The sequence below is a fragment of the Bubalus kerabau genome, chromosome 1 (genome assembly GCF_029407905.1).
Source record: "Bubalus kerabau isolate K-KA32 ecotype Philippines breed swamp buffalo chromosome 1, PCC_UOA_SB_1v2, whole genome shotgun sequence".
Lineage (NCBI taxonomy): Eukaryota > Metazoa > Chordata > Mammalia > Artiodactyla > Bovidae > Bubalus > Bubalus kerabau.
In genome coordinates this window covers 38,055,343-39,208,775 of record NC_073624.1, presented here as the reverse complement: position 1 = coordinate 39,208,775, position 1,153,433 = coordinate 38,055,343, and the positions used below count along the sequence as shown (strand labels likewise).

General features: G+C 40.0%; 9 protein-coding genes and 2 non-coding genes across 24 annotated transcripts; 6 read left to right on the top strand and 5 right to left on the bottom strand.

Moving 5' to 3' along the window:
• Window positions 1-82,694: 82,694 nt before the first annotated feature.
• MED21 (mediator complex subunit 21) lies at window positions 82,695-197,927 on the bottom strand. 2 transcript variants are annotated; one of them, XM_055572534.1, is made up of 5 exons: window positions 197,923-197,927; window positions 92,337-92,378; window positions 84,372-84,486; window positions 83,727-83,827; window positions 82,695-83,179 (listed from the first exon to the last, which is right to left on the bottom strand). In XM_055572534.1, the coding sequence occupies exons 2-5, from the start codon at window positions 92,376-92,378 to the stop codon at window positions 83,003-83,005; spliced, it is 435 nt and encodes a 144-aa protein (XP_055428509.1). In that variant the 5' UTR covers window positions 197,923-197,927; the 3' UTR covers window positions 82,695-83,002. The 2 variants fall into 2 exon arrangements, with proteins under 2 accessions (XP_055428509.1, XP_055428501.1); XM_055572526.1 differs by lacking the exon at window positions 197,923-197,927 and having other exon boundaries at window positions 92,337-92,489.
• TM7SF3 (transmembrane 7 superfamily member 3) lies at window positions 101,911-143,508 on the top strand. Of its 3 annotated transcripts, XM_055572483.1 has the most exons (13): window positions 101,911-102,214; window positions 113,279-113,433; window positions 117,642-117,792; window positions 120,783-120,903; window positions 121,838-122,009; window positions 128,234-128,411; window positions 133,095-133,181; window positions 134,913-134,993; window positions 135,616-135,768; window positions 138,896-138,993; window positions 139,681-139,786; window positions 139,945-140,107; window positions 141,380-141,519. In XM_055572483.1, coding segments are annotated over exons 1-13 (1,557 nt in total). In that variant the 5' UTR covers window positions 101,911-102,123; the 3' UTR covers window positions 141,381-141,519. The 3 variants fall into 3 exon arrangements, with proteins under 3 accessions (XP_055428458.1, XP_055428447.1, XP_055428437.1); XM_055572462.1 differs by lacking the exon at window positions 139,681-139,786 and having other exon boundaries at window positions 101,912-102,214; window positions 141,380-143,508; XM_055572472.1 differs by lacking the exons at window positions 135,616-135,768; window positions 139,681-139,786 and having other exon boundaries at window positions 141,380-143,508.
• FGFR1OP2 (FGFR1 oncogene partner 2) lies at window positions 155,045-176,208 on the bottom strand. 3 transcript variants are annotated; one of them, XM_055572493.1, is made up of 7 exons: window positions 176,070-176,208; window positions 168,305-168,441; window positions 165,642-165,759; window positions 164,449-164,591; window positions 162,035-162,148; window positions 159,348-159,461; window positions 155,045-157,192 (listed from the first exon to the last, which is right to left on the bottom strand). In XM_055572493.1, exons 2-7 carry the CDS (start codon window positions 168,437-168,439, stop codon window positions 157,055-157,057), a joined length of 762 nt encoding a protein of 253 aa, XP_055428468.1. In that variant the 5' UTR covers window positions 168,440-168,441; window positions 176,070-176,208; the 3' UTR covers window positions 155,045-157,054. The 3 variants fall into 3 exon arrangements, with proteins under 3 accessions (XP_055428468.1, XP_055428479.1, XP_055428489.1); XM_055572504.1 differs by lacking the exon at window positions 176,070-176,208 and adding an exon at window positions 171,222-171,324; XM_055572514.1 differs by lacking the exon at window positions 162,035-162,148.
• INTS13 (integrator complex subunit 13) lies at window positions 176,485-207,112 on the top strand. Of its 4 annotated transcripts, none has more exons than XM_055572421.1 (17): window positions 176,486-177,019; window positions 178,002-178,237; window positions 180,381-180,455; window positions 187,124-187,326; window positions 187,701-187,781; window positions 189,300-189,402; window positions 190,965-191,093; window positions 192,817-192,901; window positions 197,377-197,466; window positions 197,677-197,766; window positions 199,076-199,254; window positions 200,200-200,370; window positions 200,615-200,769; window positions 201,094-201,324; window positions 203,180-203,319; window positions 205,845-205,980; window positions 206,761-207,112. In XM_055572421.1, exons 2-17 carry the CDS (start codon window positions 178,013-178,015, stop codon window positions 206,798-206,800), a joined length of 2,133 nt encoding a protein of 710 aa, XP_055428396.1. In that variant the 5' UTR covers window positions 176,486-177,019; window positions 178,002-178,012; the 3' UTR covers window positions 206,801-207,112. The 4 variants fall into 4 exon arrangements, with proteins under 4 accessions (XP_055428425.1, XP_055428417.1, XP_055428396.1 ...); XM_055572432.1 differs by having other exon boundaries at window positions 176,487-177,019; window positions 189,312-189,402; XM_055572450.1 differs by lacking the exon at window positions 201,094-201,324 and having other exon boundaries at window positions 176,485-177,019.
• Window positions 207,113-250,641: 43,529 nt separating this feature from the next.
• On the top strand, window positions 250,642-251,133 carry LOC129641440 (60S ribosomal protein L23a-like). The gene has a single exon (XM_055566167.1). It carries the CDS (start codon window positions 250,642-250,644, stop codon window positions 251,122-251,124), a length of 483 nt encoding a protein of 160 aa, XP_055422142.1. The 3' UTR covers window positions 251,125-251,133.
• Window positions 251,134-293,853: 42,720 nt separating this feature from the next.
• ITPR2 (inositol 1,4,5-trisphosphate receptor type 2) lies at window positions 293,854-879,951 on the top strand. 5 transcript variants are annotated; one of them, XM_055572399.1, is made up of 57 exons: window positions 293,854-294,319; window positions 354,407-354,477; window positions 417,632-417,747; window positions 418,532-418,618; window positions 420,696-420,854; window positions 427,107-427,205; window positions 427,474-427,557; window positions 428,042-428,188; window positions 433,436-433,531; window positions 450,128-450,172; window positions 466,775-466,926; window positions 471,648-471,747; window positions 472,256-472,416; window positions 480,280-480,421; window positions 483,056-483,217; window positions 487,288-487,460; window positions 488,350-488,469; window positions 488,587-488,772; window positions 489,880-490,131; window positions 491,919-492,063; window positions 493,832-493,982; window positions 528,085-528,278; window positions 532,321-532,450; window positions 534,460-534,517; window positions 536,461-536,626; window positions 537,874-538,047; window positions 563,357-563,446; window positions 563,560-563,685; window positions 569,087-569,209; window positions 570,089-570,289; window positions 572,852-573,103; window positions 575,708-575,833; window positions 589,266-589,394; window positions 591,009-591,129; window positions 610,446-610,636; window positions 617,491-617,633; window positions 623,908-624,016; window positions 692,689-692,797; window positions 693,486-693,673; window positions 699,390-699,573; window positions 700,271-700,527; window positions 703,549-703,749; window positions 708,093-708,203; window positions 711,755-711,850; window positions 713,496-713,618; window positions 756,016-756,123; window positions 761,079-761,271; window positions 763,830-763,955; window positions 773,879-774,054; window positions 782,803-782,967; window positions 786,169-786,364; window positions 790,827-790,919; window positions 802,611-802,741; window positions 803,840-804,005; window positions 817,588-817,748; window positions 878,095-878,256; window positions 878,950-879,951. In XM_055572399.1, the coding sequence occupies exons 1-57, from the start codon at window positions 294,228-294,230 to the stop codon at window positions 879,034-879,036; spliced, it is 8,106 nt and encodes a 2,701-aa protein (XP_055428374.1). In that variant the 5' UTR covers window positions 293,854-294,227; the 3' UTR covers window positions 879,037-879,951. The 5 variants fall into 5 exon arrangements, with proteins under 5 accessions (XP_055428374.1, XP_055428381.1, XP_055428383.1 ...); XM_055572407.1 differs by lacking the exon at window positions 293,854-294,319 and adding an exon at window positions 296,486-296,579; XM_055572406.1 differs by lacking the exon at window positions 575,708-575,833.
• On the bottom strand, window positions 751,588-751,661 carry TRNAW-CCA (transfer RNA tryptophan (anticodon CCA)). Its single transcript has one exon. It is a non-coding gene; the product is annotated as a tRNA-Trp (tRNA).
• TRNAG-UCC (transfer RNA glycine (anticodon UCC)) lies at window positions 828,046-828,118 on the bottom strand. The gene has a single exon. It is a non-coding gene; the product is annotated as a tRNA-Gly (tRNA).
• Window positions 879,952-989,744: 109,793 nt separating the features above from the next.
• SSPN (sarcospan) lies at window positions 989,745-1,032,557 on the bottom strand. Of its 2 annotated transcripts, none has more exons than XM_055572384.1 (3): window positions 1,032,181-1,032,557; window positions 997,117-997,203; window positions 989,745-990,167 (listed from the first exon to the last, which is right to left on the bottom strand). In XM_055572384.1, the coding sequence occupies exons 1-3, from the start codon at window positions 1,032,454-1,032,456 to the stop codon at window positions 989,802-989,804; spliced, it is 729 nt and encodes a 242-aa protein (XP_055428359.1). In that variant the 5' UTR covers window positions 1,032,457-1,032,557; the 3' UTR covers window positions 989,745-989,801. The 2 variants fall into 2 exon arrangements, with proteins under 2 accessions (XP_055428359.1, XP_055428367.1); XM_055572392.1 differs by lacking the exon at window positions 1,032,181-1,032,557 and adding an exon at window positions 1,027,718-1,028,016.
• A 40,717-nt stretch (window positions 1,032,558-1,073,274) lies between these two features.
• On the top strand, window positions 1,073,275-1,131,600 carry LOC129646354 (uncharacterized). Its single transcript, XM_055572378.1, has 2 exons — window positions 1,073,275-1,073,380; window positions 1,130,542-1,131,600. The coding sequence occupies exon 2, from the start codon at window positions 1,130,688-1,130,690 to the stop codon at window positions 1,131,309-1,131,311; it is 624 nt and encodes a 207-aa protein (XP_055428353.1). The 5' UTR covers window positions 1,073,275-1,073,380; window positions 1,130,542-1,130,687; the 3' UTR covers window positions 1,131,312-1,131,600.
• A 97-nt stretch (window positions 1,131,601-1,131,697) lies between these two features.
• BHLHE41 (basic helix-loop-helix family member e41) lies at window positions 1,131,698-1,138,918 on the top strand. Its single transcript, XM_055572367.1, has 5 exons — window positions 1,131,698-1,132,134; window positions 1,132,273-1,132,336; window positions 1,132,660-1,132,767; window positions 1,133,094-1,133,205; window positions 1,133,679-1,138,918. The coding sequence occupies exons 1-5, from the start codon at window positions 1,131,746-1,131,748 to the stop codon at window positions 1,134,797-1,134,799; spliced, it is 1,794 nt and encodes a 597-aa protein (XP_055428342.1). The 5' UTR covers window positions 1,131,698-1,131,745; the 3' UTR covers window positions 1,134,800-1,138,918.
• Window positions 1,138,919-1,153,433: the final 14,515 nt, after the last annotated feature.

The window sequence follows — 1,153,433 nt, the reverse complement described above, 5'->3', positions numbered from 1 at the left end:
ATTTTATTTTTAAACTTTACATATACTTTTTGAGGGCTGTCATTCCTGGCAGGTGTGAGATGATATCTCATCATGGTTTTGATTTGCATTTCTCTGATTAGCAGTGTTGAGCCTCTTTTCATGTGTCTGTTGACCATCTGTATGTCTTCTTTGGGAAAATATCTATTCAGGATTCTGCTCATTTTTAAATTGGTGTGTTTTTGTTTTTGTATGAGTTGTTTATATATTTTGGATATTAATCCATTATTGATCGTATCATTTGCAAATGTTTTCTCCCATTCGATAGGCTGTCTTTCATTTCGTCAATGGTTTCCTTTGCTGTGCAAAAGCTTTTACGTTTGGTCAGGTCCTACTTCTCACTCTGTTCATCCATTCATCTCACAAGTTGTTTGACCATCTTTAGGATCATGACCCTGGATTCATTCTCCTGTAGATTGCCAGTCTCCACTTCAATTAGTTCTTCCAGGATTTTATCTTGTTCTTTCATTCAGAACATGTTCTTCCTATTGCTTCATTTTGCCTAATTTGCTGGTTTTATTTCTCTGTATGTGGTATATTGGTTATGTTTCCTGACCTTTAAAAGAGGCCTTTTGTGGGAGATATCATATTCATCCCAACAGCCCACTCCCCTCTGGTCACCAGGACTATACATTCTAGGGGTGCCTCTTATGTGGGTTGCAGGGGTCCTTCTCTTGGAGGCAAATTGGCTATATGGGTGGTCTGGTAGGCGTGGCTGGCCCTCTGTCTGATTGGTTGCCAGGCCCTGCCTTGTGCTGAGGCTGCTGGCTATTGGTTGGCAAGGCCAGGTCACAAGGTGGTTGGCTCCAGGAACCCTGGGAGCTCCCAGGGCTAGTGCTGCTCATTTGTGGGCAGAATCAGGTTCTGGGCTGGGTGATTGTAGGGTCAGGTTCCTAAATGTAGTGTCAGTCAGCCAGCCTGCTGGTGAGTGGAGCTGGATCCCGGGGACCAAGGTCTCTCAGAGGTGGTATTGGCCTGCAGGTGGATGTGACTAGACTGGGGGTAGTGGTAGGGGAGGGGGTGGGTTGAGAAGACAGCGGCAGGGGGTGTTGCAGCACTGGTGCAGGCTGACCGGTGGGCAGAGATAGGGCCCAGGGGCTCTGGCGGCAGGCTCCTGGATGTCCTGAAGCTGATGTTGGCCATTGATGGGTGGGATTGGATCCCCAGGCTGCTGGCAGAACGTCCCAGAGTATCTCAGAGCTGGCACTGACTTGCTGATGGGCAGGCTGCAGGGCCAAGGTGGTCCTGAAGCTGGTGTTTGCCCATTGATAGGTGGAGTCATGGCCCAGGGCATCCCAAATCTGGTGCCTGCCAATCGGTGGGTGCAATCAGGTCCTGGGTTAGAGACCCACTGGCAGAGAGAGCTGGGTCTTGGAGGGGTAGTGTCAAGCTGCTGGTGGGTGAGGCCAAAGCCCTGGGTGTTCTGGGACCAGTGCTGGGTCCCTGGTGGGTGCAGCTGGGTCCTGGGATCTCTGGATGCAAGGCCCTGGGGGTCTTGGAACTGGTGTTGGCCTACTAGTGGGTGGGGTCAGTTCCTGACACAGCTGGCTGCAGGACTATGGTGGCCCTGAGCTGGAGCCTGGCCATTCATGGGTAGAGCTGGTCCCAGGGTCTGTGGCTGTAGGGTACAGGGCTCCCAGATCTGGTGTTGACTCAGATCATTTAAAAATGTTTTAATCTTTGCTGGTCTCAGTAGTTAAATTATTTCACTTTTGTTTTAATTTATATGTGTTCAATTATTTTACATTATAAGATACAGCTGACCTTAGTTTGGGTGTGTACTGTCTTTGGAGATTACTGGAGTTAAAAACTTCAGCACCACAGTAAATCCTCTCTAGAGAATTCAGAGCTCTCCTGCCTCCTGGGCCATCCTATGGCCTATGGCCTTGCATAGCAATGATTGGATTTTTCATATCGCATCCTTTTGCTTTAGCATTTTTGGGATTTCAGGAATATTATTTTTTAATGCCTTTTGAATATCATGCATCTTCTAAAAAGAGCCAAGCCTGATTATAAAACACTCAATGTATTATATTAATTATAAGAATATATTTATACTTTTAAAAAATATTTTAATTTGGCCTTAAAATTTTGCGTTTTCATATCTCTAGAAAATTAACCTCTTGCCAGTTTGAATGTTCGTGCCACTTGAGAGGTTTTTTCAAATTTTTCCTCTTTAACATTCCTATTGGGCCCATTTATTCTTGTTATCACTCTATCTAAAGCTTATATTGGATTTGAATATGTCATTAATTTGGAAATTGGTCTTTTTCGGTCTGCAGGGAGTTGTTTTTTGTTTTGGTCTATAAGCATTGAAAAATCCTAGAAAATGTTACTGTTTCAGATTTATAATATATGTAAGATCATAACTGTTATCTGTATGATTTACAGTTTAAAATGCCTTCATGTATATAAAATCTCATTGTAATGTTGAGATACTAACAACTCTGGGAGTGGGAATTATCATCCATGTTGTTCAGAAAGGAATGGACATCTGTGAGGGGCAATGATTTATTTGTCCAATAAACTACAGAACTGCAAAAAAAAAAAAAAAAAAAGAATCCATCTGCCAATTCAACAGACATGGGTTCGATCCCTGGTCTGGGAAGATCCCACATACCATGGGGCCACTAACCCATGCACCATAACTTCCGGGCCTACACACCCTCGAGTCCGTGCTCCGCAGCTAAAGAAGCCATTGCAATGAGAAGCCCACACACAGCAACCAGAGAAAACCCTCGCAGAGCAATGAAGACACAGAGCAGCCAAAAATAAATAAATACATAAACAAAAATTAAAAAAAATAAAACGACGGTATTAGGTAGTTGTGACAGAAATCTTACAGCCTACAAAGCTGAAAATACTTATTATCTGGCCCTTTACTAAAAAAAGCTTGTTAATCCTTGTCTATTTTTAGTAAGAAAAGAGATGTGCCCTTTGGACTTAATCCATTAAACCTCTCACCTCATAAAATCTGCAAGCATTAGAATTGTGAAAAGGAATATTGGTCATAAAATAGAATCTCAGTTCAGGAAGTGTCGGGTGTCAGCTAAGGGCCTTGTAGGAAATTTAAGTACAACTTAAATGTCTAGGAAGTGTCTAGTTATCATTGAAAAATAATGACCTGACATTTGAGATTTGTAGATAATTTTCTCTGAACTTGAATAATAGGAGTCTGCCATTTGTGTCCAGCTCAGCTGGAATTAGTCTTTCCTCCCTCAGTGCTCCAGTATATTTCATTCTCTCTGTTACAACATCTATTTCAATTGGCCTTGCATTAATTTATTTTCATGAGTATACTTCCAGACTAGGGTTATATACACCATGTGTTAAGGAACTCTTTTGTCCAACCCTGAAGTCTCCATGAAGTTTTCCCAAAGCAAATATTGATAAATGGTGGTTGAATGAATGTCACTAATGCAAATGTGAAAAATAGGTTTATGATACACTGATCTTTTGAAACCATGGGCAAACCCTCAGCAGAGATTCTTGATACTATGCTTCACGCATACACATTTTCAATCCAGTTTATTCTGCTTATATCTGTTTCACTTGTTCATATATGTGTACAGAAAGGAAGTCATCTCAAGAATGCCTCCTAACAATAGCACTCTGTTGTTAAAAAAATATAAAAAAGACCAAGACAAAACAATTTTCTTGAAAAAGTAAATGCCTTGTCTGGGGTCAAGCAATTTTCTCAGGAAACTGACATTATTGTCAACTGGAACACCCTTCTGGACTTCATTTCTTTAACTCTTCACTGTTAAACTTCACCAGATAATGAATCTTATTTAGCAGTCCAAGTGACAGTTGATCCAGTAGGCCTCCAGTTTTCATCTACGTGAAGTCATAGTTGTAGTCCAGACCCAGTGGAGTCTAAATGAAGCAACCTTAGGTACTTTATTTGCCTTTGGATAAGTAAAGCTCTTGGTTGCAAGATAATAGAAACACAGCTTGAATTTGCCTGAGAGAGGGAGTGGTGTGCTGCGTGCTAAGTCAGTTCAGTTGTGTCTGACTCTTTGTGACCCCATGGACTGTAGCCTACCAGGCTCCTCTGTCCATGAGATTCTTTAGGCAAGAATACTGGAGTGGGTTGCCATTTCCTTCTCCAAAGAGAGGGGGTGGGGAGGCAAGGACATTTGTCTCACAAAATCCAAGAAGGAGGTGAATAACCTAATGAGGGGGAAATTGGGATACAGCAGAGCCTCTGGAACCATGGGAACCAGGGACTGGAAAGCTGCCAGAATTCTCTCCTTCTCCATTTGGAATCTCTGCTTCCCTCCACATCACCCTCAGTCTCAGTGTAGATCAATCTTCTCTATCAAGAGGAAACCTAACCTTACACAGCTCCTTTCTCTCTCTTTCAAGTCTTACAGCTTTATTCCTAAAGAGGAACAGTGTCTCAATTTTAATTAGAAAAATCCCAGGGAAAACCTCTGGGCCCAGGGTGGATCAAAGCTAACAGGAGATGTGTCGTATAAAAATGACACTCTTATCCTAGATGAGGGGGCGAAGAGGGAGACAGGATGGAGAAGAGACTGTGCCTTTCCTAGGAGAAGGGGGCTAGAAAAGTATTGGGTTAACAACTCTGTCCATGTTCTTTGCTATGTTTGAGGGCATGGATTGTCCTATTTACAAACAAATCTCTAAGATTCTAGAAAGACAAAAAAATGGCTAGGAAAGAGCTGCCCACAGGATACTCAGAGAAGAGACTTCCAGCATAGTGGCTTTGGTGAAAGGTAGGGAGAGATGACATGTTTATTTGAAGCACAATTCCTTGATAACTCAGTTGGTAAAGAATCCGCCTGCAGTGCAGGAGACCCCGGTACGAGCCCTGGGTCGGGAAGATCCCCTGGAGAAGGGATAGGCTACCCACTATAGTATTCTTGGGCTTCTCTTGTGGCTCAGCTGGTAAAGAATCCGCCTGCAATTGGGGAGACCTGGGTTCGATCCCTGGGTTGGGAAGATCCCCTGGAGAAGGGAAAGGCTACCCACTCCAGTATTCTGGCCTGAAGAATTCCATGGACTGTATAATCTACAGCGTCGCAAAGAGTCGGACACGATTGAGCGACACTCACTTTCAGTGACAGTAGGCTTCCCATCAAAGGACATCAGGAAAAATGGACAAGAAAGGACTTCCCTGGTGGCCTAGTGTTAAGACTCCACTATAGGGGATGCAGATTCGATCCCTGGTTGGGGAACTAAGATCCCACAAGCCTTGTGACATGGCCAAAAAAAAGAGAGAGAGAGAGAAACTGACAAGAAGCACCTAACATATGTAGCACCTGAAACAGAGCCTACTGGGAAGGTCTGGTCTGTTTTCCTCATATGAAAGACTATAACTCCACAGTGCCTTATGGCTTCTGCAAGCACTGCCCAGGACTGCCACCAAACCCTGAGGGCCTTTGTGCAAATTAGAAAGGCATGCCTTCCTTGAGCTGACCCAACACCTGGTCACCTCCCTAGCACCCTGCCAGGATTCTTGTGTTGAGTGTTGGATTTCAGCCAACTTATACCCCTAAGCCTGGATCCTTCTAGCCCAGAGTCCCACCTGCACAAGCATCTCTGGCAGTCCAGGCCACCCAGAAGGAAGTGAGGCAGGCAGGCTATCCCTTGTTCAAAAGCAAGACTTCTAGCATCAGTAGAAGTAAGGCTCAGTGGTAGCTTTGGCTTGGTGATGGAAGACAGTAGAAGGAATGGCAACAATGACTAAATTGGAAGGCCTCTAGGAACAGACAGCCCACTCCCGGGTACCAGAGCCATAGGGACATTTCCGGTAGTGGAGAGGCAGCCACAAACTCCACGGACTGAGTGACAGCAGAAGCAACATTAGCTTCTGAGGCTATTGGGCTGATTCAAGGAGGAGCAGTGATGAGGTTCTGTGCACACTTGTCTCTCCCACTTAAAAACAGGGTTTTTTGTTTTAAACAGGAATTAATCAATTAACTAATGAAGAGTTTATGTAGCAAAATGCCTTGATAGAGATGAAACATTTTTATCTCCTTCAAAAACCATATGATATCACTTCTATGTGGAGCCTAAAATATGACACAAGTGAACTTATCTATAAAACAGAAACAGACTCATGGCCATGGAGAACAGACTGGTGGTTGCTAAGAGGAAGGGGGTAGGGGAGGGATGGATTGAGAGTTTGGGGTTAGCAGATGCAATCTAGTATACATAAGATGGATGAACAACAAAGTCTTACTGCCCAGAACAGGGAACTATATTCAATATCCTGTGATAAACCTAATGGAAGAACATGAAAAAGAATATATATATGTGTGTGTGTGTGTGTGTGTGTATTTGAACATATAAATCACTTTGATGTACACCCAAAACTAACACAACATTGTAAATCAACTATACTTTGATAAAATGAATTTTAAAACTTTTTTGTCTCCTTTGATTTTACCTTTGAAACATCAAAAATAACTCCCCTTTGAAGGGCATGGTTATGTAAGGATTTAGGGAAGCTGTACTTAAAAAAGGTAATGCAGGATTTAGGAATGCCATTTTTATAAGGTTGGATTCAAAGTTGTAGGGTAGTTTGTCTTCAGAGAGAAGCCACACTCTCATCCTTCTCAAAGAGTGAGGAGTCAGTCATTTTAAGGTGCAAAAGAAAAGCACTGGCCCCTTGAAGCAGAAACAGGAGAAGGGAAAATGATCAAGGTTAGGGTCTGGGGGTGGGGGACACCAGAATTTGGGTGTGCCGCCTTCTGATAGCAGCTGGAGATCAGCTTCCACCCTGGAGGGCCTGAGCACCACAAGCCTGGGTGATCAGGGTACAGTTCTGCCAAAAATGGGCATCAGGCCAGTGCCTGGAGCAATGGCCATAATAACAGAGCCATCATCCCGGCATGCAGTCCAGGGAATGAGGCAGCCTGCCACTATGCTGTTAGAGTCCCGTTTATTTTTGTCCTTCGAAGGAGCCGCCCATGAATGTTCCAGTCAGAGCATGAGTCAGAGTCTTGTTCCCCAAGAGCTGCTGCAACGATGCCTCCATTCCACCCTCTCCCCCACTTCCTGGGCTCCATCTGAGAGCCGCTCACCAGGGCTGTGTATGAATTAGGTGCGAGCTGGCTCTCCAACTCTGACGCTTGCACAGAGCCACAAGGGGCGGGGAAGTGGGAAAGAACGACACACTCTTTACGTGTGTCTGTGACAAAAGGTAGCATTCAAACCACTGAAGGAAAGAACGGATCATTTAAAGGTTTTGGGTAAACTGACTAGCAATTAGGGGAAAAATATTAGCTCATTACTTCACTCTATCTAACTAAATACAGGCTTTTATTTTATACTCAAGGATAGTTGATTAACAATGTTGTGTTGGTTTCAGGTGTACAACATGGTTCAGTTACACATTTACATGTATCTGTTCTTTTTCCTGGAGAAGGAAATGGCAACCCACTCCAGTACTCTTGCCTGGAAAATCCTATGGGCAGAGGAGCCTGACAGGTACAGTCCATGGGGTAGCAAAGAGTCGGACACAACTGAGCGACTTCACTTTCCAATTAGGTTGTTACAGAATATTGAACAGAGTCACCTGTGTTATATCCTTGTTGGTTATCCATTTTAAATATAGCAGTGTGTACATGTCAATCCCAAACTCCCTAACTAACCCTTAATATAAACATTTTAGACATAAAAATTATTTAAAAATAGGAAGAATGATGACAAGTAAACAATGTTAAGTACAAACAGTTGGAAACTTCTGTGTGACAAAATTTTAAAATTACATATAAATTTCAAACATAAGTGACAAACTGAGGAAAATAATAATGCGAGGCAAAGGGTTACTACTCATAATATTAACAGAGCTCATACAATGCATGAAAAATTAAAACTTCAATAGAAAAAATGGGCAAAAGTCACAAACAGGTAAGTAAAACACATTGGTCAAAAATATATGAAAAAATGTTCAACTTTGCTAATATTCAGAGGCAAATTGAAACAATAACAAGATAATTTTCACCTGTCAGATTAGCAAAGATTTTTAATTGCCTAAACTCACACACTGACAAGGTTGGAAGACATGTATACTTCATGCTTTTTCCATTGAAGTATAAAATGGCACAACTTTACCTGAGGAAAATCTGAAAAGAAGTATCAAAACATTAGATATACATTCTCTTTGGTGAAGCAATTCTGCATGTAGGACTTTAATCCAAAGAGATTATTACATTTCTGTCCTCAATAAAAGACAGAAATGGTATGGACCTAACAGAAGCAGAAGATATTAAGAAGAGGTGGCAAGAATACACAGAAGAACTATACAAAAAAGATCTTCACAACCAGGATAATCACGATGGTGTGATCACTCACCTAGAGCCAGACATCCTGGAATGTGACGTCAAGTGGACCTTAGAAAGCATCACTACAAACAAAGCTAGTGGAGATGATGGAATTCCAGTTGAGCTATTCTAAATCCTGAAAGATGATGCTGTGCAAGTGCTGCACTCAATGTGCCAGCAAATTTGGAAAACTCAGCAGTGGCCACAGGACTGGAAAAGGTCAGTTTTCATTCCAATCCCAAAGAAAGGCAATGCCAAAGAATGCTCAAACTACCACACAATTGCACTCATCTCACATGCTAGTAAAGTAATGCTTAAAATTCTCCAAGCCAGGCTTCAGCAATACCTCAACCGTGAACTTCCAGATGTCCAAACTGATTTTAGAGAAAGCAAAGGAACCAGAGATCAAATTGCCAACATCCACTGGATCATTGAAAAGCAAGAGAGTTCCAGAAAAACATCTATTTCTGCTTTATTGACTATGCCAAAGCCTTTGACTGTGTGCATCACAATAAACTGTGGACAGTTCTGAAAGAGATGGGAATACCAGACCACCTGACATGCCTCTTGAGAAATCTATATGCAGGTCAGGAAGCAACAGTTAGAACTGGACATGGAACAACAGACTGGTTCCAAATAGGAAAAGGAGTACATCAAGGCTGTATATTGTCACCCTGCTTATTTAACTTCTATGCAGAATATATCATGAGAAACGCTGGGCTGGAAGAAGCACAAACTGGAATCAAGACTGCCGGGAGAAATATCAATAACCTCAGATATGCAGATGACACCACCCTTATGGCAGAAAGTGAAGAGGAACTAAAAAGCCTCTTGATTAAAGTGAAAGAGGAGAGTGAAAAAGTTGGCTTAAAGCTCAACATTCAGAAAACTAAGATCATGGCATCTGGTCCCATCACTTCATGGCAAATAGATGGGGAAACAGTGGAAGACTATTTTTCTGGGCTCCAAAATCACTGCAGATGGTGATTGCAGCCATGAAATTAAAAGACACTTACTCCTAGGAAGGAAAGTTATGACCAACCTAGATAGCATTTTCAAAAGCAGAGACATTTCTTTGTCAACAAAGGTCCATCTAGTCAAGGCTATAGTTTTTCCAGTAGTCATGTATGGATGTGAGAGTTGGACTCTGAAGAAAGCTGAGCACTGAAGAATTGATGCTTTTAAACTGTGGTGTTGGAGAAGACTCTTGAGAGTCCCTTGGACTGCAAGGAGATCCAACCAGTCCATTCTGAAGGAGATCAGTCCTGGGTGTCCTTTGGAAGGACTGATGATGAAGCTGAAACTCCAGTACTTTGGCCACCTCATGCTAAGAGTTGACTCATTGGAAAAGACTCTGATGCTAGGAGGGATTGGGGGCAGGAGGAGAAGGGGACGACAGAGGATGAGATGGCTGGATGGCATCACTGACTCGATGGACGTGAGTCTGAATGAACTCTGGGAGTTGGTGATGGACAGGGAGGCCTGGCATGCTGCGATTCATGGGGTCACAAAGAGTCGGACACAACTGAGCGACTGAGCTGAACTGAACTGGTGAAGCAATTGTGCATGTAGGACTTTAATCCAAAGAGATTATTACACATCTTTGAAAAGATGTATTCAGACTTTATCAGTTTGAAAAATAAGAAATAACTTTAATGTTTCTTATTAGGGGCTTCCCTGGTGGCTCAGACAGTAAAGAATCCGCCTGCAGAGCAAGAGAACTTCCTTGGGTTGGGAAGATGATCCCCTGGAGGAGGGCATGGCAACCCACTCCCGTATTCTTTCCTGGAGAATCCCATGGACAGAGGAGCCTGACAGGCTACAGTCCATGGGGTTGCTAAGAGTGGGACACAACTGAGCAACTAAGCACAGCACAGTACAGTAGGGGCTAGTTAAGTAATTGTGGTACATGCATTTATGGACTGCTTTACAGCCCTTGAAAAGAATGATGTAGACGTCCCCTGGTGGACCAATGGTTTAGAATCCACCTGCCAATGCAGGGGACATGGGGTCGATCCTTGGTCCCGGAAGATCCCGCATGCCGCAGGGCAACTAAGCCTGGGCATCACAACGAGAGAGTAGCCTCCGTTTGCTGCAACTAGAGACAGCTCAAGCACACTAATGAAGACCCAGGGCAGCCAAAAATAAATAAATAAGAATGATGTGAATCTATATCAACACAGAAAGATGACTTCAATGATTGAATCTTTAGGGACCATGCCATTCAGACATATCAACTATTATCCTTCCTTATCAGCTGAGTTTTTGATAAGTTACTCCTTATTAAATTGGCACTTGGTTCATAGCTTTGCAAATGACTATCATCCAAGGAGACTTAAATATCTGCATGAATAACCCATACCCTTTCCAGTCTCAGGAATTCTTGAATTTCTTATTTATAATAAAATACAATAGATGTTACCGTGTCATCAACTGGTTTCTTGACCACAGATGAGGCACAAATTGCCTCATCTCTAAAATTACTAAATCAGGCGTACTTCTCTCTGACCACATCCTCTTATCCTCTCAACTAGCCTGCTCAATTTTCATGATACATTTGTTTTTATTTTGCTTCAGATCTTCTAGTCCACCCCTCTATTCATTGAAGACTTAATGATCAACAATTTCAAGCATTCTCTTGCCAATATTTTAAATTCCTTCACCTCATTATTCACTCTGCACCTGCTGCAAAATCGCCTACCCTCTGTGATTAAATTATCTTGTCTTGTTGTTTTTTTCATACCCTGGCTACCAAGCAATACTAGAGTGTCACCTCCTGAAAGACAGGTACCACTATTCACTATTGTTCACTAATTTCAACTGGGCCCTTGCTTGAGTTCTGTTCCCACAAAGGTAGAGCCTGAATCACAGATCTGGATGCAAACGGTTTATTTTGAGATATTCCCAAGTAGAGGAATGAAGAGAGGAGAGAGAAGAGGAGAGAAAGAGGGAGAGAGGGGAATGTTAAGAGCAGATTACTACTGTGGCAACTGAAGCTCAAGTCCACCTGCACCTCAGAGAGACCATATAGAGCTATCCTTTCTTCTCTGCCATTGGTGGAGGTCTGCTCTCAGGGGCATTAACTCCCTCTCATTCCAGGCTACCTGTGCACAGGTCACACAAGCTCCTAGCCAGAGGATGCCCCCAGGCAGTTGTGTTTGCAGTAGAAACCCATCATCATGTTTGCAGAACTGTGAGTGCCAGGGGATGTCAGCGGGCCACCCCTACAGCCTCAATGTGGCCTAGCATCTTACCCTGTTACCCTGCTGCTGCTGCTGCTAAGTCGCTTCAGTTGTGTCCGACTCTGTGCGACCCCATAGACGGCAGCCCACCAGGCTTCCCCGTCCCTGGGATTCTCCGGGCAAGAACACTGGAGTGGGTTGCCATTTCCCTCTCCAATGCGTGAAAGTGAAAAGTGAAAGTGAAGTCACTCAGTCGTGTCTGACTCTAGCGACCCCATGGACTGCAGCCTACCAGGCTCCTCCATCCATGGGATTTTCCAGGCAAAAGTACTGGAGTGGGATGCCATTGCCTTCTCTGCCCTGTTACCCTAGCCACCTTCAAATCCCTCCCTACAACCATTTCAAAATTCCTTATCACTTCAAACCTCTGCAATTGATTTTGCCTCCTAATTCACAGAGAAACATGGACATCCTCAAACAGGAATTCATCGAATTTCTGCCAACAGTTCTACCACTCTGTCTACATCCACACCCATCACTTCTCTTTCTGCCTCTTCAGTAAAAGAGGAATCCCTCACCCATCAAAGGCCAACACCGGCCTCTCTTTGACTCTCCCTTCCACCTTCTATGGTGACTCTCCTCAACTGATCGCCTTTTCTCTCTCTTGAATCTTCGACCTCTCCCTTGCCTCCTCTCTTTAACTTTAATCAAACAACCCTCCCTAGAATTCACTTCCCCATTCCACCTATGGTCCTGTCTCTCCTCCTCTTCACATGAGATTTATTGAAAGAGCATCTTATATACCTGGCCTCCAGTTTCTCTCCTCCTGTTCCTTTCTTCCTGTTCCATAGTAAGGGCTCTACCAGGGTCACAAATAGCCTCCTTGTGGCAAAAGTCAGAGGATTCCAGTCCTTGTCTCTCTTGCCATTTCAGCACCATTTGACTCTGCAGATTAGTTTCTCCCTGGGCTTCTAAGACATCTAATTCATTGGGTTTTGCTCCTTTCTCCCTGGTCACATTTCTTCAGTGTCTTTACCCATCTTCTAAAGGATGCTGTCCTCAGCTCTCCAGCACTCCACCAGTGCTCTCATTCACTTCCACACCTGTAATCACCACGCTAAGGGGGATGACTTGTAGATCTACAGTAGATCTACAAAAAAACCCAGACTTCTCTGCTGAATTCCAGACCTAAATTTGCATTTACTTAACACACACACTTGGAGAAGGCAATGGCACCCCACTCCAGTACTCTTGCCTGGAAAATCCCATGGATGGAGGAGCCTGGTAGGCTGCGGTCCATGCTGTTGCTAAGAGTCGGACATGACTGAGTGACTTCACTTTCACTTTCAGGCATTGGAGAAGGAAATGGCAACCCACTCCAGTGTTCTTTCCTGGAGAATCCCAGGGACGGGGGAGCCTGGTGGGCTGCCATCTATGGGGTCGCACAGAGTCGGACACGACTGAAACAACTTAGCAGCAGCAGCAGCAGCAGCAATGCACACACTCAAATCCGTCACTTTGGCCAACTTATTAAACTTCCCTTAACCTACATTCTTGGGTGTAAAATGAAAACGAGATACCTATCTCTTGTGACCTTCAAACATTTTTTTAATTTTGAAGTAACTATAGATTCATAGAAAGTTGCAAAGACAGTATGGAGATGTCCCCGGTGCCCTTCCCCCAGTTTCCCTCAATGGTTACATTTTGCATAATAATTCAGTTCAGTTCAGTTCAGTTGCTCAGTCGTGTCCAACTCTTTGCGACCTCATGAATCGCAGCATGCCAGGCCTCCCTGTCCATCACCAACTCCCGGAGTTCACTCAAACTCATGTTCATCGAGTCGGTGATGCTATCCAGCCATCTCATCCTCTGTTGTCCCCTTTTCCTCCTGCCCCCAATCCCTCCTAGCATCAGAGTCTTTTCCAATGAGTCAACTCTTCGCATGAGGTGGCCAAAGTATTGGAGCTTCAGCTTCAGCATCATTCCTTCCAAAGAACACCCGGGACTGATCTCCTTCAGAATGGACTGGTTGGATCTCCTTGTGGTCCAAGGGACTCTCAAGAGTCTTCTCCAACACCACAGTTCAAAAGCATCAATTCTTCGGTGCTCAGCTTTCTTCACAGTCCAACTCTCACATTCATACATGACCACTGGAAAAGCCATAGCCTTGACTAGACGGACCTTTGTTGACAAAGAAATGTCTCTGCTTTTGAATATGCTATCTAGGTTGGTCATAACTTTCCTTCCCAGGAGTAAGTGTCTTTTAATTTCATGGCTGCAGTCACCATCTGCAGTGATTTTGGAGCCCAAAAAAATAAAGTCTGACGCTGTTTTCACTCTTTCCCCATCTAGTGCAACATTAAAACCAGGAGACTGACATGGGAAAATGTGTGCAGTTCTATAGCATTTTATCACCAGTGTGGGCATGTGGAACCACCACTGCAATCATGATACAAACTATTCCATCACCACAAAGAGCTCCCTCATTTGCATCTCAGTGTTCCTTTTTTAAAGTCTCATCAGATCCTTGTGAGAATGGACATATATGTTATTTGGGTTTGTGTTCTCAGAGTCTCATACATGGTGCCCTGCTCTCAGAAAGTACAGCTAAATGTTTGTGAAAGCAAGGATGGAAGAATGGAAAGGGCGTCTGATCCATGGAGGCCAGGGAGAGTTGCCTGGGACCCAGGGCAGACTATGACAATGCTTAGCTCCAAGCCAGTGACCAGGGACCTGAGGACAGAGACCTCTTCCTTGTGAATAAGGAATCTCTTTTATCTCCTGGTGAATAACATGTTAGCAGATGTAGCAAGAGTCAGAATGGTGAGGCTCGTGCGTGCATGCATGCTAAGTCGCTTTAGTTGTGTTGGACTCTTTGCAACCCTATTGGACCATAGCCCACGAGACTCCTCTGTCCATGGGATTCTCCAGGCAAGAATACTGGAGTGGGTTGCCATGCCCTCATCCAGGGGATCTTCTTGGCCCAGAGACTGAACCCACATCTCTTATGTCTCCTCCATTGGCAGCTGGGTTTTATACCACTAATGCCACCTGGGAAACCCTGATGAGGCTCACCTCACTTCAATTCTGACAGTTAATCATACTTCTGTCTGTCTGTAGCAGGGGCTTTCCTGGTGGCTCAGACAGTAAAGAATCTGCCTCCTATGCTGGAGACCTGGGTTCAATCCCTGGGTCACGAAGATCCCCTAGAGAAGGAGATGGCAACCTACTCCAATATTCTTGCCTGGGAAATCCCATGGACAGAGGAGTCTGATGGGCTACCGCCCATGGGGTCGCAAAGAGTTGGACATGACTGTAACTAACACTACACTGTCTGTAGCAGAGAGGAAGGACTTTCTCTATTCAGTCCCTTTTGTGGGAATCTCTGATATCACACCACATGGCCAGTTACTGTCTTCATTCTACCTAATGTCTGCCCTGCTCTCACATCACCAGCACTTCCTGTGCATACTAGAAGAATCAGGGAGACCATCTTGACTTCAGCTTGTCTACTACTAGGCTAGCAAGTGAGGCAACATTTGTCTCAAGGCTCAGCACTTTTGTTCAGTCCTAGGACATGATCTTAAAATTTTGCTTACTAGTAATTGCTCTTGATATATAAGTAATATTTTTGTTATCCAGTAATTATGATAGTCTGTAGGAGAACTCTAAAACTGGAAAGAGAGGAAAAGCCAGACAAAAATAGCTAGACAAACTACATAGACAATTACACATACATTCATGGCTAAACTCGCCCCACATTAAACGTGCATGTATTTGTTTATCATCATATCATTATTCCTATTAGAAGGAAAAATAAGGAAATATTTATCCAACATGTTCCATGTTATTATAAGATTTTAATCAGAGCAAAAGTCAATTTGGGTTCCCTTAAATAGTGTGGTTAAATCTTCCAAAATGAGAAACACTGACTTGGAATCTCTTTGTCAGCAATGAGCAATTTGTGTTGTCTAGTCTGCAAGTCTCAAAGGGCAGTTATTTGATTTCCAAGCCTTAAACTCATTTATCAGTGGTAATTTATAAACTTGGCGCAACAATTTGTGAGCTTCCATCAGGGTGGTTTGGAAACAATCCATATGGGAATTCATTTTCTTTTTTTTTTTTTTTCAGCCTGGCTGCGGGGCATAGGGGATCTTAGTTCCCTGACCAGGGATCAAACCGGTGCTCTATGAAATGGAAGCCTGGAGTTTTAACCACTGGACCATCAGGGAAGTCCTAGAAATTTATTTATAATGGAGGAAATGAGAGGCAGTACATGGGTCTCTTCATCTAGGAAACGGTTGGGGGCAGTGTTAGGAAATACAGTGTGTCTTGTACATTAAGTGAAAGACCTATTGGTATCTGTCAGGGTGTGTTTGATGTTAAAGACTGTTGTTTGCAGAAAGCACACACACAGGATGGACGTGGTTAGAAATCAGGGATCTTGTTTTACTTACTGGCATTTCCTCAGTGCTCAGGATAGTGCTTGGTGGTTGGTGGGCTCTTGGAAGATTCTGACTGAATGAATAGTCAACACTTATACCACGTGCAAGGGAGAAAGAACAAATCAATAGGTGTTCAATTATCAACCAACCCAAGGCATCCTGGGTAATAATGTCACAACACAAGACTTAGCCACACAGCCTGTTGGGTCACAGCAAAATGAGAGAGGATTGAGAGAAAAACAAGGAGTCAGAAGAATAAGGTCATGCATCGAACCTGGACTGGCGATTAATAATCTTTATTTTTTTATTTTTTTTTTTATTTATATTTTACTTTCTTCTTTTTTTTTTTTTCTTTAAAAAATTTAAAAAAAAAAAAAAAAAAAAAAGAAGAATAAGGTCAGAGGAGACAATCAAAACAGCTCTGGAAAACTTCCATGGTTCAGGGCCAGCTTCGGTTGGGTTTAGGCAAGTGAGTCCAGTCTGGAGGGTAGGGCATGACAGCATGAGTCCCACTAATAGGCTAGAATCAAAGTCAGGTAGATGGAGAACAGTCCAGTCCTAGCAGAACCTGAGTCACTTTGCTGTAGGACAAAAATTGGCACAGCATTGTTAATCAAATAAATAAACATATAAAGCAAAAAACAAAAACAAAAAACCCACAAATTTAAAATAAACTAGCAAGGCAGCCAGGCTACATTTCCCCTTTTTTACTAAGCAGCCCCAGATTTTCTGTTGCAATTACATACTTTGCTCTCTGAAGAATGTATTTTCACCCCAGTGTTTTCTGCTACTTTACAGATGAGAGCTGTAAAGTAAGTATGAGCTTCAGGGAGAGGAAGGATGAGGAGTAGAAAGAGTAAACAGAGAAAGGAATGGGAGAAATTAAGACATCCCTGTACCACTTGTGCCAGGGCTGGATCAGGATTGCTGATGCCCACCTCCCAGTTACTGCCCAGGATCCTGCCCACTCCTGGCTTCCTGTCTGCCACAATGCTACAACTGCAACAAACCACAACCGCTGGAGAGCCAACCTAGGACAGAGGAAGCCTTGCCCACTGCATCCCAACACAGCAGCCACCTTTGTTCTGAGTGCCTGGCTTCCCGCTCCATACACACTGAAGTTCCGCTCTCCTGTGGTTACTTGACCTTTTAGGGCTTTTTCCTTTGTAGCTTGAGCATCTCAATCAGTGAGACAGAGCTGGAGGGTCATCCAGTCTAGAATGCCTCTGAAGCCAAAGCTAATAAATAGCTGAAAAATGGGTCAATGGTGGGAAAGAAAGACTCGGTGTGTGTCTATGTGTGATTTTAAACTAACAGGAAAATCATTTCAAATAAAATTCCAGCAGGACAAATTCATACCCAACAGGAAATTGTAAATGGTTCTAAGAAATAGCTAAGAACATAAACTGTTTGCAGAAAAAAAAAAAAAAAAACTGAGGCATGACATCATTGCCTCTCAAAGGAATCAGTGTCTTAAAAAATAAATAAATAGACTGACCCATGAGGCGAAGGGATAACCAGAGCATATCTAGATTCTTTGCCCTGTATTTTTACAGCAAGATTTAAAAAAAAAAAGATTTCAAGCATGATTCTTACAGAGTGAATCAGGGAGACCATCTTGATAAAACTGGGAAGAGAGGAAAAACATAGAAGAAAATAGCTAGACAAACTGTATAGACAATTACACATACATTCATGGCTAAACACGCCCCACATAGAACATGCATGTGTGTGTTTATCATCAAATTACTATTCCTATTAAAAGGAGAAAGAAGAAAATATTTATCCAACATGATCCATGTTATTATAAGATTTTAATCAGAGCAAAAGTCAATTTCTGTCTACATCCACATCCATCACTTCTCTTTTCTCCTCTTCAGTAGAAGAGGAATCTCTCATCCATCAAAGGCCAAAACCTCTGCCTCTCTTTGACCCTCCCTTCCATCTTCTTGGTAACTCTCCTCAATTAATTGCTTTTTATCTCTCTTGCAACTTGTCTCTTTCATCTGCCTGCAGCACAAGAGACCTGGGTTTGATCCTTGGGTTGGGAAGATCCCCACAAACAAATCAAGTGACTTGGAACTAGTAGATGTAATTTCCAAAGTGAGAGACTATTCCATATATGGGAGGCAAGAATATCAGTATCTCACTCAGATGTGTTGATCTCCCAGAAAGAAAAGGCTTTTGACTTCTCCTCATAATACTTTCTTTGGCCAAGTTAGTGTTAACCAGGGTCCAGATGGGAGGCAAAGCAGCTGGAGCTTCCTGAAAAGTTCACTCAGTGATAAAGGTGGTCTTGGAGTCGAGCCCAGGGATCTGTTAGCAGAAAATAGGATGCTAGTGAAAAGCTTGGGCAGAGAGCAGGAGAGACAGGTGTCAATGAGTTGAAATTGGTTTTAAGAAGTTCATAGGGCTTCCTGGTGGCTCAGTGGTAAGGAATCCATCTGCCAATGCAGGAGACTTGGGTTTGACCCCTGATCTGGGAGGATCCCACATGCTGCGGAGCAATCTAGCCTGTTTGTCACCACCACTGAGCTTGTGCTCTAGAGTGCCAGAGCTGCAGCTACTATAGCCCTTGAGCCCTAGAGCCTGTGCTGCACAAGAGAAGCCACCACAATGGGAAGCCAATGCACTGTAATGAAGAGTAGCCCCCACTCATCACAACTAGAGAAAGTTTGACCAAAGCAATGAAGACCAGGCATGGCCAAAAATAAATAAGTAAATAAATAAGGAGTGATAATAATAATACCTAATTTATAAAGTTATTAGGAAGATTGAAATAATTAACACTGTTAAAGCATGTATCTAGCACATGGGAAGCTTTTTTTTTAATTAAGAACTTGTATCAAGTGCCAACCACTAATCAAATGCTGTTTTAGGTGCTGAAAATGCAATGGTGAACATGCAGCTTCTATTCTAGTGTATCAGCACTTAATAAACCAATAAACAACACAGTTAATAATACAGTGGCATGTAATAAGAAGCACTCTAAAAAAAAATAACATGATGAGAATGCTTTTTTGCATAGGGAGAGAAAGAAAGCCCTCTATGAGGAGATGGTATTTGACATAGATCTGAACATGGTGAGGGCACACATCATGAGGATATCTAGGTGGAAAAGTATTCTAGGCAAAGGAAACAGCATGTGCAAAAGTCCTGAGGCAGGTATGTGCTTGGGAATTTCCCAAGAGAGCTGGAAGACCAGTGTGCCTTGAGAAGTGTGAATAAGGAAAAAGGTAGGAAATGAGATCAGAGAAGCAGGCAGTGGCTGATCATAGAGTCTTGTAGGCTGTAATTAGGACTGGATTTTGTTTAAGATTAGTCATAAGCCGCTGGAGAGGATTGAACAGTGAAGTTATCAGGCATATCTGTAGAAGGATTGTGAGGATGGGAATGAAAGCAAGGAGAGTTGTTAGGTAGGAATACTCCAGATATGAGATGATGGTGCCTCAGACTGGGTGGTGTCTGTAGAGGTGTAGTAGTTGTATTGGAACTAATAATACTCTGATTGTCAGGTTGGTCACAAGGTGTGACAGAAAAAGGAAGCACAGAAGTATTTGTTCTGAGGAACTTACGAGAATGGTGTCACCATTCGCTGAGATGAATATCATTCAGGAAGTAGCTTTTTGGGGAAGGGGAGGTGTTGAGAAGTTTGGTCTTGATTGGTTTAAGAAGATGTGAGAGAGATGTGTGTGTGTGTGTGTGTGTACATACATGTAATGGATTATTACTCAGCCATAAAAAAATGAAATGATGCTATTTGCTGCAACGTGGTTGGACCTAGAGATTATTATACTAAGTGAAATAAGTCAGAGAAATACAAATATGATAAAATATCACTTATATGTGGAATCTAAAAAAGAATACAAATGAATCTACAGAAAAAAACAGAAACAAACTCACAGACATAGACAATAAATTAATGATTTCCAAAGAGGAAAGGCAGGGAGAGGAATAAAAAGTATGAGATAAACAGATATAAATTACAATACATAAAATAGATAAGCAACAAGGATTCACTGTATAGCACAGTGAATAGTTAAAATAATTATTCAGTATCTTACAATAAACTATAATGGAAAAAATCTGATACATATATATGAATACATATACAAGTATACATCTGTAAACATGATTACATATATGTATACATATATATGATTTAGTATGATAGGCTATCTAAGTCCAATCATGTTGCTGCAAATACATATATATATAAAACTGAATCACTTTGCTGATTACCTGAAACTAATGCAATATTGTAAATCAACTACACTTCAAAAAAAAGGTTTGGTTTTGGACATGTTCATTTTGAAATACAAATTAGACATCCAAATCCAGTATATGCTCAGTTGCTCAGTTGTTTCCGACTCTTTGTGACCCCAAGGACCATAATCCACCAGGTTCCTCTGTCCATGGGATTCTCCAGGCAAGAACACTGGATTGGTAGTCATGCCCTCCTCCAGGGGATCTTCCTGACCTAGGGATTGAACCCAGGGCTTCTACATTACAGGCAGAATTCTTTACCACTGAGCCTCCAGGGAAGCCTCATGGCTGCTACATTGTATGGCAAAGGGAATTTTGCAGATGTGAATTAGATTGGGGATCTTGAGATGGGGAGATTGTCCAGGATTATCCAAGTGGCCCCAGTGTACTCCCCAGGATTCTTCTAAAAGGGAAGGGAATGTGAAGATGGAAATGGGGAAAACTGAGATTTAAAGATCCTGTGATCCTGGCTTTGAAGTTGGAGGAAAGGTCCATTAGCCAAGAAATGCAAGAAATACAGTTCTAGGAACTGGGGAAGACAAGAAACATTCTCCCTAAGAGCTTCCAGAAGCAAACAGTCCTGCTGATACCTTGATGGTATCACTGAAACCAATTTTAGACTTCTGGCCTCCAGAACTATAAGAGAATAATCTGTGTTGTTTTAAGCTGTCAAGATTCTGGTAATTTGTTACAGCAGCAATAGGTAACTGGGCTTCCCAGGTGGTGCTAGTGCTAAAGAATCCACCTGCCAATGCAGGTAGATATACGAGACATGGGTTCGACCCTGGGTCAGGAAGATCACTTGGAGAAGGGCATGGCAACTCACTCCAGTATTCCTGCATGGAGAATCCTATAGACAGTGGAGCCTGGTGGGCTGTGGTCCATGGGATTGCAAAGAGTCAGACACGACTGAAGCAACTTCACACATGCACCCAATAGGTAACTAATATGACAGGGTGGTGTGGGAGGCATGGCCACTACTGGTGAGGATGTGAGAGAGATGTAGAACTGGTGAGATGGTGAAAGTCCTGGATGTCTTCAAGGGTAGGACAGTCTGTGAGAAAAGGCTATGAAGTAGCCTCAAGCTTGGGATGGGTGTCATTTCTAATCAGCTCATAGAAGTCCATGCTTCCAGAAAGGCCAAGAACTGACTTCCCTTGATGAAAACTTGTATTGAATCAAAGCAACTTGTGCTGAGTTGCCCAGGCTTTCTTCAAGACTGAGGACTGACACACCTGTACCAGGTGAGATTGGGTCCCAGGCTTTGGGGATAAGGAATGGCATCTTGGCTGGGTACCTAGTGCAGTGCGTTATACGTAAAGATTGATTTGATTGTGTGCATGCTCAGTTGTGTCTGATTCTTTGTGACCCCACGGACTGTAGCCCATCAGGCTCCTTTATCCATGGGATTCTCCAAGCAAGAATACTGGAGTGGGTTGCCATTTCCTTCTCCAAGGGATCTTCCTGACTCAGGGATAGAGCTCAAATCTTTTGCACCTCCTGCATTGGCAGGCAGATTCTTTATCAGCTGAGCCACTTTGGACTGTAACCCTAAGGGCTCCAGTAAAATTGTCCCATGTTACATAGGAGTACCTCAATACGTAAGGCAAATGCTAACAAGTATGAAAGGGGAGATTAACAGTAACACAATAATAGTGGGAGAATTTAATACACCACTCACACCTATGGATAGGTCACCAAACAGAAAATTAGCAAAGAAACACAAGCTTTAAGTGATACAATGGACCAATTAGATCTAATTGATATCAATAGGACATTTCACCCCAAAACAATTAATTTCACCTTTTTCTCAAGTGCACACAGAACATTCTCCAGGATAGATCACATCTTGGGCCATAAATCTAGCCTCGGTAAATTCAAAAAAATTGAAATCATTTCAAGCATCTTTTCTGATCACAATGCAGTAAGATTAGATGTCAACTATAGGGGAAAAAATATTAAAAATACAAACTATGGAGGCTAAACAGCACTCTTCTGAATAACCAAAAAATCACAGAAGAAATCACAAATGAAATCAAAATATGCATACAAACAAATGAAAATGAAAACATGACAACCCAAAACCTATGGGATTCAGTAAAAGCGGTGCTAAGAGGAAGGTTTATAGCAATACAAGCTTACCTCAAGAAACAAGAGAAACAAATAAATAACCTAACTTTACATCTAAAGCAACTAAAAAAATAAATGAAGAAATCTAAAGTTAGTAGAAGAAATAAATCATAAAAATCAGAGCATAAATGAATGAAAAAGAAACAAAGGAGACTATAGCAAAAATCAACAAAACTAAAAGCTGGTTCTTTGAGAAGATAAATAAAACACACAAATCACTAACCAGACTCATCCAGAAAAAAGGGAGAAGAATCAAATCAATAAAATTAGAAATTAAAATGGAGAAATCACAACAGACAACACAGAAATACAAAGGATCATAAGAAACTACTATCGGCAACTATATGCCAATAAAACAGACAACTTGGAAGAAATGGACAAATTCTTATAAAAGTATAACCTTTCAAAACTGAACCAGGAAGAAATCGAAAATCTTAACAGACCCATCACAAGCATGGAAATAGAAACTGTGATTTAAAAAACCCCAATAAAAAGAAATGCAAAAAAAAGCAAAATGGCTCTCTGAGGAGGCCTTACAAATAGCTGTGAAACGAAGAGAAAGGAAAAGCAAAGGAGAAAAGGAAAGATATACCCATTTGAATGCAGAGTTCCAAAGAATAGCAAGGAGAGATAAGAAAGCCTTCCTTAGCAATCAATGCAAAGAAATAGAGGAAAACAATAGAATGGGAAAGACTAGAGATCTCTTTAAGAAAATTAGAGATACCAAAGGAACATTTTATGCAAAGATGGGCTCAATAAAGGACAGAAATGGTATGGACCTAGCAGAAGCAGAAGATATTAAGAAGAGGTGGCAAGAATACACGGAAGAACTGTACAAAAAAGATCTTCATGACCCAGATAATCACAATGGTGTGATCACTCACACTCACCTAGAGTCAGATATTCTGGAATGTGAAGTCAAGTGGGCCTTAGGAAGCATCACTACGAACAAAGCTAGTGGAGGTGATGGAATTCCATTTGAGCTATTTCAAATCTTAAAAGATGATGCTGTGAAAGTGCTGCACTCAATATGCCAGCAAATCTGGAAAACTCAGCAGTGGCCACAGGACTGGAAAAGATCAGTTTTCATTCCAATCCTAAAGAAAGGCAATGCCAAAGAATGCTCAAACTAACACACAACTGCACTCATCTCACACGCTAGTAAAGTCACGCTCAAAATTCTCCAAGCCAGGCTTCAGCAATATGTGAACCGTGAACTTCCTGATGTTCAAGCTGGTTTTAGAAATGGCAGAGGAACCAGAGATCAAATTGCCAGCATCTGCTGGATCATTGAAAAAGCAAGAGAGTTCCAGAAAATTGTCTATTTCTGATTTATTGACTATGCCAAAGCCTTTGACTGTGTGGATCACAGTAAACTGTGGAAAATTCTGAAGGAGATAGGAATACCAGACCACCTGACCTGCCTCTTGAGAAACCTGTATGCAGGTCAGGAAGCAACAGTTAGAACTGGACATGGAACAACAGACTGGTTCCAAATAGGAAAAGGAGTATGTCAAGGCTGTGTATTGTCACCCTGCTTATTTAACTTATATGCAGAGTACATTATGAGAAATGCTGGGCTGGAGGAAGCATAAGCTGGAATCAAGATTGCCAGGAGAAATATCAATAACCTCAGATATGCATATGACACCACCCTTGTGGCAGAAAGTGAAGAAGAACTAAAGAACTTCTTGATGAAAGTGAAAGAGGAGAGTGAAAAAGTTGGCTTAAAGCTCAACATTCAGAAAGCTAAGATCATGGCATCCGGTCCCATCACTTCATGGCAAATAGATGGGGAAACAGTTGAAACAGTGACTGAGTTTATTTTGGAGGGCTCTAAACTCACTGTAGATTGTGATTGCAGCCATGAAATTAAAAGACGCTTACTCCTTGGAAGGAAAGTTATGACAAACCTAGACAGCATATTAAAAAGCAGAGACATTACTTTGCCAACAAAGGTCCATCTAGTCAAGGCTATGATTTTTCCAGTGGTCATGTATGGATGTGAGAGTTGGATTATAAAGAAAGCTGAGCACCAAAGAATTGATGCTTTTGAACTGTGGTGTTGGAGAAGACTCTTGAGAGTCCCTTGGTCTGCAAGGAGATCCAACCAGTCCATCCTAAAGGAGATCAGTCCTGGGTTTTCATTGGAAGGAATGATGCTGAAGCTGAAACTCCCATACTTTGGCCACCTGATGCGAAGAGCTGACTCATTTGAAAAGACCCTGATGCTGGGAAAGATTGAGGGCAGGAGGAGAAGGGGACAACAGAGGATGAGATGGTTGGATGGCATCACTGACTCAATGGACATGAGTTTGGGTAGACTCTGGTAGTTGGTGATGGACAGGGAGCCCTGGCATGCTTCAGTTCATGGGGTCGCAAAGAGTCAGGCACAACTGAGTGATTGAACTGAACTGAACTGAATAAAAAATCTTTCAACAAACAAAAGCCCAGGACCAGATGGCTTCACAGGTGAATTCTACCAAAAATTTAGAAAAGGGCTTCTCTCATAGCTCAGTTGGTAAAGAATCTGCCTGCAAATCAGGAGACCCAAGTTCTATTCCTGGGTCAGGAAGATCCTCTAGAGAAGGAAATGGTAACCCACTCCAGTATTCTTGCCTGAAGAATCCCATAGACAGAGGAGCCTGGTGGGCTACAGTCCATGGGGTCCCAAGAGTTGGACACTACTTAGTGACTAAACCACCACCAACACCTATCCTACTCAAACTCTTCCAGAAAATTTCAGAGGAAGGTAAACTCCCAAGCCCATTCTATGAGGCCACCATCACCCTAATACTAAGACCAGACAAAGATGCCACACACACACAAAAATACTACAGGCCAATATCACTGATGAACATAGATGCAGAAATCCTCAACAAAATTCTAGCAAACAGACTCCAACAATATACTAAAAAGATCATGTGTCATGACCAAGTGGACTTTATCCCAGGGATGCAAGGATTCTTCAGTATTTGCAAACCAATCAATGTGATACACCACATCAACAAATTGAAAGATAAAAACCATATGATTATCTCAAGAGATCAGAGAAAGTCTTTGACAAAATTCAACACCCATTATGATAAAAACTCTCCAGAATGCAGGTATAGAAGGAACATACCTCAACACAATAAAAACCATATATGATAAACCTACAGCAAACATTATCCTCAATGGCAAAAAATTGAAAGCATCTCCTCTAAAGTCAGGAACAAGACAAGGGTGCCCACTTTCACCACTACTATTCACATAGTTTTGGAAGTTTTAGCCACAGCAATCAGAGAAGAAACCGAAATAAAAGGAATCCAGATTGGAAAAGAAGAAGTAAAACTCTCACTGTCTGCAGATGACATTATTCTCTACATAGAAAACCCTTAAGACACCACCAGAAAACTACTAGAGCTAATCAATGAATATAATAAAGTTGCAGGATATAAAATTAATATACAGAAATCCCTTGCATTCCTGTACACTAATAATGAGAAAACAGAGAAATTAAGGAAACAATCCCATTCACCACTGCAATGAAAAGAATAAAATACTTAGGAAAAAATCTACCTAAAGAAACAAAAGACCTATATATAGAAAACCATAAAACACTGATGAAACAAATCAAAGATGAGAAATATACCATGTTCATGGATCAAAAGAATCAATATAGTGAAAATGAGTATACTACCCAAAGCAATCTACAGATTCAACACAATTCCTGTCAAGCTACCAATGGTATTTTTCACAGAACTAGAACAAATAATTTTACAATTTGTATGGAAATACAAAAAACCTCGAATAACCAAAGCAATCTTGAGAAGGAAGAATGGAACTGGAGAAATCAACCTGCCTGCCTTCAGGCTATACTACAAAGCTACAGTAATCAAGACAGTATGGTACTGGCACAAAGACAGAAATATAAATCAATAGAACAAAATAGAAAGCCCAGAGATGAATCCACACACCTATGGGCACCTTATCTTTGACAACAGAGGCAAAAATATACAATAGAGAAAATATAATCTCTTTAACAAGTGGTGCTGGGAAAACTGGTCAACCACTTGTAAAAGAATGAAACTAGACACTTTCTAACAGCACACACAAAAATAAACTCAAAATGGATTAAAGATCTAAATGTAAGACCAGAAACTATAAAACTCCTAGAGGAAAACATAGGCAGAACACTCTCTGACATAAATCACAGCAGGATCCTCTATGACCCACCTCCCAGAGTAATGGAAATAAAAGCAAAAATAAACAAACAGGTCCTAATTAAACTTAAAACCTTTTGCATAACAAAGAAAACTATAAGCAAGGTAAAAAGACAGCCTTCAGAATGGGAGAAGATAATAGCAAATGAAGCAACTGACAATTATCCTCAAAAATACACAAGCAGCTCATGCAGCTCAATACCAGAAAAATAAATGACCCAAACAAAAAACGGGCCAAAAAACTAAACAGGCACTTCTCCAAAGAAGACATACAGATGGCTAACAAACACAGGAAAAGATGCTCAACATGACTTATCAGAGAAATGCAAATCAAAACCACAATGAGGTAAAACCTCATGCCAGTCAGAATGGCTGCTATCAAAAAGTCTACAAACAATAACTGCTAGAGAGGGCGTGGAGAAAAGGGAACCCTCTTACCTTGTTGGTGGGAATGTAAACTAGTACAGTCACTATGGAGAACACTGGAGATTCCTTTAAAAACTGCAAATAGAACTGCCATGCTGCTGCTGCTAAGTCACTTCAGTCGTGTCCGACTCTGTGCGACCCCATAGACGGCAGCCCACCAGGCTCCCCTGTCCCTGGGATTCTCCAGGCAAGAACAATGGAGTGGGTTGCCATTTCCTTCTCCAATGCATGAAAGTGAAAAGTGAAAGTGAAGCTGCTCAGTCGTGCCGACTCTTAGCAACCCCATGGACTGCAGCCTACCAGGCTCCTCCGTCCATGGGATTTTCCAGGCAAGAGTATTGGAGTGGGTTGCCATTGCCTCCTCCGAGAACTGTCATACAACCCAGCAATCTCACTACAGGGCATACACACCAAGGAAACCAGAATTGAAAGAAACACGTGTATCCCAATGTTCATTGCAGCACCATTTATAATGGCTAGGACATGGAAGCAACCTAGATGTCCATCGGCAGAGAATGGATAAGAAAGTTGTGATAAATATACACAATGGAATATTACTCAGCTATTAAAAAGAACACATTTGAGTCAGTTCTAATGAGGTGAATGAAGCTGGAGCCTATTATACAGAGTGAAGCAAATTAGAAAGAAAAACACCAATACAGTATATTAATGCATATATATGGAATTTATAAAGATGGTAATGATGACCCTATATGCAAGACAGCAAAAGGGACATAGATATAAAGAACAGACTTTTGGACTCTGGGAAAAGGTGAGGGCGGGATGATTTGAGAGAAAAGGAATTGTGAAATATGTGAAATAGATGACCAGTCCAAGTTTGATGCATGAAACAGGGAACTCAAAGCTGCTGCACTGGGAAAACCCAGAGAGATGGGATGGGGAGGGAGGTGATAGGGGAATTTGGGATGGGGGGACACATGTACACCCATGGCTGATTCATGTTAATGTATGGCAAAAACCACTACAATACTGTAAAGTAATTAGCATCCAATTAAAATAAATAAATTAAAAAAAAATAAAGAATAGATACATGTACAGAAAAAAAAATTGTCCCTGATTTTCCTTCTGGACAATGTTACTCAGGAAACAAGAAACACATAGACATACTCACCCACACGTATATCTTTCTCAGAACTGGGACAGATACTTTCTCATTCTAGATTTCTAAATAAAGCCCTGGAGGGAAAATTTCTACCCAAACTTAAAGGATTAAAGAAAGTAATGACACATATGATTCTAAGGAAATTCATGCCATTTTTTCCCACATATATCCAGACTCACGAGCATTCCACCCAGAGAAGGAAAAAATGTCAGCATTAGTTAGAACAAGTTACCACTGTACCTGATTTATTGCTCATTCCAGGGTAACCGCAAACAGATGCCATAATAATTTCACTTTAATCAACCATTGTGTGACTAACCAAAATACCAAAACACTACCATTTTTAACAGGACTGTCTAAATTTCCTAAAGTTGTCCCCTGCAAAGGCTGCTTGCCAGAACACTGGAATACTGCTGACGTGCTCCCAAGGAAAGCATCATGCACAGAATGACGTTATATCATTTCAGAACTCTGAGGTTTTTAGAAAATTTCAAGTACTCTTGGTTTGAGTGACATTGAGTCAGAACCTAATGGGTTTTGGTACACAGTCATAAGAATTCACAAATTGAACACCAGATATGTCATTTTTATTATTAATTTTTTCCTGATTATTAAAAACAGTGCATGTAATTACAGAAAATTTAGGAATGCAGAAAAGTGCATTATAGGAAAATATAAATGAAGTTGCTCAGTTATGTCCGACTCTGCGACCCCATAGACTGTAGACCACCAGGCTCCTCTATCCATGGAATTTTCTAGGCAAGAGTACTGGAGTGGGTTACCATCACCCATAAAGAACCACCTGGACATAGAACTATTAGTATCTTGTATTTTTTAGTTGAAGTATAGCTGATAACATCTTACTGTATTTTTTATTGTATTTTATTTCCAGACAATTTTTAAATGTTTATATATTGATGCCTGTGTGTTTCCTTTTTAAAACATTCAGAACATACTGAAAAGCTATAACCTGAGATTTTATTGTATCATAAACATTCTCCCAAGTCAATCAACATTCTTGAAAAATCTGAGTTTACTGGTTGTGTCATATGGATTTACCATACTTATTAAGGATTTCACATTATTGGGCTTTATTTTTTCGAGATTAAAAAAAAACCCTTGTATTTAAATGCTTATGAAAACTTTTAAAATTATTGTACTAGTAAATTCTTAGAATTCATGGGACAGAGGATAGTAATTTTTTTAACTTGTTATTTTATATTGGAGCATAGCCAATCAGCAATGTTGTGATAGCTTTAGATCGCAACAAAAGGACTCAGCCATACACATGCATGTATCCATTCTCCCCCAAACTCCCCTCCACTGAGGCTCCCGCATAACCATGAGTAGACTTCCCTGTGCTATACAGTAGGTCCATCTAGAGAGAGGATAGTAATTTTAAAGGTCCTGATAGAGAAAGGTAGTAACAGTCTACATTTCCACCAAACTTATACCTATTCTGAGTATTGTCTTGTTTATATTAAAAACGAAGACTCAGGAACAAACAGAAAGCCTCCAACAGTCATAATCAAGCACATGTCAGATTGTAGGTAAACCCACCTTTCCTGAATAGACAACTGAAATTTCTGCCATGGAATTTCTAGTTGAGTTTCACATTTACAGGCATACTTTAAAAAGCAATGCTTTCCTTCTTCCTTTCTGGTGTGTGTGTGTTTCCAATGAACATCTATAACTTTTATAATTAGGAAAACAAGACCTAAGTTAAAAACACAAGGATATGCCTTGAACTCAATAGTTCTACAGACAAAATCTTGCTGAATTAGTACACCTATTATACACATCATTCAGAATAAAACATAATAGAACACAACCAGAATACTTGCTTTTCTTACATGTCAAATGGGATTCAAGGAAAGAAAGATTATTTGTTATTTTTGTTTGTTTAGTTTACAAAAAAAAATTATAGAAAACAACAGAACCAGCATATTTAAAAGAAGCACTGCTTCAGTTTTTTGCAATGGAAATGATCCTTTTCTTCTAAAAATTTGTTAGAAATCCCAAAACCTTCCTTTGACACTCCATCCACACCTATCTCTTCCACCATCTCTCTCCTCTACCCATAAGACTTTTTTTAAATTAATTTATTTTAATTGGATAAGACTTTTGAAAGTCATCTACACTTGCTTGAAGCTGTCACCTCTTCAGTCTCCTTTCAGTTCATAGTTGCATCATATCTCTGTTCCAACTATTCCCCTAAAACATGGTGTGTAAATGCAATCAGTGACCTTCCACTGAGAAATCCATTGACTACATGTTGTCCTAATTTTAGTGGATCTTTCTGCTGAATGTAATGCTGGAGACTACTTCTTCCTTCTTGAAATTCTCAACCCTTGGCTTTAGTGACTCTGTATACTCTTGAGGATCCTTAAGGCCTTCTAACCCTTTCTTCTTGCACTTTCCTAAGCTCCTCTTCCACCACTCACTCCACAGGTCTTGATATTCTCCCAGTTTCTCGCTGGCTCTTTTCTTTTTGCTCTATGTGTCCTTCCTGGCAGACCTCACACTCTCATAGTTGTAACAGTTCCCTGAATGTCAAGTCTCCTAAACCCATTCTCTGTCTAAGGTCTCAGACACACAAATCTGTCTGTTCAATATATGCTTTGAAATTTACCACCACAGACAACGCGAGTGAATGTGTCCCAAATTCTCCTCCTCTTTACAGGTTTCCCCACCGTTCTTTGTTGGTGACACTGCTTAAGGAGTAAGGTCCAACTCTTTTTGACTCCATGGACTACAGCACTCCAGGCTCCCCCGTCTTTCACTGTCTCTTGGAATTTGCTGATTCGTGTCCACTGAGTCAGTGATGCTGTCTAACCATCTCATCCTCTGCTGTCCCCTTCTCCTCTTACCCTCAGTCTTTCCCAGCATCAGGGTCTTTTCCAGTAAGTCTGCTCTTTGCATAAGGTAGTCAAAGTATTGGAGCTTAAGCTTTACCATCAGTCCTTCCAATGAATATTCAGGGTTGATTTCCTTTAAGATTGACCGGTTTGAATTCCTTGCAGTCCAAGGGACTCTCAAGAGTCTTCTCCAGCACTACAATTCAAAAGCATCAATTCTTCAGTGCTCAGCCTTCTTTATGGTCCAACTCTCACAATTTCATGTCTTAAATATCTCTTGAATCAGTCCTTTTCTCTTCAAACAGTGTCCCTTAATCTAGATTCAGTTCTTTATCATCTCTCATATGAACCATTCCACCAGCCACAAAATTTGCCCTCTCCTTCCAGAATGGCTCTCTTCAAATCCATCCTCCAATAGCTTACCAGGGCTCAAATAGCAAAATCTAACTCTGTGACCCTCCACATAAACCTCGATGGTTTCTACAGCTGTTATAGCAAAGAATCCTCCCACCCCACAGACCAACTCCAATCATTCAATGGTAATTTCTAGACTTTTGTGTTGAGAAGGACTATGAAGCCATGTCAGAGGTTCATAATGAACAGTGGCTTTGGTAAGGGAAGAAAGAGTAGTGGCCCTTATTCTGTGTATTTGCTTTTTTCTGATGAATAGAACAAGAGTTGGTTCTGATCAACCCAACTCTTCCATCTTTACCATTTGGTACTTTCTCCTCTCTCTTTACACTGTACAGCTTCAAGTCCCATCCCTTATCACTCTGTTTCTGGAATCTGTGCTTTTGTGAAAGAGCTATCCCTACGTAGAACACCTCTCTCTACCTCCCATACTCCCCGCTCCTGACTAACTTTATCCCATTGTTTGAGACTCAGGCCCGAATGCATATATCTAGTATACTTTTGAACACACCATGTGGCTAAGTGGTAAAGAATCTGCCTGCCAATGCAGGAGATGCAGGAGACGTGGGTTCAATCCCTGGGTCAAGAAGATCCCCTAGAGGAGGAAATGGCAACCTACTCCAGTATTCTTGCCTGGAAGAACCCCATGGGCAGAGGAGCCCAACAGGCTACACTCCATAGGGTCACAAAGAGTCAGACATGATTGAGTGACTGAGCATGAGCACACGTATATCTTCACTGACTCCGCATGCTTCCAGCCAAGTTTGGTTGAAGTGTTCTTTCTCTATGTTTCCTCCAAATCCCAAGTTTCCCTCTAGCACTACATATTGTCTAGTTATGCATCTATCCCCATCCCCAATATGCTGTCAACTACTTGAAATGTATGCAAATTCTTTGCAAATCAATGCAAAGTCTTTGTCATGTTCCATCCCCCAAAGGTGACATCTATTTCTTCACCTCCTTGAAGCTGGACAGGCCTGGGCCTAATCTTTAAGAAGACTGGCAACTTCTAATTTTTCCCTCTTGTGACTCAGCTTCCAAACTGTGAGGAAGCCCAAGCAGCCATAGAAGGACAAAAGGTGGAAGATAACCATCACCCTTGGCTGGCAGCCTTAGCTAGTAGCTTTATTCAGCACCAACTTGCCTGTCACAGGAACAAACTGTCTTGAAAGTGGTCCTCCATCCTTCCGGAGCAGTTGAGCAACCCAGGTCACTCTGGTCAAAAGAAACAGAGATGACTTGTCTTTACAAGTCCTGACCAAATTACAAAATCATAGACAAAGGGGTGAATGCTATTGCTTTAAACCACAAGATTTAGGGGTGGTCTATTTTACAGTATTAGATAAAACAAATCATGTGGTTCTATTGACTGAAATTGGTCTTTGATGTGACTTTTCCTCCCTTGCTAATCATATTGCTTTCTTTCACTTAACTTCATACTTTGATTTTCCCTTGTTTAATTCTGGAAAATATTCTCAGGTGATTAGTTAGGATGATTTCTCAACATTATAAAATGCTATGGAAAAATGCACATATTTGATGTATGTGGTTTCCCAGTTTTCAGCAGTATGATAATAATTTTTCACTAGGAAGATACACTTTTTCAAAGACTTGTCCAAAAACATATCAGGTTGCCTTTTGGTGAAATAACCAAAAATTTATTAAACAGAAATATAAAGGCATGTAGTACTCCTGTGCCTCTGACCAATATATCTTACTCAGGTTGGGTGGAGTTTGGCTGTGTTGTCTAACTCAATGAATGGACTTCTTTGTGAAAGGTCATCTGCCTAATGCATGCAGCCATGTTAACTAAAAGCACTAACCATCTTACTTCTGTCCATTTGAAGCACTCTAGCATACATAGCTTTAAGAGTAGATAAGATATTCCATGCTGTAAGACTCTAGCAGGATAGAAACTTCCTTCTATTCCTAACTGCTTTAAAAATTCTGACCTTCAAAAAAAATTCTGACCTTCAAAAAAAAATTCTGACCTTCAAAAAAATTCTGACCTTCAAAAAAAGAAGAAATCCTGGACAATAGTAAATTCAACATCACATCAGGCTTGAATGTTAATTCAGTTCAGTTCAGTTCAGTTGCTCAGTCATGTCCGACTCTTTGTGACCCCATGAATTGCAGCACGCCAGGCCTCCCTGTCCATCACCAACTCCTGGAGTTCACTCAGACTCACATCCATCGAGTCAGTGATGCCACCCAGCCATCTCATCCTCTGTCGTCCCCTTCTCCTCCTGCCCCCAATCCCTCCCAGCATCAGGGTCTTTTCCAATGAGTCAACTCTTCGCATGAGGTGGCCAAAGTACTGGAGTTTCAGCTTTAGCATCATTCCTTCCAATGAACACCCAGGACTGATCTCCTTTAGAATGGACTGGTTGGATCTCCTTGCAGTCCAAGGGACTCTCAAGAGTCTTCTCCAACACAACAATTCAAAAGCATCAATTCTTTGGTGCTCAGCTTTCTTCACAGTCCAACTCTTACATCCATACGTGACTACTGGAAAAACCATAGCCTTGACTAGACGGACCTTTGTTGACAAAGTAATGTCTCTGCTTTTGAATATGCTATCTAGGTTGGTCACAACTTTCTTTCCAAGGAGTAAGTGTCTTTTAATTTGATGGCTGCAGTCACCATCTGCAGTGATTTTGGAGCCCAAAAAAATAAAGTCTGAAACTGTTTCCACTGTTTCCCCATCTATTTCCCATGAAGTGGTGGGACCGGATGCCACGATCTTTGTTTTCTGAATGTTGAGCTTTAAGCCAACTTTTTCACTCTCCAACTTTCACTTTCATCAAGAGGGTTTTTAGTTCCTCTTCACTTTCTGCCATTAGAGTTCACTTTAATTATCTGAATATATTTAACACATCGTTTGACAACTTTCATGTGGCAGCTACAAAACTCAGCATCCTTTTGCCTTAAAGCCAAGATATGTTTGGATGTTTATAGGTCTACTTTTCACTTTTAGGAGGAAGGAGATCTGTTCTGTTCATGTGTTTGTAGTAAACCATCTATCTCTCCTAGTCTTCCCTATATAGCCTATTAGCATAAGTGAACCCTACCCCTTAATATGGTCCCCCTTCTAGGAACAATGTAGACATTTCTCTCTTAAGTGACCATCTCCACTCTCAGTTGGGAATTGACATTACTATACATTTGGCAATGTTACTCATTCATTCAATCAATAAAATTTTTTGCTATGTTTTAGGCATTGTTCTGAGAACTTTATATTTGGCTATGAAACAAAGAGACAAGGTCTAGTCTCATGAACCTTAAATTTCAGGGTCAGGGTGTGATTTTAGTCAATTAAAAAAATTGAACAACTTCCCTGGTGGCCCAGTGGTTAAGACTCCATGCTTCTAATGCAGGGGGTTCCAGTTCCATACCTAGTCAGGGAACTGAGATCCCACAGTGCTGTGCAATGTGGCCAAAATTTTTTTTAAATAACTTTTTTAAGAACCTTGGTTTTAAAAATAAAATAAAAAATTAAGTGAACAAGATAATTTCAGGTAGTGTTATGAAGAATATATAGTTCTGTAATGTGCTAGAAGGGCTTCCCTGGTGGCTCAGCAGTAAAAGAATTCACCTGCAATGCAGGAGACACAGATTTGATCCCTGGGAGAGGAAGATCCCCTGGAGGAGGGCATGGCAACCCACTCCAACATTCTTGCTTGGAGAATCCCATAGACAGAGGCACCTGGTGGGCTACAGTCCATGCAGTCACAATGACTTGGATATGACTGAAGCAACTTAGCATGCATGCAGTATGCTGGAGAGTGTCAGGGGGTGGGGAGCTACTTCAAATTTGATGCCAAGAGAAATCTCTCTGAGCAGGGGACCTACGCCACCCTTCCTATTCCCAGCCTGGTCTGACAATGAGGGATTGAGACAAGGAGAAAATCTAGCTTAAACTTCATTATGAAATACCTAAAAGCCTTCTTCAGTGGTAGTGGGGAATGGAAATAATCTTCAGGAGATACTTTTGATGTGAGCTGATTTTCTTTTCTTCTCCTCCCACTTCTTCTGGTTGGAGCTAAGAGAGACGACGTCAAAGTCCTGGATTTCAGGAAGCAGGCACAGTCTGTTTGTTTCCTAAGGCAGCCATCATAAATTACCACAAACTTAAACAACTGGAAATTTATTCTCTCGTGGTTCTGGAGGCTAGACATACAAGTTCAACTTGTGAGCAGGGCCCTCCAAAAGACTCTAGGGAAGGATTCTTCTTTGTTTATCCATAACTTCTGGTGGTTGCCATCAATCCTTGGTGTTCCTTGGTTTGCGGCATCATAACTTTAATCTCTGCCTCAGTTTTCACACTGCCTGACTCCCTGTATCTCCTCTGTGTCTCTTTTTATTAAAAAAAAATAAGTATTTTTAATTAAAAAAATTCCCTCTTTTTATAGACACATGTCATTGGATTTAGGAGGGCTTCCTTGGTGGCTTAGCTGGTAAAGAATCAGCCTGCAATGTGGGAGACCTGGGTTCGATCCCTGAGTTGGGAAGGTCCCCTGGAGAACGGAAAGGCTATCCATTCCAGTATTCTGGCCTGGAGAATTCCATGAACTGTATAGTCTACGAGGTCACATAAAGTCAGACACAACTGAGTGACTTTCACACACCCTAACCCAATATGACCTCATTTTAGCTTGATTATATCTGCAAAACTGTATTTCAAATAATACCATACTCATAGTTTCTGGGTAGACATGAATTGGGAGGAATTATTCAACCAATAGCAGAAAGTCAGCTGGAACTCTCATCAGTGGGAGGAAATAGACCAAAACAACTTGACGTCATCCAGAGACTAAAGAGGAAGGAAAAGTGTGAGGACCTACTGAGAGGCATGGTCTGTGGAGTCTTGCTGTCTCATTTTAACTTTGCTTCTAGTGTCATCAATCTCTTCTGTTATTCTCAAGAATTGAGTTGTTTGTCAAACTGCTAAAGCCTCTTAGGAAGTAGAGGCCCAGAGTAGTTGAGCCCATGATTAAGCAAAGTGGGTGAAGAGATCACAGCAACCCAGAGAGGCAACTGCCACACAGCCAGGTGGATCAGCAGTCTTGTTCTGAGAAGACAACAAAAATCAGGACTACTTGGGTGTCCTCAGAACTGCTTGGTGACAAAATCTTTAATGTTGCAGGATTCATTCACAAACAGCATTCCTCAAATACCTGCTATCTGCCAAGTACCTTGTTGATGCTGGGGAAAAAATGCTGAAGCACCAGAAGCTGGTCCCTGCTCTGGAGAATTTTATTGCCATCAAGGATGGTGAGAATTTGAAGGGTGATGTTCTTCAGATGTAAAGGAAAATGTGACCGCAGGAGCTGAGTTGAGGACATGACTTACACAGATTATAAAGTGATAGGACTTCCTTCATGGAGTGGTAGATTAGAATCTGCCTTGCAATGCAGAGAACATCACAGGTTTGATCCCTGGGCTGGGAAGAGTCCACATGCTGCAGAGCAACTAAGCCATGTGCCACAACTACTGAGCCCATGTGCTGCAACAACTGAAGCCCGCACGCCTAGAGCCTGTGCTCCACAGCAAGAGAAACCATCACAATGAGAATCCTGTGCACTGCAACAAAGATTAGCCTCTGCTCTCTGCAACTAGGGAAAATCCATGCAAAGCAACGAAGACTCAGAACAGCCAAAAATAAATAAAATTATTTTAAAAAACTAAAGTGATGGCCAGCACAACCAGTGTTTGTTGATTGCCTCCCACATGCCAGGCACTACGTTGGATACCAGCATTCAAAAGCAGCATCCACCCTATTCCCCGTCCTTCAGCTTCTCCTTCACTGTTTCATGGACTCTTTAGATACAACAAATTCTAAGACATTGATGTCCCTACAGCCTCCCTCAAAATAATCACTTTAATTGGTGTGCTTTGTTTAGAAATAGCCCCATAATAGTATCAAATATCAAACATTTGATCACTCAGCATTCCAGCCTGAAAAACACAAATCAATGCCTCAATGTCCCTCTTCTTAACTTCTATTTAAATCCCTTAGTACTGGCACAGAGACACACAGCACAGTTTCTGGGACAAGGCATACATTCATTCACATTCAAAATCACTCTGCACTGGGTACTAACCAAATGTTAGTTTCTGTTTCCTTCCTAAATAAATATCACAGGTCTGCTTGCTGGTCATAGCAACGAGTACAGAATAAAAGAAATAAAATTCTGATGAGTGATCTCACTATGATTTAGCCAAAGAAAGAATCACTGTAGTTCAAAATTTCAGAAAAGTTATGCCTTCTCAGGATCTTACAAGAATTCATCTCCAGGTTTTCTTTAATGTTGAATTTCCCTTTGGATCATAGTTTCTGTTGTGTAATCCTGTGGTCTTCTCTTCTTTCTTGGCTTCTCCTTGGATCCCCCATCTAAGATAGAGAGTCCTCACTATTAAGCTGGTTAACTACATTCAACTTGTATTACTTCTGTCTAAATAAAATTTAGATGGGCAACTTACATCTATTGTATAAGAGCTTGTAGAAATCAATGTCTAAGCTGTCACTTGTGAACATACCTCATCTGATGTGGCTCACTTTTCTTTCACAATAATACACACCATGATATTAGGGAGAAATATCAACAACCTCAGGTATGCAGATAATACCACTTTAATGCCAGAAAGTGAAGAGGAACTAAAGAGCCTCTTGATGAAGGTGAAAGAGGAGAGTGAAAAAGCTGACTTAAAACTCAACATTCAAAAAACTAAGATCATGGCATCTGGTCCTATCACTTTATGGCAAATAGATGGGAAAACGTGGAAACAGTGTCAGATTTCATTTTCTTGGCCTCCAAAATCAACGCAGATGGTGACTGCAGCCATGAAATCATGACATTTACTCCTTCGAAGAATAGCTATGTCAAACCTAGACAGTGTTTTAAAAAGCAGAGACATCACTTTGCCAACAAAGGTCTGTATAGTCAAAGTTATGGTTTTTCCAGTAGCCATGTATGGATGTGAGAGTTGGACCGTAAAGAAGACTGAGCACAAGACATTGACACTTTCCAACTGCAGTGCTGGAAAAGACTCTTGAGAGTCCCTTGGACAGCAAGGATATCAAACCAGTCAATCCTAAAGGAAATCAACTCTGAATATTCGTTGGAAGGTCTGACGCTGAAGCTGAAGCTCCAGTACTCTGGCCATCTGATGTGAAGAACTGACACATTGGAAAAGACCCTGATGCTGGGAAAGATTGAGGGCAGGAGGAGAAGCAGGCAGCAGAGGGTGAGACGGTTGGATGGCATCACTGACTTAATGGACATGGGTTTGAGAAAACTCAAGGAGATAGTGATGGACAAAGAAGCCTGGCGTGCTGTAGTTCATGGGCTCGCAAAGAGTCAGACACAACTTAGCAACTGAACAACAGCAACAACAATGACATCAGAAGAGAAGGCAGTATAATGAAAGACCAGGGCTTTGGGATCAGGTCTAGTTTTGAGTCCCTATTCTTCCATGTGCTGCCTGAGTGGACATAGACAAGTTCCTTAATTTTTTTCAGCTGGAAATCATAGTATATTTTTGAGCTATAGTGAGAACTGGAAACAAACTATGAAAACTGTCTGGCAAGTGATAGGCACTTAATTCCTGGAAGCTATTCCTATTATTCTAGTCATGCCCAGTAATCTACATAATCTCTTGGATCTATTTATGGTTGCTTCTGACATTTCTACTTTTGCCTTTTTTATATCGGTTATGAATATACTTGTAAAAATAAACCTGGTGTCTTCCAAATGCAAGGGGGGAAAAACCCAATTAAGATTACATTACATAAAATTGAGTACTGGAATTCATGCTGTGAGATAAAGTTTAAACAGATTAACTACCACGAGCTGGTGGTGAGGTCATAGCTTAAAATAATTTGGCAGAGTTAAACCAGACTAGCACAAACAGACTTCTGAATTGGCACATATCACAAAAGGTGGTTCTCTTATGACCAAATATAGAGGTTGACTCATGCAGTCTGGGTGAAACATCTGAGGAACCAAGTGATATCATTCAAGGAGGCAGGATGACATCATTCTGCAAATGTTTCTCGTCTGTCTGGTTTTGGCCTTGAGACTTCTGGGACTTTTGTGTCTCATGATTTCCAGCAGTTGCTCTTAAACTCTCCCCTCCTCGAGGGAGGCAACATTAGTCCTCGCCTATCTTTATATTTCCTGCATGTTATAAATATTTTTCCACGTCTGGCACAGTATCTGGTTTCTACTCTGCTCTTTCTATTCAAACTGGTCTCAAAATGGTTGCTAAAAATAGTCTAGTTGCCCAATCCAGTGGATCCTTTTAAGTTTCCTTCCCTCTGGAACTGTGGGCTGTGGTTGACATGTGGATCAACTCTTCTTCCTCACCCCTGTCTTTGCTTCCTTATTCCTGTTTCATGATTCTCTGGATTCTGAAGATAACTTCTTACGAGCCTTCTTCACTTGTTTCTCTTCTGTAACTCGCCCTTAGACGTTCTCCAGGGCCATCATTCCAGCTTCTTCTCTGGCCCCTGGGCCCCTTGGCAAGCTTATCTCCTGGCTCCCCTAGTCTCAATCACTGTTTCTGCAATGACCTTCTCCAAACCAAACCCGGACAGTTCACTGTCCCAGCTAAGAACCTTCCATTTTCACTGTTGCTTTCAAGTTGGATCCACACTGTAGGAAGAGTGTCGACTCCTTCATAACCTGGTCTCAGCAAATCCTCTGACCTTCCTCTCCCACCATGGAGCTTCTCCGCCTACGGTCATGCTACTTCTCTGTTTCTCCACCCTCTGCATCCAAAAATCTCACAGATCCTCTAAGATCCCATTCAAAGGCCATCTGTACAAAGTCTTTCTTAGCAGCTTCCTCCCTCCACCCTGGTGGAATTAGTGGCTGCCTCACCACATACCGTGTTTGCCTACTTCTAACAGAGCTCTTACCATATTTTGTTACTGTCTGTCCTTCTCTTTTTTGTCTGTACCTGTAGACGATGATTTCTTGAAAGCAGAGATTTTACCTTCTTTGTCTTATTATTATTCATACCCCCCCCCCCCCAGCACAGGCCTTGCAGATAATTACATTCAAGAAATACTTCTCCATTTGAACCGAATCAGTTTTTTTCAAAATCAGTCTTCTAATCAGATTCAGTTGCTTTGCTACCTGCAACAGAGGAAAGAGAGAAACACAAAGTATCTGCACTCAATGTATGTTAGGCCATTGGACTTTCTTGGCAAAATTCTTTTCCACACTCTCTGTATAATTAAACTGTGGGCAAAGAAAGGCGTGTTGCATGCTTTTTTATGCACAACCAACTCCAAGGTCAGCTAAATTCCAGTGCAGAATCATCAGACAGATCCAGCATATCTAATCAACTCTATGTGAATCAAGGGCCTCTTCCACAAAGTTGAATAAGCCCTTCTAGGACATCAGGGTATCATTTAGTAAATTTCTTCTCCTAGCAGATTTAAATAGGGCCTGGATATATGTTATAATAGATGCACATAAGCTCTAATTTTGTTCAGCAAAATTAATGGTTACTTAAAATTAAGTCTGGATCAACTAAAATGTATCATGTATCACTCAGACAGAAATAAAGCTCATGATAATGGTTGTGGAGAGCACTGTTTTTCTACTTGCACCTGCTCCATTCAGTCAAGATCTGCTTCACCACTTATCTCTGTATAGGAATATCTAATGGAGTTCTTTGGCTCCGGATTTCATAAAGGCATCAGAAAAAGCCTACTGTGAATGACTGAATTTCTACTGCTTAATAAGGGTGCACACAACGTATTATATATGTTTCTATAAAACAATGGATAACATATATTAAGCAATACCATATATATGTCAAGCCCTGGCTGTATTTCTTACAAGGATTATATCATTTCCTCACAATAACCATATGGGGGAAATTGGTATTATCTCCATTTTATAAATGAGGAAACTGAAGGTCAGAAGGTCAGTAACTTCCACATGTTACAAAACCATAGTGAAGTGAACTAGGAGTCAAAGACTGCCTCTTGCTCCAGTGAATTTAGAAGATAGAGAGATGTCAGTGACAAGCACCCGTTTATGAAGGGAAGGATGATGACTCATAGCCATGTTAATATGGAAACGTGGTGGGTCAGGTCTCAATCTTTATGCACTTTCTTCTGGCCCAATATCTTTCAACTACAGGTACAGAAGACTTTATTTCTTTTTGAAGTGGAAAAGAGAGTAGGAAAGAGAGAGATGTCAAGGAAGTTCAAGTATATGGATGCACGTTTTCTTGCTCAAACCTCAGCTTATGACTATGTTTGGATAAATGGAGGCTCTGCTCAGTATCCCTTAGGATCTTGATGGTGGGTCTGACTGCACCTTAGCAGAAACCACTCTGCCTTTGCCTGGATTTCTCTTCCCCCGCTCTAGGGGAGCTCTGTAGCATGGGCCCAGTGGGCTCTAGTACAGGATATCAAGCACTGTCATTCAATCGCTTCATTAAATTGGACATTTCGTTTGTAAACTGACATTTGTCTTTCATATTTCTAGTGTCTACTGGAAAAATACTCCCATATCATTTTTGAAGTGTAAGAGCTATAATACTGAACTGTATCTCTAAGAATAATTGTTACTATCTCTCAAATAAATCACTTCAAGTCTATCATTTAAAATAGAATTGAAATTATTATGAAATGCAATGATTAATGCATTGCATTAGCTAAAATTGCATTTTTAAAAATCTTAGGTGGCTTACCAACAATCATTAATAATAAAACTACAGAAAAATACAAAGCATTTGATAGCACACTGTATTACTGAGGGTGTGAGAAAACAGACATTCTTGTATATTGCCAGTAGGCGTAGCAATTGAATTTTTTCATAGACAGCAATTTGGAAATAACTATTGAAGTTAAAAATGCATTTACAGATGATTCACAGGTAATTCACTGTAGCTTTGTTTGTTTGTAGCAGCAAGAGACTACAGCCTAACTATCCATCAATAAGGTATATACAACGCAAACCTAAAAAGACTGATGCAGCTCTGTTGGTGATAAGGAATGAGAGCTAAATTACACATGTGTGTGTATTTGTACCATTGGTGTGCTGGCTAATGTTCAATCACCCACCTCCCCAAGTGTAGTTCCACGAATGTTGGTTGACAAGTAAGATGAAAGTGAACCAATGAAGATGTATGGAGCTTCATTGGTTCCTCAATGATGCAAGTGACTTCTTTGTTGGAATGGATAATAATTTCAAATAATGGAAGAACATTTCCTCAATTTTTTATTATATTCACAATGACAAACACTTAGGTTTAATTTGTATTCTTAACATATTTACCATCTCCAGACAATCAATCAAACAAAAAATTAAGCCCTGGTTTTTATGATTTGCTGATTCCTGGTGGAAATACTCCCACAATGGCCAATTTCAGTTGCCAATGTGACATCACTGAATACAGAGTTGGGAAAAAATACACATACCTACACAGAGGTCATTATATAGCATTTACCCCTTTCAAATACAGTAGATGCAAATAATCTCACAACAAACATATAATAGTAAAATATAGTAGAATAATTAGGATGTGATGAATTTTTAGTATTTCTTATCTATTATAACTAATTGTAAGTTTATTTTGAAATAGTGGCTGTGTTCAGTAACCAACACACAAAATTCCTGAAAGTTTAACAATCAGCTCTCATGAGTTGATATGAGCTGGCACCAACATACCACCACATATACAATGAGATAGTGTCCCACCAGGAAACAGAAAGCACACTTAGAGGAAAATCTGAAGAGAATTTGTTGAAGGGTATGGTCGAGGTTAAGGAAACACAGAGAGAGGCTGACAGATGTGTGAATACACACACAAAAAAATAATTGTACACTTAAAGTGAGTGATGTGTATGGTATGTGCATTATACTTCAACAAAGCTGTTTTGAAAACATGAGAGAGCTGCTGGGGCCTCCGGGGACTAACATTGACAGGAAGTCGTTACCATCCCTAAATCTTATGGGGCAAGAGGAGGGAGCAGTGTTAACAGAGCCTGTGTGAGATAAAGACCACGAGGAGGGGCTCCCCGCAAGAGCTGCAGTTGTGGGTGGATTGATCCGCTGCCCCAACAGCAGCTCTGAAGCAAACAATGTTGTGGAGGAGGATAGTGCAGACTTTCTCCTCTCCTGCCCTTCAACCCACCATGCCTCACGTTGGCCAAACTCAGCTCCAAGTCAGAGGGCAAGGCAACCTCAGTGATGTTTGCATACAAGTCAACACCTTAGACTCCTTGGAAGGAAAGCTAGGACAAACCTAGACAGTGTATTAAAAAGCAGAGATATCACTTTGCTGACAAGAGTCTGTACAGTCAAAGCTATGGTTTTTCTAGTAGTCATATATGGACGTGAGAGTTGGACCATAAAGAAGGCTGAGCACCGAAGAATTGATGCTTTTGAACTGTGGTGTTGGAGAAGACTCTTGAGTGTTCATTAGACAGCAAGGAGATCAAATCAGTCAATCTTAAAGGAAATTGATCCTGAATGTTCATTGGAAGGACTGATGCTGAAGCTGAAGCTCCAATACTTTAGCCACCTGATGCAAAGAGCCAACTCATGGGAAAGACCCTGATGCTGGGAAAGATTGAAGGCAAAAGGAGAAGGGAGCGGCAGAGGATGAGATGGTTAATCTCATGGACTCAATGGACATGAATCTGAGCAAACCCCAGGAGATAGTGAAGGACAGGGAAGCCTAGCATGTTGCCATCCATGGGGTTGCAAAGAGTCAGACATGATTTAACTGCTGAACAACAATAACTCCTTAGCGCACAGAGCAGATCCATAAAAGGTAGATAATGAATCTGAGAACCAACAGAAAATGATCACATACACGTGTGTGCACACACACATACAAGTATTTGCTAACAAAGTATATGTATAGAATATTCCTGGAAAAAACACAAGAAAATTGTTAGTACTACTTGGCTCCAGGAAAGGAGAAAGATGAAAGACATAGACTTTTTCAGTCTATAATATTTTGTAGCTTTTGCATATTGAACCTTGTGAATATACTACCTATTTCAAAAAATAAGTAACATTAACATTTAAAAAATAAATATAGAAACAATGAAGTTTGTGGTAGTCGTTAAGGCTGGTCATGAATAGCCTGCTACTTTTCCCCCGAGTGCAGAGTAGGACTGTAATTCCCAGTGTCTGTTGAAGTTAGGTGTCACTACATGTCTTATTTGAAGGATAAAATATGAGAACTAATGTGCATCACGTCAGGCAGACGCTTTAAGAGCCAGTACATGTCTTGCCATTTCCTCTTTTTGCCACCTCATGAGTCGTGGAAGCATCGTGGAAACTTTGTCAGCCAGAGTCCAAGATATACAAGGGATAGACACCCCACCTCCTACCCCACCACACTAACACTGGACTTTTAGTACGACTGAGAAATAACCTGTGTTGTTTGAAATTATTTAAATTATAGGGTTGTTTGCTACTAGAGCATAAAATGGCCATAAATTTACATTTATTTTTGGCTGCTCTAGGTCTTCTTTGCTGCACACGGGCTTTCTCTAGTTGTGGTGAGTGGGGACTATTCACTATGGTGCTCGGGTTTCTCATTGCAGTGGCTTCTCTCGTTGCAGAGCTCAGGCTCTAGGTACACAGGCTTCAGTAGTTGCAGCATGTGGGCTCAGTAAGTATGGCACATCGGCTTAGTTGCTCTGTAGCATGCGGTATCTTCCCAGACCAGGGATCGAACCTATGTCCCCTACATTGGCAGGCAGACTCATCCACTGCACCACCAGGCAAGAGCTAAACTGGCCTACTTTTGCTGATAAAAAATGGAGCCAGATGACTCCTGGCATTATTTTCAAATAAAAAATATTTTATTTGAATGTACATAAAATAAAGAATATGTACATTTAGCCTCTTGTCTTAAAAACAATACATATATTTGGACCCATGGAAATACCATGGATTTTGACAATATGAATTTTATGAATGTCAATTCTAACTTTACATTCAGAAATTTATATCAATTGCCTCAAAAAAAATGCATTTTGACCAAATAATTCTGTGCTAAGTCAATTCAGTCATGTGTGACTCTGAATGGCCCAATGGACTGTAGCCCACCAGGCTCCTCTGTCCGTGGGATTCTCCAGGCAAGGATGCTGGAGTGGGTTGCATTTCCTCCTCCAGGGAATCTTCCCAACCCAGGGATCGAACCAGCATCTCTCACGTCTCCTGCATTGGCAGGCAGGTTCTTTACCACTAGCACCACCTGGGAAGCCCTGAACAATTCTACTCCTAGGAATTAATCCTAATGAAACAACCAATAATAAGAGCTAAATTTTATTGAACAATTATTATGCAACAGACACTCTTCTAAGAGCTTCACACAAATTAATTTAGTATGCTTATAACAATCCTATGATGTATGACATTATTACCTAACACTGTTACAGTTTTATACAAAGAGACTGAAGCTTAGAAAAGTTGAGCAACTTGTCAAAAATTATACAACTAATAGGCAGAGTAGCCAGGATTTAAATCAATCAGCTCGATTCCCGAGCTTATGTAAAATTTCAGCCACTATGATATATTGCTACTTTTTTCCCTATCTATTTCTTCTTTGACCTACAGACTTCTTAATTTTCAAAGGTATGATCTTTTCCTAGTGATCTTGTTCTTCTCAAGTTTACTGAGGAATATCTGATAGATATAGTCATATATATTTAAAGTACATGACATGATGATTGTATACATTATTATTTCATTATATATATAATGAAATTAAATAATTGCCAAGATCAAGATAATTAATATATACATCACTTAGTGGTGAGGATGCTTAAGATTATTCTCAGCAGTTTTCAAGTGTACAGCACCTTATTATCAGCTGTAGTTACCATGCTGTACAGTAAACACTCAGAGCTTGTTCTGTAATTGAAAGTTTGTGCCCTTTGACCTACATATCTCCATTTCCCCTCCCACCCACCCCTGGTAACCACCATTCTATTTTCTGTTTCTATTAAATTGGCTTTTTTTTTTTTTTTTTTTGGTTTAAGATTCCATATGTAAGTGGTACCTTAACTACTGCTACTTCTTAAATAGCTTTAAGGATATAAATCATAGGACTGCTTTAGAACCTTGAAGCTGGGAAGCAAATCAAGTGTCCAAACGTGAAACAGTGTTGAATCAATTGCAGTCACACTGAGTGCTAGAATACATACCATGGAGAGGCAGTTGTTTTCTACAGATCACAAAGAGGCACAGGGAAGATGATTGCAATATATAGAACAAGAATAAGTTTTAAAATTCTTGTCCTAATTTTCAAAAAGTATAAACATATACTTTGTTGGTTTTGAGCTTTGGAGTAGAGCCCAGAGCAAGACAAGGATCTGAGCAAGTCCAGTTTTCAGTCTGGAAAGCTTATTCTTGGATAGTGGATATTGCATGAGTTTTTCTTCTAAGTATCTCCATGCATGTGGTATTACAGAAAACCAAAAATGCATGGAGATACTTAGAAGAAAAACTCATGCAAGATCCACTATCCAAGAATAAGCTTTCCAGACTGAAAACTGGACTTGCTCAGATCCTTGTCTTGCTCTGGGCTCTACTCCAAAGCTCAAAACCAACAAAGTATATGTTTATACTTTTTGAAAATTAGGACAAGAATTTTAAAACTTATTCTTGTTCTATATATTGCAATCATCTTCCCTGTGCCTCTTTGTGATCTGTAGAAAGCAACTGCCTCTCCATAGGCTGCAGTCTGTGGGGTCGCTAAGAGTCTGACATGACTGAGCGACTTCACTTTCACTTTTCACTTTCATGCATTGGAGAAGGAAATGGCAACCCGCTCCAGTGTTCTTGCCTGGAGAATCCGAGGGATGAGGGAGCCTGGTGGGCTGCCATCTGTGGGGTCGCACAGAGTCGGACACGACTGAAGTGACTTAGCAGCAGCAGAGCTCACATAGAAGATCCTGAAACAAGAGCTTGCCCACAGTGACTGGTTTGGTCAGTGATACCAGGGAACAGGAGTAAGAATGTGAAAGTGAAACTATTGCTGGTAAATTTAAGGTTCTTTCTTCATTGTGAAAGAACACAAAGATGAAATAACAGGTAACAAGTGGATTTATTTAGAGAGAAGCACATTCCACAGACAGAGTGTGGGCCATTACAGAAGGTGAGAGAGCTTTGAAATATGACATGGTTAGCTTTTATGGGCTGGGTAATTTCATAGGTTAATTAGTGGCAGGATTATTCCAATTATTTGGGGAAGGGGTGCCACCCACTTTTTAGCCTTTTATGGTCAGCCTCAGAACTGTCATGGCACTGGTGGGTGTGTCATTTAGCATATTCTAATGTATTCCAGTGGTCATGTATGGATGTGAGAGTTGGACTGTGAAGAAGGCTGAGTGCCGAAGAATTGGTGCTTTTGAACTGTGGTGTTGGAGAAGACTCTTGAGAGTCCCTTGGACTGCAAGGAGATCCAACCAGTCCATTCTGAAGATCAGCCCTGGGATTTCTTTGGAGGGAATGATGCTGAAGCTGAAACTCCAGTACTTTGGCCACCTCATGTGAAGAGTTGACTCATTGGAAAAGACTCTGATGCTGGGAGGGATTGGGGGCAGGAGGAGAAGGGGACGACAGAGGATGAGATGGCTGGATGGCATCACTGACTCAATGGACGTGAGTCTGAGTGAACTCCGGGAGTTGGTGATGGACAGGGAGGCCTGGCGTGCTGCGATTCATGGAGTCGCAAAGAGTTGGACACGACTGAGCGACTGAACTGAACTGAACTGAATGTATTACAATAAGCATACAATGAGGCTCAAGGTTTACTGGAAGATGAATCTTCTCCATCTTGAACCTAGTTATTTCTAACTAGTTTTTGTCATGGCCAATAAGCCATGTTTTTCTTTTAAAGGCTGTGCCCTGCCCCCTTCCCTCTTGTTTCAAAACCAAGGGTGTGATGGGTTATAAAGCTGCTCACCACTATGGGAAACTGAGGTGTTCCTTCTAGAACCCTCTCTAAAGAGCCAAGTAGAATGGACCTCCCCACCATCTGTCTGAAGGACATAAGACAGGTTCTCAGCTTCTTTTCCACAGGTCAAGGGTTTTAAGTCCTTCCTATTTCAAAGTTTGCACATTTGTCAGAAAAACTAAGAAGTTTGCTGAAGATGACCCAGTGCAGAGCAGAGAAGCCTCTGAGCAGCAAACTAGAGCTATGAAGGGCAGCTGACATGAGGTGTTGGAATGGAACTGAGGTGAACAAGTGAAATGAGAGGTGAGCCTTGAGACACAAGACGTGCACCATATATAGCTTTGTGAAGTTTAGGGATTGAAATTCCTGACTCTTCCAGTCATGACTCTCTTCTTAGTTAGACTGTGATAAGACCCATGTCTTATCTTGTTTTTCTTTTACAGTAGAGCTTCATTGTAGAAGAAAATGTCAAGTGGGATTTCCTGAAACTATCAACTTCTGCATCCAGCCAAGATAGTAAATAAGAAACTAAGTCACATCTCAGAGGAGCATGGCAGAGCTCAGAGCCACCCTCAAAGATTTAAAGGCTACCTTGCTGGCTCAGTGGTAAAGAATCCATCTGCCAATGCAGGAGACACAGGTTCTATCCCTGGGTCAGGAAGATCCCCTGAAGGAGGGCATGGCAACCCACTCCAGTATTCTTGCTTGGAGAATCCCATGGACAGAGGAACCTGGTGAGCTACAGTCCATAGGGTTGCAAAGAGTCAGACACAACTTAGCGAATAAACAACAACAACAACAACAAAGATTTAGGTGCGGAGGTGGTGGTGCCCATTTAATTATTTTTCTGGAATCTATGAAAACCAGATGGTGGATGATCATGTATTATGTAAATGTAACAAAGGAGTAGCCCAGTTGCAGCTGTTGGGCTGGATATGGGACGTCTACTGAAGCACATTAATAGAGCCTCAAGTATGAAGTGTGTGGTTGATCTGGTGAGCATATTATTTTTCATATTAATCAAAAGAGGAACCGAAAGCAGTTTTCAATTGGCACAAAATGACAATAATATATATTCACATACTGTTCATGGGGTTCTCAAGGCAAGAATGCTGATGTGGTGTGTCTAGTCAAAGCTATGGTTTTTCTAGTAGTCATATATGGACGTGAGAGTTGGACCATAAAGAAGGCTGAGCACCGAAGAATTGATGCTTTTGAACTGTGGTGTTGGAGAAGACTCTTGAGTGTTCATTAGACAGCAAGGAGATCAAATCAGTCAATCTTAAAGGAAATTGATCCTGAATGTTCATTGGAAGGACTGATGCTGAAGCTGAAGCTCCAATACTTTAGCCACCTGATGCAAAGAGCCGACTCATTGGAAAAGACCCTGACTCTGGGAAAAATTGAGGACAGGAGGAGAAGCAGGCAACAGAGGGTGAGATGGTTGGATAGCATCATTGGCTCAATGAATGTAAGTTCGAGCAAACTCTGGGAGATAGTGAAGGACAGGGAAGCCTGGCATGCTGCAGTCCAAAGAGTCAGATATGACTGAGCAACTGAACAACAGTATATTCTCAGGATTGCCCCAGGACTATGTTAATTCTCCCATTTTCTCTCATAGGGATCCATGCTATATGGACATTTCACAAATTTACATTGGTCTACTATTTTAGGAAATGTTAATGAACAACATGTGCCATGTACCCCTGGATTTGATATGTCTTGATGAGACCTATCGAATCCAGAGGGTGAAAAGTCAGCCCTAGAAAGATCCAGAGGCCTGCCAGATTAGCAGACTACTTGTTTGCAGACTAATCCACACTGAGGTGCACTCCTTCAGTCCATTTACAGGGTGACTTGGAAGGCTGCCAGCTTTGGAGTGGAGCCCAGAGCAAGACAGGGGTTTGTAGCATGTCCAGTTTTCAGTAAAAGCAGCCTTGCAGCTTGGGTCATATGCCTCAGCAGATCCCATGGTAGCAGGAGTACCAGTTGAAGAAAAGATGCCATCTGAGTTCTTGGGCAAGTCCCAGTAGGAGAATCACAATGCAGACCTCTAGGGTTCTCAAAGAGATGCCATGCCACTTGCTGCAGAGAATAGGAAGAGAAAAACAAATACCATATATTAATGCCTATATGTGAGATCTAGAAAAATGGTACAGATGAACTTATTTGCAGGGCAGAAATAGAAATACAAGCATAGGCAATGCATGTGTGGACACGGTGAGGACGGGTGGTGGGATGAATTGGGAAATTAGGGCTGACTTTGTGCACTGTACATTGTGATGTGTAAAAGAGATGGGTAGTGGGAAGAAGCACAGGGAGCTCAGTTGGTGCTCTGCGATGACCTAGAGGGGTGGAATGGGGCGGAGATAGGAAGGAGCTCCAAGAGAAGGAGATACATGTAAACATAGAGTTGATTCATGTCTTTGTAGAGCAGAAACTAACACAACATTGTAAAGGAACTATACCTAAAATTTTTTAGAAATGCAGCTCCTGGTAGGCTACTGGGCCCTGATGTAGTCTAGCTTCTACCATGGGACATCAAGTGACTCTGTGTCCGGAATTGCTCATCATGAGCTGGATGCTCTCGGATCCCCAGGCCACAAGTTAGGCGGGCCTAGCAGCAACGCACTATTGTAAGTGAGAAGCAGTACCCTGGAGACTGTGCTTGAGCAGGTGCAGAAGCCAAAGAAACTTTGTGAAAGATGACCCCAACCCCCAGAAAAGCTATTTAATTTCTCCTGACCTCAGGGTCCTTCTGAGGATGGATGTGCCAAGGTGGATGATACTTTAACTAGGCTCTTGAGAGGCCTGTTAAGTACCATTGTGCAGCCTGTGAACTGTGCAAATGCACTGAGTAGAGGAGGTGAGAAGAGGCTGACATTCCAGTTGGGCTCAAGTCCCTGGGCCACATCTACCAAGCAGAGGTACTCATTTCTAATTTGCACAAGGCCCTCTGTGGGCTACTTCAGGCATGTCTGTTGTCAGGATTTAAATGAGATCACAGATGTAAGGCACCTATTAATAGTAAGTGGTCATAAATGGTAGTTGCTGCTGTATTCTGGTGTCTCCAAGCCCATCAGTTACTGAAAGCTTAAGTTAAAAGGGTGGTGCTAGTGGTAAAGATGGAGAAGGCAGTGGCACCCCACTCCACTACTCTTGCCTGGAAAATCCCATGGACATAGGAGCCTGGTAGGCTGCAGTCCATGAGGTTGCAAAGAGTCGGACACAACTGAGTGACTTCACTTTCACTTTTAACTTTCATGCGTTGGAGAAGGAAATGGCAACCCACTCCAGTGTTCTTGCCTGGAGAATCCCAGGGATGGGGAAGCCTGATGGGCTGCCATCTATGGGGTCGCACAGAGTCGAACACGACTGAAGTGACTTAGCAGCACCAGTGGTAAAGAATCTGCCTGCTGAAGCAGGAGACCCAGGAGATGCAGGTTTGATCCTTGGGTTGGGAAGATCCCCTGGAGGAGGAAATGGCAACCTACTCCAGTATTCTTGCCTGGAGAATCCCATGGACAGAAGAGCCTGGGGGGCTACAGTCCATAGGGTCACAAAGAGTCAGACATGACTGAAGCAACTTGGCATGCATGCATGCATGCATGCTAGTTAAAAGTAGAAGTCAGCACTGAAGCCCTACATGACAAAAATGGTCACAGAGGAATGGCATGTCTCTGACAGAATCAGCTTCCCCACTGGACTCTAAAGACCATGAGGTGGGGATCTGCCTCACTCACTCCTGGATGCTCCTGGGACTTAGTAACACAATAAATACTAGTTGAATGATTGGGTAATTGAGAGAAAGGATAATTTTACTTTTTGAAAAAAAAAAAAGTAACAGCATCTTTGAAAATATTTTCTTGGACCTCTTCTTGAGTATCTTTCCATATCTTGATTTCAGCTTGCCAGTTCTCAGAGTTTTCTGTAGTTTTGAGGCCACTTCTAGAATAAATCTAGGTCAATGTTCAGACTAACTTGCTTTAACTGTCTAGAATTTAGAGAGAGAATCCTCAATAAGGCAACCAAGCAAAAACAGTCCCACAGAATCTCCAAGTTCAGCTCTTTGTCTAGTTTACTATGTAATCAAACTATATCTCTTGGCCCATTTATGTTACACTGATCAAGTTTTAAAAGACACCATGAAATTAAAAGATGCTTGCTCCTTGGAAGAAAAGCTATGACAAACCTAGACAGCATATTAAAAAGCAGAGACATTACTTTGCTGACAAAGATCCATCTAGTCAAAGCCGTGGTTTTTCCAGTAGTCATGTATGGATGTGAGAGTTGGACCGTAAAGAAAGCTGAGCGCCAAAGAATCGATGCTTTTGAACTGTGGTGTTGGAGAAGACTGAAGAACTGACTCATTGGAAAAGACCCTGATGCTGGGAAAGATTGAAGGCAGGAGGAGAAGGGGATGACAGAGGATGAGATGGTGGGATGGTATCACCGACTTGACGGACATGAGTTTGAGCAAGCTCTTGGAGTTGGTGATGGACAGAGAAGCCTGGCATGCAGAAGTCCATGGGGTCACAAAGAATCAGACACGACTGAGTGAATGAACTGAACTGAACTGATCAAGTTTAAGTCTGATTCAGAGTTATCCAGCTGACCTTTGTTGTCACTTTTAGAGTACGTAGAAAGAGTCTGATTACTTCCATTAAGCTTTAATTACTGAACTATGTGATTGGTTGATAAGTTGAGAGATAAATTTCCGATGGTCCTTCTCTGGTCCTATCTAGACTCTTCTCCTTTGCAATTGTGCAGTGGAGAATCAAACTTCCCTGGTGGCTTAGATGGTAAAGAATCTGCCTGCAATGCAGGAGACCCAGGTTCAAAGCCTGGGTCAGGAAGATCCCCTGGAGAAGGGAATAGCTATCCATTCCAGTATTCTTGCCTGGAGAATCCCATGGGCAGAGGAGTCCGGTGGGCTATAGTCCATGGAGTTGCAAAGAGTCAGACATGACTGAGCAACTAACACACTTTGGAGTTCAGCAAAAGAATGTTTTCAGTTCAGCAAATTTAATTTTCCTCTAGTTACCTCTGATTTAGTGTAAGTGGTCTGAACTAGCTCTAAAATACGATATGATGTGATGAGATGCAATGTGATAAATTGTGATAAGCCTTACTCTTACTAGTCATTTATTCTGTGTGTGCTCCCTCTCTTCTGTTCCATTGCCTGGTTGAATTCCTCTGTTCCTCCTACCTCACCACTGACTGGGCTGATACACTTGTCAGAATTAAATTTTACATGTTGCACCAACAGTTTTAAACATCTCTGAGGCCTCCAGGCCCTGTGACAGTAAAAGCAAGAAGGAGCTTCACAAACTTCCCCATAGAAGGGCAACCTCATTGAGGATCAGAAGGGCCTTTGTTCTTCCTCAGAACAGTTAATCTCTCTTGCTAAATTTGCCTTCCACACTGTCCCAGAGACTTCTGAAGACTTCTGTTCTCGGAGCATTTCTTTAGTCGCTCCCAAGATGTTTTACTGTCGCAGTAAGCCCTGTTTTTTGCTTGCTTTAGTTGCCTGTTTAAAAGTTGCTTTTAGAATAGTCTTCTTTCAAATTAATCTTTATATTCACTAACTTGGATGGTGAACAAGCAGTATTATGTTGTCATTTCTCTATGAGAACAGAATTTTCTAGAATTAATTATATTAAACACAAAATAGCAAGATATTGGGAAATTTTAAGAGAGCCCATATCTGCAAATGCAGTTTAAAAATCTTTTCTCCTTAAGTGAATTTTATTAACTCTACTTACTTGGCAGAAAAAATGGTAAAATGAAGGAGGAAAAAAATTATTCTGCATAATAATTGTGTTTTAGAAAGCCACATTTTAAAAATCACAAAAATGTGAAGAGAGGACGATACAGATTTCTTCAGGTAAGGTTTGCCATTTTGGGTCTTAGCAGAATAATTGATGCCTGGCATTCTATTCCTGATCTAAGAAGTTCTAGATTCCTTTCTTTTCAAAAAGATTGGCTAAGACTCACTCCATTCCCAGAATCTTCTCAATGCTCACCAAATTCTCTTTCTTGGATACCCCTAAGCTGTTCAATTAACACCTCAAATCCCATTTCTCAGATAGCCCAGGAAAATGACAGCTGGGCTAATCCTTGTAAGGGAATGGCTAAGAGCATGAATCCTAACGCTAGACTAGCTCTGCCACTTACTACCTGTGTAATATTGGGCAAGTTGACTAAGTTCTCTGTGCCTCGTTTTCCCATTTATAAAATGGGGATAGCTATATTATGTACCTCAAAGCATTATTAGGAGGAGTCAATGATTTTATCTACTTAAAATCCAGAATAGTAGGGAGTAAGAACTGTATGAATGTTGTTAAAAAGAATTTTATCTAACAATGTCTAATCCTGACTTTTTATCTCTAAAATCTTTTGATTATACAAGATAAACCAACATTAAACATTAATTATCCACAACATAAAAATAGTATTTTTACCCCATAAATCCACTGGAAGAAATTGTTAGTAATTTTTAATGTCTGCTAAGTCGCTTCAGTCGTATCCGACTCTGTGCAATCCCATGGACTGCAGCCTACCAGGCTTCTCCGTCCATGGGATTCTCCAGGCAAGAACACTGGAGCAGGTTGCCATTTCCTTCTCCAATGCATGAAAGTGGAAAGTGAAAGTGAAGTCGCTCAGTCGTGTCTGACTCTTAGCGACCCCATGGACTGCAGCCTACCAGGCTCCTCCATCCATGCGATTTTCTGGGCAACAGTACTGGAGTGGGGTGCCATTGCCTTCTCCCTTTAATGTCTATTATATTATAAACATATCGAATAAGTATCTTTATCACTTGTTATAAACAAACTAGATGTTTAACAATAAATGAAGATATCAAGATAATATATAATTTGTATATATATAATATATAATTTGTAAAATGAATTACAAATTTATTTTCAATATATTTAAGTGAAAAAAAGCAGGTTACATGAAAATAGTATGTATATGATTCTATTTTTTTCATTATTTATTTATTTATTATCTTTTTACTTTTGGTTGCACTGGGTCTTCGTTGCTGTGAGCAGGGTGTACTTGTCATTGTCCATGTGGGTTTCTACTCTCAGTGGCTTTTCTTATTGCAGAGCACAGGCTCTAGGGTGGGTGGGCTTCAGTAGTTGTGGCACACAGGCTTAATTGTCCCATGGCATGTGGAATTTTCCCAGACCAGAGACTGAACTTCTGTCCCCTGCATTGGCAGGCTGATTCTTATTCACTGTACCACCAGGAAGTCCTGATTCTAGTTTTTTATTGAAACAATACGTACCAAATAACAAGGTTAGAAAAAGCCTGAACAGATAGACACCAAAATGTTCATAGTGGTTATTTTTAGGTGATGAAATGATGAATGGCTTCTATTTTCTTTTTTTTCAAAGTCTGGATCTTCTAAATTGTCTTCAAGGCTATTAATTACTTTTGAATAAAATGTGTGTGTGTGAGTCGCTCAGCCATGTCCGACTCTTTGCGACCCCATAAATTGTAGCCCGCCAGGCTCCTCTGCCCATGGAATTCTCCAGACAAGAATACTGCAGTGGGTTGCCATTCCCTTCTCCAAAAAAACTAAAGATTAATCATAAGAATATAGCTTAATTGTGGAAGTTTATTTTCTCTCCATGGGAATCTCTAAAGAAAATGGTGAAATGCATTGAATTCCTCTAACTAGATATAATCACAACTTCCATAAACCTCAAATTTAGTACGATTTCTTAAATCCCATTGCCTTTAAATGACTTAAGACACTAAAAGGTATTTTAAACAATCTTGCACTTATTAACTTGGATATTTTAGTCATTTGTTCTCACTTTCTTCTTACATTGTACATGTGCTTAGTCACTCAGTTGTGTCCGATTCTGTGCCACCCCATGGACTGTAGCCCACCAGGCTCCTCTGTCCATGGGGATTCTCCAGGCAAGAGTACTGGAGTGGGTTGCCATGCCCTCCTCCAGGGGATCTTCCCAACCCATGGATCAAACCCAGGTTTCCCACATTGCAGGCAATTCTCCACCATCTGAACCACCAAGCAAGCCCATGAATACCTATATTAGTTGTGGATAATTAATGTTTAATGTTGGTTTATTTTGTATAATCAAACCTTTAAAACAACTTACTACACTGAATTTGAGAACTGAAACAGATTTTCTGTGAATAAAATAATTTTAATTACTTCAATTTATAAAATAGCAGAAATAAAAAGTTTTAAGTTACTAATTATGAGACAAGATAGATGACTACTTAATTTAATACATTTTCCAAAAATCAGAGAGAAAAATTAATATAGCATCTTATGGAACAGAATAGAGAGCCCAGAAATAAGCCCGCACACCTACAGCCAATTAATCTTCGACAAAGGAGGCAAAAATACACAATGGAGAAAAGACAGTCTCCTCAGCAAGTGGTTTTGGGAAAGTTGGACAGCAGCAGGTAAACCAATGAAGTTAGAACACACCCTTACATCATACACAAAAATTAAAATGGCTTAAAGACCTAAACATAACACATGACATCATAAAACTCCTGGAAGAAATCATAGGCAAAACATTCTCTGATATAAATTGTACTAGTGTTTTCTTAGGGTTAGTCTCCCAAGGCAATAGAAATAAAACAATAATAAACAAATGAGATATAATCACACTTACAAGTTTTTGCACCACAAAGGAAACTATAAACAAAACAAAAAGATTACCTACAGAATGGGAGAAAATATTTGCAAGTGATGCAAACAACAAGGGCTTAATTTCCAGAATATACAAACAGCTCATGCAACTCAAAAACAACAAAAAAACCCAGTCACAAAGTGAGCAGAGGGCCTAAATAGACACTTCTCCAAAGAAGAAATACAGATGGCCAATAGACACATGAAAAGTTGCTTCAGATCAGATCAGATCAGTCGCTCAGTCGTGTCCAACTCTTTGCGACCCCATGAATCGCAGCCCGCCAGGCCTCCCTGTCCATCACCAACTCCCGGAGTTCACTCAGACTCACGTCCATAGAGTCAGTGATGCCGTCCAGCTATCTCATCCTCTGTCGTTCCCTTCTCCTCCTGCCCCCAATCCCTCCCAGCATCAGTCTTCCAATGAGTCAACTCTTCACATGAGGTGGCCAAAGTACTGGAGTTTCAGCTTTAGCATCATTCCTTCCAAAGAAACCCCAGGGCTGATCTCCTTCAGAATGAGTCAGTGATGCCGTCCAGCTATCTCATCCTCTGTCATCCCCTTCTCCTCCTGCCCCCAATCCATCCCAGCATCAGAGTCTTCCAATGAGTCAACTCTTCACATGAGGTGGCCAAAGTACTGGAGTTTCAGCTTTAGCATCATTCCTTCCAAAGAAACCCCAGGGCTGATCTCCTTCAGAATGGACTGGTTGGATCTCCTTGCAGGCCAAGGGGCTCTCAAGAGTCATCTCCAACACCACAGTTCAAAGGCATCAGTTCTTCGGTGCTCAGCCTTCTTCACAGTCCAACTCTCACATCCATACATGACCACAGGAAAAACCATAGCCTTGACTAGACGAACCTTTGTTGGCAAAGTAATGTCTCTGCTTTTGAATATGCTATCTAGGTTGGTCATAACTTTCTTTCCAAGGAGTAAGCGTCTTTTAATTTCATGGCTGCAGTCACCATCTGCAGTGATTTTGGAGCCCAGAAAAATAAAGTCTGACACTGTTTCCACTGTTTCCCCATCTATTTCCCATAAAGTTGCTTAACATTGCTAATTATTAGAGAAATGCATATCAAAACTTCACTGAGGTATCACCTCACACTGGTCAGAATGGCCATGATTAAAAAGTCTACAAAAACAAATGCTGGAGAGGGTGTGGAAAAAAGGGAAACTTCCTACCCTATTGGTGGGAACATAAGTTGGTTCAGCTACAATGGAAAATAGTATGGAGGTACCTCAGAAAACTGAAAATAAAATTACCATATGATCCAGCAATCCCACTCCTGGGCATATAACCTGACAAAACTATACCTCAAATAGATACACACACCCCTATGTTCATTGCTAGTCTCCTCAGCAAGTGGTTTTGGGAAAGTTGGACAGCGGCAGTCCAATTGTCCTAGCACTATTCACAATAGCCAAGATACAGAAACAAGCTAAATGTCTGTCAGCAGATGAATGGAAAGATGTAGCACATATATACAGTGGAACACTGCATGCGTGTGTGCTAGGTCACTTCAGTTGTGTCCAACTCTGTGCGACTCTGTAGACTGCAGCCTGCCAGGCTCCTCTGTCCGTGGCATTCTCTAGGCAAGAATACTGGAGTGGGTTGCTGTGCCCTCCTCCAGGAAATCTTCCTGATCCAGGGATTGAACCTGTGTCTATTATGTCTAAGTACATTGGCAGGTGGGTTCTTTACCACTAGTTCTTTACCACCTGGGAAGCCCCATAGTGGAATACAACTTAGCCGTAAAAAAATAGTGAAATAATACAACTAGAGATTATCATACTAAGTGAAGTCAGAAAGAGAAAGCCAAGTACAGTATGATATCATGTATATGTGGAATCTAAAATATGACACAAATGAACCTATCTGAGAAACAGAATCACAGACATAAAGATCAGATGGGTGGTTGCCAAGGGGGAGGGGTTTGGGGGAGGAATGGAGTGGGAGGTTGAGATTAACAAATGTAAGCTATTATTAATATATAGAGAATGGATAAACAACAAGGTCCTGCTGTATAACACAGGGAATTATCTTCAACATCCCATAATAAACCATAATGGAAAAGAATATTAAAAAAAAAAAAGAATGTGCACATACATATGTATAACTAAATCACTTTGTTGTAAAAAAAAAAATCAAAAAGTAACACGGCATTGTAAATCAACTGTATATGTGTGTGTGCATGTATCCATGAACAGTCATGTCTGACCCTTTGCATCCCCATGGACTGTAGGCCGCAAGGTTCCTATGTCCATGGGATTTCCTGGGCAAGAATACTGGAGTGGGTTGCCATTTCCTCCTGCAGGGACTCTGACCGACCCAGGGATCTAACTCTCATCTTCTGCATCTTTGGCAGTGGCAGGCAGTTTCTTTACCACTGAGTGACCAAGGAAGCCCAAATCAACTATACTTCAATTTTTAAAATGTGTAAAGGTTGCCATCTTAGCATTTAGGAGATTACATGTGTCACTTTTGGTTTTGCCTTTCTTCAAGTGTGACTTTGTTTCTCCTCAAGCTCAGTTGTAATATTTTTTCAGGCTCATCTGTAACCCTTGTGGTTCTCCCTTTAATCACCCTTTAAAGTGTTCAACAGATTAAGTAAAATCCTTGCAAAACTGCCAACTGCTCTTTTTCCTTTTTTTCTTTTTAAATTACATTGGGGATTATCTTTCTATCTCATACTAAAAACCATAAACCTAAGAGCCACAATGAATCAATACATTGGGGAACTAATAAATCAATACATTTAAATTTGACGGAAGTCAGTTGATTTTTGTTCTCCTACAAAACTGAGAAACCAATTTCTGTCACTTATTAAATCAACAATTAACCCACTAATTTACATACTTTTCCCCCCAATATTCATTTCAACCTTGCTAACTCCATGCAACCCCCTCTATAGCTAGTTTACTCATTTTTGTCTCTGAGAGGAATTCCCCACTGGATTGTTGAAAACCTGCTACCTTTGTTTCCCTTGAATTTGTTCTCTGACTTTTCTCTGAAAGAAAAAGTTCTGAAAAGATGACCCAGTTTTTCAGAGTGAATAAAAACTTTCTTCACCCACAGTAGAAATCTTATAGTATTTTTTCCCCCAGGGCTATAAGACAGTGGGGAAGTAATATTTTTTTCTTATTTAGAAGTACTGAATAAAAAGTTTAAAAAAGTTTAAAAGATTTTCTTACTTAGAAAATCTGCTAACCAAGAATCAGTAGAAAACACCCAGAAACCTACAAAGAGTTAAAAAAAAAATTAAGTCAAAGACTCTTCTCTTATAATTTCTCTAACTACTGAAAGGTTCAATGAGTATTTCTATTCCAGATCTTATAGTATAAAGAAAGACATGGGTTCTTATTTGCAAAACTATTCCACAGATATTGCTTTTATATATTCAAAATATAATCCCTTTTGCTCCCTTTGGAAATCTGTAACTCTAGATAAAATTACTCTTCATTTAGGTTTTATTGAATGGAGCCACATTAGATAACTTTTATTTCCAATTGTTGCTTTATTATTTATTTTGAATCATTGTAAAGAAAACATCGCTGGGACTTCCCTGACTGTCCAGTGGTTAAAACTCCAAGCTTCCACTCCATGGGTCACAGGTTCGATCTCTGATCAGGGAACTAAGATCCTGCATGCTGCGTGGCCACAGAGGGGGGTAAAAAAATTTCTTCTACCAAAATTTTCCTAAAACTCCAAATATATTTGGTCACTTTTCATTGTGCTGTTCTTATCTGTTTTTTTAAAGTTTATTCTTATTTCAAAATAAATACATGTATATATAATAAGGAAAATATTACTATTTTAGTAGTAAAATAAAATGAAAGTTTACCAGCCCTGAGTCAGAGATAATCACCATTAATATTTTGTTGTATACCTACATACATATAATTCATTATATCTCTTCAGAATTTTCATAAGGTAATTAAGTAAGAAACAAACAAACAAACAAATGTTTCCCCTCAGCTATAATCAATGATCCATTTCCATGATCTTCTGTCAAATAGTAAATTATATAAACATGTATTGAGTCACTGCTGTCTGCTTCTTGCAAAATGGCACAATTCCTTTATGTTTCCACATAAGCAATATTGCCACCAGGTTCCATTATTTTACTTTAATTATCTCTTATCCTTATTTTAAATTCTGTTGGATTTTTCCTTTATCTCATAGATTGTATCTGTCTGCTATTAACTCAGCATTTCCATCTATAGAAATCACTAGCAATCCTGATTTTATAATCTGTCATTTGAGCTAGACCTCCTACTTTTGTGTCTTCAACATACTTGAAAATAATTTCTTCTAAGCTTCATTTAAATCGTTTGTTAAAAATGTCAAACCATTTGTAGAACAAGATAAAGCTGGCTAAAAAACAAAACAAGGAACTTCCCTGGCAATCCAGTGGTTAAGACACCATACTTCTAAAGCAAGGGGTGCAGGTTCAGCCCCTGACTGGAGAACTAAGATCCCACATGCCACACAGCGCAGTTTAAAAAATAAATTTAAAAAGACAGACAGAGAGAGAGAGGACAAGAACAAAGTGGCTCACGGCACAATTCCAGTATAAAGACAACTGGAGAACAGTAAGAAAGTCCACGTGGATGCACAGCCGGAAGTCCAGTTTAAAAGAAGGCAAGGAACTGAATCTACACTGTGTACCAGAAACAGTACCCACCCTGAGAAAAAGTGTTAAAATGAGGAACTGAATTCAAACAAAGGGAGGGTTATATACCTATATGATTGCAAAAAATTGCATGCTTATGCCATGTAAGTTTGCCTGGAATGTTACGATAAAAATACATGCTTTTTACAACCAATTGGAGGATGGAAGGAAGATTTGATTGCTGAGGTTTCCATCAGCAGTGTGTGGACTAGTCTACATGGCACCTGTGTGCAAATTAGAAAAAAAAAAGGCCTCTTCCCCAGGCTGCCAGAGCTCCGCACAGGGCTTGGCAAGAACAGCAGAGGTTGGACTTCTGCCCTCACTTGCCCCCTTGCCAGGAGTCCACGTGCATGGACACAGAGGAGTTTGCTGCGACTCTACAAACCACATCTCTGCTTTGCCAGCAGCTCCTTGTTAGGCTCTGACAATACGGGGCGCTAGCGGGAGCCAGAAGGGCTGGAGGAGGAAGAAGGGCCTGTGGCCCTCCAGCTGGCTATGGTTATTGCCAGCAGCACCCCATTAACTCTTATTCCCCGTAACAGCAGGTAGATCCAGTATGCAGTTTTCTCAACACTTGCAGGACAAGTTGCCTCGCGTCCCCTCAAGGACACTGGGCAGCCCACTCTTCCTCAGAGTTGGGTCCCAGCTCAGCGGGGCTCCTCCTTTGACCCAGAGACGCCAGTGCAGCCTGAGAAGCACCCTCTTCCTCAGATGGCTGAATTTCAGCTCCTCAGGGCCCCTTCTCTAAGTTTCTCCATTTTCATAATCATTCCAATCTCTTGCCAACCGTTTCCTCTATCCTGAAGGTAATTAACAGTTTCCTGTAGTTGCTACATGGGCAGTACATTCGATTTCTCTTTATACCTTTATGGTTACCAACTTGACAATCTTATACCTAATTGACAGTTCATTATATTAAATTCTTTTTGCCAAATAACTGTGCAGTTCCTGTCTCTTGACTAGACTCTGACTGGTGCAAAGAGGAAGGTGCAGTGGAACAATAAAGGGTACAATCTACATATGTGGTCTTTTTCAGACATTACTTGAACTGCCCTAACAGCCAGATTACTCAAAAAGGGGAAACTTTCCATCAGCCTCTTGAGCTGGGGATTATTGCCAGAATCAAAAAGCTAGCTGGCTTAGTTGGCAAACTCTCCTTAGAGAATCCTGGTTGGGGAGTGATAAACCCAGCTTACATCTTTCCAAAGAGGTTGTATTAATCACAAACAAGTTATGCTACAATAACAAACAACTCTCCAATTAGCAATGGCTTAGAACAGCAGTCCCCAACCTTTTTGGCACCAGGAATGGTTTCATGGAAGATAATTATCCACCAACCTGGGAGAAGGTCGGGGCGGGATGGTTTCCGTATGATTCAAGTGTATTACATTCATTGTGCACTTTATTTCTGTTATTATTACATCAGCTCCACCTCAGACCATCAGGCATTAGATCCCAGTCATTGGGAACCCCTGGCTTAGAACATTTACCTATCTTGAAGGTTTCCTGGTGGCCAAGGATCTGCTGCAGCTCTGCCCCATGGTTCTGCTCCAACTATCTCCTTCATTTCAGGGCTTGAGCCAAAGATGATGCCCCTCCTTGTCTCTTAGCAGAGGGAAGAGGGTAGGAATGGAACCAGGAAATGGCTGCTGTGTCTATTAGTCAAAGCTAATCAGGTAGTCAAAGCCATTATCAATAGGGCAGGTTGGATAAATGATTAACAGAATCTTCCCTTGCTGTGTAAGAATTTGACCTTCAGTTAACGCACTAACTCGGTTCCCCTGGACCCAGAGGAGAGTAATGTGTTAACAGTGTTCTTCAACAACAATGCTCATAGTAAATATGATCTCAGATTGGAAACTGCATCTGTCCTGAGAGGAACTGGACTTCCATGGTGGCTCAGTTGGTAAAGAATCCTCCTGCAATGCAAAAGATCCAAGTTCAGTTCCTGGGTCAGGAAGATCCCCTGGAGAAGGAAATGGCAACCCACTCCAGTATGCTTACCTGGGAAATTCCATGGCTGCCAGTTCATGGAGTTGCAAGAGTCAGACACGACTGAGCGACCAAACCAACCAATCAACAACTGGGAGGAAATATAAATGCATAATAGATCTCTGATGGAGGCTGTGTAGGTTTAGCTCCCCTGAGTGCAGTGACAGTTTTCACTGAGCAGGTCCTTGTGGGGATGCTAGAAGCGATGCTTCTGAAGTTTTAAAGGAGATATTGGCTCCTGTGGGGTGTGCGTGGGTCCTGCACCAGTCCCAGGTGTGTCACATCTTGCACTCGAGCTGTCCCCAGGAAGCTGTGTGATTTGATGTCCCGTAGAAAAGCATCACTTGACGCTTCCCTGCTGGCAAATTGTGGCTCCTGTCCTATGTTCTTCTGCTGAATCTGATGCCAAAGTAATCGATGGTAGTTTTGTGCATCTGAATATTGAGTTGAATCTAAGAATATGCCATGGTGGAAAATGTAGGTGGAAAATGTATCAATATAGTCTCCCACGGGGAAGCACTACAAGGCTGTAGGCTCTTCTTACAGGGAGAGGAGCAAATAATTAGGTGTGGTAATAAATTCTCCTGGTGGCTCAGACGGTAAAGAATCCACCTCCAATAAGTTGGACATGACTGAACGACTAAGTACACATAATAAACTCTCCAAGGGAGATTCTCCTACAGGACCCTGGTACCTTTCAGCAAACAATAAATTGAGAACTACTGATCAATAGAGGCAAAATAGAAAGAGTAATGGGTTTGTGATCTCGAAGATCTCTGAAGCCTGCATCTCTTGCTTGCTGCTTATAACTTGAGTGATTGAGCATCGGAATCCTCACCTATGAATATATTATCATTCTGGCCTTGTTACTAAAGATAAAAAAGTTGAAACAAGCAAAAAAAAAAAAAGTGGAATTATTTGTCCATGTGACTGGAAGGGGCTGGGATGCAGTCATAATCTAATGAGCTTGAGTTTGCAGGACTCACTTTGTCTCCCCATCTCCAATTTTTTTTCTCTTCTTGCTAACCTACTTCAGGGAGGATTTTTTTTCACATGACAGAGCTATTGGCAGTTCTTGATCACAGTCTTAAAATGAGCATATAAAAGTCTTTTTAAATTTATGATTTCATTTTACTATGTGGCTGGGTTCTCTCATTACCGCACCGGTCTTAACTAGGCTGTCTATATTTAGGCAGATTGTTCTGCTGTTTGCATACTAAAGGCAATTCTTCTTGCTAGAGAACCTGGAGCAAATGTAGAAAATGAGTAAGCTGATTATCATAAAGTACTATGAATGGTCAGGACCATGGAGATCATCTAGTCCATGCGTTCTGTGTTCATTTAACCTTTGTCTAACCTGTCCTCATATAACTTTGATCTAACTTTCCCTGGTGGCTCAGATGGAAAGGAATCTGGCTGTAATGCAGGAGATCCAGGTTTGAGCCCTGGGTCTGAAAGATCCCCTGGAGAAGGGAATGGCAACCCACTCCAGTATTCCTGCCTGGAAAATCCCATGGACAGAGGAGCCTGGAGGGCTACAGTCCATGGGATAGCAAAGAGTTGCACACAATTAAGCAACTAACATTAACCGTCTAGCATCCTTCCCAAGATGCTGGCTCATCCGTCTCTTGTTCTTGTTCAGATAATGCCTTAAAAATCTTTCCATTTTTATTAAGAATTTTCACAAACTTACTCTTATTCTGGACTTTAATCTTTGCAGCCATCCTACTGTCTTTTTATATTTCTCCTACTTTTTCTCCTTTGGAATTTTTCACATTTATGCAATGAGATAATGTTTTAGAATGTTCTCCTTTTTTCCCTATTACATATGGTATTTCTTTGAATGTTTGTAAATCTGCTTTGTTAAACCTATCCATTCTGTTGGAATGTAATTGTTGTTGTTTAGTCACTAAGTCATGTCTGACTCTTTTTCAACCCCATGGACTATAGCCCGCCAGGCTCCTCTGACCATGGAATTTCCAAGGCAATCATACTGGAGTGGGCTGCCATTTCCTTCTTCAGGGGATCTTCCTGACCCAAGGATCAAAGCTGCATCTCCTGTATTGGAAGGCAGATTTTATTTCATAGTAATTTCCCTGATATAATCAGTTTTTTCTTTCTTATTGGTAGGAAAAAAATTAGAATGTTGAGTTTCCCTTTGATATTCTCTACTTTCTAAGAATGTTTCAGTTAGAGTTCTTGCAACAAAGAAAATAAATCTAATTTGCTTAAGGAGAAAAATAATTTGGGGAGGGGTTGAAAGTTACACAATAGGCAAGAAGACCAAATAAACAGACTCAGGCAGGAACATACATGGACAAAGTGTAGCTAAGACCCTGCCAATAGAGCCATCTGCGTGGGGTGCCCTATTGGCACTGGCCCTGCTGGAGAGTCACAGCTGTGCTGCTGGCATCTGCTCCCTCTGGACACTTAGGCTAATGCCTCTGAACTCACTGTGTCTCTGTAGATACAATAAAATTTGTTCAGTCATGTCCGACTATTTACAACCCCATGGACTGTAGCCCACCAGGCTTCTCTGTCCTGAACTATCAGAATTAGCTATTAACTTGGACAGCCAGGAGATCAAACCAGTCAATTCTAAACGAAATCAGTCCTGAATATTCACGGGAAGAACTGATGCTGAAGTTGAAGCTCCAGTACTTTGGCCACCTGATGCAAAGAGCTGACTCACTGGAAAAAACCCTGATGCTGGGAACTATTGAGGCCAGGAGGAGAAGGGGCCCATAGAGGATGAGATGGTTGGATGGGATCATCGACACAATGGGCATTTCTCTGAGCAAACTCCAGGAGATAATGAAGGACAGGGAAGCCTGGTGTGCTTCAGTCCATGGGTTTGCAAAGAGTCAGACACGACTGAGCAACTTCAACTATTAACTAACCAGAAAGACTGTCCTTCCCTCCAGTTTCCATATCAATCAGAGCTCTTCATTTTTTATTTCTCCCCTTGTGATTCTCTCAAAGAAGATGTTCATGTATTGGGCTACCAAAACGATAAGCGACCATTACAAAAATATCCAAGAAATGCAAGGATTTGTCAGTGTCATTCCTTTAACATAATTAGTTTTCAGGGTGTTGGTATATTTGAATTCCTACATTACCACTCTAATCTGTCCTCTGTAGTTTTCATAATTCATGAGGAAAACATCTTTTATGTAATTTATTATTCTATGGCCTCATTATAATCTAACAAAAACAGCATTTTTGTTTGGCCCTGTTTTTATCTTAGTCTGAGGTCTTATGAAAGGTTAAAACTGTGTTTGGTGGGGAGAAACTTACCAAATAAAATTGAGAAGTGCTACAAACTCAAAGTGTAGAAGCACTACAAACTCCCTTTTGAAAAATTTCAAACACAATAGCATATTAAAGGTTTGGAGAAATAGTGAAGTAAAAAAAAAATTTTAAGGTTAATTAAAATTAATGGATTTTAATTTAAAATTAATTAAAATTAAGTGAATTTAATTTTAACTCAATTTTTATCATTCTTACTAGAGTATTGTTCTAGTTACTTGACTGTTGGTCTTCAACTTCATACTATTCTCCTTCCTGCCTCTCAGGGGCTAGAAGCCTTAAAACCACATCTCCCAGACTCTCCCTTCTGCTGGGTCTGATTAGGTTCTGGCACAGAAAGTCCTGGCAAGAGGTTAGAAAGCAGGAGGAGCCAAGGAGCCCTGATTTCCTCCTTCTGCTCTGGCTCCGGCAGCCAGCCAGCTGGCCGTGGCAGGTCATCACGGGCCACACAGGCTGCTGTAATGGTGGCATGGTCATAGCAACAGCGCCAGAGGACAAGTAGCAGCTCCAGCAGCAGCAGCAAGCCTATCAGCAAAAGCCAGAAAGCTGGTTCCCAGAATCCTGAACCATCACTTGGACTGCTGGCTTCACGTGAAGCAGCAGCTGTGGTGGTTCCAGCAGCAGTGCGGCAGTGATGCTCTCAGTCTCAATAGCACAGCACTCACAGGATTCAGGCAGCATCCTTTGCCCTTTCGCTCCTCCTGCCATGCAGATTGACAGCTTCCTGGACTTACTGATATCTGGGGAGCATCCTTTCACCTCTTTGCACCTTCAGCCCTTCTAACACTTTTGCAATCTCTATATTAAAGGCTAAAGGCTGAGTTGTTTCCACTGTTCTGGTTAGACACAGAAAGATACAAACAGTATTTCCCTCCCAGCAAACATAAGATCTTTCATAACTACAGTATTCTGCCTGACGTTTCAATACTTTGGCCATCTGATGCCAAGAGCCAACTCATTGGAAAAGACCTTGATGCTGGGAAAGATTGAAGGCAGGAGGAGAAAGGGACGACAAAGAATGAGATGGTTGGATGGTATCACCAATTCAATGGACATGAATTTGAGCAAGCTCCAGGAGATGGTAAAGAACAGGGAAGCCTGGCGTGCTGCAGTCCATGGTGTTGTAAAGAATTGGACGCCACTGAGTGACTGAACAACGAACAACATTCTGCTTGACATGGTTTAGGAAAGGCAAACATCCCAAATCATCTCTACCTTTCTTCTGTTTTCTAGTTGTTGATTTTTCTATACATAGGTACTTTGACTATTTACAATGAGTGAAAAAAAAATGGGAAGAAATTAAAAGTGGAGTTACAGTAAGATCTTCTATTTTCTTTAGTATGAATCATCATGTGTGCTTAAAGATCAGATTTATAAATAGGGATACCAAATTCCAAATCCTTGGTGAAGTTTACTAAGAGAAACTAACACTTCACAGATGAGCCAAATGCTCCTAAGTGTAAAAGTTTTGGTTCTCAAATATCTGAAGGAAAACCATACACATTTCATCACTGTAATAAGAGTCAACAAGTTGGAACCAGTTTTGCCCTTTAAAGCACTTCAAAGGAAAAGTGTACCTCAGCCACTCCTATTCTTTTTTTCTAGAAGGTAAATAAAAGTGACTAAAGCAATTGGTAATCCCAAGCCTGTATTTTTCCTATGTGGACAAAAAAGACCTCATAAGGATTTTGAGTTTCGTTATTCATAATGAGCCCCTCCTTTTATTCTTATAACATGCCAAGCTTGTTCCCAGTGCCTGAGCCCTGGTTCAGTTGGTTTTTTTTAATGATCAAAGTCTCAGCTCAAATTTCCACCCCCACAGATAGGTCTTCCCAGACAACTACACCTGACTTCCCCATCACACCCCAGCATCTCTCCCATCAGCCTGTATCCATCACCCTGTTTTATTGTCCTCTTAGCTCCTACTTACACTATCTGAAATGACCATTCTGTTGTATTTGCTTATTTGTTAATTGCTCATCTCCTCACTCCAGTATGTGATCTCTTTAAAAGTAAAGACCTGGTCTGGCTCACTCATTGCCGTATCCCAGAGCAGTCCCTGCACACATTGGGGATGCTACCAATATTTGCATCATGAATGAAAAAGTAGCTGACCTCTCCTATTATACTCAGCTGTTTAGGCCACTCTGCTGAACTCTCTACCATGCTAAGACAGTCCCTGCTGTTCAGAATTTTGAGAAACTACCACATCTGGTGTGACCCAATTATCCTAAATATAAAGTTTGGGTCCATAAACAGCTACTGATAGAGATGGATCTTAGTACCATGTGAAAGTAATAAAACAATATATTTTTTGTTGTTCATTTGCTAAGTCGTATCTGACTCGTGGATGCGATGGTCCCTTGGGTCACAAAAGAGTCAGATATGACTTAGTGACTAAACCACCACCACCATAGACTGTAGCCCCCCAGCCTCCTCTATCCATGGGATTTCCCAGGCAAGAATACTGGAGTGGGTTTTCATTTCCTACTTCCAGGGATCTTCCCAACCCAGGGATCAAACTCACAGATCCTACATTGACAGGTGGATTCTTTACCTCTGAGATACCAGGGAAGCCCGAAAACAATAGTAAACAGAAAATTAAATAAATCCAATAATTAATGTATGTTTGTTCACAAAGCTTCAAAGTTCAAATTTATATGCTTATCTAGATTCCATAAATTCTCTGCATTTATTAAATAAGGTATAAGATTATGTAAGAGTTCAAGCTTTTATGAGTCTTTTTCCTATACTTACAAGATTCAGGATGGAGTATTAGGAAGTGCCCTGAGTTTGGAATCAGAGGGCCATGGGCTCTGGGTCAATGGACAGTTAACTGCTGACCCTCAGTATTTCCTTAGAAGTCGTGATTTCTACCTCACAGTAATCACAGAGCTGTGGGAGGTTCAAGAAATAAAAGAAAACCAATTATAAATAATGTTTATTGGTTACTTCATATCAGATCAAATACTTGACATTTATTATTCATATCAACAACATAATCCTATGAGGTTGGTCATTATATTTCTTATTTTAGGGATTTGATATCTGAGTGGTGATATTACTTAACCAAGGTCACGTGACTTGTAAGTGGTACGGCCAGGGCTCAAACCTGGAGCCTATATACTAAACTGTTACATCTTATGGCTTCTACAAAGAAAAGAGTTGTTCCACAGCTGATGTATCAATAATCTTTCAAGAAATTCTTGCAACAGTAATCGGGAGACTGCAAAGTAAGATCCTATTTTCCTAAGCTCAGCTTACATCTATTGACCCTGAAGCCGACGCTTCTGGTATTCTCAGTAGCTGCATCTAATTTCTAGCAAAATCAAGGGAGTAAACTTTGATTTGGAGTCACCATATAAGTCCTGGATTCTGCATAGCATGCTTTATTGGCAACTATTCCTTTGTTTTGATTTAGCAAAACCAAAAAAAAAGAAAGAAAAAAAGGCTGACATTGAACTTGCAATCTGAAAAAGCCTCTCTGAATTCCTATGTATCAACCATTGTTAGAAAGAACAAGTATAAATCAAGGGAATTAAGTTTAATCCCTCTAATAAATAAAGAGAGCCCCAGCCAGGGTTAGGGGGAAATCTATTCCAGCAGCACTCTCAGGAAAGATAGAGATTTACTGTACTGTTTGGTGTTATTTGCTGAAGCATTTAGAATAAGCCACCGTCTGAGAGAGTATACTACGTCAGGAAGGAGCTTAACTCTTCCAAAATTAAACTGCATATTCAATTGCTTATTGGATTTTTTTTTTCCTCCAAAAGCACCTGTGTTTAATAAGTAATTTCTTCACTGTGGGTTGAGAAAAATAATTTTAAGATCATAAGTATGACCCTGGTGTCTAAGGATTTTCTTAAATTTTAGCTCTCACAGAAGAAGAGTGTACTTTAAGTAGAGTTTTCCAATTTCCCCAATCTTGGGTCTGAGAAATAAACAAGATTAATATAAACAGTCTAGAATCAACTGACAAGAAAATGCTTCATTGTCATGCTCATCAGGGTCATGTGACTTATGATGTACCTCCAGAGTGTCAGAATTCTTCTTGCCATAATAAAACAACTAAAATAAAACACCAAGTTATACCAGACCTCAAACAAAGGGGAAAGAGTAAGAAGAAAAAAATGTAACCACTGATGGTTACATCTGCCACCTCATTTCTCTCTCCTAGACCCTTAAGCAATCTTAGCAATGTAAAAGTACATTGTCTTATTTTTCTTTTGAGGCAGCAGTTCTCAAACTTTAGTTTCAAGAACACTTTATACTCTTAAAAATTATCAAGAACTCTGAAGAATTTGGGGTTGGATGATATCTAATAAATGGGAAATTGTTAACATTCAGGCATACCTCAGGGATATTGTACCTCAGAGATATTGTGGATTCTGTTCCATCACAATAAAACTAATCTCACAATAAATCAAGTCACATGAATATTTTGGCTTCCCACTGCACATAAAAAGTTACGCTTACACTATATTGTAGTCGCATTTTGTCTAAAATATGTACGCACCTTCATTTAAAACTATGCTGTTGCTAAAAAATGCTAACTATCATGTGAGCCTTCAGTGAGTCGTAATCTTTTTGTTAGCGGAGGTTTTTGCATCGATGTTGATGGCTGCTGACTGATGGGGCAGCGTTTGCTGAAGGTTGGGGTGGCTGTGGCAATTTCTTAAAATAAGGCAATGAAGTTTTCTTTCACAAATATTTCTCTGTAGCATGCAGTGCTACTGAGATGACCTAATAATTAAGTATAATTTAGTATAAGGGTTGCTTTATTATCACATAGGCGTTATGATCCCAAATTTTTTATTGGACACCCCATCCAAACAAATGTTGAGCTGATATTCCTGATATATTCATATTTATTTTTTATAAACTATATACATAATACTGTGCTAATATATTTCAGTTGTCATACTTCTAAAGACAGAAATTTTGAAAGGATTTAAAACTATTCTTACGACTTCCCTGGTGGTTCATTGGTTAAGAATCCGCCTTGAAATGCAGGGCACACAGGTTCAATCCCTGGTCAGGGAATTAAGATCCCACATGCTGTGGAAGAACTAAGAGCAATGAAGATCTGTCATGCCAAAACTCAGACTGACACAGCCAAATAAATATTTTTTAAACGAATTTAAAATTACTCTTTAATATTTTTATTTTATGTTTTATAAAACTTTTCTTGGACTTCACCAAAGAAATTTTCGTGAGAGAAACATAATTGAATAGCTTTGTTTCTATAATATTTGGTTTGGGACTACGGGATAAAGTGATATGAAATTCTGGTTTCAAGTTTAGTTTATTCTAATGTTTGGTAGTAATGGCTCTGACAGCTAAAAAAGATCTTGCAAAAAATTATGGATTCAAACTTAAAGGTTAGCTGCATTTACTAAATCAGTTCATCCACCTATTATAAAAGGTTTTTTTTTTTTTAGCATTTAAGTAGTAAATTTCCACCTTCCCAGATGTCAATACATTGTTCTTGCAAAGACTAAAACTTTTTCTATTTTCATATTTTAAATAAATTCTTTCAAAACTAATGTTTGGAAAATTTTTAAAATAGATCAGATAGTTTTATTTTAGAGCTACTGTAAGTGTTTAGATAGGAGAGTTTTTATAGATGATGAAAATAATTTTTGGCCAAAAACACTGCATAATAACAAGGTCTACTGTCCAGATAACTATATTTAATATCCTGTGATAAACTGTAAGGAAAAGAATTTAAAAAGAAAAAAAGAATGTATATATGTGTATGACTGAATCACTTTGCTACACAGCAGTAATTAACACAACATTGTAAATCAGCTATGTGTGTCTGCCAAGTCACTTCAGTCATGTCCAACTCTTTGCAACCCTATGGACTATAACCTGCCAGCTCCTCGCTCCATGAGATTCATCAGGCAAGAATACTGGAGTGGGTTGCCATGCCCTCCTCCAGGGAATCTTCCCAACCCAGGGATCAAACCTGGGTCAATCTTCAACAAAAAATAAAAACAAAACAGGAAAATGTATCCAGGAGAATGATGCTAGACTACTGTGCCTGTATAGTCATTTACATAATGACTATATGTAATAACCTCCATAATAACCCCATGAGGTAATTAGTAATATTATTGCTATTTTTCAGCTCTGCATGGACATAGGTAACCTGCCCAAGGTCATACAACTAATAAGTGGCAGTGCAAGCAGGGTGGTGCATGCACCTATACTACACTTTTTATTTTGTCTCTCCTGCCTTCAGCCAGGAAGTAGCAGGTCTCTGCTGTGTGACCTGTCCAATGAACGTGGACATAAAAGATAATTCACCATGCAGAAGAAGTGCTCAAGGAACTTCCTCTGTGGTCATCACTAGGACTTAACAACTTCTCTATGAAGAGCCATGTTATGTCCCTCTCCTTTTCAGACAAGAGTAGACATTTGGTCACTGTTGTCAATTTTCAGTCCCTAAGTCGTGTCTGACCCTGCAACTCCATGAACCACAGCACAGGCTTCCCTGTCCTTCACAATCTCTCGGAGCTTGCTAAAACTCATGTCCATTGAGTCAGTGATACCATCCAACCATCTCATCCTCTGCCGTACTCGTCTCCTTCTGCCCTCAATCTTTCCCAGCATCAGGGTCTTTTCCAATGAGTCAACTCTTCGCATCAGATGGCCAAAGTATTAGAGCTTCGGCTTCAGCATCAATCCTTCTGATGAATATTCAGGGTTGATTTCCTTTATGATTGATTGGATGGATCCCCTTGCTGTCCAAGGGACTCTCAAGATCTCCTCCAGCACCACAATTCAAAAGTATCAATTCTTCTTTATGGTCCAATTCTCACATCTGTACATGATTACTGGAAAAACCATAGATTTGACCATAAAACCTTTGTTGGCAAAGTGATGTTGTCTCTGCTTTTTAATATGCTGTCCTGGTCATAGATTCAAGTTGCTGGCTCCAGCAGGACACTAGTTCAAATCAGAATCACAACACCAGCTTTGAGTGGATTCCAGGGGACTTGTGATGTCTGCTACCAAGCCAGCTAGTCCTCAGAGAGGGCAGTGGCACCCCACTCCAGTACTCTTGCCTGGAAAGTCCCATGGACGGAGGAGCCTGGTAGGCTGCAGTCCATGGGGTCGCTAAGAGTCAGGCACGACTAAGCGACTTCACTTTCACTTTTCACTTTCATGAATTGGAGAAGGAAATGGCAACCCACTCCAGTATTCTTGCCTGGAGAATCCCAGGGACAGAGGGGCCTAGTGGGCTGCCGTCTATGGGGTCGCACAGAGTCGGACACGACTGAAGCGACTTAGCAGCAGCAGCAGCAGCAGCAGTCCTCAGGTTCCCTTCTAGGACACATAAGCTTCCCGAATAGAACCAAAGTTCAGGGTCAAACTGCCCTCTTGTGGTAAAAGATTGTTGCCTGTTTGGTCTCAGAAGACCCAATCTGCATCATTAAGGCATCAGTGCCTTGAGGGAGTTTCTTTCCCTCCATCTAAGGCCTTTCTCAGGCAATCAGAAGAAAAAAAAAAAAAATGCAACCCTCCATAGGCAGGGGCAAGGATGAAGAGACAGTACACAGTGGTAAGCAGTTCACCTTTCTAAATTCCACTTAGTGTTGAACTTTTGAGGAGTTCAGGAGACAGTGAGAGTCAGTCTTGTGGAAACACATCAAAATGCCTTTTCCAACAATATCTGCAGTGGCTAATAGCAAGCCAGTTCTGCTGAATGGTTCTATGAAGACCTACAAAACCTTCTAGAACTTACACCCAAAAAAGACGTCCTCTTCATTATAGCGGACTGGAATGCAAAAGTAGGACGTCAAGAGACACGTGGAATAACAGGCAAATTTGGCCTTGAGTACAAAACAAAGCGGGTCAAAGGCTAACAAGAGTTTTGCTAAGAGAATGCACTGGTCATAGGGAACACCTTCTTCCAACAACACAAGAGAAGACTCTACACATGGACATCACCAGATGGTCAGTATCGAAATCAGATTGATTATATTCTTTGAAGCCAAAGACGGAGAAGCTCTATACAGTCAGCAAAAACAAGACCGGGAGCTGACTGTGGCTCAGATCATGAACTCCTTATTGCCAAATTCAGACTTAAATTGAAGAAAGTAGGGAAAACCACTAGACCATTCAGGTATGACCTACACCAAATCCCTTATACAGTGGAAATGACAAATAGGTTTAAGGGACTAGATCTGAGAGAGTACCTGAAGACTATGGACAGAGGTTCATGACATTGTACAGGATGCAGTGATCAAGACCAGCCCCAAGAAAAACTAATGCAAAAAGGCAAAATGGTTGTCTGAGGAGGCCTTACAAATAGCTGAGAAAAGAAGAGAAGCTAAAGGCAAAGGAGAAAAGGAAAGATAATACCTATTTGAACGCAGAGTTCCAAAGAATAGCAAGGAGAGATAAGAAAGCCTTCCTCCGCGATCAATGCAAAGAAGCAGAGGAAAACAATAGAATGGGAAAGACTAGAGATCTCTTCAAAAATTAGAGATACCAAGGGAACATTTTGTGCAAAGATAGGCACAATAATAGACAGAAATGGTATCGACCTATAGAAGCAGAAGATATTAAGAAGAGGTGGCAAGAATACACAGAAGAACTATACAAAAAAGATCTTCATGACCCAGATAACCATGATGGTATGATCACTCACCTAGAACCAGACACCCTGGAATGCAAAGTCAAGTGGGCAGTGGGCCTTAGGAAGCATCACTACAAAGTGTGTGCAAGTGATGGAATTCCAGTTGAGCTACTTCAAATCCTAAAAGATGATGCTGTGAAAGTGCTGCACTCAATATGCCAGCAAATCTGGAAAAGTCAGCAGTGGCCACAGGACTGGAAAAGATCAGTTTTCATTCCAATCCTAAAGAAAGGCAATGCCAAAGAATGCTCAAACTACCGCACAATTGCACTCATCTCACATGCTAGCAAAGTAATGCACAAAATTCTCCAAGAGAGGCTTCAATAGTACATGAACCGTGAACTTCCAGATGTTTAAGCTGGATTTAGAAAAGGCAGAGGACACAGAGATCAAATTGTCAACATCTGCTAGATCATAGAAAAAGTAAGAGAGTTCCAGAAAAAAATCTACTTCTGCTTTACTGACTATGCCAAAGCCTTTGAATGTGTGGATCACAACAAACTGTGGAAAATTCTTAGAGATGGGAATACCAGACCACCTGACCTGCCTTCTGTGAAATCTGTATGCAGATCAAGAAGCAACAGTCAGAACCGGACATGGAGCAACAGAGTGGTTCCAAATCAGGAAAGGAGTACATCAAGGCTGTATATTGTCACCCTGCTTAATAACATATGCAGAGTACATCATGTGAAATACCGGGCTGGATGAAGCACAAGCTGGAATCAAGACTGCCGGGAGAAATATCAAAAACCTCAGATATAAAGATGATACCACCCTTATGGCAGAAAGCGAAGAAGAACTAAAAAGCCTCTTGATGAAAATGAAAGAGGAGAGTGAAAAAGTTGGCTTAAAGCTCAACATTCAGAAAACTAAGATCAGGGCATCTGCTCACATCATTTCATGGCAAATAGATGGAAAACAATGGAAATAGTGACAGATTTCATTTTGGGGGACTCCAAAATCACTGCAGATGGTGACTGCAGCCATGAAATTAAAAGATGCTTGTTCCTTGGAAGAGAAGCTATGACCAACCTAGACAGCATATTAAAAAGCAGAGACATTACTTCATCAACAAAGGTCCAAAAAAAAACACAAAAAACCACAAAGGTCCATCTAGTCAAAGCTATGGTTTTTTCAGTAGTCATGTATGGATATGAGAGTTGGACTGTGAAGAAAGCTGAGCACCAAAGAATTGATGCTTTTGAACTGTGGTGCTGGAGAAGACTCTTGAGAGTCCCTTGGACTGCAAGGAGATCCAACCAGTCCATCCTAAAGGAAATCAGTCCTGAATATTCACTGGAAGGACTGATGTTGAAGCTGAAACTCCAGTTCTTTGGCTACCTGATGTGAAGAACTGTCTCACTGGAAAAGACCCTGATGTCGGGAAAGATTGAAGGTGGGAGGAGAAGGTGATGACAAAGGATGAGATGGTTGGATGGCATCACCGACGCAATGAACATGAGTTTGAGTAGGCTCTGGGAGTTGGTGATGGGCAGAGAATCCTTGCATGCTGCAGTCCATGGGGTTGCAAAGAGTCGGACACAACTGAGAGACTGAACCGAACTCTGCTGAACTCAGTCACAAGTAAAACAATGTGTTATGCTGCTTAAAAAGGTGCCACCTTAAACCTTTTCATTGAAAACACAACCCTTAAATGTAGTTTACATAAAATGTTGAGTTGTATTAAATACATGCCTCTCTACTCAAGGAAAGAATATTATTACACTACATTAAAAGACCCTCTTTTAGCTTCTTTGATAGCACCAATTTCTTTCCATCAGAAAGGTAATCACTGCCTTGCATTTTCTTTGGAATCTCCTTGCTTTTCTTTAAGTTATATAAACATACATTTAGAAGCCTGCCTGAACATATGCACCTCTGGCCAAGAATACATGCAAGCCTAGGGATCATATACACAAATGTATGAAATTTATAAGTCAAGCTAGTAAAGTGTCAATGTAAAAAATAAGTTTTGTCCCCCTGCCCAGAAAAGTGAACCTTCCTGAAAACCTAGCCAGCTAGATTCAAATTTCTGATTATCAGTAAGGTTGAGCATTTTTGCACCTTTATTGGCCATTCTTCTGCTGTGAAAAGATTAAGTGTCTTGCAATTTTTTTAATGGGTTATTTTTTTTTTTGACTGATTCATAGATGGGTTTTATATATTTTAGATACTAACCCTTTGTCCAGTTACAAGTGTTGCAAATATCTGCTCTGCCCCAAGTTGAGCTTGTACTTTCATTCTTCTCAGAGTATTTTTATAAACACAAAGTCTAAATTTTTATGCATAAAATTAATGCTGCACTGTGCTCAGTTGTGTCCAACTCTTTCCTGTCCCATGGACTATAGCCTGCCAGGCTCCTCTGCCCATGGAATTTTCCAGGCAAGAATAGTGGAGTGGGCCTTTTCTAAATTAGTTAATATATATAAAGGTTTGAAGCAGTATGATACACATTGCTTACTGTAATTTTTATATTTTTATAATGTGAACTTTTTAGTTAAAAAAATCCTTTCCTGGCCTGAAGTTACACAGATATTTCCTTACAAATGTCTTTTTAAAGTTTTAGATATTTGCCCTTCACCTGCCAAGAATTTTTTCTTTTTCATAACAGCTTTATTGAGAAAAATTAGCATAAGTCACCCTTTTACAATATATCATTGTTTTTTATTAAATTCACATTTGTGCAAGAGTCACCACTATCTAACTCCAGAAAATTTTCATCACCCCAAAAAGAAACCCCAGAGGTACTTTATATTATGACTTTAATATATAGCATGTATATAATCAATATTCTAGCACAATTTCTATTCTTTCCCCAGTGATTTGCAACCTCATCTCTGTCACAAGTCAAGTTTTCATATCTGTGAGGATCTGTTAGAGCTCTTCCATTGGTCTATTTATCTATCCTTGCACTAACAAATACTGCCTTAATCAGTAAATACTATTAAAGCAAGCTGTCATTGTTATTTTTTCATGAGAATATTAAATTCTACTGACATTTTCTACTTCCATGTAAATTTTAGAAATAACTTGTCAACTTCCACAAGAATTTCAGTTGGAAGCTTAAAATTCTGTTAATTTATGAGGAAGATTGATATAATATTGACTCCTATTTCATAGATATTATTCTCCATTTATTCCAGCTCTAAAAATGCTTGAAAATAGTTTTACAATTTTTCAATTTTTGTTCTATTTCTCCTTAATGTTTTACATTTTTACTGTAAACCTGAAAGGTTTTTTTGCTATTGAAAATGTTTTTTTCAAAAGCTTTTTTTCCTACAATTTGTTGCCAATGCAGTGTACATTGTTTTTATGTCTAACATGCAAAACCTCCTGAAGTCTACCTATGGAATCTTTTCTCACTAAGCAATTATTTCATCTTTAAATAATAAGAAATTTTGTTCCTATTTTATAATTTTTCTTTTTAAAGCTTAAAATGTGTTGGTTATTACTGTCAGCATAAAATGAATAGATGTGGTTAACAGCAGGCATCCTTGTCTTGTTCCCAAACTTAAAGGGAATGCATTTGATATTTCAATGTTTGCTGTATTTTGTAAATCACTTGCCACATTAAAAATTTTTTTGTCTCTCCTGCTATTTTTTTCATAAATGATGTTGAATTTTATCAAATGTTTTTCCTGCCCCAAGTTAAATGATCATGATTTTGATTTTAATCTGTCAATGTGACAAATTACATTACTATTTTAAATCAAAGATCCCATGAATTCTGACACATACCATGACTTTATGCTCCATTAAAGAATGAAACAACAGCTCCCCACTGAATATTCCAATTTAAGATACAGTTAAGAAAATATAGGCATTTTAGAATTGACAAGATACAAAGTAAATCATGAAGAAAAACTCCCCTGCACTGAGATTAGACACAGATTGTGATGCACACAATTTTTTCTTCTTTAGCACTTGACATTATTTAAGTCATCTCTCTTTTTTCCTTAATCAAACTCACCTAGGTTGTTCATTACCTTAGTCTTTTTGAATCCCAACTTTGGGCTTTTCTTCTTCTCTCAAGGTATAGTTGCCTTCTTAGTTTTCTGTTATGATTTAGTATTTCCTTCTTTCAGTTCAAAGTTTAGCTGATTAATTTTCAGCTCCCTTTTTTCTAATATAAGCAAGGAATACAATACTGTACCTCCTAAATGCTGTCTTAGCGAATGCAACAAGTTTCTATATGTAGTTTGGTTGTATTTAGTTCTGAATTATGTTCTAACCTCCACTTTCATTTCCTCTGATCTCCAAGTTGTCTCTTAGTGTTAGTTTTTTAGCATTCATCTTAATTTTATCCTGAACATGCACACAAGATGTTCTGAATCAGACCGATTTATTACTTGAAGTAAATGTCTCCACACCCTTTACCCCAGACTTAAACCTGGGGCTATGTGTTAAAGAGTCATGGGATTTTTTTTCCTACACAGTGAGTGGTGTTAAAACAAATTCAGACTTAAGTATAAGACTTTGGGACACCAGAGGAACTACTGCAAACAGGGGCAAGGAGGCTACAGCAACAGGATTCGAAGATCGGTTGGAGAACCCTGTTGCTATAGCCTCCTCGCCCATTTGCAATAGTTCCTCTGGTGTCCCAAAGTCTTGTACTTAAGTCTGCAAGCTGCTGAAAACAGATCGTGTATGCATGCTCAGTCATGTCTGACTCTTTGCAATCTCAAGGACTGTAGGCCACCAGGCTCCTCTGTCCATGGGATTTCCCAGGCAAGAACACTAGAGTGGGTTTGCCATTTCCTCCTCCAGAGGATCTTCCCAACCCCGAGATTGAACCTATGCCTCCTGCATTCTTGAGCAGGTGGATTTTTTCCCACTGTGCCACCTGGAAAGCTCAAAGACAGATCAGATCCTTTTAATAGGAACAAGCAAGGCTAGAAAGATCTGGGTGTGAGGGAGGGAAAGGGAGCAGATGACAATGGGACAGTTGATCAGGGAATGTCTTTTCTGTGGTCCATTTTCAGGAGGCGTGGCTGAGGACAGTCTCTTCCACATTCCAGGGCTGGCTCAGGCCGAGGGTGGATTCCAGTTCAGGGGACTGTGGGGGACAGCCTAAAGTGTGATCAAGTCAAGTTAGAGGGCATTTTGTACAGAGTGGTCTTTGGGAACAACCAGTTCACCAATTCATGAGATAAAAAACAGGAATCTGGAGGGTCTAGGTCTGGCTGTGTCACAGGTAGTCAAAGGAGTCATCCACTCATCGTACCTTAGTCATATTGGAAAGGTGGTTCTCTGCAGGAAGCCATTTCCTGGAATACAGTAGGGGGATTTCTTCACTGTTCTGCCCATATATTTATTTCAGCTCTGAGGACCTCCTAATCCAATAGCCACAAAATGGTGCCTAAGAGAAGCTGCCGCAAACAATCTTTATGAATTATTTTATACAATCTCTATGCATATTTCAGAATATGTATTGTCCTCTTTCTTTAACACTTTAAACTGGGGGTGGAGGTGGGGGTTGGGAATGTCAATTTCAAATATAAGAAGTTTCTTTCAGGGAAGAGTAATATTTTAACAGTAGTCAGTCTACCATTTAAGGCTGTAACTTATTTCTCTCTTGGGGTTAACTGCATTGAGTATGCTCAGTCATTCAGCTGTGTCTGCTTCTCTGCAACCCCATGGACTATAGCCCACTAGGCTTCATTCCAGACAAGAATACTGGAGCAGATTGCCATTTCCAACTCCAGGGGATCTTTCTGACCCAAGGATCAAAACCAAGTATCTTGTGTTTCCTGTGTTGGCAGGCAGATTTTTTACCACTGCGCCCTGGGAAGCCCAAATTGTTTTGAATAGGGTTCATTATTTTGAAGGCGACTTTCTTTTGTGAGCTCCTTTACATGCTTTATTCTCGTGTTTAAAAATAAAATGAACTTTAAGTGATGTCAGAAAGAATAAGCTTAACATTTAAAATTATTTGTTAGTATGGATAACATTTAACAATTTAAAAAGTTAATGATTCTCTAAGTTCTCTTACTGGAGCTAAAATGTACTCTCTAAGCAGTATTTTTCAAAAACTGTAGAAGTGCTTGATTATGATGGAATTCAAGGAGACCCGAGAGTTGGATGCATAAGCATACTTGAAAAAGCAGATACAATGTCAGCAATAACAAAGGGCTGGACTTCGCTGGTGGCTCAGTGGTAAACAATCTGCCTGCCAACGCAGGAGACATGGCTGCCACCCCTGGTCCAGGAGGATCCCATATGCCTTGGAGCAACTACGCCGTGGGTAACAACTACTGAGCCTGTGCTCTAGAGCCCAGGAGCTGCAATTACTGAAGCCCAAGTGCCCTAGATCACATGCTCTTCAACAAGAGAAGCCACTGCGTTAAGAAGCCCGTGCACCACAACTAAAGAGTAGCCTCCACCCAACACAACTAGAGAAAAGCCCATGCAACAACAAAGACCCAGCACAGGCAAACATAAATAAATAAAAATTCTTAAAAAGGGCCAATGGAGACAATGATATTGAAGGAGTAATAACTGAGGTAGTGGAAGCATGCTCTGGTCAAATAGAATGCAGCAATAAAGGCTGAGAGGTTTACAAGATCAGAAAACAAACTTTGGATAAATAAAAAGAATGAGAAGGAATCTATGACTCAGGAAACATACTTCACTATAGTTCACTATGCAAATTAAGGAGAAAAACGGGGCGGGGCGGGGGGGGGAACAGGCAAAGAGATAAGAGGGAAAAAGTTGAGAATGAAGAAAATTCTTCTCATAATAGCATAAGAATTACACAGAGACAATTTCTTATTAGAAACAAATGTGGAGATGAACTAGAATGGGTTTGAGGTTCTAGGAAAAGAGGAAAAAGCCTCCAAAAGTGACCTAATATCTCATCCAACCATATTAACTCTTTGTTTCTTAAAAAGCAACATGGTTTCAGAGTCATTTCTTGCTCAAATTCCAAATTTATACCATGTCGCCATTAAAGAGGTAGAGGGATGTCAACCTAAATTCAAAAGTCCATGCTCTCTGAGTTTACCACCTCTTGAGGGATGTTTTGATTTGTAAAGACTGCAGAAACATGACAAAAATAAAGAGAGATTATGTCACAACAGAATTTTATAGTACAGCTGTTTATTAATTATATTATGAACATTAATGCAACACTGGCCTCAATAATTTCACTCAGATAATAAAAAATAGTGGTATAGTGACAGTTTTTTAAAGCTGGTTCATTCATGATTTTACAAGCTTATTTATTAAGAGTGAAAACAGAAGACTATTTAAAATAGCTGAAAAGATAACATGTGTCATAGTGCTCAATGTTTCTGGAACTGCTGGTAAGACTTACACCTAAATCTGAGGCAGAATTCTTACTGGCATTGCAACAGTCCTTTCCTCACCCGCAGTACGTGTTCACTGGTGCTATGAGTCTGGAAGAGACTGGCTATGGGTGCCGCTTCTCGTCTTCAGCTGGGACTGTGCAATATCAGCAAGTGCGCTCTGTATCTTTTCCAGAAGCATGTCCCCTCGGTAGACAACATCCTCCAGACTGGTAGCAGCCTCGTGGTTTTCCTCTTCCAGCTTATATAAGCTAGCAGCCTTTGTGAGAAAACACAAATTTAAGAATAGTTTGAGAAATGAAAAACTTGGGAGACTGATACAAGTTGAGGAGGAAAGAAATTGCAATGAAAGCATTTCCTTTTAAATCTGATAACTATGCGACCACTGTGGTAAGATTTTTTTGCGAGTGGCAGAAATCCTAAGATCAGATATTACTTGAGAGTCTTCCCTGTATGAATTATTTAAAAGATGACTTTTCAATTAGAGATCTCGGGATGGCTACATGAGACTCCTTTCCACATTGCTTTCCGACACTGCTATTCTACTCCATATCCAGAATGGTCCCTCTCTTGTCACTACTGGCAAGGAAAAGAATCCAACTGAGGAAAATGGCAAGTTTCTTGTAAGTCAAAACTGGACAACTATATATTTTCAGCACAGTCTTAAATAGGCTGCAGTAATTTACAATAAAACTCCCATTTTAAAATTTAGAGTAACTTTTAATATTGTAATAAAAGGTACTAAATCTATTTCCTTGAATTCAGAATTCTATTCGTAAAATTCTCAAAGGAAAAGAGATTTTTACCTGTAAAGCAGCTGTAGATTCTTCACTGGGTAAGGAATCTATCAGAACATCAATGTCTTTTGCTGTTCGTGCAATCAGCGCTGCAAACAGCTGGGCATATTCTAGAAAAAGATAGCACGCATTGAGGATATTAGAGAATCTCAAGTTTTCAGAAAAAGAAATTAAAGTTTAATGAAACCTTGGAAACTTCATTACTTTTTCTGTATTAGGCTTCTAATGATAAAAGTATAATTTTAACACATCAATTCTATGTCTGAGAATTAGCTTTAATGTTAACTCAAATTAGAACTTAAGCATAATGTATTATCATTTCATTATTAGGGCAATATGGTGGTCCCTTGAATAAAGGAATTTGTAAATTGGATGCCATTTTTATTAAGGTCCCACAAGTAAAAATTCAACTAAATTCACACAATTCTCCTTTAGAGGAGTAAAAAAATCTGTTATTTCACATGAAAAGAATTACAAGTTGTTATGTAAATTTACTGTAATGAATTCATTACTTTTATGACAAATTTTTAATATTCTCAAACAATAAAATTTTTAGAAAGCCATAAGTAAATTGAATCTTTCAATAAATCTGATTCTAAGGTATTACAGGTAATGTGAGAGTCAAACTAAGAGAAGCCAAGAAAATCTATTTACCTTCCGTAGGGTTAGCCGGCTGATCTTTGTTAATGGCTGTCTGAATATTACTAAAGGAGGCAGGAGGGCCACACTGCTGCAGCACTCCAATGGCATTACAAAACTGATCTGCAAGCTGGAGGCAAAGGAAACGTGGCCAAGTTAGAATGGATTTATCCTCCTTAAGGATTTTATTGGTAACAGCGGCAGCAATGTTTCTATAGTGTTCTCTGAGCAAAAATAAATAAATAAAACAGAAAGGAGTCATTCTGGATAACAGAAACCAGTTACTAACAATGATTAAACGTTTTTTTTTTTTTTAATTAAAAAAAATTTTTTATTTTGTACTGGGGTATAGCTGATTCATAAACATTTTAATCATGCAAAGAAACTAAATTCTCAGTGGCTCAGTCATGTCCAACTCTTTGCAAACCCATGGCTCCTTTGTCCATGGGCTTTTCTCAGGCAGTAATACTGGAGTTGGTTGCCATTTCCTCCTCCCGGGGATCTTCCCTATCCTGGGATGGAACCCCAGTCTTCTGTGTCTCTTGCACTGGCAAGCAGATTCTTTACCGCTGTGCAACCTGGGAAGCCCTAAAGAAACTATGTTTGGTATCAATTTAGTTTAGACAATTAAAAAGAAAAAATAATCTTTCTTTTCTTCCCAAGGTAACAGAATGATAAAAGAAATATATGCCAGTACTTTCTGCAAGCACAAGTAAATACTTTGGGGGAGCCGTGGTGGCAAAGAGCACATCTGACACCGACTCGATGGACATGGGTTTGGGTGACTCCAGGAGGTGGTGATGGACGGGGAGGCCTGGAGTGCTGCGGTTCATGGGGTCGCCAAGAGTCAGACACAACTGAGCGACTGAACTGAACTGACAGGCAAACATCTCAGAATGGCCCCAGGCTAAATTTTTAAATGTGACTCATATACAAAGTATATGACCCCTTTTCTGAAACCAGAGTAATTACAAGTAGAAAGAAACAGTGGTGGGAAAAGACTGCACCTTAAGTATGTCTGAAATGTTTTTCTCCAGGAATCAAAACTCCTAGTGCTCTAAAAGTATTTCTCAAGCAGTTCGAAGACTGAGAATACCAAGTCCTTACTTACTGAAACTGTGTCCCATAGGGTTAAACGGAAGCTGGCACCTTAAATGAAAGACTGGAGTATGTCTTACAGAATAGCAGGTAAGGAAACGGCTTGTGACAAAACCCTTTGTTTGTCTCTAATGATTATGTTTGCTTTAGCTTTCTTTCCCTAATTGCATACCTTCCAAGCTTCACATAGCCCACGTAATACAGCGCCAGACTTCTTACTACCCCCAACAGATAATGCTCCTGATGTGTGGGTCACTATAGTAAAAGGGACTTAAGCTGTTTTCCAAAAATTTGAAAAATTTGGTGTAAGGTCCTGCCCAGTTCTGACCAGTTAAGAACAGTTGGGAACAATGACCCCACCTGGGTGTCCTGCATTGCAGGCAAATTCTTTACCATCTGAGCTACTAGGGGAAGCCCCAAGAACTGCTCCTGTGCAGAATACTGATTACCTTCTCCCTACCTCCAATCCCCTTACCCCATGCCTGAGACCACCCTACTTCTTTATCCCATAAAATCTCAAGCGTCTTTATTTTCTGTTTGTTTCCCACCTCCACCCCTCACCCCCGGCCAAGAGGCATGTGGGATCTTAGTTCCCTGACCAGGGATCAAACCCATACGCCCTGCATTGGAAGTGCAGAATTTTAACCACGGGACCACCAGGCAAGTCCTCCAAATCTCAAGTCTCTCGCCTTCTGGGAAGCAATCTGAGATCTGCCCTCCTATCTTGTCACTCGGCTGCTTCCCGAATAAATAAACCCCTTCTCTGGCTGCAAAACGATAGTCTCAGCCTTTGGCCAGATGTGGATCCAGCAAACAAACTTAGCTTTGTTAACATTACCATCTCCAAACCTAAGACTCCTATCCTCCCCACCAACTTCTCTCCATAGTCCTGACCACTCAAACTGCAATTCCTTGTCTCCAATCAGTGAATCAGCGTTTCCACTAAGTTTCACTGCCATTATTTGAATGACAGAACTCAAAAGTCAACTATTTCCTTTAGTATCTAATTTGTATTGAGAATCTTCCAGTCAACCAGTCTACCTTCAGACTCTTAACTTTCATCTTCAAATCCTGCTAATGTTACTACAAATCCTTCCCTTTTCCTTCTACTATCACTGATGCTGTTAGTGCAACTAATTACTTTGCACAAGAACTGTTTACAGTAGCTCCTTATTATTTTCTAGGTTATTTTACTCTGCTCCAAAATTCTGAGCTCACCAAAGCATGGTTTTCAAGATAAATCTCCAAATCTTCAGGCTATTTCAAAGCTTTCAATAATTGAACTCAACCCTACTTGTTCATTATCTACTGCTGCTACTAAGTCGCTTCAGTCGCGTGTGACTGTGCGACCCCATAAACGGCAGCCCACCAGGCTCCGCTGTCCCTGGGATTCTCCAGGCAAGAACACTGGAGTGGGATGCCATTTCCTTCTCCAATGCATGAAAGTGAAAAGTGAGAATGAAGTCACTCAGTTGTGTCTGACACTTCACGACCCCATGGACTGTAGCCTACCAGGCTTCTCCGTCCATGGGATATTCCAGACAAGAGTACTGGAGTGGTCATTATCTATTACTCCTTTATATATGCCTGACTAGTGAAAATTCATTCCTGACTACACTGCTTTTGTTCACATTTTTGCAAAGGTATTGGGTGGCAGTAAGTGCTCTGAGCCCGTACAAATATAGATTCTGATTCTGGTAACTGGAGTTTGTTAACTGAGAACATTCTCACATTAGGTTAAATACAATGGCATATGAAGCTCTCAAAATCCATTTACTCAACAAATATTTATCATATAATTCTAGGGACTTCCCTGGTGGCTCAGTAGTAATGAATCCATCTGTCAATGCAGGGGACACAAGTTCAATCCCTGGTCTGAGAAGATTCCACATGCCACAGGGCAACTAAACTCCTGCACCAAAACTACTGAGCCAGCACTCTAGAGTCCCTGACCCGCAACTACTGGGAAGCCCACTTACCTGAACAGCAAGAGAAACCACTGCAATGAGAAGCCCGGGCACCATCCCACCCCCTCCCCACCCTCAGCCTCCACTCAGTGCATCAAGAGAAAGCCTGTGCACAGCGGTAACGACCTAGTGCAGCCATATGTAAATAAATAATAAATAAATCTTAAAGGAAAAAAAAAACTTTAAAAAAAATCAGCTCTATAAGAAGCACTGTGTATATAACTGTATAAACATTATAGTGATAAAGCAAACAAGACAGTTTGCTCTCATGCAGTTCTCAGAGGGTAAAATAACTTTATTTTAAAAATTTTACAAATAATTATGCTTCAGATAAATCCTAGTAAATTCCCTCTACTTTAGTTAATATCACTCAACAGTCCGCTTCAGCACTTACAGCCGAAAGTTCAGTTCAGTTGCTCAGTGGTATGCGATTCTTTTCAACCCCATGCACTGCAGCACACCAGGCCTCCCTGTTCATAACCAACTCCCGGAGTTTACTCAAACTCATGTTGGTGATGCCATCCAACAATCTCATCCTCTGTCATCCCCTTCTCCTCCCGCCTTCAATCTTGCTCAGCATCAGGGTCTTTTCTAGTGACTCAGTTCTTCACACCAGGTGGCCAAAGGATTGGAGCTTCAGCATCAGTCCTTCCAATGAATATTCAGGACTGATTTCCTTTAGGATGGACTGGTTGCATCTCCTTGCAGTTCAAGGGACTCTCAAGAGTCTTCTCCAACACCACAGTTCAAAAGCATCAATTCTTCAGCACTCAGCTTTATTTACAGTCCAACTGTCACATCCATACATGACTACTGGAAAAAAAAATGGTCCTTCACTAGACGGACCTTTATTGGCAAAGTAATGTCTCTGCTTTTTAATATGCTGTCTAGGTTGGTCATAGCTTTTCTTGAAAGGAGCAACCATCTTTTAATTTCATGGTTGCAATCACCATATGCAGTGCTTTTGGAGCTCAAGAAAATATTCTCTCACTGTTTCCCCTAAATGCCATTGTCTTAGTTTGTTGAATGTTAAGTTTTAAGCCAGCTTTTTCCTCTCCTCTTTCATTTTATCAAGAAGCTCTTTATTTTCTCTTCCTTTCTGCCATAAGGGTGGTGTCATCTGCATATCTGAGGTTATTGATAACCCAGCAATCTTGATTCCAGCTTGTGCTTCTTCCAGCCCAGTGTTTCTCATGATGTTCTCTGTATATGAGTTAAATAAACAGGGTGACAATATACAGCCTTGACGTACTCCTTTCCCGATTTGGAACCAGTCTGTTGTTCCATGTCCAGTTCTAACTGCTGCTTCTTGATAAGCACACAGATTTCTCAGGAGGTAGGTCAGGTTGTCTGGTATTCCCATCTCTTGAAGAATTTTCCAGTTTGCTGTGATCCACACAGTCAAAGGCTTTGGTGTAGTCAATAAAGTAGAAGTAGATGTTTTCCTGGAACTCTCTTGCTTTTTCAGTGATTCAGCGGATGTTGGCAATTTGATCTCGGGTTCCTCTGCCTTTTCTAAATCCAGCTTGAACATCTGGAAGTTCACTGCTCACGTACTACTGAAGCCTGACTTGGAGAATTCTGAACATTACTTTGCTAGCATGTGAGATGAGTGCTACTGTGCAGTAGTTTGAACATTCTTTGGCATTGCCTTTCTTTGGGTTTGGAATGAAAACTGACCTTTCCTAGTCCTGTGGCCACTGCTGAGTTTTCTAAATTTGCTGGCATATTGAGTGCAGCACTTGCACAGCATCATCTTTTAGGATTTCAAATAGCTCAACTGGAATTCTATCACCTCCACTAGCTTTTTTTGTAGTGATGCTTCCCAAGGCCCACTTGACTTTGCATTCCAGGATGTCTGGCTCTAGGTGAGTGATCACACCATCATGATTATCTGGGTCATAAAGATCTTTTTTGTATAGTTCTTCTGTGTATTCTTGCCACCTCTTCTTAATATCGCTTGCTTCTGTTAGGTCCATACCATTTCTGTCCTTTATTGTGCCCATCTTTGCATGAAATGTTCCCTTGGTGTCTCTAATTTTCTTGAAGAGATCTCTAGTCTTTCCCATTCTATTGTTTTCCTCTATTTCTTTGCATTGATCGCTGAGGAAGGCTTTCTTATCTCTCTGTGCTACTCTTTGGGATGCTGCATTCAGATGGGTATATCTTTCCTTTCTCCTTTGCCTTTAGTTTCTCTTCTTTTCTCAGCTATTTGTAAGGCCTCCTCAGACAACCATTTTGCCTTTTTGCATTAGTTTTTCTTGGGTCTGGTCTTGATCACTGCATCCTGTACAATGTCATGAACCTCCATCCATAGTTCTTCAGGTACTCTATCAGATCTAATCCCCTGAATCTATGTCACTTCCACTGCATAATCATAAGGGGTTTAATTTAGGTCATACCTGAATGGTCTAGTGGTTTTCCCTACTTTCTTCAATTTAAGTCTGAATTTTACATAAGTTCATGACCTGAGCCACAGTCAGCTCCTTGTCTTATTTTTGCTGACTGTATAGAGCTTCTCCCTCCTTGGCTGCAAAGAATATAATCAAACTGATTTAAGTATTGACCATCTGGTGATGTCCATGTGTAGAGTCATCTCTTATGTTGTAGGAAGAGGGGGCTTGCTATGACCAGTGTGTTCTCTTGGCAAAACTCTGTTTGCCTTTGCCCTACTTCATTTTGTACTCCTAAGGCCAAACTTGCCTGTCACTCCAGGTGTCTCTTGACTTCCTACTTTTGCATTCCAGTCCCCTATGATGAAAGGGACATCGTTTTTTGGTGTTAGTTCTACAAGGTCTTGTATGTCATCACAGAACCGTTCAGCTTCTTCAGCATTAATGGTTGCGGCACAGATTTGGATTACTCTGTTATTGAATGGTTTGCCTTGGAAACGGACAGAGCTCATTCTGTTGTTTTTGAGACTGCACCCAAGTACTGCATTTTGGACTCTATTTAACCTAATTGTTCTTTACAGCATCAGACTACACTTCCATCACCAGTCACATCCACAACTGGGCATTGTTTTTGCTTTGGCTCCCTCTCTTTGTTCCTTCTGGAGTTATTTCTCCACTCTTCTTCAGCAGCATATTGGGCATCTACCAACCTGGGGAGTTCTTCTTTCAGTGTTCTATTTTTTGCCTTTTCATACTGTTCATGGGGTTCTCAAGGCAAGAATACTGAAGTAGTTTGCCATTCCCTTTTCCAGTGGGAACTCTCCACCATGACCTGTCCATCTTAGGTGGCCCTACATGGCATGGCTCATAGCTTCATTGAGTTAGACAAGGCTGTGATCCATGTGATCAGTTTGGTTAGTTTTGTGTGATTGTGGTTTTTAATCTGTTCAGATTAGGTAACCATGGGTTTTAAAAAAGAGGTGTCCTTATATGATGTTGTAAACTTACTGCTCTGATGTGGCTGGTGGGATGCTCAGACCCTGTAGAGAATGCAGTGGTATTTCTAGAGCCAGAAAATTCTGCCTACAGCTGAAAACACTAGATTAATTACAACTCCTAACCGCATACTGCTTTTGCACTATTTAAATGTTTCGAGTATATGAAGTCTTTCTAACCAGACTGTACACTCCTCAAGGAGTTAACTCTCTGTAACCATGACAGTGTTTATATATACCAGGCAACCATACCAGATAACCTAGAGGCTTTCCTCCAAAATCCAATGATCAACCATGGAGTTAAAGCCGGAGTTAATTCACTTTGTCCTTACTATCCTTCTGGCTATGAAACATTTATGAACATGCAACATTTCCCCTAAAATAATGTTTGTATCCAGCAGTCATTACAATTTAATTATGTAAAGCCTCAAAGAAGTATCTCCCCAAGGGAGACTGGCTGGAAGCCCAGGCAAGTCACCAAAGGTAGAATTCATCTTGGTGAATTTATCAACATTTAGAGGCTGGCCCTCATACAAAATAGATCCATTTCTCACAGGCAGATTCACACTCTTCAAGTGTACAAACACTGAGTGATAACAAGAATACCAACTTATTAGCTTCCAGTGAGAAAAAACTGGGAAGAGCCTAGGGACAAGAGACTAGTTTGATTTTCCAGCCAACATCTACAGGTATCTTACCTGGGACATCAAATTATAAACAGACTGACAGAAGTGTAAATACCAATAAAAAACAATTTAGCTCTTAATGGTAATAAGTATATGAATGCTTTGGTTTGCATATACTTTCCATGTAGACATAAACAACAGGAAAAATAACCAGAAAGATTAACGTAAGGGGGGCTACTTACAATACCTGCCCTTTTACAGGGAGGAGACTCGTTGGCAGATGTTTTAAAAATCTTAAAGATATACAAAGACCGTAAGATTCACTATTATTAAGATGTCAGTTTCCCTTAAACTGACTAGCTGGGGGAGCGGCCGAGAGATGGAACCAACTAGGATGAAACAAAACTTTTCACATTAGTATCACTACAGCCCCAATCTGAAAATTGTAGCCAAAGAATACTCTCGGCTAACATGTAACGACAAAGATCCAATCATTAAGAACACGGATTTATCTCGGTGGGTTAAAATTCATAAGGGAAAAAAAGCTTCCGCTTCCTCTCTCCTCCCGGCAAAAAAAAAAAAAAAAGGAAAGATCCATAAGCACCACTGACAAGAAAATAAAGCCGGTCCCAGAGAACAAGGCAAGCCGGTGAACCCTGACTGTCCACGCAGTGAGATCCTCCACTTGGCAGGCGAAGAGGCCGCCGGCTCCCGCCTGGCCCCGCAGCCGGCCTCAGACCTTCCAGACGGCGGCGCCGCCTCCAGCCAACCCCAGCGCTTGTTGCTGAAGCCCAGCCTCAGTCCACTCCCCACTTCCGAGTTTCGTCCCTCACACCTCTTTCTCTGCCATGCTTTCTCTCGGGAAGGAAGACGACGGAATTAATCGAGTGCAATTGCTCACCGAGTTCACAGCGTCCTGCAGCTGCGTGAGCCGATCCGCCATGTTCCTCCCGCAAACAAAGAGACGTGAAAGCCGGTTCTCCTACGCAATTGGACACTCATGGCCAATCACACGGCTGCGTTCTTGGAGGGGGTGGAGTCAAGCCGAAACCCAAACCCCGTAGCGAAGGGGCGGGGCTTTCCCGAGCCTTAATTTTGTCCAGACTAACTCCTCTTGAAATTAAGCGACGCAGCCTAGAAATTAAAAGACGCTTACTCCTGGGAAGAAAGTTATGACCAACCTATACAGCATATAAAAAAGCAGAAACATTACTTTGCCAACGAAGGTGCGTCTAGTTAAGGCTATGGGTTTTCCAGTGTTTGGATGTGAGAGTTGGACTATAAAGAAAGCTGAGCGCCGATGAATTGATGCTTTTGAACTGTGGTGTTGGAGAAGACTATTGAGAGTCCCTTGGACTGCAAGGAGATCCAACCAGTCCGTCCTAAAGGAAATCAGTCCTGAATATTCATTGGAAAGACTGATGCTGAAGCTGAAGCTCCAATACTTTGGCCACCTGATGTGAAGAGCTGAGTCACTAGAAAAGACCCTGATGCTGGGCAAGATTGAAGGCGGGAGGAGAAGGGGACGACAGAGGATGAGATGGTTGGATGGCATCACCGACTCAATGGACGTGAGTTGGGTGAACTCCGGGAGTTGGTGATGAAAAGGGGGACCTGGTGTGCTGCAGTCCATGGGGTCGCAAAGAGTCGGACATGACTAAGCTACTGAACTGAACTGAACTGAACTCGACTTAGGATAACCCTGCTGTGCCATTGTCTGTAGTCAGTGGGTTGTCGCGCGTCTCGGTTTTGGAGGCCACATACTTTCTCATGACTTAAGTGTTAAACACTATACAGAGATTGTTCGATTGTGGGGTTTTTAAATGTAATTTTCCTTACCCTCCTTTGTATCCATTCTTAAACATTGCCTTAAATACTTTACCTATTTTACGTTGCTTTAGCTTTCTAGGTGACCACAAAACATACACAGATCAGATCAGTCAGATCAGATCAGTCGCTCAGTCGTGTCCGACTCTTTGTGACCCCATGAATCGCAGCAAGCCAGGCCTCCCTGTCCAACACCAACTCCCGGAGTTCACCCAGACTCACGTCCATCGAGTCAGTGATGCCATCCAGCCATCTCATCCTCTGTCATCCTCTGTCGTCCCCTTCTCCTTCTGCCCCCAATCCCTCCCAGCATCAGAGCCTTTTCCAATCAGTCAACTCTTCGCATGAGGTGGCCAAAGTACTGAAGTTTCGGCTTTAGCATCATTCCTTCCAAAGAAATCCCAGGGCTGATCTCCTTCAGAATGGACTGGCTGGATCTTCTTGCAGTCCAAGGGACTCTCAAGAGTCTTCTCCAACAACACAGTTCAAAAGCATCAATTCTTCGGCGCTCAGCCTTCTTCACAGTCCAACTCTCACATCCATACATGACCACTGGAAAAACCATAGCCTTGACTAGACGAACCTTTGTTGGCAAAGTAATGTCTCTGCTTTTGAATATGCTATCTAGGTTGGTCATAACTTTCCTTCCAAGGAGTTAAGTGTCTTTTAATTTCATGGCTGCAGTCACCATCTGCAGTGATTTTGGAGCCCAGAAAAATAAAGTCTGACACTGTTTCCCCATCTATTTCCCATACACAGCAAGCAGCTAAAGAATACTTGCGAGTCATGATACCGATTTTCATTTTAAGAAATATGAATTAAAATTCAGCAAGCGATCAGGACGGACTTGGTTCAGGTGCCCCTCTTGGGTGCAGAGTGCCTTAGCCAAGTGGAGGCTGGAGGCGTATTTAACTATGGGTGTGCTGGGGAAGTTAACATACATGAGATGGAAAGTGTCCAAAAACAAGTACTAAAGGGAGCTGTGATGTCCGTGTTGAGAGTACGAACAAGAGAGGTCTTATGGGTGAAAGCGAGAGGAGGAAGATGAGCTAGGTAATGGATAAGCAGTTTGTATGTTAGCGACCTCGGTAAGGAACAGATCAGGCTTAGTGGAGAGGAGAGTGGAAGTCTCACTGTGTAGTTGGAAGAGAAGAGGTTCCTAGAAAATAAGCCAGGTGCAGAGGTGGGGCAAGTTCAATTTTAAAAATGATAAACTGTGCAATTTAAGCTTACACTTGGGCATCCTAAGGGTATCAGTCTGAAGAGTGATACTAGAAACTTGGTATTTAAGGGAAGTTAGCCTGGGGACAGTCTGGAAAGAAATGGGGCTGGCATCAGCTAATGACAAACTCCCAGATCCTGCTCCTCAGGCAGATTATCCCTGGGGATGATCTCCCAGGGCTGGGGGTGGGTTGAGAAAACTATCCACTGGGAGCTTGGCTTGTTGGATCTATTCCAACCTTCTGTTTCACCCCCACACCCACCCCCATCTCCAAACAATGGACAAACCTGCTGGGACCTAATTAGGAACCTCTCCTGGTTTCCCCAATTCATGGGATAAATGAGAGAGAATTCCAGTTTGTCTTAACTGCAATGTGGGTTAAGCTTGTGACCCTCTCCACTCGGCCACAGCTGAGAGTGTACATTACTGAATGCCTGCCATGTGCCAGGAAGTATGTCAGGGGTGCTGAGTTTGCAAAGATGAATAAGTCAGGGGCTCACAAGGAGAAGGGGTTTGCAGTTAAACCTAAGCAGAAAGGGCTGAGTATCAACCTAAGATTTCTCTGGAGTTACTGGAAACTGTAAGAAAGAGATCTTAGGTTGCTGTCAAGCCCTTTCTGCTTGGGTTTCAAGGTCGACCATAACCTGGCTCTAGTAAACCTATCTCCTCATCTTGCAGTCATTTTCTGAATGAAATAATCACTTCAGATTTTTCAGCCACAGCTTCTGAAAACCCTTGTTTTTCCCAGGCTTCTTCAGCCTCTTCTGGCCACAGAACCCTTAAGAATTAGATGAAAACTGTGGCCTTTTCCCCAGATCAGGCTCTCAAAATTTTGCATACATTTAAGGGATTTATGATGGAGAAGGCAATGGCAACTCACTCCAGTCCTCTTGCCTGGAAAATCCCATGGACGGAGGAGTCTGGTGGGCTGCAGTCCATGGGGTCACTAAGAGTCGGACACGACTGAGTGACTTCACTTTCACTTTTCACTTTCATGCATTGGAGAAGGAAATGGCAACCCACTCCAGTGTTCTTGCCTGGAGAATCCCAGGGATGGGGGAGCCTGGTGGGCTGCCGTCTATGGGGTCGCACAGAGTTGGACATGACTGAAGCAACTTAGCAGCAGCAGCAGCAAGGGATTTATGAATCTCTTGAAGCTGTGAACTTCAGGTAATAACTCCTCAGCCTAATACAGTCTTAGATATGTAGCTCAGGATGTCTCAACAACACCTCTATTGACATTTGGGGTTGATTATTCTTTGTCCTAGGGGTGCTGTCCTGGGCATTGTAGGATGTTTGCTAGCATCCCTGTCCTCTATGCTTGAGATGATGGTAGCAACGCCCTCCCCATTCCCCAGTCGTAACAACCCAGAATATCTCCAGATAGTCCCAAATATCTCCTGGGAAGTGTGGGGCAAAATTGCCTCCAGTTGACAGCCATTCCCGGTGGCTCAGATGGTAAAGAATCTGCATGCAATGTGGGTGACTCAGATTCGACCCCTGGGTCAGAAAGTTTCCCCAGAGTAGGGTACGGCAACCCACTCTAGTACTCTTGCCTGGAGAATTCTGTGGTCAGAGGAACCTGGCAGACTACAGTCCATGGGGTCCAAAGTGTTAGAAATTACTGAGCGACAAAGGTTTTATCAAAACAATTTCTTTGCTGTTATTTAATTCATACTCCATCTTTTAAAGTTTTGTTCAGTTCAGTTCAGTAGCTCAGTTGTGCCCGACTCTTTGCGACCCCATGGACTGCAGCACTCCAGGTTTCCCTGTCCATCACCAACTCCCAGGGCTTGCTCAAACTCATGTCCATTTAGTCAGTGATGCCATCAAACCATCTCAGCCTCTGTCATCCCTTCTCCTCCCACCTTCAATCTTTCCCAGCATCAGGGTCTTTTTAATGAGTCAGTTCTTCGCATCAGCTGGCCAAAGTATTAGCGTTTCAGCTTCAGCATCAGTCCTTTTAACTCATAGTCAGGTTTCCTTTAGGAAACCTGATTTCCTTTAGGATTTTTTAGTAAAATGTTTTACTATTTTCATGCAAATTTTTTAAATGACTAGAGTCCACATGGACTCCCTTCTCTCTCTTTTCGTGATTTTGACATTTTTTTCACATGCTTTTTCATTTGATTTTCTTGAATACCCAACTGGATTATATGGTTTTAAAAGGAGGAACCCGGTATTATGTTTCTCTTATTCCCAGGAGGCTCAAACAGTAAAGAGACTGCCTGCAATGCAGGAGACCTGGGTTTGATCCTTGGGTTGGGAAGATCCCCTGGAGAAAGAAGTGGCAACCCACTCCAGTATTCTTGCCTGAAGAATCCCATGGACAGAGGAGCCTGATGGGCTACAGTCCATGGGATCACAAAGAGTCGGACACAACTGAGCGACTAACATTGTATTTTAAACACAATTTTGTAATTATGTTCTATTAAGCTTTATATTATTAAAAGTTTCAAATATACACAAAAGTAAAGAGAATAGTGTAGGGAACACTCAGGTACCCATCATCCAGCTTCACTTTTTTTTAATCAACTTATAGCCTATCTTGTAGTATTTTAATTTGTTTAATCTGTAATGACATTTTTTCAGAAAAAGAAAACTTTAACAGTTCTTTAACTTGACATTCTAGACCCTTAACTACCTTTATTAACTATTCAGTCACAATTTATTTAACTTCTAAACTGTTCCAAGGACTGTGCTGAAATACTGTAAGCATTTGCTATAGTAGATTACTTGCAATTCCCTATAGATGCTCTGCTGTTTCACATGCCTGTGAACATCATATAAGACACATTAATTCTCTTTTCCTGTATGAAAAGCCCACACTTCATTCCTACCTTGATTTTGTTCCCTTGTTGATCACCCATTTAGCTTTAAACCTCACTTTAAACAGTTTATTTTTTGATAATACATTTCCTGAAACCCTAGAGTAAGTTAATTGCTCCCAATCTTTATCACAATTGTTCCCTGTACTTCTGTTATTACACTTAACAAATTGAGGTTTAATTATCCATACATGACTCTCATTCACTCACCACCATTAGCTACTTGTGAGCAGGAAACATATTTTAATTGTTTCCATATTTCTAATACCTAGCACCTAGCATTTAGCCTGACACATAGAAGCCACTGAATGCATATTTATAGACTAAGTGAATGAATTTCCTAGCATAATGATTTCTATATAAATTAGTAAATAACATTTATTGAATTTAATTTAATAAACACAGTCCAAAGAATGTAACCAGCAGGAAAAACAAAAATATTAAAAAATACAGAGCTAAGGTAAGTTTAGAATGAGGTAGGATAGGAACTTTCCTGGTGGTCGAGCGGCCAAGACTCCATGCTTCCAATGCAGGGAGCCTGGGTTTGATCCCTGGTCAGTAAACTAGGTCCCACAGCCACAGTGAAGATCCTGCGTGCGGCAGCTAAGACCTGGAGCAGTGAAAAAAATGTTTTTTTAAAAAAGAATGAGATAGGATAAATGGGAGAGCTTCATATAGAACCTTTCCTGCCTTTCCCCTGAAACCCTATTCCCATCTCCATCCAAATGTCTTCAGTTCAGTTCAGTTCAGTTCAGTCACTCAGTCGTGTCCAACTCTGTTTGACCCCATGGACTGCAGCAAGCCAGGCTTCCCTGTCCATCACCAACTCCCAGAGCTTGCTCAAACTCATGTGCATCGAGTCAGTGATGCCATCCAACCATCGCATCCTCTGTTGTCCCCTTCTCCTGCCTTCAATCTTCCCCAGCATCTTGCATTTTGTCAAAAATATAGAGTAAATTGACCACTTTCCTTTCTTTTCTAAACTTTAAGCAGTCCTTAAGGCTCTAGTTATCTATTTCTTGGATCTGTCTTTGGTTTCAATTCTTAGGAATAAAATCTCATCTGCAAAGCTGCTGGGCTCATATGCTTCACAGGTTGCCAGTGGAACTCTGACATGAGCAAGGAACCCCAGCCAATACTCTTCCCAAGCTGTTACAGTATTCCAGAGCCAAGGTAATGAGATCCTCTTCTGCTTACTGACGTATTTGTCATCATCTGTCTTCTGCAGGTATGGGGAACTGCAATGTAAAAATGTGGAGAAGGGAGAATAGGGTTAGTTCAGGGAAGTGAAACTAATTCAGCATGGCCAGCACACAGGAGTTGAGTTGCACCAAGAACCTGGAAAGCTGGATGGGCACCACATCATGAAAAACATGTCATTCTCAGGAAGATGGACTGGTACCCTGAACGATTTTACCAGAAAACCTTCAGAACAGTATATTTTAAAAAAAATTATTTTCTTAATCAAAAGCTATATACATTCATAGAACATTTTACAAAAGACAGAAAATCATTCTTTTTTAAAAAATTAATTAATTTTGGTTGTGCTGGGTCTTTGTTGCTGTGCACAGGCCTTTTCTAGTTGTGGCTAGTGGAGGCAACTCTCTAGTTGCGGTGCGTGGGCTTCTCATTGCAGTGGCTTCTCTTGGTAGCAGAGTCTAGGCTCTAGGGCTTGTGGATTTCAGTAGTTGTGGCACATGAGGTTAGTAGTTGTGGCCCACAGGCATAGTTGCCCTGAGGCATGCGGAATTTTCCCAGACCAGAGATCGAACCAGTGTCCCCTGCATTGGCAAGTAGATTCTTTACCACTGGACCACCAGGGAAGTCTGAGAAAATTATTTTTAATTCAATCACCTGGAGATAATCTATTTCAAACATTGTGATAATGTTCTTTCAAACTTTCTGACATATAAACATGAATGCATATCAAAAAGAAAACAAATAAAGCTTATACTATATATATATATATTTTTTTTTATTGCTTTTTAACTTGTCTTTTCATAAACATTTCCTGATCAATCAGTTGCCTTTTAAAGCATGATTTTTGATGGGCTACACAGTATTCTATCACATGGATGCATTACAAGTTATTTAATTACTTCCGTATTATTGGGGATTTAGGCTGTTTTAGTTCTTTTTGCTCGGAGAAGGCAATGGCACTCCACTCCAGCACTCTTGCCTGGAAAATCCCATGGACGGAGGAACCTGGTGGGCTACAGTCCATGGGGTCGCTAAGAGTATGGACACGACTGAGCGACTTCACTTTCACTTTTCACTTTCATGCATTGGAGAGGGAAATGGCAACCCACTCCAGTGTTCTTGCCTGGAGAATCCCAGGGACGGGGGAGCCTGGTGGGCTGCCGTCTATGGGGTCGCACAGAGCTGGACACGACTGAAGTGACTTAGCAGTTCCATCATAGAATGTCTTCTCAAATCTTTCATCCTTATTCAAAGTTCTTGTTCTTTTAAAATATTTGCAGCTTAGTTTCTTGACTTGATTTTGTATGTATGTTTGTTACTAGTAAATTTGAACTTATTTTTCATGTGTTTATTGGGCATTTGTGTTTCTTTTTATTTTTTTAAGATTCCCTATTCATATTGTTTGCTAACTTTTATTTTTGGCTATCAACTTGATCATATTGCTTATGGTGTTATTGACTTTTATGTAATTAACAATGTTAAGAAGCCAAATCTACCCATCTTTTTCTTTATGGCTTCCTCCTTTGCTTTTTAGCTTAGTAAGTTCCTCCACTTTCATGCTGCCAGATTCCAAGAGATTTTTGCTCAAATAAATTCTTAAAAGAGTGGGAGAGCTGAGATATATAATTTATTTTTTGGTTATGCTGGGTCATTACTTCTAGCCATCTTTTCCTAGAGTTGAAGAGTGGGAGCTGCTCTTAGTTGTGGTGTGCAGGCTTCTCATTGGGGTGGCCTCACCCCTTGTCAAGCACAGGTTTCAGTACTTGCAGCACCGTGAGCTCAGAAGTTCTGGCTCTCCGGCTCTAGAACATGGACTCAGCAGTTGTGGTACATGGGTTTAGTCACAGCTTTAGAATCCTCCTGGCCCAGGGATTGAACCCATGTCTCCTGCATTGGCAGGCAGACTCTCATCCACTGTGACATCAGAGAAGTCCCAATTTTTTTTTAACATGTATTTCCTCTAGCTCTTTTAAGATCTTGTGACAATGTGAGAGTTGTAATCCTCCCTCCCTGATACAGTTAATCAGTTATCAGACACAGTTTATTGCATGCTCCATCCGTGGATCCAAATGCTACCCTTATAATTGCTCCTATCATCCTCTTGGTATTTCATCTATTGAGAGTTACTGGAATGAGGACAGTAATAAAAACCATAGGAATAAACAGTAGTACTGCAGCTGTGAACATTTAGACCAGGCAGAGGAAGGACAGGAAAAGACTTGTGCCTGTTAATATTATGGTGATTGCTATAGGTTTTTAGTTTGCTGCTGTGCTGCTAAGTCACTTCAGTCGTGTCTGACTCTGTGCGACCCCATAGACACCAGGCTCCCCCGTCCCTGGGATTCTCCAGGCAAGAACACTGCAGTGGGTTGCCATTTCCTTCTCCAATGCATGAAAGTGAAAAGTGAAAGTGAAGTCGCTCAGTTGGGTCCAACTCTTTGTGACCCCACGGACTGCAGCCTACCAGGCTCCTCCATCCATGGGATTTTCCAGGCAAGAGTACTGGAGTGGGGTGCCATTGCCTTCTCCGGGTTTTTAGTTTAGTAGTGGATTAACCAAATATGTAACTTTCAACATGATTGTTCATTGAAATACATAACTGAAAAAGTAAGAGAAGTCGCTCAGGAGTGGGTTGCCATTTCCTTCTCCAAGGGATCCTCCTGACCCCAGAATCGAAACCGGGTTTCCCGCATTCTAGGCAGATGCTTTACCGTCTGAGCCACCAGGGAAATCCTCAAAAAAGTGAAAGAGCAGGAAAAATAAAGCAGGGCACTCTTCCCCAAATAACTTAAAATCTATAAACCTAATTCCACCATCGTTTCGCGAGCCATCTAATCACATGGACCACTGTTCTTTAAACAGCCCTCGGGTATAAAATTTGAGAGAGGAAGTTCAGATGAAGGTCTTGAGTCTTCGCTTGGAGAAAACTAAACTTCAATTTTAAACGTGGCGCTCATCACTATCGCAATAAGTACTACAGACACAGCATCGCCCCCACATTTTCATATTAACCTCTCCTGGCGGCTAAGGTAATTGCGACAGGGAGAAACGATCATCTCTAGCGTTTTGATCACCAGATTCCTCTTTTTTTCCCTTTTGCAAAGGACCGTTAAACGTGGTACCGGGAGACGTTAGGCCGCAAAAGAAAGGGTTATTTTTTTTCCTCGAACGGTGGCTTTCGTAAGTGCAAAGATACCAAAGTTGAGAGACACAGGTTACACCAGAGAACTTCCTGAAGTCGCCGATGCCCCCTGGGTGGGAGTCTGAGATGCTTGGCCAGCCGAAACGAGGCTCGCGCTGCCCTGACAAGCCCCTGGATCCCGCGCGGCTCCCGGCCCCGCCCCGGCCCGCCCTCGGCCCCGGTCGCCCCCGCCCAGGCCCGGCCCAGGCCCCGCCCCCGAGGCCCAGCCGCCGTGACGTGAAGGTCTGGAGGGGGTGCGAGGCCGCGCAGCCGGGCTAATTGCCGGAACTGGAACGGTCTGCTGGGCCCCGGGCGCGCGCGCTCTTCGGGGCTAGCAGGTGTGCAGCGAGTGCATCTGAGAAGTGATGGCCCCAGGCGCGGGCGACCCAGGGTAGCGCTGGCGAGACGGCGGGGCCCGGCCCGGGCAGCGATGGGGCTCCTTCGGCTGCTTCTCATCGTGGTGCTGGCTTCGGTAACCCGGGCGGCCGGCGGAGCTGAGATCGTCGGAAACTCCAGCGAGGGTAAGGTCGGGGACTCCTGACTTCTGCAACCCAAACTTGGTCTTGCATTTATTGCAGGGTCAAAATCGGCCCTTGGGGTCAGTCCACTACGCCGGGGAGGCGGTGCGTTCAGAACTGGCAGGAATGGATCGAGATCCTTTCCTGCAGGAGGCAAGTCCTATTGGCTAAGAAGGCCCTACTGCCAACCTCCTAATCTATACTGGGGAAATGAGAAGAGATAGGAAACCCGCTTGTTCAGACACATTATTCTCTCCCTTAGGGCGTAGCCATGTTTGCAGGTTTAATTTAACACCGTAAAACACCCTCTTGCTCGCAAGTGGCTCATCTGAACCTCTGGACTGCGAAGCTTGATAAGGCCAAGCTACCGCGGTTCTTGTACTCCCCCAATCTAGATGCTTTTCAAATTCGTTATCCTCGGCGGAGTTTCAGAGGAAAAGTGAACCCAGAATGGGACTTCAGTTCATAGGTCATGTGTTTGGTGACTGGATCTTAGCACTAGTTGGTGTTTTGTTAATGTAAACTGTAAAAAGCAGTAATTGTACCACGCTGATAATCATGTGCTTTTCCGTGTCGTGAGGTCAAGAGTATTTTGGTTATGTATTGAGCTTAAGAGACTAGTTATAATTCTGAAACATGACATTTTCTGAATAAATGTGATTGTGCTTCTAAATGCTTATCTGTGAAACGTTCTGTGCAAACTGAATCCTAGAATTTTTGCCTAGGACTTAAGACCAAAGCTGAAAAGGGCAGTTATACTTTTGAAGAAGAAGGAAAAAAAAAGCCTTGTTTCTAACAAGGCACTCACATTCACTGCGTGCAGTATGTGCCAGGTGCTTTTCATGGCAGTGTTGTTTACGCCTCACAACCCTATGAGATAATTACTGTCCCTTGCTGGTGGAGGATGAAGCTGAGACCCAGGATGATGCTCACTGCAGGAGTAAACAGCTCAGTGGGGCACAGGTAGCTATGAACCCGTGTGTCATGTAAATTTCATGGTCCTCCCCTTCTACAAAGCTGCCCTCCAATGAGAATGCTTTATTTAGTATGGTGCTTTACCCTTAATTCTTCTCTGAATTCTTATTCCTTGAAATAGAATCTCTTCTCCCTTCCTCATCAGGCCAGCTCCATTCTTCCAAGGAGAAGAGTCTGAGAGATTAGAGTGTGCAGATGATCAGACTCGTGAAGTAATTTATGAGAAATTAATGTTTTTCAGATGCTGTTTCTCACCTCCTTTCTGTGATTACAGCCACTAGCATTTCCTCAGCCACGTTATTCTTCTGCCTTTGCATCAGTATTGTTGTTCTGGGTAGAAGAAGGGCAGCATGTGGGAACTTGACTGCTGAGCAGTAATGAAACCTGATATTCTCCACATCTGTCAGGTAGAGATCAGAGTGGGAATTAACAGAGACACTTCAGCACTTGCATGATCCTCCTGGAAAACGGCTGGATTTTTATTGGAAGATTCTGGTAACTTGAGTGAAGTGAGTGAGTGGAAGTCGCTCAGTCGTGTCCAACTCTTTGCGACCCCATGGACTATACAGTCCATGGAATTCTCCAGGCCAGAATACTGGAGTGAGTAGCCTTTCCCTTCTCCAGGGGATCTTCCCAACCCAGGGATTGAGCCCAGGTCTCCCGCGTTGCAGGTGGATTCTTTACAACTGAGCCACCAGGGAGCAAGTGCCATAGGTTAGAAGGATTTACCCATTTTATAGCAGGATAAGCTAATTTGATACCTTGTGTGGTGGTTTAGAAGCTAAGGGAAACTTTAAAGGTGGCAGATTGAGTTTCTAGGATGTCTGAGGATGGTGACCAGTGGGGCACAGGAGATGAATCATACATCTAAACAGTTTTCCCTTCTCTTGGAGTCCCGGTTCCCTGCTACCCTTAACACCTTTAATTCAGTATTATTTCAGGTTCATAACTAGTAACTCACATGGAACTTACCCAGTAATTGGAGTTTAGCATCATGCCCTTTGAACCTTCTCAAGTGCCTTGCAGGCCACTTGTGTAGTTAGTTGCAAGTGTTCACTTTCTCTCAAAAGTGTGTATATGTTTGTGTTTCTTTTCATCTTTTAGGGCTAATGAAAATCCATAAGAAGGTATCAGTGAGAAATTGGGAGGACAGTTGAATGCCAGCCAGCTCAAGTGGCTGAACTATTTTTAATACTCCATCTGAAGAGAATTATGAAGTGTTGACAGATCTCTCCTACAATTTGTTGTGCTAAAGCACAAACGTAAAGAGATATGTTTTAGTAAAATAGTAAAAAGGAAGAGTTGGAAAATGTTAAGGTTGCACATTTAGGTTCGGATTGAGAAAGAAAAGGAAAATATTGGAATTAGGCAGCTCCTTTTAGAAAGGTATTATTGGAAAGAAGGCATTCCCAGGTGGCTCAGTGGTAAAGAATCCACATGCAATGCAGGGGACATGAGTTTGATCAATCCCTGGGTTGGGAAGATCCCCTGGAAGAGGAAATGGCAAGCCAGTCCAGTGTTCTTGTCTGGGAAATCCCATGGACAGAGGAGCTTGGTGGGTTGCAGTCCATAGGGTTGCAAAGTCAGACATGATTGAGCCACTGAGCACGCACGCACACACGCGCACATTTTTTTTTCCACACACACATATTGAAAATAAAAAATGACTCTGGGGTAGGAAAGGAAGAAGACTATGAAAATAGAAAAGGATCCCCTGCTGTGGGTTAGATGGCAAGAAATATTTTTGGCAGACAAGGCAGAGGTACTGCTTTTTACAGAAGAGCTACAACCTGAGTGCTCCGTCTCCTGATAGCCATTTGCCCTGTAATATCCTTTGATGTGCTGTCTTTCCCACCCACCCCCAAGTCATAAGACCTAAATATCCCTCATAAAATGTTTCTGATGCATCCTTTTCCAGATGACTTTGAGGTGCAGTTAAGTTCCTGTTAACCTCTTCAGGATGTGTTTTGTATGCGTGTCTTCTTTTGCCATATATGTTTTTATGAGTAGTGATTGAATGCAGTTTCTGCCAGGCGGGATTGTTAGTTGTCTTGACTTTCAGTGTTTTTCCCTGTCACTCTATGGAAGTCACTTTCTCAAGGCTGTTTATAATGGATGTGCTGGGCATTTATCCATGTTAGACCTCTTCTTTTCACTAGTGTATTTGTAACAGAACCATACTGACTGCCTTCATATTTTTTTATTGGTAACTACATGAACCTCTGAAACATTGGAAAGCTAATGGAAGTTAATAATGATGTTTTGTTGTGCAGTACTGGATAGTTTACAAATATTTTTCCCATTTGATACTTTTAGCAGCCATTTGATGTATGTAGTACAGTTGCCTGCATTTTACCACGAGGGAACTGAGGTCCAGAGGAAATAATTCCTTGCCCAAGGTCACAAAATTCAGCCATCATTTACCAAACACTTATCACATGCCAGTCAGTTGCCTGGGACTGTTTGAGGCCCTGGAATATCAAATATGACAAAGCCCTGCAAGTCAGGACTCAAACCATAACTGGTTTAACATGCAACCTTCTATAAAAATTGTGAAATGGCTCTTGGATTGCCTGTGTAATGCTGCCAAAGAATTTTCACACAGAAATTAGATAAAGGTAACTAAGGGTAGGAAAAAATATAATTATCCTTCCCTGGTTCATCAAGCATTGTGTTAGGAGTTCTCACACCTGGCAGAACATTAGAATCACCTGGAGTGCCTTGAAAAAAGGCATGTTGATAAAGAGACAACTAGAAATTGAAATATAAAAAGCAAATTTATAATACCATCAAGAAACATTAAATATTTAGAGATGATTATAATGGAATATGAAACATCTCTACACAGAAAACTATACAATGTTCTTGAGATAAATTAAGAAACTTAATAGAGGGATATCTCAAAATCACAGAAGAATCCCATGTTATAAAGATATTATAAAGATATCATTTCTTCCTAAATTAATACTTTCAGTGCCATCCCAATCAAATTTCTACAGGTTTTTGTTTTGTTTTGTGAAAATTGACAAGTTGGTTTCTAACATTTATGTGGAAATGAAAAAGGGCAAAAAATAGTCAAGACAGTCTTGAAGAACAAATTTAGGGCAGAAATTAAGACTGTGATATTGATGTTAGGATAGGCAAATAGAGCAATGGTACAAAGTTAAGAGTTCAGAAACCCACACCTGGTCACTTGACCTATGTCAGAGGTGGAATTTCTGAGCAGTAGGAAAACTACTTTCAACAAAGTTGCTATGGCAGCAGGATATTCCTATGGGAAATGAACCTTGACTCTAGCCTCACACCCTGTGTAAAAGTCAGTTTCAGGTTGATTTTAGACTTCAGTGTGAAAGGTAGAACAAAGTTCTAGAGGTTAACATGGGGAATGTATCTTTATAATCTTGAATTATTTTGGCAGATAATTCTTTAAAATAATAAAGGAAAAACTTGAGAAACGGGACTACATTAAAACGAAAACTTCTCTTCATCTCAAGGAAACAGGAGAGTGAAAAGACAAGCTATAAGAGTGGAGAAGATATTTGCAACATATCTGACAGAATACTCATATCAGTGATGCCTACAGAGTTCCTAAAATTCAGTAAGGACAGATAATCCAGTTTTTCACATGGGAAAAAGGCTTGAATAGACTCTTTCACTGGAGAAGGAAATGGCAACCTACTCCAGTATTCTTGTCTGAGAAATCCCATGGACAGAGGAGCCTGGTGGGCTACAGTCGATGAAGTCACAAAGAGTTGGACACAACTGAGACGCTAGACAACAAGACCCTTTCATAGAGAGGATATTTAAATAGCCAATAAGTAAAACAAACTATTCTTACCAAGTGTTGGTGAGCATCTTGGATTACTGAAATGCTCTCTCATAGATTGATGAGGGTCAAAATTGGCAAAACAATGTTGGATAACTCGGAGAGTACCTACTAAAATTGAACATAAGTAAACCCTGTATCCTGATAATTCTACTCATAGGTTCTCCCAGTAGAAATGTGTACATGTACACCAAAAGATACATACAAGAATGCCTAAATGGAGTGATTTATAATTACTCCAAACTAGAAATAATCTAAGTGTTCATTAACAGAATAGATAAATACATTGTGGTACATTTATTTCGTGATGTATACAACAATGGAAGTGAGTGAATAGTGGTTACTACAGCAACTGGGATGAATCTCACAAATAAAATGTTGATTTTTTAAAAACTAGCCATAAAAGAATTCATGATGTATGAGTCTGTTTCATTAAATTTCCAAAAGAGCCCATCTGTGGTTTTAGAAGTGAGGATCACGGTTACCTCTGGGAAGGAGGGAAGAGACAGTGACTGGAAGGAGAGGTTAGAATGCTGTTTCTTGACCTGGATGTGTAAACTTTGTGCCCTTATCTGCATGCATTTATTACAATAAATATTTGCTTTGTAATTGATACTTGGGCCCTAACCCCAAGGATTTTGACTTATCTGGAGAGGAACCCAGGCAACAATATCTTTAAAAAAGCGCCTTCAGATAATTGTAATGTACAACTGAAAATTGCTTTCTAATAAGGACACCTGATGAGTACTATAGAAAATATGAAAAACAGGAAATGTGTAAAGAAAATATCATTTAAAGTATACCCCAGAGATACAAAGTGACTGGTTTGTTAAATATTTAGCCAGTTTGTTAAATGCAATGTCTCTCCCCTTTGTTCTCGGGCTTCTGCTTGGTTCTTGCCAGAGGCATTTGGGGAAAGAGGGTTGGTGAGGCATCATCTTCCTTTTGGAAGCTTTTGAAAATCTGTAAAATAATAGATGAAAGTTGTAATTGTTTCTGAAATGCTACATGTTTTTCTTGAAGAAGTCAGAAGCAAAGGCTGTAACTTACTGTTTTGGTCCTGGTCATTATATTTTCTTACAGAAGCTGTTTGTTTTCATTTCTCATTCTCTTAAGGAGAACAAGACTTCTTAGGTATTTTAACCATTTAGGATCAAAGGTGATCTGCTACACTGTCACAGCAAAAACCTTCTCAAGTAGGTTTATTGCTGATATACACACATATATGTATATATATATATATTTTTTTTTTTTTGGTAAGATATATATAGAGTGATTTTATTTCTTGTGCTTCCCAGGTGGCTCAGCGGTAAAGTATCCATTTGCAACGCAGGAGATGCAGAAAACCTGGGTTCGATACCTGAGTCTGATTCCTGGGTTGGCAAGATTCCCTGGAGCGGGAAATGGCAACTCACTCCAGTTTTCTTGGCTGGAAAATCCCATGGACAGAGGAGCTTTGTGGGTCCATGCTGTTACAAAAGAGTCAGACACAACTTAGTGACTATACAACAGAAAAATTTTATTTCTTATTTTTTATTCATGCTGGAATGGTAACAGCATATATATTTATTAATAAGGGATTGGTTGGGGACTTCCTTGGCATTCCAGTGGCTAAGACTTTGCCTTCCAATGCAGCAGTATGGGTTTGATCCTTGGTTGGGCAACTAAGATCTCACATGCCTCTCGACCATAAAAACCAAAACATAAAACAGAAGCAGTATTGTTACAAATTCAATAAAGACTTTAAAAATGGTTTACATCAAAAAATAATAATAGATTGGTTGAATAATCATGGTGACATAGAATGTAATGTTATATAACCTTTAAGCTGGTAAAACTAGGATTGTGTGTTGATGTGGAAAGATATCTAAGATCTAGAAGATGGGCTATACCAAGACATATTTGTGTTTTTCTTTTTCCCATTTACATGGAGATGCTTATGCTGATATCTCCTAAATCCTGAAAGATTATACCAATCTGTTAATAGTAAGTTTTTTCTGCACAGTGTACTTGCTGGAGGAATTAACTTTCTGTACATTTCTTGCATTTTTGTTGTTGTTTTTCAGTCGTGTCCGACTCTGCGACTCCATGGACTGCAGCACACCAGGCTTCCCTGTCCATCACCAACTCCCGGAGCTTGCTCAAACTCATGCCCACTGAGTCGGTGATGCCATCCAATTGTCTCATCCTCTGTCATCCCCTTCTCCTTTTGCCTTCAGTCTTTCTCAGCATCAGGGTCTTTTCTAGTGAGTCAGTTCTTCTCATCAGGTGGCCAAAGTATTGGAGCTTCAGCTTCAGCAGCCATCCTTCCAATGAATATTCCGGGTTGATTTCCTTTAGAATTGACTGGTTTGATGTCCTTACCTTCCAAGGGACTTTCAAGAGTCTTCTCCAGCACCACAGTTCGAAGGCATCAATTCTTTGGCACTCAGCCATTTTTATTATCCAACTCACATCCATACATTACTACTGAAAAAAATCATAGTTTTGACTATACACACCTTTGTTGGCAAAGTAATGTCTGTGCTTTTTAATACGCTGTCTAGGTTTGTCATAGCTTTTCTTCCAAAGAGCAAGCATCTTTTAATTTCATGGCTGCAGTCACCATCTGCAGTGATTTTGGAACCCAAGAAAATAAAGTCTCTCACTATTTCCATTCTTCCCCCATCTATTTGCCATGAAGTGATGGCATGATCTTATTTTTAAATATGATCAGCCTTTTTAAATATGGTTATATATGATCTGAAAAAAATTACCATTTTGAGGGAAGAACATAAGTGACAGAAGTGTTGAGAGTGTCACCATTTTATCTAGGTTGGATGTGTCCCTATTTTATAAGTTTCAGATGAAGAGTTAAGGTAGAACTTGTGTTTTGAGTGCCATCAAAGAAGGAGATTTTCTCCAGATTGTGCATTTTCTTTCTGGTAAGAACACCTCATGATCACTATAGACATTTTATAAACAATGAAATATGTAAAGAAAAATTGGGGGAATTCTCTGATGGTCTAGTTAGAACTCTGCACTTTCAATGGGGAGGGCCCATGTTCAGTCCCTGTTGTGGAACTAAGATCACATAGTCAAAAAAAAAAAAAAAAAGAAAAGAAAAATCACTTAGCATACATTCCCAGAAATACCTACTTTTATTACCTCTAGTTATTTTGTTAAGTTACCAGTTGTTTAGTAATATATTTTTATTTCTATGGTTGTGTCTTTCCCTGCTGTCTTTTAAATCACTGGAAGTTTTTGCTTCTCCAAGTATTTCTGAGTTGTGATAGATTAAGGAAAGGTTAAGAAAACCAAGATTTCACTAGTTGATAGCATCAATCTCTTTTAGGGCTTGTAAAGGTTAGAAATGGTTTTTCTAATAGTCATGTATGGATGTGAGAGTTGGACTGTAAAGAAAGCTGAACACTGAAGAATTGATGCTTTTGAACTGTGGTGTTGGAGAAGACTCTTGAGAGTCCCTTGGACTGCAAGGAGATCAAATCAGTCTATCCTAAAGGAAATCAGTCCTGAATACTCATTGGAAGGACAGATGCTGAAGCTGAAACTCCAATCCTTTGGCCACTTGATGCGAAGAATTGCCTCACTGGAAAAGACCCTGATGCTGGGAAAGATTAAAGGCAGGAGGAGAAGGGGACAACAGAGGATGGGATAGTTGGATGGCATCACCAACTCAATGGACATGAGTTTGCGCAAGCTCTGAGAGTTGGTGATGGACAGGGAAGCCTGGCGTGCTGCAGTCCATGGGGTCACAAGGAGCTGGACATGACTGAGTGACTGAACTGACTGAAAGGTTCTACAGAGCATTTTGATTCAAGGCCCATGTAATGGGAGACAGACATAAAGATTATCAAAAGAGTTTCCAAGACAGGCTTAGGGGCAAATTTAAGTGTTAAGTGATAATAGCCTTTATGAATTTGCTTACATCAGTTTTGGTCACAATACCCAAGAGGCAGAGTGACTAGTTCAGCAGAATACTTAAATAAATATTTGTCAAATAGAGAAAATGGGGTGGGGAGGCTCTGAAAACACAAAAACTGAAAATGTAACTAGAAAATGCAGGCCAGTAAATGAACTGAGTGCTGTGGACAGTTCAAGGATGGAAATCTAATTAATTCCTAGGAAAACAAATTGATCCTGCTCTGAGTTTTGTAGACTAGAATTTATGGATAATTTTAAGACTTGGAAGATGGCGGATGGATGATACTAAAATTAAAGTGCAAAACATGAAAGGTTTTTAGGGCCATTTACTGAGATCCACTTAATTTTATATATAATTTTGGTTTCCTCGTAAAGTAATCTGGAGACGGAAATGGCAACCCACTCCAGTGTTCTTGCCTGAGAAATCCCATGGACAGTGGGCTAACATCCATGGGGTCGCAAAGAGTTGGACATGACTTAGAGACTGAGCACAATAGAGTAATCATGGTGATGGGAAGGTCTAGGATATATTAAAGTGCTTTCCTTACTCCCTTTAAAAAAACAAAACAGGAAACTCGCCATTTTTTCCAGACTTTCTGTTGATTCTATTAGTCACTTCCTAATATTTTTACCTCTATTTGGGCTGGAGTTTTGTTCCACATAAAAGATGAAATGTCTTTCTTGTTACATAAATAAGAAAATACACCACATTCATTAAAATTTTCTCTGGATTTTTAGAAATTAAATTATAACCACAAATAACCTTTTGTCATCAGTTTAAAAAATTAAGTTACAAAGGTACTATAGAGAATAACTTTTATTCTGGGCTTCCCGGGTGGCTCAGTGTCTGCCAAGCAGGAGACAGGGGTTCGACTCCCAGGCCAGGAAGATCCTCTGAGGAAGGAAATGGCAGCCCATTCCCTTATTTTTGCCCTGGAAATCCCATGGACAGAGGAATCTGATGGGCTACAGTCCAGGGGTTTGCAAAGAGTTGGATTCAACTTAGGGACTAAACAACAACAACAAAAACCTTTATTCTCATCCACTATTTATATGTTCTGTTTGGCTTTCTTCGTTAGCCTTTCTTAATATTCTCTTTTTTTTATCATCCAGATGGAGTACTTGTGTTAACAACAAAAACAGCAGAAAGTATTGAAAAAGTTAGTTTTCTTTGGAAATGGTACATAAGAATGAGTTAGGAAGTTATTTAGTGTCTGGAGTGTTTCATTCAGCTCCAACTGACTCAAATTTCTTTCTTTAAAAAAAAAAAAATGATTGTTCCACTCTAAGACTCTGGTGAATATAATCTTTACCTCATTGACTCCTTTTCATCTATATTAAATTGAAATATTTTGGTTTATTTTTAGACTCTGACACCCAAGCCTGCTTATGTAATGCTTGTGAACTCTGCTGGTTATGCAGAGATACACTGACTCTAGGGCAGAGGGTGAGATTGGAACCCAGAACCACACAGAAGTCAAAGCTGCCTATTTAGTGGATTCCTTGAGAATTAGGTTGGAAAAGGAAAGAAGTGGTGAGCAGCTACAATAAAGACACACAGAGTGAATGAAATACAGCCAGACAGTGGAGGCAGGTCAGCAGGTGGGAAAGCCTAGATGAGGTGTTGGAAAACTTGTTATACTTATGTGGACTCTGAACTTGATCCTTCAACAAACAAACAAAAAACTCCTTGAAGACCTGTTTTTCATGAAGTACCTGGTGTGGACACTCAATACACATTTTTGCCCACGTTGATGACACTTTCCTTTACAAGCTGGGTAATATAGTCCTGTTAGACAGATGAAGAAATTGAGGTTTAAGGGAATTAAGTAACTTTTCTGAGATCACATAGCTAGTAACGGGTGGGATAAAACTGAAGCCAGATGTGTGTCTCTAGCTGGACTGATTTCAGAATATATTGTTTAGTACCAGTGCATTTACAATTGGTGGTAACTCATGAGGGTTGTTAATCCTTAAATTCAGGGATTCTGTTCTGAATAGAGCTGTTATTGCTGCTACCAAAAGAGGGATTTTCCTGGGCCCTGGAAGCCGAGCACCTTGAACATCCTGGTGCCTGCATCTTTGGAAATACAGTTCTTCCCCTTCAGTTCTCAGTTCCACCCTTCCCAGATGAGTCACCTTGGGCGGGGGTGGGGGGAGGTTTATGAGGGCGTGGGGATTGCTGTGCTGCCTTTTAAGCTTCATTGTCCTCATTAGTGAATAGGGCTCAACAGTTTTTTTCTGAGGATTAAATTAACCTTGCATGTGTGTTTAAGTATACAATTCCTACAAATTGGTTACAGAGGTATGAATGTTATAATGAAACATTTCTCCCCTTGTAGGTCTTCTGGAATTTTCTGTGGGGAAATTTAGATACCTGGAGCTCAAGAAGCCCTTTCCAGAGGAAGCTATTTTGCGTCATATTTCCAGCAATGTCACTTTTATTATTTTCCAAATACACTCACAGTATCAGAATACAACAATTTCTTTTTCTGAGGTAAGTACAAAGAGTTACTTCCATAAAAGCCATTTCCACAGTTTGGTATCTTGTATTTAGTGTGAGCATTAGAAATTAACGCCTCTTTATGTGTTAAATTTTTAAAAGATCAAGATTGAGTCCTGTCAAGTTAGTAATTTAGGCTGGCTAGGAGGTGAATATTTCACGCCTTTCTTGAATAGTGACCTCTGACCTAAAGGAGGGGTGATGCTGCTGAGTTTGGAGGGAGGGCGGCTTGTACCAAATGTCTCCTGCCTGCAGTTAAGCTTTCCCCATATTTCCCACCTTTTCTTTTTCTTAATCCTACTGGGTCCTCAGTGATTTTTACCTCAGAATACATTTTAATGGATTTCTGTGGTCTTTTAGCCATTTAGCCTTGAAGTTTACTAAGACACCTAATAGGATCAGCTTTATTCTTTAGAGTTTCATTGAAACAAAAGAATCCTAACTCTTAGTTTAACCAGAGCAGTGCTGTGCTCCCAGCAGCATTTGGGACCCTCTTACAGAGGTCCTCACTAAACCCCTGAGCCTCAACCTCGTCTCTGGGAAGTTTTCAAATATCCTGAATCAGCTGAAGCCATTAAGGCTTTGCCATTTCTGTTACCCTTTACAGATCTTCTTATTTTTAATCCATATGACCCCTTAGACTAATACATGAATTTCACTCTGTATGAAGTTGTGCTGCATTTTTATCTGTCCTCAGCCTACCTTCTGGCATCCCTTGTAGCTCAGCTGGTAAAGAATCTGCCTGCAGTGCAGGACACCCTGGTTCGATTCCTGGGTTGGGAAGATCCCCCTGAAGGAGGGTATGGCAATGGACTCCAATATTCTTGCCTGGAGAATCCCCATGGACAGAGGAGCCTGGCGGGCTACAGTCTATGGGGGTCGCAAAGGGTCAGACATGACTGAGAAACTCAGCACAGCACAAGCGTACCTTCTAATATTCTGGAATTTGCTAAACGAAGCTGTCTTCATCCAGTCTCTATATATTTTATGGACATTTGTCATTGCGTCTTTCACACTAAGTGTTTTATAATTTTTGTTCCTGCCTTCCTGCCCCTACCACAAAGGTTTTGAAGGGGTGTGTGTGTGTGTGTGATGGTTTGATAGACTAGATATGGGGGCTTTCCTGCTGGCTGTGTGGTAAAGAGTCCTCCTGCCAATGCAAGAGACATGGGTTCAATCCCTGATTCAGGAAGATCCCACATGCTATGGAGCACAACTAAGCCCATGCGCCAGAACTGTTGAGCTGTGCTCTAGAGCCCGGGAGCCACAACTAGTGAGCCCATGTGCTGCACCTGCTGCAGCCTGAGCACCCTAGAGCTGGTGCTCTGCCGCAAGGGAAGCCACCATCATGAGAAGCCTATGCCCTGCACCTAGAGAGTAGTCCCTGCTCACACAAGTAGAGAAAAGCCCATGCAGCAATTAAGACCCAGCACAGCCAAAAAGTAATAGACTAGAAGTGCAAGGGTTTGATCGAGGAAACGAGGAAAAAATAAATTATACTAGTTGAAGATATAATAGTGTATATGACCCATTCATTGCTTTTGTGGGAGTTCTTTGCAGCCAGAGCAGAAATCAAAGCATGTTGAATTTCATAACTTTCTTAGAAGGAAAAAACATTCTCATTCTTCAGGGGGAAGCCAAGTTTTTTTATGGCACTAAATTCAAAGGGAAACTTTCTATTCAGGCACTTACCTAGGAGACACAGTAAAATGGCACATAGATGATTTCCTTCTTAATAACATCACAGCAAAGACGATTTCCTTCTTAATAACATCACAGCAAAGACAACGTTTGAAGGAAGAGACGGGATGGAGAAAAAAATGCAGTTATATTTATTGCATGCCCAGTGTGTGCTAGGCCAGTGATCCTTGAGCTCCTGGGCCCAAAGACTTGGTGTCTGCTGAAATCGTGCACTCTCTACCTGGCAGAATGTATGACTACATCTGTATAATTACATGGGGGTCTCTGGAAATGCATTGAGCCTCCTAGTTAGGACCCCTTGCATTTGATTTTCCGTGTAGTTAATTTAATTCTTGTAACAGTTTGTCCAAGCAGTCCTAATGTTTATCTTTACTTTGGAAGAAACGGTGAAGAAACCCCTTCACCTAAAGAAACCCTTTAGGTGAAGGGGTACCTGCATGACTGATGTGACAAAAGTGGCCTGGATGAGCAGCATCTTGGGTCTCAGTTTTCATGCAGAAAGGATCTTGCTGCTGCTAAGTCACTTCAGTCATGTCCGACTCTGTGCGACCCCATAGACTGCAGCCCACCAGGCTCCACCGTCCCTGGGATTCTCCAGGCAAGAACACTGGAGTGGGTTGCCATTTCCTTCTCCAGTGCATGAAAGTGAAAAGTGAAAGTGAAGTCGCTCAGTCCTGTCCGACTCTTTGCGACCCCATGCAGCCTACCGGGCTCCTCCATCCATGGGATTTTCCAGGAAGAGTACTGGAGTGGGCTGCCACTTAGTTATCCTTAATGATAACCATGTTCCTTTCTTGGGCTGCCTTTAGTTCTCACTAAATTTATACTGCTGAGAAGATGATAACCAGAACTGTGCATAATTCTAGAAGGGAGTAGTCTGCATGAAGAGAGCTGTTTCTGTTGTAACTTCCTGATGACTTGTGGCATCTTGGAGTTTTGGGGTCATCTTGGCAGTGAGTTCTTTGAAACTTTTGACCCTTAAGTTCCTTGGTCATTCTCTCTTATGCTTGTCAAATTGAAACTCATGTGGCTCTTTTTTCTTCCCATTTCCTTCTTGTTCAGTTGCTTAGTCGTGTTTGACTCTTTGTGACCCCATGGACTGCAGCCCACCACCAGGCTTCCCTGTCCTTCACTATCTGCCAAAGTTTGCTCAAACTCATGTCCATCGAGTCAGTGATGTCATCTAACCATCTCATCCTCTGTCACCCTCTTCTCCTCTTGCCCGCAATCTTTCCCAGCATCAGGGTCTTTTCCTTAACTTTAAGAAAACACTCTGAATCTACTACCTCTCAACTTTAGTACTTTGTTATTCAAGAAGCTTTCCCAGTAGATGGGGGAAGGGGATGAGAGAGTATGGGGGTGTAAGGAAGAGTAAGAACAGGGCATAAAGAAGATGATCTCTGTGTTCACTGTCTTGGTCTTGGTGATGGTTTCCCAGGTGCCTGCATTTATCAAAACGTATATTGGTATACTCTATGTGTAATTTATAATATGTAAATTATAACTCTGTTTTTTAAAAAACTTTTCAAGGACCGAACTCTTTTGGGGCAGAGCTTCTATTTTTTGTCTTGGTAGTGGTCAAGTTAATTTGTATATCGGGACCACAAATGGAGGCCACCCTAGTGACTTGGCCCACATCACAAATCTAAACCTAAGACTGCACTTACAGGGAATGCCTGTCAAGGAAACCTAACTTACACTGAGCACAATCCTCCAGCTCAGCTTAGCCAGCTCGCTTTACCCTAGAAAATAGGACTTGCTCGTCTTCTGACTAAATTCCAACCTCCTAACCGAGCATGCTCTTCTAATGCTCTAAAAAGCTAGTTCATGCCCCACATCCCTTGGGAAGCATGCTCCACATCTAATGAGGCCCTGTCCTCCCCCAATCCATCAGTGGTGTTCCACTGAATAAAGGACATCAGACTTGTTACTAAATTGTTTTAGTTTTGTCATGTCCATGGAAGTCCTTAACCCAGTAGTCTTAGTACTTGAAATGCGTGCTAAGTCAATTCAGTCTTGTCTGACTCTTTGTGACCCAATGGACTGTAGCCTGCTAAGCTGTCCTGTCTGTGGAATTCTCCAGACAAGAATACTGGAGTGGGTTGCCATCCCTTCCTCCAGGGTATCCTCCCGAACCAGGGATCGTACCCTCATCTCATGTCTCCTGCATTGGCAGGCAAGTTTTTACCACTAGCAACACCCATGAAGCCAAGTACTTGACGTAGTAAATCCTAACTGAAGGGACTGAAAAGCTTGGGAATGTTATTGTGTATCTGCTATTCCTGATCAAAGAGTGTATATTTTAAATAATTCCTCCAGTGTATTTGTGGGTACACGCACATAGAAGTGAAAATAATTCTTAAATCATCTGAGGAAGGTCTTTTTTACTCCTTTTTGGTTTTGAGAAGCTTTGGAATAGGGCATGCACACTAGATTCACTCTGGCATCGAAGCACTTTGTTCAACTGCTGATTCGCAATGACTCTTCTTTCCTTGTTGCAGACTCTCCTTCCTAATGCCTCGGGGACAGGCACTGACAAAGGATTGGTTTCCATTCTTAGACCAGAGCAGAGTATGTGCACTTGGCACTTGGAGACATTAGACCCTGAGCCTGTCCAAAATGTGGCCATTCCACTGTCCTACTCGGAAAGCGGTAACCTTTCTATCATCAACTCCTTATTACTGTCCAGAATGCAGGACTTGTGGGTGAGAATTTAGAGATAACTATAATCCTATTAAAAGTGTTTATTATAAGTATAGTACTTTGAATTAGAAAGGTTTTAACAGCAGGGGAGTCAGAGAATTAGCATGATGAGTGAAAGCCCAGGAAGGGACTAGGACTAGAAGAACACATGTATTCATTTAGAAAACACTGAAGGAGCCCTTGGAGAAACTGTGACAGACATGTTAAGAGGAGGGGTTGATTCATGTTGATGTATGGACGAGACCAATACAATATTGTAAAGCAATTATCCTTCAATTGAAAATAAATTAAAAAAAAAAAAGGCAAGACATGGTTCTCACACATTAGTTGATGGTTCTAGGCCAAGGAAGGTGTGGGAGAAGAATGGGGTATTTGGAGAATGGTGGACAGTGGGTGTGGCTGGAGCCAGAGTGGGAAGGTCCTGGTTTATAATGTGAGGTCTTCACTCTTTGCTGAGGCAGCAGAGAGACTTTTGAAGCAGAGGAAATGACCTGATGCCTTTCCTCTCTTAAAAGGTTAACTCTAGAAGCAATGTGGGGAGTGGATTGGAGGGGGCATAACAAAGTCAAGCCAATACAACTTTCAGGACTCAAAATGAGAAATGAAGATCTGAACAGAGGCCCTGAGAAGGGGATGGAGAGACAGACTGGATTTGAGAAATTTGGAATATGGAATTACAAGATACAATGACCAGTGGTTATGGATTGTTAAAAGTAGGGAGCACAGACTTCCCATTTGGGCAGCTCGGAGATGATCAGTATAGTGATCAGATGGGGTATTTGTGGTGCTGGATGTTTTAGGTGGTTGGGATGGGGTTAGATGGTGACTTCAGTTTGGCACATTGGCTCTGAGACACTTGTAGGACATCTGGATGGACTTGCATAATAGGCAGCTGAAAATAAGGGCCTAAAGGTGGAGGAGTGGGGTTAGATATCCAACTGAACAGCTTAATAGCTGTTAGTAAAGTCATGGAAGTGAGTGAGGTCATCCAGGCATGAACTTAGAGATTTAGGGAGGAAAATTATAGCAAATAATTTCCTAGTGCCTGCCACAGTTTCTGGGGGATGCTAACTGCTGAATAATAATTAGAAGACTAAGGAGTAGACAGGACAGTGAGAAGAGAGACTGGATGCCCAGCATTATAAGTGGTAAATAGGATTTTGCAGAGAGGTCAAGAGAGTGACTGAAAATGTCCCTATGGTGGCACAATCCAGAGTCAGTGGTGGCCTTTAATGAGAGTCATTTTAGTGACACCATGAGGATGAAAACCAGATCGTAGTGATTGAGGAGTGAAGGTGAGGGGAGGAGGTTTACATTCTCTTGAAGTTTGGTGGTAAAGGGAAGGCGAGGTTGCAATAACTAGAAAAGGAGGTAGAATTCCAAAAAGTGATGGGAGTTGAAGAAAAACAGATATATGTAGCCAAAGGGTAATCACTTGATTTAAAAAATGATAGATGTCAAGCTTTCATCAAGGTCAGTATACAAAGAAAATTAATGAGCAGTGGAGTGTCAGTTACAGTACACATGCTTTTCTCGGTTGTGGTAAATGTTTGTAAATACAGGAAAAGAAGAGTGTGAAAGAAGAGCATAGAATTCTGAGGCAGAGTCCACTGGGAAGCAGTGCACACTGGGTGTCTCCATTCAGGAGCTGCAGAATTCCAGCAGTTGATGGAAATTAAGAACCAGCTGTGGGAGCGATTGAATGAGTTTATGAAGCTGAGATCTTAAAGTACTTTAAACTGGTTTACCTTCTGGTGTCTTAACTTCTCCTCTTGAGCCCACCACACACAGTTCTTTGCATGGAATTGAACTAATATCAAGTAACTTCTTAAAGTTTTGTTTTGGTTAAAGGTTGTGAATAAGATTCCTAATAAGAGCTGTTTTAACCATATTATGAATGTAAATTAAATACCCTAAGGGGATTCCCAGGTGGTGTTAGTGGTAAAGAACCTGCCTACCAATGCAGGAGATGCAGGTTTGATCCCTGGGCTGGGAAGATCCCTTGAAGGAGGGCATAGCAACCCACTCCAATATTCTTGCCTAGAGAAGTCCATGGACAGAGGAGCCAGGTGGGCTATGGTCCATAGGGTCACAAAGAGTCAGACACAACTGAAGCGGCTTAGCATGCAGGCATGCAAATACCCCAGATTTATTTTGTGTTTAATTGTGCACATGCTGTGTCTAATACATGAACCTGGGGTTCTTGAGATCTTTTATTTTTTCCTCTTTTATGTATACACAAAGACTCTTCCAGCGAGGAGGAGAGGTTGACACCATCTTTCTTCCTGTTGAAAGAGTTAAGTGAAAAGTGGACACCCTTTTTCTATTTACCAGGATCTAATGAAACCTTCTCAGAATCTAAAAAAAATGTGTTTAGGAAATGCACATATTAAAAAAAAAAAAAAAGGAAATGCACATATTTAACAGTTGGCATACAATTTCCAGGTGTTCACGGGGCTCCTGAAACCCATTCTTGGACCCCAGCTTCAGAATCGCTGTCTCTTCTGATGTTTTCAACTCTAGAGCAGAGGTTGGCAAACTGCAGAGCACAAGGCAAAGCCAGCTCACGGCCTGTTTTGTGCATAAAGTCTTATTGGGACACAGCCGTTCACTTACATATCATCTGTTGTGATATGTAACATATCAGGTTGCAACATATCAGGTTGCTTTCCTGCCACGGGGCAGGGTTGAGTAGCTGCCACAGAGACCAGAGAGTCTGAACAAGCTTCTAAAACATTTACTATCTGGCTCCGTACAGAAAAGGTCTTCCACAGCCCATTACCTCATATAACTTTACCCTCAGTCCATGAGGTAGTACAAAGCTAGAAGCTCTCCACTGAACTTCTGTGTTGGGTGTTCTTGTAAGAGTGGGGTTCTGTTTTTCTGAGTGTGCTTTGAATATATAAGAATTCTAAGTAACTTCCTGGTTTCCCATCCAGATCCTATCCCTGGTGGCTGTAATTTGGAGTTTGATGTAGATATCGATCCAAACATTTACTTGGAGTATAATTTCTTTGAAACAACTATCAAATTTGCTCCAGCAAACCTAGGCTATGCAAGGTATGTCTGTCTCCCAACTCCCAGAACTCTTTTTAGGATAAGCATGACTCACTGTTGTGCAGACTGAGTAAATTCTCTCAAAATCCATAGTTCTCCTTAGCAGAGTTGAACTGCTTATTTTTTTTTTCCAAACAGAAGTAATTTAAGCTTTGTTGTTAATACATAAAGTGTCATTTATAGTTAGTATTGTTTCCCTCCTTTCTTATGAGGAGCCAAATGTCTTTATTAGGAGCTTAGAAGTACATCTTAGTTTTTGTAAAGAATTTTAAATATAGAAAGCATTTTGGGGACTCCCCTGGTGGTCCAGTGGCTAAGATTCCGTGCTCCCAGTGCAGGAGGCCGGGGTTCGATCCCTGTTCAGGGAACTAGACCCACATGCCTCAACTAAGAGTTCACATGTTACAACCAAATATCCCATGTGCGGCAACAAAAACTGGATGTGGCCAAATAAATAAACATTAAAAAAGAAAGCATTCTGTAGCTGTGAAACATGCCTATGTTTGTAAGGATTTATTGTTTTAATTAAAACTCTGCCCTAATTTCTACTTTAAGAGTAATGATAGGTAACATTTGAACACTCTCTGTGTATCATTCACAGTGCTACTGAATACTCTATGTTCTTTGTCATTTAATCCTTAGAATTTTATGAAGAAGGGGCTGTTGTTCTTATTTTACAGAGTGGTACCCTAAGGGTTGTTGAGATTCAGTGACTTGCCCACCTACACACAGCCAACGTGTAGCTAAACTGGCAGCTGATGCAGCCTGAGTGATACTCACATCTGGTTAATTAACCATACATACCGCTTCTCTTTCCTTAGTGATGCCAAACTGGGAATCGCTGTTGCAGAAGTTTGAAGTTTTGATTCCTTTTTACATTAGTAGATGAGATTTGTAGCATGAGAGATTAATGTTCAGCTTTGTTGGTTGATTTTAGAGGCGCAGATCCTCCGTCATGTGACGTCAAGACGGGCCTGGACTCCAGGTGGAGGTTGCAGTATGATGTCTATCAGTATTTTCTGCCCGAGAACGACCTCACTGAAGAGGTGTTGCTGAGACATCTGCAGAGGATGGCCGAGGTGCCTCAGGTGCAGGCCAATGCTGTCAAGGTAAGTCTGATGCGTGTACTTCCTGTAGCCAGACTGTGACACCTTTGTAAGAGCTGAGAAGGGGAGAAGCTACCAGGAGCTTATTATTATTACTATTTTTACTGTTTTCTTGGTCTTTCTAGGATTCTCATTTTATCCTCTTTGATTTCATTGTCATCTTGGGAGTCAATTCCAGTGACATCCCAGACTAACATTGGCTTTTGAGGAGGTGCATGTAAATTTTGTTATGTTTTGTTGCAGCCATGACTGTGGCTGGTTATCTTGAACTATGGGTGGAAGTGGGTGGTCATTTTCTATGTACTCCCATAACTATTAGATTTAAAAAGTTGGGAAATATAAAGTGTATAGTGTTTTGAGAAGAAATAATGTGAAACTATTTAAGGATGTATGCATTATCCTTACTATTTAAATGCAAGTACAAAGTTTGTAACTTGCAGCAAAAATTTTCTCTGAGCTTTTGAACCCCTGAAAACTCTTGCTACTCCTCAAGTGTGGGGGTACAGGCTGGCAGCACTGGCATCACGTGGGAATTTGTTAGAGTCATAGATTCTTAGGCTCCACCCCAGACCTACAGAATCAGCGTCTGTATTTTATGATCCTCAGGTGATTCCTCTGCACATTAAAGTTTGAGACATACTCTCGATCATTTTTGTGGAGGCAGGACCACCCCAGACCTACAGAATCAGCGTCTGTATTATATGATCCCCAGGTGATTCCTCTGCACATTAAAGTTTGAGACTTATAGTCTCGATCATTTTTGTGGAGGGCAGGATTTTGTCTTTATGTCTTAAAAGGTACCTGATATCAGTCTGATAAACAAGGACATCTGTCAGTCTGATAGTTGGTGAGGAGCATTTTTCTAGACTGTTATGATCTTCCCAGAAAGTTGCAGACTACCAGATTATATAGAAGGAAGCAATTGAAATAGGGCAGCTGTGGGCCTTCCCTGGTGATCCAGTGGCTAAGACTCGGTGCTTCTGATGCAGGGGATCTGGGTTTGATCCCTGGTCAGGGAAACTAGATCCCATGTGCTGCAACTAAAGATTCCACATGCCACAACAAAGAATGAAGGTCCTGGATGTCACAACTAACACCTGGCACAGCCAACATAATTAATTAAATTTAAAAATATTGTGATTATTCACAAATTAGGAGCTCAATTTGAAAAGTTTGCCTTTGTACATAGGAAATTTCAAAGACCACTTTTATTCTCATGAAGCATATAAAACATCATATAACAGTCTTTTTAGGTTGCTTTTTTTTATTTTAGGCTGTACTGCACGGCTTAGCGCAGGACTAAGTTCCTAGTTCCCCAACTGGGATCAAACCCAGACCCTTGGCAGTGAGAACCCAGAGTCCTAACCACTGGACTGCCAGGGAATTCCCTAGGTTACTTTTTAACTTTTGGTTAAGAGTTAGAACATTGTGTGCCAGAATTCAAAGAAACACAAATTGAGGACATGACAAAAAGACTGTGGAGCCTATTTGAAGAGGTTCATACTGACCAACTCTGGGGCAATTCAGTCATCAGAAAGAACATGATCGATTAAGTCTTCAATAAAGAAGAACATCTTTAGTCCATCCTGATACTAAAAAAAAAGAAAAAGGAAAATTTCTCAGTTGCTACCTACCATTGGAGCAACTTACATGAAATTACTCTGAAAATTGATAAAAGGGAAGGAATTTACCTTTAACAAAAGAAGGATGTGAATTCACCCCCAGTTGATAAGAGAAAGCTCCCCTTCATTTTTTTAGTATTTATTTATTTATTTTGGTTGTGCTGGGTCTCTGTTGCTGCACACAGGCGTTCTCTAGTTGTGGTGAGCGGAGGCTACTCTCTAGTTGTGGTGTGTGGGCTTCTCATTGCGGTGGTTTCTCTTGTAGTGGAGCATGGGCTCTAAGATGCATGGGCTCAGAAGTTGCAATTTACAAGCGCAGTTGCCCTGTGACATGTGGGATCTTCATGGACCAGGTATCAAAATCATTGTCCTTTGCATTGCAAGGTGAATTCTTAACCACCAGACCACCTGGGAAGCCTCAGAAAGCCCTTCTTTAAGAAGAATGCCAGCTATTGGCTGCAGAAGAATAATAGAATTAGAAAATCACCGTTTTATGACCCTCAATGAAATAATTCAGGCAAGGATCTCCAGGTAAAAGAGTGTTAGGGGGCAAGATAATCCCAAGATGCCTAAATAGCACCCTGAGGTTAATTCTAATTGCAGAGGGAAAACTACTTTCAGAATGGAGTGATTCAATGGTCTCTACCTTATCTGTGTGGTCAAAGTTAATTTTGCTGATGAACCTGCATTATGTGCTTAAAGCAATGTATGCTGACTTTATCACCATCACTTATGGAATATTCTGGCGAAACACGTTCACCTTGATTTCCTGTTTATAGGAGTTTCTGTTTACAAGAAATCCATGGGATGAAAGTACAAATTAGACACCCTGAGTATAATCTGATAAATTCAGATTGGAGAATAATCTGTAAAATAACTTCCTTCATCTTTCAAAGGTGGGAGAAAGGTGGTTCCAGATTACAGAGATTGGAGATCTTGCTTAAGGGGGAGAAAAGCTATAAAAGACATTTGGGGAAATTCGAATATGGACTGCGTATTAGATAAGAAAAAATTAATTTTCTTAGGTGAGCTAAGGTATTGTGGGCACGTTGGAGAATATCCTTATACTTGTACTTGCTATTCAAAGTGTGGTGGGTGAATGCACAGCATTGCAACACCTGAGAGTTTCTTAGAAAAGCAGAACCTTGGGTACTTTCTCTGACCAGCAGAGTCAGAATCTGCCGTGATTCATAGGCCATTAAGTTTGAGAAGCACTGTGTTAGGACATGCATGCTGAAGTATTTAGAAGTGAAATGTCATGATACCTGTCACTTACTGAAAAAAAAATTATGCGGGAGACCCGGGATCAGTCCCTGGGTCAGGAAGATCTCCTGGAGAAGGAAGTGGCAACCCACTCCAATATTCTTGCCTGGAGAATCCCATGGATGGAGGAGCCTGGCAGGCTACAGTCCATGGGGTTGCAAACAGTTGGACACGACTGAGTGACTTCACTCACTCATATATATATATATATATATATATATATAGGAGAGGAGGGAGAAAGAGGGAAGGACAGAAAAGCAAATGTGCTAAAATAACAACTGTTGAATCTAGGTGGTGGTATATAACTTATTCATTGTGTTATTCTTTCAACAGTTCTCTCAGGTTGGATGTCTCATAATAACAGCTTGGAAGAGTAGAAGCTAATGTTAACAGCATTCTGTTGGACTTGACTAGTCCTTTCCCCAGAAAACATATTTTTGAAGCCTGAGCACTTTTAAACAGTAGAAGTTTTCTAAGAAGCTTCTAATTATTCACTCCTGAAACTCTTAATATTTAGTTTTCTCTCTTCTGTTAGTAGGTTACTATCTGTGTGTGAGGGCTAAGTGGAGCTTTTGTTTTTATTACATGTATCCCCTATCTACGGAGAAGGCGATGGCACCCCACTCCAGTACTCTTGCCTGGAAAATCCCATGGATGGAGGAGCCTGGTAGGATGCAGTCCATGGGGTTGCTAAGAGTCAGGCACGACCGAGCAACTTCACTTTGACTTTTCACTTTCATGCATTGGAGAAGGAAATGGCAACCCACTCCAGTGTTCTTGCCTGGAGAATCCCAGGGACGAGGGAGCCTGGTGGGCTGCCGTCTATGGAGTCGCACAGAGTCGGACACGACTGAAGTGACTTAGCAGCAGCAGCAGCATCCCCTATCTAAAAGAATGAAACTAGAACAGCTCCTAACACCGTACACGAAAATAAACTCAAAATAGATTAAAGACTTAAATGTAAGGCCAGAAACTATAAAGCTCTTAGAGGAAAACATAGGCAGTACACTCCTTGACATAAATCAAAGCAAGATCCTCTATGACCCACCTCCTAAAGTAATGGAAATTAAAAAAATAAGTGGGACCTCATTAAACTTAAAAGCTTTTGCAGAGCAAAGGAAACTATAAACAAGGTGAAAAGACAACCCTCAGAATGGGAGAAAGTAATAGCAGATGAAATAACTGACAAAGAATTAATCTCCAAAATATATAAGCAGCTCATGCAGCTCAATACCAGAAAAACAGACAACCCAATCAAAAAGAGAGCAGAAGAGCTAAACAGACTTTTCTCCAGAGGACTTGTGGATGGCTAATAAACGCAGGAAAACATGCTCAACATCTTTCATTATTAGAGAAATACAAATCAAAACTTCAATGAGATCTCATGAGATATCACCTTACACTGGCCTGAATGACCATCACCCAAAAATTTACAAACAATAAATGCTGGAGAGCGTGTGGAGAAAAGGGAACCCTTTTTCATTGTTGGTGGGAATGTAAATTGATATAGCTCACCATATAACCCAACTATCCCACTACTGAGCATATATTCTGAGAAAACCAGAATTTAAAAAAAGACACATGTACCCCGGGGTTCATTGCAGTCCTATTTACAATAGCTAGGCCATGAGTCAGTGCTAATGAGGTGGATGAACACCTATTACACAGAGTGTAAGTCAGTCAAAAAAACAAATATTATATATTAATGCATAGATATGGAATCTAGAGAGATGGTACTGATGGACCGATCTGCAGGGCAGCAGTGGAGATGCAGATATAGAAAACAGACTTGTGGACACAGCGGAGAAAGGAGAAGGTGGGACGACGAATTGAGAGAGTAGCATTCAAACATATACATTACCATGTGTAAAATAGACAGCTAGTGAGACTTGGCTGTGTGATGCAGGGAGCTCAACCCTGTACTCTGTGACAACCTAAAGGGCTGGGAGGTGGGAAGGAGTTTCAGGAGTGGGGTCACGTGTATAACTATGGCTGATTCATGTTAATGTCTGGTAGGAACCATCACAGTATTGTAAAACAATTATCCTCCAATTAAAAATAATCAACCTTTAAAAGGGAATTGTTGAAGTGAAGGACTAGAAGATAAGATGGCTGTATGTAATTTTTCTTATGCCTGTTAGACAAAATCAGTGGGTGCTCTCTGTGAGCTGTTAACCCCCACGACCTTTGTTGGCGCTGGCTCTCAGTGATCACTAGTGTTTGTTGGGCCCTCACTCTGTGTGGAGTATTGACAGGAGACTAGAGTGCAGGATGTATAAGGTTTCTGCCCTTATATTTTTTATAGTCTAGCAGTGGAGAAGGCAATGGCACCCCACTCCAGTACTCTTGCCTGGAAAATCCCATGGACAGAAGAGCCTGGTGGGCTGCAGTCCATGGGGTTGCGAAGAGTTGGACATGACTGAGCAACTTCCCTTTCACTTTTCACTTCATGCATTGGAGAAGGAAATGGCAACCCACTCCAGTGTTTTTGCCTGGAGAATCCCAGGGACAGGGGAGCCTGGTGGGCTGCCGTCTATGGGGTTGCACAGAGTCGGACACCACTGAAGCGACTTAGCAGCAGCAGCAGCAGCAGATGGGAAAAATTCTTTTACTTCGTCCTAACTAGTACGTTTTACTTAATCATTATATCACATTTTACTTCGATTATTAACATATGCAAAGTCTTTAGATGTTTTTGTGTAAGAGCTTGATCATGTCAGCACAAACAGACTGTGTAGGGTAATCTTTCAACCAAATGAGTTGGCAAACTATTATATATAGGATGGATAGATAGCAAATTGCTGTGTATAGCAAGTGCATGCCTGCTAAGTCACTGCAGTCTAGTCCGGCTCTGCGACCCTATGGACTGTAGCTCGCCAGGCTCCTCTGTCTATGGGGATTCTCCAGGCAAGAATACTGGAGTGGGTTGCCATGCCCTCCTCCAGGGGATCTTCCTGACGCAGGGATCAAACCAGTATCTCTTAAGTCTCCTGCATTGGCAGGCGAGTTCTTTACCAGTAGCACTACCTGGGAAGCCCAAGGTGTAGCACAGGGAACTATATTCAGTATCCTGTGATAAACCAGAATAGAAAAGAAGATGAAAAAAATATATGTGTGTATAACTGAGTGACTTTGCTTTATAGCAGAAATTAACACAACATTGTAAATCATCTGTACTTCAATACATTAAAAAAAGTCAAATGGCCTGGTGTAGGTTTTAAACAAGAATGATGCTTTCATACTAGAATTTAATGGCACATGTAGGTGGGGTTATAATAGAAAAGCTTGTGGGGTATGATTTTTTTAACTTAAACACTAATCATGCATTATTTTTGGCTTCAGGTGGTCACCCTAACAGCTGACGATAAGACAAGTGTTTCCTTCTCCTCTCTCCGGGGACAGGGTGTCATTTACAATGTCATCGTTCGGGATCCATTTCTAAACACATCCACAGCTTACGTGCCTACTCACACATATGCTTGCAGCTTTGCGGCAGAGGAGGGTAATTGTTCTTCCCTTGGTGAGTATGTAGATTTCAATTGTGAACTTTCTTCTTTGACCTTGAAGAGCTTTATCAACTAGTAAAGAACTTCAGGATATTTACAAGTGCTTTTGTCTCCTTTATTCATTCATGCATTAAGCACACGCCTCCCGAGCACCTGTGTTACTCTGCTCTGTGTTCTAGGCACTGGGATAGAGGAGTGAACAAAATGGACAAAATACCTGCCCTCCTGGAGCCTGCATTTTAGTGGTGGGGAAACGAGGAAGGCAAAAGATACACAGTACCTAAGATAAGTGATGAGGGCTAAGGAGCAAGAATTAAGTAGGAAAGGGAGATAACCAGTGAGGGTGAGAGAATTTGAGAAGCTAGCTAGGCAAGTCCTTGCTGAACTGGTAGCTTTAGGGTGGAGACCCATGGCAAGGCAAGGAGCCATACCCATGTCTGGGGTGGGGAGTGGTTGCCAGGCTGAGGAGACAGCCAGCGCAGAGCCCTCAACTGGGAGCCTGGCAGTGTGGCTGCAGGAGGGGGCAGCCTCACAGGTCCTCCTTTGAGCTACAGCTTTTATTCCGAGTGCGATGAAAAAGCATTGAAGGGCCTGAGCAAATATGATCAGTCTCATATTTTAATGGGATCACTCTGGTGCTTTTCTTGAGAAAAATCAGGGGCAAGAGCAGAAATAGGGAGATTGATGAGGAGGCCGTCATAGTGTCCAGGAGAGAGAGGACAATGGCACTCGGGGTGTTGTAACATCATCCTATGTGTGTGTATTTAGCATTTTATTCTGAAACAGTTTCACAGAAAAGATGTAAAAATAATTCAAAGAATTCTGTATAATCTTCACCAACATTCCTCAAATGTTAGTTAACATGTTTGCTGTTTGCTTTTCATTCTTTATCTAGACATTCACACATATCTACATGTTTTCCCCCTGAAGCATTTGAGAGTAAGTTGCAGACATAAAGACCCTTTCGCCCTAAAATATTTCTGTTCCTTATACAGCCATAGTGACATTATCGAAATAAAATGAACATTAATATACTACTGTTACTTAATCTATAGATGTTGTCAAATTTCATTGTTTGTTCCACTAATGTCTTTTATAACCAAAGGAAAAAATTTTTTTCTGGTCTGGGGTCCACTTCAGTATTATATGGTGCTTTATCTTCTTTAATCTGAAATAATTTCTTAGTCTGTTTTTGTCTTTCAAAACACTTTACCTTTTTGAGGCATACAGGTTAGTATTTATTTTTGTAGAAAGTCTTCAAATTGGGTTTATCTGATGTTTCCTCCTAACTAAGTTCAGATGATGCATTTTTGGCAGGAATACAAAAGAAGTGATGGAGTGTCATTCTCTGCAGACACCTGATGTCTGTCTGTTCCATTCCTGGTGGTCATGATCCTGAGTGCTTGGTTAGGGGTGTCTGTCAGGTTTCTCCACTGAGAAGTAACTATTTTTCCCTTTAAATATCTTTTGGAGAGATACTTTGAGTGCAGGCAAATATCCGCTTCTCAAACTCTTCACTTGTTGGCTGGAGGATCCAGTGAACTTGCCTGAAATATTACCAGTGGGTTTGCCAAATGGCATTTTGCTCTATTTATCATTTCTTTCATGTTTATAGCTGTAGGAAAAAGGAGGGGGTCTCGGGACTGAGCTGATGGGCCAGCTAAGAAAGAGACTGGAAAAAAACCTTTGGATTTAGCAACAACTGGAGGCTACTGGTGCCCTTGGGAGTGTTTCAGAGGAGCCTGATTGGAGTATGTTCAAGAGCAAATAGGAGGAAAGAAATTGGAGAAAGAGTTCAAAGAGCTCTTTCAATGAGTTTTCTATAAAGAATAAAGTCTGTCAGTTATGTGAATTCCCTGGTGGCCCAGTGGCTAGGACTTGGCGCTTTCACTACTGAGGCCCGAGTTCAATCCCTGGTTGGGGAACTAAGATCCTACGAGGTGTCCAGTGTGGCCAAAAAATAAAAGAAGTACGTAAATAAAGTCTTTTGGTTGTGTTCAAGCAGGGATTAATTTTTGCTCTTCTCTGCTAGAGCTGTATCCCGCCCAATCTTCCAGTGCCACGTGCAAGAGCCTTGAGAGATACAGTGCAAGAAACCAGGCAGATATAAGTTCTGTGGTTTGACGGCTAGGCTAGATCTTGTCTGGGTTTTTCTGTTTCTTTTCCCCTGAACTCTTTGCACCAGGGCCCCTCCTGATCAGAGCATTCTGGGCCCTGTCTTTCCACTTTAGAAGGAGGAGAGGGAAAGGTCCCATCTGATTGTTCCTTCAACTCAGGGTAGAACCGTCCCGGTCATGTGGGTTCTATCACTTTCCTTTTCAACCTCGATGCACACTAGGATGACCTTCCTGAGCTTGGAGTAGGGAGGATGTATCCACGTTACCTCATTAAAAAAAAAAAATTTATTGGCGTATAGTTGCTTTACAGTGTTGTGTTATTTTCTGCTGCAGAGCAAAGTAAATCAACCATACATATATACATGGATCCCCTCTTTTTTGCCATTTAATTAAAACCGTTGCCTATGCCGTTACCTATAGCGATGCTGTGATGACTAAAAACACTGGAAACGTTGGCTCTCCTCCATCCTCCCCTCACACTCGCTATTTTACCTCTCAGTTCTACTTATGAAACCTTGTCTCCTCTCTGGTTTGCTTATATATTTGACTTTCTCTCTCTTTCCTTCCTGGTATTGTGATCAGAGATTCTTAGTTCCCCTCTGCTGTCTAATGTCCTGGAGGAACGTATCTAAACTGGGTCAGTTTTTATTGGGCCACTTGCTGTCTCTGGCGATTGTACTTGTTGGAAACTTCCACTAGATTGTCACTTGAAAAAAATTATCCCACTAAACTGCATGTTTTTGTTATAATGATTGAATTGTAGAGCAGCAGTCAATCACAGGGCAGGAGGAGAAAGGGGCGACAGAGGATTAGATGGTTGGATGGCATCACCAAATCAATGGACATAAGTTTGAGCAAGCTTCGGGAGATGGTGAAGGACAGGGAAGCTTGGTGTGCTGTAGTCCATGGGGTTGCCAGCAGTCGGATGTGAATTAGCAACTGCTGCTGCTGCTGCTGCTAAGTAGCGTCAGTCGTGTCCGACTCTGTGGGACCCCATAGACGGCAGCCCACCAGGCTCCCCTGTCCCTGGGATTCTCCAGGGAAGAACACTGGAGTGGGTTGCCATTTCCTTCTCCAATGTATGAAAGTGAAAAGTGAAAGTGAAGTCGCTCAGTCGTGTCCGACTCTTCACGACCCCATGGACTGCAGCCCACCAGGCTCCTCCGTCCATGAGATTTCCCAGGCAAGAGTACTGGAGTGGGGTGCCATTGCCTTCTCCGAACAACAACAAATAGGTCTGAAATAAGCAGAATGTGGCAGTAACTCTCATTTCATCTTTCCTTTCAGCTCTTCATTCACAGAGAAACTGATATGTAGCTATATTCTATGCCCTGCACGTTCTGCCCTTCTATCTTGTGTTCTTTCTCTAAATGTAGGTCTTCATGGTATCCACTGGAGTGCTTGAGTATTTTGTGTGTTTTGACTTGTAGTTGGTTTGTAAATACCTCACATAAGTTTGTGTAGGTGCTGTGTTTTTATTTTTAGTTCAGGAATTATTTTCTTGTGTTTATCTCAGAGGAGTCATGATGGTGGTGAATTTAGTGGGCCTATTTTTCCCTTCAGTAGGGTTTATCTTTTGAATTCTAGTTTTTGTATTTAAGTTTGCACTGCTTGAGGATCACAGGATTAGATTCTTCTGCTTCAGGGAGCACATTGTGCTTTATCATTAGTTATTAAGCTATATTTTTTTATGCAGAGCAACATGCATAATTGATAAGATTGGTAGTGACTTGTTCACGTGTGACTTGTAGAATAATACATGTTCTTTTATTTTAATGTGAGTTTCGGTTAACTTTGTTTGTTAGGGAAAACTTCAGTGAACTTCCATATACCATTATCCGGCCTTAACAATTTTGATTCATGGCTGTTAGCTTGTTTCAGTTATACACCCACCCGTGTCTCTGCCCCTCCACCCTCCTTTATCCCTGGATTTTTTTAGAGCAGGTACCTAATGGTCATTTTGTTTATGGAATTTTGGTATGTATGTCTTAAAGAAAAGGGCTATTTTAAAAAAAAATGGCCACAGTAGGATTAATATGAGTTACAATGAAAAATATTGAAGGTAATTCCTTAATGGCATCAAATTAACAGCCAGTGTTTACCTCTTCCCGGTCTTGTTTTTCACAGTTCATTGGTTTGAGTCAGGTTTCACATGAGGTCTGTATGTTGCATGCAATTGGTGTGTCTTATTCCCTTGATGCCATAGTTCTCCCTCCCCACTCTCTCCTTTTTTTTCCTTCTAGTTTCTTTGTGAAGAAACAGAATTATTTGTTCTAGGCACACTCTCTTTCCTTCTCTTTTCCTCCATTCCCTTACCCAAATGTGTTGCAGGTAGAATTGCAGACCCTTATCAGGAAGCAGTGTTGTCTGATTTCTTTTTCTGTGGGACCTGCAGCCATTGGTATTCATCACCCACATAAAGTCGCTAGGGGTGGCAAGAATGTTTCTAAAATAACTATATACCTATGGAATAAATTATCACTTCACTCTACATTTTTTTCATGAAGCTTTTGTTCTGTACTAAATAGATACAAAGTGTCAAATTGGATGTGTTATCCACTTAATTTTTACTCTTTTTAGGAAGAGTATCTACCAAAGTCTTCTTCACTCTTTTTGCCCTGCTTGGCCTCTTCATCTGTTTCTTTGGACACAGATTCTGGAAAACAGGTATTTTGTCTAATCTAGTTACTACTTACATGCCTTGTGGTTTGTTTTTTTTTTTTTCCCTGAAATGCTGCTGGGGAGTTTATGACCTGTAAGGAGAGTAAGCAACTGGTTATCTCCACTATTTTCATTGATTTGTAGCTGGGGTCTTTAGTAAACATTTTACTGAATTACAGTGCATTTTAATTTTTTCTCTTTTCTCCACTAGGGAGTGCAAACTCCTCTTATTAAGCAGGGTATAAAGTTTGGTTTGTGCATCCACCTTTATCAATTGCTAGAATGACTAGTTGACCAAAGATTACTAATTAGAAATCAGAATGTCTGTATACAAAATATATGTGGATTTTGGTGATGGTGATGGACGTGGTTTTGCACAAATCAGGCTGCAAATCAGTGAGGTTGAAATGTCTGCACAACCCTGGGAGGTTCAAACAGCAAATGGGAACTCCACGATCTGCTCAGTGAAACCCAGTGAAGGGAGGAGAATATGAGATGTGCTTATTAAATTGACTTGAATTCTTTGGATTACCTTTTATATAACTAACATTTGCATGAGTGCTTAGTCACTCAGTCATGTCCGACTCTTTGCAACCCCATGGACTGTAGCCCACCAAGCTTCTCTGTCCATGGGATTTCCAGGCAAGAACACTGGAGCGCGTTGCCATTTCCTCCTCCAGGGGGTCTTAACTCTCCTCTGTTTCCTGCATTGCAGACGGATTCTTTACCCATTGAGCCTAATGTTTGTAGTTACTAAAAAATAAAAAATGAACCTTTCATGTAATTCATTAACAGGGGATATAATGGTATAACAAGGGGAGAATGAATGTCATCCTCATCTTAGAAAACCGTTTGAACTGATAAGTTGTTTGAAACAGCAACTCCTTTCCTTCCATTGCTACCTTTTTTAATCTTAATTGAGAAGAGAATGTTGTGAAGAATATTTAATTGCTCAAAATGTAGAATGATCCTATAGTACAGAATTTAATTGTTAAGCTGTGTATGTAGAGTTTAAAAGATACTACTAGGTTTTTATGGTTAAAGACAATAGTCGATATTCATATTAAACAAGAAAGGATGAATTAAAAGAAGACATAAAAGTTACATTTTGCTTTGGAATATATATTTTTAACCTTTCAAATTCTATTTTTGCTCATGTAATGAAGGGCTCCCAGGTGGCGCTTCCACCTGCCAATGCAGAAGACACAAGAGATGTGGGTTAGATGCCTGGGTTGGGAAGATCCCCTGTGGTAGGAAATGGCACCCCACTCCAGTATTCTTGCCTGGAAAATTTCATGGGCAGAGGAGTCTGGCAGGCTGCAGTCCATGGAGCCACAGAGTAGGACATGGTTGAGTGACTGAGCACAATGAACTGAAATCTAGTGTATAATTTCAGATCAGACACAATAACAAATGTACTACTTTTGTTTTAAATCGAGACTATAAATATATTAAACCAAGCTATGAAATTAACAATTAACTGATCAATCAAAACTGACCTATATACAAAAAATGTATCCAATAGTTAATACTTTAATTTGTACCCATTTAATAAAAATATTTACTCCCAATGACTTCTGAACTTTTCCTGCCTTTTGGATAATTATTTCTTTTCTTTGAATGCCCTCATGTATACATTCTGGGGACTGAAGAATGTATTTGTAGATTAGACATTTAAATTGCATTTACTAACTGTAGCTTTTTTTTTTTTTTGCTTTCTTGGTGGTCTGCTACTAGAACTATTCTTTATAGGCTTTATCTTCATGGGATTCTTCTTTTATATACTGATTACAAGACTGACACCTATTAAGTATGATGGTAAGTGAACATAATATAGTTTGATGGAGGTTCAGAAAGCAAGGTGCTGTTTGCACCCAGCACCCCTTGTATAGGTTGACCAGTACTGAGTGTGCTGTTCTCCTATGTGTGTAAAATAACTGGCCACCTATGCTCTACACATCTTCTAAACTACTCCCTCAGACCTTCTCTCCAAGGTTTTTAATCTGCATGGAGAATTCCATGGTACTTAGGGAAATGAAGGGCCATGTGGATTATAAGCCTGTGTTCCAGCTATGTGGTATATTGACAATATGACATTTACAACAGAATGTTAGGATTTTCTTTACCTCAAAACAAACACAACCCTCCTTCCTTGTCATGCTGAACAGAATGCTTGTCACCCCTTCTTCCACAGTCCCAGATAGAGGTTGTACCAGACCATGCCTGTCACTCATCCTCAGAGGCTTAGCTCCCGGCTGGTTTCCAGTCTCAGACGCTCCCTAGAGAGGGCCTCTCCATGCTGCTTTCATGGCACTGCTGATGCACCCTTGGTGCCTGACCCAGAGAAAGGCTAGTCTAGGCTGGCTTTGGTAATGTTAGCACGTCTGAGCATGCATCTGAGAAGCTCTGATTTAACTGTCCATCCGTTCCCCCTGTGCAGTCCGCCTGATTGTGACAGCCGTCGCCGGAAGCATCGGTGGAATTTTCTTGGTAGCTGCTTGGTGGCGATTTGGAGTCCTCACGCTCTGCATGCTGTGTGTCGGACTGGTGCTGGGCTTCCTCGTCGCGTCAGTGGCTTTCTTCACTCCCCTTGGTAGGAGATGTATAACTCATTTTATGTGTGTGCAGTTCATTGTCAGGGACTTTATTTCACCTTTCCAGTACACGTCCCTCCCCACTCCTTGTCAGGGATTTGGGGCCTCTCCTGAGAGTTCTGGAAACTTGCACTGCCAGTGTGCCACTTTAGGGAAAGCCAGTACCACTAAGAATCCCCCTTTCCTCAAAGGCACCCCATGTAGATGAATTCTAGAACATCTTCAGAGGTTGCCTTGGACCTACGTGTCATAAGGGGTCTGTGTGTATTTCTGTTGGTTGAAATTAACTGAGGTAAAGGGAATTCTTTATATATGGCAGAACAGTGGTTTTCAGTTTCTAAAACCCTGCAACTCTTTCTTTGAGTGAGTCTTAAGCAGAAGCCTGACACAACCCACAGATAAATTTGGCACTACTCTGATGGCAGCTGAGCCAGGGAGCCTGATGCTCTGTTGCCAGTCTTATCTTGTACCCCTAACCCCTGCTCCCACCCTTTGCAAGCCCTGAGTGTTCCTGAGGTACCTACTTGTAGTCATCCTAGCACAGTAGCACAGGGGTGGTTTGGGGGATTTTAAATTATTCAGTTTCTATCCATTTAAAAAATCTAGGTAATGTGTAAGTTAATTCCCTTTTGTAGGGGAGGAAAGATTTTCCTTTTAACCTTCTAGGTTCTTTGGCTGCTCTAATAATTCAGTTGACATAAGACAGATTAATAGGAGAAAAACAAATTTAATTCTGTACCACTGGAGTCCCATAAAAATAGAAGACTCAAAGGCAGTCAGGCAGTTGAGGCTTCTCTGCCATCCTGAGCTAAGAATTCAGATGGAGTCTGAGGCTTCTGAGAGGTGGAGAGCACGTCACAGGAATGTAAGAAGGGCAGGTTTTGGTAATCAGATGTCTGCCATTGCAGATGTAAAGCTGTCTCTGGTAATTGCTTTCATTCTGGGCCAGGCTTGTGATCTAAATTCTTTTAGGCAGTAAAGGGAGAGAAAAGTTTCCCCTGAATCTGCTGGGTCTTGATTGCCTTCAGCTCAAAATAATCCACATGCCAAAGGGACCCATTTTGGGGTGTCTGTTCTGCTCCCCTTCACTTTGTAGTTGTATGATAACTTACATTTCTTCAGTGGTAAAAAATCCTCCTGCCAGTGCAGGAGAGACAAAAGACGTCGGTTCAATGCCTGGGTCAGGAAGATCCCCTGGAGAAGGAAATGGCAACCCACTCTAATATTCCTGCCTGGAGAATCCCACGGACAGAGGAGCCTGGCGGGCTACAGTTGATGGGGTCACAAAAGTCAGGCACAACTGAGCACACGCACACTATGCATAAAATAGATAAATAACAAGGCCTTACTGTATAGCACAGGGAACTATATTCAGTATTTCATAATAACCTATAATGGAAGATACTTCAAAAAAGAAACGTGTGTGTGAGTGTGAGTGAGGTGGGTGGGTGGTATAGCCAAATCAATTTGCTGTACCCCAGAAGCTAACATGACATTATTAATTAATTATATTTCAAGAAAAAAAAATTTTATAAAAGGGTATCTATGGCCAGAAGTACTCTATTAGGCTATTTTCTACTTTGGATAATGTTTAGTTCTTATATTAAACATTTTTTAAATCAGAAAGAATTGGTGACCTGTGTGTTTACTGACAATTCCAAGGCCCTTTGCTCTGATTTTAGCAAACCTATAGCCAAGTTCATTCCAGGCCCCCTTACAGGTAGCTCTTTATCTACCTGCGAAGTAGCATTGTTTAGATTTTGCTAAATCACAGACTCTCAGGGATGTTTATTGAAAATGCAGATTCAGAGCTCTACTCTAGAAGTGCTAACCCAAATACTATTTAATAAGTTTCCTTTTTGTTAATGTTTAGAAGATGGAGGGATGGTGGATTAGAATCTTTTGTAGTTAATGTGTTGAACCATCTTATTTTTAGTAGTTAATGTATGAACTATCTCATCCCTCAAAGACATTTAGGGTAAGTGTGACCTAAATTAGAGTGGGTGCAAGCTCATATTTCTAAGCACTAAAATTTGGAAAAGATTTGGTTGACTTCTAGATTTAATGAAATTACTGTTTTCACTTTATTATGTGTCTTCTGAATGGGTCAGTCTTCTCATGCCTGGCATCATAACTAGTATTGTTAATCTCTTGTATTCCTTTTTTTAAGTCACATGTGCATGTTGTGAAGGATAGCATAGGTGAACTGCAGATATGATCCATCCATTCACCTCAATGAAGCATGTTGCAGTTTGCTTTCTGAGAACATGGGGTCTCCAGGTCAGAGCCCTTCACTATGAACCTCCAACTCTTTCAGGATACATGGGTCTCAAGATACAGGGACATCTCCAGTTGGACTGAGGGATGGTGCCAGTGTCAGTATTAAATAATTGTAAGATTTATATTTTTGTTATTTAAACATAATTTATAATAGGAGTTCTAATAGATCCGTCCTGGGTCACCCCAAAGTGCACCGCACTTTAGAGAAGGGTTTAGTAGGATGGATTAGCTCACATCTTAGCTAAATGATTAGCTCACATCTTTCCTGATGCCTGAGGAAAAGTCACATCTTCCAGTGTACAGTGGATAAACAGGAAGTGCATTGATGGTCAAAATCTACTAAACAGAGTCTGCTCCTTATATGGGATTTCATATATCAAGACACGACTGAGCGACTGAACTGAACTGACTGATGATCACTCTGGATGCCACTTATATTTTTTACTTCACAGTACAAAATCAGGGAATTATAGAAATTTATAGCTAGAAGGGATGATTTGAAGCTTGGAGATAAAGTGATTCAACCTTTTCATTTTAAGGATCAGGAAACAGGCCCAGCATCACAGCCGTGAGTGATCGAGCTTGGGCTAGTCCAGCCTCTTCTAAGTTATCCTGTAATAAATGCAGAGCATTACCTGCTTGATTTTTCCTCCTACTCCTCTACTTTCTTAGGACACATCCTTCAAAGAGATTGTATTGATAGTTAAGTGAAAAGAAATCAATTCATTTCATAGTGCCTGTTTGTTACTTTAAACCTTCAGGGTATGTCTGTGTTCACATGTTGAGAAAATGAAATTTCACTTGGCGAACCTGTTGTTTACTCCTGATTTCTTTCTGCTTTTCCAGGAAACCTAAAAATTTTCCGTGTCGACGCAGTATTCTGGGTGACCTTCTCTTGTATAGCCATTTTCATTCCAGTGGTTTTCATGGGCTGCTTAAGAATAGTAAGTGTTTCATCAGGTCAGGATATTCACCCTATTTTCCTGAGCCTTCCTTTGTTCACTTATTGCATCATTTTGCATTTCTGTTCACTAGAGAGAGCTGTCTGTCTGTATCAGGGGATTGATTTTGAATAGCCTTGTTACTGTGAAAGCAAGAGAAGTTCTTGTTACAATGATCACATTATTTTTTTCCAATAAATGGTGCAGGTCATCACACTTCTAACAGCAGGAGCAGAGAAGGTACGGTGATGCAGCCACCTGATGGACTGTACATTTCTGCTGTCTCTCCAGGAGATTCTTCATCTACTTAGAATTTATCATTGAAGCTCTTTTAGCGGGAAGACCTTTTCTATGATGAGGGAAACTGTGTTTTATGAACCATAGGTGTTGAAAGTTTTTTCCAGTTTATCTTGTTTTTATCATAATTTTATTTATTTATTTTCCAGCCAAAATAAATTTTAAAAAGCACTGGGTCTTCATTGCTGCAAGTGGGCTTTCTCTAGTTGCGGTGAGCAGGAACTTCTTGTTGCAGTGTGTAGGCTTCTCACCGCGGTGGCTACTCTTGTTGCTGAGCACAGGCTCTCAGACACTTGGGCTTCAGTAGATGTGGCATGTGGCTCTGTAGTTGAGGTTCCCAGACTCTAGAGCACAGGCTCCATAGTTATGGTGCATGGGCCTGGTTGCTCCAAGGTATATGGAATCGTCTTGAATCTGGGATTGAACCTGTGTCTCCTGCATTGGCAAGAGGATTCTTTACCACTGAGCCACCAAGAAAGCCCCCAGTTTATCTTTTCAGGTAACCTTTATTCAGTTCTAAGATTTGGTCCCTTTTCATATGCCCTGAAGGAGCAGGAGTGATTCCCTGCTCCTCAGGGTTGAGGCCAGTGATGAAAGCTATAAAAACTATTATTGTCCTACCAGAGGTGATGCCTGAACACTTCTGCTTTTCCACAGCTGAACATACTGAGCTGTGGATTCATTGGCTCCTATTCGGTGGTCTTGGCCGTGGACAGTTACCTGTATACGAGCCTTTCTTACATCACTTTGAACATACTCAGGAGAGCACTCCATGTGGATTTCCGCAGAGCTTTTGTGAATGTGCCTTTTCAAACGAATGGTAAGACTCTAAATCCAAGAACCAAGTGATGGTCAGGTAGGGAATATTAGTTTACCTGTGCTAATAAGAGCTCTTATAACCAGATTGAAAGAAGGTTAACAGGACATAAGGAGGAAATTCACACTATCCAGATGGTATTAGAGCCCTGTGTTAATGATTACTTATGATCATAGGAGCGAAGAATTTGAATTTGTAAGGTGGCTAAAATTCATACTTCTGAAAATCTAATAAATGAACTTATTAAGAAATTTCTAAACCAGGATTACAAAGGTTTATCTAGTCATTCCCGTTTGTCAGAAAAATGCTGAGAATAAAGCTGTTTGGCACCTTATGAATTGAGGGTAGGGTGAGGGGTGAGAAGGACAACCTGATTTTTTAAATTATTCCCTTGTTTCCTTCCTACGAAGAAGCACATAATTTGCTAATAAAAAGAGAAAGTGGTTTTCAGTCAGTAGTTGTGTTTTTCCTCAATTGTAAGAGTTGACCCATTAAAGATTTTCCATTAAGTTTTTGAAGGAAAAAAATGGCTACTAAATCAAATGTTCACAAAGATTGCAAGATATGTTGGTTTCAGAATGTTAAAATAGGGAGGATGGTAAAGCAAGACTTAGAATTGAAGATATAGAAGCATGATTGCAATTGTTTTGAATATTTAAGGTCAGCTTTTTCCCTCTGCTATCCTGAACCTGCCCTCATTGTTTAAGAGGTTGATGGTAGAGACCTTGAAATCCACGTGTTGTGGAAGTTTCAGTATTTGGCCAAACCTTTTACTGGAAGCTCAGTACAATTTGTTGAATCTCTTCATGCATTTCTGTATCTACTCTATATGAGTGGGGTGGGGTCCCATACAGGATGGAATGGGAAAAGAAGAGCATGGTGGTCTCTGATGTTCCATGTTGTATGTCTGTGAGATCACTGCCTTTCCTCTCCACTCTGGAAAAACACAACAAACAACTCTGCCTTTGAACACTATGCCTGTAGTCATAAAATACTGGAATGCCAAGGCTCCAAACAACTGATTCCTTTATAACTCTGTCTGGACTTTCAAACGCCTATAATAGGAAATTCCTATCTTGACATGTAAGACTATAGTTTCCTTGCTTATTCCCTGGCTTATAAGTGAGGAAATACACATATATTTGGACATACTCACCATAAAGTGTAGTATTAACTGTGAAAAGACGATACAGATTGAAGCTATAAAATGTCTTAACATCTGTGCTTGGTTTTAAAATACAAGAGTTCAAACTGTGCTTTTCTACTGTTATGTAGACTTTATTGTCCTGGCAGTATGGGGGATGCTGGCTGTAAGTGGAATTACGCTACAGATTCGAAGAGAAAGAGGGCAGCCGTTTTTCCCTCCCCACCCATACAAGTTATGGAAGCGAGAGCGTGAGCGCAGAGTGACGAACATTCTGGACCCGAGCTACCACATCCCTCCACTGAGAGAGCGACTCTTCAGCCGATTAGCCCAGATTGAAGGGCTCTTCCAGAAGGAGCAGCCAGCAGGAGAGAGAACGCCCCTGCTTCTGTAGATGCCAGAACGCTTGGTCAGGGCAATCTAGAAGTACAACCCAGGTACCTTCTCAGGTTTGGTGTTGCTGCCTGGCTGCTTCAGCAGTCTCTGGGGCAAGTCTGCTAAGAAACCGGCTCTGCATCTGTGCTTTGTACAGTACTGTGGTCTCTTTATTGAAAGAGGGTAAGAGCATGCCTGGGAGATGACAGTAATTCTAAGTGAGAGTGAGAAAGGTGGTCATAATGTTGGTGGTAAGGAGGTTTTTCTTTATTACCAAATGCTTAAGAAATTACATTTTTGGTTTATAAGTTATGTGTCAACTTACTCCATTAAGTATACACTTAAAAAAAATTAAAAATTGTTGTTCTGTAAAGCCATGGTGGGTTTTTTTGCCTTCTTTTTTTTTTTTTTTGTAACTCCTTGAACAATTCTCTCACCTAAGTCTGTCTAAACTTGGGGACCAGGGCATGGAGGGTGGTTTTATTTAAATAAATTTTTATTTGCCACTGTGTTTGTAGTTTTGGAGATTTGGTATTGCACCTTTGAACTTCAGAGTACAAAGTGGGGAAAACTAACTTATTTTCTGACTACAAGCAATCTGATCACTTAGTTGCACATAAATATCATATATTATCAAAAATTACCCTTTTGGTTATCTTTGTGATAAAATACATATTTACCCTATCGATCATTTTTAAGTGTATATATAGTTCAGTTGGTACCCCTCATCTTTGCCTTTTAGTGCTTAAAATAGTAATTTAAATAGCTGAAATATTTCAATTATTTGAAAAGAGGTCAATTTATATAGATAATAAAGTTCTTATATGGATGACTTATTTATACTCCAGATAAAAAAATGACTTTTTTCCTTTCAAAACCTTTTAAAATAGTTTTGACAGCTGATTTCTAATTTAAACTGCATTCAGTGACATATAAATTGTTTTATTTGGGGGAGATAAATTGGCCCCAGCTTCATCTATAGTCCCATTTATAAGGAAACCTTTAAAATATTTGCATTTTGTAGTTCTTTCTGCTAAATTAGTTGTTAGAGCATTGGTACAACTTCAAAAATATCAGTATGAAGTCTTTGTCCTATCTGTGTTGTAAATTGATGAGGAGAGAGAAGGGATTTAGGTGTTGAATAAAGCTGCTTTCAGTGAGGCCCCTGGATTCTGTGAGACGAGTCTCTTCAGTTCCGACTTTGTTGCACCGCAAGAAAGCACCCAGACGCCCTGGGCTGCATCTTTGCTCCTCATGGCCTTCTAACAACTGTCAGAGTCTCCGCCAGGGTTCTACCTTGTATCTGAAGCTGGTGACTGAGATGCCTGAGTAGCCGTGAGGTTGGTTATGGTTGCCCTACTTTGTGAGTTAACCACTATTTAAATGATGCTGCTTTTACAGGTTTTTCAATATACAATAGGTTTTTGAGGCTTCCGGTAACTGGAAACTTTTCAGCTTTGCTCCTAAAAGTGTTATGGAAAGCCTGAGACAAAATGAAAAAAAAAATGTATAATAATTTCTTGCATTGAAAAATTGAAATTACACAGGTGTTTGTTTACTATTTATTTTGTAATCTTCACTGTTTATATAACTTCAAAAAACACTTGAACGTGAAGGAAAAAAATGTGGGCTTTTTTTTAATGATTCACCATAGAGATTCTGTATTCTGCTATATCATAAATTCTAACAAAGTGACATGGAATATTTGTGTTTTTTTTCCTATACCGTCAAAATGTCTGCCAGTAAAGATTATAAAGACAAAACACACATGCTTTCTTGGAGAGGGGAGACAAATTGTTTAAAATTTTTTATGATAATTTGTGAGTAATAAGCCAGTTTGTTTAATTTTTTAATAATAAATACCTATTTTGAAACAAATGCAAAAAAGTCTCATTATTATAAAATTCTTATAAAATTGTTTATCATCTGTATTTGTACAAAAGTAATAAGACATGAGGACAGTTTCATAGCTATAAACACAGAAGTATTTAACTTGGACAAATAATTTTTTATTTCAAAAAATCAGTTTAACAGAAACAGACTCACAGACTTAGAAAACAAATTTATGGTTGTAGGACGGTGTGGGGGTAGGGGGTGGGAAGGTTGAAGGGAGGGGATAGTTAGGGAGTTTGAGATATACATGTACACAGTGCTATATTTAAAATGGATAACCGGCAAGGACCTATTTTATAGCACAGGGAACTCTGCTCAATGTTACATAACAACCTAATTGGGATAAGAATTTAAAAAAGGATACATGTATATGTTAAAAAAAAATCAGTTTAAGCATAAATGGAATGATAGGAAATGAAGGAAATCTGGGATAATGCGTTAAAGGTTATATCCTTTAGTAGAAGGAAAGCTGTTGTCTTTAATGCGTTAGTTTGTGTTGATGTCATTAGTACTTTAGTTGAGTCAAACAGAAAAATAGTGTTGTCAGAAACTTGTTTCTACCATTTAAATGTTTTAGTTCTGATTAATCTATTATGGATTAGCTATTAGGTTGCCAAACCACAGCAGCTAACCAGTGCTATAAACCTGTTGAGTTCTGTATAAAGTGGGATAGAAAACTGATTCTAACAAAGAAGTTGCTACAATGTTAGAGCAGGAATGGACTTTAGATACAATGTTATCTGATCTTAACATGTAATCATGTTATTTTGTACTTGAGGAAATTCTTAAGGAGTAAATTATATAAAGTCACAGTTATCAAATAATAGTGCCCAGACCAAAATTTGAGAACTCCCTATCCAAATGTGCTTTACACTCTTATTGTGATGAAAATGTGAATCATTGATTTTTTTTTTCAGTTTTCTTCTGTTAGTGAATTCTTAGGAAGCTCCTATGCTCCTAATATTGCCATGATCTCTTCTTCTAGGAAGGTGTTAATTTTGCACAGTGAAAACATGTTTTTCCAAGTTACAGTCATGGACCATTTCACATTCATTATAAAGTATATAATAGATGTTTAGTTTCCAATTCCGTAAGTATTCCACCACAGCAGCATTTGTAGTGAATTTTTTGGTATCAAGTTCACTCCTTGATGATGTACTTGGTACCTGTTGTTAACCTTCATTAAAACCCTAGAATTCTTGGCTCTTGCCAGGGGCCAGCACGGGAGTCCCCACCCCATGACAAGGTCATGTAGGAGAGATCTGGTGGGCAAGGCGAGCCAGAACTCGAGGGGTGCCCCTCTGGGCCTGCCTGAGCGTCTACCCCAAAACCTGAGCCTGTCGGTTTTACTGCTTCATGACTTTCACCAGCTCCTTTGACAGTCACAAGGGGCTATCCCCAACCACTCTTATCTGTAAGAAAAGCAACTTAGAGCTCTAGTTACTAAGTCTCCAGGGTATAATAAGGTGTGCTCCAATTGTGTTTCCCTCAGAAAGCCTTCTAACCTGCCTAACAGGTTTCCAGACTCCTACAGCCATGCATGTGATTGTTTATAGTCTCCCAACCGTATGAGGCACAAGGAGACTCAGTTACTTTAACAATGCAGAGCCTCTCGGGGAGTTAGAAATTGTTAAAACAGAACTGATAGAAGATTTCTAAAAAAAAAAAAAGAAGAAGATTTCTTTGTTGGATTAATGCCTGCTGCCAAGTTTCCATATTTCCCACCCTCTGTGTCCCTGAGAGTGTATTGATTAATATAGTTGATATATAAGAAATATAAGTAGAAGCTTTAATGTTAATAATAACCTTGGACCCCTAAGCTAATAAATTCTTCCCTTATTACCCCCACTGCACCCTTGCCCTATAGGAATGCAACTCTGCCTAGTGCTTTTGGGGAGTGGTACTAAACTCTAAAGTCACCTTTGGAGAAAATAAGTTTTTCTGGTTGACTAACTCTTATCAGAAGAAAAATGTTAGCAGGTCTCCTGACCGGAAGATGATGTAAATCGTAAAACCTTTGTATCTGAAGAAAAGCCTGGTTTCAAGGTCTGCTGACCTTGCATGACTTTACATCCCCTATTATCTTCTATGTACAACTTTGGGTATAAAAGCCCCTGCTGGAAATAAAGCTACGGACCCTGCTCACTAAGCTCAGTCTCCCTGTGTCATTCTTTCTCGTCTCCTTTTCTTTCCTTTTGTCTCTACTCTTTCTTCTGGCCAACGTAATTGGAGCGTGGGGGTATATTAATTTCCCATGTAAATCAATTATAATTAGGCCTCTGATTCTCTCCACTGATGCTATCCCTTTTCGCCAACGCCATTATCTGGAGGGAATCCCTGGATCCAACCGGGGCTGGACCCCAGTAGGATCTCATTTCCTGAAAACTGTAGGCTTTCCCACTGTGATCCAGTCCTTAGGAGCAAGGCTGCCTGTGTTTTCCTTTTTGACATGCATTGAATTGTGCCATCCACCCAAAAATTATATGTTGAAGCCCTCACCTGCCAGTATTTCAGAGTGTGACTGTATTTGGAGAGAAGTGAAAAGTGAAAGTGTTCATTGCTTTGTCGTGTCTGACTCTTTGTAACTCCACGGACTGTAACCCATGAGGCTCCTCTATCCATGGGATTCTCCAGGCAAGAATCCTGGAGTGGGTTTCTATGCCCTCCTCCAGGGGATCTTCCTGACCCAGGGATCGAACCCAGGTCTCCTGTATTGCAGGATTCTCCCACATTGCAAGCAGATCTTTACCATGTGAGCCATGGGGGAAGCCCATTTGGAGAAAGGGCTTTATTAAAGAGTTAATTAATTAGGTAACCGAGCTTCAGAAGAGCCTCAGAAGATAAAGGATCTGCCCACAATGCAGGAGGCCCTGGTTTGATCCCTGGGTCAGGAAGATCCCCTGGAGTAGGAAATGGCAACCCACTCCAGTATGCTTGTCTGGAGAATTCCGTGGACATAGGAGCCTGATGGGCTACCGTCCATGGGACTGCAAAAAGTCAGAAATGACTGAGTGACTAACATTTTCACTTAGGTGAAAATGAGGCCATCAGGGCGAGCCCTTAATCCAATCTGAAAAAGAACATACAAGGACTCTGGGACAAAGTAGGTGTGAGCACACAGTGAGATGGTGGCCACCAGCCAGCAGAGGAGAGCAGCCTCAGACAAAACATACCTTGATCTTGAACTTGCAGCCTCAGAACTGAGAAAGTTTCTGATGTGATGTCACCCGGCCTGTGGTATTTTTGTTATGGCAACCCTGGCAAATGACTACACTTTACAAGTCCATTTAATCCTGCTTGTTGATTGGAAGACACCTGTGTAGTCTGGCTACTGCTTTTGCAAGGACCACTCTTTATGAAACTGAGGTAGAGAGGGGCTCAAGTTAGTGGATACTTGGACTCACTAGGGATCCTATAATCATGGCTCTGGGGAGGCTGGCAGTTCTGGATCAAGCTACATCAGCACCAGGGACAAAATTTAAAAAATTGTAATACCATAATACTCTGATTTGGACCCCACCTTCATTCATCCATGCAATATTTTGTTAAGTTCCTAAGTGCCAGGCATTGGCAAAAATTAGGCCCAGTCCCTGCTTCAGGGCTTAGCGTGTGATGAGGCAGACACTAAAATAGTTACACAAAAGAAATACAATACACAATGGAAATTTACCATGGAATTGGAGGTAAAATCTGGGATGCCAGGGAAGAATTCCTTGAGGAAATGACATTTAAGTACAAACCTGGAGGAGGATCTTCGTTTTTTAAATGTTGAATTTTAAGCTAGCTCTTTCACTCTCCTCTTTCACCCTCATCAAGAGGCTCTTTAGTTCGTCTATACTCTCTGCCTCATAAGGGTGGTGTCATCTGCGTATCTGAGGTTATTGACATTTCTCCCATTAATCTTGATTCAAGCTTGTGCTTCATCCAGCTGGTATTTCACATGATGTAACCTGCGTATAAGTTAAATAAGCAGGGTGACAACATACAGCCTTGATGTACTCCTTTTCCAATTTTGAACCAGTCCATGGAATAATGGATAGTTAGAACAATGCTTCTTGACCTGCATACAGGTTTCTCAGGAGGTAGGTAAGGTAAGGTACTCCCATCACTTTATGGCAAATAGAAGGGTAAAAAATGGAAACGGTGACAGACTTTATTTAACTGGGCTCTAAAATCACTGCAGATGGTGACTGCAGCCATGAAATTAAAAGACGCTTGTTCCTTAGAAGGAAAGCTATGCCGAACATAAACAGTGTATTAAAACACAGAGACATCACTTTGCCGACAAAGGTCCATATAGTCAAAGCTATAGTTTTTCCAGTAGTCATGTATGGTTGAGAAAGCTGCACCACTATAAAGAAGGCTGAGCACCGAAGTGATGCTTTCAAACTGGTGTTGGAGAAGACTCTTGAGAGTCCCTTGGACAGCAAGGAGATCAAACCAGTCAATCCTAAAGGAAATCAGTCCTGAATACTCATTGGAAGGACTGATGCTGAAGCTGAAGCTCCAATACTTTGGCCACCTGATGTGAAGAGCTGACTTATTAGAAAAGACCGTGATGCTGGGAAAGATTGAAGGCAGGAGGAGAAGGGGATGACAGAGGATGAGATAGCTGGATGGCATCACTGACTCGATGGACATGAGTTTGAGCAAACTCTGGGAAGATAGTAAAGGACAGAGAAGCCTGGCTTCTCTGTCTGCAGTCCATGGGATCGTAAAGAGTCGGACACGACTTAGTGACTGAACAACAACAGCTGGAGGATGAGGGCTTCCCTGGTGGCTCAGATGGTAAAGAATCTGCCTGCAATGTGGGAGACTCGGGTTTGATCCCTGGGTTGGGAAGATCCCCTGGAGAAGGGAATGGGAACCCACTCCAGTATTCTTGTCTGGAGAATCCCATGGACAGGGAAGCCTGGGGGGCTACAGTCACGAAGAGTCACGAAGAGTTGGACATGGCTGAGCAACCAACAGTTTCACTTTCACTGGAAGATGAGTTAGGACCACAGGGAGGCACAGTGCATTCCATGTAGTAGAGGAAAAGCATGAACAAAGCCTGGGGGCCTTCCCTTCTCATTTTGGAGATGCCCCAGTGGAATCTCACTTGTATGCCCACCAGTCATTATAGCCCTTCATTTTGGTGCTTGGCAGAATCAGCTCTCCCAGTCTCAGCTCTTGTCATTTTGAGCAGCTGATCCAGACAGGATGTCATTTTTTTTTTTTTAATCGAGTTACAATTGATACATAACATTGTGTAAGTTGAAGGTGTACCATATGCTGATTTAATACATTTATATATTACTATATAATTATCATTAGAGCATTAACTAAATCTCTATCGTGTCACATAATTCTTTTTTGTGGTGAGAACAGTTAAGATTTCATTTATCAGCAACTTAGAGTATTACTGACTATAATCATTATGCTGTGAATTAGATGTCCAGAATGTATCTATTTACCTTCTCATTTTAAGTTTATATCTTTAAACATTCTCCCCAGCTCCCCTTGCCCCTACCCCTGGTAACCACCATTCTACTTCTGTTACTAGAAGTTTGGCTTCATTAGATTCCACAGATTAGCATCACAGTTGTTTGTCTTTCTCTGCTAACTTGTTTCACTGAGCATAATGCTGTCAGGGGTCATCTGTGTTGTCATTAATGGCAGACTTTCCTTCTTTCCTATGGTTAAATAATATTTGATTACATACATATGCAACATCTTTGTCCATTCATCCACTGAGGGACACTTAGGTAGTTTCCCTACCTTGGCTATTGTGAATGATGCAATAAACACAGGCATAAAGATAATTTTTCAATATCCTGTTTTCCTTGTGTGTGTGTGTGTGTGTGTGTGTGTGTATATCTAGAAGTGGGATTGCTGGATTATATACTAGTTCTGTCTTGATTGTCAGTCTTCTCTTCCTCATTACATTTTAACTGTTTTACAAAACTGCACAGAGCACACCTTGCCTTTTTTATTTACCTTTTTCCATTCCTCCCAAGACTCTAAAAATTTAGTGATCCTGGCAGGTAGGTCAGAATCCCAGTGACTCACAAGCCGTGACCCTTGGAATCATTCCTTCTATTCTAGAGTCCTGTATATTACACAAGTATAATAATATATGACACGACTTCCCCTGGAAGGAGGATAATAAATGGCCAAATTTTTTTTTTTTTTGAAGTCTTTTCCCTTTGAAGTCGTTAAGGAGGAAAAAGCCTATTTCACATGAGGTTTCATGGCTCCTCCTCTAATGGATTACCTTTTGCCCAGATTAGCTTCAATGTGCTCAGCCTGCCTGTAGTCATGGTGCAGGATCTGGGAGCTTTGAGGAGAGGGGCAGAGGATCAGAAGCAGCTGCAAACAGCAAGGAAGAAAATGTATTAAGCTCGCTGCTTCTCCATGGGTGGTGTATATCACGTAAAACACACCAGTGATTTTCTTTCTACTGAATAGAGACGTTTTTCACCTCTTGCATAATATGTATGTCTAGAGTCCACATGAGCTGGGAACAAAAACCTTACAATTATTGAGATAGGTCTTAAAATGAACATATTCTAGGGGAAGTTAATATTTGAGAAGTTCATTCATGTTCTCTCACATCAGCTTTTGGTTTGACAGGACTGAGCACTTCATCCCTGTTGCTGCTGCTGCTGCTGCTGCTAAGTCGCTTCAGTCGTGTCCGACTCTGTGCAACCCCATAGACGGCAGCCTATCAGGCTCCATCATCCCTGGGATTTTCCAGGCAAGAGTACTGGAGTGGGGTGCCATTGCCTTCTCCGACTTCATCCCTGAGTGGTACCAAAATCTGAGATAAAAATCCTCTGGTATTGAAAGCAACCAAGGATGACTAGCCCTGTTCATCAGCTATTTATACAAATCAAAGCAATGTGCTGAGGTTCAGGGTTACATACAAACATGATAAGGACAAGCTCTTAGGGAATGCTGATTCTAATGAGCTTTCTTCTTTGTTTCAGTTCAGTTCAGTTAAGTCATTTAGTCGTGTCCAATGCTTTGCAATCCCATGGAATGCAGCACACCATGTTACCTTGTCCATCACCAACTCCTGGAGCTCACTCAACCTCACGTCCATTGAGTTGGTGATGCCATCCAACCATCTCATTCTCTGTTGTCCCCTTCTCCTCCCGCCTTGGATCTTTCCCAGCATCAGGGTCTTTTCCAAAGAGTCAGCTCTCCGCATCAGGTGGCCAAAGTATTGGAGCTTCAGCTTCAACATCAGTCCTTCCAATGAATACTCAGGATTGATTTCCTTTAGGATGGACTAGTTGGGTCTCCTTGCTGTCCAAAGGACTCTCAAGAGTCTTCTCCAACACCACAGTTCAAAAGCATTAATTCTTCGGCACTTAGCTTTCTTTATAGTCCAACTCTCACATCCATACATGACCACTGGGAAAACCATAGCTTTGACTAGACGGACATTTGTTGACAAAGTAATGTCTCTGCTTTTTAATATGCTGTCGGGTTGGTCATAACTTTTCTTCCAAGGAGCAAGCACCTTCTAATTTCATGGCCGCAGCCACCATCTGCAGTGATTTTGGAGCTCAAGAAAATAAAGTCAGCCACTGTTTCCATTGTTTCCCCATCTATTTGCCATGAAGTGATGGGATCAGATGTCATGATCTTAGTTTTCTGAACGTTGAGTTTTAGGCCTATTTTTTCACTCTCCTCTTTCACTTTTATCAAGAGGCTCTTTAGTTCTTCTTCGCTTTCTGCCATAAGGGTGGTGTCATCTGCACATCTGAGGTTATTGATATTTCTCTCGGCAATCTTGATTCCAGCTTGTATTTCATCCAGCTCGGCATTTTGCATGATGTACTCTGCATATAAGTTAAATAAGCAGGGTGACAATATACAGCCTTGACGTACTCCTTTCCCGATTTGGAACCAGTCTGTTGTTCCATGTCTAGTTCTAACTGTTGCTTCTTGACCTGCATACAGATTTCTCAGGAGGCAGGTAAGGCGGTCTGGTATTACCATCTCTTTCAGAATTTTCCACAGTTTGTTGTGATCCACACAGTCAAAGGCTCTGGCATTGTCAATAAAGCAGTAGATGTTTTTCTGGAACTCGCTTGCTTTTTCGATGATCCAGCAGATGTTGGCAATTTGATCTCTGGTTGCTCTGCCTTTTCTAAATCCATGGTTCACATACTGTTGAAGCCTCTTGGAGAATTTTGAGCATTATCTTGCTAGCGTGTGCTCCTGCTGCTGCTAAGTTGCTTTGGTCATGTCCAGCCCTGTGCGACCCCATAGACAGTAGCCCACTAGGCTTTTCTGTCCCTGGGATTCTCCAGGCAAGAATATCGGAGGGGGTTGCCATTTCCTTCTCCAATGCATGAGTGAAAAGTTAAAAGTGAAGTTGCTCAGTTGTGTCCCACTCTTCGCAACCCCATGGACTGCAGCCTACCAGGCTCCTCCATCCATGGGATTTTCCAGGCAAGAGCACTGGAGTGGGGTGCCATTGCCTTCTCCTGCTAGCAAGTGAGATGAATGCAATTGTGCAGTAGTTTGAACATTCTTTGGCATTGCCCTTCTTTGGGATTGGAAAGAAAGTTGACTTTTTCCAGTCCTATGGCCACTGCTGAGTTTTCCAAATTTGCTGACGTATTGAGTGAAGCACTTTCACGGCATCATCTTTCAGGATTTGAAATAGCTCAACTGGAATTCCATCACCTCCACTAGCTTTGTTTGTAGTGATGCTTCCTAAGGCCCATTTGACTTTACATTCTAGGATGTCTGGTCTAGGTGAGTGATCACACCATTGTGGTTATCTGGGTCATGAAGATATTTTTTTGTATAGTTCTTCTGTGTATTCTTGCAACCTCTTATCTTCTACCTCTGTTAGTTCCATACCATTTTTGTCCTTTTTTGTGCTCATCCTTGCATGAAATGTTCCCTTGGTATCTCTAACTTTCTTGAAGAGATCTCTAGTTTTTCCCATTCTATTGTTTTCCTTTCTTTGCATTGATCACTAAGGATTTCTGTTAGAAAACTCAAATGTAGCCTATTGATACTCAAGAAGTAGGCCCTGTGTTTCAAGATCAGTGCATTTTTATTTAAGGCACAATCCTATCCATTGATATTGATTTCAATATAGCGAATTTTCTGAAGGCTTTTGGTTACTTTAAAACAGTGGCCTTACTCTTTCCCTTTTACTCATGTGGAAAAAGACTTACAAGGGATATCATTAACTGAAAAGAAAAACCATGGTGAAAAAGCAAGGCAACTTACTATACATGGGTTTTAGGATGAGGTTGACTACTCTGAATTTTATATTTTCCACATGTTGGATTTTTTTTACCATGTACAGTTCTTTTTCCTTTATGTGAAAAATAAATAACAAAAGTGAACATAATCTAACAAACCTCTGGGAATTTATACACCAGACAGTGCAAAAGCCTGTATATATATGAATGTTTATTCTTTTATATAAATGTTTAATGCAGCATTTAACAAAAACTGCAATCTGAATAAACACCAATAAGGGAAATAGTTGAAAAAATTATAATGCATTTATCCAATGATGGTTACAAAATACTGGTTTGTAGGTTAAAGAATTTAGTTGGCTAGAGTATGTTAACAATAGAATAATTTGTTAGAATACTGATGTTGTTTGCTTCTGGACATTTCTCCCATGCATTTGATTTTTCAGTCAGTTCAGTTCAGTTGCTCAGTTGCCTCTTGCAACCCCATGGACTTAGTTGATTTATGTGCAACTTAGTATTACGGTTCTTATGCAAATTTAGGCACATATTTTTTCCTTCCTGTTGTTAGAATCAAGCCACAGTATATAATAAACCTCACTGAATGGGTATCAATAATTTAGATTATTAAAAAAACTAAATTTAACTCTTTTCCTGTTGTATTTAGGTTGAATCCAGTTTAACTAAATCATTATCATAATGTGGCTTTAGCCAATGGAAGCAGTGGTGATGCTGAGAAATGCTAAGATTCTGATACACAGTTGACCCTTGAATAACAGGTTTGAATGGATTTTTTTTTCAGTAGTAAATACTACAGCAATACATCATCCATGGTTGGTTGATCCACAGATTCAGACCCTCACAATACAGAGGAACACCAGATGTTATACTCAGATGTTCAGCTGTGTAGAATCAGCACTACTAAACCCCGTTATGGTTCAAGGGTCAATGGTATTTAGAAGGGAGATTCGACAGGATTTGCTGATGAACTTGGTGCAAGATTTAAGACGTGGAGTCAAAGATGCCATCAAGGATTTTGGCTCTAGGAGTTGGAAAGATGGAGCAGTCATCAACTGAGATGGGGAAAAATACAGAGAGATTTGAGAGTCAGAAGGGGAATTCAGCTTTGGACATCTTAAGTTTGATATTTCTCTTAGTCACAGTTGGAGGAGTCTAGAGTTAATGAGGTCTAATGAGAGCTGTAAATTTGGGAGTCATCTATCATATAGGTGGTATTTAAAGTCACAAGACTGGATGAGATCAGCAAGGAAGTGAGTTAGATTCAGAACAGGAATAAGAACCGAGCCCTGTGGTTCTCTAATGTTAAGAAACCACAAAGAACAAAGGAGAATGAGCTGCAGCCAGTGAGTTAAAAAGTAAACATCCCCTCAAATACCAATTAGAAATTCTTCTTCCTCAACAGTTCACTAAAAATTGTACTCTTGTTTTACTCTGAAAGTCAAAAAAGGAGTAGTCACCACAAATTGAGGATCTGTGATCTTCCATTCATTAGAGTCAGTTTAGGAACACAACACTTTGGAAGACATCTTGATGTTAAAGAATACCAATTTGAGCAGAAAACATTTTATCTGTGAGCCTGTACATGAGTGGTTTTTCAGAATTGTATTCCTTTTATAAAATAAATAATATGGTGGATAGATGATAAATAATAGATGATATATTCATTTCCTAAGTCTGCAGTAACAAATTATTACAGGCTGGTACAGGCTGGGTGGGAAGCTTAACAGAAATGTATTCTCTCAGAGTTCTGAAAATCAAAAAGGCCATAAGCCTGGGATCAAGCAGGGCTGATCCCTTCTGGAGGGCCTGAAGGAGATGAGGTTATTCCATGCCTCTTTCCAAGCTTCTGGAGGCACCTCATAAACCTTAGGGTTCCTTGATGTGCATAACCCTCTGCCTCTGTCTTCACGTGACTTTCTCCTTGTGAGTTTCAAATCTCTTCTTTTCCTATAAGGACACTAGTCATTGGATCTAGGATTCATACAATACCCAGGAGGATCTTATCCTGAGATCCTTAAACCTGTAAAGACTGTATCTGCAAATATGCTCACATCCATAGGTAGAGCAGTTAGTACCCGGACATATCACAAAAGACACTTTTAAACCCACTACAGATGATCCAAAGGTCTGCAGAATCAGCAATAAGTTGCTGGCCAATTCCTAAGGAATACAGGTAGAAGCTGTTGCCAAGTACTAATTTTGTGGTAAGGATAAACAAACAGCCCTAAAAAAATACCTACAAGTAAGAATAAATGTTAAGTATTGTTTACAAATTAACTTGGATACCATACCAATTTTAATTACTCATCTTTATTGACAAAATAGGTTCCTAGCAGTACATAGTCTCAGACACAAATTTAAGGGTTCTGCTTAAAAAAAAAAGTATGGGATAGAACACTGTTGCTATATAATAAAGTACATGTTTTTAAACACCAAGTTCTTAAAATAATATCCAAGTAAGAAGACCAAGAATAAATTAATTCAACCTATTTGTTTATAAAAATAATTATTTGTCAAGTAATGTTTTATAATAGAGCTGCCCCAACAAATTGCCTCAGACTTAATTTCAATTGTGTAGCTTATTTTAATTCTGACTTGGGATAAAAACTCTATGAATGTGCCATCAAATTAAAAGATACTTTCCCAAAAACCAATAGAGAAGTTTAAAAATAAAATTTATTACTTGCTTATAAAATACCAATCAAGGCCTCTGAATGAGAAAATAAATCTGTTTAATGTTTGGGCCCATTTTCTATTCAGTCAGTCTCCTCAACTATTTCAAACTTAAGATAAAAAAATTCTGAAGTGAAAAGCAGTTTTTAATTTGACCATATATGAAATTATACATAAAAGTTACCATGTGATTATTAACAAATTATACACTCCAAAGTAGAATGTTCTATCATGCATATTTTAATATATATTCAATATAAATGAGTACAGTATATTTAATAGTATTTGACATTCTTACCTTTTTTTCTATAATCATCACAAAATATGAAAATTTTAGATTTTGATTGATGTCACCACATTTCTATTTCTAGTGGCTTTTAAAAACTTATATATTGGACATACATTTTGTAAAAAATAAAACAAATACTTATAAATCCAGATTTCCCCCTCCTCCCCTGGCACTCCCCAACCCTTTGACTGAAAGGTTACAAGAAATATCTTTTGCTTACATTTATGAAAACCAGATGGAGCTTTAGACCTAGCAAAAAATTTTTTTTTTTTAATTTACTGTTTCTGTATCTCTTAAGAGTAATTACTTTAAAAAAAAAAAGGGTTCTGAGGCAGAGCAATTCCCAATTTACTGTGAAATTACCATACCTAGCTTGCTGTATCAAACATTTCAACTGTTAGCTAAATGAGCTACATAATATCCTTAAAGATCAACCAGAGAAGAGAAAAATCTCATCTTCATTACTGATTTAGAGCCAAAATTATTCAAAGAAGTAGTTTAACCTACTAAATATGTCTCTTATAAGCTCTTCTTTCTTAGAAAGTAGTATTCCTTCTCTTTCATTCCTGAAATGATATCTCATGTACTTAAGCAAGTCATGGACAAATGTCAGCTCATTATGACGATAAATGAGCTCAAATTAAATCACCTCTTTTATTTATGGTGCATATAAAACATTCCTAACAGCCTTTTAAACTGAACTTTGTTTGACAAAAATTTAAATTAATGAGAAGGTAGGCAATCATTAAAGCTGAAGTCTCATGGTACATAAGCTATTTGTTAACTTTCACCAAATAGGAAGAAAATAATTTAGTATGATGATTTTTCCATTCACAATACTGTGGCAACATCTGTATATTAAAATTGGGATATTTTTTATGAATTCCAAGACATTTATTGGGAATATTCATGTTTATCTAAATGTCAACCGAAAGCCACAGCACTGCTGAAAGCTCTTGTTAGGTTCAGTAGTTGCTGTGAAAATCTTTAATTCTGCCAATTACATTTAATTGGGAGAATTACAAAATTCTTGTAATTCAAATTTTGTAATTATAAAAATTACAAAAAATTACAAAAACCTTGTTCACCAATTAACAAAGGCTTAATTTCTACTTTTCAATTATATTTTGGAATAAAGTCTATGACCACTAACTATGTATTTTCTCATTGCTATCTTTTAAATGTCCTTGCCAGTGCACTGTACATATTATAGAAAAAAAACAAAACAAAACAAAGGGTAACTTGAGATGGATTTTGCTGTTAATTCATTCACTTAACAAGCCAGTCCCAGTGATAATGTGCTGGAACCTTGTAAGAAGTTCACAGACTTAAAAAGCTCTTCAGCTCTTCCTCAGACTGAGGTCACTACTGGTTACTAATGCTGACAAAGAGGTACTTTCTGACACATCCTCTTTCCTAAGGTTCAAAAATGATTCTCGAGTTATTTGAAGAATCTCTCTCAAGCCTTTATTTTCTTGCTATAAGAAAGCAAACAAAAAGAAGCAGTCAGCACGGTGGCTATAATAGTAAAAACATATCTTAAGAAACACCAAACATATGAAGGTATGATAAATAAAAGCAAGTACTGTAACTGGCAGAAATGTATTAAATCAGTGGGTCCCCAACCTTCTTGCCAACAGGGACCAGTCTCATGGAAGACAATTTTTCCATAGGCTGGAGGCGGTGGGTGGGAGGAGGGAAGGAGTTGGTTTCAGGATGATTCAAGTGCATTACATTTATTGGGCCTTTTATTTCTATTATTATTATTATTATTACATCAGCTCCACCTCAGTTCATCAGGCAGTGGATCTTGGAGGTCAGGAAACCCTATATTAAATGATATATGCCTTTACCGACTTGAATCCAGAAAACAGTTTTTTAAAGAGGTAGGAATTACATGTTCAGTGTCTTCCACCACTGTGAAGGCTTTTTATTTATGCAGCTTCAATTACAGAACTTCAGAAACTGCCTTATTTTATAACACAGTATATGTAGATGAAGAGGAGCTTTCCTGGTGGCTCAGTGGTAAAGAATCTGCCTGCAATGCAGGAAACATGGGTTTTGACCCCTGGGTCGGGAAGATCCTCTGGAGTGGTAAATGGCAACCCACTCCAGTATTCTTGCCTGAAGAATTCCAAGGATAACTGAGCCTTGTGGGCTACAGTCCATGGGGTCTCAAAAGCATCAGACACGACCGAGCAACTAAACGACGACACAGATGAAGAATATAATACCTAGATTTTTATTTGTGTAAACTCAGAAAGTCTGTGAATAATACCCTGGGGCTAACACCTCTTAGTACTTTAATACTTTTATTATTTTCCATGATAGCATGGAATTCAGGGCAAGCCTGGTTTGCTTTCCTTGTGGGGATTTAATAGCAGCAGGCTGGCTGAATATATTGTGCGGTTTTTTAAGAAGGAAAGTAAGCGACCAAATTGAGCACTAGTAAATGACTTTGCCCTTATCTTCTAGATTAGTTACTGTAAGTCCATGGGGTTGCAAAGAGTTGGACATGACTAAGCGACTGAACTACTGTAAGAAATTTTTAGACATTTAAAAATAACTATCATAATTTATTCTCTACAGCCTTATCTTTGGTCTTACTTTCTAAGTTTCAAAGGTATAAAGAAGGCATTAGCAAACTATGGCCGGAATTGAGGCCTGTTATTGTAAATTAAACTGTACTGGAACACAGTTGACTCCAATCTTATTTTGTGTGTGTATGGCTGGTTTTTCATTTCAGTGTCAGAGTTGAGTACCTACAACAGAGACTGCCTGGTTTTCAAAGCTGAAAAGATTTATTATCTGGCCTTTTACTGAGAAAGTTTGTTTGCCTTAGTTACAAAGAATGAGAGAATTTTGTACAGTTAGAAAAATCATTTTTATTCCCCTATAACCAATTTCTCCACCATGATTTCAAAATGAAGGTTTTAAAATTATAAAGGTCACCTCTTCTACCAATCTGAGCTAGTCAACAATGGTGCTTCTGCTACCACAGAATAAAGGACAGATGCGATAAAAGCTTTTATGTGAAGTGTTAGTTGCTCAGTCATGTCTGATTCTTTGTGACCCCATGGACTGTAGCCCTCCAGGCTCTCTGTCCATGGGATTTTCCAGGCAAGAATACTGGAGTGGGTTGTCATTCCCTTTTCCAGTGGATCTTCCGACCCAGGGATTAAATTGAGGTCTCCTGCATTGCAGGGGGATTCTTTACCATCTGAGCCATCAGGTGGTAAGAAAGTTTTTATATCCCTAGAAAAATACAAGTGGCCAAAGAATATTATTTGTGGATTAAAAAAAATTTCCCCCTGCATCATTGTGATCTCTGATAAAATAGAGATAGTTTAACAATTTACTAAGCTGAAGAATTATATTCACCTAATAACAGAAGCAACACAGGATCAAAAAAAGTCAATTTTCTCAGTGACTGGTATAAATTTATTACTGATCTTTGACTCCTACATTACTATATAAATGGTCTTGCATTATACACCCAAATAACCAGTACCCAGATTAGGAAAAAGAACATTACTAGCATCCCAGAAAGTAAATATTTAAAAATGAGATATATTTTCTGGCATAAATCTTTGTACAAATAGTTTTCACCTACATGTGCAATTTAAAACTTACTTCAAGTTGAAATATTCGTTCCTGTTCCTTGCAACCCTGTTGCTCATCAATTTCAATGGCTTTCCTCATTACTGCTGCCATTTCAGTTATCTGGTCAACATGTGCTTGTAATTCCTAAAAAAAAGGAGATGGAAGCTGTCAATCAATGAAACACTTAAAAAAAAACAAAACTCCTCTTTTTATAAAATCTACATTACTACTGGATATGAATGTTAATACCTTTACACTGCCATTTAACATAAATTTAATATATCAAACAGGTATTTACAAGACTGTTGACTGAAGATAAATGTCCTTGTGAAGTCAGATTTCTGTTAGGACTAGGATTAAGGATAAGCAGCACAAGATATCTAAACCCACGAACAGGAAGAATACTCATTTCACATTCCTCTCACCACAAATGATCAGCAACATTTTCTTTTTCGTACCTACATGCCCCATGACCAAACTAATGGGAAAGATACATATTCAATATCTATTCCTTCCTGAAGTCTTCATGATTTATAAATATATCCTATGTTATCCATCCCTAAAAACTGATCTCAATTCAATCTAGAATCTTTTCCAGATTATAATCTTCACAGGACCTATACATTGCTTGTATTTCTCTATTATTTAATGTTAGGTATATAATAGATGATATCTTCTTCCCTTCACTCAGTCATGTCCAACTCTTTGTGACCCCATGGACAGTAACCTACCAGGCTCTGCAGTCCATGGGATTTTCTAGGCAAGAATACTGGAGTGGGCTGCCATTTCCTTCTCCAGGGGATCTTCCCAATCCAGGGATCGAACCCAGGTCTCCTGCATTGCAGACAGATGCTTTACCGTTTGAGCCACCAGGGAAGCCCAATAGATGATAAGTATTGAGTAAATAATAAGTACTGAATAAAATGAACAGAGTTCTGCTTTTTTTATTCTTTTTTGCACACCTATGGTGTGCAGGCACTATGCTAGGTGAGAGGAATGGGAACATTTCTGTTAAGAGAAATGTTAACAGAAATGTTCCCTAATTCCAAAGAGCTTACAGTCAATGAAATGAGATGGACAAAAGGTTTTATAATTTCTCTGTTGTTTATAATCAGCAGGGACACAAGACTAATACTTTTTTAAATGAATAACTTCTATAGACCATTGCTCACTGGCAACTGAGGGTTACTCTGTTATACTAAGGCCAAAACTTAAATATAGAAGTTGATAGTTTCCCACATAAACATTCAGTCTCTTAAATAGTTGTATATATTCTATTTGGAAAAAGGATTTGAACAAGACTCCTCAAAACCTACAACACTAGTAAACTGTGGAAGGAATATAAATATTCAAACAGACAACAAATAGGAATATCTTTAGCAAACCACATGTTTAATATCTTAAGCAACAAAAATACAGATCCTTATATATTATTTTAATATAATCTATACAAAGCTAGTACACAGGAAGAAGGCAAAATAAACTACACTGTATAGTGCGGTGCTATTTAAATTGAAATTACTTGAAGTCAAATACATTTTAAGAAATTAACAGTTCATCCCCTCAGTTGCACTGCTGACATTTAATAGCCACATGTGGCTGGTGGCTTCCAATTTGAACAGCACAGATAAAGAACATTTCCATCACTGCAGAAAGTTCTATTAGACAGCTCTGGCTTAGACTATGATGGTAAGAATGATATCAAGACAAGCAACTGTCATGTCCTATAACAATTAAAAAAATAATTACAATCCCTCCTACCATAAAGGGAGCCTAACGTTTAAAAGCAAGTCAAGTACAGGTAATTGCAGCAGCAAGTTGGATAATGATAATACGTAAAAAATTTTAATACCAACAGCTTTCTCAGTTTATGATTTGATGTCTTATGGCAACTACAAGGAAACAAATAATCATTTGCTTCTAAAATGGAAGAAAACAAGAAACTACTTTTTTCAGGACAGTCTGTTCTAATAAAACCATCATAAGAAAAAAAACCTCAATACAAACAGGAGGGTATTTTTACAGGCTGGTTCCTGGATGATCCACTTATTACAATAAGATCTTTAGGGGAGTATCATAGATCTCTTAAAAGGCACAATAGGGCAAGACCTGTGCTTGCAAAAATGTTTTAAAAGCAAGAAGTGCTAGCAACAAGATCTTTGCACTCTCTTGAAATAGCATTCGAGGAAAAAAGAGACAAAACACAACAGACACAATGGAGAGGTTGCTACTATACTTAATTGTAACACCTAAACAAAGGTAATTTTATTTTATTGTGAATGCAAATTAAAGGACTATAAACTATGGAAAATCTGAATTAAAAGTTCATTTAATTGACTAAACAAAATTTTTACAAAGTCAGATTAAAATTACTGTCAAGAAAATGTCTTTGATGTCCAGAAAGAGGACAACCATTTGAAGTTTCCTAAAATTTTGCAGCTACAGTTAACTAGAACAACAAAATGAAAGGCTGGCCTAAAGAACCTCTAAAGCCTGCAATTACCTAACAGGCTATGTATAATGCAATATACAGCGAATTCATGACAGATTTAAAGTTTCTTCACTGAGTATTTTTGCAAGGCTATCAAAAGCATAGTGTTCTTTAAAAGCAATTTCATTTATTTGCTGATTTAATTTGGGAGAATTCAATGTAAAAGAACTTTTTAAATGCCCCCTCCCATCCACACCCCCAAAGTTGACTGTTTTATTTAGTGTACATTCTGATTTGCTTCCAAGTGCCTCCTCTCCAGTCCATGTTGAGGTGCTTCAAGGATGTGTCGAGATGCACCAAGGAAGAATCCTTCGGAGCTGTTACGATGCACCATGTCAATCTGTAGTACAGAGTCATTATAATGTTAATACGGACAATATCCGTAATTTAAAAACTGAATGAGTGTTAGTTCATGCGAGTTAGCCAACTGTTGGAAATGTTTGTTTTTTTAAGATTTCCAAAAAGGTAGTAGTTCAAAGATAATGTAAAAATGAGTGTTTGAATGAAAATGAGTTCTCCTCAAACTTTTTATTGGCTTTTAAATGTGTGCTCAAAAACTTCTAGGTGAGGGCAGAATTCTGTTACATAGTCTCAACAGAGCCTCTTACTCCAAAATGCTGTTAAGTGTAACTCTGTGTTTTACCCAAAAATGTGTTATAAAATTATTTTAGTGTTTAGGTGTATCAGAGCACTAGTACCTAAACATATCCTGGAAGCTCATATTGATCGTGCAAGTTTCTCTGCTCACCCATTTCTGCTTGTTAAGCCCCCAAATTAATTCGAGGCCTTTCCTTGCCACTTTCCCAGATTCTCCTCATGAGAACTAATCTTGCTTCCTCTACTACTCCAGTAATAATCCAGATCTCTATTTAGGATTCATCACATCCTACCTTATGTTAGATAATCATGTTTCTATCTGTATCTCCCAATGCACTGAAAGGTCCTATGGTAGAATAATAAAACTTATTCATTCATCTCATTATGATAACTAAGCCAGTGCAAGCGTTAATAAATATTTGTTTGAATCAAAGCATCTCCTTTTTGGGAAAAATCAAAATCACAAACATTAATATGTATTAGTTAGAATTAATAACAAGTAACTGAACTGTTATTTCATGGAAGGCAAGAATCAGCACTTAGAAGAAGAATTTCATCTGCATAATGAAAAAGGATGGCTTACAGCTATCTTAAGACATGTTTAACTTGCTAATTAATAAAACAGCTGTAATGAATGGTAAAATCTAATGTGTTTTAGAAAACATTTGCTTCTGACATAGCTGCTACCACAAGGGACTAGCTACCTTCAGTATCTTATTCTTAAGCACTTGCTTGCCAGAGTATTCTCTGTAGATCTTAAAAAATTTGTTAGGTTGTTAAACACAAGGGCTTTTTGGAATGTCTCAAGAACATACTTATTTTACCAATAATTTTAAGTCAGTTCATATTTGTACCTTAAAAAAACCTCTTAAATTACATATTCAAAATAAAATGTTTTTATAATGATATTAACAATAGATACATTTTATACTCAAAAGATTGCCACTTAACTATCCAAGGTTCCTTTTGGTTAGGAGATAAATAGCATAATTACATAATATTAAAACCACATTTGTTAATTTCTTATTATACTATTTGACACAAGAGCTATTACTAACTTCCTTAATATGGAAAGTTGAATTTACATGTTAAAGCAATTTACTAAATATTTATTTTTAGTAGAAGTAATAATAAAAAATACCTAAAAGCACCAAGATGGAATAAATATTTTAAAGAATCTAAAAAGTGTTTTAATAATTAACAAAGATAAAAATACGTTATAACAGTCAATGCTTCTTAGATAACACTCGTTATAACTAATAAAAAATAGTTAGCTCATCATTATCCAATAGAGATAATGGCCTTGTAATCACAATCTATGCTAATATTTTTCACACCAGCAGTTAAAAATCAGTTTAAAATAAAATGTAAATGGTAGAGGACTATTCTATCTTTTCACAGCAGCTGCTAGCAAACACAGGGATCACAACTAGTAAGATGAACAGCAGAAACAATGTTGATTTCTAGCCAGTTCAGCTCTGTCTCTAAAAATGTTGTTGAGTGGTATGTGATGGAGGATGGGATGGGTGGGAAGGCAATATATATAGTATATTGTTTCTTTTCCTCCCCCCACCCCTTGGTGCTTCATTAATAATCAAGAGTATCTATAGTCTGGATGAATTAGCCTCATTCAGAAGATGGTCTTAAAAACAAATCTAACTTTAGCTGTTTTTGGATTTTTAAAAAGGTTTCTGGCATTTAATTTTCATTTTTGCAACATATATCAATACACAAGTTAGAAGAAATATTTCTTTGAAGCAGGTAACATTATAATTTTGAATAATTTGAATTGAACAGACTTACCTTTATTTCCCAAATAATGTTTACTTTATAATACATATTATAAGCTACTAGGGAAGAATGGGAGTTTGAAGACTAAATCAAACAGAAAATGACACATAACATGAAAAAAATAAGGAAAAGAAGAAAATGTCAAAAATGGAAGTATTCAATATCATGTAAGACACCTGTGATTTTTTAAAAATCTGAACACAAGTTAATTGATTGTCCTTTTTTCAAATTATATTTACAGAATGGGATTACCTTAGTGTGTTGCTCTTTTAACTTCATTATTATTCCTGGATCATCTTTTTTGCTAGCCATTAGCAATCTAAACATTTGCTCTCGATACTTGCTCATTATAAGTTCCAAGGCAGATTGATGTTCTTCCAGGGATGTACGTAATTCTATCAAGAGTAACAGCATATTTTATTTAAACTTGAGTTTAAAATGCACACTGTATTCTCTTCCACATCACATTTTTAAAAACTTATAAAGGGGGTATTTCATAAAGAAAACATGAGGTACAAAAATCTAGCCATATGGAAATAAAGGACACCAAAAGGAGTCCTTTATTAGTTTTCAAAATAACCATTTTAAGCTCATTTTTTTGAGAATCATTTTAACAACTATTTACTGAACAACAACTGAGTGTCAGATCATGCTCTATATTAGGAATACCAAAAGGCCATAAAGTTCAGAGTCTAGTGGAGAAAACAAAACATAAATAATTATAACGCAATGTGATAAGTGCAGAGTGGAGCTCTACCCTAATACATATAAAAAGTCTGTGAGGAAAAATTGATGGAGGCTTCACAGAAGTATAGTAGTGAGATGAATGTACACTCCTTCAGTTGAAAATAAAGGACAGGGCCTTCTAAGCAGGGAGGCATGAAAGCGGATGGTATGTTCAGGACCTTGTTCAGGGTGGCAAGAGCAAAGGTCTCATGGAGAAGGGAGGTATGGGAAGAATACAAAAAAGAAGGCTTAGAGTCAACTCTGAAGGCCTCTGGATAAGGAAATAGTACACAGTGAGGGTTCTTAAGCAAAGGAACAACATGACCAGATATGTTTTTGTAAAATCAGTCTGATGACTGTGCTGAAGATGGACTGGAGCGGAAAGAGACTGAAATCAAGGAGACCAATGAGAATACTTCAGGCCGGAGACTATAAACATCTAAGCTAGGGGCCAAAGCGATGGGACTGCAGAGAATGAAACTGAGTTATTTCACAGGTAATAATTTCAGTGGTACAAATGGATATTGAAGGTGAGAGCCTAAGATGAATCCAAGTAAGGTAGACAGACAGAAATATATGTAATTGAAGCATAATGGACTAGAAAAAGTAACTTTAACTGGCTATTTTCCCATTTAAAAAATATTAACTGATCCGAATTCATGCAATTGGAGATTAAAGCTCACTTTTGATATGCTATAAACAGTGATAATATAGCTTGCCTTTGTTCTCTTGTTGCAATTCTCTGATTTGTCTGTTTTCTTGCTGGATTCCCATAACTAATGTGGACCGTGGCCGATGTCTTGCAACTTCATTAAGTTCTTGAATTTCTTCTTGATACTAATGAAAAGATTTTTTTTTTAAGATGTAAGAGAATATATTTGAAAATATGTATCTTACATATGTGTATATATGTGTGTACATTTCATAAAGAATTCTTACAGCTCAACAATAAAAAGAACCCAAATAAAAAAATGGGCAAACGACTAATTTCTGAGGACGCAATGGACATCATGGTGTCTAAAGTTAACAATACTATATTATATATTTGGAATTTTCTCACCACATACAGTAATTACATACAGTAATTATGTGAGGTGAAAGAAGTATTACCTAACCTCATGGTTAGCAGGTAATGGTTCCACAATATATACATGTGTATTGTATACCTTAAACTTACACAATGTTGTACATCAAGTATATCTCAATAAAGCTGAAAAAATGGGCAAAGGATTTGAAGAGACATTTCTCTAAATATGATACACAAATGGTCAATAAACACATGAAAGATACTTAACATCGTTAGTCTTTAAGGAGACACAGCTCAATATAACAAGGAGATAGCACATGACAGCCACCAGGATGACCTTAGTCAAAAAACAAGTAATAACGAGTTTAACAGAGGATGTGCAGAAATTGCGAACGCCTATATATTGTTGATGGGAATGTAAAATGACGTAGCTGTTTTGGAAAACAGACAGGCAGATCCTCAAAAAGTTAAACACAGAGGTATAAGACCCTTCTATTCTACAGCTAGGTATATACCCAAGAAAACTGAAAACAGATGTCCACATAGAAATGTATACACAAGTATTCACAGCAGTATTATACATAATTGCCCCAGAAGAAAAACAATCCAAATGTTTACCAACCAATGAATAGAAAAAGACAAGGTGCTATATCCTTACAATGTATTAATATTTAGCAATAAAAAGGAATGAAGTACTGATACATACTAGAACACAGATGAAACTTGAAAACTTTAAAAAACAAGTCACAATAAGTCACATATGGTACTATTCCATTCATACGATATGTTTAAAACAGGCAAACCTATAGACTGACAGATTCATGGTTGCCAGGAACCAGGGAAAGGGAGACTTAGGGATCAGCTCTAGGGATAATGAAGTGTTCTAAAATTAACAGTGATTATGGCTGCAGAGCATGTGAATATACTAAAATTCAATCAACTGCACCCTTCAAAAGGGTAAACTGTAGGGGACCTCCTTGGTGGCCCAGTGGGTAAAACTCCATGCTTCCAGCAGATGTGGGTTTGTCTTGTGGCTGGGGAACTAAGATCCAGCATGCCATGTGGTGCAGCCAAAAAAATTTAAAAATAGGGTAAATTTTATGGTATGATTCTTAACTCTGGATGTCAACCTCCCCCCCCCCCCCCCCCCCCCCCACTTTTTACAACTCAATACAAGATATGTATGTTCACTGGAATGCATGAGTCAAGCTATACAGGGAGGTATGTAAAGTGTTTAGGGCAGCAGAGTTGCAAAACAAAATATGGGGCTGGCCAAAAAGTTCAGGCTTTCCCATAAGATGTCATGGAAAAGCCCACATGAACTTTTTGGCTAATCTGATAGGTAAACTTGCTTCACTTTTTCAGTAGCTTTGTTAAAATCAGTACCCCCAGGTTGCTGCTTCCTTTTACAAAAGAGATGTGCTTCACGAGAGTAAGCTATAAATATATATTTTCCTACAATGATTTCCATCATAGTTTCAGAGATTCTATAATTCTGTTCAAGTTAAGTTAAAATCAAAAGAGGGCTTAAAATAGTAGTTCAACTTCACAGCCCACTGGAAAGTTCTTATACACAATGGTAAGGATAACAAGAAGTGAAGCCCTTTTCATTTCTTCCTTAATTGGCAGCAGTAAATGAAAAATAAGGTAGCAAGTATAAATGAATAGGGCTTCTCAGGTGGCTCAGTGGTAAAGAATCCACCTGCCAATGCAGGAAATGCAAGTTCAATTCCTGGGTTGGGAAGATCCCCTGGAGGAGGAAATGGCAACCCACTCCAGTATTCTTGCCTAGAAAATCCCATGAACAGAAGAGCCTGGTGGGTTATATAGTCCATGGTGTCACAAAGAGCTGGATATGACTGAGCATGCACACACACACAAATGCAGTAACTGCAAAAGGTGAAAACAAGATACTGCTTTGCATCATCTTCAAAAACTATTTTATTATTAAACAGCACCAAAATATTCTTATAAAAATATTTCTACATTATAAAAATAGGAAACAGAACAAAATATGTGTCACTATTAGTAAAATATATTATCTTGTCTTTGTCAAATGTATTTAGACCTAAAAAAATTCATGTATTTTCCAAACTCAAATCTGCATCACTGTAGGAAATTAAGTGATCAAATCTACAAGTTTTAGAAGATATATATATACACACATACATGTCAGTTGACCTTGACAAAATTATATTTCAATCTAAAGTAAACTAAAACATACAAGTCAAGCTACTTTTAAACTTCAAAAAACATTAAAAATAAAATACTAGTTAAGCAGAAGTTTGTAATAAAAGCAACACATAAATGTCAATGACTGTCTTTTAAAAATAGAACGGGAAAAAAAAATCAAACCTGCTTCATAGCTTCTACTCGCTTGTTGAGAGCTGTGGTTTGCTCAATCAAAGATTCCGCTGCATCGTCGTGGTCTCTCAATCTTTCAACAAGGGCTTTAGCATCAGCAAGTGCCTTCTCAATGGTGCAACTCATTTCTAAAGGAATACATAGGATTAAAAATGAAAAACCTTCAGAAGAAAGCTGGCATATCAATCTTATTTTAGTTCCACTTTAACACACATTATGCTTAAGCTACATTTGTTAGCGAATCGTTCACTGTCTCAGGATGAAAAACATCTAAGAACACCTGTGGTTTTGATTCTGTTAAGATGGAACAAACTTGAAAGTAAATTTATAATATTCAAAAAATTATACACAACATATATAAATATATATAATTATATATTACATATATACACATATGTGTTTATATATATATAAAGTTTGAGAACAAAATCAGAATGTATTTAAAACACCTTGAATATACAGTGGGGACAAAAGTGTACATTCACTAAATACATTTTATGTTATACAGACTCCTCTATCCATAGGATTCTTCAGGCAAGAATAGTGGAGTGGGTTGCCATTTCCTTCTGCAGGGGATTTTCTCAACCCAGGGATCAAACCCATGTCTCCTGCGACTCCCACATTGTAGGTGGATTCTTTACTGCACTGAAGAACTGATGCTTTTGAACTGTGGTGTGGGAGAAGACTCTTGACTTGCACTGCAAGGTGATCAAATCAGTCAATCCTGAATATTCACTAGAAAGACTGATGTTGAAGTTGAAACTCCAATACTCTGGCCACCTGATGGGAAAAACTGACTCACTGGAAAAGACCCTGATGCTGGGAAACATTGAAGGCAGGAGGAGAAGGGGACAACAGAGAATGAGATGGCTGGATGGCATCACCGACTCGATGGACATGAGTTTGAGCAAGCTCCGGGAGTTGGTGATGAACAGGGAAGCCTGGCATGCTGCAGTCCACGGGGTTGCAAAGAGTCGGACAAGACTGAGCAACTGAACTGAATGTTATATAGAAATCGTACTCTTCATGAGGGCAATCCCTATCTTGCCATTTGTGAAAAAAGGTCATTTTATTATTTTGTATTCTACAGTCAGTGACTGTCAGGTCTCTGACCATATGACTCTTCCTAGCCTCTGCTTGGTTAGGTGACCTCAGACACCACCCACAAATGTACACTACTAACCAGCCAAAGCAGCCTCTACGTGTCATGCTACGCTAAAGGATCAACCTCCTTCTGGAGGAACTTCAGCTTCTCATATAAAAATTCTTAATAATTCTAACTCTTGCACTTTCCTTTGTAAATGGCAAAGGAAGTGTTAACTTAGAACAACACTGGCCATTATGGGAAATTTCTGATATGTTAAAATCAATAACTAAAATGTATAAAAGGAGCTGAAGAACTAGGAGACAAAACATAACACAGCCAATAATTAGCTTCTTCAACTGATATGCTGAGACCTCAAAACAAAACTTTTATTTTAAAATCTCTCAAAAACTTTTAACATTCTGACACTTTTCACTCTTGAATTTTTCTATTGTTTTGCTTTATTTTCTGTTAATATATGAACCACCCTTTAAGATTTTCTCAAAAAATAAAATTACCTTGTAATGTTTCTATGTCACAAGCCAAATCTATAGCAATTAAATTAAAACTCAGGTGTAGAACAAAGTTAAGGGCTATAATTAAGGACTTTCACCAAGTTTAGGAAGACAGAATTTGCTACAGAATATAGGTCTTCTTAAGATACTACTACATGGGACTCGTTAGGTTAATTGTTAGCCCCTCAGATACAGAAAAATGCAGCAAGAGATTTAAATAACCCAACTGTGTAACATTTTAAAAGAAATAAAATACAACACATCCCACCATTTTAGCAGGCTTTCATTAAGATTATATCTAGCAAAGATTCAAAATTGCTAACTAAATAAAGATGAAAAAAGATTCAAACAGCATTCTTGGTTGTACCCAACAGCTGAAGCAGAGAGTATGTTGTCCTGTTTTTATAACCAGGTTCAAAGCTGAATAAAAAGATTTAATCAAAATAAAATAAAACTGCCAATTTGTAAAATGTTCACTATATGACCAGACATTTCCAGAGAGCTTTAAGAATTAAGTTGGAAATTAATACAACTTCTGTCTCTCTAGATAAAACCACCAAAGGATTTGTCTTCAAAGATTTAGGAGATTTAGATAAGGGCACTTCAAAATACAACAGCAAAAGGGCCACTAAAGGAACCAATTCTTCCTATAGGTTAAAACACAAAAGGACAGTCATTAAAATCTATCTAAGATGTCTTCCAACAAGGCCTTGCCCTTCTGGAATTACCTAAAATTAGAGCTAGGCAATAGTACAGCTTTCTTATTTATATGGGGGTCACTAAATCTCTATGAGTGACTGAGTGTTAGTTGCTCAGTTGTGTCCGACTCTTTGTGACCCCACAGACTGTAGTCCTCCAGGCTCCTCTGTCCGTGGGTTTCTCCAGGCAAGAATACTGGAGTGGTTAGCTATTTCCTGACTCAGGGACTGAACCTGGGTCTCCTGCATTGCAGATTCTTTACCATCTGAGCCACTAGGGAAGCCCCTATATCTCCATATCTCCCATCAATTCCACTAACTATAGAACATCAGATTTTCTAGAGTAAAATTACATTTAAAAACAGAAAAAAATGTCTTACAGTAAAAATTACTGGTTGCAACAGATGTTGAAAGAAAATAAAAAAGCAAAGTCTAGAGAAAGCTGTCACCCCACTCCAGTACTCTTGCCTGGAAAATCCCATGGACAGAGGAGCCTGGTAGGCTGCAGTCCATGGGGTCGCTAAGAGTTGGACACGACTGAGCGACTTCACTTTCACTTTTCACTTTCATGCATTGGAGAAGGAAATGGCAACCCACTCCAGGGTTCTTGCCTGGAGAATCCCAGGGACAGGGAGCCTGGTGGGCTGCCGTCTATGGGGTCGCACAGAGTCGGACACGACTGAGGCGACTTAGCAGCAGCAGCAGCAGCAGCAGAGAAACCTGTAAAAGATTTGAGAGAAGTTTATCTTGATTTAACAGAATAACTCAGGTATGAGGATCTTGACAGTCCGAGGTCCCAACATGTAAATGACATTATTGGAACTAATATCAGAAGAAACCTCTTTATGCTTTGTAATAACATGACATCTACAAACAATAGCTAGGATGTGTTTCCAAATAAAATGCACTAAAGTTCCCACACAGCATGAGGTGACAGGTGACCGAATACCTATACTGTAATTCAGTAAGCTGCCCTCTCCCCATAAGCTATGCTCTCAGAATTCTGTGGGCAAAGGAATCTGTAGATTAACTGAAACAGAGCCCTGATCTAGATGCAATCTTTTCAGATAATGATAAATCTTTCTTTCTGAAATATGAAAAAGTTAAGCTGTGTCTGGGGTTACCAACTTGACAACAGGTTAGGCAGGGAAATATACGGGCTTCCCTGATGGATCAGACGGTAAAGAATCTTACCTATCCTCAACGTTTTGCCTTTTAGTTCATTTGCTGTTTATTTGCATGTGTGGAAGATATCTAATTATATTTTCCTTTTCTCATAGAGACAACCAATTGTCTCATTTCCCATTTTTTGGACAGTACGTTTCACCCCCACTGAATTTTACTGCCACATCTGTTGTATGTTTTCTCAATAAATGTATTGGTATGTTTCTGAGCTCTCTATTTCTGGATCTATTTATCTATCAGTACGCTGCCTCAGCTGTTAGATTCCAACTGTTGGTAGCTTTCTGAACCTAAGGGATACAACCTTATACCGAATCTTGCTCACTGGGATAACTGTTATCCCCATTTTATCAATGAGGAAACAGACTCAGGACTTGAACAGAAAGGAGCTGACTGACAGCACCATGCAGCAAGGAAGGAGCCAAGAGAGTACCAGAAATAGAACTTCTGATCCCAGTCTAGGGGATGTTCATCAGCCAAGATGGCTCTCCAGGGCTCTGCCTGCTTCTACCTATATAAAAACTACCGTGGTGTCCTGGGTGGAAAAACAAAGCAAATTTCTTGATGCTACTCCACCAATGAGACTTCCAAAATATTATATAAACTGCATTTCAAACCAGCAGTAGAAAATAAATGGAAGTGTAAACGAAGATGAAAAAATAACAAATTTCTAATATCCTCCCTCATAATCAATAAGAAGCCTAGCACTTATTTTAACCAGTCATCACAGTTAATCTGTAAGACTGTTAAAAAAAAGAAAACAAGCCCCAAATGGAGTCACTTATGCTAAGCCCCATATCATCAAACCAAGACTTCCCCTAAAGGAAAGTGACCTTGTCACATCCAACCTGCTTTTTGCTAGTATAACTTCCTTGTTCCTTTTCCTATAACAGTGTCTCATTTTGTACAGCTCCTTGGAACTCCCTTCTGCTAGGTAGGGTGCTGCCTGATTCATGAACTGTTGAACAAAGCCAAAAAGATTTTTAAAGTTTACTCAGTTGAATTTTGTTTTTTAACAAGACCAACTAGGCTTTTTAAAACTATAATTAACATCCACTTAAAAAAAAAAATTCTCTAGATTGCATAATGAAATACTCCTATCAAAATGAACTACATTTAAAATCTGTTTTGTAACTATAAAAACTTATTTATTCAGGGAAAGTGTTAGCTACTCAGTCATGTCCAACTCTTTGTGACCCCATGGACTGTAGCCCACCAGGCTCCTCTGTCCATGGGATTCTCCAGGCAAGAATACTGGAGTTGGTGGCCATTCCCTTCTCCAGGGGATCTTCCCAACCTAGGGATGGAACCTGGGTCTCCTGCATTGCCAGCAGATTTTTTACCATCTGGGTCACCAGGTAAGCCCAATTCTATTCAGGGTAAGGAATTATAAAAAGCAGGTAATTAAAAGCATACTTTTATTAGCATTTTAGATAAGCAGTGACATAAAATTTCTAAGAATCTGCATGTTTATTTCCTGTATGTGAAACCACAGAAAAGTTTAAAATATTTTATAATATGCATTTACTTTGCCACATTTTTGGAAACCACTGTGCTTCTCTTCCTCCCCGAGTCCTCCCTTTTCGTTGGTAACTGCAGTGGGAGGAAGACTTGTTTTCCCATTCTCCAACAAGTTTTAAATTAAAAAAAAAAAACTCCAATTAAAAAAAAAAATTCTCAATTTATCTATTTTTAAGTGTGCATCTTAACTAGTCATACTTAACTAGTGTACTTACTTGTATTATCTTCTACAGGTAGGTTCAGATTGCAGGTAAAATTTTTTTAAAGCAGTTCCTGGTCCTTCTCTCCTCCACCCCCCGCCCCCGCCATGTTAAGCACATTCTCGCCCACTCTACCAACCAAAGATATTTGCAGTCAGACTCCTGGCAGAGCGTTCAGAACATTCTGCTGCTGATAAAAACCACCACCCACCCAAGAAAGAAACTGCCAGCTGTTTACTTTTAGACTTTGGTTAAGAAAAATTTAAAGAAATTAAAATCATTCTTCCTTCTCCTTTATCCACAAATCCATTATCCTTTAGCTGGAACCACAGAGAAATACTGTGACCACTGACATACCACAGATGTGTCTATAAATGTCAACAATCTAGTTTAAAAATTTTTATTGTTTGGGCAGGTGCCTCTAAAGTTACTTTGTAGAAAATATTAACTGACATCCATGGAGGTACAAAAATGAAAGGCATAGTTATGGTTTTCTTAGAAATTTACAGAGATCAAGAAAGAAAACATGTAAATTATAAATTCTGTACTTCTAAAAAGCACCTTACACACACATATCACTGTATTTGAAAGTACAAAAATTTTTCACTGTCCTTGAAAATAATGGAATGAACACATTTAGAGTTTTATGAAGCAGCTTTTTGAAGAAAATGAATTTTTAAAGTTAGAAGAAACAGAATTTGAAAGCAAGGACACAGGTGAAGTTTTATTTTTTTTAATTACATGTTTCCTTGGAATTGTGACTATATATATATACACATATATACATATATGTTCAAACAAGTATGACAATTTAAGAAGAAACTAATCTAACCTAAACCAGTTATTTCTAACCTATGGCCAAGGAATCACTGGAAGGGTGGCACAGATGTACACGTACTAAGCATGGTCTGTAGTCTAAATATCCCTCTCATACCTATATATCCCACCATTTTTAATAGAGACTGCTAATAATAAAATACAAAATCATGTAAAAGCATAATAGTTTCGTGCCACGATGCACAATCTCAACTAACAAATACTAAAAATACAATTACTTGTGTGTTAGTGGTACAGAATTCCTCATACTCAAAACTGGTCAGCGTTTTTTAAACTAATATATAAGGTTCCTCTGGCTCTAAAATTCTACATTTTTTGAGGATGCCAAGGACTCCTACTTGATGAATCTTCAGTACTATTATATTATAAATGGGGCTTTCCAGGTGGCTCCGTGGTAAAGAATACACTTGCCAATGCAGGGGACTTGGGTTAAATCCCTGGGTCGGGAAGATTCCTCTGGAGTAGGAAATGGCAATCTGCTCCAGTATTCTTGCCTGGAAAATTTCAGAAACAGAGGAGACTGGGGGACTATAAACCACAAGGCTACTAAGAGTTGGCCACTGAACAACTAAGCACGCACACTCACATTATAAATAAGTACACACATGTATATATTAATACAAATAATGCCTGCTATGTGCCAAGCAATGAGTTAACTTTTGCTACAAAGATGAGTAGGATGTGATTCCAGACTCAAGCTCAAATTGGCACGAGACAAGATACTTGAATAAATAATGCTATACAGTCTAAAAGTTCTGTAGAAATACTGTTTCAAGTGCTTTGGGAGAGCCAGTGGTACTATCAGTATCATCTGGGGGAGCCGGAGAAGACAACGGTCTATGAATTAGATTTTGACAGGTGGTTTTATAAAAAGGAAGAGGAAGCATTCAAGACAGATGGTACAGCACATACAAAGGCAGAGAGCTGTAAAAGTGCTTGGCGTGTTTGGACAACAGCAGTCTGGCGTGAACGAATATTGAGGTACTGGCAATATAAAACAGAAAAAGTAAAAATGGATTGGGACAGACAGTAAAAGGCGCTATGTGATACGCTTAACAAATAGGACTTAATTCTGTCACCGGTAAGGATATTGAAAAAGTTTCAAGAAAGGATTGGCATAAACAGATTTGTATTTCAGAATGGTAACCAGGGGAGGAGGATAGTGGGGAAATCATCTGGTTTTGAAAGAAGAAATAGCACAGTGCAAGCGGAAATACAGTCAAGGATGAGCCTTGGGTTTCTAGTGCAGACAACTGGATGGATATCAGTACTATTATCTGAGATAGGATACAGAAGAAAGGTAAGATGAAAACCAAGAAAAAGGTAGGATTTTTCAGAGGGCAGTTTAAAGACAGTTGGTTATCCGCGAAGAGAGAAAGGGAATGGTTCTTACGCAAAGAGGTAAACTGAAACCTGAAACCTGAAAAGGAACCCTCTTCCACCCCGGCAGACAACTCCCACCCCGCCCCGCCAACGGTGAGCTGCCAGATGGGTTAGGCAGGAAGGAAACAGAGAACAGAGGTGTGTCCACACGGGTTAGGGCCAAGGCTTTTCATCGAACTTTCCGCACCTGAGTTCCGGAAAGAGGTGCTTAGAGCTGAGAACAGGAAGTACCGCGCCCAGGAACGGGCAGCCGGTGGTTCAAGAGGTGGTGCAAAAGGGGAAGGAAAGCCTACGACTCGCTACGCCCGCTCGTCTCCCTGGATTGATTCCACTTACTCTGGTCTCAATCCCTCGCAGCCGTCAGCTGTGGCGGTTAGGACTCAAAGCCTCTGCCAACAGGGACCTATGCAATCAAGGGAAGAGACTCCTCCCGCCTGTTCAGCTTCCTCAGCGAGCAGACGCAGAACCCAGAACAGGCAATGCAGGGCTGGCTGCGGGGATCCAGGGGTTCATCCCCATCACTGGCAAGGAGAAAACCTCCGGCGACCGCCTCCGACCAGCGCTCTCAAAGCGCTTTAACCTCGCGAGACTTCCTTCCTCGCGTAACGGTGGGGGGTTGGGGGGGGGGGCAGACCTCAGCGATTTATTTGAGGCCTCAAGCTGGGCATGCGCAAGTCGTAGGGGCGGGCCACTTTACGTCCCTCCCCGCTAGTCCACACTCGGGCTTTTGCTCGGCCTCTCGCAAAGTCTCGCGAGTTTTGCTAGGGGAAACGGGCTGGGTGGAGAGACGGAGCAGGGAGATCTAGTGGGAGCCCTTTACGCTTAGGGGGCCGTGACTGGTTTAGCCGGTGCTGTGGTTGGTATTACGCTCTTGGGGAGGCTCTCAGGTCGCCGGGATCAGTCTTCCCAATGGGTGATTGGGAAAATTAGCGGGTAGAAAATCTTGCGGGTCGGAGGCAATTTTTTTTCTTGGCTCCGCCCTCTTCCTGTTAGAGACCTGGGCGTCTGGCCCGCCGAGGGGGAAGGGCAGCTTGGCGCTTTGCGCACGCGCCAGTCCGAGTGTGTGAGTGTTTGTGTTCACGCGCAGGCGCGCGCGCGCTCCTGCAGTTAGGAAGCCTGGGAAGGACCGGTGTGCTAAGAGATGAACGGGGAAAGCATAGTCCCCTGTCTTTGGTACCAGTCACTCCTGGCTGTGCGCTGACCCTCCCCACCCAGCCAGCAGCCTTTTCCAGAGAGGCTGTGGTCCATAGCCTCTGTTCGTTTTCACTGCAGGACCAGGCACGAAAGTAAGCGAACCTCGATCCTGAGGTCTTCCCTATCCACTCACCTTGTACTTTCTACCCCCCACCTTCCAGCAGAGTGTGTCTAGGTTTCTCAAAGAAGAGTTTTGCATGAAGGGGAAATGCGTTTGAAAGCAGTAGAAGAAAATAGGTAGATTGTAAAAAGTCAGTTCGTTTTGATGAGCACTTTTGCTCTGTTTACCATGTGCTTTTCGAATGTGGATTGTCTATTCAGTGTAAGATTTTCTTAGCGAAGCAAGAGAGTTCCTATAAGAAAAGTTCTTGAAGTTCCTCCTCCCCACCAGCGTGATGGTAGCACCTAAGTTATTCTGTTCTACATGATAAATTTACCGTGGTGTTTCATAAGCTAAGGGGGAGAACGTGAATTTGAGGTCCTTATCCTAATGCGAAGACCTGATATACAGTTATCTTAGGAGATGTTTGTTATGTTTGGGACTTCCCTTTGTTGTCACTCCTCTTTCCAGTTCATTCTCTCTCCCCCTCTACCCTTCTTCAGAAGTCTTGGGATTTTTTTTGGAGGGAAGCCCCAAAATACTGAATTAAGTTTAGGGATTTATATGTAATTGATGTCAATTAACAAGGATCATCAAAAGTGTATTTGAAGAGTACTTGTCGTTTATTATGTTTGATATTGTGTAAGAGAAACAATTCGATTATTTGTAAAAATATTTTCTGTTGACAAGTTTAAGTGCATTCCAAAAGCGAAAAATGTATGCATGCATTGCACTGTTGCTTGCCTCCGGTAGAATAACAGGTTAATATGGAGCAGCTCATCCCTTGAATTGATAGTTACTGTATTGTCATGACCTCATTAAATCTTGTCCTTTGTTGGATAAATTTCATTGAATACTGATTATTTATGTTCCCTACCAAATCTACTTGAGGAAAAGAGACAGTCGTTAGAAATAATTTAAGAGATTAAATGTTATATATAAGATGTTTGGCTAATATATTTTATCCTTTACAGGTTGAAACAAGATGAAGATTTTTTCTGAATCTCATAAAACAGTGTTTGTCGTGGATCACTGCCCTTACATGGCAGAGTCATGCAGACAGCATGTCGAGTTTGATATGCTGGTGAAGAATAGGACCCAAGGAATCATCCCATTGGCCCCCATATCTAAATCGTTGTGGACTTGCTCAGTAGAATCTTCCATGGAATATTGTAGAATAATGTATGACATATTTCCTTTCAAAAAGCTGGTGAGTGTGAAGTACAAGGAAAATCATGATTTCGGGGGTGTACTTAACTGCTTGTTACATTTTTTATATATGAATTTGCTATCAATTTGAGTTACTGTTTATTTGCTACTTTAAAAATGTGGTATATGGAACTCCCCTTTGGGATTAATATGTTACATATATTTAATCGGTACCAACAATAATAATAACAGCTTACAGTTACAGAGCTCTTCTTACATGTGCTTCATATTTATTAACTCCTATGACTCTCACAACAGTCCTATGCAGTAATTACTGTAATTAATGGGACAATATTCAAAGTATGTAATAACCAGAATGGAACAGACACTGACCACTGAGAACTGTTGCCAGCATAAGCAGAAGGGATGTTGGCTGAAAGCACTTTGTCAGAGTGTGTTGGTGTGTTCCATGTGAATATCAGTCTTGTTTATTACTGCCTTATTGGAGATGCAGAAACTGAGGTCAAAAGAAGCAACTGCTCTGAGTCATATAGCTAGTTAGAGGCAGAACCAGAATTCTCAGAACCAGGCTGCTTACAGTTTTAGTGAAAGTGTCCTAAACCGCCGCAGGGTTTGGCCATGTTGTAAAGAAATACTCTTAATAATGCTAAGTGGAAATTGTTTTTATCAGTAAGAAGGGAAATGTAAGATTGATAAAAATTTCTAGTATGAAAATGATCTTCAGGTTTCAGAATCTCAACTGTTGTATTTAAGGGAAGTCATTTGGTTAGCCACAGTGGATGATGTGCTTTCTGTCTCATTTGGAGCAGCGTAGGCTGGGACCTGTTGTTTAGTCACTTCAGTCATGTCCAGTTCTTTGCGACCCCATGGACTGTAGCCTGCCAGGCTCCTCTGTCCATGGGATTTCCCAGGCAAGAATACTGGAGTGAGTAGGCTGGGACCTAGCCAGTTCATAGACTGGCATAGGCAGAGGAGTAACAGTCAGGCTGAACGTGGAAAGTCTAATATATATTACACATTCAGATGTATTCTAAATTAAATATAAATTGCTTTTAGTCCCTCTGTAAATAGTGTATCATGTAGGATAAAAAGTATGAGAGGAAGCATAATGTAGTGGTTGAGGGCATAGGTTTTGGTTCAAATTCTGACATCATTAAGCAACGAGCAGTGTGACCTTGATCTTTTTGCTTCATCTCTTCAAGCCTCAGTTTCTTTCCTAGTCAGCACAACACCTCCTTCCTATGATTGTTGTAAGATTTCATTGCAGTAATGTGAGTAAAAGGGCCAGTAAGACATGTTCCTGTCAGATAAACCTCAGGAGAAAAGGGGAAAGCAAAACTAGTATTTCACAGATAATAAGAAAAAAGGTCATGAATTAGACCGTATAGTTCAGTGAAGAATAAATAATCTCACCCTCCTCCCAAAAGAGAACACAGCCATATTCTGATGTATTTTCTAATATGTCCTTACTGTCATCATCTTACCTGATAGTATTTTTTGGTTTGAATTTTACTTTAAAATTTAGAATGAAGTCCAAATCCGTTCTTCCAGCCTCCACTGCCTTATGTGATACAACTCCAGCATATTTTTCTGACCTTGTGACAATACACAGAGGCTTTTGCATTTGCAGTTTGCTGTACCTAGTATTCTCTACCTCCATCTCTTTCCCTGGCTGGTTTCTTTTGGTCATTTTGGATTCCCCTCTTGCCTGGAGAATCCCAAGGACAGGGGAGCCTGGTGGGCTGCCGTTTATGGGGTCACACAGAGTCGGACACGACTGAAGCGACTTAGCAGCAGCAGCAGCAATTGCCACTTTTATAGAGAGTCCTTTTCTGATCAACTGATCTAAAAAAGCTAAACAATTTCTTTTTCATATCATTTATCACTCTCTGAAATCATCTTGTTATTTTATTCTGTTTGTATTCTTCCTGCCCTGCCCTCTGTCTTTCTACATCCGAGAACCCGGACGTTCCCCACGTTGTGAGGGGCAAAACTGTTTTCCTGGTACTGGGTGTTCTGTGTATGTATGAATGAATCAGTCAGCAAACTAGTGCTAGAGACTGCACTTCAAGTTGTGTTTGTATTAGATATATTAAAAGATATTTATAATAAAATAAATATTTTAAATATGTAATTGAGTGGAATTGGAGTTGAATACTAATTATTTCTTTGAACTCTATTAGGTGAATTTCATTGTAAGTGACTCTGGAGCACATGTTTTAAATTCTTGGACTCAAGAAGACCAAAATTTGCAGGAGGTATGCTTAGGTTTCTTTTGTTTTTTGCTTAGGTTTTGAGTTGTGGCCATTTTTGAAAATATGTGAATACAGTAATACTTCCTTAAAAATAATTTTTTTTACTGGTGTAGTATTTGCATGTAATTTTAAAACACCAACTAACACTAAAAGAAAAACAGCTATCTACCTTCCAGTCTTTCCCCACTTCCTAGAAGCAAGCTTTCAACTCTCTAGCTCATCTAGTATTTACTTCCATATTTCTAAATAACATTTTTACTTCTATTTATGGAGTTCCTAATTTAAATCTTATTTATCATTATTGTCAATGAAGATTTACCTTTTATACTTTCTCTTGCATATGCCACTATGACTGCCCACTTCCATTCCCCGGTTTTCTCAGTACTGTTATATCAGAAGTTTTGGTTAATTCAAAATTCCATGTTTACATTATGTCTACGTAAAGGGTTATCGACTCCTAAGCCAAGTAGTGTATGTGATTGTTTCATTTGTTTTGTGTTTTGTTTAAGGTTTTATTAAAATATAGTTGATTTACAGCTCTGTATAAGTTTAGGATGTACAGCACAATGATTTGACTTCTGTGTTATTTCCTTTCTTGTACAATTTTTTTATATATTTCTGGAATTTATATTTACTTTTTTCGCTTTTAATATAGTTAGTTTTCTGAGAATATATTGCTGTTTTCCTCATGTCTCTACAAAAAAATTTTGATGTTTTTATTATTGGCGAATTAGAAATTAGGCGGTTTGATTTTTTTTTTTTTTTCCTTGAAAAACTTCCTGGAGCTCAGTCTTGGGCTGCAGTTGGAACTGGTTGCGTTTCTAGGCCAGTTGCCCTGCTGTCGTCCTCCTTGCTCCCTGCCTTTCAGTTCCCAGTTTTTTTCTTTTTTTTTTGGTGTGTGTGTAATCTCTTGTTTTGGGAGGATATACCCTCCAGAATTTCTGCAATTTACCTTACAGTTTATTCTTACTAGAGGTATAAAAATTTAAGTTTGGAAATAATTTTTTCTTCAAAATCCTGAGGGCCTTACTCTACTGTTATATAGCTTCCAGTCTTGTCAAGAAGTCAAATATTTTTTCCTTTGTAAAGCGGAAATATTTCTTTGCAACGTTTTAGAATATTTTCTTTCTCCCTTTTGTTCTGAAATTTCTCAAGTGTTTGCCCCAGTGTTGGTCTTTTGTCATTCACTGAGCTAGGGTTTATATTCTTCCAGAGAAGTGTCCTAGCTCTCCCAGTGAGCTAGGGTTTATATTCTTCCAGTGAGCTAGGGTTTATATTCTTCCAGTGAGCTAGGGTTTATATTCTTCCAGTGAGCTAGGGTTTATATTCTTCCAGAGAAATTTCCCTGTACTGTTTCTTTGATAATGTTCTTGTCTTTGTGTTCTGCATCTTTCTGGAATCCCTATGAGTGGGAAATTGGACTTCCTGAATTAATTCCCTTATTCTTTTTCTCCTTGGTCCTTATTGTTCTTTCTAAGCCTTTTACCTATCTCCTTTTAATCCTTATATGGAACTTTTTATTTGATCATATCTTTAATTTCCAAGAACTTTTACTTATGCTTTAATTATGTACATGTTTGTCATTTTCTTTTCTTGCTTTATGGGTGTAATTTTTTAATATGAAGGTACTAGTAATTTATTTGATGTTTTCTCTTGATCTCTTTGTGTTTTCCATGTTCTTTTCATGTTGAGGCTTTTCTTAATGCCTGCTAATACTTGGGTAATGCAATCTTGTTTAAAAGAAAGGCACTCAACAGCAGGTGAGAAGATCTGCATGTTATGAAGTAGGTATTGCTGACTGGTCTTTGTCATAGTTATCTAATTGTTCTCCCTGGGAGACCTCTGGGTGTCAGAATGGACAGATCACCTCTCTGGGACCACCCAGGGTCTCCAGGGAAGACCTTACACTCTTCTATCTCTATGCTGTAAACCTGATTATCAGCCTTCTGGGAACCAGGGGAGAGGGTAGGTAAAATATCAAACTTCCACTCAGTCTTTCTGGTTTTGGTCTAGTATTGTGCTGTCCAATGTACCAGCCATATGTAGCTACTGTTAGCTATTAAATAGCTACTATTTAAAATTAAATTTACTGGAAAAGACCTTGATCCTGGGAAAAACTGAGGGCAAAAGGAGAAGAGGATGACAGAGGATGAGATGGTTGGATGACATCACTGACTGATTGGACATGGATTTGAGCAAACTCAAGGAGATAGTGAAGGACAGAAGAGCCTGGTGGGCTGCAGGTCATGGAGTCACAAAGAGTTGGACATGACTTAGTGACTGAACAAAATTAAATGCAGTTAAAAGTTCAGTTTCTCTGTAGTACTGGCCATGTTTCAGATGCTCAAATAAAATACATGTGGATAGTGGCTACTGTACAGCACAGATATAGAATATTTCCATCATCACAGAAAATTCTTTTGGGCAGCACTGGTCTAGTGTCTTACCCTTACATTCTGCTGCACTTGGTGAAATCCTTGTTTGGTAACTTCCTGGTTCAGTTCCTCCAAGGGATGTGATTCTGTGTCTGGGGAGAGGTGGTCATTTGCATGGGTAGGGTGTAAGTTTGGGAGTCAAGTTGTACTTTATACTGATGTCAACTCATTCAGTTTTCAGTATCTTGCTCACTCTTGCTTTGTGTGGTACTTGATACCTCAGTTTCTGAACTTCTCCTAGATTCTGAAAAGCGTATCATCTTGCTTTTCCCATGTAGGGACTTAGATTCAGCTAATTCAGTGTTGCTAAGTCGATTACCTGTCCTCCATACATTCTTGCTGACATCTCTTGTTTATTCTCTTGTCTGCTCCTCCATTCTCTTCATATTTGTGAGTTTATTGGGGTTCCCCCCTCTGCCCCCCTGCCTTTGGTGTTTGCTTTTTAAAATTAAATTCCTTTACTACAGTTTTAGTGGGGTTTTAGGAGGAAGCAGAAATAAACCCATGCTCAATACATCAAGTTTATGCTTTTTAAACGTGTCTAAGGATACTGAGTTTGTGGTAGATTGCATTCTTTGCTGTTTTTTAGTTGGATAGCAGACTTCAGTCTACAAAGTTCTTCACTGATGAATATGAGCAAGAGAGACAAGCATTAGTGAAATATTTTAATACATTATTTTGAACTATTTCATGTTAAAAATTCTCTGTTAATGGATATCCTTTAATGAAAATAGCTCAGTTGTGTCTGACTCTTTGCGACCCCATCAACTATACAGTCCATGGAATTCTCTAGGCCAGAATACTGGAGTGGGTGGCTATTCCCTTCTCCAGGGGATCTTCCCAACACAAGGATCAAACCCAGGTCTCCCACATTGCAGGCAGATTCTTTATCAGCTGAGCCACCAGGTAAGCCTTTAATGGAATTAATCCCATCCAAATGGGGGTTTTAAACTGAATACTTATGAGAAAATGTGTTTACAACAGTGTTTGGTCTTAAAATGTTGTGATTAATATAATATATAAACATTTCTAATCTTTTCTTTTGAGGTAACTCACTGAAGGTGACAGGTGGGTAGGAGGGCTATTTTTTGGCTTGTCTTTGCATTTATATCACTCCAGAATGATCTTTATTCTTTAATTGCTTGAAAAAAGTATTAAAGATTGCATTCATTCCCCTGTACAATCTCTTAGAAATAGCATGTATTCTGTTTTGTTCTTTCAAGAGGTACTGTGAAAGAAGGCTGAGGCTTCTCTAGTTGTATATGAATAAAAATAAGTACAAATATGTATAGATTTTCCTTACTGCACCTCTGCAGTGCAGTAAAAGGTATGCATTTGATAATGGTAGATATACTGATGATACGAGAATTACTGTAGTACTTCCTTCTGCTTTCTGAAGGTAAAGAAATATTATATCATACTATATCACAAGAGTTGCTTTTAGATTATGAACTGAAGGGAAACTAGTTTTGAATGCAACCATATAGCAAAGCATCCGTGTTTAGGATGATACAAAGTAATTGACATTTTGTGTAAATTATGTATCATCATCTCCATGTTGACACATTTTATGTTTAGCTTTAGTTATCCATGTCACACCTTTCTCTAGTTATTTTGAATAATCATGAGAAAAAATTGAAGTAGATTGATTGAAGAATGTTTAGGCTGGAAGGATTGTAGACATTTTTTGCTTTGGCTCTTTCTTCGTGCTGGTGAAGGTACTGAAGCCCAGGGGGCCAGAGGTAGTTTGACTTACATGCTTAGATTCAGGGCTTCTTCTCTTACATCTTATAATGCTATCCTCTCTGTTCATGGTAGATGTTACTAAAAAAATGTGTCAAATTTCAAGAGTCTTGTTTTTGTTAGCTAAATTTAAGTGAAGTCTACAAGTATCATACTAGTGTGGGGCAGGTTCTATTGGTTTCACTTTCAGATTAGGTTAAAGGACTAGGAGAGATTGACCAGGATCAGTTCAGTTCAGTTGCTCAGTCATGTCCGACTCTTTTCGACCCCATGAATCACAGCACGCCAGGCCTCCCTGTCCATCACCAACTCCTGGAGTTCACTCAGACTCAGGTCCATCGAGTCAGTGATGCCATCCAGCCATCTCATCCTCTGTCGTCCCCTTCTCCTGCCCCCAATCCCTCCCAGCATCAGAGTCTTTTCCAATGATTCAGCTCTTCACATGAGGTGGCCAAAGTACTGGAGTTTCAGCTTTAGCATCATTCCTTCCAAAGAAATCCCAGGGCTGATCTCCTTCAGAATGGACTGGTTGGATCTCCTTGCAGTCCAAGGGACTCTCAAGAGTCTTCTGCAACACCACACTTCAAAAGTATCAATTCTCCGGTGCTCAGCCTTCTTCACAGTCCAACTCTCACATCCATACATGACCACAGGAAAAACCATAGCCTTGACTAGAGGGACCTTTGTTGGCAAAGTAATGTCTCTGCTTTTGAATATGCTATCTAGGTTGGTCATAACTTTCCTTCCAAGGAGTAAGCGTCTTTTAATTTCATGGCTGCAGTCACCATCTGCAGTGATTTTGGAGCCCAGAAAAATAAAGTCTGACACTGTTTCCACTGTAAGGCAGAGCAAGGATTTGAGCCCATATTTATCTGACACCAAAAGTTATAAACTTTTCTTTCTGCTGCTTTCCTGTGACCACAGCACCCCTCTCCTAAAAAGCAGTTTCTCCTGTGAACCAGGAACTTTTATAGTGATGTGTACACAGTATTTTTTCTTTTTTGATTATTATTTATGAATAGGTAATACCTATGTAGTTTAAAAATAAAATTTGCATATATATTGGCCTGTGTACATATGTACATACATGTGTGTGTAAATAAAAGCTAGGCTTTGAAGAATTTCCCACTTGTCCCCTGCTCCAGTTAGTGGTATACTAGAGCCTGCTTATGTAGCTTGAGAGAGTTGAGTGTGTGAATCCCATCTCACCTTTGCAGTCAGTGAAAGATTGAAATAAGCTATCATGGGAGTTTTTAACCATAGATACTGGCAAACACTACAAATTAGGAATTTTTTTTTTTAAGAGAACTGGTTTACCAGCACATCGTTTATCCCCATCACTATTAGTTTTTAACTGGACCTTCGAATGTATCTTTATGCATACATAGAACAAAGTCCTCGCTCTTTCTTTTAAAGATTGTTTTAGTTATTTTGGATCCTTGCAGTTCCATATGAACTTTCAAATCTGCTTATCAGAAAAGTCACCTGGAATTCTGACAGGGCTTATATTTAATCCTAGTTCAGTTTGGATAGTACTGTCATCTTAACAATAATAAATCTTCCAATCCAGAAACGTAGGGTGTTTTATATTCATTTAGATCTTTAATTTATTTCAACAATATTTCTTAGTCTCAGAGTATAAAATTTGCATTTCCTTTGTTAAATTTATTTCTAAGCATTTTATTCTTTTTGATGCTATTGTAAATGGAATTATTTTCTTAATTTTACTTTTGAATTTTTCTTTGCAAATGCATAGCAGTGTAGTTGGTTTTGTCTTTTGATCATATACTTGCAACCTTGCTGAGTTTTATTATTTTTAGAAAATTTCTAATGGATTCCTTAGCATTTTCTCCATGCATGATTATTTCATCTGCAACATAGTGATAGTTTTACTTCTTCCTTTCCAATCTGAATTCCTTTTACATCTTTTTCTTTCCTAATTGCCCAGGAGAGAACCTCTAGTACGGTGTTGAATAGACATGGTGAGAGTGGATATCCTTCTGTTTCTAATCTTAGAGGGAATGCATCTGTTAAGCATGATATTATGTGTAGGTTTTTCATAGATGCCTTTTACCTGCTTGAGAAAGTTCCCTTCTGTTTCTAGTTTGTTAACTGTTTATATCATGAAAAGATTTTATTTTATTTTTTTACCTTGGCTCATTTAATCCTCTCTCAACCCATGAAAGGATTTTAGATTTTTGTCAAATGCTTTTTCTGGAGCTGATCATGTGGTTTTTAAAAAATTCTATTGATAGCATTTGTATTAATTAATTTTTGGATGTTAAATCAACTTCGCATTCCTGGAGTAAGTCCCACTTGGTCATGGTATATAATTCCTTTGAAATGTTTCTGGATGCAGTTTGATAGTATGTTGTTGAAGACACTTGTCTCCATGTTTATAACATACATTGGTCTATAGTTTCCATTTCTTGTGATGCCTTTGTCTGACTTGTGCTTATTCTTGTCAACGTAATTGTTTCTCCTTTTACTTAGCTGATGGCAGCATTAGCTGCTGTTGGGCCTCCTAATCCACGGGCAGATCCAGAATGCTGCAGTATTCTGCATGGTCTCGTTGCAGCAGTGGAAACCCTCTGTAAAATTACTGAATACCAACATGAGGCTCGTACTCTGCTGATGGAGAACGCAGAACGTGTTGGAAATAGAGGACGCATAATTTGCATTACTAATGCAAAAAGGTGAGATATTAATCACAGTAATTCTTACTGAGGAATTTTTCATGTCCTACTATGGTTTTTACTTTAAAAAAGTAGAGGCAACATGTTAGCATTTAAGCATATCACATGTGGCCTTTCTAATATCAAAGCTGTGTTCCCAGTTCTAAAATATCCAGTTCACCTCAGTGAAACTGTTTGAATTGGTCAATTTGACTTTTTTCCCCTCTCTAGGTTTTCATTCAGTTGGTTGTTTGATATTGTGAATGAGCATGCTACAGACAATCCTTATTGCAGTAATTAAAGTGCCTGTAACATGATACCACAGCTGAATAGTGTGTTTAATGTTTTTCTCTTATTGTTTATTTAACTTGTTTATATCTTTTTATATCCCATAGTGATAGTCATGTGCGAATGCTTGAGGACTGTGTCCAAGAAACAATTCATGAGCATAACAAACTTGCTGCAAATTCAGATCAGTGAGTAAAATCCATAAATTGAATAAATATTCCATTTTTATAGTCCTGTTTATTTCATTATAATTATTCCAGTAATTTAATTAGTAATTGGTAGCATTCCCTTGAATTCTCTACTGGCTCTACAAATTAGTCAAAATGTATGTTTGATCAGCAACTTTTTGTCCCATTTTCCCTTTCACTATAAGATTTTACTTTTTGCTCACAGGAAAGGTGAGCAGAAGGATAACATAATAAATAAATTTATAATGCATATTTTTAATGGCTAGATCTCATACTCAGTTACAAATCTATAAAATGCCAAATCAAAACATTACAGCTAATTACATTGTATGAATTTTTTAAAAAGAAAAAAGCTACTAAAGACATGTTTGGGACATTGTAGTGTGGAGTATATGTTAGATTGAGCTACTATTAAATTTCTAGGTGGAGTACTGGTATTATTGTTAACAAGTAGGATTATTCTCACTAGGAGAAGGAAGCATGCTGAGGTATGTTGGAGTGAAGTATCATTGCCTCTGCAACTTACTCTTAAATGACTTAGTAAAAAAAAGAAACTGTACATCTTTTTAGTCATTTATAGTGAAAATGAATGTAACTAACAGTGAATATAGGTTAAGGATATATGGGTGTTCATTGAATAGTTCCTTTCTTTTAATTTTTCTGTAGGTTTGGAAATTTTAAAATAAAAAGTTGGCTCACAGATACAGAGAACAAACTAGTAGTTAGTGGAAAGAGGGAAGGGTGGAGGGGCAAGTTGGGGTAAGGATTAAGAGGTACAAACTACTGTATATAAATAACTAAGCTACAAGGATATAGTGTACAACACGGGGAATATAGCCAATATTTTGTAGTAACTATAAATGGAGTATAATTTTTTAAAATTGTGAATCACACTGTGTTGTAAACCTGCAACTTTTATTATTGTACATCAGCTGCACCTCAGTTTAAAAAATTAAATAAAATAAAATGGAGGGGCAAAAACATAAAAAGTTGGGGTAACTTTTTAGTATTACAGATCCTGTATTCTTGGAAATAACCAATTATAGGTAATATAGTTGGCTGATTTTGTCCTTAAAAACGCTAGTATGTATATGTATGCTGTCAGTTGCAGCCTACTCTATGTACTGTATGTAGCCTGTCAAGCTCCTCGGAACGTGGAATTTTCAAGGCAAGAATAGTGGAGAGGGTTGCCATTTAAATACTAGTGAAAGGAAAAATAATACACAATATATTCATTTTTCTCTGTGGCAGTTATCTTTTGAAAATTATACCAGAATGTAAGAATTTTTATCCTTCAAACACACAGAAAATGATCATTTTTGCATTTGAATTAAATTCATAAAAATTACTCGTTAAATGTTCGTAGAAGGATAGCAATTATATAGTATTTCCGAATATTTAGCTTTTATGTTAACTGTACTAATCTGATTTATACACTGTTTTAGTATATTAAATGTTTTATGGTTTACCTGCCTGAATTCTTTCCATAGTATGTGTTCTTATCTTTTAAGTGAAAAGTTTTTCTTTAAGTCTCATGCAGATTCAGAAATGTGAGCTAGTCTTGATCCACACCTACCCTGTTGGTGAAGACAGCCTTGTATCTGATCGTACTAAGAAAGAGGTAAGTAGAGGTCATAGAAGAGGTCATTGTTAGTTATTAATGATAAACACAAGGCTTAGCATAAGAATGATCAGGTTGCCAACATTTCCTGCTAAGAAAATTTAGTTTTGAAATCTACCTGTATGGCAAAATACCTGGATTGGTGCTTTATGTTATAATTGTAGATTTTGAAAGTATTTTCTGTTTTGCTTGCCTCTTAATGTTTATTTCAAATAACTTTATTGTCAAACCACACACAATCTGTATTGTTTCTCAAATTTCAATTACTGTTTGTGTGTGTGAGTCGCTCAGTTGTGTCTGACTCTTTGTAACCCCATGGACTGTAGCCTGCCAGGCTCCTCCATCCATGGGAGTTTTCTAGGCAAGAATACTGGAGTAGGTTGCCCTTTCCTTCTCCAGGGGCTCTTCCTGACCCAGGGATTGAACTCAGGTCTCCCACATTGCAGTCAGACTCTTATCATCTGAGCCAAATTGCTTTAATGACTTCTTTTTCTGGAAAACTTTCTTTTTTTTCCTCATTAGAAGAAAAATACACTCTTTAGTCAAAATATACTCCTATAGCAAAGAAACTAATTTTACCTGTCCAGAAGGGAAAAGACTAATTTCCAACCTTAGTTTTACTTTTCAAATAAATTGGCACAATTTTAAAGGAAAAGATGAGTCTGTTGATTATTAAATGGATTCACATAGCATAGACCATATCAGTGGTCTGTGTTTAGCAATACAGATATATGTGTTTATATAATGATATTAAATGTATATGTTCTTATTTCTGTTTTTTTATTTAGCATTATTTATTATAAACATCTAAAGTATTAATGAATTTTTTTTATAACTGATTGGTTTTTTTTTAAATTTTTTTATTATTATTATTTTTTAATTTTTTTTTAGGTTATCTCTGTCATTGTATTTTAGGTGATTTCCAGTGTAAACCCATTTTTTTTGTTAGCTTTTTTGTAACTCTTGATAACATGACAGTACTTTGACTTTATGATAAGTAAACAATTTACTTACGATAAATATTACCCTGGAATGAATAAAATGTTACCTTGTTATAAGTGACTTGGCTGCCTTATTACGTTTATTGGTGACAAAATATGACATTTGTAGTGATTTTCATTCTTTGTAATGAGCAGTGTTATCTGCAGAGGTTTGTCTTCACAAAATTAATTATTCTACAGTATTTCTGTGGGTCACCTCAAATCAATTTTGCATATAGATAAATAGAAGTAAAACTTATAAATTAAAATATATATTTAAATCAAAGATTATTCTACTCTGAGTTTCAAGAGGACAGAGATTTTACCTGTTCACTGCTGTATCCTCCAATAACTCACAGTTTCTAGTAATCAGTATAGTAAGTTCTCCTTACCTATCTGTTGACTGAATGAATGAATAAAAATGTATTACTAAGATAATGATAATGATTAACTTATGGATTTTTTGTTTCCTATCTCAAAAGTTTAAAAGTACTTAATTTTTATGGGTTGAAGTAAAATATTTTGCCCTAAGTTACAATGTATTAATGTTTTGTGTGTTATTTTTTTCATACTTCTCTATAGTTGTCCCCCGTTTTAACCAGCGAAGTTCATAGTGTTCGTGCAGGACGGCATCTTGCTACCAAATTAAATATTTTAGTACAGCAGCATTTCGACTTGGCTTCAACTACTATTACTAATATTCCAATGAAGGTGGGCAGTTCTTTTTCTTGCTACTTTGAAAACTGCTTTGCTTTTTAAATGTTTGCTTGATATGTATTATTTGTTTTAATGAACCTTAATTCTTTCTTCCCATATCATATTTTCTGTTTTGCTAGCCCACATTCAGTGTTTTTGACCAGGTTAGTAAATAATGAAAAGCAACATGAAAGGATCACAGAACAAAATGCACTATTTTTTTCCTAATTTGAACCTTCTGTATCAGCTTTTTTGTTTTTAATTTTGCTCTCATTATTTTTGTCAAAATATAATTTTCATCTGAAATGATTACTTTTTTCTGTGATTCTTTTCCTGACAGTTGCTATTAGATTTAACTTACTTCGTGTGTTCTAGTAGATCTTCTGTTTCCTTTATTTTTGTTCTTCCCTACACACTATAAAGGTGTTTATAGCTGATAGGTCTAACTAGGGGAAAAAAGTTTATGATTTTAAACAAGTTTATTATTCTAGTTGAAAAACTACCATATGAGTCTTATGATTTTACTAAAGGATTTTCTTAGGAATCTGTTACTAACTTGTCATTTTCATTATGGGCTTCCCTGATGACTCTGGTCAAGAGTCTGCCTGCCAATGCAGGAGATGTGGGTTCAATCCCTGGGTCGGGAGGATCCCCTGGAGAAGGAAATGACAACCCACTCCAGTAGTCTTGCCTGGGAAATCCCACAGACAGAGGAGCCTGGAGCACTACAGTCCATGGGGTCACAAAAGAGTCAGACACAACTTAGTGACTAAACAGCAACAGCATTTTCATTGTATTACTTAGTTGTCTTAAGACCAGTATGATGCCTGGCCTATAGAAAGCTTCACGTGAATTTTTACTGAGTGGAGTTAAGTTTAATTGTATTGTTTATGTCTACAAACATAAAGTAGCCACTATATCTAAACATTTAAATTCATTTCTTATAAGTCCAGTTGTATTTTTTTGCATATTATAAAAACAAATTTGCATGAGAAATGTAATCTTTTCATTATTAATTCCTTCCTTATACCAGTGGGAGGCTCTTCAGTGGAAATCATAGCCTTAATAGATCAGTTTCGGTGAGGAAGCAATTAAGAAGTAAAATAGCATAATAGATACACTATATAATTTCATGAGTTGTAAGCAAAATCCTCTGAGGATGATAGATACATTACTTTTTAAATCTGACCATGTTTGTGTGTTACTGGTGTGACTCCTCAATCTCTGTCTCTTTCTTGTAAATAGATAATACTAAAATTTCTATTTACTGTTTAGTGAAAACAAGTTGCTGAACTTGTTTATTAGTCTATATTTGCTATTTTATATAATTGGTGCTTGTTTAATTTACTATAGGAATTTAAAGATGCTATTTCCTCCTTTAAACAACTATTGTACAATTAGCAAACTATTTGAGTTAAGTCATATTTGCATATAAAAAAGTATTGGCAGGACAATGCATTCAGAGTAAAAAAAATTCTGAATTTCTAGATTAGTCATCTACGTTAATTCTGACATAAAACCATTACTTTATTGCTGAAATGCAGCCAGTAGTTTTTTTTCATATAGTTTGTATTGAATTGGAAAAGTATTGCATCTTTAAATAGATTAAATACTGAGCACATTGTCCTATTATTATAGCTAATTACTGTTGAGTATATTTGATCTCACTTTAAGAAAAATGAATAATTAATTCATTTTTTAAAAATCAAAGCCAAGTTATTTTTAATTTTGCTTTAAGGAAGAACAACATGCTAACACATCTGCCAATTATGATGTGGAGCTGCTTCATCACAAAGATGCACATGTAGATTTCCTAAAAAGTGGTAAGTAAGAGACATTGGAAAGTATTATTTTATAAGATCTAACATAGGAAAACATACTAACAGCTTTGAGAAGTTCTTGAGTAACTAACCTGATGACTTTAGTTCATCCCTTTGCAAACTTATCTGACAGTGTCACCCATTAATCGCCATGGAACCTAGTGTTCTATTGAGTATACTTTGGGAAAGATGAGGCTAATGGAACAAATACAGGTATACCTTGTTTTATCATGCTTTGCTTTAGCAGATGTAGCTTTTTTTTTTTTTTTTTTTAACAAATTGAATGTTTGTGGTAACAGGGGTTGAACAAATCTGTTGGTGTCATTTTTTAATAGCACTTGCTCACTTCATGTCTCTGTGTCACATTTTGGTGATTCTCACAATATTTCAAACTTTTTCATCATCATTATATTTGTTACGGTCACCTGTGATCGATGGTCTTTGATGTTGCTATTGTAATTGTCTTGGGGTACCACAAACTGTACCCATATAAGACAGAGAACTTATCCATAAATGTGTGTTTCTGACTGCTCCACAAACTGGCTTTTCTCTGTCTCTTTGTCTCTTCTTGGGCCACCCTATTCCCTGAGACACAAAAATACTGATGTTATTAGATTAGATAATCTCCAAGTCCATCCATGTTGCTGCAAATGGTGTTATTTCATGCTTTTTAATGGCTGAGTAATACTCCTTGGTATGTATGTATCATACCTGCTTTATCCATTCATCTTAACTGGACATTTAGGTTCTTCTGTCTTGACTGTTGTAAACAGTGCTGCAGTGAAAATTGGGCTGCATGTATCTTTCCGAATTAGTTTTCTCTAGGTACATGCCCAAGAGTGGGCTTGCTGGATCATACAGTAGCTCTATTTTTAGTTTTTTAAAGAACCTCAGTACTGTTCTCCATAATGGCTGTGTTAATTTATATTCTCATCAACAGTGTAAGAGGGTTCCTTTTTCTTGTCAACCTCACCAACATTTATTGTTTGCAGATTTTTTTGATTATGGCCATTCTGATACCTCATTGTAGTTTTGATTTGCATTTCTCTAATAATTAACAATATTGAGCATCTTTTCATGTGCCTCTTGGCCATGTGTATATCGTCTTTGGAGAAATGTCTCTTTAGGTCTTTTGCCCATTTTTTGATTGGATTGTTTTTTGATATTGAGCTGCATGAGCTGTTTGTAAATTTTGGAGACTAATCCCTTGTCCACATCATTTGCAAATATTTTCTCCCATTCTATGAGTCATCATTTCATTTTGTTTATGATTTCCTTTGCTGTGAAAAAGCTTTTGAGTTTAATTATGTCCCATTTGTTTATTTTTGTTTTAATGTTCATTATCTGGACATCTCTCAGTTTAAATCAAAAGCTCAAAATGATTAAGCTTAGTGAGGAAGGCATGTGGAAAGCCAAAATAGGCTGAAAGTGAGGCCTCTTGTGCCAAACAGTTAGCCAAGTTGTGAATGCAAGGGAAAAGTTCTTGAAGGAAATTAAAAGTGCTACTTCAGTGAACAGAGAAATAATAAGAAAGTGAAACAGCCTTATTGGTGACATGGAGAAGGTTACAGTGGTTTAGATAGAAGATTAGACTAGCCACAATATTGCCAAAGCCAAAACCTGATCCAGAGCAAGGCCTTCACTCTTCAATTCTGTGAAGGCTGAAAGAGATGAGGAAGATACAGAAGAAAAGTTTGAAGCTAGCAGAGGCTGGTTCATGAGATTTAAGCAAAGAAACTCTAAAACATACAAATGCACAGTAAAGCAGCAACTGCTGATGTGAAGCTGCAGCAAGTTATTCAGAAGATCAAGCTCAGTGATCACTGAAGTTGGTTGGCTACACTAAACAACAGATTTTCAGTGTAGATTAGACAGCCTTCTATTGAAAGAAGATGCCATCTAGGACTCTCATGGCTAGAGAGAAGTCAGTGTCTGACTTCAAAGCCTCAGAGGAAAGGCAGACATTTTTATTAGGGTCTAATGCAGCTGGTGACTTTAAGTTTAAGGCAATGCTTATTTACCATTCTGAAAATCCTAGGGCCCTTAGGAATTATGTTAAATCTATTCCACCTGTGCTCTATCAGCGTAACAACAAAGCCCGGATAATAGCACATTAGTTGACATCATGGTTTACTGATTCCAAGTAACAACAGGATCTTCTGATTTTAAGCCCACTGTTGAAACCTACTGCTCAGAGAAAAGGGTTTTATTCAAAATGTTACTGCTTGTTGCACAGTACATCTGATATCTCAAGAGCTCTGATGGAGACATCAGTGAGATTAATGTTTTCATGCCTACTAACACAACATCCATTCTGCAGCACATGGATGAAGGAGTAATTTTGACTTTCAAGAAAGCCTTGTGTTTAGCCACTCAGTCATGTCTGACTCTTTTCAATCCTATGGACTGTAGCCCACGAGGCTTGTCTGTCCATGGGATTTTTCCAGGCAAGAATACTGGAGTGGGTTGCCATTTCCTCCTCCAGGGGATCTTTCCGACACAGGGATCAAACCCACATCTCCTTCCTGCCTCTCCTACACTTGCAGGTGAATTCTTTACCACTTGAGCCATATGGGAAGTCCTTCAGAAGCCTTACTATTTAAGAAATATATTTTGTAGAACTATAATTGCCTTTGATAGTGATTCCTCTGATTGAGCTCAGCTAAAAATGCTGGATCATTGAAAAAGCAAGAGAGTTCCAGAAAAATGTCTATTTCTGCTTTATTGACTATGCTAAAGCCTTTGACTGTGTGAATCACATTAAACTGTGGACAATTCTTCAAGAGATGGGAATACCAGACCACCTGACCTGCCTCTTGAGAAACCTATATGCAGGTCAGGAAGCAAGAGTTAGAACTGGACATGGAACAACAGACTGGTTCCAAATAGGAAAAGGAGTACGTCAAGGCTGTATATCGTCACCCTGCTTATTTACCTTCTATGCAGAGTATATTTGCATAGATGTTTCTCATGTTTCTTCATGAGAAACGCTGGGCTGGAAGAAGCACAAACTGGAATCAAGATTGCCGGGAGAAATATCAATAACCTCAGATATGTAGATGACCCCACCCTTATGGCAGAAAGTGAAGAGGAACTAAAAAGCCTCTTGATGAAAGTGAAAGAGAAGAGTGACAAAGTTGGATTAAAGCTCAACATTCAGAAAACTAAGATCATGGGATCTGGTCCCATCACTTCATGGGAAATAGATGGGGAAACAGTGGAAACAATGTCAGACTTTATTTTTTTGAGCTCCAAAATCACTGCAGATGGTGATTGCAGCCAGGAAATTAAAAGACACTTACTCCTTGGAAGGAAAGTCATGACCAACCTAGTTAGCATATTGAAAAGCAGAGACATTACTTTGCCAACAAAGGTCCATCTAGTCAAGGCTATGGTTTTTCCAGTGGTCATGTATGGATGTGAGAGCTGGACTGTGAAGAAAGCTGAGCACCGAAGAATTGATGCTTTTGAACTGTGGTGTTGGAGAAGACTCTTGAGAGTCCCTTGGACTGCAAGGAGATCAACCAGTCCATCCTAAAGATGATCAGTCCTGGGTGTTCATTGGAAGGACTGATGCTAAAGCTGAAACTCCAGTACTTTGGCCACCTCATGTGAAGAGCTGACTCATTGGAAAAGACCCTGATCTTGGGAGGGATTGAGGGCAGGAGGAGAAGGGGATGACAGAGGATGAGATGCCTAGATGGCATCACCGACTCGATGCACATGAGTTCGGGTAAACTCCAGGAGTTGGTGATGGACAGGGAGGCCTGGCATGCTGCGATTCATGGGGTCGCAAAGAGTCGGACATGACTGAGCGACTGAACTGAACTGAACTGAAAAATGTTGAAAACCTTCTGGAAAAGATTTACCATTCTAGATGTTGTTAACATTTATTGTTTGTGGGAAGAGGTCAAAACATCACCTTAACAGGAGTTTGGGAAAAGTTGATTTCAACCCTCTCGGATGACTTTGAGGAGTTTAAGACTTCAGTGTTGTCATTATTTTGACATCTGTTTACTCAACTCCATTAAGGCAAAAAGTGTTCACTTATATCTCATATATTTAACTTATACACTCCTCATTTTATGTTTTTTCTTAAAAATTTATTGGGATTCAGAACAATGAGTTATGTATTTTAGATTCCTGAAGGTTTAGTTACATAACCACATTATTTTATCATTTAATAGTGTCAGAGGGAAACCGTTGTAGATTCTTGAAATGTAAAAAATTTTGCTGTTGGTTTTTAGTGTAGTGAATAAAATGATTTATTAATAACAAATTTGGAGGAAAATAAAGTACCTATTTTAATAATAACTAATATCCAAACTCTGGTGTTTTTCTAATAGGCTTAGTACAAAAGATGTTCTCCCAGACTTATTTTCTCTTATAAAGCTTAAACTCTTTCAGAAATCTTGGCACATATTTGAAGTTTGTGATCTATTTAATAATCTTAATATTTCTCTAAATTATTTTTAAAGGTGATAACCATTTAAGTGGCAGCAGTAGAGAAGGCTCATTTAAAGAAACAATAACATTGAAGTGGTGCACACCAAGGACAAATAACATTGGTAGGTACTTAAAAATAATTGAAAGTGAAAAGAATAAATCAAAAGGTTCTTTTCAAGTATTAGGTAGGGTTCATTTGTTTCTTTTTGAATTTTTGTTTTTCATTATTTTAGGGGCTCAAAGAACAAGTTTTTGTTTTTGCTTATTTTTCTCTTTTAATTGTAGAAATATTTCTTTATATTCTTTCAAATCAGTATTTTCTTCTATTTCAGAATTACACTATTGCACTGGCGCTTACCGAATTTCACCTGTAGATGTAAATAGTAGACCTTCCTCCTGCCTTACTAATTTTCTTCTAAATGGTAACTTTCTTTATTTGTTTTTACTGAGATCATTACAAGTGAATCATTAGAATATGTGAAAATGTGAATTCTGGAAAAGCTTAAATGTAGTCTATAACCATTTTATTTTCCAAAGCTGTTTGGCTTCGGTAGCTAAGTCACGTCCGACTCTTACAACCCCATGTACTGTAGCCTGCCAGGCTCCTCTGTCCATAGGATTCTCCAGGCAAGAATACTGGAGTGGGTCTCCATTTCCTTCTCCAGGGGATCTTCCCGACCCGGTAATCGAACCCAGGTCTCCTGCATTGCAGGCAGATTCTTTACCAACTAAGCTATGAGGGAAGCCCAAAGCTGTTTTAAAATTGTATAAATACCCTTTAACAGTTTTACTAATGTTTAAAAATAAGTTGACTTTATGTCTTTCAGACTGTTGTATCTAAGTAAATTTATTTAGTATATTTTTTGGTATTTTTATTTAAAAAAATTGACATTTAGAGTCGAGTTGATTTTTTTGGAAGATAGAATGATATAGATTATCATGGCCTATTGAATTTTAAATTATAAAATATAAATGAACTTATTTCTCTTTACTATTCCTTTATCATAAATAAATATTCTATTTTCAGTAATATATGATGTGATTCTTGAGAGATATAACTTTAAAGCTGTGGTTTCTTTGAGTAAAAAAAAAAAAACTTTAGGCCAAATTATTGAATTCCATTTGCTAAATCTAAATTCCAGTGACTCCTTTGGTGATTCTTATAATAACTAGGTTTTGGAACCACCATAGTAAAGAGTTACTCTGCTTTATCATAAAGTTAATTCAGTTGTTCTATTAAACACAGTTTGATTATCAGATTAGGTAAAGTCCAGATTAAATAACATTTGGTCATGTAAAATAGAAAGTAGTAACAGTAACTGTGCTGATAGGGAGGTATTGTAGAAGTGAATTAAGACTTGCTTTCTCCCTAAAATGGTTTGTAGCTTTGATGATCTGAGGGTTATATAAGAGTTGTCCCACTTTTGTCTTGACGTTTGGGAAGAAAATTTTTATATGAACTTGTAACTGAATGAAACCAAACATACCAGAGACCACTAAACTTATTCTGGAAACTCTCGTACATACCTGTGTAAGCTTGGAGTAACCAAGAGAAGGCTAAGGCTAGCATTCAAATTTTTAGAACTTGACATGCAGAGAGACTGAATTAGCAATGCTAGTTAAAATATGAGGGGCAATAAGTAAAATGAAAAACCTAGATGTCAATCTTATGGGAAAAATTAAGAGCCACTTGAATTCCATCACTGATAAGAGCAATCTTGTTTTTAACAGGCCGTTCTGTTTTATTGGAACAACCACGAAAGTCAGGTTCCAAAGTCATCAGTCATATGCTTAGTAGCCATGGAGGAGAGATTTTTTTGCACGTCCTTAGTAGTTCTCGATCCATTCTAGAAGATCCACCTTCAATTAGTGAAGGATGTGGAGGAAGAGTTACCGACTACCGGATTACAGTAAGACACTAATATCTATAAATTTTGAGTCGATCATTCAGCGAACATGTAGAGGGCCTATTGCATGCTAAGACCTGTAGCAGAAAGAAGTTTAGAGAAGTTGATTTTTTATTATTATTTTAATTAGATGAATTTCCTGCAGTACTTGCTCAAAAGAGCTATTTATTTATCACTATGTCATCTTCCCTATGTACTCAGTGTATGCTGAGATGTATGTGGATAGCATTGACATGATGGAATTAATAGGAAAGAATGGAAATTGATTTGCACAATACCTTAGGCTGAATTTTAATTTCTAGTAACTTAAGTGCCAAGCATAAACCTTTGATTTGGATTCTGCTACTTTGAAATAACACTGTCAGTTTTTGTGTTATTGATAGGTACATACAGGGCAATTGGGTCTATTTTTGATAGAAACTGTATTGTTCTGATTTGAATTGTTCACTCCCTACCCATCTATTATATTGGATATTTCATGACTGTCTACTTTTTAAGGTGGTTATAACAATTAAATGTGAATGTGAACAATTAAATGTAAATTACCTATAATTCCATCATTAAAGATAAACACTGTTAACATTTTGATATTGTGTTAAGAAAATTTTTAAGTAGAATGGTATTTTAATGTGCCGAACTTAGTCTTTTATCTGCATATAATAGAAAAGAGATGAATTATAGATGTGAAGAAAAATCAGTGGTTTTAAAAAGTGGAAGGAACCATGAATGTATTTATGTTTGAGACTTTCTTAATCTCCATTAAGTAAAGGCTGGGTTTCATGTTCAAAAAGAAAAGAAAAAATTAGTGTGTGGAGGGTGGGCTGCTAGAGAAAATGCTTTGTTGTATATCACAGGACAGAAGACATCAGGGGAACAGACTGTTACATGTAATCCACACTGAAACACTAGAAAATAGTTTCTAATTTTATCTTATTTGGTTATCATTAGGATTTTGGTGAATTTATGAGGGAAAACAGATTAACTCCTTTTCTAGACCCCAGATATAAAATCGATGGAAGTCTTGAGATTCCTTTGGAACGAGCAAAAGATCAGTTAGAAAAGCACACCCGTTACTGGCCTATGATTATTTCACAAACCACCATTTTTAATATGCAAGCGGTAAGTGTGAAATAGTTTGTTTTTCTTTTGGATTAATGATATATCATTTATAGATAACATTTATCAAGCAAAGAATAAAATTATATGAGTTTGTTACAGTTAAACAATAGAAAATGGAAATGATAGTAATAGATTAGCTCTCCATGGTGATGTTTAAAATCAATTCAAGTTCTGTCTAGATGCTTTGATACTCATTTTTCATGACAGATTTTCTTTTTCTCTCCTTTTTTTTTGAATCTGACAGGTAGTTCCATTAGCCAGTGTTATTGTGAAAGAGTCTTTGACAGAAGAAGATGTATTAAACTGTCAAAAAACAATATACAACTTAGTCGATATGGAAAGAAAAAACGATCCTCTGCCTATTTCCACAGTTGGTACAAGAGGAAAAGGCCCTAAAAGGTGGGTTTTTTTCCTGTCTTTCTCATATATCACACTTACTTGATGCTTATTGGTTTTTTTTTTTTTCTTTTTTTTTAGCTGACTTATTCCACATGTAAGTTATGTGTTTGGGAGTGTGTTTCTACACATACATAAGATTAAGGTGAAATGATAAAAAACACAATAATAGATGAATTAGACATATTATCAGTTAGAATTGCACCACTGGAAGAGAAAGGAAGCCCATGTTTAATTCTCTCTTTTAACTTCATCATTAACAACTGACACTTGGATATTATTTAAAGAGTATTTTGTAAGGACATTATTTTTAAATCTTTACTTTAGAGATGAGCAGTACAGAATCATGTGGAATGAATTAGAAACCCTTGTCAGAGCCCATATCAACAATTCGGAGAAACATCAGAGAGTCTTGGAATGTCTAATGGCATGTAGAAGCAAACCCCCAGAAGAAGAAGAACGAAAGAAACGAGGAAGAAAGAGGGAGGACAAAGAGGACAAGTCAGAGAAAGCAGTGAAAGATTATGAACAGGAGAAATCCTGGCAAGATTCCGAGAGGTGATTTGTTGATATTAACATAGTCCGTGGTGCCTTCTGTCATATGACACTCTACATGTAACACATTTGAACATTCAGACCTTATTTATTAGTAATGCATTTAATGTGTTTATTGTACTTTATAGCTGTTATTTTATTATTCTTCAAATCTGGAAGGTCTTTCTTGGGCTTAAAGAGGTTTTGCTGTTTTGTTTTGTTTTGTTTGCTATTTAACAGCAAAGGTAGTGTTTAATTTTTCCTAATTAACTTCTGAAAATCATAATACATGATTTTTGTTATCAGTAATTGCTTTTATGTGTTATGCACATCAAAGGCATAGTTTTATTTATTTAGTGAATATTTTTTAAATGCCTATCATATGCCAGACATTTGGCATAAGATCCCTACCCTGGAAGGATGAACAGTATTTTGTAGAGGTTGACCAAGTAAGTGAGCAATTTATAGCAAAGTGTGAAAGACGCTGCTATAAAAATAGGCATAGGAAAAACACTTGAAAGCACAGAAGATCATAGTCCCATCCTGGAAACCTTCTTCATTAGTACATTCTTTTTTCTCAGAAAGGTGTCAGGGTAAATTTGAAAAAAACAAAAAATAATAAACGTCTATAAATAAAAAAAATCATGATGTAGTAGTTGGATTCATCTTTTGTCTCCTTGCCAGAAATCAGGCAAAGAGCCAGGTAACTATCGTCATGGCAATAGTTAAAAGCAGAACTTACATGGAAAGTTTCAGATATGTGCAGCAGTAGAGCAGGCAGTCATCGATTATCTGCTTTCAATAGTTAATGAATTTGTAGCAGACCTCATTTCATATATATCCACATCCATTCCCCTCACCACCCTCCACTTTCCCCACGTGAATATTTTGAAGCTAATACTGAAAAGTGTTTTATTTCATTCATAAGTAGGCAGAACACTTTTATTCTCTTTGGCCTTAGAAATTCTTCCTTAGGGCTGCTGAGTTTCTGACACAAAATTGTCTTGCTTTCAGAAGAGGAGGGAAGAGTATTCTCATTCCGATCCCATTGATCTTCAAGTACATGAAATCCAAGATATGCTTAGAGTTAAGTTCCTAACTTATGGAACATAAATACATTTTCACAGTACATAAACTAGAGGGAACAAATTCTAGTAGATTTCTTAATCTTAGTTCAATTTGAAATAGTGTTTTGTCCGTATCTTTAGAAAAATTAAAATTGTAGATTATTTTCCAAAGATCACATTATTTCTGATCTTTTACATTTTACCTTCCTAAATTCCCTCCTGCCTTCTTCTTTTTACAATTTTAGCACCATTTTCAGAGAAGGCGATGGCACCCCACTCCAGTACTCTTGCCTGGAAAATCCCATGGGCGGAGGAGCCTGGTGGGCTGCAGTCCATGGGGTCGCAAAGAGTCAGACATGACTGAGCAACTTCACTTTCACTGTTCACTTTCATGCATTGGAGAAGGAAATGGCAACCCACTCCAGTGTTCTTGCCTGGAGAATCCCAGGGACGGGGGAGCCTGGTGGGCTGCTGTCTGTGGAGTTGCACAGAGTCGGACATGAATGAAGCGACTTAGCAGTAGCAGCAGCAGCACCATTTTACAGCTAACAACATTACTGAATAATGACACTGATGAAGAAAAAGGAAAAGTTGTATTTATATTCATTAAGTTCTCTTACCGGATTGCAAATTGAGGGTTAGCTTCTGATTTGTTCCTGATTTGTTCCTAGGCTTATGTTGTGAGAGCACATATCTTAATAAGGCTGATTTGCAAAGTCTAGTTTAATTACTGAGCCATTTAGATTTCTAAGAATGTAAACTTAAGTTTTTTTTTTTAATGTGTAAGTTTTTATTATTTGTCCCTCTAAAAGATTAAAAGGAATCTTAGAACGTGGGAAAGAAGAGCTGGCTGAAGCTGAGATTATAAAAGATTCACCTGATTCTCCAGAACCTCCAAATAAAAAGCCTCTTGTTGAGATGGATGAAACTCCACCGGTAGAAAAATCAAAAGGTAAGGCAGAACTGTGGTCACTATGTAAAAAGTTTTCCAATTTAGTTCTGTTGTACAGAGTCCTCTATGTGAGGAACAGCTGCTCACGGCTCCTCATGTCACTTCAGTTCAGTTCAGTTCAGTTCAGTTGCTCAGTGGTGTCTGACTCTTTGCGACCCCATGGACTGCAGCACGCCAGGCTTCCCTGTCCATCACCAACTCCCAGAGCTTGCTTAAACTCATGTCCATCAAGTTGGTGATGCCATCCAACCATCTCGTTCTGTGTTGTCCCTTTCTCCTCCTGCCTTCAGTCTTTCCCAGCATCAGGGTCTTTTCTAAGGGGTCAGTTCTTCATATCAGATGGCCCGAGGATTGGAGCTTCAACTTCAGCATCAGTCCTTCCAATGAATATTCAGGACTGATTTCCTTTAGGACTGACTGGTTGGATCTCCTTGTAGTCAAGGGACTCTCAAGAGTCTTCTCCAACACCACAGTTCAAAAGCATCAATTCTTTGGCGCTCAGCTTTCTTTATGGTCCAACTCTCACATCCTTACATGACTACTGGCAAAACAGTGGCTTTGACTAGACGGACCTTTATCAGCAAAGTAATGTCTCTGCTTTTAAATACGCTGTCTTGGTTGGTCATAGCTTTTTATTGTAGGCCTTAGTTATCTTGAAGGTAAACTAAATTCAGTTCTTTCAGGGTGAATGGGAAATGGTATGACAAAGGACTGGATTTTTAACCACTGCACCCTTACTAATACAGAAAGAACTCAAGGCTGGCCAGGTTACAGTTATTGGTAGCTCATCCTAGGGAGGTTTGTTTTTTTATGTACTACTATTGTAGTATATATTGTAATACATCTTAATATTCTCCAGTTCACTAGTTTCTTTGAAATTAGAGATAGAAGCAATCTTATCAAATTTGTCTTTCAGGCATTTGCCAGGGTACCTGCAAAATAATAGGCTTTAAATAAATATCTCCTGGTAAATTATCCTGTTACTCATATGCCACTGCTGATTAGGATGCAGTTAATTTTGGTTTATTCTAAACAATGCTTCAACATTGTTTGGAAAATACAACTCTAAAAAGTATTAGTAGTAACAAAATGTTGCAGGCAACTGAAACATGTATTAGTAAGAGAATAACTTAAATGATGGTGTGTCCATAGGGTGGGATTTATAAAGCCCCAGAATTACTATTGTCACAAATGTCTACTCTTCCCTCTCGCTAAGGAATATCATTTCAGATTTTAACTTGGATAACTACTTTTTCAGGAAAGACTTCCCTCACCTCCTTTCACACTTATCTGTGCTCTTTTTGATGATAGCCATTCTGACAGCTGTGAGGAGATATCTTATTGTGGTTTTGATTTACCTTTCCCTGGTGACTAAGAATATTGAACATCTTTTCATGTGCCTGTTGGCCATCTGCATTTCCTCTTTGGAAAAATGCATATTCAGGTCCTCTGCCCATTTTTTAATTGGGTTGTTTGTTTCTTTGATATTGAGTTGTAAGAGCTGTTTATATATTTTGGATATTAACCCATTATTGGTCATATCAATTGCAAGTATTATATAGCATTCAGTAGGTTTGGTTTTATTTTGTTGATGGTTTCCTTTGCTGTGCAATCTTTTAAGTTTAATTAGGTTCCATTTGTTTATTTTTCCTTTTGCTTAGGGGACAGATCAGAAAAAAATCATTGCTATGATTTATTTCAAAGAGTTTTCTGTCTGTGTTTTCCTCTAGGAGTTTTATGATTAATGGTCTTACATTTAGGTCTTTAATCCATTTTGATTTTATTTTTGTATATGGTGTTAGGGAATGTTTTTTGCCTCTTCATATTGTGTAGAAAAGAGTTAACTATAGCAGGCCTGAAGCTATATCATCATTAGAAAAGCCTGCTTGCATGTTTGGCCCTTGGCTGACATCTGGGAATATGGCTTTCAAAACATTCCCCAAATGATGAAGTTATGTCTGAATTAAACACCTGCTTTCCTTCTGGGAGTCTGGAATTTTGGTAGTTGTAGTTAGGAAGACAATGCATATGTGCCCAGCCTCTATAAAAACTTTGAACTCTTGAATCTTACTTTTCTGTGATTTTCTGACAGAAATATTGTACACACATGGCTGCATTTTTGCCTCTGGAGGAAGTATGTGGCTGCATTTTTGCCTCTGGAGGAAGTATGCACTCTGTATGAACCCTCATGGGAAGGAGAGAACATGGAAAGCCTGTAGATGGATTTCTCTAGTCTTTGCCTATTGTGTCTTTCTGCCACACTGGGCTGGCTATGTGTTCTTACTCTGCCGCTGTAATGATTCTTAGCTATGACTGTAACTTGATTTTAGTTATTTGAGTCCTAGCAAATCACTGAACTCTAGCAGGTGGTCTTGGAGATCCCTAAACACATAGAAATTTTAGAATAAAGAGAAGATGATATTGCTTAAATTCATATAAAGTGAACAAGAATTAGGGGTAAACTTGTAATCTTTGAAGTCATGAATTGTTCTACTTTTTTTCTCTTCTTTCAAATATTACACCAGGGCCAGTGTCCTTATTATCTTTATGGAGTAATAGAATCAACACTGCCAATTCCAGAAAGCATCAGGAGTTTGCTGGACGTTTGAACTCTGTTAATAACAGAGCTGAGTTATATCAACATCTTAAAGAGGAAAATGGGTTTGTATTATTTATTGTAGAAATTAGTTTTATTAATTGCCTTATTATAATAAGTTTAAAAAATAAACACTGCCTGTTTTTTGTGTTCAGCAGTTTTGATAATGTTACTTAAAAAGAAAAAAAAATCACTTTCTTAAATTTTTGGTGTTTGTAAAAGACCCGGTATTATTCATTGTAACCATGAATGTTCAGTAAACATCATAGAGGGAAAAATCATAAAGAAAACTTAGTATATAGCACTGACCTTATATAAAATGACAGGGAGAAAATATTTTCATAGTAAGTAGTACAGTATTAGGAATATTGAGTTTAATTGAATAAATCCAAAATCTACAAATAATTGAAGATTTATTAGGATAAATATAAAATAATTTAAATGGTTATTTTAATTGCTTTTTTAGAAGAAATTCTCTTAAAAATGTATTGATAAAGAAATTTCTTTAGTAGAAAAGGAAATAAATTCTTGTCTAAATGGTAAAGATTTTTTCCTTTAGTTTTACTTTGAGCAGTATAGTGAAAAAACCAGTGGCCTTTGAAATGAAAGCTTGGGAAAGTCACATGATCTCTCTGGGCCTCCCTCAATTTTCACTCATATGCAAAACATGGAAGTTAAACTAACCATCAGGAACCCTCAAGTTAGTTGTTTTCGAAAGTGCTTACATTCTTCTGTTCTGTGACTATATTAGATTTTAATTTCATTTAAAATTTAGATAAGGAGAAAAAATACGGGTAGTTAATATTTTATCTTACCAGCACTTTTTTTTCCCTCCTATTTTTCAGAATGGAGACAACAGAAAATGGAAAAGCCAGCCGGCAGTAAAGAGTGACTTGAGCAACTGAATTTAGTATACTGCATAGATATTTTGGATGGAATTTGATATAAGAACTTTTACAGCAAGATTGTATAGTTATGTTGCCTGGACTGGTTTTTACATTTTTAAAATATTTCAACTAACTTTATCTTTTTTGTATTAATTGTAAAATTGGCACATATGTCAAAAATATACATTTGTCCTCCCAAATTAAACAAATTTATTTTATGGTAGAGGGTGTTCCCTCGGGAAATGTTTTTTAAAAAATTCTTAGGCTTCTCTTTGCCAAATAAAACTATTAAAATATCTAAAATGCAAAATATCAGAGTGTTCTTTTAAATAAAAGATTATATTCATATAATGGCTGAGAATTTTGAGAAGTTTTTAAGAAATTTTAACAATTTGGGTGATATTTACAGTATTTAATATGAATCTGCAACATATGTGGTGCTTTTCCAAAAACGAATGTTTTTGTTTGCTTATTTTGTATTTTATTTTAGATTATTTTGTGTGTGTGTGTTGCCCTTTTAAAAGCAGAGTTTGCAGGTAGTTTTCAGTTTTGGGATGTTAACATTAATATGTTGGATGATGCTATTTATTCTTTTTCTGCCAAAAACTTACTGTCCATTAACTTTTCATATTGAAAAAGAAGCATGAAGGAGATTGCTTTGCAGACTTATTTACCTATATTGGATGATATTATAATTCTTTTTCTGCTAAAAACTTACTCATTAACTTTTCATATTGAAGGAGAAGGATGAAGGAGATTGCTTCTGTGGATTTAAAGAAAAGTTACTCTGTTGCTTATTTTAATCCCTGAATAGAATCTTGGTCTCCTCATCTCTCAGAAACGTCTAGGTTATATGGTATATGTTTGGTGAGTCTTCTTCCTGTGCTGCTTTTGGAAGCTCATAACATGTTGCAAGAAACATGTTATTTCATTGTTAAATGCTAATTCTAGGCTTTTCATTTTTCTTTGAGTTTCTATTAGAGAATAGGAAAAGCTCTTGGTTTAAATATAGAAATTCAATATTTTCTATTTAAAAAAAAATCACTTGTGCTTAAACAAGAGTTCACCAGGTTCTCTTGTCAATCCAGTGAAATTTGCAATGTTCTTCTTTATCCATTCCTGAATTCTGAGCCCTTGCATCTGCCCTCTCCCCTAAGCTCGTGCCATCTGAATTCCTACCACTGTGTTTAGACACGCACCACTCAAAAGCATGACCAGGCCTAGCTAGCACCTAGACTTGCAAGATTCAGGAGTTGTAACCCAGTGCTAAATTATTGGATCATATTTACTTGTTTCTGCCTTATCCTTGATACCCATTTAACTTGTACCAAGTTGAAGTCCCTAGTTTAGTTCTTTTTTTTTTTTTTCCTAGTTTAGTTCTTAATTAAAAAATACTTTCTTTATAACCCATTTGAAAAAGACTCTTTTTTACTCTCAATTTGTGCTTCTTCCTTTCCCATGTGCTAAAGCAATGCTCCTTTGTTGACAGACTTATCTACATTTCAGTCTTCATTTTTAAGTATTATTTTTGCATATATACTGCTGTTACTGTGTTCTACCCACTGGGAGGATGTTTCTGTGGCTGCATTTTGAACTGCTGTAGGTAGTTTTCTATATTATTCTATATATTTTTGGTGGTTAATATTCTCCAGTAGACACATTCTTCTCTGTCTAACTATATGCCTTTTGAGCACCTAAAATTGAGCTCCTCCTTCATCTCCCACAGAACATCAGGCTATGTATTATTGGTCTTATCCTGCAATACCTATTACAGCCTTTTGGTGGAAGTGACTGTTTTAGGACAAAAATAGAAGAATGGTGAGTTTTTGGTTCTTCTAAAACAGGATCCATATTGAGGATTTACTAGTCAAGAGAAGTGGACAAAATATAAATTTAAAAATTATTACCCTTGCAATACTGGAATCTAAGCTTAAGTCCAGACTTAATGATCGTGGGAACCAAAAACCTACAGAGAACAAGTACACTTTCAATTCTAAAAGATTTTGATGCCAGTATCATGGGAGCAAAAGATGTCCCTTATTTTTGTCCCCTGACTCCCCAACACCACCAATGAAAGTTTGACATCCATCCATGGACAAAAGTCCCTTTGAGCGAGCCATGGAATTCTGCATCCTATGACAGCCTGAGAAGAGTCTCAGCCACCTGTGTGTGGAGGTAGACTCAGCTGTGGACCATGCAGTGGCTCATGAAGGGGCTCCAAACGCTCAGCTACACTGTGGGAGCCCCTGGAAAACACTATCTTAGGTAGTCATCCATGGACATGAGAGCCTTTGTGGAATTCTAAGTTTCTAGGTGAGAAGTTTCAGCACACCATTGAGTAAAAAAGAAAGTACATCTGGAGGTATTGGAGTAGATAAGAGAAACAGCTTGACCTTACCTGCATCACCCTTCCTCCAACATGACACAGCTTAGGGCCAAAAGAGATCTTAGTATGGAGAAAGAGTGTATGATCGCCCAACTTCCCCAGTAGTGTTAACTCTTAACAAAAGTTAAAGGACGAAAGTATTAACCATAGCTACAATCCTAAAGAAAGGTAATGCCAAAGAATGCTCAAACTACTGCACAATTGCACTGATCTCACACAATAGTAAAGTAATGCTCAACATTCTCCAAGCTAGGCTTCACCAGTACGTGAACCATGAACTTCCAGATGTTCAAGCTGGTTTTAGAAAAGGCAGAGGAACCAGAGATCAAATTGCCAACATCCACTGGATCATGGAAAAAGCAAGAGAGTTCCAGAAAAACATCTATTTCTGCTTTATTGACTATGCCAAAGCCTTTATGTGGATCACAATAAACTGTGGACAGTTCTTCAAGAGATGGGAATACCAGACCACCTTACCTGCCTCATGAGAAACCTATATGCAGGCCAGGAAGCAACAGTTAGAACTGGACATGGAACAACAGACTGGTTCCAAATAGGAAAAGGAGTATGTCAAGGCTGTATATTGTCACCCTACTTATTTAACTTCTATGCAGAGTACATCATGAGAAACGCTGGGCTGGAAGAAGCCCAAGCTGAAATCAAGATTGTGGGGGGAAATATCAATCACCTCAGATATGCAGATGACACCACCCTTATGGCAGAAAGTGAAGAGGAACTCAAAAGCCTCTTGATGAAAGAGGAGAGTGACAAAGTTGGCTTAAAGCTCAACATTCAGAAAACTAAGGTCATGGCACCTGGTCCCATCACTTCATGGGAAATAGATGGGGAAACAGTGGAAACAGTGTCAGACTTTATTTTTGGGGGCTCCAAAATCACTGCAGATGGTGACTGCAGCCATGAAATTAAAAAACGCTTGCTCCTTGGAAGAAAAGTTACGATCAACCTAGATAGCATATTCAAAAGCAGAGACATTACTTTGCCAACAAAGGTCCGTCTAGTCAAGGCTATGGTTTTTCTAGCGGTCATGTGTGGATGTAAGAGTTGGACTGTGAAGAAAGCTGAGCGCCGGAGAATTGATGCTTTTGAACTGTGGTGTTGGAGAAGACTCTTGAGAGTCCCTTGGACTGCAAGGAGATCCAACCAGTCCATTCTAAAGGAGATCAGTCCTGGGTGTTCTTTGGAAGGAATGATGCTAAAGCTGAAACTCCAGTACTTTGGCCACCTCATGCAAAGAGTTGACTCATTGGAAAATTGGGGACAGGAAGAAAAGGGGATGACAGAGGATGAGATGGCTGGATGGCATCACTGACTTGATGGACGTGAGTTTGAGTGAACTCTGGGAGTTGGTGATGGACAGGTAGGTCCGGCGTGCTGTGACTCATGGGGTCACAAAGAGTCGGACACAACTGAGCGACGGAACTGAACTGAACTGATAGCTACAATAATTTGTTAATAAATATACAATATAAAAGATGATTGTGACATCAAAAGCATGAAGAGGGGAATAAGTATAGAGTACCTACAAACCAATATCTACAGTAGACTCACAAGACATAAGGAGCAGGGAATCAAAGCATACCACTCCAGAAAATCATCAATTCACAAAATAAGGTAGCAAAGAGAGGAAGAAAGGAACAGAAATACAAAACAGCCAGGAATAAAGATGACATTACCAGGTCTCTACCTATCAATAAGTACTCAAAAAGTAAATAGATTGAATTCTCTAATTAATTAAAGACATACAATGACTGGATGGATTTTGAAAAAATATAAGACACAACTGTATACTGCCTGCAAGAGACTCCTTCAGCCTTAAGGACACATAGGCTCAAAATGAAGAGAGGAAAGTAACATTCCATGCAAGTGAAAACCAAAAGAGAGCAGGGTAGATATACTTTATATCAGACGAAATAGACAAAGCCAAAAATGATGATGAGACAGCCATTATATAATGATAAAGGGGTCAATTCACCAAGAAAATATCAGAATCATATATTAACCCATAATTGAGCACCTTAAGCAAATGTTAACTGCTCTGAAAGGATAAATATTATTGTATTATAACAATACAGTAATAGCAGGGGACTTCAGTACCCTAATTTCAACAACAAATGAGTAATTCAGATAGAAAACTAATCGTTAACTGAACCAAGCAGTCACACAAAACATTTCATCCAACTGCAACAGAACACACATTGTCCTCAAGAACACACACAATATTCTCCAGGATAGTTCACATGATAGGTCACAAAGCAAATCTTTGCAAATTTAGGAAGAGTGAAGTGATACTAAGTATCTATTATGCCCACAGTGGTATGAAACTGAAAGTTAATAACAGGAGGAAAGCTTAAAAATTTACAAAAATGTGAAAATTAAATAACAGTCTCTTGAACAATCAATAGGTCAAGGAAGAAATCAAAAGAGAAATTTTTAAATATCTTAAAAATGGAAATTCAGCATATCAAAACATATAGTATGATGCAAAAGAGAGGACTTAGTAGCAATAAACACCTCTATTGGAGAATAACGATCTGAAATAAACAACCTAACTTTACACCTCATGAAACCAGAAAAAGAAGAAGTCCAAAGTAAGAAGAAGGAAGGAAATAACAAAGATCAGAGCATAAATAAATGAAATAGAGGTCAGAAGAACAGCAGAAGAAATAAAACCAAGAGGTGGATTTATTGAAAAGATAAAATTGACAAATATCTAACTAGACTAAAGAAAAAAGACTCAAAATGATAAATGAAAGTGGAGACATTATAACTGATAATACAGAAATACAAAAGATGTTGAGACTGCTCAGTTCAGTTCAGTTGCTCAGTCGTGTCCAACTCTTTGCGACCACATGAATCGCAGCACGCCAGGTCTCCCTGTCCATCACCAACTCCTGGAGTTCACCCAGACTCACGTCCATCGAGTCAGTGATGCCATCCAGCCATCTCATCCTCTGTTGTCCCCTTCTCCTCCTGCCCCCAGTCCCTCCCAACATCAGAGTCTTTTCCAATGAGTCAACTCTTCACATGAGGTGGCCAAAGTACTGGAGTTTCAGCTTCAGCATCATTCCTTCCAAAGAAATCCCAGGGCTGATCTCCTTCAGAATGGACTGGTTGGATCTCCTTGCAGTCCAAGGGACTCTCAAGAGTCTTCTCCAACACCACAGTTCAAAAGCATCAATTCTTCGGCGCTCAGCCTTCTTCACAGCCCAACTCTCACATCCATACATGACCACAGGAAAAACCATAGCCTTGACTAGATGGACCTTTGTTGGCAAAGTAATGTCTCTGCTTTTGAATATGCTATCTAAGTTGGTCATAACTTTCCTTCCAAGGAGTAAGCGTCTTTTAATTCCTAGCAGTTGAGACTGCTAGGAATAACTATATGCCAACAAACTGTATAACACAGAAAAAAAAAAATGAATTCCTAGAAATACACAACCAGACTGAATCATGAAGAAATAGAATATCTGGGCAAACCAATCATAAGCAAGGAGATTGAATCAGTAATAAAAAACATTCGCCAAAGGATAAGCCCAGGACCAAATGATTTCACTGGTAAATTCTACAAAATTGTTAAAGAAGTAATGCCAACACTTCTCAAACTCTTTCACAAAATGGAAGAAGAGGAAACATTCTGAAATGCATTCTATGAGGCCAGCATTATCCTGATAGCAAATCCAGACAAGAACACTACAAGAAGAGAAACTAGATTTTATGGATATAGATGCAAAAATTTTCAACAAAATGTTAGCCAAACCAAATTCAATGACAAATTAAAAAGTGTACATACACCATGATTAAGGGGGATTTAGCAAAGATGGCTCAACATATAAAAATCAGTAAATGTGATGCATCACATTAATCAAATTAAAAAAATAATAAAATCACCTCAATGGATGCAAAATAGCATTTGATAAAATACAACATTCTTTTATGATAAAAGTACTGAACTAATTGGATATAGAAGTAACATATCTCAACACAATAAAGGCCTTATATAACAAGTTCACTGTTCACAACATACTCATTGATGAATGGTTGAAAACTTTTTCTCTAACATAAGGAACAAGACTACTCTTATTCAGCATAATACTGGAAGTCAGAGTAATGAGGCAAGAAAAATAAATAAAAAGCATTCAAATTGGAAAATGAGGTAAAACTGACTTTGTTTGCAGATGATATAATCTTAAATAGAAAATCCAAAGACTCTACCAAAAAAAAAAAAAAGAAAAACTGACAGAACTAATCAAAAAGCTCAGTAAAGTTGCAGCATAAAACATCAACATACAGAATTAAATTGCATTTATGTACACTAACAATGAAGTATCTGAAAAAGAAATAAAATTTCATTTACCATAGTATCAAAAAGAGTAAAATACTAAAGAATAAATTTGACCGAGAAGTGCAAGGTCTATGTCCATTGAAAACTCTGACTCTGGTGAAAGAAACTGAAGAAGACACAAGCAAATGGAAAGATACTCCATGTTTATGGATCAGAAAAATTAATATGGCTAAAATATCCATACTACCAAAAGCTATCTATAGATTCAGTGCAATCCCTATCAAAATTCTAGTGGCATTTTCACTTTTTTTTTTTTTTTTTATCTTATTTTTTTCTTTTTTCTTTTTTTTTTTTTTCTTTTTTTTTTTTTTAATTTTATTTTATTTTTAAACTTTACATAACTGTATTAGATTTGCCAAATATCAAAATGAATCCGCCACAGGTACACATTTTTAAAAAGAGCATTTTTTTTTAGAACAAGGGTTCTAAAATTTGTATGGAGTCATAAAAGAATCCTGAGAAGGAAGAACAAAGGTGGAGGCATCACAGTTGCTGATTTTAAACTATACTACAAATCTATAGTAATCAAAGCAGTATGGTACTGGCATAAAAATCTGTACATTGACAAATGGAACAGAGTTGAGAGCCCATAAATAAATTCTCATATGTATGGTCAACTGATATTTGAAAAAGGAGCCAAGAATACTCAATAAATGGTGTTGGGAAAACTGGATAACAACATGTGAAACTATATCCCTATCTCACAAAAATTAATTTGAAATGGATTTAAAACTTAAAAACAAGACTTGAAGCCACAAAACTCCTATAAAAAGATATAGAAGGGAAACTTACTGACAATGATTTTTTGGATATGAAACCAAAAGCACAAACAACAAAAGCAAAAATTATTAAGTGGGACTACCTCAAGCCCATGGTCGGGAAGATCCTTTGGAGAAGGAAATGGCAACCCACTCCAGGATCCTTGCCTGGAAAATCCCATGGACAGGGGAGCCTGGTGGCTACAGTCCAGGGATCTAAAAGAGTTGGACACAACTGAGCGACTGAGCATAGGACCTCAAGCTAAAGAGCACAGCAAAAGAAACAATCAATAGAATTCAAAAGCAACCTTTGATATGGGAGAAAATTTTGCTAATTATGTATTTGATAAGGGGTTAATGTATAAAGAACTCATACAGCTCAATGGCAGAAGAGGGATTGAGTCAACATTTTTCCAAAGAGGATATACAAATCATCAGTTCAGTTGCTCAGTTGTGTCCAACACTGTGACCCCATGCACTGCAGCATGCCAGGCTTCCCTGTCCATCACCAACTCCCAGAGTTTGCTCAACCTCATGTCCATCTAGTCAGTGATGCCGTCCAACCACCTCATCCTCTGTCGTCTACTTCTCCTCCTGCCTTCAATCTTTCCCAGCATCAGGGTCTTTTCTAAGGAGTCAGTTCTTCCCATCAGGTGGTCAAAGGATTGGAGTTCAGCTTCAGCATCAGTCCTTCCAATGAATACTCAGGGCTGATGTCCTTTAGGATAGACTGGTTGGATCTCTTTGCAGACCAAAGGACTCTCAAGAGTCTTCTCCAACACCACAGTTCAAAAGCATCAGTTCTTCAGTGCTCAGCTTTCTTTATGGTCCAACTCTCACATCCATACATGACTACTGGAAAAACCATAGCTTTGACTAGATAGACCTTTGTTAGTAATGTCTCTGCTTTTTAATATGCTGCCTGGATTTGTCATTGCTTTTCTTGCAAGGAGCAAGTGTCTTTTAATTTCATGGCTGCAGTCACCATCTGCAGTGATTTTGGAGCCCAAGAAAATAAAGACTGTCACTGTTTCCTTGTTTCCCCATCTATTTGCCATTAAGAGATGGGACTGGATGCCATGATCTTAGTTTTTAAATGTTGAGTTGTAAGCCAGCTTTTTCATTCTCCTCTTTCACTTTGATCAAGAGGCTTTTTAGTTCCTCTTTACTTTCTGAAACACGGGTGGTTTCACCTGCATATCTGAGGTTATTGATATTTCTCCTGGCAGTCTTGATTCCAGCTTGTGCTTCATCCGGTCTGGCATTTCGCATCATGTACTCTGCATAGAAGTTAAATAAACAGGGTGCTCATATACAGACTTGATGTACTCCTTTTCCAATTTAGAACCAGTCCATTGTTCCATGTCTGGTTCTAACTGATGCTTTTTGACCTGAATACAGATTTCTCAGAAGGCAGGTCAGGTGGTCTGGTATTCCCATCTCTTGAAGAATTTTCCACAGTTTGTTGTGATCCACACAGTCAAAGGCTTTGGCATAGTCAATAAAGCAGAAGTAGATGTTTTCCTGGAACTCTCTTGATTTTTTGATGATTCAACAGAGGTTGGCAATTTGATTTCTGGTTTCTCTGCTTTTTCTAAATCCAGCTTGAATATCTGGAAGTTAATGGTTCACATACTGTTGAAGCCTCTCTTGGAGAATTTTGAGCATTACTTTGCTAGCGTGTGAGATGAGTGCAATTGTGCAGTAGTTTGAGCATTCTTTGGCATTGCCTTTCTTTGGGATTGGAATGAATACTGACCTTTTCCAGTCCTGTGGCCACTGCTGAGTTTTCCAAATTTGCTGGCATACTGAGTGCAGCACTTTCATAGCATCATCTTTTAGGATTTGAAATAGCTCAACTGGAATTCCATAATCTCCACTAGCTTTGTTCGTAATGATGCTTCCTAAGGCCCACTTGACTTTGCATTCCAGAAGGTCTGGCTCTAAGTGAGTGATCACACCATGGTGGTTATCTGGGTCATGAAGATATTTTTTTGTATAGTTCTTCTGTGTATTCTTGCCACCTTTTCTTAATATGTTCTGCTTCTGTTAGGTCCATACTGTTTCTGTCCTTTATTGTGCCCATCTTTGCATTGATCACTGAGGAAGGCTTTCTTATCTCTCTGTGCTATTCTTCGGAACTCTGCATTCAGATTGGTATATCTTTCGTTTTCTCCCTTACCTTTAGCTTCTCTTCTGTTCTCAGCTATTTGTAAGGCCTCCTCAGACAACCATTTTTCCTTTTTGCATTTGTTTTTCTTGGGGATGTCCTTGATCACTGCATCCTGTACAATGTCATGAACCTCTATCCATAGTTCTTCAGGCACTCTATCAGATCTAATCTCTTGAATCTATTTGTCACTTCTACTGTATAATCATAAGGGGTTTTATTTAGGTCATACCTGAATGGTCTAGTGGTTTTCCCTACTTCCTTCAATTTAAGTCTGAATTTGGCAATAAGGAGTTCATGATCTGAGCCATAGCAAGGTCCTGGTCTTGTTTTTGCTGACTGTATAGAGCTTCTCCATCTTCGGCTGCAAATAATATAGTCAATCTGATTTCGGTGTTGACCATCTGTTGATGTTCATGTGTACAGTCGTCTCTTGTGTTGTTGGAAGAGGGTGTTTGCTATGACAAGTGCATTCTCTTGGCAAAACTCTGTTAGCCTTTGCTCTGCTTCATTTTGTACTCCAAGGCCAATCTTGCCTTTTACTCCAGGTATCTCTTGACTTCCTACTTTTGTATTTAAACCCCCTATGATGAAAAGAACATCCTGTTTTGATGTTCTAGAAAGTCTTACAGGTCTTCATAAAACTGTTTGACTTCAGCTTCTTCAGCATTAGAGATTGGGGCATAGACTTGGATTACTATGATATTGAACAGTTTGCCCTGGAAACAAATGGAGATCATTCTGTCATTTTTGAGATTGCACCCAAGTACTGCATTTTGGACTTTTGTTGACTATAAGGGCTATTCCATTTCTTCTAAGGGACTCTTGCCCATTGTAATAGATATAATGGTCATCTGAATTAAATTCATCCATTCCAGTCCATTTTCAGAGAAGGCAATGGCACCCCACTCCAGTACTCTTGCCTGGAAAATCCCATGGATGGGGGAGCCTGGAGGGCTGCCGTCTATGGGGTCGCACAGAGTCAGACATGACTGAAGTGATTTAGCAGCAGCAGCAGTCCATTTTAGTTCATTGATTCCTAAAATGTCAATTCTTGCTATCTTTGTTTGACCACTATCAATTTACCTTGATTCATGGACCTAACATTCCAGGTTGCTATGCAATATTTTTCCTTATAACATTGGACTTTACTTTCATCACCGGTCACATCCACAACTGGGCACTGTTTTTGCTTTGGCCTCTTCATTCTTTCTGGAGTTATTACTCCACTCTTTTCCAGTAGCATATTGGGCACCACTGACCTGGGGAGTTTATCTTTCAGTGTCCTATTTTTTTTTGCCTTTTCATACTGTTCATGAGGTTCTCAAGGGAAGAATACTGAAGTGGTTTGTTACTCCCTTCTCCAGTGAACAATGTTTTGTCAGAACTCTCCCCCATGACCCATCTGTCTTGGGTGGCTCAAAATGGCATGGCTCATGGTTTTGTTGAGTTAGACAAGGCTATGGTCAATGTGATCAGTTTGGTTAGTTTTCTCTGGTTGTTCAACAAGATGGTGGAGTAAAAGGACATGCACTCACCTTCTCCTGCAAGAACTGCAAAACTGCAAGTCACTGTGAGTGTCCATGAGTGTACAGTGGAGGCGTGGGTCGACAGGATACAAATCATAGTGTATGGTAAAATTTTCACAATCCTGTGATAATTGCATGGTTTGTTTGATGAACTATTACAGTCATAAATAGTGTGATATTTTACTCCAAAAATTTCATGTTTATATGAATATTGTTCAAAATCACTGCGTGGACATGTGCAAACCTCATTAATGCATATATCTGTTAACATGTAGATTGACACTTGTGTATCATGCAATAAGACTGAAAAACACACAGCATAGTTTTAGAGGAAAGTTGCCAGTGTTTGAATTCTTGAATACTGCTCCTGTATTCCTGACTTTACAGTACTAAGTGCCGTTAGTTGAGGGCAAAACAATCTACAGTAGTTTGTTCTCATTGTTTTATGAGGCACTGTGTTATTTGCTTTGTTATTTCTGTAACACTTCAATTAAAATCACCAGCACAATTGCACATGTGTGGAGAACAAAAGTGTCCAGATGTTAACTTTATTATGGAGGTGTTGCTAAGGTGAGCAAATCTAGAAATGTCCATATTATTATAAAGATTTGAAGTACTAGACTTAATCCTGAGAACTCTGAATTTATTCTTATTAGGTTTCATTTCATTGAGATATAGTTCTGTTATTAAAGTGAGCATATTAGATTGAACCATATAAAATTGTCATTTTAAAAGTAAAAACAAAATTGAATATTGGCCATTTCATGTGGTTTGATTTATAGATTTGTTTTTATATTCTGACCAAATATTTGGTAGAACTAAATTTAGTAGCTTGTGCATATTGAAACAAGTTCCTCCTCTTGAAAGGTACAAACTTAATTTAGGGCCTTATTTGTAACATTTTAAATTAATTCCACCACTGTCCTGAATCAATTTAAAATTAAAAGCTTCAAAGGACCTATGGCTTATTCATGATGATGTTTGGTAGAAACCAATGTAATACTGTAAAGTAATTATCCTTCAATTAAAAATAAATAAAATTTTTAAAAAGCTTCAAAAGAGAAGCATATTTTGAATTTAAATGCCTCTGTAATTTCTTTCTTAGTAAGGAATGGGGTAATACTCAACTATTTAGATTTGAATATTAAAAGAAGAGAGAAATATTATCCTATTTAAAAGCAGACATCACATTAAATTTATGTACTTACCAGATTCAAGAACAGTCCTTCAGAATATGTTTTAAGTTGTAGAAGAGGAGGGAAAAATAAAGGTCAAAGAGGTTAGAATAAAAAAGTGCCACAAGAGTTGCAGAGATGTTCAGAAGACTGAAGATTTAGACAAGGCCAACCAAAAGATATGCCAACCAAGATGTTGGCAGTTAACTTCCAAAAAGCCATTTCCATGGAGTGGTGGGAGTAGAAACTACACTTTAGTGATTAAAATGTTACTTGAATGAAGTTAGAAAGGGAGGATATGAATCAGCTCTTTCAGAAGTGTGGAGGCCAAAGTGCTCTTGCCAGGTATGGTAGCTCAATAAGAGAATAGAACTGAGGGAAGGTTTGTTGTTATTTTTTGGTAGTCTTTAAAAAAAAAAATCAATATCATGTGCTTGTTTGTGAACTAAGGGTAAGAATACGAAGGAGTCATTTTAACAATATTCTTCCCATCCCTGAGCATGGTATGTCTATCTGTGTCACCTTCAGTTTCATCTGTGTCATAATTTTCTGAGTACAGGTGTTTTACCTCCTTAGTTAGATTTATTGGCAGGTTTTGGATTTGGGGTTTTTTGCTTTTTTTGTTTTTTTTTTTGTCTCTTCCATATAGCTTGCAGGATCTCAGTTTCCTGACCAGGGATTGAAGCCAGGCCACAGCACTGAAAGTGATGTATTCTAATCACTAGATCACCGGAACTCCCAATTCTCAGGTATTTAATTCTTTTGGTTGTTATTGTAAATGGGATTGTTTTCTTAGTTTCTCTTTCTAATAGCTTGTTGTTAGAATACAAAAATGCATCATATTTCTGTGTATCAATTTTGTATCCTGCATTCATTGATGAGTTCTAGTAGCTATTATGTTGAAATCTTTAAAATCTTCTATGTAAAGTATCGTGTCAATGGCACTCAGTGACAGTTTTATGGCTTCCTTTCTAATTTGGATCCTGTATTTCTTTCAGTTGTCTGATTGCTATGGCTAGAACTTTCAATACTATATTGAACTAAAATGGTGAGAGTGGGCATCCTTATTTTGTTCCTGATTTTAGAAGAAATGCTTTAAGCTATTCATCACTGAGTATGATGTTAAGTGTGGGTTTGTCATCGATGGTTCTTATTATGTTGGGGGAGGCTCCCTCTATTGGGCCCTGATGGCTCAGATGGTAAGGAATCTGCCTGCAATGCAAGAGACCCAATCCCTGGGTTGGGAAGATCCCCTGGAGAAGACAATGGCTACCAACTCCAGTATTCTCCATGCCTGGAGAATCCCATGGACAGAGAAGCCTGGTAGGCTACAGTCCATGGGATCTCAAAGACTCAGACACGACTGAGTGATTTCCACTTTCACTTTCAGGTTCCCTCTGTGTCCACATCCTGGAGAGTTTTTAATCATAATGGATATTTAATGTTGTCAAAAAGCTTTTTATTCATCTATTAAGATGATCATATGATTTTTAATTCTTCAGTTTATTAATGTGGCATATCACATTGATTGATTTGCAGATATTGAACAATCCCTGCATCTCTGGGATAAATCCCAATTGATCAAGATGTATGATCCTTTTTTAGTGTATTTTTGAATTCAGTTTGCTAATATCTTGTTGAGGATTTTTGCATCTATGTTCATCAGTGATAATGACTTATAACTTTCTTTTAGTGTGTGTGATATCTTTGTCTGGTTTGGGTATCAGGGTGATGGTGGCCTGGTAGAATGAGCCTGGAAGCATTCCTTTCTCTGAAATTTTTTGAATAGTTTGGGGGCTTCCCTTGTAACTCAGTTGGTAAAGAATCTGCCTGCAGTGCAGGAGACCCAGGTTTGACCCCTGGGTCAGAAAGATCCCCTGGAGAAGGAAATGGCAACCCACTCCAGTATCCTTGCCTGGAAAATCCCATGGACAGAGGAGCCTGGTGGGCTGCAGTCCATGAGGTGCAAAGAGTTGGGCACAACTGAGTAACTAACACTCACACTTACACTTTGAGAAGGACAGGTGTTAACTCTTCTCTAAATGCATGGTAGAATTTACCTGTGAAGCCATCTGGCCTAGGACTTCTGTTTGTTAGGATTTTTTAAATTACTGACTCAACTTCATTACTGATAAGTGTTTCATTCATATTTTCTATTTCCTCATGATTAGTATTGTTAAAAATAACCATACTACTCAGGTCTACAGATTCAATGCAATCCCTATCAAAATACCAATAGCATTTCTCACAGAACTAGAACAAAGAATTCTAAAATTTGTATGGAAGCACAACAGATCTTGAATAGCCAGAACAATCTTAAGAATAAGAATGAAACAGATGTATCACCTCCCTGATTTAAAACTATACTACAAAGCTACAATCATCAAACAGCATGGTACTGACACAAAAACAGACACTCAGATCAATGGAACAGAATAGAGAGCCCAGAAATGAAATCACACTTATATGGGGAATTGATCTACAACAAAGGAGGTAGGAATATACAATAGGGAAAATATAGCCTCTTCAATAAATAGTTTTGGGAAAACCGAACAGCTACATGCAAAAGAATCAAACTAGACTACTTTCTCACACCATATACAAAAATCAACCTAAAATGAATTAAAGACTCTAAGACTTGAAGCCATAAAACTTCTAGAAGGAGATGCTGGCAGTATGTTCTTTGACATCAGTCTTAGCAATTTTTTTTTTTTGGATATGTTTCCTTACACAGAGCAACAAAAGTAAAAATAGACAAATTAAACTATATCAAACTAAAAGGCTTTAGCACAGCAAAAGAAACCAACAACAAAGTGAAACGGCCACCTACTGAATGAGTGAAGATATTTCCAAATTATAAATCTGGAAAAGAATTAATATTTAAAACATACAAACAACTTATACAACTCAACATTCAAAAACCAAACAACCCAATTTTAAAAATGAGCAGAGGTGCACGATACTGGATGCTTGGGGCTGGTGCACTGGGACGACCCAGAGGGATGGTATGGAGAGGGAGGAGGGAGGAGGGTTCAGGATGGGGAACACATGTATACCTGTGGCGGATTCATTTTGATGTTTGGCAAAACTAATACAATTATGTAAAGTTTAAAAATAAAATAAAATTTAAAAAAATAAAAATAAAAATGAGCAGAGGGCCTGAATAGGCAATTTTCCAAAGCAGACCTATAGATGGTTAACAGACACATGAAAAGATATTCAACACCACTATCATCAGGTAAATGCAAATCAAAACCACAAGATATCATCTCAGACCTGTCAGAAGAGTATTATCAAAACATCAACAAATAACCAGTGTTGGCAAGGATGTGGAGAAAAGCAACCATTGTGCACTGTGATGAGACTGTAGATTGGTGCAAACACTGTGGAGAACAGCATGGAGATTCCTCAAAACACTAGAAATATGATCCAGCACTTTTACTTCTTTGCATTTACCCAAAGAAATTGAAAACACTAATTAGAAAAGATACATGCACCCCATATTCATTGCAGAATTATTTTCAATAGCCAAGATATGGAAGCTGCCTAAGTAACCATAGTTGATGAATGGATAAAGAATATGTGGTTGTTGTTGTTCAGTTGCTAAGCCATGGTCCAACTCTTTGGACCACCCCATGGATTTCACCATGCCAGGCTTAGAAAATTGGGCTTCCCTGGTGGCTCAGATGGTAAAGAATTACTCAGCTGTAATAACGAAATTTTGCCATTTGTGACAACATGGATGGAGCTTGAGGGTATTACGCTAAGTGAAATTAAGTCTGACAGAGGCAAATACTGCACAGTCTCACTTATATGTAGAATCTAAAAACAAAACAGATGAACAACCATAATCAAACAGAGTTATAGATTCAGAGAACAAGCAGGTGGCTGCTGGAAGGAGGTGGGTCCAGGGAGGACAGAGATAGGTAACATAGATTAAGAGGTGCAGACTTTCAGTTCCAATATAATGAGTGAAGGGTATGAAATGCACAGTGTCAGGAATGTAGTCAGTAACTATGTGATATCTTTGTATGGTGACAGATGACAAGTACACTTATTATGGTGACCTTTTGAAAAGTACAGAGATACTGAATCACCATGTTGTGCACAAAGACCTAATATAGAATTGTAGGTCAATTATACCTCAAAAACAAACTTATAAACAAATACGAATAGAGGCTAGATTTGTAGCTACCAGAGGGGGAAATAAATGAAGGCGGTCAAAAGGTACCAACTTCCAGTTGTAAGAGAAGTAACAAGTACCAGGGATTTAAGATACAACATGATAAAGATAATTAACACTGCCATACATAATAAGTGAAAGTTATTAAGAGAATTAATCTTGAGCTCTCACAACAACAAATATTTTTTCTCTTTATTGTGTTGTATCTATAGGAGATGATGAATGTTCTCTAAATCTATCGTGGTAAATCATTTAATGATACATGTAAATGAAAGCATTGCTTAAACAGTGCTATATGTCAACTCCAGCACTTTTATTTCTATCTCAATAAAACTTGAAAAAAATTAAAAAATACATGGAGAGGTAAGCCTTTACTAATTTTTTCCTATTCATAGTCAAATCTTAACCTATTGCAGACTTTATTATTTATAGTTAAATTATGCCATCATGCTGAGGTTTTAAATAATGTCTTGTGTTGGCAGTTTATAGCATTTTGTACACTGGGAAATGCTGTTCCAGTGATCCAATTACTTTCCATAATGGATGAGTCTAGATGATTTGTTTAAGACAGTGGTGGCCTGGATGACATAAATTTATAATTGATCATCAGACTTCTAAGGAGAGGCAAGTAATTAGAATTAATTGGTAGTATGTTAATCCAATTAATGCAGAGGATGAAGTATTTATTGCTTTTTATTGTTCATTTTACCTGCTTTCTAGATCAGTCATCCCTCTTTGTCACACAGTTGTTGGCACATCTGGCCTTCTCCCTTCTCCTCTGGTTAATGAGATCCACTTCATTATGAAAGCTGGTGTTTTGGAGGCTGGAAGACTGCCTACTCTTGTGTCTGTGGCAGAGATTGCATTTTCTCTGTAAGGTTGATGTTGAGAGGCAACGGTGCCCATCTCTATAATCCAGGTGAGGGCGGAACTTCACACTCCAGGATAGGGGGCTTTCTCAGCCTTAGAACATACATTTCTTGGTCTGAATTATTTATTAAGTTTCTCCTTTGAAACATCAGGGACTGAGGAAAAAGAAAAGTCTTATAGTTTCTACAGAAATGATGAGCAACACCTGCCGCTTCTGCCACAGTCAGTATACACATACTTACTAACAAAGCCAAAGGCAGATTTTTAATCTAGGGGCTATTTTCTGTGTTAAATGAGGTACGATGACTGTTCTCAATTAACACACCATTGTCTGGCTCCAGAATAAGGCAAATTCCACTATATGTGATATTTTCAATTGTGCCCATTTTATATTCTGGTGACATAGCAGATGCAAAGTTTGGGTGGACGTTTCCATCAGACCTCCTTAGTTTAAACATCATTTCCTGAAATTTTCTGTTAGGACACCTTTTCAGAGAACTGCCGTTGACTACACATAAGGTTGTGTTATACCAGCATATAATAGTAGATCCTGGTCTCAGAATGGTTAATGCAATTTGTTCAGTGCTACTGGAGTTTAGGTAGTCAGTGAGTTTAGCAAAAAACAAACCAATTAAATTGCAGCCAGCTTTCGGGACCCAAAGGATAATCATTTACTGATCTCATGGCAAGTGTCAAGTGAGTTGAGCTTACGTCTTCCTGATCATGAAAAGTGTAAGGAGGAATTGGGAAATAGGATCTGTGCCCAACAGTTGCTGTTATCAATTGAACTGGATTAAAAACTGTTGGAAACATGTTCGGTTGACCCAGAAGGAACAAACAAGAAACACATGTCAACAAATCCCATTTTTATTTAAATATTTAACATTGTCGATGGTTGACTTATTTCTCCCTATATTCCCTTTTGGGGCTGATGCATGTGTGTGTGTGTGTGTGTGTGTGTGTGCGTGTATGTGTCTGAGTGTACGCATGCTCAGTTGTGTTCTACTCTCTTTGACCCCATGGACTGTAGCCTGCCAGGCCATCTGTCTATGGAATTTTTCAGGTAAGAATACTGGAGTGGGTTACCATTTCCTCCTCCAGGGGATCGTCCCAACCCAGGGATTGAACCTGAATCTCTTGTGTCTCCTGCATTGGCAGGTGGATTCTTTACCACTAGCACTACCTGGTGGGAAAGCACATGTATCCTGTATTTGGGTACCACTTAGGCATCTGGTCCGAAGAAGGCAATGGCACCCCACTCCACTACTCTTACTTGGAAAATCCCATGGACGGAGGAGCCTGTTAGGCTGCAATCCATGAGGTTGCTAAGAGTCAGACACGACTGAGCTACTTCACTTTGACTTTTGACTTTCATGCATTGGAGAAGGAAATGGCAACCCACTCCAGTGTTCTTGCCTGGAGAATCCCAGGGATGGGGGAGCTTGGTGGGCTGCCATCTATGGGGTCGCACAGAGTCGGACACGACTGAAGTGACTTAGCATAGCATAGCATAGGCATCTGGTCCCATCACTTCATGGGAAATAGATGGGGAAACAGTGGAAACAGTGTCAGACTTTATTTTGGGGGGCTCCAAAATCACTGCAGATGGTGATTGCAGCCATGAAATTAAAAGACGCTTACTCCTTGGAAGGAAAGTTATGACCAACCTAGATAGCATATTCAAAAGCAGAGACATTACTTTGCCAACAAAGGTCCATCTCGTCAAGGCTATGGTTTTTCCAGTGGTCATGTATGGATGTAATAGTTGGACTGAGCACCAAAGAATTGATGCTTTTGAAGTGTGGTGTTGGAGAAGACTCTTGAGAGTCCCTTGGACTGCAAGGAGATCCAACCAGTCCATCCTAAAGGAGATCAGTCCTGGATGTTCATTGGAAGGACTGATGCTAAAGCTGAAACTCCAGTACTTTGGCCACCTATGCGAAGAGTTGACTCATTGGAAAAAACCCTGATGCTGGGAGGGATTAGGGGCAGGAGGAGAAGGGGACAACAGAGGATGAGATGGCTGGATCGCATCACTGACTTGAGGGACATGAGTTTGAGTAAACTCCGGGAGTTGGTGATGGACAGGGAGGCCTGGCATGCTGCGATTCATAGGGTCGCAAAGAGTCGGACACGACTGAGCAACTGAACTGAACTGAACTGAACTAGTAGCTCCAGGAAGGAATGAAAGGGTCTGACTTCTTTCTTTGTTTTCAGCCTTCCTCCTTCTACTCAAGGGTCAGGTTCATCCATCATAAGCTATTTACTCTTTCTCTTCTGTTTTCTTTCTCCCATTTCTGTCTCCCTCTCCTCTACTTTTCTTCATTTTCTCCCTTATAAACAATTGGTTTATTACAATTACAGCCTTGATGCTGCTTATTATATTTATAGAGTTTGTTAGTTTCTAAATTTCCTAATATTCTCAGTCTTTTTATAGTATGGAAGAACATCTTGAGATTAGCTCATTAATAGTATCGAATAACAAAGTCTGTGTTGGAGGGCTTCAGAAACACAGTAATTTGGCAGTCAGTTCAAATTTCTAAACTGACTGTGTGTGTGTGTGTGATTTAAAAGCTCAACAGGGACATTTCTTAAAGTTTAGGATATAAGGGACTTCCCTGGTGGTCCAGTGGCTAAGACTCCACGTTCCGAATGCAGGGGGCCAGGGTTTGATCCCTGGTTAGGAAACCAGATCCCACATGCGGCTAACTAAGAGCGCTTAGGCCTCAACTAAAGATCTCACATGCTGCATTGAAGATCAAAGATCCTGTGTGCTATGACTAAAATTGGAGCAGCCGAAAAATAAATTATTAAAAAATAAAGTTCAGGACATGAAAGTTGTATAATTGAACAGGAACACAGTAATAACTAGTATTCTAATTTCAATGAATACATTTAAATGTCAAAGAAGCTAGAAAACAATTTAAGTTTTGCACAGCAAAGGTTTGGTGTTGTTGGAGAAAGCAGATGAGGTGCCTGATTATTGCAAAAATGGAAATATGCTGCAATATAACAAAGGCAGGTGGCTTTAGATACTGCAAGTTGCATTAAGTTGGAAAGAAGAGCATCATACTAGGGAAAAATGAATGAATCTAGAAGACAGAATGGGGCAACTACTTAATGAAGAGAAACACTATGTTGAAGTGAGATCTGAGCACTGTTGCATATTTCATGGGACAGCCTAGCTACCAAGGAGATAAGTTCCAAACAGGCTCAAGTTCCATCAGCTTTCCCTCCTTGGTGATAGAATTGCTTACCTCAGGGTGACATGTCCTAAGGTTTCTGAGATTCAGAATGGAGAGCACATGTTTTCAGCATCTATGTTGCAAGAAGCAATTGATATTGAGTGAGAGACAAACTGGTTATATTTTGTCTAAATAATGTCTCTGAAAAGATGATGCTGTGAAAGTGCTACAATCAATATGCCAGCAAATTTGGAAAACTCAGCAGTGGCCACGGGACTGGAAAAGGTCAGTTTTCATTCCAATCCCCAAAAAAGGCAGTGCCAAAGAATGTTCAAACTACTGCACAATTGCACTCATCTCACACTCTAGTAAAGTAATGCTCAAAATTCTCCAAGCCAGGCTTCAGCAATACGTGAACCGTGATCTTCCAGATGTTCAAGCTGGTTTTAGAAAAGGCAGAGGAACCAGAGATCAAATTGCCAACATCTGCTGGATCATCAAAAAAGCATGAGAGAAACATCTTCGTGAGCACAGTTATGTGTCTGAGACTTCTGAAGTTTCTCAGAACAATCATTCATTCTCTACTCCTGCAGAGACACTTTCACCTCTTAGCATGAATGTAAATACAAAATTTGTATGGGATAGCACATTTGACTCAACTCTTTGGCTGTGGCAAACTGCTTGTTTCACCAAGCTTGGAAAGAAAGTTATGACCAACCTAGACAGCATATTAAAAAGCAGAGACATTCCTTTGTCAACAAAGGTCTGTCTAGTCAAGGCTATGGTTTTTCCAGTAGTCACGTATGGATGTGAGAGTTGGACTATAAAGAAAGCTGAGCACTGAAGAATTGATGCTTTTGAACTGTGGTGTTGGAGAAGACTCTTGAGAGTCCCCTGGACTGCAAGGAGATCCAACCAGTCCATCCTAAAGGAGATCAGTCCTGGGTGTTCATTGGAAGGACTCATGTTGAAGCTGAAACTCCAATACTTTGGCCACCTGATGCGAAGAGCTGACTCATTTGAAAAGACCCTGATGCTGGGAAAGATTGAGGGCAGGAGGAAAAGGGGATGACAGAGGATGAGATGACTGGATGGCATCACCAATTCGAGGGACATCAGTTTGAGTAAACTCCTGGAGTTGGTGATGGACAGGGAGGCCTGGTGTGCTGCGGTTCATGGGGTCACAAACAGTTGGACACAACTCAGTGACTGAACTGAACTGAACTGAAAACTCTGGAGTGAATCCAAATAAAATGGTAAGCATCAATTTAAATTGAGTTTTTAATTCAAACATAGGAATTTTCCCAGAATTAAAAATCATACATGAAAATTTCCATGAAGTTATCATACAAATATGCTTCAATACGAAACAGGTTCTAAGAAAATCACTCTGATATGAGTTACCTAGTTCAGAAAAGAGTAGATGGGCAGAGATGATAACAGATTACATTTAAAGAATATTCATCCAATGCCAGGCACTGTGCTAAGTGTATATTTCATTTTATCTTCACAACAAATATATGGGGATAATAATTATCCTCAATTTATAAATTACGAAAATCAAATAATTAAATTAAGTAGTTCCTTAAGGTCACACAATAGTATATTATAGAACTAGATTTCAAACCCTTGTCTGACTGTAGATACTGGATTTTTAATCAATATTGCCTGTGTTTAGAGTATATGATGAGAGAGAAGATGGTCTTAACTTTACCAGTAGAGATTAAATTTGTTAGCAAGACTTTTTCTAATGATGAGGAACCACAAGGTTGCAACAGATGATTAGTGTCTTCCTGAGATAATTTAAGAATAATAATAACTAGACAGCATGGCCTAAGTGATGGTTTAAAGTTCCTTCCGGTTTTGTTAATCTTTGGTAAATCTGAATTGTATTTAATGTGTAGAGGGTAGAAAATGGATATCATGTTTTTTTTAATTTTTAAAAAAATTTATTTATTTTTTAATTGAAGGAAAATTGCTTTACAGAATGTTGTTGGTTTCTGTCAAACCTCAACATGAATCAGCCATAATGGATACTGTATTTTGTTGAATTTTCTTACATAATATTTTATTACAAGTTTTTCCTCCTGAAAATCACTACGCTCCTTGTAGAAATATTGGAAAATACAGAAACTATAAAGAGAGGGAAAACAAAAAACTTATAATGTCCCCACAGTTGACATCAGGCACTATATTTGAATCTTAACACTCTATTTTAATCTGAATATTTTAACCAACATTAGCTGGTTACTACCTGTTAGTATAAAGATTCACCGAAAAATATAACAAATAGAAAACTAAGCAACTACCACAATCTTACCTTGCATATTGTTAACATCAGAAACAGTCCCATATCTTGCCAATAAGTTTTGGGAGGCATGTGAGTGACTTATCACCATTTCAGTAGAATCCAGGTTAAACATTATGTTACCTGTTGAAGTCTGGCTAGTTCTGGAGAATTTGCCAAAAACTAAATATTCTATGCCTGAATATCAGTCACTAGGAAAATGCAGTACAGTCTTTGAGCCCATACTTTCAGGTAACTCAAATGTATTTACAAATTTGGGCATCTCAGAAAGGGATAAATCTGATAAATGCATCAATGATGAGATCTCCTTAGATTAAGATCAAGTTCTCATAATCACATCAGATGATGAGTCTTCTTCTAATTGGTTGTTGGTGAAATGAGCAGTTTGCCACAGCCAAAGAGCTGAGTCAAATGTACTGTCCCATATAAATTTTGTATTTACGTTCATGCTAAGAGGTGAAAATGTCTCTGCAGGAGTGGAGAATGAATGATTCTTTTGAGAAACTTCAGGAGTCTCAGACACATGACTATGGTCATGAAGATGCTTCTATCCCAGCTGGCTTGACCAGAGCAACTACCTAAACTCAAGGGAAAGATGGGAGGCTGCCCTTGTTGATTCTGAAGATATCAGGAGGATATTCATTTCAGTTTAGTTCAGTCGCTCAGTAGTGTCTGACTCTTTGTGACCCCATGAATCACAGCACACCAGGCCTCCCTGTCCATCATCAACTCCCGGAGTTCACTCAGACTCACGTCCATCGAGTCAGTGATGCTATCCAGCCATCTCATCCTCTGTTGTCCCCTTCTCCTCCTGCTCCCAATCCCTCCCAGCATCAGAGTCTTTTCCAATGAGTCAACTCTTCGCATAGGTGGCCAAAGTATTGGAGTTTCAGCTTTAGCATCATTCTTTCCAAAGAACACCCAGGACCAATCTCCTTTAGAATGGACCGGTTGGATCTCCTTGCAGTCCAAGGGACTCTCAAGAGTCTTTTTCAACACCACAGTTCAAAAGCATCAATTCTTCAGCACTCAGCTTTCTTCACAGTCCAACTCTCACATCCATACATGACTACTGGAAAAACCATAGCCTTGACTAGACAGACCTTTGTTGGCAAAGTAATGTCTCTGCTTTCAAATATGCTATCTAGGTTGGTCATAACTTTTCTTCCAAGGAGTAAGCGTCTTTTAATTTCATGGCTGCAATCGCCATCTGCAGTGATTTTGGAGCCCCCCAAAATAAAGCCTGACACTGTTTCCACTGTTTCCCCATCTATTCCCCATGAAGTGATGGGACCAAATGCCATGATTTTAGTTTTCTGAATGTTGAGCTTTAAGCCAACTTTTTCACTCTCCTCTTTCACTTTCATCAGGAGGCTTTTTAGTTCCTCTTCACCTTCTGCCATAAGGGTGGTTTCATATGCATATCTGAGGTTATTGATATTTGTCCCAGCAATCTTGATTCCAGCTTGTGCTTCTTCCAACCCAGGGTTTCTCATGCTATACTCTGCATACAAGTTAAATAAGCAGGGTGACAATATACAGCCTTGATGTACTCCTTTTCCCCTTTGGAACCAGTCTGTTGTTCTATGTCCAGTTCTAACTGTTGCTTCCTGACCTGCATATAGGTTTCTCAAGAGGCAGGTCAGGTGGTCTGGTATTCCCATCTCTTTCAGAATTTTCCACAGTTTATTGTGATCCACCCAGTCAAAGGCTTTGGCATAGTCAATAAAGCAGAAATAGATGTTTTCCTGGAACTCTCTTGCTTTTTTGATGATCCAACGGATGTTGGCAATTTGATCTCTGGTTCCTCTGCCTTTTCTAAAACCAGCTTGAACATCTGGAAGTTCACAGTTCACATATTGCTAAAGGCTGGCTTGGAGAATTTTGAGCTTTACTTTACTAACGTGTGAGATGAGTGCAATTGTGCGGTAGTTTGAGCATTCTTTGGCATTGCCTTTCTTTGGGATTGGAATGAAACTGACCTTTTCCAGTCCTGTGGCCACTGCTGAGTTTTCCAAATTTGCTGGCATATTGAGTGTAGCACTTTCACAGCATCATCTTTTAGGATTTGAAATAGCTCAACTGGAATTCCATCACCTCCACTAGCTTTGTCTGTAGTGATGCTTTCTAAGGCCCACTTGACTTCACATTCCAGGATGTCTGGCTCTAGGTCAGTGATCACACTATCATGATTATCTTGGTCGTGAAGATATTTTTTGTACAGTTCTTCTGCGTATTCTTGCAGCCTCTTCTTAATATCTTCTGCTTCTGTAAGGTCCATACCATTTCTGTCCTTTATTGAGCCCATCTTTGCATGAAATGTTCCCTTGGTATCTCTAATTTTCTTGAAGAGATCTCTAGTCTTTACCATTCTATTGTTTTCCTCTATTTTTTTGCATTGATCGCTGAGGAATGCTTTCTCATCTCTTCTTGCTATTCTTTGGAACTCTGCATTCAGATGCTTATATCTTTCCTTTTCTCCTTTGCTTTTCACTTCTCTTCTTTTCACAGCTATTTCAAGGCCTCCCCAGACAGCCATTTTGCTTTCTTGCATTTCTTTTCCATGGGGATGGTCTTGATCCCTGTCTCCTGTACAATGTCATGAACCTCTGTCCATAGTTCATCAGGGACTCTATCTATCAGTTCTAGTCTCTTAAATATATTTCTCACTTTCACTGTATAATCATAAGGGATTTGATTTAGGTCATACCTAAATGGTCTAATGGTTTTCCCTACTTTCTTCAATTTAAGTCTGATTTTGCCAATAAGGAATTCATGATCTGAGCCACAGTCAGCTCCCAGTCTTGTTTTTGCTGACTGTATAGAGATTCTCCATCTTTGGCTCCAAAGAATATAATCAATCTGATTTCAGTGTTGGCCATCTGGTGATGTCTATGTGTAGAGTCTTCTCTTGCGTTGCTGGAAGAGGGTGTTTGCTATGACCAGTGTGTTCTCTTGGCAAAAGTCTATTAGCCTTTGCCCTGCTTCATTCCGTATTCCAAGGCCAAATTTGCCTGTTACTCCAGGTGTTTCTTGACTTCCTACTTTTGCATTCCAGTCCCCTATAATGAAAAGGACATCTTTTTTGGGTGTTAGTTCTAAAAGATCTTGTAGGTCTTTATAGAACCGTTCAACTTCAGCTTCTTCAGTGTTACTGGTTGGGACACAGACTTGGATTACTGTGATATTGAATGGTTTGCCTTGGAAACGAACAGAGATCATTCTGTCATTTTTGAGATTGCATCCAAGTACTGCATTTTGGACTCTCTTGTTGACCATGATGGCTACTCCATTTCTTCTAAGGGATTCCTGCCTGCAATAGTAGATATAATGGTCATCTGAGTTAAATTCACCCATTCCAGTCCATTTTAGTTTGCTGATTCCTAGAATGTCGACGTTCACTCTTGCCATCTCCTGTTTGACCACTTCCAATTTGCCTTGATTCATGGACCTAACATTCCAGGTTCCTATGCAATATTGCTCTTTATGGCATCGGACCTTGCTTCTATCACCAGTCACATCCACAACTGGGTATTGCTTTTGCTTTGGTTCTATCCCTTCATTCTTTCTGGAGTTATTTCTCCACTGATCTCCAGGAGCATATTGGGCACCTACCAACCTGGGGAGTTCCTCTTTCAGTATCCTATCATTTCGCCTTTTCATACTGTTCATGGGGTTCTCAAGGCAAGAATACTGAAGTGGTTTGCCATTCCCTTCTCCAGTGGACCACATTCTGTCAGACCTCTCCCCCGTGACCCATCCATCTTCGGTGGCCCTGCACAGCATGGCTTAGTTTCACTGAGTTAGCCAAGGCTGTGGTCCTAGTGTGATTAGATTGACTAGTTTTCTGTGATTATAGTTTCAGTGTGTCTGCCCTCTGATGCCCTCTCACAACACCTACCATCTCACTTGGGTTTCTCTTACCTTGGGCGTGGGGTATCTCTTCACGGCTGCTCCAGCAAAGTGCAGCCACTGCTCCTTACCTTGGATGAGGGGTATCTCCTCACGGCCGCCCCACCTGACCTTGAATGTGGAGTAGCTCCTCTTGGCCCTCCTGCACCCAGGCAGCCACCGCTCCTTGGATGTCCAGGAGGATATTAGGTGACTGTACAAAGCTTTCCAGGTAGACTGGGTCAAAGCCACTCCATTTGCAGAGCAACATTGTCATTGAAGATAGTTCCTCAGAAGGTGAGGCTTTATCTGACATTACTTCCTCTGAGACGGAGGACCCAGGAGAATGAGAGTACTGGGATGAAGCAAGCAGGGCTCTTGAATACCAAGCTTGCCTAACTGACTCTGAGACAATGTCAAATAAAACAGGATGCCTTTGTCTTTTTGTCCTGTGGATCAAGCTGTGCCCCTTTATTCCCTACTCTGTTGAGTCTAGTTTTCCTAATAACATTGATATGGTAGTTCTACTCTGAAGGAAGTAAAAATCTGTGAATGAAGTAGCTGTTGATACTATAGAAGGAATGACCTCAGGCAAAGCAAAAGAATATTCAAGGTTTGTTATCACGGAGAATTCTCTTTAATGAATTCTGTGTTGCACTGTATGCAGCAACTGTGTTGCCCTTGCATACCTTGGAGTACCTGGAATAAAGTCAGGGTCAAGGATAGGAGTGATCTGTCTTAAGCGATCAAATAAGCCAGAAATTGACGAGGCCTCATCTTTAGGGGCCTTCCCAGGTGGCGAAGTGGTAAAGAATCTGCCTGTCAGTGCAGGAGATGCAAGAGATGTGGGTTGGATCCCTGGGTCATGAAGATCCCCCTGGAGGAGGAAATAGCAACCTGCTCCAGTATTCTTGCCTGGAAAATCCCATGAAGAGAGGAGTCCATGGAATCGCAAAGAGTCAGGCACGAATATGCGACTGAGCAGGCACAGACACATCTTTAGGGATCCAAGATGTCACTAAAGTAGATAATGAAACAGAGAAGGGTTTGTTTGGTTTTCTTCTTTTCTCATTTGGCCCCATCGTTGTCACTGGGACAGCCCTTAACTGTCTGGGTCATCTTCTCTGAGGTTTTTGAGGTAATCTCCAACCTGTAATCTTATATCCTAAAATTTGGGCAGGACACTTAAAGGAAGCATGCTGTTGAAAAACTTGCATTAGTTCTGGCAGTGTTGTAGAAACCTCATGGTCCATAGGCCAGTGGAATTGTACAAAGGGACCTTGTAAAGGAATGACATACCTGGAATCTGCAGTCAACACTGGAAAGTTCCAAAGGTGCTTGTTTAACTTGCTTCTGAAGGAGTTCATAGTCACTCAAGATGGATCCAAGTGGAAATAGTCTGCCAGTGTGTGCACCAAAAGAGACGGTTTCCAACACCAAGAATTTTGGCAGCTGCTTTAACAGTGATTTCAGCTACGTTGGTAGAAAACTTTGAGCCTCCTTGGACCCTAACACTGAAAATTTAAAAGAACACAGAGTGGATTATTGCCTAATTAACAACCTGTTACTTTTATGTGGGCCTTCAGAGTGTATTTAGAATGATATGGGCATATGGGCTTCCCATGTGGCGCTAATGGTAAAGAACCTGCCTGCAAAGGCAGGAGACCTGGGTTTGATCCCTGGGTCTAGAAGATTCCCTGAAGGAGTGTATATAATATTCTCACATGGTTTATTGCTACATCCAATAACTAGGAGAGGATGGAGGACAAATATTATAATCCCTAATAGATAGTTCAGGCTTCCGGCATAGCTCAGTTGGTAAAGAATCTGCCTGCAGTGCAGAAGACTTGTGTTCGATTCCTGGGTTGGGAAAATCCCCTGGAGAAGGATATGGCAACTCACTCCAGTGTTCTTGTCTGGAAAATCCCATGGATAGAGGAGCCTGGCACGCTACATGGGGTCATAAGAGTTGGACATGACTTAGTGACTAAACCACCAATATATAGTTGAAGAAACTGAGACTCAAAGAACTAAGTAAAATGTCCAAAGAAACAGAATAAGTACCTGATCCAAACCCAGGTGTTTGATGACTTGAAGTCAGAAGATAAGAATTTCAGTGGGAAAGTCATTTTGGAGTTTGAAAGTTTTGAGTTATTTAACTGATCTGAGTTTCAGTTTCTTCAAATAGAAAATGGGTATAGTAATTTCTCTTTCAGAGTTTTTTTTTTAATGTGGACCATTTTTAAAGCCTTCACTGGATTTGTTACAATACCGTCTCTGTTTTATGTTTTGCGTTTTCATCCTCAAGGCATGTGGGATCTTAGTCCCTGACCAAGGATCGAACCGGTACCCCCTGCAGTGGAAGGCAAAGTCTTTACCACTCACCACCAGGAAAGTCCCAGATATTTCGAATATGAACTGGCATAGGACACTTGGCGAGTCGCCTGGCACAAAAAAAGCCTTTCACCCCACTGCACCTGTCCTGTTCCTTTCTGTCCCTTCTCTTCTTTTCCTGTGACCTTTCCTCTCCTTCCCACCCGTGTTCTGCCCTGTATCCTTCCTTTCATCCTACAGCATGTCCTTTCCTTCCTTGCATCCTTCTTTCCTTTCACCCTCCTGTACCCCTCTTTTCCTTGCACCTTCCTTTTGCTTTGCTCTCTTATACTTCTTTATCTCACCTCTTTTTCATCTAAATGAACCGTAGATCTCCTCTTAAATGGAAGTACTGACTTGTAGTTCCCGAAATTACTAAATACACTCTTTTAAGTAACAGACCCTCATTTGACCTCAGTCCAGAGTTGGGGTCGTGAGGCTAGTGTCTCTAGGAGGTCCTAGCTTTACTGAATGAAATGTCAAGTAAACAATCCTCACAGATCCAGAGAGGATCTGAGCATCATACAGCCCTCATTTACTGTTGAAATGAATAGGCATGCTAAACCCAAAATTATAAAAAAAGATTTTTTAGGTCTTTTAAGACAAGGAAAATATATTTTATTTCCAGGGTGAAGTGATTAGATTCTGTTCTGAAGGCTTCTGTTTCTTCCCTTCATATCCAAGACCTTAAAATGTGCCAGGGAGCCCACAAGACTTTACAAGATCCAGGGTTTGCTAACTTCTCCAGCCTCATTTCCCACCACTGGCCAACTCACCCTGTGTTCCAGCGATGCCAAATTTTGTGTGGTTTCCCACACATATCATTCTGTGTAATGCTTTTGTAACCATCAAAGAGGTCCTTCTTTGAGACTATAGTGCCTCCTTTTCTGACTAGCTAATTTCAACTTTAAAAATCCATCATAGACATGATCTCATCCAAAAAGTTTTGCCAACATCCTACCCTCAGCTGGGTTAAGCTACTAATTTAGCCTCCATAACTTTTTTCTTTTTTACTGAAGCACAGTTGATTTACAATGTTGTGTTAGTTTCAGATGTACAGTAATGTGAGTGTTTATATACTATATATACAAATACATACATCTTCTTTTTCATAGTCCTGTCCATTATAGGTTATTGAAAGATATTGAATATAATTCCCTGTGCTCTACAGTAGAACCTTGTTTATTATCTATTTTATATATATGTTGTGTATTTGCTAATCCCAAACTCCTAATTTATCCCTCCCTTTCCCCATCATTAACCGTAACTTTGTCTTCTATGTTTTTGTTGTGTAAATAAGTTCATTTGTATTATTTTTTTGATTCTACATACAAATGGTATCATATGATATTTGTCTTTCTTTGTCTGACATTTCACTTAGTATGATATTCTCTAGGTCCATCAATGTTGCTGCAAATTAGCCTCTACATATTTCATATGGTTCTGTTATTGTATTCGTTATACTGTATTACAGTTTCTTTATTACATTCCTACATACCCTACTGCACTATTAGATTGAGTTCTTTGGCAACCATTTATTCCTATTATCTCCTGCTCCCAGCTTCGGGATGTGGCAAATAGTAAGCACTCACTAAATTCTTAATGAATGAATGAGTAGATAAATGAGCAAAAAAAATATGCCATGATACATGCAAAGGCACCTTATAAACTGTGAGTAATACACGAACACAATAAAAGTCACAAGGCACAAAAATGAAAATCATATAAAATATACAATGTTCCTTTTTACCCCTTCATTCTTGTTGCCCAGTCTCCCAGTTTTCCTCCCTTACTGTTACTATAATATTCTGATGTATTCTATGCTTACAAGGCACACGTGTATTCAGGTTGCTGCCTTTTGAAAGAGAAAAGGAGGACTGTTCTCAGCTAGTGTGTGGTCCATGAGTGTAAAATAAAATGGTGTGAGAAATAAAAACTTAGTTCCCAAGAGTTCATTTATTTGGAGAGTTTGTCTTCCAATGCAAGGAATTATCATAAGCTTTGCTCTAAGAGCCTGTTTATTAGCAACATTGTGAAATGTGTCTCCTTCCTTTTGTGGTGGTCTTCTGTTCTTTACTCTTTCTCTAGGGCAAGGTTTTACTTCTTCATATCCTGTCCTTGCTCTTGACTAAACTCATAGGCTGAGCAACTCACAGGACACTTAGCCACTTGGAGAAGGAATCAAGCTTGTTTCCTTTACGTCATCCCTGTCCAGCACATGAAGGGTAGAGGTGATGGTGACTGTTCGCGTTTGCTGGAAACAGAAATCCCCAGACACCAGCACCATGATTTGGAAATCTCTTCCTTCATCTTCTAAAGGCAGTCCTTGCAAGGTCTTGATAGAAGGGTTATATTCTAGCCATCTTGGCAGTCTAACATTATGAACCAGTGTAACCTGTTAAGTTACATGTGAAATGAAGAACTTGCCTTTAGGAAGATGTTTTACGTTTGTTTGCTTGCTCTGTTCCTGTGACCGAGTACTGATAACAAGAGTTAAAGATCTCTGTTGAGATAGAAACGTCAGTTTAATCATAAACCAGTATTTTTAAACCCTGCAAATAGACATTCTTTCATCTCAGGCTCGTAAAGTCCTTATGAAAAACAAACTTTGAGTAGAAATCATAGAACAAACACTAAACTTTATTAAACTACTTGGACAAGTATTATACTAAAAAAAAAAAGTTTACCAAAACCTAGCAGCTATTTAATGATTGACAATTAAGACTTGTGTCTAAAAATGTTATATTCTATTAAATTCAAATACTGAATTGTTTTTCTTCTTGAACTAAGTTCCTTATAGAAAAATTTATTTATGAGCCTTTTAAAATAACTTCATTTCTTGGTTAGTGCTCTGAGACACCTACATATAAATTATTACATGGGCAACTTGGAAAGCTTGAACCATTTTTTAATTAAAAAAATTTTTTTCCCTTGTGTTATACAGTAGGTCCTTGTTGGTTATCCATTTTAAATATAGCAGTGTGCACGTCTATACATCCCAAATTCCCTAGCTTTCCCTTCCCCGCTATGTTCCTCCCTGGGAACCATAAGTTCATTCTCTGTGAGTCTATTTCTGTTTTGTACCATTTCTTTTTAGATTCTGCATATAAGGGATATCATACAATGTTTCTGCTTCTCTGTCTGACTTACTTCACTCAGTATGACAATCTCTAGGTCCCTCCACATTGCTGTAAATGGCATGGTTTCATTCTTTTTAATGATCGCTGTTTATTTTTAATAACTGCAAGAACACAGTGCTGAACAGATGGTTAAAGATACTTAAATGCTTACCTGAAACTGGTTTATTTTCCCTCGGAAAGCATATGGAGGAATTGGATAATAGGATAATTTGCCAGTGATAGCACCTGTGTCTGGCTTGCTATGAAGAGTCTGGATTTCTTTGCATAAACAGTGAGTTTCCACAGCCAGCACATTCACAGAGACAGATGTTAGCACCAGCCCCAGACGTGGTATTGTTGAAACTCTTCTGCTCCAATTCAGGGACAAAGGGGTGTGGTGAGGTAGGCGCCTCTGTTTCTTACTGGTACCCATGGCTCACTTGGGTAACTGGATATCACATTACTGAACCTCAAACTGCCTAAAGGTAAAAGTAACAACATTTAAACTCAGCCCATTAGCATTTCTAACTTTTCTTCAGAGCAATAGTTAAGGGTTAGAAGCCTTTTGCTTTCACATATCATTTGCATCAACTAACAGAGAATGGACGATTCCCACTATTTCAAAACATCGCTGCTCTATGGTGACAGTACAGTGAGCGAGAGAGGAAGACCACTTATGCAGTTTGACAGTCAGGCTTGTGTGGCTTCCTTCAGTGATTTCCATCCAGCTCCACCTAGAGTTAATATGGGGCTCACAAAAGGATGTTTATGTAATAATACAGTAAAAACAAATACAAAACAGCAACAAAAAGCCTTTTGCAAAGAAACAGACTTGTCCCATTTTCATCTGTGCCCCCATAATAGAGGTCAGAGGCTTTTAGGCACCCCTGTCCCTCATTTTCATCATAACGACCTCCCTTTGGGAAAATTTCCTCCACCGATTTCGTGACCAAATGTAGTGACCCATAACAGTCACCCACCTGTCTGGCCAGGCAGGTGAGCAAATAATTATGGGTTGGTCAGTCAAAATCCTCAGTGCCTCTTGCTGTTGGGAAAGACCAGGTTTAGGGAGGAGACCCAGGCTCGACTTTTACTGTGTTCTGGGGTTTTACATGGACGTGCTGGGACATAAAATCTCTCCCTTTCCTCTCAGGTTGGTTGAATGTTAACCTGCGGTTTCTTATCACTGCTCCTTCCTCTCCCCACTCCACTTCTCTCAACGCCTCTGGTTTCTGGAACTTATAGAATGGCTCAGTCATGCACAAGCACTCTGAAAAAAGTCGAATAACCTACGCTTTGTTCTTTTTCAACTCCCAATGGACTGGTGGTGTCTCCAGCATTTCTTCAGGTTGAGCGCAATGTTAAGCTTAACCGGTAGAGAGCGCTGAAGAGACGCTGCAGGAAGAAGGAGGCGTCTGGTCTCCGGGCGCAGTTAACGCTTTTGCCGGTTCCTGCTGAAGGACTCAGCAAGATTGTGTATGAAAGAGGACATCCAGTGCGCTCTGTACTCGCCACACAGTGTCCCCTGGTGACCTGGCAGCCCGGCCCAGGCCCAGCTAGCCACTAACCGTGACTCTCCCGCCTGGACGCTGGCACGTTCCAGACGTTCGTCAGCAGTGGCACCCAGACCCTCTCTATGCATCATCGGAGCATCTGTACCCCGGAAGATTGTTTCCGGTTGCCTGGTGACTATGGACCAGCTCTGCCTCAGACAACCCAGTAAACATCCCTGTCGTCTCGGGGGTGGCAAGCATCCTTTTCTCTAAAGAGATCTAAACCCTGCTCTTGGAGAGTGGACCCTCTCCAGGTTTTCTCTCTCTTACGCACTGTCCAGCAGCCCTAGGTATACTTTAGAATCTTTCTTACATCTTTTTAAAGCTATTCTCCTAAGTTAATAATTCTTTACATAAAACCTTCCCTTTTCAAATTCCTTTGTGTCCTGTTTCCTGATTGTCCAGACTGATTCACCCCTTATTCTTAATATTACTTTTAATTTCTTTAATTGGCTTGGTTCTTTTCTTATCTTCAGGTTGGTAATGTTTTATTATTACTATTCCACCACTGAAGTCTATGTAAAATGGGAGAAGTAATGCCTTTTTTACGTGTTATTATGTATATGGAACAGTTTGTAAATTATAGAGTGATATCTTATGTTTGTTGTTTTTATTATCTAACAGCCCTTCTATCTTATTTTATTTACCCTCACCCCTTCTCTGCTTCCAGGATATTGGATCCTGACTTTTGCCTTCTCTCTATACCTTAGCTTTTCATACTTATGGGTTCACCTTGATCTCTTGCTGGAACTCTAGGCTTAATGTCTCCATGACTGTCTGCAGTTATTCTACACTGTCTAGATTATGGAAAATAATGTCCTTAATTTTTAATTTGACAATCAAGACTTCATTTATTCAACATTCATGAGGGCCTGTGATGTGCAAGACACTGTTGTGGGTGCTGGGCATCTAGAAGTGAACAAGTTAAGCAAAGCCCCTATGTTTATGGAGTTTATAATCCACAATTTAACCCTAATCTATCCTTCCAGACTCATCTCCCTGCTTTAATGTGTGCTCCAAGGAAAGTAAACATCTCCTGGTAATTTTCCTGCCTGTCTCCTCATTATTACAAAAAAAAAAAAAAAACCTGAAATGATCTCCATCCTCTCTGTCTATCTGCACCCTATGTTTTAAAACCCAATTAAAAACCATCATGAATCTTCGGTAGACAACTCCCAAAGCACTTAGAGCAGTGATTCACAACTTTTCCCAAAGCTTGTCTGAGAGTTAAAATATGCCCTTTTTGTAACAGTGGCCAATATTACCCTCAATTGGAAACGGGAGGGTTTTTGCCAGAATTTCAGCATGTAGGGGTGTGTGTGTGTGTGTGTGTGTGTGTAGGTATATTTGCAGGGGCCAGGGGTGGGAAGTATATATAATTTGAAAGTCTTCCTGGTCATCATTTCAATATATCTCCATAGAAGGACCTGGCTCCTTCCTTGTTGAGAATCACTGGTTCTGTACATTATGTTTCTCAGTGAAATATGTGTAGCTTTTAAAACAGTTTCTATTATTCAAATTCTCATGTTTCATCTTCTTAATTAAATGGAAACACATTAGGAAAAATTTCAGTGGGTCTGCTACTTCTTGAGATTCTTCAATGCCCATAATTCCTACTTGTGTGTATTACACACAGAATGTCGAGGCTACTTCTTGAGATTCTTCAATGCCCACAATTCCTACTTGTGTGTATTACACACAGAATGTTGAGAAATATTGAAATTATTATTGGTTTTACTTGTAAATTGTAAAACCAAAGCAAAACAAAATAAAATACTATTTGCCTTAACAAATATTGACCAAGCTTACCCCCTCCCACCTTTTTTTTTTTTTTTTTTTTTTTGCCAAGGGATTCTAAGTCCATTCCTTGGCTTGTGCCTCACACTTAATTTTAGATTAAAAAATCAAGGTAACATCTAAATATAAGAGTTAAAACTATAAAACTCCCTGAAGAGAACTTGGGGAAAAACTTTATGACCTTGGATTACACAAAAAATTCTTAGGCAATAAGAACCACATAATTACCAAAATTGTTAATTTCTTTTAAAGGTCACAATATCAAATGCTGGCAATAATGTGGGGAAACGTTAATAGTTTCAAAATGGCACAACTACTCTGAAAAACACACCCACCATTTCTTACAGAGCTAATTACATAAATACAGAACTTATCGAATATACAGTTTATTATTATTTCTGGTGACAATATAACATTTCAGAGACCCAAATTTGAAATTAAAGATTAGCATTTTGCTTTTTAATGAGGCAATTCCTCCTTAATGTATTTTTTCCTGCACTTAGCTGTCTCTTCTTTAGATAAACAGTCCCACCTCACTTAACTGCCACAGAGAAACCACTTCCCATCCTTTGGGCTTTTCAGTTGCTTATCTTCGACCCTGTTTAAGTTCTCCAACAGTCTTTCACATGAGCAGAATGAAAGGAAACATCAAGGAAGAGTTTCATCTTGTCTAAATATAAAAGACCACTTGACTTAAATGATGGCTGGGAGAAAATGTGGCCAAGAACCAGCAGCATTTGATGCTGCCTTTGGGAAATGAGTTGACAGCGTGAGCACGACCGCCAGCCCTGCAGGTTTCCGTGCCTGCTGGGATCTGCCTTCAAACTCCCCGTGGAGAGGATGGGGCTGTCAGGAGGGCGTGCTCCTGTGTCTCAGAAAGGGAATGTGGACCCGGACAAACTGCCATCTGTTTCACTGAGCTTAATGACCCAAAAAAGTTAGAATCCATCATTCTGATGAGTCCTGAAAATAGAAAGCTCCCTCCAGTCAACAGTTTGTGGCCTTCTTATTAAGCATTTAAGGCTTTATCAACAGAATGATAAACGGAAAATGGGGGAGGAGTGGAAAGCTCTGAATTGGAGGGAGTTAAGAAACATGGGTTTTTGTTTCTTTCCCAATTAACTAGCTAGTACTCTTCCTTTCTTGGCGTCTCAGATTTTGCAGTTGTTGAGTTAGAGACGATTGGACCAAAAGTTCCCTGTGGTCTCTTTCCATTCTTACATTTTATGATTTCGTAGTGATAGGCGACAAGAACCCTTCTCCCTGTGGCAATTGTAAGAGAGTTAGCAGAAGTAACTGCCCTTGCTTACTTGGCTGTCTTACTTGGAAGCATTTCAGTGACTCCTGAGGGTTGAAGAGACTGAGCACTTCAAATTCCATTTCATCATGTACACTGTTAAAGAAAACCGAAAACAGATTTATGAATAGCTTGAGAATATGTGTTTGAATGTTTTAGAGAGTCACTGTTCATTTAAATAGGTAGGAACTTAATGGGCTCTTTCTATTCTCTGTGACATGTGATAACAGTTAGAAAATAAATAATGGAGTAACTCTGCCAGAGTGTTAGATTCTGAGTTCCTTTGGTTGATGAACAGGATAATCCAAGAAGTAAACAATAGAGAATGATCTCATTCTTAAAATCTTGATTTTTAGGTACTTTTCCAAAAGAAAAGTATATTTCATGTGTGAATCTAAAAACCATAACAATTAAAAAATCTTTGGCTAGAAAATTCATAAAGTTTTGAACTTAAAAAGATTTGAGGTGGCTTTTTTTTTTCCTCTCTCAGAACTTCAGCAACACATAGATAGACACACTGTTTGCAAGTGGTTGCCTAGTAACTGCTTATTTACAGTGACTATGGGGGCCACTTCCCTGTAGCCTGACTCTAAAACTAGAAAGTTCAGGCAAAACACAAACACTAAATGATTTATTTCGTTGATCGTCAGTTTGATTTGCAGACATTCTGTAATTCTTATGTTTTAAAAGTACCAGCTTTAAACGGTGGATTAAAAAAAATACAATGTGATATTTGCTTTGTTTTAGTGGGAAAATAATGCATTTTCATTTACTGTGGTTATTGAAATATTAGGATTGTAGTAATAAATCTTATTATGTCCTTTCTCTTTGTGCTGCCTTTTCTGCCTCCCTTCTTTAATATTGCTGTCTTTCAAATTCATTAAGTTTTCCCTTATTTGAGTCTTTCACATGTACTAATTAGTATATTGAAAAGCAGAGATATTACTTTGCCAACAAAGGTCCGTCTAGTCAAGGCTATGGTTTTTCCAGTGGTCATGTATGGATGTGAGAGTTGGACTATAAAGAAAGCTGAGCACTGAAGAATTGATGCTTTTGAACTGTGGTGTTGGAGAAGACTCTTGAGAGTCCCTTGGACTGCAAGGAGATCCCACCAGTCCATCTTAAAGGAGACCAGCCCTGGGTGTTCTTTGGAAGGACTGATGCTAAAGTTGAAACTCCAATACTTTGGCTACCTCATGCGAAGAGTTGACTCATTTGAAAAGACCCTGATGCTGGGAGGGATTGGGGGCAGGAGAAAGGGATGACAGAGGATGAGATGGCTGGATGGCATCACCGACTCGATGGACATGAGTTTGAGGGAACTCTAGGAGTTGATGATGGACAGGGAGGCCTGGTGTGCTGCAATTCATGGGGTCGCAAAGAGTCGGACACAACTGAGCGACTGAACTGAACTGAACTGAACTTAGAAATAATAAGCTCTGTGTCTTTTATTTTGGTGGTTCTTCTGATTATTTTAATGTGAACACTTGTCAGAGTTTATAGTTGTTCAATAATTTTACCTTCCAAAAATCGCAAAGACTGTAGAGTTTTGTTATTGTTGTTTTTAGCCACGTAGCATGCAGAATCTTAAGTTCCCTGAGGAGGGATTAAACCCACCCCGCCAGGTGGAAGCATGGAGTCTTAACCACTGGACTGTCAGGGAAGTGTCAACCTTAGAATGTTTTAATTCTGACCACCCTCCACCCTCTCACTATTTGTAAGGTACTAAAATGGTGTTTTAGACTAATTATTCCCACTGATTTTTATAACATTACAAGCAATGTAATCAGTTATTATAATCAGTGTTGTTTATTTTATCCTTCTATTACCAATGTCTTTGTTACCATTTCTTTTGAAGTAGAGTCCTTCCTTTAATCCTTTGGTGAACTCTTTGGTGGTAAATTCTCAGTTTTTATTTGTCTGAAAATTATTTTCTTAAAGGTATTAGTAATAGGTTGTCAATTGTTTTATCTTGTTGAAGATACTCTACTGTCTCTGGCCTCTCTCATTGCTGTTGAGAAGTCAGTTGTCAGCCTAATTGCTATTTCATTATGGTGCATCTTCTGTCTGTGCGCTATTGAAGGCACTTTGTCTTTTGGTGTGTTGTGGCTATGATTAGGTATAGATTACCTTTTTTTCATCGTGCTTTTTGTTTTGTTTTCATTTGGTTTTTCTGGATTTGTGCCTTTAAAGCATTCTGGGAAATTCCCAGCCATTATCCTTACAAATAGTTTTTCTTAGGTATTCTAGTACCTCATTCTGGAATGATAGTTAGACCTCACTCTATACTTTTAACTTCTATTTCATATTTTTCATCTCTGTCTGGGATATTTCCTGAATTTTTTGTATGTTTCTTCCCATTCTCAAATTCTCTCCTCAGGTATAGCTAACCGATTATTCCTGTCCATTGATATTTTACCATTCAATGGTTGATCCCTAAAAATTCTGTTTGGTTCTCTTTATTTTATTTATTATTTATTTTCACTTCTGCATTTTATTTTATTTAAAATTTTTAAATTTTATATTGGAGTATAGTTGATTAGCGAGGTTGTGTTAATTTCAGGGGTACAGCAAAGTGATTCAGTTATAATGTACATGAATCTCTTCTTTCTCAATTATTTTCCCAGTTAGGTTATTACAGAGTATTGAACAGGGTTTCCTGTGCTACACAGTAGGTCCTTGTTGGTAATCTATTTTAAATACAGTAGGCTGCAGTCCATGGGGTCGCTAAGGGTTGGACACGACTGAGCGACTTCACTTTCACTTTTCACTTTCATGCATTGGAGAAGGAAATGGCAACCCACTCCAATGTTCTTGCCTGGAGAATCCCAGGGATGGGGGAGCCTGGTAGGCTGCCGTCTATGGGGTCGCACAGAGTTGGACACGACTGAAGTGACTTAGCAGCAGCAGCAGCAGTGTGTACATGTCAATTGTTTGGTTCTCTTTAAAATCTGTTTGTTCATCTGTGGAGTTTGTTGTTCTTTACTCACATTTTGAGCTTTCACATTTATTTATTTAAACATATTAAATATAATTATTTTATATCTGTGTCTAATAATTCCAACATCAGAAGTCTTTGGGGATCTTTTCCCCCTGTTGTTTCTGTTATCTCCTATTCATGATGCCTTGCTTCCTTGTGCAAGGAATTGTGCAAATTCATTTGTGAATTACTCCTTTTCCCTGGGTCTTTTTTTTTTATTTAATTGAAGTATAGTTGCTTTACAATGTTATGTCGATCTCTGCTGTACAACCAAGTGACTCAGTTATACACATATCAGTTCAGTTCAGTTCAGTCGCTCAGTCATGTCTGCATATATACATTCTTTTTTTGTACTCTTTTCCACTATGGCTTATCACATGATATTGAATATAGTTTCCTGTGCTATACACCTTGCTCTTTATCCATTCTAAATGTAAAGTTTCTTGGATCTTTATCTATGGGAATTTTTGTGTCCTAGATTTTACTCTCTTCTGCCAACCATTTAGAAGACAATATCACCATTTTAAATAAAATTGTTATCTTAAGAAAGTTTATTTATTTATTTGTTTGATACAGTGGCAAACTGTAAATCACAATTCAGGCTGTAAATCTTTGTGAGAGTCAGTCTGTTATTTTCTTTCAGAGAGGGTTTTTACTAAGTTAGGAGACCTGAATGTTTCTTTATTTCCTGTTATTTTATCCATCATTTTATTTATTTCTAGTAAGAGAGTCATTTAGGGCATCTAGTCTGCCATCCTGCTGGAAATGGAATAATCTTATGAAATTCCAAGTTGAATGCAACTTATTTTTGTTACTAGAATTTCTTTCTTGACACAAAGCACCAGTGACTAAAAAGTCACACAATTTGGATCAAGTTTAGCAGAAGGAGTAAATGAGAATTGTTACAACATAAATGGGAGTGTAATTCTATTTTTTGTAACATCCATGGACATAGAACCTGACACTTGACAAATTTCACAATTTACTGTACTCAAGATCTGTGACATTGACTTTAAAAAGTGAAATGTGAGGGTTTAAAAAAATATTTATGTATTTGACTGTATCAGTTTTTCATTGGGTCATGCAGGGTCTTTTGTTGAGATGCTTGGACTCTCTAGTTACGCCACGTGGGCTTAAGTAGTTGTGGCATGCTGGCTTTGTTGCTCTGCTGCACGTGGGATCTTAGTTTCTGAACTGGTGATTGGACCCACGTCCCCTGCATTGCAAAGCAGATTCTTAACCACTGGACCACCAGGGATGTTCCTGATGTGTGAGTTTTGAAAGAAACTTGGATACCTCCTGGTAACTTAATGTTAATAAACAAATTATACTGATTTAAGTGCAAGATCCACTCTGGGAGTGGTTTATACTTGATACTGGATCTGAAGGTGTAAATTCCCACGATGGATACAGCCAGGTGTGTTGTGCTGACACCCAGGAAAACATTCCTCCTTGCCTTCCTTTTTTTCTTTTGATGCTCATTTGCCCATGGTCAGAAACAGGTGTTACTTTCTGAGAACAATTCTGAAAAATAGTTCACCTCAGAAATTTATGTGAACAAGCTATTCAATGCCAATAGCAAGTTGGTAAATACCATGTTCCCAGAAATAATGCAAATGGCTGTATACCTGTTTCAACCTCTATGGGGCTTGATGAAACCTGCTGTCGTCTCAAAAGTTCCTCAACAAAATAACAAAATGAAGGAGACTGCATATTCAGCTACTGCTTGCTGTAGCCTGCATAAACCCAAGATTTCCTCAAGCTTAAAAATGCTATCATTTCTTTGAGTCACTGCAGACTATTAATAGAAGCTTCCGCTATCTCTGGGAATCATTTAGCTGAATGCAGCTCTCGCTGTAGGGAGAGTGAGTGGTCAGTGATGAAACCACCCTTGCTCCCCAAGTCCTGTTCAAATAAGCCATCTAGAATGTTGGTCAAAAGAAGAGAGATAAGCAGTTCAGAATCACAGAGGAAATGATCTCACGAATAATGGTTTATTCAACAATTAAAAAAATATTTACTGTGTATCTCCTGCGGTCTCTGGCATTGTTCTAAGTGCTAGAGATACAATAGTGAGCAAAACAACCCCATTCTTACAGCTCACTAATCCTGGAGTGGAGGACAGATGAAAAAAAACAGATGAGTCCATTACTAGAGGGCTTATTTTTGCCTACACTCACCAGGATCCTAGTTCCCCAAGCGGGGATCAAATCCATACCCTCTACATTGGAAGCACAGAGTCTCAACCACTGGACCACAAGGAAAGTGCCCATTACTGGAGCTTAATGAAGGCTTTAATAGGGGAGGTAGAAGCTGCTACCCAACCATCTTGGTGTGCACTCTGCTGGTCCCACACGGAGTTTTTCAGCCAAAACTGTACTGCATCACAACACAGCATAGAAAACAGTCTGCCAGGAACTATCTCCCTAAAATGAAGCAATGCAGAGGGTGGGGTGGGAAAAAGAGCAAGAAACGATGAAAATATTGTAATTATTTGATCTTTCAGGAGAAGTTTCAAACATATTAAGAAAGCTTGTTTAATAAGCAAAACATTGGTACATTGTTCTGGCACATGGCATTTGTAGACAAAACTGAGAAAAAGGAAGTAAAAAAATTTTTTAGTTTGAAATTGAAAAGCCAAATTTTAGTATTTTTCTATGTTCACAAAAAATAGCTTTATTTAAAAAATTAAATCCTTATGTAAAGAATTTTTTAGGGCCATGAAAATACCATCATAATGATGGACACATGTCATTTACATTTGTCCAAACCCATATGGACTTCCGAGGTGGCACTAGTGGTAAAGAACCCATCTGCCAGTGCAGGGAGGTATAAGAGACCTGGGTTCGATCCCTGGGTCGGGAAGATCCCCTGGAGGAGGGCATGGCAACCCACTCCAATATTCTTGCCTGGAGAATTCCCATGGGCAGAGATTGGTGGGCTACAGTCCATAGGGTCATGAAGAATTGAACACGACTGAAGTGACTCAGAGAGGGTAGCTGTTCCCTTCTCCAGGGGATCTTCCCAACACAGGGATTGAACCCAGGTCTCCTGCATTGCAGGCAGATTCTTTACCAGCTGAGCCACAAGGGAAGCCCAGGAATAATGGTTAGATAAAACTTAACACTCCCATTGGAACATTAAGAACATTTCCTCTCGTTTTTCAGTTGTCAAACCCAAGAGCTGGCTTAATCACCAGCACCCTCTTCCAAATGCTCCTTATCATTTGGTTGTTGCTGCTTGTCAGCACCTGGCAACTCTTTGTTCTCTCTGCTTGGGCTCTGGGCACAAAAGTGAAGTTGTTAGTTTTTTGCCAACTGTCTCCATGATGACTGGTAGGAAATAATTGATCCTTCCTTCATTGTTTGTAGTGAAAGCCTGTCTCCAGTTCTATAAGCTTTCCTCTGCATCTTTCCTAGAGAAGACAAGACAGATATACTTTCCCTGGGCCCTGGCCATTTGACCACTCCCCAAGCATTGTTTTCTCTAGATTAGGAGATTGGGGCAATCACCATTCACCCTGAGGGGTAGCAGATGAAGGGGCTGTGTGTGGGAGTGAAAAAGCCTAATTTTAAAGAGAGAATATTGTGGGCACCATGCCTACCAGGATAGCCTAGTCTAATGAGAAATCTTTATTTTTTTCATATTTTCAACAATTCTGATCAGCATGCCTTTCTCATCACTAGTCCTATCTGAGATTTTAACACTATTCTCTGTTTATGAGGGGAAAAAAAAATCTATATTTAGTTTAAAAACATTACATCATCAAGAGGGCAAAGTTTAAAGTACTTGACCTGTTTCTGAACATTGTTACAGAGCTGCCTTAACAAATGAGACATACAAGAATGTTTTCAAGAGTCCTAGGAAAATGTTACTTCTTAAGACATAAACTATACCTTTTCATGAAGATGGCACCGAAGGCGAAGAAGGAAGCCCCTGCCCCTCCTAAAGCTGAAGCCAAAGCCAAAGCAAAGGCTTTGAAGGCCAAGAAAGGAGTGTTGAAAAGTGTCCACAGCCACAAGAAAAAGAAGATCCAGACATCACCCACCTTCTGGCTGCCCAAAACACTGCGGCTCAGGAGGCAGCCCAAATATCCCCCGAAGAGTGCCCCTAGAAGAAACAAACTTGACCACTATGCCATCATCAAATTCCCCCTCACCACCGAGTCAGCCATGAAGAAAACAGAAGACAACAACACACTGGTATTCATTGTGGATGTCAAGGCCAACAAGCACCAAATTAAACAGGCTGTGAAGAAGCTCTATGACATTGACATGGCTAAGGTCAATACTCTGATCAGGCTTGATGGAAAGAAGAAGGCATATGTTCAACTGGCTCCTGACTATGATGCTTTGGACGTTGCCAACAAAATTGGGATCATCTAAACTGAGTCCAGCTGGTTAATTCCAAATATAAAAGTTTTCACTATGTGAAAAAAAAAAAGATATAGACTATACATGGGGTGATGTGGGGAGTCATGGATGCTGGTCATAGTCTTGATAGTCACATTTTATTCATTGGTATGAAATTCCAGGTAAGTGTGGGCTGCACAGCCTCTGTTCAGTGGTGCCAAATAGAAATGTGGAGTTTTGGGTGACGTAGAAAGAAGAGTCGGAGCAGGCAATGGCACCCCACTCCAGTACTCTTGCCTAGAAAATCCCATGGATGGAGGAAACTGGTAGGCTGCAATCCATGGGGTTGCTAAGAGTTGGACACGACTGAGCGACTTCACTTTCACTCTTCACTTTCATGCATTGGAGAAAGAAATGGCAACCCACTCCAGCGTTCTTGCCTGGAGAATCCCAGGGACGGGGCAGCCTGATGGGCTGCCCCGTCTATGGGGTCGCACAGAATCGGATACGACTGAGGCAACTTAGCAGCAGCAGCAGTAGCAGCAGAAAGAAGAGTAGCTTCTATTGCTTTGCTAGACAAAGGGGCCCACAGTGGGTGAATTCCCTGAAGACAGTGCCCTGGAAGGAGTAGTGAGAAGTTTTATAGTGTTCAAGGAGCGGAGCATGATCAGCTCTTGGACTGACTGACATCAAGGTGAAGTTTCAAGCATCATCCATCTTCTGGTTTCAACCAGTGTAGGGTCTGTATTCTTGTGGTCAGCAGTTTCCATCTGAGTGGAGGGTAGAGAGGGCGGTCTGCCTCCCTTAGGAATGTGTGTCAGGCCTTTATCTATGTCATTCAGGGAACTGGGAATATGATGATTCTGTTATGTGGCAGAATTATTGTCTAAATTGTTACCAGTTCCCTAGCCCAACAGCTCTTCTTTGTTTCTACATCTTGACATTTCCCAGTCATTAACTCTTGAGTCAGCATTTTACTTCAAAAGTCAAGGACAGAGGGGCTTGTACCCAGTTCCACAGGGATCAGACCTGACCTTTTTCTTTACCTCATACTCTACACCCAAATCCTGTTGATTCTGCTTTCAGAATATAGTGTGTTCCTAAATCAATCATGTCTCAACATTACATCTTAGTCCAAAACATCATTATCTATTTTCCAGGCCATTGAAATAGATTTTACTTCCATTACCTTTGACCACTTTCCCATCCACCCAGCTGTTGGGTTGGGCCACCGAGTCTCCAAAGGTTCAAATGACAAATTTTTTTCAAGGAAATTGGCTTGGTGGCTCCTCCCTCCCCTGGGTTGTTTTTGCCTTATCTGCATGGTTATCCCTGAGTCATCCTTGATGTATGGGATCCAGGTGATGTATGGGATACTAGAGATGACTACATAAGTAAGAATATGGAGCTGCTGGGACTTTCCTTGTGGTCCAGTGGTTAAGACTCTGTGCTCCCAATGCAGGGGCCACAGGGGGTTCCATTCCTGGTTGGTGAATTAAGATCCCACATGCCCTGTGATGGGGCTTCCCAGGTGGCTTAGTGGTAAAGAATCTGCCTGCAATGCTGGAGACACAGGATATGCGGGTTCAATCCCTGGGTCAGGAAGATCCCCTGCAGGAAGGCGTGGCAACCCACTCTAGTATTCTTGACTGGAGAATACCATGGACAGAGGAGCCTGGCGGGCTATAGTCCATAGGGTCGCAAAGAGTTGGACATGACTGAAGCAACTGAGCACCCATGCATGCACATGCTCTGTGGTGAGGCCAAAAGATTTTTAAAAAAATGAGTAGGGATCTGCTATGGAGTGTGAAGCACACAGAGAAGAATCATGAAAAGTTCATGTTGGACAGGAGGATTTTTTGCACCAATAAAAGACTCATCTTAGCAGTTTCTGCTTCAAAATAAACAAGTTCCAGGACAAAAGTTTAATGTTCTCTAAGAGGTGTAAGCTGAAGGTCACATAACTCATGAAGAATAAAGTTCAGGAATTTTCAAGCAAAGATAAACATGAGGCTATATACATAAAGTTGGGCTTCTACAGGTGGCTCAGTGGTAAAGATTCTGCCTGCCAAAGCAGGAGACGTGGATTCAGTCCCTGGGTCAGGAAGATCCCCTGGAGAAGAAAATGGCAACCCACTCCAGTATTCTTGCCTGGGAAATCCCATGGATAGACGAGCCTGGCAGGCTACAGTTCATGGGGTCTCGAAGAGTCGGACACGACTTAGTGACTAAACAGCAGCAGCAGCATACATACAAAATAGGATCACCAAAGGTCCATCTAGTCAAGGCTGTGGTTTTTCCAGTGGTCATGTATGGATGTGAGAGTTGGACTATAAAGAAAACTGAGCACAGAAGAATTGATGCTTTTGAACTGTGGTGTTGGAGAAGACTCTTGAGAGTCCCTTGGACTGCAAGGAGATCCAACCAGTCCATCTTAAAGGAGACCAGCCCTGGGTGTTCATTGGAAGGACTGATGTTGAAGCTGAAACTCCAATACTTTGGCCATCTGATGTGAAGAGCTGACTCATTTGAAAAGACCCTGATGCTGGGAAAGATTGAGGGCAGGAGAAGAAGGGGACAACAGAGGATGAGATGGTTGGATGGCATCACTGACTCAGTGGACATGGGTTTGGGTGAACTCCGGGAGTTGGTGATGGACAGGGAGGCCTGGCGTGCTGCCAGGGGGTCGCAAAGAGTCAGACACTACTGAGCTACTGAACTGAACTGAGATGATCTTACCCTGTTCATTCAAGGGTAGAAGTATCTCTGAAACACTTCAGCAAGCTCACTTACTAGAAGTATCTAATTTCAGGGAGTATAGCAGTCTGTTCTTCTATAACCTAATTTCTGTTTGGAGCCCTCATTCTTCCAATGCAGCAGGAATTAATCTCTGTCAGTTCGGGGATTTCCTCCCACATTCCCAGAGTTGCATCAAATATCTGAAGAATGTTCAGTAGATGAGAGGTTGGGAGTGGAAGTACAGTTTGAATCTGACCTCTCGTCACCATCTGTCCATGCTGGCAGGCATCACTGGGATGGCCGACACTGGGAATGGGAAAGACCTGCCACTCCAGCTCCCACAAGGACCACACCTTCAGTATCTATCTGTTGGACACACCTCGCGGTCATTTTTCTAGGCTGTTCCCAGGAACCCAAAAACCTATCTGGAGCTTTGGTAATGCCTCCTTCCCACCTGACTCTTGAATGAGTGAGGGAGAAGGGGAGGGGGTGGGCCCATCTCGAGGCCACGTTAGCATCTATGTTCCAACTTCTTCCTACACCAGGAAATCTTTGTCGGGGATCCCATCCTCTACATTACTGAGTAGATTTCTACATCTTCTTTATGCCCTGCACGCTTGCCATTCTCTTTGGGGTGTCAAAAGCCAAAAGATGCTCATTATTTTATGCTTTCTGTTAATTTATTCTGCCCGAGGGTGTGCATGCTCAGTCATTCAGTCATGTCCATCTCTTTGCGACCCTATGGACTGTAGCCCTTCAGGATCCTCTGTCCATGGGATTCTCTAGGTAAGAATACTGGGGTGATTTGCCATACCCTCCTCCAGGAAGATCTTCCTGACTCAGGGATCAAACCCAAGTGTTTTACATCTTCTGCATTGGCAGGCAGGTTCTTTACCACTAGCGCCAACTGGGAAACACCTGGCCTGAGGATAATAGAATTCAAATAACCTATCCGCTGTTTGTAAGACATTAAGAATGAAGAAGTAGAGAAAATAATAGAGGAAAGCATTGGCTAGTACTTAAAAAATGTATCATACCTCCTAACTTTCTGTTGATTAATTCCCTAACAGAGGTATGAAGCATAGACTGGAGTGGCATCTGAAACAGACTAAACCTCTTGACGCATACTAAATGATGATTACATGCTCTAATATGATACATGGGAGCTCTTAAAAATATTATTTGCAACAACTTAGAATGTAATTAGATTATAGGGGGTCCATTTCTGCTATAATCAGGCCATAGAATGCTAGGCTAATCAATCACTTAACTTTCTAAGCATAGATTTTCCTATTTGTAAAGTGGAGATAATAACCTCTACTTCACACGATTTTGTGGAAATTAAATCATGTTAAATAATCAAGGTGATGCATCACAACCATTAAGCAAGCTCTTATTTGTTCATTCATCCATTTATCAACTCATGGTTTCACCCTTTCTGTCATCAGGTATGCATGCCTTACTCCTGTACAGCAAGACTACAGCCACTGTTTTTTCTTTTTTGTTTTTTCAATTAAGGTGGATGGCTCTTTCTTTCTTTCTGGCTGCATCAGATCTTAGTCGCAGTTAAAGCATGTGGGATCTTTGTTGCAGCATTTAGATCCTTCGTTGTGGTACATGGGCTTCTCTCTAGTTGGGGCACATCAGTAGTCGGAGTGTATGGGCTTAGTTGCCCTGGCACACATGGGTTCTTAATTCCCCTACCAGGGATGTCCCCCGCATTGGAAGGCAGATTTGTAACCACTGGACCACCAGGAAAGTCCCCAGCTGCTGTTAATGAAGCCTTTGCCATATATATACAAACAGGTCTTTGGGTGGGTGTAACTGCCCTAGCCATTTATCAAGTCAGTTATAGATAGAAGCCCTAAGTAAGATCAGTGAAGATAAGCCCTGGATTCACCATTCCCAAGGATCCTATGGACAACACTCATGACTAGGGCCTCCCCATTGCCCTTACTGGTTTTCAGCAGATGAGTAGTTTAGAGCAAAAATAGTAACTTATGGACAACAGTATCTCCCTCACCTTTTCTCTAAATAAATATTATCAATGATACTTTATAGGTTTCGCATAGAGACTTGGATGAGATAAACTCTTAAATCTAGAGCAGAGTTCATAACTATTCTTTCTCTTTTCATTGCAGTATAATTTTTATACAATTACATGAACTGATCTTACATGTTCAAGTCAATGAATTTTTGACAACTCTATACACCAACCTGAAAAAGAATTAAACATTTTAATCACCATCCCCATAATTTACCCTCATGGGCTTCCCTGGTGGCTCAGACAGTAAGGAATCTGCCTGCAATGCAGGAGACACTGGTTTGATCCCTGGGTCAGGAATATTCCCTGGAGAAGGAAACGGCAACCTGCTTCAGTATTCTTGCCTGAAGAATTCCATGGACAGAGGAGCCTGGTGGGCTACAGTCCATGGGGTTGCAAAGAGCCAGACAAGAATGAGCATAAAGCTAGGAATTTACTTTCATGCTCCTTTCTAGTCAATTCTCCTACCAATATATGGCTGAACTTTTTAAATTGTCAGAGTCCCCAAATGTTCTTAGGGATGCCTTCTATTTTAGTTATCATTTGATTTCTCACAACTTTCATCTGTTGGAAGTAAACTAATGAGAGACAATGCTTGCTGCATAATCCCAAAATCCATAACTATTCTGGGAAGTTGGAACTATTCCTCTTTTAATTTTACAGATGAGAAAACTGAAGCTTAATGAGATCAAGTCAGTTATCCAAAGGTCAAAATGCTCTGAAGTGGCAGAGCTGGAATTTGAACTCAGATGAGTCTGATTATAGAACTTTTATTTTTTTTAAAAGGCACATTTATTCAGCATCATGATCAGACTATTACATTTAGCATCAGTAGCACTGGTACAAAAAAACCCAACTAAAACACTTCGTTGGAATGCTTTGCACTTTCCACAGGAGAGAAACTTTTACAATAACCTGTTATACAATTAGTCGCAAACACAGTCCTGGAGGTTTCTCATCCATACATGTGAGTATTGTCTAAAACATGTCTTCTTGGTTGCAGCTAGGCCCCACTGCCGCTGTGCCTGGCTGAGTTCTCAAGTCTGTTGTAAACTGTGGCTTCTCTGTCACTTGTCTGACTATCCTTTCTTCCTAAGCTTTGTTTCCTGGCAGTAATGAAAACCTTCTGTCGCTGCCGTAGCTACTGCTGGAACTGCCATAGCCACCTTGGTTTCATGGTTTGGCAAATTATTGGCCTCCACCACCACTGAACTTCTGCCTCCAAAGTTTCCTCCTGTCATGGGTCCAAAATGTGAAGCTTGACTATTGTAACTGCCAAAACCATTGCAGCTTTTGCCACCTCCAAAATTGTTTTCGTCATCACCAAATCCATTATGGGGCTTCCCTGGTAGCTCAGCTGGTAAAGAATCTGCCTGCGATGTGAGAGACCTGAGTTTGATCCCTGGGTTGGAAAGATCCCCTGGAGGAGGGCACAGCAACCCACTCCAGTATTCTTGCCTGGAGAATCCCCATGGACAGAAGAGCCTGGGGGCTTGAAGAGTCGGACACAACTGAGCAACTAAGCATAGCACAAATCCATTACAGCTGTCTCCACTGCCTCCGTATCCACCACAACCACAGCTGCCACCAAAGCCATCTTGACCACTGAAGTCTCCTCCTCAACCAAAGTTGTCATTCCCACCGAAATCACTAGCCATCATTCATTCACCAGCCAGTGAAGCCCTAACCATCTCTTGCTCAGCTTAGGCTTTCCTTACTTCACAGTTGTGTTCATTCACAGGGTAGTTGATAGTCTTGGCTACAGAGTCATGGTATCAAAGGTTACGAAAGCAAAGTCTCTCTTTGCCACTGCCTCGGTCAGTCATTATTTCAAACACTTCAATTTCCCTATACTGTTCAAAATAATCTCTCAGGTGATATTCTTCAGTGTCTTCTTTAGTGCCACCCATAAAAATCTTTTTTTCACAGTTAAGTGGGCACCAGATCTTTGAGGATCTTCTCCTGAGAGGGACCTCTTGGGCTCCACAATTCTTCCATCACCTTACGTGGCCTTGCCTTCCTGGCCGCATCCACCTCCTCCACAAGGCACATGTGACAAACCCGAAGCCTCTGGAGTGCTTGGTGTTTGGAGCCCTCATTACCATACAGTCTGTGAGTGTTCCCCATTGCTCAGAATGGCTCCTTGGACTCTCCTCAGTTGTTTCAAAGCTCAAAAGTCTGACAAAGAGCTTCTGCAGCTGTTTGATTTCTTTGGGAGACTCTGAGTTAGACAATCATGCAACAGCGAGGGTGGGTGGACACTTTAATGATGCTTACTGGGCAGCGTCCATGGGCAGAAAGGCTGGAACTTGACTTTTAAATCACTGTACTAAAGAGCAGGTATATCTTGAGGTTTGGCTCATGACTGCAATTGTCCTGGGTCTGAATTTTGGGCATCTGCTATAGATAGCATTAGTCACTCAGTTGTGTCTGACTCTGTGACCCCATGGACTATAGACTGCCAGGCTCCTCCATCCATTAAATTCTTCAGGCAATAATATTGGAATGGGTTGCCATTCCCTTCTCAAGGGGATCTTCTCGACCCAGGGATCGAACCTGGGTCTCCTGCATTGCAGGCAGATGATTTACCATCTGAGCGTTGCAGGCAGATGATTTACCATCTGAGTTACATCTGAGCTACACATCCTTATGATGACAAAAGGAGAAAGAATAAGTTGGTTGACTTAATACCATCATACAGTATAACTTCCATGTCCTTTATAGTATCTTCACAAGCCTTGTTACCCTTTCGTTAGCTTATGCCTGCAAGATTTCTATCAGTTGGTGGTTAAAAACCATGATGGTGATCATGATAATGATGAGAATTATGAAAACAAACATTTCTGAGCACTTACTATATTTAAGGTGCCATATGAGGCCCTGTACCTTAATTTCCTCATTTAGTTCTCATAACCACTTTCAGGGTAGAATCTGTCATTAACATTTTTACATACTAAAATATTGAGACTTTAGAGAGCCTGAGTGACTTGCCCAGTGCTGTCCAGTTAAGAAGGTGGTAGAACTGATTTTGAATCTTGTCAGGCTGTTCCAAGAGCCTGTGTTTCAACCACCACCCTATACAACCTCTTTATCCTCTATGCCCTCAGTCCTGTTAATAAAGAATGGTCTTGGTTCCTGCCTGAACTAGATTCCACCAGTATAAATATGTGAACATGAACTCTGCCAGCTGGCACTCTTTAAGATAAGATCCTTTTAGTTCCAAACACTCAAGTCCACCTGGTCTTCAGAAACTTGGACAACAGCCAGCCTAGCCTTTGGCCAAGTTATGAAGTAGAGGAAGTTGGTCTTTGGCATTTTATACTTCCCTGCACTCTGCCATACCCTCTAAATATCCAGTCAATCAAAGACTCCTCTAATTTTCAGTTCCTGGAGACCAAATCTTGCCAAAAGGACTGAATTCTTCAGTCTCTGCCTGTTTACTTCTTGAGACTCTGAGCTCCTCAAGCCCCAGCTTGTTGATTTTCCATCTGTATCTGAGTCAGTTTCACTCTAGTTTCCCATCCAAACCTGTGCTAATGTCCTTATGGAGGGAGGTTGGGGAGGCCCTCCAGACACTCAAGGCTTTCTAGAGATAGGACCACTATCTATTGGGTTGGCCAAAAAGTTCATTTGGGTTTTTCCATAACATCTTATAGGAAAACTCAAACAAATTTTTTGGCCAACTCAGTATTTTGGCAACTGGAGTGCTCTGTGTTCCAGGACTGATAGGAAAGGAAGAGATGGCAGCCTTAGTGGTAACAACAGCTAATCACAGAGTATTTAATCTGTGCCCTAAACTGTTCTAAGTACTTTATATGTGTACGCATGCTAAATTGCTTCAGTCATGTCCAACTCTTTGTGACCCCATGGACTGTAGCCCACCAGGCTCCTCTGTCCATGGGGATTCTCCAGGCAAGAATACTGGAGTGGGTTGCCATGCCCTCCTCCAGGGGATCTTTCTGACCCAGGAATCAAACCCATGTCTCTTACGTCTACCTGCATTGGCGGATAGGTTCTTTACCACTGGCACCACCTGGGAAGCCACCTGGGAACCATTTTATACATATTAATTTATTTAATCCTTCCAACAGTCCTGTGAAGAATTTTAATCAAGGCTCCAGCAAGAAATAGAAGATACACAGAGATGAAATTCTGAAGCAAATTCAAAGAAGGGACTATCTGCAGATGTGTAGGCAGATCTGAGGGAATCAATCGGGAATGCTGAGGCATCCAGGAAACTAGCCATAGTAGGAAGCCATTCCTACCCCTAGACTGAAAGGGCAGTCAAGAAAGCGGTGTTAGAGCTGATGAAGAGCTTCTCCAGGAAGAGCTGCTCTCGGTCATGGGATAAGTCAGAACTCCAGTGATCTGGGGACTGGGGGAGCAGGAGATGTGACCAATGCAGGGGTTAGTGAGGTGTTGGGGAAACAAGTGCTCTTCCCCCTTCCAATTTCGTATCATCAGTAGTCATGTATGGATGTGAGAGTTGGACTATAAAGAAAGCTGAGTGCAGAATTGATGCTTTTGAACTATGGTGTTGGAGAAGACTTTTGAGAGTCCCTTGGACTGCAAGGAGATCCAACCAGTCCATCCTAAAGGAGATCAGTCCTGGGTGTTCATTGGAAGGACTGATGCTGAAGATGAAACTCCAGTACTTTGGCCACCTGACGGGAAGAGCTGACTCATTTGAAAAAACCCTGATGCTGGGAAAGATTGAAGGCAGGAGGAGAAGGGGACAACAGAGGATGAGATGGTTGGATGGCATCACCAACTCAATGGACATGAGTTTGAGTAAACTCCAGGAGTTGGTGATGGACAGGGAGGCCTGGCATGCTGCAGTCCATGGGGTCGCAAAGAGTCAGACACCACTGAGCAACTGAATTGAACTGAACTGAAACAACTAAAAGCCTGAGGTCAGTCTGGGTGGTATAGGCTGGAGGTACCCATCACCATGGGGCTCACTCAGTACATGGCTTAAGGACAGAGAAAAACCACAAAGCACAGAGAGGTTGAACAATGGACCCAAAGTCCCAGAATTAGGAGGTGGAAGCGCTGGGATTGGAATGAAGGCTGATACACTCTTGCTAGCATTTCGGAGTCCTCCCATATTTCCATCGAGTCTGACAGCTTCCAAAAATGCCCTTGGGCTCCAGTCATCTGTTTAAAATGTCCTTGTCCACAGTAGACCCTGAACAGAAATTACTTCATGACAGGTTTGGGTAACACTGGTATGTCTTGGCCAATGGGGTGGGTTAATGACAACTAATATGGTTAAGCTTATGAAATGGAAAGATCATGAACTAGTAAGTTTGCCGGAAATCTGCTGAGAAGTTGGGGAGCACCATTTTGCCTCAGCAGAGGAGAAACTGAGACCTGTGGTTTCTGGGTGAGAGAAGTCAGTATGTCTTCAGTGTGAACAATTTCTGAAAAAAAAAAAAGAAAGAAAAGAAAAATCTACCCACCTGGGTTGAACCTGGTCATGGCAGAACAACTGCATTGCATGGAGACATTTCCTGTGAAAAGTGGTACATAAAAGCACTCTTATGAAAGAGAAAATTCACGAGAAATGAAATGATTAGAATAAGCCCTTTTTACATTAAAGAAGTGATGCTCTAATGATAGCCTTTTAGTATTTATTTATTTCTAATTAACTTTCTGTTTTCTTCTTGGAAAAATTGGGCAGCAAGCTAAAGTACACTACCCCCCTCCTTTTTTTTTTTTTTTTTTTTTGCTTGTGCTGGGTCTTCATTGCTGCAGGCTTTTCTCTAGTTGCAGGGAGCAGGGTCTACTCTCTAGTGCTCAGGCTTCACATTGAGGTGGCTTCTCATTGCAGAGCATGGGCTCTAGCGAAGTGGACTTCAGTAGTTACGGCGCATGGGCTTAGTATTTGTGACTACTGGGCTCTAGTGCCATGTGGAATCTTCCCAGATCAGGGATCGAGTCCATGTCTCCCGCATTGGCAGGTAGATTCTTTACCACTGAGCCCCTTGGGGAGCCTCTAAAGTACACTTTTAATGTAAGCCAGACAATGTTTTCTATGATGAAAAAGAATGAAGCTGGGAAAGAGGGAAGAGGCCCAGGGTGATGCATTAAAAGGCACAGAGTGTAAGAAAAATATCAGCTTTCCTTATGTAATTTAGCAACAGAATTGTATAGCCTATAATGGGTCACTATGGTTTGGCGTTACCTCTGTAATTTAAGAAAGAAAAGCAGTCTTAAGCAGACGGAGCAGTTTTCTGATAGAACTCTGTGAAAAGTAAATCATATGTACCCAGCTTATAATCAAACCAAATGTTACAGACCCAGAGAACACTCTTTCCCACTAGACATTTTTCTCTCCTACTATTTGTTCACAAGTTGTTCTGGTAAAATTCTATTCTATTAAACTATTTGGAATGTGAAATTGGCTTTAGGTAAGCAATCTTTATTTATCATAAAGATGAAATATAATTGCCTTAATTTTTATTCTTTCCAGAATTTGGCTATTTCTGGCACCTGATCCCATCACTTCATGGCGAGTAGAAGGGGAAAAAGTGGAAACAGTGACAGATTTTATTTTCTTGGGCTCCAAAATCACTGTGGCCTGTGACTACAGCCATGAAATTCAAAGACACTTGCTTCTTGGAAGGAAAGCTATGAGAAACATAGACAGTGTATCAAAGGAGCAGAGATATCACTTTGCTGACAAAGGTCTATATAGTCAAAGCTATAGTTTTTCCAGTAGTCATGTATGGATGTACGAGTTGGACCATAAAGAATGCTGAGTACTGGAGAATTGATGTTTTTGAACTGTGTTGCTGGAGAAGACTCTTGAGAGTCCCTTGGACTGCAAGGAGATCAAACCAGTCAATCCTTAAGGAAATCAATTCTGAGTATTCATTGGAAGGACTGATGGTGAAGCTGAAGCTCTAACCCTTTGGCCACCTAATGTGAAGAGCCGACTCATTGGAAAAGATTCTGATACTGGGAAAGATTGAGGGCAGGAGAAGAGGGTGACAGAGGATGAGATGGTTGGGTGACATCACCAACTCAATGGACTTGAGTTTGAGCAAATTCTGAGCAATGGTGATGGACAGGGAAGCCTGGCGTACTGCAGTTCATGGGGTCACAAAGAGTCTTCGCAACTGAGCAACTGAACAACAAATGGAGAAAGAAGGTTGGGGGAGTATGCCATAGCTGTCTTCCCTCTTGGTGACCATAGCATATGGAATAAACATTAGAGTTGTTGTGAAAATTTTTAATAGACAAACTCAGGAAAGAGCTGGACACATCAGGGAAACGTTTTAGTTCAATGGAAGGAAGATCCGTTCAACCTGAAACGGGTTCCCTTGAGAGTCATTGAGTTTTATTTAGCTGGAGACTCTCATGAATGGACTCTATGATTTATGTAAAGTCAAGGCAAGCATTTGCAGAGTACAGAGCCAGATAAATTTCAGTGTCCCTCCCGATGCGCCAGTATCCCGATGACTAAATGTCTGTCCCTTCTTGAGGAAAGGAAAGAGAAATATAGCCAGAGCATAAAAGTCCATGAGCAAATAAAGCCTTTTGTAATGGTCTGAATGGGCTGTGTTGATGACTGACCGATTAATGGTGGAATAATTTCCGCTGTTTGTCCTGTAATGAGTGTTTGTACCTTGGGTTTACAACAAAATTCTCGCCCTGTGAACTTTTCCAGCTGGATTTCAAAGAAAGGAAATGGTTTGGCTTAAGTGACAATTAACAGAATTCCTTCTCATTAATTTTTTTCTGTATTATTTTTATCACAGGCAAATAGGTAGCTATTTGTTTCAGTTATAAACCTAAAATCTTATAAGTTCAAGATAAGAGTTTACATCCAATTTATTTATACAGCATATGATTTCCTGAATGCTTAAACTTTTTGTATGGATCCTTTTCTTCTGAACACAGAAATATGAAATTTATTTCTACCTAGCAGCATCCTTACATCCCCTCACAGAAAAGTATTTTTGTATTAATTTATTCATTTTCCATCTTATAAATGGAAATTTTTTAAAGCAGTTCCCCCTCTCTTTCTTTGATTAGTTAACATGTTTTCCTCTCTATTTTAACCTTTCACTCTCTCCCACTTCTTACCTCTTCTCCATTCCAGTTCATTGAGAAAAAAAAAATTGGGTGGTGCTCTCTGCTCATCCCCTGGAAAATCCTATGAACACATCTATTTCTGCACCCATCTTCTTCCTCTTTCCTTCCCTTTCAGTGAAAAAAATGTTCCTCCTTTTTAAAAAAATTAAAGGCAATGTTCAATGAAGCTAAAAGAAGGGCTAGATTCTATGTTTGTGAAGAATCACATGTCATGGTGAAGAAAACCTGATCATTTACAGGCAGTTAATGAGAATGAGGTTTATTTTTTTTTTTCTATAAAAAGAGGAAAATTAAATGATTTCAGAATTCCTAGTGAGCTATCTAAAATTTGGTTGCATTTAGCTTACGACATTGAGACAATCAGTCCACATCTATTGCCCTTTTCCTCATTGTACACAGTAAACAATTTTATGTTTGGAGGCAGATGTACTCAAGAATGCGCAGAAGACCTGAATAAACATTTTTCCATAGAAGACATGCAGATGGCCAACGGGCACATGAAAGGATGTTCTACATCATTAATCATCAAGGAAATGCAAATCAAAACCACAATGAGATATCACTTCGCACCTGTCAGGATGGCTATTATCAAAAAGAATGCAAATAACAAGTGATAGCAAGGATGTGGAAAAAAGGAAATCTTTAACGCTGTTGGGGGGAATGTAAATTGGTACAGCCGCTATAGAAAAAACAACATGGAGATTACTCAAAAAACTCAGAATAGAACTACCATATCATCCAGCAATTCCACTTCTGGGTATATATCAGAAGAAAACAAGACACTAGTCAGAAAAGATGTATGGACCTTTATGTTCATTGCAGCATTGTTTACAATAGCCACGATATGGAACCAACCTAAGGGACCATTAAGAGATGAATGATTATAAAGTATGAATATAAACTATGTTGTAAAAAAAAGAAAACGGGAAATTAGCAAGTTATACAATATTATTAACTAAAGTACAGATTTTGTTCAAATTTCACAAAATTTTATGCCAGTATCCACTATATGTTTTCATACCTTAGTCAAGACTCCACATTGTATTTAATTACATTGAGCAGCTTCAGCTGTGTGCAAAAACCTCTGGTAAATTCTCTTTTCATTTTTATTCTATTACAAATATTTGCTTAATTTCCTTGTTATGGCTTCTTAGATACATCCATCATTTAAAAGTGGACATTTAATTTCCAAATACATGGGATTTTGTTTAAAGTATCTTTGATATTAATTTCTCACTTTTCATTTCATTTAAATGTTTTCTTCTCTGCAATCACCCTCTGTGCTTTTTTCAGTCTTCTAACTTTACTGAGGTTTTTATTGGCTAAGTCAAAGATCTCTCTTGGTAAATGTTATGTTGCATTTGATAATATATAGGCCTATTTTTAAATATCTTTTGATACAGTTTTCTAACATAATTCCACAGTGATAAGGGAACAGATTCTGTATGATTTCAATAACTTTAGCCCATGATACTTTTGCACCTTGTTTTATGTCCTTGGATCTGTTCCAGCATCTCCTACTTTACAGTCTATAGGAACTTGAATAGGATTTGTATCCTACTATTGTGTGAAAATTAGACAGATTTTAATTATGTTGAATTGGTTCACAGTGTTTGTCAGGTCTACTATATCCTTCTACTTCTCTGTATATTCATTCTATTAATTTTTGAGAGCTTGATATTGAAACTCCAATTAAAAATCTAAATTTATCTACTTAAAAAATAATTGTGATATATAGTGGAACTATACGTAAACTTGTTCTGTATTTTCCAGTTATAGTGTTCTGTAAATGTGTTATTATATTTTCCTAATTTTTAAACAAATATTAAAAAAGGAAAAAAGAGATGAATGAATAAAGAAGTGGTATATATAGATAATGGAATATTAGTCAGCCATAAAAAACAATGAAATATTTCCATTTGTGACAACATGGATGGAGCTGCTGCTGCTGCTAAGTCACTTCAGTCATGTCCGACTCTGTGCGACCCCATAGACGGCAGCCCACCAGGCTCCCCCATCCCTGGGATTCTTCAGGCAAGAACAATGGAGTGGGTCGCCATTTCCTTCTCCAAAGCATGAAAGTGAAAAGTAAAAGTGAAGTCGCTCAGTCGTGTCTGACTCTTAGCGACCCCATGGACTGCAGCCTACCAGGCTCCTCCGTCCATGGGATTTTCCAGGCAAGAGTACTGGAGTGGGTTGCCATTGCTTTCTCCAAATTAATACTCAGTGAAATAAGTTAGAGAAAGATACATATTACATGATTTCACTTGTATGTAAAATCTAAAAACAAATCAAATAACCAAACCAAGCAAAAACAGAGCCTATAGACATAGCCTATAGCCATAGCCTATAGCCTCTAGTAGTGAGAACAAACAGGGTGGTTGGCAGAGAGGAAAGGCAATTGGGAGAGGAAAGAAATAGGTGAGTGAGACCAAGAGGTACAAACTTGCAGCTGGAAAAATAATTGAGTCACAGGTATGAAATATACAGTGTGGGAATACAGTCAAGGACTATGTAATATCTCTTTATGGTGACATATTGCAACTAGACTTCATACGATCATTTTGAAATGTATAGAAATATATTGTGTGCCAGGAACTAACATAGTATTATTGGTCAATTACACTTCAAAAGAAGAGAAGCAGACAAACTCATAGAAAAAGAGATCAGGTCTGTGGTTACCAGAAGCAGATGTTGGGGGAGAGGGCAAATTGGATGAAGGCAGTCAAAAAGGACAGACTTCTAGTTACAGGATAAATAAGTACTAGCAATGTGATGTACAACATGACCAAGATAATCAACACTTCTCTACATTATAAATTAAAGTTGTTAAAGAGAATAAATCTTAAGATTTCTCATCACAAGCAAAAATATTTTTCTTTTCTCTAATTTTGTATTTATATGAAATAATAGATGTTCACTAAACTTATTGTAATCATTTCATGATATATGTAAGTCAAATCATTATGCTATACACTTCAAACTTTTACAGTGCTGCATGCCAATTATACCTCAATAAAACTGGCAAAAAAAAAAAAAAAAAAAGAAAAGAAACTGTTAAGAAATGATTGGTCTTAGGAAGTCAGTATCATTCTACTTCCCTTATATCTGCTACCCAAAGGACATTTGATTCATTTTTGCGACAGTTTGTGATGACTCTGAACATGAAGAGATAAGGTCTTTTATAAAAAATCTTTTAATTTCTCCACACCTCCATCCAATCCATTAGCATGTCCTTTGATTCAAACTTTCAGACAAGTTTAGATGAGCCCATTTCTCTTCATCTCTACCACCCCCACTAGAGTTCACATTAATATTATTTCTTGCCTGGGCTACTACATGAAGCTTTCTCACTAGCACCCCTACTTTATTTCTTGCTCCCCTTGAGTCTTTTCTTCATGCAGCAGCCAGAGCTGTCTTATTTCAGATGCTGCTGATCAGTAGGACTCAAACCTGTGTATTAGACAAAGAAGTATAAATGTCTAGGCAGGTAGATACAGAATTTGCAATTAAACTTGGAGTGGAAAACCTGTAAGTGAAGGTAGACTCAAAAGAGAAGAGACCCCTGGGACACAATATTGTTTAGACGCGTCAGATATACTGAGGCACCAGCAGTCAGTGACGTGTCAATACAAGGAAAACCAAGAGAAGGTGGTATCCCTGAAGCCAATGGAAGCAAATAGATCAAAGAGGAGGGAGTCAACCACTGTGCAAAATGTTGATGATAGGAGAAGTAAGATGAGGAGGAGAACCACTGATTTAGCATCATGGAGGTCATAGGCGATGTTGATGAGAATACTTTCAGTGGATTCATGGGGGCAAAGCCAAAGCACTCGAAAGAGAATGGGAGGAGGACTTCCCTGGTGGTCCAGGGGTTAAGAATCCACCTGCCAATGCAGAGGACATGGGTTCCCTCCCTGGTCTGGGAAGATCCCACATACCTCGGAGCAACCAAGCCTGTGCCCCACAACGACTGAACCTACGCTCTAGAGGCCACATGCTGCAACTACTGCACCTAGAGACCATGAACATGTGCAACAGGAGAAGCCAGTGCAGCGAGAAGTCTGAGCTCCACAACAAACAGTAGCCCCCACTCACAGCAAGTAGAGAAAGACTGCTCAGCAACGAAGACCCAGTGCAGCCATAAATAAATAAAATTTAAAAAGAGAGAGAGAGACTGGGAGGAGACAAATTGGAGAATGAGACTATGCACAACTCTGTTCAGGAGGTTTTCTGTAAGGGGACTAGCTGCCATCAGGGTGAGCTCATAACAGGGCAGGGGACACAGGAAATGGCAGAGGTGTGCCCGTAGGTGCTTGTGGAACTTCTATCTCAATTGCTTCAATTTCCTCATGAGCTGGGAGACAAGGCTACCGTCAGGAAGAGAGTCAGAGCTGGGGAGCAGCTGTGGCATTTGAGGAGGGATGAGAAGGTGTGAGCAGTCATACATAGGAGTGGAAGAGGGATGCAATTAAGAGAATGTGTTCTGACTGCCTCACTCCCTGGAAGTCCAGTAGTTATGATTTTAACACCAAAAATATTTTGTATCTGGGGTATAGCCGATTAACAATGTTGTGATAGTTTCAGGTGAACAGTGAAGGGACTCAGCCATTCATATCCAGTAGTTGTGATTCTAGAATGGGACTGGTCGGTGTGGGTTTGCATTTTTCTCTAGTGATATTAGTTAGTAGTGCAGGTTGCAGCAAGCTGGGATATTGGATTTAGCCAGAGTCGCAGTTGTCTAGGTGAATAATACAGAGAGAGAAGACAAAGAAAATTGAAGTAGTCATGTGTGATGATGACAACAGACCCTAAGCCAGCTGAGTAATGAAGGAAAGTAGGGCCTGTGAGAGGCGGGTTCCCATGTAAAAGTGGTGGATCAGTGGGATCTTAGCAGGCTGGAAGATGGTGGAATTAGGGTAGTTACAAAAACAGGAAGCAGATGGTAGAGAGAGAGTAGCTGCTTGAGATTAAAGTTTATGTTTGTAATCACTATTGGTAATGATAAGGATACACAACATGCTCATAGAGTGAGCAGATGAAGCAGAGAGGAAAAACTGGGGTTGATTAAGTTAGAGACCAGGATGTGAAAAAGATCTTTATGTAGATACTGAAAGTATTATGAGTTATGCCTGAAGTGTTGGCAAGAGTAATAGTGAGCCAGAAGGTAAATCTGCAGAAAATTGAAAAGGATGACTAAGTAGTCTATAGATGACTGTGATAAAGATTCCGTTCAGTTCAGTTCAGTTCAGTCGCTCATTCGTGTCCGACTCTTTGCGATCCCATGGACTGCAGCATGCCAGGCCTCCCGGTCCATCATCAACTCCCGGAGTTTACTCAAACTCATGTCCGTTGATGTTGATGCCATCCAACCATCCCATCCTCTGTCATCTCCTTCTCCTCCCACCTTCACTCTTTCCCAGCATCAGAGCCTTTTCAAATGAGTCAGCTCTTCACATCAGGTGGCCAAAGTATTGGAGTTTCACCTTCAACATCAGTCCTTCCAATGGACACTCAGGACTGACTTCCTTTATGATGGACTGGTTGGATCTCCTTGCAGTCCAAGGGACTCTCAAGAGTCTTCTCCAACACCATAGTTCAAAAGCATCAATTCACACATGTATACCTGTGGCGGATTCATTTTGATATTTGGCAAAATTAATACAATTATGTAAAGTTTTAAAAAAAAAAAAGCATCAATTCTTCGGTGCTCGGCTTTCTTCACAGACCAACTCTCACATCTATACATGACTACAGGAAAAACCATAGGTCAGGAAGCAAGAGTTAGAACTGGACATGGAACAACAGACTGGTTCCAAATTGGAAAAGGATTACGTCAAGGCTGTATATTGTCACCCTGCTTGTTTAACTTATATGGAGAGTACATCATGAGAAACGCTGGGCTGGAAGAAGCACAAGCTGGAATCAAGATTTCGGGGAGAAATGTCAATAACCTCAGATATGCAGATGACACCACCCTTATGGCAGAAAGTGAAGAGGAACTAAAAAGCCTCTTGATGAAGGTGAAAGAGGAGAGTGAAAAAGTTGGCTTAAAACTCAACATTCAGAAAATGAAGATCATGGCATCTGGTCCCATCACTTCATGGGGAATAGATGGGGATACAGTGGAAACAGTGTCAGACTTTACTTTTTTGGGCTCCAAAATCACTGCAGATGGTGACTGCAGCCATGAAATTAAAAGATGCTTACTCCTTGGAAGGAAAGTTATGACCAACCTAGATAGCATATTGAAAAGCAGAGACATTACTTTGCCAACAAAGGTCCGTCTAGTCAAGGCTATGGTTTTTCCTGTGGTCATGTATGGATGTGAGAGTTGGACTGTGAAGAAGGCTGAGCGTCGAAGAATTGATGCTTTTGAACTGTGGTGTTGCAGAAGACTCTTGAGAGTCCCTTGGACTGCAAGGAGATCCAACCAGTCCATTCTGAAGGAGATCAGCCCTGGGATTTCTTTGAAAGGAATGATGCTAAAGCTGAAACTCCAGTACTTTGGCCACCTCATGCGAAGAGTTGACTCATTGGAAAAGACTCTGATGCTGGGAGGGATTGGGGGCAGGAGGAGAAGGGGACGACAGAGGATAAGATGGCTGGATGGCATCACTGACTCGATGGATGTGAGTCTGAGTGAACTCTGGGAGTTGGTGATGGACAGGGAGGCCTGGTGTGCTGCGATTCATGGGGTCACAAAGAGTCGGACACGACTGAGTGACTGAACTGAACTGACCTTTGTTGGCAAAGTAATGTCTCTGCTTTTGAATATGCTGTCTAGGTTGGTCATAACTTTCCTTCCAAGGAGTAAGCATCTTTTAATTTCATGACTGCAGTTACCATCTGCAGTGATTTTGGAGCCCAGAAAAATAAAGTCTGCCACATAGAATATTCAAACCTGGGTACCAAAGAACAGTAAAACCAAAACTATAATGCTGGAATGTAATAGAGCTCATAAAAGAAGCACAAAATGTTATGACCATAGTTGTCATATTTTAGCAAGCATCAGAATACTTACATGATTTGTTAAAATACAGATTGCTGGGCCCCATCCCTCAGAGTTTCTCATATAATCTGGGGTGGGGTCCAGTGAGTTGCATTTCTAACAAGTTCCCAGCACATTTCAAAAATGAACTTACTTGGTATGGAAATTTAGAATAAGGAGGATTTCTTCTGGATGGAAAGATCAAGGATGATTCGTGAAGAATATACTGTATTTCTTTGCATAATTTTAGAAACAACAGAGTTTGACATCATCAAATACCATATGTTTGGTATAAAGAAGAGAAGTCATAATTTTCAGTTACATATTTACCTACTCTGCATGTCAGAGGAGCTAGGAAACATGGTTCCTTCATTTGTCTACACTTTATCAACATTTTGCACACCACATGCTAAGTCTCTTCAGTCGTGTCTGACTCTTTGCCACCCTATGAACTGTAGCCCACCAGGCTCCTCTGTCCAAGGGATTCTCCAGGCAAGAATACTGGAGTAGGTTGCTGTGCTCTCCTCCAGGGAATCTTTCCAATCCAGGGATCAAACCCGTGTCTCTTTATGTCTCCTATATTGGCAGGCAGGTTCTTTATCACTAGTGCCACTAGGGAAGCCCCCCAAATGTATGCAATGTTGTATGCCAATTATATCTCAAAAAACTAGAGAGAAAAATAAAGCTGCGTTGTCCAAAGTGGATTTGATCCTCATCAAGACCCCATCTGATGGAAAACCAGAAAAAAAACTGACTTCAGTCCAATCTGTTTAAACTTTGATATGTTGTTGATTAGTTGCTAAGTCGTGTCTGACTCTTTTGTGACCCCACGGACTGTAGCCCGCCAGGCTCCTCTGTCCATGGGATTTCCCAGGCAAGAATACTGGAGTGGGTTGCTATTCCCTTCTCCAGGGAATCTTCCTGATCCATGTCTCCTGAATTGGCAGGCAGATTCTTCTTCTTCTTTCTTTCTTTCTTTCTTTATTTTAACTGGAGGCTAATTACTTTACAATATTGTGGTGGTTTTTGCCATACACCAACATGAATCAGCCATGGGGATATGTGTGTCCCCCATTCCAAACAACTCTCTCACCTCCCTCCCCATCCCATCCCTCTGGGTTGTGGCAGGCAGATTCTTTATCACTGAACCACCAGGGAAGCCCCAACTTTGAGTTAGTTACATAAATTCAAGCAATCCTTTTAAGACAGTATTTAATATCTTTGGGGTGAAATGTTTGGCCTTTTGGATTTCACCTGGTGGAATGTGGTTTTGTGACCTCGTGGCTGTGGGGGGATGGGGTCCTGCTCTGTGCTCTGGCTTCTCTCCTCTCTGTGGTGAAACCTCTTGTCTGCCAGGCTGCTGCTCGCTCTGCTGACATTCTTGGCTGAGATCTGTGCTGGTGTAACCCATGGTCTGCTCACTGAGCTTGATCTGAGCCCAGTAATTCTCTTTCACCAAGTTGGCATTTGCTTGCTTGCCATGGTCCCCTCTGAGTTTCTGCCCTGTCTCCTATCTGGCCACTGGCCTGATGGATTATGGGTCATCTCACCTTTCACCAAAGTGGGGTGGGATGTGTGACAGTGGCCCTGTGGCAACCTCACTGGGTCTCTATTCATGTGACTTCACATTCTAACCCTTGGGATCCTCACTTTGGGTCCCATCTCTACATTGGGCTTCCCTGGTGGCTCAGGAGGTAAAGAATCTGCCTGCAGTGCAGGAGACCTGAGTTAGATCCCTGGGTCAGGAAGATCCACTAGAGAAGGGAATGGCAACCCACTTCAATATTCTTGCCTAGAGAATCCCATGGACAGAGGAGCCTGGTAGGCTACAGTCCGTGGGGTCACAAAAAGTTGGACACGACTGAGTGACTAACACTTTCACACTTTCTACCACATGGGAGTAAAAGCAAATTTTGGGGATCTGCTGTCTGTCTCCCCTATCTGCCCAATGACACTGACTCACCACTTTTACTCTAATACGGCACTCTGCCTCCCTCGTTTAGCATGGGAATTGCCTGAGAGGCAGCCTCCTCCTGGAACTCTAACTGGAAGCAGAGCCTGACCCCAACTCTGCCCTCAGCATTGCCCTTCAACTAGCCTACGTGCCTCCCTCCATCCTCCCGTCTCTAACGCCCCAGACTGTAGAGATCAGAGCATCTCACCCACCTCCCTCGCCCCCTTTCTTGTCTATTCCTTTGCTGTACTTAGGCATCAGAGAAGTGCTCTCTACCCCCTTCATATTTGAAATTGGGTCTTGGAATTCATATCATGTCCTTAGTTTAATTAGCAGAATTTTTTCTTTCTTGGTGGTGTAATGGTTCTCCTTACAATCAACGTTGTCTTAGATTCTAAAATACTGCCTCTCTTTATTTCTCCTGTATCACATTCTCCTATTTCCACTTTATTGTCACAACTGAGCACACTGGTGTCACTAAAGATATTGTCCCTACTCTGTGGCAGGTATTATTTGTTGAAAGGGAAATAACGAATTTAATAAATTCCTCTCCACCATTCTGGATTTTTACCTCTTGTCTTGATCAAGAAACCCAAAACATGCTCTTCTACCTCTGCTGCTGCTGCTGCTGCTAAGTTGCTTCAGTCGTGTCCGACTCTGTGCGACCCCATAGACGGCAGCCCACCAGGCTCCGCCGTCCCTGGGATTTTCCAGGCAAGAACATTGGAGTGGGTTGCCATTTCCTTCTCCAAGGCATGAAAGTGAAAAGTGAAAGTGAAGTCACCCAGTCATGTCTGACTCTTAGCGACCCCATGGACTGCAGCCCACCAAGCTCCTCCATCCATGGGATTTTCCAGGCAAGAGTACTGGAGTAGGGTGCCATTGCCTTCTCCCTAGTATGATTAAAATCCAGGGCTTGGTCTCTGAGATGAAGACAGCATTGAAATCTGATTATGGAGTGGGGAATAAAATGTATCTGTTTAACAGTTGCAAAATAAATGTGATACCTGTTATACACATGAATATCAAAGCAAAAGTTACTTTTATAAAGGTATTGTTGATAATGATGGTAACAACTTGATGCTTATAGTAGTTTTTCAAGAGTTTAATTGCTAATAGTGATAACTAATTTTCTATTATTGGAAAGTATTTGTTTAGGTTGGGCCCTCTTTAAATTGAATTTTTTATTAGAGTATAATTGATTTAAAATATTGTGTTAGTTTCTGCTGTATAGCAAAGTGATTCAATTATACATATATATATTCTTTTAATTTTCTTTATCATTATGGTTTATTACAGGATATTGAATGTAATATCCCTGTGCTATACAGTAGGGCCTTGCTGCTTATCTATTTTATATATAGTGGTTTGTATATGCTAATCCCAAACTCCTAATTTATTCCTCCCCCACCCCCTCTCCCTTTTGATAGCCATAAGTTTGTTTTGTATGTCTGTTAGTATTTCTGTTTTGTGGATAAGTTCATTTGTGTCATATTTTAGATTCCACGTACAAGTGATATATGGTATTTGTTTTTCTGTTTCTGACTTACTTTGCTTAGTATGATAATCTCTAGATAAAGCATTTGAGAAACAAGGCAAGTAAAAATTTACTTATGATGGAAATATGATAGTGATCTACTGTTTTGAAAGAAAATGTAGTTTCCAAATGGTTTGAATAGCATGATCTTTTCTCTTGTTAATCTTATATTCTGTGTTATACTATAAGCACGATTTATTTGTATATTCTTCTAAAAATCAAGCATAGCTTCTGTTACTACAAAAAAGATTCTAATATAATATGATAATGAGATGAGAGTGAGAAGGTTATGATTTAATTCCTGATTTATGAACAAATCACCTGATTCATCTGGCCCTTAGCTTTTGTCACTTGCAAAATGAGAAAAAGATGATATTCATGTAGGTGTGGAGGGTTATCAAGTCTGGGAGTGTTCTGTTTGCAAAATCAATAGGAAAACTGAGCTCAAAAGAGAAAGCAAAAACAGACACCTAAGCTTAAACTCAAGTATTTGACTATTTTATTATAGTGTGAATTATCCAGAGACTTGGATTAGTTCTCTGCCTCATTCTGCATTGTAGTAAACATCATCAGAAACACCTACAAATGTTTTAACTTCTTCACCTATAAAAGCTTAAGAAATTAAAAAATATTAACTGAAAAATATACATATGTGAATAGTCACCTTCTTATCGTTATCTTAGGTTTATTAAAATTTATTAACACTGATGATTCAGTCATTTCTCATAATGAGATAGAATGATATAAAGTTCGCAGTCATGGATCATGGATTCTTTTCTCTCAGGCACACCTTTTGCTTCTATGATACATTTTGGAGTATGAATTATGTTGAACAAATTGACAAATATGGAATTTCCTGTTCTTTGAAATATGCAAGTATTACAGCAAAATAAAATAATTTTCATTTTAAGGTTAGTGGTGACATGTTACATATCTGCCGGGAATATAGATTTAATCCTTACACAATTGTCACAAATTAATACAGCATTTTTCTTCAGATTATATAAAGTTTAATACTACAGTCTTTGGGATTGTACTAAATTGAGAATAGATAGATGCTCTTTCGCTTATAAATCCAATTTGAGAATTTCTCTAACTCAGAATGAAGATGAAAAATCTAAAAGTGTGCTATTTGATACTTGTCATTACAAATTGAGGGACTGATAAAAAAATGAAAAAAATTCAACTTATTTTCCTGAAAATGTTACCAAAGAAATAAGTTCTGGTAGTCTATTAATATACACCACAGTTTTTTCATATTTACTAATACCCTCCCTATTTTCAGACATAATTTTTACATTGTTTCCTTTTATTCACTGTATCTAGCTCAACTAGATAGAGAAATGATTTTGAAAACTGTAAAAAGTGTTAAAATACATGTTAAGTGATAAAGTTATTCTAAGTAGTCATACAAATGGTTAGGCCAGGAGAATTTTGTTATGAGAATTCATATTAAACATTAATGTTTAGATGGTTAAATCTTTATTTTATAAGCAGATCATGTTATTGAGGGGAGAAGGAAATGGCAACCCACCCCCAGGAAAGTATTCTGTCCTGGGAAATCCCATGGACAGAGGAACATGGAGGGTGGTAGTCTCTGCGGTTGCAAGTGACTTAGTGACTAAAGCACCATCCCCTTGTTATCAAAGAGGAGCTGTGATATGGAGAGTTTTCTTTCCTGGCCTTCAGAAAGGTGCTGGTCCTGACTCAATGAAAATTGCTAGTAAATAATGGGTAGCTTAGGCAAAGAGTTGGTCACGACTGAGTGACTGATCTGATCTGATAGCTATTTAATTATTACACATGAGAGGCAATTATTTTCAATCAAAATGTATCTTTTTATGCTTTGAGAACATTCATTCAAAGAAAGCATCTGTGGCACTGACATTCTAAAATCCAAACAAAGAATAAATGCATCCTAACAAGTAAGCTGATCCTAGAAAGGCTGGGTCTTGCTACCCCAGCCTGGCTACCTTGTTCTGTATCACATTGAGTGGAGGGTTGGGGGATAGTTTTCTTTTTCTTAATTTTAAAAATTTATTCATTTATTTTTGGCTATGCTGGGTCTTTGTTGCTCTACTTGGGCTTTCCTAGTTGCGGTGCACCAGAGAAGGCAATGGCACCCCACTCCAGTACTCTTGCCTGGAAAATCCCATGGGCGGAGGAGCCTGGTGGGCTGCAGTCCATGGGGTCGCTAAGAGTCGGACACCACCGAGCGACTTGACTTTCACTTTTTACTTTCACGCATTGGAGAAGGAAATGGCAACCCACTCCAGTGTTCTTGCCTGGAGAATCCGAGGGACGGAGGAGCCTGGTGGGCTGCCGTCTATGGGGTTGCACAGAGTCGCACGCGACTGAAGCGACTTAGCAGCAGCAGCAGCAGCAGTTGCGGTGCACAAGCTTCTCGTTGCAGTGGCTTCTTTTTTGCAGACCACAGGCTCTAGGGTGGGTGAGTTTCAATAGTTGTGGTGCCTGGGCTTAGTTGCCCCATAGCAGGTGAAATCTTCCTGGACCAGGGATTGAACCTGTGTCCCCTGCATTGGCAGCTGGATTCTTTACCACTGAGCCACCTGGGAATTCCAACAGGTCTCTTTATTGATCCTTACTTACTATCTGCCTCCTCTCCCCTTCTACCCTCTCCATTCTTTTTGCTTTCCTTTACTTTTTCTTTCTATATGTTTTGTATAACTTGAAAAAATTCCTATTTTTGTCTTCTTTCCAAATGATAAAATACATTTGTGTCATTATACTATTAAAGATACATTGCCAAAATACTATTTGATTAGTATAGTAAATTCACACATACAGACAGACATTAAGAGTCTATTTCAATTTGGGATAAATTATGGAAACAAACAATAAAATGTGTTTGACTTATATAAGTAGAAAATGCTATGCACACAGGTGCCGAACTTTATTGATCAGCTATTTCATTGAGCTAGTATTTTGATATATTTTGAATGTGAAAATATTTGACATTCTTTGTAATACAAACCACTCAAGTCTGTTTTTTTTTTTTTTTTTACCCTTGAGAGTCTCTATATAATAACCATCTTAGAAATGTTTGGAATTCTTTTTGCATGTATGCTTTGAAAGACATGTATCACTGGACTTACTGTTCATGGGTGACAGTGTATGGTTTTATTTCTTTTTCTTCAGAGCATCAGTTTTCTAAATTCTCTTCCCTCACCAAATTCTTTCTTATTAATATACACGAAAAGACTTTCTTGGGGATCCAATGTAAAGTAATTAGCCTCCAATTAAAATTTAAAAAAATAAATTAAAAAAATAAATAAATAAAATAAAAAACTTTCAAGCATTAAAAAAAAAAAGAACCTGCTTGTCAATGCAGGGGACACGGGTTTGACCACTGCTGGGAAGATTCCACACGCCTTGGGGCAACTGAACCTGTGCACCACAATTACTGAAGATGATACATCCTAGAGCCTGTGCTCTGCAACAAGAGAAGCCACCACACTAAGTCCCCACACCGCAACTAGAGAGTAGTCTCCACTCGCCGCAACTAGAGAAAGCCCGCTCGTAGCAATGAAGACCCAGCACAGTCACAAAAAAGGCTGTAAAAAATATTACACACAATAATACATCCCTATCAGAGGAAAGTGTCAGTCCAAAAATAAAAGGAGCTTAATTTTTTTTCTTCCAGTTTTATTGAGATATAACTGACATGCAGCACTGTATGCGTTTAAGATGTATAGCATAATGATTTGATTTACCTTCATCCTGAAGGGATTATCACAGTAAGTTTAGTGAACATTTATCATCTCATATAAGTACAAAATTGAAGAACTAGAAAAAGATTGGTGTTTGTTGTATTGCGAACTCAGAATTTACTCTTAACAACTTTTATATATAGCATTACAACAGTGTTAATTATATTTATCATGTCATATTATACATTACATTCCTAGTACTTATTTAGCCTATAACTGAAGGTTTATACCTTTTGGCTGCTTTTATCCAGTTCCCCTACATACCACCCCGGTTCTGGTAGCCACAAATCTGATTTATTTTTCTATGAATGTGTTTGCTTTTGAAATATAATTGAACCATAGCACTATATTAGTTTCTGTTACACAACATAGTGATTTGATATTCCTATACACTTCAAATTGATCACCATAATGAGTCTAATTACAATGTTGCCATACAAAGATATTACAGTTATTAACCATATTCTCCACACTGTACATTTCACATTCAGGAGCTTAATTTTTATTGTGATATTGAAATATACCCAAATTTAATTTAGATTTTAATGTCTTGTTAAAAAAAGAGGAAAACAACAATTTTAGTAGAGGCGGGAATTTTGCTGCCTCGTACTGAATGTTGCTCCTGGGGGTAGCAGGAGAAGGGAATTGCTTGTCTCTGTTTCAGTAGTATGAGACCCTTGGAAGCATGAGCATGTGACAGTGCTTTGTGGTTGTTCAGTCGCTAAGTCGTGTCTGACTATTTGCAATCCCATAGACTGCAGCACACCAGGCTTCTCTGTCCTCCACTATCTCCCGAAGTTTGTTCAAATTCATGTCCATTGAGTTGGTGATGCCATCCAACCATCTTGTCCTTTGCCACCCCATTCTCCTCCTGTCCTCAATCTTTTGCAGCATCAGGGTCTTTTCCAATGACTCAGCTCTTCGCATCAGGTGACCAAAGTATTGGAGCTTCTGCATCAGTCCTTCCAATGAATATTCAGGGTTGATTTTCTTTAGGATTGACTGGTTTGATCTCCTTGCTGTCCAATGGACTCTCAAGAGTCTTCTCCAGCACCACAGTTCGAAAGCATCAATTCTTTGGCGTGCAGCCTTCTTTATGGTTCAACTCTCACATCGGTACATGACTATTAGAAAAACCATAGCTTTGACTACATGGATCTTTGTCATCAAAGTGATGTCTCTGCTTTTTAATACGTTGTCTAGGTTTGTTCATAGCTTTCCTTCCAAGGAGCAAGCATCTTTGAATTTTATGGCTGCTGTCACCATCCACAATGATTTTGAAGCCCAAGAAAGTAAAATCTGCCACTGTTTCCATTGTTTCCCTATCTGTTTGCGATGAAGTGATGGGATTGGATGCCATGATCTTGGTTTTTAAATGCTGAGTTTTAAGCCAACTTTCTCACTTTCCTCTTTCACCTTCATCAAGAGGTTCTTTAGTTCCTCTTAGCTTTCTGCCATTAGGGTGTCGTCATCTTTTCAGCTTGTGCTTCATCCAGTCTGGCATTTCGCATGATATACTCTGCATATAAATTAAATAAGTAGGGTGACAATATACAGCCTTGACATACTCTTTTCCAATTTTGAACCCGTTCATTGTTCCATGTCTCGTGCTAACTGTTGCTTCTTGACCCAAGTACAGATTTCTCAGGAGGCAGGTAAGGTGGTCTGGTATTCCCACCTCTTTAAGAGAGTTCAATGCTCAAAGGGTAACATTTTTCATTTTACTCAACTTTTCACCTTAATTCTGATTTTAGAACTCAGTCTTCAAGCAAGATGGAACTGCATAGTTTGTAAAATATTACTCTCAATTTTTTCTTTTTGTTTAATGCCTATCCAGTTTTACATAACTTACAAAAATAGGTTGGCATTTTCTAAATGATGTTTGGATCAAACTCCTTGAGGGCAGAAACAATTTTTTGTCACTGTTGTATAACTACCATGTAACATGATAGCGTAGGTGCTCCATGAATATTTGCTGATGAGTAAAATGACTCCCAGGATGTCCCATTAACTTTGAATAAACTGCTATATTTAAAGTGTTTAAATGTTCATGTCTACTTGCTTTATAAGAACACTGTCAGGTGAATGACACACAATTAGTTTTCTGTTTCCAATGCCTGTGTACAAACTGACCTGGCCATGGAGGAAAAGAACACAGGGAGACTCAGCGTGGGGAAAAGGGAAAGCTGAGACTTTCAACAATTTAGTGGAAGAAGTGGATGGATATACAGAAGTGTAGAAACATGAACACCTCTAAACCAACATAAAGTTTATCAGAGCACTTGGCAAAGGTCAAAAGCTGTATCGGAAATAAACATGAATGGTGCAGGTTAGACTATGTCACGTGGATTGGTGGGCTGTGTTGCAGGGATGGTGAAAGCGGAGACAATAAGCGCTCTCCTCTCTCTCTACCTCCTTGCCTTTTGGTCTAAGACTATGTCAACAATAAGAAAATCCGTGGGAAAAAGATGAATATTAAATTGGAAGAAAATACTCATGACAAAAAGCAAATGATTATTTTTTCTTTTAAAAATTTTGTTTTATTATAGTTGATTTACAATGTTGTGTTAATTTCTGCTGTACAGCAAAGAGCTTTAGTTATATATACATATATTCTTTTTCATACTCTGTTTAAAAATGTTTATTTGTTTATACGGCTGCACTGGGTCTTAGGTGTTGCACTCAGGACATTCGATCTTCATTGTATCATGCAGAATCTTTAGTTGCGGCATGAGAACTCTTAGTTATGGCACGTGGGATCTGTCTAGTTCCCTGAGCAGGGATCGAACCTGGGCCTCTTGCATTAGGAGCATGGAGTCTTAGCCACTGGACCACCAGGGAAGTCCCATCTTTTTCATATTCTTTTCTATTATGTTTTTAAAAAATTTTTAGGGTATAGTTGATTTACAAAGTTGTGTTAATTTCTGCTGTACAGCAAAGTGATTCAGTTATACCTACATCCACTTTTTTTAGATTCTATTCCCATATAGGTCATTGCAGAGTATTGAATAGTTTCCTGTGCTATACAGTAGGTCCTTATTTGTTATTTATTTTTTATATAATAGTGTGTATACATCAATTCCAATCTCCCAGTTTATCCCTCCCTACCCCTTCCCCCACCCTGTAACAATAAGTTTGTTTTCTACATATGTGAATCTATTTCTGTTTTAAAGACAAATGATTTTTCAACTCTAAGAATACAAAGTATAGTTAATGTAGACTTGTAACATAGCTGCTAAGAAAACCAGTATGGTACAACTTTATATGGTGTTGTGTATGGCTGCGTTGGGGGAGACGGCATACATTAAGAAATATTAACATTAGAGACATGAACCATTATGCAATGACTCTAGGGGAGAGTATTTCAAATGCTGTGAGAATGAAGGAATTGCATGTTTGTTAGAAGCAAATAGAACAGATGTTGCTAACAAGTTGTCTTAAAAGTTCTAGCATGTTCCCTTCTCATCCTCTAGTTCTACCCACTGCTGCTTACACCTTCTCTCGGAAATTGACAGACTAGAAGGAAGTGAGCATGTATTCAAAACCTGGTGTTATGTTATCTTCATCCACACACAAACATGGACAGGAAATGACATTTGAGCCAGGTGTTCATCTCTTCAGGGAAATGAAAGTCTGTGTGAAGTGGCCGTGATGGTTGCAATATTTGAAGGAATGTTTTTGTCTAGTGTAAACCTACTTCCATATGAAAAATACTAGATTCGTTTTATACAATAGCCCTCAGGCATTCTTAAGAGAAGATGCAATATAATTTGGGAGAGTTTGGGGGAGCTGAGTTTAGGCCTGTTTATTTGAGAATCTCTCAAAATCTCTTATTCAGTTTAGAGTTTTATATAATGACAAAAAAATGAATATTTTTATGTCATTTATGGCAAGTTTTATTCAATATCAAGTCTGCTCCGGTTTGATAAGCAGAGATTGATTGTAACGGTGAGCCTAGCCAAATCCTGACTTAGCCCAAGGCCCAGAACTAAGGCAAAAATGGTCACAGGTTTAGTTGCAACACTTTCCTGTTACCTGGTACCCAGAAATAACCAGACTCCAAACACTGATAAGGTTGTCATAGAGAACTACATTCCAATCTTAAATCTGTTTTTGCCAAGAAGGGTGGATTTGAATTCTACAGGCTTCTTGAATTTCCACTTGGCATCTTTGTCTACTGAGATGTTCTGAAAGATGCCAGGAGACACGTGTATGTGCCTAGTTGCTCAGTCGTGTCCAATAAACTGTAGCCCACCAGGCTCCTCTGTCCATGGGATTCTCTAGGCAAGAATACTGGAGTGGGTTGCCATGCCCTCCTCCAGGGGATCTTCCTGACCCAGGAATTGAACCCACGCCTCTTTTGTTTCCTGCATTGGCAGGCAGGTTCTTTACTACTCGTGCCCCTCCTAGGAGGCCCTCTAGGAGACACTGGGCCAGCCAAAACCGAATTACTGAAATGCCAGGCAGCTATATATCCTCTGCTTGTAATTTCACTACAAAGACTCTGATAAACACTTTCTTAAAAATATGCCTTAACGAGAAAAGGTTAAGTAAGAAACCAAAATCAAAAGCTGACGTCCTAGGCATGTCTTCTGCATGACTGAATCTGGTATTTCCATTTTCTCCTGTTCTGCCTTCACTCTATTGTGTCAACTGAAACTTTGAAAAAATCTTTCTCAGAGTTTCTTTAGAAATTTTTCCATTTAAAAAGAAGTGTCATTTATTGCTGTGATTTTTATTTTTCATTTTAAAAAATACAAACTTTCTAAAACATTAGGAAAGTAGAGAAAATTAGTCCTAGTTTTACCATACAAGTCTTTTTTTCTAGTATGTTGTTTTCCCCTGACATTTTAGTGACCAAACTCAATATAGAACTTTGATCCTACTTGTAAATCTTGACATGAATCTTTTTATATATTTTACATATTCTTAATAAGAATCATTGGCATACACCGTGTTAGCTACTACTTCTACATCACTGATTTGCTATTGCTCAATATTTGCTTTGCTTCCAATATTTATTATTATTAATACTATGACAAAAAATTGTGAGTAAAGTATTTTTCATATATAGAATTATTTCCTCAGGATATACTCCTTGGATCTATATTGTCATTGAAAATGGCTGTAAAGATATGAGATTGGCTCTTTCACTATCAGCATTGGTTATTATAATTAAGAAATATTTTTTGCTATTATGAGAAATGACATCTCACTATTATATTACTTTCATTTCTTGCCTACATCCAACATTTTGCCTATAACATTTGTTGCATATAGTTCGCCCATCTTGTTTTCTTTTAAATTTTATTAGAATTTTGACATAATATTTTACAGTTGTATGAATTAAATCTACTTGACATTTTACTTTATGTTTTATATTAATGCACATGTAAATTCAGAAATCCCTTATACATACTTATAAACATTAAATTTCATTTTTGAGTTTTTTATTGAATAACTACATTCTCCTGAATTTATTTTTATCATAAGATGTCATGTGATTTTCTAAAAGCACTAAACTAAAATTTTCAGCCAACCACAGTTTGCGTATATGGTACAACTTTAAACGCGTGTGTGTATATGCCTGGGTGTTGGTTAAAACTGCAGATGCAAAACCCACTAATAGGGAGGACCAGCTGTACCAACCCTCTCATGGGAACTTGAGCATCTGGGGATTTTGGTATCCATGGGTCCTCTTGGAACCAATCCCCCAGATACTGAGAAATGACGATATGACAGTTTATAGTACGTACACACATGAGAGGAAGCCAAGGCAAATTTGGGAAAGGTCAGGTCAAAAAAGAGACTTCAGGAAGTTCTCCTTGAGTTTATTCTCCCTGTTTTTGCCCTTTTCTGAGTTATGGTGCTGTTTTCTCTTTTCTGCCACTAGTTGGGTGTCCTTGGGTTGGTTCCTTAACTTCTCTTAGATTCAGTTTCTTCAGCTGTAAAATGGGGCCGATAGTAAGTAGTAATTATCTCCTGGAAGTTCTCAGATAATATACAAGAAGTGCTCTGTTCGGAGACTCAAATACAGAAGTCATTAATATAATTACTTTTCCCCATCTCTTTGCTTTCTACTCACATTTGCTCTTACGTCTTTCATTTTCACTGACAGTTACCAGTTTGACGAGTTTGGGCTTCGTAGTCTGTTTCCACTCATTAAGACAAGGTTAAAGTTCCTGAAGTAAACCTTTAAGAGCAAGTCAGAAATCTTGAGGGATCTGAAAATGGGATTACAGGTTGAGAAATTGCTCCTAGTTTGCATTTTAGGACCTTAATTGCCCCAACTGCACTTCTGTACGGGGAGTCTGTAAGAGGTGAGGGATAGTCAGAGGTCTGCTTTATGTCTTCCTGTTATCAGGCTAGGGACCATAAGCACAACAGCTTTTTCTTGTGTTAGATGGCAATTTTCTCTCAGGGCTTTATCTGGTCCGCTTCTGTGAAGAGATAAAAACTTGTCGAAGGCAGAGTTCCCATGGGACATTGTGGGTGGTTTTGTAGCACCAGGGTGGGAATTTAGCCACTTTGGTTTCAAAATTTATTTTCTCTATTATGTTTGAAATTTTCCCGTTAAAAATCAGATTTCTTTCTTTTAAAGAAATTTTAAAGAATCAGATATCCCTGAGAGAGATTATCAGGCATTCCCTACTGTTTAGTGAAGGGACTGATGTGTAAATAAAGCAGCTATTGACTCAGACTCTCTGGAGACAGGTCTGGTGTTGACTTTGTCATTGATCTGTCTTTTTGCACAGGTCACAGTATCTCTGAGGCTTGATTTTATTATGACTTTTAATATTGCTTTTCTCTCAGACAATGGTAATCACAAAAATTATAATACCATGTCAAACTTGTTAAGTGTATTTTCTAATTTAAATCTCACAAGGACTTTAGGAGGCAGGTACTATTGTTCTCATTTTACAGATAAAGAAAATGAGGCATCAGAGGCTGAATATTTGCATAAACTCAGCAGAGAGTCAAACAGTGACTTAAACCAGGTTTCCCTGGTGGCTCAGACCATAAAGAATCCATCTGTAATGCAAGAGACTGGGTTCGATCACTAGGTTGGGATGATCCTCTGGGGAAGGAAATGGCAACCCAATCCAGTATTCTTGCCTGAAGAAGTCCATGGACAGAGGAGCCTGGTGGCTACAGTCCATGGGCTTGCAAAGAGTAGGACACGACTGAGTGGCTAACACACACACAAACCAGGTCTATGTGATGCTTTATTTTTAATTATTCTGGTATACAGTTATGATTGATGACTGTTGTCCTGATATCTAGCTGAGAACATGAAATTATATTAGAGGAAGAATAGTTGCAAATTGAAGTAAGCAAGAACTGAAATATTTGAGCAGTTTAACAGCTGGTAGTGTAAATATCTCTAAGAGGTTGGAAGAATATTTTAATAGGATGTTAAATAGGACTTTCAGTGGAGACATTGAAATATAATAATTAAGACCAAGATGCAAATTGTGAAGGGAAACATGAGCTAGGCTGTTGGAGATGATAAATGATTCTGAAGTGCTTTGGAGTACGCTGCTGCTGTGTTATGAGTCCTGCCCCACCCCCAGTGCATGGGCAAGATCCAAGTGTGTGTGTGTGTTTGTGTGTGTATTGGGAGGAGGGTGTGGAAGGGATAACTGGCTCTCACATCTAGTTTACTGGGAAGAACTTCAAAGGCACCACTGGGGGAGATTGGAATTTGTCCCCTGCAGGTAGGGAAACACAGTAGACCATGTCGAACTCTAGCTTTGGAAATAAGTTAAACGTCAGGAGATGAGCTGGACACCATTCTTGGCAGGAAAATCAAACTTGCTGCTGCTTTGGGATTGGCCTACATTTGTGGAATTTTCCCAAGCTAAAAGGGTGTTTCTTGTGGATCAATCTTTAAAATGAGACCTGGTTTGGGATTATTGCTAAACTCTTCTCCTCTAGACAACACTTGACAGTGATCAAAAGTAAAGTCACAAACAAGGGGACAGATGGACACCACTTTCCTGAGGTCAAGTCACCTGAGGAAGTACACGTCATCACTTAACATATTAATACTATTCTAGCTGGAAGCACTTAACCTAATCTAATTAGGAAGAAATGCAAGACAAAACCAAACAGAGGACTATCTTATAAATAAATGGCCTGATTCTTCAAAACTGTCAATGTTGTTAAAGACAAAGGATGTCTGAAGAATTGGTACAGATCAAGACACTGAAGAGATATGACAGCTAAATGCTGTATGTGATCCTGCATGGGATTCTGTCCTGGAGGGAAAACAATGCCATCAAGCAGTGGTCCTCAACCTTTCTGGCATCAAGGACTGGTTCTGTAGAAGACAATTTTTCCCTGGACTGGGGGTGGTGGGGATGGTTTTGAGATGATTCAAGCACACTACATTTACTGTGTGCTTTATTTCTATTATTTTTACATCACCTCCACCTCAGATGATCAGGCATTAGATCCTGAAGGCTAGGGCCCCTGCTATGAAGGACAGTTGACAACACTGGATTGTGGACAGTAGATTATTTTAGATCAATGTTAACTTTTCTGAGCTGGATAGCTGTATTATAGATACAGAAGAGAATATCTTTGCTCTTAGGAACACATGAAGTCCTAGGTAAAGGGGCATGATATATGCAAGCTATAGACAGATGGTTCTAAAAACGAATTGTATGTGTGTATGTGTGTGTTTGTACAGAAAGATGAAACAAAGGTGGCAAATTATAAAAATCTGTGAATTTGGGTCAAAGTGATGTGCTCTTCATAAAAAGTTACTCTTTTGTAACTTTTCTGTAAGTTTGAGATTAGTTCAGAATAAAAATGAAAAACATTTTTTCAGCAATGCCTTCCCACACACCAAGATCTGTTTTACCCCACCTCCCTCTACCCGTTCCACACATGACCACATCCTCCAGAAATGCTAGTAAACCCCACTATAGACCTGCTAAGTCAAAAATTTCATGGGATGGGGCCTAGGGAGCTGTGTTTTAAGATGGTTCTTACACTAAAGTTTGAGAAGCACTGGTTTAAACTAGTTAGAACCCATGCCTGGAGTTGTCGGGGGCAGGGTGGTGTTGACCCCACTCAAGCTGGAAGACATGGAGGAAAAGTAGACAGTTCTCTGGGATCTACCACTCAACAGTGGTAGATTCTCCTACAAATCCTATGAGAATCCTATCAGCTTCTCCTTCTATAATCTTCCCTATATCATCCTCTATTCTCATTCCAGCTTGCTCCTGGAAGCAAGTCACAGCATTTTTTTAGCCCAAAATTTCACAGCAGGCTGTATACATGACTAAAGCATATTTGTTAGAGGACAAATCCACAGAACTCTCCCTAGTGAATATAGAGATGGGGATTCAGAGGGGAGAGGCACTTTGCCCTGGCTGTACCTGGGACACTTCCCTGGGGAAATGGAGCTTGGGCATGTAGAGGTGGGAGGAGGGAAGGAGGAAGGGGATTTTCTGGCAGAGGGACCATTGCAATCAAAAGCGTGAAGACTGGGACTTCCCTGTGGCCTGGTGCCCAAGACCCTGAGCTCCCAATGCAGGGGGCTTATGTTTGATCCTTGGTGAGGGAACTAGATCCCACATGCTGCAACTAAGAATTTGCATGCAACAACTAAAAGGCCTCACATGGCGCAATGAAGATTGAAGATTTCGCATGGCTCAACTAAGACCCTGTGCAGCCAACAAAAAGAAAAATCATGAGGCTAAAAGTACTAGATTATATGAGGGAAGTCTGGCTTCCCACGAGGCTATCAGGAGTGGAAGAGTAGAAACTAAAGTTATCAAAGGAGGAGACCAGATAATGACCACTGTGGAATGTTATGACATGGTGGTGTCATATTCTCAGCAGAGGAAATCCATTTAGATGGACTGATGCCCACAGTACCTAATATTCATACCAGCAGGTTAAAGACTTTAAACTTTCTTCTGTAGACAGGGGAGTGTCACTGTAAGTTTGAGCAGTTTTGATCAGATCAGCCTTGTAAGGAGAGTGCTCTGGCTTGCTGTGAGGACTGTGAGTGGGGGAGACTGGAAGAGCAGAGACTTGGGAGCAGGCAACAGGTATAGGATGGAGCAAGTGGGGAAGGTAAAGAGGAGACATTTTTTGAGATAAAGGAAAGAAAGTAGGTAAAGAAAAGAAAAAAGAGTGACTCCAAGACCTTGTGCCTGATTACTTAAGAGGTTGCTGATGCCATTGATGATAAAAGTGATTTGATTGGAAGATGGAACATTTTGAGTTTGTGCATTCAGACAATTAATGGGGAATGAAGTAATGTGTTTTCAGAGAAGGCAATGGCACCCCACTCCAGTACTCTTGCCTGGAAAATCCCATGGACGGAGGAGCCTGGTAGGCTGCAGTCCATGGGGTTGCTGGGAGCCGGACACAACTGAGCGACTTCACTTTCACTTTTCACTCTCATGCACTGCAGAAGGAAATGGCAACCCACTCCAGTGTTCTTGCCTGGAGAATCCCAGGGACAGAGGAGCCTAGTGGGCTGCCGTCTATGGGGTCGCACAGAGTTGGACGCGACTGAAGCGACTTAGCAGCAGCAGCAGCAGCAGCAAGTAATGTGTTTTACCCCATCTACAGCTTCATTGAATTCTTTTTAGTTGTAACCGACCACCTTTTCCCCAGTCTTGGCAGCTAAGTATGAGGCTACTGTTGCTCAAAGTAGGTGTCAGGTGAAACCAAGAACACAGAGGTCAAGGGAAAAATACAGTGAGCAAACTTGTAAGTTTGAAAGCTTTCTCGTCACTCCCAAAAGGAACCCTGTGTCCTTTCTTATCCATTCCAGGCCATCAGTTCAGTTCAGTTCAGTTGCCCAGTTGTGTCCGACTCTTTGCGACCGCATGAATCAATCGCAGCACGCTAGGCCTTCCTGTCCATCACCAACTCCCGGAGTTCACGCAGACTCACGTCCATAGAGTCAGTGATGCCATCCAGCCATCTCATCCTCTGTCTTCCAGGCCATAGGTAACCACTAATTGGCTTAAAAAATATTTTTCATTCATTTATTTGCCTGTACTGGGTCTTAGTTGCTGCATGTGGATCTTTAGTTGCAGTATGTGGGATCTAGTTCCCTGACCAGGAATTGAACCCAGGGCCCCTGCATTGGGAGTGCAGTCTTAGCTACTGAATCACCAGGGACGTTGCCACGAATTGACTTTTCATCTACACAAATTTGCCCATTTTGCACATTTCATATAATCAGAATCATATAACATGTGATCTTTAGTGCTTGGTTTCTTTCACTTAGCATAATGTTTTCAAGGTTCATCTATGTTGTAATATGAACCAGTAGTTTTTATGGCCATGTACCATTCCAGTGTGTATTTATCCTTTCATCTTGGATGATGGACATTGGCTATTATGAATAAAGCTACTATGAATATTTTTGTACAAATTTTTTTTGTGCACATATATGCTTTCATTTCTCTTAAATACATTTGTAGAGATGGAATTGCTGAAAGTGAAAGATGTGTCCAACTCTTTGCAACCCTATGGACTGTAGCCCACCAGGCTCCTCTGTCCGTGGGGACTCTCCAGGCAAGAATACTGGAGTGGGTTGCAATTTCCTTCTCCAGGGGATCTTCCTCACCCAGGGATCGAACCTGGGTCTCCCACATTGCAGGCAGACTCTACCCTCTGAGCCACCAGGGAATTGCTGGGTCAAATGTTAAGTTTGTTTAACTTTTTTAAAGGACTATCAAACTCTTTTTCCAAAATTTCTAATAGCAATAGAGCATTCCAATTTTTCCATCTTTGTCAACACTCGTTATTATCTTATCAGTCCCTTATCAGATATATGATTTGCAAATACTTTCTCCCATATGATTATTTTAACTCTCTTGATAGCACCCTTTGAGACACAAAATTTTTAACTTTGGTAAAGTCAAATTTATCTATCTTTTCTTTTGTTGCTTATGGCTTTGGTGCCATCTTTACGAAACCATTGATAAATTCAATATTATGAACATTTACCCCGAAATTTTTTCTTATTTATTTTTAATTGAAGGATAATTACAATATTGTATTGGTTTCTGAATAGATCAACACCTCTATGTTTTCTTATAGGAGTTTTATAGCATTAGCTTATATGTTTAGGTCTGTTTTGATTTCATTTTTGTGTATGATGTGAGGCCAAGCTGTTCTTTAATAATTTGTTTCAATTGCCCATTTCTACTGGTGGTAAAAATCTAGTCAACTCTGGATACATTAAATTTAGGTTTTCTCAATGACCACAGTTTTAGTCTCAGTAAATCTAGGACTCGGCATTTTCCTTCATCCTCTTCTTATGTGGGATTTAGCCAAGTCATTAATGGTTAATGGTACCTGTTGAGAAGTAGTACGTATAGAGTGGGTTAGAATTAGGATTAGGTTTAAATGCGGTTCTCTGTCCTACAATTAGCTTCAAAGAGAAGACAATGATAGATCCTGAAGAAAGTTTGGGAATCTGGGATTAGGGTGAACATTCATCCCAACTGAAGTACCGTTACTCCTGGAGGTAGCAAGTTTCACAGAGGTCCCTGAGACTCTATAACAATAGCTGTACTAGGGGATTTTTCTCCCACACATTTAACATGTATTTATTAATTGCCTATCTTGTGTCAAGAACTCTTATAATAGTGGAATAAAGCAGGAATGAAAACAGACAAATTCTCTGCCATCCTGGAACTCATATTCTAGTGGGAGGAGACAGGACAATAAATAAGCAAATAACATGTTGTGCTAAAAAAAAAATCTAAGAAAAAATAGAATGGGGAGACAGAACAAATGAAGCTGAGGACAGTATTTTTTACAGGGTGGTCAGGGAAAGTCTCCTGTGATACGGTGACATCAGAGCAGAGACCTGAAGCAGAAGAAGCAACGAACCCTGCAGATACACATGGGATAAACACACAAGGCGGAGGGAACAGCAAGCGCAGTGCCCTCCTATGGCATATGTGAAGGTGAGTGAGGAGGCCAAGAGGCTGGAATGGAAGGGTTCAAGTCAGTGGTGGGAGATGAAGTCAGAGATGTGGTGGTGGGCTCTCAGAATGGTTGTGCAGATGCGGACTGCTCACCACTCACTCATACGTAAGGTGCTGCTCACATATGTGTACCTGCACAGCTGTACCACATCAGCCCAGGGGGAAGATCAATATAGGGCCTTAAAGGCCATGGAAGTGACTTTAGAATTCACTCTGAGATGGGAAGCCATTGCAATGTTTTGAGCAGAGGCTTGATCTAATTTGTATTTTAACAGCAAATGTCTGGCTTCTTGGTAGAGAATAGATCATAAAGGTGCAATGGTGGAAGAGGGGAAGTCAGTGAGCAGTCTGCTGTGATCCAGGAGAGAGATGATGGAGGCATGGACCAAGGTTGTAGGATTTTGTTTATAGTTTGAAAGCTGAGTTGACAGGATTTGCTGGTAAATTGAATGTGGGACATGAGAGAGAGGAGTCAAAAATGATTCCGAGGTTTCCAAGCTGAGCAAATGAAGGATAGGTTTGCCAGAATAGCTAAGGCACAGAAGACCCTTCGGTGGTTGACTGACCATCTATTTCATGTTAATGCAGAAGTGTGACTGGATTCAGGTCTCAGACTATACAGGACACCTCAGTGGATGGTGGGTGGTGGGGATGGGTGAGGAGGAAATAAGACATTGATCTTGGTTATATGACCTCAAGTTTGTACCTGTTCATTAGTATGAACGCACTTGTTTTATAATGTCTGGTTCACTGATAAGTTTGTACCTAGGGGAAACAAAGAAAAACATTCATGACTTCGGCCAATAATAGTGGAGCATCCATTTGGATATTTGGTACAGGATTGTGCAACATGGGAAACCATAGAATGTAATCCATGGGCTTCTTGGATAAATAGAAACCTCCATTTTCAGGGTCTTCATCAAGTTCCACCGCAAGCTTTTAAATAGTTCAATGCCTGGGAGGCTCCCAACATTAATATACTGTATCATGTAGACAGAAGAGAGTTTCTGTCACATAATAGGCATTTCTAAGTTGCTAAGTAACGATTTCCAAAGGAGAACCCAGAAGTAAAGGGAGATCTGTCAGTTACATGGTAGGACAATGAGTGGGTCCAGTTTATCTCAACACATACAGGCTTTGTGCTGACATTTCCTGGATTCTGTGTCTAACATTTTTTTCTCCTCTATTTTGCATGCTTTCTAAACGTCTGAATATTAAGCTTATTCCTTCAGAATAGAAATCACCTGCCAAGCAGGAGACATAAAAGAGACACAGGTTCCATTCGTGGGTTGGGAAGATCCCCTGGAGAAGGAAATGGCAGCCCACTCGAGCATTCTTGCCTGTAGAATCCCATGGACACAGGAGCCTGGTGGGCTACAGACTATGGGGTCGTAAAGAAACCGACATGACTAAAGCAACTTTGCAGAACCAGCTTTACATTCCATTATATGATTATAAGTGTCAACCATCTTCAAAATGTAAGACAGCCTTGAACTGTAAATTTAAATTTCCATCAGTTGCACAATTTGGCACACACCTCTTTGTCCGCCCTGAGTCCCTTCACCTTTCAGCAAACCTTGCTCTGGGGGGATTACTTAGGTCGAAATTCTTTGATTGGGTGTCTAGAGTCCTAACTGCTGCCCAAGTTTGCCTTTTCCAGGTCTTCCGGAAGGACAGGACCAAAGTCTTTTAAAATGATAAGACGAGAGTTACAAAAACAACAAAGAAGGTGTGGAAACGTGTCCCGCTGTCAGTTTCATTCATTACCGTTGGTACTTTAAGAGTCAGAAGCTTTAAAAAGGAAACAAACCGAGGCTGTCAGTGAGAGAGTGACAGCGGGCTCCGGAGGTGTAAGATTAAACCTGGGTTTGGGATTAAGAGCAGGAGGCGCGGCCTCCGAGGTTTAACAGAAGGTTCGCGGCCTATGGTTGGCTAAAAAATTGCTGGCTCGGCCAAGTGACTTTTCTCTCGCATCTACCTGGACATCTGCTGACGGGTCAAGTTTCACTAACGCCTTACACTAATACTAGAGACAAAAACCTTAACTACTAACTCCACATGGAGACAAACCCTTCCCTCTCCCTCCCCACTGTCTCCCTCCTTTCCCCTCATATTTTCTTTCCTTACTGTGTATTTTGAAGAAGTTCTATTTTTCCCTTTACTTCAACACCCTCCTTTCTCTCCCTCTGTCAGCAAATAACCCATTCCACGCACCCACCCCACCCTGACTCCTCCTTTTCATCTGCAGGAGTGAGGCTGGCTCAGTCTGCTCGGGTCCAGCGCGCCCGCCCCATCGCCAATTCTCATGCTCCCCGCCCCCTTTAAGACGCGGGAACCGGTCTGGACCCCAGTGTCCTTCGCCTTCCCAGGCGGGAACTGTCGCATCCTAAGTCTAGCCACTCCAGGGCGGCTCTCGAGCGACAGCTTCCCGGCTCGGGGGCCACTCTGTCGCCCCTCCAGCGCCTCCCCGCGTTCGGTGCGCGCGCGTCGCGGCTTCCCGGGTGGCCGGGTCCCCCGCCCCCTAAAGTCGTCCCTCCCTGGCCGGGCTCCGCCCCCTGCCGCCGCTGCCTGATTGGCCTCCGCCTCCTTGTCCCCACGCTCCTCGGCTCCCCTTCGCCCAATGGGCACCACCACCTGGTCCAAAAATTTCCCCGAGGGGACCCAAAGGCTCTGCAAGCAGCAGCTCGGGCCAGGCGGTGGGGACCGCCGCGAAGGCGCGCGGAGGGTTCGCGGAGGCGGGAGCGGAGGAGCAAGGAGGAGGAGCAAAGGTGTCGGAGAGAAAAGTTCTGAAAGGAACAGGAAACCTGCCGGGGAGGCGGCGGCTGCGGCTCTCCCGGCGTCCGGGCGGCGCGCGTCCTGGGGTCTCCGGAGCTGCGGCTCCGGTCCTGGCAGCTCTCCCGGCGCAGGTCTGTCCCTTTGGCCGTGCCTAACCGCCGCCGCCGCCGCTGTTCTGGGCTGCAGGCGGGCGCTCCGTTCCGCCTCTGCCGCTGCGGCTCCCCGGAGAGGGCGGCGCGGGTGCTGAGAAGAGAAGGGGACGTCTTCTTCGGAGCATGAAGCAGCATGTCCGATAAAATGTCCAGCTTCCTCTATATAGGGGATATCGTGTCCCTGTACGCGGAGGGTTCGGTCAACGGTTTCATCAACACGCTGGGGTAAGCCAGGACTCCGGGCGGGGAGCGCGGGGCTGGGGAGCCCTGGCGCTCGGTCACCTCGGAGCTCATCCCCTTCGCCTGGGGTGGCTGGGCAGGCTCTGTGCCCGCGGACAGCGCGGTGCGCTCGGCTCGCGCGCTCGCAGGAAGCTGCCGGTGGAGGCAGGACTTTCTCAGCAACTTCGTAATCTCGAGCTCAGACGCATCTGAAAAGGAGGAAGTGATTCAGAAGCCCGAACACAGGCCCGGCGAAGTCCTCGTTGGCCTCTCCGTGGGTTGTTTTGATTAAAAAAAAAAAAAAAAAATTTTTTTTTTTTTTCCCCCTTACAGGTGGGGAAAAAAAAAAAGAGAAAACAAACAACACGGCTCCTCTCCCCACCTTTGTTCGCTACGACTCTCAAGCCCCTGCCCCTCACGGCCGGGTTTGTAAGAGCAGTCGATAAAAGTCTGTGGCCTTGGACGTGAGACTCGGGCGATGAGGCGAGCGGGAGGAGTGTGGCTTTGCCCTGCGGGAGGAGCTCACTGTCCCCGCTACTCTGAAGTAATTTCCTTTTGGCCGTGCCAGACGGGAACTCGCCTCCCTCGGGGGCGTCCTGGGGGCTTCTGGGTTCTAGAACTCACACCTGCTTTCTCCCCGCTCCGGGCCTGGGCCCACTGAAATGCTCAGCCTCTCCTGGGACGCAGCCAAGTGCATGGCTCTTGAGATTGAAGTTGGTTTTTGAATGGGGGAAGTAGGTATATAAACATAACCTGTGCTAGGTGGGTAAAGAGGACTTCCTTGATAACTAGTATTTTCTCTGTCCTGATGGTGAATACCAGCCTGTAGTTTTAATGCGCACTGCATTGTCTTTTGATAGGCACGTTTTTGTTGCTGTTGCCGCCTAGTCTCAGTAGCTGGACTCCCCAGTCTTAGAGATTTTAGGCTGAGGAACTGGTGTTTCCACTTATGACTGGTCACTTTTTTTTTTTCCTGCTGTTAGATTTTAGGGCACAACAACTTAACATGCAGCGTCCTTGGACGGTGACTTTGAGCCATGCCATTAACAGGGTGGTGTCTACCCGACAGGGGACATGGGAGTCCCAACTTCCACAGTTTCTGTTATTTGTGCATCTCCTCTAATGAGTGAAAGAAGGGAGGTAGATTTAATGTGATTCTTTTAAGATCAGTGTTAATTTATTGTGAAACTAAAGCATGGAAGAAAAAAAAAACAGCTGTAACAAGTGCTTGGTGCTGAGTTTGTAAATCATAAGCTGCCGTTTGTTTCTGGGAGAGTTCACAGTGCAAGGTCAGTGTTTGGGCCCCCAACAACATTTTGCAGATGGACTCTGCTGCACCTCACGCTTCTCCACTGTGGACTCTGTGGAGGTAACATGGTGGTTAAGCTGGAGGGGCCTGGGGTCAAATCTCTGCTTTTCCTGTTATGAACCTGATGACCCTGGGCAAGTTGTGCAATTGCATCTCAGTTTCCTCACCTCTGAAAATAGGAAAATTGTGGTTACTACCTCATAGGATTGTGCTAAGAAGTGAGTTAACGTAAAGTGTTTAGTATAGCACCAGGCACGGGAGCAGTTGTATAAAATGTTCGCTATTGTAATTATCACTCCCTTGGTAACTGTGAGCAATAGTGACACTCTTGGACAAAATAATAAAAAGCATTAGGAATAAACTATAAAAAAATTAAATTATAAACTAGTCAAATTAAAATTAAATTAAATTATATAATAATAATAATATAAATTATACAGTAATTTATATTATTATTATAATATAATAAATTATAAATAATAAATTATAATAAAATAAATAATAATAATAATAAATTAAATTATAAACTAGTCAAATTAAAAAGCCATGTTTTTGTTGTGTCTTATTCAGCAAAAGAGGGCTTCCCTGGTGGCTCAGATGGTAATCTACCTGCCATGCGGGAGACTCGGGTTCAATCCCTGGCTTGGGAAGATCCTCTGGAGAAGGGAATGGCAACCCACTCCAGTATTCTTGTCTGGAGAATTCCATGGACAGAGGAGTCTGGCCAGCTACAGTCCATGGGGTTTCAAAGAGTCGGACACGGCTGAGCGACTAATACACACTTTCAGCAGAGGAATGTGTTTGGCAACTACCTACTTAAGCACTTGTACTGTCTCTCCCGCTCAATTTGGAGGTGGAGACACGGAGGGGAAGACAAATGAAGTGACTTACCTACGAAGCAGAGGACATTAATGTCAAAAGCTGGAACTGTAGCCCTGTCCCCAGATTCTCAGCCAAGTGTGTATTTCTTTGGTTACATATTGTTGTCTTTAAGCCTTGAGAGAAAGAAGCTTGACCTTTAATGTAGCATGTATATTTGTATTCAACATTTCTTGCTGGTGTTGTGGAAGTTGAGTTGCTTTAGAGTGTGTTTGTGCAGTATTATTTTTCTGTTGACAAACGGGTTCTTTTTGAGGTTACTATGACAAGACCTCTGTGTAGCTCAGTTCTAAGGTGAGGATGGATCTTGGGGTATGCTGCTGCCAGTGAATCTTGGTGCTTTGATTGAGTGTTCTTTTTCTTTATGGAGTCCATGGAGTAATTGGAATACAACGTGGTTCATGGAACTACATTGGCCTGAGAGTTTTAGAAGTTACAAAACTAGCAGGAGCCTATGTGCATGCGACATGAAATGTTCTCTAGGCAAAGTAGCATCATCTACTTTGTTAGTGTAGAAGACAACTGGTAGATATGTTACCTTGCATCTTTTTTTAGGGCTGTAAATATCAAAGCAGCATTATAGTTTTTCATTATATTGTTGTAGGATCATAGTAATACACTTTTTCTATCAAAGACAGAGAGCATACTTTAGATTGAATCTCTCTGCTCTTCTATAGCTGGAGGGAGATCTGTTGTCTGAGGGCTATTGCTAACCTTGTTCATATCATTTATTCCCTTTTCATGTCATCATGTCTTTGTGGAGAGTAAAAGTATATGCTTCTCCCACCCCTAGCGTATTATAAAAGTTAATGGAAGAGACAGAAAGGAAAGAGCCCCCCCCCCCTTATTTTTATACAGTTTGCAGGAAAATCCACATTACGCTTATATTCTTGTGGCCCTTGCTGCTGCTGTTGCTGCTAAGTTGCTTCAGTCGTGTCCGACTCTGTGTGACCCCGTAGACGGCAGCCCACCAGGCTCCTCTGTCCCTGGGATTCTCCAGGCAAGAACACTGGAATGGGTTGCCATTTCCTTCTCCAATGCATGAAAGTGAAAAGTGAAAGTGAAGTCGCTCAGTCATGTCCGACTCTTCACAACCCCGTGGACTGTAGCCTACTAGGTTCCTCTGTCCATGGGATTTCCCAGGCAAGAGTACTGGAGTGGGGTGCCATTGCCTTCTCCCTTGTGGCCCTTAAGTTTCTTCAAAGGTGTGTGAATTGTTAAAGTGAATCAGAGAGCTTGATTGGAGACGTTGGCCTTGTATTTAGTTAGCCAGCATAGTCTGTTCCACTGTAATATTAAAAACTCAGCGTAAGAGCTAAAAATGAGGCTGAAAGTTTCTGACTTCTGTTTTCACTCTTTATCTATTGGACACTTTTGGTTGTGTGATGGTTTTTCAAGTTCAGCTTAATTATCACAAGATAATTCATAGATATTTATTTGTCTGCAGATACATCGTATCTGATTTTAGTATCTAGTGTGGAAATTTGAGAGGATACACTTGTTATTATTTGGTTTTTGGAAAATTTTTGCAATAAAGTCATGAATTTTTCAGCTGGAAAAAAAAATTACAGGTTTTCATTCTGTTAGAGTTCAGTAGGCCCTTTTAGAGGCCTTTCCAACTGGAAATGTGGTAGGATTTTTATAGGCTCTGTGACCTAGCTTTTAAGCTCAGATTCTCAGTCTGAGAAATTAGACTGCTCCTGTTGCCAAGGTTTGCATTTCCCTCTCGCCCACCCACCTCCCCACAATTATCCTTTAACCAGGATTTACCTGATGTTTATGATCCTGAGTTGTTGCAAAATAAGGTAGAGTATTGTTCTTCCAGCTTGTATTGGTAACACAGGGGCCTGGTTTATATTTTCTAACTTAATTTTTCATCTACATATCTATTTAGGAAACACTTATATTAAGGAAAACTGTTAAATCCTGTTGGATGAAGATGGTGAATATATTTTAAATAAACAATTTGTTTTGCTACTGTACACTTGAAGGTTATGGTTTTTATTTTTCTTTTAAAAGTGAAGGAGTTTGGGGACATGCTGTAAAGTTTCAAATGTGGTGTTGCTTTTGTTTTTATTTTAAATTTTTAAATTTGAGGTATAGTTGATTTACAATGTGTTAATTTCTGCTTTACAGCTAAGTGATTCAGTTATGCATATATATATATATATATAGTTTTTAATATCCTTTTCCATTATGGTTTATCATAGGATAGTTCTCTGTGCTATATAGTAGAACCTTGTTGTTTATTCATTCTCTATATAATAGCTTACATCTGCTAACCCCAGCCTCCCGCTTTATCCCTCCCCCAACCCTTTTCTCCCTTGGCAACCACAAGTCAGTTCTCTATGTCCAGAAGACTGTTTCTGTTCATTTCTGTCACATTTTAGATTTTGGTTTCCACATATAAGTGATATCATATATGATATTTACCTTTCTCTTTTTTTAAAATATTTTTTGATGTGGACCATTTTTAAAGTCTTTGTTGAATTTGTTACAGTGTTGCTTTTGTTTTATGTTTTGGTTTTTTGGCTCTGAGGCATGTTAGATCTTAACTCCCTGACCAGGGATTGAACTGAATCACCAGGGAAGTCTGTATCTTTCTCTTTCTGATTTCTCTTAGTATGATAATCTCTAGGTCCATCTGTATTGCTGCAAATGGCATTATATAATTCTTTTTTATGGCTGAGTAATATTCCATTGAAGAGGAACTAAAAAGCCTCTTGATGAAAGTGAAAGAGGAGAGTGAAAAAGTTGGCTTAAAGCTCAACATTCAGAAAACAGATCATGGCATCTGGTCCCATCACTTCATGGGAAATAGATGGGGAAACAGTGTCAGACTTTATTTTTTTGGGCTCCAAAATCACTGCAGATGGTGATTGCAGCCATGAAATTAAAAGATGCTTACTCCTTGGAAGAAAAGTTATGACCAACCTAGATAGCATATTGAAAAGCAGACATTACTTTGCCAACAAAGGTCCGTCTAGTCAAGGCTATGTTTTTTCCAGTGGTCATGTATGGATGTGAAAGTTGGACTGTGAAGAAGGCTGAGTGCCGAAGAATTGATGCTTTTGAACTGTGGTGTTGGAGAAGACTCTTGAGAGTCCCTTGGATTGCAAGGAGATCCAACCAGTCCATTGTAAAGGAGATCAGTCCTGGGTGTTCTTTGGAAGGACTGATGCTAAAGCTGAAACTCCAATACTTTGGCGACCTCATGCGAAGGGTTGATTCATTGGAAAAGACTCTGATGCTGGGAGGGATTGGGGGCAGGAGGAGAAGGGGACGACAGAGAATGAGATGGCTGATGGCATCACTGACTCGATGGACATGAGTCTGAGTGAACTCCGGGAGTTGGTGATGGACAGGGAGGCCTGGCGTGCTGCGATTCATGGGGTCGCAAAGAATCGGACACGACTGAGCGACTGAACTGAACTGAATATTCCATTGTATCTATGTACCGCGTCTTCTTTATCAGTCCATCTGTTGATGGACATTTAGGTTGTTTCCATGTCTTGGCTATTGTGAATAGTGCTGCTATGAACATAGCTCATATATCTTTTTGAAATATAGTTCGGTCTGGATATATGCCCAGGGCTGGGATTGCTGGATCACATGGTAATTTTTAGTTTTCTGAGGAACCTCCATACTGTTTTCCATAGTGGCTGTACTAACTTACATTCCCAATAGTGTAGGAGCGTTCCCTTTCCTCCACATCTTCTCCAGCATTTGTGATTTGTAGAGTTTTTGAGGATGGTGATTTTATTTGCACCAAATGCAGTGTTAATTGTCTCTTTCTTCTTCCTCTATTTTTTTATATTGAGATTTACTTTGCTAGTCATTGATACTTTTTTTTAAAATTTTTGTTTTATATTGGAGCCTAGTTGATTAATAATGTTGTGTTTCAGATGTACAGCAAAGTGATTTAGTTATACATGTACATTTATCATTTTTTTTCAAATTCTTTTCCCATTTAGGTTATTACAGAATATTGAGCTGTGTTCCCTGTGCTGTACAGGGAACTATATATCCTTGTTGGTTATCCATTTTATATATAGTAGTGTGTGTATGTCAATCCCAAACTCCCAATCTGTCCTTCCCTCCCTTTCCTCCTGGTAACCATAAATTCATTCTCTAAGTAGGTGAGTCTGTTTCTGTTTTATAAATAAGTATATTGGTATCATTTTTTTTAGACTTCACATGTAAATGATATTGTGATACTTGGTTTTCTATTTCTGAATTACTTAGTATGATAATCTCCAGGTCCATCCATGTTGCTGCAAATGGCATTATTTCATTCTTTTTAATGGCTGAGTAATATACCATCGTTTATATGTACCATGTTTTATTTATCCTTTCTTCTTTCACTGGACATTTAGGTTGCTTCCATGTCTTGGCTATTGTAAATAATGCTGCATTGAACATTGGTGTGAATGTACCATTTCAAACCATGTTTTTCTCCAGGTATATGTTCAAGAGTAGGATTGCTGGATCATATGGTAGCTCTATTTTTGTTTTTTTAAGGAAACTCCATATGGTTCTCCATAGTGGATACACCAATTTATGTTCCCACCTACAGTGTAGGAGAGTTCCCATCTCTGCACATCCTCCCCAGCATTTATTATTCATAGGCTTTTTTGATGTTTGCCAATCTGAGTGGTGTGAAGTGATATCTCATTGTAGTTTTGATTTGCATTTCTCTAATAATTAGTGATTTGAGTATCTTTTCATGTGCCTCTTGGCCATCTGTAGGTCTTCTTTGGGGAAATATCTACTTCGGTCTTCTGCCCATTTTTTGATTGGGCTGTTTTTTGGATATTGAACTGCTTGAACTCTGTAAATTTTGATACCTGATTCTTGTCGGTCACATCATTTGCAAATATTTTCTCCCATTCTGTGGGTTGTCATTTTGTTTTGCCTGTGGTTTTGTTTGCTGTGCAAAAGCTTTTGAGTTAATAAGGTTCCATTTGTTTATTTTTGCTTTTATTTCCATTACTCTAGGAAATGGCTCAAAAAAGATATTGCTGCGATTTATGTCAAAGAGTTTTCTCTGTTTTCCACTAAAGTTTTATGGTATCTGGTCTTACACTTGGGTCTTTAATCAGTTTTGAGTTATTTTTGTGTTAATTCAGCCTAGTTGGAAGTCCTAGCCTTGACACTTCTGACATTAGGTATTTTGGGTACATCACCTTGATCAATGGTCTGATACCACATTGTGGGAGTGAGCATGCCAGAATTCCCAGGATGGGTGGGGCAGTAGAATCAGTGAAAAGTACCCCGTTGTTTCATTGTTCTGCTCGTAGTTCAGAGTTCAGTGAATGACGAGTATGTGTGATCATGTACGTCTGTATACATATATTTAAGTGATTACTGCCTTTGGTTTGAGGGTTCTTCTCAGGACCTACCAACAATTAACACCAGCTTGTTAAGGTTTGAGAAAACGCTCAGGTGACCATCCATTGAAGCAGTGACTGCCAAGTATCATAATAGTTGCTTAGCCAGAGTGGCTAAAGATCAGGACTCTTATTTTTAGTTCATGTTTGATTTTGCTCAGTTCAGTGAGTTTTGTTTCCATGTTCTTTTTTTTTTTTTTTTTATTGGTTTACTTTTTATTACCACTTTCTCCAGCAAGTTTAAACAATGTCATTGATAAAATACCTCTCCCAGTCTCCCCAGAATCTTTACCTGGTCTAAGCTGTAAGCAATCGTTGCAGTTTATTGTTGAGTACTGGTAAAAGTGTTCTTGCCTGGAGAATCCCAGGGATGGGGGAGCCTGGTGGGCTGTAGTGTCTGGGGTGGCACAGAGTCGGACACGACTGAAGTGACTTAGCAGCAGCAGCAGCAGCAGCATTGGTAACAAGAAAAGAGAAATTCTACCAGATTTCTTTTCTGGGTGCTATTCTTTTAATTTTACAATTATTACTGAAAATAGTTTTGTTGTATAGAAGAGGTGGTTGTTAAAATAGGATCCACTTCAGATGTCAAGCCAATAATGCTATTGGGAAAATCCAGGCCACTAAAATCATATTATGGAAGTGATGCACCCACTGCAGACCAGCTGTGTCCCTACCATTCACTCGCTAGTCCTTCTCTGCTCATTTGTCTTGTTTTCCTTTCTTCATAGCATTTTGCACTATCTGAAATCCTCCCTTCCCCCCTTCCTCCCCACCCCCTTCTCTTTCTCTCTCAGGCCTCCAACTAGAATATGTCCTCAGGAGAACCGACGCTGTATTTGTCTTTGTACTGTATATGCTGCTGCTGCTAAGTCGTTTCAGTCGTGTCCGACTCTGTGCGACCCCGTAGACAGCAGCCCACCAGGCTCCGCCGTCCCAGGGACTCTCCAGGCAACAACACTGGAGGGGGTTGCCATTTCCTTCTCCAATGCATAAAAGTGAAAAGTATATAGAAGGTGCTTAAAGAACATTCACTGGATTAATCAATTAATTAGATAACCTACACTTAAGGCCAATTTCTTTTTTTTTTTTTTTAAATTTTATTTTATTTTTAAACTTTACATAACTGTATTAGATTCCATGTTCAATGATGGATATCAGGTAGGGGAATGGTGGGTCACAGAATTTATAATTCTGACTTAATCCCTCAGATAAATGAACAAGACTGTGTAAAGTCCTATGTTTATTTTTCTCAATTATAGTCCCTTGAATTTCCCTTTGTGATCTTTTTTTCTGCTTAAAGTTTTTAATATTTAAATGTTTTGCAAATTTGACTGTTAATTTTTTATTCTTTTACTTATTTAATTTTTCTGTTCTTATCATAGTTTAGAAAATCTTCCCCTTAATAGGACTGTTTAATCAGTAGAGACTCAAATGAAACAAGGAATGGTTACAGCTGACTTATATTTGCATTAATTTGTAATTTATCTTTAGTCTCTTCTAGATAAAACTCTTCCAAGTAACAGCCATTATTTTCTGCTATAACTAGGTGTATAAATTTAGCTCTGTTTTGGCTACAGCATTTGTTACTATGATAAAAGTATCTAAAAATCCATTGGATATTTGCATGTGTTTTTAAAGAGGAGGAAGAAGACAGTATAATCTTGAATACTGAGTTGTTTTGGAAAGTGTGAGGGTTGGTAGTGTCATGTTATGGAACTTGAAATCAGCCGGAGCACAAAGACAGCTTCTGAAGTGGTGAACATAAAGTCTATTTTAAGCTGAAAGGTCGACCATTTCTTAAACTTTGAAGTCATTCCATAAACAACAGGGTAGCTTTTAGACCCTCTCTGGTGGAGAGCTCAGTCAGGTAAACAACCATGCTTCCTTAAGTGCCTTGACTTTGGGAGAAGAGAATTCAAAGGCAAATGATTGCCCTCATTCTTTATTTAACAGAGCTTTTTTGCTTAAAACATTTATTATTATTATTATTTTTTGCATAGGTAGTGCTTTTCACAATCATGTTTTCCCTTTGGAACTCAGCATATAGACAGAATACTTTAAAAGTTAAATTCAAATTTTTAAAACAAATTCCGGACACAAGTTGTATCTTCATATATAAATATAAAGGAAGTAACAGTGGACTTCTATGACAAATTTCTAGCATAACAAGTGATTGGATTTTACTCCTTTTGTTTACGTCAGAACTTGGTAATAAATCACCAGATAGTAATCAGAGAAGTGAAATTTTAATGGTCATTCATCCATTCATTTATTTAATGAGTAAAATTGATTGTGCTTTTCAAATGCACAGTGGTTTTCTACTTTCATGCAGATTTGGGTGGGAATGTTTTTAATATATGCTTTAGGAAACCATAATTCTGATGTAAAAATATAGAAAAAAATATCCACGAAAATAGTGAAAGTGAAGACCTTTCAGCATGTTTTTTTCACAGTGGTGACACCGTATCATGGATGGGTGCATGATTTTCATTTTTATTTTCATTCTTAGGTCTCTTATGTTTCCCAGATTGTACATATGTTTCTTTAATTAGACATTTATTACTGTTACAGTCAGCACAGTTAACTAAAATGAAAATAATGTTTTTGAGGATCTTCAGTTTCTTAGTACTGTTCATTAACAATGTTTATTTTAAAAAGCAGAAAGAAAGCATTTTCCTGGTCTTTGTCAGTAGACAAAAACCACAAACCGGGAACTACATGTTGCTAAAATATATAGGTCATATGTTTACTATAAAATTTTTTGTTCCTAGTTATTTATTTTTGGTATTTTAAAATGTATTATGGAAAAATGTTTGGCCAGTAATGCTGATCCTTTATAAATGGTTGATTTAACTTTTGCTTCCCTTGTGGCTCAGATGGTAAAGAATCTGCCTGCAATGTAGGAGACCTGGGTTCGATCCCTGGGTTGGGAAGATCCCCTGGAGAAGGGAATGGCTACCCACTCCTGTATTCTTGCCTGGAGAATTCCATGAACACAGGAGCCTGGCAGGCAACAGTCCATGGGATCACAAAGAGTTGGACAGGACTGAGTGACTAATACTAACTTGTGCAGTAAATATATAGTCTGTTTTATTTTCGAAGTCTGTTTACACATGTAAGAAGTATGCCCTTCAGCATGACTGACTATCATTTTAATAATCTTAGTACCCACTATGGAACTTTTATTGTCTATCAGTTTCTATTGGTATTATTTAGTGAGGGCTCTGTGTGTGTATGTGATTGAAATCATTTGATTAATTGTTTTTATTGAATATCTTTGAAATGGATGGATTAGCCCTTTCAAAATTCAAATCAATGATTGGTTAATAATAGCAATTTTATAGTTTATTCTGATACAAACCTACAGAACTCCAGCCCTGAATTAAGAATAAATTATCCATTTATTCAGAAAAATTTAATCATAAAATTGAAAATGTGTCCCCAGCATGATCAAGTTTATGGACTGTTCTTGGTGATGTGGTTTATGGTGGAGGATGCTGCAGATGAATCACTGGTTCATTTGACACATAGTTAACAAACCCCGACCATGTGTTAGGGATCCAGCATGAAGAGATGCCAGATATTGTGCTATTTTAATTATTATCTCAGAAATTCAAACTTCCTCTGATAATTTGTAGTATGACATTTGACTAGGATCTATGGGAGTCTAAGGGCATTTGACACCTTTGCCCTCAGAGTTGTAAATGCCACAAGATCAGGAACTGACTCTGACTTTTAATCCTTGTATGCTCAGCAGCTCACATAATTCCTGCTACATAGTAGGCATTTAATAAATATTTGTGAAATCAATGTAGTCATTATTTAGTCATGGAGATAAGATTGGTGTTGAATAACTACAACATAAAGCAGTTCTTTTCAAATGAAGATGATTAAAAACAGAGATCACAGGGAAACCAAAGTGGATTCTTTGAGTAGTATGACCCGAAGAGGGCTTCAAAGAGGAGGTGATATTTAGCTGAACTTTGTGGGATCATTAAGATGAATATTTGTCTCAAACCTGTGTCCATAATTTGATCATGTATGTGGAGCCCTATACCAAGGTCACAGTGTGGGTCCCTGTACCAAGGTCACAGAATAAAAATCTCTTTAACTGACCAAGGCCCGTAGCAACTGTTGCATGAGCCTCTGGATCTAAATTGGCCAGTTCCTTGCCTGGTGATCGAACCCGGGCTGCAGTGGTGGGAGTGCTGAATCCTAACCACTAGACCTGACAATATATTCTTGGTACTTTTCTCTTTTATTCAAAAAATTAGTGAAATTTTACTGTTCATATTAATAGCTCCAAAAAAGGAAGCAAAAATTAAATATTATTGAGATGTGCAAAGATTGAAGAAATATCCTCAGAACATATTTTATGCTTATTAATCGAATGTAAGAGCTTTAGGTTTGATTCAGGCCCTCTGAATTGGTCATGTGCTGAGACATGTTTGCTGAGTTTACTCAGTTTGCTGAGACAAGAGATAAAGAGGGCAGGATATAAAGCCCAGAAACTTGGCAATTATTTGGGGGAATTTTTATAGTATTTCCAGCTTCTTTGAATATTCTGTTTTCATTCCTTTCCCCCTTATTTCTCCTCATCCCAGTGTTTCATCATTTTTCTTCCTTAATCATAGACTTCAGTTGACTTCTAGATTCCTGGAAGCTTTGCTAATAAAGAAAACTTTCCATCTAAAATAGTTATAATTTTTTTTGTTTGTTTCATAGTGCCTGAGACTGTTCAACACATGCACAAATGAACAGGTGCATGCGTGCGTACGTGCGTGCATACACACGCACATGTGCACACACACACACACACACACACACACACACTCCACTTCGCATAGAGTACTGGTATCTGTGGGGCCCACTCTGCCCTCATTTCCTTTTGGTGTTTAACAAGCAATAGAGGCCATAGATAGATTCCCATGATGTCCAGGAAAGGCTTAGGAAGTGAACAAAGCATAATCTAAATTCATATCTAAATTCTTAGAATTCAAGCATGTGTTATTAAGATGCTATCTAAAGTGTTTGAGTCGTTGTTAAAATATCATCAGAAAAATCTCTTTGTGAAAATTGCAAATTGCTGGACTCTATTATGTATTTGTTATACAAAAAAACTCCTCAGTGGAATCTTAGAACAAACTTTTATGTTTTTAATTAAATAATTCCTAGATGTCTAGCTCTCTAAGATCTGTGGTAATGACTGATTATGAAATAGCCACTAGGAGCAGTGGCTCTCCACATATTATCTCCTATTGAAAAGAGGATTCTTCAAATTGTGTAAAGAACTTATGGATTATCAGAGCTAAATATAACATATCAAACAAACAAAAACCCAACCAAAAACGAAACTGGATTTAAAAAATTGTTGATTAACTTTTCCAGTGGCAAATCAAAGTGTATTATTTATAAAAATTAGAGAATGTTCAGTGCCCTCCAACTTACGTTTAGTTAAATTATTTGCAAGCCTTATATTGCATTGTTTTGGAACTCCTGAAAAGCTGCCTGTAGGTATCTCTTGTTATTCTTTTTTTTAAATAAAATATTTATTTATTGCTGCATTGGGTCTTCATTGCTGTGTGTGGGCTTTCTCTAGTTGCAGCAAGTGGGGGGCTACTTATTCTCTAGTTGTGGTGCACGGGCTTCTGGTGCAGGCTTCAGTAGTTATGGCTCTTGGATTCTAGAGCACAGGCTTAATAGTTGCAGTGCATGGGCTTTGTTGCGCTGCAGCTTGTGGGATCTTCTCAGACCAGGGATTGAACCCTAGTCTCCTGCACTGGCAGGTGGATTCTTTATCACTGAGCTGTCAAGGAAGCCCCTCTCTTGTGTTCTATCTGATCACAAAAGCTCAAAAGATTTGGAAAGCAAAAGGTACTTGCATATCTATGCCCATATGGGTAAAGCTTATTAAGAACTGAATATTAGAAGTAAAGTTCCATTGTTAGTAAGGAACAGAAACTATCTTTGGCTAGCTTAAGCAAAGAAGGGAATTTATGAGTACAAGGATCGTGGAGGAGCTCCAGGAAATTGAATGATGAGCTCAACAAGTGAACATCAAGAAAGGCAGAAACTCAGAGCTGCTGTGGTTATATCGGTAGCAGAACCTTCTATCTGGTCCTGCCATTTACAGCAATTCCTATACCCTTTATCTTCTTACCATTCAAAATGCAGAGTGATAGAATTTGGCTCCACTTGGATTAATCACTTATGTCTATGAAGAAAAGTCACAAGGCTGGATCTGATTATCAGGGAAATCAATGTTAGTGGGGCTCTGATTTCTGCCTGCTTCCAGGGCGGTGTGATATGGCAGGAAGAGAGCGCGGAGGACCTGAGTGAACTGAGATCTCATCATTTAGTAGGTAATTGAATAGTAACTTCTCAGCACCTTTTAAAATTATGGTCCTATTCATAACATAAAATGTACTGTCTTATTTATTTTTTAAAAAAATTTATTTCTTTGTGCTGTGTCTTAGTTGTGGCACTCGAAATCTTCTCTCTGTGTTGTGGCATGCGGTATTGAATCTGGGACATCTGCATTGGGAGTGCAGACCTTAGCTACTGGACCACCAGGGAAGTCCCCCATCTTACTCATCTTTAGGTGTAAAGTTCAGTGGCGTTAAATGCATTCACAATATTGGGCAACCATAGCCATTATCCATTTTCAGTACTTTTTCATCATCTCAAAGAGAAACTCGTCACCCTTTTGAAAATAACCTCCCATCTCCCTCACCAGGCAACCCCCACCCCCACCCCACACACACTTTGGTGCGGTCCTTTTGCCTTTGACTTATTTTACTTAGCATAACGCTTTCAAGGATCATCCATATTGTAGCACGTGTCAGGACTCTATGCCTTTTTATTGCTGAATAGTATATTATGATAAGGATATAGCCCATTGTGCTTACTCATTCATCAGTTGATGATCATTTGTGTGGCTCCTCCCTTTTGACTATTATGAGGAATGCTGCAGTGAATATTTGTGTGTAAGGTTCTCTGTGGACATATTCTTAATTCCTTTGGGTATACGCCTAAGGAGGGGAATTGCCTGGTCACACGGTACCGTATTTAACATTTTGCCTCAGCCTTTCCTGTTCTCTTTATCTTGCTTTACCTTTTTCTTTCATACCTTCTTATTAGACACAATATAATTTACTATTTCTTGTGTTCATTGTTTATCACCTGTCTGCCCCTGGTAGAATGTAAGCTCTCTGAAGGCCGAGATCTTTGGTTTTGTCACTGAGTATCTTAAGTGCTTGACTCCATAAATATGTGTTGAATAAATACATGTTGAATTAGCATATGAACATTGCCAAATCTCCAAGTAGATGTTTACATCAGCTCTGCTCTGGGAAAAAAGTCAATTTAATTGTAAAGTCAGGGTAATTGTTCTTATTAAATACTTTGAGAATCCATAAGGGTAATTCTTTTAAAATGGATGAAAGTTGTCACTAGATTTATAGTGCCATTAACTCTTGATGTACTAGGAACTTTAATAAATCTCTTGGGTCATATCTCTGCACCTCCCTAGCCTAACATGTGATAAAACTTACAGGAAAAAGTAGTGTATATAGCCTTACTTAATGGTTTGAGTGTTATAGATACATTAAAGTTGTTATTTCTGAAAGTTCAGTTTTATTTTTGCACATGCAAAAAGTGAATTTGTAAGCATTTTTGTGAGACTGTTTCTTAATTTCAATTAGCCCTTTTCCTTAGTGGATAATATATAATACATCCCGGGAATATTTTGTACTTTAACAGCTTTAAGCAAAAAAGTTTAGTTGAAAATAATTTGCTAATATGAAACCAGAAAGTATTTGGGGAATTTATAATTTTATTTTACTAAATAGAAGAAGGCATATAACAAGTTGTAATTTTTATTTCTGAAATTTAGGAATAAGTGTCTGGAAAAGGATGGGTACTTAAATGTAGGTTGAGGAGAACAAGTGAATGGTATTTTTGTTCTTCATTACTTAATAATATTCTTTCTGTTGACTCAGTCTGTTATAATGTGCTCTGCCTCAGTCTTATTCCAAAAGACATGTTTGATCATTCTCTTTAAGAATTCAAAATTCTCCAGTGTTGTTATTCACTCTTATTCTTGGAATCCTTACTGGTAGCAATGTACAAATGAGAACTTCTTTGAGACCATATTTGCATATAGGACAGAGAAATAAAGGGAAAAATGTAGATGTGAATAAATGATAGAATAATGTAGAAATGTAGAACAAGGTCATTCTGTTCCCTCTAGTCCTAACATGCTGTGATCCCCTGTGATAGATGTTTGAAAATATGATATCTTTAGAAAAGTAATATTGAGATAAAAGGTGAATTAGGAATCCAAAGTAAGTTAATGATTCAAGGACTAGTTATTTGTGTTTGGCTAAAGTGTTCAAGGTCATTGCTAGTATCAGGGATATAACTACTTAGACATTTGCATTTCAAGTAGACTTTTGGTTTCAGCCATGTTTGCAAAGAGGGTAATTTTAGTTTGGGTTTGTTAAAATTCACAGGGAAGAATTCACAACACACCTTGTTGTGTTGAGGACTCGACTTGTGGCTAGGAATGGTTAATACTATGACATTTTAAGTCAAATCAAGATTACTTGTCAATGAAAGTGTTAATTATTTAAAACTTTACTGAATGAATCCATCGCCAGGATTATAACAGATGATAAAAGGCCTTTATTTATCTTTCTTCCCTATTTACCTGGCAGGACATGATTTAGTAATTGAGTTCCAATTCTAAATCCATGTCCAGAATGAGCCTCCTTTCCTGGTCAGCACAAATGAAGTCATTGTTATCTGTCATAGTGAAACAAAGTACTTATTTCTGAAGTCTTAGCTGCTATAGAATCTCTCAGAACTGGCTTTTAAAAACTATCAAACTGCAAGTAGAAAAACATTTTGTTAATTATTGGAGAATCTGAAAAAAATAATTGTTAAAGTAAATTGACAGGTACAGGCTCTGGAGAGTCGATAATTACTTTGGCAACAAGATAGCCATAATTTTATACTATAAACATTTTTGAAAGAATAGATCAACATTCATATTGTACTTTTTTCAAAATTGAAGTTGTAATACATGCTCAAAGAATTAATATCAACTGCATTATTTAGTTTGAACCATATTTAATTTAGCAAAATGCACAATGATTTTAATTTTTATATCAGAGTGTGCTAGTTAGTCCCCCAAATTAGTTTTTCACTCTTTCATGCTAATAGAAATATTTGAGTGTGTGGATGCTGAGAATAAAGACCACATTTCCTAGCCTCTTCTGTAGCCAGGTATGGCTTCAGACTAGAATTTGTGGTCAGACCCTTACAGGAGATGTTTACTCCCCTCTTCTGACCCCCCCAGCCCACTCCCATTCAGCTGTTTGTAATATGCGAGGGAAGAAGCCATCTTGACCCATGTGGATGAGGCCAGTACTTTAGGAGTAACAGAATATCAAGAAATGAACCTGTTCTCTGGACATCTGCAAATCCTGGCTGTACTGTATTTGAACAGAAGATGAAACAAGATGGGCTGACAGGGGTCAGATCATGTATTCCCCATTAGGCAATGTGAAGCCCTCGATGAACTGTTAAGTGGAAGAATGAAATGATCAGGTTTTGCTCTAGGAAGATCAGATGGCAAGAAGACGGTAAAGAGAAGTAGAAGAAAGCTGCAAATGGCAGGCATGGGAGGAACCAGGTGACTCATGAAAGCAGCCTGAACCCAGCAGCTGGAGTGGGGATGTAGAGTAGCTTCTTATCAGAATCCTTGAAGGGACAGTATCTTTGTTTAGTGTCTGACTTTAGATGCAAATGATTTATGAATTAAAATATTCATTGTTGCATTTGAGGCTTTATTACTTTAAATAATTGAGTATATAGACTTGAAAGGTTTCCCTTCATTGCTTCCAGTTGGGTAGAGTGTCATTAAGTAGGACCTTTCCGTGGTTCTGGGAGGAGGTACAAGCCTTGTCTGGTACCGTATTTCCATCCTGTAGCTCTGTTTTAGGCATAGGTGTTTTTTTAGTTCCAAGGACATCCTGAGTTTCCTCTTAACATAGGGCCTTTTCACATGTTTGTTTCCTCTGTTGGGTTGATTTCCCCTCTTAAGCCCTTTGTGAGTGCTAAGTCGCTTCTGTCGTGTCCTACTCTTTGCGACCCTATGGACTGTAGCCCGCCAGGCTTCCCTGTCTGTGGGATTCTCCAGGCAAGAATGCTAGAGTCAGTTGCTATGCCCTCCTCCAGAGGATCTTGCCCACCCAGGGATTGAACCTACCTCTCTTGCATCTCCTGCATTGGCAGGCAGGTTCTTTACTGTTAGTGCTACCCGGAAAGCCCTTGCTGCTGCTAAGTCGCTTCAGTAATGTCCGACTCTGTGTGACCCCATAGGCGGCAGCCCATCAGGCTCCTCCGTCCCTGGGATTCTCCAGGCGAGAGCACTGGAGTGGGTTGCCATTTCCTTCCTTTCCCTTAATTAAAGCCTGTTTATCGTTCAAATTTCAGCTCTGTGATGCTTCTGTAGCGAGCTTTTCTGACCTTCCAGACTGTGAGCTTTCTTAGCTATGCATATGCTCAAACAGTACCACATTCTTTTCCTTCAGAAAGTTTATCCCCATTGTAGTTTTCATTGTACTACTTTTATAGTATTATTGGATTATCTGTGTTTCTCCCAGGCTTCCCAGGTGGCTCAGTGGTAAAGAGTCTGCCTGCCAATGCAGGAGATGTGGGTTTGATCCCTGGGATGGGAAGATCCCCTGGAGAAGGAAATGGCAACCCACTCCAGTATTCAATCCAGTGTCCTCCTGCATTGGCAGGCGGATTCTTTATCACTAAACCACCTGGGAAGCTTGGGAGAAACACAGATAATCCAATTGTTGTAAAAGAAGTACAATTAAAACTACAACTGGGTAAACTTTCTGAAGGAAAAAAATCCCATGGACAGAATAGCCTAGTGGGCTGCAGTCCATGGTGTTGTAAGAGTCGGACATGACTGAGTGACTAAATAACAAATGTTTCTCCCACTAGGCTTTAAACTGTGTAAGGGCAGCAACTGTGTTGTTCACAGTTACATCCCCAATGCCTTGCACAGTATCTGTCACATAATAGGTTTTCAAGAAATATATATTGAACAAATGAATAACGTTTTAGCATAATGGCTAAGAGGATGAGTTTTTGATCAGATAAACTTGGTTTCAAATTATGTCTTTACTCCTTCTCATGGTATGATGTTTGGAAGTTACTTAATACCGAATACCTCAACTTTCTTATCTGTAAAGAGGGATTGTTACCTATAGTATTGCCATGATGACTAATGGAAATTAATGTATGTAAAACCCTTAGCTTCAGCCTCTTAGAATTAGGCACCTAAGTGTTAAATAGGTGGAAACCATTATTATTACTATTATTCTATCTGAAAAAATCAGCAGGAGTCTCTCTGGAAGCTTGGCTAAGTTCGTACTGCATTGATTTGAAAGTTCTGCCATACTGTGTTTATAAAACTTTGCAGTAAACCAGTTTTTCAGTGGGTATTTGTTTAGTAGGCTGTTCAAAGGCACTCCGCCTTATCTCTTGTTTGCTTTGGTTTTGGCCCTTTTTTTCCTCCCTTCCTTACTTTGATAATGTGTATTACTAAACTGCAGGCACTTCTCTTTGTCTTGTATTAGTGGTTTGATGCATGCTATCTTTTTGATGTAATGCAAACACCTAAAGTGTATCAACATTAGTCACAACCTTTGAATTGCTTGGCATACATTTTCCATATCTTCTTGACTAGAATTTTCAAGTCTTGTTAAATTTTAAAGCCATCACGCTACTTCAGTGGCTAACATTTGTTCCCTACTGGAACACTGTGGTGAAAGGAAACAGTTTTATTTATTGAGACAAAACAAATGTTTGCTTTGAAGCCATTAGAATGGAGGTTTTGCATAAGTTTCCACCGAGCAGCTGGTGTTACCGTCCCTTCTCTGAAATTTCCTATTGCCAAGAATTCCTTCTGAGCTTCTGTGACTGTTAGAGGGATTAGCAAAAACATTTATCTAATTTGGATAATTAATCAGTTTAGAAATAAACAAATTTGCCTTGGACAATCATGTCAGATTTTAAACAGTGACTAATCAAATTATAATGGTTACTTCTCTTTAGAATAATAATGGGATCTGAAAGGCATAGAGAGGGTATCTTACTCCTGCCACTTAGATGTACCTAGTGAACAAAAATGATCCAGGCTGTAGCCTTCTTTTGATTAAGACATGGAAGGAGATTTTGCTATTTGCCAGAATCTTACTGTGTATGTACACTCTGACTATTGAAGCACTCTTAAAAATTAAAGCATTAAAACACTTAAACCTGCTTTGCAAACTCTTGTTAGAAAATTTCTCTGTGAGAAGGTATTTCCTTTTAGTTAAGAGCAATTCCTGATGGTGCAGTTTATGCCAGTTTGTTATCTCTAGTCTTACTGGACTAACTGCTAATGGATAAAAGTGCTCCATTCCTTGTTCTGACAGTGAATTAGTCAATCTGAAGACTGTTTGTTAGCCAGGATGTTTTTTAGTTGCAAGAAACAGAAAACTGAATTGGAACAATTGTTAGCAAAGAAGAGAACTTTTAAAAAACCTTTTATTTTATATTGGAGTATAGCCATTAATAACGTTGTGGTAGTTTTAGGTAGACAGCAGAGGGACTTGGCCACACATGTACATGTATTGATTCTCCCCTAAACCCCTCCCATGCAGGCTGGCACATAACGTGGAGCAGAGTTCTCTGTGCTATAAAGCAGGTCCTTGTTGGTTACCCATTTAAAATATAGCAGTGTGTACCTGTCCATCCCAAACTCCCTAACTATCCCTTCCCCCCATCCCCCCACTCTGGCAACCAGCAACAATGTATTGTTTATGATCAGGGTAGCTAAAAAGTCTATGCATAACTTTGTTATAGGCTCTCTGGCTTTATCCTTGGTTCTGTTTTGTCATCAGTATTAGTCCATCCTCAGACAGGCCTTCTGCCTCTAGTAGCAGTGTGTCTGCTGGCAGCTTCATCGTTTCCGTATCCTACCATCTTACATCCAGAGCTGAAAAGAGAGCGTCTCAGTTCCTTAAACTCCAGAAGTGCTGCCGTCTTCACTGTTGCAATGACTGGGATAACAGTCCCGTCTTCAGCTGAACACTGTGGCCAGGGCATGAGAGGCTCTGATGACAGAGGATATGCCATCACGCACTACATGGAAGAAGAGCCCTTCTCCATTTTCCTTTCAGGGCTCAGTGGCCAGAAGGAAGACAGTGGATGCTGGAAAGGGCAAAGACAACACGTGTCTACTGCAGCCAGATGGGATTGCCCTGTGGGCATAGCAAAGCCATGTTTTCTGTGTCCTTACCATCAGGTTTTAAAATGTGAAGCCATTAGTTTTTTTTTTTTTTTTTTTAACTTACTTTTTTATTGAAAGATAATTGCTTTACAGAATTTTGTTGTTTTCTGTCAAACCTCAGCATGAATCAGCCATAGGTGTACATATATCCCCTCCCTTTTGAACCTCCCTCCCATCTCCTGCCCCATCCCACCCCTCTAGATTGATACAGAGCCCCTGTTTGAGTTTGCAGAGCCATACAGCAAATTCCCGTTGGCTATATAGTTTACATATGGTAATGTAAGTTTCCATGTTACTCTTTCCATACATCTCACTCTCTCCTCCTGTCTCCCCATGTCCATAAATCTATTCTTTATGTCTGTTTCTCCATTGCTGCCCTGAAAATAAATTCTTCAATACCATTTTCAAGATTCCATATATATGCATTAGAATACGATATTTATCATTCTTTTTCTGACTCACTTTACCCTGTATAATAGGTTCTAGGTTTGTCCACCTCATCAGAACTGATTCAAAGGTGTTCCTTTTTATGGCTGAGTAATATTCCTTCGTGTATATGTACCACAACTTTATCCATTCATCTGTTGATGGACATCTAGGTTGCTTCCATGTTCTAGCTACTGTAAATAGTGCTGCAGTGAATACATGTGTCTTTTTCAACCCTGGTTTCCTCAGGGTATATGCCTAGGAGTGGGATTGCTGGGTCATATGGTGGTTTTATTCCTAGTTTTTTAAGGAATCTCCATACCGTCTTCCATAGTGGCTGTATCAATTTACATTCCCACCAACAGTACAAGAGCATTCCCTTTTCTCCACACCTTCTCCCGCACTTATTGTTTGTAGACTTTTTGATGAGGGCCATTCTGACCAGTGTGAGGTGATATCTCATTGATTTGCATTTCTTTAAATATGAGCGATGTTGAGGATCTTTTCATGTTTGTTAGCTGTCTGTATGTCTTTTTCTGAGAAATGCCTGTTTAAGTCTTTTTACCACTTTTTTATTGGGTTGTTTGTTTTTCTGGCATTGAGTTGTATGAGCTGCTTTATATATTTTGGAAATTAATCCTTTGTCAGTTGTTTCATTTACTATTATTCTCTCCCATTCTGAGGGTTGTCTTTTCACCTTGCTTACTGTTTCCTTTGCTGTGCAAAAGCTTTTGAGTTTAACCAGGTTCCACTTGTTTACTTTTGTTTTTATTTCTGTTACTCTAGGAGGTGGGTCATAGAGGATCTTGCTTTGATTTATGTCATGAGTGTTCTGCCTATGTCTTCTTCTGAGAGTTTTATAGTGTCTGGTCTTACATTTAGGTCTTTAATCCATTTTGAGTTTATCTTTCTGTATGGTGTTAGGAAGTGTTCTAATTTTGTTCTTTTAACATGTAGCTGTCCAGTTTTCCCAGCACCATTTATTAAAGAGGCTGTCTTTGCCCCATTGTATATTTTTGCCTTCTTTGTAAAAAATAAGGTACCCATAGGTGCATGGGTTTATTTCTGGGCTTTCTATCTTGTTCCATTGGTCTATAGTCCTGTTTGTTTTTTTTTTTTTTGCCAGTACCATGCTGACTTAATGACTATAGCTTTGTTGTATAATCTGAAATCAGGCAGGTTGATTCCTCCAGCTCCATTCTTCTTTCTCAAGACTGCTTTGGCTATCGGGGTCTTTTGTGTTTCCATATGAATTGTGAAATTTTTTGTTCTAGTTCTGTTAAAAATGCCATTGGTAATTTGATAGGGATTGCATTGAATCTGTAGATTGCATTTAGTAGTATAGTCATTTTCACAATATTGATTCTTCCTACCCAGGAACATGGAATATCTCTCCATCTGTTTATGTCATCCTTGATTTCTTTCATCAGTTTCTTATAATTTAATGTGTACAGTTCTTTTGTCTCCTTAGGTAAGTTTATTCCTAGATATTTAATTCTTTTTGTTGCAAAGGTGAATGGGATTGATTCCTTAATTTCTTTTTCTGATTTTTCATTGTTAGTATATAGAAATGCAAATGATTTCTGTGTATTGACTTTGTATCCTGCAACTTTGCTAAATTCACTACTTAGCATCTTTAGGGTTTTCTATGTACAGTATCATGTCATCTGCAAACAGTGAGAGCTTTACTTCTTCTTTTCTGATCTGGATTCCTCTTATTTCTTTTTCTTCTCTGATTGCTGTAGCTAGGACTTCCAGAACTATGTTGAATAAGAGTGGTGAAAGTGGACACTTTCGTCTTGTTCCTGATCTTAGGGGGAATGCTTTCAGTTTTTCACCATTGAGAATAATGTTTGCTGTAGGCTTATCATATATGGGCTTTACTACGTTGAGGTAGGTTCCTTCTATGCCCATTTTTTGAAGAGTTTTAATCATAAATGGGTGCTGAATTTTGTCAAAGGCTTTTTCTGCATCTATTGAGATGATCATATGGTTTTTATCTTTCAATTTGTTAATATAGTATATCACATTGGTTGGTTTGTGTATATTGAAGAATTCTTGCCTTCCTGGAATAAACCCAACTTGATCATGGTGTATGACCTTTTTGATGTGTTGTTGAATTCTGTTTGCTAAAATTTTGTTGAGGATTTTTGCATCTATGTTTATCAGTGATATTGGCCTGTAGGTTTTTTTTTTTTTTGCATTGTCTTTGTCTGGTTTTGTTATCAGGGTGGTGGTGGCCTTGTAGATTGAGTTTGGAAGTGTTCCTTCCTCTGCAGTTTTTTGAGAGAATTTTATAAGGATAGGCATTAGCTCTTCTCTAAATGTTTGATAGAATTCTCCTGTTAAGCCATCTGGTCTTGGGCTTTTGTTTTTTGGGAGATTTTTTTTTATCACAGCTTCAATTTCAGTGCTTGTGATTGGCTTGTTCATAATTTCTATTTCTTCCTGGTTCAGTCTTAGAAGATTGAACTTTTCTAAGAATCTGTCCATTTCTTCCAGGTTATCCATTTTATTGCCATATAGTTGTTCATAATAGTCTCTTGTAATCCTTTTATTTCTGCATTGTCTGTTAACCTCTCCTTTTTCATTTATAATTTTGTTGATTCTTCTCTCTTTTTTTCTTGATGAGTCTGGCTAAAGGTTTGTCAATTTTGTCTGTCTTCCCAAAGAACCAGCTTTTAGTTTTATTAATCTTTACTATTGTTTCTTTCATTTCTTTTTCATTTATTTTTGCTCAGATCTTTATGATTTCTTTCCTTCTACTAATTTTTTTTGTTGTTGTTCTTTTTTTTTTTTTTCCCCAGTTGTTTTAGGTGTTAAGTAAGGCTGTCTATTCGATATTTTTCTTATATCTTGAGATAGGGTTGTATTGCTATAAACTTCCCTCTTAGAACTGCTTTCTCTGCATCCTATAGGTTTTGAGTTGTCGTGTTTTCATTGTCATTTGTTTCTAGAATTTTTTTGATTTCCCTTTTGATTTCTTCTGTAACCTATTGGTTATTTAGAAACATGTTGCTTAATCTCTGTATGTTTGTGTTTCTTACAGTTTTTTTTTCTTGTAATTGATATCTGGTCTCATAATGTGGTCAGAGAAGATGCTTGATACGATCTCAATTTTGTTAAATTTACTGACGTTTGATTTGTGACCCAAGATGTGGTCTATCCTCGAGAATGTTCCATGTGCCCTTGAGAAGAAGGTGTATTCTTCTGCATTTGGATGGAATGTCCTGAAGATATCAATGAGATCCATCTCATCTAATGTATTATTTAAGACTTGTGTTTCCTTTTAAATTTTCTATTTGATGATCTGTCCGTTGGTGTAAGTGGAGTGTTAGTCTCCTACTATTATTGTGTTACTGTCTATTTCTCCTTTTATGTCTGTTAGTGTTTATCTTATGTATTGAGGTGCTCCTATGTTGGGTGCATAGATATTTATAATTGTTATGTCTTCCTCTTGGATTGATCCCTGGATCATTATGTAGTGTCCTTCCTTATCTCTTGTAATCTTATTTTCAGGTCTATTTTGTCTGATATGAGGATTGGTATTCCAGCTTTCTTTTGCTTCCCATTTGCATGGAATATATTTTTCAATCCTCTCATTTTCAGTTTATATGTGTCTTTAGGTCTGAAGTGGGTTTCTTCTAGACAGCATATATATATGGGTCTTGTTTTTGTATCCATTCAGCCAGTCTGTGTCTTTTGGTTGGAGCATTTAATCCATTTACATTTAAAGTAATTATTGATATATATGTTCCTATGCCATTTTTCTTAATTGTTGTGGTTGATTTTGGAGATCTTTTTTCTTCTCTTCCAGCTTCTTTTCACTAGCTTCCCTGGTGGCTCAGAGGTTAAAGCATCTGCCTGGAATGTGGGACACCCAGGTTTGATCCCTGGGTCGGGAAGATCCCCTGGAGAAGGAAATGGCAACCCACTCCAGTACTCTTGCCTGGAGAATCCCATGGAGGGAGGAGCCTGGTAGGCTACAGTCCATGGGGTCGTAAAGAGTTGGACACAACTGAGCGACTTCACTTCACTTTCACTTTGTTCTCTTATATTTCTTTTTTTTTTTTTTTAATTTTATTTTATTTTTAAACTTTACATAATTGTATTAGTTTTGCCAAATATCAAAATGAATCCGCCACAGGTATATATTTCTTGACTATATAAGTCCATTTAACATTTGTGGTAAAGCTGGTTTGGTGGTACTGAATTCTCTTAACTTTTGTTTGTCTGAAAAGCTTTTTATTTCTTCATCGATTTTGAATGAGATCCTTGCTGGGTACCGTAATCTTAGTTGTAGATTTTTCCCTTTCAGTACTTTAAATATATCCTGCCATTCCCTTCTGGCCTGCAGAGTTTCTGCTGAAAGATCAGCTGTTAAGCGTATGGAGTTTCCCTTGCAGGTTACTTGTTGCCTTTCCCTTGCTGCTTTTCATATTCTTACTTTGTGTTTATAGTCTTTGTTAGTTTGATTAGTATGTGTCTTGGCATGTTTTTCCTTGGGTCTATCCTGTATGGGACTCTTTGTGCCTCTTGGACTTGACTGACTATTTCCTTTTCCATGTTGGGGAAATTTTCAACTATAATCTCGTCAAAAATGTTCTCATACCCTTTCTTTTGCTCTTCTTCTGGGACCCCTATAATTTGAATGTTGGTGTGTTTGATATTGTCCCAAGAGGTCGCTGAGACTGTCCTCAGTTCTTTTCATTCTTTTTACTTTATTCTGCTCTTCAGAAGTTATTTCCACCATTTTATCTTCTAGCTCACTAATTCACTCTTATGCTTTAGATATTCTGCTATTGATTCCTTCTAGAGTATTTTTAATTTCAGTAATCGTGTTGTTTGTCTCTGTATGTTTATTCTTTAATTCTTCTAGATCTTTGTTAATTGATTCTTGCATTTTCTCCATTTTGTTTTCAAGGTTTTTGATCATTTTTACTATCATTATTCTGAATTCTTCTTCAGGTAGTTTGCTTATTTCCTCTTCATTTATTTGGACTTCTGTGTTTCTCGTTTGTTCCTTCATTTGTGTAGTATTTTTCTGCCTTTTCATTATTTTTTTTTAACTTATTGTGTTTGAGGACTCCTTTTCCCAGGCTTTAATGTTGAATTCTTTCTTCCTTTTGGTTTCTACCCTCTTAAGGTTGGTGCAGTGGTTTGTGTATGCTTCAAAAAGGGTGAGATTTGTGCTCAGTTTTTGTTTGTTGTTTGTTTGTTTTTCCTCTGATGGGCAAGGCTGAGTCAGGTGGTAATCCTGTCTGCTGATGATTGGGTTTGTATTTTTGTTTTGTTTGTTGTTTAGCACAGGGTGCTACTGTTGGTTGGGTGATGCCGGGTCTTGTATTCAAGTGGTTTCTTCTGTGTGAGTTCTCACTATTTGATATTGCCTAGGGTTAGTTCTCTGGTACTCTAGGGTCTTGGAGTCAGTGCTGCTACTCCAAAGGCTCAGGGCTTGATCTCTGGTCAAGAACAAAGATTCCACAAGTGGATTCTCATGGCATTAAGTGAGACTAAAGCAAATATCCAAAAATGAGAAATCAAAGATGAACCCCAGACAAAGGGCAGTTACAAAATCAGGCAAATAATAATTCAAATAATGGAATATACAAATATACATATACACCCATGAGCAAAGTAAGAACAGTCCAACAAAAATAAAGTATAGTAGATTGACCTGGAGAAGAAAGGAAATCAAAAATTATATTTACCAGTTAAGAACAAAACTAACTAAAGCATAAACTGAAGAACAAAACTAAAGCAAGGTGCCGAGTGAGGAATAAAGCAATGAAAATAAAACTAAAAAGTATGTTGAGAGGAAAGGAAAGAAAGAATAGATATTCAAAGTTAAATAGAGGCAGATGCAGAAGATTTATATACATTATAGATTAATTGCAAGGGGAAAAGAACAGTATGAAAGGTGACCAAAGGAATAAATGTAGAAAAATATAATATTTAAAAGCAATTAAAAATTAAAATTATAAAAAAGAGAAAACAGAAGAAGAAAGAGAAAGGAAGAAGAAAAAGGGAAACTCCATAGAACTGCAAAAGCTCAATGTAGAGGCAGAGGTTTATAACAACAATAAAAAATGTGACTGAATATACACATATACATATACACCCATAAGCAAAATCAAAATAGTCCAACAAAAATAAAGTACAATAGATTGACCTGGCAAACAAAGGAAACCAGAAATTATATCTACCAGAACAAAGCTAACCAAAGCTCAAAGTGGAAAACACAGCTGAAGCAAGGTGCCAATTGGGAAATAAAGGAATGAAAAGAAAACTAACATATACGTTGAGAGGAAAGGAAAGAAGGAAAAGAAAGGGAGACTAGATATGCAAAGTTAAATAGAGGTAGATAAAGAAGATTTATATATATTAAAGATTAACTGCAAGGGAAAGAGAACAGTAGGAAAAGCAAACAAAGGCATAAATGTAGAAAAATTAATAACGGGTTTAAAAAATTTAAGATTAAAATTAAAAAAAAAAGAAAACCCTGTAGAACTGCAAAAGCCCAATGTAGAGGCAGAGGTTTTTAACAATAGTGAAAATGTGACTGAGGGAAACAAAAAAAAGCTCAAAAGCTTAATAAGATTTCATAGTGCCAATAAAATTGACAACTACAACAGAGAGGGAAGAAAAAGGGGAAAAAAGAAAAAAAATCCAAAAGAATCTACAGAACAAGTCAAAACATAAGAATAATAAATGTTTTTCTTGAGTCACTGCTGTCAGAGTCCTTTTCCTCACTGGGAGTCACAGTCTACCTCACCTCCCTAAGATAATCTCCAGCACTGTGCTCATCTCTGGACCTGCTTGTGAGGGCAGCTCAGATTCTAACCTGGTCCTATTCCTATGTGTTCTTGCCTCCAGTGTCCACAGTGTTCTTTTGTGGGAGGTCTCAGTGACCTTTTATATATTCCATAGACACAGAGTCTGCCTAGTTGATCGTGTGGATTTAATCTGCAGCTTGTACAGCTGTTGGGAGGGTTTTGGGTCTTCTTCCGTAACTACACTGTCCCTAGGTTTCAATTGTGGTTTTATTTCCATCTCTGCATGTGGGTCATCCACTGGGGCTTGCTCCTGAGGCTGCCCTGGAAGACTTGGGTTTGCCCCTGTGAGGGCCTGGTGTGGGGGTGGTGCAGCTGCTTGGGTTGCAGGGGTTCTGGCAGCACCAGGTACTCAGAGGGGTTGGTGGATAGGACAGCAGGAACTATAATGCTCTAGAAGGGCATGGCAACCAGTATTGGCCAAGATGCTCCAGTATTCTTGCCTGGAGAACCCCCCTCCTTGACAGAGAAGGAGGCCACAGTCTACAGGGTCACAAAGAATGGGACTACTGAAGCGACCATGCGTGCATAGACGCAAGAGCTTTTTTGCCTGTGGCAGCTCTGCCCCAGTGAGAGTTGCGTGTGAAGGTGGCGCAGCTGCTTGGCTTGCGAGGACCCTGGAGGTGCCAAGTGTGCAGGGACATGGACTGCCTCCGCTGCAGGAGTTATGGCCCTATCAGAGTCTTTTTTCGAGCCTCTTGTAGCTGACAATCATAAGGTTTCTTTGACCAGTCTTTCTCCATAGCTCCACCGGTTCAGGCACGTAGAGGGGTCCCCCAGCTCGGTTCCTACTCTGTAGGTCGGTGCGTCAGGCACCTAAAGGGGCACCCTGGGTGGGGTCCTACTCTGTAGTTCGGGGCATCAGTCACTTAAAGGAGCACCCTGGGTGCGGTCCTGCTCTGTAGTTCAGTGTGTTAGGCGTTTGATGGGCCAGCCTTTCTATTGTTCAGCTGCTGATGCTGGCATGTGGGGAGAGAGAGGCTCTGGTGATGGCTCCACCCCTTACGCGTGACTCAGCAGTATCACCTTGCTTCCATGGCTGCCCAGCTTTCCTCCACAGGCATTTCCCACCACAATTTACTCCTTTACCTCCCCTCCATCTGTCTCTCTGCAGTCAACAGCAGCCCTCCCCCTGCTATTGCTCCACAATCCCCAAACTCCAGCTCCTAGCCTCTGTGCTTTCCAGAGGACCCATGTCCCTGTCCAGGGTATGTATGGCTGCGGCAAGGACTGTTTGATTCTCATTCCATTTAGGCTGCCACAGATCAGCTCTTTCACTCTCATTCTTAAATGTTTCTCCTCTAACTCAGACAGTTGTCCTGATGTGGGGATCGGACCCCTGCTTCAGTTCCCCCACCCAGTGAGGGCAGGTCCAGTCCTGCTGCTGCTGCTGCTACTAAGACTCCTGTTTTTCCCCCTAGTTCCTTCCTCCTCCTGAGTTTGCGTGGTTCTATGTATTCTTTTTCTCTGGTCAGGTACTCCTGTCTGCTCTCAGCTGGTATTCTGCATGCACTTCTGTGTCTGAAGGTGTATTCCTAATGTACCTGTGGAGAGAGATGTGCTCCATATCCACCTACTCCTCGGCCATTGTGTTCTCTCTAGCCACCATTAGTTATTTTTGATACTATAGAAGACTATTGTCTTTCCAGTTTACTAGTTTTGGGTATTAAAGTAACACAGTTTCAGGTGGAGTCTACTTCATGATGAAAAGGAAAATTATCTGAGTACTATGCATGGTGTGGTAAAGCCTGATTAGTCTGGTCTGTTCTAAACTTTTTGTTGGCATCATCTCCTGAAGGAAAGAATCCGAGACTATCAAGGGTGCGGCTTGTAGTGAGGGTCAAAAAAGGAAGGCAGCATTTTATTGTAATGTTGATGCAAAGTGAAAAAGGAAACAGGAGTTGAGGGGACAAGCTATTTCAAAATGTGTACATTTTTCAAAAGTATACGAATAAACCTGCTTTGATAAATGAATCTCATCCTGAAGATATATGCATTGGAACCTCTTGCTCACAGTAAATTTGATTATGAATGTATTTGCTTTTAGTATTCATAGCTTTTGTTTAGACATAAGTAGCTTATCAACTTTATAGAATAATTGCAGCACCTTATATGTATACAGTGTACAAGAATTGGTTATTATGATGGAGATGTGTATTAAGCAAGGTGTAACATAAGCAGGATTAAAAATATGAATTTTAAAACTGAAAATTGTTAATTTAGATATCAAAATTAGCAAATGTTGCTAAAATACTTTTCATTAAAAATTCCCTCTGTAAGACAAATATTTTTTATGTCAGAGCTAGAAATTAATTATAATACCTAATTAATATGTAATATTTGAAATGTGATCTTTATGTAACATTTAGAGAACACATAGTAAATTTTTCTCTTAAGAGTCAGTGTCTTCAATTTTTTTTTTTAGTCCTACCTTAAATATTTAAAACTGAGGTCCATCTTGAACTATTGAACAGATTGGTTGGTTATGAAATGACTATCTAGAAATCATATTTAATTTCAAGGTTGAAGTCAAACCATTGAATAAATAGATACTTGATTATGAATTTTTTAAAATATGAATCTTGTAAAGAGCTGTCTAAGTGCTTAATTTGGAATTCTAGTCTATCCTGAAGTGGTTGAGAACTTGGACACATCATTTAATCTCTGAAGTCAGTTCCCCATCTTTAATTTGGGAGTACTACTAACACTTCTATTCTGTTCCTCAGTGGTCCTTTGAGGGTATGAAATGATGTTATACTTGTGTGAGTGTTTGGAAAACTATATTGGTATATGCTGGATATTTAAAAAGTTACTATATGAGCTTAAATTTTTTTTAAAAAATTCAGTTTATTTAAACAGAAAAAAAAAGTTAACACATTTCTCCTACCCACTACCCCCTATCTCTTGTAACCACCAATCTGTCCCATCTGGGAGCTTGTATTTTTTTTTTAAGAGACCACATAGAAGAGACATTGTATGTACCTGTGACTGATTTGTGTTGATACGTGGTGGAAACCAACACAATATTGTAAAGCAATTATCCTCCAATTAAAAATAAATAAATTTTAAAAAGAGACATTGTATGGCATTTATCTTTTTTTGTCTGACTTATTTCACTTAGCATATTTCACTTCAAGGTCCATTCATGTTGTTACAGTAGAAAGATTTCCTTTCTATTATATGGCTGAATAATATCCTATTATATACATTCATTAATATTTTGTTTAAATAATATAAAGTTGTATGTGGTATATACCATATTTTCTCAGTTTATCTATCAGTTCAGTTCAGTTCAGTTGCTCAGTTGTGTTCAACTCTTTGCAACCCCGTTGACTGAAGCATGCCGGGCTTCTCTGTCTATCACCAACTCTGGAGCTTGCTCAGACTCATGTCCATTGAGTTGGTGATGCCATCCAGCCAATCTCATCCTCTGTTGTCCCCTTCTCCTCCTGTGTTCAGTCTTTTCCAGCATCAGGGTCTTTTTCAGTGAGTCAGTTCTTCGCATCAGGTGGCCAAAGTATTGGATTTTCAGCTTCAGCATCAGTCTTTCCAATGAATATTTAGGACTGATTTCCTTTAGGATTGACTGGCTTGAACTCCTTGAAGTCCAAGGGACTGTCAAGAGTCTTCTCCAACACCACAGTTTGAAAGCATCAATTCTTCGGCACTCAGCCTTCTTTATGGTCTAACTCTCACATCCATACATGACTACTGGAAAAACCATAGCTTTGACTAGATGGACATTTGCTGACAAAGTAATGTCTCTGCTTTTTAATATACTGCCTAGGTTGGTTATAGCTTTTCTTCCAAGCAGCAAGCGTCTTTTAATTTCATGGCTGCAGTCACCTTCTTCAGTGATTTTGGAGCCCAAGAAAATAAAGCCTGTCACTGTTTCCATTGTTTCCCTGTCTATTTCCCATGAAGTGGTGGGACTGGATACCATGAGCTTAATTTTTTGAATGTTGAATTTTAAGCCAGCTTTTTCACTCTTCTCTTTTACTTTCATCAAGAGGCCCTTTAGTTCCTCTTCACTTTCTGCCATAAGAATGGTGTCATCTGCATATCTGAGGTTATTGATATTTCTCCTGACAATCTTGATTCGAGCCTGTGTTTCATCTAGCCCGGCATTTTCCATGATGTATTCTGCATATAAGTTAAGTAAGCATGGTGACAATATACACCCTTGATGTACCCCTTTCCCAATTTGGAAGCAGTCCATTGTTCCATGTCCGGTTCTAACTGTTGCTTTTTGACCTGCATACAGATTTCTCAGGAGGCAGGTAAGGTGGTCTGGTATTCCCATCTCTTGAAGAATTTTCCACAGTTTGTTGTGATCCACACAGTCAAAAGCTTTAGCGTAGTCAATGAAGTATAAGTAGATGTTTTTCTGGAACTCTCTTGCTTTTTCTGTGATCCAGTGGGTATTGGCAATTTGATCTCTGGTTCCTCTGTCTTTAAATCCAGCTTGAACATTTGGAGGTTGATGGTTCACGTACTGTTGAAGCCTGGCTTGGAGAATTTTGATCATTACTTTGCTAGTGTGTGAGATGAGCACTTGTGCAGTAGTTTGAACATTCTTTGGCATTGCCTTTCTTTAGGATTGGAATGAAAACTGACCTTTTCCAGTCCCATGACCACTGCTGAGTTTTCCAAATTTGCTGGCATATTGAGTGCAACACCTTTAGCAGCATCATCTTTTACGATTTGAAATAGCTCAACTAGAATTCCATCACCTCCACTTGTTTTGTTCCTAATGATGCTTCCTAAGGTTTATCCATCAGTGAACACTTAAGCTGATTCCATATCTTTTCTATTGTAAATATGCTGCAGTGAAATGGGATGTATATAGCTTTTCAAGGTAGTGTTTTCATTTTCTTCAGATACATACCCAGAAGTGGGATTTCTGGATCATATATGGTAGTTATATTTTTTAACTTTTGAGGAACCTCTGTATTGTTTTCCATAGTGGCACCAATGGTTAAGAGTCTCCCTGCCAGTATAGGAGACACAAGAGGTGCAAGTCAATCCCTGGATTGGGAAGATCCCTTGGAGTAGGAAATGGCAACCCATTCTAGTATTCTTGCCTGGAAAATTCATGGACAGAGGAGCCTGCTGTGCTACAATCCATGGGATCACAAATAGTCAGACACAACTGAGCGTGCATAGGCATGCACGCACACATGCACCGATTTACATTCCAACCAGCAGTGCACAAGGATTCTCTTTTCTCTACATCCTTGCTAGCACTTGTTAATTCTTTGTTTTTTGTTAATAGCCATTCTAACAGGTGAGAGGTGATATCTTATTTTGGTTTTAATCTGTATTTCCCAGATAATTAGTGATGTTGAGCACCTTTGCATGTACCTGTTGTCCATCTGAATGTCTTATTTGGAAAAACCATCTATTCAGGTCTGTTACCCACTTAAAAATTGGATTTTTCTTTTGCTGTTGAGTTGTATAAGTTCTTTATATATTTTGGATATTAACTCCTAAATATCTGATATGCAAATATTTTTTCCTGTTCAGTGGATTGCCTTTCATTTTTGATACCTTCCTTTGCTATGCAGAAGCTTTTTAGTTTGACATAGTTCCACTGTTTATTTTTGCTTTTGTTGCTTTTGTTTTAGGTGTCAGATTCAAAAAATCATCATCAAGAGTGATCTCAAATAGCAGCTTACTGTCTTTGTTTTCTTCTAGGAGTTTTAAGGTTTCAGGTGTTACAGTCAGGTCTTTAATCCATCCTGAGTTAATGTCTGTATATTGTGTAAGATAGTGGTCAAGTTTTATTTGTTTGCATGTGGCTGTCCAATTTTCCCAACACCATTTACTGCAGATACTGTCCTTTCTTCATTGTATATTCTTGGCTCCTTTGCCAGAGTTAATTGAACATATATATGTGGGTTTATTTTTGGGTTCTCTATTCTGTTCTGTTTATCTGTGTGTCTGTCTCTACCCGCCCCTGCCATACCATACTGTTTTAGTTACTATAGCTTTGTGAAAGTGAAGTTGCTCAGTCATGTCCGACTCTTTGTGACCTCATGGACTGTAGCCTACCAGGCTCCTCTGTCCATGGGGTTTTCCAGGCAAGCGTTCTGGAACAGTTTGCCATTTCCTTCTCCAGGGGATCTTCCCATCCCAAGGATCGAACCCAGGTCTCCTGCATTGTAGGCAGACGCTTTACTGTCTGAGCCACCAGGGGAGATTTTTTGTAATAGCATTTGAAATGAAGGGGCATAATGCCTCCAGCCTTGTTCTTTCTTAAAGTTGTTTTCGATATTCAGGTTTTTTTTTGTGTGTGTGATTCCATATAAATTTTAGGAATGTTTGTTCTAATTCTGTGAAAAATACCATTGAAATTTTGATAAGGATTGCATTGAATCTGTATATTGCTTTGAGTAGTATGAACATTTTAACAATATTATTTTTTTCTATCAATGAATATAGAATATCTTACCATTTATTCGTGTCTTCAGTTTCTTTCATTAATGTGTTGTAATGTTCACTATACAACTCTTTCACTGCCTTGCTTAAATTTATTCCTAGGGTTTAAAAACTGATTAACTCATAGAGAAGTCACTGAAACCTATTTGTTTTCAACAATTGAATCATATTACACATTTAATATCAGTGACTTACTTTTCCAGATTTTCTATAATTTTAAAGCCAGGAAAATGTTTCCCCTTTAGCAGGGATGCAAATAATTGTTGAATTGGTTACATAACTCAGTATTTTCTTGATTACACTTTGTGTTTATTGATAAATAAACATATTTGGAAAATAGAAATAATTTATGTTGGTTGTGTACATCATTAAATGCCTTGTTTTAGGCAGTGGTTTTAAAACTATACTCCAAATATCATCTGATTACAATTCAACAGATCAGTCATGACATTTGGTGTGTCGTTAAGGTAACCTACCAGATTACTTTTTTTTAAACCTTGAAACATCAAAGAAGAGATGAGACATAAGTTTAAGATTTGTTGATTGTTAGAGAGAAATCTAGCGAAGCTGTTTCTTAAAATTGCAGTGCTTAGGGAAGCTTAAAGGACGAAATAGTAAACACAGTTACAAATCAAGTTACGTGTTTAATCAAGATATTCATAAATTAAAGGAAATATAACATTAAATGAAGGAAAATAAAGCATTTCCTATCACATCCTTTCTTTTCCTGTTTTTAAATTCCAGGCTCTTTAGAGAAAACTTTAGCTACTTAACAATTCTTTAGCCATGGATGGAATACTTATGAGTCTGGCCCAGTAACAGCCCCTGTACTGCCAAGTTCTTGGAATTTAGATTTTCGACAGTCTGGGAAGAGGCTTTTGATTAGTTTGTGAACAGAAGGGAGGACTGAGCATCCCTGTGGCGCTGCGCTGAGGATAGGGAAGAATTAGAAAGGGTGGACAGTGGGGAAGCAGCGAGTTCCTACTGTATAACTTTTTTACATTCAGAGAGAATTCAGTAGTTTAGAATGTTGAATTCAGCAGGTAGCTGAAGATATGTCATTTCACTAATTTAACACTGAAAAATAGGACTCTCCAGGGGAAAAGCTATAAGGATTTTGGGCAATCCTTTACTATGGGGACTATGCATAGAATTACTTTGAGAGAGGAAACCAGAAAAGGCATGTGGTGATTCTACTGGCAATAGTAAATCTTGTCCACAGTGAATTATGTGCCTTTTCCATAGATTTTCTTCGGACAGGACAAAAGCAAGGGCCAAATGCCATGGTGAAGGATTTTTATTCTTTATGTGTATGTGTGTGTGTGTGCATGTATGTATGTGTGTGCTCAGTCATGTCCAACTGTTTGTGACTCCATGGACTGTAGCCGGCCAGACTCCTCTGTCTGTGAATTTTCCACAAGGATACTGGAGTGGGTTGCCATTTCCTCCTCCAGGGGATCTTCCCAACCCAGGGACTGGACCTCCATCTTCTGGGTCTCCTGCATCGGCAGGCATATTCTTTACCACTGCACCATCTGGTAGCCATTTCTTCTCCTGGCAGCAGTTGCCAGCATCCGCATGGATGAGACCCTCCAGTGACGAAGCCCTTAGTGTCTATTCCAGAACCAACGCATAGTTGCAGAATTTTGTCTCTTGACGGATGTATTTTTTCCATGTAATTTGTTGTTCTGAATGGTATTGTGACTTAATGTGCGAAGTGAAAAACTTTAATAAAAAGCTGAAAGTTGTATTGGTTTGTGGGAGAAATTGAGTTTGTTATGAAGTCTATATTTGTTTCTTAGAGGATGTCCAATAAGATGGAGTAATCGTGGATGTTTATCTTTTTCTTCTTGATTAGAAGTTTGGTTTGAAATCATCAGTTTGGCAAGATGACTGGGCCCTCAAAACAGTTGCTCTAAAAGGCAATTTAAAAAGTATTTTGAATAAACGTTACTTAATATCTTTTTAAAGCTTGTTGTTTATCCATCTTATATAAAATAGTTATCCTACTATATAGCACAGGGAAGGGGCTTCCATGATAGCTCAGTTGGTAAAGAATCTGCCTGCGGTGCTGGAGACCCCATTTCGATTCCTGAGTCGGGAAGATCCACTGGAGAAGGGATAGGCTACCCACTCCAGTATTCTTGGGCTTCCTTTGTGGCTCAGCTGGTAAAGAATCCACTTACAATGTGGGAGGCCTGGGTTTGGTCCTTGGATTTGATCCCTGGGTTGGGAAGATCCCCTGGAGAAGGGAACAGCTACCCACTCCAGTATTCTGTCCTGGGAATCCCATGGACTGTATAGTCTGTGGGGTCGCAAAGAGTTGGACATGACTGAGCGACTTTCACTTTACTTCATTGCACAGGGAACTATATTCAGTATCTTGTGACAAACCATAATGGAAAAGAATATGATAAAGAATATTTTGGTGCATATATATATATATCAGTTCAGTTCAGTTCAGTTGCTCAGTCGTGTCCGACTCTTTGCGACCCCATGAATCGCAGCTCACCAGGCCTCCCTGTCTATCACCAACTCCCGGAGTTCACTCAGACTCACGTCCATTGAGTCAGTGATGCCATCCAGCCATCTCATCCTCTGTCATCCCCTTCTCCTCCTGCCCCCAGTCCCTCCCAGCATCAGAGTCTTTTCCAATGAGTCAGCTCTTCGCATGAGGTGGCCAAAGTACTGGAGTTTCAGCTATACACATAAAAGTGTCACCTTGCTATACAGAAGAAACTAACACAACATTGTGAATCAACTATAATTCAACAAAATTAAAAAAAAATCTGTTTAAAGCTTGACATTATAAAAGAGAAAGAATGAGAAAGACAGATATAGAAGACTAAGGAGAGCATGAGTTACCTAAAGACTGTAGCTGGTTTTTTTCATGGGGCAAAATGACTGCTGGTGACATTGTTTTTTGCTTGCCTTTCCACGGGGACAAGAGAGTCATAGCATGTTGAGGAAACTGAGAAAATCTTAACCAAAATGTCAAATGTTGCTGTCTCTAGGGAGACATCTTTTATACCAACCATAAGTAAACTTTTGGCTGGTCTTATTAAGTCTACTCCCTAAATGGTGTTAAAAATTATATCTTAGCGAAATTATATCTTTTCATAGATGGTTGGTATTTATATGTCTACTGTGCTGAATGAGGAAATGTAATTTTTATTTAGAGACTGCAAATCTAGAATTAGGAGGCATAATTACTCCTTTAAGTTTTTCAGAATATCAGTTTGTGAGATTCCAAAGTCGTAACAATTATGTGGAAAACCTAGGATGAGAAAGAGAGTATGAGTGTTGGTAGACCAGTTGCTGCTTCCTGTGAATTCAGTGAAAAAGGCTGGTGAAACTTAACTTCTGTCCAGACATTTTTAGAGAAGAGTGAAAGTAGTGGATCCCTCATGAACATGAATCAGTGAATTACTTGGGCAGGATAAAAAAAATTCATTGTTTACCTTTGATTACTTGGTCTTCAGTTTCCCTCCATAGGATGGCAGAAAGTTGAGAAATGAGTTATTTTGTCTGGAAAAAGAATCTGCTTTTGGTAACTTAGAAGTAGGGATAGCCAAAGCAAAAGCCACCAGAACACATTCTTAGAGACAGTTTTGATGAGAAAATAATTATGATGCATCAGCTGGTATAAGGGTAAGCAGTGACCCTGGTTCCTGGTTTTTTTTTTTTTTTTTTTTTTTTGCCAGATAGTAGTCGCAAAGAGTCGGACACGACTGAGCGACTGAATTGAACTGAACTGAACTGAATCTGATCAGTATCAATTTAGAAGGAAACCGTTTTGCAGGTGAAAGGAAGTTGCTTTTCTTTTGGGTCCAGGAAATGCAAGTGTGAAGCATAAACAACCTGTATATAAAAGTGAGTTAGAAAGTAGGGCAGAAAGTATCTGCATCCATTCTTATGAAGGGGAGAATGCAGAAGATGGTACATTTCTTGAGTTTGTCTTTGTACAATTAATTTTCCTCTCACTTAAAATTCTAAAGATGAGGCATAACTTCAAGAGAAACTTCTATAATGGTAATTTCCCCTTTGACTTTTGCTTGTTGCAACTTGATTGCTCTTTAGTTGTCTTGAATTACAGCATGGAAACTTCCAAATACAAATTAAGTTGCTAAGGGAGAAGAAAAAAATTGCTTGTTAATAATAGCAGTATTTGTAAACTGGGCCCTTCAAAACTTAATGTGGGTGGGTGTGGGGGTAGGGATGGAATTTTCCTTTTAAAAAGAGATGTGTAATTCCTTTGCATCCCATCAGTTTTAAAAAAGTTATTGAGCTATTTGTTGGCGAAGAACAGCTTCCTAGGAAGAGGAGACTACGTGACTTGAGGAGAGGATCTAAATAGTTTATTCTCTGTTCCTTACAGCCCTTAATTGAGGTGCTATTATTTGAGGTACTTTCTAGGTTTTTAGGGTTTAAGGCAACCACTTTTTGGGCTTCCCTGGTGGCTCAGCAGTAAAGAATTCGCCTGTCAATGCAGGAGACGCGGGTTTGATCCCGGAGTCTAGAAGATCTGCTGGAGAAGGAAATGGTAACCCATTCCAGTATTGTTGCCTGGGAAATCCTGTGAACAGAGGAGCCTGGTGGGCTACAGTTCATGTGTTATCAGAAGACTTGGACACAACTTGTGACTAAACAACAACCACTTATTAGCTGTTAGTTTTATTTCCATAGAAAAATAAAGTATGAAAGATGTTAGCTTCCTAATAGATGTTCAAGGAGAACAATATTTATGTAAAATCCCTGTTGAATAGAGTGTGTCTTCTTTGAACAAAACTATGCTAACATTATGATAGGAGAATTTCCATAAGAACTTAAGACTTCTTGATCTTAAGGTATGCTAATGTTCCAAGAGTTTTTCTAAATCTTTTGGCTGGGGCCTGGGGGAGGCCATGTTCCCTTTTGAGACTAAGAGAAAATTTATGGTTCAACTTGCCATGAATATACACAAACATAGAATTTTACATATATTGAGGGTGTTCAATGCTCTCTAAAGGTCCACCTTAGGTCCACCCACTCTGTGGACCTAAGCTTGGGAGCACTTGTATTAGTATGTAATTATGGTGCTTATATTAAGATGTAAGCTCTGGGTTTGGTCTGTCTTGTACTCTGCTTTTTATCTGGTGCCTAGGACCATGCCTTCACAGTCAGCCCTCAATGAATGTTTGTTGAATGAATGAGTCAGGGACAAAATGAATGTATGTTGTTTGTGATTACATGGCTACTCTGGATTTTCTGGTTGCTTATATTCAATACTTCACCAGTTCTTTACTAGCTCTGTGCCCTTCATGGGTACATTAACTTCTTTTGCAAGGAGTAGAGACCCAATCTGGTTAAATAAAACAAAGACTTTTGGGTTTGCGTTGCTGAGAAGTGCATGAGGAGGTCTCGCTTCAGGTACAGCTGGAACCAGGGGTTCAGTTGATGAGACCAGGATTTTGTCTTTTGCTTCATTTTTCCCCCTCCTTTTGGGCTTTCTGCTCTGGCACTTTTTCCACCCATGGTGGGGAAAAATGATTCCTGACAGTGTTAGACCTACACTTTCCATCACAATTCTTGATCCTAGAAGGAGATTAGGACAGCTTCCTTTCCCATTGTTCATATCTGCTTCTGTAAAGGTGCTTTGGCCCTGCTGGGGTTGCATACTGTCCTCTGGATGAAGCTCTGTGTCTGGGAGGATGTGACAAGAAGGGTCAGCCTAGGCCTCTTATCCTCCCTTGGGTGGCCGAGAGGTCTTCTTGGTTCTTAACTAAGCTCTGTTGAGTTTTAAGTGGAAAATGGAAGCTTTGAAAGGTTAAGGAGCAGAATAAAATGTAACATATGTCTGAGGCACCTTTCCTATACAATTCATTTCAGGTTGATATGGTCTTGAGATGTCAATGGGTCCCTTACTGAGCAACTGGTTTTCTGGATGATATCACCAAATACACTTACATCCTCAATGGAATGACTCTATCTTTCTTGCAGAATTTTTGAGAATTAAGAGAATAAATGCCAACGTTAACTAAGTGAGCATGGTAATCTTGTGAAACCTGTTATAAATCAGAGAGAGTGTCTGTCTTCAGATTGAAGGCACAGTGATGTGGATTTTCTGTACATGTTCAAGCTTTGACTTATCAGCCTTGCAATGACTCCTGTAGGGCATCAGCATGTGCTGAACACGCTGTGCTTGGCAGGGCTCGTACACGGAACCAGTGCAGGATGGCTCTGGGTGGGGAAGGAAATACTTTAGAATATGTGGGTGTTGTTTGAAACACTCTGCTACGTATTTCAATTATAATTTCACTGTTCTTTCTTCTTTTTTTTTTTAATTTTATTTAATTTTATATATATTTTTAATTTTATTTTTAAACTTTACATAATTGTATTAGTTTTGCCAAACATCAAAATGAATCCGCCACAGGTATACATGTGTTCCCCATCCTGAACCCTCCTCCCTCCTCCCTCCCCATTCCATCCCTCTGGGTCGTCCCAGTGCACCAGACCCAAGCATCCAGTATCGTGCATCGAACCTGGACTGGCAACTCGTTTCATACATGATATTCTTTCTTTGACGTATATTTCATTCAACAATGATTTTCTAATGATGCATATATGTTTTTTTAAAGACAAGAGGAGTGTTTTCTTTCTATACTTATTATGCAAGTTTGAGAATAACCCACTTAGGAAGGTTCAAATGCATTGAAAATCTTGAGATATATTTTGATAAGACAGTTTAATTTTGAAATGCATAATGTTCTTAATTTTCTCTTTGGTTCATTGTGGACCCGTGTTGAGCAGGAGACTATTAAGTCCTTGATGCAGTGCTGACTTTTGAAACTTAGATTAAAAAATTTTTTTAAATGTATTTAATTGAAGGATAGTTACTTTACAATATTGTGGTGCTTTTTGCCATACATCAACATGAATCAACTTCCCTGGTAGCTCAGTTGATAAAGAATCTGCTTGCAGTGCAGGAGACCAGGGTTCAATCTCTGGGTTGGGAAGATCCCCCAGAGAAGGAAATGGCAACCCACTCCAGTATTGCCTGGAAAATCTCATGGATAGAGGAGCCTGGTGGGCTGCAGTCCATGAGGTTGTAAGAGTTGGACATGACTTAGCGACTAAACCATCATATACATGTGTCCCCCCTATCCTGAACCCCCCTCCCACCTCCCTCCCCACCCTATCCCTCTGGGTTGTCCCAGAGCGCCTGCTCTGGGTGCCCTGCTTCATGTATCAAACTTGCACTGGTCATCTATTTTATATGGTGATATACCTGTTTCAGGAGAAGGCAATGGCAACCCACTCCAGTACTCTTGCCTGGAAAATCCCATGGACGGAGGAGCCTGGTAGGCTGCAGTCAATGGGGTCGCTAAGTCGGACACGGCTGAGCGACTTCACTTTCACTTTTTGCTTGCATGCATTGGAGAAGGAAATGGCAACCCACTCCAGTGTTCTTGCCTGGAGGATCCCAGGGACGGGGGAGCCTGGTGGGCTGCCGTCTGTGGGGTCACACAGAGTCGGACATGACTGCAGTGACTTAGCAATACCTGTTTCATTGCTATTCTCTCAAATCATCCCACCCTTGCCTTCTCCCACTGTGTGTAAAAAGTCTGTTCCTTATGTCTGTGTCTCTTTTGCTACCCTGCATGTAGGATTGTCAGTACTATCTTTCTAAATTCCATATATATGTGTTAATATACAGTTATTTGTCTTTTTCTTTCTGACTTACTTCACTCTTGTCAGTCCTCAAACACAGCAAACATGCTCTCACTGTGCAGTTTCCTCTGCCTGGAATGCAGTTCTCTTAGATAACTCCCTTACCTGCGTTATATCTTCTATCATGTTTTATGTTTCCTTTTTAAAGTAGTATTTATCCCTTAGCACATCCCATGGATGGAGGAGCCTGGTGGGCTACAGTCCATGGGGTGGCAAAGAGTCAGACACGAGAGAGCGACTAACACACTATGTAATTAATGGATTTATTGTGTTTATTGTTTCTTATTTGTCTCTTTCCTACTACTCCCTACTAGAGTGTTGGTTTTGTTTGCTTGTAGAACAATGCCTGGCACATCGTACTGCTCAGTCAATATTTGTGGAATGAATGAATTTCCTGATGAAGAGATTGCAATTCATTTTTTCTATAGTGATTGCTTTATTGCTGAACTTTTTTTCAAAAACTATGTGTTAATAAATAACAGGAATGAAAATGATGAATCCTAATAATTATTGAGAATGTACTTTGTGCTGGGTATTTATAATAAATAACATTGATGATGATGGTGGCTATCCTTTATTGAATGTTAACTTTGTACTGGGTGTTTTGCATTGTCAAATCAGTTGTTTTTTCAGATTAACTCTATGAAGGTAGTACTAAGTTATCTCAGTTTCATAGGTAGGCCAGAGAAATAACTTCCCAACATCACACATTTATATGGAATTAGTACAATTGTGATATTAGAATCTTAAAAGAAATATGTATTGTTAAGGGCTTTTAAAAAAAATAAATAAATAACCTTTTTTTTTTTTTTTTTTGGGCTGTGCTGGGTCTTTGTTGCTGCATGTGGTCTTTCTCTAGTTGCGCCAAGCAGGGCTACTCTTTGTTGCGGTTCTTGAGCTACTCGTTGCAGTGGCTTCTCATGTTGCGGAGCATAGGCTCTAGGAGTTAGGGCTTCAGTACTTGCGGCTCCTGGGCTCTAAAACATAGGCTCAGTATCTGTGGCTCGTGGGCTTAATTGCTCCTTGGCAGGTGGGATCTTCCTGGACCAGGGATCGAACCCATATCCCCCGCATTGGCAGGTGGATTCTTATCCACTGTGCCGCCAGAGAAGTTCCAGAAACATGTGTTGTTAAATTTATATTATCCTATTTTTGTCCTAATCTAGTAGAGCCAATATCTCTGTTTGGGAACATTTATTTGTGTTTTTTTAAGTTAAAAATTTTAAACGAGTATTTATTTATTTTTGGCAGTGCTGAGTGTTTGTTGCTGCACAATGGACTTCCTCTAGTTGCAGCGAGTGGGGCCTACTCTTTATTTGTGGTGCTTGGGCTTCTCACTGTGGTGGCTTTTCTTGTTGTGGAGCACAGGCTCTAGAGTGCAGGCTCAACAGTTGTGGTGCACATGTTTAGTTGCCCTGCAGCATGTGGGATCTTCCCAGACCGGGGATCGAACCCTTGTCTCCCGCATGGGCAGGCAGATTCTTAACCCGTAGACCACCAGAAGTGTCCCTTATTTTTGATGATCACTGTCTGAAGGATTAGGGTTTAGAACTAGGAGTATCCTTCCGTTTGGTCTTCCCTGGTGGCTCAGTGGTAAAGAAGCTGCCTGCAATGCAGGAGACCCAGGTTTGATCCTGGGTGGAGAAGATCCCCTGGAAGAGGGCATGGCAGTTCACTCCAGTATTCTTGCCTGGATAATCCCATGGATAGAGGAGCCTGGTGAGCTATAGTCCATGGGATCTCTAAGAGTTGGATATGACTGAAGTGACTGAGCATGCACATCCTTCCATTTATAGGTAAATTCATTACCTAGGGTTAATTATAAATTCTACTTTAAGAGTACTAGTATTTCTGCTTCTCAGTTCACTTCAGTCGCTCAGTCGTGTCCGACTTTTTGCGACCCCATGGACTGCAGCATGCCAGGCCTCCCTGTCCATCACCAACTCCTGGAGTTTACTCAAACTCATGTCCATTGAGTTGGTGATGCCATCCAACTGTCTCATCCTCTGCATCCCCTTCTCCTCCCACCTTCCATCTTTCCCAGCATCAGGGTCTTTTCCAGTGAGTCAGTTCTTCACATCAGGTGGCCAAAGTATTGGAGTTTCAGCTTTAGCATCAGTCCTTCCAGTGAATATTCAGGACCGATTTCCTTTAGGATGGACCGGTTGGATCTCCCTGCAGTCCAAGGGACACTCAAGAGTATTCTCCAACACCACATCTTCTAGGCATTGGGAAAAAAATTTTTTGTCCAACTTGGAAGCAAGAGAAATGATTTAGTACATACATATGTGGCTCTTTTCATCCATCAGATTTCTCTGCTTTTTTGTTTACCTTTGATTTTACTGTCAATTGGCTCTCTGTTTAGAGATTGTGTGGTTTGTTTCACTATTTTCAGGTAAGAATACTTTCACTCTATCCCAGAAAGACAGGTCTCTGCCCTTTAATTAAAACACTGCAGAAGAGGATATATTTGTTATTTCAGCTACAACTAGACCATTGACAGTAACACAAATAAGTTTGGAATTATTTTCTTTGTGCACAGAATGACTTAAAAGAGGGTATGTCCACTGATTCCATCCATAAATATTATACGTGTGACTTAATGACATCTGTTTTTTAAACCTATATTTACTCACATTTAGCCACTGTTAATTAAATGTGGGAAGCTGTGTCTCTGAAGGATCTATGTGACAGTGTGAATTTTTTTTTTCCATAAGAAGGATTTTTAAAGCTCCCCCCCTTTTCTGGCAATTCTTAGAAATGTCCCAGTTCTTGTTGACTCGGAAAGAGTCATCTGCTTGTAGCTTTAACACGGTAACTTTTATACCCTCCAACTTACTGGAAAAAAGAAGTCTAGTTTCTTATGCTAATCATTGTGAGAATTGGTTTATGGTTCCCAGAGGTTTTTCTGGTGAGGGAACTTCTCTTGCCAACTATTTCCTCCTAGGTATGTTTCTCTTTTATGTCTGATTAGCATGAGATTTGGTTCTCATATTCATCTCTTTTTGAAGAAGGTAGCATAGTTAAAAGACCAGGGAAGACACAGGTCCTAACAGCTTTAAAACTAATTGCTAGTTGCATTGTACTCTGGAGATTTCAAAGGAGAGAAATGTTTTTGGCTAAATTATGTTTGTTCTGCCTAGGAGCTCCTACTGACTGGGTTATTTTTTGAGGTCTTTTTTAGCCACTCATTTCTGTAATATATGATTGTTACTTTATGTTTTGCTGAGGGCATGAGCCCGGGAGGAGCAATTCGATCACTTATATATTTAATTCATCTTTTCTTCCTGTGTTCTTCCTGCTACCTCTTTATCAACCTTGTTTTGTCTTTTGAGATTTGTTTTCTTTATCCTTGTGGTCCACTGAAGTATGTGAGTTCATTCATTCAGCAGTTATTTCTATGTACTGACTATATGCCAGTCACTATGCTAGGTATTGAGAATATGAAGATTAAATATATAGTGCTGCAGTCTGGAGAAGGAAATGGCAACCCACTCCAGTATTCTTGCCTGGAGAATCCCAGGGACAGGGGAGCCTGGTGGGCTGCTGTCTATGGGGTCGCACAGAGTCGGACACGACTGAAGCGACTTAGCAGTAGCAGTAGCTGCAGTCCCCAAGGATCTCAGTGTTTATTAGAGGCATAGAACTAAAAGTATTATACAATATATAGCAGCTTGAAAGGGTGCATATCAAATATGGTGGGATCATAGAAGGAGACCCTAAGCTTCTAGAGGATTGATGAGTATGGAGTTTTAAGCGAAATATGTGTACTATGAGCCAAGAGAATTTGTCAAAACCTTGTAAATTTAGGCTATATTGTCGCAATATAGTAGGGATACGAAAACCATATAATCTGAGAAGAGTTGAGGGCCCTGGTATATACTTTTTCCCTGGTATATACTTAGGTGAAACTATTTGCAAAGCAGATATAGAGAACAAACATCTGGACACTAGGAGGGTAAAAGGAGAGTGCGATATATTGGGAGATTGGGACTGACATAAATGTATATTTACATTTATACACTGTTATGCATAAAATAGATGACTAACGAGAACCTATCATTTAGCACAGTGCTCTTTGGGTTCAGAGAGAGGGTATATGTATGTGTATAGCTGATTTACTTTGTGGTATAGCAGAAACCAACAAAAACATTGTAAAGCAAGCAAACTCCATGAAAAAAAAAACTTAAGAAAACAATGCCAATAGATTGCTGGATGCACCGCTGCCACACACTTTCAATTTATAAAAAGAATGCAGTATCTGTAAAGCACAATAAAGCAAAGCACAATGACACAGGTATGCCTGTATTTCTGCTGCCTTTTATATCTCTTACCTGTTTTTTCCATTCTCTGCAAGATACAGATTTCTGAAATTTCAGAGACAAAATGAGGCCTTTATGAGTTGCAGCCCAACACTGTAAAGCCATCGGTTCTGCTTTATTCATGGATGGTCTTGCTTTGTTGAAACATTTTTTCAGCAAGGCCTAATCTAAAAAGACTCAAGGAACAATCAGAATATTAGTGGGTATTGGATCTTGTTTGTTTTCTTATCAAATCAAGGTTGTGCCCCCACAGTAATTACCTGAGTGTGCATTCTTAACTAGATCTTTCATTTCCTAGAGGTGCAAACTTCAGAAAAAGATAAACATAATTTCTGAGATAATGTTTTGCAAACACTACATGGCAAATAGCTTTCATAAGTGTCATAATACACTTACGTGGTAGGTTCTTTCAGTCAGTTCAGTTCAGTTGCTCTGTCATGTCCAACTCTGCGACCCCATGGACTGCAGCATGCCAGGCTTTGCTGTCTATCACCAACTCCTGGAGCTAACTCAAACTCATGTCCATCGAGTTGGTGATGCCGTCCAACCATTTCATCCTCTTTTGTCCCCTTCTCCTCTTGCCTTCAATCTTTCCCAGCATCAGGGTCTTTTCCAATGAGTCAGCTCTTCGCATGACCAAAGTATTGGAGTTTCAGCTTCAGCATCAGTCCTTGCAATGAATATTCAGGACCGATTTCCTTTAGGATTGACTGGTTGGATCTCCCTGCAGTCCAAGGGACTCTCAAGAGTCTTCTCCAACACCACAGTTCAAAAGCATCGGTTTTTCGACACTCAACCTTCTTATGGTTCAACTCTTACATCCATACATGACTACTGGAAAAATCATAGCTTTGACTGGACAGACGGACCTTTGTCGACAGAGTGATGTCTCTGCTTTTTAATATGCTGTCTAAGTTGGTCATAGCTTTTCTTCCAAGGAGCAAGTGTCTTTTAATTTCATGGCTGCAGCCATCATCTGCAGTGATTTTGGAGCCCAAGAAAATAAAGTCTGTCACTGTTTCCACTGTGTCCCCATCTGTTTGCCATGAAGTGATAGGACCAGGTGCCATAATGTTTGTTTTTTTGAATGTTGAGCTTTAAGCCAACTCTTTCACTCTCCCCTTTCACTTTCATCAGGAGGCTCTTCAGTTCCTCTTTGCTTTCTGCCATAAGGGTGGTGTCATCTGCATATCTGAGGTTATTGATGTCTCCTGACAATCTTGATTCCATACTGTGTTTCATCTAGCCCAGCATTTTGCATGATGTACTCTGCATATAAGTTAAATAAACAGGGTGACAATACACAGCCTTACAATATACAGGTTCTTTAGGTTCTTGTTATTAATCCTTCGTTTTACAGATGAGGAAACTGAAACTCAAAGTAGTTAAATAACTTTCCTAGTGTCACACAGCCAGTAAGTGGCAAGTTCAGAATTTGAATCCAAGCAATCTGATGACACCAGAGTTGCAAATCTTGATCATTACACTATGTGTAACATTATTAATGCTAATTGGTTAACAATCATTTTTGCCCTGTGCTCATAATTTCTGTTATATTTCTTATTCCCAGCTGTCCCCTGTGTGGATTTTATTTATTGGTGGGAATACTAGGAGGATGGAAGGGAAGAGACAGCATATGAAGTAAATCAGTAAATTTGAGAGACCCGGAATATTAATGTTCTATATACTCTCAAAAAGAAAATATTTTCTTCACTTGTTGTTTTATATATTTCTACGAGAAGTTGCATGTTTTACGTATGGCTGTTAGATCAGGCTTGCTAATTATGGGTTTTAAAGCATATAACCTTGCTACATTTTGTCTGCTTGCCCTATCAGTAATTGAGAAATATGTTGAAATCTCCCACTGTGATAATATCTTTGTTAATTTCTCCTTGTAGTTCTAACATTTTTTTTGCATAATTTGAGGCTGTTACATTAAAATTTAGAATTGTTATGTATTCTTAGAGAACTGAAACACTTCTTGTTATTTAATCACCTTATTTGTTTTGAATAATGCTTTTTTAAAAAAATTCTGAAGTCTATTTTTCTACCATAGCTTTCTTTTGATCAGTATTTCTTTAATGTGCTTTTCTCTGTCCTTATGTTCTAGGTATAATTCTAGTAAATAACATATGGTTGAATTTTTTCATTCAGTCTGGACATCTTTTTTTTTTAGTCTGTCTTTGAAGTGGTATGTTAAAAATTAAATTTATTATGATTAATATTGACTCATTTCTACCTTCTTTGTGCCTTATGTTAATTATTATTTTCCCAAATATTTTTTCTCTCTTAATTCTTTTTTGGATCAATTGAATTTTTGCTTATTTTTCTTTTTGTTCTGTTCATCCTTCTCTGTTGGCTCTGTATTTACATATTAATACTAGTTCTGTTTCAGTATTTTAAAAATTATGCTACGCAACTCAGTAAAGTAAAAAGTTAATTGATATTTAGCTAATTCCTGTACAATTCAGAACCATGGAACTATTTAACTCTGATCACTCTCTTTTTACTTATATGCAGATATCTGATATGTAATATTGTACTTTTAAAAAAGTCATATGTTAGTCATTATTATTCTTTTATACTAAAAATTTTATTTACATTTATTCACATGTGAGTTTTTTCCTTCCAATGTCTTCTTAGAACTGATATTTTTGTACTAAGATTTTCCTTATACCTGAAGTATATCCTGGAAAGTTTTTTAGTGAAAATCTGTTAGTGGTAAATTTTAGTTTTTATCTATCTAAAAATACTTTGATATTACCCTGTTCTTAAAAGTTAATTTTGCTGGGCACACAGTTTCAACTAGATGATTACATTCAAAGAAGTGATTCCAAAATCTTCTGACTTGTCTTGAATCTGAGACGCTAGCAGCCCAATGGGTTGTGTTTTCTGTATCTGTGGATTCATACCTTTCATTAGTTTAGGAAATTCTCAACCATTATCTCTTCAAATATTGCCTCTCTTCCATTTGTCTATTATTCCAAGGATGCTAAATATAATACATCGATACTTTCTCATTCCATCCCTTGTGTTTCTTGGGTGTTAGTCATTCAGTTGTGTCTGACTCTTTGTGACCCCATGGACTGTAGCCCCCAGGCTCCTCTGTCAATGGGGTTTTCCAGGCAAGAATACTGGAGTGAGTTGCCAATCCCTTCTTCAGGGGATCCTTCTGAGCCAGGGACTGGACCCAGGTCTCTTGCATTTCAGGAGGATTCTTTAACGTGTAAGCCACCAGGGAAGCCCTGGTGTTTCTTAACCCCTAATTCATATTTTTTCTCTTTCCTGTCCTCTGTTTCATTTTGAGCAATTTCTTAAGATCTGTCTTCTAGGTTCTTAATTAGTTGTGTTTGATTTTCTATATTAAACCTACCTACTTAGTTTAACAATTATTTTTTGTTTCTGGAAATTTTTGTCAAGTCTGTCTGGCCATTTTTGGTGGGCTCTTTCTCTTTTTTCATTTAAGAAAAGTATCTTTAATGTCTATAAATATTTATAATAGCTATAGTTGAAGTTGGTAATTAAATTGCCAACATCCGCTTGATCATTAAAAAGGCAAGAGTTCCAGAAAAACATCTATTTCTGCTTTATTGACTATGCCAAAGCCTTTGACTGGGTGGATCACAATAAACTGTGGAAAATTCTGAAAGAGATGGGAATACCAGACCACCAGACCTGCCTCTTGAGAAACCTGTATGCAGGTCAGGAAGCAACAGTTAGAACTGGACATGGAACAACAGACTGGTTCCAAATAGGAAAAGGAGTACGTCAAGGCCGTATATTATCACCCTGCTTATTTAACTTATATGCAGAATACATCATGAGAAACGCTGGGCTGGAGGAAGCACAAGCTGGAATCAAGATTGCTGGGAGAAATATCAATAACCTCAGATATGCAGATGACACCACCCTTATGGCAGAAAGTGAAGAAGAACTAAAGAGCCTCTTGATGAAAGTGAAAGAGGAGAGTGAAAAAGTTCGCTTAAAGCTCATCATTCAGAAAACTAAAATCATGGCATCCGATCCCATCACTTCATGGCAAATAGATGCGGAAACAGTGGCTGACTTTATTTTTCTGGACTCCCAAATCACTGCAGATGGTGATTGCAGCCATGAAATTAAAAGACGCTTACTCCTTGGAAGGAAAGTTATAACCAATCTAAACAGCATATTAAAAAGCAGAGACATTACTTTGTCAACAAAGGTCCGTTTAGTCAAGGCTATGGTTTTTCCAGTGGTCATGTATGGATGTGAGAGTTTGACTATAAAGAAGGCTGAGTGCTGAGGAGTTGACGCTTTTGAACTGTGGTGTTGGAGAAGACTCTTGAGAGTCCCTTGGACTGCAAGGAGATCCAACCAGTCCATCCTAAAGGACATCAGTCCTGGGTATTCATTGGAAGGACTGATGTTGAAGCTGAAACTCCAATACTTTGGCCACCTGATGTGAAGAGCTCACTCCTTGGAAAAGACCCTGATGCTGGGAAAGATTGAGGGCAGGAGAAGAAGGGGACAACAGAGGATGAGATGGTTGGATGGCATCACTGACTCAATGGACATGGGTTTGGGTGGACTCTAGGAGTTGGTGATGGACAGGGAGGCTGGGTGTGCTGCAGTTCATCGGGTCACAAAGAGTTGGACACGACTGAGCAACTGAACTGAACTGAAAGTAAATGTTAGTTATAGTTTAAGTTGGTAATTAAAGTGTATGTTTGTTGTTGTTTTTGCTGATGCAATAGCAGCTTGCTGCAGTAGAAACTTTGGAAATATTCAAACTCATATTTCTTGAGTATCATCTATAGTATAATTGCTATAACTCTGGACAGAAAATAGTAAACAACTATGTGAAGGTGTGAGTGAGTGACCTAAACCAGGCAGAAACCTGGGGCAGGGGAGGTGTCTATTCTTGGAATAAGAGAGTGTTATTAGATGAGTTTCCCATTTTATAGCCTTTTTACTGGTAGCACCTTTAAGTTGGTACCAAACAGGTGGCAAAAACTCAGATAGGCACGACAATCTGGTATTAGTATTAACAAAGTTCTGGACCTGAACTTTGCCCAGTCTGTCACTTTTACCTCTGCCAAAGATTTTCTAGCTCTCTGCAGATGATTGAGAACTGGTAGTAGTTAAGGTAACCTTAGCCATCATTACATAATTGATCTCAACTGATATCGATGACCATTTATATCCTGAGAAAGACACTTTGTAAATGCTTTGACTTTCGTGAGAACAGTAATGGGCAAGCTAGAATAAAATGCTGCCTGCACTGGCTTGCAATAGTATTGGGTTCAAAGAGGTTGAGCAGACAGCGTAGGGAGGATCAAGGAAAGAAAGTTATTAGATGGAGAAGGAAAATCTGAGAAGAAAATGATTGCTTTCTTTGGCTAGATTAAGACTTTAAGCTTTCAGAATATACAGGCAAATCCTTTCTGAAGTCATGGTTAGGTAATACATGTTTCTCTTTGAGAGGCAATGTGTAATTCTTTTAGTGTTTTCCCACCAGTTCTTCCAGCATCCATACTCTGAATATAACTGTTTCACTAAATGATGGCTTCTTGCAGTGATTTCTAAAAATGTTAATGTGTGAGCAACAGCATTGCCTTTGTAGTCCTCAGGATATGCATTTTGTTAAAGGTCTTTAAGTCATTTGGCATAGATGATAGTGCTGACCAAAAAATTTAAGCATAAAGATTCACTCAGTATTTTTTGGGATTTCTATGTAGTATTGTTTGATAATTTAGTGTTTATGCTATAATTTATATGTGGTTTAGATTAATTTTATCTTTTATGGAAGAACAACTGGAAACATTTGAAATACGTAAGAGCAAGCACAATTTCAACTTTGGAAGGAACCAATTTTAGAAATATTAGCAGCAACAAACCTGTGCATGGTTGAAAAACTTACACGTGGAATTAAATATACTTTTAATGTTTAAACTTAAAGTATTTGTGTTAGTAAAAATATGTTATTGAAATAGGAAACCTAATAAGAGAAAATAATGTTCAACTTTATTGATTTAACTTTTAAAAATCTCACATTTCCAATGGCAAAAGGGAATTTAAGTTTACTTGTCAACATAGTCAAAATATGAGTCCAGGCCACATTTCTATGTTGCATCTGTTTTACATTTACAAGTTAGAACACTCTTTGGCAGAAAGTTTAGTAATGAAATTACTTCCCTTTTTGTGTGATTAGAATTGTTTATGGCATTATGCAGGGGAGTATCCACAGGACTTATCAGATCTAAGGTATGGAACTGGACATTTGTAGAACCTAGTATTTCATGTTAAGTTACTCTGAATTATGAGACAGATTAGTTGGCTTACAAACAAGAATCTGCAGGCCTTACTGTTGTTCAGTTGCTAAGTCACGTCCGTTTCTTTGTGACGCCACAGACTGCAGCAGGCCAAGCTTTCCTGTCCTTCTCCATATCCCAGAGTTTGTTCAAACTCATGTCCATTGAGTCGGTGATGCCATCCAACCATCTCCTCCTTTGTTGCCCTCTTCTCCTCCTGTCTCAATCTTTCCCAGCATTAGGATCTTTTTCAGTGAATTGAGTTGGCTCTACAGGCCTGGAGGTTGGATTTTTACTTAGGCAACTTGAGTATTGGTCAGTAAAAAAAAAGTCCCTGTTACTAAATGGCAAGACCTTAAGATGCTAAAACACTGCATTCTAAGACTGTGGTGAATGAATGGAACAAAGATCACACACTAGTACTTTGCTTGGTATGATAAAATAATAAATAAACTTCAAGCAATTTATTCTGAACAGTTAAACTTTCAAACTACAATATATACAATATTTTAACCAATACAATATTGTAATTAGCCTCCAATTAAAATAAATAAATCTATATTAAAAAAAAGAAAACCAGAATTTGCTACTGAAAGGTGATACCAAAGCCAACTTTGATTACAAAATAGAATCAGAGAAATGAGAAACCACAGAAATAGAAGGAATTTGTGAGATCACAGCTGCCCCATTTAGAAAATGAGGCAGAGAGAGGTTAAGTGGCTAGCATAAACACAGCTGGCTGTAAAGTGGCAGACCAAGGATTTGAGCTCAACATGTGTTTTTTCTTCTCTACTACTACTTCTAAGTGACAGTAAGGGAGGGTGATGTGCCAGGGGTGACTGATGGCGGGTGGTGGGGTTGCGTGGGGTGGAGGGGCAGTTTTGCTAAAAGTCAGAAAATTGCAGCTAGAGGAGAAATTCATATGGCCATCAGGGTAAAACTCTTAACTCCCAGTTAAGGGTGAAATGGTTTGTGACAGAGTCCTGAGGGTTCTGTAAAGGTAATTCCGTCATACTTGTGAACCTGGTCACAATATTAGCTCTCTTTCTTACTAATAGTTTTTAATGACACCTACTGTGGACTCCCCTTTTTCTCTCTCCCCTCAAATTCACTTTATTTAAATGTGCTTCCAAACCATTGTATTAGAAATAAACTATATCACTTAATTGCACAAGGATTGCATATGTGTGGTAGGCAAATACCAGGAAGATAACACACTTATTTTAAAAAGTATGATATTTCAAAGGTAGAAATATCAGTTATGGCTTCATGAGGAAAAACATATGACTAACATATTGTATTTTACCTATTTTGTGGCAGTTTCTTTACAATTGGTAGAATAATAAGGGACTGGAGACCAACAGAGTAATTTGCTTTTTTTTTGGAAGTCTACTTAAAAATTGGAGAGCCATGTATTTTTATACAATAATTTATTTACACTCCATGTGTATTCCTAAAATATATGCTATTTAATTTTGCCTACCTATGCCTTCTCTATAAATGGAATTATGTAACTTTTGAGACTTGTTTTAGCTCAATTTCATGTATTTGAGTGTTGTTGCATGCAGCTGCAGTTTATTCACCTTTTAAAATAGTTCTCTTTTGCTTGAAATTACACACTTGTTATGGTATATTTATTCACATTACTATTACTGATGGACATTTGAGTTTTTCCAGTGTTTGCTATCATGAAGTATTGCCTCAAAAACTCTTGTGTCAACACATGTCTTCAGATGCACAAAATTTGCAAGATTTCTCTAGGGGGCATATCTGGCCAGTTAAAATTTGATTCATGTATATTTTTGATTCATATTTATGTATAAAATCATTCCAAGTAGCTAATGAAATCTCCTTATAGATACCTTGGAAGGTCTAATTTTTGAATGAAATTTTTCTTATTAATTACAGTAAACAAATAATTTACAGTTATGACCTTATGAAGAGAAGATAGATATGAAGGATAACAGGTTTTATGTTAGCTGAGTTTCAGGGAGAGATTGAGAATTTTTGGCTGTGGCTATAATTGCCCATTTGGCCTACTTGCTGGTTCAAACAGGGGGAGATTAATACATCCCTTTAAAAAGTGTACTGACAGATTGAAGTTGAAAGGTTCTATAGAAGGTATTTTTATTTAGAGCAGGCTGTCTTGGTCCTTATCAGGATTTGACATTTTTGATAACTTTCTGAGATATGTCATCCTTTCTTCCACCTACTATTAGTTAGCCATTTGTTAGTTCCAGTTATTTTTATTGATTTTGTGATCTATTAATACCAAAAATAACATTATTGATTTTCTCAGTTGTTCAAAAAGTGACTCAGTCATTCACTCAGTTAATACTTAACATCTTGCGTGCTTGAGGCCTAATGTTTAGATTTGGGCATATTATGGTGAGAGCTTCCCCGGTGACGCTAGTGGTGAAGAACCCACCCGCCAGTGAGACACATAGGAGACGTGGGTGCCATCCTTGGGTCAGGAAGATCCCCTGGAGGAGGGCATGGCAACCACACCAGTATTCTTGCCCGGAGAATCCCATGGACAGAGGAGCCTGGCAGACTACAGTCTATAGGGTTGCAAAGAGTTGGACATGACTGAAGTGACTTAGCATGCATGCATGTATGCAGAGCAGAAATGTGCTGACTCTCCTGGAACTTATAATTTGTAGTGCTAGTAAAATATGCACGTAAAAGAAAGCTTGATGGAGTGTGAGAAGCTCTCTTATAGAGGACAGCCTCAGGTACTGTGGGAGTATAGATGCTACTAATCCATTCAAGAAAGATTGGAGACTGTTTAAAAAATACAGATTCTTAGACTGTATCCTCAGAAATTTTTGTTTGCTAGATAGGGACCAAAGAAAGGTATTATTATCATTACCTCATGTATATATGATTCAGCCAATGAGCCAGATTTGGAAAACACTGTTTATGAGTGAGAAAAAGGGGAAGTAATCATGAGAAGGTATTTAAATGACTTCAGGAGGGTATAGATGGCTTTCAGATGATTTTCTGCTCATTGGCCAAAGGTTGATCTTTATATTTGTACCTATTCAATTGTAAATCCTTGTTTGTAAGTTATAAAAGTTAACTGCTCCAGTGGTAGATGGGAAAGCCTGGTTTATCAGTAGTACACGTGAAAAAACCTGAAATTGTTCAGCTATAATGAATAGTGTCAGAAGTGGGCTTGACTTCCATGGAAGCTGATGTAATCTTAGGTAGCATAAATGTAAGCTTATGTCATAAGGAAGGAGGTGAGAGACCCCTGACCCCTGAACTTGTTGGAGATGTACCTGGATTCATGTGAATAGTCTCTGGGATCACATTTATAGGGGTGTTAACACTTGGATGCATGAAAGGATGTTGAGCTCCTTGGTAAATATCCATATGAGGGAGAACTAGAGAGAAACAGACTCCTAGAAAAAGAAAACTTAGTCCCAAAGAAAGAACTGAGACCAAAAAGGGGAAGTTATTTTGGAAAGCCAGTCTTACTGTTTTTCATTGATTCATTTATTTATTTAACAAATATTTACTTAGTGGCCACTATAACTCAAGGATATAATGGTAAACTAGATGAATTCACTTTCTGACTTCATGGAGTTACAATTTATTGAAAGACCAGACTAATAAGCAAGTAGTTAGAAAATGTAAGTACTATGATGGGAAAAAGACCTATAAAACAGAGCAGGAAGATGGTAAGTGGTGAATACTCTGGCCCTGAAGGTATTCAAGAAGAGGCTCTTGGAGATATTGTAGAAGTTATTCAGTAAAGTCATCTTTAACATTTAACATCTGTGATCATATATGTTTTTATAACATTCACACTGTTGTAAAATTCACACTTGTTTCACACTATTATAAAATTCACACTTGCTTCGTTATCCACCCATTTCATTGTAACCTTCCCTTTCTTCCATTCTCTCCAAACTCAGTTCCAGTTCATTCAGTCTGTATGATGAGATGACTGTCTTTGTAATTTTCACAGACTTTGGTTTGTAAGGAATAGGACCAATTCCTAGAACTGAAGTCACTCTTAACTACTAATGTTTTATCTGGGCTATCAGATGGTTGAGGATAGGCATAAATATTTACGTAAATACACTGTGACCTGACTGGTGGCTTCGGTTTTTTCCCATTCCTCTTGGTGGCAAGCCACCACGCAGGTGGAGACTCCTTGGGCGATTCTAGGGGAGCCTGTATTTCTGTGGGAATGGCAGACACAAAGAATAAGTAAAATATCAATGCCACTTTTAATACATATTTTTTGTGCTCCAGATGAGTTGTTGTTCAGTTGCTAAGTCATGTCTGAGTCTTTGAGAACCCAGGCTTCTCCTGTCCTCCACCATCTCCTGGACTTGTTCACATTCATGTCCATTGAGTCAGTGATGTCATCCAACTGTCTCCTCTCCAGTGCCATCATCCTCTGTTGTCCCCTTCTCCTTTTGCCTTCAGTCTTTCTCAGCATCAGGGTCTTTTCCAGTGAGTTGGATGTTCTCATCAGGTGGCCAGAGTAGAGCTTCAGCTTCAGTCCTTCCAATGAATATTCAGGGTTGATTTCCTTTAGGATTGACTGGTTTGATTTCCCTGCAGTCCAAGGGACTCTCAAGAGTCTTCTCCAAATTTGAAAGCATCAATTCTTTGGCCCTCAGTCTTCTTGATGGTCTAACTCTCACATCTGTACATAACTACTGGAAACACCATAGCTTTGACTATACGGACCTTTGTCAGCAAAGTGATGTCTCTGTTTTTTAATGTGCTATCTTGATTGTCATAGTTTCCTTCCAAGGAGCAAGCATATTTTAATTTCATGACTGCAGTCACCATCTGCAGTGATTTTGGAGCCCAAGAAAATAAAATGTGTCCGCTTTTTCCCTTCTGTTTGCCATGAAGTCTCTAAATTAGATTATGTGCTTTTTTTTTTATTATTATGCCTTGAATTCTTAACTCATCTTTTTTTTTTAATTGGAAGATAATTGTTATGTTGTTATGTTGATTTCTACTGTATATCAACATGAATCAGGTATAAGTATACAGATAACCCTTCTCTCTTCAGCTTCCCTCCCACGCCTCCCCCCATCTCACATCCAGCCCCCCTCCCCGCCCCAGTCATCACAGAGCCCTGAGCTGAGCTCCCTGTGCTCTAAAGCTGCTTCCCGCTGGCTCTCTATTTTACACATGGTGGTGTATACATGTCAGTGCTCCTCTCCCAATTCATCCTACCCTCTCCTTCCCCCACAACTTAACTAGTTAGAAAAGATGAAGTTTCCCTCACAGCACTTTTTTAGATTTAAATATTATATTGTGACACCCTTAGGACTCTGAGCCTTTCACATTCAGTGTTACAGCCTGAAGTTGGATTTTGTGGAGGTTTGGGTTTGCTTTCTCTTGACCCATTGTGACTTCCTGTTTCTAAGAAAACAATTTTGAAGACTCTTAAAAGGAATTTCTTGCATGCTTGGCAGCTCTTGTAAAACCACATTTTAGCAAACCAGTATGAATGAAGTGTACTAAAAAAAAATCAAACAAAGAACTATATGCTTGATCAAATTATTATTTTGTTTGGTGGAAATAGGATCTTATAGAGAAATCCAGTGATTTAGGAAGTGTCTGCTTTTGTAAACAGATAAACCAGGAACCAAAAGTTTCATCTTGATTTGGTTAGTTATTCTAGTTCAAGGGGACTGTTGATCACGAATTGGGGTTACTTTATGCTGGGGTTAATGCATTCTAGTGAGTGGGGTTTACTTTTGTGCTGGGGTTAATGTGTGCTTTTTAACAAAGTTGCGACTGGGGCATTGTTCTTCAAATGAGCTCATAAATTTGTACTAATTCATGTGCATTCTCACAATATTCTGGAGAAAACCCTAATGGCTCTCATTACTTAGTCAATGGAGAAAATGACTATCAGTGAGACTTTTGGTAGTTAGATATTACCCTAACACAAGAGATTCATGTCTCCTGGCTCTCACATCAGATTCAGCTTTTCTGGGAATTGTCCTTGAAATTGGCTTTTCATGGATATTTTAATAGGGGCAAGTTTTTGTAACTAGAAAGGTACTCTATTCATTTGAGTAAATTTGTTGAGTACTCATCCCTAAGTGTCAGGCATCCTTTTCGAGGAAGATAGGAAAAAGGTAAAGTCCCTAATGTTATTATCTTAAACACTTAATATTTAAGGGCCTACTCTATGCTAGAAACTGTGCGAGGTACGTTACAGCTATGAAGTTAGTCAGTCCTCCTGACAATACCATGAGGTGGGTACTCTTATCTGTGTTTGCAGATGTAGCGAAGGAGGTCCAAACCCCGACCTGGCTGAGAAGTGGCTGAGCCATAGATGAACACAGGATGAGCGCTTTTTATCCTGTTGTGTCGTCACTCTGTGAGCCTGATCTCATAAGCTTACACATTCCTTATAAAAAGAAAACAAAACACGCTCGCATTCACACTGGATCATAAAAACGTGGGCAGTCTAATCCCTGTTAATGTTTTGGTGTCTGTGTTCCAGGCCTCATATGTGTCTCTGCAGAGGAGGGTGTGTGTGTGTTTAAATATATACAATATCTTATTGATTTGTTCCCACTTATTTTCATCATGTATTATAAATGTTTCCCACACCACTGCCTTAAAAAACTAGAATTGTAAATGGCTCTGCAGTGTTTCATGGTTTGTCAGTATCGTGATTTCTCTAATGTTTCCTGCTGCTGCTGCTGCTTGGTGCTTAGCCATGTCCGACTCTCTGCAGCCCCATGGACTGTAACCCACCAGGCTCCTCTGTCCATGGAGTTTTTCCAGACAAGAATACTGGAGTGGGTTGCTATTTCCTACTCCAGGGGATCTTCTCTACCTAGCAATTGAACCCTCGTCTCTTACATCTCCTGCATTGGCAGACGGATTCTTTACCCCTAGTGCCACCTGGGAAGCCCACCACTTCACAGTTTTTCAGTTTTGAGTTTTGTAAACCCTGCTTTAATTCATGCCTGTATAACCAGATCTTTTTACAAATCCATGACTATTCAAACATCTCTGAATGAAGAGTGGTATTAAAACTTTTTGTAAATATTGATGCAGTCTCCATGTGCATTTTGTGCTCTATGAACACGACGATGTCAACAGTGTGAATGTTCTTTTCCTTCCAGACTGGTGGATGACCGATGTGTGGTGCACCCAGAAGCAGGGGATCTTGCCAACCCTCCCAAGAAGTTCCGAGGTAGGAAAGAAATACTTTATATTATATGACCTAAGTGGGGGTATTTTTGTGTCTTAAAAGAAGTAATGTTAGAACTTTATTCAATATAAAACTTTCAAATAGAAATATATCTGCTGAAAATTCTTTCAAAAGTTCCCCATTGTTTTTCTTCCTTGACACATTGAAGGACTGATACTGAAAGAATAGCTTCAAGTTTTGTTTTGCTGGAGAGTAGTCTGTATGTTGAAAGGAAATCTTGGTAATAATTAAATAACCGTGAGAGGCCACTTTTCAAACCAGTAAATATAGCTGAATGATATGTATTTATATATTTCCGTGACAGTTACACCATAAATATTAGCGTTTCTTTATCAGCTCTTTAATTTGTCTTTTTAAAATCTCCAGCATGGTGACACTGATGTGTTAGTTTCACTTTTAAAAGGTCACTTTGGATGGTACATAATAATGAACAACTGTCTCAGAATTCCCTTCTGGGGATAATTTTAGAGGTAGTGTCATATTATCAACTGAGAAGTTGTTCATAGTAGCAAACTGATGATGACTGTTACAAGAGAATGGGACTTGTAGAGAGTCATAGACTACTAAGACCAGTCATTAAGAGCTTGTGCAAATCAAATTAATACTTTATAGTGTATACTTGGGAGAAGGCAATGGCATCCCACTCCGGTACTGAGAATCCCATGGATGGAGGAGCCTGGTGGGCTGCAGTCCATGGGGTTGCGAAGAGTCGGACATGACTGAGGGACTTCACTTTCACTTTTCACTTTCATGCATTGGAGAAGGAAATGGCAACCCACTCCAGTATTCTTGCCTGGAGTATCCCAGGGATGGGGGAGCCTGGTGGGCTGCCGTCTATGGGGTCGTACAGAGTCGGACACGACTGAAGTGACTTAGCAGCAGCAGCAGTGTATACTTATAATAAAAATATAATGATAACAACTTAAAAGCAGCATTCATTTTGAACACACTGTGTCAGCATTCCTCCTCACATTGGTGAAACAAAGCTTTAATAAGGGAGCCTGATCTGGACAGAGAGTCAGAGGGGTTCGCTGGAGCCCCAGACCCAAGTCAGGATGCTGTCCGTGTGCATGGGGGAGGAGGGAGCTTTCACATCTGGTGAGTGTTTCCCATGCTTCATGTTCTGTAACTTTTTTACACCATTTTTATTATAAGGATTTGCAGGAATATTGCATTTTCGTCTCAGAGAGTGATGAGCACAGTAAATGTGGTTTGAGTGACATCAGTTACTTTGAATACGTGATCCACATGTCTCCCCATGTGGGGAAATTATCGTGAAAGCAGACTGTGGGAGTGATACCACCCATCAGTGCACCCGGAGCCGTGCTCAGTGGGGACACTCCCCCAGCCCTGGGCACGTGAGGTCTTCTCACGACACACAGTCCCCATGGAGGAGGGACTCACTGTTGAACTGCTTGAAGGAGAGTCAGCGGTTGTGACAAACCAGACACAGAGCGCTCCAGGACAGCTTGCCAGAGACTGTGCAGTAAGTGTGTGGAAATGATTTCAGAGGCAGAAGAGGCTAGAGCAGCCTGATGGAAGAACGGATACTGTGAAAAAGAACATACAGGTTCTAGAAAGCGTGAGCTAGCATATTATATGAGGAGATGAGGAGACCGTGGTATGGAAGAGAGAGCTGAGGAGATTACCCAGAATGCAGGGTAGAGGAAAGTGTGAACAATTCATAAAAAGCCAGTGTTGAGGAGGAACCGAGAGGGTCTAGCAGCATCTAATCAGATTCTAGAAGGAGAGGCCAGAGCGCATGAGAATGAGGCAACATGTAAAGAGATACGGGTGAGAACTTTCCTAAGTTGTAGAAAGCCACTGTTTCTCAGGTGGAAGAGATAAGTTGAATTCAGAGAAGGGATGATAAACAAATTCAGATCCACAGACTCTCTTTTGTGAATTGTAAGATGTGGAAGATAAGTTTTAAAAGCAAACTGGGACAACAGATCTGTATTTGTAGCAGAAAAAAGCGTGGAGTCTGGGTTTGACCGCATTTCTCGCCGAATGTCATCTTAAGTAGGTCACCCAACCACTTAGTGTCTCCGAGGACATCTGTCATTGCCTGGTGGGACCAGGGGTGGATAAAAACAAGAATAATCTTGCCACACAAGGCTCTGTGTGGCTTGGATTCTTTCCAGAGAATAAATGTAAAAGTGTTATAAGTCATTATACAAATGGTAGCTAACTTATGATAGAAAGACATAATGTATTTCCTTTAAACATAATTGGCTCTTCTCTTACATTATAACCTCTTCAAGGGCAGGCTTTTCTTTTTTTCTTTTTGTGTTTCCCAGGCATAGAACTTTATTCATAGTAGATATCAGAAAAAAATAGCCATTAGATGTTTATGGGTGAGAGACCCACACTTTCCCTGGGATTGTGTGATACAACTTGGTTCCCAGGCGTGCTTCATGCTTCATGATCATGAGTTTGTGTAGGCTTATTCCTCTGTCAGTCAGGGGAAGTTAATCTGTCAAAGATAAATCTTCAGGGTTTGTGGCTGTCTTTTTCCTTTAAATATTTCAGTGTGTCTGAGGGAACTGTGCAGTAACAGCTCTGTGCCCAGGAGGTAATTATACACAGATACTTGGTGTTATATGATTCAGCGGGCATTGGTTCAAAGTTTGAAATCATGCAGGTGCTTCGTCCGCCCCTGGAAGGCTGGCTTTTCCTGTAATCTAATATGTTAGGTCATTGTCGTTGCTGGTTTGCTCTCATTTTCTACCTCTTGTGTAAGACTTAAGTCATTTGTCTCCACTCATCATTGGAGAAGGAGGGTATCTTGCTATTGAAGAGTCAAGATTCCTTTTTGCCTTAAAGCTCTGAGTCTTCTCCTTGCATTCTTGGAGGCCCGTCCTGACGAGGCCTCAGAGAATTCCATGAGATGGACTTGCGTTGCTTTCCCTGGCCTTCACATTGCTTGGCAGACCTTGTTTTCCCAATTCTGTATCCTTTCTCATACCTTATTCTTTTGCAGCTTCATCTTTCTCTTCCTGAATGTGTTCCTCCTGTTCCCTTTGGCTGTAAAAGCCGTCACTTTTGCATAGATTGACCTTCCAAGATCACCACCCCTGCCTTTGCAGACCCCTCTGCCAAGTTTCCAGAGCACCCTCCCTTATTGTTACTTTTTAGATAATATGAAGAAACAACAGTGTATCCCCAGTTCAGCTGCACCTCACTTCCTCTTGCCTCAGCCAGGCAAATGGTGTCCGCAAATTAATTTGAAACAGTTTTAATTTTTCATACTTACTGTATGGTTTGTTCAAGTGAATCATAAAATTTTAGAGCTTCTAGGCAATTAGCAGTCAGTTGAGGACTTCCCTGGTGGTATAGTAGATAAGCATCTGCCTGGAATGCAGGGGACACGGGTTCAATTCCTGGCCCGGGAAGACTCCACATGGCCCAGGAAGACCTAAGCTCTTGTGGCAAAACTACTGAGCCCATGCTCTAGAGCCCATGAGCAGCAACTACTGAGCCCACGTGCCGTACCCACTGAAGTTTGTGCTTGGAGCCTGTGCTCCACAGCAAGAGAAGCCTGGACGCCTGTGCACTGCAACAAAGACTAGCCCCCGCTCGTCGAAACTGGAGAATGCTCGTGCCCAGTGATGAACACCCAACACAACCAAAATAAATAAATAAAAAGAAAATCGAATATGGGTCTCCCAAATTTTTTAGTGAGGAGGCAAAATTTTCAAGAGGTTAATACAATTATCCCCAATACACACAATCATACAAGCAATATTCCTTTGACGGGTTCCCTCTGCTTTTCACATGAACAGAGGAAGTGAAGCTTTAACAAACAGCTTCCCAAGAGTTATTTAAAACCTGGCGGATGGACAGTTATTTTCAGTAACCACACCATCAGAATAGCACTAACAGAAGCACATTGGCTTTCTCTTAAGTAAGTGCAGAAGTCTTTTCATGATCGAATATTCTTTCATTTTTAAAGATCAGCTATAAACTTTGGAATACATTTAAGTTATGAGGAGTCGTAAAGGGAGTATAGAGAGTTCCCTTCCACCCACTTGCCCCTGTGTTAGCATCTTATATAACTGTGGTACATTTGTCACAGTTAAGAAATTACCATTTGTACATTACTGTTGACTAAAATTCAGGCTTCCTGTGAATGTCACCAGTTTTCCATTATCCTTTCCACAATCCTGATCCCGTTCAGGATCCCACGTGCCATTAGTCATCATGGCTGTTTAGTCTCCTCTGGTTTCTTCCACTTTCTCAGTCTTTCCTTGTTTTTTTTTTTTTTAATGACCTTGATACTTTTGAAGAGTACTGGCCAGATATTTTGTAGAATGTCTCTTGATTTTGGCCTGGCTGATGTTTTCATCATACTTAGACAGGGGCTAAGGTTTTGGGAAGGGATATTAACTGCCTTTCTCTCTACATCATATCAGGGGCACATATTGTCAACGTGATTTATCACTAATACTATTGTTTGATACATAGTTTTAAAGAAGTATTCGCTTATTTGTTTGGCTGTGCCCGGTGTTAGTTGCAGCATGTGGGATCTTTTAGCTATGGCATGCGAACTCTTAGATGTGGCACCTGGGATCTAGTTCCCTTACCAGGGATTGAACCCAGGCCTCCTGCATTGGGAATGCAGAGTCTTAGTGTGAAGATCCTGATACACAGTTTAGCCATCCTCCTGCACACTAAATGATAGCAGTTATTTCTATTGACTTTACATTCTTTCCCTTTTCCTTTTCCCTGTCCTCGTTCCTTTATGTGTGTCTCCCTCTATTCTCAAGAGAAGTTGGGTATAGATTTTTCCGAATGTTTAGACCTATTAATATGTGTGGATTTTCTATTAGGAGGAGAAACAGACCTAAATCAAAACAAGAGAGGTGTGTGTGCCCTTTTCTTAACCATAAAGGTGATAAAACACAGAAGTAACCCAGAACCCAGGGGGCCACTCCCCAGGAGGGCTGAGGGAAGAGAAGACAGGCCTGTCTCTTAGACCACAGGCTTTTTGGCTGTTTGCTCTAGAAATTTCTATCTCTGTGACTCTGTGGTCATTTGACTTGTGACTATTTCATAATCCACCAGCCCTATCAAAAGGCTGCTTCCGGCAAGCAAAAAAGTCATTCTGAGGCAATAATTTTGAATGCTTCAGGAACTAAAACAGGGACTTTCTCTGCTGTGCGATGCCACTTGAAAGCAGGTAGTGAGTATCAGGGACTTGAGAGAACACTGACAAGACATTTCTTTAACTCAGTTTCTTCTGGGCATGTAACTCAGAGTGCCATTTTCAGGCTGGCACTTTGACCTTTGGGCTTCCCTGGTGGCTCAGTCATAAAGAACCTGCTTGCCAAGCAGAAGACATGGGTTTAATTCCCTGGGTTCGGAAGATTCCCTGGAGGAGGGCATGGTAACCCACTCCAGTATTCTTGCCTGGAGAATCCCATGGACAGAAGAGCCTGGTGGGCTGCAGTCCATGGGGTCACAAAAGGGTTGGACGTGACTTAGTGACCAAACAAAAACAGAAGCAACAACAATACTCTCACCTTTTGGCTCTACTCATGGAGGTTGTGGGCTTCCCTGGTGGCCCAGATAGTTAAGAGTCTGCCTGCAATGCAGGAGACCCAGGTTTAATCCCTGGGTTGGGAAGATCCCTTGGAGAAGGGAATGGCTACCCACTCCAGTGAATTAAGACTGCCGGAAGACATATCAATAACCTCAGATGTGCAGATGACACTAACCTTATGGCAGAAACTGAAGAACTAAACAGCCTCTTGATGAAAGTGAAAGAGGAGAGTGAAAAAGTTGGCTTAAAGGTCAACATTCAGAAAACTAAGATCATGGCATCTGGTCCCATCACTTCATGGGAAATAGATGGGGAAACAGTGGAAACAGTGACAGACTTTATTTTTTTGGGCTCCAAAGTCACTGCAGATGGTGACTGCAGCCATGAAATTAAAAGATGTTTACTTCTTGGAAGAAAAGTTATGCCCAACCTGGACAGCATATTAAAAAGCAGAGACATTACTTTGCCAACAAAGGTCCATCTAGTCAAAGCTATGGTTTTTCCAGTGGTCATGTATGGATGTGAGAGTTGGACTGTAAAGAAAGCTGAGCTCAGAAGAATTGATGCTTTTGAACTGTGGTGTTGGAGAAGACTCTTGAGAGTCCTTTGGACTGCAAGGAGATCCAACCAGTCCATCCTAAAGGAGATCAGTCCTGAATGTTCATTGGAAGGACTGATGCTGAAGCTGAAACTCCAATACTTTGGCCACCTGATGCGAAGACCTGACTCATTGGAAAAGACCCTGATGCTGGGAAAGATTGAAGGCAGGAGGAGAAGGGGGATGACAGAGGATGAGATGGTTGGATGGCATCACTGACTCAATGAACATGAGTTTGAGTAAAGTCCGGGAGTTGGTGATGGACAGGGAGGCCTGGTGTGCTGCAGTCCATGGAATCACAAAGAGTCAGACGCAACTGAACTGAACTGAACCCACTCCAGTCTTCTTGCCTGGGAATTCCATGGACAGAGGATCCTGGTGGGCAACCGTCCATGGGGTCACAAAGACATGACTGAGAGACCAACACTTTCATGGAGGTTATACACTTAAGAGCACTGGTGGAAAAGCTATCTGGCTAAGTAGTCGCTTTGATGTTTTATATAGTTGAATGTGTCAATCTTGTCTAACATAGTAATTCTCTGGTATGAGCCAATTTATAAATATCTACTTCTTCTACCAGTTTCACAATTCCTTTATTGAGTTCCTTCAGAGTTGATGATCATGTAATTTTGGGGATGAAGACTGAAACTATTTCAGATTTGAAATCACTAACATTTATCGACCGAGTGCTTAATACATGCAACGCTGGGCTCAGGACTTCCTGTGCATTAATATTTATAGTCATCTCAATAACCCTAAAGTAGAAATTGTTGCTGTCTCAATTTTGCAGTTGAGAGAGTTAAGTATAAAGAAATTATACAACCATTTTAAGGTCCTCAAGCTTATTAGTGGTGGAGTTGGGACTCAAAATGAATTTATCTGACTCTAGAGCTGCTTGTTTTTAACGACTGTACCCTACTGTCTGTTGTATAATACCCTCCTGTAAATTCTATCTGTTGGCCCTGAAAAGCCACATAGATTCTATCTAATCCCTCTTCCACACAATGAAACTTTAAAGTATTTGTTTGTTATTGTTCGGTTGCTCAGTCGTGTCTCTTTGTGACCTCAGGGACTGTGGTACGCCAGACTTCCCTGTCCTTCACCATCTCCTTGCTCAAACTCATGTCCATTGAGTCGATGATGCCATCCAACCACATCATCCTCTGTCGCCCCCTACTTCTCTTGCCGTTTTGTTTTTGTTTAGAATGATTTTATTCTTTTTTTTTTTTTACACCTGGCCACAGTGATTGATTGATTTTTTTTACACAAAATTTTATTTTTTTTAAATTTTATTTTATTTTTAAACTTTACAATATTGTATTGGTTCTGATTGTATTCTTGTACATCTTTTCTTCTACAGTCTTAATTTAAAAAATTCTTTCACCTGTTGCCAGCTACATTATCTTCAGTGATTTCTCTAGTCTTCATCTCGCTGCTATGTTTGGATTCTGGTTAGGCTCCTATATGTCAATGTCATTCTTAGCAGCCTAGGAAGATCTGAATATAGTACATTTGGGTGTGTTGTGATGAGACCCTACCTTGTTTTTGGATGCCACACTTGCAGCCCAGGTGTCCTGAGCAGGACTCCCCAACTCCCCTATAGCTGTTAGTCAAGCCAGACTCCTGAAACTTTTTCATTTGCATCTCTGGACCCTTGCTTTCCTCCTCCTGTGCTCCATACCTGGTATTTTGGAGCCAGATGGGGGATCTGTTATGTTTCATCTTTTGAGCATTGATCATTGTTGTAGCCTGCCAAACTTCCTCTTGCTCTCTCATTCTCTCTTTTTCGATCTTAACGCTCATCCACGTTATTTATTCAAAATCTCAGCCTCCTGACATCTTGAAGCTGAAGTGGATCACAGGGGTATATGTGATAGTCTCCTTTCATGTGTTGCTCCAGTGTGACTGAGCACACCCGAAGAGCTAGATTAGGACTATGCTGGTTGGAGCTGTTGTCACATCAGACCCTGGAAGACGTGGGTAGAGAGAATCAGTTTGGGAAGTGGTCCTGGCAAGTGTGAGGGAGTGAGGGAGAGTGAGCCTAATGCAATGAAAGGTGGTAGTGTGCGTAGGGCTTCCTGGTGGGTCTAATGGGAAAGAACTTGCCTGCCAATGCAGAAGATGTCAGAGATGCAAGTTTGATCGCTGGGTCCGGAAGATCCCCTGGAGGAGGGCATGGTATCCCACTCCAGTATTCCTGCCTGGAGAATCCCATGGACAGAGGAGCCTGGCAGGCTGCACCCCATAGAGTTGCACACAGTTGGACAGGACTGAAGCTACTTAGCAAGCATGCAGGCAAAGTGTGCATAAGACTCACCAGTGTGGCAACTGGAGCTCAGTCCTTTGGGGCCCTTTGAGAAACCACAAGGAACATGCCTAGAATCTCCTATCCAATGCTGCAGCCAAGTTTTATCCTCGGTGGGTTTGTGGATTGTGCTGTCATTCCTTCCACACAAACTTCTGGATTGCTCCTGCTTGTTAGCTGAGCAAGTTCTCCAAGTGTCGGGGAAGCGATCATGAGGACAAGAGGAGCGATGCGGGCGCTTGAGCTTGGAACCTGCCCACATGCTGGGAACTCTCCACTGTGGTTGTCAGTGAACATGGGCCTGAGGACACATAGTTGCGGTACTTGTGTGTGCTTAGAATTTGCACTCGTTTCTTTATTTGAAAGATCTGTGATTAGACTACAAACTGTTTGAGGGTAAAAACTGTGCTCTGTCGAGTTACCTAGGTCAAGAACAGTGTTTTGTGTATCATTGGGGCTGAATTAATTTTTGTTGAACTGATGAATAAAGTCCTAGAAAATTGTAATTCTGAAAGGCAATATAATTTCAGTTCTGTCATCATATGCTTTTTTTGAGGTCTTACTATTACCCACCATGTAACACAGATGTTAGATCATTATTTCACTCATGAGAAAGCAAAGTATAGACCTATTTTATTATTACAGCCTTATATTCTCTACCTCTGAATTTCAGTTCATTGGTGTTAAAAATATGTGTTCTAATATATAAATCTGTAGTGTGAATAGCAGAAGATGAAAACTTCTACATGAATTAAGTGAAGCTCTTTTAGGTTGTAGCATTTTGTAGTTTGCTGCTACTCAGTTTAGAAAACTGCAGTGAATTTCCAAGCCAGAAACTCCATGGTTTATTGAAAAACATCTTTAACATTCTCCAGTTGAATGTTTCTGCTGTGTTGATTCTGTGTATTTGTGGTAAGTCATCATATTAAGAACCTTCTATAGCTAATCCCCTATTATTAAACGCTTAAGTGGCAGTAGAAATTGGATAGTAAGTTTATTCTTTTCAGTGAGATTTCAGAGGAGGGCCGAAAAATGGAATGAAAACACATTGCTTTGTCTCTTTGCTTCTCTTGTTGAATCTAGTCATGATTGTAAAAGGGCTTGTACTTTTAAAATATTTTGGTCTCTGTTGGAAGGAAGTTGCTGTCCTTCTGCGTGGTTTTCGGTTTTGGGCTGCAACAACAAGAACAACACAATTAATTGTGTATCCGTCTCTCTGTGTATGCTGCATGAACTTTGATTCATACATACAAATGAACTTTGATTGATTTGTGGCTTTGACTTGTGAAATTTAATTTGCTCCATGAAGAGTAAAAGTAATGGGCAGAAAATGAACACTTGTGAGGTCCACGGTTTAGCACTGTTAGAACAACTCCCTTGTTTACTGTTCTGTATCCATGGGCCAATTTTCCGAGTTGGGAGCTTGTTGTAAAAATCTCCCTTCGAGTGTTATGCATGATGTTAAATGTGTGTCTAAATTTTTGGTAAGTAGAGAATAAATGCCTTTTGTCTGTGAATATTTTAACTTAATAACCAAGACTGCTCTTTCTAACAATAGAAAGTCCTACGTATTGAAATTCTTAACTTTGAGTGCTTTGGATGGCCTTTGTCCATGTTCCCTTACTTAATTCATGGTAGCCTCATTTTACAGATATAGAAATCACACTGTGAGGAAGTCAAATAATATGCTCAAGGTCACACGGCTGTTAGGTGATGAGACTGCTTTATCTGAAGTTGATGTTTTGAACTCTGTAAGATCTCGATATATTTAGTAGAGATTTATTGATTATTCACTGTGTGCAGTGCAGTGTGTGAGCTAGTTACTAGGGTTCAAATGAGTCAGAAATTAATGCTGCTTTCAAGGAATTTATAATCTAATGAGGGAGATAAGATGTGTGTATAAATAATTGCAACCCAACATAGAAAGTACAGGTTCAGTTCAGTTCAGTCGCTCAGTCATGTCTGACTCTTTGCAACCCCATAGAATGCAGCACGCCAGGCTTCCCTGCCCATCATCAACTCCCAGAGCATGCTCACACTTATGTCCATCAATTCAGTGATGCCATCCAACCATCTCATTCTCTGTTGTCCCCTTCTCCTCTTGCCTTCAATCTTTCCCAGCAACAGGGTCTTTTCCAAGGAGTCAGTTCTTCGCATCACATGGCCAAAGTATTGGAGTTTCAGCTTCAACATCAGTTCTTCCACTGAATATTCAGGACTGATTTCCTTTAGAACTGGCTGGTTTGATCCCCTTCCAGTCCAAGGGACTCTCAAGAGTCTTCTCCAACACCACAGTTCAAAAGCATCAATGCTTTAGTGCTCAGCTTTCTTTATAGTCCAACTCTCACATCCATTGGAGAAGGCAATGGCAACCCACTCCAGTACTCTTGCCTGGAAAATCCCATGGACAGAGGAGCCTGGTAGGCTGCAGTCCATGGGGTTGCAAAGAGTTGGACACAACTGAGCAACTTCACTTTCACTTTCACTTTCATGCATTGGAGAAGGAAATGGCAACCCACTCCAGTGTCCTTGCATGGAGAATCCCAGGGACGGCGGAGCCTGGTGGGCTCCCGTCTATGGGGTTGCACAGAGTCAGATACAACTGAAGCAACTTAGCAGCAGCAGCAGCTCATACATGACTACTGGAAAAACCATAGCTTTGACTAGACAGATCTTTGTTGGAAATGTAATAATTCTGCTTTTTAATATGCTGTCTAGGTTGGCCATAACTTTTCCTCTAAGCAGCAAGCATCTTTTAATTTCATGGCTGCAGTCACCATCTGCAGTGACTTAGGAGCCCAAGAGAATAAAGTCTGTCACTGTTTCCACTCTTTCCCTGTCTATTTCCCATGAAGTGATGGGACCAGATGCCATGATCTTAGTTTTCTGAATGTTGAGTTTTAAGCCAGTTTTTTCACTCTCCTCTTTCACTTTCATCAAGAGGCTCTTCAGTTCCTCTTCACTTTCTGCCATAAGGGTGGTGTATCGGCGTATCTGAGGTTATTGATATTTCTCCCAGCAGTCTTGATTCCAGCTTGTGCTTCATCCAACACAGCATTTTGCATGATGTACTCTGCGTATAAGTTAAATAAGCAGTGTGACAATATACAGCCTTGAGGTACTCCTTTCCCAGTTTGTAACCAATCTGTTGTTCCATGTCCAGTTCTAACTGTTGCTTCTTGACCTGCATACAGATTTCTCAGGAGGCAGGTAAGGTCGTCGGATATTCCCATCTCTTGAAGAATTTTCCAGTTTGTTGTGATCTACACAGTCAAAGGCTTTGGCATAATCAATGAAGCAGAAGTAGATGTTTTTTTGGAATTCTCTTGCTTTTTCTATGATCCAAGGGATGTTGGCAATTTGATCTTTGGTTCCTCTGCCTTTTCTAAATCCAGCTTAAACATCTGAAGTTCATGGTTCACGTACTGTTGAAGCCTGGTTTGAATTTTGAGCATTACTTTGCTAGTGTGTGTTGCTGCTGCTGCTAAGTCACTTCAGTCGTGTCCGACTCTGTGCAACCCCATAGACGGGAGCCCACCAGGCTCTGCCGTCCCTGGGATTCTCCAGGCAAGAACACTGGAGTTGGTTGCCATGTCCTTCTCCAATGCATGAAAGCGAAAAGTGAAAGTGAAGTTGCTCAGTCATGTCCGACTCTTTGCAACCCCATGGACCACAGCCTCCCAGGCTCCTCTGTCCATGGGATTTTCTAGGCAAGAGTACTGGAGTGGGGTGCTAGCGTGTGAAATGAGTGCAATTGTGCAGTAGTGTGAACATTCTTTGACATTGTCCTTCTTTGGGACTGGAATGAAAATCGATCTTTTCCAGTCCTGTGGCCACTGCTGAGTTTTCCAAATTTGCTGGTGTATTGGGTACAGCACTTTCATGACATCATCTTTTAGAATTTGAAATAGCTCAGCTGGAATTCCATCACCTCCACTAGCTTTGTTCGTAGTGATGCTTCCTAAGGCCCACTTGACTTTGCACTCTAGGATGTCTGGCTCTAGGTGAGTGATCGAACCATCTTGGTTATCTGGGTCATGAAAATCTTTTTTTGTATAGTTCTTCTGTATATTCTTGCCACCTCTTCTTAATATCTTCTGCTTCTGTTAGGCCCATACCATTTCTTTCCTTTATTGTGCCCATCTTTGCATGAAATGTTCCCTTGGTATGTCTAACTTTCTTGGAGAGATCTCTAGTCTTTCCTATACTATTGTTTTCCTCTGTTTCTTGCACTGATCACCGAGGAAGTCTTTCTTATCTCTCCTTGCTATTCTTTGGAATACTGCATTCAAATGGGTATATCTTTCCTTTTCTCCTTTGCTTTTTACTTCTTTTCTTTTTTCTGCTATTTGTAAGGCCTCCTCAGACAACCAATTTGCCTTTTTGCATTTCTTTTTCTTGGGCATGGTCTTGATCCCTGCCTCCTGTACAGTATCACAAACCTCTGTCCTTAGTTCTTCGGGCACTCTGTCTATCAGATCTAATCCCTTGAATCTATTTGTCACTTACACTGTATAATCATAAGAGATTGGATTCAGGTCATACCTGAATGGTCTAGTGGTTTTCTTTACTTTCTTCAATTTTAGTCTGAATCTGGCAATAAGGAGTTCATGATCTGAGTCATAGTCAGCTCCTGGTCTTGCTTTTGTTGACTGTGTAGAGCTTCTCCATCTTTGGTTTCAAAGAATATAATCAATCTGATTTTGGTATTGACCATCTGGTTAAGAAAGTACAAAGGGCTACATAAAAAGTTATAGTAATGGTATTGTGGAATGATGGAGTTTTTAAAATTTTTTACAACTTTAATGAGGTACAGTTGTTTAAAATGTACAATTTGATGAGTTTTGACATATACATATACCACCAACACAATAAAGGAGAAAATGAACTACTTTTCTATTAATAGTAAAACAAGTAAGTTCTAGTCAAGGAGTCCAACTCATAAACCATAGTATATAGTCCATGCTGGTAGATTGGAAAAGACCCTGATGCTGAGAAAGATTGAGGGCAGGAGGAGAAGGGCCTGATAGAGGATGAGATGGTTGGATGGCATCATCAACTCAATGGACACGAGTTTGAGCAAACTCTGGGAGATGGTGAAAGAGAGGGAAGTCTGGCATACTGCAGTCCATGGGATTGCAAAGAGTCAGACACGACTGAGTGACTGAACAACAACAATGCTAGTAGACTCATGAGTTGGAGCAGGTATGACCCTGTGGAGCCTAGAGGTGTAGGGATGGAATGCATAAAGATATATGGTAGGACACTGGGGCCACTACGGCCTCCACTCCTTTGTTCCCAAGCCATCTACTCTTCCTCTTGGGCACATGGACCTGTAGCGGTCTCTGATTTAGTAAATGCACTGCGTGCTGAAGAATGGCACTTTATTCTTCCAGAGAATTGCCTGGTACATTGATTGTGTCTTTAGAAAAGCATTTCAGCATTCCTGTGAGACTGGTCGTTCCTAGGCGCGTTATGCGATAAGCTATCCCACAACCATGGGTTATTCCCATACCTCGTTTACTGGTCATGTGCTGTGCTTGGTGGACTCCATGCCTGTGAATCAGGTAATTCTCATAACCACAGGGGGTGAAAAGTAATAGGATGAAGATAATAGGAGTCACATTGAGAAAATAGAGGGTGTCAGTGTACAGTAACAGGCAAGATAAGTGGTAAAGAAAAGGCTTCTGTGGAACCAGAAAGCTAATCTTGTTCTGTCATGTTGGATAGAAGCTAGCCATTTCCAAAGTCTGCAAATTTTAGCCAGTTCTTCAGAGTTCTCAGTCTGAGGTTTAATGGCTTGTAGTCTGGATAAAAATGATGTATGTCTTTTCAGTTGACAGATGTAGCCATAGTTTCATGCTGTGCTAATTGGTTTTAATTATTATTTATTTTTGACTGTGCTGGGTCTTCCTGGCCACTTGCAGGCTTTCTCTCGTTGTGGTGAGGTTGCTTCTCTTGTTGGGGAGGGCAGGCTCAGTGGTTGTGACGCACGGGCTTAGTTGCTCCCTGGCATGTGGGATCTTCCTGTACCAGGGATCGAACCTGTGTCTCTTGTATTGACAGGCAGATTTTTAACTCTTGGACCATCAGGGAAGTCTTGTCATGCTATGTTCATTGTTAAGAGTGGGTGATAAGACCCTTTCTATTGATGCTCAAGGGCAATTTTCCTCTGATGTCTTTTCTAGAAACCAAATGTCCATATTTCAAAAATGGAGATTTCAATTTCCTGTTTTGAGAGATGAGAATAGCTCCTTAATTAAGATAGCATTTTCCCTGTTAGTAGAAAGATTTGTGCCTATGGGGAAGAGACATTTTGGCTTTTTAGGCCTAGTATTCACCTTTTCATGAAAGTAGTTCCTAGGGAAGTACTTGGTATGCAAAGCTAAATTGTATTTCCCTTTTAAATAGTAAGGACTTAATACTGAGATGAAAGTGCCAAGCCATTACCCAAATAAATCTGGCCTTCTGCAGGACATAGACAAGTAAACCAATGTTAAGGGCTACTCTACTACCACTGCTGCTAATCACTGACATTTATTTAGTCCTTACTATATATCAGGTGATACCTGCAATGCTCTATATTATCTTAATCCGTTCAATCTTTCTGAATCCCTAAGAAGTATGCATTGTTACTAAGATATTATTATCTGCATGTACTGTATAAGGTGATGAATTTCCCGGGAGGGTCAGCGGGTAAACAGACTGCCTGCAATACAGGAGACACAGGAGACTTGGGTTCGATTCCTGGGTCAGGAAGATCCCCTGGAGAAGGAACTGGCAATCCACTCCAGTATTCCTGCCTGAAAAATCCCATGGACAGAGGAGCTTGGTGGGCTACAGTCCATGGGATTGCAAAGAGTCAGACACGACTGAGTGACTAAGTGCACAACACTGCAGACCTTGAAACAAAAAATATATATAAGGTGCTAAAAAGAAAGAAAACAACAACAAAGACCAAAGGCTTACAGAAGATAGAAGCTTATTTCTCTTTCACCTAATAGTTCCTAGGTGAGTGATACAGAACTGTCTTGTAACTGTGTTGTCTTTAACACGTGGCTTCCAAAATTGCTTCAGTAGTTACTATTCCGTAGTTGGTACAAAGAAGGCAAAGGGCAAGCAGATTCTTCTTTAAGGAGAACTTCTGGATTTGCCTGTATTACTCCTACTCATGTGTAATAGTCATATAGTATATTGGGCTAAATGAGATCCTAGTTCCTGGACCAGGGATCGAACCCATGTTCCCTGCATTGGCAGGTGGACTCCCAACCATTGGACCACCAGAGAAGTCCCAACACATCCCATTTTGTGGATGAGTAGATCAAGGTACAGAGAAGTTAAGTAACTTGTCCAAGGTCATATAACTAGTAAGAAACAAAAGACCGACTGAAATCCAGACTGTTAACCACTATCTATACTGCTTTTAGTCCTAAAGGGCTATTGAAGTAAGAGAAGATTATAATTGCCTTGGGAATTCAGAGGAAGAATGGAGGTAAGCTGGAGCTGTGGAAGGATGGGCAGTTGTTAACTAGGTGGAAAGGAGAGGGCTGGGGAGAAATAGGCACAGGGATGTGTAGTAGCGTGACTTATTTGTGGTTGTGGTTTTAGGAATGTTAAAAGCTGAGGAGAATGTGGAATAGTGACAGAAAGAGCTTGGAGGAGGGTCTAGGTGCTTTAATTTTTAACACCCACCCTTCTCCCCCACCAAAAAAAAAAAACACCAAAAAAAAAACCCCAAAACAAAACTGAGTGGCTTTCTAAGCATTCATTTGCTTAACTCCTGAATCTCTGGGTTTGCTTGTGGCTTCTTCTGTTCTGAGCTGACTTGGCTGATCTCTGATGAACTTGTTCATGTATCTGTGGTCAGCTGATGGCTGCATGGTATGGGCTGGCTTCACTCACTCATCCGTCTGTGGATAGGTTGTTAACAGGCGTGGCTGGGCCATTCATCTCATTCTCTGTCAGGCTAGCTCAGATTCTTCCCATAAGGAGGGTGTGAGAACAGCCAGAAAGGGCAGTCCTTCTCCCCTAGTGCTCAAGTATTATTCAGACCTGTAATGTTATATGGCTAAGTTCAGAGGCAGAGAGTGGAGAAATTGACTTATGTTTTTTGACAGAAGTATCTGCAAAGCCACTTGTAAAGAGACATGCAAACAGGGATGAGAAGAATTTATGACTGCTCGCCATTTACCATACTAATGGACTTGGTTCTGGCTTCCTTTCTGCCAGAAGGGTAGATCTAGAAGATTACTGGAGATGTCAATCTCGAGGTGCAGGAAAAAAAATCCAGATGCAAAATACAGATTTGAAATTTGATAGCATATAGATGGAATTTAAAGCTGTGAGTGAGAAGAGTTCCCTAAATGGAATCCCTGAGAATACCAACATTTAAGGTACTTCTCCCAAAACAATATCAAGAACCACAATGAAGTACTACTACAAAAATGACTAAAATAAATCTACTGACAATATTAAGTGTTTACAAGGATGCAGATCAACTAGGACTCTCATGCATTTGTCAGTGGTGTGAAAAATGCTCCAGCCATTTTGGAAAAGAGTTTAGCAGTTTCTTATAAAGTTAAACACACATACCTATAAAAGCCCAAATCTCACTCTTAAATATTTACCAAGAGCAATTAAAACTTACTTTCATACAAAGATATCTGTTCCTCAGTGCTTATATTAAAAACTGGAAAAAATTTAAAAATCTCTTTTAATGAATGGATAAATAATACATGAAGTATGTTACCATTCATCAGTAAAAAGGAGTGAACCAGGGATACCTCCAACTGTATGGTGACTCTCAAGTGCGCAAGACTCGGTGAAAGAAGTCAGTCTCAAAAATCTGCCTAACGTATGGTTCCATTTATATACCATTCTGGAAAAGGTTGAGGCAGGAGGGGTAAATTTAGTCAATTCAAGATAGAATAGTCCAGAGGGGAAAACTAGCCCTGAAATGGTTAGAAGTTCATATGATCCAAAAATAATCTCACGACTTCACTGAAAAATAATGAAGTCTCCCCACTCTACACTTCTGTGAATTTTTTTCACCTTTAAGTCTAGCTGTGTTGAAACATGGAGAAAGCTCTTAAGCATTCAGGACTCTTTGCTTCTCTGGGCCCTCTCTGGAGGTCCTCGGTGAGGTCTTCACACATTTACATAATACAGTATTAACTTGGGAGAAAAGAACAATCCTTATGAAAGTACAACAAAGCACATTTTAATCACTTTTATAGGATGTTTGTTCTTCCAAATATATGGAAGATTAGAGTATTTCTACCTGTGCTATATCCATTATTATTTTTGTATTTCTTAGGTAATTTCAAGTATATTATTCCAGTGGAATTTCCTATGAGAAATGCATTGCTTTTATAATATAGTTTTCAGAAGTACATTGTGGTGAGAAGCATGGACTATTTGTAAAACTAAAGCTATGGCTCACTCAGACACTCTTCAGTGAATTAAATTGTAGCTATTTTTAAAAATTTATTTAATTGGAGGAAAGTTGCTTTACAATGTTGTGTTGATTTCTGCTGTACAACAATGCAAATCAGCCATAATTGTACATATAATCCCCTCCCTCTTGACCGTCACTCCCGTCCCCCATCTTACCCCGTAGGTCATCACAGAGCACCAGGATGGGCTCCTTGTGTTATTTCTAAATAAACTATTTCCCTATCCTCTCTTATTTTGTCATGTATTAGGCATATTAAAAACATATTACAAAGTCAGTCACTCTAGTTTTCACAAGCTGTATAGCATAAAATATCTCTAGTGGGAGGGAAAATATCTTAACCACATTTGATATTTTAAGTGAGAGTATGTGTGAATTAAGATTATACTTCTGTGGTTTATGGTAGATTGGCCTTACTTATTTTACTCTTTTGAGTATTAAATAAATTAATATATGTTTTGTTTATGAAAGTCTCCGTACATCTTATAAAACATTAATCATTAACTTACTCAAGCAACCACTAAGATAAAAGAGATTTGTACATTGTGTGCTCAAGTCCAAGTCAACTGCCTTTCTTCCCAGGTGTTGATTTAGTGAATGAGCAGTTTAAAGATCTTCTCTGATCAGGTGCCCTTGTTTATATTTTGTGGTTTTCAAGGTAAATACAGCAATTTCAGAATAAAGCAAACTGCTGGCGGGTGGCAGTGTTTGTTTTACAAATGCTTGGAAGTAGTTTGGAAACGTTGCCTTTTGAAGAATAAGAGGTAAAGACTGAACAAAGCAGCCCTCTGAGTAGAGATCCAGCCTCAACTGGTGGTTCTCCACCCTCTCACCTTGTTCTTCTCAAGCCTTGTTGTCTTTTGTTAGCGGCTGTGTGCTGGGCTTAGTCGCTCAGTCATGTGCGGCTCTTTGCAACCCCATGGACTGTAGCCCACCAGGTCCCTCTGTCCATGGGGATTCTCCAGGCAAGAATACTGGAGTGGGTTGCCATGCCCTCCTCCAGGGGATCTTCCCAACTCAGTGATCAAACCCAGGTCTTTCTCATTGCAGGCAGATTCTTTACCAACTGAACCACTAGGGAAGCCCAAGAATACTGGAGTGGGTAGCCTTTCCCTTCTCCAGGGGATCTTTCTGACCCAGGAATTGAACTGGGGTGTCCTGCTTTGCAGGCAGATTCCTTACCAGGTTGTTAGTTGAGGACCCCTGCAAAAAGAGATTTATGCCCTGAGTCTTGCTTCTTCTCTAATGTTTTGCTATATGACTGTGATTTTTGGTGATGGTGGTGGTGGTGTGTATGTGTGTGTGTGTGTGTGTGTGTGTGTGTGTGTGTGACTCTTCCACTGGATGACTTAGAGCTGGTTAAAATTAAACTTCTAGAGTCTCTCAAGGTCCATGAAAAACCAGAAGATAATAAGCACATCCATAAAGTGTTCCATCTTGAAATCATAGGTATAGGTAGGCTAAAAATGATTTTTAAGCTAGTACTTTCTAAACGACAGAAGCTTTAGCTCTGGTGAGAAATAGGGTCTTGGGATTTGTCCTTTTGGTTCCATTTAGATGTACTGCATGAAGCACAAGTCCAGGTGTGATTATTCTAGAAAGCTTCATGGTTATTCAACTTGTACTCTGATTGTATCTGCATAATTAAAACCTCCATGTTGATAAATAATGAAAGGCAAAAAGAGTTAAAACAAGTTAATTATGTGGTTAGCTTGGGAGTTAGGTTTTGTGAAAAGTGAAACTCACTCAGTTGTGTCCAACTGTTTATGACCCCATGGAACTGTAACCTGCCAGGGTCCTCTGTCCATGGAATTCTCCAGGCAAGAATACTGGAGTTGGTTGCCATTTCTATCTCCAAGGGATCTTCCCTGACTCAGGGATTGAACCCAGGTCTCTCCTGCATTAGGTTTTGTAGTGTTACCACATAAAAGAAAAAAAAAATCAAATACTTTAAATGTCATGTTAAAAAAACATGTGTGTGACCCTCCAGTGGGAAAATGTATAAAAAAGGAAAGAGCAGCTGATTGAGTGTAACTTATATTTTGACTTAAAGCAATAATTGGATGTTCTTTGATTCCTATTTCTTTGTCAACTCTTGTTTTTTAAAAAATATATATTTGGCCAGCATTGTTAATAAAACTAAAGGCAGGTATCTTCACTGGTTGGCTTCCATATAGACAAGCCCAGAGAGCAAGCAAGTTCCCTACTTTCACCTAACACAGAGATGGGTAGCATGTTCTAGTGGCTTTTTGGGATATTCTTCCTTGCCCTCCTAAATAAAATATCAAACAGCCTGGAATTCAAGGTTTCATCACTTAAATAGCCTAGAGCAAAAGAAGCCTTGAAACGGCAACTTAGTTGCATAAAACCTTTTGGGCTTGGAAACTGTGATCACTTTCTTCAGAGAAAACAAGGCAGTCAGGAGCCTTTGTTGCATGTGTTCTCTGAGCCATGCTATGATGGTTGTATAGCAACCAAGCAAGCTGAAGACAGCCCAGCCTTGGTTGCCAGAGGCCATGCTGTGCTATGCCTAGTTGCTCAGTCATGTCCGACTCTTTGCGGCCCCATGGACTGTAGCCTGCCAGGCTCCTCTGTGCATGAGATTCTCCAGGCAAAAATACTGGAGCCGGTAGCCTATCCCTTCTCCAGGGGATCTTGGCGACCCAGGAATTGAACAGGGTCTCCTGCATTGCAGGCAGATTCTTTATCAGCTGAGGAAAGCCCACCACAGGCCATAAGAGATGGTAAATGCAAAGTATGAATTACTTGTAGGACAAAGACCTAGATGTAGTTCTCTAGCTTGGGCGTCCTCCAGACCCTTTTGAGAGGGTCTTCAAGATCAAAGTATTTTCATAATGATACTCAAGTACTATTTGTCTTTTCCACTCTTGTTCTTTGTTGACGGTACGGTGGAGTTTTCCAGAGGCCTGTGAAGTGTGATCCTGTCATCTCTCTCTTTGTTAATGGAACGTATGCTTGTGTTTTATTGTGTTGCAAATTTCTAATTTTAATCTGTTGTATAGTAAACATCGATAGAAACATCCCACCAAAGAAAGTCTCTTAGGGGTTTTCAATAATTTATAAGCTTGTGAAGAGGTCTTGATACCAAAATATTTGAGAACAATTTACTAGAGAAACCATCAAGTAGCAAGAGTTAGGAATCAGCTTAACTGAGCTATAGGAAAAAGCACGTGTTAAAAGCAGTGGATAGGCAGGAAACAGGTGAGAACTCTGGTCAGGGAGAGTAATTAGAAATCAGTCCAGCAGGTATACCTAAGGAGGCAGGACAAAATTAAGGGAAAAGGTAGATAGTTATTTTCTGTGAATTTTTTGAGTTCAGCACTGTGCCTACAGCAGGATGGACCTTTGACAAATATTTATGAATGAATGAATTGGCAAATATAAAGATTGTGGAATCACATAAAAGTTTGAAAAAACATGAGGTGCAGTGTTTATCATAGTATTTTTTATAATGAAGGAAACTTAAATATACACAAGGAGAAAAAAGATATAGACATTGTGATTTGTCCTTAGTGGGAATTTAATATTTTCAAGTAAAGTTTAATAACTATAAAATATGAAATGGATATATATATATATCCATATATCTGGGCTTCCCAGGTGGCGGTAGTGGTAAAGAACCTGCCTGCCCATGCAGGAGATGTAAGAGACATGAGTTTGATCCCTGGAGGAGGATGTGGCAGTCCACTCCAGTATTCTTGCCTGGGAAATCCCGTGGATGGAGGAACCTGGAGGGCCACAGTCCATGGGGTTGCAGAGTCGGATGTGACTGAAGTGATAGCACATGCGGCACACACCCATATACATATACACACTGCATCTTCTCTACCCATTCACTGTTGTGAGCACTCAGGTTGCTTCCATATCTTGGCTATTGTAAATAATGCTATGAAGAACATAGGGGTGCATACAGCTTTACAAATTAGCATTTATATACACAATGGAATACTACTCAGCCATAATAAATAATTGAAATCTTACCATTTGTAGTAACAGAGATAGACCTAGAGGGTATTTTGCTAGGTGAAATAAGTCAGACAAAGACAAATACTGTAATATTTCACTTATATGTGGAATCTAAAAAACAAATGAACAAACATAGCAAAATGGAAACTGAGTCATAGATACGGAGAACAAACATGTGGTTGTCAGAGAGGGAGGGGGGCATGGGGAAGAAAGAAATGGATGAGGGAGATGAAGCAGTACAAACTTTCATTTGCAAAATAATTGAGTCGCGGGTATGAAATGTACAGGGTGGGAAATAGAGTCAATAATGCATAATATCTTTGCATGGTGACAGACTGTAACTAGACTTACAGTGGTGAGCATTTTGAAATGTATAGAAATATCGAATCACTGTGTTGTACAGTAAGAACTAACATGTTGTTGTAGGTTAATTGTATACCTCAAAAGCAAACCAACAGACTCATAGAAAAAGATAATAAATTTATAGTTAGAAGAAGTGCGGGGTGGGGAGGAGATCGTGAATTGGAGGAAGACAATCAAAAGGTACAAACTTCCAGTTATAAGATAAATAAGCACTAGGGGTGTACTATACAACATGACAGATTTAATTAATACTGCTGTTAATTATGATTAACACTTAGGATTTAAGAGTTCTAAGAGTTCTCATCATGAAGAAAAAAATAGTTTTTTTCCTGTTCTTTAATGTTGTATCTGCATGAGGTGATGGATGTTCACCAACCCTATTGTGATAATCATTTAATAATGTATGTAAGTCAGATCTTTATGATGTACTAAACTTATACAGTGCTATATGCTAATTTTGTCTCAGTAAAACTGGAAAAAAGAGATAATGTGAAGTGTGAAAAGAGCTCTAGTTAAAATTGTAAATATAATACATTTTCGGTTATCTAAAATACATATGCATGTATAGTTGTATATTTTGGTTACTGTATCTGTTTGCCTTTCCAAGAGCATACATCAAAATAATAAATATGGTTAACCTTGGGGCATGAAAAAAGTTAGGACTTTATTTTTTCTTTGTATTCTTTAGATTTTCCAAAGTATTTTGATCATATATCAGTTTTATATTAAGAGAAAAGTCAAGTTTTTTTTTTTGTTTGTTTGTTTTTTACACACACACACACACACTTAATTTAAGCCACTAGAAAAAATTTTGAGTTGTTTCAGATTGAGATATTTTTCTGTCCTGGTCTTAGAATTTTTTAATTTCTTTACTGCTTGTGTGAAGCTGACTTGAATGTCTGGAGGAGGCAGAGAAAGAGGGAATTCCAGGCAGAGGAGGGAGTACTGGCAGCCAGTACTGCCCTTATCAGAAGGAAGACACAAACTCAAGAAGTCATTTTAATTTGTCCTGTAATACTAACTGCTCCTTGTGACGATCTTTACCAGAATCTGGGCCGAGAAAGAGGCCTGGCTGCTGCAAGGGTGTCAAGAAAAGGACAAAAAAGCTTGCAGCAGCGAGTAGAAGAAAATAAAGAAATACTAGTTTATCTGCAGCTTTGCTTGCCCTTTGCCATTTAGAAGATATAAAAACTAGGCCTATATTAGGAGGTAAAATAATAATAATTAAATATATATATCATGCACACATATTTCTACTTGCTAAAGTTTTTAGTGGTTTTTCTAGCTGTAGAACATAGATAGTCCTTTAGTGCTTCACTTTTTGTCTTTTTTCCTCTCTTTAGTAGAGGAAATTTTTGGACATTTAAAAGTGAAAAGACCATATACAAAAATTAGCTCAAAGAAGATTATAGACATAAATGTAAGAGTGAAAACTATTGAGATTATTAAAAACAAACATAGGAATAACTCTTTGTGATGTTAGGTTATGCATTGATTTCTTAGATATGACATCAAAGGCACAAGTGATGAAAAAATAGACTGGACTTCATAAAAATTAAAGCTTTTATGCTTCAAAGTATAGCATCAAGAAAGTGTAAAGATAACCCATGATCTGGGAGAAAATATTTGCAAAACATATATCTGATAAAGGGCTCATATCTTAAATGTATGAAGAGCTCCTACAACTCAATAATAAAAAGACAAATGATGTAATTGAAAAATGGGCAAAAATCTGAACACGTATTTCTCAAAAAAAAGATAAAAATGGTCAATTAAGCACATTAAAATATGTTAAATATCAGTAGTCATTGGGGAAATATAAATAAAATCCACAGCGACTATTATTTCACACATGTATTATGGCTGTACTAAAAAAGATTGATAATAACAAGTGTTGGTGAGGATGTGAAATATTAGAACCTTATACACTGTTGATGGGAATGTAAAATGATGCATAATTTTGGAGAACAATCCAGGAGTTTCTCAAAAAGATAAAGTTGTCATTTGACCTAGGAAATCATCTCTAGATGTATACCTAAATGGAACGAAACATAATCCACACTAAAACTTACATACAGATGTTCATAGCAGGATTATTTATAATAGCCCAAAGTGAAAAAAGCCCCAAATGTTTATCAGCTGATACATGGATAAACAAAACATGATATATCCCCACAAGGGAACATTATTTACCCAGAAAAAGTAAGGATGTACTGATACATGACATGGATGAACCTTGAAACCATTATGCTAAGTTACAAAAGACTCCAGATTATATGATACTATTTATATGAAATGTCCAGAGTAACACAAAGTAGATTAGTGATACATAGAGATGAAGGAGGGATTGGCAACCCTCTTCAGTATGCTTGCCTGGAGAATCTCATGGACAGAGGATCCTGGCGGGCTATAGACCATGGGGTTGCAAAGAGTCAGACATGACTGAGTGACTAACACACACACACACACACACACACACACACACACTCTCACACTCACACACCCACCCAGGTGAAGGAAGGGAACGTAGGAGAGTGGGTGCTGAGTACAAGATTTCTTTTTGAGGTGATGAATTGTTCTAAAGTTAATATATATTTGTACAGTTCTCTGAATATTTTTAAAACAATTGAATTGTACCTTTAAAGTATGAACTTAATGGAATATAAATTATATTTATTTATATATTTATATATATATATATATTTATATTTATATATATATATATTTATTTATATATATATAATAAAATATATATTATTATATATATATAAATTATATATAATCAAGCTTATGAAAAGCAAAAGGTCATGTAGCCAACATGTGATAAAATGTTAAAACTTGTAAGTTGTATCAACTTGCTGCTGCTGCTGCTGCTAAGTCACTTCAGTTGTGTCCAACTCTGTGTGACCCCAGAGACTACAGCCCACCAGGCTCCCCCATCCCTGGGATTCTCCAGGCAAGAACACTGGAGTACTAACTTGTTGTCCAGTTAGCCAAAATATGTGAAAATTGTAAGCTTTAGAGAGGTTAAGAACTTCCCCCTCTTAAAAAAGAGAGGCTATGTGGAAATAGGCACTCTTACACTCAAGGAGAAATTATAAATTAGCACAGATTGTCTGGAGAGCTGTCTGATGAACCAAGGCTACTTTACAAGGCTTTGGCTGAGAGAGGGAAATATAAAATACCCAGCAAGCAAAGAATTCTGATCTTAAATGTTAAATAATAAGGTTCTGTCTCTGCCTACTTATGAGCATGCAAGTTCAGTGATCAGTGGCTCAAAAAACCTATTATTAGCTCATAAAATATATAATTAAAATAGGCTGATGAATCAAAATAGGATGGGCAAAGCTCAAGGCAGATGAAGGTATCTTTAGTTGTTTTGTTGTTTTTGTTGTTTAGTCGCTAAGTCATGTCTGACTCTTTGTGACTGCATGGACCGTAGTCCTCCAGGCCCCTCTGTCCATGGGATTTCCCAGGCAAGAATACTGGAGTGGGTTGCCATTTCCTACTCCAGGGGATCTTCCTGACCCAGGGATTGAACCTGCGTTTCTAGCGTCTCCTGCATTGGCAGGCAGATTCTTTTTCAATGAGTCACCTCGGAAGCCCCGTTCTGATGTATGTCACATGGAAAATACTATTTTGTTGGATTTTCACACAAAATTCTAGGGTGTTACTTATGTTTCATGGACAAAGAAATGTTCCAGTTTATGTCAGTTAGACTTTTCCTTACCATTCTATCTGATGACAGATCTAGATAGAAGAGTCTGATAATCTTATCAAAGCCTTTGTTCTAGTTGAGTCTTAGGGTAGCTAGAAAGTGGACAAAGAACTTGCAGAACTTTTTTGTTTTGTTTATTTTAAAGCTGTGTTCCTCAAAATAGCGAAAAAAAAAAAAAAAGAAACAAAATATCCAACAATTTAAGAGTAAGTAAACTATGAAATATGGATGCCATTAAAAATAAGTGCACCTTTGCTATATGTTCTTAGGTATATGTTTCTGCTATGAGAGTAAGAACGCTACAAAGTATAACCCTCTTGTTTATTTTTTCATTCCCAGCAAATAGCATAGTGCTTGGCACATACTATGTACTCACTAAATGTCTAACAAATGAGCCTGGAAAATTTTATTTTTTGTTAGACTTTGGTTTTCTGTATATTGGAAGTAGTTCATAATTAAGACAGATTAAAACAGAACAAAACCATGTACCTACCTCTATTGTTGCTATGTAACATTTTATTTATTAATAAGGATTCAAAGAGAATATGTTCCTTTATGCTTTGAAATATTTTCCTTTAAAAATGTAAGTATTAGGAACAAATAAGAGCAACACACAACTTCTTGTCATTCTAGAACATTGGGAATTACTATTTGGTGCAGATTGTACTTTGTTCAAAGTGTCACAATCCATGATTCAGAGTCCATTATCAACCCTTCTGCTTTCTAGTGGAAGGACCTATAGGTGTCAGGATCATTGCAAAACAAACAAAAAGCTTGAGGAATAAGAAAGAGAGGGGAGAGGGGAAGCTCACTGTTACACGTTAAATACCACTTGATGAAGAGGAGAAAGGGAAGAGGAAAGATGAAAACTGCCAATATTAGGTCTGCTGAGACTATGCATGCACGTAGTCACTCAGTCATGTCTGACTCTTGCGACCCCATAGACTGTAGCCTGCCAGGCTCCTGTGTTCATGGGATTCTCCAGGCAAGAATACCAGAGTGGGTTGCCATTTCCTTCTCAACTGGGTAGAGCCTCAAACTAACATTGCTCTTTTTTTTATTAGACACTATTTTTAAGAGGAGTTTTAGCTTCACAGCAAAATTGATGGCAAAGTACAGAGATTTCCCAGGTCAACATCCCCCACCAGAGTAGGACATTTGTTCAAATTGATAACTTTCAACAACATATCATTTCACTGAAAGTCTGTTGTTTGCCCTGAGGTTCACTCTTGGTGGTGTACATTCAGTGGAGGTTGACAAATTCATAATGTATGTCTCTACCATTACAGTAGCACACAGGGTTGGGTCACGGCGTATGTGTGTTCCCCTATTCATTCCACACTCTCCACTAAACCCTGTCAACCCCTGAGCCCTTTCTTGCCAGTTTTTTTTTTTGTTATAATTGACATAAAATATTGTATTAGTTAAGATATACAACATAATGATTTGATATATGTATTCATTGTGAAACAACTGCTACAATAAATTTAGGTAACAGCCATCACTTCACTTACAGTTTTTCTCTTGTGATAAGAACTTTTAAGATTTACTCTTTTGGCAACTTTCAAATATACAGTATTGTTAACGATATTGTTAATATTGTAATAGTGTTTAGTCACTCTGCTGAACTCCCCAGAACTTATTTATCTTTTAACCAGAAGTTTGTGCTTTTGGACCACCTTCACATCCCCATCCACTACCCTGCCTCATCACCCCACACCCTCCCCACCCCTCCAGCCTCTGGCAACCATTAATCTGTTCTGTTTCTGTGAGTTTGTTTTTTTCTTTTTTTTTTTTTAGATTTCTCTTAGAAGTGCTATCATACAGTATTTGTCTTTCTTTGCCTGACTCATTTCACTCAGCATAATGCCCTCAAGTTCCACCCATGCTGTCACAAATGGCAAGATTTTTCCTTCTTTATGGCTGAATAATATTCCTTATTGAATATTATTCCTTTATGGCTGAATAATATTCAACCTCCCATTGAATATATTCCATTAATATTTCATTCCAATAATATTCCATTATATATGGTATGTACTTTATTTCCTTTTTCCATTCATCTGTTGATGGGCACTTAGATTGTTTCCATATTTTAGCTATTATAAATAATAATGCAGTGAACTTGAGAGTACATATATTTCTTCGAGATAGTGATTTCATTTCCTTAAGATCCAAACATGGGATTGCTGGACTATGTATACAGTAGTTTAATCTCCAGTTTTTCATAGTTGCCACACCAATTTACATTCCACCAATAGTGCATAAAGATTCCCTTTTCTCTACATCCTCACCAACTCTTTTATCTCTTATCTTTTTGATGATAGCCGTTCTAACAGCTGTGAGGTGGTGCCTCATTGTGTTTTATATTTGCATTTCCCTGATGACTAATGATGTTGAGCACTTTCTCATGTACCTGTTGGCCATCTGTATGTCTTCTTTGGAAAAATGTCTATTCATGTCTGTCCAGTTTTTAATCAGATTGTTTGGGTTTTTGCTGCTGAACTGTATGACTTCTTTATAGGTTTTGAATATTAGCTCCTTATCAGATATATGATTTGCAAATATTTTCTCCCATTTAATAGGTTTCATTTTCATTTTGTTGATAGTTTCCTTTGTTGTACAGAAACTTTTTCGTTTGATGTAGTCCCACTTTTTTTTTATTTTGTTTTTCTTCCCTTTATTGGTGCAAAATCCTGTCCATTTTTAAATTGGATTGTTTGTTATTTTGCTGTTGAGTTTTATGAATTCTTTATATATTTTGGATATTAATCTCTTATCAACTTATCAGATATTTGTCTCACAAATATCTTCTCCCATTCTAATCTCTGATCCTTTTTGCCTTGGTTTTGCTTTTTCCAGGACGTCATACATTTGGAATCATATAGTATGTAGCCTTTTCAACCTGGCTTCTTTTACTTAAGTCTATGCATTTAAGGTTCCTCCTTGTCTTTTCATGACTTTGATAGCTCATTTCTTTTTAAAATATTAGTATATTCTGTCATCTGGATTCCCACAGTGAATTTATCCATTGACCTACTGAAGGACATCTTGGTTGCTTCCGAATTTTGCATATTAGGAATAAAGCTGCTATAAACATCTGAGTGCAGCTTTGTGTAGACATAAGCTCATTTGGATAAACACTAAGAAGGTTGCTGGATTGGATGTTAAGATTATATTTAGTTTTATAAGAACCCCCTAAATAGTTTTTCAAAGTTGTTGTACTATTCTGCATTCTCACCAGTAATGATTGAGAATTCTTGCCAATATTTGATGGTCTTAGTCGTTTGGGTTTGGGGCATTCTCACTGGTGTGTAGTTGTAGCTCATTATTTTAATTTGCAATTCCTTAATGATAAATGATGTTGCGCATCTTTTCAGTTGTTTCTGTGCCATCTCTGTATCTTCTTTGGTGAAGTATCTGCTTAGATTTTTTTGCTCAGTTTTTAATTGGGTCATTGGTTTTCTTATCATTGAATTTTAAGACTTTCTTGTATATTGTTGATAACAATCCTTTGTCAGGTAAGTTTTTTACAAATATTTTCTCTCCATTTGTAGCTTATCTTATTCTCTAGACAGTGTCTTTTGCAGAGTAGAAGTTTTTAATTTTGCTAAAGTCTAGCTTACCAATTATTTCTTTCGTGGATTGAGCCTTTGCTACTGTGTCTAAAAAGTCATCACCATATCCAAGGTCATCTCGGTTTTCGCCTATGTTATCTTCTAGGAGTTTTATAGTTTCACATTTTACATCTAGGTCTGTGATCCATTTTGAGTTAATTTTTGTGAAGAGTGTAAGGTCTTCAGTTTTTTTTTTTCTTTTTTTTTTGCACGTTGCTATCCAGTTGTTCCAGCATCATTTGTTGAAAAGCTCATCTTTCTCCATTTTGTTGCTTTTGCTCCTTTGTCAAAGATCTGTTGGCTATAATTATGGGAGTCTACTTCTGGACTCTATTCCATTGATCTGTTTTTCTATTCTTTTGTTCTTAGCACGTTGTCTTGATTACTGTAGCTTCATCGTTAATCTTGAAGTAGCCCTTTTCTTTTTCACTAAGGACAAATTGGGAAGTTGGTGGGGAAGATGGATACCAAAATTTCACCTTTTATAAGCTAAAGGCTAGGTTTGAAGATTTGACTTGAGGCATTTTGACCAAATGGGTATGCTGATTGTGAATCTATTAATAGAGTCAAGTACAAGTCTTTACCCAGTCACAGGCAGCATTCAGGTATTCAGGTAAGCCCCTTTATTTCCTTAATGGGAGGAAGCCAAAGGGTGGGACATGTCACAGTTTCACTCTTCAAGTCCCATCATTAGAAAGAAACAATGGAAGTGGAAAAGAACCTTGCCCCTACCACTAATAGTACTGTTCAAACAACAGCAACATGAATGCTGATCAGCCAGCATAAAACTAGAATGTGCAAGCACCCCAGAAGCCCCCTGTGTGCCACTTACTCATATCCTGCCATTTCTTCCCCCACAGAGATAACTACTGTCCTGACTTTTGTGTTAACCAACTCTTTCTTTAGTTTTATCATTTACACTATATGTATGTATTTCTAAATTAAATATACAAATCTCATTGTTTTCTGGGTCCATGAAATTGGATGGAAAAAATTGCATCCTTGTTTTCATTTGCTTTTTTTGTTTCACTATTTCTTATTAGTTGATTGCCTTTAATTACAAATGGAGCTAATAAAACATTATTCTGAGAAAGAGTCTGTTGGCTCCACTAGCTCACCAAAGGCCCACGGCACATTCTTGCTAGGGTATTTCCTGGGAGTGGCATTGCTAGGTCTGAGAACATGTTTTCCCACTCTTACCAGGAACCAGCAGATGCTCCATTCTAGCCCTTCTTGTCAGAATTAGTCCTTTAACCACAGAGCATGGCCAATAATGTGAGGGACCACTTTCTCAGTTCTCCAAAGAATGACACATAACCAGTCCATTCTGTGTGATAGGAGAGATGTTGATTTGTTAGTAAATTTCTTAGGCATTAGGGCTTATTTCTCTCCTGGAACCACAGAGCTGGCGTGCAATTCTTGGTTGTCTTACTGGGAGCTGGGTGTAATGGAGTCAGACTGATGGAGGTTTAGACCCTGTCCTGGCCACTTACTAGGAGTGTGACTTTGAGGGGTTACTTCATCCCACTCTGTCTCAGTGTACACACTGTAAAATGATGGTGATATTGATGTCCTGGGATTCTTTGAAAATTACACAATTTGTGTAAACTTACAAGCACAGTTACTAGCTCAAGGTGGATCACTAAGGGTTGTTTTCTTCCTAATACCCACCCATTCCCTTTATTATTAATACAAGGAATTAGAGAGATAGATGGAAGATATAGTTAAATTTCTATATCTTATATAAAATTTCTTCTTTCTTTCCCCTTTTCTTTGAAATGCTGGAAATTTTTATATATATATATATATACTATATATATATATATGTATACTCACTTCAGTTCAGTCGCTCAGTCATGTCCAACTCTTTGTGATCCTGTGGACTGCAGCATGCCAGGCTTCCCTGTCCATCACCAACTCCTGGAGCTTGCTCAAACTCTAGTCCACTGAGTCGGTGATGCCGTCCAACCATCTCATTCTCTGTCCTCCCCTTCTTCTCCCACCTTCAATCTTTCCCAGCAGCAGGGTCTTTTCTAAGAAGTCAGTTCTTCGCATCAGGTGGCCAAAGTATGGGAGCTTCAGCTTCAGCATCAGTCCTTCCAATGAATATTCAGGACTGATTTCCTTTAGAATCAGCTGGTTTGATCTCCGTGCAGTCCAAGGGACTTTCAAGAGTCTTCTCCAACTCCACAGTTCAAAAGCATCAATTCTTCAGCGCTCAGCTTTCTTTAGGGTCCAACTCTCACATCCACACATGCCTAGTGGAAAAAACATAGCTTTGACTAGACGGACCTTTGTTGATAAAGTAATGTCTATGCTTTTTAATATGCTGTCTAGGTTGGTCATAGGTTTTCTTCCAAACAGCAAGCATCTTTTAATTTCATGGCTGCCATCACCATCTATGGTCATTTTGGAGCCCCCAAAAATAAAGTCTGACACTGTTTCCATTGTTTACCCATCTATTTGTCATGAAGTGATTGGACCAGATGCCATGATCTTAGTTTTCTGAATGTTGAATTTTAAGCCAGCTTTTTCACTTTCCTCTTTTGCTTTCATTAATAGTTTTTTTAGTTCCTCTTCGCTTTCTGCCATAAGAGTGGTGTCATTGCTTATCTGAGGTTATTGATATTTCTCCCAGCAATCTTGATTACAACTTGTGCTTCCTCCAGCCCAGCGTTTCTCATGATGTACTCTGCATATAAGTTAAATAAGCAGGGTGACCATATACAGCCTTGATGTACTCCTTTCCCAATTTGGAACCAGTCCGTTGTTCCATGTCCGGTTCTAACTGTTGCTTCTTGACCTGCATAAAGAGTTCTCAGGAGGCAGGTAAGGTGGTCTGGTATTCTCATCTCTTGGAGAATTTTCCAGTTTGTCATGATCGGCACAGTCAAAGGCTTTGGTGTGGTCAATAAAGCAGAAAGGAACTCTCTTGCTTTTTCTATGATCTAACAGATGTTGGGAATTTGATCTCTGTTTCCTCTGCCTTTTCTAAATCTAGCTTGAACATCTGAAAGTTCACCGTTCACGTACTGTTGAAGCCTGGCTTGGAGAATATTGAGCATTATTTTGTTAGTGTGTGAGATGAATGCAGTTGTGCGGTATTTTGAACATCCTTTGGCATTGCCTTTCTTTGGGATTGGAATGAAAACTGACCTTTTCCAGTCCTGTGGCCACTGCTGAGTTTTCCCAAATTTGCTGGCATATTGAGTGTAGCACTTTCACAACATCATCTTTTAGGACTTGAAATAGCTCAGCTGGAATTCCATCACTTCCACTAGCTTTGTTCATAGTGATGCTTCATAAGGCCCACGTGACTTTGCACTCCAGGATATCTGGCTCCAGGTAAGTGATCACACCATCGTGGTTATCTGGATCATGAGGATCTTTTTTATATAGTTCTGTGTATTCTTGCCACCTTTTCTTAATATCTTCTGCTTCTGTTTTATATATATATATATATACATTTTATTTTTTTAATTTTTTATTTTATTTTTTAACTTTACAATATTGTATTTGTTTTGCCATATATCAACATGAATCTGCCACAGGTATACACGTGTTCCCCATCCTGAACCTTCCTCCCTCCTCCCTCCCCATACCATCCCTCTGGGTCGTCCCAGTGCACCAGCCTAGGTTCGACGCACAATATATATACATTTTAAAATGGAAATACAGTTGATTTACAGTGTTGTGTTAATTTCTGCTCTATAGCAAAGTGATTCAGTCATACATATACATACTTTTTTTTCGTATTGTTTTCCATTGTGATACTGAATATAGTTCCTTGTTCCTTACAGTAGGACCTTGTTGTTTATCCATTCTGTATATTCTGTTTGCATCCACTAACCCCAAACTCCCATTCCATCCCTCCCCTCCTTTTTCCCTTCACAAGCCCAAGTCTGTTGAGAATTGTTTTAATTTTCACCTCTGTTATTCCAGTACACTCCTGTTTGATTCTGGTGACCTCCACATTGCTGTGACTTCAGTTCAGACTTTGTTTGGGCTCAGTGGAGGACTCAGCACAAGTCACTGAAGCTCTAGAAAAGATTATGTGGACATCACATGCCTTGTTCCTGGCTTTGCCCACAGCTGCTACTTCAGTGTCTTGTCACTCTGTTAGTCCGGTTCCACCACCTCTGATTACTCTTCAGTCTTTGACGGCATTGTTCTCGCCTTTCATTAGGTGGTTTGTGTGTGTCAGCTCATAGAATTAGTAATTTTGTGTTTAGTTTGTCTAGATTTGCATAGTGTTTGCAAAGCTTGTGTAATTTCCTTAGGTAAGATACAGTTCATAACAGAATGATACCTTGCAATTTAAATAGCAGCTGTTGAGGGAAGACAGACAGTTACAAACTACTCTCTGCTCTTTTGCAAAACAGCTGTGCCCTGATGAAATGAATAATATGTTTTAGGGCATACCTGGATTTGCTACTGTAGTTTGATTTACAAAAACAAAGGAAAAACTCTAGTTATTTGAATTTGTTTCCAAGTGCAGCACAAGTCTATTCCTGTGAGAGAATTTTGAAAGAGTAACTGTCTTGTTCCTAAGAGAAGGAAATTCTTACCTGTTAGTTCTTACAGTGGATATGACCCATCACCTACTTCTAGGAAGGGGTGTTTTACTTGAAAGGTGAGAATTTATGTGTGTATCATTCATTTATTTCTAGAGTATTTAATGAAGACTTTTTATGTGCTTTATACTTTAAAAAGTTTTTCTTTTAATTTTTCCAGCTTTATGAAGGTTGATTGACAACTAAAATTATGTACATTTAAAGCATACAAGGTGATGATGTGATATATGTGTAGGTTAGATACTTTGATAGATGTTGGAAATCTGAAGGTGATTAATACATACACTGTTTCTGCTCTCATGGTGCAAATGGCCACTGATGCGCAGAACGTGTTTATCTTTTTTTTTGTCTGCATCGAGGGGCACATGGAACTTCCCTACCAGGGATCGAACTTGTGCTCCCTGCATTGAAGTGCCGAGTCTTAAACACTCTACCACCACGGAAGTCCTTATGCCCAGAACATTCAAGTTTGACTTCTTGACTTTGGTCATAGTGGGTCAGAGGTGGTCTGTAGAGGATCAATAACTTGTTTGAAAAGCCATATGTTTTGTAAATATTTCATTTTATATCTACCTTGGCATTTAATAAGAAAATTTAAAAGAAAATGCTGGCTTATTTCCTTTGGATTAAGGAGAATAAAGAAAATCCCTGTTTCCACCCATGTGCCCAGTGCAGAAGGAGAAGCCATAGACCATTGACAGATGGGCAGCAGGTGAAATATTAATACTTTGGTGGTCACTGAAACTCAGGAAGATAGTGTGGCTACTGAAGCAGGTGCCACATCCTACCTGGGGCTTCTCTTTCTGTGTCTAATCTATAATGACATGGACATTCTCTTTCCTAATAAGAGGCTTTGTATTACTGGACTTGTGTCTTTTAACAGTGACATTGGAAAGTTGGGCTTTTTTGGGAGCTGTTATGGCACTATTATGGGAAAAGGCTAGTTTTAAGGTGGGAAAGCCTTTTTTCTTCCTTAGGGAACCTTAATCCTCACAAAGTTAATCAAGTAAGGGTCAGTTGCCAAGCAAAAACATACAGTAAACAAAGAGGAAAGACTAACATCAATAATCATCTATTACATATTATGCTGCTGCTAAGTCGCTTCAGTCGTGTCCGACTCTGTGCGACCCCATAGACGGCAGCCCACCAGGCTCCCCCGTCCCTGGGATTCTCCAGGCAACAACACTGGAGTGGGTTGCCATTTCCTTCTCCAGTTACATATTATAGTAGGTTGCCATTTCCTTCTCCAGTTACATATATAGAAAGTGAAAAGTGAAAGTGAAGTTGCTCAGTCGTGTCCGACCCTCAGCCACCCCATGAACTGCAGCTTTCTAGGCTCCTCTGTCCATGGGATTTTCCAGGCAAGAGTACTGGAGTGGGGTGCCATTGCCTTCTCCAGTTACATATTATAGTAGGTAGTAATTGTTTATTTCTCAGTTTTCTTTTTCACAAATCTTTTAAAACTGAGAAAAGGAGACATCGGTGCATATTAAATAGGTACTTAAAATATACTTTTATATTATCTGTCTAGTTAATGAATAGAGAAGATTAGAAAGGGGAGATGGAGAGTGAGAAGGGTGGAAGTGGAGAGAGGATGTGGAAGAGATGGCTCCAGGTGATTGAAGAGATGGAGACCGAGAAGCCAGCCATGAGGAGGGAGGAGGAGGCAGGAGGAAAGTTACTTACCCTGGACTCTTAATTTGGGTAGTTTTTTTTTTTTTCTTTTTTTAGACTCAAGCGTTATTGAATCTTACCGTTCTTTGGAATTCTAATTAGTGCATAAACAATTGCTCTTTTTTTTTAATCTGTTTTATTTATTTATTTTACTTTACAATATTGTATTGGTTTTGCCATACATTGACATGAATCCACCATGGGTGTACATGTGCTCCCCATCCTGAACCTCCCTCCCACCTCCCTCCCCATCCCATCCCTCTGGGTCATCCCAGTGTACCAGCCCTGAGCACCCTGTATCATGCATCGAACCTGGACTGGCGATTCGTTTCACATGTGATAATTTACATGTTTCAATGCCATTCTCCCATATCATCCCACTCTCGCCCTCTCCCATAGAGTCCAAAAGACTGTTCTATACATCTGTGTCTCTTTTGCTGTCTCGCATACAGGGTTATCGTTACCGTCTTTCTAAATTCCATATATATGCGTTAGTATACTGTATTGGTGTTTTTCTTTCTGGCTTACTTCACTCTGTATAATAGGCTCCAGTTTCATCCACCTCATTAGAACTGATTCAAATGTATTCTTTTTAATGGCTGAGTAAACAATTACTCTTAATGCTTCGAGAGCTGGCTTTGACTTTCTACAAGTTCTCAAGTAGGAGAGTCAGCAGTCACCTCCTAGCCTCACTTCCCCATTGTCTACCTCCTGAAGAGGGTATTTTTCTAAGGATTCTGGCTCAAGAATCCTCACTACATAGGGTGCACTTCCTGAGAGTCCAATACAGTCAAACAGATATGAATGTATATCAGACAGAGAAAGAAGAAGAGTTGAATTAAATGAATGGGTTTTCACTTATTCGAAAATTTATGCCTATATGAAAACTAGTCATTATCTCACCTGAGGATGTAATAGGAGAAACTGGCTTAAGCAGTCTGAGGAAAGTAGCATAGACAAGAAGAGCTGTATCACTAACCAAGACGGCTGTTGAAATTAAGATGAGTTTTTAGGTGTCTGAAGTATAATTTTTAAAGGATTTCTTTACTCTTGAAAACTTATTACTAATCCTGCATATGCATTTGCCTTTTCCTAATTGTTGAAAGGTAAACTGAGGCACATTAACATTTTTTTTTTGAAGGGTTTGTGAACAAACACAATTCTAATGGGACCATGCCAAATCAGAAGTGGTTAGGAGCTTTCTAAGGACAGGAGCTAAGGGCAAGGTTTTTACAGACAGGATGCAGAAACAAAGCAAAGCAATTACTTGATTGGTTATAGCTTATTCAGTTGCTTTGGGAAAGCCTCGTTGGCTGTTTGTGGTCAGTTGTTCTTAAGTCTCACTTTCTTAGATTTGGTTCTGGCTTAGGTGTTGGTTTGCTTACTAAGGCTACCAGGGCATTAGATGCTGCCAGCACCAGCCCCTCCACCCAATCCTCCCCCATGTGATGGCCTCCTGTTTAAATACTTTAACAAGAGTATACACACATAGTTGTATAATTCTGTGGGTTTGGTCAGTCGTGTGGGAAAAATATTTTGTGGGTGGGTTTAAACTCGTGTTGATCAGTGTTGTTTGTTTAGGACCTTTAAAACTTCTAGTACAAAATGATGATTTGAGTTGAGGGTAGGGTATTGTTGGAAGTAGTAGAGAAGCAAACCTCTGTCCCCATAACTCATGCTCGCAACAAGGGCTCTGCAGTGTGAGATGAGCACTGACGATGTCACGTGACTAGAGCAGTGTCTCCTCAGGAGTGGCCATCTGTTGCTTTGACCCTGAAGGCAGTGGTCTTTCAACCTTTTCATCATACGTTCCAACAGAAACAAAGTGGGAATAATAGATGTTTACTTATAGATTATATATATTACATATATATTACTGTAATACTGAGTAGTATGCGTTGTTGAACATACACAGAAATAAGTTAAAAAGTAGGGGATAAATATGAATATATATTCAGTTTTTAGACATTTCTTCCACACCCTAATAGACTGGGCACTCCAGGAGAATGTGCACACCTTCGTGGAAACCTGCCCTGGTATTTTGCCTTTTTGATGACTCAGCTGTTTTCATGGCCTGACTGGTGTTAACTAGCTACCTGATTTTGGGCAGATAATCTCACTTAACTCATGTAAATTTGGGAGTAATTACAGCTATCTCATGGAATTGCACTAAGACATCACAAGTTGTCGCAGTCTGAAATGTCAGCGCTTTTCCTCATGCCATTTCTATCTCATCTCTTCTGTTCATTCATGACACATACTTCCTTCTCTTCTGCCTTGGGATTTTAGCTTACTAATTTCACTTTATGTGTTTCTCCTGACTTCCCCCACATGCCCAGTCTTGTGTACTGAGAGAGTATTGGTTTAGGCTAATTCATTATAATGCTATGTCCAGTTTTACTGAGTCAGTCCTGGTTTTCATCTGTTGTTCTAGCGTCATTACAGTTCTTTTAACTTTTAAAGGTGTCCTGGCTTAGAATACAGGGCATGCCCTGCTCACCCTCCCGTTAATCAGTCACCAGCAAGTATAGAGGACCTTGATGGGAGCAGACCTCTTGAGTGAAGGTCAGCACCTTGGCACTACACAGATGAGAGATGGTTATTTTCAGACGAGCTGTTAGTCTCTAGTTTATCCCAGCTGTTATCAGAAGAGAGGGAGGGGTCTTATAACTTACTATCTACAAGGAAATGACCAAGGGAGTGGTAAGTATGGCATGCCCGTAGAGAGATGTTGAGTGTATCTATTGTCTATGCAGATTGCAGAATGAAAATCAAATTTTTTTGGATATCGAAGTTAGAAATCTACATCTGCGACCTGAAACTTGACATCATGGTGAACGTTTTCCAAACTGAGAAAAAGTTCTTTCAATGCGGAATGAAGTGTTATGCTATTATGTAAGGTTACATTCATGTTCATAACAGGAGTTTAGAAATAAGTCTTCTTCTTCTTCCCCAGGCTCTCAAGAAGCAGCAGAATCGTTTCTTGTTCTCCTAATGGCTTACTCAAGACTGTGGCTCCTTGTCCTGTGTTTTGTTTTGTTTTGTTTTTTCCATTTCTGGCTCCATGCTTCACCCCTGTTGGACACTCAGCAAATATTAATTAGCAATGGTGAAGCGTATTCTAACAGTGCTGGGGGAGGAAGAAACCATACATGATTAACAAATCATGCATGTCTTTTTCCCTTTCAAAGATCCTATAACTGTGTCCTAAGACATAGTATTTAAAATTACTAGACTTGTTAGGGAATTATAGGTAGAGGGCTTATGTTATAGTAAACAAAATGAGTTTTTTGGTATTTATTTTTACTTTTTTGACATTTATGGGGATTGATCACATAAGAAGCTATTGGACAAGTTAGCTTTTGCATTCCTTGAGATCTATAGGCTTTGTTTCCTAAAAAGAACATTGATATTTGGTTGTGATCCTTAGCGCTGAAATGTTAACAGCCGTGACACAAGACTTGAAAACAAAGGTCTTTATTTCCTCTAGTAGAGTCAGGAACAGGTGATGAATGTGGTGGAACATATGAGCTTTTCATTGTTTCTCCAGGAGAAAAAAAGGAGGGATTGAAACTGTTTGATGTGTACATTTAGAAAATTAGTTATGACTTAAATGTGAATACAATTCAGATTTTCCCACAAAAGCTTGACATTTTATATTATATTAGAATAAGCAGTGACTTTCCCCTTAGAAATTTATATGAGTAATATGTCTGAAAGCTGCGTTGGATCACAGTCTGTTTTTCATTTTCCCACCTGGACGTTTTATAAGTCAATGCTAACCTTCTTGAGTTCTGTTTGTGTTTTAGTTTCCATATTGGACTCACTGAACTGTAGGAATGATAACCCATGAGAACTTAGTAGGGAATCCAGATAATACTTTTGGAGAAAAGCTGCAGGTATTTGGGTACCATATGGTACCATACAGTCAAATCCCTGTCAAATCAAATTCATACAGTAATGACTCTCACTTCTTATGGTCATTCAGCACATACTTAAGGGTACAGATTTCCTATACCTACAGGTATAGATTTCCTCAGATTTTACCCTTTTCCCTTCTCAATTCTTATACTTCCATTTAAAAATTTCATTGATTCTTACAGTTTAAATTGCCATCTTTGTGCTGATGGACTCTAAAATTTGTATTTCCAGTTCTTTATAATTTTATTTTCCACTGGACTCATCACCCATGGGTTTCCTGGAGGAAGTGGTATTTTAGAATCCCATCTACTATTTCACAATTTAAAAATGAGTTTATTTAAATGTCAAGAAGTAATCCTGTTAATTCTTATTAAGACTAAAAGGAAGGTCTTATTTCATGTGGAAAACGAGACACCCAGTGGACTTGTCCTCAGGCAACTGGGAAACCATGACCCTGATGATGAAAGGATGGTTTAGAGATACATGTTTGAAATTCAGAGAGGAGCAGCTGCAAAAGGGAAATTTGCTGTGTGTCTCAGGAAACTCAAACAGGGGCTCTGTATCAACCCAGAAGGGTGGGATGGGGAGGGAGATGGGAGGGAGGTTCAAGAGGGAGGGGATATATGTATGCCTATGACTGATTCATGTTGTGGTTTGACAGAAGACAACAAAATTCTGTAAAACAATTATCCTTCAATTAAAAAATAAATAAAATTTTAAAAAAGAAATAAAAACAGTGAGAAAGAATGATTTTTTGGGTAATATTATAGGATTAGTTGAGTGTTACAAAATTAATTAGGGAAGCTTTCCTGGAGAAAGTGATTCTTCAGGGTTTTGAAGTTAGAAGGGATTTGACTTGGTGGGAAGTTGACAGGCTGAATTATTTAGGTGATAGAACAATACACATAGGTCTCCTTGGAAGGAAAAACAAGCTATGGGTTTGGGGCAGGGACTTTTTTTGTGTGTTTGAAACAGAGAATCTGTTGAGGAATAATGAGAAAAGGTCAATGAAGTAGTGATATGAGATAGGAGACTGGTGGAGCACACTCAAGATGGGGTAAATGAATTTGCACTTGATGCAAAAGAATTCTTAAACAAGAAACCATGCTAAAAGCAGTGTTGGAGGGACTTCCTCGTGGACCAGTGGTTAAGACGTCGTTTTCCCAATGCAGGGGGCCTGGGTTCAGTCCCTGGTCAGGGAACTAGGCCCTGCATGCTGCAGCTAATAATCAGTGCATCCCAGAAAAAAAAATAAAAAAAGCAATGTTGGAAGAAATTGATCCAGTAGACTCAAGACTGAATTGAAAGTAGAGATATTCATGATGGAGACTCAAGCAAGGGCATATAGTTGTCTTGATGTAAGGTGATGAGCTGTGAGCTTAGGTGAAGCTGTGCAAATAGAGAATGATAGTTGTTAAAAAAAAGCAACAGGGATATCAGAAAAACTATATTGGATTAGGTAAAAATTTATATTTGAGTGAGTAAATATTAAGAGGAGTTGAAGATGTTTTTAATCATATGTTTTGTTTGAATTATATGAAGTTACCAATATTTGACTTTTTAAATCTTCCAAAGTGGTAGCTTTATATGATTCCTGGTTGTACATACCTGGTTGGGTGATAACCACTCTCAGAAATGGGTAGCAGCACTAATAAAGAACCAGGAATTCCAAGGGTAGCAATGCTACCAGCTAACTGAAGACAGTGTTTTTAAGTGATGGTGGATTTTTTTCAGAGCTCTGAGCTGGGAGCTGAGTAAATTACAGAATTGAGAACAAAATAAATAAAGACAAATTTCACAAATAATCTTTGACGTTTTAAACATGTACATATTTATGCTAACTCAGAGTGCAGATAAAACAGTATGGCCTTTGAAACTGGATTAAGTAGTCTTTAACTAGTGTAGAGAAACTCTGGAAGATTGATTACCTGTCCAGACAGCTTTGCTCTGACCTGGGCAATTGCTTGCTTCTGATTTACTTGGATATTTAGCAAGCAAAAGGAGTTTTGTGAATCTGGAAGAGAGTTGAAGCATGTTTGCTTCAGTCTTACAGTCACTTTGATGTAGCTTATAAGAGCATTAGGCTCAAGTCAATTAAGAAACTAAACAAAATACAACACACATACACAACGAATAAGAGAGCACTTAAGACCTTTGAAGGAACAGGCGTGTATACACAACGGTTTTGGACTGAATTACTTTGGTAACCATCTCTTTTTCTTTATGTGCATCTTATTGGTGGGTATAAATTAATTAATCATAAGTGGCCCACATGTGCTTCAGTAATGAAGAAAACAGTGTCGCCAGATTAAATTTGTGACCCTCGCAGCGGACCAGGGGTGTTCTGAGTTTCCAGAGAAAACCTCCCAAGACTTCTTTGAAAAAGACATGAATCACCAGACCCCATCTCCCAGGAGGCAGGCCGCACCAAGTGGGACTGAACAGCAGCTGAGGAAAGACGTGTTCCTGGTTTAGAGTGGCAGATTGTTAGGCTGTTTCCGCTCATTTCCTATTCAAACTCACGTCCAGTGCTTCCTAAACACCACAGAGAACACTAGCCCTGTCTTCTCTGGCTCAGTAGATGGGGAACATGGGCAAAATAGAATGGGCTCATTCTCCAGGTGGCCTCCATTTGCATGCAGATTTTACTGGGTCTTCAAAGAAGCAGCTCATGAACAGCCATGCAAGGACGTGTGTGTGTGTGTGTGTTGTAGGAATATTATATTTCAAGCTGTTTGTGCTCCCTTAGGATGAATGGGGTGAGATGTTTTATATTTAATCCCACTCTGTGTCCCCTAGGTTAGGTACTGCTGGGTTACTCAAAAGAAATTTAATGTTTAGGCTCTGAATTTGAGGGAGTTGGGAAATAAGTTGGAGAGATAAGCCTCTTTGTATAAAATAACTAAAGAACAACAAAAAACTGTTTATAATTATTGTTGGATAGTAAATATTGGAGGGATCTGAGAAGGGGGTTTCTTATGAGCTGCTGCAATCAGGGATGGCTTTTTGGAAGACTGAGGTATATATTTTAAAATTAAATTGGCACGTACTGAACATATACTAGGTCACCCTCTGTTCGTAGCAAGGACTAACATTTGAGTTACAAATAATTCTATTTTTTATCCATTAAGTAGAGCCACTTTTTGATAATTGGGTTCCACCAAATAACTTTGTGACCACGACATTTTTTAAGTCAAATGTTTAAACCAAATGTTTCCTGATTTTTGCTTCATGAGATTTGATTACCCTACAGATTTCTGTGGGCTTTTTAGGTGGTGCAGTGGTAAAGAATCTGCCTGCCAATGCAGGAGACGTAAGATACACGAGTTCCATCACTGGGTCAGGAAGTTCCCCTGGAGAAGGAAATGGCAACCTACTCCAATATTCTTTTCAGGAAAATCCATGGACAGAGGAGCCTGGTGGGCTTGTCCGTGGGGTTGCAAAGAGTCAGACACGTCTGAGCAACTGAGCACCCCCTGCCCCCGCCATCCCCCTACCCCCTACACACACAGACGTCTGTAACAGAGAATTTTCAGGCATTTCTTCTTTCTTAAAACAGTGATTCTGGGAAAGCATTCAGGGGCGCTTCTTCAAACAATGTGAGTTCGCTTTCTCTGTAGCAATTGTTCTAACAAGCTGACAGTTCAACTCTGCTGTTTGGACTATTGAAACATAATCCTGTACCATTTACCGGATTGTTAGCGCATCCAGAGTTTATACCTCAAATAAACTTTTATGTTGGTTGCACAGAGGGTGGCTGCCGTCCTCTGCCAGGGTTCAGGCACGTAGAGCCGGGAGCCTCATGGCGTGTCATTATTAGGAGTGCAATCGAAACTGTGCCTCCGCTGGACCAGCTCACATTTGGCCAAGTCACAGCTGCTTTATGTCTGTGTGTGTTCAAGGATAAAAGGCAAAAACACCTGGGCTCCTTTCTGTTTCCATGTTTTCATCTGGCAGGTAAGGAACACGGGAGGTCTGCTGTTCACCATTCCTGGATCACATCAAAGCCTGCCTGTTCGAGCAGAACCACAGCTAATCTGTGGGCAGGACAGGCCCCTGCGACCCATGAGAACATTAAGAGTGCTGCTACTTCGGAAGGATTCTGTCACTTTCACAAAAACATTTTAGCTCAGAAAAGTGGCACCTATCATCGTTTGTCAAACTTTGTTTCACAAAGAACTTCTCCAGACAGTCTAAAATGAATAATCACATCTTGACTGCAAATTCCTCTGTGCTCACACCTTTTCCTTTTAAAAGATCCCAGGAACCACTTTCAAGAAAAGACAGCACATTTCCTAGTGCTTTATTTTGTTATTTTTTGGGGGGGCGGGGAATCATGGGTGGAATCCAGTTAAGTTGCAGGCTCCTGTAGTTCTTCCTGATGTCTCTTGTTTATGATCAAAGTGATCCATACTTATGATGAAAAATTCAGATGGTACCAAAGGTTGTGGGATTTTATTCAACATCTGGGAAGTAATATCACTAATATTGATTCATTTCTTTCACTCCTTTATCCATGTGTGTGTTCATTCATTCAGGAAACATTCACTGAGCATGTAGTAAGTACCAGACATTTATCAGGTGGTGGTATTTTTCTATATGAGGTAGAAAAATAAAGCAGGGTGGCTGAGAGTACAGGCTGGAAAGGGGGTGCTTGCTGTTTTCACTGTGCTGGGGCTGGGGTGTCACTGATACTTGAGCAGAGGCCTGAAGAAGGAGTCAAGAGTTGGCCATGCAGAAATGCTGGGGAAAAGGCAAAAGGCAGAGAGAGCAGCAAGGCCAAAGGCCCTGAAGTGGGGGGTCCTGGCTAAGTGTCAGCAATAGTGAATGAGGGGGCTGGGGGGCCTCAAGAATGGCCTGAGGCTGGAGTGGGGAAGTCAAGACAGCCCCTGGGGGTGCTGGAGCTGGAACAGTGAAACCGCTTCGGGGTTTTGAGCAGAGGCTGATGGGACCTGACCGTCTTTCAGTGGGTCCACTTCCCCCGCCTTGTGGAGACTCGACAGTCAGAGGGGCAGAAAGAGGGAGCTTTGTCAGGAGACTGTTGCTGTATCCAGGAGAGAAGTAGTGATTTGGGTCAGAGCGGTGAGTTGGTAAGAAAGTGGATTCTAAGGGTATTTCAAAGGTAGAACCTATAGTGTAGGTTGTCTTTTGTTTTTGTTTATGGTTTCCTTTTGGCTTCTCTGGTGGCTCAGTGGTTAAGAATCCACCTGCCAGTGCAGGAGACCTGGGTTCGATCCCTGGCTTGGGAAAATCTCCTAGAGAAGGGAATGGCTACCCACTCCAGTATTCTTGCCTGGAGGATTCCATGGACAGAGGAGCCTGGTGGGCTATAGTCCATGTGTTCGCAAGGAGTTGACTGAGACCCAATTCAGTTCAGACATGACTGAGCAACTGACACTTTCACTTTCATGGTGTTAAAGAATGAAATACTGCCATTTGCAGCAACATGGATAGACCTAGACATTATCATACTAAGTGAAGTAAGTAGGATAAAGACAAGTATCATATAATATTGCATATATGTGGAATCTAAAATATGATACAAGTGAATTTATATACAAAACAAATAGACCCACAGACATAGAAAACAAATTTATGGTTGCTGAAGAGAAAGAGGGGGAGGGATAAATTAGAGTCTGGGGTTAATATGCACACTACTATATATAAAATATTATTAGATAACCAACAAGGACCAACTGTATAACACAGGGAACTCTACTCAATATTTTGTAATAACCTATGAGGAGAAAGAATCTGGAAAAGAATAGATTATATATATGTATAACTGAATCACTTTGCTGTATACCTGAAAATGATGCAACATTGTAAATCAACTGTACTTTAACAACAACAAAAGTAAATCAAAAAATAAAATTTATATGTTCCAGTGGATAAAAAAAGAACCTATAGGTGTTTTATTATTTTGGATATGACGTACAAGAGATGGGAATCAAGAATGGCTCTAGGGTTTTTAGTCTAGGCAACTGAAAAGGTGAAATTGCTTCCCTAAGCACATACTGTGTGCTCTGGAGCTTACAAGTAACAATGTTAAGGACTGTAAAAGGATTTTTTCTTCACAAAATTCTCTGCTGAAATTTAGCTTACATTCAATAAAACACATAAACATTCAGTAAGCTTAAGTGTATCAAGTGTTAGTTTAATATATTTTTACGTATATATTCATGTAATTATAAATCAGTTTCCTTATGCCCTTTCCCACTCCTTGTCAGTTCTTCTGGTTAAAGTAACCACTATTTTTACCCTCATTACCATACACTAGTTTCCTCTGTTTTTGAACTTTATGTAAATAGAACCATATCATACATCTTATTTTTTAATTAAGCTTTAAAATGGAGATATAATGTACATACCATAAAATTCACATTTTAAAGTGCACAATGCAGTGTTGTTGAGTACACTTGCAAATCTATGCAACTCTCCCACTCTGTAACTCCATAACTTTTTCAACATTCTCCAAACGTTGGCCATTAACAGTCACTCTCCAATCTCCCTAACTTCTACCCTGGCAACCACGAATCTACTTCCTGTCCCTTTGGACTTGTATATTCTGGACATTTCATATAAATGGAAACATAATATATGACCTTTTGTGGCTGGCTTCTTTCACTTAGTATAATATTTTCAAGGTTTATTCATGTTGTATCATTAATCAACAGATCATTCCTGTTTATTGCTGAATAGTATCCCATTGTGGGAATATGCCTTATTTTATCTATCCTCAGTTGATGGAAATTTGGGTTGTTTCCCATTTTAGGCTATTATGCTTGCTGTTGCTATAAACACTCGTGTACAAGTTTTTGTGTGGATATACATTTTCAGTTATCTTGGGTATAGACCTAGTCTTGAAAAGCACATCCTCTTGGTGGCTGGTTTCTTCTGATCAGCATTATATCTGTGTAGTTAATTCATTTGTGGTATTGTGTGTTTCAGCAGTTCATTCTTTTTCACTACTCTTTAGGATTCTGTTCTATGAATGTACCACAATTTATTTATCCAAATATGATTGATGGACATTTGGACTATTTCCAGTTTGGGGCTATGGTAAATAATACTGCTGTGAACATTCTTTATATGGCTTTTGGTGGAAAAAGCACTCATTTCTCCTGGATAAACACACAAAAGTGATGTTGCTAGGTTATCCTTCTTCATCTGTCTTTCCACATTGTTCTGGCGTGCTTATTCACGCTGGTGCTGGGCACACCCTTGGCTTCTTGCCAACTTGCTGCAAGAGTCCATCCCTTCCTGGGCACACATTTAGGACTGACTTTTATCTGGTCTCTCTGAAGCATCTTGTAACAATCCTGTCCTTCCTTAATATATCTTCTCCACCCCCCACCGCCCCCCCACCCCCGGTGATTAACAAAGCCAAGTTTAGCACATTTGTGGATTTGTGGACCTCCGTGAGTCCCATCCAGCTGTTTGTTCATGGTTCCCAGGGCAAGAATCTTCTCAATTTTGTGATGCTTTAAACATATCAGTCCTCTTCAACCTTCCCCCTATTCTTTAAGATCTTCTGTTGCAAGATGTCACTGTACAAGTAGGAAGGACCGTATGTGTGACTCTTTGCAACCCCATGAACGCCTGCCAGGCTCCTCCTCTGTCCATGGGGATTCTCCAGGCAAGAATACTGCAGTGGGTTACCATGCCCTCCTCCAGGGATCTTCCCAACCCAAGGATCGAACCCACGTCTCCTGCATTGCAGGGAGATTCTTTACTGTCTGAGCTACCAGGGAAGCCCTGAAGGACCATATATTCACATATATAAAACTGGCTAATACAGAGACCCTGACCTTGCTGGGAAAAGAGGTTAGAAATATTAGCACTTAGAAAAGTCACTGTCTTGTTGGGAAACTCTTATTGTTTCAATTCTGCTAACCTTTGAGAAATTTTCTAATTTCTTCTAATTAACAGAAGTGGTATCCTTCACTACTTCTGTTAAATAAACTCCTTAACTGGAGGCTAAAAGGGATACACTGCAACTGAACTAGTCTCTCCCCGGCTGAGAAGGCGTCACCATGGCCTCAGACACAGCCAGCCTCCGAGTGGTATATGCTGCCTTGAGCTTCGTCCCTCACTGGGAGCTTTCCCCTCCTCAGCCTGGGCAGGTTTCCTGCCTCAGATTTTTCTTTATGGGGAATAATTGGGTGCTACTTAATCACAGAGTTCCATGGAAAAGAATATGAGTGGACTAAACAAAGTAGACAGTTAAGTAGTTCATAGTAAGTTAGATCTTTTTCTTGGGAAAATGAAAAATTCTTGTTTAAACAGTTTTTGTTAAAAAATTTGTTAAAATTTTTTTTGTAGAGAGTTTTATAAAGCACAGTGAAAATCACTTTTCCTTCCTCTGCAATGCTCACTTCCATTCCTCAAGGCGAATAGTTTATCTTCCTTGTGTTTTTATCAAGCATATAATAGCGTGGTGTAGCTTAGTTTGTTTTTATAACACCGAGATCACATTATGCATGTGGTGTAGTTTACTTCTTCCACTTGGCAGGGCAGCACAGATGTGTTTCTGTGGATGTGCTTTAAAGTGCTGATGTCCCTCCCTTTTTTCTTGTCTTTTTTAATGCTTAGTTTTCTTTACTCGTGTTTAGAGTAATGAGTTGATACCTTGACCTCCAAAGAAGACTAATAAGTATTTTTTCTTAAAACTGTGAACTCATGGATTTTAACATATTTGCTGTGCTTTAGTCCACTTTAGTCATGAACCTTTAGGCACGGATAGCCCCATCCTTGTTGAGTAGGAGCCTCTTTTGACGTGACTCAGTCGGCGTCACTCACTTTCAGGTAGGACAAGGTATTCCAGGCTGTTCTTTCCTCCAAATTAGAATTAAAATTTGGGTTAAGCCTCAGTTTTATTGTGTGCTGTGTTTAGGAAAATGTGTCTCACTAGGTTTAATCAGGTCTCCCTGCTGCACCCCTGGGTGTGCCTTATCAGTCCATCGCCAGGTATGTGTGAGAGCCTGCAGGTGCAGAGAAGGGCAGCTAGAGCCTGATCTGTAGCCAGCAAGTCACCTCTTCCTCCCAAACCAAGCAAACTACAACCCAAACAGCAAAAAAAAAAAAAAAAAATCCTTATTATGTCCTCAGAGTTTTATCTTTTATCTTAAGACTATTTATGGGACACCACTGATCCATCGAAAAGAAAGCAGTTTAGTGTTATATACAAATCTAGTGATTTATTTTTTTTTCAGCTTTATTTTACAGTAACTTACATATAATAACACTCACCCATTTTAAGTGCCTAGTTCAATAAGTTTTGGAAAATGCAGTTTTGCAGCCAACACATGATCATATTTCCATTACCCCCAACTCAAAAATTCTTTTGCCCCCTTGCAGTCAAGCCTTGTCCCCAGCCCAGTACTAGGTGAACCACTGACTGTCTTGGATGCTCTAGTTTGGCCTTTTCTAGAATTTCATATAAATGGCATCATTATGCTGTATAGTTTTTTGGTGTCTGGCTTCCATGGGTGTCCCTGGTAGCTCAGATGGCAAAGAATCGACCTGCAATGTGAAAGATCTGGGTTTGATCCCTGAGTCAGGAAGATCTGGGGAAGGGAATGGCAATCCACTTAGTGTTCTTGTCTAGGAAATCCCTGGACAAAGGAGCCTGGCAGGCTACAGTCGAGAGGGTGACAAAGAGTCGGACATGATTGAGCAACTAACACTTTCACACTTTCTTCCACTTTGTGTATATTTTTGAGATTTATCCATGCTGTTTTGTGTATGAGTAATTCAGTCTTTTTTTTTTTTTTTTGACTCCGTAATATTCCATTCTGTGGATATACTAATACATTTGAAGTTGGGTTGTTTCCCTTTCTTGTTTTTGGCTATTATGAATAATGCTGATATAAACACGTGTGGACCGGGAAGTCTGACGTGCTGCATTTCACGGAGGTTGCAAAGAGTAGGACAAGACTTAGCAACTGAACAACAAACATTTGTATATGAGGCTTTGTGTGGACATGTGTTTTGATTTTCTTGAGTAGATACCTTGGAACGAGGATTCCTGAATTGTATATTCAGTGTATATTTAATTTTTCAAGAAATTGCCAAAATGCCCTGTCTCCTGCAGAAGCTACTCTGTCACCCCATCTTCTAATTTTCTAACTTCTCATGTCCAGCCTGCTCTCTGGAAGTCTTCCCTTTCCTGCCATTTCCTAGTTCTTCAGTATCTTACTGCCCTGCCTTCCCAACATGCAAAATAGCTGGTTTATGTGTGTCCTTTCCACCTTTAGTGTATAAAAGCACAGACTCTGATGGCAGTTACGAGGGTTTGACTCCTAGCTCCACTGCTTGTTTAATTCTGTGACCCTGGGCAAAACCTAACCTTCTACCTCCACTTTCACTATCTGTGAAATGGGAATGAGAGTAGGACCTTTCTCTCATTTTTCTTTTTTTGATTTATTTACATTTATTTTAATTTTTTTTAAATTAAAATGAAATTTAGTTGACTTACAATATTAGTTTCTGATGTGCAATATAGTAATTTGGTATTTTTATAGATTATACGTCATACAAAGTTATTATAAAATATTGACTATATTCCATGTGCTATACAGTATGTCCTTGTAATTTATTTTTTTTAATTTTTATTGGAGTATGATAGAATTGATGTGAAGCTCTTATCATAGTGCTTGGTGCATAGTGTCTGACCATTCATTGTTAGCTGTTATTAGAGTGTGTGTGAGTGTGTGTGTGTTCTGCAGAGAGGGTGTTTCTTAGTTTTCATTCTTTAAACTTCAATTCTCTGTTCACCTTCTTTTCATCTGAAAGGATCTTATGAAATTAAGCAACTTAAGTGACAAAATATCACAGCAAGCATGCTTCTGAAACTCTGAGGTATAATCGAACAACTGTATTTGCTCATCTGGAATGTAAAGTTGGAAGTAATAATAATGGATATTTATGTAATGCTTTAACTTTGAGTATTTTACCCTTTGCTGACAGATATTTCATAGTGAAAGACTTAGAAGGTCTAGGGCTGCCATTTCTTGGTCTTTGTAATAGTGAGACGCCAGACCAGTCCATGATGTGATAAACACAGATGGGGCAGGTGAGCTGTCTGAGCTTTTTATCAGGAAATTGTAAACATGAACTCTATAACCTTTCATGCCAGTCATCTCTGCCATGGGTCCCGTCGTAACACAGAAGGCAGTAGGTAGTATATAGAAAGGGCCTTCCTCCTAACACAAGATCCCTTTGACAGCATTTCTCATCTGCCTCTGCCTGAACGCTATTGTGAAAGCTAACTTGCCTGTGGTTAATTTGATATTGTTCTTCAAATAGCATGATCTCTATATTATACCGGCTTCCCTGTGTGCCCAACTTTGGAGATAGGCTATTTTGTCAGGGTGCCACCTAAACAGTTGCAGCTATAATTGAGCCCCGCATTCTGAGTGTGCATCATTGAGCCTAATATTCTGAATGTGTCCCAGTTCCCTGGTTGAAGCTGCATTCTTCCGTGAATCAGCCTGAAATGTCTCCATCGCCTTTCCAGTCGCAATATCATGGTATTCATTTATTATATTTGGGGTGAACATATACTTTATCGTCTAAATAGGATACTTTTGAGAGTAAAAAAGGACACAGTAATTAAACTCAGGCACCAGGCATAAAACCAGAATTGGCCTGGACACATAAAATTATATGAAGTTGAACTCAAATCTGTCAGATACTCAAGCAGCTGCATTTTTCTGAATTTAAATTCAGAACTGAACTTTTGTTAAAGTTTCATTGTGTTGATGTTTGTCCTGTACAGATTATTTCAAATCTAGATTTTTGTCTGTCAAATTAATTATTCATCCCCATTCTGTGCCATGTGAAAATTTGATACACACCTTTCTTGCACATCCTTCCCAGTTGTTGGTAATATAAAAGTTACCTCCCCAGATCCACAGCACCAGCTCATCTCCACTTTTAAACTGAGGCCCAGGATCTTAGAGTGTTCCCGTCTCAAATATTTGCATTTTAACAGGAGACAAAAATGAGTAAAACCTTTTGGAGCAGAAAGAACAGAAATCTAACAATTGTTTCTCAGGCAATTTGACAGGTGTTTTCTCTGCAAATTTTGAGCATCTTCCATATACTAGATATTAGGTGCTGAATGCAGTGCTGTGCACTGTGCTTAGTTGCTCAGTTGTGTCTGACTCTTTGTGACCCCGTGGACTGTAGCCCGCCAGGCTCCTCTGTCCACGGGGATTCTCCAGGCAAGAATACTGGTGTGGGTTGCCATGCTCTCCTCCAGGGGATCTTCCCAACCCAGGGATCAAACCCAGGGGGATTCTTTACCATCTGAGCCACCAGGGAAGCCCAAGAATACTGGAGTGGGTAGCCTAATTCCTCCTCCAGGGGAACTTCGTGACCCAGGAATTGAACCAGGGTCTCCTGCATTGCAGGTAGATTCTTTACCAGCTGAGCTACCAGGGAAGCTGAATGTAGAGTTACATGCAAATATGTTAGTTATCAAAAATACCATCTGATGGATAGGCAAGGTTGTAAAGGTAGAGGAGGTGTTTTCTCTACAGATTCTGAGCGTCTTCCATATGCCAGATAATAGGTGGTGAATGTAGAGTTACATGCAAATGTTACTTAGAAAAAGGTGCCATCTGATGGATAGATAAGGTAATAAAGGTAGAGGTCAACTAGAGTGGGAGTGAAAAAGAGGAAGATATATTTCAAAGGATATCTTCCTGTTCTATTGTAATTGCCTATATAGAAACTTTATGGGGCAATTAATAGAAGGATAATTTTTATTTCAAAGTAAAAACTGGATTTCAAAAGTCTATAAATCAAGAAAAATTTCCTTTGATCATGTCAGTTTTCACTCTCTTGACAACAGAATTCCTTCCTTCTTTTGTTTCCTTTCCTTCCCCTCCTTTTCTCCTCTCTTTATGTAGATTTGTTTTTTAAAAATTTCATTTCCTTTAACCCTAACCTGTATTCATGTGTAATCCTATAGAATAGTCACTTTGAAACACTTTGTATTGCAACTCTCAGTGTGGAATACTGAATACTGTATGTTTCACATCGTAATCCAGCATGTAACACACACACACACGTGTACATGCACACACACACACAGACACACAAAGCAAGTTTCTTGAATAGAATACTTGCTAGTGCAGTGACTTCTGTTTACCTTCTCTTTTCTTCCCATTCCATTTCATTCCATCTCTCTTGAAGCTCCATGCTGATGTAGGGTAGAAACCATCACAATATTGTAAAACAATTATCCTCCAATTAAAAATAAAATAAGATTAAAAAGTCAAATGCCATTTCATTCCATCCCATTTCATTTCAGTCCATTCAAAAAGGGCTGACTGAAACCAAGTATATTGACTTCAAACTTGGTTTGCATAATTATAGTTTTTAAAACAATTATTGTTGTTCAGTTGCTAAGCCATGTCTGACTGTTTGTGACCCCAGGGATTGCAGCATACCAGGCTTCCCTGTCCTTCACTCTTTCCCAGAGCTTGCTCAAACTCATGTCCATTGAATTATTGTCCATTTACTTATAAATTATCTGTAGAGATAGATACTTTATGATCATAATCAACAAAAAGTAGTTTTACTTGGGCACAACTCTGCAACAATAGTGATGATTAGGACTTTGTCATCTTTTTTTTTTTTCCCCTATGGGTAAATATCTGCTCACAGAGGACCTAGCATGAGACAGTGATTTTGTTTTGGTTCTCTTGTATGGGTATAACAATGAATTCAACAGCTAGATAATGAACAGCAAGAAATTCTTCAATCTAAATATTACATAACTCTCCATTATATAATTATAACTTGGCATAAAATATTTTGTGTTCAACTTTAAAAAAGTTTAAGCCAGGAGTTATTATTGCCATCCTGCAATTGGTTTAAAAAGCTCATCACTATAAAGTTATTTTACCTGTCTTAAAAGTTTAGTTATTCAGCTATTTGAAAATTACTACTTTTAAAGTGGAGGCCTTGAGACCATGAAATATCCTGCCTGATTGTTTCTAGGTTGCTACTTTGTTACTTCTATTAAGTCAGAGTTGGAGATACTCAGCCCTTTTTAAAATACATTTTTGGGTCCTTGTAGGAGACATTTGCCAAGAAGGCAATGACACCCCACTCCAGTACTCTTGCCTGGAAAATCCCATGGATGGAGGAGCCTGGTGGGCTGCAGTCCATGAGGTCGCTAAGAGTAGGACACGACTGAGCGACTTCAGTTTCACTTTCATGCATTGGAGAAGGAAATGGCAACCCACTCCAGTGTTCTTGCTTGGAGAATCCCAGGGACGGGAGAGCCTGGTGGGCTGCCGTCTATGGGGTTGCACAGAGTCGGACACTACTGAAGTGACTTAGCAGCAGCAGCAGCAGCAGGAGAGGTTTGAGCTTCCCAGGTGGAGTTAGTGATGAAGAACCCACCTGCCAAAGCAGGAGACATAAGAGATGTGGGTTCAGTCCCTGGTTTGGGAAGATCCCCTGGAGGAGGGAATGACAACCCACTCCAGTATTCTTGCATGGAAAATCCCATGGACAGAGGAGCCCTAAGAGCTGGACATGACTGAAGCAACTTGGCACATATGCACAGGAGAAGTTAAGCATCTCTAGGAGTATGAAACCAGGAAAAGCTAGACTATCATGTTGTGTTTTGATTTCAGTAAATGTACCTAAATGTATCTCTTAGCGTGTATCAGAATTTTATTCTTTTTATGGCGGAGCTATAGTCCGTTGTAAGTGTATACCACATTTTGTTTGTCTATTCATCTCTTGATGGATGTTTGGATTTCTTTTACTTCTTGTAAAAACAGAGATTGATCTGGAGTAAATCTAAAAACTATTTTTGAAAATTTAGGATAGATCTTCAGTTTCAGTTTCTTCATTTATCAAACTAATGCTAACCTCAAAGGGTTTTTAGAAGAATTAAGTTAGGAAATGTGACAAGCTCTGATACATAGGAGACACTATAAAAGTGTATTATATAGTTATAAATGAAAATACAAGTAAACACGTATAAAATATATATAAGTATTCTGTATATGTATATCTATGTCTATATGTATGGTGTTGGTAGTGGTTTAGTTGCTCAGTGGTGTCCATCTCGTTTGTGATCCCATGGACTGTAGCCCACCAGGTTCCTCTGTCCATGGAATTCTCCAGGCAAGAATAGTGGAGTGGGTTGCCATTTCCTTTTCCAGGGGATCTTCCTAACCCAGAAATCAAACCCACATCTCCTGCTTGGCAGGCAGATTCTTTATCACTGAGCCATCCTGGGAAGCCCTATGTCTATATGTATACACACACACATTTATGTATGTATAAATTTGCTTCAGTTTCTTTCAGACTTGATATTTGTGTATTGTGACTTGAAGACTTGTGTTTTGATTTTGGAATCAGCCTGCTTATTACACATTTTTTGATTGTCAGCGTTAATATGAAACTTTAAGAATGGGAAATTAATTGAAAATTATAAATTATGATGTTTTGGTAGTGAATTCTGCTTAGGCCTAGTGTTTGCTTAGTGCTAAAATTAAAACCTTGACAGGAATGAAAATAAGCATTGGTACATTTGAATTTTATTTTTCTGTCTCATTCCAGAGGAAGCAGAATATAACATTTCATTTGTTTTTGAGAATTTAGCCATTAATGTAGGAATCAGGTAATAAATGTTTTTGAGACTAAGATGTTGTAACATTCCTATTGATGTCTTAACATTTAATTAATTATATATGCATATGTGGCACACTGGGCTTCCCTTGTGGCTCAGCTGGTAAAGAATCCACCTGCAATGCAGGAGACCTGGGTTCAATCCCTGGGTTGGGAAGATCCCCTGGAGAAGGGAAAGGCTACTCACTCCAGTACTCTGGTCTGGAGAATTCCATGGACTGTATAGTCCATGGGCTCACCAAGAGTTGGTTAGGACTGAGTGACTTTCACTTCACTTTCATGTGGCATACCTCCCATGATAAAACATAAATGTTCCTTTGAAGTATTGTAATTGTTTTATATCTATCTATCTAGATATCAGAAATCTATATATTTATAGACGTAGATAGATATCTATGGGGTTGCAAAGAGTCGGACTCGACTGAGCAACTTTCACTCACTCAGATAGATATATTTCAGAGGATTTCAGTTCACATTCTGACTTAATTCCTTACCAACTTTTTGGATTTGAGAGAAGTATCAATTTCTTTCTCTGGAATATAGAGAAAATTATCCTCGCTAACTCTCAATGTTGTTGTGAAGATCAGATGTTCTTCATTATGAATATGCAGTGCTCTCTATAGTTTACGAGGTGCTCCAAGGCAGTTAACTGTATCGAGCAAACCAAGTATGGTATCAACATCTGTCACTGCGGGGCCAGACAGTCACTTCACAGGGCTTTCAAGCATCCTGTGTGTGATTGACCTTGAGTATATTTGTAAGTTATTTCAATCTATAGATTCTGTCTTGAATGACTAAGGCAACTTACTTTGAGCTTTTACTCCCTATGTCAGAGAAGGAAAAGGTTAGATTTTATCTGGAGCCCCTTTGAATTGTAACATTTTCATAATCTACAGGCCTTTTCTCTCCTTCTTCAGTAGTAAAAATAGCTGACTTTTGCTTAGAAGAAGCTATCCTGCAGTCTTCATGCTGGAAGCCGCGTATTGTGATAAATTTTAACGTGTGCTAACACCTGCAGTAAATTTTCTTTGGCCTTTGTAACATTCTAGAGGACGCTTCCCCTCTTAGACATCCTCTATCCTTGCCTTTGATCATGATCAGGGAGTAGATGTTTGGTTTGAAATTTCCACGCATAAACAAAACAAAACAGACTCCTTTAAAAAAAACATACACTAAACTTAAAGAGTTCTTTAAACACATTGTATTTCAGGATACATTTCTTAGAGAAACTGAAAAATAAGACGAGAGCTACAATTATATTTTTGGCCAGTGAATGTGTACCTCTCTCTGACCAACTGTTAATTCTAATTGCTGGCATCCAGTCACTCCTCATCTGCCTGTCCCTGGCCCTGGGGAGAGTTTTGTTACCACTTTCCATTTTATCATTGGGAAGGGCCTGTTGTCTTCATGGAACTCTGCTCCATCCGGTTTATATTAAAAACAGGAGAAGCTCAGAGGCTCTCCCTCCCCACCTTTCTCCATGTGGAGATAATAAAGCCCTTGGCAGCCACATTCCCTGTAATCAGCATGAGGTAATTTTACAGGCTTCCATGAAAGAGCCATTTGTTGAATGCCTGCTTTGTGACACCCATTTGCTGATGGTTTAATGTCTTGCCTCATTTAAATCTTATGACATCTCTTGGAGGGAGAAGAAATGAAACAAAGTTTTCTTTCCACCATTACCAAGGGAAATTGTTGGCTACTGCATAACTTGAACTTTATGTATAATAACCTAGAATAGAGTCCTACAGACAGTTTCTGGGGTGCAAAAGCTGCCTTGTATTTTAGGAAGCACTTGTATCTGTACAAAGCAAAACATTTGAGAACTATTTAGTGAGGTATTGCGAGTAGAAATTTAGACTGGTTTCCTTCCAGACGCACATGGAGTCACTTGGGAAGGTTAGTTCTTTGATTTACAGTGTTACATACTGAGGAATCAGAGAAGGCAATGGTACCCCACTCCAGTACTCTTGCCTGGAAAATCCCATGGATAGAGGAGCCTGGTGGGCTGCAGTCCATGGGGTCGCGAAGAGTCGGACATGACTGAGCGACTTCACTTTCACTTTTCACTTTCCTGCATTGGAGAAGGAAATTGCAACCCACTCCAGAGTCGGACACGACTGAAGTGACTTAGCAGCAGCAGCAGCAGCATACTGAGGAATACATGCTCCACACCATTTGAATGGCTTTCATATTTCTTCCCTCCATGAGCACTTATTAGAAGGTTTAAGATGCCAGCAGATCTTTCAGTTTAACGTGAACACTTCTGGGAGGTTTGATTTCCTTCCGTGGTTTTAAAATAAATATTCCAATTTTAAGACTTTTTTTTTTAACAATATTGCTTGACTGAACATAGCCTGTTTAGTCAGATTTATAGCATTTTCTGACCTTCTATAGTTCTGCAAAATTGCTGGCCTTAGATCTTAAGGTTAAGTTTTGTTTTTTTTTTTAATTTAACTCGAATTACTTGCTTGTAATTACTTGTTTGTGCTTTTGATGTTTGCTCTATGAAGCAAACCTTGCCTTTTTTTTAAAAATTATTCTTTGAGGCTTGAAATGCTAGAGATTGTTGCCACCTAGTTAATAAGTGAAACTAAGTAGCTTTGTAATTAGAAAACTCCCTGAGGTCTTTTTTCCTAGCAGTATATACATCTTTAAATTTAGAGAACGAGCAGACAGAGGGGTTCCAGAGTTCTGGAAGCAGGGTGAGGAGGGTGGTGAGAGTGGATAGATAGGTCTGGATTCCTGCATGCCAAAGAAAGTGTTAGTTGCTCAGTCATGTCCGACTCTTTGTGAGCCCATGTAGCCCACCAGGCTCCTTTGTCCATGGAATTCTCCAGGCAAGAATATTGGAGTGGGTGGCCATTCCCTTCTCCAGGGGATCTTCCCAACCCAGGAATTGAAACCTGGGTTTCCTGCATTGCAGGTGGATTCTTTACCAGCTAAGCCACCAGCGAAGAGAAAGGAAGGCTTTCTGTCAAGGCTGTACCCATGCTGGTGCTAGTTATTGCTTCTGCATGTTGTAAAAGATACTAAGGCTATGGTTTTCCCAGTGATCGTGTATGGATGTGAGAGTTGGACTGTGAAGAAGGCTGAGTACCGAAGAATTGATGCTTTTGAACTGTGGTGTTGGAGAAGACTCTTGAGAGTCCCTTGGTCTGCAAGGAGATCCAACCAGTCCATCCTAAAGGAGATCAGTCCTGGGTGTTCATTGGAAGGTCTGATGCTGAAGCTAAAACTCCAGTACTTTGGCCACCTCATGCAAAGTGTTGACTCATTGGAAAAGACCCTGATGTTGGGAGGAATTGGGGGCAGGAGGAGAAGGGGACGACAGAGGATGAGATAGCTGGATGGCATCACCGACTCGATGGACGTGAGTTTGGGTAAACTCCAGGAGTTGGTGATGGACAGGGAGGCCTGGCGTGCTGTGATTCATGGGGTTGCAAAGAGTTGGACATGACTGAGCGACTGAACTGGACTGAACTGAACTGAACATGGTAGTGCAGACTTCACCCTCTACTTGCTGTGCTTTTTCAGGGAATTAAAGAACTGTATACAAAGACACATTGTGGCGTCTGAGACTGTGGCATCAGTGAAGGGGTGAACACTTTGTCATGAATTTGACATTTTGGGGTTACGTTTGGGTTTAATCTGAGAGCTCTACTTTTTGAAGCTCTTTGCTGAGAGCTCTGTAAGTGTTTAGTCACTTCTTTATCTTAGTAAAGCTACTGCTGAATGAATGAAGCAATATTAAGAATAATACCTTACATTTGATGCTTTATTATAGGGCTTTTAAGTTCACAGAGTAATTTCACAGATTTTCTTTTTTTTTTTTTTTTTTGCTTATTTCAGCAGCCCTGTGAATTAGGTGTAGCAAGTATTATTACCACCTTTATTGTGCCGTAAATTTAAAATCAGACAGAATACGTGACTAGCCCAAGAACAGATTTTTAAAAATGTTTTCTAAAGGAGGTAGAGGGAGAGTCACACACACACACACACACACACACACACCACTGTTACCACCAACAGCATTTTTGCAGAGGTCTGAATGCCCTGGGTTTCTTCCTGTCAACCAGAATAGTCCTGTGATGATAGTACCCACAGGAAGACTTCAATTATTTACAAAATGAGATGCCTCCTGGGGAGGTGGCTGAGGAGAACTAAACAGGTGAGGCTCTGAAAATGGGAAGGGCTTTGAAAATCTAAGCCTTAGTGTCTCAACCAGGGTGGGAGGATGTCAGCTAGACGATCCTGATTTTCCCTCTCCCTCACCCTTCCCCACCCCACACTAATAGGTAAGACTAAGCCTGTCGGTTCTGATGCTTTCTTTTTAAATCTGCTGCTGCTGCTAAGTCGCTTCAGTTGTGTCCGACTCTGTGCGACCCCATAGACGGCAGCCCACCAGGCTCCCCCGTCCCTGGGATTCTCCAGGCAAGAACACTGGAGTGGGTTGCCATTTCCTTCTCCAATGCATGAAAGTGAACAGTGAAAATGAAGTCACTCAGTGTCCAACTCCTAGCGACCCCATGGACTTCAGCCCACCCTAAAACTCCCATATGCCTAGATCCTCCCTATCTCTGATCGTACTGGCAGTGGACTTTCATGCTGGGCTTCTCATCTTGTTTATGTCATCCTCCACCTGCTGTAAGAGCTGAAAACCCTAAGAATAGGGTGTTTTCCCTGGGGTAAAGAACATACTCCTAACCTAGAACATGGCACTCTGCAGACCCGGATTTCAGCAGTGTTGCCGATTTCATTTCACAGCCTGGAATGTCATTTTCTTGACTGGTTGGTAGGTCCCTGGACATTCTGCTTCTCTGCCCTTGTACCAGCCATGGACTGTGTTTGAGATACCCCACCGGCCAAAACCCCTGAGCATTCGAACCTTCTTGCCAACATGCTGAATTAGTTTAGATTCTTTTACACTTGACTTGTGTCTTCTCTGGAAGACTTTTCTGGATTCCCCCTAAACAATGTGAATGGGCTCTTGCATCTTTGAGGCTCACATCACCTTCTCCAGAGCCTCGTTGTGAAAATGCATCACACAGTTGATGTCTGTTTCACCCACTAGACTGAGAGCTTTCTGAGGACAGGGTCTGAGTCTTCACACCTAGAGGCACAGCCTACTAGTCAACCCTAGTTGGCTGGATGTTTGGATGCTTCACAATCGCTTTGGCTATGATGATGAGGACTGGGACAGTTTCTTTGCTAGCTACCCAAGGATACCATTCATTAAGAGTGCTCTTGGGGTGCTCTAGAATTTAGGAAAAAAATATTTTCTTTGTCAAAAGACTATTTCCTAATGGACTTAACTAGGGATTTGAAGTAATGGAGAACCCATTTTTTTTTTTTTTTCTTTCTTCATAGATGAAGGTAATCAGAAGTAGAGATTGCAGATTATGGAGTTGAGTTCTACTTAAATATAGACTTGTATTTTTGCTGCACTAAACAGTGTAGGGAGAAGGCAATGACACCCCACTCCAGTACTCTTGCCTGGAAAATCCCATGGATGGAGGAGCCTGGTAGGATGCAGTCCATGGGGTCGCTAAGAGTCAGGCACGACTGAGCAACTTCACTTTGACTTTTCACTTGCATGCATTGGAGAAGGAAATGGCAACCCACTCCAGTGTTCTTGCCTGGAGAATCCCAGGGACGGGGGAACCTGGTGGGCTGCCGTCTCTGGGGTCGCACACAGTCAGACACGACTGAAGTGACTTAGCAGCAGCAGCAAACAGTGTAGGGTTTGGCTATTTGCCTAATATAGGACAGTTAAAGCAGTCTGCTGTATTACTTTGGGAGTATTCTTTTGGAGATCTCACTAAACAACCTTCATATGCGTGCTTGTAAAACTTGTATATTCTCTTTGTAGATACTAATATATAGGAATAGTTTCTAGGGGTTATCAACTATGTTGCCAAGGAAAACGGTTTTTAAATCTAGTTATTTGGGTTTCGCACGCTTGTGCCTGGTGAGGATTCCTGTCTCCTGCTCTAATTATGACAGTCTTTCGACCTACTTTGAGCAGTTACAAGGTGTCTGTTTTCTGCTACTTACAAAATATTTACTCATCCACATCAATAACTTTTAGACCAGAAGTTAATAATGTTTTCTATAGGTGTATATGTGTAGAGGGGAAGCAATCAATAGAATTTGTATTATTTCTAATTACAAGCTATAGAAAAAAGTCATTATTTCTTCTGAGTTTTAAAACTTCCTTAAGTAATTTACAGTAATATTTCTTGATCATGTGTGCCATTAGAACCAAAAGGAAGTGAGATTTGAAAAGAGATTGTCTCGGACTTCCCTGGTGGTGCAGTGGATAGGCATCCACCTGCCAATGCAGGGGACAGGGGTTCAACCCCTGGTCCGGGAAGATCCCACATGCTATGGAACAACTAAACCCCTGTAACACAAATACTGAGCCTGTGCTCTGGAAGCCTGATCTGCAACTAGTGAACCCATGTGTTGCAACCACTGAAGCCTGTGAGCCTAGAGCCTGTGCTCCACAACAAGAGAAGCGACTGCAATGAGGAGCCTGTGTACAACAGTGAAAAGTAGTCCCTGCTCACCACAACTGGGGAAAATCTGAGTGCAGCAACAAAAACCCAGTGCAGCCAAAAATAAATAAATAAACAAAAGTATATACAAAAAGAAAAGAGATCACCTCATTTAATTCTATACTTAATTTTAAAGAGAATAATAGAATGAGTATATATATATTTATAATATAGTCAATAATGTGCCTAAAACTGACATTTGAGTTGACTGAATTGTATCTTTGGAAATGTATTTGAAAAATGAAAATGAATGTGAATATTAACACATCAGCCAAAACAAGGTTAATTTATTATATAGAATTTTTAACAAATTTTTGTGAGATAAATGAAAATAATGTTTGAATCTTCTGTAACAATACTCCTTTACTATAGAATATTGGGAATTGACCTATATTCTAGATTGTAATCCATTCCACAAACATACAGAATCATTAACAAATAAAAGCAGTGTTCAGTCAAACTTCAGTTTTCCTCTTTAAACAGAAAAAAATTGATTTTTCACTTAGAGATATCACTATATTATTCCACTATGATTTTCTAACTTAATATTTAGTAGTAGAGTATAATCTTAGTTTTTTGTTTTGCTTTGTTTTTCCCTTATAACAATGCAGTACAAACATTATAACATACTGCATCTCAGATTTCCCACCGTGTTCACCCTTGGTATGTGTAACTTTGGGGAATAGATGACTGAAATGTGATTGCTTGATTGCTGTGATTGTTTCTACTTCTTCCATCACTTTTGACTGTCAAAGGTACATACCATGTATAAGTAATTGATTGTGCAAAAGTCAGATAAGGCAAGGAAAGACACTAATTTGGTTCTCCTGACTTTCTAAGACCAGGTACCCCATTATAATTAAGAAGTGCTTAATAATGTTTACATTGGTTTGGTTTCTTTGTAAATCACATTAGCTATGGTTTCTTTAAAAAAACCCTAAACTAATGAAAAAGGTGGTATTTTAACAGACTAAATAATTATTTGAAAAGAAATGTTATGGGTAGAATTTAAGAATTCACCTGAGTATGGGCTAAATGATGTTGAAATGTTATTTGTACTCAGACATTCAAGATTCTAATACTCAGCTATAAGGGAAATCTAAAAAATGCTGGTCTCCTTAGTTACAGTGTTTTCATTTGTTGATTTGTCATAGACTGCCTCTTTAAGGTGTGCCCTATGAACCGATATTCTGCTCAGAAGCAATACTGGAAAGCCAAGCAAGCTAAACAAGGGAACCACACAGAGGCGGCCTTGCTGAAGAAATTACAGGTAAGAACTAGCCTTCCATCTCTCTGGCTTAACATAGAGCAAGTACAACAATAACAAAAGATCTATTCCATAGCTTAGTGATTTCCCTCAATACACTGAGATCCAGAATAGATGTGGCAACACGCTGAAAGTGGAAAGGACTTTTAAGTCTATTTAATCAGTGTATGACTACTGATTTCCTTGTGTGTAGGTATTGTATTTCTTGCTATTTATCAGGGTGTGCCAGACCAATTCAGATATTCACATCACATTGAAAACCAATTCAGAATCTCTGCAGGAATATCAAATCCAGTTATATTTTACTTGATAGAGTACCCATTTTTTTTTTCTGAAAAACTATCAGAAAAAAATTGAGTCTATTGTTTCTGATTTGGACTCTGTAAATTTAATAGGACTTAGTTTGTCATTAAAATTCCTGTTACTTTTAGAATTGAAACTGTATTTTGAAGCTTTTGAAATTTATCTGTTTGGCTTCTCTAGCAATATTCCCTCTGAAAATAATTTTTTAAGACCAAACTGCTTAGTCCTTTTTCTGAAATTTCTAACGTAAGAGCATATCAATATATTTTAGGCTACATTTCAGCATTAAACAGAGAATTGTCACACATTATAATCATATATTTAGTTACTGCCCCACTTCTCCCTAAGCACCAAGTTTAAAGTAATCCACCTATTTTAGTCTTGATAGTATTCTTTGTTCCTAGAATAAACCTTTTTTTCTGTGTCAGCTATTGTGCTCTATTTGTTATGGTTTCACAGTAAATATTTGATAATCACTTTATAGCATGCTGCAGAACTGGAACAAAAACAAAATGAATCAGAGAATAAGAAGCTATTGGGAGAAATTGTGAAATACAGTAATGTTATACAAGTAAGTGTCTATTTATTTTCGTATAAAAGAGATGAATATTTTATCGATAATTTGCATTTGGTAGGAATGCCAACTTGCATTAAAATTTGGGGCTACAATAGTTTGTTCTTTGGTCAGAATTATACAGACAGTGTGATATTTTCAGTTGATATTCAGCATGTCATTCTATATGAATAAATCCGGTATGTAAACATAAAGAAATGAGCTTATCTAGATGAATTACACAAATTATTAAATCAAAAGGAAGAAGATGGGGAAAGCTTGTAATAAAATAGTCTTTTAGAATTAATGAGACTAAACATGTAACATATGAAGCTTTATCTTTTCATTTTGTAGGGAGGAAAGTTTTCAAATTGTACTTTTAGATGAGAACTGTCCTTGAGTTATTATATCTTCTATTTCAATTAGTATGCAAACTGATTTATTTCATCAGCATTTCTTTCTTGTGCTTCACTTAGATCTTTTAATTTTTTACTTGGATAGTTGTTAATATATGCCCCACCTTGTTCCAAAAAGAATGTAAGGCATTTTCAAAAATACCTTTCACATAACAAGATAAAATAGAAATAAATAAGGTAGCTGGATCAAAGGGAAAATACTGATTGCATGAATAAATTGAAGTCAAAGGTGAGACATGTTTATCATATCCATGTTGTAAAGACAGGTAAACTTTGAGTTGAAGCCTTTTTGTTGCTTGTCTAGGTATAAGACCAATATTGCGATATTCATATATTAGTAGAAGGCCGGTACAAAGAACTAAGTCAGAAGTTTGGAAGCACAAACATTCTCAGGAAGAGGACCAGAGAACTGTTTCTCCAATGAGCTCTCATAAAGAGGACACTGTTTAATATAGTAAACAATGGCCCTAACAACTTCCTTACCATAAATGCTACAATGAGGTGTTTCTTAGAGCTGTTTCAAAAAATAACATCCCCTAATGTTTTCTTATTGGCCAGTGGCCAAGTGCCAGAGCAAGGGACCAACAGAGCAGTTCTCTGATGGGGCAAGAGGAGAGCCCTGGGTCTGCGACTCCCTGGTTGTTACAAGTTAATCCCATAATAGACTGTGTGTTACCTGTGACTGAATGTCCCTTGGGTGGTCCTCCATAACTAGAATTTCTCTTAACCAAGTCTTGCTTCATATTAAGTGCCAGCAAGCAGAGTTTATGTTTCTTGTCAAGAATCTGACATGCAGATGTTTCCCAAAGTGTTAAGGGCTGAGCCACGCCCTTTTAACAGGGTGGATTCCAAAAGGACTGGAGTTGGCCCCTGAGGGTTTTCACTGATTTCACTGGAAATTTCTGAGATAATTTCCTTCTTATTTTGTGGATGTTAAAATGACCATTCTTTTTTTTTTTGAAATGATTGGAATAATAGATGGGAAGGTTATTTGTTTCAGTTTTCCTAGTCAGAATAGTGTCTTGGAAAGGTTTTGCCCATGGGATCCAAATGTCCCCAGCAGTGGCACTCCTGCCTTCATCTGAGAAGGATCATGTCCTCTTGTGGGAGTGGCAGAGGTTGTTTAGGACCGGCAGCTGGTCTCACACAAGGGGATGAGGGCTGGCTTTAGGCAGGGGTGGTTAATAATATGAAGTGGGTTGATGCCTTATTCCAGTTCCTTGGTTATCCTTTAATATAGTTTGCTTTTGTGGCCGGGCAGGAATTGAGAAAGAATATATTGGGTTGGTCAAAAAGTTCACTCAGGCTTTTCTGTAATGTCTTATGAAAACCTGAATAAACATTTTGGCCAACCCAGTAGTTGGGAGTAACATCCTGGTCTGTTTTGGAAAGCCTGGGTTTATCCTATTATTTATCAGGAGATGAAAATCACTCAGGGACATGTCCTTAGTTTTTTTCCCTTATGTGCTCACTTCATATGAAGCAGCGCTGGGGGTGGAGGTGAGGAGGAACCCAGAGGAAGTCAACCTGGAAAGGTGGTGAGTCTGCAAGGAGCTGCTTGGTTTACTGCGTCCCCTGAGCCGTGTTATGCGGGCATGTGACATAAATATAAACACAGATGTGTAATGAACAGAGGAGGTCAAAGAATGAAGGCAGTAATCCCTAACTTTTTCCTACAGCTACTGCATATAAAAAGCAACAAGTATCTGACTGTCAACAAGAGATTACCTGCTTTACTGGAGAAGAATGCCATGCGTGTGTCCTTGGATGCTGCGGGAAATGAAGGGTCTTGGTTTTATATTCATCCCTTCTGGAAGCTGAGAAGCGAGGGCGACAATGTATGTAGCTCTAAGATGAAGAGAAAAACGTGCGTTCTTGAAGATGTTAGTTCTTAATAATGGAGAATCCAAAAAATGCAAAGAAAGGAAAGATAGTTTTCAAGCTTCAACATATTATTTTATGTTAATTTCTTTAATAGGTTGAAAGCATTTATTTATAGTACAGATTGTGCTCTGGAATCATAAAAAGACTAAGATCAGATTGATTTAAAATCATCTTCCAGCCAGAATTTTGTGAAAGAATTTAAGTAACATTAAAATATTGGCTGAGACTTTTAAGGGAGAGAAAAGCAGAGTTTGCTTCTCGGCCTTATTCAGGAGGGAGTGTGGCTGTATAGAAGAAGCTGTGTTTAGGAGATGGAGTTTATTCCTTTGAATTAATAGAGTAACACAGCAAATCATGACAATATGTCATTTATTGGCTCAGTGGCCGGTTGTTTACAATCTGTACAACTTAGTAGATGTGTAATGTATGAGGAGATGTGTAATGTAATGATTGGCAGTGGCTCATTGATGACAATACTTAAATATGTTGTATCATATGAATTTTAGTAGTTGCAAAATATTTTTCTGCTGCTTTATGGAGCAGAGAAAATAAAAATTACGTGTGATGATTCAATAGGATCAGTAGTTAGATATTTTTGTGTGTAATAGATGAAGTAGCAAGTGACAGTCCTGGCATGTGGGAGATGCTTAATAAATTCTGGTTGACACCAAGTACTCAATAAATTTTGTAAATAGAATACAAATATTGGGTCAAGTGATCAATAAAAATAGTTGAGATTTTAAAAAATTAACATTAAAAATTGAAAGCAATGTTAAAGTCTTATTATTCTGACAATTTTCTCAATCAATACTGTTACGATATTTTAGAATGTATTGGCTGTTTCTTGTCTTAGAAATGTCTTATATTGTAATAAATCTATTTTTCCAGTGAATTTTGAAGTCCAAATTCAACTCCACAGGTTACAAGCTTCATGGTTTAATTTGGTTAATAGATTAGCTGATGATATCCTCCTTCGGTAAGGTTTGGGAGAAGCATGGCATGCAGGAATGTAATGCACTTTAAACTTGTTTTGGATTCCTTGAAAATAAGTTATTTTCTTTTTCCTTTTGGCATCAAGTGATGTTTGCTGTGAGCATGACATATATTTTAATTTCAGTAGGTGGTTAATTACAGTCAACTCTCAATTATTCAGGGACTGGTCATGCAGCTTAAGAACAACCTGTGTCTTTGGATGCCCTGTTTTAAAATACTTCTCCAGCCCCCCTCACTGAGTAGGGTCCCTGTTTGCGGGTAGTCAATGAAAATTAAGCATGAAAACAAACAAAAGCTGAGCTCAAGCTCTGAAGGAATGGGATGAAATCATTGGATAAATTGGGGCCTTGAGATTAGCGTGGATTTTATTAATTCATGCCATCTAATTTTTCATCCTATCTATTCCTTTCCCTACTCCCAAATGCCTTTATGGACTTCCCTCATGGTTCAGATGGTAAAGAATCTACCTTCAATGTGGGAGACCTGGGTTTGATCCCGGTGTCGGGAAGATCCCCTGGAGAAGGGAGTGGCAACCCACTCCAGTATTCTTGCCTGGAGAATCCCCATAGACAGAGGAGCCTGGTGGGCTACAGTTCATGGGGTCACAAAGAGTTGGGCATGACGGAATGACGAACAGTAAGCTCCAAATGGTCCTTGTCAATAAGCTATAATAAGGATGGTTTTATTAATTCATCCTATCTAATTTTTCATCTTATATTCCTTTCCCTACTCCCAAATGTCTTTACAGGATCAAAGAGAGTTGACTGTAATGAACTATTTCAAATAATTAGTTGAACTGGATTGCAGGATGGGGAACAACCTACCACCCAAGCACTCCATCTTGGTTAAAGTGGATAGTATAATTGTTATGTGCAAAATAGAGATCCTCCATATATAGATGTGCTCCATAAAGCATGGCTAAAACAACCTTACACATTGCTTTTTGCTGAAATAGCTCACTGTTTTTGCTCACCACTGTAGCTTTTGTGTGTAATTAAGGTTGCTGTGAAAGCATAAGCATATCCATAGACCTTTATTTCCATGAAAATAATTGTATCATAATGTTCATTTTCCTCCTTAGGAATAGGTAGCATTTTTCTAAAATACAAGCATACTGTATTTTATTGAAGGCAGTTGGAAACCCTGTCATTTCATAACAAGTGGTTTAATTACTATTGATTTTTTGAAGCAGTTTTTAATAAAATTTTTTAAATTATGAAATTATGATAACATTTACTGGAGACTTGGAAAATATAGAACCAAACTACATTTATTTCCACTATATGTTACAATTATTTTTTAAGTAGATAAATTAAGATTTTTTGGTTGGAGTTTCAGTATCACACTCTCAGAAATTAGTATAATGAATAAACAGAAAAGTAGAAGGGATATAGTAGACCTGAAGAGCACTATGAACTGATTCAACGTAATTAAGATTTATACGATTTTCACACAACAACAGGATAAAAATTATATTCGTTTCCATGACTGTATAAGACTGTAGATTTTTCAAAAAGAACATTAAACTAAAAGGAAGAAATTGCAAGATTTAAAAGACTTTTAAATTTCCATTTTATTATTTACTAATTAGTTAAGTTGCAATTTAGGTTATAACTACCCAGAAGATGTTCAGTGACTGAAAGCTAATGTAAGACTGAGGCTGATGATAGGCTGAAGAGAAAAGTGCTCATATCCTCAAAAAATCAGTAGTTTCTACTGTTTAAGTTCATCTCTGTCATATATCTTATAGAATTTCAGGGTAGATAATTTTTTGGGAAAAATAGTTTCATGTTTCCCTCAACTTTTAGCTGTGTAGATGTCCATGCTTGTTGCTGCTCAGAAAGTCACTGGGGACAGCTTTGAGCAGAGTACATAAATATTTTATTTTCGTTTATCTTCCCTTGATTGAGTAGTTAATTTTTCATCTTCAACTTTGATCTAAGAAGACATTGGTTCTTTTCCTTGAGAGTAGATTTTAAAAGGGAGAAAAGGTCAGATATTTCTTTCAATCAAGAAAAAGAAAAACAACCCTTAGGGAAAGAGCCTCTGTAAATAGCAATTAGATTTCACTCTTTTGAAAACCTAGGCTCCTTGGAATTTCAGAGAAGGTGGCACTCGATCCCTGGTGTTTTGATTTCTACTGTAGTGTTCTTTTCACACCAGGTGCCACTTCAAAAGAAGGGTGGCTGCTGGTGGTATTGTGTTCCTCTTTATTTTCAGTAAAATCCCAGCATGAATCTTCCATGGCTGTTACATAAAATCAGCAGAAATGCTTTTGGAATTGCAGTTTTTTAAAATGTGTGTGCACTAGGGTGAACGTGATATGGCAGAAAATGATGTCATCCTCAAGTTCTGTATTAAATATATGGCTTCTCAGAGGACATCTCTCCCTGTCAGTGGATCAGGCTCCATGCCTGCACTCTTCTGAAAATACTACCAAATTTACCAAGTTATCTAAACAGATAAGAATTCCTCAAGAATAGAGACTACTTCTTACACACATTTGTGTTATTCCTAGCACTTCTTACTGTTCTTTTTATATCTTATGATTAGCATCTTGTCCATTTCATGTGTCAGTTTTATTCATCCTGTGTGATCAAAGTAACCATTGTCAACAACAAGACCTAGGACCTGGAAATTAGGGAGATAATGTTAGATTCTCCTTATGAATACCACACATGAATCCTTGAAGTTGGTGACATTTGGCTATATGACTTGTCTCTTAAAGTTATAGAAGACTTTACAGCTGTTGTTTTGAAGTAAAACTAATATAGGGATTGAGCCAAAGCTTACAGAAAGCTATGGTAAAATAGTGAGACCTAGAGCACTGACTATAGGTACAACCAAAAGTATTCTTTTAATTAGAAAGATATAGCTAAAATATATCATTATATTTAGCAACTTATTGGCTAATATTTATATAGTACAGACAGGAATGATAGTGAACCAAATCTAACTGTTCTTTAGGAAATCGAAAGACCAGATGTAGTATTGGCAGTGTGTAGTGTCAAGTCCCAGTGTCTGTAGAATGGAAGACCACTTAAGCTTCTACATGCTTTTGAGACTTGGACTTGGCTTGGTGTCATGTGCAATAGCATATGTTTTTGTTTTTTGAGGGAGGTATTGAAAATATGTCTGTCATGTTCATTTTTGTTTATTTTGTTTATAATTTAATTGATTAAAATAGATACCAATTCGTGATTCAAAGGTAGAAAACAATATAAAGATATATGGGGAAAAGTCTCTTTTTAATCCTTTTTTCCATGTTCCCAGTTCCCACTTCTCTTTTCACAGTTAACCACTGGGATGATTTCTTATGCGTATACTCCTACTCTCCCTTTTTTACACAAACATAGCCCAGTTCTGCCCTCTCATCCTCTCACTTAGCACAGTTTCTAAATGATTTTTTCCTTATCTGGACATAATAAGGCACCCCACTCCAGTACTCTTGCCTGGAAAATCCCATGGACGGAGAAGCCTGGAGGGCTGCAGTCCATGGGGTCGCTGAAGGTCAGACATGACTGAGCGACTTCACTTTCACTTTTCACTTTCATGCGCTGGAGAAGGAATTGGCAACCCACTCCAGTGTTCTTGCCCGGAGAATCCCAGGGATGGGGGAGCCTGGTGGGCTGCTGCCTATGGGGTTGCACAGAGTCGAACACAACTGAAGTGACTTAGCAGGACATAATAAAGAGCGTCTGTAATGGTCCTTTCTGAATCACAGCCTCCACCTGATTATGGACTTGAAAGGCAGGATGGTGAATAGAGACCAGTCCCGTAAATAACAGAAGCGATTCCTGCAAACCAAAGAATAATCTTCTTTTGCTCGATTAATGAGCTTAGGGCTTCTCTATCATATTTGAATCTCCAGGTATAGTTTGTGACAGCAGTACTGTAGGTGAATGTAGACTCTTGTATGTAATTTATTGACATTGAAAATGTGAAATTATGTTCCTTCAAGTCTTAGTCTAGGTTCAGATCCAGGGAGGAGACGTTTTATCTGTTTTTATTGTCTCAGTCCTAATTTGTTTTTCAGTTATCTACTAATCTATTCTAATATTTAGTTGATATGAAATATGCAAGGGGAAGGTATTGGTTTTCATTTCTGAAGTGGTGAGCAATTCTGTGAAGAAGAGTGAAGGTACTACAGTAGTAGATCTTCTAGTGGAACTTGACAAAAGTAACTTTAATAACTATAAGATAACTGTTCACTATTATCCTTAAGAAAAGCACAACTTCTTTCCCCCACAATTTGAGTGATGAATAAAAAGACTTAAAGATCAAACAGACATTGTTAATAAAAAGATCAACTTTGACTTATTTCTTTAGAGCACTTTTCCCATAATTAATTTTAATTTTTTTTACAAATGAGCACCAGGTTTAAGGAACACCATTAGTATTAGATATTTAAGATAACAGTGAACTGTTGCCCAAGACCCAAACTATAAACGTGTTCCTACAGGGTCATACCAGATTCTTCATTTTCTGAATCCAGATGATATTAGAACGTTTATTAAATTTCTGAGACTATGGGGGAAGATCAAATATAGTAGATTTGTTTTTAATTTAAAGCAAATACAAATATATGAGATTTCCTGCTTGTACTTGAAGTGGTTTTAATGTTTAGGCAGATTCTTGTTTTGTGGCAGATGCATTTATTCTTGATAGCTCCTGTGTATGTGGTGTCAGACCTCTGTGGAGCAATGCTGACCTAATTACTGACAATATTGTAAAGTAATTAGCCTCTAATTAAAATAAATAAATTTAATTAAAAAATAAAGGAATAGATCTTAAATTCTAAAAAGAAAAAAAAGAAAAAAGAAAGAAAGAAAGCTCTAACTGAAATGGCAGACCAATAAGAAAAGAATCTAGGGACTTGCTTGGCAGTCCAGTGGTTAAGATTCCACTCTTCTACCACAAGGGGCATGGATCTGATCCCTGGTTGGGGAGCTAAGATCCCACATACCAAGCAAAAGGAAAAAAACCTACAAAACCAGCTTTATGAATCCACACTTATAGGCCCTGTGGGACATGATTATATAGTCGTTTATCAGAAGATATTTTACCTTAAAGAGAAAAGAATTGATCTAAAATTTGATAAACAGGTCAAATATTAGATCAATAATGAAGACTTTTTACAGTTATTTTTAGCATCAAATATATCAGCGCAGATCCATGCAGTGTCTCAGTTGCAACTTAATTCTGATTTCCAGATTGTTGTTGGAGATAAAGTTGTTTTGATGCCCGTGAATGCAGGACAGCCACTACATGCCAGCAACATCGAACTACTCGATAATCCAGGGTGTAAAGAGGTAAGTTTGGGAGGAAAGTGAATTTGTTGATTTTTATCACGAGAAGAAAAAGAAATCTTATAGGTTCTCTCATTGTTTTCATAAGCATAAGCCCAGTTTATGCTAGTTATTATTACTGAGATACCTATAGATTTTGAATGGTCCTTTGAAGATATTTTTTGACATACATACCCCATTGTCCAAAGTTGTTCTTTTTTCTCCTTCCTCTAGTTGAAGTAATAATTCATGGAACCTGCAGTCTTATAACTTAACATCTCTTCGTTAATAGGTGAATGCTGTTAATTGCAACACTAGCTGGAAAATCACTTTATTCATGAAATACAGTTCCTATAGAGAAGATGTACTAAAAGGAGTAAGTATGTTACATAGAACATTTGCTGGAAGAATTGAATTACTGAGCTTCTAGATGCAAAACCTATGTATTTACTGTGTTTGAAGTTTAGAATGTGACTGTAAACCTTAAAACTCATGTTGAGTTTTCCCTCCTATATTTGGAAATGTATACATAATCTTTAAAAGCCAAGTGTTAGCAGAAGGGCCCAGAGTATCAAAAACCTGCAGAGTCACCTACTTCTTAAATCTCTTTGTTCAAACTTTTGTTGAAAATAGTTTTTAATTTATTTATTTTTAATTGAAGGATAATTGCTTTACAATAATGGTTTCATTTCTGCCATGCATTAGCATGAATTAGCCATAGGGATACATAGGTCCTCATACATACCTCCCTCCCATCTCCTACCCTTTCCCACTCCTCTAGGTGGTCACAGAGCCCTGGTTTGAGTTCCCTGAGACATACAGCAAAGGAGATAACAGTTTTTTTTGGCCTCTTTTTCTAGGGTGATGTTGTTCGCTTGTTCCATGCGGAACAAGAGAAGTTTCTCACTTGTGATGAATATGAGAAAAAACAGCACATTTTCCTTCGTACAACCTTGCGTCAATCAGCCACTTCTGCAACCAGCTCTAAAGCACTCTGGGAAATAGAGGTGCGTAAATAATTTTTGGCTTTTAATAAATGCTTATATCTAAAAGACAAGGTCACTTGTATGGTTTATCGTTACAAGCATCACTTGTGCGTGTGTGCGTGCTCGGTTGCTTCAGTTGTGTCTGACTCTTTTCGACCTCATCACTCTAGCCCACCAGGCTCCTCTGTCCATGGGATTCTCCAGACAGGAATACTGAGGTGGGTTGCCATGCCCTCCTCCAGGGCATCTTCCCGACCCAGGGGCTGAACCTGCTTCTCTTATGTCTCCTACATTGGTAGGCAGATTCTTTACCACTAGCGCTACCTGGAAAGCCCAAACATCACTTGTGATAGATCAGTAAAACAATAATTTTTGTGAAGCCTCTTGTACCTCTTGACTGCTGTGACCACCCTGAAATGTTGCTATTTCCTTTATTTATCTTCTTAGAGGTGTCTTTCTCTTTCTCGTGAATTTAATAAGGGCATATATATAATTTTGCTTTTAAAAATTCCATTGTAAAGTGTTGACTTCAGGCCAGTGTCAGGCCTTGTGCCTTGAATGGCACTGGTGTTGAGATGGAGCAGGAGGACTCACCGTAAGTGAGCATCAGAAATACAGTCACTGAAAAGAGCATTTGTGTCTTCTGGGGATGCTCTTCCTATTGGAGTCAGGAGAACCATAGTTAAGAATCCATTCACCTTTAAGACATATTTTCTTAAATGTGCCAATATGATAGAGTAATTAAGAAAATGTAAGGTATGGGTTTTTCTTTAAAGGAACTTTCTATATACTGGAAGAGATAAGATATACCTGTGCCGTGCTTAGTCACTCGGTTGTGTCTGACTCTGCAACCCCATGGACTGTAGCCCGCCAGGCTCCTCTGTCCGTGGAGATTCTCCAGGCAAGAAAGATATACCTGAGTGACTACAAACAACCCGATAAGTTCCATCTGGATTTAATGTATCATCTCCAGCCGCTATAGCAGTGATTCTCAATCATTTCAAACCCATCACCCCCCCTTTTACAGCAGTATATTTTGTTATACTTCCTTTATGTACGAAAATGAAATTCATGGTTAATATTATTATTATATATTCTCATGATGAAAATATCAATAAAATGCCCAAATTCTAATATAAAGAAGATATAAAAGGAAAATAATTTATAATAAAATAATATTCATTTCAACATATGAATACATACTCTAGAAACTATAACATTTATACCCATCTTGGGGCTTCCCTAATACCTCAGTTGATAAAGAATCCACCTGCAATGCAGGAGACCCCAGTTCGATCCCTGGGTTGGGAAGATCCCTGGAGACGGGAAAGGCTACCCACTTCAGTATTCTGGCCTGGAGAATTCCATGGACTGTAAAGTCCTTGGGGTCACAAAGAGTTGGACATGATTGAGCGACTTTCACTTTCATTTCACTTTCACTCTGATGGATTCATTTAAATTTGGGAGAAGTGATGATAGAAGAGGGTAAGAATACATTCTATACAAGTACAGGAAAATGAAATAGCAGAGCTAACTGTGGGCCCTTGGGTAATATCTAGTATTAGGAGAGGTAATAACAGAACAGACTTATTTGTACATGATTTAAAAAAGAAATCACCATAATTGAAATAAGGATAATGAGGCAAATTATAAGCTATTGAAACAGAGAAAATGAGGAAGTATAATATTTATGTAAATGAGCCGAGCCTTAATTATAAATGTTACATAAAGACAATTCTCTAAGTTATGACATGGTTTAGAATAGAGATGAAATAGCACAAAAGCATGTTGAGGCATATTTTCAGTCTCATGCATTCCGAAGGGACCATATCCTTCAATGTATTTGGATACACTGGTCTTTAGTAGGTGACATGGAATTAAGTTGGAGGAAAACAACTACCGCCAAAACTACATAATCCTCTTCCCAGTAGCCAATCTCACAAATTCTCTTATTAGAATAAGAGAAAGATAACAGGCAACCGGGAAATAAATACATAGTTAAAATAAACATTTTTTCATACCATAGATTTCTTATCATTGTGCTCCAAAAATTTTCAAAATATAGGGGATAGGGCTTCCCTGATGGCTCAGTTGGTAACGGATCTTGCCTGCAATGCAGGAGACCCAGGTTTGATCCCTGGATTGGGAAGATCCCCTGGAGAAGGGAATGGCTACGCACTCTAGTATTCTTGCCTGGAGAATTCCATGGAGAGGGTAGCCTAGTGGGCTACAGTCCATGGAATCGCATAGAGTCAGACACGACTGAGCGACTAACAAACACTTTCACCTTTCACTTTCTTTCAGCAGTACTGTTAAATGCTATTTTAAAATTTTATTAGCAAAATACAGTGATGGAAAAGTTATATAGCAAATTCCTTACACAGTGAGTTTGGTTCCAACTCTGTTAAAAGAAGTTTTGTATCTTCCCTCTTATATATTTGCTGTTAGTTTTATAGCTCTTGATGTAATTTTGCCACTGCACCAAAATCCTTCCCAACAAAATGCGTGGTTGGAAATGTTATGATCCACTGAGCAGTCAGAATGGAGAGAGTGAATACATTATTCAGAAATTTTGACATAATGTCTTGGATTCACGTAAGCTTCCTTATCCACAGTGAATTTCTCTAAAGTGATTGGCCTTTTCATGTACCTTGATGTAAAAGCTTTTCCATATGATTGCATGTTACAGCACTAGCAGTTTATATCTGTGGTAGGTTTTATTTCTGTTGGAGATTTGAAAGTGATGCCAGGGGACATTCTGTATGGTGTACTACATCACCAGGCTTCAGTTCAGGAAGCCTGAGCATCAGGTGTTTCAAGCAGACAGATATTTAAAATTGGAAATTGGTTTCAACGTCGTTGGAAGGACTAGATGGGAAAAAGTGTGAAGAATGTGGTTTTATGTACAGATCTGGTAGGGCTGGAAGCCAGGGCTGCCTCTTCTGTGCTCCAGTAGTGCTCCCCCATGCCTCCCTGTGGGAGGCCCTGCAAGGCAGCTGCTGCCACCTTTATTGGAGCCGTTGGAGGATTCTCTCTTTCACTCTCCTTGGCTTCCTGTCCTGGTGATACAGCAGGGCGCTTAGAAGGACGGGGATGGTCCTGAGTGTCACACACAGTATCTAGCCTATGCTTGAACTCTTCTGTGAATTGCAGGATATTTAATATCTTGGCCGCTGTTCATTCATTCCAGTAGCATCCCTCAAAAATCACTGTGATAAATGAAAATGTCCTCCCTTCCCTGACTCCAAATTGTCCTTTAGGGAGCTGTATGTACTACTATTGCTAGATCCACTAATGTATAGGGCAGGAGTTCTTAGTCTGTGATCCCTGATGAGTGTCAAGTTATTTATTAACCTGCAGCAGCTGTATACAAAAGTTGTGTGAGAGTATGTATGTATGTGAGACAACTCATGGATTTTATCAGATTCTCAGAGATATCTGTGTCTCTCCAAAAGGAGTAAGAGTTCAGATATTGACAAGATCATGGTAGGGGGTGGGATTAGCAAAGGATTGGTGGAAGGAGGTTGATTTGAGAACTGAACTTTGAAGGATAAGCAGGTGTTTGGCCATAGGGGGAGTATTTTTGTAAGACTTTATCCACTTTGAAGTATTTTCATAGTTATCTCATTTGAGCTTTTGGAGTATGGGAAGAAATGGGGGCTGGAGTCTAGCAAAAGGCATTGGGAAGTTCTATACATTTGTTTGCCTGGTGACTCAGATGGTAAAGAATCTGCCTGCAGTGCAGGAGGTCCAGGTTTGATCCCTCATCGGCAAGATTCCCTGGAGAAGGGAATGGCAACCCACTCCAGTATTCTTTCCTGGAGAATTCCATGGACAGAGGAACCTGGAGGGCAATAATCCATGAGATCACAAAGAGTCCGACAGCACTAAATGACCAACACTTTCACTTTCACTTCATACATTAGCACACAGAATTGAGGCTGGGGCAGGAGGCAGAGGATATCAAAAAGAAGAAGGCGATCTGCTGAAGAACAGTGGAAAGTTATCTGAACACTCTAATATGTCTTGTGATATTTACTCTTCACAACAATCCTATGAATTAAACCTACTTAGTATATGAAGAAACAGGCTTCTGAGATGTTACATTCCTTGCTGTGATCAGACCATAGTCATTAACATCAAGAACGTGTATGCTCAGTTGTAGCTGACTCACTGTGACCCCGTGGACTGTAGCCCATCGGGCTTCTCTGTCCATGGGATTATCCAGGCAAGAATACTGGAGTGGGTCATTGGTGGGACCCAAAACCAGTTGTCTCTGAACTGGAGAACTTGAACTTTGCTTCAGCACCGAGCCACTTGTCATAAGCGACAGTTTCAGACCTTCTACCATTTTCATTTTCAGGGCACCTAATGGCTCAGCATCTAGGGCAGGTATCAAGGGACATGGTGTTAGTAAACAAGCAACACATGGAAAGAGCCAGGAATTAAATTAGTCCAGACTTCCAGGCCTTGGCTTTGTGGTCTCTCTCCCTGGAATGATCTCTTCCAGTCTCTCTGCATCACCATCTCATTCTTATCCATCAGAGTGCCCATGCTGAGTGCTGTATTGATCCAAAGTAGTCTTCTGTAGGGAGCGCCCCTGATGACTCAGTGGTAAAGAATCCACCTGCCAATGCAGGAGTCGTGGGTCTGACCCCTGGGTAGGGAAGATAACCCTGGAGAAGGCAGTGGCTACCCACTCCAGTATACTTGTCTAGAGAATTCCAAGGACAGGGAAGCCTGGCAGGCTACAGTCCATGTGGTCGCAGAGTAGGACACGAATGAGCGACTGAGCACAAGCACAAGCCTTCTCTAGGTGTTCAATCATGCACTCTATTTATTTCCTCCTGGTGTTGCCAAATCTTATTCACTGAAAGCTTAGTCTTATTCATTGCTCTGGCCCCTATTGCCTAGAAGAGTACCAGGCAGCTGGTAGACTCTTAACATAATCTGTTGAATGAATGAATAACAAATGTGGGGAAGCCCCACAGTATTTCCAGTTTGGGCCTGGAAACATGTCTTTTGGAGTAAGGGTGTATTTGCAGATATGAGACATGAGAATCATGCAAGCCCAGTGAGGTAACTGTTCTCTTACTTATTTATGGGGAATCTTGTTTTTTGCTACATTGGACTCCTAAAAAGGTATATTAGGTTTGACAAGTTTAACGTGAACATGCGGGTACCCCATGTAACCTGTTGAGATTTGCTTGCCAGGAACATGCATGTCTTTTAGCCATTATTTTTGTTTCTCTTTTTGTCTTTTTGTAGGTAGTTCATCATGATCCATGCCGTGGGGGTGCAGGACAGTGGAACAGCTTGTTCAGATTTAAACATCTTGCAACCGGGAACTATTTAGCTGCGGAGGTAAGATTAATGGATATAGTGTTGTAAAATCTCTGATTCGGAAATACTGAAACAGGCAATAGAGAAGATGTATTTGTAGGAATAGTTATTGTGCACATTCGATTATTGCTAATCAAGTACTGGATTGGCATGTTCGCTATTCTAAAAATGTAAATATTAATTGAAATCTTAAAATAATCTTTGTTTTGAAAATACAAACAGCAGCAACCACCACAACAGAACCTTGTGGTTGGTTTGCTGGAAGGGTATTTGGAAGAGGGTATCTGATTTGCATCTGTGTGGGATTCATCCTGAGACTTCCTGTTTGAGTTCACTCTTTCAGAATGTCTGATTTGGAACCCTGATCAGCTCATAGTTGGTGTGGTGTAGTCTAGATAGTTTCAGATTGATCTTCTGTGGCTATTCTTTCACTGGTGGGTGGCTTTCATTGTTCAAACCATTGGAAAGGAAAGGGTTTTTTTCCCCCCTCTGAGATATTACACTGTCCTAAAACTGTCAATAAAAATTGACAGGTAAAAACGTAGAAAGGTCTTTTCTTTCTCCACTAAATGCATGTTGACAGTCAGAGTGAAAAGTGGTAGAAATAACAGCACTGAAGTTGTAGGAATGATTTAATTAAAGTTTAGTTATCTGGTTATATCGAAAATATTTGAAAATATTTGTTTTAATTTTTAATTTATTTTTTCTTAAATCTTTTTAACATTGAAGCATGGTTGATTTACAATATTGTGTAAGTTTCACATTTACAGCAAAGTGATTCAGTTATACATACATAATATACATGTTGTGTATCTATATATATGTATTTATATTCTTTTTAAAATTGTTTTCCATTATAGGTTATTATAAGGTATTATAAGGTATTATAAGGTAGTTCCCTGTGAAAGTGAAAGTCACTTAGTTGTGTCCTACTCTTTGTGACCCCATGGACTGTACTAGTCTATGGAATTCTCTAGGCCAGAATACAGGAGTGGGTAACCTTTTCCTTCTCCAGGCCCCAGGTCTCCCTCATTGCAGGCGGATTCTTTACCAGCTGAGCCACAAGGGAAACCCATAGTTCCCTGTACTATGCAGTAAATCTTTGTTGTATATTTTACATTCGGTATTATGTAGAAAATCTTTGTTTTCAGATATATGAAATATCCATTCATTTTACTCTTAACTCTGTTTTTCAACTTAGAGTTTCTTCTGGAATTCTAAATCAGAATTTTGTCTTGGAATGTCTAGTATTAATTATCTAACTTTTGCTTTTGGATGTTTCAGAGGGTAAGTAGGTGGGGCTGGAAAGCTGATGAGGAAAAGGTGGTGCAAACAGGAAGTTTCTATAAATATGCTGACCCCAGTCTAAAGTAGAACTCAAACCCATTACCCTCTCCATCATGTTAATCTGTGATGGTTTTCCTTATAGTATTTCCCACGTTCTCACTTTTTATATGTCTTTTGACTATCTCTGTCAAAATCAATACTCTCTGAAGGCAGGATTTTTTTTTTTTTTTTTTTTTTTTGCTAACATCACCACTGCATGCCCAGTACCTGGGAAAGTGCCTGGTACTTTGAAAGCATTTGGTGAATACATTTTGAATGAATGAATGAATATGAAGAAGCTATTCAGGCTTCCCTAAGCTTAGAGAATGGAAAAAAAGAAAATTATAGAATTTGTATCTGAGACACATTTGAGACCATATTTGGGCAAATTAATCTCTCTAAACTTCCGTTTCCTCTGCTAGAAAATGGGAATAATCACAATATTTATATAAGTTTATCAAGAGAATGAAATGATATAAAGTGCTTGGTGTAATGTGTAACCATGGTAAGCTTCCAGGAAGGAGTGCTGGCATGATTATTATATGGTGAGTAGAAAGCATTCTTACTTCTATAAATATCTGATTCAATTTTAATGAATCGGCTCACTTAAATGAAATAGAGCTTCACAATTTATGGGCTGCTTATACCATAAATGTTTTGAAGTAACTTTTTTTGGGAAAGTAAAGCTTTGGAAAAGTTAAGCAGTAAGGTAAAAGAATCTTGTCTAAAATAAGAATTAGAAAAGTCTACTGGGTGTCCTATTGAAGATTAGAAATTAGGATTAAAGTTCTCTTAGAAATGGGGAAACACTCAAGTACAACACACCTTGGTAGAGGATGGTGGGGGACACAAGGAAGGGCAGCTGCCTGGTGAATGAGTAAGGCAGATGGGGAAGAGAGAGAAGCGTGTTCAGGCAGTGAGGCAGAGGAGATGTGTTTATTTTACAAACTAGTTTCATATGGGTAATTCATGTGTGTATCACACATAAGATATATGTGAGTTAAGAAGTGATGCTAGAAGGTGGGAGGGGAGTGATGGGGCCAGAAATGTAGGGTAGCTGCTATTTTCAGGCCATATATATTAAGCCATGCAGAATGTGTTTAATCTTCTGCTTAAAGAGCAGTGTTCTAAATAATCTGTGTTCAAAACAGACCACTCCAGAGTGGCACTGTCGAATATGGTAGTCACCAGCCGCATGTCGGCTATTTAAACTATATTTTTAAAATTAAGTAAAATTAGAAAGACTGGCAGCCTGGGAAGTCACACAAGCAACAGGAAAATCAAATGGGCTGAGTCACAGATGCCAAGCAAGAGAAGATAGGGTTTCAAGAAGTAGGGAGTGCTACAGAAAAGGTCAGGAACAAAATGTCTTCATAGCATTTGGCAAGAATATGGTCATCTGTGACTTCGCTGAGAGCATTTTTAGTAAGACCAGAATGCAGGGGGCAGAGGAAGAGACGAGGAAGCCAGCAATCAGAAGGAGGCGTAGACTGAGATTTGTATAATGGTTGTGAAGGGGGAGAAACAGAATCATAAAAGGGAGGGAAGAGTTCTATTAGACTTTTATAATGTGTTTTTAAACAGTAAGATGGATGAGCTGTTCTAGGGAACGATCCATCAGAGGGCAGGATTTGGAGGCATGTTACTCTTTTCCGCAAACTTTTCCACTTTCAACACACCTATTTATAGTTTGAAATATTAATTTAGTATGCTTAGGCACCCTTGATCAATTGGATGATATAATTCTTAAAATTGCCTTTGAGTTCATGGTATTTATATTGGCCAGTGCAGCAAAGAGAGCCTGGAGTAGTGAGGAGAAAAGTCCCAGGTAGACTGCTCACAATCTCTCTGCCTTTAAGCAAATATTTGACCTCTCTGAACCTCAGTTCCCTTGTGTGTGAAAAAGGTGATAATATATATTATATGGGATTTTTTGGAATTAAAGAATATCTTGTGAATTTTCAACACCTTGTACATAAAGGGTATTTAGTAAGTATTAAGTCCCTTTGCTTCCATTGGGAGAAAGGGGAAAGGAAATGTGTAGTTGTGTTTATTATTATTTTAAAATTTATCTTTATTACTTTTGTTATTCATAACTGACATTTCTTTGTCAGTCAGATAACTTAAGGGGGAAAATGTTTCAGGAATCACCACTGGCTACCTTGTATCTAGAACAGTCTCTGATAATTTATATTCAGTAAGTATTGAATAGTCTAATGAATAAATCATAGAGAGAATGAAGTTTTAAATCCAGTCATTTCGCTTGGCAAAACAGGAAACCCAGAGTCAGAGAAGTGATTTATTTTGTCCAAAGTTAAGAAACAAGGTTAATGACAGTATTCAGGCTGAATGCTGCACTTGTATTGCTTCATCCCTGTCAGCGAGTCTCAATGGAGGATGGCCTTCTTCCCAGGGGGCGTTTGACAAAGTCTGGAGACATTTTTATTGTCACAGCTGGGGAGAGGGAGCTACTCGCATCTAGTGGGTAGAGGCTAGGGATGCAGCTAAACATCCTCTAAAGTGCAGGACAGATCCCACAGCAAAGAATGATCTGGGCCCAATGCCGGCAGTGCCAGTGTTGAGAAGCTGATGTATGTTATACCGAAATCACATAATCATTTTAGTGACTGCCTCCTAGGTGAAAGCACTGTTCTGTTATTGCAAAGAAAACAAAGATGACTAACATTTTGTCCTTGTCCTTCGAGAGTGTGCGATCTGGAGGGGAATTATATTAACTCATCACTGGGACGTCTATTTGTCAGTTGTTTCCAGCATACATAAATATCTGAGATAACAGGTTATGTGTAAGATTTAAATTGTTAACATTTAAAGACGACCATGATAAATCTCTCAGTAAGTTTAAAGGGCTGCCACCTTAAATCTAAGCACATATGAGAAAAAAACACCTAAAACTTTTACTTACACTTTTGTAATCTGATATTCTATTTAAGCAGTGCTTTCTGGGTGGCTAAGTTATTCAGACAAATGTAATAAGCTTATTTGTTTAGAAATGAAGGGGAAACTAAAGAAAATTAGACTATTTCATGTGCTGAATATTCTGTAGTCTTAACTGTGGAGACAAAACAGGTAAATTACAAGCTATTCAAGAATAGCACCATGGTGTGTGTGTGTGTGTGTGAATTGTAGAAAACATCTAGGAATTAGGATGGTGATATGATATAACACTGTTTAGACTTTATTCTGTAAATTACTAAAGTGAACTAAGGTTTAGAAATGAACCCTTACTCAGTTTGAATATCTCCAACAGTGTTGTCTTAGCGAATTAAGGGTTTATTTTTGAATAATATACAGTGCTACTAACTCATGACAAAATGTGGAACAAAATATTTAATTGTGAATTAGGTAACAGGGCATTTGTGACTGTATTATTAGGCTTTCTTCTATAATGTCAGGTTCTGTGGGCCAGGCAAGAAATAAGGTGACATGAACGGAAGTAAACGCTCATATAGTTTTGCTTTTTTTTTATTTTTAAAAATTTATTTTTTAATTGAAGGATAATTTTTACAGAATTTTGTTGTTTTCTGTCAAACCTCAACATGAATCAGCCATTGGTACACATATATCCCTTCCCTTTTGAACCTTGCTTTTAACATACAGCACGGTTGTCAGCACACTCCTTGCCATTTTGCCATAGATCTTTTTCTTATATCACCTTATTGGTGCAGGAGTGTTCACAATGCTGTCTGTGGTTCAGAAAGTAATTTTATCATAATTTGAATAGGGACAATATGAAAGCCTTAGTAAATAGTTCTTCCACAGCTGTGAAAAGAATTATAACTCAAATATCTCAGTTTCTAATCTGCTGCATTTTATTTCTTTGGATGTTATTAAAGGACTCACTTTTGATGATCATTTCCCAAGAGCGACAGTGAAAAATAATTTTGTTAAAGATTTTGTAATTACCTGTTTTGAGACAACTAGCTTATTTATCTGTAGATAGGCCAGACTTCCACCAGATGGCAGTAAACACTTATTTCCTAACTCCAGCGTAGTCTGGATTTTAGTTAATTAAAAACTTAGTACTCAAGAACTTGTACATTAGCATAGAATCTTATGTATATTAGGGCTGTAGTTTTAAACACCTCAATGTTTGGTTCTCTTTCAAATATATCAGCCATAGTATATGAAAAGGGTCTTTATATATATGTGTGTGTATGTATATATATATATATATATATATATGTATGCAAAATTTATATACAATAGAGGAACATACATACCAGACTCTTTATATACAATAAATATATATCAAAATATAAATGATGCCTGGTACATGTCAGCGTCCTGTAAATGTTATTTTTCCATTCTTTTCTGGCCCTAACAATAATAGCTTGGCTCTGAAATGCCTTGTCATTGGAAAGAGGAACATATAACTATTTAAAATTATACATGTGTTGATTTTATGACTTCAGTGTTATATATGATAAAAATTGATCAAAAGACATTTCATTACAAAAAGTAATATTTTTTTTTATGAAAATGAACATAAATTTTGGACTTACAACTTGCCATCTGCTGCTTGCTGTTCTTTAGAGAGACAGTTGCAGCTGTTTTTAATTTGATAAGTGGTACAGCCATGACTTTCACTGTCTCGGTGCTTATGATATTAATCTGTCTCTCTGCCACTTTTCTATTCTAACTTGTCGTATGCTCTGCCTGACTTCATTCTAGTCCTCTTTGGCCACTTAAATGAAGATTCCCTTCAAAGCTTGATTTCAGGACTTCCCTGGTGGTCCAATGACTAAAACTCTGCACTTCCAATTCAGGGGGCCTGAGTTCTATCCCTGGTCAGGGAACTAGACTCCACATGCCACACCTAAGAGAGCTCATACTAAGACCCAATACAGCCAAATAAATAAAGACATAATTTTTAAAAATTAAAAAAAAAAAAAGTTTAGTGCCTATTTGCTCTTTCTCTTCTCTTTCTGTTACTTACTCTCCTGGCTGCAGTGGGCCATGACTTTGATCTTAGATATTTCACTGCCATTGAAACTGAATAATCATGCTGCTGCTGCTGCTGCTAAGTCACTTCAGTCGTGTCCGACTCTGTGTGACCCCATAGACAGCAGCCCACCAGGCTCCCCTGTCCCTGGGATTCATCAGGCAAGAACACTGGAGTGGGTTGCCATTTTCTTCTCCAATGCATGAAAGTGAAAAGTGAAAGTGAAGTCGCTCAGTCATGTCCGACACCTAGTGACCCCATGGACTGCAGCCTACCAGGCTCCTCTGTCCATGGGATTTTCCAGGCAAGAGTGCTGGAGTGGGTTGCCATTGCCTTCTCCAATAATCATATCTAAGATGAAATTGTTTCCCCAGAGAGACTAAGTTTTCTTAGCTCTGGGTGAAAAATTTGGGAGTCATGATAAACACTTTTTCTCCCTCAGTTTTCTCCCTCAACCTTCAGATTCTCTTGACTCTATCTCTGTAGAATCTTTCCCATCCACTTTCTCCTTTCTATTTCAGCATCTTTATTGATGCTGGGACTCTACCACCAATTATTCCAACCCTGCACTTGGTTGCATTGTCCCTTTTATCATCTGTCTCTGTCTCCTGCTAACGATGGCCAAGGGAGGGTTTTTAGTGCGCTGTTTCTGCAAACATTTTCCCAGTGATATATGCAAAATCTTCCTGAAGATGCAAACCCGTTAGCATGTGGCAAAAAAAGCCCCATTGGTTAGGCCTTCCTTCTCACCTTGGATCATACCAGTCCTTATTATGAGGGTGGGAGAGAAGTCATTGGCTATCAGAACTAAAAGATGGAGCTTTGGAACTGTCAGACCAGTGCTTGTGAATAACCTGCTGCTGTTCAGTGGTTTGATTTTGTATGGAGTACTTCACTTGGTGTGCCCCAGGTGTCTCACCTTGAAAATGGGGTTAAGGGTTGCTTCTAATAGGATAATTGTATGGGGAGAATTAACCTTGAAAAGCATATAAAAAGTATTCTATAAATGACATTTACGGGCCTTCTCTGATCAAGGCTCATTTTCTCAGATATTTGGCAGTAGCTCCCCTTGTACTGCCTGTCTTCTTCATTCCAGCCTTCTGTCTGTCTTTTTTTTTTTTTTTTCAGTTTTAATTTAAAATTTTATTTTTTAACTTTTAATTTTATATTGGACTATAGTTGATTTGCAATGTTGTGTTAGTTTCAAGTGTAAAGCAAAGGGATTCAGTTATAAATGTACATATATCTGTTCTTTTTCAAATTCTTTGCCCATAGGTTATTACAAGAGTATTGAGTAGAGGTCACTGTGCTATACAGCATTTCTTTTCTGAGAACCTATTTTATATAGAAAATATTTCCTTCTCTCCCAGTTGTAATTCTACCTGTCCTTCAAGGCTTCACTCATGTGCTACCTTATCCAAGAATAATTCTTTTTTTAAAAAAATTATTTGTTTGCTTATTTTTTGGCTGTGCTGGGTCTTTGTGGTGCACTTGAGCTTTCTCTAGTTGTGGTAAGCTGGGGCTACCGTTCCTTGCAGTGTGTGATCTTCTCATTCTGGTGACTTCTCTTGTTGCAGAGCAGAGGCTCTAGGTGTGTGGGCTTTGGGAGTTGTGGAGCACAGGCTTATTTGCTCTGTTGCGTGTGAAATCTTCCTGGACCAGGGATCGAACCCTTGTGTTCTGCATTGGCAGGCGAGTTCTTATCTACTGTACCACCAGCGAAGTCCCTTCATGAATAATTCCTGAATAAATTTGCCCACCACAGATCCCGCCTTCTTCTGACCTATTATTATTTATAAATTATTCATTCCTGTCTTGTATCTCTTGTCACATTCTATTTTGTATTACTGCTAACTGTATTTATGTCTTATTTTCCCTTCTAGATTGTAAGGTTCTGTGGTCAGGGACCATATTCTCTTTGTCTTTGTGAAAATACCTAATGCCACCATTCTTTGTCTATTATAGATGCTCTATTAATATTTATTGAGTAAATGATTGAATAACATATTAGATCTCTCTCTCTAATGCCAGATTTATAATTCATCTTTTAACATAAGGAAATACTTCCTTTAAAGTCCTAAAAGATTCAGGAAGCTTCATATCACTGTGTCTTTTTTCCCCTTCTTTAGAAATATATTTTTTGATTCATCCTTAGTCTAATTGCTGAATTACTGTTATGGTTATAGTTAGAGAAGGATATCAGCAGTATAATTAAAACATATAGTAAAGCATATATTTATTTGATCTTTGGTTAATGTTGGTGAATTTATGTAGCCATAGATTTACTTGGGTACTCATTCCTTCTCCTTCTTTTTCTTTCTCTTCTTCTCCTCCTCCTTACTATTATTATTATTATATTACTTTAATGAATTTACTGAAGCAATAATTCTTTATAAAAAAGGCCACATTGCAGTCTGTGAGACACAAGATGGGACGAAATCTAACTGATGAACACCATCTTTAGTACTGCTACCAAAGACATTAGTATGTAAAATTTAGTGACGTGGAATAAGTATGATTAGGCTTTAGTCATAGACTTCTTTCTTTTACAGATGAGGATCCTCAGTTCTTTCAGGGTTAGGTGACCTCTCCTAAGACCCATGGTATTTCCTTCCAGACCAGAGTCTGGAATCCAGTTCCCCACACATCTGTCAGGGACTGGACTGGGTGATGCTAAAAGGGTGAAATGTGTGAAGACAATTTTAGAAAGTAACATTGACTTTAAGGTAGAACGTGACCTGTGTCTTAAAGGGCATATGTGATTCTGTGTTTGACTTTGGTACGTTAATTCCTGTTTTTATACACATTTTTGTGATGGATATGTCATGGCTTCTAGCATGAATATGATTTACTTTACAGTTTCTGTAACCAACTAGTCCAAATGCTTATTGGATGAAAACTTTGACCATATGATATATCCTGGTTAAACTTGCTGCATACCTTTTGAATATAGTTTAACTATATTTTAGTATATATATATATTTTTTTTTTAATTTAAAAGAAAATTCTGAATTCTTCAAACTGAAAAAAAATAAAACAATGATCCTCTCTTTGTTAAAGGCATTTTATTTTATTTTTAATTTGGCTACACCACACAGCATGCAGGATCTTAGTTCCCTGACCAGGGATTGAACCCAGTTCCTAGCAGTGAAAACAGCCAATTCCTACCATTGAACCTCCACGAAATTTCCTAAAACACTGCTACTTGACTAAGAAAGCTGAATAAACCCCTTCTGTGCCCTTTGTTGGAACTTTCATTACTACTGGGTAAAGGTGTGTCTTTTTGAGTTTGATTAATCAGTACCCTATCTTTTCACTTTCTACCTTTCACTGTTGGATTCCAAAAGCAAGAGTAGTACTGTTCTGGAACTGACTCGTTTAATCATAATTCAGGGGAATTTAAGGAGTTTGAGGTACACATCTCCATAGAAAAATAAAGTTCAGCCTCAGATCTCCCCAGTTACTGGCCTGGCACCAAGAGGCAACTTGTAACTGGATTCCTATTTTATAACCTCTCCCCCTCCCCATTGTCTGTCTGCTCTGAAAACTGGAAGACTGCTGTCCAGTGGCTCTTGGACTGGCAACCCCTCTCCCTTATGCCCCCACTCACCTTTTGGTTTGTTTAACCACAGTTTAGCTTTTTGTCTGTTCTTAGATTTCATATGAATGGAGTCATACCACATGTGTCTTCTCCCACTTTAAAATTGAAATATAGTTGACATAGTTGTAGCTACAATATAATGACTTGGTGTGTGTGTGTATAGACCATGAACTCCTTATTGCCAAATTCAGACTTAAATTGAAGAAAGTAGGGAAAACCACTAGACCATTCAGGTATGACCTAAATCAAATCCCTTATGATTATACAGTGGAAGTGAGAAATACATTTAAGGGCCTAGATCTGATAGATAGAGTGCCTGATGAACTATGGAATGAGGTTCGTGACATTGTACAGGAGACAGGGATCAAGACCATCCCCATGGAAAAGAAATGCAAAAAAGCAAAATGGCTATCTGGGGAAGCCTTACAAATAGCTGTGAAAAGAAGAGAAGTGAAAAGCAAAGGAGAAAAGGAAAGATATAAGCATCTGAATGCAGAGTTCCAAAGAATAGCAAGGAGAGATAAGAAAGCCTTCCTCAGCGATCAATGCAAAGAAATAGAGGAAAACAACAGAATGGGAAAGACTAGAGATCTCTTCAAGAAAATCAGAGATACCAAAGGAACATTTCATGCAAAGATGGGCTCGATAAAGGACAGAAATGGTACGGACCTAACAGAAGCAGAAGATATTAAGAAGAGATGGCAAGAATACACAGAAGAACTGTACAAAAAAGATCTTCATGACTCAGATAATCACGATGGTGTGGTCACTGACCTAGAGCCAGACATCCTGGAATGTGAAGTCAGGTGGGCCTTAGGAAGCATCACTACGAACAAAGCTAGTGGAGGTGATAGAATTCCAGTTGAGCTATTCCAAATTCTGAAAGATGATGCTGTGAACGTGCTGCAGTCAATATGCCAGCAAATTTGGAAAACTCAGCAGTGGCCACAGGACTGGAAAAGGTCAGTTTTCATTCCAGTCCCAAAGAAAGGCAATGCCAAAGAATGCTCAAACTACCGCACAATTGCACTCATCTCACACACTAGTAAAGTAATGCTCAAAATTCTCCAAGCCAGGCTTCAGCAATATGTGAACCGTGAACTTCTTGATGTTCAAGCTGGTTTTAGAAAAGGCAGAGGAACCAGAAATCAAATTGCCAACATCCGCTGGATCATGAAAAAAGCAAGAGAGTCCCAGAAAAACATCTATTTCTGCTTTATTGACTATGCCAAAGCCTTTGACTGTGTGGATCACAATAAACTGTGGAAAATTCTGAAAGAGATGGGAATACCAGACCACCTGATCTGCCTCTTGAGAAATCTGTATGCAGGTCAGGAAGCAACAGTTAGAACTGGACATGGAGCAACAGACTGGTTCCAAATAGGAAAAGGAGTACGTCAAGGCTGTATATTGTCACCCTGTTTATTTAACTTATATGCAGAATACATCATGAGAAATGCTGGACTGGAAGAAACACAAGCTGGAATCAAGATTGCCGAGAGAAATCTCAATAACCTCAGATATGCAGATGCCACCACCCTTATGGCAGAAAGTGAAGAGGAACTAAAAAGCCTCCTGATGAAAGTGAAAGTGGAGAGTGAAAAAGTTGGCTTAAAACTCAACATTCAGAAAATGAAGATCATGGCATCCAGTCCCATCACTTCATGGGAAATAGATGGGGAAACAGTGGAAACAGTGTCAGACTTTGTTTTTGGGGGCTCCAAAATCACTGCAAATGGTGACTGCAGCCATGAAATTAAAAGACGCTTACTCCTTGGAAGGAAAGTTATGACCAACCTAGATAGCATATTCAAAAGCAGAAACATTACTTTGCCAACAAAGGTTCGTCTAGTCAAGGCTATGGTTTTTCCAGTGGTCATGTATGGATGTGAGAGTTGGACTGTGAAGAAGGCTGAGCGCCGAAGAATTGATGCTTTTGAACTGTGGTGTTGGAGAAGACTCTTGAGAGTCCCTTGGACTGCAAGGAGATCCAACCAGTCCATTGTGAAGGAGATCAGCCCTGGGATTTCTTTGGAAGGAATGATGCTAAAGCTGAAACTCCAGTACTTTGGCCACCTCATGAAAAGAGTTGACTCATTGGAAAAGACTCTGATGCTGGGAGGGATTGGGGGCAGGAGGAGAAGGGGATGACAGAGGATGAGATGGCTGGATGGCATCACTGACTCGATGGACGTGAGTCTGAGTGAACTCCGGGAGTTGGTGATGGACAGGGAGGCCCGGCGTGCTGCAATTCATGACGTTGCAAAGAGTTGGACACAACTGAGCAACTGATCTGATCTGATCTGATCTGATATATATATATATATATATAGTGGTAGTGGTAAGGATATGTATATATATAGGCGTTAGTGGTAAAAAACCTGCCTGCCTATGGAGGAGATGCAAGAGACAAGTTTGATCCCTTGGTTGGGAAGATCCTCTGGAGAAGGAAATGGCAATCCACTCCAGTATTGTTGCCTGGGAAATCCCATGGACAGAGAAGCCTGGCGGGCAACAATCCATGCGGTCACAGAGAGTTGGACATGACTGGAGTGACTTCATACACACACACATATATATATAGAAATGATCTGTATAGACATATATATAGAAATGATTACCACAGTAAATGTTGATAACATCCATCACTGCAGTTGTAAAATTTTTTTCTTGTGATGAGAACTTTGAAGATCGACTCTCTTAGCAGCTTCCAAATATACAATTCAGTATTATTAAATGTAGTCACCATGCTGTACATTACATCCCCAGGACTTACTGTCTTATCACTGGAAGTTTGTGCCTTTTGACTCTGCCTTCATCCATTTCTGCCACGACCATCCCCGCCTCTGGTAACCACAAATCTGTTCTCTAAGTTCATTTCCTGCTTTTTTGTTTCTTTGTCTTGGATGCCACATATAGGTGAGCTCATCCAGCATTTGCCTGTGCTGTGCTTAGTCACTCAGTCATGTCCGACTCTTTGCGACCCCGTTGACTGCAGCCTACAGTATTTGCCAATCTCTGTCCAGCGTATTTCACCTGGCATAATGCCCGCAAGGTCCATCCATGACGTTGCAGATGGCAGGATTTCATTTTTTTTTAACGATTGAGTAATATTCCATGGTATATACTTTTGAGATCCTTCTTTGTTATGAACATCAGCAGCTCTATGTTTTATTGCTGACTAGAATGCCATTGCTTGAATATGCCATGTTTTGCTAATCCAGTCTCCTGTTACATGATATACATTTTGTCTAAGCCTAATTTCTAGCTCAGTTTTATATTCCTACCATTGTTCCTCCCCACCTTTCCCATCATCTTCAAATGAGTGTGTCTTGTTAGTTGATTTTCCTCGAATATGGTCTGCAGGAAACTCCTGGAATATGAACTCAGCATACACTGTTCTTTCTTCAGCTGAGGAAAGCTTTATTTTCCGCTATCTTTGATTATTGCCTATGTTTCACTTATTTTCTCTTCCTTTTAGTACTCTGGAGGTCCATTAGTTGATGGACCCATTAGTTGACCCCATTCTCTGGTCCTCTATGATTATTTCCTTTTTCCTAATTTTCATTTCTTTACATTTCCTCTGTGTTGAAAGATAGCTGTTCAATTTTTGTTCTTTGCATCAGTCATTTCCTATAACATCAACTATGCTCATTCCTACTGCTGACATGGACATTAATTTTGTATTTATGTATGTTTTCATTATTATTGAAATTCCCATTAATTTAGCTTCTTTTTATATTGTGATTCTTTACTTTTTAATTATTTTATTATTTATCTTATTATTTTATATTATGTTTTTAGCTGTTCATCGGAGAAGGCAATGGCACCCCACTCCAGTACTCTTGCCTGGAAAATCCCAGGACAGAGGAGCCTGGTGGGCTGCCGTCTATGGGGTCGCACAGAGTCGGACACGACTGAAGCGACTTAGCAGCAGCAGCAGCAGACATTCATATTTTGCTATCTTCACATAGAGGCAGTGTTTACTTGTACTCTCTTGAATGTGCCAAGCCATTTCCTGAAAGCTTATCTTGTATCATATTGGGCTTCCCAGGTGGCTCAGTGGGTAAGGAATCCACCTGCCAGTGCAGGAAATGCAGGAGACACAGGTTCGATTCCTGGGTGGGGAAAACCTCCTGGAGAAGGAAATGGCAACCCACTCCAGTATTCTTGCCTGGAGAATCCCACGGACAGAGGATACTGGCAGGCAGTCCATGGGGTTGCAAAGAGTCGGACATGACTGAGCATGCTTGCAGACACCATAGATAATACTCAGAAAGACTCTGAGAACAAATTCCCCCTGTTTTAACATACTTTGTAATCTGTCCCATATTGTTTTTTTCATGCTTTCCTCCCTTATTATCCTCAGAAGCAGAAGGGTTGAGTGGGTGGTCTTTTTATTCCTCTTCTTTTTCTCAATCCTCTTGCCGAATCTTTAGCTGCAGGACAGCCTACAGGGTCCCTGCCTACTTCCCAGTTCCAGCAGGTGTCGACTCTGCATCCCTGGGATCTCTTGTGGTTGTGTCTCCTCCTGGCTCCTCTGCTATTTCCCTGTTATCTCCATCATCACGCAGTGTCATTCCAGATTGCAGCAGCTACAGTTTTTTCTCTTCTCGCTGATTCTTCAGGCAGAGCTTCTTAGAAAACCCTCTGCCATCATCTGCTCCCTCTGCTTTCTGCCCATTTGCTTTCTGAGCTTTGTTATATCTCTTTGATCATGAGAAACAGAAAGAGGTAATGGAGAGTGGATGGAAGGATATACTCAGATATTCAGTTGTGTCTGACTCTTTGTCACGCCATGGACTGTATGTAGCCTGCCAGACTCCTCTGTCCATGGGATTCTTCTGGCAAGAATACTGAGTAGGGTGCCATTTCATCTTCCAAGGGATCTTCCCGACTGAGGGATCAAGCTTGATTCTCTTGTGTCTCCTGCGCTGGCAGGCAGATTCTTTACCACTAGTGCCACCTGAGAAGCCCAGATGAAGGATGGGGGGAAAATTTTCTGCTCCATTCCATAGCAGCTTTTCAGGGATGGAGAAGCACTTCTGTGTGGGTCTTTGGTTGGTGAATACTCAGGTTCTGTAGGTCAGCAGGCAAATCATGGAACCATGGCCAGTATCTTCTGAACTGTGTTCACTTGGCCACTAGTCTGAAGTGAGGTTGAGATTTGCCATGAGATGACAACTGGGGAGGTATTGCCTCTCCTCCAGCTTTATAATTACTGTCAATTCACTGAAGATTTAAGGTTTAGGTTGTTTTCAGTCTAAGTCTCCAATGTTATTGAGAGTATTTTGCTTTTTGATCTTTTTCCAACACCTTCATTAATATTTAGCAATTAATTGGCAGGGGCATTCATCAGAGCTACTAACCAAGTGTCATACTGAAAAAGACCTCTAGCCTTATGTCTTAAGTGGTGACTTTATTACCTGGTGTTGCATATTATATACACAAAATGACTCACATTAATAGGATTACATTCAACTGGACAGCTTGTTATTTTGAGAAAACAGCCTGTAAACCAAATAATCAACAAGGACGCCTTTTTGAAACTGTGTAGCCTGGTGGAAAGATTGAAAGCAGGAGGAGAAGGGGACAAAAGAGGATGAGATGGTTGGATGGCATCACTGACTCGATGGACATGAGTTTGAGCAAGCTCCGGGAGTTGGTGATGGACAGGGAGGCCTCGCTTGCTGCAGTCCATGGGTTTGCAAAGAGTTGGACATGACTGGGCAACTGAACTGAAGTCCAGTGGGAGTCAGGAATTATGAATTCTAGCCAGCTGGAAATGTGTGGGCCAACACACAGCATATCCAGATCTCATGCTTCTCATTGGAATGACCCCCAAACTACTCCACAGCCCAACCCAGAGACATGAGTTCTTTTTTGTTAAATAATCCTCATGCATTAGTTGACATAGGTGATACGTGTCTGTTTGTATATGTATATATATGTGTGTGTGTGCGTGTGTGTGTGTATATATATATATATATATATATATATATATAGTTCCTCTTTTGGTTGACTTTCTTTTCTTGTGTGTATAGCACGTGCAGCAGGATCTTGAATCACAGTTAAAACTTGCCTTTGGTCTACTTTTAAAACTTGGTGTCTGTATTATTGGTCAATGGCAGGTTTTGTGGCGGGCAAAATGAAGTTTCTCAAATGCTTCCTAGGAGGTGAGGTTGTCAGCTCTCACTTGTTTAAAAATGTCAACTCTTTGATATAAACAAAGGCCATAGCTTTGGTATTTTACCTCTAGTTTCCTGCCACTCGGATTTGAAGGTATTTGGTAATACCTTTTTTCTTAGCCTCTTTTTATGTGAAATTTAGTTAAGTATACATTGTGTGTGTGCGTGTGTGTGCTCAGTTGTGTCCAACTCTTTGTGACCCCCTGGACTGTAGCCTGTCCACCAGGCTCCTCTGTCCATGGAATTTTCCAAGCAAGAATACTGTAGTGGGCTGCCATTTCCTCCTCCAAGAGATCTTCCCAACCCAAGGATCGAACCCATGTCTCCTGCATTGGCAGGTGGATTCTCCATCACTTCGCCACCTGTGAGTATCAGGTCAGTTCAGTTCAGTTGTTCAGTCATGTCTGACTCTGCAACCACGTGGACTGCAGCACACCAGGCTTCCCTGGGAATATAGTGAACTGGAGTTAAAGATCACTGTTCTTGTTAATGTACTTTTAATAGCAATTCAAAACTAGTTCTGTTTTTTTGATTTTTAGCTTAACCCTGATTATCGAGATGCCCAAAATGAAGGAAAAAATGTGGTGAGTAGAACTATTTTTTTCCTCCATAAAATACAATAAATTTTATATTTTATTTTATATTGTATATGAACAAATTGAAAAGTTAGTAGACAATATGAAGACTAGGGACTCTGAGAGAGAGACTCTGAGTAGAGTTTGTGGATCAAAGATAAAAGTAAATGATGAGGTAGCTTAGAGTATAAGAAGATGATCAGTAGTGGGTGTTTAAGGAGATTTCTAGCAATTTGGAGACTATTTATGATAGAGTGCTGAAGGCAGCTGGGTCTCAGAGGTATGCTGGGTCTAGGTTTAGTTTTCAGAAGTGCATAGAAATTAGGAAAGAGGAGTGGAATTGTGACAAAATTAAAATAGGACAACAGAAAAATCATTTTTGATTCAAAATAACTTGGGTTTTATTTATGCAGAGAAATTGAACTATTTGACAAGTAGATAATTTTTGTTTCTAATATTCTACCCTGTGCTACTCAAAAAGATCTCAATCATTTTTCATTAAAAATACTTATTATTATTCATCCTGCTGATCTCGTCTCCACTTGTAAAGAAAATGACTTAATGATGACAACATGATTTAATTCAATAAAATTTTAGAGAGGAAGGGATGTGCCAGAGGGAATGGGTTTGGGGTACAAGTGAAACTGCGTGGTGATAGATGGTAACTAGACTTCCGGTAGTCATCACTGTGTACTATAGGATGTTGAATTATGATGCTATATACCTGAAACTTATTAAAAATTCAGAAATTCAGGACACTCTGATGTGATATAAATAAAGCCCAGATCATGGGCTAGATTTCTTTTTTTTGTATGTCTAATTATTATTTATATTATTGTTGTTATATTTTTAAGTTACTTCTGCAACTGCTGTCCTTAGAAACAACTAAGGACAAAACCTAAAAATCAAACTCCTGTTTCTCAGTTTCCCACAGGAAAAGACTGTGAACTATTTTTTAAACTGATTCAGTTTCCCCTCTTTCAGTAGAAAACTGGCAACCCTGACTCCTGTTTTCCATGACACACAAAAGCTGGTAAACATCTAGAAGTGGTTCAAAATTTATAAGTAAACTGATTTTATATGACCAGATAGAAAGTTTAAATAATTTTTATGATCTGAAAACATGCTTAAGAGAACAAAACTTCTTAACATTTTCATGCCTAATCGTAAACATTCTAGCAAATAATTTCGATTGTCTGAAATTAGTTGCACAAAAAAGATATAACTAAATGTTTTAACTAATCAAACTGATCACATAGAACAGCCTTGTCTAAATCAGTGAAACTATGAGCCATGCCCTGTGGGGCCACCCAAGACAGATGGGTCAAGGTGGAGAGTTCTGACCAAATGTGGTCTACTGGAGAAGGGAATGGCAAACTACTTCAGTATTCTTGCCTTGAGAACCCCATGAACAGAATGAAAAGACAAAAAGATATGACACAGAAAGATGAACTCCCCAGGTTGGTAGGTGTCCAATATGCTACTGGAGAGGAGTGGAGAAATAACTCCAGAAAGAATGAAGAGGCTGAGCCAAAGCAAAAACAATGCCCAGTTGTGGATGTGACTGGTGATGGAAGTAAAGTCCGATGCTGTAAAGAACAATATTGCATAGGAACCTGGAATGTTGGGTCCATGAATCAAGGTAAAATGGAAGTGGTCAAATAGGAGATGGCAAGAGTGAACATTGACATTTTAGGAATCAGTGAACTAAAATGGACTGGAATGGGTGAATTTAACTCAGATGACCATTATATCTACTACTGTGGGTAAGAATCCCTTAGAATAAATGGAATAGCCTTCATAGTCAACAAGAGTCCAAAATGCAGTTCTTAGGTGCAATCTCAAAAGTGACAGAATGATCTCTATTTGTTTCCAAGGCAAACCATTCAATATCACAGTAATCCAAGTCTATACTCCAACCGGTAATGTGGAAGAAGCTGAAGTTGAATGGTTCTATGAAGGCCTACAAGATCTTCTAGAATTAACACCCAAGACTGGAATGCAAAAGTAGGAAGTCAAGAGATAACTGCAGTAACAGGCAAATTTGTCCATTTAGTACAGAATGAAGCAGGACAAAGGCTAAAAGAGTTTTGCCAAGAGAATGCTCTGGTCATCCAACAACACAAGAGAAGACTCTACACGTGGACATCACTGGATAATCAATTCCAGATTCAGATTGATAATATTCTTTACAGCCAAAGATGAAGAAGCTATACACAGTCAGCAAAAACAAGACCAGGAGCTGACTGTGGCTCAGATCATGAACTTATGTAAAATTCAGACTTAAATTTCAGAAAGTAGGGAAAACCACTCGACCATTCAGGTATGACCTAAATCAAACCCCTTATGATTATACAGTAGAAGTGACAAATAGATTCAAGGGATTAGATCTGATAGAGCGTCTGAAGAACTATAGATGGAGGTGGCATTGTATTGGAGGATCAAGATCATCCCCAAGAAAAAGACATGCAAAAAGGCAAAATGGTTGTCTGAAGAGGATTTACAAATAGCTGAGAAAAGAAGAGAAGCGAAAAACAAAGGAGAAAAGGAAAGATATACCCTTTTGAATTCAGAGTTCCAAAGAATAGCAAGGAGAGATAAGAAAGCCTTCTCAGCGATTAATGCAGAGAAATAGAGGAAAATAATAGACTGGGAAAGACTAGAGATCTCTTCAAGAAAATCAGAGATACCAAGGTGACATTTCAACATTTCATGCAAAAATGGGCACAATAAAGGACAGAAATGGTATGGACTTAACAAAAGCAAAAGATATTAAGAAGAGGTGGAAAGAGTACACAGAAGAACTATACAAAAAAGATCTTCATGACCCAGATAACCATGATGGTGTGGTCACTCACCTAGGGCCAGACAACCTGGAATGCGAAGTCAAGTGGGCCTTAGGAAGCATCACTACGAACAAATCTAGTGGAGGCGATGGAATTCCAGTTGAGCTATTTTGAATTCTAAAAGATGATGCTGGGAAAGTGCTGCACTCGATATGTCAGCAAATTTGGAAAACTCAGCAGTGGCCACAGGACTGGAAAAGGTCAGTTTTCATTCCAATCCCAAAGAGGGCAATGCTAAAGAATGTTCAAACTACTGCACAATTGCACTCATCTCACATGCTAGGAATGTAATGCTCAAAATTCTCCAAGCCAGGCTTCAAGAGTACATGAACTGTGAACTTTCAGATGTTCAAGCTGGTTTTAGAAAAAGCAGAGGAACCAGAGATCAAATTGCCAACATTCACTGGTTCACAGAAAAAGCAAGAGAGTTCCAGAAAAATATCTACTTCTGCTTTATTGACTACGCCAAAGCCTTTGACTGTGTGGATCACAACAAACTGTGGAAAATTCTGAAAGAGATGGGAGTACCAGACCACCTGACCTGCCTCTTGAGAAACCTGTATGCAGGTCAAGAAGCACCAGTTAGAACTGGACATGGAACAACGGACTAGTTCCAAATTGGGAAAGGAGTACGTCAAGGCTATATATTGTCACCCTGCTTATTTAACTTATATGCAGAGTACATCATATGAAATGCTGGGTTGGATGAAGTGCAAACTGGAATCAAGATTGCTGGGAGAAATATCAATAACCTCAGATACGCAGATGACACTGCCCTTATGGCAGAAAGTGAAGAAGAACTAAAGACCCTCTTGATAAAAGTGAAAGAGGAGAGTGAAAAAGTTGGTTTAGAACTCAGCTTTCGGAAAACTAAGATCATGGCATCAGGTCCCATTACTTCACGGCAAATAGATGGGGAAACGAAACAGTGAGAGACTTTATTTTTTGGGGCTCCATAATCACTGCCGATGGTGATTGCAGCCATGAAATTAAAAGACACTTGCTCCTTGGAAGGAAAGCTATGACCAACCTAGACTGCATGTTAAAAAGCAGAGACATTACTTTGCCAACAAAAGTTAGTCAAGGGTAAGGTTTTTCCAGTGGTCATGTATAGATGTGAGATCTGGACTATAAAGAAAGCTGAGTGCCGAAGAATTGATGCTTTTGAACTGTGGTGTTGGAGCTGTCTCTTGAGAGTCCCTTGGACTGCAAGGAGATCCAACCAGTCCATCCTAAAGTAAATCAGTCCTAAATATTCATTGGAAGGACTGATACTAAAGCTGAAGCTCCAATCCTTTGGCCACCTGATGTGAAGAACCGACTCATTGGAAACAACCCTGATGCTGGGAAAAAGTGAAGGCAGAAGGAGAAGGGAACGACAGAGGATGAGATGGTTGGATCACATCACTGGCTTGATGGACATGAGTTTGAGCAAGCTCCGGGAGTTGGTGATGGACAGGGAAGCCTGGCATGCTGCATCCTATGGGTTTGCAAAGAGCTGGACATGACTGAGCAAATGAAGTGAATTGTACTGAACTGTTTTAAACTGAGTACAACTTGCTGTTGCCCCATGGTGTCTACTGCTTCATATATCTGATTACCACCTTTTCTATATGTGACTCTCAGTAGGGCTGGATTTCTTTAAAAGCAATTTGTATGTGTGTTAAGTCACTTCAGTTGTGTCCTACTCTTTGCGACCCTATGGACTATAGCCCACCTGCGGGGCTCCTCTGTCTATGGGATTCTCTGGGCAAGAATACTGGAGTGGGTTGCCATTTCCTTCTTCAGGAAATCTTCCCCACCCAGGGATCAAACCAGTGTCTCTTATGGCTCCTGTATTGCAGGCAGATTCTTTGCCACTAATGCCACCTGGGAAGCCCTAAAAGTAATTTAGTCAGATATTTTGATATAAAATAGACAAAGTCTATAATACAATTTGGTAGGAATTTAGCCATCCCTTTTGGAATGAGCAGGTATTATTACTGCATCACCCAAAATTCTGCTGTTTGATGGAAACCATTGGAATAAAGTGATTACTGTTGTATATTGGTATGCAAATTTATGTTTTATGAGGATAATGATTATGGAGGTGATGAATCAAATCAGAATTTCTGGACCTGAGTCAGTCCTGTTTGACTCCTCTCTGCAAAATGATTATCATGTTTACAATAGAAATAAACGAAAGTATCAGGTCACTGATCCAGTAAAAACTTTAATTCGTGTCAAAGTATCTTTAAATAGAGAAGTAGTTTTGTTTTGTTTTGTTTTTTAAGGTAAATTGGATCTTTTGTTTGTAATTCAATTTTATCCCCCGAGAAGGCAATGGCACCCCACTCCAGTACTCTTGCCTGGAAAATCCCATGGACGGAGGAGCCTGGAAGGCTGCAGTCCATGGGGTCGCTGAGCGTCGGATACGACTGAGTGACTTCCCTTTCACTTTTCACTTTCATGCATTGGAGAAGGAAATGGCAACCCACTCCAGTGTTCTTGCCTGGAGAATCCCAGGGACGGGGGAGCCTGGTGGGCTGCGGTCTATGGGGTCACACAGAGTCGGACACGACTGAAGTGACTTAGCAGCAGCAGCATGGGCTTTTCTTGCCTTGATTTTCAAGTAGCTGTACCAGGATTGTTGGGCTCTTACCTTCTGATGACTTAGGAACATGCCATGTTTAAAAAGCACAGTGTGTTCTTGTAAGCTTGTTTGTGCTCACAATAGTTCTAATCAGAGACCACTAGGAAAATATGCCTTCTTGAACAAATGGGGTTCATTACTCTTTGCACTCACACTGTGGGGAACTGTGGGTTATCTCAGTGAGCACGTGTTAGGAAGAACCTATTTTAGGGTTTGGGCTTATGCAGTTGATTTTGGGGATGACTTAAACAGGTGAAGCTTTGCTGTGTATAGAAATGCTGTGAGGATGAAGAGGTGTCTTAATACATTTTATCTATGGGCAGGGTAGGTGAGATCCATGTCCTTGCTAAAGAGGCAGTAGTTGCTCATACTTGGTAGAGGAGAACAGGATCATCATTTTTTTGTGGCTTGTACAATATTCACAATCTGTTGGTGTTCAGACATGGTTATGAAGTGGTGTTGTTTTGCCTAGATCACTCCAGTCATGAAGTGGCCTTATCTGGTGTTGCTGTTTTGTGAAATTGTCCATATTCACCAGGCCCAGCTCGAGTGTCAGGCCAGCTCCTAGCAACTCCCAAGGCCTGGCTCATATACCAGGCCAGCTGTTGGATGTCAAGGACTGTTTTTCTCTTTGTCAAGGTTTATTTCTGTGATATTCTGTATGGCTTCTTGAGCGTGGTGTAGAGACAAGAGAGCTCTGCTTCAGCACCACCATAAACTTGCATAGCCTCAGACAAGTCAGGTAGCTTTCCTGAGACTCAGTTTCTTCACCGGTCTGATAGAATGAAGATGTTTGCCCTACATCCCTCACTTGCATGTCATGCGGATAAAATCAAAGCAGATGGATGGACAACTCATTGTGTAAAAGATGTCAGTAGGTTAAAAAAGTGTAAGTTGTTTCTCTTAAGAGGGCCTCATATCAAAGCTTCAAATTGTGTAGTTGAATTAAATCTTCTGTGCTCATCTTTTTTACACTCCATACCATTTGGAGATGCTATTGATGCTTCTGGGCAGAGATGAGGGGAAGAATATAGTGTGTGAAGGCTTATGGAGCCTCACAGAGCATATAAATAAGTAATCAATCCATGGTGAAGTTCACTCTTTGTGTTAATCAAGCCTTAGACTTGCTAGATTTTGTTTATTTGTATTCTGAAGTACAGTTTCTCTCCACCTCCTAAGCACCCTTCTGTTTAAGCAGTGTTACTAGTGATACTTTAATTGCATACCACACAGGTGGATTTGCTTTTGCTGTAGAATTTTATGATTGGCTCTCATCTGTCATCTCAGAAGCACATCCAACTGGGACACTTGATTTCATTTTCTTTTCTCTCTAAAACCACTAGCTTGAGAGTAAATAAACCTGAGAATATGGAGCAGTAAAGCTAACAATATGGCTGCTCATTTTATACACCATTTACCACCTAGCAATAATGACGTTTCTGTCTAAGAAAGGAAACAGAGGAACATTTGGAGTGTAGCCTGTGAAAAATGAAATCTGTTTCCCAAAACAATGCTATCTCACTTCAGATCTAGGTTCCAGTAACACTGAATTCACTGTGACCATGCTAATTATTTTCTTTTCTAATTTTCCTTATGTTGCCTATTTAATATCCAGTTAATATTTTTCCTGTAATTCAGAAACCTTTATCAAGTGTTGCCTTCCATTTTTGAAGTTTCAAAGGTTAATCGATGGTGCCGCTGAAATGAGGCGGAGTGTGTCAGAGCTCCCATTAAGACCCAAATTGCTGTATTTATTCTACAAAGAAGCCTATTATTTCCAATCTTACAAATGTACAGCATCCACAGGGACCCTGTAAATATTGGAACTGTATCAAGCCCAGCTGGGAACCTGACAGTCATTAGTTTTTTTTTTCTCCGTGAAAGCCTGCATCTTTTCAGATGGCTCTTTGAAGGGGACTTTTTGGAGGATAACACCACCCATTTTCACTTACTTTATTTCTGTGGAATGTGATCTGATTTTTTGAGGGAATGTCTTTTGTCTGTGCTGGGGATTCTCAACCCCAGAAATCCTGATATATTAATATTTGGGTTAGATCATTCTTTGGTGTAGGGGCTGTCCTTTGCATTGTAGGATTTTTAGCAGTGTCCATGGACTCTTCTCACTAGATTCCAGGAGTGGCCTTCCTGTTCTCCCCCCACCCAAGTGTGGCAACTAAAAGTATTTCTGTAAATGACCAAATATCTCTTAGGAGCCAGATTGTCTTCCTTTGAGAACCATCAAAAACATACATGAAACAGAAATGTTCTAGGAAGCATGAAACTTTGCTGAAATAGACTTGAAACTTCTATAGATTTTTTTCTTTGGGGGTACAGATTCTGAAAGAAGACCCCCCCCAGTTCTTTGAGTATTACTATATATATTTTCATCAGTGGTAAGATGATAAGGAAAAGAAAGAAAAAAGGGGTCATATTAGGAATTCGTTTGAGAGCACTTGATTGCGAAGGAACCCTGGCAAGAGAAGCAGTGTTTGCAGCTTTAACTGGCAGGGTTGTGTCTGTTACATAAAGTCTGCAATGAGAGCCCCAGAGGGTCTGGACCAAGACACAGATGCCTGCACATCTTAGGCTGCAGTGGCTGTGCACAGGTCTGAATCAGCCCTGAAAACGCATACATTATTTCTTACCGAATGTCTCTGGCTCCTCACAGCAGAATCCCTACGTGATGTCTCTGCTAAAAATTCGATGACTCACAAATGAGTCAACAGAGAAGGTGTTACAGGAGGCTGCCTGCTGTTAAGCCCCGGCAGGGCCCCCGGGAGCTGGAGAAGCCAACGAACCATTAGTATCCTCTCTGGCTTCCCACACGGGATTTTCGACTTACACAGTCTGAGAGACGGTGTGCCTTTCCTTCCAAGTGTAAATGCTAGTTTTCTAAAAGCCCAGCAGAATAGGTTAACATTCTGAGGCCCTGCATGCCCTAAATTGAGAGAGTTTGGGAGAACGAGCTGATGTTAAATTTAACACCTGTTTAAGCTCTGTTGTACTGTAATGTATTTTCATGATGCAAAGAGGGAGAGAAGTGTGCTTCTGTAATTCTCAGCAGGGAACTAGTGTTTTGGGGTCTTGTTTTTTCCTTTAAAAGAGATGTGGGTTTATAAACAAAAGCCACAAGCACATGATTTTGAACAAAACTGTTTTTGTATTATGGAAATAAAGCATTAATTTTCTTGTACATTGAAACTCAATCCATTCATTTAGAAATTGTATACTTATAACTCATTATTCACATTTCATTGTTTAAAAAATTCCAAAGGGCTAGCTTGAAGTTTGCTGTCAAACTGCTTATGACAGCTTGTTAAGCAAATTAACAGAGTATAAGAGATTAATAAACACAAAGGTTTAGACTACAGCACTGTTTTAAAAAACTTCTAAATGTGTTAGAAGCTCCTATTCCCAAATAAACAACTGTCATGCTTTTATAAATGGGACTTATCTGTTCAGTAAAGCTTTTTATCCCCAAGGACCTAAGCAGATGATTTGGGGATACAATATACATTCCATTTATCCTGTGTAATTAAAGTTAAACCACAGGTCTTAAATAGTATGAGTAATTTAAAGTGAGCTTTTAGTTAGTCCTAATAATTAGTGAGGTTTCTGTATGGCAAGGATTTTTATTGTTCACTGTTTAAGAGTGTCAAACTAGAGAGGTCTCTGATCACTCTTATCAGGATTCCACAGGGAAATATTACCAAGTGGGATATAGTAGAAAGTGGGGTTCAGCTGCTCATTGCTCAGAAGCCATTAAAGAGGCCAGGTTGGTAGAAACTGCTTTATTTCGGAGGCTGGCAACTGGTGAGGGATAGGGGGAGAGGACAGATGCCTGTCCAAAGCCAACTCCTCCCCGCCCCCAACCCTGTCCCCCTCCGCTCCCCGCCTCAACAGTCTGGAGGCAAGAGCTTTTATAGACAGAGGGAGGGGGCTACATGCAGAAACAGCACAGTCAGTCCCGACAGTCATCTTGAAATCGGTCACTGGTGGTCTGATCTACATCATCTTCATTGTTTTAAGTACAGTTAATCTTCATTTCCAAGGTTGCTTTGTTTCCATTTCTTTGAGGCCAGTTCTCTGAATTGTGGCAGCTTATGTCATGGCTACAGTTTGGTCATCATGTAGTTAACTTCTTCCACTCTGTGTGAGTTTCAGTATCTGCAAAACAGCTCACAGACTATGGCTCAGAATATTATCTATAGCCCTTGAGGAGGAACTAAAGGTCCTTGACTCTGCTTAATGGCTAAACTATTATTATTTGGTCTCCTTTGACTGGTTTCCTTTGTTTCTGCATGTTCTCACTTCTGTGATTAGACCTATTCTTAGGCTAAAGTTTTTCCATGGACAAAAGGCAGGCTGAGGACATGGGGGACAAGGACCATAGGGTCCTGCTCCATTTCAGTAGGAGGGCAGTCTCTAGGAACCTGGACCTGCTCTCCCTTTATGTGTCCAGAAAATTCATTTTATTAGCTTTTCAGAAGAGGAAAAAGGAGAGTGTAGACAGGAGGATTGACTCCACTAAATGAATTCATAAATGACTGATATATAATCACAAGGTCCTCTCTCAGCTCCCCATGCTTGTGCTCAGTCGCCTATTCGTATCTGACTCTTTGTGACCCTATGGACTATAGCCCACCAGGCTCCTCTGTCCATGGGATTTTTCTGGCAAGAATACTGGAGTGAGTTGCAATTTCCTGCTCCGGGGGATCTTCCCAACCCAGGGATTGAAGCTGCGTCCTCTGCACTGCAGGCAGATTCTTTACACTGAGCTACTGGGGAAGCCCTCTCAGTTGCTGAGTAGACATGAAGCCTTGGGGCAGTTAATGCATTTTCCCTGAAGGAAAGTCTCCATCAAAAGCTAAATTATGATGAGAAGGTTGGTGTGCAGATCGCACAGATCCCTTTCAGGGATATGGAATGCCTCCAGGAAGACTGGAGTACTAATTTGTTGCATCTACACTGGCCTACAGTGAGAGAAACTGTCAAATACTTGTTCATTGACTCTCCAGTATTTAGGGTACATCCTTATCTTCTGTTAATAAAACATTTCTTCAAATACGAAAGTGAAGTGTGTGAAAGTTCATTGCTCAGACACGTCTGACTTTTTGCAACACTGTGGACTCTAGCCCACCAGGCTCCTCTGTCCGTGGACTTTTCCAGGCAAGAATTCTGGAGTGGGTTGCCTTTTCCTCCTCCAGGGGATCTTCCCAACACCGGGACCAAACCTGGGTCTTCTGCATCGCAGGTGGATTCTTTACCATCTGAGCTACCAGGGAAGCCCTTCTTCAAATATGGTTCAATATAATTGATTAGATTTTATTTTCCTTAGCTAAAATTGTGTTTTAATTGTGGCTTTTTTTTTTTTTTCCTACAACTGCCTGATCTCATCCGTTATTTCTGCATTCTTCCATTCTGAGGCAGTCTTCCCTCATGTGTATTAATAACACTCTTTATGTTGGTGGTTCTTTCTTTTGGCTGCAATAGCATTGCCAAATCCAAAAAAGAGCTCTTTTATATTTCTTTGTGATTGTAACTCTCCCGATCTATTTCTCCCCAAGTTTTCATGTTGTAATAAAAAAAGAATTTCGTTTTTTCCTTTTAGAATTAGCATTTTCTCTTCTTAAATCTCCCATTCCTCTTTCTCTACCTTCTTCATCATAGTGATCTTTATCTTCAATATCAGATGTCACCACCATTTTCACTATTGAGAAGGAGTTCCTGGTCGCACATGGTACATTCTACTGGGCCCTGTATAAGAGGATTGTGTAGATCTTCTTGAGACCTCGACTCAGTTATTTGGAGGTGGACAGAAGTGTGATTCCTGTGTCACCAATACATTTCAGAGCCGCCAGGGAAAGCTACTTCCTTCATCCAAATCTTAGTATAATATCTGGATTTTCATGTTGAGTTGGATGGCAGAGATAATGAAACAGTGTACTTTTGAGTTGGTTAGTTGGTTCTTTTAGTCTTCCCTCCCTCCCTCCCTCTCCCCCTTCCTCCTCCTCTACCTCCCTGTCTCTTCCATCTTCCCTCCCTCCCCACTCTTTCCTTTCCTTTCTTCCTTCAACAGCTTTACTAAGTTGTTATTCACGTACCATAAGGATTCTCCTGTTTAGAAGTTACAGTGTTGTGAATCTGTAACCACTATCTAATTTTAGAACATTTTTTTAATCACCCCCACCAAAGAAAGTCTATATCTACTAGCAGCCCCTATCAACCCAGATCTACTGTCTCTGTGAATTTGCCTTTTCTGAATATTTCATATATGGAATTATACAATATATGGCCTTTTAAGTGTCTGGCTTCTCTTACCTAACATAATGTTTTCAAAGTGCATACATGTAGCATGTATCTGTATGTCATTCCTTTTCATGGCCAAATAATATTCCATTTGGTGCATGTACCATATTTTGTTTCTCATTTGATGGGCTTTTGGCTTATTTCTGCTTTTCAGCTATTATGAATGAAGCTGTTATGAACATTCATGTGCAAGTTTTTGCATGGTCATATACTTTCATTTCTTTTGGGTAGATACCTAGAATTAGAATTGCTGGTTGTGTCTGTGCTAAGTCTCTTCAGTCATGTCCACCTCTGTGCGACCCTATGGACTGTAGCCTGCCAGGCTCCTCTGTCCATGGGATGCTCCAGGCAAGAATACTGGAGTGGCTTGCCATGCCCTCCTCCAGGGGATCTTTCCGACCCAGGGATTGAGTCCATGTCTCTTACATCTCCTGCATTGGCAGGCAAGTTCTTTACCACTAGCACCACCTGGGAAGCCTAGAATTGCTGGTTATATGTTTAATATTTTGAAGAACTACCAAACTCTTCCTAAGCGGCTGCACCATTGTGTGTTCCTCAGCAATATGGGGAGAGACTGAGTGTTACAGTCTCTCCACATCCTAACAGTTGTTATTGTCTGTACTTTGACAATAACCATTCTAATACATTTTCCTATTTAGTAATGAGGTTGAGCACTTTTGCAAGTATTTCTTGGCCATTTTTCTGTCTTCTGTGGAGAAATGTTTGGTCTCATCATTTGTTCAATTTTTAATTGGGTTATTTGTCTTTACAACTGTTGAGTTGTAAATGTTCTTTTTATATTCTGGATACAAGTCCCTTATCAGATATATAACTTACAAATATTTCCTCTCAGACTGTGAACTTTTCATAGTTTTATTTATTTATTTATTTTCGGTTGTCCTGGGTCTTCATCGCTGTGCGGGCTTTTCTCTGGTTTCAGTGAGCTGGGGCTCCCCTCTAGTTGTGGCGTGCAGGCTTCTCACTGCTGCGGCTTCTCTTGTTGCGGAGCATGGGCTCTAGGGTGCGTGGGCTTCAATAGTTGCAGCTCCTGGGCTCTAGAGGATAAGCTCTATAGTTGTGGCACACACAGATCGGGGTTTTTTTTTAAAACAGGCATTTGTAAAGAGCATTTTAGATGCACAGCAAAATTCAGTGGAAGATACAGACAGTTCCCATATACCGCTGCCTGCACAAAAGTACAACGTCCCCTACTATGAGCATCCTTTACCAGAGTGGTATGTTTATTACACTGGTTAACCTACCTTGGTGCATCATTATCACCCAAAGTCCATAGTTTACATTAGGGTTCACTCTTGGTGTAGAACTTTCTATCTCTCTGATTAAAGTATAATGACATGTATCCACCATAAAAGTATCATACAGAATAGTTACATTGCTTTAAAAATCCTCTGTGTTTTTCCTACTCATTCCCCTCCCATCCCTGGCAGCCACTGATCTTTTTACTGTGCCATAATTTTGCTTTTTCCAGAATATCATACTGCCATATATTTGAAGTCACACAGTATGTAGCTTTTTCACATTGGCTTTTTTCATTTTAACTATGCCTTTAAGGTTTCTTCATGTCTTTTCATGGCTTGATAGTTCATTTCTTTTTAGTGCTGAATAACATGCGATTGTTTGAATGCCCCACAGTTTATTATTCACTCACCTCCTGAAAGGTGTTTTGTTTGCTTTTATGTTTTGGTAGGTATAAATAAAGCTGTGATGCAAGCTTTTGTGTGGACATAGCTTTTCAGCTCCTATGGGTAAACGACAAGGAGCATGATTGCTGAATCATATGGTATAGAGTGTGTTTCATTTTGTGTAAAACCATTGGAATGTCTTCCAAGGTGACTGTACCATTTTGCATTCCCACCAGTGATGAATGAGAGTTCATGTTGTTCTACATCCTTGTCAGCCTTTGGTGTTGTCAGTGTTTTGGACTTTGGCCATTCAGTAGCTGTATATGGGATATCATTGCTGCAAGTGAGATCTAATTAGAGAATTTGCTATTCCCTAATGACATTTGATATTGATCATCTTTTCATATATGTTTTTACCACCTGTATGTCATCTTCGGTGAGGTATCTGTTCAGGTCTTTTGCCCTTTTAAATATTCGATTAATTGTTTTCATATTATTGAATTTTAAGAGTTCTTTGTATATTTTGGATACCAGTCCTTTATTAAATATGTCTTTTGCAAGTATTTTCTCCCAGTCTGTGGTTTATCTTCCCATTCTTTTGACTGTGCCTTTCACAGAGCAGGAGAAATTTGTTTTCATGGAAGCTTGATTCTCAATCATTATTTTTCATTGAAAGTGCTTTTGGTGTCATATTTTTCTCACACATTCCTATTTTCCTTCTAGTGTCCACACTTCCCATTCCTTCCCTCATTTTGACCTTCTCATCCCAACTATTTTTCTTTCTTTAGACTCTTTCCCTCAACTGTCTTGAGAGTTGAAATACAGGAAATAAATGAAACTGTAGAAAGGCACAAAGGCTGCCTACATTTCAGTAGGGAATAATTAAAGACTAGTGTTTTCATGATGCAAAGGAACACATTTCAAGTAATAGAATTTCACTTGACTAGCTGCTGCCAGAGATTTATTTGGGAAGAAGTCTTTTTAGCTCACAGATTATCTATGAAGATCTTTCCCAAGCTTGAGATACCATGAGCCTAAGCTATAATGTTACCCAGGCTGCCTTCTTTCCTAGCTTACTTGTCTGGCAAGGCCATTTTTATTGGGTTATTTAAAGACATTTAGGTTTTCTTCTCTCAAGATGGGATGGTGTTTTGCCCTTCAAAGACTTTTGTTTTCAGTTCACAGATTTCCATGCCCTCACTGCAGATGACTGTGAATTGGGTCTTCTGACCCATGAGAATTTTTTCAGAAACCTTAAAGAAGGTTGTTCTTTGAAGAGTGACTCACTCAATGTCTAAGGGCTGCAGATCAGGCCTCTGGCTTTGGGTGATATGGATTGAGATGTCTAGTTAAATTTGGAGTTGAGCATTCACTGCTGCTCTCCTTCTCCTTCCTTTTCCCCTCTCCTTTCCCCCTTTTTATTCCCTCCTCCCCATCTCATTCCCTTCTTTCTCCTCTCCTTTCTCTTTCCTCCCCCTCTTTCTCCTCTGGTCCTCCCCCTCTCCATCCTCTTTCTTTCTCTCCTTCCCTCATCTTTCATCTCCTGCAGGTAACTGCACTCATCTCTTTGTTTAAATGAAATTATGTTCTTCCTCTTTCTCAAATTTTTGTTGTAAGGTTAGCAAGAACAACCAAGGAATGGTTTGGGTACCCTGAGAAGCTTTGTGTAAATTCACAAGTGTAATTTGCTTACTGTTTTTGCATTTCCTTCTTTCCTATTTCCCTATACTTCCTTCTAATGTGTAGTAAGTTACCTTTTTTCTGATGAATAAACATAGTTCACACTTACTGGTAAGAAACAACCGTTACGGGGGTTAAACTACCTGGGGAGAGTTAGCCAGACTCCTATCTTCATTTAAGTTTGAACTTGGGTCTTTGTGGAGGGCCTATAAGTGAAAGATGCCAAGAGCTACCACGGACTGCTAGGCTGTGTGAGATTTAGCAGATAGCAATCCTGCTTATACTTGGGACCCTGGCAGTTCCTCTGCCCATTTGTAGGTCAGTGGTGCTGCCAGTTTGTGCACCATTTACAGAAGACACCAGCAAGAAATGGAAAGGATTTTCTGATCCAAGGAAAATGATGCTCACAGCCTTGGGATGGTGCTTTAAGTGAACATTTTGGAATGATCAGGTGTAGTACTACATTGCCATGGCGACCTTGAAAGCAAAGCTTGTCTTTGGATATGAACTGCTCTCATTTACCTTCGAGCATCCCTTCCCTCCTCTATTTTCTTTCAACTTCCTTTGATGGTACAATGACAGCCGTCCTCTCTTATATTCAAATTTAATTGATTTAATAAATATGTAGAAGTATTACCAAGCTTATATTATAATTGTATCCTGTTTTGGTTTTCTTATACATCAGATCCTTCCATGGGACATAGGAACTTGGGGAAGTGCAAGAGAAAATGCATAATCATCAGTCTTGTGGTGTTCTCTGCTTAAAATAGTAGGGATGTAGTGGAAATATTGGCTGAGTTTCATCATAAAGGCTTCTATTCCACTTGACTTCATTTTATTTGACATTATAGTATCTTTTGGGATCTTATAGAATAGCCAGTGAACTGAATGGGAATCCTGCTGTTGATTCCCCTTCACTCCAAGTTAATATCCCAGTGGTGTTTTAGGGATTAGGCAGGAACTCTGAAACACATCCATGCTTCCAGTTTATGACGTTTAGATGATTCGGCACAGTTTCTTCTGTGTTTTTGTTTGCTTTGTTTGGCTGAGCTGTCTTCGTTGTGGTGTGTAGGTTTTCTCTAGTTGTGGAGCATGGGCTCTAGAGTTTTCAGGCTCAGTCAGCGCAGTGCAAGGGTTTAATTGCCCTCAGGCATGTGGAATCTTAGTTTCTGGACCAGGGATTGAAATCCACATCATCTACATTGGAAGGCGGATTCTTAACCTCTGGACCATTAGGGAAGTCCCTCTGTGTTTGTTTTAAATGTGGAATGCTCAAAATTACTACTGTGAAAATAGGTTTACTATCAGGGAAGGGCCATAACTATTTTGACTGTTGCTGCTTTGATAATTTGCCCAGCTGAAGTCCTCTGGAGTATGTGAACTGGAGTGTGTGAACTAGGCATCACTATAATCCAATGAAGAAATACATGCAAATTTCAACTTCTCTCCCAGTTTAGTAACAAATCTAATAAAAGTAAAAAACATTCTACCACCTCAACAGAGAGATGGGGATCTTCCAGCTTCAAAGAAGAAACGCCAGGCAGGGGAGAAGATCATGTACACTTTGGTCTCAGTCCCGCATGGAAATGACATTGCGTCGCTTTTCGAACTGGATGCCACGACTCTTCAGAGAGCAGACTGCCTGGTTCCAAGGTAAAAAAAAAAAAAAAAAACACAAAAAAACAGGTTAAACAATAATGTCCCTTTGAATAATTTTACTAGTTGGTAAGGAATTAAAACCATAATTTTAATCAAATTTTTGTGACAGCAAGAGAGCAAGTATAAGTGAAAAACAAGTGTAAAAAATCATGCCTCTTTTATGAGTAGATTAACATGGTTGTTCTATTCTTAAAAATAAGTAAGAAATTATGCAAAGTTCATAAGAATTATTTATTTCTACTACTTGGATGTCCCGTGGTTACTAAAATGAAAAACAATCTAGAAGCATTTCCGTTAATACTTACGGCATTTTTATAGTCCAGTAAAAATTAATTTTAAAATACTTATGACATTTTTATTCTGTCAAATTCCAGATGTCATTCATTTATTTATTTATTTGTCCATTTGTTCATTTATTTAGTCATTGAGTCAACAAATCTTTACTGAACATTGATTACCTCCCAGGCATTGCCCTTGGCATTGGGAGGACAACTTTGAGCAAACTGGTGATGAACTTAAATTCAAATGGGAGAGAGAGGTAATAAACAAATAAGCACAAACTATAAGGTCAGGTAATAAAAATGTTTTGAAGAAAAATTGAAGCATATGGAGAGTTCTATTATTAGGTATGAGACCTCTCTGATTTAGGACATTTGAGAAAAGATCTGAATGATTTGAAAGATCAAGCCCTCTCCATCTGGGAGAAGTGTTTCAAGTAGCAGGAACATGAAATGGAAAAATATTGAAATTTGCTAGCTGTGCTGAAGGCCCAGCTAGGAGACAAGAAGACCTAAATGAAGAGGGGGAAGGAGGATTGTTAATGAGGTAATTGGTAACTTCGAATATTTTACATTCTTTTGTTTGGATTTGATGAAGTTTTTTTTTTTTTTTTTGGCCCACAGCTGTCTACCTTCCAACAATAGCACTAGGATGCAATCTCTAGATGCGTAGAGTTTTGCCTTTATTATTAAGTTTAATGGGATTGTTCTAAATTGTCCTTGATCCAGCATGCTTGTCCTTGGCCTTGGGCAGATCGCAGTGGTTAGATTGAATGTACATGCTCAAAATGCAGACGTTATTGTGCAGGTTACTTTCAGAGAAGATAAAAAGCTGCTCTACTAACACTGCTGGAAATCACTGCTCCTTGGGCTTCCTGGGCTGTTCCACAGCTGTTCTCACTCATGAGATATGTAGCTGAGCCTATGGTCACACCACCCAGAATATGCCTGATCTTGGAAGCTAAGCAGGGTCAGACCTGTTTGGTACTTGGATGGGCGAAATGTAGCTGAATCTTGGCCTTGCATGAGCCATTTCTCTTTGGGCTACCAACAGAGATCTGTAAAGAGATCCACACTGAAGGTTTGACTTGATGCAAGTCTCTGACCTTCTTTTCTGAGTATGGCATCTTAATAAATCCTTGCTCTGACTACTCACTTTAGATTTTAACAGCAAACATAGAGTCCTTCTTGAACTCTAACCAAGAAAATTTGCTTAAGAAAAAGGTAGAAAGATCTCACTATATAGACAAGCCCCAGAGCCTTGCTCTATATGGCAGGGTTCATCTATTATTATTCAGAGCCGCTGAAGCCCTTCTCATTATAGAACAGATTTTTGTATTAACGTATTCTTTGTCATTAGTTGTTTTAAAGCTTCTGCTAATGAACACTTAGTAATAACTACTATTGTAATATAACTCTGGAGCTCTTGCTGTGTGCTGAGCACTCTGTCAAGTTCTTTATAAATATCCTGGCAGCAATTCTAACAGATCAGAACTAAAGACTAGCTGTGCTGTGTGTGCTTAATCGCTCAGTAGTGTCTGACTCTTTGCGACCCCATAGACCACCAGGCTCCTCTGTCCGTGGGATTTCACAGGCAAGAATACTGTAGTGGGTTACCATTTCCTTCTCCAGGAGATCTTCCTGACCTACGGATTGAACCCAGGTCTCCCACATTGCAGGCGAATTCTGAGCCACCTGGGATGAACTAGTTAATGCCTTGCTTTTCATGTCAGCTTTAAATTGGAATCACCTGTGCAGCATTTTGCCCTTTATGCTCTGACCACACGAAGACCAGTGAAATCACTTGGAGATCTTTAAAAAGTACTGATGCCTTCTCTGAGTCCCAGACATTCTGATTTAAATAATGTGCAGTGCAGCCTGGGCAACAGGCTGTAGAAGCTTTTCTGGTGACTCTAATGTGCAACCAGGTTGGGGAACTACTGGCTTAGTGTGACTAGGTTGATCAGTCAATGTCTAGCTCATGAGGTGAAATTTGATCCTGAAGTGTGTGACTCTGCAGTCTGTACTCTTAACCACTATGACGCATACCTTCGTCTTTTATTTTTATTTATTTAAAAGATTTTTTTGATGTGGATCATTTTTAAAATCTTTATTGAATTTGTTACAATATTGCTTCTGTTTTATGTTTTATTTTTTTGGCCTTGAGACATGTGGGATCTTAGCTCCCCAATCAGGGATCAAACCCATACCCCTGCATTGGAAGACAAAGTCTTAAGCCCTGGACTGCCAGGAAGTCCTCCCGATGTCTTCATATTTTAGACATTCAAATTACATCAAGATTCTAAGAAAGGATTTTTGTGGTGTAAGTCCTAAGGAGTTATTCATTTCTAGAATTGTTAGAAATTGCAAGTTATTATGGCTCAAGTGTGGCCTTATTAGTTTGGAACTCAGCCATCTAGGTTGACTCCATAAGCATCTATAGGAAAAGTGCAGGGGTAAGACTAGGGGGAACGACCATGGAGCTGGTCATTCTCCAGCTATGGCCCCACTTTCCAGATGCTAAAAATACAATGGTGAGGATCAGTTCAGTTCAGTTCAGTTCATTTCAGTCGCTCAGTCGTGTCGGACTCTTTGCGACCCCATGAATCGCAGCATGCCAGGCCTCCCTGTCCATCACCAACTCCTGGAGTTCACCCAGACTCACGTCCATCCAGTCAGTGATGCCATCCAGCTATCTCATCCTCTGTCATCCCCTTCTCCTCCTGCCCCCAATCCCTCCCAGCATCAGAGTCTTTTCCAATGAGTCAACTCTTTTCATGAGGTGGCCAAAGTACTGGAGTTTCAGCTTTAGCATCATTCCTTCCAAAGAAATCCCAGGACTGATGTCCTTCAGAATGGACTGGTTGGATCTCCTTGCAGTCCAAGGGACTCTCAAGAGTCTTCTCCAATACCACAGTGAGGATAATTGAGTCCAAATGACATCTCCTGTGTAATTCCATGCAGAAGATAAGTGGTATCACAGAAGTATTACAGCACTGGACCTTTGCTGATTATTTGGACAATGACTGGACCTTTGCTGTTCTAGATGTTTGAAACTCAGTCTCTATCTACTTTTATGAATGAGCAGAATCATGGTGTTTGAGACTAAATCTCTTTCCCTGAAGCCTTTGTTGTTGTTGTTGTTTTTTGAGTTTCTCTTATTGGCCTTAATGCTTTCTGCCTTGTGTTATAGGGATTTATCTTATCTTTCCTGCTGAACTTCTTGCAACTTGAAGGCAGAGAACTTACCACAATGGTTTTCTTTTAATGGACGCTTTATTCATTTTAAGAAATGATAATAAAAGTTTCACTGAAAATGATAATATTTGAGCCGGAGGAAGCTCTAGCTGTTCTTTCTCATACACTCTCTCACAATTCACCTATCATTGGTTCTTATTATTGCTGGAACATGAATTAGCAAATATGGGACCATTGCGCCTAAGGGAAATACAGAGTTAGGTTCCTGCAAGCCTCTGGACACAGTATTTTTGTCAATCAGTTAATACTCAACCTTGTTTTTTATGTGTTTTTGGTTAAAGACACCTCACTTAATATATACTTTTGGTTCATGAACACTGAATTCATGACCAGCAGCACTATAACTCATGCCTGGATGAAGCTTCTCTGTCATTAGTATTTTCTCTGTAATGCACATCACAGCTTTGCTCTACAGGAACACAAGACCTCACTTCAGCACTACGCTTGGGGCTGTTTTCAACAGTGAATTCCCCAATGACAGTGAAAATATGGTAATATACAGACCACGAAAAGACACTTGGTGACGGTTCCAGAGCAGAAAGGAGAAGGCAGAGCGTCACCTTGTTCAGCCTCACTGGGGATGTGAATGGCAGGGAATCAAATTTTTTGCCACTCTATGCATGTCTGAGAAAGACTGCCAAAGTGCCCCCAAGAATTGATTTTGGGGTTAGAGATAATTTGTCACAAGTACATAATCTGCAATTATTGAGGATCGACTACACAATATACTTTCATGTGCAAATGGTTAAACCACAAAAGGGAGTACAGTGAGACAGCCATTATAACTGAGATGGTTACACAGTCAGTGCTTCTTACCTTTGTATACATCAGAATTTCCTGGAAAGGCTGGTAAAGTACTCACTGTTGGACCTCACGCTCAGATTCTCTGATTCAGTGGACTGGGATAAAACCTTGGAATCTGTATTTCTAACTAGTGTCCAGGGGATGCTGATGGTGCTAGTCCAAGGTCTAGATTTTGAGAACCACCGGCCTAGGTAATAATACTGCATGCTTTGAAATAGTCTGTAGTCAGATTTTCCCTTAAAATGTGACTGATCTATACTCATTAATTGCCTAAAATATATTTATATTCATATCATGTATGAAACTGTTAAATATGTTAATGTTAAGTGTGTTAATTTTTTATAAACCATTTTTTAAATATTATTTTTCTTTTAGGAACTCATATGTTCGGTTAAGACATCTATGTACAAACACGTGGGTAACCAGTACTAGCATCCCCATAGACACGGATGAAGAGAGGCCTGTTATGTTGAAGGTAAATGTTTCTGAGAATGGTTTACTTTTCATCCAGATGTTGTATGAATAGGATTAGGGGATGACTGACATGTTCTTACAACTGCACTTTGTCAATATTAGAAATTATTGCCCTGGGTTTCATCAAGGACTCATGCCCACCCGTCAGGTCACCGCAGGGCTGTGATTCAAGAAGATGCAGCAGAGATACCAAGAGAATGGGAGCAGCATGTAGGAAGGGAAGAAGATTCCAGAAGGGCATTTCCTCTCCTCTGTTGAAACTGAAGCAAGGGGCAAGGGTAAAAGGGAAACATTGCCAGTCAGGCTTTGAGAACAAGGCAGGAAACGGGCAGGAGAGATCTGTGTCTCTACAGCTTTTCATAGTGGGCAATGCTTGTAGGAATTGTTGTGTTTGGATCATCTACTTCTGTTTTGTACCTCTTCTGCAGTACTAAGATGTGTTAGTACTTTAAGAGGATTGCATCATTTTTTAACAAAGCAACTAATCTTAATGGAAAAACACATTGCAGATTGGAACTTGCCAAACAAAAGAAGATAAAGAGGCATTTGCCATTGTGTCTGTCCCACTGTCCGAGGTCCGAGACTTAGACTTTGCCAATGATGCAAATAAAGTGCTGGCGACTACAGTTAAAAAGCTGGAAAATGGCACAATAACCCAGAATGAAAGGAGGTTAGTAACTTTCTAGAATGACTTTTACTTATTAATTTATCATTCATATTTTTTAATTAATTTATTTAATTAGAAGCTAATTACTTTACAATATTGTGGTGGGTTTTGCCATACATTGATATGAATCAGTCACGGGTGTACATGTGTCCCCCATCCTGAACCCCCCTCCCACCTCCTTTCCCATCCCATCCCATCCCTCTGGGTTGTTCCAGTGCTTTGAGTGCCCTGTTTCATGCATCGAACTTGGACTGTCATCTCTTTCACATATGGTAATACATATGTTTCAATGCTATTCTCTCAAATCATCCCACCCTTGCCTTCTCCACTGAGTCCAAAAATCTATTCTTTATATTTGTGTCTCTTTTGCTGTCTCACATATAGGGTCATCATTACCACCTTTTAAAATTCCATATATATGTGTTAATATACTGTATTGGTGTTTTTCTTTCTGACTTACTTCACTCTGTATAATAGGCTCCAGTTTCATCCACCTCATTAGAACGGATTCAAATATGTTCTTTTTAAAGCTGAGTAATATTCCATCATGTATATGTACCACAACTTTCTTATCCATTCTTCTGCCAGTGGACATCTAGGTTGCTTCCATGTCTTGGCTATTGTGAACAGTGCTGGGATGAACATTGGGGTACATAGTTCTCTTTCAGTTCTGGTTTCCTCAGTGTGTATGCCCAGCAGTGGGATAGCTGGGTCATATGGCAGTTCTGTTTCCAGTTTTTTAAGCCATCTCTACACTCTTCTCCATAGTGGCTGTACTAGTTTGCATTCCCTTTTTTCCATACCCTCTCCAGCATTTATTGCTTGTAGACTTTTGGATAGCAGCCATTCTGACTGGTGTGAAATGGTACCTCATTGTGGTTTTGATTTGCATTTCTCTAATAATGAGTGATGTTGAGCTTCTTTTCATGTGTTTATTAGCCATCTGTATGTCTTCTTTGGAGAAATGTCTTTTTAGTTCTTTGGCCTGTTTTTTGATTGGGTCGTTTATTTTTCTGGTATTGAGCTGCATGAGCTAGAATAACTTCTAAATCATCAAAAGTCAGTTGTCAACTCTTGCAGTAGCTCTCAGGTGAATGAATGACTCTAAGGAAACAGGTAGAATGGTCTCCATGGCAGCACACCTGCTTCTCAATGAGCAGATCGTGGTGCCTAAATGAAAATAGTAACATTAAAATCTGGGGAATGTTTACATTTTTCTATTTTAGTTTGGCTTGAACACACTTGTTTTGAGTTACTTTCTGACCTTTCCTTTTAAATGTTTCATAAGAGATGCCTTTTGTTGCACTTGATTTGATATTTGGGTTTGGAGTTTTAGAGGCCCTAAAAGTTTTATGCTTTTTTGTTCTTATTTATTCAAGATACATTTCTCTGCTCAAGTCCCACAAAGCAAACATGTTATATAATACCAGCAAACAGTCTGCAAAAGTGTAGCTTTCTGCCCTTGTAACTCGCTCAAAGACACTCGAAGAAACTGGATCTTTGATTCCTCCACTCATTCTGTTTTGGAAATGAGTAAGAAAGAGTGATACTGATAGCCATCAGTCATTTCATCCCTGCTTTATATGGTACTATGTTAGGTACTGTAAATATATTCCTCTAGTCCTTCAAACAACCTTGATATGGACATTATTCCCATTCTACATAAAGGATAATTGAAAGTTTAAGCCAATCAGGTAAGGTCACACTGTAAGTAGGGGATTTAATTATGTGTGTTTTTAAAGTCCATAGGTTTCCAATACACCAGAGCGCAAGCATTCTCTGTATTTCTCCACTTCGTGGTCTGCTACATTTCAATTTGAATAAGAAAAATAAGAAATTACCAATTTCCCAGGCATTCACACACTGAAATTCTCATGACAGCTGGTGAAATGATAATTGGTATCAGTTCAGTTCAGTTGCTCAGTCATGTCCAACTCTGTGAACCCATGGACTGTGGCACGCCAGGCATCCTTGTCCATCACCAACTCCCAGAGCTTGCTGAAACTCATGTCCATTGAGTCAGTGATGCCATCCAACCATATCATCCTCTGTCATCCCCTTTTCCTCATGCCTTCAATCTTTCCCAGCATCAAGGTCTTTTCCAGTGAGTTAGTTCTTTACATCAGGTGGCCAACGTATTGGAAGCTTTCAGCATCAGTCCTTCTGATGAGTATTTACAACTGATTTCCTTTAGGATTGACTGGTTTGATCTCCTTGCTTTCCAGGAGATAATTGATATAAGCATTTTGAAACATAGTTTGACAGTAAGGAGCAAAGTTTAAGGAAGCAGTCACTCCTCATGTAAGTGGAATCATGCGGTGTTTGTCCTTCTATGACTGGTTTATTTCACAAAGCAGGTTCACTCATATTGTCATATGTGACAGGATTTCCTTGTTTGTTAAAATTGTGTAGTATTCTTAGGACAGTTTGCTCACGGTGGCAATGCAGCCATGAACAGCATAGGCTCCATTCACATCTTCATGCAATTTACGCTTGCGTATTGGTTCCGGTTCCCTGAGACAGGAGCTCAGAAACTAGAGCAGGGGCCATCCAACATGTGATCACCAGATCAGATGTCCTTCTGATACAGAGTTAATATCTTCCTATAGCAGTCTCATTTCCCTTTGAATTTTACTTGCTTGATATTCCTGTCTTGACACCAGCTATCCTTTGTTTAGTGTTCGAGTTGATGCCTTTTTTCGATATCCATTTGTTTCAGATTTGCCAGTCATTTTGCTTTGTTAATGTCTTGGGAGCAGGCAAGAGCTGGATTTTAAAAATATAATCTGGTAGTCTATTTGAATTTGCTAAAGTTTAATTACCTTGATTTGTTAAATAATGTGTTTGGACTTATATGAATACCAATGGGTATCATATTTTGTTATTTTCTTTCTCCTGTTTAGCTTTTTTTCTTTTCCCTCTTCTTCTTTCTTCCTTTCTGTTGGAGTGGTTAAGTTTGTATTTTCTCCCCATTTTTACTTTTCTTCTGGTTTAGAAGCTATAGATCCTGTTCCTATTCTTTTGCAAGTGCCCATATGGTCTTGTCATACATTTCAGCTATATCTTCTTTTTTACACAACTTGAAAATATTTCTTTCTCTCATGGGAGAAAAATACTTCAGAATGCTTTGATTATTCTCTGCTATTCTACTTCCCATCTCTTTTTTAGGGGAGCAATAGTTGTCTAGACGCATAGTTCTGAGTTTATTCTTTAAATTACTTATGTCATCTAAATTATGATGTATCACTTTTTTCCTGAAAATTTAGGTCCTAAAATTATTTTTCAGTTATTAATTATATTTCTTAATGTATTTTACCTTTTGTTCTACTTGCTTTTATTTCTTGCATTTCAGTCCTCTCTGGGTTCACTTTTCTTTTTGCTGAAATTTTTTCTTTAGTCTGTTCAATGAGGTTATAAATCTTATTAATCTTTATATGGGGATGTCTTAATTTTACCTCCTTTTTTAACTGATACTTTATGTATGAAATGCCAGCTTGACAATTCTTTTTCTTTAGTATTTTAAAGTTATAACAATTATTTTCTGTTGTATCTTGCCGTTAAGAATTATTATTCTTTATTGGCATTTTTGCTTACTTTCTGATAATTTTGTAGATTTTTTTATTTTGTCTTTGATGTCCTAAAGTTTCACTACAATGTGTTTACAAGTAATTTTTAATTTTATTTTTCCCACTTGACACTTAGGGTATACTTTTAATCAGAATACTTATATTTTTCTTCAATTCTGGAAAATTTTCAGCCATCTTCCTTCCAATATTTATCTTTTCCTCTTACCTCTCTTCTGGAACTCCTATTAGATGTGTGTCGAATCCTCTTAATTCATCTCCCTTATCTCTTAACTTTCCTTTTATAACTTGCCTTTTGAGATCTGTCCTGCTTCCTAGATTGATTTTTTGATACTGTCTATAAGTCTCCACATTTTCTTAGAATGTGTGTGTAGTATTTTACCTTCATGAATTATATTTTTATTTAAATGATTATAATTTTGTTTCTCAGATTTCTGTTGGTTCTTTTGCATAGCCACATTTTCTTCATTTGTATCTGCCCTCTTTTATGTATATTGTCTTCTTTGGTATATAATTGTTTTCTTAACTCTGAGGATTGGAAACACACTGATTTAAAAGTTATTTTGAAATTGTACTGTTACTTGCATTTTTTTGGTGATGAAGTGCCTCCTGGTTTTTCAGTATGATGGATGGCTTTCTTAATATCAGTTTTTCTCTTGTGCTTTGATATTTAAATATGCAGGTTCTTCTTTAGTGGAAATATTTTTCTTATTCTCTCTCTGCATTCTCTCATCTTCTTTATTAGTTTTATGGTTGCTTCCACCTTGCTCATCTCAACAAGTCCAGAGCCAGATCTGATACTGAGGGCTGAGCATTTGTGTCCTCCGGTAATTTGAGGCTTTAGCCATGGAGATTGCAGGTGGTTGAGTCCAGTCCTGTCTGTGTGCATCCTCTCTTTCCTCCTATCACTCACTCACTGCACAGCCGGGACTGGAACAGGGGTCACAATACGTTTAGGGTTCCTTTAAGAGATGGAGACACCCTGCTTTAGTCTCTGCTTTTGTGTCTTTAGTTTAGTTCCCTGCCATATGCTTTCAGTCCCCATTGTCTTGCCAGTACTGAATATTATCCTTGCTCATCACTGTGTTTCTTATTTCGTTCCTGGTTGACTGTGTTTTTTATGTTTTAGGTGTGTCTTTTTTAAATATATATTTTGTTTATCATGGGTGCATATGATAAAATTCACACAAAAAGTTTTTAATAAAAGGAAATTAATAAGTTTGAATGATTAAAGGACCTACGTCTGCCTACAATGCAGGAGACCCAGTTTCAATCCCTGGGTTGGGAAGATCTCCTGGAGAAGGAAATGGCAACCCACTCCAGTACTCTTGCCTGGAAAATCCCATGGACAGAGGAACCTGGTAGGCTGCAGTCCATGGGGTCACAAAGAGTCAGACACAACTGAGAGACTTCACTTTCACTTTCACTTTCACCTCCCAGTACAGAATTGTAATTTGGTCTAAACTGAAAAAATCAGTTTTATTTGCCACAGATGGGATGCTTGAGGTGAAAAGACAAAAATAAGGTTTCAACAGTTTTGGAGGTCAAAAGAGAAGACTCATTTTCTTGACTATCATTGCCTCCTCATTAGGGGAGGTGGGCTCTGCAAATAAGGTTAATGTATAGTCATTCTCAGTCAAGACTGTTAATTTTCTTCATCATCATTCCATTAGCTATCACCAGTTTTTAATTTATTTTTAATTGGAAGATAATTGCTTTACAATATTGTGTTGGTCTCTGCTGTACAACATTGAGAATCGGTCATAACTATATATGTATATATATTTATCCCCCTTCCTCATGAGCCTCCCTCCCAGCCCCCCATCCTTCCCCTCTAGGTCATCACAGAGCACCAGGCAGGGCTCCCTGTGTTATTGAGCAACTTCCCACTCTATCTGTTTTACATATGGTAGTGTATATATGTCAAAGCTACTTTCTCAATTTGTCCTACCCTCTCCTTCCCCTGCTGTATCCACAAGATCATTCTCTACATCTGCATCTCCACCATCATTCATTTGTAAGCCATCTAGAAGAGTTTGAAGCAGAGGCATTTGTAGTTGCTCCTAGAGTTGCACTTTCTTAAATAACTAAACACCTGAATACAATATCCTCTAAACAGCAAGAGGAAAAAAAACCCCAATACTTCTAAAAAGAAAATGCAGATATATTTATGCTTGGACTGGACTTGTAAATTGAGCCCTTGAAGCTCAACTCAATTTTAGTTTGCTGAAGAAGTCTGAGCTCAAAATAAATATTTTATTATTTCTGTTAAGGACAACAGAATAATTTAGATGTTGAGTCACAATTTCGAAAGAAATTCACACCACATTTTGATGTGTAGAAATCATGTTTTACATTTCTGTGGTTGCCCCTAGAAGTTATGTCAGTGAATCCTATTCCTAAGACATTTTGTCGAAAAGAAACAGATTGGGTTAAAATTTAAAATAGGCACACAAGAAAACATATCTCTGGAATTTGGAGTAAGTTTATGAACTTTGGAGGTGCACTGAATTTGGATGTGGTGGCTAAATTCTGTATTATAGGTGTATCCACTTGGCTCCACTCCCTTGCAGGAGTTGAATCTGGAGGTAAGATCAAGGTGCTTCATAACTGAATACATTCCGCACTTTTCTAGAGTCACTGAATCTCTTAAATTGTAGTTCTTTTGTTGATGTGATCTTGATTGATCATACTAATAACAGTGAATAATTATGCTGATGTATATGGATAAAGCTTATTTATTGAAATATAGTTGATTTACAATGTTGTGTTAGATTCTAGTGTGAAGTGATTCAGTTATATATAAATATATTTTTTTCATTTTGGTTTATTATAGAATGTTGAATATGGTTCTCTGTGTTTTTCAGTAGGACCTTGTTGTTTATCTGTTTTATATGTGGTAGTTTTTATCTGCTAATCTCAAACTCCTAATTTATTCCTCCCCCACCCTGTGCCTGCTTTTGTAACCATAAGTTTATTTTTCATGTCTGTGTTTCTGTTAAATGTTTAAACATTGTAAATAAATTCATTTGTGTCATATTTTAGATTCCACATACAAATGATATCATATGGTATTTGTCTTTTTTTGTCGGACTTGAACTTCACTTAGTAATGGTAATCTCTAGGTCCATCCATGTTGCGGCAGATGATACTATTTCATTCTTTTCTGTCTGAGTAGCATTCCATCATGCATGTATATGACATCTTCTTGGATAAAGTTTACTTAAATATTTGTTGGATAGTTTTTGTAGTATTAAAAAATTCATATATGATGCAGTTCCCTGGTGGTGTAGTGCCTGTATGAATTTTACAAAAAAGAGTCACACAGGAAATGATAAAACACAGGAAGGAGGAAGAAGAAAGCTAAGGGAGGAAGGTGCCAGATGCCACTAATGTTCAAGTAATAGTTAAAGAAAATAGCCAAAATGTAGAATTAAAGGTAAACATTAGTGTGTGATTTTAGGGTGTTATGATTTTTATAGATCAGTTAATACTTTCAGAACAATTTAGAGATATGATGGCTTGCTCTTGTCTCTCTTTGCAGGTCATTTAAGTTTTTCCTATTCTGTACAGGGAGAAATTGTAATGTGGTAAAGATTAGAAAATGTAGTTGAGTTGATAATAAAAAAGAACAAATTTGAGTTTAAGAATTTAGTTTAGCTGTTCTCTCATAAAGCCAAAATACCCTTCTTTGTGAGTCAGTCATGAAGAAGCATCTGCTGATGGGTGTTATCCTCTCAACACCTCTGATTTTGGGACTCATGGGGTTTTATTTCATAATTGTCTTTGCAAATACTTGATTAGAGTTGGAGGTGGGAGTAGGGGTTGGTGGAACTGAAGAAGGGATGCTTTTTGCAAAGATTTAAGTAAATGGGAAAAGGCAATGGCATCCCACTCCAGTACTCTTGCCTGGAAAATCCCATGGACAGAGGAGCCTGGTGGGCTGCAGTCCATGGGGTCGCCAAGAGTCGGACACGACTGAGCGACTTCACTTTCACTTTTCACTTTCATGCATTGGAGAAGGAAATGGCAACCCACTCCAGTGTTCTTGCCTGGAGAATCCCAGGGACCGGGGAGCCTGGTGGGCTGCCATCTGTGGGGTCGCAGAGTCGGACAGGACTGAAGCGACTTAGCAGCTAATTTAAGTAAACATTTACTGTATTAGTTATTTCATTAAATGATTTTATTATAAAATACTTTTACTTTTGAATGTTTTAGTGCTTATTTACAAATATTTCCAAGATTAAGCACACCATAACATTTCCCTTTCTTTTTATGATAGGTTTGTAACAAAGTTATTGGAAGACCTTATCTTCTTTGTTGCTGATGTACCTAACAACGGACAAGACGTTCTAGACGTGCTTATCACCAAGCCAAACCGAGAACGTCAGAAGTTAATGAGGGAACAGAACATATTGGCACAGGTGATTTTGCATATTTTATCTTTTGAATTATAGTATCAGGAAAGTTCTTGTATTAGTTACCTATTGATGTATAACAAATTACCCCAAAACTTAGTGTCAAAAGCCAGCAGATACTTAGGTTTTCTGTGGACTAGGAATCTGGGGGTGGTTTAGATGGACAGTTCTTGCTCACGGTGTTTCACAGGCTGCCGTCAAGGTCTTGGCTGGGTTGTGGTCATCTCGAGGCTCAAATAGGGGAGGATTTATTACCCAGCTCACTCGCCTGGGCCTCTCCACAGGGCTGCCTCAAGACCAGGCAAGTTGTGTTCCTTAGAAGTGAGGGATCCAAGACAGAAGAAGAGAGGGCCTCCAGGTGGAGGTCATAGTCTTTTTGTAACCTCATCTTAGAAATTCTAACATCTCGTCATTTCTACCTTGTTCTCTTAGTTAGAAGTGAGCCAATAATTCCAACTCACAGTCAATAAGACAGGATTCCATAAGAGAGTAATTCCAGGAGGCAGGGTTTACTGAGAGCTATCTTGGAGACGGCCTGCCACAGACCTCTGAAAAAGCTACATGGTCAAACTGTTTCCAGAAAACATGCTGTAATAATGTTCTAAGTAGAATTTCCAGGGGAGCTTGGAAGCTGCCATTTCCATCTGCTTCCTCCTTTTCCCCCATTTTCCCCTCAAAAAGTAGGGCAGTCTATTCATTAGTCACAAGTGCTCTTTACAGTATTCTAGTTTTTTCCCTGGAAGTCTAGAAATGCTCCTATGCTATGTCTTCCTGAAGTTGTTCATCATGCGCTGGCAAATTAATTTACTCCCTAATACTGTGCATGTTTGGACATGCCTACCTTCATGTATTCTTTTTATTCTGTTAATTGCTATATAAGTAATGGGCTTCTGCCTTAACTGTGGACTGTAGGAAGATACTTAAAAAATAAAATTTATGTTATTAATATACCTGCTATTGTAGAGTTGGGAAAGGAAAACAGTAGACATTATCAGTTAATATTCTGTAGCTGATTGTCAGAATATATAAAATCAACAGTTTTCTCAAATAAAATAAAGGTTGCAAATCTAATGAGACAAAGTCTTTTCTAACATTAGCATTTCTTTTGTATAAAACATTTGATTTCAAGGACTTTTAGAACCTTGAATGATTTATTAATATTATTTCAACCAATATATGTCAAATATTTTACTTCAGTATAATAAATAGAAAATTCACAGTTTAGTGAATATAGAATTATTGAAGAAACTTTAATTCATATTTTATTTCATGGACTACAGAGGATAATTCTGCTTTCTTGTATGACTCCTCATGTCTTTGCCTAGATGCTCTTTTATAAATAATTTACTCATCCTGCCAGTTCATCTCCAGGTGATCCTACCTGCTGTCTTCTTACTTAAAAGAGTCATGCTCCTCAATGCTTTTTAAATACTTCCCAACTGCTAGTTTTCTTACAAGAAGAATATGAGTCACTGGGTGTCACCAGGCGCCCATATGGCTCTTTATTTGTTTGAATGCTGATACATTCATTGATTTGGTCACATCTTTATGTATACAAATAATAAGTTAATTCTTTTACCAAGAGGTTTAAAAGCAGTATTTTGAGGTAGTCAGTTTTAGATGAAAAGTAAATTTCCTTATAGTGTTTTGATTTTCCTTATAGTGTTTTGATTTTAGAAATTTATAGGGAATAACAGAAGTAGTTGTTTGACTTCAAAGCCCATTGAAGTCAAACTATATTTTAGTTCATCTGAATATGTTCATGTAACTTGGTAAAACTTAAAATTTTTAAAATTTTATTATTTTTAACCAAATATTTATTTATTTACGTTAAGTCCTTATTGGTTACTTTAAATATAGCAGTATGTACGTGTCAGTCCCAAACCCCCAATTTAGCCCTCCCTCCCACCTTCCACCAGGTAACCATAGTTCATTTTCTAGTTTGTGAGTCTGTTTCTGTTTTGAAAATAAATTTACTTGTATAATTGTTTTTAGGTTCTGCATATAAGTGATATCATATGATTTTTTTCTTTTTCTGTCTGACTTATTTGGGAACTGGAACACTTTCCCAATATTTTTTTATTTTAATAAAATAGAATTTCTAAACAAAATGAAGCATTTTATTTAAATATTGTTTTGTCATTTAATTTAGGGAATATTTTAGCAGTATTTTTCTGTCCCTTAATATGTTGGTCTTATATCCCCCCAAAAATCTTTCTTTTATTTTTTTACTTTACACTGCGGCTGCTGCTAAGTCGCTTCAGTCGTGTCCGACTCTGTGCGACCCCATAGACAGCAGCCCACCAGGCTCCGCCGTCCCTGGGATTCTCCAGGCAACAACACTGGAGTGGGTTGCCATTTCCTTCTCCAGTGTGTGAAAGTGAAAAGTGAAAGTGAAGTCGCTCAGTCGTGCCCAACTCTTAGCGACCCCATGGACTGCAGCCTACCAGGCTCCTCTGTCCCTGGGATTTTCCAGGCAAGAGTACTGGAGTGGGGTGCCATTGCCTTCTCCACTAATTCTACTCAAATATTACAAAAGCCTTTTTGAGTCAACATTTTTTGTTATAAAAAGATTAAAAAATTCTAAACATGCATCTCCATTATCAGAATAAGTCATAGTTGTTGTTGTTTTCTTAATAGGTATTTGGGATTCTTAAAGCACCCTTTAAGGAGAAAGCAGGAGAAGGCTCAATGTTGAGACTTGAAGATCTGGGGGATCAAAGATATGCCCCCTATAAGTACATGCTGAGGCTGTGCTACCGTGTGCTGAGACATTCACAGCAGGACTACCGGAAAAATCAGGTTCAAGGATGGCCCTCCTTTTTATCTTTTTAACATCTAAGTATGGGCGAAGTTGTTTGGTTACAGTTCCAAGATATATAAATTAGGAATGGGAAATTCTGCTTTGCAGTGAAATGCTTTCTCTTGGTCATTTGTGTGTGTTCCAAAACGTTTCTTTTATAATTGAAATATTTTATAACACACAAAAATGACCTGTAAATGTGTTTGAAATGACATATGTATTTATTATTCCTTGTAAAATTAGAATTGTTGGGGGAAGATGTCTGAGTCCTCATGTGTGCACGGTATTAGCTCCTGATGGACAGGAGGCATGCTGGATATATTATGTAAAGAGGAATGAGACATTTCTTGGCATTTCTAGAAACACGTGACATACCCCATCATGTGTAGGCTAAAGAGTTCATAGTCTGGTGGAAAAAATATGATGTGTATCTGAAATGTAAGGCAGAGTCATGGAGTGGGTAGGGGAGATAAGACAGTATTGTGGGAATTCAGGAGAGAGAGGAGCTCAGCTCAGGTAACCCAGGAAAGGTGCTTGGAGAAGGAAGCATTTGAATACAATAAGAATCATTAAAAAAAAAAAAAGAATTATTTTCAGAAATTGTATGGGAACTGGCATTTTAGTGAACAGAGATTTCTGAAAAGAGAATAATGGATCCTAGAAGGGCAGTTTCATCGCAAGATACACCTAACCATGGAGGACAGGGAACCCAGGTGTATCCAGGGATATAGCTTAAAGTTGCCAACTCATGTAGAGTGTCGTCTCATTTTTGTCTTATAATATGCAGTGGGCTCAGTAAAATATATCTGCTTAATACAAAATTGTTTTCAATTAATTATCATTTGGTAAATTAGTGTCCCATGTTTCTCTTACACAGTTGGCGAGATGAGTGCATAGTCAGGAAACTTCGGTGATGAGTTTAGTCCATGCGGAAGGATGGTGTGGGAGTGGGCTGGAAAGGCATGTGGGCTGAGCTGTGGAGGGCTGAGGATGTCTAACCTGGAGGCTGGATGCTATTTGGCAATCAGTTCAGTTCAGAACAGTCACTCAGTTGTGTCCGAGTCTTTGTGACCCCACAGACTGAAGCACACCAGGCCTCCCTGTCCATCACCAGCTCCTGGAGTTTACTCAAACTTATGTCCATTGAGTCAGTGATGACATCCAACCATCTCATCCTCTGTCATCCCCTTCTCCTACCACCTTCAGTCTTTCCCAGCATCAGGGTCTTTTCACATGAGTCAGTTCTTCACATCAGGTAGCCAAAGTATTGGAGTTTCAGCTTTAACATCAGTCCTTCCAATGAATATTCAGGACTGATTTCCTTTAGGATGGACTGGTTGGATCTCCTTGCAGTCCAAGGGACTCTCAAGAATCTTCTCCAGTACTACAGTTCAAAAGCATCAATTCTTTGGTGCTCAGCAAAGTAATCTCTGCTTTTTAATATGCTGTTTAGGTTGCTCATAACTTTTCTTCCAAGGAGTAAGCATCTTTTAATTTCATGGCTGCAGTCACCATCTGCAGTGATTTTGGAGCTCCCCAAAATAAAGTCTGTCACTGTTTGCACTGTTTCCCATCTATTTGCCATGAAGTGATGGGAAAAGATGCCATGATCTTAGTTTTCTGAATGTTGAACTTTAAGCCAAATTTTCACTCTCCTCTTTCACTTTCATCAAGAGGTTCTTTAGTTTTGTTTTTTTTTTTTTCTTCACTTTCTGCCATAAGGGTGGTGTCATCTGCACATCTGAGGTTATTGATATTTCTCCTGGTAATCTTGATTCCAGCTTGTGCTTCTTCCAGTCTAGAATTTCTCATGATGTACTCTGCACATAAGTTAAATAAGCAGGGTGACAATATACAGCCTTGACGTACTCCTTTTCTTATTTGGAACCAGTCTGTTGTTCCATGTCCAGTTCTAACTGTTGCTTCTTGACCTGCATACAGATTTCTCAGGGAGTATGTCAAGTGGTCTGGTATTCCCATCTCTTGCAGAATTTTCCACAGTTTGTTGTGATCCACAAAGTCAAAGGCTTTGGCATAGTCAATAAAGCAGATGTTTTTTCTGGAACTCTCTTGCTTTTTCTGTGAACCAGTAGATGTTGGCAATTTGATCTCTGGTTGCTCTGCCTTTTCTAAATCCAGCTTGAATACCTGGAAGTTCACAGTTCATGTACTGTCGAAGCCTGGCTTGGAGAATTTTGAGCATTACTTTGCCAGTGTGTGAGATGAGTACAATTGTGCAGTAGTTTGAGCATTCTTTGGCATTGCCTTTCTTTGAGATTGGAATGAAAACTGACCTTTTCCAGTCCTGTGGCCACTGCTGAGTTTTCCAAATTTGCTGACATATTGAGTGCATCATCTTTTAGGATTTGAAATAGCTCAACTGTAATTAATTCCATCACCTCCACTAGCTTTGTTCATAGTAATGCTTCCTGAGACCCACTTGACTTCACATTCCAGGATGTCTGGTTCTAGGTGAGTGATCACACCATCATGGTTATCTGGGTCATGAAGATCTTTTTTGTACAGTTCTTCTGTGTATTCTTGCCACCTCTTCTTAATATCTTTTGCTTCTGTTAGGTCCATACCTTTTCTGTCCTTTATTGTGCCCATCTTTGTATGAAATGTTCCCTTAGTATCAGTAAGTTTTACTTAAGGCAAGAACACATTCTAGTCAGTAAATTTTCCCAGTGCAGAAAACATCCCCAAGGAGAATCCCCAAGAAATTGAAGTGAACACTTTGGACTGTGGAGAAGGTTAAGCTTACCATTTCTGAGATGTGGCTTTGAATAGAGAGGCAGGCTGGTGGGAAGGAGAAGCAGCAGATGGAATCATACATGGGGGAAACGCCCCAGTGGCTGTCTCTTGCTCTAAGATTGGACCTTTCTGTTTTCACATGGCTCTTCAGGACCTCACCTCCCATGTCAGCTCTTGTTTTCTCCTCACTGACGACTTTCCTGCTGCAACGGGCACTCTGTGTTTACAGAACTCAGAAGACTGGGTTCCACCACCATGGGACCTTGCACTTGCCACTCCCATTGCTTCGATGACTTCTCTCCCCATGATTGCCTCATTTTTTAAAAAAAAATCATTTCCATCATTTCATCATTTTCATCATTTCCATCCCAAGTCAAATGTCACCTCTTCAGCATCTACCCCATCCAATAAATTTGTCAGCTTTTCCCATGCTTCTGCTTGTTTCATTTCACTTATCAATACCTAAAATGATCCTGTTTGTTAGCTCAATGACTGCCCTTTATCACTAGGACATGAGCTCCATGGGAGCTTGTCTGTCTTGTTTACTGCCATACCCCTAGCTCTCAATTCTGTAACGTGTTTGCTAAAAACAAGCACATCCTCTTACATAACCATACTATAGAGCTGGAATGGCCTTCCAGAAATATCTGTTGGATGAATCAGTCTGAGCAATAAAGTGATTAATCATATTACCTTACTGGACTTTTTTTCCTGTTTACCTTTTTATTTGTGAGTTTTTTCACTGAATTTTTTTTTTAAAGATGAAAAGTGCTATGTAATTTTATCATTATTTTCAAGAGAAGATTTAATCATTGTAGTATGTATAAAAAAAGAAATTGCCTAGGTTCACCTGGGATCTTCATATAACAGTATGAAGCTCATGCTTCATGAACAAAATGTCAGAGGGTCATTTTCATTTCTGTAATTATGCCAAAATCCTGGGTTATGACTTTTAGTGAGTGTTTGAAGAGGGCCATCTGTTATACTGGTGAGATACTTAGTTATCATGTCATAAAAAATTGTGATTTTAATTAGGTTTATTTTTTTCTAATTTGTAAGTGTTAAGTACCATATTAAAAATTACTTCTAGACATGTAATTTTCTGTTATAATTAAACTGAGGTCTATATTAATATATTGGCAATTCTTTCCTCAAAAATCCTATTTATTTAAGAATTACTTATTTGCTTTTCTTTTGACAATAATTTTTAGTGTGTTTCTCTTATGAATAAATTAATCATTGTTGCTGACCCTAATAGAACCTGTTATTTCTAAGCTGTTTGGCAGCGCATTCTGACAGTCCTTCTCCTTTGCAGGAATACATTGCTAAGAATTTCTGTGTCATGCAGTCCCAGATTGGCTATGATATTTTGGCAGAAGATACCATCACAGCTTTGTTGCACAACAACAGAAAACTACTAGAGAAACACATTACAGCAAAAGAAATAGAAACATTTGTTAGTTTACTCAGGAGAAATCGAGAGCCAAGGTTTGAAGTAGTTCATGCAGTCTTTTCTTGTGGGGATTATGGCTTATTGCTTTATTTTCAGAACTTTTGTACAGTTAGAATTCTTTCATGGACAAAACAATGTTGGACTTATTGCTATGATAATTATGTATCATCGTGAGTTATTATCTCATAGGAGATCAAAACCCTTTATAGATAATGTATTTAAATGTGGTTGATTTTCACTCTGATAACTTGTGTTTTTATAGTTCTCCATAGTTTTTCAGAATATGTTCATATATATATTAATACACTTTCATTTAAATCCTTGCACATTCTCCTGAAGTACACTGGTCATAAAATATTATCCACATATTATAGATGTGAAAATAGAAGCCTACAAACCAGCTAGAAAGAGAAGTTAGGGTTTCTGACTCCATGGCAAGTCACCTTTCTCTTATACCATGCTGCCTTATCTGGGAGAAATGATTGCAGAGAAGTCAAGCAGCTTGACAAAATCTTCTTAATTAGCATGGCAAATAAGTGTTAGAAGATAGAATTAGGCCTCTGACTTGACCAGACCAAATTCATGTGCTGTCTGGCTGTTTTACTGAGTACAGCGTTAACTTTGATCTGGCTTTGTTTTGATACTGTAAATATAACAAGTCACAGTGCTGTGGGGTGAATATCAGCAAATAAGTAGAAGCAAGCTTATGTCATTTTTGGAAACAAGATTTGTACTAAATACAAATAATTGGACGTTTAATTTGTCTCTAATGATGCAGTAGATAAGCAACACATTAGAAAACTGTTGCATGGAAATAATATTAAAAATGTATCTAGACAGTTTCATTATATCCCAAAGTATATTATGGGTGATGATTTTATAAGATGCTTTTTGCTAATGTTCAATTTAATTTTTTTTTGTCAGGTTTTTGGATTATTTATCAGATCTGTGTGTGTCTAATACCACCGCGATACCCGTAACTCAAGAACTCATCTGCAAATTTATGTTGAGCCCAGGCAATGCAGACATTCTCATTCAAACCAAGTAAGCCCAAATGATGGCGGCATCCTTTAATGTTCATTATTTGTAAGCAGGACAGTTCCTTGTCTTGTTTCTGAATGAACTTTTTCATAGATTTTTGTGTGTGTGTTTTATTTCAAGACTGGTCTCAATGCAAGGAGACAACCCCATGGAGAGTGCCATCCTTTCAGATGACATTGATGAGGAAGAAGTTTGGCTCTACTGGATTGACAGCAACAAGGAACCTCATGGCAAAGCCATCAGACACCTTGCCCAGGAGGCAAAGGAGGGCACCAAGGCTGATTTGGAAGTCCTTACCTATTACAGGTTAAGTATCATGGAGAACCATAATTCTCAGTCTCACATATTGAGAGGTGATTCTCAGAAATCTGTAAATCTGTGAAGTCAGATGTCTGTGAAGAAGCTTAAGAAGTTATATCAGAACTAGGGTAGCTGAAATACTTAGTATTATTTAAAATATTCACAATAAATGTAAACATCTGTGTTTTCCACATATATCACTTGCTATTTTCTCATTTTCTCCTAGTTTGGAACTGTTGTGCAGCAAAGGAGGTTTTCCTCTTGTTGATTGGTGTGGGTGCAGATAATTGAGTTGAGAGGGAGATAGAACTGGGGCCAGGGAAACTGATTTGGTTGTAGAGGTGGCCTCAGAGAAGGTTAGCCAGTAGTTATGTATATACTGCTCATGGTCATGTAGAGACCTAGGACTTTGGACAAACTGGTGTCTATAGTTGTAAAAATTCAGTGGTGGCATATAGTAGTTGAAGTTTCACTGGTGGTTGATGTAGTCAGTATAGTGAGAGCAAGAACCGAGTTGGTGTTTTTTGAGTCTAAGGCATGGAAACCCAAAGCAGAAACCAAGACTGGGCTTAAATCACAAAAATCTAAGAAAGACAGAGAATCCTTGTGTTCCCTGATTTCTACAGCTACAAAATCAAAGGCTACTTTCTGTATCTTGGAGGCTGATGAATCAAAGTGTACTGATGCCATTTGGACTGCTCACTTGAATAATCATTGATCATTTGGGGACTGAGTAAGTCTACACTTGGAATGTAGACATGAGAGCCTGGAACTGAGTGAGCCTGGGCAAGGCAGAGAGAGATGATTTCACGAGAGCTGTTATCCATAGCCTTTGGGCTTAGTGTATTTTTAATCCTAGGAAACCAAGAACCTAGAGCCTGATGGTAGTCTCCACCAGAAACTTGTTGCTAGAACAAGTGAGAGAAATTGCAACTGAATGGCCATAGAAGTGACCTCATCTACGTGCCATTCAATCACTTAACCCACTACCACAATGTCCAGTATCACATACACTTGGAAATATTAGAAACATAAAAGTAGATGCCGATTGATACTAATACTTAGACTTTATCTGGATAAGACAAATAATGTAATACATTTACTATTTTTAAGGTACCAGCTAAATCTCTTTGCAAGGATGTGCTTGGATCGCCAGTATCTGGCCATAAACCAGATTTCTACACAGCTCTCTGTTGATTTGATCCTGCGATGTATGTCAGATGAGAGCCTGCCTTTTGACCTCCGAGCATCTTTTTGTCGCCTCATGCTCCACATGCACGTTGACCGGGATCCCCAGGAGTCCGTGGTGCCTGTTCGCTATGCCCGGCTCTGGACAGAAATCCCCACGAAGATCACAATTCATGAGTATGTTTGGGAGCATTTCTCGATGACTTTAAATTCAGCTGATGAACTCAAAATCAAATGTCTTCAATTTCTTAAAAAATTTATTTTATTGAAGTATAATGGTTGATTTACAATGTTGTATTAATTTCTACTATACAGAAAAGTGATTCAGTTATATACATATATATATATATATATTCTTTTTCATATTTTTTTCATATGGTTTGTCACAGGATATTGGATATCGTTCCCTGTACTATACAGTAGGATCTAGTTTTTTATCCATTCTATATATAATAGTTTGCATCTGTTAATCCTAAACTCCAAAGCCATCCCTCCCCCAAATATCTTCAATTTTGAAATGGATTATAAGGAAAAGCATTTCTGTGTTCAAATTTGGCTTCTTTAACCTTCCAAATGCAAATGAGATACTCTTTTTGGAAAGTAAAATGACAGCTTTTGATAATAGAAATGTTATTCTGGAAACCAGTAATCAGGAAACGTATTAATAATAGGAGCAAAAATTTGTTAAGTCTTTAATATTATGGTAGACTTTGATTTAAGTGCTTTACATGTAGTAACTCATTTCAAAACAGGCCCATTTTACAGATGTTCAGTTCAGTTCAGTGGCTCAGTCGTGTCCTACTCTTTGCGACCCCATGAATCGCAGCACGCCAGGCCTCCCTGTCCATCACCAACTCCCGGAGTTCACTTAGACTCACATCCATCGAGTCGGTGATGCCATCCAGCCATCTCATCCTCTGTCATCCCCTTCTCCTCCTGCCCCCAACCCCTCCCAGCATCAGAGTCTTTTCGAATGAGTCAACTCTTCGCATGAGGTAGCCAAAGTACTGGAGTTTCAGCTTTAGCATCATTCCTTCCAAAGAAATCCCAGGGCTGATCTCCTTCAGAATGGACTGGTTGGATCTCTTTGCAGTCCAAGGGACTCTCAAGGGTCTTCTCCAACACCACAGTTCAAAAGCATCAATTCTTTGGTGCTCAGCTTTCTTCACAGTCCAACTCTCACGTCCATACATGGCCACAGGAGAAACCATAGCCTTGACTAGACGGACCTTTGTTGGCAAAGTAATGTCTCTGCTTTTGAATATGCTATCTAGGTTGGTCATAACTTTTCTTCCAAGGAGTAAGTGTCTTTTAATTTCATGGCTGCAGTCACCATCTGCAGTGATTTTGGAGCCCCCCAAAATAAAGTCTGACACTGTTTCCACTGTTTCCCCATCTATTTCCCATGAAGTGATGGGACCAGATGCCATGATCTTAGTTTTCTGAATGTTCAGCTTTAAGCCAACTTTTTCACTCTCCACTTTCACTTTCATCAAGAGGCTTTTGAGTTCCTCTTCACTTTCTGCCATAAGGGTGGTGTCATCTGCATATCTGAGGTTATTGATATTTCTCCCAGCAATCTTGATTCCAGCTTGTGCTTCTTCCAGCCCAGCGTTTCTCATGATGTACTCTGCATATAAGTTAAATAAGCAGGGTGACAATATACAGCCTTGATGTACTCCTTTTCGTATTTGGAACCAGTCTGTTGTTCCATGTCCAGTTCTAACTGTTGCTTCCTGACTTGTATATAGGTTTCTCAAGAGGTAGGTCAGGTGGTCTGGTATTCCCATCTCTTTCAGAATTTTCCACAGTTTATTGTGATTCACACAGTCAGAGGACACAGCATCTAGAAAGGTTGATTAATTTACCCAAACTTAGAAGTCAGGAGGTTAAAGTACATATATTTTCCAATTTAAATGACTACAATAAATTTAACTTCCTTTAAATTCTTTCTGTGTTCCCAGATATGATTCTATAACAGACTCTTCCAGAAATGATATGAAGAGGAAATTTGCACTGACAATGGAATTTGTTGAAGAATACTTGAAAGAAGTTGTAAATCAGCCTTTTCCATTTGGAGATAAAGAAAAAAACAAACTGACATTTGAGGTAATTTCTTTTAAACAATCTGTGAAGTTATTCACTTTACTCTAAAATTAGGTACATTGAACATCAAAAGATTTTTTTCCCTGTAATATTTAGGATGTTTTGATAATTCGGTAGTTAAATTCCTGAAGATATGATTCCCTCTGCCATTGATTAAAAGATAGATTTGATACTTTAATTATACCTGATATACAAAATATTTTATTTATAATTATGTTATATACTCTTTTCTTTGATTTTTTGATCTATTTATGTAAACTTTATTGCATTTAATGGACAGAGAGTTTTGCATATTTATATTTTACATACATTTTAAAAAATCTCCATTAAAGTGATGTTTTTAGCTTCATTAAACTAAATTGAAATTATAATATCACTTTGAGTAGATAGTGACAAAACTAGAGAGAAGATGCCATTACCTGATACCTGGGGTATTAGGTACCTACTACTGATGTGTAACAGATTACCCCCAAACCTAGCAACCCAAAGCAACAAGCATGATTATCTCATGTTTCTGTGGGTCAGAAATCTGGTGGTTCTGGATCAGGGTCCCTCATGAGGTGGTAAATCAAGCTGTTGCTGGGGTTACCGTCATCCGGGGTTAGATGATCTGCTTCTGAGTTCACTTGTGTGGTTGTACTTCCTTGCTGGCTGTTGTCTGGACACCTCATTCTTCTTGCCACGTGGGCCTTTCCATAGGCTGCCTCGGTGTCCTCACAGCCTGGTGCCTCGCTTCCCCTGGGGTAACTATTTGAAAGAGAGAAAGGGCCCAAGATGGAAGTTGCAGTCTTCTGTAACCTGAGTTTAGAAGTGTCTTATCATCATTCTGCTGTATTTTGTTGGTGACACCGACTAAGCCTGGGGCAGTGTGGAAGGAGACCCTATGTTGGGGACCATCTTGGAAGCTGGCTGCCATGCCTAGTATGTCCTGTAGCATCCAGAAGACCACAAAGTGGCATAAGGAACATGTGTTTGTAGACAAATTTCATGGATAATATTCAGTTGTTAAAGTAATTCATTAATGTGACTGTTTATTAAGTGATATCCTACTGACTAATAACTTAATATTTAAGCAAGAGGTCAATCATTCTAATGTAAACCTCATTTAACCACCCTGATACATCTAAAATCTGTCTTCTTACTTCCCATGCGGACTGTTCACCAGATACCTCATATTCCTGTCACATGGGCCTGTGATGGGGTTGATGAACTGTTCTTATTTGGATTTAATTCTAAACTTGATTAAATCAGAGTTCAGTGGTTACTTCTGCAGGTATTAAATTCCTAGGTATTAATGAATTAGAAGAGAACTGCTGAAGGATATATTTCCTGTTGATTAGATAGAATTCTTTTTAAAATTTTTGAAGTATAGTTGATTTACAATATTATATGAGTTTCAGGTATACAACAGAATGAGTCAATATTTTTGTAGATTATACTCCACTGAAAGTTATTACAAAATAATGGCCATATTCCCCTGTGCTGTAAAGTATATCATTTTTGCTTATGTATTTTATATGTAATGGCTTGTACCTCTCAGTTTCCTATACCTATATTGCTCCTCTGCCCACTGGTAATCACTAGTTTGTTCTCCATATTCAGGCGGGGTTCTTTAAAATCTACCTTTCTATTAAATCAGACCAGCTGAAATAAAAAAAAGAATTAGACAAAATTAGACATGTCTGCACAAATTTAGATAATAAAAATTCAGTGCTTATTTTTGTTCCTAATGTTTTTCTTTTCTACCCTTTTTCTTCTTTTTCTAAATTAGGTGGTTCACTTGGCTCGGAATCTTATATACTTTGGATTTTACAGTTTCAGTGAATTGTTAAGGCTAACAAGGACTCTTCTGGCTATCCTAGATATTGTCCAGGCCCCCATGTCATCGTATTTTGAAAGATTAAGCAAATTTCAAGATGGAGGTAAGAACTTTGGAGAAAAGTTATAAGGTTTTGGCATTACTTTAAGGTGAGATAAAGAACAAATCTGTCGAGACTGGTTGTCAACATGTACCTGGTAATATATATGTGCAAGTGGACCTTCATCCTGATAGGACTGAATGCCAAGAGGCTAGATGTGCTGACATGCTTCTCTTTTTAATGAAAAACTTTAAGAGACAACTTCATAAGATCAAGGAATTCCATCATGCTATGGTCAGTTCACTAATGAAAATATTATGTGTTAAAAAATAAACACTTGAGGCTTCACTGGTGGTCCAGAGGCTACGACTCCATGTTCCTAGTGCAGGGGGCCCAGATTTGACCCCTTGTCAGGGAACTAGATCCTGATGCTGCGACTAGGAGTTCGCAGCCACAGCTGGAGGAGCCCCATACTGCAACGAAGACCGAAGATCTCGCGAGCTGCAACTAAGAGCCGGTGCAGCCAAATTGAAAAAAAAATTAATATTTGAGATCATCCTGGTGTGTGTCACGTGCTAGCTACCCTTCCTAGCAGGGCAATAGAAAAATGCAGAGAATGGGTACAGGCAGGGTCACACCAAAGAGGCAGTGGGTGCAAAGCCATTATAGAGGCAGTACAGTATACTGGGCAAGATAGCATGTGCTTTTGAGTCAGAGTGCCTATGTTCCAGAGAAGGCAATGGCACCCCACTCCAGTACTCTTGCCTGGAAAATCCCATGGGCAGAGGAGCCTGGTAGGCTGCAGTCCAGGGGGTTGCGAAGAGTCAGACATGACTGAGTGACTTCACTTTCACTTTTTACTTTCATGCATTGGAGAAGGAAATGACAACCCACTCCAGTGTTCTTGCCTGGAGAATCCCAGGGACTGGGGAGCCTGGTGGGCTGCCGTCTATGGGGTCGCACAGAGTGGGACATGACTGAAGCGACTTAGCAGCAGCAGCAGCAGCAGCAGCAGCAGCCTATGTTTCAATTCTAGATTGACCACTTTTTTTATTAACTTAGGCAAGGTACTTCTCCTCTCTAAGAGTTTCTTTTCTATTTGAGATATGATGATAAGGTCAGTTTTCATTCCAAGCCCAAAGAAAGGCAGAGCTAAAGAATGCTCAAACTACCACACAATTGCACTCATCTCACACACTAGTCAAGTAATGCTTAAAATTCTCCAAGCCAGGCTTCAGCAATATGTGAACTGTGAACTTCCAGATGTTCAAGATGGTTTTAGAAAAGGCAGAAGAACCAGAGATCAAATTGCCAACATCCGCTGGATCATCAAAAAAGCAAGAGAGTTCCAGAAAAACATCTATTTCTGCTTCATTGACTATGCCAAAGCCTTGGACTCTGTGGATCACAATAAACTGTGGAAAATTCTGAAAGAGAAGGGCATACCAGACCACCTGACCTGCCTCTTGTGAAACCTATATGCAGGTCAGGAAGCAACAGTTAGAACTGGACATGGAACAACAGACTGGTTCCAAATAGGAAAAGGAGAATGTCAAGGCTGTATATTGTCACCCTGCTTATTTAACTTATATGCAGAGTACATCATGAGAAACGCTGGGCTAGAGGAAGCACAGGCTGGAATCAAGATTGCTGGGAGAAATATCAATAACCTCAGACATGCAGATGACACCACCCTTATGGCAGAAAGTGAAGAGGAACTAAAAAGCCTCTTGAGGAAAGTGAAAGAGGAGAGTGAAAAAGTTGGCTTAAAACTCAACATTCAGAAAACTAAGATCATGGCATCTGGTCCCATCACTTCATGGGAAATAGATGGGGAAATAGTGGAAACAGTGTCAGACTTTATTTTTTGGGGCTCCAAAATCACTGCAGATGGTGATTGCAGCCTTGAAATTAAAAGATGCTTACTCCTGGGAAGGAAAGTTATGACCAACCTAGATAGCATATTCAAAAGCAGAGACATTACTTTGTCAGCAAAGGTCCGTCTAGTCAAGGCTGTGGTTTTTCCAGTGGTCGTGTATGGATGTGAGAGTTGGAATATAAAGAAAGCTGAGCTCAGAAGAATTGATGCTTTTGAACTGTGGTGTTGGAGAAGACTCTTGAGAGTCCCTTGGACTGCAAGGAGATCCAACCAGTCCATCCTAAAGGAAATCAGTCCTGAATATTCATTGGAAGGACTGATGTTGAAGCTAAAACTCCAGTACTTTGGCCATCTAATGCAAAGAGCTGACTCATTTGAAAGGACCCTGATGCTGGGAAAGATTGAGGGCAGGAAGAGAGGGGGATGACAGAGGATGAGATGGTTGGATGGCATCACTGACTCCGTGGACATGGGTTTGGGTGAACTCCGGGAGTTGGGGATGGACAGGGAGGCCTGGCGTGCTGCGGTTCATGGGGTTGCAAAGAGTCAGACACGACTGAGCGACTGAACTGAACTGAACTGAATGATAGAAACCTCATGGTTTCCTTGTGAGAATTAAGTGAATGTATACAACATATTGAAAGCACTTATAACAGTGCGTGCCTCATAATTAGATAGTTCGTTTCAGATGGTGATTGTCTTCAGGTTGGATGCCCTGAAAATATCCTGTGGTATAAGAATTGTTTGCAGAATGTATATTTAAGAGTGCATTTGGGATAAATTACCTGTAAGGAAGTGGGGAAGGTAGGATTGGCATTTAGGATATACACCTGTAAGGAAGTAGAGTAGCTGAGCCACAGTGTGGTTACAGTTGAGGTCTTTGCCAATCCTACAGGGATCTCTGGAGCTGCGATGGTCCCTCACAGTGGTCACAAATTAAGGCAGAGAGCCTGGGATTTTGTCCTCACATTAGCCAGCACTGATTGCTGGCTTCATCATAGAGAGGATGTGCAGCCTTCAATAAGGCAGTTCCTTTTGGACGGTGGTCTCTCTTAGTGAGAAGCACGGGTACGAGAAGTCAGCAGCCATAACTGGCCAGCAACTGAGGAAATAGATACCTCAGCTCTGAATAGGTGAAGAGTGTGGAGCACAGTGTATCCACTACAGTATCCACTAAGGATTAAACAGTGAAGCCAGAAATCTGACTTCAAATATAGAGAAGAAATATCTGACAGAGAATGGTAAAGTAGCTGAAGTAATTAATTGCTGCAGCTTAAATCTCAGTTCCTTCTACATCTGCCAAAAATTTGTACATGTCAATAAGAAGCAAATGAAACTTTTATATCCCTCAGCCTCAGCCAAACTAGAAGACACAGGACAGTACGAAGTTATTGTAAGTAGAAAAATGACATCAGTTTTTAGTGGCTCTGCCTCACTATTCCCACTGAGAGCCTATGTGGATAGTTAGGGGGTTCTATCCATAGGGAAAAACCATGTCAAAGAGACTGTGTGAAAATCGTCTATAGAAGGAATTCCCGGGCGGTTCTGGCGGTTACAACTCTACACCTTCCACTGTGGTGGGGAAGGGGGGTGTCGATCCCTGGTCAGGGAACTAAGATCCTGAAAGCCGTGCGGTGCGCCACACCCTCCCCCCCCAAAAAAGGAAATAACCCTTAGAAAGAGAAGGTCTAGCCTAAGGATGAAAAATACTGAAAGAGAATCCAGAATCCAGATAGATAAGAACTCTGAATAAAGAGGAAGGAACTTGAAAGGACACAGGGAGCAGTTGTGGAAAACTAGAGGTGAACAGGTTAAAAGTAAGACAGAGGCACCCTTTGGACTCTTGTTGGTGAAAGGGAAAAGAAACAAGGTGGGGAAATCTGGAATACCGTAACATAAAATAAAATTGAAGAAAACTGTTTCTCTACAGCCTCCCAACAAAGGCCAACCTTTAAAGAAACTGCATTTCATGACTTGGACAGGAGAGGGTGCCCTTGAGCTAAAGATCATGTAAATCAGCCCACGTCACCTTGTCCATGAAATGCAGCTGCTAAGTCAGAGATGTAATCAATTGTCATCTGTATGAAAGGACTATAAGATCAAAACAGAATGGAGAATCAAAACATTTCAGTTGATGGAAATTTCTCTCTGAACATCAACCATGAAAGAGAAGAGAATTCCAACGATACTCTCAACTGAGTTAAATACCTTCAAATATGAAGACATAGACATATGATAAACACCTTGAATCATAAATCCAAGAACTAAGGTTCAGATCATATCAGATCAGATCAGTCGCTCAGTCGTGTCTGACTCTGCGACCCCATGAATCGCAGCATACCAGGCCTCCCTGTCCATCACCAACTCCCAGAGTTCACTCAGACTCATGTCCATCAAGTCAGTGATGCCATCCAGCCATCTCATCCTCTGTTGTCCCCTTGTCCTCCTGCCCCCAATCCCTCCCAGCATCAGAGACTTTTCCAATGAGTCAACTCTTCGCATGAGGTAGCCAAAGTAATGGAGTTTCAGCTTTAGCATCATTCCTTTGGGGAAACAGTGGAAACAGTGTCAGACTTTATTTTTCTGGGCTCCAAAATCACTGCAGATGGTGACTGCAGCCATGAAATTAAAAGTTGCTTACTCCTTGGAAGGAAAGTTATGACCAACCTAGATAGCATATTCAAAAGCAGAGACATTACTTTGGCAACAAAGGTCCGTCTAGTCAAGGCTATGGTTTTTCCTGTGGTCATGTATGGATGTGAGAGTTGGACCGTGAAGAAGGCTGAACACCGAAGAATTGATGCTTTTGAACTGTGGTGTTGGAGAAGACTCTTGAGAGTCCCTTGGACTGCAAGGAGATCCAACCAGTCCATTCTGAAGGAGATCAGCCCTGGGATTTCTTTGGAAGGAATGATGCTCAAAATTCTCCAAGCCAGGCTTCAGCAATATGTGAACCGTGAACTTCCTGATGTTCAAGCTGGTTTTAGAAAAGGTGGAGGAACCAGAGATCAAATTGCCAACATCTGCTGGATCATGGAAAAAGCAAGAGAGTTCCAGAAAAACATCTATTTCTGCTTTATTGACTATGCCAAAGCCTTTGACTGTGTGGATCACAATAAACTGTGGAAAATTCTGAAAGAGGTGGGAATACCAGACCACCTGATCTGCCTCTTGAGAAATCTGTATGCAGGTCAGGAAGCAACAGTTAGAACTGGACATGGAACATCAGACTGGTTCCAAATAGGAAAAGGAGTACGTTAAGGCTGTATATTGTCACCCTGTTTATTTAACTTATATGCAGAGTACATCATGAGAAACGCTGGACTGGAGGAAACACAAGCTGGAATCAAGATTGCCGGGAGAAATATCAGTAACCTCAGATATGCAGATGACACCACCCTCATGGCAGAAAGTGAAGAGGAACTAAAGAGCCTCTTGATGAAGGTGAAAAATGAGAGTAAAAAAGTTGGCTTAAAGCTCAACATCAGAAAATGAAGATCATGGCATCTGGTCCCATCACTTCATGGGAACTAAGGTTAGAAATGGACAAAAAAAAAAGCCCAGTAAGAAATGAAATGAAAGTTGATTGGACTCAGAAAAGAGAAAGACTTTATTATTATTGTTAGAAATAACAGACTGAATTATACAACATCAAAGGGAGAATAGATTTGATTGGAGGTGTCGGAAGCGCCATTGAAGAAAGGCAGAACAGTAATGAGAATGTTAAGTATGTAAAAAAAAACAAGTAAAAAAGTCAGTGAGAAAATTGTTGAAGTGGAAGAAAGCAAAGAGGAGCCATGATATGAATAATTGGAGTCCTTGTAAAAGAAAAATTAAACAATGGAACTGACCTGAGAGTTAAAATTCCAATCCAAGAAAACATCCTGTAACTAAAGGAAAACTTGAATTGTGCGCGTGGGGTTGTACAGAATGGTAATGTCCAAGACTTACGACAGAATAAAGAAACTATTATATAAACTATTACATATAGTATATATTCAGAGAAAGTGGTGGTGGGGGGCAGGGAAGCAGTATGAAAGCAAATGGAGAAATAAAAGAAAGTAGAAATGCTTCCTGGTGTGATGTTTTTACAGTATCCAGTTTACTTTACACCAGATCATCCTTGAAAAACTTAAAAATTGACTTCAACTTTTGTTCTCAGTGCTGATAATGTGTTTTCAGAGTTTTATCCTAAAAAAAAGTATCTGAATCCCCTGAAAAGTTGGTAGTATCTTGTATGTACTCTCCACTGTTTTATTCATGTCTGCCCTCTGAGAGACATTTTTTTTACTCTTTCCAATATTTTATAACTCTCATATTTTCTTATGGGCTCCATTCACCTCTGGATACCTTAATCATTTTATCAACTATATGAGAACCATTAATTAAATTGCTCAGTAAATTCTCACTGAATAATTGTTACTGAGCAACTGTTGTCTACCAGACACTATTCTAGTCACTGGGAAAAATGATGAACAGGATGCAGTCCCTAGTCCTAGACAGAACAGACAATAAACAGACATAATCCCACCCCTCTCCCTACAGGGGGAGATAGTCAGATCATAAGTGAATATACACTGCTGTGTTGAGTGATACCATGGACAAAAATCAACTAGGCCATTATGGAGTATGACGGAGAGGGGACAGGCAGTTACTTTTAGCTAAAATGAATTTTTAAAAAATTGAAGTAGAGTTGATTAACAATGTTGTGTTAGTTTTATGTATACAGCAAAGTCATTTAGTTATACATACAGATATATTGTTTTCTTTTCTCTCACAGATTATTACAAAATGTTGAGTATAGTTTCCTGTGCCCTACAGTAGGTCCTTGTTGTTTATCTGCTTTATGTATGGTAGTATGTATATGTTAATTCCAAACTCCTAATTTATTCCTCACCTTATTCCCCTTTGGTAGACATAAGGTTGTTTTTTATGATTGTGGGTCTATTTATGTTCTGTATATAAGTTTATTTGTATATATTTTTAGATTCCACACATAAGTGAGATCATATGGTATTTGTCTTTCTCTGCCTCACTTAGTATGATCATCTCTAGGTCCATCCATGTTGTTGCATATGGTGTTATTCCATTCTCTTTTCTGGCTGTGTAATAATTCATTGTACACATGTTCCACATCTTCTTTATCCATCCATCTGTTGATGGACATTTAGATTGTTTCCATGTCTTGGCTATTGTAAATAGTGCTGCTATGAAATTAGGGTGCATTTATCTTTTAAAATTATAGTTTTCTCCAGATATACACCCAGGAGTAGGATTGCAGGATCATATGGTAGCTCTGTTTTCAGTTTTTAAAGGAACTTCCAGACTATCTTCCATAGTGGCTGTACAGTTTACATTCCCACCAACAGTGTAGCGGGTTCCCCTTTCTCAGCATCCTCTCCTGTATTTATTATCTGTAAACTTCTTGATGATGGCCATTCTGATCTGTGTGAGGTGATACCTCATTGTAGTTTGGATCGGCACTTCTAGCTCGTGTAGTGAACCAGCTCTCAGACATTTGAGCAGAGATGTACATGCATCAAGAAAGAGAGCCCTGAGGCAGAATGAGCTTGCTCTATGTGCATATCAAGCAGGAAGGCCATTTTGGTGAAGTAAAGTGAGGGAAGGGCCAACATAGGATAAGAGGTTGGAGAAGCTCAGATTGTAGAGATTATTACACCCTCAAATTGGAATTGTGTTCTGAGTTTGATGAGCAACTTCAGAGGATTTTAAGAAGGGAACAATATGATTTGATAACTTTGGCTGCTGAGTGGACAGTCGTGAACATCTGTGTGGACATAAATGTTGGAAAGATTATAGAAAGGAGGCTATTTCAGGATTGGGTGATGGTGATGGACTAGGACAGAAGTGGTGGAGGTAGAGAAATGGATGATATTAGAGTGGTGCAGTCCTGACTGATAGGACTTGATGAGAATAGGGAAGAAGGAAGAGAATCAAAGATTATTCCAGGTTTTGAAAGCAGCTGGGTAAATGTGGTACTGTTTATTGAGATAAGGAAGACTAGCAGGTCAGTGAGATTGTAGGGACAATCAGGAATTCCTGTTTGGGTACCTCAGGTCTGAAGTGACTATTGTGAATCTCCTGGCGATGTTATAGTTGGATATGTGAATGAACTTAGGGTGTAGTCATGGTAAGAAATAGGAATGTGAGAATCAGTGCACAAGAGACATTCAGAATAGTGGACTGAATATAATCACCTAAGGAGTGACTGTTGATTGGGAAGAAATGATGTCCAAAGATTGAATCATGGATGTGCCAACATTGAACAATGAGATAGCGGAGGAGCCAGCAAAAGAGACTGGGACAGAGTGCCAGCAAGTAAAGAGGAGGACCAGGAGAATACAATGTCTTAGAAGCCAAATAAAAAGTAATTTTAATTGTTTGTTGGCTTATATAATGTACTTCCTAGATAGCACCTGTTCACTGAGTAGTTTATGTGCTGAGTGGTTTTATGGGATTACCTTTCATGTAATGTGACTTGGGCTTAACCTTGTGTTATTCCATTAATGAAATATTAAACACCATAATTCTATTGTAGTATAAAAAAGTGATTCATGATAGTTTTTATCAGCCAATTATAGTTTTCTAAGAAACTTTTTGTTGTGTTGGTAAGAAATACCTATATGTGTTCTACATGAACCGAGATTCAGAGGTCTTCCTTTTGAGACTGGTGTGGTGTGTAGAATGGTGTCTCTTCATTAGGGAAACACATTTTCTTAATTTGTGGTAAGGGTTTTTGCATTTTGCCTAGATTTTTGGAATCTGAAACAATGTGTTTATCCCCCTTATTAGTAGATAAGTATTCTAGAAATCTGTTATTCTAGTTCTTGGTGTATTAAAATTAATTTGAATTTAAGGATGATAGTTTGATTTCTTCTCTTGATATTTGCAAATCAGAAGGTAAATTATTTCTTTTATGCATTCCTATTATTGGATTCATAATGTAAGCTGTAGGAAAATATAGTTTGTTGTTAAGCTTCTTTTGCTAATAGTGACAATTTTACTTACTACACACAATACCTCTGAGAGAATTTATTATGATTAGCTTTCTTCATTTCTCTCAACTCAAAAAGTCCTTCTCAAGGAATTATTTTTGCTTTTAGTAACATTAACTGTTTATTTAATATCATTATCTTGCATACATATGGAAGGACAATGCTTTCATAGTGTGATATGCTCAGTCACTTCAGTTGTGTCTGACTCTTTGCGACCTCATGGACTGTAGCCCATCAGGTTCCTCTGTCCATGGGATTTAATGAGCAAGAATACTGGAGTGTGTTGTCATTTCCTCCTCTAGGGGATCTTCCTGGCTCAGGGATGGAACCCACGTCTCCTAGTTCTCCTGCATTGGCAGATGAGTTCTTTACCACTAGCGCCACCTACTTTAGATCTCTTTGGAGCTTATCTAAATTTGTAAGACAAAAAAAGATACTAAACTTTTGTCAATATTGCCTTGAGATACATTTGAAAAAGTGCATATGTGGCTTTCACTTACAGTACATAAAATAAGAAAGAATGTACCTCACAGGGATACATCATTTGCTCATAAATGTTGCCAATATGCAAATATAATGGAATTGTGCCTGGAGTCCACAGTCTTGTAAAAGAAAAATTTTTTAAAGTACCAATATAGGAAAGCATAATCAGGGAGATTAATTAACTTGCCTAAGATTCATTAGTAAGTTAGTAGCATTGCTAAGAATTAAAGTGCAAGAAATTAGTCTTCTTATCCTTTGCACTGCTCCATTATTTATTAGTCTAATGAGCTAATACTTTAGAAAAATTCTTATTGAGGTTAGAATTGTGTTCCATAATTTTTTTTAAAGTTAGCATTTCTGTAGGGACTCAGTCTTATAGATATTCTTTAAGTTAAGTAAACAAAATAGAGGTTAAAGGTAGTTTTTAAAATAAAAATAAAATCAGGACAAAGCAACATCGTGTGCTTCTAGTTGTGATGTCCTGAGAAGGGCACAGCATTGCCTATTTCAAATTTCTGATAAACATTCATCATCTCCATCTGATCATGAAGAAATATGAGGCAGATACAAATGGTGGGGTATTTTATAGAATAACTGGCTTGAATATTTCAAAAATGGCAGTGTTACAAAAGATGAAGGTTGAAAAACTGTTTCAGAATAAAAGAGATTAAAGAAATATGACAACTAAATAGAATATGTGGTATTGCATCAAGAAAATTATTATCTACAGAAGACATTATTGACACAGTCGGTAAAATTTGAATATGGATTGTATATTAGGTTGTAGTGTTCTATCAGATTTTCTCATTTTTCTAATTATACTGTACTGTGGTTATGTAAGAGAATGTAGTTGTTTTTAGCAAATAGCTGAAGAATTGAGAGTTTAAAAGGCTATGATGTCTGGAACTAACTCTCAAATAGTGCAGGAAAGATTGTGTGTGTGTGTGTGTGAGAGAGAGAGAGAAGAATGAAAGAGAGGATGCAAATGTGGCAGAATTTGTGAATCTGATAAATTTGATCAGAGGGTATTATGGGAGTTCTTTGTACTATTCTTGCAACTCTTTTCATAAATTTGAGAGTATTTCAAAACAGAAAAGTTAATGACTTAGATAATTAGCCAAGTAGGAAAATGATTTATTATATGTAAGATGACACTTCAAACTTAACAGCATTATCCTGCAACTTTTCTGGGAGCTGTGTTATTATAGCTGAATTCTATTAGGCTATAAATTCCTTAAAAAGTCTTCTTAGACTCTATAAATTCTTAGCAAAAGAAGCAAGAGAGAACATATTTCTGGAATTTCCAAAGGTGGAGACAGGATTGTCAGGCCTGGGAAAAATTCCTGTGGTTCAGAGTGAGACTGAGGTTGATGCCAGAGAGGAAATCCCAGATTACGGGAAGTACCTGGGAAAAAAAAAGGGTTGTTATTCTAAAGGAAAAGTCAGGGAGCCATAGAAGTGTTACCACATTACAGTACTCGGTATAGCATCGGGTACAAGAGGTGTAGCATCCTCTTGTCTCTTTTATATTAGAATGATTTGATTTCTGTTTTCTTATTTTTAATGAAACTATTTTTCATTGGAAATCATTTGCAAAGCACAGTTTTTTAAAAGTAGGAGACAATTTTTGTAAGCACGGTGGCTAGACAAACCAGCTCTTTCAAGTAAGAGATAACAGATTTCTTTTCTCATAATGTGTCTGGAAAATTCTGTGCAATAGAAATATGTCTTTTTTTTTTTTTTTTTTTTTAATCCTTTTGATCTACTTACCACTTAGGAATTCTGCTCCAGCGCAGTTAGGGTTATACATGCACAGACACGTGTCTCGTCATTGTTTGGCAGGTCAGACCCAGGGGAGCGGAAGAAGAGGCGTGTCGAGAAGGTGAAGGTTTCCGGTTCCGGATTTCCAGTCCTTGCTGGCCTCAGTGGCGCCTGTCTTAAATAGGGTGTGCGCACTGCACTCTTGTGTTTTTCTGGGAAATCCTGTAGGCTTAGATGCCAGTGATTAGTGTTTGAGGTGATGGGGTTGGCTGCCTTGTAAAGTGGCAGTTACAGACGTTTTCCTCTTCTGGGTCCCTGGTTACAGTTCAGCCTTTCTTATCGCTGGGAGTTGCCTTCTCCCTTGAGCTGGTTGGGGGTCTGAATCTAGCTCCCAGGCTGTGACAACACACCAACCATCACAGTGGCTTTTAGTTGGCATGCGCAGCAGCTTCGCATTTTGGTGCCCTAGAGGTGGTCCATTCAGAAAATTATGGAGGCGTACTCACATGGAGACAGAGGGGGCTGGCACTTCCCTGCCCTTTCCTGTGGTGAGGGAGAAGACTCTCATCTTCAGAACTATCAACTAGCAACCTTTTAGCCATTATGTACTCACTTAGGAAAAGAAATAATTGTTTTCAAACAAATGAATTCTCTCCCAGCAGGCTATGTTGTTCATTCAGTTTGCTTTGCCTAATACCTATCATTTACTCTCAGTGATTTAAAATGCACAGGCACCATTCGTTGTAATTGATCTTTTGGGTCGAAGGATTATGTCAAACAGTGCTCTTCTTTGCCATGTCCAGAAGTTGAAAGCAAATCCTTAGACAGGCTGATAAACTGGGTATTTTCAATATGCTTGTGAAAGTACAGTTCGGTTAAAAAATTATTCATCTCTGTTTGTGCTTGCTGAAGGATATACAGTCCGAAGATGGGTACTGCCACAGGCATGCCTGCTTTTAGTGTACTTAGCGTTACTGAGCTTTACAGGCAGTGCATTTCTTTATAAATCGAAGGTTTGTGGCAACCCGGAGTGCAGCAAGTCTGCTGGAGACATTTGCCCCACAGCAGGTGTCCCTTTGAGTCTCTGTGTCACATTTTGATAATTCTCCCAATACTTCAAAATTTTAAAATTATTAGTATTTTTGTTGTGATGATCTGTGATCTTTGATGCTCTCTTGTAATTGTTTTGAGACACTAGTAGCTGTACCCATGTAAGCTGGCCAACTTAATAAATGTTGTGTGTTCTGACTGCTCCCCCAACTTGCCATTCCCCATCTCTCTTCCCCTCCTTGGGCCCTCCTTTTCCCCTGAGACACATAAATATTGAAATAAGGCCAGATTAACCCTAAAGTGGCCTTTATGTGTTCAAGTGAATGTAGGAGTTGCACGTCTCTCACTTTAAATCAAAAGCTAGAAATGATTGCACTCAGTGAGGAAGTCATGTTGAAAAGCCGAGATAGACTGAAAACTAGACCTCTTGCACCAGTTATTCAAGTTGCAAATGTAAAGGGAAAGTTCTTGAAGGAAATTAAAAGTGTTAACTTCAGTGAACACCTGAATGGTAAGCCTTATTGCTGATATGGAGAAAGTTGTGTAATGGTCTGGTTAGAAGATCAGAGCAGCCATAATATGTCTTTAAGCCAAATCCTAATCCAGAGCAAAGCCCTAACTCTCTCCAGTTCTCTGGAGGCTGAGAGAGGTGAGGAAGGTGCAGAAGAAAAGTTTAAAGCTAGACAACTCTGGTTCATAATGAGGTTTAAGGGAACAGACTGTCTGTATAACATAAAGTACAAGATGAAGCAGCAAATGCTAATGTAGAAGCTGCAGCAAGTTATCCAGAAGATCTAGCTCAGATAACTCATCCAAGTGGCTACACTGAACAACAGATTTTCAATGTAGGTAAAACAGCCATCTGTTGGGAGATGTTACCTTCGACTTTCATACTGGAGAGGAGAAGTCAATGCCTGTCTTCAGAGCTTCAAAGGACAGGCTGACTCTCTTGTTGGGTGCTAATGCAGCTAGTGACTTTAGGTTGAAACCAGTGCTTTCTTACCATTCTGAAAATCCTAGAATCCTTCCGAATTTTGCAGTCTCTACTTTGCTTGTACTCTATAAATGCAGTAAAAAGGCCTGGATGATAGCACATCTGTTTACACCATGGTTTACTGAATATTCTAAGCCCATTGCTGTTCAGAATAAAAAAAAATTTCTTCCAAAATATTACAGCTCATTGACAGTGCACCTTCTCACACAAGAGGTGTGATTGGGATGTACAACCAGATTAATGTTGTTTTCATGCTGCTAACACAACATCCGTTCTGCAGCCCATGGATCAGGGAATAATTTTGACTTTCAAGTCTCATTATTTAAGAAATACATTTTATAAGACTCTAGCTGCCTTAGATAGTGATTCTCCTGATGAATCTGGGCAAAGTAAAATGAAAATCTTCTGGAAAGACTTCTCATTCTAGATTTTGTTAAGAACATTTGTGATTCATGAGAAGAGGTCAAAAAACAGGAGTTTGGAAGAAGTTGATTCCAGCCCTCAAAAATGACTTTTAGGGGTTCAGAACTTCAGGGGAGAAAGTCACTTCAGATGTGGTATAAGTAACAAGAGAACTGGAAATGGAAATGGCATCTGAGGATGTCACCAAATTGCTATAATCTCACATTAAAATTTGAACAATCAAGGAGGTGTTTGTTATGAGCAAAGAAAGTGGTTTCCTGAGATGGAATCCACCTCTGGTGAAGATGCTGTGAAGATTGTTGGCATGACAACAGACGATTTAGAGTATTACATGAACTGAGTTGGTAAAGCAGTGGCAGCGTATGAGAGGACTGAACCCAAGTTTGAAAGAAGTTCTACTGTGGTTAAAATGCTGTCAAACAACTACAGAGAAATTGTTCATGAAAAGAAGTCAATTGATGCAGCAAACTTTGTTGTCTTATTTTAAGACATTGCCACAGCCACCCGAACCTTTAGCGATTCTGATCACTCAGCAGCCATCAATATCTCACTGTGACAAGACTCTCCACCAGTACAAACATTACAACACCTGAAGGCTCAGGTGACAGCAGTTTTTAGCAACTAAGTGTTCTTAAATGAAGCTATGTATGTTGTGTTTTTAGACATAGTGCTACTGTACACTGAATAGGCTAAACCATGGTGGAAACATAACTTTTACATGCAGTAGGAAACCAAAGAAATTTCCTGTGACTCACTTTTATTGCACTGTATGATTTATGGTGCAGGTCTGGAATGGAACCTGCAACATCTCAGGTCTGCCTGTACTGATGTCATTAATTAAGATCACTTATTACAGGTGATTCTACTCGAGAGTCATTTAAATAGTTGGGGCAAATGTGAATCCTACTTACACATTCTTCTAAGAGCGACATAGCATGTTAACTCGGGAAATTCTATAATCTGTTCAAATAGAACTTCACATAGTCTGGAAGTGGTTTAGGTCTAATTTATTATTTGGTTATCCTGTTAATATCCTTTAATTTGTCTGTTTGTTGTTTGAATGGAACTAGGATTCGAATCTAAACCTCCAAAATGAGCAATGAAATCTAACCACTGAGTAAACGTTGGGCCCGTTCGGGTATCCAGGCCACCACTGTCATTTCATTTCACAGTTGTCTTCCTGTCCTTGAACTCACCATAGTGGGACAGGGAGAGGGTGGGATGATTTGGGAGAATGGCATTGAAACACGTATAATATCATATATGAAACGAATCACCAGTCCAGGTTCGATGCATGATACCGGATGCTTGGGGCTGGTGCACTGAGACGACCCAGAGGGATGGTACGGGGAGGGAGGAGGGAGGGGGTTCAGGATGGGGAACACGTGTATACCTGTGGCGGATTCATGTTGATGTATGGCAAAACCAATACAATATTGTAAAGTAATTAACCTCCAATTAAAATAAATAAATTTATATTAAAAAAAAAGAAAAGACAATAGATAGAAAACTACCAAAAGGCCAAATGAGAGCTGAATAGTTTCTTTCTTTTTTTCTTTTAAACCTCCTATCGTTTTGCTTTTTCACAACTCCACATTTTTGGGAGTTCCCATAATCAAACCCTGACATGTGGGCCTGTTCCCAGTTAGTAATCTCTTTTGGGGGCATATATGTTATAATATTGAAAAGAGTAAATCACACCCACCCCCAAATCAATGAAGAATTCCATTTTCTTTGAGGATTTCCTTTCCTTTGAGGTTTCAGGGTTGGAGCAGAAGTGCCTTTGGTCTTAGGGAAATAGGATACAGGTAACCACAGCAGCCTGGAATGATCCTCTTTCTCTAAAAGGATCCCAGCCGCACCGGGCGACTCAGTGTAGCCCTGTGGGCCCAGCCCAGGGCAGGGAAGGGGGAGGGAGGGGAGAGAGAGCGACCTTGGAGACTCAAGTGTCTAATAGCAGTTTCCTTGCTCCAGGAGATTGGGGGCGGAGAGTAAGAGTATGCTACCTTCGCATCTGGTGGCAAAGAACCAGCTGCTTCTTCAATTTAACTTTTTTTTTTCCCTTGCCTTGGCTGGGACTTCACGTGATCCACCTTGAAATGCTTTTCCTGGCAGCCTCGTTGCTTTTTAAAAGGAGAAGGGAAATTGAGATGGGAGGTGGAGCAGAAACATTTTTTAATAGTGTTCTATGGGTGGGAAAGGAAGAAAATATTTGCAGCAAAAAAGATCTTCCAGAAAATAGTTTCTTCCTTTATAAAATCAGGAGGTTAGTCCAAATGTGATTTTTGCGGTCTGTTCCAGTTCAAAACCGGGGCCCTTAGAAGATTAGTGTGTAATTCTCATTCCCTCACTGAATGCTGTTCTTCTTAATGTGTGTTGCAAAACACTCCTTTTAGCAAATATCCGTGAAGCATGTCTCCTGGTTAAGAGCTGTGATTGCTCTTTGTAAAGACATCAGCTACAATGCTTTGAAACCAGGGGCTTTAGTTCACTTAAAGTATGGAGTATGTCACCAAAAAAGCAAACAAGGGGACTTCCCCAGTGGTCCAGTGGTTAAGATTCTGAGCTTCCTCTGCAAAAGCTTGGGTTCGATCCGGGTTGATCCTTGGTCAGGGAACTACCATCTCACATGCTGTGTAGTGCAGCCAAAAAAAAAAAAAAAAAAAAAAAAGAAAGAAAACCAAGCAGGCAAGTAAGTTAGCAAGAAGGTATGACTGGGTGCAAAGTGGGACTCTGAGGAGGTGTCTGTGTGGAGATGCAGGGTGAGATAGAACAGAAATGAGGCTTAGTTCCATGACCATAACCAAAGAGCAGGTAGTGAAGGTCCTTTTTAGGTCTCGTTTTAGTGTCCCTTCAGCTTCTGTTAATGTTTCATGGGACTAAGCTTCTTCCAGTTCTGTATAAAGGACATACGTTCACAGTGGAGCTCACAGTGCTCAGAAGTGTCAGGCAGATTGACTTGCCGGATTACCCATCATCATTTGAGCATCCATTTCATGGACTTCTGGACTTAATTTTTCCAACCACCATTCTGCCTCTTAAGATGCTCCTTTCAGTTGGTCCTGCCTCATCTCAGCTTCAAGCCTGTCCCTTGCCCTTAGATCTGTCTCATCCTCTCCAGGTCTCCTTGTTCACACCTGGCTGCTCCCCATCTGCTTCTCCCTTCTATCTACAACCTTCTCTCCATCCACACTGTAGGCTTATGGTAAAGGGAGCTGGAGCCTTGAAGAGGAAGCAAGGGCACATGTGTAATCTTGTCCACAGTGATAAGTGTGTCTTGTCCTTTGTGTGTGCACACTGTGTCAGATGAGTGTGTTCTCATCATGCCTTGAGACTCTTCCACTGACAGCAACTTCCTCGAGACAGAACAGGTTGTGTTCCCCAGGGAGCAGAGATTAGCTCTTAGGAGGTATATTAGGGGGAGCTCTTAGGACAGCACCAGTAGAATGGAAGGGCATGGTAGAATGGAAGCAGGACTGGGCCAAGGAAGAAACTGGATTGTGATGCAGTCCTAGGGGGAGCCTCAGGGTTGTCTGAAATTGGATGTCCTTTCAGAGTTGTCTCTTACTGGATGAGGGGGCTGAGTTTTTATGCCCCTCTGGGTGACTCTGGAATGGCATGGGCGCTTGCTTGAGGCAGCTCTCTTCAGATCAGTCAGTCCCCATAGGGCTGACTTTTGAGGGCTGTCCAGCAGCTGAGACAGTAGTCCTTCATTCCTGAAGGTGAATTCTGGGCAGGACCATCACCGCATCCACCATAGATATTTTCTAGAAAAGTACCATGATTGGAAAAAATTTAGGTCACGATTAAGCTCTCACAGGAAATACAGAATAGGAGGAACCATAAAAGGGATTCCGATCTTACAGAAGATAGAGATTTAGGAACTCCAAAACAACATTAAAACATTTAAATGCACAGCAAAGTTCTAGACATGAAAGAAATTTCTAGATGCTACCTGCTTTCAAACAGAATCACAGGCAAGAAAAACCTACTCTAGGCAGCAAGTCTGTTATGAAATCCTTTTCTGCAGATATGAAGGAAGTTTTCTGTGACACTCTGGTCTCCTGAGTCTGGTTCTTCTACCAGCTTTGTGCTGTGCTGACTGCACCGCTAAATCCTTTCTGACTTGATGTATAATGTCTTTTACACTTTTATACATGTATTTTTTTTCTCCTTTAGCTTTTATAAGTTTTAGAAAAAATGCCTGTAATAGTCAGGCTTTCTCTTAGTTACCAATGGTGCCTGGGAGGACTTGTTTTCCTTCCCTTAAGTGTTAAGGTTTAAGTGTTCTCTATATAAAGAGGTTCTCAGAAACATGATCTACACTAGATCATGTCCCTTTAAAAAGTGGGATGGGTTGGAAGGTGGGAGAGAGTTTAAAGAGGGTGGGGACATATGTATATCTATGGCTGATTCATGTTGATATATGGCAGAAATCGGCACAATATTGTAATTATCCTCCAATTTAAAATTAAAAAATCACACACACACACACATAGTAGGCAGAGACTAATTATGTAATATGTCTCCTTCACACTGAGTTTCCACCATTGGCCAGGCCACACATTTAGCAGGGTATCTATTTATATTTAACACCTAGCACTCATATCAGAGAAGGCGATGGCACCCCACTCCAGTACTCTTGCCTGGAAAATCCCATGGACGGAGGAGCCTGGTAGACTGCAGTCCATGTGGTCGAGAAAAGTCGGACCCGACTGAGCAACTTCACTTTCACGCATTGGAGAAGGAAATGGCATCCCACTCCAGTGTTCTTGCCTGGAGAATCCCAGGGATGGGGGAGCCTAGTGGGCTGCCGTCTATGGGATCGCACAGAGTCGGACACGACTGAAGTGACTTAACAGCAGCAGCACTCATATAGTTCTTGCATATTTTTATCCGCAGTCCTTGTCATAATCCAGCTTGTTAGATGTTCTTGTCACATTTTGCCCAGGAAATAGGCTCTTTCAGAGGTTAAGTACTTACCCTGAGACCACACGGCTTATAGCTTGCTGAGCCAAATTTTGAATTCAGGTTTCTGTCTCTTTTTCTCTAGTTCTGCACAAAACCTGACAGCCTTGCCAGCGATGTGCTTTCTGCTGCTCCACTACTTTCTGTGCTGATGACTTCTTCATCTGCAGGGATCCTGCTTTCTACCTTTTCCCAATTTCCCGAGAAAGTTTAGTACAGAACAGTAGGTGTTTATTAAGGAGTTTTGATATAACTTAAGGTGATTTCACAGGTCAGATCCAAAAAAATTTTTAAGCCAAATATCTCGCCTTCATGAACCATTGCTGGGCTTGTCTCAGAAACAAAGTTTCAGTCACAAGTCTTAAAACTTTTACCAGCTTAAATATCTTGAAGTTGGATGTTTCTCTTCACTCCCTGCTGGTCTCTTTGTCTCTGTTTTTGGCTGTTTCTCCACATTCCTACATAAGGATCCTTCTGAGTCACTCGTTCTCATAATCTCTAGAGAGTAACAACACAGTACCTTAAGTTGATGCCCGCAGGTCTTTATCTGCGTTAGATGTCTCTAGGTCTGTCTCTTGCTGATTCCCAGTAATATGAAACAATTTTATCCTCCAGGATCAAATACTACTGTATTTCCATGTACACTTTTATAACTCACTTATCTCTAGGATGAATGTATGTGACATGCTTTATATAGATATGCATGCATTTGAAGGACAAAAATATTCAGACCCTAATATTCCAAATGTATGCTTTTGCCTTTTTGTTAATGTTGAAATTTTTTTTAATGTCTGTTTTTTCTAGTAGACTCACAAAAGACTCCATGACTTTTACAATTACTACCTAGATAATTCAATAATAAAGATTGAAATTTATTGGCTGAGGGAACTAAAGTGGGGAGAAGAACTTTGAAAATACATTCTGTTTCTGGTTCTAGAGTTGACTTGGACCATGCCTAAAATGCTTTTTTATGCATACTTGGCTTTCAAAATTATCCATTGAGTGACATGCATTTGAGGAATGTATGTAAATTATGTGTTTTGTATATTTGAATGATAAAATATTTTTGAGACCATAACATTTCAGATTTATAATTTTTTCTTTTATTACTCATGAACTTTTAATTTGGCTGCCCAAATTGTCAATGAATGGGAGATACCAAGACAAATGCCAGTTGATGTTAAAATGCTTCCTGATATTTTGTTTCTACAATTTTAGCGATTACTTATGCTAAACCTTTTCAGGGATCTCTCATGCACCATCTCTTTTTTTCTTTATTTTCATGATGCTGACCTTTTTTTTTTTTTTTTTTTTTTTTTACAATTTTGTTTATTAATTTTTTTTGGTTGTGTTGGGTCTTTGTTGTGTGGGCTTTTTCTGGCTATAGGCAGTGGGAGCTACTCTCTAGTTGCGATGCATAGTCTTCTTATTGTGGTAGCTTCTCTTGTTGCAGAGCACTGGCTCTAGGGTGAGTGGGCTTCAGTAGTTGGGGCATGTGGGCTCAGTAGTTTTGACTTCTGGGCTCTAAAGCACAGGCTCAGTAGTTGTGGTGCACAGGCTTAGTTGCTGTGCAGTGTGGGATCTTCCTGGATCAAGGATGGAACCCATGTCTCCTGCACTGGCAGGTGGATTCTTTACCACTGAGCCACCAGGGAAGCCCCCATCTCTTTTTTAAATTGAAAGTATAGTTGATTCACACTGTTTTGTTAGTTTCTGATATACAGCAATTAAGTTATATATATATATATATGGGCTATTTTAAATCCTAAAAGATGATGCTGTTAAAGTGTTGCACTCAATATGCCAACAAATTTGGAAAACTCAGCAGTGGCCTGGAAAAGGTCAGTTTTCATTCCAATCTCAAAGAAAGGCAATGCCAAAGAATGCTCAAACTACCGCACAATTGCACTCATCTCACACACTAGTAAAGTAATGCTCAAAATTCTCCAAGCCAGGCTTTAGCAATACATGAACTGTGAACATCCAGATGTTCAAGATGGTTTTAGAAAGGTGGAGGAACCAGAGATCAAATTGCCAACATCTGCTGGATCATCGAAAAAGCAAGAGAGTTCCAGAAAAACATCTATTTCTGCTTTACTGACTATGCCAAAGCCTTTGACTGTGTGGATCACAATAAACTGTGGAAAATTCTGAAAGAGATGGGAATACCAGAACACCTGACCTGCCTCTTGAGAAATCTGTATGCAGGTCAGGAAGCAACAGTTAGAACTGGATATGGAACAACAGACTGGTTCCAAACAGGAAAAGGAGTACGTCAAGGCTGTATATTGTCATCCTGCTTATTTAACTTATGTGCAGAGTACATCATGAGAAACGCTGGACTTGAAGAGCACAAGCTGGAATCAAGAATGTCGAGAGAAATATCAATAACCTCAGATATGCAGATGCCACCACCCTTATGGCAGAAAGTGAAGAGGAACTAAAAAGCCTCTTGATGAAAGTGAAAGAGGAGAGTGAAAAAGTTGGCTTAAAGCTCAACATTCAGAAAATGAAGATCATGGCATCTGGTCCCATCATTTCATGGGAAATAGATGGGGAAACAGTGGATACAGTGTCAGACTTTATTTTTCTGGGCTCCAAAATCACTGCAGATGGTGATTGCAGCCATGAAATTAAAAGACGCTTACTCCTTGGAAGCAAAGTTATGACCAACCTGGACAGTATATTGAAAAGCAGAGATAATAATTTGGCAACAAAGGTCCATCTATTCAAGGCTATGGTTTTTCCAGTGGTCACATATGGATGTGAGTGTTGGACTGTGAAGAAAGCTGAGCACCGAAGAATTGATGCTATTGAACTGTGGTGTTGGAGAAGACTCTTGAGAGTCCCTTGGACTGCAAGGAGATCCAACCAGTCCATTCTAAAGGAGATCACTCCTGGGTGTTCTTTGGAAGGACTGATGTTGAAGCTGAAACTCCAGTACTTTGGCCACCTCATGCAAAGAGTTGACTCATTGGAAAAGACCCTGATGCTGGGAGGGAGGCAGGAAGAAAAGGGGACGACAGAGGATGAGATGGCTGGATGGCATCACTGACTCGATGGACATGAGTCTGGGTGGACTGTGGGAGTTGGTGATGGACAGGGAGGCCTGGCGTGCTGTGATTCATGGGGTCGCAAAGAATCAGAGATGACTGAGTGACTGAACTGAATCCTGAACCTCTAATTTATCCCTCCTTCCCTGTTTCCTCTTTGATAACTGTAAGTTTGTTTTCTGTGTCTGCCAGTCTGTTCCTGTTCTGTAAATCAGTTCATTTGTGTCACATTTTAGATTCCACATATAAGTGATACCATATGGTGTTAGTTGCTCTCTTTCTGACTTAGTTGCTTAGTATGATAATCTCTATGCCTGTCCACATTGCTGCAAATGGCATTGTTTCATTCTATTTTTATGGCTGAGTAACATTCCATTGTATGTGTGTACCACATCTTCTCTATCCATTCCTCTGTCAATGGACATTTAGGTTTAGTACACCTTCTTAACAGAATAATATGGTTGAAAAATATTCCCTTACTAACCGTGTGGGTTAGATTTCAGAAGGATTTAATGGGTATGATGCATGCCTAATTTCCATACTATACTAAGTCATGAAACTACTGTATAACTTCCTTATAATTCTCTCAGTCAGGGGTTGCTCACATAAAGTTATGATATATAAAAATATTTTTTGTTATACTTTGTAAGTTGTTTATCTTCGTAGAAGCAGAAGACTGATTCTAGGTTTATCTGTGTTTCTCTGGGATGTGTTGGAAGCAAAAGAACTGTCTGTAGTTTTGAGGTTTTGGTTTTGCAAAGGTATCTGCCCCACAATGGATGAAGCACCTTTCAGTTTAGTGTGGAGTTTATTTTCATTCCTTAAGCTCTAAAGTGACTGAAATCTCTGAAGTTCCCTAGGAGTAATATGAATGATTCCTGGAAACCAGAAAGAGCTACTCACAGGACCAAATTCCATTAATAAGGCAAAGTCAATACTTAGATGACCTCCCAAGTGATGAGAATGACCAAAGAGGATCAGGTTGTCCTCACCTTCTCTCTACTCAGTTATTTCCTCCATCTTAAGTTCTCTTTGAGCCTCAATCTCTGGTCAAGAGCACCCTCTGATGACTTACAATGAAGGACCATATTGGAACATAAATAGAGATGATAGACCGTTAGTGCATAAAGGGACTGAATAAATTATCTACACATTGTATGATCTGTAGATCTTTGTAATACCCATTGCAAATGGTCATCTAGGATCTCTTGGAACACTTGAGTGACCAAGATTTTACTGCTGCAAAAGGCAGCTGTAAACGTCAGGTCTCCTTTGTTAGGTTATCCTAAAGATACCTCCCTCCCACTTCCAAAACGCAGCTCTACTTTTGTTCCCTGGAGCCATGCTGAAATCTAGCTTCACTCCCACACATCAGTTTTTTCTGTTTGAAAATGGCCAGCCTGTCACCTGTGTGTCTCCTCCTCACTGTGTCATCACCTGCAGTTCCTTTAACAGTTCCCTTTATGATTCAAATATTTTTGATCACTGCTTGGCAAGGACAGTTATTTTCTCATTTATTCTGAACACTTTACTTTTGTAATACAGTCTAGGTGAAAATGAGTGTTTTGGGTAATGATGACCTCGTATTGATTTCTGCGTGTGCTCTGCTGTGTGCTCAGCTGTTGAGTTTTGTCTGACTCTTTGTGACCCTTTGGACTGTAGCCCACCAGGTTCCTCTGTCCATGGGATTTTTCAGGCAAGAATACTGGAATGGGTGACCATGTCCTTCTGCAGGGGATTTTCCCCACCCAGGGATTGAATCCGCATCTCTGGTGTCTCCTGCCTTGCAGGCGAATTCTTTACCTGCTGAGCCACTGGGGAAGCCCTACTGTTGAATCTACTTGAATGAAACTCAAGTTCTAGTTTGTATTCTGTTTACATCACATTTTCCCCATCATATACTTGAGTTGGTTTTATTTGTATGTAAATGGCAGGGAATTTTATATTTTCATTTTACCTTGTTGGATTTAACCCATTAGTTTTCTTTTCTCTCATTAATGTGGTATATTATATTGATGGATTTGTGAATGTTGAACCATTCTTGTGAATTTGGGATGAAGCCCACTTGTTGGTATAGGGGCTCCCGTGGTGGCTTAGTTAGTAAAGAATCTTCCTGCAGTGTAGGAGACCTGGGTTCGATCTCTGGGTCAGGAAGATCCCCTGGAGAAGGGAATGGCAGCCCACTCCAGTATTCTTGCCTGAAGAAGTGCATGGACAGAGCAGCCTGGTGAGCTATTGTCCATGGGGTCCCAAAGAGTTAGATGTGACTGAGCGACTAACAGGACCACTTGGTCATGATGTATGATCTTTTCTATGTGCTTTGCATTCAGTTTGCAACTATTTTGTTGAGAATTGTTGCATCTATACTTATCAAAGATATTGGCCTGTAATTTTCTTTTTTGGTGTTGTCCCTGTCTCGTTTTGGTATCAGGGTAATGGTGCCTTCATAGAATGTCTTTGGGAGTATTCCTGCCTCTTCAGTCTTCTGGAAAAGTTTGAGAAGGATCAGTATAAGTTCTTCTTCTTTTTATGTTCGGTAGAATTCACTTGTGAAGCCCTCTGGTCCTGGACTTTTGTTTGTAGGGAGTTTTGTTTTGTTTTTTTTTTTTTTCAATTTATTACAGATTCCATTTCACTTCTAGTGATTGGTCTATTCAAATCATCTATTTCTTCTTGATTCAGTTTTGGTGTGCTGTATGTTTCTAGAAAGTTGTCCATTTCTTCTAACTTGTTAGATTTGTTGGCACATAATTAACAGTTCATAATATTCTTTTATGGTTCTTTGTGTTTCTGGGATATCAGTTGATTCTCCTTTTTCATTTCTTATTTTGTTTATTTGGATTGTCTCTCCTTTCTTCTTGGTGAGCCTGGCTAGAGGTTTTGGCTATTTTGTTTAGCCTTTCAAAGAAGCAGCTCTTGGTTTTATTGATTTTAACACCTTAGTTTTCAACCTGTTCACGTAGTTTTGGGATTTGATGCAGTCATTTACTATATTAGTTATCTTTCCTTGTTTCATATTATCTTTGCATTTGCGAAATATGCTCTTTCTGGGATTCCCTGGTGGCTCATTAGTGGGGAATCCGCCTGCCAATACAGAAGACACGAGTTCGATCCCTAGTCTCTTAATATCCCACATGCTGTGGAGGAGCTAAGCTGGTGCAGCACAGTTACTGAGCCTGTGCTCTGCAACAAGAGAAGCCACCACAGTGAGAAGCCCACGCAGCACAACTCGAGAGGAGCCCCCATTCGCTGCAACTAGGGAAAGCCTGTGCCCAGCAACGAAGACCTAAAACAGCCATAAATAAATAAATGCTTTTTAAAAAGCGTGCTCTTTCTGACTTCACCCGTCACTGACAAAAATACTTACCTGGTGGAGGCAACAACAGAGCAGCAAGAAACTAGAGGCCCTTCAGTACTTTAACAATGATTGATTTAATAGTATTCTGGCTAAAATCAGCTTCTAAAACCATACCTATGAAACTGTATGTTATTCAGTGTATATCTCTACAGTGTGATAAATCAGAGGAGTGGTTGTTTTTTTGTGGTGGTGGTGAGGGGAAATGTGGAGGGGATTAACTGGGAAAGGGCACAAAAGAGCTTTCTGGATAATAGAAACGTCTGACTATCTGGATGCTTTGTGGTCCTCCCTTTTCCAAACTACTACAGCCTTTCATTTAAGGGCTGTGTATTGCACTGTATTTAATTTACATCTCAATTATAAAAATAGTAAATCCACTTAACAGCATTACTAGCTGTTAAGAATTAAAGATCAGTGTGGCAAATTAAAATGAAACCTTGAGTTTGGAATACTGAAATGACTTTGTCAGTATTTGACAGGGATGAAATTCAAAATAAGATGTAGAACTCAACCACTGTTTTGTATGAATTGCTTTTTTCAATTCATCCTTTGTGTAAGTCTTCTTTAAGGTGTGGGATGGGAAATAACTTTCTTCTAAGCAGTCTACTTTATATTCAAAAAAAAGATGGATAATAACATTACTATACCTTAGTAACATGCTTTCAGTAGGTTTTGCTTTGCTCTATTTCTAACTGGAAAGTTGGAATCTGTCAATGGCTTATCAGCATACTGTATTCACTGAGTGTTTATTCAGAATGAAAAAGATTAGGTGTCATATCATATCCTCTGTCCATTGAGTATTCTTTACAAACCACTCCTCTGCAAGACTCCTTCTTTTAGAGGTGATACTTTGTGTCAACCCCACGGGTGTGTTAGTGATTATGAGCTGTGATTATGTGATGGCTCACGTACTCATTAGTGAGGCGGTGACCGCTGTAATAGGACATAAGGCAACAGACAAGAGCTGTTTTTCAGAAGTTTAGTGAAAGCATGCACGAATCCTCCGCTTTTCATTTTGAGATAATACCTCACAATATATGGTATTTTTCATAACTTTTGGGGCACATATTATATAATTTTATTCTCACAAGAAATTGGAAACTTTTTAATTAGGATTAAGATTCTGAACATCAGCTGGTGAAATGGTTTGTGAAAGATTGACACTAATTTAAATCCTTCACCCCATTAAAAGCCTAGTTCAAAATTGTATTTCTTCAGTGAAGCTGCCTTTCAGTCTCCTTACCCTAAGATAATTTCCCCAATGGAAAAAAAAATGTCCTAAGCAATTTTGTATACTGCCCATGTTGTGTTATTACTATCTCATGAGTTTTGTATCTGTTCTTAAATTTGGGATGAGGGGCATGTTTTCTGTTTTCTTAGCTGTACTGTAAATTTCCTGGGCATCTTTGGTGGACAAGTGGTAAAGAACCTACCTGCCAATGCAAGAGATGTGGGTTTGATCCCTGAGCTGGAAAGATCTCCTGGAGAAGGAAATGGCAACCCACTCCAGTATTCTTGCCTGGGAAATCCCATGGACAGAGAGAGGAGCCTGGCGGACTGCAGTACATGGGGTCTCAGGGTCAGACATGACTTAGCCACTAAACAACAGCAACAAGTTTTCTACTTCTCTTATGTCCTTCCACACCTCATGTCCCTAGTATAAAGCCAGGTGAACATTGACTGCTTAATAGATACTTTCTGAACAGAGACTGCCCTTAGAATTAAATTGTGTAATGTAAACAGAATCCCACAAGTAGTGTGTGGACAATTATTTAATATTAACTAGCTGGACGGAGGAGCCAGGTAGGCTGCAGTCCATGGGGTTGCGAAGATTCGGACAGGACTGAGCGACTTCACTTTCACTTTTCACTTGTATGCATTGGAGAAGGAAATGGCAACCCACTCCAGTGTTCTTGCCTGGAGAATCCCAGGGATGGCAGAGCCTGGTGGGCTGCCATCTATGGGGTCCCACAGAGTCAGACATGACTGAAGCAACTTAGCAGCAGCAGCAGCAGCAGCAGTTGGATAAGATCACTTGAGAATAATGTGAGCAGATTCATGATATGATTAATAGTCATCCCACATTTTCAGTACACAGTTTTACTTAAGATATTTTCTTTCTGCATTTGGTAGGTTTTCTGAGTTCTAGTATAAAATCTTTGTACACTTGAAAGGTGATAGCCTTTAGTGTAGCAACGTGGTGTGGAGAAAAGATGCACATTGATGTTAAGTAACCTGAATCGGTGACTTTGCCACTTGCTGCTGTATAAAATGGGATGGGTTCCCCACCTCTGTACCCTGCTGTGAATGGTGTGTGTGGCCTGGCACAGTATTAATACATGCAATGTGATATGCCCTTGATAAAGTCAGTTTCCATGATTTTGCCTTATCTCATTCTTATCTATTATACTTTTAAACAAAAATGTTTTTAAGTAACATGAAATTATTTATGCTTTTTGAAAAATTTAGAAAATTAAGAAAGTGTAAAAGAAAGCAAAAAAAAAAAACCCCAAAAACCCACTCACCTTGATGAAACTTACCCTCTAGTTTAATAATGCCTATTTTTTTTTTACTTTACAATATTGCATTGGTTTTGCCATACATCAGCATGAATCTGCCATGGGTGTACATGTGTTCCCCATCCTGAACCCCCCTCCCATCTCCCTCTCCGTACCATCCCTCTGGGTCATCCCAGTGCACCAGCCCCAAGCATCCTGTATCCTGCATTGAACCTGGACTGGCGATTCGTTTCTTATATGATATTATACATGTTTCAATGCCATTTTCCCAAATCATCACCGCCCCCCACCGCCAGAGTCCAAAAAACTGTTCTCTACATCTGTGTTTCTTTTGCTGTCTCGCATACAGGGTTATCGTTACCATCTTTCTAAATTCCATATATATGCGTTAGTATACTGTATTGGTATTTTTCTTTCTGGCTTACTTCACTCTGTATAATCAGCTCCAGTTTCATCCACCTCATTAGAACTGATTTAAATGTATTCTTTTTAATGGCTGAGTAATACGCCATTGTGTATATGTACCACAGCTTTACCTGTTTTTTAATATAAGCCATATAACAATTGGGCTTCTCTGGTGGCTCATTGGTAAAGAATCCACTTGCAATGCAGGAGACAAGGGAGATATGGGGTTCAGTCTCTGGTTGGAGAAGAATCCCCGGAGCAGGAAATGGCAATCCACTCCAGTATTCTTGTCTTGGAAATCCCATGGACTCAGGAGCCTGTTGGGCTACAGTTCATGTCATTTTTAATCATTCATTTGTTCATCCAACTTCTTTTATTTGTGAAGTAATCTAATAAGCATTGATTGAATGACTGTAGCATGTCAAACACTGTACCTGGTGCTGGAGATAGAGTAGTAAACCAGGCAGAACCTCTGTCTTCATGGAGCTTATGTTCTTTTTTGGGGGGAGGGAAACAATAACCACATATACAAGTATAAAATATGATGTGAGACAGTGATAATGCCTTGACTGAAATGTAAGGCAGGATCCAGAATGATGGCAGTTCTTCTTTAAAAGTGTGATCAGAAGAGGTCTGAAGAGGTGACATTGCACCAGAAATCAGAAAGGATTTTGAGGGAGAGAGCCAAGTGACCATCTGGGGACCTCCAGGCAGAGGAATACCAAGTTCTCTCCAGTTCCAGCACATGGATTAAAACCTCGTGTGATTGACAGAGGGATGGGTGAAGCAGATGTGGTATATAGGATGCATATACACAAAGGAATGCTACTCAGCCATAAAAATAGTGAAATAATGCCATTTGCATCAGAGAGTCCACGGGATTGCAGAGTCAGACATGGCTGAGTGACTGAACAACAATGCCATTTGCATCAATATGGATGGACCTAGAGATTATCATACTAAGTGAAGTAAGTCAGAAAGAGAAAGGCAAATACCATATGATATCACTTATATGTGGAGTCTAAAATCTGACACAAATAAACTTATCTACAATCATCTATGAGAAAATAGACTCACATAGAGAACAGACTTGTGATTGCCAAGGAGAAGAGGGGATAAGGAAGGGATGGAATTAGTAGATACAAACCATTATTTATAAAATGGATAAACAACAAGGTCCTACTGTACAGCACTGGGAACTATATTTAATATCCTGTAAGGCAATGGCACCCCACTCCAGTACCCTTGCCTGGAAAATCCCATGGAAGGAGGAGCCTGGAAGGCTGCAGTCCATGGGGTTGCTGAGGGTTGGACACGACTGAGCGACTTCACTTTCATTTTTCACTTTCATGCATTGGAGAAGGAAATGGCAACCCACTCCAGTGTTCTTGCCTGGAGAATCCCAGAGATGGGGGAGCCTGGTGGGCTGCCATCTATGGGGTCGCACAGAGTCGGACACGACTGAAGCGACTTAGCAGCAGCAGCAGTAGCAATAAATGATAAACGGAAAAGAATATGAAAAAATATATTTATGTATAACTGAATCACTTTGCTGTGCTCTGGAAACTAATACAACATTGTAAGTTTCAACTATAATAAAATTTAAAACTATCATTGAGCAATTAAAAAAAAAAACCTATGTGGACTGTATATGTAGCTCTTATTCTTATCTGACTTTGAACTGGGAGTGCTGGTTACTTGTCTGTTGGGATGCTAAATCTTAATCTTTTTTAATTTAGATTGATACCATATTCCCTGTTACTCTGATTATACCACTGTCTTAACTAAGGTTTTGATCTTGTGTTAGTGCTTTCTTTGTGTGTGTGTGCATACAGAAAAGTCCCTTTAGAACCCAGCCCCTAACCACTGGGAGGAAGATCTGCTCCAGGGAATGGTCAAAATAGAAAACTGCTCTAGTTCTAGAGAGTGTAGGCGTTTTCCAGCAAGAGGAGGTTTATAAGGAGCTGCTAAGCAGGGAGGGCAAGTAGGAAGATGTGTGAAACATGTCTTTATGGTTTAACACCATTCTGTTTCAAATGAATTATGAAAACAGCAGATATATTTTTCCAAGTCCAACTATAAAAATATGTTTCAGGGAAATAAGAATGGTTTTGGTGTTATCCATTTTTTGGCTTCCATTACTCTAAAGCGTTGAGAGTTGCCTTTGGTAGGCACAAAACAAGAAAATTGCTGTGAGCAGTTATTCACAGAACTCTTATCAGATATATCTATTTCTCTTATAAATGCTTAGAAGATTTCAGAAATGTCTATCTGAAATCTGAACAAGTAGAAAACCCAGATGATCAATTTTATGTGTTCATAGGTGAGAAGTATTTCTTTTTTAAAAAATATTTATATGTTCATTTGACTATGTCAAGTCTTAGTTGTGGCATGTGGACTCTTCCTTGCGTCACTTGGGATCTTTTGTTGAGGTGCGTGGACTCTCTAGTTGTAGCATGTGGGCTCAGTAGTTGTGACACTGGAGCTTGGTTGTTCCACAGCTTGTGAGATCTTAGTTCCCCAACTAGGGATCGAACCTGCATCGCCTATATTGCAAGGTGGACTCTTAACCGCTGGACCACCAGGGAAGTCCCCAGAGAAAAGTATTTCTAACAGAAAGAGATAGCAGGTCAAGAATGACTTGAAATAAAACACCAGAGGACTACAGTAAATTTCAATCAAGTAAGATTCTACTAAATCCCTTACACTCTCTGTAAATCCACAAAAATGTTAAAGATGGTTGAATCCCATAGTGTGGCCAGTAATAAAATGACTTTGGAATAAGGAAAAATTCAATTATGGTCAGCACAGTTTTAGTGTTATCTCTGCAATTGGTCATGGAAACTTGACTCATGAAAACCATCAAAGAAACAAAGCAATGAACTCTCAACCCATTTCCAGTCACCATTTCTAGTATGCATTTACTGTACTTGTCTTGCTTTGGGGGGTTTTCTCTTGAGGGGATTAGGATTAGCATGCATGCTAAACTGCTTCAGTCATGTCGACTCTGTGCAACCCTATGCATTTGTAGCCTGCCAGGCTCCTCTGTCCGTAGGATTCTCCAGGCAAGAATACTGGAGTGGATTGTCATGCCCTCCTCCAGGGGATCTTCCCCATCCAGGGATCAGACCTGCGTCTCTATGTCTCCTGCATTGGCTGGCAGACAAGTTCTTGACCACTAGCACCACCTGGGAAGCCCCAAAATACCTATACAATCGTATAAGGAAAGAACCTGTAAAGTCTGTCTGCTTTTGTTTCTAAGAAATTCCTTCCTTTGTAGTTTTACGTAACAAAGGTGACTCCCTTTTCCAAACCATCTCAATACACTTTGTACATAAATCAAAATTCTAGCTTCTGGGTTAATATAAAGGACATCGAAAACTTGAATTTATCCAGAGGATATATATTATAGTATAGTAGCCTTTTCACTGAAAACTTTTCAGTAGTATTAACTAATCATGGTTGAGAAGAGACATCCTAAGATTTCTTCTTTTGCATTGTTGAAGACTAATCACCTCTGGCTTCTCTGGTAGCTCAGCTGGTAAAGAATCCACCTTTAATGCAGGAGACCCCTCTTTGATTCCTGGGTTGGGAGGATCCCCTGGAGAAGGGATAGGCTACCCACTCCAGTATTCTTGGGTATCTCTGCTGGCTCAGATGGGAAAGAATCCGCTGGCAATGTTGGAGACCTGGGTTCGAACCCTGGGTTGGGAAGATCCCCTGGAGAAGGGGATCTGTAATTATCAGGATCAGAGAGTTGGACACGACTGAGTGATTTTCACTTTCAATCACCTCTGAGTTATCTCAACAGTCTTAGAATTAAAAAAATTTTTTTGCGGAAAAAATGGAACCTTGCTTGTCTGTGATTTATGTGGTATTTGGTTTATGTTTTCCAAGCTGTAGTAGTTCATAATTGAAGCACTTCTCATCACCACCCAAAAATTCTGGAAGACATAGCATCTTTTAATTTGCAAATTCAGCATTGGCCATACACAGAGATGTTAGGAGAGTTTTGTGGCCACCAAGTGCCACAGGCATCTAATGATATGTTGCCACTGGGATGAGCCTTCCCATTTCATTGACAACATGTTTTATCTATTATGACAGACCTGGCTACTAGATTTTAATTGCTTGATGACAAGATCTGTATTTGGGAGAGCGGTAAGAATTGTCTGGGCAAATGTTTTGTGTGTAACAGTCATTTGGATTAAATGGTTATTTTCCTTGAATTCTAAATAAGGTGCAGACAATGTGGGTGCCTAGGATTTTTGTGTGAATCAAGGGTAAGAATAACGGAAGAGCCTGTTCTGTGTTGGTGGTAAGCAAGCATTATTTGGAGGCTACTACATATACATACTGGAATCGAGCCTCGGATAAATGTACTGGGTGAACATTGATGATCCGAAACTGTTGCCAGTAACCAGATCACATGCCTGCAGTTGGTGGGGAGATGTAGGAATGCTCAGTTGTTAGGATTATTTGGGAACCACAGACAATGAAGCATTCTGCCTCGAGGTTTTTCTGGTAGAAAATGAGGCTGTCTCGAATCTTTTGTCTCAAGCTTGTCCAAACTTGAAAATTATCTTTCATATATTTTTTCTGATCCCTGTTTTTGAATTTATGCTAGCAGCAGTGTAATAAAAGGTCCTAGACTCTCAGAATGAAAACCCTAATTAATTTCTGCCTGGAAGATGCCACTCTAGATAAAAATATTCCTTCATTGCATTCTCAAAAATGTATTATTTCAGTACCACCCTCTTTTATGTATACTGATTTAATCTGTGGATAAGATAATGAATTTTGAAAGGCATTTCACCTTTCACAGTGTGCAAATAATATCAGTTACCACTGGCTTGATGGTAATTGTGGTCTGTGCACAGGACCATGAAGATTCTCTTGAGTCATCCTTTAAATATTTTCCCTTTCTTTATTTGTTTGCCTTTCAATCCTGTAGGTATTCCCACAGTTTAGGGTCTTTGCTTGGAGCTGAGGGTTTAATCTCATCCCATCTTATTTCCATTTCCCTTTCTCTTGGTTTATACCCTGAGACACGTGGGGAAAGGAAAATTCTTTGCCAGATTCTTAGGTCTTTGCTTGAGGCAAAGTTCCATGAACACCCACGAAGCAAAGACCACTGTTCAGAAAAGAAAGTAGAGAGTTGTTCTTTCAAATTCTCATTTCTTGTTGTAGGGATTTAGAAGTGAGAAATAGCAGAGGAGAGGGTAAATCATAGCAGTGACAGGAGGCTCCTTTGGTACAGCTGCTTGTGGTCAGTGTGAGGAATGAATGTGTGGGCAGTTTTGTTTGTGCTTCGTGCTCAGTCGTGTCTGACTCTTTTGCGACTCCATGGACTGCAGCCTGCTGGGCTCCTCTGTCCGTGGGATTCTCCAGGCAAGAAGACTGGAGTGAGTTGCCATTCCCTTCTGCAGGGGATCTTCCCAACTGAGGGACTGAACCCACATCTCCTTTGTTAAGAGGCAGATTCTTTCCCACTGAGCCACCAGTGAAGCCTGTGGGCAGTTTTATTGGGAGGACAAATTAAATGAGGAGCCAAACTCAAGATGCAGGAGAGGCAGGATGCCTCATTGAAAATGACAATTAGTAATTTGTTTCTGTAATTATCTCAAACACAATTGCTTTTTGTGGATTTTGAATTATGATTTTTAAATTCAAATTGATGAAGAAATGGGTAAAATGTGCTTCTTCTCTAGAAAAGAGTTTTTCTTAAAATGAAGCTGTAAAAATCCTCCTCCCAGGCTTTTTTCTCTCATTATGAAAGCCAAGCTAAAAAGTCCTAGGCTTGAAGGTAGGATTAGGACAGTAGTCACCATTTAAGTGTTTTCCTGTAGTCTTTGTATCCTCACTTGCAATGTTCTTTATGGTAGAGATTGAAAACCTTTCTTGCTCGTGACTGTAAGAGTTAGTGCCTCTTGGTGTGATGGATGGTAGGACTTCCTACACTCCAGAAGGACCTGCTTTGGATATTGTTAGAGCCAGCAACAACTCACCTGCCGTGTGTCATTTGAAAGCATTTTCTGAGAAAAGTAAACTTCTGTTTCTAAAATCTGTCATTCTGAAATGTGCCTGCACTATTTTAACTTGATCTGCAAGGAAAGATCCGGAGCAGGGCTGATGCTCTTCTTTCTCATCCTTAGTGCTCTTCCTGCCACATTTTCAGTCTGGTTGCAGCCAACGGCTATAACAGCTGTCTCCCAACGTGGCGTGTGTGTTGACCTGTGGGCTTTTCTTGTGCCAGGAAACAATGTCATGAGAACCATCCATGGGGTGGGAGAGATGATGACCCAGATGGTGCTCAGCAGAGGCTCTATCTTCCCCATGAGTGTGCCTGACATTCAGCCCAGCCTGCACCCCAGCAAGCAGGGGAGCCCCACTGACCACGAGGACGTCACCGTCATGGACACCAAGCTGAAGATCATTGAGATTTTACAGGTGAGGGCCTACTGGGAGGGAAGCAATAGGCACCTACCTATGCCTATGGGCTTAATGTCTTAACTTTTTGTTCCAGATCACTGTGTAAATATTCTAAAATGCTGTTGATCTAATTTTATTTCATTTAAGATAATGATAAGCCTGGTAAGAAATCTCACACTGACACTATTTAACATATTCATTACACGTGTGCATGCCCATTAACTAGTTTAACGATGATACCTAACAAATGTGGAGTGCTTTGCGGTTGGCATAACTTCTTTAATATATATTTTGTCATTTAACATTGACCTTGATTTAATTTTACCTTAATTTAAGAAGGGTTTCAGAGCAGGCGAAGTTAAGATTGAATTCCAACTCTTTTTTTACTTTTAATTGAATTGGACATTTGATTCTACGTATACAGATATATCGTAGTAAGAGACTTTTTATTAACTTAAAAGCTAATTACTGTTTTTAGCATTTTATGTAAGTGACTGTCTTGATGTTTTTGTTTCCAAAAGGCTAGGAATAATAAATGTAAATATGTTTATTTATCTATGTACTTATTTTTAATTTTGGCTGTGTGGGCTCTTAGTTGCTGTGTGTGGGCTTTCTCTAGCTGCAGTGAGTAGGGGTTCCTCTCCATTGCCGTTCTCGGGCTTTGGTGGTTGTGGTGCATGGGCTTAGTTGCCCCATGGCATGTGGAATCTTCCCGGACCAGGGATTGAACCCGCCGTGTCCCCTGCATTGGCAGAAGGATCCTTAACCACTAGACCACCAGGGAAGATCAATAATCTATACATTTAAAAACTAACCTAGTCTAATACCTTTGTCTATGAAGTTAAAGGAATAAGCTGCTATTTTGTGACCAGTGGTTTAGTATGGGATAGTAAATAAAATCTCATTACTATAGCTATGGATTCTTAGCACTTTTTTTAAGTTTGGAAAGTAGTTTTATGATACTTTAATTATAGTATTTATTCCATATTTGAACATTGGAGCCTGAAGTTTTTGAGGATCTATTAAAGTTCTGGTTACAATTTACTAAGTCTTTCATCCTAATATAATGTAGACTAGCTACCAGAAGTGGTTAGTTGTCCTGGAAGGATTTGTACATTTTTATTTAAAGTAATTAGATTTATAATCATAAACTGTTTCACAGTTCCCCCACAAATTCCAAAGGCTAAGTCCTGAGAAATTATTGGCAGGCATCCCAACCCCGTGTTCACTACCCTGAGAAATCACTCAGTTGTCCTGTTCTTAACCCAGGGAAGGTGTTGATCACCTGACCTGTGGGCCTAAAGGGCTCCCAGCTTAGTGTCATCCTCCTCATGGGACAGACTCTGAAATACATGTCCTGATTTTAGCCCAATAGCAGTTACAGATATTCTGCATTTACAAAACAGTCCATTATAGCTAAAAAATGATGTTATGGTGAAACCATGGCAGGGCAGAGCAGGACTGGCTTACTTTTGCTGCTGCTTTTGGGTTCTTTATGTATTTCTGGTTGAACCTCTGTTCTTGCTCCAGTTTTTGTGTGTCAGTGTCTGACTCTGATTCCCTGTGTCTGTGTCCCCCTGTGCTCCTCTTGAATGTTTCTTTTTTAGAATGTCTCTTCAAGAATTCCTTTGTAGCCACGTTCCTTAAGCAAGTCTCCTGCTTTCTTGCCAGCTCCTCTTCCTCTCCAGCCCTTCCTTTCTTTTCCCATCATTTTGTATATTTTCTTTTCATCTTTGTTTCTTGCTCATTCTCTCCCTCTGTCTGTCTTCAGCCCTTTGTTAATTCTTTCTCTGCCTTTCTTTTTGTTCTTCCCTTCCCCCTCCCCTTCTACCTTCGATTATTTTTCACAATTAACTATATTAGAGATGAAAGTTTGAATTTTGGCTCTATTTATAAAATGTAATTCTTTGAATATTAATCATCAACTAAAAGCCAATGAGTGTTTCATTAATTTTTGTTTTCATTCTTTGTTCTTTACATGAAAGTGAAGTGTTAGTCGCTTAGTTGTGTTGGACTCTTTGTGACCCCATGGACTGTACCTGCCAGGCTTCTCTGTCCATGGGATATTGCAGGCAAGAATCCTGGGTTAGCTTTCTATTTCCTTCTTCAGGGGATCTTCCCAACCCATGGATCAAACTCTGGCAGGCAGATTCTTAAGCATCTGAGCCACCAGAGAAATGAATTCGCTTAAAAAACTAACTATTCATTTTATGCATCTGCAGTCTAGCTTCTGCTCCTATCATTCTGCTCACCAAACCCACTGGTCCTTTCTCAGCCCTCTTCTCCCATGATCTGTCTCCAGCTTTGAAAATCCCCTTAGTAATTGGAATCAGTTCAACAAATAGTTGTAGTGGTGCTCAGTGCATGCTAATAAGAGTTTCTTCGGTGTTTGCTTTTCTCTCTGGATTATATGCTGTTCAGAGGCAGGTTTTATACCCTTGGCACCTTTTCCGCACTCTTGGTACCTGCCTCAGTACCTGGCTCAACAAGTTTGTGGAACTTGACTGAACATAGCTGACATGGAGCATGGCTGTGACCCAGGAGGAACATAAAGGTCTAGCAGAAGAGGAATAGGGAGAAGGAAGAGAAAGAGGCATTCAACTTTGGACCCGTAGCTGTAAATAATGTGTTGGGTGAGCAGAAAGGAGAAAAATTGATTTGGACTGGGGAACCAGGGAAAGCTTCATTTCAAAAGGGATTCAAACCTTGGAGGATATCTCAAAAGCTAGTAATTATGGGGTAGAGGAGAAGAATATTTAAGGTAAAGTGAACAATGGAAATAAATGTGAGGAGGCAAGAGAGACACTGCAGGCATTCCAGCCTGTGCTGTTGGATGGAGAGAGAGGAAGGGGGCGGGAGGGTGGGAGGAGGGAGATGGGGGTCTGACACTGACTGTGGCATAGATAGTGAGAACTGGGTTTGGAGGGTACCACCAAACCCCAAGTTTTCTGAAACTTGCATGACCATTACTGTTTGCTGTCCCAATGAGCATCTCTTAAGAGAGTGTAAGGGACACAGATAATAATTATACTGGGAGCAAAGGCTGTCCCAGGACTCTCCCAGGCAACCTGGGATGGCAGGTTGCCCTGCGCAAGTCTGCCTCTCTGTTGTTCCCCATCTCCACTCAGGTAGCAACATATACCTTTTCCTTCTTGATCTCCGTCATATTTTATATCACATGGGTAGCCCTTGATCATTTCCCAAGTATGTTAACAATGCTGTACCAGGGACTGACAGCCCTGTAGTTGAGACTCTGTGCTTCCACTGCGGGGGTGAGGGTTTGATTCCTGCTTGGGGAACTAAGATTCCACATGCTGTGCAGTGAAGCAAAAAACAAGTAACAACAACAAACAGTGCTATGGCAAAATATATTTCGTTTTTCCAATTCAATCACTCTTCTTGAGGACCCTGGGCTCCAGGCACTTGCATCCTTCTCAGTGCTGAGCACAGATGGGAACCTTGTTGGTACTTAGTCTCTGTCAATATGTCCGTTAAAGAGAACAAGGACAGCAACACAGAGCCAAGAAGGGCCAGGCGACAGTGAGGCATATCCCTGGTATACCGGATGCTGTTGCTTAAGCTGCCCCTCTGAAGCGTAGCTCCAGGACTCCTTTTGTTATAGTCAGAATCCACACTATTGTAGCTAAAATCTTGGCCTTTCTGTTGTGAACGAGGGTCTCAGCTCCAGCACTTTTCTTGCGGAGCCGGTGGAAACTCTGCTCAGGGCTCAGGAAATTATGTCATGATAACGTCTTCATCCATGTCTACTGGATACCCCCACCTGGAATATTCCAAGAGTGATCGTGGGAAGTCATGTCATCTTCTTTTCAAAAACTGTTGAGGGATTTTACTGACCTTGGCTCCTGCAAATGCCTCACTGTGCTTAGTGTTATGACTGTTTATCATGGGTGTGATGAAGTGTTGAGTTTTCCAGTAAAGTTTCGAAGTAGTTCACGTGACATGTTGATAGTTACATTGTTCCTGCTGTCCTGTAATGAAATGAATTTTTAAACACCATGCTGACGAAAGAAACTTATGTTGTTTTTAATGTTTCTTATAGTTTATCTTGAGTGTCAGACTAGATTATAGGATCTCCTATATGCTGTCAATATATAAGAAGGAATTCGGGGAGAACAATGGAAATGCCGAAACGTCCGCCAGTGGCTCTCCTGATACACTGCTACCATCAGGTATTACCTTTGTGACAATATTTGCTCTCTGGATGATGTTTCCATGAGAACTTGAAAGTTCCTTTTGATGTTTTAAGACAAGAAGCATTTGTATGAGACAAAAATGTCCAAATAATCTCCACCAATGAAATGAAGGAGCTGAGACAGAAATTAAATAACTTGTCAAGAATGGCAGGGAGGATGTTTGCTGCTTCTGGTGCTCGGTCCTTTGAATGCAGTTTCTCTTGTTATCTTCACAACTCCACAAGTTTGAGTACTCTTTATCGTGCCAGCTTACTGATAAGAAGACCGAGGTTAGAGCAGTTAAGTTACTTGCTTAAAGTTATGAAGTAGTGGAAAAGGGATTTTCTCTGAGCTCTCTCCAACTGGAGGTCTGAATCTTGTAAGAATTATGCTGTTTTGGTGAAAATCCAAGGGGATTATTTTTTTGGCTTAATCACAGAGCATGTGAAATGCATCTATCAGGAAGAAAGGTATTTTGTAGGAATTACCCAACTCAAGAATAAAGACGAGGCATTCCCATAAAGGTCTGGATGTGGATGTTGGTTTTACCGTGTATGTATGTGTGTTGGTTCTTTATTATCTTGTACAATTGTAAACTGGTACTGTTTTCCAGTTTTTCACACTTAAAGTGTGTAAGAATGAAGCTACTCTCTCTGTGAGTATAGGAGAATAATGACATAAGAGCATAAAAATTATTGTAAAAATGTTATGACTCTAGAAAGTACCTTATGAAACCCAAGAAATATTAAATCACCATTTTTTTTCTGGCTAGATTAGGCCAGCCGTGACAAGCTGGAAACTATATCATATTGAAGATGGAATCTTTATCATTGACAATTTAGCCAGGTCACAGAACTCTTTTGCTGGGGTAGGATGTATATACAGATATGAAACTTCTTGGGAACTACAACCACTGTGATAACATCAGGGAGCCTCTTCTTCGTGCATCAGTCAGTTTGATAGGAAAGTCAGAGTAGTTAACATGGGTGCTAAGCCGAACGTCCTGCTCCCTGACTCATCGGTACCATCCAAAGGCGGCGTGCTCTACAGATGGAGTTCAGCTCTCCTGAGCTAGAAGTCTCCCTGGCACATTTACAGCTGTGTTGTTTTTATGCTTCCCAGAAGTGTAGAACCCCAAGGGGCTATTTCCAGGAATGAGGAGGCAGAACCAGAAAGTCTTGCTGGCGTCTGCATTGACACTAGCATAACAATTATTGGCTCTCAGAAGCCAGACTTCTGGAAAAAGGAGCTCTGTCAGTAAAAGTGTGGGAGAGGAAGTCTAGGGGCATCCCCAGAAAACCAGTCTTCTTTGATTTATCTGACCTTTTAAATTGCTTGTATTTGTATGAGGTAGCTTTCTGGGAAAAATTTTTTCCCTTTTTATATCTTGCTCCTTTTTCTTTTCATGCTTTGGAGATGAGAAATAAATTGTGTACCTATCATAGACATCTTCAAAATGTTAGTGGTGGGAATGGGTGTGGAATCAAGACTGGTTCACATTAAAAAAAAAAAAAAGCACTCTGTCCCACAAGAAGAAGGTATGGAATTGCAAAAGTAAGCTTAGGTTAAAAGATCATATTGTTTAGAACTACCATGTAATAACAAGGTTCCTTATGGGTATATTGTGATTCTTTAAAAAAATATTATCTTTCCATATCATTATCCATTTAAATTATATGTATGTATATAGGTACATGTGTATGTAGTTTTATATATATATATATATACACGCACATGTGCTTATATAGATGAAGAAACTTTGTAAATAGTTCTTTGTGATCTTTTCAATGTATCTTTGAGTATAATGATTTTAAAATGTAAACTTCAATTTAAAATATTGATGAATAAGAGACATTGTATTGTGACTTTTTAAAGTGTTAATTGACTTTTGGTGGCATAAAGAAATTAAGACAAAAGTATTTTTAGGTATGCTACATTAATATAAATATTGGGACTCCTAATTATAAAAATACAAAGAATGGATTTTTTACCATTTATCTTTGCAGCTATTGTTCCTGATATAGATGAAATTGCAGCTCAGGCAGAAACTATGTTTGCTGGAAGGTATAGTAGCATTTATGTATCATTATTTTATGAATAAGATTTTACTTAGAATTTTACAATACTTTGTCATTCCCTATATCTATTTAATTTTATATCCTTTATGGTTGCCAACATAATTCCTGCCAGAAATGAAGCTGCGAATTTACTATAGAAGAGAAAGCATAGCTTTTCTTTAGGTCAGGTTAAAAAAAAAGAAAGACAGGCGAGATGAGATCAGTGTATTGAACTTTCCCCTGAATTCTTTGCTTTTCTTTCCTCAAATAATGACAGCACACGAATGCCCTTTAAGTCCCCTGGCAAAAATATCGCTGGATCTTGCAAAACACTGCTTCCCAAAATCTGAGAAATTTGAGGCAAGAAAGTAACTTCTTTCAATGTTATCATTAACTATATATGTGAGAACTAATGCTTATTATCTGCCAATTGAAAATATCCATATGATTGAAGAAAATGAAGTATCTCTGCCATGGCTACCCTCCTTTGCTGTCAGAAGCCCTACTATTCATTGTTTTTAGGTGGTTTCTTTGGTTTCCCCAGAAATGAAACTAATAGTCAAAAGGAAGAGAAAAAAACTGTACGATGTCTGAGCTGCAAATACTGAGTTTCTAGCATCCATTTTTATTTCAGATTTGCCATATGTACCTAACGGATTTCTGTACCTAGCCTTGTGTTGCGTTTTCTTTGATTAGCAAGAAAGAGAAGAAGAAAGACTCAGGGAAGCCCAAAAAGGATTTTTATCTCTAGTGAACTTTTGGTTTAGGTTTGTTTTTATATTGTTTTGCCAGTTTCTGCTGTTGTTATTGTTACTGTGTTTTCCTATTCAAGTATTTCATTATTCCTGAGAAGAGGATAAACCAGTGTATGATTTTCACCGTAAAATAAACCAACTTTTCATCCGGGTAATCTAGCCCAGAGTCCGAATACCGGAGACTCGCGGGGTTGCTCCGGCTATGGCCTTGCCTGTGTGCGTGCGCGTGCGCGTGCCGTGCCTCACTGCCTCACCGCCTGTCCTGAGGGGGTTTTGGGCCTGGTGGGGAAGTGGGGAGGGCGGGGGGCGTGGTAAATTGGCCCTTGCTGCTGCTGTTGCTAAGTCGCTTCAGTCGTGTCCGACTCTGTGCGACCCCAGAGACGGCAGCCCACCGGGCTCCCCCGTCCCTGGGATTCTCCAGGCAAGAACACTGGAGTGGGTTGCCATTTCCTTCTCCAGTGCGTGAAAGTGAAAAGTGAAAGGGACACGCTCAGTCGTGTCCGACTCCTAGCGACCCCATGGACTGCAGCCCACCAGGCTACTGCGTCCATGGGATCTATCCAACTGATATGCCTTCTCAATAAGCGCTTCTGGTTTGATTCAGATTCTATCTTTTGTCTGTGCCTAGATTACCAGATCATCCCAGTTTGCCTGCGGCTTTCCTAGTGCAATCACTGAGCGTCCCCCATCTTAGGAACCTTCTCAGTCTTGGACAGACTGGGAATTTGGTCACCCCTCCTTTCATGGACAGTCACAAGCTTTTCTTTATGTTCCGTTTCCTCATCCGTTGTGCCTGCAAGCTAAGTCGCTTCAGTCGTGTCCGAATCTTTGTGACCCTACGGATTGTAGCCCTCCAGGCTCCTCTGTTTCTGGGGATTCTCCAGACAAGAATAATGGAGTGGGTTGCCATGCCCTTCTCCAGGGGATCTTCCCAACCCAGGAATCAAACCCACGTCTCTTATGTCTCCTGCATTGGCAGGCAGATTCTTTACTACTAGCGCCACCCTGGGAAGCCCCCTTATTAGTAACATGAGGCCTAAGAAAGTAAAAATGCCTTCCTTTGCAATTTCCAATTTTTTGTGGAGGGGTGATGGTGGAAATGGTGTAAGTCTGAGAGTGTATATACAATATTAGCCATTTATGACTAGATTTTATGTAAATACAAGTCTTTTAGAATGATTTTTTGGTTTTACAGAAAGGAGAAAAATCCAGTTCAACTTGATGATGAAGGAGGCAGGACGTTTTTACGGGTCCTTATTCATCTGATCATGCATGACTACCCGCCTCTGCTATCAGGAGCCCTGCAGCTGCTGTTCAAGCACTTCAGCCAGAGAGCGGAAGTTTTACAGGCATTTAAACAGGTGAGATTGAGTAGCCTTCAGTGCTTTCACCCGCAGAGGCTCTGAAATGTTGTTTATAGCATCCAACCTGACTTAATGGTTGCAGAGTTAATGAGACTGCAGCTTTTCCTGGGGACACTTTCTATTTTTAAAGATAGATATGGCCTTGTCTGCAGCTAAGACATGATCTGTTTTAGAAGGTGATTTTTCAGATCTTTAATGTGGATGATAGGCACTAAGATTTAGGAAAGCACTGGGGGATAATACCATATTAGGAATTTTGTTGCCCCTGCTGTTATTCTGACCCTAAATTTTACTGATCAGTATGGGTACTGCACCGAAATAAATGTTTTGTGATTGAAAAATATATGAATCCAAAAGAGAAGAATTGTGATGGAGCTAATCTTTTTCTTTGTCATCTTTGAATGATACCAATTTTGAGACCATGAATGAGGACTATCTCCAGGTTCCTTAATAGAGCATTGATCTTCATTAGGAAATTTTACAGGAATATGTTAAAATATGAAATAATTAAAAGTAATTATATAAATAGGTAAAGCTATTCATATAGTCTGGAGAAGGCAATGGCAACCCATTCCAGTACTCTTGCCTGGAAAATCCCATGGACAGAGGAGCCTGGTAGGCTGCAGTCCATGGGGTCGCAAAGAGTCGGGCACAACTGAGCGACTTCACTTTCACTTTGCACTTTCATGCATTGGAGAAGGAAATGGCAACCCACTCCAGTATTCTTGCCTGGAGAATCCCAGGGACAGAGGAGCCTAGTGGGCTGCCGTCTATGGGGTTGCACAGAGTCGGACACGACTGAAGTGACTTAGCAGCAGCAGCAGCAGCAGCAGCATTCATATACTCACGTAATATATACAAATTAAGCTTCAGACTATATGGGTATTTTCTTCCACTTATTTTTATGTTTCTACCTGTTTCAAACAGGGGGTCTCAGAAAAATTAACTTTATCAGTAAAATTAGAGTTGGGGTATCTTTAACTTTAAATTACTCTTTAACATTTTGAAAAGCATTGTTAGGGCTCACTTTTGTATATGTATAGTTCCTTATAACATGTGAATATATTAAGTGGAATTTACAGATACTTTCAGGTAAATTTTCATGATCAATATACATGTAAAATATCCACAAATAGCCTAGAAATACTAAACTTCAACTGAAGGATACATATGTTGAAAGACTTGGGGTTTTTGACATAAATGAAATTCCATAAGTAAATCGAGGATTGAAATTCTGTTTCCAGGTGCAGTTGCTGGTGTCCAATCAGGATGTAGATAACTACAAGCAGATCAAGGCAGATCTAGACCAGCTTCGACTTACTGTAGAGAAATCAGAGTTATGGGTTGAGAAGAGCAGCAGCTATGAGAATGGAGAAATGGGTGAAAATCAAGTAAAAGGTGGTGAAGAGCCAATTGAGGTTTGTTTTCAAGATCTAAATTGAAATCATCTGAACAATATCTTTTAAACCAGCATAAAATTTCCATTTGCCAAGTCGATAATCCACATAAACTTGTACTTTGGTTAATTCTTGTTAATTGTTCTCATTATATCATCTGCCTCCTTTTTCACTCTTTCTCCTTCCCACTCTCAATCTTATAATCCAAGAATCAAGACAACAGGATGGAGTGAGGTGGAGAGAAAAGGAGTAGGTCGTAAGCCTAAACCTATGAAGAGAGGGGAATTTTCATTTTTAACGTTCATGGTGGCTTTTTTATTGCCAACCTATAAATCATTCTTTTCATTATTGAATATCCTTATAAATAAGTAAAAATACCCAAATGAAAGAACATTGTCAACATGAAAATCCCCCAAATTTGTTTGATCTGAAAAATGGTAAAATGGTGTTCATAAGTCTTTTGTTATATTGGTTTTAGTTTTCCCTGGGCTAATTTCATTGCTGTTTGTGCATTTTGCTAAATGCTAAATAAACCATTAAAATTTTTTAAGCATTTTTTAGAAGATCAGTGCCAACACCATAATTGATAATATGCTGAGTTTCTTAAATACCTGTCCAGTGTTTTATTTATTTATTTTTTAATTTATTTGGCCGTATTGAGTCTTAGTTTCAACATGCGAGATGTTCGATCTTAGTTTTGTCATGCAGAATCTTTAGTTGTGGCATGTGGACTCTTAGTTGTGGCATGTGGGATCCAGTTCTCTGACCATGATCCAAATCTGGGTTCCAAACCTGGGTTCCCTGCTTTGAGAGTACCAGATTTTAGCCACTGGACCACAGGGAAGTCCCTATTTAGTTATTATTTTAATCTACAGGAATGTAAACTGTTTAGAGGGGTTAACCTGCTCCGACTTTTCTGTTTGTTGGAATACCCAAAGTATTTTGTAGTGTAGGGTGTTGAGTAGGAGGTAATTAGTGGTAATGGGAAATAATAAGATGCTGAAAAATTCCAAAGGGAAGTTCAGTGGTGGGTAACTACTTTCTACTTGTCTCAGCACTAATCGCCACTGATCTGCACAATATTTTTGACTTAATTCTTTAGAAACTTTTCTGTGATTTTATGATATAAGTTGGCTCAATGGTAAAGAATCTGCCTGCCAGTGCAGGAGACGCAGGTTCAATTTGTGGGTCAGGAAGATGCCTTGGAGGTGATAATGGCAACCCACTCCAGTATTGTTGCCTGGAGAACCCCCATGGTCAGAGGAGCCCGGTGGGCAATAGTCTGTGGCGTTGTAAAGAGTCAGAAACGACTTAGCAACTAAGTACATACACACACATGATATGTTAGTGGCATGCAGAATTTCTACAGCTTTTTTATTGTTGTTGAAATGGAGTTCTTCCATAGCGTATTTAAGATATAAGAGAAAATTCAACATTTATATAGTATTTGCTGTATTACCAACTCTTACAGCAGAAACTGTCATGCAAGGTATATTTTTTTAAAATGTCACAGTAGACTTTGGAGATAGTTATAAAGATCACATTTCTGAATCAGCTGAATTAACTGAAATTCAGAAAACCCAAGGATTTTCTCACTATCAAGCAGCTCTATGTGATTTTTAACTCAGGTCTTTTTAATAATAAGCTCCAGGCTCTTTAATGTAAAATTGCACTTTCTGATACAATATTTAAAGTTATTAAGGGATGTATTATGCTTTCATGAAGATAGAATACCTCTTCCTTTTACAAATACATATTTTGTAAATATTCTAGAGGATAAATGTAATGTTTCTTCCCTTTTCAGAACTTTTCATTATTTTATTTTAATAGAGAACAACTCTAAACCTTAGGAAAAATGCATTATGCTTTTTGTAAAAGTTTGCCCAGAAAATCACTTAAGAGTAGAAGTGAGATGTTCTGTGAGGGATGTCAGTCACTAGTCTACAGTTTAAGTTCCCAGTCATGAGGGAAAGTGGAACAAGAATCTGTCTTCAGTGTATATCCACAACATCCTCATAGTAGTTTAATAAAAGTTTGTGTTGATGTGAGAAAGAAAATGAATAAGTCATCTGATGATAGTCATTTTATTAAAAATAAAATTGCATTACATGTGGGCTATAAAACTATTTTTCTAGGGACTTCAGATAAATATAAATCAATAAAGTTGAAATATATTTATTTATTTGTTGAGGTTGGGATTTATCAGTTCAGCACATGTTAATAATTTTAGGTACTTAAAGCAGGAAATGATTTAATACAAGGAATTAAATTTTAGGAAAGTCTAGAGGAATACAGTTTTAGAGGCTGCCTTTGGTCTATAGAGTTCAGGGTCAAACAATCATAACCGTGCTCCAGAGGCCAAGAATCTGCATCAGCTGCTGTATAAATACTACAGCCACCAGCACTGACTTGTACCTTAGACACGTATGGACCCCTCGGATCTGTTGGGATTTTCTTTTCACCCGGCACACCCTCAGGAAGGTGGATGGGCCTTGAATGGATAGGGCATTCAGAGGATAGGTTTTGCTGTCAGACACCCTAGAATGTGCCACTCACTATATGTGTGACTTTGGGCAACTGATTTGAATTCTTTCAGTTTTGTTTTCATTGTCCATTCAGTGAGCTTAATAATGATACTTAGCTCATAGTGTTACCATGAAGATTAAATGAGTGAACTCTGTGCATATGGGGTGTCAGTTGATATGACTTCAGTGGGAAAATATAGACAATATGGTGACATATTAGTTACCAACAAGTCAAGAAGTAAGTCTCCAGCTTTAGTTAATGTATTGTCTCAGTGCAATCATTATGGACCAGTGGCCTTACACTGAGACTGATCTTCCTCATGGTTGCATCAGGATATCCTCATCCTAGCATCACAACACCCCAAGAAAGAATGTCTGTGCTTGTCTGGGTCTCCTGCTCAACAGCAAGTAAACCTTTCCCAGGTGCCCCTCAGTAGATTCTATCTCATGTCTCCTTGGCTGAAGCAGGACCATATGTTTACCTCTAAACCAAGGGGCTGTGAGTTTAGACTAAATAAAAGATGCTCTACAGGCTACTAGAATACTCTCCCCTGAGTTATGTGGGGGAAGGATAAACAAAATCAGAATTTGCTTGTGGGGCTTCCCTGGTGTTCAGTGGCTAAGACTCCATGCTATCAATGTCGGGGGCCTGAGTTCAATCCCTGATCGGGGAACTAGGTCCCACATGTTGCAAGTAAGAGTTTACATGCTGCAGCTAAAGCCTGAATGCCTCAACTAAAGATCCTGCATGCTGCAACTAACACCCGGGGCAACCAAATAAGTAAATAAATATTTTAAAAAATCTGCTGGCAAGGGAGAAGGAAGTAAGGATGTAGGTTAGCAACCAACAGTGTCTGCCAAAAATCTGTAGTCCGTGAATGCTTGTTATTATTGTTGGTTTTTATGCACAACATATTGTGCTGTTTATTATGATGGATATGGAATTATGAAATCTTAAAAGATACTTGTAGGGTTATCAAGTCCATTTCCTATGTGGTATTTGTTCTGTCTCTAAATAGCTCACCTAAGTGAGATATTTCTTAAAACAAACTTCTGTGATGGGAAATTCAATACCTCCTGAGGTAGAACAGTCTGTTGAAATTAGTGTATCGCTTGAGAAATAGAATATTACCAATAAGATGTCCCCATGGTCCATCCCTGTATTCCAGAGGAAACCATTTTCATGAGTTTATGTTAATAATTTCCTTACTTATCATACTGGTTTTACTATGTGTATCTGTATTTCTAAAACATTTAACAAATGAAAAGAATTTCGTTTAGTTTTTTTTTTTATTGGAGTCCAGTTGCTTTATAATGTGTTAGTTTCTACTGTACAGCACAATAAACCAGCTGTACATGTACATACATTCCTTCCTTTCTGGGCTTCCTTCCTATTCAGGTTACCACAGTGCATTGAGTAGAGTTCTTTGTGCTAGACAGTATGTTCTCATTAGTTATCTGTTTTATACATAGTATCAGTAGTGTTTGTGTGTCAATCCCAGTCTCCCAATTCCTCCCATCTTCTTGCTTTCCCCCTTGGTGTTCTCTATGTCTGTGTCTCTATTTCTGGTTTTCAAATAGGATCATCTACACCATTTTTTCCTCTGATAGCTCAGATGGTAAAGAAACGGCTTGCAGTATAGGAGGCCAGAGTTCGATCCCTGGGTTGGGAAGATCCCCTAGAGAAGGAAATGGCAACCCACTCTAGTATTCTTGACTGGAGAATTCCATGGACAGAGGAGCCTGATGAGCTATGGTCCATGGGATCACAAAGAATCAGACACAACTGAACAACTAACACACACACACACACAAACATATGATTTTTTTTAGATTCCAATATATATATATTAATATACAATATTTATTTTTCTCTTTCTGACTTATTTCACTTTGTATGACACTCTCTAGGCCCATCCATGTCTCAACAGATGACCCAATTCATTCATTTTTATGACTTGAGTAATATTTCATTGTATTAAACTCTTAGAGTAAAACTTAGGCAGAAGTTTTTTTTTTCCTCCACATAAATCTCAGCAAGATCTTTTTTGACCAACCTCCTCGAGTAATGAAAATAAAAACCAAAATAAACAAATGGGACCTAATTAAACTTAAAAGCTTTTGCACAACAAAGGAGACCATAAACAAATAAAAAGATAGTCATCAGAATGGGAGAAAATATTTGCAAATGAAGCAACTGACAGGAATAATCTCTAAAGTATATAAACAGTTCATGAAGCTCAATATCAAAAAAACAAACAACCCAATCAAAAAATGAGCAGAAGACCTAAATAATTATTTAGTCTGTTTTAGGTATGTTTTTGTTCTCTGTCTTTGTTGTTGTGTAGCAGTGACTTATTTTATTTTCTCTAATATACATTATTACATTTTATGCAGATGTTTATCTAATAAACCCTTGATGGACATTTTTATTCTTTACAGTTCTAGTGTGTTGAAAGGAAATTTGCTACCAAAAGGAGCTTTAAAAACTTTGAAATATCACCTGATGCACATGTTTAAGAGACCCTTCAGGATATATATTTAGGTGTAAACATCTAGTATGATTACCAAATAATGTCGGTTGCTTTCCAAATGTCAAATGATACTCCTGGGGTATGTAAGAATTTCTGTAATTCCCCATCATGAAGACTCTTGGTTTTCTCGCTTTTTCATTTTTGATAATTGGATGTGTTTGGTATATTATCCCTGTTTGATTTTCATTTTTCTGGGTTTTTATGAAGTTGAGCATGTTTTTATATGTTTATTGGACATTTCACTTCTTCTTCCAGTTTCAGTTTAGTTCAGTTCAGTCGCTCAGTCATGTCCGACTCTTTGCGACCCCATGAATTGCAGCACACCAAGCCTTCTTGTCCATCACCAACTCCCAGAGTTCACTCAGACTCACGTCTATCGAGTCAGTGATGCCATCCAGCCATCTCATCCTCTGTTGTCCCCTTCTCCTCCTGCCCCCAATCCCTCCCAGCATCAGAGTCTTTTTCAATGAGTCAACTCTTTGCATGAGGTGGCGAAAGTTCTGGAGTTTCAGCTTCAGCATCATTCCTTCCAAAGAAATCCCAGGGCTGATCTCCTTCAGAATGGATTGGTTGGATCTCCTTGCAGTCCAAGGGACTCTCAAGAGTCTTCTCCAACACCACAGTTCAAAAGCATCAATTCTTCGGTGCTCAGCCTTCTTCACAGTCCAGCTCTCACATTCTGTGTGGGCAGGTAGTTAGATCCTACCAATTCATGTGTACCTACTACTGAGTTAAAAAATATTTTTTATATCAAGTCATGGTGATGCTCTAAGTTTAAAATTGAGTATTGTCTTTTCATCTGTTATTTCTTCTTTACTTGTTTTAGTGGGTGTTGGTAAGATTTTCTGGTACAGTATTGAGCAGATGTGGTGATAATGGCATTTTTGTTTTGCTTCTGATTTTAAAGGGAATAATTTTAATATTTCACTATTGAACATGATGTTTATTATACTTTTTTGTAGATACCTTTTATCAATCGAGGAAATTCTCTTCTGTTTTTCATTTGCTACTTTTTACCATGAATGATTATGATTTTAATTAAATGCAGTGTATGCATCTATCAAGATGATGTTTTCTTTAATTTTTATATGCTAATTTTAATAACATGAATCATCAATAGACTTCTATAGTAACCTTGTATTCTAGAAAAAATATGTCTTGATGATATTTTATGCAGTACTGCATCTACCTTCTGAGGATTTTGTTTACCATTTTACATCTATGTTATCAGTGAGGTTGGTCTCTAATCTTCCTTTCTTGTACTGTTCCTGTCAGTTGTTGGTATCAAGGTTAGACTAGTTCCATAATGAAGTGAGTTATAGACTCTTACCCTTTCTTTGGGTAAGATTGGAATTGTCTCTTCTGTCAGTGTTTGGTAGAACTTGTCTAAATTTGCATGGGCCTTGGATTTAGTTTGGGTAGATTTTAACTAGTAATTAATATTGTAGAGATTATAAATTCATTAAACTTTTCTCTTGTGGGTCAATTTATATATTATTCTAGTTGTATACTTTAGTTTTCAAATTTATTCATCTTTCACTATCTTTTAAAATTTCTGTTACATCTGTAGCTTCATACCCCCTTTTCATTCTCTTCTTTTTCCCTTTAGATTTCACTCTTTGGGTTGTACAATTCTATGAGTTTTGACAAATGTATGATATCAGGTACAATCTCACCAGAGCTGTACGTATTTTATTCATCTTTTTAAATGAATTTATTTTTGGCTTGTTAAGCTCCTGGGCTTGTTTGCTATTTCATTATACTTATCGTATTATACTCTAGCCTTTTAGATTGACATACTTTGCAGACTTAAAAAAAAAGAATGGTATAATTCCTAAGGAGCTGCATCCCACAGATTTTGACAAATGGTATTCCACAGGATGGGAAAAGGTCAGTTTTCATTATGATCTCCAAGAAGAGCAATGCTAAAGAATGTTCAAATTACCATACAACTGCTCTTATTTCACATGCTGGCAAGACTGTGCTCGAAATCCCTCAAGCTAGACTTCAGGAGTATATGAACCAAGAACTTCCAGATGTAGAAGCTGAGTTTAGAAAAAGCAGAGGAACCAGAGATCAAATTGCCAGTATTTCGCTGGATCATGGAGAAAGAAAGGGAGTTGCAGAAAAACATCTACTTCTGCTTCATTGAGTATGCTCAAGCCTTTGACTATGTGGATCACAATAAACTGCAGAAAATTCCTGAAGAGACGAGAGTACCCAACCACCTTACCTGTCTCCTGAGAAACTTGTTTGTGGGTCAAAACTGGATGTGAAACAATGGACTGGTTCAAAACAGGGAAAGGAGTGCAACAAGGCTGTATATTGTCACCCTGCTTATTTGACTTACGTGCAGAGTACATCATGAGAAATGGGTGTGTTGGATGAATCGCAAGCTGGAATCAAGATTACTGGGAGCAGTGTCAACAACCTCAGATATGCAGATGATACCACTCTAATGGCAGAAAGTGAAGGGGAACTAAAGAGCCTCTTGATGAAAGTGAAAGAAGAGAGTGAAATAACTGGCTTGATGCTCAACATTAAAAAAAAACTTAAGATCATGGCATCTGGTCCCATCACTTCATGGCAAATAAAAGGGGGAAAAGTGGAAGCAGTGATAGATTTTATTTTCTTGGGCTCCAAAGTCCCTATGGAGAGTGACTGCAGCCATGAAATTAAAAGATGCTTGTTCCATGGAAGAAAAGCTATGACAAACCTAGACAGTGCTTTCCAAAGCAGAGACATCACTTTGCTGACAAAGGTCCATATAGTCAAAGCTATGTTTTTGCCAGTAGTCCTGTACAGATGTGAGAGTTGGCAAATAAAGAAGGCTGAGCTCCAAGAAATTGATGCTTTTGAACTGTGGTGTTGGAAAAGACTATTGAGAGTCCCTTGGACTGCAAGGAGATCTAACCAGTCAATCCTAAAGGAAATCAACCTTGAATATTCTTTGGAAGGACTGTTGCTGAAGCTGAAGTTCTAATACTTTGGCTGCCTGATGCAAAGAGCTGACTCACTGGAAATGACCCTGATGCTGGGAAAGATTGAAGGCAACAGGAGAAGGAAACAATAGAGGATGAGATGGTTAGGTAGTATGCACATGAATTTGAGCAAATTCTGGGAGATAGTGGAGGACAGAAGAGCCTGGTCTGCTCTAGTCCATGGGGTCACAAAGAGTGAACACGACTTAGTGACTGAACAGCAACAATTTTTATTATTGTTCAATATTAGATATTAAAATTTTTCATTATGATTTCTTCTTTGGCCCAGAATAGTTACTTAGAAATGAACTTTTAAATTTCCAAATACACTTGCAAAATTTACACTTCTTTGGCTATTGAACCTTTAATTAACACACAACAAGAGAATGTGGTTATGATGATACCAGTTCTCCCAAGATTTGTTGGGACTGCTTTATGGTCTATTATGTCTTCAGGTTTTAGAACTATCTTCTCATGCTCGAGTAGAATGTGAATGGGTACAGGATTCCTTATATGTGACTAGCAAATAGAGCTTATTGTATTTAAATCATCCATCTACTCACTAATAATTTTGTTTTCTCTCTTTTTTCATGGTCACAATTTTATTTATGAAGTTCATTTGTTCAACTTTTTAAAAATTATTTTTTAGTGGAGTATAGTTGCTTTACAGTGTTCAATTAGTTTCTACTGTGCAACAAAATGAATCAGCCATACATATACATATATCCCCTCCCTTTTGGACTTCTTTCCCGTTCAGGTCACCAGAGTGCATTAAGTAGAGTTCCTTGCTATATAGTATGTTCTCATTAGTTATGCTCTGCTGACAAAGGTCTGTATGGTCAAGGCTATGGTCTTCCCAGTGGTCATGTGCAGTTGTGAGAGTTGGACCGTAGAGAAGATGGAGCATTGAAGAATTGATGCCTTTGAACTGTTGTGCTGGAGGGGACTCCTGAGAGTCCCTTGGACAGCAAAGAGATAAGACCAGTCAATCTGAAGGGAAATCAGCCCTGAATATACTCGTTGGAGGGACGAGTATATTTCAACTGATGCTGAAGTTGAAACTCCAGTATTTTGGTCATCTGATAAGAATGGCTGACTCATTGGAAAAGTCACTGATGATGGGAAAGATTGAGGGCAGAAGGAGAAGAGGGCATCAGTGGATGAGATGGCTGGATGGCATCACCGATGCAATAGACATGAACTTGGGCAAACTTTGGGAGATGATGAAGGACAGAGAGGCCTGGCGTGCTGCAGTCCACGGGGTCACAAAAAGAGTCGGACAAGACTGAGCAACTGAACAACAACATGAGTTATGTATTTTATGCACAGTATCAATAGTGTATATGTGTCAATCTCAGTCTCCCAGTTCCTCCCCTATTCCCCCCAACTAGGTATCCATACATGTGTTCACAATGTCTTTGTTTTCTTGATGTAGCCATAATTGAGAGAGATTTGCTTACATTTCTTACTGTAGTGGTAAACTTATCAGTTTCCCCTGTAGTTCTATTAACCTTTATATGTTTTAAGTCTATTTTATTAGATAGATATAAATTTTAAACTGTTTTTAACTAGAAATAAAAACGTTTTATCATTTGCCAGTTATTTTCTTCCACTTGTGTTGATATTGTTCCATGTCTTCTGGCAGCATTACTGCTGTTGAGAAGTTTATTGTGTATTGTACGTGGTGGTTTAGTCACTAAGTTGTGTCCGACTCTTGTGACCCCATGGACTAGAGCCTGCCAGGCTCCATGGGATTCTCCAGGCAAGAATACTGGAATGGGTTGCCATTTCCTTCTCCAGAGGATCTTCCCAACCCAGAGATAGAACCCTGGTCTCCTGCGTTGCAGGCAGATTCTTTCTCAACTTAAGATATGAGGGAAACCTCGTATTGAATAGTGGTGCTTTGATTCTGATCTTACAACTGCTCAGCTCAGTCTTTTCATTCGTATCTGACTCTTTGCATGTTACTTAAACCTTATTATTTTTTTCATATCAATTAGTTTCTTTTTTATATTTCCCATACCTGAGACTTTGTGCTGAATTTGAATAATTTCTTTAGACTTGTCTGAGTTGCTTTTCAGGTATGTCTTATTTGTAGTTAACTTCACTTCTTTTAAAAATTTCAGCCATTATACTTTATCACACCTGTCATTTGATTAAAAAATCTTTTTGGTCATTTTTATTATCTGTTGTCACTTGCTAATTTTTGTGATTCCATGTGGCTATTTTATGGCCTTGTATGTAGTGCTAATTCCAGAATCTGAAGTACTTGTGAATTTCTTATGTTTTTTACACTTGTTTCATTATCTATTTGGTCATCTTTGATTATGAGCTCATATCTTAATTTAATAGACTTTGTTTTTAGAGCAGTTTTAGGTTTAGAGAAACATTACACAGAAAGTATAGTGAATGCCTATACATCTGCTCCTTCCTTCCCTTCGTTTTTCTATTATTAGCGTGCATGCAAGAAAAGTTGCTTCAGCCGTGTCCCACTCTTTAAGACCCCATGAACTGTAACCTGCCAGGCTCCTCTGTCCATGGGATTCTCTAGGCAACATTACTGGAGTGGATTGCCATGCCCTCCTCCAGGGGATCTTCCTGACCCAGGGACCAACACTGAGTCTCCTATGTCTCCTTCATTGGCAGGCAGGTTCTTTACCACTGGTGCCGCCATTAATTAATATGGTACATTTGGTGCAATTGATAAGACAATACTGATACATTATTATTAACTGAAGGTCATAGTTTATTTCAGGTTTTGCTCTTTGTTGGAAAGGCTACCCACCCACTCCAGTATTCTGGCCTGGAGAATTCCATGGAGTCACAAAGAGTTGGACACAACTGAAGGACTTTCATTTTCACTTCACACACACAGAACAGAAAGGAAACAAAGCCTGGCTCCCAAGGAAGATGGAAGGTCTGATCAGAAACCTGTGTTAGAACCAGGGGTACCTAAAGGAAACACCCAGTGATAAACCAGGGAAACGCATGGCCCATGGAAGAGCAAAGGGGTGCCTGTTTTGGCTTGGTAAAAGCCAAAATGGGGAGAAAAACTCTCCTGAGCTTAAGACAAGTGCACTTGCACTCAAGATTTGGGACTAGAATTCCCACTAGTAAAAGGCCCCAGAAGTTCCAAGTCAAAAACTCTGATTAACATATTCACAAAATGTCATATCCCAAAGTGGCTCTGTAAGGCAAATGAAATCTTCTCTGGGTTAAACAAACCCCAGAGGAATTCACATATTCCAAGGAATCTAAGTTCATAATACACTTTTAAAATTACGAAATATCTAAATAAACACATTCCCAAGGACTTCTACAGAAGTAGCCAAGTTAAAATTCAAATGGCCCTCCTATTACAAAACCACTCGATCCTAGATACAAAGCCTATTTTAAGTATATTTCTGGGCTCACTGGAAATGGAGGACAACTCTAAAGACCCCACCCTCCATCTGTTATTGCTGTTGTTATTTAGTCGCTCAGTCATGTCCGATTCTTTGTGACCCCATGAACCACAACATGCCAGTTTTCCCTGTCCTTCACTATTTCCCAGAGCTTGCTCAAACTCATGTCCATTGAGTCAGTGATGCCATCCAACCAGGTCATCCTTTGTCTCACCCTCCATCTACCAAGTAAGAAAAGTAACCTCAAACCTGATCAGAGAGTTCTAAGCTTCTGGGCAACGTGGTAAGTTTCCCTGAAGACAAATGCCAGTAACTCTGCAACTCAGAAAGACAAGTTAACTCTAAGCAAATACCAAGATTGGGGCGCTAAATCAGACTCCTGCCTTCAGACGTCTCAGGCTCACAGCGCCCTCTGGCCACAGGTTGAGGTAATCCCACATACTGTAAGGAACAAAACATGCCATCTTTCAGCCCCCAAGATACCAACTCAAAACCTACACCCAAATGTTTACAGCAGCTTTACGCAAAATGGCCCCAAATTGGAAGCAGAGGTCTTTTAATAGATGAATTAGGATAAATAAACTTTAGTATATCCAGATAACGGAGTAGTAGTCAGCGATAGAAAGTGCTTACAGGTTACAAAAAGAACAAAAGAACCTCAAATGTATATTGCTAAATGAAAGAGGCTAGTCTGAAAAAGAAGGCTGAGTGCCAAAGAACTGATGCTTTAGAATTGTGGTGCTGGAGAAGACTCTTGAGAGTCCTTTGGACAGCAAGGAGATCAAATCAGTCAGTTCTGAAAGAAATCAACCCTGAATATTCATAAGGACTGATGCTGAAGCTCCAATGCTTTGGCCACCTGATGCAAAGAGCTGACTCATTGGAAAAGACACTGATGCTAGGAAAGACTGAAGGCAGGAGGAAAAGGGGTCAACAGAGGATGAGATGGTTGGATGTCATCACCCACTCAATGGACTTGAATTTGAGCAAGCTCAAGGAAATGGTGAAGGACAGGGAAGCCTGGCGTGCTGCAGTTTATGGGGTTGCAAAGAATCAGACACAAGTGAACAATTGAACAACAATGAAGTCTGAAAAAGCTACATACTGTATGACTCCAACTGTATTCTGGAGAAGGAAAAACTATACATGAGACAGTAAAATGATCATGGGTTCCTCAGAGATTCTGGGGTGTAGAGATTAAAAAGAGAGGAACAAACAGGTGGAGCAGAGAGGAATTTTAGGGTGATGAAACTCTTCTATATGATACTATGCATAGCATTACACATTTGTCAAAACCCATAGAGTCTAACAACACACAAAGTGAAAGTGAAAGTCACTCAGTCGTGCCCAGCTCTTTGAGTTGTGTGTGTGTGTGTGACAAGTGAAAACTCAGTTGTTGGTTATCAACTCTGGCTGATGCCCTTAAAGGCCAACAAACAGGTCAGTGCTTGATTATTACTTGGAAATGTCATGTATTTTTCTGGTTTCTGGCTTCCATTTGTTTCTTTCTCTTTACTAGTAGGAGATAGTTTAGGACTTCCCTGGTGGTCCAGTGGTTAAGAATTCGCCAGCCAGTACAGGGGACATGGGCTCGATCCTTGGCCTAGAAAGCTTCCACATGCTGTGGGGCAGCTAAGCCTGTGTGCCACAGCTGCTGAGTGTACACACTGCAACTACTGAAGCACAGGTGCTCCAGAGCCCATGCTCCGCAACAGGAGGAGCCACCATAGTGAGAAGCCCACGCACTGCAAGGAAGAGTAGCCACCACTCGCTGCATTGCTCGCAGCAGTGAAGACACGGTGCAGTCAAAAACAGAGAGAGAGAGAAAGAGAGAGAGAGATAGTTTAAATGTTGTTTTTATCTATCACTTCTGCTGCTGCTGCTGCTGCTAATTCTCTTTAGTTGTGTCTGACTGTGCAACCCCATAGACGGCAGCCCACCAGGCTCCGCCATCCCTGGGATTTTCCAGGCAAGAACACTAGAGTGGGTTTCCATTTCCTTCTCCAATGCATGAAAGTGAAAAGTGAGAGTGAAGTCGCTCAGTCGTGTCCGACTCTTAACCACCCCACGGACTGCAGCCTACCAGGCTCCTCCATCCATGGGATTTTCCAGGCAAGAGTACTGGAGTGGGGTGCCATTGCCTTCTCCAATCTATCACTTCTGGATGTTGTGTAATCAGAGGGATTTCTCTTTATTTCAACTTTAGACAGTTCTTAAAAGTAGAAAACTCTTCTGTATTTTGAACCCATATATTTATCCTTGTAAGATCTTTTTGCTGATGCTAGATTTGAGCCAGTGTGAACCATATCTGGGGCTTCCCCTGTGGCTCAGTGGTAAAGAACCCGCCTGCAGTGCAGGCAACATAGAAGACTCAGGTTCAATCTGATCCCTGGGTTGGGAAGATCCCCTGGAGGAGTGTGTGGCAACCCACTCCAGTATTCTTGCCTGGAGAATCCCATGGACAGAGGAGCCTGGTGGGCTGCAGTCCATTGGGTCACAGCAAGCTGGACACGATTTAAGTGATTGAACACACATGCATGATCAGACCATATCTGAACCTGCTCTACTTGATTGCTTTCATGTTTCTCCAGAGCACCACTCTTCTTTTGAACATTCTGCTAAAGGTACAACTTTATACCTTCACCATCATGCTTCCATATCTTTGTACACACCTGGATTTCTTGTTTCCTTTCTTAACGTTTGATATGTAGAATCAAATCTAAAATTTGAGATATGATGCTTGCTCTCAAAGATAACACACACAGAATAACACCCAGAAAACAGTATGACAAATGTATGATTAAATATTGAACTGTTGTATCACAGAAAAGAGAGATCAGTGTGGGCGTGACTGTGTGGAGAAGACGTCACTGTTTTATTTATTTATGGCTGAGCTGGGTCTTTGGTGCTGCGCGGGCTTTTCTATAGTTATGGCAAGCAGGGGCCACTCTCCAGCTGTGGTGCGGTGGCTTCTCATTGCACGGCCTCTCGTGTTGCTGAGCATGGGCTCTAGGGCAGATGGGCTTCAGTAGTTGTGGCTCGAGGGCTCAGTAGTTGCAGCTCCCAGGCTCTAAAGCACAGGCTCAATAAGCTATGGCACATGCGGGCTTAGTTGCTGTGTGGCAAGTGGGCTCCTCCCCCGACCAGGGATCAAACCTGCCTCTGCTGCATTGGCAGGTGAATTCTTTACCAGTGAGGTGCCAGGGAAGCCCGGCTTCACTGTTTTAAAAGGTTGGGAGGATTTCCTTGGCTACTAATTCAGGAATAATCACAAGAGAAGCAGAATTCAACAGGAATAAGTGGTTTGTATTTGAAGTGGCTGGAGATTGGGAACCCTTGAAGATTTGGGGGAAGGATGGCTCAGCAAAAAGAGCCTAAAGGTGGGGACCAGTTAGGAGCCTCCTGTTCAAATTCAGGTGTGAGGTTAGGTGAGCATGAGCTCTGGAGGCAAAAGTAGAAATGGACACAAGAAGAGAAGCCAGGAGAATGGTACATTTCTAATGGATTAATATACGGAGAAAAAAAAGTGAGAGACTACAGAGTTACTAACTTGTACACAGCCAAATAATCTATGTTATGCAATGAACCAACTGCCAGAGATAGTGACAATTTATTGTAAACAGGATGAAATATATCACAATATCAATGGAAACAGCCAGTAGCAGGCAGCATGCACTCTGACAAGCCAGTACAGATAATAATCCTTTGTTGTGTAGTAAATCTTTACAAAGGCTCTAAACACAGGATGATTGCCATTGTTTTAAAACAGCTCATAATGTTCTAACTTTGTGCCTGCTTAGACATCAGAAAACCAGATAACAGTACAGTGAGTCTTCATTTTGGTAATAAGAAATATTTCCAATAGCATAAAAGTATTTTTCTTTCCCTCAGTGATAAATTTTGTTTATTTGGGTCAATAACTGAACTGAACTGCTGTGCCTTTCTTAGTCGCTTCAGACATGTCTGACTCTTTGCGACCCCATGGACTGCAGCCTGCCAGGCTCCTCTGTCCATGGAATTCTCCAGGCAAGAATACTGGAGTGGGTTGCCATTTCCTCCTCTAGGGGATCTTCCTGATCCAGGATGGAACCCACATCTCTTGCATTGGTAGGTGAATTCTTTACCATTGAGCACCTGGGAAGCTCTGATAATCCACCTACTAACACTACCAAACCTCAGTGTAACCAAAATTATCCTAGTATTGTAGTTGATCTCGTATAAACAGTGGAGGATGGAGTAGATTGGGTCTTCTAGTAAGCTCACTGCATCCCTAATACGTATGAGCTTTATTGCCTATTATATCTTACAAGGTTTCCCTATTAACTTACTTTCAAGGGCATTAAAAAGGGCATCGTTCCTGAAAACTTAAAAGCTAGGGTATAACAAGTTGACAGTCTCTGTAGCATTACTAGTTCATTACATTCAAATGCATGTTGACTTCTAAATATAAGAAGGAGGGATTAACTCAGGAAATAAGATCTGAGTGGGTTAAATCAGGATTGCCCTTTATGCTCATCCATCTCTTAAGAGTTGAAAAGCAAGCCATGGAGGCATCACAGGACTTCTAACAGAAGTTCCCACTTGTGTTAAATATTTTGGTTGTTAATTTTCCTTCGCAATGATTGTGCTTCTTTGTTGGTGTATGTATATAGATTTATCTCCACAAATGGTTGCCTGCTCCTTTAAAGAAAAAGGGTGGGGTGGGGGAGCTTCTGTCCTGGCTCATATATATGGTAAAGAATCTGCCTGCAGTACCGGAGACCCAGATTCAATCCCTGGGTCCAGTAGATCACCTAGAGAAGGAAATGGCAACCTGCTCCAGTATTCTTACCTGGAAAATTCCATAGATAGAGGATCCTAGTGGGCTGTAGTCCATGGGGTCTTAAAGAGTTGGACACAACTGAGTGACTAACATTAAAAAAACAAAAAGATTACAATCTTCACAATCTAAAGTCTGATGTTTAAACTGTCTAGTTTTTTTTTTCCATCAAGGACTATTTTTTCTTTGGGGGTTTCTGATTGATTTTTTTCATATCTCTGCATTCAAGATTCCTATGTGCATGTTTTCACTTCATAATTTTTTTTGTCCTTTTAATAGGTGTGTGATGTAAGGGGCAGAATTAACTAGAAAATGTCCCTGGGGGTTTACTCTGGGTTGCCTAGACAGCAGGCTTGCTGTTTGCTGGAGTCTGGGTTGGGGGGTGGGGCAGGAGCTTCTCTCTCAAGAGGTCCTGCACTGATCTGTCTTCTCATGCGGACCCCTGGCTCTTGCCTCTCAGCAGGAGGAGTCTCATTTGTATGGGCCTCATAGCTGGTGATCCTGATCAGTTCCTGCAAACAGCAGGCACCTAAATCCAGACTGCTTGGTGCCCAGGATGTTTTGTGTACCTTCAGAGACCCCTTATTCTCCAACTTGCTCTGTGAGAAGTTGTGCTGAGATGGGGCGGAGGTTGTTAGTCAGAAATGTAGACCTGGGATGGCGTCCAGCAGGACAGTCACACCTCTCTAGGGTGATTGAAGGCTGGAGGACACATGCCTTCCCATCTCTGCTGACCCTTGGCTTGCGTCTTCCCCGCTCCTCCCTGCCCCACCACCCTTTCCCAGTAAGACTCTCCCTAATCCCTGCCAAGTGATGCTGTGAGTCCTCCTGACTATGCAGCAGCCACACAGGGGTCTACCTGGGGTGAGAGGTTATTCCTCACTTTATGATTATTTTAAACATGTGCTTGTGTATGCTAAGTTAATACAGTCGTTTCTGACTCTTTGCGACCTCATGGACTATAGCCCACCAGGGTTCTCTGTCCATGGGATTCCTCAGGCAAGAGCACTGGAGTGGGTTGCCATTTTCTCCTCCAGGGGATCTTCCCGACCCAGGGATCAAACCTCAGTCTCTTAGGTCTCTTGCATTGGAAGGCAGGTTCTTTACCACTAGCGTCACCTGGGAAGCCTGTTTTTAAAACATACATAAAGGTCTTTTCAGAAGGTTTCTTAATTGTTTCATTTCCATGGGAATGACCGAGTCTCATTATTGAGTTTTTTGTTACCTACCTTAGCATTCGCTTTCCTCACAGGTATTTAAATTTTAGTTTGCAGATTTACATTTCTGAGAGAATGAACTGAGTTCCTTCCTTCCTTCCCTCCCGCCCCTTTTCCTTCCCTCCTTTGCTTTCCCTCTGCTTTTCTGTCGACAGCCCTTCCTTGTCTGATGGTTTCTGTCTTACCTCCACATCCCAGTGCTCTTTAAAAGCGAAGCCCAGTTTACATTCTTTGCAGACCACTTATGATCTTTTTTTTTTGATGAGGTAAACAGGCAAGGAGGCTGTTCCCTCTAGAAAGGTATCTTGAAAGAAAACTATGCTTTCCCAAGTATTAGGACTTTGATTCTGCACCGCAGGGAAATAGTTTTATATAAACTTGGTTTCTCTGGCAAAACTTGTGATTGACTAACTAACTCTTGGCAAAAGTAACTGATTGGATGTCTAACCTTCATGGCTAGGTACAGAAAGTGTCCATGAGTTTCCGACAGAATCTTCCTAGATGATCTGACTTATGTGGAACTCTAAGGTAACTGGATAGAGAACTTTTATCCATTTATTTGGGAGAGTGCTTGCGTGAATTTTCTTTTTATGGAATTTGTTTTCTTCATTTTCTGTTTTTGCCCTTGACCTCCTTGTATGTTTATTTTACTTGTTTATATCAGATTACGTATTTCTGTCCTTTATGTCTGAGCTGATGTTACTGAAGGTGATTTCTGCACATGAGTATCACTTTAATAAGTCCTTTCACAAGACATGCAGCTGAAAACTAATTTTTAGTCTTGAGCCAAATGCTGCTTATACACATCCTCATTCTATTTGGTTGTAATGCAGATTTTTAAAAGTAGTGCTTTTATCTCCTGAATTGGTTTCTTTGAGTTATTTCCAGGATAAGAATCTTTTTTCTCCCTCTTGTCTTCTGGCCTGCATTTAAAATTAGTGCTATTTTATTATTTCCCTTCATGTTGTAGAGAAGGTTACTGTTTTATTTGTTTTTTCTACTTTGCCATTTGTTCTCAGTTTCATTTGAATTTGGTGATCTCGGGTGGCTTTGGCCTGCAACAGCTTGAAGCAGGGTTTCAGTTGCTCCTAGAGATTGAGGTCAGTCCTCAGCAGTGAGAGCACTGAGGCTGCGCAACTAGACCTCAAGGGACCAGTGGCCAGTGACAAGGCCCTGGCCCGTCAGCTATGTAGAAATGAATTTCCACAGAGAGATGGAAAGTAGTGAAAGAAGTAAAGTGTTTTAATAAACACCCCTCCTAATGGAAGAGAAAGAATACTTGTGGATAGACACACGGGTGATCTCAGAGAGAAAGTCGTGTCCTCATGGAGGTTTGAATCCCTTTTATGGGGCATTTATTCTGGGTTTCCTTTGGCCAGTCATCTTGCTTTGCCTGGTTCCGAGTCCATGTTTGGTGTGTCTCAGGGTCCTCCCGTATGTGTGCACACAGCTCTTAGCCAAGATGGATTCTAGTAAAGAGGCCTGTGGGTAGGTTAATATCACTTACTAAAATGTGATGTCCCCTCTCTTTTGATCTCCAAGGGGCCTTTCTGTGAATATGTAGTCAGGGAGGTCTCCTTGACTTCGAGAATGAGAAATATGTGGTCCCTATCTCTTACCTGGACAGGGCTCATCTCCTTTCTTGCTCCTGCTATTTTAGAGTATCTTTCTACAGGGAGAAACCAGCTGTTCACCCTGAGGCCCATCTAGCTCCTGCCTCATTGGTAGCGAGGAGTCTAACTTCCTATGTTTTTTTTTTTTTTTTTTTTTCCCCCTCAGCAAGTGGTTTACAAGGAAATTATAGAAGTTGATTCATTCAAATCAGAGCACACCTATGGCACTGGGCCAGAAAGCAACATTTCTGTAATGACTGCTTGCTAAAGAGGGAGTTGAAAAGAAGGTGCTGGTTTCTTCCCCCGCTTCTGTCCATGCAGCCCTCTCTCACAGCCGCTTCGGGGTTTGCTCTGAGGGGACTGTGACTAGGGTTGCTTCCCTCACATATGGCAGGTACTAGGCATGTTCTCTAAGGGCTCTGTTGCGTTGCTGTTTCCACTTCCTGCACAGTGCTATGTTATTCTTGGTCACCCTGCTAACTAAAGGGTTGCCTTTCCTTTCTACATTTTATATAACACTGCTGAGGATCATATTAAAAAGTATTATAGTTTCCCTGGTGGCTCAGTTGGTAAAGAATCTGCCTGCAATGCAGGAGACCTGGGTTCAATCCCTGGGTCAGGAAGATCTCCTGGAGAAGGAAATGCCAACCCACTCCAGTGTTCTTGCCTGGAAAATTCCATGGACAGAGGAGCCACGACTGAGCGACTAAACCACCAAAGTATTATAGAAGGTGTTATGTAAAAAGTACTGTACATGATGTGCCATAGGTGCTCTAGTGGGTTCTTATTGCACGCCTATGGGAACAGCTCTTAGTTTACTTTGAACATACCGATCATCAGTACATTCCCTATTTTTCTGAGTATCACTTTAAGCAACGAGAAAGCACTCCAGTGGCACACACTTTTTTGTTACTTTATCAGAGATACTAATAGTCAAAGAGATTTGTGGTGTTTTCTAGGACATCTGATTAAACATCATCAAATACTAATTAAATGACATCAAATGAATCAAAAAATGTCAATATTTGTATTGTCTTGGGACAAAGGAAAAGCAAACATGTTTGGAGTAAGACTGAGAGTATGGTTTACCCTCTAGAAGGGTAGAAATTTGTGCCCAGGTTGAGTGAAATCTGGAGGAAGATTATCTGCCTGTATTAATGTCTTCACCAAATCTTAGAGCAGCCTTAGGCGTCAACCAGGGAAGCCGAAACTGTCGATCATGACCCCATGATGGTCTGTATTAGCTTTACTGCCACGGTCAGATAATTAGATTCAGGATGATGTAAGAGTTTCTATAACCCCTTGAATATCATCATAAATGGCTGGTATGTGATGTAACTTTTAGATGGATGGGAGAAAAACATACCTCATCCTCCCATGGCAGGGCTATCATTCAGTTATCTGAAGGAGGTGATATTTAATATGAAGAGCTTCAATTAAATTATAATCTGGTTGGTCAGTCAAGCATCAAACTGATTATTAGATTTTTTTTTAGGGTGTTTTGGAGGGAGGTGAGAAGGAGAAAGGGTGGCATTTGACATCTGAAGTTGGGAGGAGGGTGACTGGTAAATGATGCCACTGATTCGGTTGAGTAGTAGATACAAGAAGAGAAGGCTAGGGATCCAGATGGTGAATAGAATGCTTTCTAGTCTTGCTGACTTGATAACATTGCTGAAGAAGGACATCCTTTCACTTCACTGGGGTTGGGACAAAGCAAAGAAATGCACTAAGCTATTTTAATCACAGCTGTGGTGGATGTAGGCGTTTCTACATTGTAGGATTTGGAAAGTTCTTTTTTAAAAGCATGACTGACCTTGTTTAAATTAAGGAGCCAGATCCTCATTAACTTGTGCACATGTTTAGTTCCCCATATGATTCATACAATATTATTTTATTATATCATTTTTGCTATTTATCTAAAAAGAGTTTCTTTGCCTGATGCAAAATAAGTGTGGGAGCAACGTGATGTTCAGAGCCAGTATTTGCTTAGGTATTCACTCTGAGCATGTCTATGTTGACCATCTAATTTCTAGACTCTTCCAGAAATTTCTAGACCCTTCTAAACTATCCTTGCTATGGTATTTCAGAATATACTGCTTTACATTACTGTTGTTGTTGTTCAGTCACTAAGTCATGTCTGATTCTTTGCGGCCCCATGGACTGCCACATGCCAGGCTTCCCTGTCCTTCACTATCTCCCTGAGTTTGCTCAAACTAGTGACACTATCCAACCATCTCATCCTCTGTCGTACCCTTCTCTTCCTGCCTTTGATCTTTCCTAGCATCAGGGTCTTTTCCAATGAGTTGGCTCTTCACATCAGGTGGCCAAAGTATGTTACAGTATATACTATGCAATTAAAAATCTAGCTGCCTCAATAAAATCACTTGACTGGTTCCCATATTCCATTAGAGGAAATAAATTCAAATTCTTCCAGATGATAGGAAACAATTACAGTAAAGTGCAAGTATTTTTGCAGTCCTTTCTTCATCACTGTTGTCAAAAGCATAATTTAGGTATTTACCATAAGCATGGCACTGCTCTCAGTGTTAGACATTTTTTTCCTGAGCCTCCTCAACTCTGGGATTCTGCATAAATTACACTTCTACATTTTACACCTTACTAATATGTTGTCATTAGCATAAAGCCAGGACTTTGTAGATTTGGCCACTAACCTAGGAACAAAGAGGTATAGGATATAAAAAAATATATAATCAATTTCTTTCCTTTCTGGAGGAAGACAGGGCAACTTTACTTGGAACATCTTGGCATTAAATAAGAAAATAAAACCTAACTGTAGTTATATAGTTTACATATTTCTTAAATTCCCCTGATCACTGCTTTGGGATCATCCAGATGTTCTATGAGTTAATATTTTTGTTCGGTTTAATTACATTGAATTATTTTCTGAAATTAAAAGGGGCCATTCATTGAATTCTCCAGCATTGCCTCCTTTGTTGACTGCTGGCAATTTTAAATTAAAATAATTTTTCTTTATAATTCCCATACTTAGGAAGTTTAGCATTGTCTACATCCTCCCTTGGGCAGAACTAAAGAGCATAACTTTTGTAATGTAGTACATCTTCCCTGAGATTACTTTTCTTAAAACAAGACAGTTGCTTTTTCTGCAGGCCGTTGCTTGAAAAATAGACTTAAATATATCTGCCAAAGCTTTGCCTGTATATTTGACTGATTTTTTAAAAAGTTGAAATATATCGGAAAGATCTCCTTTCCACCTTAGGAGCTTTGTCGGTCTTTAGACTTCGTAACATCTTAATCTTGGATTGGAATACAAACTTAGTTTTCTTTAATATTTTTTCTCTTCCAGAAAAAAATGAATATGGCCTTTTAAAATTCAACCTTCACCTTTGTGATCAGAAAAAGGAAATTTAATTTTATTTCTACCTTTGCAATGTCTACTTCTCATCAATAAATTATGTTTCTATCAAGTAGAAACCCTGTTTCTCTCATGCTGTGACCTCCAACCTCTTCCATCCAAATAGCTTCCATTCATATGAGGCATGGGGGCCCTTTCCCTCTTCTATTAATACGTTGGCCTCACTTACGTATATATTTTTACATTTTCTTCTGTAACTTTTTTGAATTTACTTAGTGTTTATTGTCTTGTAGATAGTATCTCCCATTCTTTTTTCTCTTTTGTTTACCTAGGGTGGAAATTGGATTGCTTTCATTTCCTTCCTAGGATTTATTAGCATAGATGACACAACCCTGGAAGGTAACAGGAACAGTGTTAATGCTTTCAGTGTTTTTATTCGTGACTTTTTGTGGTTCCAATTCCATTCAGTGAAAGTGACAAGGTGGTCAGAAAATCTTGGAGAATATCCTGTCATAATAAAACAAAGTGGAATTTAAAGACAGTGGTAGTGAACCAGAGAATCAGATGCTAAAGACAATTTTAGTAATTGAGTCATTGACACATAAAACAATTTTAGTACAGTAGATTATTCTTTTGAGAAACTTAGTGGGGGTAATAATCCAAGATGCAAGATGACTTCCCAGAATGCACGGTGTCATGGAAAGTGCTCAGTTAGCCTCAACTTGGGTTGTAGTTTCAGAGTTCAGAAAGAATCAGCAGAGGATAGAAAATTTTCACCTGCAGAAACAGGGATGAATCAGAGAGAAAAGAGATGGAATTTAAAAATCTGAGTATCAAAAGTTATTTTTCTCTGAGACGTAGCAGGGAATGCAGACTGTTTTGTGGATGATACTGGATGTTTTCAAATGCTGAAGAGACAGCATCATGTAGGGGAATTTTCTTATGCTCAGTAAAATGAGAGAAGAGTTACTTGCTAAGATGGAGTTCAGATTGAGAGCCTCCATCTTGGATGATGTTCGCCTGGAGAAAAGTCAAAGAGAAACATGGAGCTTCCTGAGCAGTGGTGGTAACTCCATACCTGACCAAGTCATTCTCTTGCTTGAAACCTTGGATCAGAAATCTTTGACTAGCAAGGAAAACACAGTGATTTTTCTTTCTTGGTTTGAGTTTATTTTGTGATTTGTCATGGAATGCAGTAGGAAAAATAGGGACAAATAAAATTGTGTCAATTAACTTCCTTTTTTTTTTTTTTTTTACTTTCTCCTAAGCTTAGATTACCTGGAGAAGGGAATGGCAACCCACTGCAGTATTCTTGCCTGGAGAACCTTAGGGACAGAGGGCCTGGTGGGCTGCTGTCTATGGGGTCGCACAGGGTCGGACATGACTGAAGTGACTTAGCAGCAGCAGCAGCAAGCTTAGATTGGCGTCCCATTTAACTGTGAGAGCTCAGCACCTTCAGTGTAGTCAGGAATACAGGGTGTTTTTTAAACCACCCTTGATATTCATCCCAAGTGCAATTTTGTACTAGTTGTAAATCAGGGAGATGGGCAGGCCCCACTCCACCTAATTGCCTCCTTTTGCAGCCTGCTTTGTCAGTTCTTGTCAGTTTCTATACACCACTGTGCTTTCCTTTCTCCAGCACCTTTGGGTAAGGTGACTTCACCTAACCAATGTCCCCTGCCCTTCGTGTGTCTCTCGTACTTAACTGAACTGTTTTCATCTTTCAAGACCTTGGCTTAAACTTGCCCTCCTTCATAAAGCTGTCTAAAATTATATCTAGTCTCCTTCTCTCTGTCTCTTTGAATAGTAAATTCTGCTCAGTTCAGATCTTTGTTTTCATGTTTCTCCCTGCTTCCTTAGGTAGACTGTAATTTCTTGTGGGAAGAACCATATCTTCTATTTCTTTTATATCCACTCACCATTGTCTAGTACCAGGCATGCATTAAGGATTAGTAAATGTTTGGAGATTGTATTATAACTGGCGTTTTATTTTCATATGATGAGTCCAGTAATTGGTATTTAAAATATGTACATTCCTTAATATTTGTCTTTTATTGTGCTACTGCAGATAATGGTTGTTATAATAAAATGTTTCTGGTGTTCTAGGTCCTATTAATATACTTTGTTAATTTAAAATATTTTTAATTTACATTTTCTTTTTTTTTTTTTTAATTTTCATGGTCTATATGTGGTTGTTCACCCCCCAGTCATGACTCTTAAGAATGTCATGGTAACCTGTCAGAGAATTCTTGGTTTGAGGTGTTTTTACCTCCCATCTCTGAAATTTTGCTTCATTATGATATGCTCCTTCAGTCTTTTTTTTTTCCAGCAGTTTATCCCTGATAATAAAATTTTGCCTGCTGTGCCCTGAAATTTTACCATTCCTTTTTCTATAGGCCATATAAGATCTGATACATTTAGCATAAGGAAATGCACTGAGAATGTTACCTGTTATTCCTTTCCTTTCTAACTTACTCATTAATTATTAGTAATGCCATAGATCGTGTAATGTCTTCTTCTCTTTCGGCTGCATTGGGACTCCCTGAGGCATGTGGGGGCTTTGCTAGTTGAGGCACATGGACTTAGTTGCCCCATGGCATATGAGATCTTAGTTCCCCAACCAGGGATTGAACCCACATCCCCTGCATTGGAAGGCAGATTCCACTGGACAACCAGAGAAGTCCCAGATCTTGTAATTTGGTTGTTATTGGGAAGTGGTCATTTGCATGACTCCTTGAAGCCAAGGAGCTTTTGATGAGATAAAAAAGTACCAAAGAAACATTTAAGTTGAATAATAAATTCATCACAAAATAACTTCAAATGTATTTCTTATTTATTGCAAAAGAACCAAATGTATTACGAAGCTATATAGAACATAAAATACATCTATGTGTTTATTTTAGGACTCAAACATTTTAAGTCCAGTGCAAGATGGAACAAAGAAACCTCAGATTGACAGCAATAAGAGCAACAACTATCGGATTGTAAAGGAGGTCAGCAACTAGTTTTATGTGGGTTTATTTTTGCATGGCAAAAGAGTTTTGCCTGTTGATTATATTTAATATTGTATTTTCTATGGTTAATGATTTTCTTCTTGTTTGGAAAGATTTTGATTAGGCTCAGTAAACTCTGCGTCCAGAACAAAAAATGTCGCAATCAACATCAACGATTATTGAAAAATATGGGAGCCCATTCGGTGGTGTTGGATCTGCTGCAGATACCCTATGAAAAGGTGAGTTTTTAGGTTCTGTTTTCCTTTTTTAATTTTGAGGCAATTTCAGTATAGCAAAGTTGCAATTAATATTTTCCCCAAACCCTTTGCAAGTAAGTTGCCAACCTGATGCCCTACTTCCCCTGGGTCCTTTAGTGTGTATTCCCTGTGAACATCACCCCATGATACCCTTCCAGATTGAGAAAGAACATGGCACTCTGCTGCCATCTCCTCCTCACGAGCCATTCACGTGCTCCCATCATCCTAATCACGTCCTGTTTGACAAAAAGATCCACTTCAGAAACAGGTGCTGTTTGGTGTCATGTCCATTTAAACCTCCTCATGCTGGACCTCTCATGACCTGGACACTTTTGAAGACAGACCAGCCATTCTGAAGACTGCCTCTTCATTTGGATCATCTGACTTTGCCTCATGATTCAATTTAGTTATGCATCTTTGGCAGGAACGTTACAGGAGTAACACTTAAGTTTTTCCCACCGCTTCCTATCAGACAGCGTACAATTTTGATTTGCCTCATGACCGGTGATGTTTACTTGGGTCACTTGATAAAGATGGTGTCTGCCAGAATTCTCACTGTGAGCTGCTCAGTTTTCCTCTGTAATAAATATTTTGTGGCACAGTTCTTTGAAACTAAGTAAATATTCCATTTTTGATCAAAATTTCTTTTTTTAACCTTTTAATTAATTTTTTTTAATTGAAAGACAGTAGCTTTACAATGTTGTGTTGATTTTTGCTGTATCAGCTGTAAGTATACACATAACCCCTCCTGTTTGAGCTTCCTTCCCCAAGTATCCCACCCCGTTCTGTTCATCACAGAACACTGAGCTGAGCTTCCTGTGCTATACCGCAGCTTCCATTAGCTGGCTATTTTTATTAAACCTTTGATTTATTCATTTATTTATTTTAGTATGGACTCATGGATGCTCATTTCATGTAATAGGTTATATTAGGTTTCTATCATTATTTATTTTGATTGTCCCAAATTGGGGTTAGTTGCCTGTCCTCTAACATGGCCTCATCAGTCTTTGAGTGATTCATCACTTAATTGCACATTAAAATGTTCCAGGCTCACCTTGCATTTTTCTTGTTCCACCTGGAATTAGCTATTTCTTCAGGAAGCTCCAGATCCATTTGGGGGAGAATGGTATTTGGGAGAAAAATTCTGAGAACTTAAAGTACTTATTTCTGTGGGGGTTTTGTTTCTTCAGGTCCTCTAGACAGGTCTAGAGAATATATGTGTGTGTGAATATAATTACTCACTTATTAATATACTGTTTATAACCCATCTTCCACCATCACTGCTCCCCCTTCCTCCTGATGAATGCTCTCTGCACTTCACTCAGGCTCTGACCTCCATCTGCAAGTAGATGCCCTATTTCTCTCTCTTGGAAAGCAACCATGCCAGGCCATATACCCTTCCCACTTGGACTTTTCACTTCTCTTATTGAATTGCCCCCTGTCTGACTTAGGTGTATTTTAATATGTATATTTATAAGGTTGGTATAATTCAAACTATGTTAGAGAATACAGTAAAAGAATTTTTGAAAAGCAGCCAAACGTATTAACTCCTTAGTATTTATAATTCAAATTATTATATCTTTGATATTGTAACACAGGCATATGACATGTAATGAAGTCCCTTTTTCTAAAAATATAACTGTAGTGTTGAGTGTTTTACTACTACTTTATATTTGTGGGTTTTCTATTTTATTATTATATTTTTATTGAAATATTACTCATTTACAATATTATATTAGTTTCAGATGTCCAGCAGAGTGATTTGAAATATTTTTATAATCACAAAATGATGTCAACATACAAAGTTATTATAATATTATTGGCTATATTCCCTATGCTGTACATTACAACCTTTGTTTATTTTATAACTAGTTTATTTTATAAGTGAAAGTCTGTAACTCTTAATCTTCCCCACCTAGTCATCCCCTCATCACATTCCACTCTGGTAACCATCAGTTTGTTCTCTGTACCTATAAATCTGTTTCTGTTTTGTTTGCTTGTTTATTTTCTTTTTTAGACTCCACATATAGGTGAACTCATGTAGTGTTTGTCTTTCTCTGATTTATTTCTGTTACATAATACCCTCAAGGTTCATCAATGTTGTCACACATGACAAGATTCTGTTCTTTTTTGGCTAAGTATTATTCCATTGTGTGTATATCTATCTATCTATCTATATGTGTGTGTGTATGTATATATATATATATCTCACATCTTCTTGACCCATTCATGGAGACTTAGTTTGCTTTTGTATCTTGACCATTGTAAACAATGCTCCAGTGAACATATGGGTGCATATATCTTTTTGAATTAGTGTTTTTGTTTTCTTCAGAAAAATACTCAAAGTGGAACTGCTGGATCATATGATCATATCATTTGATCATATGATCAAATCATATGTTTGATCATATCAAACATAGTTCTGTTTTTAATTTTTGAGGAAACTTTATACTGTTTATATAGTGGCTATTACCAATTTATGTCTCCACCAACAGTGCACAAGAGTTCTCCTTTCTTTAAATTTTCACCAACAGTTGTTACTGTTTTTGATAATAGTCTTTCTAACAGATGTAAGTTGATATATCACTGTGGTTTTGATTTGCACTTCCTTGATAATTGGGCTTCCCTGGTGGTTCAGCTGGTCTCCCGCACTGAAGGTGGCTCCCCCTTCAGTGCAGGAGACCTGGGTTTGATCTCTGGGTTGGGAAGATTCCCTGGAGAAGGGAACGACTACCCACTCCAATATTCCGGCCTGGAGAATTCCATGAACTGTATAGTCCACAGAGTCCCAGAGAGTCAGACACACTGAGTGACTTTTACTTCCTTGGTAGTTAGTGATGTTGAGCATCTTTTCATGTGTTTGATAGCCATCTGTGTGTATTCTTTGGAAAAAAATGTCTATTCAGTGCCTTTGCCCATTTCTTTTTTCTTTTTTTGATGTTGAGGTGTATGAGTTTTTGTGTATTAACCCCTTGTTAGATACATTTGAAAGTATCTTGTCCCATTCAGTATTTTGCTTTTTTGTTTTGTTGATAGTTTCCTTTGCTGTGCCAAAACTTTTTAATTTGATTAGGTCCCATTTGTTTGTTTTTGCTTTGGTTTCCCTTGCCTGAGGAGACATCCAAAAAGTGTTGCTGAGACCAGTGTCAAAAAGTATACAGCCTGTATTTTATTCTAGAATTTTTATGATTTCAGGTCTTAAATTTAAGTCTTGAATCCATTTTGAGTCTCTTTTTGTATATGGTATAAGATAGTAGATTCTTTTGCATGTAGCTGTCCAATTTCACCAACACTAAGAAGTTCTCTTTTCCCCAAGGTGTATGCTTGTCTTCTTTTTCATTCTTTCCTGATACATTTTCTCCAGTCTCTTCATCAGCCTAGAATATCTAAACCAAGTGATTTTTAACTTGCATCACCTAAAATTTGAATAAAAGGTCGAAGAATTTTCCTACACATCACCGAAAAGCACATACAATGTGGTATCGTCTCTCTCAGAGCTCATTCCTAGGTTAACTGACCCCATGTTTTGGGTTTATCTCTGGGCTGTCCTGCTCCACTGATTTATGTGTCTGTTTTGCTGCCACCGTCATACTGTTTGAATCACTGTCGTGTTGTAGTATAGTTTAAAATCAGGAAGCATGGTATGTCCAGCATTGCTCTTCTTTCTCAAGATTGTTTTGGATATTAAGGGTCTTTTGTGGTTCCATATAAATCTCAGAATTATTTCTGTGAAAAAATGCCTCTGGGGTTTGCTCAGTTTTAATAACTAAGTTGTTCATAAACCAGCAAAAAAAAGCATAAGGTGACAGCGTCAAAGAAATACCAATTCTGGTAAAATTGTCCCTGCCATTCTTCTGTACTGGCTGGCTTTTCTGTGTGAATTGAATGTTCCTGTGTCTGAAGTTGCTTTGATGTTTTTTCACTATGTCTGGACTACAAACAAAAGAAAATACTAGTATATTTTGAAATAAAAACTTCCTATTTTCAAGATGGGAATGGAGTTTTTGGACATAATTGTTAGTCTAGTTAGTTCATCCCTAATTTAAATATGAGGAAGTGAGTCTATTAATGATCTTAGGCTGTTGGTTTAGTTATATATGGCATAAAATTAGACTCTCAGATGAGGAAAAATGAAAATAATAAAACATTGAATTATTTTAATATAAACTGTGACTCAAAACATTAATCCATTTTGTGTATCTGACACTGACCACATGACCTAGCCTAAAAAAATTTTAGATTGTTTCAGTGATTTTTATCTGTGGCGGATTCATTTTGATATTTGGCAAAACTAATACAATTTTGTAAAGTTTAAAAATAAAATAAAAAAAATTAAATAAAAAAAAAAGATAACTTTTAAGATGAAAACTTTGCATTCTTTGAGTTTTGAAACTCAGGTTTCCTATTGAAATTCTGATTAGTGATGAAGTACTTTATCATAGGACTTTGGGAAAGGACAGTGAATAAGGAAGCAACTTAAGAGTATGTGTGCTAAGAAAGAGGGGACAAAGAGCGTGAGGGAAGAGGAGGGCAGAAAGCGAAGAGATAAAGGGAAAGAATGAGATGGAAAAAAGAGGCAAAGTAAGTAGCAAAAGAAGCAGGCACAAAGAAGGGGGAGTGGAGAATAGAGGGAAGGTCAGAAATACTGGGTTGGCCAAAGTTTGTTTGAGATTATCATAAGCCACTATGCAACAACCTGAATGAACGTTTTGACCAACTCAAATATGTATATTTACAGAGTAGGGAAGAGAGGGCAGGTGAGTGGAAAGAAGAGGGTGGGGGCAAATCAGCAGTATAAGGGAATGAGAGCAGGAGAGAAGGAGCAGAAGGAGCCAGAGGAGGAGGGATAAATGCCTGGAGAAGAAAGGGGGGAGCTGGAGAAACAGGGGGATAGAGATGATACAGAATGAGGAAAAACAGAAAGCAGGAGGATCAGGAAGCTCCAGGTATACTGAAACACTGGAAGAAGGTAAATCAAAGAGAGGGAAGGAAAGAGAGGGATTGAAGGATGTAGGGCAGAGGGAACAGAACTGGGAAGAGTAAAGGAGGCCAGAGAGAGAGGAACAGGGGGACAGAGGAGGTGTGGGGACAGATGCAGGGGAGAAGGGGCAGCTTTGTACAGCGATGGGAAATTGTAGTGGACAAGTAGGAAGCCTGGGGGAACGAGAAGTGGACTGTGAAACAAAAAGGGGAGCAGAACAGATAATAGAATGAAGATGAGGGGAGAGATATCTACAAAATAGGGAGAGGTGTAGACACAGAAAGGAGACCATAAAACAGTGAAGAAAACAGAGGAAAAAAATGCATGTGTAAAAAAACATTCTTTGATAGTATTTTTGCTCTGTGTGTTTCTCTGTATCATGTACTACTTTTTAACTTCCAGAATGATGAGAAGATGAATGAAGTAATGAATCTGGCTCACACATTCCTGCAGAATTTCTGTCGGGGAAATCCACAGAATCAAGTTCTCCTCCATAAACATCTGAATTTGTTCTTAACCCCTGGTGTAAGTATTTGAGTGACTTCTAATATTTATAGTATTTATAGTAAAATGTCCATGTCATTTCTTTTAGCAACATTAATGGATAGAATTTTATTCATCTTTGTGCATATGTGCGTGCTAAGTCACTTCAGTTGTGTCCAACTCTTTGCAACCCCATGGGCTGTAGTCCACCAGGCTCCTCTGTCCATGGAATTCTCAAGACAAGAATACTATAGTGGGTTGCAATGCCCTCCTCTAGGGGACTTTCCCTACCCAGGGATTGAACCCATATCTCTTAAGTTTCCTGCATTGGTGGACAGGTTTGTTGCCACTGGTGCCACCTGGGAGGCCCCATATTCATCTTCGTCACCTCATTTTATTCCTTGTAGGGGCTTCTTCTCCTGAAAGTGAGTATCTTTCCATTAAGGGAACATTTAAAGAAACTTGAAAAATCACACAAATCTTACCTGCAGATGGCAACTTCATTTTTATGTACACAGTTAGGAAAAAGATAAGGTACAGCAAAGACTAAGTGTGATGCCACGAGTAAGTAAATATGAAAAACTCGAAGACGGAGTTACCTCTGCTGTGTAAAACATGTGGCAGCGAATACTAAGGAAGAGCCATGTTTGAATCGTACATGATTAATCTCAAGAATACTGTTGCCAACATGATGACCTTTATAATAAGCTCCCTTTTCCAAGTAAATTCCTTTGTGAACTCAGTCTTTTTTAATTTTTTAAATGCTGAATAATCTCATTGCATTTTATGGAAGAGAAAACTCACTACAATTTTGCATAAAATAGAAAACTGATCACAAGCCGGGTAATATGGTCTAAGTATTACTGTAAAATAGAAAACTGATCTTGTCAGAATTACAAGGGCCCATTCCTCTGTGTGTAGCTCCTTGAAGCAGAAACCATGCGGCACATCTTCATGAACAATTACCATCTGTGCAATGAAATTAGCGAGAGAGTTGTCCAGCACTTTGTGCACTGCATTGAGACACACGGCCGCCACGTGGAGTACCTAAGGTTTCTGCAGACGATTGTCAAAGCAGATGGCAAATACGTGAAGAAATGCCAGGATATGGTAATGACCGAGGTATGTTCTCAGTTTGCATCTTACCAGCTTCACATAGACATTATGCTCAACTATGTGTTTTCTGTTAATTTTGAGTGAAAAAAATCCCCCAACAACATAGGTTTGGAAAATAATTTGAGTACAACTCTTAAGCATCAATGCATTTTGCTTAGGTCTAGGGAAGTGACATATCATAAGGTGATGTTATAATTTTCTAGGAGTTTATTTTTATTTTTGAGCCTTAATGAATTTGTGTATTTTAAATAGTGGGTAAAATCCTATGAAATGTTATAGATTATTTAAAATGAAAGTGATTAAATTTTATATTTCTAAGTTTCAAAATATAACAAAAATGGATTAAACTCTGCTTTTCAAGTGCCTTTATTACTGTGTTCCTGTAATCATAAAATGGATGTTCTTTGCTGCTATTTACAGAGGGCTTTGAAGGAAATGAAATTAATAGAAATTATCTGTCAGTGTTTTTTTACATGTGAAAGTTTAGCTATCCAGAGTCAGTTAAAAATTTAAGAAAAGCAAATGGATGATGTACTCCATTTATTTTGCCCTCTTCATTATGATATTTCTCACTGAGCCAGATTTATACAGTGAATGAGTTACTTATTAGGAACCAAGTGATACTTTGGAGAATGCATGTGTGTGTGCTCTAAGTCACTACAGTTGTGTCTGACTCTTTGCAACCCTGTGGACTGTAGCCTGCCAGGTTCCTCTATCCTCTATTCTCAAGGCAAGAATGCTGGAGTGGCTTGCGATGCCCTCCTCCAGGGGATCTTCCTGACTCAGGATTGAACCCATATCTCTATGTCTCCTGCATTGGCAGGTGGGTTCTTTACCACTAGCACCACCTCGGAAGCCCACTTTGGAGAATACTTTGAGCCTGTGTGGGTAGATCATTGCTCTGTGACCTAATTGTTCTCTAAAGGCCTGGATGGATTAAAGCAGCTTTCAACCATCTACAAACAGTTACCTAGTGGATTATATTGATTTGGGGGAATTTTCATAATTATACACTTTAAATTTGGGATGGGAGTAATTTCTGTATTGTTACAATGTGAGTCCCTCTTGCCCCACAGAAATTTCAAAGTTAATTCAGTGTAAAGTCCTAAATTTTTAATGTAAATTATTGTTATTAAACATTTAAGGAGCATTTTTAATTTGTAAAATTTACCTATCTGTATTTGCATTCGTAATAGTTCTCCTTTGCCTAGAAATGTGGCAATTAATTAGTTTTTGGAAAACCATCATGGGAAGAATTAAAATGGGAAAGCAGCAAATAGTTAAGCGAGTCCAATGGTATTTACTAGGTGATGTGTTTCTATATGTAAAGAAATATTTATAATTTTATGTTAATATATACATTTTTGACACTAATACATTCTCTTTCAACAGAACTTTCAGTGTAAGCCAGTTAATTGTCTTATCAATTTAAGTATGTTATCAATTCAAATAAAATAGAGAAAAAATTATGTAATCTGTGTTACCTTCCAAAATATTTCCCACTGGGGGTAGAAAATTGGTACTAGAATAGACAAAAAGAATTGAGGCCAGCGCAGGTCCTAACCTGTCTGTGGTTTGGGGTTGCTATCTGCCTCATAAAGCAAAGTAGAGGGTTTGTCTCCTGGGAAGACAAAAGTTGTCTTCTCTGCAGAAGCCTCTTACATAACTAGCCTGGGCATCTTCCAGGAATAGGAGGGCGAGAATTGAGACTTCATGAGGCTGGGTTTTCAGTTGAGGGAGAGAGAGAAGATAGCAGTGATAGTCTGGAGTTCTGAGTCTACCTCCAGAACTCATCACTGTTAACTCAGCCTGGGCTTCACAGCAAAGTGGATTCCTTAATAAAATACTACTGTTTCCCCCCCCCCCCCAAAATAGACAATAAGACATTATGGTGATTTAGCAATAAAATTATATCCTGCTGGAAACTCCACTTTAGTTTGTTATACAAACAAAACAGGAAGGAAAATTTATTTCCTAGAAGCCCCTACTTATGCATTCTTTGTCTCTCTCTCTCTCTTTTTTTAAGCTTGTATTTTTCTTTTTATTTTTCTGCTTTTACCTCCATCCCCTACTGATATCCACAACAAATGGAATCTGCAAATTCTTGTAGAGTTACATTTGGTTATGTGTACTTGCTTACTTATTCCATCACTATTGAAGGGGAGGGGAATATTTTAATTCATAGTAAAATGAGACTTATGAGATTTCTCATACTTGGCAACGGCATCTACCATTTGAAGTTAAAGAAAGTAACATTACTGGAATATTTTGTAGGTTTAATTTCAGTGGCTAACTCATTGAACAGCTTCCAATCATCTGTGTCATTTATTCTCAATGCCATGTACCTCTCCCATATCTCCTCAACTGGTTTTGATGACTTTCATAATTAATCACTTCACACATGAATACAATCTTTTTGCCATCCTGCTTTGGTATAGTTCTGCTTTTGCAATGTTATCTCTGTTTTTACAAAGATATGCATGTGTTTCCATATAGACCAAGTCTTTAGAAATAACTGCAAGGATGAACATTTGGACTGCTATATAGACTCTCTTATTATCATTTCAGTTGATAAATGGGGGCGAAGATGTGCTGATATTTTACAATGATAGAGCATCATTTCCCATCCTTCTCCATATGATGTGTTCAGAGAGAGACCGAGGGGATGAGAGTGGCCCCTTAGCCTACCACATCACCCTCGTGGAGTTGCTGGCAGCATGCACAGAGGGGAAAAATGTCTACACTGAAATCAAGTGCAATTCCCTTCTGCCCCTGGACGACATAGTGAGGGTGGTGACCCATGATGACTGCATCCCTGAGGTAAGCCTGGCAAAAGCTTAGCAGCTATAGAATTGTTTTCAATTTCTAGTAAGTGCCAGAAGTCCTCCTATGGTTATTTATAATGAAATAACACACTTAGTCACATAATAGTACCTAGGTATATAATTGGGGAATTTGAAAATCGTTAAAACTTACTTTTTTGTTCTACAAGGGACTATGAAAGTTGATAAACCTTTTAAGAGTATAGCCACTGTTAGTTTTCTAGAAATTCCACTATAGAAATTTCTAGGTATGGTATTGTGATCAGACTTAAACATTTACTTGTAACTTCTAGTATGTTTTGAGTATAAAACAGATGCTTCATAAACAATGCACAGTCATCAGTAGAGGCTCGAATGGTGCTGCAGGACCACTGTTAGGTTCTCTAGGTTTACCTTTGCTTTATGGAATAGATGGTTTCTTGGAAACATGGACACATATTTTGCTTTATTCATACATCGTCTTTTACCCTCCATCCTAGTTTGGTGTGACAGGCAGGGAAAAAACTCATTAGAGACTGGTTGTCTGCCAGGTGCATTAATGAAGCTTCCAGGAATGAACATGACAATAATTTCTTTTTTTTTTCCTACTGTTCTAGTGTATTGTTGCAAAGTTTATAAATGTATGATATGCTAAATCCAAACATTTTAAATCACAGTAACTTTAAAAGATACCAGGTTAGGTTAATTTTCCTATTTCCAAATAGTCCTGCTTGGTGATGGACTTGAAAGTATATTTTTTATGAAATTTTTTAGGTTTGCTAGTGCCTCAAACCAAGAGTACTTCATGCCTTGATTGTTTTGAAGTAAGGTAGCAAAGAAGGGAAGCATAGTGTTGTGATTAAATTGTGGATTCTGTCTTTATTTGAAGTCCTGATTCTGCCCAGTCAGTTCTCTCTGACATAGCACTCTAACCTCTTATATTCACCTGCTTCACCCCTCTTCATTCTTTAGATCCTGATTCAAGTATTACTTCTTCAAAGAAGACCCTCCTGGCTTCTAGTGTTAGAGCCTCTAAGAGTCTACAATTTGAAATTTGACATTTGAATTTTATTGATTAACAAATGTCATTCTTTACCAAGATTATAAGCTCAGTGAGAGTAACAGCTGGGTCTGTTTATAGTTACCGTTATATTCTCTGAGCCTGGACCTACGTTTAATAAATATGTTTTGAGTGAATGAGTGAATGGGTTGAAGAATGAGTCAGAATCTTGGATCGGTTACTTTCTACCTGTGTGACTGATTCCAGCAGGTTACTTAACCTTTCTCATTGTCAGTTTACACAATTTTGAGTATTATAACTATAGTCTCTATCTGGTAGAATTGCTGGGGAATTAAATTAGGATAAGTTAAATTAGGATATTGCAGGATATACTGGAGATTCTGACGCCTCCTTACCCTGTAGTGCAGCCTTGACACAGGCACCCTGTGGTTGAAGGTTTTAGGCCTCAGTCAAGTACTGATAACTTCTAAGGCCATAAAAGCTGGCCTTGTATTCCTGTTGGTTCTAACTTGGATTCTATGAATCCTCTGAAACTGTTTACCTGATTTTTTTATATATGTGATTTTTACTGGGGAGATTTATAGCCTTCATCACATTTTCATAAAGAGAAAGAGGAAAGATGAGGTGAGAGAAAAAAAAAAGAGAAAAGAAAAGAAAAACAAAAACTATTGTCCTATGTACTTTAGTAATGGTATATGTTGGTGAGACTCATCCCAGTCTCTTATGAGGAGTTTTGCTAAATCTGGAAAAAAAAACTTTAATACATCTTAAAATAATAACATTTTTTGGTAAACTGTGAGCCTGCTTCTTCTCAGAAATAGCAGTTTAATTGTTTTTGAATGGCAATATAGTATTAGTCAGCATATTTAAGTGTCGTATTAGATCTCTCTTGGTTGCAATGGACAGAAACCTAATTTAGACTCGTTTAAATTTTAAAGGGGAATTTTATACATTGGCTCCAGTATTTGGAAATTTGAAGGATGGTTGTTCAGATGAGTCAAGAGGTTCAAGCAGTGTCAGAGTGCCATCTGTCTCTTGTTCCCTTTTCCTTTGTGGTTTTGCCTCATGCCCTTTTTTTCTGAGCAAAAAATAAATAAATTAATTAATTCATTAAATAAATAATTTTCCTCTACACACCCGGAGAAGAGGCTTCTTGGAGTTCAGGTTTACCTTGTTCCGTATGACAATGAGAGAGAGGAAGAGAGAGAGAGAGAGGATGAGTATGAATGAATGAATGACAGAGATAGAGAAGGGAAAAGGAGGTGGGGAGATGCGAGAGAGTAGAGGGAGGGAGAGAGAGAAAGGGACATTTGTCTCAAATATGTCATGTAAACTTGGTTTACATGAAGTTCACATTTTCACACCAATCACTGGGCCCGGGGGAACAGAGTACTAGGTCATGTGTTGACCCTGGGTCAGGGGATGAAATATCTTGGTAAAAGAAAGGAAATAGGCATGTTCTCTGGGTAGACACAAATCATACTATAATTTACTATAGGAAATAAAAGTTTTATTTAACCGTTCCTAATAGATATTTGAAAATGGAGAATGTAGAAAAAACTAAAAGAAAAAACTTTCTTTTATATTTGAAACTTGGCACAGGTTAAAATTGCTTATGTGAATTTTGTTAATCACTGTTACGTGGACACAGAAGTGGAAATGAAAGAAATCTACACAAGTAACCATATTTGGAAATTATTTGAGAACTTCTTGGTGGATATGGCAAGGGTAAGTTATGCTTTGACCATTAAATGCTGCTTCGTGTTTAGTAAAGTTGTTGATGTAGCTTTTGACTAAACAGTATCAAGCAGCTATTAATAGATGAAAACTTAAAATTAAACCCGCTATGTTTGGATGTCATCCTTTACATTCAAAAAGTTGTGACTGAGTTTCACAAGACTGTGCATGAGATTTAATGAGTGAATGTACACAAAATGCCAGTACAGCGTGTATGGCAACAAGGTGTTCATTTTCGTTTTTACTGCTGATTATGTTGGTCTACTGGTACACAGAATTTTAGTAGCCATCTTACATTGGTTAGAGAAGATATTTGGCAGAGATCAATATATTCAGCCTCATGTCAATTACAAACTGTAGGTGGAAGGAATCTCACAAGATCTTGACTGTGGCTTTCAGGCAGGTAGGTACTTGACCATACTGTTTGGGACCTAACACTGCCCACTGTTGCCTATGAAAGTGTGTTCCAGTAATTGAATCATCTGGTGTTCTTACTCATGTCAGCCAAAATGCAGTCTGCTTTTTACTTTGAGTCCATTTTCTCACGTTTGGCTTTTTTTGAGGGTTGGGAAGGACACAGGTAGCTGGTTGGCATTTTCTGGATATTGTCTAGCATATGTTTTTGTTCTGTTAATATTGACTGAATGAATGAAGAAAGGAAGGAAGGAATTTTTGATAGCACTTAATTTTAGTTAGTATATTTTATGCCCCTTTTAAGCATACTGAATTATCAAAATGTCCAAACTCTATTATTTTAGGTTTTTCTTTCTTTTTTTTTTCTTTTTTTTACAGTGGGCTGGGGATCTTCTTCAGTTTCCCCTTTAAAATTATGGGACGTACTGTTCAATTAAGGGTTTCACTAATAGAAGATAATGTATAGCTAACTCCTTAGACCTGTTATGACTTACGGTGGCCTGTCCCAGTCCTTTGGCTTCCTGAGTGCTGTTGTTTACATGGGTCTCACTAAGATGTACTGAAGATGTAGTGAAGGAGGGGGAATAATGAAGTCCACATGGATGAATGCTGATTTTATCCATTATCTCACTGCCTCCTTACAGTTCTTTCTGGAAGGAGGAAGGACAAAGGGGATATAATGAAACAACTGCAGACCCAGACATCCAGGACCAATCTTAGATAATAGAATAAATCACATATTCTAGTCCAGGCACTCTTATATTTAGTCAGGGTTAGCAGGTGGAATGTATTCATTTCGACTTTGGTGTGGGGGAGTATGCTTGAGCTCCACTGTGTTCACACGTGCGTGAAGTAAAGCAGTTCCCGTTTTACTTTATTTCTGTAGACCTTTAAAGCCACTCGTTACCTTCCTCAGGTGGACCTGCACCTGTGGAGGCGTCATCCTGGTTTACACAGCACTTACATACCTCTTGCATTTACCCTTGTGACCTTGTGAAAGCACTTCTAAATGACTAGCCACGAGTATCTCCAGAGACCTTGGAGTGAACAACGGTTTACATGCTGATGGCTGAGTTTTAAAATTACATGTGCGGGAAGATAGTAAAAATATTGCAGACTGATTTGCAGATTTGCACGGTGCTCCAGACTAAAGATAAGGTTGAAAAGACCAGAGTCACACTCTAGACAGCATGAGCTGCAAAGCTAACAGGATTTTTATTTTTAAACCAAAGAAAGCTGATGATAACTGTCATTGATCATGCTACCTTGGAAACAGTCTTTCCATTGATGTGTTTATTCATAAGGCTAAGGGGTACATTTTTGTTTTAAAGTGTGTGTGTAGGCAGGATTTTTATTTTATTCTGATTAAGTAGACATAGTGTTATTAGTATTAAGGGCTCTAAGGGAATTTCAGGATCTTCTTGGTCTGTTCAGTCCTTATGTCTAACCACAATAGCTTAACTATACTGCAGAAAGCATTTTTTCTTTCCTTCTTGTTTCACTCCCTCTTGTCTATATGTCAGGCAGGAACTCTTTTATCCCCTCATTGAGAAAGACAAGGAATCACCCTTCTTATGTCAGGGAAGGGACAGGAAACCTGGCTTTCCATATCTAGGATTTGTCCTTCTCCCCTTGAACAAAGTTTAAGGAGCTACCACACACTTTCAAATTCAAATGCAAAAAAAAAAAAAATATATATATATATATATATATATGTATATGGGTAAGCAAGTATAATGTGGCCGTTTAGGCAAATTTTCAGTTCAGTAGAGCAGTAATTCTCAAACTTTAGTAAGCAGCAGAATTACGTGGAGGGTTTGATACAGCACAGATTGCTGGACCCCACCCCCAGAGTTTCTGATTCAGTAAGTGAAAGTCTTTGCATTTTTAACAAGTTTTCAGGTGGTCCTGAAGATGTTGGTTTAGGGACCACACTTCGATAATCACTGAAGTAGGGCAGGATTGTTAAGACTAGGCATTTTAGAGGCATTAGCCAGACCAGCATAAAAATTTAGATTCTGCCTCTTTTTTTTCTTTTTATTTATTTATATTTATTTATTTATTTTAATTGGAGGCTAATTACTTTAGATTCTGCCTCTTAATAGCTCAGTTGTCTTGTGGGGCAAGACACCTACCCCTCTGATGCTGAATTTCCTTATTTGTAAAATCAATACAATAATAATGCATTCTTTATAGTGTTACTGGGAGGATTCAATGAGATAATGGGTATACAGGTCTTAACACAGGCATGGCACTTAGTAAGAGAGTTGGTACTACCATCCATTTTATCCATATCATGGTAACCTCACTGGTATTATTAAAAGGTTATATGTAGCCTTTAAAGCAATTTTAAGTAGTTTCCCCAAGACCCAATAATAATATGGAGGATAACCTGAATGAGGACCATCCAACACAGGCAAGACCCAGAAGCCAGGTTGGTGAAGCTGGACGCAGGCAACAGCAACCTGATGTAGAGATGGACTAAATTCAGGTGTTATAACAAAGTTTTGAAATCCTGGGGCAACTGATTTCCATCACTGAGACAAGGTGAAGGTAATTTGGAGGAAAGGTATTTGGCAAATTGGACCTGAAGAACCGTAGGATCTCAGGGTTGCAGTTCAGAGTTCAGTACCTGCCTGTATATTTCCATTAACAGTGACCTCAGTCTTCTTTTTTTTGGGGAGACAACTGGTTTCATTACTAGAAAACTTTAGTTGTTAAAAGGTCTTATATTGATCCAAATTTTTACGTTATAATTTTTTACCTATTTTTCCTTTTGTAGCAACATAGGATGATTCATTTCAGAAAAGATGTGGGTGTTTGCTAGTCTCCTTGTTAGTGATCTAGTTTGAAATGATAAAGGTATACAACTTAAAGGAACTTAAGATCGTCTAGGTTGACCTGATAATTTTGCTCCCAAGTTCCCGAGAGATTAGTTTGCTCACATAGGATATTTGGCCTGGCTGGTAACAGAACTGGAAGGCCTGCGGGTGCTGAATCCAGGGCTCTTCACACAGTAACTTCTCAAGTATGTCGTGATAGCCCTCATGTCTCCTATTGTTTTCTCCATGACTTTCAGTGGTTCCTCTTCCGTTAAGATTTCTGGGCTTGTTTGCACTACACTTTTGGATTCTCTCTAATTTGTTAGTGTTTTAAACATGGCATTCAGGATGGAACCCAGTGCTTCAGGCAGGGTTCAACTAGCCCAGCTATGTATGTGTGTGCACGTGTGCACAGGCTCAGTCGCTCAGTTGTGTCTGACTGTTTGCAACCCCATAGACTGTATAGCCTGCCAGCCTCCTCTCTCCATGGAATTTCTTCAGGCAAGAATGTTGGAGTGGGTTGCCATTTCCTCCTCTAGGGGATCTTCCTGACCCAGGGAACAAACCTGTGTCTCTGTGTCTCTTGCATTAGCAGGCAGATTCTTTACCACTAGTGCCACCTGGGAAGCGCAAGCCAGCACGAGGCTGATGATTAGAAATTTGGAGAGCAATTCTGTTTAAAAGGCAAATGAAATATTAATGTGTGGTGGTCCTCATAGCACCCTCCACCTTTGTCTTCATGTTTCGCAGGAATCAGCACCACCAAGTTCCTTTTGTTTGCTCTTGGTACAGTTCTCTAGAGAGCCCCCTAATTAGTATCTTTCATGTTCCTCTTTGTACGCCCTTGTCTTTTATCTTGTTAAGACCCATATAAGAAAAGTTTTCCGAAAGACAGTTTTTACTAAACCAAATTTGTTTAAATTTTTATTATTTTTTTAATATTTATTTGCACTGGCCTGTTTCATATACTTATTCTATTCTGATTTTCTGACAGAACCAGCATCCACATCCTGTAAATACACCAGATTTAGACAGACAGCAAAGCTGTTAGGCCTATGAAAAGTTGTCTTACTGTCTTTTACAGAGAGTTTTAACAACAGCCCACTTTGACCTCTGTGTCAGTGCAGCTAAAATCGGTGTTTGTAAGGCAGAAATGCTTTTCTTTGCTTCATAACTGATTGTTGTTGCAAAGTCAGGAGATTTGAGTCATATTAGAAGGCACATGGCGGAGAAGGCAATGGCACCCCACTCCAGTACTCTTGCCTGGAAAATCCCATGGATGGGGGAGCCTGGTGGGCTGCAGTCCATGGGGTCGTGAAGAGTCGGACACGACTGAGCCACTTCACTCTCACTTTTCACTTTCATGCATTGGAGAAGGAAATGGCAACCCACTCCAGTGTTCTTGTCTGGAGAATCCCAGGGATGGCGGAGCCTGGTGAGCTGCTGTCTATGGGGTCGCACAGAGTCGGACACGACTGAAGCGACTTAGTAGTAGTAGTAGTAGTAGTAATAGAAGGAACATGGAGAGGGGTGAGCTGTGGTCAGTGTTAGCCTCAGACTATTTTTCCTTTTGAAGATGTTCCTAATTTTGCTATCAATTCCAAGGTTCTCTAATGGTCAACAGTACTCTAAGTGATGTACTGGCATCACTGGCATGAAGTTAGACTGAGGAGTAACTTAGAGACACACCTGCCACAGTGTCATGTCATTGTCTCATCAAACACTGCTTAACAAGACAAATCAGAGTATTTCATTTCCAAGTAGATCACTTGAGCATTTTCTCCCTTTGGCTTACCAAATAGGTAAGAAATAACAGTAAAGATAAAATGTATATGTACTTTTAAACACACTTTCTAGGTTCTCTAATTTGATAGAATTGAATAGATTTTCTTTGCTTGATGAATTGAGTCCATAATTTTCATTTTTTTAAGTTGAATGAACCATTGAAAAGTCTCATTCTAAGGCCTTCTTTTTAAAATTTATTTATTTTTGGTTTTAGCTGTGGGCCACTCTCGAGTTGTGGTGTGTGGGCTTCTCTCATTGCTGTGGCTTCTCTTGTTGCAGGGCATGGGCTCAAGGTCACAAGGACTTCAGTAGTTGTGACTCTCAGGCTCTAGGTGTGCGGGCTCAGTAGTTGTGACACATGGGCTTAGTTACCCCGTGGCATGTAGGATCTTCCCGGATCAGGGATCAAACTCAAGTGCCCTGTATTAGCAGGCCGATTCTTAACCACTGGACTACCAGGGAAGTCCCTTCTAAAAAGCCTGTTGGATAGCATCACCGACTCAATGGATATGAGTCTGAGCAAAATCCAAGAGATAGTGAAGGACTGGGAAGCCTGGCATGCTACAGTCCATGGGGTTACAGGGTGTCAAACATGAATTAGCGATTGAACAACAGCTAGCACGGCAGGCAAGTGAAGAATGTTAAGTATTCAATAAGTATTATTTTGTGTGTAGCACCATTCCCTCAGCTGTAATTCTGCTTTTCTTTTCATCTTTCATGATGAATTTATAATGGTGGTGCCCGTGTGGAGCAAACATTTGTTTGACTCTTCTTCACTGATGATTGGTTGGCCCCAGTCCTGCACAGCACTTTCTATTCTTCAGGTCATCATTAGCATTTATCATAGTTGATCACTTCCTCCTTGAAACATGACCTCACTTGGCCCCCAGGATATCAGTCCTACTCTCAGCCTTCCACTTCACCAGGCCACTCCTTCTCAGTCTCCTTTGCTATTTCCTCTGAATCTTCCTAGCTTCTAAATATTGAAGTGTGCCAGGCTCAAACCTTAAACTAGCTCCCTCCTCTCTCCACAGTCACTTGCTTGCTGTTTTCATCTGCTCTCCTAACTTTAATCCCAGGCTGGTCGAAGCTTGGGTCATTCCTCTTATAGTCTCACATATCTCACTGCCCATGTGACATCTCCAGCTGGCAATTGAACCTCAAACTCTTCACTCACTTTCATGTCCCACTAAAAATTAATTCCTTTTCAAGTCTTGCATCTCAGTAAATGGCAATGCCATCATTCATTCTAGGCATTCAGGCATAAACATCTGGATGTCATCTGTAAATCTTATTTTCTTGCTCTTAAATTTAATCCTTTAGCAAACCCTGCAAGCTCTAACCTTAAAATATTCAAAATCTGACTACCTCTGAATACTTTGATCATTGCCACCCTGCACCAAAGTACCATTAAGTCTCATCTGGATAATTGCTGTAGCTGTTTTTCCGGGCGTCTACTCTTGCCCCCTCCCTTCATCTTTTCTCTATACAGCAGCCATAATGATTAAAAAAGAGGAAGAACATTGGTTCAGGTTCCTCCTCTGCTCAGACTCCTCACAGAGTAAAATCAGTATATGATTGGACTCTCCTCTGTTCAATGACCACCCCAACCCCACCCTGGCTTCCCACTGTCCTCTTGTCCCCTTGGCTAGCTCTCTTTTGCTTCTGGTGGCCTCCTTGCTGCTCCCCACATATGGCAAACTCACTCCGTTCTCAGTATCTCTGCATCTGCCTGGGAGGTACTCATTTCCAGGTACGCTCCATCCTCATGACTTCTTTGAGGTCCCTCCCTTACTTAAAGTCTTCAGAGAGGCTTTGGTTGACTTCCCGATGTTAAGGAACAATCTCTTCCTTCTGTACCCTCTCCTTGAGCTTAATTTTCTTTTTAAAAAATTTATCTGTGTATTTTTGGCTGCACTGGATCTTTGTTGCTGCAAGTGGCCTTTCTCTAGTTGCAGCGAGTACAGGTTACTCTTACTTTTGGTGCACAGACTTCTCATTGTGGTGGCTTCTCTTGTTGCCGAGCATTTGCTCTACGTGCTGGGGCTTGAGTAGTTGCCGCTCGCGGGTTTAGTTGCTCCGTGGCACATGGGATCTTTCTGGACCAGGGATCGACCCATGTCCTCTCTATTGGCAGGCACATTCTCAACCACTGGTCCACCAGGGAAGTACTGCTTCATTTTTCTTTATACAACTTATCCTTACCTGATTTGTTATTTTTTTTTTTAATGTATTTGTGTTTCTTTCTGCTGCAACAAAAGAAGAACAGAGATTTTGTTTGGTTGACTGCTGCATATCTGACCTGGAACAGTGTCTTACACATAATAGATATTCAGTATTTGTGTTATTATTTATTTAGACTGCACTGCATATCTTGTGGTATCCCAGTTCCTCAACCAGGGACTGAACCTGGGCCAGGGCAATGAAAGCATCAAGTGCTGACCACTAGACTGCCAGGGACCTCCCAATATTTGTGGGATGGATAGATAAATCTCATATGAAGTTGAAAATATTTAAAAAGTGAATCTGAAAAAAGTGTGGTTTTAGCACAGAATTAAATGGACATATCAATGGAATGAAATAAATAGCCAGAAAATGATTTTTATTTATGTAAGATATTATGATATAATAACTGATCACCTATTAGTAGGGAAGTGATGGGTAATTTTCCATGATTTTCAGTGATTAGCAAACTATTTTTGGTCAAGAGAGGGATAGTTAATATTTTAGCTTTTCAGGCTCCTATCACAACTCTTATAACAATTACTGAAGGGAAAGGAGCCATAGACAAATATAAATGAATAGATATGGCTAGATTTGACCCATGGTAGTTTGCATACCCCTGGATTATTAAATTAGTAATAATAAACTTCATCAGGTTAGTGATTTTTATATATTTTGTTGTTCACTGATAGATCCCAGGTACACAGAATGTCCTTGGCATAAAATAAGGGCATTCAATAAAAATTGTTGATTTGAACTAAATCCAAATGACATTTGAAGACCTGGCTATTTGGGATGAAATGAACTTAGTTCCTGTCCTTACATCATATAATTGTATAAATTGAAATAGATAAATGTGAAATGATGAAAATGGTTGGATGTGTAGGTGTATATTTATCTGTCTTTGGATGAGAGTGTTATTTCTAAGCATAAATGCAGTAGATGAAATTAGCTGTGAAAAAAGCATTTCCCTATTTGAAAATATAAAACATATATATATATAAACATCATAAAAATAAAAGAACATAAAAATAGAAAAAGTTACCATACATTAAAAAAAGGCTCATAACCTTTACGCAGAAAACATATATATGTATTGATAAGAAAAATACGAACAATCTGATGATAAAAAGGGCCAAATCCAGGCATTTCCTTGGTTACATACAAGTAAATCCCTGAAAAAATAGTCAACTGTTAATAACTTTAAAAAAAAATACAAAGGAAAATAAGATCTAATTTATAACTGCTGCTGCTAAGTCGCTTCAGTTGTGTCCGACTCTGTGCGACCCCATAGACGGCAGCCCACCAGGCTCCCCTGTCCCTGGGATTCCCCACGCAAAAACAGTGGAGTGGGTTGTCATTTCCTTCTCCAATGTATGAAAGTGAAAAGTGAAAGTGAAGTCGCTCAGTCATGTCCGACTCTTCAGGACCCAATGGACTGAGGCCCACCAGGCTCCTCCGCCCATGGGATTTTCCAGGCAGGAGTACAGGAGTGGGTTGCCATTGCCTTCTCTGAATTTATACCTATCAAAGTATAAAAATAAAAAGATAAAAGGATAATACTAAATATTGGTTCACATATCTTGCTGATGAGAGTAAATTTATGCCATCTTTTAAAAACACATTTTTGTAGTACATTAAAAAAAAAAGCCTTTATATCTTTTTAATGTGTCAAGTAATTTACCTTCCAAGAATCTGTCCTCAGGAAATAATTAACAATGATATCAAGGATTTATGGTCAAGAAAGTTCAACATACTTTCATAATAAAATACAGTAGGAAATAGTTTACATATGTAATTAATAGAGAAGTGGTTCAACAAATTATGGTATGTCTGCAAGATTGAAGATATAGTGTCACTGTGACTATTTTTTGAAGATTTTTAATGATATGAGAGTGCTAATGATTGAGTAATGAGTATAAGAAGGAGAATAAAAAGCTGATTACCCAGGAATATTTCAGTTATGTAAAATATATAGGGCAGAACAAGAAGATTAGAAGAAAAGATTCCAAGATGTTAACCATGGTTTTGTCTGGATTTTAGGATTGTGGATAGTTTTTGTTTTCCATTTTGTATTTTTCTATTTTGTTACAGGGCTCCTACATTTGCTATCTTAACATCAATATATATTGTCTTTTTTAAAAATGAATTTAAAATTCTAAGAAAGCCAATTGAGTGTAGGCACAGATGACTCACATGAAAAGGAAGTATAAAAAGCAAATGTTTGAAAAAGTTTTGGCCTCATAAATAAAAGAATGCAAGTTAAAATAAATATGAGATATTACCTCAGATATTTATAAAAACATTTTTACTGCCTATGAGGTTTAAAAAATGACTTTAAGATTTGCATTCCTTGGTCTGTATCATCAAAGGTATGTTACTGGTGTGAGCTGCCCTATCTGATAGGTTAATAATTTGCCACATTTAAATTTTACTTTTAGCTAGATAAAATAGAATAAAAGAAAATTTTCTGGCAGTCTTGTGGTCAGGACTGAGCCTTCCAATACAGGGGGTGCAGGTTTGATCCCTGGTTAGGGAGTTAAGATTCCACATGCCTTGTGGCCCAAAAGCCAAAAAACATAAAACAGAAGCAATATTGTAACAAATTCAATAAAAACTTTAAAAAATAGAATAAAAAATCCATTTCAAGTGCTCAGTAAGCACATGCCTAGTTACTATCTTGAACATGCCAGATATAGTTTTCTATCATTGCAGACAATCCTATGGACAGGGCTGCTCCAGCATATATATGATAACTTATTTAGCTCAGTCTGTCATCTTTGAAAGATATCAATCACTTGTAGAGAACAAGAGAGAAGGGAGATCATGTATAAAAGAGGAGAAGTTTCAGAAATAATTATATCTAGAAATTACACTTAATATTAATTTGTTTAACCAACAGTTTTAAATGGCTACTGTGTGTCTGTCTGTGGAGACAGATTTTTATTTGCTCTTCCCCCAGAAACTTCCATGGCTATTTCCTCAGTTCTTTGTTAAAATGTGGGCTTATACAGAGAAGTTCTCCAAGCAATTTATTAATAGATAAAACAGTAATCCTTCCCTATACCTACTCCTCCTGCTGCATTTCCTGTACTACTTGCTCTTTATTTTTCTCAGGAGCCTATTTGTTTTCTCTATTTTTACCACTTATATGTTTGTAATTTATTTATGGTGTATCTCTTGATTAGAATTAGAGTTCTAATAGAGTATAGACTTTTCTTTTCTTTTTTTTGGTTCACTGTTCTAATTCCTAGTCTAATATTTAGTTTTAATTTAATAGTTCATGTCCCTAAGTGGTAGTCCATGAAACTTGACTGATATGAGGTAAAATTCATCTGAAAGTAGATATTTCAAAAGATGGACTTTTTTCTTGGAAAGGATAACAAAGGTGGATGTTTTTCCCCAGTGTAAAGCACATTACAAATCGAGAATCATTCTTATAGAATTAAATTAAAATATTAAAAAAATAATGATATATACCAGAGATTTGGGGAGACATTTAAACTGCGCTTGGGCTTCCCTGGTGGCTCAGACAGTAAAGATATGCCTGTAATGCAAGATGCCTGGGTTTGATCCTTAGGTTGGGAAGATCCCCTGGAGACGGGAATGTCTACCCACTCTAGTATTCTTGCCTGGAGAATTCTATGGGCACAGGAACCTAGCAGGCAATAGTACATGGGGTTGCAAAGAGTCAGACACAACTGAGCAATTAACACACTTCAACTCCCTCCAAAAACAGATTAAAGCATAATGGTGCATTAGAGTGGAATCTATGCAATAACCTTTTGAAATAAGTGTTTAGATATTGATGGTACATAGGAATATTTGATAGGAAATAATAGTATATGAATAATGTCTGCAAACAGAAACTTTAAAAACACATGTATTATATATAAAATTAATTTAATGTGATTTTTTTTTTTGAGCTATTTCTAATCTTTATGGGAAAGAGACTGCCCGCCCTTAATGTCACAATGTAAGATGCAGGCTCTAGAGGTGAAAAAGTTGTCATTCATCTGTGGCAGAAAAAGTATCTTGAATGATTTATGTGAATTTCTTGTCCAAATAAATTGAGAAATAGGTTCCACACAGTTGTAAACCTAGGATTTCCACAACCAGGATTTTGAGGAAAGCCTTCATCTAGAAGTAGATTCCTTTCATTTGTCCACAGACTAAAGCAAATCTGGGGGATTCTTTAGCAAATGTTCAGCTGCAGATAATGCAATGTGATTCTATGGTAGCTCCAAATACCCCCATTCAATTGGTGAAATGTCAGCTGTTCCTCCTTGATGAGGAAGAAGCATCCGTGGGTTGGTTATGGTGGAATTTTTAAGCAGCTGCCCAAATTTAATGTACTTTTATCCTGTGTATCAGAAAAATCACCGTAAGAGCCAGTGCTGTAGGATATTAAGTGAAATAAACCCTACTTTATGTCCATCATGGGAAAATCAATCTTATATTAGTTCCGTGATCACATTAAATTGTAATCCAAGGTTAGATGTTCCACAAATAAAATCTAACCCTTAGTTAACCTAAGATAAAGTGAATCCTTTCTTATTCTCTATTATTCTTTCATTTAAAAATTAATTGGTCATTCATTTCATAAACATTTATTGATCATTTTGTATTTATCAGACATTGCATTTTGTGCTAAAACAATAACTAAAAGATGATATAACAGCATAATTTATTGCCATTAATTGCATCATTCCCTACATAGCTATGAGACTGTGTGTGTGCGCTCGATTGTGTTCTACTCTGTGACCCCATGGACTGTGGCCAACCAGGCGCCTCTGTCTATGGGATTCTTCAGGCAAGAGTACTGGAGTAGGTTGCCATTTCCTCCTCCAGGGGATCTTCCCAACCTAGGGATCAAACCCATGTCTCTTGTGTCTCCTGCATTGGCAGGCGATTTCTTTACCACTAAGCTACCTGGGAACACACTGAAAACCTTTTAGTTCTGTTAACACCCCTGTCGGGGAGGTGTCATTTAATAGATGGAAAAAAAGTGAGATGCCCTGACTGGAGGGAAAGTGATGTAGCAAAACAAACCCTGTACCCTTTCTTCTCTCTCCTTTTAGTGAAGACTTATTTTCCAAACCAAAACACTGGGACACACAGTTTGAGAAGGGAGTTTTTCTCTTTGGTGATTTTACTTGTGTGCAGGGTATTAAAGAACTGTCTGATTAAATTATATTTCCTTACTCTTTTGATTAATCACCTTATTGAAAAAATAAATTATGTAAAAATTGGGAACTGTCTAAGAACATCTGGAACATCTGGCCACCATACTGACCCATTGTAATCTTGTGAATATTTAAATGTTCTCTCTGCCCAGTCCTTGAGTCTTTTCTCAAAGCCTATGTTCCCTTGCTCACTTCTTTTTATTTTTTTAACTCCATTTTTTTTTTCCTACCACCCAACTCATTTAGTTTCAATTGTGTATCTTAGCTTTTGCAATTTGTCTACTCTGACATGCTTGGAAATTTACACTTTGTTTAGCAGGATAACCAACTTGGGCCTCATTTACTCCCACATGAAGGTCAGAGCCCGCAGTCTTTGTTGATGTTCCCTTTGCTCTAGAATCGTCTCTTGTCACTTAGCCGACTCGGAGAAGAAGGCACGAGCACAGATCCTCTGAGCTTACCAGATAATCTGTGGACAAACAAGTCAAAATTGCTGGCAAGGGTTTGGCTTTTTCTTATGTTTCTGTTTTCCTCTCCAGGTATTTTCTGTGTTCGCATCCTCCCATATGGGCCAGTTATTAGAGGTGAAAATGTATAGAGATGTGAGCCATCAGTAATCACCTTCACCACTTTCTTGTACTTATAATGGCTGTTTCCTCTTTATTTTCCTCACATCAAGTGGAAAAGTATTTTCCAGCAAAGTCAGGCTTGAGGATGGAGGGAGAAGGCTGTGTGCAGGAGGAAAGAGAAGCAGATCAGGAAGAAGGGGCGGTGGTCTGTGAAATAACAACCAAAGATGAAATAACAACCAAACTTAAAGGCGAAGCTACTACTGATGATAAACTTGGAATGGATTTAGGCAGGAATATTTTTATTCAAAGCAACTTTCAAAAGCAGAAGAAATATTATCAATAACCATTTCAGGACAATTTTTTGAAGGTTCCAATATTGAGTTATAAAGAACACACTGAGTTGTTTGGCTTCTCTTTCCAGGTTTGCAACACAACCACAGACAGGAAGCATGCAGACACCTTTTTGGAGAAGTGTGTTACTGAGTCAATAATGAACATTGTGAGCGGCTTCTTTAATTCACCCTTTTCAGACAACAGTACCAGCCTCCAGGTAACATTACCAAAAAGTAAAAAACATCCTGTCACACAGAATTTCTGTACCTTATTTGAGTGAAAAAAAATTTAATGTGGCCATAAAGTCCTTTTCTACCCTTCTAAAGATTAGTCTTCTTTCATAGTATTCACTGTTATACCCCTTTCTGAGTTTCCCAATCTTTATTTTCAATAAATGAAACTTCAAGCTGAATTCTTTTTGCTCTAAGCAAAATAGGAACTTTCACAACTGTTGATCGACTGTTTACCATGTGTCAAAATAACTGGTATGATTCCTTAAATGGATAGACATTTTGACTCAATAATTCCAACTTAGTAAATCCTGAAAGAATTAGCATGGATTTATATACTAAGATTTGCACTGAAGTATTTATAATACTTAAAAATTGATGTCAACTTTAAATGTTCATAAGCAGGAAATTAACTACTTTGGTGGCTCAGATGGAAAAGAAAATGCCTGCAGTGTGGGAGACCTGGGTTCCATCTGTGGTTTGGGAAAATTCCCTGGAAAAGGAAATAGCAACCCACTCCATTATTCTTGTCTGGAGAATTCCATGGACAGAGGAGCCTGGCTGCGTACAGTCCATGGGGTCGCAAAGAGTCAGACACGACTGAGTGACTAACACTTTCACTTTCATTTATAAATACTTAAAATTTGATGTCAACCTCAAATGTCCTCAAGCTGGAGATTAGCTAAATATATTGTGGTATATCTATAGATGGCTTATTATATCGCAATTAAAAGTCATGGTTTAAAAGAAAAATTGATGACTAAGGAAAATAATCACAAAGCAGTATAAAGTGAAATAGGCCACAAAATTGCATTATAGTGTCCTCCAGGTTTGTGTGTGTAAAGAATATATGTGCATATATACATAGAAAAACTCAGTAAGTAATTACTTTAAAAATGTTGATACTGATTATCTTTACTTGTTAGGATTATTGGTGATTTTCATTTGTTTGGTTACCAAATATTCTACAGTGATTGTATATTGCTCTTATAAAAATGCTATTTCAGTTATACCTTTCTAGAGAAAACTTTTGGACTGTTAAAATCATGTAAAATTGTTTTTGTAGGTCAAAATTGCTGTCTCCTCTACTTGCTCATCATATGAAACCTAAACATACAATCAATAAAACAAACAAATAAACCCGAGGCACCTGTTCTATTTATGCATGCTTGGTTGCTCAGTCGTGTCTGACTTTCTGTGACCCCGTGAACTGTGCCCAATAGGCTACTCTGTCCATGTGATTTTCCAGGCAAGAATACTGGCGTGGGTTGCCATTTTCTAATCCATGTTCTGTTTATACTTGGAAATAAACCAGAAATTATAAAAGTATACTTAAATTCATATCACTGGCTTCAAGAAATGTCATATTTTCCAGATTAAGAATATAGGTAAAATAATGAATTTTCTATAGTGTCCAGTGTGGTTCTTGTCATGAAATGAGTACATAATAAATATCTGTTGAATGAGATGTTCATTAAATAGCACTGAAACTTAAAAGACAAGATTGTATTTTATTTTGATGGACCTGTTTTCATAATGAGTAGATATCGCATCAGGAGGGTTAATGGTCTGATGACCTGTTTGCCTCTTTCTGTTTTCAGACACATCAGCCAGTTTTTATTCAGCTGCTCCAGTCTGCCTTCAGAATTTATAATTGCACCTGGCCAAATCCGGCCCAGAAAGCCTCAGTGGAGTCCTGTATCAGAACTTTGGCTGAAGTGGGTAAGTTGGAGTGTCAGATTTTACTTACTTCACATTATGTAAAAGAAATCAGGCTTTTGTTTAAAAGGCAGTATAAAGTAGCTTCTGTGACTTATATAAAGGTGAAGAACAGAGATGAGCAAACGATTCTGAACATTGCATCCTTTTAGGGAGGAGAGTATAATTATTAAATTTCTTCATTTTAAATATTTTAAAAATACTTATTTTTAAATTATTATATTTCTAACCTTAAATTAATATTTTATATAGTGCTTTAATATAGCTCAGTAGAATATTATACAAATGAGTTTGTTTTTGTTATCAGATTTTATTATGGAATTGTCTGTTAAGTAGCCTAATATATTAATATCTGTAGGAGGACTTCTTGAGGGGTTTTTAGTTTGCTAATTTTGTGTGAAATCTATCCATATTTATTTGAGCCTCTATTATCTATAGGAGGCTTCAGAAATTACAGATAAAATGGAATGCCAGAGAATAACACTTAAGGGAAGGTTAGTGCGTTCTAGAAAGTATTTTTTAGAGTTCTCTCCTTTTATTTTTTTAAAGTAAATTTGGACTGTTCTAGATGGCAGAAAGGAGGAGGGAAAAAAATATAGACTGGACTGGACTTCAGAAAACAAACAGGAGCTGAATCATTCTTCTCAGCTAATGCTGGTTCTGCAGGTACTGCAGGCATTGGAAAGGGCAGCTTATAGTGTGTTTCATTATTCTGATCATCGTCACTGCTGACATTTGTCAGCATACACCATTTGCCATGCTAAGCAATTTACATGTATTATCTCATTTAATCCTTAAATAGGCTCATTGCTTATTTACATTTTACAGCTGGGGAAGCAGAATTATCTAGATCAGTTAACTTGGCCAGGGTTATAGTATGTGCTCAGTAAATATTTGATAAATGAATAAATGGTTTAACTAATTAATGGCCACTTGAAATACTTTAGTCTCTTCTCCCCGTGTGCAATTTGGTTTAAGTAATTTAATATTGACAAAATGTAAGGGTGGCCCAATTTTAATTTGAATACATTCAAAGGATTTATAACCTAAGAGGATCAATTGAAAATTATTAGAAATAAGAGATGAATAGAGTTCATCTAGGTGATTGTAAATTGTTAATAAGTGTTAAACTTGGTAGATCTTCTGTATATCCCTAAGAGAGAATACATTTGAAAAAATATGTCACAACAATAAAAATATTTTAGGCAAAATAAGAAACATGAGAGTAAAATTATATTGCTATTTTGAGGGATATAAAAGATTTTAATAAATGATTTGTTTGAATTTTTAATAAATGATTTTAACTTAATTTTTAATTTAGCAAATGGATTTTATTTAAATTTAATCAATGGATTTATTTAAATTATGTTAAATTTATAAGATTAAATAAAAAACTACTATTTGGGGATTATAAAATTCAGCTTGTAAGGATGCCAGTTCTCCACAGTTTATAATTTTACTGCTTTCAAATGGGCCTCCTTCTTCGCATGCACTCTCTACCCCCTCTACTTGGGCCTAGACACCCTATGCAGGGCCACACCCCACAAGGCTGTGTCCTCTGACAGCTTAGCCTCTGCCTCCTTCTTGTGGAAGCTTCCTCCTCACATCCCACTGGTTGCCACAGCCCCCGTCAGGCTGTTGCTCTCTTGCCCAGTGGCCTCTGACTCTGTGCTGGGTCACTCGTTAGCACGGATACCCTTATCACCTTTGTCACTGTGCCAGGCTGTCCACCAGTGTGGACAGCTTCCTTACCTAAGTCTGATTCTCCATTCCAGGGCACCTCCTAGGCACATGCCTTCCACTCCTTTCTGGGTTCGAACACTCTGGACCACCTCAGCCCCTAATGTATCCTTGCCCAGCATTGGCACTTGACTTTGCTCTGCTCCCCCTCTTGGTTTTAAGATAGAACGTGTGTGAAAGTAGCTCAGTCGTGTCTGACTCTTTGCAGCCCATGGACTATACAGTCCAAGGAATTTTCCAGGCCCGAATACTGGAGTGGATAGCCTTTCCCTTTTCTAGGGGATCTTCCCAACCCAGGGATTGAACCCAGGTCTCCCACATTGCAGGCAGATTCTTTACTAGCTGAGCCACAAGGGAAGGCCTAGGACAGAATTGTTCAAGAAGAAAAGGAAGAGGCCATCATGAAAGTGAAAGGGTTAGTCTATCAGTCATGTCTGACTCTTTGTGACCCCATGGACTGTAGCTCTCCAGGCTCCTCTGTCCCTGGAATTCTCCAGGCAAGAATACTGGAGTGGGTTGCCGTTCCCTTCTCCAGGGGATCTTCCTGATTCAGGGATCAAACCCAGGTCTCTTGCATTGTAGGCGATCCTTTACCATCTGAGCCACAGTGAAGCCCAGGCTATCCTACGTACTGTCAAAAATAAAGAACACAAAAGAGAACCTAAATTTTGTTTTGAAAAGATGCACAGGGCAAAGGGTACAGCAGGATATAAATAAAGTATTAATACAGGTTATTGTTTGGGGGTAGAATGGTTCTATTGTCCATGCTTTCCTGTAACTTGTGAGTTTTTAATAATAGATCTCAAATTGTAATAAAACAATATTAAAAGCATTTTCATTTTGACCCAGTCAGCTGGGAAATATACTAACCATCAAAAGATAATCTAAAGGAAAGGCAAAGAAATATGATGATTTGTTTTTACAAAGGAATTTTTTTTTGCATTGTCTTTGCTGTCAAGTATATTTCTGTATTTTACATTTTAAGGCAGTCTCCCTTCTTCCTCCTCATCTTCCTGCTTCTTCTCTCCCCTTTCCTCTTTCTCCTCCCCCCCTTTTTTTTTCACTTCCTGTTTGTCTCCTCCTCTTCTTCCCTAAGTGTTGATATTCAGCAAATACAGTGGGGGAAAACATGGGGCATGGAGGGTATGCTGTTCATAGCACTTACAAATTGAGAGATGAAGAGCTCTGAGCCACAAGTGAGATGCCATGCTGTATTTTCCATCTGAGTTGCAATTCCAGTGTTGTTCCCCATGTAGTCAGGCCAGTCCTTGCAGAGCAGGGTGGCACAACTTTGGAAGTTTAAAACAGTCACTGAAACTCTACAGTTTAAGAATAGAATTTATATCTATGTTACAGGACTTCTGTTTCTACCATTTCCTTTACTCTTTATGATTTAACAGGAAATTTTAGTCTCTTTTTGTATGCTATAGAGACACATGTGAAAGGAAGTCCAAAAAATACCTTAAGTCAATAATCAAATAGGTTTGGAAGAATGCTTTGGTATAAAATCTCAGTTTTATCTTTGCGTGAAAGCACTTTTTTTTTTTTTTAATTGAAATATACTTGATTTGCAGTGTTTCAGGTGCCTAGCCAAGTGGTTCGGTTGTGCATGCACACACACAGACACAGTTTTTCAGGTTCTTTTCCATTATAGGTTATTGCAATTTATTCAATATAGTTCCTTGTGCTATATAGTAGAATCTTTGGTTATCTATTAAGGTTTTATGTGCAGTAGTTTGTATATGTTAATCCCAAACTCCTAGTTTATCACTCCCCTGCCCCCTGCCACTTTTCCCCTTTATGACCATTAATTTGTTTTCTTTTTTAAAAATATATTATCTTTATTTATTTTTAAAAATTTATTTGTTTTAATTGGAGGCTGATTACTAGTGGCTTTTGCCATACATTGACATGAATCAGCCATGGGTGTATATGTGTCCCCTCATCCTGAACCTCCCCCCCGCCCCCCCACATCCCATCCCTCTGGGTTGTTCCAGTGCACCAGCTTTGAGTGCCCTGTTTCATGCTTCGAAGTTAGACTGGTCATCTGTTTCACATATAGTAATATACATGTTTCAGTGCTATTCTCTCAAATCATCCCACCCTCAGCTTCCCCCACAGAGTCCAGAAGTCTGTTCTCCTTGCATCCCTGGGATAAAGCCCACTTGGTCATGATGTATGATCTTTTTAATATGTTGTTGGATTCTGTTTGCTAGAATTTTGTTGAGGATTTTTACATCTTGTTCATCAGTAATAACTGACCTGCAGTTTTCTTTTTTTGTGGCATGTTTGTCTGGTTTTGGTATTAGGGTGATGGTGGCCTCATAGAATGAGTTTGGGAGTTTACTTGCCTCTGCAATTTTTTGGAAGAGTTTGAGTAGGATAGGTGTTAGCTCTTCTCTAAATTTTTGGTAGAATTCACCTGTGAATCTATCTGGTCCTAGACTTTTGTTTGTTGGAAGATTATTGATTACAGTTTCGATTTCCATGCTTGTGATGGGTCTGTTAAGATTTTCTATTTCTTCCTGGTTCAGTTTTGGAAGGTTGTACTTTTCTAAGAATTCGTTCATTTCTTCCAAGTTGTCCATTTTATTGCGTATAGTTGCTCGTAGTCTCATGATCCTTTGTATTTCCGTGTTGTCGTGATTTCTCCATTTTCATTTCTAATTTTATTGATTTGATTCTTCTCCCTTTTTTCTTGATGAATCTGGCTAATGGTTTGCCTATTTTATAATCTTCTCAAAGAACCAGCATTTAGTTCTGTTGATTTTGCTATAGTCTCCTTTGTTTCTTTTTCATTTATTTCTGCTTTGATTTTTATGATTTCTTTTCTTCTACTAACTTTGGGATTCTTAATTTCTTCTTATTCTAGTTGCTTTAGGTGTAAAGTTAAGTTATTTATTTGATGTTTTTCTTGTTTCTTGAGGTAAGCTTGTATTGCTGTGATCCTTCCTCTTACCACTGCTTTTACTGAATTGAATCCCATAGGTTTTGGGTTGTGTTTTCATTTTCATTTGTTTCTATGCATATTTTGATTTCCTTTTTGATTTCTTCTGTGATCTGTTGGGAGAACCATTAATTTTTTTTTCTGTGTCTGTGAGTCTGTTTCTGTTTTGTTAAGAAGTTCATTTAGATCATTTTCTAGAATTTCACATATAAGTGATATCATATGATATTTGTCTTTCCCTGTCTGACTCACTTCACTTAGTATGATAATTTCTAGGTCCATCCATGGCACTGCAAATGGCAAGCATATTTCCTTCCACTTCCTCATTTGTTGTTTCCAACTGAACAGTTAGGAAACTGTCTGTCTGCATCTGTCCCCTTCTCCTACTCCATAATGGCCTAGTTTGACCCCTCTTTGCATCCTTTCTGGACCATATAGGCATTCTGTGTTCTTTCCTCGCTTAAAAAAATATGCTACCAGAATAATCTTGATGTGAAATTCTGTTGTTTTAAAAATGTCAACAACAAAATTCTCAGCCTTCAGCAGCATCCCTTTGTCCAGTAAGCTAGGATGGATTCCTCATTGCACATTTGTGGCCTTGCCAGCACAGCCCTGCCTCCTCTTTTGACTTGTTGCTCACTGCTTCTCACCCCCACACAGAGAACTGAATATCCTGCCCCAGATATTTCTCACATAATATGTCTCTTTTTCTCTCCAGTTTCCACCATTGCCATTTGTCAGTATCTTTTCCATTACTTGAAAATTTTTATTGTTCAAATTCCTCCATTAAAGCCATTTCTGACTTACAGGTCCAGATCTGAACTCACCCCCATTTGACCATTTATACTTTTCTTACAGTCTTAACTGTATCCTAGCTTATACCATCGCTAAGTATTAATCTACTAGATTTTGAGGGACAACAACTATGAAATGTCTGTGAAAAATACATTAATAAAAGCTATTGTCTAAGATTAAAAAGTAAAAAGCAAATTCTGCTTTGTGATGGGTTTTTGTTGTTCAGTCACCAAGTCATGTCCAACTCAGTGCAACCCCATGGACTACAGCATGCCAGGCTCCCCTGTCCTTCATTGTCTCCCTGAGCTTCCTCAAACTCACATCCATTGAGTTGATGATGCCATCCAACCATCTCATCCTCTTTCATTCTCTTCTCCTCCTGCCTTCAATCTTTCCCAGCATCAGGGTCTTTTCCAATGAGTGCTGGGTCGACCACATCTTTTTTTTGTTTGTTTGTTGGTGGATATGTTTCATGGAAAAACACATCATCAAAATGAAAGCATTCAGAAGTAAGCATCTGTGGTAGTAAAGGGATCTAAACCTCCCTTACTTATGTAATAATGTTGCAGGAAGGGGGACCCCTTTCAGGGCCCGAAACTGGGCTCTTGTCTAACACTTGGAAATGAATTGTCCCAGGAGACAAATGTGCTGACAAAGCAAGAGATTTTATTGGGAGAGGGCGCCCAGATGGAGAGCAGTAGGGTAAGGGAAACCAGAAGAACTGCTCTGCCATGTGGCTCGTGGCTCACAGTTTTATGGTGATGGGATTAGTTTCCAGGTTGTCTTTAGCCAATCATTCTGACTCAGAGTCCTTCCTGGTGGTGCACACCTTGTTCAGCCAAGAAGGATGCCAGTGAGAAGGATGCTGGGAGGTGGTTGGACATGCAGCGTCTCCTTTTGACCTTTCTGAAACTCTTCCGGTTGGTGGTGGCTTATTAGTTCCATGTTCCTTACCAGGACTTCCTGTTGTAAAACAACACATGCAAATGGTTACTATGGTGCCTGGCCAGGGTGGGTGGTTTCAGTCAGTGTGCTTCCCCTAACAGTGTTTGAAAGCATTTGAAATATTTAGGCAAATAAAAAAGAAGTCTTATCTTGCAACACTTGAAGGTGTGAATGGATTTTGTTTACAGGTTCCCAGGAATAGATTATAATTAATATATGGCAACTGCAAGAAGCAGATTTAAAAAAATTTTTTTTCTTTTTTTTGATCATGCCACACAACTTATGGGATCTCAGTTCCCTGACCACGGATTGAACCTTGGCAGTGGGAGCACCAAGTCCTAACCATTGGAAGCACCAAGTCCTTACCATTGGACTGCCAGGAAACTCCCTAAGAGGCAGATTTTTGTCCCACTTCAAAGAATAACTATTTACAGTTAGTACATTTTTAAAACCTTAGGAGTCACATGTGACTCTTCCCTTTTGTTCACTTCTGTTAAATACAATAGCAGGTTCTATTAGTTCCACTTCCAAAATCCATCAGTTTTTTTGTTCTCTTGTCAGACACTCTTGTCAAATGCACCATGATATGACATGGATTACAGAAGAGTGTCATTACTGAATACCCTACCTCTACCCCAGTCTCGCTACAACCCATTTTCTATATAGTAGTTGTAGTGATCTTAAAATGTAAATCAAATCATATCAGTCATTTATGTAAAACTTTCCATTGCACTAAAAATTCCTATTCCTTGTCATGACCTAGAAAGACCTTCATCATCTGAGTTCCATCTACTACTACTTTCCCCCATTTCCCTACCTCCATCTCTGATCCACCCACACTGGCCTACATTCCGTTTCTCTTCTGTAAACCTTTTTCTCATCCCAGGGCTTTTGCATGTACTGTTCTCGTTATTTGAATCCTTCTCTCCCATATGATGACATGTCCAAACATTAAATGCTCAGTGAAGTGTTCCAGATATAGTTTTCCATATGTAGTTTTCTTCCTACCCCTTGTCCTGTCTTGCTGCTTTATTTTCATCTTAGCCCTTACCACTGTTTGGAAGCACCTTGTTTGTTTGTTTACCTCTTTGTTGTCTGCTTCTCCCTTTAGAATATAAACTACAAAATGACATAGCTGGTTTTTGAATGTTGTTGACTGACAGTAATCCATGAGCTAGGTATTTTTGCAGATGGTGAACTTTAGGCATAGAAAGGTTAAATAACTTACCTGATTAATAAGTAGAGCTGGATTTGAAATCCAAGTTTCTCTGAGTATGAAGTTGATGCTGTACCAGGTTGCTCCAGAGTCCTTTCTTAGGAAGCCCCAACATATAAACTAGGACTATGGCAGTTTGGCTCGCCAAGCAGGGATCTGTCCAACGTGTTACAGCTCAGGTGCAAAGTCATTTTTGTGTGTCAACACCTCTTTAAGAATACAAAGAGGCATTTATTACAATTGAAATATATATGAATTTATATTAAAGAAAACAAAGAATATATGTATTTAAGAAAAATGTTACAAAATCAAAGAGAATACCTAATTTTTTTAAAGCAAAATTTCAGTACACTTACAAACTGGTAAACACATTCTTATAAATGCAGATAATTATTATATTGTCTATTCTAGTTATATTTACATAACTTTTTGTCATTTGTAAAGTGCTCTCAAGTATATTGGCTGAACTCATCTATCATCAAAAATATTTCATTCTCTTTCATATTTATACATTAGATATAAAAGGTAGTAAAAACAGCAAAAGCATTTACTAGGTCAGAACTTACCTTACTGGGAGCGGGGAGCATTGATTAGTGTTATTGTGTGTGTATATGATCAGTAACTCAGTTGTATCTGACTCTTTGTGACCCCATGAACTGTAACCCACCAGGATCCTCCATCCATGAGATTTCCCAAGCAAGAATACTGGGGTGGGTTGCCATTTCTTTCCCCAGGGGATCTTCCCAATCCAGGGATCAAACCTGCGTCTCCTGCAGCTCCTTGCTTTGGCAGGCAGATTCTTTACCACTGAGCCACCTGGGAAGCCTTGTTATTAGTGTTAGACAGTGTGGTAAACCCTGTGATATAGACATAATCCGTAGGCCCATTTTAAAGATGAGGTCATGAGGTTAGCAAGGTTAGGTAGCTCGTTTGGTCACACAGGCAGGTGTGAACCCCTTCTAGACTGACATCCTAGTAGGCATTTGTGATGCTCTCCTATCAGAAATCAGTGTGAATAACATTGTATCATACCTTTAAAGTATAAAATATTGATCAGGATGTTAATTTCATTAGTCAGTTACTGTTCTTCAATTTATTCATTTGTATAAAATACAATAGCACATGTTAGAAGTACTTGAGAAAAAGCATCCAAGGATCACTCCCATTTTATTTCTTTTAAAAAAGAATTTTGTTCCATGTGTTTCATAACCTTCAAATGATTTGAGGGCATTAATATTGGGTACTTTGTTAAAAAATCATTTTTCCAAATGGAAATTTTGCAAAATATCTTTTACAAATGGTTTGAATAATGAACATCAATCTTCAAGCCAGTCGTGCCCCCCAAATTTGAATGTGTATAAAACATTAACCCTTTGAGAAGAGAAATTCAGTCTGTCTTAAATCAGTGTGTCTATTTTCATCTCTCTAGATGTTCTGATTGATTGTATAAAGCATTTGACATGATGTATCTCTATAATTATGGTTTTAAAGTAATAATGGAAATTTTAAAACTCCATTATTACTTAAAAAATTAAATCTGAAGGAGAAGCTAGGACAAATTTTATAAACTTTTTCACATATTTATTAATTCAGCTAATAAGCCCTCATTATCTGAAAAACATTACTCTAGTTGTTAGGGATGTGCAGTCTGAGAAACCATATGTCTTGACCTCAGTGAATTTCTAGTACATTCAGGGTAAATGTTACATGTACAGGAATCACAAAGCAGAATAAAACTAGATAAGTGGCATGGGGTAGAGTAGGAGGGAGGTGCAAGAGGGAGATGATACCTATCTACATATAGCTGATTTATTTCCTTGTACAGCAGAAACTAATGCAACATTGTAAAGCAATCATACTTCAGTAAAAAACAAAGCTAAGTGCTTTATCTGTTACAAAGTTCGAGAATCTGACACTGGCTAGAGCATGGTAGATTGATGAATATTTATTATATGAATAAAATACCTGAGTGAATACAAAGGAATGAATATTCTACTCTTGTCATTGGCTGCATAATATCCTATTGTGTGCCTATATTTTAATTTATTTAACCCCATTATTATTTATGTTGTTTCTAATCATTTTGCTCATGAGGAAGAATAAGATAAATACCTAGGGGTAGAATTTCTGGGTATTCTACTTTTGACAGATACTGTAGTCTGTAGAGATTGTTCAATTTATATGCCACAAACAATGCAGGAGATAATTTGTCTCCTTAATAATACGGTGTGTTATTGTATTCTTAGATCTTTGCAAATCTTTTAACTGAAAGTATCCATATAGATTTAATTTGTGTCTCTCTTCTTACAAGTAAGGGAAAAAAAACCTTTCCATGTGATTGAGTCGCTGGTATTTCCTATTCTGTGAACTGTCACTTTTTATTTACTCTTTTTAAGTTTTGTTTGTTTGTTTGTTTTTTTCCCGATAGTCTGCATAGCCCTTTATCTATTAAGAAAATGAGCTCTTTGCCTGAAAGTAGCCAATATTTTTTTTCTCAGTTTTTCATTTGTCATTTGAATTTTTCGGGGCATGTAGAAATTATTTTCTTGTAGGCTTTTTAGGTTTTGTTTCATCTTCCAGAATGGCCTTGATAAGCCTAAGATGTTGTTTTTTAATTCCCATTGAGAATGTTCATGGTTTTAGTTTGCCTGGTCTGTTTGTTTTTTGGTGTGGCTGTTTACAATTTTGAGTTATCTGGAATATATTTAGTTGTAAGATAGAGGATGTGAAATCCAGTTAATTTTTTCCAGATGAATAGTCAGGTGTGTGTGCCAATACTAGTTCTTACATAACCCATAAAATTATATATTCTTTTTTAATTTAGGTAGAATTGGCATATAGCAGTACACTAGTTTCAGGCTTAGAACACAATAATTTGATATTTTTACGCACTATTAAGTGATCAGCACAATAAGTATAGTGGCCGTCCTTCAGCATGTGTTTGGACTGCCTTGACTCCACGCGCACTTCCTAAGCCCCTTCTCCTCTGAGCTCTTCTCTGTATCTGTGAGTTTTGTTTTGATTTGTGTGTTCATTTGCTTTGTTTTTTAGCTTCCACATGTAAGTGAAATCGTGTGGTATTTGTGTTTCTCTCTGATTTATTTCACTTAGCACAGTAACCTCCAGATGCGTCCATGCTGTCCCAAATGGCAAGATTTCCTTCTTTTTTTATGGTTGAATGGTTTCCAGTTTGTGTGTGTGTGTGTGTGATATCTTCTTTATCCATGCATTATACATTGACAGACACTTTGGTTGCTCCCATTTCTTGGCTGTTGTAAATAATGTTGTGGTGAACACAGGGGTGTATATACCTTTGGGGGTTAATGTTTTCATTTTCTTTGGATAAATACCTGGAAGTAGAATATGTGGATCATGGCAGTTCTATTTTTAATTTTTGGAGGAACCTCCACACTGTTTTCTGCTTCATGAAATTTATATGCCCACCAATAGTGCACAAGGGTTCCTTTTTCCCCACATCCTCTCCAGTGTTGCTGCTGCTGCTGCTAAGTCGCTTCAGTCGTGTCTGACTCTGTGCGACCCCATAGACGGCAGCCCACCAGGCTCCTCTGTCCCTGGGATTCTCCAGGCAAGAACACCAGAGTGGTTTGCCATTTCCTTCTCCAATGCATGAAAGTGAAAAGTGAAAAGTGAAAGTGAAGACGCTCAGTGGTGTCCGACTCTTAGCTACCCCATGGACTGCAGCCTACCAGGCTCCTCCATCCATGGGATTTTCCAGGCAAGAGTACTGGCGTGGGTTGCCATTGTCTTCTCCGCTCCAACACTTGTAATAAAATTTTATTTAATTGAGGGGTCAGTTAAATGTAGATTGAGTACCAAACAGGAAAGATACAATTTGTGTATTTAGTGTTCTTCATATTTAAGAATGCTAGTGTTTCAGTGGTGATTTATCCTGGATATTTTGACCTGATTCAGAAAAGGTACCACTCTGCTCACTTATCTTTCTTGTGCACTAGCCATTCTTATTTTTCTGAGCCTGTACAGGGGTGCTTGACAACAAACCAAGTGTTATTAATAAATGCTTACACTTTCTGTTGCGTTTTTCCCCAACCTGTCAATTTATCTAAACATTTTTTTCCTGTCACACTTATCACTGTAATACGTGTATTCTCAGAGATTTTCATTTGCCAGTTGCCACCAGTAATTTGGTCTAATTTAAAAATATCACAGACTATGCAATATTTAATGAATAATAATTAAAAATAGATTTCAATTACATCTTAAAGTAATTTTGTCATATCTAGAGAATTTTCAGGATTTGTAAGCCTAATTAGTCAGTTAGCCCAGTAATCACAATACCTATGAATAAAGATAATGCATTTTAGAGAACTAGCCATCTCTGGGCAGAACACGATAAAAGATAAATTGTTAATAACAACCCATCTTCTCTCTTATTTGATTTTAAAGAACTCCATATGCTTATTCTCTGACAAAATACCCTTAATGAGATAGTATCTTAGTTGCATTCTAGCTTAGGGTGAAATAGGAACATTTATTTTTTAAATACTTTAAACTTTTATATGACCACTAAAGCACAGTTGGAGTTAATGACACATGCTGAAAGAATGATTGGCTGTTGGTAATTCATTAGTTTTTTCTGATTGAAGATAGGAGGTGTAGAAACCATTAACCCCCAAATTACATCCTAGTTCACATTTCAATTCACATTCTGATATTTATATCAGAATGTTTACTACCTTAATAAATGGAAGTTAAATGTGGATCATATTTTTGGTTACATTAGAAAAATATTATTGTGGTTATTAATGTTCTTGTAAAGTGAGATCATGAATTAATTCCTTTCTTTTCCTAGCCACAAATTTCTGCTTTAATTGTTAAACTATATATAGAAAACTAAATTAGCATTGTCACTTTTGCTTTCAACTTAATTCTTTTATAATATTTTGACAGTGCCGAGAATCTATTTCAGGCCACGTCTTAAAGGTATTAACATTTTACAATTGCTTGAAAAAGTTTTATAATTATCTACACAGCTCACTTATTTTAACTCAAATTCTCCTTTCCCCAGTTGCTTAATTGATTTTCTTTTATTGCTTAGAAATTGTGATTTAGCATTTGACTAGAGTTTACCTTTGGGCATGAGAAAGTAGGGTTTATTTTAGCCAGTTAATGTATATTGTGCAATTTGTGCCAAGACAGAAGACTAGAAAAAACCAGCTTAGAGTGGTTCAGTTTGGGGGACAGAAACACCCTTTCAATAAAGTTTGGGATAGTGGTGTCTCCTTGCTGCTGGCCATAGTGGAATAGTGGTAGCAGCTCATGGGAGGTATGAGGAGGGGGTAGGGAATGAGATTTTCTTGACCACACTCATACGGGGGCTTCATATGCTGGGGTGGCACTAGTGGTAAAGAACCTGCCTGCCAGTGCAGGAGACGGAAGAGATGCGGGTTCCATCTCTGGATTGGGGAGATATCCTGAAGGAGGGCACAGCAACCCACTCCAGGATTCTTACCTGGAGAATCCCATGAACAGAGGAGCCTGACGGGCTACAGTCCATAGGGTTGCAAAGAGTCAGACACGACTGAAGCAGTGTAGCATGCACTCACACACCGTTGGATTACATCTTCACTGGTGTCATTAGAAAAATACTTCTTAGTATTCATAGCAGCACACACTCACTTGATGGTCAGTTGTATCTAACATATCTGGTTACTAAAGGGGAGGTAAATCTATCCCCTTTGTTTAAACAATTGTGAAAACTGGGTTGCAATATGTTTTGAGCAATTTTAAGTTTTATGTTGTTTTTGTTCAGCTGCTAAGTTGTGTCTGACTCTTTGTGTCCCCAACTGCAGCACGCCAGGCTTCCCTGTCCTTCACTATCTCCCGGAGTTTGTGCAAACTAGTGCCCATTGAGTCAGTGATGCCATCCAACCATCTCATCCTCTGTCGCCTCTTTTTCCTCCTGCCCTCAATTTTTCCCAGCATCAGAGTCTTTTTCCAGTGAGGTGACTCTTCACATCAGGTGGCAAAAGTGTTAAAGCTTCAGCATCAGTCCTCCCAATGAATATTCAGGGTTGATTTTCTTTAGGATTGACTGGTTTGATCTCCTTGCTGCCTGAGGGGCTCTCAAGAGTCTTCTCCAGCACAGCAGTTCAAAAGCATGTATTAACCATGGACAGAGGAGCCTGGCAGGCTACAGTCCATGGGCTTGCAAAGAGTCAAGACATGACTGAGCAACTAACACTTTAAGTTCTATAATTTTTCTTATTTTCTGTTGCTTAGAAAATAACATATAAGGAATATTGCCTTCTGTTTGACTTTTGAATGTTTAGAGCAAACCCAGCATATGTGTGAAGCAGTCATTATGGGTGAGTCAGTCAAGTAAAAATTAAGTATTTAAAAAATATGTGCAGCTTGGCCATTTTGAGGCTGTTGGTCCTTCAGATGGGACTAGAGTGCATTTGCTTTGCTGTATGTGATGGACAGAAGCAGAGACATTGTATGCTGTGGAAAAGGGAAATTTATAAGGAATATTAGGAAAATATTCACTTGGGAAATTTGGACAGTGGTACAATTGATCATTTAGGGTTGGCTTAGAGCTGTTATTGTTTCCTTAAAACTTTAGCTCGAGCTCCTGTCTAAATTGGGAACTTTTTGTGTTGGCAGCTAAAATTATATATTTTCAAAGAAGTTTTTAAGTATCTCTGAGCATCACAAAATTTTCACCAACAGGAATAGTACTGCCACTGCTGTTATTTTCCTTCCATTATACGAAGCAAGCCAGATCCTCTCATTCTCACTTACTCTCATTTCTTTTTATTCCTTCCCTCCTATTTCCATTAATTAAAGAAATCTTCTAGTGACTATCATTATAACTTTAAAGAATATCTTTTTATCCCTATCACTTGAATAACAGGTCTAAATAATGTCTTTATCTTCACACTGTGAAAAATCAGGAAATTAACACATCTTCATTTTTCACCTTTTCTTTCCCACTTTGTGTTCCAGTGATTGCTTTATAGATGACTGGTTTGCATTGTTATGACTTGTGATGATTGTATTCTATTCTGAAATACAATGAAATCTCTTATAGGTTGATAATGTTTAAAAATCAGTTTTTTTCTGAATAGAAAAATTTATGAGCCTTGCTTGTTCTGAAATGTTTTTATTTAGGCATCACTGTTGATTTTTAGTTTAGATGGTTTATAAACACCTAAAAAAATCTGGTTTTATCCATTGGTCTTTTTTTTGCCTCTTTATCACTTTTAAAATTGAAGTATATTTGATTTACAATATTGTTTTGGTTTCAGGTGTACAACATAATGATTCAGTATTCTTATAGACTAGACTCCATTTAGATCATCATACAATATGGGCTTATATTCCTTGTGTTTACAGTATAGCTTTGTAGCTTATTTATTTTCTACACAGTCGTTTGTACCTCTTAACTGCATGTACATATAATCCTCTGCTCTACCCCTGCCTTTCCCCACTTCCCTTTTCCCAGTGGCAGCTACTAATTGGTTTGTTTGCTCAGCAGTCTGTCTGTAAAGATATTATTCTGCTGACTTCTAGCATCCAGTATTGATGATGAAAAGTCTGATGCCTGTCTGAATTTCTGTAGAAACCCTCTTTTCTCTCTGAAAATTCTTGCAGTTTTCTTTCTGCTATTGGCATTTACAGTGATTTCATAGGGGAGCCAAATCAATGACCACACCGAGGAGCCTTAAAACAACAGGAATGTGTTGTCCCCAGTGCTGGCTAAAAGGCGGAAATCCAGGTGTCAGCAGTGCCGTGCTCTCTCTGAAGACTGTAGGGAAGGATTTGTTCATGCCTTTCTCGTAGCCTGTGGTCCAGCTGGTAGCCCTTCGTGTTCCTGGCTTGGAAATGCATAAATCTAGTCTCCCTCCGTCTTCACATGGTGTCTAGCTCTGTTTCCCTCCTCCCCTTCTTATGAGGACACAAGCCCACCCTAATCGGGCATCAACTTAACTTGATTCCATCTGCAAAGACCCTATTTCCCAGTATGGTCACCTTTCCAAGTACTTGGGATTAGCACTTCAACACGTATTTTCTGGCAGACACAATTCAACCGATAATAGCATTATACATGTATATGAACAATATGCTTATTTAATCCTATTTAATCCTATTTAACACACACAGTAGACCGTTTCAGTTAAGACTTGCATTTTTTTTCAACTCAAAGTTATTAATTGTCTTCTATATTTTCTTAATAATTTTTTCTCTTCCATTGTCTTGGATGTTTCTTTCTGGAGCTTACATTTATTAGATATTTGACTTCCTGGGTGACCCTCCCTATTTCATTTTCTCTCTGTTTTAGTTTCCCTTGGACTCATTTTTATGCATAGTTATTTTATTTAATGGAGAAGGAAATGGCAACCCATTCCAGTATTCTTGTCTGGAGAATCCCATGGACCAAGGAGCCTGGTGGGCCGCAAAACAGTCGGACACGACTGAGCGACTAACACTCACACATTTTATTTAAAATATGGTCTATTATAATACTTCATCTATATTATGAGTCTTCAAGTCTTTTCACATGAGTGAATTTTCTAGATAACAGATACTTATTCCATTTAGCACCACAGTAATTCTAGATGTACTATTTCTTTTTTTACAAAGTATTTCTATCTTTTCATCTTCTGTATATTGTCCCTTTGACTCTTTTATGCTTTGTGTTGTGGAAGATTCCTTCACTTTCCCAGTTATCAAAGTGTTATTTAGTTGCTCCGTCGTGTCTGACTTTTTGCAATGCCATGGACTGTAGCATGCCAGGCTACTGTGTCCATGGAATTCTCCAGGCAAGAATATTGGAGTGGATAGCCATTCCATTCTCTAGGGAATCTTTCCAACCCAGGGATCAAACTTGGGTCTCCTGCACTGCAGGCAGATTCTTTACCACCTGAGCCACCAGGGGGTCCTTATTCCTATCTTTTACAGCCAATTTTGAAATTTCTTTTGTACAATCTATGCAGTCATTTTAATTTCCAAGATTGCTTTATTTTTATTTTCTTTTTTTTGAATGTGGTGTGTGCTCACATTTTCTGAGGACAATAACTATAATTATTTGAATGTTTTTTTTTTTTTTTGTGATTCCCTGAATCATTTCTATTTTCACTGAGGCTAGTTATTCTTTGTTTTAATTAGTTTTTATTGGAGTATTCTTGTGTTACAGTGTTGTGTAAGTTTCTACTGTACAGCAGAGTGAATCAGCTGTACGTATATAAATACCCTCTCTTTTTTTAATTTCCTTTCCATTTAGGTAACCAGAGAGCCCTGAGTAGAGTTCCCTGAGCTGTACAGTAGGTTCTCATTAGATAGTCTGTTTTATTCCTATAAGTGAATATGTATCAATCCCGGTCTCCCGATTCATCTCACTCCCTTTCCCATTTGGTGTCCGTACATTTGTTCTCTACATCTGTGCCTCTATTTCTGTTTTACAAACAAGATCATCTGTACCAGTTTTCTAGATTCCACATGTAGACATTAGTATGTGATATTTGTTTTTCTCTTTTAAAAAATATTTATTTATGTGTTGGCTGTTGTGGGTTTTTGTTGCTTCTCACCAGTTTTCTCTAGTGCACAGGCTCTAGGCGAGCAGGCTCAGTAGTTGTGGCACATGGGCTTAGTTGCTCCGAGTCATGTGGAATCTTCCTAGCCAGGGATCAAACTGGTGTCTCCCACGCTGCAAGGCAGACCCTTAACCAATGGACAGTCAGGGAAGTCCCAGAGCTGTTCTTAATGTTCTTGCTTTTCCCTGTGATTCGTGGTGGTATGTCATAGTTACAAAGATCTATAAATGACCTGCACGGGCTTCCACTGCAGTTTTGAGAGTCTGTTTCTCTACTAGCTTTCTCATGTAAATGACAAGGCTTACGCTAAATTCTGGGTGAGGGAAGAATACAGGAGTGGGTAGCCATTCCCTTCTCCAGGGTATCTTCCTCACTCAGGAAATGAACCTGGGTATTTTGCATTTTATAAGCAGATTCTTTACCATCTGAGCCACCAGGGAAGCCCCCCTCCAAAATGATACACAGGCTTTCTTGGAGTGTACGTGTGTGTGTGTGTGTGTGAGAGAGAGAGAGAAAGAGAAAACAAGCTGGAAGTACTAACAAGTGTTAAAATCAGGAGGTTTTTCCTCATGGGTTGAAATCTTTAATATATTTTCTCTTTTTACTGGGGTAACCCCCCTCTCCCCTGCATTCTTCTTATTTGATCAGGATCTTTGGAGTTACTTCCAGCCCTATTCAGCTTCTCTGTCAATCCCTAACGCCTTCATTTGGCATCTTCTCCAGGCAGGTATTCTTGTTTCTTGAGAGAACATTTCTGCATTTCTCTAACTTTATCCTCTGGGTAAAAGCCTCTGCTGCTTGTCACTCTGTTTATACTTGTCAGAGAGAGGAGGACCTAAACTTCCCAGCTATTCAGATGTTCTTTCTGGAGTTGCCAGCTGACTATCCCACCTCCCATCTCCACTCTATGTATTGTTTGGCTGGGAACCTAGGAAGGCCTGTTCTAACTCTAATCTCTTGCAGAGCAATTTCTTCTCTTCTTTCTCTGATGGATGAATCTCATCTTCATTCTGCTTGCAAAAATACCTCAACATTTCTGTATTTTTTTTTGGCAAGCAATCTTGTTTTTCAGTATTGTGATATGAAATGAAAGTGAAAGTGTTAGTTCCTCAGCCATGTCTGACTCTTTGCGACCCCATGGACTGTAGCCCACCAAACTCCTCTGTCCATGGAATTCTCCATGCAAGAATACTGGAGTGGGTAGCCATTCCCTTCTCCAGAGGATCTTCCCAACCCAGGGATTGAACCTGGGTCTTCTCCATTGCAGGGAGATTCTTTACCATCTGAGCCACCAGGGAAAACTATGTCTATTAAAATATAAATTTCAGTGGATCTTGGAAAGAAGAACATGTACTGTGTACTATTTTCCAATGCATATTTTCTCATACTTTGCAATTTTTTGATTTCTTGTCTCAGATGTTTTACCATATGCAGTTTTGTGCATTTTACATGGGTGTGCATACACATATACAGAAGAATTATATTTATAAAATGGACTGTCAGGATTTTGTCATGTATTTTCTGCCTGCTTTTTAATTGTCTTCTGCATCTAGGAAGATACAAATATATATGATTGTTATACAGTGTTTTCCCATATTGATGATGTATAAAGTATATTTTAAACATTAATCATCAAGAAATCAAATAAGATCTTGAATTTGTAATGAGTCTATTTTAGTCATTGGTCTTAAGAACTGAGACACTTTCAAGTTAAACACTTTTGTAGTTGTGTAAAATAATTTAATGGCAGAACTTGAAGGTTTGATAGTTTTCTTTTTTCCCCATTTCATTGAGATATAACTGGCATATAATATTGTCAGTGATATATGTATATATTGTGAAATGATTACTACAATAAATTTAGTTAACAATCTCACAGTCATAATTTTTTTTCTTAAAATGGAAACATTTAAGATCTACTCTCTTAGGAACTTTCAAATATATGCTCTAGTATGGCTAACTATAATCACCATGCTTTACATTACATATCAGAATTTGTCTCATTTTTTTCTTTTGTATTTGTTCTATCTTAATTGTTTTGATACCAGTCAAGTAAGTTTAGTCAAATTAAGAGGAAAGTGTTTAAATTTTTCTTTTTCAGCAAAGAATCGTGGAATTGCCATTCCAGTGGATTTGGACAGCCAAGTGAATACTCTTTTCTTGAAGAGTCATTCAAATATGGTGCAGAGAGCGGCCATGGGCTGGAGACTATCAGCTCGCTCTGGACCACGCTTTAAGGAAGCTCTTGGAGGGCCTTCTTGGGATTACAGAAATATTATTGAAAAGTTACAGGTACAATAACAGCATGAAATGACATTAATATTTTCTAAATTATAATTTTAATATATGTGGCCACATAAATAAACTATGGTTAAAACTATCAAATTCTAGTTGGGTACAAGGCTTTGCTTTCCAGTGTCCAACCAACGTTATCCTTTTTAAAACATTGCTTCCAGATAGAAGTTGTTGGGAGTCTTTTTCTTTTTTTCTTTTTGAGTAGGTATTATTTAATGTGTTCTGACAGTGAGGTTGGAGAAGGCAATGGCACCCTACTCCAGTACTTTTGCCTAGAAAATCCCATGGACGGAGGAGCCTGGTAGGCCACAGTCCATGGGGTCGCTAGAGTCGGACATGACTGAGCGACTTCCCTTTCACTTTTCACTTTCATGCATTGGAGAAGGAAATGGCAACCCACTCCAGTGTTCTTGCCTGGAGAATCCCAGGGACAGGGGAGCCTGGTGGGCTGCCGTCTATGGGGTCACACAGAGTCAGACACGACTGAAGCGACTTAGCAGCAGCAGCAGCAGACAGTGAGGTAATGGGTCTTAATATCAAAATAATAACTGTAATACATTTGATGGAATAATTTACTGTAAAGACCCGTGTAATAAATATTTCACAACCTTGCTTCAGTTTATGTCTCAATATCCTTTTATATTTCTTTGATGAGAATGGTGTGAGCACCTTTACTCCCAAATTATTTGCATAGTATCCCACTCCTGTGTTTGGCCTGGACATTCTGGGACACTGAGTAAAGAGAGGCATTGTATTAATCTACCCAGACTGCCATCATGAAATACCACAGCCTGGGTGGTTTAACCGACAGAAATTTCTTTCTCACAGCTCTGGAGCTAGAAATTCAAGATCAAGGCGCTGGCAGCTTTGTTTTCTTGGGAGGTCTCTCTCCTTGGCTTGCAGGTGGCATGCGTGCCACCGTACCTTCATGTGGTCTTCCCTCTGTGCACATACTTCTCTGTCCTAATTGCTTCTTGTAAGGCCACCGGTCATTTCGAAGTAGAGCCCATCCATATGAATTAATTTTACTTGAAATACCTCTTTAAAGGCCCTGACTCCAAATATAGTCACATTCTGAAGCATCACTGTGTATGTGCTGTGTGCTCAGCCACTCAGTCGTGTCCATCTTTGCGGCCCCGTGGGCTGTAGCCCTGCCAGGCTCCTCTGCCCATGGAATTTCCCAGGCAAGAATACTGGAGTGGGTTGCCATTCCCTTCTCCAGGGGATCTTCCTGGCGCAGGGATTGAACCCACGTCTCTTGCATCTCCTGCATTGTCAGGTAGATTTTTTTTTTACTACTAACACCATCTGGGAAATGTCAAAGCACCAGGATTAGGGCTTTATCATATGAATTTTGAGAGGGACATAATTCGGCCCATAGGAGATACCTTCCCACTCACATAACCAGTGAAGGATGTCATGGCACAAACTGGAGTATGGCTTGAGGAAAGTTTTTGGCACGGAAAATGGTCACAACATGAACTGGAATAAATATTATAAGAGGTAATGAGTAGATTACTTGGTGAAGATTCAGAGTTTTAATAGATGAATGTAGTCGTCCCCATTTGACACAACTAGAGAAAGCCTGTGTGCCGGGGTCCAGCCCCGGCTGATCCAGGGTATTCGAAGCGGGGACGGCGTCGGCGAGAATCAGGATACAATAGCTTCAATTAGATATTAATTAGAGATGTAAAGAGTAGTAGAATGAGGATAGCTCAGTAGGAAAATTCAGTGGAGAAAAGAGGCTGAGTAGCTTGGTTTACGCGGGAAACCAATAAAACTTCAAGACAAGAAGTTTGCACCACTTACGTAGGCCGCAGGTGCTTCCGTTCTCTCGAAGGAGAGGAGACACTGAGGCCTCCCGGGTCAGATCTTAGAAGCCCAGGCATAATTAGCAAGCATGGCGGGTTCCGCGCTCCAGATGGAGACTCAGCCAGAATTTGAGAGAGAGAGCGACATGCGGAGACCAAGTTTTGGTGAACAAGGCCTGCACTTTATTTATTTATTTATTTTTTTCACATTAAATCTTGTAGTTGTAACACAGTGAGACCATAATTAACATAGCAATAAGTGGTTACATCATAAGATAAGGTGGACGTTGTAACACTACAAAGGAGCAAACATTATATTGAGGGTTTAAACAAGATGAGAGCATACATTGTTCACAAGTCACTACATTGGGTCCACCAGTGAAAGTCATATGTACATTAAGTTTTCCAGAATCGTTGGTAAAGAGAAAAACATAAGGAGAGGGTAGACAAGCCAAAACAGAATAAGTAGAATTATTTTCTGGTTGGAGTTCGCGCTGCAGCAGCCCCCGTGCACAGCAATGAAGACCCAGCAAAGCCAAAAATAACTAACTAAATAAAATTATAAAAAAAATGAAGGCAAGGTCAACAGACCTGTTGGTTCTTAGATGGAGATAGAGAGGGAGCATGAGGGACATTGAAGAGGCTTGATGATTGGAGACTAGGTAACATTATAGACCCTGGACTGTCAGAAGGAAGGAGAGAATACAGTAAAAGGATGTTGGCTGTGCTCGTTGAACACACAGTGAATTAGATTTATTGGCTACTGAATGTACTGGAAAGTAGGTCTATATTTGGAGGTAAGAGTTGGTTGGTGTTGCTAAAAGATAGAGTATGCTGCTGCTGCTGCTAAGTCACTTCAGTCGTGTCCAACTCTGTGCAACCCCATAGACGGCAGCCCACTAGGCTCCTCTGTCCCTGGGATTCTCCAGGCAAGAATACTAGAGTGGGTTGCCATTTCCTTCTCCAATGCATGAAAGTGAAGAGTGAAAGTGAAGTCGCTCAGTCGTGTCCTACTCTAGCGATCCCATGGACTGCAGCCTACCAGGCTCCTCCGTCCATGGGATTTTCCAGGCAAGAGTACTGGAGAGGGGTGCCATTGCCTTCTCTGAAAAGAAAGAGTATAGTGGTAGGAAAAACAAAGAACATTTTTTTAGGCTGCCAGAAGTTGCAGAATAGTGAAATAAAATGAGGGAAAAAAGGCACAGTCAGAAAGGAGGCAAGCAGGTTTATGAGAGACAGGGGAGCAGACATTTCAGAGGAGAGATTGTCATGTCAACCAGCATAGAGAGGGCATGCTTTCAACTTATTTCAGCATAGTCAGTTACATTCACTGGATAAATATATATTTGATGAACACTGTACCAGCCACCGTGTTAAGTACTGGAGATAGAACCATGAGGTCTGTGTCCTCATGGAAAATGCATTGTAACCCATTAACTAAATGATATAATGTTAGATAATTAAAACTGCTATGAATAAATCATGATAACAGTATGATGGAGAGTCACTGGGAGAGTGATCCTGTAGTGAGGGAGTACTTCTCCATTGAGGAGACGTTGACACCCAAATGAGGAGGAAGAGTCTGGAGCTTTATGGGAAAGGAAGAGTAAATGCAGTGATGCTTTGGCAGGAATGAGGTTAGAGATTTGAGAAACCAAGAGAATCCCATTGGGGCAGATGGGAGCAAAGGAAGACAGTATTATGAAATAAGTAGCCAAATCCCGTAGAGACTGCCATGCATGATAAAGTGTTTGGCTTTATTGTAAATGTGATGGACAATCATTGGGGATTTTTAGCAGAAAATAGGCATGACTTGGTTTACCTTTAAAAAAAACACTGTGGATCTTGAGTGGTGAGTTGACTATCGGGTCCAGACAGAAGCAGTGAGTCTAGTTCATTAGTTGTTGCATTAATTCAGGTAAAAGGTAATGGTGGCTTGGCTTAAGGGGGTAGTGATAGCAATGAAGATAATAAATCTTGGATAGAGTTGGTCCTAGAGCCATTGGGGCTTGGTGGATGGATGGGAGAGTTGTGGGATGTTGGAAAGAGAAATCAAGGATGAGCCTTGGTATAATATGATTAGATCATTTGCTAAGGTAAGGAAGGATGGGAGAGTTGGAATCAAGAGATTCTGTATGGAGAATCTTAAGTGTGAGATGCCTATGTCATTATCTATATGGATGTGTCAAACAGACTGATGGATGTATGGGTCTGGGGTGGTTTGGAAAGATATCAATGCAGGAAATATAAATGTGGGAATTTTCAGCATATATATGATGTCAAAACCATGCAATTTCATGAGGTTCCTCACAAGAAACTGTAGATGTAGAAGAGAAAGGACCAGGAATTTGGTAAAGGAGTAGTCAGGACACAGATGGAAAACAAGGAAAAATGTGATGTTACAGAACCAAGAGTAGAAAGTGTTTGACGAATCAGGAACAGTGTGTAAAATGCTTAGGTAAGATGAGGACAGAAAAGTAACCACTGAATTTGGCAACATGGTGATGATTGCAGCTAACTGGTATTCAATGATTACTAACATTAAGGAGTGGCCAGTACATGTTAGAGGCTGTTTTTTCTTTTTTAGCTTTTTAAGCCATTTTTATTTTATTTTATTTTATTTTTTTAAATTTTATTTTTAAACTTTACATAATTGTATTAGTTTTGCCAAATATCAAAATGAATCTGCCACAGGTACTTTCAGGGATCATTTAAGCCATTTTTAAAATGAAGCATAGTTAATTTGGGGAGTAGTGAGAGCTTCCCTGGTGGCTCAGACGGTAAAGAATCTGCCTGCAATGCAGGAGAACTGGTTTCCATCCCTGAGTCCAGAAGATCCCCTGGAGAAGGGAATGGCAACCCACCCCGGAATTCTTCCCTGGAGAGTTCCATGGACAGAGGGGCCTGTTGGGCTACAGTCCATGGGGTCCCAAAGTGCTAACTGGACATGACTAAGCAACTATTTCACATAGTTAATTTGCAATGTTGTATTAGCTTCAGGTGTATATCAGTGATCATTTTTCAGATTATTTTCCATTATAGGGTTATTACAAAACATTGTAGAGGCTACTGTATGTATTTACTTTTAATCTTCACAGCAAGCCTATGTAATTGCTAGTATCATTATCCTGGGTTTTCACATTGGGGAAACAGTTAAAGAGATTACATAGTTGACCCATGATCGAAATAGGAGATAGAGACTCACATCATAGATGCCTGGACACAGTTTGTTTAGAGAATGAAATGAAGTCGAGAGGTAGTCTGAAAGAGAGGTATGTTTTAGTGATGTTTTCTTAACTACGGTAACTGTGGTCACATTTGATAACCATATTCTCTTCCCGGCTTTGTATAATATCTAGTTTCTGTTTATGTGATTTTTTTTTCCCTCCCTGGTAGTCTCTCTCAACTATTATGAGGAATTTCTCAGAAAACTTATTTAGTAATTGAAGGAGAAATGATCACTTTTGCTAAAAGGGAAGGAAAGAGTTAAACAAAAGTTAACTCCTGAAATCTAGTCATAAGAAATCAAGAGACTACCAGGAAGAAAATAACTTAAAAGTATATGCTGAGAGTAACAATAAGCAATTGGCAGTTAGTTTTCTGCTTAACAGAATAAAGCTACAGTTATGGGCTAATAAAGTATTGCTTTATGTGAGTGTTTGCTTTTTTGTTTGTTTGTTTTCTTAGTTAATTTTAAAACAAAAAGGGGAGGCTTTCATCATTAAATAATGTTCGATAAATTATCATTGCTTATACTTAATTTAAGAAACATGTCAGTTGACTGCTTTCAGCTATAATTAACAGCGAAAAGTGGCTTAAATAATAAAAAATATATCTTTTCACATGCAAGAAGTCTGAAACTAGGGCTCTTCCTGAGGTGTTTAATTCAGTAGCTTCATTGGTCAGGGTCTCAACCACCATTAGTCTGTTGATTTTCAGCTTAAGGCTGGTTTTCAAAGGTCCTTTGAGGTCTGCCTTGTATTTTGAATTTTCACACTCTGAGGCTATCTTAGAAGCCATAGATAGTTTCTAAAGAATCTGCCCTGCCCACTCCCCAACTCCATACACACCCTCACACTCAACAGACTTCACTTGATGTCTTATTGGCCAAGATTGTGTCACAGAATCACACCTAACCAGTTGTTGGCAGGGGAAATGGAATGACCAAGACTGGCTTAAACCAATCAACCTTGGCCCTAGGGGAGGCGGGCAGGGGCTCCTCTCCCTGACAATGTTGTTGCCTGACTGAGAAAAAACATGGAGATTCTGTTAGCAAGGAAAAGGATGAGGAAAGGCTACTGGTAGATGATCAATAGTGTCTGTCAAAAAGTATAATTTTAAATACTACTAAATGTCATCGAACCCTTGTGTAGTACTAATATTGCTTCAGGTAATATCAGGGAATTTCCCCCACTGGAAAAAAAATGGTCAGTTTCAGGTGACCAGTGACACATATGAAGTCTTTTTTAGCTGTTCCCTGGGCATACTCTAACTCCAGTTTGATGAATACCTGTACTGTCTGTGGACTTCCCTGGTTGCTCAGTTGGTAAAGAATCTGCCTGCAATGCAGGAGACCCAGGTTCAAATCCTGGGTCTGGAAGATCCGCTGAAGAGGGGAACGGCTACCTATTCCAGTATTCTGGCCTGGAAAATTCCATGGACTGTTTAGTCCATGGGGTCGCAAAGACTTGGACATGACAGAGACTTTCACTTTTGCCCTATCTGTATTACAATCCCAGAAACTGCAGTACTTGTAGCCGTGGCTTTACTGACTTGCTATCTTTCCTGTATATTCTCAGAAATCTGTAGCTACCCACTCCTCCTTTATCATATACATGAAAAAGGAGATCCAGGAAGTGTTCACACAGAAAGCCAGCCTCTGCTTAAAGCACACGCATCCAGTGCTTTGGCAAGGAGGGTACCTCTTCTCTGAAAGTCCCACATCTCATTTCTGGTTAGTATTCATAAGCTTGTCGTATTTTTAAAGGATGAAATCTGAGTCAGGGCTTCACATGTCTTCTATTGTGCTTTATTCCTTAGGATGTAGTGGCCTCCTTGGAGCAACAATTCAGCCCGATGATGCAGGCTGAATTCTCAGTGTTGGTTGATGTGTTGTACAGCCCAGAACTGCTGTTTCCCGAGGGAAGCGATGCGAGAATAAGATGCGGTGCTTTCATGTCGAAGTAAGTGGGTACAGCCGAGATGCTGCAGGTGCTGCCGCGCTGAGCCTGCCTCTGACATGCCTGCTTTCTGACGCTGCTGGCGCCTCATGACAGTCCACAGAGCATGTGAAGCGTCTAAAATCCCTGCACATGTACTTCCAAAATCATTAGTGTGATTCAGTGGAAATTTGGTTTTGGTGATTTTCAGGTTATCATACGTATTAACATTTACTGAAAATGAAATGTATCATTGGGCACAAAAATATCACATAAAAGAATATCTTGGTTCTGAGTCCTTTCTATAGCTCTATGGTGTGAACTGTTAAAAGATTTCAGTGTAAGGTCACTGATTTTCCTTAAGAGAAAGAGGAGGGAAAGGGAACTAGCATTTATTGAGGTCTTACTATGTGGGCTATTGTCCTGTGTACGCTTACCCATGTTATCTAATCTGTACAAATGCTCTGAGAGATTGGGCCTCATTTTAGAGATGAGAAAACTGAGGCCCAGGTGTGCTTCAGTAACCAGCTGTTAAGTCTCGACCCAGCACTCAGCCATGCTGCTTTGATGATGCTTATCTAAAGCTCTTTCATTTATGTATTTCTCTTAGCATTTTTGTGGTATTGTCAGGTCTACTGCAGTGGGTGTGTTATCCTAGAATATTTTCATTTTAATGGTAAAGGAGAAATTCTCAAGGAAATATAAGCAGTTGTGAGAGAAAGTTTTAGGTAGCTCCAGAAAGATGCATCTTCATGTTGAGGACCCTTCACTGAATGATTTGTGCGAGTAACCGCATGTTGACTCGAGATGGCCAGGCAGAGGTACATGGTCTCCTTGGGGAGAGAACCTGGATGAAGGGTCAGGAGAAGCTGCAACCCCCTTGACCATTATTTGTCACAGCCTCTTCTGTATGGTTGAGAATATGGCTAAAATGATCTCAAAGCCTCCTCCATTGACTGTGACATAGTGAGGCAGAAATTGAAGGATGAGGGGACACAGGAAGTGTGTTTCTTTCTTTTACCAGTTAAAGTTGGGATTTGGGGAGAGAAAATGAGGTATGCAGTGAGAACTGACTACAGGGGTCATGTTGAAGAGCAGGTGGAGTTTCTCCATTATGGCCAGAATCAGGAATTCTTTACTCTTGATCACTGTATCTTAAGACGCCTGGGAAGAATGGACTTGTCTGGGCACTAACCAGCCTTCTAATAAGCATTTTTAAATGAAGGGTCTAGAGTGTCTGCAAACTGCTGACTGTGGAAGCCACTGGAAAAAAAAAAGTAGAGGTGTTGTCTAGTATAAAAATAGGGTCTTTGTCAAATATACTTTATCTCCCATGAATATGCTGCTGCTGCTGCTAAGTCGCTTTAGTTGTGTCCGACTCTGTGTGACCCCATAGATGGCAGCCCACCAGGCTCCCTATCAACATATATATAACATAGGTTAAAAAGTAGGCAATAAACGTGAGAATTTTAACTCTAGGATATTCATATGATGCTACAGCCATATCCCAGAGGCTTGATAGTCTAGACAAGTGATTGGCAAATTCTGGCCCACAGGCCATTGATAATTTTTGCAACTAAAGTTTTATTGAAACACAGCCACACACATTCATTTACATATTGTCATCAGTGGCTACTTTCATACTGTTACAGCAGAACTGACTAGTGGCCTAGTCTGCATGGCCTCCAGAGCCTAAGCTATTTACTGTTTTGCCCTAGAGAAAAAGAGTTTGCTGATTCAGTGTCAAGAATTAGTGTCAATATGATAACTATACATGGCTATTAATATGAACGTTTAAATTCATTACAACACAGATAAAATATTTAGTCCCTCAGTCGACATTTGCCACATGTTAAATACTCAGTAGCCCTAGGTAGCTACTGGCCAACAACTAAGACAGCACAGTTATAGAACATTTCAACGATCTCAAATAAAATTCTGGTCTAGAACTTAAGGATATAGGTGTGTGAGAAGGTGATGTAAAGTAACTCAAAATGTCAAGAAAATATTGACCTGTGCTGAAGATGAAGCAAGTCTGTTGCAATATTAGGTAAATTCAAAGGACAGAGGGGCTTCCCTGGTGGCTCAGAGGTTAAAGCGTCTGCCTGCAATGCGGGAGATCTGGGTTCAATCCCTGGATCGGGAAGATCCCCTGGAGAAGGAAATGGCAACCCGCTCCAGTATTCTTGCCTGGTGAATCCCATGGACATAGGAGCCTGGTCAGCTATAGTCCACAGGGTCACAAAGAGTTGGACATGACTGAGCCACTTCACTTCACTTCACTTCAAAGGAGAGAAGCAGAATGCCGTGATACTGAGAATGTATCACAGGTCCTACATTCGGATGGAGGAAGAGAAAGTCACACGTAGTTTAGTGGTTAGAGAAAGGATTTTTATGCAGTTGTATGTGGGTGATTGTAGCATGGCTTGAGGCTCGGGGATATCTGTTTATTTCTTGCATAATTCTGGGAAGAGCCAAGAGTTTTATTTGCAAGGATATCTATTATAATAAAATTAGAATCCAACATCATTAATTGCTGTAGGTCTTAAGTGGGGCTTCTGACTTCCTCAGATGAATTGAATTATTGGAACTTGTTGAGTCAGATGGGTCTGCTGGAGAATGTCAGGGCTAACCCCCAGGAAAGGACCAGATTTCACATTAGTCACATGCAGTGAGGGAGAAGAGAATAGGTCATTGTGAGTATTGGCTTTTATGGTGGGTGCATGTAGTTCATTAATATCCACACTTACTCCTCCCTTATGAAGGATAAGCTTAATGTTTCCCAAATTATGGGATGTGACTTATGAAGAGGAAACCATTGATTTGTAAAAAAGAATTGGGAAAGAATATAAAATATCAGCATGCATCTCATATAATAAAGGTAACTTTTTGCGACCATTGTATAAATACACTCACATTCATGTATTTGTATAGTGAATTGTTTTGTGAAACTTACTCTTTACTTAGATACAGAAAAAATTTGAAAGCCAAATGATCTAATTCAACCAAACATTATTCGATAGATGAATGCTTTGTATAAATCCCAAGCATGTGTTCATTTATTCCCACCAATATTTTCAAATCAGTTCAGTTCAGTTCAGTCACTCAGTCATGTCCGACTCTTTGTGACCCCATGAATCGCAGCATGCCAGGCCAGTGAATTAAATATTTTATCTAAAGAATTAAAGAAAATAGAAATAGCCTAAGAGAGAAAAATGTCAAAAGAAATTTACAGTGTCTACCAAATGATTTTCATGAGCTTCCCTGGTAGCTCAGATGGTAAAGAATCCGCCTACAATGCAGGAGACCCTGGTTCGATTCCTGGGTCAGGAAGATCCCCTGGAAAACAGAGAGGCTACCCACTCCAGTATTCTTGGGCTTCCCTGGTGGCTCAGATGGTAAAGAATTTGCCCACAATGCAGGATACCTGGGTTCAATCCCTGGGTCAGGAAGATTCCCCAGAGGAGGACATGGCAACCCACTCCAGTATTCTTGCCTGGAGAATCCCCATGTCCAGAGGATCCTGGCGGGCTACAGACCATGGGGTCATAAAGAGTAAGACATGACTGAGCAGCTATGCATAGTACAGTCTGTAAAAAAAAGACTGAATAACTCTCTTTCAGAGAGGCAGGTTTTTGTTTCTTGCCAGAACGCAATGGCACCCCACTCCAGTACTCTTGCCTGGAAAATCCCATGGACAGAGGAGCCTGGTAGGCTGCAGTCTATGTGGTCGCTAAGAGTCGGACACGACTGAGCGACTTCACTTTCACTTTTCACTTTTATGCATTGGAGAAAGAAATGGCAACCCACTCCAGTGTTCTTGCCTGGAGAATCCCAGGGATGGGGGAGCCTAGTAGGCTGCTGTCTATGGGGTCGCACAGAGTCAGACACGACTGACGTGACTTAGCAGCAGCAGCAGCAGGAGAACTTTGGACCAACAAATGTGCCTGACCACATGAACATATAGTGCTCTGCCCAGATGTAACATGTCTAAGAGGAAATCACTATTCCTTCCCAACATGAAATAGGTGTCATTTAAAACTATCATTGCCCATCTACTAACCCAACTCATACATTTTAGGCATCTGTGATCTCCCTTCTGTTTTTCCACTTCCTGTATGCCATTGTTTGCCAGGTCATGGCTATTTTATTTCAGTATTGCTTCTTATGCCCTTTCCCCATTGTGTGCCCTGTTCATCTCTTACTTGTTCTCACGCTTCCATGCCCTTGTTCCCACTGCCATCTTTTTTAACAGGTAGGGAGGATCATACAGCTCCTTTAACACAGTGGTTCTCTATTTTCTATAAATTCCAGACTCTTTAGCATAATATTCCCAGTTCTTTCTTTTCAGATTGTACTTTTTACACTCTCCTTTTCCATGTCTTTAACTGTCAGCTGGCAGCTAGAGTATACTTATTTCCTGGACATGACATCAGCTTTTCTGCCTCTGCCCTTTTTTCCATTCCCTTTGAAATCACTTCTCTCCACTGTTTCCTGCCAGGTGAAATCTTCATAGTTAAACGTTACATTGTTTCTGAAACCTTCTCTGGTCAGCCCTAGGCAGCTCCCCAACAAAATGTAATGGCTTCTTTGTCCAGTTTATGACTTTTGCCTTTCTCTCTGCTCTAACTTCTTATAAGACGCAGCTGTGTATAACCTAGGGCAGCCTTCATCAGTGGAGGGATGTCCTGTCTCCACAGAGTGGTGCTTCAGAATTTTGACTCTGAAGTCAGGTTCAGTTCAGTTCAGTTCAGTCACTCAGTCATGTCCAACTCTTTGCGAAACCCATGAACTGCAGCAAGCCAGGCTTCCCTGTCCATCACCAGCTCCGGAGCTTGCACAAACTCATGTCCGTCGAGTCAGTGATGCCATCCAACCATCTCATCCTCTGTTGTCCCCTTCTCCTCCTGCCTTCGATCTTTCCGAGCATCAGGGTCTTTTCCAATGAGTCAGTTCTTTGCATGGTGACCAAAGTATTGGTGTTTCAGCTTCAGCATCAGTCTTTCCAAGGAATATTCAGGACTGGTCTCCTTCAGGATGGACTGGTTGGATCTCCTTGCATTCCAAGGGACTCTCAAAAGTCTTATCCAGCACCACAGTTCAAAAGCATCAATTCTTTGGTGCTCAGCTTTATAGTCTAGCTCTCACATCCATGTATGATTTCTGGAAGTCAGATAGACCTGGTCTGTTTCCAGATCCCACAACTTAACACTTGTGTAACCGGAGGAAAGTTGCTTTACCTCTTTGGGTCTCTGTTTTCTCATTAGCAAAATTAGCCTGTTAACAGAACCTCACATATGACTTTGGCTTGCTGTGAGGATAAGTGGAGAAAATTCATGGGAAGTGCTCATGCTTCATGCTGACACTTGATAAGCGCTGACTAGCCGCTATCTAGCGAAAGCTCACTTTTCCTCGGGGCTCTGTCCCATCGGATTCCCGTTATGTCACTGAGATCAGATCATTCCATTATATTCTACATGGTTTTGTTTTCTTCTAGGAGGACATATCTCACGGGGTTGTTTTGAGAACCAGCTTTTTAACAACATGAGTTGTATGTGCTAAGCTGTAAATTCTGATTCTCAACATCTTATTTGATTCTGAGTTCTTGGAGATGTTATATAACTGTGACCTCAAATATTTCTCTTGACAGAACTCCACTGCAGAGGTCACCACTGTAAAATTAATTAGAATCTTTGCCCAAATTATAGCAAAAATAGTAAATGGATAAGCTACCTTGAATTTACTTTTTTTTTTTTTTTTTTTTGCTTCTAATCACGAAAACTGCCAATTTCTACCAAGCCCTAGCAGTGAAAAATAGCAGTTATTATTAGTGGAAACTGGAAGCATCCCATTAATGCTAAGGCTCCAGTGTTGTATGCTGCGATTATATAGTTACTGTGATACACTACATGGAAAATAATATAGTATGGCATAATATAATAAAGTGTACTATACTGCAGATATTCATATTTCTTTCCTAATAAACTTGTTTTAGTTCACATGATAGACTTGAAGATAATCAGTGTTTCATTGGTCTTTTTAGAGTATTGTGTCCCACTAAAAGTATGTTACCTGAATTAACTTGAGAAGCACTGGGGTATACTGACTATAAAGCAAAAGTTTTATAATACAAAGTTTATAAGCTGGAATATAATTTTAAAACTTTGATGATATGTATCTTGTTTGCTTTATACTCTAAAATAATGGTGTGATTATTTTTTCCCTCTGGTATATGATGCTATTATATTAACTTAAAGAGAAATTACTGTCCTATTAAGGCTTAATGTTTTGTTTTAAGGTTGATTAATCATACAAAGAAACTGATGGAAAAAGAAGAAAAATTGTGCATTAAAATTCTTCAGACTTTACGAGAAATGCTAGAGAAGAAAGACAGCTTTGTGGAAGAGGTACTTAAGATTTTTTCTTGCTATTTGAAAATAAAATAGAATTTCTAGAATACTATAATGAATAAGCTACAATAGGCTATTATATGATTATTTGTATTACATATTAATAGTGTGTGTACTTAGATGAATTAGATAATTTGAGTTTTTATGTTATTCATCTCTTAATGTTTACTTTTGATTTGAGAAGTAACTAAGATTAGAATGGCCCAAGTATTTGGTTTATTTGTTATTATTATATTTTGTCATGAATATGTATATTTTTGTCATATAGTGTCAATGGACCAAATGATCTTTCTTAAGCATTATTAAGATTTTGTACCAAGTTCTGCTGTAAATTTAAATGGTCTGTGCATTTTGGAATATGTTGATTTTTCATTGTACATATATGTTCATGTCATTTTCTATAATATTATACCCAGTATTATAAAATAATACTTTTTTAAATAAATGGAACTGTAAGTTTCTATTCTTAACTATACTAAATATTGCACAGATGATTTTCAGGGAATATCAACTTATAGATAATAATTGTCAGTCTGTTATTAAAAATGACAGCTCAGATGCTCATTAAGAGATAGCTGGCAGCATGTTTAATACCCAAGGTGATAGATACACTTAAATATAAAATATAAATCTAATGTAGGTTTTTTTAGCTAGCTACCTTTACTGTTTACTTCTATGTTAAGTATCAAACATAATTTATAACATGCTCCTTAATAATTTTTTATTCTGTTTCTGTAAATATTAATTATCTGGTATGTTTAAGGAAAGATTTTATTTTTATTTATGTATATGCTATCTAATTCCAAAAAGATTGTAGTGGTAGATTTTTTCTTAACATATTTTGGTAGAAAAGAATTGCAGTGGAATCTTGGATATTAATAGAAGGGGGGATAGCTTCAAAATACAGCATTTGAATCAGTTGTTTGCTTCAGTAATCAAAATGACTTTTGCATTGCATTAGTTCTCATCATCCTTTAAACTATATTTGGGAAACATTAATAAAATACAGGTGGTCAATACAGTTTTAATAAATGTTGCTGTAGCATAGGACTCAAGAAATATGCTTATAACTTTGACTATATGATGTTCTTAAAAACAATACATAGAATTCCTTGGGACTTTTTGTTTCTTTCTCCTTTGGTACTTCAAACTATTGCTATAGATTGTTTGATATTGGCTGAAGTATCAGATCCTAAAGTAGAAAAAATGAGGTCATATGAATTTTTTACAGATGAGTGAAGTTTATGATAACAGTTATTTGTGCTTAACAGAAGATATGTGATAAGCCTTTCAATTTTATATAATAGATGATTATTGAATTACTGTAAAGGAAACTAGGAAAGAAGTCAGGCAAGATTTTACTGTGACTAGTCAGGAGAATTTCAGCACATCTCCCAAACCACTGTACAATAATTCATGCTGCTGTCTGGGTTTCCTTTACACTCCTAGGGCCATCACTAACTAGCTCAGGCTTTCATCTTCTCTTGTCTAGAAAACACCAGTGCCCAGTTCCCTGAGACCTCCTTGAAGGGAGGCAGGGCTGCTGTTTTCAGAGCTCCAAGGACACTATTCCCATCAAGTATGATGTGAACGGCGCCCCCAGGACACGGTCCTCAGGGAAGGGGTCAGCTGAGGCTCTTTAGGCTCATTCACTCAGGCAGCTCACACACACTGTGAGCGACTGTTAAGTGGTGGCCCTAGTGTCTGGGCACCGGGGAGATGGAGACCAATGGCATAGCTTACTCAGGGCCACCACGGAGTGCATTTCACATGCTTCTGGGGTCCTGTCAGTGTCTGCAGAGATCACGAGAGCCTTTCAGGAACCTTCAGGGGCTCTGCACTGCCTGGGTATTACAGGACCCCCTCTGCCTCCCCCACCTCGCCCTTCCTCATCCATTAGCCTCCAGAAACCTGTCCTTCTCAGGGTGCCTGCAGTGTCCCTCAGGCTTTTTCAGCACTGAGCCTTCCCAATCTGGAATTGGGATTGTTAAAATACAAATAAGCCTCAATACCCCCAGTGTTATCTTTGTGAAGGAGCTAATGAGGAATACTTATCAACCGTTTTTGCCAAAAGTGATACTTTTTCAATAGAATTAACAAAATACTATGTACCTCTCTCTCTTTTTTTAATTTATTTTTTTATTGAAGGATAATTGCTTTAAAGAACTTTGTTGTTTTCTGTCAAACCTCAACATGAATCAGCCATAGATACACATGTATCCCCTCCTTTTTGAAACTCCCTCCCATCTCCCTACCCACCTCATCCCTCTAGGTTGATACAGAGCCCCTGTTTGAGTTTCCTGAGCCATATAGCAAATTCCCGTTGGCTATCTATTTTACATATGGTAATGTAAGTTTCCATGTTACTCTTCCCATACATCCCCCCTCTCCCCATGTCCATAAGTCTATTTTCTATGTCTGTTTCTCCACTGTTGCCCTGTAAATAAAGTCTTCAGTGCCATTTTTCTAGATTCTGTATATATGCGTTAGAATATTATATTTATCTTTCTCTTTCTGACTGACTGCACTCTGTATAATAGGTTCTAGGTTCATCCACCTCATTAGAACTGACTGAGATGATTTCCTTTTTATGGCTGAGTAATATTCCATTATGTATATGTACCACAACTTCTTTATCCATTCATCTGTCGATGGACATCTAGGTTGCTTCCATGGTGCCTCTCTTTTTAAGACATTGTATCTGGGTATTTAGTCCAAGCTGGTTTATAGATGATGTCACTGAGACCCAGAGGGGTAGTGTGATTTACCCAAGGTCACACAGCAGGGCCAGAACCAGAACCAGCCAAAACCAGAGTTCCTTCCTCTCTGCCTAATCTTATTTATCAGATCACAGACAACTTTTACAAATGATGTATATCACTATTAAGAAAGATTAGTATATTTTGTCCAACATGTTTGGGGGGGCTGGATTTTAAGTCATAAGCAGACAGAATATAGTAGAATGTAATATCCAAAATAGATAAAAGTTTAGAAACATAGAATTAAACATTATGGAATATGGAAATGTAGTCATTAACTTAGAAAGAAAAACCTTAAAGAGACTTACATAAATATCATTTCTTAATTTCTGTGTCTATTAAAGATGGAATAAGAAAGCTGTAGCTGAAAGAATTCTAGATCTTAGTCAATATTTGAATTATAAATGTTGTAGAGTGAGAAGCATTTCTACTAGTGGAAGGAGAAGACTTTTCTCCCTATATGAAATTTTTAGAAAGCATATTAGATCTAGAGTGATTCAAATACCTCTGCTGGGAAAGAGACAGCAATGGACAATCTCTGCATGTTGTCAGTTGGCCCGTGTTACATGACTGGTGGTCCCTTTTCTGTGCCACAGTGGAGGGGACCTAAAGGACCCACCAGTCTGGATGAAATGGCCTTGGGTAACAGATTCAGAAGCTGGTCAAATCCATTATTTTACAACTTACTATGTATTTTCAGGAAAAAATCCTGATTCTCTGTCCTGGGATAACAGGTGGTTGTGTTTTCGTTACTATGTTAGTTTCCTACTTGTTATTGCTGTTCAGTCAAAGTCATGTCCGACTCTGCAACCCCATGAACTGCAGCACACCAGGCTTCCCTGTCCATCACTGTCTCCTGGAGTTTTCTCAAATTCATGTTCACTGAGTCAGTGATTCCATCCAACCATCTCATCTTCTGTTGTCCCCTTCTCCTCTTTCCCTCAGTCTTTCCCAGTATCAGGGTCTTTTCCAGTGAGTCAGCTTTTCACATCACATGGCTGAAGTTTTGGAGCTTCAGCATCAGTCCTTCCAATTAATATTCAGGGTTGATTTCCTTTAGGATTGGCTGGTTTGATCTTTTTGCTGTTCAAGGGACTCTCAAGAGTCTTCTCAATCACCACAGTTCGAAAGCATCAATTCTTCGGTGCTCAATCTTGTTTATGGTCCAACTCTCACGTCCATACATGACTACTAGAAAAGCCACGCTGCTGCTGCTGCTGTCCGACTCTGTGTGACCCCATAGACGGCAGTCCACCAGGCTCCCCCATCCCTGGGATTCTCCAGACTATACGGATTTTTGTTGGCAAGGTGATGTCTCTGCTTTTTAATATACTGTCTAGGTTTGTCATAGCTTTTTTCCAAGGAGCAAACATCTTTTAATTTCATGGCTGCAGTCACTGTCCGCAGTGGTTTGTAGCCCGAGAAAATAAAATCTGTTACTGTTTCCACTTTTTCCCCTTCTATTTGTCATGAAGTGATGGGACCAGATGCCATGATCTTTGTTTTTTGAATGTTGAGTTTTAAGCCAGCTTTTCACTCTCCTCTTTCATCCTTATCAAGTGGCTCATTAGTTTACAACCCACATGTTTATTATCTTACAGTTTTAAGGTTGAAGTTTAAAATCAAAATGTCAATTGAATTCTCTTTGGAGGCTCCAGGAGACAATTCATTTGCCTTTTTTAGCTTCTAGGGGCCTCCTGCATTCCTTGGCTCATGGCTTCTCCTTCTGTCTTCAAAGCCAGCAGCTGTAGTGTCTTCAACACCCTCCCTCCCCACCCCTGGCCTTATTTGTCTCTCTCTCTCTCTCTTTCTCTCTCTCTCTCTCACACACACACACCCCCCCCCAGACATATACACAGAGAAAGACTCCATTGTTATACCCCCCACTCTTATTCTTGCGCTCCTGCCTTTCTCTTATAAGGACACTGTGATTACATTGGAACCAGCTAGATAATCCTGTGTAATCTTCCCATCCCAAGATCCTTAATCACACCTGCAAAATTCCTTTACCAAGAAAGGTGACAGTGCCAGGTTTTTGTTGCTAGGGCATAGACATCTTTGGGAGGGCCATTACCCAATCCATCACAATGATCTTTTTACTGTAGAGCTTACCTATGGCTGATTAAAATGTAGGACAGTTTAAACGTGAATGAATATGACAAAAATTGCTTTGAATTTATAGCATTTTTCTGTTTTCAAAGTATTGTAAAATATTTTGCTACCTTTCAGCAGTTCTAGGAAGTATATAGAACAGGAAGCAGTACCTCCAGGTTTGTAACGTGGAGAGACTCAGAGAATTGAATTGCATTGTCACACAGTTTACCTAGTACCTGGCTGCCTGACATGTCAATCAGCTGGATGTCTACTGTCTGTATATTGAAGCATTCCCAAGAGATCTCTCAGAATTAAATCAAACAGAAAACTCACACCAAGGTTTTTCACACTAGCTATCTTAATGTTGCTCCACATCCCTGGTGGCTCAGTAGTAAAGAACCTGTGTGCCAATGCAGGAGACTGGAGTTCGATCCCCGGGTTGGGAAGATCCCCTGGAGAAGGAAATGGCAACCCACTCCAGTATTCTTACCTGGGAAATCCCATGGACAGAGGAGCTTGGTGGGCTCTAGTCTGTGGGGTTGCAAAAGAAACAACAACTAAACAATAGTAACATCATAATATTACGTTTGAGACTTCATTGATTTAAATTTAATACCGTAAAAGAAAATCTCCATTTTCATTTTTGTTTCTTTTGTCTCTGGTACTACAAGTGTGTGTCTATGTGTGTGCATAGTGGTGAAAATTTAAAAATAGAGCAGTGAAGTAAATTTGCTTCATGGTTGAAACAGATGTCCTTAAAGCAATTTTGGACTTCGAGACCATAGTTTTCTGATTTTATTAGCTCTCTGTGTATGAAATATTAAGGAAAAATTCATGTAACTACATTTTTCTGGTATTTAGTTGATTTTAAAAATGTATTCAATTTATAATCCCTTTGATCATAGTTCCTAAATTAATTTTATGTAATATTTTTCCTTGCTTTATGTTCCTTTCTGCTAAAGGCTGAGAGAGAAGATGTAGGTGGTAATATTCTGAAGATTTCAAATAGAATAATACAAGTAAATGAAAATTTAATTTTCTATTAGGCAAGCCTCTGTGAAACCCACTGATCATCTGTGTACCATTTGTTACAAGTGACAATGCTTATTTTTATTGAAGGTTAAAACATGGAAATTGTATATTAAAATCCCTGAAGTAGGGAGTTAGCTGAGTTTTATAAAAATTTTATAAAGTTTTATTTATTTAGACGATTCTGGTAGAAAAGCAAAAAGTTACAAAGGATATATATAAGTACCCTGAAAGCTCAGTGTTCCTTTGTGATGGGTTCCATTTGAAAGGATCCTTTTAGGTAACAACAGCGGGCATGTTTATTTGCACTTTAAAAAATATGTATGTTGGAAAATGTGTGTAGGGAAAGAGAAGAGAAGGAATGTTTTTTAAAATGTCTCGAGGGCAGTGTGATTTCTAATATTCTCCATCCTCAGTGCCATGTTTTTCTACTCTTATTTCTGTGGAAGTGGAAGTGTTAGTCACTGAGTCATGTTTAGCTCTTTGCGACCTGTAGACTGTGTCCCACCAGGCTCCTCTGTCTGTGGAATTGTCCAGACAGGAATACTGGAGTGGGCTGCCATTTTCTTCTCTAGGGGATGTTCCCAACCCAGGGATCAAACCGGGGTCTCTTTCATTGTAGGCAGATTCTTTACAATCTGAGCCACCAGAGAGACCCTTTTATTTCTGAGACTCCACCACAAAATAGAAATACCTGTTAGGATGCGTGTGCTTTGGAACAGCAAAGCTTAATTTAGCACTGCACCTTAGTTTTGTGTACTTCAGGGTGTTTTAGGTCCAGGTCTGAGTAAGGTTTACCTGAGGTGGTCAGGAGATAGAGCTGTTTGGGTTGGATGGAGGTGGATGGTCGAGATGCCGAGCAGGAAATAGTAAGAACTGTGTTCAGAGGATCGATTTGGCTTGAAGGACTTTTTTTTTTGGTTGGTTTTCTTCATCTTATGCTCTTCAGTATATATTTTCATTAAGATTTATAGAGCATTAGAAATTATTTCTCTCATAAAAGGGAGAAATATATAAATAATAAATAGTAAAGATGTTTATAAGATCTGATCCTGAATGTATAAAATTTGTAGCTTCTGTCCTGTAGAATTGGAAAAGATAAGGAGTCCTGAAAATATCCCCTGATAGCCTGTGGATCTGGTAATTTATAGTCTCTTTCCTTACATAGTAGTCAAAGAAATTGACCTATTTAGAATGCCAATCATAATTTCCTCTGTGAGTATATTCATATCCACTTGTAAGTTATACTGACAATACATAAAATCTACAGGACAACAAAGATGTTTAGTCAAGTTCAATATTCTTCAAATTTTCAGGTTTGAGATGCTATATATTCTTGGAATATTTTTGCAAAGGGATCTAGAAACCACTTCTACTCTGCTGTAGTTTTAGATGTTTGTTTTTATAAAGTAATGATTGCTAGCATTTATTTGGGAGCTCACTAAAAATCAGATACTGTTCCTGATCCTTTGTATGTATTATCTCATTTAATCTTTAACTCTTTGTCATCCATAGTATTAAGTATTTTATCTCTCTTTAATAAATAAAGAATAGTGAACCCATGGACTATAACCCCCCAGGTTCCTCTGTCCATAGAATTCTCCAGGCAAGAATACTGGAGTGGTAGCCATTCCCTTCTCCAGGGGATCTTCCCAACCCAGGGATTGAACCCAGGTCTCCTGCCTTGCAGGCAGACTCCTTATCATCTGAGCCACTAGGGAAACCTTATTAAAAAATCAGATATTATTCCTGACCCTTCGTATGTATTATCTTATTTAATCTTTAACTCTTTGTCATCGGACTTCCCTGGTGGCTCAGTTGGGTAAGGATCTGCCTGCAATGTGGGAGACCCAGGTTTCATCCCTGGGTCGGGAAGATCCCTTGGAGAAGGGCATGGCAGCTCATTGCAGTATTCTTGCCTGGAGAACTCTGTAGAGAGAGGAGCCTGGTGGGCTACAGTCCATGGGGTCACAAAGAGTTGGACAGGACTGAGCAACTAATACTTTCACTTACTTTGTCATCGGTAGTATCACACCTCTCTTACTGATGCGGAAACCAACGTATATAGTGTAAGTAGGTGAAGAGAGCTTGTACTCCACCCAAACATTTTGGCTTCTGAGGTCTTAACAAGATGTTAGAGCCGAACAGATGATACAATTTACAATCACAGCTCTTCTATTTTCTCAGATATTCACCTAAATAAAATGAAAAGCTTTTTAGTTTTGTTCTTGATAAAAATCTGTATGCATGTGTGCTGGAAAGCATAAAGCATTGAATCAGTGAGCTGCTGAGGAAGCGCTTAAAGATTTTAGATTGAGCTGTTTGGGAACAATGTGATGCAAGAGCTGTGCAGATTTTTAAGAGTATTTTTTACAGACCTACAGATCAATATCAGAGCTTCCCAAGTCCCACCTTGTGATCATGTCTGAGTTTCTAGTAGCCTGAATATTATATATAAAAGTCCCAAGCAATGCTTATAAGATGACATGGTAGATAGCCTCTTGTGGAAATGTGGCATTCAGCAAACAACGTAGCATCTAATTGCGAGCTGTGATCTTTATGAATGCCCAGGTGGGACAGGTGATATTTACACACTGTACAATGATGACAGACAGAGCTTCTTGGTTTGAAAGTTGGTATCTGGATTGATATGGAATAAAGATCTTTAAGAAAGGATGCTTTGAGTTATTTTTAAGATACCTTCTAAAGATACCTTTAACTCAGAAATTTACTGAGTTAACTAGGTTTTATTTTTTTCTTCAGCAGGAAAAAAAAATCATTGTAATTAATCTTTTGTTTCTGATTTTGAAAAGCAGCAAAAAGAATGTCAGAAAAATACCGAGGAACTTCACTCCTACATCAAATATGCAGACTTGTCAGTCCCAGCAGTAATTACATTGTTGCAAATTTATAAATTGTATCAAACTCCTCTTATTATAAGAGTATGCAGAATTATTCACCTTCTATGCATATGCTTATTTCACTTTTAGGAGGCAGATAAACAAATTATGTAGAATTGTTACATAAAGTGCACTGTAGCTTAAGAATTGTTTTGCTAAGGAAAAATAAATTTCAGTTTTAGCATCAGATGTATTTTATAGAACTTTAAAAACATACATTTTAGAGGTGAGTGAAGTTTTCCCCCTATATTCTAATATTTTTTAAAGCTAGATACAGTGCTAAAGCTGAAACTCCAGTACTTTGGCCACCTCATGCGAAGAGTTGACTCATTGGAAAAGATGCTGGGAGGGATTGGGGGCACGAGGAGAAGGGGACAACAGAGGATGAGATGGCTGGATGGCATTACTGACTCGATGGACGTGAGTCTGGGTGAACTCCGGGAGTTGGTGATGGACAGGGAGGCCTGGCGTGCTGCAATTCATGGGGTCGCAAAGAGTCGGACGCAACTGAGTGACTGAACTGAACTGAACAGTAAATGATGTTATAAACCTTTTGTACTGCCATTCCTGTATTGTGAGGGTGTGTGTATTGTGTTTTCACTAGGTAACTAAATGGTTGGAATGTGAAAATATGTTGATGTCTCCTTACAGTAAGAGATCTGTTTTAGAAATATAATTAGTATAGTCTTACCCTTTGGAGTTTTTGTTTTATATTTTTATAGGGGCAGAAAGACTTTTAGCATTAAGGTGGGCACAAAGGAAGCAGTTACTTTTAGAAATTTACTCGTCAGTTGCTGGGCTGGCTTGGCCACTTGTTTTAAGCCATCAAAATGATATGTTTATCAGATTTATTCATCACTGTACCCTTATTACAAAAATTATAAAGTTCTGAAATACATCTTGACTTTACTGTCCCACTTAAAAATCTGACAATAACACCACTGCCTCAATGATTTTTGAGTTAAGCTCTGATTCTGTCGGAGAAGGCGATGGCACCCCACTCCAGTACTCTTGCCTGGAAAATCCCATGGACGGAGGAGCCTGGAAGGCTGCGGTCCATGGGGTTGCTGAGGGTCAGACACGACTGAGCGACTTCACTTCCACTTTTCACTTTCATGCATTGGAGAAGGAAATGACAACCCACTCCAGTGTTCTTGTCTGGAGAATCCCAGGGACGGGGAAGCCCGGTGGGCTGCCATCTGTGGGGTCGCACAGAGTCGTACACGACTGAAATGACTTAGCAGTTTGATTCTTTAGAGATCAATGACTGAAAGATCATCTTGAAAATATTATCAGTACTCAAAAATTAGCCAATTATTTGTAGTTAATGGTTGTATGTGAAAAATGATATTGTGATTAAAAAATAAACATGGGTTACATAAAAAGTTTAAAAAAAACAAAAAGAACAAAAGAAAAAGCTAAAATTAATGTATTACTAAATTATGTGTTAATTATTTCCAATTACATCTAACCTAAACTCTTTTTCAGGATGCACACCATGATTAGTTTCTTTTAACTCCATATTATTCTAGTTTATAATCATTTAATTACTTATAAAATCATCTTGGTCTTGTTACATCCTTCCTAAATCATTTCAGTTGTGTCTGCCTCTTTGTGACCCTATGGACTATAGCCCACCAGGCTCCTCTCTGCATGGGATTCTCTAGGCAAGAATACTGGAGTGGGTTGCCATGCCCTCCTCCAGGGGATCTTCCCGACCCAGGGATTGAATCTGCATCTCCTATGTCTCCTGCACTGGTAGGCAGGTTCTTCAGTGTAGACCTTTTATTATCTTGCCATTTGAAGGATGTGTGTTGTTACTTTTAAATAAATTAGGAACTCCTTGAGGACAAGTCTGATAGTTGTGATGAAGAAATGCCCCGAAGACCTTTCAGAGATTCTCTAAGGGTCTAGTTCTGTATTTATCCCCAGTCCCATGCCGCATGTCATAAGCATTGTGCTGCTATTGAGTACAGAGATGGGTGATCATACTCCCTGAAGTGTTCCCAGAGGCGCACAATCATTGCTCAGTGTTTGTGAACTGACATTTATACACAGTAGATACAAATGTTAGTGACTGTCTGCTTGTACAACACATTGCCCTTCACTAGTCATATCCAAGAAGTGGGTTCTAGAAATATCACTTCACATTCTAATTTGCATCTCTTTGTCACCCAGGAAGGTTTCTTGGTACTTGACACAGCTGCAGAGTTGGGCCAGCTGCAAGGAGATCTCCATACATTCTTGAGGGCTGGTGAAGCAGATTATCTTGTAGCAAAGGCTTTGTCTGATGTGCCGTGTGGTGTTTACTTGTGGTCTGCCTTGGAAGGGGAAGAAGTGGGGGATCCGCCCACATGGTAGTGTGAGTGCTCAGCTCAGGGAAGCTGCGGCAGAAGAAGGATGACCGGATCTGAAGGCAGGCAGGTGGGAGGAAGGATCCAGCCCCTGGGCTTTGCTCTCAGGAAGGGCCCCCTTCCCCTGAGAAGGAATTCGAGAACAAGTAGGGACCTCAGGCCACACAAGAAGTGGGAAGAGCCCACTGTAGAGCCTAGAACCTGAGAGCAATTCAGGCTCTGGAGAGAGGCCGCGACCCAGTCAGCTGAACTGATCACTGCATTTGTCAGGTTAACTAGTGTTACTAGCTGCGCTTGTTGTTTAGTTGCTAAGTTGTGTCTGACTGTTTTGTGACCCCCTGAACTGTAGCCCATCGGGCATCTCTGTCCATGGGATTTTCCAGGCAAGAATACTGGAGTTGGTTGCTACTTCCTTCTCCAGGGCACCTTCCCAACCCAGGGATCAAACGTGTGTCTCCTGCATTGGAGGGTGGATTCTTTACCACTGAGCCACCTGGGAAGCCTGTAACTAGCTTTTCGGCCCACTAACCAATTGCTCTCAAGCAGCATCAGGATCTCCTGCCATGGGACAAAATTGGTGTTTGAGACTGTCCTGCTGTTACCACAGAAACGAGAAAGCAGGATGTAAAGGTTGAAGCAGATCGGAACTGAGACATTTTACTTTTTCTGTCTGATGCTTTCATCCGCGGACAGGTGCTCACAGAGGAAATATCTGACTTAGTATATGAGACACTAAAACCGCATTATTGCTGTTGCTGTTATTTAACTATCATTGATTGTGCATCTCTAGAGAAACTATTTGCAAAATAACAATGTGTCTGTGGGCATTTGGAGCCTCACAGTAACTCTCTGAGGTAGGCAAATACTTTTTAATTTCCATTGTTATAGATAAGACTGAGGCCCCGGTGGGGAAATGATCTGGCCACAATCATAGATTTGTCAGTGACAGAGCTAGGGAATCAAGGAGTTCTGATTCTACTCTGTATGTGATGCTTCTCCACATGGTAAGAAATCAGATAATGATGGAGAAAATAAATGGCCATTTAAATGTGATTTTACCTTTTGAAACCCTCTTTCAGGCTTTCAGTTCTTTCACTGCCTCTAGAAACCTGGGGAGTTCAAGCAATCTTAAAAAAAATAAAAAGGGAGAATGTATTTTCATTCTTTTTTAGGTACATGCTCTAAATGATAGTAACATAAATCACTTCTGTGATGTCTGTTGTTTTTTGTTGTTTAGTCACTAATCATGTTCTACTCTTTTGTGACCCCATGGACAGTAGTAGCCTTCCAGGGTCCTCTGTCCATGAAATTTCCCAGGCAAGAGTACTGGAACAGATTGCCATTTCCTTCTCTGGGCATCTTCCCAATCCAGGGATCAAACCCCCATCTCCTGCATTGGCAGGTGGGATTTTTATCACTCAGTCACCAGGGAAGCCCTCTATGGTGTTTACTGTATAATGAAAGTCAGGTGCTTGTATAAATGCCCCACAGCATTAATTCGCTTAACCCTCCTAACAACACACTGAGGAAACTATAGCCCACAAAGGTTACAGAGCTTGCCCAAGGTCACAAGTGAAAAAATGGTGGAGCCAGGATGAAAACTCAGGTCTTCTGGCTCCAGAGCCCAGGTTTACAATCACTGTGGGAGACTGCCTTTCATTCTAGTCTGGCATCAACTTACAAAGCCCTAAGAATGTCACTCATGGCTGTTGGAGGAAAACTGTTTTCTTGTTTCAAGTAACACAAACTACCTTAAGATATTTCTTCTCGTGTTTAATGATTCTGAACAGCTACCATTTGCTGATTTCTTCAGGGTAGGCTCCATTTCTGCGCATTCCATCTGGTGCTTGAAAATCTTAAGCATTTTTGGATACGTCTTGGTTACTTAAAACAGAGCAGCATACAACATTTAGAATATTTGCAGATTGCTCAGTGTGATGTCAGGTTTATCTTTTCTCAGTTGTTCGTAGCCTTTGGCTGAGTTTTTAATTAAAACTCAAATTACAGACTATACTAGTTCTATAGTCATGGAATGGGGAAAACAGACGTGATGTGTTAATGAACTCAACCTGGCAGCTTGGTTTAATGAGTTGGTGGCACAAAAAAAAATCTGTATGAGGGCACGTGACAGTTAAAGTCGAATGCTTATAGTTAATATCAGATACAAGGAATAATATTGATGTTCTTGTAAATTCCCATCCCAGGAATTGAGTCTGTTTCCTCTTCTCTCAAAATGCCAGAGTACATTCATATAGTAACCAGAGATGTACATACCAGCAGGTATGTGGTAACCAGAAGTAATCTCATACTTGAGCATACCTTTGAGAAGCATGCTTTCTTTAGGCTTCCCACCATCTTCAACGATGGAGCATGCACTTATTTATTCATTTACCATATGTAGAGTCAGCTGAGATTCCCCATCCCCTTGGCAGAGTTAGATATGACTTCTGGCTATTGGCCGATTGCCCACTCTCTTGAAAGAGATCTTTGATATCAGTTTTACATGCTTTTGCCATTCAGGGCACAAAGTGTAAACACTAAGCCGTTCTCCCAGTCCTGTTCCCACTGCTGTCTCCATGGTATTGCCTGTCTCCTTGCCCTGAACCTGCTATTCCTCTCCTCCTCGGGCTCCCAGGCTCTTCCTCTCTTCTGTCCCCCTCAGCAGATGCTCCTGTGTCCTTATCTTCTCATATAAGTGTTCCCTCCATCTCCTTTTTAAAAAAAATTTTATTGATTTATTTGTTCATTTATTTATTATGGAAGTTTAGTTGATTTACAGTGTCATGTTAATTTCTTCTGTATGGCACAGTGATAAAGTTATACATACATTTTTTTCATATACTTTTCCATCATGGTTTATCCCAGGATATTGAATATAGTTCCCTGTGCAGCACAGTAGGACCTTGTTGTTTATCCATCCTATATATAATAGTTTTCATCTGATAACCCCAAATTCCCAATCCATCTCCCACCTTCTTGCTTTGTTTATTTATTTTTCATTTTATTTACTTGACTGCACTGGGTCTTTGCGGCAGCACACAGTATCTTGTTTCTTGACCAGGGATTGACTCCAGGCACCCTGCATTGGGAGCCCAGAATCCTAACCACTGGACCACCAGGGGAGTCCCCCACCTTCTTGCTTTAATCAAGAGTCTCTTTTCCTGAGGCCACCTCTCTTTCTCAGCAGCTCTGTGGATTAGAGCTTTTCTCTCATACCCAGTATGTGAAGAGGCTCTGTGGTCTTGCTATTTCTCTTGATTATTTCTAGACTGATTCTTCTGCCATCTTTTAAAATCTATGGCTCTTTGAGGTTCAGACCCTCTGACTCAATCACTCTGGCTTTGCTAGCATTCCCGTACCACCACCTCCCCACCCCCCCACCTTCCCTGCCTTTCATCTCTCCAATATTTTGGAACCTAGCTCTCATTCCATGTCTCTAGCCCCAGACCTGCTATCATTGTGTTCCAGGAAGGGAGACCCCTTCTTGGGCCCGAAAGTGGCCTCTTATCTAACACTAGAAAATGAATTATCCAAGGAGACACATGTGCTGATAAAGGAAGAGACTTTATTGGTGCCCTGTAAGAGAGCAAGAGGGTAAGGGAACCCAGGTGAACTGCTCTGCCATGTAACTTGCAGTTTCGGGTTTTATGGTGATGAGGTTAGTTTCCCAGTTGTCTCTGGCCAGTCATTCTGATTCAGGGTCCTTCCTGGTGGAGGACCCTGGATCAGGGTCCATTGACATTGCTCAGCCAAGATGGATTCCAGCGAGGATTCTGGGAGCTTGGTAGGATGTATGACGTCTCCTTTCGACTTTTCTGGAACTCTTTTGATTGGTGGTGGCTTGTTAGCTCTGTGTTACTTACTAGGACCTCCTGTCATAAAATAACTCACACACATGGTTACTCTAGTGCCTGGTCAGGGTGGGCGGCTTTAGACAGTGTGTTTCCCCTGACAATTGGGATGACCAGTCCACATAGGCAGCACATTCAGCACTTCGGCCTCTGAGCCCTGCATCTGCACTGAGCTTCTCCTGTCCACGTCCATTACCCACTTCTTTAGCAATATTTTGGACATTTTCATCACCAGGAACTGCTTCTTCCCCATGATAGCAAATTCAGACGTCTCGCTGGCTGCCCTGTCCTCTTTCGCATTCAGCTTGTTTATTTAACTACAGCCGTCATGACTGTCCTTTGACCTGATCAAAACCACTGACCCCTCCAATTTCCCAGTTGCCCAGCTTGGTCTCTTTGTCTGCTTATTATTTCACGGTTATAAGCCCAACTGCTGAGCAGCTGTTGAAGGCGGGCCACTAACATGGAAGATGGGAGGGTGGTTCCCCAGGAGAGAATTGAAATATTGTTGCCAAAAGGTTAGGGAGAAGAATGTCCAGGAAAACCAAAACAACCCGAAGGCCATTCCAGTTTCTTCTGCAATTTGTTTCTTGACAGACTGAGTAGTTTAGATTATTTTTTTGCCTGATTTTCTATTAACGTTCCACTGAACGTGTATGCCACGTTTTTCCAAATGAAACTGGAATTCCTGGCTCTAAGTTCCCTGACAGAAAAACATCTACTTCACTGTGTACACAGGCACTGTGTGTTCTCCAGAACTGAAAAACGGCTGAGGATCTCTTTTCTCAGACTGAGAAAACATATGGACGAGAGTATGCTACGTCTCGTCATCTGTAGCCTTTTGACAAGACATCTGCTGCAACATTTTTTGCTCTTGGATCACACACTGTTGTTTGCCAATTGTTTTTGTAAATATTAATCTTTGAAATCTTGACTGACATCTGAGTTGTTCTTTTTGGATTCTTTTCTTTTTTATGTGCACCATCTTTAAATAATTGTTACAATATAATGAAAAAAATATTTTTCTCAAGAAAAATTCCTATATTCGAATCAAGGGCTAATTAGTAATATATATGCTTTTTCTTACATTTGAATTCCCCCTCCTTTTCCTGTACTTAACTAAATGTATGACCACTGAAATAATGCTTCTGCTCTACTTTTGTGAAAAATTATCTTTCACGTCAGCCCTTGAACACCCCTCAGGGAGACTTTGGAGCTCAGATCCACCCACCTTCCCGCCCCCCTGTGTTTGGCTGAGTCCCAAGGTTGACACTACACTCTTTGTCTGAAACTATGAACTTGAGAACCAGATCACGTTCTTTTTTTTTTTTAACTTTTTTGCCTTTTATTTCCTCAGCTGTTCAATGATCGATAGAACTAGGTGATACTGCAGATTTCTTTACAACTTTATAGTTATGACGTTTCTTGAACTGGACTTCGAATAGCCTATTCAAGATGTTCACTAATAGTTTTAATTTCTGTTCACACCTTTGCATGAGAAGATTATTGACAAGGCTGTGATGGAAGATACAATGAGCACACGTTTCAGCCCAGAGTCTTATCTATTGATTGTTAGTACACTTTTCTTGGACTTGGGTGGTCTCTTCTGTGCTCTGTTAGTATATGGAAAGCAGTGTACATATTTCACATAGCTTTTTAGGCTCATTTTTATTATGTGTGATATTCATGACATGTTTTACTGTTAACTCGGGAGATCATTAATTCAGTCCACTTTAAGTTGATTCTGTGTTATTCAATCAATAAAACAATGTAAAAATTTGATTAAAGTATAGTTATTTACAATGTTATGTTCTGCTGTATACAAAGTGATTCATATGTATGTGTCATATGTATATATGATACATATATATTCTTTTTCATATATATATATTCTTTTCCATTATGGTCTATCACAGGATACTCAATATAGTTCCCTGTGTTATACAGTAGGACCTTGTTGTTCATCTGTTCTATATTTAACAGTTTGTATCTACTAATCTCAAACTCCAATTCATACCTCCCCACTGCCCCTCCCCCTTGGCAACCATAAGCCTATTCTCTATGTCTATGAGTTTGTTTCTGTTTAGTAGATAAGTTCATTTGTGTCATATTTTAGATTCCACATATAAGTGATATCATATGGTATTTGTCTTTCTCTTTCTGACTTACTTCACTTTCTCTGAGTCCATCTACGTTGCTGCAAATGGCATTATTTCATCCTTTTTAAAGGCTGAGTAGTGTTCCATCATAGATTTATACCACATCTTCTGTATTTGTTTATCTGTCAATGGACATTTAGGTTGTTTCCATGTCTTGGCTATTGTGAATAGTGCTGCTATGAACACTGGGCTGCGTATATCTTTTCAAATTATAGTTTTCTCCAGATATATGCCCAGGAGTGGGATTGCTAGATCATATGGCAACTCTATTTCAGTTCTTTGAGGAACCTCCATACTGAATAAAATGTTTTTTAATCATAAGAATGGAAATTGCTTCATATAGATAACCTAATCTTGAGGTCTGTTAGCAAAGAGTTATCTGTGTGTTAAGCCAGTATGCCAAACACAGCATGAGCCTCATTTGGAAGGGAATTTATTTGTTTGCAATACCATGGGATCATCTCTTCCTTAGTAAACTGCCTGTGTAATACTGAATTTAGTTTGTTTTATAAAATGGCTTGCAAGATCTCATTACAAGATCTTGAGAAGGATACTGCTTCCTCAGATTTTCATGTGAGATTTCCTTTTTCTTATTGTTTAAGCCAGAATGCTCTATTATTAAAGCAGAGTTAATAAATTGAAAGATACTGTAACTCACTGATGTGTGATGAAATTGTTATTTCTTCAGCTCTATCTACAGTTATGTAAAAATTAGAGTAGAAGAGATTTTTAGATGTTGGAGTTCTAAAGGGTGTGTCAGGGTCTGGGAATATATTTCACAGTTGAGATCAAGCATGGTTCCCTTTAAAGTCTGTTGGCAAGAGTCAACTGTCCTCGGTTGTATTTAAAGACACACAGCTGGGGAATTCCCTGGTGGTCCAGTGGTTAGGACTCTGTGCTTTCACTGTTCAGGGCATGAGTTTGATCCCTGGTCAAGGGGCTAGGATCCCAAAGGCTTCGTGGTGGGGCTAAGGAAAAAGAGAAAAAAGTCTGCTCTCCTTGATGTCTCCCATTTTCTGAAAGTAAAGAGATTCACATGTTCGCCTACCATCCTGCTGATTCTTGCCAGGGTTACTCTCTGGAAAGAGCATACTAAATATCTCTGCTGCGCCTCTGTTTTAGGGAGAAAAGAGAATCTCACACAACTTGGGAACCATTCCAGGGTTGGGCCAGAAATTGAGGAGTAGATAAAGGATCCGCCCCAGGGAGGCCTCTGCCGTGGCAGCCAGTGATTCCATGCTATCGAGGAATGGCTGTGTTGATCGTTATTCCTCTGGGTCATGGATTAGGCACCAGAGAGAAGATTGTCTGGAGCAAAGCCTGGCCTCACTTATACTGTTTGAGTCAGAGCACCACACTTCCTGAGAACTTGTCATGAGTTGTCATTCTCTGTGGTTTTAAGAAACTAAGAATTGATGTGATACCACCAGCATTGGTTTTTGTGGGCTGCTGGCATGGCACAAAGTACCACAGACTGGTGAATAGCAGGAATTTATTTTTCCACAGTTCTGGGGATGAAATGTCTGACATCAGGGTGTTGGGGAATTTGTTTCTCTTTGAGACCGTGAGGAAAGAGCTGTCCAGGTCTGTGTCCTTGCTTTAGATTGCTGTCTTCTCCCTGTCTTTATATGGTCTTCCCTCTGTATACATGTCTGTCTCCGGATTTCCTCTTCCTATAAAGATACCAGGCATGTTGTATTAAGGCCAGCCCTTGTGACCTTGTGTTTTTAAATAAATATTATTTGTTTATTTATTTGCAGCTGCACTTGGTCTTCATTGCTATACACAGGCTTTCTCTAGTTGTGGCACGTGGGCACCACGCTCTAGTTGCAGTGTGTGTGTGCAGGCTTCTCATTGCAGTGGCTTCTCTTGTGGAGCATGGGCTCTAGATCTTGGGCTCAGTAGTTTTGGCACATGGGTTTAGATGCTCTGTGGCATACAGAGTCTTTATGGACCAGGGATCAAACCTGTGTCCCCTGCATTAGTAAGCAGATTCTCAATCACTGGACCAATAGGGAAGCAACAGTTAAAACTGGACATGGAACAACAGACTGGTTCCAAATTGGGAAAGGAGTACATCAAGGCTGTATATTGTGACCCTGCTTATTTAACTTATATGCGGAGTACATCATGCGAAATGCTGGGCTGGAGGACTCACAAGCTGGAATCAAGATTGATGGGAGAAATATCAACAACCTCAGATATGCAGATGATACCACTTTAATGGCAGAGAGTGAAGAGGAATTAAAGAGCCTGTTAATGAAGGCAAAAGAGGAGAGTGATAAAGCTGGCTTAAAACTCAACATACAAAAAACAAAGAATATGGCATTGGATCTGATCACTTCATGGCAAATAGCTGGGGAGAAAGTAGAAACAGTGTCACATTTCATTTTCTTGGGCTCAGAAATCACTGTGGATGGTGACTGTAGCCATGAAATTAAAAGACATTCCTTAGAAGAAAAGCTGTGACAAACCTAAACAGTGTATTAAAAAGTGGAGACATCACTTTTCCAACAAAGGTCTGTATAGTCAAAGTGTTTTTTCCAGTTGTCATGTGTGGATGTGAGAGTTGGACCATAAAGAAGGCTGAGTGCCAAAGAATCGATGTTTTCAAAGTGTGATTCTGGAGAAGACTCTTGAGAGTCCCTTGAATAGCAAAAAGATTAAACCAGTCAATTCTAAAGGAAGTCAACTCAATATTCACTGGAAGGACTGGTGCTGAAGCTGAAGCTCCAATACTTTGGCCACCTGATGGGAAGAACCGACTCCTTGGAAAAGACCCCGAGGATGAGATTGTTGAATGGCATCACTGACTCAATGGACATGAGTTTGAGCAAATTCAGGGAGTTGGTGATGGACAGGGAAGCCTGGTATGCTGCAGTTCATGGGGTGGCACAGAGTCTGACTCGACTTAGTGAATGAATAACAACAACCTCAGTCTTTAATCTACACATAGATAAGATGTGCTCATATGTTTTCTATGCTTGATTCTCATTTGCTCATTTGGTTGAGGGCAGCCAAAATGCACTGAGCAGATTGCTGGTATACAAGCAGAGATTTAGGAAGTTATTTCTAAACATTTTTATTTAAGTCAGTCTAGACCAACAAAGAAACAGAAAAAGGGGTTTACTTTCCTCTTGTTTCATATCTTGGATTAATGTTGAAAGAAAACTGTTGATTGGCATAAAAATTCCAGTGATGCTGGGAATTACATGGATAAATGTTTGAGCATAAAATTGGAACACTATGTAGATCTGACTGGTTCTGAAAAGAGAAAATGGGAAAATTTGAAAACTGGATAGAATTTAATTTTTGTGTTATTATTATTTAGCCTTAGCCTGACATAGTCCAGTTTTTTTCTTGGGTACTTTGACAGTGTTTCAGCCCAATCTCAAAGAGTTGGAAGTTTCAGATATGATCTTTTGCAGTTTATTTATTCCAAATTAAAGGGTTATTCTGGAATATCATTTTAGCAGTTTATCAGTCTGGTCTTCTCATAAAAATTAAACACTTAAAATCCTTCATTGAAAAGTATACTTTGGGGGCTTCCCTAGTCGTACAGTGGTTAAAAATTGGCCTGCCAATGCAGGGACATGAGTTCAATCCCTGGTTCAGGAAGATCCCACATGCTGGAGGGCAGCTAAGCCCATGTACCACACTACTGAGCTTGAGCTGTAGAGCTCGGGAGTTGCAGCTGCTGAGCCCAGGTGTCACAACCGCTGCAGCCCTCGTGCCCTAGAGCCATCTCCGTAACACAAGAGGCCACCGTGATGAGAGGGCGGCAAACCACAGCTAGGGGAAAGCCCATGCAGCAGTGAAGACCCAGCACAGCCAAAAATAAATAGTTTTTTGTTGTTTTTTTTTTTTTAAGAAAAGTTTGCTTTATCTAGAGGAGGGCTTCCTATTATTTGTAAAATTCACATACACATTTTTATTTATTGTGTTAGGTACCTGGTTTTTTTTTAATGGTTATTTCTAATACTCACATAAAGTAAAATTTAAAAAACAAAACACAGCCAGGAACACTACTTTTATCCTAGCCTCTGTACCTTGTTCCTTGTGCCTGTCTGTGGGATGAAGTGGCAAGTTCTCCTTATTTTAAAGAATAAAATGACTCATGTCATAGTATTGCTTTTGTAAATATCCTGGCTTATAGAACATTTTTCTGATATTTTAAAGCAGTGTTACTTTATTTTCTTAGGAGCGAAGTTCTACTTTTTGTATATTTAAAATCAAGTCTCTTCTACTAACAAATGTAAATAAATAGTACCAGGAAAATATTTTAAGATCCATTCACACAGTAATTCCTTCTGCTCTTACAAAGGTAACTATATAGCTAAATTAAGATTAGCTATACAGTTTTTGTTTTGATTTTGGTATAATCTTTCCTGTGGGATTCTAAATGGTCACTTCGATAACTGCACAAGAAAAGAATTTTTGGGGATCATTCAGATAAACATTTATCAGATCAGATCAGATCAGATCAGTCACTCAGTTGTGTCCGACTCTTTGTGATCCCATGAATTGCAGCACGCCAGGCCTCCCTGTCCAGCACCAACTCCCGGAGTTTACTCAGACTCACGTCCATCGAGTCAGTGATGCCATCCAGCCATCTCATCCTCTGTCGTCCCCTTCTCCTCTTGCCCCCAATCCCTTCCAGCATCAGAGTCTTTTCCAATGAGTCAACCCTTCGCATGAGGTGGCCAAAGTACTGGAGTTTCAGCTTTAGCATCATTCCTTCCAAAGAAATCCCAGGGCTGATCTCCTTCAGAATGGACTGGTTGGATCTCCTTGCAGTCCAAGGGACTCTCAAGAGTCTTCTCCAACACCACGGTTCCAAAGCATCAATTCTTCGTCGCTCAGCTTTCTTCACAGTCCAACTCTCACATCCATACATGACCACTGGAAAAACCATAGCCTTGACTAGACGGACCTTTGTTGGCAAAGTAATATCTCTGATATACATATGTAAAGAAGTAAACATGAGATATAGAACATGGTATTTGCAAATCATAGGTGTATGTGAGAAAATATCACCTAGAAATAAAAACTAGACTAAAGCACAGGATCCTGGAAGTGGAGAGGCAGTCTGAACTATATAAGAACAGGCATGGTCAGAGTATTTCTTAATGGATGTATCCTTTTTTTGAAAAAAAAAAAAAAAAAAAAAAAAACAAACCCCAGACACATTTTTAAAAACCGCTATTTATACCTGTCCACTGCAGAATTTCTCTAAGCTTAGTTTTTTTACTCCAATTTAATATACATGACCATTGTATAATAAATGAACAATTAGAAGTAAGTTATAGACTTGAATGTGAAAAAAAATTTTCTTTTGTTTGATTTGTTTGTTGACTGCTGATATTTTCAGTGCATTTATTGACGTGTCTTCCACACGTAATGTAAGTGTGTTACGCTGGTCTGTGCTTGACATTTGCCTGAGATATTTCAGTTGGCAGAATACAGTCAGCTGCGTCAGGAAAGTGCAGTGAATATTGTTAGTCCTCTGAGGGAACCACATACAGAAGTGAACTTGCTCAGCTCCCAGCCATTTATTTTCTCTCTTACTTTTAAGGATATTTGTGATAAAAACCATTTGCTGTAATTGATTGATTTTATTCCCTGGTGGGCTCAGTTGGTAGAGAATCTGCCTGCATTGCGGGAGACCCAGTTTCGATCCCTGGGTTGGGAAGATCCCCTGGAGAAGAAAAGGGCAACCCATTCCAATGTTGTTGCCTGGAAAATCCCAAGGACAGAGGAGCATGGCAGGCTACAGTCCATGGGGTCACCAAGAGTTGGACACAACTGAGCGACTAAGCTCGGCACAGCACAGTACCAAAGATACTAGATATACTAGATAGAGTTCAGTGACCTGAGAAGAAGTGCTATTCCAGTTGGCTTATCCCTGCAGGTAGTCATAAGGATGGGTATTGCTATAACAAATGACTAAGGAAGAATATGAGAGAGGATAATCAGATAGATGATATTCTCCTGGGGGACAGATGCAATGTTCCTAGATGATGTAAGTGTGTTGGATTTCATGTTCAGCTGTGTAGCCCGCCCCACAGGAAAATTCAGCACTGTGTATTTCTAAATGTCAGCAACCTTAGAAATAGGTTCTAATTCAAACTGTCTGTTACTGTAAGGGTTTGAGATAAACCACTTAAACAGCATCCTTCTCCTAGGATTTGGAAGTATTGAGAGACATAGAAGTCACTCAGATTGAGGTCAAAATGCCAGCTTACTGACTGGAATATCCAACTGAAAAATGTGCTTCCAATTTGTGGATGTGTTTGCTAATATTTTGCCCCAACCTAATAACAACCCCAGATCAGATCAGTCGCTCAGTTATGTCCGACTCTTTGCGACCCCATGAGTCGCAGCACGCCAGGCCTCCCTGTCCATCACCAACTCCCGGAGTTCACTGAGACTCACGTCCATCGAGTCAGTGATGCCATCCAGCCATCTCATCCTCTGTCATCCCCTTCTCCTCTTGCCCCCAATCTCTCCCAGCATCAGAGTCTTTTCCAATGAGTCAACTCTTCGCATGAGGTGGCCAAAGTACTGGAGTTTCAGCTTTAGCATCATTCCTTCCAAAGAAATCCCAGGGCTGATCTCCTTCAGAATGGACTGGTTGGATCTCCTTGCAGTCCAAGGGACTCTCAAGAGTCTTCTCCAACACCACAGTTCAAAAGCATCAATTCTTCGGTGCTCAGCCTTCTTCACAGTCCAACTCTCACATCCATACATGACCACAGGAAAAACCATAGCCTTGACTAGATGGACCTTTGTTGGCAAAGTAATGTCTCTGCTTTTGAATATGCTATCTAGGGTGGTCATAACTTTCCTTCCAAGGAGTAAGCGTCTTTTAATTTCATGGCTGCAGTCACCATCTGCAGTGATTTTGGAGCCCAGAAAAATAAAGTCTGACACTGTTTCCCCATCTATTTCCCATGAAGTGATGGGACCAGATGCCATGATCTTCATTTTCTGAATGTTGAGCTTTAAGCCAACTTTTTCACTCTCCACTTTCACTTTCATCAAGAGGCTTTTGAGTTCCTCTTCACCTTCTGCCATAAGGGTGGTGTCATATGCATATCTGAGGTTACTGATATTTTTCCCAGCAATCTTGATTCCAGCTTGTGTTTCTTCCAGTCCAGCGTTTCTCATGATGTACTCTGCATAGAAGTTAAATAAGCAGGGTGACAATATACAGCCTTGACGTACTCCTTTTCCTATTTGGAACCAGTCTGTTGTTCCATGTCCAGTTCTAACTGTTGCTTCCTGACCTGCATACAAATTTCTCAAGAGGCAGATCAGGTGGTCTGGTATTCCCATCTCTTTCAGAATTTTCCATAGTTTATTGTGATCCACACAGTCAAAGGCTTTGGCATAGTCAATAAAGCAGAAATAGATGTTCTTCTGGAACTCTCTTGCTTTTTCCATGATCCAGCGGATGTTGGCAATTTGATCTCTGGTTCCTCTGCCTTTTCTAAAACCAGCTTGAACATCAGGAAGTTCACAGTTCACGTATTGCTGAAGCCTGGCTTGGAGAATTTTGAGCATTACTTTACTAGCGTGTGAGATGAGTGCAATTGTGTGGTAGTTTGAACATTCTTTGGCATTGCCTTTCTTTGGGATTGGAATGAAAACTGATCTTTTCCAGTCCTGTGGCCACTGCTGAGTTTTCCAAATTTGCTGGCATATTGAGTGCAGCACGTTCACAGCATCATCTTTCAGGATTTGGAATAGCTCAACTGGAATTCCATCACCTCCACTAGCTTTGTTCGTAGTGATGCTTTCTAAGGCCCAACTTGACTTCACATTCCAGGATGTCTGGCTCTAGGTCAGTGATCACACCATCATGATTATCTGGGTCGTGAAGCTCTTTTTTGTACAGTTCTTCTGTGTATTCTTGCCATCTCTTCTTAATATTTTCTGCTTCTGTTAGGTCCATACCATTTCTGTCCTTTATCGAGCCCATCTTTGCATGAAATGTTCCTTTGGTATCTCTGATTTTCTTGAAGAGATCCCTAGTCTTTCCCATTCTGTTGTTTTCCTCTATTTCTTTGCATTGATCACTGAGGAAGGCTTTCTTATCTCTTCTTGCTGTTCTTTGGAACTCTGCATTCAGATGCTTATATGTTTCCTTTTCTCCTTTGCTTTTCGCTTCTCTTCTTTTCACAGCTACTTGTAAGGCCTCCTCAGACAGCCGTTTTGCTTTTTTGCATTTCTTTTCCATGGGGATGGTCTTGATCCCTGTCTTCTGTACAGTGTCACGAACCTCATTCCATAGTTCATCAGGCACTCCATCTATCAGATCTAGGCCCTTAAATCTATTTCTCACTTCCACTGTATAATCATAAGGGATTTGATTTAGGTCATACCTGAATGGTCTAGTGGTTTTCCCTACTTTCTTCAATTTAAGTCTGAATTTGGCCATAAGGAGTTCATGATCTGAGCCACAGTCAGCTCCTGGTCTTGTTTTTGCTGACTGTATAGAGCTTCTCCATCTTTGGCTGCGAAGAATATAATCAATGTGATTTCAGTATTGACCATCTGGTGATGTCCATGTGTAGAGTATTCTCTTGTGTTGTTGGAAGAGGGTGTTTGTTATGACCAGTGCATTTTCTTGGCAAAACTCTATTAGTCTTTGCCCTGCTTCGTTCCGTATTCCAAGGCCAAATTTGCCTGTTATTCCAGGTGTTTCTTGACTTCCTACTTTTGCATTCCAGTCCCCTATAATGAAAAGGACATCTTTTTTGGATGTTAGTTCTAAAAGGCCTTTTAGGTCTTTATAAAACCGTTCAACTTCAGCTTCTTCAGTGTTACTGGTTGGGGCATAGACTTGGATTACTGTGATATTGAATGGTTTGCCTTGGAAACGAACAGAGATCATTCTGTAGTTTTTGAGATTGCATCCAAGTACTGCATTTTGGACTCGTTTGTTGACCATGATGGCTACTCCATTTCTTCTGAGGGATTCCTGCCCACAGTAGTAGATATAATGGTCATCTGAGTTAAATTTACCCATTCCAGTCCATTTCAGTTCGCTGATTCCTAGAATGTCTACATCCACTCTTGCCATCTCTTGTTTGACCACTTCCAATTTGCCTTGATTCATGGACCTGACATTCCAGGTTCCTATGCAATATTGCTCTTTGCAGCATCGGACCTTGCTTCTATCACCAGTCACATCCACAGCTGGGGATTCTTTTTGCTTTGGCTCCATCCCTTCATTCTTTCTGGAGTTATTTCTCCACTGATCTCCAGTAGCATATCGGGCACCTACTGACCTGGGGAGTTTCTCTTTCAGTATCCTATCATTTTGTGTTTTCATACTGTTCATGGGGTTCTCAAGGCAAGAATACTGAAGTGGTTTGCCATTCCCTTCTCCAGTGGACCACATTCTGTCAGATCTCTCCACCATGTCCCACCCATCTTGGGTTGCCCCACGGGCATGGCTTAGTTTCATTGAGTTAGACAAGGCTGTGGTTCTAGTGTGATTAGATTGATTAGTTTTCTGTGAGTATGGTTTCAGTGTGTTTGCCCTCTGATGCCCTCTTGCAACACCTACCATCTTACTTGGGTTTCTCTTACCTTGGGCATGGGGTATCTCTTCACGGCTGCTCCAGCACAGCACAGCCATTGCTCCTTACCTTGGACGAGGGGTATCTACTCACCGCCACCCTTCCTGACCTTCAACGTGGGATAGCTTCTGTAGGCCCTCCTGTGCCCACGCAGCCACGGCTCCTTGGACGTGAGGTTGGTCCTCGCGGCCGCCACCCCTGACCTCAGACGCTGGGTATCTCCTCTCAGCCGCCCCCCCGACCTCGGACTCGGGGTAGCTCCTCTCGGCCGTTCCTGCGCCGTCGCAGTCTGGTACTCCCGGCCGCCCCCCCCTCCCCCCCCCACCCCCGACCTCAGACATGGGGTAGCTCCTCTCGGCTGTTCCTGCGCCGTCGCCGTCTGGTACTCTCGGCTGCTGCCCCTGACCTCGGACGTGGGGTAACTCCTCTTGGCCGCTGCCCTTCGGGCATGGGGTCCTCCTGACTTCTGCCCCTGACCTCAGACGTGCGGTGGCTCCCCCAAAGGGCAGGCTTCTTAGAATGTGGCAGAGAGCAGCCCAGAATTCACCTGCTCTCGTGGTCAAGAAGAACTCAGGAGAAGCTCTGCTAAGCATCTTCCTAGTCCTTCTTTACAACTCACCAATCAGATGCTCCCATTTTTACAGGGGAAGTGAGTTGGCAGAGACAGGTCAAAAGTGGCACTAATAGGAATTCTTCCACCCAGGGCACACAAGGTGAGGAAAAAGGAACTTCTCCACTGACCTTTCTCTATTTATTGTTGTTGTTTCTCCATTGGGAGTTTTATTTCATTACATAATGAATTTTAATTGCCTTTATCCATGCTAAGTTCACGTTCTTATAAATACTGTATACTTATGTGCTCAGTCACTCAGTCCTGTCCGACTTTGTGACCCAATGGACTGTAGCCCGCCAGGCTCCTCTGTCCATGGGATTCTCTAGAAAAGAATACTGGAGTGGGTTGCCATTTCCTTTTCCAGGGGTATATGTATCCTTGCTTTATAGATTGGGAATACTAGGTTTTAACTTTTTTCTTTTTTCATAGAAACATTGATTAATAACATGCCATCAATACGGGTACCTCAGTCCGTGCTACTGCTAAGCTGTATATAATTGCCAATTTTGATGTTACATCCTTTCTTTGTGAGCTTGAGAACCCCTAGTATAGGTCTGTGTTAGTCTAGACTGACTAAAGAAAATTTCTCTAAAATGAATATTTGGAACTGATTTTCTCTGGAAGTTTACCCGTAAACCTGAATTGAAAGATACTGGTTTCATTTCCATTGTTCAAAATGCTGAGTATTCCACCGTATCAGAACCATTCTGATTGCTTGGACATTGTTTAATAGAATTCTCAGGATGTGACGCCACTGTTAGCCACTTCATCGTTGATGACACACACTTATCAAAAGCCTCCTTCCTACAAAGTACAACACTACCAAGTTCTGAGGCACCAGGAAGTATCAATTATCTGCTTGCAGGAAGTTTGTGCCCTAGGGTAGAATGCATGCCAGGCAAGTCCACGGGAAAAGTAAATAACGTGAATTAAGTCTGTGCTACCTGTTAATGAATTATATAGACGTTAGAGGCAGAATGTGAAGTCATGAACCAAAGTCATTTTTGACAGGTTTGGGATGGCTACAAGCCATTTCCTAGGAATTATTCATAAAGTTCAAGACACTAAAAATGAGTGTCACTGCAAACTTTGCAGGAATAGATTATAATGAGATTTTTTTGGTCCTAGGAAATTTCAGGAGGGAGGTAGAATTTTAGCTGATCCTTCGATATCCCAAGGACCAAGTCATTCTCACACTGTGTGCTGTGCATAGTCTCTCAGTCGTGTCTGACTCTGCGACCCCGTGGAATGTAGCCCACCAGGCTCCTCTGTCAATGGGGATTCTCCAGGCAAGAATACTGGAGAGGGCTGCCATTTTCTTCTCCAGGGGATCTTCGAAACCCAGGGATCGAACCCAGGTCTCCAGCGTTGCAGGTGGACTCTTTGCCATCTGAGCCACCAGGGAAGCCCCATTCTCACGCTTCATTCCACCGCATTCCACTTATTAATAAGCAGTATCACCATCTACCAAGCTCTTCTATCACCATCTACCAAGCTCTTCAATCAAAACCTTAAGTGTCATTCTTGATCCTCTTTCCTCTCATTCACACAGCTATGCATCAACAAGTTGATTCTACCTATAATGTTTCTTCAACACACCCAGCTCTCTATTTGCCCTGCAGGTCCCTGGTTTGGACGCATTTCCTGACGACATTATCATCTCCTGCCTGGACTACCCCGTGATCACCTAATTCATCTCTGTGCTGCCCTTGTTTGTAACCCCCAGTCCATTTTTTTCTATAGAATAATAGTTGTAATCAGATGATGCCATTCTTCTGTTAAAATCCTTTGATGTTTTTCTGTTGCTCTTTAAAAGAGAAGTTACATTTCTTGCCAGAATAAATAAGACTCTACATGACCTAGCTTGTGCCATCTTTTTCATCTTTCTTTTACTTTACTATAAAGATAGCCACATAATGTCCTTTATGTTCCTCAAACAAAAGGATCTCTTACTATTTAGAGGTTTTGCATTTGCTATTCCTTCTGCCCGGCATGCTGATCCTCTGGCTGTTACCACACCTGTTTCCTTTCATCCTTTAGGTCTCAGCTCAGATGTCACATTCTTAGCTCAAATACCTTTGTTTTTGTTTTAATGACCCCATCTAAAATAATTTCCCTCAATTGTCTCCTATTATATTATCCTGTTAATTGTGTCTCTGTCTATAGTCCTATAACTCCATGAGAATAAAACTCTTGTGTTCATTACTGTATCTGCAGTACACATCACTGTGTTTTGGATTATCCAGTAAACATTTGTAAAATGAATAGAGAATGCAGTTCATACAAGCAGAGCAGAAAGACAGTGGTCTTGCAGTCTGGGTGAGAGTGCGAGCAAAGTGCCAAATAGTTCAGAATGTGGTTTGTGAACAGATTATCCAGAGCAGCACTGTTCCTGTTAGGGCTTCTATATAGCTCAGCTGGTAAAGAAAAGTGAAAGTGAAAGTCGCTCTGCCGTGTCGAATCTTTGCAACCCCATGGACTATACACTCTGTGGAATTCTCCAGGCCGGAATACTGGAGTGGGTAGCTCTTCCCTTCTCCAGAGGATCTTCCTAATCCAGGGATCGAACCCAGGTCTCCCGCATTGCAGGTGGATTCTTTACCAGCTGAGCCACCAGCTGAGAATACTGGAGTGAATAGCCTATTCCTTCTCCAGGGGATCTTCCTGACCGAGGAATCGAAGCTGGTAAAGAATCCACCTCCAATGCAGGGGACTCCAGTTCAATTCCTGGCTTGAGAAGATCCCCTGGAGAAGGAAATGGCTACCCACTCCAGTATTCTGGTCTGGAGAATTCCATGGATAGAGGACCCTGGCAGGCTGCAGTCATATGGTGCCAAGTTTTCTTTTAATTGTACTTGGATATAAATTGGAAAGTAAAACTAATTTATAGAAGGTCTTAAAGCTATAGGAATAGAATTCACATCAACTTGAAGCTACTGAATGAAGGTTTTTGATCAAGGAATGACTGTAAGATTAATGCTTCTGTGGTACTGTTGGTGAGAAATGCTGTAGGCAGAGAAGTCATATAGGAGAGTACTGTAATTGTCCATCTGAGATTTTATGAAATATGTTTCTGTGGCTCTTTCAGTTGAAAAGGGTAGACTTTATATGTCTGTCATAAATCCCAAACTGAAAGCTATTAAAAGGGAGTTATCATGCAATCAAGGGCTTCAAAACTTGGACCCTGGGAAGCTTTAAAACTGGAAAGGTTGACAGGGACATATGTATCACGTCTTTTCCGTTCCTTGACCCCCTTGTCCGCATGGTAGTGATACTCACGTTTTGTATTGAGATCTTTTGCAATTTTCTTTCTGTCTCTTCACCGTGATGAACGGACCTATAGAGCTGGGCTGCAGTGTCACAACTCATCAGTAGGTGTCACCATCTCACAAGTGATTTATTCCACTTTGAGACTTTTTCAAGTCTAATTTAAAGGTGCTGTTGATGCTGCTAAGTCGCGTCAGTCATGTCTGACTCTGTGCAACCCAATAGATGGCAGCCCACCAGGCTCCTCTGTCCCTGGGATTCTCCAGGCAAGAACACTGGAGTGGGTTGCCATGTCCTTCTCCAGTGCATGAAAGTGAAAAGTGAAAGTGAAGTTGCTCAGTCGTGTCCAACTCTTCACGACCCCATGGACTGTGGCCCACCAGGCTCCTCCGTCTTCAGGGTTTCTCCAGGCAAGAGTACTGGAGTGGGTTGCCATTGCCTTCTCCGAACTTAAAGCTAGCATATTGTATATAAAATAAATTACTGGTTTTTTTTTCCATCTCATATCTTTTGAGTTATCAGTTCATAATTATAAATATTTATTCAGGTCACATGAGATCAACAAATTTTGTCTAAATTTAGTTGCATATTTAATACCATGATCACATTTTGTTGACAGTTTTGCTGTTTTGTGATCATTTTTAACAATTGATAGTCTGTTTAGTTTTAGCTACTGTAGTATTATGTTACTTATTTTGATAATATTTTAATGTTTGATGGACCTATAGACATATCTTGGAGCAAGAAAAAAATATGGTTTGTGTACTTGGTTTTCATTTTCCTGTTTCCTTTTTTTACCCTTTCTATCTAATATTTCCACCATCACAGAAAGCTCAATTAGACATCCCTGGTACAAACTAAACTGCTTTCTTTTGTTAAAGAAAAAAGTCAGAAGATATCACCAGGAGCCTGGTTTCAGGATCTTGAATGTAGATATGTTTTAGGAATGGAATTTTATTCTTTGAAGGTTTTGTTTAGTGTGTATTATATTTCACTCTCAGTTTTAGAATTTTTTAAGATTAGGGCATAATACTAGTCAAATGGAAGAAAGGCAAAGGTTAAATGTCTAGGCTTATATGATAGCTCAGTATTTTCAAATCTAATAATATTACTTTAAAACTAGATATACTTAATATGTTTAAATTGTGCATATTCTAATCAATCCTTGGAAATCAACTAATGAATATAAAGTGTATGAGGGTGGGGCTTTATTGGAGGCCCTGTAGCTCATTTTCAGGAATAACCATCTCATGTCTGACACTTGGTTGTACTCCATGTAGCTAGTTGTAAATATAATGTAAATGCCATGTAGACAGTTGCCAGCCTGTGGCAGATTTAAGCTTTGCTTTTTGGAACTTTCTGAAGCTTTTTCCAGATATTTTTAATCTTTGGTTGGTTGAATTGGCAGATGCAGAACCTGCAGATAAGGGCTGACTATTACTCTCATACTTCATTTCCACCACCAAATGTAGAAGTCTCCCTGCCCCCTGCCCTTTACTAATTTTCCATCACCAGCTGGGCATGATCTAACCCAATCCTGGCACTTTCTGCCTGGAGACAGCATCAGATCCCTCCTTCACATGCCAAAGCAAGTCCAGGTTTTTACCTGTGCTTCTGAGTGTGCAGGACTTCCCTGGTGGCTCAGACGGTAAAGTGTCTGCCTACAATGCGGGAGATCCGGGTTTGATCCCTGGGTCGGGAAAATCCCTTGGAGAAGGAAATGGCGACCAACTCCAGTATTCTTGCCTGGAGAATCCCATGGACAGAGGAGCGTGGCAGGCTACAGTCCATGGGATCGCAAAGACTCCGACATGACTGAGCGACTTCACTTTCTGAGTGTGCATGTGTACATGTGTGTGCTCAGTCATGTCTGACACTTTGTGATCCCATGAACTGTAGCCTACTGGGCTCCTCTGTCCAAGGGATTTTCCTGGCAAGAATACTGGAATGGGTTGCCATTTCTGCCTCTAGGGGATCTTACCACCCTAGGGATTGAACCCATGTCTCTTGCCTCTCCTGCACTGGCAGGTGAATTCTTTACCACTTGACCCACCTGGGAAGCCCTGACCAGCTATAAATTTGAGATTCCCAGGACTCCCTCCTCAGGTTTGATAATTTGCTAGAGTGGCTTACATAATTCAGGAAAGACAGTTTGCTGACTAAATTACAAATTTGTTGTAAAAGGATAGAACTCAGGAGCAGTGGGATGGAAGATTGTGAAGGGCAAGTATGTGAAAAGGGGGAATGGTGCTCTCCTGCCCTCTCCCAGCACCTCCATGTGTTCAGCAACCCGGAAGCCCCAATACTGTCCTTCAGGGTTTTTTATGGACCCTTCATCATGCAGGCATGATAGATGGCTAATGCTGTTTCCAGTCCCTCTCCCTCTCCAGGGAATGGAGGTGGGGACTGAAAGTTACAGACTTCTAATCGTGACTTGGTCTTTCTGGTGACCAGCCCCCAAGCAGGAGTCCACCGGGAGTTACCTCATTGGAACAAAAGATGCTCCTGTTCCCCAGGAATTCTAAGAGATTTAGATGCTCTGTGTTAGATCACCCTATTACTCGGGAAATTACAAGGGTTTTAGGGGCTTTTTGTTGGAAACCAGGGTCAAAGACCAAACATTAGCAGAAACCATGGGCGGAGACTATTATTATCTCACACTTACTATTTACACTTAATTATATGAAAAGTAGAATATTTCACATTTGCTTTCTCTGTTGCTTGCTGAGAAACTGCAGTGTTGTATCCTCTGTCCTGGTATAATCTTGTGTGCTGTGCTACTGATTTTAATGAACTGTTGTTACTTACCAGTAGGGAAATGGTCCCTGTGTTATTATTCACTGCTATGAAAGTTTCAAAACATGTGACCATCCATGTGAACAGCCTGTGCAGATTAAAGCTGCAGGGCATGATTGGAGGAGGCATGGACTGCCAAGCCACGAGGCAGCTAAGGAGGCGTCCTCTGCCAACGACGGCATGGGATTATGTAACGCCTGCAGTGTCTGGCACCGTGCTCCACTGGAGACACATCACGTGTTGTACAATGCTCTTGGCCCTGAAATTCAATTAGATTGCTTTGAATGATCCGTGAGTCTGCATGAGATAAGCTTTTACTGCTCTCCAGTAGAAAGCAAATGGGTTGATTAGCCCCACATAAATTGAGAAATTGCCATCATAATTCCAGCAAGGATATTTGCATTTTATATATATATATATATATATATATATATATATATATATCTATCATTGTGCCACAGAAGAGCAGAGTATAAGCATTATGTAACCTGGATAAATAATGGGGAGAAAACACCCAATCCTCACGACTAAAAAAGTAGATTTTCTTACAGACACTTAGGAATAGATTTTCTTATATTGTTTTGAGGAATCAGTTTAAAGACTGCCTGTGTGGTGTTTATTTTTTTCTTTATGTTTTGTTTGTTTGTTTATACTATAATCTGTGAGTGAGAATAAAGAAATGTGTAGAGTGATAATTTGGTGGGGGTGGGCAAAGGAACTTTGATTAGGAAGAATTTTGAATTATAAATTCAGTGGCCTTTTTATACTGAGTGAGTTTACTTTCTTTGTGAATTGTAGATGATCAATTTAAGGAGTTGGGATCTGTCTAAAATTAACCCCATATTGTTTGGCTGAAACTTCTGATATCTTTTCACAAAAGAAGATCTGGGATGGAGGAGGGAAGGTCAGAGTAGATGTTGAGAAATTGAAAACTTGGAAGGATGGTCAGGAATATCATAGTACTAAGGGCTTAAAGGGCCACTGGGAAACCACCAAAATCAGTGATGGGAGCTTAACTTTCCCACTTTCTTTTACCCTTATTTTCCTCCAAATGGGATTTAATTTAAGGTTTCAACCAAAAGCTCTGGTAAGAACTTAAAGTTCTTTAGAATTGTTTGGGACACTGAATTGAAACAAAAGGTGCCAAAATGCTATGCGGAGAGCTTCCGTTTTGTTCTATCAAATGGGGATTAAAGAGTACAGTTCCTTTGTGGTTTTAGGCAAGGTGGTCTTCCACTGGTGGCAGCAAAAGCACCGTCGTTGTAGCTTTTTCCCTGTTGGAAAAAGCTTTTATTTCCCTCCTAACCTTTGAAATCCTTAGGACACGGATTTGCTCACTGCAACTTAATATCCTGACTTTTAGTGTAAGTTGATATTCGTTAAGAGTTGTTTTCTAACATGTCATAGTAAAACCCAGATTTTAACAATTTTTCTTTTTTGGATTATCTAAATTTTGTGAGATTTAACAGGCATAGGTATTTCTACTGGTTTAATTTTTCAAACCATTGGCAGTAGGTATTGCTACTGTTATTTTTATTAAGCAAAGGGAAAATTGATGGGTAGAGGAGTACAATGAGCTGCCCAGGGTGACACTACAAGGAGGTGACTGGATAGAGGTTCCAAAACAGATCGTAAGCATTCTCATCCCACTGTGCATTAATGGTCCGCAAATGCTGTTCCATGGACTAGGGCTAGACTGGCCCATATTTCAAAGAAATCCTATTTTATTATGCCTAGAGTGAAGGTCTCAGATTTTGTCATTTTAAAATAGCTTCCCAGGTGCTTCTGATGTAAGATAAGAGTTGGTAGCTACTTCTTGTTTAATATTCTGAACTATAGAGATAGCATTAGAACATCTCTATGCTCTACTTCAAATATATTTTTTCTCTGTTTATCCTTCTGATATGTGTGTATGTACTTACTGTTGTTGTTTAGTCAGTAAGTCATGTCCAACTCTTTTTCGACCCAATGGACTGTAGTCCACCAGGCTCCTCTGTCCATGGGATTTCCCCGGCAGGAATACTGGAGTGGGTTGCCATTGCCTACTCCAGAGGATCTTCCCGGCCCAGGGATCTCCTGAATTGCAGGTGGATTCTTACCACTGAGCCACCAGGGAAGCCCATATATATGAATATATATATATACAAACCAAATTGTTAAAACATAGTTCTTTTTTTTGTTTGTTTCTTGGTAAAATTTTAATAGAAAATATATCTTTTCAAAATGGACACAAAATATTTTGTGGTTAACAGTAGTATTTTATAATAGTCAAAAGAAAATAGTGGGAAATATATTCAATAAATGGCATCCATTATTAAAAGGCTAGCTAGCCTCCAGTCTTAAATTGATGCTAGGGTGTAACTTTGTTAATGAGTGAATTCAGAGTTGGTTTAATGAGTTGGTGTTGGAAGGATGGCTCATTTTCATCAGTGGATATAACTTGCTGCTGCATCTTTGCAAAATAATAAACAGGGACTAATGCATCCCCTGGCCCTACCATAATTGTCCTTTTCTTCCTTTCCCTGTTGGCATCTTTAAAAGATGATGTGTGACTCATCATTGCAGGGACTGGGGCTCCATGAGCATCTTTCCTTGCTTCATCTCATTCCTTCCTCCATCCCCCACCTTGCCTTTTTGCAAAGATCATCTGGTTTTGTACCACAAATATTTGTCTTAAAGGCAGATGTTTGCAAAAGTCAAATTAAGTATGTGAACCTAAACCTGCTTCATGACCAAACATCATGGTTTGGGCTTTGGATAGATGCAGAATGGGGCTCTGAATGCCTGCAATGAATCTGAAAAATTTTGACAGTTCTAACTTAATAGCTAGCATACAGACAACTTTGCAGAATATGTACTTTCTAGAAACACATTTTTAATGATTCAGCTGTCACAATGGGTTTACCAAGTATATGATTGGCAGATATATTATGCATTTTTAATTAAATTTTACACAATCCTAGTATTACATAATTAATAGAAATGATTTTCCATGTGTTATACTTAAAAAGTAAATAATAATAAAGTATGATATTGTTTTCTGAACTTCAGTCGTACACAAATAAACTTGTCTTGGCAAATGAACCACATATTGTCAGTTTTTCACTGTTGAAAATGCACCATCTCACAAAAATGTCTTCAGGTAAGAAATGAAATCAGCATTATGAAAGCTGGTTAGCTGGAGTTTCTTTCTGAGGATTTATACCATGGAAAGGAAACTACTTAAGGGCAGAATCTGGGTCTCTAATGTCCATTCTTTCATAGTGACTCATATTGTTATATTAATGTGATGGTGTTTGGTCCAGGAAATAATTTATTCAGGTTTTCTAAAAGGAAATTGTACTTCTTACCTAAATGAATTTTCCCCAGTGCCTGACTTGTCTTGTATAGTTTTCCAAAGTTGTATCAACCTATAGAAGATCCATTTCCACAAATATCTAATCAAGTTCATAAGTAGTATGTGCTTTAAAATTTGTTTTAAAAATTTGCTTGGTGTATTAATTGGGTTTGAGTCAGGAAAAAGGCACAGGTTATTTTAATAGATTAATATGAAGAATTGTTAATTAGGAATTGAAGAAGTAAAAGGCTAAAATAAAAACACCCTTGAAGTATGGTATGGAAAGCAACTTCTAGAAGCAGCTATCACCCCTAGGGCAGGAGCAAGGGGAAGTGATTGGGAATCACTAAAACTTAAAAACTTAGCAGAGGGGACTGATGTGGCTGGATCAGATTTGTGAGTCCTGTGGAAAAGACTAGGAACAGATTTTTGGGGTGGAAAGGCATGATGAAAAAACTACAGACTGGGTTAGGTGTGTATGAGTGCTAAGTCCCTTCAGTCATGTCCAATTCTTAGCAACCCTATGGACTGAAGCCTGCCAGGCTCCTCTGTCCATGGGATTCTCCAGGCAAAAATACTGTGGATTGCCATACCCACTTCCAGGGGATCTTCTTGACCCAGGGGTCAAACCCAGGTTTCCTACATCTACTTGCATTGGCAGGCGGGTTCTTTACCACTAGTGCCAGCTGGGAAGCCCAGATTAGGTATAGCTGTGGGCAGGAATCACCCCCGTCAGAATAATGTGTGACTGGAAAGCCACATACAAGAACAGGAAGCAAAAGCAGGAAGTCTGCCGGAAGCCACCAGGAAAGAAGGAGCCTCTTCCTCCAGCCCTGTACACTCTCTACCGCCTCCTATTGGCAGAGCCTTGTTTGAATTCAGCCAGCAAAGCAGAAATGAGGTTTATTAAGTCCCAGCCCCTGCATCACGAGAGCTGATCTGGAGCTGAGAATCAATAGCTTAATAACTGGCATTGTTAATGTTGTTTAGTTGCTCAGTTGTGTCTGACTGTTTGCAACCTCATGGACTGTAGCCCACCAGGCTCCTCTGTCCGTGGGATTCTCCAGCCAAGAATACTGGAGTGGGTTGCTATTTCCTTCTCCAGGGGATCTTCCCAACCCAGGGATGAAACCTGTGTCTCTTGTGTCTCCTTCATTGGCAGGTGGGTTCTTTACCACAGAGCCACCAGGGAAGCTCAGTAACTGGCATGCTCTATTTTTAAGTAACTTAAGAATATTCTCTCAATTAAAAATTATTTGAAGTTTAGTTTTTTGAACAGTTAATATACCATGTGGTACAAAAATATAAACAGAATGATATTCCTCTCACCGTCAAACCCTCCCATCCAACCAGATAATCACTGTTATTTGTTTCTTATTCAGGGCTTCCTTGGTGGCTCAGAGGTAAAGAATCTGCCCATAATGTAGGAGACCCAGGTTTGATACCTGGGTTGGGAAGATCCCCTGGAGAAGGAAATGGCAACCCACTCCACTATTCTTGCCTGGGAAATCCCATGGACAGAGGAACCTGGTGGACTACAGTCCATTGGGATCGCAAAGAGTTGGACACGACTGAGCAGTTGAGCAGACATATACACATTGTCTTTATTCATTCACAAGCAAATGCAAATACGTATTCATTCTTTTTTATTGAAGTGTAATTGATTTACAATGTTGTGTTAATTACTGATGTACAGAAAAGTGATTCAGTTATTCATACATATGTGTGTGTATATCTATATCTATACATATTGTTTTTTAAACATTCTTTTCCGTTATGGCTTATCGATGGGTATTGAATCTAGTTCTCTATGCTATATAGTGAGGCTTCCCGGGTGGCTCGGAGGGTAAAGCGTCTGTCTGCAGTGTGGGAGACCTGGATTTGATTCCTGGGTCAGGATGACGCCCTGGAGAAGGAAATAGCAACCCATTCCAGTACTCTTGCCTGAAGAATCCCATGGATGGAGGAGCCTGGTGGGCTACAGTCCACGGGGTCGCAAAGAGTTGGACGTGACTGAGTGACTTCAGTATATGCCGGGGTCCAGCCCCAGCTGATCCAGGGTATTCGAAGGAGAGATGGTGTAGGCGAGGGTCAGGAAACGACTGCTTAATTAAACGTTAATTAAGGATATAAAGAGTAATAGAATGAGGATAGCTCAGTAGGAAATTCAGTGGAGAAAAGAGGCTGAGTAGCTTGGTTTACGCGGGAGACCAATAAAACTTCAAGACAAGAAGTTTGCACCACTTACGTAGGCCTCAGGCGTCCTTCCGTTCTCCCGAAGGAGAGGAGACACTGAGGCCTCCCCGGTCGGATCTTAGAAGCCCAGGCATAATTAGCAAGCATGGCGGGTTCCGCGCTCCAGATGGAGACTCAGCCAGAATTTGAGAGAGAGAGCGACATGGGGAGATCAAGTTTCAGTGAACAAGGCCTGCACTTTATTTTCCAAAGTAGTTTTTATACCTTAAGTTGTGCATAAAGGATAATGGGGGAAGGGGTGGAGTCATGTAAGGACAGCAGTTCCTGGTCCTAATCGAAGCCAGGCTTTCAAACTTATCATATGCAAAAGTTCAGGTGAATTACATCATCTTCTGGCCAGGAGGCCTGTTAACATTTTAAGAAACTTATTTGTCTCTAAAGGTGGTTATTCCAAAGTCAGGCACCAGCCTCCAAAAAAGCATTGGACAAAGCTGCATTTTACATTTCTATACACCCATTATATCAATCAATACACTGCCAAGGACACAGTAGGTAAGGAGTATTGAGACTTAGCAGCAAACATTGGCCCAATAAGTGAAAAACCCTTCACCAATACAATTTCTAATCAATCTTTTAACTACTCAAAGGAATCTGTGTTTAGACCGTTTAGAACATCTCCTGCCTCTCACAGTCGGGAAGCTCTGAACAATCACATGTGGCCGGAAAAACCTATTCAGGCAGGCTAGAGGATTTCCAAAGGAGTTTGTAGGTTGAAACACTGTCACACCCAGGAATTATTAACTGGAGCTATAAGCTAACTCTTTTTTCAGAGAGAGGTAGTGGGGGACAGCCCCCATAAAGTCAGAGGTGTAGGTGAGAGCACAAAGCCGAAAGTAGGCAGACTCTGGTTTGGGGGTAGATGCTCGAGAATTTCCAGGGGGACTCCTGAGGCTCGATCCCGCCTTTGCGTGTGCCGAGCCTCCTTCCTCATGACCTTTGCCATGGGCGGAGCTCCTGCTCCTGGCAGTGATAGAATTCCAGTTGAGCTATTCCAGATCCTGAAAGATGATGCTGTGGAAAGTGCTGCACTCAATATGCAATATGCACTTAATATGCAATATGCCGGCTCCCGGCAAGTATATAGTAGGACCTTGTTGTTTATCCATTCTACATGTAAAATCTTACCTCTACTAACCCCACCCTCCCACTTCATCCTTCCCCCAACCCCCTCCCCCTTGGCAACCACCTGTCTGATCTCTATGTCCCTGATTCTGTTCCAGAGATAGGTTCATTTTTGTCATCTTTTACACTCTACATATAAGTGATATCATATGGTGTGCAAATACTTATGCTTATCTTTGTTATATTACTTCTCATACCACTTTTTGGCACCTTGGTCTTTTTACTTAACAGTATATCTTGTTGATTTTGCTGTATTCATACATTAAAACCTTCATCATGTTTTAGAATCTCATTACCTTAATGGCTTCTCTTACTGTTTTCAGTAGTTTTAAATTTTATTCTCTTTGGCGTTTTCAGGATAAAATGACATCATCTGCAAATACTGATAGTTTCCAAATTTTCTATCTCTAAAATCATTTCTCTCTGATAATTGTTTTGGCTTGTACATTCAGCACAGTGTTAAATATTAATGGTAGTAGTGAACATCTTTGTCTGCTTCTGGCTTTAATGGCAGTGTTTCTAATATTTCCTATTTAGCATGATGTTGAATTTGGGGATAAGTATATTACTTTGTTAAAAGAATTAACCATTTATTGAGCTTATTTTTTAAGATCAGAAATGAGGTTAAATTTTACTAAGTGGGTTTTTACCATCTATAGGGCATTACCAACCATATGACTTTTCTTTTTAAACTTAATATAGTAAATATATTTCCTTTAATTTCCTATGTTGTTAATAGTTTTCTTAGTATTCCTAATATTGAGCCATCTTGGTATTCCTGGAACAGAGTCCACTGAGTCATAGAATTGTTAACACACCCACACACACACACACACAAAATGATACTTCTAAAAAATTGTAGATATTTATTATTGTCGATCACTATTCTTCAAGTTTTTATATCACTTTTACTGTTTCATAAGAAGAATTTAGAAGTTGTTCTTGTTTTCCTCTCCTGAAACAGATAGCATTGGAATAATCTCTTCTTTAAAGTTTGGTAGATTTTTCTGCTCAGTGTTATGTGCCAGCCTGGATGGGGGAGAGGCTTGGAGGAGAATGGGAACAGGTATACGTATGGCTAAAGAGTCCTTTCACTCTTTACCTGAAAGTATCACAACATTGTTAATCAGCTGTACCTCAGTATACAAAATAAAAAGTTCAAAAAAAAAGTTTGGTAGAATTTTCCTGTGAAACTCTCTGGAGTTGGTACTTTTGGGTGTTTAGCTCCTTTGATGCTTTTCTCTATTTCTTTTATGGAAATGGACCGTTTAGATTTTTTTTTTTGTTTCATTTTGGCTCAACTCTGTTGAATTATATTTTATTAGAATATTATTTTATTCAGGTTTTGAAGAAAAATGTTAGAGATGGAAAATTATGCTGATCATAGAAAAACTTATGATCATTTAATTTTTTCTTTATTTCCCCTTTGCAGTTTATTACTTAGTGTTTTATATTATTTCTTTACTATGTCAGATGATTAATCTTTTCATTTTTCCCAAAGCAATTTTTAAAGGTTTATTAGTGCTGTTTGTATTTCTAATGCATTACATTATACTTCTGTATTTAAAATTTTATCTGGCTTAAATTTTTGCTAGTTTTTATTTTGGGATATGACATTTAATTTACTTTTATTGGTACAAAGGTTTCAGTTCAGTTCAGTCACTCAGTTGTATCTGACTCTTTGTGACCCAATGGACCGCAGCACACCAGGCTTCCCTGTCCACCAACCAACTCCCAGAGCTTACTCAAACTCATGTCCATTGAGTTGGTGATGCCATCCAACCATCTCATCCTCTGTTGTCCCCTTCTCCTCCCGCCTTCAATCTTTCCCAGCAATAGGGTCTTTTCCAATGAGTCGGTTCTTTGCATCAGGTGGCCAAAGTATTGGAGTTTCAGCTTCAGCATCAGTCCTTTAGGTTTGACTGGTTTAGGAGTATGAATTTTTCTCCTAGCACTGCTTTACTTATATCCTATAGCATCTCTCTCAGTATAGGAATTTACTTGTTGTTTTCTAGAAATTCTTCAATTTTGTTTGAATTCTCTCTCTGGCCCAAATGTTTAAGGAGAGTGTATTATTTACCAGATGCAGGAGGTCTTTTGTTTTCAGATTTTAAAAACTAATCTCTAGTTTCTTTTTTGTTATCGTTATAGTCTTAAAGTTTTCTTTACATTTAGGAAAATTCTGTTTTGTCTTTAAGTATTTATTCTCTTTTGCTTCTATGGTTTGCTTCCTTATACTTCTAGATTATGTATGTGTTGTTTTCATTCCCTATCTTCTGTTTTTTTCACTTTTGCTTTTAATTTTGAAGAAATTACTTAATATCCATTTTGTTTTCTTTTTCTTGTCTGTCTTCTGTGTCTGATTTCTGTAGTGTCCCTTCAAATTATTTACTCATTTCTGAAGAAATATTTTCTTAGTTTCATCTCCTATTATATTGTCCATAGTCTCTTTATGAATTATTTCTTTTTGCTCTGCTGTGTTCATTTATAGATTTGATGTCATTATAACTTAAAAGAATGTGTGTTGAAATATTTTGTTAGCAATTTTAATCTGTATGTATATAAATTCATATGGGTGACATATATTGATTTGTTTTGCTGTTGCATTTCACCTTTTCCATCCTTTCATGTCCCTTTTTATATGTTCTTTCTATTGATACAGTCAAATACTTTACAGGAGGTCTTAGAGGTCCAAAAGCACTTTCCTGCCACCACAAAGACAGAACCATCTTATAAATATGGCGACTCCAGTTCCTCGGCACATCTCACGTTGCTTTTCCTCACTCTCATCCTGAAATCCAATGATTAATGTGGAATGTAGCTTTTGTAGATTGGAGGGGGTGTTTGGTCCATCACTTCAGGGGGTATATTTTTGCCTTTCCTTTTTGGCCTTAGCACTTTTAATGCATCTTCCTGACACTATCCTGCATGGCTTCTGCCAGACAACAGTCCTTTGTAGCCTTTAGATTGTATCTGTCTCCTCCTTCTGCTGAAAATGGAGTTTTTAGGGTTTTGTTTCTTTCATTGTTGTGTTTGTTGATTTCCACAGAAGTATAATGATGTTAGATTAATTAGTCAGACATATACTGAAAGACAGGCTTCCCTGATGTCTCAGATGGTAAAGAATCTGCCTGCAATGTAGGAGACCCAGATTTGATCCATGGGTCAGGAAGATCCCCTGGAGAAGGGAATGGCTACCCACTCAAGTATTCTTGCCTGGGAAATCCCATACACAGAGGAGCCTGGAAGGCTACAGTCCATGGGGTTGCAAAGAGTCAGACACAACTGAGCGACTAACACTTTCATATCGTACTGGAAGTCAGTATGTGCTTTTAAGGACTAGCATTTTAATATTGGGCTTTGATGGTTTACCCAGGTAATACCGTAGTTATAACAGGTGCTGTTCATATTTGAAAGTAAAATAATGTTCAAATTGCCCCCCAAAGTCACTGTAGTGCCCCACAAAGTCTCTCATTGTAAACAATGAGAGAGATGTTGCTTTTCAGTTTCTTGACTTTCACTTCTTTAAAAAATTGGTTTTAGTATTGGAACTTAGTGCTAGTATTTTTATAGTCCAGGAAAATTATTTTCTTTAATAAATGATATGAAGCTTCTGTTTTGTGTGTGTGTGTGTGTGTGTGTGTGTGTGTTTCCCCTAGAGTTTTCCCTTTTTTAACGTGTAGGTTCTTTTTTCTATTTCTCTTCTTCTCTTGCTGGTATCAGACAAAATTGGCTCAATCGGAGTAAGATTTTATGGACCTTGTTTTTTCACTGGTTTTTGGGTCTCTTGTTTTTTGGGGTTTTGTTTTGTTTTGTTTTTTGATAGTGCGAAATATGTTAGTGAGTACTGAGGTAGAAATTACTTTTTGTATTTGTTAAACTGTCCAGAATTTAGGAGAATAATTTTCTAACTTAAGGATAATTGTCTAACTTAAGGATACAGTTTTAGCCAGTTATTATAAATACAGACAGCAGTAGATAATTACGTTTTGTGTGAAGAGTTAGTCATAGTTTAAGTGCAAATTTTAATTGATAAAATAAGAAAAGTTGAGATCAGCTGTTCATTGAATCTTATTCCTTTTTGATTATCATTGGTTACCAAACCTAAATGGCTTGAATTAAGATTAAAGGTGAATCAGTGTTATGTGTCAGCCTGGATTGGAGGGTGAGGGGGAGAATGGATACATATATGTATGGCTGAGTCCCTTCACTGTTCACCGGAAACTACCACAACATTGTTAATCGACTGTACCCCAGTGAAAAAAAGCTTAAAGTTTGGAAAAAAAAAAAAAAGACGAAAGGTTAAGCTTTAGAATCAATTTGCCTTGTAAAATAACAATTCTCCATGACAGAAAATAAATGAACTGAATCAGTGTTCCAACACTGTAAGTATGCATGCAGTAGCAAGGTACTGGGGCTGACAATTTTCAAATGATAGTAGCTGGTTATGTAAGTCACCCAAGATGGCTTGATGTACTGTTATTTCCAGACGAAATTAGAAATAACATGTGCCAAGGTAACAGGCAGTCAGACGAAAACATAACAATTTACTTTCCAGTAATTATCATCACCTCTAGCCAGGCTGGAACTTGATTGATCTAGTACAAAAGAATATCTTTTGTGTGGATTTATTTCAAGACCAGAAACATCGTGACTGTAGTAAATATTCTTGTAAATCATTTTTTGGGATTTCATTAGAAGACATAGCAATAATCACTTCATTCTTTGCTATTGAATTAAATTGATACAAATTCCAGCTGGTACAATTCCTCAATTCATTTGTCCCTATTTCCATTCCCTCACTCTTGCTTTTTTCCTATCTCTTTTTAAAAGTGAAGTTAATTGGAAGCTTTTCACGTGAAAACTGATTGTTCTCAGAAATTTAGCTCATACTTTTTCCATAGTTGGTAAAGTAACGAAAAAATGAAGACAAATCTTGGTTTATGTTGTTTGGAAGTATCATATTGTTCTTGGAATACATATTTAATTGAGGAGTATCTAATACTTTTCGAGTCTTATTAAGCCTTCAGTTATCACTATGAAAGGGGAAATGTTTTCAGAGGTTCAAAGATGGGACAAATGAAAGCAGACAGGTAACAAAGTTGGTGGAAACATAGCTGAATACTAGATAGTTTGAAATAGTTGATGTGTGTGCGGCCTGAAGTTAGTTGACTTTCCTTTTGTATTTCCCTTTTTTCAGGATCAACCACGTGGGAAAAAAGTGTGTGTGTGTGTGTGTGTGTGTGTAAGAGAGAGAGAGAGAATTGTAGTAATGGTTATTGGAGACAATGGAAAAGTTGGATAAGAGAGAGAAGGCAGAGGTGGTGGAAAGAGGGAAAGCTGTGATAAGTTAAGGGAAACCGGGAATCACTCTGATGTGGATGAAATTTTATTCCCAGATGACTTTTCATGGCAGCTTCACGACTAGCTTGTGCCCAGAGTCAGTTTCTCCAGACAGAGGTGAGTCTGGATAAAATGCCTTAGGAAGAGTCACAACTGGACCTTCCAGGGACAAGACCAGTTATTCTCCATGCAGGCTAACCCATGCTGGCCTGGGTTAACCCAGGCTAACCCAATAGCCCTAGCTGTTGAAACAGATAAACCCCAAAGCTTCCCTGGTTTGGTATAGTAACTGTTTGCTTATTCTTTTGCATAATGAAAGTTAAAATCCAAATGTGATGTTCTGGCTGGTTGGCTCCCAAGCAATATAGAGCCTTAGATTCCATCCTTCTCCTGACTCTGCATCTTCTTTGGCTGCTGTAACTTTTTGCTTCAGGCTACAGATATGGGTTTGATCCCTGGGGTGGGAAGATTCCCTGGAAGAGGGTATGGCAACCCGGTCCAGTATTCCTGCCTGGAGAATGCTGTGAACAGAGGACCCTGGCGGGCTACAGTCCATAGGGTTACAAAGAGTCCAACACGACTGAAGCAACTGAGCACGCCATAGAGGAAATGATGCAAGATTCCAACGTGGGCCCAACACCTGTTCCTTCCGTTCCCTTTCATTTAGCTCAGGCTCAGTCACATGGCCCCACCTGACTGCACAGAAGGCTGGGCAACATAGTCGAGTTGTATGTCCAGAAGAAAAGGAAGAGGATTGGTGAAAGCCGGCTAATCTCTGCCTCTCCTACCAGTAAACCAGAGTGTCTATCTTTTCCTCTTGAGCTGGTAATGTCACACTTACAGGGCAGGGATCAGTTCAGTTCAGTCGAATAGTCGTTTCTGACTGTTTGCAACCCCATGGACTGCAGCACACCAAGCTTCCCTGTCCTTCACCAACTCCTGGAGCTTGCTCAAACTCATGTCCTTTGAGTCGGTGATTCCATTCAACCATCTCATCCACTGTTGTCCCCTTCTCCTCCTGTCTTCAATCCTTCCCACCATCAAGGTCTTTTCCAGTGAGTCAGTTCTTCACATCAGGTGGCCAAAGGATTGGAGTTTCAGCTTCAGCATCAGTCCTTCCAATGAATATTCTGGACTGATTTCCTTTAGGATGGACTGGTTGGATCTCCTTGCAGTCCAAGGGTCTCTCAAGAGTCTTCTTCAACACCACAGTTCAAATGCATCAATTCTTCAGCGCGAAGCTTTCTTTATAGTCCAACTGTCATATCCATACATGACTACTGGAAAAACCATAGCTTTGACTAGATGGACCTTTGTTGGCAAAGTAATGTCTCCCTCTGCTTTTTAATATGCTGTCTAGGTTGGTCATAGTTTTTCTTCCAAGGAGCAAGAATTTCATGGCTGCAGTCTCCATATGCAGTGATTTTGGAGCCCCCCAAAATAAAGTTTCTGTTTCCTTTGTTTCCCCATCTGTTTGCCATGAAGTGATGAGATCAGATGACATGATCTTAGTTTTCTGATCAGGGCAGGGATGGCTGCTGCTATCTTTTTAACAACTTTTATTTATTTATTTTTATTTTTTATTAATTTTTTTGCTTTTGCCTGTGCTGGGTCTTTGGGGGCTGATTTCCAGTTGCTGTGCTCAGGCTTCTCATTGCAGTGACTTCTCTTGTTGTGGAGCATGGGCTCTAGGACATGCCGGCTTCAGTAGCTGTGGCTTCTGGGCTCTGGAGCACAGGCTCAATAGTTCTGGCACACGGACTTAGTTGCTCTGGAGCATGTGTGATCTTCCCAGATCAGGGATTGAACCAGTGTCTCCTGCATTGGCAGGCAGATTCTTTACCACTGAGCCACCAGGGAAGCCCTTTACTTTATTTTTCATTGGAAGATAATTGCTTAACAATGTTGTGTTGATTTCTGCCATACAACAACATGAACCAGCCATGGGTATACATATGTCCTCTCCCTCCTGACCCTCCTTTCCACATATCCCACCCCCTAGGTCATCACAGAGCACCAGACTGAGCTCCCTATGTTATACAGCAACTTCCCACTCTATTTTACACTTGGTAATGTATATGTTTCAATGCTACTCTCTCAATTTGCCCCACCCTCTGCTGCTGCTGTCTTTGCCAATGGATTTTTATAAAATGTTTTATGTTTTCCAGAAGGAACAACTATATTAATTTATTTTCAAAGGACAAAAATATTAACATCATGACAATACCATAGTAAATCAATTCTAACTTAAGCTTGGGCTTTTAAAGTGCAGGATGAAAATGCCTTTCCCAGACCTAAGAGATCCCCTGGGTGAAAATGCAGTATACTCTGCTTCATGACGATACTGTAGAGTGTCTTCCTGTAAAGTGTGTGCTAGAGTGCTTTAGAGTTAAAAATTGGTGTCCTTCTATGTTCATTGAGAGGTGAAATATGGGCAGAGGGACGTTTGCAGCTGAACTTTGAAATGAGGTGAAGAGTAAATGAGGTAGAGAGGCACCAGGAGGTCGTTCCAGGTGACAGAAGCTGCAGAGCACAAGATTTTAGTGCCGTGAATGGTAAGATCATGTGGCAAGGTGTCGAGGGGTCAGAGCTAAAGAAACTAATGCGGGCTGAAGGGTGAAAGTGGAAGACAGAAATGGCTTCGGTTTCAAGTCTTCATTTTCAGCTAAAGTGGATGTATGGAAATTCCTTTCTGCCTTTACCATTCTCCAGTTGTGTGCATTAGTCCCACACATGTCCCAGACATGGTCACACAGGTGTTTATGCATTGGTCCCATGTGCTTGAGAGTGATTGTTTTCTATTCACCCTAGGATGAAGAATATTTATTTCACAGTATGACTATTTAGGTCATTTTGAAAAACAATCTGATTCTAAGGACAGTTTTTTATTAGGAAATCAGGAAAATGACAGAATGCAGAGGTATTTGGAAATAGAAAAAAAAAATGGATGACACGGTATATATTTACAAAAATTTACTGAATGTCTGCTAAGCCCTGAGAATGCCTTGAACAATCTGTTACACTCTCATAGAATTTAAAGTTTAGCGAGAGACAGATTCCAACCATGAGGTTGGGCAGGGATTAATTACTTTCTTTACTTAATGACTCTGAGGAGGATCTGAATGCTCTTTAAGAGTGTGTAACTGGAGGTGTGTAACTGCAGGTGAGGAGAGGAGCATCCAGAAGATGGTTTTTCTGAGAAAGTGATATTTAAGCTGAGACCGAAAGGGTGACAGGTGCTAGTGAAGGTAGGGAGCAGTGGAATGCTGCAGGGTGGGAGGAGCAGCAGGTTCAAAGGCTCCTATTCCTGCACCACAAATGGGGTGATAATACTGTACAGATCTTGTCTCCTGATGAAAACAGATATCCAGAAGCAAAGGGGACTGCAAGGAAGGAATTGATTACAGCTCAGGTGAAAGCAAAGTGAGAAAACAGGAAGAACTGAGGGGAATCAAGATGATTGTTGCTGCTGTTTGGTTGCTAAGTTGCGTGGGAATCCTTTACAACCCCGTGGACTGTAGCCTGCCAGTCTCCTCTGTCCATAAGATTTCCTGGCAAGAATACTGGAGTGGGTTGCCAGTCCCTTCTCCAGGGGATCTTTCTGTCCCAGGGATCAAACCCACGTCTTCTGCATTGGCAAGTGGGTTCTTCACCACTGAGTCACCAGGGAAGCCCCATAGTAAATAAGAAATAGGGGAATAGAGTTGGCAACAATCAAGAAAACTTGATTCGAGCTGAGTTCTATTTAATATGAGTGTTTTTCTGGGTAGAATTCTTTTTTGTTTTCTTTGACCATCAGCTTCTGCCCCAACACTTTTATTGAATATTTTCTAATTTTTCAAAACATTGTATTTATTTTAAAATAAATTAGATGCATGTTTTCCAGAAATATTGGGGAAGAGCATATGCATCCGAGTTGATTCTTGCTGCTAAATGAGGTGTTGTGTCAGTTTGTTATCAGCATCGAATGATGCATTTGTGAAACTGTCCTGTTATAGAAATTAAATATTTGGTGTACTTTGATTAAAATGTACTGATTCATTTGTCTCCTTTATTAAAACACTCATGCTATATCTCATATAATAGCAGGACTAAGTGGTCCAAAGAAAACATCCATGTTTTCATGCTGGTTCTCTTGAGTTCTGGGACTGAATCCTGATTTGATTGCTTAATAAGGGAAGTGCTTTGGGGACATGGAAAAAGCTGATGCTATGACTTCGTCATTCTTCTTCTCTAAATTTTAAAGATGTGAACAAGCAGGTGTAGAGTCAGGTCTTCTCAGCAAAGTGGACTGGGAAATATCTCTTTTGAAAGCTTCATGTGTTCTATTTTTTTCTTCTTTTAAAAAAATGTATTATTTTTTAAAAATAATTATTTTAAAAATTAAAAATAATTTACAAATAATGATACATATTAAAATAATAAAATAATAACCAATAATACACATTTTAAAAACAAAACAATAAATTATAATAAAATAACATTATTAATTTTTTATTTTTTCTCTCTTTTGAGCTTTTTCTTTTGTATTGGAGTAGAGCCCATTTAACAACGTTGTGGTAGTTTCAGGTGAACACCGAAGGGACTCAGTCATACATATACAGATACATGTGTTCTTCTCATGCTTTATTTTGTTTAATTCTGAAATGATTGTTGAATAACATTGTGGCTTTCATGTTACATCTGGAAAATGTGTAGTCTTATTCCATGGGAAGGAGCAAAAGGATGGTGGGTGGAGTATCCTGGTTGTAATTACAGTTATTGGGAAAGATCAGCATATTAGTATGCAGTGGCCAGATTAATTAAAGTCAGCTGGAATAATTCAATAGAGTTGGTTTCTATAAAAGCTAAATATCTTTAAAACTCTTGAGGTTTGCTGTAAACCTTATGATGTAAAGCCTTTTGAATATGTCTCTCCCTCTACTGTGAATTCTAACTCAACTTAAAAGCTGTCTTCTTAAAACCCTCCCTCATGCCCCCCCAAAACCTTATGCACTTATCAACAGAATTAATTCTAGCATCTTCAAGAAGATCATTATTTTTAAACTAATATATTTTGTGAAGCATGCTTTTCCTGAGGTTGTTTATAAATTTTAGTTTCTTACATCTCAAATGGTGTGAGGTATCCATGGAAACTGTCCAGCCTATATTCAGTGCGCTGGGCCGCCTTCCCACACAGGTCAAGACAAGCAGTCTTAGATGATAGTTCAATTTATTGTGCCTTAAACATTAGATAGTTTTAACAAGAAATTGGCTCCTAATTGACACATGCAATTTTATATTTAATTAGCAGTTTGAGCTGCTCTGTATTTTACTAAGAGAAGTAACATTCAAAACACGTGCTGTTTTTGATACATCTGTTGTACAAATGTACTTAAAGGCAAGAACTTTGTGGGAAATAGCAGTGATGGCTCAGCTGCTTATTAGCAAAAATTTGGACAGAATTGACATTATTTTCTTTAAGATAAGCATTTTAAAATAATTGATAGAGTGAAGTTCTTTCATATAATGTATATATTTTATATTTTTAATGGCCTTACTAAAATGTTCATATATTGTAAAATTCACCCTGCTGAAGTATACAGTTCAGTGGTTTTTAGCATATTCACAGATTTGCAAACAACACTCACTGTCTACTTTTAGAACATTGTCATTACCCCCAAAAGAAACCCCATACCCTTAGCAGTTTCTCTCCATTCCCCACCCCACCCCCTGTCAACCCCTAATCTGCTTTCTCTCTCAGTGGATTTGCATCTTCTAGACTTTCATATCAATGCAGTCTTTAACTATGTGGTCTTATGCTTTCTTTCACTTAGCATACTGTTGTCAAGGCCAATCCATGTTTACCTGTATCAGTACTTCATCCCCTTTTTATGGCCAACTAATATTCCTTTGTATGTATTTTGTCTATCCATTTATCGTGATGGACATTTGGGTTTTTCTTCTTAGCTATTATGAATAACACTGCTGTCAACATTCAGGTACAGCTGTTTGTGTGCACATATATGTTTATTTTTCTTTTACACATGACTAGGAGTGGAATTTGGGGTTATATGAAACTATATGTTTAATTTCTAGGAACTGCAAAACAGTTTTCCTGAGTGGTTGTATGATTTTATTATGGTCAATAATATATAAGAGGCCCAATTTTTCTGCATTCACAGACTTGTTATCATCTCTCTTTTTTTATTTTAGCCATCCTAGTGGAGGTGAAGTGAGGTCTAAGGGTGAATATTTTAAAGGAGAGCAATTTAATATTGTCCATGCTTCATAAATTATTTTAAATGCATCTCCCTTACTTACTTTCCTATTGCTCTTAGAAGTATGCTCTAAGTAAAGCATACCTCATCTCTGTCAATATTTTCATTTTATATATGGATCTTAATGTAGGCCCAATTCAGAGCATATGACATCAAAATGTAAGATGATGGTGAATTGAAGTATTGCATAGAACAGGTAGCAGTAAAAAAGGGAAAACACTAAAGACAACTACTTTGATTATAAAATTAAGTCCCTAAATTTCTGGTATATTTTCATCTTGCTTTATATGAACTGGAAAGTAGGTGTAATAGTGAGTGATACCAGATACTATGAGGCTTTGTTGAATTCCAATGCTAGATTAAAAGATATTTTTTCTTTCTTGTCAATTTTAATGTGCCATGAGTTGTATCTCGGGGGGAAAAAAGAAATGTTGCCAATTGAGGTATGGTATACCATTAATTTTAGATTGACCTGTAATTCAGGAATCCTAAAGTTTGGGTGAAAATGTGTGTGCTAGAATCATTGAAATGTTTTTCAATTCTTCCTAAAAATATGGTTTCAATAAATACATCCTTGTGAAAAAAAAAATCATTCCATGTAATACGAGGGACTTCTTGGTGGTTCAGTGGCTAAGACTCAGCTCCCCATGCATGGGGCCTGGGTTTGATCCCTGGTTGGGGAACTGGATTCCACATGCTGCGACTAAGACCTAGTGCGGCCAATAAATAAATAAATATATATACATCTATATTTTTTTCTTTTTTTAAGAAATGTAGTAGGAGATGTGTTTGTGCCCTTTTTATTTTTTGAAGTCAACTCAATAATCTATGCTGCCAATACCCACAGGAGAAACAAGACTTTTAATACCTCAAAGATTGATCAATACCTTTTATACATACTAATGGGCTTCTCCAGTAACTCAGAGGTAAAAAATCCTCCTGCAATGTAGGTGATGCAGGAGATGTGGGTTCAATCCTTGGGTTGGGAAGATCCTCTGGAGGAAGGCATGGCAACCCACCCCAGTATTCTTGCCTGGAAAATCCCATGGACAGAAGTGCCTGATGGGCTATAGTCCATAGAATCTCAAAGAGTTGGACATATATACATGTTAATATCCATGAATATAAAAATGATATTTTGCACACACTCATGCACACGCATACAGACTAAGAAGAGAGAAAGAGTCATCAACTTACTGTTTCCAAATTTGGGAGTGTGAAATTAGCAACCTATTGTTGTTGATCATTCAGTCATGTCCGACTCTTTGCAACCCCATGGACTGCAGCATGCCAGGCTTCCCAGTCCTTCACCAACTTCCAGAGCTTGCTCAAACTCAAACCCATTAAGTTGGTGATGCCATGTAACCACCTCCTGCTCTGTCATCCCCTTCTGCTCTTACCTTCAGTCTTTCCCAGCATCAGGGTCTTTTCCAATGAGTTGGGTCTTTGCACCAGGTTGCGAAAGTACTGGAGCTTCAACTTTAGCATCAGTTCTTCCAGTGAATATTCAGGATTGATTTCCTTTAGAATTGACTGGTTTGATCTCCTTGCAGTCCAGGGGACTCTCAATAGTCTTCTCCAACACCAGAGCTTGAGAGCATCAATTCTTTGGTGCTCAGCCTTCTTTACAGTCCAACTCTCACATCCATACATGACTACTGGAGAAACCATAGCTTTGACTATATGGACCTTTGTTGGCAAAGTGATGTCTCTGCTTTTCAATATACTGTCTAGCAACCTATAGTTGACTGAAATTTTTATTTTCCATGTCCTATTTAAGTTACTAATTGAAAGTAGCTGTTTTACCTCAAGTCAAAATTTTGAAGATTGCGTTTTCACCATGAAAATACTTTGCTTTGTTCTTTTCCAAAACTAACTGGACAGGTGATTCACGAGCCTGTGTAAGTGTCTATAATGCAGATCCCTTACACCCCAGCCCTGCCATGCAGCTCAGCTTCCATAACAGCAGAAGTACTTTGCATGTTACTCGACAGCCTAGTGGCTCAGATGGTAAATAATCTGCCTTTAATTCAGTAGACCTGGGTTTGATCCCTGGGTTGAGAAGATCCCCTGGAGAAGAGAATGGCTATCTACTCCAGTATTCTTGCCTGGAAAATTCCATGGACAGAGGAGCCTGGCAGGCTGAAGTCCATGGGATGGACAGAGGAGCCTGGTGGCCTACAGACCATGGCGTTGCAAAGAGTGGGGACACAACTGAGTGACTAACACTTCACTTCAGACATAAAGTGTTACTTTCTTAGTGGCTTGAATTCCAGTTAACAGTTTGGGATGTATAAGATAGTGAATTTTCTGCCATAGTATATGCCAGAGGGAATAAATGACTTTCAAAATAGTGTTCAAAGACTGTAATAAGCTGAGTCAAAGACTGAAAAAGTCTCTTCCTAAAGTAGGCATTTGACACTTTGTTTTTTAATCAGCTCAGGCATGTTTAGGTTTGTTTGAACTGAAATCTCTTTTCTTTTGGTAATAATTGTATTGGTACTTTAAAATGTGGTTGAATATTTATGGAATTCCTAGTTTCTACCAGTTCTAAATCATTGTCTCATAGTGTTTCATTGTGGAATTCTTTGAAAACTATGGTTAACTTCTAGAACATAGTTGGGACATATAAGCAGATGCTTGCTTATATTAAAATAGGCAAGGTATATGGTCTCATGGACACTTAGATGCAGGAAACCATCAAAACTAGACCTACATAATTTTTATTGTCATAACAGCAAACACTAAGAAAAAATGATTTTAATTTGATAAGGGGAAAATGAGTTAGAAAAAATTATTTTTTATCTTTTATAAATTATGGCACACCAAATATAATATTTTTAAAAGAAAATAGTATCTTTTTAAGGGACACGCTTACATAATATTAAGAATTATGTTACTCAGTCAGATCCTTGCAATGATGTATTCAGTTCAGTTCAGTTCAGTCACTCAGTCGTGTCCGACTCTCTGCGACCCCATGGACTGCAGCACGCCAGGCTTCCCTGTCCATCACCAACTCCCAGAGTTTACCCAAACTCATGTCGATTACTCGAGTTGGTGATGCCATCCAACCATCTCATCCTCTGTTGTCCCCTTCTCCTCCTGCCCTCAATCTTTCCCAGCATCAGGGTGACTCATTTTCAAATGAGCCAGCTCTTCGCATCAAGTGGCCAAAGTATTGGAGTTTCAGCTTCAACATCAGTCCTTCCAATGAACACTCAGGACTGATCTCTTTTATGTTGGAGTGGTTGGATCTCCTTGGCAGTCCAAGGGGCTCTCCAGTCTTCTCAAACACCATATTTCAAAAGCATCAATTCTTCGGTGCTCAGGTTTCTTTATAGTCCAACTCTCACATCTGTACATGACTACTGGAAAAACCATAGCCTTTTCTTTTTTTTCCATTTCATACATGATATTTTACATGTTTCAATGCCATTCTCCCAAATCTTCCCACCCTCTCCCTCTCCCACAGAGTCCATAAGACTGTTGACTGGATATAGCATCAAGGTTTTTCAGTAAATACGAATGTTTTTCAGTAAATACAAAAAGCCTATTTCATTAGATGTATGGTGACAAGGGAATAATTTGGACTAGACTTTTAGCACATTAGTGTATTTTCTTGCATTAGACCATATCACAATCATTGATCAACATTTTACCTTCAAATTTTTCAGACTGAATGTTAGAATTGTTCACCTTTTCTTTTTGGTAGGCTAATATTTTGCTTCTTGGATTCCAACATAACTTCCTTCTTTCTGACCTGGAAGCACAGTTAATGAGTTTGTGTATTGAAAATATTTAATATGTAAGTAACTTTAAATATAATTCAAATATCTTCCAAAGTTGTAAGGCATGACAGACATCAAATATTGCAGTCCTTAAAAAGACTGTACTCAGTGTGACTATTTTTTGGTAAATAGTGCTCTCTCATTCAGAATCAGTGGTTTATACATTCATTCAAAAGTTTTTATTGAGTACTTAGTGTGCCAGCTTTTGCACTAGATGTTGGAGTTGATGATCAGCCAAAAGGGAAAAAAATGGCAAAAGGAGAAAAAAAAAAAGGCAAGTCCTTGTCCTTGTGGTTTTCAGAATCTAGTAGAAAGAGATAACAAACATGCATGACAGAAGATGACATGCAAACTATCATGATGTTTAACATTTATTGAATTTTTTCTTTAAATATAATATTGACTTTGTATGAGATAATATATACACCATCACTTTAAATTATAAAGCACAATAATGTAATGAAGTCGTGTGAATCCCCCAGCAAACCGAAGAAGAGCATGTATCTACATATGTGTTTTGGCTTCATCTTCCAGAGGCCACTGGTAAACTGGTACCTCTCATTTTTAATATTGCATTTCATGTCTTCTAGGACATTTTTTTCCCTCTCAACATCATGTTTCTGAAATTCTTCAAGGCTGTTGGGTATTGCTGTGAGGCTCTAGTTCTTTCATATTTATTCCATTTATTTTATTCCAGTCTGGGAATGTACAACAGTTTACTGATCCATTTTCATGTCAGTGGATATTTGGATTGATTGCAGTGTTTTTGTTTAATTTTTGCCTGTTTGTTTTGCTATCAGTGCTAATATAAATGGCTAGGGTGTGGTACTGTGTATCTTCTGGAGCACATTTCCTTGGGAATGTAACTACCAGGTGAGAACACGTTTTGTAAACTGGTTGTACCAGTTTTCATTTCCATAACTGATTCACGTCCTCTTCAGCACTCATTTTGTCAGACTTCCTAATTTTTGCCAATCTAGTGGTTGTAAAATGGTGGCTTATGATAGTCTTTTTGGTATTTCTCTTTTTAAATCAAGTATAACTGATTTAAAATGCTGTGTTAGTTCCAGGTGTGCAGAACAGTGATTCATATATATATATATATACACACACACACACACACACACACATGTATATGTATATATGTATTCTTTTTCAACACAGACTTAGTTTATATTCCCTAATTACTAATAAAGGTGAGCATTTTTTCATGCTTATTGGCCATATGTATTTTCTTACATGAAATGCCAGTTCAATTCTTTGTCACTTTTTACGAGATCTTTTCTCATCAATTTGTAGGCATTTTTATGTGTTTGTGTATATTCACTATAGTCCTCTGTTGTTTCACAGCCCTCTGAATATCAGAGAATGAATTACAGGGGCACCAAGTGCGTGTGGGGAGACTAGTTAGCAAGCAGTCTTTCCTAATGGACATTGTGTGATAATTTTTTTTTAATTTTATTTTATTTTTTAACTTTACAATATTGTATTGGTTTTGCCATATATTGAAATGATAATTTTATAAATGTTTAAAATATTTTTCTTACATTTCTTATGTTAAAAACAAATACTAGGATGAAATACTGTTCTTTTTCTTTTTCCCTAATGGAACATGAGACCATTGGCTTTGGGAAGAGTTCTGCTTTGTACCTGCACTAGGGACACTTGAAACTCACGCGTGTTAATGTATTGTTTTTATGAAACCATAACACACTGATCAAGTGGGCTTCAAAGCGATCTTCTACAAAATGAATGCTGGTTTTCATTTGCCTTCTCTTAAACATTTATAGAAAGTTGGAGCTGGATACTTAGGTCAGCAGTTAAAACTGTGGGTATCTTTGTGGAGCTGCTGCTGCTGCTGCTAAGTCACTTCAGTCGTGTCCGACTCTGTGCGACCCCATAGACGGCAGCCCACCAGGCTCCCCCGTCCCTGGGATTCTCCAGGCAAGAACACTGGAGTGGGTTGCCATTTCCTTCTCCAATGCATGAAAGTGAAAAGTGAAAGTGAAGTCGCTCAGTCGTGTCCGACTCTTCGCGACCCCATGGACTGCAGCCCACCAGGCTCCTCCGTCCATGGGATTTTCCAGGCAAGAGTACTGGAGTGGAGTGCCATCGCCTTATATGCTATTTGTGCAAATCTTTCTCAATTGAAGCTTATTTTTTAATGTTAAACACAATATTATAATAACTGTCTATTTAGCACTTGCCTGGAGAATCCCAGGGATGGGGGAGCCTGGTGGGCTGTCGTCTATGGGGTCGCACAGAGTCGGACACGACTGAAGTGACTTAGCAGCAGCAGCATGGGCTAAGAACATATGCTTTCCATATACAATCTTTAATTCTGAAAATAGCCCTGCAGCATAGATATTATTATTCAAAGATGGGGAAACTGAGTCCAGGGCCAGGTAAATAAAATTCTTGAGATCACAAAGCCAGTGGCAGAACCCAGATCCAAACTAATTATGTTGGTTTCCAGAACATTATCATTTTCACTAAGTGTACAGCTTTCCAATGCTGAGCACTTTCTAAATTTCATTATTATGTGTTAGACTGTGTGTTGATAGATATCTCTTTTAATTTTCAAGAGCTTACCTTGACGTTGTGGCTTTGTAGAGCTCCTCTTCATTCCATTGACTCCATAAATCTAAGGAACTTCTAAATATATTCTGAACTTATAAAACGTTGCCTTCATACTTCTTTTGTCAAAATATTTGCACTGATTGGTAAGTAATGCAAGTGGTAGTTTTCTCCTTCCCTTTTAAGGCTAATTCCATTCCAGTATTTTTGGGAGAAAGGGGTGAGGATTCTCTCTCTCTTTTTCTCTGAAGGGGTTGATTCTTCTACCATCTTGTTCCCTCAACAACTTTGCCAAGTTCTGTGCCCCTCTCACTGCCCAGTGAGCCAAACCCTCTTGGTTGTAGATAGGTAGATCACAGCTTGCAACTCACAACTGCATTGACAACATAACATAATATCCATAGAAACAGCAAGGTGAGTATAGGGCTGGAACATGCTGGTCTTTCCTCTCTCTCTTTTCTCTTTTTGTTTTGCTTTGTTTTTTTTTTTTTGTTTTGTTTTGTTTTGTTTGTTTGTTTTTGTTGTTGTTGTTTTTCATCTGTACATCATTAGCTTCACTGAAAATATAAAATTATTTTTCAAAGTAGCTACACCAATTGCTCAACTCCCAGTGTTCTTTTTGCTCACATCTTTGTAGAAAGTTGATGTTGAAAGAATTTTAAAATTTTGCCAGTCTTGTGAATGAGAAGTCTCTTACTGCAGTTTAAATTTTCATTTCTCTACTTCCTTGTGAGGTTGGTTGTTTATTTTTGTATGCTTTTTGGGGGGCTGTTTGGCTTCTCTCTTCTATAATGTGCCTGTTTGAGATTTTTATTTTCTTTTGGATGGTTTATGCTTTTTTCCTAGTGTGCAAGAATTCTTTAAATATTATATATATATATATATATATATATATATATATTATCTTTTCTGAGTGGTTTTAACAATGTCTTTTGATAAATGGAAGCTCTTAATTATACTGTAGTCTTTTATAGTTTGCAGATTTTGGTTCTTATTTAAGAAGTCCTCTCCTACCCCTTTGTCATAAATATACTTTCTCCTACATAGACCTCTGAAAGTGTTAAGTGTTATAGTTTTTTCATTCATATTTAAATCTTGAATCCACCTGAAATTGATTTTTTGTGGATTGTGTGAGATAGAGGTTGATTTTCAATAACTTATATATTGTTCCTTACCACTTGGTACTCCATCTTGCAAAGTTGTACCTATGTAATGGTCTTTACCAAGTGATTGCGGAAATATGAGAGGAATCACAGCACTGGAGGATCTAAAACAGATATGATTCTTCCCATTGTCCAAGAGGGAAACTCTTCACTTGTACTTCACATTCAGATCAAGTTCAAGTCTCTCAATTATTTCCATCTCCTCTCCCATCTTGCTTTGTTCTCTTGTGTTCTCTGAGACCTCCATAGGCTGAATCTTTATTGATCTATACTTGGCCATGTCATCCTTCAGGTATACAAAGCTTTTACAGGAGCTTTGAAATTAACCATAAGAAATTCCATTTTTCCTGGTCTTCACTGTGAGTGCTCATGCTTGCATCAGCAGCATATTGATTCCATTTTCTCAGTAACAGGTAGTTTCTGCACTCTTTACCAGGAGATTGTGGGCTTAACTTCAGTGGTTGTATGCACTGCCATTTGAGTGTAATTTTATGAGGTAGTGATTTATGATGTGTGAATCTAGGAGTTTTGCTTCAATAGGGAAATGGTATTTAAGGCTCCTCTGCTTGTCACTTGCTTATTTATTCTTCTCTCAGCTCTTTATGTTCTGGAGATGAGAATAAGACTTCTTACCCAGAAAAGTGAACAATTATAAGCAGAAAGATCCATTTTCAGTACTGTGAGTGAAGGGTTGAATAAGTTCTCAACCCTTAGAATTTAAACAGACCCTGTATTAAAATGGGTGAGGAGGTATACGATGCTGTTGAGTTTCATGTCAGTCTGTGTACTTCCTGGAAACCAAATACTGAGAGGCTTTTATTAAACCTCAGAGAAGATAAATAGTTTCCTTTACTTCTCACTAGTTATGTGGCACAAACTCATTCTCTAAAACAGTGTTCTTAGCAACCTTGTTTTTCTAGAGCCGGTTGATGGTTGATAAACCCAGAATGATGACTTGCCACTCTTTCCTCCAGTATCATCATTAAATGTTTAAATATCATCCTTTACTGTTTAAATGTTCAAATTTCACAAATGGAATCAAATGGTTTGGTGACAATTATTTATTTTGAAAAACAGTGCCATATGTTTCAGCTGTACATATTTGAAAATTATTTTAGCATATGCTGCCGAATTGCTCTTCACAGCCCCTTTCCTAGTGCCTGACACATGGTAGAAATATAATATGTCTTAACAAGGAGTAAAAAAGGGAAGAAAGGAGATGGAAATAGACTGTCATTCTGGTGTATGAATAATTGGTTTTAAAATTTTTCTATATTCTTTTATTTTTCATAACCTTGTTTACTAGATTTATTGAAACATCAGTATGTTTTCAAGGTTATCATGATTGTGTCATCGTGTTGATAAAGAGTATCTGTGAATGTATATAATAACTATTCCTGTTGAAGTTTGTATTTCTTATCTTAAGAAAATGGGGGGAAATTATCAGGGGAAAGAACTGGCTTACATTCCTTGGAATCAGTGACCCAGAAATTTAAACCATCAGACAACTAGATTATAGGAGTTTGGCCACATTTTCCCAAAGGAGTTCCTTGAAGATGTAGTTGATTATAATGCCACATTTAATGTAATTCCATTAGGATACAGCTGTTGCAATAATTTATTTGAAATTAGAAATATGCCTTTTAACCTCTTGGAATTCAAATGAGGAAAACTATCTAATCAGAGAGACTATCATTAAATAGAAAGGTTAGGAGAGCACCGGTTAGACTAATACCGAGTTTAATGTTAAAATAAAACTATGCAGAGGGTACAGAAACATACAATCACTTTCTTGTAGATCTTATCCAAGCTGATTAGAAGCTAATTGTTAGTCCTGGAGGAGAAACCATAAATTAAGCATCTTTAGTTTGCAATTTTCATTGCTTTTTAAATTTCTACTTGAGGACTTAGTTTTCTAGGATTCTGGTTGTGGGACATATTTTGATGGTGTGTTAAGGACACTGCACACAGTAGAAAAATGTTACTTTAGTGTCTGATTTTTCCAAGGAAATGGGAATAAATGTGGATTTGGTCCCTCAAATATCACATCCTTAAACCCTTCACTCTGAATGCTTCTAACTCCTAATGAGACAGTGCTGGGCTTCCTTGAAAATCAAAGAAAATCTTTAGTCCTTTTTTAAGACTAATACATACTTGGTATCCTTTCTAACTGTGAAAGGCAGTCATTTCTAAGCTTCTTAATTTTTGATCCATTAGAGTTGATGCAACAGGAAGTGGCCGGGCAAAACCCATCCTCTCAGATTTTCACAAACTTGTGGCTTCTCTTTTTATGGAGATGTTTTGTTGCAATTTCAGAAGGTGGTTGTTAGTTATGTTGGCTACATTATCTTTAGCACATCTGGGATGTGTTCACATGAAGGCATTGGCTAAAAACCATGTCTTGTGGCCTGGAATTGACTCTGATATTGAAAAGAGAGGGAAGGACATTCCTTGCTACTTGGCCTAACCCAATAAAGACACCTTCCATGGCGAGCCCAGTCAGGAATTCATTTTGGAAGCTGAAGAGCAAGTACAGAAGTTGAGCTTCTCAGTTTTAGGATGCTTTTCAAAATATGTTTTTAGTTCTTTCCCAAATTTCTGCTGTGGCAATTATAGCTCTGAGACTATTATTTATAACCCTGGCACCATAATTTCTGACCTTGATTCTACAGTTACTTTGAGTTAAAGGAATATGTGGAAATGACTTGCCTCCAAGCTGTCAACACTGTAAGGCCACCAAGAACGCCCCAAGACAGGTTAAGGCGAAATACTTGCCTCCCATCCTTCAAGTCAGAACTCAGTACTGGACAACAGAAATGTCTGTTGTCTGCTAAACTTGTGATATAGCGATAGCTGAAGTTTTTCCGTCTTAAATGAGGGTAGTTAAGACAAACAGAATCCTGTTCCATCTCTGCCTATCCTTCATTCATGTTTAGCCCCATGCGTGCGTGCTAAATCACTTCAGTCATGTCTGACTCTTTGTGACCTTATGGACCTTAGCTTGTGAGGTTCCTCTGTCCATGTGATTCTCTAGGCAGAATACTGGAGTGGGTTGCTGTGCCCTCTTTCAGGGGATCATCCCCACTCAGGGATCGAATCCATGTCTGTTACGTCTGCCTGCATTGGCAGGTGGGTTATTTAGCACAAGCATCACCTGGGAAGCCCTGTTTAGTTCCAGGGTTTCCTTTTTTTGAAAACTGTGGAATTGGAACCAGTATAGAATATTTTCCATTTAGTTCAAGTTGGAAGGTCCATTTTAAATGGCAAAGTAATGTGCAGATTAGCTCACAAGTATGTAATTTCAAGGACTGACTAATAGTGGATGAATGAGGATTTTCACTTAGTTTACCATTTATTATTTTTGCCATTTTCTTAGTATATGGGATGGTTTGGTATACAGTGAGAAACTATGTACAAAATCACCTTGTCAACTGTAAACTGTTCTGTGATCTGGTATTAATACCAGCGACAGCATCAATTATACACAACTTACAGAGCACTTACTATGTTCTGGAAACTGTTCTAAGTACTTTACATATTTTCCACATCGCAGAAGCCCCCTGAAGGGTGTTATGATCATTTCATTTGACAGTTTTAGGACTGAGTGCTGGATAGTATAGTAAAGTAACTTGCTTAAAACATACCGTTTGTATGCGGCATAGAGGGGACTGAAGCACAGACGGTATGGCTCCAGAGTAGAAAGCAGAATATAGGGAGCCATGTCCCCTTTCTGTGGCATTTTGAATTCACATAGTTAGAAAACATATGCTTCTAACTTGGCTGGAATTAGATAACAAAAGTGTGGCTCATTGGATTTTGATGCTTATGAATCTGGTAAGTACCTGCAATTTCATTTTATCTGCCTGAAAATAATTTAGAAATAATGACAGGTAGGGTGCATATTTTAATCTGCCATGAAACTCTTCCGCTCTCTGATTGGTTTTGAATAGCTTCCTTCTTCTAGCAACATAAAGGGCATTTTTTAAAACAGAGAGTACATTTTGATATTTGGCAAAACTAATACAGTTATGTAAAGTTTAAAAATAAAATAAAATTAAAAAAAAAATAAAACAGAGAGTAAAATGTAGCTTTCTTAGTTCAGTTCAGTTCAGTCACTCAGTCGTGTCCGACTCTTGCGACCCCATGAATCGCAGCATGCCAGGCCTCCCTGTCCATCACCAACTCCCAGAGTTCACTCAGACTCACGTCCATTGAGTCGGTGATGCCTTCTAACCATCTCATCCTCTGTCATCCCCTTCTCTTCCTGCCTTCAATCTTTCCCAACATCAGGGTCTTTTCAAATGAATCAGCTCTTCGCATCAGGTGGCCAAAGTATGGGAGCTTCAGTTTCAACATCAGTCCTTCCAATGAATACCCAGGACCCATTTCCCTTAAGATGGACTGGTTGGATCTCCTTGCAGTCCAAGGAACTCTCAAGAGTCTTCTCCAACACCACAGTTCAAAAGTATCAATTCTTTGGCGCTCAGCTTTCTTCACAGTCCAACTCGCACATCCATACATGACCACTGGAAAAACCATAGCCTTGACTAGATGGACCTTTTTTAACAAAGTAATATCTCTGCTTTTTAATATGTTGTCTAGGTTGGACATAACTTTCCTTCCAAGGAGTAAGTGTCTTTTAATTTCATGGCTGCAGTCACCATCTGCAGTGATTTTGGAGCCCCCCAAAATAGTCAGCCACTGTTTTCACTGTTTGCCCATATATTTGCCATGAAATTATGGGACAGGATGCCATGATCTTCGTTTTCTGAATGTTGAGCTTTAAGCCAACTTTTTCACTCTCCTCTTTCACTTTTGTCAAGAGGCTCTTTAGTTCTTCCTCACTTTCTGCCATAAGGGTGGTATCATCTTTGAGGTTATTGATATTTCTCCTGGCCATCTTGATTCCAGCTTGTGCTTCCTCCAGCCCAGCATTTTTCATGATGTACTCTGCATGTAAGTTAAATAAGCAGGGTGATAATATACAGCCTTGACGAACTCCTTTTTCCTATTTGGAACCAGTCTGTTGTTCCATGTCCAGTTCTAACTGTTGCTCCCTGACCTCCATACAAGTTTCTCTAGAGGCAGGTCAGGTGGTCTGGTATTCCCATCTCTTTCAGAATTTTCTACAGTTTACTGTGATCCACACAGTCAAAGGCTTTGGCATAGTCAATAAAGCAGAAATAGATGTTTTCTGGAACTCTCTTGCTTCTTCAATGATCCAGCGGATGTTGGCAATTTGATCTCTGGTTCCTCTGCCTTTTCTAAAACCAGCTTTAACATCTGGAAGTTCACGGTTCACGTATTGCTGAAGCCTGGCTTGGAGAATTTTGAGCATTACTTTACTAGCGTGTGAAATGAGTGCAACTGTGCAGGAGTTTGAGCATTCTTTGGCATTGCCTTTCTTTGGGATTGGAATGAAAACTGATCTTTTCCAGTCCTGTGGCCACTGCCGAGTTTTCCAAATTTGCTGGCATATTGAGTGCAGCACTTTCACAGCATCATCTTTTAGGATTTGAAATAGCTCAACTGGAATTCCATCACCTCCACTAGCTTTGTTCATAGTGATGCTTCCTAAGGCCCACTTGACTTCACATTCCAGGATGTCTGGCTCTAGGTGAGTGATCACACCACCGTGATCACTCTAGTTCTTCTTTAAAAACTATTGTTTCTCTATCTCTTGGCTGAGTTCTTGGAGTAATGGGGTTAAAAGGCTCTTACAGAGAATAAAATGGGAGCTCATTGATGTAGACCTGGGGCTTCATTCACAACAGTTTCTGTTCCAGGAGGTGACCGTGACTTGTGTCATATCAAGAATAACAGTCCTAGGGCTTCCCTGGCAGTCAGTGGTTAAAACTCTGCACTTCATCTGCCAGGGAGCACCTTTGATCCCTGCTTGGGGAACTAAGATCCTGCCTGCCACAGCCAAAAAAATTAATTCATTAATAGCCATACCATAAAAAAATAAAAACAGTCCTGTGTTTTCACATTTGTCAGTTTTATTTATTACAGCTAGGCCAACTGTATGTTACAGGGTTTGAGTGAGAAGCAATCCATTCATGTGTAGAGGTGAGAACCATGATTAGTACAACAAACTGAGCTGCCCTTTAAAGAAATTACTTCAGTTAATGCGTTCTCACATTTTTCTCCCCAGGTTACAACTTGAACCTTATAATTTATGGGTCTAAAAAGGTCTTTTGTAGCATCTCCTTCTGCTGTAATGAGATACATGATAAAAAGTCCATTTGACTCCAAAGAAATGTCTTATTTTGTTTTTCCTACCCTTTTGGAAGCATCATTCTTTGGCCAGATGAAGTTATTTCAACTCAAAAGGCTTTCTTTTCAACATAAAAAGAGAACTTTTAGTTTCTTGTGTCTTTTATAAGTGCCCCACTTTGGTTTGACAGGGGAGAGTCAAGTTCTCTTCACTGGTAGAATAAGCTCTTAACACCTCACTTTCTCTTCTAAGACTAGTCATCACCTTTACTCATAGCACCCCTATATGAAAAAATCTTAGATGAAGAAAGCATGAAATAGGGAGGAATAATAGATGTGTTCTAAAAATGTTAAGTGTCAGGAAATAAAAGCCACTGTAAAGCTCTGAGTGTCTGTTGGAATTCTCGGCACTGTGACCTTTAGGACATTTGTTCCACACTGTGCACAAGACAGCTTTGCTGGGATGATCATCTGAGTTAGCAGGGGAGGTTAGCCATGTGAAACCTCTTCTGAGTCAGCCATTCCCCCTTAAGCACTTCCGTAGGTCTTAGTATGGACCTCTCATATGGAACTGATCTTATTGTAAATTCTTTGAGAGGAGGGTTATATTTTTAAAAATTATTTGTATTTTTTCATTTATTTCAATTGGAGGATTATTACTTTACAGTATTTTGATGGTTTTTGCCATACATCTTTGTGAATCGGCCATAGGTATACTTGTGTCCCCTCCATCCTGAATCCCCCTCCCACCCCCCTCCCCACTCTATCCCTCAGGGTTGTCACAGAGAGAGCACTGACTTTGGGTGCCCTGCATCATACATCAAACTGTCACTAGTTATCTATTTTGAATATGGTAATACATATGTTTCAGTGTTATTCTCTCAAATCATCCCACACTCTTCTTCTCCCACTGAGTCTAAAAGTCTGTTCTTTACACCTGTGTCTAAGAGGAGGGTTATATCTTATAAAGTTAAGATAGTGCCTAAAATACAGTTGATTCTTAATGAATATTTGTAGAGTGAAGAGGGAAGATAGGATATGTCCGTGCCTGTGTGATAAGTCACTTCAGTTGTGTCTCACTCTGTGACCCCATGGACTGTGGCCCGCCAGCCTCCTCTGTCCATGGGGTTCTCCAGGCAAGAATACTGGAGTGGGTTGCCCTGTCCTCCTCCAAGGATATGTCCATAAGTAAGACGAAAGAAGAGCTTTCAAACTGAGAATACCATATGAACAAAGAGAAAGACTAGAAAACTGTGGTTGAGGAATCATCACAGAGTTCAGTTGGGTTACAGTATAATGTGTGAAGACACTCTTGGAACCAACAGTGGAACAAAGTAGAATGGGTAGGTTTTCACAAATCATTTCCAAGTTAGGGGGATATTGGAGCCTAAAAGACCAGAATGATGTGATCTCCTTGAAACCAGTTGAATTTCTTCCACTTAAGAGAGAAACACGTTGAAGAGAGAAGAATTAATTCATTGTGAAAAGCTGAGTTTAGTTGCCAGTAGACCCTGCAGCTGTAGATAAGGAAATGTGGATGGAAAGAGAAGGGGAGGCTCTGGAGAAACAGGTCAAGGATGGAGGAGACACATTTGACAGTGAGACCTGCCCAAGGGATTGTACAAGCAAGGGCTGGAAGAAGTTGCTGATGGGGAGTGGGGAGCCAAGAGTTGGAGAACTGAGGACAAAGCCTGAAGGGCTGGAGAAACAGGGACAACCAAAGCATGGGAGAGAGAAGGTGCAATGGAGTCACGTGTCACAGTAGGAAAGGGAGGCCTGTGAAGCGGGCATGTGGCATGGCCTGGGGCGATGGCCACATTTTGCCATCAGGAGTTGAGTTCAGGTCTTAGTCTGTCACCTGTTAGCTGCATGACCTGCAGCCAATGCATGAGCTTTTGGACCACAGTGTCCTTACCGTTGCAGTTGTGGTGTTAATGTCATAGTTTAAATCTATAGTCCTTACATAATACTTCAAAAAGTACTCTTGCCTATTCAAATCATAACCAATAAAATGGAAGATTTGGAGTTATCTATATTTCTTCTGTTCATGCAAGCAACTATATTGCAAAATATACTATTTTAAAAATCTCTTGTAATCTGTACAAAATTGAAGACAGAAAAAAATTTGGTATATGATAGAAGTTTATTGATAAGTGGTAAAAATGATTTTTGCAGTAAATTATGGGGGAGCAATTGATGTCAATATGGAAAAAATTAAATTAAGATCTTGCCTTTCACCTGGCACAAAATGCAATTCAAATTGGAGTATAGATCTAAATGTGAAAGGCAAAATTTTCAACTTTTGAAAGAGTATATTTGAAAAATGTCTTTCTGAACCACAGTTGGAAAGAATTTCTAACAAAAACACAAAAACACAAGACTAGTGGAAAACACTGATAAATGTGCCTACATTAAAATTAAACAGCTCTTTTCGTTAAAGAAAAGTGGTGAAAGAGGAGTAATAAACAAGAAGACTTTACAACATATATAACTGACAAAGGACTAGAAATTAGTATATATAAGGAACTCCTTTTTGTCAATAGCGAAAGAAATAATCTAATTGAAAAAAATCAGGTAAACAAAGTCTTTCTAAAAGAGGAAATCCAAATAACCAACTAGTATATGACTGTCAGCCTTAATAACAATCAACAGTAGAAAACAGAAATTGTTGAATTGTGTGTTTGATAGACTATCTTTTGCCCACTGTGTTCTGAATAAAGCTCTTGGAATTTAAATATAATTTACCCTGTCTTATCAAGCTTAATTTTTTAAGCACCTTCTGTATACCTAGGACTTGTCTAGCTCTTTTTACTGAGCCTATCTAAGTGAAGGCTTTTCCTTTCCAATTCTTAGGTTATTTATTAATCCGTGTTTTCTTTAGACATCATGAATATTCTTACCGACACTGGAACCCTCAGCTTTTGAAGCAATTTTAAATTTATAGAGTTTGTGACTGTATTGTTCTATTGAAAATACTGTATATTTATTCTTTATTTCTGGGAGAGGCAACATTTTTGTTATTTTCATGGGAAATATTGGCAGATTTTTGCCTTAGAAAATATTATACAATGTTAGTTTTTCCATGTTCAACATCATCGATCAAATGCATTATAAGTGGCATTTTAATGTATTGATAACCTTCCCTTTTACTAGAAAAAGGAACAATAAAATTTTTCTTATCCTTTTTATTATTAGGGTAATACATTAAGAAAAATCCTCCTGAATCGATACTTTAAAGGTGATTACGGAGTCTCTATAAATGGACACCTCTCTGGAACCTACTGCAAAACTGCACAAGGAGCAGGCAAGATACCATTTTTCCCTTTATTTTCAAATTCTAATAACATCTCTGTGTGCCAGTGTTATTCTAGTGTTTTACTTAAAAATAGCGCGAATGTGAAAAGATTCATTTAAAAGGCACCATCATCAGCCATAGCAAAGAGAAAACCTGCCATTTGTGTCATCTAGGATGGACCTCAGGGCATGATGCTAAGTGAAAGAATCAGTTATATATGTGATCTAAAAACTCCACACTCCGCGAAACAGAGATCAGATTTGTGGTTGCCGGATGCAGAGAGTGGGGAGTAGAGAAATTAAGTGAAAGTGGTCAAAAGGAACAAACTTTCAGTTAAATAAAGCAGTCTTTGGACTGTAATATACAACATGATGACCGTTGGTAACAGTACTGTATTGCGTATTTGAAAGTTGCTAAGAATATAGGTGCTAAAAGTTCTCATCACAAGGAATACAAATTAACTTTATGAGATGATGAATTTAATCTTATTGTAGTCATCATTTTGCAGTATATACATCTATCAAATTATTAATGTTGTACACCTTAAACTTATACAATGTTATATATCAATTATATCTCAATAAAACTGGAAAAATAAGTATAAAGCACATTAAAAACCCTTTGTATGATTTTGGGTTCAGGGAACAAATTTGAGCCTTTTGACAAAGGTTTACTTATTTATTTTTCCTAATCACAGGAAGCTTTTCTGGGCAAGATTCAGATAAGATGGGGATATCCATGTCAGATATTCAGTGTCTCCTGGATAAAGAAGGTGCATCTGAACTTGTCATCGATGTTATAGTGAATACCAAAAATGACAGAATTTTTTCAGAAGGCATCTTACTTGGCATTGCCTTGCTGGAAGGAGGAAACACACAAACTCAGGTACCTGCTTACAATCATTGTTGTTGGTTACATTTGGTTATTTTGTATTTCTTACTTCTTTGTCTTGGAAACCCAAGTAATGATTTTTCTTTAAGTTTCTCATGACTATCTCAAAAAGAAAAAAAACCCACAACAACTTTGTATCACATTTTCCTTATAAATTTTTTGATTTGCTGTAGTAAGTACATTGTTGTTGTTTAGTCACAAAGTCATGTTAGACTCTTCTGCAACCCCGTGGACTGTACCCTGCCAGACTCCTCTGTCCATGGGAGTTGTCAGGCAAGAATACTGGCATGAGTTGCCTTTTCCTTCTCCAGGGGATCTTCCTGATCCAGAGATTGAACCCAAGTCTCTTGGCATTGGCAGATGGGTTCTTTACCACTGAACCACCTGGGAAGCAGAACTTTGCAAATTACTCAGTGAAGCAGAACATTCCAGAAATTCTCATTTGCTTAGGGAAATTTTAGGCTGACTAAGCAGATTAGGACATTTTGACTTATCCAAGAATTATATGTAAAAAAAGGAATTAAGTGCATTTATTAAATGAGGTAATATATATATAAATTCCTCATACAGTACCTGACATTAAAACAAGTTCTGATAATATTCACCATGCATCTCAGTTACTTTTTTAGAAACTGAGAAATCTTCTGTTCCTTCTTCCCCAAATCTGCCAGTGCTTGTTACCCTGCTGCCACTGAGTAGGTGAAGCTTTCCCTGTTGTGGGGAGAGAAGAACCATTCCTTCTTTTCTTGTTCTGTTTACTCATTCAGCTCAGGAGGGGTGACTTGAGAGTCATCGTTCATCTATTCAGTGCTCCACTCCAGTGAGCAGTGTGCTCACCTGCATGTACGATCACACCACTATTTCCCAAAGGCACACACGTGATTTAGAAACTCCTGCCAAGTTGCCCCTGAACTTCCCCACACCTAAAGGCAGAGCTCACTGTGTGATCCTGAGAGCTGGCATGTGTTCCCAGGGAACAGGCTTCCTCCTCCCCGCCCTGCCACTCACCAACCAGGTATTTCCAGGTTTGCCTTGGTCAGGAAGGCAAACAACTAATTGGAAATTCTAGAATCTATTTTCCCTATTCATGGCAAGTAGACACCACATCTTATTAAGCACGGAAAAAAAAAAGAAAAATCATGTTGTTTCTAAAGATATCTTTCCAAAACACATATTTTTCTCCTGCTTCAAGTCAGTCACTTTCCTCTATAAAGGTAAATGCTCCTTCATGATCTAGTCTCTTCAAGTTTTCTAACTTTCCATTCTTACTCTGTCTCTCCCCACCTCCATCCTTTCTCTTGTGCACCAGCTGTACTAAGCTCTTTATAGCTCCTCAGATGTGCTGTGCCATTTCTCATGTCACTTTCTCCTCTTTGAGGACTCAGCTCATGAACTTCTCTGGGAAGCCTTCTGTCCACTAGTGACTCTATGCTTCTGCTGTATCCTGCAGATATCTGCAGTAGCATTTCTGCATTTTGTGTGTGTGTGTGTGTGTGTGCCTCTTCATGAGTACAGCAGGCTCTGTCTAGTGAATTATGAATCCTTAGAGGTTGAGACCACATGTTTTCCATCTTCACATCCCTTGTTTCTGGCACCATGTCTGGCCCAGCCTAGGGATTCAGTAAATAATCGGAAGTGAACATCCCTATGAATGAGTGGTCCAAGTCCATTTCTATTCACAAAGTCTTCACTATTTGGCTGTGGCCTTTGGGACCACTTCTTTATCTGAGCTCCCATAACATTTGCTTCTTGGATGCTCACTTGGCATTTTTCCTGTGCTGCTTTGCTTGGTTGTTATCGATATGATATTCTGTTTCTCCAGTTAAATGTCATCTTCTTTAAAGTAGGGGGATCATGTCTTGTTCTTCGTATCTACAGCTTTATAGCCATTTGACAAATACTTGATGAAATAGAATTCAGTGATTTTTGTTTATGAAAATCTTTTAAATGGGTTATGACAGTCTTGTTTACCAGCCTTACACTATCCAGATTTCTTACTTATCTACATCACTGTGTAACCCAGATGTCAACTGTGTGCTCCTGGCCCTAAGAGGTCTAATTGAGGTCAGCTAGAATGCTTACCCTCCCCAAGACTTCTGTCAAAATCCAGGGGGATTTATATTCTAATTGTCTCATTGGCCACTGTTGTCTTGCTTACTTAGTTCAGGGATTGTCTTGACACCCAGCTTCTGTAGTCCTGAATTAGGGATCTGATGCCCTTTCTTAAGTTTTACCCTCTTAGCTACATAAATCAATTTATATGTTTAAATGTACTTAATTAAAAATTGGTTGAGGGGAGGAGAAAGAAGATGGTTAAATTATAATTTCAAATTGTACACTAATAATAGCAACCATGAGAATCAGTTCAGTTCAATTCAGTAGCTCAGTCGTGTCCGACTCTTTGTGACCCCATGAATCGCAGCACGCCAGGCCTCCCTGTCCATCACCAACTCCCAGTTTTCACCCAGACTCACGTCCATCGAGTCAGTGATGCCATCCAGCCATCTCATCCTCTGTCGTCCCCTTCTCCTCCTGCCCCCAATCCCTCCCAGCATCAGAGTCTTTTCCAATGAGTCAACTCTTCGCATGAGGTGGCCAAAGTACTGGAGTTTCAGCTTTAGCATCATTCCTTCCAAAGAAATCCCAGGGCTGATCTCCTTCAGAATGGACTGGTTGGATCTCCTTGCAGTCCAAGGGACTCTCAAGAGTCTTCTCCAACACCACAGTTCAAAAGCATCAATTCTTCGGTGCTCAGCCTTCTTCACAGTCCAACTCTCACATCCATACATGACCACAGGAAAGACCATAGCCTTGACTAGACGAAACTTTGTTGGCAAAGTAATGTCTCTGCTTTTGAATATGCTATCTAGGTTGGTCATAACTTTCCTTAATGCCTCCTAAATACTGGGCACTCTTCTTAGTGCTTTCTGTGTATTAGCTTGATTTATCCTCACAACAACCTGTGCAGGAACTTGAGTCCTATCTCATCTTACCAAAGAAGAATCTGAGATACACATAAGCTCACATGGCTGGTTAGAAATCAAGCTAGGATTGGAGCCCATGCAGACAGGCTCCAGTGTCTGTGCTCTTAACCGCTATAAACATCTCCTTTCAGGACTTTCTTGGTGGTCCTCTGGTTAAGAATCCAACTTGCAATGCAGAGGTCATGCAACCATCTCTGGTGGTTGAACTAAGATCCTACATGCTGCGAAGCAACTAAGCCTGCACGCCACAACAGAAGACCCCATATGATGCAGCTAATAAATAATAAATATTTTTAAATGTCCTTTCTAAAATATCCTTCTGTCTACTCACTCCTGGGAAGTTTCACTGACTGATCATCCTGTATTACACCCTAGTATTACTTCATCTCTCTGGGTCCTCACTTCGTTTCTCTTCTCTGCCCTCTCATTTCTAGTCACCCTCCATCCTTCTTGGGGGAAAGTCCTTCCTCTACTGTATGGAACTGTTTATTTATCACCTTGGCTCCTGAAAAAAAACAAGGAGTTTCCCCTTATACTCTGAAGTTTATGGAGGTGGTTTCCTAACCAAAACCTGTACCTTTGTGAGGGATTGAGTTGTTATGCTAGCTCTTGAGATTATATATATATTATAAAAGCATACTATTTATCTTTATTAAAATCATACTGTTCAGCTTTGTTGTTGTTTTTGTTCAGTCACTCAGTTGTGTCTAATTCTTTGCGACCCCAGGGACTGCAGCATGCCAGGCTTCCCTGTCCTTCACCATCTCACAAAGCTTGCTCAAACTCATGAGTCAGAGATACCATTCAACTATCTCACCCTCTGTTACCTGCTTCTCCTCCTGCCCTCAATCTTTCCCAGCATCAGGGTCTTTTCTAATGAGTCATTTCTTCACATCAGGTGGCCAAAGTATTGGAGCTTCAGCCTCAGCATCAGTCCCTCCAGTGAATATTCAGGATTGATTTCCTTTCTAGTTTTTAAAAGTCCATTTAAATCATTTGTTATTTTGAGCGTAAAGGGTCATTTTATATAGTGATTTAGAGTCAGAGAATCTAGATTTAAATCCTATCTCTATTACTGTTATATAATATTGGGAAAGTCATTTACATTCACCAAACTTTATTTTATTGATATATAAAATGAAATAAGCACTTTCTGTTCATCACACAGTTGTCCTGAAAGAATCAATGAGATAATACATGTCAAGGAACAATAAAAATTATAAAACTTTGGTTAATAGAACCACAATGTTCTATAACTTCCTCATTAATATATAGGAATCCCTTTCTGCCTTCTAATACCATTGTATTGAAAATATTAGGGTTAAAGCATAAGTGTAATTTATGGGACTATAAGGTCTCTGAAATCTGCCTTTATCCTCTGAATTAATAGGACCAGCTTGATGGTTTCACTGTGGTTGCTATGGTTACTGTGGCTTTTTAGCCTGCTTTCTTGAATTGTTGCTAGCCCTCTGCCTAGTGCTTCCCCCTTGTAGGTATGAAACCGACTTGTAAGACTTTATGAAAATGCTTTGAGAATGTGCATCACCCACAGTAGAAATTTCAAGACAGGTATCCATTTCCAGGCCTGATGTCATTAGACAGACTCGCACCTGCAAGTCCCAGGACCTGTGAGTCATGGTTTCAGGCACTCTTTCAGAAAGGGTATCTGCAAGAACCAAACTCCCCAAAATTGTCTACTCTATTGGATTATAGTCAATTCTACTTGATCTGAAAGTCATTATTTCTTCAGATGTTTTCTTCCCATTGTCTCTTATCAAGTTTATATAACTCTTCTCATATCAGTACAGTGACTGGAATTACTATCTTTATTAATTATTTTTACTGTATTTCTCTTGTTTGTGTTGTGTCTGTCCCATGGTGTTAGTCTTAATAACTTAAATTTGCTTGTCCAGAGCATATCACGTTTCCTAACTCATACCTCTTCTCGATACTTCTCCAAGCAGACAATGATTAGGGCAGATGATCTCAAGGTTTGTTATTTCCAGAGATGTGTTTTTATCATACTTTGACTGTTGAATCCTTTCCACATCATTATTGGTTGTGCAGTAGAGTTCACTTCATGCATTTTATGGTGGGCTTGTCCTAGATCCTGTGCAAAGCAAGGTAGCTAATAAAATACCCAAGGGACTTAGTGCCTACTTATCAGTGGGTTCCTGTGAGTGAGGCTGCCGTGGTAACACAGTCTAAATTAAATATACAGTAATTTAGGTAAAGAGAAAAATAACTTTGTAGGCTCACATTTACCAGGATGATCACAGAATTAGTGGTTGTTTTCCAATCTAGATTACAGAGTCGTGAAGGCAGGAACTGTAGCTATTTTTCCTGAGTGTTCTGTCACTTCACAGCATGGGGCCTGGAACATAGTAGGACCTCAATACATAGTACTGCACAAAACATGACTTCATAATAATATAAAAATTAAAGAGCTCTTTGCATACCACTGTTACAGTGTTCTTATGAAATTTTAAAACAAATAATCACTAAAGGTGGCTTCAATAACATAAAATTATGTTGAATTTTAGTGGAAAGTACTAAGCAAATATAAGCTATTATTAGGACACAGTAAATAGTATAGGAGACTAGTAAAGCTGTCAGTTTATGAAATAATCATGAGCAGCACATTAAATATGGGCTTTTATCCATAATGCTTATGTTTATTTGAAACACCCTTGGGGGTCGGTGTCTTAAAATATGTTTTCTTGCAGTATTCCTTCTACCAGCAGTTACATGAACAAAAAAAATCAGAAAAATTCTTCAAAGTTCTCTACGACCGAATGAAAGCTGCTCAGAAAGAGATAAGATCAACAGTGACAGTTAACACCATCGACTTAGGTAACAAGAAAAGGGATGATGACACGGAACTGATGACATCTGGCCCACGGATGAGAGGTAAAGGACTAGTTGAGTATTTGGGAGAATGAGTAAGAGAAAAGAAGGTAACACAATTTTTAGAGCTCATTTATCTTGTCATCTCACTTACCTTAGTCTAATTATGCCACTTGTGCCTCTGTGTATGGAACACTGTCCTTGAATTATTGTGGTCATGGTATTGACCTTCAAACTGCTCTGTGGGGTCTGCCTCAAACAAGGAATTATCAGTGCAAAGCAACTAGTGACATGAGAATATTTGATTTCATCATGAAATTCATGGTAAAAAAGAACTACCCATCCCTTCTGAACACTCATGAAATGTAAACTGTAAGAACCAGAATTATAGCACTAAACTCTATGAAAGATTCTTGGAATTTGAAATAACAAAGTCATCAGGATAGTAAAAACGAATTGTATAAATATTTTGAACTTTGTACTATTTTCTCACTTTCTTGTATTTAGGAGCTCTTAATTTTATATTTATCAGAAAGACAGGAGCCCTTCTAAAATGGGCTAAGCATTAAGATCTTTTTAAAAAAATATCCCAGTGCATATTTAATTTTTTGGTTGCTCCTTCAGAATCTTTTGGGATAAGTTATTGCACCTCTTGTCAGGTGATTTGAAATCCAATTGTTAGAGAATTTGGGTAACTGTCTTTTTTTAATTAGCAAATGGAAGTTAATTCATAAATGTAAGAGTACTGCTTTATTTTCAGTAAGGGATTCATCATTACATTTAAAAGAGGGAATGAAAGGGCAGTTAACAGAAGCTTCTTCGGCTACATCCAAAGCATACTGTGTATACAGAAGAGAAATGGATCCAGAAATAGACATCATGTGTGCAGGACCTGAAGCGGGAAATGCCGAGGACAAGTCCACCGAGGAAGTCACAATGAGCCCTGCCATTGCCATCATGCAGCCAATTTTGAGGTTTCTGCAGTTACTCTGTGAGAATCATAACCGGGAGCTGCAGGTATTTATTCTGTTTTGTGTGAGAGCTGAGCATCCAGCCTATGATGTTAGTGATTAAATTCAGATAAAACTAACAAGTCGTTTTGGAGAGATAATAAGAACAATAGTGCTTTTCTGAAATGGGAAGAAATTTTGGTATCTGGGTGAAGAAATATGAGAAGAAAATTCCTTTATGCATTCCTACAGTATCATTCTTTGCATCCTCAACTCACATCTCTTCAGTCTCAGTGGGTATCATCTAACCTTAGGACTCTGAGATTTGTTGAATAAGGTCAGTTTTGCCTCATCTGTACCTTACAGGGTTTTGTAAGACTTGGAGGGCCTTCATCATTGCCAACTCAGTTCATGTTTCTTGAGTGAGGATACAGAGTATCTTTATATTTTATTATAAACAGAGTTAATATATGTCTATTATAAACAGAGTTAATATATGTTTTTATTATAAACAGATTAATATAGAAGAGGATTTTCTTGCTTTTGAAGTTTAATTGATTTACAATATTGTGTTAGTATCAGGACTACAGCAAAATGATTCTGTTTTTTTTTTATATATATATATATATATATATATATATATACATACACACACACACACACATCTTTAAAAATTATTTTCCATTAAAGATTATTACAAGATATTGTATAGTTTCCAGTGCTATACAGTAAATCCTTAATGTTTATCTATTTTATATGCGGAAGTGAAAGTGTTAGTTGCCCAGTCATGTCCGACTCTTTGTGACTCCTTGGACTGTTGCCCAGCAGGCTCGTCTTCCATGGAATTCTCCAGGCAAGAATACCGGAGAGGGTACCCATTCCCTTCTCCAGAGCATCTTCCTGACCCAAGGATCAAACCTGGGTCTTCCACATTGCAGGCAGATTCTTTACCACCTGAACCACCAGGGAAGCCCTATTTTATATATGGTAGTGTGTGTTTGTTAATCCCGTGTGTGTGTGCTCAGTTGCCAACTTGTATCTGACTCTTTGTGGCCCGATGGACTGTAGCCCAACAGGCTCCTCTGCCCATGGAATTTTCCAAGCAAGAATACTGGAGTGGGGTGACATTTCCTCCTCCAGGGAATCTACCTGACCCAAGGACTGAACCCATGTCTCTTGCGTCTCCTGCATTGGCAGGTGGATTCTTTTACCGCTAGCATTACCTGGGAAACCCTTTAGTAGTTACCTTACCAAATTGCAAACATCTGTTAGATCATAGGAAAAGCAAGGAAATTCAAAAAAAAACAACATCTACTTCTGCTTTATTGACCGCACTAAAGCCTTTGACTCTGTGGATCACAGCAAACTGTGGAAAATTGTTTAAAAGGTGGGAATTTTGTTTAAAAGGAGACCATTTTACCTGCCTCCTGAGAAACCTGCATGCACGTCAAGAAGCAACAGTTAGAACCTTACATGGAACAACAGATTGGTTCAGAATTGGGAAAGGAATACGTCAAGGCTGTATATTGTCACCCTACTTATTTAACTTCATGCAGAGCACATCATTTGATGTGCTGGGCTAGATAACTCACAAGCTGAAATCAAGATTGCCAGGAGAAATATCAACCAACTCAGATATGCGCATGATACCACACTAATGGCAGAAAGCAAAGAGGAGCTAAAGAGCATCTTGATGAGAGTAATAGAAGAGAGTGAAAAAGCTGGCTTAAAACTCAACATTCAAAAAAGTAAGATCATGGCATCAGATCTCATCATTTCATGGCAAATAGATGGGGGGAAAATGGAAACAGTGACATACTTTGTTTTCTTGGACTCCAAAATCACTGAATGGTGACTGCAGCCATGAAATTAAAAGATGCTTTCTCCTTGGAAGAAAAGCTATGACAAACCTAGAGAGTATCTTAAAAAGCAGAGACATCCCTTTGCCAACTCACTGGAAAATACCCCAATGCTGGGAAAGATTGAAGGTAGGAGAAGGGGACGACAGAGGATGAGATGGTTGGATGGCATCACCAACTCAATGGACATGAGTTTGAGCAAGCTCTGGAAGATGGTGAAGGCAGTGAAGCTTGTTGCGCTGTAGTCCATGGTGTCTCAAAGAGTTGAACATGACCTAGTGACTGAATAACAACAGTTACTAGATTAATTATTACTAAGTTAATACTAAATTATTACTAAATTGTGTTTAATATGTATGTATGTGTTTAATATGTATGTCAGTACATATTGAAGTACGTCCTTTTTCTTTAAGTAGTTATTTATTTATTTGGCTGCATTGAGTCTTAGTTGCACACACAGGATCTTCACTGTATCATATGAGATCTTTTAGTTATGGTGGGCAGGCTTTGGAGCATACAGGCTATGTGGGCTTCGTTACTCCACTGCATGTGGGATCTTACTTCCCTGACCAGGGATCAAACCTGCATCTCTTGCACTGCAAGGAAGAGTCCCAATGATTGAATCACCAGGAAAGCCCCCTGAAGTACCTCATTCTTATAGCTTCTAAGTATTCCAGTGTTTGTATATACAATTATTCATTAAATTGGTCCCATTGTGATTGGTATGGTGTGATTTTCAGTTGGGGCTGTTACAAGCGGTGTGCTCTGGATCTCTTTGTAGTTGTCTGTTACTCAAAATATTGACAGGTCCTCCAAGTTGCCCTTCATAGTGGTTGTATCATTTGAAGCTGCACTATGTATAAGGGATTGCTTAGTTGACTATTTGATTGCTTCTTTCCCTAATTAACTTCTTCTGGTTTCCTTTTTCTTTTCTCCTTACCTGCTACTTAATTATTTTTGCCCTTTGTATATAGTTTTAAGATAATGACATTGAGAAATGTTTTTTATGAACTGTATTGATAAATATAGATGCTTGAAAAATATATCGCTCTTTTCTTAATCCCAAGAGAAATGTAATAAATGTGAATACTTCCTTACAAAGAGCAGGTCCGTTCCACATTGCCATGGGGATCCTCTTGAGTTGAAAAAACACCCATAGAAAGAAAACTGAAAACATTTAGCATAGTGATTTTTTTTTTAATGCCTTGGGTATATTTTTTTCTGTTTAGCACTTCCTGAGGAATCAAAACAACAAAACCAATTACAACCTTGTCTGTGAGACCCTTCAGTTTTTGGATTGCATTTGTGGAAGTACAACAGGGGGCCTGGGACTCTTGGGTCTCTACATCAACGAGAAGAATGTAGTGCTGGTCAACCAGACTCTGGAGAGCTTGACTGAGTATTGCCAAGGTCCATGCCATGAAAATCAGGTAAGTGAAAGCAGTCCTTCATGAAAATTATTCTGACCAGTTAGCCAAAGGATCAACTTGGTGAAAGAGCCAAGCTTTGTGTGCATTTGAAAGATCTTTCTTTTACTTTGCCAGATATTTTTACTTTCCTAACAAAGCATACAAAGACTGAATTATAGACTAGCAAATACTATGCCATATTTTAATTTAATTTCACTGTAAAAGGAAATTCCCATGAAAACATCCCAGATAAAAATCAGAGTACAATATATTTTTTCATCATTGATCAGTTTTCGTCTTTAGTCAGTCTCACCAGGATTTGTGGCATTGGCTCCCTTTGGCGTCTTGTGTTCCATGCAGTGGGTTGTGTATATTACCATCTTTATATTGACAGTAAATGTAGCAAATAGGTCATATTGCTCCCATTTTGCTGATAGCTAGATTGTGACTCAGAAATTAAGTGATCTTAATTTTTTAATGCCTTACTTACTTAAATTTTTTTAATGCCTTAATTACTCTGGGACCATTACTCAGGGTCCCAGAGTAATGGAATCTCTTAAGTTGTAGGGCCATTCTTAAAACTCAGGACTTGTGGTTGAGTCTAAACAGAGTGCACTTTTGACTGTATAACATTTTCCAGGGCAAAGTTTCGACTCCCTCTTCCAGAGTGTTTGTCTCTGATTCCATTTTCTTGGATATCACAGACACAGAGAGGGAGTAGAAGATGGAATACTTGGGTTGGTAAAGGGCAGAGGGCAGCCTGGAGTTTATTGACTCCACATCCACACAGGTGTTATGGAGCTACCATCACAAGCATGGATCCACCCTGGAAGGAAGAATTTTCAAATCACAAACATTTCTGGATATAAATTTTAAAGAAGCCACTGAGACCAAATGTCGGTGCTTGATACAGAAAAGAAATGTTGAAAAGTAATTGCTTTTCTATTGCATATTATATGACATATATGTACAAAGTACACACACATATATGTACATACATAGGTATGTAGAACAAAAACATGACAATTATTGGCATAAATAATTTGTTATGGGTATCTTTACCCCCTGTAATATGCATGTGATATGGTGAAAGAGTTTGTGGATTTTGCTCTGTCTTTTATTTCACTCTTCCAGGGCAATAATATAAGAAAACCTAACTATTGATTTAAAGTTAAGGAAATATATGCAGATTCAAAGACTTCATTTTGTTGTTGGTTAAAATAAAGTAAATCTATAATAGAAAGCATGTATTTTCCACTCTTGGTTTTTTAAGACAATGAAACTAAGTTTTGAAAGTTACTAAATCAAGTTAGCTAAAAACAGAAATTAATAATAATATAGCATGAATCCCATATACTCTAAAAATAAGCTTACTATGAACCTCGTGCTCTGGAAATATGTGGAAGGAAGGAAAAATGCTAGCAAATTTCAGAAATGATCCACAAATTGATTTCCTCTAAATTGAGCAACCATTGTCATGATCAGAAGAACCTCAGGAAATGTAGATGAACGGAAGATACCTCTCCTTGGTGTCAGGGGAGTAAAAATTTCCTTGTGTGAAAAGAGAAATGAAGCCCATCCTGAAAAATAACAATCCTTTCAGAATTACCTTGATTTTATTCTTTCTCGTTTATCTTACCTGGGTTTCAATTTTTCAAACCCCTTTGACTCTGGGTCCTGCATGGTAAGATGTAGTTCCACAAATTCCAACCAAGTTTCCAATTTTCAAGTTGTATAAAATGAATTAAATTCAGAGTCCTAGCACGGTAGGCCCTAACCTTCAAAATACTGACATTTATCTCTCAGGGTACTTTATAAACTTTTCCCAAGTCAGATTCCTCTATAAATTGCTTAAGTTTAAGGAATCTGCTGACCTTTTCTCTCAACCAGCATAATTGACACGATGTCTGAAATATCAGGAGGTGACTGTATTCCCAGCACAGTCAACAGCATAGATTGTTACTCATTTAGCATTAAATAGCAGAGAAATGAAGATGCCACATCATTACAGATAAAGTTGACTTACCAACCTTGGGCCTAAGGTTCTTATAAATAGGAATATTCTCTTAAAATTGATCGGATCTTAAAATTCTAAATTTAAAGAATTTCTCTAATGAAGGACATATAAAAATTTACATGGTGTTAGAAAGTGTTCTAGTTTCATTCTTTTACAAGTGGTTGACCAGAGTTCCCAGCACCACTTGTTAAAGAGATTGTCTTTAATCCATTGTATATTCTTGCCTCCTTTGTCAAAGATAAGGTGTCCATATGTGCGTGGATTTATCTCTGGGCTTTCTATTTTGTTCCATTGATCTATATTTCTGTCTTTGTGCCAGTACCATACTGTCTTGATAACTGTGGCTTTGTAGTAGAGCCTGAAGTCAGGTAGGTTGATTCCTCCAGTTCCATTCTTCTTTCTCAAGATTGCTTTGGCTATTTGAGGTTTTTTGTTTTTCCATACAAATTGTGAAATTATTTGTTCTAGCTCTGTGAAGAATGCCGTTGGTAGCTTGATAGGGATTGCATTGAATCTATAGATTGCTTTGGGTAGTATACTCATTTTCACTATATTGATTCTTCCAATCCATGAACATGGTATATTTCTCCATCTGTTAGTGTCCTCTTTGATTTCTTTCACCAGTGTTTTATAGTTTTCTGTATATAGGTCTTTAGATTCTTTAGGTAGATATATTCCTAAGTATTTTATTCTTTCTGTTGCAATGGTGAATGGAATTGTTTCCTTAATTTCTCAAAATGGATTAAAGATCTAAACGTAAGACCAGAAACTATAAAACTCCTAGAGGAGAACATAGGCAAAACACTCTCTGACATACATCACAGCAGGATCCTCTATGACCCACCTCCCAGAATATTGGAAATAAAAGCAAAAATAAACAAATGGGACCTAATTAACCTTAAAAGCTTCTGCACATCAAAGGAAACTATTAGCAAGGTGAAAAGACAGCCTTCAGAATGGGAGAAGATAATAGCAAATGAAGCAACTGACAAACAACTAATCTCGAGAATATACAAGCAACTCCTACAGCTCAACTCCAGAAAAATAAATGACCCAATCAAAAAATGGGCCAAAGAACTAAATAGACATTTCTCCAAAGAAGACATACAGATGGCTAACAAACACATGAAAAGATGCTCAACATCACTCATTATCAGAGAAATGCAAATCAAAACCACTATGAGATACCATTTCACACCAGTCAGAATGGCTGCGATCCAAAAGTCTACAAGTAATAAATGCTGGAGAGGGTGTGGAGAAAAGGGAACCCTCTTACACTGTTGGTGGGAATGCAAACTAATACAGCCACTATGGAGAACAGTGTGGAGATTCCTTAAAAAACTGGAAATAGACCTGCATTATGATCCAGCAATCCCACTGCTGGGCATACACACTGAGGAAACCAGAAGAGAAAGAGACACGTGTACCCCAGTGTTCATCGCAGCAGTTTATAATAGCCAGGACATGGAAGCAACCTAGATGTCCATCAGCAGATGAATGGATAAGAAAGCTGTGGTACATATACACAATGGAGTATTATTCAGCCATTAAAAAGAATACATTTGAATCAGTTCTAATGAGGTGGATGAAACTGGAGCCTATTATACAGAGTGAAGTAAGCCAGAAAGAAAAACACCAATACAGTATACTAACGCATATATATGGAATTTAGAAAGATGGTAACAATAACCCTGTGTACGAGACAGCAAAAGAGACACTGATGGATAGAACAGTCTTATGGACTCTGTGGGAGAGGGAGAGGGTGGGAAGATTTGGGAGAATGGCATTGAAACATGTAAAATATCATGTATGAAATGAGTTGCCAGTCCAGGTTTGATGCACGATACTGGATGCTTGGGGCTGGTGCACTGGGACGACCCAGAGGGATGGAATGGGGAGGGAGGAGGGAGGAGGGTTCAGGATGGGGAACACATGTATACCTGTGGCGGATTCATTTTGATATTTGGCAAAACTAATACAGTTATGTAAAGTTTAAAAATAAAATAAAAAAAAATAGAATCAAAAAAAAAAAATTTACAGACAGTGTTTTACTTAACCATTGCTTTTTGAAATTCTACAAAAATGGTTCGCCTGAAAAGATGCCTGTTTCATACAATGTCTTTCTCTGTGTTCTTCATACAAGTCATTTAATTAACACTAATCAAATAATAGACTCTATGTAAAAGAATATGTAAAATTAAATCTTTGACTTAGATTTAATCTCAAAGTTAAATCTTAATTGCATTTTAAAGGTCAAAAAGCTAAGGTGATTCTGTTATTTTATGTCATGGCCTCTAGTGCTCTTATGTTGTAAATAGACTTATTTTAAAAATACTTTGTTTTCTAGACATGTATTGCTACTCATGAATCTAATGGAATTGATATCATCATTGCTTTGATTCTGAATGACATAAACCCTCTTGGTAAATATCGAATGGACCTGGTGCTCCAACTAAAGGTAAAGTAAACCCACTGCGGGGAAGGGGAAAGTGACATTCTCTATATAAAACTCACTTTCAGAGTTGACTTTAAACGTTCAAGTCGCTCTTCTAGAAAGCAAGGTATTTTCATATTTTCAAGTAATGAATTGACAGAAAGGGATAGGAAAAGCACAATCAGCACTGAATTGCTGATAAAGTGTCAAATAAGATTTGAGGATATCTTACTGGAAGTGTTTTTAAGCAGTCACTTTGTTTCACTGCTTTTCTTTTCTATTTTTCATTATATAGAGGAACATAAGATGCTGAACATTCACTATGCCATATGTTTTTAATTCATCTTGACTATAGAATTCTATCTAACAAGTCACAATTAATGAACCTATGGTAGAAGAGGGCTCCGTTTTCACTTTATATCTATTTTCTAAAAGTTGTTTTCTTTTATATTAGAATTTTAATTTTTTCCCCAATACGGTAAGCCATTTTCAAGCTCCCTTTGAGAAGTTTTTGTTTAGTTGCTAAGTCATGTCCAGCTCTTTTGCAACCCCATGTTCTCTGTCCATGGGATTTTCCAGACAAGAACACTGGAATGGGTTGCTATTTCCTTCTCCCTGGGGTCTTCCTGACCCAGGGTCCGAACCAGTATCTCCTGCATTGCAGGCGCATTCTTTACCGCTGAGCCACCAGGGAAGCCCCCTTTGAGAAGTTGCTTTAGCTTAAATCATGTGCATACTTTATAGCAGTTCCATTTATCAGAAGTCAGGAGCACAATGGCATTTTGAAAAAAATTCCTTCAACTTTTTGTTCAAATGGAAATAGATAAGTGAATATACACAAGAAACTATATAGTTTCAAATAAAAAGACATGATATTCAATTGAGATGAATTTTTAAAGACTGCATATGTTAGGTGTTAGAACTAAAAACATTGCTTATTTAAAATTTTTCCATAAACATAGGGTTGATCCAATATCACAGAGAATAAAGTTTACCTTTTATAGGTAAATTTATGGCCAAGAAGGATAGAAATGGTATTCTTATAGTTGTTTCTAAATATAGATTTAGATTACATAATGGAATACATATGCGTCCTACCTGTGTGGAGATTATACTAATGGCTTATAATAAGCAAACAGTTATGTTTGTGTGTTTTCACTATTTTTATTTGCAATAGGTATCTTGGATCTTTCTCTTCATAAATGAGAAAGAAGGTGATTCTCAGGTAGATTGCACTTGTGTCCTTTTCCTCATTAACTTCATTCTTCAGTTAGCAAAGTCAGCCTGGCCTATATGATAGCTTAATTTGAGTTACTAGAGAAAAAATGATTTTATCTTGAATTCATCTTTAACCATATTTCAGAAAGAAACAGCATTTCGAAGTCTTAGATTTTTTTTTAATCTTTAATTTATCTAAAGACTTACACCTTTAAATCTCATTTTTAATAGATCTAACTTAACTGGGAGAAATACTGAAGGATTCATCAACTTAAACAAAGTGTAGGGGACTTCCCTGGCAGTCTAGTGGTTAAGACTTCACCTTCCAATGCAGGGGTTGTGGGTTGAATCCCTAGTTGGGGAGCTAAGATCGCACATGTCATGGCCAAAAAACACAACAACACAGAAGCCATATAGTGACAAATGCAGTAAGGACTTTAAAAACGGTCCACATCAAAAAACAAAAATCTGAAAAATAAACTAAAACAAAGTATGAACATATAGATTATTTACAAATTCAGACCTATGGGGGGGCAACCCTAAATGATGGGGTATGACTTACTTGTATGAAGATATTCTTAGCTATTCAAATGAAAATCTGTTTTGAAAAAAGGGTCATTTAAAATTTCATTTATGTTACCTTTTCAAAATATGACAGTTGGATAGGTCAAGGTATGTGTAAAATAGAAAATGAATGAATTTGAATTGAAATATTTATAATATTTTACTAAGAGAGATGAGTGTATGTTTCTAAATAATCCATGAGGCTTTGTACATAATGGCCAATATGAGAACAATGTTTGTAAGACAGAATGATATAGTATACTGGCAAATTTTAGAAGGTATAGGTAGGATGCTTTTAATTATAAATTCCCTGGAACATTATAGAGATGCCATATGAAAAAAATGTTAAGGTTTTATTATATATCATTTACTCTTTAATTACTTAAACAAGTATATTTTTAAGTATATTTAACTGCACTCATTTACTATACAAGTTCATGAATTTTTTCATATATATATCTTGTCCCTTTTAATTTATGTTTCATAACTGACCTGGACTATAAATTGCTGAATTTTTAAAATAAGTAGGTTTTTTTGTTGTTATTGTTACTGTTGTTGTTGGTTTTGTTTTGTTTTGTTTTGTTTTTTGTCTAAGGATTCTAGCTTCTTTTGGAAGAGAATCCTTTATTAACACATAAAAATTGAATTTCTTAGCATATATAATCTCTTGAACTTTCAAATTGATTCAGATTTCAGAAGGCCATTTACAAGATTTCTGTTCCCCCAAGATAGTACGAAAAAGATCGGTTAGGAAAAACACCATATTGCCAATATTCTGAAATCGGATGCATTTTTAAGCTACTTTGTATTGGGCCTGCTGAGTGAAATTCATTCGAGTATACTGTTAGTGTTGCCAGGGTTTTAGCTTTTGATTATTTGGGTCAGTTCAGATTGCTCTAAAGATGTAAGCTCTTCACTAACTCTAGAACCTTACTTTTTAAAAGATATGTTGTTTGTGTGGGATGCTGGATTATAAAAAGGGAATTTTAGGATTTGTGCAAATCTGTAGAAATTAAAAATGGAGCATTATTCCAAACGTTGAGGATATTGTGTTTTGTGCTGTAAGACTTTCTGTAACTGTGTGGTATCCATTTTGGATAATAAATTGGCTGAATCAGAAACATTTAAGATTTCTTCTATAGGTAAACATGTTTGAGATAATATATTTTAAAAACCAAATTAGGAAGCACCAAAGACAACAAAGCATATATATATTACCATGTAGGGAGTCTAAACTGTTATCAATAAATTTATATTTTGTTTCTAACTCATGAATTTAGAATTTTGTAAATTAATTCTCACTAAATTATTGATCAAATTTATTTAAGATTTTGATTTGCTATGAGTTGATCTTTCATATTAAAAACAATTGTGTTAAATTCTAATGAACTATGTGCCATTTTTGTAAAATATGTCATTGATAACTGGTTCACCTTACTGTCTTGTTAGGTTGTCTTCATAGAAAGGCCTACTTAGGAAATAGTGAAGGAAGATATGATTATATTTTAATGTATCATATATAAAGTCAATTTTGTGTTTAAAATGCTTTTATAGCAATATTTAAAATTTCCTTTGTAACATATCTCAAATGATTCATTGCTTTTATTTTCTGTTGACAATAAAATAAAACATTCTCTTTTAAAATGTTAATAAGCTAACTGATGAAAAGTAGGAGTTTACAATTGTGCTTGATTTAAAAAATAGTCCTGATAATCTCAATTAAAACACATGCAGGGGATCCTTAATCCATGAAATAGACTTTTCATGTGCATCAACTCAATGTGTATCTTTAGAACAATGCCTCCAAGCTTTTGCTGGCCATCATGGAAAGCAGACATGACAGCGAGAATGCAGAAAGGATTCTTTTCAACATGAGACCCAGAGAACTGGTAAGAACACTTTTGAAAGTCATGTCAATAATGTGTAACCTGAAAGGGACAGTGGATAGTATACATGTCAGGGGGCTTTCCCTGATCTACCAAGACATGCTGGCACATCGTGACCTGCCATTACTAATACTTCAGAGGGCTTATGGACGCAAAGGCCTGTGTGATTTGGGTCCTTATGACTTCATTGGTTTATCCACTCTAAATACTTTTCTTAACCGGCTTGTTACACTTGACTAAACTATCTGCAAATTATTTTTGCCCCCAAAAAACGTTTGCTTTAGTTTGTATATTAGGATACATGTGAGGAAGATAAACAAAAATGTTTGTACCCCTCAAAAATTATATTCACACCTCTTTCTGAAAATAAAAGCAAAATAAATATCTTTTGCAGTTGTCCTTAGTGAAACATGACAGTGTTCAGCCTGGAAAAAATTGCATGGAGACCTGATGGGAAATCCCCAGAGATCATTGGTGTTGTCTTCCTATTGGAGAGGTTATATTTTCCTCCTCACTGTGACATGGGAATTATGAAGAAATATCAGCATGCTTTAACAGCATTGAGTTTCAAAAGCATTGAGAACATTCTCAAACTGTATAGCTAGTCCCCTAATAACTAAGTCCTAGTTGTCTGAGTACCCCTGTTGGTGCTATGGGCAACTCTATGAAGACACTTTTAATGTGTAAGCAGAATAAGTTCATTGATGTGAAAGAGCATTTGCTAAATATTAGAACAAACTGTGGGCCCAGGAGGTGCAGGGAAGGGACAGGGAAGCAATGTGTAATGTTAACAGGAAACATGGAAGGTTGGGAGAAGAGCAGAGAGGCAGGGAGTGTAGGGAAATATGACGTATGAAGGACCTCTTGCTCTCTTTAATAGTAAAGAACAGAGTGGAAGAATGTAGATAAAGAGAAAGATAAGGTGCAGTTTGATTTAACAAATAATTAATGACAGCATAGTATCTGCAAGGCATTGGGCTAGGAAGAGCAAGACACTTCCTCATCTTCATAGTTAAATGCGGGTGGTGAGTTATGTTTTCATTCAACAGCAACTCTGCACAATGGTCCTTTGAAAATACCATTTCCTTTATCTACAACACTATCGTCCCATCATCTACTTCCTCCCTGTGGCCCATCCTCAACCTCCTGCCTGAATTAATGCCCCTGCCCTGTGCTCACTGAGTGCTTCACACTTATTCCTGCTGCAGGCAGGACTGTTATGCTGGCCTCTTGCTGACTCTTCCACTGGATGGTAAGCTCCCTGTGGGCAGGAACTCTGTCCTATCCACCACTGGGTCCTCAGGCAGAGGATGGTGTCTGTCCAGCACCATGTATTCTTGTTATTAGTGGACCCTTGATAAATAATGGATGCTTATCAGGGTTCCAAAGTCTAATTCATGGGAACTTGAGCACTGTCAGCTTTCAAAAATCAAGCCAAAATTTCCAAGGAAAACAGAGAATTTTGTAGGAAAATAATTCCATAATCATTTAAATGAAGAAGGTTTCCAATGCCATTTTCATTTAGAATTCTTGTATATTTTTCAAGTCTTAGGGGGCATTCCAGTTTTTAATTATAACCCATAAACGAGACAAATGCATGCTGTTTGTGGCATTTTAAGTCTTGATGTTCCTGTTGGTTTTTTGATAGGTGGATGTGATGAAGAATGCCTATAACCAAGGATTGGAATGCGATCATGGGGATGATGAGGGCGGAGATGAGGATGTTTCCCCAAAGGATGTTGGACACAATATCTATATCCTGGCCCATCAGGTATCACTTTTTTTAATCTTTGTATTGTTTTGCTAATCTTATCAATCTCGTCTTATGTCATGGCTTGCTGTCAGTACTTTCAAGATCTGGTCCTTCCATTTATTCAGCGCTTGTGTCCCTTGCTCTGAGTCAAGAAAAGGAAAAGCTCCCAGAATGCCCCAAGGGCTGTGGTCAGAGCTAGTCAGCAAGAAAACAGTACTTGGTACCAAAAACTGGGCCAGCAAGGAGGAGAGAATCCCATGTCAGAGCCTGAGGAATAGGTATCCATGGCAACAGATGGAAGTCTGGAAGCCGAGAGGACAGAGGCTCCTGAGAAAACAGAGAGTGTAAAGGAAGGGATGCATTCAGGTCGAAACAGACTTCTGGCCTCTTTGAATTATAGGCTAGCGTATTTCCTGCAGAACCTGTAAAGTGACAGCCTCTAACTGTTTTTTACTGGACTTCTAAAAAATATGAAGCTAAATTCACATTCTTTCAAAGGAAAACCATTTCTATTTTGTGTTAGTATGAAAACAGGTGCTTGGTTAGTGTTATCTGACACATTTAGTTCTTTTAACCTGGAGATCCACTTTAAACTTGCATCTTCTAATGCAGAGTTGTTTTAGAAGTTAAAAAATTGAGATGTACGTATGTCCATTTGATTCTATCTATATCAATTTGGTTCAGTTATTCAGTCATGTTCAACTGTTTGCAACTCCATGGACTGCAGCATGCCAGGCTTCCCTGTCCATCACCAGCCCCCAGAGCATGCTCAAACTCATGTCCACTGAATTGGTGATGCCATCCAACCATCTCATCCTCTGCCGTCCCCTTTTCTTCCTGCCTTCAATCTTTCCCAGCATCAGGGTCTTTTCCAAGGAGTCAGTTCTTCACATCATATAGCAATTATCTATATAGCTCTCACTTTTTTACAGAATAAAGTCTAAACTTCTAGACTGTCTTGCTAGTCATTTTCCCCTATTGACAATCTCTACCTTTTCTTGCTTCCCTGTATATCCTATCAGGTAATTGAACAAACATTGGTAGATATAAATAAGACTCTGAATAGATTAACTTTCTATTTGAAAAATTTTTCCAGTTTTATTGAGATGTAATAGACATACAGCACTGTGTAAGTTTAAGGTATTAAAAATTTCCTCTTTAGACGATTCTTACCCATCTCTGTCCTCATACATAACTGCCTAATGTATGTAACCTTGAGTATAATTTTTATTATATATATTTTATTTATTATAATTTATTATATATAATAAATATATATATATATATTTATTAAATATATATATATTTTATTATAATAAAAAATTCAGAAAGGAATCAAATTCTAAAAGATATTAATACAAGAAGCTGCAATAATTTTATAGTATAGTTGCACCATTGAGAAGATTTTTAGGTCTCTCACAGTATGTTCTCAGCCACGTCCAGCTCTTGGAACCCTATGGACTGTAGTCCATCAGGCCTCTCTGTCGGTGGGATTTTTCAGGCAAGAATACTGTAGTGGGTTGTTGTTCCCTTCACCAGGGGATCTTTCCAACCCAGGGATCAAACCAGCATCACATCTCCTGCACATCTCCTGCACAGTTTGTGGATTCTTTACCTGCTGAGCCATCAGGGAACCTTCTCACAGTATAGCAAAATTCATATATAGAACAGAAAAGGTCAGAGCAAATGGGTTATAGCTAGGAAGACGAGAGAATTTTAAGTATTGAGGAACTGAAAGCTAAGATGAAGAGATACACTGAAGAAAGTAGAACACAGAGATTTAAGATGCGGAAGAGGTATAGTTTTAGAGAGAAAGAAATTGGGTGACAGCAATTGAGTCAAGCCAGAGAAGGACTGTCCAGAGATTGAAGGAGAGTAGAGAGGGGAAAAAAAATCACAAACTGGGAATTAAAGTCATATTGGCTTCTACAACAAAGATAGAAATAGAGTGACACAGCACGTGTACATGAGCAAGAAGTTATTTCAGAAGCTGCAGCATTGTGGAAGGAAAACAACTGAAAAAGAGAAGAGCAGAGTGAGCAGTAATAAGTTTTAGAAGGAAGTCAGGGAGTACAGCCACCCTTTGTGTTCTTTTGACTGAAAGCTAGTCTCGCTCTGCCTTTAAAAGTTATTCCGCTGCCTGAGCAAGCAGCTACACGAGCAAGATCTAACCATGTGTCTTTCAAGTTGGAAGTGAACAACCCGACCAGCCAAGTCAGCCCTGAGAAAAATAGAAGAGTAGATGTTTGAGCCAGATTACCTCGAACCCATGGAGAAGACATTTAAAAATGTAATCTCACGTTACCAGTTTTGAGTAACAATAAAAATATTGTCAGGAAAGACCCGTGTTAGGTCAGGGTCAGTTCAGTTTTAAGCAGATTAAATACAAGAGTAGAGATTAGGTGGTGTTTTTTTTTTTTTCTTCCGGCCATGCCACATGATATGTGGGATGCGGGATCTCAGTTCCCTAACCCAGGAATCAAACCTGTGTCCCCTGCATTGGAGCTCAGAGTTCTAACCACTGGACTGCCAGGGAAGTCTGAAGAATGCAGATTTTTTAGACAAGTTAAGGTAAATGTTGAAAAGAGTGGAGAATAAGAATAAAGAATACAAAAGCTACTCTTAGATGGAAAGATAATGATTTAAATTATGAAAGAGGTTAAAAAAGAAGACAGCATAATGTCAGTGATTTTGATGGATTTGAGTTTATGAAAGTGCTTAGAGAGAAACAGCTTCAACGATGATGGTGGACTTGTCCAACCAGTGGGAATTCAGAACTACCTGTTAAAAAAAAGTAACGAAGAGCTAAAAACTACTTACTGAAACAAAGAGATAATGGATATGAAAATGGCCTGAATGGATATCTAGAGGTTTCTGAATCTCCCCCAAACCAACATGTTAGAAAAGCAGTAGTATGCAGAGCGTGATGGTACAATATCTAGGCACATAGATAAAGCCAGACTTCAGGAAGAGGGAGACTGTCAGACTGAGTGAGGGAAGGAGATCTGGAATCCTTGAGGCCTTGTGATTAAATTGTAAGAGTGTAAACATGAAACGGGAGTCCACAGGAGTCTAGGACAGGAATGCAAGCTGTATGGAACAGTGTATGTAACCAACAGGGTAGTTAAGCAACAGCCTGCTCACTTTCTTAAAATGACACCGGAAGTTGCTCCCTTGCCACTTTATACATGTGTGCTCTATGGGGTGGCTCCTCCCACTAGATTTAATGAAAAATTCAGTTTTCACTCAGAAGAGAGCCAACCCGTGCTCTTTTGATCTTTCCTCAAGTGACTTCCTTGGCTTTCTCTAGGCCAGGATATTGTACTGGTTTCTTAGGAGGCAGAGATGGTTGCTGAATTCCTTCCTTATGAATCTGTTGTCCAAATAGCCTCCACACTGAGGCACAAATGCCAAAGACAGTGGTTGTAAGCCTTGCTTCAGAAGTAGCCATGTAGCTGAGCTCCAAGAGTCTTCTGGGGTCCAGGTTCGGCTGTATCCATTGTGAATGTGGAGTTGTTTGGGTCTGTCATGCTGATGACCGTGCAGATTGGTTTCTGCCTTTGCACAGTTCAGTGATTCCAAAACTGAGGTTCAGCTTCCTCCTTGTTTTGCTATAATCATCTTTTGCACAGACAGTCTATTTTGGTGCCCTCAGACTTTCAATTTTTGTTGTTATTCTTTTCATGGTAGTTGGGTAGTTCTGCTTTTTCTACCATGACATCCTTTTTGGCCCTTCCTGTGGTTGGTGTTACCAGAAACAAATAATGCTTCTTGTAAGTGTCTTGTCTGATCTACATAGAACTATCAATACCTGAAAAAGGGAATTTCTTAAGTTCTAATACCATAGTGTCATGCAGAGTAATTTCCTTAAAATTCAGCTCTGTGTCCTTTTACATTTTCTGTCCTTCACATGCTCTTCTCATGCATCTCTGCCTCCTCTCTCTGCTCTAGCTTTGGTCTTTTATATTCTACCTTCTTCATATTCCTTCTCTTTATTCCTGTCTTTCTAGAAAACAGGCATTGCATGAAATCTAGAACAATGTTCAGTACTTTAGATAAGTTTAACATATATAAAGTCCTGTTGTTTCTTTAGGGCTTCCCTGGTGGCTCAGATGGTAAAGAGTCCACCTGCAATGCAGGAGATCTGGGTTCAAATCCTGGGTTGGGAAGATCCCCTGGAGAAGGGAATGGCTACCCACTCCAGTATTCTTGCCTGAAAAAAAATCCCATGGACAGAGGAGCCTGGAGGCCTGCAGTCCATGGGGTCACACAGAGTCAGACATGACTGAGGGACTAACACACACACATTGTTTCTTTGATTCCATGTGGCAGTTCTGTTTTTATGAGACTTTATTTTACGTTAATTTTATTTTCTTACCCAGTTTTATTAAGATATAATTGACACATATTGTGTAAGTTTAAGGTGTGAAGACGGAGAAGGCAGTGGCACCCCACTCCAGTACTCTTGCCTGGAAAATCCCATGGACGGAGGAGCCTGGTGGGCTGTAGTCCATGGGGTCGCGAAGAGTCGGACGCAACTAAGTGACTTCACTTTCACTTTTCACTTTCCTGCATTGGAGAAGGAAATGACAACCTACTCCAGTGTTCTTGCCTGGAGAATCCCAGGGACGGGGGAGCCTGGTGGGCTGCCGTCTATGGGGTCGCACAGAGTCCGACACGACTGAAGTGACTTAGCAGCTTAGCAGCAAGGTGTGAAGTATGTTGATTTGATACATTAGTTAATACCCAGTTTAGTCACATGATTGCGATTTTTCTTTTGTGTTGAGAACATTTAAGATCAACTCTTTTTGCAACTTTCAGGTTTATGATACAATATCATTAACTCTAATGACTGGGCTATACATTAGATCCTCAGAATTTGTTAATCTTTCAACTGGGAGTTTGACTCCCATACTTCCCTTTTCCCTCACCTCCCAAACCCTGGCAAACACCACCCTATCTCTGCTTCTCTGAGTTTGTCGTGTGAGATTCCACATCTAAGTGATCTCATGCAGCATTTGTCCTTTTCCGTCTTACTTATTTCATTAAACATAGTGCTCTCAGGGTTCATCCAGGTTGTTGCAAAGAGAAAGATCTCCTTCTTCCTCATGGTTGAATAAGATTCCATTGTGTATCTATATTGGATCTTCTGTATCCGTTCATTGATTGAAAGACAACTACATTGCTTCCATGTCTTGGCTATTGTGAATAATGCTGCAGTGAACACGTGAGACAGTTCATTTCAGTACCTACTAGAATTGAGAAGCATATGGAGAAATGTGAAATGTCATGTGCCTTGCAGGATGCAGAGAAGTATTAGATAGCTTGCCTGTGGAAAGCAAAAATAACTCCTGGCTCTTAAGGCAAGAAAGAATGGATCACTTTAACTGGATATATGAAATTATTTTTAAATATAGGCTTTAAATTTTTTCATCATCATTTCCCCATGTCATTAAATAGTCTTTGAAAACACAGTTTTAATGTCTGCATAATTGTTCACCATTTTATTGCACCATAATTTATTTAATCACTTTTTATTGTTAGACATTTAGGCTTCTAATGTTTTCAATATTATAAATTATGCTATGATTAACATCCTCACACATTAATGTTTGTCTGCTGCACTATTTCCCTAGGATAAATTCCAAGAAGTTTAATTACTAGGTTTCATGGTAGTAACTATTTTATGGTTCTTGGTGCACATTATAAAATTGTTTTTCGCCATGTGATGGTAATAGACTTACTGAATCCTAAAATTATTACCATTTAAATAAAGATTCACCAATTGAATAGTGTCAGGAACACAGTGACCACTCAACACGTTTGTTGAATAAATTAATGAGGTAGATGAAAAGGAATTTCATTTTAATCCAAATCTTTTGGATTCCTAATAAAATGAATTATCTTTTAATATGTTATTTGGTCATTTCTATTTATTCTCTGAATTGCTTGAAAATGTGTCTGTCTGTTCTTCAGTTGGGTTTCATTTTTTTCTTTGTGAATTTTAATTAAGGTCAACAAATCTTACTCATAGTAGTTACATCTACTCCATCCTAGTTCACTTGCTTTCTAATGTTTTAATGATAATTTTTCCCACTTTCTTGATATCTTTAAACACTCACCTAGATTTTCTTCTGGTATCTAAGAAATTCAGTTTTTGCTCTTAATTGTTTAATTTTTCCGTGTCATAATGCAAGAATAATATAAAGCTACGTTCTTGTGCTAATTTATCTGTAAAGACATAGTCCAAGTTTAGTAATAACAGCAGTCTGGGAGGGCAGGGCTTCTAGTAATTACATGACCATGATGTATGTAGGACATTAGAGACCAGGGCCAAAACCCAAACCACCTTCAGGGCCAAGAAAAATGGGTGATGTCAGGGCAGGTGAGGCTGGGACTATCTGGTGATCTGGTAAGCTGTTACTTACCTCTGTTGACTTTCCAGTTGGGATTGCAGGCACTAAATTTCCTATTCCTCCACTACTTAAAAATGTCTGAATTTTTAAATTTAAAACATTGTGAAATCTAATTTTAAAAAATTGACAACTCATTCAAAAAATTTAAAAACATCAAGTGTGCCAACCAAAATTTACCAGCAGGAAGAATGCAACTTATGAACCATAGTTTGCCACTTGTGGATTTGTTTAGTCGCTAAGTCATGTCCAACTCTTCAACCCCATGGACTGTAGCCTGCCAGGCTCCTATGTCCATGGGATTTTCCATGTGAGAATACTGGAATGGGTTGCCACTTCCTTCTCCAGGGGACCTTCCTGGCCCAAGGATCAAACCCACATCTCCTGACTTAGCAGGTGGATTCTTTACTACTGAGCCACCAAGGAAGCCCACTTGTGGACTAAGGGATCTGAATTTCTCATTCAGTTTTTAATTCAATTATATGGTCTTTTTTAATGCTTTACCAGATGTCAGGCACTGTACTAGATACTAGGAATACAGCAGTGAGGGAAAGCAGCAAGAAATCAGCTCTCAGGGGACTTAGATTCTGACTGGTAGCAGTGATAAGTAGACAAACCAGAGAGAGCAGATAGTCATACAAGCTACGCAGTGAATGAGAAGAGGGTGGGATGAAAGACACTCAGGAAGTCTATTGCAGAATGACTGATCAGGAGAGTTTTCTCTAGGGAGGTGAAATTGAAGCTAGATCTAGGTGAAAAAAGCAGAAGTCAGCAGTATGTAGTGGGGCAGTGTGGGGCGCATCCCAGAGATGTCTGGAAAGTGGCAATAAGCTTGGCATGTTTCCAGGAGTAGAAGACTTGTGTAGCTGGACCCTCACCCAGCTCCCAGCACTTAAACACTATACGGATTACAAACACTGCACCGAGGCTCATTTATTATAAGATTATCATTCAGGAACATTTATTAATTAAGCACCTCTTTTTTTTTTTTTTTTTTTTGCTTTGCTGGATCTTCATTGCTGTGTGGACTTTTCTTTAGTGGAAGTGAGCAGGGGCTACTCTTGGTTGTGGTGCATGGACTTCTCATTGTGGTGGCTTCTCTCGTTGCAGAGCACAGGCTCTCGGTTGCACAGGCTGCAGCAGTTGTGGCACATGGGCTTAGTGGCCCTGCGGCATGTGGGATCTTCATGAACCAGAGATCAAACCTGTGTCCCCTGCACTGGCAGGCAGATTGTTCACTACTGGACCACCATGGGCATCCCTTGGCCTTGCCTTTTCCCTCCTACCGAACATCTTGTATATCAGGCATCATTTTAGTTGCTAAGGTAGAACATGAATAAAGTTGCCATTAAAAAGCTCACAGTTAAGTGTGTGTTGGAGCGGGGAGAGCTAAGCTGCTTCAGTTGTCTCCAACTCTTTGTGACCCTATGAATTGCAGACTGCCAAGCTCTTCTGTCCATGGGATTCTGCAGGCAAGAATACTGGAGCGGGTTGCCATGCCCTCCTCCAGGGGATCTTCCCAACCCAGGGATCAAACCTCTGTCTCTTATGTCTATCTACATTGGCAGGCAGGTTCTTTACCACTAGCACCACCTGGGAAGCCCTGGAGTGGAGAGAGGGAGACAGATAAATGATGATAATCTAACATACTTTTGTTAAAATGGAGGTATGTACAAGACACACTTCTCTTAAGTCAGGAGAGAATTCATGGAAGTGACACTTGAACTGAATCTTGACAAATAGGGGAATTGGGGAGAACATTCCAGGCAGAGGCAACAACTTCTGCAAAAATACACCATAGACATTTTAGAGAAAGGAACTCCTTTGGGAAATATTGGTAAGGATTTGGTATGGTATCTACTTATGTCTTTATTTGAAATGAATTACAATAATTTGAATTGAGTCAACATCTTTCATAACTGTAATGACCCTGATTGTAAGCATTTAACAAATGTTGCATGATTGAGTGAATGAATGAATAGGACATGATATACTCTAAAACTTTAATATTTTTAATGTAAGTATTGTAATTAAAAAACAAAGATATTTTCCTGTTCTCATTACCACAATCAAAATTAATGGTATTGCCCCCCACTGGAGAATAAATCCTGTGCACAAACAATTATTGTTTCTGTTCCTATGCTAAGTATTGTACCTAGCTATAGTAGATACTCAACAAGAGTTTGGGAGAATAATGTCCTGCAAAAATTCATGCATGCTGATAGTGTTTTTATATAATACAGGTACTCTAATATTTATAGAATCCTGAAAAATTGACATTAGCATTCTCACAGTCAAGGATATTACTCAGCTGCTGTGGCCTTTCTTTTTAATTTTGTAGTTTATTCTTTACCAGTCATATCAGCAAACTCTACATAGACAGGACTCTATAATATCTTCCCTCATATCAGGAACTTTTCTTACTTTCATTCAGGATACCATCTTTCCTCTGAACTAGCAAAATATCTCTTCTTGTTTTTAAAATTCATTTATTATTACCTTAGTTCCTCTAAAGCTCAAATTGAAACCTAGTTACCCCATTTCCAGTGAACAGTGAGTGGTCTTTGTTTTGAGTTATGTCCACCGCCCCACCCCCAAACTGCTTACATTCTTTCTCACTAGCTTATGCCGTGTATAATTCTAGAATTGTTCTTTATTTCATGTATGTAGGTCTTGGCTACATTATTAGTAGCAGATTCGCAAAATCTGGGCACCCATGAAGCCTCATTTTAAAACTTTTTTTTTCACGAAGACAACTATCTCAGGGAAAAATGCTTAGGTATTTAACCCCTCAAATAGGCTCCTGCATATCTTTCAACAAGCTCCAAAGAATCTTTGGATTACTGCCTTTCATATGACCTCTCAGAGTCATAGTTACTGGGAGCAGTAAAAAAAAAAAGTGTACTCCAGGAAGTGGATTGTAATTGGACTTCTAATTGTTAGTTTAGGGTAAGGATCATCAGGTCAAGTTCAGTTGAAGCAATTATTTCTCTGCTTAAAATTTCATGGCTGGTCAACTTATATTTATTTCTGAGTTACATTATTAGAGCATCAATCTGAATTCTAGGAATGTAGAAGCCCTTCGTTGTGTCTTTGGTCTCTCTTTAAAAATTTTAATATTATTATTGATATGTACCTGTTTTTTCGCTGTGCTGTTTTCATTGGGCTTCCTTTGTGGCTCAAACAGTAAAGTGTCTGCCTGCAATGCAGGAGACTTGGGTTCAACCCTGGGACAGGAAGATCTCCTGGAGAAGGGAATGGCAATCCACTTCAGTATCCTTGCCTAGAGAATTAGGTGGACAGAAGAGTCTGGCGGGCTACAGTCCATGGGGTGGCAAGCGTTTCTCTAGTTGTAGCAAGCGGGGGCCACTATTAAATTGTGATGTGTGGCCTTCTCACTGCAGTGGCTTCTCTTATTTTGGAGCACGGGCTCTAGGGCACATGGACTTCAGTAGTTGTGGCATATTCAGTATTTGTGGCTCCCGGGCTCTCGAGCACAGGTTCAAATGCTGTGGTACACGGGCATAGCTGATCTGCAGCACATGGGATCCTCCTGGATCAGGAATCAAACTGCATCTCCTGCACTGGTAGGGGGATTCTTTCCCTCTGAGCCACCAGGGAAGCCCTCTTTGGCTCCTCTTTAGGTCTGCTCTGATTTCAACTATATTCTTGAATTCAAAGTCTATTAGTAGAGCTAGAGATACCAAGCAGTGCTGTTTCTATATATTTTTCTCCATGCAGGGAAATACATACATCCCCTAGCATATTTTAACCTTTGAGTTGTTACCTTGTCCCCAAGCAAAGCCAGTATCTCTTTTTTTTCCCTTCAGGGGTTAGAGGATTGTGGGAACTGCCATCCTGTTTCAAGGACTAGGGTGCTTTCTGTCATGCTGATGAAATTTGTTATTAATTTGTCATTAATGAGTTGTTATTGCTCATTAATCTGTTTTTTTCCATTAAAATTCTAATCTCACAGCTTGAGCTATATTCATTTTAAGGGATATGCATATACATAACTCTTAAGTAGCTAAATTTTAATTTATACCAAAGTCATATGAAATGTATATATTGCTCAGATTACTTAAAATGTTTTCCCTAGAGGTCTAGGGAAAAATGTCACCTCTCTGACACTTCTATTTTCTTCTGCTAATATGTAGTCATCAGTGGTGCTTCATTTTATTCATAGAAATAGAAGGATGGGCCTGTAATTGGATACATGACTTCCATCCTTAATATCTTTGAAAGATTTTAACTAACTTAACAATTACTTCATCTTTATTATTGCCTGTAGTGCAGAGAGTAGAAAACACGGCTGGGTTTTCAACTCACAGTCATATGTTGGCTAGAATATGCTACAAACTGCTTAACTCGTATTCACCCTGAACTCTGTGTTCTCTCCATTTGCTGATTATGTCACTCAACTTCTCTGACTTCAGCTTTCTCTGGGGGTAACAAAAAACAACAACAGGAGTATCCATGAGCTATGTTTGCAAAGCGAACTTCCAGAGATTTATTGGACACTAACTAGTACAACAGAATGGGAAAGAGTAGAGATCTCTTCAAGAAAATTAGAGACACCAAGGGAACATTTCATGCAAAGATGGGCTCGATAGAGGATAGAAATGGGATGGACCTAACAGAAGCAGAAGATATTAAGAAGAGGCAAGAATACACAGAAGAACTGTACAAAAAAGATCTTCATGACCCAGATAATCACGATGGTGTGATCACTCACCTAGAGCCAGACATCCTGGAATGTGAAGTCAAGTGGGCCTCAGAAAGCATCACTATGAACAAAGCTAGTGGAGGTGATGGAATTCCAGTTGAGCTATTTCAAATCCTGAAAGGTGATGCTGTGAAAGTGCTGCACTCAATATGCCAGCAAATTTGGAAAACTCAGCAGTGGCCACAGGACTGGAAAAGGTCAGTTTTCATTCCAATCCCAAAGAAAGGCAATGCCAAAGAATGCTCAGACTCCTGCACGGTTGCATTCATCTCACATGCTAGTAAAATAATGCTCAAAATTCTCCAAGCCAGGCTTCAGTTATACATGAACCATGAACTTCCAGATGTTCAAACTGGTTTTAGTAAAGGCAGAGGAACCAGACATCAAATAGCCAACATCTGCTGGATCATCGAAAAAGCAAGAGAGTTCCAGAAAAACATCTATTTCTGCTTTATTGACTATGCCAAAGCCTTTGACTGTGTGGATCACAATAAACTGTGGAAAATTCTGAAAGAGATGGGAATACCAGACCACCAGACCTGCCTCTTGAGAAACCTATATGCAGGTCAGGAAGCAACACTTAGAACTGGACATGGAACAACAGACTGGTTCCAAATAGGAAAAGGAGTATGTCAAGGCTGTATATTGTCACCCTGCTTATTTAACTTCTATGCAGAGTACATCATGAGAAACGCTGGGCTGGAAGAAGCACAAGCTGGAATCAAGATTGTGGGGAGAAATATCAATAACCTCAGATATGCAGATGACACCACCCTTATGGCACAAAATGAAGAGGAACTAAAAAGCCTCTTGATGAAAGGGAAAGAGGAGAGTGAAAAAGCTGGCTTAGAGCTCAACATTCAGAAAATGAAGATCATGGCATCTGGTCCCATCACTTCATGGGAAATAGATGGGGAAACAGTGGAAACAGTGGCTGACTTTATTTTGGGGGGCTCCAAAATCACTGCAGATGGTGATTGCAGCCATGAAATTAAAAGATGCTTACTCCTTGGAAGGAAAGTTATATCCAAACTAGATAGCATATTAAAAAGCAGAGACATTACTTTGCCAACAAGGGTCCGTCTGCACAAGGCTATGGTTTTTCCAGTGGTCATGAATGGATGTGAGAGTTGGACTGTGAAGAAAGCTGAGCGCTGAAGAATTGATGCTTTTGAACTGTGGTGTTGGAGAAGATTCTTGAGAGTCCCTTGGACAGCAAGGAGATGCAACCAGTCCATCCTAAAGGAACTCAGTCCTGGGTGTTCATTGGAAAGACTGATGTTAAGGCTGAAACTCCAATACTTTGGCCACCTCATGCAAAGAGTTGACTTATTGGAAAAGACCCTGATGCTGGGAGGGTTTGGGGGCAGGAGGAGAAGGGGATGACAGAGGATGAGATGGCTGGATGGCATCACCAACTCGATGGACATGAATTTGGGTAAACTCTCAGAGTTGGTGATGGACAGGGAAGCCTGGCGTGCTACAATTAATGGGGTCGCAAAGAGTCAGACACGACTGAGCGACTGAACTGAACTGAACTGAACTAGAAGTAGTTGGACCGTAAAGACTCTTTTACTGAGTTATATTACGTTTTAACTAATGTAACAAAGTAACTAACTGGACAGCAAGGAGATCAAACCAGTCAATCCTAAAGGAAATCAATGCTGAATATTCCTTGAAAGGACTGATGCTGAAGCTGAAGCGCCAATGCTTTGGCCACCTGATGCGAAGGACCGACTCATTAGAGAAGACCCTGATGCTGGGAAAGATTGAGGGCAGGAGGAGAAGGGGACAACAGAGGATGAGATGGTTGAATGGCATTATCAACTCACTGGACATGAGTCTGAGCAAACTCTGGGAGATGGTGAAAGACGGGGAAACCAGGCGTGCTGCAGTCCATGGAGTCACAGGGTTGGACATGACTTAGCATCTGAACAAGAACAACAAAACTAAGCAGCTACTAGATATTTATGTATTTATTTTTACCTTACCTACTTATAAAAGGAATTTGAGGTTGAGGAAGAAATGCACTTGTGTAATTAGACTGTTAGAATACAAGATCAAAAGGCTTGAGAAGGAAAAGAATCAAAATATGCTAAGTATCTTACCCAATATCCTTCTTGTTTATCAGTGGTAGCACTGAGCTTCTTGGTAATAACCAAGAGTGAAAAATAATGGGCAATACAAGTCATATCTATACTATTCATTTATGACCAACTTATTACTGTTATTTAATTCTAAAAGAAACATATACAAGGGCAGAAGACAGCATGGTAAACAATGTTTTCTAAACTGTTCTGTAGAACACACCAGAAAAAAAATGAACATAGCTGTTTTTAGTCTTGAGGGATAAATAATGATCTGTATTTTTGAGTTATAATCAAGAGTTGAATATAAATAAATGTGAAGCATGTACAACAGTCATTCTGAAAATAGGTATGTAAGGTCACTTCATAGAGAGACTTTCATATTGTAGAAACTTTCCAATATGTGAATTTAGTTGAAAATAGCTTTTTTAAATATCAAGAGATTATTTTATCAAATAACAGAAAATACGCTTATCCTAATTGCCCAGCTACGTGAAAAACCTGCTGTTAGTCTTGGCAGATAGATATGTAGAAATGTAAGCAATTAAAGGAACTTTGCCTGAAAACTGAACATAATTGCAAGTTTTCTTGTCTCAAAGAAATAAGAAAACCAGGATCAGCTATTTTCTCACTACAAGAAAGATGTTTTTCTATGCTGCTATCATATGGCAGTTTGACATAAGAAAAAATACATTGTTGTTGTTCAGTTGCTGTCGTGTCTGACGCTTTGCAATGTCTTGGACCATAGTCCTTGAGGCGCCTCTGTCCTCCACTTTATCCCTGCGTTTGCTCAGATTCATGCCTGTTGAGTTGGTGATGCTATCTAACCATCTCATCCTCTGCTACCCCCCTTTCCTTTTGCCTTCAATCTTTCCTAGCATCAGGGAAAAATATTACTAACTAATATTATTTTAAGCATTAATTTTTCTATGTTTCTTGGCAACCAAGGCATAGAAAGAAATATTTAAGTTACATGATAATATATAATGTAAAATAACACCCCGCCCAGACCCAGACCCCCCCCAAAAAAACAAAGCCATATAATTTGATGATTAGTGAAGTACAACACTTCATTGTACCTGAGGCGTATAGAAATTGATTGAGGGAACCTTCACTAATAGTATTAATTACTGGTCATATGATAGAAGTTTAGATTAATACAACTTTGCAATTTAAAAAGGCCTGTCAGATTCTAAATTTTAAAAAGTACTTAGCTGTATCCTGTTGCCATACAGCAAAGTAATAGAAGGCAATTGTATTTTCACTAACAACTTTAACATGATATAAAGACTGGCAATTGTCTCCACAAATATTCCTACGTGCACATCTAGCACCTGGACAGAGCCTCGTGCATCAGAAGTGCTCCATTAACTTTAAGGCTCATCAGATTTATTTTCATGACTTTAAATTCATTTTCAGTTCATTCTTAAGTCAATGTAAATTTATTGATCACATATTGTCACCTGGTTATGTTCTCACCAAACAGATGCAGATTCCATGCTCAATGAGCCTGATCCCTGAGATCACATCACCAGTTCCTTTTGGGGAAGCTATTCTAGAGACACCAACTGTGCCACAGATGGAGATATCTGAGGGCATGACAGTGAGATATAGTCTCTGCTCTCATGGTATTTATCCTTTATTACTGGGAGACGTAAAGACAATCAAGGACTTCCCTGGTGGCAGCAAAGAATACACCTGCCAATGCAGGAGATGCAGGTTCAATCCCTGGGTTGGGAAGATCCTCCAGAGAAGGAAATGGCCATCCACAACAGTATTCCTGTCTGGGAGATCCCACAGAGGATCCTGGCGAGCTACAGTCCATGGAGTCATGAAAGAGTCAGACATGGCTGAGTGACTTAACAACAACCACATAAAGACGATCACAGCATAGCAGCCCTGTGGACAGTATGTCCCTGGGATGCTCTGGGATCTCAGGTTAGGAGTGTGCACTGGAAAGTGAGTGTGTGGCTGAGACAGAGCGGGAGACAGAGTCAGAGGAACAGAGACAGCACTTTCCCCCTACTCGATCATTTGCTCAGCATTCAAGCAGGCAAATCAGCTTCTCTAAAAAAAACCCCGAGCCCATTGACCCGTAGCTCTGCTCCCTTTTTTAGCAAAACGATCAAAAGTTGTATACAATTGCTACCTCCGTTTCCTCTTTCTATTCTCTCTGAAATCCCTCCCTGCCAGGCTTTCCTCCTGACCATGCCACCAGGACAGCTCCTAACGAGGTCACCAGTGACTGCCACCTGAATAATTGAATGGCTTGTCCTCAGTCTCCATCGTATTTCTCCTGTCACTAACATTTGACACACTGGGATGCTATCTTCTTGAAATACTTAGCTTTCTTGCTGCACAGTTTTCTACTCTTTCTGCCTTCTTCCCAGCACTGGTTCCTATTCCTCTCCCGTTTCTATCAGAAGGAGAGTTCCAGGACCCATTCCACGGCTCTGGTTTTCTCAGCGGACACTCAGATGGTCTCATTCTGTCACGTGACTTTAAACACCAGATACACCATAATCAACTCCCAGTTTATATCTTCAACCTGAATCTCTCCTCTGAACACCAGATTTGTACATCCAACTGCTTAAGATCTTCATTTGAATGTCTTTATAGGCATCTTGTTCGTGTGTCCTCGGTCACTCAGTTTTCTCCAACTCTTAGCCACCCCATGGACTGTAGCCCACCAGGCTCCTCTGTCCATGTAGTTTTCCACTAAGAATACTGGAGTGGGTTGCCGTTTCCTTCTCCAGGGGATCTTCCTGACCCAGATATCAAAACCTTGTCTTTTACATCTCCTGCATTGACAGGTGGGTTCTTTACCACTGTGCCACCCAGGAAGTCTGCATCTGAATGTCTTTTTAGGCATCTCACACTTAACATATTTGTAATGAAACTCTTGATTCTGCCACAGTCTTTTTAACTTAGATACAGACCCAGACCGTAAAAACATTAGTTTTATTTTATTCTTGAATGTGTTGCCCAGTGCACAGGACTATGTTTGATACAGTAAATACTTTGATTGAGTGATTAAATGAGTGACTATTACAGTTAACAAGTGCCACAGATGACTAGAAAGGGAAGAGCTTAGCATTGGTGTTACTGTAGAGGGCTTTGTGGAGGGGCTAACATTTTATTTTACTTTTAAAAATAATTATTTATTTAGCTGTATCAGGTCTTATTTGCTGCATGTGGGATCTTCAGTTGTGTCATAGAAACTCTTAGATGTGGCATGTGGGATCTAGTTCCCTGACCAGGGATTGAACCCAAGGCCCCTCCATCGGGAGCTCGGAGTCTTAGCCAATGGACCATCAGGGATTCCCAAGGGGGCTAACATATTAGATAAACCTTGTGTATTGATAAGATTTGTTTTCTTCAGTCGCTAAGTTATGTCCGACTCTTTGAGACTCCATAGACTACAGCACACCAGTCTTCCCTGTCCTTCACCATTTCCCAAAGTTGGTCAGACTCATGTCCATTGAGTTGATGATGCCATCCAACCATCTCTTCCTCTGTTTCCCCCTTCTTCTCCTGCATTCAGTCTTTCCCAGAATCAGGATCTTTTCTATTGAATTGGCTCTTCACATCAGATGGCCAAAGTACTGGAACTTCAGCTTCAGCATCAGTCCTTTCAATGAATATTCAGGGTTAATTTCCTTTAGGATTGACTGGTTTGATCTTGTTTTCCAAGGGACTTTCAAGAGTGTTCTCCAGAACCACACTTCAAAAGCATCAATTCTTTGGTGCTCAGCCTCCCTTATGGTCCAACTCTCACATCCATACATGACTACTGGAAAAACCATAGCTTTGACTATACGGACCTTTATAGGCAAAGTGATATCTCTGCATTTTAATACTGTCTAGATTTGTCATAGCTTTTCTTCCAAGGAGCAAGTGTCTTTTAATTTCATGGCTTCAGTCACTGTCCCCAGTGATTTTGGATCCCAAGAAAATAAAGTCTGTCACTGTTTCCATTTCTTCCCCATCTGTTTGCCAAGTGATGGGACAGGATGCCATGATCTTAGTTTTTTGAATGTTGAGTTTTAAGCCAACTTTTCACCCTCATCTTTAACCTTCATCAAGAGGCTCTGATAAGATTTAGATAAGCAGAGAAAAGAGAGGAAGGCATTTCCATCACAGGGAAGAAATGAGCAGAGGAACCAGAAGTAGTCATCATGATATGTCTATGGAAGTGAGGAGCTCTGGGACATCAGGAGATAGAGCAGCATTGTACAGATGTAGAGGTAACAGTTGAGGGACATACCTTACGAAATTCTGGAGGGTTTTAAGTGCCAAAAAATAATTCCGTTGATATTGAAATCAACTGAAATTGATTTGTTGATTCAGTTGATTATTGAAATATAGTGTAAGTGTCTACTAAATTCTTCCTTAGGATACTTAGTTCTTATTTATGTTGCCATAAAATTAATGAGACATTAAGGATTTTGTTGATTGCTAAATGCACTAACACAGAGACAAATGGCACAGAACTTGGCTTTAAATATATCCACCAACTCAAAAGCATTATTACAAGTCTGCAAAAGATATTTTAATGACTGTACTTTTATTCCAAGTGCTAATTTATACCCTGAGAGTATTAAGCAAGTATTTAAAGACAGATCAATTAGATACAAACCCATGAGAAAATATAATTAGTAAACACAGAAGCCAATATAAAAACACGAATGTCCTAGCACAAGGAGTATCCTGGATGTATGTGTTGGTGTGTATGTGCTTTCATGTGTCTGCCTATGTTTATTGGTTAACTTGTTTTTCCAGCTCACACATAAATGAAGAAAGGTTAACATATAGCTGACACTTTATTCCCAGGACACATTGTAGAAGTATGAGATGGGATGGGCTGTCAGGACAGAAGGATCTACTTCACACTTTTAATCAGTAGATCCAGTGGTAGAATATTAAGGTGGAATATGAGAATAGTTCTTTTCTGATAGTAGCCGAGAGACTTCTGTAGGTATGTTGAATATTACTAGTAATGCCTTTGTGTTTTGTGGCTCTTGGTGCATTTGGAGTTTTAGAATTACTTACAGAGGCACAGAAAAGTGAAAGACCACAGTGACAAAATAATGCTAGAAGATAAACTGTTGAACTAAAATGTCAAGTTTCAGAAAGGAAAGTAGTTACCCTCAGCCAGACCGAAAAAGTCCCCCTTCTACATCACAACCAAGTAGTTGTTGAGATTATAAGAAGGGGAAAGTTCTGGAAAGTCCCATGTTGGGATTTATGTAATCAGTGAAGTAATATCAACTCTAGAGGTATAAAGCTTTTTGGTTCAAAAGATACCTTTTCAGCTGGTGAAGAATCCTCCTGCAATGCAGGAGACCTGGGTTCGATCCCTGGGTTGGGAAGATGCCCTGGAGGAGGGAACGGCTACCCACCCCAGTATTCTGGCCTGGAGAATTCCATGGACTGTATAGTCCATAGGGTCTCAAAGAGTCAGACACGACTGAGCGACTCTCACTTCACTATGTATCTATCTCTCTCTCTGATTTTGTCTGCTCTATGAGACCTGCAAAGTATTGGCAAGTTTTTTGGTTTTGTTTTTTTACTTTTATAGGTAACTTTTGGCAAAGGGCCACCTAGTAAATAGTTTGGGCTGGTTTTCAGTTATACAGTTTCTACTGGAAACATTAACTTAACAGTCTAGTGCCAAACCAGCCTGTGTTAAAATGAGACTTCATTGATGAAAACAGATGTTAGGCCAGATTTGACCCACAAACCAGAGTTTGCCAAACTCTGCTTTAGAGGATCTGTAGAACCTTCACAGTCTGAAGTTTCTCACATTTGAAAAATCTCTCTGAGTCAGAAGTGATAGGTCATTTATTTTTCATCTCTATAACATTTAATTCACTTTGTTTATGAGTGTAACACACAGGCACACACATACCACAGAGAGACATACACTTAGAATCTGCCTGGATAAAAGTGAAGTCACTCTGCATTGCTGAGATCCTGATTTCAGCCTTCTATGAACAGTGGAAGCCTGATGCTAACTAACTCATTGACTGGGCAGTGTGTGCTGAATCATTAGATTGAGAGTATGAATGAATCAAGTTATGAATGAATGAATGAAACAGGGGTGTGGATGAATCAAGTAGAACAGAAGCAGAAGAGGGGAGCATGGGGGCACAATACTTGGAATGACACAGACCTAGGGGGAGAGGTGAGAGGGCAAACTAAAGAAACTGCTAGCTGGGGGAAGGGTAATATTTCCATCTCCAAACTGGGGAAACATTGTGTATGGTACTGATGAACCTATCTGCAGGGTAGCAATAGAGACAGAGACAGAGAAAATGGTCTTGTGGACACATAGAGGGGAAGGGCAGGGTGGGACAAATTGAGAGAGTAGCATTGACATATTTAAAACAGATAGCTAGTGGGAAGTTGCTGTATAGCATAGGGAGATGAAGCTCAGGGCTCTGTGATGATCTAGAGATGTGGGATGGGACTGGCCGGGAGGGAGGTAGGAGAGGGAGGGGAAACACACATACATATAGCAGCTTCATTTTGTTGTACAACAGAAACTTAACACAACACTGTGAAGGTGTTATATTCTAATTAAATTTAAAAAGTGGAGGTCAGAGCTTCGGTTATCACACTGTAATGTGCATCAGCTCCTTGACCCTGTCCCCAGAGACTTTGATTGACTAAGTCTGGGGTGGAGCCCGCAACTGCCTCTTACCATCCATCCTGGGTATTTTTATTCAAGTTGTCCACAGGCTAGACATTCACCCTCGCTAGCTTCCTTCCCTAATTGTCCCAGAGCCTGGTCATCTGACCCAGATCCAGCCTCTTCTAATCTGTTTCCTGTCCCTCTCCTTTTGAAATTTCTACCTTTGTGCTATCAAACTAATCTGATTATCACCTAATTTTCTTTTACATGAAATTAAAAGAATTAACCTGGGTGATTTATCCACGAAAAGAATCTTTTTTAAAAAAATTTACATCAGAACAAAAACCGTAACTTTCTCCTCCTGGGCATGGATTCTTAGATCCCCCATGGCTGTGTGAGAATCCTAAGCGTGCTTTGCATATAGAATTCCTAAGGACCAAACAAGAAGAGAAGGCCAGAAAGCTGGGGCACAACATGGGAGAGGGCCAGGGATGAGGCAGGGGACATTGGCAGGGTCAGTCCAGGACACTTGGAGAGCTTCCTAAGGGGGTTGACCTTTAGCATCATCTATATGCAGACTCCACTCCGTTTCTGGGAATGGCGTGAGGAGAGCGGGATGATGGGAGATAACTGCGAGGTGTAGAGTTGGTGGCTGGGTAAGATGGGATATAGAGACGACTAGGGGGTAGAATAGGGGGGAAAGCAGCTTGGTTCTGGACCTCTGGTATTTGAGGAATTTGTGAGACATTGGGTCACAGGTATATAACCTGCAGTTTATTATATGTACCTGATTCTCAGGAAAGAGACCTGGCCTTGGAACATGGATGAACAGAGATAGTAGTATATAGATGCTATTTGAATTGGTGGGCATAGATGAGATTTCTCAGGAAAAACAGTTGGAATGAGAGGAGAAAAAGATTAGGAATGAAATGCTTTATTTAAAAAAAATTTTTTTTAATTAATTTGGCTGTGGCAGGTCTTAGTTGTGGCACAGTGGATCTTCTTTTATGCAGACTCTCTCGTTATGGTGTGTGCGGGCTCAGCAGTTACAGCACGCAGGCTAGTTGCCTCAAGGCATGTGGGATCTTCGTTCCCGGACCAGGGATCAAACCTGCATCTCTGCACTGGAAGGCGAATTCTTAACCACTGGACCACGAGGGAAGCCCCAACAATGGAGCACTTTACAGGAAAGGAAGAGAAGGAGAAACATGTAGGTTGAGAATGAGAGGTCTGAGCAAATGGGGCATGAAAGCAAAATAGGAGAGAGACTCACAAAGGAGCAGGGGACCAGGGACTCCAGCGAACTCAGTAAGTAAGTGTTAATCGATCAGTTGTGTCTGACTCTTTTCGATCCCATGGACTGTTACCCACCAGGCTTCTCTGTCCATGAAATTCTCCAGGCAAGAATACTGGATTGGGTAGGCATTCCCTTCTCCAGGAGATCTTCCCAACTAAGGGATCGAACCCAGGTCTCCCGCATTGCAGGCAGAGTCTTTACCATCTGAACCCAAGTGCAGCCCTAAATCCCGACAGGGTTTGGCACTTAGATGACCAACAGCCTCACTAAGGGCAATCCATACTGAGTGGTGGGGGCCCCCGACAGACAGCAGTGAGCAGAGAGGGCTAGAAGGTTAATACTAAAAAGTGGATTCATTCTGGGTGCATATTAGAGAAGGAGTGGTTCAGAGCCGCTTAGCCGGTGTATCCTCTTCTGATCCCTGTCTTAAGCATAATGAAAGTGAAATATCCGTTCTAAATCTTTGAGGGGAGGGAGGATGAGATAAACACTGGTGGCATTACAACTCAAATTTTCTCATTGTCACTGAGCAGCTTTTATACCCTCAACACACGGCAGTTGCTCTTTAGACGAAGTGGGTGTGTATGTGTGTGTGTGTTTCGTTTAACATGCCCATCTCAGATTTCCGAAGCCTCCTCATATAAGTTTGTCTCTGCTCTTAGCACAGTGGCATTATCCAGAAGCACTGCCAGGAAAGGGCTAAGAGGAAATACGGATTCCTGTTTGCAAAAGCAGATCTTTAGCTGCCAGACAAGGCATTTATTTCAACTGGTACCCACCCTGCGTGGTGCTCTGCGGTTCCCAGATGGTAACTCACGTGATGAGATAGCAGCGACAGTGCTAATTAAATGTCAGTGAGCTCAGGAGCTGCAGCAAGGCCTTCAGGCTCAGATTGCTGAGACAGAAGTAGGAAGGAGAAGTGCATCAGCCTTCCTGAGGCTCATTAGAGTTGGGGAGGGCTCAAATTCAGACAGTTGCTGGATTCAGATCCTAAATGGACACTGCAAGAGGGCCCACAAATGAACTCCAAAAGGAATAAACAAACATTAGTCTACATTGTTTTAACAGAAAACACATCCTTTGGCAGGTTTTCCTTGACATCCTCCATCACCCCTATTTGATTGACTGTAAATTGAATTTAGCTTGTTCTTTTTTTTTTTTTTTCTTTTTTTTTAAATTTTATTTTATTTTTAAACTTTACATAACTGTATTAGATTTGCCAAATATCAAAATGAATCCGCCACAGGTATACATGTGTTCCCCATCCTGAACCCTCCTCCCTCCTCCCTCCCCATTCCATCCCTCTGGGTCGTCCCAGTGCACCAGCCCCAAGCATCCAGTATCGTGCATCGAACCTGGACTGGCAACTCATTTCATACATGATATTCTACAACATTTTTTTTATTGTGAAAGGCTATGCTTCATTTAATAGGTCTTTGTTGGTTATCCATTTTAAATATAGCAATGTGTACATGATCTTCCTAAAGTCCCTAACTATCCCAACCCCCCAACAACCATAAGTTTTTCTTTGAGTCTCTTTCTATTTTGTAAGTAAGTTCATCTATATAATTTCTTTTTAGATTCCACATAAAAAGGATGTCATATGATATTTCTCCTTCTGTCTGACTTACTTCACTCAGTATGACACTGTTTAGGTCCATCCATGTTGCTGCAAATGGCATTATTTCATTCTTTTTAATGGCTGAGTAATATTCCATTGTATATATGTGCTACATCTTCTTTATCTATTCCTCTGCCAATGGACATTTAGATTGCTTCCATGTCTTGGCTATTGTAAACAGTGCTGCAATGAACACTGGAGTGCATGTATCCTTCTGGATCATGTTTTTCTCTGGATATATGCCCAGGAGTGAGATTGGAGGGTTATATTGAAGGCAGGAGAAGAGGGCGACAGAGGATGAGATGGTTGGATAGTATCATCAACTCAATGGGCATGAGTCTGAGCAAACTCCAGGAGATAGTGAAGGACAGGGAAGCCTGGCGTGCTGCAGTCCATGAGGTCGCAAAACGTTGGACACACCTGAGCGACTGAACAACAACATGGTAGCTCTACTTTCAGTCTTTCAGGAACCTCCATACTGTTCCCCGTAGCGACTGCACCAGTGTACATTCTCGCCAACAGTACAGGAGGGACCCCTTCTTTTCACACCCTCTCCATCATTTATTGCTGTGCATTTTTTGAGGATAGCTATTCTGACCGGTGTGAGATGATGTCTCATTGTAGTTTTGATTTGCATTTATGTACTAACTCGCGATGTTAGTACATCTTTTCATGTGCCCATTGCCCATCTCTATGTCCTCTTTGGAGAAATGTCTGTTCAGGTCTTCTGCCCATTTTTTGAGTGAGTTGTTTGTTTTGATGCTGTTAAGCGTCATGAACTGTTTGTAAATTTTGGAGAGTAATCCCTTATTGGTCACATCATTTGCAAATATTTTTTCTGGTCTGTGGGTTTTCTTTTCATTTTGTTTATTGTTTCCTTTGCTATGCAAAGACATTTAAGTTGATCCAATTTGTATATTTTTGCTTTTATTTTGCTTTTATTTCCATTGTTCTGGGAGATGAATGGAAAGTTGACCACTTCCACAGTTCAGCATTGATGCAGAGGAAGGGAGAAGTCTTCTGAAGTAATAAACACCCAGCATATCCAGGAAAGATGAGTGCTGAGGCTGCAGGTGGTGATAGGCAACCAGGCTCTATCCCGCTTCTCCTGGGGGCTCAGACGTTTTCTTGTGCGTCACGGTCTGCATTGCAGTTGGTGGCACAGAGCAGCACCCACCTTAAAGTCGTTACCAGCCTCTACCCAGAACTACACTGAGCCCCCTTTCTCAGTGATGGCACGGTTCTCTAACCAGTTCCCCAGCTGGAAAGCTGGAGTTCATCTCCACCCTCCCCACCCCCCAACCCAGACAGCATGGCTCACCATTTCCTCCCTCTGACATCTCTTAGACCTGCTCAAGCTTCTTCCTTTTCTTGCTGGTTTCCTCCTTCTGCCCGGGCAGCTGTAACAGCCTCCTTCCTTTGCCTCCAGTGAAGTCCCTTTTTAATCCACTTTCCACTGGAAGGTCAGAGGGATTGTTCTAAAATACCCACTGCTTGTGTCTGTCTCCTCACCAAACTTTTCATTCATTTTCTTTTTTTTTTTTATTATCTTTTTAAATTTTATTTTATTTTTAAACTTTACATAATTGTATTAGTTTTGCCAAATATCAAAATGAATCCGCCACAGGTATACATTTTCAATAGAACAGAACAGGCGGTCAGAAAGGCTTGGGAGACCTTTGATGTTCATGTGCCTGATTACTTTAAAAAAAAAAATTGACTCATAGTTATCAAGTATTGAGTGCTGTATCTCATGAAAGCATTACCACTCTGAGAGAAATAGGAATAAAGTACTGTTACTGGAGGGCTTCCCTGGTGGCTCAGTGGTAAAGAATCTGCCTGCAAGAGACACAGGAGACGTGGGTCTCGATCCCTGGGTCAGGAAGATCCCCTAGAAAAGGAAATGGCAACTTACTCCAGTATTCTTGCCTAGGGAATCCCATGAACAGAGGAGCCTGCCAGGCTCCAGTCCATGATTTGCACAGAGTTGAACATGACTGAAGCAACTTAACATACGTGGCGCACTGTTAGAGAAGACACTGAGGTGAGTGGAAGCAGGGAAGCTAGTGTGTTGTGTTAGCCACTCAGTCACATCCAACTCCTTGCGACCCTGTGAACTGCAGCCCGCCAGGCTCCTCTGTGCATGGAATTCTCCAAACAAGAATACTGGAGTGGGTTGCCATTTCCTCCTCCAGGGGATCTTCCCAACCCAGGGATCAAAGTCATGTCTCCTCCGTCTCCTGCATTGGCAGGTGGGTTCTTTACCTGCTAGGGCCACCTGGGAAGCCTAGCAGCTTCTCTAACAGCTCTGCCTTGAACCCTTAAGAATACAATGCAGATTATGTCGTCTTTCTGCTCACAACCTTCTGATAATTCTAGTTTCTAAACAAACATCAAATCATTGGCTTCAAAGGCTCCCCAATATGACCTGATCCCTGCACCGCCTCTACCTGCCTCTGTGGCCACCCTCTTCCTCCCCTACTTAAGTGACCCTGGTCTTAAGGCTGTGTTCTGAAGCCAGCAAACCTACTCCTACTTTCTATCATTGAATTTACTGTTTGTTTAGTTATTAAGTTTCTGTTACAATGTTCTATTTCATTTGAAATAGCAAACTCCAGCCCCTCCCAGTGTTCATTACTCCCATCCTCTTTTGCTTCTCAGCATTTTCCCCTTTTGATTGACCATAGATTTGTTTGTGTATGTTTTCCCCATGACTGGAAAATCCATAAGGGCAGGAATTTTGTCTGTTGCGTTCACTATTATGCATGCTCCCTATGCTTAGAGAATTACTGGACACACATCACAATTTCATGAAGCATTTTAGAATGAACACAGAAAGCATACACCAGTCATAGTATTTAGCTCATGATTGCTTACATTATGAAGAGAATTTTGTTGTTGTTGTCCTGGATTGAGATAAGTGGCGTTTTTGTTATGTTAAAATTGCGTATGCTGCTGCTGCTGCTGCTACTACTGAGAGACTTCACTTTCACTTTTCACTTTCATGCATTGGAGAAGGAGATGGCAACCCACTCCAGTATTCTTGCCTGGAGAATCCCAGGGACAGAGGAGCCTGGTGGGCTGCAGTCTATGGGGTCGCATAGAGTCGGACACGACTGATGCGACTTAGCAGCAGCAGCAGCAGCAGTGTGCTTTATGGATCAAACAGTATTGTTTCTTTTATGGATAACTCATGACCTTATCATGTAATACCAAAGAAGCATAAATTGCAGAATATAGCATTGTCTGTAGTATCTATACGTTTGTGTTTGATGCCTATATCCTTAGATATCGACCAGTTAGCCATGTATTTTTTAAGAAAGGAGAACAAGTCTTTCTAATTGAGTTTGTCTCTGAATTTTCTTTCCTCCTTTTCTCTTTTCATTGCATGCCTTCTCTTTGTCTCTTCATTTGCAACCTGGGTAATTTAACTTCTGAATTACTGTATAACTTTTAAAAGGTGTTGGGTGTCACAGAATGAACAAGCAACAAAATCTGTCTGTTTGAAATTCTTTGTTTCTTTTCAGTTCGATTCAACTTATCTGAATCCTAACTTAGAGTTGAAATTCACCTTGCCACCGCATTTCCCCCTTTATTAGGTTTGCCTTTGAATGAAGAAGTTCGCTTGGGCAGTAATTCTCTCACTTTTGAGAACCACTCTGTCTAACAAAGGCTGACCTTTTTTTTTGTTTAAAGCAGCTGTTGATTAGACAGTTAAACATAGAGAGGCACTACCACGGTAAATTTCTCAGTCTGATGAAACTCAAAAATAGAAAGCTGCAGAAACCTGAGGTTGAAATGCTTTCAAGCAATTGATCTTAAAGTTCCTGAAAATTATCTCATGGTGCTTCTGCTCAATTCCCCACATTCCTCCCCCGGTTTTACCTCTGACTCATTTGTGCACTTCAGATTAGGTTCCTGAGCACGCTGGCAGTGGCAGCAATGTTGTGGAGCTCATCATTAGGATTCCACGCCTTTAATTAGGCCACTTTAAAGTGGCTTTGTCAAGACTATGAGCAAGAGAAAAGCAATTGACTCATTCTTAGACGAGGTTTATCATAATGGAGAGTAGAACAGTAATACTGTGCTCTTCACTAAGCCTGGTTGGTTGAGGAATGTCAGGAGTATTAGAAGCGTAGGTTCTCCAGTAATTCTCTTAGATAGGGTATTGTAGGTATTATTTCACAGCCAGGTAAATTAGACATAAAAAGGTCAATAATTGTACATGTCCTGTGAAAGGTCAGGGGCAGAACCAGAGATAATCCCTCAATGTGGATAATAAGCTCCCTCACTGCAACAATTATTTTGAGAGCAAGTGTTCTCTAAGTTTTCCCAGACAACCGTAAGACCCATTTTAATACATTCAAAGACTTCAGAAAGATGACTGTCTTCATCTCTCAATGCTCTCCTTTAGGGGGGAGAAAAGAATCACTAGAAACGGTGAAAGAATCAGAATACTTTTGAACAGATAAGCAATACTCTAATTCATCAATTCTTTATTTTGTAAGTAAACATTTGCTTTCTTCCATAAAATTGAATTAAACCATCTTTCACATTTACAAATTATGATTCAATATTTTCTAAAAATCAATCTCTTTTGGAAAATTAAGCACATTTACCATTAAAAATCGAACAAACAAGAACTCTTTATGCCTGCCGTCCACCCACCCATCCATCCATCCATCCAATTAATATTTATTAAGGAGTCTTTGTATGCTGGACTCTGTTGATACATGGGACACAATCATGAACAAAATAAAATTCCTGTCCTCCCAGGACCTTACTCTAGGTGAGGGAGATACACTAACATCAGATAAATGATAATTGATAATTCACAGTCATGTTTCATTATTTTAATTACTGTGGAGAAAGATCCTTCTGTTCTGCTAGTGTTTCCCAAACTACATTTGAAAGATCATTAGGGAGGGGACATGATTGTAAATTTCTAGCTAATTTATTTCTAGATGCTTGAAGAAGCTACTGAAGTATTATTATCCTCTTATCTCTGGGTCTGAAGAAATGCCTTACTTCCTTTATGGGAGTGGTGGTGGTGGTGGTGAAGTCACTAAGTCGTGTCCAACTCTTGCCATCCTATGGACTGTAGCCCACCAGACTCCTCTGTCCATGGGATTCTCCAAGCAAGAATACTGAAGTGGATTGATATTTCCTTCTTCAGGGGATCTTCCTGACCCAGGGATCGAACCCGGGTCTCTTGTACTGTACGCAGGTTCTTTGCCAACTGAGCTACCAGAGAAGCCCTATAGGAATAGTAAAACCTGGAAATTTCCAAGACTTGTCTTTATTTACAGCAAAAAGAAATAGAGTCTGAAGCAATGTCTGTCTTTCATCAATTCTACAAAGCAAAAGAAAAACTCCTAGGGTATATCATTTGGGTGTTTCCTGGAGATCACTTGCTAATGTTAATCTGTATTTTGAACAACTCCACTAAACAAGTAGAATTAATTTTTCTGTGTACTTCTAGCCATGAAAATATTTTATTTGTTTTGAGTAGAACACTGCCAACAATGATTAATACAGAATATTTTTGTGCAATGCTGATTTCAGAGAATATAATCTACTTACATACAATTTATTTTCATGGACAGTAGTTTTAGTCACTCAGAAAATATTCTTACATTAATATCAGAAGCAGTTCAGCATTATATTGTACTTTTTTAAATTTTCCGTGAAAAATGCAAAATGACTGATATTTTCCTTCAAAATTATAAAATTTTAATAAAATACTAACATACATAACTTCTGCAGTATTAAGTATGAGAAAGTGTGACCTGTTTTAACTGAAGAAATGAAACTAAAGAACAAATATGACAAGCAATTCTAGGGAAAAATCTAGCTTTTAGAAGGTAATTTTGTTCATCTATTCATGAAAATACATCTATAAACTAATTTTATAAACGAATATGCTTATATAATTATGTAAACCTTCTAATAAACATTTTTTACTTGAATGGGATTTTGGTACAGAAATCTTTTATTTATTTTATTTTTATTGGAGTATAGTTAATTTACAATGTTGTGTTACTTTCTGGTGTACGGAGAAGTGAATCAGTTTTATATATACATATAGCTACTCTTTTTTAGATTCTTTTCCTGTATCGGTCATTACAGAGTACTGAGCAGAGCTCACCATGCTATACAGTAGGTTCTTATCAGTTATCTGTTTTATATATAGTAGTATATATGTGTCAATCCCATTCTCCCTATTTATTCCTGCCTTCTTTCACCCCTGATAACTCTATTCTGTTTTCTACACCCGTAACTCTTTTTCTATTTTGTAAATAAGTTCATTGATACCATTTTTTTAGATTGCACATAGAAGTGATATCATATGATACTTGTGTTTGTGTCTGACTTACTGCACTCAGTATGACAGTCTCTAGGTCCATGTTGCTACAAATGGCATTGAGTCATTCTTTTTTATGGCTGAGTAATATTCTATTGTATATATGTACCACATCTTCTTAATCCATTCCTCTGTCAGTAGACATTGAGGTTGCTTCCGTGCTGCCCTGGCTGTTGTAAATAGTGAGTACAGAAATCTTTTTAAAAGAGCAAAGTGAACTCAGATTTTGGAATCTGAGAGTGATAAGTGACCAATTTTTTTTAATTAAATGGAATACTTTTTATATGTCTGATCCCAATTTCAGATTTTTTTTTTTTGAAAAATGGATTCAGTTGCTACTGTTTTTAAGAGTTTTAAAATGTTTACACTTTTCTCATGTGTGCTCAGTCACTTCAGTCTTGTCTGACTCTTTGTGACCCTATGGACTGTATCCCTCCAGGCTCCTCTGCCCAAGGGATTCTCCTGGCAAGAATACTGGAGTGGGTTGTCATGCCCTCTTCCATGAGATCTTCCTGACCCAGGGATCAAACCTGAATCTCCTGCATTGTAGGTGGATTATTTACCCACTGAGTCACCTCCTTTAAAAACAGAATTGCTTCTTATAAGTTTAATTTTAGATTACAAAAGGGGATTTCCCATCAAGAATATAAGTTGGTCCTGGTGATAAAAATATATTAAGGACAAGGATTCTCAACTCTTAGCAGCATTGAAATCACCTGGAGGGCTGGTTAAACCAGGTTGCTGGACCCCAACTGCAGGGTTTCTGATTCTGAAGGTGAAGTGTGGCCCTAGAATTTGCCTTTCTAACAAGTTCTCGGGTGATGCTAATGTCACCGGTCGTGGACCATATTCTGAGAATCTTTGTTTTAGCATAAGTATTAGCAATCAGCAGGAAAGCTAGATTCTTCATCACAACAATTTGTAATGCTTTATGGCAAAACTTTAGTACAAAGACAACTTACTACCTTCAGTCATTTTAAAGTGCATTGTCTCTTGCCCTTTTCCTCCCTCTCCTTTTTTGCCTTGCTTCAAGGGTTTAGCTGTCAAATATTTATTTATTATGATCACTAAAGGTCTTTTATTGGTTTTACTATAATTTTAGAAAGACCCTCATGAATAGGAGTCTAGATCATTTGGAAATTAGGAGTTTTAAAAAATTTGGCAAATTTCTTGTTATCTCCCATTATCTTTAGATTGGCTACCATTGTAAAATGGAAATAATAAACTCATCTCTAAGAAATATAAAAGGATTTATTTTAGATACTAGATAAGTAAAAGCTATGTTTCTTTATTACCTTAGATAACAATGCTGTAACAGAGTAGTACTGGCTTTGCAGGGTCCCTCCCTCAGTCCTGCACTGGAGGGAAAGGACCCGCTTTACTTCCTTGTGGATGTGTACACGTGCCAATGATGAGAGACCTCATGCTTTCCTAGGTCTGGGATCCTTTGGGCTGGTGGTCCATGAATCCTTCACAGCTGCCTGGCAAGGTACTAAGACATTTGCCCCATCTCTTTCCCAGGGTGCCAAACTGTATTTCTCTGAATGAACGCCCAATCTATTCTCTCTCCTGTTCATTGCCAGCTTTCCTCTTGGTTACACTTTCTTAAGGGCTTTCTCTTTGGATTCTCAGGAGCCTATTTGGAAATCCAGAAAAACAAATATTGCCTTTTTCCTCTTTCATTCTGGTTACAGTCCAAATACTGCTCAAGGTAATATGGACAACTGTGTTTGACTGAGTAACAGGGAAACCTGAGAAAGAGAAAAAGGGACTTGTGAATTAACTTTTTAAGAAAGACTGAGATTTGTTACTTTTCCCAGCTAATCGATTCCATTATACTATTTGGTGGTGAATCCATACTTTGCTCTGCTTCCCATGGCCCATCTATAGTACTCTTCCTGCTTTGTCTCATTCTTACCTGACTTCTCCCCCAGTCTCTAATGTTGTCACCTCCTTGCTTTGGGAAAAAGCCATCATGTTCTCCTTGTGAAAGGAGCCTCACTCCTTAACCTCAAACATGAGCCGAATATTAATGGGGATTTCCTGTGGCCTGGGCTGTACTGCCTGAGGTGGGAGGGGTGTTCTCCTGTCTACCTGGAGGGCCTAAAACCAGTTCTCCTTTGACATATCTTAGTACAAACAACTCCTGCCATGGTGACGTGATTGTTCTCTTGCCAAGACCACACTGCTGAACTACCTCATGTGAGAAAACCTTTTCTTCTTCTTGTCATGGCTTTGACCCTATTCTAACAGAATAATAATTCTGGCATCCATATGCTAGAAGAAGAGTTATTTCTTCTTTGGTCTACTTTCTTTATAAATGACCTCACAGTCCTGGGAGTGGCTCTGGGCAGATGACACCAATCCCAAATGGCTTCTCTCTAATCTCCTGACTCCTTTTCTAATAGAAGCAAAAAGAACAGATAAGGATCTCAATTTATCTTACCACATTAAGAGAAAAATTCCTTTATGGATTGTATTTGTGTTAGCTTCTTCTATAGATTGAATGAGTGTGAAACTTATTTCTCCTTGACAAAAATGTGTTGATTGTAACGGTTCCTATTTTGATTGATAAAGATGTGTTTGAACTTAGTTATAATGATTTAAAATTCATGGTCCTAAACTGAAATTGTTTGTAGCAACCTAATATCTGTTGCTAAAAATTTTCTTATAATTGCTTCCAAGCTTAAATGGTATAAGAAAAATAATGATAAAGTTAAAGTTTCTTATGACCCCATGCCCAGTCCCCAGATGCACCCTTTGTCTTGCTTTCTAAAGTCTAGTTTGTTTCTATTCTTTTAGTATGTATTTATGTACCTTCCCCCCAGATTCTTATGTTGAATCCTAATGCCTAATGTGGGGACTTCCCTGGTGGCTCAGATGGTAAAGAATCTGCCTGCAATGCAGGAGATGCAGGTTCAATCCCTGGGTCAGGAAGATCCCCTGGAGGAAGGCATAGCAACCCACTCCAGGATTCATGTCTGGGAAAGCGCATGGACAGAGGTGCCTGGCAGGCTACAGTCCATAGGGTTGCAAAGAATCAACTGAGAAACTACTTTCAATGCCTGATGTGACGATATTAGGAGGCAGGACCTTTGGGAGGTAATTAGGTCATGATGGTGGAGCCCTTATGAATGGGATTAGTGCCCTTATATAGAAAAGAGGCCTGAGAGAGATCTTTTGCCCTGTCTACCAGTAGAGTTATAATGGGAAGATATCTGACTATGAGAAAGTGAGCTCTCCTTAAACATTGAACCTGCTGGTCCTTGTTCTTAGACTTCCCAGCAGCCAGGAATGTAAGAAATCAGTTTCTGTTCGTAAGCCACCAGTCTATGATATTTTTGTTATAGTAGCCTAAACAGACTAAGACAGCTTCCTCGGGCTGTGGTAATAAGTTACCACAAACTTGATGGCTTAAAACAGCAGGTTTTAACTATCTCACAGTTCCGGGGGCTGGAGGTCCTAAATCAAAGAGCTGGCAGAGCCAGGCTCTTTCTCTAGGCTCTAGCGGAAGATCCTGCCCTCCTGCTGTTTTTAGTTTCTGGTGGTTGTTGGCAGTCCTTGGTATTCCTTGGCTTGTCTCACTCCCATCTCTCGTGTCATCAAATGGCATTCTGTGTATGTGTGTTCGTGTGCGTGTGTTTATCCAAATTTCCTTCTTCTTAAAAGGACACTAGTCAGTGGATTAGGGCCCACCAATATCCAGTATGACTTATCTTAATATCATTATGTCTGCAAAGATCTTACAGTAAGTCCACTACATACAGACCTTCAAGTTGTGAACTTTCAAAGATGCAAATATGCGTTCGCATGTCCAGTCACGTAAATTCTTAATAATTCACGTGTCTGACGTACATTGTCACATGCATGTATCCCCTACAAGTGTGTGTAGGGGATTTGTGTACTTTACTGTATGGTACTGTAGCACAGTAGTGCAGTGTCTTTATTTCAAGCCTGAGATGTCCAGGAGCAAGCATAAAAGCATCAGTGATGTAGCTAATACTTCTGTACAGTACTGTGAAATTTAAAATGTTTTCTTTATTTTTGTGTATTTGTTTTTTATGTATTATTTGTGTGAAAAATATTGTAAACCTACTATAGTATTGCACTATGTAGCTGATTGTGTTAGTTGGGTACCCCGGCTAACTTTGTTGGGCTTATGAACAATTGGACATGCTCTGGAAATTGAACAGAACTTGCTGTATTTCCAAATAGGTCAATTTCACAGGTCCTGGGGGTTAGAACTTGAATGTATCATTTTGGTGGATATAATTCAGTCTACAGCCATATTCTGGAGAAGGCAATGGCACCCCCCTCCAGTACTCTTGCCTGGAAAATCCCATGGACAGAGGAGCCTGGTAGGCTGCAGTCCATGGGGTCACTAAGAGTCGGACACGACTGAGTGACTTCACTTTCACTTTTCACTTTCATGCATTGGAGAGAGAAATGGCAACCCACTCCAGTATTCTTGCCTGGAGAATCCCAGGAATGGGGGAGCATGGTGGGCTGCCATCTGTGGGGTCTCACAGAGTCGGACACGACTGAAGCGACTTAGCAGCAGCAGCAGCAGCAGCACAGCCATATTCTCTATTCACACTCCTCATGTGGGCATTTAGTCTGGCTCCAAATTCTAGTCTTGTCTCCTACTACCCATTCTTTGTGACTTTGTGCATGTGGATCCCTCTCTACACAGAATAACTTCTTTGTGCCATCCTCTCCATCCCCTTCTTCATTTTCTCTATTCTTTAAAAACCTTTATCAGATGCATTTCGTGTGTGATTCCTTTCCTAGGATCACCACCCAAATGTGATTCCTTGTATTTCTGCCCTTGTGTTCCCTCTTTGAATTACATTCCTGTAATCATTTTAATTCCTCCAACTAAAAAGTAAGTTGTTTAAAAGAATAAAGTATCTCACTTATCTCTGTAATCCCACACTAGTTCTGTGCTTTGCATATAGTAGAATCACAAAATCAGAGAAAAACAGATAATTTGAAAATATAGGCCTTGTATATTTTAAGCATGTTACAATAGGTAAAACTTTAGTTTATACCATCTTCTGCTGATTTCTAGCTCAAATAAGAAGAATATTTGGTATAAAAGCAGTGTACCAGACCTGAGCAGATAAGGTAATTATTCTGACTTCAGGCTGCAGCTCACTTTGTGATTTTTGGATAGCTGTGTCAGTTTTACCAATTAATAAAAATAGAGACTACATGAAAAAGTTCACAGATGAGAGGTGCCAAAGAATAATTATTGTTGAATAACATTCAAATGCAATTGCTTGATTTTTTTTTTTTTTTTACCTCATCCTTACTTGGCTCCAAACTAAAATGAACACTAAAATCCTAATGATAAGAATGCAAATGTGAAATGGTTTAACAAGTTTAGGTCAGTTCAGTCACTCAGTCATGTTCGACTCCGCGACTCCATGAATCGCAGCACGCCGGGCCTCCCTGTCCATCACCAACTCCCGGAGTTCACTCAAACTCATGTCCATCGAGTCGGTGATGCCATCCAACCATCTCACCCTCTGTCATCCCCTTCTCTTTCTGCCCCCAATCCCTCCCAGCATCAGGGTCTTTTCCAATGAGTCAACTCTTCGCATGAGGTGGCCAAAGTATTGGAGTTTCAGCTTCAGCATCAGTCCTTCCAGTGAACACCCAGGACTGATCTCCTTTAGGATGGACTGGTTGGATCTCCTTGCAGTCCAAGGAACTCTTTTTTTTTTTTTTCCATGTCTTATCTTTTTATTTTTTTTAAATTTTATTTTATTTTTAAACCTGAAACACTGTATTAGTTTTGCCAAACATCAAAGAGTCTTCTCCAACACCACAGTTCAAAAGCATCAATTCTTCGTTGCTCAGCTTTCTTCACAGTCAAACTCTCACATCCATACTTGATCACTGGAAAAACCATAGCCTTGACTAGACGGACCTTTGTTGGCAAAGTAATATCTCTGCTTTTCAATACATATCTAGGTTGGTCATAACTTTCCTTCCAAGGAGTAAGCGTCTTTTAATATCATGGCTGCAGTCACCATCTGCAGTGATTTTGGAGCCCCCAAAAATAAAGTCTGACACTGTTTCCACTGTTTCCCCAAGAGTTGCTGCTAAAAGTGAAAACCCCAGGTCCATCATCTTTATTTCCCAATCTTGGACTTTAAAACTGCCCAGTGTTAGTCAAAGACCCTACTGTAGGTTTATATATAAGGTTTGTATTTAAAGTATGTGTACATACATATACATATTTTAAAATCCTTTCAATGTTGCATATGTATTTAACTAAATTACAAATGCCATAATTAATAATAAGGTACATGACTTTCATTTTTTCTTTTCAACATATAGTGAAAGAACCCTAGCCCTTCTTGGCAGTCTTTTGCTATGAGGGATGTCTTGATTTTTTTATAAGGCTGCTGTTGCTGCTTAGTTGCTGCAGTCATATCCAACTCTGTGCAACCCTATGGTCCGCAGCCTGCCAGGCTTCTCTTTCTTTCCATGGGATTCTCTAGGCAACAGTACAGGAGTGGGTTGCCATGCCCTCCTCCAGGGTATCTTCCCGACCCAGGGATCAAACTCAGGTCTCCTGCACTGCAGGCAAATTCTTTACTGTGAGCCACTGGGAAGTCCTTTTATAAGGGTAACTATCCACCAAAGCTTTTGATCCTTTCCTCACTAATATATCTCCCCATGATTGCATTGCAATTTGTTTTAAAGCTTTATTATTGTTATAAACAACAGATTATCTCAGGACTAATTTTTCTGTTTGTGTTAATGAGCTAATAGGAGTTGTTTATTGGTAAAATTATTTGGCCATCACTTACTAAGCAGATATGACAAGTGTAAATCCCATGTCCATATCATATATAAAACAATTGCTACTATTTTGTCTCACATTTATTGCTGTGGATTACAAGTTTTTCTGTTCTCAGAGGTTTCCCACCTATGACGTTATCCCTTTTAGCATTCAGTGTTGCTGCCCATGTTCAGCTTCTCATGATTACTACTATTGATTGTTGGCTGGTTTTCCAGACTGTGGTGTGTCGTGACATCATATGATTTTGAGTGCTGTGTTGAGGGTCTCTGTCAAGTCAAGTTGGATATTGTAAGACGGCTGTCCTTGATTATTTAAATTAGCTGTTTTCAGTTCTTCATTAGGATTTAAATTATATTTCTTACTGTGATGACTCTTGACAGACATACCATACTTGTCCAGAAACTTAGCCAGTGTTTGCACCTTTGGTTTCCAGAGCACAGAATACTAAATGATGCCATTGTATCTTTGGATGCTGGGGTTGTTTTTCTTTATTTGCATCGTAGGAAAAGGTACATGGCTGGTAGAGTGGACAAGATGTGGCTGGAGTAAGAGCCCATCTCTGAGGAAACCCTGATGTCTCCGATTGTCAGTGTGGCCATTCTGCAGAATATTTTTGATAGAATTGCATAAATAGGGGACTAAATCTTTATTTTAAAAAATTAGGTGTGTGTTCATTGGTCTCTGAGAATTTGTACTGTGCTTTTAGTAAACTATAAATTTGGACCAAGAGAGCTCTAAACGGACACATTTTCACACATTTCAGAATCATTGAGAGAGTCTGCTTTTTTGTATTTTGCCTATGTGATAGGAATGCTATCCTTGCTTCATAAAGGATTCAGTTCAACAGTTTTTGAGTACCCAGTTCCTTCTTCTCCAAATAGTTTACAATCTAGCAGAAGAAATAGAAGTACGTGAACAGCCATGAGATAAGAAAAAATATTAAAATACTTTATTTCTACCAATGCTGGGAATTCTGTCATCATGTGATATCTAATCATATTTCTTTGTCTTCGGCCTTTCTCATTTATTGAGGAGAAAACTGAGACAATTTACTGAAACTTATACGTGTCCTTGCTCATTTAAATGCATAATGACTGTCACTAATTAACCCATTTCTTTATTTATCCAACAAATATTTGTTTTTGTCTATTTGGTGTACCAAGTTCTGCTTTTGGCTCTGAGAATGTAGAAGTGAATAAGCCCAAGCACTTTTTCTCAAGGTTGTTCACAGCCCATTGAAGAAAAATAATAGTTACTAAGAGGCAATATGGAAAATTATACTCTCTAGAAATGTAAAGGGCAATATCTGAACACAGAACAGTGAAGAAGAAACTAGGTGACTTTACTCAGGAAAGGCCATCAGTTATAAAGAATGTAAAAGATGTCCAGGTTTTAAACAATGGCAATTACTTCTAATTTGTTTTTATTTTAAAGAATTCTATATTTCAGGGCTTCCCTGGTAGGCTCAGTGGTAAAGAATCTGCCTGCCAATGCTGGAGACACAGGTTCAATCCCTAGTCAAAGAGGATCCCACATGCCATGGAGCAGCTAAGCCCATGGAGCAACTAAGCTGTTAGGCCACAGCTACTGAGCCCACATGCTGCGGCCCTGAACGCCGAAGCCCAAGCGGCCTGGAGCCCGTGCTCCACAAGAGAAACCACTGCAGTGAGAAGCCCGCGCACTGCAACTAGGGTAGCACCTGCTGGCTACAACTAGAGAAAAGCCCATGCAGCAACAGAGACGCAGCTCAGCCATAAATGTAAATAAATCAGTCTTTTAAATATATATATATTTCAAATTTTCCAGGAGTTATATAGATTACTTACATATCGTGAATGAAGATAAAATAAATGTTTGAACATGTGAAAGGAGGCCTAAGCATTTTCTTAGTGTCTTTTTAATGTTTTTATTTATTTGACTGCACTGGACCCTAGTTGCAGCATGTGGGATTTTCAATCTGCATTGAGGCATGCAGGATCTTTAGCTGCAGCATGCAAACTCTTAGTTGCGACATGCAACATCTGGTTCCCTGACCAGGGATCAAACCTAGGCTCTCTGCATTGGAAGCACTGGTGTCTTAACCACTAGACCATCAGGGAAGCCTCTAATGTGCCTTTTAGGGTGCCTCTTATCTGCAATCAAACAAGACAAATGAAACAAAGCATTTCATTAAGACTGAAGGAGAGAGAGGCCCTACCATGTTTCTGTTTATTTCTGGATGAAATAAAAATTATTTGTATAGATTTGTACTATTGATTATATCACATAAAATAGCATTAGTGGTTTCTTAAAATAATTATAGCAGTTTTGACACTATAAAGTGACTATAAAGGCATAAAATCTTTTTATTTCTTTTACAAATGAGCTTATTTACAAATAGACTTTCAGACAGAGAAAATAAATTTATGGTTATCAAAGAGAATAGCAAGGGTTGGGGGGAAAGACAAATGAGGAATTGGGAATTAAGAGCTGCATAGTACTATATATAGAATTGATTTAAAAAAAAAAAACAAGAACTTACTGCATAGCACAGGTCAAAATAACTCAGTATCTTGTAATAACGTATAATGGAAAAGACTCTATAAAAGAATATACATTATATGAATACACATAATTGAATCACTTTCCTGTACACTTGAAAGTAACACAACATTGTAAATTAACTCTATGGCAATTTAAAAATAGAAAGACCAGAGAAGAAAAAAAAGTGAAGCATTTTAATAAATAAATTGAAAAGAAAATCATTCATGTTAATGTCTCACCTTGGGAAGCTATCCATAATTTAAGATTTAAAGACTGGCATTCAGTTGATTTTTAAAATGTATGTACTGAGCATATACTATGTACCAAACACTGTTCTAAGCCTTGAAAATACAGCCATGAACAAAACAGATGAAAAACCATTTCCTCTGAGAGCATGTGCTTATATTCTTTGCGGGGAGATAGCTGATAGTCAGTGATAAAATATGGTACGTCATAGTATGTGCTATGGAGAAAAACAAAGCAGAAAATGGGGTTAGATGTGTTGAGGGAGGTGAATAAATTGTTCTCTGAAAGCATAGTTATTGATAAGATAGTATTTGAAAGGAGTCCTGAAGTAGGTGAGGGAGCAAGCCATGTAGGAATCCAGAGGAAGAGAATCTAGGCAAAGGGAACCACACCTGCCAAAACCCTGAGATGGGAACACACTTCTCAGGCTGAAGGAACAGACAGGAGCCCAGTGTGGCTGGCACTGTGGGGAAGGTGGCAGAGAGGAGTCCATAGAGGGAGCAGGGCCACATTCTGTCGTCCTTCGTGGCCACAGTGAGGACTGGGCTCTGACTCTAGATGAGACGACAGCCATCAGAGGATTTGGGACAGGAAAGAGGCATGATCTGATCGAAAGGACTCTGGCCTTGGATTAAGGTGATATCTAGAAGACAAAGGTGGAGCCAGGAGACAATTATGGGGCTGTTGTAGAATTCCAGGCGAGAGGAGATGGAGCCTAGAACCAGGGTGGTGTGGAGGTGCAAGAGGTAGGAGATAGAGATTAGATGGCAGACACTCCTGAGACCTGGTCCTGGCTGATCCCTGCTCCCTGCTCTCTGTCAGTCAGCTCCATTCAAGTATCTCAGTCTGACTAGCGCTTCCTACCTCGCACCAAACTCCCAACACAGTTTAAAAACCACATTAGAAGCTACAATTTGTTGATCCCGTCACTTTTTCATCATTCCTCCTGGCTTCATTTCCTTCCTTATTCAGCTGAGATTCCATGGTCCCATATACATTCCTTGCAGACTCTTAAATTCCACCTCTCTCTCTCTTTTTTTTTTTGCATGTTGTTAACCCAGCAAAACCACAGTCTCATTAATGGCAACTCTCATGGTAATTCCCTTTCTCTAGCTACCACCCTATTTCTTGGCTCCCCTAACAGCTGCAGTCTTCAAGATCTACCTACACTCGTCGTTTGTACTTCCTCTCCTCTCATTCTCATTTAAACTCACTACGACTAGACATTGGTGTCCACTACTGCCTGAACTGCCCCTGTGAAGGTTACCACGACTTCCAAGTTGGTAACCCCAGTGACCACTTCCCCGTCCTCATCTGATGTGATGCAGATGATCATGCCCTCCGTTTTTGAAGTTCTTTCTTCCTTTGGTTGCCAGGAGACCCGACTTCACTGGCTTTGTTCCTACTTCACTGGCCCAACTTTCCCAGTCTCCTTTGCTGGTGCCTCTCATCTTTCTAATCTCTATCAGAGTTCCTTAGGTCTCCTTTCTTTAGCTAAGCTTACAGCAGCTGATCTCTTTAAGGGTCATAGTTTTAAATATCAGCCATATAAAATGCCTACCATATAGCTCCATCCCAACCCCTGCCTAGAATTCCTGACAAACATCAAGAGCCTGCTCACTCTTTCCTTTTGAATGATATTTGAAGCTTTCTGTGTCCAAAACCAAAGTCCAGATACTGACCCCGTAAATTATACTCCTCCTGCATTTTTCCTTAGTAAAGGGCATTTCTAGACTTTCACTTGCTCAGGTCAATAATTTTGGAGTCATCCTTAACTCCTCTCTTTCTCGCATGCCTCAGATCCAAATGATAAACAAATCATGCCAGTTCATGCCTTCAAGAACTGGCCATTTCCTAGAACATATGCTAATGTGCCTAAATGATTACCATAATTTTATCTTTTGAAACTCGTTTAGAGTTTTAGAAACACCTGCAAGTCACAACAAGTTTTATGACTATGGTTTGTAATAAAATCTGTATAATTCACATTTCAGTCAAAAATTAAATATAAATATAAAACAGGAATGGCTTTATTGAGTGATTTATAAATATCCCTGAAAGCCAATTCTAAAATAATAGTTTAATAAAAATGAGGAGCAGCATCAATGGAATGAATGTATAACTTACCGAATTATCACTAATAAGGATTATATTTATTTAGTTTCATAGATTCAGGATTATTGTTTAAAATTTATTACTATTCTTCATACCCATAATTTATAATAACATTTAATGAATAATACAAACACTTATCTATTGCTCTTTCATGTTGATGAGAGTATTGATTCTGGAACCATGCTGCTTGAGTTCAATACTGGATCTATCATTAGCTCGAAAGCTATGTTCTCATAGACAAGTTCCTTAAATATTCTGCACCTCAGTTTTCCTGTCTGTAAAATGGGGATAATAGTGTTTACCCCAGGATTTCTTATTAGGTGCACATGCATTCATGTACCTCAATGTTTAGGATGGTGTCTGGCACAGAGTAAGAGATAGGAATGGTGCTAGGAATAAAATAATTATATGTCAGAGTTTTTGTTACCAGAAGCCCTCAGGGAACTTAGGGCTTAATCGAAAATCTGAAAGGTTAAAGACATTATGAGGTTTTTAGAGATTGTTCAAGACAACCATAAAAGAGCTACCTGAAGGCAATATGTATTAGTTATCTACAAAGTGAGAGAACTGGCTAACAAATTCCATAGACATTCAAATGAGAGAAAAACATTAGTTCTATTGACAACCATTTAAGATAATTTATAATGAAATTTTTGTGTTCTGGCGGATTCATTTCGATGTTTGGCGGAGCTAATACAATATTGTAAAGTTTAAAAATAAAATAAAATTTAAAAATAAATAAATAAATAAATGTTTGGTTTCAATTTTAATAAAACTGAGCTCTGTACTCATAAAACAGCAATTTTGACATCTGACTATGCAGAAGCATAGGATTTTAGTACAAACTGCTAATTGTAGAGCTTTGATTAGATGCTATAGGAAATATAAATACCTATTTATGTGCATATAAGAAGCTGCCGTTTATATTGGTGCCACTACCCATTGAACCATCACAGTATTCATCAAGTTATTTTATGTGTACATGTAGTCTAAATTTATTATGAGGAGTATCAATTATATATCATTGTGGGCTTTTCTTCTTCTTGGCACAATTGTGCATTTATTGAAGATATATATTTAATCAACAATAGTAACTGAATACCTACTCTGGGCAAGACATGGTCATCTGCTAAAAACATGCGTGCATGCGTGCATTCTCAGTCGTGTCTGACTCCTTGCAACCCCATGGATTGTAGTCCCCCAGGCTCCTCTGTCCATGGAATTTTCCAGGCAAGAACACTGGAGTGGGTTGCCATTTCCTACTCCAGGAGGTTTTCCCACCCAGGGATGAAACCTGTGTCTCCTGCATTCGCAGGTGGATTCTTTACCACTGTGCCACATGGGAAGCCCTTGCTAAGAACCTATATCACCAAATAAAAATGCAAGATTGCTATAGTGATGTCATTGTTTATGCCTTTCAGATAGACATGCTCTCCTGAAATGGAATTAATTGCCATTAGTCCCAGAACTGTGGAGCTCTGTATTAAAGTGGATAAAGTATTTTCAAAGTCTGTCCTCAGTAAAGGAGGGAAAAAAGAACTAAAACATTTTTCTCACTTTTCCCTTTAGTTGGCCCGCCACAACAAACTTTTACAGCAGATGCTCAAACCAGGATCCGATCCAGATGATGGTGATGAAGCCTTGAAGTATTATGCCAACCATACTGCACAGATCGAGGTAACCATCAATGGGTCCAACCATGAAAAGATATGTTTACTTTCTCTTTCAGACCGTTTTCATAATTGTTTCCTAGAACAATGACGTAGAATTGAGTGATGTAAACTGTCAAAGTATCAACATATATACCAAAAGAGGAGATGTGAGGGGTGGTCTATAAGAAATCGGTGTGCACATCTTTCAAAATTGTCTTTCGTTTTTGACCAGAATTATATGTAAATTCTCCTTCGTAATTAATAAAGTTGTTTTGTTTTCTTTTGGTTCTGGAAGATATTTTAGAGACAAGATTATTATAATAGATTCTATCATTCAAGAAATTGTTTCTTTTATAAAACTGTGGAAGGCTTATTAAAGAAGAGCTATCTGTGTAAGAAAGTGTACAGAAGGGTGGGGAAAACAGAAGGCACTAGTAAAGTTTTCATATTGATAGCATGGACTTGAAATGGTTTAACAGTTTCCATTTCAGTCTGCAGCAGTTGAGCCCCGCCCCCATAAATGAGCCCTTATTTAAGGGCTGGTGGCAGTTCAGGAGGTGTGGATCAACATGGCCTTAATCATTATGTGTTGTGAGACCCATCTGGCTGTCATTTACTAGCTATGGTATCATTTTGACACTGGTTGACAGAGATGATCAGGCAGAAATGAATAGAATAGTTGACGCCTGTCAAGGTAATTTACATTTGTGCATTCATCCACTTCGGCAGATATTTTTTAGTTTTTAGCAGAGTGCACAATGGCATTACTGCTGTTAACTCTCAGGGTACATAATCATTGTACCTTCTTGTTTACTGTTGCCAAACCTTTGCAGTAATGATCATTATTACCTGGTGTTACAAAGTGGATCCCTTGCTCACATTTATGAACATTAATAGCTTTGGTGGGAGACTTGACCTAGTGCAGCCCACGAGCTGGGGTTTTTGCACCCACAGCAAGAACATTGCTCACTATCTCAGGTGCTTAGGGGCTGAGAAGCTGGCAAAGTTAGGAAGCCAGAGAAATTGATACAAATAGATCATCAAACCACCAAGGTTCTATGGAAGGTCCCAGAGGCCAAAGAACAAGGTTAGTAATTAGAAGAGAATATCAGGAATAGATGGAATAGCAGGTGGGCCAGAGGTAGGGATTGAATTAATACCTCTCTGTGAGAACTGGGGACTGTGGTTGGAGTTGGACTTCTGTGGGTTCTCAGCGGTGAGGAGAGATTTAGCTGTGAATACGTACATTCTGTAAATGTTTACTGAGCCTTTACTCTCTACCAGTTACATACACATAGAGAATATCATTCTGTGTAGTAATTGTATAAACAAAGGCCAAGGATATGTAGAGAAAATAGTAGTTAACTGTGCCTGGGGTATTTCAGGGTAGATTTCACAAAGAAGGTTGTCATAAAATATATATTAAAGGATTGAGTAGAGATTTGTTTCTACTAAAATTTGGGCATGGAATTCCAGGTAGAATTGAATGAAGGGAGAGAGAAAGAACATAGGAAAGGGAATGATTCTTTTCAAAGATTATTCAAATTGCTATTTGGAGAAAGGACCGGAAAAGGGAATGAAGCCAGGAAAGCAAGTAGATGAGACAGGGAGATAGAAAAGAGAGAGATGGTGGTATTGAAGATGACAGATTGGAGGAAATAGAGACACTGTATGTTATATCACTGGAGAAGGCAATGACACCCCACTCCAGTACTCTTGCCTGGAAAATCCCATGGACGGAGGAGCCTGGTAGGCTGCAGTCCATGGGGTCGCTAAGAGTCAGACACGACTGAACGACTTCATTTTCACTTTTCACTTTCATGCATTGGAGAAGGAAATGGCAACCCACTCCAGTGTTCTTGCCTGGAGAATCCCAGGGACGGGGGAGCCTGGTGGGCTGCCATCTATGAGGTCACACAGAGTCGGACACGACTGAAGTGACTTAGCAGCATGTTATATCACACACATATACATATACACAGGGCTTGATGCTTGATGTTGGATTCTGCATGTAAGGTGAGGGAAACACTGGGGAAGAGGATGCCCCCTGGGCTTCTGCTCTGAACAAATGGACAGAAATTGGTGTTATGCACAAGGATCCTAATTTTGGCAGTTAAAATGTTCTGGAAGGTCATTTGTTGATTCTTGGATAAATTGAATTTGAGGTGACTTGAGGAATGCATGAAGCTGGATATAGAAATTAAGAGTTCAAAGGAATAATCTGGACTGATGCTCTAAATTCTTCATGTTGACCAACCTCATGCTCATTCAAAGACCAGCTTATATCACCTCCGCATTTATTTATTTTATCCCACTATACTCCCACAGGCATTTTGATCATTCTGTTCTTTTACAGTGTCATGTTGGAATACTGTTAGCTTCTTCTGGGTCACTGGCCCCCTACTTGAGGCAGGGACTGCTCTTAATCACCCCTTTATTTCCAATACTGAACACTGGTTTTGAAGCATAGCCTCAGAATAATGAATATTGTTACAAATAATAGTTTGTCTATATGTTATAGGCTCAAAGACCCTGGGAAATAGGAAGGACCTTACGGGTTACCTAATCTGTTCACCAGTCCAAGGATGAATTGCTTTGCAATGATCCTGTTTCTGCTTTAAATTCTTCCTGTGATAGCCATCTCACTACTTCAGGAGGAAACATCTGATTTGGAATAGCTAATAATTATAAAGTTATTTTTTGATAACACATGCAATCCAGCCCACTTTCATGTTTGCCTACTGTTCAGAATGTTTGCTCTCCTGTCACCATGATAGCTTGGTTCAGACATTTGAGGTGCCATTGTGATTACAAAATTGCAAGCCTTTATAGATTGGGGTTCATGCTTTTTCATTTTGAATTTCCCAGGACTCCTCACCTAAGGCCTGAATAAGCATGTGTGGTATAAGTGTATTGAAAAGTATCCCTTTTTTGGCTTTTTGCTGTTAACACATCCCCATCTCTTTCAGTACTCCCTCCAGTCTGCCAGTGTCCCTTGTGAAATGTAACAACCGGGATCAAACATAACATGTCACAAAGGGGTGGAAAGCTTGGCTTATAGTCATCAGGACATTATTTCTTAAATGCATCTGGAGATTTTTTTTTTTTTAATGTTTGGCATTGTTGGAACCAGTAAACCATTTTTTCCCATGTAGTTGCTTACCATACCAAATACTTCCAATTTTTATTTTGTATGATTGATTTTTTTTAACCTATGTTCTAAGAATTTTTATCTACCACTACAGATTTCCTCTTTGTTTTATGATAGTATCCTAGTATGTGGTTTGTGTATATAACATATCATTTAGGATAGTTTCAATTACAAGTAACAAAATACCAGGCTGCTGCTGCTGCTGCTAAGTCGCTTCAGTCATGTCCGACTCTGTGTGACCCCATAGATGGCAGCCCACCAGGCTCCCCCATCCCTGGGATTCTCCAGGCAAGAACACCAGAGTGGGTCTCCATTTCCTTCTCCAATGCATGAAAGTGAAAAGGGAAAGTGAAGTCGCTCAGTCGTGTCTGACTCTTCACAACCCCATGGACTACAGCCCACCAGGCTCCTCCGTCCATGGGATTTTCCAGGCAAGAGTACTGGAGTGGGTTGCCATTGCCTTCTCCAAATACGAGGCTAACAGTTTTTAAACAATAAAAATATTTGATTTTCCCTTATAATGGGAAGTCTGGAGGTACCAGTAGTTCTATAATTGATTCAATGACGCAGTGATGTCTTCAAACACTCCGACGTTTTCCATATTCTCAGCTAAGTCTTTCTTATTATGTGGGTGCTGTCTCACCTCATGGTTGCAAAATGGCTGCCAGGATTTCAAGTAGCATTATCACCTTTTTTTCTAAGCAGGGAGAAAGAGGGTACTGATGAAAAAGAGCTGTTGTGTTGTATATTTGATCTTTTGTTTGTCTCACATGGTTTCTGCCTTTTCTAGAGGGAAAATCTCCCTTGCGAACACCTGCAACCCCCGGATATTTCTCCTTATGCCTCATTTTCCAGAAATAGGTCAAGTGCTCATCACCATACCAGTCAGTAGCACAGGGAGATAGAATGACTCTTTTAGCTTAGACTAATTTCTGATTAATTTTTGAGGGCTAGATAGAGTATATAAATATGAACCTTGACAGATAGTCTGCACGAACCCTTGTGACATAGGGACTCTGTATCAAACCATTTTACTTGTTTTTCTGTCTAAAGCTAAACTGAGATCAGGGCTTCCCAGGTGGCCCAGTGCACCTGCCAATGCAGAAGATGCAGGTTTGATCCCTGGTCTAGGAAGATCCCCTAGAGAAGGAAATAGCAACCCACTCCTGAATTCTTGCTTGAGAACTCCATGGACAGAGTCCAGGGGGTCACAAAGAGTCAGATATGACTCAGCAACTCAACACAAACTGTTACCAATACCAAATTAGAGAAGTTCAAAACAACAAATATTCACATCTGAGTGTACGCTTGAATGAATATTACACATAAAAATATGTTTGCCATTATCAGGAAAACATTTTAATGACATAAAACATTTTTCTCTGTAGAACACAGGGCACATTATGTTGAATATGTCATTTTTTCCCCAGTAGCCATTTTTAGGAAGAATAGGCTAAGAGCAGGATAAAACTATAAGAAGTGCTGTGCTTAAGATTACATAGCCAGCCACTTCCCAGTGAAGACCCTCTTAGTTCTCTGATGTACTTCATGAAGATAAAAATGGGTGGCAAGAGTTTAATGTTAATTGAGAAAGAATAAAGATTTTGGTTTTTGTTATTTACAGTGAAGTATAATACTTATGATACATTAGTCTGATTAATTTCTCTCATTTAAAGAGAATAATATACAGGACTGTTTCAGATATTTCAAGTTGGCATATTTTTTCATAGCTGAATTCATAAAGTATCATTATTGAAGTCATTGCTAAAAGCAGAAAGTAGTCTAAGATTCTCCAAAGCTTAAAACAAATGCAAATTAATGTTTTTCAGATTGTTCGGCATGACAGGACAATGGAACAAATAGTATTTCCTGTCCCCAATATATGTGAATACCTCACGCGAGAATCCAAGTGTCGCGTATTCAACACCACAGAGAGGGATGAACAGGGAAGTAAAGTGAATGACTTTTTCCAGCAAACTGAAGATCTCTACAATGAGATGAAGTGGCAGAAGAAAATCAGGAGTAAGTACAATGAACTGAAATGATCTGAGCCTAATGAAAATGTTTTGAGCATAATGATAGATACACCAGTACTTTGGGATACATGACAGTGTTCGTTTCAATTGGCTCTTCATTTCTTGCCATCTGATGTTACTGAAATCACTTATACGCTTAAGCATGTAAGCTCTGTCTACAGTTGGAGCCAAGACACCTGTGGCTTAAGGAACATAGAAGGTTCTGACTAATTAGGCATCTTTTAGTACTGATCCTATAGTTTTACAAATATTATGACATCCAAGTTTGCAGCTGTGGGTTTCAGCTGTGGAGCAGCTGCAGGTTTGTAGTCCGTGAATAGGCCTTGACCGGCCTTAACAATCAGTGAATGGAGTGGAGAGATCCTGGCAGAGGCATGCCTGTCCTCTTGTATCTGTGATCTTATGATCAGGTAGACTGTTTAGTGTTTTTTCTGAGACTCATTCCTTTTTTCAACATATCTGAATCTTGCCAAGTCGAAGTAAAAATTGTGTGACATTTGTATTCAAATCGGGCAAGGTTATAATGTAACACTTAAAAGTTACCATCTCATAGTTCCTGTTGCTTATTTCTCAGGTTTAAGTCTATTTGGAAATATTATGTAACAACCAAAATGGGAAAACAATCTGAAGAAGAATAGATACGTGTATATGTATAACTGAATCACTTTGCTGTACACCTGAAATCAACACCACCTTGTTAATCAACTACACTCCAATACGTTTTAAAAAGACTGCAGAAGGATTGAAAATTTTTCAATTCTACAATAAACTTTACTTTCCCAGATGAGAAATATCATGAGTTTTTAATAAAAATCATTGGGGTAAAACTTTTGATTACGTCTTTTCTGACTGTTGGAGAGATTTTCCAGACAACAGGCATATGTTCTCAATACTTCTGTTCAACAGTGTTGCATCATTTTCGTTTCCTGGGAATGTCAATGATTATGGTTTATGAATTTGGTTGAGCTTGAGACATAACATCCTTGAATAAAGACTGTAGCATGCATTGTCAGGCTTTTTTAGCAGGATATTTGAAGAAAATAAAGCAATTACTCTCCCTTAGCACTTTCCTATGAAGAACCTTATGGAATTCAGAGAAACTTAGGTATTCAGAGTACATAACAGAAACTCAATTTGAAAATCATTCATTTTATTCCGGACAAAAAGTAAATTGGATAATGAGCTAGTGCTTGTGGGGTCTGTGTTTTTGAGATAAATATTTTGTCATTTGTAAAGAAAAAAAAAAACCCTTAAAATAATTTCCAATATACAGTTTACTTTTAAAATTTGGAAGTAGCTTATGATGAGGTTTTAGACAGAATCTAATTCAGTTGATGGATTTGTTGTTACAAATGTATGTATCAACATCTTCTAATTTTGTCTTAATATTCTGCTTTTTAAAATGAGGACTCCTAATTCAGGAACGATGAAAATTCAAATGCTTACAATTTATGATACATTAGTCAACTAAATGCTGTGGCTAATCATAGCCTACTCCAGTGTTGGAATGCTCTATTCCAAGAGAAAGAAAACAAGATGTACTGAAGGGAAGTCTAGTTTATAAGTAAGCAGCAGACTTGAGATTGGAATTCACAGAACATACTTTGAAAAGCTTAAAATTTCTATTTGAAAATTGAGATGGCTTTTCTCCTCAATTGACTCTTAATATTTTAAATCTAATGTTAAACTATTAAGAGTTAGACAATGGACAAGACCTGAATATGTTGTATGACAAACTTGTATGCATGACGTGTCTGTTCAGTTTTTTAGGAGAGGTGAAAGAAACTGAGTTTTGGCTTATGTAAATTTTATTCGGTAGACGCGTCTATCATTTCATTTCTGGTGGCAGATACAGAATCCCATTTCTGAAAACATTCAGCAAAACCTCTCCCACTTATTGGTAGTTTTTGTTGTATCTTTCACTTACTTTTGCTGTTGCAAACCCAACAACTTCTTGGGAAGCATAAAGGTTTAAAACTTAGGTAATATTATAAATCACTAGTTCCCAGTAAGCAGTGCTGTGCCATGCTATTAAGTTTCAGAGTTTCAGGTAACTGTGACTGTGATTTGAAACTTTCACCAGAGATACATCTGTGCAAAGGGTGAGGGTTTTATTTTACTTTAAGACAGGGGAGTGAGACCAGTTAATTGATATTACTAAATTACACAGCAATGTATACCATTCCATTAAAAGGGGCTCCAGGTGACTGCTAAACTGCCTTCCCTCAACCTGCTCTAGGGATATATTAAAGAGAATTAACCCAGAGTCATCTTTTCTGACCAGAATTAGCAGTTGCAGAATTACTCACCCTTCTACAATAGCTTAGGTGTAAACTGGCTAAAGAAAAGAAGGAATCAAATTGAAAACTCCTTTATGGTATTGATGATAAATATTCTAAAATAAGTTGCATTAAATGTTTGTTTATGTATGCTTTTATAGTAGTTTGCAAAAATGCACTTAGGAAGATGTTATTTCAGTAGGGCTCGGGTATTGAAATCAAAATTCATTTTCTGTTCTGTCCCACCGTGCCTCTTTCTCACTAGGTAATCCTGCCCTGTTCTGGTTCTCAAGGCATATTTCTCTTTGGGGGAGCATCTCCTTCAACCTGGCTGTGTTCATCAACTTAGCTGTGGCTCTCTTCTACCCATTTGGGGACGATGGAGATGAAGGCAAGTGCTTGTCTGTCTTTAAATGATAAGTATCTTAGAGTCTAAAAACAATACTTTTGAGGCATGCCTTAACTATTTAGACCTTCCCAGTTACAACAATTTCATTCTTGTTAAATAGCTTTTCCTTATTCACTGGAAACAGAATTATCGTAAGTAGAATAGGCAGAAAATGATGGTCAATATAACTATTTTTCAAGAAGTTCATATACAGAAGAGCTATATTGATAAATAAGGCAAGAAAAATATTTCTAAATTTGTGAGCAAAAGCATTTTATGTATCATCTCAATTTTATAAATACATGGGAAAGTGAGAGATGTATGCCAAAATGTTGATTGTGATTATCTTAAGTAGTAGAATCTCTATCTTACTCTCTTTTCTTTGCTTTCAGTATTGTCTAAGGATTCTACAGTGAGCATGCAGATAATTTGAAAAATAATTTTAAATGTACAGCATAAGGCAGATTATAATAATAGAGCACAAAGGATATTGACCATGAAGTTAATATTATCAAACTGCTGATACATGCGAAAGCAAAGACAAGAAAAATTATCCCATGTTAAGTGAAATGGGAAATAGTAGGAGAGATACACTAAAGGCTGTGGAAATTAAGTTTTCTTTAAATCTGGCAAAAGAACGTGGGAGAATATGTCACAATCTGTATCCTGATTGGGATACAATCAGGTAGATAACTTTGGAATGGGCATTGAAAGAATGGCTCAGAGGACAGGATGAGAGATACCAGCAAATAATAACCACAAAATGCTTTTGTATCTCATCAGTTTATAGGATTATGTGAGAATTTAATGAGATGTTGTAGGTAAAGCATTAAGAATAGCAACTAGTAATCATATGATACCAAAAAATAAAACTTGAATTTGCCACTCATCTTCAACTGTTTACATAGCACTTACATTTTATCTGGGCTTCCCTGGTGGCTCAGACAGTAAAGAATCTGCTTGTAATGCAGGAAACACAGGTTCAATTGCCGTTGGGAGATCCCCTGGAGAAGGAAATGGCAACCCACTCCAGTATGGTTGCCTGGAGAACTTCATGGACAGAGGAGCCTGGTGACCTGTAGTCCATGGGGTCACAAAGAGTCAGACATGACTGAGCGATTAACAGTACTACTACTAATCATTTGATAAAGCTTAGCTGTTGTTGTTACAAGATGAATATTAGTACTACAAAGGGAAGCTCAGTGGAAATGAGGGTAAGAGAAGAGCAAGAGGTATTTAAACCTATTTCAGATGTGAGTAGGAAGGGGAGTGAGCAGGAAGGGAAATGGGAGTGCAGAAGTAATTTGCTATTTCTAAGGTCTGTTGCAGATGGCAGATAGTAAAGTTCTAGCCTTTGGGTATAATCTGAGTAGTTATAGAAAGGTTTGATTTTTTTTAGTAGGTACGCCAGTGCTAATAAAAGGATATTTGACAAGGGAGTAGATGTGTGAGTTAAATAGCAATGAAAACATAGCAAATATTTGGCCGTCCATTGTGAGGAAGTTGCAAATACAGCAGGAAGTGGAAACAGCTCTCTTCACTGTGTTTAGTCTCATTTAGTGGTGATAGCCCTCTTGGCACAAAAGAACATAACTTTCCTAAGGAGAGAAGTCCAGCCTGAAATGATAAATTAGCATCATCTGCACAAGGAATGCTAACTAGATTGTAGCATCCGGGTAAATAGAACATAAAGTCTTAGATATAGAAGCAGTTCTGGAAATTATCTAGTATCAAATCATCATTGACACATAAAGAGATGGAAGCCCAGAGAATGGCAAATCTAAGACTAGATGGTTAAAGCATTTGTTTGTGCTCTCAGACTTTTCTGCAGGATGATTAGGTTAGAAGCGTGTCAGTAACAGGTGCCCCTTTATACAGGGGCATCATCTTCCCTAAGTTCTATTCCATCATATACCTTACAAGACCACCAGAGCCAAAGTAAATAGCCTGTGCTGCCACCTATTATACGTTAAATATGATAGTGATGGGCACAGGTACCCCTCTGTACATCTACTCTTTACTCATTCACAAGAAAGTCAAGCATCTGATACATTTTTTCATATTTGCCTGATTAATAACAGTTGTAAGAGTATTGCTAATGATGATAATAGCAACTGTATTGTTTACTGTTTAAATTGGATCAGGCAAAGTGCTAAGCACAATGCATACATAATTCCATGTAATCTTCCTGACGGTTCTATAAGTAAGTACTTCATCCTTCTGGATGAAGAAATTGAGGCTTTGGAAGATTTGACCAGTAATTCGGGAGTCTGGAAATACATACTTTTAAACAAATTTCCGGAGGTGTTACTAATACACTGGTCCTTGAACAAGAACTTAAAACCACATATATGGTAAAACTGGGAATGAGGCTCCAGCCTCAGAAAGAAACAGACCCCATAGACTGTAGCCGCCAGGCTCCTCTGTCCATGGAATTCTCCAGGCAAGAATACTGGAGTGGGTTGCCATTTCCTTCTCCAGAAGATCTTCCCGACCCAGGGATCGAACCCAGGTCTCCTGCATTGCAGGCAGACACTTTAACCTCTGAGCCACCAGGGAAGCAGAAAGAAATAAGACCAACAAAGACAAGGCAGGAAGACGAGGTGTGTCCTCTTCAGGTGCAGGGGTGCACTTTACTCTTCAGATGGGACTGAATAGAGGTGAACAGCAGTAACCGAGGTGGAGGCTCACTCCTCAGTATCTGGGTGTGGGTATGGCACTAAGGGGGAAGGGAAAGCATGAGCTGCCATTTTGGCAGTATGGAACCCCAAGGTTATATTTGGATAATCTGATTACAGTTCTAGATGAGTTATTTAATTACAGCTCCATGAATAAGGTTACAGTTTTGATCAGGATTAGCTGAGCCTCTAACCTTCAGTTACATGCTATGCATAGCTGGGAAGGCTGAGAAAGCAAAGTTAAGACTGATTACTATACTTGGCCATCAGAACTGGCTGGAGAAGGTAAATTCTGTGCTGGACATGCAAGTCTCTAACGGTGGATTTTGTCAAGCATAGACTGGATGACTCCTTGGCTGGGATGCTTTGAGACGATTTAAAGATGAATTAGTTGATCATTAAGATTCCTTCTAAAAAGTGCTACAGAAAATGATGGGAATGTGTCAAAGAACACAGGATTCAACTTGAAAGGTCTCCCGGTGGCCAAGTCTATGGAAATTTTGAGATAAAAATGGTTACAGTAATACATAATAACCCACAAAATAAAATAAGAATCTGGGAATCCTCCTGGTGGAGGAGAAAGCTCTTCCTTACAATAGTATTCCTGTTAATCAGTGTAGGAAGAGTAATAGAAATAGAATGTTGCTGTTTGGTAAATACCATATAATAGTAATAACCATCAGTGGATGCTAAAATTAATAGAGAAGTGTTAGATGAGAAAGTATAATGAGAAACAGGATATTGATGTAGTCAAAGTATTTCCCCATAATATACTTATTATGCAAGAGAGTGACTTTAAAGTGGAGAAATCACTTTAATTATGTGATCAATGTTAATGTCACCAGTGAAGAGACAGCAACATCAGGTGCCTCTTGACATGATGTGCTGATAAGGATATGGCATCTTGGACAAAAATGCATAAAGTGAGGAAATTTCAGACAAATCCAGAATGAGAAATATTCTACAAAATAATTGGCCAGTACTCTTGAAGCTTGTGAAGTCAAAGGAGTGTTGAGGAATTAAAAGAGACTAAGAGACATGACAGCTGAATGTGATATGTAATCCTGGTTCAGAAAAGAAGACATTATTTGTGCAGTTCATGAACTTTGAATAAAGGTCTGTAGACTAAAGTGGTTGCTGTTCAGTCACTAAGTATCCAACTCTGCGACTCCATGGACTGCAGCATGCCAGGCTCCTCTGTCCTCCACTGTCTCCTGGGGTTTATTCAAATTCATGTCCATAGAGTCGGTGATGGTATCTAACCATCCCATCCTCTGCTGTCCCCTTCTCCTGTTGTCTTCAATCGTTTCCATCATCAGAGTCTTTTCCGCGAGTCAGCTCTTCACATCAAGTAGCCAAAGTATTAGAGCTTCAGCTTCAGCATCAGTCCTTCCAATGAATATTCAGGGTTGATTTCCTTTTGGATTGACTGGTTTGATCTCCTTGCAGTCCAGGGACTCTCAACAGTCTTCTCCAGCACCACAATTTGAAAGCATCAGTTCTGTGGTGCTCAGCCTTCTTTATGGTCTAACCCTATTAATGTAATATATCATATTAATTTCTGGACATTGATCATTGTTGTGTGATTATGTAAGGTGTCAATATTTGGGGAAGCCAGGTAAAGAGACGATGAGAATTTTGTATTATATTTGCAACTGTAACATTAGTCAGAAAAAGTTCTAAAATAAAAAGTTAAAAAAGAAAAAAATAAATAAATATGAGGATTCCATCCAGCTCTGAGGTTCCTGGATTCTGGGTAGAAGTTGATCACAAAATCACCTGGTGAATCCTGAGCCAGAAAAAAAGACCTGTGGTCCAAACAGGCCACCTTTTCCAACCCTAGATCCTAATACAAGCTGTTCTGGAGTCACTTTGGCTAATGTGTCAGGTGAGGACAGAGAGGCTGGCAGCGGGGGGAATGGGCTGTGTATTGCTGTCTCCAAGGGTATTTTCCAGCCTGAACACGCAGAGTTTGTGGGAATCACTTGTGTCCAGATATCTGGTTCACGCTTAGGTTATAATATTAACTGAGGGAACAGTGTCTGCCTTCAACCAGGGTAGTAGCGTACGATAATAAAAGGGAGATACTTAGTGGAAGGTGATTCTCAGAGTACCAGCTTGTAAGACGTCCACCCTCCCAACCCCTACTGCAAATAATCTCCTTTCGTAGTCAGGCTTTGCAGAGCTTTCTTTGAATGTCTTCAAGAATCCAGGGCCAAAAAAAAAAAAAGAATCCAGGGCCTATTGGTGTGGGTTTTGGTGTGGGTTTCCTTGTTTGGTTGATTAGTTTATATGCTTAACATGTGCTTCTCTAAAAATGAAACTTTTGCCAAAGTTAGGGAATGAGGTCATGCTGGTTGTGGCTGAAGCCACAGCTATCGATGCTAGGGAATCTCCTAGATGTCCACTCAGAAGTTGAGTATTGCCATGCCAACCATCCCTGCCCAGTTTGGCAAAGGCAGAGGGGTTAGCAGAGAATTGTGCCTTCTTATATCCATTTAGCCGAAGAAGGCAATGGCACCCCACTCCAGTACTCTTGCCTGGAAAATCCCATGGACGGAGGAGCCTGGTAGGCTGCAGTCCATGGGGTCTCTGGAGTCAGACACGACTGAGCGACTTCACTTTCACTTTTCACTTTCATGCATTGGAGAAGGAAATGGCAACCCACTCCAGTGTTCTTGCCTGGAGAATCCCAGGGACGGGGAGCCTGGTGGGCTGCCGTCTATGGGGTCGCACAGAGTCGGACACGACTGAAGAGACTTAGCAGCAGCAGCATATCCATTTAGCATGTGATTTTTAAAAAATACTGTGTTCAAATTTGGAATGTCATTCTTTTTCCCTCAAGTGCTTTGTGTTAAAGGAAATAAATCTTCAAGGTGATTTTAATTCATTCACCTTAATAGCAACCACTGATAAGAGTGTGGCTGGATGCCAGACATTGTGCTTGACCCTAGAGATACAAACACTGGGAAAACTGACCTTGTCCTCAAGGAGCTTATAGTCTAGTTAAAGGATGAAGAAAGGAATGAGACACAATAGTAAAGAACACCCATAGATTTATCTAATTTGCATTAGCCAGATTGAGAAGGGGGAAATAGGAAATTCTTACAAGTCTCTGCTGGAGGCAGAGGAGTGGAGAGAGGGGAGTAAGATGCAGCATGTTTTATAAGTTAGCAGTACCCAACCTTTTTGGCTTCCCTGATGCCGCACGGGTAAGGAATCTTGCTGCGATTCAGGAGAAATAGTTTGATTCCCAAGTTGGGAAGATTCCCTGGAGGAAGGCATGGCAACCCACTCCAGTATTCCTGCCTGGAGAATCCCATGGACAGAGGAACCTAGTGGGCTACAGTCCTTGGGGTTGCAAAGAGTTGGACATGACTGAAGCGACTTAGCATGCACATACAACTTTTTGGCACCAGGGACCAGTTTCATAGAAGACAGTTTTTCCCTAGACCATGGCATGTGAGCTATGGAGAGTGGCTGTAAATACAGATGAAGCTTCACTTGCTCAGTACTGGTTTGTGGCCCAGGGGTTGGGAACCCCTGCTATAAGTCAACTTAAAACAAGTCAGTGTGAAGTAGATAGGAGAGTAGAATTGAAGTCTCCAGTGTTTCTGTTTGAATTTTCTTTTATTACGGACACGTGTTATACTCTAATATTTTAAAATGTATAAAGTGAATTCTTAAATTTTTTTCTATTATAAAATAAGACATGATCATTATAGAAAATTAATACAAATATCAAGAAGACAGTCCTCTCTTTCCACCGTTAATGGATTAAAAAATCGCTTTGACAGTCTACTGTTTTCTAAAGTTTGTCAGAGGATTTCAGTTTATTTTTCTAGCTGAAGATCAAATCTTCAGCTAAAAACCAATATGATCATTCTTACAAAATATCATTACAAATTGTTGTCAATTGACAATAGTGTAAGTAGCCATTTAAGTAACTTTTAAATTTATTTACCCTTCACAAATACATATTTCACATTAAACTATATGCAGGAGCCTGGTGGGCTGCCGTCTATGGGGTTGCACCGAGTCAGACACAGCTGAAGCAACTTAGCAGCAGCAGCAGGGTACTAAGCTAGACACTGTTTGAGTTCTGTCTACAAAGGGATCAAATGTCCAGTTTTAAGTTCATGGTTATAATTTCTCATTGGATCAAGAGGAAATCTCAGCAAGCCAGGTACTGTCTCAGAAAGGGTGGTCAAGTTGTGGTTAGCTTCTCAGGCATGAGTGACAATGCACAGCGTGACGGGCAGTGCCAAAGTTGAGACTTTTAAAATAAGAATGTCACACCAAGACGTTGCTTAAGAATTATACTGAAGAATCTAGTGATTGGATGAGAGAGAGTTAAGTGCAAAGATGTTGGCAGTTTTACTAAACTTAAGAGTGAAGCTCCACAACTTGGGGAATTTATAACTAGAGATGGACTTACTCAAAACGAGCTCACAGGTTATGTTTCTGTTTATAGTCAGTAAATAATTGGTGCTTCCCAGGTGGCACTAGTGGTAAAGAACCTGCCTGCCAACGCAGGAGATGTAAGAGACGTGGGTTTGATCCCTGGGTCAGGAAGATCCCCCAGAGGAGGGAATGGCTACCCACTTCAGTATTCTTGTCTGGAGAATTCCATGGACAGAGGAGCCTGCCATGTCCATGGGGTTGCAGAGTCGGACACAACTAAGCAACTAACACTTTTACTTTCATACACACATATATATAAATACACTTATGTGTTTTAACAGTGAAAGTTTAGGTGTGTTTCATTCAAAAATGGATATTTTACATTCTGAATCTATAACTTAAAAACACTTTTTGAACTTTATTTATTTATTTTTGGCTGTGCTGGGCCTCCATTGCTGCTCACAGGCTTTCTCTAGTTGTGGCGAGCAGAGGGTACTCTTCATTGCAGTGAGAGAGCTTCTCATTGTGGTGGCTTCTGCTCTTGCAGAGCACACAGGTTGCAAAGAGTCCTTCAATAGTTGCAGCACTTGGACTCCCAGACTCTAGAGCACAGACTCAATAGTTGTGGCACAAGGGCTTAGTAGCTCAGAGGCACGTGGGATCCAGGATCAATTCCTGGATCAGGAATTGAACCCATGTCTCCTGCATTGGCAGGCAGATTCTTTACCCCTAAGCCACCATAAGAACTTGATAATATTTAACAGGAAAAGATATGAGTTCAGCGCTTGATTCCAAATGACTTACCTGAACTAGTGGAAAATCCCTGTTTTGTCGTTTCCCCTCTGACTTCATCAGCTTAAATACACATGTTTAAGGCCTAATCAGCCCAAGAGTGTTCCCCCTTATTTTACTTCTGCAAATATAGCATCACTTGACCATCATAGGGGGATTCCTTGAATACACATGTCAGTGCAAACATCAGTAAATTGTCCTCTTTAAAAAAGGAAATGTATTTATAAACCCCTTCTGGGGCCATTTCTAAAGAAACTTTTGTTGCAATGGAGTTTAGTTTTGAAACATTTGGAGCTTTTGTTTTCTGATGAAGTAAATAGCTGAATATTATTTTTAGAAGTTGAGAAACACACACATATACCTATGTGTTCATACACATAAACGCACTTGTGTGTTTTAACAGTTAAAGCTTAGGTCTGTTTCATTAAAAACTAGAGAGTGTGCATTCTGAATTCTTTAATATAATATAAAAACTTGATTATAATAAAACAGGACAAGGTATGAGTTCAGTGCCTGATTCCATTTGATTTAGCTGAATAGTTGATGGCCATTAATCATGCATTTTGAATTAAGATTTCCAAAATGAGAAACCCCTATCCAAAGAATCTAGCATGACTCCCACTGGAAAGAAAGACACACAAGTTTCAGAATTAATGTAAGGAGCATTGCCTAGTGAGTATTTTAGCAGCCTGGGATTCATCACAAGCTTTCTGGAAATGTAGGTGGTGCTAGTGGTAAAGAATCCACCTGCCAACTCAGGAGACTTAAGAGACGGTGGTTCAATCCCTAGGTCCAGAAGATCCCCTGGAGGAGGAAATGGCAATCTGCTCCAGTATTTTTGCCTGGAAAATCCCATGAACAGAGGAGCTGGGGTGGGAGGGGGCTACATTCCATAAGATCATGAAGAGTCAGACACCACTGAGTGTCTGAGTACAAGAAATAATGAATAATGTGTACAAAGACATCTCCTCTAAATATACAGTGTGTTCAGTTCAGTCACTCAGTTGTGTCCAACTCTGTGAACCCATGGACTGCAGCACACCAGGCTTCCCTGTCCATCACCAACTCCCAGAGCCTACTCAAACTCATGTCCATCGCATCAGTGATGCCATCCAACCATCTCATCCTCTGTTGTTCCCTTCTCTTCCTGCCTTCAATCTTTCCCAGCAACAGGGTCTTTTCCAATGAGTTGGTTCTTCGCATCAGGTGGCCAAAGTATTGGAGTTTCAGCTTCAGCATCAGTCCTTCCAATGAATATTCAGGACTGATCTCCTTTAGGATGGACTGGTTGGATCTCCTTGCAATCCAGGGACTCTCTAGAGTCTTCTCCAACACCACAGTTCAAAAGCATCAATTCTTCAGTGCTCAACTTTCTTTATAGTCCAACTCTTACATCCATACTGACTACTGGAAAAACCATAGCTTTGACTAGATGGACCTTTTTTGAAGTAATGTCTCTGCTCTTTAATATGCTGTCTAGGTTGATCATAGCTTTTCTTCCAAAGAGCAAGTGTCTTTTAATTTTATGGCTGCTGTCACCATCTGCAATGATTTTGGAGCCCCCCAAAATAGTCTGTCACTGTTTCCATTGTTTCCCCATCTATTTGCCATGAAGCAATGGGACCGGATGCCATGATCTTAGTTTTCTGAATGTAGAGTGGGTTACTTTGAAATTCAGTGTTTTACAACTTGTCTTGCTCTATTATATGAAATTGGTTCAGTTCTGTCCCTCAGTCATGTCTGACTCTTTGTGACCCCATGAATTGCACCACACCAGGCTTCCCTGTCCATCACCAATTCCTGGAGCTTGCTCAAACTCATGTCCATCGAGTTGGTGATGCCATCCAACCATCTCATCCTCTGTTGTCCCCTACTCTTTCTGCCTTCAATCTTTCCCTGCATTAGGGTCTTTTCCAATGAGTCAGTTCTTCACATCAGGTGGCCAAAGTATTGGAGTTTCATATATATAAAATATATAAAATAGAGTGGCAAATAATTTAACATGTTCCAGTTTTGTTCTTAGTAAAAATAAACTCCTTCCACATTTTACAGGTACTCTTTCACCGTTGTTCTCAATTCTGCTTTGGATAGCAGTGGCAATCTGCACATCTATGCTGTTTTTCTTCTCCAAGCCTGTGGGTATTCGGCCATTTCTTGTGTCAATAATGCTCAGATCAATATATACAATAGGTCTTGGGCCTACATTAATACTTCTTGGTGCAGCAAATGTAAGTACTTTAGTTTTGTACTGTTTTAGATTAATTAAAAGTGTACTAAATATAAAAACGTAGCTCTATGCTTTAACTCTGTAAAGAAATTCTAATTTATTGTGAATCCAAATTAAATTGAGTTTAATGTGTACCTTCTTCATTGACTTTATAGAGAAAGAAAAAATGGCAAGTGAAAATTTTATATATTTAGGATGGTAGCATTTGGGGCATGACCCAGTTCTGCACTCAATTTAACCCAATCCAATTTTAATGCCTTCTGCATCCAGTATGGGCAGCTATTGACAAAAATGACTCCGAACGACTGTTAACATTCTAAAGTAACTTCTAAATCATCCAAGAAAGATTAAATTATATTCAGTAGAATTTTAGAAGTGAGTATCTTTTATAAAATGACCAAAGGAAAAGGATCGCTACAAGAGAAAATAGGAAATTGGGCTTTTTTAATGTGAACACCACCTGTTAACTTGTGAAAGACATAGATGAGATTAAGTTTTTTTTCACTGAATTCTAAAATATTAGAACAAAGGAGCACATTTCACAACCTTACTAGGTAAGTTTAGGATAAGTAAGCCAGACTACTATTGCAGATAGCAGTAATTTTGCCCAAGTGATAAAATTTTAAAGGGACAAAATAACTTTCTGTATGGCGCAGATGAAAAGGGATATTAAGAAACAATAAATCACCAGGTTGATGAAAGAACAAGTTGCCATGTAGGCAAATAAATCTTGCTAATATGTCCACTGCATGCCTAAGCACTTTCTATACTTTTAACTGGGTTTCTAGCATAATGTCCTATATTCTGGTATCTGTGTATCTGTATCTGGTATCTCCCCTTCTACATAAGTTCTTAAGAAGAATGAGTAATCATTCAAAGTCTGGAACATGATTGGTACTCAACAAATGTTTCTTAAGTAAATTAAGTAATGAGTGAGTAGATGAATGAGTGAAAGATTATCTTTGTATTCTTACACAATTACAGTGCCTCGCCATAAAAAATGTGGCAAATATATATTGAAAATGAATAAATGAAGTAATCAACTGAAGTTTTGAGAATTATATAGCTAAGCTAGTATGGCCAAATCTATGTTTCTGATCTCTGTTATAATTCTTCAAAAATTGAACATGATATATATGACAGATATGGACATATATATGTGGTGGATACATATATACATATACGTATATGACAGATATACTTTCTGTCTGACCTGGCATGCTACAGTCCATGGGGTTGCAAAGAGTCAGACAGGACAGAATAACTGAACTGAACTGAACTGAACTGATATGACAGATATATTTATATGTTTATATATATTAAACTAGAACATTCAGGTCACCATATTACCAATTATTCCACAATTATTGTGAATAAAGTGAAGTATACTATACATACAAAGAGTTTATCAGTAAAAATTCTGTAAAGTACCAAATATATTTTTCTATAAGTTTCTTGAGGGCAGAGGTTGTCACATTCATAGATATAATCCTGTCCACCTCAATCCTTGCCCCATTTTACTTTACCTTAATACCTAATACTTAAATATTCAAAAATGGTTTACATAAACTGAACTTGTACTTTTTGTGCTTTGGAAATAAGCTAATTTTGCAATATTTCCAGCAGGTGAGTTAAGGAATCTTTATGGCTTTGTCTGATTTTTTCTAAGCCTATTACTACTTCCAGCTTATTATTTTTTCTTTAAAAAATACAATGACTATTGAACCCTATTATTTGAAGAAGCAAATAATATGCATAAAGTAATAGCTGATTCTCAATAAGACATTAATCCAAGTGAGAAAATTTAAATTTGGTCAGTGAAATAATAGCTAGACAGAGTTTGACCCAAAATAACGGCATATTTTGGGTCTCCAATAGAAGATTTATGTTCTTGTCATCCAGAAGCTTTAAGAATATATGAAGAAATAAGGAATAACATTTTAAAGTCTATTGGGAAAACCGATAACATTAGGAATATTTTCCCCCTCGGGAGACAGGATAAAAATATAACTTCTGCCTAGTTTGGTGAAAATAGTTCCACCATAAGAAATGACTGTTTGTTTGACTGACAAGTTTTATACTTTAATTTCTTCATGAGAAGAAATCTACCTGGAGATAAAACTTTCTTGTCAATCTGTGGGTACTCTAAAGTGTTCAGAGCATAAAACACTTATTTGCACAACCCCTAAATAATGCATTATTATCTGCCTATCTAGAGCATGTTGACTGAAAAAAAAAATAATCAGCTTTCATTTGGGACAAATTAAATGGAATAATTGTAATTTTGATATGATAAATATTGATAGAGTTTTTATCTATAGTTTTGATATTATACAGTTAAATAGAAATGTTTTAGTGGATATCATTTATCTTAACATTTAACGTACAGGATCATTACAGGAACTATCTATGGTTTACCATTTCCTAGGAGGTAGGGGGAAAAGAAAACAAATCAATCGCGTTTGTACCTTAGATTTTAACATATTTAGTAACTTAATTTGCACTTAAAACATTGCGTTGTATAACACGTGGAACTGTAATTACTACAGTTATAGGTATGAGAAACAGGAAAAAAAATGTCTACCTGAGAGTCAAGACTTAGTGAGAATCAGAATTTCAGACCTTAGGCAAATAGCGTGCCTCAGAATTTCATTCTTTTCATCAGTAAAATGGGTTGTTGAGAAGATCAGTTCAGGAGATTAGTGTGAAGATTTAAAAAAGAACAGCAGCAGTAATAATGATAAAACAGCAATAAAGGCTAGTGTTTACTAGGTACCTAATATGTGAAGTAGCATTTAATTATAGAACATTGCTGTCATGATCCTTAAAGTGTTTGTGTTTTGGTTCGCAGGAACTTGTTTGTTTCTGACTCAGTGTCTTTCACAGTTTTAAGCAAATACAGAAAGTTCCTTTTTTTGGAAAAGGAATCAAGTGGGAGGAAAAGCCTCGATCTGTGTTATGAGCACTTCATATTATCAGTTTCTGCTTATTATGATGCTTCATCTTTACTAGGTTCTAAAAAATGTTTTATTTAGTTTGCAGATAGCCTCTCTTGTCTTGTCACAGGGGTTAGTTATCTCACTAGTTGAGATGCTTAAAAAATTCAAATGTTTTTCTCTGTTATAAAATCCTATCTTATAACCCAATACAGTTTTCTTCCCACCCTCTGCATCACACTTTTAGCTATGGGTACTGGAAATTAACATTAGTTTGGCAAATATAAACAGTTTTTAACAATTTGGGATAACTTAATATTTTTTCATACCATTAAACTTATTTGTAAATCTCATTTTAGTAATGATAATATTTCCAGTTGTATGGATATCATATAATTTATTTACTGCTACTGCTGCTAAGTCGCTTCAGTCATGTCCGACTCTGTATGACCCCATAGACAGCAGCCCACCAGGCTCCCCTGTCCCTGGGATTCTCCAGGCAAGAACACTGGAGTGGGTTGCCATTTCCTTCTCCAATGCATGAAGGTGAAAAGTGAAAGTGAAGTCGCTCAGTCCTGTCCGACTCTGAGCGACCCCATGGACTGCAGCCTACCGGGCTCCTCTATCCATGGGATTTTCCAGGCAAGAGTACTGGAGTGGGGTGCCATTGCCTTCTCCAATTTAACCATCCCATTAATTTATTTAACCATCCCATTAATTCTTATTATTCATATTTTTAGATCATTTTTATAATAAATAATAATACAGTATATATCTGTGAAAGATGTATTCTGAGTCAAAACATTCCTATTCTCTTCGTTTTTCTCTCTCTCTGTCACACACACACACACACACACACACACTCTCACACTCTCTGTGTGTTTTTCTTGTAGTTTATTCACTGAGGCACTTTCTTGTAGTTTATTCACTGAGGCACCTACTTCTGATATTCAGTTGCAGAGACAGAAAACTGCTCCAGTGCTGGGAGAATACTATTAATAGCATGTGTTGAATTGAGTAAGAGACACTACTGTTTATACCACCCTTGTTTACTGTACTGTTTTCTTGATGATTTAAAAGTTTTCTTGGGTGATTTTGACTATATAACAATTTTGCCTTAGGCTTTGACAACTGGGGAACCTTATCCTGCCCATGTAACATCACTGAAATGGAAATTTTTGAATTAAATAATCTCATATTTGAGTTAGAAAGTTGATGGTTGATGAGTATATGGTAAAATAGCTATATTACCATAAGCCCAGTTATCAACTGGGCTATAAGCCCAGTTGTCAAAGTCAAAATTATTATGTAGTCAAAATCACCCAAGAAAACTTTTAAATCGTCAACAAAACAGTACAGTAAACAAGGGTGGTATAAACACTAGTGTCTCTTACTCAATTCAACACATGCTATTAATAGTATTCTCCCAGCACTGGTGCAGTTTTCTGTCTCTGCAACTGAATATAGACGACGAAGAATTGATGCTTTTGAACTGTGGTGTTGGAGAAGACTCGTGAGGGTCCCTTGGACTGTAAGGAGATCCAACCAGTCCATTCTGAAGGAGATCAGCCCTGGGTGTTCTTTGGAAGGAATGATGCTAAAGCTGAAACTCCAGTACTTTGGCCACCTCATGCGAAGAGTTGACTCATTGGAAAAGACTCTGATGCTGGGAAGGATTGGGGGCAGGAGGAAAAGGGGACGACAGAGGATGAGATGGCTGGATGGCATCACTGACTTGATGGACATGAGTCTGGGTGAACTCCGGGAGTTGGTGATGGACAGGGAGGCCTGGCGTGCTGCGATTCATGGAGTTGCAGAGAGTCAGACAACTGAGTGACTGAACTGAACTGAACTGATAGTTCAAGACAATAAGTTTAGTTTTGCTTTTCAATAAACAGTAAACAGTCTTATTTTACTATAATTTATTCCTAGGATATAAATAGGAACAATGTAAGATGGGGATGGAATTACCGATCAGGAATACACAGTCAAATAACAAATAGGGTAATATAAAGGCAGCTGGAAATTTCTGGGATCACATAAAACAGCAAAATTTAAAGAACACCACTTTGAATTCTAGAGCTATGAGGCACCTTCAGGCTTATTCCCTTCTAGTCATTTCATTTTAGAAATGAGTATATACATATCCTATAGAGACCAGGAGGATTTACCAAAGTAATTAATGACAGAGACTGGAGCCCAGATGGCCCAATTTCTAAGCCAGGGTCTTTCCACTACACTGTGCTGTTAAAAGTTTTGCAAAGACGTATCAATTAAATGTAATGTATCTGTGAAACTATTGCTATACTGTATAATTAATTTACTTAGTTAAAATTAATGCACTTATTTTAGTGTACGTTAATTAACAAATGAGCATTAATTTTGCTGTTGTAGAAGACATTCATAAATCATTTGGATGGATGTGCCACTTTTAAAAGGCTGTACAGAGAGCTTACATTACTACTCTCTCTCCCTCACCCACCAGTTTTTCTTCCCAATCTTCACATAATTTACCCCATTCTTAATTGAAAATATTGTTGTTGTTATTCAGTCACTAAGTTGTGTCTGACTCTTTGTGACCCCATAGACTGCAGCACGCTAGGCGTCCCTGTCATTCACTATCTCCTGGAGTTTGTTCAAACTCATGTCCATTGAGTTGATGATGCCATCCAACCATCTCATCCTCTGTCACCCCCTTCTCCTCCTGCCCTCAATCTTTCCCAGCATCAGGGTCTTTTCCAGTGAATCAGCTCTTCACATCAGGTGGCTGAATTACTGGAGCTTCAGCTTCAGCATCAGTCCTTCCAATGAAAAATGTTGGGTTAGCTAAAAAGTTTGTGTGGGTTTTTCCATAAGATCTTACAGGAAAACCCAAACAAAACTTTTCAGTCAACCCAATATCAAGGACAGCTTTGAAGAATAGACAGAGAACAAAAAAATACATGGGATATTTATGATCATTTATATTGGCATTTGTGTGCTGACTGAAAGGTCCTTTCAACAGCAGTTCAGAAGAGGATGACCTTTTTAAAATTAATTTTTATTGGAGTATAGTTGCTTTGCAGAGTTGTGTTAGTTTCTGCTGTACGCAAAGTGAATCAGCTGTGTGTTCACATATATGCCCTCTTTCTTGGATTTCCTTCCCATTTAGGTCACTGCAGATTGAGCTGAACAGTAGGTCCTCATTAGTTATCTGTTTTATGCATAGTGTCAATAGTGTATACATGTCAGTCCCAGTCTCCCAATTCATCCCACTCCCCCTTTCCCTCCTTGGTGTCCATATGTTTGTTCTCTATCTCTGTTTCTGTTTTGCAAATAAGATCATCTATACCATTCTTCTAGATTCCACATAGATGTGTTAATATACAATGTTTGTTTTTCTGAGGATGGCCTTTTAACCACCTTGCCCAGTTCCCACATTCCCCATTTATTGTTGCCCACCTGGACCCTTGCCACAGAAGCAATGATTGCCTACATAATGGTATTGATAAATGAAGGACTAGTTAGACAGTGTCCAATAAGTCATGACATGAAGAAGGAGAATGTTTTTGTAACTTCTTTATTTCCGTGAATATTCCCAGCTTTCATGGAAAATGCTCACTAACACTAGTTCACAAATTTCAAGGTCATGGGTAAGAAAAACCAATGTTCAAGTTCTTTCCTACCCAAATCATTTATACTTGCACTTATTTCTTCATGGTATGAACACTTAAAAAGACCTCAAATTTCTTGTTTCTATTCTGTGCAGAAATAGGTGGCTATCACTACCAGTATCAATTCCATCAAGAGTACAGGAGCATGTCCATCAACATCAAACTTTAGGTCAAGGTTCAGAAGAATTAACTTGAAACCAATAAGGCTAATCTCTATTTTTCATGCAAAAATGGCAGAGGCCCTTTCAGGCAGAAGTGTGTCCTTGCTTTTGCATCATTTGAGAAGTGACATATGTTGCTCTTTTTGAGAACTTGAATTCAGTATATCGCTTTTACTTCATATAAAGGACGTGTACATAGTTTTCATGCCTGACTTTTTATGACTCAGTTTAAAGACACAATATATAAATAATTTGTGTGCAGCATATCATTCATCCTTCTGAAAAGTCATAATTTAAATCTTTAATTTCATTTTTATTGAACTCCACATTTTTGTTTCATATTAACGATTTGGGTGAATGAATTAAACTTGTTCTTGGATAGTAAGCATAAAGATATCCATTAATACTGTAGCTATATTTAATAGTAATGTCAAGATATGATGATGTAACACCAGTAAAGTAAAACTTCATTTGACACTATTCAGGTTGTTAGCAAGATGATGAAATTGATAAAGTTGATTGTTGAGAGGATATTTAATTAACATGGAGCAAACTTAGGAAAGGTTTGAAACTTTTACTTGCTATGCTGTTGGTTTGGTTTGGTTAACTTCACAAGGTGCAATGATAAGCCTTTTCTGTATTGATTTGGACTTCAGAAAGTTGAAGGGAAGGTTTTTCAACTTCTCAAATTTTACTTCTGTCCAAAATGTTGTTTATTCTCCTTCTTATGTTATTCAAAATCATTCCATAAGACAATTTTTTTCATATACATTGAGAAATTTATGATGTTGCAAAGAGCAAGCTGTCTTCCTAAAGTTAGGTCTGGACACATAAAGACAAATATGGTACCATTAGAAAATTTTTAAGGACTCAGGAAATGATCTGAAAGAACTAGCTGAAATTTTGAAACCTGTAATTCTTTCCTTGATAACTAAATGGGAAAATTAGTCTTTCCATTGATAAATAATGCAGTGATTCTAGAACCAAAGAGACGGCACCAAGTTTATGATAGCCGTGTTCTTTGGAAATCATTGCATGGGTCATTTGTTATTGCCCCAAGACCTCAGTATAAATTTCTGTCTTCTAAAATTATGCCACAGAAGGCAATTTTAAATGTAGTTTTAACTTAAATATTAAATATTCTGTATGATACAAAGCATAATAAACACTCCAAAATGCTTACTGAATAATTACCATACATACAGCTTAGAAGATACATGCAAGTATTATATTTATTTTAATATAGATAGATAAAAATATTTATTTTTTATGAATGCAGAGTAAATTTTTAAAAGCAATTTTTAATTTCTTACTTGTTTAAAATAATATTCAGTGGAGAAAATCCACCTGTGGCAGATTCATTTTGATATTTGGCAAAACTAATACAATTATGTAAAGTTTAAAAATAAAATAAAATTTAAAAAAATAATAAAATAAAATAAAATAAAAATAATAAAAAAATCCAGGACAAATCTCTGGTTGCTTTCTGAAAATGGATTTTTCTGTTTTATTTACAGTAGGATTAAAACATTGCATGTATTACTTTTAATATGGAAGATATAATAAGTAATATTTCAAGAGTCATTGTACTAAGGACTTCATATGCGTTATGAATTGTTTAATTCTTTGAAGAGTTCTCTGAGGTGGGAATTCCTTTATTCTAATTTTTGAGAAGAAACAACCAAGGCCTATGGTTGCATGGCCTGGATCAGATAATAGTAGTGGGAAAGCTAGGATTTAAATTCAGGTCTGTCTTGATTGCAGAGCTGGGTCTCTTAATCACTCTTGCTCCCTTTTCCTGGAATTGCAGAGAATACAGGGTTTGTCTGTCTGGTGTTTACATGTAGATTTGTAAGCAGTGTTGAAAAATTGCAAAATGAGAAATCATCAAAGAAAACCACAGACTTTGCAAATAATAGGTTTTGTCAATGACCTGCTGTTTTTGTGAGCTTCACCAGTATGAATAAGACAATAAAATCGAATCTTTTCCTCCCTTTAGCTTTGTAATAAAATAGTGTTTCTGGTGAGTTTTGTTGGAAATCGTGGTACGTTCACCCGAGGCTACCGAGCAGTCATCCTGGATATGGCCTTTCTCTACCACGTGGCGTATGTCCTGGTTTGCATGCTGGGCCTCTTTGTCCATGAATTCTTCTATAGCTTCCTGGTGAGTACATCTCTATGTGGACGGTCACTGCTGAAAAACATACACAATGCTGCTGCTTCTTATGCTTCTCTCTTTGATTTTTTTAAGCAGAGTCTGGCATTGAGGACAAATTATGTTATTTTTAGACTTGCCTAGGAAAATCATGCATTATTATTATTTTTAGTCTTTTTCTCTGAGATACTACATAGGTGGTGCAATTCTTTATGTACTCTCTGAGACCCAGCTCTTGACCCAGGCTGCTTTGGGTTTTAGCCACATCATATCAGCTTAGAGATTCTTGAGCACGAAAAGGGATTTATTTTCTTGATACTGAATTCATCGTATTTATTTATAAACCCAAGTATTTTGTATATCTTTAGAATGGCATATAAATAAACTGAGAGGGAAAGCTAACAGTTAGCAAAAAGACAATGAGTTGTTTTAAGGACAGTCTTACAGTTTCAGATTTAACATGGCATTGTTGTTAAACTTATTTACATATGTCTATTCATTGGATGGACTTGCAGATTTTTTCTAAAGTTGGATTTTGGTTTTGTTTTTTTGTTGATTATCAGTTTTCCTTCCTATGTATATGCTCTCTAGCCATAAGCCAGGAGAGGAGTCGATACAAGTAGATGATGATGTTTTGAACAGTAGAGCATTACCAGGTTAGCATCATGATGCCATAAGAGCAATTTCTTTATATCTTTAGCTCACAACTGATGTACAGAGGAGAGTACTACCCAGTAAAATAATTCCTAATGAGCAAGCTGAAGATCTAAAAACATTATCTTGACTGGTTTGCTTACATCATGAGAGGCAAATCCATAGTCTCCTGCTGCTCTGTTATCCAGAACAGCCATGTAGGAGGATTCAATAAGATGCTACATTTTCAATCCTAAAGCAATGAAAAGAGCCGCAGTGAAGAGTGGATTTGTCCCTTATCAACATAAGGATACAAAATTATATTCTAGGCAGTTAAGTTAGATTAGTATTCAGCAATCAAAAGTAGATTTTTTTTTCTAATCCAGGGATACAAATGAATATCTTCTCTACTCTGATTCACCATAAAACTTCCATTTAAAAAAATCTGCCTATGATATTTAATAGACAAGTTATATCATGTATTATATATGATATAATAGGTTATACCCAGAACCTTTCCCTGACTGTAATATGTAAAATTTATGACAGTGTTTTTATAAAAAACACCTCCCTGTTTATAAAATGGATAGGTTTAGTATGAGAGACTAATAATATCAAGACCATTAAAGAAATAATATGAAAAACATGTGAAATGATGTGTAACTCTGCATTATTGAAAGAAAGGTTTTTGACAAAATAAAGGTATATTTGAATTATTATATGAGTTATTAGTGGTAATGTTACTTTTAATTTGTGTTAATCTTATTTTCTTTTTGCCTTTTCCTCATCTTTCATCTTTCAAATTGTACAACACTGATGCTAATTTGTGTTCATTGGGTTGATTATAAAAGGATATATTTCATTTTCATGTTTAGAGTACTAGAAGGACATTTTATTGAATATAGTGCTAAAATAGTATTTCAATGTATTTTTAAATATTTTTATATTTAAAAAATATATGAATATGCAGTCTCAGTTATGTCCACAAATGCCCAGGCATCCTTTAACCAGTAATAAAAACCACACTATAGATTTTTCTTTCAGAAATAAACAGAAGGAACCATTCATCTGTCTAATGTCAATACCTTTGCCTTCTCAAACTTCTGATTCCATACATATGGAATGGGGTCCCAGAATATGTATTTTTTAGCAAGCATCCCATCGGCTTCTGAAAACTAGAAACTTTCAGAAACTATCCAGAAATGAACTGGATGTTTTGCCAGACCTTTTCTTTCAGCCACTGTTCAACTGAGGAAAAAATCTCCTCTCTGTCAACTAAATGTTTAAATCAGTTAAATAAGCTGGGTCGATAATTTGGAAGCTGAATCAGCATTGCTTAATTTGTCTTTATGGAAGAATATGGACTTTATTTCTAAATGTTGTAGCTCCCTCTTGAGATAAACAGATAGCAAATAGTTAAACATATGTTTTTATATTTGACCATCATAAAATATCAGTGTCTTAAGGTGAGCAAACAAGTTAATATCTTTACAGCAATTATTTGCACAGCTGCAATTAAATTGGTAAGTAACCATATAAGCCTCAGCACTTAGAAAAACAGTGTACAAAATCCTGGTGTTTCTGAAAGGATGAGTGACACTGATAATTTAAACCAGTTCAGAAATTCTGATCATTGCCCACAGATACGAGAAGACAAACCCAATTATTCCAGTGTTAAAATACTATTCATTTCTATACTGCTATTAATGCCTTCTTTAAAGTAACTGTTAATTTATTGCTTTTAACTAGTTTTTGATAATAAAACAGGTACTTTCTGATGTTTAATTTCAACATTATAACAATAAATAAAATTTTCCTTAATGTTGACAACATACCTAGGTTCTTAATTAGAGCATAGATTTTCTACTACTAAATACAAAATAGATAGTAACCCATTAGAGGAAATGAATTAGCACTGTGTATTAGACTTTTGTTTCCACAAGTATATACTAAAGTAATAGATTTTGCCCTCATTCTACCTGTTTAACTAAGAAAGATGTTTACATTTCTCAAATATTTTTAAATTGCATACTTTTTCTATTAATATTATAGTGGGCTCATAAAATTGAATTCTTGTCATCTCACCTCTAATCCCTTAATTAAACAATACATTGAATGAATCTGTCAATTATTCATCACTTAGGTGAACATAATTCAGCATTTCACATTAGCTATTTTACTTATTCCAGAGGCAACTGCAGAATATTAGAAAGATTAAAAAGAGGGAATAAGCAGCTAAGTTGATTACATATATATTATAGTTCTAAATTCAAATTTGAATTTTCTGTGCTATTTCCATGTCTTAAAAAATTAATATTTTGTTGGTTAGGAAATCAATAGATGTACATTATATATTGTGTTAGAGTTATCTTGATTGAAAAGCAGTTTATTAATACATTCTGACTAGAGAAATACCTATCTTGGTTCATTTTTAAGGTCTTATTTATATTGTTATTCTCTCATGGATAAACTAAAATGGCTGCATTTGTATTAGTGATTACCCTTGTATTTATTCACTTGTTGCTTCATTGCATTTTTTCCCCTGCCTTTGTTTTCTTTTTTTTTTTTTTCCTGTAGCTTTTTGATTTGGTATATAGAGAAGAGACCCTGCTCAATGTCATAAAAAGTGTCACACGGAACGGCCGATCCATTATTCTAACTGCGGTTCTTGCCCTCATCCTTGTCTACCTGTTTTCCATTATTGGGTTCCTTTTTCTGAAGGATGACTTCACCATGGAGGTGGATAGGCTGAAAAACAGAACTCCCATCACAGGTAATGCAGTTGATATCCTTACAGAACTTGCAGGTTTGATCCCTGGGTTGCGATGATCCCTGGAAAAAGAAATGGCAACCAACTCCAGCATTCTTGCCTAGGAAACCCCATGGGCAGAGGATCCTGGTGGGCTGCAATCCATGGGATGGCAAAGAGTTGGACATAGTGACTGAACACGCACAGCTTGTACATAGCTAGTGAAGAGGATCACAGATAAACACTAATGGAGGCAATGTTTTCTTTCATTGCTTTGAAAACATTTTCTTATTCACTAAGAGCTCATGAGTGTGAAATACCCATAGGCTGTATGTTAGCTGACAGTGTGTACTATTTAGGAAAATCTTTGTACAAGAAGCATCACATAAGCTCAGTCTCAGTACAGAAGTTTCAACAGTTGTTGACCGTACTCCAGGAGACACTTGACAATTTCAATTCAGGGTAACTACTTTGAGATTCTTTTCCTTCTTTCCTCAAAACTCTTTTTCCCATTGTGGGCTATCTCTCCCAAGAATAGCCAGCATCATTCACAACCATTATTTCATACATTTTTCTTACAGTACATTATATTATACTTGAATAATTGGAAAGTATAAATGCTCAAAGTATTGTCATTAATACTGTCAGAAATTAAGACTGTCCATGAGTCTGTGGCTGTCAGAATTTCTGTGTGGTATTTATTTTTGTTGTCTGACTGGTTAGCCATGCCCCATTTATACTCACTGTGATTCTTGAGATGTGATGGGTGATTCTTTCTGTCTTACTTTGGATTTTTTATTTATTATGTTCCCTGATGATTTCTTTTTTCCCTTTTGCCTACATTTGTTGTTTTGGTTAAATTTCATTCTTCCTCTCGTTTCACTCTCCTGTTTTGCTAGATGGACATCATAGTTACTGCACTTTGCTAACAGTTTCTCTGGGTGATTCCACTGCCTGTGGATTGCAGGGAAGGGAAGCCCCAGAATGACATTCTCTTTCTTCAAACCATCAAATTTAAAAGCAGGATTGATTGAATTAGTGGTGCTTTTAAAATATGGGATAATTAAATGGCATTTAAATCTATTAGAGTCTAAGTGATCAAAGCATAGAATAGAAACATCATATACATAAGTTGAAAGTTATTAAACTTGAGACTGAATTTCAGACCTAGGTAGTTGTCTTTGTTCACAGCCACATCGTACATTTTCTGCTATGACCTTTCTTGTTCTTCCTTAAATGTTTCTTTATCCAGAGATATACAGGTATAAATATTTATAGAAAAGCTCATCTATACAAATACAGCCAAAACTCCACTTGTACTAAACTGTGAATTCCTATTCTCAAAATCTTTGTCTTAAGTATTTACTAGGCTTAATCATATTGATTTGTTCAATACAGAGTAAGTCTGACCCTTGAGTGAAGTTGTTCTGTCGTGTCCGACTCTTTGTGACCCTGTGGACTGTTGCCCACCAGGCTCCTCTGTCCATGGGATTCTCCAGGCAAGAATACTGGAGTGGGTAGCCATTTCCTTCTCCAGGGGATCTTCCCAACCGAGGGATCGAACCCAGGTCTCCCGCATTGCAGGCAGATACTTTAACCTCTGAGCCACCAGGGAAGTCCAGGAAGCCTGACCCTTGGGCATCATAATTTCTGAATTCAAATGTATATAGTCATTATTGTTTTATGAATCTTGTAGTAAATAATTTTAATTGTGTTGTTTTAAAAGTAGGTTAGTGTCATTATATTATGGATATATTTTCCTTAGAAATATTGTATTTTAAAAGTCTTTTTTTTTTTTTTTACAAAATAAGTAGAACTGAAATTAAAATGTCAAGATCGTCACTGAAAATATTTATGCGTTTATATGAAAACTGTTAAATAAAGCATTTGTAAATGCTATGCAAATCTAGCACTCAAAACCAGCTAACAAAGTTAAACTTTTGATTCTTCAAAGACTGAGAGCTTTTTGTTTCATAGAGAGTGTGTGTATGTGATACCATTTCCTTGGAAAATCACTCATATTTACGTTGTTGTTCATTGTTCAGTCGCTCTGTCATGTCCAACTCTTTGCGACCCCATGGACTGCAGCACGCCAGGCTTCCCTGTCCTTCACTAACTCCCAAAGTTTGCTCAAAATCATGTCCATTGAATTGGTGATGCCATCCAACCATCTTATCCTCTGTCTCCCCCTTCTCCTCCTGCCCGCAATCTTTCCCAGCACCAGGGTCTTTTCCAATGAGTCAGTTCTTCGCATCAGGTGGCCAGCATTGGAGCTTTGGCCTAATTTCTAATTCTATATATTATGGCTGTTGATACATAGCATAAAGTTTATCCTTTCAGTTGTTGAACACTATTTTCTCCCAGAGTTGAGTGAAATTGTCAAAGCTACACATCTGGAGAGCAAGTGAAATTGGGAGTATATAAATACACAACCCTTCAGGGAAAGTGAAGAGTCAGGGAGCAAAGAGGAGGTTGAGATTCTAGAGTGAATGACAGGAGCATCACAGGCACGTGGGAGAACAGGGGACCGATAATTTGCCAATGGCCTTGGGAATTCAGCACAATGCAGATTCCACCTTTGGCACCAGTAGAATCTGACTCTGTAGATGTAGGAGGCTCCATCTGACAGTGTTCAGGGGAATCCATGTGTTAGGTGAGCCCAAGGAGTTGGAGAGAAGGTGGTGTTGCCAGGTGGAGGGTCCAGAGTCTCCCCTGCCATCCCTCTTCCGCCTCCTCAGTGCTGGCTTCCTGTCTCTCACCCTCCTTTCCTCTTCCCAGAAAACTGTAGAAACCTCCCAGATGGCTTCAGATGGCATCCTCTCTTCTGCTCGTCCATGTCATTCATTCCAACCATGGCTCTGGTTCTGTGTCTTATGGGTTCAGAACCTTGCTGGATCCTGGGCTGGCTGTAGAATGCTTTGTTTAAAATCCTTAGCCTGGAAGCTCTGCCTCGTCTGTGCCTTTGCTGTGCCCCTTTTCATAACAACTTGTTCCCGGAACTGCAACCTTTGCTCTCTACCTATGTAAATCCTGTCTCCTCGAGATGGATCTTTTTCTGAAAAGCTTTGTATTTTCCTTTCTAGAATTCCCTTCTCCCTCTCCTGATGTACTCCTTCACTTCACCTGTACTTTACTTCCTTTATTCAGCTATAACTATGTATGTCTCTGTGTTCCCTAATGGATTGTGGGTTCTTCAAGGCCCCAACTCTGAGCCCTCAGAGCCTAGCACAAAGTGAGTAAATATTTACTAATTTAAGGGAATGGCTATAAGGGACACTCAAGAACCTCACCTCTCTTTCTCTGACCACCTGACTCACGCTACACCAGTGATATACCTGCCAAGCTGCCCCAGTCAGGGTGCGGGGAGAGACAGAGGTGAAATCGGCAACCTCCTTCCTCATAGACCCCAGCTCTCTCATCTCCAGGGCTTGTGTCAGCAGCAAACCCAGGCCTAGTCCCTCTCCTCATCACATGACCAAACTCCAGCCACCATTCTCCATTTCCACCCTCTCCTCATTAAACAACCAGGCTAACCTTGGGGGGGTGCTGCCCTGAAATGCACTTGAATATTTTTTTAGTGTATAAAAATGAACGGATGGAAGAGGAAATGGCAGCCCACTCCAGCATTCTCACCTGGGAAATCCCCTGGACAGAGGAGCCTGGCAGGCTACAGTCCATGGGGTCACAAAGAGTTAGACACAACTTAATGGTTAAACAACCAAGAAGACAATAAATGAAATGTGCTTAAAGGAAAAAAAAAAAAGTGAACCAAATCCTCTCCCTGTATCTTCTGGACTTTCCTTGATAGCTTCATGTAATAAATGGGTTTGAGAGGAATGAACCTCTTCACTTTGTTACTAACAGCAAACTATGTGAAACTTTTTTATATGGAGAAGAAGGTTGCTATTTTCTGTTACATCTGGGCCAGGGAGGTAGGTGGTAAGCCAGCAAGCAGATGGATCCTTGGGGACTAAGGACGAAAAGGAAGATCCGGAAAGGGATCTGGCAGATGATTCTCGCTTCCTTGAGATGCTTTATGCCCTGTGCCCAGGAGCCCACATTTTACGGTTAGAGCTGCCACCTCCAGCCATGGGCATCAGTGGCTGAGAGCTCATGGGGGTGCCAACAACCCTGGGGGACCGTGTTGCTGGCATTTCCAAGTCACAGCCCTGAATGCATTTGGCCACGGGAAACTTGTTATACAGGGTGATTAGCGCCTACAGAATTATTAATACTTTATCTCAGCCACTTTAAAAAGACAGAAAAGGCTTTTAGTGGGTTGGTCCAAGAACCTATTCTTTATTTATAAAATTGCTTCAGTAGGCAAAACTGTATTCAGAGTTCCACACTAACTTAACCAAAACCTTTAGGAAGGCAGCTAATTTGGAGTAACAGTGCCTTTTATGTGTGTGCCTTTGTAATTTATGCTCACTTCTTGTCACTTGTATATTCACCTCTTTACCATGTCTCTGCTGTGTGTTCTCAGGTAGCAATGCGGTTCCTACGATGACTTTAACTTCAATCCTGAGTACGTGCGAAAAGGACAACTGCTCACCCACAATACCAGCTTCAAATACAGGTTTGTAAAAGGGGCTCCAGGACAGCACGAACTCAATGATTCTGAAGTTATGTTTAGTTGATTAAAGTTATTACAGCTTGAGGCTTCCCTGATGGCTCAGTCGGTTAAGAATTCACCTGCAATGCAGGAGACCGGGGTTCAACCCCAGGGTTGGGAAGATTCCCCTGAAGTTAGAAAGTTGCTCTGAAAATTTCATGGTGAGTTGAAATAGAATGGAGGGTAAAAGAACCTAAAAGTTTCAAACTAGAGAAAGGATTCTCATATCCAACATTTTATATTCTCACCCTGTTCTTTATATCAATTCTAATCATGAGAATTTTTCAGATTTACTCTGTGGTACAGACTGCTAAAAATGCTGTTACTATATTGCAAAACCATACTGCACTAAGCAAGACCCTTTCCACTGTTTAGCCTTTCACTAAGAGTGTATTACCTTTAACAAAAGAATCCATCCATTAACAAAGAATGGAAAAGCATGGGTTTAGAATTCAAAAGGCTTGGTTATAATTCCTGACCTGTCGCTTTCTAGATTTAGGTCTTGGATATGTTATGTAAATTTCCTAGATTTTGTTCAGATGGCTTGTCCTAAAAGAGAGGAAGGAAGGGAGGCAGGCAGGGAGATAAGGAGGTAATAGATAGATAGATAGATAGATAGATATGGCTTATGATATTTTCTTGCCTTCAAAGGAACAAATATAACCATACATACAAAAAAATTTTTAAACTCTAAATTGTCCTCTTAGGATGTGGCAGGAATTTGGAAACTAGGGCATATGTGAAATTTAATGAATTGTAGAAGGAATTAGTGATCTATTTCCAGAAGCAGCAGAGATTTAGGAAGTGTTTAGCTATTTCAAGAGTTCTATATATAAAAAAGGAATGGATTTAATCTCTGTGATATATACAAAAGGCAAAATCGGACTCAGAGAAAGTGAGGGAAGCAAGAGTTAAACACAGCATAAGGATGGATTTCCTCCCTTCCATCCAGAAGGACATTGTTTAGTCATAACAATAGAGGATTTTTTCCCAAGTTGCTTCTTACCATATGATGTCGGACTATTGCTTGAAGCCCAACAAAAATGAACAATCCCTTCTACTGACTGAATGTTTCATTCTCTATGACCTAAAGGGCGAGTTAAACACATTCATATGTTCCATTGTGCTTCAAAGGTGGCTCCGTCGTAAAGAATCCGCCTGCCAGTGCAGGAGATACAGGAGATGCAGGTTTGATCCCTGGGATGGGAAGATCCCCTGAAGGAGGGCAGGTACCTGGGTTGGGAAGATCCCCTGGAGGAAAGCATGGCAACTCATTCTAGTATTTGTGCCTGGAAAATCCCATGAACACAGAAGCCTGGTGGGCTACAGTCCATAGTGTCGTAAAGAGTCAGACACGGCTGAGCAAGCACGCACGTGTATGTTCCATTCCCATGTGCCAGCAGCTCTAGGCACTGTGAGCAGAGACCACTCGGACTTCTTTTCTCCCTGACCTCCTGGGTACCCAGTTCAGGCCTATAAACCACAAACCAGTTTGTTCTCTTTGTGTAGCTTTACTGTGCTCTGCAGTTTCTGAAATCCCATTACATGCCTCCTCAGGCTTGTACACCTCCAATTTCTTCATTCTTGCCTATGTATTATGGCCATGACTCGTCATGTAACACTCCAAGGCGAGAGGCTGAATGGGCTGATCATTTTCAGCATAGTGCAATTTGCAGTCACACCACACTCTTGACCCATATTTGACTGACTCTCAGTTAAAATGCTGTTCTTCAGTGGTTCAGCTATCAAGCCATAAATGCCTATTCTGTGGTCACATAATTGGGAGTTTGGGATTTCAAGTATAAAACCATGCATTTATATTTATATATTTCTGCCAACCCATAGCCCCAGGCTGTCCCAGTTTTTCCTGTGAATAGAGGAGGGGTGTCTTGACCAGATGGTCTCTAGGTTTCAGGTCCCTTCCAGTGTTCACGTGCCATGAGCTCATGGTGTCCTAATGAATTCTGATTCTGTTAAGCAGTAAATTCATTCTCTCTCGTGTCATCGTCAAGTCTGATAAGCTCTAGAACAGGGTTTAGCAAACTTGGCCCATGGGGAAATCTGAGAAAAAAACATGTCAAATGTCACTTGTTTCTGTACAGCTCTCAGGCTAAGAATGTTTGCAACTGAATTCATTGACTTTATTTATAGTCCCAAATATTGTTGTGTGTCTTTAGAATGGCATATAAATAAAATAAGAGGGAAAGTTAACTCAGCAAAAAGAGAATGAGTATTTTTAAGGACAGTCTTAAAGTTTCATATATAATATGTAGCTTTTGTTAAACTTATTTGCATTAAAGTTTTTTTTTTCCTTTAAAGAAAAAGATGCATTGGAGACTATATGTAACCCACAAGGCCTAAAATATTTGTCTTGTGGCTCTTAACAGAATAAATTTTGCCAACCTCTAGAAGATTTTCACAAAAGGTGCTAGAAATGTTACATGGAGACAATGCTAAGAACAGAGTCCTTGGCATGCAGCCACTGAAAACATACTTTCAGATTGTTGTAGGCACGTTTTGTGCATGATTCACCCACAAAGAAATCTGTCTTAAATAAACTACCATTTAGCCCATGTTCCTCTGTCTTTAAAAAAAAAAAATATGACATGAGGCTACTTCTTAATGCCTCCTTGCCAAAGCCTGGATACATAAAATCTGCCAGTATTCTCAATTTGAGGTTAGTCAGAACCCATATTGTCTTTCTCTTGATCCTGACTCCTTCCCACATTATCCTTTAAATGACATCTCTTATCTGGGGGAATCTGCATTAATCTTATTTGTCATAGTTTGCAGAGTTTATCATAATATCAAGTTCAGGTCTATAGATGTTTCTTTTCTCTTGCCATTATCCATGATTCAAAAAAATCACAGACAGCTATTTCAAAGATGTAGACCTAGTTTAAGTAGCTGGCTACATTTAAATCGCTCTTGGGATCTTTCGGCCACCTTGAACATCAATTTATTGTCTTAAGTACTTGTTACTTCTTCAATTCAACATTCTTTCTCCTTGACCGAATATGAAAACAAGTATGTTAAAAAATTTACTTTCTTGTTAGCAAAAGTATTTTAACAACATGATCTCAAGTAGAGTAACCCTATTCCTGCCTTGTTACTGTTGCTGTTCAGTTGCCAAGTCGTGTCCAGCTCTTTGTGACCTCATGGACTGTAGCATGCCACATCTCTCTATCCCTCACCATTTCTCAGTTTGCCCAAGTTCATGTCCATAGAATCAGTGATGCCATCCAACCATCTCATCCTCTGTTGCCCTCTTCTCCTTCTGCCTTCAATCTTTCCCAGCATCAGGGTCTTTTCCAATGATTGAGCTGTTTGCATCAGATAGCCTAATTATTAGAGCTTCAGTTTCAGTATCAGTCCTTCCAGTGAGTATTCAAGGTTAATTCCCTTTATGAAAAGGAAAAAAAAAATTTTTTTTTCCTTTTTTAAAAAACAAATATACTGAAACAGTGGTTTTATTTTAAGAGGAAAATATTGGTTTGTCAGTAAACCAACAAAGAAACTGGTGTTCCTCCTGCCAGAGTTTGTAAAGGAGGCTGACCCAGCACAGCAGCTGAGCATCAGTGGTGCTTGTCCACCACTCAGCATCCAGAAGCTCTAAGGTGCAGTGTGAGAGCCGTGGGAGCCCACTTGCCAAGAATGAGGTCCTCCAGGTCATACATGGGTGCACACATCCCAGGATGTGGCTGTCCAGCTCTGTGCAAGTCTGCGAATTTCAGGCTTTTGACAGTTCCCCAGGCCTTGTTGTAGCTGCTCAGCCAGGTATTCTGGTGTCATTGTTTCACATATTCTCACTAATTGTAATATTTTGACCTTAACATTTAACAGAATGAAGTGTTTTTGTAAATTAGAAATTAAGCCAAATCAGTACAGATCCTCAGTCATGACAGTGATATATTAATAATTATGAAAACCTTGTGTATTCATTCATTTATCCATACAACAACATTTGTTGAGTCTCTGTTATGGGCCAGCCATTGAATAAAAGATAATCCTGGACATTATGGAATTTATAAAATAGTGAGGGAAGCAAAGTTGCAAAATATGGAACTATGTATGGTGCTATGATAGGTAATCACAAGAGAGCCTGGTTGTTGACAATCAGAGAAGCCCTTCTGAGGAGGGATTATTTACACCGAGATTTGGAGGATAAAAGGGGGCCAGTCAGGCCAAGAGGAAGAAAAAGCCATCTAGACTCAGGGAACTGCATAAATGAAGGCCCTGAGGCATGTTCAAGGATAGAAAAATACTACTAACTGTCCTCATATTATAGGTAGAAACACTGAAGGACAGAGCCATTCAGTAAGATCACAGCTAGTAAATCAATTTAGATCTCTGATTCAAGGCCTGTGTTCCAACCTTCTAAATTTTATCGCCTCCTAATTAAAGGATTAATATCTACTAATTATTTATTTCCTAGCCAAAATTTAGAGATTGTTATAATTCTGCCTACCATATTGCCTTTCCCCTAAGAGTGCTTAGATTTTCTTTATGCATATTGTCTTCTGAGGCAATTTCTTAAAAAATAAATCTTCTCTCTTATGTGTTTATCAACTGGAGTTCATGCTCTCGCCTGTCCCCCTGGCCTGAGGATGCTTGGCAATGTCTGGAGACATTTCTGGTGGCCATGACTCTGGGAAGAGTCCTACTGGCATTTAGAGGGTGGGGACCAGGGATGCTACTAAATATCCTGCAATCCACAAGACAGTCCCCACAGCAAAGAATTTTCCAGCCCCACATGCCAATGTACAGTGGTAAACAATCCATCTGCCAATGCAGAAGATGCAGGAGAAGCGGGTTCAATCCCTGGGTCAGGGAGATCCTCTAGAAGAGGAAATGGCAACCCAATCCAGTATTCTTTCTTGCCTGGAAAATTCCATGGACAGAGGAGCCTGATGGCTCCAATCCATGTGGTCACAAAGAATTGGGCACAACTGAACACAGCACAAATGTAGTATTAAGACTGAGAAACCCTGTTCTGTCATAAAGCCTGGTTGGATACTGGTTTATATTCTAGCTCTGAATGCACATGAATAAAAGATTTCCCACAATACCACTATAACCCATCACTTTTACCTACTACATTATACAGAGAACAGAACTTCCTTTTTCCCTATGGACAGATGGGGACAGTTCTTCCAGGCATAGCACCCCAGGGCCAGAGTCTCCATTTTTTTAGGCTGGACCTGAGCTAGAAGTTGTGTGGAAAGCTGGGTATGATTTTGCAAGGGAAGCTCCCAGAGTAGGGAGGAAAGAATCCTGCAGGGATTTCAGTGCCGGAGGTGTGATAGAGAGGCTGGTGGGAGATAGAGTTGGTGGCCATAGCTGTTCATCATTAGGGATCATTCCTAAATGAGTATTAAAAGCTACAGGAAAGCTTGTATTAATCTCCTTTTCCTTCTGTGCCCTTTTTACATTTGACATGGTAAGTGATGAAATCCATTTGATTGAAAATGGATTTGATCTTAGAGCCCTGGCCACCTTGCAATTTTGGCCACCTGTGTTTAACTGCAAAAGTAGAATGAAAGCTAGAACCTGGGGTTTGTTGTCCAGCATGTGTCACTTAGATTTAAAAATAACTTTGCTGTGTGTTTAAGACCAGGATGAAATTTTAATTTGCAAGCCCTAGTGTGCATTTGTGAAGGTTTTGGTTTGTCACCTAGTGGACAGCAGGTCCACATTACAAAAGACCCGGACACACACAGTAGCACGATAACAAGCCTCGCGGGGAGTGGGAGGCTGAGCTGCCAGCTCCTGGGGAAGCTCCACGAACGTGGGTAGGGTCATTGTCCCAAAGGCAGCAAATCCTCGTGGCAGCTGGCAACCAACTGTGGTTGAATAAAGAAACAAAAAACCTTTTATTTGCTGCAGACCTCCCTGACTTCCTGGACAAAAATATTCTCTTTAAAAAAAAAAACAAACTGATTTTCAAAAAAAGTAAGATTTTTTTGAGGCAAGAGCTGGACATGACTGAGCATGTGCATATGCATATTATATATATAATATGCATGTGTGGGTGTTAAAGCCTCTTCAGTAATGTCCAACTTTGTGCAACCTATGGACTGTAGCCTGCCAGTCCCCTCTGTCCATGAAATTTTCCAGGCAAGAATACTGGAGTGGGTTGCCATGCTCTCCTCCAGGGAATCCTCCTGACCTAGGAAACGAACTCACATCTCCTGCAGCTCCTGCATTGCAGGCAGATTCCTTACTCCTGAGCCACCAAGGAAGCCCTATATATGATATATATTGCAATTATTTTCTAAGTTCAAATCATTTGAATAGACAGGAAAAAGAGGACGTTAACAGATGTCCAACATCTATGGGTTATTCACATTGAATATATTCTGGTATTTTACTGTAATAAAAAAGACTGATCAATAGCAGAAACCAGTCAGTCTTTATATTGCTCTACATTTTGTCTTCCTACTGGGTGTCCAATGTTTTCAATTTTTTTCCCCTAATAGTTTTTTTAAATCAGCAATTCCATATTGAGTTGATTGTGATTAAAGTTCAAGACCAACACACATGAAGTTCTCAGTTGTACTCATAGTTTCACATATATCTCAATGGCAATCTGTTGCTTTCTAAGAAACCATAAAAAAGAAATAATTGTTACAGCAGAAAAATGGCATTAGTATACACTCTTATTCAAGCATGTCCAGTATTAAAAAAATTTACAGACTAACACCTCAGATCAGGGGAATTATTTCAGAGTCAATAGGATATATTTTTATTTCTTTTCTCATATGAAACATTCCTATTAGGAATTTTAAAAAATCCTTCGTAATACTACTAAACTGAAAATGAGGATAATTTAAACTCATATTATTCAAGTACAGAATTTGTTGATTGTATTAAAACTATAGCTTTGCATGAGATTTGACAGCCATCTATCAATAAGAATGGTAATTATGATACCTAGAATTTATTACACCCTAAATACATGCCAAGCAGTGTTCTAAGTTACTTACATGAATATACTTAGTTCTTAAAATGTATCCACATGAAAGTCTATTTCCATTAAGTTTTCCTTTCTGCATGTAAACAACTATGTCCTCTCACTTCTTTTAGAACCATCTCTGTTTTTCATCATTCCCCCTTTGCCATCATTAGTTCGGTCATTGTTCTTATAACTGAAATCTTTTCCTTATTACCATCTAGTCTCTTTTTTCTTATAAACACTTTTGGGTCTTAATTGAATTTTCTTTAGCATTCGCTTATCCCCACCCCCCCCCGAAAACTAATATCCTATTAATCTCTTTGCTTGTAGTACCAACTTTTTCTCTAAAAACAATTGATGTACACTCTCTCCTTCAATTTCTGAATCAACTCTCTTCTCTTCCACTATTTGCCATCTTCCTATTGTTTCCTGATGACCTAATTGTTAAATCCAGTGACCTTTTCTTCTTTCTCATTGCCTTTGACCCTTGTGTAATTTTGATGTCTTTTGTTATTCTCTTCATCTTTAAATTAGTGTCTTCCTTAATTTTGAATCACAGTACATCAGAGCTCTCTTGTCCTCTCTAGCCTTTTAAAATGTTTTCTCATTTTCATATCCCATAAACAAAGATCATCTTAGATTCTTTCCTTGTCTTCATTAAAACACAAGCATCCAATTCCTCCTCCCAAAGTTTCTGTTTCTGTGTTTAATGAGACCATCCTTTCCCAAGTGACCGCTGGCTGGAAGCTTCAGTCTGGTGCTTAACGTTGCCATCTCCTTCCTATCGAGTCCCCCTAGTTCCTGTTCTTTCATCCTTTTTATTCTCACAGCCATTACTCTAATTCAGACTCATAGCACTTCATGCCTGAATTATTGCAACTGCCTCCTAAGTGGTCTTCCTACATCTAGTCATTCTCTCTTCAGTTCACCCACTATATCACTGCTAAGACCACTTGTCAGAAATCACTGCTTTGAATAGTTTCTCCCCTACCCCAACTTAAGATCTCCACAATCCTCCATTGCCTGCCAGCTAAAATCCAAACCCCTTAGAGCTTTCAGAGAGCTCCCAGTTTATCTCCAGCCATATCTTACACTCCTCTACATACTGCTATTCATCTTTAAGCAATTTTTTTTTTTTTTAACTCTGGGGCTCTCTGTCCATGCCTTGTGAAATGCCAATCTCCTGTTGTCTTACTCTATTGAATAGTCAAGGCAAACTCAGTATCTGCATTAATTAAAAGGGCTCCCCTCTCATTATCCTTATTATTAAAAGTTCTCTGTCTGTTTTGATCTCTTTGTGTCACTTGTGTGGCTTTTATCATGTGTTAATTTGTCTGGTTATTTAAGTCCATGTTTTATCTCATACTGTTTTGCCAACTAGATGGTAAATCACCTTCCTTCTGTATGAAATTCTCCAGTGCCTCCTCATAGCTTTCTGGATGAAGTTTAAACTCTTCACCTGGGTGTATGATTCTTGCAATAATCTGGCCCCTACCTGCTTCTCTTCTTACAGCTCCCATATTCATCTGTATACCCCAAAGGCCCAGCCATTCCTGGTCTACTATGTTTTTTGGGGGGTGGGCTGCACTAGCAGCATGTTAATCTTAGTTCTGCAATCAGGAGTAGAAACCACATCCCTTCCATTGACCGTACGGAGTCTTAACCACTGAACCACTAGGGAAGTCCCAAAGCCCAGCCATCCCAATCCATGTGTCATTCCGCAAACACTCCAGATACTTTCATGCCTGTTTGCCTTTGCTCATCCCATTTTATGTGCCTGGTATGTCTTCATTCATCTTATTGGCGAAGGATGCCCCTCTTTCAGTAGTCAACCCAGGTGCCACCTTCTCTAGGATGCTGTCCCTGATGCCCCAGCCCATGAGATGCATATCTATCCTGCTTCCTTGGTACCCAGGCCTTGCCTTTATTCATATGCTGACCTGTGTTTCCTAGAGGACCGTGAGTTTCCTGGGGGTTGCAACACTTTCATCTTCTCACCTATATTTCCAGTGCCTAGCCCAGGGGCTCTTGATGAAGTGAAATGAGGCAGGCTTGGCATGGGGAAAGCCAGCTGGTTATGTAGGTAAGTCTCCACCAGGTGGCATTTACTTAGGTGAGTTCACCATGACTCAGGGCCTGGCTCTCAGCCTGAATGCCTGGGAGCTTGGCTCAACAAATTGTGAATAGATCCATCTCATAAAGGTAGGAACTTATTATCCACACTCACAGAGCCTGCTGTGTGAAACCAGCATGCTTACGCCTAGTTGTGGAGTGAGTGGACTGGGCTTTTGCTGGCCTTGACCCTGACCCGGGCACTCTGCCTTTGTTTGCGTGTCACACAGGAAGCCAGTTCTCCTCATGTGTTGGCGGCCAATCTATTGTACTTCACAATGGCTAATCACATGAGTTGCGTGTGGATCGTACTGGCTCGCCTCCTAAAGAGCAAACAACCTCACTTCTCAATTATTGGGGAGAAATGGGCGCACTTTCCTGTAGCTTCTGTGAACTGATTAACCCACATGTAATAAGTCTTTAGTAAACACTGGTGTCGTATAATCAGGCAGTTGCTGATGAGATAAATAAATGCCACTAGATAGAAAATTATTTGAAAGTCTAACCGTGGCAAAGTAGCATAAGACATACTGCACATGATGGCACTGCTGGAAAACCATATTTCTCTTCAAAATTTCCTTTACCTCTTTTACATGTTTCTAACTGTTTTCTTCACATGCTTCCTGCCATCACCACCACCAGGCACTGGACCTAACCAAGCACTTTGCACACTGAGCTTTGTCTCTGTCTTCTCTGCCTTGCTTGTCTCTTCTGCTGCTCTGACGGCTGTCACCACAAGCTTCCCCTCCTCCACATCTATTCTGTCTCCAAAAGCAGTTTCATTTCTTCTACTTTCTAAGTCAGAATATGCCTTGATGCTCACCTCTGAGGTTCACGGTCCAGCGCAGGCTCTGCCAGTATCTTCAATGCCGCATTTAGTGCTTGCCCACCTCTGACTTCTGCCCTTCTCTCAAGGTGTATGTTCTGCTCTTTTTATTTTTATTTATTTTTTTGCTGTTCAAAGCAAATTTATTTATTGTTCCTAATCAACACTATTAATAAATCCGGGATTCTGTATGTTATGGATTTTTCTTAACCACTAGATAGGTCAGAATTAGAATAAATGGTGAGCAGTGGGGTATGAAAACATTTGATTTTCAAGGGAGTCATATTTTTCCATCAGTTCCACTTCAGAATATTTTACTATGTATTTTTCCCCTCGTCTTTCTGATTTTGAATTTCACTATGTAACTGATTTAAAAAAACAAATGAACTGGTATTCCACTATGGAGAATACTATGGAGGTTCCTTAAAAAACTAGGAATAAAACTATCATATGACCCAGCAATCCTACTACTGGGCATATACCCTGAGGTGTATGTTTTAGAAAGAAACAACTCTGAGTAAAGGGAAAATACCAGATCCGCCATCCATGTGATGTTAAAGTCAGCTTACAAGAAGAAAACCAGCCTTTCATAACAAAGCACCAAAGAAACTATTTATAATGGATCACGTACACAAAATTAGAAGGATTCTTTTCCCTTTGGTAGTGGTGATTTTTACACTCACACCATAACATGCAGACTGGCTACATAATTCCAAAATTCAGCACCATTATGGTTTTTTAATCTAACAAGAAAAATACATTTCTTCTCACTTCTCAATTTAAGACATCTTAATTCTAATTTCCAACTTGGTGTGAACTTTTTATTATTTTTAAGTGACTGAGAGATTACTACCAATTTTAGTAATTTTATCTTTAAAAAAATAGAACTAGAAATTTTCCTGTCACGTAGTAATTTTTTTCCTTTCTCTATTTGTCCCTAAATATTTTCACATCTGGAGGAAGACTTGGCAACCCACTCCCATATTCATACCTGAAGAATCCCATGGACAGAGGAGCCTGGCGGGCTATGGTCTCCATAGAGTCACAAAGCGTCAGACATGTCTGAAGTGACAGCATGCACATGTTCGCATAAACACATTCACATAAAGTAAATTATTCACATGAAACAAATTGTTCACATAAATGCATTGTAGCACTGTGCTAGTCATTCAGAAAGTGTAGTCACTTACCAAAGAAATGAAATAATATCTGCCCTCAACTTGCAAGCACTTACTATGGGTATGCCAATCTCTGTGCCAAGTCTTTTACATACTTAAATAAAATCCTTAAACAGCCCTCCAAAGAGTTTAATCCTTAAACAGATTTCCCCATTTTACAGATGAGTACATGAGGTTAATAACTTGCCCAAGTCCCAGTTCTGGAACAGAGTAGAGTTTGAAGCTGGGCTCGCCTAGCTTTCTTGTACACATTCTTTCCCCTGGGTGAGTTGATTGTTTTCAGAAGGTTTTATGGAACTCCCCCCACACCACGACAATGCACAATGAATAGTAACTTTCTTATATTTCATCCTTTTCATTCTGTCATTTTCCACTGATGGAAGAAAAAGTGATTTGGGGATATTATACATGTGGCTTTATCAGTCTATGTCAGTCTTGGGATGCCACATAGAACGTGTATTATTAACATATGACTTCAAGAAAGTGTGTCCTGGCACAGTTATGAAGAAATAGATCTTTAGATGTCGAAAAGAGTGTTTTAAAAACGTGAGTTTGCTGTACAGTTTGACTTTGTGTTTTTGTAGCTGATGAGGAATATGAAGATGGGATTGAAAGGACGTGTGACACTCTTCTTATGTGCATTGTGACCGTCCTGAACCAGGGCCTCAGGAATGGTGGAGGCGTGGGTGACGTGCTGAGAAGACCATCAAAAGATGTAAGCTGGAGAAAAATAGTTTTTCACGGAGCACACGATCTTTTTTTTAGCCTTTCTTAACAGCATTTACAACCCAGTTTTTGTTTATAGGGTACTCCATTTTATGTTGTTTGCTATAAAAATATAATGGTAGCTCTTGAAAGCAACCCATTGTATAATAGAATTCCATAGAAATAGCAAATGTCCTAAAAATCTATATATGTTAGTAGGTCATGACATCTTACCAACTTTGAACTGTATATTGTATGACAGCAACAAAATCATGACTTCTGACTTTATGGAGGAGTTTGATTGTTACATAAATAACAGAAACCAGGCTGTCTCTTGTCTCTCAGTTTTTGCAGGCGTGGAGATTTATTCTTTGTCCACAAGGAATATCCGATCTGAATGGATTCTAACAGGATTTCATATATTAAAATGGCAAGGCTGAAAAACTTCTTGTTGGTGGCAGCATCTCAAGCCCCCCACTGGGAGCTTGAACAAGTTCAGTCCTCTAACTGGCCAGCCATATCACGTTGTCCATCCATCTCATGTTTCTTCATCTATGAAACACCTAGATTATCTGATCTCCAATGTGTATTTTAATAACATTTATCAAGTAGAAATATGCTTGAGTTGAATCTACTTGACCCTATAAGGCCAAGAGCAAAATCTCCTTCAGAAATGGACAGACCGTTAGATGATACTCAAATTTCCAGTCTCTCTGACCTTTGGAAATGGCATTTGTTTACCTTCTGGGTAGCTCCTGGGATAGGAGCCCACTGCACCAAAATGCATGTAGCATAATTACATGTAAAGTGATTTTTAATACATGATAAATCCCTCCTTTGGAGAAGAAAAGTAAAAGTGCATTGCATGGAAGGAGTCTAGGGACAGACTGGAAAGTTTTCCTCACAAAACTTATAAAGTAAATGAAGATAGAAAGTGGGTCTTATTTTTTTCCAACTTGGAATACTATTTATAGTCATTGAGCAAACAGTTATTGAATATATACTTTCTGCTAGACAATATGCTAAATCAACACACATTGAAAATGTGAGTTTGTATACACACATGATAGAGGGTTTTTTTAAATGTTTTTAAAATGTTTTATTTCAGGAGCCCTTGTTTGCTGCCCGTGTGGTTTATGACCTTCTTTTTTATTTCATTGTCATCATTATCGTTCTGAACTTGATTTTTGGGGTTATCATTGATACTTTTGCTGATCTCAGAAGTGAAAAACAGAAAAAAGAAGAAATTCTAAAGACCACCTGCTTCATCTGTGGTAAGTGTTCTCAAGATACTAAAATAAGAGAAAGAAACTGCCCAGTAGAAAGGAGGGGATGGAAGGATTTTTTGTTTGTCATGCCTTGGGAAAAATTATTTCAAAATGAAAGCTGGACAAAATTCAGATTATGTAACTGAGCATTGGACCGGGATACTCTGCTTCCAGAAATAGAAGAATCACATCCCAAAGCTCTCTTGTCATTATTTCTGCCATTTGTATGATTCTCTAACTATAGCATGTGTTGCAAAATGCCAGAAGGTTCCACCAACTGGCAAACAGATTTTTCATCACAATAACATATTGATTAAACAATAGAATGATTTTTATTTTATTCTGTTAGATTATGAATCCACAGATGAGTTTTCCAGCAGCTTGAACTCCTTACTCCCTGGCAGCACTTTGTCTTCGATTCTGAGTTGTGCTTTCTCCCAGTTTCTGTCTCTCTCTCCCCATCTCTCACACCCTGTGCTTTTCCTCTTCTTCTCTCAGACCCACCCAACCTTGCTTTCATCCTCATTATGTCCTTTGGCTCTACCCTCTGCTTCATAGACCTCAGCCCTTTCTGGTTTTAGTTGTCTCTAGCTGGCTTAGTCACCCTAGGATCCTTTCCCCTCCTTTTCTTTTATAGAAGCTAGAACATGGATGTAGTTTTGCTTTCTTTCTTTCTTTTTTTTTGCCTGCTGCACCATGTGACATGCGGAATATTATTCCCCAACCAAGGGTTGGATCCAAGCCCCCTGCAGTGGAAACACAGTCTTAACCACTGGACTGCCAGAGAAGTCCCCCTTTCCCCTCCTTGAATAACCACCAACTCCTAGTGATACTCAACGTCTATTTTTCCATATTGAGCTGAAGTCACAAAATAAGTATAAGGGCTTCAACATTCATTATATAGTAGATAACCTTTATTCTATGTAACTTAAACTGCACCCTCAATAATCCCCTTCCTTCCTCAGTTCGCCTTCTGTCACCTGTCTCTTTTCCCTGAATGGCTCATCCAAGCGTTCCCAACATCACTGCAACAGGTGGAAGTGTGCCAGATGTTAACCTGTAATAATGAGCTGTCTTCCAAGGAAACAAGCACAAATTCAACATGCCCGTCTCCAGGGTATCCACAATATATTGTGAAATACAGAAAAAAAAATAACATTGCTGTCTAATGCATTAAGGGAAATGATAGAGAAGTTTAAAGGTTGTTAACATTTTGTTGGTCTTTAGTAGAGGGCAGATGAGAAAGTTAGGAAAAGTTTCCTAGAAGAGATGGTGATGGAGCTGATGGTAAAAGATGGAAAGGAGAGAGCCATATGAAAGTGGGTAGAAGCAGAGTGGCTAGCATAAGGAAAGGCATGGAGAGGACAACAGATGAAAAGAATCTTTATTTCCTATAAACAGACGAAAAGAATCTTCATTTTATAGTTTGATGTTGCTAAAGTGAAAGTTTCAGAGCAGGGTATGCCAGCAAAAGAGACTGGCCAGGCTATGCATGACCTCTTATATTAAAAAGTTTGGACTTTATCCTTATGCTTTTATTATAGGTGGTGAAGATGGTGAATCATTATAGAATTTTAAGTAGAAGATACAGGGTGTAATTATTATTTTCAATCACTGGGCAGCTATGGGAAGTTGTTCATCAGGAAACAATACTGGAGGCAGAGGAACCAGGTAGAAGTTTATTGCCATTGTCCATAAAAGGTAAAGAAACCTTGATCCAGGACAGGTACCGATGTCAGTATTCAGGGTAATGGACAGAGTAAATATTGGAGAGGTAGAATCTGCCTGCCAGTGCAGGAGATGCAAGAGATGCAAGTTCAGTCCTTGGGTCAGGAATATGCCCTGGAGGAGGAAATGACAACCCACTCCAGTATTCTTCCTGGAAAATCCCATGGACAGAGGAGCCTGGTGGGCTACAGTCCATGGGGTCACAAAGAGTAGAACATGATTGAGCATGCATAAGCACACACAGAATCCTTAAATCTCAGTGGTTTGTAATGGATATGAAAGAATGTGAGTGCCTGGGTAGATGGTAGTACCAAAAGCTGAGTCTGAGAATGGAAGAAGAAAAACAATTTTAGGTAGGCATAGGCTGAATTTGGCTTTGAAAGTACTGAAAATGAGGTGTGTACTAAGTTGGACCATAAAGAAGGCTGAGCGCTGAAGAATTGATTCTTTCAAACTGTGGTGTTGGAGAAGGCTCTTGAGAGTCCCTTGGACTGCAAGGAGATTAAACCAGTCAATCCTAAAGGAAATCAACCCTGAATATCCATTGGAAGGACTGATGCTGAAGCTCTAATACTTTGGCCACCTGATGGGAAGAGCCAATGGTCTTTTCATTGGAAAAGACCCTGATGCTGGGAAAGATTGAAGGCAGGAGGAGAAGGGGACGACAGAGGATGAGATGGTTGGATGATGTCACTGACTCAAAGGACATGAGTTTGAGCAGGCCCCGGGAGGTGGTGAAGGACAAGGAAGCCTGGCATGCTGCAGTCCATGGGGTCGCAAAAAGTTGGACGTGACTGAGTGACTGAGCAACAACTGAACACCCCAGTGGGATACACCCAGCACAGAGGTGAAGATATATGTCTGAGCCTCAGAGAAGGAGACAGTACTGGGGAGTCCTCAGGCTGAATGGCATAGAAAAAGCTGGAGTGTGGAAGAAGGCTTCCAAGTAAGAAGAGGAGACAATGGGATTCAAGTGGAAAACATCGGGATTGAAAAGCTGAAAGAGAAAGGGGATCACGTACACACAAGAACTATCCAGTATGAATGGTGTGAGCACAGCCAGGCACAGGTGGTACGTGTAGGTGAAAGGAGAAAGTAGCCTTGGGGGGAATATAATAGATTGTCAACTGTGCCCAAGCAGAGAAGGCCAGTAACATGAACTGAAACACAGCCTTTGAATTTCTTGTTTAGGAGGTTTTGGAATCTTAGGAGTTTCCACATGGATAAGGGCAGGGACCAGATTGCACAGTGCTGGGGAGGGACTTGCTGGAAGGAAATGACACAAAAAAGAATCTTCTCTTTGTATGTCTAGATTAGATGGAGGAACGCAAGATTGACATGGCGTCAGGAAGATGTCGTACAATAATTGGGGGATTTGAGAAGAGAGTTATTATATATTAACAGAAGGGTGAGCCTCACAGAGGAAGAAAGATAACTGCCTTTGAAGAGTTTCCTGTGTCTCGTGGTCTTGCATTCACCTGCTTCCTCAAAGCCTTTTTCTTCACAATCACAATGACTGTTGTGTCAGAACCCTGCCTCCGAAACATGGGCTCTTTGGAAAAACCTGTCAGTAGAATGTGAACCTCATCCTAAGGCATGATCCTCTCTCCCCTATTCTAACAAGAACAAGCATGAACAGCAAAATAAGTGCATCACTTCACCCCCATTCCTGCTCCTCTGAGCTTTCCCTTCAATATCAAAGTCCTCTCTGGCTTTTCAAAGTTATCAAAAAGCTTGTAACCTATAAATTCCTTAAAATATCACATTAAGCTTCTTCCCCAAATTGAAGTGTTTGTCTCAAACCTCATCATGAATTTCCTGCTGACCTTTTCTTCTAGCTCAGGTTGCACATTCTCTGGGTCCATCACAAGGTCTCAGACTTTCTCCCAGCCCATGATTTTATCATTGACTCCTTGTGTCTTCCCTCTGCTGACCTCTTTAACACTGCTCTATGCAGTTTATTGCCAAATATGTAGCCAAGGCTCCAGCCTCTCTCCAAACTTTCATCCTTTGTTTTCCATGGTTGATTGACATTTTAAAAGGGATGACTTCCTGGCAGCCAGTTTTACCATGTCTGCGAACCAGTACATCACGCCTCTCCATCTCCTTCCTCTAAGCCAGCAGCTTATCCTGACTTCCATATTGCAATTAATGACAGCCTACTGGGCTGGCAGCTTCTCCATCATTCGAAGCATCTCCTTTTTCCTCTTCCAGATGCACTACTTACCACGTGCTAATGAATCTGTTTTCACAGTCTCACTCACTTCCTTCCACATATTCCCACAGCCACACCTTGGTTTTTCAGGCTTACCCTGGCTCATACCCACAAATGACCTATTCAGTGCTGCCAGACAAAATTTTCCACATTGAGCTCATTATTTCCTTATTCAAAAGACCATCGATAGCATTGTACAGACTATAACTCAAAAACTCTGATTTTCCTGGCATGTAGGATGCCCCACGATTGGGCCTCTTCTTTTTTTGCCTGTCTTTCCTTCCACTCTTCTCCCATTTATAGCTCAAGGTCTGGTTCAACTGATTACTCATCTTTAACTCTTTCTTTCCATGTGTTCTCAGTTATGGTGTTTCTGTTTAGAATGCCCAAACTCCTAGGCTGTTGAACAACCACCCTCTCTCTGAGACCCAGATGTAAAATCGTTATTGCATGAGTTCAGCTTTCTCTGGTCTTACTAATCAGAAGCAAACACATTCACTCCTAAATTTTTCAATCATGATTAGCTCTAGGGTACTATACACGTTTTCCATAGTCTTATCTCCTCTGTTGGATACTATGCATTGCCATATTATTGAAACTAAATGAACTTTACAGTCAGATATATGTGGGTCTACACTGGTTCCCCATCCTGGCTTTGTGATCTTAGCCAAGTCTTCTTTCACCTTGAAAGTGAAGAATATGCTGCCATGTTTGGGGGTTGTGGTGGCTATAAATAAAAATCCCTAAGTCAGTGCTTAGCTGAAAGTAAGCTTTCAATACATGATAACTTCTCTTCTTTAGGAGATCAACATCTACATCTTATCCATTTTTATGATTCCAGTTATTGGGTTGGCCAAAAAGTTCATTCGAGTTTTTCTGTAAGATGTAATGGAAAATTCTGAACGAACTTTTTGGCCAACTCAGTATGTATTGGGGATTATTCATAAATATTTGCTTGATGAACGACTATCCAATTAGTCACCTCCAAACTAACATTGTCTCTATACTTATGTGGCTTATTGCTTATAAAGGAAAATAAAGAAAGTAAGTCCTAAATTACTATATACAGTAGACAAAAATGGAAAAGGCAATGGCACCCGACTCCAGTACTCTTGCCTGGAAAATCCCATGGACGGAGGAGCCTGGTAGGCTGCAGTCCATGGGGTCGCTAAGAGTCGGACACGACTGAGTGACTTCACTTTCACGCATTGGAGAAGAAAATGGCAACCCCCTCCAGTGTTGTTCCCTGGAGAATCCCAGGGACAGAGGAGCCTGGTAGGATTTCACTAATTCCAAGTTATTCCAAATTTTGTTACAGGTAGGGTATAGTTTCTGTGGCATACACATATCCACAGGGATATATAGTGTGATATATCAAGAAGTATTGGCTTCCCTGACTCAAATGGTAAAGAATCCGCCTGCAGTGTGGGAGACCCAGGTTCAATCCTTGGGTTGGGAAGATCCCCTGGAGAAAGGAACTGGCAACCCACTCCAGTATTCTTGCCTAGAGAATTCCATGGACAGAGGAGCCTGGCAGGCTACAGTCCATGGGGTTGCAAAGAGTCGAACACAACTGAGCAACTAACACACACACACATCAAGAAGTATTAGATCAATGTAGTGTATTTTTCAGAAACTTCATATTTATTCAAATACGTGAGAGGCCATTTAGGTAAGTTAACCAGACAGCAAATTTAAATAGTATTTTTTTATATCGGAACAACTGTTTTGTAAAGTAGAACAAATTTAGTGTGAACATTTAAACTAGAAACTTAAATATTGAAAAGTGTTTCCAAGTTCTTATAGCTGCTAATCCCTGTGACCTCAGTAGCTTAAGGGTTCTTTATCCTCTGCCCTCAAAAGGCAGAAATATGTATAAAGTGTTATGATCATGTATATCTAGATATGCGTTCATTCCTGCAATCGCTTATTACATATAAGATCTAATATATGCCGCTGAAAGTGACAGTGGGTCAGTCGTGTCCGACTCTGTGCGACCCATGCACTGTACAGTCCATGGCATTCTCCAGGCCAGAAGACTGGGGTGGGCAGCCGTTCCCTTCTCCAGGGGCTCTTCCCAACCCAGGAATCAGACCGAGGTCTCCTGCATTGCAGGCAGATTCTTTACCAACTGAGCTATCAGGGAAGCCCAAATATATACCATATATATTATAATAATATATCTTCAAGAGTGATTTAAACATATGGGATATTTGGGGGTTGTATTAGCAGGCTATAAAATAGTTGTGTTTAATCTAGAAATGGTTCTTGGAACAGTCTGGTATTAAATTGTGATCCAGAGGGGAATATGGTATCGAATAATAGAAAAGGGGTTCTCCACAGTAGGAATTGGCTCTAGGAATATTCCAAGGATACGCATAGTAGCGTTTGCAGAAGAGGTAGGTACTGTGACAGGCAGTGAGAGCAGATGGGACTTCTAAGCCTTGAAGACATGACCAGGTGTATCAGTTATGATTCAGAGAACAATTGCTAGGGATCCAGAAGGCAGTCATGATAGGGTGGTGATGAACACGTGACAGAGCTGAAGCAGCAAGCATGGAAACAGTTTGGCTCTGTTGTCCACGTTAACTTAATTTTGAATTACTAGAGGCTGAAGTGCAACGGAATAACAAAATGGAGGAAGGTCAGAATTCCTATCATAAGGAGAGTCAGATTCCTGGAATTAAAGGTCTGTCTAGATGCTTTAATAGGAAATAAAGGTTATTTTGTGAGGAAAGCATCTGTGTTCTTCTCTTGGTATGTTAATTCCTTCTCTGTACCTTATGCGTGATTTTATTCTCTTATATGTTAGGCATTGTTTTATTCTCTTATTCTCTATACTTATGCATGAAAGTCATTCATTCGCCTATTTGTTCAATACTTATATCCACAGTGTAGTAGGATCTTGCAGTGAACAAAACCAGAGAAAAAGCTCTGTCATCATGGAGCTTATTTTCTAACATACTTAGACTGTCAAATGAGGACAAGGTCTAGGAGAAAAATAGAGCAGAGAAGAGGAATAGGAATGCCTGGCTACTGCGCGGATATGTGCCCTTACCATAGTCGTGCGGGGTGGGAAACACAGCATAAGTGTAGTCTTCTCCTTTTTCTGGAAAAGTTTGTATTGGGCACACAGAACTCTTCTTACCCATCCTTTCTTTCTTTTTTAGTCCTCTCATCCAGTGCTCTGGCTTTCATTGTTGTTTTACGTCATTGATCCTTGAACTAGTAGAGTTACATCTTGAATGCTTTTTTGGAGTTCCCAGCTTCCTACCTAGCATCCCAACATTAATTTTTCTATACGTATCTTAAGTGGTGCCCATCCCATATCAAACGTATCCTCCCTTTAAAATTTCTTCCTTCTATTTTTTTCCTCTTGATTTGTGGATATTACCTTAAACACACTCATCCGAGTCAGATAAGTCAGAGTCATCCTTCATTCCTACTAAATCTATACCTCTAATTGGACATCAAGCCCTCTTCAGTTTTCATTTGTGAGTCCTCTTCAATCTCTTGTTCATATATTCAATTATTCTGTCAACTTTAGTTGAATGTCAGCTGTTTTCCAATTGCTATGCCAGGTGCCGGTAATACAAAACATAAATCAGACAATAAAGTAGTAGAGCCTAAGGAATCAGTAGAAACAGACAAGTTTTGCAGAAAGACACTGAAAGGATCAACCAAGGGAGTCAGAGTGGTGCCAGTGGTTGAGCTGGCTCTTGGAGAAGGAATTCCTATAAAGTGGGAAAGAGACTAGATAGAGGCATAGGGTTTTCAAAGGATTTGGTGTGTTTGGAGAATAGTGAGAAAGTCAGGGTAACCACAGGACATGTGCAGAGTTAGTACATGAGTCTCAGGGCAGCGTCAGGCTCCTTGGTGGACAGGGACTTCATTAACAGAAGAGACGAAGGGCTAGAAACATAAATCTTTGATGAGTTGAGTTTGACATGCCTGTAAAGTTATTCAAGAGGCAGCTGGAAATAAAATCTAAAGTTGAGAAAAAAGGTCGATACTGGGAATAAAGATTGAGAAATCATCAGCGTGATGCTGGTTGAAACCACACGAATGGACTATAATGCTTAGAGAGTAAGATCTAATGATGATGAAAGACAACCAATTTCCCTCCGTTACATGCCTCCTCCTGTGCCCTGACCCCCTGGACTCCCACCCTCTCCTCTTCTCTCACAGTCTACCTCTAAATCCTGCCACCAGAAATTACTTAAAGCACAGCACCCAGTATGCTAGGCTCCACTCAGAAGCCTTCAGAATAAAGTGCAGACTCCTTAGCTTTGTGTGTAAAACTTTTCAGGGTTTGTGCCAAATGTACCATTTCATATTCATTTCCGAGTGTTCCTCCTGACCATACCAGAAGAATTGACAGTTCCCCAAACAGGGCATTTGCTTTCATCTCTAGTTTTGCTGTGCTATTTCCTCTGCCCAGAGGCAAAGGAACATAGATTTGGAGTCAGGAATATTTTTATTTAAATATTGGCTGACTTTTCCACTAAGTAGAGGTATTAACGTGAGCAATCAGTGAAATCCCTCTGAATCTCTTTTCAGATGCTGAAAGGTCAGATTGATTATTGTTGTTATTATAGCATATTTAAACATCTTTATAGTTCTCAGCATAAATAGGTGCTCAGTAAAAATTAAGTACCCTTTCTTACTGGTCATCTCTTCTCTACTTGCCATGGTCATGTTTCATAGATCAGACGTTTAAAACTTTATGCCTCGTTGAAACCTTTTAAAATGTATCTGGTCAAAACTCATTTTGCCTTCCTTTATGTTTCCTTGATAGTTTTTACCACTTAGAATATAATACAATTTGTCTGTTTCCTTTACCCTATTATGGATTGATTGATGGTAGACATTATCTTTTTATCTTTATAGTTCTATGTACCTTGCAATAGGTACATAGGTAGGTAATTGTGTGAATTGGATTCTAGGAGAAAGCTACTTAAAAATTTTCTCCATTTTTCTGTAATGGCTCTGTTGAGATATAATTTATATACCTTATGATAGACTCATTTAAAGTATACATTTTGAGTGGGTTTAGTATGTTCAGAGTTGTGTATCTAGCATCGTCATTTTATTTTTTTAATTAATTTATTTATTACTTTACAATATTGTGGTAGTTTTTGCCATACATTGACATGTACAGCCATGGGTGTATGTCACCATAATTTTAGAACTTCTTCATTGCCCTCTAAAGAAACCTCCCACCCTTTGGCCATCACTGTTCCCTTCCTTCCCATCAAACTGACCATCCTCCTCAGCCCTAGGCCACCACTGATCTACTTTCTGTTGCTATAGATTTGCCTGTCCTAAGCATTTCGTATAAATGGAATCGTATCATATGTGGTCACCTGTGACTTGCTTCTTTCACTTAGTATGTTTTCAAGGTTCATATTAGCATGCATCAGTACTTTCTTATTGCAGAAAAATATCCGTTGTATGGATATACCATACTTTGTTTATCTTTTTATCAGTTGATGAACATTTGGATTTCTACTTTTTAGCCATTATGAATAATGCTGCTACAGATACTCATGTATATGCTTTTATGTGGACATACATTTTTTTCTGTTATGAATATACCTGAGTGGAATTGTTGGTAACATGGTAACTCTGTGTTCAACTTTTGAGAAACTGCTAAACTATTTTTGAAGTGTAGGAGGGTTCCAGTTTATCCATGTCATCAATACTGCTGCTATCTGTTATTGATTATGTGCATCCTAGTGGAACATCCTAGGATTATATGAATCCTAGTGACATATTCCTTTTTTTATTCTTAAAATAATGAGTATTTATTGAAAGAATACATGAACAATTTAAGATAACAAATACAGTAAGCAAAAGAGCCATCATGGAGAGACAGATGCTTCAATTTAGCAAGACCTGCAGCCCCACCATACGCCATTACCCAACTTTTTTCTTGGCTTCCCCCTTTCTCTCTCTTTTCTAGGGCCATTCTAATTCCCTCTCTCTACTTGTGGATCCACCCCCTGATTTCTGCCAGTTTACAACTTCTACTGCTTCATTGCTTTCTACTTATATTCTACTCTTTCCTGCATCTCTTCAATTCTGTTTTGTTCTTAGTGATATACTCCTAATTCACTCAATTAACATTTTATTCAGTGCTGACTACATGCCAGGCAATGTTCTAAACTACAGGGACCATTATTGAAGAAAAGAGACACATATGTCTGCCCATGGACATGCAGTAAATAATCAACATAATAAGCTCATATCTAAGTTCCCAGATAAAACGTTATGCCTTTCTTTTGTGCTAATTAGCAACCTGGATTTTTCTTGCACAACAATGTTTACCTATATACCTGAGACTTGTGGTCCAGTTTAATTAAACACCTTTGATATGGCTGTTTTCAGTCTGTTTGGAGATGAAAAACACTGTAAGACAAAGGAAAGAGTAATCAGAAGTATCAGTAGAAAGTGAAAGTGAAGTCGCTCAGTCATGTCCAACTCTTTGCGACCCCATGGACTGTAGCCTACCAGACTTCTCAGTCCATGGGGTTTTCCGGGCAAGAGTATTGGAGTGGGTTGCCATTGCCTTCTCCAGGGGATCTTCCCGACCCAGGGATCGAACCCGGGTCTCCCGCATTGTAGGCAGATGCTTTACCCTCTAAGCCACCAGTCTCCTGCATTGTAGGCAGATGCTTTACCCTCTGAGCCACCAGGGAAGCCCAGTAGAAAGGGAGGGACAGACTAAATAAAGCAATAAAATTAAGCCACATTGAGAAAGTGAGGTTTAACACTAGAAGGTAAGTGAGTTAGTCCAAGAGATATCAGAGAGAAGAGAGCTGTAGGGAGAGGAAACAGTCAGTTCAAAGGCCCTGAGGCAGGGATCTGGGTGCCAGGAAGAGCAGAGAAGCCCTTGGTGGCTGGATGAGAGTTAGCCAGGGAGAGGAGGTGGGAGATAAGATTAGAAAGGCTTCAGGGCCACATCACATAGGGTTTAGCAAGGTGCTATTGCATGGGATATATTTAAGCTCAACCATTATTCATTGTTTTTTCAATTTTTGAGCTTAACTGGGGATCCTGTATTTTCCCTGGCAACCCTACTCATGGGCCATTGTAAGAATGTTGACGTTTTTTCTGAGGAGAGGAACCACTGCAGGGTTTAAAACAGAGGAGAGACACCATCCTACTCAGGTTTTTAAAGTGTCACTCTGGCTGCTGTGTTGAGAATAGGCCTTAGAGAGGAAATGTGGAAGCAAGGAGGCCTGGGCGTTATTTGGGTAAACCAGATGAGTGGCAATAATGGCTCAAACCAGAGTGGTAGCCTTGGAGGTGGTGAGAGGTGATCAGATTCTGGGTATGTTGAAGATACAGCCAAGATAATTTCTTTTTTAAATTTTTAAAAAATATTTTAATTGGTAGAAAATTGCTTTACAATTTTGTGTTGGTTTCTGCCATTCAACCATGTGAATCAGTCATAAATTATATATATCCCTTTCAACCCTCCTCTCCCTTCACCCCAGTCCTCTAGGTCATCACAGGGCTCCAGGTTGGGCTCTCTATGTTATTTAGTAATTTCCCACTATCTATTTTATATACGATCATGTATATATGGGCTTCCCTGGTGGCTCTGATGGTAAAGAATCTGCCCACAATTCAGAAGACCTGGGTTCAATCCCTGGGTCAGGAATGGCAACCCACTCCAGTATTCTTGCTTGAGGAATTCCATGGTGAGCTACAGTCCATGGGGTCACAAAGACTCAGACAAGACTGAGCCACTAACCCACACATACACACACACACACACACACACACACACACAGTGTATATATGTCAGAGCTACTTTCTCAATTATTAGAGAAATGCAAATCAAAACTACAATGAGGTATCACTTCATACCAGTCAGAACGGCCATCACCAGAAAATCTACAAACAATAATTGCTGGAGAGGATGTGGAGAAAAGGGAACCGTCCTGAACTGTTAGTGGGAATGTAAACTGATACAGCCATTATGGAAAACAGTATGGGGATTCCTTAAAAAACTAGGAACAAATCTAACATATGACCCAAAAATCCCACTCCTGGGCATATACCATGAGAAAACCACAATTCTAAAAGATACTTGTACCCCAGTGTTCATTGCAGCAATATTTACAATAACCAGGACATGGAAGCAACCTAGATGTCCCTCAACAGATGAAAGGATAAAGAAGTTGTGGTACATGTATACAATGGAATATTATTCAGCCATAAAAAGGAATGAATTTGAGTCAGTTGTAGTGAGGTGGATGAACCTAGAGCCTCTTATAGAGTGAAGTAAGCCAGAAAGAGAAAAACAAGTATTGTATAGTTAAAGCATATATATGGAATCTAGAAAAAATGGTATTCATGAGCCTAGTAGAGAACAGATTTGTGGACCCAGCAGAGGAAGGTGAAGGTGGGGCGAATTGTAAAAGTACCAAATGAATTTCAACATGAATTGGATGTGACATGTGAGACAGAGGATTCAAGGATGACTCTAGACTTTTGGCGTGAAAACTGAAAGACTGGAGTTGCCATGGAATGAAAAGAGGACGTGGGTGGAGCTCGTTTGGGGGAGAGGATTGGATTTTTATTTGAAGCATGCTAAGCTGACGATAGGTCAAGTAAGACGAGGCATGACCATCAGCCAGCTAAATTTTATGGTATTTCCCGTAAAAATATCCAATAATATAATTTAAAAGGTCACACCTTCATTGGGGACAGACTTTTTTTGATTTATGTATTTTGTATCTTATTGTTTAAAGGGTCTTCTTCATGCCTAAAGGGCCAGATGACTTTTTTTTAAAAAAAATATGTTTAGGAAGAAAGTAGCCAGTTTTGGAATTCAATCTCCAGATTTCTTCTCCAGTATCCGAACTGCAAAACCAGACTGAATCCCAACATCCCATTTTACTTGGCAGCCTAATTCATTTTTCCATAGACGTTTTTCTTCATCTCCATTCATTTCCTTTCATCTACCCTTCAACCTTTGAGAGAAAAGCATCTTACTACCCAGATCCTCTCCTCAGTGTCCTTCCAGAAGCTAAAAAAATATTCCCTGGAAATTGATCAGACCTTCCCCTCCCCAAAATGCCTGGAACACAGTAGTCTAAGGGTGGGACAAGCCTGTGAATCCTTATTGCATTCGGAACACAAATCTCTATGGACATTCTTTTGCCTTCACTGATTACAAGTGGTTTTGAAGAGAGATGACTGTTAACTGCTTTTTTTTCCTTTTTCCCCAAGTTCCTGGATAAAATGGCATTTTTTTTCTGCCCTGATTATTAGCAAGCATGCTTTTTCTTGCACAATCATTTTGACTTCTTTTTCTTAGACTTGAGGTCCAATTTATTATAATTTGACAATTTTTATTTGGTTACATTTTAAATTGTCTGCAAATTTTGCATCTATAATAGGACTCCACTTTTCCCGGGATCCACAGGGGATAATGTTAGTTGGGAAGAAATGAAAAACTCTGGCATTTTTTCTGGAGGTCTTGTGTACTGCGTTTTTAATCATAACATTTAAAATCGTCACGCTCTTTCAGAAAATGTTTCTTCACAATAATGATTATGTTTTTATGCCCAAAGTGAGTGCTGATTAAATGACACGTTACATACGTTGTCTCTCCTGGTTTTTTTGCAGGACTTGAGAGGGACAAGTTTGATAATAAAACGGTTTCTTTTGAGGAACACATCAAGTCAGAACACAATATGTGGCATTATTTGTACTTCCTAGTCCTGGTGAAGGTGAAAGACCCAACTGAATATACCGGACCTGAAAGTTACGTGGCTCAAATGATTGTGGTGAGTGAGGAGAGGGCTTGGATCTATGACTGTACTGCATTCTGTATGCTTCCAATTCCCTACCCTACCTTTCTTCCAGAATGCAAAGGTTTTAGCAGTCATTTTGTTAACTTTTAAATAGGACTGTCAATCATTGAAGAACCTCTGTCCTGGCTAAATCATTGGTTCTCAGTGGACGTCTTGGTTATACAAACCAAATCTAAGCTTCAGATGTACAGATGGTATTTCCTGGAGAATTCTCTGTGCAGTGAATTCAGTTCTTTCTGTCATCTTCTGACCTCATGCTTCCTGTCATCACTAATGTCTCAGTTCCCCAAATCTGGAACTTTCACATTGGCACATGATTCGTACTTCAAGAAAAGCCTTGAATTTCAGAAATCAAGCATTTAAGCAATTAAAGAGTGTTTGGGGAGGGGATAATGTTCAACCCCAGTGGGAGAGCATTGACTTTTTGTCAGCATACATTTTGAATCAATTGACTAGTGTTGGTGATGGATTTGCCCTGATCCTGCTGTGTCCAGTTGCTTGTGACTCCTCCTCATGATCAGTAGCATTGCATAGAGAGTACGGTTGTCCATGATTCAAAGTTTCTTCTGTTTCATAGAAAATTAAAATGAACTGGCTTAAAGAGAAGTCAGAGTTGCAACTTTCATGTATCCATGATACGCATTTTGTTGTTCAGTCACTAAGTCATGTCCAACTCTTTGCGACCCCATAGACTGCAGCACACCAGGCTTCACTGTCCTTCACCATCTCCCAGAGTTTGCTCAAACCCATTGCCCATTGAGTTAGTGAGTATCATTGCATCTGATGCTGAAGCTGAAGCTCCAGTACTTTGGCCACCTAATTCAAAGAGCTGACTCATTGGAAAAGCCCCCGATTCTGGGAAAGATTGAAGGCAGGAGGAGAAGGGGATGACAGAGGATGAGATGGTTGGATGGCATCACTGACTCGATGGACATGAATTTGAGCAAACTCTGGGAGATAGTGAAGGACAGAGAAGCCTGGTCTTCTGCAAGTGCATGAGGTCACAAAGAGTCAGACATGACTTAGTAATTGAATAATGACAAATCTTTGTATCTGCTATAAATTCTTGTATTCTTACACTAAACATGGCCATATATTGGATTTTGCCTCAAAAACCGTCCTCCAAAGTTGTATTAATTTTTTGAGAATGAGGCCTTTAAAGAGCCAAGACCCTCTTTAATGCTGAGTCCCAAGAATGTGTGTATGCTCAGTCACTTCAGTCGTGTTCGACTCCTTGTGACCCTGTAGACTGTAGCCTGCCAGGCCCCTCTGTCCATGGGATTCTCTAGGGAGGAATATTGGAGTGGGTTGCTATGCCCTCTTCCAGAGGATCTTCCTGACCCAAGTATCGAACCCTCATCTCTTGGATCTGCTGCATTGGCAGGTGGATTCCTTACCACTAGCACCACCCGGGAAGCCCCATCCCAAGGATAACATTTTAAACACCAGAGTGTCAGGAGAGCCAGGTAACAGCGGGTCTGTATCTTCCCCTCTGGAAGCTTACATCCACTTAGGAAGGCATAAGCTGCAATACAATGAAGAACCAAAGAACATGTTCAGAGGCTAACATGTTACTAAGTTACTAACATCTTAACATCGCACTGTTTTACCTTACCTGACAATATTTATGTGTCACAGGAGAGCTCCATGTAAATTGAGTTTTTTTAATTCAGCATTTTTCATCCTATTTTATTATGGACATGCATCCTACTGTAAGTTATTTTCTCTCCATTTTTATATGACAGTGGGCAGAACCTAATATTGTTTCTTTTTTTTTTTCATGTAGCCTTTTCTGCCCTCTCTTCCTTCTAAATTAGGAAACAGGTTATCATTTTGAGAATAGACACTCACAGTCATCATTTATTCTTGATCTCAAGATGCTCAGAGACTATTTGTGTGAAACATTTTGTTTCTGCTTACCAGGGGAAAATCATGTAAGCATTCATTTAACTTGTGACCTCAGGACTTGCCTAGTGGTCCAGCGGTTAAAGCTCCGAGCTCCTAATGCAGGGCTCATGGGTTCCATCCCTGGTTGGAGAACTACGATCCCATATGCCTTGAAGTGTGCCCAAATTTTTTTTTAATTTAGAAAAGTAAGTGAATACAATGTGACCTCACACTGCTGTATTTTATCAAAGTTTGAGTTACATTTAATTAATATATATTTATCAGTCATCTATTATGTCCCTTGGACTAAAGATTTTGGAGAATACACTGAAGTCTGAAACATTCCTTTTCTTAAAGCCAAAGAATTTAGAGCTTCCTAAGAAGAGGAGGTGAATAATAAACCTAAAGTACAACAAACCAAGTTCCCTAAGAGTGGAAAAGGGAAAAGTCTGAAGGCTTAACGATGTAGAGTGATAACATCACTGGGAAGGTGGTGGAAGGGATTTGAGGGGTGTGTGTGTCTGTGTGTATGTATAATACATGAAAAAGGGTAGAATTTGTGCAGATGAGGAGTGTCTACTGGATTAAGAGTGAGTTCCTATAAGAGGGAGCAGCCTAAAGAAAAGCCTCAGAATGGGACATTCAAACACTCAGGGGATAGTTACTTGCCTGGTTTCACCAGCACATGGTTTACTTCTAAGGAAGTTCTGCAAGTTACAACCCACAAGTTATGACCCAAAAAGTCAACTGGACTTTTGAGTAAGAGGTGTAGGTTTTGGTCATTATTTTCTTTCAGCAAAGGGAAGCCACAGAGGTTTTTACCTAAGGGAATAATATGGCCCAGTAGAGTGTTCAGGCAGAGGTGCGTGGGCTGGTTTGGGGAAGGGAAAGACGAAGTGAGAGGTGGTACTTGGCAGTCGACAAGATGAGGAGGGGGCCGTGGAGGAGCAGGTGAAAGGCTGAGAGCTGAGCCAGGGACACCTGACACCGTGAGCCTGGTCATTGGGAGAAAGGTAGCGAATGGGTTACAGAAAGTCTCTATGAGGAGGAGAAACTAGTCAGAGAAGAAGACTTGTTGATTTTGAAACAAGACAGGAGGCTGAGTCATTGGGAGAGGGGGTATAGTGACAAGAGCAGGGAGTCTGGACTCAAACCCTGACTCTAGCACGGATCTGCTGTGTGGTCTTGGTATCTTGGGTGAGTCTTTGAACCTCCCTGAGACTCTGCCTCCTCAGCTGAGAGGCAGATAATGGGTGTGAGATCAGTGAGATGATATGTAAAAAGTGACTTGCTTCTGGTGGGTACTCAGTAATTGGCAGTTTTCCCTGGGATCATCCACATGGAAAGACAGCTGGCACCATCAGGTTAGTGAGTGGCAGGAGAAAGAAATATAAAGAGAGGAGACGAGAAAGCCAGAGACAAAACCTGGGGGAATCTCATCTTGAGGAAAAAGGAAGAAGACAAATAAAATAAGTAGAAAAGAAGACAATAAAAAGGGTAGAAGAAGCACCAGGAAGTGGAGTGTGTCAGAAGCCTAGAGATGAGCATTTTCAGTGTCAGAGTTCACAGCATCAGTTGTTGCAAAGAAGAGACAGGTCCAAGCCTTTGGATCTTGGGTAAGGAAATCCCCAGGTGACTGCCAAGAAACTGTTGACCCATCTTTAGCCTTCATATTAAAATCACCATTTTGCCGGGCTCTTGTCCTTGAATGTTTAAGACTTACATTTCCGTGTGTCTGTCCATCCTCTCCTCTCTCAAGAACCAGGACAAGAGGGAGGAGAACCACAAACTTATTCGAGCATGAAATGTCTCATTCTCATCCAAGCAGAGCACATCCAAGAGAATAGGCACTGGTCCTGAATTTTAATGGTCAGGAGAAGGAAGACTGATATTAAGCTTAGGAAGGATGGAAACAAAAAGTCATTTGACTCTTAAGAGTGTTCATTTACTGAAATAGCCCTTTTGGAAAACTTCTGAAAATCTGTAGCTGACAAACCCAGTTTGGAAAATTGTTACTCCAAGCTCCATGGAGATTATGGTCTCCTAATCTTGATCCACCAAGAGAGAGAAGATTTTAGAGCTCATAGCAAGTCAACACACGTCTGTAGCTCATTTCAAAGACTGTATTTTTCTCTTCCTCCAGGTCAAAGGTAATCACTCTTAACAGCTTGGTAGGAAACCTTCTATTTTCCTACCACTTCAATTTTTGGTCTTTAAAATTAGGTACATTTACCAGTTTGATTTAAATGCTTATTTATCAATAGAGCTTTAGAAGAAGTTTTCATTTCTTCATGGTGGACATAAGTTTTACCCTCAAGGATTTTTGCAAAATAAAATAAGGAAGTTCCTCATATTTGTTCATGAAACAACTCATCTGAATTCTGCTACACTTTAAGTAAGCCCAATTTGGACCTACGGGCCCTTAGCAAATGCTTCCTGTCTTCTGGTGAAATGAGAAAAATAAGAATATACCAAGTTTGGGGCTGTTTCTCCCCTCTGTGTATTTTTTCACCTCCAATCCATCAATTTTATGCTCAGGTAAAAATGAGTACTTGATGGCTTCCCAGGTGGCCCTAGTGGTAAAGAACCTGCCTACAAATGCAGGAGACATAAAAGACGCAGGTTCAATCCCTGGATTGGGAAGATCCCCGGGAGGAGTGCATGGCAACCCACTCCAGTATTCTTGCCTGGAAAACCCCGTGGACAGAGGAGCCTTCAGTCCGAAAGGTCACAAAGAGTCAGATAGGACTGAGGCAACTTGGCACACACACAACACACATAAAGAATATTTATACTCATATGCAGGCACCCCACTCCAGTACTCTTGCCTAGAAAATCCCATGGACAGAGGAGCCTGGTAGGTGCAGTCCATGGGGTCGCGACTGAGTGACTTCACTTTCACTTTTCACTTTCATGCATTGGAGAAGGAAATGGCAACCCACTCCAGTGTTCTTGCCTGGAGAATCCCAGGGACGGGGGAGCCTGGTGGGCTGCCGTCTATGGGGTCACACAGAGTTGGACACGACTGAAGCAACTTAGCAGCAGCAACAGCATACATTATAAATAAATTGATACATTGTTTCTAGGGGTTAGATTCTTAGAAAATACATTTGTGCCTCTACCTCCACCCAGTGACAGGGTCAAACCTCTAAAATATTCATAGGAACTTAAAACTTCCTCACTCCTGCCTTCAGACCCTGCCTCAAGCTGTTTAACTATCCACTGTCTGAGTCTTTGAATTAACACAAAACTCTTTTGGGATATTGTTATGGGAGATGTGAGTAGATCAAGGTATTTTGGGAATATGTTTTCTTCTGGCAAACAAGTTCTCATTTTTTATAAGAGGATTGATATTTTGAGCTAGTGTTTATTGGGGACACAAAGTGGGAGACAGAAAAGGAAGGACCGTGCAGGAAAGTAAAAATAATGAAAAAGAACCCAATAAACTAGGGGGAAAGGGCCTAAGAGGGTGAGTCCTGTAGCCTGTGTTAGTAATGGCCTGTGAGCATCACTAAGCCCGTTCGCTTCTGCCATCACCCAAAGGATGATACTGAAGAGGAACAAACAAAATAGAGATCATTAGAAAAAATGCCCAAGGCTTTTAGAGGTTTCTGTAACATTTTGGAGACATTTTCAGATTTTCATTTGCTCATTTGCCAAGGTACGTTAGGGACCTTTGGGAATATTTAGTACTTCGTTTGACAAACAATGAGATTGAAATCAGAGATACCGGAACGGCAGGTACCCTGCTTGTTCAGAGAACTGCCCACGTGTTCTGGTGTACTGGGTGGCAACCCAGACCCTGGCTGGCCATGCCCCATGACCTTGGCTTTGGAGGGGACCAGTTCCTCATTTTAGTGTATGGCCCTTTTAAGCTCTTATGCTTATTTGACTCTTGACTAATAATTATTTGTGGACATCGTGGTGATGTCAGCTGGGACAGTTTCACTTGTTCTTTTTTGAGGGGCTGGAGTTGTATGGGGTTTTTTTTTTTGTTTTCTTAATTTTTATTGGAATACAGTTGATTTACAATATTATGTTAATTTCTGCTGTACAGCAAAGTGAATCAGTTTTATACACACACACACACACACACACACACACACACACACACTCTTAAAAATTTTTTTTCCATATAAGTCATTGCAGAGTATTGAGTAGAGTTCTCTGTACTATACCATAGGTTCTTGTTGGTTATCCATTTTATATAGTTTGTATCTGCCAGTCCCAGTCTCCCAATTTATCCTGTCCCCCCTTTCCCCTTCTGGTAACCATAAATTTGTTTTCTACATATGTGACTCTGTTTCTGTTTGGTAAGTTCATTTGTATCATTTCTTTTTAGATTCCATGTATTAAGTGATATCACAGAGTATTTGTCTTTCTCTGTCTGACTTACTTTACTCAGTATGATAATCTCTAGTTGCATCCATTTTGCTGCAAATGGTTTTATTTCATTCTTTTTATGACTGAATAATATTCCACTGTGTATATGGAACACACCTTCTTTACCCATTCATTGCCAATGGACATTTAGGTCACTTCCATGTCTTAGCTATTGAAATAGTGCTGCTATGAACATTGGGGCACATGTATCTTTTCAAATTAGTTTTCTCTGGATATATGCCCAGGAGTGGGATTGCTTGATCATATGATAGTATTTTTAGTTTTTTAAGGAATCTTCATGTTGTTTTCCATAATAATTGTACCAATTAACTCATGTTTTTGTTAACATAATAGTTGTCTTGACACAAAAACAATTTTAAGTTTCTTGAAGGCCACAACTAGGAATAGAGTAGCTTTTGTTCTGTGTAAGACCAGAGCAGGTGATATCTGTAATATACATTAAAAGTAACTCGATAGACATTTAGTGTTTCTTCTATGCTAGCAGCTATTCTGTGGTTTTGATACATAAGACTAAACAAGAAGTAATCTGTTCCCTTGGGCTTCCCACGTGGCACTAGTGGTAAAGAACCTGCCTATCGATGCAGGAGATATAAGAGATGTGCGTTTGATCCTGGGTCGTGAAGCTCCTCTGGAGGAGAGCATGGCAACCCACTCCAATATTCTTGCCTGGAAAATCCCATGGACAGAATAAGCTGGTGGGCTACAGTCCATGGGGTCGCAAAAGAGTTGGACACAACTGAAGCAACTTAGCACACACAGTCTCTACCCTCAAGAAGCTCAAAACTTTTATTGAATGAATACATAGAATAATGAGTGAATTAACAAATGAACAGTTTCTTCTTAGCCCTCTGGTAGTTGGACGTAATTTACAGAAAGATACACCAAAATAGCTGCACGAGTTTAGACTATGAATTTCCCATTAGACAAATGTCATCTTTCCCCCTCTTTTAAAATCAAAAGGTAAAGACAAAGCAGGAAGGGTATGCCACCTGAACCAAGTATAATGGATACAATATTAAAAATCAGATGGCTGATTTGAGAGACTGGTGATTTAATCCCTCTGTCATCTAAGTATTTCTTAAGACCAGCTCCTCCCATACATGCAAAGCACTCAGGAGTGCACCTGAAGCTGCTGGTCTGGCAGAGGGGCAGGCATGCACAATGGTGGGTTGTTCGGCATGATTCAGCCATTAGAATGAATTCTTCCATGATCTATGAAGACTTCAGAAAGAGAGAGGTCATCCTTTAATGAGATAGAAAAGCAATCTAGTCACCCAGAAGGAAGGAAAAGAACTAAGAATTTACCAGATGTTGTTTTTCTGTGTCTGGAACTCAAAATCAATCTCGTTTAGTTCAACGGTATTTTTGAGCAGTAACTACTTCAGGAGGGAGGTGGGCTCATGAAAGACATCGGGTCTTCTAAAATTTATATGCACCCCTTCTGCATCAGCAGCATTTGCTGACTTAATTGCTGCTTTATTGTCATGCGTTATAATTATGAAATTACACATTCTGATTCTATTATTTCCAATTTACACTAATTGTGTAATTGGATCTAATTAAGCCAATTATGAAACTGCTCAATCTTCAAAACCTATTTTAAAGACGTTGGAACATAATAAGACACTTTTAAAATGTTTACATTTCCAGGGAAGCAGGAGGCTAGAGGTTGTAGCTTCAGAATGCACAATTAAGAAGTAAATGTCTACCTTCAAGGGAACTCCACCTCTACTGTCCATATTTTAAATCCAGACATGTGTCTTTAATTTAAGAGGCATCTTTTTTTCAGTTCCCAACTCTGGATTTCATTCTTGTGGTAGGCTCTATCCTCTAATTATCCTAATTTCCTGTTTAGTATTCATATATATGATCCATGAGTTACCACATTTTTGTGTACATCTTAACATCTTTCTAATCCTCATCTTATTTTGAAATACAGAGATAGAAAAGGTAAATATTTCACAGTGTGGATGTACACAGAGTCTTCATCTTAAAGACCAGAAATGAGGGTGAAAGGATTGGGCCAAATTGTTTTAAATGAGATTCAGGGATGGAAGTGGGATGAGTAAGAAGGACCAGGGCAGGCACATGAGGTGTGGGCTCTCAGTTGTCATTGACTGGTTTCCTGAACTAATCAGAAACTGAATCTGCTGGAATTCAGGTGCATGCTTAGTCACTTCAGTTTTACCTGACTTTTTGCAACCTCATGGACTGTAAGCCCACCAGGCTTCTCTGTTCATGGGAGTCTCCAGGCAAGAATACTGGAGTGGGATGCCATACCCTCCTCCAGGGGTGTCTTCCAGACCCAGGGATCGAAACCACACCTCTTGCATCACAGGCAGATTCTTTACCGCTGAGCCACCGGGAAAGCCCCTGGTGTCTAGGTAATAGTCCTCAAAGTTCAAGAAGCCCAAATGGCTCTTGTTAGTTTTTCTAATCAGTTTCTAAGGAGAAGCTCAATGTCATAGAAGGAACCTGGGCCTCAGATTCTGAAGTTTGATTTGCTAGGATTCCCTTATGCAAGACCCATGTTTTTTCCTGATTCCTTCTGCTCTTCACGTTACCTGTTGATGAAGAAAGCATAGTCAGCCAGTCAATCCTCAGAGTTGAATGAGCTGAATTGTGCCTGGATCACAGAGGCCTCCTGCTTTGCGGGATCCTGTTCCATTAGCTGCCAGATCACAAGGTGAAGAAGTGGACAGGGATCCCAGGGAAAGAAGCTGGGCAGAGAAAGCTGCAGGGTCATGGGGAGGGGAGGGGAGCAGGGCTTGGAGGGCTTGAGAGAGGGTAATCTGGAAACTAGGAAATATTGCAATAGTTTTAGCAACTAGTAAGGCCGTATCTATGCAAACCAGCTAAATATTAACCCTGTCTATAGTAAGTAATATGCTATGAGGATTAAATGAAATCCTGCATACTAGCATTACTGTGACTCATAGAAACTGACATTTGATGAGTGCTATGTGCTCAGTGCTGTACTAAGTGAGTGACACACATGATCTTAAAGGCCTTGGATCAGCCCTAGGTGGCAGTCTGTTATGATTATCCCAACTCTTCACAGGATTAAACTGAGGCTTAGAGAGGACCGGTAACTAGCTCCCAAATGGCACGGCCAGCGGGAAGGGATGCTGTGTCCGTTACATGCAGTGGCCAGTATGCGTGCTATTGTGCTGTGATGCTGTTCATTATGTAAAGCTACCAGCAGTGCTTCCTCTGAGGGCGGGGTTCCAGCACAGACCTCACGCTCTACAGAAGAGGGACCACAAATGTGCCCTGCAGGCCGGGCCCAGGAGTAACTGAGCCAGAAGACAGGAAGTTGGCGGACAAGCCTACAATGGCAGGAAGGCCTGAGAGAAATACAAACAGGACTGTCCTTGTTCAGAGCTGGCTGCCAATGGCATGCTTCCTGCAAAGATTAGAAGGGTTGCAACTACAATTATTACAGTGGTGGGCAAGAAAGAAGCTACGGGACATTGTCATTTAATTTGACAAGCATTTTACTGGGAAGACCGTGCACGAGGCACTGATGAAAACAAGAATAAAACATCATTGCTGCCCTTATGGAACCACCGGGTAATAGAACAGCTGTATTCACCGGAAAGTGTAGTGTTAGTTGCTCAGTAGTGTCCGACTGTTTTTGATCCCGTGGATTGTAGCCTGCCAGGCTCCTCTGTCCACAGAATTCTCCAGACAAGCATATCAGAGTGGGTTGCCATTCCCTACTCTGGGGCATCTTCCCAACCCAGGGATTGAACCCAGGTCTCCCACATTTCAGTCAGATACCATCTGAGCCACCAGGGAAGCCAATCACCAGAAAACTGTAGTGCAAATCAGAACTCCTGTCAGAGAGATAGTAGATGTTCAGACATACTGCAGCTGGAGAAATCTTAGAACAAAGTATACCAGTGCACCCCTGATTTATTTACTTATTTATTTATTTTTATCTTTTGGCCACAATGCACAGCATATAGGATCTTAGTTCCCTGACTAGGGATCAAACCCACGTCCCCTGCATTGGAAGTGCAGAGTCTTAACCATTGGACCACCAGGGAAGTCCCTGACCCCTGATTTATTAAAGCTGTTCAGTGGTACTTAGAATAAAATGAAGGCTATCTTCCTGGCCCCCCCTTATATCTACTTCACCAGTCCTATTCTATCCCACTTTGCTTAGCCCAGGACAGTTCTATTACATTGACCCTATTCTTTTCCTTGAGAATGCTGCACTTTTGCTGGGTCAGAGCCTTGGTATGTGGGTGCCTTCCACTTGCAGTTGTTGTCCCCCAGCTCTTTCCATGCCTGGCACCCTCTCTGACATCCCTGTTCCAGGTACTTCCTTTCCTTTTACCCATGAGAGCACTTACACTCACCTGACCGAATATTGTTTTTATACTTGTTAGCAAGTTTATTCCTCTTCACTACGACTCAGACTTTTCCACATCTGTTTTTTTCACTGCTGATTCCCAGCCCCGAAATTAATGCCCAGTACATAGTGGGCATTCGGCATAGATCTGTTGAACAAAGGGAATAAGATATTGAGGCACTGGAGCCCCAGTGACAGGACGGCCCTTTCTGGCTGAAGGCTCCAGGGACAACTGCACAGAGAAGATTTGGAGGAGAGTTGGACCTTAAAAATGAGGAGGATGTGGTCAGGAGGGATGGAGGAAGATATATTCCAGGTGAAGTGTGTATCTTTAAAGGGAAAGGATAAGCAGAGAAAAAGAAGATGAATTCTATGTATGCTGTGGGCCAGCAGCTTTGCATGTTATTTAATTATACTCATTTTCTGTACACTGAGACTCAGAGAAGCTCATTATTTATCCAAGATACTCAGTCAATAAGACTTGAACCAGAATCCAAACACTCATTTTTCTGGGACTTGTGTATATGATTTTACTTTAGCTTTGCTATCTCTTAGTGAAGAATCAGGTAGAACAACCAAGATCAAATATATATTAAATTCAGTGTTGGAGAAAAGGTAGGGGAACAAACCCAAACACCAACCAAAAGGCATCCTTTGGAAGGAAAAAAGCACTTCCTGCTTTTCCAATATGTATGTCAGGTCAGGGGTCCTCAACCTCCAGAACCTAATGCTTGATCATCTTAGGTGGAGCTGATGTAATAGAAATAAAGTGCATAATGAATGTAATGCTCTTGAATCATCCTGAAACCACCCCCCACCACAACCCCAGTCCGTGGAAAAATTGTCTTCTGCAAAACTGATGCCTGGTGCCAAAAAGGTTGGGGACTGCTGTTTTAAGGAATTAGAATCCTTAGTTTTTAAGCTGTAATAGTTGAGGCATAACCCAAAATGTCTTGAAAATTCAGACCAACAAATCTTTTTTCATCATTTCAAGATTTGTTCATCCAATAAAAACAGGCTCACAGGCTGAACGCTTAGTGGGCTGCCTGGGGATTCAGGGTTGAGGCAGAGACCATAACTTCCTTCCAGAAGCACTGGTGAAATACAGCAGACAGAGGAATCTAATAAAAGAGTGATAATGGTGCAAGGCAGCAGCGGAGCCTGCTGTGGAGCAGACGGCCTGGGCAAGGAGGCTTCACGAGGTCATGCCTGGATGCTCGAGTGAGTCAGAAAATTAGGAGAGAGCAGGTGGAGAGAGCAAGTCGGCCTGTCTAGGGAAAGAGTGAAGTTGTCCAGGAGGAAATGTAACTAGGAGCCAGATCACAAGGTCCTTGTGTGCTTGGAAGTCTTTGCTGCTGCTACTACTGCTAAGTTGCTTCAGTCGTGTCCGACTCTGTGTAACCCCAGAGACGACAGCCCACCAGGCTCCCCCGTCCCTGGGATTCTCCAGGCAAGAATACTGGAGTGGGTTGCCATTTCCTTTCTCCAGGATCTCCCTGACCCAGGGATTGAACCTGGGTCTCCCACATTGTAGGCAGATGAGCTTTACCTTCTGAACCACCAGGGAAGTCTTTACCTCACCCTAAAAGCTAAGGGAAGCCCTTCAGAGTTATTAAGCCAAAGAGACAAGGTCAGTTGTACATTTTGGAAAGTATGTTCCATGACAGCGTGGGAAATGTATTCAAGGGGGCCCGTCATAGAGCAAGGAAAAAATTACCTAGCAGCAGTGATGGGAGCTGGTATGAAATGCCACTGGGGATTGAGAAGAAATGATGAGGATGAAAAGATTCAGGCAGAAGACTTTCTGAAGGCAAGAGAAAGGAGCTTTCAGTCTTGGATAGTTGTGGGTAGTGGGTTGAGCAGTGGGGCCCAACCCAACTCCCACCGGTTCATCGGGGGCCAGCTGAGGAGGTGTGATAAGCTCAGTTTGCCTCATGGTATCCAAGGGCACAGGAACAATTTGGGTTTCTAAGTGCATGTGTCCAGTAAGAAACAGAATAGACGGGTCTCCAGTTACCACAAGGAGTTAGGAAAGATCAACTATCACAGCGGGGAGATTTCCAGAGCACAGAACAATGCCTGGTATAGAGTAGGTACTCCATAAAGATTTGTTAAATGACCATAAAGCTTATGCCTCATGGAATATACTCAATAGCTGAATTTGGATAAAGTTTTCCAAGGGAGACTACACAGAGTGCGTAATTGACAGGAACGTGCTCTTAGACAGACACAGAACTGTAACCTACTTAATACTGATAACAACTAACAATAATAAAAATGTCTAGAACCTGCCACCCAGATTTTACTCATCAAAAAGTGAACCCAGAAAAGAGAAAAACAATTTTGGTAGGAGGGCACCAAAAAACAAATTTAATTTTTCATTGGCCAACAAACTGAGTAGTGTTTTGGTCAGTTTGTGCATATCTTATAACCCAACATTGATCAGTAAGTTTCAGGATAGAATTATGCTGCAAACCCAAATGTTTAGAGCAAAGCTATTTGGGTTTCATTCAATCTAAGCCTCTTTGAAACCTCTTAGAATTATGACCCATCCCAAGGTATTTATTTGAACCTTATAAAGGGATGTTCACATCTCTGATTCTCTTAACCTTAATAAAAAGACTTCTTCCCGCTGTGCTGAAGAAAATTCTTGTTTCCCAGTTCTGGTCATTACCGTAAGATCTTGTTCAATTCTCAGTTGGCTTTCTGGAATAATAATGTCCACATTGTTAGGACTGATACATTTTACTCAGAAATTCTGGCTTTCTTCCAGAGAGTAACAGATGCCATCAAAATGTAAGTTGTGGGAATGAGAACTATATACCGTAAAGCCACACAGCTTCTATCTAATGGTTTTTAATAGACCGGCATAGCCTATGCCCCATGAGTAATTAGTCAAGACAGCAATTAAGCTGAAACACTACATTTATTTTAGGTAAGGTTATCAGGCAAGCTAGTTTCCATAGGATTTTGGACTAGTTTTATCTAAGGGAATTCCTGAAAAATAATGACTGAATTTTACAAAAATGATTCAGCACTTGGATTTCAAAGATGAGTCACTTAATGTCATGTCTATGCAATCAGTTACTTTTATGAGGATTTAGAGATCAAGGTCTTCTGAAACAATAGCATCTGAGATAATTTGCCCCAGCTCTGAATCTTGTTTCCTCACCTATAAATGGGGATCCTACTCCTCTTTACCATGATTCCTGTATATATTCAACAAAATCACATCCATCCTTGTACCTAACATGGTGTCTGACTCCTAGTCACTGGTCAACAAATATGTGATCATTCCACTTCTACTTAAAACATTGGCCTCTTAAAATAATACTGTTGTTCGGTCACTAAGTCATGTCCGACTCTTTGCAGCCCTGTGGACGGCATTACTCCAGGCTCCCTGTCCTTCATTATCTCCCAGAGTTTGCGCAAATTCATGTCCATTGAGTTGGTGATGCTGTCTAACCATCTCATCCTCTCTTGCCCCCTTCTCCTTTTGCCCTCATCTTTCCCAGCATTAGGGTCTTTTCCAATGAGTCATTTCTTCACATCAGGTAGCCAAAGTATTGGAGCTTCAGCTTCAGCATAAGCTCTTCCAATGAATATTCAGGGTTGACTTCTTTTAGGATTGACTGGTTTGACCTCCTTGCAGTCCAAGGTCAAGAGTCTTCTCCAACATCACAATTCAGAAGCATCAATTCTTTGGCATTCAGCCTTCCTTATGGTCCAACTCTCACATCCATACATGACTACAAGAAAAACCATAGCTTTGATTATAGGGACCTTTGTCGGCATAGTGATGTCTCTGCTTTTTAATATGCTGTCTAGCTTTGTCATAGCTTTTCTTCTAAGGAAAAAGTGTCATTTAATTTCATGGTTGCAGTCACTGTCTGCAGTGATTTTGGAGCCTAAGAAAAGAAAATCTATCACTGTTTCCACTTATTCCCCTCTATTTGCCATGATATGATGGGACCAGATGCTATGATCTTAACTTTTTGAATGTTGAGTTTTAAGCCCGCTTTTTTACTCTTCTCTTTCACCCTCATCAAGAGGCCCTTTAGTTCCTTTTCGCTTTCTGCCATTAGAGTGGTATTATCTGCATATATGAGATTGTTGATACTTCTCTCAGCAGTCTTGATTCTAGCTTGTGATTCATCCAGCCTGGCATTTCACATGATGTACTCTACATGTAAGTTAAATAAGTAGGGTGACAATATACAGCCTTGTCATACTCCTTTCCCAATTTGGAACCAGTTCATTGTTCCATGTCCAATTCTAACTGTTGCTTCTAAATCTGCATACAGGTTTCTCAGGAGACAGGTAAGATGGTCTGGTAATCACATCTCTTTTAAAAATTTTCCACAGTTTGTTGTGACCACACAAAGGCTTTAGTGTAGTCAATGAAGCAGAAATAGATGTTTTTCAAATAATGTGACTATTTAAATACTGTTTTGCAGATTCATAGCATTAAGAGTTTTAATGTTCAAACTCTTTTCGCATTCAGGACCATGTTCCTCTTAGAGATCAGGCAATAGTCAATTTATTTGTTCAATAACTACTACCTACCATGTCCTCTTGATGAAAGTAAAAGGAGAGTGAAAAAGCTGGCTTAAAACTCAACATTCAGAAAATGAAGATCATGACATCCAGTCCCATCACTTTATGGCAAAAAAATGGGGAAACAATGGAAACAGTAACAGACTTTATTTTCTTGGGCTCTAAAATCACTGCAGATGGTGACTACAGCCATGAAATTGAAAGACACTTGCTCCTTGGAAGAAAAGCTATGACCAACCTAGACAGCCTATTAAAAAGCAGAGACATTACTTTGCCAACAAAGGTTCATCTAGTCAAAGCTGTGGTTTTTCTAGTAGTCATGTATGGATGTGAGAGTTAGACCGTAAAGAAAGCTGAGCACTGATTGATGCTTTTGAACTGTGGTATTAAAGATGACTCTTGAGAGTCCCTTGGACAGCAAGGAGACAAACCAGTCAATCCTAAAGGAAATCAGTCCTGACTATTCATTGGAAAGACTGAATATTCCAATTTTCAATTTTCCAGTATTCCAATTTCCAGTATTCTTTGGAAAGCTGAAACCCCAATGCTTTGCCCACCTGATGTGAAAAACTGACTCATTGGAAAAGATACTAGGAAAGCTTGAAGGCAGGAGGAGAAGGGGACGATAGACCATGAGGAGATTGGATGGCATCACCGACTCGACAGACATGAGTTTAGGCAAGTTCTGGGAGTTGGTGATTGACAGGGAAGCCTGGCATGCTGCAGTCCACGGGGTCACAAAGAGTCGGACATGACCGAGTGACTGAACTGAACTGAACCATGTCCTAGGCACTACGATGTCTCCTGGAAAGGTGGACAGAGGAGAGCAGGACAGATGTGTCCTGTCATGGAATTTCCTGTTTAAAGCAGAAGGCAGATCCTAAACAAGTCAGGATGGTTTTTACATAGTGAATGTTATCTTTAGAACAGGCCGGTCAGAGGGACTTTCCTATCTTGTGACCTGACCCAAACTCAAGTCCTTCTGCCATTTGTTCCTTTTTGTTAAGCTGAAAGTCAGGAACTCACTCAATATTGCTTGAACCATTGAATTCATTTGAGTCCAATAAGTGATTTTAGTGTTAGTTGCTCAATCTTGTCCAATTCTTTGTGATCCCATGGACTTAAGCCCTCCAGGCTCCTCTGTCCATGGAAATCTCCAGGCAAGAATACTGGAGTGGGTTGCCATTTCCTACTCCAGGGGATCTTCCCAATCCAGGTCAAGCCTGAGTCTTCTTCATTGCAAACAGTTTCTTTACTATCTGAGCCACTGGGAAAGCCAGATCTTTCCACAAAGAGCTATGGTGTGATGCTAGTAGGAGAGGCTCCTACTAGCAGGACCTGGGGGCTGGGCTGTTTGGAAAGAGAGCTAGGAGCTGCCACTGAGTCAGAACAAAAGCACTGGGAAAACAGATTTTGTCTGGATTACTTCAAGTTCCCCCTGGGGGAAAGGGTGGGGAGAGTGAAAACTTTGCCTTTATCTTGGCTCTGTGGTGGGAGCCACAGGAAAGTCTTTCATTTCCAAAGAGTACCTTTTAGGCTTCTTCAAGTGAAGAATTTACAGCATTTTTCAGTCATGTAATCACTTTTTAAATTTTTTCCCAGCATTTGATAAAGTTCTAATATAAAGCACTCATTTCCCTTTAGAAAGAATATCCTGAGTTTAACTTCCCATCTGCATTGGGGCTCTACTGTCATTATTAACTCTTAAGAAAGGATTCCTAGTGTTAATGTCATTCTGTGAGATTATTGATTAGGATTTCAAACACAACTGACTTAAAAAGAAAACACCAGTTCACCAGTTCATCTGAAATTCAAAAATAGCCAAATTCATGTGTTAGTCACTCAGTCATGTCTAACTCTTTGCAACCCTAAGGATGATAGCCTGCCAGGCTCCTCTGTCCATGGAATTCTCCAGGCAAGAATACTGGAGTGGGTATTTCCTTCTCCAGGGACTCTTCCTGAAACAGGGATTGAAGCTGGGTCTCATGCACTGCAATCAGATTCTTTACCATCTGAGCCACCAGGGAAGCCTGATTTATTTGCAGAGGTACTTGTAACTTGACAAAGAAACAACTACCCAGGAATTCTCTCTAGCCAGCTGGGTACCATGCTGTGGTATAAAGACCCTTGGCCCTGGTTCTACCTGTGACCTGGAGACTCACCTGCCATGCACATCAATTTCTCACTCAGAGTGAGAATGGAAGTGGTTTCTAAAGTCTCTTCTAAAGTGGTTTCTAGTTCTAAAATTCTGACAACTCTAATATTTAAATTTTTATTTTCATCAGATTTTGAGTATGTTAATGTTTGTTTTCTATTACAAACTGAAAGCAGTTGGGATAGAAAGTAGTTTGGAGTGGTCCAAATTTGTTTCTAGGACTGACCTCTCCCCCGACCCTTCCTGGAGTCTGGGTCTTAGGTGGTAGATGGTCTGCTGTCCACAGGATTATACATCCATGCCTCTGGAGTTCCCTAGAGGACCACATTGGTCAGTATCAGACCATGAATTACCCTCTAAGACCTGGAGCCTCACCTCTGAGAAACCTCTGTGGTTTTGGTGGAGGTCCCTGTACTGTGGGGCCTCAGAGACTTCCTGTTTCCTGAGCTCAGGTTCTAGAACAATTTGGAAGCACTCAACCCAGGAGATAAGGACATAGTGCCAACAGATATGTACAAAGATAACTCATATTACTGGGAATGATAAAATGTATGGTTACTTGAGAGGATCATGGTTTTCTCACTTGGTCCTCTAGTACATAACTCACTTGTGTGCAAGTATCTGAGGATGAAGTAAGAGCGGGGAGTATTGCAAGGGAGCTACTGAAGGCTACTGTATGTGAGAATGACACAGCATCACATGGTGTGTAGACACGGACTAGGGGGCTCATGCAGATACTTTTATCTTCCTGTGTCTCAGTTTCTTCATCTGAAAAGTAGCTAAACAGCTCTACCTCTATGATTTTTATGATAATTAAACAAATTAATATTTATACAGTATCTGACACAGTACATTAAAATTTAAAATATGTATCAGAAGCTGCTATATAACACAGGGAGCTCAGCTTGGTGCTCTTTGATCACCTAGACTAGTTGGATGTGGGCTGGGAGAGAAGCTCAAGAGAGGACATATATATATATAAAACACACACACACTTAGAGCTGGTCCACGTTGTACAGCAGAAACTAACAACACTGTAAAGCAGTTATCCTCCAATTAAAAAAATTATACAAACCACACTCAGGAAAATAAACTTTTATATGATGAAAAATAAAATCAAATATATCAGAATAGCATTTCAAGGCTCAAGAAATAATTATTTATTCAACAACTTTTATATTTAGTGTCTGCTATGTCTGTAACAATGGATTAGATCATGTAGGAGAGCACAGATAAAGGACAGATCAATTCCCAGCTATCAAGAAGTCTGTGCCTAATACAGAGAGCATAATATATGGTCACAAAGATTGGTTAATAACACCAAGTAGCAACATATGATGAGCTGCAGATAAGCAACTTTCCTATAGGTTGGGGAGAGCTGGCTGTGTGTAAAGGAAAGAAGCAGATCTGAGGAGTGATATCAAAGCATAAGGGGACCTACCCCTGGATTAGATGAGGGCTAAATGGTTGGAGAAGGAAATGGCAACCCACTCCAGTGTTCTTGCCTAGAGAATCCCAGGGACGGGGGAGCCTGGTGGGCTTCCCTCTATGGGGTCTCACAGAGTCGGACACGACTGAAGCGACTTAGCAGCAGCAGCAGCAGTGACAGGGCAAAAGGCTGGAGGAAGGGAATCCGGTGAGCATCACTCTGATGGAAAATGTGATGGAAGGAATCTAGAATGGAAAGGAAGGGTGTGGTGGGACGAAGACTGGACCAAGAGCAAGGACGGGCTGTTGCCCTTCTCTCCCACCTAGGAACCAGGCGGTTTTGTCCCTGTGCCCAACTTTCCTGGCTTTTCTTTCTGAGGTTTCTCATTCTTCCAACTTTGTCTCTTGCTTTCCCTCCACTGGGAATGCCAGTGTTCGGGAACTAAAATCCCCATTCCTGGCCAAGCCCCCAGGCCTTTGAAAAGAGCACTGGTCATAGTTTTACAAAATCCTCAGCACTGTCTGAAATGATATGCGAATGAGCGTGCTAACTTACTTTTGAGTCTTTGTTTCCCTGGAAACTGAACTCTTGAATGTCCTGTTCACTGTTTGCCCAGTCCCTAGAACAGCATCTGGACTAAGAAGCCTCTCAAACAAGTATCTATTAAAGAAGTGTATAAGTAACTCATCTCTGAGGTCCTTCCAGACCTGATTTTTGACTCCCTAATTCCACCTGAGAATAAAACTCTTAGCTGACCATGGATTCAAGAGAAAAGAAGATTAAGGTTTTCAGGTTTGGGTGACTAGAAGAATACCTTTTTGCCTGACATATTAACAATTAACCCCTCCCTAAAACATGCAGGGAAACAGTAATTTTGGTTGCCAGCTCACTCCACATAGATGACAATGGGACATCCATCCAGAGGCTAATGATTGCATGGTTCCTGGCAATAACAAAACTGGAGTCCAGGAGAGTAGATTGATGAAACTGAAGATGTTATGAAACTCATAGATGAAATTCATGCTTGCTAACTGGTGGTAATAACAAAAGTTGATTTATTTAAAGCTGTTAGTGTTGCTATTGATATTTGAATGAAAATCCTATATTTTCATTCAAATAACTGAAAGGAAAATGTTAAGAACTTTTATCACGGTAAATCAATGTTAACATGTAATAGTTACATGAATTTGTTCAGTGTTTAGGGCATATTGGCGGTGGAACTGAAGGACTACCTTGTCATTAGGACCTGGCTGTGGATAAGTTATTCTCCCCAGGTCCATTCTATCCTGTACAGCCGTGGTGATCTGGGATACTATTCTCAAACCAGTGGTTATACTGCACTAGATTTTTGATGGTAACCACCAGAGCTAACCCTGACCCCAAAGGTTACAGGTCATGGTCCCCAGCAAGACCTCCCTGACTTCAGATGCCAGCTGCACTTTGGTTGTTCTCAGGACACCTGCACTTCTGACCAACTGACTATAAATTCAGAGTTTCCCATGAGCCCTTCGGTTTGATCATTCACTAGAGTGACACACAAAACTCAGAGGCACACCATACTTACCCTTACAGTTTTATTTGAAGTATAGAGATTGAGAATAGCCAAATGAGATCTGGGTGGGTTTCAAACACAGCACTCCACTGCCCTCCCTCTGTAGGGGTGCCAGGGTGCTTCCTCCTCCTGGCCCAGAGATGTGTTCACCACCCAGGACGCTTCACTGAGCTTTGGTGTCCAGAGTTTTATCAGAGTTTCATTACATAGGCATGGTTGACTTTTTGTGGCATTTGCCAGATGATTGAACTCAATCTTCAGCCCCCTTCCCCTCCCTGAAGTTTGAACTGACTCAAAACTCCAACTCTCTAATCACATAGTTTGGTGTTTCTGATGACCAGCCCCCATCCTGAGGCATCTTATCTCTTAACACTGAGGGACTTATGAATAACAAAGACACTTTTGTCAAATTAGAATCTCCCTCTCTAGAAGCAGAGATAAAGACCAGTCACATTCCTTTTTGTATAGTAGATACATTTCCCATTTCCTATATATGTGTCTTTTGCTTTTATTTAAAGTGGCTAATAAAGTGGAAAGGAGCTTTAAAAATTAATTAGAAGTTAGGAATCCTACCTCCTGTCTCTCTTATATAGACCCCATGGACTGTAGCCCACTAGGCTCCTCTGTCCATGAAATTCTCTGGGCAAGAATACTGGAGTGGAGAAAAATAAGCGACCCAATCAAAAATGGGCCAAAGAACTAAACACACATTTCTCCAAAGAAGACATACAGGTGGCTAATAAACACATGAAAAGATGCTCAACATCACTCATTATCAGAGAAATGCAAATCAAAACCACTATGAGGCACCATCTCATGACGATCAGAACTGCTGCTCTCACAAAGTCCACAAGCAATACATGCTGGAGAGGGCGTGGACAAAAAGGAACCCTCTTACACTGTTGGTGGGAATGCAAACTAGTACAGCCACTATGGAGAACAGTGTGGAGATTCCTTAAAAAACTGGAAATAGAACTGCCATATGACCCACCAATCCCACTGTTGGGCATACTCACCGATTAAACCAGAATTGAAAGAGACACATGTACCCCAATGTTCATCGCAGCACTGTTTACAATAACCAGGACATGGAAGCAACCTAGATGTCCACTGGCAGATGAATAGATAAGAAAGCTGTGATACATATACACAGTGGAATATTACTCAGCTATTAAAAAGAATGCATTTGAATCCGTTCTAATGACGTGGATGAAACTGGAGCCTGTTATACAGAGCAAAGTAAGCCAGAAAGAAAAACACCAATACAGTATATTAACGCATATATATGAAATTTAGTAAGATGGTAATGATGACCCTATATGCAAGACAGCAAAAGAGACACAGATGTAAAGAACAGACTTTTGGACTCTGTGGGAGAAGGTGAGGGTGGGATGATTTGAGAGAATAGAATTGAAATGTGTGTATTATCATATGTGTAAAAGATCGTCAGTCCAGGTTTGATGCATGAGACAGGGTGCTCAGGGCTGGTGCACTTGGATGACCCTGAGGGATGGGATGGGGAGGGAGGTGGGGGGGGGGGGTTCAGGATGGGGAACACATGTACACCCGTGGCTGATTCATGTGAATGTATGGCAAAAACCACCACAATATTGTAAAGTAATTAGCCTCCAATTAGAATAAATAAATTAATTAAAAATAAAATAAAATATACCTGTTAACCCCACCCCCCCCCAAAAAAAAGAATTCTGGACTGGGTTGCCATTCCTTTCTCCACGCTCCATCAAAATATTTCATCTACTCTCTCTGGTGAAATAGATACAAATCTACTGTTGCCAAAGCTCTAACCCTCAGCTGCCACTTAGACTATTGCAGGTGCCTCCAAACTTCTGCTTCCACACTTGCCCCTTTACTGATTATTCCTTGGAGAACAAGGTGATGATTTTTAAACTGTAAATCAGAGTATGTCACTCACCTGCTCAGAACCATCCACTGGCTTTCTAAAGTACACAGAATGCAATTCAAACTTGTTTTCAGGCCCATACCCTCTGACACCTGCCATCCACTGCCTCTCTCTCATCCCTTGGCTCCAGCCTGTCTTGACCTTGCTCTTCCCACAATACGCCAAGCCTGCTTCTACCTGAGGCCTTTTGTATTCGTTTTTTTTCCTTGGCCTGCAGCATGCCACTTGTTCTTTCATATCCTGCATGTTTCTGCTTAAATGTCAGCATCTCAGAGAGTCTGTCTCTGGTCACCTTTTCAAAAAGAGTCACGTCTCCTGACTATATCATTCTTAATCCTCTTACCCTTCTTACTGACTCCTCTCAAACACTATTGCAACCTGACATTGTATTGTATGTTTATTTTTTAACTGCATGACTTCCTCGTACATTCATAAATAACATAATCTGCACTAAGGCGACGTTTTTGGTCATTGCTATATTAACAGGACTCAAAGCCGTGGCTGGCACATAGTAAGTGCTCAGTGAGTACTTGCTGAATGAATGGATGACTGAATGAACAAACAAATGAATAAGAAATAAATGATGATATATCTCTAGTGGCTTAGCTTAGCTTCCTAATAGTGCGGATGATGGTTTGTGAGCAAAACGGGATAGTAAGAAGTGTATAGGGATTAGATTGAGTTCACATCCTAGTTTGGCTGCTTCCTAGCTGTGTGACTTTGGGCAGTTTGCTTAGCCCCTCTGCCTCAGTGTCCTCATCTGTTAGAAAAGGAAAAAAAAAAAAAAATTATCTACCTTAACACTTAAAACTGTGTTTGAAGACCTTTCATAATTAGGAAACTACTCTCTCCTAGTACTTCCCAGTATACACAGTGGAACCTTGGATCAGAGGGTTCAACAAGTCTAAAATAGACCAAGTAGACACAAAAGACTGAATTGGAGACTAAGAGACATGAGAGAGCTTGGCCATGTTGCTTGACCTCCTCTTGCTTCCCTGTATGAAAAACAAAAGGGTGACAGACAGAGTGACTGATGAACTATGGACAGAGGTTCATGACATTGTACAGGAGACAGGGAGCAAGACCATCCCCAAGAAAAAGAAATGCAAAAAGGCAAAATGGCTGTCTGAGGAGGCCTTACAAGTAGCTGTGAAAAGAAGAGAAGCAAAAAGCAAAGGAGAAAAGGAAAGATATAAGCATCTGAATGCAGAGTTCCAAAGAATAGCAAGGAGAGATAAGAAAGGCTTCCTCAGGGATCAATGCAAAGAAATAGAGGAAAACAATAGAATGGGAAAGACTAGAGATCTCTTCATGGAGAAGGCAATGGCAAGCCACTCCAGTATTCTTACCTGGAAAATCTCGTGGACGGAGGAGCCTGGTAGGCTGCAGTCCATGGGGTCGCTAAGAGTCGGACACGACTGAGCGACTTCACTTTCACTTTTCACTTTCATACATTGAAGAAGGAAGTGGCAACCCACTCCGGTGTTCTTGCCTGGAGAATCCCAGGGACGGGGGAACCTGGTGGGCTGCCCTCTATGGGGTCGTACAGCGTCGGACACAACTGAAGTGACTTAGCATCAGCAGCAGCAGAGATCTCTTCAAGAAAATTAGAGATACCAAGGGAACATTTCATTCAAAGATGGACTCAATAAAGGACAGAAATGGTATGGACCTAACAGAAGCAGAAGATATTAAGAAGAGGTGGCAAGAATACACAGAAGAACTGTACAAAAAAGATCTTCATGACCCAGATAATCACGATGGTGTGACCACTCACACTCACCAAGAGCCAGACATCCTGGAATGTGGAGTCAGGTGGGCCTTAGGAAGCATCACTACAAACAAAGCTAGTGGAGGTGATAGTGATAGAATTCCAGTTGAGCTATTTCAAATCCTAAAAGATGATGCTGAGAAAGTGCTGCACTCAATATGCCAGCAAATTTGGAAAACTCAGCAGTGGCCACAGGACTGGAAAAGGTCAGTTTTCATTCCAATCCCAAAGAAAGGCAATGCCAGAGAATGCTCAAACTACTGCACAATTGCACTCATCTCACACGCTAGTAAAGTAATGCTCAAAATTCTGCAAGCCAGGCTTCAGCTTGGCTTGAACTGTGAACTTCCAGATGTTCAAGCTGGATTTAGAAAAGGCAGAGGAACCAAAGATCAAATTGCCAACATCCACTGGATCATCGAAAAAGCAAGAGAGTTCCAGAAAAACATCTATTTCTGCTTTATTGACTATGCCAAAGCTCTTGACTGTGTGGATCACAATAAACTGTGGAAAATTCTGAAAGAGATGGGAATACCAGACCACCAGACCTGCCTCTTGAGAAACCTATATGCAGGTCAAGAAGCAACAGTTAGAACCGGACATGGAACAACAGACTGGTTCCAAATAGGAAAAGGAGTACATCAAGGCTGTATATTGTCACCCTGCTTATTTAACTTATATGCAGAGTACATCATGAGAAATGCTGGACTGGATGAAGCACAAGCTGGAATCAAGATTGCTGGGAGAAATATCAATCACCTCAGATACGCCGATGACAACACCCTTATGGCAGAAAATGAAGAAGAACTAAAGAGCCTCTTGATGAACGTGAAAGATGAGAGTGAAAAAGTTGGCTTAAAGCTCAACATTCAGAAAACGAAGATCATGGCATCTGGTTCCATCACTTCATGGGAAATAGATGGGGAAACAGTGGAAACAGTGTCAGACTTTATTTTTTGGGGCTCCAAAATCACTGCAGATGGTGACTGCAGCCATGAAATTAAAAGACGCTTACTCCTTGGAAGGAAAGTTATGACCAACCTGGATAGCATATTGAAAAGCAGAGACATTACTTTGCCAACAAAGGTCCATCTAGTCAAGGCAGTGGTTTTTCCAGTGGCCATGTATGGGTGTGAGAGTTGGATTGTGAAGAAAGCTGAGCACCGAAGAATTGATGCTTTTGAACTATGGTGTTGGAGAAGACTCTTGAGAGTCCCTTGGACTGCAAGGAGATCCAACCAGTCCATCCTAAAGGAGATCAGTCCTGGGTGTTCATTGGAGGGGCTGATGTTGAAACTGAAACTCCAATACTTTGGCCACTAGATGCGAAGAGCTGACTCATTTGAAAAAACCCTGATGCTGGGAAAGATTGAGGGCAGGAGGAGAAGGGGACGACAGAAGATATGGTTGGATGGCATCACTGACACAACGGACATGGGTTTGTAGTTGAGTGGATCTGGGAGTTGATGATGGACAGGGAGGCCTGGCATGCTGCAGTCTGTGGGGTCACAAAGAGTCAGACACGACTGAGCGACTGAACTGAATTGAACTGAATTAAGTCTATCAGAAAAGCTTCAAGCTCTGATATGCTTTGGTTTTATAAACAAAGCCACAGATCTTGAGAGACATGGACTCCAGAGGTGGATCAGAGAATCATACATCAAAAATGGAAGAAAAGCAGTGGTGCTCTCTTTCTCATTAGAGTCTGCTCATTCAAATAGTCACCAAGTAGTCCTATGGCCCCAACTAAATTTTCTTTGTAGTTTGTAAACAGTCACTGAAAAGCTTAATTTCTAATCATGGTTATGATTATCATGGCTAATTCTGGTCTGTGCAGAGAAATGGCAGCAAAAATGTAGCTGAAGGTGGAGTCAGATTTAGCTCAGTGCCCATGTCAGCATCTCTTTTCTCTCTTACTCTTTCTCAGATGAAGCACTGCCTAAGAAGGAAGAGAAATTAGTTTATATCATCAGAGAAAGACAAGGCACTGTCTAGATATAAACAGTGATAGAAACATGGGCTAACACATGTGAATGCAATTTCTCCATCTGGCAATACATAAATTATTTGATCTGATCAAATCATAGTACATTATCTTTTCAGAATAAATAATTGGTTTCCTACTGCTCATTCGTAATTTTTTCCAGGTATGTGTCTTAGTTTGGTTCAGATTTCTTCTTTTTATATAATATTGTTTTATCACTCTTCTGCATCTGCATTATGAGTTTTTATCAGATTTTTATATTTGGTTGCAAACCTGCTTTGTGAAATCCTCTCCTTTCCCATCCTCATCTTTGCGTCTCTCTCAGTAGGCTTTGTGGATGTAAATGTGATAGAAGCTAAGATTACATCATCTTTAATAAAGGAGAAAATATATAATATGTAGAAGCCAGGTGACCTACACAGAAGGAAATCAATCAGTTGGCAAATTGCATCTATGGCACAAAGTGTGAAATGCTGTTTTTGTGCAGTATTTATTGAAGATATTTATTGAAGAAGTTTGTGAAGGAGATGGTTAAAATGTATATGGAAAACTAAGGAACCATTTTGTTAAATTTAAAATGACATTGATGTCGTTTTTACAGTATGAAATCTTTCAGTATTTCCAACAATCCTTGTTATAGTATTTTACACAATTGCCTCAAAAGGCCTTCAGATATAAAAGTATATATCTAGTGTTGTAAATTAGGTACATCCTGTCTGTGTATAATAGATGCCTCTACAGCCACTCCACAAAGCAGATCAAGAATTGCATTATAGTTTGGGGATTTGGAGGAGATTTTGAAGTTGATATTTTTAATAATTTTTAATGCCCACAGTTAACTGTCCATGTTTTTAATGTTTTAATCAGTCCTAGTTTAAAATGATATATGGATAAGTTTCCATTGCTGTTTTGTATTCACTGTGAGAAAATAGAGTGTTGACTTTATAGAGCTAGAAAATGCATTCTTGCAAAATGACTTTTCTTTCCTTATGGTTATGGCAACTGTCAATATGGGTATCCTTTCCAGAAGTGACTGTTCAATAGATTGTTTTTATTGCTGTTTCTCAAAAACATTCAAGTAAAATACACCCTCCCAGATAAATGCATGCTTCCTTCCTGCCATGAATGTAAATAGGGGTGTGCAAAAGAGGAGGGACAGTCTTGTAGAAACTTGCATTTTTCTTTAGTATTCTTAGCCGAAGAAATTCTGAAACAATAGTGGAGAAGAACACGGTAGATAGTATTTGAGTTAGTCCAACACCAGAAGAAGAATGCATCTTATTTTGGAGATAGAGCAGAGATAGGACTGTAGTTGAGTGGATCCTGATAAGGACATCCTTGCTAACGAAAAGCATAAGCACAATCCAAAGCCACTTTCTGTGAAACCCTGGTACCTAATAAACATAGAAATATCAAACCAAAATTAACAAAAAGAATTGTTGACAAAGGCTTTATTTAAAAACAGAGTGTAAAACATTTGCAACCGGGTGTGAAATTGTAGTTAGCGCTCACAAAGTCTTTCATGACTTATTTGCAATTTACTTGGATTTTCCTGTTTCCTTGCTTGTTGCTGTAATTAGCCATTAAACCAGCAGAAACTACATTTTCTGCATCACACAGACAATGTCTTTAAAGTTTGCAAAGAGAACAAGGAAAGCAGACTAAACCATTTCATAAAAGTCCAACTAATGTAGGAAAATAAGAACAACTGTTGCATGAATACTGAAAACTTGTCAGCAGGCAGAAAGAAGATATTTAACTGGTAATTAATTTAAAATAGATTTCTCTTCTGATGTCTTTTTAAAGAAATCCTCTATTATTTTTATTTTCTAGTTTAATATAATTTATAGTTTTCATGGTACATTGGATAACGTGCAAGAATAATGCAATATTACCTAAAAATACTCCAGTCCGAAATGGTTTCTATGCAAGCAACAGCGTGGGCCCAGTGTCTGTGGAAGATTTCCTCTTGCCCACTCACTCCTGTACCTGTACTCCTGGTTGTGGTTGTTCAGTTGCTAAGTCTCATCCAACTATTTGCTACCCCGAGGACTGCATCACACCAGGCCTCCCTGTCCCTCACCATCTTGCAGAGTTGGCCCAGATTCATGTCCACTGATTGGTGATGCCATCCAACCGTGTTATACTCTGTTACCCGCATCTCCTTTTGCCTTCAGTCTTTCCCAGCATCAGGGTCTTTTCCAGTGAGTTGGCCATTTGCATCAGGTGACCAAAGTATTGAAGGTTCAGCTTCAGCATCAATCCTTCCAATGAGTATTCAGGGTTGATTTTCTTTAAGATTGACTGGTTTCAGATCTTGCTGTCCAAGGAACTCTTGTGCCTTCTCCAGCACAATTCAAAAGCATCAATCCTTCGGTGCTCTGCCTTCTTTATCTGCCCTCATCACTTAACATCATCTTAATCAGACGAAGTGTTTTTTAAGTTTATTTATTAAACTCTTTAGGTGATAGATTTCCCTTTTAATTAAAACAATTTTTTCCTTTAAGTAGTAGATAAATATTTTTCGCAATTTATTTTCCTTAGAGAACTTCTTTTCTGCTTCTCACTTTCTAGAATAAATGCACAGATGAACTCATTTATTTTAGGGTTTAAAGCTGCAACTCATACATGTATATAATTGTAAACGGGCATGAACAATCTTATGTTTTAAGAATGTCATATGTGCTTAATGAAAATTCTGATCTATTACCTCTGAATTCCCATATCTTAAGTCTGGGGATGCAGTATGTCAAGAAAAATGAAACAGATTCATTTTTAAAAATGGTTCCTGTAATTAAAGTTGTAGGAGCCGTTATTTGAATCCTTGCATGATTGGGGAATGTACAATGTCTTACTCTTATAATAAAAATATTGTTAGGTACTCAGGCTACGGGAATTACTGAGCTTTAAATTTAATTTACATTCTATATATAGTAACATTGTTCATTTTCCTTTCCTGAAGTCCTTTGTGTTTAAGCATGAAAATTGTCTGACTTCCTTAGAGTTTCCAGTTTAACCTTGCTGTTAACTGTTCCTGCTGTTAAGTCGCTTCAGCGTGTCCGACTCTGTGCGACCCCATAGATGGCAGCCCACCAGGCTACCCCATCCCTGGGATTCTCCAGGCAAGAACACTGGAGTGGGTTGCCATTTCCTTCTCCAATGCATGAAAGTGAAAAGTGAAAGTCAAGTCACTCAGTTGTTTCCGACTCTGTGCGACCCCATGGACTGCAGCCTACCAGGCTCCTCCATCCATGGGATTTTCCAGGCAAGAGTACTGGAGTGGGGTGCCATTGCCTTAACCTTGCTAGGAAACTGCAGTAAAGTTGTGGCTTGCTTTTGTACTCTTAGCTTGAGATCAGTAAGCATCCTTTCATGATTCCTGTTCGTCGCTGTCATTCCCAAATTATATCAGATAACTGTAGTTAGACTACTTCTTTGCTGAAAATGCTTTATCCCAGATCAAATGTGAATGCAGTGATGTGGGGCCACCACCTGGAGAGGCTGACCTACAGCAGGTCACCAGATGTTGTCTCAGGGACAGAGCTCCACACAGGTCCTTTCCCATGTGATGAAAGTTCTAGATCCTGTGCTCAACTTCCCAGCCTCAGATCCTCAATGCCATCAGGACACACAGAATGAATTGGGCTGGGAATGCACTAATCAGAGTCCAAAGACAGAGCTGTAGAGAAATCAGAACACCTAGGCATTGATTTAACAAGATAAATTATAATTTCCAAACAGAACAGGTACACATACTAGCCGGTCAGTGTATTTTTTTTTTTCCCCCTGAGAAGTCAGATTGTAATCTGAAGGTTGTTTAATGAGCAGAGGTTCAGAGCAAAGGGAGCTAGTTGGATGCATGATTTGAATGTTTAGTGGGTCAGACTGAGATAAACTGATCCAGCCTCATCACTGCATGAAGCTGTAGACTGGATTGTAAAGGAGAGCTGGAGTCCTGCGGGTGAGTCCTGGCTTTACCACCTACTCGCTCTGTGACCTTGGGAAGTAATTACTCTGTATAAGAGTCTGCTTCTCTGTGAAATGAGAGAAAACCAGTGCCTACCTTAGGGTTATCAAAGCTCATTCATTCGTTTATTCATTACCAAGTATTTATTAGTACTTATAATGAAATGAGCATTATTTTAGGCACTGGGAAAGCAGCAGTAAACGAAACAGGAAAATCCCTACGTTCATGAAATGTATGCTCTTAACAGCAGGCCATCAACAACATCAATAAATACTGCAGTATGCTAGATGGTGATGGATGCTACAGGGAAAAAGTAAGCAGAGAAGGGAAAAGAGCGAGGGCAGCGGAGTTCCTTTTATTTATTTATCTATCTGTGTCTGCTCTGGGTCTTTGTTGCTGCACGTGGACTTTCTCTGGCTGCAGTGAGTGAGAGCTTCTCTCTTGTTGTGGTGCACCGGCTTCTCACAGAGGTGGCTTCTTTTGTTTCGGGTCTCAGGCTCTAGGGTGCCCGGGCTTCAGTAGTTGCAGCATGTGGGCTCAGTTGCTCCAAGGCACGTGAAATCTTCCCATACCAGGGATTGCACGCATGTCTCCTGCATTGGCAGGCAGACTCTCAACCAGTGGACCACCAGGGAAGTGCTGGAGTTGCTTTTAACTGCAGTGAAATAATGAATGTAAATATGACAGGACCCAGACCATCACATTTTTCATTCTAAGTTATGATTATTCCTGCTCCTCTCGTTTCCTCTTCCATGGACCACATGGAGCCTAGGTGAGTGAGTGGCACACAAGCCAATTGTGATGCTTTCTGCCTACTTTGTCCCAAGCTAACTTTCTTCCTGGCAGTAGACAAAGTTGCCTTTAGATGAGTTAATTTCATTGATTCATTAACAGTGGGTCTTGCTTTGTTCTGGAGGACATGTTATCCTTAGGTTGTCAGAGTACAAATTTCATTTATCGCAAGTTAGTTTTTAAGTCTAACTTCAAGCATTTGAGAGGCACCTGCCTACTTAGAGCAATTTGTAGGATAAGATCATGAAAAGGATTATAATATCTCATGATCCCCAGAGAAAGAGTCTTGGGGCCCTGAGAATCAAAAGTCTGTATTCTAGTTCTGACTTATTCATCATTCGTGTGACACTGGTTAATGACAACGGTGAACCTTAGTTTCCTTTTAGTTTTGTCTTGGGGTGCCCTTCACAGAGTTCATGTGAACTATTTAAAACAACTATTTAAAGCAGTGAACTATGTAAAGTATTATGTGATTGAAGTAGTACTGATTTTAATAATGTTTTTAGTGGTTTCTCCTTCACTTTTCCTTTCAGATCTGTACCAATATTTTGCCCACAATCCTAAGTAGAAGTTGATATGATAAAGCATAAGCTTAGAGAATCTAAGGTCTGCGATAACTAGTCCAACTTTCCAGGCCAACTCAGGAGTTCCTCTTCCAAGAGAGGATCAGCAAACAAAAGTATTCACCCAAGATTGGCTGCCAGTATGTTCCCTATCTTTCGTTTCCCATGTATGCATTCTTTCGACTATAGTATGGTGCTGACTAGGACCAGGAAAAATAGCTGCCTAGTAATTGGGCCTCTTTTTTTTTTTTGCTCCACTGGGTCTTCACTTGCATTGCAGGGCAGGGCTTTCTCTACGAGGCTCTAGAGTACAAGCTCTCTAGTTTTGGTACATGGGCTTAGCCACTCCGAGCCATGTGGGATCTTAGTTCCCAATCAGCCATGTCCTTTGCATTGGAAGACAGGTTTTTAACCACTGGACCACCAGGAACTTCTCTAGTAGTTGAGCTTTAATGTTACATCAAGAAACCAAAAAGTTTCACTGCAGTAGGTTAGAAAATGATGGTGTTTAAGCAGGAGAAGAATTTATTATGATGGTTTAAAGGAGTCCTGGCAGTACTGTAGTAGAGAAAAAGGGTCTGATGAGACACCAAGTAAAAATATAAATAATCAGCGACTAAGTAAAAATAGCAGGTAGAGTTGTTGTTGTTCAGTTGCCAAGTCGTGTCTGACATTTTGCAGCCCCATGGACTGCAGCACACCAGGCTCCTCTGTTGTTCACTGTCTCCCGAAGTTTGTTCAAATTCATGTATGCCATATTGTTCTTACAGCATAGGGTTTTACTTTCACCACCAGACGCATCCACGATTGAGCATCATTTCCGCTTTGGCCCAACCGCTTCATTCATTCTGGAGCTATTAGTAATTGCCCTCTGCTCTTCCCCAGTAGCATATTGGACACCTTCTGACCTGGGGGGCTCATCTTCTGGTGTCATATCTTTTTGCATGTTCATACTGTTCATGGGGTTCTCATGGCAAGAATACTGGAGTAATTTGCATTTCCTCCTCCTGTGGACCACGTTTTGTCAGAACTCTCCACCATGACCCGTCTGTCTTGGGTTGCCCTGCACAGCCTGGCTCGTAGCTTCATCGAGTTACATGAGCCCCTTCACCACAACAAGACTGTGATCTGTGAAGGTGAAGGAGTGATGATAGTCAAACTTCTTCCCACATTCTTCCATGTGTGTATCTAGCCCCAAATATCTGAATGCCTGTTGGGCTTGTGTGCCAGACACTAACCAGAGAAATGCCTGAGGGGTCATCAGGCGCAGGTGACGTCAGGAAAGGATGAGCAAACTTGTTCTCTAAAGTGTTGTGTTGACATTTAGGCTACGAAAGCACTATATAAGTTGCTTTGTTTTTGAGAGAGAGAGACCACATCCTTGTGAGCTCTGGGTTTGACCTCCAGCTCAGGCTGGAGATATATTCCCAGTGACCAGCTCTGAGAGAGAGCCTGTCCAGGGCTGTTGAACTGGAGCAGGTGACAGGCACCCCGCTCTATCCACTGTCGCGCAAGGCTGCATGGGACTCAGCCTGTGTGACGGTGCTTCAGCACTCTGACCACAGCTGAGAGCCTTGCTGGAAATGCAGTGCCTTCATCTGCAGGATCCCAGGCCACTTGGAAGTGGGGGGTATTAGAAACATCTCACTGCCTTGTTCCACCCATCACAAGCTTATTTATTATAATGGGATTCTGTGTGATAAGATGGGGATGCTATGACTCAGGCAGCAAATAGCACAGGAGATGCTGTATTTAAAAAGGGATTTGTAATGCTTAGAGGTGGTTGAACAAATTCATATCCAAAAATCATTTCCAGAAGACAAGCATTCCTATGAATTTCAACACAAAGTGTGCAAAAATGTGCTAATTTTACTAACTACTTTGTCATATACTGGCAACCTCTTTTAACATCTGGAGACTACATGGCACAAAATTAGGACTCATTTATCCATTATATACACTATATACACAACAAAACAAAATGCACGTAACATAGAAAAATGGTTTTGTCTGAAAATGTCCAGATGCAAATGTACTAGCATATTACCTTTTGCAATTCTTCCCCCACCCCCCACCTCCTCCAAACCACTAAACAAGTATAGACAATAGTATGCTGCTCACAGAGATAGTTTAACATTTAACAATCCCGAAGACAGTACTTCCTATAAAATTAAGCAAAAAGATATTTACAAAGTAATATTTCACTACCTCTACATTTGACATACTTCAGACACTTCTAAACATCTAGATGGACTAGATGTTTCAAATAAGGACTTAATTTGTCCACTATATACAGAGCTTAAAGCTCAACATTCAGAAAACGAAGATCATGGCATCCGGTCCCACCACTTCATGGGAAATAGATGGGGAAACAGTGTCAGACTTTATTTTCCTGGGCTCCAAAATCACTACAGATGGTGACTGCAGCCATGAAATTAAAAGACGCTTACTCCTTGGAAGGAAAGTTATGACCAACCAAGATAGCATATTTAAAAGCAGAGACATTACTTTGCCAACAAAGGTTCGTCTAGTCAAGGCTATGGTTTTTCCTGTAGTCATGTATGGATGTGAGAGTTGGACTGTGAAGAAGGCTGAGCACTGAAGAATTGATGCTTTTGAACTGTGGTGTTAGAGAAGACTCTTGAGAGTCCCTTGAACTGCAAGGAGATCCAACCAGTCCATTCTAAAGGAGATCAGCCCTGGGTGTTCTTTGGAAGGAATGATGCTAAAGCTGAAACTCCAGTACTTTGGCCACCTCATGCAAAGAGTTGACTCATTGGAAAAGACTCTGATGCTGGGAGGGATTGGGGGCAGGAGGAGAAGGGGACGACAGAGGATGAGATGGCTGGATGGCATCACTGACTCGATGGACGTGAGTCTGAGTGAACTCCGGGAGTTGGTGATGGACAGGGAGGCCTGGCATGCTGCGATTCATGGGGTCGCAAAGAGTCAGACACGACTGAGCGACTGATCTGATCTGATCTGATCCGATATACAGAGCAATCTTGAATAAACTGCACACATGTACCAATTATAATCTGAAAGTGTCTTCATAGCCTAAGACTCTGCTCTTCTGTCCCCGCCTCCACCAACCCAGAGGGCTATAATGCTCAAATTTTCAGAAGACAGTCTTTCCTAGAAACTGTTAACACAAAATGTACAAGATGTATTATTTACTAACTGTTTTTGTCATACTCTGGCAACCTCTTTAACATATAGAGAGACTAGCTGTTGTAAATTAGGACTCATTTGTCGATTATATACACTTTATACACAGCAAAGTGGATTGGTGGTGGCTACAAGGAAGCAAGGGAGGAAATGGTTCAGGCCAAAATGTTCGTATTTAGAAGATGCCTCAGATTATAGCCATTGTTACACTGTACAATTTTATTTAACAGTGCTGTGTACATGTTGTTCATTCGCTCAGTCATGTTCAAGTCTTTGTGACCTCATGGACTGCAGCATGCCAAGCTTCCCTGTCCCTCACCATCTCCCAGAGCTTGCTCAAACTCATGTCCTTCAAGTCAGTAATGCCATTTTGTCCTCTGTCATCCCCTCTCCTCTTGCCTTCCATCTTTCCCAGCATCAGGGTCTTTTTTAATGTGTCAGCTCTTCGCATCAGGTGGCCAAAGTATTAGAGCTTCAGCTTCAGCATCAGTCCTTCCAATGCATATTCAGGATTGATTTCCTTTAGAATTTATTGATTTGATCTCCTTGCAATCCAAGGGACTCTCAAGAGTCTTCTCAACACCACAATTCAAAAGCATCAATTCTTCGGTGCTCAGCTTTCTTTATGGTCCAGTCCTCACATCCATCCTCACATCTCACATCTCATCTCATATCACTTCCCTGGTGGCTCAACTGGTAAAGAATCCACCCACAATGTGGGAGACCTGGGTTTGATCCCTGGGTTGAGAAGATGCTCTGGAGAAGGGACTGGTACCCACTCCAGTATTCTGGCCTGGAGAATTCCGTGAACTGTATAGTCCATGGGGTCACAAAGAGTTGGACACACCTGAGCAACTTTTACTTTCTCACATCCATACATGACTACTGGAAAAACCATACCCTTGACTATATGGACCTTTGCTGGCAAAGTAATGTCTCTGATTTTTAATAGGCTGTCTAGGTTGGTCATAGCTTTTCTTCCAAGGAGCAAGTGTCTTTTAATTTCATGGCTGCAGTCACCATCTGCAGTGATTTTGGAGCCCCCAAAAATAAAGTCTGTCACAGTTTCCATTGTTTCCATCTATTTTCCATGAAGTGATGGGACCAGATACCATGATCTTTGTTTTTTGAATGTTGAATTTTAAGCCAGCTTCTCACTCTCCTCTTTCACTTTCATCAAGAGGCTCTTTGTACATAGTGGACAAGTAAATTCTTACATGAAACATCTAGTCTTTCTAGGTATTTAGAAGTCTTGATACATGTAAAAGTAGAAGGGGTAGAATAATGCTTCTTGTAAATAGCCTTAAAAACCTGATGGGAAATACCATCATTGGAAATGAAATTGTTAAACCCCTCTGAACAGTGTACTCTGTGCTTTTTCATTGCGTTGAGGGAGGTGGGAGGGAAGATTGCAAAAGAGGTTTTGCTAGCGTGCTAGAACATTTCAGCTTACCATATGTTAAATGTGCTTCATTTAACTTTACGGTATACATATATGTATATACTTTACAAATGGGTCCCAATTTTATAGTATCTAGTCTCTAGATATTAAAGAGGTTGCCAGTGTATGACAAAAGTAGGGTTAGTAAACGAACACATTTTGTTTCAAAAAAAAAAGAAAGTGGGATTTGGCTGGTAGAAAGTTTCTACTGCACATCGCACTGACTGCTTTCATCCTGTAAAATGTCATTTTGCAGTACAATGGCTGTCAGCATAAATAAGCATTTGCTAAATTAGCAGCTTAACCTGATGGTGCACATCAAAAAAAATCTCTCCATCATTTTTGACCCTAGACACATCATTTGAATGTCACATAAGTGAAATATTTTGTGTTGAAAGTGGAAACATACTTCCAGTGTACTTGGGGAAGTTGTTACCTAAAGAAATCCTGGGATTATTCCTTTAGGAAAGAAGCCTTATGAAACGAATAGCAAATAATCTATTTTGTTTGGTTTTATTAATTTGGTCTTATATATCATATTATCTGAAGACACCTACCTGTCTTGGGTCAGAACAGATTATCTTTTTTTCAGTAGTTGGTCATTGTGTACAATCTGAACCAATACTATCTGCATCATACAGTTGTATTACCAAATCATTCCCCACATTTTTTCCGAAAATTAAAAAGAAGAGTTAAGAGACAATGGGCTTGGGGTACAAAGATTACCCTGAGGGTCAGAAATGTCGGGGAATTATGCTCAATTTTATAAGACACATAGACCATGACCAAGGATATAAATGATAACCAAATATCTTAAATAATGTTGAATAGGTGTTGCTATAATTCCAACAGATAATGTAATTTTCAACCTAACACAACATAATTAAATGTGAGGCTCTTTGGTAACATTCTTTTATATTCTAAGTAAGTACCCCAAGTTCCAAAAAATGTATTATTTGGACAACTACAATGTCTTATAAAAGTATTTGTAATTGTCACACAAAGATGTATAATCAAATTACATTGAAGTTGTCATAGAAAGAAAATATATATATTTATATCTGCCTGGTGGAATGTATAGGATATAGCAGATCATCTGTTGGAGAACTAAGGATAAATGTAAGTTCAGCAGGACCTTGGAAGTCTTGGCTGTTAACACTGGCAAAACTATCAGTTTTCCATTGCTAGTGATAAATTTTAATCCAAATAAATCCTGTTTGTTAGGGCACTAAAAAGCCTTGTCAGCTCAGAAGTTAAGAAGGCATGCATTGACTGGCAGTGTATTGATGCCACAAACCAGGCCAAAGTGCCCACATCTCATGTAATCTCATTTTCAAGCACAAAGTTAAGGCAAAGCCAAGTATGGCTCCAAGGGCCAGGCTTCTTCAACATAATTCATAGCATGGCCCTGGGCTTTGTGACCAGGCAAAGCCAAAGGTCAACATCACTTCTTTCTCCAAAACAGTGAGCCTTGAAGAGAGATGACAAGGAGGTCAGAATGGGAAAGGGAAGAGATAAACTTGATCAGAAGGGTTTCTCTGTGCCTTGGGCGAGACAAATAAAGAAGCAGAAGGTGGAAGAGAATTAATAGTGTATTTAGTAAAAAGTGGAAAGGCTAAAATACCCTGGAACAGAGTCTTACCACTTTCTTTCCGAGTAACAGTCTGGATACACCAATGTTATGGTCTCTGACTGTTTACGCACCACCCCTGGAAGCCTGACCACAGGTTGCCCTTGCAAAGAAACAGAAACAAAAAATAGAATTCTTCCACTCTGAGGTGGCCTTCCTCTTCTCTTTGTGTGTCACTGAGTCTCAAACAGTAAATTTTGAAATCCATGGTTACTTGAGGAATTTACATTTTTAAAAGTGGGCAGATACAGGCAAAGTTATAAGTGGGAATTTGGAAACAAATGAGTAGATTCTTCTTTCCCACAAGGTTACTCATGGTGGGGTGGGGCAGAATGGAGGGAAAACCTTCTGAAACTCCCAAGTAGCATTCGACGTGGGGAAATGTTAAAACTCAATGTCAGGGTGACTCCTTGTTCTTGTCCCTTAAAATCTGTTGATTTCAGTGATGTCATAATCTCATGAGGCCGGTCACAGGCCAGTCTTCCCACTCTCTCCATCCTCTTTGCCCCAACCATATGTTGCCCCATCCTACACCTACACCGCCCTGCCTGGCTCCCATTCCACTCTCCTCCCACCAGAAACGTGCTATACATATTAGTTCTTGTTCCCCACAAGACAAAATCATTGCACTAGTTCTTCTACATCATTTCTTCAAATCCTGACACAAGTCCTAAAAGATAGGTATTATTATCCCCATTTTCAGAGAATGAAACTTGAGCAGTAATCTTCTCTGATCACACACCTAATGAGAGGAAAAGCTGGAATTCAGAAAGAAAATGGACTTCCTCCAAAACTCCTGCCTTTTCAGTCACAGCCTGCTTTACTGGGTTGCTGCTCATCTAAGTGTTCTCTCATTTGGGAAATGTCTTGAGTGGTTTTTCCTTGGTAAGTGTTAACATGAAGTCTAGGGTGGCAGAAGCCACTTCACCTTTTACCTGAATATTCCTTACCTCTGACATTGCAAAAATTGGAGCAATGGCAGAAAACTTTTCTTCCTCTGCATCCTCATTGTAGCCTCTACATTTATTCACCTAGCATCTATTGAAAGCCTGCTGTGTGCCAGACACTGTTCTGGGCTCTAAGAACAAGTCAGACAATCTTTGCTCTCCTAGAATTTGCATTTTATCACTGGAAACTGACAAATAACTATGTCAGGGAAGCCATATTAGGGAATGATGAGGAAAACCACATGATCATCTTAGTAGAGGCAAAAAAAAAGCATTTGACAGAATTCAACATTCATGATAAAAACTGACATCAAAGTGGATATAGAGGGAACATATCTCAACATAATAAAGGCCACTTACAGCCAACCCACAGCCAACATTATACTCAATAATGAAAAGCTGAACGCTTTCCTGCTAAATTCAGGAACATGACAAGAATGCCCACTCTCACTGCTTCTATTTAACATAGTAACGGAAGTCCTAAACACAGCGGTCAGGCAAGAAAAAGAAATAAAAAAGCTATCCAAATTGGAAAGCAAAGGTAAAACTATCATTATTTGCAGGTGACATGATCCTCTAGATAAACAACCCTAAAGTCTCCATCCCCAAACTATTAGAACTAATAAATGAAGTCAGCAAGGTTGCAAGATACAAGATTAATATACAAAAATATGTTGCATTTCTATCACTAAAAATTAAATATCAGAACAAGAAAGTTTTAAAAAACATGTTTAAAATTGCATCCAAAAAAAAAATTGCCATATCTAGGAATAAACTAACCAAAGAGGTGAAAGACCTACACTCTGAAAACTATAAAACACCGATGAAGGAAACTGAAGATGATTCCACAGTCATGGAAAGACATCCTGTGCTCTTGGATTGGAAGAATTAATATTATTAAAATGGCCATACTACCCAAAGCAGTCTACAGATTTAACACATTCCATATCAAAATACCCAGGACATTTTTCACAGAACTAGAACAAATAATCCTAAAATTTATATGGGACCACAAAACCCACATACCTCCCAAGCTGGAGGTATGACCCTCCCAGTCCTCAGACTATAGTACAAAATTAAAAATGAAAGTACAGTAATTAAAACAGCATGGTATTAGTACAAAACCAGACATATAGACCAGTGTAACAAAGTGCCCAGAAATAAAATCATGTACCTATGGTCAACTGATCTATGACAAAGGAGATAAGAACATATAATGGAGAAAAGTCAGTCTCTTCAACACATGGTACCATGAAAACTGGACCACTACATGTAAAACAATGAGATGAAAACATTCCCTTACACCATATACAAAAATAACTCAAAATGGTTTACCTAAATGTAAGATCTGAATTCACAAAAGTCCTAGGAGAGAACATAGGCGGAACACTCTTGGACATATATTGTAGCAATATTTTCTTGGATCAGTCTCCTAAGGCAAAAGAAATAAATTCAAAAATAAACAAATGAGAATTAAACCGATTGGGAAAAGCAAAGAAAGCTGAAGAAGTAGAGGGATGGAGGTATATTCTACTGGAGTGAGTGAGCAAGCCGTGGAGAAATCTGGGAATCAGCAAGTCCCTGACAGCTATGGACTGAGCATGAGGGAGGATCAGCAGGGTGGCCCACTTGACCAGAGCTAATGAGGAAAGCAGATGACTGTCAAGGATATAGAGGAGAGGGCAGAGATTGGATCATGCTGGGAAAGGAGTTTATATTTTTGCTAGGAAATTTTATCCTAAAAAATTATCAGTGATTTCACTTTCTGCTTCAACATTGTCAATTATCTCATGCACCAAATTCACTCCTGACAAGGAAATGGGGAGCACACACTAGAGTTAATAGTTCAATTCATAGAACATTCACAGGCTGGTGGGTTCAAACTGTTCCTAACCACTCAGGCAGAACGTAGGGAGTAAAGAGAGAACTTAAGATCGTAATCCGAAAGCATCCTTTTTGCTTTATTCTTTATCCATAAACACACCCTGGATAAATCTTTCTGCCTTGTGTGGTTATACCCTAAGTATGTGCATGCTTGGTTGCTCAGTCGTGTCCAAGTCTTTGCGACTCTGTGGACTGTAGCTCACCAGGCTCCTCTGGCCATGGAATTCTCCAGGCAAGAATACTGGAGTGGGTTGCCATGCGCTCCTCCAGGGGATCTTCTCGACCCAGGGATGGATCTCTTAGATCTTCTGCATTAGAAGGTGGGTCTTTACCACTACTAGCACCACCTGGGAGCCCAGTTGTATATGTAGCTGCATGTTTCTGGGTGTATTCTGTCCTTCTGTAACTCTCTTTAAAACAGTCCCATTAAATATCCCCTCTGTATGGGTCTCAGATCAGCAACAATTAGCAAAAACTGATGCCGAGCTAGCCCACTTTACCTGGACTGCTTGTCCTGTAGCTTCTTTACCATCATTTCTAGGCATCCTGCCCCTCTGGCCACTTCCAGCAGGCAATGGCCGCATGGCCCATAACAAGCAGTAAACAGGATTGGTGCCTACTCCAACACCAGTTGTCCCATCTGAGGGCACTGCGATCCAATTTTTGGCAGTAACCACCCAGAGCTAGCACAGACTCCCTAGGTTAGAGAGCATGGTCCCCATCAAGGCTGCCCGGACTTCAGATGCCAACTGTACCTTGGGTGTCCCCAGGCACCTACACTTCCAGCAGCCTACATATAAGTTCAACGGTACCCATGACCCCCTCAGGCTCAATAACTGAACTAAAACAATATGCAGCATCCAGGAAAACACTGTATTCATGATTTTATTATAAAGGGTACAAATCAGGAGAGCCAACAAAATGATGAAATCTGGACAAGGTCTGGGAGGGAACGCAGGGCTTCCGTGCCCTCTCCCCATAGACTGGAGTGCATTATCTAACCAGTACATCAGTGTGTTCACCAACCAGGAAGCCTCAGTGCCCAGTGTTTTTAGTAGGCTTTCATAGCATGGGCCTGATAGACTGAATCATGGCCACATATGGATACTTGAACTTGGTCTGCAGCCTCCCTCCCCTCTCCAGAGATCAGGCTGACTCAGAGTCCCAGCCCTCCAATTAGGAGTGCTTGGGCTTTCTAGTGCCTTGCGCCTGTCTTGAGGCTTTGTAGGGGCCCACTGGGAGTCAACTCATTACTGTAAACTCAGGATTGATTCAGGGATCTTGTGAATAATAAAGACATTCCCATGATTTGGGAAATTCCAAGAAAGCAGACTCTGGAAATATAGCCCTCCAGGCTCCTCTGTCCATGGGATTCTCCAGGCAAGGATACTGGAGTAGGTTGCCATTTCCTCCTCCAGGGAATCTTCCCAACCCAGGAATTAAACCCACATCTCTTACAACTCCTGCGTTGGCAGGCAGGTTCTTCATTACTGTGTCACCTGGGAAGCAAAGAGTCAAACACGACTGAGCAATTGAGCATGCACACAGATTATACAAGAGAGTAGAATCTCCCATTAGGAATCAACCAGAAACAGTGTTTTTCTTTGTTATGTAACTTGGCCCTAGCCAAGGAGAAGGGCAGGCCTGAGAGTGGTCAGTGAGGAGGAAGGCAGTAGGAGTAGAAGCAAGTCAGAGGAGAAATGTGAGATCAGAAATTGCCTGTACTGCTGGGGACAGGGGTGGGAGGCACATACATATAGCCATATCCAAGATTTCAGCTCTTAAGATGTGCACCACCTAAATGAGGAGACAGTTTAAAGTGAAAGCAAGTGAAAGTTGCTCAGTCGCGTCCAACTCTTTGAGACCCCATGGCCTCTACAGTCCATGGACTTCTCCAGGCCAGAATACTGTAGTGGACAGCCTTTCCCTTCTCCAGGGGATCTTCCCAACCCAGGGATTGAACCCAGGTCTCCCACATTGCAGGTGGATTCTTTACCAGCTGAGCCACAAGGGAAGCCCGACAGTTTAAAAGTCAGCCAGTATTCGGTATAAAACAGGACAGCATCTGAGTTCTCACCAACACAGAGCACGTGTGTGCAGCAGCTAGTCATCACCAGGCATCACAGTGCTTCATCCACAGGCTCCATCATGTGACAGAAATGAGTTTTACATGTAGGCGTTGCTTCAGCATATGTTTCAGTTTAAGTCTTGTGTCAGATTGATGTTCCATAAAAACAAATAATTAGGGAAATGTTTCAAAAATGGAAACATGGGGACTTTCCTGGCAGCTCAGTGGTTAAGACTCCACACTTCCACTGCAGGGGTCACAGGTGTGATCACTGGTTGGGGAACTGCATACTGCATGGCACAGCCAAGAAATTTTTAAAAAGGTGGGGGGAATGCATGAAGATGAATAAAGCCTGAATAGCCTCAGTTGGGAAAATGGGGACTGTATTTGTGAAAGTGTACAGAAATCAGAAATACAATACCTGCTGTATGATCAATGATTGTTTCCACATGGCCTTGTGTCCAACTGCTGTATGAACTATGGCTGCAGTTCCTGTTCACCAAGACCTGTGCCTTTTGTAGCTGGGCATCTTACCATTGCAGTCAGCCGGGAGTCACTATTCAAAAAGAGCTGCCGTCCCCTGGAATTCCAGTACACCCTACTCTTCTGCCAGCTTCACTTGTGTCCTGGGCAGCCCATAGCTCGGCTATGTCATTTGAAGTTTCCCTTGTTCATCGCACTTGAGATTATCTTGTTTCTTGTGACACGTAACAGCAGCTGCCTGGCAGACTTATGTGTCATCACCTGCAGCCGTTAGGCTCCCTACATTCAGGGCTACGTTGTCCTTGGACCCAGTGGCCAGCTGTTGATGCTTTGACAGTCAAAGTCAAGCTGTGCACCATCCTGCATGTGTGCATGTGTGTTAAGTCACTTCAGTCGTGTCCGACTCTTTGTGACCCTGTGGACTATAGTCTGCCAGGTTCCTCTGTCCATGGGATTCTCCAGTCAAGAATGCTAGAGTGAGTTGCCATGCCCTCCTGCAGGGGATCTTCCCAACCCAGGTCTCTTGTATCTCTTGCATTTGGCAGGTGGGTTCTTTAGCACTAGTGCCACCTGGAAGCCTATGTACCATCCTGCAGTTCTTCTAAGTCCCTGAGCCCGGTAGACAGTGGTCAGTGCTCTACTCTTCAAGCTATCATCAAACTTAGAGTTCAGTCTCATGTTGACATCACATCCTGCTTGCCCTTATCCCAGAAAAACGTATTGGTTTTGACTCAAGAGTTTTTTATTCAGCCTCCTTCAATCCATATAATGCCCTTTGCAAAAAATTTAGTGAAAATATATTAGCTCATTGATGCTAATGAAAATGATCCAAGTGTAAGATTTCTTTGGTACAACCTGGCACATCACCTTGGCCCAACTCTGAATTTGTTTTTAGATTTCCGTGTTGTGCTATCCCCAAATAGACACTCCAGATCATTTTTATTTTCTGTTTTTTTTTATTGAAGTATAGTTGATTTACAATTTTGTGCTAATTTCTGTATTACAACAAAGTGACTCAACTGTACACATATATACATTCTTTTTTATGTTCTTTTCCATTATGGTTTGTCCCAGGAGACTGAATATAGTTCCCTGTGCTGTTACAATAGGACCTGATTGTTTATCCGTTCTAAATGTAGTAGTTTGCACCTACCAACCCCAAACTCCAGTCCATCCCTCTCCCTCCTCCTTGGCAACCACAGTCTGATCTGTGTCTGTGAGTCTGTTTCTGTTCTCTAGATAGTTTCACTTGTACCATATTTTAGATTCCATATAAAAGTGGTATCATATGATATTTGTCTTTCTCTTTTTGACTTTCTTCTCTCAGTATGATAATCTCTAGTTGCATCTAGCTGTAAATATAAATATTATTTTTTATGGTTGAGCAAGATTCCATTTTATATAGGTACCACATCTTCTTTATCCATTTATTTGTTGATGGACATTGAAGTTGTTTCTATATCTTGGCTATTGTAAATGGTACTGCTGTGAACATAGGGGTACATGTATCTTTTTGAATTATAGGTTTTTCTTCATGCCCATAAGTGGAGTTGCTGGATCATTTGCTAGTTCTATTTTTAGTTTTCTGAGGAACTTTCACACTGTTTATCATAGTGACTATACCAACTTACATTCCCACCACAGTGTAGGAGGGTTCTCTTTTCTCAACATTTGTTACTTGTAGATTTTTTAATGATGGTCATTCTGATGGGTGTGAAGTGGTACCTCATTATAGTTTTAATCTGTAATCTCTCTAATAATTAGTGATGTTGACCATCTTGTGATGTGCCTGTTGGACATCTGTATGTCTTCTTTGGGAAAATGTCTATTAAGGTCTTCTGCCCATCTTTCAGTTGGGTTGTTTGTTTTTTTGTTATTGAGTTGTATGAGCTGTTTATGTATTTTGGAGACTAAGCCCTTGTCTGTTGCATCATTGGTAAATATTTCTCCCATTCCACAGGTTGTCTTTTCATTTTGCTATGGTTTCCTTTGCTGTGCAAAAGCTTGTACATTTGATTAGGTCCCATTTGTTTGTTTTTGTTTTTAATTCTATTGTGCTTAGAGACTGACCTATGAAAAGCCATTCTAGATCTTGATTGCAACCATGCTGAAGCTCTTCATGATAGATTTTTTAAACAATTCAGGGACTGATAGGCCAATGATGATGAAAACTAAAGGAACAAATTTGGATTTTTTTAGAAGTTCATTGGCATTGAAGAGAGATTTCAGGGACTTATTAATATCCATCCACTTTAAAAAAGAAAGAGAATGGGAAATAATGAAATGAGCCAGGCAGGCATGGACAACTCCCATGAGAATGTATCAAAACCCATTTTTATAGGCAATTTACAAGTGACCTAAATATGACTTCATGGTAGATAACATCTCACAAGTATCCTTTCAGCAATTTGTATACATAAATGCAATTGTCTTTTTTTATGTAATTCTGTTTATTTAAGCTGAGCTGGGTCTTCGTTGCTACATGCAGGCTTTCTCTAGTTTCAGTGTGCAGGGGCTACTCTTCGTTGCAGTGTGTGGGCTTCTCATGTGGTCTCTTGTTGCCGAGCACAGGCTCTAGATGTGTGGGCTGCGGTAGTTGGGGTGCACAGGCTCAGTTGCTCTGGGGCATGTGGAATCTTCCCCGACCAGAGATCAAACCCGTGTCTCCTGTTAGCAGGCAGATCCTTCACCATTGAGCTGCCAGGGAAGCCTCATAAATGCAATTTTCTTATCTCCAGGCTGCCCAGATATGGAACTCTTTCATTCTCCTAACGGATTGGTCCAGATGCTGTAAATGATAGTCTGGGTTTTCATGGAAACAAGAGGGACCATAGTTTTGATGGGAACAATTCTGGTTATGCCATTGTCTCTGCAGAATTTTTAATAACACTCCTTTCAAGCCCAAATGTGTCCCTATTTAGCCTACAAATTGTTTGATTACTCAATATGTACAGGAATACAGTTAAGGATTTTTGTTAAGGTTCATCCAATACTTAGTGATGATATTACTGGTTAGGTCTTGAATTATTTAAAGTGGTTATTCTCAGACTGTAGTATACATCAGCATCACCCAGAGGGCTTGTTAAAGCATAGATTACTGGGCCCCAACCTTAGAGCACCTGATTCTGCAGGTCTGGGTTGTGGCCTGAGAATCTGCACTTCTGTTTCCCATTCGATGTTAATGCTGCTAGCCCAGGACAGACACACTTAAGGACCACTAACTCTTTTCCTTTGCTTTGGTAGTATTTTGAAGACAAGGAAAAAGACTTTACAATAAACCAAGCAAGTTAAAAGCACAATTTGATAAAATGTCTTAATATTAGGGGCTAGTGTAAGAACGTCAGCTGGTGAGCTGGCCAACTGCAAACTCAGTCTAATCAGGTTATGACAGGTGAAGCCCTGCAGGGATAACCATGTGCTGGATCATTATTGCTTTTGTGTGTGATTTTGAGATTTGGTGACAATTCATTATATAGCTTACTTTAGTGGGGGGGAAAAAGGACTTTTTTTTTTTATTCCAGAGGAGGAATTTAAGTGGTCTTTTCAAAGATTTACTCATTTTTTTGTTTGTTTCAGACAATCCTATATGTGCTGTGTATATACATATATGGTGCTCAGTCACTTCAGTTGTGTCTGACTCTTTTTGACCCCATGGACTGTAGCCCACCAGGCTATCTGTCCAGGGGGTTCTCCAGGCAGAAATACTAGAGTGGGTTGCTGTACCCTCCTTCAGGGGATCTTCCTGACCCAGGGATCGAACCCACATCTTCTACATTGCAGGCGGATTCTTTACCACTGAGCCACTGGGGAAGCCTATATATATATATATATATATATATATATATATATATATATATACATGTACATATACACATACATAGATGTGATACATGTATATGAGGTATAAAAGACAGTGAAGTTCAAACAGTAACAGATGGAGTTACTAAAACAGATTTTAATTCCATTTTTTATTACGTTGCCTTTGACTCTTGTGTAAAAGAATTTCTGGGAGTGTTTTTTCTCTAGGTTTTCTGTATAGACATTTTATATGTGTGTCTCCATAAAACTTCCCCTGAGCTCTACTTATAAATTGACTATTATTTTTTAAAATAAATGTATTATTCTTAATTCACTTCATATTAAATCATGTACAGTGGAAATGAGATGATATTTGAGCAAAGTTTCTGGAGCGTCCTGTCAAAATATCAGAAAAAGGTGCTTCGATCTACATTTTACTGCTTATGTCACTACTTTTTATTCAGGATTTTTCTGTAACATCGTACAAAACCCCAGACTTTTTAACCAACCCATCAAAGAAATCCCTGACCTTAAAAGACTTAAGGAGATGTCACCAACTGAATTTTTAGTTTACAGCGTTCATAGGTTAAGCTTTTTTCCTGAATCTTTGTTGTTCTGTATTTATATATGTACTTTGGATATTACTGTCCTCAATTACGACAAGAGAAGTATGTTTAGATTCAGATCATCTGGTTCTTTAAAATCAAAAAAGAAAAGTCAGTAATGAAAAAAAAAAATGGCACCTATATAAACCCTGTAAACTAAGAATTCAGTTGGTGACATCTCCTGAAGTTGATATATTGGGTTGGCCAAAAAGTTTTTTGGGGATTTTTGTATGATGTTACAGAAAAATCCAAACAAAATTTTTGGCCAACTTGGTATCAGGAGTTGTCACCTTGGTTCTGGCATGATCTTCTGGTTTGTGACTTTGGAATTAGTGGTTTAATTTAAACTATCTTTAAGGCTTCCTCCATCTCTATTAGTAAGAGACGTTCTAGTAGTGTATTAATGTTTAACAACCAGTTTGGGGGTACCAGGAGTGCCATGGTAGTAGCATTGCCCATTTCCCTGGTGTAATTACTCCCGCCATGGCTGATTTCAGGCTGCCAATGTGGTGTCACTGAACTCAGAGATGGGCACAATAGCACGACACAGCTCTCTCCTGTGGGAGAACAGCTGTGAAGTTCTGACCCAATAATCCATTTAGGGGCTGAATTGTCCAGCCTACCTAGTCACATTAATCATGCAAACCAAATATTGTGAGCTCTTTGAATGAAGTCTTATCCTCCAGGAAAGGTGTTGCCTGTCAAGTATGCATTTCCAAACACTCAGTGGCTGCCTTCAAAGCCCCTCTGGGGGCTGACAGTATTGTGGAAGCACTTCCCTGTGCTCTACTCCTGCCCACCCCCTTGCCAAAGCCCCCCAGAATGCCCACCTGGAGATGGTGCTCTCCGAATGGAAGTCTCCTATGTCTGTTCTTCATGCAGCAGCCAAAATATTCTGTTTAACTTGATTTGTTTGTGTGTGTGTGTGTGTGTGTGTGTGTGTTGAATGCATGTGTATGTGTGTATGTGTTTGCTGCAAACCAGGAAATGCCATTCTACTGTTGGGAGTCAAAATCTTCCTTGACTCCCACTGCCTCCAGCCCTCTCCATACTGATCCCTGTCTACCTCTGGCACCTTCTGTCTTACTTCTCTCTATCTCTCCCTTGGTAGCACAGTCTAGTTTTGTTTGTTTGTTTTTGTTCTCCAGATATGCCAGCCTCATTTCGAGCCTTGGGGCCTTTGCATGACTGTTCCTTCTACCTGAAACTCTGTCCCTTTAGTTCAGAGCACCCTTTACAGCCAGTTCAATCCACAGTAGCCCCGTTCTCTCTAAAGATAACGCTTCAAACCACGATTTTATTCATAGTACTTAACCTTTATCTGAAATTATTTTCATTTGTTATCGTCTTCATCCCCTTATTCACCTTTCATTAGAATGGAAATGGGTCCTTTCTGAGCTGCTCATTTGCTTTACCCAGAGCTTGGAACCGTATTGACTACGTGGCTGCTGCTGCTGCTGCTAAGTCGCCTCAGTCGTGTCCAACTCTGTGCGACCCCATAGATGACAGCCCACCAGGCTCCTCCATCCCTGGGATTCTCCAGGCAAGAACACTGGAGTGGGTTGCCATTTCCTTCTCCAATGCATGAAAGTGAAATCGCTCAGTCCTGTCCAACTCTAGCGACCCCATGGACTGCAGCCTACCAGGCTTCTCCGTCCATGGGATTTTCCAGGCAAGAGTACTGGAGTGGGTGTCATTGCCTTCTCCATGACTACGTGGCAGGTGCTCATTAAAACATTTGAAGAAAGAGAGGAAGGAGGTCTTTTTGCTTTGGATTAATAAAGAACAAAAAGGAAGGGGAACCATTCATAATAATAATGTCTTATTGAAAAATTCAGGTTACTATGTTTACTTATGTTCATTTGCACTATATACAGCAACTCCTTATCCATCTGTTTTACCAACAATAGATATCAAGTACCAAGGACATAGAAATGGAAGATGCAAGAAGACATCAGAAAGAAATACTGCCCTCTAAAGGGCTTATAAACTAAACACTTTATGAATTTCTTCTGTTTGATGATCCCATAACTAATCAGTAATATTAATTATATATGACATGATATTATGATATGATTATGATATTTTATTTATGGTATGATAATAATTCTCCCATAGCTATGATATTATTAAATACAATTATTATATAATAACTAGTTAGCTGTATGACTTAGATAGGGTTTCCCTGGTAGCTCAGCTGGTGAAGAATTCACCTGCAATGCAGGAGACCCCAGTTCAATTCCTGGGTTGGGAAGATCCCCTAGAGAAGGGATAGGCTACCCACTCCAGCAGTATTCTTGGGCTTCCCTGGTAGCTCAACTGGTAAATAATCCTCCTGCAATGCAGGAGACCTGGGTTCAATCCTGAGTTGGGGAGATCCCTTGGAGGAGGGCATAGCAACACCCCCCTACCCCCCGACAGTATTCTTGCCTGGAGAATTCCATGGACAGAGGAGCCTGGCGGACATGACTAAGCAACTGATTTCATTTTTTTTTTTTAAACCAGCACCTAGATAGCTTTTTTTTTTTTTTAAAACCAATCTGGAAATGTTTAAGAACAGAAATCTCAACCCATGAGTCTGAAACTTGAGTCCAGCACTTTTTCTGACATTTCTGTAAACATTGGTTGAACTGTTTTAACCCTCTTTGCAGCCGATGAGGTCCACACTCATCTGCTTTGCTTTGGCTCCGAAGGTGAGGAAGCCACAGAAGGCGGGCATTCAGGATTTCATTTCTACAGAAACTGAGCCTGCCAGGCCATGAGCAGTGCCTTCCTGCACCCCCTGTGCTGGGCACGGGCCAGCCACTCCCACCATGGTGGGGCTGCATATAAAACAAGGGGACTGTGAAACTGGACCGGTGTCCAGTCCCTCCCAGCTGAGACTTTTTGACTACCAGCCTGGGGCCCTGCCGAGATCAGTAGCCTGTTAAGTCATTTTCATTCCACCATCTCTCTTTCGGTGGTACTTCTGCTGGACCTACTTCTTTCACTGACCTTGGGAGCAGGGACTGGATAAAGTAGGCCTTGTCCCTGGAGGGCTCCCACGCCAGCAGCCCCCTGGAGGCCGGGCCATGGAAAGGGGTCAGGCAGGAGCCTCGCAGGGATGTCAAGGTCTCTTGCTTTTCAGCCTTTGTTAAATGCCTCTAAGGGACAGATTCCTGCCTCTCTGCAGTCTGTTCAGCAGTCCAAGGATCTTTGACGTTTATACCTTGCTTTGTAAGGTTCAGGGCTTCCCAGGTGGTGCTAGTGGTAAAGAATCCTCCTGCCAAAGCCAGGAGATGCAAGAAATGCGAGTTCGATCCCTGGGTTGGGAAGATCCTCTGGAGAAGGAAGTGGCAACCCACTCCAGTATTCTTGCTTGGAAAATCCCATGGACAGAGGAGCCTGGCGGGCTACAGTCCATGAGGTCACAAAGAGTCAGACATGACAGAGCACACATACATCTACATCTCCACCTTCTAAGATTCAAACCACTTTCACATACATAATGCAAACATGATGTCCACACATTTAGATTTGTAAAATATTTCAGAGTTTGAACATGACACCGTAAAGGAGTTTGTTGCTTTACAAAAACTTTCAATACAGATTTGCCTTGGATAACTAACATATTTTAAATTTCTCAAGCCACCCAAGTAGAGTACTCTGCCAGAGTTTCAGGAACTCAGTTGCAGAAGGAAGATACAGAACAGAATAAATAGAGACAGAAGGAAGATACAGTTAATAAAGGGTGGCAAATGAATCTTCCAGTCCTGAAATGTGCTATTTTTCTAACACAGCAAAATTTTTACTCTTATTCCCTCCCTTTTTTTAGAATTAGTTGACAAGGTTCTCATTTATTTATCAATCCAAGAATAGTGTTTTAGCTTCAAAGGACACAGCTGGATCCTTTCTTTCACCGACAGTCCCCGGTGTTTGTCAGACAAGAGTGTGTTTCCCAGCTCATCCTTCCTTCCTTTTAACCCAGGGTTTGTGCGCAAACCCCTGTGAGAATCAGCCTTTTTGTTGTCCAGATTAAGCAACTCTGGTCACATACAGGTGGGATGTTCACTAGGAACAAAGCTAGAAGTCCAAATGCCAGTGTTATGGGTGTTCCTTAAGGGTTTGAGACAACGTCTCACCTGCCAGCAAGGCTGCCATATTGGTCGGAGGGTGGGAGGCCTGCCATGCCCCTCCTTCATGGAGCAGAGGCTGGGATGGGCTATATGACGCATTTCCCATTAACCCACATGATTACTTTGACTTCAGAAGTAATCATATGATTATTTTGACTTTCAGAAAGAATCCTTGTTCCAGATTATTGGCCTTAGTCTGTGAAGTTCCAGGAAAGCAGGAATAGTGTCTTTCCCTCAGGGACCTTCCAGTGAGTAGATAGTATTAGCGTTGCTGGTGTTCCTTTTGAGAGCCATTTCTGCCGACATCTTCAAACCAGAAGTGCCAAGAGAGGAATGTAGTGGGTCACACTGAGGCTTTGGGCAGATGGTTATGCTCCTCAGCCTAGGAGGCGTCACATACGGTTTTAGAACAGAAAGTGCAGTGTAAATTTAAGGCTTAGGAGAGGATGGTCACCAAGAAAAACCTTTGCAAATGGTCTTGTGACAGCATGTTTTAAGCATAGAGAGTCTGGAAGTGGAGGTGAAGATGCACGTACTAATTGTTTATCAATATTCCAGTACAACACGGTACAGTGGTACATTCAGTGTGGTACCTCTCATTAGCAATATTTCAGAGCACTCTGCAAAATTGCAGTGAATGTCAAGGGTCAGTCAATGTATTTCCACAGTATCTGCATCTACATTTCTGATTCAATGCCTAAAGCTTTTATTTCTGATTTTCAATAAATAAATCTTTAGCCTACCCGAGAAGAAATATCAGGGGAATTCAGGTTATAAAATGTATTCTCACTGTGCTGCGTGCTTAGTCACTCAGTCGTATCCAACTCTTTGTGACCCTTTGGACTGTAGCCTACCAGGCTCCTCTGTCCATGGGATTCTCCAGGGAAGAATACTGGAGTGGGTTGCCATTTTCTTCCTCCAGGAGATCTTCCCAATCCAGGGATCAAACCCATGTTTCCTGTGTCTCCTGCTTTGTAGGTGGATTCTTTACCCACTGAGCCTTTGGGTAGTCTCTGTTTTATCTGGCAAGTTCAGAAGCTAAGAATTGGCATCTCTATTGGACGTGGAGAAGTAGTCCAGGGTAGTGAAAAGAGTACAAGATTTCCAGTCACCTAGGGTGGAGGCCAAAGCTTGGCCCAGCCATTTACCACCACTCTGTGGCCTTGGCCAGTAACTAATCCTATTCTGTCTCAGTGTTGTCTTCTGATAATGGGGCTGGCAACAGTCTCAACTTTATGGAATTTTTGTGGGTATTGGCTGTAGCATGACTTAAGTGGCTGACACTTGCCAAGCAGCTAAAAATGGGATTATTACCATGATACAGAACTACAGTGCTTGCATTCTCTTTAACTTACATGCAGGCAAATTTTTTTTTTCACATTTTTTTGAAATTGAAGTATAGTTGATGAGATGGCTGGATGGTATCACCAACTTGATGGACATGAGTTTGAATGAACTCCAGGAGTTGGTGATGATCCGGGAGGCCTGGCGTGCTGCAATTCATGGGGTCACAAAGAGTCGGACATGACTGAGCAACTGAACTGAACTGAACTGATTTACAGTGTTTCAGTTATACAGCAAAGTGATTCAGTTATATATATAGAGAGAGAGAGAGGAGAAGGCAATGGCACCCCACTCCAGTACTCTTGCCTGGAAAATCCCATGGACGGAGGAGCCTGGTAGGCTGCAGTCCATGGGGTCGCTAAGAGTCGGACATGACCGAGCGACTTGACTTTTACTTTTCACTTTCATGCATTGGAGAAGGAAATGGCAACCCACTCCAGTGTTCTTGCCTGGAGAATCCCAGGGCCGGGGGAGCCTGGTGGGCTGCCATCTCTGGGGTCGCACAGAGTCGGACACGACTAAAGTGATTTAGCAGCATAGAGAGAGAAATGTATGTATGTACTGTTTTCAGATTCTTTTCCATTATAGATTATTGTAAGGTATCAAATACAGTTCCCTGTGCTATACAGTAGGTCCTTATTGTTTATCTGTCTTATATATAGCAGCATATATTTGTTAATTCAAAACTCCCAATTTGTCCCAGGCAACATTTAATGTGTACCTAATACACATTAAAGAGACATAAGACAATTTCTCCAATGTTTGGCTCACTGAACTCAATCTTATTCTACTTTTCAATCTCATTGTGATATGGAGAGAAATCATTACAGTCTTTATGTTTTCTTGAGCCTGTCATCGATTAAACATCAGCAGGGCTAGGTTACATTATGTAAGAGCTGTTCCACTACATTAAATGGAAGGACTTGTCCAGAAGTGGAAATCAAGTACAGAGGAACAGCTGTGAGACCTCAGGGAAACCTAAACTTTCTAGGATTCAGACTGGGCATCTGTAATATGCTGAGCTTGGCTTATGTGGTTTCAAGGTTGCTTCTAGCCTAAATGCCATGTTTCTGTTTGCTCAATTGGCAAGCTTAGGGCTTGTCTCAGCAATTTGATTTTTAAAGTTTTGAATTCATAACTCATGGAATGATGAGTTGGAAGAGACATAGAGACCACTCAGGGTAACATTCTGGGTTTACAGATAAGGAAACTTGGATTCAGAGACTAAGGCTCCCCACCCTCCTTCTATCACATAGTTCATTTTTGGTTGAACTGAAATCAGAACCCAGGTGTCCTGACTCCTAGATCAGTGCTCTTTCCTTGATATTGTGTGGCCTCTTTCCTGAAAATGGGGTATCACATTTAAGAACAAATTATAAAGACAGCACAGATAAGCTCTGACTGACTCTGACAACCCAATCATTTACTGAATAACTACAAAATTAAATAAAGCAAATTGATCTGACTGTTAAAAGGTCTATTTGAAAGGTTTTCACGCTCCTATCTATCCTTCTGGTCTTCTAGGAAGATGCATTATTATGAAAATTTAGGGATAGCAGGAGGATCATGGCTGCCATGCTCTCTGTCCCTTCATCTCTGGGAGTTGCATTTTGGTACCTTTGAAAAGTGTTGGCTTTCCACTCACCAAGTTTCTAGGATCGTACATTGTAACCTCAGAATCTAACAATCTGTAGCTTCCCAACTTTATACTACCCTGCGGTCAAACATATTCATTCCTGGTGAATCAAAGAAATGATGTCATATTGACTAACCACAGTCACCACGGGAATCTGCTAATCATGAGCATGATCACAGGATGGACATAACCTACGTGAGTAACCAAGAAATAACAAATCAAGTCAAACTGCTTTGTTAGATGGCAGACACAGCCAACACGGTGAATGAGTGGTGTCTTGTTAACCAGCCAGTGTTCTGGGTGTCTGTCTTGTGGTTCTGGCTCAGATTAAAGTCCAGGGTTTCCTTTCTCACCCTGCTCAGGCTGAGCCTCCTGCGGAAGCTGCTCCTTGTGACAATGGAGCAGAGAGAGGAAGCTTGGGGTATTTCATTGGAAACCACTTTCTGTGAAAAGCCACGTGCAGCATTTATTCTAAGAACTTGTTTGGATTTGAATTACTTTTGGTGAAAAGAGTACACTTTCTGTACTAGGAGAAATCAGTTGTGAACATTTATTTTTAAAAGGCTGGCTTTTTTTGTAGAAAGAGGACAAAAGATAATCAATTTAGGGTGCTTATTTTTTGCTATTTTAGTGAGATGCAAGGCATTCAAGTCAGATTCCTAAAAATTAAGAAAAGGAAAGAAAGCATTCAATATTGAAAAAAAAGCTTAATGACACATTATATTTTAATTTTAGATTATAGTCAGTTGGTATACAGAGAAAAAGAGGACTGAAACAGTATAAAATGAGTAGAGAAAAGGCTGAAAACCAAGCAAACATACACAAAGAAAGAGGCAGTGAAAGGAAGAAAGATGAGAGAAACCAGACAGTTACAAGAGAGAATGATTTTGGGGAACTTAGGAGAAAGGACAGTGGAGCCAGGTGACTTTCCTCCCCAGCACTTTAGTGCGATTTGTCGTTATTTTCACCATCTTTGATTGAAGTCTTATGCTCCACCTAGACCATCACTATCAATTCCACCAGCATAAGAATCGCGCTGGGTTTGGCTCCCTATTGTTCTCCCGGTGCCTAGCACAGACAGGGTCAACAAGGAAGAATTAGTCAATGAATGCATGAACAAAGGAACAAGTGAAGAAAGAATGTGTAAGGAAAAGAGTCCCGTGGCCCAACCGGCTGGGGCAGCGGTCCCCTGAGAACTGCTTTTGTTTCCTCAAAAGCAAGAGCCTGTGGACTGAGCTGACTTGGCCCCTGAGATACCTATGATAGCAATTTCTTTGGAGGCAGTTTCCATCTCACCCATGTTATCTTTGCTAAGGATTGTTGTTGTTCAGTCGCTCAGTCGTGTCCAACCCTTTGCAATCCCATGGACTGCAACATGCCAGGCTTCCCTGTCTTCCACTATGTCCTGGAGTTTACTCAAATTCATGTCATTGAGTTGATGATGCCATCTATCTCTCCTGCAGTCAATCTTTCCCACCATCGGGGTCTTTTCCAGTGAGCTAAGCATTAGAACAGTGCTTTGTCTCTGTTTATCTAGGAAATGTTCTAAAAGCTGAGGTTTTCGCCATCTCCATCATGTCTCCTGGTACATCCTCAGCCCAGATCCAGCCAGCCATCTGAGGCTGTCAAACCTTTGTGTTCCGTCCTGAGCTTCCTAGGCGGCACTAGTGGTAAAGAATCCGCCTGCCAAGGCAGGAGACGCAAGAGGCTCGGGTTTGATCCCTGGATCTGGAAGATCCCCTGGAGAAGGAAATGGCAACTCACTCCAGTATTCTTGCCTGGGAAATCCCATGGGCAGAGGAGCCTGGTGGGCTACAGTCCATGGTGTCACCAAGAGTAGGACATGGCTGAGGAGCATACACATGCATACCATTTTAACTTTGATTTTTCTTTTTTTTTTTTGGCTGCACTGGATCTTACTTGTAGCATGCGGGATCTTCAGTGTTCGTTGTGGCATACAGACACTTTTTTTAGTTAAGGCATTTGGGAGCTTTTATTTGCAGTATGTGGGATCTAGTTCCCTGATCAGGGATTGAACCCGGGCCCTCTGCATTGTAAACATGGAGTCTTAGCCACTGAACCACCAGGGAAGCCCCATTTAATCCATTTTATGTGTAGAGTTTTGTGGCATTCAGTACATTCACATCATTATACAAACATCCCTACTGTCTATCTCCAGAAATTTTTCATCTTCTCCAACTAAAGTTCTCCAACTATACCCATGATATACTAACTCCCCAAATTCACTGATATTTTATCAGATTTCAAACTTTTTTACTCTAGTATTTTTATTTCCTGAAGTTATCCTACCTTATTATTATTCGACTTTCTGTCCACAGTCTCCTTTCTGGCCAGAAGGCCTAGATACAGACAGGTCTGGGTTGGGCTTCCAGCAAATTAATTTGCTAGCCTCAGTTCAGTTCAGTTCAGTCACTCAGTCATGTCCAACTCTTTGCAACCCCATAGACTGCAGCACACCAGGCCTCCCTGTCCATCAGCAACTCCCAGCGTCTACTCAAACACATGTCCATTGAATCATGGATGCCATCCAACCATCTCATCCTCTCTCGTCCCCTTCTCCTCCCGCCTTCAGTCTTTCCCAGCGTCAGGGTCTTTTCCAGTGAGTCAGTTCTTTGTATCAGGTGGCCAAAGGATTGGAGTTTCGGCTTCAGCTTCAGTCCTTCCAATGAATATTCAGGACTGATTTCCTTTAGGATGGACTGGTTGGATCTCCTTGCAGTCCAAGGGACTCTCAAGAATCTTATCCAACACCACAGTTCAAAAACATCAATTCTTCGGCACTCAGCTTTCTTTATAGTCCAACTCTCCCATCCATACATGACTACTGGAAAAGCCATAGCTTTGACTATATGGACCTTTGCCAGCAAAGTAATGTCTCTGCTTTTTAATATGCTGTCTAGGTTGGTCATAACTTTTCTTTCAAGGAGCAAGCATCTTTTAATTTCATGGCTTCAGTCACCATCTGCAGTAATTTTGGAGCCCAAAAAATAAAGTCTGTCACTGTTTCCACTGTTTCCTCATCTATTTGCCATGAAGTGATGGGACCAGATGCCATGATCTTAATTTTCTGCAAGTTGAGTTTTAAGCCAACTTTTTCACTCTTCTCTTTCACTTTCATCAAGAGGCTCTTTAGTTCTTCTTTGCTTTCTGCCACAAGGGTAGTGTCATCTGCATATCTGAGGTTCTTGATATTTCTCCCGGCAATCTTGATTCCAGCTTGTGCTTGCTAACCTCAGTTTCTGCATTTGTAAAATTCAGATAAGAGATAGTACAGTAGATAATACAGATTCTAAATAAGAGAACTGGAGCTCCCTGGATTGTCTGTTTATTAGCCATCCCTCCTGCTAGTCCACACATGAGTGTTCCTCACACCAGCCGCTGCTCTGCTGACATACCTAGCTTCCCGATACCTTTGTCATTCTGATGCCCTTTCCAGGGGACACACCATCTTGTATCAGTCCAGCTCCTGGCCTCAGCTGCACACCCACCTGGGCTGTTGGTGAGCCCTGATCTCTGATGGAGTCATTCCAAGGTAGGGTCTCCCACTCCACCCTGCAAGCATTCAGTGATCCCTATTTGGCTTCTCTTCTTCCCCAGTGGCTCAGGTGGTAAAGAATCAGCCTGCAAGACAGGATACCTGGGTTCGATCCTGGGTCGGGAAGATCTCCTGTTGAAGGAAATGGCAACCCACTCCAGTATTCTTGCCTAGAGAATCCAATGGACAGAGGAGCCTGTTCATGGGGTTGCAAAGAGTCGGACACAACTGAGCGACTAACACTTTCATTTTTCACTTTTCCCATTCCTTATGCCAGCCACTTCAGATCTTTCCTCTTCACTCCATCTCCCTACCCTGCCACTATCCTAGTGGTTCCCGTTAATCTTCTATGTCTCCATAGATCAGACTTCTTAAACTTTAGTGCACCTACAAATCATGCAGGCCCCCTAGGAGGTTCTGATTTCATAAGAGGTGGTGGGGTTGAAATCTGCTATTTTTACAAGCAACCCCAGGGAATTTTGATACGCAGACTACCCAGTCCACTTTTCATGGAGGGCTGTCCTAAGCCACAAGCTCCTTGAGAGCAGACATTTGTCTTACCTGATTTTCATCTTTAAATACCTGGCAATAGATGTTGAAGCACTAATCGAATGAATCTGGCTGTCACTCTGCACTTCAGAATAAGTTACCATTCTGCTTTGAAATGCTAATTAGCTACAGCTGTTTAAATGCAGCTTAACTCTCTTGAATATTTTATCCTATCCTTTATCAGCCCTTTCCATTGCCATTGGGGGTCAGGAACTATAAAGAATGTGTTGTTCTCTGACTAACAACTACCAAAGAAACCAGCCAAAGGGCCAGATGAGATTTAGACAGACGTGCCAAGGTACGGAGGTTGGACGTTTCCCCTTTCCCTTTCGGGGGAGAAAGAACTCTTCTGGCTCAGCTAGGCAGAGGTCTTTGTAGCTACTGCAGTGGGCTTTTCTGGAGTGGAAAGAATCTTAAGCAGGAAGGTCACTGCTAGGGATACGGGGAGAAGGTGATTTAAGGAAATAGGTAAATATAGACTGGGATTCCTGATCAGTGGCTAAAAGGCTTGTGTGCATGCTCAGTCACGTCTGACTCTGCAACCCCATGGACTGTAGCCTGTCAGGTTCCTCTTTCCATGGGATTCTCCAGGAAAAAATACGGGAGTGGGTTGCCATCCCCTCCTGTGTTGGATTCCGACCCAGGGATCAAACCTGGGTCTCTTGTATTCCAGGTGGATTCTTTACTGCTGAGCCACCAGGGAAACCCAGACAAAAAGCTAACCTGCCTTCAAACCCTAGCTCTGCCAATTCCTAGCTTGTGATGAGGGTAATTAAACTCTTGGGACCACTCGATTCCTCATCTGTAAAATGGGAAAGTTTCTTGAGGATTGAAAGATGGGATACAAGTAATTCACAGGGATTCTATGATGTTGGGCAATCAGGGAGAATTTTCAAGAGATGTGAGTATCTTGGTAACCATCTGTTTTTACCAATGGAGGGAACACACACACACGTGCAGTTACACACACACACCCCTACACTCTTAGTCAGCCTGGAAAAACAGAAGTGGCACCCGCTGTTGCCCTCTGGGGAAGTCTAACTCTAAAACCCCATCCCCAACTGTAATAAAATGTTTCCAAAAGGAGCAGACAGGGTAACCCAGGGCCATGCCCTCCCACTTCCCTCTTCCCCAGAGCCTGTCTTGGGGAAGTGGGAGGTAAATGGGCATGGGCATCTGGAACTGAAACATGTCTTTTATCACCTCCTATTCCGCCACCCCTTTCTCCTCTGCACCAGGGCAGGAATCCGGTAGGGAGGATAAACAGCTCAGGCCTTTACTGTTCCCACACACATTTGGATCTGCTCTTCTCAGCCTCCAAAGCCTAGCTCATCATTCATCAAGATTCACTAATTGCCTACAGGGTGCAGGATGCTGTCCTAAATGCTTTACCTTGGACCTCCCGGGGTAGACCATAGGAAATTCGTTCCAATATTTAAAATCTTCCCTCACCTCATGAAGACTAATGTGGAACCCTCACTTCATTCCCACCCTCAACCTCTCCTCAACCCTGGCCAGAAAAAGTACCTTTTGCTTTGCTAAGAATGTTAATAATGTATTCAGTTGCTCAATCATATCCAACTCTGTGCAACCCCATGAACTGTAGCCCACCAGGCTCCTCTGTCCATGGGATTTTCCAGGCAAGAATACTGGAGTGGCTTGCCATTTTCTTCTCCAAAATGTTAATAATAATGAACCCTTCTAAACATTCTTTACATAACTTCAGGCTCCCTTCCATATGTATTCCCTTTAGGAGAAGAATTTGGACTGGTTTCCTCGGATGCGAGCCATGTCCCTTGTTAGCAATGAAGGTGACAGTGAGCAAAATGAGATTCGGAACCTGCAGGAGAAGCTGGAGTCAACCATGAGTCTGGTCAAACAGCTGTCCAGTCAGCTGGCAGAGCTCAAGGAGCAGGTGTGTGCCCTTCGGAGATGGAGCTGGGTGGTGGTGGGGGCGGGGGGCGGTGATGTGAAATCTTTCACCACTGTGAGTGGGAGAGACTGGAGAATCCTGGCAGTGAGATTGTTATCCATGGGACTGTAAATCACAGTAAAGAAACCCCATGCTATGTTGTAAGAACCACCTCTTGGCGAGCAGAGGCTGCTTCTGCTTATCACACGCGTCTTGTGTGACACTTCTGTGGAACAGGAAGGAAGGAACAAATACTGAAAGACAGGGACCGCTTTGGGCTTTTTGATAGAAAATCGTATATTCTGCCATCACAGCAATTATTAAGTTCATCAGCAAAGTAGACCGTCATCAGTATCTATCATTTCAGTGCTGCACTCAACCCCTTCATCACGTAAGATTGTTAGCCTTAGTAAAAATAGTATCAGAAGTAACTGTGGTCGCTTTTAAAATGACTAAGGTGCTGGCAGTGATGATATGTGACAAGCAGGGGCTGCTTCAAAAGAGCCATGGTTCCTCTTTCTTAACCACAGAGAGGGGTTTGCTGTGTTTCTCTGCCGATGGAAATTCACTTTTAAAGATATTTTCCCTTTTTCAATAAATACTCACTGGGAAATATTCACCCAACACTGTGTGTTCCACCAGCGCTGGGAAGGAGTGAGAAAAATCAGCTTAATTCACTCTCTCTTTTCCCCCCAGATGACAGAACAAAGGAAGAATAAGCAGAGACTGGGCTTTCTCGGATCAAACACACCCCATGTGAATCATCACATGCCACCACACTGATACCATGGGGGCAGCCGTGACTAGCCTTTCATCAATGTGCTGCCTGATCGCTGAAAAAAGAACTGAGACGGAGGGGAGTGAACAGTGCCTATTGTTGAAAAGTTAAAAACAACCAAGTGCCAAGATGTTGAGTGGTTTAGCTCTGAGAACAATTTTTAACTGTGTTTTCATGGTTGAGAAGACCAAACTTAAAATGCAGCCGCTAGAAAGCACACAGCACGCATTCTTAATGCAAAGTGAAGCCGCTTGCTCAAATGGACAGAGAGAAGAGGGGGGAGGCAGGGGGGAAAGAGGTGCAGGGCAGAGAGAACTACCTTTGGCTAAATCGATAAGGGTCTGTTTTGTCTTTAATGCTCACTGAGACCTTTGTCATGGTTGACTGGAATGTCTTTCTTTTAATTATGGCATCTGAGTCAGTGATACAGGAAGTCATATTTTGGTGGCTAAGTTTTACTAAGGGAAATAACTAAAAAGATTAAAAATGAGAGCTGCAAAGAAAAAATGTTAATGCTTCCAAATCGTAGCCATCACAGGCAATTTCCTTATTTATAACATGGAGCACAATGGATTTATAGCCCTAGGAACTAGTGCTTTGGAGCTTATGTCCCTCAGCTGACAACACGACTGGAATATGATTGCTTTCTCCCAGATTCAGAGGGACTCTTGTCAATACGGAGCACAAAAAGAGGCTTTTCATACATCATGTTTCAAATCATGTAGAGACTAAGACTATCAAAGATTTGGGAACAAAAAAGCTGACAGTGAGCTCCAGAGAAGAATTTTTTGAGAACGTATGTGTGCTATTGAAATACATTGAGATTAACAAATGAAAATGCTGAAAGGTGACAGGAAATACAGAGAAACTTATGATGGTGGCATTGCCTTTTATAAATATGGAGTAAAAGCTATTTGATTCATGTTTGCTGTGCTTAAGAACTGAGTGGTTTTATTTATTCTAGTCCTGCAGTTAGGGAAAAAATCCAAGAAATGTATTGAATACTCCAGAAAATGCAACGTTTCAATTGCATATTTTAAACTCTATCAGTAAGAGCTTTGCAAAAGGTAAAAAGATAATAATCTCTTTCTCAAATTGTTTTTATGTTAAATTATGCAACCAGAATTTGTAGAGGGAGAAAATAACCTGCCATGCCTGTGTTAGTCTCAGAGACTATGCCTTTAGAATGCTAAAGCAAAATTCACATCATGAAAGTGTTAAGAGAACCGCCATGCGGTGAGAGAGCAAGGCACTGACACCAGCTGACCTTTTCTGGTTGCTGCCCCCAAAAGAACAAAATATCGCCTTTTAAACTCTCGTGTTATTACCACCAAGGTTTAAGGTCTGGACAGGATTTGCTATGCCCCTTTTTAAAGCTTTTGGATTATTTGAATGTAGTTTAAGCTATTGGCTCCTAAAATTCTCTAATCACCGGTCTAGGAAGATGATAAAGGATGCCCAAAACCATCCTTCTTCCACACCCCATTAAAATGTAGACTTGGAGGAAAGCTGTGGAAACCCAGAGCAGTGAATTTTTGAACTGAATCTGCCCCCCTCCGAATAATTCCCCAAGTTAAAAATTCCTCACTCTGATGTGATAGTATTTTTCTGGACCAGTCCCTGAAGGATCACAATCAAGTGATACTCAGAAACTGAGCTATATGCAACACAGAGCCTAGGACCCAGTGGGCATTCAGTGAATATATGAGGAATTCTACTGTCATTCAGTCCTAATGCTTCACTAAAACTTTAAACAATATCACATTTTGATTTTTAAATGGCTTCACCAAAACTGAAGTAGACCAAAGCAGCCATTTAAAAAAAAAAAAAAAACACACACAATATAAGGCCCTCTTTGTTATTAACAGTATTAGATGAAAAGTACCCTTTTAAAGTATTTTAACTAGGCAGGCAGAGAGTTTCACAGGCAGGGTAAAGCGGTAAATACTGGCTATATTGCAATGTCAGAACCTATCTCTGTTTAGCACAAACTAACATGTTTCTGATGGATGTCCCAGCATCAAGAAAAGAAATTAGTTTGTACAGATGAGAGCAACCTCTCAGATGAACTACCTACTTTTTTCTTACACTTTTTTTTTAGGGAGAATGAGTCATTGGATATGTACCTGCTATCAAGAAATGGCCTAACCTCTCCAACCACTGTGGAGTGGCAAGTCACCACATCACAGTGTGTTTTCTCCTCTGAGAAGTATTCAGAAGGGATTGCAACTAACCAGACTCTTATTTAATCAAAATTGAAATATTGCTTAGTTGTGTTTCTCTTCTTTCCTTCCTCAATACTTTGAGATTATTAAAGTAAAATAAACGAAAGCAAACAAAAGAGGCAGCTTTCAGGCTATTAAATTCATGATGAAGCAGATAATCATGACATTCACTATAAATTTATATTTGTTTTATATATGTTTGTTAATGTAACTGGAATATTTGACCTAGACAAGTGTCAATTAACATTCTCATATTTATATAGTGATATTAAAATAAGTACAATCATCTTTGATTTTGATGTTAAGAGAAATGTTTTACTGTTTAGTTATTAAAACCCATATTGGCTTAAAAGTATCAGTTTCTGTGGAACATAATTTTTAATTTCAAAAGGATTTGATTCCCCTACATAGTCCACTCTGAAGCCCAAGAGTTTCATGCAGGTATGTTTTAAGACTATAATACTAAAAAATAAATTTTATACGTGTAAAATTAACATATTTTACCTTTTAAAAGTTTGTTTAGACAAGGGCTTATTTTCTTGCATACTGAAACTTTTCTGTTGGTGATGAGGATGCATTTTCTAGTGGATTATTGATAAATCAGGAAGATATTCCGCTCAAGTCAGAACTGTTTGCTTTTTTCCATATTCTCAGCTCACAACTCGTTGTTTTGGTTGTTCTTTTTAGTTTATAGTTGTTTTACTTTATTAGAAGCAGTAATGCCGAAGGGTCCACCCTTGTCCCCGTGCCCCAGGGCTGAGAATAAGCAGAGAAATTGGGGATCTAGAGACTTGGGGAGGGAAAGTGCACTTTGGGACTTCACTGTGATTAGGGGAAGGGCTTCCCTGGTGCCTCAGTGGTGAAGATCCCACCTCCCCAAAGCAGGAGACTTGGATTTAATCCCTGGGGATGGAAGATCTCCAGGAGGAGGAAATGGCAACCCACTCCACTATTCTTGCCTGGGAAATTCCATGAACAAAGGAGCCTGGCAGGCTACAGTCCAGGGGTTGCCAAAGGTCAGACACAACTGAGCTAGTAATAACGTAGTATGATTAGGGTAAAGACAGAGTAAAGGGTAGAGAGTAGGATGAACAGGGCTTACCCTCCAGGGACCCAGTAGACTGGGACATAAGTAAGTAAATATTGCACAGGTATAATGATTTAACAGATTACAACCTCAAGAGATAACCCTTAAACATGCAAAGAACAGGGCTTTGTGGAGAGCATCCGTAAGAGGTGTGTTCCCTCCAGCAGTCCTTAAATCTTTACAGAATCACAAATCGGCATATTCTGACCCACAGACCTGTTCCAAAGCCCTGACACTCAATGCAATGCAAAAAGGGGGTGCAGCAGGCATTTTAAACACAAGCACAGGTGCCCATAGGAACCAGAAGAGTGACGAATGAGTGCAGTTGTGAGGGGCACCTTGTATGTAGGGAAGGGGAAACCTATGGGGAGCTTTCTTTTTTTAGTTTATTTTATTGAAATATAGTTTATTTCAATGTTAATTTCTGCTGTCCAGCAAAGTGATTGTTATATATAAATGTACATTTTTTCATATTCTTTTCATCATGGTTTATCCCAGGATTTTAAATATAGGTCTCTGTGCTATACAGTAAGACCTTGTTTATCCATTCTGTATATACGTTTGCATCTGCTAATGTGGGGAGCTTTCTGTTTACAAATTTGACACCTAATTCCACTCTGAAGAAAATGCCTGAGGCCAGTTGAGGCTCTCTAGTCATTGGTGGCTCAGCTGGTAATGAATCACAATGCAGGAGACCCTGGTTCAATTCCTGGGTTCGGAAGATCTCCTGGAGGAGGGCATGGCAACCTACTCCAGTATTCTTGCCTAGAGAATCCCCCTAGACAGAGGAGCCTGGCAGGCTACAGTCCATGGGGTTGCAAAGAGTTGGACACGACTGAGCAGCTAAGCACAGTCACTCATTTGTTATCTTTGAAAGAATTGTTGGTAAATCTACACCATTTAGTAGAAGAAAGTACACTACACCAAAATGGAGCAGAGGAGCTAAAATGCATGTGCAAGTCAAGAAATCTGAAAACAAAGCCAGATTTCACCTCTGAACTGAGTGTATCCACAGACTTGAGTAATGTATGAAAGTATCATACCAGTTTTTCTCATTTCACCAGAAGCCTTTTTTTCCCCTGCAGTAGAAGATTGCTATATTTGCCTCAAAAAGTATGATTCTAATATATGTCAAGACCAGATAAGTATAACTTATAAATTATTATTAATAAAGTTGAGTTTGTAAAACTTTTTTTGTGTGTGATACTTCAAGTGCTTTGTCATTTTTTAATGTTTCTAAATAATGTATTGGTATGAAAATCATTACTATTGCTATTTTACATGGTGACTTGGGGGACAAAACTTTGGCAACTTGAACCACACTGGTGAGATAGTTCAGGTGGGCCATTGTGCCCAACACTTACTAGGAATTGGCCCGACTCCCAGTTGGCCGGCACCTCCTAGTGTATCGACATCATGCTGACACCCAGCAGGGGCTCCGTGGGCACAGATCATATGGTCATCCAGAATTTCCTGGTTCTTAACCCCCAGAGCATGGCACAGCTGAAATCAAAATGACTTGCAAGAATCACGTGCAAACCATGAAGAGAATTCTCTGCTCACATGGACATTTTGCAGTGTCCTTGAAGCTGGGTGACAAGAATTGTTGTTTTGTTTGAGATCTGAGGAAAGGCTTTGGGAGGGAAACTGAACAATGAGTTCCTCTTCCAGTGAGAGAAATTGGCACAAACGGAGGATACACGTGGTGGGGAGCGTCATGGACACTGGAAAGTGATCCTGCATTTGACTGTCAACCGCGGTGCTATGAGGAAGTCTTAGGAAGGCTAGTCTTCACAGCACAAAAATCTACAGGCCAGAAATCTGTGTACTCGAACCACTCCTCTGTCCCTCCCTGAAAACAGAGGCACTGGCACATCTCAGGGAAGTTGCCACATGGAACACAGAAACACAGAGACCAAACTTGATGAAGATAGAAAACTGATAAGAACTGAAATGAATTGTTGAACACAGTTTGGCTCGATCTAACAAAAAATTCTGGTCTTTGCACTTCAGTGTGGATTTCTGCCTTGATTAGCCTGTTTCATTTTCACTCTGGTCCTTGGAGTAAAATCAGCTCCAGGTAGAACGGTCCTCCTAGCTGTGAAAATGTGGATACAGGTGTGAATTTCCCCTATAATCCACCGCAGTGCTTCCTCCCCAAGTCTTCTCCCCTCAAATCTGCACAGGGAAAAGTTGCTACTGAGACTGCTGCCTGTTCTAACAACTGTGCTTTTTCGTTCTGTTTTTATAATTGTCTTCACTGTGGACAGTTGTATCTGCCTTTTTGTCTGCCATAACCTGTTCCTTATCTTTCGACATAGATCAGATTTTTTTGTGTGATCCTGATCTTTTCAGCAGTATCTTCTAATAGAAAAATTTGTGAACACAATATCTTAAAATTTGACCTGGTTTTATTAAATATATTGATGTATTTTAGAACTTTTAGGGTTTTATGGGAAAAGAAAAATCAGGTTGGGTGACATGGACTGAGAGATCTATTTTAAGGATTTGACCTCATGCAGTTAGAGGAAAGGGGACTTCCTAGGTGGCGCTAGTGGTAAAGAACCTGCCTGCCATGCAAGAGACTAAAGAAACACTGGTTCGATCCCTGATCAGGAAGATTTTTTGGAGGAGGGCATGGCAACCCACTCCAGTATTCCTGCATGGACAGTCCCGTGGAAAGAGGAGCCTGGAGAGCTAGAGTCCATGGGGTCACAAAGAGTTGGACACGACTGAAGTGACTTAGCACGCACTCAAGCGTGCACACACAGTTGTAGTGAAGAGCTGGTGAAGAATTCGGCGGAAGCCTGCTGCAATGGCATCGGCCGTTGAGTCTGAAATCACTAAGTCAGTGGGGCTGGCGGTCAGAAAAAAAACCTGGGTGTGAGGCATGTAAGGGCAAGGGCAAATTACAACCCAGGAGGACAAACTTAAGATTTGCATCTGGCTCTCACAGCCTCCAAACTTAATGGCATAAAAAGCTGGTGGCCTTCACCATGGAACAGAATGCATCTGACCCAGGACTCAGAGAAGCTGAAGGAGGTCTGATGGGAGCTGGAAAATGGAAGACTGTCGTGTCTAGCCACTGTTCACACCAGTATCATGAGCAGGAGATCAGGTTTCGGTGGTAGCTATTGTCTACTCCTTCTGAACTTAATAACTCTTGTTTCATTCCCACCTTCCATAGCTCAGGAAAATACTTCCTGTGGTCAAAAGTAACCTCTAATCCTCTGAGAGAGGGGATTCTGGGAAATGTAGTTCTAGCTAAGCTAAATTGAGGTAATGCAAAGCCACTCCACTGGAGTAGAACTTGATGCTCCTCAATAGTGATGCTCTTCTTGTTCTGGACACACAAAGGGCACATTTCCCAGCACCCACTGCAGCTAGGGGGAGACACTACTAGGTTGGGTTTTTTTGTTGTTGTTGTTTGTTTGTTTTTCAGATTTTTTTAAGGGTTGTTTTTGTTTTGTTTTGTTGGCCACATTGCACAGCATATGGGATCTCAGTTTTCTTGATGCAACCAGGGATCAAACAGTTGGAAGTACAGAATCTTGACTCCTGGACTGCCAGAGTTGTCCCGAGATTTATTTTTCATTGGGGTAACTTTGGTTTATAACATTATACATGTTTCATGTGTAGAACATTATATTTCCATTTTTGTAGGCCCTACAGCTTGCCCACCACCAAAAATTTAGTTTCTATCATCACCGTATAGTTGATCCCTTTTACCCATTTCTCCCCTCTGGTAACCACTATTCTGTTCTCTGTATCTACATGTTTGTTTTTATTTGGTTTAGTTTGTTCATTTATTTTATCTATTTGATTTTTATATTCCACATCTGAATGAAATCCTATGATATTTGTCTTTTTGCATCTGACTTATTTCACTTAGAACTAACTGTCAAGGTGCATCCATGTTGTCACACAAGGCAAGATTTTGTCTTTTTTATGATTCATCAGTATTCCATTGTGTGTCTTTATATACCACATCTTCTTTATCCATTCATCCATTGATGGGTTCTTAGGTTGTTTCCATATCTTGGCTATTGTAAATAATGCCATGATGAACATAAAGGTGACTGTATCTTTTCAAATTAGTGAATTCACGTTCTTTGGGTAAATGCCCAGAAGTATCATGGCTGGATCATATGGTAATTTTAGTCTTAACTTTTTGAGGAATCTCCATACTGTTTTCCATGGTAGCTATACCAACTACAGTCCCACCAATACACCAGGGTTCCCTTTCTTCCACATTGTTTGCAACATTTGTTCTTCCTAGCATTTTTATAACACCCGTTCTAACAGGTGTGAGATGATATCTCATTGTGGTTTTGATTTGCATTTCCTAACTAGTGATATTGAACATCTTTTTAGCTGACTCATTTGAAAAGACCCTGATGCTGGGAAAGATTGAGGGCAGGAGGAGAACAGGATGACAGAGGATGAGATGGTTGGATGGCATCACCAACTCAATGGACATGGGTTTGGGTGAACTCCGGGAGTTGGTGATGGACAGGGAGGCCTGGAGTGCTGTGGTTCATGAAGTTGCAAAGATTTGGACACGACTGAGCAACTGAACTGAAATTTATGTGCCCATTGGCCCTTTGTATTTCTTTGGAAACATTTTTAATTGGGTTATTTGTGTTTTGTTGTTGAGTTATAAGTGTTCTTTATATATTTTGGATCTTACTCCCTTATCAGATATAGAATCTGGATATAGATATAGGATATATAATGTGTTCTCCCATTCTGTAAGTTGTCTTTTCATTTTGATGATGGTTTCCTTTGCTCTGCAGAAAATTTCATGGACAGGATGGCATGGGTTGCCATGCCCTCCTCCAAAAAATCTTCCTGATCAGGGATCAAACCAGTGTTTCTTTAGTCTCTTGCATGGCAGGCAGGTTCTTTACCACTAGCGCCACCTAGGAAGTCCCCTTTCCTCTAACTGCATGAGGTCAAATCCTTAAAATAGATCTCTCAGTCCATGTCACCCAACCTGATTTTTCTTTTCCCATAAAACCCAAATTGATACAATCACATTTATTTGTTTTTGCTCTTGCTTTTCTTGCCTAAGTAGACATATCTAGAAAGACATTGCTAACACCAATGTCAGAGTGCATACTGCCTATGTTTTCTTCTAGGACCTTTATAGTTTCAGGCCTTACATTCAAGTCTTTAATCCATTTTGAGTTGATTTCTCTGTATGATGTGAGACAGTGGTTCTGTTTTATTTATTTATTTTTTGTGCATGTGGTTGATATAACTAGTTCTGAACAGTGAATTGTGAGTGAAACTGAGAAGTGGAGGCAATAAAAAAGTCTCTGCACAACCTCAAGTTCTTTTCCCACCGCTTTAATCATGGAGGCCGAGATGGAACCATCCTGAAACCCTGAGTCAGCTCTTTGAAGAGAACTACCCTGGAGATCCTTGATACACACAGCAAAATTAATACGAGTAAAAAACTTAACTGTGGTAAGTCATTGACATTTAAAAGTTTTGTTTCCTGTTAAATAAATGAGATGTGTATGCGATGGTATATGCAATGGTTACTATAGCATAACACAAGTCTACCTGACTAATACAGACATTTGTATTAGGGACCAGAAAACTGACCCAAATGTACAGCTTCTGAGATGTATCCAAGAAAAAGATGAAGAAAAAAATCTATGTTTACAAACTCTATTTATAATTTAAAAAATTGAATGCAGTACAAAGGCCCAGTAATTTGGGTGTGTTTTAAAATTTATGATTCAATCATGGAATGGACTGTCGTGTGTGTGTGTGTGTGTGTGTGTGCACATGTTAGTCACTCAGTCATGTCCAACTCTTTGCAACCCCATGGACTTGTAGATGGCCAGGATCCTCTGTCTATAGGACTCCACAGGCAGGAATACTGGAGTGAGTTGCCATGGCCTTCTCCAGGTAATCTTCCCAACCCAGTGATCGAACCAGGGTCTCCTGCATGGCAGACAGATTCTTTACCATCTGAGCCACCAAAAGTATGTAAACTGAGGCTACATTGGAAAACAGGCAGAATAAACTTTAAAAATGCCTACAAATTTTATGTACACTGTTAACTATAGAAGAGCATGTTTCTCAAAAAGACTTGAACAAAATCCACTATAATGGTATTTATTTTAAAATAACTATGGGATTATATATTATTTTCCTTTTTCATTTTCTAAGTTTTTTGTGGTTTAAACATCTTTAAAAGGAAATGAAAGTTGTATTAAATCCAACAAGTGTTTTCTAAGAATAAGTTTTCCAAAATGCATTTACATTTTATACGATCATTGAAATTATGGATTAAGTAAATACTATAGCCACAGTTTATATTGATTTCAACAAGACGTTAAAGAAAAGTTGAATGATTTTTAAAGACAAGATACAAAACGTGTCCTTGATGAGAATAGAGTTCTACAAATAGGTATGCAAGTAAACGAGGGGATTTTACTTGACGTGAGATTTGAGTAAAATATCCTTGTGTTTGTGTGTGTGCTCAGTCACTCAGTCATGTCCAGCTCTTTGTGAACTCATATAGACTATAGCCTGCCAAGCTCCTCCATCCATGAAACTTTCCAGACAAGAGTACTGGAATGGCTTACCATTTGCTCCTCCAGGGGATCTTCCCAACCCAGTGACCAAAGCTGCGTCTTGAGTCTCTTGCACTGGCAGGCAGATTCTTTACCACTGGCACCACCTGGGAGGCCCAAAATATCCTTGGCCTATTGTTAAATCTCTGTCCTTTGCCTTTTCCTGATCAACATTTATTTCAATGTCTGAAATAAAGAAATAGCAAAATTTTTTAATGTGGAGATGATATAAAGTTGGGAAGTAAACACGATGGATGACAAAGTTAACAATATGGTCAGAAAACTAGAATGATGAACAAAGATATTGTGATGGACTTTAACTGGGACAAATGTAAAGTTTACCTCCAAAGAGCTCAGTTGCATAAATATAGGATATAGAAGACAATGACTCATGTAAAAAGCAAACAAACCTTGAGATTTTCAATAACCTCTAGCTCTGTATTGATATATTCATTTACTTCAACATGTTTCTCATCTTATGCATGCTCAGTCACATCTGACTCTTTGCAACCCCATGGACTGTGGCCCACCAGGCTCCTCTGTCCATGGAATTTTCCAGACAAGGATACCAGAGTGGGTTGCCATTTCCTCCTCCAGGAGATCTTCCTGACCCAGGGATTGAACCTGAGTCTCTTGTGTCTCCTGCATTGCAGGAGGATCTTTTACTGCTTGAGCAATTGGGGAAGCCCCTCAACATGTGTGTATTTAGTGTTTATTTTATTTAAGAAATATTAAAGAAGTCCAGGCAAGATATGATAAGGGTTTTATCTTAAAGAGTAAGCACTGGGGATAGAAAGATGGGTTGGTTACAATAAATATTCTGAAGGGAGAATCTGCAAAACTTGGTGCTCAATTGGGTGCTCAAGAAGAAGGATTCCAGAATGATTCTTGGGCTTTGAGTTTGCTGAATAGGGAAAGAGTGATGCTGTTTATTGAGCTAGGGCATGCTGGAGAAGTGGGCTCAAGGGGGAAATAAAAGATGAGTTTATTCTTGGACATACTCAGTTTTAGTTCTTTAAGACATATCCAGGAAGGAATATCTGTTCGATAGAGGTTATAAGGGTCTGAAGTCTATGAAAGAAGTCAGGGCTAGAGATAAAAGTTGTAAGAGTCATTGAGACATACATGACAGTGAGAGTAAAGAAGTAAATAAATGCTGAAAGACAGACCTTGAGAAGAGAAGATCAAGGACAGAGCCCCAAAGTACAACTAACAAGAGAAGTAAAAAAAAAAAAAGTGAGAAAAATCAGAGAGCTAATGTGAGAACAAAAAGAAGAATGTTTCAGAAGTCAAGGGAGGAGTTCCAAAAATACATGAAATTTCCTATCAAATGTACTAGTAGAGTGTCAGAGCCTCATAACTTTCTCCTAAATTTCTATTCTAAGCATATTAGGTAATACCATACCTAATAATATGATATAGAAGCAAAATTCCATCATCACACATAAGCTAGGTAATATAATTATTAAAGCAAGTCTATTTAAGAGTTAAAGGAATTTTTCTAACTACATTGGGGCCACTCCCTTGACATTCCATTCTCTGAATTAATTTGTGGACAGTCTAAGGTAAGAAGCTAGGGGAGGATTTCCTTGGTGGTCCAGTGATCAAGAATCTATCTGCCAATGCAGGGGACATGGATTTGATCCCTAGTCTGGGAAGATCAAAAAACAAAAAAGAAAAAAAACTAGGAGAAAACTTTGAGTCACTCTCACAATTTATCCCTTACCCAAGATATGGGCTCCTCTCTTCCAAAAAAAAAAAAAAAAAAAAAAAGGTGGCCATCTCCTTTTACATGGGAACTAAGCTTTGAGTCCATCAGTCCCCACATCACACTTCCCCTTCTTCCTTCTGTTCCCATCAAATCTTCTCATTCAACCTCCAGAGATAAATTTCCTGTGTATAACTCTACAGAAAGTAGAATGAGGCAGGTGAGAAGCAAGGTTCATCTTGGCATACCTACACGATAGAGTCCATGGAGTCACAGCGTTGGACACGACTGAGCTACTGAACAGCAGCACAATGGAGGAAAACTGTTGTGACCGGACAGGAAGGCTGCTGGGAGTAATGCTTACATATATTGAATGAATAATAAATGTGCTGCATCTAGAGAATCCAGAATCAAGAATCAGTGTAGAAGAGAAGCATATTTTCTATGAAAAGTGCTAGCTAGGTTTGAGCTGCCAGCATGCATAGCAACCTGCTCAAGCTAGAGAAGTGAAGTGGGAGTAAAGAAAATGGTCTTCTTCTACCACAGGGAATTCCATGCTCTCCTTCCTCCTTCAATTGCTGATTGAAGGATCCTAGGAAGGTAGCAATACTTTGGCCATCTGATGTGACGAGTCTTCATTGGAAAAGACCCTGAAGCTGGAATAGACTGAAGGCAGGAGGAGAAGGGGGTTACAGAAGACAAGATGGTTGAATGACTCACTGACTCAATGGACATGAGCTTGAGCAAGCTCCAGGAAATGGTGAAGGACAGGGGAGCCTGGCGTGCTGCAGTCCATGGAGTCTCAAAGAGTCATACATGACTGAGTGACTGAACAACAAGGAAGGTAGCATGAAGTAGGCTCAGTGTAGCACAGGACATCCTGAGGAACCAACTCCTAGCCTTCATTTCAAGTCACCTTTCACATGGTAGGGACTTCCCTGGTGGCTCAGACAGTAAAGCGTCTGTCTACAATGCGGGAGACCCGGATTCAATCCCTGGGTCAGGAAGATCCCCTGGAGAAGGAAATGGCAACCCACTCCAGTACTATTGCCTGGAAAATCCCATGGATGGAGGAGCCTGGTAGGCTGCAGTCCGTGGGATCACAAACAGTTGGACACAACCGAGCAACTTCACTTCACTTCACATGGTAGAGATGTAACTGAATGCTAAATTAAAAAGGAAGTGGCTGAAGAGCCTTCTCTACAACTGAATTTTTTTATTGAAGGGTAGTTGATTTATAATGTGTTAATTTCTGCTGTACAGCAGGGTGATTCAGTTATACATATATATATATTCTTTTCCTAATATTCTTTTCCATTATGATTTATCATAGGACATTTAATACACTTCTCTGTGCTATACAGTAGGACCTTGTTGTTTTTCCATCCTGTATATAAAAGCTTACCTCTGCCAACCCCAACCTCCCACTCCCATCATTCCCCAAAATCCTTCCTTTGTTTGGTTACATAAAGCATTACAGACAAGCATAAACTCAGGAAATTTTAAATGATAAGCATATTACTATCACCAGTTCAAACTCACTTCATAATTGCAGAGCCCAATTTTCTGGCTTCAAGAATCACAGCACATGACAATTGACCTGCTTTTCAGTAGTTTCAGCATTGTTTTATTGGTTTGACTTGTACCTTGTTGTATATGCCTTCTCTTCGGAAAGAAGAAAAAAATAATAATCTAGCAGTACTGTGCATGGACATGCATATAGACTGCTGCTGCTGCTAAGTCGTGTCAGTCGTGTCCGACTCTGTGCGACCCCATAGACGGCAGCCTACCAGGCTCCCCTGTCCCTGGGATTCTCCAGGCAAAAACACTGGAGTGGGTTGCCATTTCCTTCTCCAATGCATGAAAATGAAAAAATAAAGTGAAGTCGCTCAATCGTGTCCGACTCCTAGCGACCCCATGGACTGCAGCCCGCCAGGCCCCTCCATCCATGGGATTTTCCAGGCAAGAGTACTGGAGTGGGGTGCTATCGCCTTCTCCGTGCATATAGACTAGCATGCAAATATTGGATGTACTATACTACAAGGTTGAGACTGACTTTGTCTGTGCCCCCACAATCTTATTCCCTTAGTGTTAGTTGCTCAGTCATGTCCCATAGAGTTTGCCATCCCATGGACTGTATGTAGTCCACCAGTCTCCTCTGGCCATGGAATTCTCCAGGCAAGAATACTAGAGTGAGTTGCCATTCTCTTCTCCAGGGGATATTCCTGACCCAGGGATCAAACCTGGGTCTCCCACATCACAGGCAGATTCTTTACCATCTGAGCCACCTGGCAAGCCCTTTAGGGTCACCTTTAAAGACCCTGAGCTGGCTCAGTGAATGAGCTATAAGGGCAGCCAATCCAGCACAGAGCAGTAGCTGATTTTGTGAAATGCAGGCCCATGCCTACTTGTCCAGAGTCACTGTCTATCTGATATGAACTATTACTCAATAGTCACATCTTTAAAAATAATTGTTGAAAAATAAAAGCAAAATGAAAATTGTAAAAACAATTTTAATTTTTAAAAATAATTGTTCTGTGTATAGAGGATGAGGGATAAAGTGGAACATGCTCTGTGAAAAAGAACTCATGGGAGGAAAAGGAGTGACTGAGAGAGGTGGACTATGGAGCCCAGAAGAAGGAGCCTGGAGGAGAAAAGAGAGGAGTCCACACTTGGAGCACTCACACCTGACTGCTACTAGTACCAACCAGCATTCCCTGACTGTGCACCAAGAAACAATACATGCTGCACATATGTTTTGACTCATTTAATTCTTCTGTAACCCTGTGATGTATTACGATTACCTCTAGCTTAAAAATGAGAAAACCGAAGCATGGGGAAATTAAGCAATTTGCCCAAAGTCCTACAACTTGTACAGTCTGAACCAACACAGTCTGACTCTAAAATCCTTCCTCTCAGCCCATGTGCTATCCCACGCACTGAAAAACAAACAAGAGGTGTCGGACAAGTCATGCTGGAGAAGAGATGGGAATACGGCAGTGTTGTTAAATCATTAAAGAAAAGTAGAAGAGACAGAGGTGGGAGGAAAGCTTGGCAGCTCTCAGAAGATGGAGATGCAGGACAAGTGCCTGAGGGAGGGGAGAAAATGAAGACAAGCTCTGCCTTTTCCTACATTTATCTATCCATCAAACATCCTTCAAAGTCACACACTGTTCCAGGCACTGATCTGGGCACTGGAAATACAGAGACAAATAAAACATAACCACTATACTTCAGGAGCTTGCGTTTCCAGAGAAGGGCCAACGTATACTGCAACACACAGTAGTAAATACTATCATTGAAGTATGGAAGGTGCCATGTCCAATGTGGGGAGAGATGTTGCCCAGAGGAAATGACATTGAAGAATTGAATGGGAAGTTAAAAGTGGCCAAAGAAAGGCTTGGGAAGAAGAGGCATTTGAAGTGTCAGGAAGAATGAAGGCAAACAAAGAGAGACAAGAAAAAGGAGCCGTATTTACAAAATGGCCCAAGTCACAATGGCTATTGTGTCGGGGAGGAGTACTAAGAGCCAGGCCATGAAATTGTCCATGATATTATCCTAAGGAGCAAGGGGAGAAGGGCCAGTGGAAGCTTTTATATAGGAAGCAGAATGTGATTGTGTTTAGTTTTAGAAAAGTAATTAAAGGCAGAGTGAGGGCTGGATTGGAGAGGAAGAAGTTATCAACAGGAAGGCCAGTTCAGCTGGATTGTTGCAAAGATCACCCAAGGAATGGCCTGTGCTAGGGCACTGGTGTTCTACAGAGAAGCATGGACAGATCCAAGAGACACCAACGAGGCAGAGGTCAAGGATCTTAGATCAATAGCGGGCTAGTTGTTGAGGGTTATCTTAAGATTCTAATTTGGGAGAGAGGGTAGACATCCATTAGTGGAGAGAGAAAATTCTTCACAGTGGGCATGTTTGTGATCTATGGAATTTGAGGAATCTACCAGGCATCTGGATAAATATTATAATAGACTCTATCATTGTTGAGGCAAAGTAATATCATCATTGTGACCTAACACCTTATTTTCAATGCCAGATAGTTTCCCTATAAAAACATTAGTAACAGGTTATAGACGGAAACTGAATCAGTGTCCTTAATGCTATACATAAACCTACACAGCATGTTTAAAAGCAGAGACATCACTTGGATGACAAAGGTCCAGATAGTCAAAGCTATGGTTTTGCCAGTAGTCATGTATGGATGTGAGAGCTCGACCTTAAAGAAGGCTGAGCACCGAAGAATTGATGCTTTCAAACTGTGGTGCTAGAGAAGACTCTTGAGAGTCCCTTGGACAGCAAGGAAATCAAATCAGTCAATCCTAAGGGAAATCAACCCTGAATATTCATTGGAAGGACTGATGCTGAAGCTCCAATACTTTGGCCACCTGATTCAAAGAGCCGACTCATTGGAAAAGACCCTGATGCTAAGAAAGATTGAGGGCAAGAGGAGAAGAGGGCAACAGAGGTTGAGATGTGTGGATGACATCGTTGACTCAATGGACATGAGTTTGAGCAAACTCCAGAAGATAGTGAAGGACAGGGAAGCTTGGCGTGCTGCAGTCCATAGGGTCATAAAGAGCTGGATACAACTGAGAGACCAAACAATAAATAGATAGAGAGGAATTAATTGACTGTATTTTAAGTTCAGTTAAGAAGAATCAAGTTACACCGTTTTACAATACTTTAACATATGGCATTACTTTTAATCCCCCCAATAATCCTAAGGGTAGGTACTTAATATTCTTCCAAGATAATATTTAATATCCTTCCAATTTTGAGGAATCAAAGTCTGTTGTGTTAGTTATCACACAGTTATTAGTGGAGCTACAACTGACCCACATCCTTCTACCTTTGCCTGAAGAGGGACAATCCTCACAAGACTGCAAAGCCATGGAGATCAGACCCAATCTTGTTAATTCTTGAGATTCTGATGTTCATCACAATGCCTGGTGTATGGCAGCACCAAATCACTGGATTTATTCATTTGTATGGATAACATTTTTAAAGTCTTTACTTTGTTAAATAACATGATTACACTTCTGAGTAACTATTTTCACGGAAATGAAGAATTAAAGGGACATCCCTGGTGAGCCAGTGGTTGAAAATCCACCTGCCAATTCAGGGGACACAGGTTCCACTCCTTGTCTGGGAAGATTCCACATGCCCAGGAGCAATTAAGCTTGTGCACCACAACTACTGAGCCAGCACGCCCTTGAGCCTGTGCTTAGGAACAAGAGACTCCATCACAATGAGAGGCGCCCACATCGCAGCTAGAGAGTAGGCCCCACTCACCGCAGCTAGAGAATGTCTGAGTAGAACAATGAAGACCCAGTGCAGCCAATAAATAAATTTATTTTAAAAGAAAAGTTAATATTAGTCAGAAAGGTGTTACTTCTTGTGAAAAAGCTTGGGAGAGAGGGTAGATTCCATTAGCTAAAACAACATGTGTGGGGGAATTTGTGTTGTAAAGAGAATATATAATAAGAAGTGTATATGTGTATTACTGGCTCAGTCATGCTTGACCCTTTGCGGCCCCATGGACTGTAGCCTGCCTGGCTCCTCAGTCCATGGAATTCTCCAGGCAAGAATACTGGAGTGGGTTGCCATTCCCTTCTCCAGAGGATCTTTGCAACCCAGGCATTGAACCTGGGGTCTCCCAAATTACAGGCAGATTTTTTACCATCTGAGACACCAAGGAGGCCTATAAAAAGAGGTATTTCTGTGTAATCAAATTAATTTCTCATGCTCTTGGCAGGAAGACCCTTTCCTGAATCCCACCTGAACAAGCCTTTTCATTGCTCACTTTTCAAGGTTGTGTCTATACACCAACTCCTCGCCTTCTCTCTCTGCCTCTCTCTGTTTTATTACAGGACATTTTCATTGAGCTATCGAAATTGGATGTGTCAGACACATTAAAAGCAATGGCAGTTGTGGCAAGTTAGTTGATATATTTTAAAATAAACCAAGAGGGCCATGTAGCTGTCAGGGGAATAAATTGCTCTGTTTAGCAACAAGTGATTTATTTAACGGCAGTAGACAGGGTCCGAGGGATGCCAACCTGCATACATTTGGGGGAAAGCTGAGCAATTTTCTCAGAAATCTCTCATATGGGACCAAGGTAAGAGTTGGAGGAGTTTATGAGAAGATTAATTAAATTCTTGACTTGGGAATGACCCCAAGGAATGAATTTTATTTCCCATGTGCTGCAAGGTGAGACACATTCCAGAAGCATCAAGTATGAGCAGTGACCCAGACTTCATGGGTTTCCCCCAAACTGCTACAGCAGCATTTTCCTTGCTCACCTGTGAGGACAAAGTGTGATGTTTCCAAAAGAGTGCTGAGCGGAGAAGCTCATGTCTTGGATTTCACTCCTTCTTCCTCTCTGCACTCAGCTTTGTTTGGTGCCAGCTTGATATGTGTAATCAGTGTATGTGAATTGATTGAAGTCTAAAGTTGCACAGAGGCTAAAAGCCTCTGGGGCCCCCATTCTAGAAGGGTCCACCTGCCAGTGCAAGAACCATAGGAGACTCAGTTTCAATCCCTGAGTTGGGAAGATCCCCTGGAGGAGGGCATGGCAACGCACTCCAGTATTCTTGCCTGAGAAACCCCATGGACAGAGGATCCTGGCACGCTATAGTCCATGGCATCACCAAGAGTTGGACATGACCGAGGATGCACATGCACCATTCTAGAAGGCCCTTGTTGGCACCCTCCTTCTGCCTCTTTCTCACTGTGTGACCATGAACAAGTAACTGGCCTTCCTGTACCTCATTTTCTCATCTGTAGCTGAAGATAGTAATAGTAAGGACCACATACAATTAATGTGACGTTAAATGAGTTACAGGCTGGTTCCAAATAGGAAAAGGAGTACATCAAGGCTGTATATTGTCACCCTGCTTATTGACTTATATGCAGAGCACATCATGAGAAACGCTGGACTAGAAGAAGCACAAGCTGGAATCAAGATTGCCAGGAGAAATACCAATAACCTCAGATATGCAAAAGACACCACCCTTATGGCAGAAAGTGAAGAGGAACTAAAAAGCCTCTTGATGAAAGTGAAAGTGGAGAGTGAAAAAGTTGGCTTAAAGCTCAACATTCAGAAAACGAAGATCATGGCATCTGGTTCCATCACTTCATGGGAAATAGATGGGGAAACAGTGGAAACAGTGTCAGATTTTATTTTGGGGGGCTCCAAAATCACTGCAGATGGTGATTGCAGCCATGAAATTAAAAGATGCTTACTCCTTGGAAGGAAAGTTATGACCAACCTAGATAGTATATTAAAAAGCAGAGACATTACTTTGTCAACAAAGGTCCGTCTAGTCAAGGCTATGGTTTTTCCTGTGGTCATGTATGGATGTGAGAATTGGACTGTGAAGAAGGCTGAGCGCCGAAGAATTGATGCTTTTGAACTGTGGTGTTGGAGAAGACTCTTGAGAGTCCCTTGGACTGCAAGGAGATCCAACCAGTCCATCCTAAAAGAGATCAGTCCTGGGTGTTCTTTGGAAGGACTGATGCTAAAGCTGAAACTCCAGTACTTTGGCCACCTCATGTGAAGAGTTGACTCATTGGAAAAGACCCTGATGCTGGGAGGGATTGGGGGCAGGAGGAGAAGGGGACGACAGAGGATGAGATGGCTGGATGGCATCACTGACTCGATGGACGTGAGTCTGAGTGAACTCCGGGAGTTGTTGATGCACAGGGAGGCCTGGCGTGCTGCAAATCATGGGGTTGCAAAGAGTCGGACATGACTGAGCGACTGAACTGAACTGAGCTGAAATGAGTTACTACAGTTACAGAGAGGACCACATGGGATTGTCCCTTCTCTTATTTTCTGATCGACCATTCCCTCTCCATTGATTGATTCCTGTCAGTGTACACATTCTACTGTAATAGTTGACAAAGAATCCTTGATCTTACATCCTTCTCCAGTTTAAACCTTATTTCTCTTCTCTACTATTCCAATGAAATTTTTCATCAGAATCACAAGTGAACTCCATCTTGCCTAGTCTGAAAGTCTGTTCTAAAGGTCCTTGAGTGGGACACAACATTTCAGCAGCATTTGACTCATCCTGGATTCACTTGTTCTGAAACACAACTCTTTCTTGTTTCTTTTCTTTCTCCACTGGCCACTCTTCCTTCGTCCCCTTTACAGACACTTCCTCACTGGACTGTCCCAGGGGTTAGTCTCTGGAACTTTTCTGTCCTTTTTTCTGTGCTCCCTTGATGATTTCATTCAGTCTCATGAAAGCTACAGATATAAATAGATGACAATGGCTCTCAAGTCAGTACCTCCTGCCCCAATGTTTCCCCTGGAATCCCCCAGAATCTGACTCTTTTTTCATATCTTCACTTGGATAAATAGTAGGCCTCTTAATCTTAATGCAGTCAGTCTTCATTATTTGAGGATTTGTCTACTTGCTGACATTTATCTGTGACCCCCCAAATCAATACTCATGGTGCCCTCTCAATCATTTGCACACATGTGCAAAGCTGCAAAAATTTGAGTCATTCAACATGCACTTTCCAACTAAGGTCAAACATGGCAACACTTTGCCTTCTTGTATCAATTCCCATAATGTAAATAAGCATCCTCTAGTAATCTCTTTAATACAACATTTAAAAAAATTGTGGTATCACTTTCCTTGTGATTTCGCTGTTTAAAATGATTCCTAAGCATTGTGCTAAGCACTTTCTAGCATTCCTCAGTGCAAAAAGCTGTGATGTGCCTTATGGAGAAAATGCTTGTGTTACATAAGCTTCACTCAGGAATGAGTTATCATGCTGTTGGCAATGAGTTCAATGACAGTGAGTAAACAGCATATAATAAGTAATATGTCTTTAAACAGAAGTGTACATAAAAGAAGGTCATGTATTGATCAGCTGACAAAAACATTGTTATCAGGGGACCCCTGGAAGTTATCCCTATATTTCCCCTAGGTGCAAAGGTTCAGTATTCACTAATTCAGGGTTCATGGTGACTTTGTAGAATATAACGATTGTGAATAAGCAGAATTGACTGTATATCCAAGCCTTAACTGTGAATTCCTCCCACCCCACTCTTAATCTCAGAAAATAACTTTATTGCTCTAGTTGGTTGGGCCAATCTTTGTTCATCTTTTCCTCTCACCTCCCACCTGCAATCATCCAGTCCTTTTATAGAGTCCTTTGAAATTGCTCCACTTTTTACACCTTCATTCTTTGAAGCCTGGTCCAAATCGTGATCACCATGATGACGGTAATGACACCCTAAGTGGTTACCCTGCTCTTATCCATGACCGTGCCCACCCTTCACATTCAGGTAAGTGACAGTGTGACACTCCTCCCCTGGGAACCTTCTCCAGTGACTTCTCATAGTATTCAGAGCAAAGGCCAGAGTCTTACCATGGCTTTCAGCTACGCTGTCCTCCCTGCTGATCCTCTAACACATCATGAACTTTTCACCCCTTGACCTTTCCCTTTCTTTTCTTCAAACATTCATCCTGCAAGGGTTCATGTGTCTCTCGCCTTTGTGTCTCTCCTCAAATGTCAGCTTATCAGAGAAAGCCCCCCTTGGTAGTGCTCTATGTAGAATTGCAGCTCCCCCAATCTCTCTCCCTTTCCCTGCCCTATTTTTCTTTTTTAAAAACATTTTCTTTATTTATTTATGGCTGCACTAGGGCTTTGTTGCTGGGCACGGACTTTCTTCAGTTGTGGTGCACGGGCTTCTCATCGTGGTGGCTTCTCTTGTTGAATAGCACAGGCTCCAGGGTGCACAGACCTCAGTAGTTGTGGCTCGTGGGCTTTAGAGCACAGGCTTAGTAGTTATGGTACACTGGCTTAGTCACCCTGCGACATGTGGAATCTTCCCAGACCAGGGATGGAATCTGTGTCCCCTGCATCAGCAGGCACAGTCTTAACCATTGGACCACCAGGGAAGGGCCCTGCTTTATTCTTCTTCATATCGGTTTTCATTCAATATATTATCCATCTGTTTAATGTTTCTTCTCAATAGAATGTAAGTGTTTGAGAGCAAGAACTTCACCCAGTATGTTCACTGGCGTTTCCCCAGTGCCTAAAACAGTACCTGCCACAAAGTAGATACTGAATAAATTAGGATTCTGGTTGATTCTTGGGTTTCTGTTATGTAAAACGGAGATACTATCATTCTTATTCCACACTGTGATTTATCCATGTGCGCTCACACGCTCAGTTGCTTCAGTCATGTCCCACTCTTTGTGACCCCCATGGACTGTAGCTCGCCAGGCTCCTCTGTCCAAGAGATTTTCCAGGCAAGAATACAGAACTGGGTTACCATGTCCTCCTCCAGGGGATCTTTCAGACCAAGAATCCAACCCAAGTCTGCATTGCAGGCTGATTCTTTACTGACTGAGCCACCAGGAAAGACTCGATTTATCCAGAACGATATTAAAATATACTTCTGCCTACCGTCCCTTTTTGCTGGGCATGCCCCTGGGCCATCTTCAGCAACTTTGCTTAGCAAGGACTTCCCTGGCAGACCAGTGGTTAAGACTTTGTGCTTCCAGTGAGGGGGTACAGGTTCAATCCCTTACTGGGGGGCTAAGATACCACATGCCTCAAGGCAAAAAAGCCAAAACATAAAATAGAAACAATATTGTAATAAATTCAATGTGTTCAGTCATTTCAGTCTTGTCCGACTCTTTGTGACTCCATGGACTGTAGGCTGCCAGGCTCCAAGGGATTTCTCAGGCAAGAACACTGGAGTAGGTTGTCATTTCCTTCTCCAGGGAATCTTCCCAACCCAGGGATTGAACCCGCATCTCCTGTGTCTCTTGCATTGCAGGCAGATTCTTTACGTGCTGAGCCATTGGGGAAGCCCTAACAAATTCAATGAAGACTTTTAAAGTAGTCCACATCAAAAAAATCTGAAAAAAAAATTGGTAGAATTCATCTATGAAGCCATCTGGCCCTGGGCTTTTGTTGGAAGATTTTTTATTACAGTTTCAATCTCCATGATTGTGATTGGTCTGTTCTTATTTTCTATTTCTTCCTAATTCAGTTTCAGTTCAGTTCAGTTCAGTTGCTCAGTCATATCCCACTCTTTACGACCCCACAAACTGCAGCACACCAGGCCTCCCTGTCCATCACCAACACCCGGAGTTCACCCAAACTCATGTGCATTGAGTCGGTGATGCCATCCAGCCATCTCATCCTCTGTCGTCCCCTTCTCCTCCTGCCTTTGATCCCTTCCAGCATCAGGGTCTTTTCCAATGAGTCAACTCTTCGCATGAGGTGGCCAAAGTACTGGAGTTTCAGCCTCAGCATCAGTCCTTCCAATGAACACCCAGGACTGGTCTCCTTTAGGATGGACTGGTTGGATCTCCTTGCAGTCCAAGGGACTCTCAAGAGTCTTCTCCATCACCACAGTTCAAAAGCATCAATTTTTTGGCCCTCAGCTTTCTTCACAGCCCAACTCTCACATCCGTACATGACTACTGGAAAAACCATAGCCCATTTAGGAAGGTTATAGTTTCTAAGAATTTGTCCGTTTCTTCCAAGTTGTTCATTTCATTGGCATATAGTTGCTCAGTGTCTTATGATCCTTGGTATTTCTGTGTTATCTATTGTAATTTCTCCTTTTTAATTTCTAATTTTACTGATTTTCATCTTCTCTCTTTTTCCCTTGATGAGTCTGGCTAATGGTTTGTCAATTTTATCTTCTCAAAGAACCAGCTTTTAGTTTTATTGATCTTTGCTATAGATGCCTTCATTTATTTTTCGTTTATTTCTGCTCTGATCTTTATGATTTCTTTCCTTCTACTAACTTTGGTGTGTTTTTTGTTGTTGTAGTTGTTCTCTTTCTAGTTGCTTTAGATGTAAGGTTAGGTTGTTTATTTGATGTTCCCCTTGTTTCTTAAGGTAGGCTGTATTGCTATAAACTTCCCTCCTAAGCACTGTTTTTACTGCATCCCTTAGGCTTTGAGTTGTGTTTTCATTGTCAGCTGTTTCTATGCATATTTTTATTTTCTTTTTGATTTCTTTAGTGATCTATTGGTTATTCAGAAGTGTATTATTTAGCCTCCATGTGTTGATGTTTTTCATAATTTTTCCTGCAGTTGATATCTTACAGCATTGTGATCAGAAAAGATGTTTGAAATCATTTCACATTTTTAAAATTTACCAAGGCTTGATTTGTGGAATCTAATTGAACTTAAAAGCTTTCACAACAAAGGAAACTATATGCAAGGTGAAAAGACAATCCTCAGAATGGGAGAAAACAATAGCAAATGAAGCAACTGACAAAGGATTAACTTCCAAAATATACAAGCAGCTCAATACCAGAAAAACAAACAACTCAATCAAACTTGGGCGGAAGACCTAAACACACATTTTGCCAAAGAAGACTTGCAGATGGCTAATAAACACATAAAAATATGCTCAACATCACTCATTATTTGAGATATGCAAATCAAAACTACAACGAGATATCATCTCACATATGTCAGAAGGGCCATCACCAAAAAGTCTACAAACAATAAATGCTAGACAGGGTGTGGAGAAAAGGGAACCATCTTACATTGTTGGTAGGAATGCAAATTTATACAGCCACTGCAGAGAACAGTATGGAGATTCCTAAAATACTAGGAATAAAACTGCCGTATGACCCAGCAATCCCACTACTGGGCATATGCCCAGGGCATTTCCCTGCAGGAAAAAGACACATGTACCCCAATGTTCATTGCAGCACTATTTACAATAGCTAGGACACTGAAGCAACTTAGATGTCCATCAATAGATGAATGGATAGAGAAGCTGTGGTACACATATACAATGGAATATTGCTCAGCTATAAAAAGGAACATATTTGAGTCAATTCTAATGAGGTGGATGAACCTAGAGCCTAATATACCGAGCAAAGTAAGTCAGAAAGAGAAAGACAAATATCGTATATTAATGCATATATATGGAATCTAGAAAGATAATACAAATGATCCTATGTGCAAGGCAGTAAAGCAAACACAGAGATAAAGAACAGACTTTTAGACACAATGGGGGAAGGAGAGAGTGGGATGATTTGAGAGAATAGCATTGAAACACACACATTACCAGACGTAAAATAGATAGCCAGTGGGAGTTTACTGTGTGACACAGGAAACCCAAAGCCAGTGCTCTGCGACAACCTAGATGTGTGGGAAGGGGAGGGAGGTGGAAGGGGCCTACAAGAGGAAGAGGACATATGTATACCTATGGCTGATTCATGTCAATGTATGGCAAAAATCATCACAATAGTATAAAGCAATTATCCTACAATTAAAAATAAAATATAAAAAATAATTTAAATAAAATAAAAATTAAAAAAAAATTTGCTTAGGAAAGACACATGTTCACTGTGGCCCTAAGCAAGCTATCCCAAGCTAGATATCAGGAATTCTGAGCTCTACTACCCCAGCCTCTCAGCTTTGGTAAAGGGAATTAAGAATGACTGTGTTACTTCAGAATATTATCTTGAAAGCTCTTTGCGTGATGGAATTTTACTGTCCCATAAATTGCCTATTTCTTCCCAGTGTGAATTATGATGGATACAGCTGTCTCCTCAAAGGAAGATGTGCCGTTTGAAAAGTTTTGTTCCCACACAGGGCGCATCACAGTGAGATTACCATCCAGTCAACTATGGAATTGTGACTCAGGATGTTCATGTAGACTTGATGCTTAAGAAGTTAACTGCATGATTCCCAGCTGTTAGGGCCCCCAAAGGAAGCTTTCCTTTGGAACATACTTCCTAGTGAGCAGGATCAAGTGTTGCTTAATAGATATTAAATATATACAGAGTAAACCCCAGGCTTAGGCAGGGCAATTAGCCTAGGCAAACTCACTGTTCAGTTTTGGTCAGCAAACCAGAATTTTAGGGCAGAGTCAGGTCTGGAAGCCACGTGCATTGAGGATCTATGAAACCACCCACAGAGTCATCATTCTTCCAGGCTCAGGCTTCTCAAATAAAAATCCCACTCTGTTCCCTGGCCGGAGAGCCTCCAGGGCTGGTATTGCTCAAGGCTTAGTTCACAGACATGTCACTGTATTCATTTGCTCCATAGGTATGTGTGCAGGTTGGCCTCATACACGAGAGTCCCAGTTAACAGAAACTTGATGTTTATGGCAAAAAGAACACATGTTCATTGTGAAAATTTGGAGCTTCAGGAAACATCATGAATAAAAAAAGGACTCACAATTCCAAGGCCCAGAAACTGAACACTTAACAGTTTAGTGTATATCCTTCCAGCTGTTTATTATATGCATGGGAGTATATATAGTTTTAAATAAGTTAGATTATTCTCACCTTGTTTTATAATCCTTTTCTACTTACTATTGTGGACATTTTCCCACATCTGCTAGGAAATTATTAATTGTTCTGCTGTAGTGATTTTTTCAATAGCTGTCCACTATTCCAAATACAGAGGTCCTATATTTTACTTATTAATGCTTTGCAGTTTAACATTTAGATAATTTCCAGTTCTCCATCTTTAAAGGCAATGCTACGATGAACACTGTTGAACATTAATGTTTGTATATAATACTGATGATTTTCTAAGAATAAATATCATTGAGGGAAAATCATATGTTCAAAATACGTGAAGTTTTGGCCAGCATATACTCCCTCCCATAGAGTAGGGAAGGATCACCTTTCCAGAGATGGCTTTTAGAATGAGGCTCCTCTGGGAGTCCCTCTTAGGATCCTCCTAACAGATATAACCTGCACCCCTAGAAGCTGCCCCAGGGCAGTTGTGTGTAAAAGGCTGTCTCTCGCGTCAGGGCCTTCTGGGCCATATTTACTCATCTCTGCAGCCGGGCCAGCCGAAGCATGTGGAGGTCAGGTGATGTGTGTGGGGTCATGCAGCCAGCGGTGACTCAGCCAAAACCGTTCCAGTTCCTGAACCTTGCTCAGATCACAAGGTTGAGAGCACTCGTTTCCCTGAGGCCCATTATTCCGAAATAATTAAAAGGCCGCTTGCCTTTGAGTTGGTGGATATTCAGTTTTGAAATGACTGATTTAGCCCCATGACTTTGCTAATTGGTGACACTAAATGCTGTACAATCCTGTTTTCCTCGTCGTTTTTGGAACCAGTCAGAGAATGATTTGTAGAGTTCTCCCTCCGTGACAGAATTTGCAATCTAACTGTGTCTGGGTGGCTCCAAGTGTCCACCTGAGCCTCTCAGAGACATAACTGCTGAACTGGATCAAAACAAAAATTCTGATTCATTATGACTCATACATAAAACCCAAGCTGCCTGGTAAGGCACCAGAACATCCTTATCAAGATAAGAAAAACTCTGGTGACACAGATTGGCCGTAAGATGAAGGCCAATTGCCTACATGATCCTCCACCCATTAAAGTGAATTCAATTCAGGTGACCCATCGTCAGCAAACCTAGTAAGACTAAGAATTCACAGGTGATTAGACCAGTATGGGAAATGACTGCATCTGATGCAAGATGGTTCTTTGCTTTCATTGGTTTGCCGTCCCTGCATTACTCCCTGAAATGATGCCTATGAATTCAGGGTTCTCCATGGTCATTGTACTTTGTTCTGACACTTAGCCATAGACAGGGGGTGTCAAAGCCCAGATGTTCCCCTAGTTATGGACACCAACTGCACAAAGGCAAGAGAAAGTGAAAAAATACCGATTTAATATTTATATTAGATATAAGCCTATTCAGATTGTCTGTTTCTTCTTGTGTGTTTTGGCATATTGTAAATTCAAGGAATTGTTCCATTTCACCTAGGTTATCAAACTTGTGGTCATAGTATTGTTCATGGTATCTTTTTTTTCCCATGGTATTCCTTAATTAACCCTTTTAAGGTCCATGAGATCATGATGACATCCTTTTTTTCATTTCTGTTATGAGTAATTTGTGTCTTCTCTCCTTTTTCTCAGTTAGTCTAGCTACAAGGTTATTGATTTTAGTAATCTTTCCAAAGAACCAGCTTTTGATGTCATTGTTTTTCTTTATTGATTCCCTCTTTTCAATTTCATTGGTTTTTGCTTCACTCTTGACCATTTCTTTTCTTCTGTTTCTTTGGATTTAATTTTCTCTTTTCCTAGCTTCTTAAGATAGAGTCCTAGATGGTTGATTTTAGATATTTCTTCTTTACCATAAATAAATATTCATATTATAGTATTATTTTACATATTATATAATTAAATATTTCTTTTTGCTATATTTTTCATTCAATGCTATAAATTTCACTCTAAGTACCACTTTCACTACCTCCCACAAATTTTGATAAATTGAGGTTTCGCTTTCATTTAGTTAAAAATATTTTAAAAATCCCCTTGAGAATTCTTCTTTGACCCATGTGTTATTTAGAAATTTGTTGTTTAATCATTTGGGAGTATTTTGGGATTTTCAGTTATTTTTCAGTTATTGATTTCTAGTTTTAATTCTGTTGTGGTCTGAGAACAGACTTGTATGATTTCTAATCTTGTAAATTTGTTAAGGTGTGGCTTATGGCCCAGAATGTAGTCTATCTTAGTCAATGTTGCATGTGAACTTGAGAAGAATGTGTGTTCTGCTGTCATTGGATGAAGTACTCTACAGTTCAGTTCAGCTCAGTAGCTCAGTCGGGTCTGATTCTTTGTGGCCCTATGGACTGCAACATGACAGGCTTCCCTATCTATCACCAACTCCCAGAGCTTGCTGAATACTTAATATTGTGCCCATCCACTTAAAAACAAATTTATCATAAGTTGTATATTAGTAGTCATATATAAGTATACAATTTGATAACTTTTCATAAATATATACACCATGTAACAACCTGCCCAGTCAGAAAATTCACTTGTGCTACTTTGCAATCTCCTCTCCCCTCCTCATGACTCTCTGACAATCATTGATGTGATTTCTACCACCATATGTCAATCTTGCCAATTCTACAACTTCATAGACATGGAATCAGACAGTATGTAATCTTTTGTACCTGGATGATGTCACATTCTGAAGGAGATCAGCCCTGGGATTTCTTTGGAAGGAATGATGCTAAAGCTGAAACTCCAGTACTTTGGCCACCTCATGCGAAGAGTTGACTCATTGGAAAAGACTCTGATGCTGGGAGGGATTGGGGGCAGGAGGAGAAGGGGACGACAGAGGATGAGATGGCTGGATGGCATCACTGACTTGATGGACGTGAGTCTGAGTGAACTCTGGGAGTTGGTGATGGACAGGGAGGCCTGGCGTGCTGCGATTCATGGGGTCGCAAAGAGTCGGACACAACTGAGCAACTGAACTGAACTGAACTGACGTCACTTAACGTATTTGAGATTTACTCATGTTGTCTGTATCAGTTTGTTCCTTTCTATTGCTAAGATTTTATTTTGTGAATATGCTCAAATATATTTACTCATTTTATTGTAGATGAAAATTTGGGTTGTTCTCCAAGCTTTTACAAATAAAGCTGCTGTGATTATTTCAACACAAATCTTTTTATAGATATGCACTTTGTTTCTCTTGAATAGATACCTAGGAGTGAAATTTCTGGATGGTTTCCTAAGTTTATGTTTAAATAAGAAACTGTCAAACTTCTTTCCAAGTTGCCATACCATTTCTTTCACTCCAGCTACCAAGAGTTCCTGTTGTTCTACATTTTCACAAACACTTAGAATTTTTAGTTCTTTAAATTTTAGCCTAATGGTTTGAGATGTTATTGTAGTGTTAATTTACATATCCCAATGACTACTGGTAAGTACTTTTTCATGTACTTTTTGGCCATTTATAGAGCTTTTTAAAAATTATTAAAACTTTCAGATGTATGACCTTATAGTTCAACATCTGTATACCCTGCAATGTGATCAGCATGCAAGTTTAGTTACCATCCATCACCATACACTGACCCCAGTCACCCATTTTGTCTGTACCTCAACCCTCTTCCCTTTTGGTAACCACTAATTTGTTCTCTGTATCTATGAATTTGCTTTTGTGTGTTGATTGGTTTTGTTTATTTTTTTAATTCCACATACAAGTGAAATCATACAGTACTTGTCTTTCTCCATCTGACTTATTTCATTTAGTGTGCTACACTCAAGGTCCATTCCTGTTGTCACAAATGACAGAATTTCATTCTTTTTTATGGCTGATTACATTTCATCATGTACAGATATACTACATCTTATATATCCTTTCATCTGTCAGTGGACACCGAGGGTGTCTACAAATTTTAGCTATTGTAAATAATGCCGCAATGGATATAAAAGTACATGTGCATGCATGCATGCTAAATCACTTCAATTGTGTCTGACTCTGTGACCCTATGGACTATAGCTTGCCAGGCTCCTCTGTCCATGGGATTTTCTAGGCAAGAATGTTGGAGAGGGTTGCCATTTCCTCCTCCAGGAGATCTTCCCAGTTCAGGGATCAAAACTACGTCTCTTGCATCTCCTGCATTGACAGGTGAATTCTTTACCACTAGCACCACCTTGGTGTTAAGTCACCTGTCATGTCCGGCGCTTTGTAACCCCATGGACTGCAGCACGTCAGGCCTCCCTGTCCCTCACCATCTCCCAGAGTTTGCCCAAGTTCATGTTTGTTGCATCAGTGATTCCATCTAGCCATCTCATCCTCTGACACCCTCTTCTCCTTCCGCCCTCAATCTTTCCTAGCATCAGGGACTATTTCAATGAATCATCTGCTTGCCTCAGATGACCAAAATACTGGAGTTTCAGCTTCAGCATCAGTCCTTCCAGTGAGTATTCAGGGTTTATCTCCCTTAAGATTGACTGCTTTGATCTCCTTGTTGTCCAAGGGACTTTCAGGAGTCTTTTCTAACACCACAGTTTGAAGGCATCAATTCTTTGGCATTCTGCCTTCTTATTGGTCCAGCTCTCACAACTGTATGTGACCACTGGGAAGACCATAGCCTTGACTATATGAACCTTTGTCAGCAGAGTAATGTGTCTGCTTTTCAACACAGTCTGGGTTTGTCATCGCTTTCCTGCCAAGAAGCAAATGTCTTCTGATTTAATGGCTGCACTCACCATCTGCAGTGATTTTGGAGCCCAAGAAGAGGAAATCAGTCACTACTTCCACCTTTCCCCCTTCTATTTGCCATGCAGTAATTGGAACAGACCCTGATGCTGGGAGGGATTGGGGGCAGGAGGAGGAAGGGACGACAGAGGATGAGATGGCTGGATGGCATCACTGACTCGATGGACATGAGTTTGGGTGAATTCCGGGAGTTGGTGATGGACAGGGAGGCCTGGCGTGCTGCGATTCACGGGGTTGCAAAGAGTCAGACACAATTGAGTGACTGAACTGAATTGAACTGAACCGAATGGAGCCAAATGCCATGATCTTAGCTTTTTTTTTTAATAATTAGTCTTAAGCTGGTTCTTTCACTCTCCTCTTTCACCCTCATCAAGAGACTCTTTAGTTCCTCTTTGCTTTCTGCCCTTAGAGTGGTATCATCCACATATCTGAGGTTTTTGATGTTCCTCCCACCTATCTTGATTCTGGCTTATAACTCATCCAGTCCAGCATTTCCCATGATGTGCTCCGTGTATAGGTTAAACAAACAGGCTGACAGCAGACAGCCCTGTCCTACTCCTTTCTCCATCTTGAACCAATCAGTTCCACCACCAATTGCCATTATATTAATTATTTTCTGGCTGCTTTTGTGGTTCCCCTCTGCTCCTTTATTTTCTTACCTTTTATCTCGTGTTTTGGTGGTGTTTGGTAGTATTATGCTTAGATTTATTTCTCATTTCCTTTTGTGTATTTATTAAAATTTTTCCTGTGGCTATTGTTAGGTTGAAGTAGCCACAGGAAAATTGAAGAAATGAAGAAAGTAGGGAAAACCACTAGACCATTCGGGTAGACCTAAATCAAATCCCTTACAATTATACAGTGTAAGTGACAAATAGATTCAAGGGATTAAATCTGATAGACAGAGTGCCTTAAGAACTATGGATAGTGGTTTGTGACATTGTACAGGAGGCAGGGATCAAGACCATCTCCAAGAAAAAGAAATGCAAAAAGGCAAAATGGTTGACTGAGGAGGGCTTACAAATAGCTGAGAAAGAAGAGAAGTGAAAGGCAAAGGAGAAAAGGAAAGATATACCCATTTGAATGCAGAGTTCCAAAGAATATCAAGGAGAGATAAGAAAGCCTTCCTCAGTGATCAGTGCAAAGAAATAGAGGAAAACAATACGATGGGAAAGTCTAGAGATCTCTTCAAGAAAATTAGAGATGCCAAGGGAATATTTCATGCAAAGATGGGCATAATAAAGGACAGAAACAGTATGAACCTAACAAAAGCAGAAGATATTAAGAAGAGGTGGCAAGAATACACAGAAGCACTGTACAAAAAGGATCTTCATGACCCAGATAACCACGATGGTGCGATCACTCACCTAGAGCCAGACATCCTGGAATACGAAGTCAAGTGGGCCTTAGGAAGCATCACTACAAAGTTAGTGGAGTTGATGGAATTCCAGTTGAGCTATTTCAAATCCTAAAAGATGATGCTTTGAAAGTGCTGCACTCAATATACCAGCAAATTTGGAAAAGTCATCAGTGGTCACAGGACTGGAAAAGGTCAGTTTTCATTCCAGTCCCAAAGAAAGGCAATGCCAAAGAATGCTCAAACTACCACACAATTGCACTCATCTCACACGCTAGTAAAGTAATGCTCAAAATTCTCCAAGCCAGGCTCCAACAGTACATGAACCATGAGCTTCCAGATATTCAAACTGGTTTTAGAAAAGGCAAAGGAGCCAGAGATCAAACTGGCAACATCCGTTGGATCATCAAAAAAGCAAGAGAGTTCCAGAAAAACATCCACTTCTGCTTTGTTGATTATGCCAAAGCCTTTGACCGTGTAGATCACAACAAACTGGAAAATTCTTCAAGAGATGGGAATACCAGACCACCTTACCTGCCTACTAAGAAATCTGTATGCAGGCCAAGAAGCAACATTTAGAACCGGACATGGAACAACAGACTGGTTCCAAACCGGGAAGGGAATACATCAAGCCTGTATATTGAAATCCTGTTTATTTAACTTATATGCAGAGATTTCATGCAAAATGCTGGGCTGAATGAAGCACAGGCTGGAATCAAAATTGCTGGGAGAAATATCAATAACCTCAGATATGCAGATGACACCACCCTTATGGCAGAAAGTGAAGAGGAACTAAAGAGTCTTTTGATGAAAGTGAAAGAGGAGAGTGAAAAAGCTGGCTAAAGCTCAACATTCAGAAAACGAAGATGATGGCATCTGTTCCCATCACTTCATGGCAAATAGATGGAGAAACAATGGAACAGTGACAGACTTTATTTTCTTGGGCTCCAAAATCACTGCAGATGATGACTGCAGCCATGAAATTAAAAGACACTTTCTCCTTGGAAGAAAAGCTATGACTAACCAAGACAGCACACATAGGCAAAACACTCTCCGACATACATCACAGCAGGATCCTCTATGACCCACCTCCCAGAATATTTGAAATAAAAGCAAAAATAAACAAATGGGACCTAATTAAACTTAAAAGCTTCTGCACATCAAAGGAAACTATTAGCAAGGTGAAAAGGCAGCCTTCAGAATGGGAGAAAATAATAGCAAATGAAGCAACTGACAAACAACTAATCTCAAAAATATACAAGCAACTCCTACAGCTCAACTCCAGAAAAATAAATGACCCAATCAAAAAATGGGCCAAAGAACTAAATAGACATTTCTCCAAAGAAGACATACAGATGGCTAACAAACACATGAAAAGATGCTCAACATCACTCATTATCAGAGAAATGCAAATCAAAACCTCTATGAGATACCATTTCACACCAGTCAGAATGGCTGCGATCCAAAAGTCTACAAGCAATAAATGCTGGAGAGGGTGCGGAGAAAAAGGAACCCTCTTACACTGTTGGTGGGAATGCAAACTAGTACAGCCACTATGGAGAACAGTGTGGAGATTCCTTAAAAAACTGGAAATAGAACTGCCTTATGATCCAGCAATCCCACTGCTGGGCATACACACTGAGGAAACCAGAAGGGAAAGAGACACGTGTACCCCAATGTTCATCGCAGCACTGTTTATAATAGCCAGGACATGGAAGCAACCTAGATGTCCATCAGCAGATGAATGGATAAGAAAGCTGTGGTACATATACACAATGGAGTACTACTCAGCCATTAAAAAGAACACATTTGAATCAGTTCTAATGAGGTGGATGAAACTGGAGCCTATTATACAGAGTGAAGTAAGCCAGAAAGAAAAACACCAATACAGTATACTAACGCATATATATGGAATTTAGAAAGATGGTAACAATAACCCTGTGTACGAGACAGCAAAAGAGACACTGATATATAGAACAGTCTATGGACTCTGTTGGAGAGGGAGAGTGTGGGAAGATTTGGGAGAATGGCATTGAAACATGTGTAATATCATGTATGAAACGAGTTGCCAGTCCACGTTCAATGCACGATACTGGATGCTTGGGGCTGGTGCACTGGGATGACCCAGAGGGATGATGTGGGGAGGGAGGAAGGAGGAAGGTTCAGGATGGGGAGCACATGTATACCTGTGGCGGATTCATTTTGATGTTTGGCAAAACTAATACAGTGTTTCAGGTTTAAAAATAAAATTTAAAAAAAAGAAAAAAAAGAATATGCCTGCCAATGCAGGACAAAAAAAAAAAAAAAAGCAGAGACATTACTTTGCCGACAAAGGTCCATCTAGTCAAAAGCTATGGTTTTCCCAGTAGTCATGTATGGGTGTGAGAGTTGGACCATAAAGAAAGTTGAGCGCTGAAGAATTGATGCTTTTGAACTGTGGTGTTGGAGAAGACCCTTGAGAGTCCCTTGGACTGCAAGGAGATCCAACCAGTCCATCCTAAAGGAAATCAGTCCTGGATATTCATTGGAAGAACTGATGATGAAGCTGAAACTCCAATCCTTTGGCCACCTGATGCAAAGAACTGACTCATTGGAAAAGACCCTGATGCTGGGAAAGATTGAAGGCAGGAGAAGAAGGGGACAACAAAAGATAAAGTGGTTGGATGGCATCACGGACTCAATGGACATGAATTTGAGCAAGCTCCGGGAGTTGGTATGGACAGGGAAGCCTGGCATGCTGCAGTCCATGGAGTTGCAAAGAGTCGGACACAACTGAGCGACTGAACTGAACTGTTAGGTTCACATGCAACATTCTATGTAAATAAGTTAGTTTGAAGTTGGTAGCAACTTAAATTGAACACATCCACAATTCTTACCTTTTTACACCCCATCCCACGTTTTAACTTCTGATGAGATGCTCCATCTTTTTATTTTATATCCCTTAACTAATTACTGCAAGATTAGTTACTTTTACTAGTTTTGTCTTTTAACCTTCATGTTTCCTTTTTGAGTTTCACTGCCTTTTACAATACATTTACCATTTGCTGTGAGATTTTTACTTTTGCAGGTTTTCTTAATATTAATTAATGTCATTTCTTTATATTTTAAAGAAGTCCTTTTAACATTTTTTACAGGTTTAGTGTTGGTGAACTCCTTTAACTTTTGCTTATCTGGGAAACTCTCATGCTTTCCTTCCATTCTAAATGATAACTTTGTTGGATAGAGATTTCTTTGGACGTTTTATTTCTTTCATTGCTTTGAATACGTCTTTCTACTCCATTCTGGCCTATGAGGTTCCTGCTGGAAAATCTGATAGACTTTTCAGTTTCTCTTGTATATAATGAGTTGCTGTTATTTTTCTTGCTTCTTTTATGATTCTTTCTTTATCCTTAACTTTTACCATTTTAATTATAATGTGTCTTGATATGTGTCTCTTTGACTTCATCTTTTTTTAAGTCTTTGGACTTCCTGGACCTGGATTTCTGCCTCCCCAGATTAGGAGGAATTTTCAGCCAGTATTCAAAAAATTTCTGTTCCTTTCTACTCTCATCTCTAGTATTCAGCCAGTATTCAAATAGTTTTCTGGATTTCGCTGTCATCTTCTTATGGGACCCTTGTAATGTGTGTGTTATTTCACTTAATGTTGCCCCAAATGTCTCTTAAGGTATCTTCACGTTTTCTTTATTTTGCCATTCTCAGTTTCATTGCTTTTTCTTTCAGCTCACTCATTCTTTCTTCTGTCTCATCTAATCTACTCTTGAACTCCTCTAGTGTACTTTTCCGTTCTAACTTCTGTTTGGTATTTTCTTATATTTTCTATCATTTTTTGGAAGTTCTCACTGTTTTCATACACTTTTCTCCCAAGTTCAGTGAACATCTTTATGACCATTATTTTTAACTCTATCAAGTAGACCACTTATCTCATTTTCTTTAGTTCTTTTTCTGAGGTTTGGACTTTTTCTTTTAATTAGAATACTTTCCTCTGACTCTTCATTTTGCCTAATTCTCTATATCTGTTTCTATGTATTAGGCAAATCATCTACCTCTCCCAGTCTGGATGGAGTGATCTTATTTAGGAGATGTCTTGGGGTGCTCAGAAGCATAATCTCCTCTGACTACCAGAGCCAGGTGTTCAAAAGATATCCCTTGTGTATACTGCATACATTGTCTAGTTGTGGCAGGGCCATGGCCACTACTAAAGCATGCTGGTGGGCAGAGCTGGCCCTCAGAATGCCAACAGAGACTAGATGTGGCAGCGGCTCTAGGCTGGCGTGTCAGGTTGACCTTCAAATGGCTACAGGACCTGGCCATAGTGGTTGCTAGGTGCTAGAGGGTAGGGTTATTGCCCAACCTGCTGTGAGACCCAGCTCACATGCAGGGTTGATGTATGCCCACTGAAACTAACAGATTAGATGCAAAATTTCAAAATGCTGCCCACCAGCGCCAGTATTAGCAAGGACACAAAAATGACTCTGTCTAGTGTCTCAGTCCTCAAAGAGCATCCAAACTGGTCCCTGCCTCTGTAGCAGATGCTTCAGGATAAGTACATGCATCTCCTACACCTATTGTCCATGAGATTTTCAATCTGGTATTTTTGTGCTGATTTTCAGATCAACTGAGCCTGCACACAAGACTTTGCCAGTGGATTTTTCTGTACTCTCTAGGTCTATAGTGTTTCTTAGATTATTCCTTACTGGTTCTCAAAACCAGGTGTCTTGGGGTCTCATCTTCCTTGTGCAGGATTTAAGGGTTGGGGCACCAAATGTGAAAATCTCATCCCTCATTCTTCGGGGAAAGACCTACAGCTTTATAATCCTCCTGATTGTGGCTCACTGCAGCTGCAGCATGGTCTTGTCCTTGGCATGACCACATCTCTGTATCTGTTTCTCCTGTCTGTCTCAGCACTGTCCCTTTACCCTTTGTTGTGAAGATTTTTCAGTTTTCGGAGGGAATTACTCTACATGTCGTTCCATATGTAGATTTGTTGTGTCCAGGGGAGGAGGGACTTCAGGAACTTCTTACGCCTCTATCTATAACTCTCTCTTATAGATTGTGTTTCTGTGAACTTTCTGGTCCCATCTCACCCATATTTCTTTGTGTCACTTCTTACTCTTGAGTTATAAGAGTTTTGTTATTCTGGATCCAAGTTATTTTCCAGATATATGTATTGATAATATTGTTCCCAGCTTACTTCTTATTTTCTTTCTCTGGAAAGCACCTTTTAACTTTATAAAGTCCAATTTATCAATTTTTTAATGGCTAATAAAATTGATATTTTTTATGAAATTAGGAAAAAGTATCCATTTATTTTTAACACTGTAAATAGGCTAAGGTTTACAGTTGATCAGGTTCTGTATGCTAATGAGCAATAGACAAAGCAAGTAAACCAGCAAACAAACTTTCTTTCAAAAACTTAACTACAAAGCAACTTATCTTAATCCAAGAAATCTGAGTTTTAGTAAAAGAATCAGAGATACTGATTAATCATTTTTCAAAGCAGAAGATAGCACAGTAGTATCCACCTGATGGATACATGTTGTCATTCATGTACAGTTGTGAAAAGGACTCGCTTGTTTAGTTTTCTTTTTCTTATGCCCATTGATTCCCTCAAAGGAGGGAATTTGGAACCCATGCTGCTTCCAGAGTCTATTCCCTTGTGACTGAAGCTATAGAAAAATAAAGTAACTACAGATTTTGTTTGCATTTATTTGAAAATACAAGTGAATGGCAGTTTCACAAATAACGTAGAAACACATAGAAAAGCGATCTTCTACCTCTTTTGTGTTAGACAAAAACATGGTGTTCACCTAGGTGTTGCTATTACACAGAAGCCTAAGGACATACAGGGTAAGGATTGCCACGAGTTCCACTGCTTAGAGAAGTCTCACTTATCCAGATGCTGAAAGCCTTCAATTAGTGAGTGGACAGGACACTTCCCTAGGGTTTCAATTCAGCTTTCTTTGACTTTCAGCAAATAAATTACTTTTTCCAAGGCTCTGTTTTTTTCCTTTTTAAAGTAGGGATGCTATCTTTCATAGCTATTATAATTGTTAAATGATATAGTTTAATGGGAACATCTAAGACAAGGCTGTGTATTATCTAACAGGAAAAATACTCAATAGAGTAAATTTTATCTAAATGAGTTGCATGTTCAAGGTTGCTATTGAAACCAAAGGGTTCTATTAAGCTACCATGGGCCATTAGCAACTTATTGCAAGGTAGCTTTTCAGATTTTCCTGTTTCCTAGCAAGGACCTTATAGGAATGCACCACTAGACAGTCACTTTTGAGCAGGGGAAGAAAGTCATATCAAAGAATGAAGAAAAAAATATCAAAGACGTAAGGTATTTCCCAAAGTGGTTTTCATCTCTCGGGTGGGGTTTCACCTTTTGACTGAGGTTTCACACTAGGGCAACCAGAGTGGGTTATGTTATGTTGATTGGTTGCCCTGGGAGGAAGAAAAGCAAGAAAGTAGAAAGAAGCAGAGTGTAAGATCACCAAGTCAGTGTTTTCTCATTTTAGATTTAACCTTTGTCTTAAATCATTTATTGTTTCAACAGATTTTTTTTTTTTTCAGATCACAGTGGACCTAGCATTCTGCTGAATACTATATAGATAGTTCAAACCTAGTGCCCATATTCTCCAGTAAGTAAGCCATATAGATATAAAACGGTGATTCAGGGCCAAAATTATTGGCACAGCCAGTGATGGTAAATTTTAATGTATCAACTTCACTAGTCCATGGAATGATCATATATTTCGTCAAACATTATTTTGGATATATTCATGGGGATGTTTTGGTTGTCATTAACATTTAACAATTAAAAATCTACTTTACTTTAGTTTGTATAAAGTAGATTGCCCTTTCTGATGTAGATAGGCCTTGTTCAATTCATTGAAAGCCTGAATAGAACAAAAAGATTGACCTTCCCCTGAACAAGAAAGAATTCTTCCTATCTATGGGCCTTCAAACAGGAACATCAACTTTTTTCTGACTCTAACGGAAACATAGGTTCTTGCTGGGTCTGTAATCTACTGGCTTCCAGACTGGAATGAAACCAAATACTCTCCTGGGTCTTCAGCTTGCTAACTACGTGTCTTTGAACTTGCCAGCCTCCATAAGTGTCTGAGCCAGTTTCTTATAATCTACAGAGTGTGTATTTTATATACATCCTATTGGTTCTGTTTCTTTGGAGAACCTGAACCAAAGACAGACTGAATATGTTTGGAGTTCTAAAAGAGGAGATGAGATTTCAGGGTAGAGTTGCCAATGAAGGGCTATGAAACAGGTGTTAAAGTATGATAGTGAGATAGGGTAGTCCACACAGAACACCTCTCAAGTCTTGAAAGTGTGGGCTGGTAAAGCAGAAAGAGTTACATCTGAAGAATACAAAGGGCACAGTGTTTCCTTGGGTCTTTAGGCCTTGAATAAGTCTCAGTTCTAGTGTTACCCCTTGACTAGTACCCCACGGCAGACAAAAAGACCTGCTTTGCTCTAATGAGTTAATTTCTCTAAAAGAAAATGAATAAACTTGGTATCTGTTGTTGTCTTCCACTCTAATCTCTCTAGACATCACGTAGATTCTTAAACTAAAAATATAGTATAATATTACACCATTATAAGGTAAATATTATTTATTTATACCATGGCCTTTCCCCATGGCCATGATATAATCATAAATGGTTTGGGGAGGACTGAAGATAAGATTGAGGAGGGACAAATAGGTATGACATGATTTCTGTAGCAGAGACTTGGCTGAACTCAAAATTGCCTCTCTCCAATAATGTTGACCCAGTCCTCTAGACAACACTTTATAAGCTTGTCTTGCCAAGACTGATTTATTTTTTAAGAGACTCATCCATCTTTCAAACCAACCAATTGTTGCTAGTTTCTTGACCACCAGTCTACTAAATGCATTAAAAATTGTGAAGTTTAACATGACTTAGACAAAGAACCTGGACCCCCCCCCACCCCTGCCATCTTGCAGGGATAGCTAGTTAGTAGCAAGGAACACACAGTCATCAACTCCTTAAATATCCATCTAGTGATCCCAAGGTAGAGCTTGTAGTGGAGTCATAAGAGGGATTAGAACATACGCTTGTATCATCACCACCTTGTGCCAGGGGCTCTCTATGATTCAACTTCCACAAGCAATGGTTTCCTCGCTGTCAGCCAGGAGTCAAAATCTAATTTCTGCCTATTTTATAGGACCACTCCTAGGTGGGTTTCTCCAGAAGGAGATACTGAGACAGAGTTTGGAGCCAATGTATTTACTAGAGATGAAGACCTATAAAGGATGGCAAGAAGCAAGATTAGGTAGAGAAATTTGAATGTGATGGAAAGCCCAAGAGCTAAGATTCCTCATCAGGCATTCTACAGTGTGGAGAAGGCAATGGCACCTGACTCCAGTACTCTTGCCTGAAAAATCCTATGGACAGAGGAGCCTGGTAGGCTGCAGTCCATGGGGTCGCTAAGAGTCGGGCACGACTGAGCGACTTCACTTTGACTTTTCAGTTTCATGCATTGGAGAAGGAAATGGCAACCCACTCCAGCGTTCTTGCCTGGAGAATCCCAGGGATGGCAGAGCCTGAGTGGGCTGCCGTCTATGGGGTTGCACAGAGTCGGACACGACGGAAGCGACTTAGCAGCAGCAGCAGTAGCATCCTGAAATGGAGGGTCGGGGGTGGTGAAATAGCTTGGACTTTGCTTTTGCCTTCCTCAATCATAGATGTGAATCACTCTTATAAGAATGTGAGATCAGGCAAGGCAACTCTGGCAGCTGAAGTAGACCCTGAAGAAGCTGACACAGAATTGTTACAGATCACATTGCCCACAGCTGGGCAGCAAGTCATTCCTTCAAGGGGAATCTGGACAATGTATCTCCAAGGCTACCACAAGGCCTGAGCCAAGATGGATACTGTAAGGAGTTTTAGATAGATGGAGAGAGAGAATGAGAGGTAGAGAGAGAGAGAGATGTTTATTCAGATATACACACAGATGGAGAGAGAGAGAAGAAGGAAGAAAGTGAAAAGTTATGAAACAGCATCAGTATTTTCTATAAATTAAGAAGGCAAATTAATTTGTGAAGGTCAAGGACAACATGGCTGAAGATTAAAGAAGATGGGGCATTTGGAAATACTGACTGGGAGAAATGTTTGAAGTCTTCTGACAGAATTTTTAAACTGCTCTGCAGGTCAGGTGAAATTTCTAGTGTAAACTTGAAGACAAATCCCATAAGATTTTGAATCTTTATTCCACAGTCTCTGGTGGACAAGGGCAGCTCCATAGTACATAGTGAGTGCAGACTAGAGTTTGATGGACTTGGCAAAATGCCAAATGGATAGAGGCGTCTACTATGGTAGGGACAAGGTTATAAAAGTTGACTATGAGCCCAGCTGAATGAAGTATCAGGAGGAGTTGGAAGGTGCTGGTGTTGTAGAAAAAATAATAAGTACTTGAAGGTAGCATAAGGGTAAAAGAGGACTTTTATTTCTTGTGAGTGAATGGAAGAGAGACTAGATGAGGAGGTTGCAATCAAGAAATGAAAGGACTAATTTGAGATCTTGGTTGGGAAATTTCTCATGAGGAGACTCAGGATATAGCTACAGGTAGGAACAGGTATGCACTGGAGATGAGTGCCCATAAAGTCCTACAAGGTAGGTGAATGTGTGGTCAACAAGTTTTCATCATCCTTGTCACGAAGAAGGTTTCAGTGAAGGCCGGAATCTGATGAGATTTGAATCTTAGGTGCTGCACAAGGTGCAATAATGGATGATATGTCTGGCCACTAAGATTTATCATCCAAAACCCTTGAAAGGAGATGAAAGCCAGTTTCCCCATTCCTGGAGGCAAGTCCTCAATTGCTGTTTCCAAACTGAGAGGGAACAGAAGAATGTTTTGATGACAAGTATTAGGTCTAAAATGTGAAAATATGTCGAAAACTCCTTTGGTGGAGAGAGGATCAGATCACACTTTTTTTAAAGAACAGACACTGAGTGGCTTCTTCTTTCACTTTCTCCCACAGTGTCTGCTAGGCAAGGAAAATGACTCATTAATATGTTTAGCACCAGAGGCCTGACTCATTCAGAAATCTCGTAACAACCACCTCACCCCATCTCACTATACTTTAGCTAATGATATTCTCCAGCTCAGGCTGTCAGATTTATGCCTCACACGTGGGTAATGGGTTTTATAGCTTGTACCAGAAGTAGGCTAGTAGTATTTATTCCTATTTTAGTGATACAGATGCCAAGCTAAGTGAATCACCTTAGGCTAAACATTGAACAGAGGCTGAAACTGTACTTCTTCTTACCACCAAAATTAGTAAAATGTCCACAATGAGACACTGACTTCTAGAGTAGACACTCCAGGTGATGGTGTGAAGTCTAAACCCAGTGGCTGCACGGAATACCACATTTGAAGAAGTGATAGCATATCTATGAATGAGCGGGTCAAAGGCAGCAATGATTTCTTTCTTTCTTTTTTTTTTTAGCAATGATTTCTTATCCAACTTTCTATTTCTTGGGCCTAACACAAAGCTTGGTAATATATATTCAAAAAATAAGTTAAATGAATGAATGAAATATCTTAAGTATCAATCTTGTGATTACTGTCTTCCAAAAAACAAATACAATAGGGGCTTCCCTGATGGTTCAGTGGTAAAGAATCCACTTGCCAATGCAGGAGACATGGGTTCCATCCCTGATCCAGGAGGATCCCACTTGCCTCAGAGCAAGTAAGCCCATGCGCCACAACTACTGAGCCTGTGCTCTAGAGCCTGGGAGCCCACGCACCATAACTACTAAAGCCCACTCACCCTACAGCACATGCCCCACAACGAGAGAAACAACTGCGATGGGAAGCCTTGGCACCCCAACTAGAGAGCAGCCCCTGCTCTCCGCAGCTAGAGAAGAGCCAAGCAGCAACAAAGACCCAGCACAGTCAAAAATAGATAAATAAATTAAATTATATTAAAAGAAGGAATACAATAAAATGAATGCTTTGTCACTTAGAGAAATTCCATAATTCTCAGCAGTGGATTGTACTCAGAGGCAAGTATCAAAGATAAAAAGATCTATTGCATTACAGAATTTTCTCTTTCCTTGGTCTACTTTTTTGATCAGAGTTTGATGCTAATACACATGTAGTCCTGAGGCAGAGGTGGAGAAGGAGCCCAAACAGATCTCCAGCTTTCTGAGTCTGGAATTGCCAAAGCTTTTTATTTTTACATTTATCATTTGAACCTTAGAAGCTTCTGTGCTCATGGGTTAGAGAACATAGGTGACTCAAAGAGAAGTCAAATCTGAGCAATACTTACTGACATCTACAAAAATGTCATTTGAGGGTTACAGGATGGAAGATAGATGCTTTCTCTCAAAGTGTTTGCCATCTACTTGGGGAGAGAAGACATCAAAACTATGAAAAAGTGACAATAAAAGGGATAAATAGTCAATTTAAGATCTTGAACATGGTCACAGGACAGCCTATGACTATGTAGCATTCATCTCCCCACTTCTGGATTACTATCGGCAGCTCAACTGTATTCAGGTATTCACCCCTCCTGGTGCCAGAGGGGAAGATGACTCTCTCCCAGAGCAGGTTTAGATCCTAATTGTTGTTGTTGTTGCTTAGTTGCTAACTTGTGTCTGATTCTTTGTGACCCCATGGACTGTAGCCCTCCAGGCTCCTCTGTCTACGGGATTTTCCAGGCAAGAATACTGGAGTGGGTTGCCATTTCCTTCTCCAGGGGATCTTCCTGACTTAGGGATCGAACCTGCATCCTCCATTGCAGGTGGATTCCTTACAGCTGAGCCACCCAGGAAGCCCTTAGATACTGATTAGTAAAGACAATTAACACTTGGTATTCCCTGTGCTACTGTTATTGGTCCAGCAGTGGACGTGTGACTAAGGCTGGCTCAAGCTGATTGGAGGGAAATAGTTACCTCTTGAGGAGAGGGTTCCTACTCTCTGTCACTAGAAGTGAACAAAATAGAGCATAGCCCTAGTCACATTTGACAGCCCTCTTGTGACCACAAAGAAGAAACCAGACATTGGATGACACTGTGGAGAAAATTTGCATCTCCAATGATGCATTTGAGTCCCTGAATCAACCTTGGAGCCTCTCCTAACTCAAGGCTTCCTGCTACATGAGATAATAAATTTCCTTATTGCTTAAGCTGGCTTGGTGGGGAATTTGTTTCCAAAGGGATCTCAAGGAGACAATGATCAATTGCCAAATGCGTGGGCAGATAATAATTACTGCAAGAGTTCAGCATGGAGAGAGTTCACATCAGGCCAGAGTGGTCAGGATAGCATTCAGAGAAACAGAGCCTTTAAAAATGAATAGAATTTGAACAGGAGAGGCCAGACATTCCAGGCAAAAACCAGCAGATGAAAGGAATTTGAGGAGCAATAAAGGAACAGAGGGTGCAAAGTGAGAAAGGAAAGGTCAGATCAGACTTTAGAAGACCTTGAAGATCAAATTAAAGTATCAGGGACTCTGATATTTAGGCACCGAGGCTACAATAAAGATTTCTGAACAAGCAAATTGTCTGTGCCTGCCTGAGCATTTGAAGCTGGGTCCACCCACCACCACATTATACTCCTGCTGGTCCATAAAAACAGTTCAAACTTTAATGGGTGTTTTAAGCAAATGGCTTACCCCACCCCACTGCCCCCTCACCCTGACCTTCCCACACTTTGGTCTCATCTCTCTGTCTCCACACTCATGGCTCTGAGATTCTTGACTTTGATCCTGTGTCTTCAGCTTCTTCAGATTAATCTCTCATCCTGCTTGTCCCATCATTTAATCCTTGTTTCTTCTCTCTCATGAGCTCTGGGGTAATGTGTCCTTTGCCGTGGAGCCCCACTATGTGCTTCTGGGATGCTTCAGTTCCTCACAGACCAATCTCCAACCCAGGTACTCAAGAGAGAAGGAGAGAAGGAAGATTCAGGTAGAAAGGACAGTGCAGAAGTGAGCCAAATAGGGTTGTGCCCATGGTTAGAACCAAGGTTGTTTTAAGGGAAATCACATAGGAGTTAATATCTTTGCTATACAAATAGCTCTTAGAAATTGACAAGAAAGATACAAGAAACTCAGTAGAAAAATGAGTAGATGGCTAACCAACATGAAAGGGTGCTTGAATTCCTTAAGATGATGGGAGTTCAAATTAAAGAAAATGATGAAATATCACTTTACTAATATCTATTAATTTGGCAAAAGTAAAAAAAGAACTCTACTACCTATTGTCATTGGGAATGTAGGGGAAAATGCACTCATACATTATTGGAAGAAATACGAAGGCTTAAAGTTTTATTCATGAGAGAAAAATGGCATCATCTCTTGCAATTAAAAATACGCATATCCTTCAATCCAGCAATCTGTTCCTATTTTAAACTCATAGAAATAAAAGCAGCAATACAAAAGACTTAAGTACACATACATACATATTGCAATGCTATTTGTAGAGGGAAAACTGGAAAAAAAGAGAATACTCACCAAAAGAAGAGGAACTGAGTAAATTATAGAATATTATGTAGCCAATTAGTCAATTAGTGCTCTGCCGGTTGACATGGATGGAATGACATGAGGAGTAACAATGGCTCTGGTTTATCTGGTACTTCCTAAATGCTAGGCATGGTTCTACTGCTCCACATGTATTGACTTATCAATCCTCATAATAAAGCTATGAGCCAGGTATTACTACAGAGAAATTGAGTAACTTGTCCAAGGATACACAGTACATGGCAGAGCTGAGGTTTGAACCCTCAGGGGTGCAAAGCTGCTGAACTGAGTGGAATAGGGAGAATAAGAGGGGAAAATCTAAGTTTGAAAAAGTAAAAGAAGCACGTTGGACTTTACTTTTATAAAAAACAGCAGGTATGACATAATAGCATTTATGTATTATAGTACCATATAGTTGTATGTATAAAGAAAATTGACTTAAAAAAAAAGAGCGAATTCATGGAATCATAGAACCTTACAGTTTGAGAGGAATATAGAAATCATGTAACACAATCACCCACTTGAAGCTTGAAGTACTTCCATAATATCTGTGCTTAGTAGTTGACAAATGTACCAGGATGAGAAACTTAATATATTTTTCAGATAGTCCCTATTTTTAAGTATATTTTTATTTATTTTAAATTATTTTTGGCTGCACTGGGTCTTCATTGCTGCATGTGGGCTTTCTTTAGTTGCAGTAAGCGAGGTGGGGGGCCACTCTCTAGTTGTGGTGCAGAGTCTTCTCATTGCAGTGGCTTCTCTTGTTGCAGAGCATGGGCTCTAAAGCGCAGGCTCAGTAGTTGTGGTTGCCTGAGCTTAGTTGCTCCGTGGCATGTGGGATCTTTCCAGATCAGGGATGAACCCATGTTCCCTGCATTGCAAGGTGGATTCTTAACCACTGGACCAACAGGGAAGCCCTCCCCTATTCTATTTGAATCTCTGAGTCTTAGTATCAATTAGCTCTTGTTCTATCACTTGGCTGTCATATAGAATAAGCCTGTTTTCTCTTCCACAAAGGAGCACACCAAGTGTTTCAGGAAACATCATATCACCTCTGGGTATTCTCTTTTCCAAGGGCTGAGTTTCTTCACTGAGCCTTCAACATGGTTTTGAGTTTCCATTAAATTGATCATTCCTTTACAAATATAATCTCATTTGTCTATATCTCTTTTTCAAGGGTGGTACTCACAGTTGGACACAACAGTATAGTTATAGCTGAGACTCATTTGATTTGACAATCTACTATTCTAGATTCTCACACTCTGTTGGTGTGAACTAAAACCATTTTAGTTTTTGTGAGCACTGAACCACGCTGTTGGTTCTAAGTGGGCTGTTGCTGTTTAGTTGTTGAGTCGTATCCCAGTCTTTGCAACCCCGTGGGAGGAGCCCACCAGGCTCCTCTGTCCATGGGATTTCCCAGGCAAGAATACTGGAGTGGGTTGCTATTTCCTCCTCCCAAGGATCTTCTCAACTCAGGAATCAAACCCAAGATTCCTGCATTGCAGGTGGATTCTTTACAGCTTAGCCACCAGGAATCACTCTAAATGGGCCCCTGTCAACTAAAAGCACTGTCTTCATCATTACAAAGCTCTCTCGTATACACTTTATGTGGAGTTGTTTTTCAGATGCAAGTGACATCAAGGGAGGATCTTTGTAGAGAGACTGACCTGATTTGAATCTTGGCTCTATCATATTTCTAAGAGACTTCAGGAAAGTCAATTACTTTATTCAATTTCAGTTACCACAACAGTAAGAATTCCACTACAAAGTTGCTTGCTCTAGGATTAGAAATAGCTTGAAGCTGGGGCTTCCCTGGTGGCTCAGTGGTAAAGAATCTGCTTGCAATGCAGTAGACTGAGGTTCGATCCCTGGATGGGGAAGATCCCCCGGAGAAGAGAATGGCAACCCACTCCAGTATTCTTGCCTGGAGAATTCCGTAGACTGAGGAGCCTGGTGGGCTATACAGTCCACAGGGTCACAAGAGTTGGACACGACTTAGTGACTAAACCACACCACCACCACTGTAGTGAAGCTGGTCCATATAAGTACAGAATTAAAAGACAGCTTTTTTCAACCAGTTTATTGGCCTTAGTAGATTTAGCTCACTATAACAACATTTGGGGGCCATTTACGGTTGGGCTTTTGCTTGCTTGCATCGCTTAAGTCATGTCCGACCCTGTGCGACCCCATGGACTATAGCCCGCCAGGCTTTTCTGTCCATGGAATTTTCCAGGCAAGAATACTGGAGTGGGTTGCCATTTCCTACTCCAGAGGATCTCCCAGACCCAGGGATCGAACCCACGTCTCTTGTGTCTCCTGCATCGGCAGGCAGGTTCTTTACCACTAGTGCCACCTGGAAGCTTCTTTATATTAACTCTTCACCCCTGCTGTCTGTCAGGTGTCATCAAAAATATCTTCTGATTAATCTTCATCCTTTGGGTAAGGTCAGAAACTACTTATTTTTGCATCTACTTATCCTTTTCTCCAATAATCCTTCAACTATTTTGCAGAGAAAGTAGGCAGAACCTTTTACCTATTGCCAACATTATTTTATTTTTTCACAATTCCACAGAAAGTCACCAATATTTAATTCAGTGATCTCATGAACCAGGAGAACTGAGCTCATCTAGAGCAGTTAAGGAAATCAGACCACTTTCTCTCTAAATTCCCATCAATTGCACTTTTGCCAAGATATTCTTCCTTGTTAAAGTAGGAGCTTTTCCTGTCTCTCCCTCCTCTTACTGATTGATGACTCTGTCAGTAGAGTAAAACAGGAATTTGTCAGATGCTCTACTTTTAGCCAAGCGAGACTCCCTGCAGGTGCCCTCTTGGTTAGAGTAGGCTTCTAAGCCATGTTGAAATCTGGGTCAGGAAATTATCCCCTCTGCCAGCTGGCCCCATGTGTGTTCTCCTTCCTGAAACCACCCATATTCCTGTCTAATGTTCTCACCCTCAAATTTATGTTTCTACACTTTTATGGAGATGTACACTTCTTGACAGGCAGCTAAACTGCATCCCCTCCTACCTTTTTTTTTTTTTTTAGTCTATTGAACTTGGAAAAGTGTCACTATCCATCATCCCCCCTTCATGTCCCCACATCCCTCCTTTGTTATTGTTGTTTTTTAGTCATCAAATCATGTCTAATTCTTTGCAACCTCATGGACTGTAGCCCACCAGGTTCCTCTGTCCATGGGATTTCCCAGGCAAGAATACTGGAGTAGGTTGTCATTTCCTTCTCCAGGGGTTCTTCCCAACCCAGGGGTTGAAACTGCATCTCCTGCTTTGGCAGGTGGGTTCTTGACCACTGAGCTGCCAGGAAAGCGCTATTTCACTCCTTGGTGAGCTTAAATTCCATCATTAAAATAACTGAACAAACATCTCAAATATCTTCCTCTTTTTTGTGTATCATACGCACCTAATTAAACTGATTATGATTACATCCTGTATTGTGCCTACACCCTTAAATCTTAACATTGCTCAGAAAAAATCACAGGATCATGCTGAACTGAGTGAAGTGAAGTCGTTCAGTCGTGTCCAGCTCTTTGTGACCTCATGGACTGTAGCCTACCAGCCTCCTCCATCCGTGGGATTTTCCAGGCAGGAATACTGGAATGGGTTGCCAGTTCAGTTCAGTTCAGTCACTCAGTCATGTCCGACTCTTTGTGACCCCATGAATCACAGCACGCCAGGCCTCCCTGTCCATCACCAACTCCTGGAGTTCACTCACACTCACGTCCATCAAGTCAGTGATGCCATCCAGCCATCTCATCCTCTGTCATCCCCTTCTCCTTCTGCCCCTAATCCCTCCCAGCACCAGAGTCTTTTCCAATGAGTCAACTTTTCGCATGAGGTGGCCAAAGTATTGGAGTTTCAGCTTCAGCATCATTCCCTCCAAAGAAATCCCAAGCTGATCTCCTTCAGAATGGACTGGTTGGATCTCCTTGCAGTCCAAGGGACTCTCAAGAGTCTTCTCCAACACCACAGTTCAAAAGCATCAATTCTTCGGCGCTCAGCCTTCTTCACAGTCCAACTCTCACATCCATACATGACCACAGGAAAAACAATAGCTATGACTAGATGGACCTTTGTTGGCAAAGTAATGTCTCTGCTTTTGAATATGCTATCTAGGTTGGTCATAACTTTCCTTCCAAGGAGTAAGCGTCTTTTAATTTCACGGCTGCAGTCACCATCTGCAGTGATTTTGGAGCCCCCCAAAATAAAGTCTGACACTGTTTCCACTGTTTCCCCGTCTATTTCCCATGAAGTGATGGGACCGGATGCCACGATCTTCGTTTTCTGAATGTTGAGCTTTAAGCCAACTTTTTCACTCTCCACTTTCACTTTCATCAAGAGGCTTTTTAGTTCCTCTTCACTTTCTGCCATAAGGGTGGTGTCATCTGCCAGTAGTCTTGCTTAAATCCATGACCACAGGCCTCAGATGGGCACACAACACTGCCTGGCACCACATCACTTTTATACCAGTAGATTTGTCACTCTCCTGATTGACTTTTTTTCACACATCTCTTTACTCCCCAAATACTCAACATCCACTCCTCCTCCTTTCCACTGATCTATATACTAATGCCCTTTCTGTTCACTTGTATTTGTTGTTAGCTTCAGTGCTTCTCCCCCTGACTTAACTTCGTGACTTACTCCTTCATTTTATTCATGTCTTTATTTGGGTCTTCCCTAGATAACTCAGCTAGGGAGGACATTCTATCAGCAACTCTCTTTCCCCTTCATACTTATTTCTCAGGTACTTATTTCTACCTGAGTTGTTCGATATATGTGTGTGTGTATATATATATATATATATATATATATATATATATATTTTGTTGTTGTTGTTCCTACTATTAGCTGAAATTTAAAAAATTTTTACTTTCGTAATTTGCATCTGCATATTCTCAATTCTTTTTGGGTGCTCCATCACATTACCATCTATAGTATCTACATTATTGAGTTTGGATACCTGTCTCCTAAGCACCCAATCCTGCTGTTTCAAACTTTACAGGTTGTTTTCAATGTAGGTTGTATAGTTACTATTCTAAATCTTCACCCTCTCCTAAGTTGAATCCACTCTTTTCCAGATACCATTTTTTTCCCTTTCACAGGTTACTCTTTCTTTGTATTGAAGCACATCTTCTGGGAGCTAGGGCCTCTAGACTCACAGAACACAGAGCTGTAGGGACAGGGAGAACACATTTCCCAAATGGGTCACTGATGATGGTAAGAAGGACCACTCCCCCTTCTCCTCCTATTTTCTAGACCCAATTATTTTATCTGTTGGAGCCACAGCACAATATAGTGGTCATTGATTTATGGCAGCTATTCTTAACAAGGATTCTCCATGATAATCAAGCCTTAATGCTGTAACACATCCATTATATACAATGAATTAACTTTCCTCCTTAGACTCTAGAATAGTATTTATTAGCTGTGGATCAGCCTTGTGAAAATTGAGAAAATAGTCCCTCCAATAATTTGGGGTGTGGCTTAAATCTCTCATGGAATTCTGATTGGGAAAGACTGAGGGTATATCCTCTACCCCAGAGGATGACATATGTACACTGTGGTTTCTGCAAGCAAGCATATTCAAAAGGCCATTTCTTCTTGGTGGTACAGTATGTGATACAATCAGTAGCTATTATAGTCAAATGTCCAATGTCACATATTCTTTGCTATAAAAAATGTAGTTCTCAAACATTAGTGTGCATTAGAATCATTTGAAGGGCTTGTTAAAACACAGACTTCTGGGCCCTACCACAGTCATGAAAATTCTTTGGTGGGATCCAGAAATTTGCATTTCTAATATCTTTCCGGTAGATGATGATGCTATTGGTCCAGGAACCACACTTTGAGACCCACTGCTGTACAGTGAGTTTGTAGATCTAGTGTGTTGTTATCAGTTCAGTTCAGTTCAGTCGCTCAGTCGTATCCGACTCTTTGCAACCCCATGAATCGCAGCACGCTAGGCCTCCCTGTCCATCACCAACTCCCGGAGTTCACTCAGACTCACGTCCATCGAGTCAGTGATGCCATCCAGCCAACTCATCCTCTGTCGTCCCCTTCTCCTCCTGCCCTCAATCCCTCCCAGCATCAGAGTCTTTTCCAATGAGTCAGCTCTTTGCATGAGGTGGCCAAAGTACTGGAGTTTCAGTGTGTTGGTATACAAGATCCCAATTCAATGGATCAAACACTCTATAAACTTTTTGATAGCAGTGCAGGCTGAAGTCCTGGGAAAAATAAAACCACACCCAGAATATATGCCACTGTTCTTTTCAGGTGGAGAGGGTCCAATAAAATCAGCTTGTCAAGTGTCTGGTTGATTCCTTGAGGGATGAGATCATATCAGGGCCTTATAATTGGTTTCTGTTGGTAGCAGACTGGACATTTGGTGGAAGGAATAGCTATATCAGCCTTAGTGATTGGAAGTCCATGTTACTGAGCCCATGAATAGCCTCCAATTATGCTATGATGGTACCCCATTCATACGCACATTGTGCCAGCACTGGACTGACTGATGACAGAGGTTTGCTAATGTCAGCTAGCTAAGTTATTCTGTCCACTTGATATTTTATGCTTTGTTTGTGGTTGATGCTATCTGGGTGTTCTTTGGAAGGAATGATGGTAAAGCTGAAATTCCGGTACTTTGGCCACCTCATGCGAAGAGTTGACTCATTGGAAAAGACTGATGCTGGGAAGGATTGGGGGCAGGAGGAAAAGGGGGCGACAGAGGATGAGATAGCTGGATGGCATCACCAACTCGATGGATGTGAGTTTGAGTGAACTCCGGAAGATGGTGATGGACAGGGAGGCCTGGTGTGCTGCAGTTCATGGGGTCACAAAGAGTCGGACACGACTGAGCGACTGAACTGAACTGAACTGAATATATGATACAAAGATTTTTATACCTGTGAAAATCTGTCTCCCATAGATCCATCCAAGTCATCTTGAATTTTTGAGACTTGTTTTGTGGCTCAAAATATGATCTATCCTACAAAATGTTCTATGTGTGCTTGAGAAGAATGTGTGTTCTACTGCTATTTTGTGGAATATTCTGTTTATGTCTGTTAGGTACCTTTGGTCTCGGTGTGATTCAAATCCACTGCTTCCTTATTTATTCTCAGTAGGGATGAGCTGTCCATTGTTGAGAATGGGGTAGTAAAATCACCAACTATTATTGCATTGTCATTTATTTATCTTTTCAGTTCTATTAGTATTTGCTTTATATATTTAGGTGCTCAATATAGATTTGCAATTGTTGTATCTTATTGATGAATTGACCGCTAAATCATAATATAATGACCTTTGTCTCTCATGACAATTTTTAGCTTCAAATCTATTTTGACTGATACAAGTATAGCTACCTCTGCTTTCCTTTGGTTATCATTTGCTTGGAATATCTTTCTCATTCCTTAAATTTCAGTCCATATGTGTCTTTAAGGCTAAAGAGTAGGCAGCATATTGTATCTTGGAGTTTCCTGCTTCCTTCTTATTCATTCAGCCACTATATGATCAGGTAATTTAACTGATCAGGTAATTTAACGGATTTACATTTAAAGTAATTATTTATAGGTAAGGACTTACTGTTGCCATTTTGTTCATTGTTTTCTGACTGTTTTGTAGTTCCTTTGTTACTTTCTTCTTTTTTGCTCTCTTCCTTTATGATTTGGTGACTTTTTGTGGCAACATGTTTGAATGTCCTTATCTTAATCCTTTGTGTATCTACTACAGGCTTTACCTTTTGGGGTATGGTGAAACTTATGTAAAATATCTCAGAGTTATAACATCCTATTTTAAGCTGAAAACAACCTAACTTTGATAGCATATTGAAACCCTATACTTCTACTTTTTTCCCCTCACATTTTAGTTTGCTGATGTTACAATTGAAATCATTTCTACATTGTGTATCTACTAACAAATTATTATAGTTATATTTATTTCAATATGTCTCTTTTTAACTTTTAAATTAAAATTGAAGTGATTTGCGTATCACCATTACAATACTAGAAAATCTCTGAAAATCTATTTACTTTCACTGGTGAGTTGTGAACACATATGTTTTTATGATGTTAAATATCATCCTTTAATTTCAGATTGAAAAATGCCCTTAGCACTTTTTTTGTAAGGCAGGTCTAATGGTGATGAACTCCCTCACTTTTTGTGTGTTTGGGAAAACTGATATGTTTTCTTCACTTCTGCAGGACAACTTTGCCAAGTATAGTATTAGTTCAGTTCAGTTCAGTTGCTTAGTCGTGTCTGACTCTTTGAGACTCCATGGACTGAAGCCCGCCAGGCTTCCCTGTCCATCACCAACTCCCAGAGCTTACTCAAACTCATGTCCATTGAGTCAGTGATGCCATCCAACCAAGTATAGTATTTTTGGTTTACAATTTTTTTTTCTTTCAATATTTTGAGTATGTCACCCAACCGTCTTCTGACCTGCAAAAGTTCTGCTGAGAAATCCACTGATAGTCTTGTAGAGATCCAATGGCTTCCTATTATACTTAGAAAAAATCCAAATTCCTCACCATTACTCTCAAATATCTGTATGATGAGGCCCTGTCTACTTTTCCAACCTCATTTCTTCCTACTTTCCCCTCATTTACAATCCTCCAGCTACTCTGGCTTATTTTCTGTTTGAAACTTTCCAGGTGGGGTTCTTCCTCAGGGCAACTGTGAATGTGGTTCCCTCGGCTTAGATTATTCAGTCTCCATTCCCTCACATTGTGAATCCAACTCATAATCTAGGATTTTATTCAAATAGTATATCCTCAGACATGCTACCCTGACCATCTCCCTTTTCATGTTGACTACCCATCTCTCTACATCTCTACTGGCAGTCTCTCAATCTTATCACTTTTTTTCTCATGGGACAAATCACTATGTACACTACTCATTAATTGAATTTCTATCCTGTTTATATTTTGTCTCGTTCCCTCTCATTTTTTAGTTAGGCTCTATCATTGAATGGCTCTCATCTCTTTCATTCAGTGCTCTATCCTCAGCACCCCAACAAAATAGGCACCCAATTCATATTTGTTGAATAAATAAATATGTCAGTAAGAAATTCTATCCAGTTTTATTAATATGTATGAAATTAAGCCCAAAGATGTACTTTTGGCCTAGCCATAGGCCTCTAAACAAGCCCAACCTCCACTTGTCACCTCCTAAGTACATATTAGTCTGAATAACCCTTGGCAACTTGGAAAAGATCCAGCCTTCTTCTTCTTGATCTTTTTAAACAAGGTATTTTTAAAATTTTTAATTGAAGAATAATTGCTTTACAATGTTGTGTTGGTTTCTGCCATACATCAACATGAATCAGCCATAGGTATACATATATCCCCTCCCTCTTGAACATCCCTCCCACCTCCCACCACATCTCACCCTTCTATATTGTCACAGAGCACTAGGTTGAGCTCCCTAAGCAAGGTATTATATCTCTTAAAATTTAAGGGTAAGGTACACCTTAATAAACATGTTTATCTAAAGCATGGATTCAGCCTACTTCCTGCACCCAGTCACTGCAACCCATTCTGGGATCAAAGTCTCAAACTATTTCTGCCTCTCTGCCTCCTGCCATCTTGCCTTATTTCCCACCTAAGCTGTGCCCTTGAAGTTTTCTCAGAACTTTGTGACAGAGGACCAGATCCCTTCATCGTCACCTGCAGCTCCCCTTGTGAATGCCCCACTCTTGATGCACTGATATTGAAGGCTGCTCTCCATCACAGGTATGACTCACCATGCCTTTTCCTTCTCGATTTCTTCTTTCCATGTTTCTACCTGCCCCTCTCCATGGTAACTGTTTTCCCAGGTTTATCTGATTGCTTTTCTCCTTCATCCACTATATTGAGTTAAAAGCCTTTGGGGTCTGTCAGTCTAGCCTCTAGGCAGACACATTATTTCTGTGCCTGTGAAAAGTGAACCACTTGTGGCCAAGAACCCAGTATTCCAGTATCTTAAGCCAGTGGGCCCCAAATCTAAATCCAGGTTATCAACACTCTCTGGACAGGCAATCATTGATCTCTTAGCTCTTTCTCTTTCATCTCAAATCCATACTTTCAGTAGAATTAAGTGATAAAAACAGCACCTGTATCCCAAGTAGTTCTTTGTTGTTATTCAAGAGTTTATACTCTCTAAAGTTTCTGTCCTGACAGCCTCTGATTTTCTCTGTTTTCAGACTCAAATGCTGCCTCTCTGTTTTTTCTCTGCTGCAGCAGCCAGGTTTCCTGTGGGCAGGTCTGGGCTTTGAGCATCTCTTTACAATCAGTTTTGACACAGGCCAACAATTTCTTTGTCCCCATACTTTCATATACCTCAGACATCTTTCCACAGTCATATCAGAACGATTCATGCTTTAAAATGTAGTTTCTTATAGAGCTGAAATCCCAGAATCAGGAAATCTGCAGGAGAGCTGAGAGAGAATGAGCAGGTGAACACAAAAAAGAAATGAGAGAGGAAAATGAGCCCAGTTTCTAGTCAAGAATTATGATGCCCGTGGATTTTCTGAAAACTTTAAAAACATACAAGTGAAAATGGAAGAATCAATAAGGTCAGCTCAGGCTGTACTTTTTTTGCCTTTTATCACATATCATAAACTTTATAGAATAATCTGCCTCTGAATCAAAATATTGTTGAAATATCTGCACCATTTAAGTTATAGATACAATATTAAAAAATAATAACTACAGTACTGGGAAGACAGAACATCAAGCTCTTTTCCAAATTGACTAGTCAGTTTATTTATCTAATTGTGAATGCAGCTAATGTGTCAAGCTATAAAGCTATAGCATAAAGTGTCTGAAGAAGCAAGTAGTTCAAAATAATCACCATCAAAAGAATAGAATCCAGGAGCACCATGGGGTTTACAATCAGATTCAAATGTCAGGTCTACCAATTATTAGTCTGTAGCGCTCAATCTATCTGAACTGCCCTATACTTATATATAACAATGGAAGCAAAGACTCCTTTCTGTGTTGTTCTAAAGATTTAATGACACAATCTATAGGAAAAAGCTCCAGCATAGTGCTTGATACCTGGTTACTCAATGTTTGTCTACTTTTCTCCTTATCAGACTGACAGCACAAACTCTAAGATTTTAAACCCTATATAAATATTAGACACTCATAGCTCTGCTTATTTAAAAAGTAGGAGGAAAGAGCTTTGTTCCACCTCCCTAAGAGGTCATTGGGTAGAACAATCCTATGCCCACTCAATAGTGTTTAGAAAAGAGAATGTCAAGTTTTTCTGCCAGTGATGTTCAATGTTGGAATATAGGGAGTGTCAGGGAATCAATGTTTCAGTTCAGTGGGAATTTCAATTCAGACTTCAAACCAGAAAAATCTTGATTCCTATCCAATAAATGTGTACAATGAACCAGATCAATCAAAACTCGATGAGAACAAAATAATCAAATACACTGATATTGTTTATTTGTTTAGTGATGAATGCCTGGAGTTTCATGTCAAATCTCATTCTACATCCTTAATTTGCTATGTACAATTTTGTTTAAATTAATGTAAAGCATAATGTAAAACTATGGTTCTCATTTCAAATTGTGGGCTCAGTCATTCTCAACAAAACGTTTGTTTGTCTTCATAAAGTTGTTGTTGTTCAATTGCTCAGTCGTGTCCAACTCTTTGCGACCCCATGAACTGCAGCACACCAGACTCCACTGTCTCCTGGAGTGTTTGCTCAAACTCATGTCCATTGAGTCTATGATGCCATCCATCTATTGCATCCTCTCTTACCCCCTTCTCTTCGTGCCCTCAATCTTTCCCAGCATCAGGGTCTTTTCCAATGAAGTCAACTCTTCGCAGTTCAGTTCAGTTCAGTTGCTCAGTCGTGTTTGACTCTTTGCAACCCCATGGACCGCAGCATGCCAGGTTTCCCAGTCCTTCACCAACTCCAGGAAAGCATCAGGTGGCCAAAGTATTGGAGCTTCAACTTCAGCATCAGTCCTTCCAATGAATATTCAGGGTTGGTTTCCTTTAAGATTAACTAGTTTGATCTCCTTGCTGTCCAAGTGATTCTCAAGAGTCTTCTCCAGCAGCACAGATTGAAAGCATCAGTTCTTCGGTGCTCAGCCTTCTTTATGGTCCAACTCTCACATCAATACATGACTACTGGAAAAGCCATAGCTTTGACTATATGGACCTTTGCCAGCAAAGTAATGTCTCTGCTTTTTAATATGCTGTCTAGGTTGGTCATAACTTTTCTTCCAAGGAGCAAGTGGACTTTGTAGGCAAAGGTATGTCTCTGCTATTTAATACGCTGTCATAGTTTTTCTTCCAAGGAGCAAATGTTTTTTAATTTCATGGGTGCAGTCATCTTCTGCAGTGATTTTGGAGCCCAAGAAAATAAAATCTGTCATTGTTTCCTTTCATGAAGTTAATGAAGCAAAAACTCAGGAAGGAAAACCATGGCCATGACCGTTGCGCCTTCAGTCTCTCCTCCTGTTTCCACAGCAGGCTTCACACCGCATCAGTCACTCCCACTCACCTTGGATGTGGTCTCAGAATTGCAGCCAAGGTTGCAGAGCCAGAACAAGTGAAGGCAGGTAAGCAGTATTGGGTACAAGTCTCCTGTCTGTCTAGGTAGGCTCCATACCACGTTGGTCACGGGTGGAGTTACCATCATGAGGATGAGGAGAACCAGGCTCTATCAGAGAATGCCAATCCATATTTGCACCTGATTGGCCCCAAAGAGCTTGCTACTCTGTTTCTACCCACTTGGCTTGGACTTTTGACCTCCCCTCCTTGGATATCACTGCCCTTGTTCCTCTCTTCTGAAAGCCAAGCCTACGTCTATGGCCGTGCCACTCTGAACATGCCCAACCCTGTCTGGAGGCCAGGCCTGCCCCTATGTGGCACACAGCTCTGCTTCTTCCCTGGCATCCATTTAGCTCCAGACCTTACTCCAGATGCTCAGTGCTGCTTTTGCTCACTGAACACAGGTCTCAGGACTTCCCAGCAACCCACTGCTTTCTGCTACTCTTCCTGGGCAGAGCCTGCTGTGACCTTCATGGGCGGCCACTCTCTGTTGTCCTCACCTTGTCCGATTAGCACAGTTCTGGGAAGCTGCTCTGTGGGGTGCAGCCTGGCCCGTCCTGGCCTTGTCTGGCCTTGGCACTGGGGGGGGTCTTCACAGCCCCCATCTTTCCTCAAGGGACGGCCTGTACCTGAGTCAGCCCACGCCAAAAAGGCAGCCTCCTCTTCCTTTTCTGGATTTGTGGTTCACTTGCTATTCCTCAAGCCTACCACAGTTGCCTTGGCAGCAACATACCCTGGGGCCTGCTGGGAAAATTCCACACTCTGATTTGGCACCTGTTCCTGATGGCAGGCAGGCCTGAACTGCTGGGGAGAAACATAGGCATGATGAATTAGATACTGAACTGACAGGGGCAACAGTGGAGTCCCTTGATATGACAGTGGCCTGGAAAGCAGTGTTAGAGAGATGCCTTCTTTTCTTTCTTCTGTTAGCAATAAATCCTTCTGCCCCAGGATGGCCTCAGCTTGGCAGGTTGACACCCCAGTGATTTCTGATGGCCTACGTGCCGACCGCAAGGCAAGCTTGAGCTCTGCCAACTCAGCCCCCACAGAGAATCCCTTCTCTGGGGATGAGAGGTGCCGTTCCAAACCCCAGCAAGCTGGAAGGCATCCACTCCTCCCCCTTGCCTGCAGCTGCAGTGAAAAGTGGTCAGCCGAGGCAGAAGAGCAGAGGCCCGGCCTGTCTGTGCGGGAAATGTTATTCTACGCTTGGAAATCTGAGACATGAAGGGAAATTTGGCCACGGAAGAGCTGCAGTTCCAAAACTGATAAAAATGGTCCAAAATCTCGCTCTATCATATGCTTGATTGCACCAATGGTCGGGATGACAAATGAGCTTCCACCTTAATCATAGCTCAGGAAAGGATGCATAGACCGTTCTCTGACTTCTGTTCTCTTCTGTCCATTCCAAATAGCTGCTTTAAAAAGGAGGAGTGAAGAAGAAGAGATGTAAATAGCATGCCATAGACGGTCTCATTTGCTCTGGAAAATCCCCTAAAAGGTTAGTGTTGCGTCTCATGCTTCCGGGCATGTGTGGCACCCATGCTGGGAACTGAGATGCAGCTCCAGACTCCTGCTGTGGTGATGTCCAGCCATGCAGATAGGGGAAAAAAGACACCAGGCAGCACAGACATAGGCTCTAGTAAACCCGTGTTGACTTCAGGATTTTGTCCATGACTAGAAATCACATGAGGAGAGAACGTGCCGTTTTCTTCCCTGGGAGAAGGATGGAGCAGGAGAGGAAACGGTACAACAGTGATTTAACACTTCCAAGTGTTAAAGGGAGGAAACCCCTCAGACAATGTGGAGACAAAGGCCACTCTGCCTCAGATGATGTAAAAGCATCCTGATCCTTGAGGAAAAGAGACACATAAGTTTCTGGTTGGCACATGATGAGTTTCTGGTGCCAAGTATCCTGAGCAAAGCATTTTGTGGCAAGGAGAAAGGAGAGGAGGAAACAGATCAAATCCCACTGGAGACTGTCTCAGGGGAAAAAGCCAAATAGCTGCTACTCAGTTTTCCTGTAGTCTAGTAAGAGTCTCATACTTAAGGCAGGGGGCCCAAGCCTCACACAACTTCATAGGCAATAAGATGCCAGGCGACCTGGCCTGAGTTGATTTTCTGTGGGGGGTGAAAGCGGCTACATCCTTCTAGAAGGTATGGGATTCTTTTGGTATGTCCGTGGAGAAGGTACAAAAGTGCTTAGTCACTTCAGTCATGTCTCACTCTTTGCCACCCCATGAACCACAGCCTGCCAGGCTCTGCTGTTCATGGGATTCTCCTAGCAAGAACACTGGAATGGGTTGCCATACCCTCCTCCAGGGGATCTTCTCCACCCAGGGATCGATCCCCCATCTCCTGCATCTCCTGCATTATAGATGGATTATTTACTGCTGAGCCACTGGGGAAGCCCCAAAGACTTAGAGATTCTGGATGCCTGTGAAAGTAAAACGGGGAATGCAGCTGGAGCAGGTTGAAGGCAAGCTCTGTACGCGCGCTCAGTTGTGTCCGCCTCTTTGCGACCTCATGGACTACAGCCTGCCAGGCTCCTCTGTCCATCAGATTTTCCAGGTAACAATACTGGAGTAGGTTGCCATTTCCTTCTCTAGGAGATCTTCCTGACCCAGGGATTGAACCCGCGCAGATTCTTTACCACTTGAGCCATCTGGGAAACCCAGGTGTCCTAAGCAGGCTAATGGAGAAATGGACAAAGGCCTCTGATGGCAAGAAAAGCAAGAAGACACAGTGAGTTTGGCACCAGGATGGTCTGGACTGTGAGAACTCACATCACCACCACCACACACCCCCTTCACCCCCCAGCTACCTCTTCAACTTCCCAGCCTCATGTGGTTCTTACATGCCAGCTGAGACTCTTGGATCTGTATGAAATATGCTCCCACTGGTGTCAGAGGTGGACCCGCACCTGGATGCCCTATGAATCACCAGCAGCAGGAGATCATGGCTCTCCCATTTGCCATCCCCACTTTCAGCCTCCAAGTCCAGCGGGCAGCTGGGAAAGGGTTGCAGACCTCAGCCTGCTCCTGCTGTCCGCCCGCCCACTGGAAGTGGTGGGCCCGGACGAGAGCTTACAGTTCTCTGGCTGTTCTGGGTGGGTTCATTGTTGCTGCTGAAGATCCCCAGCAAATGCAACTGCTTGTGAATGACTTTAGAATGGGTCTCTGGAAATAAGGAAGTAAATGGTCTGTTTGGGGACTTCTGGGACTAGCCCCTGAGCCATGGGTGCAGTGCCCCGGGAGGATGTAGCACAGCCAGTGGCCGCCTGAAGTAGTCTGTTTTTGTTTGTTTATTTTTAGCCCTTTGGGAGGGACAGGCTATGGCAAATTCTTGTTGTACTTTTGCTTCTATTAATATTCTTCAACCTGACCACATTTATTTAGGGAATCAGGGACCTCTAGGAGGGGTGGTCTTCTGTCCTGATCTCTTGCTTCCAGGGAGGTCTGTGCCATTAAATCAAAAGAGGAATGAATTTTAACCGCAAAGATTTATCCCCTCCACCCCCAGCATCTGTCAGATGCCCTGAAAATTTCACAGATCAAAGAGTCTCTGTATTAACAAAAATATGTACTCGAATGAAATAAAATTTATCGTGGAAGCTTGGATTGATTTCTTTAAAGAAAGTTATTGATTGCTTAGTATGTACCAGTCACCAATGAAACTAGGCTTAGAGAGATTTATTAACTTAAGTGTAGACACAGTTGGAGAAGGAAATAGCAACCCACTCCAGTATTCTTGCCTGGAGAACCCCATGATCAGAGGAGCCTGGTGGGCTGCTGTCCATGGGGTCGCACAGAGTCGGACACGACTGAAGCAACTTAACAGCAGCAGCAGCAGACATAGCTAGTATGAAAGAGGATCAGAGTTGGAACCCACATCTTCTCAACTCCCAGTCCAGTGCTCTTACCATAATGCCATAAAGAAGGAAATAAGATGTCTGATCTTTAACATTTTAAATATGGAGTTTCTTTTATTTTTTTTCTTTTCTTTCTTTTTTTTAAATTTTATTTTATTTTTAAACTTTACATAATTGTATTAGTTTTGCCAAATATCAAAATGAACCCACCACAGGTATACATGTGTTCCCCAGAGGGATGGTATGGGGAGGGAGGAGGGAGGAGGGTTCAGGATGGGGAACACATGGAGTTTCTTTTAAACAATGAAGTTCACACACAAAAAAAGTTTGCAGAAACATTTTTTCTGGTAAAATTCAAGAAACCTAAATCATATATAACCAGTGCTTCTCAAACATAAGAAAGCAACATTTCCACAAACAAGGACCAAGTATTGTCCTGACGATTTGTTCTTCTGATGCTATGCTTAGCAAAACACTTTTTCTTGACCACTTGAATCTTAAAGAGAATGAAGTCAAAATGACTGGGATCCCGAAATGCTCAGGGCCTCTTCTATGGCGAGGTAGACTTGCTATATGCCCATGTCATTCACTGACACATTTTCTTTAAGCATAAAGTGTATGTTCCCTGGCAGTCCAGTGGTTAGGACTCTGAGCTTTCACTTCCAAGGGCCAGATCAGAAGCTAAGATCCCACAAGCCATGCAAGCACAGAAAGAAAAAAATCAGAAAGAACTTATAATTTTCCCGGCTGCAGCTTTTGAGAGATGAGATCGAAGGCTCTTTCCCAGTTGGTCCTTCTTAGTACATTTCCTACCTCAGAGCTGACAAACTTGGGAAGGTGGTCTGGCACTCTCCCATCTCTCAGCCAGGACAATCATAGCTAATTTGGCATGTCTCTCCTTCCCACTGACCTTTGGGGTGACTCAGAATCCTTCTCAACACAGCACTCAAGACAGCAGCTGTCAAAAGAGAGAAGTGACATGTGAGCTGACACACAATTGTCAGCATGGTTTTACCTGCTTCTTTTTACTCAGAGAATTAGCAGAAGCTCCCACTTTCTCTGCAGTTTGCTCTTTGCCTCTATTCAACTGTAGTAGGGTCACAAATTTACTTAGGGTGAGCTGAGATGTGTAGGGAAAAAAGTGTTTTCATATTGTGCTATAGCTGCTCAAGTTGAACTTATTGGACAATGAAGAAGGCGCAGAGAAAGATTCTGTACTTTAGACCAGTGCATCTCAAACTTTTATGTGCATCTGAATGAATTATCTAGGGATCTGCTGAAGAATTCAGAATTCATTAGTTCTGGAGAGGGTCCTGGGTTCTGCACTTCTAATGAGTTGCCAGATGTAGCTGTTGATTTGGGGTCCACACTTTAAGTAGGGAGGCTTTTAGACACTACCGTAAACTTCTCCAATGGCTCAGAAGCTGCCTGCAAATGCTGGAGAAGAGCCTGGTGGGTTCTTCTGTCCATGGAGTCGCAAAGAATCGGACGTGACTCAGCACACGTGCTGCTCATTTTTATTGCCTTCCCTAGTGGCTCAGATGGTAAAGAATCTGCTTGCAATGCAGGAGACCTGGGTCCGATCCCTGGGTCAGGAAGATCCCTTGGGGAAGGGCATGGCTACCCATTCCAGTATTCTTGCCTCGAAAATTCCACTGGACCGAGGAACCAGGTGGGCTGCAGTTCTTGGGGTTGCAAAGAGTTGGAAACGACCGAGCAACTAACACAATAAACTTAGTCTGGTATTAAATTTTAACAGTCTTTTTAGGAAGCTCTTCAGTCTGTCTTACATTAAATACTTAGTCCATCAGAGGTTCATTAGACCTCATGGTGGAATGGGAAAATGGTACCCATGAACCACATGGAATCTTCTGGATCTTCCCTAGCTTCTATTAGGAAGTGACTGGTCTGGGCTGCTCTACAGACTGGTGACCACTAAGGTTGAACTAGTCTCTTCTCTGGGCCTGATTGTGTTCAGACTCTCAGAAGCAAATCTGATAAATTGATCTTGTGAAGATATTGGGAATGGCATAGAATTCCTGTCCTGGTATAGAGAATCTAGGAGCATTTAGAGAAGTGTGAGCAAGATGGCCGACTAGTCTGGGGTGGGGGATTTTCAATGCACTTAAACCACAAGTGGTTACTTAGGAATAAGACCATACTTACTACATGTTCAATGTCTCCAAGACTTGGTTTCTATTTCTGTAAGTCAAGCCCATACACAAACTGTACTTTTTTTCCCTATACAAACTGTACTTTTTAGTGTTTTCCCACAGCTGCAAAGAAGCGTAGTGAATCTGTTTTTGGTTTCACCTCAATCCAAGCGAAACTTGAACTCTGCTGAAGTAAGAGGCTGGAAGTTAACATCAGGATCCTGATGTTGAGGATCCTAAACACCAAATCTTGAGAATTCCAGAGTGAGGGTGAGACTTAATGGTAGGTGACTTTTGACTAATCAAGATTTAGTCATCCATGCCTCCATCTCTCTGGCCAGAAACATTTGTTAAGCATTTAAATGTGACACACACAGAGCCGTGCACTAGACTATGAGTCAATCTTTTGAGGTAACTGAACATATCAAGTTCAAGGCCACAATGCAAAGAAACAAAGTTTGAGTTGCCTTAATTTAAAGAAGGAATATAACAAACTTTCATTTTCACATAAATCTTGCTCCAAAATGGCCTTGACTTGAGTCTTATTGAAAGCCATTCTAAGTAACACTCTAAAGGGTCCTTGACATTTTCTCTGGAAGCTGGAAACCAGAGGCTTTTAGAAACCTCTGCAGATTGCTAATAAGAGCTTGCATTTACTTGCAAATACACTTGACTATCAAAAGTGAAGTGAGAAGAGGAGCCAAAGTCTTGCAAAGAGAAAGAGGTCATTATCGCACTGATGAAACCAAGTTGCTCAAACCTTTCTACTCAACTATTGAATTCTCCTTGCTGCCTTTTGGGTTGTTTCACATTTTGGAAAGAAGCAGATAGATTGGATGACTTGCCCAAGGCCAGAGAATGTGCCACCGCTGGGCTTTGGAATGAGACATATCATTACTGCTTCTCAGGGCCTTTCCCTGACAGCCTTACAGGGAGACTAGGGTTGCTATGAAGACAAAAAAAAAAAAAAAAAAAATGAATTACAGAGAGTCAGGCAGCTGTATTATTTTTATAGCCCTATTGTATGTGACATCTGCCCTTTGGGAATTTACTCAGTTAGATGAGGAACGCTAAGGATTTCATTATTTAGACATCAAATAAGACCTGGTCACCAGTCCTCAAGTTGATGGGAGGGCTGCCAGTCCTTGAGTGTTTGAAAACTGAAAGCTGATGAGCTGAGCCTGCAACCCTGTCTTGACTTGAGCCAACTAGGTCAAAGGTAGGTTGCTTAGCCCTCTTTTATGAAGCAGGAAATTAACTCATGATGTCAATGGTCCCAACATTGGAGGAGTGAGTGGGTGACACACTCTAAATGAGCAAATGCGTCTCATCCTTGGCACCCCGCCTCTCCCAAAACGTTGATCCAGTTCACAGAGTAGAATGAACTGTCTTGTCCAGCACCTTCATAAGCCACTAAAAAGGGAATACAGTCCCAAGGCTCACAGTTAGAAAGCTGGCTCTTGCTAACTCCCAGCCCTTGGGGTCCAAGGGCATTGAATGAATTTTGTTCTTTAGCCAGTCAACACTTTGCTGGATATGGGACTGGAGTGGACAGTCCAGCAGAAACCATGCTGCTCTTCACCTCCTGAATGTCACTCAGGGCTTGGAACTCCCATAGTGGGCACAACGTGAAGGGTGGTCTCTCCCTGCTATCTCATAGGACCATGCTTGATGCTCCAGTGTCCATTGAATATCCCAGACCCTGTGCACTGGGCTGCTGATGCACCTGGCTGAGGTCAGGCTCTGTAGCTGCCTTGCTTCCCTTTCACCCACACCTTCATCTTAGAATCTTCATCTTCATCATTTCCCTCCTTCCCACCAATAGAAGTCTTGACAAGTTTAGAAGCCTGCTCACTGCTACTGTGACTAGGTCAGTATGGATCAAGGTGGGAGGCTGTGTAGCAAAAGCCATAGAAGTAGTCCAGGAGTTGGCAGAGTGAGTTATGCAGGTTCCCTTCCCAGGCAACTATTGCATAAGTTGCCTGGAGAAATGGCCTTGATGGCCCTAGGAGTATAACATAAACAGAACCAGCCTTAGATCTGGCATCTGGGCCCTTGCCCTGGTATTCTGTGCTTTAGTGGTCCCTGCTCTGACCCTTATCCAGATGAATGAGGGTCCACAGGTCCCACCCACCACACATGCTTCCCTTCTGACCACTTCTCCAGGACCCTGGAATGCCTTCCAAACAACTCAAGGCCCATTTTCAGGGCCCGCCTAGAGCCTTTTCCCCAAGTTCATCCCTGACTTGTGGATAGTAACTGGACTAGTGGTGGAGATTGTGAGTTGTACACAAGCGGCTGGGGTCTCCACACACATGTACACAAGGCCCCTTCTGATGTGGTTGTAGAGCCTCTGTCTGTGTTCCTGCCCAGGGGCCTGTGCAGGCCAGGACAGAAGAAATCCCTAAATATTCTCTTCTGGGGTAATTTTCTACTCCACATCTACTTAGTCAGTTCATCATTCCCCATGAGTTATACCAGCTTCGTGCTAATGACATCTTAATTTATATTTTTTCTTTCCTGAACTCTAGAATCTCTATTTGGTATTCCAAGTTAAATATATCAGATGTCTCAAACTTAGCAAGGTTAAGACAGATTTCTTGATCGCTCCCACCAATAATGGTGCTCCCACTGTGCTTTGACATTTCACTAAATGGTGTCACTATCTACCCAATTGCTCAAGCTAAAGACCTGGGAGCATCCTTACTGAATCTCCCCTTTTCCCATCCAGTGTCAAATCCATTGGAAAATTGGTTCTACCTCTGATCTCTTTCTTGTCTCTCTTTCCATTTCCTTCTATTTGGCCCAAGCCACCATCACCTCTCTCCTGGACAACTGAAATAACTTCTTGTTTTTCTACTTCCATTCTTGTCCTCCTACGATTCATTCTCCTGAATGACAAAAATACTCTTCTTCCATGTAAGCTAGATCATGCCTTCCCGCCTGTGCAAAAGGGGGAAATGGCTTCTTGTTCTGTTTTATGAATCCCTTCTTCTTGCCTGTCTTCTCAGGTCCCTCAGTTCCTCTAGCACTCTCGGCTTTCCCACACCTTGCCTGACCAGCAATATCTCATCATGAGAGTCTCAGCTTAAATGTCACCTCCTCTGAGAGCCCTCCCTGAGTGACCCAGCTAAAAATGGTCCTGATCCCTCAACCTCCTACACTTCTTCTCCTTCTCAGCTCCTGTTTTGTCCGCAGCACAGCAATTAGTATATTTGAAAGTATTACTTTAAATGATTAGAAATGTTTTCTAATCCTTCTATCCTACTAGATGCTAAGCTCTTTAAAGGCAGGATCATGTCTGTCTAGTTCACAATGTGGTCCCTGTGGCATAGGCAGTTTGAGGCACATAGTCAGCACTGGGGAAATGTTTGTTGTGTGTATAATGAAGGTGGGGACAGGACTGGTGGGTGTGGCAGACACATAAGAATAGAATCTTTTACATCCCTCAGGGACCTAGGCCTACTCATTTTTCTGTACTTCAAAGGTCAGCCACTGATGGCTGAATTTCCCTTTTCTCCTGATCACTCATGTTGGTTTCTAGATCCTCTGTATGTGATCTCAGAGGGCCCCTTCTAATCTATATAGAAAGAATGCAAGGCATTGGCTAAAGCTGAGGCTGAGAAATTCCACTGAGCCTCAGAGATCAAGAGGAAGCTGTTCCCACCTGGAGAGTGACAGGTTATAGCTCTGCTCATAGGGCAGCCCCGTCCTGAGAGCCCGGTGGGGTTGTTTTGGTGCAGAGATTACAGAAAGCCTCTCTGTTTGGGGTGGGTTTTCTTCGCTTTGTTTTCTTGTGTGCTCCGTGGCTTGTTCCTAACTCGTGGCCAATCACCACACTGCCAGATGGTGCGAAAGATTTACCGGAATTTCGTTTTCAAATAAACCACAAGCTTGGATGAGCTAATGTTGTTCCACATAAGAAAGCCACAAAAAACTGGACAAATTAGCTTTGTTTCAAGAAAAGAAACTTGTCCAAGCCATCAGCTCTGCCCTTCTCAAAGGGCTCTGATAGCCGCATGAAGACACTGGGGGGTGGGAGTCATTCTTGTGTGAGGCCACCACCCCAAAGGACAGGGGGTGGTCCCCTTCCTTCTACCACTGGCTCTGCAGAATGACTTGGCAGTGCTGTGGGGAATTTCATTCTCCCGTGGAACTGGACCATTTTTGGTCAAGTTCGTCTCAGTTACACCAAGGAGGGCAATGGCCTCTTGCAGCCTGTCGGCAATGGCTGCAGTGCCCCCTCAAACACAGACTGGCCACGCGCTTTCCTGGACAGCAGGTCACCTTTCCTGCTCAACAGAGACGTGAGGACAGATGATTTATATGCCACGGCTGCAGAGGGTGTTCCAGGTGGCAACCCATGCTCCACCCTCCACCCTACCGTGGCCCCACACCACACACCCAGTAGTAATGGCAATATAGCCTGGATTAATAGATGATGCTTCCAGAATCAGAATCCTAGATTCCACCCCCAGCTGCACCACTTACAGCTGTGAGGTCAGGGGCGGGTTGCAAGTCTCCAAGGAACACTGTTTTCTTGTCCTTTAGATAGAGATAATAATATTAAAACAGCAGGGTCATGTTAAGAATAAAGTTGAGATAAAAGTCCTTTGTGCTGTGCCTGACATATAGTAAGAGCTCCCTAAAGGTGGGAGCTGTATGGCAGGGGGGAGATGATGGAGGTGGTGGCGGTGCTGGTTATGTGGCTGCCCTCCCCCTCCTCCATCCTACAGCACTCGGAGAGGCTGCAGGATGACACACGCACAGAAGAGGTGTGTCATCTGCTTCCTGTGGTCAAAATACCATGAAGTAAATCAAACCAAGAAAGCAATCAATATAACTCAGCTGAAAGAGCCCTTCTTAAAGAATCTAAAAAATTGCCTCGTCCCTTATCCCTTTTTTTTCCTCAACCACACATCAGATTGGTCCCTTATGACCTCTGTGTTACATTAGAATTCTACGAGTTTGCCTCCCCTTGGAAAATTTTTATCATAAATATACATAGAAATACTCTAAAGGGAGGCCTGTGATCTGGTCTTGGAACTTCATTTTGTTACAGGGGATAAAGCAATCTGGAACTTATTTGGGCAGAAATTCAGGTTCATGAACTCGATAATAATAACCAAAATAGCTACCATGGACTGAGTACTTTCCAAACTAAAAAACTTTCTATCCTTTATTCTATTGAATCTCCGCTATAAATTTGCAACATTTCCCCCATTTTACAGACAAAAATACTAGAGAAAAAGTGTACTCATTGTACAAAGGCTGGATCTGCTTCACCATAAGGCCTACTCCTGCTGTTCTACTTATGTTTGGGGGTAGAAGTCCTAGAGAGGAACAAAATAACAATGATAATAATGGTAATGTTAATATCACTGTCATTATCATTACTGAATGTTCAGAAACCATTTACAGTGCCTTAGAAGTATTGCCTCAGACCTCATAAACCTATAAGGTGCGCCTATAAGGTGCAGTCTCTCACTGACTCCATTTTACAGATGAGGGAACCAAGCAGAGAAGCTAATGGCACATCAAAGTCACTTGGCTGGTGGTGGGTAGCAGTGCTGGGATTCAAGCTGAGGCACTTTGACCTTGACCTCTGTGCCTATGTGACTTCTCAAGGGCAGAGCTCGAAGCTTTGTGCATTGAGGCAAATTTCCCTACATCATCCATCAAGACAGACTCCCTGAAACTTCTGCCGCACCTCCGCAAAGTAAGGTAGACACACCGACTCTGAGAGAGAGATCCCTGTACAAGCACACAGATTCAGGGTGTGACTGGCTGAAGTGAAAGTGTTAGTCACTCAGTCGTGTCTGACTCTTTGTGAACCCATGGACTGTATAGCCCTTCAGGGTCCTCTGTCCATGGGATTCTCCAGTCAAGAATACTGGAGTGGATTGCCATTTCCTTCTCCATGGGATCTTCCCGACCCAGGGATCGAACCCTGGTCTCCTGCATTGCAGGCATATTCTTTACCTTCTGAGCCAGCAGGGAAGCCTTATGACTTGCTGCTGCTGCTGCTAAGTTGCTTCAGTCGTGTCCGACTCTGTGCGACCCCATAGACAGCAGCCCACCAGACTCAACCGTCCCCTGTGACTTGCTAACAAAGCACAATAAAGCCTGTAACAAAGCACAATAAACTCTTCTTGGGCATGTTGAAAAAACATCTCTGGGGGCAAGGAAGGGGGGTGGGGGTCATGAGAAATAATTTCATAATGTGAAAACCTACAAGTGTGACTGAATTTCTTAGAAATATGCAAAGGGACAAATAATGTTTGGTCCATTTTCTTACAGAGCTTAATTTCTTTTCCTTGGGGCTTTGTTTGTTTTACCTCAGAATGTGATAAACAATAGCATATCTTAATTTCTTTCTTCTTTCTGGATGAAAGCAAACTTTTTAGTTTCTCGGTTCCCACCTCTCAGATTTGTTTCATTTCTTGGGGTTCAGATGAGGTTTGGAGAAAACTCTGTTCATTTTGGAGCCTCGTGTGTAGGGCCTAGAAAAAAGCTGCAACTGCAGCCTTTCCAAGATAGGAAAGCCCCTGTCACGTCAGCCACAGGCCTAAATAAACAGTGACTCTCCTCACAGAGTGCCCAGCTCCTGAAGTTCCTTCAGCAGTTCGGCATGAAGGTCTGGGGGGGTGGTGCTCATTTCAGGGCCCTCTGTGGTACTTTCCCTTCCCAGGGCTGACCCCACCAGCCACTGACTCACAGTTTAACATCCTTTACTAGAAGTTCCGGATGAAGCAGTGCAGGGGGGAAATCCACTGTTTCTGCTCCCTAAATCTGACCATGACTCATTATTCAGCAAACACCAAATGGTTCCACGTCCTCCTCCTAAGAAGGAGGCACGGGGTGGTTACATAAGCAGCCGTCTACAGCTGCTCTTGGGTAATTGAAAGTGAAGCCCTTCTGACTGGAAGCTTGGCTGGGAGCAACGTGACTCTTTCCTCACCTGGTGATATCCATCTTTATGAGGGGAGGAAACTCTCTGGGAGAGGGCCCCCAAAGCCAGAGTGTGTTGCAGGGGGTAGTTTTTGCACAGTAGGCATGAGGGTTGGAATAGCCCGGTATTTTCGGCCTTGTTAAAACAGGGCCCTTCTGCAGTGTCTCTGATCTTATCTCTTGACAAGCTGGAGCTGAGCTTCCTGAGGTACAATCTGCCCAGCACGCTGAGCAGAGGAGGAGGCGTGGTATGGGATTCCTGCGCCTGGGGAACCCACCCAAGAAGGACCACCCAGGAATGATCCATCTGAGGGAGAGGATTCATGAGGGCTGTTTCTGTGTAATAAACTCTGCACTATGATCATAGAAAATAGAGTTGAATTGCAGAGCCCAGAGTATAGGAAACAGTTGTTTTTTCTGGTTCAGGGAGAGGAGAAGTGATTTTAAATTGCTCTAGGAAAGAAACTGAGGCGCTAGATGCATCTTTGCTGGGCTCAGTAATCCTGTCTTCCTTCCCAGCATACACGACTAGGGCATCACTTTTTGAGGAGTGGTGGGAAGCAAACCAGATTCTGAACATCCATTTCTGGAACCTGCTTCATGCACTGAAGGCCTGCTTATGGACACCACAGGAAGTACCAGCTGATGAAGGGAACACTGTCTTTTCAAATGCCACCCCGAGGGGCTTGGGGGAGTGGATGTATATACCTGGCTTCTTGGGCAAGATCACAGCTCTCCTTAACTGGGCCTGGTGGTCTGCTTGAGCAGAACTGAGAAGGGTCTGCAGGGGAGGAGTGGTGGGTGAGGGAACACAGTGGCCTCCATCTCGGCAAGGCAGCCATCCTCAAGAGGAATGTTCCAGGAAACATCCCCGACACCAGGAGAAATGAGATCCTGGAGAAGACTGGCCTAATGAGCTCAGAAAGACTGTAAAACTGGAATACTTTGTAAGAAACGGAAGGGCACTGTTGGGTTATCTAAATGTGTGTATGGCCATGAGTAGGGGGGCTGTCTGGAGTTCCCAGCCTTCCTGAAGATCATAGACATGATATCATAGCTGAATTATGTGTCCTCCTTCCCAGCACCAAACTGATCTGCTGAAGTTCTAACCTACACCCCCACCCCAACCCAGTATCACAGGATGTTACTGTACTTGAGACGGGGGCTTGAAAGAGATACTTCAGTTCAATTGAGGTCATGGGTGGGCGCCCCTCTAATACCACCAGTCTCCTCAAAAGAAGAGATGATCAGGGCACAGACAGGCAGCAGGGAGGCCATATGAAGACACAGGGAGAGATAACCATCCACAAACCAAGGAGAGACATCTACCCTGCCAGCACCTTCATCTTAGACTTTCGGCTTCTAGAACTGCAAGATGATACATTCATTTCTGCCGTTTAAGCCACCCAGCCTGTGAAACTTTCTTGTGGCAGCCCTAGCAGACTAATATACATGGTAACCCTGCAACTGCCCTAAATCTGGTGAAAGGGTCAGTCGTGTCCAACTCTTTGTCCATGGAGTGTAGCCCACCAGGCTCCTCTGTCCATGGGATTCTCCAGGCAAGAATTCTGGAGTGGGTACTCCCTTCTCCAGGGGATCTTCCCAGTCCAGGGATCAAACTCCGGTTTCTAGCATTGCAGGCAGACCTTGGCTTTTCTTTAGAACTCAAAACCTGTCCCTTCCATGGATGGTTCTCAGAAGAAAAGCTAAGGCACACAGAGAGAGAGGCCTTCCTCCCCCTATTACAGTCCTGAGTACAAATGGATCTTAGAGACTGGGTTCCTGAGTGTTTTAAGAAACATTCTGAAGGCTCCTATGCCCTGGTGCAGAGAAGGATGCAGAGACCCAGTAAGGAAATGCAGTTCTATGGGCCTTCTTCTCCAGGATGTTCTAACCAACACTTTCTCAACAGTGTGCTCAACCCAGGGACATTCTCCTCCAGCCCCTCTTGACAATCCCTTTTCCTGGAGCCCAGTCAGGCCCTCCAGCAGTCCCTTCTCAGTTAAGAACCTGCCAAAGGAATGGTTTATACATGTGCCTCATGTATATCAAGGGAAACTAGTCCGAGGTTTTGGCTGAGAGGGTCTTAGGGGAACTTCAGGAAGGAAGCCTACATGATACACAGCATTAGATAGAAGGCTATTAGCTTTGCTAGAGCTTAGTTTTGTTTTCTGTCTCTTGTGAGGCAAGGTTTGGACATCAACATGAACAGGATAAAAGCACTGAAGGATTAATGATTGGGTCCCTCCCACCACCACCATCTCAATTACTTCAGTTTTAATCTTTTCTAACCTTTCCCTAAATCTGATATTTTAATGAAATATTCTGGTTTTGCCTTTTTCCTTTATTTCTTTTTTTAAAAGTCTGTTTGAATTAAATGCTGTCTGGCTCCCAGCAAAGCTAAGCTCCACTGTGAGCGCCCCTGGAGTGTACAGGAAAGGTTGAGTTCTAGCTGCCTTTCAAGGCCGCCCCCATCCCTCCCCATCCGCACTGCCCACCCTATGTGAGGACAAGGACAATGGGGCGCCACAGGCCAGCATCCAGGACAGCTCCTCAGAGCCACTTCCCCTAACACTGCTCTCCCCTCAGGGCGGGCAAGTGTGGGTGGGACCTGAGAGAAGCTTCCAGCCTCATCATTTTCTTTGAGACAGAATTTAGAGAAGTGTTAAGAAGAAAAAAGGGCATAAACCAGTGTGGTAACATGCGCTGCAATTCAGAGACAAAGTGCATTTTCGAGGAAAAGTCCCTTTTCCTGGACCCATAGGTAAGAGCTAAATCCTGAAATAAATGTCCCATAAACTTGGAGCTTCCAACCCAGCCCTGAGAATGCTGCACGCTCTCCCACGCGCTGATGGCAGACCTGGCCCTCCGCCAGGGAGTTCAGTTGCAAAGCTGGAAATTCCCTGACTTAAAACAATGTCTGGGTGTTTTCTGCTTCCTAGGAGCTTGAAAGGAGGGGAAAAAGTTTAATAAAAGTGTTGCTTAATTTGACTTCTCCTGCCCTGCGTACCTATGTGCTTCATCTGCCTTCATTAGATGTGCCAGCCATAAAAAGCGGCTATAAAACACTCTGTGAGCCACACGAAGAGATTATTTCATGGTTCTCGTCCAGCAAATAGCAGTGTGCTCAGGTATTGTATAAGACAAACACCTCCCCCCTCAAAAAAAAAAAAAAACTGGACACAGTCCCTGCTTTCTTGGAGTCAATAAACCAAGGAGTCCAGATAGAAGGGTAATTAATACTTCAGATATGTATTTCTTTAAACAAATTTTTTTTTCCATTATGGTTTATTGCACTTCCCAGGTGGCACAGTGGTTAAGAATCCGCCTGCCAATGCAGGTCCTGTGAAGACCCAGGTTTGATCTCTGGATTGGGAAGATCCCTTGGAAGAAGAAATGGTAACCCATTGCAGTATTCTTGCCTGGGAAACTCATGGACAGAGGAGCCTTATGGGTTACAGTCCATGGGGTTGCAAAGAGCTAGACACAACTGAGAGTGTGCACCCATGCACATGGCACACACACACACACACACACACACGGTTTATTACAGGATATTGAATATAGTTCCTATCCTAGGACCTTGTTTATCCATTCTCTATCTGCTGGTCCCAAATTCCCAATCTGCCCCTTCCTTCTCCCTCACCTTGGCAAATACAAATCTATTCTCTATGTCTGTGAGTTTGTTTCTGTTTTATAGTTCAGTTCATTTGTGTCATATTTTAGATTCTATATATAAGTAATATCATATAGTATTTGTCTTTCTCTTTCTGACTGACTTTGCTTAGTATGGTAATCTCTAGGTCCATCCATGGTGCTGCAAGAGGCATCATTTCATTCTTTTCTATGGCTGAGTAGTTTTTATTTAAATATATGTGTCACATCTTCTTTATCCACCCGACTGTTGATGGACATTTAGGTTGTTCCTATATTTTGGCTATTGTGGATAGCGCTGCTATGAACATACGGGTGTGTGAAGATTTCTTTTTCTGCTTCACCTGCTTCTTCCTATTCTTATTTCCCCTATCCTTTCACCTCCCCTTCCCCTTCATCCATTCCTTGCCCTTTCCTCCTTCAGGCCCTCCTTTCTGTGACAGAGGTTAAGGGCACGACAGCTCTTTCATTGCTCTCAGGGTTAAGGGTAAAAGTAAGTGATTTAGAGCTCACTTGCCTTCTCAACCCACTTCTCTTGGCTGAAGTTCACTTTTAGGAGGAGTAAAAGAGAAAGGGAAGAGAAATAGATGCAGGAACACCTCATCAAAAAGCTTTTTCTGGCAGTGAAGAATATAAGCGAATACATAAACAGTAAATCACAGAATTCCAGGGAATGAAGAAGACTTTGAGCCTTGAAAACTTACTCTCTCACTTTATAGATAAGGAAAATGAGATCCAGAAGTCTGATGACCTACACAAAAAGGGAGCATCATCATCAAAGGGTCTAAGACTCAGGCCTTGTTTCTAAATCAATGCTCCTTCCCTGGGTATATTAGATGCCAGATAAATATATGTGCCTGGGAAGGCAATCTGTGGGCCTAATCCTATCCCACCACTGCAAGTTCTCTCTTATCCCATCATATTAAATGAAACTGCCCAGGGATGTCATGTTAAGGGCTTGTCTATTGACTGTGTCTCCAGGTAAATGAGTAATGTGAGAATGGTTAGGATAGCAGGTCCCGACCTGCCTCCAATGATCTGGGCAGAACCATCTGGATCAGTGCTCTCCAATAGTTATAATATAAGCCATGAGGGAGAACCACTTGTATAATTTTGAATTTTCTAGTAGTCATGTTAGAAAAGAGAAGTAAAATGAAACAAGTGAGATGGATTTTAATATATTTTACTGGACCTAATCTATCTAAAATATAATACCAATGGACCGTCCGTTTTAAAACTATATCAATGAGCTATTTTTTATTCTTTGGTTTTGGTACTGAATGTTTGACACTGAGTGTGTGTGTTGCACTTAGAGTATCTTCGGTTCAGACTAGCCATTTCAAATGCTCTGTGGCTACACATTCCTAGTGGACCACACTGGAATGCTGTGGACCCTAGCACACATTGGACAGGGCAGATCTAGATGTCTTATCTCATCTGTAAAAAGGAGAAATTAAGACCATCAGGGATTTTCAAACTTCTCTGCTTCAAGTCCTAGGAATTCTTTAGAGGTGCCTCAAGGAGAAAGAGAGAGAGAGAGAGAGAGTGTGTGTGTGTGTGTGTGTGTGTGTGTGTGATGGGATAAGTAGAGATCATCTCCTTCCACTTCAAGCCAGATACTTCCTGCATTAACTGTTGCAAATATTGGACTTTTGTGTGATGTTTTGTTGGGAGAAGACCTTCTACAGCTAAATAAAGATGCTTTAAAAACCTTTGAACAGCATGATCTTGTAAATTTCACCGAGTACTACAGCCTAGCTTCTGGAGGAATGGAAAAGGAGTAAATAGATTTCTTCCAGAAAAAAAAAAGGAGGGGCCAGGTGACAAGCATGGGAGTGGCCCCACACTCCAGCTGGTTGTAAAAGATGTGTCTGTGACCTGTAGACTAGTGTGTCAGGCACAGACTGACTCTTTCCCACCTGGGCAGGTTAATGGGTAACAGTTTGAGCTCTCAACCAGGATTTTGTCTAGTAGGACTGTCCTGGGGCCCTAGCCTTTTCCACAGGCCAGACTGTCTGTAATCTGGGCTGATGGATGCACAGAGGTCACAGAAGGACAGGCTTTTGTGGAACACAGAACCTCTGCTTTCTTATTCCCTAAGCATCCCAGCTTGAAGACACACAGCACATGGGGCTCCATGTGTGGCCCCAAAGACTTTATCCTGCCCTCTTCATTTTAAACTGTAATATACAAGAAAATACACACAACAGCTGCAAGATTCAAACAGCTATATCAGCAAAGGATGCAGTGTTGGAGGATATCATTAAATCCAGGTTCACGGCCAGCAGCCAGCACACCCACTCACTTCCCAGGGCCAGGCCAGTGTGAGATGGAGATTGTGGCCACAGTCCTTTGCAACTCAACTGCTCAGGAAATTCACACATATTTGTCCGACTGTTATTCTTTATTTAAGGAGTTCTTAAGTAGCCCCACTGTATTCAGTTAGACCTATGGTCACCACCCTTCTGGAATTTCTCAAATATTCTGGTAAAATGAAGATATCCTCTTCAGTTTGGCTAAAAATTCTCAGAATCTTAAGCAAGCTAGAGATGAAAATATATACAGCAGTCCATGACATGTTTATATTGCCAAGGAGACAAAAACATAGCCTGAATAGGCTATTTCCTCAAAAAATTAAAAATAGAGCTACCATGCATATATATATGCTCAGTCGCTCAGTCATGTCCAACTCTTTGCAACCCCATGGACTATAGTCTGCCAGGCTCCTCTGGCCATGGGATTCTCCAGGCAAGAATACTGGAGTGGGTTGTCATTTCTTCCCCCTGGGGTTCTTCTGAGCCCAGGGATTGAACCCTGGTCTCCTGCATCTCCTGCGTTCGCAGGTGGGTTCTTTACCACTAAGCCATCTGGGACTCGCAGAGCTACCGTGTGCTGCGCTTAGTTGCTCAATCGTGTCTCACTCTTCACAACCCCTGGACTGTAGCCCTCCCGGCACCTCTGTCCATGAGGACTCTCCAGGCAAGAGCTATCATATGATCTAACAATTTGACTTATCCAAAGAAAGTGAAAACTCCAGCACAAAAAGATATGTGCACCCCCATGTTCTCCGCAGCATTATTTACAATAGCCAAGATATGGAAAATGACTTAAGTGTTCATTGATGGACGAACATTCCTGATAAAGCAATGTGAGATACACACATGTGCGCACGCGCCCACACTCACACACACACACACACACAATGGAGCATCATTCAGCCATAACAAAAGAAGGAAATCCTGCCATTTGCACCGACATGGATGGACCTTGAGTGTATTATGCTAAATGATATAAGTCAGACAAAGAAAGACAAATACTGAATGATCTCACTTATATGTGGAATCTTAGAAAAAATAGTACAAATAATAAATTCATGGATTCAAAGAACAGATTGGTGGTTGCCAGAGGTGGAGAATGGGTAAAATGAATGTGGTTAAAAGCTACAAACTTCCAGTTATAAGATAAATAAGTAAATAAGCTCTGGGGATGTGACGCACAGCATGGTAACTATGGTCAATAATACTGTGTGGTACGTTTGGAAGTTCTTAAGAGAGTAGATTCTGAAAGTTCTCATCACCAGAAAAAAGTTTTTTTAAATTTGCGTGGTGATAGATGTTAACTAGACTTACGGTGATCATCATTTTGCAATATGTACATATATTGAATTATTACATTCTGCATATAAAACTAATGTGTCAATTATATTTCAATTTTTTGAAAAGCAAGGTCTAGTCCCAGATCTATCCCTTAAAAGAATAACGCTCATAATGAAGATATTTCTAAGGAAAAAAAAAAAAAAAAAAAAACCAGCCAGTATATTCCCTACTTTCCCAACTCTTCTCCATTACTTACCTCTGTTTAGGGATATCTGCATCTTTGGATTGAGTGTAAACAGCAATCCTCTAGAAAAGACTTCCCAAACTTTGGACTGCGGGAAAGGTACCTCCTTTCAGAGCGGTGTCATCATTAGATTAGAAAAAAAGTATACAATAATTGTATTACATTTGAATCATCCCCAAACCACTCCCTAGTCTCTGGTCTGTGGAAAAATTGTCTTCCACAAAACCAGTCTCTGGTGCAGAAAAGGTTGGGGACTGCTGCTCTAGATGTTCCTTCAGGTATAAGGGAAAATACTGCCTTAAGTGTCTCAGTTCAGTTCAGTTCAGTTCAGTAGCTCAGTCGTGTCCGACTCTTTGCGACCCCATGAATCCCAGCACACCAGGCCTCCCTGTCCATCACCAACTTCTGGAGTTCACTCAGATTCATGTCCATTGAGTCAGTGATGCGATCCAGCCATCTCATCCTCTGTTGTCCCCTTCTCCTCCTGCCCCCAATCCCTCCCAGCATCAGAGTCTTTTCCAATGAGTCAACTCTTCCCATGAGGTGGCCAAAGTACTGGAGTTTCAGCTTTAGCATCATTCCTTCCAAAGAAATCCCAGGGCTGATCTCCTTCAGAATGGACTGGTTGGATCTCCTTGCAGTCCAAGGCACTCTCAAGAGTCTTCTCCAACACCACAGTTCAAAAGCATCATTTCTTTGGTGCTCAGCCTTCTTCACAGTCCAACTCTCATATCCATACATGACCACTGGAAAAACCATAGCCTTGACTAGATGGACCTTTGTTGGCAAAGTAATGTCTCTGCTTTTCAATATGCTATCTAGGTTGGTCATAACTTTCCTTCTAAGGAGTAAGCGTCTTTTAATTTCATGGCTGCAGTCACCATCTGCAGTGATTTTGGAGCCCCCAAAAATAAAGTCTGACACTGTTTCCACTGTCTCCTCATCTATTTGCCATGAAGTGATGGGACCGGATGCCATGATCTTCGTTTTCTGAATGTTGAGCTTTAAGCCAACTTTTTCACTCTCCTCTTTCACCTTCATCAAGAGGCTTTTGAGTTCCTCTTCACCTTCTGCCATAAGGGTGGTGTCATCTGCATATCTGAGGTGATTGATATTTCTCCCAGCAATTTTGATTGCAGTTTGTGCTTCTCCTAGCCCAGCGTTTCTCATGATGTACTCTGCATATAAGTTAAATAAGGAAGATGACAATATACAGGCTTGACGTACTCTTTTTCCTATTTGGAGCCAGTCTGTTGTTCCATGTCCAGTTCTAACTGTTGCTTCCTGACCTGCATACAGGTTTCTCAAGAGGCAGGTCAGGTGGTCTGTTATTCCCATCTCTTGAAGAATTTTCCACAGTTAATTGTGATCCACATAGTCAAAGGCTTTGGCATAGTCAATAAAGCAGAAGTTGATGTTTTTCTGGAACACAAACAATAGTAGTAGCCATTTGTGTGCTGGACACTGTGTTGCACATTTATTTGGACAGGTTGCTTCTTTTAATTTTGTAGCAACTTTTATCAGTAGCCCATGAAGTATAAAAGACAGGTTGGCTCAGAGAGGATCAGAGGCTTCCTCAGCATCACAAAGTCAGGGTGTAGTAGAACTGGAATGCTAACTCAAGCTTAAAGAATATGCCAGAGCCTCTGTGTCTTAACTAACTACATTCTCTTGCTATCTTATCTGTGGACCAGTCTGTGCATTTTTTAAAAAGACAATTCTATAGAAATTTATTAGACCATAGTTGTACAGAAAAGGACAACTCAGTATGTTCCTGCTCAGTATTTATTAATTTGGGAGGGGATATTAACTAAATGGGGCTTCCCAGGTGGTACAGCCAGTGGTTAAGAACCTGCCTGCCAATGCAGGGGATGATACAAGATGCAGGTTTTATCCCTGGGTTAGGAGGATCCCTTGGAGCAGGCCATGGCAACCCACTCCAGTAGTCTTCCCTGGAGAATGTCACGGACAGAGGAGCCTGGCAGGCTACAGTGCATACTGTCACAGAGTTGGACACAACTGAAGTGGCTTAGCGCGCGCACACGCACACACACACACATTACCTAAATGATACATACTTAGGTTTGACAGACACAGAGAAGGTCCCCACAGTTGTTAAGCATTATTATTGGTCTGGAATAATAATACTTAATTCCTGTAGGAAGCCACTTTCCTCCATTTGGAAAACAAATCAAGTCTTTCCTTACTCTACTCTGATTCCTACCAAGAGCCTGGACTTATGTTACATTTCTATAGGGGAGAAAATGGGACAAGTGGGTTGAGGAATTTTTTCCTATATGTGGATTTAATTATATCAAATCTTGCAAAGCTTTTCAAATGAATTACACTCAGTTCTACACTAACAACTTTTCTTGAAAAAAAAATGAAGTAAAATGTAGACTGCCCAGGAAAAAGAGAGCAAAAGCATTATGCCCTGAGGGTCTTACTTCCCCCAGTCTGACAACTCAGACATTTTCTGATGTGAATGTGTTACAACAGAAAGCCTGCTGAACAGCACTTGGGCTTCTAAGTATCTGCATTTTAATAGTGTCCACTTGAAAATCAGACTTTTCTGGACCCCAATAATGGGACTGTAATCATGGGCTGACCTGAGGTTGAGCTAATGTTTTGGATAATAGTCCTCATTTTCCTAGATGATCTTGTCGTGGCTGTGGTCTCCTCAAAACCCCAATACTTCTTCTGATCTCTTTTGGCTTATGACTTTTTCCCTGTTTCACTGAGAAAAAGAGAAGCAATCAGATGAGAACGGCCACAAATGTCAACCCCCAACTCCCCACATGACTGCATCTATCACTATTTATCCTGCCTTCCCTCCAATTTATCAGAGACGAACGGTCTCTACTTCCATCTAAGTCCAAGCTCCATACTTTATCATCCTCTTTCATCAGCTCACTAACATCATTTAACCTCCTCTCTCCTGTATCAACATTTCTTTCCTTTTCTACTGGACCATTTCCATCTGCATACAACTCTGCTGCAATTTCACCCATTTTTAAAACAAAAGAAAACAACAACCACAAAAAATAAGACACCCTCTGTTGACCTTACCTATACTATTCTCTGATTATTGCCATATTCCTCTATTCCTCTTTATAGAAAATGTCTCAAAAGAGTTCTCTTTATTCATCATTTCCTCCTCTTCTTTTCTCTTGCCTCATTTGCACACCAAGTTTCATCCCTACCACTCAATGAAATAGCTCTTTTCAAAGTAACCAATAAATTCTGAGCTCTGTCTTCCTGGATGAAGCTGAGGCATTTAACATAGTTCCTCACCCTCTTCTCCTTCGCTTTCTTCTCTTGGCTGCCAGGATGCCAAGCTCTTTGGCCATTGCCTGTCTTCTTTGATTCTTCATCTTCATGTCCTCATTAATATTGGATGGCCCCAAGCTTGGTGCTTCACCCTCTGCTGAATCTCTACTCTCCTAGAGATGTCATCTAGTTTCCTGTTTTTAAATAACATCTTTTCACTGCATGTGTATCACCAAACCAGATCACTCTCCTGAACTCCAGTCTTGCATAACCAACCACCTGCTTGGCATCTTCACACAGTTATTTCAGTCTTCTCGACCTTAACATATCACCTTGAACCTGCTCTTCATATAGCTTTCCCTCTCTCAGTAGATGTCAGCTTTATCCTTCCAGCTTCTCAGAGCCAAAACCTTGAAGGCAGGAAAAGGAGGACAAAAATAGTACCTATCTCATGGGCCTATTGCATAGATTAAATGAGTCAATATTTGTCAAGAACTTGGAACAGTGCCTTGTAATATAATTAGCACTATATATACTTCTCTTAAATAATTAAAATAAATCATCTTCTTTGGCTCTTCTCTTTTTCTCACACTCTTTATCCCTAGTGGCTCAGATGGTAAAGACTCTGTGTGTAGTAGAGGATATTGGGGATCGATCTCTGGGTAGGGAAGATCCCCTGGAGAAGGAAATTGCAACCCACTCCAGTATTCTTGCCTGGAGAATTCTATGGCAGAGGAGCCTGGCAGACTACATTCCATGGGGTTGCAAAGAATCAGACATGACTGAGAGACTAACAGTTTCACACTTTCAAATTTCTGTTAAATAATTAAAATAAATTGTCATCTTTGGCTCTTCTCCTTCTCTCACACCCATTAGCTAATCATTAGCTAATCATGTCAGCTCTTCTTTAGAAATAAAATGTATAAAGCATGTTTTCTTCTTGTCTCTCCCATGGCTTACACCCTGATCTAAGCCACCATCACCTCTTGCCTGGATTATTGCAATAATCCCAGCTTCTGTTCCCCAGCTTCTACCTCTGTCCTACTGCAGTAAGCCTCAACACAGCAACCAGAGTACTCTTGTTAAAACAGAAGTCAGATTGTATTACTTCTTTGCTCAAAACCCTTCACTCAGAGTGAAATCACAGGTCTTAAAATGCCCTGCAAGGCCCTTCATGCTCTACAAGCCACACCAAGTCTACGCCTCTGAACTAATCTCCATCATGTACCCTCTCCACTCCATGCCACACCCACTCACATGCCCTTTCTCCTCTTAAATGAATATACTGAGAGTGCTCCTGCCTACAATCCTTTGTACACTGTGTTTTCTCTCTGCCTGGGTTGCTTTTCCCCAAAGGAGCTGCATGATCCCCTCCCCTGCTTCCTACAGATGTTGCTGTTGTTTAGTCATTCAGTCGTGTCCGACACTTTGCGACCCCATAGACTATACCCAGCCAGGCTCCTCTGTTCATGGGATTTTCCAGGCAAGAAAACTGAAATTTCCTTCTCCAGAGGATCTTCCCGAGCCAGGGACTGAACCTGAATCTCCTGCATTGGTAGGTGGATTCTTTACCAATGAGCCACCTGGGAAGTCCAACTGACACAATGCCTGCATTTTAATATAGCATTTGTACTAAACCTCATCTTGTTAGAAAAGCTCTGGGCCTCCACTCCACATACAATGGTGACTGCTATCATTCCACTTCTATTATTCTAATTTCTCCTTTTCCTGCTTTGCAAGTTTTCCCAAAGTCCTAACAGACCAAACATCAACAATTATTTGTTTTGTGATTATCTCTTCCGCAACTGCAGATCCCGTGACGGCAAGAACTTTTAAATACAGCTGTGCCTCCAATACCTAGAACAGTGCTTGGCACAGAGCAGTTGTTCAATACATATTGGCTGAAGAATTAACAAATTAAGCCTTATTACTAGGCCAGCTGCTCACTTGCTCCCTCATAAGATTAGCTTTCGTGTGCATATAGCCCAAGGAACCCATATTTTGGAAACATTCTGAAACATGAAATCCTTCATATTCCACTTGTGCTAAAGAAAAGAAAAAGATGTATTCCATGAGTGTGTGTTAAAGTTGTCTAAGTACATGTGATAAAGGCTCTCTTCAGCTTGTGAATATCCCACTAACAAATGGCCTGTTTATATAATATTAGCATTTGCCTCTCTCAAACTACCCTGAGGTCTTTTAATTAGCAACGAAGCTACAAGTGCCAAAAGTACCACCTAGTGGATGAAGGGTTCAGAATCAGAAAACGGTCAGAAATGAGTAATGGGTACAAGAAGCTGCTTTGAGTGGATAGAATGAGTTATAGTGAAGTCATGTAATAATTTAAATGCTAGGCTTTAGGTTGTATAGTCCATGGAATACGGTTAGTTTTTAAAATCTCAATTGAGTAAACCACTAAAGATTGAGCAATCTTAATGAGCTGTGCTCCAAAGAGAACATAGTAAAGGTACACGTCTTGCTTATAGCATCTTCTACTGATGAGAATTAAATACTATAGGCATTATTTTTAATAATAGCTACACTGAGATATAATTTTTGTGTAATAAAATTTATCTATTGTAATTGCACAATTAAACACCTTGCAGCAAATTCATAGCATTGAGAAAGCATCACTACATTCATAGGTTGGAGAAATTCCCTTCTATTATTTGTGTGGTTAAATTTTTAATTATGAATGACTGTGATGTTTTGTCAAATGCTTTTACTGCTTCTATTGAGATGATCATGTGGTGCTTGTTCTTCATATTTTAAGTTGATTTTCAGATCTTGAACCAACTTTGCATTCTTGTGATAAATCTTACCTTGTCTTCATTTTTTATGTCGCTGGATTCAGTTACACTAAAATTGTCTTAATTATTATTTTGTCCATAATTATAAAGGTCATTGGTCTGTAGTTTTATTTTCTTGTGAGGTATTTGTTTGACTTTGGTATCAGAGTAATACTGGCCTCATAAAATGAGCTGGGTAGTGTTCCCACTTCTACTTTCTGGAAGATTTTGTGAAGCATTGTATTACTTCTGTAAATATTAGATAGAATTCACCAGTGAAACTCTCTGGACTTGAGTTTGTCTTTGTGGGAAGATTTTTAATTACTAATTTAGTTTCTTTATTTATTATAGATCTATTTCAATTTTCTATCTCTTCCTGAGTCAGTTTTGGTAATTTGAAACTTTCTCAAAATTTGTCCATCTAACCTAAGTTGTTGAAATAATGGGCATACAGTTATTCATAAAATTCCCTTTTAATCCTTTCAATTTCTCAAGGAAGAAAATTAGCTTTCAGCCTAAACTCTGCACCATTTTTTATTATGTGCATGTATTATGTTGATATAAAAATGTTTAAGAGTTTATAGTTTTTTCAACAAGTGAAGCATCAGTGCTTTCTGCATGCCTAGTACTAAAATTGTACCAGTCAATATGACCTAGATATTTATCCATTTTTCTTTGAAGAAGTCATGTGTACTAAACAATGAAATAGGTACTGTACTTTACTCCTCTGATATAGAAATATAATAATTTTCAATGCTGCCTCATCAAAAAACATCCTCCTGCTCCCCACAGCTATTTTTACTCCTTTTAAGATGCCAGTGAGTATTAATTCAGAATGCCTTTTTTGTACTGCTGCTGCTACTGCTAAGTTGCTTCGTGTCCAACTCTGTGCAATCCCATAGACGGCAGCCCAACAGGCTCCCTGTCCCTGGGATTCTCCAGGCAAGAACACTGGAGTGGGTTGCCATTTCCTTCTCCAATGCATGAAAGTGAAAAGTGAAAGTGAAGTCGCTTAGTCGTGTCCGACTCTTAGCGACCCCATGGACTGCAGCCTACCAGGCCCCTCCGTCCATGGGATTTGCCAGGCAAGAGTACTGGAGTGGGGTGCCATGGCTTCCTGTAATTGCTGTCAGTTTCACCAAACCAAGATATCAACAGAGCTGCCCCTCTCCAGAGGTTGTCAGGAAGAGCCCATTCCTTGCCTCTTTCAGCTTCAATGGCTGCCAGAACCCCTTAGCTTGTGGCCACATCACACCAACTGCTGACTCAGTGCTCAGACTGTCTTCTCCTCCTCTGTGTCAAATGTCCTCCTCTTGTCTCTTGTAAGAATGCATGTGATTATGTTTAGGGCCTATCCAGATAATCCAGGATGATCACTCAAGGTTCTTCACCTAATCACATTTGCAAAATCCTTTTTTGCCATGTAAAATAACATTCTTGGGATCTGGGGATTAGAAAATGGATATCTACTGGGGGTCAGTGATCCATCTCCCAAACTTCAGTTCTTTAGATTTTTGGTCATTAACTTCCAGTGTCTGTTTAAATGAAGGAACTATCTTTGAGGTGAAAATGAAATTTAAAAATCTAAGTTATTTAGGGCTCAGAATCACTGTGAAATGGAGGAGGAAATGGCAACCCACTTCACTATTCTTGCTGGGAATATACCATGGACAGAGGAGGCTGGCGGGCTATAGTCCATGAAGTCGTGAAGAGTTGGACATGACTGAGCTACTGAGTGCACCACTGTGAAATTGAAGTATGTGATGGCAGAAAGTGTCCACATTTTTCAGAGCTAAGTATTTTGCTTAATTAGAGTAGCTTCTTCTACTCTATACTCTCCCTATCTTATGTAATGTTCAACTTCTTTTTACTCATTTAAAATATTTTGTATTTCATTAAAGTCTTTAAGTTGGCAAAAGATTAATATAATGAACTGAATAAAAATATATCTACAAGAAATTCATGTTTTCATTTATTCTTTGTTAATAAGTACATTGCTCAAGGCCATCACAGTCTTTCTCCAAATGTTAACTTTGTTTTATAAAAAGGTATGTGTTTGACTTTTGTACATATTTGCTTTAAACAACAAGAAATTCTGTGGATATGGAGTCTCTGTTCACCTGTAGTCTGAAAAATGCCTCTAATCGCTAGGTGTTTAAAACTTCATCTTTTTACAAGAATAGCATTATGTAATTTTAGCTTTATTAGACACAATCACAGTTCATAACAAAAAACATTTTCTGTCAGATTTTCCTTTCATTAAAAGTTTTGAAAGAAAGGAAAGAAGGAGGAAGGAAATAAAGAAAGAAAGTGAGCTAGAAAAAGGAGTATTTAAAGGAGTTTCATAGGTCAACACCCCCAAAACATTTACTTGTTCAAGTCCTTTCATTGACTGGATCTTCCAGCTTGGTGCCAATGTCCTGAAACAAAAAGAAACCATTGTGGTTAAACAAGTGAATAAAACTGAAGGTTCTCGTCTGGATCTCAGAGGGAGACCTGGTACTCTCTGCAAATATGGAGAAACCAAACCAATTGTAAAATGCTGGTTACTGGTTTCTTAAACCAAGTCGTGCCTTCTCTTAATGGATATCTAAGGCCTGGGGACTTAGTGAAAAAGCCATCTAGCTTTCTCTTCCCTGTTTTGTCCCTGTTCTAGCCATAACAAAATATCTTAACAGTTGGCTTTGAAAGATTAATGTCTCCCATGACTTGTGTATGGATGGCGCTATTCCATTTTAGGTATTAATTTTATAAAAGGGCTTCAAGGAAACATTTGCCTTATTTTGCAACATAGCCCTTCTTGCCTTTTTGAGAAAGAGTTCAACCTTCTAAACATCAAATCTAAAGTAACATGCAATTATAAAAAGTATTGTCATAACCCAGCTCAGTTTCTACTCTATGTATCTTCTGTATGTGTGTGTGTGTATGTACACAGGTCGTATGTGGGAATGAGAAACAGAGAGGCAGACTTCCTATGTCTGCACTGCTTACAAACACTTCAGTATCTCCCAAACTCTTTTCCCTGGTCAGATCCCTTTGGGAGCTGACCTCAACTTACCTCCTCACTCCTATCTGGTAGCAGCCTGCCCCTACGGCATTCTGATCAAGATTCCTTCATCTTCTTTCTCTGATTGCCTAACCTCACTGTTGGGTATGAACTCTTGCTGTTCCTCCTGCCTGGAATGCTTTCCCTCAAAAAAATCATTGCATGGCTCATTTCTTCTCATTACTAAGGTCCCAGATCAAATGGTATGTCCCCAAAGAGGTCTTCTCTCATTGTCTCAATGTGGCCCTGCCCCTTCACTCTCTCCCAAAAGACTCTGCTCTTCATAATACTTACTTCTATCTAAAATGTTTTTATTTGCTTATATTTCATTGTCTGTTTCTCCTGCATTAATGTAAATTTTGTTACTCTCTCTACAACCAGCTCCTAGAATGATATCTAACACAAAGTAAGTATTCAATAAACATGTATTAGAGTGTTAAATCTTTTACATTTCCTTTTCCTCTTGCTCTTGTTTCCCCCACCCCCCACCACAGTGGCTCAGCAGTAAAGAATCTGCCTGCAATTCAGGAGACGTGGCAGGAGACTCAGATTTGACCCCTGGGTCCGGAAGATCCCCTAAAGGAGGAAATGGCAACCCACTCCAGTATTCTTGCCTGGAAAATCCCGTGGACAGAGGAGCCTGGTGGGATACAGCCCATGAGGTTACAAAGACTTGGAAACAACTGAGCCACTAAACAACAAAGAGGTACAATTATTCTGGAAAACTTCAGAGCATTCAAAGAGCATTCAAAGGATCCAGTTATAATAAAAGGCACCTCGGGGCTAAGATCAGTTAAGGGCATGGAAGGCTAATACCTTGAACACTTGGGGATCTGGCAAGGAGAGATAATACCCACCCTTCCACCTACCACATTCCCATCCATCCACCCCAATCTTGGCTGGCTTAGTATAGCCAAGAAACAGCTTCCTAGTCACCTCTTTCCTACAAGATGCTTGGATAATGGAGTACAAAAATAATTTAATGATCCAGGCGCTACTGGCCATGTCTGGTAGATGAGCTTTGGGACAGCATGAATAGGCAAGGTGAAATGATGGCTCCAGATAGGGGCAAGGCTGGGCAGAAGAGCCAGCTGTGGGGACTGCCTCCTTCTGGAGCTGTGTTTTTCTTGTCTTGGAGGAGGAGAGCTGAAATGGAAACTTCTAGCTAAATAAAATTGAAAGGTGGGTAGCAAGGATAGTGGTGGTCCTGTCTTTCTGCACCAGGCTGAATCACTTTCATTATCGCTCAATTTGAGTTAGGTTAAAAGCAGACAGCTTGTCTCTTCAGTGTTTTTTTTTTTCTCCTTTCAGTAGGTATCCAAAAGTCTAGAAATTGATATAATTTAAAGTTAATGAAAAGAAAGTTCAGCAGCTGCATCATATTTCATGCCATTCTTTCCTTGTCCTCGGTCAGGCGTCTCCCAGCTCCCCCCAGCCTTCTGTTGTGTTGCCAAGGGCACCACACAGAGCAGAGGAGCCTGTTCTGAGACAGTAGCAGGCTACCCCATGGCTGATTTCACATTACTCACTTGCTCAGCAGGAGATAAGCAGGAACCCGGTCCTCTTTTCATGTTGAACAGGTGAAGAATGTTTCTGTTTTGGTGGCATTGACAGATGATGGTGCTTGTTTGTTTTACCTACTAACTCCAAAGTCTGATGTGTTTTAGCTTTAAGTTGCATGTTTGATTTATCTGTCAAATGCAGTGGGGAGGGACAATCCTGACCGCTTTGGAAAGAGTTTATGCAATTCACCAGCTTACCCAGTCATTGTGGGTGTAGCCTGTTTGCACTGGTGGTTGTACACAAGACAAAGATGAAAAAGCAGAAGCACTGGAAGTTTCTCCTGCAGAATGGTTCCATTAGCATCACAGAGATTCCTAGATCACTGTTTTTCTTCCTAGCATAAGATGGCCTTCAGAATCTGCTGATGTCAAGCCCATTAACTGCCACTAGAAATTTTCTTTAGCTCCTCTCCTGACTTTTTTTGTGTTATGTGATACTTCCTGAGAGATCTACAACAACCCTTCTAAAGGCAAAAAAACTGACACAATGGTAGAAAGAGTGATGACTTGATGAAGGGGAGAAGTATCTCATTATTTGCATACCAAACCTCTTCATGCATCTAAAAGGGCTGGCTCTGAAATCCTCATGATCTTTAGAAGTATCAGGACGTAGCTTTGCAGAGGATAAGCCCAGGTTTGAAAAGGGAATCACCAAAGGGACAGGAAGATGACCGGGAAGAAATAACTACTGCTTATTGACAAGGAGCATTTGGAACTTACTGTTTGTCATTCAGTCGCATCCAACTCTTTGTGACCCCATGGACTGTAGCCCACCAGGAGAATTCTGTCCATGGAATTCTCCATGCAAGAAAGGCACAGTGGGTTGCCATTCCCTTCTCCAGGGGATCTTCCCCACCCAGGGATCAAACCCAGGTCTCCCACTCTGCAGGCAGATTCTTTACCATCTGAGCCACAAAGGAAGCCCAGCATTTGGAGCAGGAGCCCCAAATAGGAAGACTTGAGGTTGGTGGGACTGTCACTCCTGCTGTAGTTCTCATGTCACACTGAGAAAACCCAGTGTATATTAGGTATACAGAGGCTTGTTATATTAACCAGAGGCCAGACTTTCATCTCAAAGTTTGAAGTCTACCAGAAAATTCTCTAAGAAAACATGCTTTGGAAACTGTTCTCTATTTTGAATGTTAACTGTGAACAAGTATGCCTTGATGGTTAAAGTTCGGTGTAGGGTTAGGAGAAAGGGTAACTACAGGTAATGATAATAATTAGCACAGATTGATCCTTTAGAATGTTCTAGGCACCATTTCCAGGACATTACAGATACAAACTCTTACAATCTTCACAACGACTCTATGAGGTAAGTGCTCTTATTAATTTTATGGATGAAGGGACTTGGGTATAGAGTAGTTAAGGAATTTTTCCTAAGAGTCTGTAGTTGGTTGCTGTTGTTTAGTCACTAAGGAAGATCTCCTGGAGAAGGAAATGGCAACCCACTCCAGTATTCTCGCCTAGGAATTTCCATGGATAGAGGAGCCTGGTGGACTACAGTCCAGGGGTGGCAAAAGAGTCAGACATGACTTAGCGACTAAACCATATGTCCTGATAAATGGTAGCAAAACCTAGACTTAGACCCTTAGCAATCCAACTGGTTCTGGAGTCTGTGATTTTAAGTGAGGGCAACGGCAGCTCCCTGGAGGATTCCAGTCCCCAGCGTCATCTCATCAGCACCAAATGCACATTGTCCAAGGGCTGTTTATTCTGCCCCTCAGTGTTCCCCAGCCACTTAGAGCTGCTCCTCTTCAAGCAGGTTCTTGGGTTCCCCTGAATCACTCTTTCCTTTCCCCTACTTACTAGGGGTCATTGAGGTTGAGAGCACATGAGTAACTTTTATTTTATTACTTTATTTTATTCTACCAAAAAAAAAAGTGTATAAGAAATGTCCTGGAATATATTAGCAAAATGAATGTGGGGTTTTCACCTTGTTCCAGAAAAATAAAAAAAACACACTTACTCTCCTTGAGAATATGGAGTGGGGATTTCCAATTTGTTGAAGTCAGAAAGTGTGTCATTGCAGATTCCAATCAAACAGCAAATATGGCAAAGAGTAAAGAAACAAAATAAAACAAAACAGAAAGAACTTATGCCAAAGACGAGCTAAATAGAGAAATGAGAGAGAAGTTGAGTAACCTTGAGCAAGTCACTTACCCTCATGTGGCCTCAGCTTGCTTGTCTATAAAAGGAAAAAAGTTGGACAAGAGGCTTCCTTCCAGCTAAAAGGCAATGATGTTAAGATAAAGAAGCAAATGCTAAGGAGAAAGGTTTGGGAGTGAACTACAGAAAGTGTAAAACACTTTCTTTTCCCTTTTCATATTTTTTCCTTATTACAGTAAAACAAGTGTACTGAATAACTGATCCTATAAATAACAAGCCTCAATAGTTAAAACCTGAGAGCAGACAAACATTTCTCCTTTTGGATTTATGTCAAGGGCCCTGACTGTACTTTGAAAAAAACGCAAGGTTGTAGAGTGTAGAAGGGAGTATAATCTGGGGGTCAGAGAATAGAAATACTATTTCTAAAAAAAATTTTTTTACTCTGATAATTTCATTAAAACAACAAAAACAAACCCACCTGAAATCTACTCTCGCGAATGGGTACACGAACCTTCAGTAAATCCTAGGTTTCCGTAGAACATCAGTTCAGTTCAGTCACTCAGTCGTGTCCGACTCTTTGCGACCCCATGAATCCCAGCACACCAGGCCTCCCTGTCCATCACCAACTCCCGGAGTTCACTCAGATTCATGTCCATCGAGTCAGTGATGCCATCCAGCCATCTCATCCTCTGTTGTCCCCTTCTCCTCCTGCCCCCAATCCCTCCCAGCATCAGAGTCTTTTCCAATGAGTCAACTCTTCCCATGAGGTGGCCAAAGTACTGGAGTTTCAGCTTTAGCATCATTCCTTCCAAAGAAATCCCAGGGCTGATCTCCTTCAGAATGGACTGGTTGGACCTCCTTGCAGTCCAAGGGACTCTCAAGAGTCTTCTCCAACACCACAGTTCAAAAGCATCAATTCTTCAGCGCTCAGCCTTCTTCACAGTCCAACTCTCACATCCATACATGACCACAGGAGAAACCATTGCCTTGACTAGACGGACCTTTGTTGGCAAAGTAATGTCTCTGCTCTTGAGTATGCTATCTAGGTTGGTCATAACTTTTTTTCCAAGGAGTAAGTGCCTTTTAATTCCATGGCTGCAGTCACCATCTGCAGTGATTTTGGAGCCCAGAAAAATAAAGTCTGACACTGTTTCCACTGTTTCCCCATCTATTTCCCATGAAGAGATGGGACCAGATGCCATGATCTTCATTTTCTGAATGTTGAGCTTTAAGCCAACTTTTTCACTCTCCACTTTCACTTTCATCAAAAGGCTTTTGAGTTCCTCTTCACTTTCTGCCATAAGGGTGGTGTCATCTGCATATCTGAGGTGATTGATATTTCTCCCGACAATCTTGATTCCAGCTTGTGCTTCTTCCAGCTCAGCATTTCTCATGATGTACTCTGCATATAAGTTAAATAAGCAGGGTGACAAGGTACAGCCTTGACGTACTCCTTTTCCTATTTGGAACCAGTCTGTTGTTCCATGTCCAGTTCTAACTGTTGCTTCCTGACCTGCATACAGATTTCTGAAGAGGCAGGTCAGGTGGTCTGGTATTCACATCTCTTGAAGAATTTTACACAGTTTATTGTGATCCACACAGTGAAAGGCTTTGGCATAGTCAATAAAGCAGAAATAGATGTTTTTCTGGAACTCTCTTGCTTTTTCCATGATCCAGTGGATGTTGGCAATTTGATCTCTGGTTCCTCTGTCTTTTCTAAAACCAGCTTGAACATCAGGAAGTTCACGGTTCATGTATTGCTGAAGCCTGGCTTGGAGAATTTTGAGCATTGCTTTACTAGCATGTGAGATGAGTGCAATTGTGCGGTAGTTTGAGCATTCTTTGGCATTGCCTTTCTTTGGGATTGGAATGAAAACTGACTGAATGTGGTCCACTGGAGAAGGGAATGGCAAACCACTTCAGTATTCTTGCCTTGAGAACCCCATGAACAGTATGAAAAGGCAAAATGATAGGATACTGAAAGAGGAACTCCCCAGGTCAGTAGGTGCCCAATATGCTACTGGAGATCAGTGGAGAAATAACTCCAGAAAGAATGAAGGGATTGAGCCAAAGCAAAAACAATACAAAGCTGTGGATGTGACTGGTGATAGAAGCAAGATCTGATGCTGTAAAGAGCAATATTGCATAGGAACCTGGAATGTCAGGTCCATGAATCAAGGCAAATTGGAAGTAGTCAAACAAGAGATGGCAAGAGAGAATGTCGACATTCCAGGAATGAGCAAACTCAAATGGACTGGAATGGGTGAATTTAACTCAGATGACCATTATATCTACTACTGCAGACAGGAATCCCTCAGAAGAAATGGAGTAGCCATCATGGTCAACAAAAGAGTCCGTAATGCAGTACTTGGATGCAATCTCAAAAACGACAGAATGATCTCTGTTCGTTTCCAAGGCAAACCATTCAATATCGCAGTAATCCAAGCCTATGCCCCAACCAGCAATGCTGAAGAAGCTGAAGTTGAACGGTTCTATGAAGACCTACAAGACCTTTTAGAATTAACACCCAAAAAAGATGTCCTTTCATTATAGGGGACTGGAATGCAAAAGTAGGAAGTCAAGAAACACCTGGAGTAACAGGCAAATTTGGCCTTGGAATACGGAATGAAGCAGGGCAAAGACTAATAAAGTTTTGCCAAGAAAATGCACTGGTCATAGCAAACACCCTCTTCCAACAGCACAAGAGAAAACTCTACACATGGACATCACCAGATGGTCAACACCAAAATCAGATTGATTATGTTCTTTGCAGCCAAAGATGGAGAAGCTCTATACAGTCAGCAAAACAAGACCGGGAGCTGACTGTGGCTCAGAATCATGAATTCCTTATTACCAAATTCAGACTTAAATTGAAGAAAGTAGGGAAAACCACTAGACCATTCAGGTATGACCTAAATCAAATCCCTTATGATTATACAGTGGAAGTGAGAAATAGATTTAAGGGCCTAGATCTGATAAATAGAGTGCCTGATGAACTATGGAATGAGGTTCGTGACATTGTACAGGAGACAGGGATCAAGACCATCCCCATAGAAAAGAAATGCAAAAAAGCAAAATGGCTGTCTGAGGAGGCCTTACAAATAGCCGTGAAAAGAAGAGAAGCAAAAAGCAAAGGAGAAAAGGAAAGACATAAGCATCTGAATGCAGAGTTCCAAAGAATAGCAAGAATAGATAAGAAAGCCTTCTTCAGCGATCAATGCAAAGAAATAGAGGAAAACAACAGAATGGGAAAGACTAGAGATCTCTTCAAGAAAATCAGAGATACCAAGGGAACATTTCATGCAAAGATGGGCTCAATAAAGGACAGAAACGGTATGGACCTAACAGAAGCAGAAGATATTAAGAAGTGGCAAGAATACACAGAAGAACTATACAAGAAAGATCTTCACGACCCAGATAATCTCAATGGTGTGATCACTGACCTAGAGCCAGACATCCTGGAATGTGAAGTCAAGTGGGCCTTAGAAAGCATCACTATGAACAAAGCTAGTGGAGGTAATCGAATTCCAGTTGAGCTATTTCCATAGACCATAGTGTAGAAAAACCCTGGTGCTGCCCTTTGAGCCCCTCACATGTGTATTCAGTCTGACCTTCCAAGTCTTCTACATCCAGAACTGCTTTTTGAGGAAAGAATACAAAATACACAGTACAAAAGTCTGAGGGCACATATCCTGTCCCCACTCTGAGCCCTGCCCCATTGTACATCTTCCTCTACGTGAAAGGAAAGCCGGGAAAGAGAGTGAACTTGGGGTAGAAGGGGAGGCGGTTTAGGTCAGGGTTAGTCCTGGGTGGTGGTGGTTTAGTCACTAAGTCGTATGGGACTCTTGTGACCCCATGGACTGTAGCCTGCCGGGCTCCTCTGTCCATGGGATTCTCCAGGCAAGAATACTGGAGTGGGTGGCCATTTCCTTCTCAAGGGGTAGTCCTGGCTATGCCCTATTTCTACAATTATCAAGGTCATGGGTGTGGTTTGGAGTGTCTGCTGATGGTCAGATGAGATCTCAGTACATTTCTCGTAAATAAAAGGAAGGAACCGCCCCCTAATCAAATAGTTCTCTTCTTGTCTGTATTTAATTTCTATTTTTAATGCACAGGTATGCTGTGAATCTAAATCTCATCTATCTCAGCTCTTCAGAGAGCCCAAGATATCAATTTGTAGAACTCTGCATTTATAAGCCCATTTATAAGCCTGCGAGGAGGCTTGCATCTTAAGCCCACTCTGGCACCTGCCCATGGGGCCTCTGGGACCAGCAACATGGCCTGGTAAGGACAGCTTTGAAAAAGTGCTCTGCAGATTTTATCTCTTGGCTTCTAGGGCTGACCTTGGCTATCAAGACATGGATCCAAAAAGTTCAAAGATCCCAGTTTCCTTTGAGCCATCTTGCTGTCACACAGAGGTCCCTCCTAGGGCTTTGCCAAGGTCCTGTCCCTGTGTGGAGCCTGGTGCTGGGCACAGACTCAGAGCTGATGGATGGGGAGGAAGAAAGCAGTTCTTCCAGCTGGGTTTGAAAAAAGAAATAAGTCACATGTAACTGTGCAAACACTTAATTCATAAACCATCCAGCGTCTCCAAAGCAGAAATGGTGGTTTTCCTTCCCAGTGTGTACTGCCCATGATTGGAAGTTCTTTGTGACTTTTTTACTCCCTCAAAGCCAACATGAGGCTTTTTTTTTTTATATAACCTGGAGTCCTCTATATCTATGGGAGTAGAGGAGTGGCCCACGGGGTGGCTCTGGGCTCTAAAAATCTTCCTCTGGCCCTGGTACATCATTTCCCAGGTGAGTGAGCCTCAGGCTTCCCAGATGCCAGGACTGCAAACCCCTGAGTAGAGATAGTGGCTTGGAAATAAACACAACAATATCATCTGAATTGCACTTTCAATGTTTGTAAGGGGCAGAGGGATCACTGATTCGTACTTAGGCTCCAGAGTATTATTGTTGTTCAGTTTCTAAGTCATGTCTGACTCTTTGTGACCCTATGAATTGTAGCACGCCAGGCTTCCCTGTCATTTATCATCTCCCAGAGTTTGCTCAAGCTCATGTCCATTGAGTCCATGATGTCATCCAACCATCTCATCCTGTGTTGTCCCCTTCTCTTCCTGCTTTCCATCTTTCCTAGCTTCAGGGTCTTTTCCAATGAGTCGGCTCTCCACATCAGGTGGCCAGAGTATTGGCACTTCAGCTTTAGCATCAGTCCTTCCAATGAATATTCAAGATTGATTTCCTTTAGGATTGACTGGTTTGATATCCTTGGTGTTCAAGGGACTCTCAAGAGTCTTCTTCAGCACCACAGTTCAAAAGCATCAATTCTTCGGTGCTCAGCCTTTTTTATGATCCGACTCTCATCATCTGAATTGCATTTCCAATGTTTGCAAGGGGCAGAGGGATCACTGTTTTGTACTTAGTTTCCAGAGGACAGAAACTGTTAATTTGTGTGTTGCTGCACCATGATTTGTTATAGGAATTACACGTGCTACCACTGCTTTCCTGTTCCCTGATATTTCTCTAAATTTCAGTTTCTTGTAGTTTATACTCATCAACGGGTTTCCCAGGTGGCGCTAGTGATAAAGATCCCTCCTGCCAATGCAGGAGACATAAGGGACGCAGTTTTGATCCCTGCACTGGGAAGATCCCCTGGAAGAGGGCATGGTAACCCACTCCAGTATTCTTACCTGGAGAATATCATGGACAGAGGAGCCTGGTGGGCTACAGTCCATAGGATCATAAAGAGTCAGACATGACTGAAGCAACTTAGAGCACATGTACACACTCACCAACTTTATCATCATCAGTTACATAACATTGACCATAGACTCCATTCTAAACCTATTACAGATAATCATTTGTTCATTCACTCATTGGTTTAGTCTTCACAAAAACCTTATAATTACCCTTCAGATAAGGAAACAGAGTCAGAGAGACACAGCAAGGGTATTTGGCTTGCCCAAGGCCACACACTGGAATTAAAACCCAGACAGCCTAATTTTAGAACTGTAGGGAAAACGACTAGACCATTCAGGTATGACCTAAATCAATCCCTTATGATTATACAGTGGAAGTGAGAAATAGATTTAAGGGCCTAGATCTGATAGATAGAGTGCCTGATGAACTATGGAATGAGGTTTGTGACATTGTACAGGAGACACGGATCAAGACCATCCCCGTGGAAAAGAAATGCAAAAAAGCAAAATGGCTGTCTGAGGAGGCCTTACAAATAGCCGTGAAAAGAAGAGAAGCGAAAAGCAAAGGAGAAAAGGAAAGACATAAGCATCTGAATGCAGAGTTCCAAAGAATAGCAAGAAGAGATAAGAAAGCCTTCTTCAGCGATCAATGCAAAGAAATAGAGGAAAACAACAGAATGGGAAAGACTAGAGATCTCTTCAAGAAAATCAGAGATACCAAGGGAACATTTCATGCAAAGATGGGCTCGATAAAGGACAGAAACGGTATGGACCTAATAGAAGCAGAAGATATTAAGAAGAGATGGCAAGAATACACAGAAGAACTGTACAAAAAAGATCTTCACAACCCAGATAATCACGATGGTGTGATCACTGACCTAGAGCCAGACATCCTGGAATGTGAAGTCAAGTGGGCCTGAGAAAGCATCACTACAAACAAAGCTAGTGGAGGGGATGGAATTCCAGTTGAGCTATTTCAAATCCTGAAAGATGATGCTGTGAAAGTGCTGCACTCAATATGCCAGCAAATTTGGAAAACTTAGCAGTGGCCACAGGACTGGAAAAGGTCAGTTTTCATTCCAATCCCAAAGAAAGTCAATGCCAAAGAATGCTCAAACTACCGCACAATTGCACTCATCTCACACACTAGTAAAGTAATGCTCAAAATTCTCCAAGCCAGGCTTCAGCAATATGTGAACTGTGAACTTCCAGATGTTCAAGCTGGTTTTAGAAAAGGCAGAGGAACCAGAGATCAAATTGCCAACATCTGCTGGATCATCGAAAAAGCAAGAGAGATACAGAAAAACATCTATTTCTGCTTTATTGACTATGCCAAAGCCTTTCACTGTGTGGATCACAATAAACTGTGTAAAATTCTTCAAGAGATGTGAATACCAGATCACCTGATCTGCCTCTTGAGTAACCTATATGCAGGTCAGGAAGCAACAGTTAGAACTGGACATGGAACAACAGACTGGCTCCAAATCGGAAAAGGAGTACGTCAAAGCTGTATATTGTCACCCTGTTTATTTAACTTATATGCAGAGTACATCATGAGAAACGCTGGGCTGGAAGAGGCACAAGCTGGAATCAAGATTGCCGGGAGAAATATCAATTACCTCAGATATGCAGATGACACCACCCTTATGGCAGAAAGTGAAGAAGAACTCAAGAGCCTCTTAATGAAAGTGAAAGTAGAAAGTAAAAAAGTTGGGTAAAGCTCGGCATTCAGAAAACAAAGATCATGGCTTCTGGTCCCATCACTTCATGGGAAATAGATGGGGAAACAGTGGAAACAGTGTCAGACTTTATTTTTTTGGGCTTCAAAATCACTGCAGATGGTGATTGCAGCCATGAAATTAAAAGACACTTGCTTTTGGAAGGAAAGTTATGACCAACCTGGATAGCATATTCAAAAGCAGAGACATTACTTTGCCAACAAAGGTTCGTCTAGTCAAGGATATGGTTTTTCCAGTGGTCATGTATGGATGTGAGAGTTGGACTGTGAAAAGCTGAGTGCTGAATCATTGATACTTTTGAACTGTGGTGTTGGAGAAGACTCTTGAGAGTCCCTTGGACTGCAAGGAGATCCAACCAGTCCATTCTAAAGGAGATCAGTACTGGGTGTTCATTGGAAGGACTGACGCTAAAGCTGAAACTCCAGTACTTTGGCCACCTCATGCGAAGAGTTGACTCATTGGAAAAGACTCTGATGCTGGGAGGGATTGGGGGCAGGAAGAGAAGGGGAGGACAGAGGATGAGATGGCTGGATGGCATCACTGACTCGATGGACGTGAGTCTGAGTGAACTCCAGGAGTTGGTGATGGACAGGGAGGCCTGGCGTGCTGCGATTCATGGGGTTGCAGAGTCGGACACAACTGAGTGACTAAACTGAATTGACACACACATATGGCCTCTCAAATGCATATAAACACTGAAATCAAAGTGTCCTTAAAATAGCTTTCTGGGATTTCTCAAATCTACTCAAACAGGACTGTGTTTTTGCATATTACTTTAATGCATATACTTAAAATATGTAGTCCAAGCTTAAGAATTTTTTTCATTTGGTTTCATTTTTATTGTTACCTTAAAACAATAGGGCTTCTCTGGTGGCTCAGAGGTTAAAGCGTCTGCCTCGAATGCGGGAGAGCTGGGTTCCATCCCTCGATCAGGAAGATCCTCTGGAGAAGGAAATGGTAAACCACTCCAGTATTCTTGCCTTGAGAATCCCATGGATGGAGAAGCCTTGTAGGCTACAGTCCACGGGGTTGCAGAGAGTCGGACATGACTGAGCGACTTCACCTTCACCTTAAAACAATAATTTTATATTTCAAATCCACTCCTATCTACTGTTCCTTAACTTCCCTACTTTTGACTCTGTCTCCAAAATACCCCAAGCTGGAAGTATTTTTAGCAATAGAAGAGACCAGGAGACAAATAAAAAGGGACAGTGACAACATTAGAAATCTGTTGGTTTGGTAAATCCCCATGATTTACAGTTGAAAGAATTTTTTTTCTTATAGTTGAGATAAGATTATTTAATATTCTGGAAAGATTGGGATTCTACAATTGCCCTTGGTAATCTCTTCCATATCTTGTACATTGATAGTTAGGAATGCCATTCTAATATGTATTTTCATTCCTTCCTAGGCAGCAAGTTAGCATTAGAAAAGAAAATGGATTTATAATGACACTTCCATTAGCTATGATGAGTTGCCTTTTGAGTTGTTCTTGCAGTACAAGTAGCCCTCATCCACTTCTGGCTGCAGGTTGTATTAAAATAAAACAGAAACAATCTGAAGTTCTCAGTTAAGGTAGACTTGAACTCCGCTGTGTCTCCTGGAAATCGGAAACCACAAGAAGCTAAACTTTTTTTCTTATTATTTCAAGGTTGGTTGCGATTTTCAAATTACATGCCCTAAAATTTTTCACTGTAATGCAGGCATGTAGCTCCTGGTTCTTGTAGGGGCTTAGGCTTCAGAGATCCTTGTAAAATCACTCTTGTGAAGCCAGAATGGAAGCCCTGTTCTGCTCTCAGCTTTTTCTAACTCAGTGAGCTGATACGATGAGACCTGGAGGCATATTTGGGCTTCCCGGGTGGCACTGGTGGTAAAGAACCTGCATGCCAATGCAGGAAACATAAGAAATGTGGGTTTGATCCCTGGGTTGGGAAGATCCCCTGGAGGAGGGCATGGCAACCCACTCCACTATTCTTGCTTGGAGAATCCCATGGACAGCGAAACCTGGTGAGCCACAGTCCATAGGGTCGCAAAGAGCTGGACACGACTGGAGTGACTTAGCATGCACATGGAGGCACATTTGCACACAAGACTTGGCACAGCACAGTTTCTTACACATTTAGTTTGGTTGCTGCTATCCAGAGACACACACACTGCACTTGGTGGACTGGTATCTGGTACAAAGACTTCGAGTAAATGGCAGAGAGTAGCAGGCACAGGGGGAGGCAGCCCCTCACCTCTTCTCTCTAGGCTGCCGGGGACACTTCATGAGGCTGTTGGAGTTGGTGCCATGTCACCAAGTTTAGGGAGGGGTCCCTTCTGAAAGCTTTGCTGAGGGCTCCCATGTCACCAAGCAGGGACAGACATGTACCTCTAACTGAAACTAATCACATATTCATCTCAGGCAAGAAAACGTCTGCTGCAGAAAGAAATGAGTAAGAGCCTTGAGGGATCCTTGAAAGAAGAGGTCCATGGGGAAGAACGAGCAGGCTGAAGCAGGCTGTCCTCTCTCTCTCTCTCTCTCTCTCTCTAGCACCTCTCCCCCGGGTGGCTCTGGCAGCAGAACCAGATGTCACCTAATGCAGAGTGTTTTATTCGTCCTGGTCTATACCCCTGCCTTATATAGCAAAAGCTCCTTGGCAACACCCTGCAGAGGTTCTTCTCATTTTTAATTGAATCCAACGAGGTTTTCTTTCTAGAGATACCAGCTTAAACTAATTCCCAACAGGGCTAATCAGGGATTCATAGACAATAAAGATGGAGAAGACCTTACCAATGGGTTTCTGTCATTCTGCTCAGAGGGTTCTCCAGTCTGGGGCAGTGATCACAGTTCTTGGTATCGTGGGCTATTAACAGGAGCCTTGAAATAAATCCGGCTCAGTGAGATAAGAGCAACTGATTTCACTGCCTAGGTATCTCTCCTCTGGTGACCAGACACACACACACCTTCCATTTTCATCAGTTGTTTATCAAAATCAGATTAGTAAGAGAATCATCCGATGGAGTTGTTTATGCCTGTCTCAATCTTGAATTACAAATGACTTTCTTGTGCTGTTTGAACAAAACACCGTGACCTATAGATGAACCAGGCTTTGTATTTCCTGCACCTTGTCCTGAATTCCCCAAAGACCACAGTTGTTAAGTCTCACTGGAATTGGGATCGTTGATCCGAGTAAGATAGGTGAGACTCAATCCTTGGGGGCTGTGGCTAGGTGGGTAATAGATTCCATCTTTGTGATAAGTCATAAGTCACGAATGGGTTATTTTGAGCTCTCCCAAGTGGAAGACAATGGAGCATTTAGTAGGTTGTGTGGTTACGTAAGACATCTCTTTCCAAACAAAGAGGAGGCAAGACACCCAGCCAAAGGATTGAGCCCAGGAGGCTGTGTGGTCTGGTGGTTCCAGGGAGAGACGTGGGGCCAGAGCTTCCTGGGTTCAGCTACCAGCCGAGACTCTGACTCAGGGGGAGTGGAGCCAAGTCTCTTGGCTTGAGGCAGAAAGACTGTAAAACCCAAGAGAGAAAACCACAGGTCTGTGCTCAAGGACTCTGGGGGGAAAGCACATTTTGGAAATAAAAATTTAGAAAGAAGATCATCCTGTTAAGTTACAATTTGGGCCTTTTTCAATAAGACATGAGCATTTTTTTCCTGCTTATTGCCTGACACGTTCTCCCCTGGGCATCAGGCTGAAGCCAAGCCAGGCTCCGAGGGTGTTCTGTGTGGGATGAATAGAGGAGCCTGGGGTCTGAGCGAAGGCAGTCAACCTTGGTGAGTTGTCACAGGCAATGCTCAGGGAGCCTGGCACTAGGGGCAGTGAGGTTCCGCATGGATTCTTCCCTTTGCCTCCCCATTCTGTCTTCCACAATAAAGAGCCCTGTGAGATGGTGGGAGGAGAGAGTCCTTCCCACAGACTCTGCATGCTTCCCTTCCATGAGTCTGAGCTGGCGTTTGCTCAGCTGTAACCAGCGGCCACAGCCTCCACAAACCTACGCGGGTTCCCAAGCCACAGCCGGAGTCAGGGCCCAGGGCAAATGTTCTCCACGTCCCGCAAGCTCTGAAGCTCTGCTTCCTCTGCCCAGACAGAGTAGGTGGCTGCCCACAGGGTTGGGTTGGAAGGACAACTGGGCAGGTCTCCCCTCTTTGGCATCATGCCTCCTTTCTCTGGACCTGAGACATTTTCTGATCTTTAGAAATAGTCTATGAAAATGAAAACCATACTTTCAGGTATCTCTGTGTTTAAAGGAAATCAAACCTGAATATCAACCCTTAATATTCATTGGACGGACTGTTGCTGAAGCTGAAGCTCCAATACTCTGGCCACCTGATGTCAAGAGTCAACTCACTGGGAAAGACCCTGATGCTGGGAAAGATGTAGGGCAGGAAGAGAAGTGGGTGACAGAGGATGAGATGGTTGGATGGCATCACTGACTCAACGGTCATGAGTTTGAGCAAACTCTGGGAGATGGTGAAGGATAGGGAAGCCTGGTGAGCTGCAGTCCATGAGGTCACTGAATAACAACTGTATTCAAGGCCTTTACCCAACCCTGCACCCTGCACCAGAGTGAACAACACCTTAGTTGAGTCTCATGGGCATGGGCCAGGACATGAAGGAGAGGCAGGTTTTGCTGTGGGATGGGGTGGGGGTGGCGAGCTGTCTCTTCTCTGGAAGAGTAGAGAGCCCAGGAGAGAGATATACATCTCAGAAGTAGAAGTGGTCATCCTGGACATTTGACCTAGAGTTGTCAGGTCAACTTCAAAATCTTCAAAATCTGGCAGTGTGAGGGTTTGTACCAGGATGGCTGCTCTTACTCTAAGTCAAGCCAGGCCAAGTGGAACCCAGTTTCTCTCTCACAGCTCCCTCATCCAGGGCTCAGATACACTCAAGATATCTCTCCTCTCTACGTCTGTCCAAGGACAGAGCATAGCAACCCACTCCAGTATTCTTGCCTGGAGAATCCCATGGACTGAGGAGTCTGGCAGGCTATGGTCCGTAGGGTCACAAAGAGTTAGACATGACTGAAACAACTTAGCAGCAGCAGCAGCTAGGAAGATATTGGGAGACGAATCATAAGATTACAGTCATCTTCTCCAGTCACAAGTACCATTGCTTCTTTGGTCCTTGAGAGTAATCCTCTTGCTCTCTACAAACACACCTGGTTGGGAAGACAGTACACTACGTTTCTGGGGAGAAGGGTCTGAGTAGAAAGTCAGAGTAGTCAGAGCACCCCCTCCAAAGAGAGGTGTCTTCAATGCGTCCTGGTTCAGAGACCACAAAGTGCCCCTGGCCTCTCACTGTTCAGCCCCTCTTTGGGCACTGTCCAAGCCTCCTCTGTAATTGCTGGCAGCAGCATTTCAGGGACCCCTACCTCCCCCTCCAGCAGGACTCACGTGGAAGAGGAAGGACCAGCACATGTCCCACAAGTCATCCCATCTTCCTCCCTTGTCCCAGTCAGAGGGTCTTGTTAAACAAAAGGCTTCATTCTCAGTTGAAATCAATTCAATTGAATTGAAATAATTTAATAATTTGAATTATTGCCCTAATATCTGCTTTTCCCCCAAAATAAAGCTGAGTGTATATCCCTCATCTCTTTGATTAAAGGATCTTTCTGATGACCTTTCCAAACAGAAAAAGACTTCCTCTAAGAACCCAGGCTTTGGGAATAATCAATAAACATGCTCAGCTCTGTGCTTAGTTGCTCAGTCATGTCTGACTCTTTGCAACCCCATGGACTATAGCCCACCAGGGTCCTTTGTCCATGGAGCTCTCCAGGCAAGAATACTGGAGAGGGTAGCCATGCCCTCCACCAGGGGATCTTCCGAACCCAGGTCTCCCTCATTGCAGGCAGATTCTTTACTGTCTGAGACACCAGGGAAGAATAATACTAGAGTGGGCAGCCTATCCCTTCTCCAGGGGATCTTTCCTACCCAGGAATTGAACTGGGGTTTCCTGCATTGCAGGCAGATTCTTTACCAGCTGAGCTACCAGGGTAACCTGAATAAACATATATGTGTGTGTGTATATATATATATTTGTTGGAAAGAAATAGAAGAATGAAATATTGTCTCCAAGCTGGCATCCCCACACATTAGTTTTATTTTCATTCGCTTACAATCTGAATTTTCAATGTGCAGTAGCTGACATTAGTCCTGTACTTCATAAACACTAACTTATAAAAGATGAATTTGTCAAGTAAAAAAAAATTTATAATAATTTGTCCTGAAGTACAAAGATAGACTGTATCAAGGGAAAAAGTAGATTTTTGGCTGTAGGGTTTTAATAATTAAATTCACCACAAGTATAAAGATTTATACAAATGTTTTCCTATCCAGCCTGGAGATTCACTGATATTTTCTGACTGTACACAAAAATAAAACCTTTTGTGATCCTTGAATGAGAATCAGTGATCCACAGAATCAAGCATATTAAAGGTGTTCAATGGTTGGTTTTTAAATAAATGAGGGATTGTATGTTACAACCTAATAAGCAGTAGAGTGATAATGTATAATACCAATGGTTGATAAAGTTACACTTTAAGAGTTGGTGTTCAACATGCTTCTGTTACATAAAATTCCAAGGGCTATAAAAATCAGGAAAAATGTCCCAGTTTCTACTTCTGCCAGAGAGAAGCGCTGAGAGAAGATGACACATCCAGGTGTGTAAACCAACAAATAGGGATCCCACCAGCAAATGATTCCACACACATCATGAGTAAGAACTGGTACTATCTTATTTTAAAAGCAGAATTTCTGTTTGATGCCCATTTGATATTGTTCCTGGCTTATAAATAGGAAGTGTTAAAAAGAACCCACCTGCCAATGCAGGAGATGTAAGAGATACAGGCTCGATCCCTGAGTTAGGAAGATACAGTAGAGGAGGAAATGGCAACCCACTCCAGTATTCACACTTGGAAAATTCCGTGAACAAAGAAGCCTGGCAGGCTACAGTCGTGCATGCTAAGTTGCTTCAGTCATGTCTGACTCTTTGACACCCCATGGACTGCAGCCCATCAGGCTCCTCTGTCCATGGGATTCTCCAGGCAAGAACACTGGAGTGTGTTGCCATTTCCTCCTCCAGGGAATCTTCCCAACCCAGGGATCAAACCCATGTCTTTACCACTAGTGCCACCTAGGATGATGCAATCAATCAATGGAGTTGCAAAGAGTTGGATATGACTGAAATGACTAGCATGCATGCATCAAGCCCCTTCTATGAGCCACTTTGCAAAGTGCTATTTCATCTAACTTTCCCATGACTCTGTGAGGCAGTTATGTTTTTCTCCACTTTATAGATGAAGAAACAAAACTAAATGGTTTGTCCAAAGTCACACAGCCAGAAAGAAACAGTCAGATTCCTAACCCTAGGACTAGCAGTCTTAGGACTAAGGATAGTAAGTCCAGCTCAGAGCGTGTGCCCTAATTGTTACCCCTTTCTTTGGCACTCTACAAGCTGAACTAGCATTTTACAATTTAATCAACTATTTAAATTGCCTCCGAGTTGGTAAGAAGGAGCCCTTGTTTTCAGGTTTGAAATGGAATAGGCTGTCTGTTTTTATGTATAATTCAGTGTTGAATATGATTGAGCATATAATACTCGACATGTATCCCATTCTTTTAGGCCAAACTTGGGGCTTCCTAGATGACTCAGTGGTAAAGAATCTGCCTGGCAATGCAAAGAATCTGCCTGCCAATGCAGAAGCAGCAGGAGATGTGGGTTCGATCCCTGAGTCAGGAAGATCCTCTGGAGGAAGAAAAGGTAACCCATTGCAGTATTCTTGCTGGAATCCCATAGTTAGAGGAGCCTGGCAGGCTACAGTTCACGGGGTTGGAAAGAGTTGAACACAACTGAGCATGCATGTTACTTAACATTTATATGTATAAATGAAGATCAGCATTCCAAGTATCTTTTGCAAAAATTTTTTTCAATTCTCTTTGCCTGGAGAGAATTTACAACCTTGACTTTGACAATGGATGTAGCATACCAAAAGAACACTGGAACAAAGGAGTCAAAATTCATATTGGTGTTTGTCTACTCTAAACCCAGATTTTTGATGTAAACACTAAGTTGAGAGATTTTATGTAGGCTAGTTCATGTGCAACGTACCATCACTTTAAAACACATTCAAACACAGCGTTTTCAGAGATTATGAAAATTTTATTAACAAAGAAAATCTACATTATACACACCCTCTCAAAAACAACCACCTCAAACATGTAAGATACACTTTGTTTTGTACTCACTATACCCTCAACGCCAGAAGAACAAAACCGCAGCACCAAAGTACAGACCAATATTTTCAAAGGGACTAATTCTTTGAGATAATAAAATACTAGACAATTAGAAGAACCCATCACAGGCTCATTTCACAGGCTGAGCCACCGAGGCTTTCTCCAAATGAATGTTTCCACTGTGAGTCAATATATGTGGCCATCCGCACTTTGTAACACTACCCTGAATACATGTACATCTAAACACAGGATCGAGTTCCTTTGAGTACAGTGAGAATTGAGTCAGCAGGATTTATAGAAATGTATGGCTACACAGCAACAGTTGCAGTGACAGGAGCTAGAAAACGTAAAGGTATGCGTCATGATAGGATGTGATTGGTTTTTCAAGGCAACTTTTAAGTTCATTTTTGATAATCGTTAACTGATCCATCTCTGTCCCTTGGAATCTCCCTTGGTTATCCTCTATCCCACCCTTACTAAACAGACTTATAAACATAGTCCAGATATACTGCATGCCAGAGAGGAAGTACAAGAAGATGAACTGTATCCTGATGCCCTGGATTCAAATAGAAAACACACACACAACGTGTCTCGCTGTCAGAACACACTGATGCCTGCAGCTGAAAGGTCCCTCAAAAGAGATCTAATGGAGGTTTAACTCAAGGAGGGAAAAAACTTAGGCCTGTTACTTGACTACAGTTTCCAGGGCCTGGTGTAGCTATATTTTTAGGAATGGCTCCAAGGAGCTGCCTACACAAATTTGGATGGAGCGAGGGAGGCACAGATGGTGGTCACGTGAAAGCACAGACCGATCTCGGGTGGGCTTGGTTACAAAGTCTGCACATTTAGGCTGCTGTATTCCTCCTATTTCAAGTGCTGCCAAGTCCTGGCTGTTCCCCCTCTTTTCAAAGTCTTGATTCATTTAATTCCCCTGAAGGAGGTGGGAGAGGAGGAGGATTGCACAAATCTTACTGTTCCATGGTTTAGAAGAGACAGTCACCATCTTGGCTCCTTGTCAGATTTTAAATGTAACATTTTGCTAAGTGTAAAGCTCTGTATCTGTTCCTTTTCTGTTGCCATTACTGTAACTTCAATATTTGCAAAACACAACCTCAAAATACTTCAAGTTCAGCCCAAAGCAGTTTGTTATTCATGCAACACAATTCTCACATGTATCAATACACAGTGAGTTTGCAGCACAGAAATCTTCCCTTTCTTTCCTTTTAAATTTTTTTCATTTTATTTTTAATTCTTGAACTTAACTAATTTTTTTTTCTTTTTTTAGGGGTTTCAGAATGATTCAGTCATACAATTGCAAAATCCTCATTATATATACAACATATATGTGGTGTGTGCTCAGTCACTCAGTCGTGTCTGACTCTTTGTGACCCCATGGACTGTAGCTTGCCAGGCTCCTCTATCCATGGAATTCTCCAGGCAAGAATACCGGAGTGGGTTACCATTTTCTTCTCCAAAGAATCTTCCCAACCCCAGGATTGAACTTACGTCTCCTGTGTCTCCTGAACTGGCAAGCAGATTCTTTACCACTGAGCCACCTGGGAAGCCCTACATCATATATACATATATATGTCTCCTGATTATTATCAAGTTTATCATTATGTCAGTTCTTACAGGTTACATTATTTTAAAAAAAGGAAGCACATAACCTAGAGTTATTCTACCATTTGAAATACCCTGTGAGTTGCTTGTAAAGCATGGAGCACCTTAGTGTTGTGTAGGATTTAATTTTCTGATAGAAAAATTTGTAGTGTTTGCCATAAAAAAAAGTTTTTTAAGGTATTCAGAGTGTGCTTCTAAGGGTGCTTTATTCATAGTAATTAACATTAAAGCACTGGTTTCTTACTCTTTAAAAAAGAGCCCACAGAGTATCAGTCATTTTCTTTTGTAGGAAACTATTAAAATAAAAAGTGGACTCAGTTATTGGAATTTTTTAAAAACAGGGCACAAAGTATTTTTCAGGTTGTCACCAAGAGGCTTGGTGTTGTGTTGATTTAATTTTTGTGCATGATCAAACCTCTGCTCTCGAGTCATCCACTAAGCCCCCAAATGTGCATTTTTGGCCTGAGCTAGTATGTAGGAAGGTCATTTTTAAAGCAAGTCAATACATAAAAAGGTTTTAACATCTGTTAATCAAGTGTTTTATCTGGAGGGCATAAACTGTATTTATAATCCTCCAACTAACTTAATATTTCCTGTTTTTTTTTATATTTATAGTATGTAATCATTGACACTTCTGTCACAATCAATGGAATTATTCAAATGCCTTATAAAGCAATTATTTTTTAAGGGTAGGATTTAATTATTAGTAAAATATATCTATAGGCAATGTGGAGAAGGAAGCAAATTTAAGCTCAATTATTATCTTGAGTTTCTGCTTTCAACAGAGCAGCCTAATAAAGAAAGTTCTTGGTAACATTTATGCTACATGAATTTGCATCTGAGCTCCTTCCTTAAAACATTGTTATTGTTCCAAATTCAATGATAACAATAATTAGGGAGGAAAGTCTCCCACCATAGTGTACTTGTACTCTTAAGTCAGTCACTTCAAAACAAAACAAAACCGAAAACTACCCTCCAAGTCAATGGCCCAGTGTTCAAACAAGGACCTCAAAATATTAGTTTAAGGCTCTAGTCGACTGTGCATACAAATCAACAATAGGGTTACATATCAAATAGAGTTTCATGAATGGAACACATCAGCATTACCCAATCTTCCTCAAAAGAACTTAGCTGCCAAGAGAGAAACTTTATAAAACATCACAAATGTGCTATTTGTATAAACATTTCCCATTACAAATGCTCTTGTTTTTATTTAAATGAGTATTTTTAACCTGAGCTATTAATAAAAAAAAATTTTTTTCTCCCTTGTAAAGCTTGGCTTTCAGAAGGAAGAATCATTGAGCCTCTTCTCTTGTGAGTAATTTCTCTAATACCGATGGTGCTACTTAAGTACAGCCAGAGCTCATTAAATAGACTTCTGAGCATCATTATAATTAACAATTAGCTAGAAATGAGTTCTAATGATTTGTTTTAGATGACAGAATAGAAGCATAATGTAATTATTTTTAAGCCTTCTACATCAGGGAAGCCCCATTAAGAATATAGCTACCACCAACTTTCAATTATTGAGAAGCAGACAATCATCCAAAGCATTCACTAAATGATCTGCTTACAGACCCAAACTGAAGGAGCAGAGGAGAAAGGCCACCCCAGCCCAGGTGTTTGTAATTATTTAGCCTTTTTACAAAGTCTCTTCCTTTTCTACTCTGCTCTTTTAGGCTGTTTTTATGCCTTGGAGACATCTCTACCAAGGAAAATAGAACAGAGAGTCACCCTGGCTGTTCAGTTCTCCCCTAGGTCCTGCCTCCTGCCTTCCTCTGAAGTGTAGTGACAATCATGGCAGGAAGAGTGAGGGGCTGGAGGAAGATTCTAGAAAATTTAGCAAGTGGGCCTGAAACTGTCCTAATCAAGCTGGACTAACAGGAAAGAAGATTATATAAGTAATAGATACAAGAGTATTAAGAATAGACTCCAGACTCTAAAGGTAGATCTATACCTTTCTCTCTGTGTTCTGTGGGGTTTTTTTTTTTAACATCTCAAAGTCAATTTAGATCTTAAAAATTTATTTAAAAAAATACTATGGAAACTTGAAAAAATGCTCTTTTATTTCCTGAAAAATAGAAAAATATTCCTTTAGAATGGTGAATACTGATGATTGTCAAAAGTTTTTCTTCCTTCTCTTTCTCTTCTTTTGAAAAAAAAAAACCTCTCAGTCAGGCTGCTGTTTTCTCTTCCACCTTTGAGCAAGCATGTTAGACCTTTTGCTGCTGACCTTCGGAAGGTGTCCCGGAGCACATCCTGACACCCACATAAAAGACCTGGTACCTGTGTTTCCACATCACAAAGCAGGCCAACAAGCACACCAAGCCACAGACCAAGTTCAGAATCATCTGGATGAGCAGGAACAGTTTGAAAGTGCCAGTGATGCTGGAACAGTCGGTCACATCCCGGTACACAAAGGTCCTGCTGAGGGGCTCGGAGGAGGGCAGTTTGCACTGGCAGGAGTCGAACGCGGTTCTGCAGGTAAACTGTGCGAGCTGGGCATAGTGGTGAGCAGCGAACGCCACGGCCAGCACACAGACTGTCAGGCCAAGGGCACTCAGCACAAAGTACAAGAGCTGCAAGAAAGCAGAAGAAAGGCTTTCCAGTTACAGAGAATGCTGGATGACTACCGCCAAAGCTAATACAGAAGACTTCTTCTCTCCTAGGAAGCTCCCCCTCTCTCCTCAGAAACATGGTGCCCAAGATGTGACAACGGCTCCTTATGGACTGCTAGTGAGCCTTCCTGACACTCTGATGGTCTTTTCATTTGTCGTACAGATGGAGGGTGTTTTCATGAATCGAGCCAACAATTTGAGCTTAATCTGGGGATGTTTGTGTGTGGGTGTAGCAGGCAGCTTAGATGAATCCCAAACACAAGAGCCATCCCTGAAGGACAGACTGTATTTCTTTTGACCTTAATGATTGCTGATATAAAGACTGCAACAACACTAGAAGCCGGGAACAAGTTTCTGCAGTGTAAACACTGTGTTGGCCCAAACTGGCAATGATTGGTCAACTAGCAACATGTGTTAATAAAAAAACAAGAAACTATGTTCAGTGGCTTGTGTATGTGCTAAGTTACTTCAGTCGTGTCTGACTCTTTGCGACCCCATGGACTGTAGCCTGACAGACTCTTCTGTCCATGGGATTCTCCAGGCAAGAACACTGGAGTGGGTTGCCATTGCCTTCTCCAGGAGATCTGCCTGGCCCAGGGATCGAACCCGGGTCTCTTCCATCTCCTGCACTGGCAAGCGGGTTCTTTACCACTAGCATCCCCTGGGAAGCATGCTCAATGGAATGGTTGCCAAACTATGTCCAGGAATGCCAATATCCCCAGTCAGAAGTTGCTGGGAGAAAAAAATATATAGCTCCAGAAAGTAGGTTACTTAATGTTAGCTTCATCATCTGTAAGTCTCATCTCAAGACCACCTATAACCATGTAGTTTCTGAGCACAAAAATAAGCTGTAAATTGCCCCTTGGTCACCAAGGTTCTAAGCACCATTAGCCTGCGTGTTAGCCTTAGAATGGACAAGTCTGGTGAAAGTTCTAACTCTGCTACTAAAGAACCATGGAATCCCTGAACAACTCAGACATTTACCCTAAACCTGAAATATTTTGATCATGAAATTGTGAATGCTTGTTAATGTGACCGCTATATAAACCATTTTATAGAACAAGAAATCTTCTTGTGATTGGACTTCCCTACTGGAATCCTTCCTCTTGATGGTCCAGCCTACTGAGGATCTAGATAAGGAACAGAGTCCCCAGCTGTCGGCACTGGTGTGCTGAACTAAGTTCTTAGTGTAAGAGTTGCACACCTATAGTCAAAAGATGCTCATAGAGCAGTTCTGGTGAATGTAAACTCCTCAAAGGAAAATCAGGCACATCCAGTCCAGGTTCAGATTAAAGTTGATCTGAGGGAGGGGGAGGGAATCTCAAGAGGGAGGGGATATATATATATATATATATATATATATATATCTTTGAAAGTGTTAGTTGCTTAGTTGAGTCCGAATCTTTGGACTCTTTGTGACCCCATGGACTGTAGCCTGCCAGGCTCCTCTGTCCGTGGAATTTTCCAGGCAAGAGTGTGTATATATATATATATATATAATATAATATGGTATTATATATTGTATATATAGTATATATATTATGACTGATTTCCGTTGTATGGCAGAAACCAACACAACGCTGTAAAGCAATTATCCTCCAATTAAAAAATTGCTCTGAAAAGATTATGCCCTCCCCCCACGTCCAAGTAAATGCAACTCAAAATAAAAACATACATGTAAAATTATAAACTACATGCACATAAGTCTTACAGATTAGTGATTTTCCACACAGGGACAATTTCAAGTCTTAAATATAGAATACTTCAAAATTTATTTTTTCCTTCTTGAGTGTGATATGTGGTGTGGTGTGTGTGTGTGTGTGTGTGTGTGTGTGTGTGTGTTGGGGCTCTGTGCACGGATCTCATTTGCTTGGAAGCTTCACTGTAGACACAAAAAGAGAATGCTGCTGCTGCTAAGTCCCTTCAGTCGTGTCCAACTCTGTGCGACCCCAGAGATGGCAGCCCACCAGGTTCCCCTGTCCCTGGGATTCTCCAGGCAAGAACACTGGAGTGGGTTGCCATTTCCTTCTCCAAAGCGTGAAAGTGAAAAGTGAAAGTGAAGTCGCTCAGTCGTGTCCGACTCTTAGTGACCCCATGGACTGCAGCCTACCAGGCTCCTCCGTCCATGGGAGTTTCCAGGCAAGAGTACTGGAGTGGGGTGCCATTGCCTTCTCCCAAGAAGATAATAGACCCTGGTTAAAGCCACTTGGACTTCATGTGGCTGCAAGAGCAAAGAATGCAGGGGTTCTTCGGATCTGCTCAACAAAAACATCTTAAACACACACTCCCTTTTTCATTTTCAAATCATATGAAGGATTGTCACATATAACCCACGTTTCTTCACATGTGATGCAGTTTATGGAAACCTCTATCTCAGGGACATAACAAGGATAACCTATGCACAACATGTTTATTCTCTCTTGGAGGAAGGGAACCACAAACATACAAAGTGGCACTATCTTAATAAAAATTAAGAGGAACTATTTGATTTGTAATATTGAAAACACAGCCTTGGTTCTGCCTGTCCCCCAAATTTTCAGTGGGCATATTTTCTACAAAAATAGGCTAAAAAGTATGGATTTATTTTGTGGGCTCATTGAGGCAGAGTATCTGAAACATTTTGGGTTGTTTTTGAAATATTCAGGCTTGACAACTGACTTCAAACCCTTGATGCCAAGGACCAGACTAAATTGTGCTGGCCACGTGGTACATGCCTGCTGCTGGAAGCGCGTCTCCAGTGCAGACGCAGGGGACTGGGAACAAATTGCTCTGGGAACATGGATACAGCAGAGACTCTACCAGCAGAGAAGGCTTAAAGTAAAGGGATAATTTCCCACCGGAGAGTCATCTGCTTCTTTAGAAAGGCCCCAACTAGAGTATTCTTTATACATTTTAATGTCATCAATGGATGGCACTATGAAAGTCTTGTCATAACACCCTCCACACACACACTCACATATATATCCTTAGAGAATTTCTAGAGCACCCACTGATGCATTATCTTGAAACAATGACAATAATCCCTTATTCTTGGTCTGTAAATTAGTCAAACTGTTGCAAAAAAATTTTTTTTTCTCATAACCATTATGAAAATCCATCTGCTGAAATGAGAGTTTTGTCTCTTTTTAAAAGAGAACTTTTTGGCCTAAAGATCAAAAGACTTGCCAAGACATTTACCAAGCACACAGCAGGGCTGGATGAGGATTACATGCATGTGCTGGAGAGCCAGACAGCCTGGGTTAGAATCCTGGTTCTCCCCCCTTAACTATGAACCTTGGGCAAATTAATCAATCCCATGTGTCCCTCTGTTTCTTCATCTAACACTGGCTTCACAGCATTACTCTCAGGATCCAAAGAGTTGATATATGTACAGGGCTTAGAACAGTGGCTGGTACGCAGTAGCACTATTTAAGTATGTGTGAAATAAACACATTAGTAGACATGGAAAGAGCTGCCTATTCTCAGGACTTTTAGGATATCAATCTTTGTCTCCTATGTCAGGTGAGAGTAACAAAACATACTTGGCTTGTATAAAAGATGTAAATATTTACACAAATACGGAGAGATTACTCAGTTTTAACCGAGTATCTTAAATATGCTAAAAGCCTCAAGAGCGCCAATGAAAGCCATACCCCTCCGCTCCTTTAAAAATACGAATACATTTTCATTGGTGCACTAGCTCACACATGGTGATTCTGCTTCTCCCACTGCAGAAAAGCATCGGGCCAAGTAAACAAGAGTGAGCCACAGCATCAAATTTCTTCTCCATTTCAAGACATAAATATAGACTTGATCGGCCAAAGCCTATGGGCCACTTCTGCAGCGCTATAGCATTTTTCCTTCGCGGCTTTCAACTCAGCCGATAGCAATAAGCCTCTGGGTCAGAATCTGTAATTTAAAATCAAGTGGCTGGTTTTACCTACAAGGCACAAATAAACTATCAATGAAAGTGTTTACGATGACCTTGGGAATGCCAGCAAATATATCTTGCTAGCAGCGCGGCTCCGGCCTCATCTGTCTTGCGGGTGACACGCCGGCGGCCGGCGCAGGACAACGGGCGGAGGCGGGCGCCCCCTGCACTTATGTAACCGCGGCCCCGCGCTCGCCGCCTCTAATTGGTACCCGGCCGCCGCTTCAGCGTTCAGTTACTTCGTGAGGAGGGCGGTTTGGCTTCAATTTAATTATCTTCCCAGTGGCAGGCAGGGTAAGACCCCTCTGCTCCTCGATGGGCAGGGGGAAGCGGCGGCAGCCCGGGGGCCCCCCGGAGGGCGGTGGGTACCGGACCATTGCGCCTCCAATACCGGGAATGTGACTCCCGATTGTTTCCGCAAGCACATGAACCGGACACGATTCTGAAAACCATCAAGGTGAGCCCCGAGAAAATAGAGCCACGAGAATAGGCAGGAGGCCCAATCCGCGGCCAGATGGCCCCCCCAAGCTCAGGTGCAGAGTCCAGGGAGAAGAATGGAAGGATGCTTACAGGGCCTGCCAAAGGGCCGCCGGAAAGATTGTGCTAGCTTGAGATGAAAGGACAAGCTGCCGTGGCTATTTCTGTAAGGAAAAGGGGAGGTGTGTGTGTGTGTGTGTGTTTCTGTAAGGGAAAGGGGAGGTGTGTGTGTGTGTGTGTGTGTGCGCGCGCGCACGCTCACTAGCACAGGCTGCAGTGAGGCGATGTCATCACCCTCGGAGGATGGCTTGTGCTGGCCATCTGGGCGTTCAACACAAGGAAATTCTCTCCAAAGTGTGGCCAGGATATCAAGCACTAAAATGGTTTTGCTAGTAAGAAACACCACAGGAAGGTGCGTTTCATCCCCTCTCCTTTAAACGATGTGAGAAGCGCAAGGGTAGAGTGGCTGTAGACTTTGGAAAACCCGGAGATTGACTGAAGCTCATTTTCGACCTGAAGATAATACAGCCGGCACCTTAGAGAGCTGGAAACTAGCATCACGAAAGGTCACATTCAGGAGAAGAGAAAGTGTTTCTGTATTTGTCAATGTATGTCACAGGTGGAAAAAAAAAGATAGCTAATGAGATCTTCCTAGTGGGGACTTCTCAAGCTGGCTGACATTAGCAATGCCTTTTTAATTTTGTTTATTTGTCCTTACTCCTTAAGTGAAGACGTTTAGGCTTTAGGGGCCTCTGTGAAGATGATACTGTCTCCTGGGATCATGGGGGAGACAGAGAGGGAGATGAGGGCGTTTCATAGAAATTGATGAGCGCTTTTAACCTGATGAATGAAGTTCACATGGTTTAACATATCATTTCTTACTAGGCTTTCTGGCTTTGAAAAAAACCCATTACTAAGCCTTGCAGTTTATTCAGACTTCTACTCAAAAAGTAAACAGGGATGATGTCTGCTTAGTCTGGCCTTCTTTAAGGAACACCCTCAGACAGAAAAAGTAAAATTTCCAAGTGAGGCATATCCACAAAAATTCTAACTCTTTCAATTTTTAAAATAGCATCCATTCAATTTTTAAATTAGAAAAGTTACATCTAACTATTGGAGAACACCTCAAAATTGAATAGAAAAACCTTCCAGAATGTATCTATAATCCCACCACTCAGAGAAACTATTTTTTTCTTCTCTGTACATAAGAGCTATTTTTTTATTTTTGTACGATCATGCCATATATTTTGTGTAGCCAGTTTTTTTGTGAGTCAAAATAATTTGAATATTTCTTCACTAGTTACTCTTTTACAGTGACTTAAATATGTATACATAGATATACATATCAGCACATTGTTTTTTATGTCAATATACTGACATCTTATTTTCTTCATTTTTGTAATTTCCAAATGATATAGTTAACTTACTCTTATGCCCTATGCTTTCTTATTTTAGTGAACTAAAGAGTATCCAGTCCAGGTTCGATGCACGATACTGGATGCTTGGGGCTGGTGCACTGGACGACCCAGAGGGATGGTATGGGGAGGGAGGAGGGAGGAGGGTTCAGGATGGGGAACACATGTATACCTGTGGCGGACTCATTTTGATATTTGGCAAAACTAATACAATTATGTAAAGTTTAAAAATAAAATAAAATTAAAAAAAAAGAAACAAACAACAAAAAAAGAGTATCCAGTTTTTGTGTGTTTTCTTGTAGAAGAAAAATAAACAATGTGAGTGGATACACACCCCCCCCCCAAAAAAAAAAAAAAAAAAACCACCACCAACATTACAGAAAGCTTTTTGTTCTCTGCTGCAGGAGTTGAAAGAGAATGTACGAATTGAATTTCTACTAACTCTGATGGCTGAGTGGGGTGTTTATCTCCCTAAACTCTGAAAGGGTGTGTCTGTGTTTCCCTTTAGAGCAGATTCTACTGTGCAGTGAAAATGCTGTGTACTTGAATTGGCTCCAACCAAACGCACCATCTCTAACAGGAAAAAGACACACACAGGAAAGACACACACTTGCTACACCAAGCATATCCCAATCTCCCACCTTTGCCCTCAGACTCTTGGCACAGATCATTTGGGTGCACCCAATATACTTTTCTCTGCCTCAGTGATCCCACCTACAAGGGGAAATGCACTTAGACTGCTTTGTTATTAAAGCATTCTAAAAAAAAAAAACCCAAATAGGAAAGTGGGCACTGATCTAAGACACCTTTTTCTTAGCCAAGTGTTTTGTTGAACTGACAAATTTTCGATATTCCTTTTAAGGGCATTGGAGGACAGACTTCATATGCTCCGTGCAAATCCAGTTCATGGAAATTAAGACTTACCAAAAAAAAAGACTGCATTACCTCTGGGGGCTGGATGAATGCCCTCCTAAAACATTTTTTTGCCTGCCTAAAAATCCAATTTCTAGAATAATCAGATATCCAACCCCTTAAAAAGTCCTCCTTGATTTTGTACTCATGTTTCTTTGTATGTGACGATAAAAGAGAAAGAAAAATGACAACTTACTTTCATGGCAAACTGGATACATGTCCGTTCATCAACTTGATAGGAGACACAAAGCATAAACAAACCGAGATAGGCCACTAAGCAGACCTGCAAGCAAGAACAAGGATGAAAGGATGTTATCCGGGCAAGCTTTCCAATGACATCAATCTCTGTGTCTTTCACCAGTAACATCCTTGTTATCAAGGTGTTCGTTTCATTTGCTTATCTTTATGGGATATTTTTCCTCAGCTTGTGGAACAGAGTTTTAAAAATAGGAAAGTCAATTTATTTCAATTTAGCCAGTATTTATTAAGTCCTTTTGATGTGCCAGGTGCTATGCAAGGTCCTTCAGTGCATACGATGATGAACAAAACTTCCTCAACCTCAGTAACTGTATAGTCCAGGCCAAGCCACAATAAGTGCACACACTATTCTAAGGCAGGGCATTCTGTGTCAAATGCTATTCAGAGAAGTACAAAAAGAGGAAAAAAAACAACATTGAGTTGGGCAATTAAAAAAGCCTTTGCTAAAGAGGTGGATTTGAAATGGTTCTTGAAAGGGATGGTGATCATAGTAATGATCACTAACAGTCACTGGATACTTTGTGGCTGGGGCTCTTCTAAGTTTCCTGTGGATTTCTTCATGAAATTAGGACAAAACCCTATGAAGTAGGTGCTATTATGATCCCTGTATTATAAATGAGGAAACAGAAGCACAAAGCTAGAAAATGCTGGAACCAGCCCTTAAATCAGGTAGCTTGGGTGAATCAGTATGGGCAACAGCACAGACACAGGAGTGTGTGTGGAAAGAAGGGTAAACATGTATCCACTGTGGAAATAACAAAATATAGAGCAGGAAAGGTAGGGGGGAAATCTGGGGAGGTAGAACTGATTTAGCAAAGAGTGGGGCTCCCTTGAGCACTTTTGATCAGGGGGATGACATTTTTCAAGACATGTTTCAGGAAAATGAGCAGTGGGTGTTGGGTGGTTTGGTGGTGAAAACATCAGAATCTTGTTTTACTCATCTAAAAGCAGGATTAATCCATCCAGTGAGCCAGAGCTCAGAGGGTGGTGGACAGCGGCAGAGAAAGAGGTGAGAGGAAAGGTGAAGTAAAAGTAAAATCTATACATCTTGACTATTGTGTGATTGATGGGTGGACAGTGGAATAGGAGAAATAGAAAGCTATCTTCAAGCTCTTGAGTGTCAGTGACGGAAAAAGCGGGGCTGCACCTGACAGAAAGAAGGCTGCAAGAGGCATGGCAGCTTATAAAACATAATCTATGTTTAAAACAATTTTTAAAATCAAAGCACAGTTAATTTATAATGTTGTGTTAGCTTCAGGTGTACAACAAGGTGATTCAGATACACACACACACACACAGGCATATATATATATTTCTTTTTTAGGTTCTTTTCTATTATAGGTTATTATAAGATATTGAATATAGTTCTTTGTGCTATACAGTTGGTCCTTGTTGTTTACCTATTTTATATATAGTGTTTATCTGCTAATCCCAAACTCCTAATTTATCTCCCTCCTCAGACAGTAAAGAATCTGCCTGCAATGCGGGAGACCCAGGTGCAATCCCTGGGTCAGGAAGATCCCCTGGAGAAGGAAATGGCAATCCACTCCAGGATTCTTGCCTGGAAAATCCCATGGGCAAAGAAACCTGGCAGGCTACCATTCATGGGGTCACAAAGAGTCGGACATGACTGAGCAAGTAACTTTCACTATATATATATATATTTTTTTTTTAAGGTTCTTTTCCATTATAGGTTATTACAAGACACTGTATATAGTTCCCTGTGCTATACAGTAGGTCTTTGTTGTTTATCTATTTTATTTATAGTAGTTTGTATCTGCTATGTTTATCTATTTTATATATAGTAGGAAATGGCAACCCACTCCAGTATTCTTGCCTGGAGAATCCCAGGGATGGCAGAGCCTGGGGGCCTGCCGTCTACGGGGTTGCACAGAGTCAGACACGACTGAAGCGACTTAGCAGCAGCAGCAGTTTGTATCTGCTAATCTCAAACTCCAAATGTATCTCCCCCTCCACCCCCACTATCCCCTCTGGTAACTATAAGTTTGTTTCCTATGTCTGTGAATATATTTCTGATTTGTAAATAAGGTCATTTATATCATTTCTAAAGAGCCCATATATAAGTGATATCATATGATATTTTGCTTTTTCTGACTTCACTTAATGTGGTAATCTCCAGGTCCATCCATTTGTTGCAAATGGCATTATTTAATTCGTTTCTATGGCTGAATATGTTCTGGAGAAGAGACTAATTTGAAAAGGTATGAACTCCAGAGTTCATGGCAGCACTATTTACAGTGGCCAAGACATGGAAGCAACCTTAGTGTCCATCAACAGATGAATGCATAAAGCAGACGTGGCACAGTAAACACGTGTGTGGATAGTGCTCAGTTGTGTCTGACTCCACGAACCAGCAGGCTCCACTGTCCATGTAATTTTCCAGGCAAGAAGACTAGAGTGGGTTGCCATTTCCTACTCCAGGGGCTCTTCCCAATCCAGGGATCGAAACCACATCTCTTGTGTCTCCTGCATTGGCAGCAGATTCTTTACCACTGTGCCACCTGAGCTTCCTGACATAAAACATACTCGATCTGATTTCCTTTTTAGTGCATTAGTTTCTTAAACTCTGATTTACAGTTTCTAATCAAAGCATACCTATTCACATTTCAACTTTGGAAACCTTAAAATGTTGCTAAGTTCTACTTTAGGATGGAAAACATAAGCAACCAAACTGCGTTTTCCAATAAGCACAGTTTTCCTAGAGACAAAGTTGGAAGTGTGGCTGAGAGTCGCCCAGCAAGTCAACGAATGGCTGGTTTGGTGGTATCATAACTCCTACCCCCCAGGGCCAGCTTTGAACCTTGGACCATCTCTGCTAGAGCAGTAGATCTATTTATTTACAAAGCCCACATAGCATTTTAAGGTAGCACCTCTATTCCATTCTCCCTTTGATTACAAAATCAGTAAGTATCTTGTGCCCTCACAGGTTCCCAAGTTGAGAGTTGGTCAGGTTTCCACTGGGCTGTGAAGCCAAAGCCAAGCCTTCTTTGAGTGCAAGCTGTTTTCAGGGTTTTCTGCCATTAGAACAGGCTGATGGTTAAAGAACATAGATGACATTTCTGGTGGAGAGCCAGAGTGTGGGTTGGAGAGGTTTGGGTAGAAAATACAGCAGATAGAACCCAGAAAGGCAGCTTTTCAGCAGAGCATTGACAAATGTGCAGGTAATGATACAGAAATTATTTGTGTAGTCCACAATGTGGCTGTATTTTCAAGTGAGGCATGAAGTTCTTTTTCAAAGTTTGTTTTAAAAATATATCTAGAGAGGGGGATTCAAGAGAGAGGGAACATATGTACATGTATGGCTAATTCATGTTGATGTATGGCAGAAATCAAACCAATATTATAAAGCAATTATCCTTCCATTAAAAATAAATAAACTTTTAAAATATATAAATATATCTAATTGAAGTGTAAATTTGATAAGGCCTACTGAGCGACCTCACTTTCACTTTTCACTTTCATGCATTGGGGAAGGAAATGGCAACCCACTCCAGTGTTCTTGCCTGGAGAATCCCAGGGACGGGGGAGCCTGGTGGGCTGCCGTCTCCGGGGTTGCACAGAGTTGGACACGACTGAAGCAACTTAGCAGCAGCAGCAGCAGCAGCATAGGGGCTTACTATGTATTTTTCAAATTAAGAATCTACAGAACTGAAACAATGGAAGAAAGACCTTTTTTTGTTTATTGGCCACAAGCCCAATGGAGACTTTTAAACTTGCTTCCGTGGGGACTGTCAGACCCTAAGCACGTGTCTGGGGTCCTTTGTTAACATCTGTCCACAGGTGCACAGAGTCAGGCTCTCTTCCACGTGACTGCTTTTGTCCCTAGCGGCTGCTGGGAAGTTGGCAACTGCCAAGACTCTCCCCTTTGTCTTTAGGAGAGACACGTTCCAACAATCAAGCCTAAATGACCAGTATCTTAAAAATCTAACTCTGCCTTCCTTGCACAATTTTTTTGACTTCAGTAATATCTACTTCTGTGAAGCCTTAATTTAGCTTGTTTCCAGCAAGAAGTAGCACAGAAACATATACTCTTACTCTAGAGTAATTCATTTAGTCATTAGATAGAATTTTTTTTTTTTTTTTTTTTTTGAGGCCAGACTTTTTTCAACATCTCCAGGAACTGAGTGATAAGAAAAAGTTTCAGCCTTCAAGGAGCTCTCAGTCCAGTGGGGATGAGAGTGAAGTTACAATACCATGTAAGTACTAGACTGTGTCTGCTGTAATACATGGAAGGGGTGATTAATCTGAAGGTAACTTGAAGACACTTCCTGGAAGATGGATTTTAAAAGGTAAGCAGAAATCAAGCAGAAGGATGTGAGGAAGAGTAGAGAGAGTACTAGCAGGTACAAAAGCATGGAGAAATGCCCAGTAAACATCCTTTCCCGTAGTTCCGGTGCAGAGGATGGAAGAAGAAAATGCAAAAGATGAGCTTGCAGAGATGGACAGGAAGTAGGTCACAAAGGACTCATTCCAGTCTAGGACATTTGAAGCAAAGGAGTTATGTGATTGCCTTTGCCTTTTAGAATGGTCTTTCTGGTTGTGAAGAATGGATTAGGGGAGGAAGACCAGCTAGAAAGTTGTTCTTATCTACAGAGAAATGGAGCATGCCTGAGCTCAGGTAACTGAGAGAAAGGAGGTGTGTCTGAGTGATGTGAAGGAAGCAGATCTAAGGCTCTGAGAACTAATTAGATGTGAGGGCTGAAGGAGAGGGAGGGATCCGTGCGATGCTCAGTTACTGCCATGAGGTGCCAGGTGGATGGAGTTCACATTTAATAAGTCACGTTTAATAAGAGGAAAAGCAGAATAGGAACTGAAACCAGTGAAGCCCACATGAACTCAAAGGTCAGTCACATGGGCCTAGAACTCAGGAAAGAGGTCTGAGCTGAAGATAAGCCCTTGAGGCAATGGAAACCATCAGAAATGCTGTTTCACCCAGAGACAGTCTAGGGAAAACAAAAAAGAGCCAAAGAAGTTACCCAGTTATGAAGAATCTTTGGATAGTTTGAACAGAAAGCACCTCAAATACACTTCTTATAACTTTGGTTGTACCCCATGACATGTCTAAATACTATGAAAATGATAATCCTGTATACCTGTGGCGGATTCGTTTTGATGTTTGGCAAAACTAATACAGTGTTTGAGGTTTAAAAATAAAATAAAATTAAAAAAAATGATAATCCTTTTGGATTTTTGAAAGTTTCAGCTTCTATGTCCTGCTGTTGCTGCTGCTGCTGCTAAGTCACTTCAGTCGTGTCCGACTCTGTGTGACCCCATAGACGGAAGCCCACCAGGCTCCCCCGTCCCTGGGATTCTCCAGGCAAGACTACTGGAGTGGGTTGCCATTTCCTTCTCCAATGCATGAAAGTGAAAAGTGAAAGTGAAGTCGCTCAGTTGTGTCCAACTCTTAGCGACCCCATGGACTGCAGCCCACCAGGCTTCTCCATCCATGGGATTTTCCAGGCAAGAGTACTGGAGTGGGGTGCCATTGCCTTCTCTGGCTTCTATGTCCTAGTATAGGTTATTTGCTATAAAGCCTGGATCAATCCAACATATTTTAACTTCTTGGCTCAACTGGCTCTGGAAGGAGAGTGAGGGAGTTCATTTTCTCACCTACAGCTTTGCATATTAGAACAATACTTTTTTTTAATGTTTGTCCAAATTGTTTTAGATAAATGTTAAAACAAACTATTATAGATACAATTAAAAGCATTATTACCCTCCCAGTCCCAAAGATGAACACTATCCTGAGGTTGATCTGCAACTTTCCTAATAATTTTTCCCATTACCCTTAATTACATACATCTCCATAACAAAACACAGAATCATATTATTTCTTATATTTGTGTAAGTATTACCATACTACAGTATGCTTTTGTAACTTGCTTTTATTCATTTTTAATTTAAGGATAATTGCTTCACAGTATTATGTTGGTTTCTACCAAACATCAGTATGAATCAGTCATAGAGAACAATACTTTTTTATCAGAGAATTTATTGGAATTTAGAATGCAAGCACCTTATAGAAAAGTAGTATTTATTGAATTGTTGTTGTTCAGTCACCAAGTCGTGTCCAACTCTTTGTGACCCCTTTGTACTCTTTGTGCAGTACTCCAGGCTTCCCTGTCCTTCACCATCTCCTGGAGTTTGCTTAGATTCATGTCCATGAGTAAGTGATGCTATCTAACCATCTTATCCCCCCACCGCCCTCTTCTCCTTTTAGCTTCAATCTTTGCCAGCATCAGGGTCTTTCCTAATAAGTTGGCTCTTCCCAACAGGCAGCCAAAGTATTGGAGTTTCAGCTTCAGCATCAGTCCTTCCAGTGAATATTCAGGGTTGATTTCCTTTAGAATTTATTGAATAGTTAAAGCTGAAGGCTTTATGACCACAGGGAGAAAAGCAGATTTCTCGTACCAGACCAAGAGTCTTGTTTCCTGAGCCGGCAGGACCTGGGCATGCCAGGAAGACAGGGTGTTCTGGCTTCCCCAGGCGGGAAAGGGCACGTTCTTGTTAATGAGCAGTGACACTCACCAGGCCTCTCTGGAACAACATTCTTGGATTCTGGGCAAGGGCTTCCATTAGATATGGGGAGGTGAAGCCCATGGAACAGGAAAAAGGCAGTTATGTAAGATTTTCAAGAAGGCATCCATTGGACCAGGAGCAGACAGGTGGAATCACTGAACAAAATCAGACAGGACTTGGGTGGCAATGAGAAAACTAGTGCTGAGGGGTTAGCCTCGAAGAGCTTGTGTAGATCTAGTTCATATACAGATGGATAATTATGTTGATAGCAAAAGCTTGAAAGAAGTTTTTAATGAATAAAGAAAAAAGCCATCATTTAAAACCTATTCTTGGATGCGTGTTTCTGCAGTTTGTTCAGCAAGAAGCGAAAACCTAAGTCCTGAATTTCGCATTCTAAAGAGCTTCTTTGTCTGCTCAGAGTGAAGACTGCATCATCTCGTGTGAGTTAGAAAGTTAAGCAGAGTTGAAATGTTCTCTGAATCTTAAGTCCATGTCCTGAGTCTTGTCACTCTTGGTTTGTTATGTTATTTGGCCTGTTGTACGTGCAGCAGTGCATTTTGAGGGTTGGCTTATTATGAATAAAGAGTGAATCTTGCACCCAGGGTCTTGCAGATTTAGCTGCATATCATTTTTTTCCCCTTTTCATTCTGACATAGCAAGAAGGTATCACCCTAAAACATTTTGTGAGAATGTGAATTATTGGTATTTACTTCGCTCCATGTCATATTTATATGCTGGTCTTGTGACATTCACACAACCTCCAACTTATTTGTTTTCTTCTTTTTGTTGTCGACAGAGCTGCCTGACAGGGCTATCTGGGGAATATAACCTCCCCTGTCAAATGCCTTTCAAGGTTTCTCTCCTCCTTTCATCCTCCCTTTCATTTGTGTACCTGAAATGTGATTCTATTTCTGTAAGTTAATCAACGTTCACCCTTGTATTTAAAGTACTTTAATTCAGTCAATAGAGTAACGAAATGAACTCTCTTCTCATGTTTGCACAGCCAAAATGATCAACAAGAGATGGAGCAGAACTATAAATGTTTCTCTGGATATTTCTCAAGAGAATTTCTATGGATTTTCACCTATTTAGTAGAATTTAAGGTAGTGTATCAGAAATAAGTTGCAACAAATGATAGGTAGATTGCAATCTGTCAAATGAAGCAGTCTCAAAAGAATTGCTTATGAATACATAGCTTATCAGAGACTTAAAAATATACAAGAGGACATTTCATGAGACTCTATTAAAAGATGTCTATTGGATCAAGATTTCTGAAGAAATGGATAGAATATTTAGCACAGCTTCAGCATTTTTACTAGATTCTCATTGCAACTGCCTCTGGTAAGAGGTAACCACAAGTCTAAGGTAGTGGTTCAGAGTTACTTGGAGGACTTGGTGAAAACTCCTTTATCTCCAGGATTTCTGATCCAATAGGTGTAGGGCAGATCTGATCCAATAGGTCTAGGGCAGAGACCAAGAACTTGCATTTCTAACAAATAAGACAACACTTTGAGAACCACTGCCTGCCTGCTAAGCCGCTTCAGTCGTGTCTGACTCTGCAACCCTATGGACTGGAGCCCACCGGGCTCCTCTGTCCATGGGATTCTCCAGGCAAGAGTACTGGAATGGGTTGACACTCCCTCCTCCAGGGGATCTTTCCAACCTAGGGATCGAAACCCTGTCTCCTGAATTGCAGAAGGATTGTTTACTGCTGCGCCACCAGGGAAGCCCTGAGAACCACTGCTGCTGCTACTGCTAAGTTGCTTCAGTCGTGTCCAACTCTGTGCGACCCCATAGACAGCAGCCCACCAGGCTCCCCATCCCTGGGATTCTCCAGGCAAGAACACTGGAGTGGGTTGCCATTTCCTTCTCCAATGCATGGAAGTGAAAAGTGAAAATGAAGTCGTTCAGTCATGTCCGATTCTTAGCGACCCCATGGACTGCAGCCCACCAGGCTCCTCCGTCCATGGGGTTTTCCAGGCAAGAGTACTGGAGTGGGGTGCCATTGCCTTCTCCATGAGAAACACTAGTCTAAGCTGAAAATGTACTCTTCTAAATGCTGATGCCCAGTATGGGGTTTATCTGGATGGTTAGGGGTTAAAAGTGATACACAGACTTGTGGGGTTTCCTACAGAAGAGTTGTTTAGTACCAGTAGTAATGAAATGTAACAATAGTTTCCCCATAAATAAATTCAGTCATGGCTATTGTAGCAAAATTCCTTAAAATTGGAGGGAAAAACCCTTTGTCTTCATTACTACTTGAATATGACCTCATTCTAGAGCCTGTAGCCTTAGTGTGTGTAGTCGATGATTGGGGAGCATCTCTAAATCACAGTGTGATGTGGCACTCCGCTACTGTTGACAGGCACTGCCTACGGCACTCCAAGCCAGAGTAAAGCAAACATCCAATACTGGACCATCTCTTTAGCGGGGTGCTGGTAAACGATTACCAGCTACAGGGGTGGGAGCTGCTAGTTGCAGCATTTGTTAACTTCCATGGTGGAAATACTGCTACCAGTGCCGATTTAAAGCTACCAATGTGAAGTCACTGAGCACAGAGTTGGGAAGAGATGTACACAATCAGTTTTCACTAGCCCATCAGCTGTACCCTAGTGCACTCCACACCCCTACTGCACTGTCTGTCCATCAGAGGTGCCCTAGAGCATCCTGCACTTCCTACCACATTGTATGCCTTTGGAAGCATCTGGTTACCAAGTGGGATTCGTTTGTAACTAAAGAGCAAAGTTTGGCAACTGATGCAAAAAGCAGACTCACTGGAAAAGATGCTGATGCTGGGAAAGATTGAGGGCAGGAGGAGAAGGGGACGACAGAGGATGAGATGGCTGGATGGCATCACCAATTCGATGGACATGAGTTTGAGCAAGCTCTAGAAGATGGTGAAGGACAGGGAAGCCTGGCATGCTGCAGTTCATGGGTTCACAGAGTCCGACATGACTGAGCAACTGAACAGCAACAACAAAGAGTAAAGTTTGACACATTGCTTTTTATTAGTTGTTTGGAATCACTGAAACTAGCCTACAGAATCAGTATAAAGGTGCAATAGTATAAAGGTGCAGGGAGAAATCCTAGTACTCATTTCCTAATTTGTGAAAATGGAGTAAGAATTGTGGCAGCACAATCTCTGAGCTCTTGTTATTCATGACCATGCCAATGTAGGCATCAATCCCCAACTGAGTTGAGCTCAGCAGCTTTATTGTGGTAGGCACTAGGAAGAAAAGTAAGATAGGGTTTTTGTTTTTTAGAAATTTACTGTTTAATCCCTACTTTGCAGAGAAATTGAGGCATGGGAAAATTAATCGCCATGGAGAATGTCATTTGACCAGGATAGATCCAGTGTAAGAATGAGCAGCCCATAGCAACTTATTTAAACTGTTATTTCCTGACTGCTCATCAAAACCTCTCATGCTGGGACTTCCCTGGTGGTCCAGTGGTTAAGAATCTGCCTGACAATGCACAGGACCCAAGTTCCATCCCAGATCTGGGAAGATCCCACAACTAAGCCTGTGTGCCACAGCTACTGAACCCAAGCTCTAGACCTCATGAACCACAACTACTGAGCCCATGTGCCATAACTCCTGAAGCCTACGTACCTACAACCTGTGCCCCACAATAAAAGAAGCCACCAAAATGAGAAGCCCATGCACTGCAACTAGAGAGTAAGCCCCTGCTTCTTGCAACTAAAGCCCATGCACAGCAACAAAGACCCAATGTAGCCAAAAATTAATCAATTAACTAATTAATTAAAAAACTCATGCGTTCCATAATGTAAGGAACATTGAATCAACTGTGATTTTTTTTTTCTTGCTGTGCCTTAGTTTTTAAAGACAACAAAGTGTTTTCTGTTAATAAGGCTGTAAATATGGTAGAATGATGAAGTTATCCACTCTCCACATTTGTTATTATTATTATTTTAAATTGTATTTTAAGGTAAAAGCAAGATAAAAGGACTAAAAACTACTCTAATCAGATGAGATGAGAAAGGTAAAAATAACTCAAAAGCATGAAACATCAAGTTACAGTTCATTCAACAAGTGATTACTGCTTCTTTAGTTTTAGTTAAAGCACATGTGCTAGAACTAAATCTTTAGATTTAGTTAAAATCAAGTCTAGAACTATAATCAAGGAGACAGTGCTGCATAGTGGAACAAATGTGGACTTTAGAGTCTGACTCTTGACCTTGACACTTTGCACCTAAAAGATCTTGAACAAAATTATAGCTTCTTAGCCTTGGTTTTGTTATCTGTGAGATGCAAACAATACTGCCTTCTTTTGATGGTCAATTAAAGAATTAATGATAATGTAAGTAAGGGGCCTAGGATAATATCTTAACAAATGGATAATAACTTCTAGTGGTTACTACCATAATTATTATTGCAATTAGAGCCACTCGTACATTTATTACAGTAAGCCAAATTTAGAGTATATTTCAGGGTTCAGAAATGTATTACCAACTTAAGCAGGTTTAGAACTGAAAACACATGTACTGTCTTGGTTACAAATATCACAGTATTTTTTATTAGCACCAGTGGATACTTGGTGCAATCTTTATGTAAGAAAAACTAATTAACAAGTCTAGATTGTTTGACATTTTAATGCTAATATTGAGCAGTTTTATGTGCCAGGCATTAAACTAAGAACTCTTTGTAAATTATCTTCTTTGGTCTTCGTAAAATATCCTTGAGAAAGTTGCTGTTATTACCCCATTTTTATAGATGAGGAAACTAAAGTTCAGAATGGTTTTATGCTCAAGGTCATATAGCAAATACAGAGCTCAAGGCTGTATGTGGTCAGGAGTACAGAGCCTGACTCTTAACCATTACACATCCTGGCTGCCTCTCTCTGGAGGACTCTAGACAGCCCTATAAGAGAAGGAGAGCTGCAGAGATTTAGAAAACATTCCATCATCTGCCCCTCTCCTTGTGGGAGGGCAGGAAGCTCTGCTCCTGAGGCAGGGCTTGTGTAAAGATCAGTCTTTGAGATCCAGACTCTGTCTAGGCTGGGGGATGGGGACACAGTCATTGAGACTCAATCTCATCATGTATAAAACAGAGAAAATAAAACTTACTTTATAATTTAAGGATCATAAATAATGTGCTCAGAAGGGTAGTAGGCATTATTTTTTTCCATCTCATATGACCTCAAACTGTGCCAGTGTAACTTACTCTGAAATCTGAGCTGAAATGAATGATATAAATAGATGTAGCCCTCTATCACATCTTAGAAATAATCTCATTCTCTTCATTTAATAAGTGTTCACTGTGTATCTACCATGTGCTAGAAAGTCTCTGAGGCTCTGGAGATACTAGAGGCTCCAGAGGCTCTGGAGAGTTATGAAAAGAAGCAAAAATTGCTGCTTTGATACAGCCAATGCTTTAAAGTGGAGAGGCAGAACTTAACAAGTGAATTAAATAGAAATATAATGTGTTGGGGCTTCCCTGATGGTCCTGTGGCTGAGACTCTGTGCTCCCAATGCAGGGGGCCTGGGTTCGATCCCTGATCAGGGAAGTATATCCCACATGCCACAACTAAGGATCCTACAGGCTGCAAATAAGATCTGGTGCAGTCAAATAAATAAATATATATTTTTTAAAGAAATATAATGTGTCAGTCATTGAGAAGAGCTATGGAGAGCATAGCACTTAACATCATGGCTTCTTTTTCACACAAACATAATATACAGTAATCAGCAAAAAATAAATAAATCCTTAAAGTGATATGTTTTCCCTAAAAATGAATTGGTAATACCCAGCAATTCCTTAAGACAAGATGGTAGACTCTAGGTTGTTTCTAATGAGACTCTCATTGATTATTATTCCAAGAACATGTATCCACTCTAAGTTAGCTGAGACCTCACAGGCTCCCAGAGAATGGACAACAGAGGATAACTACATAAGGGGTTAGAGCAAAATGGGCTGCACCTACATGGCAGAAACTGGGCCAGTATATCTTAGCTCTGGATCTGACAGATCGGGATTCAAAAGCCACCTCCATCACTTTTTAGCTTTCAGTCTCAGACAAGGTAACCTCTTTGAGCCTCAGCTGCATCATCTTGGGATGATAACCACAGTACCTACTTCATAAATTGCTGTGAAGATTATATAAGACAGCATGTGTAAAAGGTTTATTATAGTACCAGCACACATGAAGCAGTCAATACTTGTTTGTCAAATACATAAATGAATAAATGAATCCATTCATTGAGAGATTTGGGCTACTTTTGCTTTCATAGCAAAGACCTACTTTTCAAAAATCTTTCTAATAATGTGACCTAAATAGCTTGCAAACACCTAAGAATTATAAAACCTCTTTCTCTATTTCTTTTCTTTTGTGCTACAAATCTAAATATTTATTATGTACTACTCAGGAAGTGCCAATCCTGGTAACCATGCAGAGCTGTATGTGTTTCTCTGATTACACTATTATGGTTTTACAAAGATAAGCATTTAATTTCTGAAAAAAAAAATGCCATGCAGTTAAAAATATTTTCTATCCATAACAGATCCAAAATTAATGTTACTTTTTTTAAAAAGCAAAATTGTTTCAGCCTAACTTAGTGTTCAGATATTAATAGGAAGTTCCAAAAGTGATAGGCATGTAAAAGTAAAGGTTCCAAATTAACAAGAATTTATGGCAGAATTGAACATCAGGATGAGAGGAGAACACACTTATGGTCAATTAATGTACAACAGAGGTGAATATACAGTGGAGAAAAGACAGTCTCTTCAATAAGTGGTGCCAGGAAAACTGGACAGTTCCATGTAAAAGAATCAAATTAGAATACCCTCTAACACTGCATACAAAAATAAACTGAAAATGGATTAAAGACCTAAATGTAAGACCAGAAACCATAAAACTCCTAGAGGAACACATAGGCAGAACACTCTTTGACATAAATCATAGCAATATTTTTTTGGATCTGTCTTCTAAAGCAAAAAAAAAAAAAGCAAAAATAAACAAATGGTGCCTAATTGAACTTCAAAGCTTTTGCACAGCAAGGAAACCATTGACAAAATGAAAAGGCAACCTGCTTAATGGGAGAAAATACTTGCAAATGATATGACCAATAAGGGGTTAATATCCAAAATGTATAAACAGCTCATGCAACTTAACATAAAAAAAAAAATTTAAACATGGGCAGAAGACCTAAATAGATATTTTTCCAAAGAGGAAATGCAGATGGCCAACAGGGACATTAAAAGATGCTCAACGTGGCTAGTCATCAGGGGAATGCAAATCAAAACCACAATGATGTATCACCTCACACCTGTCAGAATGGTTGTCGTCAATGAGAACACAGATACAAATGTTAGCAAGGATGTGGAATAAAGGGAACTCTCCTACACTGTTGGTGGGAATGTAAATTGACGCAGTCATTATGGAAAACAGTTTGTAGGTTCCTAAAAATAGAACTCCCATATGATAAAGCAATTCCACTCCCAGGTATATACATATGAAAAAAAGAAAAACATAATTTGAAAAGATACATGAACCCCAATGTTCACAGCAGCAATATTTTCAAAACAGGCAAGAGATGGAAGCAACCTAAGTGTCCATCAACAGATAAATGGATAAAGCAGATGTGATATAAATATATGATATATGTCACATATATGATAGTGATATATATGTGGTCTATATATGAAGATGTGATATATATATATATCATATACACATATATAATGGAATACTACTCAGCCATAAAAAAGAATGAAATTTTGCCATTTGCAGTAATATGGATGGACTTGGAGGGCATTATACTAAGTGAATTAAGTCACACAGAGAAAGACAAATACTATAAGCACTTATATGTGGAATCTAAATACAATAAACAAGTGAATACAACAAAAAGGAAGCAAACCTACAGATACAGAGAACAAACTACTGGTTACCAGTAGTGAGATGGGGAGAGGGCAATATAGGAGTAGGAGATTAAAATGTGCACACTATTTTGTATAAAATAACATACAAGGATATATTGTACAACACAGGAAATATAGCCAATATTTTATAATAACCATAAATGGAGTATAACCTTTAAAAATTGTGAATCACTATATTTTATACCTATAACATATAATCACCTCTACTTCAATTAAAAAATTCCAACAAGAATAAAAAAAGATGAGGGGGCAAACTGTAACAATCTGTCTCTAAACACTACAAATACAACTGTATAAGCATTAAAATATAGCACACAAATTATAATCTTGAAAAAAATTTTTTCTTAGTTTTTATTAAACTAAGCTGGTGGCTCTAGAGGTAAAGAACCTGCCTGCCAATGCAGGAAACATAAGAGACCTGTGTTCGATCTCTGGGTCAGGAAGATCCCTGGAGGAGGGTATGGCAGCTCACTCCAGTATTCTTGCCTTGGAATCCCATGGACAGAGGAGCCTGGCAGGCTGTGGTCCACAGAGTTGCAAAGAGTCAGACATGACTGAAGCAACTTAGCACGCAAAATAGCAGCTTCTTTTCTACCACAAATAAAGCTATAGCTAGCAACAACTTTTTATAGCTAGTAAGTTTTGCTAAGGAGTGTTTTATTTGGCTGACATATATTAGGAAGATACTCAAAGCCTTTCCTCTTGCCTTAGGAATCTACAACCCCAGAACTTCATTGCTCTGCTCTTGTTATTTTCATTTTTCCATTACACTAAAAGTTGTCAATGAAGAGATGTAGTACAGAAATACTCTCTTCATCTAAGGATTAAGTGCCACCTGCTCCAGAAGAGTTTGGGTTATGACACACATCCCCATCTGTGCATTTCTATGTATTTTCTTGGAGGGAACAATTTGTAATTTTTAGTTTGCAAGTCAGATTATTTTTACAAGAAGCTGATAAAGATCCAGGTCAAAATTTCTCAGCAAAGAGATAATTCTAGATGATGAACTCTCTCAGAGAAAATTATTTCTTTGCAGAGTCTAAAGAGAGAAGACACTTGCTGAACCACACCCAAGCTGAGCTCACCTGTCTCAGTCATTTTCTTCCCCTTTGTTACTATTATTGTCTTCTTGCCTGAGGAGTTGTTACCTGACAGATCTATGTCTGAATTGCTGTAATTCTATCGACTTTTCATCTATGAGTTTGCAAAGACATTCCAATCGAAGCAAAATCAATAATTTATGTGCTAATAAATTGAAAAAAGCAGGTCTATCATCACCTAGAACTTTCTTTAATCTAGATCGCTTTGGAAAATAAATTGTAGAAGTAAAATTTCTAAGAATTTACGAGACAATTCTTCAGGAAATTATTGCTCTTGCCATTGCTGGCAATGAGAGTAGATTCAACTGATTTGTTGAGATAAAAGATCTGATTGCCTGGCCAAGAAATATGAAGTGTTAAGAAGCACATACCAGACTGAAGTCCTTTGTTTGGTAAAATATATCCTTTCTAATTCCAAGTAATGGGTTTTATCATGATTTGAAGCTATCAAATAACCAGAATTTTATATCTATATCTGTGTTTATTTTGATATTAGTATAGCTATATATCTTTATAAATCTCTTATATACAGAAAGATTTTATATATATATGTATAATTCATGATAGGTAGATTTTATACACATGTTTAAAAAAATTTTTTAACCAATGTTACATTATATTTTGCACTGCTGTGGAGGTTAGCCAGATCTGTTGAATCAACACAGAAAGAGTGGGGAGGACAATGTACTGTTAGGTGACTATCCTGTTTCTTAGCACACATTGTGCTTTGCAGATGTTTGCTTATATCTCCTATGTTGCTTTAGAAGATGTTAGAAAACTATCCTGATGGGACTGATAAAGATGAGTTGGAACCTGTGACCAGCAGCTGGATGAAGGGAGCCTGAATCCTCCAAATCCTATGGATATAGTGTGCTTTCCTTGATGTTCCTGCCAAAATAAGATTGGAAAGCTAGGGAGATCTGCAAGAGATGTGTCAGAACAAAGCTGCTACAATTTTTAAGTTTCAAAAACCTTGCTTGCAAATGACTGCAAATTATCTCACAATTTTAAACCAATGAATCTCACAACTGTTTCATCAAATTACTTACAGAAAACTGAGAGAAAAATCCGACAACTATCCTGTGCATGACTTGTCAAGCAGACATTCAAGTACAGTCTGTTTCGTTTGGGTCCTATTTTAATACTGCAATGCAGATCTGCACATCTATGGCAAGATACATATTTTATAGGAACTGCTGAAAGCTTTGCAATTTCACCCTCAAAAAACTGAATAAGCACAGGGGACTTCCCTGGTGGTCCAGTGACTAGGACTCTGCACTCCCATGCAGAGGATTTGAGTTTGATCCTTGGTCGAGGAACTAGATCCCACATGTTGCGGGGCAACAAAGCCCATAAGCTGCAACTAGAGAGGTGCATGCACTGCAGCTACTGAGCCCACGTGCTCTAGAGCCCGCATGCCACAACTACAGAGAAGCTCCTACATGCTGCAACAAGACCCAACACAGCCAAAGATAAAAACAAAAGTCTGTAAATGACATTAAAACCTTAAAAAAAAAAAGATTGAGTAAGCATAAACAACAAAATTGTTGAGCAATAAAGTTACTTCTTTATCATCCTGGTATAGTACTCCTCCTTCAATCATTTTGAATCTAGTATATTCATTCTTCAAACTCTGTTCAAAGATCCTCTATACTCATTGCCCACTTTATACACTTTAGCTCATTTATTCCCCCAAACAAGGTAATAATAAAAAAAAATTACCCCATTTTATAGAATATTGTAATTTAGGTTAAGAAACTTGCAAAAAAAAAATCCAAAGAAGACTTTTTTAAAGCATTAAGAGCTTTCACTTTTACACAGTATTAAGGACAAAATGATATGAAACTTCTCTCTATAAAACACTTTCAAATGCATTGAGCTTCTATAGGCTAAGAGATAGATCTAAGACCATGGCATAAAGGTAGGCCCCTAAATGGCTACACCCTTATAGGACTACAAAACAATTAACCCAGTAGCACTGAAATTCATCAAAAAAATTGTTTTGTCTCAGTCGATGGTGTGGGGTAGAGATTTTGAGGGATTTTAATACTTACAGAGTCCTGGAACCCATGAAGGTGAGAAAGAAGAAAGTAACATGAACGTGATCCTGAATTTTCTTTTTCAACAAATAAATTGTAAGAGGGAGAGAGAGGGAGAGAAGAAAAAAAGGAAAAAGGCAAAGAAAGAAGACAGAGAGAAAAGGTAAATCTTTGAGTAAAGGGGATGTAAAAAATATATGAACCAATTGCTGTTCATGAATTTTGTTGGGATCCTGATTTCAACAAACTGTGAAGAAATATTCATGAGTTAATCATGAATGTTCAAACTCCAATTTCATCTTGTTAACTTGTTAGGTGTGACTGCTATTTTGATTATTTTTTAGTCTTCATCTTTTGACTTAGTGGAATATTTATGGATGAAATTACATAATATCCAAGATTTACTTCAAAATTATCCAGTGTGTGATGTGTCGGCGTGGAGAAACTGCCAGAATAGGCAAATGAAGCAACATTGATCGTCTTGTAATAATTACTGAAACTGGATAATGGAATCATAGGAATTCATTATACTATTTTATCTACTTCTGAGTATGTTTGAAAATTTTCCACCACAAATAGGTAAATTTTTTTAAAAAGGCAATTCTTGGATCATGATACCATTGGGACACTTGGCAAGGCAAACTGTTTGGAAAGGTTACACCACACCAAATTATCACATATAAAGTCTCTTAGAAAATGAACTCACAGACCACTTACACCAAACATATGAAGAACCAATTCATTAGTAAAGGTCAGCAACCACACGCATATAAATGTGTATGCATGCACACACACACATTCTCTTTCTCTCCTCTCTCTTTTCCTCTTTCTCAGAATTAAAGCCACATGAATTTCAATTGCAGAACTAACAAATAGAGCTTATAAAAAAAAGTACATTCAATATATAACTATACTATTGGTTTACAAAATAATTTTATATTATATATGTGATTTGTAACTTTTTTACATAACCATCTACTGTGAACATATTTGAATAAATAAACATTTTTCAAAGTAAATTCAAAGTAAACAGATGTAAAATAAGGAATTGAAAATACAAACAAACAACAGGGCACTTTTGAAAATTCCAGGAATATATTAAAAAATCAATAAAAGCAAAATGGGAGCTCTAGAAATGAAAAATAAAATCATTGGAATTAAATGCTCCTGGAAAAGTAAGAGGCAGATTAAATTCAACTGAAAAGGGGAATATTGAACTAGAGATTAGATATGAAGAAATAACCCAAAATATGGCACAGAGGATACAGGGAAATGAAACTTAACAGAGAGGTTGAGAAATATGGAAAATAAAACAAGAATGTCCAAATTATCTAACAGCATTTCCAGCAAAGTGACTAAAGAGAAGAGGGAGATAATATTTGAAAAAAATAAATAATGGCTCATTTTTTTTAATTGATGAAAGACACAAAAGTCTTAGATTCAGGAAACATACAATAGAACCCACAGATAGGCAGATTGTAGTTAAACTACAAAACCCCAAAGAGAGAAAATCAGAAAAGCAACCAGGGGTAAGGGGCATGTTATCTATAAAGGAAAAACATTTCTATACCAAACTTCTTAGCAGCAATAACTGCAGTCAGAAGACAATGAAATGGTATATTTTTAAATGGGAAAAAATAGCTGTTAACCTCAGACTAGTGAAATATTTTATAATCATTATCTTGTATGTGGTTATTAAGTAGACTAAAAATGTTTAATGAAAATGGGAAAACGAGGAGAAACATATTCGTCTAATGCTGGGAAATTTGAATACACATCTCTCAGCATGATATCCATATCAAGCTGAAAAATATTAGTAAAGATGTAGAAAATTAAACATGATTAAAAAGCTTGATTGTCAAATGAAATACAGAACCCTAATTTCAAAATGAGAGAATATACATTTTTTCCAAGCTAAATGGAACACTTATAAAAAAAAAATTAGCCACATACTAGATCACAAAAGTGGGAGAAGGCAATGGCACCCCACTCCAGTACTGTTGCTTGGAAAACCCCATGGATGGAGGAGCCTGGTGGGCTGCAGTCCATGGGGTCGCTAAGAGCCAGACACGACTGAGTGACTTCACTTTCACTTTCCACTTTCATGCATTGGAGAAGGAAATGGCAACCCACTCCAGTGTTCTTGCCTGGAGAATCTCATGGGCGGAGAAGCCTGGTAGGCTGCAGTCCATGGGGTCGCACAGAGTAGGACACGACTGAAGCGACTTAGCAGGTAGCAGATCACAAAGTAAGTCTCATATGTCAAAGGATTGATAGTATGAAAAAACACATGAACTGAGCACAAAGCAATTAATTTGAAATTAATAATCAAAAGATAACCAAAAAGGATATTAGAGAAAATTCAAATAAATGGTGAGATATTCTTTGCTCACACAGAAAGTACAAACTGAATGAAAATACAAAAGTATTTTTCTTGGAACATGAGAAGCCAAATCTAAAATATATACAGAAGAAAATATAGCTAAAACTCAGGACAATTTTGAAGGAGAATAAGATAGGGGTAGGGATTCCCAGGTGGTGCAGTGGTAAAGAATTTGCCTGCCAATGCAGGAAACACAGGAGATGCATGTTCGATCCCTGTGTCAACAAGGTCCCCTGGAGTAGGAAATGGCAACCCATTCCAGTATTCTTGCCTGGGAAATCCCATGGAGACAGGAGCCGAGAGGGCTACAGTTTATGGAGTCACACAGAGCTGAACACTTCTGAGCGACTGAGCAAACATGCAGGGAAGAGTGGGGGTGGATTTGCTGATACCATCATCTTTATAACAAGATGCATTATAGTGCTACTTTAATTTAGATAGTGTGATATCAACACAGTGACAGACAAATAAAACAACAAGATTGAAGAGAATCATAGATACACTCCTCAAATCTAATATGGAAACTTGGTAGATGATAAACGGAAACTGCAGATCAGTATGAAAGGACTGATTACTGATGGTACTAAAATAATTAACACTCCAAAAATACAATATGAACACTACCTCACATCCATATGCAAAAAGTTAGACCACTTAAAGATATAAATACAAAAGCACACTTTCAACATTTTCAGAAAACACTAGAGAAAAATACCTTTTGACCTTGAAGTAGGCGGAGATTTCCTTAAAATCTAACAAAGCATATACCATAAAAAGCTTAATATATGTAAATGCATTAAAATTATTTTCCACAACAAAACCATCATAAACAAAAGTAAAACAGATGACAACAACTAGGAGAACATATTTGCAGCACCTAAAACCACAAACATTAAGTCACAATGATAATAAATCTTATAAAACAATAAGAGAAAAACAACTCACAGAAAATATTCATTGAATAAATAAGGGATAGAAAACACAATTAAGCAGTCAATAAACATATATGTTCAACACCAGTAGTAATCAGAAAAATATAAATTAAAATAAGATATCATTGCACACAAATAAGATAGGCAAAAACTAAAATTATCTGCTACTTGGCCATAAAAAATAATGAAACTTTGCCACTTGCAACCAAATACATGAATTTGAACAGCATTATGCAAAGTGAAATAAGTCAAACAGGAAAAGACAAAGGACAAATACTGTATGATATTGCTTATATGTGGAATCTAACAAATACAACAAGCTAACGCACTGGTCATAGCAAACACCCTCTTCCGAAAACACAAGGGAAGACTCTACACATGGACATCACCAGATGGTCAACACCAAAATCAGACTGATTATATTCTTTGCAGCCAAAGATGGAGAAGCTCTATACAGTCAACAAAAACAAGACCAGGAGCTTACTGTGGCTCAGACCATGAACTCCTTATTGCCAAATTCGGACTTAAATTGAAGAAAGTAGGGAAAACCACTAGGCCATTCAGGTATGACCTAAATCAAATCCCTTATGATTATACAGTGGAAGTGAGAAATAGATTTAAGGGCCTAGATCTGATAGATCGAGTGCCTGATGAACTATGGAATGAGGTTCGTGACATTGTACAGGAGACAGGGATCAAACCATCCCCATGGAAAAGAAGTGCAAAAAAGCAAAATGGCTGTCTGGGGAGGCCTTACAAGTAGCTGTGAAAAGAAGAGAAACGAAAAGCAAAGGAGAAAAGGAAAGATATAAGCATCTGAATGCAGAGTTCCAAAGAATAGCAAGAAGAGATAAGAAAGCCTTCCTCAGCGATCAATGCAAAGAAATAGAGAAAAACAACAGAATGGGAAAGACTAGAGATCTCTTCAAGAAAATTAGAGATACCAAGGGAACATTTCATGCAAAGATGGGCTCAATAAAGGACAGAAACGGTATGGACCTAACGGAAGCAGAAGATATTAAGAAGAGGTGGCAAGAATACACAGAAGAACTGTACAAAAAAGATCTTCACGACCCAGATAATCACGATGGTGTGATCACTGACGGACAGAAACGGTATGGACCTAACGGAAGCAGAAGATATTAAGAAGAGGTGGCAAGAATACACAGAAGAACTGTACAAAAAAGATCTTCACGACCCAGATAATCACGATGGTGTGATCACTGACCTAGAGCCAGACATCCTGGAATGTGAAGTCAAGTGGGCCTTAGAAAGCATCACTACGAACAAAGCTAGTGGAGATGATGGAATTCCAGTTGCGCTATTTCAACTCCTGAAATAGCTGTGAAAGTGCTGCACTCAATATGCCAGCAAATTTGGAAAACTCAGCAGTGGCCACAGGACTGGAAAAGGTCAGTTTTCATTCTAATCCCAAAGAAAGGCAATGCCAAAGAATGCTCAAACTACCGCACAACTGCACTCATCTCACACGCTAGTAAAGTAATGCTCAAAATTCTCCAAGCCAGGCTTCAGCACTATGTGAACCGTGAACTTCCTGATGTTCAAGCTGGTTTTAGAAAAGGCAGAGGAACCAGAGATCAAATTGCCAACATCCGCTGGATCATGAAAAAAGCAAGAGAGTTCCAGAAAAACATCTATTTCTGCTTTATTGACTATGCCAAAGCCTTTCACTGTGTGGATCACAAAAAACTATGGAAAGTTCTTCAAGAGATGGGAATACCAGACCACTTGATCTGCCTCTTGAGAAATTTGTATGCAGGTCAGGAAGCAACAGTTAGAACTGGACATGGAACAACAGACTGGTTCCAAATAGAAAAAGGAGTACGTCAAGCCTGTATATTGTCACCCTGCTTATTTAACTTCTATGCAGAGTACATCATGAGAAACGCTGGACTGGAAGAAACACAAGCTGGAATCAAGATTGCTGGGAGAAGTATCAATAACCTCAGATATGCAGATACCACCACCCTTATGGCAGAAAGTGAAGAACTAAAAAGCCTCTTGATGAAAGTGAAAGAGGAGAGTGAAAAAGTTGGCTTAAAGCTCAACATTCAGAAAATGAAGATCATGGCATCTGGTCCCATCACTTCATGGGAAATAGATGGGGAAACAGCGGAAACAGTGTCAGACTTTATTTTTCTGGGCTCCAAAATCACTGCAGATGGTGACTGCAGGCATGAAATTAAAAGACGCTTACTCCTTGGAAGAAAAGTTATGACCAACCTGGATAGCATATTCAAAAGCAGAGACATTACTTTGCCAACAAAGGTCCATCTAGTCAAGGCTGTTGTTTTTCCTGTGGTCATGTATGGATGTGAGAGTTGGACTGTGAAGAAAGCTGAGGGCTGAAGAATTGATGGTTTTGAACTGTGGTATTGGAGAAGACTCTTGAGAGTCCCTTGGACAGCAAGGAGATCCAACCAGTCCATTCTGAAGGAGATCAGCCCCAGGATTTCTTTGGAAGGACTGATGCTAAAGCTGAAACTCCAGTACTTTGGCCACCTGATGCGAAGAGTTGACTCATTGGAAAAGACTCTGATGCTGGGAGGGATTGGGGGCAGGAGGAGAAGAGGACGACAGAGGATGAGATGGCTGAATGGCATCACTGACTCGATGGACGTGAGTCTGGGTGAACTCCGGGAGTTGGTGATGGACAGGGAGGCCTGGTGTGCTGCGATTCATGGGGTTGCAAAGAGTCAGACATGACTGAGTGACTGAACTGAACTGAATGAATATAACAAAAAACAAGCAGACTCATAGAACAAACTAGTGTTTACCAATGTTCAGGGAGGAGCAATATAAGATGACGGGCAATGTTCACTGCAGCACTATTTACAAAAGCTAGGACACGGAAGCAACTTAAATGTCCATTGACATTAATAAATAAAGAAGCTATGGTACACATATACAATGGAATATTACTCAGCCATAAAAAGGAATATATTTGAGTCATTTCTAATCAGGTGGATGAACTGAGAGCCTATTATACAGAGTGAAGTAAGTCAGAAAGAGAAAAACAAATAAAGAGGGGATGAGAAGCACAAAATATTGGATGTATGATAGGCTCAAGGATGTTGCACAACCCCGGAAATATAGCCAATATTTTGTAATAACTGCAAATGGAAAGAAACTTTTTAAAACTGCACTAAAGTTTGTTAATTAAAAAATATAAGTATTTTTAAGTTAAAATTGTCTGGAAGTAACAAAAGTTGGCACGTATATAGAACAGTGGGTGAGACTTCTGACTTACTGGGAGTGTAAATCTATACAACTTTAGGTTTGCAGTACTGATTTGGCAATATCTAAAAAGTTGAAAATGTCTGTATCTGAAGACCCAATAATTCAATTCCTAGGAATATTCTTTAAAAACTTTGAAATGTATGTGTAAAGAGCCATGGAACAGAACGTCTACTATGTCACTGTATGTAATTGTGCGAAAAAAATTCTCTTTTGAAAGCAACTTAAATTTTCATTAACAAGAGAATGAGTAAATTAATTGCTGCATACTTGTATAATGAAATATAGTATAGCAAAAATGAATGAATGATATCCATGAATTATTATAAATAAATCCCAAAAACAATATTTAAAAATGATATTTTGCTATCATTTATATAAAATTTAAAACAGAAAATAATTGTTGGTTATTGATATATACATAAAAAGTATGAAAACATGCATAGGCATGATAAATACCAAATTCAAGATATAATCAATAGATACCTCTGGAGAAGGAGAGTAAGGTAGGAGAGTATGATTAAGAAAGGAAAGAGGCAATTTCAATGTATTGCAGTGTTTTCTTTCTTAACAAAATGAAAACAATTATGACAAAATATTAAAACTTGAGGAATCTGGATAGGAAGTTGCTTTATTATTCTGTCTATGCTATTATATCGGATTCCCAGGTAGCGCTAGTGGTAAATAACCCTCCTGCCAATGCAAGAGACAAAAGTGGTGAGGGTTTGATCCCTGGGTTGGAAATATCCCCTGGAGGAGGGCATGGTAACCCATTCCAGTATTCTTGCCTGGAGGATCCCATGGACAGAGAAGTCTGGTGGGCTACAGTCCATAGGGTTGCAAAGAGTCTGACATGACTGAAGCGGCTGACCATACATACATGCATGCTATTACACAGTTACACCTTTTTATAGTTAAAATCATAGGATTGTATAGAACTGGCCATACTTGTTCAAACCTGCACGAAAATAAAAATAACCTAGATTTATTTGAAAATGGTAGAGCTGGGATTGTACCCACATTTGTTTTACTCCAAAACTAGAGCACCTCCTGCAATCTCAGGCCCCTCTCCTTGTCTTTTCTGATTCTTCTCAGACAGGATTAATCACACCTTCTTCTGTGCCACTTTCTTCAAACACTTGGTTTTTAAACTTATTGCAGTTGATTGTGTGTGTGTGTGCATGTGTATGTGTATTCCTCCATACACAGCTCCTGGTGGCAACCTGTATGGCATATGGAAAGACACGGGGAGAATGGCTAAATGTGAAAGGTTTCTGTTTTACAAGTCAGTAATCTTTCTCTAGGGCTTTCCAGGTGCCTCAGTGGTAAAGAACCCAAATGCAGTGCAGGAGATGCAGGTTCAATTTCTAGGTGGGAAAGATCCCATGGAGAAGGGCATGCAAACCCACTCCAGTATTCTTGCCTGAAGAATCCCATGGACAGAGGAGCCTGGCAGGATACAGTCCATGGAGTTGAACATGACTTAGTGACTAAACAACAATCTTTCTTTTATAGGCTTCTGTTCTGTTGCTTTTCAACCACCTACCTCACTCTTATGGTAACTTACCAGAAGCTAATCATCAATAGGTTCTACAAATACATACTTTTGCAAAGTAATCTATTTTCAAAGAATATAAGAGAAACTAAAATCGTGTTTCAGCATTTCTCATGAATCAACCCATTTCAAAGGGTTAGAAGTGCTACATATTTGTGGAAAAAATAAAGTGCAGCTCATTTGTTCCATTTCAGGATTTTTCAAGTCCTCAGAAGCAAAAGGAATCTTATAAATGTGGAGTTAGCCTACTCCAGAGGTAGAGAGAAGCTTCCCAAGTGGTACTAGTGGTAAAGAAGCCATCTGCCAATGCAGGAGACATCAGAGACATGGGTTCAATCCCTGGGTTGGGAAGATGCCCTGGAGGAGGGCATGGCAATCTACTCCAGTATTCTTGCTTGGAGAATCCCATGGACAGAGGAGCCTGGCAGGCTATGCTCCACAGGGTTGCAAAGAATGGGACCTGACTGAAGTGACTTGCACACACATGCAGAGGTACAGAGTTCAGCTGTATTTTATGATACAGGCATAATTAAGTAGGTTCTCAAATTAGGTCCCACTTTAGAAATGATTGCACAGATGATTCTACATTAATACTCCTGGGCCCATCTCTCTGAAACAGCACAGTTAATGAAATTTGATGAAATGGTCCAGTATATAGGAATTATACAGTAAATCAATACAAAGTCAATCATAACTGAAGCGTAAATGAGAGAACCATCCTGTAACAGCCTTTAAAAAACATTATCAGGTGGCTTTTCTAATGAAGAGCAATTTTTACCAAAACAACAACAAAACAGGATATAATGGAACGCCAAGTAATATATAGTAACATTATTTCTTTAAAATGTGTTTTGTCCTCTTCATCATGAAGAGGTCAGTGTCCCCAGGCAGCCTGTAGCCTCTCCCGCATTTCCTCTCTTCCCTTCCATGGCAACATGGGTTAGCAAGACACTGAGCTTTTTGTGATGTGTGTGTGAGGACAGGGAGAAGGGGGAGCGAGCCTTCAGGGAGGTCTCCAGGTGGAAAAATTTGTGACGCACTAGATTCAGTCACTGAATGAGAATTGTTTACCAAGGGTTCTCGAACACAATAGTTACGGTTACCTTATGTTCATTTAAAAATTTTTTGCTTGGTCTCAGGACCCTTAACTCTGAAACCCTCTCATCATAGGCATCCCAGACAACTTATTCATGAAAGGTTATGTGACAAAGCCAGCTGGAGTGGTTTGATCCATCTGTTTCAGCACCTGAGTAGCCAGGCGCACGACAGACAGGCATAAACTTCCCGAATGTGGAACATGTATACTAAAATGGTCAAATTCTGCCTTTCATTTGTAGGCAGTCACAGAGAAGTTATTTTGCTTCAATTATGAAGTGTCCACCTTCCAGAGACCTAGCTTGCCCTTTCACTGCCTCTGAAACTGCACCCCTCCACTGAGACAGAAGGGATGTTCTTCCTGTGTTCTTCTCCCTGCAGGCTGAAATGCTATTTCCCTTATCTTAGAAAATGCCTCCTTCATACTTTTCCTGGCACAGCTAAATGGCACGGCTAAAAGCCTGATATGTGTGCCACACCTGATACTTTAGAAGGAAGCTGGTAAGTGTTATTTTTTTCCTTAGTAATAAAGCAAAAATCCATTCCTTAGTCAGGGTCTAGTTAACACATTAGCGATTCCTTCTTTTTTTCTTGTCAGCTGTCATTATCTTCTACACAAAAGAGAGGCCTTGATAACAATCTATCTTAAAGGGATTTTAATGGCTCGTTACAGCGAATGCCGAATTAAACACTTTGAAAACAACAGTTGAGTGGGATGCCGCTAAAAGAGCCTCCTTGAGGTTTCCACAGCCTCTCCCAGCCGGGGAGAAGTTGCTCATTTCTGCAACAACAGAAGCGGGCCCAGCGAGCTTCTTCAGCAGAATGTGGGAATGTGATCTGTGAACAAACCATTTGCTTTCTAACAGCCACTTACCGGCCTCATGTCAGAATGCAGGAAAGACAGCACTGAAATACTCAGATTCATGACTGTGTTAGGCTGTGGATGTGACTCTAGCAACCTTAGATCAGAGAGCATCGACTTTAAATAAGCTCAAAAATCAAACCAGCGACATTCCAGGATGTCTCTGGAACCATGGCCCTGCCTTTGTTTACTACTCGTTTTGGACTGGGATTGGACCAAAAGGCGGCGTATCAGATGGTTTTAGTCACTCCTCTAGTCTTTCTCTCTGGGATGGTTGGGGCTTATGCAGCACAGTTCAGGATTTCTAAGCTGGACAAACAGGATCAGATGAGAAGCCCTGTGCGTGAGTGCTCAGTCGCTTCTGTCTTGTGCAACTCTTTGAGACCCTAAGGACTGCAGCCCGCCAGGCTCCTCTGTCCATGGGATTCTCCAGGTAAGACTACTGGAGAGAGTTGCCACGCCCTCCTCCAGGGGATCTTCCCTATCCAGGGATCAAACTCACATTTCTTGTGTTTCCTGGATTACAGGTGGATTCTTAAGCACTGAGCCACCGGGCAACTGGAGAGAAGCCCTGGTGGCAGACCAAAGGGGGGATCCACCAGGGGCTTCGGGCTGGAGGCTGTGACAGCGTGAGCCCCCAGATGGGAGCACCCCTCAGGCTTTATTTTGACCCATTCCACAAAACAAAGACTGTTCACCTAATTTTCAAAATCATCATCATAAAATAAAAGCATCAGCTGCATTATTATAAAGAAATCATCAGCTACATATTAAAAAGCATCAGCTGTATATTATTCGGGGAAGAGAGCTGACTTCCCTGAATTCTAGAAAGACCAAGCCTGAGATCACTGCTCCCAGAGGCCAGAGGGCTCATTCAATTGCTGAAAATCTGAGCATACCCCCAAGGCCAGGCTCAGTCTACCATCCTCATTTCCTTGCCTCAGAAGCCAGGGTGTCACGTAGCTAGATCCTGACAGTGACTCACTCTTGGAGCAATAAGAAAAGTTAGAGATTTACTAAACAGTGAGTACTAAGCGTGAAAAAACTGAGGGGACAAATGAAATGCCTAAGCTACCCTTAGAATTGTATGTACCACCTTAATCTACTTGATTTTATTTTTTCTGAAATTTGACACACACACACACACACACACAATTAGTACAATGCCTTGAAAATACCTTCCTCCATATGTTTCACTACTGGCATGAACCTCAGTCATGCCACCTCACAGCCCTGCCAAGTGTCAGCTTACTAGCTCAAACTTCTAGATGTTCCATGAAAGCCACGGGATCTTCATGAAAAAGATGAGAAAACACATTTATGAATCACTGAGGTGGCTGTACAAGTGGGTGTTCCTCACTGAAAGGGCTATGGATTGAATTATGCCCCCCTCCACCCAATTCCTGTGTTTAAGCCTTAATCCTCAAGGTGACTGTATTTGGAGATAGGGCTTTTAGGAGGTAATTAGGGTAAAAGACGTTGTAAGGTGAGGTCCTAATCCTACAAGACTGGTGATCTTAGAAGAAGAGGAAGAGAAAGATCCCCTGTTCTCTCTTCATACATGCATCAAGGAAGGACCACCTGAGCACATAGCGAGAAAGAGGCCATCTGCAAGCTAGGAAGAGAGCTCCTCACCAGAACCCCACCGTGCTGGAGCAGACTGAGACAGAAAGGAAAATGTATTTCAGTTATTGCTGTACGTGTAAGTTCACATATATCAATTTTAAAATCCATCAGGGTGATCAAGTGAGTTGCCTTGTTCAGGCTTCTGACAGTTACTCCTGCCAAGTTTTATCTCATATACTGAGATCCAAGGCAGCATCCAAACCATTTGAAAGAGGACATGCCTCTAAGATACACTTTTATACAGTTGCAAATACTGTTCCCAACGTCCATAAGAAGTTCCCCTTTAGCTTATAAACTCATTGTATTAAACCTAGACTTGAATATTTACAGCAAGTAGTAACTAGAGGATTAAATACGTCATCACAAGGTCTCATCCAACTCTGGATTTTGATGGGCTCTTTTGAGCAACATTTATCTGGTTTGCCAGGACCTAAGTCCTAAAAGTGAACTATGCTTTGCAGTGAAATGGTGTCTAATTAAAGTTTGATGAGTGGATTCCACCCTTATTCTACAGTAACACAGAGACATGCACACTGAACTCTCCACATACCGTTGTGTGTATCCTTTAATGTTGATGGCAGTCCTTCAGGGTGCAACACAGGCAAGTGGACCCAGGTAAAAAACACCCTTAATAGAAATGTCATGGGCAAGGCTAATTGCAAGAAAAAGTCTAGAAAACATCCATTTCCTCAGACCAAATTGAAAGTAGACATCATAATGGCAATCTATGAAACTATTAGACCAAATATTAGGAAAACCTATACCACTGCTCTCTTTGTAAAAAGGTAAGGTTGCAAATGTTGACATCTACCATTCAGCCACATCAATCCCAATTTGTCCTAATTTATTCAAGTTAGGGGAATACAAAATAAATCATGTGACTTCTTGTTTCTTTTTTAAATCCTGCAGTCATCTTATAATCTAAAATAAAATATCTCAATAATGCTAAGTTAACATATTCTGAATAATTTTGAAACTCAAGAGCCCAAAATGGAGTGATAACACACTCCTTATTACTACCTCTCAGTGTTTTTCAGCATTATCAATAAACTTAAAATTCTCTATTTTGGAAAACACATTTGTAAGTCATTTTTTTCAAACCATAGTTTAAAGTGGATTTATACAAGTTAAAACAGAAACTCTAATAATAAGTATGGAATACAGTTCAATTCAACACACATTGGATACCGTCATGTGTCAGAGTACATAATGGCCCCATGGACACCTAATAGACTTAAAGAGAATTACCTGCTTTACTTTTTATTTGATCATCCCCAAAGTCTATGCAGGGCTTTCCAGGTGGCACAGTGGTAAAGAATCCACCTGCCAAAGTAGGAGACACAAGAGACATGGGTTCGATCCCTGGGTCAGGAAGATCCCCTGGAGTAGGAAATGGCAACTGCAGTGTTCTTGCCTTGAGAATCCCAGGGACGGGGGAGCCTGGTGGGCTGCCGTCCATGGGGTCGCACAGAGTCGGACACGACTGAAGCGACACAGCAGCAGCAGCAGCAAGACTCTCAATTATTATAATTCATAAGATAAGTCTTATGAATGATATTAAAGAAAAACAACATTCTTCCCTAAAAGCCCTTTTCTTAAATTTTCTAAAGTGATTTATGTAGTATATATCTCAGGGATTTTATTCCAGGTAGACAGGGGTAGGAGGTGGGGTATGTGAGCAATGGAGCAAGAGTGAGGAAAACTAAAACCACAGTAAGGCAAATAAGTTCCCACTTTTCATGGGAATATTCCCTACAAGGGCCAAGAGACTAACAAATACTAAACATTCCCATTGGGATGAGAAGCAAGAGATTGCTCTTAAATTGACTTCAGAGTAAAGATGCCAAAGCAAATAAATCACTGTAAGTGAAATACTTTGAAAGGTAAATGGACTTTAAAAATATTTGCGTAGGTTAAATTTTTTAATCGGAAGTATTCATTACTGTCAGATATGATAAGGCCACATGTCCATCAGGATCTCTGGAGACCTCCTCCTAGTATATGATTCATTATTTTTAAACCAATACCTAGCTGGGCAGACATCCCCAACAAATGTTACTGAGTGAAGAAAAATAAGCAACGATTCAAACATGTTATGCTTCACCTAAACCAAAATTGTATTAAGTAAAATGGAAGTAAAGGCCCCAAAGTTCTCAGATTTCTTCAATCCACACACAGCTTTTCATCAAGAATAATTCTGGAATGACGACAAACTCGAATGCCTATTCAACCCAGCTACTCAAGCCATTAATAGAATAAAATGCTGCGCACACTTGTGTTTCCTAGGATCCCCTTCCTCTAGCCAAATGAATCCTCAAAGACCCTGGTTGACTTTGCATTGTCCCTGTGAAGTGACTTCCAACCCTCAAGCTACGTAGAAAAAAATTTAAGAGAAGAATGGCTCTCTTACAGGTTACATAGCTTCCATAGTGGCTCCATTCTTTTTTTTTCTTTCCTTTATGAGAATCTTTTGTAATTGAAGTAAAAAGACTTCAGTCATCTCTCTGGTGGAGAGTGAGAGGTAAGTAAGAAATAAGCTGTTTTTCTAAAATTCCTTGACATAAATCTCAGATCAGAGAACACCAATGTCTTTTTTTTTTATAACTAGAATCTCACTGCATATTCCTCAAGTCACCCAGATACTGGTCACGAAGAAGTTGCTTAAGTGAGTTTATCCGTATACTTAGATTCTATCACGGGAATGGTGATACCCAAATCCAAAAGTAATGGGATAGCAAGCCTTGTACAATGAAGGAAGTATCATGGTCAGAGGCAACCAATACAAACAGAAATAGAGGAGTGAAGCAGGTCAAGCTGTGGATGAGGACGGTGCCTCAGTCTAGGTGCCCTGCTTGAATTCAGCATACATTCCAGAAGCAGGTTTGACTCTGCCCTATTCGCAGGGAATGTTGACCTGTACTTTGGTCTAGCATGTCTGCTAAACAGGGCAAACTTTCCAGTATTCCTTGGCGGATATACCAGGCCAGAATCACTCCCTGTCCCTAGGGAAAAATGACCCTGAGGAGGCTCTTTCCCCCCACCCCACCCCCCAAGTTAGTTTTTAGAAACCTCCAGAGAGATTCAGAACGTTTTTTCAGTTTTTCAGTTCAGTCACTCAGTCATGTCATTCAGAAAGTACTGGACTCAACGAATACCGCTAAGACTGCTAACAGTAACTTGGCTGAGATCAGAGAAAGGTGAGATGGCCAAGCTGATACCTCCTTTAGGGTTCAAACTGGTCTTGGAAATGCAGCAAGTCCAAAGTGACTGTTCTTCATGATTAGAGATAAAACAGAGCCAATACTACTTCCAAGAGAGCTGCTACCAGTGACTGCCCCGCTCTTCGCTCATAAAAGGCGCAAACTCACTGAACATGTGCCCCAAGTCAGGACTCTTAAGTGTAAGAACATGTATTCCTTTATCTATTCCTCAGGACAACCCTAAGAGGTAGGAATAATTATTAACATTTGGATTTCATCAATGAAGACACAGAAGCCTGGAGAAGTTAAATGAACTTGCTTTAACTGAGTTATTCACTTAGATTTATTCAGCGAATAACAGTGGGAGGTGGGGGTGGGGGGCCGGGTTCGTCTCCAGGCAGAGTTCTGCTTCTGTACTTTACCATCCTGCCTCCCTGCCTTTTCTCTTCCCTGAAAACTTGGAAGAGCGCCCCAGGACCAACCACAGACAGCGTGACAAGGACAAGCATGGTGTCTGTGGGAAACAGGGACAAGTTGCCTACAGCCTTCCTCCAGCTGGGTTGAATTTTTCCTCACCAGGCTCCTCAGGGTCCCTCCTCACTTGTCTCAGGCCAGCTCCACTAACTGCTCTGCTCTGCATATGCTCTCCGTTGAAAGAGAAGACTACAGATATCACCACACAAATATCACTACCAGAAAACTCCAAGTGGATCCCAGATCATAACCTAGAAAACTGGAAAGAAAAAAAACAGAACTGGCTATAGATAATACTCTTTGCAACACACCCAAGGAGCTTCCTGGGCAACTAGGAACATGTGATGCTCCTTCAAGCTGCTCATGAAATTTCAGAGTTGCAAGGCTTGTACGCTCCTGTCTTGAACATTAAGACAATTTTTTCCCCAGCTAATCTGCTTTTTCGGTACTGGACTTTTTTAAAGTTGGAGTAAAGAATGGATAGAAAACACATTTGCAAATAATATTCAAAACCACCACCATATGAGAAGTTTCATTCCTTTCTTCTATGAATTCGCCTAGCCTTAAAGAACAGACATATTTTTCCTCTGAGTCTGTTGACAGTCACTGAAGTGACTAAAATACCCAGTATATCTTAGTGAAAAGCTATTTTTAAAATCACTTGATTTAGAAAACTCCAATCATGATAATTTCATGGGACTTCTTAGTACACAAATTAAAAGTTTTAAATTACTCTGCAAGAATTTGAGAGTTCAAATACTCTTAATTAGAAAATATCTGCATCAATGCATATTTAATCAGGTGTTTTTAACATCTGCCCCTGATACAAAATTATTTTGAGGGTTGTTTTGTGAGTGATGGTTCTTCTGGTCAGTAATTACGGTGAGGATGCCATGTGAGACTGGGAGTCAGAAATGTGGATCCTGGTCCCTCCTGGCTCTCCCATGCCTCACCTCTGGACTTTGAGAACGTCATTTAACTTCTCTTAGCCTGTTTCCTCATGTCCACAGATAAATAACAGTTCCCACCTCAAAGCGTTGTTCCATAGACCAAACAAAATGATGCAGGTGGAAGAGATTTTTAGTGACCCCGAGGCAATATCATATAATATTAAAATTACAAACTAAATGTAGGAGTGGCCTGGCTTAGTGAGGAAAGCACAGATGTATTCTGGAGCAAAAAGGTATCAACTTGGTTGATTTACCAACCTTGGTTCTCTCAGTTGAGAAATGGAAGGATAAGAACTATCCCATAAGACTGATGTGAGGGTTAGAAATAATATGTAGGGCCTCTAGCAGGACAGGCCCAAGTACGTGCTCAATAAATGGCACCCCTTTCATATCAGAGAAAACGTTTAATTAAGCTAAGTATGCTGTGTGCAAACACAACAGCTGAGCGGGGTTCTGCTTGGAACAGTACATCCATTAGCTGGGTCCCAAATAGACTCCCGCCTCGGCCAGCGCCCTGGGTTTATCCCACTTTAGACTCCAGTGGATTAAGGCTGTGCTTGCTGTATTCGCATTTCCTGCCTTCCACCACTGTTTTCTAAAACTTCCTAATGGAACCTCCGATTTAAAAAATAAAATCAATTCTACCCAATGGGGCCACTCCACGCACAGGGTTTTTCCTAACTTGCTTTCACAAGATGAACTTATTCACTTTTTTGCTAGTCCTGGAGGGAGGAGGGTGGGGTCCGTGGGGCTAGGAGAAGGAAAGATCCGAAGTGGATCTGCTGTTGTTACTGAGAATGTTCAAAGTGACCAGAATAAGCAGCCTGGGCCTCGGCTCCCCAGCTCCAGCGCCCGAGGGTCAGGAGTGTCGGAGGCGTTCGGAGCCGCAAGCAGGACAAGGGCACGAGCCCCGCCGCGCCGGGCCTGGGCAGACCCGGTCCGGCGGGCATCGGTCACCGAGCCGCCGCGAGTTAAGAGGCTTGTTGCCGGGGAAGGGCGCATGCAGGTGGGTTAGTGGTAACTCGACCATGCGGCGTGGCATTCCTGTCTGGCAAACGCGCTCAGGCAAAACAGACTCGATGCTTACAATGATCCCAGCCCAAAATGGAGTGTCTCTGACTAGCAGGGAGGAGCTGATGCCGGCCATGAGGAAGCCCACCACGGTCACGGCGATGCCCAGCGCCAGCTGCAGCAGCGCGAGCAGCAGCGGGAACCGGCAGCCACAGCACTTCCGGGCCTCCTCCCCGCTCTCCTTGGGGGCCCCCGCGCCCCTCTTCGGCCCCATGTCGTCGGGCCCCGCGGCGTCGGCGGCTGGCGATCCCCCTTGGCTCCGCGCGCCACGGCCGGGCCGCTCCCTGCCCATGGCGGCTGCGGGGGCGGCAGCGGCGGGGGTGGCGCGGGGCGGGTCGCGCCGGCCCGGCTCGGCGAGTTACGGAGGCTGAACAAATATGGAAAACATTTGGAGCGACTGGCCGAGCCTCCGAAGGCCACGGGGAGCCCGCGGCGGAGGGGGAGTCGAGGGGGGTCGCCAACTGCCAACGCGCCGGGCAGGACGCAGCGCCCGGAGACTCCTGCAGGGTGGCCAGGCGCCTCCCAAACCCCGCACTCTTTGAACAGTCTGCGTGTGCGCGCGCGTGCGTGTGTATGTGTGCGCACGTGGGGGTGTGCGTGCATCTGCGCGTCTGTGTTTGGTGTCTGTTTTCCCCACTTCAAACCCCAGGATTTTTTCGCTTGTGTTTTTGTTTTTGTTTTCTGAGAGGTGCAATGCAAGGTGACGAATGTTTAAATCACTTGAGTTTAATTAGTAGACAATTTAATCCAAAAGAGGCGTTACTAGGCTCCAAGCTGTGAAGTCGTTTCCAGAAGTTAAATTGTTCCTTATTTTCCAACCAAGGCCTGGGCTCTTTCTTTTTAAAGCTCTGCGATGCAGCTGACAAATCAAGAAGTTTTTCCTACTGAGGTATTTGCTTTTGAAATGACTGTTTATAGAGATTCTCGGCTAATTGGGAATTCTCTCACATGTATTTGTTTTTAAAAGCTCCTGTACTCGTTTATGCAAAGTCCCCAGCCAGTCTTTGCCAATCTCCACAACGGTGCCTAGGGGGATTATTATACACCTTGAAAGCTGAGGATTTAATAATTCTGTCCATATTTGAGATATGTTTAACTCACCTACAGTGTACTAGAAAAGAAGGATGCTCAAGGTAGATTTGGTCCCTGCCTTAAGTCACCAAACAAATCAATAAAACCAATTATTCTTATTCCCACATAGCTCTCCTCAGTAGCACTTAGAGCAAACTTCAGTAAAACCACTAAGAAATGATCCCATCACTTTGAAGTATTTATATCTACTTTGGTATGGTCATTTTAGCGTTCAGAGAGCTTTATTAAAAACTAAGTGATGTTGCCAGGATGCTAGGATAAAGGCTCCTCCTAGATTGTTTGCTATCAGCTAATTTAAAGAAAAATCTAACTCCTTGCTTTGTCTCTAAATAAGAAACTAATCGTCATCAGCTTTTCCTTGGGCACCTTACAGTATTAAATATATTCTTATTTTATGAACTGCAATGTTTTCCTTATACCTTCTTTCTGGATCAGGCTTCCCAGACTGCTCAGTTGTAAGTGGCCGTGCAGGAGATGTGGGTTCAGTCCCTCGGTCTAGAAGATCCCCTGGAGGAGGAGATGACAACCCACTCCAGTATTCTTGCCTGGAAAATGCCATGGACAGAGGAGCCTGAGGGGCTTCAGTTCCTGGGGTCACAAAGAGTTGGACTCGACTTAGGGACACGGGAGTCCTTCTGGATTAGTGAGAAAAATATGGTCCATGGAACAAATGCAGTAACTTAAAAAGCAGAAACCAAACTGCACATCCCAGTGCTCCACCTAGAAGCCATAGAAGCAGCACTCACTCTCACAAGAGGAGCAGTGGGACGGAGGAAAGGTCGCTGTCAGCTCTGGGGCCCTTATGCCATTAGGATTTTTAGTGAGAACAAATGAAAGCTCTTGCTACACCAAGGTACCCACGTGACTTGTGCCTGATTGAGAATAACCCAAAAGACCAAGTTTTTCTACATAAACCTAGAAAACATTTTCAGGAAACTAACTACCTGGAATTAATTATTTGTTCTTAGGGATGATCCAGCTACCAGTTGCTGCTAAGTCACTTCAGTCGTGTCCGACTCTGTGTGACCCCGTAGACAGCAGCCCACCAGGCTCCCCCGTCCCTGGCGCCCTCCAGTCAAGAACACTGGAGTGGGCTGCCATTTCCTTCTCCAATGCATGAAAGTGAAAAGTGAAAGTGAAGTCGCTCAGTTGTGTCCGACTCTTAGCGACCCCATGGACTGCAAACCACCAGGCTCCTCCATCCATGGGATTTTCCAGGCAAGAGTACTGGAGTGGGATGCCATTGCCTTCTCCCCAGCTACCAGTTACTGAGTGTCTATTCTGTAACAACCACATGCTGCTGCTGCTGCTGCTAAGTCGCTTCAGTCGTGTCCGACTCTGTGTAACCCCATAGACGGCAGCCCACCAGGCTCCTCCGTCCATGGGATTTTTCAGGCTACTTTATTTCCTGACTATTACTCCTTACAAACACCTTGTAATTACAGTTTCTTCTTTTAACGATGAAAAAATTGAGTATCGGAGTTATTCACTAACCAGATTATTGAGTGAAACATCTAGTTAGGGATGAGTGAGGGGAACCAAATATGAACCCTTGTAGATTATCTGTTTTATTCATTTCCTGTAAACAAACAAGTGGGAGAACTGTTTAAATCATTTGTGATGTGAAACAATTTAATGATCATTGTTGTTTGTCGCCCAGTTGTGTCTGACTCTTTGCGACCCCATGGACTGCAGCACGCTAGGCCTCTCTTTCCCTCACCATCTCCCAAAGTTTGCCCAAGTTCGTTGCTTCTGTGATGCCATCCAGCCATCTTGTCCACTGATGGGCCCTCTTCTGCCCTCAATCTTTCCCAGGATCAGGGACTTTCCCAATGAGTCAGCTGTTCGTATCAGATGACCCAAATACTGGAGTTTCAGCTTCAGCATCAGTCCTTCCACTGAGTATTCAGGGTTGATTTCCCTGAAGATTGACTTGTTTGATCTCCTTGCTGTCCAAGGGACTCTCAGGAGTCCCTTAATGATCACAGGTAGTATTTTGTCTATCACAGAATTCACTATTATCCTTGAACCTAAGAGTATTTGAGTACATTACAAAAAATATGTTGATCCACCACCATAATATATATGAGAGTTGATTGAGACCCTTATTTTTATTACTGACTTATAGCTAGATACAAGCTTTATTTGCCGACCATTCTGCTGGGTTATCAGTTAGCTAAGAATATTCTTAACCTTTTCCTCAATACGTTAAATTGGAATAGGTAAACAAAATAATAGGATACTCCTGTAGGTTGGTCTTCTGAGTTTCAGAACTAGTGTGGCTTACGGTGGCACATGAATTATTATAATGAAGGCTTACTTTTAATTGCCTAGCTGAGACAAGTTACAAGTAGCAGTGAACAACAGCCCAGATAAATTGCAATCCTTCTAGTCTGATTAAAACGGCCAACTTCAATTTTCAGCTTCCAGTGGAGGAAGGTGGCAGTAGCGTGGGGAGCCTTACACTTGCTCAGATTCTCAACCAAATTCTTGAATCTGTGTCCAATGGGGGCCTGGTCTTTGGCAATACCACAAGGGAGTAGTGATGAGGATGATATTTTCACTTCATTGATGTTACGTAGTAGAAACAAAGGAGAGGGTGAGAAAAGTTGTCAGAAGGTTAGTGGCTTCCCTGGTGGCTCAGGAATAAAGAATCCACTTCCAGTGCAGGAGACATAGATTTGGTCCCTGGGTCAGGAAGATCCCCTGAAGAAGGCAATGGCAACCCATTCCAGTATTCTTGTCTGGGAAATCCCATGGACAGAGTAGCCTGGCAGGGTACAATCCATAGGGTTACAAAGAGTCATGACTTAGTGACTAAACAACAACAACAAAAGTTATAGAGAGCAATCAAGGCTAAAATGGGATCAAAGGGTCTTTAAAGACAACAACAAGAAAGCTCTTCCTTTAATGTGCCCTTCCCATGAGAAAAATCACCATTTCCAGTTCATCATATAGTTTAACAGAAATGAACAGGATTTTTTTAGTATTCATAAATTATAATGTTTCTGTTTTATAGGTTAAGCAATAACCTCTTCAGATATTTATATTACTGGGAAAAAAAGGCAAAGTAGAAAGAAATTGTCTTCAGATACTCTATTAGCTGCTTCTATTATTCAAAACTGACAGAGATTATAAATTAGAAATTGCAGGAGGGTAGGTAATATAAGGCTTGAGATTATTTTGATCCTCTGGGGAAAATAACAAAAATAAGCTTAGTATTTCTGTTTGCTGTATTTCAATATTATTTAGACATATTTATGCTTCAGGATTTCAGAACTGGGAACAAAATTAATGTCATTACAGGAAGTCCTTAGGAAATATTAATACAACTAGAAATAATCCAAATCAAAATGATCTTAGATTCACTGAGAACAAAAAGGTTTCATAGAAATTATTACATTTTCAAGGTCTGTGTCAAGTTTCTTTAGTATATAATGAACTCTATTTTAAATGTTCAATTAGATTTGATTTAAAGAAGTATCAGATATTCTACCGGAGAAGGCAATGGCACCCCACTCCAGTTACACCTGCCTGGAAAATCCCATGGATGGAGAAGCCTGGTAGGCTGCAGTCCATGGGGTCGCTGAGGGTCGGACACGACTGAGCGACTTCACTTTCACTTTTCACTTTGATGCATTGGAGAAGGAAATGGCAACGCATTCCAGTGTTCTTGCCTGGAGAATCCCAGGGACGGGGGAGCCTGGTGGGCTGCCGTCTATGGGGTCACGCAGAGTTGGACACGACTGAAGTGACTTAGCAGCAGCAGCAGCAGCAGCAGCAGATATTCTACAGAGAACAATTGAGAGCCCATTTATGATTCAAAGCACCATTGACTTCTCTGTCTTATCTAAAATGACATGAGATATTGCTGATGTGTGTGTGCACACAACAAATAAAATCTAATTTTTTGTGTTTTCTTTATTTATATATCATTAATTCTAATGATATCTTCTGGCTCAATTTTTCTCTAAAGAATTGACCCATTTATGATCTTTGCATGGCAATTTGTGTTCTCAAGTTAAACATCATATATGCAGTGTACTCTCTGTGGTACACAGGAGTCTTATAACTTTCTTATTCTAGAGAATTGATAGTGATAACTGTCAATTCTTTTCTAATGTATTCCACCTCTTTATATGATGTTATTTATAATACCAAATTATTCTATATGTAATTTTGTAAATATCTTTGTCTACACAATTTTGATGTGTCCACTGCATATAAGGCAGAAATAACTATTTATTATAATTAAGAAATACAGGGAGAAGAATGGACAAATTGTGGTGCAATCATACCATGAATACTACTTGCTAATAAGAAGGAATGAACCACTGATATAGGCAATGACTTGAATGAATCTCACTAAGAGTTTGTTGAGTGAAAGAAACTAGACAGAGAAGACTATACACAGCATAATTCCATTTATATAAAAACTAAAAAGGCAAAATCTATGATAATTGCATTTTAAAAGTATTTGTGGAGTTGGGATGAGAGAATGACCAGAAGGGAACAGGAGGGGATGCTCTGGGGTGCTGGAAGTCTTTTATATCCTGGTTTGGGTAGTAGTTACATGAGTGTTAACAACTGTGAAAAACTCACTGAACAACACTTAAGATCTATGCATATTATTATTTGTAATGACATCTCAATTTTTGAAATGTAATAAAAGGAGAAATATGGGAAGTGATTGTATATCCATTGGTTATTAACAATAGAAAAAGTAAAGGTTTTTTTTAACCTGAATTATCTTACGAAATTCATTTTTCCCATGCCATTCTGATTCTTCTATTGCTGTATAATAAATCACTCAAAACTTAAAAACTTACTAGTTTGGAATAATGGTAGTTCTTGTGGGTTAAATATTCAAATAGGATATAGCAGGGATCGTTTGTTTTTCACATTTTCTGGGATCTCAGCTGAAAGACTTAAAGACTGGGGCCTGGAACTATTGAAAGTATTGACTGAGGCAGAAAGATTTATTTTCCAGGTGGCTCCTTCATCTGGCTGCAGGTTGGCTCCTTTCCATGAGGCCTCTCCCTGCATTGGCCATTCCACTGGGTTGGTTGAGTGTCTTCAAAACATGGTGGCTGACTTCAACAAGAACAAGAGATTCAGAGATTGAAAGAACAAGACATAAGCTATCCCTTTTATGAAGCAGCTTCAGAAGTCACTTAGCAACAATCAAGCCACTTTCTCTTCTTTAAAAGGGATTCATTCAATCCAGATCACATGTAAGGGGAAAAGAATTAAGATCTGTCTATTCAAAGAAAGAGCAGTAAAGAATTAGAGTATTAATAATGAGAACCCACTGTATTGCACAGGGACCTCTACTCAGTGCTCTGTGGTGACCTAAATGGGAAGGAAATCCAAAAGAGAGGGGATATATGTATATGGGCTTCCCAGATGGTGCTAGTGGTAAAGAACCAGTCTGCCAATGCAGGGGACATAAGAGAGGTGAGTTCAATCCCTGGGTCAGACAGATCTGGAGGAGGGCATGGCAACCCATATTCTTGCCTGGAGAATCCGATGGACAGTACGGTCCATAGGGCCGCAAAGAGTCAGATACGACTGAAGCGACTTAACACATACACATGAAGAGGAAGAAAGAGGAAAAGCTGTAGCAAAGGGGATAATTTAAAGTTGAGGAAAAGTCTGCCTCTCTTTGTATCGACAATTGATCAGATAAGTTCCTTGAGGTGGGAGAATTAGTCAAAAGGAAAGTCCCTTCACAGGCTGAGATAGAAGGAAAGAATGTAAGATTAGATAAAACACAGGTTAGTGAGCAGGTGTGGGAGGAAGGCGGTTGATGGAATTTCTATCTTCTGGCCTTGTCTAGAATATTCAGACAATGAATGTAGTCTCAATATTCTTCTAAATGATACAGAGCCATTCTACTTCCAAAGCCATCCCATAGCACATTTTACCACTGTATCTCATGGATAAGTTCTAATGAAACTACATTATTTTCTGAAAAATTCCTCTGAAAGAACAAAACCCATTGTTTTCTATAAAGTACAATAATAATGATGTCTGGGATTTATATGCATATATAGATATATACACACACATGCTTACATATATTTTATAGGTTACGAAGTACTCAAATGATTACTCTAAATCTAACCAAAACCCTATGAAGTTGAAATTCCTTCAGGGGTTTAGTGACTTGCTCAAGGCTACATTTTTTAAACCATTCTTAAAAATTATAATTACAATGTTTACAATGTTGTGTTAGTTTCAGGTGTGCAGCAAAGTGATTCATATATATATATATATATATATATATAAAACATACATATACAATATTTTTGTAGATTCTTTTCCATTAAAGATTATTACAGGATATTGAATATAGTTCCCTGTGCTATAGAGTAGGTCCTTGCTGTTTGTCTGTTATATATATAGTAGTGTATATATAGATATACACTTTCCAGATAGCTCAGCTGGTAAAGAATCCTCCTGCAATTTGTGAGACCCCAGTTCGATCCCTGGGACAGGAAGTTCCCCTGGAGAAAGGATAGACTACCCACTCCAGTATTCTTGGGTGTCCCTGGTGTCTCAGACGGTAAAGAATCTGCCTGCAATGAGGGTGACCTGGGTTTGATCCCTAGGTCAGGAAGATCCCCTGGAGGAGTGCATGGCAACCCACTCCAGTATTCTTGCCTAGAGAATCCCCATGGACAGGGGAGTCTGGCAGGATACAGTCCATGGGCTCACAAAGAGTTGGACATGACTGAGCAACTAAACACAGCACAGTGTGTATATGTTAATCCCAAACTCCTAATTTATCTCCCCCCCACTCTTGCTATCCCCTTTGAAGGCTACAAGTCCTAAGCACCAACTCCACTGCTCTTGCCACTTATATTTTAGCTGAATGACGTGGAATTTTTTTCAGCTTTATTGAGATTTGATTGGTACACAAAAAAATTGAACAAAATTACTGTATATATCTTGATGGATTTTTATTGTTTTTATTGAGAAATAGCATTAATACATTGCACACACAGGCAGTCATGCATGGTAAAGGCAAATGTGTGCTAACATATATGTTAAATATGCTCACATATATGTTAAACATATATATTTAGGGCTATGCTCTCAATTCTATTGTGTGAGTTTTCCCACCAAGCAATTCTCCAATACCAGCTGGCTGTCCCACTATTCAACTCAGTTCTGACACTGTCTATCCAGGTACACCATCAGAATCTACAGGTTAGGGTGGTCCCACAAGACTGCCCCCACTTCATATGCAAATTGAAAGTACAGATGGTAATCTGTACTCCTGACCCACTGATGATAAATCAGAGGTTTCCACAACTCCTTTCTTGGGGTCCATGAATTTAGAACTCAGGAAACGAGTTTACTCACTAAATTGCCTGTTTATTACAAAGGATATTAACAGACACAAACCAATAACCAGATGAAGAGATACAACGTCAGGTTCCTAACAAAGGAGCTTCTGTCCACCTGGAGTTTGGGGCCATTCAGTGTGGCACATGGAAGCGTTCTGGTTCACCAACCTGGAAGCTCTCCCAATTCTTTTCTTTTCTGTTTGATTTTTTATGGAGTCTTCCACCAGGAAAGCCCCAGAGACATAGGCCTGATTGATTAAATCAGTGGCTGGTGGCTCAGACAGCATAGAATCCTCCTGTGATGTGGGAGACCTGGGTTTGATTCCTGGGTTGGGGAGTCCCTGGAGGAGGGCATGGCAACCCACTCAGTATTCTTGCCTGAAGAATACCCATGGACAGAGGAGCCTGGTGGGCTACAGTCCATGGGGATGCAAAGAGTCAAACAAGACTGAGTGACTAAGCACATTGGTGATTGGTTCAACCTCCATGGTGGGAGGGGGCGGTGGAGGGGGCAGGGCCGTCTTCCCTTGGGATCTTGGAGTTGGGACTGAGAATTCCAACCCTCTAATCACATGGCTGTGAAAGATGATGCTGTGAAAGTGCTGCACTCAATATGTCAGCAAATTTGGAAAACTCAGCAGTGGCCACAGGACTGGAAAAGGTCAGTTTTCATTCCAATCCCAAAGAAATGCAATGCCAAATATGTTCAAACTACATCAAAATTGCACTCATCTCACACGCTAGCAAAGTAATGCTCAAAATTCTCCAAGCCAGGCTTCAACAAAGTGAACAGTGAACTTCCAGATGTTCAAGCTGGATTTAGAAAAGGCAGGGGAACCAGAGATCAAATTGCTAACATCGGTTGGATCATCAAAAAAGCAAAAGAGTTCCAGAAAAACATCTACTTCTGTTTTGCTGACTATGCCAAAGCCTTTGACTGTGTAGATCACAACAAACTGTGGAAAATTCTGAAAGAGATGGGAATACCAGGCCACCTGACCTGCCACTTGAGAAATCTGTATGCAGGTCAAGAAGCAACAGTTAGAACTGGACATGGAACAACAGACTGGTTCCAAATTTGGAAAGGAATACGTCAAAGCTGTATATTGTCACTCTGCTTATTTAACTTATATGCAGAGTACATCATGCGAAATGCTGGGTTGGATGAAACACAAGCAGGAATCAAGATTGCCAGGAGAAATATCAATAACCTCCAATATGCAGATGACACCACCCTTATGGCACAAAGCGAAGAGGAACTAAAAAGCCTCTTGATGAAAGTGAAAGATGAGAGTGAAAAAGTTGGCTTAAAGCTCACCATTCAGAAAACTAAGATCATGGCATCTGGTTCCATCACTTCATGGCAAATAGATGGGGAAACAATGGAAACAGTGAGAGGCTTCATTTTTGAGGGCTCCAAAATCACTGCAGATGGTGACTGCAGCCATGAAATTAAAAGATGTTTGCTCCTTGGAAGGAAACTTATGACCAACCTAGACAGCATATTAAAAAGCAGAGACATTACTTTACCAACAAAGGTCCATCTAGTCAAAGCTATGGTTTTACCAATAGTCATGTATGGATGGGAGAGTTGGACTATAAAGAAAGCTGAGCACTGAAGAATTGATGCTTTTGAACTGTGGTGTTGGTGAAGACTCCTGAGAGTCCCTTGGACTGTAAGGAGATCCAACAAATCCATCCTAAAGGAAATCAGTCCTGAATATTCATTGGAAGGACTGATGCTGAAACTGAAACTCCAATCCTTTGGCTACCTGATGCAAAGAACTGATTCATTTGAAAAGACCCTGATGCTGGGAAAGATTGAAGGAGGGAGGAGAAGGGGACAATAGAGGATGAGATGATTGGATGGCATCACCAACTCAATGGACATGAGTTTGAGTAAGCTCCGGGAGTTGGTGATGGACAGGGAGGCCTGCAGGTGTGCTGCAGTCCATGGGGTCACAGAGAGTCAGACAGGACTTAGCGACTGAACTGAATTGAACTGAACTGAATCATGTAACTGGTTTTCCTGGTAACCAGCCCACACCTTTAGGTGTGTTCCAAAAGTCATCTCATTAACATAACAGAACACAATTTTGTAGCTTTCTCACTTAGGAAATTCCAGGGATTTTAGGAGATCTGTGCCAGAAACAGTGATGAAGACCAAATATATATCTTTTGTTATAAATCACAAGATCATAAGTGCTTTGTGCATAGATATTCCTACCAAGTCCCAGGGTAGTAAGAACAGAAGTGGTGTAGAGTCTGTACCATAAACATGGTGTGGGCAGATATCTTGGTTTTTAGTCTCTATTGTTTCCACAGTACCCAGCTCGGTGCCAAGAACACTGTATGGTTTTAATAAATATTTATAGATCCTAAATAGTCATACAATTTACACACAAGATTCATCTTGATTCAGATATTTTATATATATAAAATATATCTTTAAAATCCTTGAACTGCATATTTTGTCCATTTTTCTTTTTCTTTTAAGAGTTGTCTTTAAGAATAACTCAACCAAGACAGCTTGGTTGAATTCAAATCAGGTTTTCTAAATAATAACATTAAAAACACCATGAAGTCATTTTAAATATCCTATGTGTTATAAACAAACCATATGATTTTCACTTTGACTGCTAATCTTCCTCTTTAGAGTAACTGAGTCACTGTCTGACTTTAAGCCAGACTGACATCCTTTCTCATTTTTATAATATGCAGAGTTCCATAGACTTTACAACTCCCTGCATTTGGTTCTATATCCAGTCATCACTCTCTCTAAAGACATTTTTGGCCCTAAGACAAACCTTTGTAGTCTGTTCTTTTCCCCCTACCATTCCTCTATGAATTCTCTCTCATATTTATGTGGCAGTGAGCGCAAACACTGGACTCAGACAGTCTGAGTTACAACTGAGGCTCTAATTCTTTCCAGCTGTGTTCCTTCACCTCTCTAGGCCTCGATTTCCTATCTACGAAATGTGAATATTAAAAGTACTTACCTCATTTATACTATGTAGTGTAAATATAATAGTTCATGCAAACACAGAGGACGTTTCCTGACATGGATAACTAATCAGCAGGTGTTAGCTATTATCCTAGCCCTGCTCTCTCTTCTAATTCACTTTTCCTTCCTCTGCATTATCTTCCTTTGCTCCTTGGTAAGTCTGTCCTTGTTTCTCCTGCTACACTCCCCACAGAATGTTTAACTCTCCCCATTGTTCTCTTATACTCAGTATCTGATAACTCTGAAATTTCAACTTCTGAATTAGAGATTTGCTTCACAATGTAATTTTATTTTTCCTCATCACCACACTCTCTACTCAGTCCCTTTTTCAGAATGACCTCTAGAGAAAGATGAGCCATCCCCCTTTCTTCTAGTGTTCTATTTCTTTAGAGTGCCCCCTCATCTGAGCTTTGACGCCACCCCCTGCTTCAGGGAAGTGTATGTGGTCAGTTGCTAAGTCCCATCCAACTCTTTTGTGACCCCATGGACTGAAACCTGCCAGGCTCCTCTGTCCATGGGATTCTCCAGGCAAGAATACTGCTGTGGGTTGCCATTTCATCTTCCAGTCAGATCTTCCCAACTCGTCTCCTGTATTGGCAGGTGGATTCTTTACCACTGAGCCACCTGGGAAGCCTTTCAGGGAAGTGACCGAACTGAAATACTGTCTGTCATCCACCCCAGCCAATCAGAAAAGGATTGCTATTTTATTTATTATCTTTTGCTATGCCCCTTGTGAAGGTAACATAAAAATAAATAGGAAATTCTCACTTGATTTCTCCAAATGAGTTCAGATTATTTCACAGAATTATTGATATTGCTGACATTTCAAAAACAAAGTTTTGATCATCTCACATTAAGCTAGATTAGTGAAATCTTGACAGAAAGTTCACATTTCTCAAGTGTTATAATATTCCCTAAAAGAGCATACATGGTATAGTATTTGTCAATGATTTTGGCCTAATATCTGTCTTTATGTTGGGGAATGACTCCTTACACATGCCAACTGCTGCCCACCCCATGATCACAAGAGTGGGCCTTTGGACAAGGTCTGGCCAATTGTAGTACCCCATGCCCCCTGCCCTGTAGCTAAAGGCCAGGGACATGAAGGACTAATTCAGTGCATGATTAATCAGAATTCTCCGACTGACATGAGATAAGGATGCTGGGATGGGGTGTGGTCCTCTCCTCTTTCAGAAGGAAGGCTGCCAGTTGTCGGGTTTCTTTCCCATAACCTGGAGGGGTTATTCCTGTGATAGGTGAGAATAAGGCCAATGAGCAAAGAGGAACAGAGGCTAGAGGAGCCCAAAAGATTGGGGGGTTTATGGAGGAGGTGAAGAGTAGAGAGGTTTGTTGACATTTGAGCCTCAGAAAACAATTGTACCTAAAACAGCTCATTGATGTTCTGACATCCCAAGGCAGGAGGTGGTCTTGCTCACACTGCACCATCACTCTTGACCTGCACAAGGGACTCTATCAGTATTAGCTGAATGGTTAAATAAGTAAACAAGACAACAAATATTCCTTTTGCTTAATTATTTTTATCCCTAGAAACTGAAGGTACCCTGAATAATGCACCTGCCCAGGTGAATCTCAGTTCTGCTGTAAGCATCCTCGCCTCAGCAACACAGGAGTAACAGGTGAGCAGTAAGTTCATTTCCAAAGACAGGAATGTTAAAATATCGGGGTGGGGTTTTCTCTGTCAAATTATATCAGAAGACACAAATTATGTCAGAAGATATGAAGCCTTTGTAGGGCAGGGTAGATATTTTATTAAGTGTCTATTTACAATACGTTTGCAATGTGGCAGATGAGGAAATGCCAAGTGCTATTTTATAATCTATACCACTTTCATCTTAGTTGTATTTGTATGAGTATTATGCTCAACTAGCTAATTATACTTGGAATATTTGTTGCTCTTTTATTAGCCTAAATCATAAAATTAAGTACTAGGTTAACAGATACTTGTATGCACTGCTTTTAAGCCAGAGATGTTGGTGGGAATCACCTATAGAATACTAAAGACATGTTTTTGATTTGAATGTCTGATTTAGTTATATTTTAGATGGAGTCTAGGTAGTTAGTCCATTTGGGTTGCACCCAATCCCTGGGTCAGGAAGACCCCCTGGAGGAGGAAATGGCAAACCACTCCAATATTCTTGCCTGGAAAATCCCATGGACCTAGGAGCCTGGTGGAAAACAGTCCGTGGGGTCACAAAGAGTCAGACACAACTGAGTATGCATGCTTGTGATTAAGTACCACTCTGAAAACCTGCCCAGAACACACTCCAAGCTAACTCAACACTCTAGCCATCACCTAAGGCAATAAGAAACATTCCTTTTTCAAAGATCAACTGTAACTTTTTAATTTTATTTCTTCTTGGTACTTCTTTCTCAAGAGTGAGCAATGTACAATGTTCTTCACTGAGTTCATTCAGTAAACATTTATTGACTGCTTAATATGGCCAAGTAAGCCAGCAGGCACTGATGGTAAAAAGGCAGCAGGTTCCCGCTCTCAGGGAGCTCACATTCAACTGGAGGGAGACAAATACATAAATAGAGAAGTGCAATAAAGTGTTACATGTGCATGGACAGACGTGTGTGTAAGGTACAGCAAGGCATAAGGGCACAGTGACACTACCAGAGTGCATCACAATCTAAGGCACACAGCTGGTGTACCTGGGAAATGTGTGGCAGAGCAGAGGGATCGTTCAACCTTGTGGATTTTTATCCATGGGTTGATGCTTGGATGTGAGATGTTGGACCTACTGGTTCAAACTTACCGCATCATGGCACCCAGTGAACAGCTCCTTCCTTATGCCTGGTCCTTGAAGACAAACCTTCCAAGTTTCAGTTTGGTGGTCCTCTACTTCAGGATAGTGAAGATATAATCAGACCAGGACACAGTGGGCGGAGCTGATTGATTCAATGTGTGTGTGCATGCTAAGTCGTTTCAGTTGTGCCTGACTTTTTGCGCCAGGCTGCTCTGTCCATGGGATTCTCCAGGCAAGAATACTGGAGTGGGTGGCCATTCCCTTCTCCGGGGATCTTCCTGACCCAAGGATTGAACCCAGGTCTCTTATGTCTCCTGCTTTGGCAAACAGGTTATTTACCACTAGTGCCACCTGGGAAGCCCCTCAACCATATGGCTGGGCCCTCGGAGGACAGTCCTCTCTCAGCTCTCCTGAGTACTGAAGAACCAAAGTCTTGCTGGAGTTCATGAACCCCATGCCTGTCAATCATTTGCAACTTTCTTCAGCATCTATTTGTCACTTAGTCATATTTTTTTATGCCTAAGCCATCTGTACTAAGCATGTAATACATCATGCAGGTTTTGGGAAGGGGCATTGTTTTCAATATCATGCATTATTTTTTTTTCTGTTCCTAAAAGCCTAAACAATACATATTTTAAATCAAAATAATCTTCTTGTGCATCTTGTTTAGAGAGAGCTGAGAAAGCATGTGAAATGCTTATTGAAGGAAGCTGCTTGAGGTTTGATAAGAATGAAACTAGCACCTAGAAAAAAATTCATCAAGACACTCAAAGCTGTTGCTTGGGGGCAGTGGGACATGCATGATTTTTTCCTCTTCTTCCTATTTTTCTATTGTTCATGAATGGGCACATTATATTATGATGTAACCAAAACAAAACACAAACCAAACCAAATACCCCCCTATACCCTTAGTTTTTAAAAGAAACTCACTTTAGTAGAGATTGAGTCTTACATTTATTTTAGAGTCACCTAAATAATGGAGAATTAGGTACAGAACAGATGCTCAGTTAAAAAGATATTACACTTGGTAGATAAAGAAATTCTCTCTGGATTGAATCTTCATATATTAATTGAATTTAGTTTCAATAATGAGATTCTCCCAAGGTTATATGTTTAAAAGAAAAGATAGGTATAATATAATAAGATAAAAGCAAAAATTTCTGAAAGTATGAGGGATTATAGTAAGCCAATGGTTCTTATCCTTGACTGTGTATCAGAATCACTCATAATATTCTTTTTAAATGTTTGTGACCAAGACCTTCCTCTGCTACTGCTGCTGCTGCTGCTAAGTCGCGTCAGTCGTGTCCAACTCTGTGCGACCCCATAGACGGCAGCCCACCAGGCTCCCCCGTCCCTGGGATTCTCTAGGCAAGAACACTGGAGTAGGTTGCCATTTCCTTCTGTAGACCTTCCTCTAGAGATTCTAATTCAGGAAGTGGGTTGACATACAGCATCTGCACTTTTCAGAGGTTCCATAGATAATCTTGATGGATAGCTGGGGTTGTAAGCCATTATCCCAAATGAAATTCATCAGTCAATCCAGGCACCAACTAATGCATCTGAAATGACCCAGGTCCTCCAACTTTGTCAATGAAAAGAAGGTAAACTTTTACTTAGTAAAGCTCTAATTGCTCAAACATTTGGAACTTTTCATTGGGAAATGTAGTAAAAAGATGATTGAAGAGCCAACCAATAATCATCCTTATTACTTAAGGCTTGTGTAAACGTAGCCTGCTAATTTTATTCTATTAAAGATTGATTGCTAACTTGGGACAGAAATGTAAAGTCAGGTATCACCTTATCCCTCCCCTCCCATTATCTGCTCTGCATAGTGAATACTGGGTTAGCTTCTATTGAATGAACAAGTGAGTGAGTGAGTGAGTGAGTGAATGGATGAATGATTCTGCTTCCTCATTTTCACTGAGGGCCTCAGGTTAGCTGTGCCGTTTGCCCACGGACTCACTACTAGTCGATGGCAGTGTTGTGTCTCAAAATCAGAAGGGCACATTCTCAGTGCTCCATTCCTCTCAACCAGCCACATGCTTTACTCATCTCCAACAAGTGTTGATTGTCCCAAAAGATTAATCCATCCTTCCAAAATACTGTTAGCTTCCATATAGAGTATTTAAAATAATGTGCCACACAGAGCTTAAATGCAATTCTATAACCTTAATTAAAAAAACTACTTAGAGCAACAGTAACACCATGTGAGTGGAACACCTTCCAAAGTGACTACTGCGAAAGAAACAAGTTGATCTCTACCTATAAATTCTGGTTTCTTAAAACTCAGTCTTTGATTTCTAAGCTGCACACTGTACCTTTCACTTATAAGTGTTCCAATGAGGGGCATCAATGTGCCAGGTTTAGCTACTAATTTCCATCAGGCCAGTATCTCACTGGACAAATTTGGCTCAGATCACCCTACAAATAATAATTAAAAAAAAGATAGCTAAACTTTGATCTGTGATTAATGGGCATCTCTGTTTTCACAACTATACGGTTTTAGATATGGTTGCCAGATTGCCTACCTAATTGCCTTGTGTAAACTGTCCTGTTGAATCCAGAGAAACTAGTTTTTTTTTTTTTAAATGCATTCTCACCACACCCCTTTTATAAGCCACCTTTGGGGAAATAATTATAAGAAAAAGGTATCACAAGAAGGCTACCATTGTTTTCCAATCTCCCTTCATCAATAAGAAAGTTGGAGTAGGACTTTGGTCTTAAATAATAACTTTTGTTTAACAACATAATTTTTGCTGTGATCATTTCTTCAAATAGAAGATAACACAGAATTTGGATAAACAAAGAAATGGATAAAATGCCTCAACTATACTGAGAACAGCTTCTTGAGATATAAAGGGAGAAATGAGTATTAAACTCTAGGAAAAGAAGAAGATTTTCACAGATACCATAGTTTTGTACTGATGTGACCAAAATGAGAGAGGAAAAAAAGCTTGTGTATGTGCAGTAAGGTCCAACTTTTTGTGACCCTATGGACTGTAGCCCTCCTGGCTCCTCTGTTCATGGGATTCTACAGGCAAGAATACTGGAGTGGGCTGCCATTTCCTACTCCAGGGGATCTTCTCAACCCAGGGATCAAACCCATATCTCTTGCATCTCCTGCACTGGTAGGTAGATTCTTTACTACGGTACCACCTGGGAAGCCCAATAAAGAAAATAGATCCCTTTTAAGCAAAAGTAAAACTTGTATGAGATTCTGTGCAGTGTAAGAGAACCATTCTGGTTTTGTTAAGCCTGCTTCTCATTCTCAAACAGTATCTTCTCTGGAGCACAGCCAAACCAATAAGGATTATGGAGGGCGTATCAGTGCGAACATCTGAATGAACTGGCAGACAATAGGGCTTAATCCTCCCTTGTTGTTGTTGTTTAGTCACTAAGCCATGTCTGACTCTTTTGGGATCACATGGACTAAAGCTCACCAGCCTCCTTGTCATGGAATTGACATGGGATTTCCCAGGCAAGAATACTGGAGTGGGTTGCGATTTCCTTCTCCAGGGATCTTCCTGACCCAGGGATATAACCTGGGTCCCCTGCATTGCAGGCAGATTCTTTACTGCTGAGCCACTGGGGGAAAACTATTTCCCCCTTAGATAATTTTAATTCTTCTATCCAGACCTATAAATTCTGCTGCATATCTTTCCACTTCTATTCTTGCCCTCAGGATGCTCTATGCGTGCAAACAATCCTTGATAGATGTTTAGCTTGGAGTTGAACTCAGCATTTGAGTCCCTTACTTGTGTAAGATGCTGTATGATTAGGAGAAAATGAAAAGACAAAAAAAAAAAAAAAATCTAATTTCCTCCCCATTCCTCTGAAAAGATCTCAAGCACCTTTCAAGTTTTCTTGTATCTTAAAGTAATGCTTCTTTCACCCTGGAATATCTCTCTGGACTCAAATTGTTTCATTATTAAACCATGAACTCGAAAGTTAAATTTCAGATTTGGGAAAAATATGCTATTGTGCTCAGAACACCCAGGGGACAGTTAAATGGGAGAAATCAAATTTATTAAACTCAGTGGTGCAGTTTATATTTTGTAGCCTGAGCTTATGTATGCCAGGTAGGTCATGGGATGGTGGGGCTTTCTGAGCTGGTGTGGGAGGTGAAGTAAAAAGTCCCTTCCCTTCTGATGAGGTTCCGCCAGCATCCTGTGTCTAAAGGTGTCGGGACACTCTGTTTGTTGTGTCAAGAAAAGAAAGTTCACCGCTCGGTGCACAATCGTGCGAATGAATATTCAGCACCTCCAACTCAGATTCTCGGCTAACGGTCAAGATGCTGAATTTTCAAGGGCCAACTGTGTGGCCTCCTTCTTGCAAGCTGCCTTTCCTTTTTAGCAGTTTCATTATTTGTTCACACCTTCAGGAGAAGAAGTGGAGAAAAAAGATGGAAATATAAATTCACTAACTCTTTTTCAACTACATCCAAAGTTCTTCAACTACTTGCCAAAGTACTGTATTTCCGAGAGGACTTGTGGGAGAGCACGGAACAGTCAGGGGGCGTTAGCCTTTGCTGTGCCAACAAAAATGCCACACGGGGCACACTCCTTCACATCAGGACCAGCTGAGTCTCTTCATACAAAAAGACAGCGTCTGAAGTAAATATTTGACTATGGCACTGAAAGAAAGAAAATAAAAGAGCCTGGCTAAACCCAGGATCCAACTCTTTGAAGGTTCCAATTACCCAAGTGCTGCCCTGAGCAAAGAGACTGCAGCACTGTGTGTGTGTGTGTGTGTGTGTGTGTGTGTGTGTGAGGGAGACACACACAGGGTGCACACAGCTGAAAACGGATCGGTTCTGTTGCCACTTTCAACAGGTAGTCTTAAACTGGGGCATGAACTTGAGTTTGTTTGTTCTTGATGACTTTCACATAGTTTGCTAACGCCATTTTGCAAGGTCTCTTAGAAGGCATTTGGAACTAAAATCATAAGCAGTACAGCCAGAGTTTCTGATGCTGTTATGGGTAGTCATGAGAAACTGAACACAACGCCCATGCAGAGCTTTTGTTTATCAGTGATGGATTAAGGAATAGAGTCCCCAAGTGAAACTGTGAGGTAGAGGGGATTTCTCTTGACATGGGCCTGCATTGCTTTTGAACCCTCCTGTGTTCTGATGGTACCGTGTTTCCACCTCCCTTCCCCACCCCATGTCCTAGTGCCTGGCTTCTACACCCAACAAAAGAGGAGAAGGTAATCCATCAGTATGCGTGAAAGCCAGTCCATAAGTGACAAGTTTAATCTCTTCCACCCTTTCCCATTCCCCTCTGCAGAAAAGTGCAAACCTCTTAGCCAGACTCGCTTGCTGTTCACTCTGCCCTCACCTTCTCCTCTCTGTCTCTTCTCCAGGCACATGAGAATCCTTCCCTCCCTCAAGATCTGCTACCTTCTTGTCGCTGGGCCTTTGAGCACTCTGTTCTCCGTGCCCAGAACACTCTTCTTTGCCCTCCCCCGCTAGCCATCTCCCAGGAAGCCTGCCTGGACCTCACAGCCTTGGTCAGCTCTGCCCTTCAAGCCCTTTTGCAGAGCAACCATGCTTCTCCTGTGAAAGTCCACCTGTCATGGTTAGTCCTGTGTGTCTTGTCGTGATGATTCTTCCTCTGCTGTCAGCCTGTGAGTGTCTGAGCACTTACATGTTTATTGATACAGTCCCAGCACAGAGCCTGGCCTACAGCAAGTGCTGAATAAATATTTACCATGCTCTTAATTGGAGGACTTCCCTAATGGCTCAGATGGTCAAGAATCTGCCTACAATGAAGGGGACTTCAGTTCAATCCCTGGGTTGGGAAGATCCCCTGGAGAAGAAAATGGTTCAGTTCATTTCAGTTTAGTCACTCACTCTCGTCCGAATCTTTGCGACTCCATGGACTGTAGCACACCAGGCCCCCCTGTCCATCACCAACTCCTGGACTTTACTCATTCATGTCCATCGAGTCTGTGATGCCATGCAATCATCTCATCCTCTGTCATCCCCTTCTCCTCCTGCCTTCAACCTTTCCCAGCATCAAAGTCTTTTCAAATGAGTCAGTTCTTCCTATCAGGTGACCAAAGTATTGGAGTTTCAGCTTCAGCATCAGTCCTTCCAATGAATATTCAGGACTGATTTAGTTTAGGTTGGACTGGTTGGATATCCTTGCAGTCCAAGGGACTTTCAAGAGTCTTCTCCAACACTGCAGTTCAAAAGCACCAATTCTTCTATGCTCAGCTTTCTTTATAGTCCAACTCTCACATCCATGCATGACTACTGGAAAAACCATAGCTTTGACTACATGGACCTTTGTTGGCAAAGTAGTCTCTGCTTTTTAATATGTTGTCTAGGTTGGTCATAACTTTTCTTCCAAGGAGTAAGTGACTTTTAATTTCATGGCTGCATTCACAATCTGCAGGGATATTGGAGCCTAAAAAAATAAAGTCAGCCACTGTTTCCACTGTTCTCCCATCTATTTGCCATGAAGTGATGGGGCCAGATGCCATGATCTTTGTTTTCTGAATATTGAGTTTTAAGCCAACTTTTTCACTCTACTCTTTCACTTTCATCAAGAGGCTCTTTAGTTCTTTGCTTTCTGCCATAAGGGTGATGTCATCTGCATATCTGAGGTTATTGATATTTCTCCAAGCAATCTTGATTCCATCTTGTGCTTCATCCAGCCCAGTGTTTCTCATGATATACTCTGCATATAAGTTAAATAAGCAGGGTGACAATATACAGCCTTGACGTACTCCTTTTCCTATTTGGAACCAGTCTGTTGTTCCATGTCCAGTTCTAACTGTTGCTTCCTGACCTGCATACAAATTTCTCAAGAGGCAGCTCAGGTGGTCTGGTATTCCCATCTGTTTCAGAATTTTCCAGAGTTTGTTGGGTCCACACGGTCAAAGGCTTTGGCATAGTCAGTAAAGCAGAAGTAGATGTTTTTCTGGAACTCTCTTGCTTTTTTGATGATCCAACAGATGTTGGCAATTTGATCTCTGGTTCCTCTACCTTTTCTAATCCAGCTTGAACATCTGGAAGTTCACGGTTCATGTATTGCTGAAGCCTGGCTTGGAGAATTTTGAGCATTACTTTACTAGCATGTGAGATGAGTGCAATTGTGCGGTAGTTTGAGCATTCTTTGGCATTGCCTTTCTTTGGGATTGGAATGAAAACTGACCTTTTCCAGTCCTGTGGCCACTGCTGAGTTTTCCAAATTTGCTGGCATATCAAGTGCAGCACTTTTACAGGATCATCTTTTAGGATTTGAAATAGCTCAGCTGGAATTCCATCACCTCCACTAGCTTTGTTCATAGTGATGCTTTCTAAGGCCCACTTGACTTCACATTCCAGGATGTCTGGCTCTAGGTTGGTGATCAGACCATTGTGATTATCTGGGTCGTAAAGACCTTTTTTGTATAGCTCTTCCGTGTATTCTTGCCACCTCTTTTTAATATCTTCTGCTTCTCTTAGGTCCATACCATTTCTGTCCTAAATTGTGCCCATCTTTGCATGAAATGTTCCCTTGGTATCTCCAATTTTCTTAAAGAGATCTCTAGACTTTCCCATTCTATCATTTTCCTCTATTTCTTTGCATTGATCTCTGAGGAAAGTTTTTTTTTTTTTCTCTCTCCTTGCTATTCTTTGGAACTCTGCATTCAAATGGGTATATCTTTCCTTTTCTCCTTTGCCTTTTGCTTCTCTTCTATTCACAGCTATTTGTAAGGCCTCATGAACCATTTTGCCTTTTTGCATTTTTTTTTCTTAGGGATGGTCTTGCCCCCTGCCTCCTGTACAGTGTCATGAACCTCTGTCCATAGTTCTTCAGGCACTCTGTTTATTAGATCTAACCCCTTGAATCTATTTCTCACTTCCACTGTATAAGTATAAGGGATTTGATTTAGGTCATACCTGAATGGTTTAGTGGTTTTCCCTACTTTCTTCTATTTAAGTCTGAATTTTGCAATGAAGAGTTCATAATCTGAGCCACAGTCAGCTCCAAGTCTTGTTTTTGCTGACTGTATAGAACTTTTCCATCTTTGGCTGCAAAGAATATAATCAATCTAATTTTGGTATTGACCATCTGGTGATGTCCATGTGTAGAGTCTTCTCTTGTGTTTTTGGAAGGGGGTGTTTGCTATGACCAGTGTGTTCTCTTGGCAAAATTCTATTAGCCTTTGCCCTGGTTCATTCTGTACTCCAAGGCCAAATTTGCCTGTTACTCCAGGTGTTTCTTGACTTCCTACTTTTGCTTTCCAGTCCCCTATAATGAAAGGGACATCTTTCTTGGGTGTTAGTTCTAGAAGGTCTTGTATGTCTGAGCCACACACATCAAAGAATGTGGCCTTGCACTTCATGGCCTCAAGTAGTTAGTTAACTGTTAAATAGCTGACACAGGAGATTTGATCCATAGGCCAACAGTGATTGAGACTTGGGGCCTTATTCAAATGACAATATGGACTAATCAGAATCCTCTCTGGACAGTCCTGAATTGGGAACTGAGCAGCTAGTCCTGTTGTTAGTGGATGTCAGAGACAGCCAGTCCTGATGCACATGGTAGATAGAGAACTGGATGAGGCCATGTTGGGTCTTGTGCGCTTACTAAAGTAAGGAGCTGGTTGCCACAGAAGAGTGAGCATATAGTCAGAAACAGATGAGAAAGAGACCATGTATTACTTAAGACTGAGAGATACTAACTCCAGTTCCTGATTTTTCTGGTTTCCAGTTTCTAGGGTTTCTGTTGCTAGTAACCAAAGGATTTATGATTAGAACTCAATTACCTCAAGATTTCTGGTCCCCAAGGAACCCAGTTGGTCCTTCCAGGTGAGCCTAAGAAGTAAAAAGGTGTTCTTTATGGGAGGTGAAGCAACAGGTGGTGCTGATCCCTGGGGGGCTTCCATTACCTCCACAGTCCCTCCCCTGGGATGATCCTGACTGAGTAGCCACGAGGCAGCTTGACTGCTCAAAGCTGAGCACCTCTAAGGACTGTGCATGCAAACAAAGGTCCCCAATGATACAGTTTTTATCTGAGTTCAGAGCCATAGCAACAAACCCTCTATGCCAGGGTTTCACAAGTCTAGGCTGGAATAGCAAGCCACTCAACAGTGAAATTCTTGTGTTCAGTAATGCCAGTGATGTACTGAGAGACAGAAAGGAATAATACTAATAGGATAACAGCATTAAAATAATGTTTTGTGTTTCACAAAGCCCTTTTACTTAAATCACCTCATTGGATTCTTGCCACGATCCTCTATCTATTCGCTCACTGAGATTTTCTAATTTTATATTTTGAACTTCTTTTGATTCTATCTCCCTCTGCTCTTCTATTCATTCAACATGAACAGTTTGGCAAAGTCACACTAAGAAAACTGGACTTTATGCTTAAGATAATAGAAAACTATGGCCAAGATTTGAGCAGGAGAGTAGTAATGTGTTTAGATTTATATTTTGAAAGCATCACTGGTCTGCAGTGTGGATAATGGACTCAGGGAGGAAAAGAATGGAGTCAGGGACATCAAAAGGGAGGCTGCTGTAAAGACCCAGACGAGAAATAATGGGGGCCTGGACATGGTAGAGAACTGGGGGTGAGGGTGGAAAGAAAATGGTGCCCAAGTATCTGACTTAAGAAAGGTGGGGATGGTGTTTTTATATTAGAGGATTAAGTTACTTCCAAAGAATATGCAGATCATGCAACTTCAACTACTCTGTTTTTTTGACCACATCACATAGGATGTCTGGAGTTTTAACCACTGGACCATCAGGGAAGGCCCAGCAACTTCAATTACTTTTGAAGGGATGTGTACTTTTACTCTGAACAAGCACCAAGAATGTAAGAATAGGAGTGATAAAGAGTTTTAATATAGAAGTTTCTGAGAAGAGTTGTTCAGTAATGTTCAGCTTCCCATTGCCTACAGAAAGATCCAAGTCTAAGGAGGCAGACTTTAAAATATACTGCTTTAACATCCTTATCTAAAATTTGTCTAAATTCTAGGATTAAATATATCAAAATCTTTATACCACTTTAAGAATACAGAAAGCCTTATAGTATTAAGGAGTAGGGTCATCATTCATAGTCTCCCTTTCATTTGTTACTGAATGTGATTCACATAGCCCAGGAGTCTATGGCCAATTTAATGATTATCAGTCTTCTATCTATAAAAAGGATGAAAGATGGACAGACTAAATAAATTATTTAATTGGAACAATTCAGGTTAAAATATCTAAATGAAAACAGAGAGAAAGAGACCAACAAACCAAAAAGAATTCCTACATCTGAAATTTTTTGTAGTTTAAGAAATTAAAAATTCTATACTCAGAATATATTCCCTTTTAAAACCATGAAAATATGGCTTTGTAATTTTTTTTTAATTTTAAGAAACAATATCTGTTTATTACATAAAATTACACTACCCATAGTAACTAAGAGCTTTAGTAAACTATCTCTGAAATGTAAGTTTGAAAGGATGAAGTATCACCTTGGATTTTCTGTATAGCTAAGAAACTGAACTGGGTGTGATTGTCTAGACATGATTATCATCATTGTTTAAAACATTAAAATTTCCTTAAAGACCACAAAAAAATTTCTAGGTGGTAAGAGAAAGAAAAGACAAACCATAGACTGGGATAAAATGTTTGCACACCACATAAAAGACATACCCAGAATAAATAAAGAACTCTCAAATTCAGTAACAAAAAACAAATAATTCAATTAAAAAAAATGGGCAAGAGATTTGGATAGACACTTCACAAAAGAAGTATATGGATGGCTAATAAGTACCTGAAAAGATGTATAATATCATTAATAATTATGGAAATTCAGATTAAATGCAGATATCACTACACACTCATTAGAATGGCTAAATTTAAAAGACTGCACATTCCAAGTGTTGACAGGAATGTGGGGAAACTGGAACATTCATTCACTACTGGTAGGCATGCAAAATAGTACAAGCACTATAGAAGAGTTTGATAGTTTATTTAAAAGTTAAGTATACATGTGTTCTTTGGAGAAATGTTTATTTAGTTCTTTGACCCATTTTTTGATTGGGTCATTTATTTTTCTGGAATTGAGCTGTAGGAGTTGCTTGTATATTTTTGAGATTAGTTGTTTGTCAGTTGCTTCATTTGCTATTATTTTCTCCCATATAGAAAGAAAGGCTGTCTTTTCACCTTGCTTATAGTTTCCTTTGATGTGCAGAAGCTTTTAAGTTTAATTAGGTCCCATTTGTTTATTTTTGCTTTTATTTCCAATATTCTGGGAGGTGGGTCATAGAGGATCCTGCAGTGATGTATGTCGGAGAGTGTTTTGCCTATGTTCTCCTCTAGGAGTTTTATAGTTTCTGGTCTTACATTTAGATCTTTAATCCATTGTGAGTTTATTTTTGTGTATGGTGTTAGTAAGTGCTCTAGTTTTATTCTTTTACAAGTGGTTGACCAGTTTTCCCAGCACCACTTGTTAAAGAGATTGTCTTTAATCCATTGTATATTCTTGTCTCCTTTGTCAAAGATAAGGTGTTCATATGTGCATGGATTTATCTCTGGGCTTTCTATTTTGTTCCACTGATCTATATTTCTGTCTTTGTGCCAGTACCATACTGTCTTGATGACTGTGGCTTTGTAGTAGAGCCTGAAGTCAGGCAGGTTGATTCCTCCAGTTCCATTCTTCTTTCTCAAGATAGCTTTGGCTATTCGAGGTTTTTTGTATTTCCATACAAATTGTGAAATTATTTATTCTAGCTCTGTGAAGAATACCGTTGGTAGCTTGATAGGGATTGCATTGAATCTATAAATTGCTTTGGGTAGTATACTCATTTTCACTATATTGATTCTTCCAATCCATGAACATGGTATATTTCTCCATCTATTAGTGTCCTCTTTGATTTCTTTCACCAGTGTTTTATAGTTTTCTATATATAGGTCTTTAGTTTAGACATTTCTCCAAAGAAGACATACAGATGGCTAACAAACACATGAAAAGATGCTCAACATCACTCATTATCAGAGAAATGCAAATCAAAACCACTATGAGGTAACATTTCACGCCAGTCAGGATGGCTGCGATCCAAAAGTCTACAAGTAATAAATGCTGGAGAGGGTGTGGAGAAAAGGGAACCCTCTTACACTGTTGGTGGGAATGCAAACTAGTACAGCCACTATGGAGAACAGTGTGGAGATTCCTTAAAAAACTGGAAATAGAACTGCCTTATGATCCAGCAATCCCACTGCTGGGCATACATACTGAGGAAACCAGAATTGAAAGAGACACGTGTACCCCAATGTTCATCGCAGCACTGTTTATAATAGCCAGGACATGGAAGCAACCTAGATGTCCATCAGCAGATGAATGGATAAGAAAGCTGTGGTACATATACACAATGGAGTATTACTCAGCCATTAAAAAGAATACATTTGAATCAGTTCTAATGAGGTGGATGAAACTGGAGCCTATTATACAGAGTGAAGTAAGCCAGAAAGAAAAACACCAATACAGTATACTAATGCATATATATGGAATTTAGAAAGATCATAACAATAACCCTGTATACGAGATAGCCAAAGAGACACTGATGTATAGAACAGTCTTTTGGACTCTGTGGGAGAGGGAGAGGGTGGGATGATTTGGGAGAATGGCATTGAAATACGTATAATATCATATATGGAACGAGTCGCCAGTCCAGGTTCGATGCATGATACTGGATGCTTGGGGCTGGTACACTGGGACGACCCAGAGGGATGGTATGGGGAGGGAGGAGGGAGGAGGGTTCAGGATGGGGAGTACATGTATACCTGTGGCGGATTCATTTCGATATTTGGCAAAACCAATACAATAGTGTAAAGTTTAAAAATAAAATAAAATTTAAATAAATAAATAAAATAAAATGGAAAAAAAAAAGTTAAGTATACATGTGAACCAGCCTAAGAAAAATGAAAGCTTATGTCCACACAAAGATGTGTACACAAATGTTCATAGCAACCGTTATTTGCAGTAGCCCTAAAGTGGAAACAACCACATTGAAGAATTAAAAATAATTATTCCAAGACAAGAAAGCAAGACAGAAAAAGTACATATAGTGCTATGAAAGCCTAGAAAATCCAAACTTGTCTACAGTGGCAGAAAGCTCATCAGTGGTTTCCTGGAGATGGTAAGGGAGATGGGGAGGACAAAGGGGGAGAGATTACAAAACTTTTGGAGCGTGATGGATTTGTTCATTATCTTGATTGTGGTCATGATTTTATAGGTGCATATGTCAAAATTTCAAATCCTGAAAGATGATGCTGTGAAAGTGTTGCACTCAATATGCCAGCAAATTTGGAAAACTCAGCAGTGGCCACAGGACTGGAAAAGGTCAGTTTTCATTCCAGTCCCAAAGAAAGGCAATGCCAAAGAATGCTCAAACTACCGCACAATTGCACTCATATCACACGCTAGTAAAGTAATGCTCAAAATTCTCCAAGCCAGGCTTCAGCAATATGTGAACCGTGAACTTCCTAATGTTCAAGTTGGTTTTAGAAAAGGTAGAGGAACCAGAGATCAAATTGCCAACATCCACTGGATCATGGAAAAAGCAAGAGAGTTCCAGAAAAACATCTACTTCTGCTTTATTGACTATGCCAAAGCCTTTGACTGTGTGGATCACTATAAACTGTGGAAAATTCTGAAAGAGATGGGAATACCAGACCACCTGATCTGCCTCTTGAGAAATGTGTATGCAGATCAGGAAGCAACAGTTAGAACTGGACATGGAACAACGACTGGTTCCAAATAGGAAAAGGAGTACGTCAAGGCTGTATATTGTCACCCTGCTTGTTTAACTTATATGCAGAGTACATCACGAAAAATGCTGGACTGGAAGAAACACAAGCTGGAATCAAGATTGCCGGGAGAAATATCAATAACCTCAGATATGCAGATGACACCATCCTTATGGCAGAAAGTGAAGAGGAACTCAAAAGCCTCTTGATGAAAGTGAAAGTGGAGAGTGAAAAAGTTGGCTTAAAGCTCAACATTCAGAAAACGAAGATCGTGGCATCTGGTCCCATCACTTCATGGGAAATAGATGGGGAAACAGTGGAAACAGTGTCAGACTTTATTTTTTTGGGCTCCAAAATCACTGCAGATGGTGACTGCAGCCATGAAATTAAAAGACACTTACTCCTTGGAAGGAAAGTTATGACCAACCTAGATAGCATATTGAAAAGCAGAGACATTACTTTGCCAACAAAGGTCCGTCTAGTCAAGGCTATGATTTTTCCAGTGGTCATGTATGGATGTGAGAATTGGATTGTGAAGAAGGCTGAGTGCCGAAGAATTGATGCTTTTGAACTGTGGTGTTGGAGAAGACTCTTGAGAGTCCCTTGGACTGCAAGGAGATCCAACCAGTCCATTCTGAAGGAGATCAGTCCTGGGATTTCTTTGGAAGGAATGATGCTAAAGCTGAAAGTCCAGTACTTTGGCCACCTCATGGGAAGAGTTGACTCATTGGAAAAGACTCTGATGCTGGGAGGGATTGGGGGCAGGAGGAGAAGGGGACGACAGAGGATGAGATGGCTGGATGGCATCACTGACTCGATGGACGTGAGTCTGGGTGAACTCCGAGAGTTGGTGATGGACAGGGAGGCCTGGTGTGCTGCGATTTATGGGATCACAAAGAGTCGAACACGACTGAGCGACTGAACTGAACTGAACTGATGTCAAATTTTATTAAATTGTACTTTTTAAATATGTGCGATTTATTACACTTCAATTAAACTTCAATAAAGCTGTTAAAAGTGAAAAAACTCAGATGTGATTAGTATTAGTGGTCTAAGTTGAGCCTGAAGAAAAATCAATATTTAACCAAGGTAGTATTTAAAGATCAGGTATGTAAATAAGGTAGTGATGATGCCCTGCAAGTGTATTTGACCTTCAAATGTCTAACATTTTTTATGGCTATGATGAGGAAGTTTCCTGATTTATTTTTACTTCATCTTTACTAGGTTGTAAACAAGGTGTATTTGTTTTCTTGGTGACCAATGAAATACTGGCCACTTCCTCCCTAGGATACTTTTAACCATGAGAGCTCTGCTTTCCATGTCTTAGGATGTTCCACTAAAAGAAATTTATGAATTTAATACAGAAATCACATGTACCATATATTTCATCAGAGTTTTTGAAATGGTTGCAAATGAATTTTTCCTTGTCTATCAGTTTTATGGTATTAAATAAATCTCCATTTCTTCATTCATCCTCAAAGAGATTATTTAAGCTTAATCATCCACATGCATGGGCTATGGTCAACAGAATAACAAAAAGAAATAAGAAAAATGATCAGGGCAATATATTTTAATGTACTGGGATTTAGCCCCCAAATTTCTTGAAACATAAAGTTTGAAGATATAATGGCTGGTCCATCAATCTTTAAAATAGCTTTTTAAGAAAAATACCATGGGCTTTTGATAGAAGATAATGATTGAGCATATGTATCTGCCTATCCTCTTTCCCAAGACCCTATTTAAATGGCCATAAAGAAGGAAAAGAAGGAGGAGGAGGAGGAGAAAGATGAGGTAGAAGAGGAAGGGAGACGGGAGGGGAGAAGAAAGGCATAAGCTTGCAAGAGTACAGAGAAAGGAAAGGGAAGGAGTCATCAGCATTTAAAGGAAATCAAAAAACATCTGGACATTGGGAAGAGGAAAGGAGCATGTTGACAGAATTAGCATCCCTGATTATCCCCTATAAGAAGGGGTGCAGAGACAGGGTCCTGAGGAGAGCCCTAGGGAGGCTCTCGGTTCTGGATCTGCAGGAATAGAGGGCAAAGGTCAGAAGTGGGCCTGGAAACTTAGGATTTAATTAAAACGCTCTTTAGAGAACAGTGGCACCTGTCATCCCCATCTCCACCTTTGCTTTTTGATGCTTAATAGCACCCTTCCAGACCACCCTGACATTTACCTCCACACTCTTTCTAAATGAAATAGCTGAGATTTCTAGCTAGCAGGTCATGCCCCAGAGTAAACGTCCCAAATTCTGGAAGTTGGAAAACACTAGAAGCCTGCCAGTCATTCTATCCTGCCTCCCCAAAACAGAACGATCAAAATGAATGACCCTCAAAAAGAACATGGAGAATTGGGGACACAGAAGAGGACTAATTAACATTTTAATGAGTCTTCTTGGGCTATCAATGAAGATATTGCATCCATAAAATAAGAATTTGAAGTCATCAAAACAGTATATTGAAACAAGAGGTCAGATGATTCAGAGAGAAAATGAGAAAGATCTCTGTAGAGGAAGTAGATTCCTTGTATTTAGTGATTATATTAATGTAATCAAAAATCAGGATATTTTTGAGTATATGCTGAAAACACATTTGACTTTCAGGCTGGAAATTTTCTCCAGATCTTCAGTTGTTCAGTGGTATTTCAGTCAACCTGTAGATATAATATAGGAAAAATAACTTGATACAGGATAAAAATGCTATCAGCTTTGAATCTTCCTCCTTAGGGTAGAGACAAGAGATTGTCTAAAACTGTAATGTAATAAAAAAGGAAAAAGAGGTGGTGGGGCAGCAAGTAGTGTTCTAATTATCTTATTTAAAAAGATATATAAGCATCTATTTAGGGATAAATACACTGAGCTCTATCCCCATCTTTCACAGCAGGGACCTTTTAGACACTGTGTAAAATTTCCAGTCAAAGTAGAGGAGTAAGCCTGTTATTTACAGCTGTGATGGGAATTACACCTGGAACTGAAAATAGCCATGGATAAGAGAAGATATATACCTCTGGAGAGTGGAAGTGATGGACTAAAGACCAGGAGATATTTTTCTCACCCAAAAGCATTCTGGAATATTTGGATTTTCTTACCATGTTCTTGAATTATTTTATAATTTTTAAAATTCTAAAGTGAGTGTCTATGAATTAAGCACTGAAATAAGTAGGATCTGCTACTGCTGCTGCTAAGTCGCTTCAGTCATGTCCAACTCTGTGCAACCCCACAGACGGCAGCCCACCAGGCTCCCCCGTCCCTGAGATTCTCCAGGCAAGAACACTGGAGTGGGTTGCCATTTCCTTCTCCAATGCATGAAAGTGAAAAGCAAAAGTGAAGTCGCTCAGTTGTCTCCAACTCTTTGCGACCCCATGGACCGCAGCTTACCAGGCTCCTCCGCCCATGGGATTTTCCCAGGCAAGAGTACTGGAGTGGGTTGCCATTGCCTTCTCAGAAGCAGGATCTATTGCCCATCAAATACTATGAAGGACTCTTGTGACTTGGGGCAGTTTCACTTGATCTACACCTTGGGGCAGTATCTTATGTGATCTACACCTAGGGGGCAACGAGGTGCTGCTTTCTTGTATTGGGGAGAACCAAGATTTGGTGCCTTTAGATGGTTCCCCCATGCACAGAGGTGAGACCTGGCACAGGTAAAGCCTGAGCTGGAGCCCTCCAATGCCAACTTCAGTATTCTTTCTTCTGTACCAGCGGTCCTCAAAAGTTTGATTTCCGATTCTTTTATACTCTTAAAAATTATTAAGAAGCCCAAAGACATTTTATTTAAGTGGATCACACCTATGGATGTTTACCGTATCAACAGTTCAAACTGAGATCTTTAAAAATATTTATTCATAAATGCATTTAAAAACAAAATAAGTATTCATGTACTAACATAAATATTTTAATAAGTATAATTCCCAAAGCAAGAAAAGAGTGAAAACAGGGACATTGTTTTAAATATTTGTACATCTCTGGGTTGATGGAAGACAGCTGGTAACTGTCTCGTAACTGCTCTGCACTCGTTGTATTGTGAGAGCACACATCCAGTAAGCTCTAGGAAGACTTCACTGTACACATAAGAAGGGCAAATAATATCTTAGTATAATTAAGAAAATAGTTTGGACTTTATAACTCCCCTGAAAGGGCTTCAGGGACCTCCAGGGGACTCCAGACTCTACTTTAGATTCCACTTTTTCAGGAACCTTTCCATTGTCTCCCCAGGAAGAATTCAGTAACTTTCAATGTCATCCCCACAGTTCATTCCTTGAACCTCAAGTCAGTACTGATGTTTGTATAATCAGATCAGATCAGATCAGTCGCTCAGTTGTGTCTGACTCTTTGCGACCCCATGAATCGCAGCACGCCAGGCCTCCCTGTCCATCACCAACTCCCGGAGTTCACCCAGACTCACGTCCATCGAGTCAGTGATGCCATCCAGCCATCTCATCCTCTGTCGTCCCCTTCTCCTCCTGCCCCCAATCCCTCCCAGCATCAGAGTCTTTTCCAATGAGTCAACTCTTCGCATGAGGTTTGTATAATAGCTGTTGACAAATCCATGTGCTCTACTAAGCTGTGAACTCATCTGTAGTTCAGCCCCAACCTAGTGCCTAATACTGGATATTAGGATATATACTAGGAAATAATATACTATACCCTATAAATACTAAAATAATATACCCCAAACTATAATATAATATAATAATACACTATACCCTATAATATAATATAATAATATACTATACTATACCCTATATATAATATTATACTATATATATATAGTATAAAGGTATACTATACCCTATAAATACTAAAATAATATACCCCAAACTAGTGCCTAATACTGGATATTAGGATATATACTAGGATATATACTGGGAAATAATATATAATAATAAAATATATACTTGGATATATACTAGGAAATAATCACTGTGGGATACATCAAATAAACAAAGCTCAACACAATGTACCACAATACCACAACAGAATGAGCTCCAGTGCTCCAGTGGGCTTCCCAGATGGCGCTAGTGGTAAAGAATCCACCTGACAATGAAAGAGACGTGGGTTGAATCCCTGGGTCAGGAAGACCTCCTAGAATAGGAAATGGCAACCCACTACAGTATGCTTGCGTAGAAAATTCCATGGGCAGAGAAGCCTGGTGGGCTACAATCCAGGGGGCCACAAAGAGTTGGACACTACTGAGTACACACACACACACACACACACACACACACAGTGCTCCAGTATAGAAATGGAGCAACCAAGCTAGAGTACAGAGGCATTGTTAAGAAAAGCTAGCAAGTTAAAAATGAATGGGTTTTGTTTGCACCTCTGCCACTTACTAGCAGTCTGACTTTTGAGCAAGATCAGTTCCGTTCAGTCGCTCATTCGTGTCCGACTCTTTGTGACCCTATGAACTGCAGCACTTCAGGCCTCCCTGTCCATCACCAACTCCCGGAGCTTGCTCAAACTCACGTCCATAGAGTCCGTGATGCCATCCAACCATCTCATCCTCTGTCATCCCCTTCTCCTCCTGCCCTCAATCTTTCCCAGCATCACGGTCTTTTCAAATGAGTCAGTTCTTTGCATCAGATGGCCAAAGGATTGGAGCTTCAGCTTCAGCATCAGTCCATCCAATGAATATTCAGGACTGATTTCCTTTAGGATGGGCTGGTTGGATCTCCTTGCAGTCCAAGGGACTCTCAGGAGTCTTCTCCAACACCGTAGTTCAAAGGCATCAATTCTTTGTTGCTCAGTTTTCTTTATGATCCAACTCTCACATCCATATATGACTCCTGGAAAAACCATAGCTTTGACTAGATGGACCTTTGTCAGCAAAGTAATGTCTCTGCTTTTTAATATGCTGTCTAGGTTGGTCATAGCTTTTCTTCCAAGGAGCAAGCGTCTTTTGATTTCATGGCTGCAGTCACCATCTGCAGTGATTTTGGAGCCCAGAAAATAAAGTCTATCACTGTTTCCATTGTTTTCCCAACTATTTGCCATGAAGTGATGGGACCAGATGCCATGATCTTAATTTCTTGAATGTTGAGTTTTAAGCTAGCTTTTTCACTCTCCTCTTTCGCTTTCATCAAGAGGCTCTTTAGTTCCTCTTCGTTTTCTGCCATATGGGTGGTATCATCTGCGTATCTGAGGTTATTGATATTTCTCCTGGCAATCTTGATTCCAGCTTGTGCTTCCTCCAGTCCAGCATTTCACATGATATACTACTCTGCATAGAAGTTAAATAAGTGGGGTGACAATATACAGCCTTGACATACTCCTTTCCCAATTTGGAACCAGTCCGTTGTTCCATGTCCAGTTCTAATGGTTGCTTCTTGACCTGCATACAGATTTCTTAAGAGGCAGGTAAGGTGGTCTGGTATTCCTGTCTCTTTAAGAATTTTCCACAGTTTGTTGTGGTCGCCACAAAGGCCTAGAGCAAGATACTACATCTCAGTTTCCTCATCTATAAAATAAGGATAAAAGTAGTCCAGACTTGTAAAGTTACTGTGATGGTGAAATGTGATAATTTATATAAAGTAATTATTTTTTATTACTATTAGAATATAGTTGCTTCACAATGCTAATTTCTACTGTACAGCAAAGTGAATCAGTTATATATATACATATATATATATATTATACAGTTATACATATACATATATCCCTACTTTTTTGGATTTCCTTTCCATTTAGTTCATAGAGCATTGAATAGAGTTCCCTGTGCTATATGGTAGGACCTCATTAGTTACCTGTTTTATACATAGCATCAATAGTGTATATATATCAATCCCAATCTCTTAATTCATACCACTGGCTTTCCCCCCTTGGTATCCATACACTTGTTCTCTATGTCTGTATCCCTATTTCTGCTTTGTAAATAAGATTATCTATACCAATTTTTTCAGATTCCACATATATGTGTTAATACACGATATTTGTTTTTCTCCTTCTGACTTATTTCACTCTGCATGACAATCTCTAGGTCCATCCATGTCTCTACAGATGAACCAATTTCATTCCTTTTATGTCTGAGTTAATATTCCACTGTATATACATTCCACATCTTCTTTATCCATTCCTCTGCTGATGGACATTTATGTTGCTTCCTTGTCCTGGCTATTGTGAATAGTGCTGCAACGAATATTAAGGTGCATGTATATCTTTTGAACTATGGTTTTCTCATGATATATGCCCAGTAGTGGGATTGCTGGTCATGTGGTAGTTCAATTTTTAGTTTTTTAAGGAATCTCCATACTGTTCTCCATAGTGGCTGTATCAATTTACATTCCCATCAACAGTGCAAGAGGGTTCCCTTTTCTCCACACCCACTCCAGCAGTTATTGTTTGTAGATTTGTGATTATGGCCATTCTGACCCATGTGAGGTGATACTGCATTGTAGTTTTGATAATGCTTGACAAATGATGAGCACTTTTACATTTACTATTACTTCTGTAACCGAATGGACAAAGCTGTGTCTCTCCATCTCCGTCCTTAGACTAATAAGTGAGACCAAAATGGGAGGTAATATCTCACTCGGAAGAGGGGCTTGCTCAATAACTATTTATTCAATGAATTTCAGAATATAAAATGTCAGATTCTGAACTGAAGCAAATTTCCTCTAACATACTTGGAATTAGCAAATCACGGATCACAGAGAAAAATTAGAGTAATGACAATAGATGATTAGAGAAGAAGAGGTGAAGCATACAATTCAAAAATGGGTATATAGATTTTTCACAGTGCTTTGTTACTTTGAAAGGATTTCAAAAGTGATAATCAATCCACTTGTTTGGATCTCAGTAAATACATAAAGACTTTTAAATTAGCTCTATATTTGAATGGTTTTAATATCATTGGAGGAAGATGGTCTGATAATGGCTTAGAACAGTTCTTACTCAGAGCAATTGGAAATAATTCCGCACATTTTGAAGACAAGTTTCTTAGTTCAGCTTTATCCTATACTTATTGCATTACACTGAAAATAAGTTATTGCTGTTAGTCATCATTTAATTCCTAATTTTAATAATATGTAGTAGTGCTGAATATTCACTTACATGGTATACATTCAGATGTACCCCAAAATACAATTTCTTTATTACATTACAACTTTTCAGATTTAAGTCTGCACATTGTTGGAGGATTGGAAAGTGGGAGGGTGGTCAAAGGGTATATAGTTTCTTTACTCTACACATGGTAAGCCTATCCGGTCATTTGCACTATCTCTTCAGATAACAGCTTCTGCTTAGATGACTTCAGAAAAATGCTTAGCCATTTAGAAGCTGCCTCCCTCCTCTGTTCCTCTCTTTGAAAGCTTCTGGGTGTAGAACAGGGGCTGAGGCTCTGTATCCTCCTAGGAGAAGCTTGGGGAGATGTGGGGTGTGCCACTCCTTGGACTGACCTCTGAGATGTGACAAAAATCTGTCTAGCTTTTTTCTGATTAGATTTAAAAGCTCAGTCTTTTTTTTTTTTTTTTCTTATTGAAGTGGAAGAAAAGCTATGACAAACCTAGACAGCATATTAAAAACAGAGACATCACTTTGCTGAGAAAGGTCTGTATAGTCAAAGTTATGATTTTTTCAGTAGTCCTGTACTGATGAGAAGAGTTGAGCCATAAAGAAGGCTGAGTACAGAAAAACTGATGCTTTTGAACTGTGGTGCTGGAGAAGACTCTTGAGAGTCCCTTAGACAGCAAGGAGATCCAACCAGTCCATCCTAAAGGAGATCAGTCCTGAATATTCATTGGAAGGACTGATGCTGAAGCTGAAGCACCAATACTTTGGTCACCTGATGCAAAGAACCCATACATTGGAAAAGACCCCGATGCTGGGAAAGATTGAAGGCGGGAGGAGAAGGGGATGACAGAGGATGAGATGGTTGGAGGGAATCACCAACTCAATGGACATGAGTTTGAGTAAACTCTGGGAGTTGGTGATGGGCAGGGAGGCCTGGCATGCTGCAGTCCATGGGGTCACAGAGAGTTGGACATGACTGAGCACCTGAACTGAACTGAACTGATGCTGGGAAAGATTGAGGGCAGGAGGAGAGGGGATGGCAGAGAATGAGATCAGATAGCATCACCTACTCTGATGAATTTGAGCAAACTCTGGGAGATAGTGGAGGACAGAGGAGCCTGGCATGCTGCAGTCCATGGAGATGCAAAGACTCAGACACAAATTAGTGAGTGAACAACAACAACAACAAATAGTTTACTTACAACGTTGTGTTCATTTTTTATGTACAGCAAAATGATTGTTATATACACACACACACATTCTTTTCCATTATAGGATGTTAAATATAGTTCTCTGTGCAATATAATAGAACCTTGTTTATTGTCTAGCTTTTTCAAACTGAAAGCCTAGTCTCCAACACTAGAATCTGTGGTTCAGGTCACTTGCCTCTAAGTCTTCAACTCTTCAGTCTTCTCTCTCCATTCCTAAGCCTCTGCTGGTCTACAGCCTCTTTCTGCACCCCTGGCACCTTTCTGGGAGGGTCCCCTTTAAGGGCACATATGTGAGCAGGAGGAACCAGTTGCTCACCTCTTGAACCGTGTTGTCCTCTACCCTGATGCCGTCTTCTTCATGCCATCTTGGATGTGTATAAAGTCAAAGGCTGGAGCTTTTTCTAGGAGCCATAACTTCTCCTACAACACTAGCCTCAGAAAAGTGAGACATCAGTCCAAATGTCCTCAGCTTCCACATACCTATCTGGTTGTTTCTAAAACCTTACTAACTGAGCTTTCAGTTTCACATGGGAGGTAGGAGTGAGGGGTTGATTATCTGACCTCCTCAAAATTCTTGTCTTCCTTCCCTTGGACCAGAAGGCACAGGATTCAATTTTTCTGCTTCCTTTGTGTCATATCCTTTTTTCTCCTGAGTCAGCTACCTTCATAGCTTAACTCTCTTAAGGGGTAAGAGCTCTCCTCTCTGAATTATGGAAGCACATCTATGATTTAAATTATCATGGCTTCGTCTTTATAGTTAAAGAAATTTAGAAAAATCTTTCTTTCTGGGAGAAATCTAGCTAAATGACTATCGTCATTTAGCTAGAGGATAAATACTAACATTAAATACACTAAATACATTTAGCTGAGGATAAATACTAACCCCACAAAAGCCCTTTGTATTCATTCTTTCTATACCATTCCTAGATTCTCTCAAGGCAAATGGATGCTCTGGAAAAAAGAGAAAAATATATGAGAAAACCTTATAAATATATTTCAAAAACCTCCCCCATCATGAGTGATTGTCATTACTCAGAATCCAAGCAATATCATTCAGTTCAGTTCAATTCAGTCACTCAGTCATGTCCGACTCACTGCGACCCCATGGACCGCAGCACTCCAGGCTTCCCTGTCCATCACCAACTCCCCGAGCCTGCTCAAACTCATGTCCATCGAGTCAGTGATGCCATCTAACCATCTCATCCTCAGGCAATATTACTGGACAACATTAATTTGCACATTAACGGAAACCCTTCCAACTACTTTTGAAAGGCTGGGAAAAAAAAGAGCCAAATTGTTATTAGAAAGCAGAATCAAGTCTTTGGGAATTTCAAAACTAAAGAAATGCTTGCTGACTATAGAAATAGTTTTCAAAAGTTCCCCTGCTGCTGCTGCTAAGTCGCTTCAGTTGTGGCCAACTCTGTGCGACCCCATAGACGGCAGCCCACCTAGAATTCCATAATTCCAATCAGCTAACAAGATGTTTGATGTTGGATAATCCACCATTATATTGAATTATTTTCCAAAACTATGCTCAGAATCTTTTAAAAAAAATTTAGGGCTTCCTTGGTGGCTCAGTTGTAAAGAATCCACCTGCCAATGCAAGAGACGTGGGTTCAGTCCCTGGTCTGGGAAGATCCCACACATAGAGAAGCAACTAAGCCCATTCAGCACAACTATTGAGCCTGTGCTCTAGAGCCCGGGAGCCACAACTACTGAAGCCCTCATGCTCTAAAGCCCATGCTGTGCAAGACAAGCCGCCGCAATGAGAAGCCTGTGCACCACAACTGGACTAGCCCCTAGAGAAAAGCTCAAGCGGCAGCAAAGACCCAGTACAGCTAAAGATAATTTTTAAAAATAAATAAATAAAAAAAAACCCTTAAGTAAATCTAGCTTGCTTTCTTTATCTTTTAATCTTGTTAATGGCACCATGTTTCTCCCAGCCTGACAATCATCTTCAGCCCATTTCATTCAAAGCACATTTGATTGGCAGGTACCATGTTAGCCACTGCGGCTTGTCTGGGGCACAAACACTGTCCTCAAGGAAACTTCTATATAGAGCTCTATATCTCATCAATCACTAAGCCATACAGATCTTGCCTTTGAAACGTGTCTCATGTCTCCTTTTGTTCTTTGCTACTGTTATCATGTCCTCATGTCTGAATCACAGCCATGGCAGTTTGATGCCCACCCTCTCCACACCACGTTCCTCCTGGCAACCAGAGTACACCATCTTCTGATACTTTTTAACCTCAATGTTGCTGAGGTCAGATTAGATTTAATTCCACTTTCCAAAGCGCCCATAGATGATTCTGACTAGCATAAGAACTGTATCCAGAGGTAAAGAGAGCAGATCGTCTGCAAGGTCAGTATGATTTCATTCATGGAGAGGAACCATCCGTGCTTGCCGCCTACTCCCACTGGGTGGTCCACAACTGCCTCGGAATACTGGGTCAGACAGATAGACCCTTCCTTCTTTGCATCATCCTGGCATTTTTTGAGCTTCTTTTCTTCATCTTTCTGTGGATGCCTTATGCGCAGAATAATTTCTTAGTGCCCCTTCTTTCAGTGTTTTGTGTCAGTCACAAATTTAATCCTATGAATGTTTTCTTTGCTATTTATTTTCATTCTTACTGTCTCAAAATATTGAACCAGCAATATTAAGGAATGATGATACTATTACCTTAAGGACTGCAACTAATTGCCGTTTCCTCACTGGGAAAGGAAAGGAAGGAGCTGGGTGTTTCATATCTAAGCTCCAGAACCACTTCTATTTCAGAAAAACTCCCACTTCGCCTTGCTCCTGTGTGAGTCCTTAGATCATTGTGAAGAATGTGCATGCTAAATGGCTTCAGCCGTGTCCGACTTTTTGAGACCCTATGAACTGTAGCCCACCAGGCTCCTCTGTCCATGGGATTCTTCAAGAGAGAATACTGGAATGGGTACCCATGCCCTCCTCCAGGGGATCTTGCTGACCCAGGGATCAAACCTGCTTCTCTTACATCTTTTGTAAAAACTGGCATGCAGGTTCTTTACACCTACCACCACCTGGGAACACAGAATACCATTAAATCTTTTCAGAGAAAAACTCGAAGTTTCCTCACATGGTACAACTATTGGTAAATAATCTTATCTATCTTTTTTGAATGGAGGGAAAGTCTTTCATGCCTACTGGCTCCTTGGGTTGATGTGGGTAGAAAGCAGAGAAGATTTTTTAGAAGAAAGCCTGTTTTTTCCTTTTATAGAGAGGAATATACTAACTGAGGAGATAAAGACTGAGAAGTTGCTGGAGCAGAACAAGCCACAGACACCAAAGTCAAGGGTCCTCTGCAAACCCCACCAGGCAGTTTCAGTCTAATAGAGAGCTGTTCATTGTCCGTTTGTGCATTCTGATGCTTTTTCCAACGTTTTTCCACAAGGTTTTTAATATGTAAGTAACATAAACATCATACAAAAAAGTAAAAAGAGATGAGAAAAAAAATCAACAAAATCCAAAACTTTTTCCCAGTTACTATGTATAAATGTTTGCAGGGTTTTTTTCCTCTAATGTGTATATCAATAATATTCTAGACTCCAGTAAATTTAATGTTGGATAACTAAATTAATTTTTTAATTAAAGGATAATTACTTCACAATACTGTGATAGTTTCTGCCATACATCAACATGAACCAGCCATAGGTATACTTATATCCTCTTCCTCTTGAACCCCTTCTCCTATGTCCCTCCCCATCCCACCTCTCTAGGTTGTCACAGAGCACCAATTTGGGCTGTTGGATAACTAAATTAATTGAATGATGAAAGGCTATAATTATATAGTTACACAACTTGGTGCTCTAATTTTTTTCCACTTTACTTAACACAACCATTTTATATTTCAATATTGTTAATGATGCTGAAGCTGAAACTCCAATACTTTGGCCACCTGATGCGAAGAATTGACTTATTGGAAAAGCCCCTGATGCTGGGAAAGATTGAAGGCGGGAGGAGAAAGGGACAACAGAGGATGAGATGGTTGGATGGCATCACCAACTGAATGCACATGAGTGTGAGTAAACTCCGGGAGTTGGTGATGGACAGGGAGGCCTGGTGTGCTGCAGGCCATGGGGTCTCAAAGAGTTGGACATGACTGAGTGACTGAACTGAACTGAATTGATTGTTAAATTGTCACTGTCTTCTTTTTTTCATGGTTTTGAAACATTTCACTGAGTGGATGTGACACAGTTTACTTAATAATTTTTATATACTTGGGGAATCTTTACAATTTTCCCCAATTTTTCTATGTAACACTCTGAAGACAAGCATATTCTGTTCTTCTGGATAGATTCTCTAGATCAGGAATAAGCAAACTATTCTTGTAAAGGGCCAGATATAAATCTGTTTGGCTTTGCAGGCCATATGGTCTCTGTCTCAGCCACTCAGCTCTGCTGATGTAATGCAAAAGCAGTCACAAATAATATGTAAATGAATAAGCATATCTGTGTTCAGAGAAAATTTTTTACATGTGCAATGAAATTTAAATTTATTTAGCTTTTAATGGGTCATTAAATATTAATCTTTTAAAATTTTGCTCCAATCAGGTGAAAACCATTCTTAGTTCACAAGCTGTACAAAAATAGGCGGCAGGCCTATGACCAGATGGCCTATAGTTTGCTCCAGAGTCTAAGGATTCCTAAATCAAAGAATACACAATCAACCAGGGCCTGGCTGGTAATTTTGACAGTTTCCTTCAACCATATTTCTTGGTCGTTAATTTTCTAGGTTTAGGTATTTAAATAATCAATGTTTTTATCCTAGAGTACATAATTATTAAGAGACTGTGCAAAAGAGCTCCCAATTGCAGTTTGTTACCTCTAAAACATAACAGTTTCCTGAAACTGACTTAAGAGTGATGAGATTGTATGAGATCATCCGATCCAACCTTCTGCAGTGGCCATCTGAAGCAAGAAAGCCCAGTTAAAAGGTGTCCAGCAGGAGCATTCCAGAATTTCATCATTTAACCTTAATCTTCCCGGTTCCAACACATTTCATTCTAATTCTTCAGTTGAGTCTGAGAACACCTGGCCAGCTGCCACCTTAAAACACAAAGGCAATTATTAACTTAATCCCTTTGCATTTCTTTTTCTATCCTGGATTGATAATGATGAATAAGAACTATTTCCTTTTGTGGGTTGTGAAACTGAAGTATAAAAGTACCTTTTCTCTGATTGCATGGTGACTCAGAGAAAAGGAAAACCATGTACCCTGCCTCTAGGGCTAACTGTCGTGGTCATAAATTCATATTTATTAACCATCTACTGCTTACATTACACTGTGTGAGGCAAAACGGCTATTAGTCCCATTCATTACTGTACATTTAAAATTTTCTTTCAATTTATTAAAATTGTATACCGATTGATTAGATTGCTTCAGGCCATAAGTACAAAATTGAAAATATTCAATTAGGATGCATATAACAAAGCAGCAGTAGTTAAAACATGGTGCATTAAAATATCAGCTTGACAGCCACTATTCTTAAAATCTAGAAGGGGCAGATTTATAAGATGTCCCGAAGGCCAAAGGACTGGGTCAGACCAAGAAAGACAGTGAACTCTTTACAAAGAGGAAATCCTTTCTTTTCCCAGCTTTCTATAGATGCTATTTGGGGGCTCAAGATTTGTGATGACTTATCTTCTAGAGCTTTTCTCAGTTATTTCTTAATTTTAAAATATGAAGATGGTATAAACCTTTATTCTTATTCCAACTTGAAGTTAATAACCTTTCAAATAAATATACTCATTCAAGAACTCTTCTTCCTATAACCACCCTACCCCTACCCCACCCCCACAATCCTCTAAGTATTTTTGTATGGGATGTTTGTATAAACCAGGCAATACACTATGTACAAAGAAAACACTCTTTTATCTTTATGGGAATGACATGAAAGTTAAGGCTGAAGTTACTCATGGTTGAGGACCACTAATGGGTAAAGTGATATTCCACAAAAATCAGTTTGAAGAGAAAAGTTAGGAGGGGGTTTGACTATCTGCATCTTTACAAATGAAAGAAGAAATCAAACGTGGGCTTGTAAATATGTCACTAGTTCTAACTTATATTGAACTGTTGAAAAATATTATAGAGAAAAAGACAAATTCACAGTAGCTTTGATTAGATTATTAAAGATCATAATGATGAAACTTAATAGGGACATTTAATAGCATGAAATCTAATAGGAACAAATATAAAAAGATAGGCCATCTAGGAAATAAAAGTGAACCAAGAATACAAATGCAATATAGGAAAAGAACTGGTTAGGTCTCCATATGATTGAAAAAAAACTTGGGCTCATATTTGACAATGAAGCTCATACTGACAAATCAATAATATAGTGTCATTAGGAGATAAGCTAATATAAATTTAGGATATTTTGATGTTTGTCATCCTGTCATAGGTTCAGATGTGTAAAAATCATTCTGTGTTAAACCCAAACAGCATGACTCTGAAACAGTGCCGGAGAACTACCTGGAGATTCTTTAAAACAAAGACTCCAGCACCCAACACTGCAAATATGATATAGTAAGTTCTTGAGAAGGAATCTCAAGAATCTGTATTTTAAACAAGTTTGAAACATAATTTATATACAAGTTTGTCTCTGGACAAGGCTTTGAAAAACATTATTCTAGAGGGTGATCAATGCTTTTTTAGTCACTGTTTGTAGTTCAGGTTGTAGATACCCTTGGTACGTGCTGCGGCTGTAACTTTCAGTTGAGTGATCTGCTTACTGGCCTTTGTACAGACCTGGGAATTAAGAGTAGCTATAATACATTCATGCAGGCAATCCATTTCTGCTTTTTATTTCTTTTAAAACAACTCTTCATTAAAACAATTGCTCAAAAGATACACAGTATGGACAGAATTTCCTCTAAGCTTCTTGAAAGCAGGAACTCTTTTTGTTCACCCTGGTGACCTTCGTACTTAGCACACTGGAGTTCCATTATATTTTTTGCTCTATGTTAGGCACAATGCTATTGATGTTTAATGTTTTAAGATATGCCATATGATATATAACATATCTGTGCCTCAGTTCAGTTCAGTTCAGTTGCTCAGTCGTGTCCAATTCTTTGCGACCCCATGAATTGCAGCACGCCAGGCCTCCCTGTCCATCACCATCTCCCGGAGTTCACTCAAACTTACGTCCATAGAGTCGGTGATGCCATCCAGCCATCTCATCCTCTGTCATCCCCTTCTCCTCCTGCCCCCAATCCCTCCCAGCATCAGAGTCTTTTCCAATGAGTCAACTCTTCGCATGAGGTGGCCAAAGTACTGGAGTTTCAGCTTTAGCATCATTCCTTCCAAAGAACACCCAGGGCTGATCTCCTTTAGAGTGGACTGGTTGGATCTCCTTGCAGTCCAAGGGACTCTCAAGAGTCTTCTGTTCCTAAAGAAATAGAAATCTTCATTGGAGTAACAGAGGTTCCCACTTATAAGTAAGTAAGTGTTAGTCACTCATTTGTGTTTGACTCTTTGTGACCCCATGGACTGTACCCTCCGGGCTCTTCTGTCCATGGAATTCTCTAGGCAAGAATACTGGAGTGGCATGCATTCCCTTCTCCAGGGGATCTTCCCCACCCAGGGATTAAACCCAGGTCTCCTGCATTGCAGGCAGATTCTTTATTGTCTGAGCCACCAGGGAAGCCCTTCCACTTATATTCAAGCTTTATCACTATGAATAGAAAATTTTTCTCACTTATTCTTATGTTCCACATTGACCTATTTCTCTTGCTCTGGATGAGGACTTCAGAGTCATTTCATATTATCTTAACAATTGATTACAACTTGTCATAGAAAAGGTATTGATTGGCTTTTTAAGTCTAGTGTGTCTCACTAGACTCCCTGCATTTTACTGTCAGTACATTCAAGTCTAAATCTGCCCTCACTCAAGAAAAACTGCTTTTGGCAGGTAGGCTTGGCCCAGGCTGATACTCCCTCACAACCCCACCCTGCCATACTCAGCAGGAGTGCAGTGCATATAGGGGACACATTTTGGCATTGGTGGTCAGGGAATTTGCATTTCAGGGCCCCATGGGACTGAAACAATCAGAAAGACGAGTCTTGGCAGGCTGACTACCCAGGGCATTTCACAGACAGTAGACTAAAATGCAAACCACAGTGTTCCTATGACCACTCCTTCAAGACTGGAAGAGGTAATTATTTCATGTTATACACAGAAACAAATACAGAGAGTCAAGAAAAACGAAGTAGCAGGGGACTATGTTCCAAAGGAATGAATAAGATGAAATCCCAGGGGAAAAAAAAACAAAAGCTTAGTGAAACAGAGATAATTTACCTCATAAAGGGTTCAAAGTAATGGTCACTAAGATAACTTCCCAATCTAGGGAGAAGAATGGGTGATCATAGAACTTCAAAAAAGAGACAGAAAATATAAGAAAGTACCAAACAGAAGTCATAGAGCTGAAGAATATAACTGAACTGAGGGCTCAACAGAAGACTAGATGAAATTGGAGAAAGGATTAGAGATCTGAAAGACAGGGCAGTGGAACTCATCCAAACAGAGCACCAAGAAGAAAAAGGATTTATTAAAATGAAGATAGCTTAAGGGATCTCAAGCTATATACATCAAACAGAATAATATTTGTATTACAGGATCTCAGAAAGAGAAGAGAGAGAAAAGGGACAGAAAAGCTATTTGAAGAAATAATGGCTATAAACTTCCTTAACCTGGAGAAGGAAACAGATATTCAGATCAGATTCAGAAAGCTCACAGAGTACCAAATAAGTTGAATACAAAGAGACCCTAGCACCAAAGAACTGATGCTTTGAACTGTGGTGTTGGAGAAGACGTGTGAGAGTCCCTTGGACTGCAAGGAGATCCAACCAGTCCATCCTAAAGGAAATCAGTCCTGAATATTCATTGGAAGGACTGATGTTGAAACTGAAACTCCAATCCTTTGGCCACCTGATGCAAAGAATTGATTCATTTGAAAAAAAAAAAAACCCTGATTCTGAGAAAGATTGAAGGCAGGAGGAAAAGGGGATGACAGAGGATGAGATGGTTGAATGGCATCCCCAACTCAATGTATATGAGTTTGAGCAAGCTCCAGGAGTTGGTAATGGAATGGGAAGCCTGACATGCTGCAGTTCACAGGGTTGCAAAGAGTCAGACATGACTGAGTGACTGAATTGAACTGAAAAGACAAAGTAGTAAAAATAAATAAATAAATAATAACCATAATTACATTGTTAAAGGATCCACAAAATAGATGCAAAATGTGACATCAAAAACTTGTAATATGTAGAGGGAGTAAAAATGTAGTTTTAGAATGCATTCACATGTAACAATTTCAACTTAAAACTAAAGTTATATATATACGTATCAGATCAGATCAGATCAGATCAGCCGCTCAGTCATGTCCAACTCTTTGCGACCCCATGAATCGCAGCACTCCAGGCCTCCCTGTCCATCACCAACTCCCGGAGTTCACTCAGACTCACATCCATCGAGTCAGTGATGCCATCCAGCCGTCTCATCCTCTGTCGTCCCCTTCTCCTCCTGCCCCCAATCCCTCCAAGCATCAGGGTCTTTTCCAATGAATCAACTCTTTGCATGAGGTAGCCAAAGTACTGGAGTTTCAGCTTTAGCATCATTCCTTCCAAAGAAATCCAAGGGCTGATCTCCTTCAGAATGGACTGGTTGGATCTCCTTGCAGTCCAAAGGACTCTCAAGAGTCTTCTCCAACACCACAGTTCAAAAGCATCAATTCTTCGGTGCTCAGCCTTCTTCACAGTCCAACTCTCACATCCATACATGACCACTGGAAAAACCATAGCCTTGACTAGACGGACCTTTGTTGGCAAAGTAATGTCTCTGCTTTTGAATATGCTATCTAGGTTGGTCATACCTTTCCTTCCAAGGAGTAAGCATCTTTTAATTTCATGGCTGCAGTCACCATCTGCAGTGATTTTGGAGCCCAGAAAAATAAAGTCTGACACTGTTTCCACTGTTTCCCCATCTATTTCCCATGAAGTGATGGGACTGGATGCCATAATCTTCGTTTTCTGAATGTTGAACTTTAAGTCAACTTTTTCACTCTCCACTTTCACTTTCATCAAGAGGCTTTTGAGTTCCTCTTCACTTTCTGCCATAAGGGTGGTGTCATCTGCATATCTGAGGTTATTGACATTTCTGCCAGCAATCTTGATTCCAGCTTGTGTTTCTTCCAGTCCAGCGTTTCTCATGATGTACTCTGCATAGAAGTTAAATAAACAGGGTGACAATATACAGCCTTGATGAACTCCTTTTCCTATTTGGAACCAGTCTGTTGTTCCATGTCCAGTTTTAACTGTTGCTTCCTGACCTGCATACAAATTTCTCAAGAGGCAGATCAGGTGGTCTGGTATTCCCATCTCTTGAAGAACTTTCCACAGTTTATTGTGATCCACACAGTCAAAGGCTTTGGCATAGTCAATAAAGCTGAAATAAATGTTTTTCTGGAACTCTCTTGCTTTTTCTATGATCCAGCAGATGTTGGCAATTTGATCTCTGGTTCCTCTGCCTTTTCTAAAACCAGCTTGAACATCAGGAAGTTCACAGTTCACATATTGCTGAAGCCTGGCTTGGAGAATTTTGAGCATTACTTTACTAGCATGTGAGATGAGTACAACTGTGCAGTAGTTTGAGCATTCTTTGGCATTGCCTTTCTTTGGGATTGGAATGAAAACTGACCTTTTCCAGTCCTGTGGCCACTGCTGAGTGTTCCAAATTTGCTGGCATATTGAGTGCAGCACTTTCACAGCATCATCTTTCAGGATTTGAAATAGCTCAACTGGAATTCCATCATCTCCACTAGCTTTGTTCGTAGTGATGCTTTCTAAGGCCCACTTGACTTCACATTCCAGGATGTCTGGCTCTAGGTCAGTGATCACACCATTGTGATTATCTGGGTCGTGAAGATCTTTTTTGCACAGTTCTTTGTGTATTCTTCCCATCTCTTCTTAGTATCTTCTGCTTCTGTTAGGTCCATACCATTTCTGTCCTTTATCGAGCTCATCTTTGCATGAAATGTTCCTTTGGTATCTCTGATTTTCTTGAAGAGATCCCTAGTCTTTCCCATTCTGTTGTTTTCCTCTATTTCTTTGCATTGATCGCTGAAGAAGGCTTTCTTATCTCTTCTTACTATTCTTTGGAACTCTGCATTCAGATGTTTATATCTTTCCTTTTCTCCTTTGCTTTTCACTTCTCCTCTTTTCACAGCTATTTGTAAGGTGTGTGTGTGTGTGTGTATATATATATATATATATATATATATATATATATATTTGGTAATCACAAAGCAAAAACTTATAGAAGATACAATAAAAGATAATGATAATGGAATCTAAACATAACACTAAAGAAAATCATCAAATCACAAGAAAAGAGAACAAGAGAAGAAGAAAATCACATAGAGGAACTGTGAAACAACCCAAAAACAATTAACAAAATGGTAAGAAATATATAATTATCTATAGTTACTTTATGTAAATAGTAATAACTATACACCTATCTATAATTATTTTAAATGTAAACAGACTAAATTCTCAAAAGACACAGAATCAGTCAGTTCAGTCACTCAGTTGTGTCTGACTCTTTGTGACCCCACGTACTGCATCACACCAGGCTTCCCTGTCCATCACCAACTCTCAGAGCCTACTCAAACTCATGTACATCGCATTGGTGATGCCATCCAATGATCTCATCCTCTGTCCTCACCTTCTCCTCCTGCCTTCAATCTGTCCCAGCATCAGGGTCTTTTGCAATGAGTTGGCTCTTCCCATCAGGTGGCCAAAGGATTGGAGTTTCAGTTTCAGCATCAGTCCTTCCAATGAATATTCAGGACTGATTTCCTTTAGGATGGACTAGTTGGATCTCCTTGCAGTCCCAGGGATTCTCAAGAGTCTTCTCCAACATCACAGTGCAAAAGCATCAATTCTTCACTGCTCAGCTTTCTTTCTTTTTTTTCTTATTTATTTATTTTAATTGGAGGCTAATTACTTTATAATATTGTGGTGGTTTTTGCCATACATTCACATGAATCAGCCACAGGTGTACACGTGTTCCCCATCCCAAACCCCCTCCCACCTCCTTCCCTACCCCATCCCTCAAGGTCATCCCAGGGCACCAGCCCTGAGCACCCTATCTCATGCATCAAACCTAGACTGGTGATCCATTTCACATATGATAATATACGTTTCAATGCTATTCTCTCAAATCATCCCACCCTTGCCTTCTCCCACAGAGTCCAAAAGTCTGTTCCTTACATCTGTATCTCTTTTGCTGTCTCACATATACAGTCATCATTACCATTTTCTAAATTCCATATATATGTGTTAATATACTGTATTGGTGTTTTTCTTTCTGACTTACTTCACTCCAGTATATAGGCTCCAGTTTCATCCACCTTATTAGAACTGATTCAAATGCATTCTTTTTAATAGCTCAGTAATACATTGTGTATATGTACCACAGCTTTCTTATCCATTTGTCTGCTGATGGACATCTAGGTTGCTTCCATGTCCTGGCTATTGTAAACAGTGCTGCGATGAACATTGGGGTACACATGTCTCTTTCAATTCTGGTTTCCTCGGTGTGTATGCCCAGCAGTGGGATTGCTGGGTCATATGGCAGTTCTATTTCCAGTTTTTTAAGGAATCTCCACACTATTCTCCATAGTGGCTGTACTAGTTTGCATTCCTACCAACAGTGTAAGAGGGTTCCTTTTTCTCCACACCCTCTCCAGCATTTATTGTTTGTACACGTGTACATAAATAAATGGCTGCTTTTTGATAGCAGCCATTCTGACCAGCATGAGATAGTACCTCGTTGCAGTTTTGATTTGCATTTCTCTGATAATGAGTGATGTTGAGCATCTTTTCATGTGTTTGTTAGCCATCTGTATGTCTTCTTTGGAGAAATGTCTGTTTAGTTCTTTGGCCCATTTTTTGATTGGGTCGCTTATTTTTCTGGAATTGAGCTGCAGGAGTTGCTTGTATATTTTTGAGATTAATTCTTTGTCAGTTGCTTCATTTGCTATTATTTGCTCCTATTCTGAAGGCTGTCTTTTCACCTTGCTTAAGTTTCCTTAGTTGTGCAAAAGCTTTTAAGTTTAATTAGGTCCCATTTGTTTACTTTTGCTTTTATTTCCATTACTCTGGGAGGTGGATCATAGAGGATCCTGCTATGATTTACGTCAGAGAGTGTTTTGCCTATGTTCTCCTCTAGGAGTTTTATAGTTTCTGGTCTTACATTTAGATCTTTAATCCATTTGAGTTTATTTTTGTGTATGGTGTTAGAAAGTGTTCTAGTTTCTTTCTTTTACAAGTGGTTGACCAGTTTTCCCAGCACCACTTATTAAAGAGATTGTCTTTCTCCATTGTATATTCTTGCCTCCTTTGTCAAAGATGAGGTGTCCATGGGTGTGTGGATTTATCTCTGGACTTTCTATTTTGTTCCACTGATATATATTTCTGTCTTTGTGCCAGTACCATACTGTCTTGATGACTGTAGCTTTGTAGTATAGTCTGAAGTCAGGCAGGTTGATTCCTCCAGTTCCATTCTTCTTTCTCAAGATTGCTTTGGCTATTCGAGGTTTCTTGTATTTACATACAAATTGTGAAGTTATTTGTTCTAGTTCTCTGAAAAATACCATTGGTAGCTTAATAGGGATTACATTGAATCTATAGAGTGCTTTGGGTAGTATACTCATTTTCACTATATTGATTCTTTGATCCATGAACATGATATATTTCTCCATCTATTTGTGTCTTCTTTGATTTCTTTCATCAGTGTTTTATAGTTTTCTATATATAAGTCTTTTGTTTCTTTAAGTAGCTTTATTCCTAAGTATTTTATTCTTTTCGTTGTAATGGTGAATGGAATTGTTTCTTTAATTTCTCGTCCTGTTTTCTCATTGTTAGTGTATAGGAATGCAAGGGATTTCTCTGTGTTAATTTTATATCCTGCAACTTTACTATATTCATTGATTAGCTCTAGTAAGTTTCTGGTGGAGTCTTTAGGGTTTTCTAAAGGTTTTCTAGAGGATCATGTCATCTGCAAACAGTGAGAGTTTTACTTCTTTTCCAATGTGGATTCCTTTTATTCCTTTTCCTTCTCTGATTGCTGTGGCTAAAACTTCCAAACTATGTTGAATAGCAGTGGTGCGAGTGGGCACCCTTGTCTTGTTCCTGACTTTAGGGGAAATTCTTTCAATTTTTCACCATTGAAAATGGTGGATAATAGAGGATAATGTTTTGCTGTGGGTTTATCATATATGGCTTTTATCATGTTGAGGTTTGTTCCTTCTATGCCTGATTTCTGGATTTTTTTTTTTATCATAAATGGATGTTGAATTTTGACCAAGGCTTTCTCTGCATCTATTGAGATAATCATATGCTTTTTATCCTTCAATTTGTTAATGTGGTGTATAACATTGATTGATTTGCAGCGCTCAGCTTTCTTTATGATCCAACTCTCATATCCATACATGACTATTGGAACAACCATAGCTTTGATTGGAAGGACGTTTGTTGGTAAAGTAACATCTCTGCTTTTTAATATGCTGTCTAAGTTGGTCATAGATTTTCTTCCAAGGAGAAAGAAGCATCTTTTAATTTCATGGCTGCAGTCACCATTTGCAGTGATTTTGGAGCCCCCCAAAATAAAATCTCTCACTGTTTCCATTGTTTCCCCAACTATTTGCCATGCAGTGATGGGACTGGATGCCATGATCTTAGTCTTCTGAATGTTGAGTTTTAAGCTGACTTTTTCACTCTCCTCTTCGATTTTGATCAAGAGGCTCGTTAGTGCTTTGCTTTCTGCCATAAGGGTGGTGTCATCTACATATCTGAGGTTATTGATATTTCTCCTGGAAATCTTGATTCCAGCTTGTGCTTCACCCAGACCAGCATTTCACATGATGTGAAGTGAATTCGCTCAGTTGTGTCTGACTCTTTGCGACCCCATGTACTGTAGCGCACCAGGCTTCTCCCTCCATGGGATTCTCCAGGCAAGAGTACTGGAGTGGGTTGCTATTTCCTTCTCCAGGGGATCTTCCTGACCCAGGGATCGAACCTGGGTCTCCTGCATTCCAGGTAGACACTTTAACCTCTGAGTGACCAGGGAAGCCCCGATGTACTCTGCACATAAGTTAAATAAGCAGGTTGACAATATACAGCCTTGAAGTACTCCTTTTCCTATTTGGAACCAGTTGGTTGTTCCATGTCCAGTTTTCACTGTTGCTTCTTGACCTGCATACAGATTTTCCAGGAGGCAAGTCAGGTGGTTTGGTATTCCCACCTCTTTAAGAATTTTCCACAGTTTGTTGTGATCCACACACTCAAAGGCTCTGGCACAGTCAATAAAACAAAAGTAGATGTTTTTCTGGAATTCTCTTGCTGTTTTGATGATCCAGCGAATGTTGGCAATTTGATCTCTGGTTCCTCTGCCTTTTCTAAACCCAGCTTGAACATCTGGAAGTTCACTGGTTCACATACTGTTGAAGCCTGGCTTGGAGAATTTTGAGCATTACTTTGCTAGTGTGTGAGATGAGTGCAGTTGTGAGGTAGTTTGAACATTCTTTGGCATTGCCTTTCTTGGGGATTGGAATGAAAACTGACTTTTTCCAGTCCTGTGGCCACTGCTGAGTTTTCCAAATTTGCTGGCATATTGAGTGGCATATTCTCACAGCATCATCTTGTAGGATCATCTCAAAAAACATAGAATAGCTGAACGGATAAAAATATGCTGTCTAAAGAGATTTGATTCAGATGTAAGAAAACACACATGTGGAAAATGAAAAGATGGAAAGACATGTTTCATGCAAAAGGAAACCAAAAATAGCTGGAGTAGGTATACTTACATCTGACAAAATGAATAAAAGACAAAGATGAACACTATATAAATGATAAAAGGTCAATCCAACAAGATGGATATAACATTTGTAAATATTCATGCACCCAACACAAAATCACCTAAACATGTAAAGGAAATATTAACAGACCTTAAAAAAAAAAAAAGATTTACAAAAATCTAGTAGTAGTATATGTTGTTATTGTTGTGTAGTCACTAAGCCATGTCTGACTCTTTTGTGACCCCATGGCCTATAGCCTGTCAGGCCCCTCTGTCCATGGGATTTCCCAGACAAAGTAGGGGACTTCAATACTCCACTTACATCAATAGATAGACAATCCAAACAGAGAATCAATAAGGAAAAATTGACCTTAAATAATACATTAGATCAAATGGACTTTATATATAAACACACACATAGAGAATATTACAAATCATATATGTGATAAGGGATGAATATCCAAAATATATAAAGAATTCATACAACTCAGTAACAAAATATACAATTAAATATTACTCAGTCCTAAAAAAGAATGAAATCTTGCCATTTCCAACAACATGGATGGACCTTGAGGGCATTATACTGTCAGACAACGAAAGACAAATACTGTATGATTTCACTTATATGAGAAATCTAAAAACACAAAACAGTCAGAATAAGACTCATAGACATGGAGAAAAGACTGGTAGTTATCAGAAGAAGTTTGGCTGGTGGGCAAAATTGGGGGAGGGTGTCAAGAGATACAAACCTTCAGTCTTTAAGAAAAAGTAAGTCAGGATATAATGTACAGTATGCTGACTATAGTCAATAATATTGCATTATATATTTTGTAACTTTGATGGTGACGGGAGGAAACTAGACTTATGATCACTTCTTAATGTATACAAATTGTTATGTTGTACACCTGAAACTAATATAATGTTGTATTTATAATATTATACCTCAATTTTAAAAAAAGAAAGAGAGAGAAAGAGAGAAAGATAACACTGCTTTCAATTTCTTCATGCTGTGATGCTATGGCCATATTTGTATTCTACATTCCGAAGTCCCAGGCCTCATGCTTTTTGTTCTGTTGGTTAGCACTCTCTCTGTCACGCTACCCTGCCCCCCTCCACACACACACACATACATTGAGACATACAATGTTTGGTTCTGATTAATCCTCTATATCAAACCTTTCTTGTCCACTCTAGTTAAACTTCCTCCTACCCAATTATCAACTTCATTTGGGTGTCATTCTGTATAATTTGTTTTCAGATAACATATTAACTCATCTTCACAAGCTTTCAGGTCATTTTGAAGTTGTACCTTAGTCGGATTTTCCCTACCATGAACATTTTAGTGTTTAAGCCAAGCAAAACTCTTTTAAGACAAGTTTATGTGGTTTCCTCATAAAGGCCATTCTTGCTCCCCACTAAAGTCTGAACTTTAGTCAACTGATGCAGTCAGTAAATTGCTGTGAAATATATTTTTTAAAGTGGCATCTTTTCAGAAAAAAATTATGTCTCCTGGAGAAAGATTAATGATATTGGTCTATAGACTAGAATGCTGAGGGTTAGATTTATTTTCTTCAGCTACATGGAGGGCTTCATGGGAAGATATGTCTGGTGACTAGTTATCCAGGTTTAAAGAGAATAAAAGAGAAACTCAAGGCTTCAGTTAAAGCAAGAGAGCCATAAGTTTAACAGCAGGAGGAACTCAGCTGCAACAGTCAACTGATAACAGCAAACTCATTGGATTTTCATTTGCCTAAAAGTAGGACTGGCTGAGAGGCTCTCTTGCAGTCTTACAGATCTAGATGAATGATAGAAAGCACAATTACATGGGTAAATGTGGAAGTGATTTTTCTCAAGTTAAAAAAGGGAGGATTTGATACCATTGCATGCAAAATGATCAAGTGAGATAGCAACAGGTACCCAAAAGGCAAATGAGGTGATGACTAAAAGGACTGGCCAGTGATACAGCACACAAAAGAAGGACAAAGGTTCAAACAAACTGACATGTACCACAGATATTTGCTTGTTCACTCACTCATTCAACAATACGTACTGGGTTGCTACTACATGCCAAATATTGTTCTAGGTACTTGAACAAAATACAGATCCTTGGCTTTGTGGAGTTTACATGCTATTAGAGGGACAGTAAAAACAAGTAATGAACATAAGTGAAAGTGTTAGTCAGTCATGTCTGACTCTTTGCAACCCCATGGGACTGTAGCCCACCAGACTCCTCTGTCCATGGAATTCTCCAGGCAAGAATAGTGGAGTGGGTTGCCATTACCTTCTCCAGGGGATCTTCCCAACCCAGGGATGGAACCTGGGTCTCCCGCATTGTCGGCAGATTCTTTACTGTCTGAGCTACCAGGGAAGCCCCATAAATAAACATAAAATGTAAGTAAATCATAAAGTATTTTAAGGCAAGAAAGAAAAGAAAAAATAGAGCAGGTTAAGGGCGGCTGTTGCAGAACCGAACTTTGGTTCGCTTGCCTGTGCACAATAAAGCCAGTCTACCGACATCAGGTTGTGGTAAGAGAAAGTGCAGCATTTATTATACAGCACCAAGCAAGAAGTCCAGACAGAGGTGATGGTGACAGTTGGTGAGTCATGTCTGACTCTTTGCGACTCTATGGACTGTAGCCCACCAGGCTTCTCTGTCCATGGAATTCTCCAGGCAAGAATACTGGAGTGGGTAGCCATTCCTTTCTCCAGGGCATCTTCCCAATCCAGGGGTCAAACTCGGGTGTCCTGCATTGCAGGGAGATTCTTTACCACTGAGCCATCAGGAAAGCCTGGAGTCCAGATAGCTAGTGCTCAAAACTCTCAAACTCCCTGATGGATTTCATCAAAGTATTTTTAAAAGCTAAGTGAGGGAGAGGGAGTCCGAGGGCATGTGATCAGCTCGTGCACAGTTCTCTAATTGGCTGACAGTGAGGTAACAAGGTGGTGTCACAGGGGTTAACATTATTAATCCCTAGGTGCCAGTCAGTCTGGGGGCTATGTACACATTGGAATCAAGTAGTTAATTTCTTCCGTTTGGTGGTGGTTTTAGCATTTGTAGAGAAACACAGGAAATGTGCATCAGATACTGTTATCTAGGTACTTTAGAGAAGAGCTAAAGCAGAGGATTTGGGGGAGCAGACTGTCCCAGGAAGGCCCCATACCCACTTAGGTACAGGATTAGGAGCACAGGGATGCTCACTGAGCTGCAGATTTAGAGTGGTCAGGGCAGGCCTCACTGAGAACAAAGATTTGATCAAAGACTTACAGAAGACAGGGAGTGAGCCTGATGGCTGTCATTGGGGAAGACTGTTCCAGGATTATGGAAGAGCTAATGCAAGGGTTCTAAGGCCCAAAGCACTTGATGTGTTCCAGGAACAGCGTGGAAGCCACGTGGCTAGGAGTGAGGGAAGAGAAAAAGGAGGAGATTGAAGTTAAGAAAGGTGAAAATAGATCATGAAGGGCTCTGTAGACCTTGCTAAAATACTCTGAATTTTACTGCAAGTGAAACAAGAGCCATAGCAAGGGTTTAAGCAGAAGAGTGATGGAATATGACTTTATTTTAAAATGCTCTCTCAGACTGCTGTGTTGGGAATAGGCTGAAGATGGGAAGAGCAGAAGCAGAGCTATCTTCCCGAGGCACTTGCCATAAGACTATAGATGGGGGGCTTCCCTGGTGGCTCAGTGGTGGAGAGTCCACCTGAGTGCAGGAGACATGGGGTTCAATCCCTGATCCAGGAGGATCCGGCATGCCGTGGAGCACCTAAGCCTGTGTGCCACAACTACTGAGCCTGTGCGCTTGAGCCTGAGAGCCGCCACTACTGAGCCCATGCAAGGCAACTGTAGAAGCTTGTGCACCCTAGAGCCTGTGCTCACAAGAGAAGCCACTGCATTGAGAAGCCCATGCACCACAACTAGAGAGTAGTCCCCCAACTCCACAACTAAACAGGCTTCACAGCAATGAAGACCCAGCACGCCCAAAAATAATAAATAAATAAATAAAGACTAGAGATGGCAGAGGCTCTGACCAGGGTGGCAACAGTAGAGGCCATAAGTGAGGAAGAGCCAAGCAGGTTCTAAAGAAGGAAGAAAAATGGTGAAAGAGCTGCCATTGACAAGCTCTACTTATACAGAAAAAATTCACATACCCCTTTCTCTTATCACGGAAGACAAACCATGGTATGTTTATGTTGAATGTTGCTGCTTGCATAAATTCTCAAAATGACTGACAGCACTTGATGCAAAGATGGGCTTGCTCTGACAGTAACTGTAGAATAGCAGAGTAATTTCTCATATCACCTAACACAATGATGTCATCTGTGTTTAGATAGCAGTGATTAGTTGGGTCTGCAAACAAAGTAAATTGACTTCAAATTGGAAATAAAAATAAAGAGTAAACTTGAAAGTATATTAAAAAAATATGAAGGGGCAGGGGGGAATTAGAAATATAAAACGAGCATCCATGTATACACTGTATTGGGAGGACAGGGCAGTCAATGTCATGTCCGTGGTATGAGAACAATCTTTCAACAGCATTCAACTAGGACTCACAGCACCTGGCTTTCAAGGGCCACTATGTGACAGCGGGCAAGTCAGAGTGTCCTAGACATAACAACTAATTGAGATCCTAGTGGTCTTCTTTGGGACCAGTTCTTCCTTCTGGGCCCCTCAGCTCTATGTGTTTAGCAATCTTCTGTCCAGCTTCTCTCGGTGAGGACCTTATCTGCCTCTTCTGGTTACAGAAAGAATTGCTAGCGCCTGTTAGAGTCAATGAGCATTGTCAGAGGGACTTCCTGCCAATCTGTGATGCAGATGTAAGAAGCTGTCATTCAGAGCTTAAAGGCGCTAAAACTAAGCCATTAAGTGGTCTCCATCCTGGCCAGTTTGTTGCCCAGGGATGTTAGATGTGGCCAGAAAGGTTATGTGTCTGTTTAGACAACCCGGGCAGGGTAGGCTCCTATATGGGGAAGAGGAGGTCTAGAACAGGAAGTAGGTAAGGATGTACAAATACAGAAGCTCAGTCACTCAGTCGTGTCCAACTCTTTGCGACCCCATAGACCATAGCCTATGGAGAAGGCGATGGCACCCCACTCCAGTACTCTTGCCTGGAGAATTCCATGGACTGAGAGCCTGGTGGGCTGCAGTCCATGGGGTTGCGAAGAGTCAGACACGACTGAGCGACTTCACTTTCACTTTTCACTTTCCTACATTGGAGAAGGAAATGGCAACCTACTCCAGTGTTTTTGCCTGGAGAATCCCAGGGTTGGGGGAGCCTGGTGGGCTTCCGTCTATGGGGTCACACAGAGTCAGACACGACTGAAGTGACTTAGCAGCAGCAGCAGTAGCAGCAGACCATAGCCCACCAGGCCCCTCTGTCCATGGGATTCTCCAGGCAAGAATACTGGAGTGGGTTGTCATTTCTTCCTCCAGGGGATCTTCCTGACCCAGGGATCAAACTCACATCTCCTGCATCTCCTGCCCTGGCAGACAGATTCTTTACTACTAGCACCAGCTGGGAAGCCCCACAAATACAGAAATTAAAAACAAAAGGAAGGAAGAAAGACAGAGTGAGAGGAAGAAAAGGAAGAGAGGAGGTGGGGGACGAGAGAGAGAGGAAGGAAAGGAGAGAAAGAGAAAAAAAGAAAGAAGAAATGAAATGACAAAAGTGAGGGACGGAAGGAGGAAATACAGCGAGGTGGGGAAGAGACTGAATGGTGAACAGGAGTTAGCAGTTAAGATTCTAGAGATCTCTCTCATCAAGCTACACTGATTAATATCCCACTTCTGTCTTCTGTTATGTTAAAGCAAACAAGCTTTCTACCATCTAAAACAAAACTTCTCCAATTCTAATTGCCTTGGGTTTGAGATTTTGAGCAAAGAAAAAAGATTAAGTACCCCTTTATCATAGCTCAGAAGGTGGATAATGAGATTTGTGTGCTTTTTCTTGTAAAAATATTTTGAATCCTGAAAAAACCATGTCAAAAGGAGAAATGATCAAGCACATCACCCATCTGGACGCAGGAAATAGCTAATTCTTCATGAAGAGCCTGGATAGTGGTCAAGGCATTGATTTTTGTCCTGTACTTTGGGGTTGCCATGCTGTTAATGAGCCACTTAGTCTTACTGATACCAGGGAATATTTATTTTATCCAAATGGGATGAATCAGGGAAACAGAATATAACCACAGAGTGTCTACAGACATTCAACAGAAAACTTTAAAATCACTTGGACCATAATTTCTAGTGTCTTCTACTCATCCTAGTTCAGAAATTGGGAAAAGAGAGCTGGGCATTTTGACTTCCTTAAAGAAGAACAAAATTGGTTATCTGAACAGTCCAAGAGTGTCAGCATGAATTGGTAATTGTGAATATATCCAACATAAAGTTATGTGGTCTGAAATGAGTTGATTCTATTCTGAATGGGTCAGAGTTAATTCAGTCCATTATACTCAGACAAGTTTAAGAGTGAAACAAAGACTTCAGGGTCAGGGTGAGGGGTGGGGTTTGGGGGCAGCTGTGGTGTGCATTTCCCAGCTGTCAGTTTACATCTGTGAATGATCTTTAGCTGGCCATCAAAGAATTACTTTCCAGAGGATAACTGTATCCTGGACGGCTGCAAACAAAAGGATCTGCTGTCAAATCCCCACTTTGTGAAGTCAGCGTCCACCTTTGTTAATTATTAGCCCATACAGGGTTAAGGTTCTATATGCATCCGCACCTGGAAAATACTACCGCAACCAAACACAGCATGAACAAGACTGAACTGAATGTCATTTTCAACTAGAAACCAAGGTTGCTTTTATTAAAAACTAGATAAGTTTTTAAAAAGTGCTACCTGTATGGCACAAAGAGCTCAGCTCAAAAATATTTCCTGCATAATCTGAATCTCCAAATTCATCATTAGAAACATATTGCTTTATATGACAACTGGTTCGTGGACTAATCACACTTGATTTAGGGTCTGACACCTAGAGTCTAAAACTTAGGCACCACGGGCAAGTCATCAAACTCTTTGGGCCACAGTTTCCTTCTATGCAAAGTGGTGATAATTAAACCTAACCCACCAGCTTTGCAGGGTTGTTTTTCCTCCACAGCTATGTGGCTCCTGATCCTATCTATACAGTAACCACACTTCCTGTCAAGCACCTCTAGAGAATGCATCTTTCTGAGCTTGTCTCTGTTTATCCCTTTTTTAAATGATTGTTTTCTGTGACATATCTGTTGCAGTCAGCAGCAGTATGTCAATTGTTTGGGATCTCTTTCTTGTCACAGTTTGGGGTTTCTTGAAATCACATGTTTAGCATCTCTGAACATCTCATGCGATGACCCATGTTGGCCTTTCTGAGCCACTCCGTTGCTTTGTTTGTCACTCAGAGCCTTGAAGAGAGACCTCTTTGGCCAAAGGAAAAAACAGGTGGTGTGAGCCTAATTATCACCTTGTGGTCCTCCCTTTCTCATTTCCTTTTTTTGTCTTTCTAGTCATGCTTTATTTGCATGTTTGCCCCACCATTCGAAGGAGATGCCATTTCTGCTCTCTCACACCCAGCCTCAGTACTTCCTTTCCCAAGGCAGCTGTTCAAATGGAAATACTGTGGGCTTTCTAATGCAGTCGACAGCGGTTCTAATCCTGGCTCTGGTATTTACGAACTCAGTGATTAACGGTGACTTCTGCACTTCGATCTCCTCATCTGTGTGAACGGAAATCACGTCTATTTCAAGAGTTCTTGGGTGATGAAGGGACATTATATATGTGCTCCTGAGTTTGCAAGATGATCAATAAATATGAATTCCTTTACTCCTTTAGAAACATTTTCCTCTTTGCTGTGTCTTACTTTCATTTTAAAATTCTTTAACATCAAAGTTGTTTGTATTCCCCCTTCCCAGTCCTTTCCGGGGCTTCATCATCTTCTCTCGGCTGGGCAGAACAGTTAAGCACCTGAGTCATTGGCTCAGAGAGCCTAGATGTGAAACTCAGATCTCCTGCCTCCAAGACCCGTCTCCACAAAGTTACCAAGTTACCCCGTTAAGTGGGGTTAACCAAGGACTCATCTTATGGGTGGCTGTCATTCAATGTGGTGGTACATGTAAAAAGCTTGCCATGATGGGCTTCATGTGTCATAAGTACATGGTTCCTATTGTTAGTGCTAATCTTTGTCCAGCTTCCCTGGTGGCTCTGCTGGTAAAGAATCTGCCTACAATGAGGGAGACCTGGGTTCGATCCCTGGCTTGGGAAGATCTTTGTCCCCCTGATTCATTATTAAATCTTGTTCTTTCCTTTACATTCATCATGAATGATCTGCTTTCATGTTCTCCTAACCTCAGATTTCCTCTTAAAGATGAACTCTTCCCCTTTCTGCCAAATCACTCTCTCGCCTACACACCTATTTTAAAGCCATTTAAGGGGCATCAGTCTATTACTGATGGGCCAGGAGATACTTTCTTAAATGTTAAGGTATTTTTCCTTTGAGGTCTTAAAGTTGTATGCTATAGCCATTTAGGGATAAAGTCTGGGTCATTTTTACATTGTTAAGGCTTGTTTATCTCTCATTTTTTTCTCTACCCCAAACCATCCCCTTCTATTTCAGACACCTGCTCCTATTCCCTACATCTGTAGCCCTTTCTTCCCTGTTCACAATTATTTCTTCTTTTTCTCCACTTATCTGGTGATTCACCTCTCTCTGGTCAATCTGAACTAGTAACTTTAATTCACGATTCTCTCTCTATTATTTGACCTACCCAATATAAGAATGAACAGAGGTTACCCAGGGACCTGGCCTCATATGATGAACCGTCATTCATTTAAAATGAGCCCACAGCCAAGTTGTTCTGCTTCAATGGTCTTAGAACATGGTTTTGCTTTTTTTCTCTAAAAAATAGATATTCAGAAGTGAAGAATAGAGATTCTCCAATATTTTGATAAATATCCAGATATCATTCCTAATAAAACTTTCCATCTATGAAAACTGATTTATTCCTCTGTCATTCCACTGTCATGAGCAACCATCTCATTACACACTTACCATCGTGGTGCCCAACCTCCAGGTCCAAACTCCACTTCTTCCTAAGGCCCAGGATCTGCTATGACTCTGTGTTACTGGTTCCAGTTCTACTGTGCTCTAGACACTCTCCTGCTCTTTAATCTGCTTGCTGATAATATGCAAACAAACAGCACTCTATAGCTTCTAGTCATTGAAATCATACTAGGTACCATATTCTGAGCTAAAATGTTTCCTTCAGTTCAGTTCAGTTCAGTTCAGTCGCTCAGTCGTGTCCGACTCTTTGCAACCCCATGAATCGCACCACTCCAGGCCTCCCTGTCCATCACCAACTCCCGGAGTTCACTCAGACTCACGTCCATCGAGTCAGTGATGCCATCCAGCCATCTCATCCTCTGTCGTCCCCTTCTCCTGCCCCCAATCCCTCCCAGAATCAGAGTCTTTTCCAATGAGTCAACTCTTCGCATGAGGTGGCCAAAGTACTGGAGTTTCAGCTTTAGCATCATTCCTTCCAAAGAAATCCCAGGGTTGATCTCCTTCAGAATGGACTGGTTGGATCTCCTTGCAGTCCAAGGGACTCTCAAGAGTCTTCTCCAACACCATAGTTCAAAAGCATCAATTCTTCGGCGCTCAGCCTTCTTCACAGTCCAGCTCTCACATCCATACATGACCACAGGAAAAACCATAGCCTTGACTAGACGGACCTTTGTTGGTAAAGTAATGTCTCTGCTTTTGAATATGCTATCTAGGTTGGTCATAACTTTTCTTCCAAGGAGTAAGCGTCTTTTAATTTCATGGCTGCAGTCACCATCTGCAGTGATTTTGGAGCCCCCCAAAATAAAGTCTGACACTGTTTCCACTCTTTCCCCATCTATTTCCCATGAAGTGATGGGACCAGACGCCAAGATCTTCGTTTTCTGAATGTTTCTTTACTCTATCTCAATTAATTCTCATAGGTACCATTTTTATTCTTATTTTACAGATTAGAAAACTCAGAGTTTAACACCCACTGAGGAAAACATTACAGTTCCTCCCATTTAACATATTGCAAACTTGAGACATAAAAAAGGCTAAGTAATTTACATGAGTTCATGGGAATAAGGTAATAAGACAGACAGTGGTAACGTGGAGAGTGGGGGCTACTTTAGATAAAATCATCAAGGAAGACTCTCTTAGGACATTATATTAGTTAGAGTTCTCCAAAGAAACAAGAACAATACAGGAGAAAGATAGATAGACAAACAGACAGATGATAAAGAGATTTATTATAAGGTATTGATTCATGTATGGGCTTCCCTGGTGGCTCAGATGGTAAATAATCCACCTGCAATGTGGGATACCTGGGTTCAATCCCTGGGTTGGGTTGATCCTCTGGAGGAGGGCATGGCAATCCACTCCAGTATTCTTGCCTGGAGAATCCCCATGGACAGAGGAACCTGGCAGGCTAGAGTCCATGGGATCACAAAGAGTCAGACACAACTGTGCGACTAAGGATGCACATACACATTAAGCCATACTTAATCTCCAAATATGGACAATAATGAAGTCATAACTACACCTACCATGATCTACCTATCCTGCATGCAACCTATAACATCCTGGTCTCTTCCTCTGAAGAAGAGGTGAAGTTCTGAGTATTGTTGATTCTCTCTTTGATTTCTCATAACTGAAATACTATGATGTATATTGTCACCCTGCTTATTTAATTTATATGCAGAGTACATCATGAGAAACGCTGGGCTGGAAGAAGCACAAGCTGGAATCAAGTTTGCTGGGAGAAATATCAATAACCTCAGATATGCAAATAACACCACCCTTATGGCAGAAAGTAAAGAACTAAAAAGCCTCTTGATGAAAATGAAAGAGGAGAGTGAAAAAGCTGGCTTAAAGCTCACCATTCAGAAAATAAAGATCATGGCATCTGGTCCCATCACTTCATGGGAAATAGATGGGGAAACAGTGGAAACAGTGTCAGACTTTATTTTTGGGGGCTCCAAAATCACTGCAGATGGTGATTGCAGCCATGAAATTAAAAGACGCTTACTCCTTGGAAGGAAAGTTATGACCAACCTAGATAGCACATTAAAAAGCAGAGATATTACTTTGCCAACAAAGGTCCGTCTAGTCAAGGCTATGGTTTTTCCAGTGGTCATGTATGGATGTGAGAGTTGGACTGTGAAGAAAGCTGAGCGCCAAAGAATTGATGCTTTGAACTGTGGCACTGGAGAAGACTCTTGCAAGTCCCTTGGACTACAAGGAGATCCAACCAGTCCATCCTAAAGGAGACCAGTCCTGGGTGTTCATTGGAAGGACTGATGCTGAAGCTGAAACTCCAATACTTTGGCCACCTCATGTGAAAAGTTGACTCATTAGAAAAGACCCTGATGCTGGGAGGGATTGGGGGCAGGAGGAGAAGGGGACGACAGAGGATGAGATGGCTGGATGGCATCACCAACTTGATCCACATGAGTTTGGGTGAACTCCGGGAGTTGGTGATGGACAGGGGAGGCCTGGCATGCTGCGATTCATGGGGTCACAAAGAGTCAGACACGACTGAGCGACTGGACTGAATTGAACTGATGATATAAATTAACAATACTTAAAAAGACTATGATATAAAACCAATATATCGTATGTTACATGATAAGGAAATGAGAAGGAAATAAAGATATTTTATACACACACCTATTCATAACTAATTAAGGAGGAAATAGTCTTTATAAAATAATCCTCATTTCTGTGACTGGTCACAGGGTATTTATAACTACTACCTTCTTCCATTACCCACTCCATATTCCCGTTGCCTTCAGTAAACACCAAGCAAAGTGAACAGCTAGGAGCACTGCTCAAAGTTCTGCTCCCTGAGAAGATTTCTCATCACCACTCTCCTTCAGGGATGGCCCAGAAAGGAGCTGTAGTGGCCCCAGCTACCCACCTTTGGGTTCTGGCTGCATAGCATGCAAAACCATCTATACACCAGGCCTGAGTCTTCTCTCTTCCTCTATGAACTGATTTTCAGGAAGGCCCTATCAAGTCTCACGTACAGTCTAGGAAAGAGAAGCCAGTACAGCAGGAGTGGGGACCGTGGGCAGTTGGGCCACTTCTTCATGCAACTTACTGCTGTCTCCAGAGCCTGGTTAGACCTGATCAGAGATACTAACCTTCTAACTAGGATGCAGTGCTGATGTGCATGTCTGATTTTATGACTTGGTGGATCAGACAACACCCTGTTCATGATGGGCAGCTCAGGTTGCCTGGTAACTTGGGGGCCCATGGTTAACTGTTCAGTCTTTACTAAGAACCAGTAGCAAGTTGAAAACTGTTTCTCAAAAGGAGAGTAATTATCTACAGAGAGTGGAAAGGCTTTGTTCTAAAGTCGCAAGGGCCCACACTATGATTCTCCTATGCGAAAGCGAAAGTTACATATGACTCTTTGTGATCCCATGGACAGTAGCTGCCAGGCTTTCCTATCCATGGAATTCTCCAGGCAAGAATACTGGAGTGGGCTGCCATGCCCTTCTCCAGGGGATCTTCCCGACCCAGGGATTGAACCTGGGTCTCCCACATTGTGGGCAGATTCTTTACTATCTGAGTCACTCCTACAGAGGCTGCCAAATGCTCCAACAGCATCCCTCTCCAGTTCTGACACCTGAAGGACCAATAGATCTCCTGGGTCACATGGCCCAAGTGGCAGAGCAGCTTGCACAACAGCCCGGACCTGTGGCAGAGTCTTCTCTTGTTCTGAGTCCCATCAAAACTCTCAGCTATTCGATCCCTGGATTGGGAAGATCCCCTGGAGAAGGGAAAGGCTACCCACTCCAGTATTCTGGCCAGGAGAATTCCATGGACTGAATAGTCCATGGGATTGCCAAGAGTTGGACACGACTGAGTGACTTTCACTTTCTTTCAGATCACTCAGTAAATGGGCCATAGTAACACACCCCAAATGAGGACTATGTTGCCCCCCAAATCCAAAGAGACTCAATAGGTGCCATGCCCCTTTCTTGGTGGTAGGAGGGCCTGGGTGCAACAATTTATCCTTCATCTTAGAAAAAAATCTCCCTCCACACCCCACCCCACCAGACCCCTGGAAATCTCACCGAGGTAGAAGATGTCTGAATTTTTGTCAGATTTATTTTTGTCTGAAATTTTGTCAAATTTCCCACCCTCTGGCATGCAAACATCATTATTGATAAGTCTAGAGTAGTTGCTAGTTTTTTGTCACTAGGTTCAACTAACATAAAGTCCTCAATTTAATGGATCAGTGTGATAACTTGTGGAAAAAAAAGGTGATGCAGATCCACATAAACTATCTTGTATCTCATCTTATAAGGACACTAATGCCATTCATGGGGGCTAATTATTTCCCAAAGGCCCCATCTCAAAATACCATTATGATAGAAATTAGGCTCCAACATACGTTAACCGTGAGCTTCCAGATGTTCAAGCTGGTTTTAGAAAAGGCAGAGGAACCAGAGATCAAATTGCCAACATCTGCTGGATCATGGAAAAAGCAAGAGAGTTCCAGAAAAACATCTATTTCTGCTTTTTTGACTATGCCAAAACCTTTGACCAAGTGGATCACAATTAACTGTGGAAAATACTGAAAGAGATGGGAATACCAGACCACCTGACCTGCCTCTTGAGAAACCTGTATGCAGGTCAGGAAGCAACAGTTAGAACTGGACATGGAACAACAGACTGGTTCCAAATAGGAAAAGGAGTACATCAAGGCTGTATATTGTTACCCTGCTTATTTAATTTATATGCAGAGTACATCATGAGAAACACTGGGCTGGAGGAAGCACAAGCTGGAATCAAGATGGCCGGGAGAAATATCAATAACCTCAGATACAAAGATGACACCACCCTTATGGCAGAAAGTGAAGAAGAACTAAAGAACCTCTTGATGAGAGTGAAAGAGGAGAGTGAAAAGGTTGGCTTAAAGCCCAACATTCAGAAAACTAAGATCATGGCATCCGGTCCCATCACTTCATGGCAAATAGATGGGGAAACAGTGGAAACAGTGTCAGACTTTATTTTTCTGGGCTTCAAAATCACTGTAAATGGTGACTGAAGCCATGAAATTAAAAGATGCTTACTCCTTGGAAGGAAAGTTATGACCAACCTAGATAGCATATTCAAAAGCAGAGACATTACTTTGTCAACAAAGGTCTGTCTAGTAAGGCTATGGTTTTTTGGATCATAAAGAAAGCTGAGCACCGAATTGATGCTTTTGAACTGTGGTGTTGGAGAAGACTCTTGAGAGTCCCTTGGACTGCAAGAAGATCCAACCAGTCCATCCTAAAGGAAATCAGTCCTGAATATTCATTGGAAGGACTGATGTTGAAGCTGAAACTCCAATCCTTTTGCCACCTGATGCGAAGAGATAACTCATTTGAAAAGACCCTGATGCTGTGAAAGATTGAGGGCAAGAGGAGAAGGGGATGACAGAGGATGAGATGGTTGGATGGCTCACTGACTCAATGGACATGGGTTTGGGTGGACTCTGGGAGTTGGTGATGGACAGGGAGGCCTAGTGTGCTGGCGGTTCATGGGGTTGCAGAGTCGGACACGACTGAGCAACTGAACTGAACTGAACTGAAACTATGGCGGAGGTAATGAAGATAATGGTACCTTCAAAAGATACAATGTATGTACTGCTACACCTAGTGCCCCCAACCCTACAGCAGGCCAGCACCGATCCATGCCTCCACTGGGGACTCCAGGACACTCACAGGCAAGTCTGGGTCAGTCTCTTGTGGGTTCACTGCTCTTTTCTCCTGGGTCCTGGTACACAAGGTTCTGTTTGTGCCCTCCAAGAGCCTGTTTCCCCAGTCCTACGTAAGTCTGGCAGCTCTATGGTGGGGTTAATGGCAACCTCCTCCAAGAGGGCTTATGCCATACCCAAGTCTGCTGCACCCAGAGCCCCTATGCCTGTGTGGCAGTCCACTGCTGACCCGTACCACCACAGGAGATGCTCAAATACAGTTCTGTCTCAGTCTCTGTGGGGTCCCTGGGTCCTGGTGCACACAAGTTTTGTTTGAGCCCTCTGAACATCTCTGGCAGGAATGGGGTTTGATTCTAAACGTGAATTCATCCCTCCTGCCGTCTTCCTGGGGCTTCTCTTTTGCCCCTGGACATGGGGTATCTCCTCATAGCTACTCCAGAGCCTGCTGTCTTACTGGGGTTTCTCTGATCTTGGATGTAGGGTATCTTCTCACGGCCAGTCCAGTGAAGTACAGCCACCACTCCTGACCTTGGACGTGGGGTATCTCCTCTCAGCCTACCCATTACCCATTTGAATGCAGAGTTCCAAAGAATAGCAAGGAGAGAAAAGAAAGCCTTCCTCAGTGAGCAGTGCAAAGAAATAGAGGAAAATAATAGAATGGGAAAGACTAGAGATCTGTTCAAGAAAATTAGAGATAAGGGAACATTTCATGCAAAGATGGGCTCAATAAAGGACAGAAATGGTATGGACCTAACAAAGCAGAAGATATTAAGAAGTGGCAAGAAAACACAGAAGAACTATACAAAAAAGATTTTCATGACCCAGATAACTAACATGGTGTGATCACTCACATAGAGCCAGACAGCCTGGAGTGCAAAGTTAAGTGGGCCTTAGGAATCATCACTACAAACAAAGCTAGTGGAGGTGATGGAATTCCAGTTGAGCTATTTCAAATCCTAAAAGATGATGCTGTGAAAGTGCTGCACTCAATATGCCAGCAAATTTGGAAAACTCAGCAGTGGCCACAGGACTGGAAAAAGTCAATTTTCATTCCAATCTCATGAAAGACAATGCCAAAAAATGCTCAAATTACCGCACAATTCCACTCATCTCACGCGCTAGTAAAATGCTCAAAATTTTCCAAGCCAGGCTTCAGCAATACGTGAACCATGAACTTCCTGATGTTCAACCTGGTTTTAGAAAAGGCAGAGGAGCCAGAGATCAAATTGCCAACATCTGCTGGATCATGGAAAAAGCAAGAGAGTTCCAAAAAAACATCTATTTCTGCTTTATTGACTATGCTGAAGCCTTTGACTGTGTGAAAAGTGAAAGTGAAAGTGAAGTCACACAGTCGTGTCTGACTCTTTGTGACCCCATGGACTGTAGCCCACCAGGCTCCTTTGTCCATGGGATTTTCCAGTCAAGAATTCTGGAGTGGGTTGACATTTCCTTCTCCAGGAGATCTTCCCCACCCAGGGATCAAACCCAGGTCTCCCGCATTGTAGACAGACGCTTTACTGTCTGAGTGTGGATCAAATAAACGGTGGAAAATTCTGAAAGAGATGGGAATACCAGACCACCTGACCTGCCTCTTGAGAAATCTGTATGCAGGTCAGGAAGCAACAGTTAGAACTGGACATGGAACAACAGACTGGTTCCAAATAGGAAAAGGAGTACATCAAGGCTGTTACCCTAGTTATTTAACTTATATGCAGAGTACATCATGAGAAACGCTGGGTTGGATGAAGCACAAGCTGGAATCGAGATTGCTGGGAGAAATATCAATAACCTCAGATATGCAGATGACACCACCCTTATGGCAGAAAGTGAAGAAGAACTAAAGAGCCTCTTGATGAAAGTGAAAGAGGAGAGTGAAAAAGTTGGCTTAAAGCTCAACATTCAGAAAACTAAGATCATGGCATCCAGTCCCATCACTTCATGGCAGATAGAGGGGGAAACAGTGGAAATTGTGGCTGACTTTATTTTTGGGGGCTCAAAAGTACTGCAGATGGTGATTGCAGCCATGAAATTAAAAGATGCTTACTCCTTGGAAGGAAAGTTATGACCAACCTAGAGAGCATATTTAAAAGCAGAGACATTACTTTGTCAACAAAGATCTGTCTAGTCAAGGCTATGGTTTTTCCAGTAGTCATGTATGGATGTGAGAGTTGGACTATAAAGAAAGCTGGGCACTGAAGAATTGATGCTTTTGAACTGTGGTGTTGGAGAAGACTCTTGCACATCCCTTGGACTGCAAGGAGATCCAACCAGTCCATCCTAAAGGAGTCCAGTCCTGGGTGTTCATTGGAAGGACTGATGCTGAAGCTGAAACTCCAATACTTTGGCCACCTGATGCAAAGAGCTGAGTCATTTGAAAAAACCCTGATGCTGGGAAAGATTGAGGGCAGGAGGAGGAGGGGATGACAGAGGATGAGATGGTTGGATAGCATCACCGACTCAATGGACATGGGTTTGGGTGGACTCCGGGAGTTGGTGATGGACAGGGAGGCTTAGCGTGCTGTGGTTCATGGGGTTGCAAAGAGTTGGACATGACTGAGTGACTGAACTGAACTGAACTGAGTGACTTCACAGAAACCTAATGAGAAGGAATCAGGCCTGGAATTCTGTGAAGGAAGAAACAGCATTTCCAGCAAAGGGAACAAGTGCCAAGGCCCCAAGATCAACTATGTTTTAGAAAAAGAAAGGCCAGTGTGGCTGGAATGTAGCGCTTGAGTAGGCCAATGGGCAAGATGAAGTTGTAAGGGAGGCTGTAGCCAGATGATGTAGGGTGTTATTCGGCATAATAAGAGCTTGGGTTTTCTTCTAAGGACAATGAGAGTGTTGAAGATGGGAAGTGATACTGCTATGATGTGATACATTTTAACAGTATGCCTCTGGCTACTGTATGGAGAATGAACTGCAGATAAAAGTGGAGGCATAGAGAGCAGAGAAGACGACATTGTGGGAACATAGGTGAGACATGCTGGTGATGAGAAGTATGATTGGAAAAGGGAAGGAAGTGATTCAAGGTGTGTTTCAGGAGAGTCAATATGATTTGCTATTGGACTGAAGGAGAATGATAAAAGAATTAGAGGAATCATTTATGATTTACTCTGATTTTGACCTGACACAGTGACTTGTGAGAGTCAATTCTTAAATTTTTAGGAATTCTATAAGCCAGTTGTTAAACATAGCCACTACTAAAAATTATATTGTATAAATTTATAATTATATTAAAATTTTAATGTTTTGAACTCTCAGAAATTCACCACTTCCCAAATATTTTACTTGAACTACATGTTTACTCTATCTAGGATTTTGAAGTCATCTCTGGCTACACATCTGTTTGGTGGAAACAGTACATAATGATGAACTGTGGCACTTCTTGTCTACATTCATTGACGTCACATCGGTGGCTTGAAATCAGCCACAATCAAAGTATTTACACCATGGAAACTGTAAATGCTATAATCAGGGATTGACTTATTGGTCTGTTGATTGTCTAGACTTACAAAAATGACGGGAGAAATGTAAACCATGCCAATTAGACGCGTGTGTTGTGTCTATAGTCACTGAATTATGAATAGCACAAAATGTTGAGAAAATGGTCTTCCAGCATACAGAAGTACCTGATGCAGCACTTCCTCTTTCAATTCAGAGACTAAGTATTACACAAAAGCAATACATTGTTGCATTGGATGAGAAAACATCTAGCTGTTTTGTTTTTATTTTCTTCCAGGCAGGGTACATAAGGAAGATTAGATCAGATATGGACAAAATATTTAAAAACATGTATTTTCTTCATGTCTGAGTATAATATGTTAGTGAATCTGCAGTCACACTACAAGCAATTTGTAATAGACTCCTTTGGGCCACGTGGACCCTTTAAGCAAGCTAAAGTCTGGCTCTTGTCATTCATAGATGTTAGATGCTCTGTGTGAGCTAAACGGCAAGGTCCGTGAGCACAGGGGGATTTGTCTGTTCACCAACGTAGCCTGAGAACTTTGAACAACTCCCAACACACACTAGGCATTTAATAAATATGTGTTGAATTTTCTAAATGTTGACAGTGAAACTTTATATGAAAAGTATAAACTTTATTGTATATATAGATAGTGATAGTGAAGTCGCTCAGTCGTGTCTGACTCTTTGCAACCCCATGGACTGTAGCCCAGCAGGCTCCTATGTCCATGGGATTCTCCAGGCAAGAATACCGGGGTGGGTTGCCATTTCCTTCTCCAGATTAAAATCCTCAATTGAGTCTCTAAAGTTCTGTTTGGAGAAGTTTATATTTTATATATATTATATATATATATTTTATATATATATATAAATTTTAAGCAGCAGTAGTGTTGGGTAACAGCAAGAGAAAAATTAACACAATGTATATGACTATTTTTCCATGGTCGAGAAAAGAGCTAAATAGGAAAATAATGTAAATACAAATCTAAATATCGCAGATTGAACTTTTTTCCCTTCACTTTCTCTCTGGGCTCTCTTCTAACACCTCCAAAAGGATTTGGTAATGTTCGATGGTTTACTTGGGTATTCTAACAAAAGCTGATCTCATGCTGGCATTACAGTACGATTGTTTTATTCAACAGATCTGTTCAAAAGACAAACGGCGCTTAAAAATTCTCTGAGAGAACAGTCCTGGAGATTTTTAAATATATAATGGCCCCTTTATTTCTAAGTCCCACCTGAAAACCCCACCAAGATTTGTCTTTCCGGTGCCTGAAACACAATGAAGATGAGTTTCTGTATCTTCACAAATGGTGGAAATGAGTGCTACAGCAAATCATTTCTTACCCACTGTTCACACTGGCCGATGAACAGCATTCTTGAGTCCTCTAGTAACAGAGCCAAACAAGTGACTTCAGACTTCAAATCTCAGGGGTGATTTTGGCCTGGCTCTGACTTTCCCAAAACTATCCTCATGCATCACAAATCCCAATGATGCCTCTCTTTCCAGGTTTTAAGAAGGGTCTGAGGAAACAAAGGCCATACTTCCTTCCAAAATCCACTTGCATTCACAGCTCTGGGCCTTATGCTCATTCATTACAAAATGTCCTCGGCTCAGGGTCTCAAGAATCTCCCTTAAGACTTTTTTTCAGTAGGTAAGTAGGTTATAATATTTTGATGACTCCCCAAATTAAAAATGTACAGGGATTTGCACAAAAAGAAAATATGTAGCTTTTCTCTTGACTTTTTTTTTTTTAACTAGGACACTTATAAACAACTCTTTATGAAGCATATTTAAACTCTATGCATAGGACAAAGAAACAACTTAGTCATTCCTGGGAAGATAAAATCATTAGCTTAAAATCAGTTTTATAGCATCACTATGTAAAACTATAACTGGTTAATAGACTCAACTGTGAGGGTGCCTTTTGGGGGCGACTGTCACATAGACATAAAAAAAAAAAAACAAAAAACTTTTGCTAAAATGCGCTGTTCAGGGTTATCTGAGAGATGTGGCCACAGTGCTTTGTATGAAGTGGAATGTGTGAGACTACGGGTAGGACAATCACAGCACCCTTGCGCTGCCCCAGAGTCAAATCCACTTTTTGATCTCTGCAGAGTGCTTTCTTTCTTCGGGCTAAAGCAAGCTTGGCCTTGAGCCCTCCTGACACAATCAAGAGGGAGCTATAAACCATGGGTGCCCTAGGTTAAGATGATGTTCAGTCAGCCGGAATTATCTTCAAATCTGAGACAGTGCACCGTATAGCATAGTTATGTGCCCATGTTTCTTCCTGCATTTGAGAAGACATGAGACAGTATTGACCTTGAGGATATATGTATCCCAACATAGGAGGATTTAAATTCTAGGACCTCTCCTTCAAAACTTCAGGTGCAGACTTGTGGACACAGTGGGGGAAGGAGAGAGTGAGACGAGTAGAGAAAGTAGCAGCGACATATATACACGATCATGGGTCAAATAGATGGCTGGTGAGAAGTTTCTGTATAACACAGGGAGCCCAACCTGGAGCTCTGTGAGGACGCAGAGGGGTGGTGTGAGGGGAGGAGAGGGAAACTCAAGAGGGAGGTCATATATGTATAGTTATGGTTGATTTGTATTGTCGTATGGCAGAAAATAACACAAAATTGTGAAGCTATTTCCCCCAATTAAAAATAAATTAAAAAAAACTTCAGGTGCAGTGTGTATGGACTTGTGTGTGTGTGAGCATACATGTTTATACATGTGTGCATAGCTACATATATTACCTACATAATAAAAGGTGTAGTAATTGAGTCATAGGGTATCACATTATTTGATTAATAAAGATTACAACACAGGCCCCACATAGAATAACACATATTTCCAAAGTAGTAGTATTGTTGCGATTGCTGTTGTTGACAATAGCAAGAGGCAACATGTACTGAAGACAAATTATGTGCCAGATAAGTATATGCATTGGCTTGCTTAATTCTCACAAGAAACTTATGAGCTATATGTGATTATCAATGAGACAGAGGTGAGGAAAAGGAGGCTAAGAGAGGTGAGATAACTTGCCTATGATCAGAGCTAGACAAAGATGAAGCTGGGCTTCAAGTCTGATGTTTAGCTTCTCTGAGGCTGATTTTTTATGCTAAAATAAAATGAATTAAATATTGAAATCATTAGGGACAAAATTTGTTCTTTCTTTGATGATTTTTTAAAAATCCCCATTGTCCCAGTGCCTCTCAATCACCAATTTGGTCACTAATTACCACATATGGTAAATGTATAAAAAGTAGAAAGTATTACGATTTCCAATCCTGAGAGTTACAAATGAGTAAACTTCCATGGATGTTTACAAATGCAGCAACACAAGCAAATAGACACAGTACTTCTGAGGTGGAATTTATAAACTGTATCACATCTAAGCCAATTAAAAAATAGTTTTTATACACCAAGTAAAGGGAGTAAGCCCTACATTCATCAATTTATACTAAGTGCTTCTTCACAATAAATAAATGTTTCAGAAGGAAAATCTACCATTACTTTAAAATACAAGATCGTTTGATGCTTTTCTAATTACAAACCTTAAACAGGAATAATGCCTGATGGGGGACAAAGAGAATTTTTGATTAAAAAAAAAAAAATCCAGGAATTTGCATGGGTCACCCAGTAGGTCTGAGTATGTAACAATATAGATGAGAATGGTAATTGCACTAAGATTAGCCAGTAATGATAGGGCAGACAGAGCATTTTGTCCACTATGATTCTGGAAAGTCTTCATTTATTTTTAAGACATTTCTGAATGGCAATGTCGCTTAAGAGCCCCACTGAGAGAATCTCATAAGATAAAGAAAGCTTTTTTAAGAAAAAAAATTCACCACGTTACAATCCTTTGAGCTCATGGTGCTCACCTGATGTAGACATAGTTTTAGAAAGCCATGATGAAACAAGATGGAATTGAATGAAAGTATTATAGAATACAAGATGCAAAAATCATAAAACCTGAAGCAGAGGAATTCTGACTTGTTCCAACCCCTCAAATTTTTACTTACATCCACTCTATAAAGCTGCACATCAAGTTGGTCTATATTTTATCATCAAACAATCCTACAGCATTCACTTATTTATCTTACAAAATCAGAACTAGAGCGTTCAACTGCCTGGGTTTTATTCAGATCAGTCAGGGTTTCCTACCAGCAGCGCCCAAAACAAAAATACAAACTAGGCAGTATCCTACTTTATTTACTCCACAATAGCATTAACTTGGGCCATGCTACCTATTAGAATCTGAGGAAGAAGCTAAGTGACTCCTCAAAGTAAGGTTGAGATACACAAAGCCATGGAGATAACCTGACTCTCGGTGCGTAAAAGGAAGCGTGGTAGGAGGATGGAAAAGGAGCCAGGGCTGGATCACACAGGTCCTTGAAAAGTGGACTGTGTTAATGTCCAGGTCTTCATCCACAGGCAAGATCTCTGAGTCCCTCCCGTAACAGAAATTCACATAATAGAATTCCAAATCACAAAATAAATGTGCTAATTATTTTATAATCTCGTGGTCATTTCTATTTATGAGGCTTTTACTTCATTATATAAATATTAAGATGTATTCTAAACTCTGAAAAGTTCTCTTAGATACAATGTAGATATGTATTTTAAACACTACTTCTTAGGTTGAATAAAACAAATCTTAAAAATTTTAAGCTATTTGCACTTCTTGCCAGTAAATAAGGGAGATCATGACTTCACATGCCTCACTTTGACATTTGTCACGCCATCTAATACTTACAATGTGGAGAAATTCATATCCTCCTATACTTCTGGTGGGCGTGAATGGTGCAGCCACTTGGGAAACCCGTCTGGCAGTTCAGTTACCATATGACCCAGCAATTCAACTCCTAGTTCTATACCCAAGAGAACTGAAAGCATGTGTCTACACAAAAACTTGTACATGAGTGTTTACAGCAGATTATTCATAATAGCTAAAGTGGAAATAGCCTAAACGTCCATCAACTGATAAATAAAGTGTGATATATCTTTGCAACCTCATGGACTGTAGCCTGCCAGGTTCTTCTGTCCATGGGATTTCCAGGCAAGAATACTGGAGTGGGTTGCCATTTCCTTCTCCAGGGGATCTTCCGGACCCAGGGATCAAACCCAGGTCTCCTGCATTGTAGGCAGATTCTTTACTGTCTGAGCTACCAGGGAAGCCCCATATCTATAAGATGGAATGTTATTCAGCCATAAAAGGGAATAAAGAATTGATACATGGTACAACATCAAGGAACCTTGAAAACATTGCCTAAGTGAAAGAAGCTGGTGACAAAGGAAAACAAGTTACATGATTCCATTTATATGAGATGTTCAGAACAGGCAAATCCATAAAGACAAAGTACATGAACGGTTGCATAGGGCTGGGGGGGAGGGGGAAATGGGGAGTGACCGATAAAGAACAAGGGGTTATTTGGGGGGTGATGAAAATGGTCTCAAGTTGACGGTGGTAAAGGCTGCACAACTCTGCAAATATACTAAAAACTAGTACATTTTGCATGCATATATGCTAAGCTGCTTCAGTCACGTCTGACTCTGTGCGACCCTGCCAGGCTCCTCTGTCCATGGGATTCTCCAGGCAAGAATACTGGAGTGGGTTGCGGTGCCCTCCTCCAGGGGATCTTCCCAATCCAGGGATCAAACCCACATCTTTTATGTCTCCTGCATTGGCAGGCAGGTTCTTTACCACTGGCACTACCTGAGAAGCCCCATTATACACTTTAAATAGGTGGATTTTGTAGTATGTGAATTATACCTCAATAAAACTGTTATTTAAAAAATTTACAAACAGTAAGTTTCCCTTAATTCACTCTCTGCATGGTTTAAAAGGTTAATAGTTGTGTGCGGAGGGGGTCGGGTTCCTATTACTACTAAAGTTAAGATGAATTTGCATTTTAAGAAATTATGCAGATAATTAAATCAACTGATATCAGAGAATCACTGCTGGGGGATACAATTCAACAGCATAAAGTTTCCTTACACCTCTTAACCCAAAATGGTCCCAACAGAGGTCAGAATGAGGATGAGACTGAGGATGCTCCAAAACTCACCCTAAGAGTAAGTTAACTAACGCAGTCATACCTCTGTCCATCCCAGCACATACACCAAAGTAGATTATGTCTCTGGAAGAGGAACGTTATTTAGAGGCAACTATCTCAAGGCATCAGGATCACAATAAACTGTGGACAATTCTTCAAGAGATGGGAATACCAGAATACCTGATCTGCCTCTTGAGAAATTTGTATGCAGGTCAGGAAGCAACAGTTAGAATTGGACATGGAACAACAGACTGGTTCCAAATAGGAAAAGGAGTTCGTCAAGGCTGTATATTGTCACCCTGCTTATTTAACTTATATGCAGAGTACATCATGAGAAACGCTGGACTGGAAGAAACACAAGCTGGAATCAAGATTGCTGGGAGAAATATCAATAACCTCAGATATGCAGATGACACCACCCTTATGGCAGAAAGTGAAGAGGAACTCAAAAGCCTCTTGATGAAAGTGAAAGTGGAGAGTGAAAAAGTTGGCTTAAAGCTCAACGTTCAGAAAACGAAGATCATGGCATCCGGTCCCACCACTTCATGGGAAATAGATGGGGAAACAGTGGAAACAGTGTCAGGCTTTATTTTTCTGGGCTCCAAAATCACTGCAGATGGTGACTGCAGCCATGAAATTAAAAGACGCTTACTCCTTGGAAGGAAAGTTATGACCAAACTAGACAGCATATTCAAAAGCAGAGACATTACTTTACCAATTAAGGTCCATCTAGTCAAGGCTATGGTTTTTCCTGTGGTCATGTATGGATGTGAGAGCTGGACTGTGAAGAAGGCTGAGCACCGAAGAATTAATGCTTTTGAACTGTGGTGTTGGAGAAGACTCTTGAGAGTCCCTTGGACTGCAAGGAGATCCAACCAGTCCATTCTGAAGGAGATCAGTCCTGGGATGGACTGACCTTGGAAGGAATGATGCTAAAGCTGAAACTCCAGTACTTTGGCTACCTCATGCAAAGAGTTGACTCATTGGAAAAGACTCTGATGCTGGGAGGGATTGGGGGCAGGAGGAGAAGGGGACGACAGAGGATGAGATGGCTGGATGGCATCACTGACTCGATGGACGTGAGTCTGTGTGAACTCCGGGAGTTGGTGATGGACAGGGAGGCCTGGAGTGGTGCGATTCATGGGGTCGCAAAGAGTCGGACACGACTGAGCGACTGATCTGATCTGATCTGATTTCAAGGCAAGCACGAGAATTGCAGACTCTTGGTGGAAGGCCACTGGGCAGCACTCCAATTCTATCTTCTTGGAGCAGGTAGTCATCTCCACCAGTACCCAACCCAAGGCTGTGGCCCCATTTCTGTATGAAGAGTGTCAGGAACATGTTTAGGACCATGGGAGCAATAGGGAGAGAAAGCTGAGCTTGAGTCTTGGATACTTGGAAGCATTCTGAGGAGTCCCAGAAGTATTAGTGGACAGAGGCTCTGTACACATCAGAATTCCCTGCTGTCCCCAGTGTGGGAGCCCACAGCCATCGGGGAATGCATGCTGATGTCCCAGGTGTAGGGGACACCACTGTTTTTCCTGCCCTGTGCCCCCACCCCTTTGATATAGATCCCACCTCACTCCCAACCATAAGGGCAAACCTGTCACTGAGGCTAATGGATCAGAGCCCCTTCCCAGCCCTTCTAGGACATACAGATGATCAACTCCCAAGAGAAGCCAGTCAGAATTCTTGAGCTAAAACTCGAAAATCCTTCTCTCTGATTACAAATCTGTAAAGTTGTGTCTTAAAGCCACAGCCCAGCCCCCCACCCCCACCCCCAACCCCCATCCCCCACCTCTGATTTAGCCTGGGGAAGAAACTGGCTTGAGAAGATAAAGCTAATTTGCCGAGAGAACTCAGATGAGAGCTGGAGAGAAGGACACCTGGCATGTTCTCATCTGTAGTTCTGTCGCCTTGCCCTCTGCTCAGTTGGTTCCAGTCACCATTTATCTCCTTCACAGCTTTGGCTAATTCGAACCTGGTTTCAGCCACTTGCATGGGGTGAATCCTAAAGAGTACAATGGTGTTATCTGACCAGTGAAGTCTGAGATATTATGATTCCACAAATATAGATGTGACAGAAGTTTGACAGACATGTCAATTCTGGTTTTTATTAATACCTGGCAAAAACACAGACTATATACAATTCATAGACCATGGATTTGAGTGGGTGGGTTTGACAGTATTAGAATTCTTTCCTGCTCCAACATATAATAAAAGAGTCAATCATTTAAATTTGCTGTTATTGAATTAATTGAAATAATAGTTGAAAACATACTATATGGGGCTATAGAAGTACTTACATACTAGCAACTTTATCATTATGTTGAAGAATCTGGAAAAGTAAACTGAAAACAATAGTTTGTATGGCTTTGGCAGAGAAAAAAGGTGACCAACTCCTAGTTTTTCAATAGGATTTTAGACTGTGAATAATATAATCACAGACTTTGAAATGGAAAGATTTAGTATATAATCCATTTCACCTGTCAGACAGTTATCCCATTCTATAAAACCATTATTTCAACAAGTATTTGCTTCCTTCAGGATCTGTCTTGAAGGTCAGTGGCCAACAAAAATGGCAGAGGCCCTACCTCCCATAGTTTGTACCTGCCTCATATTGCAAAATTGCTACAGGTTGTGTTCTACCCACTGACAGATCTTGTTTTGTATTTGTTACAGAATAATGGGGAAACTGAGCTCTGCTTGAGAGGCTCAAAGTCTGAGAAAGCACAATTTATATTTTATAGGTTACAGTTTCAACAGGCCAGTGGGAACAAAGACCATCCCCCAACTTACTGTTAAACAGTAAAGAACCAGGAGGACTGGCTACTACGACTAAGGCTGAAGTAACAATCTCTCTTAAAGCTCATCTACTTCGGGCACTAAACTCTCTTTAGGCCTTTCACTCCATGAGATTCACTTGTTCCTACCTTAGAGTATTTGGCCAGGATTTGATTTTCGTGCTTTGTATACTATGGCAAAATTCTGCAGCCTACATCTCTAACTAAACAAATTGATCTTATTCTAGTATTTGTTTCAATCAGCAGGTCTTCTGTTTCACCAAAGAAATGCAACTATTTGTTTCACACGCAAATATATTTTTATTTCTAACCATTCAAAATGCATACCTGCTCCTGGGCAATTAATTACAAAATCCTTTTGTAGGTCTCTGAATACCCTCTCTTGTGTTCTACTTGCCTTGGTTCAAGATTGCCTACAAAGTCACCTGAAAGGCACTAGAGAAATAGGAGCTCTGGAGACAGGATGCCAGCTTTAAATCTTAGCCTTTCACTGACTGTGTGGTCTTGAGCAAGTTACTCAACCTCTCCGAGATTCCTATCCTCCAGCTGTGAAATGGGAATAATAACTCCAACCCTATAGGTTATCGTGAAGATTAAAAGAAACCATATGTATAAAGTTCTTGTAGAATGTCTGTGACAGTAAGCATTCAGTAAATAATACTCTATTATGACTACATGGGAACTCATAATGATCAAGTGTCTCAACATGATACACTCCAGTCATCTTGAAGAAATACTTGGCTTAGCTGTTTGGTGTCACCTATATTTATTCAAATGATTACTGTTTTCTTTAAAATGTGAGTAAATGTTCAGTTCAGTTCAGTCGCTCAGTCATGTCCGACTCTTTGTGACCCCATAAATCGCAGCACACCAGGCCTCCCTGTCCATCACCAACTTCCGGAGTTCACTGAGACTCACGTCCATCGAGTCAGTGATGCCATCCAGCCATCTCATCCTCTGTCGTCCCCTTCTCCTCCTGCCCCCAATCCCTCCCAGCATCAGAGTCTTTTCCAATGAGTCAACTCTTCGCATGAGGTAGCCAAAGTACTGGAGTTTCAGCTTTAGCATCATTCCTTCCAAAGAAATCCCAGGGCTGATCTCCTTCAGAATGGACTGGTTGGATCTCCTTGCAGTCCAAGGGACTCTCAAGAGTCTTCTGCAACACCATAGTTTAAAAGCATCAATTCTTCGGTGCTCAGCCTTCTTCAAAGTCCAACTCTCACATCCATACATGACCACAGGAAAAACCATAGCCTTGACTAGACGGACCTTTGTTGGTAAAGTAATGTCTCTGCTTTTGAATATGCTATCTAGGTTGGCCATAACTTTCCTTCCAAGGAGTAAGCGTTTTTAATTTCATGCCTGCAGTCACCATCTGCAGTGATTTTGGAGCCCAGAAAAATAAAGCCTGACACTGTTTCCACTGTTTCCCCATCTATTTCCCATGAAGTGGTGGGACTGGATGCCATGATCTTCGTTTTCTGAATGTTGAGTTTTAAGCCAACTTTTTCACTCTCCACTTTCACTTTCATCAAGAGGCTTTTGAGTTCCTCTTCACTTTCTGCCATAAGGGTGGTGTCATCTGCATATCTGAGGTTATTGATATTTCTCCCAGCAATCTTGATTCCAGCTTGTGTTTTTTCCAGTCCAGTGTTTCTCATGATGTACTCTGCATATAAGTTAAATAAGCAGGGTGACAATATATAGCCTTGATGTACTCCTTTTCCTATTTGGAACCAGTCTGTTGTTCCATGTCCAGTTCTAACTGTTGCTTCCTGACCTGCATACAGATTTCTCAAGAGGCAGGTCAGGTGGTCTTGTATTCCCATCTCTTTCAGAATTTTCCACAGTTTCTTGTGATCCACACAGTCAAAGGTGTTGGCATAGTCAATGAAGCAGAAATAGATGTTTTTCTGGAACTCTCTTGCTTTTTTCATGATCCAGCGGATGTTGGCAATTTGATCTCTGGTTCCTCTGCATTTTCTAAAACCAGCTTGAACATCAGGAAGTTCACAGTTCATATATTGCTGAAGCCTGGCTTGGAGAATTTTGAGGACTATTTTACTAGCATGTGAGATGAGTGCAATTTTGTGGTAGTTTGAGCATTCTTTGGCATTGTCTTTCTTTGGGATCAGAATGAAAACTGATCTTTTCCAGCCCTGTGGCCACTGCTGAGTTTTCCAAATTTGCTGGCATATTGACTGTGGCTCAGATCATGAACTCCTTATTACCAAATTCAGACTTTAATTGAAGAAAGTAGGGAAAACCACTAGACCATTCAGGTATGATCTTAATCAAATCCCTTATGATTATACAGTGGAAGTGAGAAATAGATTTAAGGGCCTAGATCTGATAGATAGAGTGCCTGATGAACTATGGAATGAGGTTCGTGACATTGTACAGGAGACAGGGATCAAGACCATCCCCATGGAAAAGAAATGCAAAAAAGCAAAATGGCTGTCCGGGGAGGCCTTACAAATAGCTGTGAAAAGAAGAGAAGTGAAAAGCAAAGGAGAAAAGGAAAGACATAAGCATCTGAATGCAGAGTTCCAAGGAATAGCAAGAAGAGATAAGAAAGCCTTCCTCAGCGATCATGCAAAGAAATAGAGGAAAACAACAGAATGGGAAAGACTAGAGATCTCTTCAAGAAAATTAGAGATACCAAGGGAACATTTCATGCAAAGATGGGTTCGATAAAGGACAGAAACGGTATGGACCTAACAGAAGCAGAAGATATCAAGAAGAGGTGGCAAGAATACACAGAAGAACTGTACAAAAAAGTCTTCACAACCCAGATAATCACGATGGTGTGATCACTGACCTAGAGCCAGACATCCTGGAATGTGAAGTCAAGTGGGCCTTAGAAAGCATCACTACGAACAAAGCTAGTGGAGATGATGGAATTCCAGTTGAGCTATTTCAAATCCTGAAAGATGATGCTGTGAAAGTGCTGCACTCAATATGCCAGGAAATTTGGAGTAAATGTTGGTCTCCAAAATATTTGGTACATTCAGTGATCATATTCGTCATAAGCATGACATGTGTGAGATATTCTACTGAGAACAGCAAGCCATGAAAACTAAGTAAATTATTGTTTCTGCTTTCAAGAAATTTACCAGCTAGGAGAGAGATAATTAGACCAAAGTACAAAAAAAATACAATATAACAATCATCATAAAATTGGCACAGGTAAGGAGTGGTAGTAATTCGAGAAAAGTGATGGCATTCATCTGAGATGACCTGAAAGAGGCAACACTTGAAACAGGTGCTAAATCACAGGTGCAGATGAAGAAGCCAGGCAACTCTGGGCAAGAGAGTTTATTCCTGATTCTTTTCCTTCCTCTCTGACTATTCCACCTTGGTCCCATTCTTGGATTAATCTTCTTCCTTCCAAGGCATAAAAATTGCTATTTGACAGCGTTCCACCCTTGACCCACTTCTCTTCTAGTCTCTATGTCTGTGGAATTCTCTCAGACACTCACATCATGTATGCCATTGACTCTCAAATGTAAACCTCACATCCTATCCTTCCCACAAGCTTCAGATCCAATTATCCAAGGGTGTCTCAGGTGTTTCCTCCAACTTCCTGGCACCTCAAACATGTCATAGTGAAATCTGTCTCACATTCTCCTCCTGTATTCTCTATTCTTGTTGGTGATATCACTCTCTGCCCAGTCACCCAAACTAAAGACCTAAGAGTCATTCCTATTCCTTCTTCTCCCTTATTTAATGCAACAAATTGGTCTTCAATCCCATAAAATATACTTCTAAACTACTTCTCCCTATCATTCTCTATCTTCATTGCTACTTCCCTAGGGTCTTTTATCTTGACAATTGCCATATCCACCCAACTAATATCCTACTTCAGCATCCCTCCCCTTCAATCTATTCTCCAGAATATCATCAAAATAAATTTTTTACAATGCAAAAGTGACACAAATTATAACCCTTCAAGGACCCCTAACTGCCACCTGGACAAATTTAAAATCTCTCTGTAGGTCATACAAAGTTATCTGCAATGAGGCATTTTCTTACTTTTCACTTTAGGCTCCCAGGTAGCCAAACCACCTGCAATGCCCTTAATACCTTTCTAATTCACACCACTGTGCCCTTGCCCCACCAACCTCCTCTGCCTGAAAATCCATCTGCTTTTTCTCTTTAACCTGGCTTTACTTTCCTGTTTTTGTGTCAAGATTCTTCCCAGTAGTCATTCCTCTGGAAAGACTGCCAAGGTACTTTTCCTATAGATGCCTAGAATACCCCATATGAACCCCTTTCATAGCAGTCATTACACTGTTCCATGAACCCCTTTCATAGCACTTACTATGCTGCTTCATTTATCTTCTTGTCCATCTACTGTGTGCATCCTGGGGCAAAATGCCTGTTTTCATTCATTTTTTTCAACAAATACTCACTGAGTGCTTACTGGGTGAACGTGGTACATTAGATTTCTGATTTCATGAAGTTTCTATTTTAATGATGTGTCTGGTAAGGGGTTACAAAGACAATAAACATATTATTAAGACAATTTCTAACCCTGATTAAGGCTATAAAGAAGATAAAATGCAAATGCAGACATAGAGAACAAACATGGATGCACTTGAGAAAGGAGAGAGTGGGACAAATTGAGAGAATAGCCCTGAAACATATACATTACCATATGTAAAATAGACATCTAATGGAAAGTTGCTATTTAACACAGGGAGCTCAAGCTGGTACTCTGTGACAACCTAGAGGGGTGGGATGAGGTGGGAGTGGGAGGGAGGTTCAGATGAGTCTCTTCCTAGTCCCAAAAGATGAGACCAGGCTGATAGCACTGAAGATGGTGATAATTGTCCACATTCAGGAAATATTTTAGAACAGAACTTGCTATTGGACTGGATACAGAGAGCAATGACATTACGGTACACCAGTTGATTGAACCCCAAATATGTCTTAAATTTGGGGTTCAATCAACTGGTGTACCGTAATGTCATTGACTGAGAATTGTGAAAAACAGAAGAGCATCTTTGGGGCAGGTGGACATTAAAATGTATCAGACTGAAACAATCAAGTTTAAGACAAATAGTTTAAGATATCCAAGGGGAGTCATCAATTAGGCAGCTGGATTTATGAGTCTGGAGCTTGCCATGAGAATGAAGGTGGAAACATAAATTTGGAAGTCATCAACATAAAGACGATATTAAAGCCATAAGCTTAGATGAGATCATCAAGGGAGAAAAAGTAGGTAGAGAGAGGGCAAGCATGTGTTTTGGGCAGGCTGTGTTCATATTTATAGCCCTAGCATTTAGTCTTGGCAAAGAGCAGCCCCTCAATAAAATGCTGATGAATACAAGACTAATTCTGGGCTAGACATTATTAGAAATTAAATTATATAAACAGAAACTAAATAAATCATATTAACAACAAAAGTAATAAATACTCAAAACTCATCACTTCCTAATTGTTTTACTACATTTCTCTATTCTCTGTGCTCTTGAGATTAATTATGTCTGTTGTAGCTTCCCAAATCCGTGTTCAGTGATGTTGCATCAGTAGCTTAAAATTGGTGGTGGTGGGAGTGTGTATGCTGTGGAAATTGGCAAGCGCTGCAGATTAGGGCGGAGAAGGCAATGGCACCCCACTCCAGTACTCTTGCCTGGAAACTCCCATGGATGGAGGAGCCTGGTAGGCTGTAGTCCATGGGGTCGCTAAGAGTCGGACACGACTGAGTGACTTCCCTTTCGCTTTTCACTTTCATGCATTGGAGAAGGAAATGGCAACCCACTCCAGTGTTCTTGCCTGGAGAATCCCAGGGACGGGGGAGCCTGGTGGGCTTCCGTCAATGGGGTCGCAGAGAGTCGGACATGACTGAAGCAACTTAGCAGCAGCAGCAGCAGCAGCAGCAGATTAGGGCTTGGTTTACTTCTTTGTCAACTCTTAGACTCAAGAAAGTGATAGAGAAAATGTTAGTCATGCAGATTAAATGTGTCATGTCTATAGTCATCATATTGTGAATAGCACAAAAAATTCAGGAAATATTTTTCTAGAATGTGGAAATTATCTGGTTTAGTAAAGAAGTTGTTCATATCGTTGATGAGTGAGTGAGGTTCTAACAGATGTCTTCATTGCTTCACTTTCACCTTTAGTTATGAATGTAATATTACAGAACATTAACATAGCAACTCATAACAAATAAAAAAATAAACCAACATTCATGTAGGAATTACACTTGTAAATTAATTGCAACAATAGGTTGGCAAGGGATAAAGAGTTTGGCAAAAAACCAATAAAAGCATTCAGTGAGAATCAACTGACTACATGGGAGTTTGGAAAATACTGTAATTTTATTGTTATGTGTAAATGTGTACTTTGCTACATATCCTTTAAAACAGTAAAAAGTATACTGAACTATATACACACACACAAACATACATGCACTTATTTTCCCCAGAGAACTAGTTAATGGTTTACCAGCATCCTACTTCTTACATACAAATCCAATAGGCATATGGTATTACATGCAGTATTAAAATTATTACATTACTATCTATTTATGGGAAGCAACTAAAATATTCACAGCAAATTCATGATCAAAATATTGATGAGCTATGTCATTTGGATTCCAGTAAAATTAAAATGGATCTGTCAAATATCATAAAACCCAGAGGTTGAGGGCTATAGCTTCTCTTTATTTGCCTGAATTTATGCTTGATAACTGATATTTTTTCTTTCCCACATAGAAGTCTTAGATACCTGAGAAAAAGAACAGACTGAGAAACTGACTTGACTTTTTTGAAAGAATTATCTGCTTGTGAGCCATTTGGACCTGATTAAACCATCTACGGAGAAGGCAATGGCACCCCACTCCAGTACTCTTGCCTGGAAAATCCCATGGACGGAGGAGCCTGGTAGGCTCCAGTCCATGGGGTCGCTAAGAGTCAGACAGGACTGAGCGACTTCACTTTCACTTTTCACTTTCATGCATTGGAGAAGGAAATGGCAACCCCACTCCAGTGTTCTTGCCTGGAGAATCCCAGGAACAGAGGAGCCTAGTGGGCTGCCGTCTATGGGGTCACACAGAGTTGGACACGACTGAAGCGTCTTGGCAGCAGCAGCAGCAGCAAACCATCTACACTTTCACTGAGCAATACAATTATCCACTAAGCGCATGTGGCTATTTAAACTCAAATTTTAATTCATTAAAATTAAGTAAAATTTGAAAATCAGTGTCTTAGTTAAACTAATCACATTTCAAAAGCTCAATAACCACTCAAGGCTAGTGGCCACCATTCTGGGCAGCACAGATTACAGAACCTTTCCATCATCACAGAAAGTTCTGCTGAACAGCACTGATGAAGAAAATGCTTTCCACATAGACGTGCTTCATTATTAACTGAGTGATCAAGTTTTTCCCTATTTTTCTAAGCTGAGAAGTTAAAAAGAAGTCAAGAATTTCATATTCAGGAGGAAGGAAACCACCAATAATTGGGCATTTGAACATATTTAGATATTTAGTAAACAACGTTGGGACATCTTTCTTGGGCATGCATCCTTCTATGTATCACACAAAGCATCTGTCACCCTCACAAGAGGTATATAATATCTTCACTATATAAATAGTGAGGATGCTGGGGTTTGCAGAAGCTCAATACCTTGCCTTCAGACAAACAGGGCAAAGTTTAACTTTGTGCTCGGTTTCAGGTTCCAAAGCCCAAGTTCTTCTGGCACCATGAACCTCTCTTCTCTAAACAAAAGTCACGGATAGTGAATAGAAATGTTTCATTTTCCTCTGGATATTGGAGAGGCCATTATGCAGAGAGGCAATAAAACGGGATTGTGGGCACTGACTATGGAACCCTGGCTCTGCCACTTATGAGCTGTGTGACGTGAGCAAATTAGTGCTTCTTGTGCCTCAGTTTCCCTCTTTTCTGAATGGCTTTATCACAGTTTCCATCTCAAAGGACCATTTAGCAGTTAAATAAATTAACATTTGTAAAACACTGAAACAGAGCATGATACCAAATAACTGCTACAAACGTGCTTGCTATTATTATTAGGGTAGATGGCATAAAGCAGAAATAAATGCATGTATATTCTATGGCCAGGTAACAGAACTTGAAACTGAGGGGCTTCCCTGGTGGTCCAGTGGTTAAGAATCTACTTTGCAGTTTGGTCCCTGGTCCAGGAAAATCCCACATGCCCCGGGGTAACCAAGCCCTTGTACCACAACTACTGAGCCTGTGTGCCTAGAGCCAGTGCTCCGCAACAAGCAAGCCACCCTAACAAGAAGCCTGAGCACCGCAACTAGAGAGTAGCCCCAGCTCGCCGCAACTAGAGAAAGCCCGGGTGCAGCAACAAAGACCCAGAGCAGCCAAAATAAAGAAATAAAAACCTTGAAACTGAATTCAGTCATGTCATTCATTGAAGACCTGAAGAAGACTTTAATTAAGACAAAGCATGGGCTGAGAGTGTCTCCCCACACTCATGCAAAAATGTGGAGCTCTGTGACCTCTCAGAAGAGCTTTCTGATGAAGAGTATGATTCAAAATCATATAGTTGTGGTGAGTGGTGCCCATTTTCAACCAGGACATGAAATAGAATTACACCTCATTAGTGGAAAATCCCAGAGACAGGTCTGGCCTTCTATTGTACTTGTCATTCACCTATTAGTAAAGGAAAGAATAACTGAAAGCAATAGGTTTACCTCTTGAACTTAAAATATGTTACTTAACCTATCAATTATTTTCAAACCATACTCTCTGATACCCATAATTTTAACCTGGAAGCTAAAGGAGGACAATAATAGCTGTCATTTACTGCTCACCTCTTTGGTCACCTGATTCGAACAGCCAACTCACTGGAAAAGACCCTGATGCTGGGAAAGATTGAAGGCAGGATGAGAAGGAAATGATGGAGGATGAGATGGTTGGATGGCATCACCAACTCAATGGGCATGAGTTTGAGCAAACTCTGGGAGATAGTGAAGGACAGGGAAGCCTGGTGTGCTGCAGTCCATGGGGTCTCAAAGAATCGGGCACGACTGAGCAACTGAACAACTGCTCACCCAGTAGGCTGCAGGGGTTCTCCGTGCATTGTCACCAACCTGCACAAAAACCAGGTAGAGGTAGGCACCAATACCTCCATGTTTCATTTGAGAAAACTGACACATGAATAATTTTCCCAAGGTCAGCTGGACAGGGGAAAACAACACTTTAATGCAAGTCTCTTGGTCTTAAAGCCAGAGCCCACAATGTTCTGTCACCATAAACAGGAATGTGAAATAATATGAAACAGGAGAGAAATATGCGATGTGTCTATTTCATTACCTATATCTCAGGCAGAATTTCTAAAACATTAAAAAAAAAAAAAAACCACAGGCTCCAGAAAAGTCATTAGCATTACTATTTAAAATCACAATAGGCTCAGAATTGTATGGACCGGATCACCAAGGACCTGGGTTTGATATGTGTAGCCTTTATTTTGCAACCTCATGATCAGGAAAATCAATGCTGTCTGTCTGAATATATTAGGAAATAGTACCTCTGGGTTTCTGCAAATGTGAGTGCCAGGAGTAAATGCAAAGTTGGTTTGGGGGTGAGGGTGGAAGTGGTTCTCCCCGCTGGAAAATGCCCCGTATTAGCAGCATCTCATGCCAACCTGGTTCCTGCCTCTGGCATCTCACTCCAGCTCTCTTTCGTGTGCACTGTTGCCTCACCCCTTGTCTCCTCTGTGCCTACCAGTGTGGCATTCTGATGGGCTGGCTTCACTGGCTCCCAACCCTCCCACTTTGTTCCGCAGTCTGAGGATTGACTCCTACACCCTGGCACAGTGCTTGTTTCTCGCTGCACTCCTGGTAACCGAGCTCGCTGGCACTGCCCCATGACCCCCTCCTGTGATCCACTCTGCCCAGCAGACCTGTAAACACAGCCTGCCATGCCAAATGCTGCACCCCCACCCCACTGCTGGCCTCAGAGAGCCAGGCCCTGGATGTCACATCACCAGCCCACAGTCTCTAGAGGACCTGTGGAATTCAGCTGGGCTAGTTTTAGCCCCTGAAGGCTCTGCCTTGCCTATGCACACTGCAAAAGGAAGTACAATTCTGAGTGAGAACACCAACTCGCCAAGACTGGTAGGAAGCAGGCTGGCAGAGTTGACTGCCTTCTGGGCACAGAACACGTCCACCCTGGCACGGTAACCAACGGCCATTCCAGAGGCCCAGACCCTAGGTCCCAACAGAACTGCCTACGCCTCCAGTAGAGACCCTGCTGGGCTCCTGGGATTCCTGCTATCTTAGAAGCATTTACAATTCTGATCTTTATATACCTGGTGAAGCCAAGAAAGAAACATGCAGAAGTGCCCAGTGCTTCTGCTCATCAGAGCCAGATCATACGGAGAGGTGCCAGGAGGAGGATGGGAGGGTAGGGGCCAATGCTACATTTCCTACCTCCTGCACCTATGAGGCCCCTTCAAATGCTAGGTGGCTGGGTTATGACTTTTCCTGGAACAAGGCTTCAATTCACATGACCCCTGAAAGATGACTAGGAGGACAAGAGTTGAAGGGAGTTTGGGATGTGGGGGAAAGGCATTTCAATCTGTAGGGAAGTTGGGACAATATTAGTGAAAGACCTGAAAGGTCAGGGTACATTTAAAAAAGAAAGATTAAAGGGAAGCTGGCATGCTAGAAAGAGAGACAGAGAAAAGAGAGATGCAAGGAGGACGCTGGCAGAGGCCAAGTCATAGACAGTGTTTCTCAGGCCACTGAAGAATTTCTTATTTTTATTTTAACCTGATGGAAATGGGAAACAAAAGGCTTTGATCAAGGGACTGACATGAACAGAAAGATTGCTCTGGTCATCGTGTAGAACTGAATTAGGTGTGGTGGAGGCAGAAGGCAGTCGTACATGGTGGATATGGGCGTGAGCTGTCTGCTGTCAACTCTACCCCAGATCCACTGCCTTCTCCCCAGGCTCTCATGACAGGTGGTTTGGGAATGATGTTTTACACTCTCCCGTGCCCACAGGGTCTCAGTTTAGATGATACTGATGAGAAACCCTTGTGCAAGAGGAGGAAAGTCGAAGAGATACACTATGTTTCTCCAGCCACGTCAGCAGAGAGGAGGTTCATATTCGCTTCCAGGCAAGCCCCTGCAAGTCAGCCTCTCAGCAAGGCAGACTGCTGAGCCCAAAGGCATTCAGGCTTTCCCAAAATTATGTGTGCTTCCAATCTCCTAGGTTAAATCCTTCCTACTTGAGATATGTAGAGTTTTTGTTTTCCTCACTCAACCTCAACTGTTAAAGTCAGTTAAGAAGTTTTTGCAGTATTGGGAGTAAGAAATTATGAGGGCTTGATCTCGGGTATAGGCAGTGAAGATAAAAAAAAAAAAATTAGGATGGATTTAATATGGATTTAAGGAGTGGCATTTGTAGGGCATTGTTATTAATTGGATAAGGGAAATAGGCGAGAACAAGGGGTCAGAAATCACCACCAAGTTTGTGGCTTTACGTTCAAGCAATCTTGTTAAATTTGCCATCCAGTCCATGCAGCCAAAGGGGTATGGACACCAGGCTGCCCCAAGTGGCAGCCCTACCCAGGATCCTTTCCAGACTGAAGCCAAAGAAGTGAGGAAGTCAACAGACTGGTGGTGAGGAAGACGTGTCCTTTTACAGGATGGGAAAATCTACACCCTGGATGCTAAGGGCCGTTGTAATGGCTTATCATCTTTTTCAAAACTGCTCCAACTTGTTGCGGAGAAGAGGAAGTCAGTTAAGCCAAGATCTGTCCAAATCTCCCCCTAAAAGAAGGGGCAACAGCCAAGCAGCTGGGCCAGGGTGAGGGCTGAGTGACAAGGATGTGCAGGAGCTTCGTACTGGAGACTACAAAGGATTCGGAACACCAAGGAGGCAAACCAATTCATAAGCCACAGGGCAAAGTTGAGATTCAAATATCAAAGAGAGAAAGCTCAAACACTAAGCTATGAGAAGATCAGGTCACAGGAGATAGCGGAATCAGAGACAGAGCAGATGAAGAGCATATAAAGTAAAGTTGTAGATGCTTGGAGAGGGTGGGTGTTGAAGGGGGCATTCCCACCAATATCAAGAAGTCAAGGTACATCAGGGAAGGGTAATGATGGTCTCGGCAGCTTGTGGGAGCGGGGCAGATAGTATTTTCCTTGTCCATCTTCCCATTGAGGGATATTCTGTTTACAAGAGGACAAGGCTTAACCATAGACAAAGGTCACTGACTACACCTTCTGGAATGACTTCTAAAGTGCCTTCTAGAGAAGCATAGCTGTAAGGGTATCTCAAATGCCTTGAAAAGGAGGTGTCTGAGTATAGACTTTGGAACATGAGAAGGCTTTAGGATAACTACTCAGCTTCCTTAGTGACAGCTCCTCTTTGAGAAATTATGATCCTTTAAATTGTAAGGCTGTTGAGACAAGGTTCCTTACTGAATCCCTAATGCTCCTCACAGTGCACAATAAATATCAGTTTAGCAGATGAAGATAGAATGGCAGATTTCAAGATGCTGGGCAGCTTCATCCAGTGGGCTAACCACAATGTTTATCCATGTGTCCATCTGTGAGGAAACACTCAAAATTCCCACTTAGGAACACCCATATCAGGAATACCACTCCACAATTAGAATGGGATCAAGAATGGCCCCTCTCACCATCTTCTTCATTTCTCAATAACTCCTCGAAACAGCCTTTGGGGATGGCTCCCAAAGCCTGGAGTATCTGCTTTACCAAAGGAGGGGAAAGTCTTGACTGGGGATTCCCCTGAGGGCTGAAGGGGGAGGGTTTCTGTAACAGCACTAGACTCCTGCCAGTGCCAACACCAGGAGCACACTTCAGGACCCAGGTTCCCTGCTATCTGGCTTTGCAAGTTACCTAAAGTCTCTATATCTGAGTTTGTCCAGTTATAAAGTGGAGTTAGTGGTGCCTCATTCAAAAAACGGAGAGATCTAAATAATGTTTGTAAGACACCTGCCTTAATACCTGTCCACTAAAATGTTCCAAAGCTGCATTCTCTTCCAGAATTCACCTCCCGATTCCAGTCTCAGAGATTAGCCCTGCTTGCTCGCATCTTATTACATTCACCTCATCTTCTCTCCTCCCTCATCTGCTCCAAATCTCCATGCAGTCACAAAGCTCTTCTCCTAATCTCCTGATATAAAGTATCCTATATCAACTTGGCTCCAAGTAGATGGAAAAGCAAAGTCCTAGCTCCCTTCAGGTGGGAACTATCAGAAGGTAAATTTCTGCTGGAAGTTTTTGTTCAGTCGCTCTCAGTCTCTTCAATTCAAATGCCCGGGGCAGAAGGCAGAGCAAGAGGACAGATGCAACTACATTAAAAGGAAGACAATTGTTTTCCAGAAAACACTGCAGCTGCGATTTGCATTCTAAAGGAAGTAAAGCAAACACTTTAAATTCCCTCCCTAGAAAAGCAGAGTTCTGCAATTAATAGAATTTACAAATACAGATGTTAGAGACCATGTGCTTAAGGAATTAGTTAAGTATGTGCAATTGCATATGGAAAGACCAACACATAAGGCATGGTGGAGGGAAAAAAGGCCCACTGATGAAAAAATGAAAAGGACCCGAACAAGCCATTTCCTTTTGTTGTTACCACCACAGAGATGGCTAGTGTCAACTGAATATCTTCTCTACTCCCTCTTTACTAAAAAAACTCCCTACATTTTGAAGGGAGCCTTAAATAGAAAACTGTATTTCTAGTCCCTAGGGATAGGATTGCACAAAGCAGAAATCAATGGGTGGAGCTTATAAGAAAAGCTCTTTAAAGGAGACTCGGCTAGTAAACACCCTTTTATCCTTCCCTGCAGGAGCTCCAGCATCCACTTTATGACAATGAGGCAATCCTGAAGATGGTGTAGAATGGAACATAAGTCTGGGACAGTGACGACACTATTACTACTTCACGTTACCCCTGGACTCCTTTCCCTACACTTCTTTTAAGGGATTGGGAAAGAAGTTCCTCATTTGTTTAAACTGCTATTATTTTGGCTTAAATGCAGTTCTTAACTGATACTCACACCTAGCTTAGGTTGCCATTAGTTTCCTTGTGCATGAGACCTATAATATCAGAAACATATGATTTTTTTCATAATTATATATGAACTCTTGCTTTAACTATTGAATAAAATGTATACCAATAATTCTAAGTGTAGGTTAAATCTAGTCTTTTGTTGCCTTTATGAAAGTGCCAGATTCTATTATAGATAGCTCTCTGCATTGGGTGGACACCCTCTGAAGACTGAGTCAAGAACCACGCCCTTAATGGGCAGGTGAAATAAGTGGCTATTTAGTATATCTTATTCCTATTGTGTTTTACACAATAGCATAAACATATATGTCTTGAAGAATTTCTAAGGATTTTCACCAATGACAAAAGAAACACAGGAGTTAAAAAGTCCCCTCTTCATGCAGCTTCTCTTACTTGCACTATCCAGCTGGCCTGAGAACCCAGAAACGGGCAGTGATCACTTTGTGAAAATTCTTATGGATATGTCATCTGCTTCTCACTCTACTTTTCTGGTCTCTATTAGTATGAGAAGCCCCTGGGCATGGGAGGAACCAGGCAGATACTTAAGGAGAGAAGAGCCAGGGGGAATCCCCCCTCAGTGGTCTTAGGCTTGGCTCTCCTCTAGTTGTCTTTTGCATGTAAGAACTCCAGGAACATTGAGCATATGTTAAATTCAGGCCCACATGCATGAGTGTTTGTGAGAAGCACAAAATAATTTCATGTAATTATTTCAACAATTTCAATAATTCTGCAGATAATTTCAGTAGTAATAAAATTCATTTCCTATATTTAATATTACCTGCTCCATGGTGCTAGGCAAAGTCTAGTAAGTATATAAACTTCTTGAGTGGTGCTGCATATATAAAATGCGATTCATGTGTATGTTTATAACCACAAAGACACATTAATTGGTAGCCTACAGAAAGACTGAAGTTCTTTTACGAATTAAATAGAGACACTTGTGCTAATTCGCTGAAGATGCAACTAGAAACCCCAGCCTTCTATTCTGGGATTTTAAACCTGGTGCCTTCAGCAAAGAGCATTATCAATGATGTGAAGTCATATTTGGCTTCTGGTGAATAGCAGTGGGGTTTTCCCTCCTTAGATGCTTCTATGAGGTGGTGTGTCTTCCTGTGATGTACCTGACAACACTAACCTTCCTCCCCTGAGAGCAGTGTGCATGCCCAGAGGAGGAGTTCCCAGGGGCTTCATACATCCCTGATCTATCATCTCCCTCTAGTCCATGGCCCCTGTGGCCTCCACTTTGATTTTAGCATCAACCCTATGCTTTTTCGATTTTCTTAAACTGATTCATGAAGGTTTTTTTTATGTAAAATGATATAGAATGACCAAATTCTTGTCCACTACCAAAACAGAGGTGATTAAGAAAGGCCTCTGCACACCTGATGGGGCACCTCTACGGCAGGACAGGCAGGAGGCTCCGCACCCCTGGGCAGATCTGGAGCCTTAAAGGCCATTAGAGATGCAGGGGTGGTTTGTCCCAAACACTGCAGTCAGTCACCGCTCCAGGAGAATGGCAAACCTTGTAGAATCCTAAAGAGATAGGACACCTCTTCTCCATGGAAACTCTAATCCTCTCTGGAGAGTTCACTTTCTGTTGGAAATTCAAGACTTTGCAAACACCATAAGACCTTCCAAAGTCACAAGGTGACTATAATGAATGTTGGGCTTAGAATAATTAGGCCGGGGTGACAGGAGAGGGGTGGGACCTGCAGTAAGTGTTCTCTTTAATTCGAGTCCCAAATGATTTTAAGTGATTTCCCTACTTAACCAAAAAAAAGCAATAGCAGCAGCACCCCCTCCCTCCACCATTAAAAGGAGAAAGATGGGTATCTTTAATTGAAAGTAAAGCAGCACAAAACTCTTTAATTATAGGCTCAAAGGGGCTTTGAGCTCATCTTGTAGCTTCTTGGCTTTCAGCAGGACAGTATTAAACTTTCCTAAAAAGATAAGACTCAACCTATTTTTAAACATACCCAAAGAGGGCATTCTAGTCTTCTGTTCCTTTGTTAGGGGAGTTTTTTCCTTTTCTAAACTTACCACAAGGTGAACTTCCCTATCACTAACCTGAGATATCACATTAGAGTTCAGCTTAGTTTGCTCAGCGGAAGTAAACAGCTGGTCACAGTTAGCTGTACTTTCCTCTGTCCATCTGTATGAAATTATAACAAATTATGACAATTAATTAAGATATTTGGGTTTAAATCAATACATTTGAGGCTGGATGCCAATGAAATCGCTTACTGATTAAAGACTGCCACCCTTCCTTTTTTTTTTCATAACTTTTACTTTCTCTACCATGGGCTCCAATACTAACGTCTCTCCCTTTCCCATTTCTCTTCTACACACACACACAACAATAACAAATGTGCACACTCCCTCAATGTAAATTAAGAAATTTCCCTGAAACTGCTAGTTAACATTTAGATCTTGTCCTCACTGTTCACATCCAGGGGTAATAGTGAAGAATGCAGACATTGGGCTCCAATGTCTCTGCTTAAATCCTAGCTCTGGGCCATGAGCATATTTTATCTCCCTATGTGTCTATTTTCTCATCTGAGAAGTGGAGACAATAATAGTATCTACCTTACATGAGTTACTACATTAAAAGCCCTTTACAATGGTGCCCAGTACTCTAACTGTTAAGTGCTATATATTTGTAGCTATTGTTACACCCTCCTTGCAGCAAAGTGACATTCAGAGGCATTAAATGATGCCTGATGTTCCAGTGGGCAAAAGTCTGTGAAAGAAATGGAGTAGGATTTAAGTTTAAGGGGAGTGAAAAAGCAAGAAGAGTGAGGTGAGAAATTTAAAGACAAAAAGGAAATAAGACAGCAAAAGCTACAGGGAAAGAGTAAAGCAGACATTTAATGAGGGGAAAGGTAGGGAAGAGAAAAATACAAGGGGTGGGGTAGGGGAGAAGTAAACAGGAAACAAGAGTAAAAAGGTGGGCATGAAAAAGGAAGAAATGGAGGAATGAGAGTAACAAAAGAGACCAAACATGAGAAAAGACTCCACTTAGAGCCTGAGCTATCAGAAAAGGAAAGAAGTGAAAGAGAAAACAGAAATGTTGGAACAGAAGAGACAGGGAAGAGAGGGAGACGAAAGTGGTGACAGGAAGGCTTCATTTGCAGCAAGGCCTCTCTGTTTTTGAATTAGGGGAAGTTTACATCCAAAATTAACACACCTCTGATCGGCCAGACTTCCTTCCCAATTCTTTCTATTGCCTTAGATTCTGCCCCGGACTAGCTCCCTAAGGTTTGTCCTGGTAAGCTGTCTGCCTTGCGTCTGGTCCGCTCTACCCTCAAGGCCAAGACGCAGTCTTCACTACGTTTTCCCTAAATACTCCAACCATCCTTTTCAAGTGAAAAATTAGCTCTAGAGCAAATATTTACACCCTCTTCCTTCTCCAAACCGCCAGAAACCTATAAGGGGTGCTGGTATTTCATTTTTTAAAATTATTCACTTTGAAACGTTCCCCGCCCCCCCTTCTTTTTTGGGGGGGTGGGGGAGGGGGTTGTTATTTTGTCTAAACGATACAGTGCCGCAAGGGTATGCCGCTTTTAAACCTATTTGTCTTTCCCACCAAAGGAAATTAATCACGCAATCACTTGGAAACGAGAGGCTGGCTCTAGGTATAAAAAATGTGATCAGTATTTAACAAATACTTTTAAAGTATTATCATGATTAAATTGCCTGTTTGGTGCAAAATACGCCTCCCTCTTGGAGAAAGTCGAGAGACCTTAGAGGGCCCTCTGGGCAAACGGAGCGGACGGGCCGCGAGCGTCTGCTCACGCCGGGGTGAGCCTGGGCCGCCGCCGCCGCCGGAGTCACGAAGCCAGACGCGGCGCGTCTCCGCCCAGGACCCGGGAGACTGCAGCAACGCGGCCGCAGCCCCGGCGGTTCCCGGAGGCGGGGAGGAGACTCGACTCCCGCAGACACGTGACCTCCTCCCGGCCGCCGCTTCCCGCGACCCAGACCCGTCCCCGGAACCCGCGCTCGGCGGGCCGGGCCGGGGGACACGTAGCGACGGCCCCGGTCCCTGCTGCGCCCGGGTGCGCGTGCATTTCAGCGTACTTCGCCCCTTGGTTCACGTGCCACTGGCAATAACGAATGTTTCGGGGATCACCCGGGAGAATGCAGGAAGGAAAGACGTTGGGTTTGAAATCGATCTACTTGTATACAGACAGATAAACATATGTTCTCTCCATCCTGGCCCTGGCAGACGCAAGTGGCGGCAGCGGCGCCAGAGACCTGGGGGTCCCGCAGAAGGTGCTTCCCCACGCTTGGTCTCCAAGGTCCCTGGCCCTCCGCTGCGCAAATGCGGGCACCTCCGGGTAACTCTCACTAGCAGTGAGTCATGCTCCCGGGATGGCTCTGGGGAAAGATAGCCCTGCTCCGCTGGCCTGTGCTTTCCCCGCGCCGAGCGCCGCGGCTGCAGGGCGAGCGCGCGCGCGCACGGGTTCCCCGCGCAGTGATGTGGCAGCCGCGGCAGGTCGGATCACGTTGCTGGCCCTGTGCTGGTACCCGTTGGAGACAGGATTAAGGAGGGAGGCTTTGGAGGTGCCAGCGGTAGTAAACGTGGGCTCTGCACACTCCCGGAGACGCTTATCACACGCGGGGGGAGGGGGCGGGGAAAGCACGCAGCGCCACCCGAGACGCGGAGGGGCGGCAGAGTTGAGCCCGCGAACGATACTGCTGCATTGCTTCTCCGCCGTCGCCCCTCTCTTGCCACACCATCCTCTCCCCTCCCTCCCCGCCGCGTCCCTCCGGGAGCGCCTGAGGCCCCGAACGTCGTCATCTGCGGCTGTGACTAGTGGCACCGCAATTCCGGCAGCTGCGGGAAGTTTGGGTGGCCCAGGGACACCGTGTGGCCGAAAGACACTCGGGTTGCGACATTCTGTCCTAGTGGCTACAGTTGCATTTATCTTAAATCTTTCAGGGAGCGGATTTCAAATTGCCCCTTTTCGGGACAACCTCCAATCAGGGCTATAAGGGGTTCCCCCCTACCCAGGCCGCCCAGCGGTGAGCAAACAAGTTTCCAAATTGTCCTCTGGGACTGAAGTTGACCCACCGCGAATTCTCTTTCTCTTTCCTTTCTCTGGTCCAAACCAACAGCACAGTCGGTGGAAAGGCAAAAAGCCACGTTCACGTTCCTGAACCGTCATGACGGACGGGTGGAGGGAGTCGCACTTCCGAGGCGAGGAAGCCCAGGCGGCCCCGCACCCCCGGCGCCCCCTCCCACTCCCCAGCTGACTGCACCGCCCTCGGGAAGATGAATAGCTTGGCTGAAGTTGTTTTTCCTTTCCGGTGGCCCTGATCAGGTGTCCCCGCCCCCTCCCGCCTTTCGCCTCCCCTCGCAGCCTGCTCCCTGCGCCCCCTCCCGGCCCGGCCCCTCCTCCCCCGCCCCCCTCCGGGCTGGACCGCGGATGGTACGTTCCGCACGTGAGCTGGGTGCTGGTCTGGCCGGCGACGCGCGTGCCCTGTGGCCAAACACTGCCCGGAGTGAGAGCAAACTACCAGCGCAGTGGGGCCGGCGCGAGTGTGCGTGCGTGTGTGTGCGTGTGTGTGCGAGAGAGCAAGCGCGGCGGGAGGGGGGGGACCAACTGCTTCACACTTTCAACACTGCACTGAAGAGGGAGAGAGAGAAAGAGAGAGACTGGAGATCTACAGATCCCCCAAGATCTCCCAAAGCTACCGTCCCACAGATTATAAACCCCAAAAATCGAAACAGAGGAAACGGACAGCGGTTGAACATGGACGAAGGAATTCCTCATTTGCAAGAGAGACAGTTACTGGAACATAGAGATTTTATAGGGTAAGGTGCACGCACCCTTGCGAATATCTGTCTAGGCTTCAGTTTGAATTTTTTTTTTTCCTCCAGAAAGTGGTATGGAGCGGGCGAGGGCAGAGCCCCTCCCCGAATGGGTGCCTGATGCTGATTTCTGTTTTGCAGACTGGATTATCCCTCTTTGTATATGTGTAAGCCCAAAAGGAGCATGAAGCGAGACGATAGCAAGGTAAGTGTAGTTTCCGATGTTCCCCATAACCTGCCTGGGCAGTTAATTAGGGCCATTGATTTCACAGGGAATCTCTGCCCGCAAATATATTCCAGCCTTTGAGCTTCCCCAACTGTGAATTTTAAGTGGTTTGCTGGATACTCTCAGGGGGAGATTAAACATCATACCTGAATTTAAATTGCATTTCAGAACAGCCCAGAGGAAAGAGGTGTCTTGGGCATAGTTTCTCACATAGTATTGGGGGGGGGGAGCAGTATTGTTATATCCAGTAAGTGAATATTTAGCTTATCGTTTTTTCTCTTCCATGACTCTCATATTTGTAGGATACCTACAAATTACCGCACAGATTAATAGAAAAGAAAAGAAGAGACCGAATTAATGAATGCATTGCTCAGCTGAAAGACTTACTGCCTGAACATCTAAAGTTGACAGTAAGATGCACATTTTTATTCTTTGCTGTTCTCCGGGGTCGTATTAATAGCCTGGTACCACTCCCAAGAGATATAAGAATAAATGTAAATATCACATGCCTTACAACTTGTGCTATAGTGTAGAGTTTCCTGCAAACTCAAGAGTAGGTGTTCACAACTGAAGGCAAGAAATCATTTATAACCTGTATGGTGGAAAACTCAAGAAGTAAAGGAATAGTACTTCTTTCAAGTATTTGCTTAAGTTGCTGTGCCAAATGGAGAGCCAGTCAAGCCAAATGTATGTTTTTAAGTAACCAAGTGCTCCCTTCTTTTTTGCATCATTGCAGACTCTGGGGCATCTGGAGAAAGCTGTAGTCCTGGAATTAACTTTGAAACACTTAAAAGCTTTGACAGCCTTAACGGAGCAGCAACATCAGAAGATAATTGCTTTACAGAATGGTAAGTCAGTTCAGGGAGGCCAACCCACCCCCGATGAAGCAGGGCAACCCACAGAGGAGCAGTGTTAAGATTCTTCCCCCACCTCCACCTCCTTCCCAGGGCTCACTTTCATTTGTTAAATTGCTTACACTTTCCCTTCATTAGAAAGTGCCCACTTCCCGACGCATCCTAGAGGCTTCCAGCAGAATTCGGAGGAATCAGATTTTTATTTAAAGTGGTGGTTGCGCCCTCTCCACTTTAGTTTCTCAGCTGGGACTAGAGCGCCCCCCCTGCTTCCCCACCCCCGCCACCCCCTACTCCTCCCACCCCTCGGCAACCGGTGGATAATATCATTCGAATACAGAGGAAAAACCGAGATCACTTTAGTCAGTGCAGGGCCCACGTGATAAGCAGATGTTTCAACGTCGGTATTTTTCTTCTTGCCTTCATTCCTCTGTTCCCTTCCCCCGTCCCCCACCCCTTCCTCATCCTAGGGGAACGATCTCTGAAATCGCCCATTCAGTCCGACTTGGATGCGTTCCACTCGGGATTTCAAACATGCGCCAAAGAAGTCTTGCAATACCTCGCCCGGTTTGAGAGCTGGACGCCCAGGGAGCCGCGGTGTGTCCAGCTGATCAACCACTTGCACGCCGTGGCCACCCAGTTCTTGCCCACCCCGCAGCTGTTGACTCAACAGGTTCCTCTGAGCAAAGGCACCGGCGCGCCCACGGCTGCCGCCCCCGCCGGCTCCGGGGCCGCCCCCTGCCTGGAGCGCGCGGGGCAGAAGCTGGAGCCCCTCGCCCACTGCGTGCCGGTCATCCAGCGGACTCAGCCCAGCGCCGAGCTCGCCTCCGCCGAGAACGACACGGACACCGATAGCGGCTACGGTGGCGAGGCCGAGGCCCGGCCGGACCGCGAGAAGGGCAAAGGCGCGGGGGCGAGCCGCGTCACCATCAAGCAGGAGCCCCCCGGGGAGGACTCGCCAGCGCCCAAGAGGATGAGGCTGGATACCCGCGGCGGCGGCGGCGGCGGCGGCGGCCCGGGGGGCGGCGCGGCGGCGGCGGCGGCCACGCTCCTGGGGCCCGACCCGGCCGCTGCGGCCGCGCTGCTGAGACCCGACGCCGCCCTGCTCAGCTCGCTGGTGGCGTTCGGCGGAGGCGGGGGCGCGCCCTTCGCGCAGCCCGCGGCCGCCGCGGCCCCTTTCTGCCTGCCCTTCTACTTCCTCTCGCCTTCGGCGGCCGCCGCCTACGTGCAGCCCTTCCTGGACAAGAGCGGCCTGGAGAAGTACCTGTACCCGGCGGCGGCCGCTGCCCCGTTTCCATTGCTGTACCCCGGCATCCCTGCTCCGGCCGCCGCCGCCGCCGCCGCCGCGGCCGCGGCTGCGGCCGCCGCCTTCCCCTGCCTGTCCTCCGTGTTGTCGCCCCCTCCCGAGAAGGCGGCAGCTGCCGCCGCAGCCGCGACCCTCCTGCCACACGAGGTGGCGCCCCCTGGGGCTCTGCACCCCGCGCACCCGCACGGCCGCACCCACCTGCCCTTCGCCGGCGCTCGCGAGCCCGGGAACCCGGAGAGCTCTGCTCAGGAAGATCCCTCGCAGCCAGCAAAGGAAACCCTCTGAATCCGTGCTCCACTTGAGAGGGGACCAGGGTTCACGCGGAATAATAATATTAATAAGTTAAAACACCCTTAACGTTTTTAAGGGAGGAAGTGTAAGAGATGCACGACAGGCTTTAAAAAAAAAAAAAAAAAAACCAACACAACAACACAGGTGTCTTGTGTACATGTGGAGTTCCTGTTTTGCTCACCCCTCACCGCCCACTATCCTTCACACACCTACATCCCTTTTTACCCCACCAGCTATCAAAGAACCTCCTAGATACCGATTCTTTTCTTTCTTTGAAGAACTCCCCATAATAAGTTTGGCCTTCTTTTAGGCCACGTTCCATTCTCTTTTAAAATACAGAACCGAATTCTCGAGGAAGTGAGAACGGTCTGCTCTCTGAACCAGGGTAGGAGAAGGTAACGTGGAACCCCAGGTAGCTGGTCTCTGCCTGCGTCTCAGAGCTGTCCTGCCTGCTTTAGGAGGCTTTCCACCGGCACAAGGAGGACCTTTTCGAATTCGACTTACTCCAGTATTTTATAATGTTTAGCTTTTTTAAAGGCGTGCATTTGTCAAAGAGGAAGAGGTGAGAGTGCAGGCGCTCGCGTTGCAACCCATTCTGAAGTAGTTTGAGTGGTGTCTCTTACTTAGTACTTGCACTCGTTTAAAAGAGATGCGGAGTTGGGCCATGGTCGGAACTAAGTCAGGGAAAGAGGTGGATGAGGAAGGCCAGAGTCATTCTCAGTACATTTGCTAGCACTTTATTGAGAAATTGACCATGAATCTATTAACTCATCTTAATTTCATATATGTAGATATATATATGTGAAATTGAGTGCCTCTGTTCTTACCCTGTCATTATTTAATCCATCATGTTTCTAAGTTTGTATCATCTTCCTGTTAAAAAAAACAGAATGTGCACTGAACTTTAAAAAGTCCAAACTGATTTATCCTATATTCTGTTAATTCACAAAAGTGGAGGAGGAAGGAATGGACAGTTTCCTTTGGAAATGCGGTAAACATGTGGAATGGAGCCCTGTGAGGCCTTCCTATCTCCCAAGTCTATGTATTTTCTGGAGACCAAACCAGATACTAGATAATCACAAAGAAAGCTTTTTTAATAAGGCTTAAACCAAGACCTTGTCTAGATATTTTTAGTGTGTTGCCAAGGTAGCACTGTGAGAAATCTCACTTGAATGTTATGTAAGGGGTGAGACACAACAGTCTGACTATGAGTGAAGAAAATATCTGGGTCGTTCAGTCCGTTTGGTGCATTTGCTGCTGCTGTTGCTACTGTTTGCCTCAAACGCTGTGTTTAAACAACGTTAAACTCTTAGCCTACAAGGTGGCTCTTATGTACATAGTTGTTAATACATCCAATTAATGATGTCTGACATGCTATTTTTGTAGGGAGAAAATAAGTGCTAATGATATTTTGAGTTAAAATATCTTTGGGGGAGGACTTGCTGAAAAGTTGCACTTTTGTTACAATGCTTATGCTTGGTACAAGCTTATGCTGTCTTAAATTATTAAAAAAAATAAATACTGTCTGCAAGAAACCATTTGGTTTAGAAAAGTTTAGTATGTGAAGATAAACTAGAAATCATCTTTATATTCTAGTATTTTCAACACTCCATAAATTCTATTACCGAAAATAAATATTGCCACGCTATTTTGTGATTTTAAAATTCTTACTAAGGAATAAAAACTTTAATATATGTATGCTATGAGATCGTCTAATAATTAAAAAGGCATAAGGGATGCTCGATTAGTTGTAAGATATCTAGGAATACAGGGATGAAGGTCATTTAGGTTCTCAGATACCCAACTTTGTCTGTGGCTTGATATCACACATTTCAAATGTCTTGCAAGCCTCCAGGTTCTAACTGTATCTACTTGCTTGTTCCCAATGTATCTACATGAAAAGTGCAAAAGAAAAACCTATCAATCACTCACCTAGTTTGTTTATGTCACACCCAGTTTTCTAATGCTTTCATGATTGAGGTGTGTTTCCCTGTTCGTCTTTGACACCAGATAGCCTCTGCTATATGGCCTAGTGTTTCTCTTTCACTGGGTCCTATATAAATACTGTACCACTTAAGAGTGGCTAATTTCTCGTTATATTTTAGCTTCTTAAGCTTTATAAAGTAAGTCTCTTGTGGGACTTTATTATGGAATTTAAGTAAGAGAAATAATTATTTCTAGACTTTTCTCAAGTTTATAATCAGATTTGGATTTGATACCAACTGTGTGAAGGATTGTCAATATCTAGTTTCACTAATGTTCACAAACCCCTTGATTTCTTAGAGGTATTGAAAATAATAGTCAAAATTTATGAGATGTAGAAAAAGTGCTCCCTCTGCTGACTTTATGGCAACCAAACTGCAAGTCATAGAAAGTGGAGCTGGAAGGAATCTCAGAGAACAGCTGTCCAGCCCCCTGCATTTTAAATAGAAATGAAGCCCAGAGAGATCAGATAACTGCCCAAGGTTGCACAGCTACCTAGAGCGAGCACTAGAGGCCAGATCTGTTGTATTCCCCAGTCAGTGATCTCCTTCCCATTGCAGCATCTTGAACCAAATAAACCAAATTTGATTGGGCAGCATTCAAATAAGCCACAGGAACAAAGGAAACAAATATTAACATTGCAAAACTATGTAGGATTTTTGAGCATTTTAACTTACTGAACTTTAAAAAAATATTCTATAAACCAAAATAAAGGAAAAAATAGCATTTTGAATACTTCGAGCTACATGTTAATGACATGTTGTAATAATCTGTTTTATAGCCAAAAGAGATGCAAAGTAAGTCAGGATAATAAAATGTTTTAGCATTTGTATAGTTTTGGTGTAATAAAAAACCTTAGGGTTGGATCAGATTTTAGAGATTAGATTTTTATTTCAAATGCCTTTATACTAGCATGGTAATATGATAAAGCTGCTGAGGATAGAGTTGCAAAATAATATTATCTGTACTGCATCTGAAAAATGTTATTTTAGTCATTGATTTATTTTAATGAACCAAAAGACAAGTCGTCATAATTTGCTGAAGAGGATTCTATACCTATTGCTGTGAAGTTTAGCCTAGATCCTTTGTAGTATATGTGATTTTTCAATATATGACAAATATGAATCTTGGGTCAATAATGTTTTTACACATATAGTATTATATCAATTAATTTTACATACACAGAGCTCTTAGCAAAGTTCATATTGAACTGATAAAAATCCTTTCCCACCCCAAAGGACTAAGCACATTTATAAGGCACTAGGAACTATATTTTAATAGCTCTCGAAAGTATGGCTGGAATTTTAGTTTCTAGCATTGTGAAAACTATTTCTCATTTTCTTCTCTGTTACTAACCATACAGTCCACAACTTTTGTTATTGCCCATTACCTGAGGTTTGTTCAAAAGTATGTCAAGCCTCAGGCTGTTCCTGCCCATATCACAGGTCAATTCTGAACCTCTTCATGGGAGGTGAACTCCAGTAGAGATTCTGAGAAGACAAGGCTGTACAGACTAGGCAGGACTTTTTACTTTAGACAGAAATGAACAGAGCCCTCATGAGCAAATTAAGCCCATTGTAATGCCAAAAGTTGGCTATATTATTGTGATAATAGTGTTTTACTTCAGAGAGCAATCGGATGTTTTTCATTCAACAAAAATTCTTAACCTATTAGACCCTCAGATCAGTATTTAGGCCCACCCATTGTTCTAACTGTGCTGTTTTAAATAAGTCCAAATGGGTATACAGTGCATATGTGTGTGAAGTCACTTCAGTCATGTCCGATTCTTTGTGACCCCATGGACTGTAGCCCACCAAGCTCCTCTGTCCATGGGATTCTCCCAGCAAGAATACTGGAGTGGGTTGCCATTTCCTTTTCCAGAGGATCTTCTTGACCCAGGGATCGAACCCACATCTCTTGCATTGCCTGCATTGGGAGGTGGATTCTTTACCACTAGGGTCACCAGGGAAACCCCCATGAGGATGCGTAACTCCCCATACAGTGCATGCTTAAGCCCAGTGTAAGTTCCAGTTTTTCATAGAATTTAACAGGAGATTGACATGGAAAATTATCACATATTTTCTATGATTAGGATGGGATTTATGCTAAAAAAACATGTGCAGCATGTACTTAAAAAAAAAAATGCTCCAGGAAAGGAATTGGACCTTTGTCTTAAAATTAGGTTTCTTGCACTTGTTCAGTGATTCCATATTGAAAACTCTGAACAAATGTAAAACTAAACCTTTATAAAAGTTGATGGTTTAAAATCTTGAACTAAGTGATGTCCAATTTATGTGACTTCAGGGAATGATATGTGCCCCATGAAACAATGATTGAGGAAACAGAAGCTTCTGTGTTCAGGTGCCAACACTGTCTATCTTTTCTTCATTTTTTCTTTAGTAGTTCAGTGAAAAGCTTAATAAAATATGTTACACGTATCTTAGAAATACCTTATCTGTAGTTAACCTTTATCAATAATTCAGGGTCATCATTATAAACATCACTTTTGCACTACGAATATCATCTGGGAAGACTGGCACCTGCACTAAATTCCTTTTTGAGTCCTTATATCTGCTTTTTTATAGGTTTTTCAGTCTCTTTACTCAGGGTCAGGCTACCAGCTTCACTTCTTTATGTGTCAGAGCCTCTGCCTCCAAGTCTTATCTAATTTGCTACTTCTGAATTACTGTGGCCTGGGAAACCATTTAACCAAAACCACACCCTTTGAAACGCATATAAAATGAGAATAAATACATTCTAACAGAGTACCTGAGGGGCACTTCTCTAAATTCTGTGAACTTGTAGAATCAATGACATGTTGATCTTACCAATTTATTTTCTTCCTTTAACTTTCACATTCTCAGCAATATTCCATATCAGAAACACTTATGCAAAAGCCTTCAAACACTTTATATATTTAATCATTTTATTACATAAAAATGGTTTTATTTTACAGTTACTACAAAATAAATTCCAATGCCAGAAGCCAATTATTTGATTTGATGAATACTCTTTCTCTCAGGTTGATAGGAATAGGGGACCAATGGCCTTCAGTGAAAACTGATCCTGCATATTGATTCATGGATGACTCTGGACCCTGATTCTGGTGTACCATCTCCTCTGCCTCTGGGTTTTGCATATCTTGGTTGGCAGGTCCAGCTAAAGCACTCTGGGAACTGACAGGGAAGACACGTAGGCCCTACATGCCCACTGGAGAGCCTTGAGAGGTTCTAGACTCCTTGTGTGCGGATTGCAACAGACTCCTTTTTCCTTGAGCCTACATATTCAAGAAATAGTGGACATGGGGTTCCGGGTATTTGTTTTCTCCTACTGTGTGTCAGGTGCTGTGGTAAGAGCTGGAAAATTAAAGATTAATGATCTCAGGATCTCAAAGTCTACTAGGGGTGACAGACCTACACTAAAATAAATTACGATGCAACATAGTAAGTGCTCTGTAGCCATGATTATAATACTTGCAGGTGAAGGTTGCTAACTTCATTTGGGTGGACCAGAGAAGACCTTAAGAAGTAGCTGGATTTTACAGAAACAATAGGAGAGTAAGTCCATCTCCAAAGAGAAGGCTCTGGCGCCGTCTGGTCCTGTGCTAAGGACAAGGATTGTTTAATTGGTTATATCTGACTTGAGGTCTGAGTAAGTACTTCCTAACTTCTCAAGTCTCTTTCTAACTTGACTGTCATACTGACTCTCACCATCATCTCCTGAGGATCTGGGCCATTCGGAGGGATTGAGGCAGGGTCATGATATTTCCTACTGCAAAGAATAGTATTTATAACTTGATAATATCTAATGAAGTAGAGGGGGAAAAAATAGTACCTGGCAAGCATCTCAGTCTCACCTCACCCATCCATCTTAAAAAGAAACTAAGGATGACTTCTTCCCCTACAGGTAGGGGCATGATGATCCATGTTCTCCACTCAGTACCCAAAGGGGAAATAAGAGAAAGGAGCCCTAGAGGGAAACAAGAATCCTAAAGCCTGTTTTTCCAAACCTATGGGACAAAACTGAAGCAGCCAACTAATCCGAGGTCAGATAGCTCAGTAAGTGGCAGAACCAAGACTAGAACCAGATTTTTTGGTTTTAAATCCACTGTTCTGTATACCATTAGCCTATAGTATAGTAATTAGGAGGCGATAGGCTGAGGTTTTCTCTTTAAATGAGGTAAGCCAGTCCATTTGAGGTCATAAGAAGCAGACTATATGTTTTTGGTGAACAAGGGAAAATTAGCACGGTGATAGCCTTTTCAAATTATGTCATAAGAGCATGCGATAATTATGATGGCGAAATTCTGGAAAAACAATTTTCAACATACCCTACATAGAACCATACAGGTTTGCTGTCTACTCACTTTGGAGACATCCAGAAAGGTTTCCTCCTTGGTTTAGAAGTCCCGACATAATCTGGTGAGTTTACCACCTCTGTCTCTACCCCTCTGTACCTAGAGATTCTAAAGTTTCTCCATGATAGAAGGGATCAAGTTAAGCCAAGCATCTGGACCGAGAGAATCTTTAGATTTGAGGAAGTAGAAAAGAGGGTGATTTGCTACAGTTTTTATATGGGGTATTTTTAGGGTGTTGTCAACTTTACAAGGCTTCCCTTGTGGCTCAGCTGGTAAAGAATCCGCCTGCAATGCCGGGAGACCTGGGATCGATCCCTGCGTTGGGAAAACCCCCTGGAGAAGGAAAAGGCTACCCACTCCAGTATTCTGGCCTGGAGAATTCCATGGACTTTATAGTCCATGGGGTCACAAAGTGTCAGATACGACTGAGCGACTTTCACTTCACTTCACAACTTTACGGTTTCAATTTGAAGTCTCTTAAATACGGGTATGCACGTGTATATACACTATCAAATGCTGAGTATCCATCACGTAACTCTGTAAAACTTAGCTTTCACATGCGGCTTTACAGGTTCAAGCAGTGCTTCAAAAGCTAGTTTTGACAGGGGGACTGCAGTTTGGATTAAATTTCTGAAGACCTCAGTTACTTCGAGTAATTATAAAATTCCCTCTGACAGGGGGTTTTAAAGACACCGGCTTCTCTTTCGGTGGTTTAAGCGGAGTTTTGTTTTCGAGTATATATGTGTCTTAACGGGGCTTATCTGCACAGCTATCAAGTAGCTGTGTGGTCCGCATGAGACCAAACTGGTGAAGAAACCCGACTAGCCACCCGCACCCTGGCGAGCTCTGCAGATACAAGTGGGCGCGATAAAGGACCTATTTCTGAGCTCTGTGTTGGAAACGTACTCATTTAAAAACTGGAAAACCAACTCTAGTTCTGAAATCGCCGTTCGAGCGCGGCGTGGTGGGGGGAGTTAAAGCAAGAGGGGAATAATGTCATCAGCCGGCAGATCTTCAAGGAGCTCTAGGATTGGAAAGAGAGACGCATTCTTAGGTTGCCTAGCGATAAATCGGCCGATGATATCATTCTCCCGGAGGCCTGTCTCCCCCTCCCGTCCCCGCCCGGCTTTCCTTCCTCCGGGCCCCCTCCCCCTTCTCTCCCCCCTCCCACGCCCGGGTTCAAAGTACAGCCGAGCCGGGTGAGGGAGCCTGGGCCGGACGCGGCGCTGTCACGTGCACCCGCACATGCCGCGGCGCACGCTGTGCGGCACGTGAGAGGGGGCGGGGCGGGGACCAGGAGACTCCGGCGCGCTGCCTTCTGCGCGTGCGCGCTGGACCCCGTTCCTGCTCCCTCCCTACCCCCAGAAGAAACGGACTCGAGGGAGCCGGCGGGTTGCTGGGGTGGACTGGAGGGCGGTCCGGCGGAGGGCTGAGCAGAGGGTTGGGCGAGGCGGTCGGGCGGGGACGGGGACGCGCCCTCCCGACAGCTGCGCCGCACCCTGCTTCTCCGAGTCCTAGCGGGCCGGCCCGCGGTAGTCATTCCTCCCGAATTAAAGCTGGCTGTGACTCCGCGCTCCTCGAACCATTCTGACACAGCAGTTTCCGAGCAGCCCTGCCGGGCGCGGGTTAGAGGAAGGTCGACAGCCGCCCCGGAGGGCCTGGGGGCGGGAACTTCATGCCTGGACTGGCCGCAGCCGGGGGAAGTGACAAGCTAGGGGGTGGGGGTAACACCCTGTGACACACCCGGCGGCGCCGGGACGCGGGCCAGACCCTGGCCTGACCTGGGCACGTCCTGTTGGAGAAACCTCTGGCAGTGGCAGGGGGCAAGGTTGGGGGGGGCGGAGTTTGTGGGGAGCATCTTTCATTGGTCTCAGTTTTGCAAATTGAATTCTCATTAATTAATCAGTAGGGGATTTATTTGTGATAAATATATTGGGACTTTCCAGGCAAGGTGTAAAGTAAAAGGAGTGATTCTATGGCCCTAAAGGATTCTGCGGGTGCAGTAAAGTGGAGGAAATTATTCAGGGGCTGGGGGATGGGTTTTATGTTATATTTTCAAAAATTACTTAGAAACGCTTTCTGTTAGGAAAAATGAGCAAGTCTCACCCTTCGGCTTTTTGAAGTGATCTCAGTAACTTGATTTTGTAACACGTCTGGAAACGTGCATGTTTATAAAGGATCTAAAGTGAGTAATTCCTCTGAAGGAATGTGGAGTTCGTTGAGGCCCTTTGGCCAAGCGGGTGCACACGGCAGTGTTACAAAGATAGAGAAGCCTCACTACCCCTTTGCAGATTTGGTTCGGGTCATGTGATGGAAAGTGAGCTCGGGGGTTGCCAATAATATTTGGATAAGTCAGGTGCCAGTATTTGCTAAGACGTGCTAGAGTGGTTGTGAACTCTCCAGAGTAAAGGGCACACTGAGTGCCACCCTGGAGGCAGACTGCTGTGAGCAAACAGACATTCACAAAACGAATTCATGGTTGTTTGCCTCCTAATGATATGTATGCGCAATGTCTTGCAGGTTGAATTTGAATAACACTTCTGTACCACCCAAAGTGTTTGTAGGAGACAGCTTAGTTATCAGTAATACTCTGAAAGTTGAAAAAGCAAAGGTAGATTTTGAACATTCAGTCAACAAATATCTATCAAGCTCTTAATTATATGCCAAGCATTGGCTATATAGCAGTGACTCATAGAGACATGCATCACCCATCATGGTGCTCAAAACTTGCAATGAAGCCTTGCAAGTTTCCAGGCATTTGCCAACCAATTATTATTTATGGCCTCTAGAGATCATATCTCTCACTGCACTGGATTTTTTTCAGTTGGTACTTAGGAAGATACCAGGCAAAAGGCATCAATTCCCCTCCCCTCTCCCTTCCCTCACCTCTTGGAGCCTACTAGCCTCCCTGCTGCTCTTCCAACAGGACAAGCTTGATCTTTTCCCAGAATGTGTGCACTGGCTTATCCATCTGCCTGCAACACTCAATCCCCAGAAGGGGGATAGTTGACTCCAACCGCACCCCCACGTTTTTTTAGGTCTTTGCTCAAATGCCAGCTTCTTCAGAGAGGTTCCCCCTGAGCAGCCTGTAGGCAATATATAAAATGCCACTTATCTATCATTTTATTTTTGCTCTTTTTTCTTCATAGCAGGAATCACCCAGACATCATGTATGTATGGATTTGTATGAATACACAGACATATAATTTGTTCATTGCTTGTCTCATTGGGATGAACATGAACTTTATTTTGTTTGCAGCTCTTTGCCTAATGCCAAGAATGGTATCTGGCAATAATTTATTGGAATGACTACCGAATGGTACCTGCTGCTTGCTGCTAAGTCACTTCAGTCGTGTCCGACTCTGTGCGACTCCATAGGCGGCAGCCCACCAGGCTCCCCAGTCCCTGGGATTCTCAAGGCAAGAACACTGGAGTGGGTTGCCATTTCCTTCTCCAATGCAGGAAAGTGAAAAGGGAAAGTGAAGTTGCTCAGTTGTGTCCGACTCTTAGCGACCCCATGGACTGCAGCCTACCAGGCTCCTCCATCCATGGGATTTTCCAGGTGAGAGTACTGGAGTGGGTTGCCATTGCCTTCTCCAATGGTACCTGGCAATAAATACATAAATATTTATCTGCGCTGGTTGATGCTGCGAGCCGGCTTTCTTTAGTTGCAGTGATCAGGGCTACTCGTCATTGTGCTGCATGGCCTTCTTACTGTGATGGCTTCTCCTAGATCACTGGGCTCTAGGTGCACAGGCTTCAGTGTTGCAGCACATAGGCTCAGTAGTTGCGGCTTGCTGGCCCTAGGACACACAGGCTTCAGTAGTTGTGGAGTGCAGGGGCTTTGTCCTTCGGCAGCGTGGAATCCGCCCAGACCAGGTATCTACTAGAGTCCCTTGCGTTGGCAAGTGGATTCTTATCCACTGTGCCACCAGGAAAGTCCTATTTGCCTTTTATTTTATTTTTTTACTAAACACGTATTAATCTTAGATAAACATTTGCTGGATGAAGGAATGAATGTCTCTGGCAAGCATTTCAGCTTGATTACCTCACTAAAGACAACAGAACACGGCCTCTCAAAGCAACCTTTGCATGTTAAAGTTCATTTCCTCAACACTTATTGAGCACCTGGGTGACACAGAGCCACCAGCAAGTGGAGTCAAAGGCAGTTAACGCCTGATACCTGCAAATGGGAAACGACTTGGGAGTGATTTGGAGGCTGATTGAATTTTATTGTCGCAATAACATTATAGATATGGTATTTAAGCGTTAATAGATTTCCCCTAACAATAGAATTAATATAATTTCCATCTTAGTCCAAATGATTACAAGTTATGGTTAAAAGAAATTGTTCACTAAACTGAAATACCTGCTTTGAAATTAAAAATTAGACTGAGCATTTTCCCATCCCCTGAGGCAACCTGTAGACGTACATTTCAAAGATTCTATCTCAGTTGTCAGATGGCTACTGAGCCTGCGTGGAAGAGAGTGCGACCCTCAGACTTCAACCCATGATAGAATTTACAGTACATAGGACCTGAAGGTCCCCAGTGCTTCTGTTCTTCATTGGCTTTGCCAGATGTGATAACCTTTGTCCCTTAGGCAATGAGCTTCTTCATGGGGAGAGCCAGTCAGTATTTGTCAGTGTATGCTCAGCATCTAGCACAATGCCTGGCATACAGTAAGCACTCAATAAATGGCTGATGAAATCCAAACTCTCCTCTCCATTTCCACAATCATTGTCCTAGTTCCAAGTATTATTGTCTCACACCTGGATTATTGCAAGAACCTGCTCAGTGACCTTTTTCCAGTCTTTCTTTCCCATGCATTGACCGCACTGCCAGCTCAGTTAACTCTTTCAATATCAACAGCGCACTAAAGAATAGTTAGAGACAACCCATTACATGAAGAAGTCATGAAAACTTCAATTTCCCTTCTAGTTTCACTTCCCTTGACTCTGCCCCTTCTCCTATTGCCCCCAACCAGACAATGGGCATCAATTGCCCTAGTTGCACTGAACTATCACAAGTTCCTTAATATGCTTTGTACTCTCAAATGTTTGGGTGAGATAACCGTATTTGGAAGTCTCCTACTCATGTGTCAAAACTCAGCCCAAATTACATCTCCTCTGTCAAAACTTCCAGAACTGTCTGAATCAAAAGGGAACCTCACCCATTCCTTTGCTTTGTGTTCTCTTAGCCCTTTCTTTAAATCTCCACTTTTGGCTGTTTAAACTCTCACTGCACAAGCATGTGTGTGCAAGAAATGATGTCCTTATTTCTCTCATTAAGTCTAACTTCAAGCCACCTCCCCAAGGGCTGGTGGGAAGAAATCTCCGTCACTGTGGGCCGTCCTGCTTCCACCCTCCTTAGGATTTCACAAGGACTTGGGACTCCAGGATAACAAAGAAAGGTTCTCTTCACACTCGTACTGTCTGAGATACTTGTCAGTGTCTAAGACTGCCACTGTCGGTATAGTCTTTGCTGAGGCTGGGGATCCAGACCTTAGGGGCACTGAGTCCCCATTCCCACTTGGGCCTTTGCCACATCAAAAGAACTGTAGACCTGTGACCCCAATGTCTTAGGAGTAGTCCTAAGGCAATCTCCAACTTTGGAGAGGGTTATAGGAGCCAGGCAGTTAATTTAAATGAGTGATGTTGGCTGAGAATAAGACCATAGAGAATGACAGGGGTCACAGTGAACTGGAGGTTGTACCCCCGTAAGAGAGGCAGACATTACTCCAACTAATTGTAGCCAGGTGAAAAGGTCGCCCAGGACTTCCAGGTCACTGGACTTTTCCAGGAGAATCTGAAGTCTAGATTTTAATGTGAAATCTACTCCCAGAATGTTGGCGACTATTTTTAAAAACCTCAAAACACTATTCCTTATAAATGAAGCATGTCTGTCAAAAGTATTAGCCTGGGGAAGTCACTCTGAGATGTCTGCTTTAAAGGAGGGTGGCAGTGGGGTGGGAGGAAGGCATGATGAGAGGTTTTCTTCAAGCATTTAACCCCAAACTTCCCTGATACAAGTAGCCCTGACATTATTCTTGAAAATGGGTGAAGGGAAAAATGCAATGAGAACATCGATAATGTCTCAATAAATTACCCTGTCACCCTGGGATTGTTCACATTGTGTTGTAATTAACTGGGTGTGTCTTCCACACCCAAACATTGCTCCCGCTCAGATTGGCACCATCTCCAGCCTCTCTTGGCCCTCGCTGCTGTGACTGTTGACTTGTCCTTAGCTCCTTCTCATATTTCCTTAATGACCCTCTGTCTCAGACCTTTGTCCCACTTACCTCAAGTCCTCTGCGAATCTTCCCAGTCTTGGGAAACTCCTACTTCATATCATAAGGCATCATCTCCCCAGCTCTCACCCTTCCTACCTACCTCCTTCCACACCCTCGTTTTCCTTCCTGCCACTACAGAGGAAAAAGTCACCCTTCTGTTCAGAGCCAGCCCTTCGATTTGTGTCACTGATGACTGTTAAACCACCACTCTCCTTTCCACACGGTGAGTCCAGATTTCTGTTAAAGGAGTTCTGTCATTCATTCATCGTTGTATTCCTGGAGTCTAGTACACTGTCAGGGACAGGCAAAATGCCTAATAAACATTTATCAAATAAAGTGTGAAAGTGTTAGTCTCTCAGTCGTGTCCGACTCTTTGCAACCCCACGGACCACAGCCTGCCAGGCTCCTCTGTCCACGGAATTCTCCAGGCAAGAATAACGGAGAGTAAAACGTAACCCCCCTCCCCCGCTTTCTTTTTAAAATCTGGGGGCTACAGCCCAGTTCCTAAAAAATTGTCTAGATACGTAAGACAACTGTTGACACCTGATGCTTCATGGGTATTGATGTAGAGACAGTAGTTTCCCCTGACTCTTGAGTGTGGGCTAAATTTGGAGGAGATAATCCAGGCCCAAATGTGGCTGGCAGGCTAGGGAGTTCCTCCTGGGTCAGGGCGGTGCCGTCCAGCTGTGAGTCTGCTGTATTAATACCTCCTATTTGTCTTCTCTGATTACTGCTGGTGAGGCTGGCTTCTGGCACTTGCTGAGGAGAGCAATGGGGAAGCCTCCATGTCCAAAGTGTCACATTGCTCTCTGTCCCCTTGGGTTCCACCTAAGGACACCACTGCTGAGTTACCAGATTGTCCCCTGGAGAAAGACTATAAAAGCACTAAGCTTTCTTACTTCTTGTATGTTTTGAGACATTTTTCTATTCTCTTTTCCTCCAACTTTTAAACCTTTAAAAAATATATTTTGATGGTATTTTAAAGTCTGTATAAATTATATTTATCTTTAATCCTATTCTCATATTCTATTTTATATCTTCCTTATTACCCTGTTCACCTTCAACCTTTTTTAATGTTGATTTTCATCTGTTTAAAATTATTTCATAATTAACTTTCATTCTTATGTTAATTTTAATAGTTATTTTAACCTTCTACTGCTAAGTCACTTCAGTCGTGTCCGACTCTGTGCGACCCCATAAACGGCAGCCCACCAGGCTCCCCCGTCCCTGGGATTCTCCAGGCAAGAACACTGGAGTGGGTTGCCATTTCCTTCTCAATGCATGAAAGTGAAAAGTGAAAGTGAAGTCGCTCAGTTGTGTCCAACCCTCAGCGACCCCATGGACTGCAGCCGTCCATGGGATTTTCCAGGCAAGAGTACTGCAGTGGGGTGCCATTGCCTTCTCCTTTAACCTTCTAGTATCCTTGCAAATTTTACTTTTTTGTTCTCATCTATATTCAGCTTATTTTATAGTCCATGTTGTATTTCGGTTTTGTAAATTTTTATAATTCTCCTGGTTTAAGATTTCACCTTGTTATTCCTTGAAGAGTTTCTTATTTCTCAGTTTTCCACTTTTAATTGGTTTTAAGTCTTCCAGAATCTTTTAGGATCACATTTTAATCTGTATTCTCTCTTCCCTTCCTTTTTGGCTCTGTAATTTTCTACATTTTCTCTTATTTATTGTCTGTCAATTAGTCTAGTTCAAATAATTTTTTTTGTAAGAAGCACATTGAAATTAAGAAAATATCTGTCCCCCACTGCCAGCCATCACTCTAAGTACATATTTTTTTTTACATTCATGTTTTTTTGACACAGCTTTCTGTGCAATCTTGATTTTCATATTGTGTATTTTTTAATATATGATTTCTAATGTTTTAATTAATTTCTTTTGGTTGCAAGGAACAGACTCACTCCAGTGCCCTCAAGTGATGGCATTTTATTTTAAGAATGAATGTGCAAAAGAGGAGACAGGAGTTTCAGCCACTCTGCAGGCCAGGTAGCATGCCTATCCTATGGACAGTCTTCAGCAAGAGCTGAAACTGTTACGCATTTGGGCACCAAAAAAAAAAATTTAGAAGCAAATGTCATATCAAAGTGGGACATTCTGTTCTTTGTTAATACCCATAACCTAAATCTGAATTTCAAAGAAGATAATCTTATCAATATCCAGGAATAAGAATCAAGCTACCCAAAAGGGGAAAAAGAGGAAAAGTTCAGGTAGCTCCAGATTCCTCCACAGCAACATTCGCTGCAGAGGACAGAGGCGTAGCGTTGTTACCCAGAAGTGTGGTACGTGAACCAGCAGCATTGCTGTTGGGGGAACCTTATTAGAGATGCAGGATTTCAGTTGCCGTTTCATAGCTGTTGAATCAGAATCTGTGCTTGACCAGATTTTCAGGTGACTCCTAGGCTGCTGCTTTGAACTTTGCTTGCAATTTTCTTTGGTTCTTTGTTTTTCTTTTTCCTAAGAAAGCCTATTTATGTAATTTTTTTGAAATTGGAAGTATTTGTTTGCAAATTAGAACCACTTGAGGAATTTCTTAAAAACCTCTGTTGCATGGATCATATGCTCAGAGAATTTGATTGAATTGGTCCAAGAGGATGACCAGAAGCCAGCAGTTTTTCAGAAGCTGCCAAGGTCATTGGAGAAGGCGATGGCACCCCACTCCAGTACTCTTGCCTGGAAAACACCATGAACGGAGGAGCCTGGTAGGCTGCAGTCCATGGGGTCGCTAAGAGTCGGACACGACTGAGCGACTTCACTTTCACTTTTCACTTTCATGCATTGGAGAAGGAAATGGCAACCCACTCCAGTGTTCTTGCCTGGAGAATCCCAGGGACGGGGGAGCCTGGTGGGCTGCTGTCTATGGGGTCGGACAGAGTCAGACACGACTGAAGTGACAGCAGCAGCAGCCAAGGTCATTACAAAACACAACTCAGACTAAAATCATTGAATCAAGGGAAACCAAATCCATGAACCCTTTTTTCAGCAAAAAATTACTGAAAGATCGACACTTAGAGAACAGAGAAATGAATCAAAAGAAAGAGTTCAGAAATGAAGACGCTGCGGTGAAATAATTATTGAGGTAAATAAAAAATATACTACCCCTAAATAACTCGAAATTTCAGTTTAGTTATATCTAACTGACACTCTAGAAGGTAGACATGCTACTGTGTACCTTCTAAATTTCTGCTTATGTTTGGGGCCCCCTCTGTCCCCAGATCCATCACTTTTTGTGTTTTCTATCACTTGTCCTCAGGGGTTCACGCAAGTGATGGCTACTCCCGGTCCCTTCTTCTGTCACGTCACCCCTGGCAAGCTTTTCTTCAGCTGAGAGACTTGACAATGAGAATGGTGACTTACCTTACCAGTCTGCTCTGGGTTTCTAAAAGAGTGCCAGAAGTATGGACTAGAAGACTAGGGAAAGCCTTGTGATCCTAGATTAGAGTTAGAAGGATCAGTGTGAACTCATGATGGTATTTATATAAACTGCACAGCTCCTGCCTGAGGCCCTGCCATGCAGATTCCAGTGCTTCAGCTGCCCAAGGCCCCATCCCCTCCTCCTCAGCTCAGAGGGACCGCTGCTCTCGGCTTGGATTCCAGATCGCTACACTGCAAGCAGGCGAATTTCCCCAGGCAGACAGCCGGGAGTCATAAGGCTTCCCTCTTAGGTTTCCCTGACTTCAGGGGTTGATTCTCTGCCTGCTCTACCCTGTGTTGTTGCTTCTCCAATGTCTGAAAACACTTGCCTTAGACATTTTGTCTAATTTTATAGTTAAGGTGAGAAGGTTAGTACCAGATCCTCCATCATAGAGAAAAGCAGAAATGCTGAACTATACAGTATTTGATGATAATATTGCATTTATGTAAAATTTCCAGGAATTGATCACTGTAGTGTGGCTATGAAAGAACTCCTTATTCTTGGGATAGACATGTGGAAGTATTTGGGACAAAGCTGTCTACAACTTACTCTGAAATGGTTTGCTGCTGCTGCTAAGTCGCGTCAGTCGTGTCCGACTCTGTGCGACCCCAGAGATGGCAGCCCACCAGGCTCCCCGTCCCTGAGATTCTCCAGGCAAGAACACTGGAGTGGGTTGCCATTTCCTTCTCCAGTGCAGGAAAGTGAAAAGTGAAAGTGAAGTCGTTCAGTCGTGTCCGACTCTTAGCGACTCCATGGACTGCAGCCCACCAGGCTCCTCTGTCCATGGGATTTTCCAGGCAAGAGTACTGGAGTGGGGTGCCATTGCCTTTTCCAGAAATGGTTTAGTCGAAACAATAACAATACAAATAGTATTAATACGTAGATGTGTAAAGGGAGTGAGAGAGACTGATAAAGCATGTTTCTCGGGGAGAAACTAGATGAAGCACATATGGGAATTCATCACACTATTTTTGTTAACTTTTCCGGAAGTTTGAAGTGTTTTCAAAATAAATAGTAAACAAAACATCCCGCTTGAGTGTAGACTGGGATTACATCCAAAGTTAGTATGGAAAGAAAAAGTAGTGATTTATAGTGAAGAACCCTGGAAAGTACCACCTTCACTCAGAGATCAAGGTCAACATCACCACTTGTAAGTCATGTGGACATCAAGTACCCACTGACACTATGTGATGAGCAGATTTTCTTAACTCGAAATTCACAACCCAAATTAAGAACTAAAGGGGATCCTTAAATACACATTCCCTTAAATACATTTTCAAATAGATAAATATTAGCCATTTCATGTATGTCTACCTAACTTAAATAGCATCTGTCTCTAGAGAAATAAGGATGATATATCTGTATTTATCAACTCCATTCTAGTTCTAGAGTCCTGAGAAATTCATGACAGTGAGAAATTAGGTGCTCTGGCCACTGTCCTCCTACCCAGCCCGACTCAGCAGAATGGTGGTTGGATCTCCCTCACTGTGTGGCCTCTGTGGATGAAGGCCTACCTTTCTACAGCTGACCTGGCTTGAACCCAGATTGTCCAATTTCAAAGGACTGGATGTCAAGCTGTGGAGTTGGCTTGTCATGTCAGTAAACTCTCCACTTGCCTGTGGAGACTAGGACTCCTTTCCTGGACAGTTGGCTGTGGTAAGGGCCGAGATGCGCTGGCTCTCCTCACAGGATTTAGCATCAGCATGCAAGACATCTGGAAGTTTAATACCCAGCTCCCTTCCCCACATTTGTGGTTTTAGTCATTTTTCTTTCTGGTTGTTGGGAATAGATATTTTGGCAGAGGTAAAGGTGAATTGCTCATCTTTATTATTTTTTCAATTTTATTGGAAAATAGTTGATTGATGGTAAAGAGTCTGTCTGCAATGCAGGAGACCCAGGTTCAATCTCTGGGTCAGGAAGACCTCCTGGAGAAGGAAATGGCAACCCACTCCAGTATTCTTGCCTGGGAAATCCCATGGACAAAAGAGCCTGGCGGGCTACAGTCCGTGGGTCGAAAAGAGTTGGACACGACTGAGCAACTGACACATGCGCGCACATGCACATACACACACACACACACACACACACACACACATACACTTGGGCTTCCCTGGTGGCTCAGTGGTAAAGAATCTGACTGCAATGCCATAGACACAGGATCAGTCTCTGGGTTGGGAAGATCCCCTGGAGGAGGGCATGGCAAACCACTCCAGTATTCTGGCCTGGAGAATCCCGTGGAAAGGGGAGCCTGGTGGGCTACAGTCCATAGGATCACAAGAGTCAGACACAATTGAAGTGACTTAGCACGCAGGCGTAGTTAATTTACAATGTGTGTTAGTTTCAGGTGTACAACAAAATGATTCAGGTATACATTAATTCATTATTTTTCAGAGTCTTTTCCCATATAGGTCATTACAGAATGTTGAGCATAGTTCTCTGTGCTTTACAGTAGGTCTTTGTTGGTTATCTATTTTATATATAGTAGTAAGTGATTCTTAATCCTGGGAACTTTTTTTTTTTTCTGATGGTGTCATGTGGCTTGTGGGATCTTACTTCCTCAACCAGGGATTGAACCC

Coding starts and splice junctions, on each gene's coding strand:
- MED21 (XM_055572534.1), bottom strand. CDS start 92,378: ATGGCGGATCGGCTCACGCAGCTGCAGGACGCTGTGAACTCG. Junction 83,828..84,371: donor GCCGGCTAACCCTACGGAAG/GTAAATAGATTT, acceptor ATCTTTTTCTAG/AATATGCCCAGCTGTTTGCA. Junction 83,180..83,726: donor AATCTACAGCTGCTTTACAG/GTAAAAATCTCT, acceptor TTTCTCACAAAG/GCTGCTAGCTTATATAAGCT.
- TM7SF3 (XM_055572462.1), top strand. CDS start 102,124: ATGGGGCTCCTTCGGCTGCTTCTCATCGTGGTGCTGGCTTCGGTAACC. Junction 122,010..128,233: donor TGCAGGCCAATGCTGTCAAG/GTAAGTCTGATG, acceptor TTTTGGCTTCAG/GTGGTCACCCTAACAGCTGA. Junction 140,108..141,379: donor TGTGCCTTTTCAAACGAATG/GTAAGACTCTAA, acceptor ACTGTTATGTAG/ACTTTATTGTCCTGGCAGTA.
- FGFR1OP2 (XM_055572493.1), bottom strand. CDS start 168,439: ATGAGTTGCACCATTGAGAAGGCACTTGCTGATGCTAAAGCCCTTGTT. Junction 162,149..164,448: donor TAAAAGAGCAACACACTAAG/GTAATCCCATTC, acceptor TCTGTACTACAG/ATTGACATGGTGCATCGTAA. Junction 157,193..159,347: donor AACGAATATTTCAACTTGAA/GTAAGTTTTAAA, acceptor GCTTTCTTATAG/CAAGAAAATAAAGGCTTGAG.
- INTS13 (XM_055572421.1), top strand. CDS start 178,013: ATGAAGATTTTTTCTGAATCTCATAAAACAGTGTTTGTCGTGGATCAC. Junction 178,238..180,380: donor TATTTCCTTTCAAAAAGCTG/GTGAGTGTGAAG, acceptor GAACTCTATTAG/GTGAATTTCATTGTAAGTGA. Junction 191,094..192,816: donor TTACTAATATTCCAATGAAG/GTGGGCAGTTCT, acceptor TTTTGCTTTAAG/GAAGAACAACATGCTAACAC.
- LOC129641440 (XM_055566167.1), top strand. CDS start 250,642: ATGAAGATGGCACCGAAGGCGAAGAAGGAAGCCCCTGCCCCTCCTAAA.
- ITPR2 (XM_055572399.1), top strand. CDS start 294,228: ATGTCCGATAAAATGTCCAGCTTCCTCTATATAGGGGATATCGTGTCC. Junction 610,637..617,490: donor ATATTATTGAAAAGTTACAG/GTACAATAACAG, acceptor TTTATTCCTTAG/GATGTAGTGGCCTCCTTGGA. Junction 699,574..700,270: donor ATCTGGCCCACGGATGAGAG/GTAAAGGACTAG, acceptor CTTTATTTTCAG/TAAGGGATTCATCATTACAT.
- SSPN (XM_055572384.1), bottom strand. CDS start 1,032,456: ATGGGCAGGGAGCGGCCCGGCCGTGGCGCGCGGAGCCAAGGGGGATCG. Junction 997,204..1,032,180: donor CATTTTGGGCTGGGATCATT/GTAAGCATCGAG, acceptor TCTTGCTTGCAG/GTCTGCTTAGTGGCCTATCT. Junction 990,168..997,116: donor GTATCCAGTTTGCCATGAAA/GTAAGTTGTCAT, acceptor GCTTTCTTGCAG/CTCTTGTACTTTGTGCTGAG.
- LOC129646354 (XM_055572378.1), top strand. CDS start 1,130,688: ATGGCTCTGGGGAAAGATAGCCCTGCTCCGCTGGCCTGTGCTTTCCCC.
- BHLHE41 (XM_055572367.1), top strand. CDS start 1,131,746: ATGGTACGTTCCGCACGTGAGCTGGGTGCTGGTCTGGCCGGCGACGCG. Junction 1,132,135..1,132,272: donor GAACATAGAGATTTTATAGG/GTAAGGTGCACG, acceptor TCTGTTTTGCAG/ACTGGATTATCCCTCTTTGT. Junction 1,132,768..1,133,093: donor CTGAACATCTAAAGTTGACA/GTAAGATGCACA, acceptor GCATCATTGCAG/ACTCTGGGGCATCTGGAGAA.